We start from the raw sequence: 986,723 nt of genomic DNA on the forward strand, positions 1-986,723 counted from the left end.
GTCTCGAGTGTGCGAATCGGCAGGTCTGGCGGGATCTTCTCCGCTGGCTGAGCGCTAGATATTGCGGCGTTTGAACAATGTCGGGCCGGCGGGCGCGAAACGAAGATACATACGTCTCTATATACAACACTTATCAACACGACCAACAGTAGACTTGCATCTCGAGCAGCGAGACGCACCAGACCAGCACGCCACAGTGAGACAGCGACATTCACAAAAGAATGGAGCTGGCAAGCAGCTTCAGCATTACCACGCGACTCCGGCACATGCTTCGAGTTGTCGACGTAGCTCCGCCGTGGGTTACCCGTTACGGACGTGCAGTGCACGCCAATCTGCTCACGTACCTGAACATCGTGGCCCCTTAGCTCGCACGCCTTGTCCCGATGTTGACTTGGCAGCTAGATCCGCCCCTCTTTCTTGTCAGCCCAGAAAAGCAAAGATAACGCACGACAAAGGGGAAGACAAACTTCTGTCCCACAAAAGTGTCTCAGTCAGCCGCGCGACGTTAGCAGCAACCGGCGCCGAGGGTACTCGTCCATTCACCCCAGAGAACACAGCCGGCGGGACAAATACCACACTCTACTAAGCCTTCCCGCCCCTTGCTTGCTGACTCGAGACCGCATAGCAAAGGGCGTCTAGCGAGCTTCTAGAGCCGCCCATCCAGGCCGCGAATCCATCCTAAGTACCAGAATCGCTTACTTGTGGGGTCTCCACACTGGCAATGCGGACCTGCCTGAGCAGGAAATCGCGGCGGATAAGGCTGGAGACATGCGAGTCACACACATAGTAACTTGGGGGTGGATCACTTTTGAAAACGTACTCGCGTCGAGGAATGCAGTTTTGCCGATAGTAAATGCACCAGTCAGAGAGAAGAACGAGGTGTCGTGGACTGTCGAGAGGACCCCTTCTCCACATCTCGATCATCGCGTATACTTCCCAATATAGCTGGGTTTCCGCCAATTGTGTTCCTGTCTCATGCAGTCGGAGGCATCCCTTCACTAGCATCATCACAACCGGCATTCTCTCCGATCCGATGCGGCTCAAAGCCAAGCAGAACTGAGCCAAGTGAGATATGCTCAGTCGCGATTCTCGTTATCGAAATCATCCGCACGCGAATGTCCTTCCGTTCGCCCTTGCTCCGCATCAGCCGAGGTATAGAAAGTTCGTCGCACGTTTTCTGCATCGAATCACCCTTTCTGACTCAACCTCCGTCTATGCAGGGGCAACATTACCCTCAAAGGTTTGAAATATGGTTTCCAGAGTGCTCGTCGAGGTCAGCCGCACTTGCACAGCATACGAGATGCAGGATCTAGCACAACGCTCTCTCATCTAAATCCAACACTGTGCCGTACCAGGCTGCTGGTACTGTACTTAAGCGACCGCAACCAGGTCCACGCAAACACTTTATTCCGCAGATCAGTTCTATCTAGACGGTAATATATATTGCTTCCGGTGCCCTGCGCAAGGGCGATGCACAGATGCTTTGCAGCTTGGGCCGCTCGTTCGCCAATCATCCAATGCCCTCACATGCGAGTTGAGGATACATCTCCGGGATAGCGATGGAGGGTTTCTACACTTCATATCGCAAATGTGTGGTCCCGTGACAGCTGTATCTACCGTCTACCAAGCCGCACAGAAGGACACTACGCAACTATCATAACACGCTAGATGCTAGGATCGCAAGTCTTGGTCTGACTTCGTGATGACGCAGCCTGATCCTCACATACCGTCAACAACCAAGGCAACAGTCTGACAGCTGTTCTCCGGAGTCCTGCCATTGGAAGCCCACCACATGCACGCTGCTCCAGGCGACCGCGCATGTGCATCCCGGACCATATACATGCGATTAGCTCTTACCGCTGTTCTGTTCTTATCTCAATAACCTACTTCTGCGGCGCATCAAGGCGCAACGCTACATACAACCGTTTAATCTAGATTCGTATTTACCCGACCAATGTCGCGGATACCCGAGAGAATGGGTGTACATTGGGATAGATTGCTCAACGCATGTTCCAAACGCGCAAGCTACTATTCCTTCAAATTAATTGAGGAGGGGCAATGTACCAAAGTATCTCTGGACGACACATCGGTGGTTCGAGATGGTCCGACCATGACATGATAGCGGCGTGTCTCGCTGCACATGCAATATACTGCTCCGATACTGTGAGGTGTAGATATAAGGCCAGGCATATTGTTGAGATACCTGCATGTCGTCAGATCATCATCACTAGTATAGGCATGGCCATCTCGGAGCTCAACATCATCTTCAGCAGCTTACAGCCCGCCGACATGTGAAAATGACCCCCACGCCACAAATATCGAGGTCTCGAACCTCTCTAGCTTTCCAGCCGTTCAAGCAAGGGGCTTCCCCAGACAAGTTAAGACGCGTAATTATGCCGGTCCGAGATACCGCGGGTCCAAACACGGAAGAATTTTGCTTTTCTTCTCTCTGTTTTTGAGAGTGGCCGGAAAAACTAAGGACCTGACGGTACCTCGGGCTATGTATAGCGTCACCAACATTGTGCGGGTTAAATACCTCCTCGACATGTACCGCGTTGAATTCATCCTTTCCGGGACACTCTTGACCGAGAACAGTAGTGCGGACAAGCCGACCAGGATTGAGCATGGGTCAGGTATTCCTTTGCGGCTCAAATGGCACCCACGTGTAGGACTTTCAGGGTCTGTGGGGTCGACAACGGCGCTGCATCTGTCTCGGCGATCTCGTCTCCAGATATATGTGAGCCGCAAGCGATGTGTATTGCGCGAAAATGAAGTTCCGGTGGCTGAAAAGAGAAGTCGATACAGAAGATGTGGAGACGATAAAGTGACGCTGACTCAAGTCGTATCGGAGAAAGATGAGGAAGGATTTCTCTTTCTGGATGCCTGGGAGACGATTGCGAAGTTTTTCCGAAACTCACGATGCAGTACGACAATCTCCAATCCCACACTTTTGTGAAGTGGTTTGAGCTCGTGTTCTCGGCAAGGCTTGACTGTCTCGAATTTAGTATTTGCCGAGCGCTGATAGACACGTCATGCGTTTCTGATGCAGGTCTCTCGGATTGCTTCATCGGCGCTTTGCCAGACATCAGGACAAAATGTTGAGATCTGCAGAAAGAGGAAGATCTTCGAGGCGACTCGGCTTGGGTGGGCCTGTGTACCTTCGCCTTTCGTTCACTCTGACCGAACACCCGGTTGGGGGTTCTCAGTAGCAGGACGGATTCTTGGACGGAAACCACAACACCTGTTGATTAACGCTGCACCTTGGGGTAGAAACATTCTTTTCGTTCACCTCTTCGCGTTTTCACTTCGTTCTGTCATGAAATCGTTCATTGGAGGACTGTAAGAGAGAAAGCGACTTGTTCTGAGTTCTCCGTTCTCTTGCGTACGGCCTACACCTAATCTCCGTGTCGCACGTAATCGACAGTCTGTTCATTTCTGTTGGATATATTCGGAGCCCACGATACGCTCATTATCATACACGTCGTCATCTGCGGCGAACTGTTCCTCCTCATTACTCGCAAGCAGGGTTCAAAAAGCTCAACGCCGCTGTTGCATATATTAGCACTTTCGCTTCCAAAGGTGCGGGCAAAAATGAGGGAAACGTACCAAGGTTCTCGCCCATACTACATGTCGCCGCTGAACACGACGTTACGGCATCGAAGAAAGGTCCGCACAGACAGCTGTCGTCTGCGTTGGGGTCGCAGCCTGCTACTACTGCGGCTTCGTTCCAACAGTTCATCTGCGCACGCAATCAGCACATATTCTCTCCATAGCATATGATGGTGAGTGTGCGACATACCGGGCAAGGTCCTGCTCCAGCGACACCAGCACCCGGTCCCATAGGTCCTCCCATGGGTCCCTTAGGCCCCGGAGGACCCTGTCTCCGCGAAAGAGGCGAAGACGATGTGATGGGTGACGCAACAGCAACGGTCGCTACCACAGCACCGACAATTGCAATAGTGACGCGCATGTTTAGAATAAGGGGAGGGATGGGCGGTAACGATCGTGGGGCCTTTGACAAGCAGAAAGAATGTGAATGATTGGTTTTTCGTTGATTGGATTCGAATTGATTGAGCAATGCGATAGTCATGCAACTTCAAGCGTGCTAACTACACCAGTTCCTTATATGAAGTCGACAGCGTTGACCGTGTATTAATTAGGTGGGTGGCCCAAGGCGATGGTGTTCATGCGGGCTTGTTTCGCATTTCTGCCGCACCATCGGTTACAAGTTGGTGTTGAAACGACACCCAGATACCGACATCCCGCTTGCTACGACTTCGCGAAAACAGGGACGAGACGGAACTCGGAATCGTTTGCTTAGTGTGGCGCGGATAGCGGAAATGCGTGGTTCTTCGTCCACCTCGAACGAGCATGTTGCGATAGCTATACACTGAGGTCGGGCATGGCGACTCGTATTGTCGCGCAAATCATCTTCACGTTGCGAAGTCAACGTCTTTACCAATGGAGGGTAGCAGGGTGTTTCTTGTTACACCCAGCACGATAGAAACGCATTAAGTCGGCCTTCCAGAATACGCCGCAAATTTCCAGATCTTGTTTGCGCATCTTCAATACGCTCAGCACCATGTTTTGCTGCATATCCATCCCAAGGCATCGACTCTCTGTTTCAGTTATATGCGTTCATGCCTTGTTGGTTCTCAGATCAAACACACGTCTCCGCCTTGTTGCCTCGGAACATTACACTCTTTGAAGGCATCCCCATCAAGCAGGCACCTACGTCTCAGCTCTACCTGCAAACCGCTCTGCGACAGTGCGTACTGGTGACAAAGCTGGCAGCAATGAAAGCCGACTAGAGGTCAGGTGCGCGCATATCCTGAATTTGCGTGTTCAGTCCGTACGGTCTGCGTAAATGAATATTTCCTGGGGAGTGTCTACGAAGCGCCCCAAATCTTCGGAACCGTCGTGGGCTTACAGTTATCTGCTTAATTTTTGCATAGATATGTGTGCGACAAGATATCCCGCGTGTTAGGTGTACTCAACACCATACTAATGCTACCTCACCCCCATACCGCATCGAGGCAGATTTCCGTGAGCCCGTTTCAGCTTCTCATAACTCCGTCACACAGCCACTCAGTCTAGCTGCTTCGTCTGTAGGAGAGCCTGTGCATACATCGCCAGGAAGAGAAGGTGGTGGTATCTTTCGCACGGTAATTGTGGCAAGTTGAGTATGCTTACAGGTCAAAGACCACGGAGATTGGGACCAGACGTTTGAGGCACCGTCTGAGCACATCGTTATGCCCGTCTGTGGCATTCAAAAGAGGCCATCGAAAGAGATGAAGATGCAACAAAATCTGTCCTTAGAGATAGTATACTACGCTATATGTGCACCATACAAGCACATCTGATTGGCATGTCCAGAAGCCAGTTGCCCAAGCATTGGAACTTTTCCTTTTACACTGCAGTAAAGGCTCACCACGGATGACTATTCGCGGCCACCTTTCTCAACGAGACCTTCAACCCAAACACTCACTTGCTCTCTCTTCTCATCGAGAACAAGGGGAAAGTGGTCGCAGGCGGCCTCAGTAATATCCACCTTCATTCCATCCCTCTCTGTACCGACCCAACTTCCCTCGATAATATCGATGGCAGTCTGCTGTACCTTTGGTACAACAATGAAGTCCTCTGCTGCGAGAAACCAAGACACAGGAACATCTCTGTAGCCAGCGTGGGTAAGTACGTCACCGAAACAAGCACCGTGATGCTTGCCAAACTTGGCAACGTACGAGATGCCGTCTTCCAGCGTGAGGTTGTTGAAGCAAAGTGACGCTGTAGCTGCAGGATCGGACTGCGTTACCCATCCATTTTCATCAACGTCGATTGGAGCACTCTGTTCACGTGCAAGAGTCTGACCACAGGATTCGCCGAGACGTGGGACGGCGGCTGTGAGATACGCAAGGCGTACCACACCACCAGTCCTGCCCTGATGCTCTCTCTCTTTCTTCGTTACGTCTTTAACACCCTCGGTGGCTGGGCAACCTATATGACACTGACATTAGTCATTCCTTCATCGGTCAGCAAATGCTTGGAAGGTCTAGAACTTACCACCATAGCTATGCGCAAGTAAGATGACTTCCTTTCCGCCATCTGCCAGATTTCTCACAAACTCGTTGACGTAAGCCGCGTCGTCATACATGCTTGGTTGAGTACCGGAGTTGGCTTTGTAGCCAGCAGGATAGCAGGGCGGTTCGAGAACGTGGATGTCGTAGCCTTTTGCACGAAGTGGCATTACGAGAGGGTCGTACATGCTGCTAGGGCAGAAACTGCCTGGAACAATGACGACGCTGGGTTGTGAGGACATGTTCTCAAGCTATAATGACAGAAAGATGTGGGAGAGAGATTGATGTTGGATTTAGATATCGATGAGTGGCTGTAAGCTTTCGTGCTGCGTGCGTGTGGTTGCTGAGAGTCGAGGTTGATCTAAGGCTGGTTGACATACTTCATCTTCAGCGGCGCACCTCTTTATGTACTTCCACTGTACCACCCGTTCATCACTAATCTAGTGGTCCTTCGGCAACTGAGTCGCCGTTGATCTTGCGACCGACCGCCATTTAGGAGGATGGCTGCCAAAAACCGCGCAATAGGCAGAATTCAATACAGGTGTTGCAACTGCCTTACAATCTCATGAATTGTCATCATCGTACATGTGGAGAAAGTTGTACATCAACGCTTGGCGAGTTCAGAAAAGAGTTGCGGAGTGGTCGTGCATTCTGACGTTCTGACATGCACAATGTCAGAAACTAGTGCCGGGTGGAAATGGCCTGAGAACCCGACCAATCTTCGCCACAGGGACGATCAGGATTATTAAGCAAGGAACATCAAGTATCCCCTGTGGTTTTGCGTGTCTACTGAGTTGCTTCGGGACGGCTGGAAGTAGACAGGAATATGAGGGTCAAACAGCATGCTCAATTGCACGAAGCTGTTTCGTATCAAACATCAGCATATAGACTTGGTCAAAGCAGTGCCAAAAAAAATGTTCAGAAGCCGAAGTAAGCACGAAGGCAGATATGTTGGCATAGCGATTAGATTAGAACACTAAGCTAACAAGAAACAAGCTCAAGACATTATATCCCTCGTAAGATCGTAAGAAACACTTGCATTACCACCTAAGAACAAGCCGCAGGAGCTTACGCGGAGGAGATCTTTCCGGAGTCAGGTGTGGAAGCGGTGTAAGAAGCAGCACAGATGACGGAGTATTCATCCTCGCCGTAGTAGTAGCCAGTGTTGACGGCATAGCTGGAATCCCATTCCTGAGTATAAAGTGCGCAGTAAGTACCGAGAGGGACACCATTCTTGGTCAAGATGTAAGAGGTGAAGAAGTTGCAAGGCTTGTATTCGCCGTTGGCGTCAACAATGTGCTCCTTGTCGAACTGGGTCTGCGATTCGCAAGCTGCGGCGCACAAGCTGGGGTCGTACGGGTTGGAGTTGAAGAGACGCATTCCGTTGTAGGTGTCGTAGTCCTTGTTGTCCTTCTTGATCAAGGGAGCGTTAATAGCAGCGGGGAGGTTGGAGGGAGCGTTGAAGTCCTCGACGGTAGGGGCGCCCTTGCAGACTCCTTTGCCGGCCTTGGAGTAGCCTGAGTACAAGTTAGTGAGGAGTACTCAGGGCGATGAGCAGGGTTAGAAAGCTTACCGTTGCTGCCAGTGATAACGACGTGGAAGTCACCACGGTATTGGCCCTGGTTGGTAGCCGAAGCCTCAGCCACGGGGTATCCGTAGATTGAGCACTTGATGTTTGTAACGGGCGCGGGGTCGTTGCATTCGGCACCGGGGTCGACACTGGGGTCACGCTCGAAGAAGAGGTTGAAGCCAAGGCAGAACTTCTCGCTGTTACAGAAGGCGGCACACTCATCGGTGCTGTATGTGTCGAGAGTCTTGTAGGTCAGGTAGCCAATCTGTTCGGTGGACCCGGTAAGATCGGTAAAGGCCTTGGTGTAACCGGTGGGAGTGCCTGCGGTTTGGGCAGCTTTCCTGAGAGTGTTTTCGGTGTCCAGGTATTCACGAACGGAGCCCTGTCCAGGCACATACTCGGCGCCGGCACTATTTTAATTGTCAGCCACTTTGCAGTGAATGTGCTCGGCACAAGAACTTACCCAGCAGGCTGGGGCTGGCAGGCATCACGCTTCTTGAGATTGACACCACCGGTAGCAACTGCCGCAGCAGCGGACTCGGTGGCAGCAGCTTGGTTGTAAGACACTGGAAGCTCAGCAGTCTCCGTGGCCGCAGGTCCAAGAACGCTGGGAGTGGGGACGGCCAAAGCAGCCTCGATGTTGATCATCTGGGGTAGGGCAGCAACTAAGCCGCTGATGGCGGAGGTGGCGAGAAGAACGTTACGCATGTTGAAGATTGGTTGGAGGAGATGGTGATCGAGAGGGATAGTGCTGATGAGATGCCAGTGAAGCTTACTGAGTGCTGCTGTGGATGAGGATCTTCAACTGACGAGCAGAGACGTCTTACTTATACATCGCCACGACATCATCATGGAATACATGGGGCATGGTTTAGCCGAGACCTGTATTGTTAGTTGCAAGCCGCTGTTGTTGCTAACGCCGCTTGGCGGAACGTATCCAGCTGGGCGCGTTGTGGTGAAGCTCGAAAACTTGACCATATCGGGCCCAGAATCGCGAGCGTGTCTACCTCGATGGATCAGAATGGACCTTTTGGTATCACAATGCAAGTTCCAGCCGTACGCCGCTGTCTTGTGGCTTGCTGCCTCGTCGTGTCCGAAAAGCACCGTATCACAGTAAGCATGGGTGCAGCAAGGGATGTTATTGAGAAGTGATACGATCGCAAGCCACAAGTGTCGTGAAGCGCCGCATAGATCGCGTCCACCGAAGAGCCCAGGAAGAGTGCCGGGTGTCCATAAACAACCCGAAATAGTGACGGGAGAGCGCCTGAGGCTAAAGCTTGACGCACGAGCGGGGCCCTTGTCAGTTGCGTTGCCATGCTGATATCCTTTAGCGAAGTCTGGATGAGACGGGAGATAGGTCAAGCCAATTTCCACAAACGTGTTGGCATTCAGGCACCGTTCCCGCACCACCAACAGCAAGATTGGCTAGCTCGACCAGAGCGGCCAAGCGGGCCCCACTCTCGATAACGCTAGCACGCTGGCTTCTGCAGTTTCGAGAAATCCTCAACAACACCCTTACATGACGACAGCTCTGTCTTCCTATGAATCGCTCATCGCTACCATTCCAGAGAGTTGTTCGGCAACACTAAACTCAGGCAACGTCGATTGGAGTACAGTGTCTGCTAAACCTTCGCTGACTACGCTAAGATGCAGCTATATTCGGCACACTGATAATGCCCCAGTATACGGTCGCCAATTGCGGCGTTTTTGGCAAGGCGTCGAACCCAAAAGCGGCCGGTGAGCCCACGCCTGCCACGCCACGAGGCTGGCGTGGAGGTGTCAATATTGGTCTACGGTGCTCACCCCCGTTAGTGCACAGAATTCACAGCCCTTTTCCATGCCAAACGCTATCTTCCTAGTCATTTGACCTGCCAGTTTGGTATCATCGACAGGATCTGTTACCGATACCGCGTTTTCAAATTGCTGCCGGCTCCGCTTAAACCAACTAACTGGCTCGCGGATTTTCAGGACCATGGAAACATCAGACCTTAGCTGCCAACCTTGCAGTCGGAGACATTAGCCACCCCACATGAGTTCTAACAATGCCATTACCCTGAAGACGTTTCCTCGGTACCATAAATTAAATCCGACACAAGTCCTCGCCCAACGCCGTGTGTTGTACAGACTTGGCACACTTTACTCCGCGGATCTAGACGCCGCGCCCACGACGCAAAATGTCCGACTAGACGCTAAAGCCTGTCGCGATGGCTTTTCCTAGAGGCGAGCTGAGATGCGGAGCTACTCCACAACAGCAAAACAGCGAGGATGAAGTCGACGGTGAAGCCGATGCTGGCTGTCATGCATGCACGACTAAGCAGCGTCACTTGCGTGATGCTAGTCTTTTGTGGAGGTTCAGAAGCGAGCAAATGTCCACGTGTAACTGCCGAGATCACTGATGCGAGGCTGGTCTCAAACAATGGCCTTACAATGGCACATGCCAGGAAAGAAAGAGCACTGTTCGCAATTGACTAAGAGACGTTCGATCGGAAGGTGCGGCACGTTGTGCTCCGCACAGTGCACCATGGTACTCCTCCTCTAGAGAATGTATGGTATGGAACGCGAAGCTCTATGTACAATGACCAGCGTTAGGGTCTTGCTTCACCCCCGCCTTTGTTCCTCTGGTACCTTCAGGCTGGTACCAGACGATCGCGTTCACGCCAAGTGGAAACCCCATGAATCAGCCAGCCTTGTTGGACCCCAGCTTCCTACTCAGACATGCCCAGCCACAGACACAAAGAAAGACGTCAAGCGTATGCACCGGTGAGAGTGGGCCCAGACGAGCCACAGCGGTGTTGCATATGTTTTGACACTTACTACACGTCTACCAGAGATGAATATGCCGAGGTCCCGCTTCAGCTACCGTGTGGACATGTTTTTGGTGACGCTTGCATTGCGGAGTCGATGCAAAACAAACGAACATGCCCCCTCTGCCGATTTGAGTTCTTTGACATTGAGTTTGACCACAACGACGACGAATACGATCTATGGATAAGCGAGACTGACTCAGCAATCCAGCGTCTCGGGATCTCCTCGGGTCCCATTTCCACATTATCGTTTGTTCCAGATTTTCCAGGGGAACGAATTGCAATTGATGAGCTAGGCTTTTCCGCGACTCGCAGGTGCACAGCCGCACACCGCTCCTTCCACGCCTGTTTGGGATGCTCTCTCTCAGCTCCCCCACAATACGCCAGGCAGCCTTATCGCCCTGCCGCCCAGACAGGTCGCCGCTATGGCCACGGCAAGAACTCTAGATCCTATTGCGAGAGCGAAGATGTCTGGATCACAGCGCTAATTGACGAGAGGGATGGGCTGGCTGCGACCGGAGTAGGCGATGGCTGGATCATGGCGCTCAACGAGGATGAAGACGAGGCCTATGAGCTGGAACTATATCGGCACCTGTACCTTTGTGATGCCTCAATGCAGCAGGCATGGCTTGAAGACTCACTCCCGGATTATTTGTTCGACGAAATGGTTGCCGGTCACATGCAGTGGATGCATGAGATGGGTGGTGAGGCCCAATACGATGTATACGACGAGTTCGACTATCTCGTTTAATGCATGAGCGCGAATTTCAGGTGCTCAAGACATCAGTGTGGCTTCTACGGACGAAACACTTACTACTTGGGGCAGCCTCAGCACATGCTATATGCCAGAGTTCGCTAGGAGAATGCGAAGCCATTCATCCATCCAACTTGTTAGTTTCACCTTTCACGCCACATGGTTTGCACACATCTTCCAACAAAACTAATCTTCTTTGCTATTCATTGCTATTCATTCGATTTCACTGCCGAAAAAAAAATGCCATTTAAAATCTCTTCAAAACAAGGCAAAGCTCGATAATCCTTTAATGGCGAAGCGAATTCTGTGTGCGTGGTTTTAAACTCCGGTACCATCGTCATCTTACAGTGCTGCGATAGCTCATTAACAACTCATATACGACGAGTCACTGACGACTCCCGCAACACTAGCGTCACAACCAATGCCAAACCCTCCCATTGATCAACGACGACAGCGATGATAACTGCACGTCACCAGCAAAGCTTCGAATCAAATGCCTTTGCACTCCATTCAGACTCCGCATCGTCACCTTCCCAAGAAGCTAGACTGTTCCAAGAAGCCGAACTATTACTCCTGCTACCCAAGCCCGACCGGTTAACTACGTTCCCGTAATTGCTTCCGAAGACTTGGTCCAACATGGGAACGCTCTCGAGAGGAGTGGTATCCAATACTCGTTGAATAGCTTGTTCCTCGTGCTCGGCGCATAGTGCACCTGCGGGAAACCTTGTTGTAGCAGCTAACGCTGAGCTACTTGGGAGACGGGTGCTGCAATGGATATTCGAGCAGCGCAAGATGCCCGGCGTTTTCGGAAAAGCAGTCCGTATATTGGTCTCTGGACTGTTCGTGGGTATAACAAGGCTGACTCGCTTGCGATGACTGGTGCTATCGGAGGTTTGCGATCCTGATGGTGGGGTGGTGGTCTGCATGTCGTATGCTGCCAACGATAGCTTGTCGATCCATACTGACGCTGGCTCCCGAGAGGTAGTACCGGCAGGAAAGATGAATTGTGAGAAGTCTTGCCGGTAGTGTGAGTCCGAAGGGAAGATTGGACGGAGAAATGTGGAGCATTCTGTGCATGCACAAGCGATATTCAGGTCTGATGCTACTGACGGTGGTGATGATGAGTTCGAAGACATGTCTGCTATTTCGGATTGCTCATGTTCCGATTCAGCACAATGTATTGTTTTCGTTTATGTATATGGGGACGCCTTTATCGCAGAGCTTCTCTAAAAGACAAACGCGTTTCAACAGACACCATCTTTCTCTCGTAATGTCTTGCCTTCTTTGTCCACCGCTTGAAGTCTGGGCGCAGACAAAGCCCCCTATTTGTTGTGTGGGCGAGCAAACAGACTGTATTCTGTGTATTTGGGATGCCTGTCGCTTTGTTTGTTCGCCTGGTCATACGTAGCTGTCCTGCAGCTTCCTTCGATACAAGTATTGTATATCCTTCGAAAACAAAAAGATGATGCATCGTTGCTTGGCAGCATATCTCCAGCGAGCGCAATGTAGTGTAGTGCACATGGAACAGTTCGGTAGCGCCCACGTGTGGAAGAAAAAAGCAAGTAGAACCGAACTATAAATACCCGACAAGCCTTGCTGCCCCTGCGCAAGGCCAACGCGTTCCTGTGTTTTTGTTTCTTTCTTCGCCAGGGCTACCGGGAACGATTTTGGCGCGGGATGCAGCTGTGCCGTATCTTTGGTCGCATTTGCGGAAAGCGCTGCGCACATTGCAGACCCTTTTTGGGGGCTGGCTTGGGTGGGTCTCTGCGCTCACTGATGTGCTCGACGAGGCGGCGGTGCGCACTCGCGACGATATACGAATTGCGCTTCTTCCTTCTATCTGAATTTCCGAGTTCCACGTGACCATGGCAGGTACTTGTCGCAGGAGTAGGCTAATAATGAGTATAGAGCGTGTGACTGTTGCTGATGAGGGTTTGCGCGGGTCCCACAAACCGCGTCGCTGGTGTCCTGCTCTCTTCCTCTTCACCTCCATTTTGCACTCATCATTCAGGCGTGTAATCTAGTGAGGCTCCCTGGTGTTGCTTTGCAGCTTTCATTCCATGTATAATCAGTTTGTTTCTTTGTTAGGTAGTAAGCTTTCCGGCCTACATCATAGGCCCTTTCGTCCTGTAGATAGAATATTACCGCATCATCTACTTGATCAACACCTGGTTGACATTACCATAATTGTACCAGCCATTGTAGAACTCATGGCATGCATCGAATAAATCGAGCCAGTGTAGAACGCAGAGGTAACAGAGCAATGTTTGAGAAGTGGTGTTAGAGATGGAATGATACTTGAGGAAAGGGACAGTATTTAAGACGGGTACTTTCTGTTTGGTATTGTTGGGGTGACGAACCACTAGTACGTGGTTGGCGGCCTACGACCCTATTGTGATCGCATTCTCACCAGCATTTCGCCTCCACTCCTTTCCTGTTGTCACCCTCGAAACCCACATTTGGTGATGTGGGTTGGCTATTGTATCTCAATGACAATAGACCAATCGTCACATCTGCGTATGCTGCCGATGTCATGAGTCACAATAACTGAGACCATGTTGACAAGAAAGTTTTACGGTCGCGTTCGAACATTTGTGGGTGGTACAATGAGGCCGCGTTCACATGTGTTTACACGTATGGAGCTGTTTACTTCCCAATCTGGATCACCGCTCGCATACTGAACGTGCGAAATCTCTCTCGTGACTTGGCAAGCTGGACACATATTCATCGAGAAGAGGTCTCAGGTCTTCGTCAAAAGGTTCCCCTTGATCTGCCGCCATCTGTTGCCGGAGCGCATATGCCTCACAGAGGCCGTCCAGCGAGTCGGTGATCTTGTCTTTGTCTGCTCATACTACGTCAGTTAACGCTCGTGCCGAGTCAAACATCGGCCGTGCGCGCGGCTGATGTTGGTGTGCGGTTGGACTGACTGATCTGTGGGCCGTCATCCGCATGTGTAGGTATTTCCCTGTCTGTATCGATTGGAGGAAGGGAAGTCCAACGACTAAACACATTGATGGTCCCACAGTCACCGGCGCCGACGCACCATTGACCATCACGGCTCCAGGCAAAGTGACGGAACGCGAAGGCTTTATACTTTGGAGTCTCGACAATCTTGTGTGCTTTGATCGAGCGAAAGGGGTCGGATATGCCTCGATCGTGAGACTGCTCATTTTGCCGCTTTTGTTTGGTCTTAGTGTTGCCCGAGCCTGCACTGATGGCGGATGAGGCAGTAGACGCCGAGCTTCCTTCGCGCACATGCCTAGGCAGGCTGAGCGGTAAGCCTTTCGAATTCAGAGAGTCATCTTCTCCGGTCCCTGATTTCTCAAGGCGCTGTAAGTCCCAAAAGAAGGTCTTGCTTCTCTCGTTGCCCGCGACCAAAATCGGATGGCGGCCAAGCTCGTGAAAGATGGAGAAGCGAATGTAGAACTGGTTCGTGTGCGGCAACTCGAATTGCAGAAGTCTCTGAAAGCGTCCGCCCCATGCCGACCGTGTGTTTGAGGTCGAGTTCGCTGGAATGGTAACAGGGGTTCTACTGTGGACCGCGCTTGATGTGGGGACTGGCGGAGGAGGCGTAGACCGATTGGAATTGAATCGATCGATACCCCAAAGTATAATCTTGTTCTCGCGACATGCATGACTGAGGATCAAGTCACCATACCATTGGACACTGCACGAAGTAAGCAGCTGTAAGTCGGGTTCAAAAGGGGCTCATTACCAGTCGATGAAGTCAGTGTGTATCTCGGTGGTGGAAAAGTGCGGATAGTGCACTATGGCCGGCTTGTCGGTGCCAGCGTGTTCCTTGAGGTCTTCGGGTACTGCCCACTGGACTTGTCAGAGCATTGTTAAGCAGTCAGTAGGCCGGGGTGATGCATCCTACCAAATTGATCCTGGTATCCATACCCGCTGTGAGGATGTACCGACCTTTCGGGTGGTATGCCTGCCAATATCAGTATATTAATTGGGCATATTTGCACTTCACACACAATGGTAAGCACCTGGTCCTTATGGCCTTGCCCGTAACAGATGGCGCCGAGGGGTTGCTTTTCGTGCTCGGGGTGTAGGCTCCATATTCGGAGACTATGGTCAATGCTCACGGAGGCGAGAATGGTCGGGTCTATCGGCGATATGGCGAGATCATTGACAGACTGTAGGATGTCAGGAAGGCAGCTCACCGCAAACGACAGATGGTATCAAATACATCGCCATGGCCTATCAGGGTCTGCGTGCAAGGTCAGTGGATGCAATACAATCAGTGATATAGGCCGTACCGCTGTGAGCTTCCCGGTCTGGACATTCAAGACCTTGATGCGAGAGTCTCCCGTGACGCAGACGAGCGGGTCGCCATTTTCAGCCTGAGACCATACGATGCTGTTGTAGTTGACCTGGTGATGATTAGACAGGTCGCGCACAGAGGGTACATGCCTACCTTATCGTCGGAGGTGCCGTGTTCTGTAGTGGCCTCGTCATCTTCAAACCACCGCAGGATCTCGACGGTTCCGTTGCTGTCGAGTTTACACCGACATATGATGGTCTTGACCAATCAGTACACGGCAGACTGCACACAGCGTGATACATACAAATGGACCTCCGCACACGGCGAAAACAGGGTCGTGGCCGGGAGCGGTATAGGGATAGAAGTCTACATCGTAGAACTGAGCTGCAACGTGATGAGTATTGCATGGAGTGATGGCTGACGCGCATGCTTCCTTGACTCACTAGAGCTCAGCCTAGACTTGGTTGGGGCCTGGAGAGGTGTTAGTGGTGGCTTCGTGCAGGACGAGAGGCATGGGTTACGCCTAGTCTCAAAGTGGCCCTCAGCGAAGGCAGTTCAAAGTTGCAGTCCATCTTGGCGTGCATACAATGGGAAAGCTCGGAAAGCACAGCCGGAATAGCTGATATGCAGGGCGCGGGTCTCGTGAGGTAACCCAAGTGCAAGGTTGTGTGTGCCAATCGGGGGTTAGAAAGAAGCGAGGGCGAGGGACAGGGCTTTTAGTGTCATGGAAATTATGTTATCACTTGCAGCAAACAGGTGAAAGAGAGACATGCGGCGAGCAGCAGGTGGACAAGGGCGATGCAGCCAATCAGGAGGGGTCTCGGAGGCGGAGACGGTGAAGCAGTGGAGAGAGAGGCAGGGAGGGTGTTGCATGTGGCTTGTGGTGTAGTTTGGGGAGGATCGTCGATGATGTTGTTCGGTTGAGGGCTCGGGATGACAAGTAACAGGTCCGTACCACGCGCCGCTAGACGAGGTGCCGAGCCACCAAGCAGGAAGACGCGCAGGCCGGGCGATGCTGTGGGCAGCGGCAATCGCACTGGGTAGGTTCACAGGAGAGCTGGCGGAAGGGCATCCGTTCGCAGTTCCCAGGTTGGCCGTGGTTGTCGGCGGCGCTAGGCTGCCCAGGTGCCTGCATGCAAACTTTGGCCATGGCTATGCATCATCGACGTCGGCCGCGCCAAGGCCAGTCGCAAGGAATGACAGTTGGGCTCTCTCGCGCACACCCGGCGTGTGCAACGCGCGAACTCACGACTCGAGGCAGTCCTGGCCCGAGTGGCCTGATGCGCACGACTTGGTACCTCCATGGGCAGGGCGACTGCCGGTGCCCCGCGCCGCTGCCGACAAGCTGCTAACCGCCGTTGCGCACACGTCTCGCGTCGATCCTTGGGCGCCGCAAGGGTTCGTCGTTCGTCGTTCGTCAGCTCACTTTGTGCACCTCTCTTGCATGCCACGCCCACCTGTCGCATCCTCCACGGCGTCCCCTCCAGGCAACCCTCCTCTCGCCTGCCCGCTGCGCCCGCTCTTTGGCCCTGCTGCCGACACAGACGCTGCGCCGTGCTGCCAGAGCCCGTTGGCGCCCCTCCGGTCCCGCCGTTCTGGCCGTCGTCACGCTTCCGCTTCTTCTCTCTGCTGATTTATGCACCCGACCCGACTGCTCGTTGCTAGCCCCTTCCGGCAGCCCAAGTCCGCGAGCTTTCTCATACAATTCCTCGCCGTTGCCCACGCGTGCCTCGTCGCGGGTGAGGGGCGCCTTGTGCTTCGTGATCGCCCATTACATCATAGCTCCTGACTCGTATACGTTTCGACCTGCCATCTGCATCCCATCCCATCCCATCCCATCTCACCCCGTGCTCTTGCCGCACCGCCTGAACGGCCTCGTCGACACCTTACCCGCACCTGTGCGCCTCTGTGGCACCTGCACCCTGCCTATTTGACCCGCCTGTCGTCCCTCGCCTCCACCGCCCGACTTGCTCTTGTTTCCACCGCCCGTCCCAGAGCGAATTGTTAGATTCGACAGACCAGGGCGCGTGCGGTAGAGCAGGAACAACCACCACCACCACCCCCGTTCTTGCTACCATGGATACCACCTTCATCACCATTCACGGTTTGTCAAGTCGACCCTGCCACTTGCCAGCCAATTCTCACTCCAGACAGACCTTTCCGATGACGCCCACATCTTGTACTCTTCCGACTCGATTGTCGACATCCTCGGCCATACGCCTGACGAGGTAGTCAATCGGTCCGTGTGGCAATTTTTTCATCCAGATGAACTCCCTCTGGCCAGGGCCCATCACAGCCGCGGCGTGAGACTGGACAAGGCTGCTGTCTTGTCCTATTGCCGCCTGAAGAACCGCCAGGGCGAATGGGTCGGTTGTGAATGCTGCTTCTCCGTCGTCTACGATGTCCTCGTTTGCTGCACCAGCATCTACAGACATGGCATGCAGAGCCAAAGTAAGTCTTTTAACCCGTTTGGGTCCTGCGTCATACTGATTCTAGCCAATCAGAACGCGCAGTCGAGGCTCCTATAGTGCGCAAGCTATTCGCCTCGTCGCCAAAGGACCCGCGCTACCACATGTTGTCTCACCTGTCCAGCAAGTTTGACCTCGGCCCCGATGATCAGACTCATGAGCCGCGAGCTGCCTTGTTCCTCAACAGGTTCACGCGTACCCTGACCGTCATGTACGCAACCAGTGGAATCGAGCAAATCATTGGCATCTCCGGAGAGGCTATGAAGGGACGCAGCTTCTATTACTGCATTGCTCCCAATTGTCTTGAAGATGCAGTCCGCTGTCTCGAGTCGGCCAAAGGCAACGATTCCATTGCATACATGCGCTTCTTCTTCCGGGACCCGCGCCAGGACGACGCGCCTGAAGCTTCCTCGTCTGAGAGCGAAGATGACATCATGACGGATGTTACAGGCTCCGACGATGAATCCGAAGGTGGAGTGGGCCTAGACGGCCATTCCACATCCAACGGCACAAGACATCCGTCAGACTCAAACCGCAACACGGATAACAGTGCAGAGCGGTCTGCGTCGCGCACCAACTCTGGCGGGAACAATGACCCCAACAATCCCCACCAAACCATGTTCGGTGGATCGGCTGCCCGCTCGTCGTTGTCGTCCGTGAGTTCGCCTCGTTCCGAGTTCCGCGACGATCCCATCGAACTCGAGGCTGTCATATCCTGCACCTCGGATGGCTTGGTTGTGTGTCTACGTCGTGCCCGCCCAATGTTGCCAGGTACCGTGCCAGTGGCCCAGCCAGCACAGCAATACAACGGCATTTACGCCGCGCCATGGGCAACACAACCCGTGTTCCATCCTGCTCCGCAACAAATGCCCCAATACCCTCTTGGCGCTCGGCACCCAGCCATGGTGCAGGCAGGGCCGTCTATGGAATTCCAGAACAACTTCATGCAGAGCATTCGCGATGTCGCCGTCTTTGCGTGGGCACTTACTGGCATCAACGGCAGTCTCGTAGACTATGCTCGCGGCAAACCACTAGGTGAGAGTCAGCCGCCTGAGGGCTTTCCGGTCTGGAATCCTTTGCCAGACCCTGGGTTTGGCAAACAACCATCTGCGGCACCGTCGGGCTATGTTTCGGGGTCCAATAGCTCCTCAAGCAACGATCCATTCGGATTTGGCGACCCAGGCCTCCGCTGAGAGCTCAGCTTTGCACTTTTGCATCTGGCCAACCCAACACAGAGTAGATTGCGTGCAACGCGGTGTCATTAGCGACACTGACGAGCGCAACCTTCTCAATGACCCCAGGCTGCCATGGCATACGACTTTGATGATGGATGCTGTAGAAAGCTTATGATTTAATGCGAACCAACAGCGCGGAATATACCAAGCCATATTGGGCTATGTTATCACCATATGGTACGATTTTTTGGACCACTCCTCTCCTTGTATCTCAGCTGTGAATAGCAGTTTTTTTAAAAACCCCCCCCCCCCCCCCCCCCTAAATACCTTCCGGTGCTTCCCTGTTCTGGGTTTTGCTCTGTTTCATGTCGTGCGAGTTAGGAACGCGTACCGCCATCCTTTGCTGATGTGGGAATGAGCGCCTCGAGTTGTGCCATTGACTATGAGTGGATGTCGTTTCGCTTACATGTACATGTTTCTTGGTCTTACGACGCGGCGGGGCAGTCGCGTCCTTAGCCATTGCCAAACTTCATGTTACGCGTTCGAAAGGTTAACATGCAAAAGCAGTCCACACCACGGTTATGCCTGATCCGTTTCACAAGCAAATTGTCTGGTGGCCATGTTTTTAGATGTATAGCTGGTGGAGATACAGGACAGATGAGCTTTGTTGATCTTTGTCGCCCTTGCGATCATCACATGAGGTCACCAAACCCTTGCAAAAGACATGACTCTTTGTCGTAGCATCCCTTGAGGCCGACTTCTAGCCGCCTTTTAGCGAATAGCAATCTCATTTCTACGCCATAGCCACAGAAACGTACCACTACGGGTGTTGCATACATGTCTCATCCTGTGCCGTTCTTTTCGTCAATTTGGCCGCTCGGTCTGTTTATGATCCCTTGTTTGCATCGCCCCTGCCATGATAGGCTGATGTATTGCATCTTTGAATATTGATTCTCACTCTTGGTGCCTTCGTCTTCGTCAGTCCCAAGGTCCTCTCTTCTCTTGGAACTCCCGTCGTCTTCCCTGCACGATTGCAATCTTTCTCGAATTTCACACTGCTATCTTGACGATCGTAGCACTGATTATGTTTCCCCGAAGCTCTTTACTCTTCGTCTTGTCTTTGCTTTTCAGTCTTCTTCCTTCGACATGTCTAGCGAAGGACAGCGATGGCTTCAGCAGTGACAGCCCTACGGCATCATTGAGCGCAGCAAGCGAGTCAAGCTCGACGAGCTCGGCAGCTGTGCAGACACACACTATCTCAGTCGGTCTAGCGGATCACAGGTTTAGGCCCGAGTCGACCACTGCCAGTGTTGGTGATGTAAGTAAAGACCCCATTCGTCATCTCGGACTGGCCTGGAACAGCGTGCGGACGGATAGATGGAGTATGTACTGACTTTCCAAGACAATAGAGTTTGCCTTCTATCCGCTAAATCACAGCGTGGTCCGCGCAGAATACGGCTACCCATGCATCCCATACGAAATGACAGGGCAGGGTAAAGCTGGTTTCTCCAGCGGTTTCAAGCCCGTCGACTCTGTCCTTACCTCTCCACCAACCTACAGCATCGAAATCGAAAACACTGATCCCATTTTTTTCTACTGCTCAACGCCAGGGTCTTGCATAGGCTATGGTATGGTGGGTGTCATCAACCCGAATACAACAACGAGTATCGATCAACAGTAAGTATACCGATAGGAACTGCATGTGTGACATACACTGACTTCGTACACCGGTATTCAGACATAAAATGGCGCTTGACAGCAATTATATGCTTAATCCTGGAGAGCCATTCCCCCCAGAGAGTACTTCCAATACTCCAACGACACCCAGTGCTAGCCCCATGAACAACGACACCAAAATTGATCTTTCAGCGGGCGCTATTGCAGGTATCTCCATCACAGGCGTCGTTGTTGTCGCCATTGTGGCCCTACTGTACTTCTTTTGGTGCCGCACAAAGAGCCTGAAAGATGAAGTCGGCCGAAAAGCAGAAGTAGCTGGAACTCCTCGTCTGGATCCAAATAACAGGAACCCACCAACCGTGGTGGAAAGAGGTGCCAACCATTCTACTGCCATGGCCGGTAATGGAGGAGACTTTTATCATCGATACCCGCAAAGATCTTTGTTATCATCACCCACCGTAGACGCCGCTTATCCCCAATACAACTACAACCAAGGATACAGAACGGCAGCACCATCCTACTACATGCTGCAGCCTCCTACTTCCCGTTCGCCACCACCGCTATCACCACAGCAACATCATCCACATCACTACAAATACGACGTCAACACTTCCGTCGGCCACCGTACACACACATTACCTCCCATTCCACAGCAATCCCCACTCAACATCCATTACGCACTCGCCCACCGCTCCATGGGCCGACCATACGAACTCTCACCAACAGGAGATTACACGCGCAGTCCTCCAAACGACCATTCTCACGACATCCACGATCACGACCACAATCCAAATCCTAACTCCAACGTTGCCAGCGACCCTGACATTATATCTCCAGCTCCTTCCCTCTCCCATCGCTACGCATCACCACCACCACCACCCCGCGTCCTGGAAGAGACGATACCAAGTTACTACGAAACGATGTACAGACGGGATCCCAAGCATATTAATGGCATGGGGATTGGTCCCATAGAGATGGATGGGAAGGCTTTCATGGGGAACACTACGCCTGGAAGGACAGGGGCGGCGAGGTCGGAGGAGGTTGAGGAGAAGGTTGTAGGTGGGGGAGTGGCTTAGAGGATGTAGGTGGTTGGCATTCTTATGCTGGTGGTTGTACTTCCGTCTTCTTTTTCTTCGGTCTTGTGTTTGTTCGTATTTGAATACAGCCTCTTCTTTTACACAGTGGTGCTTCGACTGAGGGTTCACTGAGGGTAGTATGGTTGGATCGTCGTTTCGACTTGCGTATCCAAGAACGACTCCCCCATTTGAGAACCTTTTCGTACCAGGTCAATAAAGCAGGAATGCTTTAGGCCGTTCCCCGGTCCACAAATACAATATTTAGCTTGCGCACACACATTGATACACATACCAATGAAGGTAGAATCTCAGAGTATATTGATTTGAATTCTTGTTTTCATTTCATCTCAGCTAAACACAGACGCTCAGCAGTAGAGGACATGGCTTCACTACTCATCTCCAAGCCGCACGGTAGAGGAGGACGGGGCTGCCCGTCTTCTCAACTCTCACTTTCCTCGTTTCTTAGATGCCCAGCGCGAGAGCCAACCAATGCCACATCAGATCCTTCCGTACGTAGATAGGTAATGTGTGTTTGCATGTAGTAGAAAGCCCATTGGAAGTATCCCGCTTTTTTGAAAATCCCCATCAAATCAATATATAGTAAAACCGACCGAACACTTCAAGTCGTTGAAAGTAAAAGATGAGAAAGAAGAAAGATTGATAGGGAAAAGTGAGAAAACAAAGGATCGTTTGACTTGTAATCATTACATGTTGTTACACTCCAAAAAGTAGAATCGAAGAACCAAGGGTCGCCCTGCGGCCCGCAGGTTGGTTCTGAAAAGGAGCAAAGGTATCGTGAATCATAGCGCTCATGTCGAAGTGGACGTTGTTGCCATACTAGGCGCGACAGATACCTCAGACGGCTTCGTCTCCTCTGTAAGTGGTGGGAGAATCGCTTCGACTGCCTTGGGTGGTGGTGAGTTGGTATTTGGCAGGCTAGCCGTCGATAACGTGGGTGAGCTGGTTGATTGCGATTGGGCCAGTGGAGGTGTAGCATTCGAACCAGTCGACTGCGTTTGCGCTAGCTTGGTTTTTCGGTTGCGGTTTGTGTAATCACTCAAACTGAGCTTCTTGCGTGCTGGCGCAGGCTTGACGGCGTTGTTAACAGCAGGTGAGAAAGGCGACGCAATTATTGAGATACCTGGTGATTGCGCGACTGCGCTCTCGTTGAGAACAGACGAAGTCGATCCAGGTGTAACGGCACGGTTGTTACTAGTGGTGCCAAAATCAAGCTTCGAGGGCATTTCGACGTGTAGGTCTGCAGCCTTCGGTGTGAGACCGGTGGTAGACTTGGGCGATGGTTCAGCTGGCGTGGAAGCTGACCACGGAGGATCGGGTGGTTGTATCGATGGTTGTGGAGCTTCCTTGGGAGGCTCTGGTGCAGTCATCTCAGATGCTCCCTCTTGTTTTGGGTCGGAGGTCTTGGGGCTTGTGTCCTCGGGTTCGGTCATCTCCACGTCAACTGTAGGCTGCGGTGTAGGCTCCTTTGCAGGTGTGAGCTCTTTGTGTCTTGTATCGGGTACGGGGTCGGTGGAAATGTCCATCGCTGTGGGCTCCTCGAGCGGTGGAGATGGGGGCAGCGGTGACGGCTTGTTCGACGATACGTCCTTCAAAGCTGGTGATTTGGCCTCCACCTTAACTGACGTGGACCGCATTCGCTCGCGCTGCAACTTGTCTTCTTGCGCTTGCTGCAAAAGCTTGCGCTTGAATGAAAGTGGTGGTTTCATTTGGCGAGGCTTGATGCAGACCTGAGATTTTGCGTTGTTGTCTTCGATCGTTTGCGTCGACGCATCGATATAGACAGGCTTTGGACGAGGTGGAGGACGGCCGTTCGTCTTCGTAGAGCTGCCTGACGTTTTACGTGCTACACCGTGACTGTGTTCGCGGTGCCGTGCCGACGGCGAAGGTTCGGGGTGTCCGAGTCGTCTCTGTGTATCTGCATTAGCAGGAAGAAGCGAGTACGTGGATAAGCGTCTTACCGAGGAAGAGATGCTCGGCGTGTTCAGGTTCGATCCAGCACTAGTCCGTTTCCTTTTGCCTTTGTGCTCGTCATGATCAAGCTTCTGGAACAAGAGTTCTTGGTGCTGGATCTTTCTCTTTTCGCGCTCGGAAAGTTTGTCGCCTTCCAGTGAGAAGTGGGTTGCTGGGGTAATGTCGCGGCTACTGGATTTGTGTGATCCAGATGTAGAGCGAGCGTCCATTTGGTCTTCGTCGACAGCCTCGCGGTTGACTGTTTCGCTACCAGCACGGCTGTTAGTAGCGTGGCCTGTACTCATTGGAGAGATCTGTGACTTTTTGACCTTCTTGCCCTTGGTCTTCAGTGTAGCTGGCTCTGTAATTGTATTGCGACGAGCGCGTTCCAAGAGGCACTCGTTGCCGCTGGATGTATCACAAGCGCAGCCTCCAAAGTTTGCCAAGACACAAGAAACCCAGGGTTGTATTCTCCTAAACCCTTCTTTGGCACCGTTGGTTACGACTCTGGCAAGCTGCTTCTGTACCTCGGAATCGATATCCCAGCCGACTGTGAGTTCCTCGCCGGGGCTGATCTCGCGCGTCGCTAAAAAGGAGAAGTGATAGTCGTTGCTGGAGTCAATCAAGATCTTCATAGACATGTTGGGATTGCAACTTCTCCGGGCGTATCGGAGGATGTTGCCTTCTCGCCGTGTGTCGATGTATATTGGCAGATGGGGTGGGAAGAAGACGAAGGGTTCGGGGTGTCGCAGCAAGTCCCATCTGTTGGATGCATCGGAGTAGTAATCTGCCTTTCGACCGATGAGACCTTTGAGCTCTCCAACATAGCCACCATCTGGTACCGGAGTTTCGGCGGTAATGAAGTGCCATTGTGGGTGCAGACCATGCGCTAGTACACCCGAGTCGACATCTGTCTGTTTCATAATCTCTGGCGCAGTTGACGTTTCGAGTTCCTGGATGGTCATATCAATGCGTGAGAAGATGTCCTGTGGTTTCTTGCCTCCGCTTGCTTCGGCCAGTGCTTCCGGGTCTTGTAGCCACATAGCTATGTCGTTTGCGACGTCGATGCGGGTGTAAGAGTTGGACTCGGCGGAGGGTGGTTCTGGTTGGCGATAGAGATGTATGAACTCGGTTGAGTAGTCCTCGATAGAAGCCTCTGGGTTAGTAGGTGACTTCATGGGACTGTGGCCGTTGAGCATAACTGAAGCGCCTCGTTTCCGTGATGTTGGCACGAGAGCCGGCGCTTGACTAACGACGCCTACGGAACCCGATGGACGATGGTTTGTCTTTGGACGCTTATTTGGCGGTGGCTGATCTCGCGGGCTGCCACTTTTCCGGTCGGGGGTATAGTGTAGGTCCCCGTTGGTTTGCACTGGCCACCCATTGGGTTGTCCAGGGCCATGGGCGTCCTTGGTTCGCTTCTTGGGATTCTTGGCGGAGGCTTTCGGTCTGCCCTTGCGCTCGCCGATACTGTGTACTTCCCTTCGGAGGCGTTGTTTCTCGGAAGCGCTTTTTGCGTCGATAGCTCTGGGAAGGCAGTCTGCGCACTCGTGTACGTCGGGAACGTGTTGGGCAGACTCGTAGTAACACACGATGTGCTGCCACGTATCGCATTTCTCGCACAAGACTGTGTTGCCATCGTCATCTGAGTATCCGCAGATGCATTTTATCGTGGATGACTCTTCCTCCTCTACGGTGGGTTCGAGTGGAGGCGAGGCGGTCGCGAAGGTGGGTGGTGGAGGGCCAGCGTAGAGGGCGAGAGGAGCCGGCTGATGATCAGCATACGCCTGAACCGACGAGACGTCTGTCATAATCTGGCAATGACGCTCGCTTGTGTGTGGTGTCATGTAGTGGGTGCTCAGGCTCTGTGTTCGTAGGATCGCATGACGCCCAACGCGCGACGAGAGAGAGCAGGGCTACCGACGGCGACTCGAGACTGATCAAGTGACCGCCGTCAACGGAGTGCCGGGCTTTGTGACGATTCGTCGAGCTACACAGAGGTTGTGGCTAAGGGGAAGAGGCTTGCGTGTCGGATCGCAGCGTGTGCGGATAGGGAGCAGGAGGGCGATGAGGGCTCAGGAACGTCACTGTGGGCGTGGAATCGGAAGCCTATCATGAAGAGATGGTATTGAGACTGTGTGTATTCGAGTCGGGGCGATGCGCCGGCAGGTGAGGCAGGGTGGTGAGGGTGGAGGGCTCGAGGCGGCTTCGGAGGGAGGAGTTGGCTGAGGCGTGCTGTCACAAAGGAAGCGGCGCGCGCACAACGAGAGGCGAGGGCGTCGACAGTCGGAGCGACTGTGCGGTTAGTACTCCAGATGGCGACGACAGGGCAACGACGGCATCAGGCGGTTTGGGAGTCAGAACGGCAGTGGAGAATCGAGCGTGCGAATGTCCTGAGAATGAATGGCCCCAACTCTCGCGAGCGAGAAGGGCTTAGCTTGCGAGGCCCGTGCACCACCAAGGACATGGCCAGGAGTGAACGCTAGATGTAATTAGTGAACGAGGGGTTACAGCAAGTGCGAGATCAAATTCGTGGCGCGAGGTGCCATGTCGACGCCCGAGCAGAGGCGCCGCCTAGATGGATATCCCGTGGCTGGGACATGCGAGATGGCCCATGAGGCAGCATCAAGAGGATAATGGAAATGCAAAAACATGTCACAGCCTGGGGGTTTGGGCAATGGATGTGACGAGAAGAAGCGGCGGAATCCTGGAGGCTGGCTAAGGCGACGGGCGAATGAGAGCGCGGCCGGCACGAAGCCTGCAGGCGCGCCATGCCCGATGCGGATGGCGCTGGTCAGATTGCGTCGCGCGCAGATCAAGTTCGGAGGGCCGAGCGCCGTGCCAGGTCCCAAGGCTGCCAGGAAATGTAGGCCCAACGTCGTTCTGTGCCTCATTCCACGTCTCTTGCGTCGCATCAACATGGCGTGCTGTGTCTGGTTGTGCGGTGCTGGCACGGAAGGCGCGAGCGCGAGCGGCTGGTCGGGGCAGGCGCACGCATGCGCCGAAGCGAATAAACAACGATAAGGGCCCCGCCTGGAACGCGATGAAACATGCTGCATTGCTTCGCCACCCCAAACGTCATCAACGGCTGGGGTCCACCGTCGCCGCCTGCTATCTATATGTCGTCGACACGGAGCCTGTCTGTCGCGCTCAAACGATAACCAACTTCGTCCGCCCTGTGTCCTCCGGCTCCGCATCGCATCATGACCGTGGTCCTGCGTCTGCACCAGTTGCGTCACCCGTTCCGGTTCCTCCCAACTAGTACCAAAGAAGTTGTCGACTGCATGTGTCAACAAACATCAACGCGCCACTAACAACACTGTTGCAGCAATAGATTCTGACAACAAAGTATAACGTCGCAGAAAATTCCATCCATATCCAGACCAATTCGCGCCGGCGTCGCTTCCCAACCACCCTCTCCCGTCGTTTCATTCGTTTTTATGATTACAAATCATGGCGCATCCACGTTGGTCTCCATACCAAGGACTTTAGAAGCGACAAGGGAAGAAGAATTGTCTTGAAGAAGGATTACAAGCAAGGGCGTCCGTAGGAGCTGTGCTGGTATCACCACAGGCATGGGACACGATACTAGGACCACTTGAGACGGACACACAAGGCACATGACAACGTAATCAACAAGTCGAATTGCGGCATTCATCACTGCAGGAGGATGCCGACTATCGAGGGACGAGGGCCTTGTTACTTGCCTACCGAAAACACATACTGCTGCTCTGGTACAGATTATGGACGGCTCATAGCCCTGCACGGCAGTTCAATGTTACGTCTTTAGGGCACGACAACTCGTCTCGCATTTCGAAATTCCTCTAAACAGATTCTAGGCAGAAGTATACATTATCATGAGATATTGTTTACTTGATAAGGTTTAGTACTGTGTGTGCAACAAATGCGACACAAGTTTTGTTATCTATTGGTAACATGAAGGAATCAGTGCTTGTCAAATCGTTGCGGAAGGCACGAGGCTTCATGAATCTGAGCAAAGATACTGGGGGCTGTGGTTGCTTGGGAATCAGCCAAGGCGGCAAAGTTAATGTTCTAGTGGTGATAATAAGGCAGAACTGGGATGAAGGGGCCCAGCGAAGAAGTCTAGTGTGTAATGTTCCTAAACCAGGGCAAAACGCTACAAATAGGAAGATGGATCACACCGGCACATCCTGATGACATAGCCCCGAATATTAGCGTCCTTCTTCTAGTGATCGCGCATGCGTAAAGCTCGCCTGTGGATCGCCTTTACTATCAGTCACTTCGTTCCCCTGGGTTCATCAAGTCAGCAAAATGCACCGGCGATCTTCGTCTATGGAGTATACCCACTGTATTACGGTTTCCAACCCTCCCGTCTTCTGTTACTGGCACCTTATTCTTCATGACGCCCGCTTGCTCTTCTTCTTTCCCGGGATCTTGAACGTATACTGCAATAGGATAAGAGTGTGACGATGGTTCTCGCGCCCACTCCGCTATCTTAAGAAGGAGTGTTCGGTAGAGCCATTTTGATCGACATTGGTGTGATGAATTTGCCTGGTCCTCCATGTTGCTGGGCAAAGGTGGGGATGGAGTCGTTCTCAAGGATGAAGACGATGTAGTTGCAGATATCCCTACGGCCGCATGCGAATACTGACAAGCGAATACCGAAGGAAGGAGGAAGCCAAGCATCTGATTTGACTCTCTTCCCCGAGCACAAGTGAACGGATTAACGCAACGGAAAGTTTTGGTGAATGGTGAGTGGTTGAAGGTTGATAGAATTGGAGCGTGAAGAGATCCAGCGTACCTAGGTACCTTCTAGACATCCAAGACCAGATTTCTGCGAGACACATTCCTATATACCCAAACACCTTCACCCCAAAGTATAGTGGCGGCGCAGCAGCAGCAGGCAGATCCCACCGCGTAACGTCATACATGGCGTTTCCCCCTTCCTAATCTGACATTCTACAGCCAGGGTCCTGCGCCGCATCCTAATTTAGACACACCTGGGGTGATCGTGTCTTTTGGCCCTCTCCCGTATAGAGCCGCACCAGTCGGAGAATTGTCAAGTATGAGCGCTGATAAGCTTATGTGGTTCTGCTTGTAAGCGGTAACAAGCGCAACGCGTGACATCTGCGAAGCATAGCGCTGGGTGTCCAGGGACAGCTGTGACAATGCCGCGATGCTGCATGTGGAGAAAAAACAAGAAGTAGCAATATCGGCAGATGACTGACTGATCTGGGTACCCGATGCAATGGTTAGTGGACATGGCGAAAAACAAAGGAGAAACAAGGCTTGCGAAGCAGGTATCACGAGGTACATTGTGCGAGCAAGAGACATGGTAACAATGTACGTTGGTTTCTTTCTTCGATTCTACTTCAAACCACAATTGTTCTACAGGCAGACCTGTGCTTCGGCAGCCTCCTAATGTATACAATACAGTGAAAGCCGCTCAAAGTGCCTCCTGATGCTGTCTCTTCATGCTTCATCGTGGCTTTGTCGTCAAAGTATACTTGCCAGACCAATACAGCCCCAAGGCGCAATATCAACACTTATATCCAGATCTCAAGGCTGGACCCGCTCTCCTTTCCGAAATTACCTAGGCTTTTAGAAAAGGCATCCTATAGCTGCTCCTCTTTTACCCTAGTGACTTCCTCCCAGAGCTGTTTTGCGTTTTCGGCTTTCAGCTGTAGACAGTCAGTTGCATTCTATCTTTCAGACCAAACAATGTACATACCTTGAGTAGGTGCATCTCCAACTCACCCTCCAGGTTAGGCGAATTGAAGAGCAACCGGGTATCCTTCGGCTTCTCACCCTGTGCATCGCCTCCAAATACCAAGCTCTTTGTGACCGCAGCATTCAGCAGCAGCCGGTGGGTACCTTCAGCACGGAGGACAAAGCGAGCCTTCTTGGGCTCGTCGACCGTGATGTTGAATTTGATCGTTCCCACGCCACGCTCTTTCCACCCTCTATTTGATCCTTCGCCAGACATATTGTAGAGCTTTGCGCGGCCGGCCCAGATGGTCTCTTCGCCTTCTTCGCCAGTCTCATGTGCTTCAGGAAGGTTAACAGGATGACTTGAGGTGGCGGTGATTGGCTTACGTTGTTGTGAGAGGAGCGGCTGACTTGATTGTCGCTCTTCCTTGTCTGTGCTCTTCTCTGGGTCGTCGTCGTCGCCCTCTTCATCATCGGAAGGTTCCCCGATTGCGGCTGCACCAAAGGGCTTCTCTTTCTCCTTAAGACCCTTGATCTCAAGGTTGCCACCAGGAGCAGCAAAAGACCCTATAGGCTTTGCTCCGCCGAAGCCTCCAAAGCCCCCACCTAGCGATCCGCCAAAAGAGCTGCCTCCAAAACCGGATGTACCAGAGCTTCCTAGCGCTCCAAAGCCACCACTTGATGGCGTTGAGGAGGCTGCGCTTCCTGCGAAAGAGGACAGTTTGGCCGCGCTCGCCCCACCGAAAGGCGAGCTGGAACTTGGCTTAGAACCAGCAAGGCCCCCAAATGGAGACGCAGCTGAGGTTGCAAAGCCGCCGAAGCCAGATGACTTGAACTTTTCGTCCGACGTTTGAGGTAATGATTCGGCCTTATCGGAAGTCTTGGGCGGTTGAGGTTTCGCTGCCATGGCGGCAAAAGGCGACGCAGCGGAAGTATTGGCAAACCCGCTGCCTGGCGGTATCTGGCTTGAGCGTTAGTCAATGATATTCACGCAAAGCTAGTTAACTTACCTTGGTCTTCGAACCTGTTGCGTCCATTGTTGGATGAGCTTCTTCCTTGTCCCGTAACCGCTTGGTATCTCGCTCCTCGCCTGCCGACTTTTCTACAGGTTTTCCATTTGCTGAGGCGTCTTCCGACGCTTCTGCGCTAGCCTCTGTATCCTTCTCGACTTGATCGCGCGTGCGCTTGTTCTTGGGGCTTGTTTCGGCTACTGGAGCCTTGTCGGCCGTAGCGGTTGTGGATGTGTTCTTGTTGGGCGATGTCATTTGCTCGTCCCCGTCGTTCTCTCGGATACTTGAGATAGTACTGGGAGAAGGCTTCCCGGGCACAGTAGCCTCCAAGTCGGCTGTGATGTCCCTCGACCTCTTGCGCGCATGTCGCTCAACCTTCTTTTCTGGGTGCTTGTCCGCTTCGGCTTCCTCCTCAAAGTCTTCCCGGCTGCGCTTGCGTCGTAAACGTCCGCGCTCGCTGTCTGAGCCAGAAGCACTGTGTTCGCCTGCTTTGGTGCTGCCGTTGGGTGCGTCGTTCATGGGCCGATCGGAGCTCGGGACGGGATCCGATGTGGCCTGCGCATCGATCTGTGTGTCCTTGAGCTTTTCCCTTACATTCTTTCCTTCGCTATCGCTGCTCTTATCGCTCCGTGCCGGGGACGTGGGCGCAGCTTTGGTGGGGTCTTCGGAGGCGGCAGCAGCTGCACTTGTCGCCTGCGGTTTCTCTGGCGCGTCTGTCATCGTGCAGGACGGGTTGTGTTCCAGGTGTGGGAAAGGTCGGGAGTGCGCTTTGTGGCCGGTGTAGAGAAGAGTAGTAGAAAGAGCCGCAGACGTTGGTGCGTGAGAAGGCGTTTCTTGGACGGTCGCTGAAGTACCTGTGTGGTCTTGGGTTGTGAATTGAGATAGTGTAAGCTTGAATAAGGACAATAGTAACTATGCTCCGTGGTGAAGACCAAGTTGCGGTCGACGACAGGGACAATCGCAGAGGTAGTGCTCCAGCGAGGCTAGTGGCGACCTTGTGGGCGGACAATGCAGCGTGATGGCTCGTTGTGCGTGAGGTGGGCAGACGATGTCGGAGAACGGGTGCAGATATGAGCTGCAGGCTTGGATTGTCGAGCGGAAGGAAGCAGAGCAGATGGGCCTTGTGGTTAGTGGAGTCGGTCAATGCGCTCTAGTACCAAATTTCCACTACAATGCGCCGAATGCAACAGTGTCTAATTACACCGTCGAGTCCCGAACGCGACTGTAACGAGAGGAATGCAGACAAGGCGCGCCGTGTGTGTTGAGCGGTTAGGGTGCCGAGTGTTGGCGCTTCAGTCGGCGGTCGTGGTCGAGTGTGTTGTCGCTGCAAAGACCAATGACGAAGTGGGGAAGACAGACGGCTAATCATGAACACGGATAGCAGCAACTCGCGCGTCTACCGCTATTTAGGACATGTACATCAAGTCTACTGTAGCCGTGTATGTCGAGACGCGTCTGACAAGTGCTACTGATTGTATTGGAGTGAATTTGCAAGAGATATGAATAGCCATTTCCACAGCTTGTCCGTAACGCCCAATACTTTTGCATGCACAACAATGCTGCACTAGCTGATGAAGCACAGGCAGCCCAGAGCAACGTAAAATACAAACAGAGGGTATACTGCGATGCCGACGCGGTTCCTTACGACTCCGGAGCCGCCCATGATACTCACACCCGCTGCTAGCGACCAGGCGATGAGAACAATGTAGACGGGTATGCGCACGATCATGGGTATGCCAACAGCGCTGAGAATGGAGGCAATGACGAGCGGGAAGAGCGTGTAGCCGATAATAGAGATGGACTGGAAAAAGGCACTGGACACGATTAGCATGTAAAAGGTGTAGGTGTGCAGAGTGGACGTACATGTTGCCTCCCAGCAGCTTGATCTGCAGCGTCACAACTGCCTCGCCTATCCAGACCATGGCAAAGACGCCGGAGAAGACCAGGTCCTTCTGGTCGCCCTTGGCTCCCCACGAGAGGAACAAGCTCAGCAGCAGACAGAATATGAGTGGGCCCCATAGGTCCCAGTCTCGCAGGCCCTCGCTCATGCCGCCCTGCAGAATGACATCTGCATCCGGCCATCGCCCTGCAATGTTCCTGAGCCCACCGCCAAAGCCGTCTGCCTCGCCGCGCTCTGCTGCGCCAATGCCTCCCCCGCGCTGCATGATGCCGCCCAGCAGGTACTTGGGGTACAGCACCTGCTTCATCTTCTCCCAGATGGCGAAGATGTCGCGGGACAGCGTGTCCCATACCGTCTCGTCGATGGTGTTTGTGGGCGCACGGCGGTCTTCGCCGGGGATGCTCGACGTCAAGTACGACTGTGTCTGCGCAGGGTCGCGTTGGATGTTGCCCGTCAGCGGCGCGCGGTCCGACGTGCCCTGGAGAGGATCGTCGAGGTCATCGAGGGTAGCTGGTGATGGTTAGCCTCGTCCACCGTCTCGTTTCGCAGGCAGGTGTGGATGCGACGCACCATCGTCCGGGTCTATCAGGTCACGCTCCACGGCGTCGTTATCGTAGGGGTTGCTAGTTGCGGCACTTGGCATCATTGCCGCCATGGTGGAAAACTGAAAACCCTGCGTTCACGGGTCGCGGGCTAATGCTCCAATCGGCAGCTATCGTGGGTTGTTGGAGAGGCTCTGCTGTCCTCAAGCCTACGCGCAAGCTCTCGGGACCTCCAGCCTGAGGGTGCGCTACTCGACTCGGCTAGCATCCCGCCAACGGGGAAAGCTTGAGCGGCTTAGCGTGCAGCCCTTCACTGGCTGGGCGTCACTCCCACCGTCTAGCTCGCGGCCATGCATACTGCCCCTGCGGCCGTTTCGCCGTATTTCGCACGCGGTATATATACACCTAACCACCATCGTCCGCCCTAAACACACTCCACACACACATTCCTGCCATCATGACGGACCCTGTTTTGAACGACATCTCCCACAGGCGCTTCAACCTCCTTCGAGGAAGCTGGATACTAGTCTCCCCCCACCGCACCAAGCGACCATGGCAGTAAGCATACCAATGATACTGCTCGCGGGACCATGTACTGAAAATTCATAGAGGCATGCAAGAGTCGCCGTCCAAGACAACGCTCCCAGACTATGACCCAAAGGTATCCCTTCGCCCGGACCATGTCTGATATTATCGCGAAATTAATCATTCACAGTGTTATCTGTGTCCTTCAAACACGCGGGCAAATGGCGAACACAACCCCAAGTTCGACAACACTTTCGTCTTTGTCAACGACTACAGTGCCGTCATGGAAGAGCAGCAAGAGTACAACCCTGACAACAAAGATGGATCTCTCGCTTCTAGATTACTCCGTGCCGAGGCCGTCACTGGAAAGTGCTATGTTATTTGCTTCTCTCCGTCTCACAACCTCACTCTTGCCGACATGTCGCCGGCGGAGATCGTTCCCATAATAGAGACCTGGACGAACATTTACGTTGCGCATCTGGACCCAAAGTCGCCCCTGGCTAAGCTTGCTTCTGCCACTACTATACCACCACTATCACAAGGCGCTCTCGCAGTTCCAAATGCTCAGTATCGGTATATGCAGATCTTCGAGAACAAAGGCTCGGCCATGGGCTGCTCGAATCCCCACCCACACGGCCAGGTCTGGACGACCACATCCCTACCGGAAGAGCCCGCCTTGGAACTGGTGCAGTTGAGCAAATATCGCAAAGAGAACGGAGGCGCTCATATGCTCGTCGATTATGCAGAGCTGGAGTCGAAACAGAAGACCCGCACTGTGTATGAGAACGCGAGTTTCTGGGCTGGCGTACCTTACTGGGCAGTATGGCCGTTCGAGATCATGATTGTTCCTAAGCAACACAAGCGCTCGCTGGTGGACTTCTCCAAGGAGGAGCGAGCGGAGTTGGCTGAGTGCATAGCGGAAATTACGAGGCGCTACGACAACCTGTTCGAGACCCAGTTCCCGTACAGTAAGTCTAAAACAGGCACAATAGAAAAGACATGGCTAACGAGGTTGAAGGCATGGGTCTTCATCAGGCTCCCCTTACTGGCACAGCCGACGAGACTGAGTCCAGTCATTTCCACATCCACTTCTATCCCCCACTACTGCGAAGCGCCACCGTTCGCAAGTTCCAGGTTGGCTACGAGATGATGGCCGAGCCTCAGCGCGACATCACCCCAGAGCAGGCTGCAGAGCGTCTTAGGGCGTGCGACGGTGAGCTTTACCGTAAGAACCTCGCATCTTCGCCAGACACCAACGGCGTAAACGGTGACCACTAAAACCCCGACGCGTATTATTAGTTGTTCAATCTTGCTTTTACATGCACATAGGCCAGTCGACACACTGTGAGCCTGGTTGGTCACATGCTAAGTGCACAAGCTATTGGAGATGGGAGATGGGAGATGGGAGAGTAGATACCCAAGAAGGCGATACACGATACACGATAAACGTAGAGAGTTGCATAAAGCGGAGAGCTCCAGCGGCGTTGGCAGGCATAACGGTGCATTACATTGTCTTTTCTCGAGTACACGTTCAATCTCAACTGTATCACATACTGTGCGCATGGCCTCGTGAGCAACCGTACCATGTGCTGTGTCCCGCTAAAAACGTCATGCCGCGGATGCTGCCCTGCCCCACCATCATCGTGCGAACCTGATCTCGACCCCGCGCTACTACCACCCGGCAGCAAGACCCTCAAGCTCTCCTCCAACTAGCTCACCGACAAACAATCACCATCACCTACATCCACCTCTCTAGGAATATTTACTACCGTAAGAATACCCCACGGCCGGAATACAGGAGTAATAGACAAGAAGCTAACGGCAGGACTCTAGACCAATATGCCAGGAGCCAAGTACACCGAGACCTACAAAAAGGTCAGCGCCATGGGCGAGAAGCTCAAGGCGGCTGGAAAGCAGGGTCCCAGCAACGATGAGCAGCTACACGTATGTGTTTCCTTCTTTCCCCACCCTTCCCCTCTACTATATCACCCGGCATATACTACACGAAGTCCAGATGCTGACAGTTGGTCGTGAATTCTAGCTGTACGCGTACGCCAAGGTAGCAGAGGGCAAGGACATTAACGACGCCAAGAAGCCTGGCATGTTCGATCTTGCTGTACGTTTTCGCATACCTTTTCTATCCCTTCGTACCCCGCTTCACGATATACAGCCTGCATACCGTCCATCCATGACACCCATATATTCCAGACGAATCTCAACAAACGTACAAGGACATAGACTGATATGATGATTAGGGCAAGGCCAAGTACAACAAGTGGAAGGAGGTTGTTGACGCCGGTACCACCCAGAAGCAGGCCGAGGACAAGTACGTCGAGTTGGGTGAGCAGTTATTGGCCAAGCACGACAACTAGGTGTGGGTAGATCATTAAGGCAGGACTCGCGTGCAATCATAGTATTGCTACGGCTGTATCATCGCCTATACATCGTTATAAAGACACACGACAAGAAGCGCCTCTTCGACATATGTGTAGGACATGTGCTTCGCATTACTCGTCCTGAAATCGAGTACCAGTACTCATCGTCCGTAGCCACCCCAGGCGTGCCCGTTTCGATCTGGCTCCGAGTGTTGCATTGTAGCGCACCAAGGCCTCTCATCAGCCGAGTAGGGCCGCAGTGGTAAGTCGTATGCCATGCGGAAACCCACGACTGTCCTCGGCTTAACCGTGTTCTTCTCTCCAGCTGCCATTCCCCCGCTACCATCATCATGAGCACTGAGACTCTCGGCTCCAGGCATATCGTTCCCAAAAACAGGGATCATGGCGACTTCTTCCTGCGCCTGGACATATAGAGCAGGCCAGACGACAACCCCCGCCTCCCACGACTGTATCCAGATCTCATCTTTCTTGTTCACCACATCGCCCCATGCTTGCTTGCTCAAGTTTGCGCTCGTCACCATTGCCCAGTCGATGGTCTTGTGCTCTTCGTTACTGAAACGTATGTAGGTTTTGATGTGTGGTGCCGCCGGGCCACGATGCGCTTCTTGCCTTGCTGGGTCGTTGGATGACGAAGAAGACGCGTGACACCAGTGGCATAGCATCGGATGCATGTACTCCAACTGTTTCTGTTGCTGCGCTGATTGAAGTTTCCAATGAATTGACCCACCAGATGCGTATCCATCAAGCGAACCACGGATTTCCTCTGGGGTTGGAAAGATGACACTGTACTTAGGAGATAGCGACTTTCCTATGTTAGACTCACATTTGGAGAAGAAAGATGAGGCTTGCGTCGAGGAAGATGATTGTTCCTTGGAGTTGGCTACTGTGGTTGCCGACTGGCATGCAAGTACTGATTGGAAGTTCGATAGCCATGTGGGCGCCGCACCCAACGTTGCTATAGATGAAATTTGCGTCACGATATGAGGACGTAGAGAGTCCCGGGCGCCCATGACAGGAATACTAGAAAGTACCTCTTTCAAGCCTAGCCACCCGAACGAGGTCACCGAAGGGCTAGCTGTAGCGGGCTTCTGTCGCGATGGTGCACTTCCAATGAACGCAGCTCTAATACCTGAGAAATCGTAGTCTTGAAGTTGGGTGGTCAGCCCTCTCAACCGTTTCTCGTATGCACTTAGATATCGGAGGACATCAACTTTGAATCGCTCGCCGCTCCCAACCGGGTGAACTAGAGGAGAGCCTGGCTGGAATGACGTTGGTTGAACTGAAACAGGTAACAATGGCGACTTCCATACTGCTTGAGTCATGTTGGCCCAGTCGCGATGGATCATATTGGCTGTATGGATGATAATTTGCGCAGTGTCATCATGGCGAAAGAGGATAAGCATCTTCGAGTGGTGCGTTCCGAACGGATCCGGAATATACGCGCTCAGAAGCTCGATATTCGGGTACCGCTCTGCTGTTTCCTAGAACATTGTCAACTCCTATCAAAAATAAGCGAGGAAGAGTACTCACAAGTAGGGCGATCCTGTTATCATCATCCCGCTTCCAGAAGCCATGCACGATCTTGACTTTGATCATGTCTCTCACATCGCTGTCGAAATGCTGCCTGGAAATGGTTAGCATCAGGACTCAAGCCCAGAGCCGCGTTAGGTTCGGCGATAGATACGAAACTTACATGACAAAGTCTAAATCGAACAAAAAGTTAAAGTTCCAACATTCCTTGATCAACGGATCACCGAGCAAGTCCGACAAGCACACAGTATCTATATTCTGATGCGCCGGCAGCTTCTCAATTCTGGTCAGCTGTACTGGCGAAGGACAATATTGCGGTTCCCCAGTCCCGTCCCTCCCATGATGTGGTGTTGCTGGTTCGGCTGGTCCCGAGGCCAATGTTGGTTTCGGTACTCCATCAAAACTCCAAGTCGGCGTAAATGACGGTGGCTCGGGGCTTTTGCGCCGTGGCAATGGGGGACTGATTGGCTTGTCGAGCCCTGCATGAATGTCGGACTTTGTGACTTCTCTGCTCGGGGGGTCGTCATCGAGCTTGCGGCGTTTTGGTGGCGGGGCATCCCCGGGTTGTTGAGACGCCATCCCAGTGAGGGCGTGATGACGACGATGCAGTCGCAATCAGTCTTTGTTCGGCGCTGTGTAGAGTTGGGTGTCAGGAATCGCGTTGCGTCTTGTTGACACGGAGGGAGGGAGGCACGGTCCACTTGACCGTAGCAGGCAGTCACTGGTGTCATGTGAATAAGGAAAGAACACATAGATGCAGTCTAGAGAAAGATCGATAACGATCAGACATCACAAATAAGCAGTCACGATAATAAATAATAAAGTATGGAGTGTGAATGGATATCATTCTCGGTTTGGACCGTAAAGCTCACTTTTCAAAGCATGTGCTCATCAAAGGCTACAAACATACGCAATCTAATAGTGCTTGAGCATCGTCTCCATGATGCTTGCTAGTGAACGCAGCGAAATGAAAACATAATTATGCCTACACAAAACGAAAAGGCATCCCAAACGCCGGGCATCGCTAAATCAAAATGAACAATGCTCTAGGCCGCGCTGGCGCTGAGCATAGGTTGTGCGACCTTGGTAACCTGGTTACCAGCCCGGATTATTGGGTTGCCTTGTTCGTCCTTGACGATGTTGACCTCCTTGTTCTCCTTCTGGGCACGCTTCCAGATCTCAACCTCGCACCCACCGCGGATGACACCCACCCTCATGGTGGACAGCAGGTTGTGAGCGGCGTTGGAGTGGAAGTAGACACCACCGTTGAACATGGCAGTAGCGTCCTTGCCGATACCGCTCTTGATGAGGGTCTTGCCACCGGGGTGCTCGTTGATGAAGTCGGTGACGTCGTGAACAACACCGGCGACAGCGATCAGACCGCGGCCGTTCTTAGCCTGCTCAACGTAGTCGTCCCACTCAATGACGGGGAGTTGCTCAAGAGGAACGCCCCAATCGAGCTTAGCGCGCTTCTGGTCGATCTTCTTCTGTAGCTGTTGGACGCGACCCTTCTCGATCTCATTGGCACGGAACTGCTTTAGGTTGGAGGCGAGGCCGAGCTTGCTCCACAGCCAAATGGACCACTTGGTGGGGTCGTACTGGTGCCATTCGATAGCGTTACGGTAGTCGGAGGGGAACTCGTGGTGGAAGTTGTGGTAACCCTCACCAAGGGTGACAAGAGCGGTGATGACGTGGTCCCTGGGGCTGTTGCGGTCGTCGAAGGGCTGGTCGCCGAGCCAGTGGGCAAGGGAGTTGACACAGAAGGTAGCCTGCTGGACGAAGAAGATGCGGAGGATACCGGCGTAGATGAATCCACCCTTCCAGTCGTTCCAGAGGAGACCAGCGACAGCCGAGGGGAAAATCAGACCCATGAAGATGACGACCTTGATGTAGTGCTTGTGCTGCCAAACGACGACGGGGTCCTCGTTCAGGTCGGTGATGTCGGTGCGGCCGATGCGCTTGGGGTTCTGCTTCATGACCATCCAGCCGAGATGGCTGTAGAGAAGACCCTTGCGAACGCTGTAGGGGTCCTTGTTGGTGTCGGTGTAGCGGTGGTGGGCACGGTGGTCACGGCTCCACCAGCGGATGGAACCCTCAACAGCACCGCCACCAACGAGGGCGAGGAAGACGCTAAGTGGGAGGGAGGCGTTGTAGGACTTGTGTGCCCAGAGACGATGGTAGCCCGCTGTGATACCGAGACCGGTCCAGAAGTAGTATACGACGGCCCAGAGAGCGGTCTGCCATTTCAGAGGGGTCCAGAAAGCCGCGACGCAGCCAGCGAGGGGGATGCCGATGATGAAGGTGACCTAATCCCGTGTTAGCCAATGGCTCTGATTTGGAGACAAGAGCAAACCTACGTTGAGCCAGTTGACGTGCTTGTACCAGTTGGCCTTGGTGATGGGTGTTTCGGTAATGTGTGGCTTCTTAGGGTCGTACTTGGGGTTGCGGTTCGGCTCCGAGGTGCTCGCCATGGGAGACGGCTGCTTGACGTATTCGGGGTCGACGGCCATCATGCCGGCGGTAGGCTGGTGCGAAGGCATGGTGAGGATGTGGGTAGGGTGGTTGTGTAGGTGAAGCGAGGGAGGTCGAAGAAATTCGACGGGAAGCAACTAGCAGCTCAAAAAAGTTGAGCTCCGGTCAGCCTCCGGGGTGTTGAGTACAAAGCTCCAGCAACGATGGAAAGCTTCACCACGATCAAGTGAATGACGAGGTAGAAGATGTGAGGGAAGGAGCAGTGGAGGAAGGATGAGAGGGAAGCAGAGACAGCGGGCGGCCGAGCGTGTTAATAAGGCGGCGGGACAGTCTTGAATCCCAACACTCTGCGGGCGTGTAAGCGAAAGACTGGGACCTTGCATTGTTCGCTCGAGATCCAGCAATCGCCGCAACTTTGGTCATAGGTGGCCTAGCGCCGCGCACTAACCGCTGTCTCAGGGTCCCGCACAGGACGAGGGACGGCGCTGGCTGCTACAGCGCGAGAAAATTTCGGGCCTAACTGGCACGTCGTGCTGATCTCGGCATCGAGACAGCGTCTGGGTGGCGGTGCGCGAGTAGACGTGCGGAATATCCAGCAATCCCAAGCCGCCACCTTCCCCAGATTCTGATTAATCCCACCCTCGCCGGCCCTATTTCCTACACATCGCCCGGCTGCTGCTTCTAGCCGCGACAACGCGAAGACGATCGCAAAGAGCGGTCTGGTGCATACCACCGGCAGCGCGAGCCGGCGAGAAGGATGCCTTACTGGGCATAGAACCTCACGCCGTGGTGAGGCCACAAGTCTCGTCATCGCTAGCTCGCTAGCTGTCCTCTCCGCTTGATGCCCCGCTGGGCCACGCCTGCAGTCGACGAAGGGTGAGCCGGATGCATGCGCGACACCACGTTCGTTGGGAAACTGTTGATATCGCTCTGCATCCGCCCTACCCAAGTCTTCTGCAGCCTTACGTAGGGCGCCGCTCGCCAACCCCAAGTGTCTGGGAAGCGTGGCCGCGACGACATGTTTCACGCAGTGGCAAAGTGCTCGGCTTGGATACCCAGTGGGTCTCAGACGTCCACGACTTTTTCGATGGCGCTTGTGCTTGGAGAAATCGTCAGTGCTTCACAACGTTGTGGAAACCTTGAAGGGTCTTCTTCCGCTGGCGCAAATTCCCCGGCACGCTCCAATCTCGGCTGCTGGGTGCTGGGTGCCATCGCAAGCTCTGCTCGATTGGGAAACGGCGCTCCTCAACACCTGCTCTGTCTGTCTCCAGCCCATACAGACTCATGTCCGTATCAGTTTCGACGCGCGCCCACCATCGCGACGTCGATGCCATGCAACAGTCTACGAATCAACGTGCCTTTGTTCACCTCGGCTCCAGGAATCTGTTGTGTCACACCCGCTGCACTCTCCGTGTGGTCTCATTCTCATGCCACAAGGTCAACGGTCGTCCCAACGTCCCAACGGGTAGGGCTGAAGGCAAACTACTGGCGTGCGCTCAAGCTATGACGAGCCATTCTTGCGAAAGCTGGTTGCGGCACCCTGACTGCGTAGCCCTCGTTGACCCTTGCCAAGGCGCAGTCTGTGGCAGAACGCGCGCTGCGTTTCGTTGATGAACTGACTGCTTCTTCACTGTCTTCTACATCCTTCCACGTCAGCACAGTACATATTTTCCCATCTAGCCGTGTGTGTCCATGTTCTGTCATCAGCAACCGAAACACGATCAACCAGAGACCAACTATTGAGACTTACCAAAGCCAGAACATCCATCTAGAGCGTACTCACCTGCTCTGCACAGGCATGTACATAGACCTACACGCGATATTGTATAGTTGCTCGAAATGTGGAAAGGCTGTGAGGGGATCAATGTAGTCCTGCGCAGTCTGTCCTGAGCGAGACTCCGATCACCGGCTGGTGCCAACCAGAACAACAAGTCGCCCAGCATGGGCACGCTGAACACCGCTGCATCGGTATCCGGCGAACAGGATCTTCTGACAGCAATCGGACTCAGATCTAGATGCAGATTCCTCCAGTGCAGTGTGGGAGGCCTCTCCTGCAATATCTCCCATCCTCTATCGTCGGAGTGGTCCGCCCGCCAAGTGGATTCAGTCGCCCAACAGCCAATCACCGTTTTCCTGCCTATCAGTACAGGCGATCGTTTTAGCACATACGCGGGTGTCGCCCCTCTGCCACTGCGAAATGCGCGCCGTAGCGACGAATCTGCCGTGGAGAAAAGTAATTGTTCGCGGCGGCTCACGACTATCTTCGGCCAGCTCCAATCTTCGGCGGTCCGTGAGTGGCCTTGGATTCGGGGCTAAGACGTTGTGGATGAACAATTGTGTATCGTGAGGGTTGGTGCAGGAGATAATACTCTTTCTCCACATGTTCTATATAGATGAGCAAGTAGCTCGTTGGGTTTACGCCATCACTCTACTGCACAGCGACTAACGTTCCCACTCGAACTAACGCTTCGCCATCTTCACGTCACTTCCCCGCATACCGAATTTCAACACAACCATCCGAGCCTTTCAAGAGCTTCTCATCGGTAGCGAGCTACACTGCGCGCGACAGGCTTTAGCCGACCAAGAAGCCCGTCTGATACTGCGACTGGTCGTACAGCTGGGTATCTTCAGCCACCTCGCCAATCTTATCAGGATCTTCCTTATCGGAAGTTGAACGGCCGAATATAAAGATCCGGCTCAATCTTGACATCTCTTTTTGTGTTCGGACACGCACATTTGGATTGCAAAGTCTCTGAGCAGCCATGGCAGACATGATCGGTCCCGACCATACGCCAAAGCGAAGCTTTGGAGAGCAGGCAAGACGCGCCATGAAGGCCTTTACAACCAAGTATGTTTTTATATCACAGCCAAAGTCTCGTCTAACAAATTTAATAGAGATGGTCTGGTTGGTACTTACGACTACGCCTTTCTGTTCCGGCCAAACCTTCCATTCATGAAGAAGGAGCGAAGAGCTGCACCCTTCTTCGGCCTCCACGATCGCATGCCAGTGCTACTAGCTCTCCTTCTCGGATTTCAACACGCACTCGCCATGTTAGCAGGTGTCATAACACCGCCCATCATTCTCGCCAACGCCGCACATCTAAGTTCTGAAGAGCAACGCTACCTCGTCTCTACTTCGCTGGTGATTTGCGGAATCCTGTCCTCTATTCAGATCACGCGCTTCCATATCTGGAAGACCCCGTACTACATCGGAACCGGTCTGATTTCAGTTGTCGGTACTTCTTTTGCGACCATTCCCGTGGCGACCGGTGCCCTTAGCCAGATGTACGCGACCGGATTTTGTCCGACTGCTGCTGATGGCACAAGACTCCCTTGCCCCGACGGCTACGGAGCTATCCTCGGCACGTGTGCTGTATGCGCCTTGCTAGAAATCGGCATGTCCTTCACCAGCCCCCGTATCCTCAAGAAGGTTTTCCCGCCCCTGGTTACCGGTCCCACTGTACTGCTCATCGGCGTCCATCTCATCGAAACTGGACTTCAAAACTGGGCTGGTGGTTCAGGTGATTGCCAATCCCGACCAGAAACAGGACTCTTCCAGCTGTGCCCCAACATCAATGCTCCGCGCCCTCTTCCTTGGGGTAGCGCCGAGTTTATCGGTCTCGGTTTCAGTGTCTTCATCACCATCATCATCTGCGAACGGTTTGGCGCGCCTATCATGAAATCTACCGCTGTCGTCGTTGGACTTCTGGTTGGATGCATAATTGCAGGCGCGACAGGCTACTTTGACAAGTCCACCATTGATGCCGCACCCGCTGTATCCTTCATCTGGGTCCACACATTCAAGCTCTCTGTCTATGGGCCCATTGTGCTCCCTCTATTAGCAGTCTATATGGTTGTCGCTATGGAGGCCATAGGTGATATTACCGCTACCTGCGATGTTTCGCGCCTCGAAGTCGACGGCGAGATGTTCGATTCCCGAATTCAAGGTGGTGTCCTCGCAGATGGTCTGAACGGCATGATTGCAGCTCTTTGTACCATCACGCCGATGAGCACTTTTGCTCAGAACAACGGTGTTATTGCTCTGACGCGTTGTGCGAACCGGAAGGCAGGTTATGCGTGCTGCTTTTGGCTCATTATCATGGGCATCTTCGCCAAATTTGCGGCGGCCCTTGTTGCCATTCCTTCAGCAGTTCTCGGTGGAATGACAACCTTCCTCTTCAGTGCCGTTGCTGTTAGTGGCATCAGGATCATCAGCACAATGTCTTTCACTCGGCGCAACCGTTTCATCCTCACTGCAGGATTCACCCTGGGCTTCGGCGCTACCATGGTACCAGACTGGTTCGATCACGTCTTCACTTACGATGGACCGAACCACGCACTCCAGGGCTTCTACAACGCTATTATCTTGATCCTGGAGACAGGTTTTGCTGTTGTTGCTTTCATCAACGTTGTACTTAACCTTGTCTTACCAGAGGAGATTGAGGATGAGGAGACACCGGAGTTGACTGCCAATGAAGTCGACGAGCCAGCCGACAAGGAAGAGTGGGCGAGGGTTAAGAAGGGAGCCACTGATGTTGAAGGACGACCAAGTTCGGATATTGAGCCTAGCAAGGCTGCGTGAGCGTTGTTCTGTTCATGGTTTTGGTTTTTACGAAAAGCGAGCTCTCATACCGAATGGGCATCTCAGTGTTATGGTCTCCTCATAGTCTTGTCAAGAAGAAATCCTTTTCTTTACTCACCAATTGCCCCCCGCATGCTCTAGCTCAAGATGAGAATGATCATCTTACGACACCAACATGCACCACGAACCCACTGCCCTCTTTCAACCCCTCGCCCAGCATCCTATCCGGCACCTGCCAAACGTGAAAATACCGATGAAAACTTTTCAACCACGTCTCAAAGACCTCAGGACTGCGCAGCTGCTGCGCAATAAGACAAAGCGTTGGCTCGTCCTTGTCATCTTTCAACCTACATATTGCAGCACATGTCGTATTGAGCGGCTCAATCAGAGCTTCGTTGTAGACGCAATCGCATGATAGGATCATGTCCACGGGCTTGAGACGAGAAGTTGCATCTGTCTCCCAGTCTAATTGCAGTGTCGTGATGCGATCGCCACCACTTCCTCCTTCTCCCTTCAGCTGACCCTGCTGTTTCTTACTTCCCCTCCCACTCTTTCTTTTTGCCGGCATGACGGTGTCGAGATTCTCGGCAATATTCTGCCGTAGCAGTTTGAGCACATAGTCTTGGTCGGTGGCTGTGTAGCTTGCGACTAGGGGACCTAGGCAGAGTGCGACGATACCGGATACGCCTGCGCCGAGCTCGAGGATGCTGGAGCTGGGTGTGAGAAGAGAGGATGCGAAAAGGAAGTTTGTTGGGGAGGCGATCCATGCTGCGAATAACGGGGTGACTTTCCACACTACTGTTCAGATGTTAGTCGATGGGAGCGAAGTGAATGATGGCTGGAGGATTGTAATAAAGATCATCATAATGAATTTGGTGGGCTATGTATTGATTCTGCATCGCTAAACCAGGCCACTGTAGCTGAGATGCTAAAGTAGCCCCCCATGGAAGGTCGAGTCCAACTGTAATAGAGAAAGTCTGGGGCAACGTATCACCCTGTAAAAGACCATGGCAAATTCAGTACTACTTACCGGCACCGGTCGTCCCTTCTTTACGGCTGGAAGTCAGCAGACCTCTTGAGTGGTGGATGACCAGATCGTGGCCCGCCACGCTGAGGTCTAGAGTTGCGGCTGGCTCGTCGATGAAACCAAGAGACTGAGAAGGGATATCTTGCGAAAAGACAACGAATGCTTCTGCGTGATTTGATGAGTAACTTATCGATGATGACTTGTTTGCAGTCTTGCGACATATTCCACTTTAGGCATGCGTGAGAGCGAATCGCGACAACAAAGTAATACGTTGAGCCGAGGACCAGCATAGGGGTGTGATTCGATGAGTTGCATTTGTGTACTCCAGGGCGTTTTACACACCTTCTTCAGGGTCCAGAATGGGCCCCGTTGCCAGAATTTCCGTAAGACTCCGCATCTTGGCAACGCTCAGGCGATAGCGGCCTGCGATTATCCGCTCGATCCTTGCACCTGCGTGAAGGTTGGCAACGGAGCGAAAGCGTCAAAAGGAGACTGCGCGGCTTGGGAGAGTCTCGGATTCCTTGGCCAGCTGCAGGCGGACTCAACTGCGTCTCACGACGACTTGAGGTTGAGCAGGTTTGCAGCGCGAAGAATACGTCGCAAGGACACGACGGGAGGCCGACACGACCTGGCAGACCTTGCGATGTGTGCTGCGCTGTCGATCTTCAGTCGCATCTCGTTCGACAGAAAAGAAGTGGAGAAGCGGCTGGCCCCAGTTGCCCAGAGCTTGCGGTGGCTGAGTGAGGTCATCAAGAAGCTCGGCCACCCCAGCAGGTCGTCGATTTAGCGACAGGGAAAGCATAACAAGTGCATAAGCTCCCCAACACACCAACCTCCATCACATCCGCCATTCCCCGCTGGCGACGACACACTCTCCATATACCCTCTCGCTACTTTTTGCACTTTTTGTGATACCCTTTGCACTATATCCCTACACACACCCACACTCAACACACACGGTCGTCACTCTGGAAAGCGCCCACCCCAGAGCCGCCAAGATGCCGCAAGACCTCAAGAAGCTGATGCCCCAGGCCAAGAACCATCGGTCGGGGCCTTACACGTGCGAAGCTGCGAATGCAGAGAAGATTGAGGGCGAGACGGTGCCGCGTCGCAACCTCGCCGCGAAAGACGGTCTGGTACTGAAGCCCCACGACAACGTAGAGACATTGTACGACGTGCTGCGACACGCAGCAGCCAAGTATGGAAATGCAAAGGCCGTCGGTGCGCGTCGCATCGTCAACATACATGAGGAGACGAAGAAGATCAAGAAGATGGTCGATGGCAAGGAGCAGGAAGTCGACAAGAAGTGGCAGTACTTCGAGCTCAGCCCGTACAAGTACAAGAGCTTCGTCGAGTTTGAGAAGATGGCGCTCGCGGTCGGCTCGGGTCTGAAGTCGCTGGGCTTTAACCCGCAAGACAGGCTGCACCTGTTCGCCGCTACGAGCATGCAATGGCTGGCGTCTGCACATGGTAAGCAATCGCGTGTATCTGTACAAGAACCAAGAACTCATCATGCTTACAGGTGCCATCTCCCAATCCATGGCCATTGTCACCGCATACGACACGCTCGGAGAAGAGGGTCTCAGGCACTCTATGCTTCAGACCAACGCAAAGGTCATGTTCACCGACCCCGAGTTGCTGCCCAAGCTTGTCAACCCAATGAAGGAGGCCAAGGACGTCCAGGTCGTCGTATACTGCACCAAGAACGACCCCAAGCAGAAGGATATTGATACACTCACCCAGGCGCACCCGCACTTGAAGGTCATGAGCTTCGACGAGCTGGTCAAGATGGGCGAGGAGAGCCCTGCGGAGCCTATCCCGCCCAAGGCAGACGACCTGGCCTGTATCATGTACACGTCTGGATCTACAGGTACTCCCAAGGGAGTCATGATCAAGCACCGCAACGTCATTGCTGCTAGTAAGTCTCCTGCTGCGAACATCCAAACAAAGTACTGACCTTTTCAGTTGCTGGTGTCGACGTCATTGTAGGCAAGTACCTCGGACCGGGCGACGTTCTCATCACCTACCTCCCCGCCGCGCATATTCTCGAGTTCGTGTTCGAAAATGCCGTGCTCTACTGGGGTGGTACCATGGGCTACGGAACCATCAGGACGCTCTCGGATCAGTCCGTGCGCAACTGTGCTGGTGATATCCGTGAGCTGAAGCCGACTGTTATGGTCGGTGTACCCCAGGTATGGGAGACCATCAAGAAGGGCATTGTCAACAAGGTTGAGGCTGGAGGCGCTGTCAAGAGCAACATGTTCTGGGGTGCGTTCGCCGCCAAGGGCTTCCTCCTTGGTTCTGGACTGCCAGGCAGTGGTATTCTCGATGCCATTGTCTTCAACAAGGTCAAGGAAGCCACCGGAGGTAGACTTAGAATCTGCTTGAACGGTGGTGGACCCATCTCGAAGGAGACGCAGCGCTTCATCTCCATTGCCATTACACCCATGATTAGCGGTTATGGTCTTACCGAAACCTGCGCCATGGGTGCGCTCATGGACCCCTTGGCCTGGAACGAGCACGCTCTCGGTGAGATGCCTGCTTCAATCGAAATGAAGCTCGTCGACTTCGCGGATGCCGGCTACTTCTCCACCAACAACCCACCTCAGGGAGAGATCTGGATCCGTGGCGGTGGTGTCGTAGACGGCTACTTGGACATGCCCGAAGAGACCAAGGAGGCTTTCACCGACGACGGATGGTTCAAGACTGGTGATGTCGGAGAGTTCAACGCCAACGGTGAAGTCCGCATCATTGACCGCAAGAAGAACTTGGTCAAGACGCTTGCTGGAGAGTACATTGCGCTCGAGAAGCTCGAGTCTGTATACCGCTCCGCACCCATTGTCGCAAACATCTGCGTCTACGCTGCGGAAGATCGCCAGAAGCCTGTCGCTATCATCGTGCCCACCGAACCGCAACTGAAGAAGATTGCCGCCGCGGAGGGTGTCCAGGGTGACCACCTCGAGGAACTTGTTCACGACAAGAAGATTAACTCTGCTGTGCTTAAGCAATTGCAGCAGGCTGGCCAAAAGGGCGGTCTGGCTGGCTTCGAGATGATTGAGGGTGTTGTGCTAGCAGACGAGGAGTGGACACCACAGAACGTAAGTACCTTTGCAACATGAAAGAAAGTCTACAGAGTGCTAACATTACAACAGGGCCTCACCACTGCCGCGCAGAAGCTCAACCGCAAGGGCATCTTGAAGCAGTACCAGAAGGAAGTTGACCAGGCCTATGGCAAGTCGTCTTAGAGACGTGTTGTCAGAAGCAAAAAGTTGAAGGACATTTAGCGTAATCCTTGGACCACATGCTTGGCCTTGTTGCAATTTTCCTATGACTATATGAATTGAGTTGGCGGAATATCCTCTTCCTTAGTATGGAGAAAGCGGTGTAGTTATATCCTTGTTGCTATAGCACGGCGCAGGGGTCTTAGTTGAATGCTTATTCTGTGTGAATTTATATTCGTACACATTGGTAGATCGCGAAAAACGCATTCCCTTGCGCATTTGAACATTACATCGATAAGTAGTGGAGCTCGACGAAAGCACCCACTCCGGAAGCATCTCAAGTAGTTGAGATTCGAGTTGACTCGTTATGGGGTTCAGAAGACAGGTCCACCAAGCGGACAGCTTACTGCTTCTTAGCGTCCCTCTCAGCCTTTCGTAGCGCACGCTTCCGGATGTTCTCGTGCATGCCCCTGTTCACCTTGACAACAGTATCCGAGCGCTCACCCAAGAAGCGCGAAAGGAACCAGTGCATGAGTCCGTGACTCCAGTACGGTGTGCTCGTAAAAGCCACACCTTGTGCGCCTCCGCTCCTTCCAATCTTGCTCAGTGTTGCGTTTACGAATTGCTTGGGGTTCGGAACGAGTGCGGACGTCTTGCGGATCTTGGACATGGCCGTGGTGACGAGGTGAGACTGGACACATTGAACGTACACGCCGTGGGGCTCGAGTTCGGAAGCAAGCGCGGTGGACCATTGTTGTAGGAAAGCCTTGCTACCCGAGTAGGTTGCGAGGAGCGGGGTAGGGAAGAAGCCGCCAAAGGAGGCCATGGTGAGGACGATTCCACGCTTGCGAGACACCATGCCGGGGGTAACAAGTTGCGTAACGCGAAGCGTGGCCATGCAGTTGATCATGATGATGTCGTTCATCTCCTGCTTGGGTGTCTCGACGAACGGTACTGGGATGCTGTGGCTCAAGCCAACATTGTTGACCAGGATGCTAACGTCGAGACCGTCAATGAGCTTCTTCATGTTGTTGTAGTCGGCATCTTTGTTCAGCGCAAAGTCCATAGCCAACGTCTTGACGGCGATTTTAGGGCCATACTTGGATGTGATGTCGGCGGAGAGAGAGTCGAGCTTCGATTGCGTACGCGAAACGAGGATGAGATTGTAGCCCTTGGCTGCGAGGGAGAGGGCGAACTCCTTGCCAATGCCGTCAGAGGCACCAGTTATTAGGGCCCAGGTACCGCGGGGTCCAAATGTGCTCAGCTGGTGGGGTTAGATATATACGAGAGGGGTCAGGAATGCTTGGAAAGGCATACAGATTTACCTGGCAGCACAAACAAGCTGAGAAGAACTCGAATGGTGCTAATGACTGGTGCTGCAAAAGATGCAACGCCTACGAGCAGGAAGCCATAGACAGCAGCCTGCACGAACGAGTTGCTTGCGTCGATGTGAACACCGAACGGCTCGAGGATGCCTGCCATGAGGAGCGAACGTCGGAGCGGCCAGAAGTTGGGTTGGTAAGGCTAAGGAGCAGTTGCAAGCGGCTGCAACATTGAAGTTCGTACACTCTCTTAGCCCTCGCGACAATCTCACGGCTTCGCTCTGGGCCCTGCCGAGGCTGGCCACTAGGGTGGCGCTAGCCCTCGGCACCGGAGGAACCTTTCTCCACACAAGCGATCGAATATTGCGATCCTAGAGCAACACCGAAAGCTCGACAATACCACCCGACCCGCAACCATGGCGACCGAACTCACGTACGTTGTGCGATAATGCGAATACTCTCGACATATACTGATTGCGAAATAGTGTCCAGTCGGAGCGCGCTTTCCAGAAGCAGGTACTACACGCCCATTTCGCGAGCCCCCAGCACATCCGATACTAATGCGATGCGATAGCCTCACATCTTCCTCAACCACAAGGTCGGCGGACCCCGCAAGAACACCCGCGCCAGGAGATGGTACAAGGACGTTGGTCTGGGCTTCCGTACGCCCAAGACCGCCATTGAGGGTACCTACATCGACAAGAAGTGCCCATTCACCGGCATGGTCTCCATCCGTGGCCGTATCCTTACCGGAACTGTCATGTCCACCAAGATGCACCGTACGTCAATCTCAAATTTCTGGAGCGCGCACACAGGGCTCAAACAGGAACATCAGAAAGATATTGGCAGCAAGAACTAACGGATTGCAGGCACCTTGATTATCCGCCGTGAATACCTTCACTTCATCCCCAAGTACTCCCGTTACGAGAAGCGCCACAAGAACCTCGCCGCACACGTCTCCCCCGCTTTCCGTGTCGAGCCCGGTGACCAGGTCGTCGTTGGCCAGTGCAGGCCCCTCTCCAAGACCGTCCGCTTCAACGTCCTCCGTGTCCTCCCCCGAAAGGGAAAGGCTGCTAAGCAGTTCAACAAGTTCTAAGTGCATAGAAAAGGGATGGTGTAACGGTTCATGATCAGCAACGGAAAGAAACTTGGTTGAGGCGGAGTGTGACGGCTTTCGATATAGTCGTCAAAATTCGGCATCAAGGATTGAGGTATCGGAGTCCCATGGGCCATGTATGTTTCTTCAGCTACGATCAATGAAAGTCCTCGAGTGGTCAAACAGCCACCGAGGCGGGTCAAAAGTCCATTGCTGTTCATGCTGCAGCGTGATGGATCTTGGTACATGTGTTTGCGTTGGGAACCCTGGCGATTAGTGACTACATCACATCACGTCTTGCTGCACCTTGAGATGTCCCTGGTCCAAGTCGTGAGAAAAGACAAAACATGAACGCGTCTAGCACACATTAACATTACATCACTAACTCTGTTTCGATACCCCATCTTCCCCAGCCCGCTACGCTAGGCCTTGACGTAGAAATCCCACTGCATCCACATCCAAATTAAGCTTGAAGTTGCGACTATCACTGGCCCAGCTAATGGCTTTCCCCATCTTGTAGTTCCATACACGAACCATTCACTCATGAAGTGTCCCCAGGCTATAGCGTAAGTCCACAAAGCCAATTGATAGAAGCTCGGATTGTTTATGTTATATGCGGCGTAAAGTCGTACCATGCCCGTCAAGAATGTCCATGTGCCGAATGTGCGCGAAGAGAGAGCGGTTACGTGTTTCGGCGTGGTAGGGGGCGGATCAATTGCTGTAGGGTTGTATACGCGCGAAGTGAAGGAGAGGGTGGCGTAGCATTGGAGGCTGTTGCCAACAGAGACTATGGCGACCTGTGAGGACTGTCAGCCTATGCTACCAAGAGAGACAGTATGGGAATGACAGTCGCAAGCCCGGAGAAGAGGACATACAAATAGAAGCCATTTGGGCAGTAAACCCTCCGCTTGAGGAAGATAGGATTGTAGCGCGTCCATTGTGGCGAGCAATTGGTTGCTTGCAAAGTGGATAGAGTCGTGGACGCGTGCGCAAGTCGGGTGTTGTATTTGGCAAATGTTCAGCCTTCTGTAGATCCAGCGGCATCTAAAGGTCTTGGTCTGTGCCCGTGACAGGAGGTGTGGGTATCAACTCAAAGCATAAACCTATCATGAAATCACAACAAGAAATGCAGCCCATTCCTGTGGCATCTGATCGTTATTGATCTATTATGGTACAAGAGCGGAGATAGCAGATGTGATGATGAGGTAGGTGTTCCGAAGAGGCTAGCCAAAGGTGTACGACGTGCCTCCCGTGTGAGGTCAGTTGTGTAACTGAATCCGAGTATAAGAATACCGTCAGAAGCAGCAAACACGCGAGATAAAACCATATATTGCAAAACCATTCAACTCCCTGTTCAAAAGACGAAGGTGGCCAGGACCATATGACGCTGAGTGAGATATGTTATCGATAAGGCACCTTGAGGAAATGGAGCTGTTGATCATTCAACATGTTTCATCTCAAACCACAATGTCGGTTATCAATAACTACATTTCTTATGCACATGCAATTTGCCGCAGCTGAGCATGCGTGTCTCGTTACAAAGCAGTCGAAACGACCACGACGTGGAAGATGACGCGAACCATCCTCTTACCGGAGCGGCTGACAGGGACGAAGAAGCCCATCTATTGACAAGAGAAGAGATGGACTTCGAGGATGACGTGTTGACTACGCGAAGTGGTCGACGTAGCTTCCTCAACTTCTTGCACGGTCCAGAGCCACTTCGTATCCAGTCTATCCAGCCAGTCTTTCCTTCCATACAAGCGCGTCCGGCGCAATGGATGAAAGCACACAGGTTCAACAAACCCATCTGGCTCTTTTCTGTGCTACTCCTTTGGCTTCTAATCTTTATGTGGTTTCTCACTGCGCAATTACCGCTTCGCGATGGGGACGGCAATAGTGTGATCAATCTCGATTGCGTAGACACGCTCTGGAAACGAAAGAACGAATGCGGAATCGATGGAATCAATTGCCGTCCTTTCAGCAACCATTCATTCGCTTTTCGGTGTCCAGCGAAGTGCGGCGACGTGCAGATATTGAATCCGCACATTGTTGGACCTCTCGAAGTAAACTACCGGCCGTTTGTCATTGGGACGGGATTTTACCGTGGAGACAGTTTTATCTGCGGATCCGCGATCCATGCTGGCATTGTGGATGGCCGGAAAGGTGGTAAGGGAACTGCCTCTACAAACTGCCTGTAAGACATACACTGACTTCGTATCTTCACCCTTATAGGCTCTGGTCGAATTACTCTCCTTGGTGAGCATGATAGTTTCGCCAGTACTAAGCGACACGGCATCGAATCCTTACCTTTCGATTCGTACTTTCCGCTTGCCTTTTCTGTGGGCTATGACAATAGCTTTCGCTCTGCTTCCGACCCTCGGTGGGGCTTGCTTCCTGTTTCACTCCTCGTCACTGCTGCGCTTGTTATCTTCACCACGTCACCAAAGATCTTCTTTGCAATCTTCAGCCTCATTTTTGCCCATGTGAGCTTTGTTTCTGATCCACCGTCGGCGTCCTCCACAAACACTACTGTTCTTCCGGATCACTTGTCCATGTTCGCGAAGCGACTTTTACCGGCAATGTTTGTGGCCGTTGTCATATACTCTACTACCGTGAAGAGGTCATTACTTGGCATGACTGCTCAGTTCGAGAAAGCACTCTTCTGGCTTGGCGGTTTTTGGTTTGGAGCACTTTCAAATTATACTTTTGACTGGATACCGATATCGCGACTTACCGCGCACGATCTGGAACAACAACCTGGAGCAAAGCTAGCCCTGGCAATCATCGTCTTGGTGCTGGTGGTAATCATCGTGGGGCAAATATACTACTTCTGGCTCGAAGGCCGGCTGCCCCGCTACCTCGGCTTGTATGGACTCTTCGTTCTTGGAATTGTTGTCTGCTTGACTATCCCAGGCGTAAATCTAAGAATCCACCATTACATCCTCGCGATATTGTTGCTACCGGGCACGAGTTTGCAGACACGACCGTCTTTACTGTACCAGGGCATTCTGTTGGGTCTTTTCGTTAACGGGATAGCGCGTTGGGACTTTGACTCCGTCTTGCAAACTTCTGCTGCACTTCGCGCTGATGCGAAGTTTAACTCGGTGGTTCCCAAGATAACGGACGCCACCGTCAACCTTGGTACCGAGGCGCTGGTTGCGACATTTCGGTATGAAGCACACCCGGTCGGAATTGACGGCATAAGTGTCCTAGTAAATGATGTTGAGCGCGACCGTGCGTTCTACGATGATGGGCTAGGTGGAGCTTCTTTTGAATGGCGCAGGCCAGTTGATAGTGGGATCAACGAGTACTTCCGATGGGCTTATGTAAGAAATGGGAGAACCTTGGATTATACCAGGCCAGGTACGTTATCTGGCAACGGCACGTGGATTCCTGGAGAGCCGGTGGAGAAGGTATGAATCCAGCTGGCTGCACGGTCGCATTTATAAGGATACCTCAGATCTAGGCTCATGTGTCTGGGATGTGGTGGAGGCCCACGAGGTTTGTCGATTGGAGAATGTGAGCTTTTACGATCACAAGAACATGTCAGGGTCTGGTCGTTGTTATCGCTCGCATCCGAAGACCTGTCATTTGCTGTAGGCGACACCGGACCATGGTATCAGTTCCAAATGCCCCACGCTCCTCGTCAGAAAGCCCGCATCACTATTAGCTTCAACCACAAGACAGATACGTTCTGAGGCTTCTACGTAGCCCATATCCCTTCATCCAACCTTTTCTCTTCCGGCTCATACTTCCTCCTCCATTCCTTCCTATCCTCACCACCATCCAAGATGGTAAGGCACAATTGTTCAATTCTGCAGACATGCCGCATATTTTGCGTTCGAATCAGAGTTTCAACACTCCTGGACAAGCTGCGATACAAAACTTGCATCCAAGCAGCGTTTTCGAGGCTACATGCGCAATTCCATGAGCTATACTGACCATGACACAGCACGGAATACTCGTCGTTTCGACGGCTGCACTTTCAGCTCTAATTCCGCGCCAGATGCGAAACTGCCCCGCCATACCTACATGCCCTCGCTGGAACGGTTGCGTATCTACCTCCACCAACGGTGCTGTATTCCAGCTCACCTGTGCGACCGATTACAATGGCGCCATCATCGACTCCGCCCAGGTACGTTGAATTCCGAAAAAGACTAGAATATTACTCACACCCTTGAAGGCCGATGTATTCGTCGACTGCGCTGATGCTTGCTCTCGACACAAAGACTGCGTTGCATTCAACATGAAGGGAAGTTTCTGCTACCTTCTGGGCACCCCCAAGGGCACTGCCCGGCCAGCGTAAGTTTGTCTTTAACGTGTTCATTTACTTCAACAATTTTCCAACTCATCCTGCAGAACCAACGTGTCCACCGGCTCTCAGCTGAAGGGCCCAACCATCGCAGACCCCGCGCCTGGCTCCTCGACATGCACCGACGTCATCGACTGCCCTACCGACGACAAGTGCAGGTACACCACTGCGAACCAGAAGCCGTTCATTGCACAGTGCAACTGGGACTACTATGGCGGCGACATCGCCTACAAGTCGACTGAGTCCATGACTAAGTGTGTGGATGTGTGTTCTGTCACACCAGGATGTGTTGCCGTTACTTGGTTTGACGAGAACTGCTACCTCAAGAACAACAACACCAAGATGATCTACAACAATAATGTTGATAGTAAGTCATTTGTGCAGTTGCGAACTTGCTCCGGGCTAATGAATGTTTAGGTGTTCACCTTGAAAACTAGACTTCTCATCTGAAAGACAAGCTGGATGCCGTCAACGTTGCACGTCAATTGCCGGACCAGTGAACACCATGCCGTGATGTTGGAGTGGGCGTGTATGGGGTTTTCCAGGCCAGTATGTGGTATGTAATGCCGCATATCGGCCCGTAGGCTGCTGCCCCAATCGAGCATTCAGTATCACGAATAACCCTCCGTTTCAGTTTCATCTTTCGAAAGTAGTTTCGACGATTACATCATTCTTTTCTACTGCGTACACGAGCTAGTTTCACACATCTTTCTCTAGTGGCGCGCCTCGCTTACGGTACCTATGCTTGGCCGGCAACACAGCCCGAACTTGGCAGGGTAGGCTGTGTTTGACACCAACCAACACAAGCCAGCTATTTTACCTTTTTGTCGATCTTCGAAATAGTCAAGGAACTGCGAGGTGATCATCAGGCTGAGACGTCAAGTGCACAGATACGGGACCTGCGTTGAAGGTACGCGCCACAATAAGGCGACCTGTGTGTTGATCAACTTTCTCTTTTGCGCCTTGCTACGTAGAGGTACTTATAGTGAAAACACATCTACTCGATTTCGCATCTCATTTTATTAGTATCGATATATTGCACTCCCAAGATTCCTCCACAGCTTTATCTACGCGTTACCTAAGTCCCTCCAAACATGGGTATCTTAGCATCTTTCACTAATCCTAAAAGTCCACTTTGGCAAGGACCTCAACGCTTACATCACCATCTATTTCTCGTAAAGGCGTTTATCCTTTTTATCTTTATCATCATCGTCATTTCCCACAATGCTTCCTTCAAGTACGGATTTAACGACCGCGACAACGACCCCCGTTGGCAAAGCTTCGCGTAAGTCACGGCACATAGTCCTTCCACTTACAATCATCTCAATAGCCAGACCGATCAAATAAAGCGCATACTAACTGTGTATCTAGGAACGATTGGTTCTTCCGCACAGGATTCGCAATGATCCCAGATGCCATTTACACCCTCTTCAGCCTCGTGGCTATACCCCAATCAGCCTCCGCACCAAATTTGTTTCATCCCATCCTTGCTCTCACTTTCTCTTTGGTCATGGTGTGTCTTTATGCAGCCATCTGCTTTCTACACACGCTCATCATCTACAACGATGAGAGCAACACCTACAACAAGTCATATTGGGACGGCCTTGGATATGCTGAGGTGGGATTCCAAGGGGTAATAGGCCTTTTATACGCGGGAATGGCTTTGCTGAGTTGCATTGCTGTGCATCGGTGGAGGAGGTCGAAGAAGGGTGAGAGGGCTGGCTATACTGCGGATGTGGAGTTGACGCCTTCGACCAAGGATGGTAGGGCCAGTGATTTAAGTTAGATGGTGATCTATAAGAAAGAGGTAATGTGTTGCAAGGGAAAGAAGGCATCGTTTATTGTGCTTGCCATTGGCGGGTTTCGCGGGTTGATCACACCAGCAGCATCAAAGGGAACGAAAGTGAGTAATGATGGGGTGAAAAATAGACTACATGTATTTATCTAGAGTCATAATGTATAATGCGTCATAAGGTTCTGCGATCTCAAGGAGAGTTCAAAGTGGGAGTGGATGACGTTCCGAGGTCTTATCTCCATGATCGCCGTTGATAGCACCCCACTAACGCTATGGTGACTCAACCAACCACGACTCATATAAAACACACGACATCTGCAAGGGCGTCAATGTAGCCGTCCAGCTGTTCGAAATTCCAATGGCGCTCCAAAGCCTCGTCGTTGGCGCGATAGCGGCTCATCCCATTACAACATTGTTCTTCACACCTTTTCTGCTTGTATTGATTCGCTTGGTGTATCGCATCTACTTTCACCCTCTCTCCCACATCCCTGGACCCATTTTACCTAAGCTGACCAGCATCTTCCTTCACTACCACGCCTACATCGGAGACGAAGCAAGTACTATCCACAAGCTCCACAAACAATACGGCCCTCATGTCCGAATCTCACCGAATGAAGTCGACATAAGTGACGCGGATGCTATACCCGCAATCTACGTGTCGAAAGGAGGCTTCCCAAAAGCGGCATGCTACGCCAATTTCGACATTGACGGCCACAAGACTATCTTTTCGACTATCGATACGGATTATAGGAGCCCGAGAGCGAAAGCTGTGGTCCCGCTTTTCTCAACAAAAGCATTGAGAGAAAACGAGAGAGCAATCTGGGGATGCGTCGATCGTATGGTCGAGCGATTGAGGGACGAAGCCGCGACAAAGCGGCCTGTCAACGTGCTCAACCTGACGCGAAGCCTGGCTGTGGACGCAGTTTCTACGCACCTGTTCAGGGAGAACTACGATGGGGTCAGCGAACGCGGCCCAGTACTCAGCGTGAGCGCATTTGTGGACGCGTTCGTCGCTGTCGGCCGCTTCTTTTATCTCCCTAATATCGCTTTCACATGGTTGGAATGGACCGTTGCCAAATGGTTGCCTGATCCAGAGACTGATGACAGCATGATGCTTGTTGACAAGTTTATTGCCACACTGGTAGCAAATACCTCCGAGAAGTCAACGACATACCCAGGGCGTCTACTTGCTGCAGGAATCAGCGACTCCGAAGTTAAGGCACAGTGCAAAGATCTCATCTTTGCAGGGACAGACTCTACGGGGATGAACTTGGCAACGATTATGCGCAATCTAGCGTTGTACCCAGATATGTACGAGAGACTAAAGGAAGAGATCAAGAACAACGTTGCCCTTGGCCCGGATGCACAGGACGTTCAAGCGCTACCCTATCTCAACGCTATTGTCAAAGAAGGCCTGCGAATTAGCATGGCAAATCCGACACGCTTACCTCACACCGTTCCTGCAGGAGGTTGGACTTTCAAAAATACCTGCTTTCCAGCTGGTTCCATTGTCGGCTGCTCAGCCTATGAGCTGCACTTCAACCCGGATATCTTTCCCTCGCCAAGGAGCTTCCAGCCCGAAAGATGGCTGAACCCAACAGAAGCTATGTCGAAGTACTGGTTCGCATTTGGCGCGGGAAGTAGAGCGTGCATCGCCAGGAACTTGGCGACCATGGAGTTACAATTCGCGACGGAGAGGCTAGGTAGAAGTGGGGTTCTTGATGGTGCGCGTGTAGTACAGAGTGACGTCGAGATCTACGAGTGGTTTAATTCGAAAGTAAAGGGCGAGAGAATTGACTTGATCTGGGGTTGAGTGAGATGGCTCTGTAATGTCCTTGACTGGATGAAGTCTCTGGGTTAGGAAAGTAGTATGTGTCACAAGAAATATACACTGGCATCAAACGTCCGATCTATATGCGGCTAGAAACTTCCGTGACAGACCTTTTTCCTTCTCGGGTTCCACGTTATTCAGTGGTCATTGTAAGTGTATTGGTCAATTGCATAGATGCTTTGGATGCAGGGCAGTGTCGCTGAAGCAATCATGGGTCGAGCGAGCGGCCCCATTTGGGAAAGAATTGACCAACGCGGGCTCCATCGGAATGTTGCGAAGCAAGCAAGCAAGCCAGCAGTGAGGAGAGGCGATTGAAGAGCATACATCAACAACCAGTCAGGTATCTCAAAATTAAGAGGATGTAATGTATTCGGAAGAAGCTACAAACTAACAACACGGAGCAACAAAGGGGAAGAAAATAACAGGGAGAAGAACACAGAAACCCGTGCAAGTTCGCACTAGCGTGAAGCTGAGCGATGCGATCAATGAAACGTGGAAGAAGACAAGCATGCCAAACTCAAAACTCCAGCTACCTCATCGGTTCGTAGCATCGCAGGATTGTTCGCTTGAGTCGGGAGGTGGAGATATGTCCGGGGAAATCGATCAAGGACGGCACTTTTCGCCCTTCTCGAAGCACATCTCGACAACCTCGCGCGCGCCGTTGTGAAAACACTTCTTCTTGATGCCGCAGGTGAACTGCCAGTCGCACATCTTGGAGGCGTTAGTCGACGAACTATACCAATGAAGATGATCCAACAATGCAGGGGGTGGGTGGGCAAGGCAGTGACTTACATCGCAAGACTCATCACCGGACTCGCACAGGTAGCAATCCTCCTCGGCAAAGGAGAAGTTTGGCCGGGTTCCGTTGGAGATCGCTGGCTGTAAATGGGTGGTCGAAGTGTTGGAAGAAGGGGTCTCGTCGCCGGCGAGCACCAGAAGCATAGCGGCGGAGCCAAGGAAATCGCCAGAAGCCATGGACGTGGCGTATGCTTTGGACGCCTCGGCGTCCTCTAGGTAGGCTACGCAGAGTTCCGCTTCGCTGAGAGGGTCTTTGCATAGGAAGCGCTCACAGCCTTGGTCGCAAGCGAAATCGCACCTCTGTTGGTAGCGGAAGTCAGTCAGAAGTCCCATGAGCACACGATGGACTGGTGCTTCAACTTACATCGCACTCCGGGTTGTCGTCACAAGCGTCACAAATTGGCTTGGCGATAATGCTATCGTGGCGAGACATGGGCGCAGGAGTTTGGTTGGCACGAACTGACCTGGCTACGGTGTGGGTCGCGGTCGTGATCACAGTGACGGGAATCTCAAGTACGTGTGGTGAGCGCGAAGCGGTAACAGTTGGTGGCTGGAGGACGATGGTGGAAGCTGGGTCCTGGTAGTGGTAGGTGACGATTGAAGTTGTGCCTGGTTGCTGGTAGATGACGGTAGAGGCTGGGTTCTGTACGGTGACGATGGATGTGGTGCCGGGTTGCTGATAGATTACGGTAGAAGCCGGCTTCTGCACAGTGACGGTCTTGGTTTGAGGTTGTTGAGCAACTACTGTTACGACGCCGGTCTGTGGACGTTGAGTAACGACTGTTACAGTGGTGGTCTGTGGACGCTGAGCAACAACTGTCACGGTGCTGGTCTGTGGACGCTGAGTAACTACTGTCACAGTGCTGGTGGTTACTAGAGGTATCGAAGTAGTGGTCGTAGTGCATGGGGAGCTCTGAGGAGCTACGACAACAGTAGTGGTACTGGTGATAGGGGCAGACACGGTAACTGTGACGACTGGTGAGGACGTGGGGACGATGGTTGAGATGACCACTGTCTGGGTGGTAGTTGTGGTCTCACTGGGCCCGGAGGCAGAGACGTTGAAGCCCGGAGGCTGCCATTTGGAACGGACGCTCATACACACGGTCGTGTGAGTAGCCAAGTTGTTGCAAAGATACTTGTCGCACTCCGCACAGTCTGCGTGACATTCCTGAGGAAAAAATGAGTCAACAAGCTGGAGTCTAGGCAAGAAACCCAAGCCGAATCAACGTACTGGGCAAGTTTGGTCGTTGCAAGGGAAGCATTCTGACTGCTTGAAAGCAGTGCGACGAGTGGGTGATTGATTGTCCCGATCGTTGGAGGCTACCTCATCGCGAGGGGGTGGTCCAGTATGCCTCGGGGGTAGGGCTGTACGAGCAAGCGTGATGGTAGTGATGATGTCGGAAATCGATGCCTCAGAAGTAGGCATGGCGGTCACAGTTACGACAGAGGTGCTGATGGTAGTCTCGAGGATGGTGGCTGTGACTGTGTGGTTTCTAATGGCGTCGGCAAGCTCGGGTTGGATGTCGAAGCATGTCGTACTACCTTTCAGATATACGTCTTCGCATTGGTAGTGGTCGCAGTCTCGGCACCGGAAACCGAGTGCGTTTTCACAATACTACCAGCCAAAAGGTCAGTGAAGACTTTCTCCACCAATGCACGGGAGAAAAGGGTAACTTACGCGGCAGGTATCCTGACTTGAACACTGTTTGCACGTGGCTTCCGACAAAGCAATGGTACGAGGGGACACCGAGTTGATGTTTCTAACAGCCATATCGTCTCCCTGGTAGTAGGAGCAGTAGTTGTTCTTGTCGCAGCCAATGTGCCAGTTTCCATCCACGACGGGAGTGTGTTGGGCTGGTACAGCATCGACGGGGTCTTCAGTGGAAGTTGGCTTGACTGCGAAGCCGGCAGGCGTAGCAGCACCGAAGGCGATGAAGCCAGCGATGACGCTGGTGTTGAGGCGCATGACGTGGGGTGTGGTTGGAGGAACCAAGCTCTACCGGTGGGATGCGTTGATGGGGTGGGCTTAGGTATGGATGATGGATGGATGAGCTGGGTAGAAGAGTTGTTGGTAGAGTTGCTGGGCTGAGTTGTGATGTGAGAGAGGAGTGGAGGATGAAGACCCGAGGACGGGATTATATACTCTGGAATGGGCATGCACGTAGCTGGTAGGCGGGCAGCAGCAGTGAGGTGCTGCTGCTCCATGATACATTAATGTTTACTGTTATTGTAGGTGGAAGGAGTAGGAACATGCCAATTCTGCTCTGAAGAGAGCAAGGCTTACTCCGACACGTGGTAGTTAGGGAAGTCTCGAATCTCCTCGTGAGAGAAGCGGCCAGTGCCATGATCTTGTAGTCTCCGTCACATGCTTCGATAGACCAAGTACCCGAACATAGTCTAGGCAATGGGCATGATGCAACAATAGTCGGGCCAGAATTCACAAGTATTGAAAGGGGAAGGTACTCCTTAGAGTGAAGTGTGATACCCGAGAGCGTGGCTGCATCCGTTACAGCCTATCGCGGAAGTGCTCCTTCGTAATGAGCATGATGTCAGCAACTCGGAAGGAGCGTACGGGTACCCATCGACTGCGTGTATAGCATAACGCAAGAGATGAATTGATGCACTGCGAGTGTATGAGTGTGTCCATGTATGAGAGTCATAAAAGGAGCATTTCTTTTAACTGAAGAATGAAGGAGTTGAACCCTATATTTATGATCTGCAATCAAAATGCATAGCACGATGTTCAGTATGCATACGTATGCCTGCGCCTGGGATCTCAGATGCAATAGACCTCGTGTTGCCTGGTGGCTAGGGGCTTGCGCTGCGAATCAAAGATGTTGGTGATGTCGAAATACCGTGGCACGCGATGGAACAGATGACACTGTTTGGGAGTCGCGAGATGGCTGCAGCCAATGAGGCGAGGGACTGACGTAGCGCGTCAAGCTCCGTGGGGAAGGCGCGACGGTGGGTCAACTGCGACTCCATAGCTACCAGCGACTGCGAAACGACGCATCCAGACGGCAGCGCCCTGTTGGTCATGATGGACCTCTCGATGCTTAGGCGTCCCTCTCGACCGCTCCTTCACTTTGGGTCCCGCTCCGCGTTCGGGCGTTTCTGGCTACACAAACGCCTGCAAGCCCCGCGCAGCCCACTGCAGGCACCTGCGGCACCAACTTTACTTGAACCCTGATCTCACCCGTATTCCCTCTCTAGTTTGCTGCCAACCGCGCTCGCAAGCCTCTCTACCTTACACCTCCCTGCGCAGCCCATTCTACAAAAATCACGCGCGATCAACTGGCCGCCATGACCAACGACAAGGCTGTACCCGCCTTCATGGACCTCCCGCTCGAGGTGCGACACTCCATTTTCGAGCATGTGGCTGCGCGCGGCGTCAAGCCTAAGAAGCTGCTCCGCTACTGGTTCGAGAAGAAAGAGGTCAAGGAATTCGTTGCCCAAGACGCAATTGACAACCCCAACGGTCCCGCCCCGCGAGTCGCATACGGCAACGACTACGATGACTACGACGAAGAGAGTGCTGTAAGCGACTATAACAGTGAGGAGGAGGAGGATCAAGAAGAGGAGGAGAATGCCGTGGAAGACAGCGAGAACGAGGAGGAAGACGAAGATGGAAATGAGGACGAAGGAGCAGAGCAGGAAGATGGCAGTGACGAAGATGAAGCTGAAGATGAGTCTGAGTCCGATATTGACGGCGAAGACGAGGATGAGGAGGTAGAGGAAGCTGTCGCCGGCGCGCACGATACCCAGCCAGCAACCGCTGGCGTCCATCCAGCCCAAGCTGCTGCTCAAGTTGACCCCGACGACCAGTCCGAAGATGAGACGGCGGAGGAAAAACCTGGACAAGGACGTGTCGGCGAGGGCAAAAGCGAGGATGAGGGCGACGACGGCGAAGAGACCGAGGGTGCCCAGCTACACAATGAGGAAGAGGCCGAAGGCGATAGCGAGGACGACGAAGATTTGGCCGATGACGGCGGTAACGCTGCTGCTATAGTCGTTACAGCTCAGCCTCCTCCTCCTCCTCCTCCTCCTCCTCCTCCAGCACCCGTATTCCGACCCCACAACAAGTGGCGCCATATACCGAACTTCATGCGCATCACTCACTGTCCTCCGCCGGTCCAACTCCTGCTCACCTCCCGACAGCTGAACAACGAGGCAAAGAACTGGTTCTACGATGTAGCCGTTCTACGTATCGACGCGACTGGTAGCTTCGCCCATACGTCTTTCTTCGAGGAGGCAAGTCATTTCCCTGAACGAATTAATGTGTGACATGTACTGACGTTGTACACCAATGTTTAGGCTTTCAGTCAGATCACTGACGCTGCCTTTTCTCCTATGGAGAATATCCGAAAGGTTAATATTACTTTCGTTTGGGATTCGGCCTGGATCCGCGCCGACACTACCGACTCCATCGCGGCCATCTTCCCCGCCCTTCTTCGCCAGCGCTCAAATTTTGTATTTGAGATTTTGTTGAAGGCGCCAGATTTGCGGGAGGTCGTCATTCACTGGTAAGGCAGCCTGATGTACGATATACTTATAGAACAATCACTGACTTTACGCCCCTAAGGCACGACTCTGTTCAAGATGATGAGAGCGCGAACCTCATGCTCGACAACCTTGCGCCCTTCCACACGTTGGCTGCTACCGTCAACATCATCGAGCACTACATCGCAGCGGACGCCAGGCCCAAGAAACATAGTATTGCTGGTAAGCGTCGCGTCGAGTTTCAGAACATACTTGACATGGGTCTCGATCGGCTCTTCTAAGATGCGATGCTTGGCATCATCGTACGGCGAAAACTCGGTTGTCGTCTCTTCTCGTTTCTGAAGAAGGCAGCCACATGTGGATATGGACGGGGGAAGCTTTCCTCTTTCATGAAGTTTCGCCCCAGAAGGCCGGGACTTCGCGTCCTAGTGCCTTAGCCTACACATGCCATTGGCTCTTGCGGTCACTGTACATCGGTCCAGGGTTCCGAATGCGCAGTGTTAGTGGGCTGTAGGGTTCAAGTATCCGAAAGTAGGCCTCAGGAAATTCGAAGATGCCTCATTACATTCTTTCATCGTCCTTTCATATCTTTCGAGCTGTACGAATGAAATGTTAATATCACAACCAGCAGCTCAGACTTTGAAATTAACGAGCAACATAACGTTCTAGATCGCACTTCTCTATGCTCTTCCTTTCACGATTGTTATCCGCGGTTCTCGGACAGGCGCATATGATCGCCGTTAGGTTACGGCCAACGAATGCGGGGAAAGGACACCTGATGTGCTATTCACTACCACCATGGCCGATAGCGCAAACGCAAGGCTATCCTGAATGGACGATATGGGAGATCGTTTAATCTTTGTGAGAGCTAACAGCTCGTAGCGCTTCCTTAGGCCTTCGGGTCGCCATCTAGATGCGCGGAAAGGGTCCGCTAGTATCACCGACGCCAAGCCGAAAAGAGCAGAAGATGGGGTAGTGCGGTACTCATGTTCCTAAAAAACCTATGGCATCCGATAAATTGTGCGCGATGGACTGTAAGTGGCCGAACTTTGTTCGCAGTGGGGCAAAGGAATACTGAACATTTACTTAAACGGATTGCTGGACTCACAAATCTGACTCTTGACATTTGTCTTGTCATTTGGTATCTGAACATCTTCTCAGAGTCCCCAAGTCATAACAGGTTTTCATCATGGGTATATACAACAAGCTTGCAGAAGAGATCGATGAGGTAGACGTTATCATAGCTGGAGGTACGTTCATGTCTGTATTCGCTCCCATGTGTTCCCTTACTGACGTGTTTTCATAGGCGGAACAGCAGGTTGTATCATAGCCGGCCGACTCGCTGAAGATGACCCTTCCCTCTCTATTCTTGTAATCGAAGGGGGCGCAAACAACAAAGATGTTGCCAGCGTCGTCAATCCTGTTTTTTACCTGCAGAACCTACTGCCTGCCACCAAGACCGCTCTCTTCTACAAAGGAAACAAGTCGAAGCAGCTAGCCGATCGCGAACCCATCGTACCGTGTGGTGGTACCTTGGGCGGAGGCAGTTCAATCAATTTCATGATGTACACACGAGCACAAAGGTCAGACTTCGATAGCTGGAACACGCCTGGCTGGTCAGCAGAGGAGATGTGGCCGCATCTGAAGAAACTAGAGACATATCATGGGCCCGGAGCGAAAGAGCACCACGGCCACAGCGGACCAATCCATGTCTCAGACGGAGGTTATCGCGCAAAGGCTGCTGAAGACGACTTCATAAGCGCAGCTGAGAAGGTCGGCTACCCCGAGATCGAAGATTTGCAGAACCTGGACGATAACAACGGTATTGCGCGATGGCAACGCTACGTCTCACCAGAGGGCAAACGCCAAGATACCGCACACACATACCTCCACCCGAAGCTCGAGGATGAGCGGTACTCCAACCTTCACGTTCTCGTCGAATCGAAGGTGGTACGCGTACTGTTTGATGAGAACAAGCGTGCCACTGGTGTCGAATATACACCAAATCCAGAGTTCCAAGCTGAAATCGGTTTGAGCATGCATCCTGTGAAGGCCGTGAAGGCTCGCAAGTTGGTCGTCGTCACATCTGGTGCTTGCGGTACACCGCCCATTCTCGAACGTTCGGGCTTAGGCTCGAAGGAGATCCTCGAACGTGCTGGTGTACCTCTCGTGGAAGAGTTACCTGGTGTAGGAAAGGACTACCAAGACCACCACCTCCTTCTCTATCCTTACAAGACTGCGCTAGCGCCCGACCAAACGATCGATGGCATCCTCAGCGGACGCGCTGACGTTGCCGAGATGATGAAGAACAAGGACCCTATGCTAGGCTGGAACGGTATTGACATATCCTCCAAGCTTCGCCCCACTGAGGAAGAAGTCGCTTCCCTCGGACCAGAGTTCCAGGAAGCGTGGAAACGCGACTTCAAGGATGCGCCAAACCGGCCATTAATGCTATGTGGTCTAGTATCCTGCTTCTTGGGCGACCCAGCAAGCATACCTGCGGGCCAGTACGTCACAGCAGGTAACTATACCGCGTACCCCTACTCGCGCGGACACATGCACATCACCGGCCCGAAGCACGATGACCCACTAGACTTTGACGTCGGCTTCTTCAACGATAAAGACGACATTGATCTCAAGAAACAACTCTGGGCGTACAAGAAGCAACGCGAGATCTTGCGACGTACCAAGTTCTACCGTGGCGAGCTTGCTGCCGGTCATCCAAAGTTCGCTTCCGATTCCGCGGTCGCCGTACAAGAGAATGTCGAAGGGCCCCTGGAAGACGTCAAGGATCTGGTATACAGTAAGGAAGACGACGCTGCTATCGAGCAGTGGCTACGTGAGAACGTCAATACAACGTGGCATTCGCTTGGCACGTGTAAGATGGCGCCGAAGGAGAAGGATGGTGTTGTCGATGCTTCCTTGAACGTGCACGGCGTCAAGGGGTTGAAGATTGCAGATTTGTCTATTCCTCCTGAGAACGTAGGTGGTAACACGAACAACACGGCGCTTGTAATTGGTGAGAAGGCAGCAGATATCATCATTAGTGAACTACGAGGTAGCGCCGGTACCCCGTAGGGTGGGATGGGCTGTAGTATGTAGATTAGCGTTAATCAACTTACAAGTTCTTCGCATCTTATAAAGTACGACCTAGTATGATCAGTATGGTTGATGATCCGAGTAGCATTCTAAAGTGTGATTATAACTGTATCCTAGTCACCTAATTCCCTCTAATAAACTGAGTCGAATTTCGGGGAGACAGACACATCTACAGCACGCAATGAGGAATCGAGATGTAATATGACATGCAAATTGGCATCGATCTACAACCTGTACCTGAATCGTCTGTTTTCGCGGTCCGTCAAATCAAGGAATTCTTCGTTCTCCAGGTGTGTACCATCATCCTCTCGATCCCTCTTGTTATTCTCCCACACGTAATACGCTCTCAACACCAGCGCCATTGCCGCCGCGAAGGCGCAAGTAACCACAATGGTAATCTTAGCTGGTATGAAGTCAGGCCCATCCCCTTGTCGGAAGGTCAACGGTCCGATAATATTTCCCAGGCAGAATGACATGAGCAGGATAGCGTTCATGGTAACTTTCTTCGTGTGACCGGCAATGTTCGCGGCCACCCAGGAGTAGAGAAGCGGTAAGCTGGAGCCAATGCAGTTGGTGAGGTAGTTCCCGATGAGTTTTCCCACTTTGGATTCGCCGGGGAGGAAAGCCATGAGGCAGCCTCCCAGCGCGCCGGGTATAAGCAATGAGACGACGTTCAGTGCGCGTTGATTGAAACGGCCGGCGAGGTATGTCGCGATGAGAATTGATATAACGCTGACGGCGCCCGAGGGTAGTTGTAGTAAAGCCGTGGTCTTAGGGCTAAAGCCGAATGACTTGATGAGCGTGGCCTGGTAGGAAGATACTGCACCATTAGGTACATTGGATGATATGGTGATGATCGACAACATCCATGTCTGCGGGTCTTTGAAACAGTCGACCACTTGGTGAAACTTGAAATGCGTGTTCTCGATGCCAGTTTGGTTCTCGCGTAGGCGTTCGATGGCCCATACCTTCTCTGCTGGGGTTAGGCGAGAAGACATCGGGTTGTCGGGAAGAAGCAACACCACTAACTAAGTCAGTACAGTTTCGAGAGCCAGAAATAGTGATCAACATACCAGTTATGCCGACTGAGACAGTAATTAGGCCCACAACCAAGAACATGATCTGCCAGCTAGTGAACGTGTCACTGTCGTAGTGCTGAAACCCGAAACTGATTAAACTTCCTATCATCGTTCCTGTTCCTGCAGAGGTAGGGGTACGAAGTCAGTGTATGTCTCACATGCATTTCGTACAGCCAGGACTTACCAACTCCAAGATACCAGATACCGGTTCGCAGCGGTTGTTCTTTCTTCTTGTACCACATCGAAGTTATCAGGATCAAGCTGGGCGCGACGGCCGACTCAAAGCAACCCAATAGTACGCGTGTAGCTACTAGAGCGCCGTAGTTTTTGCACACACATGTGAGTGCTGTGACGACACCCCAGAGAATGACAGCTGCGCCGAGATACTTTGCCGTAGGAAGACGCTGCATACCGTAGCCATGGGGAAACTCGAGTGCGAGGTAAGAGACGTAGAAGAAGAGGGCGAGGTTAGAGAATTGTGCCGTGTTGATGTTCGCGTCCTCGTAGAGACCCATTACCGCCGCGTAATTCACTAGCATGGAACTGTCAGTACGCGTGGTTGCATAGTAGCAATGTAGTAATTCAAAGAGCTGACATACCCAGTGTCTTGTCTAGGTACTGCAGGCAGTAGCAGCACCACATGAGTGGCATGATCATCCAGTCAATCTTTCGAACCAGTCTTCGCTCATCTTCTGGCGTGAAAGCACCAACATTGTGTGCATTCTTGAGAAATTTGAGTGCCTCATCGCCGTTGTTGGATGGGTCCTCGACCGTACCAATCTCGACGTCCGAATGCGGTCGCGACGGAGAAGTGTCGCCCGATTTCGACTCGTGGGCTATCTCTTTCTCCGGGATACTCATTTTGCCGATATAGAGTCAAATACAGGTAAAGTAGATATTCTCTTGAGAAGTTTTCATGCAGCATGCGGTGCGACATATGTAACCAACCCCGTACCCTACCATCTCAACATCTGCATTGCCGTGTCGCCCCTCACATGCATGCCGACCTCACACCCGGCATACAGTATTGCCTATCAAGGAGTATCTATCGAAGATCGCTTCTGCATTCTCAATGCCAGCCAAACATCGTTTCTTCCGACCAGCATCCCTTATCATGAACCCTGTACCGACAAGCCGATGAATGCGCGATAGGTCCCGGATCTCTAGCCTGCATCGTAGGCGACATAGCGAGATCTTTCTTCCGAGGAATAGCCAAGAGTGCAGCGTGTGATAGCAGATTGATAATGTGTAGACGTGATGATGTCAGTGGAGATAGGATCGCGGCTGATAACGCTCCCCGTTGCTTGCGGGGCGCTAGGTGGGGTTAGGAAGGTGGTGTGTTGGTCCCTGATGAGGGGTACGATGGTAGCCAACGTCGTGAGCAGCTACAGACTTTGTATGTTTAACAATTGCATCAGGTAAGGGTAAAATCTCGGAAATAAGCCCTGCAGAGCGGAATTACACGGGACAACACAAGTTTCTTCACCACTTCCGCTGTAACAAAAGCTCTACAATCCTGTGAACCCTGGACTTCGGAAGAAAGCGTGATGCAGTCTTCTTTTTCGCGTATATGCCAGGCGTTTCGCTGGAAGAGTTGGGGAGAAATCCATCGTGTCCTGCACAAAGAATATACACGTCAAATATCGAAGGTTGAAGTGACACTTGAAGAATGCCTCACTACTGACGGCACACGTTTGTGTAAGTGTCGTGAAAACCTTGAAGAAAAGTGGCATTCCAATTTATCTAGCTCAATTCTGGAGACCAGTCAATTACTCGTTGGTCACCATTCAGGCATCTCGGTACAGGCTTTAGGTTTAGTGACTCTTCTAGGCAACGACTTGAATAAGAGGTGTCTACCGTATTGTCTTGTTTGGTAGTCACAACAGCCTTCGTGTTATAAGTGTCACGTCTTAGTGAGCGCGTGTTGTTTTATGTGAAAGACGGCCAGTGCTGTCTTTTGTCTCATACGTGTATCCGACAGCAACAAATGACTCTTCCAGGCACCTGCTCTTCGTGCTGAATCTTCTTTCGTACCTTCTTTTCCTGATTCCATGTCTCCGTTACCTTCCTAACTTTCACCCAGCCAAAGCATCTCACCAAATACCTCATCCACATTCAAGAGCCCACACTAACAAGATGTCGCAGCCCGGATATCAAGTCCAACTCCAAATCTACAATTTCGACAAGAGCAAGCTCACCAAGAACACTCGCCCAAAGATCTATGGAGACGTCGCCTCCACCAACAGCGCCGCCTATGACTGGCTTCAAAATTTGCGCATTGGGGGAGAAGTGGTGCGGGTTCTCAGGATCAAAGAAGAGGCTATGAGGTTGCAAGCAACGGTTGATGTTAGTGACAGGACCGACATCTCCTTTTGGACGGAAGTTTTCAGGGTGGGAGAGGAGACCGATGGCATAAGAGAAGGTGCTTCGTGTACTGAAAAGGTCGACAAGCGAAGGAGATTTGTCTTTTATAGTACTCATTTCTACCGAAATAGCATGAAAATAAGCCTTGGGGAATGACAGAAGACCTCCATGCAAGGGCTGTCATCACCGGTACTGAGCAAAAGAGTTGAGGCTAATATGGCGTCCGCAAGAGACGCTGTACCATATGAATTCTGGGTATCAATCTTTCTGACGATCTGTGGCCAAATCCGAACGCCAACAGCAAATAATTAAACAAGCACACTATCCAGTACGCCTTCAATCCAGACTTCCCAATTTCCCCTCTTCAGCACCGCCACCCCTTTTGCCGCGGAGCCCTCGTTCTTCCCGACCTCTTTCTGCAGCCCTTCTTTCGCACCATCGCCCTGCGCTTCCCACCACTCTGCCTCAGCCCTGTCTTTGGCCCTCTTGACCACCCTCTCTTCGTCCTCGACGCGGTACAGATCACATTTGTTACACTCGCCGCAGGGCTGTCCGGGCCGTTCGCGGAAGTGTCCACAGAAGTGTTGATATCCCTCATTTGCAAGACCCTGTCGGCAGATGTAGCACATGCTGTACCCACACAGACAGACGAGCTTATTGCAGCCCTCGGATTTTACAAAGCCTAGGTTGCATTGAGGACAGGTGCGTTTGACAGCGTCTGTGGTAGCACGTTCGAGTGTCAGACGAAGGGAAGTGAGTTGAGAAGAGAAGCATGTGTGGGGGTCATGCCATGGAAGGGAACACGAAAGGCAGGATGCGCGACCGCAGCTTGGGGAGAGACACTGAAACCGAAGGCCGCGGCGCTTTAGGTGGACACGCCTGAGGGCGGATCGAAAGGGTGCGATGACGGGCAGGCGAAATGCGATAGTTACGAAGGTGTAGATAAGAATAAATGCGAAAAGTATGGCCCGCGTAGCTTGGAAGCACAGCAGCTCGAATAAGGGCACAGATGCCAGCGAAGCCAGTATTAGTGGGCGGGATTTGAAACGTAGGCTGGCGAAGAGGTTGGTGTCTGGAAGCGCGAGGTCATCCAACTCAGCATACGAGCAGAATGGACACTGTACGAGTGGTAGCTGGGATCTGGTGAGCGCATCGCTAGCAAAGCGTTCGTTGAGTTTGGCCAGGTTATCCTTTCCATCTTGCTCTTCCAAGAGTGCGCGCTTCACAAAGGAGAAGGGTATGCACCCACGACACTCTTCGGAGCCACCAGTCATAGGCGCTATGCATTTCAAGGTACATAGATCCGTGTTGATGTTGCGCGCCCAGCCCTGGTCATAGAGGGCAGCGTTGATGGCATGCCGTATGCAACGGAAGCAGATGTAGTGGCCATCGATATCGCAGGTCGACATTTGCTGAAGCGTGTTGGGTATAAAGCAGCATTCACAGTCATACATTTCGCCTTCACGCTCGGCCTCCTCTTCGTTCCATTGCATGGCCAAGTCGTAGTCCTGTCGCAACTGCGCGTTCCGATGTTTCTCATGTTCCGGTACAATGAGTGCGTTGTAAAGCTCCTGATTCAGCTCGTCGCTTCGTGTCTTTACTAGAAGCGGCATAGACGGACGGTTCAGTCGTTCGTCGGCGGGAGTCCATATGACCAGGGGGTGATCACTGGCCGTTGGCGCCTTCCGTCGCATTAAAAAGTTGGTGATGCTGGACCTCCAGCTTCTAGTTGACAATTCCAATAGCGTCGGGCGTGCATGCGTGTAGCTGTAGTTGTATTCAGCCAGCACAGCCTTGATTGTCGAGTGGCTCAGGCCTTTGAATTCCTGATACAGCGCTTCTTTGGCGGCCTCCTTGTATCGCCGTGACCGGAACTTTTCCTCCAGCGCAAGCGGTATGCCCCGTGTGTCTCTCGGTGCGTCTTCCTTGCGGTATTTGTACTTCTGCGCCGTCTCCCGCTGCTCTTCCTGCTCGGCGGGCTTCCTGTAACGCCCCCGCACGTATTTGTCGCCATGCTTCAATAGCGTCTCGGTGACGACTTGCAGCCTGCTCTCTTCGCTAAATGTAGACAGCATTTCTCGGAAAACCTCGGGCTGCATGTCCGGGAAGATATCCGTAAGCGCCTGCAGGGAGGCATTGAGGTCGCGGAGATCGGGCTCATCAAGGCCATGACTGTCGATAGAGGGCGGAGGCTGGATCGCTGGCTGCGTAGCTGCAGAAGCGCGTCGCAGCTTGGGCGGGCGTACAAGGGAGGCGAAGACGGTCGACATTGGAAAGAGTGCGCCTAGCGCTGCGGCGAAGGAGGTTTGCCAAGCATGCGGCGACGACAGGCCAAGAGACGTGTGCAGAAGTTAACTAGACATTAAAAGTAGTAGGGCGAAGTAAGAAGCGTAGAAGTGAAGCATCAAGCCCGGAGGAGGTGGTCGTGTGCATCGTAGGAATTAAGTTGAAGGGTGCTTCCGACTCCGAGAGGAATGACGCGTAACCGATCCAGACCCTGCCAATCATTATCGCCTGCGCACGTGAGACATGCACCTCCACAAACACCACCCCTACATTGTTCGACCCCAGCTTCATCGCCTCCAGTAACATCCATGCCATGGGCAAAGAGTGGACTGGTTGGATGATAGGCATATCAGACGCGCCTCATCCTGCGTGTTATCGATGATGACTTCTCCAATGCATAGGCATCCAAGGCTGCGCACTCATCTTCACCTTCACTCAGCCAATCCAGCTGACTTTAATGGCGCACAGACTTGGCAGTCTCAAACTTAGGCTGTACAAGCAAAGCCTGACGCGCGCATCAGCTACCCCGCTACACAGGTTCTGCCTTGCAGTTGCTACTCGACGCATGCTACTTCTGTCACGCTGGCACATGAAATGTTATGTTAACAAGCCAACAATTCAACCAAGGATGTCGCAATCCGTGGCTCAGCCTCTCGCTACAAGATCAGGTACTCGTGACGAAGGTGGAATCCCAATAGCCACTGGGGAGCAGAAGTCAGGTCAAGAGGTCGCCCCGATAAAGAAACGCCAACGTGGTAGAAAGCGGTAAGTATTGCGCTGACACTAGTCTGTACAAGTGTACAGACAGCTAACAAAAGCGCAGCCAGCACAAGTACCTGGATACAGCAACAGTGGAAGCCGAGAGTTCAGTAGCATCCAATGCGCTACAGGCCCATGAGGCAGTTATTGACGGCGCTCCCCAGCTTACAACGGCGGGGACTGCAGTAGTCAAAGAGGACGATGCTCTACAGATGAAGGCACGAAAGGCGCGTCCTTCAAAACTGTGAATAGGCCAATCTTGCCTCAATTTCCATTCAAGTCTGACTTCACACATAGAGAGCGTGCTAGGCGAAATGGAGCGAAAACATCCCCGTCTGTAACGACTTCTTTCGCGTCAGCAGAAGTCGCAACAGTGAAGGTGCCATCGGTAGCAGTCAAGGGAAGACTTCCAAGATCAGCTCAAGGCGAAAAATTTCCATCAAAGGAAATAAAGACTCAAACTGCCAAAGCAGGACAATCCCGGGCACAGCCTTCACTGCAGGCGCCTTCTTGGAAAACATCATGGATGTACCGAGAGACCACCGGCTCGCCTGTTCGCACGATAGAAGCATCAGCACTGGAGCCAGATACCACCAAGGTATCGTCTGCGCGTGGCTTCGAGACTTTGTGTAGCTACAACTGGCAGTGTGATGGATCCATATATGTTCCTGGTGCACCCCCAAGGTGGAATCCTCCACCACTGCCGACCACTCTTGCTCAGGACTCAGGGAGACACTTCGTCGATCAGAACGCATCTCGCGTGCCCAAGTATCCTTTCGAGCCCGTCTTCGCGGCCCTTGCTGTGATGGGACCCAACGTCATGCTAGACCAAGTCCACATCATCGCCAACCGCAACAGTCTGCGCAAGCTACTGGATTTTTCCGCTGGGAGGAAACTGGACACTTTCTGCATGGGCTTACACATGGTTGGCGAAACGCTCATCATTAGCCGTAAAGAACGGAACGCTCAGCAAATGATTCATGGTTCACCGAATGCGGGCTTTGGACATAACTTCGAGAAGACCTTCACGGTGCCTGATCATGAAATGGGGAACTCTAGCAGTCATCACAGGGTCGTTCGGTACCATATCGGCCCTTTGGACTGCGTTGTCCGATTTGAAGTCGATGCATATTATGACGACCTGGATGTTGCTCTTGACTCAAAGTTCAGACAGCCTGTGGATGAGCCCGTTGGCACCGCGAGCGCTGCTATGGCACAGCTGAACATCGCAGGTCTGCCACCAACTCCAACCAATCCTCGAAAGACTCCCGCCGATAAGCCTACTGTAGTTGTTGAAAAGGGAGTCTTCATCAACCCGTCCAAGCTCGCGGAGATCAAAGCCAAGAAGACCGCACGTCTCACAGAAGCACTGCCGCAGCTTTGGTTCGGCCGTACGCCCTACTTTATGAACGGCAACCATGACAAGGGTACGGTGCACTCGGTGAGCATCAGTCATGCTGAGAAGGAATACCCCCGATGGGAGGAAGCCAACCAAGACAGGCTCCGCAAGATGGTGAGTTTGCTTGCAGACCTAAGGGATGACGTCGCGCGTACAAAGGAGCACGCAGCCATACTCGTCTACGATGAGAAAGGTGGGCCATTGAAGGTATATGCGATGAAGCAGAATCATGGCGTACTGCCTAGCGAAAACATCGCGAAGCACTGGACCAACGCTGAAGGTAACGCGGGATAAGGAGTCATTCAAACGGCAGAACCTGCTTCTACATCTACATATATGGCCCTATAACAGTATTGCAAAACCGCCAAACTGAACACCCTACTAGGAAGCTGGGTAATCTGAGACTCTATCCTGGCACGTCAGTAGGTGCCTCCTGCATTCACTCCCATGTGACTTGAATTCTTCCCTCCGCCTCTGCACCCCAATAATTGGTAAATATGCCCTTCTGGATATCAAGGTCTGACACGTTACACGCCGCACAACGATCTCTGACCACAAATTCTTGCTCCACCAACTTCTTATCCTCGTCATCAGCCATCCATGCCCGAATCCCTTGATTGCATAGTGCACTTGAGCTCTTATCAATAGGCCAAGTGCTAAGCTTTCCATCTGGATTGACACCTTCTGACTTCCATCCGTCTTCCAGAGAGGAACCTCCAATTTCTCGGCCAATGTCAAATATTTCCCAGCTTATAGCAACGGCGAAGTCGCTTGATATCATTCCTGGCCGGCCACATGCTCCTAGACCCTCTTCAAAGTGGGTCAACTGTCCGACCTGATGGTCTGCAGGCACGATGTTAGGAGCTACGTAACCTGTGGGAATGGCGAAGGGATAACTGATCGGCCAGTCTCTGGCAAGATGTGGACCTTTGTAGACTGGTGGCGTTCCCACAGCGTTGCTTGGCATGGTACGTAAGCTACTATAGTTGGCGGCTTGTGTGCTGTAGGTAAGCATGGAAATAGTCCAATCGGCCGGTGGCGTCAGAGATGGGTGAGGTGGTACAAATCCAAGGCCAGTAGCTGGAGTTGGAGGAGTTGAAACTGGCGAGTTCCCGGGTATGGGTGGAGTGGGGGGGGGGGGGGGACGGACGTTGTGAGAAGACTAGCGACAGAGGTTATGAGTTGAGGCTCGCTGGCTAAAGCAACGGGACTAGCAGAGGAACCGACAGGAGGAGGGTTTGTATCCCCCACGGCGTTTTGTTGTAGTGAGAAGCTGGGAACATTGTACGCAACATGGCCACTATATGGGGTGGCTTCGACATCTGTACTTGGTGCAGGCGCTTCCTTAGTTGTGAGTCGCCCGCTATCGAAGGTCTCCATCAAGGACGCAGCACTCATCGTACCTGTGCCGGATATCACCGCTCCTTCTTCTTGCCGTCCACATGCATACACCTTCCCCTTGAGAGTGTCTTGGACGTGGCAAAGCAAAGTCAGACTTTGTACATACTTCTCGCCTTCGTTAGGTAAAGCACAAAGTGCCTTAATCTCTTTGTCCAGCCTCTCGAAAAATTCTTTATAGTCGCATTTTGCTCCTTCGTTTATTGCTGGAAAATCCTGCTCGAAGCTATCGCATATGGTCTTATTAAGCGTTTCGCCCATCTTGAGATCCCCAGATGTCGGGGGTATTTCTGATTTGACGGAGTAGCACATTTGTATAACCAGTTGCCGGTACTCCCAATATACTTGCCAGTACGTCTTCTTTACCTCTGGACCTGGCAAAGAAGGTGATTGGGCAGGGACTTCGCGGCGCTCATGAACCCTCGAAGGCACCGTGGGATTCGGTTTGCCCATGAAATTCCAATGCTGGGCTTCTCGACGCACCGCGGCATTGCTGCTTGTCGTACTCAGAATCTTCACACTGTATCTATTATCCGCGTCATTATTTCCCATTGTCGCAGTCAGCATGATCATCAGAGAAGGAAACAAATGCCGGTTTTGCTCGTCATTCCCAGGGATCGGCGGCAAAAAGCGCCGGAGGTATCGTAAACCGTTCCATGGATTCGATGCTACTAGTCGTCTCGCTTGCGCAACGGAAGACGTTGAAATGACTCTAGTCTCTTCACCTACAGACCGAGTGGCTGAAGTTTTGGTAGGCGGCGGTGTCGTATCTGGACTAGGCGTCGAGTCCGCGGCAACAGACGAGGATTCAATGCTGGGGATATCGATATGATGTGAGGAATCCCTAGAAGTGGACGGATCACCTGTATGAAAGATGGTATTTGTTATGCACTTTGGAACGGCCTCTGCGGGTTCGGTCTCGGGAAGCTGTGCCGAAGCTGAATCGCTGCCAGCACTCGAAGCTACCATTCTAGATGTTCGGATAGTACTTGTGATCGTTGTTGTCAATGTAGTAGTAGTTGTTATGGTAGTATCTTCGCAGTCATCTGGATCTAAGGCCAGATCCGAACCGCGAAGGAAGGGATCATGACGTGGGTCTAGATAGCCACTCCGTCCAACGAGATTCTCCAGTACAGCTGTACTTTGTATGAAGACAGAAGATTGGGAGGATGGGCTACCTAGGAGGCTTGATGATTGTACCGAGCTGGATCCGAGGGTGGTCGTTGGTGTAGGTGTTGGGGATGGTGTCTCGCTTGTCTCGAGAATAGATGTGACAATTATGGCGCTCGTGCTGTCCAGCGGCAAGGCCAAGGTGTCGATCGTTTGCTGAGCTGACGGAAAGGATGTAACTGGTGTCGCAGTCGTGACTGGTATTGCATTGGGTTTATCGCCTGCAGTCAATGACGCTAATTGATGCTCTGTGTTGCTCGCCGTCACGTAAGCGGCAACACCTATGGAGAGGATAGCCGCGATTTCGAGGGCATACATCAAACGGCTTTTCACACTATACTTTGATCCTGCCATCTCAGTTATTTGTTCTGTCGCTTTGGAAGCTCTATTAACAAGAGTGACTTTGTCAAATGTAGGTGGTAGTGTCGCTTCTGTATCTCCTTTACCTAGGGAAATTGGTCTGCGCGGAAGCGGTTTTGTTACTTCTGGAGCCGCAGTATTAAGAGAAACGTCTTCGAGTTCAGGTGATTCTGGAAATGCTTCCCCCGGCCTGATACCAGGAGGCTGCTGTTCGAAAAATGGTCCCTTGGAAGCGTTATTTAGTTCGAATAAAGTACTAGACGTCAATCCGAAGCTTGGGAAAGACGGTTCCGGTAAGACTGAGTACGTTGATGACCTGGTACTGGCGATCGAATCTCTTGCTGCTGCCTGTGGAGCTTGGAAGTCTTGTCGTAAATCGTAGCTTGTGGGTCGGCCCCAGTCAGCAATCCCTCTCTGCGAGAAACCTTGAGAGGCGCTTCTTTGAAGGGGAGTATCGGGAATTTGTTGTGATCCTTTTTCGGTATTGAGATTCGCACTTCCCGGCGGCAGGAGACTGCTTATCACTGGTCGCTCGCTTGTCGTAGATTTGGACGAACTGGGTCTGCTCCGTTTGCTGAGACCCATGGATGTCTACGCACAGTGCGGCATATACCAGTGCACTTTCGAGAATGAGGTGGGTTATCAGAACGTATAAAGTTACTGTCAATGTAAACAGGTTCACGTATCAGGCAAAAGGTAGAAGAAGAGTATATCATCAGTAGAATTGGAAAGCATATATATGCCACACCAGTGTGTGAGTAATAGGAAATGCCGTAATGTGTCACAGTCGACCCAACCCTGAGTCATGACTGTGTAACGGGAGCCAAGTGACAATGCTCAGACCCAGGACCACTCCACGTTGACCCTGCCCTTGCCTTTATCAGCCAACTTGTTGAACATGGCAGGGCTGACATCGATGTCGTCGTAAGCACATCCCATGCCTGGCACAACATTAGCAACAACAATATGAAGTGGCGTGAGACGGGATATCCCATCCTGAGTACTTACACTTGTCGACAATGGTGACAACGATGCTGGCATCCTTGCCAGTGCGCTCGTCCACGCGGTGAGCTCGAACCTGCCTACCACAAAGCGGGTTGTTGTTGGGGTTGGGAGTTCCCTTCTCGTCCCCTGATTGAAACATGGTGTTAGTATAGCTCTCGCAAATAAGTTGGTGAAGATCAACACTTACAGCGCCCGTGGGAAACAGCCATGACAGCGTCATTGTCGCCGTTCACATGACCGCAAGCGCCCATCGCCGGGTTGTAGAACGTCAACTGACCTTGAACTAGGGGTCCGACGGCTGGAGACACGGCATTGTTGCTATGGGTATTGTTAGCAGAGGCTATGGGGAAAAGGCGAAACACAGAGACTCACCCGGAGGGGATAACCAAGCCTGCTGCGAGACCGATGATGAGAGCCAGAAGGGAGACAAAAGTGATGCCGATCATGATGAGTAGTGTACGGCGGTTGATGTGGTTGTTGAAGTATCTTTTGTGTGGTGGCAGGAAGTTGTTGTAGTGACGAGAGAGTGTCGAAGCAAAAGGACTGGTCTTTGTACCAGGAAAAATACCACAGGTGAAGCCATACCGCCTTCCATTGTGAAGTGACTTATCGTCAGGTGCGGTCACTTCGCGTGGAGCGGTGACCCTAATCGCATCTTTCGTTTGTTGACCTGGCGGTAAAGGTAGTTCCCATTTCGACCCGACTGTAGTAGTGGAATTGGACGGGTCCTTCAAGTGCGCCTGGGCTGCCTCTGGAAGCGGCTTCCGTGATATTACTGGAGCATTCATAACTATATATCAAAAGCGCGTAGCGTGTGTGTAACGTGAATAGACTATTGGGGGTATCTCAAAGCATGTAAACGTCATAACATATTGAAGCGATTGTCGTCGGAAATGAGTGTACGCCTAGACGGCTGGGACCGACGTGAGTGGAAACGAAGGAATCGGGTGGAGTATGGAGAAGGCGCGAACTTGTGGGTCGCGAGAGTGAAAGGAATCAAGGGGTCAGCGCGGATCCTTGGCCTTTGGGAGATTCGCTATTCGCCGAGGCTCGTCCGGAGCATGGCGACCTCACTTGAACTTGACAGAACGCTGTTCAATACACTGTCCGTAAACTCGCTTATATCGCTATCGCGCTTTCGCTTTCGCTTTAAGATTCGAAGCAATCGGTGATCTGATTTCACGTTTGCTTAGATAACTACAACTTTGGTACCCGTTTGCGAGTCTCGACTGCTACCAACGCACTTTACGCCGCACCTCGGTACACACACAATCACAGCGCATCGACTCACCACCTGGGCAGCTTCCGACTCATACCGCAGATAGAGTCATGGCGGAACAGAGCATCAACATTCCCCAAGTCATCGTTTTCATCGTCGTCACGTTCCTTGCTGTGCGATGGTACTTGAGAAAGCCCACCGCGGCGGCCCCAGGCACGCGAGCTGCGGCGAACCGCGCTGCACCCCGCGTAAGCCCTGCGCAAATAGACCAAGTCGCTGAGATGCTGCCCCAGTTGAGCAGACGCGATATTGCATGGGATCTGCAGAGAAATGGCGGAAACGTTGCGGCGACAACGGAGCGGGCCCTGAGCGGGCGAGGATTAGACACGGTAAGTCTCTTGATCTGAATTCTGTCGTGCGGTCGACATATGCTAACACATGCACAGGCACCAGCCTCTTTCCAAATACCAACACCGGCACCGCGAGTCGCAGCTACACCAGCGCGACCATCCCCAGCCCCAGCAAGACCCGCACATCCCGATCTGATAACACGATACAATCTGTCCTCGAAGCTCAGTCAAGTCTCGCAGCCGGCACAGGAGGAGCAGCCAAAGGCGAAGTCATGGAGCGCAGACAAGAGTGAGAGGCAAGCAAACTTGCAAAGACGGCGAGAGGAGATGATTCTGGCAGCACGGAGAAAGCTCGAAGCCCAGGAAAAGGCGAAAGCGTCAGGCGCTGCCTAGTCACGGCTACGTTATGCCGGAGAAGAGGAAAAGGCAGTGGAGCATGAACGCATGCGCTGGTTGTTATACCCTAGATCGCTTCTACAATATATGTTACCATGCACACCATCAGATGATGACAAGTACTCCATATGTCCCATGGCTGAGTCTTCCTGTAACATGTTATTCGCGTGTAATGTGTTGAGACATCCGCCTAGAGGCATGTTGTATAGTCTCATCGGCTTCATACTATCCAGATTGTAATGTTGTCCTTGCAGTGGACACACTTTACAACCAACACTCCGCCAGTTATTCGGTTTCAACAACACAACAAATGATACTACCCTAGATCACCATACTGAGTGTATTGCTCTCGATTTTAACACTCGCATAGCAGAGCATGCGGCATGTATTCTCAGTATCTACAATCTGTGACGTCACATCCCCTACTCAGTATCCGGGCACTGTGACATTTATCCCGCTGAAGCCACATATCACTAAGAAGACGTGCGAGTAGTAAATGCAGAAACTCCTTGGATTATTCATCTCTGAAATGTCTCAAAGTAATCTTCGCATACATCGGCGAACAGCTCTCAATGGAGAAACGGACTTACAGCGGACGGAGTTAAGCCTAAGTCAACCGGCATGACAGTGTGTAGGCGGCTTCCCGATCAACAACATATATAGAGAAGTGTCCTGCCGTGATTAATCAAAAACCAATAACCCTGACTATATCTATTTGTCTATAATTACAAGGAGCTTCTTCATCTTTCCTCCCAACTGCGTACTGCCATGTCTTCACCACTACCCTACAATCGCCGGAATGCGCTTGCCTCAACCATCGCAGCCGACAACGCATCCAACATAGCTGGCAAGATCGTCTTGACTACTGGCGTAACGCAAGGCGGCCTAGGAGCAACGTTCGTCGAAGAGATCGCAAAGCACAAACCCGCTCTTCTGATCCTCGCCGGCCGCTCGCCATCGAAGGTCCAAGCCACAGCCGACAAGATCAAATCCAACCCAGCGAGCGCCAAGGTCGAAGTGCGCATCTTGAAACTCGATCTGGCATCGCAAAAGCAAGTCCGCGAAGCCGCGAATGAGGTTCTCGCGTATCCAGAATCCCACATCGATGTCCTCGTCAACTCTGCAGGCATAATGAAGGGCCCCTACCGTACTACAGCTGACGGTATCGAGAACCAATTCGGATGCAACCACATCGGGCATTTCCTCTTCACGAACCTTCTCATGCCTAAGATCCTTGCTGCCAAGGCACCCCGAATCGTCAACATATCCAGTGACGGTCATCGCTTCAGCAGTGTGCGTTTCGACGATCCGAATTTCCAAGATGGCAAAGTATATGATCAGTGGGAAGCATATGGCCAGAGTAAGACGGCAAACATCTTGTTCTCTTATGCGTTGGCAAAGAAGCTGGGTTCGAAGGGATTGAAAGCGTTCAGTCTGCATCCGGGAGTGACGCTTGGGACATCTCTTGCTGAAAAGTTCGACGATGAAGACATGACGAGTGTCGGTAAGTTGTCGTCGTTGAGAGTTGACACAATCGCCGTTCTGACAAACATATAGTGGCCAAGGACAAAGAGATCGGCTGGACTCGTGAGTTTGACCTGAAGTCGCTCGATGAATGCGCGGCTACCCATGTTGTTGCCGCCTTCGATACGAGATTGGACAACTACAACGGTGCGTATCTTGACAACGCCAACGTGGCGCCGCAAGAGGTGCAGCCGACCGCCACGAACCCGGAAGATCCAGAGAAGCTGTGGAAACTGAGTGAGAAGCTCGTCGGAGAAGAATTCGTGTATTGAGCAAAAGGTTGCTCTGTAGATAGATCAAACTATCTGGGTATCGTAAAGCATACCAATGCCATTGCAATGCTATTTTCAGTCGCCTTCTGTTCTCATGCCCACTTCAAGCACCGTGTTGCCTCGTGCGCGTCTTTACACTCCAATCCACATACCCGCGCTCCACACTTGCGACACTTGATCTGTCCCCAGTATCCGCAGTTGTCGCAAAACTGTCTCTGAGGTGGACCGCCAGTGGGAGGAGGCGCAGCGTGGCTTGCAGCGTAGGAAAGCGGCGGCGCGGCAAGTAGAGCCTCGAGCTCAGCGGGATTCAATGGCGCGGGTATGGAGTCGTCGATAGAGAGCAGCGCGTCGTCTGCATTTGCATCCTCGAGTCGCGATGGCGTTTGCGCTATTGTTGGAGGCCCTGGTGTTGCTTCTACTGGCGTCGCAGGCACAGAAGCGAACGTGCTTTGCCTTCGCAAGGCTTGTGCGGCTCCCCTTCCTCCTGTGGGTTGAGACACGCTTCCCCTTGATGTAGTTGTCGTTTGCCCTAATTGCGCCTCTTCATCGTCGAGCCAATGCTTGATCTGCCGCTGGTATTGTATGATCCTCCTTGCATTTTGTGTCTTCGGCACGCTCGGCTTCCCGGGTATCGTGATAAGCTGCTTGGGGTCGTTGTCGCGTTCTAGTTCTGTTATGCGTCGAGCTATGGCTGTCTGTTGTCGCGCAGAGAGTTCATTTTCTGCCCGTTGACCGCCAGGTGTTGCTGCGGCAGCGCGCTTCTTGTTCTTGGGGTTGATGGCGACTTTGGAGGGGTCGTAGCCTGTGTCGACGACATAAGTCCATCCAGGTGCGACGGTCGCCGTGGAGTTTGGGAGCACTTCGACGTGTGGCATAGTAGAGTGCGGAGTGTAGGAGGTGATGTTGCGGAGAGTTCGGCGGCGTAGAAATTATGGGTCATCTGCCGACGCGTCGCAAAGTCCAGATGCCGCGTACCTGCATGATCGATGCGGGGTACGTACACTATCTGGATTACTTCCGATCTTGTCATCATCTCGTCGGATGTTAGCCGTGATCTTCAGAGGTGTATCACATCCTCGGCAAATCTTAAACATGCATAGCCCTAGAAAGCTGTTGGCCAAAGTTTGTCTGACTTGCCCGAACAACTCCAGATAACTGCACATTGCCCCTGCAACCAAATCATGGCGCCCGAAAGGAAACCGCCTATTGTACTCCCACCAACAACCCCACCAAGCGATATTTCTAAGTCTGCGGCCTTCATTTTCATCCATGGTCTTGGTGACGAAGCAGAAGGGCTGGAAAGCGTTGCTCGCCAATTCCAATCCGCGAATAAACTGCCGCACATGTCTTGGACTATACCCAACGCTCTAGAGAACCATGACCTAGCTACCACCGCCTGGTATCTACCCACACGCCTCTCTCCTTATCCACCATCGCGACCTGAGCTCGAAGACGACGAAGATGAGGAGGGAATGATGGCTACTGTATCTTATACTACAACATTGATCGATGATCTGGTCGGTCAGGGCGTTCCAACGGAAAGGATCGTCTTGGGAGGGTTCTCACAGGGCCATGCTATGGCACTTTTGACTGGATTGGTATCAAAGTATGCCGGGAAGCTGGGAGGGCTGGTCGGGTTATCTGGATACCTTCCTCTGGCAGATCAAATACCCAAGCTGAGAGAACAAGCTGGGTTACCAAAGGAGGTGGGTAGCAACGGAGAGATATTCCTGGCAAGAGGAACAGGGGATAGATTGGTACCGAAGCGGTTGCATCGTATGTGTTATGAGGCATTATATGGATTTGGTATCGAGCAGGACAGGGTGACGATTAAAGAATATGAGGGCATGGGGCATGTCATGGCCGGAGCTGAGCTTCGGGATTTGTGTGCCTTCTTGGAGAAGGTAGTACCGGAGATAGACTAAGATGGACTTGCGTCAATTTTGGTGACCACGTTCCGTTATCCGCCCCTTCATTATGACTCATGCTCCATATCGAAATTGAAGTTACCAAAATACACACAGAGTGCCTGCGCAAAGTCAGTTTAGAGATTAGCGTCAAGATTTTCTGTGTCTTACTTTGCTAGCACCCATCATAGTATAGTGCGCAACCTCCAGCTTTTCCCCATCTTGTCCGTATCTCGCAATCTGATTAAGATCCGACGTTCTCGGCAGATACAGCACGACCTCTTTGCTAATACTCGTAAAGCTCTTGTAAAGCTTTTCGAGGTTGTACGGCTCCATCTTACTGAGGTCGAAGACGTCTTCCGCACCATACTCAGTTCCTATACACATCAGCTTATATCGAATGACGGCGTGGAAAAGAGACGAACCTCCCCATGGCGGACTAGCGAACACAACGACATTGCTCTGACCCGAGAATCTGCTCACGGCATCAAAGCAATCTGCGTTGAGCCAAAAGATCTTGTTGCTCACACCATATATTTCGGCATTGTGCTTTGCGCACTTCAATGTTTTTGCATCTTTCTCAATAGCAAAGACGCGTTCCCAGCGTCCCGAGCGCGCTAGTGCTATGGCGTTGCCACCGACACCAGCAAATGCGTCGACGATAACGGTCTTGTCTTTGGGCGCTGACTCAGATATATGGGCTGCGATCTTGTTGGCGATGGGCTCCGGCGTCACGCCGAACCAGGCGTCTTCTGTCATCCATATCCCTTGGTCATACTTTTCCCATATCTTGAACCGCTGGTGCCAGTATCTGATCGTGTTAGATTTCAGGTTTTTTTGAGAGCGGTAGAGATGGGCTGTACTTCTTCAAATGTTCAGGGAACTGTTCGACACGCGACCACTGGTCTACGCCTTTCTCATCCGATGTTTCACTCATCTTCGCAGCAAGCGCGATGTACTACTTTACGAGGGTAGCTTAGACTCAAAGGCCCACAAATAGAGGGACTTGACTTCAGAAGACTTGTAGATGATGAGCAAAGCGAGCAGATACTGTGGAAGAGTGAGAGCAATCCTGACACGCCTTACCTGATTAGGAATAGTCCAGATTGACGCGACTGCCTACTCAGACAGTGAAGTGCTATACGTTGCGATACATATAAGTAGGTCACTACAGATGATACGGTCTCCAACTTGACAGCCCGAACTACGATTACTTCTGATTCAACTTTAACCACACATTGCCATCCTTACTGCACCTGCCCCCGCTAGCGCGCCGCAGATCCCGAGCTATGGCCACCTTCCAAAACCTCCAAGTCACCAACAACGACACCTCGACCTACACAACTTCTCTGTCGTCATCACCATACAACAACTTTCCGAGGGAACCATCGAAGTAAACACCTCTCATCATGTCCATGTTCGGAGCGTTGAACCGCTTCATATCGCGATTAGACGCCGCGCCCCTCAATGAAGAGCAGCAGTCCGCTACGAATGGCGCGTACGGCTTCCAGGTGCTAAGGAACGCCAACCTAGAAGTTCCCCTGGAGCCGTGGTTCGATTTCATCATTGGAATCAATGGACGAACTATTGTACGTATTTTCCCATTCGGTTGAAAGATGTCAGCAAAGACTTCAAGAGCGGGAGAAGGTAGAAGATGGCCAAGTGGGGTTCACTTATTCGACGATATGGCATCGACTGGAAACAGGAAGACTATGTGGACTTTATACTGACTCTGGGAACAGGATAACCCAGATCCAAGTCTCTTTGCGACAGAGATACGGAACAGTGCTGGCGCGACCATCAGCCTGGGTGTGTTCAGCGCAAAGGTAGGTTCTAACTGCTCCTTCTCATACCACGATACATTTAAGATATCATGAGTCATCGTTCCAGTACGTTTTATACGCTTGCAAGGAAGGACCGTCACAGAAGGCTGGGAGAACAAAAGTCACAATTAACTTCACTGACAATTGAACTATCTTTACATGTCTGACACCCTGTAGGGCCAAAAGATCCGAGAAGTCTATCTACAGATCCCCGCCGATCAGCCAACTCTAGGCATCTCCTTGCAATGGTCTCCACTGGCCATCGCGGAGGACGTCTGGCATATCCTAGACGTGGCTCCCAATTCCCCTGCCGATGCCGCAGGATTGCTGCCCTACGGTGACTACGTCATTGGCAGCCCTGAAGGGCTTGTGCGCGGCGAGTCTGGCTTGGGTGAACTTGTGGAAGACTTCCTAAACAGGCCATTGAGGCTATACGTGTATAACCACGAATACAACGTGACCCGTCCCGTTACCATTACGCCGACGCGCAATTGGGGTGGTGAGGGAGCGTTGGGATGTGTGCTGGGTTTCGGGGCTTTGCATCGAATTCCAGCGGGTTTGGACGAGCCGCCGCCAGCGCCTGGCGAGACCTTCTTCTCCACAGGCGATGCTAGCGGCGCCACATCGTTTGATGAGAAACGTCCTTTGACTGGCTCTGTTGATTTTCCCGCTGCGCCAACGCAGGGTGCACCGACAGAGTTGTTCGTGCCAGCCAACATGGCGCTACCGTCAAAGTCACCACCGCCTCAAGGCACGGCGCCGCCGCCAAAGAGGAAGGGCAGAGCGCATCATGTCGCTAGCCCTGCGGGTGGTGGGGGCGGTGGTCTGGACGACTACTTCAAAGAAGGGGAGCAGAAGAGTCTGGAGCAGGACTATGCGCCGAAGAAAGGCACTGGGGTACCACCACCTCCTAAGGCTGGTGGTCCGCCTAGAGGCCCGCCAAAGAGTGGAAGTGCGAGCAGGACAGGCACTCCGGTACAAAGTGATGGCAATGCAGATGGTACAGCAGATTCAGAAGCAGCGTAAACTTGGATTGGAGTTAGCAAATGTCATCTCAGAAACGATGAATGGCAACATACCTTTGAGAATACACGTCTCTTTACTCAATCCTCAGCCTCGAAGTCTAGTTCTTCCCTGAACCGACTCAGCCTGCGCTGCTTCTTCTCCTCTACACTCTCGTTGCTCGCATTGCTTCCCTGAGTCATGTAGGAGTCGACTCTGGTCTGTACTTCGGGTCTCTTGACCGCTCCACTCACACCGCCTTCTTTGCGCCCGCTGATCCTCTCGAAGGAAGACACTTGCGGTGAGGTGGGCGATCCATCTGGTGAAGTTTCTGGGGAGGAAGATGGAGAGAGCGAGGTTTTGATTTTGGTGGTCAATGTGCGGAAGATGGGCATGTTGGGCGGTTGCTCTAAGTGTTGGTTGTAGTGTTTCGGTTGCGATTGTCGTTGATCGTGGTATCTTGGTGTCAAGTTGTTGGTAGATGGTAGTAGTAATATGCGGACCCGAGTATTTGCATGTATTGAATCGAACAAGTAACTCGTGTTATTGCAATGCGACAAGTAAAAAGGAAGCAAGAGGTATGTATCGACAAACGGTAATATCCCAACGAGAAGAGCACCAACAACGCGAGGCACGCGACCGCTAAATACCCTTTCCCCCACCACACACACACCTCTACCCGACGCATAACATTCATCCCAAAGCAGCCTACAGCACCCCAGCATACCACGTCAGGGGCCGGGCGCCACGCAGGGCTATGCCCAATCCGCGTTGCTCCCACAGCCGCAGCAACCCAACTGTCAATAAACAGGCGCAGTAGTTTCAAACCGCGGGTTCCATGCAAACCACAAAACGAGTGTGCGTCTAGACCGGCATGCTATGGGTTTTGTCGATTAATGTGGGTACTCGGGTTGACGATGCAAGGCCAGACCCTGCGCTAGCCATCGCCGATCCCACATTAACCTCGTTCCTGAGCTTGCAAGGAGATCACATGGCTGCAAGGTCATACCCGCGGCGCAGGGCGATCGCATTTGTTCTGCGCGATCATGGCAAAGAGGCATGGACTACTTTTCATCCATAATTTCCTTGATGGTTGAGACCAAGCTTTTCCCGTTCAACGCTGATCGCACACGTTACCTAGGTATATGCCCAGCGCCGATGCGTCGCCGGAAGCAGTTGGCGTTTTAGACTCACCGTCGCAGGATACGCTGTGTCGTTGCGGTCAAGTAAAGCGATTGGCTGCACAGCGGGGTAAAAGGAGAAGGGCTTGGCATTTTTTTCCGCTGGCGAAGACGCACTACACCGCCATATGTGCTTTGCCGGCTTTAAGCTTTGTGGTTGCTGTGATTGGAGCATGTTGGCAGTAAAGGTGTTGAGTTGACAGCAGGAAACATTGTCGAGGCAGTCGTCCGCATGACTGCACACTCAATTCCCCCAAAGAGCGTCACGAGTTCAGCACCCGGTCAACCTCGTGCCTTCCCTGCACCAGCCTTTTGGATCGCCGCACATCGGGTCCAACGAGAGAATCGATGATGGGATGTATCGAACGCGCTCAGCGCAGGAATGCAGAACAAAACATTCCCGGCCGTCCTTACAAGTCGGCCATTGCTCCGCTCCGCGGCACCCCTTTGCATCGCAAAGACGGCGCCACGTCCGTTGCTTCCCGAGACCGACGCTTTCATTCACACACGTTTATCCACATCGCTCTTGTCCCTGCAGCGACGATGGCCAAAATAGACATGTACTGTCCTGCACCAGATGGAAGACCTCCCGCTTTCAAACGTTGAGGTGGTTCGTAATCTACACCCTTGTGTTCTTCGTAATCCAAGCTTCTGGACTTCTAGACCGCTCAGAGCTTGAATCATGTGGGAAGCAGTCGTTCCGAGTAGTGTTGCGTCCGGCAATGACGGGAGTCTCCACCCTTTCGAGCGGCTGACACCTGACGTACGTTGACATCCACCGAAGCCCACCTGGGCAGAATGAACCGTGGTTCATTCACCGCATTACCGCACTGCCGAAGTGGTTCCAAATCGGGCGCATGTAAATCCTTGCACAAGCCCTGTTGACGCTGACTGAACACTACGTCAACATAGACGTGGAACCGATCGTGCAATAGGCCCTGAACGAGCCTGCGAGTGCAACAGCGGACTATGGTCGCGGAAACATCGAAGGTTGAAACGATATGGGGTGTAGGTACACCCAAGTATTGTATTCGCAGGCGAGTCTATCTCTGCGATCTCTTTGTGAGGGAAGGAGGCCCGGTTGAGTCCCTCGTAACACCCAAATCAAAACTCCGACTTGCTTTTCGAGCAGTCTTTTCCGAACAGGCCACGCAAAACAGACCGTGTGAACGCCCATGTGGCTCGTGGAGCTAGCAAGCCGGAAATAGGCACGAGGCCGAGGGAAAGTATGGGGTACGCAAAAACAAACGCCAGTTTATGATGTAATACCCAAAACGCCATGGTTAACCTTGCTTCATCTTATATCCAGCTGGAAGGGTTTGAACTTGGCTCCAATAGTGCTGCACCGCGGACATGTCGGCGCACGGCCGCGGTTGTGCTCACTGACAAGTACATCTACGCACTCTTGACACAGACCGCAAATGCATTCTGAGCATGCATAGCTGTCGCGCAATATCGACAATTTCCGACATGCAGCGCAGTAGATCTGGACAGGGAAAAGAGAGCTAGGAGAAGAATCGGATAGACCTTGGGAATGCATGTGGAAGTTTTGGCCGGACATGGCTGATTCAATGGAAGACTCGACGGAAGGGAAAGGCTGAAGGTCCGACATATCCGGAGGTGGAGGCGTCAGAGCGTTGTTCAAAGGTGATGCCGTGTATGACTGAAGTTGTGAAGCAAAGTTGAAGGGAGGCAGAGAGGTTCTGTTGTTCATCATGTGAGGAGATTGGTTTGGCGACTGTGGCACCTGTTCATGTTAGATGGGATAGCATAGCAGAGTGTGACACCAACCGGCGTGAGATCTCGACTATCCTCTTCTGTGGCTGAAGCAGCAGCATCAATCAAGTCTTCCCACCGTTTACCCATAATGGCCGCAGCGGTTGCCGGCTCAGCCGAGTATGCCTTCCTGTCGTAGCTCAGCCTGCGCGAATAGTCCTTGGACTTCTGCCGCTCGTGTTTGCCCTTGCGAGCATTCTGTCCTACGGATGACTTGCGGGGTCTGTTCGGTTTGAGAGAGTGAGCGCCGGGAGGGAGGGTGGAGGAGCGCCCGGGAGGCGATCGGGCGAGGGAGGAAGGGAGCAGCTCTTGCTGTATGGAAGTAGAAGTATAGTAAGGTTCTTCGGCGTTGATGTGTTGTTCTATGGTGGTCGGAGCAAATCGTGCGCGAGGCCTGTAGTTCTTTGAATCGGGATCGGATGCTGCATCCTGTTCACAGCAGTTGTTAGCCTGGTCTTGTGTGTGGAGGTGTAACGCGGGTTCATACCGGATCTGAGTCCCAGTCGTACTCGGCACGATGGTTGTGTAACGAGGCCAGGGCAGCCGCTGCAGTCGCGGCGGGTAAGAGTGACGGCCGGCGCATTTCGTCCGATGTGCGAAGATGATTCGTCCCGAAGTCGGTCTCGAAGAAGGAGTTGTGTTCGCTTCCGCCATAGTCGTACGTCTGCTGGGGCGGTGCTGAGGTCGTCGCAGGTGGAGGTGGGGGTCTTTCTTGCGGTGGTGTGTTGACCATAAGCATGAAGCTCTCCTGCACGCGGGAACAGTCAGCAGCATGTTCGCCCAGTGTTGGCCATGGACAAGCCTACCTCAGTCGCCGGCAACTTGGAGATGTAATGCTCAGGATGGGCGCGGCGGATGTGCTCCTGCATGGACCGAAAACGCTTCTCCTACGCATGTGTTAGTCTGCACCCCGGAGCTCTGGAGCTCTGAAGCTTGCTGTAACGTCAAGCAGCAACGGGAGAGACTTACCCCGGTGCAGCGCTTGCGACAGGCTGAGCTGTCGTGGTTTCGCAGCGGGCACACTACGACATTGTTCTCATCGCTGACGGAGAAGGAGCTCGTCAGCGGTGCTGCGCGCGACGGAGGCATGGCTGCGAGCATCAATGGCAGGAGCTTCGCGACGAAGCAATGGCACGTGGAAAGCGAGGCGCAGGGACGGGGAAGCTCAGTCCGAGCTTGCGCAGCTGAGGGTGGAGGCTACAGTGACGGCAGGAGCGGGTGTGGTGACTACGGCGGGTGGAAGAAGCTCTGAGCTGAAGTTGCTGCTACTGCGGATAGACGTAACTGGATGCGGGGCAGCTGCAAACGGCGGCGGGGCTTCGAGAGAAAGTGATCAAGTAGAGGCTGTGTTCAAGAATCACGATTGACCATGTGGAAGAAGAAGCAATGGTACTGCACCGCTGCCGTAAGGGTAGAGCTGTATCGCCACGACAAGCTCGAGCGGAGGAGCAATCAGACGGCTGCCCTGGAGCTGAGGCGAAGAAGCTGATAGCTTGGAGAGCTTCGTGCTGCCCAATGACCTACCGCTTGAATGGGGATTTGCGCGCTCCAATCAGAGATGGCTGGGAGCAAGACGACTCATAATCAGCTAGACGGCGCAGAAGCCTCCTCACAGCTCAAGTCCCGTGCATGCAAAGAATTTTGACCAATGCGATCTACTGCTCGGACTCTTCACCAGGACATCGGCTACGGCGCCATGAAGATTTTTGCTCCTCAGATGCGAGCTAAAGCCAGTTTCGGCCGGCGGCAGGTCCAGGAAAGCTGCACTTCGTTGCAGGGAGCTGCATCTACCACATTTCGGCAACAGACTTGGGTTGAGGCGGAAGCGTGGTGGGAAACGTCGGAGAAGAAGGGAACAGAGAGTGAAGAAGACGCACGAGAAGACGAGCTTTTGACGCGCCGGGGGTGGAAATTGTTGAGTGACAGGAGCAGCGTATTGCTACCTATGGCTTTCTAATCTCGTCACATGCACCTCGTCTGCACCTGCTGTTTCTCCTTGGTGCTCGTCTGCGACTACCCTCTCGCGTCAACCTTCCAGCACAATTGCTTCTGCTGAGCGTTCCAAGGCGATGGCGCGCAAGCCCGCAATCATCATTGACATGGGCCTCACTGACTGACACGGCAGCGCGTCGCCCGTCGCCTCGCCTCCCTTTCTTCATGTCTTGCGTTGCCGTTACCCTGTCGTGCGCTTTGCCGACATTGTCTTGCACTTGTTCTCCGCTAGTATGGCTCTCTCCGTCGAGTCGTTGAATGGAGACACTTCTTTTCTCCTTACCTTTGACCCACCCGCTGCCCCACTATCGTCGCCGGGATTGTTCCCAGGATCCTTTACGATTCTGGTTGACCGTAAGTTTTTGAAGATCGCATTTGATACTGTCTGAGGCCGACTTGTAGATGGGTGCTAATGTATTTCCTGACCAGCTTGGCTTTCAGGGCCCTCCATCATCTTAAACTCCATCTTCTCGCATTCTGAGCAGAGAGCGAAACCGTCCGTCGCGAGCCTGAGAGACCTTGACCGCGAACCCGACCTCGTGCTCATATCCCAAGACAAGCCAGACCACTGCCATGAAGCTACGTTGCGCCAACTTCCACCAGACTGCGAAGCGACTATCCTAGCCATACCGTCTGCAGCCAAGAAGATTCGCTCATGGAAACACTTTGGTCCCAGCCTTGTGCATGCTCTGCCAAAGTACGTCGAGGGAGACGGCCAGTCCATACACCGTATAGTATTACCGCCGCCGTCTCCCCGAGGCACATGTGGTGAGGTGACGGTGACTTGGATTCCAGCCAAGCGGGACCTTTCCAAGGTACATCACGCGATCGGGATAACATATCGGCCTCCTTGCACCGTACTCTCGTCGCTAAGCCCAATGCACTACATCGACCTGCCTATGAGCCCGCCCCCCTCTCCAGGATCGCCAATGACAATTGCCTCATCGCCCCGTACGTTGGTGCCGTCACCAAACAATGATCGGGAAAAGACACTGTCTGTCATTTACTCGCCTCATGGTGTTTCGTACGACGTAATTCGTCCCTACGCAAGCTCCTACCTTGTGTCGGAATCCGCGCTTCCTCTCACAGCGCTTCTACATTCTTTTGACTGCGTTGAGAACCCTTGGTGGCTTGGAGGTAACATATCAGCTGGCAGTCCCGGCGGCACAGAGATCGCCAAGAGTTTGTACGCCAAAGCCTGGATATCTGCCCATGATGCAGACAAGGACAATCGGGGTTGGGCAGTGAAGTTGACACAGATTGCACAGCACGCGGTCGACGAAGTGAAGAAGATGGTGGAAGAGGGTGTCATCAGGAAGACGCTGCCCAACACTGAAGTCTGTTCGCTGAGGGCCGGCGAAAAGCATCGGATTGCTGTGGGATGAAGCACGGCGCGGTTACTGCTTACATGTACACCCAGCCATACACCGACTGCGCGATATGGGTATTGAGATGTGGAAATCTCATTCTTCATCTCAGGTGCGGCCACGCACTTTGAATTCGTCGTTGCTGCAGTGGCATGCTCAAGCATGGGTATTTATGTTGGCGTGCAGGGCACATAAAGGGAAGCCAAAGATGGCTAGCGTGGAGAGCGCTGATCTTGACCCCGAGTGCGCAATACTCAACAGAAGTGCACTGTGTAGTGGACGAGGATGTTCCAGACTTGTCCGATGTGTATACGGCTGGACATTGCGGGGAGGACATGTCTATGATGGAGCACTGGACCCTTACTTGGTCGCCTCGGTATTGCGCATTCTGTGATGGGCGGACGAAAACAGGGCTGGGTTAGCCAGGAGATTGGGAGTGGAGCTGGAGCTAAATAGAGCCGAACACAGACAAGTGGGCAGAGTGCGGCGCAGGGCAAAGGCCGGCTCGCCTCCTCTGTTGTCCGGTGCTCAGGGCGACAACGTGGGCTGCATGGATGGGGACTGCATAGCAATAGCAAGGTGCAGCTTGGTGTAGAAAATAACCTTCTGTTTGGCACGGCATGGTTAAGAATAGGGTGATTGCGAGCCACAGCATGACGCCGCACCCGGGCTGCTGGGACTATTGTGTGGCTGAGGGATGCATGCCGCCTGTTCTTAATCCAGACGCGCAATCTCCCTCTACGGGTGCGCGCGACGCAGACAAGACATCCAGATATCGCAGCCACGGCGTGTGGGGGGTGTGAGAAGGAGCGCAATGGAGTGGTGCATGGAAGCACGCATGTCTGACTGCATTGAAACTGCCGTGATGCAGAAGGAGCCTGGCCCGTGGTCATGTTGCTGGTGGCTTCGCAGCGCGCAATAAGGCACTGTCCACCTGCCAAGGCTAGCGCAAGACGGAAGTCGGATCGCGCCCGGCGAGCGAAGGGCTGAGCGAAGTGCCAACTATTCGAGCATCACAGCTTCGACTCGACTCCTGGCCTGCCGACACATCCACGCCCATTCTTGCGCCCACCGTTTTCTTATCACGACCCCATTGCTCCAGCGCCTGCCGCCCCGCCTCTGCGTCCGCTCAGCGCTGCTCTGCTCTGCTCTGCTCCGCTCTGGTACCTAGTCTCTGCCGGCGCTGCACTACGCAATCCCCCGGACGACGCCCAACCCGACCTTCACCAGCCACACGTCGCACACACACACACTGGCTTCTCACGCTCCGCCGACCCCTCCTCCGCAGCGCTCAGGAAAGGCTGCCTCTTTGATGAGCGTAACCATCCATGAGTCGCAGATGATGCCCTCGTATGGCGCCGAAGCAACCGACCGCTCTTCCTTTGCACATGCACAAACATCACCACCTGCCCCCGCGCGCTCGCCCTCGGACCGCTCGCCCCCCAATGGCACCGCTGCCGCGATGAACGGGAAGATGTCCAATGGAATGCAGTCCATAGCAAACGGCCGCCCGACCAGACCCGCAAGCATCGACAAGCGCCTGTCCCAGGACGACGCACGTCATGCCCGGAGCAGAGGAGACTACACGGACGCGGACAGCTCCAACAACAAGTCGCTCGACACGCAGAGGCAGTCGAGCGAGCGCCCGAGCAGAGACGACGGCTACTTCGCTTCGATACACAGCAGCAAGACCAAGGACCGCCTCTGTGGCAGCACCACGCACGTCGAACTCGGCCAGATCGATGCTCAAGACGGCACCAAAGAAGCAAGCAAGGACTTCTACGTTCCGCACGTGGGCTCCGTCTCCCATCCTCCCATGTCGACGTCGCCGCAGCCCCAACCCGACGAGGGCACGTCCAGCCTGCAGGTACCGACCCAAGCGCATCGCGTCTCCTCCCCGCCTGCCTTCAACCACAACAACCCCAGCCCCTCCCAACAACCTCATCGTCTGCAGCAACGTCATACCCTCGAAGTCCCCAAGTTGCAAACATCGCGCGCCCGCGAACCTCAGAACAACACCGACGACGTCATCAGCGCTAGTGGACGTTTCTCGCCTTCCACACCGCACAAACGGAGAGGCTCCATGTCGCTTGTGCGTCGGACCACACGCTCCGTCAACTCCGACATGCATCTCGACGAGGTGCCCCAGGACGACGAGGCCGCGCGCTGGGCTGAGCACATCCGCCAGAAGCGAGCAAGCAAGCGGAAGCGCAAAGAAGACGAGGACGAAGACCGCGTTGTGGTAGGCACCAAGGTCGACCAGAACCACGTCAACTGGGTGACAGCCTACAACATGTTGACGGGTATCCGCTTCACCGTCTCGCGAACCAACGCCAAGATGGACCGAGATCTAACTGATGCCGATTTTGACGCGAAGCACAAGTTCTCGTTTGACATGTACGTGCCGGCCGGCTTTCCTTGCAACATCAAGCACCTACTAGAGTTCATCTCCACTTCGTCTGGCAGACCTCTGTTCTATGCTCATTCGCACAACACTGACACTTTAACAGAACTGGTAACGAGCTTACTCCTTCCGCCAAATACGACTTCAAGTTCAAGGACTATGCACCATGGGTCTTCCGCCATCTCCGCACTACCTTTAAGCTCGACCCTGCCGATTATCTCGTGTCGCTAACCAGCAAATACATCCTTTCCGAGCTTGGCTCTCCCGGCAAGAGTGGCAGCTTCTTCTATTTCTCCCGCGACTACAAGTACATTATCAAAACAATCCACCACGCTGAACACAAGTTCCTCCGCAAGATTCTCAAAGACTATTACAACCACGTCCAAGAGAACCCGAACACCCTTCTTTCCCAGTTTTACGGCCTGCATCGCGTAAAGATACCCTATGGACGCAAAATCCACTTCGTCGTCATGAACAACCTGTTCCCCCCGCATCGAGATATTCACAGCACATTCGACCTCAAGGGCTCTACGATTGGGCGAGACTTTAAGGAAGAGAATCTGGCGACCAACCCCCGCGCAACCCTCAAGGACCTGAATTGGTTACGCAGAAACCAGCATCTTGAGCTAGGACCGTCCAAGAAGAAGATGTTTATCGAGCAGATGCAAAGAGACGTCAAGTTGCTGCAGCGCTTACATATAATGGACTACTCGCTCCTCATTGGTATCCACGATCTGGAAAAGGGTAACGAGGAGAACCTGCGAGACAAGACACTCAAGGTCTTTTCACCGGGTGGAGAAGAGGCACCAGAGCCCCAACCGAATCAGCTTATGCGTACACCTTCGAAATTGGAGAGTGCTCGGAAAGCAAGGGAACTGAGGCAGATGGTCAAGACACAAAAACCAGTACCCATGGGCCAGACGTCCAGCAAGATGCCGAATGAGTTGGAAGATCCTAACCGGAACTTCTACTTCTATTCTGACGATGGTGGCTTCCGAGCCACTCATGAGGACGATGCCCCCGGAGAAGAGATATACTACCTTGGCATTATCGACTGTCTGACACACGTAAGTTTGCAGCGCACGGCGCGTAGGCCTTGTCAAATACTAATTGCGCTCCAGTACTCTTTCATCAAACGCATGGAACACTTTATCAAAGGCATTGCTAATACCGAGTCTCAAATATCCGCTATACCTCCCGAGCGATACGGCGATCGATTCATCAAGTTCATCAGTGGTGTCACGAAAACTAGAGAAGCAGCCGAGCGTGAGAAGATGGAAGAGGCCACAAACGATCTCAACGAACTCTCGCTTGACGGTGTCAATGCGACTGCTGCGCAGCGATCTTCGACCGACCATGTCCTGGAGAAGGCCGAGCATCAAGCTGACCGCTCGCGGCGACAAGGTCATGGTGAAGAAAACATACCGAATCTACACTTGAGGGCAGTACGTAGTCCGTCGGCGGAAAGAGGAGATATCGGGACCACTCTGCCTGTGGTGGAAGAGGCCGGTGAATCTTCAAGTGTTGGCGGACACAGCAACCGGAGTGCCTCAGATCGCCATGCTGCCAATACGGGTAACGAGAAGTCATCATTACTACCACCCACAGGAGCGCCCTACCTCGGCCCTCCACGACTTGAATCCAGAGCCAGGTCTACATCCAGGGACAGGGATCATGTACAGGGCAGGCCGCCGCCGACACCGCCGAAGGACTCTGGCACTGCAAGTAGCGACGGGCGCCCGCCTACACCGGCAAAGGACGCCGAATACATGCCCAACAGGCACTCTGGACCACCCACACCACCAAAGGAGGACAAGAGAGGAGGTATACCCAGAGCCTCTTTGGATAAAGATCTACCGCGCACGCCATTAGAGACCACTATCAGGGTCGGCTAAACTGGTTAACGAATCTGTACCGAACTCTTCATTTTACCATAACTTCTCATCCAACGCCTTTTGCATACCGTCTGGCAATCCACCGGACCTTTCCTTTGTCGCTCCCTTGCGTCGCGAATGCATGATACCATGAGCCGCCGCCCGTTACTATAGGGCGTCGAGTCGCTCCTGCTTTTCCTTTGTCATCCTTTGTTCTTTTTTCTTTCTCTCTCTCTTTCCTTTCTGGGAGATATGTAGTTCTTCTTGCTTATTGTTGGATCACGGAATGGAACGGACGGACCGTGGTGCATTTGTTGTCTTTTGCCTCTGTCTCTGCCGAACTTGAGGTGCTAGTGCGTGGAGTCGGTTGCCGCTGCTGCGTGTCTTTGTAGGATAGTTTCTAGTCTGGTGGATGGAGGAGGAAGAGGCGATAATAGTCGTTGGGGGATTTTGGTTGTCAGGTGCCGTTGATGCCAAGAAGAGACGGTGTGGGAAAGGGAAGAAGAAGCGGGTATGCTGACAGAGAGGAGCGTTTGGTGGCATATCTGGTAGATAGACGAAAGAAGTTATAAATGCATATAATTAAATAACTTTGTCTGCATTGATCTTGACTTTATGTGAATAGACTGGTTTATGTATTACGACAAGTCGATGTCAACGCGTAGTATGCTGGATACAATATCAATCACTACAAAACCACAATCTAATACCTGGAGCTTTTCCCGTCTAGAATGGCTGCCCTGTGCTGTAACGCGTAGTCTCATATTTACATTGGTACGTGATGTTCTTTTCAACACCACTTACTCGCCAATAACAATATTTGTATGATACATGGATTGTTGCCGTAGTAGTAGAAGCAAAGACTATCTTGATATATTTAATCTCCGGACTAGAACCACATAGCCATGCCTGGAGACATGTTTAATCCGATAAACGCAGTACGAAATAGACATGGTGTATGAAAAATGGACCGTTCTTGACTGATATGAAAGATATAAGAGTCTTCTTATGCATTTCCTTTTTACCTGTGCATGAAGAATGTAGTTTAGCAGTGTACAAGCCCAGGTCTAAATGAAGAGTAGCGTAGAAAACACACTGTGACAATTGAGGCAAAGTCAAGATGATAGTTATGTTGTTTCATGCATTACCCAAGCAACCGCGGTATATAGCCGCATAGGGTACAAGACCCCAGGGCCTAGCCTATCTAGTAGTACAATGCTGCATGCCCCTTCTCAAGTCCCCTCCAAGTAGCGATGCGTCTACTTGTAGAAATCGAACTTGTCGGCCTCTGCCGCACCCTTGACCTGGCTGGTGTATGCCTCCTCCAAATCGCTCTGGATGATGTTGTACCTGTTCTTGCGTACAGCCCTCAAACCCGCTTCCTGCATGATGGCTGCGATGATGGCACCAGAGAGGGGGTCGTTTCGGACGATCAAGCTGTCAAGATCTACCTCAGGCGACAAACTCATTTTGCTGGCGATGGTGGAGAAGATGAGACGGCGCTCACGGCGGTCGCGTAGCGAAGGGAACTCGATCTTCCTGTCGAGACGACCGGGTCGGAGCAGCGCAGGATCGAGGGTATCTGCACGGTTCGTCGCCATGATGACCTTCACGTTGGACGTCTGGTCGAAACCGTCCATTTGGTTCAGCAGCTCGAGCAGGATACGCTGAACTTCTCGATCGGCACCTGTCTGCGCATCGAAACGTTTTGTAGCAATAGCGTCGATCTCATCGATGAAAATGATGGATGGTGAGTTCTCGCGCGCCATTCTGAACACGTCACGAACCATACGTGGGCCTTCACCCAGGTACTTCTGTACAAACTCCGAACCGACGACACGGATGAAGGACGCTGTCGTGCTATTTGCTACAGCCTTCACCAACATGGTCTTTCCTGTACCCGGAGGTCCGTATAGCAGTACACCGCGCGGTGGGTCGATACCAATCTGCTTGTAGAGGTCGAAGTGTGTGAGCGGCAGTTCGACAGCTTCCCGGATCTCCTGTTTCTGCATGTCCAGACCTCCGACGTCGGCATACGTGATATCTGGCTTCTCGTCTTGACCAAGCATGGCAATCGAAGAGTCGGCCTCCGGTGGTAGGATGTCGACGAGGGCATTTGAGTGGCGGTGCAGCGCGACGGACGAGGATGGCTTGAGGAGTTCGCGATCGAGAGTGGAGAGGATGCGAACGACATAGTTGGAGCCTGTGGACGATTGTACGATGCCGGTACTAGGCGTGTTAGTGTCATGACGCAAGCGCTGTGCCTGTGTTAAAGCTTACTTCTGGTCGATGGCCTCCATGAACTGCCCTATCACCAGCGGTACACTCTGAATGCGCTTGATCTCCTCCTGTGCTCTCACCAACTCTCGCTTCAGACTCCGTTGCTCATCTTTGATGTACTCTTCCTGTAGATGGATGTACCTGCGACTGTTAGCCACCTGCGGTTCAATGTGTCTGAGCGCTACGAACTCTAATTGCCGTTGTAGCTTCTTGAAGGTTGAGTAGTCATCGCTGCCCTCAGTGGAGAAGCCCTCCAGGGTATCAAAGTTGGGTATCGACGATGGGAGCTGCTTCTTGTGCGGCGGGACGGTGTTGGCCGGGTTCTCCATGGCGGTATCAGCCATGACGATAGTAGCTGGATGGACTTTGTATATTTGCAAGTCGGTGGGGGATATCAGCAGCGAGAGGCAGTATTCGTCAGTGGTGATAGTTTGTGGCGGGATGTTGGTGAAGGCGGTGCTTGTGTGTCGCAATGTTGATGAAGCTCATGGAAGGCGCGATCGGGCAATGCGAGGCGGTGCCGCCGACGTCACGTGAGCTCGACGATCACTACAGCCAGCTAGCTCAGATGCCATTTGTTGCGACACGTGAAAAAGTAAATTCACGAAGCTCTTATTACGCGCAGGTAGACTGATACACTAGTACAGTATAGGCTTGAGATTGTAACACATCGCTATTGCGCGTTAATACTTGTCCCCACTGTAACCGGGCTTCCATATGCTAGATGGATAGTCGAAGACCCTTGCTCATGGCTCGAGACAGCTATGCAATGGGCCTGTATGAGGGACAGTAGCCAACTCGCGGTGTGACCTTTCCTTTTGGCTGGAAGCATATGTGGAGTACGAATCAGCTCTAAAGTCTAGTTTTACCTACCCCCTTGAAGTGTTTAAATCCCGCGCCGGTTCACGACAACGACCGGAGACTAATTACTTAACCCCTATTGAACCATGAATGCTTTGTGGGAATTATAAAGTATGAAGACGATAGCATAGAATATGGGCCTCCATACGTATGTATGATGGCACAAGCGCCGAATCTGACATGTATACCCCCAGTCGCCATGGTAGATTGCTGGCGTGTGATACGCGCCGATCACCGACGGGTATAGGATTGTTGCGAATTTGCATCGTATTGAAGGGCAGAGCAGAGAGGCTGGATTGCGTCAAGTATCGGACGAGGACACTGGTGCACTGACTCTGGGAGTAGCTTGGGGCGGTTCAACGGTTGGCTAGGCTCTCGACGCAGAGTCAAGCGGTCTGGGTGTGCCCACTCTCGACGCCCAGCTGTGCGATAACAGCGCCATTTCCTGCAGGAACAAAGTGATGTAATAAGTGGAGAGACGTGTGTTTCCGTGTCACGACGGCCAAAGACCCGGAGAAATCAAATCAAATTGAGTTAGGCTAGGCTTGTGAGTTGCCGGCAACGCAGGCACTCCACTGGCCTGTCGCAACGCGCGAACGCGTCTACTGCTCCGGATGCGACTGTGGCCTGCGTGTATGTTTTGGAGACTCTGCGGCTGCTTCTGCTCTGCGGGCGACGTGCGCTCTGTTCTGGAGTCGCGGACACTGGTAGGTCTCGTGATGCTCCCGACAAGGCTAGAGTAAGTAGAGGCTGGGATTCCGCCAAGAAAACTGTTCCTTCCTCCGCTCTCAGCAACGCATAGTCCGCAAAGCGCGTCTGCGGTGCGTCAAGTTATCGACCGCATTCAAAGCCACTCGTTATCCGTCCTGCCCTGATGAGAAGATCCTTTTAGCGTCGGTCTATTGTCGCGCCCGGTGTGTATTATCTCATCCTGCCTCCGTCTGCCGCGTCGCTGTCCTGCGCCTTCGTCTCGTCGGAGGGCTGCTGCTAGAGGCGCGTCCATCTAAACATCAACATGCGTGCTGACGGGCCACTAGCCATATCCAACCCAGGCACTCACGTGCACCTATCGCTCTCTTCCTCGTCTTTACCTACACGCGACTGCCCCTTCCCTCCCCACCGCCGCTCTTGACTGCTCGCGGCAGTAGCGCACTATCATGGACTTCCAATCCCCTCAGAACGGCATGTACGATCCCTCGAGTTTCATCGACCCGAGCGCAATCGCAACACCCCAGATGAATGGCGCGCGCCCGTTCAATCCTATGCCCTCAGTCCCCCAGAAAAGAGACTCGTCCGGCGCCGCTCTGTCTTTATCGCGCTCTCAGACACCTTCACAGCAAGCCCAATTCGGCTTCCAGCACCAGCAAGGCTTCACTAACACGCCCTCGCCCACCATGCAGAGCCAGCACTTCGCGCCCGGCCAGATGGGAGGTCAGCGCATGAACACGGCCTCACCTGCGCAAAATCCCCATGCGCCGCAGATGTCACCCATGAACTTCCAGGCTTCACCTATGAACCAAGCTTTCAATGCTAATTCCGGAAATCAGTTCCCCGTGCAGTCGGTGCAACTATCACAAAATCTCCAGAGTCGGCAGCAAGAAGCGCAAAGGCAATACGCAATGCGCCTGCAACAGCAGCAGCAGTTGGGCAATCTTGCCGCGAGCAACATGGCTGCGCGACAAGGACAGCAGCCAGGCGCGCAGATGCCTGGCGCAATGCAGAATCCAATGCAAAACCCAATGCAGCATCCGGGCATGCAGCAGAACATGATGCAGGCCCAAGGGCAGGCACAGAACCCACAGTCACAGTACAACCAGTTCATTAAGAACGTTCAGGCGCTGATGGCCCAGCATAACCGACCCTTCAACCACCAGCCACTCTGCGCCGGTCGGCCGACAAATCTCCAGAACCTTTACGCGGCTGTCATGCGCTTCAAGGGCCATCGATTTGTGACGCAACAAAACGGTTGGCCTAGAATCGCGCAAATGATGAACATACATCCACAGCAGTTTCCAAACGCCCCCAACGAATTGCGCCAGATATACGAACAGAATCTAAGCCTTTACGAGACCGCCTATCTGCAAAGACAACAGCAAATGCAACAGAAGGGTATGCCTCCGCAGGGACAGATGGGTCAGATGGGTCAAATGGGCCAGATGAGTCAAATGGGTCAAATGGGCCAGATAAGCCAGATGGGATCCGTGGGTCAGCAGATGTCGCCAACAAGACCGACTATGCCTGGACAACAAGCCAATGCAGGACATCAGGAATATTTGCAGCAACTGCAGAGATCACAGGAAGCCATGAAGCAGCAACAGCAGCAACGGCAATCGCTTCCGCCTGCCCAACAGCCGCATCAGCAACTCGACCCTTCCCCACACCCACACCAGTCAACGCCTTTACAGAGCAATGCAGCGCTTCCAAGCGTCAACGGCACCACACCACAGCCGGACGGAAACGCGCGGAAAAGCCTCAGCAGACAGCTGGAAGGGACACCCACTCAGGGACAAGAGCCAGGCCAATCGCAGTCGTCACCAATGAAGCAGGAAGAGAATGTCGCTGCAGAATCAGCCTCGGCCGCCGTTGAGGAGCCCGAGAAACGCAAACCAGTAATCGAGCAAGATGATGGTACGCGGGTCTATCAACCCGCCTACCGGACGCAAGATACATGGGGAGGTCTCGACTTTGACTCCGACAACTTCAAGAACATGATCGATACCATCACAAACTACAAACCAAATGTTCCATTACTACCGGAGATGGGTGTGATCGACGTTCGAGCCATCATCATGAGTATCAAGTCGGGACTACATGCGGAGGTGCGCTTGGGGCTGGACACCTTGACGCGGATAACGTATGACAATACCGTACAGTTTAATTTGTCGCACTGCGACGACTTGACAGAAGTGCTGGTGGAGTACGCGGAAGATCAGCTGGAGATACTAGGCAACGACAACCCGGAAGTCACCGATATCATCGATCTCACCCCATACGAAGATGTCCTACATCACTGTCGCGAGGAAGCCTCGGCACTACAAGAGCTCCCACAGGCTGGTACGAAGGAATACATGCTCGATCGTACTGCAGACCGGCTGCTAGCAATCACCACCATCTTCCGAAATCTTTCTTTCCTCGAAGTCAACCACGACTCTTTGGTCAGCGCTCCAGTAATCAAATTCCTCGCAAACTTCATACGGCTTGTCGGAACCCGCGTACTGTTGCTACGATCACATATCAACACCTTCGACTTCATGAAGGATGTAGTCACCTTCTTCTCCAACACAAGCGCGAAGGTTGTGTTGCCAAATCGTGAAGACGCATACGCCGTGTTGCACTTTCTCTGCGCTTTTGCTCCAGTTCCACGACCTGCTGAGCCTGTCAAATTCACCCCCTTCAACCCGCAAATCCACCGCTATCTCCCTTCTGCCGTTGACAGTCTTGCCAAACTCCTTGCTCGCGACGATCCCAACCGAACCTACTACAAGCAAATATTCATTAACGAGGCAACATCTATTCCTGCGTATGACCTCCTAACGCGTTCCTTCGCCCTCGCCATCTCCGTTGTGCCGGACCGCAACTACATTGAAAACAAAATGTACCAGATGAAAGAGCCACGTCCGAAGGAGGTGCGCATGTTCGAAGCGCGTGTTGCGGAGTCACGGAAAGCATACTTGATGCAGGGCATGTTGGCGGCAGACATACTCGCCAGCTTAGCTCCAGGGCCCGAGACTGGTATCTGTCGCTCGTGGCTCGAGTCGGAAGACGGCTGGGCGCATAGCTTACTCAAGTTCGCCATGTCGCTATCCGCTACCGATGCCGCCATCCCGCACCCCCCACAACCGCCAAATCACCGCGGCCAACGGCCCATGGACCATGACCGGGAAGGTTTCCAACTCATCGTCCATCGCGCGCTATCAACCCTCAAACGCCTTGGTGACAAGTCAAAGGGCGGTGAACCGTTGGTCAAGGGCGTGCAGCAAACAAACGGGCACATGGAACATGATGATGAGGACGACTTTGACGAAGATGAAGACGACGACATGGAGATTTTCAACTTCAACGGTAGCTCGTGGAAAGTCAAGGCAGATATCTTACCTCGGAAAGAGACCATGCTCGGCGCGTTGCTTACCGCTCAGTTGGACGTGCGGAGTCTGAACCAATTTTGCAAAATCGGCTATCTGGATGAATAATGGGGTGGTGTAGGATAAGAGGGGTGGGGTTTTAGGCGAATATAGGAACGTGTATATTGGCGGAGGTGTTTGGAGACTAAACTTGCATGGGAAAGCACTTTTGCTTCAAGTGAACATAGCATTGCGAGAGAGTTCACATGGATTTTGTGCGATTTTTTCTTGCCGTCTGTACCAAATCTTTTTTTTTTTAATCTTCTTGTATAGTCAATGTATGAGACTGTGGATGCAATATCGTGTATTCCTTCGCAAAGTACGTGACGTCCTCTACTGAAATAGATGGCATGTGGGTGACCAGATCAAGTTGACCAACCTGGCACGATCATCTGTCGATAAGGAATGACACGGTCACCAACGCAGACAAACACAATTTATGAATGGTTACTCTCATTCCGCCCTTCTGCATGGAGCATGTTATACAGATTACTTTGCCCGAGTGGTAACGAGCAGAGCACATAAAACCTGTGCTCCGAAAAGAATAAACGCCATAAGAGCCACCGAAGTAAGCCCAAGTTCCGAATACCGTTTTGACCTGATCCGCCCAACGCCATGCTATGCATTCAAACAGAAAAAGACTCGAAATCCCCATACCCATACCACGACATATAACGCGTTAATAGTCGGATAGTCCGTGCAGGCCGAGCGTCCTTACACAAACTTGAAAACCCAGGTATGATACGTAGCAGCTGTTGCATCTTGATCATGTCCTCTACTAATGGTGTGCCCCGGAATTATGAACAGTGGATGGAGAGGCAGTCACTGTACCACTAATGACATCGTCGTTCTATGACGGTGAGCCGGCGAAGGAGGGGGTAGCTGGAACGACGGTGGCGGGAGATGCAGCACTTGCGTCCCTAAAAGTATCGTTCTGCTTCCTTTGGCCGTTGAGGAGCGGACAGAGCCTGATGGAAGATTTGTTAGTAAACTCGTCAAAGAGAGGGAAGATTGCCTACGCACTTCTTGTTTGTTTTGATATGGCCCACCTCGCCGCAGTTGGCGCACTTGCGAGGTGTTGCTCCGCCCTTGCCTGGTCCACCGGTCGCACCGCCCTCTCCAGTCTGCGACTTGTGCATGCCCTTTGCCTTTTCGCGACCTTCACGGCGCTCTATGTTGCGAGCTAGACGCGCTAATTCTGCCTTCAACTTCAACTGCTGGGCCCTGTCCACTTCAGGATCGCCAGTTGGTTTGATGTCCTCGATGCGCATGTTGAGCAGACGCTGCTGTCGCTTGTGCTTGATGTAAAGCTGGATAACGGCGGGGTCGGTGATGACCTCTGTGACATCCTCGTACTCATCATACTTGTTCTTGATAGTGCGAGTGATCTTGAGCTTCTTGCCGCTGTTGTCCGCATTGCTATTGCGAGACATCTGTGACATGGTCTCATCATCAGGACGTACGGCCGGTGTACCGACTTCGGAACGTTGGCGGCCTGTATTGTTGTGGTTGACGGCAGAGTCCACATCGTCTTCGGTGTCGGAGGGTGGGTTCTGAGCGGATAAACTCTCCTTCTGCTTGTTCCAGATGCGCTTGATGGCGTTCTCGTACATGACTTGTTGGCGCTGGACATTGTAGCTGTGGCCACCGAGCTCCTTCATCTTCTTGTTATCGAGACGATCAGCTGCGCTCTCACCAACGTCCCTGAAACCACCCTTCATCGAAACCTTGATGAAGCTGAAACCCAGACCTTGACCGGTAGGGTCGCCGTCACCATGGAGCTCCAACATAGCCTTGCCGGCGCAAGCGTTGAGGAAGTTCTTTGTTGTATTCCAGGGCGCGAGCTTGACATCGGCGTTCTCGTTGTCGGCCTCTTCGTCGTCATCACGAATCTCGTTCGACTTGATGCCGGCGTCTTGCAGTTGCTTATCGCCAGCATGCATCGAGTCGATCAGACAGACATCTTCTGGCTTGATCCAAGTGCGTAGAATCGGCTCCTCGGGAACAGTTTCCCCGGGCACCGGCTCCCAAGTACCAATGTCCTTCTGGTACTTCATAATTTCTCGCATTCGAGAGCGATTTTGAGCGATCTCGGTACCGGGCAAATGCTGCTTGATCATCTCGTTGCTGACCCAAGGTTGACGCGCGTTCTTTTGCTGTCCCTTTCGGTACAGGCGGAACGCGAGCATCTTCAATCGCTTCTTCGAGGCTTCCGTAACCTTGCGGGCATGTGTACCGGGCACTTCCACAGACGGAAACTGCTGACCGACGACCATGAGATTTGGAATGTTTCGCATGTAGTACTTGGGGCCATTAACACCAGTGTAGCTTCTGCTCACAAGGAAATCGGTCTGTTCGGGCTTATGTTTGAACACGGGAGCTCGGTACATGGCGTTGTGAAGCGTCAACACTTGCTGGCCGGGCTCGACCTGACCGAACAGCGAGAATGGGCTCTTGTCTTGCGGCAGCAACACTGAGGTCTCACCAATACCATCTTCCGGCTTTGGTCGCGCAGTATCTTCCATGTCCTTCCGACGGTAGTAGTTAAGGATCTTGACACCCATACCAAAGTTGGACAACGTAGTAGGGTACTCCTCAGAATACTCGGCAAGGAGGAGATCAGAGTTATCGCCAATGTTGAGGTCTTCTGCTGACGCGAAAGCTTCGGATGGCTTGAGATTCTTCTTGTGCTTCCTTTTGACGGATTTGAGTACTGAGATACTAGCTCGCTCACCAGGCTTGAATGTAACAGTAGGACGGTGGAAGGACCGGAGTTCGCGGTCGGACAGCGCGACCTTGTAGAAGGGATATTGCAACTTCAATGCGGGCAAGCTGTGCTCAACGTTCATGTGGCCAATCGTACTACGGACCTTCTGTTGGCTGCTTTCCTTGAGCGCGTCGTACGCCTCATCGTTGGAGATGTTGTAGCGCTTGAACATGGGGTTGGCAAGACTTCCGCGGCTGTCACGCTTGAGACCTACACCTAATGTCCGAGGTTTCGGTGGCTCTGCACTGGGCTGTTGCACATCCAGCAGGAGATGGGGGTCGTTCATGTCGAGAAGGATCTTCTTGGATAGTCGCGCTGTCTCAAGCTCAGGATCGTCCCAGGTGGGTAGGTCCATGTGATCGTAGACGGAGAAATGGACGGGCTGCTCACGACTTCCAAGTTTCCGCTTCTTATTCGGCGATAATTGCTCCAAGTCAATGCTCCCCATACTGTCAGGAGGCGTTGGTGCTTGGTTCTCGTCGGACATGGTCGCATCGCTTGCACCATCTGGCACGTCCCAATCCTCACAGGCAATCCGCAGGTCGCTCCAGGATACATTGCCGATCATCTCACGGTCGTCGATAGTGTCAAGGTTGTCCAACTCCAACTGGTCTTCGCTATCGCCATCTTCGTCTGCGGTATTGGTGATATGAATGAGGCCACCCTGCTCCTCCTCTTGCTGTCGGCCTGACTTCGCGGTGGTCGTCGAAGGATGTAACCGGAAGCTTTTTTCTTGGTCCGTCGCAAGGTCCAAGGTAAGCTTGTTCGTTTGGAATGGTCTCGGTGTCTTTTGCGGAACTTTGGGGATATAGAAAGCGCGCTTTCGAGGTACCAGACTGAAGAAGCGTGGCGGCTTGTCCGCCTCAAAGTTGGGCCAGATCTTCTCGAACTCCTCTCGCGATGTCTTTACGGGTGCAGCCGCCGGCTCGTCCTTCTTGCGCGAAGACTGTGCAAATAGAGCCAGCTGCTCACGCACCTCGGGGTCTTCCTCCTCCACCTCTTGCTGTGCGACACTAGGGGCGATGTTGCGGGTAGCAGACTGTGGCTTATCGTCTGTGGTGGTACTGAAGCCTTCCTGGACAAGGTCTTCGATGGAGGTGAGAGGATCATCCTCGTGTCGCGCAGACTCCTGCACCGGGTCGGAGTGGCTGGGGTCGTCGCCGAAGAGATCATCGTTATCGTCATGGTTGTCGCCGAAGAGGTCGTCCATGTCGACGTCTTCGTTGTCATGCGCGCCGCCAGACTCTTGTAGGGTAGTTCCGCTGAAGTTCTGGGTGCTATCGGCGCCCTCGCCTGACGCGAACTCCTCGTCTGGCAAGTCATCATCGCTGATGTCTTCGTAGTCGACTGCGTCGTCGGCCTTCTCGCCAATATCCAGCGGTCGGTCCGCGATGCCGCCCAAGAGATCCTCCTCGCCTTCGGCAGCGCCCCGTGACATTTGCTGCATGATCTTGCGGAAGTCCTCCTCATCGTTATCTGCGTTGGAGTCGCCGCCGACATTTTGGGGTGGGTGTTCGTCAGCCATGGTCGCGTGTGGTATTATGGTAGCTAAGCGTCGAGCCGGACGTGTTCGGGGGTTGGAGGTGAGTCGAGGTATTAATATAGGCGTGTGACTCAAGCGCAAAAGGTGAAAGCGCGCCGGGAGGCAGCAGAGCGGTTGAGGGGTGCGCGCGCCGTCATTCACGCTGTCACCGCGCTCGAAAGACTGCGAGGCGCCACAGAGACAGGCCGGGTGTTTGCGTCGGTTGTTCGAGTGCCTCTTCGGGGGGCTTCTCGGTCGGTCGGAGGCGCGGGTGTCGATATAGCCAAATGGCTCCGTGTCGTGTACAAGTGATGAAATCCAGTCGCGGTTCAAGGCCGCGGCTGACTGGTCCGTGCACCGAGCTAAAACTAGTCAAAGAGAACGGTCAAGCATCGCCGCGTTCAACATTCACTTCACGCAATGTGCACGGATGTGGTTATTCTCAATAGAACATTGCAGTGTATCGGGTGGTTGCACTGCTACGTTTACAATCACATGTCCAGTCCTTGTCGCCCTCCAACCTGTACTATCGGGTCGCTGCACGGTGACGCCTGCCACCCCGTCGTCTCCAACTCACATCTCCTGCTGCTCAACTGACTCCCCCTCAAGTGACTCCCCCTCCATGTTCATGCCTCCGTCTTCTCCATCTTCGACCGCTTCTCCCTCACCTTCTTCGGTATCGGCGGCGGCAGGTTCTGGTGACGTTGTGCCCCAGATGCGAGCACGAGCTTTGGCATACTCCTTCTTGACCGTGGGCACGCCGAGGGACCATCCACCCTCCTCGAGCTTGTTGCGGATGCTCTTGAACGACATGTTGTTAGCATCGTGCCAAACAACGATGCAGGCCTTGTCAAACTCGTGGCTCTTGTAGTTCCGCTTCTCGCGCTGAGCCTGCTTCATGGCCTTGGCCGAGCTACCCTTCGAAGAAGAATTCGATGTGTCAGCCGAAGTCTCTTCAAGGGCCGAGACTTCGCCTTCGCCTTCGTTCTGCTCCTCAGAGGGAGCAACGAAGTCTTTCTCGGGCTCGATACCACTGAGACGGGGCGCACGCGGCCTTCCACGTCTCGAGATGTTCCTGCCGACTACGCCAATCTGCGCAGCAGGCTTTGCACCATAGCGCTTCTGCAAGCGCTCGAGGGACCGAATATGGCGGCGACGTACAGCTTCATCCGTCACGCTATCGTTCGGGAATTCCTTGTTGTATAAGATAGTCGCCGCCGAATATGTGTGTTCCAAATCGTCTAGCCAGTAGATGATCATACTGTTCTGGTGATCTTCCGTGTCACCATAGAGAAACGCCCCAGGCGTGGGGACGGGAGGGTCTTGGCCAGGTGCGAGACCACGCGGCGGCATGTTGATTGCCTTGATGCTGTTGTAGGTTAGACCCAGCTCCTGGGATGACCGTACTTGACGCTTCACTCGACCGCCTTTCTTGTCTTCTGCTGCGCGCTTCTTGCCGTGTGACAACTCTTCCTGAGCAACGGCGCGAGGGTCTTTCGAAGTGGTGACGAATTTTTTGGCCTGGCGGTCTGCGCGAGCGCTCTCTTCAGTCCCGGACGCTGACCCTGTAGCAACTCCTTCATCGCTGCTTGCCGCCGATGCAGATAGGTCTAATCCTTCTGATACAGCGGCCACTTCGACGGATTTGACTTTGGGGTCTTTTGTCGGGGTATTCTGAGTAGACCTAGTACTGCGAAGAGTTCGCTTAGGCGTAGTCTGACCATTGCTCTTTTCGACTCGAGGGCTCTCAGATGTCTTCTTCGCTTTGGATGCAGGAGTTACCACGGTTACTTCTGCACTGCTAACATCTACAGCTGTATATCCTTCCAACGGATTGGGACAGGGGCCAGTGACGTGGGACATGATAGTGTCGTAAGCGGGAGCGATGGTAGCGCGCCGAGAAGGTGGAAAATTGGTGAAGTAGGACCGCGCTCTTGCGTTGGTGGAGAATGTGCAGTGGTTACAGGTCTTCGCAGGTAGGTTGTGGGTATAGGTAGAGGCAGAGGCAGGAGGTGGGTGTGGTGTAAGCTCAAAGTTGGTGTAACCCGTGTTGACGTACTTGAGTAGGTTAGTAACAATGCTCAAAGCTAAGACCAAGTGCAAGCGGTATATGAGGTAGAGGTCCAAGGTGGCGAGGGGCGATTGCGTGGGAGTTGGAAACCCTAGCAACGCTTCGGTCGAGAAGTTTTGTTGTGTGCGCAGGCAGACGCTATGGCTGATGAAAGGACGGGAAGTGAAACCGACTACACTGCTGCCACTTAAAGAGCTTCAGGGAAGGGAGCGAGGAAAGCTAGTTCGATACAGCTTCGTGCAACTGTAGCTTCGCGCAACTGTAGCTTCGCGCAACTGTAGCTTCGCGCAACTTGGAAGCTCGACCAGGCATATCAGTGCTCAAAGCGAGGTTTTATATATATATATATAATGACATTCAACATTGCATTCGTTCAGTACCAGACCGCATGTATCTCAGTATGGTATCATCATAAACAGCCCAACCTTTTCCGCTTTATACCGAATGCGTGCCCACGAATTTACTCCTAACACCAAACATCAATCGCAAGAGTATTCGTTGCCTACCAATCATCAAGCCTGTTTAATGATATAATCTTTGTTCTCAATCGTAACACTTTTCGTCTACATACAGTCAGTAAACGATGTTCAAGCCATTGAGTGTGCACTTTAAATGAGCTTACCATGTGGTTGACCTTGTACACGCCGACCAGCCGCGATGCAAGTTCGAACATGTTGTTCCTAAGTGAGATAACAATAAACTGTGCGTTCTTCGTCCTCTCCTTAATGTAACTCGCCACGATGCTCACGTTGCGGAAGTCTAGCGCCGCGTCGATTTCGTCCATGACGTACAACGGTGTAGGCTTGTAGTGATGCAAAGCAAACACCAAAGCTAGAGAGCTCAATGTCTTTTCACCACCAGACAGGTTGCTGATGTTTTTCCATGACTTTTTCGGAGGCATCACTGAGAACCGGATGCCCTCGGAAAAGGCGTCGAGTGTATCTTCGTATTCGAGCTCGGCGTTGCCACCCATGGTAATCATCTGGTACATTTCTTTGAGACGCGCGGTGATGATGTCGAAACCAGCCTTGAAACCTTCTTTTCGAAGACGTCGAAGCTCTTCGCACTTGTGCTTTGCAGCGTCACGGGCGCTGACAGCAGAAGCGAGGTCTGTGGAGCGCGCAGCATGCTCCTCGACACGTTTGCGGTATTCGGCGAGGACCGCTAGGTCGACTTGCGTGGACTCATTCTTCTTCTCCAAGTGGGCGATTTGGTCCTTGAGAGTAGCCTTGTCCATGTCTTGAAGCTCATCTTTGCTGTAGGATGGGAGACCTTCACCTTCGTTTTCTTGTTCCTCGCCCAAGTCGGTAACATTCTGGTATGCGAGCTTGCTTAGCTTGTCATGGAAGTATGCTTGCTTCTTCTGATACTCATTCAAAGTCTTTTGGCTTTCTTCGAGCTTATTGCGCATCTCAATTTCGACCGCACGCGTCTCGTTGAGCTCGCCCAGCTTCTCGTCGAGCTCCTTCTTGACCAACTGAAGTTCCTCTTTCCTGGCTTCGAGCTGCTCTTGCGCTTCTTCGCCCTGCTGTCGGATTCCAGAAACGTCGCGTTGTTGTGAAGCCATGTCCTCTTCAACCTTCTCGGCATCAAGAGCAAGCTTTTCGAGCTCTTTGATGGCATCATTGTGTGCCTTCTCGTGCTTGACGCGCTGCTTCTCCTCCTTTGACTTTGCGACCTGTGCATTGGACACTTGCTCGGTCAATGTATCGATCTGTCCTTTGAGACCATCGACTTTGGCTTTCTGACCTCGTAGTTTGACTCCTCCAATCTCCATGATCTTGTCCTGGAGAGCCTTAATCTCAGCTTCAATATCCTCAGTCTCTGCTCGAAGCTTAGACACCTCCTTCTCCATCGAAGCGATGTTCTTTTCCAGCGACGAGATGCGTCCCTTGTCGGTCTTTGTGGATGTCTGTTCACTACCCAGCTCCTTGATGCGACGCTGACAATCCGCAATATTACGATCGAAACTTTCCAGTTCTAGCGCAAGTTTCTGTGACTTGGTGTCTAGTTCGGGTATCTGCTGGTTAAGGTTTCTCAGCGCAGTCTCAAGCTCCCGCAGCTCTTGCTGGAACTCCGCAAAGGTCTGCTCAAGCGTTTCACGGTCGTGCTCAAGCTTTGTGACCTGATCTTTTGAGACATCCGACGCGAGCTTGGAAGACATCTTTCCCTTGACTACTCTGCTTCCACCACCGCTCATGGTACCTGCAGTGTCGATAAGCTTGCCATCCAGGGTGACGACTCGCCATCGCTTTGCGCCATATGCGATACGCTCAGCTTGGTCAAGGTCTTCGGCGACCAGCGTATTCGTCATAACCTGGAAGAATGCAGGCTTGAGCTTTTCGTGCTTGGGCTTGACAAGGTCGAAAAGACGTGGCACGTTCTCGGGTGTTTGGACGGGCGACATATCGCGCTTGGCGAGGCGGTCCAGGAGGATGAAGTTGGCGCGACCGAGGTTATTCTTCCGCAGGTACTCAATGCACTGCTGACCAGACTCTACTGTGTCTACAACCATATTGTCCAGCTGCGGGCAGGCTGTAGAGATAGCAACGTCGTACTTTTGATCGATGGTGCCTAGGTTTCCGAGTCGACCATGGAAGCCATCGATACGTCCTGAATCTTTCAGACGCATCAGACCCGTCAAAACGTTGCCTTGGGTCTGAGCTGAGGAGAGACTTGCCCGAGCCTCGTCTGCCTTGGCTCGTGCGCCAGATAGCTTCGACCTCAGCGCCGGCTCTTGTTGGGTTATTTCCTCAAGTTTAGCCTGTGTCTTTTGGACATTCTTCTCGACACGCTTCCTTTCAGCTTTACATTCATCGAGCTCTGCAACCTTTGCCTGTTTGGCTTCCTCCAAACTCTCGATCTTTGCTTCGACTTCAGCGATACCCTTGGCACCGGCATTCTCACGCTCACGCATAATGTCGAGCTCGCTCTGAGCAACTGCAATAGCGGACTGCTTCTCGTTGATCTTCGCACTCCAGGGTTCCAAAGTTTTCTGCTTTGCAGCGATCTCATCTGAAAGACCCTGTGTTTTACCGGCCAAGCTCTTGCGAATCGTCTCGAGCTCCTTCGCTTCGACCTCCATGCTCTGCTCGAGCTCGGCGATTTCTTCGTTGTAGCGCTCGACGTCCGCGGCATACTGCTTGGCAAGGCTGTCTGCTTCCGATCGACCATAGCCACTTGTCTCCTTGGTCTTCTCCAGCTTCTTCTGTTTATTAGCCAAGAATTTCTTCTTCTCTTCGAATTTGACCGTCTCCTTGTCAACACGGGCCACCTCTTTCTGGTACTCCTGGTTCTTCTTTTCGAGCTGCTCACACTCTTTCGCGCCAGCCTTGTATTGTCGCTCAAGTCCCTTGATCTCTTCCTCGTTGCCCTGGTGCTTCTGCAACTCCTCATCAAGCTGCGACTGGAGCTGGCCGACAGATTCTTGTGTGACTTGAATGTGATCGTCGAATTCGGATACGTAGATCTGGTAGAGGGTGGACTGCTTCGAGGCCAGCTCGTTCTCGTCACGAATGTAGGCGAGCGCCTTGTTCTTCTTCTCTTCCAAACTGCTCTTCTCCTTCTCGACGTGCTGTACACGGCTGCTCTTTTCCCGACAGACTTCGTTTAGGGTCTCCACTTCTACCTCGGACTCTGCGATGGGTGTCTTGTACTTGGACGTGCCAATGATGTCTTCGAGATACTCAAGCAGGCCATCGTCGTGTTCGCCCTGTGCTTTTGGCTTCATTTGCGCGATCGATTCAACCTCACCCTGCAGGATCAAGAAACGCTTATGGTCGAGATCCACGCCGCGGTCTTTAAGCAGGGTCGTGACAATCGTGAATGTAGACTCCTTCCTGTTGATGTAGTATTTGCTCGAATTGTTCTTGAACGCCCTTCGAGAGACGACGAGGTCTGAATCAGAGATGACTTCGTGGCCGCCGTTTGGGAGGTCCTTGACTTCTTGGAAGTGAACTTCGACCTCGCAGTAATCCAGGTCTGGGAACGCCGCGGAATTGTGAATAAGGGCGGAAAGCTTGCTCTGTCGCATCTTACTTGCGCGAAAACCGAAGACGAAGAGAAGCGAATCGATGACGTTTGATTTTCCGGAGCCGTTCGGTCCCACCACGGAGGAGAACGAGGCGTGAAAAGGCCCAACCGCCTGTCGACCAGCATAACTCTTGAAGTTGTTGAGGACAAGCCAGGTGATTACTGTCCGCTGTTTGGGCGCCACGGGCTCATGCAGCGCGGGGATGCCTGCCGCTCGCCTCTTGACCACAATATCTATGGGCTCAAGCATAGTTTGTTGTGTGCCGAGTTCCTCCATGACCTTGGCTGGGGGCTGAGGCTCTGATAAAGGCTCAGCCTCGACCTTCAGCTCCGGAACGGGCGTCTCGTCTTTTGCTTCTATCTGGGTAACCTCAGCGACAGGCTCGGGTGCGGGTGTGGGCTCCGGCGTTCGATCAGTCATGGTAACATCGCTCGCAGCGTCACTCGTAGGATCGACTACTGTGTCGTTCTTAGGATCGTCGGCCGTGTCGTTTGTAGTATCGGCAAGCGGTGAGCTTGGTGTAACGGTGACTTCGGACGGCTGCTCGACTTCAGGCTCAGGCGATATTGAAGGCTCAGGCGTGAGCAAGTGAGAGGTATCCTCAGCCGGCGGTGCAGCAACAGAAGCACGCGGCTTCCTTCCGCGCTTCTTAGGTACCGCCTTGGAGGGGGAAGCTGCCCTGGTGCTTCTCTCTGCCGCGGGTGTGAGCGTCTGCGTAGGTTCGACCGACTCTGTGGCGCGAGTCCGCCGCCTCGCTGCGGGTTTGGGTGTCGCTTCTTCATTCTGGGCTGCAGCCTTCCGTGGCCTCCCCCGTCCCCGTCCCGTCTTGAGTGGTGCGGGGGCCGGTGTGAATTCTTCCTCTTCCTCCTGCTTGACTTCGGGCGTCGGGGTCCTGTTCTCCTCGTGGTCCGAATCGTCGACAACGGGTGCTTTTCGGCGCGTCGCAGCGGCGCGCGTAGATTTCCTCGGGGACACGGAAGCCATGATTGCTATGGCTGTGGGCTGGTTGTGGTCGGGCGCTGATTGCGCGGAGTATCCTTGTGCAACTTGACACTTTCCTAGTGTTGTGCGCACAGGTAAACAAACACCCTGACACGTGCGCTCTGCCTGTAGTGGGGCGCGGGGCTACAGTAACGTGCCGCCGACTTTCCTTCAACCGCCAGCCTGCACCGAGCTTCGAGAGGATCCCAATGATGCGAAGTTGGCCGCGTTTGATTTTGTTCCTTGGCAAACTTTCCATCATTATGCTTCGCGTTCCGCTAATTAATTCTGCCTCATACACACCAAACTGCTAATATTTACCACATGCGGTGCGGTGCAACTGCCATGAAGGTAGCCCCACCCCATGCACCGCTGCGATTGGATACATCCACATCATCGTGGATCTCAGGTTCAATTACATATATTTGATACCAAAAGGCTGCGAGGAAGCTCGTCTGTTGAATCCATCTATTATACTCATCTCTTCCTGCCTGCGTCATCATGGCATCGACTGTGCAAAAGTTCAAGCTTGTATTCTTTGTCCCTCCCTCCGCTCTCAACGCCTGCAAGACCGCTGTCTTGGGTGCCGGTGCCGGACGTTATCCAGGCCCAGGGGGCTACACTGAAGTTTGCTTCACAAGCAGAGGAACGGGGCAATTCAGACCCGGCGACGCTGCCGATCCTCACGTAGGTTTCTTAGGCATACGTAGAGCCACAGTGTAATAAAGAGTCAAGACTGACAACGGCCCTTAGATTGGCAAGGCTGGTGAACTACAGGAAGTGGACGAGTACAGAGTCGAGGCCATGTGCATGGGACGCGACATAACTGTCAAAGCCGTGGAAGCGCTGAAAAAGTGAGTCTATCCATCTCCAGTGATAATCGAGATTGCTGATAGTATCAGAGCACACCCATACGAAGAGCCAGTATACGAAGTGTACAAGATGGAGGACATGTAACACACTCTTACTTGTTTGATTATGTCGATTAAAGTTAAGCTGCTTCGACTATTCTCCCTCTTTATAGGACAACACGTCTCGCAACACCTCTTTGATGATAGGCAAATCCCTCTCAGCGTCCGTCATCCAGTTCGAGACTGCAAACCTACATGCTGGTTTTCCGTCCCACGCTGTTCCTGATACGTATATCTTCCTCGTTGCCTTGATCTTGTTGACCAATTGCTTGTTCAGTGCTTCATCTGTTGCACGGAACAGTACAATGATATATATACTGTTTACGACGTCTTCCTGAGAAGTATCGTGTTGAGGCAAGAGCTCATATCCATCAGTTTCCAGAATGTATCTTGCGATTCCTCGCGAGAGTTCAATCTGACGTTCCAACATCGCACGATAGCCGTCTTTACCATACGCAACAAGGTTGGCGTAAACCGGTAACGCTCGGAATCGTCGTGAGTTCTCGAGTCCAATGTTCAGTGGTGACATGATGGCGTTCACGTCGTTCCCAGAAGCGAGGTATGCTGCGTTGGGATTCTGGAATACGCGTTCAGCGATGTTGCGGTGTCGAGAGAGGAAGAAGCCACAGTCGTATGGTACGTTGAGCAGCTTGTGCGCGTCACCTGTGATCGAATCCGCAAGCTCAAGCCCTTCACAAGCTCGAGTAATGGAGGAGTACGCGGGTGAGCTCAATAGACGGCCGAAGAGCCCAAACGCACCATCTACATGTATCCAAGCTCCATACATGTCACACAGTCTTCGCATCTCCTGCATTTCTTCTAACCCAGAAGTCGCAAAGACTCCTGTGTTGACTTCCGATGCAGAGATAGCTACGATAGATGCGGCACCGGGCCTCTCGAGAGACTTCTTGAGTAGCTGCATGTCAAATTTGTGCGGCGCATCTGGTTGTCCTAGACACTTAACGCTCGTCCGCCCCAGACCTAGTATGCTTGCGGCCTTGCTCAGCGATGAGTGCGGTACCGTGGTCAAGATTTGGATTTCGTCGATACCAGCTTTCCGCATGGCTTCCATGATACCAAGTTCGCCAACGCTAATCTCGACGTCTGTACGATGTGCCGAGGCTTCAGCAATCACATATTCTCGTCCACACGCCAGTCCCAGGATGTTGGCTGCCGTCGCACCTGTGGTAAATATGCGGTGTGGCCATTGTTCTGGTGCGAAACTGAGCAACTCGCACAATAGAGATAGAGCTCGATCTTCAACCTCTGTGGCGATGGTCTCATTTGGTAGATGAACTTGTACATTCTGCAGCAATGGACATACGAAGTTAGCATTTGTCTTCCATGCAGTTCATACACCCGAAACTTACCTGGTCATACGCTGTGACCAGGTTGTCGGCGAGGAGTGCTGCCGGTGTCACACCACCAGTCACAAAGCCGTAATAGTTAGGAGAGCGAGAGCTATTGTTGAAGGCTGGGGCGAGGTCTTCTTGTATGTGTCGTATGCTTTCTTCGAGACCCACGCCCTGGCTCTGGAGGTGGGGATGAATCATAGCGCGAGCAGCACTCAACACAGTCGAAGATGGAAGGACATTCTCAGGCGGGGGATCCGAGTGTAACCTTAAGATTGACGTCGATAGTCTTTGGAATAGCTCGTGAGTTGGGACATCCATGATCAATTGGATTGATGCGTACAAAGGTAGAACTGAAATTATTCACGGCTCGCTTCCGGGGTGGATGCTGGAACGTAAAGGAATGCAGCGTACAATCGTTGGCGCGAGAAGTTCTTGTACGAGTGACGGGACGCGTCTGACTCTATGAAGAGTCTAGATTTCGCGGTGATTACCTAGGATAGCCGGAAGCGACATGTGCCTTCGCAACCTGCGCCGTGTTATGATCCATCGAGTGGGCCACTCTCGCGGATCGATTGGCTATCTTGAGCGGGTTCGTGAAGTAAGCGGCATGTTTGACTCCAAAGCGGCAGGTCCACTCGAGGTTCTTCGGCATCCATCCATCACGTGACTTGGTGCTAGCGCGGCGCGTTCCGGAGTTAGCACAACACGGTCAACGATGCTACCGATGACATCGCCACCATCACGCCTGCAAAACCGCGATGCTTACACGGACCGACGCGTAAAATATTCATGCGGACTCACAAATACGATGCGACGCTCTCATGCCTCAGAACAATCTTAGCAAACATCTTAAGTGGTTGATCGCAGAGAAGCCTTTCATTCCGCCCGCGGCTTCGCTCGTTGCATACGATCCCGACGCAGTTCCGACGAGTTCAGCTACGATTCCACAACAGCACTCTTCCTTCTTGGACGACCACGCAGAATACAATGAGCCTGAAGCTGCCTCCGCGCCACCACCCCCACCAGCACTACCAGTCGAACGTCCCGCTCCACCCCGCGCTCTCGCTCGAACACGGACTATTGATATACACAACCCGCCAGGCGCAGAAGACGCGACCCTGGATATGGCAAGATTGAGGAATACTCCAGCGAGTGGAAAGCCTAGACTCATCTTAGCGGGGTTGCCTGAACATGTATCCTCCTCTAAATCAGCAGGCAGGGAACGAAAGGAACAGCGTGATGCTGGGAGCTTCAGGAACAGCATACAAGATCAATCGGCGAATGTGAGGAATTTCACTGGGATCACTGGCACGCCTGCCTCTCAACATACTACCGCGAGAACGAAGTACCGCGAGCCAATTGATGTCGATTCAATCGATCTCACTGGTGACGACGCGGGTCGCTCCTCTCCTGTTCCAATGCGCACCTCTAAGGGTCGGAAACGAAAGAGCGACGAGTACGAGGCAGACTTCCGTCGCACCAAGTCCCCCAGACCTGTTCGGAAGGCTCCCGCGCTCAGTCCAGAGCCCGTCGACGACGATGACTTCCCCGATATCGACGATATGGTCATGGCTCCGGACAGCCCTCCCCCACCATACTCAACCATTGTAGATGATGTAGGCAAACAATCAAGGCACATCGCGACAGCAGAAGACGACGACCTGGAAGCTATGTTGCAATTAGAAGAAGAGGAGAGACAAATGGCGAACACAGAGAGTGCGATAGCCTCACAACCCCGCAAACGCAAGTCGCTGAGCCGCGCACCCTCGGAGAATGCGCCCGTTCGTAAAATGGGGAAGCAAACGCGTAGTCCTTCGCCCCAGAAGAACGATCTCGCTAAGACCGGGGCCACGGCTAGAAATGATCGACGTTTGGACACACCTGGCACGAAGAGGGTCGGGCATGCAGTCTTGGACTCGGAGGATGACGAATTTGGTGCATTGGATGAGATGGATATCGATACCCAATCCCGGACAAAATCACCCACCCCAACGAGGAAGAAAACGCGTGAGAAAACACCGATGACCGAACTCACTAGAGGTGCCAGTCAAACGCAGCTTCCCATACGATCGCCTTCAAAGACCGTAAGAAGCCCAAGCCCATATCAGCCAGAACAGGACTCTATGCCCACTCCAGCGAAGTCTCAGTCTCCAAAAAAGGTTGCAAGGCCTACACCTACACCAGTGCCTGCATCCACGAAACGCATACCCAGCTCTTCCGAGCTTCCAAAGGAGAGGAGAGATGCTATCAGAGAATCCATGGATACCTTCCTAGGCACTGAAGGCCAAAGATTGCAGAAACACCTCAACGCTGCAAGCTCGGCATGGGATAACGCCAGGGCTGCATTTGTAGCACATCTTTCCGAGTTTGGGAAGCCTGATCCAAACGAACAAGAAAGGATGGAACGCGCTCGCTCACGAAAAGAGGCAGTCGAGCAATTGATGACCTTGAAATCCAAACACGAGGAACTAATGGGGCAGCGCCAGAGGGTCAAACAGAAGCTAGAGGATGACTTGAACATCGGCCAGTTTGATGCCGCGGACGGTGAAACCCTCAGCAGACTGTTCAAGATGAATGAGGATGTTCTGATCCAGATGTTTTACCTACTGGATGCGGCAGCCATCAAGCAGCAGTCAACACCTCTTGTGAAGAACGAAACGAAAATCAGCCGTAATGTGGTCATACAATCAACCCAAGCAAGCCCGGTCCGCTCGCACCCAAAAGCGTCAAGGGAGGTAGGATCACATCGCATCCCCCAGACACAATACGGTAGGCCACCCGACGCTCCCGCTCAGGAACTGTGGACGCCTACTCGGCATATCCGTTTCGCAGAAGAGCAAGTAGCCGCGTCCCCACTACCGCCCCCAAATCTAGGCTCTCGTGCCCCTGCGGATGATGGTACGACAGGAAAGCAAAAAGCGAAGTCAAAAGAGCGATCCCATAGAGTGCCTGAGACGCCAGAGCGCCGACGATCTCCGAAGAAACCCAGGCCAGTAGCTCCGCAACACACACCAGACGAGTTTGGAGAGCTTGACTTTGAAGAAAACGAAACCCTATTCAGCAACAACATGGGCGAACTTCACCAACCCATTGAGATCAACGACGACGATGATTTCGGCGAGGCATTTGGGCCCGACGACGATGATGACTTCCTTCACGAGATCACCAACATTGAGAATCAGGCACCAGGTGGTTTTGATTGGAAAGGCGAGCGGGCTGGGAATCATGTCACTACACAATCCCGTGAGGTGTTCCGCGAAACTTCTACCAACAAAGCCCAGCCCAAACCAGCCCAGCAAGCTTCACCAAAGAAACAGCAGCTGAATATGCCTGCTAAGAATCATCCTGGTATGAACTTTCCTTGGTCACAAGATCTCAGAACCGCCCTTATTCGCCGCTTCGGTCTGCGAGGATTCCGGCCAGGACAACTGGAGGCTATCAATACGACGCTGTCTGGCGAACATTGTTTTGTGCTGATGCCTACGGGAGGTGGCAAATCCCTCTGTTACCAACTTCCGTCAGTAATTACCTCAGGCAAGACAAGAGGAGTCACCATCGTAGTATCTCCGCTCTTGAGTTTGATGGAGGATCAAGTGGAGGCCTGTAAACAACGCTTTGGGATGCAGGCCTTTCTGATAAACGGAGAATCGACCGCAGCGCAAAAGAATATGATCATGGATGGGCTACGTCAGCGGGATCCCCAACAGTTCATACAGATTCTCTATTTGACCCCCGAGATGCTCAGCAAGAATCAGAGAATGATCAGTGCTTTCCAGCAATTGCATTCTGGAGGCAATCTTGCCCGCATCGTCATCGACGAAGCACATTGTGTCAGTCAGTGGGGTCACGACTTCCGGCCAGATTACAAGGCACTTGGAGACGTCGTTCGTCAGTTCCCAGGAGTGCCCGTCATTGCACTGACCGCAACTGCGACCCAGCTTGTTCGCACTGACGTAGTAGCAAATCTCGGTATCCAGGGTTGCCGTCAATTCTCCCAGAGTTTCAACCGCCCCAACTTGTCTTACGAGGTTCTGCCAAAAGCCAAAGGTGTCATCGACAGCATCGCGGATCTAATCAAAGAGAGATACGTTGGGAAGTCCGGCATCATATACTGTTTGTCACGAAAGAGCTGTGAGCAAGTGGCCCAGAAGCTATCCGAGACGGGCATCCGTGCCTATCACTACCACGCAGGAATGGAGTCCGCGGACCGATCCGAAGTCCAACGCAAATGGCAGAAGAATGAATATCATGTCATAGTGGCTACCATCGCCTTTGGTATGGGTATCGACAAGGCTGATGTACGATATGTCATCCACCACTCGCTGCCCAAGAGTTTGGAAGGCTATTACCAAGAGACCGGACGAGCTGGCCGTGATGGCAAGCGTTCAGAGTGCTACCTGTACTATCAGTATGCCGACTCAAGAATATTGCGCAAGATGATCGAGGAAGGCGAAGGTAGCTGGGAGCAGAAACAGCGACTGGGCGATATGCTAAGAACTGTCATCCAGTACTGCGAAAACAAAGCAGACTGTCGCCGCGCTCAAGTGCTCGGATACTTTAGTGAAGCATTCGATGCCTCCAAGTGCAACTCGACGTGCGACAATTGTCGCTCAGATGCGACGTTTGTTACGAAAGACCTTACGGAGTACGCTGCCATGGCCATCAAGCTTGTGAGTCAGGTACACGAGGACAACGTAACGATGCATCAGTGCGTGGACGCTTTCCGTGGTGCGGGCAGTGCGAAGATCAAACGCTCTGGATTGGAAGAGTATGGATGGGGCTACGGCAAGGACTTGGAACGCGGTGACAACGAACGCATCTTCCAACACCTGCTCGACGCTGGGGCCTTCAAGGAAAGAAGCAAGGTGAACAAAGTTGGCTTCGCGACGAACTACTTACACGTATGTATTCACTACCCTGACTATGTTCCACATACTGACCATTGCAGCCTGCTTCAGCACGCAACGACTACGAGAGCAAACGAAAGCAACTCAAGCTTCAAGTTCGTTCTTCGCCACAGAAAGCGCGCGCGAAAGCACCCACTGTCAAGAAGGCAAAGAAAATCCAGACTCAGATTCCATCTACCAATGTTCCCTCCCCCGTGCGCGCACCGAAGCAGAAGATCCGATCATTTGCCTATAACGAAGAGGACGACGATGATGACGATGACGACGATGCATTCGAAGCTCCGCGACACCCCGCCCGCAGTAAGACGGCCCGCGGGTACGAGGCGGACGATTTCGTGGTTGATGACGACTTTGCGCCAATACGTGTTGCCAAGCCATCGAGAAGCACGAAAGCAAAGGGTGTCGGAGCTCCAATTACTACAGATCAACGCACCGAAGGACTCAGCGAATTCCAGTCTGATGTTCTACGAGACTTCATGAACGGAGCCAAGCAGTTGAGGAAGGGCATAGAAGAGAAGAAAAATCACCGTGAAGCCATCTTCACAGACACAGTACTACGTGAAATGGGCCTTGATCTGCCTATGGATCTGGATGAGATGAAGAGTATCCCGGGTATCAGGCCTGAGATGGTGGATCTATATGGCAGGCAATTCTTGGCCTTGGTGGACAACACCAGAAACTTTTACGGGGACGACACACCAGTACCTCGGAATCCACAGCTTCGTAATCGTCGACCCCAGCAATCCAGAGTCATTCACGAGATTGATGACGATGACGAAGAAGTTGTCGACCAGAATCACCGGCTCGTCGTGGACCTGTGTAGTGAGGAGGAAGAGGAGGTACCCGTTGCAGAAGAATCTGAAGAAGAGTCCTTCTATGGTGAGTTCGGCGATGAAGACGAAGACGACGATGATGCAGTTCACACAAGCCATCACTTCAGTCAGTTCCCCAACCAAGCCGTGGCAGAGTTCAACAGTCGATATACGCAGCTCGGTGGTGGTGCAGCCCCTTCTACATCTAGAGCAACGAAGGCACCAACAGCAAGAGGTAGATCGAAAGCCTCTGGGTCCGGGTTCAAGAAGGGCTCTTTCCGCAAAAGGGCGAGCTTTGGCAAGGGTTCTGCTGGTGTGAAGAAGCGAGCGTCGAAGGGCAGTAGCAGCAGGGCATCGGGAGGCGCAACGGCGGCAGGTAGGCCTCCTGGCCGCAGTGGTAGAGGCGGGGGAACAGGCGCATCGGGTGGGTGGAATGGTGTAATGGCGATGCCTACTTGATCGCTAATTCCATGTTCACGTTTCTGGCGAGCAACTGCACACGTACATGCGCAGTTTCCAAGATTATTACGAAGTTATGTAGATTAGCAACAAGCTGTACGAGAGTTTGTCTAATGCCATGTGTATATATATATGCTATGGCTTGCCGCCATCGATTGCTTCAATCGGGTTTGTCCTAACATCACTTGCGAATAACAGGACCTGTACATTGGCTACGTTAAGGTGATAGGCAGTGACAGTTCACAATACTAGGAGGTCACTAAGATCAAGCGTACGCAGCATGGTCGAATATACACACAGGCATCAAATGGTAGTGTAGTAGGATATTAATTCATTAGCCCGCAGGCAAGGTATCTCATAATGCCTTTCATGGGTATCTCATTCCTTCCTCCACTCTGAGCAGCAAGCACAGTGCTTACAAGCCGCTACCGTGAGTGTGGGTGGTGTGGGTTCCGGTAGTGTGGTGACCCATTCCAAGAGTGTTCTTGGCCTTGTCGACGATGCTACCACCGGTGGAGCCGTGAACGTTGTTGTCCTTGCTGCGGCCCAGCTTGTCCATGGTGGACTGGGTGTTGGTCTTGGAGGAGTCGGGCTGGAGCTCGCGGGCAACCTTGTCGCCGGTACCGGTCAGGGACTCCTTGATCTTGGTGCCGGTGGACTTGGAAGATTGAGGTTGCTGACGGGGGTGTTAGTGAAGGTGGTGGAGAGAGGAAGGCGGAGGTGGCGTACCATCTTCTCACCAAGCTTGGTGTGGGTGTCTTTGCGGAATGCGTCGGTCATCTTGAAGTCGGTTGATTGGTTTGGTTTGGTTTGGTTTGGGGTAGTATGATGTGGGTGGTTGATGATTCGAATTGATTGAAGTTGCAGGTGTCGATGTTGATGAGGTCTATCTGGAGTGCAGGGTGAGCACTGCTTATATGCTCCCCTGATCTCAAGCAGCTACGTCATGGTTGGTGACTGCCATTCGCAACCGCAGCAGGAGTGCTGACTGGACATGTGCCCAGAATGAAACAGCGCAGCCACAAACCACGGCGTATGCCCAGGACGTCCAGGACGTCATTGAGTTGGCAATCTGAGTAGGTCTAGATTCCATCTACTTTCGTGATAGGTCGTCCTTGTTCGCTTGTTTGCATATCACTATAAGAGGCGAATGAGCAGGGATGGAAGAATAGATCAACGATGAAAGCAAGCTTTCCACGGTGGCTGAGCCGTGTTGACAAGAGCTAGCCAATTGATGTTTGCGGTCGTTGTACCGCGCCTTGAGCGCACTTGCCACGTCGCGATCATTGATCAAGTGAGTATCAAGATTAGTCGTGTGTAGTCGAGCATGCGCATCGTGAACTGCTGGGTGAAGTTTGATGCCTGGTGGGTGGTGGGGCAGGTCCCTGCGTCCCTGCGCCGGACGCGCGACCCCACGTGTAGTAGCGGTGACATCATCCCGTCTTTCCAAGGGCACAGGGTGTAACAATCAAGCTTCAAGTCCGATCGCCAGGTCAACGGAGCCCCATGCTTGCCTCTATCCAGCACTTAGCTTCGCGTTGTCATGATCACGAAATGAATCTGCTGATCACTGACGTACGTTGAGATTCTGAATGCGCAATCACCATAGCCTGATCAACGATCTTCTACAGGCAGGTCTAGAGGCTATGAAAGAAGTGGTCTGCCGCCATGTATACAGGGTGCAGCGCAAGCTTCCGCCGTGTGCATCTTCGGGAGAAGTCGCTGCAGGGCCACCGGGTAATACTTCAGGGCCCGATGCCGAGCCATGGAAGCAGTCAGCCCCGAGTTGGAGGTCACCTTGTGAGCTGCTTGCCTCCATATCTAAATAATACTCAAGACCGTCACGTGATAGTATCGATGATGGCCTCTTCATGTGCCTGGACTCAACACACTGGAGTGCGCAGTCCGACATGCATGGATGTTGAACGGGTGGCATGGCAGGATGCTCAGATTCATAGAGGTGCATCATGCTTTTTATTGTTGAATCTCCGGCCGCGCATTGTCTGCGGCACACCGACTGCTATATACCGTATATGGCGGTATGCGCTGTCGAAGCGGGTATCTTCAAGTGCATCGCGCTACGACGCGTTCTGCGCTGACAGCGATGGCGGACGCGAAAGAGCGGTCGCGGCAGGGCTCTAGGCGGTGCCGTACGCAAGGCGCCACGTCGTCGCAGGAAATGCAGAGGCTGGACAGGGACATTACCAGGAGGCTCTAACGCAGGAACGCGCTCGGATCAGCAGTAGCCCGGCGTGCTATTGGCTGTTGGGGGCGGCCGGGGCAGGATGCTCGTGTTCGGTCCCCTCGACAACCCGCTTTGTTGATGGACTAAGCCAACCACCTCCAGCCACTTCAGACCAGCCATCACCATTTTCGCAACAGCAAAACTATCCGTCGCTGCAGGCAAAGAGAGAAGTCACATTCCACGCTACCACCCACACTTTGAATATTCTTCCACACAGGAGACATCTGACCATCGTCGTCGCAGTGCATCCACCGCCGCTGTAGAGCCATCCAGCCGAGCGTACCAACATCGACCCGCATCCCGCATTCGACTCAGTACACTTGGGACAAGACGCCATCGCTTCCACTCTCGTACCTTGACAGGAGAGAGACCACCACCAGCCGCAGTCTGAGTGCACTTCCCCGCTCATCTCACCCGGCCCTCTGGGGGCGCAGGGAGAACACAAGGCCCATAGGAGGCAGTTGAAGGAGAGACACATTCACAATGGCGAACTTACGGTTCGCGGTTAGCATGCAACGTAAGTACAGCGCGGCTTCCAGGAAAACGATCAAGACTAACAATCTCCAGGGCTAATACCGTTTCTTGGCTTTCACCATGTTCTCATGATTCTCATTGCAATTGCGATAATATTGCTATGTAAGTGGAGACGAAACCACATGAGACGACCACAGCTAACGTTCTCGCAGCATTGCTACTCGCAGGATGTTCATCCACATCACCGCTCATCCCCGGCATCTTCCTCATCTCCATGTGGTACGAAAAGTTCACACCCACCTACGCACCTGAACAAGTCGACCCCGGTGTCACAGCCGCCATTGCCAACATTGTCGGCAACGCGCAGCTCGGCGTGCGCGTCGGCTACTTCGGTATCTGCATCAACAGAGACGGCGGTGGCTTCATTTGCTCCAACAACGCTACTGCGCTCGTCGACAACGTTTCAGTCGACCAGGACCCCCTTAACCTTGTCTGGGTCGCCGCTACGTTCAAGGACGCCGTTGTCTTCCCCTACCTGCTCATTGTCGCCATCATCCTCGCCTTCTTCACCTTCATCCTCCTTGCCACCTTCCCCGGCTGGCACGAGGAGAGAGACGAGCGAACCGGATCTGACGTCGACGTCAAGCCCTTCCCGTCGCGACCCGTCTCCCAAGTCGCCCTTGCGCTCATCTTCACCTCATCCATCTTCGTCCTGGTGTCAGTCTTGTGGCAACACACAGCATCCGTCGCAGCAGCAACCATCGTGCAAGATCTGGGTAACGGCAGCGTCAAGTCTGGTGTCGGTACATCGGCCATGGTACTTGGTTGGTTCGGCTTCGTACTCCTCATAATAGTAACCATCGGGTTGCTCGTTATGATTCTCAGCATCATTGTTCTCGACCGTCTTACCGACAACGACTAAGAGGACCGAATCGGCTGCGAATACATTCAAAACATAATTACGAAAGGATGAGCATTCTGTTGGCGCGATTGTGTAATTTGGCGCCGAGCTTACTCGGCCTTCACTTCTTCAACTCAGTTACATACCCTTTTACCTTTTTTGGGCGACGCGGTGGCAGCTTGCTGCTCACAACAATTATTCTGGCATACCCGGCGTTGGAAATTCTGTTGCATCAGATCAATTTGATCCATGAGCGAAGGTTGGTTTTCACCAACGATGGTTAGACGAAGGAGGAATGACTCGACTGAAAGCAACGCTTGGATGGGCTGTATTTATGTAGTAAATGAAAGAATGAGAATTGGATACGTCAAGTCAGAACATTTTTGCCTCAAGTTGGGTGATGCTTGGCCGACGGGCGACGGTCAAAGAAATTACATGCAATGCCTTCTTTCGTCTAGTGGCAATAAAGCCATGGCCGTTGAGCGATGGAAACCCGCGAGGGCTCCTATCTCCCGATGGACATCCGGGGTATTCTCGCATAACGCGGGGAAATGCAGTAGCGGAGCCGCCAGACCACCTGCCTTTTTGTCCCGAAACGGGAAAGGGTTCATCTTGTCATGAAATGCGCACTCGTATGCAACATCTACACAGCTCGTAAGAACAGGTCTGACTGCACACTGTCGCAAAGCCTGCCCGAGTCCCTCCGACGACCGGCCGCAGAGTGCAATTATCGATGGCGCCATACCTAAGCGAGCCTAGGGCATTTTGTCGCGTCCAGAAAAATTGGTGGGGTTGGCATGAGAGGGACATTTAGTGCTCTGACTGCTTAAAGGCGCTGTAGTCTTACTGCTATCTTCCGACCTTTTTCTTCCATTCCCCCTCTCTCCAAACCACATCTACCTTTGCTTGCCTGTCATGTCTAGCTACGCACTCCCCAAGTCCCACCAGGACGTATGTTGCCCCGCGTCACGAGGAAGATGCGCAATGCTAACCTGGCACAGCTTATGGAAAAGTCCCTGGTGGACACCGACCAAGAGGTCGCTCAGATCATGGTATGACTAGGTCATTACCTGCTTACTTTACATGTACTAACAAACACCGTAGGAGAAGGAAATCCAGCGTCAGCGCGAGTCCATCCTCCTCATCGCCTCGGAGAATGTCACTTCCCGCGCTGTCTTCGATGCGCTCGGCTCGCCCATGTCCAACAAGTACTCTGAGGGTTACCCTGGTGCCCGCTACTACGGTGGTAACGAGCACATCGACTCGATCGAATTGCTGTGCCAGAAGCGCGCTCTTGAGACCTTCGGCCTCGACTCGGAGAAGTGGGGTGTCAACGTACAGTGCTTGAGTGGTAGCCCGGCAAACCTCCAGGCTTACCAGGCTATCATGAGGCCACATGACAGGCTGATGGGTCTTGACCTGCCACACGGTGGACATTTGAGCCACGGCTACCAAACACCCCAGAGGAAGTGCGTACAGATCGAGCAAGGTGGATTAGGACGACATGCTGACCACAAGTAGGATCTCTGCTGTTTCCACATACTTCGAGACTTTCCCCTACCGCGTAAACCTCGACACCGGCCTCATCGACTACGAACAGCTCGAGCAAAATGCCCTCATGTACCGCCCAAAGGTGCTCGTCGCCGGTACCTCCGCTTACTGCCGTGAGATCGACTACGCCCGCATGCGCGAGATCGCTGATAAGGTCGGCTGCTACCTACTGATGGATATGGCTCATATCTCCGGTTTGGTCGCTGCTGGTGTCAACAAGTCACCCTTCCAATACTGCGACATTGTCACCACTACCACCCACAAGTCCCTTCGTGGACCCCGTGGTGCTATGATCTTCTTCCGCAAGGGCGTTCGCAAGACTGACCCCAAGACCGGCAAGGAGACACTCTACGACCTCGAGGGACCCATCAACTTCTCCGTCTTCCCCGGTCACCAGGGTGGCCCCCACAACCACACCATCACCGCGCTCGCGGTTGCGCTCAAGCAAGCGCAGTCTGAGGACTTTAAGCTCTACCAGCAGCAAGTCATCAAGAACGCCAAGGCACTTGAGGTTGCCTTCAAGGGTATGGACTACAAGCTTGTTACCGACGGTACCGACAACCACATGGTCCTTCTCGACCTGAAGCCTTTCGCCCTTGACGGTGCCCGTGTTGAGGCTGTTCTCGAGCAAGTCAACATTGCCTGCAACAAGAACACCACTCCTGGTGACAAGTCAGCTCTCACACCCATGGGTATCCGTATCGGAGCCCCAGCCATGACATCGCGTGGTCTGGGTGAGGAGGACTTCAAGAAGATCGCCAACTACATCGACCAGTGCATCAAGCTTTGCAAGAAGATCCAGAGTGAGCTCCCCAAGGAGAACAACAAGCTCAAGGACTTCAAGAGCAGGGTCGCCAGTGGCGAGGTACAGGAGATCAACGACCTCAAGAAGGAGATCGCGGCCTGGGCCGTCACCTTCCCTCTGCCCATCTAAGTCTACATACAATTTTCTTGAAGGGAAGGCGGCGTACACAGGCGTTTCTTTGTCCAAGCGGGTTACGGTGTTTCAACAAAAAGGCAGATTTGGACTGGCATATTCAACAGCTCACACCATCGGATTTTACGAGGAATGACATGATTAGGGAGATGAAAACAAGATACCTGAAGACAGGGATTCCACGCGATGAAATGCTCTTAGCGTGCCCTGGACTCTTGATGGGATAGGATACGCTGCTTAACCAGCAAATCTCGATCCACAAATGTAGAACAATTCACTTCAACTTCCAAGACCATTGCGCCCCGTGGATTGTGCATGTAGCTTTGATGTCTTTTGGTAGGCATAAAGCCCTACGTAAATGTGAACATCTAGAATCCGTGTAGTGAGTCGCGCTGTTGATCAGAGGCGACGTTCTCCAATCAAAGAAGCCAGATTCGTGAGAGTCAACCTTGGAATGTAAATCACAACTTCATGAAGCTTGGCTGCCACAATTCTCACAGGAGATGATGTCATGGATTGAATGCTAAGAAGTCTATACTGAGGCCTGTGGCGTTTACGCCGACTGCCAGGTAATCGAAAAGGTAGCGGAGTGATCTCCGCCAGCGTACACAGTTTGCTGCGTACTGCCCGACGCAACCTTATCTGCGCTCCATTGCGCGTTGCCGCCAGCAGCCAAGTTACCGTCCGCGTTTGTGAAACCAGTTACGCTCGCAGAGCCATCGCAAGCCAGCGCTCCACCGACAATGCCGCACTTGCCCTTTGAGCTCGACAAAGTGAAGCCGTTGTCTGCCTCGGTAGCGGTAAAAGTGGCACAGGTACCGGTTGTGTACCAAGTACCCTTGGAAATGATACATCCCTTCTTCGCGCCATTGACGACAACGTTGAGGTAGCCTTTACCGCTGAAAGGCGTTCCCGGTGCAGATGTTGGTGCAGGTCCACCGACAGTCGTGGTGGTAGAGGGAGGAGAGGATCCCCCGTTCTTGGGTAGATATTTAATGCCTGTCTGCGGGCATGTCGATTTGGTGCCATCGGGGTCTGAAGCAACAAACTCGCCAGTCTGTACGCTACCACGAACATCGTAGTGGTACCAGATTTCATTGAGCGCGCCGGACTTGCAGCCTAGCGTGACTTCGACACCGGGGCGCTTGGCCTGGATGGCGCTTTGAATGGCAGCAAAAGTGTATGTCTTGCTTGTGCTGGGTGTGATGCCCGCCGCGCTCAACCACTCGTAACTTGGGAGCGTCTTGAAGAGATCGACAGTCTTTTGGAAGAAGTCAACCACCTCCTCTGTGGCTTTGTGGTCGTCGTAGCATTCGGGCTCGAGCGTGGAGATGCAGGTGCCGTGCTTGGCCCACTCGTGGTACCAGAAGGACTCATCGTCGCCCTTGTAGTCTTTCCAGTATGTGGACATGTAGGAAAGGAGGTCGGTTGCGCCGAAGGAGTTGAGGATGGCGGTGATGTTGGAGTAGGCGCGCGAGGAGTCGCAGTTGGCATCGTAGGTGCCGTCGCAACGGTCGGGCCTGGATAGAATGATTAGTATGTATAGATAGCTGTAGTTGAAGGGCAATGTTACCATAGACCATGGATTGTCCAGCTATCCTCTGGTCCAGTAGCGGGCGAAGCATCCCAGAACTGCGTCTGGAGGATCTGACCACCCGGCGCATTGAAGCAGCACAGGTTTTCCACCGCGGTGGTGTTGTGGCAGCTCAATTGGGCATTGGGGCAGCTTTGGGTAAAGTCGCCCATGACGCGTCCTCCATGGCCGAGGATGACTTGCGCACCACCAAGAGCGATCTTGCTGAGGGTCTTGAGAGAAGGCATGGCTGTTGTTTCTGCTGCCAACATCTCTGCAGTGGAAACCGCGACGTTATGTACCTTCTCCCTCGCGACTCCCACCAGGGAGTCTAGCATGGCCGGCATGTTCCCGCTCGCCTCCTACTACTGCAAGGACGGAGGAGATAATTTGGCGCTGTACAACAAGACTACACAAGCTTTCGCGGGTCGATCCCTCCCGTAACGGCAGCTCAGATTACACGCCTTCACGTTGCTGTCGCTGATTCGCAGGCAGCGAATACACTGCTCCTCGATGCGGAAGGTCGGTCCTCTAGTCTAGTCTGTCGCCGCCGGGTCGTTTTCCGTAGATGCGTCAGCGGAGAGCCCGAGATGTCTTCTCGACGAATCGACTGGTGGAAGAGGGTCGGGGCGTGGTAAGGTAGTGCGTAGGTGTACTATGGCCACCCCGACGATGGCGCTGGGGAGGTGTGTTTATGGGGGATGAAAGGGACAGAGGACATAGCCACTCATGGCGCAGTACCAGGCAGCACGCCGGGCGAGGTCACGCAGGGCCGCGTTTGGGGCATGATGATGATCTGCTGCTCGGGAACCAGTCAGATGGCGTCTCATGGCGAATGTGACGGGGGCACGTGTAACGCGTGCCTGGCGATAAGACGACGATTGCGTTAGGCCAGGGACGAGCGGACCCTGCGGCTTATCAGCATGGCGCGCTAGCCTGCACAGTATGCGAGTCAACCTTGGAAGATCGCTCGGCGTAGTCCGAACCTCTCCACTTTCCTATCCAAGTTCACACCACAATCGCGTTGCTTTTGGGGTGAGCGTCATTCTCCCTCTTTCTTCTTCGATGGTTTCTGTTCGTCCACTGTCGCGATGAGTTTCCAGCATCTTCGTTCCATGAGCTGGATTTCTATCTCAATACCGATTCATCTCTCCCTTCCGGCTGTGTGGTGGATTGGTAGGAAACCCGCCACAACAACATACCACGGGCAACAGCAGGTCAAACTGCCTACTACAGACGAAATCACTGTCAAGATCGGGGTTTGTTTGGGTTGAAATAAAGTTGTCTATATACGTTTTGTATTTACAAGAAAAGATTGCCGCTCAAATATTTACAGTGTAGGTAGTCTTTACGATCCGCGATCGACGAAGCCAAAGTGTCCGTTGCAGTTCCCTTATGGGTACTGGGTGTAGAGGCACTTGGTGGGGTTCTCTTCCTTGATCGCCCTTGCGGTGAAGCCGTAGCACTCCTCGGCTCCAGCAGGCTTGGTAACGCCGCCCAACCAGACAGAGTACCCGCCGCCAATAGAAGGCTGGCAAGCCTGGAACTCGATGTCCTCGCCAGTCTGGTCACGGAAGACAAGGTTTCCGTCGTCATTGATGGCGAAGGTGGTCCTTTCTCCGTTCTTCACCATGGGTTGAGCACCGGTGGTGTACTGGATAACGCCCTGACCCATGCCGGACCTGTCGACGAAGAATTGCTGAGGAGGGTTGGCAGTGTAGAGGTAGAGGCTGCCGTTGCTGAGCTGGAACGAAGCGTAGTTGTGGGGTTCCGGACCGCAGGATGCGTTCTGCTCGCCTGCGTTGATCACAAGGGAGTTCTGGACAGCCTGGAAGGTGCTGTACTGGAAGTCGCTGCCTGAGCGGATGGTTTGGATTGTGAAGACATCGCCATCCTTGATCTTGGAGTCGGTGGGAAGAGCAGTGACGAGGCTGGCAGCGGCGGCAGCAATGGCAGCGGTGGTGAACTTCATCTTGATTGGAGTTGGGTGTGGAAGTAGTGTAGGGTGAAGATGGTAAGCTGGTAGGTAGATGTTGTCTTGATGTTTGAATATGTTTTTGTTGGATAATGATCTGTAGAGCAAGATCTTCGGCACTTATATACACAGTGACCTCGTATATAGTCTCCTCACGGTAGTACGAAAGTAACCCCAACAATACAGCAACATGAGGTCACATTCGATCCGAACACGAGCACTGGCCCATAGAATCTTCCGTATTCTCCATATTTTGGTCTCGAATAATGCATGCGCCACAACGGCCTCTGCTATTCAGGGTCGTGCGAGGCCTATTCTCCGAAAAGCCGGCAAGCATCGTGGCGTGTGCGCAAAACGTCGAATGGAACGTGTGGTGAGTGACGCAGCGGTGGACACGTCGACGGGCCGATGCCAGCAACGAATTAACTGAGGCTGGCTAGCTGCTGCCAATTTTGAACCCGGGCTAACAGCCCGACGGGATCCTATTGGTCGGCCGACAGGCGAGACACAAGAATAGATCGCATGACCGAACGCTCCTTGACCGACCTTCACGGTCGAAACAACATTGGGATGGGCGACAATTGTCGTTGCTCGTGTTCTGTTCGGGTTGCATATTTGCATGGCGGTGTAGCGAAAAGGGGTGCGCGAGGAAGCGATTCCTGGGTAATCAAGCGCCTCGGCACTGACGGCGATTTGTGCATCAAGCTGAACACAACCTTCCACGCGTCTTCGGAAAATACATTTCCAACGTGCTCGAAGTAATGAGACCGTATCATAGTGCCAGCTCGAAAATTGGTTCCAGGTCGGTGAGGGCTACACGGCAGACTCACAATCGTACCTAGTACTGAGATGGCACATACATAGGGTACAAAGGTAAGCATCATTCTCACAAGAGCACAAGTCGTACCCCACAAATCCCGTATCATGAGGCAATTATTAAACATCGCGTTCATCTATTGAGATGCGCATCTAGACTATCGCCGCATGGGTTTCCGCATCAATTACGTCAACCTATCTGTCCGCTCATTCCGAAACCGAAACGAACCAGCCCAAGCAACACGGTATGGAGCGCGTCACGCCACCCTTTTATGTCCGCAACTTTTGTCTGCTCGTTAAATCTCCTCCTTACATTATCATACAATGTCTTTACGACCCCACTGTACCACCTTTGGGTTCACAATATCTTTTCGAGCTCACCAAACCACTCGCGAAACGGCTGGCTTGTTTGCTCATTACTTGGCCCGCCATCAAATAATGACCGACACAGGCGGCGTCTTGCTTTTCTTTAGGTGGTGTTAATGCATTCGCAGCAAGCTTGTGTGATTTCAATGGTGAGATAACCAGTATGGATTGCTGAGGGTCATCCTGTGGGAGCTCGACACACATCGGGGTGTGGTTTCCAGTGAAATCAGCCGATTTGATATGATTACTGTAATCTTGCAACCAGACAGAACCCATGTTCTTGTTCGTAGCGACTGGGGGCTGGCTGTTTGTTTCGCTCTTTCCGACATGGACGGATTTAAGTTCGAAGCAGACGACCTGCTTCAATACCGCGAGAACTTCATTGAGATCTTGCAGCATACGCTCCTCCCCTTTGAATGTAGTTCTTGCATAGCGACCGTGGGTCTTGAGCACCCACATAACATTGGATTAATATCTTAAATAGTGACCGATCCTAGCTGCTCTATTGCTTCTCGCGTCTGTAGTGGTTTGTGCTGTCCATATGTCTATGTGTCATTTTCTCACAATAATACTCCTCATATTAGTGTTCATACTGTAAGACTTACTAGGAAGTCTCTACTGAGCTGCGATTGTACTTGTACTGCTGGTATTACAGAATTATTGTGCACCACACAGGTCCACCATCATTACATGTATAAAACTAGCATTTTACAATCCATTGAAGAAATATAGGCTTTCTTTAGCTGCAGTATTTTGGTAATCCAACCGCTTTTGGACTATTCTGGCGGATGTGGTGGCGTTATAATTTTTGAACGTTTTTCGTAGTGGGTTCTAGTTTCGCAAAAACCCACTCTCTCATGACGATATTAGAGCCAATAAAAATTCGGCAGCCACTTGAAACCAAACACTTTATGAACTGAGCCTCATATGAAGTAGAGCTGTTGCTGTTGTTTCCAGAGAGGCATCCACAGAAGCCCAAGGACAGTTGTAGTAGTCAATGGCATTATATAGGCCGGGCCCCTCCTTGCAGAATAATATGAGATGAGATGTCGAAGCATCGTATGATATCCGAAAGAACAGGTATGTGTGGGGGTGACTGTATTAAACATCTATTTGCGTTTGCTCTAAGCCATCTCCTACAAGTGGTCAATATCGATTTTCCGTGTGCTGGCTGCTGACAATCAGAGCTGGACTGTACCACGCCGTCTGCCCGGGTGGCTAAGGGCCGCGAAATAACGCCGCGTTCGCATGCCAGCCACAACGCGTTGTATATAGGTTCGATGGTTCTGTTACTCAGAGAAAGGGCCTCTAGGCATGCGCTTTGGGTTCTCAAGGTATTCAATTACTCTGTAACAAGAAACGTTGTGCGGAAGAGGACTTGTAGCGATAGAATTGTACGCGTGATCACCCCGCCTGACACACTGCAACACGTCATCAATTCAACACCATGCTGGCCCATACGCTCAGGGGAATACTCTGAAAATCTATGTAGACATTGCGCAATACCCAAAGATGAGGAGTATATCTTTGGTTTGCCTATTTATAGGCGTGAAGGCGGGTCGTGTCCGAGGTGTCGACGCGCAGAGCGAAACACCATGGAAAGTAGATGACGCGACGCATGTATCGCCAAAACCTCAACCATCAAGACTAGACTCGGGTCCCAAGGGCCAATCAAGCCGAACGAGATCATAGTGTATTCCATCGAGTACAAGACTGGGATAGAAAAAAAAGAAAAGAGTATGCATGTAGCAACGTGTCCCGGCAATAGACTTCAAGGTCTCCTGGAGCGGAAGCTTGCGCAAAAGCGAGGTCGTCAAGGCGCAGACCATCACTATCGTGAAATGACATAGATGACTCAGATAAAACAACAAGCAGAGGCCGTTGGCAGGACTGAAGCTCGAGGCCACAGGTGCCAGCGGTAAGGCTCCTGGTATGCGTTGGCCATAGTCGAGCGTCACCAAGATGAAAAGAGCGACTCGAAGGAGAGGAGATGGGGTGAAGGGCTGCGCTTCCAGCAGGGAGATAGGAAAGACCCCCAACAAATCGAACGGACAGCAGCCGCACGGCGCCTAGTCAGCGTAGGCGGTAGTATTGCAACATGAGATCAAACTGAAGCGCATCTTGATCAGGCCTGGAAGATTAGCGCCTTTGAGTTGGTGATCTGGGGGCGCCGATTCTGATCCCTGAAAAGTATAAGAACGGCGCATACCCCACCCGCCGCGTGCTTGCCCCAACTCAGCGACTTCCAGACTTCCCACCACCACCATTCTTCCATCGATTTTCACGTTCGCCCTCTCGTTCGAAGCATCAGTAACGCGTCCATCTTCCCACCCAAACCACTAGCAACAATGCCTCCCAAGAAGAACACCACCCCTTCCAAGGCCAAGGCCGCCGCTGCCGCACCTGCCCATGGCTCCTACATCGGTATGTACTATGATATCTCAGCCCAACGCGGTCGCGTCGGTTGCCCGATAGTCGCGTCTTTGTCGCCGATCAATGCTGACTCTATTAGACATGGTCAAGGATGCTATCATCAACGTGAGTCTTTCCTAGGCGTGTTGCCTTGCACCTGAGTTTGCGACAGCTTGCGACAGGTCGCAACGCCAACTTCAGCGCGAATTACAACAACGCTCAACAACATTGCTGCACCAAATGAACATGATTACTGACGCGCTCTATGCATGTTACAGCTCAAGGAACGAAATGGATCAAGGTTAGTCACATTAATTTCCACATGCTGACGCTCATGCGTCACGGCATGCTTTCGTCTGAAAGCGCGTACCTAAGAACTTACGCTGACTTTGCGCCAACAGCCGTCAAGCTATCCAAAAGTACATCCAAGCCAACAACAAGGTCGGCAACCTTAGCGATGCTGCCTTCAGGAGTCACGTCAACCGTGCTATTACTTCCGGCGAGGAGAAGGGTGATTTTGCACGTCCCAAGGGTAAGTTTCTCTCCACCAAATCTGCGCGGCACCACGTCTTCAACACGTCGCTGCTGTATAACTTCCGCGCGCGTATCATGGGTCATTTTGAACCTTGCTGACGCGTCATGTAGGCACGTCTGGACCAGTAAAGCTTGCGAAGAAGGAGGCTAAGCCTGCCACTGCCACCGCTACCAAGAAGTCTGAGCCCAAGGCCGAGAAGAAGGTTACGGAGAAGAAGACCGCCGAGAAGAAGACTACTGAGAAGAAGGCACCCGCCACCAAGAAGGCCACGACCACTGTAAGTATCTGCCTCCTGTCATAAGTCTTCATGTCTGATTTCCTCTACAGAAGGCCAAGGCCACCACCGCCACCACCACCAAGGCTGCTCCAAAGAAGACTGTCGGCCGCCCGAAGAAGGCCACCACCACAGCCGCTGCTACCAAGGCTGCCCCTGCCGCTAAGCCCAAGGCCAACGCCAGCAAACCCCGCAAGACTGCCCCAACCGCAGCCCCCGCCGTCGAGGAAGAGGTATCGCGCGTGCTAGGAAAGACCAAGTCCGGCCGCGTCACCAAGACCAAGGCTCCCGCCGCCGCACCCAAGACAACAAAGAAGGCACCAGCAGCAAAGAAGACCGCCGCAGCGAAGAAGGCCACCACACCCAAGAAGAAGGCGACGCCCAAGAAGGCAACACCAAAGGCTAAGGCATGAGCTGTTTCAGCTTAAGCTTCTTTGTTCCTGTTAACCTTTTTTATTTTACCATGCTACCGTGCGTTAGCTCCGGAGCGTACGCTAGACGACATCTTCTTCACGTATTCCCTTTGTCACACTACTAGTCTATGGGTTCTACAGGTGGGCGTGGTTCGACCACCGGCGGATATGGCGAGGCAGGCCTACGGTGTTCGTCCCTGATTTTCTTACCTGGGATATATCATGTTGGCCGGGCGTTCTGGCGCGTGTCTGTCACTGCGGATGGATGTCTACTCTACTGTCATTGTTCTCTTCAGCGTCGCAATCTGGCGTTATAGGAGGCTAGCTACGACGTGATGCTATCGTCTCAAGCAATCGAAATCAACACATACCTCAAACGTTACGCGTCTCTGAACTTGGTGAATGAGACGCGTTGTTTTGATCTGACGCGTGAATGTTGCGAGTCATGTGAGGGGCATGTGGGTCTCTGATAAGATAACCCGCTCAGCCCGATGTTCTCCCTCGACGGCTGCCGGGCCGATTCTACAGCAACGCCGACCTCAGCAAGTTCATGCGCCGATCCAACAGAGCTCCGTTCGTGTCTTACATGTTTCCGTTGGTGCTGGTGATATTATTATGAGCATTTGAAAAGACAAAACTAGTTCGCACATTTTCGCGACACCCCTAGGCCAGCTCTCGAAAGAAGTAGACACTCATATCATCCCAGTCATCACTGCCATTAGAACCCATCAAGGGAGCGCATCTCTGTACCCCTTCTCTACCATTCAATCTGTTTACAAATGTCGACGCATGCTTTCTTACAACTAGATGAACGCGGATTGTGCCTTGCACCTGCGTTGAAATTAGGACCAATCGAGAAAGAGCCCGTCACGCCTGCCACTGCGAGCGATCTGGCATTGGATTTGGCCGCGATAAAGCTGCTGTCACATGACCGTGTGATGGGGGCATCAAACAAGGTATACGATAGCATGCCTGAGGGATAGCAGCCGTTCTTTGCTTATTCGCTCATTACCTCTCCGGTCTCTACAGTCTGTTGCTAGCAAAAAGGTAAGGTGACAACAAAGCGAGACGCGCCACCGGTATCTCTGGTTATCCCAATTTCCTGGCTAAACACACTTGGGGAGAGAGCGTGATCCTTCAGTTGCCTCTGATGTTCCGATAGCTGACCTATGGGCGACAAGACAGGCATGCAATATGTACGAGGCACACCAACTTTCGGGCACGTCCTGCTTATTGGTGACCTTCGAATCGTTACCATTCCTTCGTCGACGCGAACGAATCAACATGCTCATGCATATGCTCGAGGATGTTCTCGACCCATCACAAGGGGTGAATGTTGAAGCGCGACACGTCTGCTACGTCCGGATACTTACCAAAACGTCTGTGATGGATATTAACATGCCCGAAGTCGCGTAAGCGAGATACTGTAGATCGTCGTCTGTTGGACAAAGAATAAAGAGACGATCAGGTGTCGACGCGCAATGGCTTTGCCGAAAAACCACAGCCATCACAAGGACAAATTGGTTCGATGTACACAATCGTGTATTGCTCGTGCTGTTTGTAGAGATCAACAGGGTGTACCGGGCACCAAACATTACCCCAGATCGATAGAACGATGAGAGCTCTTGGCCGAAGAGGCGTCCACTAGTGCCCATTCACATGCATTTCGCACCCTGTTCCTTCCCCATGTAAGTGATAGCCAGCGTCTACTGGGGCAGATATGCAGGGCTCAACCGCTAAGACGGGCTTCATAGCGAGCTTGAGTGAGCTTGGCCCTCAGGTTTTGGCGCTTCTACCAGGCGATCTGTATTCCGGGTCAACTGCTGTACTGCCTGAACTAGCGATATATCCGGTCGTCTACAGCGGATCAACAGTTGTCTAGAGCTTAAGTGCAGACTTCGATATGGAATTTCTGCAATAGTGTGGGTTGATCGATGACAGGTCACACGGCCGTATGCCAATAGTACATGCGGACATACACATTCTCACTAGCCGTTGGCAGACACCAACGGCCCATGTAGAATGGTATCAATCCTTCCAGAAGCGTCAAGTGCGGAGTAGTCACCTGGTCAGGCCTAGTGTAAGATTTTGCAATGCTACCATAGAAAGCCACACACGCACCGCACTGCAGCATCACCGCTGTTCAGGAGGTGATGTTAAAAGCTGGGGTATCCCATCGTCGATTGCGCCCCACAAACTTCTCCAGCTTCTGCTTCTTCAACGCTGCGCAAAGAACCTTTTCATCACAATAACCTCTTGTTCGAGTCATCTTGAAGTAAACAGCGACAATGCCAGGAGGTGGTATTACCCTCACCGGGACGCATGACTCCGAATATATCCAAGATGAACTCGATGAGATTCTCGCTAATCACGAATACGAGATGTCTGTTGTTCATCAGGGTAGCTATCTCGGCTCATGGATGGCTTGTTTCAAGGGAAAGCTCTCTCAGCCCTCATCCAGCGCCCGTCGCACTACAATTGGCATCTTCATGCAGGCTATGCAGCAGCTGACTGGCATCAACTTTATCTTTTACTTCGATCCAGTCTTCTTCCAGCAGCTTGGCTCTATTAGCGATCCCTTCCTCATCTCTCTCGTCACAACTCTTGTCAACGTGCTATCCACCCCTGCCTCGTTCGTCATGGTCGAGAAGATTGGAAGACGGCCTCTCCTTGTCTTTGGAGCTGCTGGCATGGTTATCATGCAGTTCATCGTCGGAGCTATCGGAGCCACCGCTGGCAGAAACACCGCCGACCATCCTGCCAACCCGAATACCACCAGAGCTATGATCGCATTCATTTGTTTGAACATTTCCGTCTTCGCTACCACCTGGGGATCGTGCGCCTGGATTGTGATCGGGGAAATATTTCCTTTGACTATTCGATCTCGCGGCGTCGGTCTCTCCACGGCTAGTAACTGGTTCTGGAACTGTATCATCGGTATCATCACCCCTTACCTCGTTGCCGACCGTGATGACTCTGCTCGTATGGGATCAAATGTCTTCTTCCTGTGGGGCTCGCTCTGCTGCGTTTCCTGTAAGTCTCCCATAGTCCGAGAGGGAAACATGGAGTATGTCACTAATTCACAAACAGTCCTTTTCGCCTACTTCTTTGTTCCCGAAACTAAAGGTCTTACGCTTGAGCAAGTCGACAAGATGTTGGAGGAGAGCACCCCTCGCACCTCCCGCAAATGGAAGCCTCACAGTACCTTCGCTGGTGACATGAACCTCGCTGATAAGCATATCGAGATTCCTCTTGAGAATCTCACCACCAAACACGAGACCACTACCGTCTAGCTATCTGGCTCGAACGAGGTGTAATAAAGGGATACTCAATATATAGAACCGCCGATGTCACTAGATGTTGCTGCAATGCATGGACCTGCTACCTCGCACTCAATGTTATGGAGTCCTACATGTAGTGGAATATCATACTTGAACCTTTGTCACTGGTTTTCAATACGCTCTCCACATTGCGATTGCTGTAAAGCGTATTATTGAGGCTGAATCCAGAGTGCTCGTTATGGTAGCTACTTCACCACCTGAGATCTCCAGCTCTATGCGTGCGTCCAGCAGTATGGGAATTTGACTTGAACCACGAGCTGTGACTACTATGTGGCGTGTCAAGCGTCCGCTTGCACAATGGTCTAAAATCCATTGCCGCGTTCTGTTCTCAGCTCTAGATAGGGACCCCAGTGTTCGCTATGTAGCACGAGGCTAACGGGCTGACAGCGTAGGCGCACGCGTTCTTGCGTTCGACTAGCCGGCGCGGTATTTGCTACATCGTTTGAGTAGGCGGCACGAGGCTGATGGGTCGCTTGCTGTATTGGGGGTATGGGTCGCATGAGGAGTCTGACCTGAGGTTTGGAGGACTGTTAGTGTGGCTGGATCTTAGGTCGATGAGGTGGGCTGATGGTCAGTGTCAACCGAGGTAGCATTTGCGCGCTTGTTGAGAAATGGGACGGTTGCATGATTGAATCCTTCGTTGGGCTTGCCTCTGTCAGGCGCGCTGTGACGGAGCTCGCTCTTTGCCTGGTGGTGTAGCATCTGTGCGCAGCTTGGTGGGGCTCCATCCAAGTTCACCAAGCGCGAGCATCTCCTTCAACTCCCATGCCTTGCCTTTCAACATTGTTCCGGAGGCTCTGGTCAATCCACCCTGCTCCTTGAAATTGCGCGAAGAAGTCATGGCTGCTGCCTGTGATGAACAGTGCCGCATACCCAACGAACAGTTTCTCTGCCGACAGCCTTGCGTGATGTGGGAGGCTGCAGACGATGGCGTCGCTGACCATCAAGCTTGCCTCTATACGTCCATGTTCAGCTCAGCCTCGGGCGGAGGCTATCCCTAGTCTCCGGGCTGCCAACCATATCGTCGACTTCATTGCCATCAGAGTGATTTCTACTTCCTTCCAGTACCCTGGCCCTCTAGCAATTTCCAAATGAAGCTTGATTCTGACAAGAAGTTTGGCGATCTGTATCCTAGTATCGAAGCTCTTCAAATAGCCTTGACAGAGCTCGAGACAAAATACAAGGAAACGGTTTCCGATACACAGATTCCTCTTCGATTTCTCACTCTACGCGACAGTCCGCCGTTAGAGCCTCTGGGAAACACAGTTAGTACTATAACTGTACAAGCTGTATCTGAGGTAAATGCTGACTTCGTGCACCTGCTCTTAGGTCCATCTACGTCTTACCCAGAGAGCGGAATACGATCCCGATTGGGAATATGTTGCTGTATCATACACTTGGGCACAACCTGAGAGTCTCGCCGCTCAATTCAACACGCCAGAGTTCAAGATCTGGATCGACGACATGGAAGCCCGTCCGCCACGTTGCCCTCAATCTGTTCTTCACCGGGCATTGCAATACGACATCCAGGGAACCAAGACTGGTCGCCTCTGGATAGACCAAGAGTGTATCGATCAAGACGATTCGATAGATCGCGATGAACATATCGCGCACATGCATAGAATTTATGAGCGGTCCAAATGCACCGCTGTCGTTCTGTCGCAAAGTTTGAGCCTAAGCCACGCGACCTTGTTGCAGCGCTGCATTGAGGCCCATGAAAGAGACACGCGGGAACAAACTTCCAATCAAGGTGATCAGCAGGAAGATTGCATTGATCCCGTCATGAGTTTTAACCAAGCCGCGATGAATCGCCTGGTCCTACACTACAGAAACAATTACCTGGAAAGCATTCTCCAAGAAGAGCTCCGAGAGGCAGGCACCATTGATTCTCCGCTACACGCAATATTCAAGAGGCTAGTCGAAGATACATATTTTACACGTGCCTGGACATATCAAGAGCAACGTTGTTCCAAGACTTCGTGCTATCTGATCCCTATCCTACCAGATCAGCCATCTAATGAGGTCACCACTGGACGAGAGCGAACAAGTATCTTTATGCCTAGCACCCTTCCTCCAAGTATTGATAGATGGTGTTGGAGGCGTTTGCGCAGTCTGGATCTGTCTGGGTTATTAACTAACAATTTCCGTTCTCATAACCGCGGTGCGCGTGCTCCCGGTGTACCTGTCGTCAAGGAAAGAGGTTTGAATGACGTGGAAACCGTGAGGGACAGAGATTACGTGATTATGGAAACTGTTAGGGGCATGAACACGCGAAATTGCAAGTACGTGTCAGACCGTGTAACAATGGTGGCGAATATATGCGAGTTTGGCATCACCCTTCGCACAACCCAGTTTCAGGACGATGAAGCAGTGAGCTACAGTACGTGTGTTTTGGCACTTCTTGTCATGAATCGGATATTCAAGAGGTCATGGGCATCCATCATGGAAATGAAAATCGATGTTGTGCTCCTCACCTTTTGAGCTGGATAGATACTTTGAAGGAGACTTGAACGTCAACGCTCAAGGAGGCTATCGCTGAAGCATTTCTCTCACAGCGTGCACACACTGATGACGTCTCACTATCAAGCTGGCCCAATAGTAGCAGAATTACGTCGCCTATGAATCAAATTGCTTTGTAGACAATTCAAGCTCATGGCATGTTTACGAGTGTGGTATCAATATCTTGCTCATCTATGCAATCTTGACTTTACGTACAACATATTCAAGGGCTTGAAGGTGTTCAACTGGCTTTGTGGCCCCCACTAGCCGTCTGCGCCCTCAGAAACGCCTCAACGTCCTTGGCACTCGTCGCATCGATCTGGCGATCCATCTCTTGTTCCTGGGGACTTTTTGTCCTCTCAGGCTCTTCAATCTTGTTTTCTTCCCCATTGTTTCCACCAATGACACCGGCAACGGCTTCAGCGGCAGAAGTAGCAGTCGAGGTGACTACAGCGGAGGCTGATGCAGCGGCTTGTTTAGCTTGGTCCAAATAGCCCGGGGCAGCGGGTTCTTCACGATCGGGGAGCGGTACCTCTTTCGGTGCTTGACCCACCGTGTTGGGCTCCATTGTGACTGTCTTGTCTCCATGCCCATGGTCAACTACTGCTGCCTCGGGTGTTCCGTCTGCGAGCTGTCCAGATGCGTGTGTCTGATTCTGTTGCTCGTACCGTGCTTCTGATGTGCCCGCACGAATCGGTAGGCTTGTAGTAATGGGTGCTACGCTCGTGGACTGGCGCGACTCGGTGTCAGAGGGTGGGGTGTCGATTTCCGGCTCGTTCGTATCGGGGGGATGAGTAGCTGTGCCTGCGGTTGTGAGAGGGTCGCCTATCTGAGTCGCAGGTGTAGGCGGCATCAGATCTCCCTGCTTGTATCCTACAGGCTTGGGAATTGAGAAAATTAGTTTTCTTCGCGGTGTTCCGCTTTCGCTGCCGACGCCCCAGGCTTCCATTTCACCATTCTGGCCTTCCTCCCACTTTATCGGCCCAATAGGGAACGTCTTGCGGCCGCCTTGGGTATTTGGGTTTTCCCACTTCATTTGCGCCTCGATGGCTGGCTCCAGGTTTGGTAGCTGTCCCCATTCGAAATCGAGACCGCCACCGTATTTCTTCGGGATGTTATCATGGTCGATGTATTGAGAGAGCGTAGAGTAGACGTTCTGCGGGGAGAGGATAAAGATCTTGGAGACGGTGATGGGATCAAACCAACGCTTGACCCAGCCCCAGACGGTGGGAAAGAAGCCAGGCGCTCCAACAATCTGCAATTCGGTCAGTTCTACTTGCATGGCTCTCAAGAAGACGCGTGTACATACGAATATCCTATCCAGGGTCTCAGGGTAGTGTGCTGTGGCCAGGACCGAAGCATCTTGCATGTGGCCCTTCAGATTCCAGAACTGCTTCAGTCCAACACCACTGATATCCACGATGTTGTTGCTTTGCGAGATTGGTGTTTCCGGGTGGCTGCGAGGGACCATGGAACACAGAGGTGTGTAGAATCTGGTGAGCGACTCATACAGGGCAAATAGGCGCAGGTTCTTGGTCGCGACATTGGGTATGGTTGTCTTTGACTTGGCGAGTTGTTTCTCGTACGTGGAGATGTTCTTCGAGTTCAGCGGCGCGACCTCGAAAAGGAAGAGAGGGATGCCGCGTTTGTCGCGTCGGCCGAGCCATTGCGGGTACTACGTGAGGCTGTCAGATAGGATGACAGCACATGTATGCGGGACTCTCTACCAAGCGACGCGTTTGCTCATACTCTTCGACCTCGATGGTGTTGAAGATTTCGCTTAGTTTGTTCTCCTTTCGCCAATCTTCCGTGTCTTTGAATTGCTTAAAGGCTTCTTGGGGAACAAAACGACGCGCGCGCAAATAGCGCCTGTAAGCAGTCAGTGCCCCGCTAAAATCAACAACTTCGCGATTTGCGCGTACAGCATGGTCTCGTCGTCATGACTGGCTCGCACCGGCCCGGCTGCAGGTGTGTAATAACCTGCTTCCTGGCACACCTTCTTGAACTCGAGAAGCTGGGCTTCTTGATTCTCGGTGAGATGGGAAAGATGCCCCGCAGGATACTGCATCGACTCTACTCTACTGAGGTCGGCCATGGCGGAATGTGATAGGAATGTAGGAGTGTAGGATTACAAGGACAAAAGGAAAGATAAAAAGTGGTGAGCCAGACCGTTCAGTTTTTAGGGCGTCATGTTTATGGTAATGAATGCGGCGGTGCGGCAGTGACATCAACTGTGGCTGCAGATCGGGTCTCGCGGACAGCGAGCTTCGGCAACGGTTGCGCGCTATCCGGACCAAACGTGGAAAAACCATATGAGGGTCTTGCTTGTTCACGGACATATCTGACTGTTGCGCCTGAGTCGTGTCTGCCGCATTGGCCACGATGAGTCCAGAGTTGCTTCGAGTGCCTTGTCATTCATTTCCGCTGCAAGCCGGAGCTTCGCCAAGGAATTCGTGCTGACAATGATGACCTAACTTGCAGATGTCAGCATCAAGGAAAGAAAGCCGGGTGGTACGGGTTTCTGCTATGGCGAGTTATCAAGCCGTCCTTCTGCTTAGTCTAACAATAGCAAATGTAATTATTTCTGGGGGTAGTTTCAAGAGCGACCAGAATGTCTATCAGAACGCGATCAATCTTCCTCAGCGACTGGTCAAGTGGGCAATGTGACAGAGCTTCGCTCCTATCAGGAGCACTGTGTAGCTCTCCAGCGTGTCGCTATAGCACGATAGAAAAGCGCTCCACTGAGTAGGTTCTGCATCCATGAGTGAGACGTCTCTAACTGGGTTGAGACACAAGGCATAGATTTAGCTCAGTCCCATCCTTGTCGAGACGGGATCGTATATCTAGACCCGCGATACGACAGAGAACGCCGGTTGACTGAAGGTGCGTTATCGCGATTTAGCTGCCGAGGCTAGTCAATCTTAGCGAGCCATGCGCTCATCACCGCCCATGTTCCAATGTTGACGACATCTGCGGCGGAACCTTCAAGCACGCCCTTCACTCGCCACACCGAACCTCCATTTACCCATGCATTCTGCATTTCTCTCCACGACTCTGCCACGTCCCGAAAACGCCGAACGACCCCACCTTACACCACCTGAACGCCGGGCCCACCATGCAACGCCCCTCCTTCACTGACTTGCCCACCGAGATCCTCGAAGCCGTCTTCCTACATCTCGACCCGCGATCCCTCGCATCCGTCTCGCAGACGAACAAACTCATTAAGGAGCTCACGACTGATGCACCTATAATATGGCGCCATCTGTGCAAGACGCAATTCAAGACATGGGACGCTCGCCACAACATTATCGCCAAGTTTGCAGCCCCGTTGTCCGATGTCGACTGGCGCGCCCTCTACATGACAAAGCATACAATCGAGCGTCGCACCAAAGAGCTCTTGAACCGCATTGTGAATAGCCAGCAAGGGCGCATAAGATGTATCAACGACATTGCAGAGTTTGGGTACGATGCGAAGGAAACCCTGTTGAAGGAATGCGCATGCCCCGACGATGCACACGACGTTCTAGCGAGGCGATACTACGCCAATGCCGTACTGGAGCGCATACATCGCGAGGTCGCCATCAAGGTGTGGTCGGATCTACATGACGGCAAGGACATATCGATAGAGAGAGCTCTGGGCGCATACGATGTGTTTGCGAGAGTGGGCGAAGATGTAGACATTGACGTGGTAGCTGAAGACATCACTGCACTAGCCAACAGACTACTGGAAACATATCCTGAGTTGCGTAGCTGGAGTCCACGAACACAGGCTTCGACTTTGGCGTCCTACCTCCGTGACGAAGGCTTCAACGGTGTTCCAGACACGTCCTATCGCGCACTTCGGAACTCCTTTATTGGCCTTGTCATACGTTCGGCGACGCACGAATCTCTTCCACTCATCTCAGTCGCCATTTATTGCGCCGTGGCAAAGCGGATCGGCCTTGATGCACGACCTTGTGGGTTCCTTTTCCACGTCTACACTCTTGTCTATGCGCCTAAGAATTACAATCTCGATGGGGAATACAAGCCGACCAGTTCGACACAGCTGGATTACATGTACCTGGATCCGTTTCGCTCTTCCTCCGAAGTACGACAGGGCGATTTACAGAGGATCCTACGCGACATGGGTGTTCCAAGGGACGAACACCACGGCTTCCTGAGCGATACCAACACCCGAGAAATGGTGATGCGCACCGCGCGCAACATCATGAACTCGGTACAAACGATTCGTGAAACTGAAGCTGGAATGGGCAGTATCCAGGCGTCTTGGATGAACTCATATCCAGACATGGACAACGCGTTCTACGCAACCATCTGGGCCATGCTGCTCCTTGGGCCGAACGACGACCATATCTCACCTGGACATAACCAGATCCGTCGTCGCCAGTATCTGCCGTACCTGCTCGAGCATTTTCAGATGCACTACCCATGGGACGTGACGTTACTATCACGCTACGTCATCCCCATGTTCTACAATCAGCCCGAGGGTCGTCGCCTACTTCAGTTTGTGCAAAGCATGCATCAAGTTGATTCAGTGCGGAAGCCTATTGCCAATCGCTCTGCGCGCACGCAGAATGTTGCTTTCAAAGTTGGCCAGCTATTCCAACACAAACGTTATGGCTATGAGGGTGTCATCACGGGCTGGGATGTCGTCTGCGATGCGAATGAGGATTGGATCCAAAACATGCGTGTGGATTCCCTGTCGAACGGCAGGAATCAAGCTTTCTATCACGTACTGTGAGTTGTTCTCTTGGTGTCTCTATTATACTGTGCTAATAAAAAGTAGCGTCTGTGACAAATCCGTTCGCTACGTTGCTGCTGAGAACATTCAGCCCGTTGATGAGGATACATATCCTTCAGAGGCGTTGCTGAAACTCGCTGGCCGCCATTTCAAGCGCTGGGACGATGGACAACGTTGTTTTGTGAGCAATGTGCGAGATGAATACCCAGAGGATTAGAAGTTTCAGGGCTAAAAGCAAGGCGGGGTTTGAAAAGTACAGATAAGATAAAGCTATGACGGTTTGTTGCGTTCTCTAGTCGAGTGTCGCATCAAACACTATATGTCCCCACTCATTCCGAGCCAGTCGGTCTGCGATCTAATGTCGAGCAAAAATTATGGAACATTCCCAAGACGATTGCTGTAGAACCGCAAAGCAATCATCACAATCTTACATCCTCACTTTCTTCCCTTGCCTGGCATGAACCGATCCAGGTTCTCCTCCAAGAAGCCGTTTTCAGCCAGCATCTCGAGCCACTTCTTAATGACCGGACCGGAGTCGTACCGCCGCTGCGCAGCCTTCGAATCCTCTTCTGCCTCGTTCTGAATTTCCATCATGATGTTCGCAGCCATTTGGTTAGCTTGCGCAAGCAACTCGCTACGTCGAGTTAGGAGTTGGGTCATGTTTTCGCCGTCGATGGTCGCTTTGATAGTAGAAGAGATGGGGTTGACGGCTAGAAGTTCTTCCAGACCTAGCATACGAGGACTTGGCGGCTGTTCATTTGGGTCAACAAGATCTCTCCAGTCTTGAGACGTAGAAGCTGAGATGTCATCGAGGCGTGCGTCGACATGCACGAGTGTATTGATCGTCAGACTAGCGCTCTTGCGCAGTGAGAGCAACGGAGACTGCGTCAAAGCAACAACGCCGTAGTCGTCGTCGCCAGCAGCCATGAGCGTAGAAATGGTGGTGGAAACTGACTCAAGCCATGTCTCGCCACTCTGCGGATCAAAGGAGCCAACGCACGTCGGCTGCCTGTCCAGACCGTCCAACTTCCAGACTTCGTTTCCAACCGGGACGAAAGCGATGTAGTGATGCGCGTTATCCTCAACACTCTCCGCACTATCGTGGCTAGCGACAGTATCGGTGGAAGCAGCGCGCCGCGACTTGGACCCCTTCTTGGTAGGCTTGGTCTTCTCAGTCAATTGCTGTGCCTTGATGCGCTGGGCGCGTTTGACCTTGTAACTGAGATGTTTGTCACCCTCGAGGATATCCATCTTCTTGGCAAACGAGTTGTGAATTTTCTTCACAAAGTCGAAACTCGCAAAAGCCTCGCCGCGCTGGTATGGCGACAGGTCTAATGTGAAATCTTTGAACTGGATCAGATGCTCGCCGATATGCACATCAGCTTCGTTATTCTGGTTCATCATGATGTTGATCATGGCTAGCGTCGCACAACTGTTCTGAGCGGGCAGTTGATTGGCGAACCAGACGTCCTTGGGACACTCGGCTGCCTGACCGTCGTTGCCAAATTCGCGGTAGTGGAAAAGCAGGATGAAACCGTAGATAGGCTGTGGGAAGTTGTCGAGAAGGAAGCCTGTATCCATACTGAATACTTCGCGTACCGTCACGTCGCGGACGCCCATCTCGCGGAGGATGACGGAGAAACAGGCGGGTTCACTTTCGATGTCGCAGAATCCTTGCCAAGTCTCTTTGTCGAAACTGGTTGCAGGCATGTCTGGCGGACTGGGGAAGACTGGATCAGTAGAGGCGCCTTTTTGAGGCGACGGCGGGCCTGCTGAGTCCTTTGCCTTTTTGCTGCTGGTCTCGGACGCTATAACGGGCTCGGGAGGACCTCGCTTCTTGGTGTTGGATGAAGACGGTTTGGAGCCTGTGATTGAAGATGTGAACCCGTTGATAGACTGAGCTGTAGAGGCGACATTACTTTCTATTGCGATCGCAGAGACTGTATCGGCGACTTGGTTTGTCAGGTCTTTGCTGGGTATGGCTCGTTGTTGGGTTTGCTCTTGGATTCCGGCCTTGACATCCGAGCCAGCCCGGACATCCTGGATATTCTGGCCCTCCATACTAGCTGATTCGGGTTGAGAGAGGCTTGGGATGATTTGTGAATTGGAGTTGAAGTAGTTCAAGTGTGTATGTGTACGTTTGGAGGTTGGAGGAAAGGAAAGTAGACAAGCATTGTGGGAGGCGATCTGCGAATGAAGCGCGGTTATATTTTCTATTGTGGGACTCGAAAAGACAATAGGAAGCGAGCTGGTAATGGTATGAAGTGAACGTGAAAGCAAGTGACCGCGTGCCGGCCAGGGTAGTCAAGGTCGGGGCGCTAGCACGTGACAGGCTCGGCGTCATACAGCTCTGATTGGTCAGATTCATCGCAGCCCGCATCCTTGTCGCGCTCGTCGCGTAGACTCTAAGTAAATGTTTGTTTGAGTTTCACGTCCACCGACAGACCTCCCAGCGCAACACTCCCGATCAACCCCCCGGCCGAACACGCATCTCCGTCGCATCTTCCAACCCATGATCACGATATAGCCGAAGCTTAACTTCCGGGTGCGATGAACGGCACACCCCAGGTTCGCCGAGGCGTGGGCGGCTTCCCATCAACACCACAGAACACGAACCGCTCCCCCGGCCTCCAGAGCCCGAATGGCACAACACCGCGACCCAACATCAAATCGCCCTTACCAGATCTGCCCAAAGCCCCCGCGCAATCAAGCTCAGGGCCCCTAATACCCTCCGACATCCTCGATCCCGCCCAACAACGCTTCTATGTCTTCGCCCTATACGTCGCCCTATGGGCATACCGAACATACGACTTCTATACTCTGGCTGTCGAGGAGGACGAATCGTTAGTGCTGTGCCTGAAATGGTGCTTCTTCGACGTACTGTTCATGTTTGGCATACCGTTGCTGGAAATTCCTTGGCTGGAATGGGGCAACGGCGCGGCCTTCCTGCTATTTGTGCTGCATGCGGGCATCGACGTCATGCTCATGTTCAGGATTGGCATACCGGTACAGGCATGGCTTATGGGCCTGGTGGGCTTCTTGTGGGATAGCGAATTGGCTATCAGCGAACGGAGCGTCAAGCCTGGTGCTATCCTACACAACGCCTCTCTCATTCTCGGAAAGCAAATTGTCAACATCTTACCTGAGGGCTCTGCAGTCTTGAACCCGGATCGGCAGTCGTTCTGTCTGAACTCGTCCGTCACCCAACTGGAAATCCCGATTATGATCAACCAGACCGAACCTCACGAGATGGAGATCCTGCGCATCGACATCGATACGAACGTCAACGAGACCATCATCGTTAAGAAGGGGGAGCTCAAGACTATGTTGAAGAAGGCTAGGAAGACGCAGAAGTCATCCGACCCTGACGACCCATTGACTCTGGCCTACATGATCAAGAAGCCAGGTGTATATCTGCTCAAGAAGGTTACTGATCAGTCGAAGCTTCTGGTCCGACCGCGGTCCACCAACGTCGTCGTGGCCACCTGCCCGCAAGCTCGAGTGAAGCCTACTGGCAATAATCGCTGCCGTAGCGATCTATCCAACGTTGCACTCGAGGTCGAGGGAACACCGCCTCTGAACGTCAAGTACCGCCTCACGGTAAACGGAAAGCCCCGCGGCGGGTCTCAATTCCAGAATCTGCAGCCAGACGACGCCATCTCACCCCTGTCGAAACACACATCACAAGCACTGGTCAAGAGCGGACGCGAAGACATTTCCTGGGCACGTACGCACAAGGTTCTCGTACCTCTGAACGAATCTCTCACTACTAGTGGCTCTTGGGAGTACGAAATCGAGGAGGTGCAGGATGGACTGGGCAACTTTGTAAGCTATCTGAACGTCGACGATGACGAGCGCCCAAGGCCCAAGGTCGCAGGCATTCGTCAACTATTCGAGGTCCACGAGCGCCCTACAGCTTTCCTCAGAGGCTGCAGCCCACAGAACCCGCTTCGGGTGCCCAAGGGTGAAGCCGCTCGTCTGCCTGTCCAATACCAGTCTACGGGTAAAAACGCTATTGAGTCTGCGCATACCGTTGAGTATCTCTTCACACCCCAAGAGAATATCGTTTCGGATGGCTACCACAGTCCAGATGCTGTGCTGCAAAAGCAGGTCATGCGAAAGGGTGAGCAGCCTACCATCAAGGTTGCCGGTCTCTACACTATCAAGTCTGTGTCGACCGACTTCTGCGAGGGTGAGGTTTTTGAACCTACTTCGTGCCTACTACACAACCCGCCCGAGCCGGATCTCACGTTGGACAGCGAGGACATCATAGACAAATGCGCGGGCAACCCCATCGGTCTCCGCGTTGGCCTTGATTTCGTTGGAAGTCCACCTTTCGTGGTCACCTACTCCGAGAAGAAAGACAATGGCCGAGAGGTCAGACAGCCGCCACTTCAGATTGCCAGCCTCCGCAGTACGATTGATCTCACACCGCAAGATGCGGGTCATTATGAATACACATTCAAAACCATCAGCGACTCGGTCTACAAAGAGAGGACCCTTAGCAACATCAAACTTCAACAGGACGTCAAGCCATCCGCACAAGCATACTTCATTGAAAGCAGTAGACCTAAGCAAGCTTGTATTGACGATGTGGTCGAGTTTGACGTTGGCTTTGCTGGCGAGGCACCCTGGAAGCTCGAATACGAGATTGTCCACAATGGCAAGCGTACGAAGCGGGCTATCGAGACCGAGACTGCGCACTACGTGATACGAACAGACAAGCTCAGCAGCGGTGGCGAGTACGTCGTAGCTCTGACGAGTGTTACCGACAAATCCAAATGCAAAGAGGTTCTCAAACAAGAAGCTAGAGTCAATGTTCGTCACGAACGACCCAAGGCGTACTTCGGGCACATCGAAGGCAAACAATCAGTCTTGGCTTTGGAAAGTCGACAAGTTGGACTTCCTCTCCGCTTTACTGGAAGCGGCCCTTGGCTGCTAGAGTACGAAAACTTGAAGACCAAGGAGGTCAAGAAGGATAGCTTCCAGAACCCCAACTCATGGCTTGACGTCAAGACAGATGGAACATATCAATTGATCTCCGTCAAAGACTCCGTTTGTCCTGGCTTGATCGATGAAAAGGCTGACCAATTCGACGTATCCTGGGTCGCACGTCCCTCGCTCAGTGTTCCTGAGAGTAGCGCGGTACTGGAAGGCAGCAAGTACATTAAGGACGCCGTCTGCGAGGGTGACGAGGATTCGTTCGATGTGTCTTTGACTGGTAAGTTATCCCGAGAATCCCACACATTGCCAATACTAATCACATCGTAGGAAATGCTCCTTTCGACATTTCTTACCGACAAGAATACAAGGACAAGAAGGGAAAGACAGCTTCTGTCAGCGAAAAGGACTTGCACACCGTTGGTGGTCTTGCATCGATTCGATCAGAAACCTCCAAGGCTGGTACTTACGAATACACTTTCCAGAAACTCGCAGACGCCAGGTACGACCACTCGAAGAAGCACTTCTCGCCTATCACGATTCAGCAACAGGTTCATTCGCGTCCTGGTGCTCGCTTTGATAAACCTGGAAAGACATACAGTTACTGTTCACGAGAGTCAGAGGGCGAAGAAGTCATCCCCATCACACTGGAGGGCGTTGCACCATTCTACCTGGAAGTCGAGATCAAACATCAAGGTACCCCTAAGCCGGAAATCAGCGTCCACAAGAACATCCCCACAAACAAGTATGATCTCAAGATTGAGCACCGCAAGATGCACCTCGGTCACTCGTCAATTTCCATCCGTAAGGTTCGCGACTCGCGTGGATGTACCCTCAAGCCTCTGCCAGGTGGTCCCCGTGTGCAAATTAGCGTTCATGATGCGCCTACTGCCACACCCCTGGAAGACCGGCAGGACTTCTGTGTCGGTGAGCGCCTGTCCTTCGCTCTTAGCGGCCAAAGTCCCTTCACAGTATACTACACCTTCGAGAAGCAAGAGCGCAAGGCCTCCAACCCGGGCACCACTTTCCGCCGTCTCGCTGAGCTTCCAGGATCGTTCACTATCACTGGTCTACGCGACTCCGCTTCCGAGTGCCTTGCAGCGCTCGACCTTACCAAGACCATTCATCCAATCCCCTCCGTACGTCTCTCTGGAGGTCAAGTCCACGAGATCGACATTCACGAGGGTGGCGGTACGGATCTAGAGTTCCAGTTCTGGGGTACACCGCCTTTCGAGTTTACCTACACGCGAAGCACCAATGCAAACAAGGGACGAAAGAGCAAAGTGCTGGAGATCAAGACGGAAATCAGTCATGAGATGAGTATGAGCATTCCAGTCCAGGAGGAGGGTACGTATGAGGTCGTATCCATCAAGGACCGGTGGTGTAGTTTCGCAAAGCCTGGTGAGGGCCATGATGGCAAAGGCGGACAGAAGATGTTGACTTACTGAGAGTGAAGAGGAGCGGGGTTAAGATTTTGTTTTGATGTGCATGAATTGGCGTTTAGCGTTTCCTTTCGGACGTTTCTCAGGGTTTGCATGAGACTGTATTTATGGAAGGTTTTTGGCTATGGAAGGGGTTGGTAGCTTGTGAACTAGCGATAAGTATTTACTATCGAAAGCTTGTTACATCCAACTCGTCCTACGCTTCTCAATACCGCACCTGAGGTAGCTCGATGCTGGCACCGAGATAGTATCGATGATAAGTAGCGCATCGCGATCGCGTACCTGCATCTAGCGCTAAAGTGGACCCTTTCGCATCCTAACACTACACTGATGATATCATGAATAAAGTGACATCACAGTCACGACTAGGCTGATGGAAGCGACAAAAAACAAAGAAATAGTCGCGCGTCTTCTAGCATTGAAGCTTCATCCACATAGCTCTTCACTCCAATTTACACAAACTCCAATTTACGTTCACACACAACCACACACCAAGTCACCAACATGCCTCACTCCAAGACACCCGGCCAGAGCAATGCTGCTTCAGACAAGTTCAACAAGCAAGAGGCTGAGAGTACGTTCTTCACTTGTGCTCCTAGACTTCTGCTGGAATGTCGTTCTAACAAGCATGACAGGCAAAGGTCTCGGTGCATCAAACGCACCCGCAGCGAAAGAAGGCCATGCGCCCGGCGAAGCACCCGTAGCTTCAGACAGCGGAAACTCAAATGTTGGCGTCGATCCCAGCGCGAACAAGCCCGGTGAGAAGGGCATCGGTGGACCAAACTACGGTACGCACTAGATGTGCATCTCTGTCTATCGGGGAATGTTGTATGAATAGGAAAGAAAGGAAAGACCAGCGAAAGCTCCGTCGCCATTGTGAAATTACGAATATCATTGTATAAATTACGGGTATATATTTTTTTGCAAGTAACGCCAAAAGAACTTTATGCGACCGCGTATATGGCCAATGTTTTTCCGTCGTAGGTGTTACGCTGCCTTTGGTTTCGGGATACGGAAGGGATGGGCTTCGGTGTTGAAGACCCAGTCGTCCAGGCTGATGACGTTGGGCTCGCTAAACGTCAGGTAAAAGTACTTTAGCGTTTCCGCCATCCAAAAGCTCTGTTGACGTGTTAGCACACGTTCAATGCCTTCTTTTGACAAGGAATTAGGGTATGGCTTACCTCCATGCTGTCCGCCCTCGGTGGAGAGTCGGCGGATACGTCTACCAATGCGGAGTTACCGATGTCTGTGTCCGTGGAGCGCTGAATAGCCGTCCACATATCCCATGCAGCAGCTTGCCATTGTTGCTCCCCTGTAATGCGGTGCATGATGAACACACTCTCAATAGCCTCCGGCCTGAGAATGTACCTTCTATCATCGACACTGATGAAGCCGCTGGGGAGGCGGAGGTTCGCAATGTTCTTCAACGGATCCTTTTCGTCCGCAGCATTAGATGTCCGGGACAGTATACCATCGAGCCATGCTTTCTCGTCCCATACACAGGTTGTCGTGTTGTCGCATTTGAGAAGATGCGATACTTCGGGCATAATACCTGCAGGCGATGCCTTGTATGCCCAAACACAAGTGTCTGCCAACTTCCGGCCGATCGTAACATGTTCGTCATTCTGGAATAGCTTTCCGCCGAGGGCGAACATGCCACCTGTGTAGCATGCCAGATGTTGCATCTCCGGGTCTAACAACGTATTCGCACCTTCGGCACGGACGAATCCTGACATGAGCATGTCGGAGTTCTCTGGGGTTGATGGCCGGAACAAGGCATGCTTGGACGCAGTGTCCATTGCTCTCTCGTACATCTTGCGATAGATAGCGTCTTGACCGCCGAGCAGCGCATATTGCTTGCCAATGTACTCGTACGTCGAATCTGCCATACTTCCCAGGGTGAACCCACTGTCGCCGGTAAAGTCTGCAGTTCGAGCGTTAACAATCAGAGGCCACATACCCGGTAGCTTGGTCTTGTCCTGCTGTTCTTCGAGAAGTCTGGTCACTCTGTTGACAGCGTCGTACCATTTCGGATCCCCAGTCAATTGCGAGAGACGCGTGAACTCCATAGTCAGACTTCCGATCTCCGCGAGGAGAACCTGTTCGTCCGCTACCTGTGGTTTGCCCTCGCCCGCTGCGCGGAATTGCCATCGTGTGATTGGTAGGTGGTTTGGTGTGTCAAATGCATGGTATAGCATCTCGCCCGCCTCCTTCGCCTTGTTCAATAGCCTCTGATCCCCGCTAAGCTCGAAAGCCGCCAGAAGACCACCCAAATGCCGTATGTTCGTCTCAAACACATTGATATGGTCCAAATCGGTGTATCCAAAGTCAATCTGTTCGATGTCCTTGATGGCGGACGAGAACTCCTCTTCAAAGCCCATTATGTATAATGTATCGAGCGCGTCGATGAGGGTGGCTGCCCATCCTCCAAAGTGATCGGCTGCCTCTCCGCTTATGGGTCGGACCTCGTCGTGCATCCATGCGAGGCTTCTGTAACTCTTCCAGCATTTCAAAAATTGTTTCTTGACCTCTTCCTTCCTCGTCTCGCGGATGTTCTTGGCCGTAGCATCTTCTTGTCCAAAGTTGAATTGTATTGGTGGTAAAGCTTTCGGTTCGCCGGTCGGTAGTGGAACGAGGGATTCGATGCGGTTCTTGAAGGGGACCTTTGTCCAATCGAAAGACTTGTACTTTTGCTCTTTCTGTGGTTGCTGGCTTTGCTGGCTCTCCGGGCCTTTGTCGGCGTTTACAGGTGCGTCGCCAGGCTGCTCGTATGGAAAGCTGAGGGACCAAAGCATGTACATGAAGCCCACGGCGAGGACGGTGTATAGTCCATAGCGTCGCAAAAGCGCCATGGTGTATTACAAGAATTAAGTAAAAAGGGGCATAAAGAAGGGAAGAGGATGGACGCGCAAGACGATGTCTGCGCCTTACGAACTGTGGAGAGGCTGATGACGGCGGTTCCTGCCAAGTCGGGAAGCGGCATCCTTGTCGTACACTGGACCCTGTACCTGATTACGCGCCGCTCTCCACGCCCGAACCCCCCATCATTGTATCATCAAGACAAGTCCGACGGAGAATAGAATCGCGATCCGAAGATGATGAGTCCGTCGCACGATAGCTTGGCCCTAAGAAACTTTAGTACGGTTGTCTGTATTTACCTACTGGGCAGGCACCCTTGCTTAAATACAAAACTTATCAAGGGGAACTCACACCACAACGTCAATATGTCTCAGATACATTCTGTCCAAGGCTATTGATAATGTTTTCGGGAGGGCTATTACTCGTCTGATGTCTGAAGCATATTCGAGTTACAATGGCACTGGTAGCTTCATCATAACTGCGTAGCCACAGGTCCTTGTGAGACACAACATCATCCCCAGAGAGTAGTATTCACGTATGATTTGACATTTTTTTTCCTCTCTATTGTGTATATCTGGACCCAGCTGCTGTGTCAGCGAGAGATTTCCATGTGACATCCGCATTTATTATTGCAACTACGCAATGGTAGTGTGTGTCTTCTACTATGTTCATTCCTTCCTACTTAGACTCCGCTGGTGGCAGCATGACCACGTACTCCCTCTCACTGCCTCCAAATTTGAGTATGTCCTTGTCCCTAAGCTCAAAGTAGCGACTCGCCTCGAGATCCTCTCCATTCAGCTCCGTGCCATTACTGCTTTCCAGGTCAATGATGTAGGGCTTGACCTTTCCTCTGTGGCTCTTGACGCCGAACTCATCTTCTACCGTCTTTTGTATGTACCGGAATTGGATGACGGCGTGCTGTCCACTTGAGCTAGGGTGCTCGAGTACGTAATCGACGACTTCCAGTGATCGTCCAAGTAGCCAGCAGCTCTTGTTCCAAAGTTCGATGGTGTCTACCACATCATCGCCCTTGAACACGAAGATGCGCCAGGGTTGTGAAGCGGGCGGTTTGCGTGCCTCGGGCGGCTCGTGGTACTTGAGGGAGATCTTGGTGCCTTCTACGCGGTTGGCAGCTTTGGCTAGCGCGCCGGTAGGCTTGAAGTTGGGTTTCTCCTTGTCAGGCGGTGCGCCGCCATACTTGGAGGGTGGTTGGGCCGAGTCGTCAAGCCCCCGGAAGGAGACTTCTTGTGAAGGTAGCGGTTGTTTAGCCCGCTTGTGGGGAGGCGGTGAGCGCGAGGGCGATGGAGAGTGTGTGCGCCGGTGCCGCTTGGGCGGAGGAGACGTGGGTGCAGAGGGCGAGCGAGTGCGCGGTTTGCGAGAACGGTACGGTATGGGCGAGCGTGAACGCCTGCCCTCTTTGGACTTGTCGCGGCGTCGTCGCTCTCTGGAGCGCGAGCGATCTCGCCGGCTGTGTCTGTCTGTGGAATGATCGCGCTTTCTGTTCCTGTCTCCGTCCTTGTCGCGCGAGCGATCGCGCTTTCTGTCCCTCGAGCGATCTCTCTTTCTGTCGCCTGATCTTTCTCGCCTCTTGTCGCGTGACCGGTCTCGTCGCCTGTCTCTGGATCGATCCTTCCTCCGCTCTCTCGAACCATCGCGCTTCGTCTCTCTGGAGGAGCCTTGCGGTTTCCTGTATGGTTCCGGCGACCGTTCCCGCCCGCGGACAGCGCTTGGCTCGACTGTCGTGTCCTTTGGCTCACGGGCGTTCGGTACGTTCTCGGGCTTCCTCTCTCTCGATCTACTTCTCGAGCGGTGACCAGACGCTATCGAAGCCTCCTTCCCAACGCGTTCGGATCCATGTCTCGACAACCTGCTCGGGCTTCCGTTCCTGCTTGCGACTATCGGGGGCGAGGCAGTCTGGCCTTGGACTAGCTGTTGCGTAAGCAGCCGTCGCGCGCTATAGGGCGACAGGTCTCTCGCCATATCGGGCCCGATTGCTGAGCACCGGGGCGCAGTCGCAGTGTCGAGATTGGGGGCGCAATGACGATCCCAACTTTTTCTTTAGTGGGTACAGCCAACGTCAACGGACTTCCTGGGGGCGGCGCCAAGTCGCCTGCACTGCGGTGGTAGCCGGCTAGACCATTACACCGTAATTAGTAGTGGGCTGCGCAAGGAAACAGAAACGAATGTGACTAGTACGCAATAGCCGGTTTGCGATTGAAGCTGTCGGTCGCGACTTCCCCAGACAAGAGGGAGGCCCAAGCTTCCTGCAACTTCGTCACGGCGTCGCGCTACCGCGCCTCATCTTCATCTCGTCTATTCGCTGCATGTCCACGACGGCGCCACTATCCACTCCAAGGCGCCTATGTATACGATATGCAAGGAGCTTGTGTTTCTCTCCCACCCAGTCGGCCCATTTGGCCCCTGCAGCAGCGTCTTCAGCCGGATCCAGACAGGTACGGCGTGGTTTGCAGCCCCGAAACATGACAGCGGGCGTTATGAAGGCGGCCAAGATGAGCGCCTTGCAAACGTAGCCAAACCATCGTCCCAGTACCCGCAAACTCTCTGGCGATTGCCTTTTTGCCTATCTCTCTCTCTTCGCACCATATCGCAGCCCGAGCGCCTGTAGTTTCCATCTTATCTTCATGCCTCCGCTGTATTGCTGCCACTGAGTGCGGCGTGCGCAACGATAGCGCAATGCCGTCCAAGCGAATCCTTTCCTGGTCAAAACGCCAGTCTAGTTCAGAGCCCTACTATCGCACTGGGGGGTTGCTATCGATTGAGCCCGAGTCTAACACCGACTTCGAAGCAAAGGTACGATCACAGGCACAGAACCATGCCAGTGCGTTGGCAAAGACGACGGCGTCTTATGCACAACGAGACGACCCGTAAACCAATGTCAGCGGCCGTCTGGAAGTCGGTGTCTGCAGTTGTCTTGTGGTGCCTCACCATTCGCTAATCATCTCTTCCAGACTACGCTGAAAGTTGAAAAACGACGTTCAGCCAACCTTGTCATCTTTCCGTCGGACGACAAACAATATGTATCCAGTCCTATCACACCCCAGAGCGATGCAGCCGTGTTTGGGGCTGTCACGACCCTCCAGACTACGTCTAGCGACATGTTGCGCTCTCCGGTGCCCAGCACGATTGCATGTTCGAAATCTGCTTCCGTAGAAAAGCCTCTTCCCCGTCGCCCACGTTCCGTCTCGGTACCGTCGATTGCAGAACTACCCGCTGAGCTCCCTGGTTCTCTTCTCTTAGAGAATCAAGGGTTTCCATCCTGTACAACTCCAGTGTCCGTCCAACCCACAATCCAGCTCTTTCGACGGGAGAGCCACCCGCCTGACAAGCGTTTGAACCACGGAATTACATCGTTGAATGCATTGGATTTGGTCCCGTCACAATTGAATCATACGAGAAGCGTTCCAGAACTTAGCTCGCGGTATAGCATCATGAGAAATATTCCCACCGGCGATGCAATCGATTCCCTCGCTATGGCCCAAGTCGGCCCATCAGCTGTATCGAATAACAAGTCTTTGAACAAAACCGGGATGCGAAGACGTTCGAGACCGGACCTGATTACTTCGCTCTCTACCATGGACGGAAAGGTTTCGACAAACAGAAGCGGCAGGCATGATTCTAGTCAGATGCGGCAGGTCCAAGAGAAGAAAGTACGTGATCAGGGTTCTGAAAAGCGCCAACGCAGCAGTCAAAATGAAGTGAGTGCTATTTGTTTCTTGATAGAAGCGTGTTTACTGGACAAACAAGAAGACTGCATAACGAAACAGTTTCAGAACTTCTCTGTGTGCCATCTCCAACTCTGATGCGACGATATGTGCCTGAGTTAGATGCACTGCTCTGCCGTTAGGCCATGGCATCTGGCTGATCGCTGGCGATGTCTCGTTGTATTGACGGATCGAAGGCCTGGCAGGTCGGTAGTGGTGGTGTTATGTTTCACATTCTCACGTTGCGCGGGCGGCACTTGCACAAACTGTCACCACTAGTCTCATTGCCATGCCTCTTTTCTGCCTTGCAGTGGCCAATTCGGGCCGTTCCAGGTGCCCAGCATGTATTCCATCCAAATGCTGACTATACCCAGGCGTCTACTGCAACCAGTTCATCGACGCGCAGCAAGCAGATCGACGAGCTAAAAGTGATCATTACCACACAGAATCAGACAAACGCAATCCTCCAATCTCAGTTCGCCGCCTTGAAATCGTCGCACGAAGCACAAGTTGCAAGCCTTGTAGACGCACACTCTGCGGAGGTTGCATCTTTGAAAGATTACATACGGTTGCTTCAAGAGCAGGATAGTAAGCGCAGCCTGCACTACGGTAAGCAGCCTTCCAAGAATTCTTGTCCAGTCCACCATACTTCCCCGCTTTGTGAAGACGCTCCCTTCCAACGTGTTGGATCAACCAGTATGGCTTCTCGAGCTGTGCAACCGTGACACCACCTATCAGTTCAGTATGCTAAACGTTTCTAGTGTCGAGGAGTGATATCTCCTTTGTCTCGGATAGCGCTGAGCCACCACACACGTCGATTCGCGAAACCTCGCCGATTACTGAGGACCCTGAATCTGTCAGTCCGATCGAATTTGAAAACAAACAGCGTTCACATCGACGCTCAGAAAGCAGCCCAGAGATGGTAAAGACCACTTGCTCTGCATTGGAGACCGATTACTGATTTGGACTATCAGGAGAGCTTGAAGCGGAAGCTCAGCGCTACACGTCGACCAGAAACGACAACTCGGAACCTGCTCCCAGAGCTCAACCAGTACAGACAAAACAATGTTGCTCTCCAACAGCAGATCGAGTCGTTGATGGCGAAGTTGAACGAATCGAAGAAAGGCGAGAGGGAGCTTCGTTCGACGCTAGGGCTAACCGAGATGAGATGTGCTGAGTTCGAGGACAAGGCGGCGCACGCTGACAAGCTTGCCAAATCTACACAGGCCCTGCAGAACACAATTGATCATCTTGAGAGCCGTCTCGAGATCGCCAACACTGAGCGACTCGACGCGGAAGAGCAACTTTCGAATTTGATGGACGGGAAATCACCCTTCGACCTCAACCCAAAAGGACCACCTAGCACGAGTCATCCAGCCTCCGATGGACGTATGAGCATGAGTACGGTCTTCTCGAGCGCTTCGCCTATCAGCTCAGAGCTTGACTCTCAAGAGAACGAAACGCTAGCTTCTTTTGTCGCGCACATTGAGCGTCTGCAAGACCAAGTCAGGGAGAAAGATGGTCGCATTGCGAAATTGGAGAAAGAGCGAGAACAGCTACGACGGGCGAACAGCAAGCTAGAACAGGAGCACAAGACGACTGCCGTTCGTCCAGACATAGACCACCCAGACACGCACATGGAAAGACTTCGAGCCGCAATCCTGAATCGCGAATCCGTAATTGAGGAGAAGGACAAGGTCATTTGTACAGTGCAAAGGCAGCTGGAGCACCACAAACTCTTGCTGCAAGCGGAAATTAGACGGCATGCGGCAATGAAGCTTCACATGGGCTGGGAGGGTGAAGACAGCTGGCCGGAGCTAGCCTCCATCGCCAGACGGGAAGACATCGATAGGTGGATGGACAGGCTCCATGAGCACTTGAGGAGGGAGCAATCTAAACAGAAGGGAAAGGCTCTTGTCGATACCCCTGATGTGCAGATGGAAAGCTTGCGACAGGAGATCGACTTCTACGTTAGGGAAATTATTCTCTTCAAGCTCGACATCAAAGGTTACAAAAGTGACATTCGAAAGCTGAAGAAGATCACTGCGCCAATGGAAGCTTACGGCCGGACGAGCGATCTGGAATCCGAAGCGTGTTCTCTCAGGCCAACAGCTACACCTGTCCACTCAAGTTTATCGCCGACAACACCAGAGCTCGATGGCGCCAATGTTGTCTCGCCTGTTATGGACGAAGGTCATATTGTGACTGCCCTGGGAGTATCCCCGGTTGCTGTCTACCCATTGGCTGCCTCGCGCGATCGGGACCGCGTCGTTATGGCACCGAGAAACTCACGCGAGCTTGACATACCAGCGACATTATATGAGATGGCGCATAAGAATGACTACGCAACCGAAGCTGACCTCATGGGTTCTGGGGCCTCTTCACACTTGGTCGTACCGCGGACAGCTACGGTATGTGCGCGCTGACGGTGTGAGAGCCCAGCGTCTAACTTATTCAGTGCAGCGAACTTATCAGAAGCTTCCCATTGCCCAACTCGGCTGTACCACATCAACGCATTGTACACAAACGTAGTATGAGTGAGCCATTGCTTGGGGCGTATCAGACCTCCCACAGAGACCATGGACTGATCGCGGAACGAGTGGAAGGAAGACGTTCAGCATCCAGCGCGCATATCACGCAAACATCATCAGCAAATGGACGCGCCGTGGAAACTTCGCCAGCTCCTTTCTCGCCTGACACAAACAATGATGCTACGCGGCCTTCGCATCAATCTGAACGTAGGCACAGTACTACTTCTTCACCAAACATGCCTTTCAGCATATCTGTGGGTCCGCCACGCAAATCAGCTCTCACAACCCCGTTCGCCGCCACAATGCCAATGAGCTGTTCGATTACCCGCAATGCGCCGTTCAGCACGGCATGGCCAATATCTCGAACAGGTATCGGCGGGACTATGGCATCGACACCCATGACCTCACCAGTTCTAGACATCGCTTCAACGTGCTTGACCCCAGCTCGCACGTATAGCCTCGCAGCTACGAGGCAGCAAGACCAGGCCACAAGTTCGCCCAGAACGCCCTCACACTCGCGCAACGTGAGCGGAAGTAGTGTCCGTACCGTGATCCGTACCTAAAAATCTAGCGATGAGTAAGAGTAGAGAGCTAGGTATGCGCAACGTCCGGAGGGTGGAAGGCATTAGTATATCCAGAGCTAGTACATGGATATTTGGTACGGGTGGTTAAGTATGGTCTTGTTGTTGCCCCTCAGTCTAGAGTTCATGGAGTCATCAGCTTCAAACTAGGTACTGCTGAACAATCATGATAATTACGTTAAGAACGTGCATCTTGTTGCCCGTCACGTATTGTATCGTGTATTTCTTATTTTCGGCGTGATGGCTGCTTTACTCATCGCGCTGAGTAGGGCCACATCGAATGAGGAAATGATCCGCATAATTCCCACGTCGTACCTAAACACGCTTGCGCCGTACATCTGCACATCTGCATTCTCAAGTTGATTCCATTCATGTCTTATTGTTCCTACTGACGTCGCACGTCCAATGACGCTTTGGAGATGGAGGTGCTGTCCTGCGCCATATGAGCAACGTAGAGTGTTGTAGTTATTGTGCCGAGCACTCATGATGGACTATACGTCTCTACTCAAGATCGTTTAACTAATGTAGACCAGATGACACTCATAATTCATTCACGGCTACATAACTCGCCAATGCTACCACAGGCCGTTGCCACAGTTTTTCTCTTCAATCAGAGTTTAGCGATCGACCAGACACATCCATGAATGAGAGGTGACATTTGCCGGCCGTGGAAGGTAGCGTAATCTACGTAGCAAAGCGTAGATCCTATGCTCTTGCCTGAGGGCCAACTTGAGGTCGCTTTCCTCGACTACCACAGTGTGCATGTATCGGCCGTCACGTTCCCGACTCCCTCGGGAACTATTCAGTGAGGGTCAACAGCTACCAGAAAGATTGAGCACATATACTCACCGTTCCTATCTCTTGGATATCTTCTCGTCACTGTCGCACCGTGCGTCACACTTGTTTCCTCATCCCGGGGTCTGCTCAATAAGACTTTGGTACCGGACGACTGCGCCAACTCCCATGTTCACTTTCACTTTGACCACAACGCTCAATCTGGGACATCTTGGCCCAGCTAGCGTGACGTAAAATCATTCGTGCATACGCTCGCTAGGCTGCTCTGTCCTTTGTTCTCTTCTTCATTCCTACTCCGCTGTCGCGATAGGATCCAGTAGCGCGTGTCAGCACACCCGCTTCCCACTGCGACCAAACAGCTCAGAGTTTTGCGACATGGCTCATGTCAAAGCAGCACCAGAGAAGGCGTATGAAGAGCCCCGTATCGACTCAGGCGCAGCACTCTCAGATCCTGCCGCACTTTCCGGTGGACCTGGACGGACTGGGTAAGCATATATTCACAAGATACCTGACAGACCACACTAAGAACATCAATAGCAATCTCGTAATGCCCATCCTCCAAAAGACGAACTGGGACCACGGTACCCCCAAGGCTCGCTTCCGTAAAAATGATCTACGACTGCGCCAGCCGAAGGGCTTTCCCATCATACTACTCAAGGTCACACTCGAACGCGCTCGCAAAGAGTCAGCAATCGAGGCTTCAGCTAAGAATCGTGTCGACTTACACTTTGAGGTATACGAGGAGTTGGAGAAGGTTGGCGAGGTTGAGGATGGAATCGAGGTTGGAGAAGAAGACGATGAGGAGGAGGCAGAAGATACTGCAGATGAAGAAGTAGAGGGTTCCATGTACGACAGTGCGGACGACAACGCAAATGCCAGCGATGATGCCGAAAAGCTTCCAACTACCAGACTCGTCACCGAGAAGCCTGCTGCGCTTGTCGACAGTCGCGGGCGAACTCGAGCAGCTACAAATCGGCGCAAGGCTCAGGAAGCATCTGAACCCAGCATGCAGACAAGTGTTTGAAACAAAGACGGGGAGAATGCGACAGTGGGCGACAAGGAGCGCATGCGAAGTAATATACAAGCTATCAAGAACTCAATTTGGGGGTCGAAACGTCTTGGGCAGTTTGTCATGTCTGTTGCGCAGACTGTGTTCGCGGCAGAACACGCACGTAAGCGATGTGGCTTGGATGTATCGCGGCATGTAAGCACTGGCGGACATCTTGGATGGCCTTCGCATCTTAGTAACCCATGATGTTACAGCAGGAGCAATTACCACATCAATGTGTCTCTGGTATTGTGCGGTCTGTCAAAGAATTGACTGGAATTCAGTAAAGAGTGTGCTTTGCAAACGCCCTCCTTGGCGCGAATAGGCCGTACCTAGGTAATCCGGCATCAAACGCTAACCGAATGCGGATCTCAAGGTTCGCAACCACGTGTGAGCGCGTATTCGAAACCCTGGGAGAGTTCCGCTGCAGCCCCTCGTTCACCCACACAGCTCCCTCCCTCAACTACTTGGCGCGTTCTTCGCGGCCCTTCCCGCTGTTGTCTCTTACTCATTGTTGAGCCCAACCCCCACCATCTCACCAGCTACACTTCAAGAGCATCGCAACACCAGCGGACGGGAGCTGTATCAACGCGCTATCTTCTGCTGCTACCAGTATGACTGCCAGTACCCAGAAGTACCTTCTAGAAGCATGGGCCAAGGAAATTGATCATGTCATCGATGACAACAACTCCCCCAAGGCCGAGTTCGCGCGCTTGGCGAAGGCAAAGGGATGGACCGGCGGTGATGTGGATTGGTGTCATCACTGGAAAGCGTGTTTCAACGAGACATACGCATGGGGTATCCGTAGTAAGTTCAGCTCGCTCCGCTTGATGCTTCCAAGGTTTCTTGATGATGTGAGGAAGTTGGAAAGTTAGTGACAAGCAAACCATTACTAATGTATGGCATCAGATAAGTCAACAACAACCCATAGGGCTGTAGTTAAGCACATCACTGCTCAAGCTGGTGCGCTCGATCTCACAGACCGTATGCGAAGTCTCTCCATTGGTTCGGATGCGTCGTCTTTCTCGGTCATCTCACGTACCTCATGGGCAGATTCTTTCGAAAGTGTGAGGTCAATCAACAGCGACCAGCTACACGAAGCCGAGAATAGCACCGACTTACAAACCAGCGTACTGTCTCTAGATACGGTCAAGTCCCTGGAGGAGATTTCTGGAGGCGTTGAGATCCCGGACACGGCTACAGAGCACAGTGATGCTGAGTCAGAGGCTTCATCGCTAGAGTTGGACGAAAACCCAGCGTGGGGTGAATACACCAACTTCGTGCACCGCCCGAGTGCCTCCTTCAAGTTAGAGTTCGAACGCCTAGCTCGCACCAAAGGCTGGGTGGGACGTATCAAACGTCAGCACCTAGTCGAGCTGCTCACTAGCGAGGTTGAGTTCTACTGGGGTGCGGACGACGTTGACAAGCTTGAATATTACCAGTTCCTATGTCAAAAAATGGACATCAAGCAGATGCCTTTGTCTGTTACACAGGCAAAGAACGTAAGCATATAACATCTGAGCCTTCACGGAAGTACGCTGCTGACAACATATAGGCTCTTCGGCCTCTCAAAGTCAATCTTTATAGCGTCATCGACCACATGCGCAACCCGAAGATCGAGATCATCACATACAAGACCATCCATGAGCTTCGCCAAAGCGTCCGCAAGAAGGGCACCTTTCCGAGGCAATGTGCTAAGGCTGGTGAAGGCTGCATGGCTGCTTTGCTGTCTAAATTGTAATTGCAATGATCAACTTAGATCTGCAAGGGTAATCAGACATGCGTGTGGCTTCTTGGATCTGGGTATTTCATGGTACATCAGATTTTGGGAATAAGATGGTGCTCGCGATGCTATGCAGCCTCTGATTGGAGTGACCACCAGACGTCATAAATTCGGCACATGGTTGCCGTTCTTCTTTAGCCAATCGGAATAATTTCGAAACTTCATCGCGTTCTGCAGTGACAAAACATTTCGTGTAGAAGCTTCTGGCGTTCCTATCATGCCAATTGCGTGCCTTCACCGTTCATCGCCCCTAAAGTTTCGCTCATCCTTCACCGCTCACACAAACCATCAGAACACTTCTGATGGGTATCTTGTTCTTCTTTTTGTTCGACCAAGTTGGCTCTCTCTAAGTCACGACACACCACGCAGCCGTCAACGCAAGTAACTACGACAGCAACTCACTATGACTTTGAAAATAATCGCCTCAGATGTCTATCAGTCGCTGTTTCGCCAATGGGCTTAGGACAGCGTCTTCATGCTCGATGTTCAGGACTCTACCAAGCGCCAGTTCGGTCTTCTAGCCAGGATGATGGGTTGGGTTGGCGGAGAAGAACCCTGGAATGATCGCTGGCATGAGTGCTTTGGCGAGGTGTACACCTGGCGCGCTTTCGGTGAGTAAAAAGCCTGGGACTTTACAAAAACTGACATTTCCCAGAATTTCTCTCAGATTTCCCCAAGCCAGCCACCAGTACTATCACCGAGGACGCTGCTGGTACTTCGGTTTCAAATGCTACGCTCACCCTAAGCGACAGTGGCGGCGTCTGTGCGAGTGACATATGGCATCAGTTCAAGGGTTTCGTCCCCGATCCTGCAGCGAGCTTCAAGAACGAGTTCTGAAGATTGTGCAGACACACGCGCTGGAGTCGTGAAGAGCGCCGCAAGGTCAGGATTAAGATTTTCGATGCCGATTGGGAGGCCCACATAGGCAGCGATCTGGGTAATCTAGCTTGTTGGCAAGACTTCTGTCGCCTTTGCAGCATCGATCCAATCCCGGACAGTGTTCCTGGCTGCATGGAGGTATGCGCAACTTCCATGACATGAAAGATAGGAACTCACCTATATGAATAGGCGTTGGAAATCATCTTGGTCAACATATATGATCTGCTCGACTCTCAACGCAACGGCGCGATCGTCACGCCCTTTGAAAGCTTCGAGGAGTTTCGAGACTACACTTACCACGCTCACATGTATCCCATCGAGTACGTGAAGAAGAACACGTTCTTACCAATCTTTCTGAAGAAGCTCTTTCCTCAGCAAAGTGGATAGGTGGAAGCATTACCTCTGCCCTGGTTGTCGCAGCTCGCGTTTGGCTTTACAATCAGCTCGAGTTACGTTTCAGCTCTTATACGAAGGTTGTGGCGGTTGAGCTGTTCGAAAGCTACCTAATTACCTATTTTGCATCCCCGCGGATCGCTAAGCAGATGGCAGAGTCTACTTAGGTAGCCCTCACTTACAAGGCTAAAGAAAATGACGATCATCAGCGAGTACCAATAGTAATGAATTGATTTTACTCACCCTGCTGTACTTATATGCGTGCATGCGGCACGGTGACTTCCACTATCCAGCAGCCAATCAACGTAATTAGTGTCCATTCGATAATGACAGCTCAGAACCACTAGCTGTAGCATGAAACTATATGCAACCATGTCTGTAGGAAATGGTATTAGAATATCCCAGCTCGTTGCCGACGTGGCGCCAGGGATCTCGGGTCTTCCACGTCCTGAATGGTTCGATTGTCTGCTTATCTCGGTTTGCTGCAGCTCCCCGTATGCACCCAAGTATCGATTTAAAGAGTATCAGGCTGTTGTCTACGCTCTAGAAGCTTAGCTACCCCACGAGATTTTCCACCATGTCCCGTCATCATACCGGCCACGCCAGTGAGTATACTGCCGTGACACCCTACGAGACGAACTCTGATCAATATGTTTAGACTCTGCAGCCTCTGCCGCGACCGCGAACGACTCAAATGCCCAGAATGTCGGTCAGATTGCCATATGGTTCCAGAAGTTTGCACCCTTCGTATATGACACAAGCGCCAGCACCAGGAGCAACTTCGATCGTTTGGCCTCACAGCGCAACTGGGGTGATAAACTTCGAAGAAAGCAGTGGACCAGTTTGCAGGCGGCCTCAGCAGCGTCAAACAATGCTGACGCGGTCGCTAATGCGCATACCGATACCCCAAACCAGGGCGGCGCATGGTTCCAGCAGTTCGAAAATTTCGTACACGATCCCACGGTCGGAATCAAGAGCAATTTCGATCGCCTAGCAGCACAGCGCAACTGGGGCCACAGATTGAGGCAAAGACGTTGGGCTGAATGTCAGGAGGAGGAATTCGGCTACGCATATGGAACGGATACGACAAAGCTAGAGATCTGGCAGAAGCTCTGCCGTGAGGTACACATCAGCGATCCACCAGACAGTATAACACAGTGCAGAAAGGGAAGCAGATTTGCAAGCGATACAGAGTCAGCTGCTAACCTTGGGTAGGTGCTTGGCGGCCGGAACGTCCTGGTCAATCTGATCAACCTTATCGACCACCGTAACATCGGCGTAGAAGTGATCCGATTCAAAAACTACCACAAGTTCCATCAGTACACATGGCCGGACGAGGTGTTTCCTTTGAAGAAGGCGAAGAAAGATGGCTTCATCAAAGTGTTGTTAAGGAAGTTGTGATGGAGGTCGACGGAATACACGTGAGCCGTAATTGCACTTGCGAACAGAAGCAATATCAGGGGGTTACGACACCACATGCGTGCGAGGGGAAAGGGGACTAAAAGATAGTCACTTGTTTGTATGAGTCAGCGGCTGCTCGGCGACACGTAAACATTGGGTTTACACTTTCTAGCGTTTTCTTTTCGTCGTGTGCACAACAGTCCCAACGTCGCTCTTGGTTAGTGTGGCGCGATACTCCGGAAACCACCTGGGCACTATTGGCGACATCGCCGCAGTTCCGCGCACTACTGACCCTGTAAGATGGTTCGCGGAAATCGCGCTAGTGAGTAGCGTACATAACAAGCAATAGCGATATGCTCACATTGAACAGAGGGAGGCGTCTCCATTGTGCCTGAAGCTGTAATAACTGTTTCTGCTTCCTCGAGCGAACGTAGTATTCCTCTTCCAAGCGACGATGGTTCCTCTGACGAAGTTCGTGACTGTTTCTCGCAAGAACAGTTCAATGGATTTGTCCCAGACCCCGAGGACGATCTTATAGCGAAACTCAGCAAGCTTTCGATCCACCAAGGTTGGTCCAAGAACGAAGCGAAGTGTCGTCGCGCGGAGGTTGTTGAGTTCGAGGTGTCTCGACACTACGGCCTTGACAAGTCGAAGCTGGAAAATTGGCAGGAGCTGTGTCGTGATGTCAAGATCGAACCTACACCGCCTGCCATACCACAATGTTGAGTTTCAGGCTCAAACACCCTTTGTTCTGCTTGATCTACAACTATTCTTTGTTGTAGAAGTCTATATAGTTAGGTAGAGACTTACGTAGAATAGAATATCTCATCAGTTCAATACACAATGCAAGAAGGTTACGTTGTTTTCTCCACAGTCGCATAGCTCTGCTGACATATCCACGTAGGCTCTTTCACACGTCTACGTCAACATCTTCAACATTCTGGACCATCGAAACAATCCCGAGCGCTACGATGTCATTGTCTTCAAGAACTACAAGCTCTCCGGTGCATACACGCTGAAGAGCCGCATCTTTCCTCTGGACCTGGCCAAGGACGGGTTTGTCAAGGCTCTGCTTCGCCCGCTCTATATGAAGAAGAAGTAATAGCACCATTGGCGCTTCAGGCATCTTGGACGCAATGGGTATTTGAATGCTTGCATGGAGTTCTTGGTGGCCTTGTAATGGTCTCTTTCTTGACCCGTTTTCGTCTGCGTGGCGTGAGTGGGGATGTAAGCAAAGGCGCGGCTATCCGGCTGCGAGGGCGCAGGTGACCTGGACACCATCCTTGATGGGATCACACGTCCACGCATTAGTTAGAGTCGCTGATCCAAACGATGTTGGTGTAATATCTTTGGAGACGCATGTGAAGTCAGGACTAGTAGGCGAGATATTCGGAGGCCATGCCCGTCACAGCCGTAGTGCAGCTTAGCGAGGCCTAAACAAAGCTCACCCCGTGGTATCCCCCGCTCTGCACAACTCACCCGTATCGTCGATCTGCTTGTATATCCCTCAAAGCAAACAACCTTTCACCATGCGCTGCCGGTCGCGCTTACCCCAGGCGGCGAAGGCAATGTGGCCTTGCGCGCCCCTCCATCCCCCGTAGAAGTTGCAACGACCAAGCCAGCGACCCTCGCGACCCAATACTAATCTCAACGCATACGATGCAGCAGGAGAATGAGCGCATGAAGCTCAAAGATGGCCGTACCCTCTCCTACGCTATCTACGGCAGCCCGATGCCACAGAAGACGATAGTCTTCATGCATGGCTGCCAATCCTCGCGCTACGAAGGCAAGCTATGGCACTCGGCCTGCGCCCTACACAACGTCCGAATTATCGCACCCGACCGTCCTGGCAGCGGCCAGTCGACCTTCCAGATCAATCGTCGCATCCTTGATTGGCCTACCGACGTACTCGCCCTGACCGACCATCTCAAGATCCACAACTTCTACGTACTAGGTGTATCGGGAGGCGCGCCTTATGTACTGGCCTGCGTCAAGGAGGTGTCGAGGGACCGTCTGCTGGGGGCCAGTATCGTCAGCGGTCTATACCCTGTCAAGTTCGGCACAGCTGGCATGCTGCTACCTTCGCGCATCGTCCTTTGGGCAGCGCCGTGGGTCAACGGGCTAACCACCACGTTGTTCGAGAGCACCATCGGTAAGCCAAGTCGCGATGACGACCCGAAAGTCCTGGAGGGCATCATTGCCAAGGAGATCCGGAGCCGTCACCCCGCCGACCAAGAAGCTATCCATGATACCACCAACTGGCCCATCTACGTAGCCATGACTAGAGAATCGTTCCACCAGGGAAGCGAAGGCGCAAGCTGGGAAGCCAAATTGAGCGGCAGCGACTGGGGCTTTGAGTTCGGACATCTATACGTTGGAGAGAACGGAGTACCGCTTACCTTGTGGCATGGTCAGGAGGACCAGAATTGTCCCGTCGCCATGGCCCAGAAGGCCAAGGAGATGTTGCCAGGAAGCGTATTGCACTTGAAGAGTGGCGAAGGGCCCATGAGCTACATATTCCGAAATGCTGACAACATTCTGGACGATCTCATGGACGAAATGGAGAGCGAGGAGTACATGATGGTTGGTGCTGCGTAACTGCGTCGGTACATGCTATGCTGGTGTTGGACTCCCGCCCAGATTGCGTCTCGATGCTCTGGGTTCGTTGCTTGGTTTGCTCTTGCCAGGCTCGTCCAACCAGTCTTTGGTGCACATGTTCAATCACAATCAGACCTCATAGTTAACATATCACCACTTCACATTTGGTTCTCGATGACCACCTCAAGTAATTGAGAATGCGTAATAGTCGTACGTTTGAAATTAATTTACTATGCGCCACGCGTGCAGCGCGGTCTAAATGGTATCCAGCGAATGTAGTAAGAATGGTATCATGCAGTAGGAAAAAGATCCAAAACCCATCAATCGTAAGAAATAGCCCGTCCGTCTGCTGACGCCCTATAATTTGCTGAAATTCCTCGTGATCATGACCACAACACCAGCAACAATCTTGAACGCTATCTTCAGTATGAACACCACGGCCTTGAACGCAAACGTCAACACCGTTATGACTGTGCGTGCGACCAGCGGTAGTTTACTTTCGTCATCAGCACTCGCTTTCTTCGCCTTTTTCTCCGATTTTGTGGCTTTCGCTTTCGTGTGCTTGTCTTGGCCATACCACTCTCCCAACTCAATGTCCTTGTCAAAACTTCCATTCGCACTCTCGCTACGAGTTGTAGTTGTACTCTTTAGACTAGAAGCGAACTTCTTCAATCCTTTACCCGAGAGTGGCGGGCGCGACTTCCCGCCGATGCCCTGGAAACCCTCGACAAAGGAGTCTTTGAACGCTCTTGCTGTGTCTTCCTTTTGATTGTTCAGCGTGAAGCTTGGTGGTGGTGGCTCAAAGTTTTCTTGGCTTCGATTGCGTGTTTTGCGGCCGCGCGTAGCTTCCGCTACTGCGACCGCCAGAAGCGTAGACGTAAGAACATCGGTCAAGAAGGGATTGCCGAAACGTGTCAAGGCACCTAGGTTGAGAATGAGAGCGTCATTTGCGAAGTCAAGACGTGCGAGCATGGCATCGTCAGCAGTAGCGTCGGTGGTCGTAGGAAGTTGGCCAACAGACATCTCAGAAGGTGTCATAGAGACTGGCCGCGTGCCATCGATTCGCGGGGGTGGTGGAAGCGGAGAGAACGCATTTGTCCGGGGGGTCGTCGGAGAGAGAACGTATGGGTTCAGCACAGTGATACAGGCTGGCTTCCGTCCAGTACTTTGTGGTGTCATGGGCATATTATGCCCGTAGAACGCCGTGATGGGTCTTGTCGAAGGTGCGTTGATGACGGAACAGTCACCTTCTAGGGAGATAGGGAAGGTGCCCAATGTTGGATGATGAAGCTGATATGAACCCTCCGACGGCATATGTTGCGCCCAAGGATTTGCTTGTTGTTGAGGGTTGTCCCTCGTCCAGGCGAGAGCGCAGCACTCACGCTGTGCAGTACCGGCTAGAACATCTTCAGCCAGACGCTGCGCAGCGGGTGACTGAGCGCCAGGATCAGAAAGCGCAATACGCGAGGCGGCAGGAGAGTTAGCAGCTGCATCAAGCGCCTGAAGAGCAGCCAGCTTTGGGTATATACTAGTAAGGAGTGTGGTATCCTCTTGCTGTTGTGGGCTGAATGCTCCATTGTCTAGTGACGGAGGCGCAATAAGATCGAGATGAGCAATTGGTAAGACTCGCGGCTGGGTGGGGTGATGTCGTTGAATGAGCAGCTCATTCATGATGCTGGGTACTTCGTGGTTGCCTGCAAGATTTGACTGTGCTACAGAGTAGAACGGTAAGGATGGCGTTGTACCAAATGTTATCGTCGGGTTTGATGCTGTTGCTCGATGCATTCGCAGGGTATAAATTTGCACACTGGGTTGTTCTTGTCCATTAGTGGCTAGCCAGAGATTGTCTAGAAGGTTGGATGGCGTAAAGAAGGGCTTTGGTGGTGGAGGAGCTGTCGAGCCGCTCGAGCGAACATTGTTGTGAGGGACATACGACTCGGAAGAGTAGGGTGAACGACTGATTTGGGTTCGGGGTATTTGTGTGGGCGACGCTTGGGTTGGCTGATATGGCTGACGTCCAAGAGGGACTGTGGGATCATAGACTGGGAACATTGACCGCATCGGAATCTCTTCTTGCGGTGATATGCATCTTGTAGCAGAGCTGTTTGCTCGTACCAGAGTCTGAGCCTCGGAGAAAGCTGGTGAAATCGCGCGAGCAGGATCTGGACTAGCGGTGCGTTGCTGGTCGTCGATTTGATCATGGCCATGACGTTCTTGTACACGGTAAAAGCTTTCTTGTCGTTCAAGTTGTGGAGAGGCAGTTTGCTGAGGGGGTGGTTCAAAGTATGGCCGACTCGTTGCATTTGCCATTGGTGTTTTTGTAACCTGTGGACTAGGGATATGTGCTCTCGGCGGAGCCGCGATGGCCGGCGGGGGCGCCATTGGATTGGAGGGTGATACTGGCACAGAGTTGACTTGAATGAGGAGTCCGTGGAGATCAACTGGTGTTTTGGCGCTTACGGCGCTCTCTGTTGCTAATGGTTCTTGACTGGTTGGCTTTGGGTGAAGAGATGGTCGCAGGTTGGGACTCGTCTGTCTTGGAGCACGAGGAGGAGGAAATAGTTGGAGTGCTGGTCCAGCCATAATGAGTGCTTGCTATCCTACTCTTTTGATCAATGGCACCCCGAAATAACTGGCGGGACCAAACAACAGATACCGGCTGTGTAGAGAAGGGAACAAAGACTGAGAACAGCAACACCGGGAGTACGACGTCTCGGGTAATCTGGGGATAAGGACTATAAGACGAGCATTCTGCAAGGCACTCCGAGCCATCGGAAGAGCCGTGGCATGCAGCCAGGGCAATAGCGGTACAAAGACGACTTCCCATGCAGGAAAACCCTCTTCTCAGCCAGGTGGTGGTCAGATGGGCCCAATCAAGACGTGTGTAAGGCTCGGCGCTACTCAGGGTTGGTGAGCGGCGGTTATATTTTGGGTGGTTGGCTGCTGCTTGCTGTAAGCGCCAACGCTGTTCACTCGCTACAATCCCCGCCGCACTAGCTTGAGATGTGAGAATGCGTGCATCTGGCGATGATTGGTAGATTGTATGTGCCTGCCCTGCGTCGGGGTAGCATATGCATGTGACAAGTGGCCAGTCCGGCGGCCCGCTGCGAGTCGTCGATCTATTTCGAGCGCTCAAAACCTTTGCCAACATGCCACTTTCGGTGTCCATCATGAATGCTGTGAGAGGGATGTCTGTTGCCGTGCCGGCCCTGTGACAGCACGAAAACCAGGGCGTGGTTCTCCATCATTATTGAAGCCGAAATTGAACTCGTGAACATGATTTCATAGTTCCACGGGCTCTGGCCATGCAGCGCTGGCGGATGAAGGTCTGTTCTGGCGTAGCAGCGTTTGGTGGGGCTGCGGCTTGAAGCCACCAAGCTTCGGCGGTAAGAAGGGCTCGCACGCTGCAGTCAAAGTGTACGCAGCCGCCCTAACACCAAGACAACTCTGGCTCAGGCATCGCACTGGCAGCTTATCGTACAATCGACCAGGACGCCAATAGTGCAATATGGCCTGATTACAAGACTTGGTCGCTGGGTATTGTGCTGAGTTACCCGGACTAAGGCCGAGCTTCCAACGGAGCTGTTGCTGGGCAGCTGTGGTGGTAAGCACCCAAGGGCTTGGAGGACGAAAGATGATAATGGGTCAGGTCATTTCCGTTAAGAATAGGCAGGGCAATATGCATTAGATGAGGCAATCAGCGGGTATCACCTCGCTGCAGTGGCAGCTGGCATGCATCTCGCGCCAACGTGCAGCGAAAATGCGGGATGGACGCTAGGCTTATCGATAAGCGAGATGTGCAGTCGAGAAAAAGTTGGGCCTTCGTCATCGCGCACGACAGTCACGAGAAGCCAGCCATAGCTACGATGCCGTCAGAATTAGAAGAGGTAAGAAGCCAAGTAACCAAAACTTCGGTGTTCATCGTCAGCTCATACTTCGATCCCAGCTTGTGGAGTTCCTGCATCACGGCAACACGCAGATCAGACAGACTGGTCAAACGAACCCCTCCACCCCACCACGAGACACAGCTCACACTATGCAGCGGCCGAACACCTCCTCGGATACTCACAGGCGAACCCTTCCCTATGGAAGCGCAACCAATTAGAGCCCATTAAGGACCTGAAGCTACTCGTCAAAGACTATGCGCCCATAGCGAAGAACGCCCTGACCATCCTCATCAATGTCTCCGCCGACGCCGAGGTCCAGAAGGCGCTGGCCAAGGACGATGACTTCCTCGAGACGCTCCTTTCACGGATAACCGTATGTCAGTTCCCCCTCTATACAGCCAAGGACAGTCAAGGGCTGACTTGCTGCAGAACTCAAAAGAGCCCAACGCCAACGAGATCGCAATGCTCCTCGCCAACATGGCAAAGGACGACTCGCTACAGCGCGTCTTGCAGTTGAAGCGCGACATACCGAAAGAACTGTCCAAGTCAACGTGGGCTATGGATCAGCTCATGGACTGCTTTGTTAAGGGCGCAGAGGGCGCGTATAACAAGAACGCAGATTTCGACTACCTTTCGTACTTCTTCGCCGATCTAGCCAAATTTCCCAAAGGCCGCGAATACCTCACCACACCGCAAGAGCACGACGACAACGTTATCCCTATTACCAAGATTCAGGTCTTCACAGACCACGCCTCGCATATCCGACGTCTTGGCGTAGCGTCGACGATTAAGAACGTCGCCTTCCACGTCCCTGCGCATCCGGTGCTACTATCGAACCTATCGCCCGACCCGAATCTCCCACCTCCATCTATCGGTGCAAATCTACTCCCATACATCCTTCTGCCCCTCATGGGCCCAGAAGAGTACGCAGATGACGACACAGAGGGCATGCTGGATGAGCTACAACTCCTTGAGCCGGACAAGGAGCGCGAGAAGGATCATGAAATCATCAAGACTCATCTCGAGACACTGCTTCTGCTGAGTACAACGCAAGAAAGCAGAGAGGTGCTGAGGCGCGTCAAAGTATACCCAATCGTCAGAGAGTGCCACATGCATGTTGACGACGAGTCAGTCCAAGAAGCATGCGACCGTGTGGTCCAGGTCATCATGCGCAAAGAGGAAGGCGAAGAGGAGGATATACCAGACATGGCTAGTGCAGGTGGTAGCGGGAAGCTGATGGAATTGGAAAACGCTGATGACGATGAAGACGAGAAGATCGTTGACATTGTCTAGACGGGAGATGCATGTGCGACGCAATACCAACAATGTTCTCAAGTCTCGAGACGATAATCATGTCTTGCATCCAAGTAGCGTACTAGATCTGATTGGCGGTGATACCGGGGATAGCAGCCTCGCTCAAAACCGTTCTCGGCTCCTCATTTATGGATCTCTGCCGAACTTGGTCGAAATAGGAAGGATCCCGTCATCGACTCTCAGTATCTCGATTCTTCTGCGTCTTATCTGCTTTACTTCTACATCCTAATTTCTGTACCACGCTTCGCGCCGCTACTGTTCGTATCGTCATTCTTTGTTGGATAGCTTATTGGAAGTGTATCATGTGTGTGACGTGAGTCGGATTATGTCAACGGTCGACTTTAAGGATGGTGGGGGCCAAGGGATGGTACCAGCTACCGACGAAAGCGCAGTGCAGACGGCAGCATCGTCACCAACGGATCGTCCACCAAGAGAAGGAACAGAGCAGGATGCAGGCATAATAGGGAAGGAAAAAGAGGAACAGTCAATATGGAGAAGAATCTACACAATCTTAACATGGACGCCGCCGAACTGTCGCTGGGATCCGGACAAACCGCCGCAATTCTCTATGAGCAGTACGTCCTTTTGCGAGATGCATGTCATAGCTCGATTTGAACAAAGTCTATGTTACAATATAGCTCTCCTGTTCTCTCCTCGAGAAAATACCATGCAGAATTCCAGCTAATCATCATCCTCTCAGTGAACGTCCTTTTCGCCTTTGCCGCAGGCTTTACGGTCGCAAACCTTTACTACAACCACCCCATCCTCAACCTACTAGCTGCAGAATTCAACGTACGCTATGAGCAAGTCGCGCAGATCCCTACAGTTATGCAAGCTGGTTACGCCGCGGGACTCTTGTTCTTGTGTCCGTTGGGAGACTTGTTGCCTCGACGGCCTTTCGTATGTGGTCTAGTAGGGTTCACTGCGACATTGTGGTATGTTACCTTGAGATCTGAGGCATGCTGAGAGAAGACTACTGACGATGGAACAGGCTAGGATTATGTCTCACATCTGACCTTGGCACCTTCACAGCCATATCGTTCATCGTAGCGGTAACAACAGTGACGCCACAACTCATGCTCCCGCTCGTGGGCGACCTAGCTCCTCCATCACGTCGTGCAGCAGCCCTGTCCATCGTCGTCTCCGGCCTCATGCTCGGCGTCCTCGTTGCCCGCGTCCTTTCCGGAACGATTTCAAACTTTGTTACCTGGCGCGCAGTATATTGGATGGCGTTTGCCCTACAGTACATCATTTTCGTCCTCCTCTGGCTCTTCATGCCAGATTACCCAGCGACCAACCCCGGCATGAACTACTTCCGAATCCTACTCGACATTGTCAAAATGCTGTTTCGCCACCCCGTTCTTGTTCAAGCGTGTCTAGCTGGTCTCTTCTGCTCAGCGCCTTTTACATCGTTTTGGACAACGCTGACGTTCCTCCTCGCCAACGATCCATACAACTACTCATCCCTGACAATCGGTCTCTTCGGTCTGATAGGCATAGCAGGCATGCTCGCCTCGCCCATCTACGCGCGTACAGTCACCGACCGCTTCGTCCCGCATTTCTCTGTACTTTTTGGCCTCACATGCTCGCTCCTCGGTGTCTGTCTCGGCACCTACACTGGAACCTTTACGGTCGCAGGTCCCGTCCTACAAGCCCTCTTGATGGATTTCGGCAACCAGACTGCGCAGATTGCTAATCGTTCTAGCATCTACTCAGTTGAGCCCAAGAGACGTAACGGAGTGAATACTGCCTTCATGGTTGCTACGTTCTGTGGTCAGCTTATCGGTACGGCGGCTGGGAACCATATTTATGCTGCTGCGGGTTGGATTGGAAGTGGAAGTGCTAGCGTGGGTTTCATCTCTGCGGCAATTCTTGTTATCATTGCTAGGGGTCCATGGGAAGAGAGATGGTTTGGGTGGAGGGGTGGCTGGAGCATGATCAAGAAGGATAAGGACAGTGCTGATGGTAAGACGGCAGATAAAGAGATGCATGGGAGAAATGTGGCCAGGGATGAAGAAATGGGCGTTGACGCTAACGAGAAGGTATTGGAGGAGGTTGCTGCTGAAGAGGGGCACGAGAGTCCGTTGAGAGACGGCGATGGCAGTGAGAAGTGTGCTGGAGAAGGTGGGGTTAGAGAGCCATAAGCATGAGGAGTGTTGGTAGAGGATTTGAGTATATGCAGAATGATAGTATAGCCTCAACGGCGTGTCACAAAACGCTAGATGGATAGAGTAATCTATGTTCTGCTATTCATGTATTATGTACTGATAGACCCGAGCAAGTAGTGCCCGTGCATCTCCCCATTACCAGCCATTGCCCTCGTCCCCCTACGCTAATGCAATTTACCAAGGGACCGGCTGGATATCACATTCGCTCATGTGCTGACCAGAAGCGGTCTTAGACTACGCCGATTTCGGTGCGTTTGACGCACTCATGAATGCGTTGATATGCTCATCGGAAGGCATCTTCTCCAGAGGAGTAAGCCAGCTCTTGGCCTTGTCGAAGCTAGACACCGCCTTGACGAGCTTGATAAAGACCTGCGTGTTGGTCTTGTCAACACGACCCTTGAACTTGACAATGAGGTTCTGAATGTTCATGCCTTGGGGTGGCAACGATTCATAAATCTCCTTGGCAGATGGTAGGGAAGGCCGTGATGGGGCTGCAGAGGGACTACCTGCGCGGCTACCGCTGGCTGTAGGACTACCTGCACGGCTAGCACCAGGAGTTCCACTCGGAGAAGCGCCAATCATGATGCGGTTTTTGTCCTTCTTGTCCTTCTTCCGCTTCTTGCCGGCGTCAGTCATCTCGCTGTCGCTACCAGAACCTGCGCCCTTGAGATTAGCGAGGGACGACTTCCGAGATCCATCAGCCAGCTTGTCATGCTTCTTCTTGTGCTTCTTGCGCGAGGACTCGTTGCCGCTAGCTTCCGAGAGGTTGGGTGAGCCTGGCCTCTTCTTGCTCTTGCTCTCACCAGACTTGTGGTTACCCGAGGGGGTATTGGTGCCCTTGGTGGATGCACCAGAGGGGACGTTACCAGCTTCCGGTGCCTTGCCATTCTGCTCGGCTGCCTTCTTCTCTGCCTCTTCCTTGGCCTGTTGACGCTCCGTCTCGGAGTCGGTGTCGGACTCACTTTCCGTGATGTAGGGGTTCTCTGGATCGCTGTCGAGGTAGTCATATTGTTTTTCGCGTTTGACTAGGGCCTTTCGGGTGCCCTTTTCCTGGATCCTCCTCTCCTCAGCCTCCTTCCGCTCTTGTTCTTCTTTGATAGCAATGGCCAGTTCATCGGGGCGATCCCACAGAGCAGCCTGCAGTTGGTCTCGCTTCAGCTTTTCTGCGGCTTCTTTGACATCCTGCTCTTCACCTTCAAAGAGACCATTCAGACCCTCTTCGTCGTCGGCAAAGTCTTCCTCAAGGTTAAAGTCGATATCGTCCGCGTCAGCTTCGCGCTTAACAAATCCGATTGCGTCGTCGTCGGGGCGCTCGCGCTTGATCCTGCCTTCGTCGTCTGCGCCGCCGCCGACACGGGTACGGACTCCGCTCCACATCTTCGCATTGTTCTCTGCGTTGACGCGCTGCTTCTGGCGTTCTTCGAGTTCGGCGAAAAACTTGGGTCCGCCGCCTCTCTCAACTTTGGCCAGAATCTTATCGAGATCATCGCCGCCACTCTTGACTTTGCCCTTAACATTAAACCGATACCAGCGCTCCATAGGGGCCATCTGGATTGCTGTGCTGAGGTCGCCGGGGCGGGTGGTCGATAGCATGACATGTGTTTCTGACAGCTCCGACTCGTAGGTGCCGACCCACGTCTGTTTGTTCTCGAAATCCTCCAAATGCCATGGCAGCGTCTCCTCGTATCGCAAAAGCTGTCGCTTCTTTGCCTCTGGAGTATCGTCGGGCCGATACTTCTGCTCCGTCTTCTTGTGAAAGGCAGGAGGCTTCTTCATGCCAGTAGGGGCGATCTTGGCTTGGTTCTCCTCGCGAACCTTGCGACGCTCCTCCTTCTGCAGCTCGATGCGCTCCCGCTCCTTCATTTCTTCCATGTCCTCTTTTGTGTCTTCCTCCTCGTACGTCGAGCCCATACCGCTTGGGGGCGCGCGGGGATCTCGGCGGTGGAGCTTGATGGGCGTCTTGAACTGCTGCTCGTCGGTGATGTCGACGTGGGTCTTGCTCTGCAGGCGCATGACATGGTGCCGCAGCTCTTTCAAGTCCTTGCGGCTGACGATAAGCGGGAAGACGCTGGCGCCTTGGGCGAGAAACTCATGTCGCAACGCGTCTTTGGACTGCGTTCCATCGTTTGCGGGCCCGGCCACGGGCTTCTTGGCCTCGTTCATTTGCGACAACGAGACCATGGGCCTCGTGATGTTCTGTAGCGGGCGGCGGGGCTTGCGCAGGACATCGGCCTGTGGACGTGGGCGACGGCGACGAACTGGCGGCTGCTGGCCATTGGCGGCGACGGGCGCAGCGGGCGCGTTGGCGGGCGGCGGGTTCCCGTTCATGTTGCCGTTCATGTCGAGGCAGACGGTGGGATGGGGACACGAGCGAGAGGCGATGGGTAGACGATAGTGACGGTGGGGAGACGCAGTCACCTTTGTCCCAAGGAGTTCCTTCAACTTCGGCCTGTGTCGCGCTCGAACGTCACAGCTCCACGCTAGTGTCTTAGCGCGCCTCGCCCGTTTCCAGCGAAAGCCGTCTCCGCCTTTCCAAACAGTGCCACCACTCAGCGACTGCCAGATCCAGCTCGTCATCGCTTCCAAGGTTGCGGCGCCAGGAATGAGCCACCACAGGAGTCGCGCACTTCCAGCAATCCATGCGCAAGAACTACCGTGGACGTTCAATCCAATCCTCCCAAGGCCTGATCGCTTTGGCTAGACAAAGACATTTCACCCATGGTTGCCTTGTGTGAATAGTCTTCCTAAAAGATCCACCAACTGGGGCCCTTCAATCGCTTACTCCCATAGTAGTCGCCAGAACTGCCACGCGCCACACCAAGCAAACCCATAAGGAACATCCACAACCTAAGAAGTCAAAGTCACTTCCTCTGATTGCGACTTTGGCCTCACTAAGATCCCTTCCATACTGCCCCTCTTTCACTGCCGGACTTCGTCAAATCGGATACCCACCCCACTACTTGCTTGCATCGCCAACGACTTCAGACTAATCCAACATCATGGAGCAGGAAAATGCACCACAGCCGACTGGGCTCGAGAATCAATTGCGCAATATGATCCTCGGTAACGTTAGCATAGCTGGTGGTCAGTCTAGTCAAGACGTCCCGTCAGCGCATCGCGGGCGCGGACGAGGCCAAGGGAGAGGACGTGGCCGAGGTCGAGGAGGTTTCCACGATACCGTCAACAATTTCAATAGCAACAGTCAGAACCACGCGACTGCAGGTCCCACTCCGAGTCAAGCGCAGGGATGGCGCGCCCACGCTTCCGCCAACACGGCTCCAGCCCGAGGGGGTGGAAGAGGCTTTGCTCCCAACCAGCGATATCAACAACCTGCGCGAAACTTCCCAGACCAGCAAGGCTCAAATCTCTCTCAAAACGGCTCACAGGTAGACAATCGACAGTATCAAACACGGCCGTTCAGGCCGCCCCATCAACAGCAAAATCTGAACGCAGATGGTACACCACGTGCACAGCCTCCTAGAATCTTGCAACGGCCTCACGATAACGTCGCAATGCCAGGCCAAGTCCCGGTAGGCCCAGCATTATCACAGCGTCCCCGTCCACAAGGTCAATATGCACCTCGGCCACCGATGAATCAGCCACGGGAGAACTCCATGGCCCAAGTCGAACACTTGGATGCACTTGCAGCAGCAGAGATCCCCAAAGTGGAGATGTCCAGATCCGAGTCAGAGGCCAAAGAAGACTTCAGAAGGCACTTGGAAACCATCATGCAGGAAGCTTTTGGTAGCGGCTACTCTGGTGATATTTCGACTATTTCCTTGGTAGGCTTTGGCAGTTTAGCTTCCGGCTTTGGCATGCCCGGCTCAGACATGGATCTAGCGGTAGTGCCAGTATGGAAAGATCCAGCGAGGGCTAGTGACATTGCCATTGACCGTGGCATCCCGCGTTTGCTGGAACGGGCAGTTCTCGACGCCAAGCTGGGTGGTCGTCTACTCACGAGGACGAGAGTACCAATCTTGAAGATATGCCAGACGCCAACCGAGACCTTGTATAATGCTCTCGCCGAGGAACGCCAGAAGTGGGAAGAGCTTCCGGAAGAGGAGAAGTACCCTTCAGATAAACCACAAGAGGCCACCCCACCACCAAAGCCGCTGGTAGATGTTGATGGATCAAAAGCTTCGGAGCTTACTGCGCAATCAGACAGCCCTAACTTTGGTGACGATTTCCCTGTACTAGGTGTTGCGGCTACTACCAAGAAACGGCAAAAAGCTCCTGCAAAAGTTGAGACTCGCCAGGAAACCTCTACTACGTCGACCACCAAGTCAGAAGACAATGTCAGCAACGGAACTGATGATAAGGCTAAGAAAGATCAGCATCACCGCCCTGAGAAGCAGTGGATGCGAGAGAAGGTAGTCGGTCCCCTCGACTTTCCAAAGACAGGCTGTGGTATTCAATGTGACATCAACTTCGAAAACCCACTCGGCATCCACAATACCCATATGCTTCGATGCTATTCGCTAACTGACCCTCGCGTTCGGCCAATGGTTCTCTTTGTCAAGTCATGGGCCAAGCGACGAAAAGTCAACAGCGCATACTCTGGTACTCTCTCTTCATACGGATGGGTACTTATGGTGCTGCATTATTTGGTCAATGTTGCACAACCACCTGTGTGTCCAAATCTCCAACTTTCCGTCCCGCTCCCGAGCGACACAGTAGCGCTAGAGCAGTTCTTCAAGAATACGACTATAGCAGGCTATCAGGTCCGCTTTTGGCGCAACGAGCCAGAAATCACCCAGGCCGCGCAAGCCGGCCGACTTTCACAGAACACACAGTCTGTCGGTGCGTTGCTACGCGGATTCTTCCAGTACTACGCTTCTCTGTCCGGCTACGGCTATGGACCTAAGCCCCCGCAGTTCTACTGGACCAACGAAGTCCTGTCCCTTCGAACACCTGGTGGAATCTTGTCGAAGCAGAGCAAGGGCTGGGTGAGCGCGACAACCAAAATTACAGCCGAGAAGAAGGTCACGAATCGGTATCTGTTCGCAATTGAAGATCCTTTCGAGACTGATCACAATGTGGCGAGGACCGTCACTCACCGTGGTATCGTTGCTATTAGAGACGAGTTCAGGAGGGCATGGAGGATACTAAAGGCCATTGGCCAGGGCACAGAACCCGAAGGTGGAATCTTTGACGAAGTTGTAGAGCAGCCGCCTGCCCCGTCTGAGCCAAAACCTGAAGACGCTCCAAAAGGCACCATGGAAAGTCTTGGCGTCGATGAAGAATCGAAGAATGAACAAGACAGTCAAGCGATTGCAGTATAAGAAGTAGGTATATATCGATTCCAAAGATACGATATATGGCTCTCGAAGAGCTGGAAAAGACTATACTATATTACCCAGGTTACGAAATAGACAATGACCGACTTTGTAATATAGCAACCTCGCCTCAAACCTGAAGCCATCCTTCCAACTCTTGATCCATCTCCAAAAATTCGTCAAAAGCTGTGCTGAGAAAGTCATCCTGTATATTGTAGGAAAGATGCGTTTGCGAAGAGTCCTTGTACGCCAGCGGATCGAAGCCAGAAGTCATATCTGTCATGAACGACGAGGAAGAGTCCCCATGTCCTCCACATGGTAGAGTGTCTTCTTGGTTATCTGTTCCAGGATCGCTATGCAGTTTACCCAGAACAGCATTCACCGCTTTCACGGCCGTCTGCGCTTCTTTCGAAGAGCCCTGTTGCTGTTCCCACACACTCCTCGAAATCTTGAGTGCTTCCACGCTTTTCTGCGTGACGTCTTCCCCGATCAACCCTTTCTTCATGTCGTCATTCAGATTGAGACACAGGACTGTTGTAGCTAGCAGGAACTCGGATTGGATCAAGGAGAGGATCTTCCATCGATCGGAGTGCAGCATGCGGCCCGGTCGGCACTGCTCGAATAACTCAGCCTGTAGCTGCAATATTGTTAATGCTGCGTTGATACATGTCGAATGAGATAGCTGGTATTTGCCGTTCGTCTTCGCAAGGATGATGAACTTGCGGTGGAGGGTGATTTGCGCGTGGTGATACGACATCGCTATATATAGACGACGGGTGATGAGTTCTGCGCCGTCTAAGATGGATTGCTGCATAGGCTTTAACTGGAGTATGGAAGGCTTCTGGGTATACGCTTTGTTGAGTAGCGTATCTAAGCGCATTGCTTCGTCATAGTCTCGCTGCTTCGATGATGTCGTGAAGTCGCAGATCATTCCGTAGACGGAAACAATTCTGCTCTTATATACTAGGAATTGAGACAGGGTGTGCTCACGCTGCGGCCTTGCAAGCGGTAAAGCGGTAGAGGTATCGTCAAAGTCATCATCGAGGAGGTTGCGCGGCTCAGTGGTGTCGCATTGGGTTTCTTTTATGATTCGCGGAAGACCGACCTCAGAAGCTGAAGCGATGTCAAATTGCGTGAGGATATACCAGGTACGCCTACGCATTTCGGCCTCGTAGACACTCATTTGTGGGAAGTGCAAGCCATCGCGGTGGTAGCCCATCTTGAGCGCTACGCGTATTATGACGCCCGTCAATTGCCAACAGCCTTGTTGTGTGTCTTCGCCTTGAACGTATTCGGTCTGGAGGAAAGCCAGTAAGGCCTCGATGGTATGTGGTACGCCCTTCATGTAGTTACCTAGCCGAAGACACTGAATCATCTTCTCTCGTGAGATGATGATTAGGCTGTGATATTCGGCTGCTGTCGCCTCGTCCAAGGAGGACGTTTCCCCATTGACGAAGAGTGTACAATAAGCCACAGTGTACATCATGCCGAATAAAATAGTCAGCCACATGGTTGACGTAGAAAGCGGGTCTTCCCAAAACGCTTCGTATTGCTTGATGAAGACCTTGCGGTGAATGACAAGTGAGACGGGCATGTCAGCCCATTTGAAGTACTTCGAGATCATGCTGTCCACAATTATTCGGGGCGGAATCGCAGCGACAATATCCATTTTTGTAACTGGGTATGTTTGGAGAAGAAACAGGTCGTTTCCAGGGAGTGTTGGTCCAGTTTGTAGTGGTTCTTCGACTTGTTCCTGTACCATGTCTTTCAGACCACTAATCTCATCCAGGATGGCTTTCCAGTGATCACTCTCGACGTATGAAGATTGATGATTATTGAGGTTTATCCGTCCAGCTTCATATACGAGAGGATCTACTGCGGCGGCGGTTTCGGTAGCCTCGTGGGTCGCCAGATTTCCCGGGATCAGAGCATTAGGAGGGTTCTCTTGTTTGTCAAGCAAAGACCGGACGAGAGACTCCAGTTGATCAATTCGCTCCTCGAAGGCCTTTCGCGGGGCGCTGTCTATCGGCCTGTCTTTTTGTGGGGCTCGCGAAAGCTGGGGTAGAGGAAAGCTGCACCCTGAAGCTTGTCCTAGTCGAATGCAGCTCCCGCAAGGTTTGTTACGATCGCAACGGAGTCTAGAGACCTCTTGTTAGATGTCTTGGTAATAAGATATATGACTTTCTTACTTTCTCTTCCTGCAGAAATCACAGGATAGCTGGGCCTTCTCCCGGCCTCTCATTCTCTCTAGCAGTCTTTCCGAGGAAACAGGCGAGTTTGTCATCTCTCCGGTCTACTTCAGGCGTACTTGGGAGATGATGAATTGTTTAGGATACGATGACCATAGGTAGTAATCTTGGTGGCAACATAAGCACGGGATGCATGAAGGAACGTAAGTCGGCCGCTATATACAGGGCCGCATTTTACTAGAGCCTGTACACGAATTCGCACATTCTTCCCATTGGGGTCGTGTGCGTCAGAGTAATCAAGGTGAGCCTACGATCGGCAGATGGCTTAAAAGTGGGCCCAAACGGACGTCCGCTGGCCTCTGATTGGTGCAATGCTCCGCGTCCACGAGATTGCATTGCAAGCAGACATCAAGTCCAAGAGTTGGTGGTAGTATAAGATGGAAAGGAATGTAGGACTTGAGGATGCTGCAAAGAAATACACATCAAATTTCATCATCATTCGATATCTCATGAACGCATAATCACTTCTTCGAGCCCTTATCTTCAACACGATGCCTACCAATCTCGCAGCATGGATGCCAGCACCCAAAGAACGCATGGAAATCTCAGAAGCGCCATTTCCTACGCCTGGACCTGACGAAATCGTCGTCAAGAATCGGGCAGTAGCGGTCAATCCGGTCGATTGGGTTTTGCAAGACCAGGGCACCAGTATGGCGTTCGGCTGGATCAAATACCCATTTGTCTTCGGCTTTGATGTCGCTGGCGAAGTGGTTCAGGTCGGCAGCAAAGTCGTACGGTTCAAGGTAGGAGACCGTGTTCTAGGTCAGGCGCACAGCACCGACAAGAAGATCAACAGCGCGGCATACGGAGCATTCCAGCTATTTCCCGTTCTCCTTGAAAGGAACACATCGTCTATTCCGGACAGCTTGTCATTCGAATCTGCTGCAGTGATGCCTCTGGCTTTCACTACTGCTGCAGCAGGGCTATTCGAAAAGGATCAGCTCGGTCTGCAGTATCCTCAACTCAATCCGAACCCGACCGGAAAGACCGTCCTTGTATGGGGAGGCTCGACTAGCGTAGGCTGCAACGCCATCCAACTCGCTGTTTCCGCTGGATACGAAGTCATATCGACATCTTCGCCAAAGAACTTCGACCTCTTGAGATCCCTCGGAGCTAGCAAAGTCTTCGACTACAATGACCCCTCTGCAGTCGACAAGATCGTCGGGGCCATGGATGGGAAAGAATGCGCTGGGGCAATGTCTATTGGAGAGAATGCAGTTTTCCATTGTCTAGACGTCTTGGGCAGATGTGAAGGCAACAAGCGTATTGCGATGGCGACCTATCCAATCCCGGCTCAACCGAAGCGATTTGTCGCACTGCAGATTGTCTGGAGCTTCGCCACTTCAATGATCTCCATCACCATCAAGTCACAGCTGAGAGGTATCAAGACAGGTTTCGTGTACGGGTCGGTGGCGCATTCCCCTGTCGGCGAAGCCGTGTACGCCGACTTCCTGTCTGAAGCGCTCGCGACGGGCAGGTTCAGAGCAGCTCCGGAGCCAATCGTCGCTGGAGAGGGCCTAGAAGCCATCCAAAGAGCTTTGGGCATACAGAAGAAGGGAGTTTCGGCAAGAAAGGTGGTTGTAAGCCTGAAGTAATATCGGAAGTTGGGATCTGGATTTGCAAGTTTGCTGCCCTGGCACTTTCTCAGTATAGGAGCTCGGGGTCTACTACGATTACTTGATTCCTCAGAGATCATTTGATATATGCGTGTCCTCTCCGAGAGATAATAAAGGATCTGTGTAATGACTGTTATTTGGGAATGCGTGAAATAAGCGACACGGGCTGGATGCGTTCTTTACGGTGATGGAGCTGACTGACTACGTTAGCGCACGCCGCCTCGTGCAGATGCGACCTGCCCCACGCATCACCTCAGCCCCAACTTCCAGCTTTAGCACGGCCTAATCGCAACTCATCTCGATCATCGCGCAACGCTGTATGACCTTCTCTGACATGCCTTCGAGATGTCTGCCACTTATTACGACAACTCACCATCACGCGAAGACCGCCGCGTTGTTCGCCGCCGGCTAGTCAATTGGTTACACTGGCCCGAGACGACAAGTCAGCCGCATTTCACGAACGAGAAACTCGACTTGAGTGAACGTTCCCGTCCGGATATCGAAGACGATGCTCTTATCTCGTGGGGTCTGAAGCAAGCCAGGGAATCGCAGGGCGGCAATACGGCGATTAACGTACTGTATGGAGAAGGACCGCGCCTTCGTGGGTGCCACGTAAGAGTCAAGCCGCGTTGATGTTAACGAAGCTCAAGAATGGCGAGACAATATCAATGACGACGACTTGGAGCACATATTGCAGGTATGTGTGAGCCATAGCAACACTAATGAATAATCCTGACACTTCAGACTCAACCGACAAGTACAGGAGACCACTCGTTGCGGATGTGGTACGTGGAATATTGTAGATCTCAGCAGAGCCATGAAGAACACGACTTGGGCCAAAACAAGCACAAGAGAGTGTTCGAGAGTTTACAAGCTAGGGTAACACGCTGACTAGGTTCGTAAAGCTTCCTGAATACACTGGAACCAAGCAGCGGTTGGCTACCAGGAAACTTCGAGATTCGATCCCGGACCTTCCGCATTCTGAGGGATTTTGGTTTGTCGAAATCGCTACTGAAGAACATATACTCCAAAGATACTTTTTGGGCTAAGATGGGAAACCAGCTGTTCTTGCGTCGCAACGAAAAGGGCGATCTGCTCTCGTTCGGTACGATACATATCTACCCTCTTTTACACATTGATTGAGCTTATGACCAGATACTTGCTACCAATATGTATGCGGTTGGGATACTGGTGTCAGTTTCATTAACTACATACGCACTCCGAACCAGACTACCTATTTCTGCATCAACTGTCCTACTCCTACCGCTTCTCGCTTGAGAGACATTGTGGAAAGCAAGCCACTCCTGGCCCACCGCGACTTCCTGCTCGATTCGCTAGTCGCAGATGACTGCCTAAAGCAGTGGCAGCTGGATATTGGAAGCCGTCGTGACAAGCTCATTCATTATGTCCGCATTGGTTTCCTTCATAATATGCGCAAATCTAATGACCCTCATAGGAGCGAGTCTACGACGAAAACCTTGATACATTTCGAGAAGCTACGATTGAGCTTCATCAACTTGCAAGGTCATGGCTGACCCTCAGACAAGATAGCCAGGATCTTTACGCACAACTGCACTTCCTACGTGAATCCTACGTAAAGTACAAAGGAGCTGTGGGAACTTCCGCGAAGCTGTGGAGTTTAGACCAAACAGACATGTGCGAGTCGTTCGATATGCTCATATCGGCCTGCGATACGTGTAGCAGATGGACAAGTGTATATCACGAGAGGACAAGCCTCAGAATCAACCTAGTCAGTATAAGTCTCCACTTGAACAAAAAGATCTTAACGCAGTATACCAGCTCTTCCAGCTGTCGAACCAAAGGGATTCGAAAACCAACATCAAAATCGCCGACGCTACTGCTGATGTCGCACTACTGACACAGCGCGACTCTGCGTCCATGATCACTATTGCCGCCGTTACAATGCTTTTCTTGCCCGGCACGTTCATCTCCGCGATTCTAAGTACTACTTTCTTCGACTACGGAGACGAGGGACTGCGCATTTCAAAGAGATGGTGGATACTTCCCGCTTCTACAATACCATTGACTATTGTCGTATTTGCCATCTGGCTAGGTTGGCGCTACCTCAGGTTTAAGAAATTGGGCAACGAGAAGAAGATAAGACAGAAGGAAACGCTTCGAGTAGCGATCACCACACCGTAAGAGTGGTGCTGTAATACCAATCGCTCGATAATATTAGCGGTTGAGAAAGGTTCACAGGCTGTGATGATATCCAACCCTTGAGAGCGGCCATTTCGAATAGCTAAAAGAAGCTCGGGGTATTTTGTTTCCTTAATTTGTATGAAGGATGATCGCTGCATGAAGAGCGTGCATAAGATGGTCAATGTAGGCCACCTATGGAGATGCACCGTTACTACATTTGTATCGTGAGGCCAGTTCCAGCTAAAGCACCGACCTGTATAATTTCACATGCCTGAGTATGATTTACATCTTGATGTCAAAGCTTGTCCCGCACCCACAACTACTCGTCGCCCCGGGTATGCCGGTGATCTTGAACTGGCTCCCTATCAACTCCATGGTATAATCCACCGTACTTCCATTCAACAACTCCAAACTAGACTCGTCGACAACGATCTTCTCTCCCTTCTCTCCCTCAAATATGGTATCTTCCTCGTTCGCTGGGTTCTTGGATAAGTCGGTCAAGTCCATGAGGTACTGGAAGCCGTGACATCCGCCGCTCTCGATGCTTACGCGCAACGCAAGGTTCGGGTTGTTGTCGCCCAAAGAGATCTTCTGAAGCCGATTCGATGCACGGGGCGCTATGGAGATCAGCATGGGTTTGCCGGAGTCGTCGGTGCGTGGGTTTTGGATCGCATGGGCGGGCTTTGCGGTGGAGGCGTCGGATGATGTGGCGAGGGCTCGTCGTGGTATGTGTTGTGGTTGTGAGAATGTTAAACTTTTTATTGGCAGATATGTTGCAGTTCTTCGTGGAGATGAAGGCGCCAGAAAGTCGAGGAACAGCGATTGCGAAGTGGCGTGCGGTGCTGCTCTGCTGTACGCTCGCATGGATTGAGCTGCGGCGGCGATAGGATCGGCCGGCCGCCGTATCTTTGTCCTTATCGCTATTCGCAGGCAAGACGCGCACATAGTTGAAGGGGGGGCCATTATGGCGATATCGAGGATGTGGAGAGCGCTGTCACGACAAAGGTTCACGAGCCTGAGGTCATAGCTAAGAATGTCACGACCGACGGGATCCAATCAGACGTGCCCTTCAACTCGGGGTTCTAGACCGCTGAGTCAGGCACAAACCCCACCTTGTGCCGCCGCCACCATCCATCGTACGAGCACCAGACTGTTCCAGCCTTACCCGCTCAAGCTATCTACTTATCGTGCCCGAACCCTCAATGATAGTGCTACATTACCTCTATACAAGCTTTGTCTTGTCCGAATCCTGGTAATCCTTCCTTCATCACTACCTACGATGCCAAAACACCACAACCCTTATTTCGCCATTCCACAGGCGGAACTATGCACCGACGTGTTTGCGACAAACGAAGATAGCAAAGATGACCTGAGCAAGTTGAGGAACGAGTTTGTGATTCCGACAAAGGGCGACCTAAGGAACAGGAGATTCGGGTTTCAGCAGAACGGAAAGCCTGCGACTACGCGCGAAGACGACAGCGAAGAGTCCATATACTTCTGCGGCAACTCCTTGGGACTCCAGCCTCGGAGGACTAAGGAATATGTCAATCGCTATCTAGATACCTGGGGATCGAAAGGTGTATTTGGCCACTTTACTGACTACGAGGGAGGCTTGCCGCCATGGCTACACATTGATGATGCGATAAAACAACAAACCGCGAAAATAGTCGGTGCACTGCCTACCGAAGTCGTTGTAATGGAAACATTGACTGCAAACCTGCATTTGCTCATGGCAAGTTTCTATCGACCGACCAAGGATAGATACAAGATCATCATCGAGGGGAAAGCATTTCCCAGCGATCACGTAGGTTGATGCAAACATACTCCCAGCACTTGGTAATGACTTCTTCGTAGTATGCCGCTCTCTCTCAGATCGCCCACCACAACCTCGATCCGTCTGCGCTTGTCACCATTGACCCGCCCTCTGCATCCTCACCTTACCTCTCCAACGAACACATACTCTCGGTCATATCGCACCATGCGCCCACGACCGCACTAGTGTTATTACCTGGTATTCAGTTCTACTCGGGCCAGTTCTTCGATATAGAGCTCATAACGCGTCACTGCCGATCGCTAAGTATTACAGTCGGCTGGGATCTTGCGCATGCAGCTGGAAACGTCCCGTTGAAGCTACATGACTGGAACGTGGACTTCGCAGCGTGGTGCAACTACAAATACATGAACGGTGGTCCAGGAGTCATCGGTGGTCTCTTCGTCCATGAAAGACATGGAAAGGTGGAACAAGTGTCTGCAGCTCGAGCAGACGGCACAAACGGCGTAGGGAGTAACGGCACAGAGCTCGCCTATCGACCACGGCTAAGCGGCTGGTGGGGAAGCGATAAGAGCAGTAGATTCCGAATGGAGAACAAGTTCGTTCCCATTGCGGGTGCGAGCGGCTACCAACTCAGCAACCCCAGCGCACTGGATATGACTTCCGTCATGGCATCATTAGACGTCTTTGCGTTGACAAACATGGACGCGCTACGTCAGCGGAGCCTAAAACTAACCGCATACCTCGAAGCGCGGCTCCTGAACTACGATGGCGGAGAGCCTCCATACACGATCATCACACCCACAAACCCGGCCGAACGTGGAGCGCAGCTCAGTGTCCTTCTTAACCCGGGGCTACTGGAACAAGTCCAGCACTACATTGAAGAGCGTGGCGTCGTCGTTGATGAAAGAAAGCCTGACGTTCTGCGCGTTGCGCCTGCGCCGCTATACAACTCCTTCCACGACATCCATCGATTCGTTACTGTCTTCCACGAAGCTTGTCGCGAGGCTTTGAAGGGCAATGTGCAGAAGGGCACGCATAACGACAAAGTACCCCAAGGAATTGCCACTGTATGATCAGGGTCTTTCAGTGCGAGAATCCAAGCGAGGTCTGATCGTGCGCGAAAAGTAATGTAATTCATAATACTAGTAACACATATACCCAAGCGATACACCGTTTTCCAGATATGATGGCCAAAAGCTACATTCAAGAACGTGAACACTATATGCAAAACAACGTCATGATCCAGAACCGGATGAATCCCACGACGCGCCCGGATGATCATGCATCGCCTATGCTGCGCCTTGGTAGATCCAACCCACCTATGCCTTAAGCGCAAAAGAAAACAGGCTATCCATCTGCACCCACTGCCTTCCATTCCTCTCCAGCCACCGCTCTACCACACCTTTCAGCGTACCAAATCTCTCTCTGTTGACCTCCGCTAACACCTTGATCTTCTCCTTCCTCTCCATGTCTTCCGCCTTGACACCACCGTCCATCTTACCGACACGATCGACGTCGAATAAGGATTGGTAGTATAATAGCTGGTTCCAGACGTCGCGCTCCTTGATCTCGTAGGTCATCTTGCCCAAGCAGTCTCGAGCGAGTCCCTTTGGACCAAGACACCGGTGACCATAGACGGATATACTACGCGTCCGGTTTGAGCACTGTGGATCGTCGCATACAACGTGGCCTGCATAGTATGAAGCGAGAATTTGGCGGATAGAGGATTCGAGCTGAGCCACCACACTGATGTTCTGTAGTATTTTGCCACAGCCTTCAGCAGGACATTGTATACCACTGTGCGAGATGGTTTGCAACGATGCCGATGTTGGTGATGTCGAAGAGAGGCCTTGAAATGGGAATACTGTCGTACATCCTCGGCAGCGCAGCCAAAGTGGCGAACATGATTGGAAGCGTACAGAGTCTGGGATCTGCGACTCCAGAGGATGGATCTCGGTGTCTTGTTGCGCGCCTCCTGAAACGGTACTCACCCGGTATTTGGAGGTGTCAAGGCCAAGACACGCTGCGAGGAGAGTTATATTTGTTCCGCTGATGGGCGCGCAGAGACGCTCCACTGGTGGCAGAATCTGATTGTGGAGGTAGTAGTCAATGTCGGGCTTCAGCTCACTGTCGGCTTTCAAAACTTCGTCAACGGGATAGGCGTTCTTTGCTGCGTTCTCGGCCGAGCCAGATGATTCACCTGTGATGATGAAGCTCATGACATCTTTGGCCTTGACGTGTTTACCCTTGGCCTGAAGGCGAAGTGCGACCTGGACAGAGGGCATCGAGTTGCCGTTGGGGTATTCCTTGGGGTTCTTTCCGAGCTGTGTGTAGATGGTGTACTTGCGAGCTGGAACGGTGTACTCGCGCATTTGTTTGCTCAGCTCGCGAAGGTGGTTGTGGATCTTCTCAACGACTACTTCAGGATCTTCACCACTAAGCAGGAAGTTGAGTAATTCCCTATAGCGTTGTTAGCGCGCCATTATATCTACCTTCGTAGGCTGGAGAACTTACGTTGATGTCTCCTTGGACAGAGCACAATACTCCCTGCGCCTCATGTCGAGACCTTTGACTTCGAGTTTCTCGATGTACTTGCCATCGACAGGGACCATGTTAATGGCTGCATACTTCTTCTTGGCATGCAGTAAGATACGGCGGAAGACATTGTCGATGTCGATCTCCAAAAGCTTGTAGCTGTCGTTGACCTCTTTCTTGAACTCGTTACCCAACTTCAGCGCATCCTGAATGTTATCGACGTTCGTGTTGATCATGACGGAATCAGTGTCACCATAGATGACGCGCAATGCCTTCTCCTCGGCCATGTCCTTGGTCTTACGGAGAATCTCACGACCCTTGTATGTCGTGAGCATAGCGAGTGGTCGAGCGTAGAATCGAGACTTGGTGTATCCCAAACATCCGTACATAGAGTTGGCAGTAAGCTTCAGCGCCATTTGTTTGATGTCCCAAGTTGCCAACTCATCCGGAGTGGCATCCTTGGCCTTCATGAGCTTCTTCACTTCGCGACGTCGTGAGACGAGCGTAGCAATAAGGCGCGGTAAGATACCTTGATCTTGATTTGTGGGGACTTCGGGCACCTTGTCGTCATCTTCCGAGAGATCGGATCGCTCGACGGTGGTGAAGCAAATGTTGAACTCCTGGATGATACTGGGGTAAAGGGAGTTGAAGTCCATGACCAGAATAAACTTGTCGTAGAGACCCTTCTCGGGCTCGAAGACTAGACCGCCTTTAAACTTGTCCTTCTTTTTGGCATCCGCACCCTCTTCGCCCTCGGCTGCTTCTTCCTCGGCCTTTACTTTGCTCTTACCCCACTGTTTATCCGGGCAAATGTACTTGTTCTTGTGGAACTCGTGGAGCAAAATGTACTCGTTACGTTCGGCACGAGTACCACTCAGTGTTCGGGCCCAGGAGTTACCCGCCAAGTTGGTGAGAACCTTGGTGAGCGGAAGCATTTGCACCTTTATCGAGATCGCAGCGATAAAGTAGGCGTCGGCTTGGCAGTGCTTGATGTAGTTGAGAAGACCCTCCTTCGTTGTTGCCCAAGTCTTAAGCGCGGCCTCGTTGTCGAGCTCTTCACGTCGCTTGTTGAGCCCAAGCTGGACCATCTCCTCAAGACTCCACGATTGACACTTGGGCATCAGAGACTTTCCAAGATCATTGGCCAGGTCACACAGCAAGCGGCCAGAAGCTAGCTGCTTCTCAGCGAAGAAACTTCCGCCACCCTTGCCCATGCTCTTAGGCCAGTCGCTTCTCTTGAGTCGCCCAATGCGATGCCATCCCGGTGTCTTCTTTTCACGCAGACGGCTTAGCAAAACGCTGTAGTCCACGTCATCCAAGCGATGGCCGACGAGGACATCCGGGTCGTGCCGCTGAAACATCGCCATCAGCAGGCTCAGAAGTTCCTGCTCAGTCTTCTTCATGTACATGTTGCCCTTAACCTTCTCCACTTCCTTGTCGAAGCCTACTGGGAAAGCTGCACCGTTCGGCCGCATAATAGTGAAGCTCTTGCACTGCATCTGGTCGACGGGTGTCGTATCGGTCAAGGAGAAGTTATCGTAGATCATAGCACTGGCGACCAAGATCTCCTGCTTGTTGTCCTTCGCGTTGAAAGTGGTCCGTAGGGAGAGACTCATGAGTGTCATTGGGGGCGCGTCAAGATTGTCCGACGCGCTGACGACTGTTATGTTGTTGGGCTTGCTGACTGCAACTTCAAGCTTACACCAAGAAGCGTTTGCAACAGAACCAAAGTCGGGAGCATCAATCTTGAGCCAGCATGGTCCCATGACGTTCTTCCAGAGCACGAACTGCTCGAAAAGGGATGTGTTGGTTCCGAAGACGTGAGAAAATGTTTCGCCCTTCAGATCAGAGGATAGTGGCATTTTGTCGTATCCATAAAGGAGCTTGAGGTAGTCGGCTTCCTTGGGTATGTCGGCCAACTCGAAGGCGTACTTCCTTGTGCACGGCTTGATCTTGTGTAAATTCACGCGGTGCTTGCTCATAATAGAATCAACCTCGTCTGATACGTCGCTCAGACCAACCTCTTCGTCAGTGGTTACCCCTCGGATGTGACGGTATTCACGGGGTAGGAAATATAGCTTTCGGAGGATGTTGTCAACCTTCACAAAGCAACTGACGTAGTTGCCTGACTTCTTGTCCTTGACCTTGCCGAATAGACACAAGCTGCCGTTGATTTCGGTGTAGTCGATCCAGAACATGCGTAAGCTGCCATCGTCTTCCACCGCGTCGTGTGGTTGTATCTTGCCCATGCCAGTGGTCGTTGGAGCGGGACTGCTCATAACGTTAAGCTTGCTTGTGACGTCGTTCCAGGAAGAAGCATCGACAGGTGCTGTAGAAGGTGCAACGGGCGAGGAGCTGGCGGGCGTGGGATGGTCTTCTTTCTTGATCTTTGCTATCGGTCGTCTACCAGCCATGTTGACACTGGTGATTGGCACACCAAGATGTGTCGTGGGTTGAGCAACCTCCATGAGGTCGTCTTCGTCTTCTTCTTGTTTGATCGCAGGCTGTGCTCTTCGCTCTACGGCTTTGGCGACAGGTGATGATTGTAGTGGGAGGTCGCTCATAGGCTGATCATCGTCGAGTACGGGGAGGTCGTCATCGTCGACGTATGCATTCGTTGCCGGTGGTGTATCTGGCATTTGTGCGTCTGAATCATTGCTTCGCCTTGTAGTCGGAGCCGGTCGGTTCTCCGAGATAGGCGGTGAAAGCACGCGTGTTTTCCGCCGTGCTTCTGTCTTGACGGGTCGCATTCGGTTCGTGGACAAGCGGACGGGGTTTGTGTCCATCTCGCCTAGCAGGTCTTCCATGAAGTCCTTGTCGGCAGCCGTGGCAACAGGCTGAGTACATTAGCATTGGAGTTGGGTGAGGTTGTGTGTTCTGGTAGTATACCTTTGCTTTAGGTACCTTTGCAGCATTCTTCGCACTGAAGTACTTGCTGATGCCGTTGTCGATCTTTTTTCGCTTCTCCTCGTCTTCTTCGCGTTTCCGCTTGGCTGTCACGCGTTAGTCTTTAGTCGTGTAGACGCTTGAGGATTGACACCATACCAGCCTTGCCCTTGGCGGGCCGCTCGTCGTCTTCTTCGCTATCTGTGGCAGCATAGTGGTATTGGCCCTGTCCATCATCCCACTCCTCCCTGCCGTCATCGACGTACCCCTCGCCCTCGTCGCCGACAACGAAGTCATCTTTGTCCAATCTTCCTCGGACAATCTTCTTGTACCCCTCTTCGTCGACCTCGTCGTATAATTGCTCCTCTTCGGCAACTTCGTATGTAGACAAACGCGTCTTGCCCGCCGCGCGGTTCGCTCGTAATTCGGCTAGTAGGGCAGCGCCAGTCTTCTTCCCTACACGCGACATGATGAATTATAACGTATAAGGTATGCGAGCAAAGAGCGAAGCGAAGAAATTGGGGTATGGGTCGCTGTCGGGGGCGTGTTTGGAGGGCTGGCGGGACGACACCTGGGCAGGTTAAAGTGCAGGAGCGACGCGCTAGACACCGTGCACGCGACGCGACGGGAAGCCCATTAGGCGCGCCAAGCCACTACCCAAATTCGTACAATTTATTACTTTCCCACGACAGTCCACCTTCAACACCACATCAGCATCATGGCGACAGTCTCTAAAGCCCCTCTGGTCTGGATAGACTGTGAGGTATGCTTGATCGAGATTTGTTGCAGTATTTCGTTGACCGTGTTAGATGACCGGCCTGAATACTGATGATGACACAATCATGTCGCTCGCCGCATTTGTCACTGATGCAGACCTCAACATCCTTGACGAAACAGGCTACGAGGCCATAATACATCACGACAAGGAACAGCTCGATCGTATGGGCGAATGGTGTACGAGCCATCATGGTCAGTCTGGTCTGACTCAAGCCTGCATCGACTCCACCACCGCCGCCGAAGAAGCAGCAGAAGGACTACTTGCCTACATCAAGAAATTCGTACCTGAACGCCGCACTGCTCTGCTTTCTGGGAGCTCTGTACACGCCGACAAGTCTTTCCTCGTTAAGCAGCCCTACAAGGTTGTCACCGACTACCTTCATTACCGGATCATGGACGTCAGCACCATCAAGGAGGCTGCTCGTAGATGGGCGCCCAAAGATACTCTCAAGAAGATTCCACGAAAGAAGATGTTGCACGAAGCACGTGCAGACATTCTGGAGAGCATTGAGGAAGCGAGGTACTATCGTGAAGCGTTCTTTCTGCGACCAGTGAGCACAAAAGAGTCGCCACAAGTATGAAAGAGGTTCTAGTAATAGCTTCATAAGACATATTATTAAAACGCCATGTCGTAACAAACACTCCGTCATGGGTTTGGACGACCCGTAATCGCAGACCTTTGGTCTCGCTACTGCACATCACCTTGAGGACATTGAGTTGATGTACCCGTCTTCTCGCTTCAGCCAAAACAGTACCAGCTTCCGTGGTCAAGGACCAGATGTAAAGATTGCGATTTCTCATCGCAGGGTATCATACATGTATTGTTTTCCTATCAGCACACCGTCAATGCCATTATGTGCCCGTCAAAAGCACCCTGGATGTCTGCCTTTCGACAATCATCAACTCACTTCTTCCCAATGCTGAAACCCCTCGTCATATAATCCGCACTATTTCCTGCCGATGCCTTGTGCTCTGTCTTATTGAACAGACTGTTCACGTTATCATTCTGCGCCATCTTCCTCCTCTTGTTGCGCTCTTCTTGTTCCTCGAGGACTTTTCGCGTCAACGAGGCTGTGGCAGAATTCTTGATGCCGTCATTCGCCGTTGTTGTAGATTTTGTTGCAACCTCCTTCTTTGCCTTTTTGTCTTCGTCTGATAATGACGGTTTCGCGGTGCCGTTCTCGGTAGTAGATGCGTCGCCGTGTTTCCGCTTCTTCTTGCTGCCAGGTGCTTTTTTGAGCGCGTGCGTCAGGCCCTTTTGCTTCAGAGTCTTCATTCGCAGATTCAATCGTGCAATTTCGATCGCCGCGGTAGGCAGGATGGGTATGGTGTCGTTCTCCGCGTACGGTTCGTTGCACTGGTAGTGGGTCAGTCATTGCGCCTCATGTTCAAAAGTCTGGTTCATACATACCGTCAAACACGCACTCCCAGCAACTTCCTTGACGACACTTCCCGCAAATGCATGTCCGCAAGGAACAACATACACGGCCTTGCTTACCGGTCCCAGCCTCTCACCTGTAATCGGGCACTTCCACCTCTCTCCCAAAGTCTTCTGCACCTCGCCACCGTCTTTCTCCTCGATTTCAAACTTCACCTCCACGACGTCTTTCAAGCCCTTGACTCTATCCCCAAACGTGCCCAGTTCTGAATCTTTCACGCCTCCAACCTTCTTCATCTCCGCCTTCTCCGCATCCTCGTCGTCCTTCAAGAGGAATTCAATAATTGAGTCTTTGTTGTACAATACACCAGCTGCATCTGAAACTACAGGGCGAGCGAGAGGTTTGCGCGTGAGAGGATCGGTCGACCAGGCATATTCTTGTTGTTCGGTTTGCGCCTCTTTGATTTGAGCGGTTGTGAGCGCTTTGGCGGCTTCTTTGACGAGTTCGCTGCGTTTGGGAATCGACCCACCATCATTACCCATGGTGTAAGGCTTCGTTTCAAAAGTACGTGAAGGGGCGTTGACTGTTGTGAGCGATGGTGGTGAGAAGCCGAGGGTGTGCGGCGAAGCGCGGAGGTTCGAGTAGTTTTGGGACGTGCACGTGCCAGCTCAACCATACCTACCTAGGTAGGTACGTAGGTATTGTAGGAGAGACCAAGATATAGAAAAAAAGCAGTTTCCTAAGGCAAGAGGATAGCTCTGTAGTGACTAAAGGCCGCAATGTCTTGGGAGCTATGTATTTCGGCTAGAGGATACAATGATACTGTACAAGAAAAGTGTAGAATGCTCTTGCTAAGAGGAAACGCCTCATTGCTGTAGGAGCCTACATGTCCCGTAGCTCTCCAGTTTCGTCAACTGCTAGAGACCGGGATCTCCTCTTTCGCTCGAATGGCTTTGCTGGCCTGGCTGGCCTGACTGGCCGCGAAGGTCTCTCTAGTGGCCTTTTCCATTCCTTCTTCCACGACGGTCTTTCATCGCCTTGCTCGCTTTGCCCGTCTTCTTTCTGCAGATATCCATGCGGGTCGGCCTCTTCAGGTGACTCTCCACGCACTGCATTCGCCTGTCCACCCTTGAACACTACCCTCTGGATGAAGGCAGAGAGCCTGGCTCTCTCCTTCTCAAACGGACTCTTTGACTGCTCAGCAATAAGTTTCGAAAACAGTAGCTTATCGTATACGCCATGTACTTTCTTCAGAGCATCAATGGCGTCTTGTCTCGCTTCGCCCTTCAAGTACTGCGGGCCGCGACGCCCATAGTCCGTCTGTCCGGCACCGATGGTCAGTTGAAGACGAATGTTCTTCACGAGGGGGTCAAGTAGAGTGAGTGCATCGATGAAATCCGCGCCTGTAGCCAATGGAAACGAGATTGCAAGTCCAGCATACATGGTGACGGTCTTGGGATCTGCGTCTTCTAGGATCTTGGACATCATTTGCAAGATCTGACCTCCGTTTTTGAGCGAGTTGTGGTTGTTCTTGTCGCGGACGCATGTACTCATTGCGATTCTGAATGTACCAGGCGGGGGCTTGATACCCTTGTCCATCATGTCTTGTTGCAAGAGCTGCACTGCCGCACTAGAGGCACGATTCTGACGGAGATTGCGCAGACGCATGTTGAGGTTGTTCACATCAGCAGTGATCTTGTACGTCGTCGGGTCGGTCAAGAGGTCCCAGTATTCCTGCGCGGCCTTGTTCGCTACAATCTTCTGGCATGCTTCTTGGACCAAGGAAAGTGTGTTGTTGCCCGGTCGAACGTAGATGAGAGGATTTGATACTGCACTGCCGACGCCTTGAGGCGTCAGAGCAAGGAACTCGTCACCACGCGTTGGGGCGTTATCTGGAGAGAGATGATCGTCATCGATGCGGTATTGTTTCGGTACGTTTGGTGCTCGCACGCGTGGAAGGCCAGCATTTTGTCGCTCGACCGAGCCTAATCGAGGAACAAGTCGAGGTATGTCCATTGTCTGCTCCACTAATGAGAGCACGTCGTCCCAGTCTCGCGGTCGAGTGCCAATCAATAACAATCTTCCCATCGCACAGACGAGCTCTTCATCAATAGCCAGATCTGCACGTCGCCATCTCCCAACAATATCTTCCCACATGCGCCGCCCCTCCATAATGCCGCGCTCCTTCCTTGCCGCCGTCTCCTCCTCGCTCTCTCCTTTGGGCGCATCTATCAGCAGATTTTGCCGTATAGCGTTGAGTATGGTGATGTATGTGATGGCATTGGCTGCTGCTGGCCCGTTCTCTGGTATCTTCCCAGCCACACCCCATAAGGCATCCATATCTCCTGCTCTTGCACACACTCTCAGCGCAGCATTCGTGTGCATGATCGATGGCTCGACTCGGGAATTCGGTGCGAAGAGCGAGTGGTAAATGGAGAGGGCTTTGCTAAGAACGCCGGATGTATGCGCATTCCACGAGAGGCCTCTGAGAAGAATGGTGTACGTGTAGGAGTCTGGGAATTGAGCACGCTTCTTCATCTGCGACAAGTCAGCATTGCCCCTCATCTCTTCGCGTAGGCTATGCGTACATCGTTGTAGACCTTGATCGCATCATTGACCCTCTCTTTGGCCAGGTAGTGGTCAATGATGTGGTTCCAGCTGACAATGCACTGCATAGAGTGGCTCGCCATGCGCACCAACTGCAGCATCTCTTCCCCTCTGTCTTTCTTCAATTCATTTCTCACAAACGTCGCCAGCTCCAGCGGATCCTGCAAGTGACGCAGCTCTCTTTTCCTCCTGTTCCAATCGCTATCAGATATGGACGGGTCTCGCCGGCCGAGCCTTGCTAGGTTGGGTGTCTCGTCCTCTGGCTGACGTGCAGATGACTGTCGCAGCGCTGTAGTTTCTCTCCTCTTCCGGTTCGCCGCGAAGGCCGACTTTTTAAAGTGGTCCTCTCCATCCCGGTTGAATCCTCCTGTTTCGCGCGAAACTGTCAACCCCTCACTCTCCGCGTTGGCGACACTGTGGGAGGATAGCAGCCGTTGTTGGTTCGGGTGGAGGAGTGGATTTCCGCTACGACGGAGGCGGTGCGCATTGGCGGCCGGGACATCGAGCGCCTGTATGCATCGCCAAAGACAGGCACGGCAGTTCAGCATCAGGTCGAGAGAGCGGTTCGTTGTGTACAAATGGCGTGGGATGTTTTAGTCTGGAAAAGTTGCCCGCTCGGTAGCGCACGATCTCCGGGCCGAACACGTCAGCACGTGATGACCCGAGACCGGATGGCCCGAACCGAAGAGGAGCCTCATCTGTGTACTCGCGTGCTACTCAAGACGGCGTTAGCACATTAGCAGGCCTGTGCCGCTATGAACCGCGCCGCCTCCAGCACGTCCGCTCCGCACGCGAAGAAGCAACCCAGCCTAGGTCAGACTTCCCGCGCCCACTCTAGCAGCAAACCATGCCTACCGCCAACAAGGCTGAACCTACACTACGTGCCTCCGAGTCTCTGGAGCCGAATCAACGCTATATCGCGGGAGCCAGAGCCAGCCAGGCGCACCACCATCATAGGGCTTACTTCGATCCTTCCCGTCTAACCCCAGTGACCTAGCAAGCAAGCAAGCAAACTAACACTGCCACATAATGTTTGGCGTACGGCAGGGTCTGATGCTAGCGCAATACCGGCCATTGAGTACATATGCGTCTCGGCCTATGTTTTCGCTTTGTTTACTAACACTGCTGTAATCTAGCAATATCAAACACTCGTCGATATCATACACAAGTAATGCTCTTCCATTATCATCGGTGAGATGAACATGCACACCGAGCACCAGAGAATTTGCCCTTTCACGGCAGAGCCCGACGTGGTGGGATCAGGGTTCAAAAGGGCCATCATGAAGGTAAGCCTGGTAGTCGGCTGTTTAGGTGCTACAGGACCCGTACGTCTGGCATCTGTTGCAGGGAGAATTGCGTGATTAGTTCCGTGTGAGGCGATGGTGGCATTGTCTGGACGGGAATTTGCGCCGCTGTTGCTTGTGTCCTGTACGAGGGCAGACTGCTGTGCATGTGCTGCGTGTGAGGTGGTTGTTGTTGTTATGGGTGCTCAGAAGCGGTGCACAAGACAGATCCGTCTGCGGCCACCATTTACGACCTGAACGGTCTATCATGTGCATCTGCAACCCCACGGTTGGTAGGCTGGCATCCTCATTTGCCTTGTCGCGTTGTCTTACGAATAAAGATCCAACGGCGGCACAGCGCCAGTAGATGCACGCCCACATTCAGGACCCTCGTCCCCTCGTGGCATCGGGACCGAATCCTTCAGCCCAGGCTACTGCTGTGTAACATGTGCTACCCAGCCCTTGACACGTCCATGCCTTAACCAGCAGTAGTAGCACAGCGAGCGCATGCACATCATCCTGCTAGTTTCCGCCGTCAGTCATGGACTGGCGGCGCCGTTTATGTCTGCCACGCCAGCCAGCGCCTGCTACTCCCCTGGCTAGCTTGCAAGCCCGCTACCCCAGTGCCCTTTGCAACGGCGCGCCCAGAAAACAAACCAAGGGCCAGCGCTCGGAGCATCAGCGTAGTTTAATCGGACAATGGTCTGATTTGCCACTAGACGGCGATCGTGCAGATGCGTTTTTGCGAGATGCTAGCGTGTCGATGGTGATTCCTAGCCGGCTTCGCGTTGAATGGACGCATCTCGGTGTGCATAGTGTGTGGAAGTCGCTGCGATAATCATCGACGTCGCCCATGCTCAGCTTCTTTGTTGAATTGCTCATCCTGGCAATTTGCTGCAGAATTTTCTTTCCTTTGGCGCGGCGGTTTGCCGGTGAGAGACCCAGAAAGAGGCGTCATCACTCATGCGCTTTCGGATGACATTGCCCAACACGATCACCATCGGAATCTTTGACCCAGCGTGCCGCGACAGGAAACAGTCCATGCGCCACCGTTCTCCAAGATGGAGCTTGCTTTTTGTCTGTGGAGAAGAGTGTGTGGAAAATTTCGCCAGCCATTCATCGAATGCATCTCTCCTGCCTCCGGCGGACCGTTTGTCAGGGCGCGAACGCTCGCATGACCAAGCAAAAGTGATCTAAGGATTGCTTCGTGTAATCGTAATCGATGACACGGAGTAACAGGCCATACACCCCTCTCCTCTTATTCTCGGTAATATTGAACAGCGAACATGCACTCTCGCCGTCCTATCAGCGGTCACGGCGGCTGTCTCTCGTTACACAAAATCACCCACAGGCACACCTTACTGCACGCGAGACGACCACACGCATACACATCTCATCGACAAACCGAGCATCCTCTTGTGTCGCTATCTTCGCATGCAAGTGTCGAGTGCCATATCGGCATGCAATTAATATATTTTGACTATACAACTATCATGCAGCCATAATTCCTTGTGCCATTCCCGCCCACATTCCGCTCCTTCCCCATTCGATACTAAGGGTGTGCCTCAGAACTCAGTCGAACCCGGACGGTACTTTCCACTGACCCTGAATACGAGCCTGCCCTCGTCCTTGTGGGATGTGTGTTATGCGTCATCACCGGCGTAATACAACCTGCCTCCAACTATGTTGCGACGTGGCGATGTACAATCGATTGGCTGCTCGCGTTCAAATTATTCTACATGACACCCCTGCCCCGGGCGAATCAGCACGCAGGTCGGAGCCAGCAGAATAAGTTGTGTACTCGAGTGAGGTGACACTTAAGAAAATCGCGGTCAGTCCTTGAGAATTTGTGGTCTGATGCCTCGATGTAATTTGGATCCGAGACGGGAGGATGCTCGGGCAGTTCAGTGGTCTTGCAGTGTGCGTACGTGGCGGCAGGCATGCGAGTGATAGAGTGAGGAGCTGATCATCGCTGCGAGGGCATGGACATGCATGTGGTGCTAGAGCCTTGGAGTGTAGAGAAGCGAGGCACGTCCTGTAAGTCCCAACTGTCCACGGTGAGCCTTGAAACACGCACAGACGCTGAGATGTCTAATGTACGTCCGAGATAATCTGATCTGGCGACGAAGCCCCTTCGCATCGATCATGAACTGAACGAGACATCCAGACGGTCGGGCAAGTACGGCGACAGTGCAGTGCAAGGCACGACGTGATATAGACGTACACGGCAATATCTTGGTCGGGGAACGGTACGCTTCAGTCACAGCGTCATCTTACGGCACCCTCTGATTAGCTTCAAGCGGAACCGTCTGATCATGCGACTACACATCATGTGAAGCACACGATACCGGAGTTGGAGGCGGAAGCCGACGGGTGGTATCATGGTGACTCGGAGTCAACTTCACATTGGTTTGTTCCACGTTGCCTGTGCGAGGACACAAAAGCGGAAACAGAGGCTCCAATGATGCCCAGCGATTTGTCCAGAAAGATCACACGATAGGCGAAACATGATAGCAAATTAGTGATTGATGGAGAGTAATGGGTAGATTGTTTCTTGTTTCAAACGCCGTTTTGCATGCAATCGTTCTTGCCCCCAATGTGAGAAGGTCTGTCCTCGGGATTTTGGAATGCCTCTTGATGTGATAGAAGATGAGAGAAAAACCGACAACGCAACCTGCATAACGTGTGTTCGAACAGCTATCTTCATCGTCACTTTCGTGGTATCTCTTGACACATTGTAGCAATTGCCCGACATCGATCGTCAGACCGCTTTCAGACCGAGCATCGGTGCTGAAGTAACCTCCATGGTGAACACAACCAATTAGAAACATACAGCCACCACCAAATGGAAATGCAAGCACCGCCCTATAGAAAAAATGCTGAAACTGATGCATAGGCTCGCAACATATAGGCAAAGAACCACCGTAAAGAGAGTCGTCGAGACTCGCTTGCTCTGTGCGACGGAACAAGTGAGTGCGCTTTTGGTATACCTCGATCTTGACGACCATCATCGTCTTCAAACAGGTAATCGAGGGGGGTCGGCTTCTGGACTGGCAGGACGTTCCTAGTGGTTCTGCTGGTACATTTGCGGGTTTTGTCCGTAGGGCGACTGGGGGTAACTGCTATTGTTACTATTTGGACTGTTGTACGCATTGCTGTTGGGGGTGGCATACTGAGCCATGCCCTCAGGGAGACCTGGACTCTGCGTGCCGTACTGAGGAGCAGTGCTGTTGCCAGAGGCTGCAGGTTGGTACCCGATGGGGGGAAGTTGGGGATGTTGAGGAGGTTGACCAGGGACGCCGACCGCCTGTCGCATCTGTCCATAGACAGGTGCTTCAGGAGCGCCTCCTTCGTGGGCGCGCTGCTGCACGTCGGCGCGGTGTCGCTCTTCGTCGGCTTTGCGTGCAGCCTCCTCCTCCTTCTTCTTTGCTTTCCACTCCTTTCGGATTTCCTTGAACTCTGTAAGATTAAGTTAGCATCGTATATCAGAGGTGCTAAGACGCCAAGAGAATTAGGCATGGGTCGACAGCTATTAGCTTCCGTCATCAGAAGCTACCCAGTGCGGCGGGGACACGACCATTATGGCGCTGCGCCAGCACTATCCCGAGGGCCAACCTAGCGCACTAGTTTTGCAAGGGCCACAACTACAACAGCAATTGAGGTGCTATATAATGGAAAGAACATACCTTCAGGAGTGCGCTTTGCGCCGTGCGACTGCATCGTGACGTGCGCATTCAAATGGTTCAAAGTACCGTATGCTTTCTCGCAGCCATTCCATCCGCACTTGTACATGCGTTCAATTTCTTCGTATCGCCGACGTGGTCGCTTATGTTGTTGTGCGCCAGGAATGGGTACAAATGAGTATACTGTGGATAGCGGATGCCCGCCCTGGATATGCTGGTCAGTTTAAGGGTTCGACGACGTTGTGACAAACAAGCAGCGTGACAACAAGCGCATGCGACGCGAGCCGGCTAGTTGGTTGAGATGCGAGACTAGATCTACTTACAGTGGGTGGTCGCTGAACTGGAGAGACCATTGCAGGCGCAGGTGGCCCTGAAGTCGCAGGATGCCCGTAGTGCATACCTGGCTGAGGGTAGTGGCCTGCCCACTCAGGTCGCGAAGGGTACCCCATGGGAGTTTGGGGCTGCCCTGGATAATGCTGCATGTCGTGGTGAGGTGTGTAAGGCGAGTATTGCTGCTGGTGGCTTGCATATGTTGGGCTCGTCTGCGCGGCGATTGATGGATCTATAGGAACATCCGAGTCAGACTTGAGTTGTTGTGGTGATTGATGGCCATTTGCTTGACCATCTGGGAGAGGCATTGACGGACTCTGTTGTTGCGCCATACCACCGGGTGCTTGCCCTTGAGCGCCGGGTTGATACGAACGTTGAATGTAATCCGGAAACGACCCTGATCGAGCCGACGAAGGATTCAGGCTGTAGTCTGAATTTGGGGTGAGGTTGGAGGAACGAGGATCTGGTCCCGGGGGAGGGTATTGCGCAGCAGATGCTTGATCTGCAGAGGTTCCCTCAGAAGCTGATTCAGGAAAGGTTGGGTAGGGCGAGCTCAAACCTGACTGCGGGTAGTCTGCTTGCCGTGCGTCCATAGACTGTGTAGATTGGCGAGGTGTCGAGGGTAGCTAGGCTCTAAGCTGAGGTTGGATGGTTGGATGCGTGCGCCCACGAGGAGGGATGGCTGCAGAGATATGTCCGTCGCAAACCGTCTTCGGATGATTTGCCGCGGTCTGTGGAAGACAGGCAGCTAGAGCGTATAAAGACGTAGCCTCAGTCGAGCCAAGAGAAGCACAGCCAGAAAACCGGAGAAGCAATGTGGTCAGGCCGTGGGTAGCGTGGAAGTTAAACGCGGATGATTTGCAGACGGTGTGGTTTCCACGACGCCCAGGTGGAGGACAAGCAGTTCGGCAAATATGCACCGTCGAAAAGATAACGCACGGAAGGTGCAAGCTCGAGGACACCGGGGCAGGGGAGCAGGTTAGCGGGAAGAGATCTCTCGAATCGCGGAGCAGTTGGCGCGGTGCAGAGTGAAGTGCAACGCAAAGGTTACACAATCGGTGCTAGTGGTTGACGAGCTTGCGCTGCGGGTCTGCTGGGGCGAGAGTGAATTTGGAACACAGCTAGTGACAGCGCGACCTAAAGGCCTTTTAGACTGAGTGGCGCGCGACGTGGATTGGCCACCAATGGATCGGCCTGGAGGGACTGACGGCTTACCCAGCAAGCCTTAGCACACCAGATGAGGTAACGGACGGCCGTAGCGGCGAATACAGGGGGGCCAGCCTAGTCGGTAAAGCCGAGCCGTGACAATGGGAATGGTTACTGTTCTGGGTTGAGTGGCTAGGACAAGGTTGGGATGGCGCGAGCAGCAGAGTGTGGGACGCTGGGCTGCTCGAGGGTGGGCAGGAGGGGCGTGCGGGTCCGTGTAGAGGTGGCGCTAGTGACGAAGAAACCGGGTTGGGGTGGGCTTGTTCGCCGAGGGTGAAAGGGTGCGCACGCGGCCACAGAAAGGGCTGCGGTGGATGCGCGTCGCTGACTGGCTCCGCAGCCACTGATGGGGCAAGAAACACAGTCGGCCCGTTGGGAAATCGATGACTGAAGGTTTCGCTCAGACTCTGGTTCTCGCAGCACTCTTGATTCCCAGAAAGCTCAACTAGGCCGAGCGTGCCGGGCGATCGCCTCCTGGCCGGGCAGCGGGCTTCCGCGCAAGTCTACAGTCTCGAGGCAGCGCAGTCCCGGCACGAGAGCAGAGGTTGGTCGTCGGAAGCGCGCGCACCTGCTCCAGGGAAATGGACCGTCAAGGGTGGGCGATCTGGTGCCGTCTCTTACGGGCCCAAGTGACTCGCGGCGTGGCAGGACAGGCAAGACAGCTGGTGCGTATGGGCAGAAGCTGTGGGGTGCCTTAGTGACGAACGCGCCGGGAGAGCGGCGATCGCCTTGCTGGTGGCAGTTGCACGTGTAGCAGCGCTCGAGGCGTGCGACTTGGTGTGCCTGGGGTCGCGAGCTATCGCCGGTGACGGCAGCGTTAGAGCCAGGTACCGGTCGCGCTGGTGATGATGGATGAGCTGGGTGAGATTCGCGATGTAGGCTAGAGTGAGGGCTAACGCAGAAGCTGGTTAGACACCAGAGTGGCAGCCACTAGTGAGAAAAATAGTCCGACAGCACAGGCACGGGCCCTTTGGCGCTGACTAACGTGACGTACTGACCGCCCTTTGCACCCGTTTGCACGCTGCAGGCCTCAGCAGCCCCGGCAGGCAGCCTCGGCTTGTGCCCATGTCGTCGCCGCCGGGCGTGGCCTCGCGGTGCTGTCGCGAGACGTGCAAAGAAGAAGCGGCCATGTCTTGAGGCTGAAAGCTAGCTCGCCGCGCTAATGGCGGCATGGTACAGTCGCGCGAGGCCTAGTACCCAAACCACGTTAGGGGAGCCTCGAGCTCTACACTTCACACAACACCTTCGCAGCTGCTCTCTCTCCAGCATCACCGCCGCCGCCCATGAGTTCTGCCCACGACACCCTCACCACACGGCCGGGCAATTGCGGGCCTCGGCAAGAGCGGCCTGCAAAACGTCTGTCTGCATGCGAGTATTGGACACGGCACAGACCTCGAGGAGCGGCAATAATGCCCAATGCGTCAACGAGAGCGAAGCCCCAAGCGACGTCTCCATTGCGGTGTGTGAAGGTGAAAAGCAACTTGCCACGATTACCCGCCGCCGACTTTTCGGTCCGTGGCCGTCATCGCCGTCTCTCGTATGGCCTGCTGCGAAAATGACAGCTTTGCCATGCCTCTCGCAATCTTGTCGAGCATCGCATCGCGGGTCCAGCAATACACGCAGCCAATCCGTGGCTTCCCTCCATCCCGCCTTTTGGCTGACGGAGAGCTGACTTGTCCATCACGGATAATCGTCATCAACTGACACGGTTGCCCACACAAGCGATATCAGCCCGAGAGTTTATCCTCTCGCCGCGGCTGCCATGATAGGCACGGCTGCGCAGCTGTTTGAAGTGCCCCTCTACTCTCGCTCTTATTTCCGCTTTCGCAGCTTCAAATCTCAGCCCGTCAGTGCATCTGGGAGTGCGACCTTTTCCATGATGATGTTTGACCCTTGCCTTTCCGTCAGCAGACCCAAGATTGCTGCGTCTGCCCACGTTATCGGCTTGGCCTCGAGCGCACGAAAACGTCGGCTAGCACTCAATCTTGCTGCTGTCAGCTTGCGAAAAGTGGGCCCTGGCTCTTCGTGTATCTTTGCTTCTGCACGCTGCAGTGTGCGAGTCTCGGCAGCCGTGCAGCACTGTGGACTGCCGCCGTCCTCGTCATGTCCATCACATCGCATTGCATCAGCGACGTGGCCTACCGCCTCCCCACCACTCATCAAAAACAGGCGTGCACTCCTTGAACAACAATAGATATCTCCAAGATATGTCTAATTCAATCTTGTACGGTGTGTGCCTGATCCGGTTGTCCGCATCCGATGAGCCCTGGCCCCAGCCACCTCTCGCATGCCCACGGCACTCCCTGCAATCGTCCGCTCCGTGTGCTCGTCATCGATGGTGTCAATGTGATTGTTGTGGAGATGGCGGTTACAATGCGAATTGTTTCGTGCCCCCAATAGAATCTGAGCTGCTCGTCCACATTTGACGTGATTGGACATGCACAACCAAGACTGATCGGACCCAGGATCATACGAGCAGAAGCCGCTAACTATCGCACACACGCCGTCGAACGGGAGCGGGAGGTAATCTCGATCACAGCGCGAACACCACGCCGCGAGTAGACTATGTCAACTTCAGACTCTTGGTGCTTCTACCTCCTTACACAATGTTCTAGCGTGATAACTGCACCACAAGGCGTTTTCCAAGGTCATCCCCAGCACCACCGTCCAAGTGCACCAGCCGATGCCATTGCAACAGAACCAGGATTCGTAGTGTACAAAGACGACGGTGAGGACACTACATGCCGCTCAGTACTCAGCCGCTTGCAAGTGTGATAGAGGACGTATTCTTAGCCACGGCTAATGTCTGGCACTCCTCGTATCCAGGAACGCTCTCATCTGCTGGTGGAAGTTGGGCGAGCGGGTGACACTACAAGGGCGCCCCCTGCCCACAACACGAAGTGGGTCTGTGGCTGTTCCACGTCTTCGGTTGAATAGATCCGCCGCACTGCTCTCACGTGGCTGGAACACAACGGAGATGTCCAAGCCTGGTGAGCGATATTTTTTTCGGTCATGGCGGAGGTTGGCGAAAGCGCGAAGTCTACCCAAACCACAGGTCACAGTATGCGGGTACTATACTGGCCGACTTCAAGGCCGACCAGAAATCTTGGTAACTGTCAAACCAATGTCACTGCTGCATCTTGATGCACACACGCATCAGCTGCCCGTGTCCGAAAATCTTCGCATTTCTCGTTAACTGACACGCGGCATTGCGCGCAGCCCAGCGGGATACCTTCCGTCCATAAATTGAGGTAGCGGAGGCGACTCCCACATGCCACCTGCAGCGCTGTAGTCATGGGCCTGGATGCATGATACCCTTGTTACAGAAACCTTGGACCTTTGCAATTCTGCACAGTCTCTCCCCACTGCAACCCACCAGCAGTCCTGGGGTTGGCATCCATGAGCTTGCACTAGCCTGATCATCAGGTGATTCTCAGTCTCGCCAGGTGCTAAGGTAACATGGCGAAGTAGACAAGCGTGGTCATGGTGGTGAAATGCACACATGCACGTCAATAGCTAGGGCGTGTGTATGATGCTGTGTGCGACGTCGGTGCGAACTCCGGATCACGCTGCTCCTGGGGTCGCACAACGCCCTGTAGCGCCTTCCTTCTTCAGTAACCCGCGCTTTGGCAACTTCCTCACATCACAACTGTAAACATGTCCCCTAATCTCCACGATTCGCCTTGGCCTGCTCTGGACCACGTCCACTGTTCTTCGCCATGTTCCCTCGTCTGCAACATCGAAACCTTGGTCATGACATAGTTCTGCATTTCCCAACCCACTTTTGTTTGGAAGGCCCATACTAAACCATTGCCCGTATTACCCGACACACCATCTACGGCATTGACAACGGCCATGCGCATGCCAGCACTCCGGTTTCTGCGGATTCATGGCCCACCCCGTTTGGTAATGTAGGTGCACCCGAATCACGATCTTCCTTGACAAATAATGCTTCTTTAACAACCCTACTTAGCTGCCCGCGGGAGCTGCGCCCAGAGCGACCGAAGAATGGCCGACGTTGGAGCCCGCAGATCGTCTCTGCCTCCTTGTCTCGATACGACATGGCGTGAGCTTGGTCTGCTGGCTGTGCCTCATCCCAGTCGTCACCTGCATTTGCTCCAGGTCTCTCTTCCTCGTCTGTTCTTTCCCTACCTCCTCCGTCCATGACTACGATGCGTTAGCGGATCTGAGCGCTGCCTCGAACGGACATCTTCACTGTTCAACTGTTCCGACTTTCTCCACATTCCGCTCTTTGCAAATCTTCCCGACCCTGAGTCAAGAAAGGCATCCGACACACTTTGTGGGAGCACTGTGTCCGATGGCCAGGCCACAGGGTCGGTCCTTTCCAACCCATGAAAACGCAGTCATGAGGTGCATGTCTGTCGGCATCTACCCGCTACAAGTTGGCGCGAAGGTTTCTGACGACTGTCCCCAGCCCCCCGTACTTGGAACACGTCGAGTCCCCGTCGAAAATCGATAAAGCTTGTTGTGTGTTAGTTTACAAATGTGCACGATGAAACGGAGTCTAAAGCTGGGCCGCCAATTCGCCGGGCAATAGCGCGATCTAGTTCCAAGATGCGGTTTTCTGGTTCAGCACAAGGCTCATGCGTTCCAGTACGTAGTTAGTGGCCGGCGACCTGTCACCCAATGCCCGAACTACAGTTCGTGCAAATGGCTCTTGCATGGAAGAACACGAAAGCGGGCTGCGTCATGGTGCTTTGGCTTTGTTGAGCCACATCTTCCCTGCTATTGGTGTTGCCATCATAGCAGCAACCGTCTCTTGCGGCGCTTGAGTCTTGGTTTTGGTGGTAAGGATGCCCAGCCTTTACTCCCTATGGCCTTGCTGATCTTCATGGGCCTCGATTGTGCGGAGTTCAGACGAAAGGATCAGCCATAAGACACATTCCAGATCTGGTGAACCTCGGGACAGTCCTACCTTGCGGTAATTATTGCAGGGCACATCCACAGCAATCTCGAACAATCCAACGAAACCCTCAATGGACATCGCCGTGCTCGCCTCGCCTCGGGACGGTCATCTGCAGTCGGGCTACCTTCCATGGGTAGCTGTTTCCGCGGAAAACCTGGAAGTCTTGTCACCAATGTGACGATGATGATGATGTCCATACCCGGCTGCACCGGGAGACACCTGCTGGGCGGAAACGTGTTAGTCAGATTGCTTTCTTGGCGTTGTAACATCTGGAGAGTGACGCCCCAATGTCAGACAGCGAGTAATTTGCTGCACCCTGACGTTGCAATCGATCCCGCTACTGCACGACACCGTAACTAGACCGCGATTCACAGTCAGACGTGGGGCATGGGCAACAGCTTCTCAAGATTTGCTTTCGCTTTCATGGATCATATCGATCACCTAGAAAGGCGTCTACACTTGTAGTCCGTCTGTTGCGTTCCTCCCGCACGAGCGGATCATCCGCTCCTTGAACACGATCGCGTCTTGCGCCATCGCAGCGATCATTGTCCGGTCAGCAGCCGCTCCCCGCTATCATCTTCATGCGCAATCTGCCTCGCAGCGATCCTGGCTTTTGCTCTGTCTCGGCTCTATTCTTTACAGCGTCTACTACTTGTGGTGCCACTAGGCAAGGTGTTATAAACCAGTCCATACATACGCTTTACATGGCGAGATCGAAATCACTCAAGTGCCCTGTTTATTCCTTCCTCCCCTGGCCCAAGGTACAAGCATGAATAGATGTATCGTGATATCATGTACCGACACGGTTGCCTAGGTAGTGCGGATCCAGTCCTTAGGTGGTCATCATCCGGGACGCCCCGGGAAGGCGTCTATCCTACGGCGAAGAAGCACCGAGTGTTCCATCCTCCTTTCATCCACCTGAGCGTTTCCATATTAGTTCTATATTATCTCTCGATAGTACTACCGTGGTCTCTCTTACCAAGCGACTAGTTCGGTCGATATAAGTGTTGGGCAGCTCGATCCGACTAATATGCTCACGTACGTATACGCGTACTCATCATTCTTTGTCTCACTGTGTTCACGCTTCTCAGAAGATTCCGTCGTGTATGCGCTTCAAAATTCTCATAGCCATACTTACTGTACAATCGATGCTTCCTGTTGGATAGTGCGTGCGACCCGGATCAAAGTTCGCATGCGTCGCTGGAAGCCCAGGAATATTCATCATCAACGCCTTCCTGTGGGCGTCTAAGGAAGTGAGTCTGCCCATGGGTGTCCAAAATGTTGTACTTCCAGAAACCTTGTATAATCGTCAGCGTGAGTGGGTGCGTGGTTATGCCTAAGACCCTGCATACATGTGAGTTTATGATGCAGACAGTGGCACCTCCCAGCCTCCTCAAGGTTCATGGCCAGTTGAGGCTATCCTTTCCATTCGATATATTTATTTCGGTATTCATGAGCGCTCAAGCAAGACATGTTGTTCTAACCTTCACCCTCTGACCACAAGGTCATGTGTTGGATGTCGATGTTCTGGTACCTCAGTCATGTTTTCTCGCTACCACTTTATTATGTTTTGCTCACCAAACGAACAGCAGTCCTTACTTCTACATCTTGAAACCCGACACATGAAACCAGAAACTTTTTGTAGTCCCACAGTAAAGTGATGCGTACCAGAGACCGACAACTAATGAGTAGAGGTATCAGGCAGTCGCAGTGGGGCTGGGGCCATGTTGAGGCTCTGCATGGCTTTTGGCGATCCCCTATCCGAAGGTAACCCCGAGCCGAAGATAATGACCAGTGTCCCAAGGGAATAGTGAGGAGTATGCATGAATTTCAGTGTGGACTTCATCTTCCCCGCAGCAACTGCCGCGTAATGAGCGCAGTCAAAGGGGTCACGGTGGTGGCTTAAAGAGGGCAACAGGTCTGCTCGTGTTCCAGGTAGACACTGCTTGTCAGCATAAAGGGCCGGTGAGAATACAGTCCTCAAGCGAAAGATCGCACAGTGGAAAGGGGTATGTACAATATGAATGATGCCGAAAGAATACTGCGAGCAAACAGAACCTTGTCGAAATTTGGAGCAGGTAATGACACAACCGTATGCTCTCATATCGTGTATACAATCAAGCCTCGATATAATTCCAACGCAACAGATATCTGTTGCCTCTGTTGTATGGTCTGAAAGAGACTGAGATGGTACATTGGAATAGATATACTGAAGACATCATCGACCTATCATTGTAGACAAAGACTCACATATGTTGCTGTTGTGCTTGTATACAGAGGTGTGTTCCTTACAGGCATACCGATGCTTGGAAGCATCCCAGAAGAATAGTATGTATGCAGCTACCTCTAAGTTTGTATCATCCTTTCTGAAGAACGAACATGAATGCTTTGTCTACAAAGTCGTATAAACAAACATGACATTATCCTCTACTACCTCGCTATAAGAGGTACCCAAATCCATCTACTTGAATAGCAACACGTTAACATATATCCATTCAACACCAGCTTGCAATGAGATTGAATGGCAAGGACGAAAATATAGAATGACGCAAAGGCATATACCCCTGAACTGCGCTATTCATCCCTTCTGTCTAGCTCACATATCTAGTCGGAACACATGGTCGTCCTCTATGTGCATGTCATGATTTCAACAATCGTTCTATATTCCTTTTCCCTTCTTCCGATGATATAGTCCTGGTCTTCCACCAGAGGATGTAAATTCGCTGTTGCTATGGAATCCTATCTTACTTCCTCTCTCGCGAGATCGACATGAGAGTCCTGATGAATCGGCTCGTACTCACCTCTCCGCAGAGGTTTCACCGGATCTTAGATTTGACCGACAGGTCATGCGCCCAAATCACAAGATGTGGCCACTCCGACGAACGGGATTTTGCAGCTGCTATCATGCTGATGAAGACAAAGAGCCTCGACCCAGCGGGCAGGCTTAGTCAAAGGCTGTCGGTAATGTTTAGTGTTTGGGCGTCGATAGACAGAGAGGGCTCAGCGACGTGTCGAAACGTCTAGCTATATCAGTTTACCAATAAACTACAGGACTACCTTATAACTTTAGCACAAGACACAACAAGACAGTCAGATCAAGCAGACATCATAGTAAGATACGCAGTACGTGTATTCTATATCGCTATTACAGTTACAGAAACTTTTTCTGGATATAAACGCCACCAGCGCCATCATGCAAGGGACTGCTGAATAGGCGCAATCTCGATAGAGGAAAACAAAACCATGCCAGTCTAATATGTGGAAGAACCATGCTACCATACTGAATCGTGTCCATGCATGAAGATCAAAGCTCTATCCATGGGGTATCAGGGTACGACAGAGCCTGAGCAGGTACAGCAGCTTTCCGTCGCACGTGGAAATGGGATGAAAGATGAAGCAAGTCCGAAACGATTACCTCCGACGCCGAAAGCAGGTTGGAGAAAGGGTGCTCATCGTTCTGACAATGTGAATAAGCAGGTGCGATGGATAAAGTGATCACCAGCGGCTGTTGCGGATGGGATCGCTGTTACCTCCGGTCCAGCCTGAGATGGGCGTTAGATCTCGCTCGGTGTCGAAGGGACTTCTACCACCTACCACCACGTCCGCCACGGCCTCCGCCACGGCCGCGGCCACCTCCCCAGCGACCGCCACCACCACCGCCGCCACCATAGCGGGCCATCTCGTGCAGACGAGGATCAATCTGCTGCTTCGACTCTGTGAGAATCTGGACGAGATCACGAGCTTGCTTGGAGTCTGATGAAACTGTTAGTGAATGGTTTGCAGGGTAGGATCGAAGATACATACTGTCTGTGGTGAAGAGGGTGATGGCAGTACCGTTAGCGCCAGCACGACCAGTACGACCAATGCGGTGGACATAGTCCTCCGAGTTGTTCGGGTAGTCATAGTTGAACACGTGAGTAATGTTGCGGACATCTTGAAGAGCAAAGGTTAGTGACTGATGAAAGGAACGAGCAAACGACGATCATGATTGGATCGCGTGAAGCTGCAGTATGTTGCATGCAACCGTCTCTGTGCGCTACAACGAAGATCACGGCATCAAGTCCAGTGGGAAGGCTGTGGATGTCTCCTGGTCCAGAAACCCTTGGAAGAGAGTGCGACTTGTGGAAGTCAAATATCTCAAGCAGCTTGCTTCAGTAGTACCTTGGTAATACCAGAAACAGAAGATAGCGAAGACTAAAAGCTTCGCCAGCGTAACCAAGGATCCCTGGGGATCAGATTCGAGAGAGATGCAAGCCCTGGACGATGTCATGGGAGCGAGTGTAACGAGCGCACAAGACGACCTAAGCAGAGCACAATGGCAGTTCACGCATAATAATAGTTGGGGAGGTGAGGAGGGGGGAGTGTTGGGGGTTTGCAATCATACCGATACCACGGGAAGCCACGTCGGTGGCAACCATGATGGGGCTCTTGCCCGTCTTGAATTCGTTCAAGACCCAATCACGCTCGTTCTGCTGCTTGTCGCCGTGGATAGCTGGAGATGAGTTAGCGATGATCAGATCATGGCATGCAATTCGACTTACAAAGCGCCGGCCAGCCGTCCTGACGAAGGAATCGGGTGATCTCGTCAGCAACGCGCTTGGTACCTGTGAAGATAAGAATCTTATTGTCCTTGTCGCTCATGATGGTCTCGAGATGCTTGGCCATGCGGTCACGCTTCTCGAACTCTGTGCAGACCTCGACGATCTGTTGAATGCGGTGGTTGGCAGAGAGATCCATGGAGCCGATGTTGACCTGGATCCAGTCCTTCTGGTAGTCGGCAGCAAGCTGGCGAACTTCCTTGGGCCATGTAGCGGACCACATGCAGGTTTGACGGTCAGGGCGAATCTGTCCAATGATCTTGCGGATTTGAGGCTCGAAACCCATGTCAAGCATGCGGTCGGCCTCGTCGAGAACCAGGTAGGTAACACGGCGAAGGTTGGTCTTTCCAGCCTCGAGCATATCGATGAGACGTCCAGGGGTGGCAATGCACACCTCAACACCGCGCGCAAGGTCACGGATTTGAGGGCCCTTTGGAACACCTCCGTAGACGCAAGTGTTTCGGATGCGCGAGGACTTTCCGAACTTGCTGATCTCTTGCTGAATCTGGACAGCAAGCTCACGAGTGGGCGCGAGAATGAGGACGATGGGGCCATCGCCGGGGGCGAGGAGAGGTTGAGCGTTGATGTGGACGATCGCAGGAAGACAGTAGGTCAACGTCTTTCCGGAACCGGTCTCGGCGACACCAACAACGTCGCGACCAGAAAGAGCCATGGGCCAACCCTGGGCCTGAATAGCGGTGGGCTTTGCGAAACCCTGGGCCTTGACCTCGTTCATCACGTATGATGGGAAGCCAGCCTCGTCGAAGGTTGTGACGGGCTTGGGGATGTTCTCGCCCTTGACGGTCATCTGGTGCTCCTTGCGGTATTCGGCAACCTCAGCTGCTGAACGGGCAGTAACAGCGGGATCCTCCTTGTAGAAAGACTTCTCGAACTTGGGCATCGTGTCGAGATCTGGAGATTGTTAGTGTTGTGCGGAGCCAATACGAGACAGTGGAACGTACCCCATGATTGCTGCTTCAGGCCCTGGCCGAGTTGCGACATGCGGTCGCCGCCGTCGCGACCACCGCCAAAGCCGCCGCCGCCGCCGCCATAACCACCACCTCCTCCGCCGTAGCCACCACCACCGCCGCCGTAGCCGCCGCCGCCACTAAATAGATGTTAGCAGATGTCGCTGAGATGAGATGAGTGACAGAAGGGGGATTCTACGTTGTCGCATCGAGTAAGCGATCGCCCGGTTCGACTGAGACAGCCTGACAGGATGATCGAACTCAGGCTGCGCGCAGAATGGAGAGAAAGAATGGTAGCAGATGGAGGGCTGTCCAAGAACCACGACTGTGATGCCGTTCCCGTGTGAAGGGGGTGTATCGTCCTACCCGTACGATGCATAATGGCTTGTCGAGTTGTTGTAAGACCCATATCCAGCATTGCTGTTTTCGTACCCGTTCGAGTAGCCACGGTCACCACCGCGACCGCCGCCGCCATATCCACCGCCGCCACCGCCGTAACCGCCTCCGTAAGACATGATGTGAGTGTGTGTTGTAGAGACTGGCGTCAAGGGGGAACCGATCGAGTAAGGGAGCGTGTTTCGAAGTCTGGAGACTAAGAGAAGATATTAGTTGCAGTAGAGCGACTGTAAAAGTGTCGCGTGTTGTGCAATAAAAGAAGCACAAATTGTAGAGGTTGCGAGTTGGGGTGAGAGGAAGTCAGAGGGCAGAGCGCGACAGGAAAAGTTGCCTTGCCTCCGTTGCGCTTGCACATTTTTTGAGACGCTAGCGCCACTAGCACCAGGGTCTCGCCCAGTTGGGTAAGGGCGGAGCTTGCCGTTATCAGCCCGGGGAAGCGACCAAGAACACCGAAGACCATGTTGCCACTGTGGGCCTTGCATCTGGGCGAATGCGAAGCATTTTCCATTGCGACCCGCATATTGCAAGCTCTAATGCCTACTTTTCGAAGCAATGTGAGATGTGAAAGTGTACTCCTGCATGATGACGAGACAACCCGATGCTCTCCCATAATCTAGGATACAGTCCTGTGCCCTGGTCCTCACCTTAGCCCATCACCAGCTCTGAGTCCCATGTCCCAAAACCCTCTCTCCATCTACACAGCATTAGCATGTGATCGACTTTGATTTCTGAGGTACTACTCACATTCGTAGCGTGTATGAAGATTTTCGCCAGCTCTTCCACCCGACTCGGACTCAGTCCCTCGGCATGCTTCTCTACCAACTCACTACCCCTTATCATCGCTTCCCTATACTCTCCTGCCACATACTGCTCAATCCACTTCCAGTACTTGCTTCCCACCCTCACGGTGCTGGGGTCTTCGTAGAGACGTTTGGCAATGATGCCGTATCCGACGAGACAGGGTAGAAGCGCAATCTGCAGAGCAAGATAGTCTTGCGACATGCCGATGTCGAGCACATAACGGGTGTATGCCGTGGTCGCTTGGTCCTCCTCTTCTTCGATGATATCGGCTTCCGATAGTCCGTATTCTTTACAAAAGTCGATGTGCAGCTTGATCTCTTCCTGGAGGGTGACGACTTGTTGCACGGAGTACCCAATGTCTTTCAGATTGCTAGATTTGTATGCAGACAGCGCATTCGCTCTTGCAAATTGGACCTCCCCACTTGTCAGCCATTCTCTTCTATACGGGGATTGAACATGCTTGGGGATATACTTACTAAGAAAAGGTAGTCCTGCACAAGATAGTACATGAACTTCTCCACTGGCAGAGTCCCAGCGCCCATACTCTGCACGAACTCGTGTTGGGTATACTCCTTCCACGGTTTCTGCACGTCTTCTCGGTCGAGCAGATAGCTAATAAAGTTGCCTGGTGTGAAAGGCAGCATGTACATCGAATGGAAATGGTTGATCGGGCCGCTGCCCCCTCCCATATCGATAGCTGTCTTGATGCCTGCTTCAACGTATAGATTGGCCTTCTTTACTGCCTTGACCATCGACATTCCCTCCGCCAGGTTGCACGCAATAGCGGATGCTAACGAACATCCTGTTCCATGTGTGTTCCTTGACCGCAGATACGGGCTCTCTAGCATCGTAACTCCCGTCTCACCCACAAGGATATTCAGAACAACTTCCCTTTCGCTATCGTGCGTGCTCACTACGCGGCCATGGGTCAATGGCAAATGGCCCCCTTTCAGTAGCACCCATTTGGGTCCTAATGACTGTACATGCTGCGCCATCGAGACGATGTCATCAATATTCTGTGGGTCAGGGAGATCGTGACCGGCCGTTTGGAGAAGCAAGCGAGCCTCAGGAAGGTTCGGTGTGAGAAGCGTTGTGTGAGGCAGAAGATATTGAATCAGGGTTTCGATGGCTGTTTCGGGAAGGAGCTGTGAGCCAGATGTTGACACCATTACCTGTTCATGTAGTCAGCACAGCACGGGGCTTGTTTTGTTCGTTATAAAAAGATCTCGAATGAACTCTCGGACGTACAGGATCAACGATACTGGTGTTGATCTCATGTCTCTTCAAAGCATCCGCAGCGACCATAATGGTCTCGGCAGATGCAAGCATGCCTGTATCTTATCAGCACCTTCACCAACAAAACGTGTCTCTCTGAATGTCATCATACCTGTCTTGACCACATCCACGCCCACATCTTCACAGACAGCATCGATCTGCTTCCGCACAAAGTCCGGCGGGGTATGGTGTATGTCCTGGACGCCTAGGGTGTTTTGGGCTGTCAAAGCAGTCGTGGCCGTCATAGCATAGCAGCCATGCGCTGCAATGACTTTCTGATCTGCTTCTAGTCCGCTGTTGGCGGGCCAGCATGGTTAGTGGTGTGTGGCTGATGAAAGGCGGATGCATGCACGCGTACGTACGCCCCACCCGAACTGTCCGAGCCAGCAATTACTAGAATGCGTTTCGGTGCCATTATCAATCGAAAAGGGGATGCATGCGTTGCTTCACGATCGTCTGGATATAACAAGTAGTAAGACCCCTTACATCGTTTTCTCTAGACAAGCCTGGAGCCCCACCATCCGCGAATACGCGTACGCGAGATCCACGTCATCGACTCGCACCTTTGATGCTGTCGCACGCCATGGAAGCTGCGCGTCCGACGTTGTGGAAGGTTGCACGAAATTGTATATCTGTGCGCCTGCTCCCTTGACATCCTGGATAATATCCAGCCCTTTTATCAATTCTACCTAGGTCAGCTTTGAAGGAACCCATTTTATAATATCGACCTTTCGGTAGATCGGCGTAAGCAGAAGGAGTCTTGCCAGATCTCTCCAATAACGTGAAAGTCAGAGCACATGAACTGATTCTGTGAACAAGCAAACATCTCAGGAACCGTCCACGCAGACCGGCAGATACCAAGCCGCCATCACCATCACGAATCACAATCGCGCATACCAATGGCGACGACCTGAATGGTTTGTTCTTCTTTGTATCTTCTACAGTTGACTCAGCATCCGCGTATGATGTAGTTGTGCAAGGAAGATCAAGTGTAAATGTAAGCGGAAAGGGTGGCCCCTACTGCGGAGGAGGTACAGCGTCTGACTTGCATCTGCGCAACCTTCCATATGAGATAACGCCAGAATGAGCAGGAACTAGACTTGGTATGACCTCAAAGCTTACCACGAGTCTTGTAGTCGATAGCATCCACCACTTTGCGAACAGACTGAAGAGACATCAGTGCAGACATTCCGTACAAGCTGATAAGCTGGTATTGTTGGAATGTATACGTGTAACTTTTGCGACAGCGGGAATGAGCCTTGGACCTTGACCAGCCCACTGTGTGCAAAATGCGTTCGCCTGTGTCCCACAACTACCACAGTCCCTTGATCTGCGATACACGTTGGGTAGGCTCAAATACCTCATTACTGTCCACCGTGTTCGTCTTTGACACACCACCACTGTCTGTGAATGTTGGGAAAGCTGCAGCGTCATTGTTGGCATTCGCGTCCCATCCTAGAGTCTCTTCCTTATCATAGTCAACCGGCGCCCAGGCTGCGTCCTCATCCTCCGGTACGAAGAGGCTTTCTGAATCGTCACGAGCAGGTTGTGCTTGCACCGCCGAGACTTGACGAGATCCTGGATTCCGCACTCGGCCAGAGGCATCGCGTCGTGATGCTGGTTGCACAGGCGGTGGCATGTCAGATCGAAAGCTGCGACTCTGTCCCCGCTCCCCAGTTGTAGTTGAGGCCGTGCGAGAGGTTTGCCTGCTGCTCATCGCGTGCGTCGCAGGTGTTGGCGCAGATGGAGCTGCCGTGTGGTTGCCCGAAGTCATTAGCGTAAATTCACAGAGCAGCCCATCGCACCCGTAGCTGAACTGGAGTGGTCGCGCTGGCTGGGAGTAAAAGGCCTTTAAGCTTGTCTTCATTGTGTCTGCATGGACGACTATTGCCTTGAAATCCTTGACGTTGATGATGATGTGCATACCCGCCTGCACGGTGAATTCCTCGAAGTCAGACGTGTTGACCGCGACTGCCGTGACAAGTGGGTGCTTCAGGATTTCCTTCCCGTTCGAGATCTTTTCTGTGTAGCTCTTAAATACGCAGCGTCCGTCTTCACTCGCAAAGATGTCGAGCATTTCGGTCTTGGTACCGAAGTATTCAGCGTACTCCTTCACAGCACCGGAGTGCATGCTCCACCTATTTTTCGCTATGTTGCGATCGAAAAGTGCATGCATGACGTCCACGGCTTCATATGTGAGCTTGTAGGTCTTGATGACGCCCTGGTTGCAGATCATCTTGACGATGAAGCGACATTGCGCCTCGGTTTCCCGCTCTTGCACGCTGACTTCACAGCGATCGATCGCACCATCACGCCCTAGCGGGTCGTGCAGGCGACTTTTGAAGACTGACAAGAGCGCTTTGGTGTACATACTGCACGTGAAGCGGCCATCAGGACCGCCATAAGTCGGCACACACTCATAACTGGCGAAGAATTGTCGACCGTCTAATGTGATGGCGGCGTATGCGGACTTGGAAGAGTTGAGAGCGGTAAATGTGAACTGACGCAGGACGTATGAGATGCCGGACTGACTAGAAGGAAGAGCGGCAAACCTACTTTTTCGCGACGCGCTTCAATGGCTACAGTCTCGCTGAACTTGCCGAGGCAAACAAGCAGGTCGTGAACCTTAGACGCTGCCTCGGGCGTCAGGGTGAATTTGAGGACAACCATTTTGTCTTCGTGCGACTGCTCGCATTGTCGCGGGGTGTTGGGGTGGCATCGCGAAGAGCCCCAGCGACCGAAAGCGGGAAAAGCGCGTCGAGCACGCGCTAGCGCATTGACATCATCGCGCCTACTCTCAAGGGCGGCCATCCATTCACCTCTCTTAGGAGCTCGATTTCAGCCCTCGTAAGCGCAAACAGAATGACTCAGTCAGCGCTTCCTGATGACATTCTGCATCTCCTATGCGAAGAGCTTGCGAATCAAGAACAGTTTGACACACTGTTCAACTGTGCTTGCGCCAGCCGTGCTCTCGCCGTACCTGCATTAACTCATCTGTACAAGTCTCATCATCTAGCTCCTGTTCGAGGTGGAGGAGAAGATCTCTATGGCTTACCGGCTGCAACCAAGCTGCTCACGATCCAAAAATGGTAGTAATACCCCATGTACGAAGTGGATGTGAGACATTTACTGACTTCGTACACGCATCTTTAGGTCCATACTTTGGCGATCAATTGTCGCATCTGCACTCAATGTCACTCTGTTCCCATACTGCCGTTATATCAAATCGCTAGACTTTCGCGATCTGGGATATCTCCTCGATGACGACCAATTCCGTGCAAAAGTATCCAAGTAAGCATAGCTTCAATCACGGACACCACCGGCTCTGACCGTAAAATAGGCAATTCTTCTCAGGACCGTTGAAGCAGTTCGAGAAAACTGAAACAGGGACGAACATCAAAGGCAGAAAGTATACGCGGATAAAGACAGCGGACATTATCGACGCGATTGGTGAAGGTTTGATAAATGCGCGAAGCTGTTCAATATGATATTAACGTGTAACAGTGGTCACACAGCATACTCCAACCCTGGAGATCATCAGCGGTGAACGCAAGTACATCCCTCCTCTCCAACATTGTATATGAGCTGACCATACTAGTCCAGCCTGGTGCTCTCGTACGATGGACGCCCCGACTGCCTCGACTACAGAGCCTTGAGCTGTGGGACGGGAAGCCGCTAGAAGAGGAACTGGTCCATGCGTCTATCTACGACCACTGTCCGCAGTTCAAATCTCTTATGATCTATACCTGGGTTTCAGAAGATAACGATCACAAATTCGCCAAATTCCTCTCCTCCATGCGACCGAACACGCTTCAAACACTCCAAACGATTAGCGACGTCAAGGCCGGCGCCGAGTCGTTATTAGCTCTGAATCACCATGGAAACTCGTTAGAGGATCTGAGACTGTGTGTTTCGAATGAGTCGATACCGCATCTCTCGCTACTTCAAGGATGTACAGCTTTAAGAACACTGCGCATTGAAGATATCCATGGTACCGTAGACCTGGAAGCGACGGAACATGACGTCTTTCTCGAGACAACGGCCTGGCTACGCAAATGCTCAGATCTGCAACGCCTCAGCTTCTCGAAAATGCAATCCGGGGCCGCACTCATCACGCCCGTGTTGCTCGAAGAGAAGATACAACTCAGCAGCCTGGAGATAGACTCGTACACGCTCAAAGATCACAAGACGTTCCACCAGGCTCTTGTACACCAGCAGTCTTCTTTACGGGTACTCTTTCTGAGTGGCGATACCGATGGCATGTTTCGAGACGACCTAGATATTCTCGTGGATTCTTTGAAACAATTAACAGAGCTGCGAGATCTGCACCTCATCCTTCCCGAGGTCCTGCGGGATGAACATCTCATCACCATTCTCGCTGAGCTCACACAGCTGGAGGATTTGTACGTAAGCGGCCTGGAGCTCAACGACATTGTACTTCCTCACCTAGCCAGCTTGCCAAACTTGCGCACCGTTACCATTTCCGGTATATCCAAATTCACCATGGACGGTCTCCTGGATTTTGTCTCGAGACTCGGCCCGGGTAATCAGGCCATTCGTCTCTCGATAGATATGGCAGACACGGATACGCTGCTCTCGGAAGAGGAGTTGACGCTGGTGAGGGATAATCTTGCGGAGAAGGCTGGTGGTACGTTGGAGTATATGGCACTTCGAGGTACGTATTCGCGCGATGAACAAGATGGCCTACTAACCATGTTCATCTAGATCCAAACGTTCCTGAATTCGAAAGCGACTCTGACTGAGGCCTATCTTTTGCACTGTTCAGGATACTGTAAGAGAATTTGAGCAGTCATTTAGCTCGTTCATTGGGTAAATGACGTGAAATATATTCCTGGCGAGCCAAGCGCATGGATAAGAATAGCTTGATGATAATAGACTTCTGATTTGGCCTTTCAACCCAAGAGAAAACAGAAGTCCACTTTGCTAACATGACTGAACTTTTTGAAAGCAAAACATCCACACCAGAAGAACAATCCGATCCCATGAACCATGTCATTTTCAGTCCATCTCAGTGTCACTATCCTCTTCTTCTTGATCAATGCGTTCTTCCAGCACCGGAATCCTTCGCTCGTAGACGTCTTTCTCCAGCTCTGGGAACTGTTGCAGGAGCTCAATAAAGCTTGATCTCAAGTGATCGTCCCCGAAATAAATCCACCAATTTTCCGCAATGTATACGGCCAAATAGTCCTTGAGATATCCCTGGGAGGTCGACGTTGTGTCTTGTGCATAAACATGTCGACAGAATACCAAGACTTCCAACATCTCCGGTTCTATGCCTTTCAGCTTCTCAGCGACATGTTCCATCATGTCCCACATCCCCAACTTCTCCGCGGTAATCCACGCCGCAACACATTGTGCAAAGGCTTCATTCGTTTCCTCACCCTCTTGCGGGTTCCGATGACCAAATCCATCACTTTCTAGGTATTCTGCAATGAACGTGAAGTCGTCCGGCTTGATGTCGACAAGCGCTTCATGCTTGAGCTCCCACATGCCGTCGTCGTTGTGGTCGATCAAAAGAAGGCCCTGCTTGGAATCTCTGAAGTACGGACGGTCCCACAGACTTGATTTTTGCAGCATGTGGACCTCTTGGTCAGGCCCGACCAATATTTGAACAAATTCCTTGCTTTCTGAACTAGATTCTGTTAGTTGAGAAGGTCTGAGAAGGTAATAGGAAACCCACAGTTCGCCATCAATGGTATCGCTGATTGGTTCTTTCCGACCACGCCCCACGTCACCAAGCTGATGGTCGAGAAATCCTCGTTGTTGAAACTGTCTCTGTCTTGATTCGACCGTTCTTACCTCTGTCGAGCTCTCGGCGCTGCTATCATCTGTCAAGTCTATAGGCGTATCTCTGCGCATATTCAACCGATCTTGTGGTGATGGTGCGGCCCGAAATTGTCCATGGTTTCTTGAGGGTTGCGATGAGCTGGTAACAGGCCTCGAAGATGTTTCAAATGAGCTCAAATTTGTACTTGGGACACTACCCGCGCCGGCGATGACAGTAACGCGACGACTGACCGGGAATTCTGCTGATCTTGGTGGTGGCAGGGATGAGGTCGGTGGATTTGAGGACCATTTCACATCTCGCCCTTTCGACCGTTTACCATAAAACTCTTCTCGGCTCAAACGGAGAGCCTGCTGAAGTTCTGGATCTGAGTGTGATTCTTCATCCGAGTCGTTCATATCAGTATCCAAATGTGAAGCGTCGCTGACTAGATTCATCAGTTGATTTCTCCAGTAGTTAAGATCCAATCCTGCCTCAAGGGCGTCGTTCGACAAGATATATGCATCAACTAGCCCGGGTGTGCTCTCGATAACCGCCGCATGCGTGTGGGACACGAAAGGGTCATATTCCCCTATGTCTTCGGCATGCGCCCAGCGACTTCTTGAGTTATTAGAGTCAAGATATTCATTAAGCTGCAATGCTTCTTACAAGACCAACTTCTCGCCCATCAGTAAAACTAGCTTTGGATTGCCATGAGGGCGAATTTCCCTGACTTCTTCTGGTGCCATATCATCTTCACAAATGACTGCCGGCCATAGTGGAAAGAACGATGCGGAAGTTCGGTACTGTATTAGGTCACCAGGGGAGAAACGCATTCTGGTCGCCCTGGTCATGCGATGAGGTCGTTTGGGTAGGGAGTGGTTGAGTTGAAATAGGGCTGTGATGAGCAGCAGTTGTCTAGCGGTTAGAGATTAAAGACTGATCTAATGGAAAGAGAAAGAGATGAGCAGAGTTATCAGGGTGCTTCAAAGCGAAGCTTGATACAAGTAGACATCGTGTGGATATGTTCTCAGGGTAAAGGCGGGCTCAGGTGAGGGCTACCATGCCAGGTGAAAGACGTGAATAGACCTTCACGAGCGACAGGCCCACCACAACCGTTTTCAGACCGTTACACGACGAAGCTGAGGCTTATGAGATATATTTCGCTATTTTAAAGTGTGTGTCATGGTGTTATAGTCAAGTAGCCACCTTATACAAGAAAAGAAATGAACAGGCCTAGAGCCTACATCAACGTTAGGTTACCTACTTTGCATGTTTTTATGTTAATGTAGTGTGCAGACCTATTTAGTTTTTTTCCTAGGTTGACGTGTAGCAGAAAGGGATGCGGAGTTCATAGCTCACTTCTCGGAGGTTGACTAAGCTGCCCGCAACAGCGAAGCCAAGGACATCTGGCTTCAACATCTCGACCACGGATTCCCCGACGCGCAAGTCGCCGCGCCGCCCACCTCTACACATACCCCCGAATACACGTGCGGTGAACTCATACTCTCAGGACGCGAGTTTACGACCCGGTCGCGCGCCCCACGTCCCACTTCACGATCAACGAACGCACCTCTACCTCCGACCTTCGCATCAGCATTCCCAATCCGCAGCCATGTTGGGCCTTGCGAACATGCAGCCGCGGCAACTCGCCGCACAAGTCCTGAACTTCGCGCTCGTCCTCTCAACCGCCTTCATGATGTGGAAAGGACTGTCCGTCGTCTCCGACTCGCCCTCACCCATTGTCGTCGTCCTGTCAGGATCTATGGAGCCTGCATTCCAACGAGGAGACCTGCTGTTCCTGTGGAACCGGGGGGCAGATACACAAGTGGGCGAGATTGTGGTGTACAACGTCAAGGGCAAAGACATCCCGATCGTGCATCGCGTTGTGAGGAGATATGGAGGAGGGTGAGTTGCGCTCTTTCCGCTGTGCTCTGACTGAGGTCTTCAACGAGGACCGGGGGGTTCAGAATCAGCTCGCCAGTTCTCACACGTTACCACAAAGCTCATGCTGACCCAATTGCTAGCAAAACACCCCTCCGCCTCCTGACCAAAGGCGACAACAACCTCGCAGACGACACCGAACTCTACGCCGCCGGCCAATCCTTCCTGAACCGCAAAGAAGATGTCATTGGAAGCGTCGTTGGCTTCATACCCTTTGTTGGATACGTTACCATTTTGCTGAGCGAGCATCCATGGCTGAAGCAGGTCATGTTAGGCATGATGGGTGTGATGGTGGTTTTACAAAGGGAATAGTACTTGCGCATTTGCATAGGGTGCTTTTCACGTTCGACTGATATCTTGGCAAAAGGTGGGCGAAAAACATACGTGGCAACGATGTGGTTGGTCTGCCCCATACCTACCATGATCTATGTGTTTCTGCTTTCAGGAGGCGGCAAAGCTAGGCGTTCAAATCATACCCAGACTATATTCAGTATTTGTCAAAGTCGAAAAGTTATACCGACCATCGAGCTTTCACCCAGCTACGTTCTCTAGACCGTATCACAGCGCCTGACACGCAATTTGCATTCACTAGTGAGCATACACATTTGGGATTTGGTTCCCAACAACGGACTGCAATCGCCTGCAACTTCCCGATGCCTGCAAGAGTGACATCATCTACCTTGCTTCTACATCACCAAATTATCATTCCCACGCGACACCCCCGGCAAAAACACCCCCACCTCCTGTACAGGAGCGGCAAAAAGAAAGCAATGCGCCGTACGGGGTTTGACTATATTACTGTTAGCCCTAGGATTCGAATTGATGCATTATTTGGAGACTGACACCCGTGATCCCCGCCTCCTTCATTTGCGAATGTACGATGGGAAGGCGATAGCATACCACTAGCCCAACGGCGCTTTGATGCAATGATCGATTGATGGACTAGGAGCGAATTAGAGATGTTATATAGGCAACTTGAGATAGATTGAGTGAACTGAGGAGGTGGGAATCGGGAAATTGTAATTGCGAAGCCAGGGAAACAACACCTACCGTGGATGCGGGCATCCGGTTCGGCGGTGTGAGGAGACGACGAAGAGGACTTGTCGCTAGAGGACCACTTGCTGTCTGCCGTAGATGGGAAGGGTCTATCATGCCGTCATGTCCTGACTTTGACAACAGACAAGACACAAGTGCCAACATCAGGGGCTCAGCTGGGACCTGAGCCACTATCAGCATGCACAGTGCTACACCCAGGCCTAATCGCATCAACATCACTGTCACACAGCAGAAGAAAGATGGTAGAAGCAGCAAAGACATTCCATACCGCAATTGCTAGTGTACATAGACTTGGTCATGAGCTTCGTGATGTTCCTTTCACGACGTCGAGGGTAAGACGCCCAAACATCATGACCGCCCGCTATCAGCGCGATTTGCACCGACCGCGGCCGTCCTTTTCGAAATGAACCACAGATTGGCTAGCCGAAGACCTTCCTCCGCAGGAGATGATGAACCCATTAAGAAGTAGCAAGATCACAAATGAAATTGAGAGAGGCTTGGTAGCCTAGGCCGCCCATGACAAGACATCTTCAACGCTGTTGGTGGAAGCACGAATGAGGCGGTGGCCTTTACTCGGACTCCTCTTCTTCTTCCTCGCCGGCCTAGTGGTGATTAGTCAAGCTGTCATCAACTCAAAGTGCATGCATGAACATACCTGGTAGGCGGCCTTCTCCTCCTCATAGCGCTTCTTGTCAGCAGCAGCCTTGGCCTCGTAGGGAGTGCGCTGCTTCTCGTTCAGGGCCTTCCACTTCTCGCCAAGAACCTTGCCGACCTCGCCTGTCCAATGTTAGAGGGGATGCAAAGATGGAGAAAGAGCGCAAACATACCGAACTTGATACCGGGGTTGTCCTCGCGGACCTTCTCACGCTGCTCGTTGGCGAAGAACATGTATGCGGAAAGACCACGCTTGGGCGCGTTGGGGTCTGCTGCAGTCAGTACCCGAGTCTGCGGATGCACGTGAGCTGCTTACCCTTCTTCTTCTTGCCGCCGTCAGCCTTGGACTTGGGCGCGGCCTTGCGGGTGGTCTTCTCCTTGGGCATGATGGTGGCTGAGTGGTGTGTATAGCTACGGTTCCTTGTTAGCTGCTAATTGCATTGCAAGCAGCGGGTAGTTAAGAGAAAGCGTGGCAGGAAGGCATGATGGCTGATGGTGAGATTGAGAATGCGAGTATAGGCCACAGCTAGTGTTTTCGCCTGCAAACAGAGTAGTGTTGTGAGTGGGTAATGGTGGTGCAGCGCTGCTATGCGCGTGAGGTGACGCGGTCGCAAAACACCACAACACAACGCGATGGTGCGCGATTTTCGGGTAAGAGAAGGTGTGGGTACTTACAGAAGCTGCTAGATGGGTGCAAATTGGAAGCGTTGACTGTGGTCTGTTTTGCGGTCAGTATGTGCGTGGTAGTGGGTGCTGGCGACGGCGATGAAGAATCGACTGAAGGCAATGACGTTCAGAAGATGGAAGAAAGAAGGCTGGGAGAGTCCTGGTTGGGGCAATTGGACCGGGGAAACGCGTGGAAAAAGGGTGTGGTTGCGAAAAGTGGTGCTGGTGATGTTGCGACTTCGTCAAAATGCAGGCGGACTCACCAAACGTCTTTGCGGGCGAAAGTTGTATGGGCGGCGGATTTGTTAGGGGAGGAATTGGGTGAGGGCTCAGCAGCACATTTTGTGAGAGGGAAGGCGCGCCCTCCCCCAACAACAAGGCCCGCTTACCTAAGGTGCGAACGAGGCAGGCACGCTTGTTTTGCTACTGCCATAGCACACGCACCCGGACCACGACCCCTCCTCCACCCAGCCGATGCTGCGCTCCCTCACCGCATGAGCTGGATGCGGACGCCAGCCACCGTGGACAGCTTCATCGTCGCTTCTCTGCTACTCGCACTGCAGTCCAGTCTCTAGCAGACGTGTCGGTGTTGCCCAGGTGTGGTCGGAGGTGCTCGCTCTGCTGCGGGCTACACGGCGCATCCCTGGGCGCGGAGGCGCTGCCCTTCGTTCTTTCCTGGCGAGTTTCAAGTTTGGTTAGATTGCACGCAGAAGCACACGGTCTACCATTCGTTGGACGCATCCATCAGAAGCGGCCCTTGACGTTATCATTCATAGCGCGGCTGGCTGATGTTCTTCCCCGAGCACCAAAGCACCCAGCATCCAGTCCCAGTCGCCCAACCTGCCCGCCCCTCAGAGCATCCGCCTGCAGCCAGTTTGATGTTCTGAGCAAGCCCAGCGCAGCAAAGTTACATGTCAGCCTACGTCTGGTCGCAGACTCTGCCGCACAAGCCGTGGCTCTGGCCTTCTGTCATAGCTGGGCACGCTATGGTGATGGGCGGCGGCCTCTGCACCCGCTTCCGGCCACAGCGGTCTGGCTATGCACACTCGCCCGACCGAGGACGGAAGCGGTCGCTAGGCTAACGCGAGACACTGCTCCAACGCTGCTCATCCACTTGCCTCAGAACACCCTTTGTTCCTCCTGCCTGCACATCACGTTGGAAACATGGCGGACGTGTTCGGCCATCGGCCTCTCCAACCCCCTAACAGCGGAGCAGACGCTCAGACTCGCCTCTTCAAAAGCCACCGAAGGCTACAGACTTTCGCGTACCCTCTCCGACGTGACCCAGAGCTGTCAGGCCTTCATCTTACTCGAGAAGTTACGTTTGCATCTATGTAGATAGAACGCACGACGTTGGGCATCATCGCTCTCGCATCAGCCATGACGTTCATCATCAACAAGCATCATGAAGCACAAGATCATGCAGCAGCATGCTACCACAGCAACAAATCATTATATGTGTACATACGGCTGCTCTCAGATACAGTTCGGTCCCATTCGTAGTCGCAGCAGTAGACGAAAGGGTGGATGGCACTCAATCGTCCTCATCCTCCATGACGAGCTCCGTCAGACCCTCGTCCGCAGCCCAGTTGATCCCGCTACCCACGATCATGGCTGATAATATACCTTTCAAGGTCGTAACCCTCCGTCGCGAGTCCTTGAGCTCCTTATCGACCGCATCGACTCGTTGACGTAATTGCGGATCTTCAATGTCCTGCACCGACTGCGCCTTCATTTCTTCGGCCAGAGCAAGCATGGTTTGCGCGAGCTCTCGGTTCTTTTGATTTGCGACAATATTGTTCTGTTCGGCCACACTCAGAGACTTATTTGCAGAAGCAAGCTTCGACGTCAGTGAGCCATGGACCATGCAAACAGCATCGTTCTCGGTCACCAGCGGCAGTATGCGCCTACACAACATCAGACCATGATTCAGAACGATCTGCCCAGGAACTCACTTCTCGGCGAATGGAGTCTGTTCGCCGCCATGAACAGCTTTCAGAACGGGGTCCATTACCAGCACGTTGTGTGTGATTTTGTTCCTTATCTCGTACTCTGCCCTCGCTTCCATAGCTTCGCGCTGCGCAATAGTCAGGCGCTCCTCCAGTAGGTCATCTGGAAGTGCTGAAAAGTCATGCGCGTGTACTACGGAACGTAATTAATATGTGGAGATGCTATGTCATACCATGTGCGAGACGTGCCTGATTGTTGTGCTTGTAGCAGGCTTTGCTGCAACTCAAGTTCCTTGAGCTGATCGTAGAGCTGTAGGGCTAGCTTCTCGGTATCTGAAAACGCGAACGCGCCGCTGTGGTTTGTTTGTAGCAAGTCCACGTAGTCGTTTGGATCTTGTGTTTTGGTTGTCGCGTCTGTCATGTCAACATCGCCTTTGGCCGCCATAATGCTAGCAGACGGCGTTGACGTAGATTCAAGTTTGCGACCGAGACCGTGTCCACCTGACGGCACGCGATGGTTCCCTCTAGATGACTGCTATGATGCAGCCTCGCGGGGCCCATGCGCCGATCCCTGCATTAACCCTCCTTGGCGGTATCTGGTACGCATGTGCTCACGCCCCAACTTTCCAAGCCTCGAATCCGCTCTTGCACGGTTTCGACACAACTCCACCAAGCGGGAGGGCAAGGCCGAATGTCGCTACAGATTGCTGTAGCTCATACGGGCCAGCGCCTCGACGCTGATCCTGTCGCCTTTACTTCAGTCGATGCGCTCAAGCACTGGATCTCGAGGGCAACCGAGATAGCGCCCGAGCAACAGGTCTTACTCACAACACAGGGCAAACACGTCAAGCTCCAAGCGCTCTTGACCGAGGTACGCGTCTACCGTGGGCTTTGTAGGACACACACTAATCCTTGTGCCACAGAAAGAGATATTCGTCTTCAGTCGCGAACTCTCCAACAACCCACAGGCTGCCATATCGTCCACACCACTGCCTGATGCCTTTCAACCCGACGATGCGCCGAACCACCTTGCGAAGAATACCGACCTCGGAGCATGGCAGGCCCTTTTCCAGGCCCGCCGTGACTGGGCCTTTGGCCTGCTCGAAAGATCGCTCTCCATGTCCCAGATCGCCTCGAAGCACTTTGCCGAACAAGCCACCATCGAAAGAGCGACGCAGGTCGCCGTCGGGAACCACGATGCGCACATCAAGGGCTTGGATCAGAAGTACAAGGCAGCGAGGGAATGGTACGATGGGGTCGAGAAGGAAGCCGGGGACAACATACGGCGGCTTGACGCCGACTTTGAGCAGCTGGGAACGGTGCCTGCCACCTTGAACTTCGCGCGCTTCTTGGCCAAGGAGATGAGATCTCCCCAGAGCATTCCCAGCAATACTCTTGTTCGCAAGACCCTCCAGGAATTCCTGGACGTGGATGCTATCAAAAAGGCTACATCAACAAGCAAGCGCGTTCGGGAGGCTTTTGGCAAACACATGGACAAAATGCGCATGCAGTTAGAGAATATCGAGACAGATTACAACCAACTCCTGAGCGCCGTCGGCCAAAGCCAGAGCCGTTCCATGGCTGATGACTCCGAAGAGCCCACGCGCCTGTACAACGAGATCGATGCCGTCGTTAAGAAGGTTGAGTCGGACTTTGAACATGTCATGGGGCTAGAAGCAAATCCGAAGTCGGTCGCGCAGGTGTCCAAAATGGCCTTGCTCCATACGCGAAACTTTCTACCAGCTATACAAGAATACAGCGTGGAGATGAGCGATCTCGTGCGACGAGCTGTAGAGCAGAAGAATGCTGCTATCAGAAACTCGGTCGAGAGCATGCAGGGTATTGCAAACATCGAGTCGGTCATTGCGAGCGTCGGTGCGCAACTTGAGCAGATCAGTATCCCAGATGATGGTGTCGCTGCCTTCGAGCTCATCTCCCTTGTCGGTCGGTTGCCTTATGTGTACGGTACACTGCTAGTCGAAGCCGTCCGAAGACGCGAGTGGACGGAAAGGATGGAAAAGGATACGTCCTCGCTTGCTGAGGAAATGGCAACATTCCAGGAAGAAGAAGAGCGTCGGCGCAAGCGATGGCTAAAGCCTATATCAGATGTTGTAAACCTCGAAGCTTTGCAAGGTGGCTCACTAGGGTTCGAGCTGAACGTACAACCTGAAAAGACCGTCTGGCCGATGGTCACTCGAGAAGAGCTCCAAGATTACCTCCAGGACTTGCAGAGACTGGATGGACAACAATCGGAGGCCGAGTTATTTGCCCAAGCTATTAAGGATCTTGACCGACCTACAAAACAGCAGATCAAACGCGCAAAGAACTTTAAGATGGGTAGTGTTCATGAGCCAGCTTTCGGCAGAGGCTCCCAGCTCATGATGCGAGGGGATGATGAGCTACGTATACTTAAAGAGGGCAATGCAAAGCTTGAGGATGAGCTGAAAGGCTACAGGAGCCGGGTGCGACGACTGGAGGATCTGGTACATCGCCAGAGTACTGCCAACAGACTCTCAATAGGAGGCGCGCCTCCCTCGTTCGGTATGCCCGACCCAGGCGACCCCGCGACACCAACAGCAGAAGTCGCTTCACCCAGACCCCAAGAAGAGTTATCTCGACGCTCCTCTATCTCTTCCAGGCGCTACTCCGCGAATACGGGCCAAGAAGACAAACGTCGTATTCTTCGCCTTGAACAACAGCTCGCGGCGGAGAAAGAGGCTCGGGCCAAACTCGAGAGTGATGCGCAAGCACGGAGAGACGAGGATGCAGATCAGCAACGCCAGTTTGAAGAGGCCATGTCAACCAAGAACAACATTATGGAAAATATGCGAGCGCAACAAAAAGAATTTGCAGACGAACGCAAATCACTCGAGGACGAGATCCGCGCGTGCAAGACCAAAATCGAAGAAGCCGAAGATGAGCTTGATCGCGTCCTAGGCAGTCGGGACAATGAGCGAACAGGTGTAGATGCTAGAGTCCAAGAGCTGGTTTCTCAACTCGAAGCAACCCGCAAAGAGGCTGCCGAGCATAGCAAACAAGCAGATAAGCGTATCGAAGCTCTTCAAGCGGAGCTCCGTGAGCGCTCGGCAATCAAGACGCAGGAGTTTGACTCGCTGACAGCGACGTTCAACCACCTGTCGCCCGGTGCCAACGTACCTGACGATCACGCTACGCTTGTCGCACAACTTGAAGATCTTGCAGTGCGATCACTCAACCACCAAAAAGAGCTAGAACAGGCTGTAGCAATGGCAAAGTCAGACAACGAAAATGCCCATGCTAGGATCGAAGAGCAAGAGCAAAACTTCAACGCCAAGCTTGCCGAACACGAGAAGGAAGTGGCGGCTGTCCGCGAAGAGCTTGATGTGGAGAAGGCCCGCGTCACTTCTATCACTGCAGAACTTGAAGAGGAACGAGAGCACCTACACAGCCTTCGCGCCAAATTTGCTGAAGGCGAGACCGGCTCCGAAGCTCTGCGGAAGCGCGTTGAGGAAGAAGAGACCAAGGTTGGTCGTCTTCAAACCGAGCTCGCAGAAAAGAGCTCGCATGCCAACAGCCTCGATGTCGAGCTTATGCGCGTAGAGAAGAAACTACGCAAGCTTGAGGAAGCGGACTCGTCCCGTACCCACCAACGTATGCATCGTGCGAAAGACCTTAGTCAACGGCTATACACACAGCATGAGCGTCTGATCCGTCTAGTCGAGACACTTGGATTCGTCATCACTCATGAGAACGGGGAAATGATCCTCCAGCGAGCGTCTAGACTTGGTAATAGCACCATCATGACGGACACTAGTGCAGGACTTAGTCGGAGTACAACAACACCCTCGCCCACTCCCCTCAAGCGTTTCTTGGAGGACGTCGGAGATCTCCACTTCCTTCAATGGACAGAATCTACAAGCCCAGAGGAAGAAGATCAGCGGTACCAGGAACTTATCCAGAAGCTCGAGCTCTTCAACACCGAAACCTTTAGCGACGCTGTTGCGAAGCGGATGCGTGACATGGAGCACACTGCACGAAAGTGGCAGAAAGAAGCCCGAGCATATCGCGACAAGGCCCATCGCTTCCAGGCTGACTCGCACGACAAGATCGCCTATCGCTCCTTCAAAGAAGGTGACCTTGCACTCTTCTTGCCGACCCGCAACAATGCGCATCGCCCTTGGGCTGCCTTCAACGTCGGAGCACCACATTTCTTCCTTCGTGAGCAAGACACGCATAGATTGGGTGGGAAAGAGTGGCTTGTGGCGCGCATCTCAAAGGTGGAGGAGCGCGTTGTCGACCTTTCCAAGACGATGGATGGTGCAACTCGAGCATCGTTAGATGGTCGATCTGTCGCTTCTAGCAATGCCATTTCATTCGAAGACGATAATCCTTTCGATCTATCTGATGGACTAAGATGGTACCTTCTGGAGGCAACTGAAGAGAAGGCGATGGCTCCAGGCACCCCAGGTATCAAAGGTGCAGTCACGGTGAAGAGCAGCCTGGAAACCGGACTGGGCGAGATGCAGAAAGCTAAGAAGAAGTCCTCCATGGACCCGGCAACTCAACTTGGGAAATCACTCGACAGTCGCCGCAGTAGCGGAACAAGCAAGAAGAGCGCGCCCCTAGTCGGCCGTCACAATTCGGCTGAGGCGCTCTCGCCAGCTGAACGTCCCGACTCGAACCCAAACTCTGCGACAGCAACACGGGGCGCGAGTCCAGCTGGCACACATGGTCCTAGCCATCTCAGGGAGTCGTCAACGAACGGCGTAGACAAGTCTGCGGACGATGGAAATGGAGGCAATGTGCGCGACCTACTATGGGGACCTTAGGTTTTCGCTTTCTGTAAATCTAAGCTCCCCGAACCATAACCTTTGCTTACATTGCTAACACTACGCAGTCATCCATCGCGCAGCTCCAGTCTCTGCGCAAAAGCTCCATATCAGGTCCATCGAATCCACGATCAGATACGTCCCCAGTCAAGAGCAGACTCGGAAGTCAAGGCGATCTGAGGAGTCCTCTGAGTGACTCTCGAAAGTCGCCGCTCGCGAGGAAGGGAAGCATATGGGATTCGTTTTTCCAGTACGACATTGAGTATCAGGGCAAAGCATCGAAAAAATAGACTTTTCTGAGGCGGTCGGAGAACGCTTGTGTATACCATCCTGAGTGCGAGCATCATCGCATTCGCTGAACATATCCGCTGGCTCATTGTACATTAAATAGGATCGCACACATGATCAAAGAAGAAGCAGGCTTGCTGAGGTATGTGCTCTGATATTATATCCTACAATAGATATAAGTAATATTGGACCAGCATCTTAAAACTCCATTAGGAAGGCTGAGGATGATTTCACGTCGTAACACATCCAGGTCTTCCCCCGTCTTTCGTTGCGGCTGTCGCTTATTCGGATCTCGGCTGCTGGCGTTCTCTTCTAGTGTACTCGAAACAGCAACATTGATGCAGATCCTGCCTACGTTGGTTCCGGAAGAAGGCAGCGCATGCTTTTGTATGGCTGGTTTGTAGGTTACATTTTACAAGCGATGCCGAATTCTTGGTTCAGTGTGTATGTTTGGTGTCGTGGTTTCATCTGCCGAAGACTCTGTTGTGAATGTGCAGGATGCCTAAGGCCACCACGGCAAAGCGGATGTGATGTCATGATGTTATACTGGGGGCCTTGGTTGAATATAGCAAAGTGATGATGGCTGGATGTGTATAAAGAACGAGGCGGCCAACCTGACTGCTACGGCTGTACAGTCTGCGGACAGCCCAACAAGTTCTCCACGACGTCCATCTGACATGCTTCCTCCTACTAGACACTCGGTCCTGGCTTCTGTGCTAGCCACGATAGCGTACGCACAATCATCTTCTGGCTCCGACCCCGTGTCTTTGACATGCGATGATCTCTCCGATGGCCTCGCATACAATGCCTCCGTCACCCACAACACAACGGCCCTAACTCTCACCTACCTCGGATCCGATTCAGAGCCGTTGATGCGCGAAGACGATGGAACTAGTTGGCAGATCTCATCTTACATCGGCCCTTACACCGGAATGGGGGATGAGTACGGTGAGAACGACACTCAAGCCGTTCTATGGCTCGACATTGGTGAATCAGACATGGAGCGTTTGGGCAATCGGATGGGTTTCTGCCAAAACTATGTTCCGTTGCAGAACCAGACCAACGGAAACTTAACGTGGAGTAGAGAAGTTTTGGAGAGGGCGCAAGATGATAATGGGGATTGCAAGACGATGCTAGGAGAAGAGTGTGTGCAAGCGCTTCAGACTTGGTACTCAGGTCAAGCTTTCGGCCTATGGAGCACCCAGGAGTGCTCCAGTATTGACCATACCATACCTTCCGAGTGTGAAGGTATGTTGACCGAGGCTGTGACAATGGGTGAGTTCTGTATCTGTGACAACGAAGAGGCGATATGTTGAACTGACCGCGCCCGTAGATACCGCACCCTTCAATGCCTCTGCTCAATTCCGAATCTCGGACTGGTTCCCGTATACCGACGCCTACGATGAGAACGTTGCTGCACCTACGTGCGGCGACCGCAATCTGAGCAGCAGCTGGGGTAACAGGATCGATACTACGACCGACTATGATGTGGCACTCAACTTTCCCATTGTGAATATATTAACCCTCTATCCCATAACTCCTGTCACCAACCCATCTTCAACCCGCGCGGCCGATGTAAAAGTTGTGTGTTTGAAACCCGGCAATGTACAGGACGGAAGTCGGGCTCCGAGAAGTGCGAAAGAGGTGCTTGACGAGAAGTACGGTTCACAGGATGGAGAAGATTCCCCGGATGATGAGTCTAGTGCCGAGAGAACCTTTGGATCGGGTAGCAGGGCTATACTGGCATCAACAGTTGGCACGGTGGTGGGCGTCTGGCTCGGCCTGTAAAGTGACCAAACGCTTTAGTCGATGGAGCCCATGTTCGAGAATCAAGCATGTTCAAATTTCGACCGTCATCGATCAGTGTACAGCAACATCGGAAGGATCGGGTGTGATGATCATGTAGAACTGTGGCACACCGCGAAAAGTAGACCTCCACTTTTGGACTAAACCCCTCGCTACTTCTCCACAGACACCGGACGAAGCAGCCACACCACAGCTGGGGAGTGACGCTAAGTCGTAGCCAAGCGGTGAGCTTACTCTTTACGGCTTTCAATCGGCATGTGATTGTGGCTTGACAGTCACATTACTGCCGAATGCCCTTGTTCGTAGTGAAAGAAGAAACTGTTAGGATAGAGAGCATGGCTTGTCATTTGTGTGACGAGACTTCATCAATGTAGTGGAATTGTAGTCTCATGTGCTAGCGCTGCCTATGTGCGTCACTAGAATTACGTCGCACTGGAGGTAGCTAGGAAGTGTGAGTACTTCCTTTGGGCAGAAAGGTTCGCGAGACTTGCCAAAGCGAAAGTACCCGGGACTTCCATAGGATTTAGTAAGGCAAGCAGAGCCTATGTAAGAGGGTTGTGCCTTGACTCGGCATTGGCGGATCTGCCACCTTTCGTGGGTATGGGGAATACCCAGTCATTGAGGTCGTCATTGACTGCTTCCTAACACCTTAGATAGATGCGCTGATACATGAACTGGAATCGACTTGCAAGCTCGTGGTGTTCATTGTTAAAACTTACCCATGATTGCTTCCTGATCCCTACATAGAGCGGGTCCGAACGAGAAGTGAACACTGCCGGTCTCAGTCATGCTTAGGATGCATGAGGACATTGTCAACCCTAGAAATCGTCATTCGAAGTCAAACTGGCACTGCGACAGCGCCGAGCAGGAATGCATCAGACTCCGTCACGATCCGACTCAAGTCATACTATCTGTGTCGCGTGGCTTGTGTCTCTATGCTGGCACCCGTGCCATGTGCGCTGGAACCGCCAACAGGATCGCCAACACCATGGAGTCGTGGTGAAAGCTTGGGATGGTGTCATAACCACGGGTTTGGAACCGTTGTTGTCTTGCTGGGCCTGTGACAGTTACACAATAGCCTGGGCAGACGCTTGTCAAGCATTTGCGATAGGTCAAGAAATGCCTCGCAATTGCGGAAGCACTATTTGGCTAAGCAGAACGTGTGGCGCAATTTTGGTAGCTTGTGTATGGGCCTGGGATAATACCAGACCGCGTGATACTAGGCGGATGTTGGAGTCGGTCATGAAGCGGGGTCGTGTGTGGACGAAGATCGAACCTGAGCCAAGCCGGGGCCAAGAGAATTAGCTGGTGCCAAGGGATGTGAGAGACGCGTGAGAGGAGCGGAGCGAATCGCGAGGCGAGCTGATGCATAAAGGCGTTGAGGCTGTGCTGGTGGGCCGATTGCGATTAGGGCGCTCCTGTCATGGGTTCTGACACACTGACAATTTAGCTCTGATCTGGCGTTCCTGTGAATTCCCATCCCCTTGGGCGGCATGTAATATGAGTGCCTGAATTCATTCGGGTAGCTGAAGTTTTCAAAGGCCCGTGGGCGGGGGGATAGATGAAGGGATGAAGATCAACCGACAGGGCTGATGTGTTAGCGCGCTGCGCTGCGCTGCGTAACGGGTATCCTGCTGCATACGGGATTTGTCTGATTGATCGCACTATCGGAGGCTTGCTACTATGCACCCACGGCCAGGATGCTGCTGTGCAGCCTGTGATAGAGCATGTCTTACCGGAGAGCTGCATGTGTAGCCGCCTTTCCAGTCAATCACGATGCACGCGAGCGGCATCCTAGCATGGGGCCATTGTTGACGTCTGTGTTACACACCGTGGTAAGAGTCCGAGATAAGTGCCGTGTACTGTGTGGTTGCTTCTTTGCATAAACAGCTGATTTCGGGCTGCAGGGCGGGAGAACGCGGCACTTGCTAAAGCGAAGCGAGGGGACTTTTGCTTCGCAAAGCACAGTGTCGACTTGACGGGTTTGATTGCGATCTGGCGATGACGGGTGAAAAATCGCTGCGGAAAGTGGAGTACATGAGAGACCACGAGGCATGACTTCATCTGAAGTGCATTCTGGCCATGCCTGTACAGGCGATGCGCATGTCCACCCGCAGGCGCTGGACCTGGGATTCAATATGTTCCGCTCGCTACCGGTCCGATAGCCTTGGAAGTCTCCATAGTGTAGCACAGAACAGCGAAACTTTGGGCATGGAAGGCAGGAGACGGTTTTTGGCAAAATAGCAAACCCCTTGTCGTGGCGCTGATTAGTAGAGCGTCTGAGCGCCGTCGTGTCAGGGCAGATTTCTATGATTGTCATTGTCGCACGGTATGGGACAGGGGTCCAGCGCCAATGGGTTTCGACACGCTGCGTGGTGAAGGCTTTGGAAGGGCCCTCATGGCGGACGGCGCACCTTGTTATCTGAGAGCGGTGAGAGTCGATAGCACACGAATCCAGCAGCCTGGCACGGATCTGCTTGCAAACTCTCTTGGTCCGCCGTTAGTGCAAAAGCCCGCGTTTGTGTCCCGGTGCCGCGACGGACATGAAGGAGTCGCCTTGTTTGGCATCACGGGCGTTGCTAGGCTTGGGCACACCTGGTCAATCCTCTGCGCGCTAGAAGTTGGAACCCTCGACCCCTGCCGCCTCCGCCGCCCAGCAGAGTGGTCCGTTGTGTTAAATACTATGGCGTCTCCCTAGCAGTCCACGTCGTCGTACCATTCCAAGGTTTACTCAGAAACACCAGCTACCAGCTACCAGCTACCAGCTACCAGCTAGATCAGCCTGACCTGATCATCTCCCTGCCGCAGCTGCCCTGACTCATCGCTCTGCTGCCCTGCTCGTCCGTCCCCTCGCTGTAGTAAGCAACCTTACCAAGCCGCCGGCACCGACCCCATCGTCATTCCACCAAGTTCCGGCCTGGGCTGAGTCTACATAACACCGTTGCTTTTCGCCGCACCTGTCGTCCCCCATCGCGCTTGCCCGCTCTAAACTCCGCCGCACTTGTCGTTCCCCGCCCGCCATACCCTAAACAAGTAGGTAAGGGGTGATCGACCACGCGCGTCCCAATCAGCCATCAAACCTTGGCGCACGGCATCCTACACTGTCAATCTCCACTCCACGGCCCTCCTGCCCTTATAATCGGACCCGCCGCTTTCTGGACATCATCACTGTCTCCATCTACGCCAGCACTCTACCACTACCGTCTTCACTGCCATCTATCCACTAGTGGCCACTAGCGTCTACCCCAGATTGCCACCCGTCTTGACCTCGTGACTGCATTCCGCCCGTCACCTCCAGGACCGACACCACGTCTCCCACCACGACGTCGCCATCATCCGCAACGTTTCCCGGCAGCACACCCCGAAAACAAATATACCTCGACATCACTTGAAAACACTACCATGTGCGTCGCCGAACTCTGCGTCACGGTCCTCCCGTGCCAGCACCGCTGGTACCACCTGGTTCGCCCTTGCAGCCCCTCCAGCAACCTCTCCACATGCGGCAAGAAGTTGGGAATCTCCGGATGGGAAGTCAAGTGCGACCACTGCCCCTACTGCCACGGCCACGTCTCCGAGTTTGAGTACAAGCTCATCGGCGACGGACCAGCGCCGCCAGTCGGATCTCTCTCAGGCCTCGCACGCGCACACTCGACGTCTCTGAACGCAGCCCGCCGGGACATCCGCCTCGACAACATCACCCGAACCGACAGTGCTACCAGCGTAGGCAGCAAGAGCAGCTTGGTCACAGCCGCCTCTGAGAAGAACCGCGCAATGAACTCTCGACTCGACGCCTACTTCTTCCCCTCGGCTGACCAGCCCTACCCTGCTGTACGAGAAGACGACGCCGAGAGCAGCAGCGCGACCAGCCCAAGCGACACATCAAGCAACGACCGCGCAAGCATGCGACACTCGTCCATCTCCATGTCGGCTGAGCCCTACAAAGCCAATATGCTCTCGCGTGTCCGGCAACGCACCAAGCGCATCTCCACCATCTTCAGATGAAGGGACCGTCGGCATTGCGCTTTCCTTAGCCACGTCAGTACCTACACAACCCACTTCTCAACTCTTCGTAGTTCGCATCGCGTCCGAGTCTAGGCTGTGGCTGAAGTGAGGAGTCGCTTCCCCATTGATCCACTTAGCCACGTTTTCCTCGGCCCGAACGGAAATCACATGCCATCATCATGCACTCCGCGGGCCGTGCAGGCCATCAGCCACACTTGTCTGGTCTCTTGAGCCGAACCTCTCAACTCCTCACGACGACTGCCGAAACTCCACTCTTCACTTCATGTATCTGTTTTCTACCTCGCCTAGCGCGCTTTGGCCTGTTTCTCTCATCTCTCTTTTACTTCGGATACCCACACTGCTCTTGCATTCTGCGCACGCGAACGTGCCCCGGCGACGGGTACTCTTGCGCACTCATTTCGGCCGCGGCGTTCTCACGTAAAAAACGACAGGGAGTACTTCAGGCGAACACGAAGAGGGCAAGGGCAACCTGCGTTTACTTCCATTTTGGTTCGGAGTTACTAGGGTTGTTTGGCGTTGGGCAGCAAAACGTTTGTGCGTCATAAGCGGCAGGCGCTTCGTCGCTTTCTTTCTCGCTTGTTGTTGCTATGACTTACGAATGACTCAAGAGTGTTCTAGAAGCTAGTTTGTTACAAAACTCATACATGTTTGCAAACAATTACGTGCATCGCGCATTTACCCATCCTTCGAGTGTTGCAAGTGTTCTAAGCACCCTTGCTGACGGATGCTACAAGATTGCCCGCCACACCCATGCATGGTTACGAATCTGTGCCACACCTGCGTGCCACACTTCCGCTCCAATGCAGGTGCTTCGCAAAGCAATCTAGACTTTGCGCTCTGGCACGTACAGACGCGTCACCGCTGCTTGGAGCTACGCGATATCGATACCCACCAGCGCATGCAGGCATGTACACTAAGTGCACCATGACACCCTTCCATTCCGCCAAGCCATGCAGGCATATACTATTACACCGTATATTCCGCTCTGTCCGCCAAGCTAACCATTTTCTCCCCACCAAGATGGAGAAAAAGCGAGCTTTTCGTTGTCGTGGCCAAAATCTCGATTTCCGTCGGTGAAGGATCCCTTTCTCGCCGAATGTCGTGTCCAAGCTCTAGTGACACGTGCATGGACAATGTCACAAAGTTTGTTGTCGACTCGAAGTCTGGTTTGCGCCATGAGTAACGTCTGCAGATCTTCAGCTGCCGGCTAACTCCATGAACCCTATGGAATGTGAAGGGAAATAAACCTGCCCCAAGAGGAACAAGCACACCAAGCCTGAGATCAGCGTGCTTGGTCTTCTCGTGCTGCAGGGCGATCGATGGTTTGCGTGATAAATATCATCATCGCGCTTTGAAGATCTGCTGCCATTCACGGTTTTACTTACTTCACAGACGCAGTCATATGCCTCATTCTAGAGGAATCCGCCTCGACATTGTGGTACACTTGCGATCATATGACTACAATTCTGTCCAAGGACTATAGTAAGTGGGGAGTATCAGGCGTGAAGATCAGCAAAGCCGTAACGACAAAGCCAAAGAAACATCGCATCACACTTGATCAATTTCAACAGCTGTACCGCACGCGCAAGAGATAGCAGGACCTGTATCTGACGCACGACACGCGGGGACATCGTGCACAGCCTCTACGCCAACGTCACACATTGACAAGCCTTCAGTATCACCACATAAGCTTTGCACCAGTGTCGCGAAACAAGCAATTTGGCAGATCAAGCAATTGAAGTCCAGAGATCAACCTGCCAGCTGGAAGGTTCATCACTGCACATCACTCTCGCCGAGTGAGGGGTTCGCAGCAAGGGAAAGTGTCGGTTGGGTTTTGATCGGCAGAGAAATAAAGTTCGGCATCAACGGGGAACGACGATCATGACGCTCGGTGCAACGCAAAAGCATAGGAAACCAGAGGCTGCGGTTCCAACGTACAACCGGCAAGACGACTGCTAGTGTGCGTTGGCGTGGTGTACGAGGTTACTGTAGCAGTTCTGGGTAGGTAGGCTCTGTGGTAGCAACGGATCATTGTATTCTTTTTTTTAGTCCACATGAAGACTGCTCAGTGTAGTAACCGGAGTACCTTTACCAGGTCCGCGGTGACACCCATCGCAGTGACATCGCCGCCAGCACCAGCACCTTGGATGATGAGCGGGTTGTCGCCATATCGCTTCGTGTAGAATGCGATAATGTTGTCGCTTCCCTTGAGTGCTGCAATGGGATGGCTTGTCTCAAATTTCTCCAGCCCAACCTTGACCTTGTTGTTTGGTACATCTACGCTTCCTACAAATCGGATCACCTTGCCCTCCTTCTCTGCCTCTGCTTTTAGCTTCTCCATTTGGTCGTCGTACTGTGGGAGCTTCTCGAGGAACTCGTCGCCGGATGAGCAGGATTCGAGCTCCTTGGGAATAAGAGACTGAACGGGGAATGATGTTGGCGATTCGACCTTGAGGCCAGCCAGACGGGCGAGAATGGTGAGCTTGCGGGCGACGTCGAGCCCATTCAGATCGTCGCGAGCGTCGGGCTCAGTGTAGCCCTTTTCTTTGGCCGATGTGACCTCAGCTGAGAACTTTCCGCCTCCACCGCCGAGAGGCTGGAAGGAGTTGAAAAGGAAACTCATGGTTCCGCTGAAAACACCCTCAATCTTTGTGACTTCGTCTCCAGTCTCGACCAGGTCCTTCAGTGTGGAGATAACAGGCAGTCCCGCGCCGACTGACGACTCGTGGAAGATATAGCCACCAGCACCATTTCCGTTGCTCGCAGCGTCAAAGATCTGTGTCCACAAGCCATAGCTTCCTGAGAAGGCTTTCTTGTTTGGCGTTACAATACTGATTCCCTTCTTCAAGAAAGCAGGGTAGCTGTCCGCTACATCCTGATTGCTGGTGTTGTCGACCAGCACCACCTTGCCAGGCGCTTTCTGTAGGTATTCGCAGAGTTGTGGGAGCGGCAATGTGGGGTTGGAAGTGTTTTGAAGCTCGGATTCCCAGTTGGAGAGAGATTTGTAGTCGGCATGGTAGACAGCTTTCTTGGAGGTGCTGAGCCAGATGAGAGAGAGATAGTACGGCGACGAGGGCGATTGGGAGAGACGTTTAGAGAGGGCTGATAGTTGGGAAAGGAAGGCTTTGCCCACGCCGCCAGCACCTGTAATCGTTAGTAAAAAGTATGTATGTGGGAAGATTGTTGCGCGTACCGATAACGGCGATGAATACTTGACGAGGTAGAGGCATGATTGTTTGTTGTAGTCAATTGAATGTGTGAAACTTTATGCTGAGGACGTGAAGGTTGACTCAACTCTCAGGACACAACGGGAAGATACCCAGACTTGAACAGAGAAAGACTGCGGCTCGCGGAAAGCGCGGTGCGGCTCTCAAAGGTACTGCGATGTGGGGTTAGTGAATCAATTGTTACTTAGGTGGGGTAGCTGCTGAGGTTAGTGACGCAACAAGCTCAGAGCTCCGAACATCGCCGCCGCGCCTACGCGCTCAGGACGCGACTGCCACCACCCAGACCGATTCTCATCTCCAACCCCACCATGTCCTCCAAAGACGCCCATCTCTACGGCGTGCGGCCCAAGGGACGCGCAAAGGCGAAAGAAATCTCCAGCTCGAGCAGTCTCGCCTTCTCCTCGACCCTCTCCAACCTCATCAAGAACTCTTCCACGGAACCGAACAAGCCGACCGCGGGCCGCGCACGACCACAGAAGGAAGACATCTTCAAGACACACAACAAGAATGTCAAGAAGCGCGCATTGAAGGACCTGGAAGACACCGACTTTACACAGAAGCACCGCGGGCGCACAACCGAGGAAAAGGGCGAAGATGAAGTCGCATGGAAGCGCACAAAGCGGCGCATGGAAGAAAAGGCACGCCTCTACGATGCCCTGAAGCGCGGCGATGTAGAAGATCTGGACGACAAATACGGCGTAGACTTTGACCGCAAATGGGCTGAGCAACAAGAAAAGGGCGGGGCAGAACAGGTCAGCTCATCCGAGTCGGAAGAGGAGGAGGAGGAGGAACTCGTAGAATACACGGATGAGTTTGGGCGAACACGAAAGGGCACACGCGCAGAAGCTGCCCGCGAAGAGCGTCGAAAGCGCACCCTTGCCGCTGACGAACCCGACCGCTTCACCGCGCGACCCAGCATGCCCACCGACATAATCTTCGGCGACACTGTACAAACACACGCCTTCAACCCCGATGAGACCATCGCCCAGCAAATGGCTGAACTAGCCGCCAAGCGCGACAAAGAACTCACGCCACCACCCGAGGTACACTTTGACGGCAGAGCCGAGGTCAGGCAGCGTGGCATGGGCTTCTTCAACTTCTCCAAGGACGAGGAGGAACGACAGGAACAGATGAGGCGGATTGAGAAGGACAGGGAAGATACTGAGCGCGTGAGGCAGGAGCGCAAAGAGGCCGTGGAGAAGAGAAAGGCCATGGTCAGAGAAAAGAAGAGGGCTATACAGGAGAAGAGAAGTAAAGGGCAGGCGGAGAAGTTCTTGGAAGAGCTGGGCCAGGAGCTGTTCAAGGAGGGAGAGAATGAAGCGGAGGATAAATCGACCGTCGCAGATGAGGGCAAAGACGCTGTGTGAGCCGGAGTCTTGCCATTTCACATTCTACTATGATACCCCAATACGAAGCATATCGTTCTATTCATATTAATGTTTGCGGTCCAAGAGCTTTCCTGAATAAACAGTATTGAGTTTCGAGAAGTGAATAGAATGCCTCTACTAGGATATTTCTGAACAACCTTCTGTATTAACAGAGTGCGAGCCCGAAACTATTACACTGTCTTTTAAGTGATAATGTAATCAGCCTAGGAATTTATAGACTCAAGTTTCTAACTTTAATAATCTTCTTTTTATTTGTTTACTTCTGAACGAAATAATAGCTATGCATGAATAGAAGCTACATACAGGCTGCTTTGCAAGCGGTATCTTAAAAAAGTACGTGAAACACCCAGAATAACAGCGTTTGCAGTCGCCGCCGCTGATCCTGATCAAACATAGTCTGGTGCCGTCCAACTAGGTCTCCAAATTTTTCTGGTATCGATGCCTCAAGTTCCCTGCGCAACCTCTCCTTCTCTTGATCTCCGTGGAGTCTTCTCTTGTCCTCTTTCGACCGAGTACCCTCAAGTTGAGCTTGCCCCTTCTGGACAGCAAAGGTCTTGTACGTCTCGATGTACAGGCCATACACGGCGGCGAGCTCCGGTCGGTCAAGCCACATCAGGGCCTCATCCACGTTCATCTCATTTGCCTTGATCATAGCTCTCGCGTTCGGCGAGAAGTTTCGACCTCACTTTCCCATCATCACGTCTTTCACTGCTTCGAACGCCTGAGGACCTACACAAGGCAGATTGATGTGTTTCGCAAGGGCACTGCCTCCTGTATTACGTTGGTGCTAGTACAAACAGAAAAGAAAGGGAGATGTTACCGTCAAAGATTGCCTGCTTTGGGATTAACGTCCCCGATGCCATATTGAACTCGTAGTTGCAGCTGCTGAGGAGCCCCTGCATGTTGACTTACTTGTACAAGATTGGCAGTGAACAATACTGCATAGGTAGAGGTACGAATTTAGTATATGTCTCATCTGCACGTCGTACAGTCAGAACTTACCTTGCTGCGGCGAAAGAGTGATAGAGAAAAGTTGATCATCTCCATCAGCACCTTCGTCAGTGCCGTCTTTGGTGCCGTCGTCGATGTCGTCGTCGAGGTTGTTATCGTCTCTGCCGTCTTTGATCTCGCTATCGCTGTCAGAAGAGCGCCTCCTCTTTTTACCCATGCGGTTTGCTAGCTAGGATAGGTTTGCTGACTGGGATAGGTTTGCTGATTGGGATAGCGAGATGGTGTTTCGAGAAAGGCAGCGGTAAAGGAGATGGTTGTCCATCCTGTCCTTGGTCAAAAAGGCGAGGTTGCAATCCAGACATCTGTATCCTGTTTCGGCCGCTGGATCGAGGTTTGGCACATAGGCATTCTGACAATGCTGCAGCATCTCGCTGTCGCTAGGGAAGACCTTGTCACAGATTGGGCAGTCGACTGTGAGTGTCATGTCCATAACCCAATATGTACTTGATGGTCTTCAAGAGAGTCGTGAACCTCACACAAGGAAAAGACTGACCACTCTGGAGCCTACATCGACGCCAGATATTTCGATTTGCTTGTTTTGTCATAGTGTAGTCTGCAGACCTGCTCAGTTTCTTTCCTTATCCGAGGTGGTGGTGTCAAAGGCTTGTTGTGGGGAGAGAGACACTAGTTACGAGTTCCTATCATCATCCTGCCGCTGCTATTCCGATAGCTGATGGTACAACGTCATCAACATGTTTTCGTACACTGGTCTATCAGCAGTATGAAGGATTGGTAGGATCTGTTCGACCTGTTTGACCATCTCAGTGTTGTGGGTGGGCTGCATACGCTGGCGCTGTGTCGCGTCGGGCTTGGGTCCTTTTGCAGGGCATCGGAAGCGGTCATGACTGTCCTTCTTTCCCTTATTCGAGAATGTTCTATCCCAATCGGCCCACCTGTAGAGGGGAGTGAAACCTAAATTGCCATGTAGGTCGGTCGTTTGGGGCGATACTTAGTCCATGTATAATCTCGCAGTGCGCCTCCATAGTGACTTTGGTGTAGAATGTCTCTGGACAAATGGGACAGTCGATCGTTGGACTCAAAGCACCATTGTGACGGAGTTCATGCCTAATTAGTCGGCTCTTACTAGTGTATCTGTTGCTACACGTGGAGCAGACGAACGGAGTGAGGGCTGGGCTGCCCTTTGGGATGACTGGGGGGCTGGAGCCTGGATGCTTGCGAGAATAATGGCCCTTCAGGTCATACTGAGAGCCACAGAATTCGTTACAGATGTGACAAAAGTGCCCAACCGTTGGTGGCTCATCGGGATTGGCGTGTTCAGTAGCCTGATGGTTTTTTAGACTGTCATGAGAACACCAGCTTTTGCCGCACGTTGCGCATTTCCATTTCTGTGCCAACTTCGCTGCATCATACTCCAGCTTCCTTCATTTTTGTGTGCGTTCCTTGGCGTGGAGAGCCTCGTGCATTTTCATGTTTTGTATAGAACTGTAGTCTTTGTGACAGGTGGAACATGTCTATTCCTTTGCTGTCATAGTTGCAGAATGGCGAGGTCGACCTAGAGCTTCGTAGTAAGGTAGTCGGAGGTAGAAAGGACGATCTGAAGTGCCCAGCGCAGTAGTAAAGTGCAGGTATGCTCAGGCGATGTTGGCGAAGAACGTTTGGGTGAGACAGTGCGGAAGCTGAAAGGAAGGCTCGAAACGCGCAGCGTACTAGTGAGGCGGGATTGAGGCAGGAAGGAAGGCCAGCAATGCGCAGCGTAATAGTGGGGTGTAGGTATGCACAGGCTAGGTTGACTAGGAGTTGTTAAACCACAGCTATATCAAGCCTGCTTGTCGCTGTAACTGCAGGTTCCAGCGGAATAGATCTGAGAAGACCCGGTCTAACCTCTTTGGGTGAAAGCCCTCTTTCACCCAACACACACGCCGTGTTGCGAATACTTACGCCCTGCGAATTTTTGCGTCCTGCCGTGGTTGCCTAATCTCCCTACGTTGCCCGCCTGCGATGCGGACCCCGTGGCTGCTGACAGGCTATTCGATCTCGTCCCATCCCTCTCGTTGAATCATACCGTCTCGGGCGCATTCAAGGTGCAACAGGCACATAGAGCTAGCTTTCCACGTACGCAGGAACCAGTTATACAGTCAGAAACTTCACCAATAGCGCCGTGATCATTTGCGTCCTACGAGACGCCAAGCCTGACAGCAATAGGTGCTGCGTGTTGCACAGCCCTGGAGTAATACGGCTGAAACGTTCCCGAGGTCGGTTTATCAAGCCGGTACATCCGACACCAAAACCTGGTCGCAGCTTCTCCTTCAACACCGTACGGTCGCAACACCGGACCACGCATATCTAACGCTGTCGGAGCGACCTCACAGGAAAGACTCGCCATTCGTCCGGCTGTGGAAAACACGATGCATTCTTCGTATGCCGATACCTCCCGGCTAGCGAGCTGGAAAGCGGCAGCAGGCACTAGTGTCATTGCTGGGGCCATTATCATCCTCGTCGTCGTCTTTATCGATCGACTGGCGTCGAAACCGAAAACATACCAGCTGTTTCCCGTCTGGGCAACACTCGAGATTGGACTAACTTCTCATCTTCTCTCCGAGAATGGACTGGGTCGCCGTATTCTGTGAGTGCCATGTGACCTTATTCATCTAGAAGTAATACTCATGTCCGCGTTTGTAGGATGTTGCTTCGGCGAAACAGTGGATCTCTTGTTGGGCTCTCATCAAGACACCAAATACTCATTGATTCGCCGCACATGACAAAATTGATGTCGCAGTCAAAATCCATCTTAGATCCTTTTCCGGCTCAGTACACCCTTCTCGTCCGTGTATTCGGTGGCGAAGACTCTCTACAGTTCAAACAAAAATTGGACGCTTCCTATATGTCGCTGAAATCACCCGTCGAGAAGGTGTTCTTAAATGAGAACGCTGCCACTGCTGCTTTGGAGAGAGCTTGCATACCCGACAAAGTGAAGTCCTTCGTGACCTTCAAGTCTAATCCTCGCGACATAGAGTTGTGGGAGCATTCGGCACAGATTCGGGTTATCAACCCTGACTCTGGTGGTGTTGAGAAAGTGGAAGCAAATTTTCAAAGCTTGGTTCGAGACTTTGGTGCCTGTGTCGCCATCCCACAGCTATACGGTCGCGACTTTCTCGATCGATATCCACAGGCACTAGAGGATTTGTGGAAGTTTGATAACGATCTCTTCCCCCTTTTAATGATTGGACTGCCACTATGGGCCCCTTTGAAAGTGTTGAAAGAAGGTCTCGCTGCGCGGACCCGTCTCATCACTGAACTCGAGGCTTTGTATCGCCGAATCGACCAGTACCAGCAGGGAGATAATGTCAATTTCGGCGCTGATATGCGCGACGTCGGCGAAACAGCATTGGGAAGGAACGCCGTTTACAGGAGGGAGGGTTGGTCCTTCCCTGAGCGTGGTGCTGGAGACCTTGGACTCCTATGGGGTCAGAATGCGAATACGCAACCACTCCTCTTCTGGCTGTTGACCTACGTATATTCCACGTCCGAGGTCTTGGAGCAACTCCGCGTGGAACTGGCCCCATATGTTACAATGTCTACGTCCACCCCTAGAGAGCTAACATCACTGGATATGCAAGGCTTGTCAAGGAATTGTCCGTTGCTGAAGGCGTGTATTTATGAGACTTATCGTCTTGTAAACGAACCAACGTTTGTGTCCCCGTTCGAATATCATGTGAGACATTTACTGACCTCGTACACCCACATCTTAGGTCCATTAGGTCTGTTGGTTCAAGCCCAGTTCACGTTACGGACGGGGAGTTGAGACATGAACTTAAGCCAGGAACATTCGTGTCGGTACCCTATTCCCTGGTAAACCGTGACGCTTCGATCTACAACAGTCCCAACAAGTTTGACCCTGGGCGGTTCCTGGAACTGGATCCATCATCTGGTAAGCTTACTGCTCGATATGGACGATTGAAGCCATGGGGATCTGGCCCTGCAATCTGTAAAGGAAGGATATTTGCTGAGAAGGAGATTGTAACGTTAGCTGCTGCTATCATTGAAATGTGGAACGTTGACCCAGCGGACGGGGTATGGAAGCTTCCGGGCATGATTCCAGGAACCGGAGTCAGAAAGCCGACCAATGACATACGTGTGGTGATTACAAGACGGACTTAGCATGTAACATAGTCAGCGTAGTATGTATGTTGCATACAAGCTCTCACCAAGTATCGTGATCGTTGCAGATATTCACATTTAATTTCCGATTACATTAACGCCTCAGTCCCTCGTCCCAAGCAACAAACGTTTGGTGTCGATAGTCTGGCATGCACTTCACCTTCTCCGGCGGAGAAATCTCCCACTCGATTTTGATATCATCTTCTTCGTTCGCAACATGCTTAGATGTGTATCCTTTCAGAGCCTTGATCTTCTTTGTTCCTTCATCCGAGTATTCCACGTTTACGCTAGGTACTACAGCTATTTTTCCGTAGCCGTTAAACCACATGTCCTTGGCGAACAACTTCGGCTCGCCTTGGAAACACTCGCCTTCCTTATGCGCCCGAAACTTGATCTTTTTCTCCATGAGCGGTTTCGCTGTGAAGGCTGTTATGCCGTTCCAGCACGAAAACACCTGGAATGGTTTCGAGCTCGACCAGCGTGCGTGTGCTTTAGGGTCATTGTGGAAGAGGTTCCAAGCATTATCCCATGATCCGTTTTCCGGGATATCAAAGAACAAATCACCAGTGGTGCCGCGCGCAATCCAGACATCATAAAATGACGGGTTTTCACCAACGTATGTCCAATCCATGGCACAGGTCTGATCTGCTCCCTGAAACTTCCGCTGATGTATTATTTCCAGAATATCTTCCATACACAAAGCCACGTCGTTGGAGAAAATTACCGTAGTATCCTCGTCGTAATGCTCCGGATGAGCAATGAGGTCTCTCAGGGCTAGATTGCGGAGCTTTGCAAGATTCTCGATGCGATTTTCTCCTTTGGCCAAAGGGTTAATGTCGCTCGATTTGAAGTGGTATCTTATTCCGAGGAGCTGCATGCTAGCGCGAAGCTGCTCAAGTACTTCAAAGGTGCCATCGTCGGATCTTCCTTCGACTATGGATAGCACGCAATTCTGTGGCCCAAGGAAGTACATGGTTTCTACGATGGAACCAATCAATCGCGGGAGAAGGTCAACACATTGATGTAAATCGAGGGCAAAGAAGTATCGAGGAAGCTGCCCATGTTGGAGTGATCCAGATGATCCACCGAGGTACGCGTACCTTTCAAGGTTTGGCTGTGGGCACTCAAGTCGCGGGAAAGTCGTAGATGCAGGATTCATGATGGCGTGCAGATATGCTGGTATATCAATGAACGTGGCATTGTCATCTTGTGAAAGCTCAGAACTGCCGCTGACACTGGGAGGCTCGGGATTTTGTGAGGTTGTTGGCGAGTGAACTAGATTGCTCGGCTTCGTTTCTAGTCCCAATGTTAAACTCGACTCACATTACCTAGGTATCGGGAAGCAGAGGCTACACACCTGCCGGGGTTGGTTTGACGATACCAGTGACGATGGGTTTTATCCGCGAAAGGGAATCGCCATAGTCGAAAAACCCGAAGCCAGCTATCAGGAGGAAGACGATCGCAAGCAATGCGGTCGCCTTGAAGACCGATCGCAAGCTTCTTGTTGTCATTAGAAAGGAGCGACGAGGAAGGAAGGACGGGACGTGACTGAGAAGAAACAAAGCCGATGAAGTCTCTTCCAGAGGAGATAAATGCGTGACTGAAAGTACCAAGTCGGATTCGCGCTGTCTCGCGTGGAGGTAAGCGCTCAGGAAAAGCCCACGGGTTGCGGCACGGCGGCAAATGACGCAGGCAATTATCCCACTAGCCACACCGTTTGGGTGAACAAGTGGCCCGTGCAGACCTCGGGAGCGTTCCTTATTAGTGAGACCAGTCAACACATACCTTCTGGCATTCTCACACGACAAGAGAAAGTCGAACGGCGTCACGCGTCACGCACCAGTACCAGGAGTACCGCTCACTCTTGCGCGCTTTCGCTAACTTAGTGAACTCCGTTGAGGTGGATTCTAGCAGCGAAAGTTGGGGTATTGTTTGGTGATGTTGGCGCGCGCGATTATTGTTGTCTCTGGCGCCAGGACTTCGGGAGTCTAGCACAGATCCACGCGCGAAGAGAGAAATGCATATTTCAATGCATCCAGATGCTCGTTGTGCTCGGAAGGCGTCGCTCGTTGTTATCCTTGCCGGTTTTGCCCTGGGCGTCCAGAGCATGCCGTTGGTGTCAAACGAAAAGGTCTATGGCGATACTGGATACGCGACAATATCAGAGGTGCGGGTATATTGATCTAGCAGACCAAGGGCGAATAGGCATTGCAGGTCGATGGCGATAATCAGGCCTACTTAAAGATAAGTTAACTTGGACCCTACGTGCTGGCATTATAGCAGATTGGGGCCGTTTCCCTCAAGGCCAACACGACATCTTCGCCCCAATAGGACAGTGACTGCATAAGCGCAATTTAAACAATGACTGTAGTATCGCCCCTGCTGACCGCAGACCTGCGGTAGGGTCAGCAGTAGCCTCTAAGTCGCATCTATGTCCACTACGTGTCGCACCCATCGTCGCATCTGTTCCTTCGCTCCTAGTATTGTACTAATCAACGCGCCTTCGTCATTATCAACACTAACTTTGAGAAATGTTGAGATTCCTCGTGTCTCTTGTCGCCTTGAGCTCCGTGGAACTTGTTCGTGGCCATTTTGCACCCCTAGGACCACGTGCAACACAGCAAGCCCGGGCATCTCACTCCCAGGAAGGGGTTTTCAGACGACAAGACGATGCCTCTACTACTATCTGTGGATACATCAATGGCGATTCTAACCATCCTCGACTGGCTCCTCTCGGTTTCGATTGCCTAACGGACACCGCCGATGGCTTATGGGGGTTTTGTCAAACAAGTGTCTCGGTCCAAGATTGTAGATTCATCGGTATATGCACGGATCAGGGCTCGTGTACGTCTGGATGCGGCACACTGTCCGGTGAAACGGGTATCAGTACTTCATGGTTGGTCACTCCATGGCTTTGGACATACATAGAGGGGCTCTTCTAACTCAAAGTGTCCTCCAGTCCATCCAATCAGTTTTGTACAACTGCAATCTTGATCGATGAGTCGGATCAGTCATTCTCATACATTGCCTGCGGAAGCGAAGCAAAAACCGAAAGCGTTTTCGTGAAATCGAACGTTGCGGTCGCAATAACGACATCCACTGAACGCAGCGTACTTTTGGGTAGTTCAACACCAGCTACACAAACTTCGACACCTTTACCTTCAAGCGCCAGTATCCTGCTCAGCGTTTCATTACCGCCGTCAACGTCAAACCCGACGCCCGGATCTTCCGAACACAAGTCAAATAACATTGGGCCTATTGTGGGAGGAGTTTTAGGAGGGCTTACAATGATCTGCTTGACCGTTCTTGGCGTCTTTCTCATTCGAAGGAAGCGTGGCGCTTCAAAGGACAAAGGCCAGCCCTCTGGACACACCTACGGTCTCCGGGACGAATTCGCCCAGGAACCTGAATTGAGCATGGGGAATACGCGACACATACGGAAGGCATATCAATGGGATAGCAGACGTGGACCGGTTGAGATGTCGGGAGGACATCATGTAAACATGGAGCCTGCCGAGCTGCCAGGAAGAGTCCACTGATGCCTACGTACCCGATGACAGAGAACGAAATGATGAATCGAGTCGCGGTGAGGTGCGATAGTAATGTTGGAGGCTGGATATATGTTAACCGGTAAAAACGTAATGTAAACGATGTGACGAGACCACGCGCGTGCTCAAAAATGACCACAGATGCATTTAGTTCTCCCGCCAAGAACGTACCACAAGGTTATACGATGACACTTCCAGTCAGATGATCGAAGAGCGATCTGAGCGTAGCCCTTGTTCATGCCAGACGCAATCGGTACCTGGCATACCGAGTTCGCATTGACTGAGGTATTGTACGAATGCTGTCGGCGGGTCTGCGGGTCGCGGTGGGTCTTGAGTCGTATATGCGAAATAGCCGGACGGTCAATGATATGCCTAAAGACTCTATTCCAAAGCTTCTGATCAGGCTTAGATTCAATGCCATCACCGTCCGTACAACGGGAACGTTTATGGTGGACGTCTTTTGTCGCAGGCTTGACCGCAAGCTTATTGTCGGTGGCTCGGATCGACCCCTTGATATCCTCCCCCACGGTCTACGACACTACTGGCAGACATTCGCCTATGTTTGTCTTGACAACTCGACAGCTCATGTCCTCCTCCTGGTTGGGCGGCAAGCGCTCTGAGACTACACTCGATACCTGGAGGAGTGAGGGCGGTCAAAGAAGACACTGTTCTTATCCGGTACACAGCGACACCAGAATGAATCCCCAGCGGCAATTCTTGAGTACTACGACCACAATGCGACTAAGATTCGACGTGTTGCTATCGTCACCTACCACCCAGAGAGCTTCAAAAGAGACAAAAGCACTACAGCATCAAGCAGAGATGATAATTTGGCGATCCGCGAGCAGCTAATTAACTACGCCCTAACTATCCTATACAGTCAGCCCAGTGTCGAAGGACTCTTTTCTACATGCGTGTATTACTTCAACCTCCGGTCAGGGGTCTTCATTCCGAAACATGTCATCGCCAAAGGAGGCAGCACTCTGTCCGAGTATCTGCACTTACTTCTTGTGTTTCCTGAAGCAATGAGAGCAGTGAAAGAGTCAATGAACAAACCAGGTAGACGGTTGTCGCAAGCCGCGAACGCGACGATGAAGCTATATGAGATGGATGCAGACGAGGCTGTGGATTGGTTGGATCGTCCAGAAGTCCGAGTCATCTATGGGCCTTATGTAGGAACGTACAACGCTTCTATTGTACAGGCAGAACGGGCGAGGTTAACGAGGAAGCTGAAATACGCGATGGAGTATCGATACAGAGGTGCGCAGAATGAAGGTCTGCTAGAGGAACTCGAGATAGCTATGGACAACGAGTCTGGAGGCCCGGTTGAGCGGTATCAGACTGTGTTCGAGCAAGAACAGCGGCGACGACTGTACGTTGAGACGTTTCAAGACTGCCACCGAGTTTTTGGGAAATGGAGACATACGAACGATCGTCTTTTTGGGACTTTTACTCTATCCATGCCACATCGTGAGGGCGTACACTGTCTCGTTACTCATGGAGCCACCAACCTCCTACAACTTCATGATCAAATCTTCGCTTACATCTGCTTAAGTCTCTCTACAGCACGCACACTCCTTCTTGCCGGGGTGACAATGTATAGTCATTTCTCTCATTTGCAAATACTCTAGTATCTACAAAGCCATCATCTTCTCATCTCTAGCAAAAGCAGCCCCGCTAAAATCGACACGATAGAAACAACGCCTGCCAAATGCAAAGCTTACTCCTCACCCTTCGTTACAGCATGCCTTTTTTTTCTCGAAAACCGCCCTGAAAAAAAGTTTTCCCACAAAGGCCAGGCTGGCACCTGGATCTAAAAAAGCCATTTGAACATGGACCGCGGCAAGCTCCGGGTCCTTCCTGAAAGGGGGTAATCGTTGAAGAAGCGAAAGAACGTATCATAGCAAACGAGATCTTCGTGACGTAAAATAGTGCGATATACACAAAAAAATAGTGCCTCGTGACGCCGATAGACATATAGACGGAGGACTGGTATCAAATTCTGGCCATGAGCGAGGGGTATCTGGTGGTGTTGGAAAGTGGTGAGCTTAATGTAACGTAAGCGTCTCGTCCTCCTAGTGGGAGTTGGTGGTGGGTTCAGGTGGAGGCGTGGACAGGAGCGAGATGCCGATGGTAATTAGAGCAACCAAGAGTCATAGGATGCTGCATGCGCTGCCCGAAGACCTATTGATACGTTGTCAGCTACTGCACCGGAGATATCTTCGCGTCGAGAGCATCCAAAGCCAATGGCATGGACGGAGATGTGTCGCTGGACACTTATGCGTTATCTCTATCGTCATAATGATCAGCGCACAAGGAATGATCCACGTCTCTCCGCGGAAGCCATGCTGCACGACGACGGGACGATCACCGTTTGTGCTTGCGTCACCCAAGACTTAATGCATGTGTTGGGTGCCTGGTGCCGAGAGCCGAGGGATTGTAGAGTTCGAGAGATAGGAAAAGGTAGATGCTTACCATCTTTGCCCGCGGATCCTGCCAATCCACGAGTAAACAATCTTCAGGCGCTCGCGAACCCTTTCTGTTTGTAATAAAACATATTTCTCCTCTTCCACGATTGGGACGACAGAGGCAAACCAGTATGGAAATATCGCGGGGTCCTCAGGTGGTTCACCATAGACTTGGATGATGCGCTCACGAAGCCAAGGCGCGCTAGCCTCTCTCATTTCCCGCACAAACGCTGTGCAACTGTCGAGTAGTTGTTGCGTAGAAAGGGTCTCAATCGCAACTTCTGCAGGGAGCTGGTTTTGGGGGTGGTCGCGGAAAAATGCTTCCGCATAGTCCCGTGCCATGGTGGTTTCGCGCTGCTCTAGAATGGCTTCTTCGGCAAGAGAGACATCTTCAACGCGCTCGATGCGGCTGACGTTGTACCCATCAAGCAACCCATGTGCCCTCACCTTGAAACGACCGATACCACGTGTTTCAATAAAGCTACGCCCATCACGGAGTAGCTCGTAGTTGACGATCTCGAGTAACGTTCCGTATTCCAAAAACGGGGTCGGACCAAGATCGCCTTGTGGGGCATGAGTGCGATTGTACATAACCATGCCGAATTGTCTGCTGCCTTCAATGACACGTCGCATCATGAGCCGATAGCGGGGCTCAAACACATGAAGGAAAGTCGGCATTGCAGGTAGTGACAGTGTGCAAATGAAGAGCGGAACGTTCAAGACGTTGTCCCCCGCCTGTTCCTCCGCCTTGAGAGCATCGGCACGAGCACTGACCAAATCTGGACAAAGTCCATTCAACAAGGAGTTGAGTATGACGTTGCTAGATTGATTCTGTAAGGACGCAGGCACATGCAGTCCTCTACGACAGAAGGGGCAAATGCTGCTGTGGTCCATAACACGAGCGAGGCAGCGGCGGCAGAATGTATGACCGCACGAAGTCGTGGTCGGGTCGAGCATCAAGTTGTAACAGACAAGGCAGTCTAACTCCTTGTGTGTTACGTCGCGCAAGCGTTCCAGCAGCGTGATGTCAAGATGATCGTAGTTGTCCCCGCTTGCCGATAACGACTGGTAGTGGACTTCGGAAGTGTACCGAAGTTTGCCCATCTCAGCCATGGTGAACGTAGACACGAGACGTCCGCCATATAGTTCCTCCTGATGCCCATGGTGACTAAGCTTTTCCTTCTCTTTCTCGTCCATGGGTGTATCTTCATGCTGGGGTATCTCGATCAGGAGCATGGCAGTATTTTCCGCAGATGGTCTATGTTCGACTATTTCGGCCTTTATCAAGTCCATCAACTTGGTCAACGTCACGTCGACAGAGCACTCAGCAGAAGCATGTTCGGCCCCGCAGCCCATTAGCGGACACGCGATGCCCATAAGGCGATCTGGCGTGTTCGGGTAGGATATGTTGGTACGAGGTTGCGGGGGAGGCAGGCAGCCGCGACAGACGGTGTGGCCGCAAGGCAGTGTGACGGGGATACTCAGAGGTTTCGAGCATCGCGGGCACTGGACCAGGCGGACCATCTGTCGGGCGTCGCGGTGGGCGTCGAGGGCGACAGCCTCCGAAGCCTCTGCCGAGCGCTCATTGTCGCACATGAAGGCCTGTGCAGATAGTTGAGGCTCAAAGGAATGCTCAACGCTTTCGACGATAGAGCACCCTTTTGTCCGTTGGTGATTCATGTAGATTCGCTATGTTGTGCAATGGCTGCGGCAGCCATGTACAGTCGCAGGCCCGTCGGTGGGTCAGGTCGCGGTTTTGGTTGGTTCCGAGGTGGTCGAGCGGATGCGCACTGCAGGTGGTGTGCAGGGAGGGAGGGCGGTTATGTAGTCGAGTAGCGAGGCTGCGTACTTCAAAGATAGTCAAACCTTCGAAATAGGCAAGAGTGAGTTGAAACGTCTTTCACGGAACGGTCGATGCTTTCGGACGCTGGGTCGAGGCGGATCAGCAACGCGCGTGCTGATGCAGGGACGAATGACGACAGAGGCTGCCGAGGGTGGTGATATTATTGTCGGGGGCAGACAATGTCGAAGTTTATAGGAGCACGCGGGGTGGCAACACGAGAGCGTACGAGTGGGAGGAGGTGGTGCAGTCTAGCAGTAGAGCGCAGAGCGGACGAGGGCCATGTTCAAAAGAGAACAACTTGAAGTGGTCATCCATGCTGGACGGATAGTCAAAGATCGGCGATGTTGCTCTGCGCCCCGTATCAGTCATGGAAGGCTGCCACCCGATGTCTGTGTTCAACGCTGGGATGCTCGGATCGAGGCTAAGCCTATCCAGGCCCCATGAGAGAACGGCACGGTCCATACACAGAGAAATGTACACGCAGCCAAAGACAACGCAAGGCCTTGCTTGTTCCCACACCAGATGCGCCTCGAACCGGTATCCCGAGCACTGGGAAGACTGCCGCGGCCCATTGATTGCGCCGCGTATCCGGAGTGGACACGGCAAAGGCGGTGATCATGTAATTCCATCCATTTCAATGTCTTTCAAGCGGCATATCTTCGCCAAGCCAATATTCATTCTCAGCAGCGTAGCCGCGCGAGCCCAGCGCAATAGCAGGTGCGTCTATCCGCAAGAATTCGTGTCTTTCTATCGTTGCGCGGCAGTAATACATGTAAGAAGCGAAAGTCGTCGTCGTCATGGATCACGTCTACGCAGCCAATCAACGGCGGGTCCGCTCGCTGTCATTTTCCCATGTGTCTCGCTCGGAAAAGACTAGCCGCCACAGAAGACCCTGTAAATCTGCCAAAGGACACCATGAGGGTCCGATTGTGGTGACGACTTGCATTCCACCATTAAGGGCAAACAATGCTTGTGCCTCGTGTCTCACCCACCCTCCAAGCTACAACGTCTGTTATTCGCGGCTACACAGACCGTGGATATCCAGGCCACCTATCAAGTCTGGACCTTTTTGTTGTTCAATTCAATATCACTCGACGCTCTTGTCCCTGGCTGCAGTTCCACCAGCTTCGCCAGACACCTGGGCATAACCGAATGAAGCGCTAGTCTAGTGGACACGCCTCGGCAAGCCTCCCAAAACGTACCAGGGAAACTCCATATGCAAAAGAAACCTCTCCATGCACGCTTTTGCTCGGCTCCACCAACACAGAACATGACTATTGTACATTGACATCCCTGTACATAACGCTCCTCAACGCCCATTTCCGAAATCTCGGATTCGTTCTCGCGAACACCAGTTCACGGTACCCTAGGCCCACCGTTTGTCCCTGGCTGTTCCGCCTCTGAGTTGATGTCCGACTCAATGCTCGACTCATCTTCCTCGCCGTCTTCTTCCTCAAGCACAATTTGCTCGAGAACCCGTTTTTCGAACAAGTCTAGCATGAACCGGCACGCTGGGAGGCGGAAGTGATGTGCTTCCAATATCTGCATCACCTTGTGGAAGATCGCAGGCTTGCTGAAACCGGGTACCTTTCTAGCTTTGATTCTAAGCCGCATACATTAGCTCGTAACCTTCAGCCCTTGAACAAAGGACTACTTACGCCTGCAAGTCGTTTGCTGCCTTCTTGGCAAGCACAGTATTACCCAAGTCAGTCGCAAGCTTTAAGATGCGCGCGTTTATTGGATCCCTGTCGGTGACCGCAACTTTAATTTCTGCATTGGGGTTCCAGCTCATGTCTTCCGCCTGGGCAACCCAGGGTCTCATCTATAATGCATTAGATCATTGTCCGAGGCGAAAAAGAAATCAAGTACTGACCGCAAAGAGCTTGTTGAAGTTTAACGGCAGGCAAAATCCTAGTGCCTCGCCAGAGTCATTGACGACGCCGTCCCATCCATATTCCAGCAGGATTTCCTGGCCATGGAGACTTCGGGAGATCAGGCCCAGTACGTAGAAGGCTGTGCCTCTAAGTGACATGACTTCTGACTGTTCGGCAATCTGCACGACCCACTTGACCACATCTGAGCTCTCAAGGAATGGCGCCCCCAGTTCCATTGAGCCCACGTTGCCAACTGCCCATAAGCAGCCCTTCACCTTAAGAATTATTTCAGGGTCGTCGTTCTCCGACGCAAAGTCTCGAATGGTCGCAGCAAACTCGTCAAAGTGACCTTTCTGCTTCAGTAGCTTGCATCCTTCCTTGGTCCTAGTCAGTTCCCGGTAGAAGTGCGGTGGCACGAGGCCGTAGTCGGTTGGTTCGGGCGTGTCGTCGTACGTCAATTGAGTCGACGGCTTTTCAGGTATGTCCGCAAGTGCGCGAGCCATGGAGGCTTCGATCAAAGCCACGTAAGTATCGTTTCTTCCCAAGAACCAGTCGTCCATCTCTCTCGTGATGTAATCCAACCCATCCAGATAGTGGTAGCCTACCGAAGTTGAGAGGAACCGGAGCAATAACGGAGCCCCAATCTCGCCCAAATGATCCAATGCCGGGCGGCATTTCACGACAAATTCCAACGACTCTTTCTGGTTGCAAGCCTCTTCCAATATCTTGATTGCCACTTCACACACCTCGACATCCGGGTCATAGAGCTGCGTAACAAGGAGCCTGATAGCCCATTCCGCTACACTAGTAGAGCTGCTTACTCCCATAGGCTTTGTCGCATACTTGCGCAATAACCTGGTTGCAAAGATACGAATCTCTTTGGAGCATGATGTCATCGCTTTGGAGATGATGATGCGTAGATGACCGTCCAAAGTGTAGTCCATATTGCTCAAGAGAGTTCGGATCAAGTCGTCGCGGTCATTGAGCTCGATGATGTGGTAGAACATATTGATCACTCTCCATCTTTCCAGAATGTGGATCCCTCGGGAGTCTTTAGTCAAAGCACCCAAAAGCGCAAAGTAGCCGCCAGTAAGCGTCTCATTCATCCGATCGGTCTGAAAGATGGGCGACTCAGATGTTAGCCCGCTCATCCGGTCGAAATGCGATAAACACTCGGCAAGCTGCCGGATGAACTTGCTCTCTGCCAGATACTTGACGCCTTCAGGGTTTTGCAGGAGACTCTGCATCAGGGCGCAACCGGCTCGCACGTATCGCTGGTTCGGTTTGGTGTTTTTGATCTCAGAGAAACGGTACTTAAATGGACGATAGAACCCCAAAACACGATGTATGAATTTGGTTACTTTGATAGCTTCGTCCAGGCGTTTGGGATTGAGCAGAGGACCTTCGATGATGTTCAGAATCAGATCCCACTTCCATTTCGTGAAAGTGACCGTGTTCAATACTTGGGTCTCGACCATGAGGTTGCGAAAGTGGGCCTCGTCCACCTGCATGGCGGCTTGTAGCTTGGCCGCGTGGTCAGATTGTCTGGTTGTCGAGGTGCTATCGGAGAGCGCAGTACTCTTAGTAGTATACAGAGACGTAGGTCCGGATCGATAAAGAGTCCTGTTGATGCTGTCCACTTGATATATGGTACCGATAGCGACAAAGCGGTCTTCTGAGTCGAACCGCGCCGCTGAATGCAGAAGTTGTGGGAGCACCTGGATCTGCGCGCTCCACGAAGGAGGTAGCAATTCATTGGCCATCTTCAAAACTTCCCCAATTAGAAGGGTTGTCTTACGTTTCAACGGCAATGTCAGAGACTCCTCTTCAGCCTGTAGCAATGCTGGCATTAAACCTGCATGTAGAAATGCAGCCAGAACTACAGAGACATAATGGTCTAGTAAGCTCCACTTGGTGGTATCGTCCTCGGTGCTACTGGAGGTTGAAGTCTCTTTGATCTGCTGGTTCTTTAAATTCGTGACGCGGCCATAGGTAGTCAAACGCCGACCAGCAAGGAAAGAAGATGACCAGGAAGGAGGCTTGATCCTGAGAAGATCGAATAAAAGTTCCAAGATGATGTTTCGAACATGAGGAGTAGGAATCTGCAAGGACCAAAGTAAGGATCGAAGGGGCAGGAAATTGTTCATGGAAAGGGTAAGTAGTCCAGGCCAACTTCGGAGTAAGGATGCTATGACCTTGGCATTGACCTTCAGTTTCTCTTCATGCAAATGTCCATGAGTGGTGTTTGCGTCTGTGAACATGGCGAAGGGAGCTTCCAGCTCGCGTCCCGAGCGCAAAAAGCGGCGTCGTCTGGGAGTATCCAGTAGATAGAGGAACGAAGTGCCAACACTTTCGGCTGCGTGATAGCTTCCTTCTCCAAGAGCATCAGCCAAAGCGCCCATACCTCCGGCTGCAACCAGAAGAGATGGCTTCCGGACAAGAATCTCGGCCAAAGTCAGGGTCGCAATATTCCTCAATCGGTCTTCTGCATGCTCGGCCACTGCGACGATGATACGAACTACGGCGCGGGCGATTTCCTCAACACCTCCCTTGACGTCGAGGAAGGCTCGGACAAACTTCAGTGCTTGTTCACGTTCCACACTGGCTTTGGACTCTTTTACTAATGACAGGATGACAAGATGGTCTGTATGAAGAGCTCGTATGATCCGGAGAGATTTGCGATCAGTGAAGGAATAGCGCATGACTCGATATGCTGCTGCGACAACTTCGCGGCTGTCGCTCAGGAGCATGGTTTGCATTCGTAGTCCGAAAATGGACCAGGCTAGGTCGTACTTCAGCGTAGGGTGTCGCTTGAAGAGAAGGACCAGAGAGTTGGCTCTCTCTACATAGTATTCCGGTTGCAAGCCCTGAACCTCCAGGGCCTGCAATATCTCCGCCAGAACGAAGGTCGGCGATTCAGTTTCCTCTTCCTCTCCCACTTCTTTCTCAACGATATGCCGCGACGGCGAACGTGAGAGATTCCGTCTGAAGAGATATGAAAGTCTGCTTTGTGGGTCCGCTGGTGGTGACTTGACTTCCTTTGCTCTCTGTTTCTCCGCAGCCAGTCCCGACTGCAACTGCGCCAATTTCCTGTTGGATATATTGAGCTGTTCCTCGACCTGTAGCCTCTGGTTCTTGCTATCTTTTGCGTTCTTAGCGTTCAATGCCTCCAGCAGGTTCTCCGAGCCGATCTTGATTTTTGTTTCCTTCTCAATCTGATCCTGCAGCTCTGCCTGCCTCTGCTCGGTGGTTGTATTGTCATTGTCCCCCACGGTGATTGCGTGCATGTCGAAATCGGGGCGTATTCGACCGTCTTGCGCCGTCGAGGGCCGTACCAAAGCGGTGTTGAAGCTGCCAGGGCCTGTGTTGGCAGTTGCATACGAGGCATACGAGGCCTGGCCTCCCCGCGAGCTGGCCATGCCGACCGACGACGCTGAGCGCCCATCTCTACTCGTCGTGGGTGCAAGGAGAGACGTCTGGTCGGCGGCATCGGCCTGTGTGTTTACGGAGCGAGCTGATGGCGTCATGAGCGCGCCTTAACCGTGTTCCCGCCAACCGCATCGCATATCTGTCTTTCGGCGGTGCCCTCCTCTTGCCTCATGAGCATTCGCGGGCCCAGAAGTCGTTGTCGTTGCGGTTCCTAGCCAAAAGCGGAAATGTGGCGGAGGCTCGGGGAAGGAGCGGCTGGGGCAGAGGCTAGGGAATGTGGAGCTGGTGTAATGACAGTGTGAGTGAATGGTGCATGGCGCGCAGCATAGCCATCTCGACGTGTTGCGGGCAGCAGCCGCTGGACGTGGGGACGTGCACATTTCCCTACCTACCCTTGCAGCGCTGAGCTCGCGTCTATCAGATCCACCGCCCTACACCTCACCATCATGGCCTGACATGCCGCAGAATTCCATGTGCCGACAATTCAAGCCCCATAGTCCCACGGCGCCTGGTGCGTTTCCGGGCGAGGAGCGTTTCTGACGTCGTCACGTGCGCGCCGTGCGCCGCTATCCAGGGCCTCTTCCCTCGACCGGAGCTCGCCGATGGCCATCTCAACGAATGGAAACGCGTTCTGGCCGCCTCTTTGCCGACGCTCCATAGCTTGCTCGTGCCTCAATCGCAAACCGCTCCTGTACAGTTCGGTATCCTCCGTGTGCCGTCCACCAGATAAGGTGCCGTTTCATAAGTATATCTAGCTTGATCGCCCTTCTTGATCACTCTATCCACTCACCTCGAGCTTCCAACTGACCCTCGCCTAATTACATACACCTCGCGCCCTTATCTGAAGCATTTCAGGCTATTATCCTAATCTGCACAGCTTCGCTCGCAATGTCTCAGCTTAGTTACGCCCGCTACGGCAAGGACAATGTCCGTCTCTACAAGGTCGACAAGGACCCCAACACCGGTTTCCACACCGTCGTTGAGCAAACAGTCTGTGTCCTACTTGAGGGAGATATTGAGACTTCGTACGCTTCTCCATCAAGACTCTAGCATACCCTGAATTAACAACCTCCAGCTACACCAAAGCAGACAACTCTGTCATAGTCGCGACCGACACGCAAAAGCAAACAACCTACATACTCGCAAAACAAAACCCTATCGACCCGCCCGAGCAATTCGCTGCCATCATCGGCGACCACTTTGTCAAGACCTACCCTCACATTCACGCCGCGCATGTCAAGATTATCCAGCACCGATGGACGCGCATGACTATCGACGGAAAAGCACACCCACACTCGTTCTTCCGCGACGGTGAAGAGACTCGTGTGGTCGAATCCGTGACACGCGAGAACGAGGGTGTCTCTATTCGCTCCAAGATTGAGAAGCTCCTTGTACTGAAGAGCACAGGGTCAGCATTCCATGGCTTCCACCGTGACGAATACACGCGTCTGCCCGAAACATGGGACCGCATCTTGAGTACAGAGGTTGAAGCTGGCTGGCAATGGAAGCTGTTCAAGAACTTGGATGAGGCCAAGGCCGTAGACTTCAACAGTGCCTGGACCGCGGCAAGGGATATCACTATGAAGGTCTTCGCCGAGGACGATAGCGCCAGTGTGCAGGCAACCATGTACAAGATGTGCGACCTAATCTTGGCCGCCGTTCCTCAGGTGGACGCTGTGGACTATGCGCTGCCCAACAAGCACTACTTTGAAGTTGGTACGTGGGATTGACTATCACTTCTTGCATTCATTCGCTAACATGGCACTAGATCTCTCGTGGCACAAGGGCATCAAGAACACGGGCAAAGACGCCACTGTCTTTGCTCCTCAATCTGACCCTAATGGTCTCATTTTCTGCACTGTCACTCGCAAGGGTACCAAGTCGAAGTTGTAGATGCAACAGCATTATGCCGTCGCACATTGGTTTTCTGTACATTTCTTTGGGTTCTCGAGCGAGATTTTGGAGAAGATTGTCAAAGGAGAGTAGAACATTATACCACCATTTCTTTTTGTTTGATGGGGACGAGTGGGAGTAGTACATCAGCTTGCGCGTAAAGCGAATGCAACCGTTTTATTCACTTTCGCGGCAGATGATGTGACAAACCAGAGATCGCCTGAGATTGTCGAACCGACGTCAAACCGATCAACCAAGTCTATGTGGCAGTAGAATATGAAACTTGGCTCAAGTACAATTATGTAGATTTACATGTCTTATACACGCACCCGGATGCTATGGTATATCTTCTCTTGCCCCATTTGACCACCCCTCGTCATGATACTGGTGCCTCCGCATTCTGTGCCTTGACCTCTGCAAACGCCTTCTTGACCTCATCGTGCTCCACTATACTCTGTCCGCCGCCGTTTCCCACCTTTAGGATATTCTCCTTGTAAGGGTGCGCTCTCCCCTCGAATGTCTTCAACCTCGCCAGCCTATCCTTCCGTAACCTGTTCTTGGGCAACATGCCGCTGACCGCCTTCCTCAAAACCTCTCCTCCTCCCCATTTGGCCATCATCCTGTCCATGGAGAGTTCTTTGAGAGAGCCCGGGCGAGTCGTGTGTGTGCGGTAGAGTTTCTGGAAGCGCTTCTTGCCCGTGGTGTGCAGTTGTGCGCAGTTTGTAGCTACAACGTAGTCGCCGCAATCAGTCGAGGGGTCGAAGATGGGCTTGTGTTTTCCCATGAGCGTCAGGGCTATAGCGGAGGCGACGCGGCCGAGCGCGCGTGGGTCTGAGCCGATGTCGAGATGGTGCCATGAGCGGGCATAGGCCAGGCGCGTCTATATAACATATTAGCCTTAGGAATAGCACGTCTCGCGATGGTAACTTCGGCTGCGATCATGGAATTCTGAGATGCGGAGGTCCGACAGAATACACACCTTTCCTACGACTTGCGACATGGCGGGCTGTGAATTCAATGGCCTAGTAGGCCAACTCTAATCGGGCGTCGAAATTGACCTGAAGTCTGGGGTTGTCCGACAAGAGATACTGGCGAAGCTATGAGCGCTGTTGGTTGGCTCGTCTGCGTGCAACGGAGGCTGATGCCAAGCCTGGAATAGCATTTCTAAGATCTGCCCGCCCTGCGCCACACCTCGGGCCTGGATTTCAAAGCGTCCGAAGAAGTCGCATGCTCACAACTTGACCTTTCTACCAATAGCACGAGTCTCAAACAACATCACATTTGATTTTGCAACGTCCAACATGACTGTCCCGTCGTTTGAAACCATCTTCGCGGTGCCTATGACCTGCCAGTCGTGCATCAACGACATTGAAGGTTCTCTCCAGCAATTGAGTGGTACGAGTTATCCCGACGCACGTCATCCGGCTTCTAATAGCACGTAGGTGTCAACAAGATCACTGCCAACCTCAAAGATCAATTGGTATCTGTCGAGGGCACAGCAGCGCCATCGGCCATTGTTGAAGCTATCCAAGCAACTGGCCGTGATGCAATTCTAAGAGGATCTGGAAGATCAGACAGTATGCTTCATCTTGGAGAGTCGGCATGTGCGTCGATTCTAACGTCCGAACAGGCGCCGCAGTATGCATCTTAGAATCGCATGCACCTGATGTAGAGAACAAAGTTCGAGGATTAGTGCGCATGGTTGAGGTAGCTCCGAGTATGACTATCATCGATCTGAGCATAAGGGGATTGTCACCTGGAACGTACCAGGCTACTGTTCGCGAATCTGGAGATATATCCGACGGACCAGAATCTACCGGCGCCATCTGGGAGTATCTCAAGGCCAAACAGGAAGACAAGCCGTGCCGGGGCATCTTTGGAACTGTTCAGGTCGGAAAGGGTGGAGTCGGATCTGTGTTCCTGGACAAGCCCATCCACATCTGGGAGATGATCGGACGTAGCATCGTGGTTGCGCGAGAGCAAGACGGCAAGGTATGCGAAACCGCTAATTGATCTGAGATCTACTCTGACCTTGCACAGTTTGATAAGAACGATCCGGACACGCTAGTGGGTGTCATCGCACGTAGCGCTGGTGTATGGGACAGTGAGTGCTCTTGGTACCCCACGCGTTCTGCATCTGGCGGAGGGTACTCTTCGCGTGCGTATGTGCTAACGGTTATCCAGACGACAAGACGGTCTGTTCATGTTCTGGCAAGACGGTCTGGCAGGAGAGAGAAGAACAGCGCGATCGCGGTATGCTATGAGTTCAAAAGACACCAAGATAGACCAAGTAACAAAGTGCCGTCGAAATGCCGTGTTGGTTTGGTGACGAGAGATAAGGCTTGCACCTTGAAATCTAGGCCGAAACTAAGACTGCGCGAACACGGACTTTTTGAGGCCTGGAATCGTCATGCGTTCATGCCTGAAAACGCCAGGCGACAGGATGAGTGGCTGCGAAGAGGAAGCATCACGTGGCTGTCTCAGTCGGAGGATTTGCACGTTACAGACCTCAAACGCCATCACTCGATGATCGCAAGGGGCCAGCAGTCCGGTGTACGCCGCTGTGGGTTGCTGACAGTGAGCCTCACGAAGCGAAACTATGAGGTCTGCGGGGGCGCTTGGGAGAATCGTTAGGCTCTCGGAGCATCGCAGGGCGGTGGTGTCATGCTCGAGTCGGCCGGGTTGGGGCGTCTTGGACAGGCGCGTAGCGCTGTGGCTCTCGGGCCTCACAGTGCAGGGATCCAATCACGGTGCCGGGTACCGTGTCGGCCAAGGCTTGTCTCTCAAACGCGCTGGACCTCAGAATTGGTCTCCCCACCGGTAGCCCTCCTGCAGCCGCCCGCCAAATTCCCACCGTGTCCCTGTCTCTTCCGAGCATTGCCCTCGAAACCTCCTCCTCTCTCTCCCGGTTTCCCAACTGTGCCTTAATTCCCACACCTGTACGATCGTTAACTCCCCCGCGCAACCCACCGCATCTAGGTGTACCTCGACGACTTAATAGCGACACTACACCACCTACCGGACACTAATTCACCACGTCGCGCATACACACAGGCCCCGGCGGCTACTCCGTAATCTGGTGGAATTGAGACGAGCACATCCGCAGGTTTGCGCTTGAGAAGGAACACGACCCCTCGTCCAACGGTGGAGTGCTAGGAGAGGCACTACCTTGAGGCTTGACGACACCATACTGCCGGGTAACAAGTGAAGATCACTCGTCATGTCTCTGAAGCAGGTGCGCTCCTTCCTCCCGCGCGCCGTCGCTCCTTCCGAGTTCAATTGCTGATAGGTGGGGTAGGAAATCGAAACCTGGGTGGCAGCCCTCGCCAGCTACGACAACAATGAGTTCGACGTTGCATTGAAGGTCTTTGACCAAATCTCCGACACGTCCAAGATTCTGTTCAACTGCGGCGTGATCCATGCCACACTCGGCGAGCATGAGAAGGCGGTAAGTTGAGGGCAATGGCTCCAGTAGTAGGAGCACGTGCTGATGGCTACACAGGTCGACTGCTACCAGCGCGCTGTGCGTCTGGACCAGTACCTCGCCGTGGCATACTTCCAACAAGGTGTGTCAAACTTCCTCATGGGCGACTTCGAGGAAGCCCTCGCCAACTTCAACGACACACTACTCTACCTACGCGGAAACAACAACATCGATTACGAACAACTGGGCCTCAAGTTCAAGCTATACTCCTGCGAGGTGCTATTCAACCGCGGTCTTTGCTACATCTATCTCCAGCAAAGAGACGCCGGTCTACAGGATCTGTCTTTCGCAGCCAAGGAGAAAGTGGTACCCGACCATGATGTGATCGACGAGGCTATTCGGGAGGAAGCTGAAGGCTATACCGTCTTCTCTATTCCCGTCGGCATTGTCTACCGTCCCAACGAAGCCAAGGTCAAGAACTTGAAGACGAAGGACTATCTTGGAAAGGCCCGTCTTGTCGCTGCCTCAGACCGGGCCAATGCCTTTACTGGCTTCGCTGGCGCCGAAATCAAGAAGGGAGGCCAGGCCGCGAAAGATGACAGAACTGAGGATAAGATCTCGTATGCGGCGACCAACCTTGTCAAGCCAGAACTCCAGAGCAGAGCGCGTCAGCAGTCAGAACCACCGATGAACCGTAACATGTTCCCGCCTACACCGCCACCGGAGACAGACAGGAGGTCTGGTGACAGGAGGTCTGGTGGAGAGCGGAGACCCGCCGCCGATGCTCCCATGAGCCGCGCACAGTCCGTACGAGGCGGTGGCCCTAAGCCTCAGCCTCTAAACCTTGGACGAGCTGCCTTTGATCAGCAAAGCAACAACGAGCCGCCTCGTCGCCAGCCAACACAGCGCTCCGCGTCTGAACGACCACCACCAAGTCGTTCAGAGTCAATGCGAGACCGAGGGCAACGCGATCAGCGGGACCAGCGAGACCAGCGAGATCGTGACTACAAGCCACGTCGCCGTGGGTCTGACGATGATATCATTGACGACTATTACGACAATGACCCCTACCCGCCTTCTCGTGGGAGTCGCGGGGCATACGCTCGCTCAAAACAGAGCAGGCGACCAGCTTACATCGAAGAAGAAGACGAAGACGACTATGATGGTAGTGATCTCGATGACGCGGAATTCGAGATGATGTCTCGCACGAAATCCAGAAGACGATCGCCCGCCCGCTCCGCCAGATCTGGTGGTAGCAACCGCGGTACAGGCAGCAAAGTCAGAGTGAAGGTTCACTCTAGCGACACACGTTACGTCTTCATCAGTTCAGATCAGTTAATCACTGAATTCTGGCAGCAAATTCGGGAGAAGTTCGGTGTGCGGAACAAGTTCAAGGTGGAGTTCAAAGACGATGGCGACATGATCACCATGGCTGACCAGGACGATCTTGACATGGCCATCCAGACGGCTAAGAGCGTTGCGAGGAAGGAAGGCAGCGATATGGCCAAGATGGAGGTAAGTTTTCGGTGTACACTCAGCTTGAAGACTACGTACTAACTTTATCATCAGGTTTGGGTTAGAGAAGTATAGACTAGAGATACCCCAGCATCACGCATGTTTACGATCCACATTACATTTTCTTTCATCCTCGCGAACGCATATTGATTGCTTCGGTGTCCTTGCTTTGATAGCGCTCGATCTTGCTGTATTTGTAGCGAGCATAATTGCTGGTTTTTGCTGGCATGCATAAACACCTGTACACTCTTTTTTCACAGCCGGACTGTTGATCCGCTATTAGAGTCGGCTTTGCATGTATGAAAGGCGTAATCGAACCTCACGAATGAAGAACTACCACCAACAATCGTTTCCGCCGCAATGTGATGTTGTGCAAATACATGCATTGGCACGCGGAGTACCTGCAGTAGACAGCTACCACGCAGTAAGGCCCTCTGCATGCGCCACCAGCGCGTGGAAGTACCAACAACCAGGTTTTTAGACTACCATTCAAGTTACTTTCCCTGCGCCGCAGACTAGCTAGTTCTTGACGCCACCGTGCCGTATGAAAGTAATCTACCGAGTACGAATCACCATCTTTACTGCAACTTGCCAATAAACTCAGAGCCTGGCCCGGCGAATTGACTGGCGCGTGCAGCGACAGCAGACAGCTCATGAGCGCCAAGGCACACTCCACGATAGCCAAACGATACCGACCACCAACTTGTTCCTCACGACGCATGTGTGTACGACACGCGTGCGCTTCCGATACGTCCAATTACGCGCCCGAAACATCTCGTGACAGACTCCTGGGGATTCCGGACGGCAAATCCAAATCCGCGTCTCCGATCTCTCGCCATCGTGCAAAAGAAAGTGCGTCACAGCACTCACGTATCGTTCCTTCGCACTCAACCGCCAACGCGCGTATATTCGCCAATGCGGTTAGTACTCGTAATTGAAGCGGAGGAAAAGCTCAACAAGGCGACGTGAAACTCGAGCCAAGCTGAGACTGTGCCTCGGAAGACGCGAAAAGGAAAAAAGAAGAAAAGACGAAAACGATGCGATTCAATCCGAAAAGTCTATTCTGCTAAGCATTTCTGTGACAGCAAGACAGTGCTTGGTATGTTCCAGTTGTGTGGGTTACAGAACCTTCATACGCGTCGATGCGGGTGACGCGCATGGTGTTTCGGATCTTTGTGTGGAGAGAGAGAGCAGTGACGTACTGCGATGACTGATCGCGCAAGATATGAGGTCGTGAGACGAACTGCCAAAAGTCTAATTGAAAGCACTGCAATGACAAAGGGAAAGGACAGAGTATGTGGGCGTGTTCTCGTCATTGTTATACATAATGTTACAAGATCGTTATAAGACCGTTTTTAGAGAATACTTTGGAGATATTGGTTTCACACTACCGGTATGTGTGCTTTCATGCCTGAACGCCTTCCTTTTCAATGCTCTTGCTCAAACCGGAGTTTGCTTCTTTGTACATGGCGTCGAGGATCGTTCGTTGCCCTACGATGGCTACTGGCATTTCAACCTAACTCGTTCGCTGGGGCGGGCGCATTGTCTCCTTGTATGGGATCGATTCGGGTTTACGCGGGAAGAAGGATCTCGGCCCAGCTGCTGTGCAAGAATGCTACACCAATCTATACGTGGTCATTAGCATTTGCCCTTGCCTCAGTTTTCCTTCTGGTATCTCATCCTTTATCCTTCGTCTGATATTTTCGACAATCCAGGGTGGCTTACAGCGAACATTCCCGCGGCAGTAACGATACTCCTGTTGTCCTTGCTTGTAAATGCTGAGATGGTGCTGGACGCGAAGCTGGGCTCGTTGAGGGTACGGCCCTTGCCTGTCATCTGCTTGGGTGGCATCGTTGCGGCGGTGGGTGAAACACTGCGCAATCCGTCAGTCTCGGATACTTCAGATATGAATATGCGTAGGGCGTACGAAGAAGCTTGCGATCGTGGAAGTGGGCTGTTGCGGGGTTGTTATCGATGCGCTTTGGACCTTGGTGATGATGTTTTTTGGCCAAGTAGGGTCGAGCGTCATCGGTTGCTTATGTAAGGGTTAGTCTTTCACGAGTCCATCGTCGGCCTTCAATCGCCCACGTCTTTCATTTCGTGGCACAGCATGTCTGCGAAAGGGGCTTGAGACATGAGACATCACCGCATATATGTACACAAAATCGTCTTTAAAGATAGCATGACATCGTACTATTACAAGTTATTCACAAGCGCGGCTGAGCCTCCCTCCCAATCTACGCCTTCTACAATAGCCATGTCATTTTTCAAGGCCTAACCCTCAGCCGCGCAATGAATACGTTGGATAACCCCGTGTGCAGAATCAAATATTCGCTATCCCAAACCGACCGTGAAAGACTAGAACGCCATGAATGCTTGTCTGAATGTCTCAAAGGTGAAACACAACGACTAAATGTGAAAAAAATGGAGAGAAGCATCCTGATGAAGAGCTGCCACCATCAGTGTTCCCAGCATCTAGCTGAGATGGAGGCTGGACAGCCTACTCCTTCTTGCTTGCCAGGATACTGTATTGACCACCGCAACCAGCCCATGTAAGCTTCGTCTCCCGTACAGCGGTGTTGTCGATCAAGGTAGGCACCTCGATGTCGTCGTCGGTACCCTGACCCGTTTGGAAGTTGACTGAGAAACCCCATGAATAAGCCTTGCCGTCCTTGTCAACGACGATAGAGTGATCAGGACCGCATGCACCGGCGACAATGTTCTTGAGGCCGGGAAGCGGTGTCGGCTGCACAACGATCTTGGCCTTGCCGTTGTTCTTGAGAACCTTGTCCTCATCCGTCTCTGCATCAAGCTGGGACGGAGGGAGACCAGTCTGTGAGCCGTCGCAGCGACCCCAGACTAGCACCTGTCCATCCTTGGTGATGGCCAAGTTGTGATGCGAGCCTGCTGCCAATGACTGGACGCCTTTACCTTCCAAACTGTGTATGATCTTGGGTTGGAGAACGCTGGCGTCATCTGCACCAGCATTCTTGGTGTACCCAGTCTCGCAGTAGTTGTTCGCACCCCAGCCCCAGACGTGCCCATCTTCTGCAATAGCGAGACCGTGGTAGTCGCCGGATGCAATGTGTGTTATACGTTGGCTGTGCTTCTTGATGGAGGAGTCGTGGAATCCAATCTTGTTAGGCTGCAAACCTTGGATGAGATTGCGCTCAGTGACACGGCGTCCAAGCTGGTTTTGCTGGCCGTTACCCCAAGCATATACGTGGTGGTCCTTGTCCAGAGCGTAGACGTGGTTGGTACCACACACAAGCTGAATGACCTTCTTTATGCTGTCGATGTAGACGGGTCGAGGCGCTGTATGATTGTCGCGTTCAAAACCCATGATGCCTTCGTTCTTGCGGAACGTGCCCCATCCATAAACCGCGCCCTCGGTAGTGAGTGCGAAAGAGCAGCTATCGCCTGCAGCGACGTCAACAAAGGTGGTGTCTTCAGGGAAGAACTCGGATGGCACGGGCGTTGGTGTCGCCTCAGCGTCGTTCAAGCCGCCGGTCTCATCCTCAGAATCGGAGTCGGAATCGTCCGCGTCCAGATCACGCATCTTGACGGGTGCGTTCGACGTGTCGCGTCCGAGGGCATTGTTGTCGTTGACACCCCATGTCAGGATTTTGTTGTCTTTTGTGAGTGCAACGACGTGCATACCGCCAGTGGCAATCTTGACGACGTTCAAGTTGGACAGAGGCTCGTTGTAGCGCGGCCGCTTCACGTCGATGGCCTTGCTTGTAGCGCCGAAGCCGAGCTCGCCAGAAGAGCCTTCACCAAAGACAAAGACCTTCAGAGGTTCCGTGTAGCGGATCTCGTTGATCTCGGTCTTCTTGCCCTTGTTACGACGCGGGCCCTTGGGGTTCGGGATCAGAGCAGGATCGACCTTCGCGGCTTCGGGCTCTGGTGTTGCGGTCTTTGACGCGGCTTTCGGGGCGGCTTTCGCTGCTGCTTTCGGGGCAGCCTTGGGGGCAGCTTTCGCGCGCTCTACCTTGGGCTTCTTCACGACAGGCGCAGGCACATCTTCGACCTCCGGTTCGCTTTCATCGTCCTTCTTGCGCTTTGTCGTCTTCTTGGGCGCGGCCTCGGGTTCAGATGCAGGAGTCTCTGTCTTCTTTGCGCGACTGCGGCCAGCAGCTGCAGTCTTCTTAGCGGTTGGCCTCGTTTCGGACGCGTTGAGCTTACGCTTTGGCGGAGCTGCCTCGACTTCTTTGGTGTCTTCGTCGGCCATTTCGACGTCCTCAGTTTCCTCGGCTTCCTCAGCTATGCCGTTGGCGACAGGCGCGTCTTCGGTCTTCTTTGCGCCTCTTCGTGGGGCTGCGAGGTTTGTCAGCGATATCATGGTTACCGTAGGTGGACGCGACGTACCGGTGCCGTTCACCTTGACATCTTTGGCGTCTTTCTTCTCAGCGGGCTTTGCGCTCGCAGAACGGGAAGCTCTAGCCATTGTGCGCGACACGAACGAGAGTTTGCGACACGAACGAAGGTTGATGCGCGTAACAGTGTTTGGGTTGGAAGTTGTTGTGAGGTGGCTGGTGTTGTCGTGTACATAGAAAAATGTTGAACTGCATTTAGCAAGGCTGGCGCTAGACTTGACATGGACCAGCTCGCTGCAGCCACGGCCCGTCAACCATTCACCGCGTACGTCACTGCTTGATTGGCTGGCCTGGCCACCATCGACTGACTGACCATCCGACACGCACTCGCAACATCTAGTATCACCTGTCTCATCACCACTGCAAGGCTTATGCTGCTTCGCCTCCTATTTGCAGAAAGTCACTATGTCGATCCTCGGTGCCAGCGACCTTCACTCGTGGCCGTTTTGTGAGCCGCGGCTGACCGAGAAGCTGTATCGCTCACCTATACGTTGTTCTTATGTAATCTACACAGTGGGGATGTCAGGAATGGGTCTGGTTCATGCTACACGAAAATTATTGCTGAGCTTACGGACTTCAACACAAAAGGATGTCAGACACCCCACAGCATGCAGCGAGAGCTTGATGATATCTCTGTATTAGATATTGATTAATCGCAAAATTTGTCATCAAATCAGTCAGCGTGGCCGAGGTAAGCATCTCTCTCAACTCCTGACATCTTCTCATCTAACATCCGATAGTGGTTATGGCGTGTGACTCAAGCGAAAGCTTGTCTTCTTCGGAAGACGCACTCTCAAGAGGTTTCTCATAGGGCAACCTGCGTGGGTTCGAATCCCACCGCTGACATTATCTTTTTGCGCTTTTTTGCAGCTTTCTGGTGTGGTCGCTGGCGGCGGATGCATCGTGCCTTACCTTTTGGTGCCGCAGAGTGGGGCCCGATTGGCTGGCCATCGACTGACTGACCGCAACATCTAACATCACCTGTCCCGTCACCACTGCAACCACTTCGCTGCCCTCACCTTGTGCTCCTACGCGTTGCATCTCAGCGTTTGTCAATTCCAAGGGTGTCACCAGACCACGTTCGAGCATCGCGGGTACCTACATGGTCGCTTGAGACAACCTCGGTTTGCGACGCGGACGCATAGCACAGCACCGTGTCTTTCACCATGTTTCACAAATCCCTTGTTCTTTTTGCCCTTCTGAAAGCGGTATCCTGTGTCCAACCCGAAGCGCCGCATCCTAAAGCGGCTCCTCTGCGCGACCTACCATGGGCGCAGCTCAACTTCCTGCATACTACCGATGTGCATGGTTGGTGGGGAGGCCATCTCCAAGAGGCATCCTTTTCTTCTGATTGGGGCGACTATGTCTCTTTTGCGAAATACATGCGTGAGAAAGCAGATGCAGATGGCTCGGACTTGCTGCTTATCGATACCGGAGACCGTGTTGGTAAGTTGGGGTGTACAAGGTGCATATAATACCTAAACTAACTTCATGTTTTCCCCTTGCAGAAGGAAACGCCATCTACGACTCTTCAAAGCCTCGCGGAAAGTTAGTACTGTTTTCGAAATGCATGTGAGATAGGTACTAACGTCCCACGCCAACCTTTAGGTTTACCTACGAGATTGCGAAAGAACAAAACATCGATCTGATATGCTCAGGCAACCATGAGCTGTACAAAGCAAACACTGCCGAGGGCGAGTACTTTCACACGGTTCCTGACTTCAAAGGAAACTACTTGGCCTCCAACCTAGATATCTATAACCCGAAGACTGGAAAGCTGGAGCCACTTGCGCCGCGCTTCAAGAAGTTCACTACTAAAAACCAAGGTATACGCATCTTGGCCTTCGGATTTCTGTTCGATTTTACAGGCAACGCAAACAATACTGTTGTTCAGAGGGTCGAAGACACGGTGCACGAGGAGTGGTTCCAGGAAGCGCTCAAAAGCCAGGACATCGACTTGATCATCGTCTTTGGACATGTTGACATCCGCTCCGAAGAATATGCGCTTTTGTTCTCTACTATACGGTCGCTGCACTGGGATACGCCCATCCAGTTCTTCGGAGGTCATAGCCATATCCGCGACTACAAGATCTTTGATAGCAAAGCTGTCGCTCTTGAAAGTGGGCGATACATGGAGACGCTCGGCTTCATGTCTATTGATGGTCTCAGTACTGGCGGTACCAAAGACGCAACGCCTCTAGCCCAGAGCGCAAAGCTCACATTCTCTCGTCGATACATTGATAACAATCTTTATTCGCTGCGTCACCATAGCGGAAAGAATGCCAAAGAGTTCGTGACCGATCATGGTAAGAAGGTTTCCAAGGCGATTGGTGATGCCAGAGCGTCTCTTGGGCTGGGTAAGGTATACGGCTGTGCACCACAGGATCTATGGATCAGCCGTCGCCCATATCCACACAACGAGAGTATCTTTACCTGGATCGAGGAGCAGCTGCTGCCGCAGACCATCGAAAAGTCTGATCGCATCCAGAGTGGAAAGAAGGCATTTGTGATTACCAACACTGGCGCTATCCGCTTTGACATCTTCAAGGGAGCTTTCACCAAAGACACAAAGTTCCTTGTTTCGCCGTTCACCAGTGGGATCCGATTTATCAAGGATGTACCTTACAAGGCCGCTAGTCAGGTGCTCAAATTGCTGAACAATGAGGGACCCATTATGTTGGCCATGATGGAGAGCAATGCATTCCTGCAGCCACCAGAGGTTTTGGCAGCGCGGTCTCGACCGCATATGCTTACATCTTCCGACTTTGCCTTCGCTAAACTCCCCGAAGGCCAGGCACCTCTCCACGGCATCGATGGGCCACAACCGTTCCCAGGTTACACCACCAAGGACGACGCTGGAGCAGACGGCGATGACACCATCCACGAGCCCATCGCCTTCTACAATGTTCCGAACTGCATTCAGTCAGCTGTCGGCTTCGACCAATCAGAGACAGAAGTGGATCCAGAGACTGTTGATCTCATGTATAATCAGTTCATTGAGAAATGGATATTGCTGGCGCTTGAGTACCTGGGGGCAAGAAGAGGGCTGGAGGATACTGAGGCGTTTGATAACGAGAAGAGCTTTACAGACATTATGACCGAGTGGGTGGAGGAGCACTGGGGCAGTGAAGGCAAGAAATGTGAGGAATGATCAGAAGTGAGGCTCTGTTATCGGTCCGAGTGGTAGATGTTCAGATTGCGCGTTTTGTACATATGCCTACGCATCGACCAAATTCCAATACGGGCCTGCGGCTCTTATTATACTCAAACACTGCCTGATCTCACAAACCTCCAGATTGTGGGTGAAATGAGATCTAGTGCAAACCAATATGCTTTCGCCGGAATAACGCCTTGCCATGATAAAGTATGCCGTTCCCAAACTCCAGATTGTTTGTTCGTGTCGTCTTTTGACTATCGTCCGCCGCGAGCGGCGCGGGCTTGTTCTCGTTCGCTGGCGTTGTACCTGTGATGAGTGTTAGCCCCTGTCCGGGACGTAATCACCGCAATCGCCTCTCCTCCTCTTTCTTCTGGCGACGCAACACCTTGTCGGCATCGGCAGCGGGCACGTACTTGAGGAGCTTTTCGATCAAATCGACGTGGGTGAGAATCATGCGGCGGCAGCAGTAGCGTTGAAGACCGATCTCGTCGAGGGCCTCACTAGATCAAATACATATTAGTGAGGGTCTTGCTGCTGTGTAAGACTGGGAGTAGCAAAAGGTGATCGGGTTTGGCTAGAGGGTAGGCACGCGCGCAAAGATGTTTGCAAAGAGGCTTCTTACGCTTCTTCCTTGCCTTCGCTAAGGATGGTCATGTACTTCTCCCATAGGTCGCCGGTAACCTGAGCATTGTGAGTGGGTGCGCGCATGAGCTGGAGAGTATGCCTATTACCTTTCCGCAAGAAAAGCAACGGATAGGAACAATCATCTTGGGGCTTCCGGAGTGTTGGTGCTATGTGAAAGATTATGCGACGACAATGCAGTAGCTAAGAGAGCGCGTAAAGTCAAGGTGAGGTTCTCGTGGTGTTGGACGTGGTGGACGCCATCTCAAAGAAAGTTGCGGGCGCGCTAACGACGCGGGCGGTGAAAAGCTTGGGCCAAGGTCCATCAAAAAAGTTCGAAGCCTTCGACATGTCAACTCCAGACACTTTACGACAGTCGCCCACATTCGTGACTTCTCACGCCAACATCGCCGAGAATCAGCCAGTATGGCGGATGCGACTCCACAATTGAAGAGGAAGGCCGAGGAAGCAGCGGCGCAGAAGAAGGCCAAGAAGCAGAGGAAGAGCGATGCCGCCGCGCAAAATGACGGTCGCAACGGCGAACCTGTAAACGGCGCGACCAATGCAGCACCCAAATCTAAGAATACGCCTACGCCAAAGAAGCAATCGACTGCGACCCCGACAACGAACGGCGCGATCCAAGATGCGACGACCGACACCCCAACGAAGCCGGCTGAAGTCAATGGCAAGCTCACCAAGTCAGGGCTATCCAAGGCTGCGCTGAAAAAGAAGGACAAGAAGGAGCGAAAGGAAAAGAACAGACAAGAGCGCGAGGAAATCATGGAGGCCGAAGTGACAGGCACCGTGACAGAAGCCATGGTAAAGAAGAGAAAGAACAAGAAGACAGAGAGATGGATATCTTCACGAGTTCAAGGAGGATGGTTCATACCAGCCGATCCTGTCTTCTCTTCCGACGAAAAGTATCTGATAATAGCCGACTCCAATTCGCTACGCGTATATGCCACCGAAACCTCGTTGCTTGCCAACACGCTCTCCCAGGACGACACAGGAAACCTCACAACGTATGCCCTATCACCCACGAACCCTCACCTTGTGTACGCCGCGTACTCGAATGGGCATATAATACTGTGGAACTGGGTGGCTGGCAAGATGACTGGCCGTTGGAACATTGGTGCTACAGTCCAGCACATGACGGTCATTGCGCCACCTGGGTCTGATTCCAAGGCCAAGGCCGAGGATGACCTTGTATACTGCCATGAAGCTGATGAGGGCCGTCATACCATCAGTGTCCGCGTTCTCCGTACCAGGCGCCAAGATACCAGGACCGAATTGAAGGAAGTGAAGCAAGTGCTGAGTGCAAGCTCTGCGGTCCGTGGTCTCCAGGTGCTTTTACAAGGCAAGTATGTTGTAGCTGCTACAACCGACTCTATCGTCGTCGGAAAGCGCGCAAAGGCCAGCAAGACGGCTCTTGAGGACTTTGAGTATGTTTGGCGCGAGTTCAAGTTCTCGAAGCAGATCACCACTTTCAGCGTCTACCACCGCGAGCAACAAGACAGTGGCAACCAAAGAGATGTATTAGACATTGCTGTTGGTGAAGAGACCGGTGTAATTCTTCTCTTTGAAGATATCCTGGCCTCATTTGCTGCGATTGAGAAGAGCAACAAGGAAGGGACGGACAACGCCGCGAGCTTCAGGCCCAAGAGACTCCATTGGCACAGGGACGCGGTAGGATCTGTCAAGTGGTCTTTGGACGGCAACTACATTATCTCAGGTGGTGACGAGACGGTCCTCACAATATGGCAGCTTGCCACTGGACAACCCCAACATCTACCTCATCTTTCTGCAGCTATTGAGAATGTTGTAGTATCTCCTACTGGTTCAGCGTACGCATTGACACTGGCCAATAACTCCGTCATCGTTCTTTCTACCACCGAGCTCGAGGCCCGCACGAACATCATCGGCATCCAATCACGTCGAATCGACTTCGAACAACAGCCTAAAGACACCAAGTCTGGCAAGTACCATGGCCTCTTTGATGCGGTTCCCATGGCTGTAAACCCTGCCAACCCAACCGAAGTCTTCTTTTCCGTACCTTCATCACAACCTCGCGGGAAGGAAGGTCTTAAGCCTGAGCCGTATTTGCAGACTTATGATATTGCAAACGAGCGTGCCAAGGGGCGCCAGGCGCTCACTCGCAACAACGCGACTGAACCCAATGTCGCGCCAGACGGAGGTCAGATCAAAGAACCTACTGTCATGCACATTCAAGTCAGCCACGATGGAGAATGGCTTGCCACAATCGATGAGGTAAGTTCTGACTGCACAAGACGCATTTGAAACGCACACTGACTTTTACTTCCCCCTTTGCAGTGGGTTCCGCCACGATCAGATGCTCACTATCTGAATGAAGGCATCCCAGAATTCAACGAGCAAGAACGTCTAAATCGGCGTGAGGTCTACCTCAAGATTTGGCGACGCGACAAAACCAGTGCGCAATGGAAGCTGGAAACTCGCATCGACGCACCACACTTCTTTGAGGATGTATGCGGCAACGGACGAGTGTTCCATCTTGTCGCCGATCCGGCTGCTGCGGGGTTCGCAACTGTTGGTGAAGACCACGTCGTACGGATATGGAGGCCCAAGACGCGATCACGCGACGGAGTCATCGTTCGTGGGGCTCAGCAGGAAGGTCTGGTCACCTGGTCACTCGACCAGGCAGTTGAGATCAACGACAAGCTCGACATTACCGAAGGTTCACAACAATCTTTACCACCGCGCACATCCCGACTAGCCTTCTCATCGGATGGCTCTGTCCTTGCTGTCTCAATGTCTTGGGATTTGGATGAAGATGCCGGTGTCACGCATCTGATCGACACTCACTCCGCAATCATTCGACGATCACTTACAGAGATCGATGTCACAGCTCTTTCTGGCCTGGGATTTGTTGGACAACATCTGGTAGTGGTTGCTGATGCGATCACTGTTTGGGACATGGTCTCGGATGCACTCGCGTACAGTGTCCCGATAGAAACCCCTGGCATTGGACGTCTGGAGCGCGTACCGCTGGTTCGACTGGCTTGCAACGAAGTCGATGGTACATTCGCCGTCTCGCTTCCTCAATTCGAGAAGAGGACCTCGTCGAGGATCTCCATCCACAGTCCAGAGCACCAGAAGGCAATTTGGAAAGATACATGTTTCAGCATCACGCTCGGTCTTGCCTCCCGAAAAAGCGGTGGCTACGTTGTTCTCGACTCTAGATCGTACTTCAGGACAATCACTCCTAGCGCTGGATCGTTACAGCTGCCGACTCCCCCGCCAGAGGAGCAGGCGGACAAGCAATCCATCGCCTACCCAGTAGACGAAGAAGAAGAGGCCGGTAGACCTTTGGCGAACCTCTTGGTTTCCGAGGATCTTACTCAAGACATTGAGCGCGACGAGCATGTTTTCAATATGCAGGATCTGCAGAACGTACTGCATGACGGCTCAGTCCCTCCGCCACCGCAGGGTCTGTTCGACAACATTTTGGCGCTGATTGGCGGGAAGCCGCAAAAGGCAGCAGCATAGGAGCTGTATTGCTGTACTATAGTCTTGATAAAATACCACGACATTGAAATGCGTTCGTTCATACGGAGTGTACTGGTGCGTTCGGTGAAGCTAGCATATCATGATGAGCACGAGACCCGTCGGATAGGAGCATGAAGAGTTGTGACACCGCATGAGAAAGCAAAATGATCTTGGTAGCAAAATTGGACTACACATTTTCTCTTCTCTACCCAAAAGCTGTACCTATGTACGCATGCATCTTCCATCTTCGACTAGCCAACGCCCCCGAGCGTGGCCGCAGCCGCATTCGCCTTACCGCCACACATCCATGCTTCCGACTGTCTCGCTACCATCCTTTTCCTCTGCGTAGCACACGGTCCTGGAATCCAGTCTTTTTGGTGATACTGCCGAAGCTGTGCTGAACTGTGCGAAAGGGGCATGTTGCCTGTGACGTGGTACTCCAGCTTAGACAAGCTGTACTTGGTAGGCTTTCCCTCTGCGCTTACAGTTGGATCTATAGCGCACGAACACCATGTAGCCTACACTACTACGAAGTCTTCTAGGTTGCTTAGTTCATCCTAGTGTAGTCTGCAGACCTGTTTTATACAAAAAAATCAAATGCTCACTGCTCTGGGCATACGCAAAACATATCGGAGGATACATCACAATGTACCCAGGCTTTACAAACCTCAAAAACAATGCTATTTGCCCGTTCACGGAATCGAACCGTGGATCTTCGCATATCGAACATATGCTGCGTTACGAGTGCGACGCAGTACCACTGTGCTAAACGGGCGGATGTGGTTGACAAAATCCAAAATTACAAACACCATGACCACATGTTTGCGCGCCTGAAACATGATCCAAGTGGCTGACCGCATCAGCTGCGAACAATTCGATGGTGGGGCAATGCCGCAGTGGGGTTACGTATCTTCCAATCAAGCTCGGCTGGGGGTTCCGCTGCTAATGCTGGTCTAGGTATGGCGTCTCGAGTATCGCAACGTGACCTCGGAAGTTGATCATTAAACCAATTCAAACCTCTATTCAACTGAACAGAGTTGTATCAAGCTCACAACCAAGTTGTGTTTTGGAATGAGATTCGAGTTTTTGCATCTTCATTCTCTCCCGAGTGCTCAATGAGACTCGGGGAGATGAAGCAATGGAAGGTGGGGTGACTACGCCGCACGCTTGCAGTTTCCTCTTCTATGAGATATTGGCAACTACAGAAGCATCGCAAGCACCTCATTCCAACCCTAAGAGAACTTGCAATGCTCTGCGAACCCTGTAGAAATTCGCTAGTGCAGCATCGTATACTACGATCCTTTTCAAGGAACGCCGAGTCAAAGCATAACCCACTTGATCATGATACCGACGTAGGTCTGAATGCCAATACACGTTACAAGTTGTTGAAGACAGACAAACTGACATCTTACTTGTCAGGTTCCTCATCATTATACACTAGACTCGCTTCTCAGGTCGGTAGCTAATGGATACTATATCTGTCTGCTGGTCTGGGGTCGGTTATCGAAGTCTGAACAGGAATACTTGAAATCCACACAGTCACGAACGCATGGTGGAGGTTCGGTGAACAATAGCGGCTCCGAGTCTTTTTGGATCACTCATACAGATGTAACTCCACAATACCAAACGAACACGATCAGTTTCTGTGTAAGGTACCACATGATAGTCTTTCCAAGACTGTACCAAAGACGTAGCCCTTTCTCGTTACAGAAAAAGGACGGTAGGTGGATTAACCGTTTACAATGACGCAAACGCTGAGTTGCCGTAGATTACATACGCAGTCCAGAATTACCACCAATGGGCCGCGTCACGACGGATAGTACAGGCTCAGATGCATCCTTCCAGGTGGCTGCTAAATGGCTACTAGAGTGTAGTCAAAACCACAGAAACTGCAACGCAAGTACCGATCAGAGCTCTTGGTATCCACGCGACTGTTAGATCTAGGATGCTGCAACAGTGAGACCACCTGTGTATGGCTCATTCATACAGCAGAAACACCGTCATCGGGCCCCTACGGCACTCTTAGTCATTGCTGGGGAAGTGCAAAGCTGATGCAGCTGATAAATGCAATGGCAGCAAGCCATTGCCCAGTATATCAGATCGAGGATCTACCGAAAACATCCCGAGAAGCGGTAGAAGCAGCTAAAAGACTTGGAATTCGGTATCTATGGGTGGACAGCCTTTGCATTATCCAGGATGAAAGCAACATCCAGGACTTGTACCGTGAAGCCAGCCTGATGGACAAAGTGTATTTCAACTCCTACTGTAATCTATCTGTGGCGGATGCCAGCGACAGCACTGAAGGCCTTTTTCGGTCTCGTCAGCCTCAGTTCTGCGGGCCCATCAACTTTAAGGCTGACCTTAGCCGTGCGGAACCAGATACCGAACCTGTAGATTATGTCTTGCACGAGGGTATTTTCTGGAGACGTCACGTACTGGATGCAAAGCTTAACAGCAGGGGGTGGGTTTTCCAAGAGAGGCTTCTCGCGCCACGGATCCTTCACTTTTGTCGCTATCAGCTGTTCTGGGAGTGTCGGGAACTTGGCGCTTGTGAAACATCCCCAGAAGAGATGTCATCACGTGTAAGCCAAGGTCATGACATGAAAAAGGTCTGGCAAAAAAACGCCTCAAACGCCGCGGACTTCTATCTAAGCTTCTGGTATCGGCAGGTCGTCGGTTACTATGCAAATATGGATCTATCAGTACCAAGCGATAAGCCAATTGCGCTTTCCGGTATCGCCAAACACATAATGCCTCACAATGGCGACACCTATGTCGCTGGTATGTGGCGTAAGAGTCTTGGAACGCATCTATTCTGGGCACCCATGCCTGATCCACGTACCTCGCGACCTCAGATATATCGAGCACCTACGTGGAGCTGGGCTTCTCTTGATGAGCCTATAACGTTCATGGATTTCCCAGAAGAAGAGTGTTTAGTGCAAGTCGAGGATGTTTCTCTCCAATACGAGACGGAAGATATAACCGGTGCAGTGACGAGTGGATGGTTGGACTTGCGTGGCTCACTAAAGCCCATGAAACTATGCCCAAAGGTCCATGTGTATCCGGCAGGTGAACAATTTGTATTTCCACCCGTAAATATAGCCGTGGTAGTCGATGGAGCATTGGTTTGTTCAAACGACAATAACGGTCGGGAGACTTGGCGAGGTTTTCCCTGGCTATACTTTGACACTCCTGTGTTCACCGAGACAGCATTCAACGATGATAGCGCGAGTGGCAATCTCTTTTTCAAGCCATATCGATTAGGGCGAGCCGTGCCTGGTGAACTGGAAGTGGGGGTTCAGGTCGCTTGCTTGATGCTAAGGCTTGTTGATAAAGAAAGAAAGTTGTTCGAAAGGATAGGGTTTGTCAAGGCTAATTCGTATCAAGGCAAAGACCAGCTGTTGGTGGAGTTGGACGAAGAAAAGAAGACTCGTCTGCCTTGTCTCCGCTACGAGAACGGGCTTCACACGATCCGGATCATCTAGAACGCCATCTAGCCCTAGCCAAGGCTATCAAACAATCCTTCCAGACATCCTCCTCTTTCCGCATGAAGAAATCCAGACCCCAAGGTCCCTTTCTAGATCTCGACAGCCCGCCTCTGACGAGCACTTGGCCCAAACCGTACTGATGTCCAGGGTTCAAGTCAGGGTCTGGAGCGCTAGGAGGCGGGATAAGTGGGGTGGCTGCGCCTCGGTCACTCCCAATCATCTGGGCACGCGACAGCCACGACACGCACTGTCAGCCGGTGACGTAGCGCGAGGTTGTTGTATATCACGATGCCAGCTTCCCCGCGGATGCAATTCCGATACGTCAAAACAACATCACTCGAATTTCATACTTTGTCGATCAAGTTCTGCTTAACCAATCATATCAGTCATGGCTACTACCAACCAGTCGGCACAGTTCCAGGGTGTGTTTATCCAGTCTGGCACTATCCTTCAACGGTCTTGTTGCCATTGGTTTGGCCATGAACAAGCGTATGTGTGCTAACAATTTGTAGAGCCTCCAACGGATGGGCTACCAGGGGCTACCAGCACCACCTCCCCTTCTGTCGACAGCACCGCGCCTTCGCATGACAATATCGACCTTCAATTTCAAGGTTCGTGTCTCTCTACTCCATCATGCTGATCCGTGTCTATGCCCTACCGGCACTTTACCTCAACTTCCTACTGGGCCACTCGTATAGATACTCAACACACCAGCTAACACGTTTCCACAGAGCCAATTGTCCCAGAGGCATCGACATCTACCTCTACATCCACTGACGATGATGATAACTCGCTCCACAAGACTACTACCGACAAGCTCAAAGATGCAGTAAAGAAGCCATTTGGCAGTTCAGACAACTGCTCCAACCCGCACACACTAGGCAAGAAGGAGATTACCAGTCCCGAGATGGCAGCTGCGAATGAGGTACTTGCAGCCAAGGATCTCAAGTCGCCCTAAGCAGTGTGGCGGTGGAGGCAAAGGGAAACAAATAAAGCGGGTAAGTGAAATTGTTGCCTGAAGTTAGGAACGCCTTTGCAGGGGAAGAAGCAATGGTGCTACAGGAGCAGCAGACATTCTTTGTGTACGAGATGATTGCGCAACGGAGTTACGGTATTTCATGACCTGGTCGTCAGTAGTCACCTGATAGCAAACTTCTATTACGTCAAACTTCCACAGCACCTGTTACTGACATGTATGAGGGTCTCATAGACCACATCTTAGATTTAACAATACAGAGCAGTTACACATGCGGACATGGGTATGTAGAATAATAGACATGTATTCAAAGTCAAAATGGGTATGTACGAAGATGCAAACATGCCTCAACCTTCAGCTTCCTTCTCACCCAAACCTTTCTACCAGTCTTCCCAAATACCTACCCCTAGAATGAAGTATTGAACAGCCTCCTTATGCTGAGATGAAGGAAACTCCATTTCTTAGGCGGCAGGTGTGTGCAATGCGGTCTGATCGAGATTCAGATCACACTCGTGCGGATGCTGCAGACAGTACTTGGGCATCAGCGGACTGGCCTGTACACCCGCCGCAACAAGGTACTCCCTGAAGTTAAGAATGCGCTGCGTGAGTTCCGTGGTCCTCTTGTTGCCATTCTCATCCCTGTTTCCACTCCAAACAAGTTCCGCGAGCGCAGCAGCGCGCGGCCACATTTTCTGAGAAATGACGACAGAGTCGACTTGCTCGGACCAGAGAGGCGCGATGGCGCCTTGTACAAGCGCCTTCTGAGTGTCGGTCAGGTTAAGCGTGAAGTCGTAGTCATAGATTCGCTGCCATGTCTTGTACGGTGCGCACCAAGAGCCACCGCCGGCGCCCCAGTTGAAGTTGGGTGAACCGTCTGTCGCATTGGGGTTGACCATGACGTTGTACCTCTGGTCGTTGCCTACCCAGCCTCCGTATCCACAGTCCAGGTACATAAAATCGGAGCTAGAAACAATGACGCGGTAGCCCTGTCCGGTGAGGTTGCTTATGTGGTCGAGACCGTTGTTCCAAGCCTGTAGGACAACGTCTTTGGGTACGACACCTGTAGCGGCCACGTCAGCGGAAAGCTTGACGTCTTCCCACATGACGAAAGTCTTGTTGGCCTGTGCACGGAAGTTGGGAAGTGCGCGGTCAACCCAGACTTGGTAGAGGTCGCCCATTGATTTGCCGCTGTTGAAGAATGCGAGGGCTGCAGTGGAGAAGTTGTTGCAGTTTGCAAAGAGCTCGTCGCCACCAATGTGAAACCAGTTGTCTGGGAAGACCTGTGTCATCTCCTTGTACACTTTAGCTGTCACCTCGTAGGTCTTGTTGTTGAGGATGTCAAGTTGACCTGGATTGGGCTCTACGCCGGTGTGCAGTGGCCAGTTGTCGTTTGACCACCAACTGTGTTGGCAGGTAAGTAGGGACTCGTCGATTTGAGCCCAACCAGAGCTGGCGTGTCCTGGCATATCAATCTCCGGGATGATGCGTACGCCGCGTGCGGAGGCGTAGGCGATTACTTCCTTCAACATGTCCTGAGTGAAGATGTCGTTGGCTGAGTAGGCGTCCTCAGTCATCTCAGGATATGCATTAATCTCCACAGGCCAGGATTGCGAGTCGATGAGATGCCAGTGCAGGACATTGAGCTTCGAAAGAGCCATTCCGTCGATTTGTTCTAAGATTTTGGCTTTGGTAATGAAGTTGCGGCCTGTATCGATCATGATACCGCGCACCGGATAGAGTGGCGCATCCTTGACAGCGACTGGCTGTTCGATGATCATCTTACCTGAGCCATCGTTGATCACAATCTGCTGTAGCGTTGTGAGAGCGTGGAGGGCGCCGTAAACGGTTCCAGCGGTGATTTTGACAGTATCCGAACCAGCTACGACGTCGAGCGTGTAAGATTCATCAACGCCATGTTGAAGCTCAGCGTGGGCATCGGATACATCAACCTTGACCTTGGTGATTGTACGTGTGCAATTTCCGGGTGGTGCACTGTACTGCCTCTTGCGTTTTCTTGAGGCAGCGGTTGGGGTCGGAAAAGGCTGAAATGATGTGACCGGGGCCTCAGTGGCTTGCGGAACCCACTTCAACTCCGCGATGGTCTTAGTGACGCGGTCGAACCCAGCGGAGAGTACCTTGTGGTCCTGCGCATCGAGAGTGACAGATCCGAAAGAGAAGCAGCCAGAGTCGCCCCAGGTAATGTTTGTAGGTTTCGGTAGAGGGTTTGCAGCGACAGCTTCAGCTTGTCTGGCGAACAAGGCTGAGGCCGTGACCACGGAAGCCAAAATGAAATCGCGCATGGTTGTTCAGCTGTTAGGATGCTACTTTGTAATGAGAGTGGGAGTAATATCTGCACGAAGAGAGTGGGTTGTTGTGTTGTTGTGAATGGCCAATAACCATGAGTAGTGACGACGAACAGCGTTGGCGGTGGACTCCGGAGTAAACTCACAACGTGGGTGAGGGAAGGAGGATATCTATCAATTTCGCATTGAGTAGTTCAGCTTTGCCATCCTGGTTAGGCTATTCGCATCCCAAGCTCACAGATCAGCGTCTGGGCGGTGCACTAACCGGGAAGTACCCCTTAGCTGGTATATCAGAGCCAGTTAGTTGCTCAGCCTTGCTGCATATGCTAGCCCTCGACAGCCTCTGCTGCAACCCATTCCCGCTTTCACCAGACCGCGCCGCCCACGCGCTCGCATCCGTACCGCATTTCTCTTGTGGCTGCTGCCGCGTTGCAACGTACCCCACTTCCTTCACTCATCCTCGGGAGCATATACGAAGTGTGTGCTGCCAGGTTCGATACTACGCTCTTTGTCCATGCCTTGGAATATAGCCATGGTAACCCTGCGCGCTGACAGCCTGCACCGATACTGCTGGGGCTGGCGTCACGGCCCCTAAGTGGGAGGCTAGAGTGAAAGTGGGTTCCCCACCACCCGACCGCGAATGGAATCCGCGCTAAAACAAACGGCTGTTACCCCAACATGCATGCCTGGTGTTACCATGACCTGCTCTTTCTGTTGTGACATATCTGGCTTGACATTCCGGGGTGAGTGTGCATGTGGGAAGTCTGGTGTGACAGTCCCGTATACGAGTGCAGAGGTGGTGATGGTGGTGATGAGGATTGCAGCGACGAGTTGGAAGGGTGGCGCTTCGGAAGTTTTGGTGGATCCGCGAACGCGTGGCGCCGTCCTTCTTCCTTCCGAGCCTGTGCGGGCTGATGCATGAGGCACAGCAATCGGTTGTCGACATGTCTCATCACTCAATCTGCGTTGTTGGTGCGTGGGGGGAATATGGTCACTTGTCTGAGCCTGTAGTCGTGGACTGTTTTAGTGTACCAATCATGACGCTTTTATTTCTAGTCATCAAATAAGCCTCAGCTTGCGCCCTGATGCGACAGCCACGGCTGGCGGCACTGCTACGGTCTCCTCGAAGATGACGCTACCACACCTATCCGCATGGTATTGCATAACCGTGCCGTCTACGCCGTTTGCTCATCAGTTTCAGATTTTCCTCGGCATGGGCTGGCGAACACTACAATCGGGCCGCAAGCGAGAGCCAAATGTTGGTCAAGATGCAGGTACACGGATTTGCGGAGATTAATGACTAGCTATTTCTCACTTGAAGGTGCACCAGGAGCATAAGTAGAAGTAGAACCAGAACCAGAACCAGAACCAGACACAGACGCAGCCTCACCTATCGGCGCAATACTACCAAACCCAGTCACAACCTCGTGATGATGCTCGCTTTTGATCTTGGTCCAGTCCGGTGCTGGCACACTGAGCAGCTTGCAAACGTCCTTTCGCCTCTTTCTGAAATCTTCATATAAGCCTTTCCATATCCGTCTTTCAGCGCAGGTTGCTTCAGGACTGCCGCCACAATCGGGCTGCATCTCCTTCAACGCCTCTTCTGACCACATGACTGACGGGGGAGGCAGCGGCAGGTCGCTGAAGTGGATGATCTTCCCCTCCTTATAGACCTTCTCAGCGTTCCATGTCTCATCAGCGCTGCCTAGATACTCGGAATGATTGTGGCGCCTGAACTCTGCCGTACGAAGGGCGTAAGGTCGATGTGGAAGTACTAGCGCGCTCTCCTCGAAGCGTTCGTTGAGAACCTCCATGTCATATCTGTGCATCTCGACCAACATGCTATCACCACCCCCTTCCATGCGGTTCTTGAACTTCGCAAGCTCGTCGAGGCTAGGTTTGACAACCATGAGCGTCGTCGACAATGGCCATGGTTTGCTATCCGTCCAATATGCCCGTGCCATCGCTATCGGCGTCTGTGGGAGGAGGAAGAGCTCATCGAGATTGTCGAGGAGCGTGATCTGCGACTCCAAAGCGATTACGCGGTCGTAGTACTCTAGACCAAAGGCCATGAGCTTCGTGACGGTCTTGTCCCATACCCAGTCACCTAAGAAAGGTTAGCCATGTGCTTGTAGAGTCTCGCTTCATATGCCGGGCGAATAGGCACTTGCGCAATGCATACCTTCTGTACGGCCTGCCACCTCAAGCAGCCTGATGGGATGAAGCTTTGCCTTGTATTCATCGCGCGCCAAATTGAGCAGCTGACTGTCTCGGTCCTGAGGGCTGTCTACTTTTGTGTCCCAACGCTCCGGGTAGAAGAGGACGCGGTCCGCTTTGCTACCGAATCGAGCGAGCGCGTCCAGGACCATTACGGCGTGACATAGTTCGGTGCTGTCGGTCGCGTACACGCTGTAGGCATAGTTTGACCAGTTGACCCTGATAGCATCTCCAGTATGAGGTGTCGTCTTGCGCGATGGATATAGGATCCAGCAGATAAAGAAGAAGCCGAGGAAGTAGTACGCGTGGCGGCGTCGCAGGCGGAACGAGGGAGATTTAGCTTCGTCTACGAATCGCGGTAACTCGTCTGATTGTCGCCGACGCATTGTACGGTTGACGTGTACGTTCGTCCGACATGTTGAAGCGGTTGCGTTGGTTGTTCAGGTGTCAGGAACTGACGGGTGACGCGGAGTCGCGGAAATGTAGTGCGGAACACCGAACTTCAAGGTTGCGATGCACGACGGCCTTGCTGCATTGACATTTTCATACATCAGAGTGCGTACTGGATCCTTCAAGGTATAAAAAATAAAAGCGCATATGTCAGAGAGGGAGGAACATGGCATATGCGTATTCGAGAGGGTTATCACGACAGACATAAGACGTTCTTGATTTGACAAGATGCATTGTATCATTGTCGTATGCCAGGGTCACTTTTTGTAGTCTGGTATCAAACATCCCAAACGCCGCGGCTGTGCAAACTCCACCGGTCCCGGAACGGGTAACTCTGGGTGGGAGACGTTGTCCTCATTCAGCTATGTAGCACCCTCTATGGCATGTATCGTTCCAATCGTGATCGTTAAACACTTCTTGGTGCAAACGCTTACTCCTCAGGAACTGCGCTCTGTTAGCGATTGATTTTCGCAAGTTGCCAGGTATAACATACTCTCAATCTCGCCAGCCTTGATGTCGTCAGAGACATCCTTGGGGCTGCGACCGTCGACCTTGCAGCCAGTGCTGAAGGCAGTTCCGAGGATCTCAAGAACGGTACCCTGCAGAGACTTGGCCATGGACTTGAAGCGCATGGTGCGGGCAATGCTGATGATCTCATCGAGAGGAACGCTCTTGGTGTGCTTGATGTTCTTCTCCTTCTTGCGGTCCCGGGGAGGCTCCTTGAGAGCCTTGATGACGAGGGAGGAAGCGGAGGGAACGACGGAGACGGCGGCTTGACGGTTTTGGATGGTCAACTTGACGGTGACACGGAGACCCTTCCAGTCACCAGTGGCCTTGGCGATATCTTCACCGACCTCTGCATATCGAATTAGTATTTCCATGCATATGCGCTGGTCGATGGGTTCGTTGCGTACTCTTGGGCGAGAGACCAAGAGGACCGATCTTGGGGGCGAGCGCGGATGAGGCACCGACTTCACCACCGGTCGCACGGAGGTGAATGACCTTCACCTCGGAGGGATCGAACTTGGGAGCTTTGAGGATGTAAGCGCATGGCGATTTCTAGGAAAGCCTGGCTGTTGAAGATGTTTGAGTTCTCTGAGTGTCAAGAAACACCCCCGATTGGGTGTCCTAGCCACTCAAAAACTTCGCGCATCTTCGTAAGAGCCGACCAGAAGGATGATACTCACGCATGGCTAGTGCTTGAGGTAGTCAATCGGTTCTGGTTGTAAAGAGTGACTGCCGTTAATTTTGTCGGTTCGAAAGTTCGTGAGAGACGGATTCTCGAGGTGGGGAGCAATATTGGTCGACCTGTGAGAGAAGCGAGCCTTGGCAGCGCCTTCCCCAATGGGCGATAGCATCTTTGTATGCATCTCGGACATCTCGGGCAACGCCGCACTGCTTCACAGACTGTTCCACCACTACGAAAGATGGCCTTCAAAAAGCATAGATAGAACCCTCCCAAATCCATGCAATCGCTCTGCTCTTGCTTTGATATCACAAATCCATACCAGGAACCCACACGCTTCACATCAAGCCAAATACGATGCCAGAACAGTGTGACAATGTGAAGGTGTCCTCATCGTGATTAGATTCTGCCGTCACAAGACCTTATTCGGATACTAATCATTCGTTTCTCTCAACCTCTTTACATACCAAACGCCCACCAGCCAGCAACACATGCACAGCGACAGCAGCACGACAGCACACACACCATGTACTTCACCACATTGGTAATTAGTATGCACGAATACAAGAATCTCGTATCAGACTTCTTTTTAAAGACCCATCGCCTTCTTGCTCTCTCTAAACTGTCTCTATATCCAACTTGAACATGGAGTATTGCACAACACAACAAACCATGGTGCTACGGCCTCCCGACAGGAATATACACAGACGCTGCGAGAAGGCACTTCGCATGAGAGATCAAATTGAATTTTCTGTATGTATGCTCCAAAACGATTTGATACTTTGTGGAAACATTTAATGACCCTGGAATAGCCCCCAGGCGGAAATGAGAAGAGTACTTCGAAGAAGAAGGACGATGAAACACCAGCGCCTGAATGTGTTCAGGGAGAGTTAAAGCCCGACGCTACTAAGTCTTTCCCTGATGTCAATGCAGTAACCCTCAAATGGCCTCTCCCCCCGTCTGCCATACACGACGGTCTCTTATTCAGGAAAGTTGGATGATGCAAGGGGACATGCTGAGTTGCCTTGATACACTATTTTTATTTTGTTTCTCACGCGCGCAAGCACGCAACTTCTGTAAGCCTATGATGGTACCGATTGAGGGAAAGGTGTGCCATACAAAAATCCGGCAATATCTACTCTATAACCACCTGAAATGACAACTCGCTGATGACGCCTATCAATACCATAGAGCAATAGCTATGTCCGAAATGCCTCAATAGTGATTTCCCCCAGAGAATAACTCTTTCCTCAGCAAACATCACGCACCTCGTCCTCTGGAGATGCCCAATCCCTGAGCTGCGGGAGCGTTCTTTTCCCTCTCACTCACGCTGCTCCTTCTTCCAGCGATAGCCGACACACTTTCGCTCCTTGAGCTATCCATGCTCTGCCTCATGCTACTGGAGCTCGACCTGCGCCTAGCACGCCGCGCTTCGTCTGGATCATGGGGATTGAGCCCGCTTGCTCTTGCGAACAGATTCAGGATATCCGTAAGACTGATGACGCCACTTAGTCTACCAGATAAGCTGGCACCTGGCATAGCAGAGATTGCTGACGCAGAAATAGCTGGGGCAACCGCTCCGGTGCTAGCAAGGTGGGTCGGCGCAGTGGAATTGACGGGTGTTGGGCCGGCCATCCCTGGTAGTGGTGTGATTGGCGAAGGAGGAACAACAATCGCAGGTGTTATCGCTGGAGTCGATGGCCCTGACGAGGCCGGAGACGGCGCATCCACGACCCACATGCGGTGCGAGCGGGTTGCGACTAGCTTGGCTACAGTGTGTGCGAGGGTACTGAATGGGTTGACGTGGAAGACGGGGAAGGAGTCTTTGCCGTCATTCACACCCCGTTCGGACAAGATGACGGATATGAAGTGAATGCAGGATGAGCGAAGCAGTGGGAGAGATGTGGATTTAGTCAAAAGCTATGCACCAGCCGTTAGCCGCGGAGTATGAAACTGGACAAAGGAGACTTACCCGAACATCCACATGCGATATGTTGCCGATGACGTTGTTTTGCGCGTCCAAAACTGGGAGTGACGACACGCCTTCGTTGTTCATGAGCTCCAGAGCCGCCGCAAGAGGCTTATCTCCACTGATATCCGGTCAGCTTCGTGTTTTCTCCGAACCTGCGCTATACTTACTTGATGGCGAGAACCGTCTTGGACCCAAGATTCAGGTCTTTGATCAGTTGTGGGTACAGCTGGTTCACACCTGGGAAGCTCGATCGGTTCTCCCAGAAGAATTGCACCAATCTCAGCTGGGTAAGTATGCCTTTGACGTTCGATGTGCCTTCTTCTGCGACTAACACTCTGTGTACACCGCTTCCGAAGACTTCCATGGCCTTGGACAGATCCGTTGTCTCATCGAGAGTAATCAACGGCTCCTTCCTGCCACCCACCTCTTTTACGTCTTTGAGCGGTATGGGCTTTCCTTCTCTTCCTTTCTGTGCAAGCTCATCAAACGAGGCGATGTCGCCTTCTTCGGGGTGCGCGAGGCCGACTACGAGGAGGAGGTACGCGTTCAGGTCGCTATAGTCGAAGGTCCCGGTCGCATGCCGTGTGTTCGCGTCTTCGCGCAGGAGGACAACATTGGGGGCGCCATGTTTGACTAGTATCTATGCAAATTAGCCCCATGCGCATGGAGATAGCTGCATATAACCCACGCTCGTTGCATCCTCAACGCTGGTATCGTACTCGACGAACCTCACCAGGTCAGGATCGACAATCTCTCCAAGTCTGACAGTCTTCCAATCGCGTCCCTGGAACTTTGGATCACCGCCCTTGGTTGGTGGGTTGTTGAGGAGGTCTTGCAGCGCCTGCTGTGTCAGCGAAGGCTGCCGTGACGCGCGTGGTGATGTGGGCGTTCCTCGCATGTGCTCCGCGAAGCTCGAACGGTGTGACGACGCCGGGCTGGGACTGGAGCCCAATTTGAGCGCAGTAGGAGGCGTGCGGCCGATGGAAGACACGGAGCTGCTGAGGGAAGTGTCCTTGACGTCAATAGCCTCCGTGTTGTCGTGGTCTGCCATGGTGACGGCGGCTATGTTTTGGGGTATGCGGGGCTCCACACAAAGTGTTTATCGGAACGCGTGGGTGGGTATGTACTTGTATACGCGTGATGGCTAGATGCTCTGAATGGTCTTGTCGCAAGGAGACGAGCAGTCGCGCGGCTTGCAGCTTCAAGTTGGGCTGGACTGTGTTTGCGGCATGTGAAGTGGAATGAGGTGGGGAGGGCTTGCCTGCAGATGCAGAGCCCAGAAGATCGTCTCCTGCCTGGCCAGGGCACTTGGGCCGCAAGCTGCAGCCAAAATGCGGGGTGTGATTCGCTGCATACCATTGCTATCAACCGTGTCGGCCATGATTGCGCATCGATGGACACAGCCTTGCGGGGTTACAGACGCGTCCGCAAGTGACGGCGGCGGACGGGCGCTCCAAGCCATTCAATCGCGTGCTCGACGTCATACTGAAGTATAGAAACCGGGGAAGCACGCCAATGGCTCAAGGGGTCCAAAGGTCTAAGCGGTGGTCAATCATAAAAGCATTGCATTCATTTAAAAAAAAAACACTCTGGTACGCAGCCCTCAGGCTGATTGATTTCCGCCCATACTAACATCCTGAACGTCAAGGAATGGTCTTCCGTGATTCGATCAGGTTTTGCCCAACGCCCGCCTCAAAGCATGACTCGAGTGAAACAAGAAACATTTCCCTAAGTGTCCTTTTGGTGCTCATAGTCCATGCCAGCATCTTGATCAGCTTTGCGCTGCGCCATGCGCTCACGAATGGCGTCTCCTGAAGTAGAGTCTCCATCGCGGCCACTGGCGGGGGGTGCATGGCTCGCCGTATCGACGATGTTGTCATCGTAGGTCATGCCGTTCATCATGCGTGCTTCCTTCTTCTGTTGCTCCGTGCTGGACATGGTCTGCGTCGATCCAGAACTGACAGGCACGCTGACACCTGACATTGGACTGGTCGGCGTCTGTTCTCGCAAGTAGCCCGGCAGAGCGCTTGCCTTTCCAACAGCAGGGCTGCCGAGTTGACTATGCTGCCGAGCTGGTGTGCGCGCACCCTCGCCGAAGCCAACTAGAGAGGCGGCTTCGTCACTGAAGCCTCCCATGCTTGATGTGTCCATGTCCTGGTCCTCGCTCATGCGGTCCGGCTCGTAGACATCGCTGCCACTTGCCCACGTCGTGCGACCGCCAACGGATCCGGTTGCGCTGGCACTACCAACCGTGCTGCGCTCGCGGAAGAGCTGCGGCTGATTGTTTGCGTCAAAGTAGCCTGGTGGTGGATTGGCAGCGCTGCCTGGATTGAGTCCTTGGGGAGTGCGGCCCGAGACTGCAACGCGCTCCAGACCGGCCAGGCGCGAGATGCGGTCGGCACGCTCAGCTTCAGCAGGGTTCCGGTGGTGAGGGAAGTGACCGCGATGTCCATCCTTGATGGCGACGGTCGAGAGCTCAGACATGGTCGTGGTGACCGAGTTCGGGGTACCTCTGTGTATACAGCGTCAGTCCGACTATTTCAATGAACCCCACCAAGCGCATGTGCCTTACGGAGCATCACCAGGCGTCTCGTCGCCAGATGGCGGCGGCGGCAGGTTGATCAAGGTGGGCGCGTTGGTTGCCATTGTATATGTGTGGTCTGGATTGGTTCTTGCTATGTTCTGTGAGTGGTGGATGGCTCAGGAGAAGTACGGTAATGTTTTAGGAAGTCTGGTTACAAGGAGCCCGGGCCCCGTGACGAATGACGTAGCCGACAGACTGGTAGCCCTTCGAATAAAGCAAGGGCAAAGGTGCTGATCACGCCTTCTTGTAACAAATTAGATGTCTTCACGCGATCGACAGCCAGCTTAGATATGTAATTTGTCCTGACTTGAGTCAACTCGAGATAGTCTCGCCGCCTCATTCTTGGGCCCTCTGGCCGTTGGCTAGGCGTTTTTTGACGCAGGGTCTTCTTGCCCTAAAATTTACCGAGCCGCTGATTCGCTACCAGGGCAGTGGTTGCTTCACTATCGCCTCCTCACCTAGCCGTCCAGCGAACTATCTCAAAGACGTGCTTCAATTCCAAGCCACCACGTTATCCATGCCCAAGTTATAAAACAAATGCAGTGTCCTGTATACACAGAGCCCCACTGCAATATCTCATACACCTTAGCAACCCAACAATCTACATAACCGTACAGTTGGTCGCAGGCTTGTCTGTATACTTGTACTTGTAATGGCTCTTACGCCTCCTCTTCTTTCGCCTGTTATCGTAATATCCATTGTAGTCGCTGGCATAGCCATCGTCGTAGGCACCAAATCCGTTGTCGTACATCGTTGGTTCATGCATAACCATCGCTGAACCGCCCATCATCGGTCCGTTCGTGATCATCGGAGCATGCGATATCATGCTTTGAGGGCCATAGGGGCCAATGAGGCGGTGATCATAGGTAAAGCCCTGATTCATGGGAATCAAAGCACCAGACATGGGTCCAGGAGTGATCGCTGGGCTTCCCCACCCACCAGACATGAATGGTGCGCTGCCCCACTGACCCGGGATCGCGTAGTTGCCGCCAACGTAATTTCGAAGCATCTGATTACAACCCCAAGGTCCCTGAACCATCTCAATTGTCTCTCGATCTGCAAATCCGCCGTTGCAAACAGGACAGGTGTATGGTGGTGCAATTAGTGTCTGATAGGTTTGGCGGTTGGGGCAATTGAGGAGATCAGAAAGAAAGCCGCAAGGTTGGCTCATGGAGATCCAGGAATGACCACATGTTGGTGAGTCGTATAGGGTGCAGCCGCACATGTCGCACGGATAGAGAAGTTGCACAAGGTGTAGGTCTCGGGTAGTCAGACGACACAGGTCGAGTGCCGATAGTGTACCACTCTCAGTAGGATATGATTAGGCCAAGAAAGGGTGTTGATAGTTGCGATGGGCTGAGGAGGGCTTCAAACCGTGAAGCGAAGACTCTTTGAAGGAGTGCGATCATGGAACGACAGACGTGGGCGTAGAGGATATTGGAGACTGATCTGATATTGCTGATATATATAGTACATCCTGGAGTGCGATGTGAAGCATCGAAGCTTGTCGTGTTTACGCATTCATCGTTGGGAGTGAAGTCTGCCACGTTTGCCCCTTGATCGTTATTGAATTCCAGGTTGTGATTCACGCGTGGCGCGATCACTTTTCTTTGGGATCCTTCTTGTCAAGCAAGTCAACCACACGCTTTTCTTCGGCATCGGCGTCCTCCTGAGCCTGGTTTTTGATCTGTTGCATGAGCTCGTACAGCTGACCGATTTGTTGATCTGTGATCCAATCAGCACGCAACGTTTACACTAGATGATAGACCTACCGCTCATCTTGTCAATCTTTGCTTTGTCCATCTTGGCTTCCTTCCATGAATCCCCTTCGAGCATTTGACAATATGTTTGCCATTCTGATAAAAACCCGATCTGTTCATGTCAGAAACTGTGACGTTACGAAGCCACTACCCTGGATTGATTGCAACTCACTATTTGCACGGGGTTGTCGATGTCCCTGTGCGCTCTGAATTCGGCCTTGACGTACATGTCACCAAGTAGTCGCTCTTCCACGCCCAGCCTTTTCCTATGTGAGCGTAGCAGGCGACGGTAAAGCGGTATTGGCGGCAATAAGGCAGCAGGCGCTGGCCTAAAGGGCCTAGATGCGCCTGCATCTGTTGCTGTAGCTAGCAATCGCGTGTAGGCTCTCATACTGGCACGAAAATTCGGATGAAGATTCAAAATATTGCGACAGAGGAACGGTGATGCATTCAAGAAGTGATGACCTCAGCCTCGGCTCTACTTTAAACTAGGGTGCTCCTTCCACTCCAATTGGCCCACACCGACACCTCCGATCTCGAAACAAAATCGCAACTATGTTGCCAACCCCATCCACATCCCACGTCTGTTTCGATCGCGTGTACGAACCAGCCGAAGACTCGTATTTGTTACTCGATACGCTCTCTTCTGCGTCCGAAACAGCATACCTGAAAGACAGATTTGGCGATGCTCCCACGACCCCGCCATTGGTGCTTGAGGTGGGCGTAGGGTCAGGCGTCGTATTGGCCTTCGTCGCTGCGAATGCACGCACCATATTCGGTCGTCACGATGTGCTGACAATCGGGGTTGATATCAATAGCTTCGCCTGTAAAGCTGCTGCCCAAACGGTTCGCGATGCCATCAAAGAACGGGAGATTAGACGCTCGGTCTTCATCGATGTCGTGAACGGCGACTTAGCAAGTGCTATCCGGCCGCATTCTGTCGACGTCTTCATATTCAACCCGCCATATGTACCAGCTGAGCTACCCGACCTGACGAGCCATGACAAGTTCAACGCCGTGCCGGAAGGAAAGACAGCGACATCATTCGAACAAGACTCGTACCTCCTAGAGCTGTCGTACGCCGGAGGTGAAGATGGCATGGTGGTAACGGATAGGATGTTGGAGCAGTTGCCAGAATTACTAAGCTCGGATCGAGGTGTCGCGTACGTGCTATTGTGTGCGCAGAATAAGCCGGAAGCAGTCAAACAGCGCATAAGAAACTGGGGTTCGGGCTGGATGGCGGAAACGGTGGGATCGAGCGGAAAGAAGGCGGGCTGGGAAAAGTTGGTAATCGTAAGGATATGGAGAGACATGGAATGAGCGCGAAGCTTCGCCCGTCGTGACGAACGTGAGTGGAGTCGAATCAATTGAGGGTTCAAGCGTCGTTACCGAGAGCTGCGTCCCTCTTGACCAGAGCTGGCTTTGAACCAGGATTTGCGTGTTTGGAGAGAACCGACTTGATCCCTCTGTTGCAGTCAGGTAGAGGAGCGAGAGCGGCAGTCTTTGGTGGCTGCACGTCTTCTTCTTCGTCGTCCAGGTCAAAGGCCTTCGCGATTAGCAGCGATACTTTGGCGGTGACGACATGCTTGTCATTCCAAGCGTTTGGCTTCCTCTGAAAGGCTACGGGTTTGATACGCTTAGCACTGAAATCAGCCCAAGCTGCCGTGGTTGCTTTGCTTTTGGCCGTTGTAGTACCGAGAGATATGGTGTGGAAACAATCCTGGTCAGCTGGTGGAAGAGCAGAACCGATTTGGAGATTAGGAGTTGAGGCAAGACTATATCAGCTGATAAAGAAATCGAGCTCCCGGAAGTGCTGTTGCGCGATATGTTGTCAAGGTCGAACAGAGCCAAAAGGTAGTCAGATAATTCATACCACATGATTCCATGTCACACCAGGACATATCAACACATTCTTATACATGATTGTACATAGGGCCAGTTGTTCCCCGGCGCTCCTTCTCGCAAAACACTACCAGAACTTGACGTTCTTCTGGTACCAATGACTCCAGCTCTTTCTCCTCTCCTCTTCTGCTTTCCGCTCCATTTCCAGTCGATCTTGCTCTTCCCTCGCCCTCCGCCGAGCCTCCTTCTTTGCTTCGATGGTCGCACGCTTCTTCTCCATGAGCTCTTGTGCTTGTTTTATGCCGGCCTTTTCCTTGGATCGGTAGTACTGGCATACTTGATAGGAAACGACGGAGACGCCACACCAGGTTGCTACAGCCCAGTTGGAGGATGTGATGACGGGCTCTATGGTGCTGTCAGTGCATTGCCCTACAGTTCAATCTAGGGGTGTCTTGTCACGTACTCCCTATTATAGCGGCCAAACTTCCTCCTGCAAAGCCAGCTGCTAGTCCTTGCAATTGACTGTCTCGTACGCATGGTCGCTTGTGAAAGTTCAAGTAGTATTCCGGCCCAAGACTTCGTACTGCGTCGATATATGTGGGGCCGCCATCTGAAGTCTTTTCTCCGCCTGCTGTATGCGCTGTGCCTCCGGGCATAGTGTTTGCTGGCGCGCGGGGCTTTGGTGGCAGCGCATTCAAATCGACGGTATTCCGCGTATCGTCGGCCATGGTGGTGTGATACGTGGGATATGCGAGGACGGCGGGGAGGTAATATTCGCGCGCGTTGTCTCTATTGGAGATTCGAGGAGAGGTTTCGTATTTGTGGTTGCTGGTATTTCGACTGTGGTAGGGTGAGTCGTAGTTGGTTCACTTTCTCAGGATGCGGAATAGGCCCGAAAATATCCAGCATGTATGATCCCACGAGATTGGGGACAGGATGTGGCTGTGCTCAGCCACACCAAGATCAATTTGCCGAGATGGGGAAAGCGCAAAACACGCTCGCGCGCGTCGCGTTCAGCATTTGCCGATCCACCCTTTAGAACTGCGAGACCCTCCACAAGACACTCCCACCGCCAATTGTCGATACCCCGTCTTTTCGCTCTTTCTCTGTCCCAATGATACCCTGACCTGCATACTTAGCATTTAATACCCATTTACCTTCTGCCATCACACACCATGGCGCCACGACGCGCAGGTCAGCCCTTCCGCCGGGTGGGCAAGTTGGGCAACACATCCTACGGCCCACGGAAACCCAAGACGGTCGATGCCTCGTCACTACGCAGTGGCGAGGGCACCTCGCAGAACGAAAAACTCGAATCCACGCGCCTCGCCCACCGCATCGATGAGACTATGGGCTTCGCACGCTTCGACTCGGGCAAGAAGAAAGTGGGATGGCTCGTCAACATGCATTCGACAACAATAGAAGACGATGATGTACCAGGTGGCAGAGCCGGCGTAGACTTCTACTTCATTGGCGACGAAGGCGACACATTCAAAGCGACGCTCGAATACGACCCATACTTCTTGCTGGCGATCAAGAAAGGCAGGGAACAAGACGTGGAAGAATACTGCAAGAAGTCGTACGAGGGCTTGATAAAGTCAATCAAGACAGTCGAGAAGGAGGATCTGAGCATGCCAAACCATCTGACAGGATACCGGAGAAAGTTCTTACAACTCACATTCGCCAACGTGAACGACCTCTTAGCTGTCAGGAAAGCGGTCGCACCAGTGGTAGAGAAGAACAAGAAGAACGTCAATGCGATGGATACATATGCTGAGGTTGCAAAGTGAGTCCGGTTCGTTCCCTCCGCGTGGACAATGGCTAACACGTGTACAGTGGCAATGGCGCATTTGACTTTTTTGATAACGACGAGTACGAATACGAGAAACGATTTACGACCACCGTTGACGCCAGCGATTTCATTTTAGACATTCGGGAATACGATGTTCCCTACCACGTACGAGTGGCTATCGACAAGGACGTTCGGATCGGAAACTGGTACACTGTCGAGGCTAAGCATGGCGTAATAAGCATCAAGTGCATAGAGGACCGCCTGACACCAGCGGATCCCGTCGTTATGGCCTACGATATCGAAACAACGAAGCTCCCGCTGAAGTTTCCCGACGCTGCTATCGACCAGATCATGATGATATCGTACATGATTGACGGTCAGGGATTCCTCATCACCAACCGTGAGATCGTATCAGAAGATATTTCAGACTTTGAGTATACACCAAAACCGGAATACCAGGGTCCGTTCATGATCTTCAATGAACCGGACGAGAAGGCGGTTTTGGAACGTTTCTTTGAACACATCAAGGAAGCTAAGCCAACAGTCATGGTCACATACAACGGAGACTTCTTCGATTGGCCATTCGTCGAAGCAAGAGCTAGCGTACAAGGCATCGACATGTATCAAGAGATTGGGTTCAGGAAGAATAGTGAGGACATTTACCAGTCAGACTATTGCGCGCATATGGATGCCTTTTCTTGGGTCAGTCGAGACAGTTACCTACCCCAAGGAAGTCGTGGTCTGAAGGCTGTTACCATGGCTAAGCTTGGATACGACCCCGACGAGCTCGATCCGGAACTCATGACACCGTATGCCGCCGAACGGCCCCAGACGCTTGCAGAGTACTCCGTCTCCGACGCTGTGGCGACCTATTACTTATACATGAAGTATGTACATCCGTTCATCTTCGCTTTGTGCAAGATCCTTCCACTCGGACCAGACGACGCCCTACGCAAGGGTACAGGTACCCTCTGCGAGATGCTTTTGATGGTGCAGGCATACCAGAAGGGCATTGTACTACCAAACAAGCACCAGGCACCGAAGGAAGCTTTCTGGGAAGGTCATCTTCTGGAGTCCGAAACCTATGTCGGAGGTCACGTCGAAGCGCTGGAAGCTGGCGTTTTCCGAAGCGACATCGCATACAATTTCGCTGTCGATCCTACGGCTATCGACGAATTGCTCCACGATCTCGATGCAGCGCTGAAGTTTAGCATCGAGGTTGAAGAAAAGAAGAAAATGGAAGACGTCGTCAACTACGATGAGATCAAAGCCGAGATCGTTGAGAAGCTTATGCAGCTCAAAAACACACCGAATCGTAACGAGCGACCCCTCATCTATCATTTGGACGTTGCATCTATGTATCCGAACATCATGACAACTAATCGTTTACAACCTGATTCCATGATTGACGAGTCAAATTGCGCGGCTTGCGACTTCAACCGGCCAGGAAAGACGTGCGATCGCAGAATGCCATGGGCTTGGAGGGGTGAGTACCTACCAGCAAAACGCGACGAATACAACATGGTCCGAAACGCTTTGGAAAACGAGCAATTCCCTGGAAGATTCCCCAATTCGCCAAAACGAACCTTCCAAGAACTGTCGGAAGAGGAACAGGCTACTCTAATCCGGAAGCGTCTGACCGATTACTCCAAGAAGATCTACCACAAGGTTCACGATGCTACGACAATCGAGCGCGAGGCCATCATCTGTCAGCGTGAGAATCCATTCTACGTCGATACCGTCAGCGGCTTCCGTGACCGACGTTACGATTTCAAGGGCAAGCAGAAGGTCTGGAAGGGCAAGACGGAGGCACTCAAGGCAGCCGGCGCTCCTGCCACTGAGATTGAAGATGCAAAGAAGATGATTGTTCTATTTGACTCTATGCAGTTGGCCCACAAGGTCATTCTCAACTCCTTTTACGGTTACGTGATGCGAAAAGGATCCCGTTGGTACTCCCTCGAGATGGCTGGTGTAACTTGCTTGACTGGTGCTCGCATTATCCAGTTGGCCCGCTCACTAGTGGAGCGCATTGGACGACCCCTAGAGCTGGACACCGATGGTATCTGGGCTATTCTACCAGCGACCTTTCCAGAGAACTTCGCTTTCAAACTCAGCAATGGTAAGAAGTTGACGATCTCGTATCCTTGCACGATGTTGAACCACTTGGTCCACGCGCAGTACACCAATCACCAGTACGAGACATTGGTAGATCCAGAAACCTTCCGATACGAGAAGCATAGCGACAACTCCATCTTCTTCGAGGTCGATGGGCCGTATAAGGCCATGATCTTGCCGACATCGAAGGAAGAGGACAAGAACTTGAAGAAGCGTTATGCTGTGTTCAACCATGACGGTAGCTTGGCGGAACTTAAGGGTTTCGAGGTGAAGCGTCGTGGTGAGCTGAAGCTCATCAAGAATTTCCAGGCTCAGATCTTCAAGTTCTTTTTGGAAGGTACAACGCTGGAGGAAACGTATGGAGCCGTCGCGAAGGTCGCCAACCGATGGCTCGATATTCTGGACACTCGTGGTGCGACACTGGCAGATGAAGAGCTCATCGATCTTATTGTCGAGAACAAGAGTATGACGAAGACGTTGGAGGAATATGGAGCGCAAAAGTCAACTGCTATCACAACTGCCAAACGTCTTGCTGAGTTTTTGGGCGAACAGATGGTGAAAGACAAGGGTCTAAACTGCAAGTACATCATCTCCAAGACTCCCAGGAACGCGCCCGTCACTGAACGTGCCGTCCCTTTGGCGATCTTCTCTGCAGAGGAGACGGTCAAAAGGTACTTCTTGAGGAAGTGGTTGCGAGACGATCCTGGAGAGATGGACCTTCGATCTATACTGGACTGGGATTATTACCGCGAACGTCTGGCGTCTGTCATCCAAAAGCTCATTACCATCCCCGCAGCATACCAGAAAGTCCGAAACCCCGTTCCCAGGGTGCCGCATCCTGACTGGCTTGACCGCAGGATCCGTCAGAAGGAGGACAAGCTCCAGCAGACGAAGATGACGGATATGTTCAGCAAGAAGGTGCTGGCCAACGGCGACGCCAACGTTGCGAACAACAAGTTGTCTGGGGATTTCGAAGACTTCGGCTCTGCAAAGCTAACACAGAATCAATCCCAGATGAAGAAGGGAATAGTCACCAAGATGGTGGCGAAGCGCAAGGAGCCCGAACCTGCAGTACCCATTGTCGACCCGTACGCCGCACTTCCCAAAGTCATGCCGAGCATTGATGAAGACTATTCCCGATGGTTGATGTACCAGAAACAGAAGTGGAAGATTCAGCGAGAGGCACGGAAGCGCAGACGACAATTGTTCGGAGAAAAGGCTGTAGATGCGTCCGATGCGATCGGTAGCTTTTTTAGGAACCAGGCTCAATCTTTGTACATCAGTACATGGCAGCTTGTTCAGTTACGACCGACGGAGACGCCAGGCGAGGTCAGAGCTTTCGTTTTGATCGACAAGAAGATACACGCCCTCAAGATCATCGTGCCTCGACAATTGTATCTGAACCTGAGGAGTGAAGATCTTCCAGATGTCTCAATCAGTGGGTGCTCTGTGGAGAAGGTCGTTAACCACTCTCTGCCAAACGGGCACCCATCGATCCACCTTTTCAAGCTCCAGATGTCGGAAGAGACTTACGTCCAGGAAGCAAACAGCATTTCAGCACTGTTTAACCACTCCAGTGTCGAAGGCGTATACGAGAAGCATGTGCCATTGAATATACGAGCCATACTTGAGCTGGGTAGCACCTGCACATTCGACGAGTCGCAGAAGGGCGTGCTCGGAAAGGGTCTTGAACAAGGTTTCGATCTGTCGGCTCTGCGAAAGGTGCCGACCAAAGAGCCATACTTGGCTGAGGCACCCTTCAACTATCTATACCTCTATCACGTCAGCAGTGGAGACCGCAACATCTACGGCACCTTCTCAACATCGAAGAATGAGGCGCATATTGTCATCCAGAACAAATCCAAGGATTCTCAGGGTATGCCTAACGTCGACCGTATCTACCGAGATGCCCTGCAACGTCGGATGGAAGACAGCAATGGCGAACCGTGGCAGACTATGATCGAGTACCAGGATGACATTCATTTCAAGACAACGATGGTGACTACAAAGCGAAAAGCCCTTCTTGAGGTCGGGGACATTGTCAAAAAGATGAAGGCAGACGAAAGCGGGCCCATGATTGTGGTCATGCAGTCGCCAAACCAGGCTCTTCTCTCCCACGACATTCCTATCCTTAAGGAATTGCCCATCTTACCGCTTCACCCTGATGAGACTGACAAGCAACTACCACCACTCGGCTGGCAGGCGTTCATTGCCAGGCGACTAGTAGGCCACTATCTTGATCTTGGGTCCTGGGTTGCTCATCTGCTGGAGCTTGCTCGCTATGGAAACGTCCCGCTCTGCAACCTTGAGAGCAACGACCCACGTTTCCTAATCGACATTGCATATGCACGACGCTTGCAGAAGGAACGAGTGATACTCTGGTGGTCTGGTCAGGCGAAGCCAGATCATGCTGGGTATGAGAAGGACGATATTCTTGGGCCCCTGGAGACGGTGGACATGCCATCAGTAAACAACCCAGGCACATACTCGTCAGTGTGCATCGATATCAACCTTCGTAATCTTGCTATCAACACCATCCTGTCGTCGTCTCTGGTCAACGAACTTGAGGGTGCAGACTCTGTTTCGTTTAACCCGTCTTACGATTCTACGAACGATGGCTCCCACGTCATTGTTTCAGACAACGCTTTTGCAGGCGCCGGTATCACCGTCCTCCGAGAGATGGTGAAGGCATGGTGGGTGGAAGCTGTTCAAGCTGGACACGGCTTTAGTATGGCCGATGTCATGGTCCAACATCTCGTCCGCTGGGTCAGTAGTCCGGGATCGTTCCTCTACGACCGTGCACTGCACTACTATGTTCAGATGATGTCGAAGAAGACGCTACAGCAACTCATGACGGATTTCAAGCGTGTCGGTTCGCACATCGTATTTGCTAGCCCGAACCGCCTGCTTCTCCAGACGACCAAAGCTGAAGTGGGCAACGCTTATGCATACAGTCAATACATCATCAAGACCATCAAGTCGAAACCGCTCTTCCAATTCATGGAGCTTGAGATCAAAGAATACTGGGACTACTTGGTCTGGTATGACGAGTTTAACTACGGAGGCAAAGGATGCAACGAAGTCACCGATGATGAGACACAGCCAGTTGAAAACATCATGTGTTGGCAGCTTGCGCAATTCTTGCCGCCAAAGTTCCAGCCTACCTTCAACGATTGGGTCGTTGAGTTCATCGAACTCATGCACGCCCGGAAACGCCCTGGTATCATGGAGGATGGCTCGACACCCAGGGTTACACAGATCCCGCTCCGACCACTGACTGTCGATCCCAACGAGCAAACGCAGATTCTACCTAAGCAGTTCACTAGACCTCTGTCGAAGCAGATGAATGTTTTCGCCAAGAAGCAACACGCAGAGGTCTTGGACCCACTCTTCGCATCCGACTACGTCTTCCCCGAACTTCCGGGCTCGCATCTCAAGCTCACGAATCCGGTCTTGCAACTAGTCAAGAGCATCATGCAAGTGTTGAGCCTGGATCGTGCCATCTCGCTCGAAGCGCGTGCGCTGCGAAAGGAGTTGCTGAACCTCTTCGACATTCGAGAGTTCAGCGCGGAAGCCAGCTTCACCAACCCCAGTGCCGCCCTCGTCGTTCGAGGCGTTATCTGTGATGATTGTACATCTTCGCGCGACCTGGACCTCTGCCGAGACTCTTCTCTCCTCCCGGTCATTCTTCCCGACAGCGATGCCGCTCCCGTCCTTCCCAAATGGAAATGCGACAACTGCGAGTCAACCTACGACAAGCGACGCATCGAAGAGCAACTCGTCGGTGAAGTGCAGAAGATGGTACTCGAGTGGTGTACGCAAGATCTGAAGTGCGGCAAGTGCAAGAGGCTACGCAGCAATGACTTTATGGAACACTGTGCTTGCGCAGGCGAATGGGTAGCTACGAAAAACAAACAGGAGATCAAGAGGAAAATGAATGTGTATGGCAATGTTGCAAGATTCTATACATTGGGTATGCTGGAGGCCGTTGTCGAGGAATGCCTGGAGAGTTTCTAAAGGGCAAGTACTTTTGCGGTATGATGGCGATCGATCGGTACGGCGTTCTGGTCTTGGGCATGTGTGCGGAATCGGGGCGCGCGGCGTCCTCGGTCTTACTCCGCATGGGTTTTGATATCGATTTCCCGGGCTTTTCCTGCCCTGTAGCATTTAGAGGCGTTTGCAGCGACTAAGTGGGGTGAACGTCGTCCATTCGCCCACTTCGCGTCTTGTTTATCCCGACGTACATACATCAACCAATCCTTGTAACAATCTTATCAGCTCATAAAACAACGACCCTTGCTCACTGCCATTTCCTGATCAACAGTGATGAGCAGCGATCCGGACGCAAAAGGCCAAGAAAGGATTACGTTGTAGACATGGGAGGTAGGAGCGGGGCTTGCGTCAACTTGGTCCTAGAATGCCGTGCGAGCACGCCATTCGGGGCTAAATATCGCAAACAACAACATGGATTCAGATATGATGCGATAACATCAGAATGAGGGGATGAGGGGGAGACGAGGCTAAGGAAGGCAGGGATCGATGAAAATGAAAGTATATATAGACAAATCAATCTTTCTTTTACGTGGTTGCAACGGCTTTTGTGTAACGCTCTTGACCACATCCATTCGAGGAATTCGAGGAATTCGAGAGAAACACATACACAGCTCCTCATCGTCGCTTTTGTCCCTTTGAAGACCAAGCTCCTGCTGTCCAATTGGTTCGAGGGAGACTTCACCAGAATGGCGCCAGCACTCACCTCTCCCGCACCTGGTGCGCCACACACCCTTTCCGATCCAACCACTACAACCACAAAGAAAGCACCAAAGTCCATCTTCCCAGATGGAATACGTACCTCGGGCCAACACGAGCCCATCTACTCCTTCTTACAACCATACTCCGCCTTCCCCAAAGAAATCGCTGGCCCGACAGCATGGAGCAAAACAGACTACGCATCCAACCCCGAACGCTGGACACACATCTTCTCAGCCGACGAAGTGCGCGAGATGAGCGAAGCAGCCGATGCCTTCATCGCCTCTGGAACACCCTTGACAGGCATTACAAAAGATCTCTTCCCACTACCCAACTTCTCCAAATTCCTTGAGCCGTTGCGGAAAGAATTGGTCGATGGCAAGGGATTCATTCTCTTCAAAGGTATGCCCGTTGAGCAGTGGGGAAACCAGAAATCTGCTGTTGCGTATATGGGTCTGGGAACGTATCTGGGTTACTTTGTGAGCCAGAATAGTCGGGGACATGTGCTCGGACACGTGAAGGATCTGGGTGAAGATGCTACGGCAATCGATAAAGTGCGGATTTATCGGACGAATGCGAGGCAGTTCTTCCATGCCGATGACGCGGATCTGGTAGGGTTGTTGTGTGTGGCTAAGGCGTTGGAGGGTGGGGAGTCTGATCTCGTGAGTTTGATGCGATTTCCCTTTTTTGCAATATCTCTTCAAAGGTATGCGGTTTTACTGACTTGTCGCGTGTACAGGTCAGTAGCCATCAAGTATGGAATGATCTCCAAAAACACCATCCTGACGTCGCTGAACTGCTTACCCAACCCATCTGGTACTTTGACCGCAAAGGCGAGACAAGCACGGGACAAAAGGAATGGATCAAAACCGCCGTGTTCTACCTGGAGACGGGAGAGAACCCAAGGGTCTATAGCAAGTAAGCAATACCCTAAAGAACCATAGAGTCCGCAGAACTGCAGACTGACAGAAGCGTCAACAGATTCGACCCTTACTTTGTCCGTTCCTTGACCCGCTTCTCGGACGCAGGTCTTATCCCCGCTCTTTCCGACGCCCAAGAACGCGCCATTACCATTCTCGAGGAGACTTGCCAAAAGCATGCGCTGCACATGATCCTGGACGTGGGCGATATCCAGTTCCTGTCCAACAACCATATATTCCACGCCAGAACAGCGTACAAAGACTACGCGCCACCAGCGCCAAGGAGGCACTTGATGAGGTTGTGGTTGAGTACGCCGGAGGGAGAGGGTGGATGGAAGTTGCCCTTCCACGATAGTAAGGAGAAGAAGAGGGGTGGGATTCAGGTCAACGATACGGCACCCGTTGCACCGTATGACGCAGAGTAGTCGATTATCGCAGGCGATTCTTATCTAGCTTTGTAAGTAGCCTGCGAACGCTTGTATAGCAAAGAAAATCGGAGATTCGCAGAAGACCGTAAAGTGTTGCGATTCAATGTGGTATCATTCTTCTCTCGAGGCGCGACTTTTGCACCAATCCTTGTGTTTGGACGCCACGCATGTTGGACTGTTCCTGCACGTGCAGCTAATCCAACAGTGATCCTACTGCGCGTCAAACTTTGGTGTCTTGTGTGCAGTAACCCATAATCTCAATCTTCCAAATTTCATAGCGCAATCCCCAGCCGTTTTGTGACGCCGTGATGCGCATCTGCGGGTGATCTTTTTGGCCTTCAATCTCTTTCGTCTTATTCTGCACCTAGAAACCCCGTCCACGTCCCCTGCCACCGCCGCCTCTTCCGCGACCACCTCCACCACGTCCACGGCCTCCTCCGCGGCCACCGCCCCTTCCACCGCGGTCACCACCACCGACCTCTTTCCTTGCCTTGTTCTTGGGCTTGGGCGCGTCGTCGATGAGAAGTGTGTCGAGCGGTAATGAATCAGGGAGGATGATGTAACGGATTGTGGAACCGCGGACGGTCATTGTGTCGAGGGCTACGGTGTCGCGAGACTTGGGCGTGTACTTGACGGCTCGGAGCGCGACGTTCATGAGCGGTGAGACGGAGGTGATTGTGCCGTTTACGATAGTGCCTATGGTGAGGTTAGATCGTGCGTCCAAGAAGTAGCTGGAGGAATGTTTCCATGTAAAAGCGAGCTTGCGCAACCCTGGAGAAGACGCGCTCGCAACAGAGCTGCTGTCGCCAGACAACAACGCGCTGAGAACAGAACATAGAAAGGAATATGAGCTTTACTGACCATTCTTGAGCTCGACTGTGACCGTCTCATTCTGGCACTTCATAAGAAACCTGCGCGAAGCCGTTAGTTGCAAGTCTCGCAAAAGTCGAGGGCTAACCTACCTGACGAGCTTCATGATTGCTGCTTTTCGACCTGGGCAGTAGTATAGCTCGGAGTAGTTGTATGGGTATTATGCTATCGGCGATTGGATAGGGTATAGCTGCTGCGGCGCGAAGATGCTCGCGGGGAAGCTGCGACTAGGAAATTGCGATCGAGCTTCAGGCTACACGGACCAAGGTTAATCCGTCACCGAGGTCACGTGTGTAGAAATTCACCCTCACTATCAACATCACAAACTTGCACTGCAGAAGCAATAGAATAAGTTTCCGCCCAAATCATGTAGTCTCCTCATTCATATTACGTACATTGGGCATGATGTACATACCGCACATACAATAGCATACTACTCATTCCTTCCTTCGATAAAAGAGTGAGTGCCCCAACGTCCCTCGGCCGATCCTTGGCCACCCTTACCCTGCTTGCGTTTACTTTCAAGCTTGTTACGGGGTTCTGAATCAGGTCGTGTGATCTTCAACGACCGGTCTGCTTTTATCTGCCGAACTTTTGGCGACCCGCCTTCCCTGCAAGAAGGACTTGCGCCGTCTGGTGTATAGAAGATCTGCTCAAACTGTGCCTCTTCTTGAGCAGTAGCCTGGGCTGCGTTCATAGCTTGTTGCATCTCATCACTCGAGGATTGATATGTAGGCGCTGCGGGTTCGTACTGTATCGGTCTGTGTGTGATGTCAAAGCTGTACGTCTCTTTCAAGTACCTGGCGATAGCTTGGTTCTCTTCCTCGGTGCCATTGCCGTAGTAACCCTTCAGCTCCTTTGCTACGAGCGTGTCTAGAATAACGCCTCGGTTCAACGGTTTCTCACCCACCTGCTTAGAAGGGTTGTTGCTTGGTAGCGCAACTGTGGCATCCCAATGCAGGCCCATAGCGGCAAGTCTGTCTTTGCCCGACCATCCTGTAGCGCGCAGTGGGGTTTCCTGAACAAATCTTCTGATGCGCTCCTCAAGGTCTTCCCAGCTAACTTTCCGAACAAACCAAGGTCGCAACATCTCTTCAACAGCGCCAACAAAACCACGGAACGATTTGTTAGAATAGTACAAATGCTGGATCTTGCCCATCAGAAAGTCCACATCCATTCCTGTGATGGTAGGGTTTACGCCGACTCGACGCAACAGCTCACGCCAGTCTTGGAAGATGTGCTTTCGAAGTCCCACCTCAGAATCAACTTGCAGGGCATTGATAAAGCGGCACAGAACTACACGAGCTTCTTCTTGAGTCACCTCGCCAGCGACGTCCATGGCTGAAGCATCGAACAGTTTAGGATGAGTCTGGGTAAGTAATCGCGCCCGTGCTTTTTTGAAATGTACAGCCGCTAATTTGCGTTCGCCGATGGCTTCCATGGCTGCGTCTAGGGGAGTTTTCAACGCAGCCTCGTATTTCATTTTCCGAAGGTAACCTCGCAGGTGAAACTCAAGCTGTTCAACTTTTATGATGTTTTCGGTACCGCTGTTTACAAGTCCTCGGCGGGGATCGAAAGGCGGTGCTAGGTTTGCTGCTCGCAGAGGCTCCATGATGTCGCTTGGTAGGAGATCTTTGCTACTAGGGTTCACGCCCAGGCTGTACAGGAGAGTGCGGTAATGTTGAGACAGAAAGCGCGCATCCAACGCGACGAGCCTTTTCGCTCGATCAACAATCTGTGTCCTCATTGCCGGTGTTAACGGCCCGTAGAAGTCACTCAAGACTTGTCGGCCTTCCGCTTCGGCACGCAATCGCGCAGGGAGGCCCATTTCTTTTCGGCACTCTGCGACAAGAACCTCTAGATCAATTCCGAAATTTCCAGTAGCATACGGTAAACTCGATTCGATGTTCCTATAGGTCTCGCCAGATGGCTTTTCGTAATAGGCAGGGGTGTCTTTGATGAGGGTCTTGATTTTCCCCATGTAGTCCTGTCTTTCTCTCTCTCCGGGAAATAATTGATAGTCCCATACTGAGAAAACACTTTCACCAGCTGCGGATTGTGTGGATCTTGTAGGAGTGTAGAGTTTTTCGCCCGCAGGTTTACGGTATCCACCATTGATATACATGATGGTTGAATCCTTGGAAGCTCTTTGCTCTATGCTGTTGATTCTGGCGACAAGGATGACATGATCTGCGATGGGAAATTCATGGGTGACCTTGCATTCCATCGCAGCCAACACCTGTTCTCCCAATACCTGCGGCGCAAGAGAAGGCATATTACTAGGATCATAATGATGTCTGGGCTTATCGAGCTTAGGCTGATAGAGTCTAAGCTCCTTTGATCGCAGGCTGTAGGCATCCGGATGGTTCCCTCGACAAAATAGATCGACCACTTTCGCACCGCCTCTGTCAGCGGAGGGGTAATGAACGCGAAAAAGGCCATTGGATGCCCGAATAGCATCCAGGGTCTGGGACGGTTGTTTGATGTTGAAGGAAATCGTAGGCGGATCGAGGGTAACCGTACTAAGTGAAGAAACGGCGACGCCCATGGGAACGTGTTCCTGAGTATCAGGGTCGATGCTCTCGACCGTGAGGACTGCGACCGAACTCGGAACGTTACGCATCACTCTGCGCACCGAATTCTTGAGTTGCTCTTCCCCCAGCTCCGCCTCAGAGAGCTCAAAGGAGGCATCCTGCTCTTCCACGGGTTCCTGCGTGTTTGCTATCTCCTCTGATATACTTGCTGCCGGTCGGAATATCCGTGCCCCTCCCCTTCCTGATATATTTGGATTCTCCTCGCCAGTTCCTATTGCTTCTTCGTCATGCGATTGCGACGGGGAGTGACTTTGTTGTTGCAGCAGACGGGTCGTATTATAGTAGCGTGGGGTACAGATGCCGTTGCGGGGATGTGTATCGCGACGAGGGTATTGAGAGGCAATAGCGCATGATCTTGGCCGTTCTAACAAGATATTTAGTATATATGTACCACTGCACACTAAGGTACTAACGGGTATGTTGATTCCATCTGTAGAAGGCTGCGAAAAAGCGCGAAGCCGGGCGCTGCGAGAGCGCCATGTTCAGAGTAAGATCTTCCGACTTGACCACATGCGCCGAGGGGGAGGAGCGCGTAATGTTTCGACAAGACGCGACTGTTGAAAAGCAATTCGGTGCGAATGACGAAGTGCGCGGGTCGAAGATGGAAATGTTAGATCGGCCAAGGCTGACCTCCGCCTCTTCGCCGCAACTTTCCTCTCGAACTCCAACACACGACCCCAGCACAAGTGACTATGGCGTCTCCAATCCCCTCAATGAGCGCACTGCGCGTTCTCCGACAATCGATACAGCCTCAAGTACGGCAAACGAACCAAGTGCGACACGCGACGCTTCTCCGCCGACCAAAGCGACCCTACACCTTCACGCAACTCATAACCCTCTCCGACGGCAGCTCCTTCACCCTACGGACCACGAACCCACAGCCTGTATACCAGAGCGCAAAGGACATACGGAACTCGCCGCTATGGAATCCGAGTTCACAGAAACTACTGAATGTCGAGGAGGATGAGGCTGGCAGATTAGCTGCTTTCAGGACAAAGTTTGGGCGAGGATGGGATGCTGATACTGATGCCGAGAAGGTGCGTCTGAGAGAAGGAGATTGAGAGAGTGTACTACGAATATTTTTGCTTACTCTTGGACAGGGCAAGCAGGCCGAAGACCATCTTCTAGATCTTATCAGCAGCCAGGGCAAGCCGCCAGGAAAACCAACCGATGCCACCAAGACACCACCTGCGAAAGCGCCTGCATCGACGCCTGCGAAACCAGCCGCGAAGAAATAGAGAGTCTATGCAGAAGGTGACGGATGCCACATAACATGGCGATATCATGCAGCACGCTGTAGATATGGACGAAGCTTCATAGGGAGGTTCAACGACAGACGCAGACTATCGCAGTCATGCTATTGTTCCTGTTTCGCTATTAAACAGTCAGAATGTCTCGTGAATCGTGTTGGTGTCGCACAACGGGAAGACTCATGGCAAAGCCAAGATGCGCCCATGTACTGCTCCACACTCCAGGCTCGACTCATACAGTCAAGTATCTTCAAAATCCATCCACCAGCGAACAATGACTTACGCACAAAACCATCTTTCTTGACTCTCTCATTTGAAGTTCATATCTCAGTGATCAACCCTACTGAATGCCGCACATCATGGCAAAACCTAGCTACAGCAAGATAACCGTTGCTACGCCTCACAATGACACCCAGCGCAAGGTCACAAAGCCTACAATAACGGGCAGGGCGGCCTCGAAACCAGGAAGCAATTGGCAGATGAAGGGCTGGGTACCCATGAATCATCCTCCAGATTTGTCTAAAATCATCATCGGCGACCCCAAGAACCCCCATAACATCATCCATGGCAAAAGAATACAGAAAGGCTCTCATGTGAATGAGTCACAGTTGGGCAAAGCGACGAACCCCATCAATCTGTCAGACGACGAGAACATATCAATTCACACAGCAAACGCCCAGGCAGCGTCTCCCACAGACACAAACACAAAGAGAGGGCATCTTCAAGATCCTCATGAATGGTAGACGATGATGAAGGCGTGTATTTTGATGAACGTCTTTCGAGCTCTGGTGTTGATTGTTTTTATCTTCTCATTTCTGTTTCACTAGCTAGCAATACAATTCTCGGGTATTTGCACTACCAGCCTCATACAACACTATATATAGTGTCTTAATCGTAAGAGCTCAATGTCATTCCGAGTACATTAAGTGGGACTATCTACACGTACCATTCCAGTTCCCGCCCGAAGAAGCCAAACAAGAGGTATAAAACACACACACATAAAACAGCCAACGGCCATAGTATCCAGAGCGTCCCGGTAAACTTGCCAATCACGATACATGTCTCAGGATCAAACAACACCGTCCCCAATGACCCTCCGCTCATGACCAACCCACTCTTCCCCTTCACTTCTCACACTCTCCGTCCGCTCCCTCCCCTCCTCATCAATCTCCACTTCCCTTGTATGGATAGTCTGAACCCTGATATTATTCAACTCGACCTCATCTCCAAACTCCTCCCGCGTGGGTGTGCGATACATGCCACGACTCGGAGCGCGGAATCTGCTAGGCGGAGACGAAGACTTGCATTCTGTTGTAACGCTCGAGAGCACTAACCGGGGCGACGTCTGCGGGCGGTTATAATGGTGTGGATTGTGTGTGTTGGTAGAGCAAGGGAAAACGTTGAGGCTGGGTCTTCGGGAATTTCTGTCGCTGTTGGTGGTACTGCTGCTGATGCTGATGTTGTTGCTGGTCGGCGACTCGTCGGATATGCCCTTGATGGTGATGATTTCGCTGCGCAGCTTTTCTTCTGTGTTGTCTCCGTATGCTAGCTTGCTGTGCCGCTTTTGGTGCGATCTTGTGCCGCTTCTTGAGCCGAGTGTGTCGCCACCCATGCCGCTCTGCGGGTTTGTAGTCACTGTGGTCTTGTCTTTCGATGTCACCCAGTGTAGGACTAACACGCAAAACAAGATGTCGGCGTTGCAGCACATCAGGCATATCCAGCCTGGCTCGCCTTTTAGTACCATGAGAATTGTTAAGTTGACAACGGAGGTGGTGAGGGTGGCGAGGGAGCCAATGAGTGAGCGCTTGGCCATTCGGTGGAGCGTGGGATTTGCGTTGTGTTGGTAGGAATAGAGACCACGGAGAGGGATGATGAAGAGAGCGGTCAAGTAGACCTAGAGTTGCGTTAGTCAGGTTCATCGAAAGGAGCCACAGCAGGAAAGGAATGCGTACGTTGACAATAACTTCGAAGGTGATCAATGGTAGCATGGCAATCTTTTGCATGCCAATGATGCATACACCGGAGTCATCGATGTAGGTTATGCGGCTACAATACGTCAGCTTTTTTCCTTCTTGATGTAATGGATGCGGCAATGATGAAGGCAGGTGCGACTTACAAGATGAAATTCATGACGACAAAGATGGTGTAAGGTACTGCGTTCGTATCAACATAGATTCCTGCAAGCTGTTGGTCGTGACATACGTAGCATAAAAAGGCAATTGAAGAGCCACAGCTTCGTCTTCATGCGAGGCTTCTTACTTCCCCTGACGACATACTAGATCACGTCAATGACTACTCGTCTAGGAAATAGCGGTGTTTATACTCACGGCTTTCTCAACGAGGAAGTAATATATCAGAATCTTTGTCGTCATGTAGCCTATCAGACCTGTATGATAGTCAGTCTCTGGTCGACGCATTCTGGCATCATAAACTTACACAACAATATGCCGCCTTCACAGACCTGCGGTGAGGAGTTGATGCCAAGTCCATGCACCACAATTGCCGTGGCAAAAACGAAAAATGCTGAATCGCAGTATATGATGACAATTACTAAATCATGCTGTTAGGATCATGCGCATGGTCAAGATGCCCAAAAGGCGTGTGTTGTATCGCACATACACCACATAGCCAAAGGCAGTGCCATCCATTTTTGGATAAACTGAGTTCGTCTCACTGTTGCATGTTATTAGTATTGCCATTCCTTGTAGTAGTATCGATAGTCAAATACTTACTTATGCAAACAGCAAGTACACCAAACGTGCTGATCTGCAGCATGATACTGATTATGTCTCCCGCCCGCGGCACCTGCGCAGGTACATAGTTCTGAACTGCCATGGTCCCGGTATTCTACTGTATCTTCAGCCTCGCAAAAGACCAATATGTTGCAAGCGGAAGCAAAGGGCTATGGCGAAAGAAAGCAAGTAGGATATCACGGATAGCGAAACAAGAATGGAAGCACACGACCCATTTCCCTAACCCAAGCCAGGGTACAACAGGGAGAAGTAGAAAATTCCATGTGCAACTGACCCTTTAACGGAGTGCCCGCACGCAAGCACGTCAAGGCTGAGAAGTGCGCCATCGAACCTTGTACTGACAGTCTTGGCTATCCAGGCCTTTCCTTCTGTTAGGGTGAGAGGGATCTCGTCTGTTCAACGGTTAGTGCTGTGTTCGGAAGTTTAATCCCTGAGGCGGAACCATGTCCGGATGATCGCCGTTGGCTTCGTTGGGGTAGCACGGAAGGCCTCATTGTAACGCCACACACAGGCCAGACAACCAGTTCTGCGGCTGGAGTCTTAGCTTCGTTCACTCATTTGCATCCGAACGCGAGAGACAAATTCGGTGGCATGCCTTGCTGCTAGCTCAGTGAGTTGATGAGTGTGGAAAAATAGAAGAATGGAAGAGTAGGCATTGACGAATACCATGATGATCAACTTGATAGACGGCAATACAATCTCACTATTCGTGCACACCAAAGGAAGGAATCTCAGACAAGAACATCGCAAGGCCAGTACTCAACCTCGAATTAAACAAGAACGATGGACCCTCGCCAATCTCACGTGGCTGTGATGGCAGATCTCCGATCTGTTAGCGTTCCAAAATCTGCGAAAGCGGTACTCAAGCCGACTGGACCAATCCAACTGGAACATTTCGAATCAGTGTCAAAGGAAGCGCCAAAAAAATGTCGAACATGACTAGACTGAAGAGTAGCTTAACCAGATCCAGGGCAAGCGACAAACGCCGCTCTTCCGAGTACCGGGCTGATTATAATAGGCCTGAATCGTAGCGTCTGTGCTGCCACCTCGCCGAAGTGACTGCTGAATCAGTCATGGTGGCAGTCTTGCGTAGCGGTGTTCATGCAAGTCTTTTAAAGTTCAAACTACGTGGCTTGCGATAGTATCCAGAACACGCAATCCTCATAGCTCTTGTTGATACAGCGCTTCGTCGGTGCCATCTTTCCGAGCGTTTACATAACTGTCATCAACGCCCTGGGAAACCCACTCATCCCTGATCAGTCTAGCAATGTTTTTCCCACTCAATGCACTCGTCTCCATGGTACTGATGAAGCTCTCGATTCCGCTGGTATACCACAGTCCGTCGTCCAGCTTGATCTCCTCAAATGTCACGCGTGGGTATTCGCGTGGGTATGAGTACCACAGTTTGTGGTGTATCCAGCTCACCGTGCCATTTACGTCACCGTGTTCGGCTTCCTCGTTTGAGACATCTTGGCCAAGAACGCGCGAGAGGAAGGTGGCGTTCACACGGGCGGGTGAGAAGATCTTGTAGATGTATTCCAATCGAAGCGGGGAAGACTCTGGATTGATACCAGCATCGGATATAGATATGCTGAAGAAATTGGGCGACCCGACACCATCCACCGGGACCTCAGACGGGGGTAGTGTGGTAAGGACGTATTGCGGTACAGGCGTCTCAGGCCCGAGGTTGAAAGCTTCTTGGTCTAGTCTGAAGGGCGACGCAAATAGGGTAGTGTACAGTTTCGCATAGGGGATCTCATCGGGAATGTGCTGTGGCGCAGGATGGATAACAAGATCCGAATACTGAAGAGGGGATGCGAGGATAACATCGTCGAAGACCGATGTGTGACCGGTACTTGTGGTAACTTCGTAGCTGCCGTCCTGTTGCTTCGAGATCTGAGCGACAGAAGTGTTGAGGTGAAGATTGGCGCGAGAGGCCTTCAGCATTTGCGCAAAGATCTGCCAGTTGCCTCCCTCAATCTGCATTGCTCCATTTGTTGCCATGCAAACCATTGTCTCCAAGCCGTGGATATAAGGCAAGTTCGAGGCGTAGTTGACCCGGGTGCTGGCCTGAATTATCTCTTTGGAGAACGCCTCCCCAATACCATTTGTCTTAAGGTACTGCTCCCCTGTCACTCCAGTGGCTTCCAGCAAGCCCACTCTCTCGACAGCGGCACTCAAGCTCTTCCACGGGAACACCGGCTCATCATACATCTCAAAGAATTTGCCCACGGCACTCTTCATCAGCCTGTTGGTCCAAAGCGGCGCAGCGCCATATCTCCACAGCAGCTTCGCCTTGTCCCACCAAGTATCACCTGCTTTCGTCACTACAACGAATTCTCGTCCATTCCAGATGCCCAAATCAGGCATCTCCATTTGCGCTGCGAGATCTCGCCCAGCAGCAGATAGATTGAATTCCTCCTTGGCTTTCACCATTATTCGATTGCTCTGTACGAAGATGCTGCCGCCCAGTTCTACAGATATCGTCGGGTCGTTCCATGGGTTCACAGTCGTTGTACGGCCGCCGACGTAGTCGTTGCGTTCAAAGACGGTGATGTTTGTAGGGATGCCTGCTTCGGCGGCATATTGGGCGAGATGGTACGCAGCGGACGAGCCACCTGCACCTGCACCTTCTTGGAGTCAGCATTTGTTATAGATCTTCTGGGAATATGAACCCACCTATAATTGCTACCTGCTTTACGTGGTGAGCCTGATCATTGGGTGTGAGAGCAAGTGCGGAAGGTAGCACCGAGGCAAGGCGCAACCATCGCGTCATCATGATTACTCCTTCAAAAAAGGCCGTGTTGCTTATATGTATGTTCTGGATAAGGTGTGAGGAAAGAGGAAGCGGCGTTGAGCTCAAGTGATGTCGCAGGTCATGGTGGTGCGAAGGACAAAGGTTGGCATGGAAGGGCGCGGCAACGGTGATGATGGTGACGCGGCATGGATCAGCCAGCGGCGGCTACGAATGAGCATCTGAATAGAACGTCGTCCTTGTGCAATAGGGCGATGTGAGTAAGGCATTATTCACATGTTTTTATCCATCGCGAATTTGTGTATTCAGTCTTATTCAGTAGATGCGACAGATGAGAGTAGGACGACGCGCGGGGGTTCGCGTTGACACGTGCTTCAGCTAGATGCACACAATCTTAAGTCCGCGCTGTGCCCGATGGTCATGTTGCGGCCAATTCATCACTAAGCAAAACGTTAAGAGAAAATCGAGAGTAGATTCTTAACGCTATAAGTGAACAAAACGCCCGACGAATGATGCTAATCGTATAGTAAACCGAAAGGATTCCCTGTTACGCCGTACTCCAAGCGTGCCGCTAATCCAACGTGTACTCGCCCATGGCTCGTATCATAAGTATCGTGAGATGGTCATTATCCATGTTTGGGCTTACCCACCTTATTACACTTCTCCGGAATTACGATTACTTCTCCTCGACAGTTCATACAGCAAACTTGACCGTCCGCTTCGTGGTCTCGATCTTGTTGACAGGCATGACTTCGCGTTCAACTGTCACTTCCCTCGAAGGTGTGTCTCGCACGCCCCTTCGCCTTCTCTCACTACGTTTTGCTCTCGCCTCGCGAGTCTCACGTAGTTTCCACTCAGTCAACTGTTGTCGCCGCTTCTGCGACCTTGCATATGCTAATGCTGGTGTAGGCTTGAAGCCAATCCCGTTGAGTCCAGTACCGTCATCATCTGGGTCAGTTGAAGGATCGACCAAGTGTCCCGTGATCTCGCTATCTCGCCACGTGAGAGCCGACATTGAGGGCGACGGCGATCTAGCCCGAGGGCGGGGTTGCGAAGAAGAGGGGTTTTGCGCGCGCGACTTCTGCTTCGCAGCTGTATGCGACTGTAGCGTCGTAGGTATAGGCGATGAGACGAAGCTGGTGTGTTGGGCAAAAGAAGCGATATCTGGCAACAAGCGGGGTTGCGACGCCTGAGGGGTCTCTGGTATCACCCGAGAGAAGCCCAGCTCAGCCGTGACAGCGACAGTATCCAAGTCTTCCCCGTTTGTATAGCTGTTGAATTGCTCGCGTATAGTATATGTATCTGATGCAGTTCCACTGTCTACTCTCATGGCATCGAGCTTTGGCTTCTTGCGTATTACATCGTCGGTTGGTGTGAGCGGGGACATGGGTATTGCCGCGAGTGCAGTGAGGTTCATACCTCGTAGCTGATCTGCGACTGCATTTCGTGGGCTATCGGGGCCTGATGAGGGCGCGGGATTGCCTCGCGGTGGTGCTGATGCGGGACGCAGGGCGAGGGCCGTGTTGAGCAGAGGGACAGGCGGGGGTTGATCGCGCTTGCGCTTCGGGGATGGGTGCGCCAGTTGCGTAGGCATTTCGCCGGTGAGCAGGGTGCCAGAATTACATCGAGGACTGCAGCTAAAGGATGTTGGTGAAGCCTACAAAGGTGGTGTTGTTGTTGTGTGAAAGAGTAACAGCAATCAAATCGCACATGATCGCCCGTTACGCGAATGTGGGGCACCTGGGTGGGCGCACAGGCCCACTGTAGGGCTGAAAGACACCCTGGCCCGCACCACTGCATGCACGCAGATGTGCGGACCGACTCTTGCTGTCATTGCCATGGCTGTATGCACCTCCATCGCTGTACTCCGTTTGTGCGCTTCGTGGTCGTAATCTCCCATGTTGACTTGCACTCTAAAATAGGCCTAGCCAGTTTACGCTTCCCGTGCCTGCTGCTGCCTGATCCAGTTGCTTGCGCTGTCCGTTGTTAACTTTCCTCTCACTCTGTCTAAGCTTCGGTTTGTCTATAGTTCTTGCCTTCACGGTATCAATGTGAGAGCTTCTGATGATCCAACGCGTCCACTATCGACTTTCACCTGCGAGTACATTGGGCAAGCGGCAGCTTCCTACTTAGACGACACTATAGGTGGTTCTTGCCCTCATCTTTCACCTTCCAAAGATCATGGAACAAAGCTCAATCCTCAGCTTCCTCAAAAAGCCGGGGTCATCACGACCGGGTCCCTCTCGAACAGAAAACACCCGTCCCGGTGAACCTTACCAGCGTCACAACACCAATCGTCCAAAGCACAACATGTCTAACCACAACCGGGCACCTAACCGCCGACGCAATATGGGTCTCAAATTAGTCGCCGACGAGACCAAGTTGGTCCTCCCAAGTATCCTATCGAAAGTCCCATCCAAGTTCGACGCCGAGTGGGCCACTCTAGAGACTATGTATCATCAAGATGGATCCACCCTGCCTAAAGAACGGTGCCCGGGCGTCAGGAAACCATGCATCATCCAAGTACTCAACATGGACTCGTTCGATGCAGCAGTACAGCTTGAGCCCAACCATACCGTCCGTCAGCATTGTAGCATGGAGAAAACGGACATGGATGCGGAGGACGAAAAGCCTGCGATCGCTCCCAAGTCCGACATCGATACTCCAATTAAGGATGTCGCCACATCAGAGGACGCTCAAGGCAAACTTCAAGACCCCGAAGTCAAGAAGCAGCCCGGAAAGGCCAAAGAGTCCATGCGAGTTCGTCCAGTCGCCGTCCTCAACCTCGCCTCTGAGCGATCCCCCGGCGGCGGTTGGCAGAAAGGGGCTCTCGCCCAAGAGGAATGTCTCTGCTACCGATCATCGCTCTACCTCACGCTAGACAGAGAACAATACTACCCAATCCCCGCTCTGGCCGCTATATACTCACCTAACGTGGTCATCATCCGCAACTCGATGACCGACGGCCATGAACTGCTTGATTCCATACATCCCATGGACCTCCCTGCGCTTTCCGTCATCAGCGTTGCAGCTCTCCGTCAACCACCTCTGTCAGACGATGGCAAGACGTTCAAGAACATCGGCGCAAGGGCTCACACCAAGAACAACGTCCGCCTCATATTGCGCGTTGCCGCTCGACATGGACACACGAAGCTTGTGCTAGGCGCGTTGGGCTGTGGTGTGTATTCCAATCCACCCGGAGAGGTTGCCCATTGCTTTCTTGAGGTCCTACATGAACCAGAGTTTCAAGGAGGGTGGTTCGAGAAGATTGTGTTTGCCGTTCTGGACAATATACGGGGACCGGATGGTGGCAAGGACGGAACCGGCAACTTCGGTGTTTTCTATCGGGTTCTTCATGGGCAGGTTGTGTGAGGAGTGATGGAGGAGGATAGCTTGGGATCATCGGCAACTTTTGTGCGGTTTCGTTATAGGCGCGTGAGTTGGAAGCAACACGCAAAGGTTATCGCTGAACTTGATGTGGATAGTTGACGAAGGACGCATTCATAGAGGACATTGTGTGGCAACAACACGGACAGTGGCAGATTATTCATAGCGATTACAGTATCAACTTAGCATTAGTCAAGTAGCAATGCATTAGCCCCATAGGGCAGATCTCTTTGAATTCCTATGACACCGGGAGAACTAGGTTGGTATCATGATGCAGGTATATGTACAAGAACGCAAAGATGCAAAGCAATCCATTATCCTTCGACTTCCTAGGCTTCCACGTCTATGACTTGAACGTTTTGCTACGTCCTGCGACTTCTTTCTGCGCCCTCGGCAATCCCTTTGGTGCATCAGTCATACCCGAGAAGGGCGCAAAGCTCGTGTTCTTCTTTTTCTTGTCCCTTTTCTTCTTTTTCCCGTCTCCGTCTTCGGCATGCAGTACTGATTTCGCGTTCGCGTAGTCAAAGGCAGGCTCGTCGCCGTAGTTGAGACCTGCGGCATGCGCAGCAGCGTCATCCTTCTTCTTTTGTTTACGTGCCGCTTTCCTAGCGGCTTTCTCACGTGCGCGGATTGCTTCCGGTGTCTCTTCAGGTGCGTCTAGCATGATTTCATCGTTGGTCATGGGGTCGAGGGCCGGGGCAGTGTTCGACTGGTCTTCTGCTGCGTCTCCTCGCTTTCGTTTGCGGCCACCGAGATGCTTGACAACAAATGTGTCGGTTCGTTGGTCCTCGGCTGGTCTCTCTTCTTTCGGTACAAAGGTGTGCTGTGGCTTCTCTGCTTTTGGTGTAGCTTGGGCCGTTCCATTTGCATCCGCAAAGACCTGGGCGGTAAGAGGTGGTAATGGTAGAGCAAGGCCGATGTCGATGGTTGGTACTTCCGGCTGTTGTGACACCTGGTTTGATTTCCAAAGTTCACCCCAGAATTCTGAAGATGGAGCTCGGGAAGCTGGAACAGCTACAGTGCTTTGAGATACAGAGGCCTCAACAGTTGGGGCTGCAGTCACCTCTGCTACCTTGATCGCAGCATCTGACTCGGCCCTTTCCGCCCTCTGCATGTCGGCAATCGTCTGAAGCACGTTGTGCAGCTCCGGTCCATTGACACCCTCCTCTTTAGCCTTGGCGATGACAGCTACGAGCTCATCCGCATGCGCTCGAATGATATGTGATACGTGTTGGATTGCGTTGAAGAGCGCAGCCTTGTCCGCAGGTATCATACGAGCTACTGTGAATACGGCGTGGTTGGGCATAATGAAGAGCGGGCTTTCGTCTTCTTTCCGGCTGAGTTCATCTCTCCATCTATGAACGGCGCGGAAGACAGAGAATTGTGGCGGGGTAAATTGCACAGGCGTGCGTGAGACGAGCTTGTACCAACCAGCAGTTCCAAGGCCCATCTCGGTATCGTATACAGGGTGCTCGTAGCGTTGCAAGGCCGTCTCTTTCGACTTTTGAAGTACATCTTGAACCTTGTTCTTCTCCGGGTTAGAGAAGTCAGACTTCTCGACTAGCTCGTTGCGCATGTTGTCGTATATGTATAGGAGGAAGTGAGTATCTGCGCGTGCGTATTCGAAGAGTTCCTTGCTGAGCGGTCTCACACGCCAATCTGCGAGCTGGTACTGTTTCTGGGCCGTAAATTGGACATGCCTTTCGAGTAGATATGCCAGACTGGCACCAGGGTAACCAAGGGCTCGAGCAGCATGGTAGGTGTCAAAAAGACCGACGACATATAGTCCCAGGTCTCGCTGAAGCCAGACAATGTCCATGTATGCACCGTGTAGAACCTTCAGGATGCTGGGATCTGCAAACACCTCATTCAGGCATTCGAGCTTCCGCCGCCAGGGCTTCAAAGTGTCGACTATCCAGTCCTTATCGCGTGTGCTTATCTGCATTAACGAGACCATGCCGATGTATGAGCGGTTGTCGTGGTGTTCCAGGTCAATGGCGATTTCCTTTGCGGTCTTTAGCTCAGAGAGCATCGTGGCTAATGCTTCAGGAGTATCGACCAAGGTTGCGGTGGTAGTTTCGAAGGGAGGGTATTGCTGCGGCTCGGAGTACTCGTATACGGTCGAAGGATACTCGTAGGTTTCAATCTCGGTCTGGTATGGGTGGGGGTATCTGTAAAAGGTAAGCTTGCGGTATAAATGCAAAGAAAATGCCATACTGTTCCCGTCCCCGCCTGTCCTTGAATGTCTGCAAGCATTCTTCTAGCGGGATCTTCGCATGGGGCTTGGACGTGACCAACGGGCGGAAGCCGCCAGTCTCGTTGTTGCTAGGCGCATGCTCGAATTTGAGCTGCGGCTTCGCGATGATCTTTTTGTCGGCAATGTTGGGGCGTGGTTTCACAGGTACCTGCGGATGCGTTAGATGATGCGCCTCCCTTTCCGTATGCGCGCTCCTTACCTGCTCAGTCGCGGGACTCAAGCGCTTGACAACGCCTGTGTACTCATCGAGACTGGTGTCGGCCTTCTCAAGCAAGCTGTCGATGACATCAACAACCCCCCTCCAATTGGCGTCTATGGCTTCGACGTCGGGCAGCTTGGGACCTACAGCGTCCGAGCTCGCAGCAGCATTCTCGAGAAGCCGCTGCGCGAGATGAAGGAGGCGCGCATTTTGGGCGTCGAGCTGCGTGCCAGCGTCTGGGTTCAGCGATCGTTGAAAGGGGATGTCTGCGGCGCCTATAAGAGAGGCAGACTTGGTGGTCTCCTTCAGGGCGGCCGCGATTTCTGTCTGGAGCGTCTTGAACGAATCCATGGCGAGTTTATTGTGCGCTCATCCTCCGAGGTGGTGTTCGATGACGCGGTCTACGGTGGCGTCTCGCTTGGATGTCGTAGGTAGGGTTGGTGTGGAGAGGGAGCGCGTGTCGCAAATGTTTGGAGAAAGAAACCTTCAATGATCTCCACGCTAGCGCGCTTTCCCTATCGATAGCCGCGCGACCTTCATCAGACCCTCGGCCTCCGTCATGCTGATCAGCGCCATTGCTCAACCACCACCTATATTTTCACCAACATGTCCGCTTCCTTAGCACCGGAATGTAACGAAGTCAAAGAGTGAGCGTACAAATTATTGGTGTTGTTTCTGCAACCCGCTGACACAGGCCAGGCGCTACGATAACTGCTTCCTCAAGTGGTACAGCGAAAGTAGGCCGAGTATCAGCTGGGCACCAAGTACCTACGAATTCTGACAAAGTGCAGAATTTCTGCGTGGTACTGCTACAACCGATGAATGTAAACCGATATTTGAGCAGTATGAGAAGTGTCTTTCGGTCAGTCACGCTGCCGACTCGATGCTAGGCTTCGGACCTAGCTGACTTGTTAAATAGCGAGCTCTGAACGAGCGAGGCATCGACAAAATGTTGAAGGAAGTGCGAGACGACAACAGGGAAAATGATGCTGAGCACATGAAGCCAGTACGGACGTTCTTCTTCGTGGCATAGAACTGGAGCTAACGACATCCAGAACCGATGATCCCTCAGACCTGCTATGTCTTACTTCGTAGAACTATAGATATATCCAGGCGCATCCACCTCATCGAGTGAGTTTGGAATTCTTGCTCTTAATGTAGTGGGTATACTATATAAAATTGAGGAAGAAAAGCTTATGGGCATGCAGAACTTCCCATTAGCGTCTCCATACCATACCATACCTTGCCGGAACAACCAACTGTCTTCACCTATATGTACTTTTATCATGTATAGCTATTCCCGAATGTTCTCGAGGTTTACCGCATCACCGATGCACCAACATTGCTGGTCGGGCCGCTTCGTACATGTGCGCTAGGCCGCCAAATGACGACATAGTGCGAGATCCATGTATCTCGGGAATGCATCTCATCCGCTCTCCCAGCTCCACTGAGTCCACCCCGTGGTCCCACAACTTTATAAAGTCCTCTCCTTCGCTGGATCAATTCGATGGTCAACTATCTCTCTGTCCCTGAATCAAGCATGGCTACCAAAGTTGGTCTCGGCGTCCCAATGCCGCTCCTCGCTCCTGCGACTGCTACATGGGCTTTCCCATTTGCGGCTTACTACCTTTTCCTCCAAAATCGCATTGTCTACCACCGCATCACCTCGAAAACGTAGGATAAGCTGCTCATTCATAACAAAGCTTAACTAACGTTGACAACAGCTTCATGGGTGACAAATCGGACGAGTCGAAAGGCACCACTGATCCTCTCTACGTTGCCTCACGCGCGCAGCTAAACTTCACTGAGAACGTGCCCCTCGTCCTTGGTATCGCACTTCTCGCTGAGCTCAACGGAGCCAACAGGTAATCTCACTTGACTGAGACCACCGAACCCATCTAATTCGTTCATCAGGTCCTACATAAACTACGCACTTGGAGCTCTTTTCGCATTCCGTGTCAGTCATGCTGAGCTTGGCTTGATGATCAATGAATCCAAGGGCCCCGGAAGAATTGTTGGTTTCTACGGCACCCAGGCTGTACTGGCAAGTATTGCTGGATACGCGACGTATCTGATCACGGATTACTGGATGATTTGAACCGAAAGACGTGCATGTAGCGAAATAGCCCTCATTTAGGGTGGGAAAAAGCAGGCGATGCAGATAGACACCACAAACGAAGATTTTTTAAAGTGAAACCCGTTGACCATGCATGTGCGTACATAGGTCGACATAGAGACTCGAGGTAACAACATGTGAAATGAGGCGCATTACGTAGCAGCTGCGGTGGCGCCAAGGCATGCGAAGTAGGCGGACAGCTGCCGCGATCCCAATCCCCACCAATTCTTAAGAACATAGGTTATAGATACAACCAGCCCCGACGGACACGTCCCTACCCTCTCGAACCTTGGAATCGCTCTCCTCTTCTAGCCTAGAGCCTCAGCACCCAAATTCTCCGGCGGCGCAATGGAGGCAGCGTCTGCGCGCATGGCCGCCCGGGATCGTTACGGCGCATTCGGAGAGGCACCCAGTTCACCACTGCAGCGCTATATACGTATGCACAACGTAACCACGCCCGTGCAAGGCAGAACTGACTTGACAAAAAAATAGTACAAGCTTGCGATCCGCAAAACTTCGAGCCTAATCTGGCCCTGAACCTCGAGATCTCCGACTTGATCAACAGCAAGAAAGGCTCCGCGTAAGATCAGGCCACGCTACCACTACCGGCAGCAGGCTAACTACGTCTCAGGCCCCGGGAAGCAGCTGTTACCATCGTACACTATGTCAACCACCGCAACCAGAACGTGGCACTCCTCGCGCTCAATGTACGCCCACGCTGCCCCGCCTCAGACACCGTATAGCTCACCATGAGATAGCTCCTAGACATCTGCGTCAAGAACTGCGGCTACCCATTCCACCTTCAGATCAGCACAAAGGAATTCCTCAATGAGCTCGTCCGCCGATTCCCTGAACGTCCGCCTGTGCACTCGACGCGTGTGCAGAACAAGATCCTCGAGCTGATAGAAGAATGGCGGCAAACGATATGTCAGACATCGCGGTACAAGGACGACCTAGGATTCATAAGGGATATGCACAGACTGCTGAGTTACAAGGGCTACATCTTTCCCGAAGTGCGTAAGGAAGATGCCGCCGTCTTAAACCCCAGCGATGTACGTACCTGCAATCCTGCCGGTTGAAGCACACGGCTGACAAAGCGCAGAATCTCCGATCAGCAGAAGAAATGGCCGAAGAAGAGCGAGAGGCACAATCCGCGAAGCTTCAGGAGTTAATTCGTCGTGGTGGACCCGCGGATCTGCAAGAAGCGAACAAGCTCATGAAAGTCATGGCCGGATACGATACCAGGAACAAGACGGATTGGCGCGCAAAGGCTGCTGAAGAAGTCGGAAGAATACAGCAAAAGGCAAAGATACTCGAGGAGATGTTACAGGGCTACAAGCCGGGCGATCAGATCAAAGAGGGCGACGTCTTTGAGGTATGCTAAGTGAGGTAGTAGGCAGGCGACATTGGCTGACCATGCGACAGGAACTTGCTAACGCTCTCCAAAGCGCGCAGCCGAAGATCCAGAAGATGTGCGAAGAGGACTCCGAAGACCACGAAGCCGTAGCGAAGCTCTTCGAGATCAACGACAGCATACACCGGACAATTGAGAGATACAAGCTCTTTAAGAAAGGCGACATCGAGGCGGCAAACAACATTCCTCAAGGTACACTTGGTCGCAGTGGTGCTGGTGTATCACAGGGTCCCAACAACACGTTGAACCTGATTGATTTCGGCGACCCGGAGCCCGCGCCTCAAACAACAGGATCGTCGCAGACTTCCCAACAGCCAGCCGCGGCAGGCAATGCTCTCGAGGACGATTTGCTGGGCTTGTCTTTAAGCGGAGATACATATGGACAATCAGGCAGCATATCTTTGGGAGGTTCAAACGGCTCAGGTAAGTGATGTGCCGTCACAACGAGTGTCCGTCTACTAACGCTTACTAGTTTTGGGCATGTCCGGTATGGCTGTGCCACAATCGCAAAAGGCATCCAACCAAGCTATCACCGATCTCTTCACAGCAGCACCAAAGCCAACGCAGTCCCAAATCACGTCTCCTCCTCCTTCTCAATCTGCGTTTTCTCCTCCCCCAGTACAGCCAGCTAGGACACCTGATCCTTTTGCAGCCCTGACTTCTACACCACGACAAGGATCACCTTTCCAATATCAACAATCCATCAAACCACCACAACCTGCATCCGGTGCTGTCGACCTGTTAGGTGGCGGGGTGTCTGCACCAACGACTAATCTGGCGCAAACCAGTGCTGCGAACGATGACGATGAGTGGGACTTTGCCTCATCTGTACCTGATACCTCCAAGGAGATATCCGTCACCAACACTAGCATCAGCGTCCTCTTCAACGTCTCGAGAGAGTCAGACACCACGCTGCTGATTCAATCGCGGGTATCGAATAACACACCACTTTCAATCTCTGGTCTGACCTTTCTGTTGGCGGCGTCAAAGGTAAGTATCATAGCTATGAATGCAAGGTTATGAGTTAATAATTGCTAGGGTGCGCAACTGCAGCTAGAGCCACAATCTGGTGTCAATCTTGGACCGAACCAAAAGTTTGGCATTACTCAGAACATCCGAGTGACCAATGTGCAAAGAGGGTCAGGGAGCAGTGTCAAGATGAGGTGGAAGGCTGCGTATTCTCTTGGTGGACAGCAGAAGAACGAGATGGGAGAGATTTCGAGTCTTGGTGTTTCATAGCTTTCGCGACACAGCAGCCAGAGCCACGAACTCGTAAAGCACAAATGGAGCACTTCCCGCGATCTGCACAATGAGTTCCATGCGGCGACACTACATGGCCTAAATGACACGATCCACCTTGCGCGCGTAAATGATCAAGCGACGTCATTGCACTAGCGCGCCTTATCGATTACGATGTTCAAATGTTATTCCACACACTCTTGCCCCGCCACACTGCAACTCACGCAGCCCCAAACTGCAAAACACCTCTATTTCAACACGTATCAGCAAGTCACCATGGTCCGCCACAAGAAAGACTTCAAGGGCAACAACAAATTTCGAAACCCGGCGAAAGCACGCGCGCCTCCCCGCCCCCGCCGCGCATCAGATGCAGAAGAAGAGGAAAACGACGGCGCCAACCCGAGACCTGCGAAGCCCGAGTTCAAAGCCGCATGCTGGGACCTCGGACATTGCGATGCAAAACGCTGTTCTGGCAAGAGGCTCATGCGTCTGGGCATGATGCGCGAGCTTCACGTAGGACAAAAGTTTGCTGGTGTAGTGGTCAGTCCGAAGGCGAAGAAGATACTGAGTCGCGAAGACAAGGATCTGATGGAGCAATACGGCGCTGCGGTCGTAGAAGCTAGCTGGAAGAGGATAGATGAAGTCCCATTTGGCAGGATAGGCGGCAAATGCGAACGTCTACTTCCGTACCTCGTCGCGGCGAATCCAACAAACTACGGTCGTCCTTGGCGACTAAACTGTGTCGAAGCTCTGGCGGCATGTTACTATATCACCGGACATCCTGAATGGGCCGAGTCGATCCTCTCGACTTTTTCCTATGGTCAAGCGTTTTTGGATATCAACGCCGCACTGCTCAAGCGTTACATGGCGTGTGAAAACGAACAGCAAATCAAGAAGGCTGAGGAAGTCTGGCTAGAGAAGATAGAGCGCGAATACAACACGAGCCGCACGGAGAAAGAGGATGGCGCCGAAGAGGATGTGTGGGCTGGTGGAAACATGAATCGGCGGATTATTGACGAGTCAGATGAGGATGAGGATGGCGAAGATGATGAAGAGGAAGAAGACGAGGTTGATCCACGAAACCCGTATAATATTCCGGAATCCTCAGACGATGAGGAGGAGATGGCTGAGCTAAGGCGCCGTGTCTTAGCATCGAAGCCCTTCACCAACCCTGCACCAAAGGACGATGAAGATGAAGACGAGGACAAGAAGGCACCCGAACGCATACCTCAAACGGAACCTGCACCGAAGAATGCCGAAGCCGAAGAGGAGGACGACAGCAGACCCGCAGAAGACGATGCAGATGCAGATGATGATGAGTTCGATAGCTTCATGGCAGCGCAACCCACCACGGACCGGACAGGCATAAGCAGCAAGCAGAGATCAAAGGCCATGGATGGCAAGTACAAGGCTATTTTCTCGAGTGGCAGTGTAAAGGCACCCAGTGGACGAGGCTATCAATAATTCTCGCCCTCGTAGCTTCTACTATAGTAAGAAATGTGAACAATTCTGTCGGATTGGGCAACTGCTGCAAACGTTTAACCAGTTATCGTTAGGTTGATCGTTCTGAGACTAGTTCGAGCCAAGGCAGCCGAGGGCGATCGTTTCGTGCGACAAACTGCATTCGCGAAACACCACTCCAAACATCGTCGTTTGACGATGCGATGCGCGAGCGATTAACTTTGGACGTAATTACTCATATTATTCTTCATGCCTCACGAACGGTCGTTTGCGACTAGCCCCCACTATTTGAAGCTGCATCGATAACACTACGGAGGCACTTGCACCGGCCGCTGCAGGCAGCGCAGCGAAAGAGTTGAGAACCAACAGCTCCCTCAATACCATGAATCTTGCTCCGAATTATGGGCATCGCATTGTTTTCTTTCAGTATTGTTACATGAATACAAATGTCCAGATTAGTCCGAGTATCCGAGTACCGTCTCACCGCCAGGCGATTTGTCTCGCAAGCCACTAGGGCTAAGCTTTCCGGCAAATTCGTCCCAGATGCGCAAACTAAACGTTCTGCCTGACGTTTGAAACCAAGTTCGCAAAGAAGCATTACCGTCAGTCGAGCAATCTCTTGGCCGACACCATACCTGTAAGGACACAGGTCTCGTCAAGTAACACGGGCGTATCAAGAAGCCATAGCAAGTTTTGTGTGGGCCTCCTCAGTCCGAAGGGGTTGAAAATGCCTGAAGGGTATGTAACTCCACACTCCGGAACATCTTGCCATCAATTCTTGGAGCACGACACGAAACCCAATCGACCGGATCGGGATACGCCGGACCAAAAGCCGAAGTCATGGTACGAGACGCGAAGTTCATAATAAGCTGCTGTGCCACAACTGACTGTTCGAGTACCTTTCTGCTGCAGCAAGTCTGGTCAGTTGCTCCGTCATTCTCTCGCTCTTCTTCTAGTAATCTCTCTTGCCCTTCTATTACTTAATACTTTTCAAGCCCAGGTGGCTTTTCTTACTACCAACATGACGTCCGGCACTGTCTCTTCCATTGTTCTCCTCTTCTTGAGCTGTACACAGGTGTTCGCTCAAACGGGACAAACCCAACAAGTGTCCTACAACCAAGTCCTTAATCTCAATGGCGATGTAAGCAATCCGTACCTGTGAATACCATCGGTGACAGCAGACTAATCGATGCAGATGAAACTCAACTCCTTCCAATTCCCCGACCGCTCAAGAGTCGAGACGTTCTCTCAAAAACAGCAGCAGATAATTGTTAATCAGCAAACACCCGCCATCCCCGCGAACCAGGTCACAGGAACGACTGGTCAGTCTTTTGTCGCTGTCTCGCCCCAGTCCATGATCATCAGCACAAATGGCGCTACGGATCTGGTTGGTGGTCAGATCGAGATGGCAATGACCATGCAGAACTTGCAGGGCGCTGCAGTGCAGCCGGACAACACCTACGTGGCTATGCTGTCGCCCGACCGTCAGTCCTGGATGATTCAGGAGACTATGAGGAGTGTCAACACCACTGATATGACCGTTCGCATGGTCAAGCGCACTCAGATGGATGGCGAATACATGATTGTTGGCCGCCAGACCGTCGAAACTAACACTCTGGTCACTCCTTTTGGTAGTGATGGTAGCACATCCGTCGCAATCCAGGGTACCGGTCTGCAAGAGAACGAGTTCCAGGATGGCTTCAGAATGTCTACCCGCGCTACCCAGCCCATGACCATGAACGTCGATGTCAAGGATGGTGTTGACTCAGGTATGCTTGCTGCTCTTCAGGGTCAGGCTCCAGTCAACGACTACCGTTACTCGGTCACAACCAACCTGGCTGCCGTCACTCCGGATCTGAACCAGCAAGTCACCGTCATTCAGATGCCCCGTAAGTCATTGTTCTTTCTTGGTCGTATATGAAGCTAACAAATATGCAGTGAACCCTGTCCGTATCCAGAAGATGATGCAAGCCATGGGAGTCCCCCCTACGGGTCAAGTCGCTGTCGCCGTAGCCCAGCGCGGTGTTCTCCAGAACCCCGGAGGTGCAACAGGAAACCTCGGTGGAGCTGCTGGGGTCGCCGCTACCCAGCGGCGTGGTCTTAGCCGTGACGAGTTCAGACAGGAGGTCGCCCGCCAGATCCAGCAGGGCACACCTACGAACGGCAACAACCCTGTCGCAGCTCAACTTCTTCTTGCGCCTACCTTCACCCCAATCCAGGCCAATGCCGTTCTCGACCAGGCCAACATGCGCATTGCTGTTCCCGTCCGCCAGGTTGATGGAGAGTACATCCTCACGATGCAGATGATGGGTAGTGCGCAAGCCCCTCAGCCCGCACAAGCCCCTCAAGCTGCCGCGCCTGCTCAACCTGCTGCTGCAGAGGGACAGACACCCACTGCTGCCGAGCCTGCTACACCATCTAGCCTGACACCTGCCGGCGAAGCCCCCGCTGCCGGCGCTAGCCCGACCGAAGGCGGACTTAAGCCAACTGCTGAGGGCGAGAAGCCGACAGCCGAAGGTGCAAAGCCAGCCCTTGAAGGCTCCGCATCGAACAGCACCTTGGCCGCGAAACCCGAGCGTCGCGCGGAAACCAAAGCCTCTACCACAGACAAATACGGCGATGTCAAGGCACCTAAGGGTATGATCATCATGACTATGAAGGAGGTTGACAACATGGTCGCCGCTGTTACGTGGGGTGGCCAGGTCGCCATTACCAAGATGATGAACGAGTACGTCAAGGAGCAGACTGGTAAGGGCATGGCACCTTTGAGCAACGGCACTGAGACTGCTGCGGGTGGTGTTAAGATTACTCTTTGAGTTAAACTGATGTGTAGATACACGGTAATGCACGGGTAATGTTGGGTGTGTTCCCATGTCGGAGAAGGAAAGATGGCTGTTAATAGGATCGTTAGTCGGGGCTTGATGTCCTCTCTTTCGCGTGGTTGAAAACCTTATTAGTTGTACATAAAATTGGTGAACAAGGAGCTTGCCTTCACGTCCTGCACGGATCTAGTTTGAAACTGTCCATGAAGATTCTGATTGTCGTCATTGCCATGTGATCCTGGCTTTCATGTTTCGTCGCATGCGCCGCTCGGCTACATGAGCTCACTTTCTGTGCAGTGAGGAAAAAGTGTCACTCCAAGCCTCACTCTTTCGACGATGCACCCTTCCTCTCTTCTGTCGATTCGCCTCCCTCCCTCTCTTTCCTGCGTTGTGCAACATCCCAGTTGTAAACCCGCGCGAAAGCGACCTCGAGTGTCTATGATCCTGTCAGCTGTACACCCTCCAAACCGCTTGGAGTATACGTACTGTGATCTGCTCACGTAGAAATTCCAAATCCTCCTCACACGTGCCCAGGCTCTGTTTCGCAGTCGACAGTTTCGATTGCAGCAGTTCTTCGGCTTCGGGTATGGAGTATGAGAGCATGACGTTGGCACCGAGCCAGAGGTAGACCTCGTCGGTGGGGGGAACTTCGGATTTGGCGTAGAGCGTATCGTTGAGTTCGAAGGTGGTCTCGAGAGGCTCTGCGTCGTCTTTTCGCGACTTTAGGAAGCGGACTGTCTCGAGTGTCTTTTGGATGTCGGGGATCTTGTCCTTGAGACCTGCGGCTCGCCGTTGGGTATTTTGCTGCATGAACTGGTACTTTCTGGGATGGCGTGTTAGGTATCGCTATCTATAGGGAGGTGTCTGGCTGGGTAGAGCGTACGAGATCATCTCTTTGAAGTTGTTGATGGTCTTCTCCACATCTGCGCGGTCGGTGACATAGTCCTCAACCTGCTGATGTTAGATCCAAACGTTACAGAGGCGAAGGAATTCGAACCCGGTCTATGAAAGGTGCAACGGGTATACCGCGAGGGTTCGCTGGGAGAATGTTAGAGATGTGTGAGCGCATCGACGACGTTGGGAGGCATACTCTCGGGACCACTGCCAAAGGATTAGCTATAGCTCGGTGAATTGCAGCAGTACTCACCTCCCACCTTTAGCTACATCAGCCATTGCGATTCGAATGTATATGCGTCAGCGTCGTTCGCGTTGCTCGCGTTCAAGGTTTCGCGTCTCGGAGAAAATGCCCCGCTATGCCCGCGTTCTTGGCGGGCCGGTTGCCCCTCCGCCCCTGGGAGACCTAACATACCTCCGCTCCACCCCAGCCTTCCTCTCTTCTCGCGCGTCGCCCGACCTGGCTAGCTGGCTTATGCAAACATACCGGCCGATCTGGCTAATAATATATGATCTCACCACCCAGCATCGCTTGCATGCCACGCCCCTGCCGTACGCCTGGTACACTACTGAACGCTACACGGGTAGCATCCCATCATCATCAGCATCAGGATTACGAAAAGACTCCATTCTCCTGGGATTCGATGGGAGAGCACGGATCACCCAATCCGCAGCTAGCCGCCACGATAATGAAGTCGTTGTACATACAGCACGGCAGCTCGACAGCCTCGGGTCCGGTCATAATCAAGCCAACTGCCACATCTGTGGCTGGAGCTGATGCAGTACGTACCTCAACCACTGGTATTCCATGCCTCTATCGCATACACGGATAGCAAAAGGCCTAGCGCAACGGGCGGCCATGCTTTCCGCCCTATGGAGACGGCAATCTGCAGCCCTGGTCGTCTCATCGAGGACTATCGAAAACTACTGCAAGGCTAACATCATGTAAGAGGCGACCATCGATGCCTGTGAACTACTCAGCCAGGCAAAACCGAACCAATCGCTCCCCGTCCCGTCAACTCCTCGTCACGCCATAAGGCTGTTGTAACGTTACAAGCCACAAAGTTAATCATCGTAAAGAAAACATGGGCTGTATTACGCTCAAGGCTGCGACCAGCGGCCGCAGCCGCCACTGTTGAGTGCGCTTCAGGAATAGCTGCTTACGGCTTTGCAGATGCGCGTTCGGACCTCCTCACTATTCTCCGAGCATATCATTCTGGAATGTCCTCGCCGACCAAGCATCTCTGCCAGCGCATTGGACCTTTCGCCCGTATCCTCTAAGCATGCTTCCGATCTGAACCCATTGGTCGACGAATGCTACTACACCATACGCTGGGTAACCTTTGCTTTCTTTCGTTCCGACCTGAATACGGATTGAACAACGCAAATCCGTTTAGGGCACACGGCCTAGTAGCCTTCGGGTCTTCGCAGCATGAGATCTAGTCCTGTCTCGTTAAGGCCAAGGATGGCACTTATGCTTCATGCATCAGGGTCACATCCTAGAAGTGATTGTAGATCGGCAGATACGTTTCGATCGTCCGCTTCTGGAAAGCTGCTCTGCATCAAACAAGGAATTCGATATTGATCATCGTGGTGATCATCATCATTCAGCCCGCGGCGCATGCGGCGATGCAGCTGTCAGACCGGTTCTCGGGGCTGCAGGTCGGATTGGCTCTGATCGACGTTCCTTCTCTGGGCGTGTCTTGACTTCATGTACCCACGTCACTGTTGGTACCAGTGAAAAAGAACATCTGCAGTGAGATGGCTGAGTAGCTGGTCAGCGAGGCGCCCTGCACATTACTATGATGGCATGACGTGGCGGGCGCTCGCTTGCCAGTTGAGGAACGCGGGAGCGATGTGACAGCCAACTTTCCACTTGAAGCTTGACTCAGTGGCAGGGCTCAGGCAGCCCCGTCGTGAATAACGTACGCTGAGGTGCGGTCGAAAACCTGGGGCGTCGCGATAACGACTTTGAACATTTCCAGGGTCTTGCTCAGCCTGATTGCGAAGTTGGAACACTGGCAGGCGCCCGGCAACTTCGCTCCAGATACCATGTTTCCGGAAATGCACCATGGACGCTGTGCGACGCGCGAGGCCAAGGTTTATGACTGCATATACTGACTTGTGATAACAGTGTTGCAGTCACGTGAATCGAGACAGCTGAGTAGATGCTTGGCTCTTTGCGGGCCACGGTGATCAGAAGAAGGGTCCACTAAAAGGTTCCCAATTCGTCGCACAGAACGGTTCAGCATGCCGATAATTCACATGTTCTCCTCAGCTTGAATTACCACATCCATACCACAAACCTCGGGGCAAAGACGGAGGGATGCACCACATCCATTGAAAATAATGCGTGGGTCACCATCTGCGAAACACGCATTTACCGAAATTCATTCACCTTACATCGCGGCGATGCGCGAAAGAGTAGCACTTCGCTAGTTTCTCGATCCGAGATGTGTGATGCGGTACCCTATAGTGCTCTAGAGTATGGAACTGCAGTTCACGACTTTGCCGTTACGGTACCGGGCCGAAACAACGCTGAACAACAACATGGGCACCATCAGGCTCAGTATCTTTTGCGAACCCATATTACGTCTCAATTTATGCAGGGCGCCACGATTCAGGCTCTGGATCCAGGCTCGTTAACCAGAACCGCCGACCAGTCAAACAGACCATGCGCACGTCTGTCCCGAAATTCTTCATGTCCCAAAACCATTTGCAGTAGTACGATAGTAACGCCCGCTATGCAATGGCTGATCTTCCGGAGATGCAAAGACATGTTTGCAACCGCCGAACGGCGTTCCCGTCGGACCGCTGTTGCATTGCGCATGGGATGAGACCCTTCACTGCGGACTGGGGCCATCTGGATCGTACTAGACAAAGCTTAATTTATCTCGCATGAGCGGTTATGTAGTTGACGGGAAAACGGGTAGGTTTATCAAGATGTGCGATTTGAGGATCGAAGATGCACGGTTTTATCCGTGAGTCGGGTGGTTCGTCGTACCTGCAGCCACCTGGGTAAATGGATCAAAACACACTCAGTCCAGATGGAGAGAACTGTCAAAGGCGTGGCAGGACATGGATGTGCATTGTCGATGGGACCTGGGGGGGATTCACACCTGCGCGGTCTACGATCATGTACAAGGTTGGCTCGGAGGTGGCGTTATCATGCGAGCAAGTGACTTGAGTTATTACAAGTCGATCACATATAGGGTCGTGGGGGTGATATTTGGAATATCCCAACAAATGCAAAGACCATGAGCCTGGACTTAAGGCTCTTCGTGGAACTATGGTTGTCGGACTGTGGAGCCGGAGAGAGTTCTTAGGGTTCAATGTCTTGACTGTGTGACTAGGGCCATCAACATGTCGCCCATTCAAAATCAAAGACGGCAAAGTGTGGAGGTGATACTGAGGAAGCAAAACAAGATCGACATTGCAGTATTGCCACGCGACTGAGGCCAGACTGAAGGAACACGAAAGGCAGAGGGGACAGTGTCACGTTGCAAGAAAGATCAGATGTTGTGAACAAACCCTTGCCATTTTGGGTAAACCAAGCATTAAGTACAGTGTAAATCATAACGTGCGTGAACATGAGAAAAAAAGTGCAGCGTGTGCGTAAAGAAGACAATGAAGCCACAAGAAGGTAGAGTGCCAACGCCATCAAGTAACCGAGAGCCCAACGCCAACATCTCGATATTCAACACTTGAACAAAGGAGATGCATGCAATTTGCGATATGCACAAAGTCTATGGATGATTGCAAGTTAAAGCTTACAGCTTAAGACCTTGCTGGATGAGCTTGCCTAGTGTGACACCCTGGATGAATGTTAGTCTGGTTTGATGGAGTAGTTGATGGAGAGTAACTTACGTGTTCACCCTTCATCATAGTGAAGTGGTTACCACCCATGACAGCATATTGGAAGTTCTCCTTGGGGAGAAGCTGGGCCCAACCGTTGTCTGAGAAGTCGGTACGGTTGTTGAGCAGCCACTTCATGGGCGCTGGGTCCTCTCCCTCACCTGGGGGAGGGCGGGGGTCTTCAGGGTTGGGGCAGACACCGTCGGTGCACCAGATGGCGAGGACGGGAGGAGCGATTCTGGGGTTCATGGGCTTCGGGTCATAGTCCTTGAGGTTCTGGATAGCAGACGCGAAGTGAGGAAGGAGCCAAGAGGGAGTACCGCCGGGCTTGCCAGTACCGAGGAGGCCTATCTGGTCGAAGAAGATGTGGAGACGAGCGGGAAGAGGGTCAAGAGCGACGGGGCATGGGGCATCAATGAGAACGAGGTTCTCAACCTGCTCTCCAGAGTTGACGAGTTGCTGAGCAACCTCGTAGGCCATGACACCACCAGCGGACCATCCGCCAATGATGTACGGGCCCTGGGGCTGACGACGCTTAATCTCAGAGAGGTACAAGCGAGAGACACCTTCTACACCACAGCTCCACTTCTCGGGACACTTCATGAAAGGGCAATTAAGTCCGTACACAGCCATGTCGGTAGAGATGTTAGGGATAGAGATGTAGCTGGTTGCACTGCCAGAGCCGTCAGGGACCAAGAAGAACTTCTTGGCGGCGATCTTGGGGTTACCCTGGAGGAGCACAGAGGTGGCCGGGGGAAGGTGGGAGACATCAGGAAGGGAAGCGAGCTTCTTGTTCACCTCAGCGAGTTGAGGGGGCTGGGCCGAAACCTTAGCAGCGGGTTTGGCAACCTTCGCCTGCTGCTGCGGCTTGGGGCGCATATCAAGAGCAGTCTCGATGTCTTTGATGGTGACATTGACAGTGAGAAAGTCAGCGGGGAGATCGCGCCCGGTGGCCTCTCGCATGGAGCCGAGAATGGTGAGACTCATGAGGGAGTCCATGCCGATGTCAGTGAGGTCGAGGTCATCGGTGATCTCAGAGACATCAACACCCATCTCCTCAGCGACAAGCTTGCGGGCGAGACTGGCGCCACCCTCGGTGGAGGGCTTGACGTCTTCCTCGCCATCATCGCTACCTGCTGAGCTGGCGGGGGTGTCATCATTCTCTTCTGCGGCCTCGAAGGGGGTGGAGTCGGAAGGCTCATCGGAAGTATCGGACGAGTCGTCCTCAACCACGACTGCGCCGTCGTATTGAGAGAAGTGCTTCTTCAATTCTCCAACAGTGGAGCAGTCCGTGAAGAGAGTAGAAGGAATGTCCATGTCGAGCTCCTCGCGGAACCTGGCAGAGATGGTAAGAGACAGGAGCGAGTCCACACCGAGGTTCTCGAATGCAGCCTCGTCGACCAGCTCGGACATGTCGACATCGATCTCTTCAGCCACGATCTTCATGACCTTGGATGTGACACCAGCGGGGGCGGCAATCTTAACAGCCTTCGCGGCCTTAGCAGGTTTAGCGGCGGCCTTAGCGACAGGCTTGGCTGCCTTGGTGGCCTTGACTGGTGCAGCAGCAGGAAGCGCCTTGGGGGCAGGCTTAGCAGCAGCCTTACTGGCGGGGGCAGCAGCGGCCTTGCCAGCAGGTGGCATCATGATGTTGAGAGCGCGACGGGGGATGTTCTGGAACTTGAGGCCCATGACCATACCAATGATCTCAGCGCCGTCCATGATGTAGACATCACCGACGGAGACGTTGCCAGGAGCAGGCTGCATGCGAACATAGGAGCGGTACTTCTTCTGGGGTGAAAGCTTTCCTGCAATCTTAATCGATCCCCATCCGTGTGAGATGTAGACAGAGTTCTCAGAGTCAAGATGGTCAGAGGCATTGACAATGAATCCCGAGAGGTGTGCCAAAGAGTCGATCCAGTAAGGCGAGCACAGGAACTCTCCGTCAGCCGCAGTGGTCTGAAACTGGACCTGAGCAGTGGCTTCAGTCTCCTTGCCGTCAAGGATCACTTCTTCCATGCCGCGGTAGTTGTCGGCGTAGGTAACAAGGGCTTTGAAAAGCTTGTAAGCCATGCCACGGAGAACCTTGTGGGCAGCACCAGTCTGGAGCTTCTGCTCGAGGCTGTTGATCTGAGCCTGCACCATGTACTGGATGCGTCCCCACTCTTCCTTCCAGGCGTCGATGGACTCGTACTTGACGATACCGACAGCATGCTCAGCAAGGACGTTGGAGCCATCAGCTGAGACAGTGCGGAAGATGATCTGGACTTCATCAGTCTCTAAATCTGCGTTGCCTTCGACCTGCAAGTGCTGGCCGCTTGCGGGGGGAGGGTACTGCGGAATGAGGGTCTTGGTGACCTCCATGGAGCAGACATTGAGACCAGGAGTGGCTGTACCAGGACGCAGCTGCTGGTAGAGATAGTCCGCGACAGTCATAGCCTGGTCAGCGTATAGAGATGAAGGCGTGAGGGGTGTGCCATTGACCTGATGACCAGTGATGGTAGCCTTCAACTTGGGTTCAGAAAGATCTGACTGCACCACGACGGTACCAGAGTTGGCGTGCAGCTCTTCCCGGACGATCTTGTGGCAAGAAGTAGTGGACAACTTGGACGGAGCGTCCATGGCTGGCGCGGCCTCAATAGCCTTGATAGCAGTAGGAGCCTCAAGAACCTCTCCCTTGGTAAGGGTCCAGTTGTTGTGATAGTCGAGCCAATACTTCTTGGAGTCGAAAGCATACGTGGGGAGAGTGTACATCTCATGCGCATCATTGAACTTCCTGTGGTACTCGTTGAAGTCGATGTATACACCAGCAAGGTAGAGGGTAGTGATGCTGTTGGAGAGAGTCTTCCACGGATCCTCGTTGCGGCGGAGCGATCCCGCCGCGACAGGTGATCCACCAAGGGAAGACTTCACCATGCCACTGCAGACAGGATGAGCACCGACTTCGAGCCAAGCAGTCTTAGCGTCAAAGAGTTTGTCGTTCTGACCAGTTGTAAGAGCAGTCCAGAAGTTGACAGTCTCACGTGCATGACGGGCAAGGTAATCCGCACCAATAATGCCGGCCTCGCGGATGATCTCCCCAGTGAGAGGTGACATGACCGGGACGACGGGGGCATTGAAGGTCACAGATGCAGCTGCAGCCTTGAATTTCTCTAGGATGGGCTCGACCTGGGCAGAATGGAACGCAAAAGGAACATTCAACTTCGTAGACTTGAAGCCCTTAGATGCAAGCGCGTCGTTGGTGGAGTCCACGAGATCAACAGTGCCGCAGAGAACGGTCTCTTCGGGACCATTCATGCAGGCGATCTCGGTCATCTTATCTCCGAGAGCGGCGGTGATGGCCTCAACGCTTCCCTTGACGGCAAGCATGCCGTGAGTGTTGGCAGTGCACTCCTGTTCGAGGAGCTGAGCACGACGACCGACGAGGAGGACCATGTCGCTGGCAGAGATGACACCGGCAACGTGGAGAGCAGCGTATTCACCAAGGCTGTGTCCGATGACAGCTACGGGCTTAACACCCCAAGAAGCCCACATGCGAGCGAGGGCAACCTGGATGCAGGCCATGCCAAGCTGGACGACCACTGGAGAAAGGGTTGCGACGTCTGTGCCTGTCAAGAGGGGCAGGATGGAAGGAAGGTCATGCAGACGAGCGAGCTTGTCAAGTTGGTCGATGTCAATCCTGAAAGTCTCGAGATCTTCGTACAGCTTCTGACCGAGACCTGTGTACTGCGATCCTTGACCAGTGAAGGTGAAAGCAGTCTTGGTGGGAACCATAGGGAGGGGGCTATAGGTGTCCTTGATCTGAGCCTGGAGACCGTCCTTGACCTTCGAGATGTCGGATACACAGAATGCGACACGGTAGTTGTGTTGAATACGACGAGCAGTAGTAGTGTATGCCAGACTGGGGAGAGTGACAGAAGGAGTCTCATCGAGGAACTGCATCAGGTTGTTGATGTTCTTTTTGAGCGATGAGATGGATCTCGCGCTGACTGTCACCATGTGCATGGTGCGGGGGTCAACACCCTTGGGTGCCTCGGGTAGAGGCGCATCCTCAAGGATGACGGCAGTGTTGCCACCCGCAGCTGAGAAGTTGTTCAAGAAAATCTTGCGCTTCTCAGCACCATTACGGGGCCATGGAACTTGGGTGGTCGAGATATGGACGTTGCGCTGGCCGAGATCCTTGGGGAAAGTCTTGTTCATTACACCCTTGATACCGACATTGGCAGGGATGGCGTTCTTCTTCATCATCATCAATACCTTTACCAAGGAGTTGATACCGGAGGCGGCTTCTCCGTGACCAATGTTGGCCTTGATAGCTCCCAAGTGGAGAGTTTGTTCAGGGCGACGCTGGCGGTGGCGGGGTGCAAAGGCATTGGTGACGGAAGTCATCTCGATACCGTCACCAGCCTGAGTACCAGTTCCGTGCATCTCAACGTAGCTGATGTCATGTGCATCGACACCGGCGTTGGAGAGAACCTTGTTGTAAAGGTACTCCTGAGCTCCAGCGTGAGGGTGGGTGATGGATACAGCCTCAGCGCTGTGGTTGGTGGCGGCACCAAGAATACAGCCGAGAATGTTGTCCTTGTCGGCAATGGCGTCTTCGTAGCGCTTGAGCACCACTGAACCGCAACCATCACCACGGCAGTAGCCATCGGCATCGTTGTCGTATGTCTTGCAGCTGCCAGTCTTGGACAAGAACTGGCCCTTACTAAGACCAGAGAAAATGTCGGGGTTGGTGAGCACATTCAGACCTCCAGCACAAGCCGTGTCGCAGTCACCAGCCCAGAGCGAAGTGCAGGCAAGCTGGATTGCAGCGAGCGAAGACGAGCAGGCAGTGTCGACGCTGTACGACGGGCCCGAGAACTTGAAGTAGTAGTTGATGCGACCGGGCGCGAAGGCTCGCACACCACCAGTGATGAAGTAGGTGTCAATATTCTCAGCGGCATTGATCTCACGCCAATCGTCGGAAGTCTGACCGTAGAAGGTGCCGATGCGCTCCAGCTTAGTCGATGGGGTGCGGTTGGGAACATACCCAGACATCTCGAGAGCTTCGTATGCAGTGGTAAGGGCGAGACGGCCCATTGGGTCAGTCTGGGCAGCCTCACGGGGAGACATGTTGAAGAAGCGGGGGTCGAATAGACCAGGCTCATCGATGAAGCAGCCAAACGGCGTGTGGCTCTTGTTCTTGCCCTTGCCAGTAGGGTCGCAGTGGGCTTTTGCGTCGAAACGATCTGAAGGCACCTCACGATGGACGTCAAGACCCTTCTCGAGGAGGTCCCATAGTGCATCAGGGTTGGCAGCACTGGGGAAACGACCCGACATGCCAACGATGGCGATTTTGTCGTTTTGAGTGCGACCGCGGCTGTCATGCTCAGCGGCCACCCAGGAAGAGTGATCACGAGCTGTAACCGATGACTGCCCTCCATTCTTCAGCGCAGAAACGAGGCTGTTGGTAATGGAAGTGACACCGATGGCGGATACGGAGCAGTCTTGGCTAGATGTAGCAGTAACCTGAGAGACAACCTCCGAGAGCAGGTTGTCCCATCGGACTGACTCAACAAGAATCTCGCCAAGTGCAGTTCGGATCAAGTCCAATGTGCTGGTGGCAGTGTGGCACTCTCCGGAAGAGGCGGAGTGCACCAGAGAAAGCGGACGGAATTGCTGCAGATGCCTGGTGGCATCCTTGTCGAGAATCTGGTCGATATCCGCCTCAGTGTAGAGGTGGGCAGCATGGTAGGGAGCGTAAACCGGAATGGACACCCGAGTGCAGCCCTTGAAGGCGTCACTCTGGAGCAGGCGCTTGGTGGTGGCGGGCGGGCCGCTGATGGTCAGAGCCATGGTGCTAACGGCGCTAATGTAGGCTTGCGCCAATGTCGGAATCCGCTGCTCCTGATGGAACGCAGTGATTGCGTCTTTGGCGGCCTTCTCAGAGATGCTAGTGACTATGGTGGACCATGTTTCTTTGGGAGCAGGAGTCTGCTCTAGCGCCTCCTTTGCAGCACCGACAACGGTACCGGTCCGGAAAGCGATGCGGACAGCCTCAATAGCAAGGGGAAGAAGCTCGCTCAGGGATCGCGCGGAAGCAACAACAGACCCTGCGAGAAGACCAGTGCAAAGACCGACGACTCGAGTGTTTGCCGGGTTTTGCAGGTCTGAGGGGTTCTCAGCGTAGTATCTAGAAAGTTAGTAAAGTTGACTAAAATGCGCAGGTTGGTACTGACCCGATGTAATGCGACAGCTGCGCAATGGTGACCATACAGCTCTCTAGCTGAGGAACCTTGAGTCCCTTAGCATAGTATGCTTCGATGAGATCCCATGTTGTCAGAAAGTTGGGAATCTGGTCTCGCTGTGTTCGTGGCAGCTTCTGCACCTCTTCGCGGACTACTTGACTGACTCTGTCGAGAAAGCTCGTCAGGGTCGAGTTGTTCTTCCAGGTGCAGGCCTTCCGCAGGAGCGGGTACTGGTCGGCGGTTTGGTCTCCGAAGATGAGAACGTTCATGATGGCAAGGGTATAAAAGAATTAATAAAAAGTTGGAAAAATAGTAGAAGTTGATGCCGTATAAGGCAAAGGTTCCTCACTGAAGGAGGATGCGGTGGTATAGAAATGGACTTCAAGGTTGAAGTATGGCAAGGGTATTCGATGGAGAATGGAGCTATGATCCAGTAGAGGAGTATGGACTTGGTGTCTGGGTAGTGGCCCAAGAAACTGGATGAAATTGGATGGGATTGAAAGTATCTTGGGTCTCGAGGTGCTCCTATATGTATAGGACTAGGAGGGGGTGATAGGCGTAAGATATCAAGAAGGTGGTCAGGGCGTGGATCGCGCGATGACAAGCACAGTGGATGCCGGATCTGTAACATCCATGTATTGCGGAACGAAGTACTGCAGAAACATATTGACGTGAGAGCGAGAGTGGACCGCGGACCACTTCCTGTCTTGGATAGTCCAGCCATGCTCCGAGGGTTAATGGCGTGCAGGTGCCGGGTATGTCGCCGAGTGCCTCCATACCTATTGATAGATGGCGCATGCTAAGTGTGGAGACCAGCGGCTGAGGTATTGAGTCAATGCGTCGCGGATGATAGCAAACATGAGACGTGGGGACCTGAATAGTAAGGGCGCTGTCTCAAATTCGGGGTTAGTGTGTCGGATCCCCTCCCATAAGCCGGGGTCGATAGACATGGTGTCCGTGTGTTCTACTATCAATTACAGCATCTTCCAAGCGAGTTCAGGCTTAGGTGTATGCAGTCAGGATGAATTGATGATAGTAAAGTTGACATGTTGAAACTGTTCGCAGCAAACCCTGTCGATGCCCATGCTTAGTACTACAAGCACCAAGCAACTGTTGGGTCTGTAAGTCTACCAGGTTCCTCGTGTGTATCCGTGCCATGCACTCGTGGCTAATTGGGTTGTTCGGGTCGTCGACACGTTGTACCGAAGTATACCAGGCGATGCTAAGCCAAACCATGGTGTTGATAAGCCAAGAGGCAATATGATACGGCAGCGGATTCCAGAAGCTGCCGAATCTCAGTCAGCGTCTCGTCAAGTATGCGCCAAATAGAGTGGTTCCACAGCGTTGCAGACGTCAATCAAGCTTCTGGAGTCCCCGCTCGGACTCGTAGCTAGGTGGAGGTACTTGCTGGTAAGGGCTAGCAGGAGGCAAGGCCCACGTCTCGGAAACTGGGAGTCGCATACTCTCACCATGATCGTCGGAGCGCCAGCTCATCGGGCTGGCCTATTCGGGTTGGTCTGCGAATAAACACATAGGGCAAAACCATTCTTTGGGTGAAAAGTGGATGTTTGACGATGGTGGGGTCCAGGCGTCCAAGCCATCAGCCACACAAGGAGCGCCGTTGACGAACTGCTCGGTGTATCTGCATGGCGCTCTCCCAGTGCGGAATCAGATCGCTGTAGGCTGAGGGATCTGCTGTCTGCGTGTACTACAGTCAGCTCGACTCAGATTCCGGTGTCCCTGTTATCGGCGCCACAGGCGGTAGTCCGGGCGTATAAGGTAGAGCAACCAGTCTAGAGATTGCTAGGGTATCTCTGAGCACATCACGGTAGTTCCGGGCGGTCCTCGCTTGTTTCCGTGCGTCTCCTGGCGTTGGGTCGTGGGCGAAACGAACGGACTGCAAGCTCGGACGGACGTCGTGAGAACGCGGTTGCGAAGCGTGACGTCCCCTGTAGCATCAATGGCGACTGGCTGAAGGCTTTCGATGAGCTTCGTGGCGCGGATGGCCTAGTCGCGAAAGAGTTATCGAGCGTGCTAGAGATGAGCGTGTTCGTGATTACGAGGTGACGTTCATCACGGAGAGCGGAGAACCGAATAAGCAAATCCGCCAACGATCGACGGTGCGTTTTCTGCCGCCCGCCACCGCCCTTCACACGTGTCGCTCGCTACCCAGCCACACCTGGCCAACTGTCTGCCACGCCTGTCCCTGACAGCAGCCAGATCCATACCGTCGTGCGAGACTTCATGTTTGACGCTGAGAATAGAACCTCACTTTGTGGATCTCGTTTTGCTACTCTGCGAAACGCGACTGTCTGTGGGGTTCGTTCGCGTCGCGAATCGCGTAGCCAATCGCATGTATTGCGAGGCGCAAAGTTAAATCGCCCTGAGTGCTTCGAGAAGCCCTGAAATAGTTCATCTCGACTGATGTTTCACACTCTTTTCGAAGCCCCCAAAAAGACCATCGACTCTGTTTGGCACCATGTCGCAGATTATATCGAGCGAAGCTAGGCGCTCAGGTCAACTTTCCTTTTCTACAAGACGCTTTTTCCCTTTTCAGCGCATACCCACCTCATCTCTTTCTCTTTTCTTCATTCAAGTTACTTTTCCCCCGTCTGCACTGGTAGCAGCATTCAGGAACGGCACGTACCCGCGTCTATACACCAACAGCATGAAAATAGGGGTACAGTGCGTATGATGCAGCTCCACTTCGAATGGTACCTATACTATCATGTGTCAAACCCAGCTACATACTCTTGCTGCGCGCTGCTATTCCAAGAAAATTCCCTCCGGCTAGCGACCGAAGAGTCGCCAGGTGTATCCTGCAGAGCATGGACTTGGTCAACAGCGCTCTCAACAACTACAGGCGAGCATGTGATAGACGCCCGTGTGCTCGCAGGCTATCAGACAGCTGTTCTAGACATTAGCACAGTCGACAGATGCACCACGCACGCTGCAGCTGTAGCGCCGGCCCCACGTCGACCAAAGTTCTTGTCCGGATACATGCAGCGGTAGATTGTTGAGAAGAAGGTCCCAACTTTACAAGTCTATCAACATAGTAGAACTAGTCTCGACTGATAATTTCCCTACCGCCACTACTTCAAGATGCATGATGCTCACAACAGCAGCCGGATGCTGTACCGATTATGCGTAGCGAGATCAGTATCCACCACGGCCCATGCCATCAAGACAGGCTACAAAGCGGTATCAACCGATTCTGCTATGCATTCTGCGGGTGTATGTTTGACAGAATTTGCTCACAGCTGGCATCAACCCAATGTTGCAACAGTCATCACCGCTCTCGCCAAACGGGTCGCCTCATACAGTCACCATTTCGAAGATTGCGACCAGCTTAGACATCTGGCATGGACAATTGGTGGGACAGACCGGAACGTTTGTGTTAGCGTAACGGCAAACGTGCAGGGCTTCGTCTGGCCTCATGTCCAAGTTCAGCAAATCCCGAACCAATATTGATGCACACAGGAAGTAAAACCGGAAATTAGTGAGAGGCTCGGAAAGGGGCTGTACGTTGCAGTATTTGTCCATGTGCCAGAAAGCAAAACTCATCGCTTCGAGATTGGAAAGTCTCGTCTTCAAAGTTATCTTCATCTCATGACCAACCGCGCCGGAACCGACTCACTCTTCAAACCCGTTCGACTACTCCAGATAGGCGTTGGATCCTTGCTGTAGCTGGCTAACCCCGCCGCCACCGGGAGCATCATCGAAGACTTAGTGCTTCCTCACTATCTCAACGCAACAAGTTCCCCAAGCGAGGCAATACTTCGTCTAGTTCGACGACTAACGGGCCGTAGAGGTGACAAGGGCGGGCCGAAGGCAACGGCAAGATCGATGATGCGAGCATTTTGTATGCAACACATGCAGTCGACACACGCATCTGTCAGCCACGCCGATTTGAAGATAGAAATCGGTCCACATTAACGAAGCGTAGCCATCTGACGACAACAGGCATCATCAATGTCACAGGATTCCAACATCCAGGTCTCGAAGGTTAGATCTGGCATAACGATACTCCGGAGTTTGTTCTAGCGTACGGAGCTTTCTTCCGCGATCAGCGAACACCCCACGAGAAGACATGGGAACGAGCTGCAGCATCATTAGCGCCCCTTTTATCCAAGTGCAGCAAGTGCGAGCGGCTAAAGTGATCGCTTAGGATCCGCTGGATCTTGGTTGGATCCTGAAACGATAGTGTGGCGACAAATGACGACGAGGCTTAGCGCGTCTTCGCCCCGGACCGTCGCTTCAATGGCAGAATAGAGAATCACCGATAGCAATAATTTTACCTCAAACGCAGGGACGATGTTAGGGCATAGTCTTGCACTGGATTCATTCACTGCTGCGAGGCTGCGTATGCCTGCAACCATCGCTAACGACCTCTGAAAGCCCTGGCTCACGTATTCCACAAGCACTTAATGCACTAGACGGCCAAAGGAAGGACTGCTTGCAATGGTCTAGGAGCTAGAAAGAAGTATGACCATACCATGCCCACGCAAAGTCACTCTGCGGGTCACTGAAAGTCACATGCCGACTGTTCGACAATTGATTGCACTTCGTCACTTAGTAATAGCTCGCGACCATGATCATGTACAGTGTCAAAGATTACCTGGAAATAAGTCGTATCCATATGAAGAGACAATTCTTACATGCCATCTTGCATTAGTGGACAGTAAAATCTTTTGAACTCAGACACCCAATCTCCTCCGCGGAGACCACAAATCCCATGGTGACAAATCTTGTCCATCCATAGCGGCTTTGATAACCGTCTACCATAGACCAGACCAACCGCAGCACTAGTAGGGATAAACCCGTCCAATAGAGTTACTACCGGTCATGACAATATTGACGTTGGGAGAAGTTACAAGGGACACGATGGAGAACCTTCATCGGGAAGCGATACGTTCGGGATGAGCCATCGTGTTTCGAAGGTTATGTGCCAGAATTCGAGGCTGTAAGTAGCTATAAACGCATACTCGATGACGAATTAGACCATCAAGTCGGTAAACAGTGGAGCTATGGGTTCCTTTCGGGTTGCGCCGGCGACATAGAAATATCCCGCACTGCGATTTCAATAAAAAACATATAGCATTGATGTCAAAATGAGACGAAGGAATCACACCACAAGTTTCTGTAATGCCGTTTCCAGGGCTAGAAGTATTTTTACTCTCCGTATATCAATATTTGACGCCATCATGCGGAGGATGAGTGCCAGTTTCACAAGCATGCGCAAATAGTTACAGGCGCTGCAGTGTGGCTAGATATCTGCGTGAATCTTTAGTTATTCGATGACAATGAGGAACAGCACGTTGAGAGTATAGTGTAATATGAACACGACGTCGTCATAGATCTACTGTAATTCAGTCAGTAACTCTTGTGATCTTGACGCGGACTGAATCGAGCCTTTCCAAGAATCATTACTTCCTTGTTGCGTCCAAAAGGAGGCTTATCACGAAAAGCACATGTACACAGCATTTTCGTCAGGCCGTACATTGTGAGAATGCATGAGCCATCTCACCGATGAATCATGAGGTAAGTCTAATAGTGTGTGACCACTGCGCTTGTAAAATTGTAAGTATCATCTAGTCCCAATGGAACACGTCTTCATGAGTCTTGAGACGTTATCGCGCCGTAGCGACGCTGCATGCAACCCTCCAAGGTCCGATGCTTGTACTACCCGATCTGATATCACAGTACGGCATCCATCGACTGCATCATCACGCTTTCGACCCCTCGGGCGGGCCTTCTGTGCCATGGACTTTTGAGACCCGTGAACAGTTCGTAGCACCCTGTGGTCAAGAAAAGCCACGCGCGTGAGCACTGAGCCACGTTGAAGCGATGCATCAAATCTCGTACTGCATAATCTAGCTCGTTACACGACTTGGAGCCACGGTCGTGCGAGCACAAGTAGTGGCGTTTGACAGCGGGTCGTCGTCCCCGTCAGACTACAGAAGTAGCGATGGTCTTGATACCCATAGGTACGATGCAGGGTCTGCTCTGGCTTTACAAATCTGTGTAATGGTTTCAATACCGCGTAAATTTCGGTACCCCGGTATGCTTGAAATGTGAACCCGGACACGAACATGCTGCGGTCAATCATCCGGAGCGCTGCTCCGTTGCATACGAAGCCACATTAAATGTCGTGGTACTGCCTACCGCCAGCGATGTGATCCCGGCCTCTGGATTCGATGGACAATGGAGCATGCTACCGCAGCACTTCGCGTGTTCTCCTTGATTCTGGGATAGGCAAGTTTGGTCTCGGCATGATGTTCGTGTTACTATAGTGATGAGTATATTTCAGATATAACAAAAGGAGCAAGGATGTAGGCGACTCGGTAAACCCGTTTGCAACCCTGATTTAGTACATTGCACATTCGCCTTGCAGGCCGCTCGCGAGATTGTGAGTGCCTGGGGATCCGGGTTTCCCATGTGCACACATTACTGGATAAATGCAATGAGAGGGAGAAGAACGCAAGTAAGACAATATACATACTGAAGCCGCCGTGGGCAAAGTTGGCTCGGCGACAAACCATGGACAGAAATTGACAATTTAGATTGCGCGACCATCAGAGACAAGTACCGACCCGGCGAGGCCCTCTCGGTCCGCTTTCCAGGAGCCGCGTTTGAGGGTAAAAGCGTGATACGAGGATTTCGCTTCCGCCGCACTGGTGCAGTCCCTGCCGATAAAGAAGTATAGCAGACAAGAACAGCCACAATCATATAAACCGCTTACTGCACCTGAATACCATATCTTCAAGCGGCTGAGATAGTGACTGCATGACAGCGTAAGAATCGCGAGCTGGGGATAATGCGTCGTTCGAGATAAGGCATGTACTCAATCTAGCATGACCCGTGGCGTGATACCGTGAGGCTATTCTGTGATCTTTCTCCCTCGAGAATCACGGCCATCTCACTTACCGTCGTCTACGACCGTGCATTTGAGTAGGCATATTCTACCTACAATAGGCCACACCTTGTGTACGGATCTTTACCGTGGACACACCTGTAGACTTACTCTTTCCAACGGATATGGCAATAATTTTTTTGGTCTTCGCTAGAGAGCGCTCGCAATTGGAGAATTGACCCCAGTCGTGCCAAATCCAGCTCTCAAGTGACATAACTCGCTGAGATGGCAACCATCTGAGTGGGTGGATTGTCGCTTTTGTTGCGCGCATGCTGAGTGTTCATGTCCGTAATAAAACATGGAAAGATGGAGACTGAGATCATGTCGTCGTCTACACATACATCGATGGATCAGAACAAGCCTAGAACACGCTCTGAACGCCACAAGGTACACATGCATCCGTTGTCAAGAGCACTAGCAAGCGCCTAGCAGCGGGAGCTTCCTTGCGAAGTTTGGGTGTGCTGAGCAAGAAGCTGAGCCATGCCGACATCATGATGTTTTAACGATGAGCCGTAAGCTGAGCCAGAAGGTGATGGCCGTGGTATTCTGCCTTGCAGTGCCATCGGAGAGATTGCGGAGACTAGTAAGATTTGGTGATGCTTAGAGCCCGATAGCGAAGGAACACATTACAACTAGATGTGGATCTGAATAGTAGTGCAAACTCGCGGAAGTAACGCAAACGCGAGGCCATTTCCTAGACAGGAGTAGTATGTCATGCTAGCGGATTCGATAGGGCTTCCGCACAGTATGCAAGGTTGTTTGGTTGGGAATAATGCCGAAGAGCGTTGCGGTATTCCGTGGGCCGACGGAGCTCCTTCAGCTGCAAGTAATCATCTAGGAATTCCTTGCCAAACAATACGTGGCGAGAAGCACGAGTCTCATACGGAGGCGGACCTACCAGAATCAGTCTGGATGTCGCATTGCATACATCCAAAGCATTCTTCGATTACAGCTGACAGATGCGCAGCAAATGGTGTGATTCCCGACAGCCTGTTGCTGTTGCCCCAATGGAAGCAGTCTGACCGAACGTGTCTTGTACCCGCAGGCTAAAGATTTAAGCCGCTCCAACTTCCTTGGTAAACGTTCTGGCGCGTTGCTTGCTTGGTAGTCATTGTTGACCTTCTGCGGCTTGCGGCTTGCCGTTTGAGATGGCTGATGAGTAGATCCCCAGAATCTTGGAATGAGGGGAGTTTGCAGTCTGTTAGCGCAACCGCTGAAAACGCTAGTATCTATTGGGTGCTTCTGCTGGGCCACCAATATTTGTGTACATAAACCCTGCATGATCGTCATCGATGATCAGTGCGAATGGTCTGCTGGAAATGCTGTCATCCTTTGTGTGAAACTACCGCGGTGGTCGCGGTGCTCTTTTCATGAAGAATGGCAAACGGTGAACGAGTGAGCAGTTTTTTAGAGGCTCTAGTAAGCACCATGTGCCGGACGGGGAACCGGAACCTGAAAATCCTACCTATCCACGTTGCTATAGTGTCTCAATGTCTGACAGGCGCGCGATCTCTCCACAGCGGGATCTCTCGGCAGACAGCTCATCGCAGCTCCGCTCCCGCTTTGCATTTCCGTCCAATGGGCGATCACGGAGATTTCATGACGATCATGAGCTGTTCGTTCAAACTTCAAAGATATCGCAGGCGAGTGCAAAACTCAATTGAGAAAGCTGACACGACCTAGCATTGCTTTGATGCTACTTATTTCCGACAGGCGTCCAGCATCACTCTGAACAGCTGTGGGCGGCCTTCCAAGGTTGTCTATAACCTTTTCGCGGACCGTATCGTATGCTACCCTATCACAGTCGCCCGTGACTCGAATGTGACTTGTCCCGTCACATATTCCAATCCATAGTGGTTCAGAGGCAGCGCCCTTGAAGCGCTTATGATATGACGTTGCGGTACTGCACGGTGCGTCAGATTCTAGCGGCTGGAGGTCGAGCTGGCTGTCGGGGCGCTGCCCGCTCTCGGTGTTGCCGCTGGCGAACATCCACACATCGTCAGAATACGGACAGACACTCCAAGCCATCAAGCCACTCCAGCGGGCTTGACGTCTCAGCCTACGTCATTGCGAAGTTCCAAAGGCAGGTGTCACCCCAAGTGCCGAGTTTGAACCGGCAGCGAGCTCGAAGGTGACCGTAGGAGATTTTCGAATGAGTCTCTGGATGCGCTTACATTGCAGGCTGCACGCAACTTGATACAATCCAGCCAGCCATGAACGCAGAGTACTTTTGGTACATCGCGCCAGAGGAACACGTTCGCCTCTGCCCATATTCACGGTCGCGGCAAGAGACAAGCCTCGTGTTCTTGATTCGAGTTGATTGAATCTCACCCATCGCGGACCGCGATGCCCAGACGTCTGCTTGATGGGGTGAAGATGAGGCGGGTCGAATACGTTCTAAGAAAGGAATTTACAGTCTGTACAATGGTTAGGTACGTTTCGCTTGCGTGCGTGGTAACGATGCAGCGGTTGACACGAAACAATAGTTTGGAAATGAGGTCGGCCGTGCTCAAAACACCAGTGGCGTTAGATAACGCGCGACACGACTGCAAGAGCGTTAGGGGCCAAGCTTGTTTCAGTTATCGAGAAATGCCATTCTTAGCAATTGTTGTCATATTGGTCTGAAGATCTGAGTCGTAATGCGAAAACGTCCGCGGTCGCTATTTTTTCTATCACGCCTTCACGAACCCGTCAGTGCTGTGGCGCGGAACTTGCAAGCGGAAGCGATTCGTAGGACCGACCTCGTTGGGCCGATCGTTTGGCTCGAGCACCCTGTTTCCGTCAAGATCGGCCTTAGGGCTGGCGTGGGGTTCCCGCATCTGGTAGGATGCTTTGAGAAGCGACACCTGCTGCCTCCTATCTGGAGGTCTCAGGCTGAGATGATGATCTTTGCCATTTCCAAGGTCGACTGCGGCTTTCAGGTAGCCTCTGTCGTGCTACGAGTGCATGTCTACATACATGGCTTGTCAGGCGTTGCGGAGTGCTTCCAGTATCGTCTGCATCATGGAAAAATAAGGTAGCAGGCGCGGATATTACACCCTGACTGGATGGTGCAATCGCGACATTAGCCTCAGCGGCATACCGCGGGCCTCTAGTACGTACAGCCGGGTTCACCGACTGATTCGTGCGGTACACCGTGTACAGTGACCGCTCTCGAACTTTGGTAACCTCTGGGACTAAAAGAAAAAGCAGAAGTGAGAGCTGTCAGAGTAGACCGCAACTGATCGCCAAATAAAGCAATTCACTGTTGAATTACAACAAATTTTGACGGTGAGCAAGCAGCTTCTGGCTAGAGGCGGGATACTGCATCCAGACGTGTCAAGCGCACCGCCTGGCCATCTAAAAACCGCCCTGCGTTGACTAAACATGGAGCTGTAATAGAACCACTTTTGTGTTCTGGGGTCACGTGCAGCATTGGTACGCGCGAGGCAGCACGCTACTCGAACCTGCCATGGCGCTCGCGATAATCATAGCCCCGCCAGAGCCAGTGCCACATTCGGCTCACCGTTCGAAACAGTTGACGACCCACTGGAGTACGGGGACAGAGCAGGAGTATCCAAGTGAGCCGTGCAAGCGTCGAATCGAAGTGGGGTCCTCGGTTGGCGTAGTGAGCCACTGTTGCAGTGGCCTTGCAAAGCGCGAACCTTGCCGAAAATCGATACAATTTCGACGACATCAATCTGGGATGAGGGTACAAAGGACTCTTATCCTCCCTCGTTTAGTGGCCGCGGAACGAGAGAAAGCATTGTTTTACGTTCCGAGACGAGTGGAGAGACTCGTGAGATCTCCAGTGAATCGGCACCTGTCAACCACGACTCAGCCGCGTGATGCTGACATACCTGAGCTGTTATCTCGTATGTACCGCCCATCACTACCTGCGGGAGTATGAAGACGCGAAAGGCTTCGTATAGCTCGCAACGAGAGCTGAGGTGGACTCACCGCTGCCAGCAACCTTAGTGGTTTCCTCGAACGCGTCTATATAGAGACATTGGTGTATCTTACAGGCATGCCCAAGGCCCCCGCCGGTGCTGATTTGACGCATATGCGGGCGCCGATCGTGGCAGTAATTTTGCCGTATTGTGCAGAATACATTACGGGTGTACGGGTGTCTTGCTGTCTTTTTCCCAGGGAGCCATGCGCCAACTCGGTTCGCGGACTTGTGGCTGACGCGGGCTCGGCGCTCGTCCCCCGTCACTCTCAGCACGAACCTCCACCCTGCCCTCCACCAATCTAGTCCGCGGTGCAGATCTCCAAGATGCATCCCTGTTGTCGCTGGGTCTTATCATCAACGCCGTGCAGATGCCCCTGGTCGCTCGAACAAACATCGGCTAACCAGGTCAGGCTCGACCCACCCAAGAGCCTGGCGCGCTGCATGTAACTGCGAGGCACTAGCTCATCCTCTCGTGCAGCAGGATCCCTCCTCAATTGATGAATTCATCGTCGCTCAGATGCATAATCAACACTCCCTGTTGGGAAAGGCCGCTAGTCAAACCCGCTCTTACATTTCCTACCTCTATACGCTTGAGAAATATCCTTCCCCACGCCAGCGTTCCTCCCGTGATAATCTTCTATCTTTACCCATCTCTCGTCACCCACTCCAACGTGCTCAGCCTACTTGATAGCCGCTGTACCACTTGGCCTGATTTTTATCTCGTCCTGCTCAGACCACTGCTAGTCGACTCGTTCTGCAGTCAGCGCCACAACAATCCTAACACACAGCTTCCGTCTGACGTCCCAACGGAAAACGTCTAGCTGTCGACTTGACGTCTGCTATTCCGCTTAGCTCAAGACTGGTTTCCATGCCCGCCCCGTTTTAGAGCCATAACAGGACTACCGGACTTCGGACCTATTACTCAACCCTCATCCCACTTGTTTGAGCCTTGCCGACATCTCTTTCGCCTCGATATCCTCCCCGCCTTGGAATCTCATGGCATTGATCTCAATCTGAAGTTTGGTACAGAATATCATCCTCAGACCCTCATACCACCCATCAGCCGGCCATTGCCGTGTCGACCAACATATCAAGTCCAGTTTCCACCAGGATCACACGTCTAATTCCTCCTCCAACATGGTCTTTTGCACATACTGTGGACAGTCGTTCACCAGAGACGAGCACCTCGAACGACATATCTTGACTCGTACGTCGTCCCCTCATCCTTCGCTCCTTCGTTCTTCCTTGTGCCAGCTACTATCCAATCGTCTCCTGAGATGTCTGCTAATCACTTTAGTTGAGCAGACACCAACGTCAAGCCATTCAAATGCTTCACATGTCACATGAGCTTTGCTCGACGGTACGTGGCACCCTTCGCCTGCTTCCTTGCTCTTTCTGTTCCCGTGGTATCGATTGGTCCAAACAAAGCGCTGACAGACTCTTCAGGGATCTTTTGCAAAGACACTACACCGTACACGGCCGCAACCAGAATAACGAAGAGGGTCTCCCACCGCAAGGGATAATACCCAAATCCGCCGGCCGCACACCCATAGCCTGCAGCAATTGTGCAAAGACAAAGACCAAGTGCGACAAGAAATTTCCGTGCACCCGGTGCGCCCAGAGGAATCTGAAATGCACGTTACGTCCTACAAGGCGTGCGTCGAAAGGTGTCCAACGGGTGGGGGGTCCCCCAGAAGCTGGGAGCGGAGACTCGAGCGAGAGCGGCAGCAACGCGGATGTGCACAACACATCCGGCAATGTTTCTCCAAACCACGATAGCCAGCCAAAACCAGCCATGTCGAAATCCTCTCCTTCTCAGATCCATCAGGCTTCCCATGTTCCGGACAGCCAGCCACCGTCGCAAAGACAATCGCAGTCGCCCTCAGCCCCTCATTCACGAAACCCTTCCATCTCACAACCGGTACAGCCACCGACACACATAAATCCCGAAGAGAAGTCGTTGCATCTTCATATGCCAATCTCTGATACACCGCCCTTTTTCGATCAATCTCCTTCCAACGGGCTCGCTCAATCATCGTCGCTTCTTTCGCCACTCCCTACGCCGGTGACCGGCATGAACGGATTTGTCACCTCTACGCCAATGTCAGGATACGATGACTTCGTCAGAACAGTACGGGACCAATCCGACAACGAGAGCCCTCAATTCATGATGGACCCTTGGAATGGCATGCCCATGGATACTACCTTCGATCCCATGCGGATAGACCCCGCATTGATGATGAGCATGAGTATGGACATGAGTATGGGACCGCCTCAGGATGGCATCCTTGGTATGATACCAGAAATGTCGCCTGCTCAAACATTTGGACAGCCTGTCCAGACGCCTCGCATGGACGAGTCCTTCTCGGACCTGCAAATCGGTAGTTCGGCGTCGATGTTCTACCCCTCAAACAGACACTCTTCCATAGCGGATGCCGGCATTCCTGATCTTGGTGCTATCATCGCGGCTCAAGATGGCTGGACTGTTTTCCGTTGCACTCCTTCCATCGCCTCAAGCTCGTGTCCTCGAACAGCGAGACTCAACCTCGAGCGGTTGGAGTTGAGCCTCAAGAATCACGAGGGTTGGGCTAACTGGTCCCCATCGTGGGATGAATCCGACTTTCAACAAGGCGGACAAATCGCCGTATCGAAGTTACAGGAAGCAACGCGAGACAAACTCCTCGCCATCACCCAAAGCTTTCTCCACAAGGCTTTGGACATCCACAAAGACGGAAGTAGCTCATCCAGCAGTGGCGAGTCTCCGGGATCCACGGCCTCTCACTCAAACTTCGTTCTTCTTCCACCTGCTCGCGTCCTGGAGTACTTTCTCAAATCATATGCCAACTCTTTCGAACGCTACTATCCCACTTCCGCTAGAGGTGTCCTCGATACGAATGAGCTGATGCAAAACTACAACGACAAAGCATCGAGCTTGCTCATTCTCATGATGATTGCGCAGGGCGCCATGACCATTCCGTCCATAGAGGCCAGGTGGCTAACTGGTGGCTTCACCGAAGCCTGCCGGATATCGCTCTTCGACCTGATTGAGAAGAACATCATAATGGCTGGTGATCCTATCGTTTTGCGTGCAGCCCTTCTCTTCACTGTTCAGGCGGCGTGGAGTGGCGACAAATGGCAGATGGACATCGCCATGGGCCAGCGTGGCATGTATTTCTCCATGTTGCGACATTCCGGTATTCTCGATGTGCGACCACCAGCAACGCCTCATGTGAACGGAAATATTTCGACGGATGCGTTGTGGAAGGACTGGCTTCAGCAAGAAAGCCGCAGTCGGTAAGTGTCGAAAACTTCGGTACCGTCACGTGAACGCACTTACTAATATTGTCGCAGCCTCATCTACTCTTGGGTCATGGTAGACCAAGACTTGTCGCTCTTCCACGATACCGCTCCTCTGTTCTCAGTAACGGAATTTGGCGCGCCGATGCCAGATTCCGATCGACTTTGGCAGGCGCAGACCGCCTCGGAATGGTCTGAGATGTTCAACCAAGTCCATGAGTTCTCGAACGGGTACTCTTCGGTAGGCTCTGGAGCCAGACCACCCAGTCTCCGAGATCTCTTCCGTTACTTCCTAGACGACGAGATAGTCGTCCAGGATGTGCAGGAGATCCATCTGACCCCTATGCACCTGCGTCTGCTCCTCCACCCTCTGCAGACTTTGGTCTGTCAGTATTGCCAACTCCTCAGCTGCTTTTCAGATAGCGTCGCTTCACGTTCGCGAAATCGTGCACTCACGGCAGCGTCGACTCGCGTGCGCCTCGAGGAGGTGCAGGCGTTACTTGGGCGTTGGTTCGATTTGGCGCAACGGTACATGAAGTCCAACCCAGTGTGTCCGATGATGCAGGCCAACCTTGTAATGTTCCACCTTATCAGCCTGAACGCAGTGTCCAACTTCCCAGAGATAGAGCGCCTAGCGCGTCGAGAGGGCGTGGACGGCTCCTACCAGCAGATGCTGTGGATGCACAAGAAGTGTTTGTCCGATGTGCAGGAAGCCATCACCCACGCCGGTCAGGTCCTTCGACTTATCCGTGAGATGCCGCGAGGGATCAGGCCGCCGTGGTGGGCTGGCGCTGTCTACCGCGCAGGGTTGGTCTTCTGGACGGATTCGCTGGCCCATGGCGAGTCCTTGAGTCCCAACCACCAAGGATCGTATCAGCCATCGAACTCCGCTTTCTCTGTGGATCGCCTTCCTTCTGACCACCCTACCATACTGAGGTACATGTCTCGCAGGGAGGGCATACCCACTCTGACCAAGCGCGACGGTACACACGTTCCCTTGGATAACGGCTTCGCGATCCTGTCGCATTGTATCGACGTCCTCGATGAGGGTGTCGCCACCAGGTTCTCGGATGGTATTCGTAGTAAACTCGAGAAACTCGCGCGAGGATAACCTCCCACTTCCATCTCTTTTCTTCTCTCTGCCCTCTACCGTACCACCACGAGCTCATGATGTTTTAGCGGGTGTTTCGGCGTTGTCCGTCTTATTGTTTCTTATCTCATTCCATCTCTTTCGGGTGACTTTCATCGGCATCGTCATCTCAGGATGCTTGAGAAGGATATACGCGAGGTTCCAAGCGTTGGTTGGCGTTCAAGGGCATAGACACAGCATCGGGGTCGAGTGATGTCCGTCTCGGTCACCGAGGTGCTTCGTGCCTGGAATGAGGTCATCGGAACCGACTGCAATGCGGTCCATAATGTATAGTACATAGACATGATGATCAAATAGCACCAACCGACTAAGGGAATAGCAAACCTGTACACTTCAGTGGACTGATGTTGTTGTTGTTGTTGTTGATGATGAGTGTGAAGCGCTTTCAGCTAACCCTCGGCTAGCTGGTCGTAAGCAACGGTGGGTGTCTGCTTGGTCAAATTGCCAGTGAGAGTACACTGACCACCTTCATTCGCAGGAGGCTCTCAGCTTGAGATGAAATCTCCTCATGTCGTGATGGTGGATGCGGGGCTCTTCTGTGACACGATGGTCGAAGGTGTCATAAGTGTATGCGTAACGGCTGGTGTGCAACACGTATGTCCCTTACTACTACCGTGTAGCCCCTCCGTCATCACTATCTGCGGGTTCTTGATAGCTTCGTTTTTCTCCTAAGCCGCGCATGTGTTTCAAGAGTAAGCAGGGCATGGGTCGGATTGCGTAGGTAATTGGTGTCTTTCGAGATTGGAGGCTTGATGGCGGGGTCGGCTAAGAGTGCGAATGGTGTGAGTGTGTGTGTGTGTGTGTGTGTGTAAGGGCGGCACTACGGCGGCGGGGTTTCTTCGAACCGTGTGTGGGGTGAAACAGAATGGCTCTACGAGGATTGGGACTCGTTACATGTGAAGGTGCGAGGGTAGCAGAAGGGTTGAGTTCGTAGTGGTGAGTTGGTCGAAGGAAGTCAAATGAGCCAGTGTGTCATGTTTGGACGTCTCAAGTTGACTGGAGTAGTACTGTGTCTGCAATATGCTTCCATCAGTATTGGTAACACCGTGGAGAATGTAAGCGTGTGTATTGAGGCACGTACCTCAACCTCTCCCACATAGCCCCGTCGCCTCTCCTCTTTCCGCGGACGTTATGCAAGGACTTCGTCGCACTATGATAGTGCCGCTTTATCCAGATCGTACTATGTCTGATTCACCCCCAGTAACCGTGCTGATGCATCGAAATCCATCATCGCTTCCGAACAAACGGTAACGCATTCTTACGATCGCCGCCTCATTTGGACTTCCCTAGTCCTCAATGCGGTCGGAGAATGGAAGCCTCTACCCGACGAAGTTACTAGCCAGATTTCTTCTGGCCGTTAAGTCGAAGGATGGGTATATGCAGTATGCTTCCGTATCACAGTGACAGAAAGCCGGTACCAAGACGTCTTCATGCAGGCTCATTGCTTGACAAGCTTACGCGTTCAGCGTGGCTACTCGAGTAGGGAGGTAGCATATGCAGCTCTAATCAAGATGACTGGCTGTTCGAGCACACAAGAGCGGTTAGGATCCTTCGGTTCCAAGCGGACATTGTTACACATCACAATAACCTACGACATGAAGGACCATTTCCAACATCCACGTACCCCGAGCAGTGGTTTCGCTCTAATCTGCATGTCTAATACGAAGATCTTGCCAAGCCTACGGGTGCCCGCACGACAGCCGTAGCTGTCAGGATGTACCTGGCCCGTGCCATCGGGCTTTGGTGTGTATCACTCCTTAGAGGATGGTGAACTTGCGAATGACCCCTCGTGAGTTCCATCTAACGGTCGGTGTGTCGGAGATTTTCGTCGCCGTTCGCGGCTTTCATCCTATCAAGAGGTGGTGATGGGTGTGATAATCTGGACACACTATCCTGATCGAAGATACGCCCAGTGCCGATCACTGCACTTCCGTATGCCAGCCGAACTTGAGTTAAGCATCGGGGACTTGTTGGGTAGTATCCGAACGGTTTGTGGCAGGGGAGGCTTCGTTGTGCTACTATTGCTGTACAAGTACTTTCACATATCTATTCCCCAGATCGTGCATCACTCGAGGTCTTCAGTTAGTTGCAACATTGTTGTAATAGTAAGCACAAAAACGAGCACGGAGACACGACAACGAGCATATCGTCAGATGACATATGAGAGCGAATGCGAAGTTCGATAATGGATGCCATGGCTGTCCCGTGGAAAGATGCATTAGCATAGGGCGATCTGGCAGACTGACGCGTGAAGCGCCCAACACCAGCCTCTTTCACCGCTATGTCTTTGACGGGAAACGGAATGAGGGGGAAACGCATCGATTCAGGTATAGCTCTGACAACTCCACAAAAGAGCTCTTTGAGACGACTACACCACCTCGTACTCAGACCGGGAAGGTACGTGATTCGTGCGGTGTTGATGTGTTTCAATATGTCTGGACAATCAGGTCGCAAGTCTTCTAATTGGTAGTCAGGTAGCTTCCACGACCACATAGCCCTTGACGGATGATGCATTTCTGACATAGGGTTATCCGCTACGTCCTGCCGCGCTGATGGCATGACGCGAAAGCATCCACCCTGGGCGTCTATACGCGTGGCCTTCTCAAAGAAGAGAACTCTTCCAAGCCGCTTGCATCCCCAGTGGCCTTATAGAGAGTGGCAGTCCACCTCATGTGGCTTTATCGGGTCATCCCTGCCGCTAGTACTGTGAGAAAAGAAGCGCCACACGAAGAGCATCCGAAAGATTCGTCAGCGCTGGATGTATCGGCACCGCGATCAAATACTATCGCTTGAAGGCGAGCCGTTCTGGGAACGAAAAGGCCGATGCGTTATGGTGGAGACGCATATCGGTTTGCAACTCTGGGTCAACGGATGCCGTTGATAAGACACAACATGGCCGGTGAAGATACTCCCTGTTTCCAGAACAGGTTATTCAGAGGATTGGAAAGCTCGCACGCAGATGCGCAGCTGCTTTGTGCTCTTGGTACAGGTATGTAATCTGGATAAAGACTGGCATGCATCGTCGGTGTACGTGCTCGGTTCTGGTCGCTCGTATATGGACTCTTTATTAATCTGTGCACAGGATCCTTATCTTGAACAAATCGTACTCGAGATGAGAACGCTCACGGCTCGCTGTCCACCGTTTGGAACACTCCATCCATCCCGACGGTACGACAATTGAAAGATGAAGTGAAGTGAAAGAAACGCACGGACGTTACGTCGACGGATCCCCGCTGTAGAAGCCGGCAGCACCCATTTCTGATTGCGACACCTGGCCACGCTTGGCCGACTTGTAACACACTTCCATTTACCGGGTCGAGTCCGGACTTCACGGTACTCAGGGAGTCATGATGACCGTTGGTGTATGGGGAGCCATTGAGGTTCCAGTACACGGGGTGCTGAGAAGCGTCGAGGTCCTGCCGAACCCTGAGCGGGTTCAGGCTAAACCGTTCAAAGGGGTCCGAAGTTTACTTCAGCACGTCACATGACCGTATCGGATCGTCAGACCCCTACGGCCCTGGGGCTTACGACGGACCGAGTCGTCGCAGCGACATTCGAATCTGCTCGCGTCACAACGCGAAGCAACGGGCTCTCAGCGGAGACTCTCTGTTGATGGTGGACATCCGAGTATGCGAAAATAGATGTTTCGATGCCGCCGGCGTCGCATCAGCCTCGCGATTCGTTCCCACTGTCAAACGCCAATCTTTCGCAGCGTCATACCTGGTGCTTCACCAGCAGAACTCAATGAGATGCCAGCATTACTCGCGGTCGACAAAAAAAGATGTTTCGATCTCGTGAAACGGGTGCGTGCTGCACGAGAGGCGCTGGAAGTTTGGTGTTGCTCGGCCGGCCCTGGCAGCTCGTGAAGATTGTCCAATCGCAAGCGCTCCTGGCCTCTTCGGCCCCTCTGTCCGACGGTCTGTCCCTGAGGCTCAGGCTCTCCTACGGGGACGGGGACCACGCTACGGGACAGATGCGGCGCAGGTACACAGTTTCAGCCCTAGGACTCACGACTCCTGGGGGCGATGCTGAGTGCCGAACCGGACGCTTCGAGTTGGGGGAGTGGTATGGATGTTGGGATACCGGTGGTGGAGTAGATGGAAAAGAGCTACTCACTGAACGCGGTCTCCGCTGGCGTTCCGAATAGCGAAAGGGTATATATGTACTCGTCTTGACCGTGGAAGGGAATTATCATCATCACAACCACTCTCATCACTACTACGAACACCTTCCCACTCCCCAACTCAACACCCCAATACACAACCATCTCGACATCTCACAATGGCCTCAATCGAGCAGACATGGAGCCTTGCTGGCAAGGTCGCCGTTGTTACCGGCTCAGGTAAGCTTAATCACAACAAAACTCCACCTCCTATGTTAACAATTATGAAGGCCGTGGTATCGGAAAGGCGATGGCTATTGAGCTTGCAAAGCGTGGCGCAAAGGTTGCCGTCAACTACGCTAACGCCGTCGAGGGTGCTGAGGCAGTCGTCAAGGAGATCAAGGCCCTCGGCAATGGTTCAGACGCCGCTGCCTTCAAGGCCAACGTTGGCAACGTCGAGGAGTCTGAGAAGCTGATGGACGACGTTGTTGCCCACTTCGGCAAGCTCGACATCTGCTGCTCCAACTCAGGTGTTGTCTCTTTCGGTCACTTCAAGGACGTCACACCCGAGGAGTTCGACCGTGTCTTCACCATCAACACCCGTGGCCAGTTCTTCGTCGCTAAGGCGGCTTACAAGAGGATGGAGATGGGTGGTCGCATCATCCTTATGGGATCCATTACTGGTCAGGCCAAGGGCGTACCTAAGCACGCTGTCTACTCTGGCTCAAAGGGTGCCATTGAGACATTCACCAGGTGCATGGCTATCGGTAAGTCACATCATGCTCACTTCCACTTCATCTACTGACAAAATCTAGACGCCGGCGAGAAGAGAATCACCGTTAACTGTGTTGCACCCGGTGGCATCAAGACCGACATGTACCACGCCGTCTGCCGCGAGTACATTCCCGATGGTGACAAGCTCAGCGACGACCAAGTCGACGAATACGCCTGCACATGGTCCCCTCACAACCGTGTTGGTCAGCCAGTAGACATCGCCCGCGTCGTCTGCTTCCTTGCTTCCCAAGACGGTGACTGGGTTAACGGAAAGGTCATTGGCATTGACGGCGCTGCTTGCATGTAAGCGTGTTGTCTTTGATAGAGCATGTTTTCTTTGGATATTTTCCGCAGTCACGAGCTAGCATGTATCGGCGTTCTTCGTGAAAGAAGAAAATAATGAAATATTCGAACCACCTCATTTTCGCTTGACGCTTTCATTCTTACTGTAATGCAAGACCTGGCAAAGCAATTCTCTCTCCGCACACCACTGCAAAGTGGTGGTGGTGTGGAACCTCGCACCGCGGCTTTGCTGCTTTTTCGGTCCAGGTCATCCCAAGGATGTATTAACAAGACTCTTGACCGCCAGGTCCACTACCATATCTGCTCCTCACCGCCGTCTTCATATCCTTTTTCGCGCCAAAGAAAAGATATACCACCACTCACCACCGTCTTGACGAGATCAGCCCCGCCTTCACGAGTTCGACTAAGACTTCACCGTGTTTCTTGACGAGAGCTCGCTACCTATAGCTAGCGGCCTCCACAGATCATCCATGGACGCAGGATTCGCGCATCTACTAGGCAATCGCTCTAGTATTCTGAAAGTGTTTTGCGCGGGCCTGGGATAAGATCGATTACTAAGAAATAAATGAAGACGTGCAGATGCGTCAGTACTGGTGGTGGTATTGTTGGTACGAGCCTCGTGCGCGGCCGTTGGGCGGCGCCAGATAGCTTCCCTGAGGTCCGCTTTCGCGTGCGCCGCGTGGCCAACTCCAGCACGACCGTTCGGCGAAGTTCCTCGCAACATCACCAGCCACGACCTTTGGTATTGCGCAATGAGTGCTGGAAATCATAGCCTACAAGCGATCCTGTTCAGGGATCCGAAATGAGGCCTTGAGTGGCGACGAGGTGTCTCGGCCTGTACCTACCTGGTTATCGAAAGGGCAGGCCCTCCAAGATCTATAAGCGCTCCCTCGAGGCCGAAAATAGCCAACAATTACAAACAATACCAAGACCATCTAGCGATCGGGAGGGGTTTCATAATGTGGCACAGTACTCATCTATTGGACCCGTGCGGTTTCTCCCCCGTCCTTTCCTGTTGGGTGTCGACACGTAGGTCACTGTCGCGAAGGCGCATGCGAAACATGTTCAATGAGCATCAACCAACACTAAGAGGTGCAGCGAATGTCGTGGCTAACGCCCGGAATTATCTCTACAGTGAACTTAGTCGAAGCCTAGTAGTAAATTGCTGACGATTTGCCAGTTTGTGGCTTTCTTGTAGTGGAGCTAAGCCACGCCCTGGGTCAGCTATTTCAGCCGCAGTGGCAGGGTTGCTAAACGCTTAATGGCTGTGTTTAGCAATCACTGGAACGTCGTGTATCCGAAATGGCCTTTGCGAGATGCGACTTGTCATTCTTAGTATCCTGCTATACTATTCTCCGCAATCTGGTCGTGTAAAGGGCCTGAGGCAGGGCTGACCACCGAGGCGACACTGCACAGTAAGAGGATAGAGCTTACCATCAGACGGCAGTGTCGCCATCCGATGGCTATGTGTAGAACATCAGCAACTTCTGATTTGTGATCACTCTCGCCAGACGAGTACATATCTAAAGAACTTCTTCTCAGTCAAGTTCATCTCATCATCAACACATCATCTACTTCACAGCATCTTCATCACTATATTAACATCACATCTTCAACGTCTCTTCTCTCGCTTCACAGCATCTACACTCCTAATATCGTCGATAGCATCTCATAGCTCGTTGCTACTTCTTCTTCGTCATCACCGCATTAATCGCTACCTTGCCAGGTCACCACTCCCGCAATATCAACACACAAACTCATTAGACAACATGGTTGCCTTCACATCTATCGCCTTGACCGCCGCTTCTCTTCTCGGTCTCACAGCCGCCGTACCAGCGCATCCAGTCCGGCCAACCGGAGTAGTCCACCGCGTCTTCGCCGGATCCACAACCGCCAACGGTGGCCTACATTTCGAGCCTGAAAACGTAGTCGCAGAACCTGGCGATCTCATGGAGTTCCACTTCCTCCCCAAGGCGCACACCTTCGTGCAGTCCTCGTTCGACAAGCCATGCGAGCCTCTTGGCGGCGACAACTCCATCTTCTCTGGCTTCAACTTCAACACCACCGCAGGTGAAGCACCAAACGTCTTCACCTTCACAGTGCAGGACAGGAACCCCATCTGGTACTACTGCTCTCAGACGAATGGCAATCACTGCCAGAAAGGCATGAGCGGTGTTATCAACCAGAACTTCAACTCCGACAAGACGCTTGCAAAGTACAAAGAGAATGCGGTCAATACCGTCACCAAACAGCCTTCTGTTGACCCGCTTGCTTCTCAGGGTGGCTCGATTGTGCCTCTGTGAGCACTTGGTGGAATCAGCTGCATGTAGCATGGGCAGCGTGGCGATTGCATTTCATGCTAAAGATGGTCTCTTTCTGCACGGTCGTTGTTTTCGCATTACATAGTTGACTTCCTTTCTGCATGGCATCGGTGTTTTGGTTTCAGTCTTTTATACGTGCCCTACGCATTCTACACTACTACAGTAATGATATTTCTATTGTGTTACAATTCTATACTCCTCCGCGTCGGATCAGCGACAGTGCATTTTTACAGAATTGTTTACCTAGGGACAACATGTGAGACCAAAAGTTTGCTAGGAATGAACGTTGCTTCAAATTGTCGTCAAGCTGTCCTCGTCACTTCTTTGACGTTCTTTCTGTGTTGCACATTTGCAATATAGACAAACAATTGCCTTGCAGCTCGTTTTCAGGACTCATTACCTCACTTGGTCGATGCCATCTTCTCAGTTGAAATAGTTTAAGGAAAACACGTGTCTACTTATCTGAACAACCCCCAATGTTTTCTCAATAGATCACTCAAAGTCCCATCATGGCACGAACCCGAGCCTGCAAAGCGCGTCCTAGACCCCCCTCTCGCAACACCATCACCAGAGTGACTTCGGGACGTGGGTCTACAGTCGAGTCACTGCGTGCATCGACAATATCCGTGGAATATGACAAGGGTAAGAGAGATGACTTGCGCAACATCGACGTAGAAGACATCAACGTGAAAATCAAGCAAGAAGAGGAAGACACAACAGAGACAAACGATACAAGGATATCACCAAAGAGAGGAGCTCAGGAAATGACACCGAAGTTTTCTATAGCGAAGAAACATAAATTCTCTGCACCTGCTTCCGCCACTCGTCTCACGCGGTCCAAGACTTTGCCTGATAGGAACGAAGCGAGTCGTACCCAGTCTGACAGTGAGTCAGAGAGTTCAGAGAGTGACATCGAAACACGATTACACACAAAGCTACGCTCTATCAACTCGCCTCTTCACCTTCTACGCCCGTACATGGCCTTCCAACTCTCTGTCTCTGGTCTTTCGGGCAAAGCATACAACGCCGCACAAGCATCGATGAAGTCAGTCCTCGACGTAGCAGAAAGCTTTGAGAAGCAATGTGGTGGGACAGTCACAAGGGCGCACGAAAGCCTTAGCAGTAGGAGCGGCGATGAGTGTGAGGGGCGACAGCCTCAGACCAGACGAAAGCATGGAGAAGGGAGACAGGTGTGCAAAGGCGCGAGGCTAGGAACAAAGAAGGACGACGACGTGTTACCGAGAAAACAGCAGGAACTGAATGAACAAACGAGGAAGAGACTTGCACAAGAGCGAAAGCGAAGGGGAGGGGCAAGATGGTATCCGAGTGAAGATGGTTACTCAGTAAGCCGCCAATAAGGATCCCCCAGCCCCATCGCTCTCCCTACAATACTGACATCTAAAGTCCACTGGTTCCGGGTCCATCTCGTCTTCCACCACCACCTCCGAAATCGCAACAGAAATAGCCAGCGACACCGAAGACGAAGCCAAATACCCCCCGGTGAAGCAACCCTCTGTATCGAGCACAACCTCAATCTACGACTCACTCTGCGCATCGACGACGGATTTTGACCAGACCAGCTCGGTAAGTTCCTGCCTTTAGCCTTTTCAAAGTGATGATGATGGTGGTGGTGGTGGTGGTGGTGGTGGTGATGATGATGTTGATCAATTCTAGTAGGAAGGCGATGAGAGTGATGTGATTGAACGCCGCGACAAAAACGCACTGCGACGGCAAAAAGCGAGGCAGAAGAAGCGGAATGCGTGGAAGAGGGAACAACTAGAATCGGAGAGTGAAGTAGAAACGGGGGTGGGTGTTATTGAGGAGACGGAAGAAGAGAAGACACCCATGTTGACGGAAATTGACTGTGGGAGGGAAGTCATGGTAGATTTCTGTCCCGTCGCATGGTGAGGGTACTTCAACCATAGACCAGCATCCATAGATATTTCCATATTTTATCCAGCTTACAGGGGAGCTATCACATCTTGATCCTCAAACCCGTGTTTCCAGTCCTTTCTGTGCCTGATCTCCCGCTGGTGGCACCCATACTGTCTGCATCGCTATCATCTCCATCTTGGTAGTCCTCTTGCTCATCATACATGCTGCCCAGTCCTAACGTGCCAACTTTGAACGTGTTGCCGCACCACTCGCTAAACACATCCGGATCCCAGACTCCGTCTTCTCTTCCTTTGCCTTTAGCGCTCCTGCTGGCTCCGTTTTGGTTGGAAAGAGATGGTGAATATGACGTGTCGTACCAGTCTTCGTATGCTTGGGTGACTGATTCCATGACAGCTGCTACTAGCATTTCGCGTGTACGGGCGTCGGTGATATATTCTTCCAGCTTCGATCTCAAGAACGGCGTCTCGTGCTCGATGTTCTGCCGGATCTTGCTCGTGCGCGCAGGAGCTTCACTCGGAGGCACCTTCTTGTTATTCTTCGTGTCGATCGGTGCCGTCATTCTGGCGACGAATTGACCAGTAAAGTCATTAATTGCTTGGCGCAGGCGGGCGTCCACTTCAGCTTTGGCGTCCAGCATGTTCTCTACGACTTTGGGTATCAAAAGCCCGACGAGATTCCGCGGGTTGAAGAGGCCGCCCCGAGCACGCAGCTCCCAGAAAGTATTCGTGACACTCGAGAAGTTGTACTGGACTTCAGTTTCCGGCGTGACGAACTCGATGTCGAAAGCTACAATTTGTTGTTTGAGGAGAAGGAGGTGCGATACGAGGAAGAGGGCGGCGTCGGTGGGCGAAGCAGATTTGGCAAGCAACGTGCTAGCTTGAGCGAGAGAAAGTGTGGTGCTGTGGACGATGTGATGAGCCAGGTCATCGAATACAGAGGACTAGGAGCACATTAGCATGATGATTAGGGTATGCGAGCGTTCAAAGACTTACATGAACGAGCCTGTAAATTTTGCTGAGCAACCAGATCGCTTTGCGCAATGTAGGGTACCAGTCTTTGAAGGCGGCTTCGGTATTGAAGTTCCACCGCGCATCTGGATCGTCGTCTTCGACTATTGTGGGCGTCTTTGGCATCAAAGGAGTTGGCGGGACCTCGGACTTGGGTTGCTTCTTGCCAGACAAGACGGGTTGGTTTGACTTTGTCCCGGAAGTGGCGTGCTTCTTGTTCTTTGCTGGGTAGTCGAGATCTTCTGGTTTAGGCTTGTATCTCTCTATGTCGTCTCGCAGGATCGCAAGCGACAGGAAAACCAATCTGTTTTGCGCATCTTGCAGTGCAGGGTGTACAATGACAGAAAAGTCCAGCTTGTTCGCCTCGACTGGCGACTCCTCCTCTTCCTCCTCCATGTATCGTGTCTGTATCAGTGTGCAGAGTTCGCACAGCTTGAGTATCTGCGTCTCGTGGATGGTGCGCGGTCGCAGATGGTCGTATAGAGGCTCGCATACAGCTTCGAGGAAGTCGTACAATCCGCCGTCACCCTCAAACCACTCTCGCCATAGGTCGCACTCGTCGAAACATATGCCACGTATGTAGCTTATGCTGCTTCGCGCAAAGGCTACGAGATCCGTCGATGTGCTCGGAGCTTGTGCGATCTCTCCGATCTTCTTCGTAACGATGGGAAGTATGAGTCGGCCACGGGTGGCTGAGTAGCTCTGGTACAGCTCGTTCATCAGACTTTGGTATTCGGCTTCTCCGCCTGGCGCTGCTCCAGCTGGCAGTACTGCCCGCTTTTGTATCTCAATGCCTATGTTCTTCAACTCTGGCGCGCCGACGCGGAATTTGGCGTACAGCAGCGCAGACATGGTGGTGTCATTCAATTGTCTATCCGCTATCCGCTTCGACACATCGGCTGCAATTTCGCGAAGCGCTTCGGTGAAGTGGACGCGGATGAGTGTGAGGGCACGGGTAAGGAGCAGTCGGTATCTGGATCGGTACGTTTCGGCTTCGCGATGTTTGGAATGCGCCTGCATGTATTCGAGGCAGCTATCTAGGTTGGCCAGCATCTCCACAAACTCTTTACCCCGCACAATCTTTCCTGCTCCCGGAGCATTGAGACGTTTGGTGGTAGGTTCGAGGTAGAGGTAGTATCGTAGATTCTGCTCCATATCGTCTGCGAGCTTCGTAATACGCTTCTGGTCGTCGATGAGGCCTTCGCATTGTGTACGGAAGGCGTTTGTCTGGGCTTCGACGATCTTGAAGGATTCGGAGAGGGAGGAGAGAATATCGAGGGTCGAGGTCGTGTCGGAGATGATGTTCTCGAGGTGGTTGCGCGTTATGTGTAGTTGGTTCTGGTAGAGCCTGTACTCCTCGTGGCTGGCTTCGAGCAGCTCGTCGCTGACGCCGCCATACCAGTCGGCAAACTCCAGCTCGGTGCTGATATCCTCACGTGACTTCTTCTTCTCGAGTGCCTTTTCCTTCTTCAGATGGGCCCGCACGACCGTGTAGAAGTCGCTGTACGACTTGGCGCGTCTGGCCACGGTGGCCGGTGGAGGGCCATTGAGCTTGCCGGGCCGATCGTCTTCTGCCGTTTCCGCGATGGCTTCTGCACGCTCGAAGTCAGCCTGACTCTCCTGCAAGTACAATCATCAGAAGTGCTCAAACGTACCCAGGCAGCGGATGGTGGGCTTACGTTCTCCTGTTTGAGCAGGCTCTCTCTGCGGCGGTGCTTGCCCTTTTCCTGGGGCTTGGCGGTACGCGGCACAAAGGCAGTGTACCACGAGTCTGCCTCGTACATTCTGGCGCGATTCGGCGGTTGGTAGGGTTGTTGTATGGAGACAGGAAACACGACGACGCCAGCTTCCACATGTCGGAGCTCGGTGATGCTCGTGGGGGTCCAGCAGCTGGCGCTAGGCCCAATTAGCGCTAGACTCATCTGTCAATGTGGAGCAAGTCTAGAGCGTCATTGATCACGCAGCTACGATTTGGAGAAACTATCCGGGCTGTCCAATTACCAATGCTCCAACCGTAATCGGACCTTCGATCGTGCTGCAAATGTTGCTCTCTTGATCTATCCAGACGCCCACGGGACGACACCTGCTACTACGAGCCCACCGACCCCATATACTACACTATGCTCAGCACAAAGTGTGTGGCACGCGCGACCCTCCGAACGCCTCATACCCCGCGAGTATGTAGGAGCATAGCGACCAGACCCCCGCAATCACACGTCCGGACGGCATCCCATCCGTATGCACAACGACGACAGCAACATTTCGTCCGATCCATAGCCACCGTCGGCGTGCTCTGGGCTACCGCCACAGCATATCAATGGTGCAATGGGGATTCGATCCTACGAGATGCGCACGCCGAGGAACAAGAGGAACCAGAGCTGAAGTTTGAAGCGCCACGGCGGCAGGCAACATCGGTCGACGACAACAGAAATATCATCAGCTCACAGCATCTCCAAGTGATCAAGAGTTGGGAGAACCCTGGCGTCTACACATGGGGTTCCAACTCAGGCAAGGTCGTGGCACCCGACTCGGACGAAAAGTACATCAAGACACCAAGACGCTTGACCTTCTTCGACGGAAAGTTGTTGCGGGACATCAAGCTCGACAGAAACTTCGGTGCGGCTATCGACGAGAAGGGCGATCTTCTGCAATGGGGCACCGCCTTTGCGAACGATGTAAGGGAGCCTACGAAGACTCTGACGGGTCATAACCTTACCTCCCTCGCCATCTCCCGCGACCGCATCATTGGCCTTTCCAAGAGCGGCTCCGTATACTCGATACCCGTTTCACAGGCGGAGCAGAAGGAAGGCCCAAAGCCGCCATCTACATCCTGGATCCCTTTCTGGGGCGGCTCCAACAGCATCTCATATCGCAACCGTACACCTGAAAACCTTGGATGGAGCGAGCGCGTCACAGATATCTCGTCTGGGCTAGAGCACGCGCTCATGCTCACCTCCTCTGGTCGCGTCTTCTCCTTCGCATCAGGTTCACAAGACTTCCCTAGCAAAGGCCAGCTAGGTATACCCGGTTTATCATTCGAGAGCCGTCCCACTGGGGCGTTTGATATTCCTCACGAGGTCACTACACTGAAAGGCTTCCCCGTCAAGAAGATCGCTACTGGTGACTACCACAGCTTAGTCTGTGATTCCGAAGGACGAGCTTTTACTTTTGGCGACAACACGTCCGGCCAGCTAGGTTTTCCGTACAACGCTGAAGCGCAAAGCGTAGATGCGCCATCTCTACTCCCAACACAAAAGCTATACTCCGGTCAGCTGGGCAAGGTGACAAACGTATTCGCGGGCGGCAACACGTCTTTCCTTGCCGTTGAAGCGACCAAAGGTAACAGGACTACTGCAGACACATGGGCCTTTGGGTTTGGCCTTACTGGTCAACTCGGTGTTGGTCGATGGGTACACACGCAGGCCGACCCCGTCAAGGTTCCCGCCTTCTCTGGCCTCTTCGAGTGGGACGAAGCCAAGAACATAGCAATCCCGATCCGCCTATCCACCATCTCAGTCGGCTCAACCCATGCCGCCGCCGTCCTCGACAACGTTGCCAGCGTCGCTGTGACAGGCCGATCGAAGAAGCTTACCGATAACGACACCAACTGGGGTCGCGACATCTTATTCTGGGGTAACAACGAATACTACCAAATCGGCAGTGGCAAGCGGAGCAACCTAGCCACGCCGACATATATCCAACCACTTGACCAAGCTGCCGAGCAAGAGCGCGCTGCGTCTGCGGGCGGGTTCGGAAAACAACTAAGAGAAAAGGAGATGCATCGTTTCCAAATCACACCACGGAACAAGGTCAAAGTCAATGGCCGCACAGTCGAATTCGAGCAGAAGGTGGAATGTGGACGGGGTTGCACTGCTGTTTACTCTGCTGTTTGATGTTCCAGCTACAGTTTGTATTCGTTCTTGTACATATACCTCCGCCTTTTAGGGCGGGCACCGCTACGTTTGATGACATGTAATGTAAGAGTAGGTTGAAGGACAGGCTATACCTCTCCCAAATGGATCTGAGTGTTTGATCTTCAAAATCACACCATTACAATGATGACAAAATTCACTAATCCGTCAACGTGCCTATGTGACTAGTGTCGGGTACAAGCGTCGTCGGGTGCTGGCGTGCGCGTGTCGTGGGTCCGTATACTCCACTATTCAATCAATTTGAAATTTGTAGGGAGATGCGATACGCGGAGATGTGATTGGTGGCACTATGTTTGTGCCGTAGAGTGACGATGACGTCCGTCTTGTAAGGGGTAGAGAGAGGGATACAGCATGGTCAATGACGTTTGCGCAGAAATCATAACTATGACAAAAGGTGCTTGGAGCAATGGGTTGAGGATGGCCACTAGGGATGTGGCAGTGGATCCGAAGAGAAGTTTTTATGGGCAGTAGTGGGAAAAAAGAATAGTCATCGAGATGTTGAAATACGTGTGTGATTGCACCGACTATAAGCCTGTGTCGGTGACTTGAGTAGCTGATGTGGGTATATGGTACAAGACGCGCGAAGCTACATGACTTTTGGTACAGGTGATATCAATGATGAAGAAGGATAGCTCGCAAACTGGAGAGAGAAAGAAAAAACGTATGAACAAAAACGGCCTACGCTAATGCAGAAAGACAAGATTAGACAACCGAAAAGAAGTACCCAGGCCGCCGAAGAAACTCCTCCGAACTCGCCCGAGATTAAAGAAATTGGGGACGCAAAGTCGATCAAAGCCCCATGCGCTGGATCATTGCTCGTGACTCGGCTTCAGACAGTTCGTTGCCATCGATGTTGATGCGACCTTCCTCGACTTGCGCGAGGTCTGGCTTGACGAGGCCTTCGTGGAGATACTTGAGAAAGGATAGTAGCTTCTCTTCGAACTCGGCGTATGGATAGCGTTCCTGAGCTGCTTCTATTGCCTGTAGACTTGATTGCGACCGACCGTGTGGGAGTAGTTCATCGATGTATTGACGTTTGATCCTGGTCCACTCGCAGTTCTCTTCGCGGAGATTGCCTTCAGCACAGAATAGTCTCCTCATGGCCGCCACTTCGGCTGGTTCTTCCGCCCATCGTTCAACGCCAGGGCAGCCATAGGCGAAGATGGTGTTGAAAGCTTCATCGCCGTACGCACCATTACGAAGATATTCGCCGATGATAGCCTGTAGCATAAACTGTGCTGCCAAGTCGAACCATTCAGACGTTGGCAGCCAGTCGTCATCCAGATTGACACGTGCGGCGGTAAGCTCGATAAAAACAGGGAGTAAACAGTGGAGCGAGGGCGTGCCTGCCACATCGGTCACCCATCTCCGCTGATCAACAGGCATTCTCAGTGCGGAGGCAAGAGCAGAGCGGTTTTCGTAAAGAGCGCCATCGGAAAGAGGAAAGTCCTTCTGTTGGTCGAAAGGTTGCTGGAGCGCAGAAGGGTGCTGAGTTCGTTGCTGCCAGTACTCGCCACGGCACTTGTTCTGCTCGCGCAGACTGTTCAGTGAGTCCTCCGTGGTCCATGTCTCGTCGTGATGCAGCCGATGTGTGAAGATCAAGGCAAACTGCAACAAACGCGATCGAAACGACGCCTTGGCATCTAGGCGTCGGCCATGGTGTCTGTGGCCAAGAAATGTTCTCCAATCTGATACTCGTGAGCACGTGATGTATTGCCGTAATGAGCGCAGGTCATACCGGCAGTCATGTTGACGAGTGCATTGGGCAGATCTGAATGATATGGGTCACTGCTCGATTTCCACTCAAAGACCAAGCCAATGGCCTTGTAGACGAGGAAATCCAAGATGGTGAGATCGACGTCGAATTGATCTTCCTCTTCGTTTTCCATGCGCCGGGTTAGGTTGAGGTAGCCTTCCCTGGGGTGTCCGTTGCTATCGTGTGTGTTTGTCATGGCTTGGTGCAGGGCGCTGGAGGTTGGGTACGGGGGGCGGGAGGCGGTCAACATGGAAGGTAGCTCGATATATAGGCAAGTGAATGGCGGAAAGGACAGTACGAAGCAGAAGCGTGAGGGAGCTGGAGGGAGGAGGAGCACGAGAGGCGTGATAGCAAACGGGTTATAGAAGACAGGATGCCCCCTCTGGACCCCACACAGTTAGCCCACCTTGGAGGACAAAGACATTGGGCGGCTGGCTGGATGCAGGGTCGACTTCATGCGTCGTGACCCGAGAGTTTGTCTCGCTGCAGGGGGAGGTTCGCACGGCATGCGCAAGCGAGGCGAAGGAGTTCACGTCAAACAGACAGGCTGAGTCGCGGAGCAAAAGGCTCCACCAGCCTCGGGTCTGAGCAACTGGAGGGGAGCGGAAGAGACCGCACCTGCATGGTGGCTTCCTGGCTGAGACGACGGCGCCGTCGCAAACGCGTCGGGCAGGACTCGACGACGCGCGAGGCAGCGAGAAAAAATCGTCAACTCGGCCAACTCCTGTTCGCATCCAGAGTGTCGCATGTAGCACGCAAGCGGCTTAGCGCGAGGTACCGATGGGTGAGTGATGGCGCCGGCGCGTCTATCTCGCCCGCGGGCTGCTGCGATCGCCCATGCGCCGACGCCACCAGCACGCAGCACCCCACACGCAGCACGCCGTCTCCCACACTGACACCTGCCTGAAGCTTGGAGATGCGCGCCCGTCCACGTCTGCCAGTGCGCGACAATGCTGCCCAAGAAGTGCTCCATCCTCCTGCCCTCGTACACTAACCTCAGTCCCCTCTACTACTCCCACGCCGGGAGCTGCGCAGGGCCCCAGCCGGGCCAGTCATGCCGTCATAGACTCGCACGTCCTGAGGCCGCACCACAACGGCGCTCCTACGCCCAACACCAGGACGCGCCCGCCTACCGCGACGACGCAGAGCTGCTCAGGTGGCCAGACGCCGTAAAGCCGCACAAGACGCCCACGCCCTACCAGATCCTCAGGTGCCGCAAGGGCGATGCCTACTCCAAGCACCGCTTCTATGCCCTCGTCAAGCTCTACCACCCCGACCGCTGCCATGCCGAGGCTGCCATCGCCCAGCTGCCCCTCCACGTGCGTCTCGAGCGCTATCGCATGCTAGTCGCCGCCCACGACATCCTCTCTGATGTCCAGAAACGCAAAGCGTATGATGCCTGGGGCCACGGCTGGGCCGGTCACCACCAGATGCCCATGGCCCCCCGTCATAACGACTGGCACTATGATCCACATCGCTGGAATACGGATCCGCGTACCAATGCGACGTGGGAGGACTGGGAGCGCTGGCACTACGAGAACGGCGGCGGCGCCAAGGACTCGGACGCCCGCGCGATTCAGATGTCCAACTTTACCTTCATGGCCCTCATCTTTGCCTTTGTAAGCATAGGCGGCGTCGTGCAGGGCACCAGGTTCAACACCTTTAACAACTCGGTCATAGAGCGGCGCGACCAAATCCACCGCGAGGCGAGTATGGAGTACAGCCGGAGCAGGAATGCTACGCTGAGCGCAAGTGGAGATCGCGACGAGCGCATACGCACCTTCCTTAATCACAGGGAGTCGACTATAGTCGGCGAGCAATCCTACCAGCGCTTACTCCCGCCCGCCGACACCTGCTCGCCAGATGAGATCAGGAGGCAGTAAAATGAGCACATTATGGTGCCTGATAGATTCGCTATACCCTCCAGCACATTTTGGTGCTATATCGTACGACTGCTATTACTTTTTGCGGCATGAATGGAGCTAGGGCGTTCGGTTCCTGTATTTATCATTCGGCAGGCGGCATATATGTGCGCGGCGGGCATATCCTAGCCCTCATGCGCTCAGACACCACACAAATTCAACGACAATCACCAACAGCAACCCCCCCGCCGTGTACTTGATCGTGAACTGGTTTTTCTTCTTCTAGCACCCTGGCTGGCGATCGCAGTATGACGGCGGCGTAGAATATCGACACTGGCAATATATCGAAGATGATCTACGCCAGAAGCAGCATGGCTTCCGCGCTACCGCTTACACCCAGGGTAGCAGAGCCTCAAACACTGCTGCAACTGTGTCACGCGGGTCTAGTCCCCTAGACGATGTTCCAGCTTGGCAATAAGCGAGATATCTCAAGGGTAAGGTATATGACAAGTTTTATTACTACATGTATGTGAACGCATGAATGCTCGCGCCACCAATGCTCCATCTCAACGTGTACCGATGGCGATCGTTGATAACTTACGCGATTCTAGGTTTGCACCACCTGACTGACATGCTCGCCAACAGCTGCACCTGCACCAACGACTCACCCCCTGTGTAATCGCCCCGCGACCTATGGCGTCGACACGCCAGTCCTCATGTTGTCAAACTTGGAGTCGGGATACAGCAGCCAATTGGGCGATGACTCGATGCCTGCACCACTCCCGCCGCCCATCTTCTTGACAACCTTTATACGTTAGCACGACTCGTCTCCACCATCAGGCGCCCACGACTCACATTTGTCACAATGCTCCCGCTGTCATCTGTCCTGTCACCGCTGATCTCCCACCACATTGCGCCACCCAACTGCTGTTGCTCAATGTAGTCGACCTTCTTGAGCGCCATGGCCACAGTATCGTAGCTGACGAACTCGCCACTCGCTTCGTCGTAGCTGTACGTTGCGCCAGCCTCTTCATCGTAGTACTCCTGTGCACCTGCAAGTGGCAAGTCCTTGAAGTCGTAGACGCCTCGCTCAAACGATCCAATGCCGATGCCACTAAACGACGTATTTAAACCTCGAGTGTTGGTGAAGGAGCGACCGTAAAGCGGCATGCCAAGATTGAGCTTGGAGGAAGGAACGCCCGCAGCGCTGTAGGCGGCCAGAACGGAAGCTGTATTAAAGGGCGTGCTCAGGGGAGTCGAGGTCGACGGGTAAAGGTTCGATGCATGGCCAGTCAGATTGTCCCAGGAGCCAGCGTAGTCGTATGCCTATCTTGTTAGTTCATGTCCCAATGCATCTAGAGAGGCCAACACTTACCATCAGATTAATAAAGTCTGTCACTGCACTGATCTCTTTTAATGGCAGATGTTTGAAGTTCTTCTCCCCGGCTGGCGAAGCGATAGTCAACAGGAACTTGGGCTTCAGCTCGCGTCCAGACTCATCTCCGTATACAAGTGTATCAGCATACTCATCCATGAGGCTTCTGATCTCCTTCAATAGTGCAAGCAACTGTCTGCCTTGCTCCTTGTCTGTAGGGTACTCCCAATCCACATCAATCCCATCAAAGCCATAGTCGCGAATCAACTCAACACAAGACGACGCAAAGCGTTGCCTACCCTTAGCAGTAGCCATCGGTCCGTTCATATGCTTAGCGGTGTTTGTATACGTCCAACCACCTACACTCAGCAACACCTTCAAGTTCCTGTTATTGGCCTTGAGGATCTGAAGCTGCTTAATCGATCCATAGACATTGTTGCCCACGTCGTTCCAGGAATCGGTCGGATAGTGCTTTTCCGCGTCGGCATACGTGTCTGTGAGGAAGACAGTGCCGTCGGGTTTGTTGTCGGCGAAGGAGTAGAGGAGATGCGTTAGTCGCTCCGCGGGTATCTGCTGGGGTTGGAAGTTTCGGGCGTAGATGTCCCAGTTTCCGTAGTAGGCTACTGAACGGTAGCCGTGATGGATGGGGATGTTGGGGTTTGTGGGTCCTGATGGGGTGTCGCTTGCTGTGGGCTTGGGTGGAGGTGGTGCGTAGGAAGGCGTCGCGGAGACTGAGGGCTGCGTGGTCACATAGCTTGTGACTATGGATGAGGAGACAATAAAGGTAGAGGCTGAGCTTCGAGATAGACCGGATGTGCTAAAGCTAACATAGTATTTGCTCGATGAGCTCGGGGTTGAGGTGGAGACGACAGATGTCAGAATGGATGATGAGGAAACAACGAAGCTGGAGGCTGAGCTTTGAGGCAGACCAGACGGGCCAATGGTGGTGTAGTGTTTGCTTGAAGAACTTGGGGTTGCGGTAGAGATGGCAGATGTTGGGAAGTACGACTGAGCTGTAGACGAAGAATAAGCGTAGCCACCAGGAAACTGTTCCGCTATCAGCATGATGAACTCCTTAGGAATAGATTGACGTTGACTTACCAAAGTGTGTTCTAGTTTCGCATACTCTTGCTCGAGCTTCTCAACCCTGCGTAGCAAGCATTCTCGATCACATTCGTCTTGCATCTCCTGGGAAGAAGTAACAGCAGTGAGTAGAAAGACGGCGGCGCATAGCCAGGTTGGTAACGATCGTGCGCACTGCTTGTACTGTCAGTCTCATCAATACCATCTTCATGTCACTTCTGTTCTTCTCTGACATACCAGCATAATTCGCACCACCACACTTCAGTAACAGTTGTAGTAAATAAATGAATTATGTACTTTGTTTCTGGATACCGGTTACAGCGGGTTCCTCTCCGTTCTTAAAACATCCCCCTCTCGCGCGTCGTTGCCCCATGCTCCCACCCTCTTCCTTTCTTATCCAGCTTTTCCTCGTGCGATCTGGGATACTCGCATGCATCTCAAGCGTTGTTTACAGCCTGGCTTAGTACCTTTTGGGCTGGTCGTTCCTTGGACATGAATCATCAAGTGCGCATGTTGTTGTCCGTTCTTAGGAAACGGTCCCGTTTATTTTGGTAAGCAGGGACCTCAGGGAATGGTTTGCGAGGTCGGTGCATGCAGGTACGCTATATGAATGTGATACAGACTAGCGTGGACTGCAGAAGATGTGGATGAGGTGGGTATGAATACACCATGAGTGCACAGGACTTAGGAGACGGGTTTGGGGCCGAGGATGGCTGAGTGCGGTCGTTTGGGGTTACGGAATCATATCCTAGACTCCTGTGGTTGATATTGAACGGTACGCAAGGCTGGTACCTGGTGGGAGACCCGTTGTTGTTATGTGTTCGCCTTCTTTGCGGCGGAGGTCCTCCCGGTCAACATCTACTCGGCTCGAGGCCATGCATTTTCACCCTCTGCTCCACCGCCTTCTTCGTCTTCCTCCTCCTGAAGACCAGCACAAATATCACCACAGTCAGCAATGCAGCACAGGCCTGCACAATACCAACGTACCAACTCGCACTCTGCACACTGCGTTAGAGAACCCCCTTTTCAAAACCCTCCAGATCATCCACTTACCTGCACATTACAATAGCTGACAAAGTCGATATCAACCAGGAACTCTTTCTGAATCGCCCTCGCACCCGAACTACACGTCCAACCCCAAAGATCATCGCTCTTGCCATTCTTATCCTTCTCGGTGCGATAGACAGTAGCGGCTACACACCACACAATAAAGTTCCCCAGCATATTGACCCAGCCAAAAGTGCTCGTGACAACACTGGCTACATTGGCCTGTTCGATCCCACATTTGTACGAAAAGATCGTTGCGAAATTGAGTAGTACGGAGACGGCTGCGACGCCAAAGTACATGTACGTTGGCCATGCCCGTGTATTTTTCGCCCAGGGTGTGCGTGAGATATTCTCGCCGCTGGGTAGTCGGACCATGCGGTGGATGCTGCGCGTGCTGAGAAACTTGTGCAGGGTAAGAGCCGTGAGGACGAGAACTGCGATAGAGATGAAGAGTGCCAGGGTGCGCGATATAACGCGTAATCTCCGGATACGGATTTTGAGGTCCTGGTGTAGATGTTAGTACCATTGATGCTCGCTTGCAGCACTTCTTTGTTGAAGGCGTACCCTGTCTTCGCTTGCCGCTTCTTTGAGGTCCTCGAAATCGCCGTGTGGTAGCGCTTGACTGTACTGTGCGCTTTGGTCGTCAGTAGCCAATTGAAGAGTGATCGCAGGTATCGGTCTATTAGATGAGAACTTGGAGGAAGTCATGGTCGATGGTAGCAAGTGTTGTAGGTCTTGCTCCTGTGAGGGGCGTCGAGGCATAGTATGTATGCGCAGTCATTGAATACTTGTCGAATGCAACAAAGAAGTTTGAGTGTTCCTTTTACAACATGTCGGAAGTCATGTAGATAGTAGGTGTGGCTTTCAATTTGGACTACATGGGGGTTTCCCAATTTGTACCGAGATCTTCATGGTGATCTCCGTGTTGTTACATCAGCAGCCTCAGCTCCCCCAGCTCCAAACATTAGTCGATTGATAGTTCCGCCGATCGCGCCGTGATGCATCAGCACAGCTGAACCGCAGTGCTGATGAAGTGCCGCTTGTGGCTGCGGTTGACCGTAAGCGGTATCGTGGTCGTGGCTGAGCTGATCCTGATTCGCCGAGTTGCCCACAGACTGTGCTTAGTGATGATGTCGCTATTCTGGGAATTGGTTGTTGTCGGCATATGTACGTTGCATGTAGCTGTTCATTTGAGGATTCCATGCTCGAGGAGGGCTGTCCATCGGTAAGATGGCTTTACGCCCCTTCCGGCAGGTGCACAACACTTGATCGGAAAGAGCATCAGCCTATCAGTCGCTGCATTTTCTCGGATCCGCTCTGTTCTTATGTGATGACTAGTGGGTCGCTGCACCTTGTACATGGGAGTGATTGAACAGATGCGCTGCAGTCTACGTTAGCATGGAAAACAAAGTTGGCAGAATCCTAAGACAATGTTGACCCCGACGTTGTTTCTGTTGTCCAGCGTGGGAGGTAGATATTGAGACTCTTTTCTCAACAAAAAAAAAAGGGGGGTGGCTGTTCCAGCCGCAGTCGATCTTAGATGGATGTGATTGTGTTGCATTCAGCGACCTGATGAGCGCATGGTACAGCTGTTCCCAAGCGTCATGATAAGATGACTGCAGTACTGACTAGCACTAATTCTCCCTCGCACAAACCCGTCAGAGTCGCAGCTATTGCTGGAGGACGGACTGCTGCGTGAGCCATTCCTCAAGTTTCTTCTGTGCGTCTTTGTCCACCAGACAAAACTTGACGGGACCCATCTCACTCATTCCCTCTTGCTCAACGGGTACACGATCCAGGCTGGCAACCTCTTGCACTTTCTCTGCAGAGCTCAATAGTCCACCCAATCTGAAAAGAAGCATCATCTCCCCGCCGGCTCCGGAAGTTGGTATGAAGGCGCTCTGGCTCTTGAAGACTTTGAGAAGTGACAGATTGTGCTCATAAGCCTCGCGATCGTAGCCTAGGGCTTCCTTTTCGGTTCGCACGAGTTCCCAGTGATCGTCGGTGATTCGCTGCCGGGTAACTGTAGAGATGCATCGGTATATGAGAATTCCAGCTTTGATAATCAGAACGAAAAGGTGTCACTAACCGTCTCCACGTTGATCACTGATTAGACGGACAGCGTCGATTCGGGAATATCCGAAGAGTCGCATCCAGCGCTCTATACTTTCCTGTGCCGGGTATTGGGAGGCAATTTGGGCGTCAGAGGCTGATGCCGCATGCGCCATGCGCTCCAACTCATCCCAACCAGCGTCCATGGTCGTGTGGCTCAAATAGAACCTTCAAAGGCTGAGGTGCGTTGTGCGATGGGCTATGGTGCAGGATGTGTGCGCGAGGTGGCGTTGTGGCCACCAAAGTCGGCTATCTATAGTTTCCAGGCGTCTTTCACATCGCGCCTGAGGATTCTTGTGTGACTCGCAGCTTCAGCCAATCCACGGTTACCTAGGTAGAGTGGTCGTTCTTACCACCGTTGGAGTGAGGGAGTCACGACTGGAGCAACTCACGGAACTATTCCGGCGTCGCTAGACCGCGTTGGGGTTCAGCATCCGACGTGCACATAAGACTGGAGATTGTCATGACTTCAGCGTCCTGCGACACTGTTGTGACCTTCTACTTTGCTAACAGAACATCTTCACGTGGTATGTGCGCGACAAAGGACACTGGGCAGCCTGCACCGCCCGAATTGGCAGCTCGTCAAAGCGGAGGAGACTACAGGCAGCGAAAAAAAGAGGGAAGTCCACGATCGAACTGCTGAGACAAGGCCGAGCTACTTAACGCTGTATATCGAAGAATGCTGCGATGGCTGCCTAGGCGTTATCGGGTATCAAAGACCTCTCCTCATCGGGAACAAGCAACCACGCGTCGAGAACGGCCTGTCTGCCTGGTGGCATCTCGCAAGTTCCACCAGCTTCGGATTCCTTGGCAGTCAGATGCGCGCAGTACTCGCACGCCTGCAGACTGCACGCTCCCTCTTGCATACATTCACGATCACTGCTGCTGCGAGTTCCCGTACAAGATAGGTGTCCAGACACACGAATCAACGGAAATCGCTGAAAGTGGATTCGTTCTATCAATGACACTTGACTCCTAAGCGAACCTTACATGCCCAGGTGCGTCTTAGCTCTCCAGGCTCCGACCTAACGGTCGCACGCACAGCCATAATTACCGAGGCGTGTTGCACGCGAGAATGGGCAGGATTCGTCCGAGTACAAAGTACAACTTCGCCAGAGCCAAGATGTCCGAACAAAATGCGGGGAACGCGTGGCAACTATATGGACAGTAGTCCCAGTAAACTCAAAACGGATTACTTGGCTGTAGTACTGGAAAACGGACTCGGAGGCCATAACTATCCGCACCCGTTCGCGAGCAGGGGGCAAACACGATTCCGAAGAGCTAGCGGCCGTGAATATTGCACGCCGCGTGGGTCTGGTTCCTCTTTACCCTTGCGACAGGTTACGTGTATGGCTATTGTAGCGGAGGCGCCAAACGGACCCTGGTGCATTCGTGACGGGCGTAGTGCGATCGAGTTCTATACCTAGATACTTAAACGGGTCAGTTCTTCTCGAGAAGTTGCTTCTCACCAACATACAAACCCTGCTACGACTGCGTGTTCACCCCGCCCCGCAGAGTCTTGTTTGCAACATGCACAACTCCATCCTCTTAGCCGCCTGGGCCGGCATTTCTTTTGTTCTCTACAAGCTCATCTCCTCGTTTATCATCTACCGCCGCCATGCTGCTAGAGCACGTCAGTTGGGCTGCTTGCCTGCCCATCCTACTTCGCAGTCTGCATTCGATCCCTTGGGACTCCAGAACGTTGCCAAAATAATCAAGGCGGACAAACAATACCGTGTACCGCAATACTTGAAAGACCGCATTGATACTGCCTGTGCGAAAGAAAGCAAAATTATCAACACATTCCATCAAAAAATAATGGGTGTAGAGGGTTACTTCACAATTGAACCGAGAAACATCCAGGCTATACTGGCCACGCAATTCAAGGACTACGGACTAGGAGAAAGGCGAAACGGCAACTTTTCTCCACTACTCGGCCGTGGCATCGTAAGTACCATTGTTAGCAACGCTACGAGAACATCAGATGCTGACACGAAGCAGTTTTCTAGCGACGGTGAGCAATGGGCACATGCAAGGTCACTACTTCGGCCCCAGTTCGCTCGAGACCAAGTCAGCGATTTGGACCTCGAAGAAGAACATATGAAGAACATGATGCGGGTACTACCTACCAACTCAGACGGCTGGACAAATGTCACGGACCTCAAGCCGCTTTTCTTCCGCCTGACCCTCGACAGCGCCACAGAGTTCCTTTTTGGCGAGAGCGTTGACTCTCAGCTTGCATCACTACCCGACTACAAGTCCAGTAAGCCCCCAATGACTGTGAACGAACATGACTTTGCCACCTCCTTCGACCAGGCGCAGAACACCATCGCAGCAGCCAGCCGACTTGGAGAGGCCTACTGGCTCGTATATGACAAGACGTTTAGAGACCACTGCAAACGCTGCCACGAGTTCATTGATCACTACGTCCAAATCGCGCTATCGAAGGAGAAGGGCACTACCCAGGAGAAGTCACATGGCAAGCAGAGATACGTCTTCCTCGATGCACTTGCAGAGTCGACCCGCAACCCCATCGAGCTTCGCGAACACCTGATATCAATTCTACTAGCCGGTCGTGACACCACCGCATCGCTACTGTCATACGTCTTCATGCTCCTCTCAGAGCACAAGGATGTCTACAAGGCCCTGCGCAGCGTCGTCTTGGAGACTTTCGGCACCTATTCCAACCCCAAAGACATAACATTCGAGTCGCTGAAGTCGTGCAACTATCTGCAGTGGGTTTTGAATGAGACTCTGCGTCTTTACCCAGTAGTCCCTATCGACGGCCGCCGCGCCCTCAAAGATTCTACCCTGCCCGTGGGCGGCGGTCCAGACGGCACAGCACCCCTATACGTGAAGGAGGGAATGCAAATAGACTACAGTGTATACGTCATGCACCGTCGTGCTGATCTGTGGGGCCCTGACGCTGAGGAATTCCGACCCGAGCGCTGGAATGGAAGGAAGAGTGGGTGGGAGTATCTTCCTTTCAACGGCGGCCCAAGGATTTGCATCGGACAGCAATTTGCCCTGACAGAAGCCGGATACGTCGTTGTAAGGTTGATGCAGAGATTTGAGGCCATCGAGGGGGTTGGCAACACTTGGGAGCCAACGGAGAAGGGTGGCATGGGATATGTTAGGAACGGGCTGAGCTTAACGACTTGCCCCGCGGATGGTGTTAAGCTAAGGTTGAAGGAAGCCAAGGAGTAAACCGGCTGTACATAAGTTCTTGACTTTAGTTATGAGACTCTATTCTTCCATTCCTCTGTTGAACGCGGTGACGAAACTGCACTAAGTATCCTGATGCTTCTGAAGTTGAGCAAGTATAAGATCATCTGGTAGTGTATTGCGTTGCGGCCGACTGCAATGCCCACCTAGGCCATTGTAGTATTCATTGTCGAAAGCTTCGTGTCAGGATAAATGAATCCAAGTCGGAGCGTGCATCTGAAGAGCGTGGCCAGTCTCTAGATTGTGGCGCTGCGCTAGGACCGACGAGCGAGGCAAGGATCCGTCGGCGGGACATTTCCAAACTTTTGATGTACTCCAACATCTTCGAAACCAACACGTACCACATCGCCCAATATGCGGAGAGCGCGTGGACTTCGGGTGAGGAAAAGCAAAAGCCAATCATCGATAAAAGTACCTTGACTGACAGTGGCAGGCTTCTTCTACCCGCGACGTGTGCATCTTTTGCGCCACTCGTCAATTGGCCATCTCGAATACGCTCACTACATCATCCGACGCTACACAACGGCGACAACTCAACTCGTCCAACAGAGCCCCGCAATCGGCCGAGGCTATCCTATACAAAGATGCCAATGAGCGCAGGGAGCCAATGTCGCAGGCACAGCGCATGCGGCAGGCGCTGGCCGCCAGCGCCCCTCAGCCGCATTCACAAGGAGGATTCACGTCGCCACCTCCATCCCAAGCATCACGGCAATTCCCACCAGAGCGGCGCGCAATGAACAGAGGCGGCCCTTTCGATGGGCCGGGGCGGAACCAGAGCAGAGACCGATTTGCACCTGGCATGCGCAGGACGGCCGGCAACGAGCGTGGCAATGACTACCGGCCTCCACCACAGAATCGCTACAACGTCAACATGGACTCAAGACCACAGGTCAACACCCCAGCATTTGCCTCTGGTCACCTTAGACGGCGAAACGACCCACAGCCCGAACGCTCCCCGTTCGGATTAGACGACCGAAGAGCACCGCAGGCTCCCAGACCTGCACCACAAAGAAAGATGCTGGATCAAGACGAGATATCAAAGTTATTGGGTAACGCGGCTTCAAACTCCTCGAAGCCCTACACACCACTTGCAAGGGACATGAACGCGCAGAGGACATGTTTCCACTGTGGATCAAAGGAGCACGCGAGCAATATGTGCCCAACGAAGCCGGTACTCCGCGTGCCTCAACGGCAGGAACAGCCAGCACAGAAAACGGCCATGTATACACCACCACAACGTTACAAGGAATCGATATCGGATGCTGCAGAAGCCTGGGTGCAGAAGTCGAAGGGCAATTTGGACATCGAACAGTCGGCACGATGGCAGATAGAAGAGGATAACAGGCGACGCAACGACGTGGAGAGCGAGAGAAGACGAAGTCGCTTTGCCTTTGACGAGCTGGAAGAGTCCAAGAACCGATATGAAGAGCCCGCGCGGAGGCAGGGCGGGAACAAGGGCAGGAGCCGACGCATACAACGGGACGAGGAGGAGGATGAAGACCGGCCACACATCAGCAAGCAAGAACGCAAGCGGTTACGGGCTGAGGCGAAGAAGGCAGCGCAATCGGCAAAGGCCGGCCCTGTACCGATCTCCTTGCCGGAATACATCAGTGTGGCCAACCTTGCGGGCGCCCTCAAGTTGAGAGTGGAGGACTTTGTGCGAAAGTTGGAAGAGCTAGGGTTCGAGGATGTGCAGAATGACCACATTCTAAACTCGGAGCATGCTGGCCTTATCGCGCAGGAGTACAACTTTGAACCCATCTTCCAGGCACAAGAAGATGATGGCGACCTCTATCCCGCCGCACCTCTTGAGCCTGAGGCTTACGCTGAGCTTCCTGCACGACCACCCGTTGTCACCATCATGGGTCATGTTGATCACGGCAAGACGACTATTCTCGACTATATGCGTTCGACCAGTGTGGCGGCTACCGAGTTTGGCGGCATCACACAGCACATTGGTGCGTTCAGCGTGCCACTGGCAAACGGAAAGAAGATCACATTCCTCGATACACCCGGTCATTCCGCATTTGAGACGATGCGCGCTCGTGGAGCCAACGTTACCGACATCGTCGTCTTAGTCGTTGCTGCGGATGATTCTGTCATGCCCCAGACTGTCGAGGCGATCAAGCACGCACAAGCGGCGAATGTGCCATTGATCGTCGCCATTAATAAGATCGACAAGGCGCAAGCTGACCCAGATGCTGTCAAGCTTGATCTCGGCCGTCACGGTATCGAGATTGAGGACTTTGGCGGTGACATACAGGCTGTCTGTGTTAGTGGAAAGACCGGACAGGGTATTCCCGACCTGGAAGAAGCCATTTCAACACTATCAGAGATGTTGGACCACCGCGCTGATCCTGCAACTGCCGTTGAAGGATGGGTTCTCGAGGGTACCACAAAGAAATCTGGACGTGTGGCTACCGTTCTGGTCCGCAGTGGTACCCTTCGCCAAGGAACAACGCTTGTCGCAGGAACTACCTGGACACGCGTGCGTACCCTGCGCAACGAGGCTGGTGCTGTCGTTAAAGAAGTCGGACCTGGCATGGCTGTTGAGATCGACGGCTGGCGTGATCAACCCATCGCTGGCGACGAAGTGCTGCAAGCAGAGGATGAACAGCACGCGAGCTCGGTAACTGATCTTCGCAGCGAGAAGGTCGACAGAGAGCAGATGGCGCGTGATATGGAAGCCATCAACGAGTCTCGCCGCTTAGAAGCTGAGCGTCGTGCGGCCGAAGAGGCAGCTGCTAAGGCTCTCGAGAATGGCGAAGAAGCTGAAGTCGCCGAGAAAAAAGAGGCTGGGCCCGAAGTTGTCTCCTTCATCATCAAGGGAGACGTATCTGGTTCTGTTGAAGCAGTCATCGACTCAGTCTCTGCACTTGGCAACGCAGAGGTATCCACGCGCATCCTCCGCCACGGTGTCGGCGCACCCTCCGAATTCGACATCTCGCACGCCGCCGACGCAAAGGGACATATCATCAACTTCAACACCACAATTCCTGGACACGTCGCCAAACTAGCCGAAGAAAAGGGCGTCAGAATCCTCGACAGCAACATCATCTACCGTGTAGTCGAAAACGTCAAGGACTTGCTATCCGAGAAGCTCGCACCAAAGGTTATCCAGAAGGTGACGGGTGAAGTAGAAATCGCAGCAGTCTTCGAGATTGGCCTCGGTGGCAGGAAGAAGATGAAGGTTGCAGGAAGTAAAGTCAGGAACGGTGTTGTCGATAGGGGTACCAAGGCTAGGGTACTCCGCAGCGACAATATTGTTCATGATGGTAAGTCATTCCCCATGACGGTGTGCGAATGAAATGTATACTAATGGGACTTATTAGGCGTGATTGAGTCGCTCAAGAACCAGAAGAAAGATGTCGAGCAGATGCGCAAGGATACCGAGTGCGGTATCTCATTTGAAGGCTGGGAAGACTTCAAGGTGGGTGATCGCATTCAGTGTTATGAAGAGAAGTTTGAGAAGAGGAACTTGTAAGATAGTGTATACTATATACATGTAATAGCGTGGAGTGGTCGGGGTTGAGGGTTTGGTAAATACCCTTCTTCGTGTATATATGTAGACGTATGAATATGTAACTATCAATTACCCCGTGTATGCAATAGTGGAGCATAATGCAGCAACCAATCTGCCACCACACACACACACTCGTGACTTGGATAATCATTACTGAAACCGAAGTTGAGGTACTCTGATGCATTCGTCACTATCCTATGCATCATTATGCTATGACGCCTTGACACTTTCTGTTGCATCTACGCATCCTTTTATGTCCTCACCTCTATATGGTCTCAGACGTGTTTCCGTAACTTGGCCCCCGTCCATAATACCGGCGCAAAGTGTGTCGACATGTTGAAGCTGAACAGCGACACAAACCACAATATCGCCATAACAGCGACCGGGACGAGTAGGAGCTCAGTATGGTGGAGAAAGGGAAGTTCCTTGTAGCCCAAGAAAGTGATGATGAAGTAGTAGTTCAGCGCCGCGAGGTAGAGCGTGTTCGAAAGAAGTAGCGAGAACCTAGTCATGTCAGCGCATATTCTGATCCCGTAAATTTAGGACTCACCAATGGTGTGTGCCTATCAGTGGCATGCACAGGAATTGCACAACGTAAAGGAAAACCCAAACCGGCACAAAGGCCCGGATGGCTACATCCCAGCAATATCCAAACTCGAGCTCTTCCTTACCCGAGTCTTCTCCTAGGTTGTATAGTCCTCTCCTTCGTCCAGGTAGCAGTGTGTTATCCGGGCCTAACAATCGGCCGACTAGGAAGAAGAACAGCGTCGCTATCAATAGCGAAAGCAGCAGGAAGTGCCCGAATATGAAGACCATAGTTATATGAAGGGTCTGTGTAAAGCCATCGGCGTATGCGAAGCCCCATGCAAGTGATGTGAGGGTCAGGAAGAAGGAGAGTAGGTATGTAAACGACGGGTCGGGGCGGTGGTATGTCTTGGTGGTTTGTTTCTACATGCTGTTAATTATACATTTTCCGGCAGAGACCAGGTGTGCATACATGGTAATAGATCTGTCGAAACACCTTCTTGGGTGCTATTATTAGGCTCATGATCTCCCATATGGCCATTTCAAAGTCCATCTGGGGGAATTTAAACATGCGCTTGAAGAAGCGCGGCATCTTGACCTCATTCCGTCGTGTCGATGGGGTAGATCCAAAGTTTGAAGGTCCGCCCGTCGGCCTTGGGAGCGATATGTGCGGATTCATGTTGTCGGGCTTTGTGAGGTGGTGGCCGTCTATAGGCAGCTGTTGAGTGAAGGCGCGACGCCGGAAATAGAGAACTTCGAATGTGCGTCAGGTATTGGTGTCACCGCGGGTCCCAGACTTCCATTGTTGAAGGGGCGCGTAAATCGTCCGGTGGTTCGGTGAGTGATGGCTATGTGTTCGGTACCTGAGCGATGACATCGCCGTCTGAGCTAGCGCCAAGAACGAGGCTGACAGGCTCCACCGAGAGCAAGCCCGCAACGCCGACTCGCAACCTTTGCTCCTCTCACGACAACGCGCCCACCCAGCTCAACCACGGCGAACGGCGCATCATCTCCACCTCCGTGCGCATCTTGGAAGCTATCCGCGCGACCTTTGCACCTGCCAAACGCACCGTGGAGAACTCCATCGCGCCTCTCGCTTTCGCGCGCACCCTCGACGCTCCTTCTAGACACTAACCACGCGACAAAGACATCCATTGTCCACGACACTCCCGCGCCTGAGCATATCGTAATACAACGCCTAACATTACTTCGCAATCAATTCTGACAGCCCACCACAGCTCTCACCCACCCACAGTCATGGCGGACGACGCTGAGCTCGCCTTCCTCGAAGCGCAAAAGGACGAATACGACCCTTCAGCCGGTTACACCATGCCCGACGCTGCCGCCGGACAGGACGAGTATGACCCGGCCGCCACATACTCGCCGCAGTCCTACCAGTCGGCATCGATGCAGCCAGAGTCTGGCGCAAACTCACCACCGGCCGCCGACGCCGAGGGCGAGAATGGGGTGCAGCCTCAGCCTACTCAGACCTCCACAGAAGGCTCCGCAGCGCCGCCGTCTAAGCGACCGCGCACTGTGGGTGGTTTTGTCGACGAGAGTGAGGACGAGGAAGAGGAGCCCGCTGTGCAGCCGCAAGAGGCGAATGCTACACTGAGTGCTACTGGAGCTTCAGAGACTCCCCAGCCATCTTTTACAAACTCTCCAAACAATACACTCCCAAACCCAGATGTACAGTTACATAGTGCACAAGATCAGGCTCCCGCTTCCATCTCTGCTTCTGTCGCTGTCAATGAGCCTGCTCCCTCTGTTGCTTCTCTTCCTAACGGCAGTACACCTGTTGCAGACGCTACTAAGCCAGGTGCTCCCGACGTCATGACTGCTGCTTCGGCACGCCCGTCTGTAGCCCCAGCTACTCCAGCTCCTATGTCTGCTTCTCTACCAAAGGCTCGTCTTCCTCAGGACCGAGTGGGTATTCTCGAAGATCGCATTGCTGAAGATCCGCGTGGTGACATCGAAGCGTGGTTGAGTCTAATTGAGGAGCACCGTAGGCGACACAAGCACGACGATGCTCGAGCTGTCTTTGAGCGCTTCTTCAAGATCTTCCCTTCATCAGTAAGCAGGACTGTCGATATCTCATGTGATGTACTAACATGTCTAGGGCGAGCAATGGGTCGAGTACATTGCCTTTGAGACTGAGCTTGACGAGCTGCCAAGGGTCGAGCACCTTTTCGGTCGCTCTATTCCTTCAGCGCAATGGCTCGGCATCTACTCTGCTTACATCGACTTCATCCGTCGCCGCTTTAACCTCACCACTGACCAAAATGGGCAGAACCGCCAGACCGTCACACAAGCTTATGAGTTCGTCCTCACTTCGGTCGGTCTGGATGTTCATGCTGGAAAGCTTTGGCTTGACTACATCGAGATGCTCAAATCCGGGCCAGGTGTTCTTGGTGGCAGCAGCTGGCAGGACATGCAGAAGATGGATACCCTGCGCAAGGTATATCAACGCGCTGTTTCAGTACCACACAACGCGACACTAGAGATCTGGCGAGACTACGACAGGTTCGAGACGAGTCTGAACAAGGTTACGGTAAGCCTCATTGCATCCAGTCCCTTGTATTTACAAGGCTAACATCGGTGACAGGGCCGTAAACAACTCCAAGAAACGTCACCCGCCTACATGACTGCACGCAGCGCCATCAACGTCCTAGACAACAACATTACAAGGGGTGTCAACCGAACCACACTACCCAAGCTGCCACCCGCCGCCGGTTTCGATGGCTACGAGGAGTACATGAACCAGGTGAAGCTATGGAAGAACTGGATCCAGTGGGAGAAGAGTGATCCACTTGAGTGCGCCACAGACAACCGGGAGCTGTACAATAAGCGTGTACTTCACCTGTACAAGAATGCGCTCATGGCCCTCCGCTTCTGGCCAGAGTTGTGGTACGAAGCAGCTGAGTGGTGTTACGAGAACAACATCCAAGCTGAAGGCGACAAGTTCCTCAGCGACGGCATGGAGGCGAACCCTGAGAGCTGCCTCCTCGCCTTCAAGAAGGCCAACCAGGTCGAGCAACGCACCGACTTCGAAGACGGTCAAGCGGGTATCGTCGCCAAGGGCAAGGCTGTACGAGAGCCATACCAGAGGCTTCTTGACACCATCTACGATCTCACAGCACAGGTCAAGAAGCGAGAGGAACACTCCATCTCCCGTGCGAAAGAGCAGTTCGAGGCACAGAAGGCTGCCGATGAAGCTGCCCGTGCAATCGCACAACAAAATGAGGACGCTGACGACGAAGATGAAGTCGTTGCTGCGCGTCGCTTAAAGGAGAAAGAGGACGCTTTCGCCCTTCAACTCCAGGCCATGTCTGCCGGATACAATGCGCAAACACAAAACCTCAAGAAGACACTCACGTACACATGGATAGCTCTCATGCGGGCTATGCGCCGTGTTCAGGGCAAAGGAGATCCCAGAGGCGAGATTGGTGGCTTCCGTGGCATCTTCACTGAGGCTCGCAAGAAGGGCAAGCTACTCAGTGAAGCCTACGTTGCCAGTGCGCTCATTGAGCACCACTGCTACCAGGAACCAGCTGCACAGAAGATTTTTGAGCGTGGCATGAAGCTGTTCCCCGAGGATGAGCAGTTTGCATTGGAGTACATTAAGCATCTCATCAAGCTCAATGACTCTACCAGTAGGTGACCAGGTCTTCGCATTACAGTCCCCTACTAACATTTTCAGATGCTCGTGCTGTCTTCGAGACAGTCGTCGGGAAGCTCACGGCCAAGCCTGAGACTGTTCATAGGGCTAAGTCGCTTTTTGCCTTCTTCCATGATTACGAAGCCCAGTTCGGCGAGCTGGCCCAGATCACAAAGCTTGAGCAGCGCATGGCAACTCTCTTCCCTGAAGATCCCCAGCTGCACCGCTTCTCACAGCGCTTCGCAACCCAGACCTTCGACCCCATCTCCGTCCGTCACATCATCTCGCCTCGCACACAGATGAAGCCCGTCATGCCCGCGGCCATGCCCTCGGTTATGCCCTCTATTGAAGAGCAACAGCAACAGCAGCAGCAGCAGCAGCAGCAACCGATGCCTGCGCTACCACCCCAAATCGTAGCCGAACAACAGCGCCTCGCGTCTCCTGGCATTGCAAACTCCCAGCACCTCGGCAACCTCATGCCTGTCACGAACTCACCAAAGCGCCCTCTCGATGACGCGGACGACGGTGGGCAGCCTCGCAAGCTCATTAGGGGCGAGTCACCTCTCAAGGGCGCAGCGGGTCGCCGTCTCGATGCTGCACGCCGCAACCTAGCCACCACCGGCGCTACACCTGTTGGCCAGGCTCCCGGCCCGCCACCTCTGCCTCGTGGGGTCAACTTCCTCCTCGGCATCATTCCTCCTGCAAGCACATACAAGGAGACGCGCTTCAAGGCTGATGGTCTGGTAGCTCTGCTGCGAAGCGTTGATGCCATTCCCGTTCCACCAGGCCAGGGTCCTCCGCAGCCGCAGCGCTGGGGCACTACCCCGACAACAGCGCAGCAGCTGCAGAGCATACAAGAAAAGTACGGGAATGGTGGACACATGCCCATGCACCCAGCTATGGCAGGCGCAAACGCTTGGGGGTCTTAGGAAAGGCAACCAAAGTTGTCCATCATACTAGAAGCTTTGGAGCTTGCACGACGGACCGGCCTCATTTGAGCACGGAAGAGTCGGAATATCTTCACTCGAAAAAATGGTTGTCTAGACCAAGAACATTGCATAGATTGGCGTTTATTCTTCTCTACTCATTTGTACGGGCTCGATCACCAAAACATCCGGATACTGAGAGCGTAGGGAAGGGAGGGTCGCCCGGGGTACCATTAATGGAATGATGGAGGTTCGGCTTGACTTTTGTCAGCCCATGTGTGAGCGAGGCGTTGGGTTATTGATTGCGCCTCTGGACGGCATTTTCGTCGAGGTGGACGGACTTTTAGTCTTTTTTCTTGGAAGTCCTTAATGGATAAGATGGCTCATCTACCCTACTTTGGTTGTGTTGTGATGCTATTGGAGTGCTGACGGTTTGTGGACCTCTTGTGAATGGAAAAGGAAAGGAAGACCATTTTGAGACCGTGTCCAGTTATTACGCATGGTATCTATCCACCTACTAATACATGAATATGTCTTTCGGTGCCATTCTCCTGTTGTTTCCTAGTCGCAGCTTGCATACAATGCACGGCACAGCAGTACACATGCATTGGTATTATAGCTCACTGCCCCACTCGGTGTCATCGGGCTAGCCACCGTGCTACCCACGTCGCGCCTTCCTCCCATGCCACACACATCGCACGTACATATACCAGAACCAACACACTCCGCCAATCTAGTCGCCGTTTCCCAATTATGCCCAGGACACATTGATCCGTCACCGATGGATGGTGCTCCTTCGCAGAGAAGCCTTCGAAGTTTGCTCAACGCGATCTTCGGTATAGGGTGTACAAGAGCACAGAAGGAACACAGTATCCACCAGGAGACTATATATGGGAGGCGCAGACTATTTCTCTGGGCTTCGTCGCTCTGAAAGCTTGTCTGCTTCACACTCGGTGTTACGGGGAAACGCTTCTTCAATATCGCGGTCAGGGTTTCGAACGTATTCAAGAAGATGCTCCCGGCACGCCAATGTACCCAAGCAGATGCTGGCATCAGTCGGCGAGCACTGGAAGCTTTTCAGGTCAGTCTAGGATCATGAATGAGTTGTATCCATTAGTGTTCTCTCGTTACTCTGAAATGCTTTACGCTTCTCTGGAGGGCTCAGTATCTGAATGTACTCATTGGTTTCCTAGTGTCATTATCAACTTTGGAGGGTCCACTTCCCAAGCAAAGATATTCTTGGTTTCCGACCCGTAACTTTGCTGCGATCGATCTGGCATGTGTTCTTATGATGTCTAGTCCGCTGGTACTCGTTACATATCCTTATGTCTCCCATGGCGCCGCCATATCATCCATTTACTTTTCAGGATTTCCTGGACAATCTTGGCCCCGGGGCTCTCGTCATTCCCGTACTTTACTTAGATTAAGCCACCGCCTAGTGTCCCACGACTCTTGAATCAGTCTCTCACCTCGTCTACAAACACCAGCCCCACTTAAACCTCATCTTTTACCTGTATACACCTCCGGTACATCTCCGAGACCTCACATGCCGTCAGCTAGCGTAGTCTGCCTGTCCATATAAGCTTGCCCATCTGCAGCCTCAACCGTCTTTCCCTCCTCACACTGCAACGATAACTACTCTCCCCTCCCTTCGTAACTTGACGATCCTCACAAGGAACAAGCCTTCTATCCTCTACAAGCCCACTCTACTTCACCAAAATCAAGCCTATTTTCCTCAACCGCAACAAGAGCCGGTCTCACAATCCTCACTGCAGGCAGTCTTACGCGCTCAGCACCTTCCAGTAAGTTCCCAATTCAGCATTCCTCTTCTTCAACCACCATGACGGCGATGATGGTGATCATCATCACCGTGCTGCCACTGCGTACTCTGTGTCACGTCGAGGTCCTGGTACCTGCCGCGCAGTTACCGCTCTCATCAGCTCAGTCACCACAGCAATCTCATCGCTCTTGCCCTCTTTGTTTTGACGCTACCCCATGACCCGGACTTGGCATAGCTTTGTAGCTTACCATCACTTCATCAGCCTCACCTTTTGTTTTTCATCCACTTCACCCAATCTCATCGATAGCAACAACGCAACTTTTGTATGCCGTCTCTCTCCATGATTTGTCGCACATAGCTTTTTGTTCTATCGCCCTGTCGCGAGCACATCAGTTCGCAGCTTCTACTTTTGAACTTTGCTAACTTGCCTCAGACCCGATCAGCAATCCGGTTCAAACGCTTACGCCCTCAACGCCAGTCCCGCAAGCGACTCAGATCTGAGATCAAGGTACGTGTCTCCGCTATCGCCTTGACGATGTAAGCCCCATGCCGTGGTTGACGCCGCCGGCAAACGCGTCCTCGCTCTCGAACACCGCTAATATGACTTCTAGAGTACGCAATGGCAGGTCCAGCAAAGAAGCGCGCGCAGGCCGAGAAGCAGTCCAACGGCTCCTCCAATGGCTCCTCCTCTGAGTCTCGCGGTCCTACTCAGCGCTCCGCTCCAAAGTCCATTCCTCGTGTCGACGGAAACCGCGATCCCAACGTTCGCGCTTGCGTCGACTACACCGATCCCCGAGACCTCAAGAACATCTCCGATTTCCTTGGTATTGCCGGCTGGTACCAGGCTCGCGGTGTAAGTACAAACACCCCTCTGTCCCAGGCCGCATGTGCATCTTGCATGTATTCTTCGTGCAAACATACCTCCCCGCACTGCCCCAATGCAAACAGCTTCGGGCTCGCATCCTACCATGATTGGTATGGATACGCTCTCCAGGTTGTGAGCATAAGAGCTATCTCTCCGTGTGGCTTGCCCTTCTCTCATATTTGCCCTCATTCTTTTCCAAAACATCATTTGGATTCTGTTATCTTTCTGTCCCACGATCCCTTCCCATTATTCTCATAATCCCAATTTCCCTCATTTCCCATCTTCATTATGGTTGGCCAAGATGCCCCTCCCCATCGCTTCTACCAGGACACCAGCCTCTACACTCCGAGGCACAATAACATTCTCTTTGCTAACGACCATCAGCTCACCATCCCGGGCTCTCTTCCTCAACGTCCCAAGAACTTCAACCAGTTCGGCAAGGCCGCCAACATCGTGCTCAACACCTTCAACGTCATCAAGGCCCCTAACAGTGTCGTCCATCAGTATGATGTAAGTCTCCTCATACCTCAAGCTTGACTTGATACTAACTTCTACAAGCTCAACTACAGCGGCGACGCCCTCGACTACACCAAGCGTGTCCTGCTGAAGAAGATCTGGAACTCCCCTACTGTCAAGTCCGAGCTTGGTGAGCCCGCCAACCTCTGGGTCTGGGACACCAACAAGCTGGCTTGGTCCGGTAAGCGCCTGCCCCGTGACGATACCCGCATCACTGTCGATCTCGATGAGGAGGAAGGCCGTCCTACCAAGCCAGGTGCGCGTGGCAACAAGCACACCATCCACGTCCGCTGGACTCGTCAGGTCGACTTCATCAACTTGAATGCTTTCCTCAATGGCCAAGCTTCTTGGTCTAACGAGTGTATCGACACGATCAACTTCCTTGACCATGTCATGCGCGAGTGGCCTTCTCAGCAGTACACCCAGATCAAGAAGTCCTTCTTCCAGCGCGGAGAAGTCCGCTTCGACCTTGGTGGTGGTGTTGAGGCTTTCAAGGGTGTCTTCGCCTCCCTTCGCCCCGTTTTGGACGACAAGTTCAACAAGTCACTGTCCGTCAACGTCGATGTCGCCAACGGTACCTTCTGGCGTGCTCAAGAGCTCACCCGCGCTATTGGTCAAGTTTTCAACTGTAGCCCGCCTCAGTTCGCCACCATGTACAAAAACGCCACTCGTGACTGGAAGGGCTCCATGCTCAAGAAGGACCTCCGCAAGTTCAAGAAGGTTGGAGTTACTGCCATGCATACGAAACCGCCTACACAATGGTAAGATATTTTTCGGTTTGCCGACTACATACGCGAGATGTACTAACTTTGAACCTCAGGACGATTGATGAGTTCGTCGACAAAGACGCTTCCCAGGCGACTTTCCCAGATCCCGATGACCGTTCCAAGAAGATCTCAGTTGCTCAGTATTTCAAGAAGAAGTATAATGTCACCGTTATGGCTGGTCTGCCGGTAGTCAAGATGACCAAGAAGATCCGCAAGGAGCCTGTCTATATGCCTGTCGACGTCCTGAAGATCGATGGCAATCAGCGCTACAACACCAAGCTCAGCGATACCCAGACGTCCAACATGATCAAGTTCGCCGTCACCCTTCCCAAGGAGCGCTGGGCCGCTGTTCAGTCTGGAGTCCGACTCCTGAATTGGGAGCATGATCCCTACCTCCGTCACTACGGCCTGAAGGTTAGCCCCGCGCCTGCCAAGGTTCAAGCTCGCATTCTTCCTTCACCCACTGTTCACTTCGGCCCCGGTTCCAAGGAGGCCACCATCAAGCCTGCGGACATGATCGCTGGCCGCTGGAGGCTCGACGGTCGCAAGTTCGCCATGAACAACAAGGAGCGTCCAATCAAGGCCTGGGGTGTATGTTGTGTTCAAGGCCGTGGCAGTCCTCCTCCTCAAGCCATTGAAGCCTTCTTCCAGAAGTTTGTCCAGATCTACGAAGCCCACGGTGGACTTGTAGCTGCCCACCCTCAGCATGGCAAGAAGCCATGGATGGGTCCCGGTAACCTTGCTGATGGTGGTGAGATGATCCAGAAGGTCTGGAACCAGACCGGCAACAAGTACGCCATGCCACCTAATCTTCTCTTCTTCGTCGTCAACGACCGCAATGTCGACGTCTACCGCCGTATCAAGAAGTCTTGCGACATTCGATTCGGTGTGGCTTCGCAGGTTCTTCAGGCCAAGCATGTCATGTCGGCATCACCGCAGTATATCTCCAATGTCTGCATGAAGGTCAACGCTAAGCTTGGCGGAGCTACTTCGGTTGCGAAGTCTCAGCTCATTCCCAAGATTGCCCCGAAGTCAGCATCTATTCCAACCATGGTCGTTGGCGCCGACGTCTCTCACCCTGCTCCCGGAGCCGCTTCAGGCGAGGCTGCGTCCTTCGCCGCCATCACCGTATCCGCCGACGTCCACTTTGCCAAGTACTGGGCTGAGGTTCAGACCAACGGTAATCGCGTGGAGATGGTCACAACCTCCAACATCAACGACCACTTCGGATTCATGGCCAAGAACTGGATGCAGAAGATTGGCCAGGGCAAGCCTCCTCAGCGTGTTCTCTACATTAGAGATGGCGTGAGCGAGGGCCAGTACGCCGCCGTTCTCGAGGAAGAGGTCCACGACATGAAGGAATGTTTCAAGAAGCTGGGCTGCAAGGAGATCCCCAGGTTCACCGTCGTCATTGCTGGTAAGCGCCACCATATCCGCTTCTTCCCTGAGTCTGGCAAGGGCGACCGCAACGGTAACCCTCTTCCCGGTACTTTGGTAGAGTCTGGCTGCACCCATCCGTTCGAGTTCGACTTCTATCTCTGCGCCCACGTCGCCATCAAGGGTACAGCTCGCCCCATCCACTACCAGTGCATTCTCAACGAGGGTGAGTGGCTGTCTGCCGAGCTTCAGCAGTTCATCTTCGAGCACTCGTACCACTATGTCCGCTCTACTACTCCGGTATCTCTGCACCCTGCTGTCTACTACGCTCACTTGGCCGCCGACCGCTCCCGTGCTCATCTCAACGACAACCCGGTCTCATCCGGCAAGAAGGAGTCCAAGGCCGACCAGCAGTCTTCTACTGGCTCATCCAAGCAGAACGTAGAGATTGCCCCCCTGATGCCCATGCAGAATGCACGTGGCCTCAAGGATGTTATGTGGTACATCTAAGGAACGGAAGATGTCGGGCCCATGGGTAGTGCTGGATAGGATGGTTTGAGTGCTTCGGAACACGGTGGAGGACTTGGTTGCGACGATGGCGTGAATCTGTTCACAGTGCATCAAAAGTCGGTGATTCGGTATTCTCTTCAATCTTTCCTTGCGATATCCAGATATCACGGTCCTAGCGAGGACGTCTCATGATCTCAGGTAGCTTGCCTCGCCCATCAGCGGCTTGGCAGAATCAATATGGTATAAAACAGCTCCTACTGCTTTGCGATGTTGTGATGTTGCGCATACATGCTCAGCTTCTCGCAATTGTTGACATGCTAGGAACTGTCAGCCAAATTAGTTTGATCCAGTGTCCAACGCCAGAACTGAGTTGAGTGTCCAAGATGAGACCGTGCATAGGGCCCAGCCTAGAGTTTACCTTGCTCTTCACGATCCAAAGGCTGACCTATCGCAGGCTCAGACTGCCGCATGACTGCCGCATGCTTGGCAGGAGTATAGCCACCGCCTTGATGACCCAAAGGATAGCGCCTAGCATCGAGTCGAGCTCCCATCCAGCCTGACTAACTGTTGTACCGAGGGGGTGGCCGTCCCGGAGAGTCGGGGTAGGAGTACAAGGAAAGAAGCCTGAAGTATGTATTTTCCAGGCTTCAGAACAATTGCAGATGCCAAATCGACGATGAGTAGATCGACACAGACAAATTGCTGCCTGTTCTTCTTGCGAAATCGTGTGCAAAGGTTCAGAAGCACTTTAAAGACAGGCAGGAGACGGCAGAGGCACTTCTGGCTTGCTGGACGCGCCACGCATCACGACGCGCGATACCGGGGACTTTGCGCTCACGACGACGATAGCAGCACCATAAGCCTGCCTCCTATCATAGCTTCAGCGAGTGCGAAACGACGACACTAGGGTGTTTACATACTCGATCGAGTGGCGAGCGCAACATCACATGCAGGCAGAGAGGTATGTACCGTCCAATATATTTACCTTCGCTCCACCAGCGCAAAGCGCAGAAGAGAAGGGGGTAAGCGAACGCATAATCATTCTAACCTCCATTTTCCCCTCCAAATCTTCATTGAGTGGAAGACACAGAGTGAATAATGGGGTGTTCAGTTTTAATGAACAGAAGAGGATCGCGCGACGCGTTGATTTTGATGGCTGCGAAGATTTCGGATGACTAAGGGGCGCTTGCATGGTTGGGGTTAGCCATAAAGCAAGGGTCAGGTGGGCGAATCAAGGCTGGCGCGTTGGGTGTGACGAGTATGGTGGGGCAGGGGATTTTGGGCGGCGGCGCGGGGTTTTGTTGTCGGCCTGTGGGAGTGACTCTTTTGCAATTTCGAGGATCAGAAGGAATTCTGGGCGTAATAGGTGAGTAAAGACTCTGTATGCGGCGAACAACGTGGGGTGGGAAGCTAACGACCCGTAGTTTGATAGACCTGTACTCTCACACCCACCCTTGTGAACGGAGATCCTTACACAAACGCACCTTACCCACTCTCCACTAAAGCTTCCCACGGCTCGAAGTATTGCGAGAAGAACTAAAGATTCAACCGCAACCCCGACTCCTCGATACCGACAAAGTCCCTCGATTAGCATACAGACTCGACCTGCAAGCAGTCTCGATACCGAACACGTTCCACTTCTACACAAACAACTCAGACACACAACATGTCTTCAGCAGGACGTGGTCGCGGCGGCAAGTTCAACAAGGTCAAGCGCGGAGGCGGCAAGAAGTTCTCACGCGACCTACAACCGCTGAACGCAGATGGCGAGGTCGTTGGCATGTGGGGTGTAAGTACCTGATGTACCCAAAGTCACAAAGATTGTCTAACAGATGACCGCAGGAACAACCCGACAAGGTTGACGAAGAGTCTTCCGAAGAGGAAGAATCCTCCGAGGAAGAGTCCGGCGACGAGGATGGCAAGCCCGCACAAGAAGAGTTGACGCGCGAGCAGCGTCGTGAACTCGCAAAGAAGCGCAAGGCGGCCGCGATCGCGAAGAAGTCACAGAAGACCCCCGAGGCAGGCGACATGCCCACCGACTCCTCCGAAGAGGAAGACGACGATATGCCCGCGAACCCAAACCACACTGCGAAAGCACGTACACAAGCCGCAAAGGCACCCGTCGACCCAGACGCGGAGCCCGCTGCTGCTGCTGCTAAGGGCAAAGGCAAGCAGCAAGACCTGTCTCAGCTCTCCCGCCGCGAGCGTGAGGCTCTCCAGGCACAAGCCAGCAAGGACCGATACGATAAACTACACGCTGAGGGCAAGACCGAGCAGGCTCGTGCCGACCTAGAGCGCTTAAAGCTGGTCCGCGAGCGTAGGGATGCTGAGGCGGCGCGGAAGAAGGCTGAGGCCGAGGAACGTGCTGAGCTGGAAAAGGAGAAGAAGGAGCTCATGGATCGCGAGAACAGGCGGCGGGAGCAGGCCAAGGGCAAGGCGGACCGTCTTGCTAAGGGCGGCAAGAAGAAGGCCTAAGTCTGACGGACATTGTTAGGCTTGGAGCTTTCGCGACGTTACCAGTTACCTCTGCGACGCCCGAATGCCAGTGTATGTGTGCGAACGCACTCCGTTCCACGCTTCCGGTTTGCATGGTTGGCGTACGGCGTAGCCACTTCGAGCTACTGGTCGATGCTCATGATGCGATGATAGAATCGAGTACAGGACGGCGGCATGGTGTATACCATGTAGCCTGCTGGATGTTCCAAAGAAGAAACAAGTGTGATCCGAGTTCACGAACCACGAACACCATTTTGCTTGCCGTGATCAATGTACCAAGACTGAGAAGATGAATGCACACCCTGTGACCGACACACAACATCTCACATTCAGGCAGCCCTGATACTGCACTGCGTCTAGAAATTTCGATAGCAGATACGAGTTCACATGTAAGCTGTGAGCCCTCAAGCCGCCCTTGTGCTTCCCCGCGAGTTAGTGCCTCGCCTCGCGAACGCGAAGGTTCACGACTTCGTCATCACTCCCTCCACTATATGAACATCGCAATGATGCCACTGATACTTCCCATCATGCGCATATACGTACAGATCCTATCGTATCATTGCGCATCGCGTTACGACTCTGTTGAGCATGGCTGAACCAATACCTGCTGAGGAACAATCCAACTTCGAGACCTTCCGCGACTGCCTGAGCGAACCCGTCCTCAAGGCTCTAGCTGCACCGATCGAGAAGCCGAAACCGAAGAAGAAGAGACATGCGAAGAAGGGGTCAAAGAGTGGGAAGAATGAGGTCGTCAAACAGGAGGTTGTACCAACGGTGGTAGAGGCCCAAGAAACGGATGCAGAAGACCTGGGCGAATTCATAGAAGTACATCAACCCTACGAACATACACCTACAAGCGTGCTCTAGAGCCTTACTAACAGAAGAACCAGTACCTAAGCACCCTAATCTTCCCCTTCCTACCCGCCGAACTGCGCACGCTCACGCATTCGATCTTCAAAGACTCACCGTCCCTTCAAGACCTCTACACAACGCCCCTGTCATCCTCAACCTCCACCGCCCTCCTGCACACCATCCCACCCACCGCAATCGACAGCCTAGAAAGCTACGGCCTCCTCCCACCCACCTCCGACACCATCGACCAACACAACCTCCTCACACCGCTCCTCACAACATACATCTCCGCCGTCACCGCCCCGCCCCCAATCTGGAGCAGCACGCGCGCCACCGCCTGCGAGCTCTGCAGCAGAGACTGGGTGCCGCTGACATACCACCATCTCATCCCTAAAGCAGCGCATGCGCGCGTGAGGAAGCGGGGGTGGCATACAGAGGATAAGCTGAATAGCGTGGCGTGGTTGTGTAGGGCTTGTCACAGTTTTGTGCATAGGCTGGCGGGGAATGAGGAGTTGGCTAAGAACTTTTATACAGTCGAGTTGATACAAGAGGGTGGTGTGGAGGAGGATGTCGACAAAAGGGAGAGTGTTGAGGGGTGGGTTAAGTGGGTTGGGGGTGTTAGGTGGAGGAGTCGGTAGGATGTGATACGCTGGAAGTGTGTCGGATGCGGTGTTCTGAGGTTGGTGCTCGAACACCTTTGAGTGATTGTGGTATTGTCCCTGGATGGATGCGCGACACTCTTTGGGTTGCGAGTACCACAGGACGGAAACCCTCGCTTCTCTCTATTCTGCCAGCACTTTCGTGCTCTGTCTATATTCATCTTTCCGTCTCACACTTTCCGTCTTCTATTCTCTACGTCTCGACACCGCATATCACCCAGTAAGCGATCATGCTACCGTGCTTCGCCTACTCTGTCTTCCGACTCACTGTCTACCCCATTTTCATCGCCCTCATCACCACCGTTACGGCCATCGTCACCATAGACCCATTCAAGAACACCACACTTCAGTACTTTGCTATTGGAAATATCGGTGCAGCGTCATGGGGTGTACTTGCAGGTGCCCTATAGACTAGGAGAAGAAGCAGTACAATGCAAATAAGAGTCAAGAAAGAGAAGCAGGGAGAAATGTTGTTGTGGTGTGGTGAAAATGGTATCGATTCATCCATTAGAAGTCGAGTCAACCGACCGACCTCTGGAAAGCACATATGCACGCTAAAATGAGGATATACTACGGGTATCCAGCCCTCAAAACGCCGGTGTCGATATGCGACAATGCCTAATCCAAACAAGTAATCGTTGATACATATCCCTCAAGTCCAGCTCGGAGATGACCATTATAATGGCGCGTCGTCAAGAAATCCCTTCTCTACTTCATCCTCAAAGATCGAGTACGAACGCCCGCGCTCGCTCATCTTGTTCTCCTTCTTCCTCGCATCGAGACTTGCGCGAACATGTTTGAGGAAGGCCTCGGTGCTTGGATCGCTTGGTGTACGGTGGAGTTCGCAAGGTCCATTCGATGCATTCGCAACGGGTGCTGGTGCGATGATGTTGGAAGACGTAGTGGCTGAAGTCTTTGCCTTCCGTTCCACGGTGCATAGTCTTTTCGCAGACTCCCTGAACCTCTTGAAGGGATCTTCGACTTTGGTCTCAAGCTTCTCCAGCTTGTGTAGCATCTGAAACTCCTCGCGGACTCGTCGTGCTGCCCACTCACCGGCAGGGAAGGATCTTCGTCGTTGGGTGGTGGCGAGGTAGTCGTGGTAGGCATCGCTACTTAGGCGAAGCTCGAACTCGCTTGCTGGGCTGCTGTGCGTAGGAGCAGGTGCAGGAGCAGGAGCAACTATCGGTTCCGGTACGGTAGGAACAGGTGTGGAGGTGAAGTCGACGAGTTGACCTGGATGCATTTCACCGGTGGTGTCACACCGTGTGGAGGGCGCCAAGACTGTCAAGGTCTTCTCGGAGTCTGCCAGTGTGCTATTCTTTTCAGAGGCGAAGAGAGCTTCAGCATCTGTTGCTCTTGAATCGACTCTTTGTCTCTTGCGGCTTTCCTCCATGTCCGACCTTGGAGAGCCAGAAGCCGACGATATGGATGTTCGTGGGCTAACCTCAGGGGAGCGATCTTGACTCTTTCGCCGAGACGCAAAGCCAAAGCTGAAGTTCATGTTGAAGATCTGACTTGCCCGACGACGGCGTTTCTTCTTGAGGTTTGGGAATGACCAGGGAGCAGCGCTGCTCACTGGTTTTGATGCCATGGGGCCGGAGTGGGGCAGCAATGATGGGAGTGGTCTGCTTGTGACTTCCATCTTGAAAGGGTTTGAAGTTGAAGGTGTGAGTGGCGTAAGGGGTGTGAACGGGTTGGTGAACTGCAACTTGTTGTTGTGGTTGTTGTTGGGTTCTTGCTTGGTGACTCTCGGTAACGGGAGTGTACGATGTGTGTTCTGTTGTGGAGGATAATAGAGTTGCAAGTTTCGTGCTACCTGGCTCGCGGCGGTTGTCTCACTGGATAAGTAGGCGTCTCGTGTGAATGCATAGAACAAGTCATCTTGCAGGCAGTGTTCACGAGGCGCTGGTCGTGGGAGACGTGGGTCCGCGAGAGGCGATGCCGGCGAAGTGTTGGTCGAGGTTTGCTGCACGGGGAAATTCGGAAAAGGGCTGGTTTGTACAAGCCATGGGGGCGTGGTGCAGTCATATGGTGTTGGCGCGAACATTTGACCTGTGATCGCGTGGGTGTGGCCTCGTGCCGAGCACGCGGATGTGACTCCGAGGTTTTCCCGATAGCGGATTGGAGTTGCGGTGTGGAGCTGGTAGTCGCCAGCCATGTGTTGGTGATTTGATGGTGTCTCGGTAAGCGAGGTCCGGTGTGCAAATGTGCTGGACTATCTGCTATGTTTAAAGATCGTCGCCTGGGAGGTAGCCGCGGTAGCCAGAGATAACGATTTCCTGTGTTCTTGACCGCTGAAGTCGATTCCACGTTATATACCGCCTCTTCTGCATCATGGCATCTGCACGAGCTCGCCGACGAAAAGACTCACCGCGCCGGTACACTTGCCCGTGCACCGCCCCTCAACCTGTGCATGCGTGCCTCGACACTGACAGACCCGGATATTCCAAAAAAGATAGAAAAACAACCTCCCCACGGGTCTTGTCATGATACATCACTCTTACACCTCATGCCACCGTACTCGCGGGCCCACACGCCCTCTGCCAGCGGTACAACCAACAGCACACCGCACATCGTGACCAGGTCCCACGTCTTTCTGCGACACTAGCTTGATGACGGCGCGTTGTTGGTGAAGTTGATCGCTGGTTGGTTGCGGGGGCGCGACGTGCCGTTTGGCACCCGTGGGTAAGATGTGCGTCGGATTGTGGGTGAACCGTGGGCGGCAGACCGAGATCGCCGACTAGTGAAGTTTGGTATTGAGATCCAGGGTCCATGACAGATCTCAACGCATCTAGATCTGAACGCTCCAGTGCGCAGCGTGAACCATCGCGGAGAACAGCATCAAAAGCAACTTGGGAACTGAGAGTTGTTATAGAAACAGCGGAGATGCAGGAGACACGTGCTGATCCTTTCATCCCAGGTGCAAAGATCTTCGCTTCTCGCCGAACCGTACCGGGTGGCCTCGCAGCCAGAACGTAGCTATGAGCTAGTATTCAGGAGGCTGTGTATGGAGCTGGACGGACGAGCGCATCTGTGTGATTCAATGAACACATCGTGCCCTCTTCAAAATTCCATGTGCCGAGGTCAACTTGTCGTACCTTGGGCGAACTAGAAAAAAGCACAGTGGATGTTGACGACCTTCTAGATCAGCAGTGCAGGTCTGGTGACGCACAATATCCATAAAAATTGATACTCATGTCCTTGACGAGGTTAAAGGTAAACTACTACTCTGCCTCGACGTGTTGAGACACAGTCGACTGCACAAGTACCTCGGTAGATGAGCGCGGTACAGCTAGGCTCAAGCCAACCAAGAAGCAACGACCACGGCATTTATTCGGTCAACGACAAATTGCTCTACGACATATTTCTCTTCATCACAATCATAATCCATTCTCTTAGCGACTCTTCGTCTTCACCCTTCTCTCCAACTCCATAGCCGCAATAATCGCGCAACCAACTCCACTCCCGTCTTCCGCGCTCGTAATCGTAATTGGACCATCCCCTCCACATTCTTCTTCTTTCCATCCAAGCACTTCACCCAAAGCCTTAGCCCATCTCCTCTTGAACTTTGGATGCTTGTTCGCCACACTCCCGTCTGCAGCTACATGGCCCTTCTCGATACCTTCCATGGTGCAGATGGCAGCTACACCACAAGCACATAGTCGCGCACCACGCACAGCGATCATCTCAGCTAGTCTACGTGAGAGTTCGATCTCGACGTCTGTGGGCTGAATCGAGAGTGCGGAGTGGAAGAGTTCGCGTGTTTTGGTGAATTTGGGCGACTCGTCGTCTTCTATCTGAGATAGGAAGCCTGTATCGATACTGTATGGTTCACGTATTGTCTTTGTATCTTCCTTCGAAGTCTGACTAAAGACCAAACCGCGATCTAGGAGATCTATCAGTATGAGACGGAAGATTTCGCCTAGGTAGAGACCAGCGGAGAGCTTTTCGAAACTCTGCTCGCCAGGTCGGGGGCTCTCTGCATCGATTTGCTCGTCGTATTTTGTGCGGGGAAGGACACGGCCGGCTTGATCGAAGGCGCCATACTCGCAGTTGATCGCCATCTTCTCTTCACCCTTTGTCGCGCCGTTGTGCGATGATGCATCCGTGATTCTCTCGTCATTGGAGTCTAGTTTTCCAATGCTCGAAAGGCTGGCCATGAAAGCTGCGTTGCAGCCAGTACCAAAGATGGCGCCGACAATCGTGTCTGGGTCATTGTAGGCGGAGGCCACCATGGCGCCGACGGTATCATTGATGACGCAAATCAATTCGACTGGTAGCTTTCTTTCTTGCAGCTTATCTCGAAGTTGCTTCGCAGCGTCCTGACCTTCTACACCCTTGATGTCAAAACCTTTGGTCCATGTCTGCAGGACTGCGTGGTCGATACGTTTCTGTGTCGCTGGATAGCTGAATGTGAAGCCCAGTGGCATGGGCTTCTCCGCGCTGTATTGCTCATGAAGCTTGCAATCGTGGATGAATGCCGCCACCTTTTCCGTAACGAAGTTCCAGAGACTATCAGCATCCCCAGTCTTCATCTCCTCTGGTAACTTGTATTGCTCTTGCTCCATGCTGTGCTTCCCATCTCCTTGTTTCCTGCCTTCATCTCCATGCAGATCCACTTTACAGACTCTCAAGTTTGTACCACCAAGGTCAATGGTCAGTATTGTGCCCTTTTCTTTCCCCGAAGGCAAATTGTGCACCCAAGTGATGTTCATAGGTATGCCCTCTTGTTTGTCTTTGGTGAGGCCTTCTTCTAACTCTTCTCTGAAACGGCTAATAATTTCCTTTAGCTTAGAACCGGAGATCCAGAACTGTTTGTCAAGCCTTGCGAGTTCATCGTCCAGGTTTTGTGGTAGATTGGCCATCTTCTCGAGTTCAGAACGTTGCCGCCATGATGTAGTGGCCTCCTCGTCTATGCGCCGGCCTGCAGATGTAGACATAGTGGAAGTGTAGTATATGAAAATGTGAAGAAGGCGCTAAGAATAGTCCCAAAAGAACTTAGACGTGCCTGTTCAAAAGAGAAGAGTATGTACGAATTGTTTGAATTATTTTCATGTCCATATTTACAGCGGTCGACATGATGACATCACACGACGCTTGCCACGGCCCTGACTCCTAATTCAGACATCTGTCGCAATTGTAGCGGATCTTATCGTTCCAAGGAGCCTTCTTTCGTGTAAATGACGTGCGTCTGGCATAGCAGAGTGGGAGCCGCGTGGGTGCCGCGTGGGTATTGCTAGAGCCTCGGGCCGAGAACCGCCGTACGTCTTGTTGTTGAGTGGGCCGTGGGTTAGGGGCTGAAAGCCAGAAAAGCAAACAAGATGCATGCGAAAATAGATAAAATTCTGATGAGATGACTGATGTGTTCGCGCTTTCTTTAGGCAGCGCCCGTGGTATCGACCGAATCCTTTACTCCGTCTAATGCGCAATGTACCGTCTTGTGATTATTGTAATCAAACAAAGGAAATAGAGGTCGCTGTGGGTTCAGCAAACGAATGTTTCGACAATAGTCGTATGGTGGGCCGCCTTGTGCAACACGAAGCAACAGGACTTCCGAGGTGGTTTCGTAGTAACCGTGGTCTACGCAGCGCACTTCTGCCCGAACATCCCATGCTCGACTCTAGCGTGATTTGTTCGGACGACTACGGGTGCGTCGAGTGTCGCTAGATTCTCCTTCCCCTCCTTTGCCGCGGCTCTTGTGTTTAGCAGGCTTAGGTATGTCTGCCACCCAATGGCAATGACACCACCAAATATGCTTCTGTATTCTATGGGGATGTATGTGAAACTGAATGCCGTGACCATCGGCCAGACTTTGCAGCTGTTGATCCAACTTGTTGGCACTGTGTTCTTGATGCGTTCGACAATTTCGGGTATCGTAGCGCCGGATAGAAGCGACTGCATGCCGAAGAAGTAGGAGTTGAATAATGGTGTGAAGAAGGCCTGGTTTATGAAGACCTGTTGGATAATGAGCAAGCATTCGTAGATTATGAGGTAGGGGCACGCACCTTTGTCGAGAGCGACAGTATCTTGGAGCTGTAGTTGAAGTTGTTTGACAGCCACATGAACCACTTGTACGATGGGATAGAGCTGAGTCCTCCAATTACCAGCGCTCGCCCTGTCCGAGCCCAGTCACGGCCGTCGCTCCATTCTTGAACCCAGCCCTTCTCGTCCGCATTTTCTGCCACTTTCTGAGTTTCTTCGGGCGCAATACTTTGCGCAACGAGGTCGCCGATGAAGTATATGACGAGCGAAGATATGAGTTGTGTCCTGTATGGCCTCCTTTGTTGTACGCGACCGTATGCGCGGAAGGGTCCGACAATGGGTTGGAGCCAAAGCCAGCTTGGCCCAGGAATCGTCTGCGCATTCTCCGCCACTCTGCCTGCTGTGTTCGGCTTCGAGACATGCGGTCTACGGACGACATTCGAGGGGTGGACGTTGTTGCGTGCGCGTTCGAAGGTGCCGGGATTGCTGTTCCGAGGGGAAGGGGCGTTCGGAATGCGCCTCAAGCCGACACGGGTCCAGGCGCAGTAAGGAGCGATCATGATGGCGGTTTGTGAGCTCTCATGAGTTTGGAGAAGAACTTAAGGGGGCAAGTGAAAGTGAGGCATGTTGTGGTGTTTTAAGACTTGTCAATCTCCGCAGAGGCCCAGACACGGTTGTCCGAGTGTCGGCGGCGAAATGATGAGATTCAGGGTCCAAGTGCGCAAATAGCCGGCTTAGTCAAGCATGGCATTTGACCTGGCCCGGGTGTCACAACACAGCCAGGTACACATGCCGTGACATGCGCACTGGGGGCTACAGGGTCATCACACACGTGGCACAGCTGACGTCTCTGCGCCATACACCGTCACTACCATTGGCTCCGTCTCTTTGCGTCTGGGAGCCATTCCTGAAACATCCTCTTGAGGCCCTGCCAGTCACCCTCGACAGTCTCACGCTTCTCGTCATCCACGAACTCGGCATTGTTCATCCCACCAAAATCAATGGCCCAAGCGTCCATCTCTTCGTCAATGATAACATTCATCGGGTAGACATCGCCCCACACAATGCCGTGAGCGTGGAGCTCCCGCACGATGGCTGTGAGTTGTTCTTCCCACTGTTTATGCAACTCTTGTCTGTCCTGAAGGCCAGCACTTCGCAGGTGGGTCCCCATGCTGGATGAAGTGATCAGTGTCATCAACATGCCGATGGTATCCTCGCCCGACACCACCACACCCTGCAGTCTAGGCACTCTGAGCCGAACTGCCAGACCGGCTTCGTCGATACGTCTTAGGATATTGAGCTCACGCTCGAATTCTGCCTCACGTAGCTCCATCCGCGGCTTGAAGTACAGCGGGCTACCCTCTGCCGTTACTACTCTGCCTTGTACTGCATCGAGATTCTTCCCCTCGTTTGCTGTGCGTGCTATCCGAAGGTTGCGCGCCTCAAAGTGACGTAGTGCTTTGCATGGTCTAGGCAAGTCGGCTGTGCGCATAGGGGAGATGAAGAAAGCTGGCGTGTACACGCACTTGTCTCCTCCTACGATACGTACATCCTCGCTGCTTTCTCCTCGAGTGAGCTCTAGATCATAAGTAGGCGAGTGGAGAAAACCTTCAAGGCTGAGGTCCTGGAGTGACGTCCGCGGAGCCAAGCTTTCGAGAAGAGGCAGGCAGTGTTGATAGATCAGGTCGAACAGTGGCATGTCTCTCGCTTTGCCCCGTGGACGCCTTTTCCGCAGCTCCATCTGTTGTACCAGCTTTTTACCAAAACTTGTGCCATCCACTCGCGCGACTGCGACATTAACTTGGAATCGTGCGTTGCCACGGAGCACTGTCATCAGGCATGTTTCTTCAGTGGCAAAGCCTGAGGGACCCATGTTGATATGGTAATTCTGATTCATTGTTGTCTATTTCCGCAGTATACGAGACGGGCGCGTGTGGGATCGATGTGTGAAATGTCGGTTGCCAGGTATTGTAGGCAAGGCAGCTACCTAGCCAGGTACGCGAGGTTTCTTACATCACGTGTTTGGGCCACCTTAGCGCTACCTAGGTAGAATCAGACCCCTCACATATGAGCTGTTCACATTCTCTTCTGATAACCGTGAAACCGCCGGAACAAGGAATAGAGTAGGTGTAGGTAAAGAGAGCGGCGAGACCGATAAAGCCGAAAAGGCATCAATTCCAATTCGTCGTGAGGTATAAGTATGTACACAAGAATCGAAAGCAGCGACGCTCAAGCCGCGTATTGCAGGAGGCAAAGCCTACTAAACACTAACAAAATTGTACTAAAAAGAAGTCCATCATGAACTACACACAAAGACACCAGCGTCGCCTTTTTTGTAACCCGACAACTCCCGCAACTTAGACGAGCGCTTACAAGCACTGGGAGTACCAGTCATTCTGCTTGACACACTTGCAGCCTGAAGCGCAGCTCGTAGCGCCGGTGTAGCCCTGGCCACCGCACTGACCGTACTTCTGAGCTGTAGCACCACCAGCGGTAGGAGCAGGCTTAGCAACAGTGGCGAGAGTGGTCTTGGCGGTGGTCGTGGGGGCGGCGGCCTTGGTAGTGGTAGGGGTAGAGGCCTTAGTGGTAGTAGCGGCAGGTGCGGCGACCTTGGTGGTGGTGGGCGCAGCAGGGGCAGCAGCACCGGCACCATTCCAGAGCTTCGGTCCTGGGATGGGGTAGCTGGAGTATGAGCCGTAGAGGTTGAAGTGGACACCGGCGTCCTGGGCGCTGAGGTGACCAGGGATAGCAACACCGGCGGGCAGAGCAGTAGTGCCAGAGCCACCGACCTTTACGTGAATGCACTGAACAACAAGTTAGCGACGTTCTGAAGAAGAGTTGTTTCGGCGTATTGTGCATTACATACCTCTTGGTAGAATTGAGCACCACCAATACGGTCGCCCTCGTGGAGAGCGATGATCTCGGGGCGGATGATGTAGTCGCCCGGTGCAACCTTGGGCAGAGTGAACTTGTGCTGTCCTGGCTTGCCAGTGTACGAGCCCTTGATGAGCTTATCAACAGCCCACGATTTGCCGTCGTAACCGTCCTCAGCAATCTTTGTCCATGACATGGAAGAGCCAGCCTTGGACATGTAGACGGTGATAGGTCCCATGTGGGATGGGTCGATGATGTCGTCGCTAGCGTCAGCGGTGTTGTGGTGCCATTCAACCTAGGGGCGGTCGTCAGTGCTTGTTCCGTTTAGAAGTCGCAAGGTTACATACAGCAATCTCATCACCACCGTTGACGGCAACGGACTTGGAAGCTTTGATGTTGGCTACGTTGCACTCCATAGCCTTGGAGGTGACATCAACCACGGGGTTGTTGTTTGGAGGAGAGTCAATGTATCCGCCCTGGACATTTCCGAGACCCTGGGTCTTTCCGTTGACAGAAATACTGTAAACAGTAGTGTGGGCGCTAGCAGCACCGGCAAGGGCGAGAGCGAAGATGGAGGCCTTCATCTTGGAGTAGAAACTTTGAGGAGTTGATCGGGTGGTGGAGTAATTGTTCTTGTAAAGAGTGACTGTCTGAAGAGAACGACGAAGTAAAGATCGAAGAATTCAAAGATTGGAAAAGAACGTGTAGAGAACGAGTGTGTTGAGCGTCAAGCGTACCCCTTAAACGAAGGCAGGCTCTGTGGGCTTTATACTTGCTGAATCCTTCCGTACACGCAGTCACGGTCCCAAGATATCGCCATCTCGCTTGGTGATTACATGTCAGTTCAGTGCTCCGACTCAAACAGCCACCAGGAACGTGGCGGCGGTTAGACGTGCAGGCAGACATGAGATACCATCGTATCCTACAGGACACTAGTGCTTGGAAGGGGCTAGAGCCGCCGTTAGAAGCAGATGGGCCGTTGGGCGTGACAGGTGAACGTAGAGCTATACCGTATGGGGTATGCAGGATCCAAGAGGCGGTGTTGCGACACTGTGCTTCCCCTGTGACGATCGGTTCTAGGTGCAGCATCTTGGGTTCTTGATTCAAGCAACATGAAACATGAGCGAGGACATCCCTTCGGATGATCTAGCGAAAATCCTTCCTGAGCCATCGAAGCCCGAAAGCCTCGGTATCGTCTTGCTAGAAGACTCCTGACAGTGCGATAAGGCCGCTATGCGGCGGTGTGTACTTGACATGAAGTCGTTGCGACTTTACGTCTCGGACCTGGAAACACGTGAAGCAAGCATGGAATATTTCCAGTGACACTCATCTCGGTTCAGTGTCTAGAACGCCATGTCCTGCCGCCCAGAACAGTACTGAAAAGCGGCGTCAAGATGTTCCGTCATGCCGCAGACGCCTACGAAGAGTGGAAATGAGCGGGGGAGCGCGCGTCGCATTGTCGAGCGATGTCCGATTTCTTTGTGGACCAAAGTGCCAGGACTTCGTCGTTAGATCCAACGTGTACGAATCAGTAGCCTTCTAGTATGGTGGTCAGAGTGACTGTTGTGACGATGCCGTATTGAAGTCGTTATGATCAGTTGGAGGGATTGTGCTGATCCTTGGTTGCCGCACGAGCCAACAGCACTTTCCGAGCCCGCGGCTCAGTGCCTTGGCGTTCACAAATCAACCCCGAGGACGGGACGATCGGTCCGCCCAGAACACAAATATTCAATACATACAGCAGGTTGTGTGTTTCACGACAACTACTTCATGCAAGCCTCAGGGCAAAATCAACATGTGCGCTGGTTGATCAGGAATGTCCTCCCTCTTCCTGGACGTTCACATCCGACGCGCCCCTTGATGCACGCCAGATGGTGCAAGAAATGGAGAAAGGGCCGTCACGACTAGTCAAGGCGTGATGATGTTACCGTTTTTTGTTCAAATTCCCACCGTGTACTGCATGGCGTCGTGGTAGATACTGTAGATGATGTCTAGCCATGACTGTACGTGATCGCTGAGAGCTCGGCACGGAACCAACCCAGCAAGATCTCAACCACCATCAAACCGCCCACATTAGCTTCACAGCCTATACACTCGTAGATAAAAGCCCTCCTTTCTGAGCCTCTGATAGAAGTCCATCCAAAGCACTGGCTTGTACCAGAAGCTAGCGAATGTATAGCCCTGGCGACGTTCCTCTTCAAGACCTGGAAGGGTTGAAATCCAGGGGTTTTGACTCCACAAAGGCGTTGAGCGACGACCGGAGACCGCTGAGCACCAACAGAATGGGACAATACAAAGCATGCGACATATCCGAAGACGAAAAGCTACCCTTGACGTGTGGGCAAGGACGCAGCGCCGCGCCTTGTCGATGGAATCGCGGTACGGCGGCTTCTGTGGAAGCTGCAGAACACGAACTTAACGCTCTCAGATACATGGGAGAACAGAGGGCGACGGCAAGCGCAAGCGACGCGAATGCCGTTTTTGAGAGAGTGTCAGCAAGAATTCGTGAGAGGTAGACGACCTCAGGAGATTGTGAGGGAAAGCGCGGCCAGATGCGGCTGCGCGCCTTGGCAAAAGGTGACACCTGAGAAGCCAACGCCCATGCTACCCTGTAGCCAACCTGGTTCCTCCAGCACCAGACGAACGATTGCACCCATGTTCGAGACACTCCGACACCACAAGGACATAGTCCTTATGTCTAGAATCCAGGCGCGGCTAGTACCGCAAGGTATTGTCTTCAGCGAGAACCCTCCCCGATTACTCCTTTCCTCCAGCAAGACTGCAGCTCAACCTGAGCATACAGACCTGTGCTTTGCTCCTAAGAGTTTCCGCAGCAGCGAAAGTGACTCTCTTTCTGGTTACATGCAAGACACAGATTTCCGGTTGCAGCAAGCGCACAAAGATACTTCCATGTACCATGCTCCCACAGCACGTTCAGCCAGGAACATCGGGCACCGTTCCCGTCGACTGGACATCCATCTACGGAGCTTGTGCATATGGAACCTCAGGCCTGTCAGGCTTAACCAATGGTGTTGCATCATACCTACCTTGCCTATGGATCATTGAAATTCCGCCGAAGAGTAGGTGAGCCGATTGTTACAGTTTGAGGAGGTTGTAGTCGGAAGTGCTTACGCTCTGAGGCATTGTTCCGGGCTCTTGGACGACTTCGAACAGGCCAGGTTCCCGGGAAATGATAACGGCAAATATTAAGATTGACCGAGTAAATTTTCCGAGGTTGAAGTACGCGGGGAGACGAGCAACGCCAATGCACGCGACTAGAAGAGGTAAGCCCATACACTTCTCATTGGTGAGGTAATTTGATTTCTCCGTAGTGGTCCTACACATGTCAGGTGTCTGCGTTAGCACCACTTGCCACGAGGTGATTGCCACTACAGTAGAAACAAACGGATGATCATTCGGAATCTAGGGACGGATCGCGCTTGACGAAGCTCATAATATATGAAGGTCCACTAGAAATACCACCACCGTTTAAAGTCGAGTAACAATGCCATGGGGGATACCTGTTAGGAGGGCGCAATTCGGCAAGTACAAAAGGTCTTACGCTCCGCACGAAGAGATGGATTGCAGAACAGCAAGGAACTTTCGAAACCAAAGTCCAGCCGCCAAACACCCACCATGAAGGTCGTTTCTTTCATCCTTGGCGCTCTCGCCTCCGTTGGCTTCGCGCAACAAGCAACGCTCTGCAAGGACTACGAATACTTCTCCAGCAACGGCTACCAGCTCAACAACAACATCTGGGGCCGCAGCTTCGCCACCTCAGGCTCACAGTGCACCTACGTCGACAGCGTGTCGGCCACTGGCGCCAAATGGCACACCAAATGGACATGGGCTGGCGGAAAGGACAACGTCAAGTCCTACGTCTACTCCGGACGTCAGATCACTAAGAAGAAAGTGAACCAGTACACCAACCTGGAGACGGAGGCCTACTGGGTCTACGACACCAACAACCAGCGCAGCAACGTCGCATACGACCTGTTCACTGCTGCGGACATCAACCACGACACCTCCAGCGGTGACTACGAGCTCATGGTCTGGCTCGCCAGGTACGATGTCTGGCCCATTGGTACCTCGCAGGGTATGGTCACTGTTGCTGGCCGATCCTGGGAACTCTTCTACGGCCCCAACGGCTCCATGAAGGTCTACAGCTTCGTACCTCCTGTTGGCCAGCCCATCTACAACTTCAAGGCCGACCTGAAGGAGTTCTTCGCCTACCTCACCAACAACAAGGGCTACCCTTCTTCCAGCCAGAACCTCATTAGTACGTTTCTCAATGCCCATGTCCTACTAGACAGTGTTTGGGCTTATGCTAACTTTCATTTCAGCTTACCAATTTGGTACTGAGGCTTTCACCGGTGGACCTGCTACGTTCACCGTGAACCAGTGGTCTGCTAACGCTTGGTAAACCCTTGGTGGTGATGACCATGATAGTGGTGCTAGACACATGCTGTAAGCCGGAGGCCTGGAGTAGTTGCGTCTTTTTGGGACTGCAACCTTTTCTGTACATACTTTTACACTTCTGTATTCAGAACGTATATATGAAGAAACATTTACATTTGCAACAAAATTTCAACATTGAAAAGCGAAGACACCAGAAAACATCAGGATACGCAGCCGCTTGCCTTTACAAGAGCGAAACCAGACCTATGACACCAGCCACAACGCCCCAACCCAGACTTCCTATCGTAGTCTTGAGCGCATAGCCTGTGAATGGCTGCGGCGCACTGCCATTGCCATTCAAGCCTTGTCCTGCCACAGCGATTGTGCTCGCACTCTTCTCTGTCAACTGGCCATCGCCACCTCTCAACTGGCCTCCTCCACTGATACTCGATGGATCCCCTGTAGAACCTTGCACACACCCTGTCGTGCCGTTTCCAGAAAACATGCGGTCAGCCACACCCTTCCACACCTCCGTGACATCAGAGATCATCTTCCCCGTAAACCACATCCTGCAATCTGCGGCTTCGTACATGAACTCCAAGGGCGTACCACTGGCATCGTTCTGTCTTAGGTTATCTTTGAGATTGACGCCGCCGGCGATCTGTCCGCCATTGTATGCAGATCGCTTGAAGAGTTGGGTCGCGAAAGCGGTTTTGCCGAGATCCGTTGCGTCCCAGGCTTTTCGTTGCTCGGGTGAGCCGAGGAAATAGACGGATTGCATGCGGACTTGGATGTCGTCCCAGGCAAAGACCTGGGCGCCTTTGGTGCCACCTACACCTTGCATTGGGCCGGGTTGGGGTCGTCCTCCAACGGCGATCGTGCGTACTGCGCCTTGATTCTTGAGTAGTTCGGAGATGATAGCGCAGGTGGAGGAGCACATGCCATCGTGTAACATGACCATGTCTTGGGCTTGGAAGGGCTGCGGTGTGCTGGTTTCGTTGGCATTATCGTTGTAGCCAATTACTGAAAAGCCCCTGTAGGTTGTACTGACGCTGTCTGAGAAGTTGTACCGAAGCGTCGTGGTGAAAGAATCGTTGTTGATTTGCTCGGGACCGAAGAGTTGCTCCCACCCACTTATGGCTTTGTTACTGACATCTAGGATATGCTGGTAGTTGAATCCACTCGTGAGAGCAAAAATATCGGCTTGCGTGGTGGCGCGACCAAACACTTCCATGAAGGCGGTTTGATTTGACTGAACGAATGTTTTGTTGGCGAGGAAGTCTTGGGTTATCTTGCCAGCTAAGTTCAAAGCTTCGTTCGCACGGAAGCGTGTGCCTCCAAAAGGCTCTGCGACCGCCTGTGGGTATACTTGCTTGAAAGTGTCGTAACCCAGGATCGCATTGCCTCCACCATTGCCTCGCAAATCGAAAATCATCTTCGTTTTACCCGCTTTCCGCGACATCCTTATGAAATCTCGCATCGTATTTTGAAAGCTTTGAGCGTCAGGAGATTCGTAAGAGGGGATGCTGAGAATGGCGACATTCTATATCGGTTAGACAAACAAAAGCAAGAGTGCGTGCGGCCTACCTCGTATCCTGGGCCATCAAGGTAGTATCCTCCAACAGCAAGATTGCGGTTTATCAGCTCGGCTTTCGGGTATCCAATGTGTGAGGGGGTCGGTGTAGCCGTGGGAGGTGTAGTTCTTGTGGAATTACTGGTAGGAGAAGGAGCAGGAGCCGTAGCAGCCCGCTTCGGGCCAGTGCAGAACTTCTGGAAGAAAGCTTTACCGCTATCAACACCAGTAAAGTTCCCAATCACAACAGCGACGTTCATCTGGGACCAAGTAGTCCCATTTGCGAACTCCAGGGTTGTGTTGGGGCCTTGGTACTGGCCACTTCTGAAACTTCCAAGAAAGGTAGTACCGGATGCGAGCAGAGCCTGGGAAGGAAAAAGGGCGTTCCATCGTGTGTCAGCGTCGTGAAAGTCAGAACTAGCCGATACATTTGCGAGATAGTCCTGAGCGCCTATGCCGTTGATCACCTTGATGGACGATGGCTTGAAGGAAGAATCGGCATTGGCTTTAATGACATCCCTGTAAGCATATATATCTGGAATTTTAGTACCGTCTGAAGAGATAGAGACCAGTTCTGACCCAGGAGGTCTCTGAAATTGCATCGCCGAAGCAAGGATGTCAGGTTGATAAGCGAAGTGGTTGTCGTACGCCTTGGTGAAGGTATTGAGCATCTTCAACTGGAATTCGTACTCGTTCTTGAAGGTACCATCGGATACCTGCTTTTGCATATTGTTCAGCTCGCCCACGATGTCGAGGGGCTCTTCGGTGTAGCCTTTTGGAGGGTTCTTGAGGTATGCGATGTTCGATTGCCATTTGACCATGAGCTTGAGGTCGTCGATCAGTTTGACATTGCCTTCCATATCGAGAGGTACGGATTGTAGACATTGTACTCCTAATTCCGCAGGAACGATGGGTCGGGCTCCAGAGGGTAATGCTGCGATGGCCATACTGACAACTGCGCAAGGTTCCTGTCCAGAAGAAGCTGATGCCGGGCTCGAAGAGCTCAAGGCTTTTGTAGAACTTGCAGTGTCGGTACTATTTTCAGCCGCTGCCATCATCAAGTCCACGTCTGCCTGTGTCATGACCTCGTTCATGTCGAGATCTGGGTACTCAGGAACTCCATACATCCATGGGTGTGGATTTGCGGTAGCCAGGCCGCAAAGAGCGCCGAGGAGTGCAATAGAGGAACGCATCCTGATACGAGAAAGACAGTCGAAAGGTGGATTGTAGGCGCCTGGCCCTACGCTTAGGTAGCTCCGAAACTTCGCCGTTGATAAAACTAGGTATTATAAAGAGCGATCCAGCGCTGGTAAGATAGTCAAACTAGGAACAAGAAACGAAAGCAGGAAGAACGAGGCCTCGACGGCGAGACCGACGAAAGGAGGAAGGAGATCGCGTATGGCAGCCATGTCTAGATGCACATATATGAGGCACATGGTGCATTTGATATCGTACGGCAATGCTAAGGAAGTTTGGCCTAGGGCGTAGCAGCATTGCCGCGTTATCGAAACGTCTCGGTCTTACCAAGCAGTATGGTCGGGGAAATCGAAACGATGCCTTTTACCATGCCTGGCATAATTATAACACCAGCACACCAGAGCGAAGTCCTGGAACATGGCGAACTTAGATGCTTATTACTGAAGCGCTGTGTTAATTCCAGTGGCCATTGTTCTGGCATGAAAGATGCACGACTTCGTTACACAGAGTATACGGCGATGTGGTTGAGGCGGACGGGCCAGGCGTGCGGTACGCGAAACTGACACGAAACATCAACGTGCTGATGTGCTAAGCCTGACTCAGCCTAGCCTGAACATGCAATGTCTCGAACGTTGTCATGCGAACTCCGTTGCGAACACCCTGAATTAGTCACATGTACCTCGGGCAGACATCCTTGTGGCCATTTAGATAGCAATGGCGGTCAAGCCATGTTTCCAGGTATTGCGTGTTGTGTGTGACTATCCTGCGCCACCAGATAAAACATAGATCTGAGGCTCTAGGCTGCCTCCACATCTTCGTGATACTGGACCTCCCGATCCCATGCTTCAACTTTCGTGTACGGGCTTCTTAGCCAATCATTCAACTCATGGAGAAACAGTTTACTGTTCTCTCGGCCTAAGTGTTCCGCCAACAAGTTCTCTGCGTGTCCATTACTGGCCTTGATGTCGACCATTTTCAAGATGGAAACGATGTACGATAACAGAAATTCAGCGTTGCTGCTCGTCGTTGCCGCAACAGAGGACGATTCCGCCGGATCAGCGTGTAGGAAGGTGAAGACGCGGAGTTCGCGACGAATCCAAGTACGTGCTTTTGACTGCATCTCAGGAGAGTTTGCAATTACTTGGGGAGAAATGTCGCGATATCCCGAGAAGCGATTACTGCCGATGTGTAGCGAGTATAGCTGTCTTTGGTACACCTCTCTGCGTTTGCGCAGCGCTACATCCTCGATGGGTGGTGAATATGGACGACGTGGACCACGAGGTCTACTGGGAAGTCCATAGGGTGCGAAGAGGGAGCCAGGACGGTCGGTTCGGCTATAGTGTGCGCTTGAGTCGTTGGGTGGCTGGCTGTGAGGAACAGCATAGCTTTTGTAGTCGGTCGGAGAGCGCCAGTCGTACTGCACGGCGACGACTCGTGCTTTACCTGCGTCTATCATCAGAAACGTTCTATGGTATCAAAGGGGACAACTTACATAGCGGGCAAGTCGACCGTTGCTGCAACCAGGACACCAGACATACAAAGTCAAATGTGTAGTGGTTGCATGGGGAGGTGATGGCCCTCTCTGTTACCGAGGAGAGACATATTACGCACGTGTCGTGTGAGTCGCCTTGGGTCGATCCGGACGTGCTTCCTGGCATGCGCTTTCTTGTGTCGTGAGGGTGGAAGAATACCAAGTGGCTTGGATGATGAGCTCATGGCGTCCGAAGTGAGCTTGGGCCAGCCAAAAGTGTCGCGACTCGACGCAAACGCAGCCTGTTCGTTCAACATTCACCCTTCCACTCACTGCACGTGTCTGAAGCTGTGCAATCCACTGCGGACCTCCTAGCGCCCACTGCTGCGTAGTTTCCGCGCTGAATGCTCCTCTCCGCCACCCGACGCATCACATCGCACTCGATTCGACGCTTAGTACCAGACATGCTAGCAACCTCAACCAGGCCGGCCGTCGCAGGGCCAAACGGAAAAGCGACTTACCACACTGTGACTGCGCTCAAAAGATGGTCATGCGACGACAAGGAGCTACCTGCCGTATCCGACGTCAAGGCAATTCACATCTACGACTTCGACAACACCTGTGGGTCCATCGCGACTTCCACTACCTTCGAGGCTGACTTTTTGTAGTATTCGCAAGCCCTCTACCCAACAAGCAGTTATGGAACAGCGCGACGATAGGTCAGCTGGGCTCGCCCGACATGTTCCTCAACGGAGGCTGGTGGCACGACTCGAGCATCCTAGCAGCGACCGGCGAAGGCATTGAGAAGGAGGAACCGCGCGCATGGCAAGGCTGGTGGAACGAACAGATTGTCGAGCTCGTCGAGTCTTCCATGGCCCAGAAAGATGCGCTCAGTGTGCTTCTAACTGGCAGAGGAGAATCCGACTTTGCCGACCTCGTCAAGCGCATGGTTCGCAGCAAGCGATTAGACTTCGACATGGTCTGCCTGAAGCCCGCGATAGGACCTGCAGGCCAAAAGTTCAGGAACACCATGGAATTCAAGCAAGAGCTGCTCAAGGACATCGTCTATACATACAAGGACGCGGAGAAGCTGAATATATACGAGGACCGCGTGAAGCATACCAAGGGCTTCCGCGACTTCTTCTTCCAGTTCAACGAGGATCTGCTCAGGGCGCAAAACCAGGCGTCGCGCCGACCCATCACTACTGAAGTCATACAGGTTCCAGAGAATGCCACACAACTCGATCCCGTCGCCGAAATAGCCGAAATACAGAAGCTGATCAACGCGCACAACATACAAGTCAAGTCCGGCAGCGCCCCGCCTGGCACGCCGCCTTATCAGATCAAAAAGACCGTCTTCTACACCGGCTACATGATTCCCTCCGACGTGACCGAGAAGTTGACCTCACTCGTCTCCTTGCCTCAGGGCGCTCCGAGAGACGACATTCGATATCTCGCGAACAGCATACTCATCACACCGAAACCGTGCCCGAAGAGCATACTGGACAAGGTTGGCGGTATAGGTGCCAGGGTCAGGTGGAAGGTGACAGCCATCTCCTGCTTTGAGAACAAGCTGTGGGCCGCGAGAGTGGAAGCTGTACCTAAAGGGACAAGGTTCTACAGTGAGAACCCTGTACCGACGGTAGTCCTCGCTATTCGCAAGAATGGCCGGCCAGCAGATGCTGCGCGTATCGTGAACTGGCATCCCGTACCCCAGGATCAAGCATTCGAGTTTGACAGTGTTGTAGGAGAGAAGCAGATGTTGCGTATCGAGGAAGAGACAGCCAACGAGAGCGAATATGAGAGTTACTTTCCGAACAAAGCTCATCGCAAGGAGGACCAGAATGGTCGCAACGACAATTACCGGCCAAACCACGGCCGAGGAGGCAGGGACAGAGATGACCGGCCAGGCGGTTACCGTGGTGGCAACCGAGATCGCGGTCGTGGTAACAATAGAAACAACAACTACGGATCAAGAGGAGGTGCTCGCGGCGGCTACCGTGGAGATCGTGGTGGTGGAGGCGGCGGCGGCGGCGGCGGCGGCGGTGGTCGGGGACGTGGCCGTGGTGGAGGTGGACAGTATCGAAGTTTGGATGATGTCGACAACGGCTATGGAAACCGAAGCCATGACAACAACCCAGATGCTTTCTACTAAATCCAGGCTGTCGGACATCCGTCTCTCGGATCTGTTGAAGGTATCAGACTCACCAACCGAACAGAGCATCAAAATCCAACTCGACAGGTTTAGATTTCGCGGGCGTTGCGGGTGGCGCTACCTGACACTTTGTTGTTAAGCTGAACTTCATACCATATGAACCGTAGTATGTTTTGTGAATAAGATACCCAATTTCTTCGCAGACAGACGTGGCACATACAACTTTCCTTCGCCATAGACGTTGCCTATTGGTAATATCTCCTTCTTGGTCTTTTCCGATTTCATCGAGAGTCTTTACGCTCTTTATCTGAGTTTTACAAAATGAGGAGGTGTCTGGAGAAGCGGCTCCTGCGCAGCCGGAATTGGGTCGAAGCATCGCAAAAGAGGCCGACCCTCACGCCGACAGTATTGTCTCAAATCAGGATATGCTCGGCAATGCACAACTATGGTGCTTTCGTTTCTCATCTGACCCTCTCGACGAATTTTCTTTGGATTCACTATATACAAAGCAGAACATATCGCCTGCAGGGGATTTATATCTACTTCTATACGGCCTCTCGAACAATCGGCACTCGAAACAATGATAGGCGCAATCAATTCAAGAAACAATCATGGTCCATACACTTTCCATATCGCCAGGGCACGAGCTTCCGAAATGGCCGAGGGCGAGGCTGGCAATCGGCGATGACATTCCATCAACACCTACCCCCAGGAACATTAGGCCAGTCAGCCCACCGCCAACACGACACGCCACACTTTTTTCAACTGCCTCCCAGCACACATCAAGCCTAGTCTTCCTGTAACCACTCTCAGTCCGGTTTAAACGGTGACCTGGGTGGGACGTAACGCCCGAAGGAGATGAATCGGCGATCGCATGCTGGGCTCCTAGGGTAAATCTTGATTGCGGGTTACTACAACATTCCTCAGCTGCACGAGCTTAGTAAGGCGGGGTGATTGCAGATTTTGAGGTGTATAAGTGTGTGAAGGAACTATGGATTCAGGGTCGTTGTTGGACCCTGATCCTCCCTGCATTGCTGCTGGTGTGGTGTCTATCGTGGACTTCCTGTTTGGGCAATACCAGTGACTTCCTGGGATTTCACGGCCAACGGTAGCAAGAGCTGTCAGTGATCTTCGCTCATTCACCTTGAAAGGTCAGACCAGCAAATTGTTGATCTGTTCATCAAACGTCACTGACGGTCAAGCTTTCACAGCATCAAGCGAGCCGGATACGAAGACTACCCATCACTCCTACCGAGCGCATCACCGTCGCCAAACGAATTGGCACATGGACTCGTCTAGAGAGCTCACAGTCTGACTCAACATACATTCAAGTGCACTAGCACTTTCCGCCAGCTCGACGCTGCCACACAACTCTTTCAATCTACAAAATGTCAGTTCAGAACCACTGCAACATCATACGAGTCTGCCAACCACCACATATCAGAGCAGATTGACGCCAGCTTACTCTGGCTCTCTCCAACTTCAGCACGAATATCCGCATCCAACCGCCACCAAAACGCAATGTGTACAAAAGTCATCCTCAAGCACAGTACATGTCAACACGAGTTCTGGGTCAAGCGCAACTGTACACGTCATCCAGAGTGTACCTTCTTTACACAAGTCTATCGGGAAAGAGGAGGTGAGTGTTGGGAGTGTGATCCGGGGCAGGCACCGCCTGAGGCGCTTTTCCCGCGCGAGGTGAGCTGGCGGAGAGTCAAGAAGAAGGTTAGAGAAGGAGGTCCTGTTAGTGTTTGAAGTGTTGTGTTGTCGCTTCCAGAATCTTACAATGATTAATGTCAATCCAATGCGAGCCCATAGTCATGCATGAAGTATGAACGTCCTGTCACATGTATCGCGATCACGCATGTGCATATATTGAAGAAGAAAGTACTCTGTATCTTCGACTACAACTCTAATCTCTTACAAATCTCCTCATACCTACATACCTGTCCAAGCCTACAAGTACGTCGGCCAAACTCACCACTGACACCCCGCGAACCAATCAACATACACATACATACCAGCCGCCACCAATATGTGCAAGTTCTTTATCACCACTTACGCATGCGGGCACCATAGCATGACAGTCCATCCAGTTGCTGCGTGTGACCCGAACGAGAGGGGCGGGACCTGCATTAACGCAGAGTTTCACGACATACACATGGACGAGGGATGCACTACGAATCTTTGCCCAGGGTGGCAGCCGAGAACTGAAGACAAGGTGTAGATTGTTGAGGGGTATGATAGAGCGGATCAGGGTGCAGAGCGGATCAAGTCGGAGCATCCCAACGACATAAACAGTGCGGACTGCTGTGGTAGCAATCGAACTTTGTATATTCGCTCATACATCGGAGGAAAACACCATATCAAAGATGAGCAGGAAGTCGATGTAAAACACAGCAAAGAGAGTCACACATAATCACAAGCATCTGGTCTGATGAACATTTTTTCCCCCCCAATCCACCCATATACCGGTTGTATTCATTGCGTTTAGTTTAGTTCTAATCTATGATAGTCCTACAAAGCAAAACATGACGCCATACCAATGCCGCGCCGTAAAAATGCCAGACCGCTAAAAGGAGCAAACGATAGACAGGAACAACAATGACGCAATGACGTGAGAGAGCATTACGCGGATGCAAAAGCATGAGAGCAAAAGCAATGAAGCCACGCGATGCGATGCAAGGATACAGTACCCCAGACAGAGAAATAAGAAACACAAACTAGTCATCACTGTCCCTTGCGCGCCCAGCCTGGCTGCCCTCAAAGTTCCTCATCTTGGTCGCGTGGTTATGGTTGATCATGCTGCGAATAGGGTTTTTGCGTGCGGCACTGACCATGCTGGGTGTGGGGCCGCCTCTGGAGGCGTGTACAGCGCCAGTTCCATACTGGACTTCATCGAATAGGTTGTCGTACTGGCCTTGGGTCAGGCTATCCTTTCTTGATGACTTGGAGGGCTTAACGGGGCGGACAGTAGATACCTCACTTGGCTCCGAGATGATGGAAGGTTTGGATTTGGAAGAACGGGAGGAACGGTGAGGGCGCGAAGAGTCCTCGTCGTCGGCGGAGTCGGCAGATGTCTTGCGGGAACGGTGCGAACGGTGAGAGCGTTTTGATGACTTGCTCATGATAGACTCGTTGTCATCGTCGTGCTTCTTACTGCGGGAAGACTCTTTCTCATCGTCATGCTTCTTGCTTCGGGAAGATTCTTTCTCATCGTCATTCTTCTTGCTTCGCGAAGACTCTTTCTCGTCGCTGTGCTTCTTCCTGCGATGGCTCACAGAGGTTTCGGCGTCATCATCCTTCTTAGACTTGTCGCTCCGGTGGGAACGGTGTCTGCGTCGTGGTGCGTCGCCGATCTGGGAGATGCTGTCGCTGGGAACAACAGTGTCAAGATCATCCTCACTTAGCTCTTCAATGTCAAGGTCGTCGATGAAGTCGTCGTCATCTTCGTGCTTCTTTTTGTCGCGGCTAAAGATGCTGCTGACGATCGACGCCGCCTTGGACGCAGCTTTAGTGGGGGCTGCAGACGGAGCCTTGGATGCAGGGGCTGGTGGAGAAGGCGACGAGCCACGCTCCTTCCGACTGCTACTACCGTGTTCCTTGTGCGAGGAGTGTTTTGAAGATGAGGTATGAGAGGACCTGGCCTTGGACCTACCCGAGCTACTTTTTTCATCTTCGCGGTCTGCTACGAAGGATGAGATGAATGAGCTAGGCGCAGCACTGTGAGCTACGCTTTGCGCCTTCGAGACGACACTCTGAGGCTTGGACGATGGTCGCGGTGGCTTTGCAGTCGTTGCGGCACTTTCGGGCTTGGCTGTCGAGACGGTACTCCTAGCCCTCTCGATCATCAACAACTCAGGGCTAGTATTTGAGCGGTGAGCAGGTGTGAGCCTTGATGGAGTCTGTGACGGGGCAACAGAGTATGCAGGAGCATATTCGATGGCGAGAGGCTCCGCAGCCCTTGAGCGAGGACGCTCAAATTGAGACGGTGAGTAGTAGCTAGCCGGCGCAGCCTCGATTTGTCGCGGCACGGAAGTCCTAGGGATCTGAGAAGCTCGCGAATAGGAAGATCGCGCGTCGTCTTCAATGCGGTGTACTGGCTCAGGTGTAGGCGGTGCAATGGCCTGGACAGGTGGCTGCGCGGGTTGTGGGGCCTGCTGGGGTGTCGGGGGTTGGGATGAGGCCTGAGCGAAGAAGCCAGCCGCAGTGTTGACCGCGTTTTTGGCGTCCATGAAGGCGCTGAAGTCCGCCTCTTTCTTCGCACTATCTCGCTCGCTCCGCATGAATGCATATGTGACGGCTGCACCTGCAGCAGCTCCAAGTAATGTTCCGAGAATGTGCGTGGCCGCCCCACTGCCGGCATCTGATTTTGTCGTCGCTTCGGGAACAGGAGCGACTGTGGGCGCAGAGGCGCTTCTGGGTACAGGGCTTGGTGCCTTTGGAGCAGCTGATTCGGTTGTCGGTGCGACTGGAATTGCGCCAGTTCTCGAAGCACACGTGTGAGCGCTGAAGATACTGGGGCTCTCACGGAAGCTCTGCGAAACTGTCCTCTGCCATGTAATGACTCTGCTGTGCTCGATGATGGTCCCGTCATGTCTCATGTCAGGTCCATTTCGGTAGACAACCTCGATGCTGTTGCCGTCAAAGTCGATTACTGCGGCATTGAAGTGGCCATCTTCTGCGCAACGAGCACCCGGGGCCCCGTTAGGACGACCACCAGCGGTCAATGCAGCGGTGTAGAAATTCCGGACTGCGGTTGTGCTAGGTGCGGTGAATGCAATGTGTGCAGCGCCGGCTTTTACGCTGCTCAGCTGTCAGTTGCGGTGTGCCTGGTGATCATTCGTGGTACTGACCCAGGCGTTTCTTGGCAGAGAAAGAAATCGGAATCATTTATTCCAAGGCCGATTTGGTTGCCATATTGGCCGATGTAGCGGTAGCCCAGTGGCTGGAGCGCTGAGAGAAAGAACGATGTCGAAGTTGGAAGATGCGATACCGTGAGGCCGATGTGGGAGACGGGCATTGCTGAACAGCGGTGAAGAACAAGAACGACAGGACGCGGCTAGAACAATCGCCAAACGAAGAATTGAGAAGGGAACGAGGCGGATATATGCACACAGTGAGGTGTGATCGAGTTGGAGCGGTTGGAGATGTATGGTGTGAGTAGGGGGGGGAAGTATCGGTACGACCTCGAGGTTTATATCATAACCCCGTCCAGGTGCAGCGTCTCGATGCATCGTGAACCGAGTAGCAGGGCGTTCCATACCGTTGCGGGACAGACCCTACTAGCACGCCCCACCGCTGCAGTTAGCTATCAAGGAGGTCGCTGTCAACATGTTGTGATGCTGCCACATGTCCTGCGTCTGCAGCTAACAAATTTGTTAATGTAAGCGAGGTGTCGGTGTATGACATTGGTCCTCAGCGTCGGCCCGCAGCCGCGAGAGGTTTAAGTCGTCGCACGCCTCACATTGCCCACTACGCTACATTGGATACGGAATCGTAGCATTTTGGTCGCTTGTCGCGTGCAACAGAGTATTTGCGGTCTGGACGCGCCACTTGTCGTCGCAACGCTCGATTGGACATGGTGTGACGTCGATGATGGGGCATCGTTCTCACAAGAACCAAGGACCAAGATGACGCTGTAGTGAGGCTACGATTGCAGGCATCGTCGTAGATTCTTGGAGTTGTTCCAAATGTCGGTAGGACTTGCCATGCTGTTGCTTTTTCTATGTTTACGCGAGATCATCATGGGAGATCGGCGATGCGGCTCCATGGATAGATGCTCTACCCGTTTCCCTCCCGCCACACGCGCAAAATGCGATGAGCCCCCAGGATACATTCTAACCTTGTAAGGCATAGAGCGAGTGAATTACAAGGTGTATGCCTGAAAGAGGGGTTCAAGGGATCGTACTGTGAAGATGACGTGAAGTATAGTTTTTCATTCGCCGGACATGTCATTCCTGACATAAAGATCTTCCTGCTCGTGAATCCTAGAGTGGATGGAGAGCCGCGATATCCTACAAGCTAACTACTGACAAACATATTTCGAGGTCGAATGACAGGTCATGACGAGACCCAGTGGTATGATGCCAAACACAGCGCGCATACAGGCTAGCGGCTGTGTCGATGGAACAAGGTGAAAGAAAAACAGGTGCGGGGTAGGTTGAGCTGCCCCGCGATCTTCAAAAGAAGATTGATTGTTGTGCGTTGAGCCAGAGTAGTTGTTTTGTTGTAAAAAAACCTCAAGCAGACGCCCAAAATCAGATGCAGTAACGCTCAGGCTGTTGATGTTGCGATCTAAGCCATGAGCGTGTCCTGCAGCCTAAAAGTTCCCGTTATCTTCCGTTTATGCGGTCCGTGATCCGACTCGTCCGCGGTGAGTCAGTTGTTGCTTGTGGGCTAGTTGGCGTGTCCAATATAGATAGGTCCAGCGCTTGATCGTCGGCTGAACTAGAAGATGTTCCAAACGTCTTCGGCAGCATGGCAGAACTTACTGCATGCAACGCTGGCACTGAGGTTAAACTGGCTAATAGCGATGCTGTCGTCCTTGATGTGATCGGCAAAGTCGTCGTTGCCCTTGGCCATAGCACCTACGAAGACTGCGATACTCTCGCCCTTGTTGAGATCGCCAATGTAATCGCTGACACGTACGACCTCGGAGTCGAAGCTGAGCGTGACCTTGCGGCAGTTGGGAGGAAGGTGATCGGTGATGGGGTTCTTGATGACTTCGATGAGCTTTTCTTGCGAAGACGTTGACCGGATCTGGTGTCTGTGCAGGAGTTGGACCATGAGTCCAGCGAAGCGCTTGAAGGTACGAGGAATGCGCACTGTAGGGCTGACCCTGATGAGCACGTTCTTGGAGGTGTGGATGTAGATTTGGAGCTTGCCCGCCTTGTTGATTGGCGAGTCGAGTAATGTGAGCAGACACTGTGGCGCCACGTTAGCTGAGGGACATGGCTAACCTCCTCTTGTACGCACTTGGTGGGTGATGTCGGGCCTGGCTTCGCTTATGTCGCGCCCCATCTTGCGCATTACGCCAATATGGTCGTCACTGTTGAGCAGGTTGTACTTGTCCTCGCGCGCACCAGGGCCGCGGCCAGTGCCATGCGACGCCTTGTACGTCTCCAGCGTCGCATTGCACAGAACGACGATCAGGCGCTGTGTGTCTTTGTCGTTGGTCGGGATGGGGGCATGCTGCTCGGCGACTAGCTTGGGCAGCTCTGGCGGAGGCATTGATTGCGTTCCTGTGCGCAGTAGCGTAGCGTCAGCGTTGTCCGTGGTTAATATCGAAGAAGCAACCGACAACATACTTGCGCGCTTCTTGCCCCGCTCGGCGGAGTCTCGGGAGACGGGTCGTTCGGTGGGCGAGTTGGAGTCTTCGGGTTTAAGGAGGGGAGCCATTTTGACGTGTGAATATGCAAACGCTGCGGAAGGAGCTTGTGTACGTCTGTGTGACCTCTGGCGCAAGGAGATTGGTTCAGGGTGTGGAAAGTGAGAATGATGTGTCGCTTCTCCAGGTACCTAGGGTCAGCAGCTGCGAATGCACTTACACAACAACTTTGATGGAGTATTCTGGTCAAAGGGGAAAAGGGTGGATATGCAGTAAGCTCGAGAAATCGTGGGAACCATGCGTCCTATTTGTGCGAACTGTCGGTGAAAAGAGCGTTTTTCCTGCGTCCAATCACAGCCGAGCGGGCGGCGTGATTACGTGAGACCACCAGCAATCAGACGAGTTGGTTCTCACCACCAACGAGCCATCGCAACACCGCACAGACTACAACAACGAGATGTCATGGCGCGCTGTTGGTAGTACGCAGCAGTCAGCTTACTGAGTTATTCGGTAGTTGCGACGTGGTCGGCCATTGTGGCCACCCTGCTTGACTCGCGGTCACTTCTATCGTGGGTGGATACCTAGGTACCTATGCTTCGGGACATTCGGGGGAATACGGTGTACAGCCAGTAAAGCGAGGACCGACAACGCAGGAGTAACCGAGGATGCGCACCCAACCCGGCATCAGTTGCAACTTACATCAAAACGCCCTGCAGGGCTCCATGCCCGCGCAAGCTCCTGGGCCGGGCGCCGGAACCTCTGCAACGAAAGCGTCTCACCATGGTCTCTTGGCCCGCCTTGCATTTGAAACAATCACCATATCATACAGTCGCCTTACGTCCAACATGGCACTACACGCCGTGTGTATGGCCTTTTCTGTAAACATCATGCGATCTGCCAAGGATACTAAGAGGTCAGGTCATGCGCGAAACGAGTCTGGTTTGGCCGTCGCGCTGCCGCTTGAGCGGCTCTGCGGTGGAGATACATGAACGCTAAGTGCCGCATTTTGCGCATTTCTGTAGCTGCCATTGAACATCGCGTTTCCCTTCCTTACTTCGATTCTTCAACGTCGCTGGCGATATCTTCATCCATTCGTTTTAGTGGCAGCCGGCTGTCTGAACCCTGATCGTCATCGCAAGCTCGTCCTCCCTTCGACAAAAGGAATACAATCGCAAGGACCTCCCTAAGCCCAGCAAACGCAACCAACATATACAACATGGCTTTCGAATGGCTTGCACCAATCCTTACCCCCGCGGCCCTGCGCTCCGTACAAAACGACGGTCGGCCAGTCATTACGCTCTTCCTCGTCATCTTCGGCCTATCAGTCTTCGGTACCCTGATATGGTACGTCCACTTCGTCACATCTAAGATGTATCCGAAAAAGAAGGATCCGAACGCAAAGAAGGGCCCATTGCTCGGCTTCATCAAGCGGTGATTCAGGAAGGAGAGCGGAAGAGGGGTGCTGGGCCAGACGTAAGGCAGGCGAGATTACGGCCATCTACAACTCTACAGCTGTTGGGATAATGAGTGCGACGCCCATAATGTATCGACAAGCGGAATCTCTATCGAGCCTAGATCAACATCCTTGGCCTACACCAACCTCTCTTCAATCGGACACCTGGGCCCGGACCTTGTTGGAACATTGGAGCGCCGATCGAGCTATTCTCCTCGTCGAAGAGGCTGGAGACATGATACCTACGAGTACATGGTGTTCTCGTCTTGGAGTCAACGACTCGCCATACTTTCATATTCAATACATAATTCAACCCCTTTACATAACCTATCTTATCGTACGCAAAAGATCAACATGCTTCCGCGGTAACCATGTAACTCTTCTCAAATGCTTACTGTAGGCTGCACAATCTCCTCCGAAGCTTGTCGGCACTCGTGAGATTCATCGGTAGTAACGAGCCGATGACGTATGAACTTACCCACTCTGCCTGCGATAACGCAGCGATTTCAAGTGCAGTCCGCCACATCATCATGTCCACTCATCATCTCCTATGTCACTAGATATGTGGGTGCATTGAAGTGCTATAAGATCCGATTGAAAGCTCCCACTTTAGCTTCCTCTACAGAACCCATCTTGAACGATTGCCATCATGTCTGCTCCGTCAAACCCAACAACATTTCCTCTACAGGGTAAGGTTGCCATTGTCACAGGCGCTTCGCGAGGGATTGGGGCTGGCTTGGCGTTAGAGCTGGCGCGAAGGGGAGCAAAGGTCAGTCCAGCGACTTCGAACCAAGTCAATTAAGACACTCATGTGTGAAGTAGGTCACTCTCGTCTACACGTCGCCAAAGAGCGGGAAGCTAGCAGAAGAGGTTGCATCGAAGATCGAATCACTTGGCAATGGTAGCGCATCGAGAGTTGTTCAGGCGGACCTCAGACAACTCGATGCGCCTGAAAAGATTGTGTCTGCGACTAGGGAAGCGTTCGGTGACAAGATCGACATCTTGATCAACAACGCTGGTGTTTTGATGAACAGATCCATCACGGAAACAACAGCAGAAGACTACGCCGCCATATTTGACGTCAATGTTCGCGCGCCTCTTCTGCTGACTGGGGCGGTTGTTCCACATCTACGAGCACCAGGTCGCATCATAAACATGTCGTCCATAGGCGCCCGACTAGGTTTTGGGAACCTAACTCTCTACACCGCATCCAAGGCAGCCATAGAAGGCGTGACTCGGAGTCTGGCACAAGAGCTAGGCGCTGCAGGACACACCGTCAACGCGGTTGCGCCTGGCCCCACCGAATCAGAGATGCTGGACGATGTACCAAAGGATATCGTAGAGGCCCAGTTGAAGCAGACTGCTGTGGAGAACAGAGTAGGGACTGTGGACGATATCGCAAGAATAGTGGCCTGGCTCTGTGGCGACGACGCGAAATGGGTTTCGGGTCAGGCGATATCCGCATCTGGTGGTTTCCTGAAGCTTTGAGTGGATTCTGTCATTGTTTTAGCAGCAAAGCTTCTCGTTTGATATGGAAGCTTCAAGTGGAGCTCGGTCACGGTGTTTGGGTTCCAAGACCGGAGATGTTTGGACGGGAATAGATCGGATTTAGTAGCTACGCATCGTTCAAACATGCAGCGTGCAGAATATGGCCGACCGGATACGATGTCCGATTGAAAGTCGATGACGCCACAGCCGTTGGATCGTCGACATGTGAATACCTATGCGTGTATGCAGAGAACACGTCGCGTTGGAGCAGTCGAATGAAACTGCGATCATGAGACTGGATGTGATCAGTCGTGGAACCCATCCCAAGCTTCAGCCAAGGCGTGCGAACATCAAGCGCATCCGCCCCTTACAGCTGTCACTTTCAGCCATGCCGCGAGATTATCGTGTACCATCGAAGCTTGTACCCAGGTCCACATGGGAAGGCGGTCGAAAGTCGGAGCATGGCGATGGAGTCAAGGCCAGCATCGGCAGTTGAGGCTCAACCCACCGACTACCTAGGCAGGGGCGAGGTGCCCAGGGAGGCGCCCCATTCTAACGCACTAGGTTTTAGCCTCCCACGTCCCAAACACCTCTCAAACGCCTCGCTCTGCCATTTCGCATGCCGAAGACTAAAGCGCATGGCCATTCATGTTTCATGACTCCATCTTGGTATGCGTCTAGCCCTAGCCACGCCATTTCGCGTCCCTAATTGGTCATGATCCCGTTGCGATACGCGCTCGTAGACGGCGGAGCTTGCTGTGTCGCAGCTCGCAGTGCAAGGCCATGGAAGATGGTTCGACTTCTGCTACCGTTTCGCTCTTTGGGCCCTGGATTGCTCATCCTCCAAGCCATCTGACGAACTGATACCCTTGATCCACTTCGCTAACGGCAGAGCGGACCTGACTTGTCCTACCCCCCCGTCGTAGCCGCTTTTCTCTCTGTCCGCCGTCTTGCAACGTTGGCTTATAGGCTTTTGTTTCCCCTACTCACCCCAAGACTCGACCGATTTCATGCCGGTGCCTCTTTAGCCGGGTGACTGAACGCCTCTTCCTGTACCTTTTCTCTTCTTTTGTGCGGGCACTTTTAGTAAGTCATTTGTACCATGGCGTCGTCGTCGCTGGTGGCTTTGGTCTAACCTTTGTACAGATTACTTAGACACTCTTTGAACTCATTGCTACACTTCGGCCACATTCAGCAGGTCTGAAGATCATCGGCATCCACAACACGCACTCAATCGCTGCTACGTTCGCTTCTTCTGTCAACTATGTCGTACACCACCAGTCTCACAGGTCGCGAGCGGTCACGATGGCCGCCGCTGACGCGCATGCTCATGTCTGGAGAGATGTCGGACCAAAAGGCGCGAGAATTGACCCGCAAAGAGAAATTCGATGTGTGGATGGTCAATGAGGGTTACCGAAGATTGTACGTTGCACTACACCGTATGTGAAGAGCCTCAACTAATGTGACTAGTTTTGTTTTCACATTTGCGATATTGCACGTCATGGTCTTCGTCTTTGGTATGATGAATTATGGGCTAAAGGTATGAATGAGTAGCTCAGATCACGACGAATACCGCTCACACGTCCTAGGACAACTCCATTGGTTCAAGACAAACCTTTGGCCTGACCTTCCCCATTGCTCGTTCAGCCGCTCTCGTATTGCACGTCGACGTTGCCTTCATCCTCTTCCCGGTTTGCAGGAACTTAATCTCCATGGCTCGGCGTACGCCGTTGAACGATGTTATTCCTTTCGACAAGAACATCACCTTCCACAAGCTGGTCGCCTGGTCTATCGTCTTCTTCTCGTGGGTCCACACTATCGCCCATTGGAACAACCTTGCCAAGTTTTCGGCGTCCAACAACCTAGGATTCATGGGCTTCATTCTCGCCAACCTTGCAACTGGACCCGGATGGAGCGGTTACGTTATGCTGACTGCGCTCATGGCCATCGCGGTCACGGCTGCAGAGAAGGCTCGTCGCGCGAACTTCGAACGTTTCTGGTACATGCACCATCTGTTCATCGTCTTCTTCATCTTCTGGTCCATCCATGGAGCCTTCTGCATGATCCAGCCCGACTTTGCGCCCTTCTGCGACGGTATCGGTGTCTTCTGGGAGTACTGGATGTACGGTGGATTTGCGTACCTCGCCGAGCGCATCGCCCGTGAAGTACGAGGACGACACAAGACGTACATCTCCAAGGTCATCCAGCATCCCAGTAACGTTTGCGAAGTTCAGATCAAGAAGGAGCACACCAAGACCCGCGCTGGACAGTACATCTTCTTGTGCTGCCCTGAGATCTCCATCTGGCAATACCATCCCTTCACGCTTACCAGCGCACCTGAAGAAGACTACATCTCTGTCCACATTCGTATGGTCGGTAACTTTACCAAGGCCTTTGGTCAGGCGCTTGGCTGCAACACAGACAAGAAGCCAGCTGGCGAGAAAGGCGAGAAGGGTGGATCCAGCGAGGAGATCGCCCTACGTCAAATCCTTCCCCGAGTCTACATTGACGGTCCTTTCGGTTCGGCCTCTGAGGATGTGTTCAAGTTCGAAGTCGCCGTCCTCTGCGGTGCCGGTATCGGTGTCACTCCTTTCGCGTCCATTCTTAAGAGTATCTGGTACCGCATGAACTACCCTCAAGGATCCCGTACGAGACTGAGGAAGGTCTACTTCTTCTGGATTTGCAGAGACTTCGGATCCTTCGAATGGTTCAGATCGTTGCTGCTGGCTATCGAGGCGCAAGATATCGATGATCACATCGAGATCCACACCGTAAGTTTTATGCTCATCGCTGGCTCTTAACGGTCTACTAACCGTCTTCACAGTACCTCACAGCAAAGATCAAGGCAGACGACGCGACAAACATCATGATCAACGATGCAAACGCAGAGCAAGACGCCATCACCGGTCTCCGCGCACCCACAAACTTTGGTCGCCCCAACTGGGACATGATCTTCAAGTCCATTCGCAAGATTCACTCTCCCGCCGAAGCCGGTGTCTTCTTCTGTGGACCCAAGGGTCTTGGTTCCACGCTCCACGTCAAGTGCAACATGTATTCTGAGCCAGGCTTCAGTTACGTGTGGGGTAAAGAGAACTTCTAGACGCAGTCGGGAGGATTATAAAAAAGGAAGGCGGAGAAAAAGATGAGAAGTATACCATTTGCTATATTGAGCGAATTGTCACTTATTACATGGTTGTATATAATTCGCTCCTCTTTTTGGTTGTTGTTAATCTTGAAAGCTGCAAGCGGCTAAAGACACATGTTCAACGTCTACGATATCCCATAGAATTCTTAATGATGCAATTCGAATACCAAATGTCAGCATCCACAACGTCCCATGCCAATCTACCTGTCCATACTTGCCAATGTTAGGATCAGCCTAATTAGCCTGGCTCCCTCAGATTTCAGGCAGCCGTTGATCCCAAGTACCAGTATCACGCCACTGTCATTCATGCGTCCAAGCCACTCAAACACTCCGAAACCCTGCGTGCCGCATCGCGAGATGAACCGCTCCTCGCCACGGGTAACGGCAATGCTCGGACTCCGCGGGATCTACGCTTGATACCGAGCGATGGGGTTGGGATGGCCCTTGTCAGGGTGTGGTGGTCATGGGTGGGGTGCGGACAGTGTGACGCAAGGTCGGGAGGGGAAACGGTGGTCAAGCTTTGGGTGTCTCGGGAGCCAAGAGCTTGGTGTCGGAGCATGTGTATGATTGCAAATACGATGGTCATTGGACGGTAAACCCTATAGTTTGCTTACGATGAATTGGTCATCGTGATACTTCGGTGTATTCTACATTCCTTTTTTCCATCCCTTTGCTAACCACTCATTGATCTCTACCAGCCCTTCTATTTCCTTCACTCCGGGTTTGATGCCATCGCCTACACTGGTATCATGAGCCCCAATGACCCATATGTTGTCTTTCTGTGCAAAGTCCCTCGTGCGCAGCATTGTGTCCACTGCTTGCTCTGGATCGGCGTGCATGCCCGACTTCGCATACGGTGGTCGCGCAGTGCGTTTGGGCTCTTTGAGAACGTCGAGATGATGGTAACAATCACCAGCCAGCAATACAAATGTATTCTCGTTTTCGGTCGAGCCCGATGTCGTTCGTACTAGCATCATTTGATGACCCGGAGAATGTCCCGGCGCATCCACAATGTATGCTGAGCCATCGCCAAAGACGTCGTAGGCGCGATCAAAGGCACCGAGGCCGATCCATTCAGGCTTCTTTAGATCGACAGCAGCATACTTGCCCTTTACCATGCCTTCCATGACCTGACCTGCCCTTTTATCTCCGGCGTCTCTCAAGACATCGTCTGGTACATAGCTCTCCACAATCTTTCTGCTACCATCAACCGGCAACGTCTCACTAAGCGTAGGAGCTTTCTCATCAATCGGATAACCAGGTCTCGCATAGGTACAGCAGGTCGGTCCAACCCACAACTCCGCCTCCTCAAACCCAGCTTTGGCGCCATCGCCAACATGATCAAAGTGCATGTGCGAGAAGATAACAGCCTTGACTTTCTCAGGCTGCTGATCAGGTGATCCATGCTCTTGCAGTATCTCCGCTGGAGACTTTGGCTCGCACTTGAAGTTTGGTAAAGTGTTTTCGACGAGAAGAGGCGGAAGGTTCTCCAGATCTTTTCGCATGCCTAAGTCGAAAATGTACTTGTTCCCGGTAGCTGTATGCTCGATGAGGAACACGTAGTCTGGGGCATAAAACGCCTTCCTTTTTCCATTTTCATCTTTGGAATCTTTTGGGTCTTGCGGCTTGTCTGGACCGGGCAGCATGACCATGTCCGTGGGGATGTGAATACCGCCGGCTTGAATGAGGTGGATTTTGCATGTTGCGGTGGAAGAGGGTATGGAATGCCATGGTAATTGACTTGGTGAGTCGGACATGATTCTGATAGTTACAGATTGCTATTGGGATGAGAGTGTGTCCAGGTGGTGCTCGGAATTGGTTTATTTAAACAAACTGTATAGTTGCTGACCTTAGTATGATATGCCCTTGTATCGATGACGTCAATTACATCCATTTCCAATATTGTGCCGCATATTGCGTGGAAGCTCGCTCAAGTTCCAGCTGAAGCTTGAGAATGGTAAGCTACAGCGTATATCTCGTAAGCATACATGCTAACTTATCTGACTTTATTGCTGCTCCTCGAGATCACCTGCATGTCGGCGCCCGCGCACACATCCATCTTGTGCGGTCAGGTTCGAATCAAAGTCGTGTGAGCGCGGACTTGTTTCGCCCTTTGGAAAATTTCATCGTCTTGTATACCGAAACTTATACACCTACGCATTCCCATCGCAAAATGGAAGTGCGATCTCGAAAGGATTTGGAAGGGCCTCCCGCCGAATGCGGACTAAAATGACGCGCTAGCCACGCGAGCAATCAGGCGCGTCTACCAGCTCCTTCTCATCTTCTCTCAGCACTCTTCCTCTCACCTCATCTCGCATCGCAACACAGCCGATCACCGGCAGCAGGTCATGCGAGGTTATTCGAGGCATACGAATCCACTTAGTGAAAATTGATCGCTCACACTGACCATGACTAACCCATCTATATTCCCTGACCCAGATCCGCAAAGGTATCACCGAGTGCTGCAACATCTCGCCAACGTCCGTGCTCATGGCTTTTCACAAGCACCTGTGCTCACTCCAGCACTGCAATTCTTCGACGAAGATGCCTCACGGTGGTTACCATCTCATGCACCAGCTCAACCGCAATCGACAGCGGCACCTGAGCAAGGAAATCATTATCCTCAGGCAATCCCACTTCAACGACTCACTCTCGAGGGCCTGAACAATGATGTTCTTGCCATCGTCATGGACTTCATTTGTGAGGCGCAGACATCCGAGGTCAAGCGCCGGAAGGATGGATGTGGAGTACCAAAGACGAGATTTGACTATCGCAGGGAAGGAAGTTCCCTATTCTGCTTGTCACTCGTAAGCAAAAGGATGCGAGCAACCGCTATACCCATTCTATTCACACACGTTTTCCGCGATGCCTCTTCTATGGGAGATCTCAATCGGCGATTAAGAGACATGGAAGGGAATCCGCTTGTTCCATCGCTCCCTCTGGCTCTCCCAGCCATCAAGTACGTACGCAATTGAGTTGTGCGGATGTTATGTATCTTTCTCAGTATACTAATGCCACGCGCAAAAGACCTGTGACATTGTCGTCACTTCGGAAGGCAAAAACGCATTCTGCAGAACCCGCCTTGCCAAAGCCCTTCCCAAGATGGAGCCTCTCGTTGAGCTTTCCATCACCCATCGAAAGGAGGTTAACATACCCGGTCTTAGAGCCACATTCCAACGCCATGAAGTTAATATCTCTAGCATTTTACGCCTGCGCATCTTGTCACATGGTAGTTGGTCATTCCTAGTAGAGGCTTGTCCTAATGTCGAAACATTGGCTCTGGAGTACGATCTCGACCAAGATGATGCAATGCTTGCGGCCGGGGCTTTGGAGAATATAAAGCGTTCCGAACTCTGCTGCGACACGTGGCGAAAGAGGGATGTACAACGCCTGCAACAGTACTTGCCAGACATCCAGAGTCCAGCCTTGCGAGGCTCCGTTGACCAGGAAAAATTAACTGTAAGCTCGAGCGCGGGACGCATTGTTTTTCTTGGGACACTTCGATATTGACTTAGCCACAGAGCTTCGCTGAAACGTTTGGCTTGTTCAAAGCTGACCGAAATCGCGGTTACTATCATACAACAAGTCACGGACGAAGATCTCGAAGACCAATTTTCCGACGATGGGTCAGGAACTTAGGGTGTCTTTGGGGAAATGCTGGAGGGTCATGAGCTTGATGAAGAGGAAAGCGTCGTCGCTTTGAAGTTCTTCGAAAATTGCCCTGTACTGGAAACATTATTCCTAGTGCGCTGTGGCTGGGTCACGCTTTGGCATCCCACACGTGGAAGCGAAGGAGTTGTGGAGTCGGTCCACTGTCCAGCGAATAACTTTGGAACATGGCTCGAATCTCACAAGTTTTTAAATACAGAACCATGATGTTGAAGGGTTCCCCAAGCTATTTAGCTTCCCTCGACAAGCCAACATATGCGACGAAACCTGGGATCCTCCTACTTACGGGAAAGAGAGCAGTGAGGCCAGGGAACACAGGGTAAGTGCAGTCTTTGTGTAAGTAGACGTAGGCGTAACATAAATCAGGTTAAAGAGCGAGACAGGTATTATTATATCAAAGAGGAGGCTCTCCAACTGGACCTGTGGGAAGGAGGCTCTAGGAGGTATGAATAGCTAACATACCGTCGCGTACATCGGCATACGTGGATATGTCATTACTCGGCAGCCGACTGGAAGATACTTGTCAACCCTCACAAGGATCTTTGTAGATTATATGACACTGCGATGCGCGTGGCTACCTACCTTTCTATCAATGTGATTGATAGCTTTTTTACGTACCCTCAGTCGTCTCATTCCGTCTTTCCCTACAAGACTGTGCACTTTTTCTTCGCCTTACACTCATCACACTCGCCGCCCTCATCATCTTGATATATCACTTCCAAATCCTCCAAAGGCTCCGGACATCGCACACCTCTACGATTAGAATCCTGACACCCATTCAACGTAGTGTCCTTATGTGTTGGCCACTATTTCGAAGTTAATGTATGTCTTATATGCGTTTCGTATGCCTTAGATCTTACCTCAGTGTATGGGTCTGATTGATTAGCATCCTCTTTGGCACTTGGGCGTTGGTAGCCTGGTTCGTGGATAGGAGAAACATGGCCGCATGCGTACTTTGTAGGTCGGAGGTAGCACATCTGTAGCGACGATGAGGATGCAGTGGGTTTGCAGTGGGTTTGAAGTGCGTGGCAGGTGTGTAGTGTTGGAGCTATGGCGATATCAATCAGTTGTGAGTCAAATGTACGTGATCAATGTTGCTACTTGTTGATGGACTTGAGAATTGAGAAGTGAGAAGCGCTAAAATGAAGACCGGCGTGATATAGTGGGACATTAGCGGAGAATTAGCGTGGCGTTCTAGTTAAGGTTTTCTTTGCGTGAATGGACATTGTTGCTCGGATCTCTTCACAGCCTCCGCACGGCGCCTCCGCTAGCGTGGCTGCGAGTATGGTCATGACACATCACCCGCACAGTGTACACAATGGTAGAACTTCAAGAATGCTTACAAGACAGACTATGCGTATAACCGCGGTAACAATCAATGCCCAACGCCGGAATCGAATCAATACAACGCTCGGCCAATCCGTCTCCGCAACCAAGTATAAAGTCGAATATATACACTTGAGATGAAGGTAAGGATATGCCAGCAAGCCAAAGACTACTTGACCAGTATCGGGGCTGCCTTGCCGGCCTTTTCTGCGGCAATGTTCGCTAGCTTCTGGAGTTTCTCGGCGCGTACTTGGCGGAAGTATCGGAAGAGCAGGATGAAGGAAAGCTCGATGCGCTCTTTGGTCATCATGAGGAAACCCTGGACAAGCAGGCCCTTGAGGATCTGGGGTCCGATGCCCTTGAATAGCGCCGCTGGGCCTTCGTGTTGTATGATGTATTGCATGACTTCGGTGAAGGATTTGAAAGGCTTTCCGTTCCTGGCTGGTGGAGGCTTCGATTGAAGACCGACTTTCGCGACGATGAGCGGCTGGGTTGCGATTGTGGCAAGCGTCTTGGACATGGCTCCGATGACTGACAGATGTTAGTAGCTTTCCTTGAGTTATGGTAGTGGCCGTGACTTACGGAACGCCTCGAGGGGCTTCAGCGTCTTCTTTCCTGGGTACATAACTTCCCGTAATCGCTGGTAGGCTCCGTATGTGATTGATGGGTTGATGACGAGCACCAGACTCGCCCTAAGTCCTCGCCAAAGCCCCGTCCAGCCGTCATCGCCGTTGACCACGTCCATAGCCGTAGCGATCATACCCTTGCGCTCCGCCTTGCTCATAGTCTGTTGCCTCGTCGTTACGACTGCGACGGGGATTGTGAAAAGCTGGGCGAGCGCTCCCGCAAGCGCTCCAAGGGAGAGTTCGACCGGTGTGCTTGGTGATGTTTGAAGCGTGCGGTTCGCCATGTAGAGGCTGCGTACAACGGTATACCAGTAGAAATAGGCGAAGTTGGTCGATGCTACGCCGAGCAGAGAGCCTCCTATGCCAGCATATAGTCCAGAGAGACCCTCCTGCGCAAAGACTTTCTGTAACGCGTCGAGGGCGCCATCGTAGTGTTCGTGGTCGGCGGGATTGGGGTCGTTGGACGTAGGCGAGCGCTTAATCTGCACCTGTAGTCGCGTCTTGATCCTGAGGTTGTGTTAGTATCTTTTCCTGCTGCCCGAGAAGGCTCGGGGGGATTTGCGACGTACAAATCTAGGGGATAGACAAGGGTGTTTGCGATGACGGCACCAGCGGCGCCTGCGACAGCATTACCCCATGGTGGCAGAGTTTCTACCTTTGACTGACCGGCCATGGTGGTGGTCGAGTACAGTTGCTAAGGCTTGGCTGAGTGTTGCGACTGCGAAGTGTGTGACGGACGGAGGGTGTGGTGTGGAGTCAGTGATTAAGTCGGACTATCTCATCATGACAGCAGTAATCTAAAGGTTGGAGATAGCAGCATCAGATGTTAGAAAAAGCGGGCAGGGGACGTTCATGGTGCCCGCAACGCGATAGCGCTGTCGCATGCATGGCTGACCTCTCCCGAGGTCCTAGAGGCCGAGGTTCAGGTTCGGATGACGACACACCCTGCTCCCTTGGACCTTCCTTCACCGCAGCCGCTGTCGATCATTGCGGTGAAAGTGAGCAAGCCGCTCCTGGCTCGATATGCCTCACACGTGAAGGGCGAGGCCTAGATTAGTCACCTATGTGCTACGACTGGCCGTTCCTGCTGCTGCAACTGCCAGTCGCGACGGCCGTTTGGCAGGAACGTGCGTTACGCTAAGACTTTCAGCCCCAGATCACAACATCACAACACCAAAGCACCATCACAGCTTCTTAGTGCGCCTTTGACTCCACTTCCCCATAGTCAGTCGCATCGCTATGGCACAACGCAAGTAGCTTCGTCGTCGCTGCTAGTATTGGTCATATTTCTCTTACCGTGTTCTGTCTCAAGCCATCCACGATGGCTGATCAGGCCACTGAGATAGAGGCTTACAAGGCGGCCGCAAGCGTATGTGATACACACAACTAACTTCTCGCTGCAACAACAAGTCCTGCGTTGTAGCTCCGACTAATCAAGCTACCAGGACTATCGCTCACGGGTTGACACAGCTGCTACCAAGGATGAAGCATTCAGCCTCGCAATTAGCGTGGCCGAGAACCTCATGGAAGCGATCCAGATATCGACAAACCCAGACGAAAGGAAGGAGCTCAAGGCGCAATGCAGCGAGATGTTAAGTCGTGCCGATCGCATCAAGGCCGCTCAAACATGGACACCTCTGGTCAAACCCCAGGCCTCAAGCTCCAGAGACGAGCGAGTAGGTCAATGGGCCAAAGAGGTCGCCGGGACTGCGACTCCAGGCACGACCTTTGAAGACTCCACTACGCGTTCAAACACATCCCGTTGGAATCTTTCTTCGACTACTGGACCTATCAATGGTCCAGCAGCTTCAGGTAAATCATCAGCTTCTTCGTTTTCAGCATTCGTTCATCAGTCAGACCTCTCTTCAGCCGTTCCTACTTTCCAGCAAGATGCGCGCCGAGATCTAATGCCGCTTATTGATCTTTCGAATGACGCCTTTCCAATCCATGTACCAAGTGCAAGCACTGATGCGTCACACGAAGATAGCTCGAACGCCAACATTGACCGTGATAACCATCCGAAGTACGGACACGATTCCGTATTGAATTCGTCTGCAGTGCCACAGCCCTCTAGCGCAGAGTCCCAGCCTGGAGTACCTGAGTCGCAAACAGCGGCTCTAATGTCCTCAACCGCACCTCACTCTCAAATACACAGGCTACGAGAGCCGGTTTCAAACAGGAAACTACCCGCAAAAGAAAGCATTATCTTGTTGAAGGCTTCCATAGTCAATGGCTTCAAGTTTCCACCTTGGGACAAGACTCCATCTGCGGATGAGTTTGTCTCGGAAGGCGAGGCTGTCTACACGTACGTTACCCGCTGCTAATGCAGAGATTGTGCGGACATGCTGACAGCGACAGTGAAAATCGGGATCTGAGTCTGTCTTCATACCAGCAGCAGTTCTTTCTCGGCTGGCTGCGTGCCAAAGAGGCTGTGCCGCCACCCTCGCAATTCCCTAACGGTAGGGCTGGTATTGGGCCCTTGATGTCTAGCACGAGGCCTCTAGATCTTGTACAGGATGCAGCTTCAGATTGCTCGGTGGTCACAAGCTTATGCGCTGGTATTGCTCGCTCAGAACGCGGCCACGATCAGGTTTGCCATGCTTAGAAACTCTGCAGCCTCGGTACTAATTGTGGTAGATGCTCACGAACAAGATATATCCATACGACAAGCACTTTGGAAAGCCAGTAATCTCGTCTAATGGCAAGTATATCGTACGACTTAACTTCAATGGCTGTTGGAGAAAGGTCGTCATCGATGATCGACTACCTGTCTCAAAGACACATCGACTGCTTCATGTTTTCGACCGCCGTAATCCAGCACTCTTATGGCCAGCGCTGCTTGAGAAAGCATACCTGAAAGTTCGCGGTGGTTATGACTTCCCCGGAAGCAACTCGTGCAGTGATCTCTGGACAATGACCGGCTGGATACCAGAACAGGTCTTCTTGCAAGAGTAAGTTGTGTCTTCTCCCAACCCATGGCTGACCATACTGACCCTTATAGGGCTGATACAGTCCCAGATCAGATATGGAAGCGCATATACAACGCCTTCATGTACGGCGATGTTCTGGTCACAGCAGGTACTGGCAAGATGTCGACCAGGCAGGAGCGTGAACTTGGTCTCGAGGGCCAACACAGTTACGTCGTGCTGGACATGAAGGAGACGGAGCATGATCGTCTGTTGCTCGTCAAGAACCCATGGGTCGAAGGCAAAGGTTGGCGCGGCCCTCGCCCTTCGGCTGTGACGACCATGAATCTGCCTGCATCTACCTCAAGTCGTGCCTCCAACAACAGCCTTGAGAGTTATCACAGGGATAGCGTCCCCACTCAAGATCGACCGCATCCAACGACATTCTGGATCGGCTTAGAGCAAGTCATACAACATTTCGAGAGTCTGTACCTGAACTGGAACCCTGGCCTCTTCCGCTATCGACAAGATATCCATTTCGAGTGGAACATAGAGTCATCGTCGCCGGGCGGCTGCATTGTCAAGCACCCACAGTTCGCCTTTGCGTCCAGAGGTGCTGGACCCGTGTGGTTCCTTCTTAGTCGCCATTTCCGGGACGTACCAGCAGTCACCAAAGAGGAGTCAGATGCATTCAACGACGGAAGCATTCGCCCCGACTCTCAAGTCAACACCCATGGAGATGCACCGAAGGGATACATGAGCATATACATCTGCAATGGCCAAGGAGAACGGCTATACATGAAAGACACGTACCTGGAATCGAGCGACTACGTCACTACACCGCAATGTCTTCTTCGCGGCGATGCTGACGCCAAGTCCATATATACAGTGGTGATTGATCAAGACGACTTGCCTCCGTCATTGTACACCTTCTCCTTGTCTGCGTTTGCAAACTTCCCAATCACACTGGAACAGGCGGCGCAGCGATACCCTTTGCAAACGACCGAGGAAGGCGCATGGACAAGGCAGACGGCCGGTGGTGGTACGGACTCGTCGAAATATTTCGACAATCCTCAGTATTCTCTCACTGTCCGCGAACGCAGCTCACTAGCCATCTTACTCACCAGCACGAACCATGAGCATCCCTTACACGTCAAACTTGCTCTAGGATACGGAAAGAGGTTATATCGCTTGCAAAGTCGCGATGTGCTAGCAGACTCGGGTGACCACCGCAGTGGATGTGTTCTCGCAGAGATCAAAGACCTTCAACCAGGCTCCTACACGATCATTTGCTCCTTGTTTGAAGCTGGTCTGACCGGTGACTACCAACTCCGAGTTGACAGCACAAGCGAGGTGGTGTTGAAGCAAGTGCCGCGCGACGGGGCGGGATTGCTCTCGATGAAGCTCGCTCCGGCGTGCTTTGGTGCCAGCATACACAAAGTTGCTGCCCCATTGTGGCCTAGGCGCCTGGCGTCATACACTATCATCGCCAGATTTTCGAAAGCAACGAGCCCTCGCGCCGTCGATTTAGGCAAGCTAGCCCGCAGTCCGTTCCGGTTGAGTGTTGAGATGGGTCGAGGCCCGGAGCGCAAGTTCATCATCGCAAGTGAACAAGGAGAGTACTCTGACACTGCTACGGTTCGGTCCGAGAGCGTCAACATCGACCCGAAACTCGGGATGCAAGGCGAACTATGGCTCGTTCTGGATAGGCTGTCAGGCTCTGGGGGACCGGTAGAGGAATGGTACGACGTGGAAATCTACACCGACACACCCAAGGCCTGCGAGATTGGCGTATGGCGGGAATGGGATGACTGATGACTTTACGATAGCGCAAGGCACGATAGACGGCGTTTAGGGGTAACCGACGGTCATTTGCACTGTCGATCAAATCGATCACGCATTAGTCTGCACGACTGGAACTTTGGCGTCGTCGTGTGCATTTAGTGGAAGCGAGAACGTCAGGGTGCACCATCACGCTTGAGTTGATGGATTTGCGTCTCAGCAAAATAGATCATGAGTTCTCTTACACATCTCATGCGGTTCCACGTGTGTGAAGTAGGCTATTTGCGGGTGTGAAACCTGGTAGGGGTGAGAGTCGGTGGCGAGACTGCACCCAATCAAGCGATGCACGATCTGTTATGCATGTCCCTATTGCGCGTTTCGACCTTGCAGCAGACGCGCATGTTGGGATTAGAGGTACGATAACGGCACGCTAAGCAGAAGAACAGCAGCCCCTGCAACTTGAAGATAACCATAGCCATCTATCGGACTTGAATGTGCATGCTGTTTTCCACCTGCTACTGCTCCCCTTCCAAGGTTCTCTTCTCCACTACCCCGCTGCGACCAGGTCAAAGGCTATCGGCTGCGCTACGTCAGAGCTCCGGCGCGTGCCAAGTGAACCCGAAAAGCGCACCGCCTCAACACCTGACGACATCATCGATCGTTACCTCGATATAGCTTCGCGCTCCTATCTCCACTTGCTATTACTCTCTTGAGTAAAACCCATATCCCAGCAACCATGGCGGACCTTGCGCCAGAGAAGGCCCAACCGGGCTCTGCAACCACGTCCGCCCTCAACTCGCGAGACAACTCGCGGGCTGCCACACCTTCAAGTGCTGCCGTCGAGAAAGCTCCGGATGACAGCTCCAAGTTCAAGACCTTCCTGGGCATTTTGAGGAGGTAACGTAGCACCATCGGGTCACAGCAGACACGCGAAAGCTAACCGTGTCCTCCTCCAGGTTTATTGGCGTCTCCGACCTCGCTGCTGTCCGCTTCTCCCTCCCCGCACAACTCCTCGAACCAAGGCCAAATTTGGGTACGTTATATGAATATGGAATTGCGATGGATATCCTCGCAAGTCGCTGTAGCCGGACTATCATCTGACAGAGAGCAGAGTACTGGCACTACTTGGACAGGCCCGACACGTTCATCAGGTCGGCATAAGTCAAATGCACATTGCAGAAGCTGTTACTGACCTCCACAGTATCGGAGATTCGGATGATGATCTGGGGCGCATGCTCGGGTGCTTGCGCTTCTGGTTCACCAAGGACCTGGTATGAGGCACGCCCCGGCGAGGAAGGCATAGCTAATGCTGGAACAGAAATACGTCAAGGGCAAGCCTTGCAAGCCCTACAACTCTACATTGGGCGAGTTCTTCAGGGTACGCGTCCCTTGGAAATCACATGAGCTGGTTACTGACTCTCGCAGTGCAACTGGAAGATCGAAGACACCCACCCTACCCTCAAGACCCCCAACTCGGCTCCCTCGAGCGCCTCCAACAGCGTCAAAGGCGATGGCAAGACCGTGACCGTCTCCTATCTCACCGAGCAAACCTCCCACCACCCTCCCGTGTCCGCCTTCTACGTCGACTGTCCTGAGAAGGGCATTAGTGCGCGAGGTTACGATCAGCTAAGCGCCAAGTTTACAGGTACAAGCGTACGAGTGGTGGCTGGAGCGCACAACCTGGGAATCTTCATCACCCTGAAGAATCGAGGCAATGAGGAATACCAACTCACTCACCCAGCCGCCTACCTTGGGGGTATTCTACGAGGTAGGCTATGAGAGCATACAAGTACTGTTACGGTGCTGATTTTTTCTACAGGCTCCCTCAATGTCTCTGTCGCGGACAGCTGCTTCGTTACCTGCCCAAAGACTGGACTGAAGGTCATCCTAGAATACCAGGAGGAAGGCTGGCTCGGTCGATCACAAAACAAGGTCTTGGGTGTCATTTTCAAGTACGACCCCAACAACGATTCGATTACCAAGATCAAGGATGTCTCGGAGAAGGACGTCCTCGCGCGGATAGAGGGCAACTGGCAGGACAAGGTCTACTATACCCTTGGCAGCAAGCCATTTGCTAAGGTCGCTGTAAGTACACTGAGCGGCGGTCTGGATCACAGTCTGACATCAAGCAGGAGAAGAACCTCATCATCGACCTCAACCCGCTTGATCCCGTAGCCAAGATCGTCCCACCGCTCGAACAGCAGCTTCCCAACGAGTCCCTCAAGTTCTGGGACGGCGTCACGAATGCCATAGTAGGCAAGCAATATGGACTAGCGACGAACCTCAAGACCGAGATAGAAGAGAAGCAACGGCAGAAGGCTGCAGAGCGAAAGGCGGCGGAGAAAGAGTGGAAGCCACGATTTTTCACCGGCGCAGTCACACCTGTCGGTAGGCCAGACCTCACCAAGGACGGCGAGGAAGCGCTCAAGGGCCTGCATGCAGAGAACTATCAACTGCCGCCAAACGAGGAGTACGCCGCATTTTGATCGAACCCACTCATTCCGCAAACTTGCCTAGGAGGAGATTGCACCACCCGGACGAACCAGTACAATAGGACCTTCACTACGATATCCATTACATCTTGACACTTTGGGGAACATGACACCATCATTTGGCATCATTTACAACTTCGGCACGCGTTTTGTTAGCTAGGAAGAAGGGGAGCATGGCTAGTTCGGCGTTTCGTACATAACATTTGGGGACTTACACATATGGTGTCTGTGTCTTTTCTGTCACGATTATCTTACGAATAGATCTCTCAGACTGCTTGCCTTGTTAGAGGCTCTCTGTCGGTTGACTCCCTTCAGTGGGAACTTTGACTTACACACAAAGACTATCCGAACGCGCCTACTTCATTCCCACGCAACAACTTGAGCAAGCCATCGCGACCAGTTTGACGAGAGTGAAGAAGGCTATGTGGCAGTTGGAATCTGACCTACGTGCGAAGGGGGCGTATACGAAGTCTCCAAGGTGCATGCAAACCCTGTTGTTTGAACAGTCTCGGAAGGGTGTTCCAGCTTGATTAGGCAGCGAATGGGTGAGGGATAGGCCTCTGGCTTGCTGAATAGATAGAAACGGACAATGGTTCAGTCCACCTTTAAGGTTCATTGTATCAATGGAGTACCATTACAGGTCAGTCAGGTTCATCGAGCTGGTTAGATCATTGCCTCGTCTGCATATCATGGGTATCAACAAACGTGCGCGCATTTGTTCCATGATTTCTCACGTCTTAACGAGGGATGATATCAAAAAGAGACAAAAACACGTTATAAAGAGGCAAAAAGTACGCGTTGTATTGTTTTATGATTTTTTCTCTCGGTTTGGCGACATGCTTTATTGCGAAGAAATCGAACACCAAGAACCCAGAGGTTGTGATTGTACTCACATCGGCGATATACACCAACAGCCTAATCTGCGCATCGCGGTCGCTAAATATATCACGTCACAAGGGTCGGTTCATAACAGCTAAGATTTTGTTCATTTTTTGTGTATTTTTGTATGGTTTTGATGCCAAGCAAGCGAGGGTCGCGACCTGATCATGAGTCGAAGGGACATAGCTGAGCGGCACAATGAAAAAAGCATCGCAAGCTCTAGATGAGAGTCGCATGACGAACTGCCGCGGTGGATCTGCAGGCGACGATGAAAGACTTGAACAACGCCGCCGGTATCCGCCACGCAATGCAATGTCATCGGTAATCCGTCGTACGCCACAGAGTTCGCCAGTACTAATACAAACAAGTATTTACACAAGGTACTACATACCATATCGAACGCAACGAGTGCTGCGCATGTGAGCAAGGTTGAGCAGGAATGTCGTAAAACACCACCTCGTAAACGCCCCGGAAAAGCACCGTCATCAAGCGGTGTCGTGATCAGAACAGCCAGCTCACTGCAAACCAGCCTTATTGGTCTTGACAGTATGGGGAATAGGCTTTAGGATGCCCTTGTTGTCGCCAGCGCCCAGAGCCTCACCGTTAGACCATCCCATCCTCATCATGAGGGCATGGCCCCTGTTCTCAGGACCAAGCTCTGGGGCATTCGCACCGACAGTCTCGCCATCCTTGTAGCCCAGTTGAGGACGTGAGCGCACACCACCTTGTTTGTGCTTGACGGTGGAATACTTGCCAGGACGGCCGCCGCCGCCGCCGCCCTGGGAATAAAGAGGACCTTTCAGGCGTTTCTGGAAGCCCTTCTTTGCAATCGCAATATCAAATTCGTCGTCGGTGTAGGTACGGGTGCGATTGGTCTTGGAAAGGATGGTGAACCTGTCCATACCATCGCCACGAGAACGAGAGTTCAAGTTGAAGAATGAAGCGGCTTGGTGGACGGTGGCGCGACGATAGGCCTCCATAGGTGGGAGAGATAGTGTCTGCATGTCCCCCAGCAAGAACTCACGAAGCTCTTCGACAATATCCTCCATATCGATGCCACCCTGGTACTTGACCTTGAGGTTGGGGCCCTTACCCTTGCGACCTAATAAGCCCTGTTGACGCAACTCTTCACGCTCGGCCTTCTTAAGACGCTTCTTTGCCCTGTCGTTTGCCCACGCGCTTTGCAACTGCTCATTGAGATCTGAATCGTCCAGTTCTGGGGGTGGCTGACCACGTCGACCCTTCTTCTTGGGTTTAAGTGATGGGCGCTCAGTATCCATGATGTCAAAGCCGCCATATGGATCCATCTCGAGGGCTGCGACCATAGCAGAAGCGGAGGGGAAAGTAGGTTCCTTTTTGCCACGTCCACGGCCCTTTCCCTTTTTGCTGGATCTGCCATAACCGCCATATGAGTAGTTCTTCGAAGGGCCCGATCCATCAAAATAGTCATCGCCACCATAAAGCATCACCTCGTCACCACCTAGGCCGAGCTCTTCTTGCTTCTGCAGGACCTTTGCGATGGTCTCATCATCCCACTCTTCAGCTTCTTCTTCATCTTCATCGTCCTCAGAGTCCCCATCCTCAGAGTCGTCCTCGGAGTCGCTGCTGGAGAGCATTTGCTGCTCACGCTCGCGAGCTTCTGCCTCAAAAGCTTTGATCAATAGCTTCTCGTCGCCAGTCGTAAGGTGCATAGGTGAAATCCAGCGAGCTTCGTCTGTTATCGAGTCTTCGTGTACGCAGAGATATTGGAGGCCACTTTTGCGGATGCGTTTTGACAGAATCCGAACGACTTTGTCCGCAACATCTGATGCGGTGTCCATGTCGTCGAAATCCTGTAGCATATCCGAGTCCCAGTCGTCAGTGCCCTCGCCTGCACCTTCGTTGCCGCCGTCTTCGCTTCCAGATGCTGACTCCCAGTCGTTATGACTGCCCGCATCCAGATCCATCTCACGACGTACGAAGCCAGACGAAGCCACCAGATCTTCGGTAAGACCAAACTCTTCCATGTTCTGCATGTAATCATCTATCGCGGCGTCGCGAGGGTTCACCTCGCCGCGCAGATAGGTGTCCATGTCAGGACGGGCATTACCAGGCAACCATCCGACGTTTGGTTTGCTCCGGTGTTGCCACTCGGTAGTTGTGCCTTCCCATGCGGGTCTGCCTCCTCTTCGCTTTGAAAACTGGTTTTGATCAACGTCATCGGCATCCGAGTCCACCTCTACCTCCAGCTGAGATGTAGCGTTCCCTCGAATGCTAAGCTCAACCGATACTGGAAGGTTGGCTATTGCTGCCACGGATGTATGATCGGTAGTAGAGGCAGCGGTGAGCTCGGGTGTCCGAACAGACGTCGTCTCTACTGAAGGGGTAGGTTGTGCTGGTCGCGCTGTTGCGTCTTCTGATGATATGGGGTGCGGCTTCGCGGTGGACGTGGCTTTGGGTGCCTGTTGCGCGGATGAGGTGACGGCAGGCGCAGCTGGTGGCTGGTTTCCACGGCCTCTGAATAGCACTTCGTCGGCGCTCGAAGATGAGGCTTCAGAGAGCGCCGGTGAGGGACTGCGAATCGCCATATGTGCCATCGCTGTCGAGTTGTCGGGCGTGGAAGAGGGCGAGGACGGTGTAATGGGTTCAGCGCTGGAATCCGACGAAACCTGGGCCGTCTCTGCATCGGGCGTGAGCTTCTTCAGCGTGCCTTCGAGGTGACCGGCGCTTATGAACTCGATGGGCATGTGTCGTAATTTCTTGCCAGCTTCAAACGCAGCGGTGCGGTGACTTGACATCCATTTCGCTTCGTCCTTGAGAGAGAACTTGGAGGCGGTCGCGGCTGCAACGGTCAATACAGCCCAATCTTAATGTGGCGATTGGGGAAAGAGCGCAAACGTACTCTCCTCATGTGCTGGCCATGATTGGTATGAGTGGCGTTTGGACTGCGCGCGCTGCGGTGTGCCCTTGGCTGAGCCGCCTTTGGCCTTGCTCTTGCCCTTTTTGCCCTTCGACATAGCGACAGCGGTACGACAAGCTTTGCGCGGTGGAAACGAAGGAAATAAGGAAAGAGCGGTGTTGGGGAGGGTTTGGAGATGATGCGCTCTTCAATGTCTCTAACAGTCGCGAGTGGCGCGGGGCTAGTAATGATGCGCAGGGTTAGCTAGCTTAGCGGAGCTTATGACGATAGAGCCGCTGGTTATCGCTCCCCAGTGAGCGTTGGAGATGCTTGGACAGTGCAGCAGCTTCTGAGCATAAAGTCCATCATAGAGTGAGTGAATGAAGTGCGCTTGAAGTGCGGTGATGTATACGCGGGTTCTGCATACCCTGGCCAACGCATTCCAGGAACGTGATTGCCACGCAGTGACACAGCCAGGTGATAGCGACCGCAGGCCCCTCCCCCGCGGGAACCTAGGTTCGTAGAGCCGCATCTGACCCTCTGCGGCTGGCTGCACCAACCCAAGAAGCTCGACATCGTGTTGCTACACTCTGCTTCAACCCACCGTCTGGTATCGTGGGTATGTGCAAATAGTCGTGGCAAGTAGGAACGCGTGCAGTCAGCTCTAGGCAACCTCATCTCGGGACCTCCGCATCACCTCCGCATCCATCGCCGCCCTGGCCACAACACCTTCTGTTGCAGCCATCATGCATGACTTCGAGCGCGTCAGCCGCAACATCGTCCGCACCTTCTACGATCCTCCGCCGACCAACGACTCCAACGACCCCGTATGGCTGCTAGGCCAGCGTTACGACCCCCGGCCGCCGCCGTCCAAGCCTACGCCCACTGATTCCCCAGCTGCCGGGACGCCCGCACCCACGCCCTTGTCCGAACGTAACGAAGACGAAAGCTGGATAAGAACCAGCATCGAAGAGTCCGAGCGCAAGGAAGCTCCAAATGGCGAGGATCCAGCACAATACGGCAACTGGCCCTCTGCCTTCCTTGATGACTTCGAGTCGCGCATCTGGATGACCTATCGCTCTGGCTTTACGCCAATCCAGAAGAGTCAGGACCCAAAGGCCACAAGCGCTATGAGTTTCCGCGTGCGCATGCAGAACCTCGCCTCGCCTGGATTCACGTCGGATACGGGCTTTGGCTGCATGATCAGGAGCGGGCAGTGCATACTCGCCAACGCGCTGCAAATGCTCCGTCTTGGACGGGACTGGAGATACCAAGAGAAGCCTGATGTGCCGGAGCATCATGAAATACTCTCACTCTTTGCTGACGATCCGAAAGCGCCCTTCTCGATCCACCGCTTCGTCGAGCACGGCGCTGCTGTATGCGGAAAGTACCCTGGCGAGTGGTTCGGTCCCTCGGCGGCAGCACGGTGTATACAAGATCTAGTGCACAAGTACAAGGAGGCTGGACTGAGAGTATACGTATCGGGTGACGGCGCCGACGTGTATGAAGATAAGCTGAAGCAAATCGCCGTGGACGACGACGGAGAATGGCGACCTACGCTGATCCTCGTCGGCACAAGGCTGGGCATCGACAAGATCACTCCAGTATACTGGGAGGCGCTGAAGGCGAGCCTGCAGATGAAGCAGAGCATTGGCATTGCAGGGTGAGGCGCAACAAGTGTCTGTCATACTTCGAGACTAGTTATACTAACTGTTCACAGTGGCCGCCCTTCAGCATCACATTACTTTGTAGCCACGCAGGCAAACAACTTCTTCTACCTCGATCCCCACAGCACACGCCCACTCTTACCCTATCGCTCTCCTGCGTCATCGACTGAAGACCAGGAAACAGCCACTCCTTCTACACTAGAAGCTTCAGCAACGTCCACCTCGTCATCCACAACCATCGTCCCTTCATCGAACTCATCCTCTTACTCCGCCGAAGAACTCGCGAGTTGTCATACGCGCCGCATCCGCCGTCTTCAGATCCGCGAGATGGACCCCTCTATGCTCCTCGCTTTTCTCATAACATCACAAGAAGACTATGACAACTGGAAAGAAGGCGTTCGCAGCGTGCAAGGCAAGAGCGTGGTGCATGTGCAGGACAAAGAGCCAGCGCCGCGAGGACAAGAGAGAGAAGGCGCTATTGACGAGGTAGAGAGTTGGGATGAGGATGGCTTGCAATAGGCGATAGCCGTCTAGATTGCTCTGGCGTTTTCTGTTGGGTTTCGCTATGATATCATACGGGTACATGCATGTCTGGAGTTGTGGGATTCGAGAGTCTGGTACGTGTATATCCGTAAATGCCGTGTTTTTGGTGCGCAATCCACAAATCCAAAGATTTTGGTAATGTTTGCCCAAGTGAGGATGCTTGCCATGCGGAAACTCGTGCTTGTCGTCCCAGTTCCAGAATTCACTGGTTGCTGTCAAATGGGCGCCTACGTCATCTGGACCGAATTCGCCAAAAACGCGATTCCTCTAAGTTCGACGAGATATCGTGAAAGACGCGTTCAGCGCGTATCCGCAGGTCGCGGCGCGTGACCCCCCGACAGCGCGTCGATATCGCGTCTCGTCTCGAAAAGGCGCGCTTCCAGATCTACGCGCCATGAATTGAATGGCGCAGTGCGTTCTGGGTATAAAAGTAGCCTGCTGATTAGAAGAAAGGATGGAAAGTTCAGAAAACGGAAGTCAAAGAAAAGTGAAGTCATTGTGAAGTTCGAAAGAATTGATTCGTTCCCGTCTGCTGTGGTATAATGTACAGACCCTGATGGACCTCGTAGTCGAATACGACTAGATGATTCGATGACAGACAAACCGACCCATGATCACATTAGCAAAGGACCCGTGAACACCGCACCCCATAACCACTTGTCAAATAGACAAGAAAGACCCAAAGAAAACATCCGGCGAAAAGAAAGCACTCTATTTGGTAGAGGAAGAGTACTTGGTGACAGCCTTGGTACCCTCAGAGACGGCGTGCTTGGCAAGCTCACCAGGCAGGATCAGACGGACTCTGTGGATGAGGTCAGTATATGAGACTGGATGTGGAAGAAGCGTGCAAAACGTACGATGTCTGGATCTCGCGCGATGAGATGGTGGACTTCTTGTTGTAGGCAGCGAGCTTGCTAGCCTCGGTGGCGACGCGCTCGAAGATGTCGTTGACGAAAGAGTTGAGGATGCTCATGGCACGGTTGGAGATACCGGTGTCGGGGTGGACCTGCTTGAGGACTAAAGACGCGTCAGCAAATTCTGCTCAATGGAAGCCAATGAAGCGCAATGCTTCAAAGACTGGAAGTCGCGCTCAGAATGCGCAAAGTGCAAACTCACCCTTGTAGATGTAGGAGGAGTAGGTCTCCTTCCTGGTCTTGGTGCGCTTCTTCTTGTCACCGGAGGGCGCGGCGGTCTTCTTGCCAGCCTCCTTCTTCTCGGCGGGAGCCTTGCCAGCCGGGGCCTTGCCGCCGGTGGTGGGAGTCTTCTGGGCCTTGGGGGGCATTTTGGTGGATTTGAGAGGTGGTGGTAAAAAGGGTGAGTTTGAGTTAAAAGCAGAAGCTTGGAGTGAGATGGAGTTGGTCGAGTGTCGTGGTGGGAGTTTGCGATGGATGAAGGGAAAGGTCGTCGACGGCGGGGAGCGCGCTACTTATGGGGAGCGCGCTCTCATGTTGTGATCCAGCAGCGGCTGGGAGGCCCGTGCGGCAGCTCTTGCCAGTTTGGTGGCTAAGCGAGGCCCGCCATTGATCTTGCGCTGACTTGCGGCAGGCGCTAGGCGGCGTCGCTGCCTTTTCGCGCGCTAGCGTGGGCAGGTTGATCTCGCGCACTCACAACAGTCCAGCGCCGTCCTTATAAGACCGCCCCGCCCCCCGACAGCAGCAAGCAATCCATCGTCTCGACACTCCACGCCCACAACCAGCTCATCCCGCTCAATCTACTCAACTCTCCAACCTCTCCCACTTCCAAACCAACCCCCAAACCAACTCTCTCAAAATGACTGGAGGCAAGTCCGGAGGCAAGGCCAGCGGCTCCAAGTCCAGCGCCCAATCGTGAGTACTCCATCTCCTCCATCGCGCCTTTAGCTCCAGTTTGCCTTGCGCATTCTTCAGCTGCACTTTGCATCTTTTTGACGCGTCTTTTGCTTGATTGACGCGTCTTTTCGCATCGCATTGCGCATCCCATCTCCAACATTGCATCATAGCTAACTCGTCCTTAGCCGTTCATCCAAGGCCGGTCTCGCTTTCCCCGTCGGTCGTGTCCACCGTCTTCTCCGCAAGGGCAACTACGCTCAGCGTGTCGGTGCCGGTGCCCCCGTCTACCTCGCTGCCGTCCTTGAGTACCTCGCTGCTGAGATCCTCGAGTTGGCCGGTAACGCTGCCCGCGACAACAAGAAGACCCGTATCATTCCCCGCCATCTCCAGCTCGCCATCAGGAACGACGAGGAGCTGAACAAGCTTCTCGGACACGTCACCATCGCCCAGGGTGGTGTCCTCCCCAACATTCACCAGAGTACGTTGCTCCACAATCTACTCGCATCGCATCAGTTGCTAACATATTTTCAGACCTTCTGCCCAAGAAGACAGCCAAGCCTGGCAAGGGTCCTTCGCAGGAGCTCTAAACGCGTCCTGCATTTGAGTTTCTTCTTCACGGCGTGGTTACTTCATGGGTCTTTTTCATCTGCAATGATAATGGGAGTCGGTCTGGGTTTGGGTTCTCGGCTTTTTACGGGATTTATACCAGAGCTGTATATTAGCTGGTTGTATTGACGACCGCGAGCTCATGAGCTGAATCGAGCATATCACTTCATCTACCGTCTTTTGCCGTGACTTCTTTGCTAATGCTTAGCTTTGCACTGACGCTATTTGGACTTTGCCATGCGCGCCGTGTAACCTAATTCACAAGCTAGCTACACCGCCATTTCTCGCGCCTGTATATCTGAGTAACGCCCCATCTCCACTTCGCCTACACTTGCGATAACGTTGCGTCGACCGTATCTCACCATCACGCATTCTCGACCATGCTGTCTTGACACGCATTTCGCGTTCGAATCGAGACAGTTGGAATTCAGCAACGGCAACGAGCGAATTGGGCAATATATGGCATATATGTACGTTGTAGAGAGGTGGTATTTGCAGCGTTGAGGCAGTTCCATGTGCTAGGCGACGCAGCCGTGTGATGTAACTCGGGGTACAATGCACTACCTGCCGTGTACTTGATTTCAGTTGTATGGCAATCGTTTAGTACACTTGGGCAGTCTGGTAAGATATGTGAGGGATTGTAGTGCAAACACAGCGTATTTGTCGTAGATAGCTATAGTATTCATCATCATCCCTATTGATGCATATGTCTACAGGTGCACTATTTCAAACGACGTGACTTAGTATATCCTCCTACTCTTTTCGCTCGTAGCGTAAACTATACTTGGTTCCATGGATCCAGGGAGGTTTTGTCGCATGATACGTGTTGGTAGGTGTCTTCCTATAGGTATGTGGCCATCTGCAGTGTTGATAGCATTTCAAACATATACGGCATGCTATGTATTTTACTCCATGAAATTTATGTAATAAGTCACCTGCAGCTGATTGTATTGATAACTTGTGATGATAGGCCGAATTATCTCTTTTCGTGAGGTGCTTTTCCGTATGATTGTGTTGCAAGGTTGGTGAAGAACATTTGGAATTAAGAATGAAGAGCAACTTATTCAAAAAATCATTACAACCCACCACCACACTCAAATATCTCAAAAAATGCATGAATCGACTGTAGTAACACTGGATTTTAGTTTGAAACTATTTTTGTGTTCGATTTCCCGCGTGGTGATGTGCTCTCCATTATAATCGCTTTCACGGCGTACGAGCAACAGACGCGACCACCGCGCTTGCAAAGTATCAGACACGTAGAGGCGCGTCATTGCACGTTCATACGATAAAATCAACTTGAATAGAGGTAGTTGACGTCATTTTGCCAGTCTGAACTGCCATGTAGACCTCAACGTCGACGCGTCGAATACCAGCTGCGTTGCGCGAAGACGCGTCTCGACATGAACACATCCACACACGATACCAGTAAAAAGACGCTTAATATGCACAGAATCACCAATGTATACACATTTGAAGCCCCATAAATATACATATGCAATACAAATCATTCAATGCATGCAAAAATATCTCGTTGAACTATTCAACCACACCTCTCTGCCCCGCCACTAGTTCCCGCGCTTTCGCACAAAGACCTGCCATCCTACATATACACACAGACACAACTACAGCATCAGCGCTTACAAGAGCATCTTCCTGGGGTCCTCAATGTACTCCTTGACCTTGACGAGGAAAGTGACAGCTTCCCTTCCGTCGAGCAGTCGGTGGTCGTATGTGAGCGCAAGGTACATCATCGGCCTGATCTCGACCTTTCCGTTGATAGCAACCGGCTTCTCCTTGATGGCGTGCAGACCGAGAACGGCGGTCTGGGGAAGGTTGATGATGGGAGTACCCATCAGACTACCAAAGACACCGCCGTTGGAGATGGTGAAGGTACCACCAGCCATGTCCTCAATAGTAAGCTTGTTGTCGCGCGCCTTCTTGCCGAGGTCGGCAATGGCCTTCTCGATGCCGACCATGTCCAAGCTCTCAGCGTTTCGGACGACGGGGGTGACGAGACCCTTCTCGGTAGCGACGGCAACGGAGATGTCGACGTAGTCGCGGTAGACGATGGTGTCGCCGCCGTCAGGGCCCTCAATGGAGGCGTTGACAGCAGGGACGTCGCGCGCGGCGAGGATGCAGGCGCGCGAGAAGGCGGACATGAAACCGAGCTTGACGCCCTTGTTCTTGAGAATCTCGTCCTTGTAGAGCTTGCGGAACTCCATGATGGAGGACATGTCGACCTCGTTGAAGGTGGTCAGGGAGGCGGCGGTGTTTTGCGACTGCTTCAAGCGCTCGGCAATGCGGAGGCGCATGCGGTTCATCTTGACCTGCAAGGCTGTTAGTACACATAACTCAGCGTGCGCGAAGGTTACATACGCGGCGCTCCTCACGGCTACCGGGTGTAGCAGGCTTGGTCTCCTCGGGCTTGGAGTCCTTCTTGGGAGGTGCAGGCTTAGATTCTTGCTTGGGCGGCTGGGGCTTCTCTTCCTGCTTGGGAGGCTCTGGTTTCGATTCCTCCTTTGGCGCTTCTGGCTGAGACTGCTCTTGTTGGCCCTCGGGTTGCGACGAAGTCTCCTGGTCCTTAGATGCAGGCTCCTTGGGCTGCTCGCTGGCCTCCTCCTTCTTTCCGCCAGCTGGGGCACCACCGGCCTCAAGCTTTACAATGTCCTGTCCGACGGTGACGGTGTCCTCCTCGTTGACGAGGAATTCCTTGATAGTACCAGCCTCGGGCGCATTGACGGCGACGTCGATCTTGTCGGTCTCGATAGTAGCGATCTCTTCATCCTGCTCAACGTAGTCGCCAACCTCTGCATATTGTGAGCTAGTGGCATATCCAATTGAAGATGGTGAACGCACGTTTTGACCATTGCTTCAGGGTTCCCTCTGTGATCGACTCAGCCATCTCGGGCACCTTGACGATGGTGTCGGCATAGCTTCTTGTCTGCTCGAGGGTCCATAGGCGTTGTGAAGAGAGCTGTCCAGGCCGTCTGTAAACAGTTAGTGTTGGGCATTTTTGTTAGATGTAGACATTCGCAGTACCTTGAAGCTTGAGCGAGGAGACCAGAGGAGTTCGCCTTGGAGATGGCGGAATAGCTGCGCGCGGCTGGGATGGCTCGTGGGCTTGCGCGCAAAGCTCGCACAGAGCGCATAGCCGCTGGTAGACGGCGGAGACACTGCTGGCTGGACATGATGGGCGACCAGGCGAAGGCTGGGAAAAAGGAAAGTAAGATGCGAGTGAGAGCGATGGGCGACTTCGAGCGAACGAAGTTTGGTGTATGAGTCCCCTTGCGGCAGTTGTATGGTACTGAAGCAGACACGGCACCACACTTCTGACGTCTCGGAAGCCACCCTCCGTCACAGGCACAAATGCCAAGCCCGCAACCTCACGCTGCCCTCACCAAGCCATCTGCGACAACACCGAGGCATTGCGGCCACGACCCACGTTTCTCCCTTCCGCAACAATTCCCACTGGAAGGGCCATCGCCGTCATGAGCTCTAAGATACACGTCCTGTACGCCAACCCCCGCAGAAGTCGCCCTTTACGCGCAGAAACTAACCCAGCCGCAGACGCCTCTACAGGCGGTCCCTCAAGCTCGCCCTCGACTGGAGCGTCCACCGATACCTCTGGCGCGGACAGGCCCTGTACATCCGCGAACTCTTCGAGGCCAAGCGCAATGTTACCGAGCCGCGACAGATGAGGGTGCGTCTCCCTATTCCACCACCGCGATTACATCGACAACTCCACATATATTACGGCTACACAGAGGACTCTGCTGATGAGTCGCATAGGAACTGATCAAGGAGACGGAAAACCTGCTCGAGAAGTGGAAGCACCCAGACCCTTACCGCCCACCCACGGCTCCTGGAGGTTCGTTGCTAACGCCCGGATACATTTCCGCATCGGCCGCGGATATGAATGTACTGACGGGTGTTGTAGGATCAAAGTACGAGCGCAACCTGCCCTGCCCAATCATCGATCGTGAGTTCACCATCAAACATTTTCACTCCATCTGCTGACGACACACAGCTCCACCGAAGATGATTTTGTAGTCGGGGACTTTGGAACAAGCATGGTATCACGTGTACATATTACAGCTATAGTGCAACTCAACAGTAGTTCGCAACAAGAAAGTCGAAAGCTTCATTTTGTTCGTCCAAAGGCTGCCGTGAAGGTCTCGAAGCACCAACCTCATCATTGTATTTCGTTTTGGAGCGCTAATGAACAACATCTCCAACGTGGTCAAGTCTGGAACTTCCTCACCCTCCGTACAGTGCTGAGATATCCCATACCATCTACAAGGTCCTCCTTCTCGACCCAAATGGGTAGGCTACCGACGCCCGTCGTCGCTTTCCTCGCTTCTTCCTGCGCACAGGCGTCCTCCAAGTAGGCCCATTCCGGCACGTCGCAGCATCCGCCTACAAAGATAGTCCTCTCGGGTGACAAGTTATATAGCAGCGACTCGTGCGTCTTCGGTACCAGCACTTCTACTATCTTCTTCTCTGGATTGAAGCCCCGAATCATCGCCGTGCAGACCAGTCTCGTCGTTCGAGGATCCAGCGGTTCTACCATTCCTGTGCGCGCAGACTCGGCAAGATATGGAATACCAAATTTCTGGGTCCGTGGAAGCGAGCCTGGGACTGCAGCAGATGTGGATTGGATAATGTGCACAATAGATCCGTTCAGTGCATGCAGCATTGAAGATGGCTCGACTGGCTCTGAGTACATTGCGAGAGCAACTAGATCCTGTGCTCGCCCGGTGGTTTCTTCGTAGCAGAATTCCCATGGCACTAAATTTGAAAGCGTCTCTGGCGTCCAGCTGAGCACTTGGGCCCGGCTTGAGCTTGTACTGCTCGATTTGAGATGGAAATAAGACTGCATCTGCATAGCTCTTAACTCATTGTCCGACCTTATAGCAACTATCTGGGCCTGTTGCGCGGTGATCTCATGGAATGTGCCGTGAAATTGCGACGTTGATGTTTGAAGCAAATGCAGCTTTGCCGCTGTTTCGGTGTCGATGGCCCGTGTATCCCCAAGATGTACGACGTTGTGTGGTTTAATTCTCGCCAGTAGCTTTGTGAGGAGGTCGAAATGTGAAGAGTAGAGGAAGTCGGGTATGTCGACGACTAGCGGGAGAGAGGAATCTTGCGAGGAAAGGTTTCTGTATGCCAGGAAGAGATCTTCAACGCAAGACTGATAGTAGTCTGCGTAGTTGGCGAAGTTCGTCGGAATTGGATGTGCGCGAATAACCTCATTCCTCATCGCTTCTTTTGGTCCTGGTACGACAGAAGGGTGTGTAAAACTTGGGCCCAAGTTCAAATCTCGCACTATAGAAAGAGAGACTTGGCCTCCGGGGACATACTCTTGTTTTTGCGCGTCGAGATCCATCCAACATACGGCTGGCACAGATGGAGCGGTCTTGCCTAGACCTGCAAGAGAGCGATTCACGAGCCGCCGAGCAAATGTTGATTTGCCTGAGCTAGGTGATCCAGTCACCACGGTGATGGAGGGATTGCTAGCACAGTCCTCGATTGCGCGGAGCCAGTCTTCGGGTGTCACTTCAGGACGTAATGGTCGAGAAAGCGTATCCGCATCCGAGTTGGTTACCTAGCAGAGATGTTAGATGGTTATTACAACTCCACGTCTCAGTATGTGTCACAAATGTGCCGTTGCGACTGATGCTGAACAGGGGTATGAAGAGATGTGGTACTTACAACGCGGAACGAACGGTCGGTCAAATCGCTCCAGATACCGGCAAAGAGTGGACTAATACTTGCGAGCGGAGCAGGTATCTTGCATGTCCTAAATCTTATTTGGTTCGTACCATCCAGACCACGGATTTTGGACATTGGGTGCGTGGCTGGTACACACGCTCGATAAACCTGGTTTTTCTGCCCATCACGACTGACTGTTCCGATGTTGGCACCGTTGATGTTGACGGCGCCTCGTAGAACTGTCAAATCAAAAGTGCCTATTAGTGTAATAGTCGCGTGTTTGTTCAGGTTGATCGTAAGTTCGGTGTCGGTATCTGAGAGAATGTTTTGGGGTTCGTTGCGCCAGTTGCAAAGCTTGAGATTTCGATGTACGGGCGCGTGTTTTCCCCCTTCATCTGAATCTTCGTGCTCAGATCTCGCAGCATCAAGCAATGGGCTCGTTGGCACAGGAATCTGCTCCAGCGTAACTTCAGGTGTATTCACAACTTTGGCGGCAGCTTCTGTTCTTAGTCGAGCAGCCGCGATCGCAGTGAGTGGCTTTGCGCTGGGGGCACCAGCAGCAGCGGCGTCTTCCCCTCTCTTCCGCTTTCCTGACATACTGACTTTGGATGTTGACATTGGTGTTCTGCATGTGCCCATCACTTCAAAGATCAAGCCAATGATTTTTGGCGCGCCAAGTCCCTATTGGGACTAGTCGCCATGCGGCTCTTCTCCGCCCAGTGGCCGAGCGCGACAGTTCGCGGCGCAAAAAAGTTCCTTACGATCCTCGACTTTCTGGTCGCAAAGAGCATGGCTCTACACACACTATGAGTGCCACACAGAAAACCAAGGTGCCGCTACCGGGCTCCAAGCCGAAGTCAAAACCTCAGAACACCCCATCGAAAGCGCAATTAAGCCAGGAATTTGTCGACAGCGACGATGATTCTCCCAGTGAGACAACCGCGCAGTCCAAGAAGGCCGAGAAGCCGAAAGCCACCATCGGCATTCACGTGAACGGCGTTCCCAAAGCAAAGTCCAAGCCCAGCAAGAAGGACGTTCCTGCCTCCAAATCCGCCTCGAAGTCGAAGGTTTCGCCTAAGAAGCCTGCGCCCAAGCAAATCGCGACACAGGAGGACGCTGAAGGCTTGTCAAGCTCAGAGATAAGCGGCGACGACGCGCCGACTAGGGACATACAGACGAAGCTCCCAGGTAACAAGCAAAGCAAGAGAGCTTCGAGCGACAGCGACGACACCAGCAGCGCAGACAGCTCTAGCGACGACTCGGACACAGGCAACGCGCCGCAACCAACACGCAAGTCGAACCAAACACAACCGGCACCGCCAGTGCAACCACAATCGCATGCCGTTGATTTCCGACCAACCCAGGCTTACGCACCCCCCAAAGGATTTGCTCCAGTTCCAGTCAACGACAGGACTATCTCCAAGGCGACGGGCTTGTTCGATAATCTAGAAGGAAAGCAGATATGGCACATCACTGCTCCCGCAGGTGTCTCGCTGAAGGATTTGAGCGAGCTCGCCATGGACAAAGCTATGAAAGGGGATGCCGTACTGAGCTACAAGGGTACAGACTACGGTTTCTCTCAGACCGAGAGTGAAGATGGCACTCGGGAGGTTCTATTACCACGGAACAATGGCATGAAACCAGGTTCGTTCATCAAATACTGCCTCTATCAACTATACTGACCTGGCCAGCCCCTACGCGGATATCTCAGACTTTACGCCTACGATCGGTTGTACGACTTCCCCACCTCAGCACAAAGCAAGCAGACCAAAACACGGGCTCAGAAGCAGCCGCCTCAATAACGCGATCGACCATTCGCGCACCACGACCACAAGTCACAGGGCTGAAGATGCGCTTCCTGCCCACTGGCTTCAGTGGGAACGATGCCGGGATTATCGGTGATTCCGATGACGAGACCGAGGCACCACAGGCGACTGCAGGGCTTGCGATGCCGAACGGACTTAATTTACCCTCGAAGAAGCCGAAGAGGAAACACGCTGATGTCAATGGTGTTGATGCGCCTGAAGTGCCAGCGAAGAAGACCAAAAAGCAACGGGATCCAGAGGAGATCAAGAGGAAAGAGGAAAAGAAAGCAAGGAAAGAGAAGAAGCGTGCAAAGGAAGCGGCTATGGCCTGAGGAAGGCCGCACGACCGCTTGAACTAGCACGGCATTTGCTCACACAGCATTCCTATACTAAAAAGCGTACTCGGTCAGAGCGATCGATGTCTGCGCTGCCTCTACGAATCGGTCTACATACTCAGTACTCAGCGTACACATGAGGCGGATTGTCTTTGGCGAGAAGCCGTGACAATGAGGATTGTTATCAGCGTTGAGCACGACTTCATCATAGCATCAGTACCGTCCGGCATGGGGAGGATAGTACTCAATCAGTCAATAAGAGCACGGGTCCATGTCCCAATCAATACTGTCGCTATCGCTGTCCCGAATTAGTTGGTTTGTGTAATTGTTGCGTGTATGTCTAGAGAGAGCTAACAAAATCTTCTCTTGGACCTCCATGTTACTAAGTATAACGATATGCTTATGCAATCTGTCTAAGCAACAGCCTCAACAAACTTAGTAAAATCCAACGTGCCCAGGCCAGTCGCCGCATCCCATCCCTCAGCCGTCTCCCACCCAGGCTCTGCAGTGCGGTTAACAATACAACTACCCGACTGACCCTCGGTCACATCCACAAACACATGCCTCAGCTCATCCGAGTAAAGCAAGGGGTTCAAGAAGCCCAGCGCCGGCTTCCCAGCCCGCATCCTCTTGTCGTTTGCAAGCGCAATCATAGCCGCAACCACAGGCGTACTCGCACTCGTGCCTTTCTGCTTGATCCCACTCTCATCCATCACGAATCGCGTTCCAATAGCCGAGAGATCGGGTGTACCACGTCCACCAGGCGCATACCATCCATCATGCGACCCGTTTAGTTGCGCGATATACTTCTTCGCGTCCGCGTCCTGCCACGCAGGGCGGTCAAAGTACTCGCTGAAACCGCCTGCACTGAACCACTCTGCGCTAAGCGGGGAGTAGGCAGCCGTTGAACCGACACTCGTGACGTACGGACAGTCGACGGGGAACGTAGGGCGGAACCTGTTGTTCTTACACTCTGAAGATCCGGTGCCGGCAGAGCCGCCGTCGCCGCTGGCTACGAGGACGGATGTACCCCGCGCTCCGAGCTGCATGAAGAGGTCGCATGCGCGCTTGGCGTAGGCGCGTGGGATCCATGCTTCGTCGTCGGTGTAGGAGATTGAGAGCACAGTAGGTAGATCGTCGCGCTCGAGCAGTGCTTCCAGGAACTCGATCCATGGCTCGTTGGGGCTGGTGGCGAGGGGCACTTCGGTGCCGTTTTCGTCGAGATACGGGCCTCGGCCACCCGTAGAGAAGTAGGTTACGTTCATGGGCTGGACGAAGGGCATGCTGTATTGGATGTCGAGTTGGGCTTCGCCGCCATAGCCGAGCTTGGTGTCGTTGCCGTTTTGGATCGAGGCGACGGTGAAGTTATAGAGGGGGTTGTAGCCGGTTGTGTTGCGGTAGGGGCTAAAGTTTTCCAGGAAGGAGTGTAGGAGGGGCTCATTAGGGTATTCTTCCAGGAAGCCCGCGATGCCCAAAGTCACGGGGGAGTCGGTGTCGGGGATCTGGTAGTTGATGTTGTAGATGGACATGATGCAGTCGGGTGTTGTGTTTCCGTCTGGGCAGGTTTGCGGTGCTAGGAGTGATGTTTAGCTGGGTTTGTCCAGTTTGTTGGGTAAGGATAGCGCAGTTGTTACGTACATGAATCCTGTCTCTTCTCGTAGTGTGATTCTAATGATGAAAGCGCTTTCTTGGAAGGCTTGCGGATGAATTGGGTGACGGGGTAGACAAAGTCAACGTAGTCCGCTACCTCGCTGGGGAGGCTGTACTTTGTCGCGCGTAGAACAGGACTATCATCGTTATATTGGTAGCGACCGAAATCAGCGTCGATGAGGTTGCTCGCTGTGTCAACGGTAGTGTTGATTCGTAGCCACGACCCTTCAACTGAGAATGGTACTCCGTTGGCATTGAGCCATGAACGCACAGCGTCAAGACCGTCTTGGTCTGGCTGCTGAAAGTTGCTTATTTCGTCCCGAGATAAATGTGCACCATACTTTGCATGCGATGAATCGCTTAGGTTTTGGAGATGTGCTTCCAGCTCCGACATGCGAGGCTGCTTTAGAGCGACTGACAGCGTTAGCGGTAGGGAACCATCGGCTTCACCAACAGACTTCCAGCCGTCTGGAAGCTCTACAACACTCTCATGTGCAGCATTGTCTTGTGCCGCCGACCGAGCAAAGGCGCCCAGAAAGGTCGCGCTCGAGATAAGAGTTGAGCCCAATCTCATGATGCAGCCAACAATGAATTGAAATGAAAGAGGAAGAGTTGATGTTTCGATTACATACGAGAGCAAATCAGCAGAGTATCGCAGACTTATGAGCGCGCGAGACGAGATGAAAAATGCAAAGACAGCATGATGCAATGAATCATGGCGAGCGTCGACCCTCGACCGTCATCACCTCCAATACGGTGCCATCTGAGGACCTTCCTAGTGTGACATATGGCAATTTTCTACCATCCCGGTAGGGATAATGCTAAGCATTGACAACAAGCATCGCGGATGACCAAGAGCGGGCGATATTGCTGCGGCATGGGTGGTGCGGAAAATACTCGTATTTCAAGATTCCGAGCACCCGCATGGTCTCGTATCGCTGGAGCTAGATGGGACGCAGAGGTATTTGCCTAGCTCTGATTGTATTCTTGGATCACTAGAGCTGCAAACGCGATAGAATGTATACCAAGGAGGTTCAAGGAGCGAAGAAAACAATGTAGAAGGTTAGAGGAAGGTTGGCTGTGTACCTGCCCAGGTGTAGCCTTGCGCGAATGTGGGTCGCTGTTTGACACTAGTAAATTCCCGTATCTGTACGTCGGGGTAGCTGCCGCGACTCCACTGGACGAGTAAACTTAGTATACGGAAAACATCGCGCGTGTTCCAATATTAGCACTCTCGCACCAGGTTCATCGTCGTTTACGACCTTCTCTGCGCTTCTGCGCTTGGACAAGAGGGCACAACGGGCCATTGTAGCATCGTATCCAAGCCATGCGAATTGCCGACAGCAAGCAGCGCGGACCGCAAATTGTCGGTGCGCCCCTTTCCTGGATCTCACCGCAAGGCAGTTCACTCCACTCCCTGCATGGGACATTCGAAGGCATGAAGAGATAAGAGTTTTTTGCGGCTAGCCGTCGTATTTGGCGGGATCAGTCGGCATGAAGCGACGGACACGGCCAAATTAGTCTGGCATAAAGCTTTACTTAAGACTTCTTCGTTATCCCCAGAGTCAAATCAGTCGTCACCGGCCCCACCGACGCTCTTCTTCTCTCTGCTCGTCAAAATGGTTCGATACGCCCTCACAGTCTCCGCGCTTGCCAGCAGTGTCCTGGGTGCCGTGCCCACGGTCAACATACCACTGAACTTCGCGCACGGCAGCCACCACAAGATCTCAACGGAGCTCGTCGACCCCTCGACCAACCGCACCATCGAAATCGTCGTCGACCAAGGCTCTGAGAATTTCTGGGTGTTCGGCCCCGACAGCATTAGGAACTGGGGATGCACTCGTCTCGGCTGTGCAGGTCCTTGCAACGAGACGGTGCAGCCCTTTTACGACTACCCAAACAGCCCGTCGGCGTCTAAACCCGTGCCCTTCCAGTCCTACTACTCGTATGGAGGAAACAGCAAGTTTATCACTGGAGATGTGGCGGTAAACGATACCTTCCAGTTCGTTTCCGATGCGGGCCTTTCGTCAACCGTGGACACGCAAGTCGCGGTTTCAAGCTACATGACATCGCGCCTCGGCGACGACGGAAAATGTACTCCGACGTCTTCTTTTGACGACGGCATTTTGGGTATCTCACCATACTACCGCAAGCCGACCTGGAACACGACGGGTCCGCACGTGCGCCAGAACCTGCTCGAGGCTGGCGCCATCTCCGCGCCCGTACAGAGTCTGTGGTTCGACGAAGCGCCCGAAGGAATCGAAGATACGTTCACCGGCCACGTCGTCTTCGGTGGCGTCGACCACTCCAAGTACACGGGCGACCTCGTCAAGGTCCCCATGGTCGAGGCTCCGTTCGGTGGTGTGACACTTGGCTACTACGTCAACCCACCTGTCGTCTCAGTCAATGGCACGGCGTTCGATAACTCGGATATTATCTCTCCCACCTGCCTTGTCGACTCCGGCACCACGCTCGATTACCTACCCGTCAGCTACAGTCAAAATGACCAGTTCGCTGCTGCCGCTGGCCTCGTTGTCGACGAGTATGGTGTCATTGGCTGGAACGGTACATGCGAATCTATCCCCAAGGACACGACCATTGATCTAGAGTTCACTGGTGTCGAGGGCAAGAATGTCACCGTCAAGATTCCGCTGCGCACTTATGCCCGCTCGGGTGTCAACCCGTCTACGGGTATCTGCTCGCTGGCTTTCAGCACTGGTGACTGTCTGTTTGGTGCGCCGTTTGCTACTGCCGCCTTCTTTGCTGCTGACGATGCGGCGGAGGTGGTGGCGTTTGCGCAGGGGGGTGTGTCAAAGAAGGGAAGTAAGCCTGATCCGGACTCCATCACTCTGGATCTTGCTTAGCGTGATTGTCGTCGATGAAGTTCGATTCTAGTATATATGAATATTAGCATTGTTGAATTAGACCTTAATGATAATGGATGATGATCTTCCGTGGCGGTGTCGTATGTTCTTGAGTCTCGTCATCCCTTAGCGTCGGACGAGACAGCACTCTGAACTTCTACCTCCTCTGTGTTAGTAGTGTCACTCGACTTTTGATGCTCTAGCGTAACCCACAACCCAAAATTGCGGAAAGTAGAAGCGTAATTGACCCAAACCAGTGCGTGTATCTCAATGTTACCGATGTCATTCTCAGAGATAATAAACGGGTTTGGTGGTCCGTCATGCTTCCCCTCCGCACCCCTATACATGTGTGTACCGCAAAAACTATGTGTGTTCGAACGATGATCTGTAAGACTTCGCAACGGATGTGTTAACAAGCCATCATCCATAAAAGAAGGCCTCTGCGGATGCGCTGTCGATTCCGCAAGCGATTCTTGGATGTGCCAATTGGAATAGCACGGAGCAGAGTCTCGTACCAGCGGAACTACATCTGCTAATCACCAAGAACATTTTCGTAGATTTGATCCCAAGCCTCTCCGGGCAAGTTCAGAAACAAATTCGGAGTTTGCGACGGCGTATCCGGGGCTGACGATGAGTTGGCAGGGGACCCGGTTGGCCTAAGCCTTGGAAGGGACCGGCCGCACGGTAGCCCAAGCTGACGAATTCATACTAGCGCAAACAACGCGCGCTCTGTTGTCACTCAGGCGAGGGCAGGGAATCACCGCATTTGTCGTCAACTTTCACGACACTGCAGCCTCGGCAGTCGCACTATGCTGGTGAGCAGGCCTCGAAAATACACCATTCCACGCGCCTTCCACGCTTATTGCGCGCGTACCCACCCCCATGGCTACCGCAGACAACGCTCCTGCCCGGAGTGCTGAGGCCTTGCAAACAGACGAAGTCGACTCTACACCCTCCACCCCCACGCTGGCACCCGCACACGAAAACCACATGGCGCACGATATATCAGACGCCGACGATGTCAGGGCTTTCGATCAGCCCGACTCGGATCTCCCGCCGCTACCCACCGAAGAGGACGACAGCATCATACACCATGTCATCGACGAAGAAGACGCGCACAATGGCGAAAGCGTGTTCGAGGATCGCGAAATGCAGCGCCAATTGATGGACATTGAATCGAGCTTTATTCCCGAGGCGCCTGTCCAGGTCGAAGCACCTCAAGGACAGTCCGGCGTAGACGATACCTACCTGTTCGGGGGCTCACCTGGGAATTCCCAGCAATCGGCTCGACCCATGGACGACAATGCGGACATGCAAAGAGTAATGGACAATCTGGAGGAGCTGACAAAGCCAAAGAAGAAGCCGAAGAAGCTTGAAGTGCGCAGTGGGAATACACCGACCAAGTCGCAAGCCAGGCACAGCCACCATAGCAACTCCTCCTCCTTTTCCGAGGCCCCGACGCCTGCCGACGCTTACAAGACGCCTGCTGCTAGACGTCTGGACTTTGGAGAAGATGACTCAATGGATGCGAGCACCGCGACATCAGAGGTCGCACCTTCCTCGCCCGCTGCAGAAGCCGCGCATCGAAGCCAATCACGCGCGTCGGCAGGCAGGACTACAGAACAAGCAGCGGGAGGAGAAGCCGTGCATCAGATGGACCAAGCTCCTCCAGCTGCTCAGCCAAAAGAAGTGGACGTGCGACGGCCGACATCCAGTGCCTCGACAGTGAAAGCTCCCGATTTTTCACAGATTGAAGAAGGTTCTTCTCTCACGAACGAGAACGATTCTAGCGTGGATAGCTCAGCCATGCCTCCACCACTGGTTCCCGCGAGCGCGCAGAAGATCAGCAAGCGACCCAGCTACCTACAGCACCGCGGTTCAAGCCAGCGGTCATCCGTATCGTCCTTCACCAACCGTTCCGATGCGTCTGGAGATGGCGGAAGCAGTGCAAGTCTCGGCGCAGACTATGCTTTGCAGACTGGTGGTGCTATTCCTCGCTCGAGCGGACCACGGGGGATGAGCCTAGGACTGTCAAGACTGCCGAGCTTGGGTAGCATCGCCTCGTCGATGTCAGGATACAGCGATACCAACCCTTGGGAGAAGGGTCGGAGTATTAGCACAAACTCACTATCCGCTTTTCTTCAGCCGGATAATAGTCTGGGTCGTCTGGACGAGGAGGTGCCCAACAGTGCGACCCCACCAGAGACACCACGCGCTCCTAGTGTGCAGCCTGCCGCTCCCACCGACACAGTCATTGCTAGACACGTCCAGGATATACAAGTGCCAGACTCTATTGCACGCGATTTCCGAGCTAAGCACTCGCGATCGCCAGACAAACGACACATGGCTACCCCCTTCACTCGGAGCAAACACAATCTCACACTGAAGGAGCAGAATAGCAAGATCGACAAGCTCAGCAAAGAGAACTTTGATCTCAAGCTCAAGATCCATTTCCTCGATCAAGCGCTGCAGAATCGGTCTGATGAGGGTGTCAAGGAGATGATCTCGAAGAACGTTCAATTGCAAACTGATCTGGCGACAGAGAAGAAGGAAAGTCAGTCGATGCGTAAGAAGATTCGCGATCTGGAGCGAAGGCTTAAGGCTCAGGAAGAGGGACACGCTACCGCTAGAGACGTCGGCAGCGGCTCAGAAGATGGAAGAAGTGTCCAGTCATCCAGGCAAGCCGAATTGGAGGAAGAGATTGAGTTTTTGCGGGAGCGTCTAGAGTCTACGGAGATCACAGTGGACCAGTGGCAACAGGAGGCTCTTCAAAAGGAAGCTGACAATCGACGCATGGCTGATTACATCAAGACCATGCGAGAGAAGAGCTTTGGTGAAGACTCTGCTGGTGTTGATGAGGCTATCAACATGTGGAAAGAAGACTTCGAAGAGGAGCGTGCGAGGCGGGAGCAGGTGGAGACGCGCTGTCAGCAAGCAGAGACCGAGACCGAGAGGCTTCGAGAGGAGCTTGAGCGTCTGAAAGAACAAAACCAGCAGATGCAACAGATGCATCACTCGACAACGAACAATCACATGAACAAGGTCTTTAACAACTCACGGCGCATGCATCAATCTTTTGCTGCCCGTTCGAACTCTGGATCTGACGGCAATGAGAACACTACACCAGTCTCGCTCGGCGGCACAAGTAGTACTTTAGTGGAACATCTACAAAGCGACAACGAAAAGCTGCAACGAGATCTCCACGCACAAGCTTCCATGCTCACTTCAAGGAACCGAGAGAATCTTCGACTGAGGGAAGAGAACGAAGGCCTGAAACTCACAATTCGCAGAGGAGATGCTGGATCGACAGCCGGCGATAGCATTCTGGAACGATCCATCTCCCGCAACCACATGAGGTCTGTTTCGAGAGCAAGCGGCGGAACACGTTTGACCCAGCAAAGCGATCCCGATCGAGAAGACTTCGAAAGCAAAAATGCTGCATTGCGAGACGAGCTATCGCAGTTGAAGCTTTCATACAAGGAGCTTGATGACCAGCTCAATGGCCATCTCGACATGCTTGAGACCACCGAGAACAAGGTCAAGGAGCTGGAGAGGGAGATAGAGGCACAGACAGAAGACCTACAGGCACTAGCAAGCGAGCGTGACGAGGCACTGGAGCTACTACAAGACAAAGAGCAGGAAACTGAAGAGCTCAGACAAGAAGCCCTAGATACGGTGCAAAGGTTGGAGATTGACCTCGAGCAAAAGCAAGCGGAACGTGACCGTCTTTACAACGATCTGGAAAACACCACTGAAGACTTCCATGCTCTACAACAAGAAATGAAGAATGTCAGTGAGAGTCTTTTGCAGCTCGAAGACGATCGGGATGCAAGCCTTCGCAAGATCCAGAACCTTGAATCAGAACTTGGCGACGCCAACGAAGAACTGAACAGGCAAGACAAGCTCCTTAGTGAGGAGAGGTCGAAGAATGAACGACTTGACGTCCAACTTGAGTCTTGTCAGGGTGAGATCGATTTCCTGAGAGAAGAGCAAGAGGGCGACAAGATCAAGATTGGCGAGCTGGAATCAGCCCTGAACCATACTCAAGTCACGCTACAAGAGGCTAGAGAACGTTCTCGGGATCTTGAGGAGCGTATGGCCGAGGAGAGGCAGCAACGCGATGCCTTGGAAACCCAGGAGAAACAGGAGGTGGAGAAGATCATCACCGAACTCAATGGTCAGTTGTCGAAGCTCAAAGAAGAGAGCAGGAAGCTACGAAAGAATCTCTCAAGTAAGGAAGTTGAGGCATCTACTTGGAAGCAACGGCATGACGAATTGGAGCAAATGCTTCGTGAGTCACTGGGTAACCTCAACGGCACGAGGTCGAGCCTCTTCAAGGTAAGTGACGTTACTCCTGATCACCTAGAGACACACTAACTGATCGTTCAGGATATCGCAAAGCTTCAACGAGATCTTCAAGCGACTATGCAAGAGCTCGATGTCGTCAAAACCGATCTTGCGGAGAAAGACCGTTTGCTGCGCAACCGTGATGCTCTCTTGGAGAGCACTGGCATGGAAAGTCGCCGTCTTTCAGAGCTGCTCGAGCGCGAACGTCAAGGCCGTCGACAAGACCAAACAGCATTCGAGAACGCCAAGCGTGGTCATCAATCCACTACCAGGGCGATCCAACAACACGAATCGAGGGTTCTGGAACTTGAAACCCTTCGTAGTCAGGATCGGCAGAGGCTTCACAGTCTAGAGAAACAGTACAAGGAGCAGCTGCTCGAACGTAACAATCTGCTATACGCTCTATGGAATCGACTGTCCACTCTTTGCGGCGCAGAATGGTCCCGCAACAACGCTCTCATCAACGGGGAACTTACTTCCATGGAGCTCATTTCCAGGAACGTCCAGGGCTTCCACAAGAACATCATTCTTGCGGTGAGGACCGTGGAGGGTGTCATTGGTGCCTTTAAGCAAAGAATTCGCAACATAGAAAACAATCTAGTCCGCGACTACCAGACTCTCGAGCATAGCCTAGACTCTCGCGCCAAACGACTTGATCAGCTCGAGAAGCTTGTCATGGCGCAACGACAATCGATCGGAAGACCTAGTACTGTCCGTGGCGGTATCGTCGACCTCAACACCGCGGAAGTCAACAAACTGCGCACTGAGAACAAGACCTTACGATCCGAGGTCCAGACCCTCCGCGCCATTACCGCCACGACACAGTCCGGCAACGATGTTATTGTCAGCCGCTCACCATCACGTGCTGCCTCGCCGACCTCTTCCAAACGTGCCAGTATGGCGCAAACACTGTTGCGTGCTCACTCCGCTTCCGTCGTGGAGCATTTTTCGACTTCGAATTCGTCGACACCGACGCCAGGCCATCCCTATCCCGCCGCTGGACCGCTTCAGCCAAGTGAACAGAAGTGGATACATCGACTTAAGGAACTCGAACGGCGTTTGAAGGCCGAGCGTGAAGCCCGACTCCTTGACCGAAGCGGTGCCCGCAAGAGATTAGAGCAGAAAGTAGAAGAGAATGCGGACCTCAGGGCTGCGCTTGAGAAGGAGAGGGACCGTCGAGACGAAGATGGCCCAGATAATGTCCAAAGAACTGCGTCTGCGAGTGGCAGTCGCATCGGTGGAAGTGGACGTGCCAGCGTGGTTGGCAGCGTGAGACACACTAATGGCAGTGGCAAAGAGAGAGAAGAGGAGATGTACTAGTACATTTCCTATGTGGACTTTTTCCCTTCTTGTACCAACCTTTTCTTCCTTTCTTGATAGACGCTTTAGCGATTTGCGTTCGACTTCCCGCTTATCTTTTCTTACGACATAACGTGTGACGAGGTTGCTTGGTCGGCGCATGTAGGCATTATAGGTACATTTCACGGGGCATTCGTTGCATACCATATATTAGAGTAGTGGGCGTATAGCATGTTTGTAATTGAAGGTGTTTCCTTACAATCCGTAGTACATGGTGTGTTTCCAAATATATGAGTATGCCAATCATGACTAACTTCTTATAGACAGCATCTCCATAGCAAATGAACACCCATGTAAAGCAGCCATCCAATGTCATGTGTGGGAGCAGATCACATCGGGCAGAGGTGAGCTAGATTGATCGAATGCCTTATCGGCTGCGGCTCATCAAAAGGCCACCTTTACCCGCCACCCGCTACCTTGTGATGGAACTGTCAATCCTCTCGGGTTTTTAAAAAAGAGCTCTCATTCCTCTTCAGCCTAAGTGTTTCCGATTCCTCTATCGTCGCGAAGCATTGCTGGGGCATGTGACAGACACCGGCAAACAGCATACTCGCCTCCAACGACTCTCTCACCGCTCTACTACCTATCGGTTAAGGCATAGTGTAAGGCAGCATCCACAGAAGCTTGCATCAGCGACACTTTAGCTACTACAAGTACGTTCTCTACTGCCCAAACTGCCCTCTCACCTTCACCGTTGTTGCGTACGATACACACGATACGATACGGAGATACCTTTTCTCAAGATAGAAACTATGGGCTCTAATACTAATCTTACCTGCAAATACCAGACCGCTCGCGAGCGCTTATCTATAAACCGAAGCAGTGGCCAGTTGGCAGCCTCGCCTAACCTATCCATTGGTGCTCCATTACCAAGAGGAGCGACGCCAACACACTCACAAATCCTGCCTGCATCTGGTCTGTTTGCTAGTTTACTATTCGATCGCCAAAAGGTATACCAACATCAATCGCCTAACTCCACGATACCTCCGACAGCACGAACAGTCGAAACAGAAAAGATCAGATCAACTGCGCGAGAGAGTGAAGCTCGTTCTGATTACACCTCGCCGAAATCCTCCAGGATTCATGTGCACCATCTGAAAGAAGCACGTCCTGGCTACTTGAAGCCTGCCATGATGTCGAAGATACCTACAGTGAGTGAAAAACGAGGGCGGCCGACTAAGCAAATACCAACTAAAAACGTTGGAAAGACTACCATAGAAAAGCCAAGGAAGCGCACTACACCCGCGCATGTGACTCCTCCGCGAGCAGCGAAACGTCAGAAGACCGAGGCAAACAGCAAGAGAAAGCTGGACGACATGGGCAGCATGGGCAGCAACATGTCAACTATGTGGTCGACGACAGTTAATAAGGAGGTCGAGGTCATCGCTTTGTCCGACAGTGAAGACGATGAACATCAGCATATGCGACAACGAAGGATTACCCGTAAAGAGGATGTGATTGCGGAATTGGATGGATCGAAAGTCGACATTGACGAGGACGCGAAGCCCAGGATCTCTGATTCCGTGGTGAATCCAGAACCCATTCACCGCGGATCAACACCAAGACTTTCGGCCTTCGAAAGATTTTCTTCTGTCGACCGATATTCCGACATATCTTCCAGATGGAATTTCAACAACGTCTCTCCTCCAAAAAGCCCACCCAACTTCTGCCCCGCAAACCTATCTCTACGGCACAACCAGCAAGACAACATGGCGGGCTCAGAAGAGAAGCACACTAATGAGAAAAAACAGCTGCGTCAGGAACTCGACGCCGTCAAGACCGAGCTCGCTCGACAGAAGATGCTCCACGAGAAGGAAAAGAGCGACCGTGAGTTGGCCCAGATTCACTCCAACAACGCGACTGGTCAACAGCTCCAAACTCTTCACCGCGACCTCGAGACGGAGCGAGGAACCCTACGAATGGTGAACCAGGACAGAGACCGGCTGGGTATCAAGCTCGACAATGTCAACGCAAGGAACGGCCAGCTAACTGGAGAGCTTCAGATCGAGAAACAACTGAGGAAGGATGAGAAGGCAGAACACGAGCGCATACTAGAAGATGTCATGAACACCAAGGCAACTTTCGGTTCCGACAACACCCATCTGATCCAAGAAAATGAACGCCTTCAAGTAGAGAACGAGAGCCTCCGAGCCTCCGCCGCGCGCACGTTCACGTTCAAAGCTTCGCAGGTAGCCCAGGCGCCGGCATACCCCTCGATCTTCGCTCCCGAAGCCTCCCAATCCTCCCAAGTCGTCGCCCATCTCCCTTCGCCAGCCCCGTCCTCAGTCAACACACCCTTCGAACTTACCGACCAGCAGAAAGCAGACAACCTCAAGAGGAACTACCTCAATCTCAACGAGCGCAACTCACGCCTCAAATCTGCCGCTGAAAAGCTCACTAACTGCACTAAGGGCATGGATCTGACTAGCTTTGGAGAGTTCGGAATATATCTAAGGCAGATGAAGGCGGTTATGGATGGTGATGCCAAGAAGGGCAAAGAGAAGATCGAAGACAAGGCCAAGAAGGACGAGGATGATGCCAAGTGAGACGGCTCGTCAGCCTATCGAGAGCATGAAGCATCGCTCTAGTGACAAGCTAGAAGCTATGGCCTGGGTATTACGGATATTGAGTTTGTGCTGCGTAGCGACGAGCAGCTTTTCTAGTATGGGAAAAGTGGATTGCTTAGATGCACATGAGTCGGCCGGTTTGCTTAGAGATATCTCATTGCAGATGATGTCTTGGGGGGGATTTGCACGTGGGCAGCAAGGCGGCGTGGCTGAAACCAGGGCCTCATATGAATGCGATCATCATCTTCATACAGAGCGGTGCCAACGCTTCAAGGATGAGACAGCTGTGACGTGAACAAAATGGCTATTGGCTGACTCCTGACAAAAGTAGAATGATGTAAACTCAAAGTAGGCGGTGAAGGCCTCAGGAACATTAAGAAGGCTACAGTTGGGTAAGAGCATACGATGTATCCGCTGGGCTTATATGAATGAGATCTTGCCAGTCAGGGCCTCAAAATCCATAGTGAACAGTGACGCTGACGCCATCAACAATACATTGCCATCCAGGGTACTGTTAAAACAAGTCAGCATGGTGACGAAGACATGTTTCCAAAGAACACTCGGTATCTCGCATCTCAAACATACCTTTGCCCTAGCCCACACCAAAACACGATCACCCGGCTCCAACGCATCCAAAAAGCCTTCTCCACTCCCCGCGCCCTCGTTGCCCTCATCAAACTCACACAAACCACCTTCATCCCAAGCAACATGATAGTCCTGAGTGCCAGCCATAACACGATTACCCTGCAAGTACCAAGCAAAATGCCCCTCACCACCCTGCGGCCCCTGCAGCGCACTCTCAGGCCTCTTGACAAGCGACCATCCCCGACCCACCATGTTAGTATGATAATCCATCGGACTGCTAATCCAAGTATTAACCAATCGCGGCGTAGGAAGCAGACTATTAATATTCGATGCATCGCGCAAGATGGACACTTCAAGCCATGACGATGTGGAAAAGGTACCCTGCGTGTTCTCGCTCGTCCAGCCTTGGTCTTGACTCGTGATGTCGAAGTCGATGCGCTTGATTTTTGCTGTTTCGCCACCTAGACTGGCTTCTTTCACGATGGGGGTGGAGGAAGGGTTGGCTTCGAGACAGAGTGTTGCTGCCGATGGGTTGTTCATGCCGGCGCGGGCGATGATGGTTCGGCCTGACCGGGAAATCTCTGCGATGGGCCAGTATTGCGCGTGCTCTAGTATGCTGAGGACTAGTTCGGTGGGTAGTTTGAGGGTCTTGAGCACAGCGCGAGCGCGACATACGTCGGCGTAGGTTGGTGTGAAGGGGCCAGTTGGTTCGGGTGGACCTAGCAGCCAGTGCACACTCGGAAGCATTTGGCGGATGCTACTGAGGAAACTCATTGTCGCGAAGAAGGGTAGCTTTCTGGTTTCAATGCGGTCATGGGTAAGTCGTTGTGTGTCCAGAAGCAGGAGGCAGTGCACGGTTGGGGAAGTTGCCTTGCGCTAGCAGGGGTCGCTGTTGAAGGGCAGGAACTGGCGAGATGATATACCGGTTTTGGGTGCCACGGGCGTGATGATTCAAGAACTATTGTGTTACATTCGTAGTATGCATCACGTACACTTCAACTATGGGACTGGCACCTGTCACTTCCGCGAATTGGTTGCTCACAAGTAGGCCTGAAAAAGTTGGAGGATGGAATCGCTCGTAAGAGCATAACCCTCACACACAACATTCTCAATGTCGGTCATAGCCGTAGACTGCACTATACCGTCATGCTGCTTTGACGTATGTTTGGCTCAAAACCCAAATTTGCTCTTCATAGCACCCATGACTAGCCCTCTCTTCTGCTTCCCGACAAACTTGTTGACATCATTCGCCCAACCTGCACTATTTTGCGAAAGATTGTCCATACTGTCTCCGACGATGTTCAGCTTCTCCGTGCGCTCGTTGAGCTGGCGAGTAGCCCAGGCACCCCATCCTTCTTGAGTTGGGGATACTTGAGTAGGGTAGGATTGATATCCAGCGGCAGAAGAGCTGGCTGAGGTCGGATTGGCGCGGCGTCGTTCCTGCTCTGCCTCTGCGCGCTGCTGCGCCATTTGGCGATTTGACAGGGGCCGATCAGGACCACCGACTTAGACATGTCAGTACTTGATTGTGAATAAAGAAAGGAATAGCTTACTCAGAAGATCCATGTCAGCTGGTGTCACGTATTGAGTGCCTGAGATCCATTGGATATTGCTGATGGTGGGTCGTGGCGGAATCAACAGTTCTGGGTTAAGCAAGACATCTTTGGCGCGTTCGCTAAAAATCGGTCAGTACATGTGTCATAGTTAGGGAGACGACTCAACTTACTATTGCAGTCCCGTTCCAAAGACGTTGACGAGAGCCATTTCCGCAGGCCCTTTCCAGCCAAAGATGTCGCCAGTACTTGTGATGACTGCCTCGGAGAAGCGCCTGACATCTAAGAACTCGCTGAGGTTGACTGACCCGATCTCCTTCAAAGCAGGTAGCGAATGCGCTCTCGCACATCCATCTCCATACAACCCAAGCATTGCGTAGCCCTTGTCTTCGTACCTCACCACAGTCGCAGCATCGCACAAGAACTGATCAAAGGTTTTGTGCGCACCTTTACTTGTGGCGGGGCGGAATAATCTCGCGCCTGAGGCTGTTGTGGCTAAAAGAACACCGCTAACCTTGGAACCAGTCCGAAGTCCAGCAACGGCAGACTGTGAGGCATATGCTGGGCGACCAGTTTCGGCGTGCATGGGGCTAATGCTGATAATCTTGTCGTCTAGCGAGCACACCCCCGCAGGCTTTACTGAGTATTGGCCACTTGATTCCGGCAGTAGCTTGAAGGTGGCCAGATGACCAAGATTGGTGCCGACGTGAAGTAGAATGCTGGAAAAGTCGTCATCTTCGAGTGTCATAACACTGAACTCAAGGCAAGTGGGCCACTCCGCTTTGGGTGCTGCCTGCGTTGAACTCCGTCGGAAGCTGGCGCGTTTGTCCGGCTTGACGAATTCTTGTATCGATGCTCTGTAGATGACAGCCGGTCCTCGCAAATCAATAATGGCCAGACTGCCGCCCTCAAAGCCTGCAGCAACAAATCCAACATCAGAATGCTTCAAGGCGGTGACTGGTCCATTGCCCTCCTCAAGCAAAGTGAAAGGCAGCAGTCCTTCTTTGAGAGCCGCTTCACTTCTTTCTGAGATATTGGTAAGCGCTTGCGGTTTATTGTCACCTGGTGGGTACTCCTGTCCAGCATGCCTGTTTACACCCCATCTGAACACCACTACTTCACCACTCTTCAGCCCTACGGATAACTCAGATGCTGCGCCTGCGAACGAGGTTTGTGTGACGTGTATATGCTCTGGGCGGCCGACCGCTCGAGCTACGTCTACCTGTAGCAATGCAGGGTTCTCAATCTCATCGGCGTGTCCTGCATCCCATAGTCTGATTGTGCCGTCTGCATGAGCTGTCTGGACGATGTTTCGGTTCTCAAACCGCTTGAGGGGATGAACAGCCTCGGCACCACCGATGAGGAATTGCGGACCGTGTTGGCGCTTTTCGGTCATGCCAAGCCACCGTGTACGCTCTACAGGTGCAAGATTTGCATAGTTGATGTACGGATGAACAAGCGTCATGGAGAGGTGCAGTTGATTAGTCGGCGTGATGGGCATTCCGCTTGGAAACGAGAGGGTGATCAACTCCCCAGAAGCGAGTAACGCGATAATGGCAATGGGGTCGTGGCAGCCAGCATAATGAGGGGAAGTCCTTGGAATGAGGAAAAGGTCCACTACTTCCGTTCCAGGCGGACATGGAAGGATCCTTTGCCTCTTGGGGCTTTCGAAGTGATCGGATAGTACTTGCCAGGACGCGGTCGCATAGACTGGTGTTCGACCCAACTCGAACAGCGTCAGACTTTTGGCGGAGATGTTGGATGGCTGTCCACCAGCGATGAGGATAGCGGTATCGTCGGGATCCTGGTTCGCACACCACGCAATCTTGAAGATGGGGGACTTGAGCGCGAACGATCCTTCAACGGCACCTGGGCTGAAGCTGCCTGGGCCAGGCTTGTCTACGTTTGTATCGGTCAAGGTCCTCGCTTGTACGATGCGGCCATCTTTGGAGTCCCATATAACGATACTGCTGTCTTCGTGCCCAGTCAGAACGAAGGTGCCGGTTGGGTGCCAGACAGCCTGGGTCAGCGGAGGTTCGCGGTCCTTGGAGACGGAAACGGGATCGGAGTCGCCTCCAGGGGCTCCTTTGGGGACCACATAGTTGAAGAAATGCAGGGCCTTGTTCTGCTTGAACGAATAGATGACTGCGCCGGAATTGTACCCAATCAGGAGGGACCCGATATCTCGAGGGTGGAGCGAGAGCGTAACAACGGAGGTTAGGCGCGAGCGTGGAAACTTTTCCCTCCACAAGTTGGGTATTTTGAAGGGCGTAAGCGCTTCTCTAGCCAGATCATAGGCGTACACCTCGCCGTGCTGCGTACCGAGGAGCGCATAGTCAATAGTAGGGTCGCAATGAAGCGCCGTAATTTTAGCGGGGGGAGAATGGGCGTTGAGCAGCTTCTTCGTCTCGAGCGAAAAAACAGACAAGTCGTTCTTCGAGTCTACGCACAGCAGCTTCTCGGCGCAAAACTGCAGGATCTTGATCGAGGCGTTGCGCGCGGGCAGCGACAGCACCACTTCGACCCTCTTCTGTCCGAATACGTAGATCTGGCCGGGGCCATACTTGCTGTCGCTCGTGCCGACGGCTAGGAGGGATTGGACGGGGTCGTATGCAACTTGGGTGACTTTAGAGTTGATGCCATAGTTGCGGATCTTCACGTGCTGTTAGCTTGCGCGTATAGGGCTGGGGGAACGGCGGGGCGAGAAGACAGCGAGCGCGTACATGGTCGAGCACAAACAAATCAGGGCCCAGGCCCAGGGAGAGGTCGTTGCTGACACCAGCCTGCTTTCCACGCAAGAGATGAGCCATGGTGGTGTGTGGGTCTCATGGTTTTGTCCGCAGAGGCAGCGATGAGGACTGCCATCAGCGACCGTCCGCCCAGCTGCCTCGCCGGAAGGAACGCGTTGCGCGACGTCATTTCGGCAACTCTAAGCGCAATGCAGGGTCCACGCCACGTCACAGCCACAGCTAGCAGTCATGGATAATGCTCGACATGGTCTCCTTTTCAATAAATCTGTTGCTTGCTCAAAAAGGAGAGCCCGTTCAACTATGATACGCTGGCCCAATTAACTACGTGACATGCGTTGTCTACAAAGGCAACAATGCCGCTGCTAAACAAGAACATGTCCAGAAATGATAGTCCTCCCTCTCATTGCTACTGCCCGAAACGCCAGAAGCTGATCTATGGTATCCAGAACACCATGCAAATCCATACTCACTCATCACAACACCCTACGTCGACATAGAGGCACCATTAGCGCCATATATGGAGCCGTTGGGAGGTTGCGGCGTCCCTGACCCCTGCCTACTGCTACTAAAACTATTTTGTGCCGCAAGCCGGGCTTGTGCCTGCTGCGCTTGTTGTCTCTCAAGCATCATCTGCTGAGGGTTGCCGCCTGCGCCATTGTAGGGAGCAGCGGCAGCAGGCGCCTGGGGAGTCGCGTATTGGGAAGGACCGTAGTATGTGCTGCGCATCTGCCCTCCAGACGCGGGTGTGCCATATGCTGGCCGTGTACCATAAGCCGATGGCGTGGGCGCGCCCTTCATGGGTGACACATTCCGTGGCGGCGGTGGTTGCGCGCCATTGTACATAGGTGCCGCATTTTGTGAGCGAGGGTAGAAGCTGCTTTGGTTCTGCTGTGATGCATAACGGTTCTGACCCTGTGCGGGTGTAGAATTATAGTACTGTGAGCCAGTAGCTCCCGTGTAGCTGCTTGGCTGTGCGGAGCGTTGCGGGAAGTATTGGCCAGATGGAGTGGTTCCATAGCTTGGTCGCGGCGTTTGTTGGTTGTACGAGGGGGTTGCAGAGTACCCCGGCCGAGAGTTGGGAGCATAAGACGCGCCACCCGGTTGGAATGTCTGCGCCGCACCTGAAGGCGAGCGTTGTAGGTGCATCGACGATGATCGGTGGAGGGACTGTGGTTGCGAGTACACTGGACGAGCGCCTGACTGAGGCACCGACGGCGCTGGACGGCTGTACTGGTGCCCAGCTGCGGGATAATGCGCGTTGGTCCCAGAGCTCGTTCGCGCCAGAGTAGCCGGCGTTGCAGCAGCCATTCCTGGTGTCTTTGCAAGTTTCGATAGCTGATCCTCCTCCAAGACGCCCTTGTACTCTTTAGTGTCGAAGAGGATCGTTCGACTAATGTTCAGTTCGTCCATTTGGTCCCCATTGAGTTTGGCGACTGCATACGGCGGAAGCTGCGAGATCAACAAGGTGAGCTGTGACTTTAGTATCTGATAGACGTCAAACTCTTCCGACGAGGGTGTAGATGGGCTGCCAGCCAGGGTCGCGAGTGAAGCATTTTGTACAACAGGAGTACGTGGGTTGGTTGTGAGGGAGAGATTTCGTATCCTTTGGTACGAGGCCAGTGTCTCGAGAAGCTCCGATATCTCCTTGAGCACCTCATCGGTATCTTTCTCTTCCTCGGTCTGTTCTGCCATTCCAGGTAACACGTCTCCTTGAACCGGGGTGAAGTTCTCGACGGCCTCTTTAAATAGTTCATCCTCATCGGTGGTCCCGTTGGTAAGTGTTTGCTTGGCCTGCTCAGGGTCGAGTAGAGCCGGATCGATTGGGAACATTTCGTTGAAGCGCTTCTCACCCACCTTCTGCCACCATACCATGTTCTTAGTCTCCTCTGGAATAATTGCGGAGCTGTCATCCCGAGTTGGCGCAAAGCTGGAGTAAGCACTGCGAAACAAGGCATCTTCCTTGGCTTGTTGGACTGCAACAAGGATCGCTTCGGACGGTGGTTGCTGCGCCTCGCCCATGCTCAACGCCCGTTGTCTACTCTTTTGCTTCGCTGTTGGTGAGGTCTGGTCTCTGGGCATATCTACCCCGGCATATCCAAGCCAAAAGCCTGAAGACAGGTTCTGATGCGCGTGCGACTGGGAGCCCTTGCGACGAGGTTTGGGAGCTTCCTGGTGCGCAAAGGTGATGGTGCTGTTGCCTTTGCTTGTTGTTGGTCGGGCAGACTTGGGCGGACTGATTTGTGGCAAGTGGGCAGGCGCACGGAAGACCTCTCCAATAGTCGCGACCTTCTTTTTGCTATCTGATTCTGAGATGGGGTATACCTCTGTCGTCGAAATAAGGTTGGGGAGGTTCGTCTCGCGCAAGGGTAGAGTCACCTTGACGGCGGTGTCGAGCGTGGATATTCCATGGGCGGGGGATATTTTCTGGGGTTGCTGCAGACTGGAGAATAGCTGTTTCGGCGGTGCACTTCCATAGAGCGTGAGAACAGTCCGGCTCTGTGGTATCTCTGCGTCTTGATCTTCCTCCTTTATCGGCACCGGAGCGCTCTCCTCTCCTGAGGCTGAAGCGTCGGCATCGCCGTTGACTTGCTTTGCTGAGCCAGATGCTTTGCGCGTCTCTTCTCTAGTCACGAGGTTTTTCAAGACAGTCTGGAAGGCAAGCACTTTGCCTTGCAGCGCTGTGTCTTGAGGCGATGTATGGGCTGTCGACGAATCGCTTGGGCCGCTGGATGCCAGAATCTCGGTGGTAGCGCTCTCGACATCCTTCTCTAGTGCGTGCAGAGAGTCGTAGGAGCCGTCTTGTATCAGGTTGCTGATGGTGGCAGGGCCGTTGGGTGGGGTCAGCTTGGTGCGCTTCGAGTCGGCTTCTCCAGAGGCTGATCGCGTAATCGACGAGGTGATGGGATGCGACAAGATGGAGGGTTTGGTGTCGTAGCTATTCAGTGTCAACATGCGATTCAGAGGTGCGGGTGAGCCAAGCCAGCGCATTCCGTGCATGGGCTGCTGGCATGATGGCGAGAACGCGCGGGAGCGGGGAAGTCTTCGCAGGCGGCATACCTCTTGAGAACTGCCAGTATGTCTCCTAATACTGCCTGCAGAGAGCGTGCGCTGGCATTGGCGCTCTCTCCCGGTGCAGGCGTGGATGCGCCATTGACGGCAATGGCAGGACGCTCTGCGAGTTTCCGTTTGGCGGCAGCGGGCGAGTTGGGCGCCTGGGGGAGCGACGGCGGGGTGAGGGTGCCGTTGGCGGCGGCCATGGTGACTTTGGGGTGCTGTTGGCGATGCGCGAGTGATGGCGTGGGATGGAACGCGCTCAGGGCGGCCGGAGTCGTGCTTAGGCGGTTTCCTTCACAGCATTCCCTGTCCGCGATACCGGCAGGCGCGATGCTGAAATTTAAAGAGGCGCGTGACGGGGTCCAAGACGGCTTCCGGTGACGCGCAAATGGTGCCTAGGGGTCGGGCGTGCTGTTGGCGACTGTCCAAAGTTGACTTGTCTTGGTGGAAGTAAGTGCAGCGATGAATGGAACGCGCAAAGGGCAGCGCCAAGACCGCGCCGCAGAGTGCCGCAGGAAACACTACCTGGCAATTGCTGACGACGATGGTGATTCTTTCGCTTGTTAAATGGCCCCTGTATTCCTGTTTGCTAATTCATGGGTGTTCGTTCTCCACACGCATATCGCTCCTTTGGGTGACGATGTCCAAGTCGTCCACGGGTGGTTTGCGACTGTAGCATGCTGCGCTAGTGACGATGGGGCATGAGCTACCCACGATTTTCTCACTGCACTCGACAACTCTCCGCAATTGGTTTTCGCACGCGTCGCTCCACGTCTATTGCGTCTGATGAATGCCCTTAGTACTCTCCCTGGTAGCTCCAGGTAGTCCGTACCGCTTCGGCCGTCGTGTGACGCGCCTCCTACCGCACTGGGTAGGCCCGCTCGCCATGTTCAAGGCTTACTTTGTACTGACCTGCTTCGCAAGTATCCTTGTAATCCCGTAACCCATCTTCCAAGGCGGGATATATCACTCCTTCCGATATGTCGTCTCGAGATTCCTTCGGCGTCCCCGCTCTCCCATCGCCCCGCGACGCGCAAACCCCGCTGTTTTATAGCCTCTCATCACCATGAGGTGCCTCATCGACTTTCGAGGCACTACTCCGTACCGACCCCTGAAGATGACACCTTCTTTGAGAGTCCCATGGATGCTTTTTCAAGCACTCTAGGTGTAGATGCTCCATCGGACGCCTCTTCGCCCTTACTGGACGTGCTCGAGGATGCAGAGGAGGATGGTAGATTTCGACCGCAATGGACCCGCGGCACGAGGAAGGCCAAGCGCCCCAGCAGACCTGCGACAGTCCTGAAATCAATGGACCGCTCGGCTAGAGACCTTTACTTCATTTCGTCGCCCTCTGCAACTGATTTATCCTACACTGCGCCCCGCTCTGCGTCGCGAGGACGCAAGCCAAAGACTGTACCTCGCCTCAGCACCGAGCTGCTTCCTGAACCTGTCTCTCTTTACTCGATTCTTGCCCGATATCTCCAACATCAAACGGCAACGGCAACGGTTGAGTCGACGTTCCAATATACTCCGCTGGAACTGGAGCTACTACAAAATCGAGGCTACACCGTTGGAAGTGTACAACGATGGGCTTCTTGTCTCGTAGAACCGCGATCGATTGTGGCAGTCAAATGCTTCGAACAAGGGGTCGAGATGCCACCTCTTTTCCTACTTCTACTGTTCCTACGTCGCAAGCACATCAGAGTACCTGCCCTTGGTATCGTCATGAGGCACGTTGATCGCATTGCGCAGTCAGAATCGATAACCTGGTCGGAGCTCAAGATCATTACGACCCGTTTACTTCGCCATGGGCGCGAGCTCTGGCCCGAGTCAATGCCATGGACTGCATCCTTTTTCGTTGCCGAAGCAAGCCGACTTTGCGATGGTTTTTCTGGATCCAATCCTCTATCCCCTACTATGCTTTCCGACTTGACGCAGTTTTGCAATACATTCCTGTCGCTACTATCGCTGCCCACTTCTGCTCGCCCTGTAGTCTTCGCTGCCCAACAAGAAAAGGCTCAATTCCAGATCCTTCAATATATGGCGAGTAGGTCGCCTGCAATAACAGTGACACGCCTCGGTTTTCGGTCCGTTGCGCGCAACCAGCTGGCACATGCGAAAACGCTTCAAGAGAGAGAATGGGCTGAGCTCAAAGGGCCTACCTGGCCACCGTGGAAGGAGAATCGCACAGCAATGGACGAAGATAAAGGCTACGAGTTTGGTGCTTCGCGAGCTTCCCAGCTCTTGCACCGTATGTATGAAGCTGGGTACAGCGGTCGCCTCTGGGAAGATGTAGCGCAAGTATACGCTGGCTGGGATACCGATTCTAGTCCTACGATACAGACTCGAACTTCTCTACCACGCATGTCCTCCCAGTATCGAGATGCTAAACACCTTCGTCCTCTGCTCTGGGCTGGCCGCATACGAACGACACGCACGCGTAGGGAGGCCTGGGCATGCTTCCTCTCACACGAGCTGTCTGGAGAACCTGCTCATCCGGATATCTATCTTGCAATGTTCGAAAAGTTGTATCATGCTGAAGCAGAGCGATCGACCCGCACAGAGTTCTCAACTGATGCAGAAAATACTCATGAAGAAGACACCACTCATATGTTACCCGGGGACATGAAAGAAGCACTCCCCGACCCGCTATCTACGTTGCACTATGTATATCTTAGCGAACCCGTTCCTGGCTACCGAGGGCTACTTAGACGGATGCAGACGGCACATGTTAAGCCTAAACGCCGCCTGCTTGCGTTTCTCTTAGAGACATGCCCAGAGTTCGACATGGGTCTAGATTTACTAGACATGGCTAGGGACATTCAACACGGCAGGGTAGGCCGAATGCTCGACGGCATTCACGACCAGTACACTTCAGGCAACTCGATCCCGGGTTTTCTTTTCAAGGCGATCATTGACTTCTTGTGTCGCTTTGGAAGCATTGATCAGTCGTCTTTTCACAAAGTTGATTTCCTACCCCCAGAACAGCATGTTGGTGAGCTCAGGTCGAACCGGCAATATTGTGTCGAATACGCCTATATGCTTCTCAAGTATTATCGACCGATCTACCGACCAGCCTGGGCTTGCATGATAAAGGTACTGGCATCTCAGAAAGGGCATAAGCATATTCTGAGTGTTGCTCGGTATAAGCTCATTTGTTCCATCGTTGAGTATATGGAAGAGATTGATCTTGACGTCGACGACGAGATATTCCGCCTGGTCTGTGTCGCGACTATGTACGCCGCTCAAGCCGTCGAACGAGGCTCCGCTTCTTTTGAAGATACACGAGATATTCTTTCCACTGCCTCCTCTCGCCTTCGTACGCTCTTCACTGGCCTAGTCGGTGCTAGTGCCGATATGCAGTCGCCTACGAGTGATCAGACAGTCAACGTCGTTTCGCCACACATTCCGGGGCCCGCAGAGCTACATGCCTATGTACGAGGGCTGGGTATTCTCCGGGATTATGAGGGTCTTTACTCATTCACCACCTGGTTCACCAAATATCATGCTGAGGTGACGGCACGTGCAGAAGCTCAACGCTCGGGCAGGCACCTTCTGTTCAAGACACTCGTGGCGTTGCGCTTAGCTGTCGATGGAGGAGGATCTGAATCAGGCAACGATCAAACATCTGGTGCACCAGAAGACATAGCACTTCTCATCAAGACACGGATCGAGAGTGTCGAACAGTGGGGCGGTTGGCCTGCAAAGGAATATGTGGACATGTATGCCAAGGGCCATCTGAAGTCCGCATCGCCCGTTGTTGGAGGACGCTAGAAGATTGTGGAATACGACACGTTCTATTCCATGCTTCTACTGCTCTTGATATATTGTAAAAGTAGATTACTCACGTATATCCGAGGATAACAACACTGAAATTAACCATTAACCAACGTGTTCGAGACCGCGGCGAGACCATTCTTCCAGCCATGCTGTTGCCTCTGCGAAATCTCCCAGCCACCCCACCTCTGCGTCTCCGCGCGGAAGAACGGGCAAGCCTGCTGATTGAAACCCCGAGGCACGTATACGGATGTTCGGAGTGAGCCCAATCTGGTGCGTTCTGCACAACAGCTTGGCACTTCTCCACGATCTCCACCGGTGCAGATCGCTCCCCATCTATCCCCTGTTTATTCGCGATATCTTCAAGACCATCACAAAATGACTGTAATTGGCTCTCATACGGCACAAGTGGAGGGTACGTGAAGCGGAAGGGTTTTACCTCCCTGCTGTTGCTGCGAGCGTTCTTCGCCCGTCTAACCCTCTTCCGGGCCTCGTGCCGCATTTGAGTGGGAACGTGTTGCGCATTAAATGCGTTCGGTACCTGGATCCTCGTATCAAACGGCTGCTTCAGACGGGTGGGATGGGTTTCGTAGATATCAGCCAGGCGGTAGAGTTCTGCTGCTAGCGTTTCTGCTCTGACTAGACGGAATTGCTGGTATATGTTGATGAAAGCTTCTAGTTCGTTGACAGACAACGTAGGATCGGTTTCGTAATCATGGCTTCCATACCACCTGGCATGAAATGAATCGGGTGTGATTTTGGCGAAGAGTTGTGAAGCTTGCGGATGTAATCTTGGTAGCATGGGTTCGACGATGCGGCAGTAGTCTTCGTGAAATGTGACCCAAGTCGAGGTGATGACGATAGAGTTTAGTTCCGCAAGCCAGCGTACCACCAGTTTCCCTCCCCCAAATTCAACTCGCTTACTACCTGATGTCCAGTCCGATTCGTGGTACGACAAAAAGGACAGGTCATCGTCTTTGAAGACGTCTGGTACATCGCCCTTGGTCTTTGGTTGACTGAAACACAGATATCTTACGCGGTCCGTAATTTAGAGAAGTGTTTGCCATTTACTTCTATCCTCGCTACGGAAGTATCTGCCCCAGAGCGATAGGCTGTTCCGAAGGGACCAAGTGAGACGTGGCCCGAAGAGCATTCTTCTGTGACATAGCCACACAAATTCTATTGCGTCCATCCAGTCATATCTATATACTTCTCAAACGGCGGAATCTTTATATCGAGTAAACCAACCATTTATTCTGCATACATGAATGTATCAAGAAAACGCTCTACTATAATGGTGCAGCCCTTGCTGTTGCAGGCATCGTATTTCGCAGCTACAGAAACACCAGAAGAGATATTCTGATGCTTGCAGGAAGATGAGGCACTCATCAACATTTGAAAGTCTTGTAGCTGGGCAACATACCATCTACCCGAGTATGAGACAGAGAAGAGGTCTAAAATTACCGCGTGTCTTGCACCCTCACCCGAAATGGGCCGCGACATTAAGGTATTCATATATGAGAACTGCCTCAGTAGGATGCGTCGATACTTGGACAAAGAGGCATCAAACAGAAATCCAGATGGAACGGTTTGAGCGATGGAACTGGCTGGGTATGCGTTACTTCCTTCGGGAGTCACGACCACCTGAACAGTCATCACACATCTGCAGAAGACTGCTACAATCCAGCACGGCACTACAGCTGACACTCCCATGGCACGGTTGGGGGAGCGCATTCATCCTAGTCGATCCCTCAGCCTCAAGAGCCTCACCGCCGATCCCAAGCATCTCGGCGAAGCTTCTTTAAGAAGATAGGCGGCGGGTAGTTGTGTACAAAGTAGGATGACTCGGCTGTTAGAGTGGGGGTCGGGTACGCTATCTAGGTAGTCGGGGCTTAGTTCCCGAGGTCCTGCGGGGGTGCACCCTGCTTCTTTAATATCTCATCACAATATGCACGTTCGACAGCAACTCTTGCGAGCACGCCAATTGGTGGACCGATTTTATATTGAGATTGTCGCCTGTTTACATATCGCACGTCTTCCTTTACCCATTACAACAAATAGCTCTCACCACGTCTCCACCATAGTCCCGTATTAGCCGTCCATCCATCAAAAGCCGCTGCCGACTCCCAAGGTCGAGCTGACCAAAATCTACTGCTTGTAGCAAGAGGTACGGAACTGAGCGTTCCAGCCACTGACAGTGCTGTACTTGCCACCAGCATTGCAGGCGGTGCCGACTTCAAGAGGGTTGTTCGGGTTGGTGGCACCATCGGCGCGGTGGGCGTTAGTGCACCAGCGCTGGCAGTCGAGGTTGCCAATACTGGGATCCTAGAGAATATCACAGATTAGCATTCAACATGGATTTCACCCTGTTCCGTTCCTGAAGGGTTGCTCACCGAGTAAACGCAGCAGTGCGAGCCATCTCCGAAGAGACACTGGCAGAATTGGGCAGCCTGGGCGCTGATGGCGCTGGCGATGAGCATAGTGGCGAGGGAGAGGATGCGGACCATCTTAGCGGTTTTGAGAAGTCTCAAAGAGGTAGTAGAAGATTGTGGAGTAGAGTGTATTCAGGTTGAGAGTCTTGGTGCTGTGCAGAGAGGGTGGTGCTCTGATATTTAAGCTTGTTCAAGCTCTTGCTTATATCTATAGATAAAGGAGCCGGCACTGATGTTTGGCCGAGTAGTGCTCTCATATCGCTCGAGATAGTGTAGTCAAATTAGCCCGGCCTCGTACGGTCGCTTTAGACCACCGGATATTCACAAGTGTCTGTGTGTTCTAAGGGTATCTCCGCGTCCGCAATCGTGACATACCACGGTTACCGGCAAGAGTATTATGGGTAGGAAACTCTAGCGTGTCGATTACAAGGGAGAGGAACAAGTCAACATAGGCCAACGCAGGGGTCATGACTAATACGAGAGACCACGCTCCCTTTTCGGCCGCTATATCAGATATCACGGGCTCACTAATCCAACGTCCAAGACTTGAATGGTTCAATGGGATCGGGTTTGGAAAGGTATCCACGATACCATCTCAACCACAAGTTGGAGAGAATATGTGCTAACGCAGGGGTTATAACGAATAGGAGAAACCACGCTTCCTTTTCGGTCGTTAATTCCAGTATCACGAGCTCACTAACCACGTGCTTCATCTACACGATGTTGGAGTCCTCAACGAAGAGACCACCGTAGATCTAGCCCTCATCAAGGTTGCTCTCCTAGAGACCAGAGTTGGCGACGTCGGAAGTACCCGTGAACCAATGGGCTTCTTGAGGATGCCCGTCTAGAACTGAAGACGTTATCTCGACTTGGCCAAAACTAGACTTTACAAAACTACCAGACTTTGGATTTCAATTCTAGGCAGCAAGCGCCTTACTCGCTACTGTCTGGAGGCAGTCTTGATGAGCTTCCTCTCATCCTCCCCTTGTGCCACCCGTGATTTTGCTTCCATCTGCTAGAGCGCGGCATGGCTGCAGTCTGCATGGTAGTGCATACCACAGTGAGCACACCGGCCCGGACTGCACAGATGGCGACCGGGTTCGGAACATCCAAGGCGCATCTTTGGCTGTATATTTCCTCCGTGCCGGTTTTGGTGATGTTGTGTGAATTGATGGCTCTGCCACAACCCTAGAAACGTCTGGTAGTACTGACTCGTGATGGTCCGAATTCGGCAGTCGGCACTTTCCTGCAAGCACAGTAGACCCTATTTGGCAGGTTCTTCCTTATTCGGTCAGCTGTTCGGTCATATTATATGCGCTGTTTTGAGCTGATCGGTGTACGTTCAAGGGTATCGTATGAAGACAAACGTGGGAATGTCTTTCGTATAATCGTTACTACGGTTCAAGTCCATGTAGGTTTTTGCGCACCATGGCCAGTGGTGTATTGGAGAGATTGCAGCTATCTCTATCGGAATATTTGCTCGATACAATCAGTTGTATCGTTGTGTATGTAAGAAGTGTGTGTCGTAGGTGTTGCTCTATGTGGGTATCTAAACATCGTTTAGATCCCGTCCGCTCCCTGACTTCCGCACTGACCCCCGAGCCTAAGGACCGTTCGGCCCTACCTAGGTACCTGGGTATCGTTCCACTGATTTCAACACCACAATGGATTCGGCGCGACACCTTTTTTTTCTACTCAGCTGACCATGACGTTTCATTGTGATAGACGAGATTCTTGAACTTGCGGTACTTCTCATTCTAGAGTATCTCCTTGCGCATGAGTCGTATGAAATGCGGACCTCTGGAAGGTACCCAGGTGTGGTTGGCTCGTCGTCTCGGGGTTGTCTCTGTTGTGATAGACGAACATGAGCTTGCCGTCTATATAAAGCAACATCGATTTTCTCGATATCTAACATACCGACACAGCATCTTCATTGCCCACAATTTTACGACCCTCCTCATCACACTCAATTACTCATCAACCTCGAGCCACGACAAAATGGTCCGACTCTCCATCGCCGCGGTTATCTTCGCCGCCATCACTTCTGTCGCCGCTGATGGATGGTGCCAATGCCTCTACGCGGATGGCTCCCACTGCTGCGTTACTGTAAGCCAATGATAACCCGAATGGAACCGAATAGGACATACAAGCGACCGAGTCTAACAATGTACTAGCAATACGGCATCAGGAAGGACTGCGTGGCGCGGTGCATCGACAACGGAAATTCAGACAACAAGTGTAACGCTGGTGGCAAGTACTCGGACGTTAGCTCATGGAACGCGCAGTGGCGCCGCTCCTGCACGGATTGGACCATTGGAAACGCGTAGGACAAAGGAGCTCTCCAGAACGCCTCGCGCAGTTCCTCCTAAGCAATCGTCTCTTTGAATCATGGCTTTCAATATAACAATGTACCTTCGCTTGGGTTTCCTCAGTTCTCGAGATCCTAGGACCTCGCAGGGAGGCTCCCATTCAATATAAACACTGTTCTGTAAATAGGGTGATCGCCGCGTGTAATTGATACATTGATGAGCTGTTCCAAACGAACACAAGTGCAATGTGATAGACTCCACGAGCTTACTTGAAGGGATCTAATGTGACCTATGCACGTTCCCCCGTGGTGTGCTTCGTAAATTCGCCGAAATGTGTCTATGACTCGTGTTATGTGGTCTCTTAGTCTGCTGGACTCTATAAAAATCGTGATATCTCCTGCAGCTCTACGAAACCCTCCACTCATCAACACCATCACACGATAACCCGATCCGACTACATCGTCCTCATCAACGCCCAACATGGTTCGCCTTCTCACTATTGCCACCGTACTGTTTGCCAGCGTAAGCAGCGTTGCTGCTTCGTATTGCCAGTGCCTTTACCCGGACGGCAGCCATTGCTGCGTTATCGTAAGTCGTCATGTACCGCTTCACACTCAAGCTTGACTTGCTCACAACTGTGGCGTTTTTAGGATAACCTCGTCGATGATTGCACCAGAATGTGCTTGAACGCGTCTCATGACCACACGACTGCTGGGCAGTGCAACGCCGGCGGAAAACATTCCAGTGTCAGCTCGTGGAACGCCCAGCACCGCTACCAGTGCCCAAAACCCTGGATCTACTGAGCTCCGTAATTCGTTCGCGCTATCGGTAAAGCTTCTTCGAAAGTCGTTCCCTGGGTGTACTTCTATCGGAGAAAGACGTGCAGTAGACACTTTCCGGTTATCAGGAGAAAGGATGCGACGTGGTACCCATGTGTTATTGGACAGCTTGTAGTTGGTTGATTAAGCATTGGAGGCTTGTTGAGAGCATATCAAAGGCGTGTACCAGGCTCTGCGATTCACGTTATTACTTCGCCATGTACGCTCCTTTGTAGTCTTTCAATGCTGATCAACTTTTAAATGAAACCGATCATACTCCCAGCATGCACCTCCGCAAAGCACTTTGAAGTACATCAGCACCTCGTTCCATATCGTTCAACCGACACCCCACAACGGCGGCATGCATTCACCGCCAGATGGTCAAGAGTGCGCTTGTCTCATAGAAGAGTAGACAAATTCCTTTGCAATTTACGGTTACTGCGTCGGCACTTCCAAGTCCTGAGAATGGTCCGGAGGTTATCCTGTGGGAGAAGGCTGCAACGACGCGGTGCCAGAGATCTCGATACTCGCTGTAGTGGATAAGAATACGAGCAACAGTCTGTCGTCTCGCTCCGCAGCCGCAGTGGGGCCGAGTGACGTCTGGGACGACGCTTCGGTTGAAGAGGAAGTCGTTCGGCCCTATCTTCTCGGTCCGTAGCTGCACCAGCAGCGCGCTCTTCCATTCAGTGAATCCTCGTGGAACCGGATTTACTGCGGCGTTTGCATGTGCGAAAAACGTGGGGGTGTCAGCATTGCGCAAACGATTTTATGCAGCCGGGCCACGTGCTTGGGGAGGATGGTGAAAGCTTACCACGGACGCGGAGGATAATGACTCGTGATTACTACACAGCACCTGCAGTTTTGGGTAGCATGGACTCTCTGTACCCCTTTAGGTTGCTCGGCCCTTGGTTTCTTTGCGCTGTCTCGCTATCTGTGTGTAGTTTTGGAAGTATGCTTGTTTGCAGGCGCCTACGACCATTTCCCCTTCACCCGGTCGCTTTCAAGGCCGCTTTATCGACGGCCAAGGAAGCCTGGTAACCATCAAACGGTCACCGGTCGACCTTTGTCCTGGACTACACCAAATCCTCCTGGGTACAAACTCTCTTCGAGATACCTATGAATACGTTGGTTCCGCGCTCTTAGTCAACACATTCATCGCCTTCATCCTCTGCCGCGAACGCCTAGGCTGCATCATCAATGTCTCCTCCCGCGAAGATATCTTCGAAACACATACACCTCTTCGTCCGCAAAATGAGACAAATATGTCCACACCAACATGTCCAAAGCCGCACTTAACATGCTCACGGAGACGGAAGCACAGACAGCGTGGCACGGTCGACGGGTTGCGATGGATATGGTTGTTCCGGGATATATGAGCGCGGCGCCGGAGTATGAAGATGCTTTTGATGGGGTGAGACCGATTGGCTGGGAGGATATTGTGGCCGTTTGCGGTGGCGGAAACTGGGGAGAAGGCCGTTTGGAGACGGCTCTTGAAGCATTACGGGGGCTTGGAGGGTGATTGTGGGAGGTGCGAAGGGTTCGTTCGGATGACTGGTGATCGGATCGTGGATACCATTGCAACGATAGCGAGTAATAGCGGGATGATATGATGCCTACCTTTCCGTCCTTCTGTACCGTTCCGGAAACATATTAGAATCTTCTTATGTGTAGTCGATGATCGGTCGATCGAAAAGTCTCAGCATCTTTGAACACGGGTTGCATAGTCGACTTCATGGATAGCGGTTTACGGGTACCTGCGCTGCTTGCTCAGCTGTTCAGTTGCAACACCCTCTCAAATTTCCGATCCTCTTCTATGTGCCACAGATACCGTACTATCATCGAAATCGCTGAAGATACTGCTGTTGTGTGACGAATTGTCCGATGCCTGCCGTCTGCTTTCCGTTAAGATGGTCATATGAGAAGATGTAGAGAGGTGTATAATGATTAAGCAACAGGCGGCCTCACCTATCTCCAAACAACACGCCAAACCCATCCCACCATGCCCCCATCCATCGAGTTGACCACTACCCCAAACCCAAACCTCACCCCTCCTCCCACACCAAAAACCCCATCTAAACCCCATCTCATCATCACCATGACCTCTCTCTACCTCGGCACCTTCCTCGTAGCCCTCGAAACCATAATCCTCAACCCCATCCTGCTAACCATAACACGAACCTTCGACGCCATCGGCCATCTCGCATGGTACGGAAGCGCTTATCTTCTCGCACTCACGGCGTTACAACCCATACTGGGGAAATTGTATAAATTGGGGGATGTCAAGATGCTGTATCTTGTTTCTGTGGGAGTATTTGAAGGTGTGTCGGATGCTTTCTTAGTATGTGATGAGGGTAGAGGGTAGATCACGATGAGCTGATATAGCCATTAGTGGGTAGTGTACTCTGCGCGATCGCACCTTCATCCGTAGTCTTCATCCTGGGGAGAGCGGTAGCGGGGTACGGAGCAGCGGGACTGATGCAAGGTTCTTTTGCTGTGGTAACGAAGACTGTTCCTCTATCCCGGCGACCCTTCTTCTTTGGACTGTTTGTCAGTGCGTTCGGGGTTAGCATTGGGATCGGGCCAGTGCTAGGAGGTTTGTTGGCTGATCGCGGGCTGTGGCGGTGGTGTTTCTGGATGTGAGTATGCCCCGGATCGCTGAGTATGTGCTTACGAGTTACAAGCAATTTGCCCTTGGGAGCTGTGGTTATGGGACTCGTTGTGGTGTTTTTAAGACTTGAGAAGGAAGATCGAGCTGGGAGAGTGAAGAGCTTTAACAGCAGACATTATTGCGGACGCTTTCTCTTAGAGCTCGATTTGGGAGGAAGTATCCTGCTAGTCGCGTCCATGTGTTGTCTCTTCATGGCAATGCAATGGGGTGGCCATCGTCTTCCTTGGAGCTCTGCCATTATCGTCGGCCTTTTCGCTACCTCCAGCGTTGTTCTTGTGTTGTTCCTCATCGTGGAATGAAAGATGGGGGACGACGCATCTGTGCCGTTTGGAGTCCTTAAGCAACAATCTATCGCTTTCGGAGTCGCGTATCTGTTCTTCTTCTCGATGCCAAACTTCTCAGTATGTCACTGCACCCCTCAAACTTCGCACTAATGAGGCTGACGCAGAGATAGTATGGAGTATACATAGCCATGTTCTTCCAGACTGTGAAAGAGTTCAGCGCGCAAAGGAGTGGTGTGGAGATGTTGTTCTTGACGTTGACACAAATCTTGACGGTGGTAGTGGCGGGCACCCTCGTCTCGAGATCAGGATTATATGTGAGTCTTCTCGAGGGGTATCGCCACCATGGACTAATACCTTACAGACTCCATTCATCATCCTTGGGACTGGCCTGAGCGTGGTAAGCTCTCCGGGAAACTTTATCTTCCAAGCCCGCTGACCACTCGCCCAGGTCGGATCCGGACTCATTACGTTACTCAACGTCAGCACCTCTCATGGTGTATGGTCGGCATACTTTATCATATGTGGTGTTGATACTGGCTGCGCAATCAACCTGCCGTACACTGCCCTATGAGCCGTCTTGAAGGAGGAAGACATGGTCACCGGAAATGGTAAGGCTTGTTTGCGTCCTACTATTTGGCATCTGACTGATTCTTCAGCATTACTACAGTTTGCCTTTCAGCTCGGCGGTGCAGTAAGCCTCTGTATCTCACAAACCATATTCTTGAGCCGTCTGGCAGTAGACATCAAGTCCAGCATGGCTGATTCGCCAGTGGTTGCATTGAATAACAACGGAGCGAATAAGTCGGCGTATCACAATGCTGTTCGGGACGTTTTTGTCTTCTTGCTGGTGACGAGTGGGCTTGCCTTGGTTGCGTCCTTTGGGTTCGAGCACAAGAATGTCAAGAAGGTTGAAGAAGCACAGAAGACAGGCAGTACACCACGTGCGGGGGTGGAGTAGCTACCTTGTTAAGGTTATGCTGCAAATGCGTATATATGGAGAGCCGGACAAGAGAATGTGGAACTGACCGTACTATGACGATAAGTAATGCAATTACCTATGGAGCATGACTGTGATGAGGCTGGCGAAGGCGTACGAGCGCAGATCTTTGTGAGATAACTCGATGATGCTTGGATGGTAGCAGGTATGATGCATGTGATTCTGATCACGAGGCATCTTTGCCGCGTCTAAACGCTTATGGTCCGCCGGAATAATATACTGGTCACGACGCGTGACGCGGTAGGGTAATGACCGGGGGTTAGCTTGGACAGCTCTGCCGAAGCCAGCCAGCCCCGCGACCATCGAACAGCACTCGAGCATCTCTCCCGACTCCAGCACGCCGCTCCGTCAGTTCACTCTGGCGCTGGTACACGGCCACATCGCTTTCGCACACCAATTCACTACACAAATTTCAAGTAGCATCCCCCAACGCCGCACATATCCATTTGGCTAGGCAGCCGTATCGTGGGGCCGTACAAGTACTTCGAATACGACGCCGATATCGACAAGCACCGACGAACGCACATCTAACAGCTACTCGATCGGGCGGAAAAACAACTGTACAAAATGGCAGCCTTCTTCGAACAGCTATGGGAGTCCATCTTCATCGCGGGGCCGACGCCCACGCTCCTTATCGCAACAAACGCCTCGTTCGCTGCGCTCCAGGTCCTTCTGTTCGTCATGCTCATCGCGACCTACAGCATACACTTCGTCATCCTCTCCCTTCTATGCGGAGGTCTCTGGTGGTCGATAAACTGGTTTGCGACGGAGCTCAAGGCTGCGCAGGCGAAGGAGGAGGAAGCAAAGCGTATCCGAGAAGCTAGAAGGGGCGGAAAAGAGAAGGGAGGTGCAGGCGACGACGGAGATGGCATGGATACAGGCGACGATACAGAGGTGGATACCGAGGTCGAACAGACGCAATCGATCAAGCCGAAGTCGAGCCAGCCTCGTGCGCCCCGCCCAGAGACACAGAGCACGGTGTTCGTTGAGAGACCCGGTGGAAGTGAGACGGAGAATCCAAAACAGGCTGCTGCTTCTGTCGGTAGTGGAGGTCCTACTACGGCGAGTACTACGGGAGCGACGACGAGTCTGGCGGCACCGGTAGACGAAGCACTCAAGAGAAGGAAGGGCATGGGCGAATCAACAGGCGATCTGTCGACCGATAGCGAGTGGGACAAGCTATCGGAGGACTCAGAGGACAAGTGAAGTCAAGCGCATCTTGCTAGATAGTTCTCGTTATGTTTGGATACTAGACGCGTTTAGATTCTGTGGACCTGTACACCGATGTCATTACACGTGAACACGTGCGGCCGCCTCTGTTGCCCTGCATATCAGACATGGCTACCATCAAATTGCCGTTGCTAGCCCACCATGATGTCTCTTGCATCATCATTTGCCTTTGTGCCCATCTTGTTCGCGATGCGTGTGTTTGATGCCCAACTTCGTCAAGTCGGTCTGGTCGTGCTTGCCACGCGCCGCAGCAGGGCCCCGATTGCCCCGCCATGTATCCAGCATCACCCATCTCCCATGGCAGTGCCCCCAGCCCTGATACCTCCAGGCAGCGCCGCATACAATCTCCCCATGTCACTGATGAGGATGCGTCACCTCCACCCGCACCGGTAGCGGTCCTGTTTATCGCAAAGTTGCTGCCTTGAGGCTCTCGTTTGCCAATACTTAGGCATACCTCACACGCCCCGCCGCTCCGCAACACGCATCCGCCGCAATGGCGACCATCAACACCCCCGTGAGCCTCCCCGAGGTGACGGAACAGGCGGGAAACTACACATACAATGCGCACATTCCCTTGGCGAATTGGCTGCGCACAGCCAGTACCATGCAAAAAGAGGCACAAGTTTACGAAGTAGAGGGCAACGACGCGCAGACGTACCTCCTCCTATACCGACACGCCGACCTCGTCCTCCAGAAACTACAGGGCCATCCTGACAGGAACAAACCTGAGAATCGGAAGGCGCTCAATGCAGCAACAGCAGCCGTCAGTCGCGACCTGAAGAAGCTCGAGGAAATCGCGCCGCGCATCAAGAAGAGGCATGAAGAATACGAAGAGAGGAGGCAGAAACAGAAGGAAAGCCTGAGGTCGCTGGAAGGGCAGGGCTTGAGGGCTCTCCCGCAGGAGTTGGATGGTCTCGCGATTCAAGATCGGGGGCCGAAGAGAAGGTCGTTCGACTCGCGGCCCACGATTGATGCGCGCTCTCTGGAAAACCAGTCACTGGCTGCGAGACTGGCGCAGAGAGAAGTGCGGAGGAGAGATACCCTCAGAAGAGGTGTGCGGCAGCATGGCGTCTCAGAGGAGGAAGAGCATGCGCGCCGCAGTGGGCGCACCTGGGACAGCTGGCAGAACGAGCTGGGTCAAGGGCCCGACGGAGACGACATCTCGAACCAGCTGCAGGAAGTTGCGAGGCTTCAGCACAATGGGCATAGGACGTCATACTCTTCGGTAAGCTTCATGCGACAGTCATGTGGCTTCTGTACTGACAGGCTCAGCGCCCCACGTCCCAATCTGCGTCTCCATATCACTACCCTATCGTACCATACAAGACTGCCCAGGAAAGATGGTCAGACTCACAGTCACGCGACACGGCGCCTGCTCGACCTCCCAAAGAGCAGATATATAGGGCCTCTGGAACACCGGCGGCTCCACCGCCGTTGCCACCCAAGTCTCCAGCTTCCACGTACGATGCGCGATACGATCATTCACGGCCTCCTCCTGTCCCTGGCAAGATCTCGGAAAGCGCGCCGCCTTTACCAAGCAAGATACCGGATCAGAGGCCGTTGACTCCCTCAACCGAGCTCGACGAATTCACATTCAAGCCTTCCGCCTTCCTGGAGAACGGCGATCCCCTCCGTCCCGTTTTCCTCCCATCCCAATTACGCAATCAATTCCTCGCCGTCGCTTCGTCCAACACACGTCTCAATCTCGAGACATGCGGTATGCTGGGTGGAATTTTAAAGTCCAACGCCCTCTTCATTACACGGCTCATTATCCCCGAACAAACTAGTACGAGCGACACCTGCGAGACTTTAAACGAAGAAGAGCTGTTTGATTACTGCGACAAGGAAGAGTTGATGGTCCTCGGTTGGATTCATACTCATCCGACGCAGACCTGTTTTATGAGCAGCAGAGACTTACACACTCATGTCGGATATCAGGTCATGATGCCAGAAAGCATCGCCATCGTTTGCGCTCCGACAAAACAACCTAGGTATGTCAACGAATTCCCCATGACCGCGGTTCAGACACTGACAGTGATACAGCTGGGGTTGCTTCCGCCTTACCGACCCCCCAGGCAAACAAGCCATTCTGAACTGCAGTCGTCCTGGCATCTTCCATCCTCACGACGTCGATAATATCTATACCGAAGCGCTTAAACCAGGCCATGTGGTCGAGCTGACCGACGCGCCACTGGAAATCGTCGACATGAGGCCCAAGAAGAACTTCTAAGTCCGCCGTCCTATTATTATAAGTATGATACTTTGCATGGGCAATACCCAACGTATGCAGGTCGTTGACATGAAAGGATCATGTCATTGCATAGCGAGGAGTTTGGGAGCATTTCAAGAGTACATAGATTGCTCACCGTGTTCTACGGGGTATCTTACGGGGCATACAGTCGTGTATCTTTGTCGCTCAACAAGTATACGCATCTATATATCGAGCCTAGGTGTATCCGATAGATTTCACGCATTTATCAGTGGCACCCCTCTTTCTGTTTGATGAGTTGCTGTCTACCTCCTCCATTACCTCTATAAACTAGTGGCCTATGCTGTATCCGTAGTACCGCGCGCAAGTCATCAGGTCATCGTCCGATTGTAAAAGAACAAGTCGATGTCACTCTACATCGATCGCTGGTACCCTCGGTTGCAATCACGTCGATACATATGTATTATGCTGATCCCCTCAGATTTCATAAGTTATACAAAGAAGCAAGAAGCAGCACTGCACCGGCAAGTCCCGCTCGATTTCCGATCAATACGAGAGAATGCAACGTAAAATTTCCCCAACCCACGTGGGAAAAGGAAAACCTGTTCACGCCTTACCAGCAGTTCGGGAACGACCCCAATTTGAACCCAGCACGACCGAGCCCAACCCAACCACCTTCTCCACTAACGCAATACCCCCATCGCGAACAACAAACATTTCCACGATCGTCGACGTCATCGTATACAACATCAAACAAACTCACCACACTTACCCTTTACGGCGGCTATACATCGGATGAGGAACCGTGCCGATACCCGAAACCCCCCCAACCGATAACACAGCAGCCCGAAACATTTCGGGAGATCGACAAATCGACAATTGGCATATCTGTCTAGTCTATTTTGTTCGTTGTGCTTGTATGCAAATGCCATATTGCCGAATGCGGACCTGGGAGTGCAGGTGGTGCTTCGAAACCTGTTTCGCTACTGCGATCATGGACAAAGTCAGGCAAGGCACTCGATGCAAATGCCATATCAGTGGCCCGTACGAGGCTAGTTAAATTGTCCCCACGACTATGGTGGTTTGGTAGCGTGACTATGGTATTAGAAGTACTGCGTGCAAATGGAGTGGGCTTTTTCAGGCGTTCCATTGGTTTGGGGGTTCGGGTCGTGTGTAGGTTGGCCAAGGCAGGTTTCTTGTCGTTGTTCGTTCTAGATTGGGGAACGTTGGGTCCAAAGTCGTGATTTCGGCTTGAGCCGAAGGGTTTGCAGCTAAGGGGTTGTAGATGGGACTTGTTAGTAAGAGTGACTGTGAGCCATATCGTGCATGCAGGCGGGTACTGTGGGGCATTTGATAAGCATGTCCTTCCCGGGCATCCCTCAGGCACTCAAATACATCTGGCCGGTGTTGCGATTGAAGCTTTCGTCTAACATGAAGCTCTGCCGAGATCCAAACAACCAGCTACTGTGATTTCAGTAGTCACAGTAAAACACCAAGAGCAAGTCCTCGTGCCCGGCATTGAGATCGGCAAACCCCAGAGAGGGCAAATTATGCTTTCGGTATGTCTAAGCTAGCCGCATGGCTTTGCTTCTTCTACGTTGTACTGGGCTAGTCACCAGAGCTTAGATGTTTTAGCACATGTTGGGCGTGTATCGAAAAGGGGAGAAAAGAAAAACTTCGCACCTTTGCCGTGATCGAGCAGAGAAAGTTTGTCGAGCCCGACATTAGGTGCCGCTGTCTGCTATCTGCTATCGTCGGCTGGATGATGACAATGGCTGGTATCGACGCGTATGTCTTACGATACCTACGCGGGTCTAGTCGGCGATGGAGTGCAAGTGTCAGCTGCATGCATCGAATCCAGTCGCCGTATCAGCAATGTGCCGACCACCGCAGTGTCGTAAGAGGACCATTCGTAATTGCCGAGGGATATTTCGAGACATGTGGAAGTGAGGTGAGAGATCGACTGGGTATGTTCGCGCAATCTCATGTCATGATTTGACTGGGGTGACGATTCCCAAATCCGCGGTACCGAAAAGGCTCGCGCGGCGGGGAAAGGGAGGCTGCACAGCTACACCACTCTGAGCGGTTCGGCCAAGCCTTTCTCCACATTTCTGATTGGTGGCTCATCGCACATACTGGCTCAGATTCTGTCAAGAATCTCTCTTTGACCATGGAATTGATGATGATCAACAGTAACGCTTTTCGCCGTTGTCTACATACGGAGCAAAAAGACGATCAAATCCATTCTGCGCTACCTAGGTACTCATGGGGCTGCCTTCGGATACTATACCCCGCAACTGCTGTGGTCTTGATCTGGGTGTGTAAGCGCATGTCGCATGCGTGTACAGATAGACACATGCTGACAACGTGGTTGAGAGACGATGCGGGAACGGTGGGGACCTGGTGGGATGCGGAGAACGCTCCAGAATATTCAACGGAATCTGCAACTGCAGTTTGACGTCAAAAGCCGCATACTTCAGATAACCGTCGTACCCAATTCCAACGTGGAGCCGCGGTAATATTTGCGATCGTGGTATGTTCAGTAACTGCCGTTGTAGTTTGAAAATTTTTATTCACATCGAGGTATCAGCCACAGTGCACTACCCGATGGAGTTTGCTTCACATGCCTCATCTCAATGCGTTATAGCGACATGGGAAAGAACCAAGTGCCATGTTACCCGGGCGTGTTCCGTTACACTGTCTGCTCCACACTGTGTGGCGTACGTATAGCCCTAGTCGCTTTCGGGAATATGAGGTTTGGATAATCTTTATCGCTGGGGTAAAGGTACACGGATAAGCGGCAGCAGAGCCTTTACCTCTCACCGGACCTGGAGCTAGATGTTAGGCGGCCGCACAAGCAACGTTGTGTGACGTCGTGCTGTGGGCCAGTGGCTGGAGGTCTGGACACCTCGATCTTCAGACGGGAACGTCCGAGTAATGGTTGCTAGAGGTAATTCATGAAAACAGTGGAGTGCTGAATTGTTAAAAGACGGATTGCTAGATTAGAATTGGCGCAGACGTATAGACGATGCGTGGGTTGATGTTGAGGCTTTGATGACTTTACAAATAGGCGCAGTGGCGAACTGGAGCATCGATTGTCAAATTGATTTCAGCATGCATTGCATATCGAGGAATCCGTGGGGATACGTCGGTATATTCGATTCGTAGGAGTCGACTGCTGAGTCAACGTCTTCAACTTGATGCTATTTTTTTTATCCCAATGTTGAAGGCACATCTCATAGAGATAACGCAAAGAAGGTCTACGCGTGCCAGCCACGGTATACAATCTTAGTGCCGTATTTCTCACCCTTCTTGAGCACCATCATAGGCTTGTATTCTGGAACGTTGACAGCGTTTACGTAGCGGCTGGGTTCGACACAGAAGCCAGCACGGGCGCCTCTGGCGGGAAGGTCACCAACGGCAGGTACATCAATGTATTTACCAGTGTAGAACTGGAAGGCGGGTTCTGTCGAGTGAATTTCGAGGTGGATCTTGGTCTCCGGGTGGTAGAAAGACGCAAGCTTCTGCAGAGGCGAAGATCGAGTGTCGATAGGAATGCTGCTGGGGTCTGTGTTGGCAACAAAGCAGTCGTCAATATCGGGCTCTTTCTCGCCCAGGGTGAAGGTCTTCTTGGCGCTCACACCGGGGTATTCCTCGACGGGTCCAGTGGGAATGCCTCCATCGTCCACGACTTGGTACTTGTTTGTGATGAGGTTGACTTCAGTTCCGGTGATGGTAGGTCCTCCAGACAAGTTAAAGTAGCTATATGTACTGTCAACAAGACTTCCATGAAAAGGATGATGGGAAACTAACCTATGGTTGGTCATGTTGATTGCGGTCTCTTCGACTTCATCACCGATCAGTTCAGCCTCGTATTCGATGTACAGGACCTCCTGTTGAGCGCCATCGACTTCCTCCTTCGCTTGGATATACCACACGCGCACCTCTACAGTACCGGGATAGCCTTCCTCGCCATCCTTGCTGACGTATTTGAAGAAAGTAGCCTCTTTTCCATTACGGTCAACAGTAGATGGTCCTTCAAATTCTCGCTTTCCCCAGCCAAGGTTGCCGCCGTGGAGAGAGTTGGGGCCGTTGTTGACCGCTAGCTGGTATGACTTCCCATTGAGGTCGTTGATCTTCGCTTTGGATACGCGGTTGGCGATGCGGCCAATAGTCTCACCAAAGAACGGGGCGTTGTACTGCTTGTACAGCTCGGCAGATGGGAAACCTTGGACGATGTTCTTTCCGTTCACAACGAATTTTTGGATGATCGCGCCCAGTGGCAGAAAGGTAAAAGCCTTGGTCGACGACATGATACGATCGTCAACGTGGCTGTTCTAGTTTTATGATAGGCTCACCAGATGCGATATTTGGTACGTCTGACCTGCGTCGATTTCGTTAGTTGTGTTGTTCAAACGCTATAACGGGTGCCACTATTGCTGCACTTTCGTGAGGTCTGATGTGGTGTGATGAGGGGTAATGCGTGAGAGCGGGGCAGCTACAGGAGGGCAACTCACCTCAGCGAGTGATTCTAGCTTGCGTTCAGTGCAGGTGGTTTCTTTGTTTTGGAAACAGGTGACCGATTTTCCTCGATGACCTCTTGGATGCTTGAGCTTTTGACTGTGAGGAATGAGTGCGCGCAATTGACCTTACATAGAGTACGTATGCGGTGATTGATTAGCCTAATGAGGTTGTGGAGCACTCTTGGACATCCTTTCTGCCGTCGTCACCACGTGAAGTACGGCTGAAGTGTTCGCTCGCGAGTACCAAACGACCCGTCGGACGGCATGCCGTATGCGGTCATGGTTCGCCTGTTTCCACGGAGCTGTGGCAGTGCGGATGAATGTAATGGGGACGTGGGGCGAAGACTGCAATTAGTAATCGAAGGTCAGGGCGCGCACACTGGATTCCGCAAGCATGGAGAACAACATCTTCGACTATGATACAGTTGAGATTTACAGTGACGCCACCATTTCGATCGCCTTGCCGGTCGGTACTTCCGACTTAGGCCAATTCGAATTTGCCGATCTGCGGAGCTTTGTCGCAACTATGCTTCGCGCGATATTTCACGTCATCGTGAACCGTCGAACTTTCGACACCGAAGATAAGGAAAAGTCGCCAGAAAATCACTAAATGCCGGCCGACTAACGCCGATTGCCATGACCGAAACGAACGCCGTGTAGGATTGGAAAGTATCCCAGAACGCTTGAACGCTAAATGAAGAGACGGAGAGAAGCGGAGTTAAGTCCGAACCAATTATCATGCGCCGACCGGGTTTTGTATGAAACTGCTGAAATCCAGGTCGCTGTGGATGTTCCAGTCTGGCATCATCGGATCGCTTTGGCTCATTGAAATGGGATCTACCATCATGTTCTGGTCGTATGCGCTGAAGTTGTCGAATCCATACATGGGCTTGCTGAAGTCTACGGGATCGTCCATCATGATGGAGTCGTTCATCCATGGCGCCCGTGATAGACTGGAAGGATCCATAGCGCTGGTGTTCATATATGGTGCTGGTGCCATTTGTGTTTCTTGCTTGATTGGCGGCGACACTACTTGGGACTGTCGAGGGAATGGGCTGTTCATCGGCGGTGTTGGCGGCGCGTTGTGGCGCGCAAACGGACTGTCGAAAGCGAAAGATTTGGTTGTCGGTGTACTGTTATGCGACGAGTTTGGCGAAACGTGGCCATGATCAGAGTCTGAGCTAACGGATGCCCGTCGTCGGGTGTATGGGGCGCCTCCTTCAACCAGTCTTTGTTGCATGCGGTTGCAATCTTCTTCGAAACCCTCATAGTGGCTCTTGTCGTCTCCGGGTGATTGCAAAAGATCAAGACGTTCCAGGATGTCGTGCGTCAAAGGATGGCCGCCTGAGGATTCTTGCAAAGGCTGTCCTGGCCAACTCTCGCCTCGTTGCAGGCGACTGTACAGTTCTCTAAGACCGGCTACCAATTGGGTTTGTTGCTGTTCGAGCATCTCAACATATCTACGACAGTCAGATCAAAACTTATTGCGAGGGTGAATGGTAACATACCCTTTCGGGTACACTTTGTCTTGCGACTTCTTCCTCTCGCCAAATACGCAGATGGCGTTGTCGGCTTTGCATCGAGTGCAAGGGCTTGATCCGTCGCACTGCCATGGTTAGAAAAACATACAGGCACATATAAGGTTGTACATACTTTTGACTTCTTCAATCGGCATCGGTCGCAAGCCTTGCATACTCGCTTTCTGATGTTGTCTTGGGCTTCCATCGAATCTGACCTATGAGGCGACATGTCGATTGGTATGGTACAAAGTGGAGCAAAGGTGCTTTGGTGAGAAGGGTGTGGCTGAGTTGGACTACAAGTCAATGTGGTGGTCAATGAGATGTCTGGTTGACAGAGTAGGGTATCTAAGGGCACTTTTATCGAGAGATGGAGGTGGAAATTAAGGCCTAAATAAGGTCGCAACCCTCTGTGGGTAGCAAAGCATTATATCTTTTCACGTCACTGAGCAGTCAAGGCGGACGTTCGGCGTTAACCTTGTGCCCTGGGTGCAAAAGCCCTGTAATGGAACTGTAATTATGAAATACGCCGGCGCTGGGCAGCTAAGCACCCCTGTCTCCTTACACATCATCAATCGGCGCACGTACGTTGGATTACATTAGTCGATGTGCAGGGATTCTTGGCCTGTTGCAGGGCGCCAACCTTACAAGGACTGGGCTCAGTTGGCGGACGACACGAGAAAGCGAGGGCGCGGAGTCGGCCAACGAGCGGACCGTGACCGTGGCCCACGAAACGTGCTATGGAAGAAAATCCGCACCTGTGGCAGCAGAACAGGTGACGCGAATTCGGCGAATACGCGGGCGTAAAGTACGCTCGAAAATGTCTCCAGATCGCAGTCCTCGGCTACCGGCAACACGACATCCACGACCAAAAACATGCGGACAAACACGCTGCCCGAGTTGCCCTGAAGGCGCGACTCCCATTCATTGGATGCTTTCCAGAAGTCGTCATCAAGGTCGACCATGTGGCTCAACATGTGCGCGGTCTCCAATCAGTCCACCGGTCATCATTATGCTTTATCACTAATAGTGTTATTTCGACCGCTCGTCTGTGAAGTATCATGTACAGGCTCAGGCCTCGGCCGAAGAAAAGCACGACGGGCTGACTGAGCGATCTTCCTCGTGCTTGCTGAAATTTCGCTCTTTCGGACGTTAGAAATTCGCTCGCGGAACCTCGCAAGTGACCCGTCCGAGCTGAAAGAGGACTGGAGCGCGAGATAAGCTGTACGAATGTGCGGGTTTCGCGTGCGGACATACGCGACGTACCGTCGTTGTCTGACCAGCAGCATTTGATTACTCGATGGACAGGGAAAGCACCGCTAGGGACGAATTCCTTTCTCAGTAGCTGCACGCTGTTAATGGGTACCGTCGCTTGTGAATGTAAGCACAGCTACTCTCAGCGGTTTGCATCGTTTAGAGTTGCTGACCGCGTTTTGTTCCAGTCACGAACATGAGAGTGTCCAATGCAGAATTTCTTTTGTTGATCATCGCTCGCCAATCCGTTCCTGAGTCTTGGGTAGACATGATCATCCGTGCCTCAGCCACCGCGTACATCGGCCCTGGTTGTCCACTCATCCACACTCATCCACGCTCATCTGCGACTTTGGTACCTAGGTATCCTTTTGCATTTGAGCATCGCCGCATGTGCCTTTGGCAAGGCATACAGCTACCTTGGTTTGGGAGATTTGATGTTGTGAGACCCACACAAAGCGTCGTCAGGTTGGGGGGCTGAGGTCATTTTCGTACATTGTTGCGAATGCCGTATTCATCACAGATTCGATGCGCCTATACGACGCCTACGCTGACAAGGCCTGCCATGTCTTGGCGGGACGTGGTTCTGGAGCGCTCATACAATTCACGTGCTGCGCATGTCAGCATACGCAAACGTGTCAGCGCCTTCATCGCATGCGCGGAATTATGCGCCAGAGCTATGAGCTATAATGGCGTTCAACGGTTCTCACGAGGTTCGCCCTTTGGATTCAGGGAAACCGCTGACGCCTCAACGTATATACGCCTCAGCACCCACGCTGTCCTCCCGGGGCCCATAGCTCGTTAGCGGTAACGGCACGTCTACTTTCCATCTCAATAGTGAGCGGCTTCGGCGAGTTATCTCGCCTTGCTGAATGGCTTACGAACTGACCAGTGCGGAGTTGGCAAGAGCGATCATGTAAGCCCATGATCTTGTTTGTAAATTCGGCGGTTCTCGAACACCTCAGGGTTCTTGTCGATCAACCCCGCTGTCATTTGGCCTTTGCTCTAATGGAAGCTTCCTAGCTTTTTACAAGTTACAGAGAACGTCACTCACGAAGGAGCATGTGTCAGAGCTGTATCATTACAGGAATGAAAGTAATCAGGTCCAAAGTTCAACAGCTGTGTGGCCTTCTTTCTGAGGTCAATAACAGCGGTCTTCCTTGTCGCGTTGGGCGAGGAGCATCTATCTTGCCCAACCCTAACTTGGTAAAGTTTCAAGGTTGTTGTGGGAATCGCGATGCACATCTCCCCATTATCGCTACGAAATGATGTTCCGCTATCTTCATATCGTCAGGAGTCTGCGTGCGCTTACATGGACCACGCATGAATTCCAGTGAGACTATCAGCACTCCGTCCACAATGATTGGCAAGATCGACAGGCTCTGGCTTACATAACTTGATGAAATGGGCCTATTCATCTTGGTCACGACAGGGATGTAGCATCAAGACCTCGTCGACCCAGCCTGCATCCTATAAGCGGCCTTACTCAAGGCCAAGCCCGATAATAGCACCTGCACTGCCAGCCAGCCAGCCAGCCAGCCAGCAAGGCATTGTCCATCGCAGGTCTTCAAATGCGGCGCTGATCTATGCAGAACCCAGATAATGCGAGCCGTGTTGAGTTTATTCATTGCACGTTTCAACACCAAGCCGATCACACGATCGTGCCAAAAGGAGCCAAGAGACAGATGCATCTTGGATGGGTTGAGCACGAATGCGGAGGCATTAGCCACATGCGCGCCACAACGCGACCTCACCCGGGCAGCCCTCGCTTGACGGATCGCAGACGAGCCGGGTGCCGAGCGGCCAATGGTCTCACGAAGGAACTGCACTCTGATGGACGCACAACCATCCGTTCCTACCGAGCGACCACTGGAAATTGTAAACTCGTGGTAACCCTCACTAATTCAGGGAGACAGATTACTGGTCGGATGACTCTGGGTCGGGAGACCAAGACTTCCGCCCAGGTGTCGGTTAGGTCAGTCTGAACTCCGCCTCATGATCTCCACAAATCGCTTCCTGAAAAGCGAAGACTGATGATCACGGGAACCCTACCTGGCCCCGGCGACATATAGGGGCCTCATTTCGATTCGAGATCTAAGTGTAGGATATTTGCTCATCGAGCCACACGCGGCGCATCCTGGGCATCTCAGGCTTCCAAGCCTCAAAGCAACGTGTACCTAGCAATGAGTCTTCTGGCGCCAAGGTATAGCTGGCGGTGTCCATTCTCCGCTACTTAGGTAGGGACGAAAATACTCGGCACCCATCATGCTCGGCAATGAACTGGCGTCCGGCTTGGAACATCCGAAGCCGATTGAAACGGGCGTTGTGAACACCGCGACCGAGCCTGGCCCTGAAAGCTGTTCGCGGCTAGGGTCCCAAGTCCTTCGTCTTCGCGCTCGCTATCCAACGCGAAATGATGTCAATGAACCCGAAAACGCAACTTCGTTCAGATGGCTAGCTCGCTGCAGCTTTTCGGCCAGCGATAAGCCGATTATCACGATGAATTGTGGCTGACGAAAAATGGGCCGGTCTTCCTGTGCGGATAAGCAGAACATCGCGCCGAGTTGAGCCTCATAGACGGGAATAGCAATGAGGCGAATCACCAAAGCCGTTCCGTTCCCACTTGGTCCCACTGGAAAATTCAAGGCTGAAAGCCTCGACGCTTGTGTACTACTACGGCCTGCCCACCCACGTCACAACGCAGACAGCCACGCTGTTGAGGTCTCGAACAACGGATGCTCACTAAGAAACAGTGCTTTGTGGATCTCTGGAGAGCCCGAGGAGGAAGGTCGACGCGATAGTCGTACACCACCAACGACAAAGCTGAAGCGCTATTGACTAAACCTTCGGCTGCTGGTCAGACTTTGAGAAATTAATCATGTTCAGACAGTGCTTAGACCCTTCTCAAGGCACAATGCATCTCAACGCACTTGACGGCATCAACATACCGACATTGTAGCATGCATCACCCATGAGACAGCATTGCGAATTACTGCAGCTATCAGTTTCGGCAATATCCGCAATGCGAAGGACCTGGTGATCATGATCGACCCGTTAACAGCATATCCACTGCTGGATGGGGAACCCCAGCTCCAAGCGCCAGCACACTGGTTTCGCCGAGAGCAAAATGCATCCCCACTTGGACCATGACAGCGATGGTCGAGACTTGTTTCATGAGTGCGCGTCTTCGTGTCAGCCACCGGCGATAAGTTTTGAGCATCAATTATGACGTTCTTGTGCAACCTTTTCATCTAGAGTACCGCCATTTCTCCCTTATCAGATTGACTATCACGTAAGTTGTTCTCGCAGATGCTGTCGGTAGACCTGCCATGGTAGGCCACGAAATAGTCACGATCTGAGAGACCAGCGGGTCCAAAGATGGAGATTTCTTTCGATACCAGAATTTGCGATCGTACGAACGTTGTTCGAAATAACTTGCTTTCGGCTTTTCGTACAGGAGCAATCGGCCCTTTCGACGCATTGATATCACTGACCACGATGACCGTCCGCGATCGACGCTCGGAGCGGGACAACTGGTGTCCTTACGTCCGCAGTGTTTCCTTCGAAGTACCTCTGGATGCCCGCGGTTTGGCATCAAAACTGCGCTCACTCAATCAACTTCGCCTTGTATTGAAAGCACTACTGTACTGGACAGATCGCGAGTAGTAGTGCATGGTGTTGCTGATGCGATTATGCTCACGCGATCGCCAAAATCCTGTTGTACTCCAGCCTGCCTGGTCAGAAAGAGCTATTAATTGGGATGGCGTGTGTGGGACATACTCCATCTGGAACACGTGCGCCTTCACATGAGGAAGGGACGTGACTCGACTATCTTGATGCGGGTAACGATACGACTGCTGGATATCGGGACTCATCAATATCCCCCTGTGGGAACAGCAGATCGATACAGTCATTGACGCCAGCACACAACAGACTGTGAAGCAACAAGTTACTTGCAAGGCATCGCCCTGGACAGCCAAGAGACTGCCTTACGAACAATGTCTATACGACCACCGCACGACGGCTATACAGTCGGCTGATCGGCACCCATGTGGTACCCCAGCCCCAACACAAGATATGCGCGAAAGAGGCGAACAAGAACGGCTCAACAACCTCGCTTAGAGAATTCCGCAGTAGTATACAGGTTTCGAGTGCATCGCATCGCCTCGCATGCATTCATTACAGCATCCTCGTAACACAAACAGCAAGCGGCAAATGGAAGTTCTGCACAAGCAGGATTTTCGACGACGTCACCGTGTTCTCAAGACAGACCGAAAACGGGCTCGGTTACAGCCGCACTTGGTGTTTTTGGGTAATGACAGCAGGGCTCCATTACCCTATTTGTACCCATGTTCGTCCTTCTCAGTGTTGCGGAGCCAAGCAAGAGATGCCCCGCAATGCTCTAAACTCTGGATCGGACATCTTGGCCACGACGAATCAACGGTCAGTACTTGGGAAATATGGAAAAAACGGCTATCGTAGAACATCGACGTGCGGGTGCGGCTGAGTATTGAAGTTTGCGTCCGTGGAGTCAAATTCCTTGATACCGCGCAACTGCAGGGGTGAATGGAGACGGAACGACTCGTCAAAATGTGGATCATTGGCACAGTCCGATACGTATCGGCCTTGTACCTGATAATTCGGCACGTCATCTGGTCAATCTTCACAGACAGCACGGCAAATCATTCCAATAATCGATCTGTCGCTGTTTTTGCGCACCACATGCCCAGACATCACCTTTTCGCAGGGGTCGATCATCATTTGCGGTTTCCAGCACCGCACTCGAGTAATGCGCAGTATTACCATCTCCTGCGGATCTGTAGCAGACCTCGGGATCTTCGCATCACCAACGACTTTCAGTCGGCGACGTGCACCTACGAGGTAATCACAACTGTTTATGCATCGCATCGCACTTTCAAGAAAACGTCACAGATAAACAAATGAGCTCACCGCTACGGAAACCCTTCCCCCAACCCGTCAATGGGAGCAGAACTGTACGGTGGGAGGATGATACATGTTCTCGGACGAAATTTCCGCACAAGTAGTACACCTCCAATTCATCCCAACAACCTGGGTCCGACAAAACGCAGTCAGAAGTTTGTTTTGCTGCTGAAGTAAGATGCAAGTCAGGTAGGCGGTGTTAATGGCGGACATCCGTCGCGTAATCGCGGCGTTTACGCCGATCGGGGTATTGCAGACGTTGAGTAACGGCGATGAACTTTGCTCGGGTCATGATGCGAGTGTAACTACGCAGTAGGTGGTAATCAGATTCTCATTGCACCGCCCAGCCAATAGCCAAAGAATGGAGAGCAGCAAGATGATTCCGTCATACTTCGAGTGCTGTTTTACTTTGATCATTATCACAAATTCGTCATTTGCTCGCCAGATACAAATTCTGGGGCCGATTGGTGACGATGACCACCATCACAATACTGTATTGAAACAAAGTCTTTGAGCACAAAGCTTCTCAAACAATCATATCAAACTCCTCTTCCCTGATTGCCACCTCTACCTAAGAAAAGGAAGAAGAAATGGCCAAGGCATGCTCAAGTAAGCTTACACCGATCGTGTACATCCACCCTTAAAACAACATACCAATCAACCAACCCCACTCACGATAAGCGAAGACCGATGACAACCTCGGGTCCAGGTCCCATCACTCTTGCAAAAGTCTCCGGTGGTGTGGCTTAATGATACGTCCGCAAGGTGCGACATTTTGTTTCAAGTCGAAGCAGCTGTGTCGGATTGATAACGGGGCTGGAGTTGCGAAACAAGACTATTGTGGCTGCTTAGTAGTATGCAAGTAAGTACATGAGATGAGTGACTTAGCTGGCCAGGCAGCTGTAGCTACCTTGGTCAGCTTAAACGACGCGGTGGTCCTTGAGATTAGTGGACGTGAGGTATTCGCGAGGGCTTGGTCACGTTTCATGACAGCGTGCAATTCAATGTACAAGGCAGACAGATACAGCTTCTCTCGACCAGAAAGCCGAGGAGCCAAGATACCAGGCATATTTCCCTTTCTCACATAGCCTCATCTATCTGTGAGTGGTGCTGGGCAAGTACATACCCAGTCAGAATGCGGGGAAGAAACGCTTTCTCCATTAGTAAAAACAAAGTAAAGACTGCGAAAATCCAGGGATCTTAGGTGTCTTGGTATACAGACTGAGTTCTGGGGCAAACATGTCGTGTTTAGTAAACCCGTTGCCAAAAGCTTATATTAGAGTCTAGAACTGCACGGGAAGCGGAGCAACGTTGAGCGCAAATAAGCCCTAAAGGTACGGCCGTAGTGTGTTTCGCGATAACACGAGGAACAATGCAAAGATGAGCGTATTGACAACAAGGACGAAAGACGGGATCGAGATGAACAGCGAAGAAGGATAGTCTAAATTACCAATAAAGCGCACGATCGCAGACGATGCTGCTTTCGCTGTGCTTTGCTTACCGCCGCCGTGACCGAAAACCAAACCGACCCAATCCGAGGGGTATTCGCAACGCTATGCTTTCTGAGCTAAAAACAGGACGCACAATTAAACTCTATCTGCTGTATCCCAGTACACAAACATAAAGCCAACAACCAAGGCCGAAGTAACACCCATCATGATCAAAACAACGTGGTAACGGCCACAAACTTCCTCCAACAGAAGACGCGAACCCGGCAACGTGATTTCGGAAGATGTGCGACGAAGAGAAGGTGGAGGTGGAACAGTATTCGCGAATGTATAATAAGACTGCACGGTTGGACGAAGCGGAGTCCATGGTGTCGCCTTCCTGCGTGGTTGGCGTGAAGGCTTCAGTAAGTGCAGAAACGACTATGTCTTGCCCTTCTCATACTCCATGTCCGCATCCTGAAGCTCGGCTTCCAGCTGTGCGCGTGCCTCTGCATCTGGCGCTGGCGAGCTGGACGCACCACGCGAACTCGCCGGTCGTGATGGCAGCAGCGTAAGGCTTTCATTGGCGGCTTCGCTATTGTGTAACGACTTTTGGCGCTTGAGGGCGGGTTGTTCGCTATCGGATGTGGGCGCAGCGCTTGCGAGGCCGAGCCGGCTTGCTTCGTCTGGATGTTCAGAGATCCATCGTTCGCGCCATCGCTCGCGCATCACATCGTATATGAACTGGAACTGTATCTTTGACTGAACCATGCCAGCTCGCTGATCTCGGAGCATCTCCACAACTCTCAGTACAGGGTCCTCGTCCTCTGGTACATCGTCCAAGGCACCCTCGTCAAGCTCCTGCATAAGCCAGTCGAGCGCAATGAAGGTGCCGCTGCGACCGATGCCTGCGCTGCAGTGAACGATGCGTGGGTTGGTCGAGTTGTCTGTGTTCTTGGATCGCGATATGTCCACCAGCTTCAGCATGCCAGCGCGATCGTCGCCCTCTGGCACCGAGAAGTCCGGCCAGCCAGCGAAGAGCAGATGCCAGATCTTCCTCGACTCGCTGCCGTCATCTGTTGTCATGTCGATCTCCCTCACTTGCGTCCGAGCCTCTTCGTCAATTGTGTACGACGCCAAGTGAAGGTTGTGTACGAAGCCGTCTTCGAATTCGTCGTGCTCGTTGATGCGCATATCTGGACTCGACGGCGATTGCGGGTAGTAAGGGTAGCATTTCTCTCGGTTCGCTTCGTGGGTCTGGGTCAGCATGACTATGACTGCGGGCGACTGATTCTCCTTCCATATCATGCGCCAGATATGCGACCAGCTGTCGGCTTTGGGTCCTTGGGTGGCAATGTACTTGAGCTCCGTCCCAGATTTGGTGGTCTCGAGCAGTATTGGAGAGGCATTGATGTAGTCGAAGTGGCCCTCTGGTACGTCAAGATGCACTCTGTTGGACTGGTATGGGTCGACGTTGATGTAACGGTTGCGGATGGCATAGTCTTCCCCAAAGCACCTTGCCCACTTGTCGGGTTCGTCCGAACCAGTCCCTTGCGCCGTGTCCCTTAGGCGCTCCATTTGCGCCATCTCCAAGCGATTCCATTTGGTATTTATGTCCTTGGTCTGCTTCAGGAAAGCGGGATACGGAATTGCATCTTCGCCGTTTGCTTCGCTTATGACGGGCGCAGTGGAGATGACGAGACTATTCGTGCTCACAGAAGGAGTGTTGGCGGCTGGTGTGTTGAGAGAAGAGGTGGTGATTGATCGCGTGCTGTCCTTGCTACGGGAGCGCTTGGACGAGGTAGGAGAGATGGCATCGTCGGCTTGAGCCATGGCTGGGTCGGTCCTGATGAGGACGCCCTTGAGCTTCGCCTTGCGCCGGAGGGCGCGGAGTTTATGCAGCTTGAAGAAGTTGTCCTGGGATTCCGGGAGCGATTCGGGTCCTGGCAGTGGAGGAGCAAGAAAGTTTGACGAGGGGATGGTGACGGGAGGCGGTTAGGCGCAGGCGTGGCGCGTCCAAGAAAGGAATAACGGGCTTGATAGTGGAGTGCCGCAGATGATATGCCTCCACTGACACGTGTGCGACTCGTGGGGGTCCCGGGCCTTGCCAGATTGATGTTTAGCGATGGAGGAGCGTATAGCAATACGCTGGGGGCCGAAGAGCAGTTGTGCAGTGGCCGACCGCGGGACGTTGACAAGCTGATGTCCAAGGCGACTCCGAGGCTGTTGTAGCCAGAGGGAGGCGACTGTATGGTTATCCAGCCAACGGCGCGCAGTGCCCAAGAACCAGGTTCCAGCGAGGCGTGTTCTAGATGAGGGGCTGTACGCGAGTGGAGCAGCTGGCGGGGGTGCGCAGACAGGTCGGGGCGTCTTCGAGCAGGCTGACAAGGCGGCCGATATCTATCTCAGCGATGGGGGGAGAATATAGCCACGAAGAAGAAGATGATGATGGAAGATATTCAGGATCCAAACATTTGTACGTCAACAGAAGAAACAATCACTGAAGCGAGGGTCCACATCAAACGTCAGGCGCGGTCGCGTCACAGGTGCAGGCAGGGCCAGTCCCGGTTGTCTCTAGTTGGTTCCGCTCGCCATTCCGAGGCTTCTCCATGATCCATCGCTCATCCACCGTTGCCACCACCCCTCCCCCAACGCAACGCCTGCACGCATCTGCTGTCTTGCAGTAGCAGCTACCCGCGCTTGTGAATGCTTGATTGAACAAACCATGGGTGCTCCCTGGTTCGCACTCTTCGAGGTTTGTGACCTTCTCCACCCAAACAGAGACATCAAGCTGACAGCTGGGCAAGGCTTGGGCCGTCGCAAAGGCACGTCGACAATCTTTCCATATTTCCATGCCGCGCTCGCAACTGACGCTTTGAAGCTCATCCGCTCTCCGGCATTCAACCGAGCCGTCCAGAAGGCCTATCGCAAGATCAACAGGCTGCCCGACTTTGAGCAGAAGAACGGCGGAGGCAGTATGTCTTGATGAACACCCGCTAGACAATCAAGTACTGACTTCCTTCAGGGACCGGGCCATCATCCCTCGACCACTTCAGAGATGAAGTGAAGCACCAGTTCCGCGAACTCACATGGCAAAAGCGCCCTCCCAAGTGAGAACGCCTTCGAACCACGCCTGCTCCACTCCCCTCACTCTACACGAAACGCATTACGAATACATCGCATTTCCCGCGACACGAGACACCCGGCATCTGATTCGGTATGAGATGGATGTACAACGGTCAAACATCCTGCGACAGGCACCATCTACGAAACAACCGAACGATTATGCGTCTTCTAGGGATAGGAAACAAATCGAGCTAGATATTCATCTGTTGGAATTGCCGCTTCGAAAGGTATTCGTTTATACTGGGCACCTCATGTTCTTCACTACACGTCCCTACCAGGCCATGCTGGGTTCACCCTGTCCTAGCTTGGCAAATCGGACTACGAGCTTCATCAAAAGACGGGACGAGACAGAGGCCACTTTCACACGGTGGTTGAGGCACGAACATGCCAATCTTCCATTCTCGATTCGGTGCAATATTGGATCCATATGTTCTACATCTGCTACCACCACCTGTTCTTTAGAAGCCATGGACGCCAGGGCTATTCGTAGCTCTTTCTCTACAATACCACGCGTTCTCACTCGACTCTAGTGTGCAAATCGGTTACGAAGACACTGCTCTATAATTGGGTGCTGCAATTATGGCAGACATCTGTGATCCATGCATTACTGCATCGATACAGTTCTTCGGATGTGATAGCCGTGAACGCATTGCCACCTCAGATTTACATCTTGCCAAGTGGATATGGACCTATGATGTCCGGTTGTGACATACCTCCTCATGAATGCATTCTTACGTCATGCATGAATCACAACGCTGCTTCTTAAACCACGACTTCATCCTCCAGCGTCTATTTGCACAACAAACCATTCATACAATTCCTGCACTACAAAATGCCTTCTGCAATAGTCACTGGAGCCACTGGTATGTATCAAAATCACTTCATTCAAACCCATGCTTATACGACCCAGGCATCCTTGGCCGTGAGATTGTCTCTGAACTTAGCCAACATCGCCAACAATGGCCTACGATCCACGCCCTCTCGCGCAGCAAGAAGGAAGACTATGCCGATAATGTCATTCATAACCACATCGACTTACAGTCTTCTCTCGATGAAATGGCCAACGATCTCAAGAACGTGCGCGGCGAATACATCTTCTTCGCCGCCTACCTAGCCCAAGACAAAGAAGAAGACGCCTGGGAAGTCAATGGCCGCATGCTCTCCAACTTCCTCTCTGCGCTCGAAAAGACTGGCGCAGTCTCAGAAGTCAAAAGAATCATCCTAGTATGCGGTTGCAAGCAATACGGCGTGCACCTAGGCATGCCCAAACAACCCATGACTGAAGACCTTCCCTGGTTAACCGACACATCGAAATGGCCCCCAAACTTCTACTACAACCAGCAAAACATACTGCACGATTTCTGTACCAAACACAATAAAGAGTGGGTAGCCACCTACCCCAACGACGTCATCGGCTTCGCTATGGGAAACTTCATGAACCTGTCCTCCGCCATCGCTCTCTACACTCTCGTATCCAAAGAGCTCTCCGGAAACGAAGGCCTCACGTTCCCTGGCTCACCCGCCTTTTACACCAAATTTGACTCCTTCACGTCTTCCAAGCTGCATGCCGAGTTCTGTGCCTGGGCCGCCCTGGAGCCACGCGCTGCGAACCAGGCTTTTAACGTCGTCAACGGCGATGTGGAGAGTTGGCAGAATCTCTGGCCCAAGGTTGTTAAGTATTTCGGCGGAAGCGTCAAGCCCGATCAGTTCAAAGATGCGTATGCAAGTGGTGGTGTGGGATCTAGCCTCGTCAGAAAAGTTGTCGGCAAAGACGATATGTCTAGTGCTATGGATATGGCGCCTCAGCCTCCCATCAGCGTTATTGCAGATGAGATTGGGGTTCAAGGCACACCGGCACTCGAGAAGAACGTTGTGGAGCAGCATGTCGATTTGGTCAAGTGGTCGCAACGTGACGATGTCAAGGCTGCGTGGGAACATCTTGCCGAGCGCGAAGGTTTGGACAAAGCGACTTTTGATAAGGCGACTTGGGCTTTCACGGGGTTCGCACTGGGACGCAATTTCGATCTGGTGATTAGCATGAGTAAGGCAAGGGAGTTTGGCTGGTCTGGATACAGAGATACGTGGGCAAGTTTGAGAGACGTGTTTGAGCAGATGAGGGGAGCTGGTTATCTGCCAAAGGCTTAATTGGAGATAGACCGCCGCATGGTGTCTGAGATGATGGTCACGACAACAATGTTTATGATATGCTTTTATTTCCCTTGCCTTGCTTTGATTGGTATATAAGCTCTACCGACTGCAGTGCCTTGCATGCTTGACTTCTTAGAATACAGCACCTCCGATGATGAAGACTCTCTCCTCTTCTCGCCGCACCCACTGAATGACCTTGTTCGCACTCTGCGCGAGCGCTGCTCTCGACGTATTTGCCGGCGCAACAGCATAAAGCTCAAACAGCGGTGTACTCCACGCTAACGCTATACACGTCGTATTGGTTTCATGATGCACCTTAAGCGTGGACGGCTTGTTGTGCAGATTACTGTGAAGTTTATTGTACAGGTCGATCAATCTAGAGGAGACGGTAGTGTCAGTAAGCCTTCTTGGAACACATGTGGAGCGGTTGATTGCGAGATCACGTGCAAAGGGTGGGGATACGGACCGTCTCTTCTCCAGATCACCCTCGAAGTAAGGTGTATAGCTCGGCATGGTAAACTGCACGTTACCCCTCGACTTGTATAGAAAGTGCCTCAGCGGACTTCCGGGCACAATGTCTGTACAAGTGGGACGGCCTTGCTGCACAGCTGTGCGTATAGCCTCGATGGATCCATTGCGTTGCAAGTTCTGCGGAAACACCCGTTAGCCTACGAAACATGTATCGAATGCATTGCTCTCTTCTCAAACAATCCCGGCCATATTGGAACCAGACAAACGGGACTGCCAAAGGACCGAAAGGACGCGGTGACCGGGGCAAAGGGAAGGGGATGTGGAATCCGACGGGGAGGGTGGGCTAGGAGCATCGGAGTTGCTGACGTCCGAAGCCGAATCGCAAAGTTGCCCCGTGGGCCTCGTACGGGTATACAATTCGCGCTTACCGGCAATAAACCCATGAGAACCCATGGGAGAACACCGAGAATGAGCGAATTTCGCCTCCGAGCCCGTTCGAGCCCACATCGTTTGACGCATCAATCTTAAGGCACGGGACAACGTCCTGGGGCGGGAAAGAGAGGCCACTTGACTAGCATTCCGCGCGTCCTCACGTATCATCCCGGTCCACCGGGGATTAGGGAGACTTTGCAGTGGAATGTAAAGAAATCAAGTGAGCTTACCTCGACTAAATCATCCCTCATACGTCTAAGCTCGAAGAAGCTTTCCTTCTCCGCACTGATCAAGAGGACTGCGACCTCGTCGTCGGCACCATCGCTCGTGCGAGGCCGCTCTTGCATCTGCTCCGTTGGATGTTCGAGATTGAGGAAGCTTACGTACATGTACAAGTAGCCGGTGTTGTTGAACCCTGGTAAACATAGTGGGATCCAGTTTTCTCCACCTCCAGCCTTGACGCTACCGGCTTCGAAGAGCATGTTGAAGATCAAGTGGAGGTCACCAGGGTGTAGACTGTGCTTCTTGGGCCGGACGACGGACACAAGCTTCCCGGATGCGACGAGAAGACCGTAAAGGAGGTTCTCGGAACGGGTCTTCAAGAGTGTGTTGTTGATGGTGGTGCGGTGGGACTTGCGGAGCTTGAGGCACTCGAGAGCGGAGAGCAGTGTCGATGGTGAGCCTCTGGTGAAGCCATCTGCGAGCGCTGATAGCAGGGTCTCTGTTCCCTGCAGCGGCCTGCGAAGATCATAGTTCGCACGCGCAGCAAACATGCGCTCCATACTAGGGAGGGTGAGAGTGGATAGGATCTGCATATAGAGTGCCTCCAGCTGTGATCGAAGCTGGGAGTCGCTCTCTGGTAAGCGCGTAATGGCTACCAGGTTGAGCGGGCCCTTGGACATGACGACAAAGCGTACGTCTCCTGCCGTGAAACCTCTCAATATATCGTTGGTGGACTGGTAAAAGGATATGATGGTCTGAACGACACCAATGTAGTTTGTGATGAGCTGGTCGTCGCCATGTCGGCTGTAGATGGGCTTGCCGGCACTCGAGAGGATGAGGAAATGCTTCAGTTTTGCGCGCCACTGGTGCATAACGGCTTCTATTGACTACATCAGCGAGGGCTACCTCTAGGTACATGCCGCGTTTCTGACCTTCATTCGACCCGTCCATGGCCATCTCGTCGACCTCGTCGAACTCGCGTCGAAAAGCCTCCTCAAAGTATGGGTCCGGCGGGAACATGCTTTGCGCTTCAGCATCGACGAACTTGTGACCCAGCGTCCTGAGCAGCGACTCCTCTTGCTCCGACTTCTCTGCCTGGCCCATGACTTCGCCCAGGAGACTCTCCTGATACCCTGCCGCCTCTATTGTCGGCGCATAGCTGCGTATACTCGCACCATCGTCGGCATCGCTGAGGTTATGGGCGCCTAGGCTTACGCCCAAGACGTCGCGTGTCTTGGGTCCCGAGGACGTTGGCGACTCATCCTTCGCGTCGATAGCGAAGGCTTGTATCCGCGCTACAGACAGCTGTGTGGTGGCTTTGGAGAGGAGCTGTGGTCTCCCAGGCGCCGTAGAATGCGATGTCGAGGGTCGTGAGAGTAAACCGAGGGCGGGTCGGGGTGGCAACGGTGGAGGCGTCTCTTCTTTGGTCGCCACCGAGCTTGCAGACGTGCTACGCGAGAAGTTCCGTATTATGCTGAGGGTCGGATTGGCAAAGTCCTGCTGCTCAATCGGCTCCCCAGTAATCGACTTGGCCGAAGCATTGCTGCTCTTCTGCGTGGGTGTTGTGGGCGAGCTGGGACCCTCAGAGATCGGCGTCTGGGGCTCAGCATTCCCAGTCTCGGCCATCAAGATAGCGGTCGGGGGTCATCTAGACAGCGGGCTGGTGTTTGCTATGACATGGCGCGTCAACAGAGGCGTGCATGTCGCGAAGCTCCGTGATCGTGACGTTTATCCAGGCAATCCGTCACGCATGGGCCAATGACGTGGCTGCGCTATCATCGACGCTGCACGACTGCATGATCGACTCGCGCTTCGTCTGACTGCCGCGCTTCTGCAAAGACATGGGCATGACATGCGTGCAGGTATCCTATTCCTAGCATACTGACACCTCACACTGGTGCGCGCTGCTCATCGGACCCCACAAATAGCTCACATCTGCCCGTCTCACCTACCTACCCTCCGCTAAATTCACAGTTACTTCACCGACGACACCAAGACTTCACAACTTCCATCTTGACTCCTCGTCACGCGCATCGAGCGCTGACGCATCTTCGCCTCGTCTCGTACTCAGCTGTGCCAACACAGCATACTATTCTTAGCTTAACCAGGCGTGCAGCATTTCCTCATCCGGTATTTCATAGGTCTCCCACAAAGAGTGGTTGGTATCTCAGGCGTAGTGAGAGTAGCGGTATGCACGATGACCTATTATCAGCCTCGTGTTTGGGCGACTTGACGAAAAAGTAACAAAGTGAGCCGAAGTAGAGATCACGCGCCTGTGCTTCACCTTGGCCTGGGCAGTACGGTGTATTACAGCGAAAGAGTTCTCAATCTGGTCAAAGCCGTCGGACCTCACTTTTGCAAGCAGATTTCCTCAATAGTCCACACCGGCGCCGGTGCTATGTATCGAAGTCCGAATCAACCGATGCCATACCTCTCAACGACGGACAACGTAACGACCATCAACTATACTCTGGATTGGCCTCATCTCGAGAACCCCAGCAATACCACCTTTGCCGGACAAACACAAATCGACATTTGTCGCTGTCCCAGACCCGATCTCCCCTCGCAAGACGGCAGAGAGCCGGGCCACATCTACACTCGAAGCAAATGCGTCGGCCCCAAAGTCCGCTTCAGAACGAGAAAAGAAGAGCTATGGGTGCTCCAATCCGCCCATGGACCAGTCAACATGTTGCGACCGGCAACAAAAGAAGAAAAGGAGCGCCGCAACCAAGTCCATGAAGATGCCGAGCTGACAGTATACGAACGCCGAAACTTCCTTTTCCTAACAGGCCCGTGTCCGCGCGGACGATATCAAGCGTTTGCGACTCAAAAATGGTTAGAAAGCATCGGTCCGTCTGCTCGCCAACATGTTACAAGTCTATCTCTTCTCGTGCAACCCTACGAAGAAGACTGTTCAGCACAGGCTACCCAAAGAGCATTTGCCGAGCTAGCCAATTACATTCTGGAGCACTTGACCGGATTCAAGACACTGTGTCTCAACATATGGGACGATGAGATGAGCCTCTGGGGTGCGGCGAGCGAGTTCAGTATCCTTCTACACAGAGATGATGTAAAGATCGTAGTCGGGTGTATTTTGTGGAGTGGTCAGACAAGAGAATACAGCAATGCTAGAGCATTCTTCGAGGCTATGACTACACCGCCAAGCACGAAAAATACGCGCTCATTCAGCAATCAAATCATAGGCGATGACAATGGGAAGGATAGCCCGGATGAGCAGGACGAGGCTCAGGAAGATTCGTCCGACGGACTCGACACAACAGAACATGAAATGAGGAGTGATGGAGAGGCGAGAAAGACGTCCTGTTCTTCTCCAGTTTTCAAATCTGACACCGAAGACGAGAGTGGATCTGAAGATGATTGGACCGATGCAGCTATGAGTCCTATGGAAACTGAGAAAGACTGGCAGATACTATAACACACGTTTTGGGTATCAGGTATAACCTCTGGAACATGTGCGGAATGCTACTATCATTACTCTTATCATGCACCCCACGAATATACCGAGAGGGAACCTCAATACACATCAGGTAGTCAGCGTCTAATTGAAGTGTCAAACGTCTATTTTGAACTACTACCAGAGTGTGCTGTTTAACTTTGCGCTTTCGTCTCACAAGACATCCCGCATCCTTGCCTCAAGACGTAAGCCTGAACATCGGATGATCGTCACCCAAGTTATCGGCATCCACCTCTTGCAACCTCCCATCCCTTTCGCCCCTTTCCCTCTTCGCGTTCTCCCATTTGACCAAGAAGAGTAGCCCTGTGCAAGCCGCAGCACAAATCCATAACAAACCCAGGCTTGTCCCGTATCCCGTCCGAAAACCTGGCAGTTCGCTCTCGAGAAAGATGTTACTCGCCACGACACCTCCCAGGTTACCGAATCCAACTTGCATGGCAGAGCTAACAGAGCGCTTGTAGTGTCCAGACACAAGATTGGACATCCAGGCGAGCACGATGGGCTGAGTGATGAAACCGCCAGGTGTAACGAGAAAGAGGGCAAAGTACTTCACGCCAGCTGGGAGGTTCTCTTGGGCGAGAAGCATGATGTAGCCAATTGACGCGACAACGAGACCGAACATGCAAAACCAATAGCGATGGCGCATGCGGTCGCTTAGCCAGGCTGCTGCGACGGCTGCGACGGTTGCTACGATGAATATAGGTATCGAGCGTACTTGGGCGGCGGAAGATGTGTAACCGAGTCCTTTGACGATAGTTGGAGTGAAGATGGAACCAGCGGTGCCGGTATTGACGACCCCTAACACGTGGAAGCGTATGGTCAGCACGTGTTCCAATGTGAATGATGTAAGATGGAGTAGCACTGAGGATACACACCAAAGTAAGCAAGAGTCCCCAGATAGATCTTTGGGTCCAAAAAAATCCTCTTCGCAGCGTTCTTGTCCAATCTGTCCATGACGGCATCGCCTGTGTCGGCGTTGAGTCGTGCTAGGAGAAGGGTTTTCTCTTCCATGTCTAAAAACCCTGCTTTCTCGGGCCAGCCAGGTATCCAGAAGTACATAATGACGCCGAACGCAACGGTGACGGCACCCTCGATGATGAAGATCCAGCGCCTATACCTTTCGTTAGAGTTTGTCCTATGTGCAGTTCCAATGATGCGTGCTTACCATCCTCCGTAGCCGGCGATGCCGTCCATCTTGGCGATAGCGAATGCAAGGAGCTACGAGAGGTTAGTACGAGCTATTGACTGACATATGTATACTTACGCCACCGAATGCTCCAGCGATGATGCTCGCACTGAAGAAGAGGGTGATGCGCCACTGAAGCTCGTAACGCTTGTAATACATCGAGATCAGGTACAGACATCCGGGAAACAAACCTGAATGGGGGTTCATAAAGTCAGTAAATGTTGCACATACAACTCGTACATGGACAAAACTGACCAGCTTCGAAAAGACCTAATAGAAGACGCATAGCTAACAGGCCTCCGAAGTTGGTGATGAGCCCCATTCCGACTGTCGAAAGGCCTGAAGTTCGTTAGCATGGCATGTGCACGTTGATGCGTGCGAATTACCCCAGAGTACCATGATCAGACTGAGCCATGTCGAAGGTTTCATCTTTTTCAGGATGATATTTGATGGCACCTCGAAGAGGACGTAAGGGACGAAAAATATGGACAACGCGAGGTTGTAACGATAGGCCAGCGGGCCTGTCATGTTCAAGTCCTCAGTTAACCCTTGGATCTTTGCATTGCCTGTGTCCTGTTAGCTCGTAAACACGCTACCAGAGTGGTAGCAACGTACCAATGTTGACACGGTCCAAAAAGGCTAGGAGAAACAGGACAAAGAGAGGCGGAAGAACACGAAGGTCGCATTTACGAAGGAGCTTCTTCTCAGCGTATGGATCGATATGAGTTCCATACGTATCGTTGAGTACCACGGTCTTGTCATCTGGCAAACTTGATGATTTCATTGCCGGATTCTCCATGGTGGTTTTTAGAGTGAAGAGCACGCCTAATCGGAGTCTGGGCAACAGGATATATAGAGCACGGCGATTTCTGGGATGTAGTCGCCCCGAAGCTGCAGCCTATTTCTTACATCAGTAAGGGTGGATGAGGCGTGATTAACAGTAGCCAATTAATCGATATCGTCATTCGCTGGCGTGCACACCCGGTGGACGGTCACGGTTCCGCGTTCCGGGGAAGCATGCCAGGTAGTGGAATAGTGCCGCACGTCTTCCGCTGATCGACAAAGAATATGGGACGGCTTCGGAGAGTAGTGACTAGCTTTACATGACTTGAGACGTTGGCAGCTAGGTGAGGCTGGGTAAAAAGCAAGGTAGCGACAAAGTGTAGACCTCGGGTGCGAAGGTGCGATATGACAAGGCCGCTTTCTATGCTCAGTAACCATGTACTGCTCTTTCCTGAAACTTCGAGACATACTAAAATGCGGGTTGAAACTAATTATGCGATACCAAAACTGCCGTGAAGAGAGCACTTTCGCAATCAATGCCTATTTCTAGTGAGTACATCGCTCTAGACGACAGGCCATCCTTTCCAAGTGAACATTAGCGATGTCGAAGGGTACTTGTAATGACGGATCGCAATGAAGTAGTCAGAAATAAGGGCGGTGCCAAGTGACAGTGACGCCATTCGGTGAAGATAGAGTTGAAATTGAAACTTAAAAACGCGAGCACGACCGGAGGTCTAGAAAGTGTGTATGCAAGCTCGGCAGATATCGACATCATCCCACCGAACTTGGGGAAAAGACGAAACACGTGTTAAAATTCAACACATTCGAAGTCTACATCGCCTTGAAATCTTGTTAACATTCAGTTTTGTACCCATGTAGACTGCAGCGCAACTGTTCAGTCCCCTACTTGTATAAGGTGATTCCAGGATGCTGGTCATGAACTCCGTTGTGCGTACGAAAGTAGTATCATCAAGCAATGCGACGAGAATGCATCATTTAATCGAGTATGAATACTGCAAGCTACTTTCTAGGATCTTGTGATTAATTTTCGAATATTACCTAGGAGGACCGAAGACATGTTGGTGATGGCCCGCAGGCAGGTGCACAAGCCTCATCACGCTACCACTAGCGCGAAATCCCGCTCGCTTACGAGCTGCACCACACCTGGGCAGAGCAAATTCGTTCCCCGACATCAGCTCTTCGACAATACCACACAGCCAAATCGACATCCACAACCGTCGCCATGGCCAGTACGTTCACGGAATTTCACCCCTTACATGGCCAGAATACTAACGGAGCTGCGCAGAATCCAAGAACTCGTCCCAGCACAACCAGTCCAAGAAGAACCACCGTAACGGGTACGCACCACCCTTATCCATCGCACGCGCCATTATCCCGCAAATGAAGCATCTACAATGCGAGAGAATATGGATTCCTAGATGAGAACAAAAGCTGATGCAATGGCAACACAGTATCAAGAAGCCCAAGACCCACCGTTACCCCTCGCTCAAGGGAACCGACCCCAAGTTCAGGAGGAACCACAGGCATGCTCTTCACGGCACTATGCGCGCTCTGGTGCGTACCGACACTCCCTCTGCCCACGGGAACACGGCCCGCTAACAAACACACACAGAAGGAGGTCAAGGAGGGCAAGCGCGACTCGGCATAAAGGACGATACGATCACGAGCGAGCGACGATGGCGGTTTTCGATTCCTTTATGAGACATCTGGTCGGCGTCAATGGCATTCGGACTTTCTATGACAGCTTCGAACTCAAGGGATTGGAGCACGCGGCTTCACGCCTACTGCAGGCATGAAATGCGGCAATGAAACAAGTCGAAAAGTCAGGTCGGTTCCACCAGCGCGCGACTGTCCAAGTGATGTGTTAGGCTGTTCGACCGTTCGCAACGAGTCCAGGTAAGTCGGAGACATCAACGAGGTGCAAACCTCAACCCAGCCATTAGTGTGTACAGCAACAGAGCTCTTCCATGCTCGACCTGCTGAAGGAAAATCTATCGTGGCAAGAACAAGCACCCCCATCATTACCAAACACACGACCTTTTACCCCGTAAGGTACGTGTGCATGAAGATGGGGTTACATACCAGCTGTTGAATCAGTACCTTGGGACTTTCGGTGCATCTTCGAGAGAGTTTGTGCAGTCAGTACATTACAAGATAGCATACATCCATATGTATTCCAATCAATGACATTATCCTATCCAGATTGTGCCTACCTTTTTACTCAGATTACGCTCCCTAGACATACATCTTGAAGAACGGGCGGGCCGTCACTGGCACCTCACCACCTCCATCCTTCCCTCATACTCTGCGACCGCGACGCTCAAGTCTCTCACCACGCTAACCTTCCTGAGCTGATGCGAGGGTGCCCATAGTCACCAGACATTGACAAAACGCCCCTTGACGCTGTCACATCTCTCCGCGGAGGTAAGTCAGCCGAGGCGTTCCCGTTCCTGACGTTGCTGCAACCCTGTCGTAGCCCGATTAGCTAGCAGCCCTACACCCCGGATTCATCCGTCATATCTACCCGTCTTCTATTGCGAAACTCTTGTGTTCCCAACCCTTTCTTCTCCGTCATCCAGTTTCTTTACCTTCCAGTCCTCTTCAACTCAGCCTACGCATCTCGACCCCCACCCATTCGCTCCGGTCGAACGTCACCGCCCCCACCATCCCACCATGGCTACCCAAGCGCACTGCGCGTTCTGCTTCGAAACTCTCGTCGCAAGCCTCGAGAAGCGCCCTGCCCTAACACTCGCTCAAGTCGAACACCTCTGGGTAAAGTACAACACCGAGCCTACTACAACCTCTGAGCTCGAAGACGAGACCGAAGCGGAAGAAGCAGATCAGGCCGCCGCACAGGTAGATGGCTCCCACAGACCCGCCGCGATATCGCGTATCCTCGCCTCCCCGCCCTCGTCCGCAAGTTCGTCAAGCCGGCAAAGCGCGAATTCGACGCCCAGCGGTCTAAGCAGCGAGACACCAAGTAGTATCACAAGCCAGAGCAGCAGCTCTACAAACCTGGTCGATAAGGAGGAAGAGGCAGAAGAGCATCCCTTGTTCGTAACATGGAACACGGTTTCGCGCTCCGGCGACAAGCGACTTCGAGGCTGTATCGGAACCTTTGCAGCCCAGCCCCTCACCACGGGACTCTCATCCTACGCGCTCACTGCCGCATTCGACGATACGCGTTTCTCGCCCATTAGCACAAGCGAACTACCTACCCTAGCATGCGCAGTCACGCTCCTCACAGACTTTGAGCCCGTGGACGATGCTATGGATTGGGAAATTGGCACACATGGCTTGCGGATTAGCTTCCAGGAAAAGGGCAGGCGATACGGCAGTACGTATCTGCCTGATGTGGCGAGCGAACAGGGATGGACCAAGGAAGAGGCGCTGGTTAGTTTGATGCGGAAGGCGGGGTGGGGTGGTAAGAAGGCGGATTGGAACAAGGTCGCGTTGAAGGTCACGAGGTACCAGGGCAAGAAGGTAGCGTTGGGGTGGGGCGAGTGGAGGAGTTGGAGGGATTGGGTTGACGAGGAGATTGCGGATGTTTAGATGTGAAGAGTGAACTATTTTGGCTCTTTGTGATTAGAGCTATAGAAAGCTACGGATGAAGGGATGCATCATGATTAACGATGATAATGGATAGCGATGGCGCTACAGTAGGGATATACATCGACGGACTCGATAGACAAGAAAGTTCGATACCCCTTGATAATGAATAACGACTTCTTTTACCACAGCCGGAGTCGCATATGACTGCAGCAAGTACTGATTGAAACGCCGCCGTCGTGTCACGTGCCCAAGTATATACAGAAGAACTTGTATACACAATCATCAATCATCCATTTTGGTAGCAACCACGCTTTCCTTATCCAAGGATGGATGTGTCATGGTATCATCCATTCGTTTACCCCAAAGGTCCTTGTATGCAAATACCGAACCCTAGCCCAGTCCATCTTACAGTTCGCTTTCTTTTCACGATCACACGTTTACATAACGTACAACAGGTCCGTATCTACTCATGTTAGTGTTCCGTTTGTGCTGATCAAAAGGTAGAGAAAAGGCTTACTCAACGGGTGACTGCAGCTCAGCTGAGGTTTCTGGGCATATTTCCCCTCTAGCTCATCACGAATACTGTTGAGCAGTTGTACATAGCTCTGATTTGGGTTCTTGCGCAGCGAAGAAATGAAGGCCCAAGACATGGCTCCGGTAGCTTCACCCCCAATACTTGCGTCGGCCCTGTTGTTCATCCAGATCAGTATTGTCCTTGTTGAGTTAGAGCTGGATGGTGCAAAACTTACGAGGTCTGTGTGTCCTTGGATCCACTCCACATGATCACGTCGGCAGGGCTAGTCTTTGTTCGCAGGTTCTTCTTGTACACTTCATCACCACTGATTGCCTTCTTAAACAGACTGGTGGCGCCGCCAATCATGCTGCCGATATCGCCGCGTGCGTAACTCGACACGATACCCAGTAGACCCTGGCCAGCCTCCTTCGCCAGGTTGGGTTCCTTGAGCACACCCTGGGTGGAATAGATGTAAGGCAGATCGAGGGCGGAACCAGAGTGGCAGGAATCGAAAATGGCGGTTAATCGCACACCGGGCTGGAGGGGCGCAACCATGATACGGTGCATCTCGTCATCGACAATGTGGCCGGCGGTACGGAAATCAACTGGGTAGACTACTTCGTCGTAGCCATCGTCTTCGTCTCCGTCGAGGTCTTTGGTCTGGCCACCATGCCCTGGGTTTAGTTAGTATGTCTGACAGTGTGCTTGTGTAGAGCGGAAGACGCACCTGAGTAGTGGAAGAACAACGAGTCGTTCGGTCTTGCGTCCTTGACCAGCCAGTGCATCGCTCGTAGAATATTCGCCTTGGTCGGCTGGCTCATGGGATTTTGCTGGTCGTCGGTCAAAGTGACCATGTCCTCCCTCTTATAACCAAAGAACTCGTTCAAGTACGTGCTCATGTTCTTCACATCATTGATGCAACCACGAAGTTGACCTCGTTGGCCGAAGTAGTTGATACCAATAAGCAGCGCTTTCCGCCGACCGTTACACGCTGAGTATTGGAACGAGTAGCCATTGGGTGCGCCGTGACCGAAGTTCTGTGCGCCGGATGGTGGTGGCGGGGGAGCGTTGTGGTTTCCATGTGTCCATTGGTTGCTGCCAGCTGTGGGCATCATGCCTGGACGAGGAGGCTGTTGTGGTTGTTGCGGAGGTGGCGGTCCATAGTTGCCGTACTGCTGTGGTGGCGGGCCCTACGCATGTCAGCCATGGATTCAGCGAGCGGTTGCTTTTTAGCATGCCATGTGCATACCTGGTTGTATCCATACTGTTGAGGCGGCGGCGTAGGTTGGCCGTAGTTGTTGTAGGGTGGTTGCGGGCTCTGGTATCCGTATTGCTGTGGGGGTCTGACGTTCGTCAGCATCGGTCAAGCTTTGCACGTCATTGTCTACTCACGGAGCACCGTAGTTTTGCTGCGGAGGCGGGTATCCTTGGGGAGGTGGAGCACCGTAGTTGTTCTGGGGCGGCGGCGGCGCGCCGTAGCCACCGCCACCGTGGTATTGCTGGCCAGGATAGTAGGACATGTCGAGTTGCGATGTGCGATTGCTGTCGAGGTTTCCTCAAGTGTCCGCGCGTACTGGCAGAGATGCCGAATAGCCGTAAATGATGATGCCCAGATACCCGTCTGCGGGCGCGCTCTTCACTGCTTCAAATAGGAATTGTGACGCAAGTGTCGAGATGAAGGAATAAAACGTCGTAGGGTGCACGAAGAAAGCTGTAGTCGGTCCCGTTATAGAGTGCGGCTGACGGTGCGTCGGTAACGTCGAGGGATGTGGTAGTAGCGCGGGGTCTGGCAAGGATGGCTAGGGCTGAGCTCTGACAAAGCTATGGGTACTGAGCTCCGAAACTCGTGGGCCAACTCTCTTACCTCACAGTCCAGACGTCTGAATCTAGAAGAGCAAACCACGAGAACAGGCAAGACGAGCGACGATCCCTTGGAGAAATAGCAAATCGAGTCAATTCAGGGGTGTACACCATAGGAATGGGCCGTTACGGAGATGAAAGAAAAACGGAAACGCCTGTGAAGAGAGTCTGGATGGCGGGTCGAGGGCGCATGGCGTATGGTTTGTGCCCATGTTTCCTCGTGATCCACGATGCGACTTGCATGCCGCTATGCAAACCTACTGTAGCAGTCTACTGTGTACATGCATCGTCTTTCGGCATTGCGTCCGCAGCTCGAGCTACTCATGCGCTAGGGACACTGTGCAACGGCGATTACAACGTAGACGCTTATCCGTCATGGTCCATCCTACGTTTGCTACATCAATTGGGTAAACACACGCTACCTGCCTCTTCCAAGACATTTCATCCGCTTCATTTCCACAACTACCTACGTGTCTCCTCCTATGCAAGACGAGACCCCAGTGCCGCATCTCCCGTCGCTTCTGCCCTCTCATTCGTCTAGCCGCCCGGCATGCTCAATCTGTCCGTCTTCTTCCCGTCTACTTTCCGCAATGTGTGACATGGGGGCGTGTGGGATGCCACGATGCCGGCGAGGTACAAGGCTAGTTAGCTCGTCCGGTCTCGTACGCGAGACGGCAACACCGACGATCCCCAGGACCGGGGTCCAACTAGGCGCAGATCTGTTTCCTCGGAGCTGGGCTGGTCTAACGCTGTTCTACAGCGTGTGCTTTGGAGAGAGAGTTTGCTATGCTTTCGGTAGTTTATGTGCTGTTGCTTTTGCTTTTTCAGTTCCAATCAATGTTGACAGTCATGATTACAACAAGCTTTCCTATTAAACGTAGACCCCATCCATCAAGACCAGACCATCAACCCGCTCTGAAATCAAACGGCCCTTTCCCATCCCGTATTCATCCAAGTCTTTTTTTTTTCAGCCCTGTACCGTCCCTGGCCAGATCAAAAACACGGCATCATGCACCCTGCCGAATGCGGCGTGCAACGCGAAGGGTGTACGAGATCACTTGGCTACATACCTGCTATCCTACCTTCAGCGCTTCCCGATCCGACCCATACCCCTCTACGCGATCCCACCTTGATGCACTTTACGCATCTGCAAGAAACCTTTCTGGCATCCTTCCGTCCAATTCAGTCCTTACATGAAAGCGCCGCTGCTTCTAGAGGCTGGTGCTAAGAGAGTCTAGCCCTTCCTGTGGCTTGCGCAGAGCACTGCAGGCCAACACTGAGGGCCGACTGTAACTGGTCCGCGATCCACGATGATTGGAAGGGGAAGAGGACCGGTGTATGCGTTAGGCGCAACGCTGCTGTTGTTTCACTGCGCGCTGGCGTTTCTGGCTGCAGTGGTCGTGAGAAGTGGGCGCAATGGGCTTCTTCGAACGGCATCATAGATGTCGTGACGGTGGCTATGGGGTTACATTGTCTGGTAGGCTGTGGTAAGTCGAGCTATCTTAGCCCTATGAGTAGTTCAAGGCTGCGGTGACAGGGTAGCTGAAGGTGATGTAACGGCATGCTCATGCAAGCTGTGCGATGAACGAAGTGTGCGTCTTCTCCCAGCTTTCATGCACGACATGGCGATGCACCAAGAATAGATGCGCGCGGTGATGTCAAGAATATCATGAGAAGATAGTGTTCAAAGTATGCTATTCGAGAACATGGGGTATAATGTTTGACCAATTGCTTCTTCATCGTGCTCTTCCGCCCAGTCTAAGGATGAAATAATGAAGAGCGAGCTCCGTCCCAAAGTAACCATATAGATCATCAATCTTCCCGAGCTTGATAATGACTAAATGCGAATATAATCGTACAGAGTGCAGTCCGATTCAAATGACTCTTGGGGTGGTCGTACGTATTCGTTTGAAAGAAGAAGGGATGAGAAAGAAAGTAACCGACGAAATTGCTAGAGACGCCAAACATGAACAGTTCGTACAGATTACAATAGGTATAACAGTGCGTCAAGCCACCGAGTGCGGACGCTGTCTCAGGATCGGTTTCGACGAATGAAGCAGACGCAAACGCCGTATCGTGCGCTTTAAGGGGGTAACTATTCGTGACAAAGAAATCAATCGTCAGTGTACGCCAAAATAAAAAAAAACTGCGATCATGGATGTAAAAGAAAAGCTGCTGGTAGAGCAGGGTTGGGCATGGTCTTGGATGGAGCAGGCTCGGAAGCTTGAATCGCACCATCATCTTCAGTGGTCTTCGCACTGGCTTCTGCCTGCTTCTCTGCGTCCTCAAGCTCTTGCTGTTCACGAGCTTCGCGCTCGGCATAGATCTTTTGCTTCTGCGCTTGCGCAGTTGCCAGAGTGTCGATATAGGTGCGGAACTTGACAATCTCGCGAAGGAGGTACTGCGACTTGCGCTCCCAGTTGGCCATAGCCTTTTGTGCGTTAGGGTGGCGAGGGGAGAACTAAGAATATGTTAGTGACGTTCATGTATAGTCTGGAGGTAAGTCTTACGGCAATGAGTAACGGCGCTCTCAGTTCGTTGTGGTGCGAGAGCTCGTTCTCAATGTTCTTGACATAGTCGGTAAGGGCCCTGAGCTGGTCCACTTCCATCAGGGTACTAGCCATCATGCTGGACGCCGGTGGGCTCCAGTCAGATAGGGTCACCTTGTCACCGGGAAGTCTAGCCTTGGGCGTGCCAGTGGCATGGTCCATCGAACTACGAAGGGAGCTTGTGACACTGGGACGGGGCATGTGGCCTTGTACCGATGGTGCGCTGTCCTGTCGGATCAGAGCTGGGTTGATGACGTTCTCGCCCCAACCATACTCCATGCTGCTGACTCCACCCATTAGAGGCTCTTTCGAGAGACGAGCCGACCAGTAGTTGACGGTGCACACGAACTCTCGGCAAATGTCCGGTGTGCCGACCTGGAAGAGATGAACAGCACCTGTAGGCAGCGACAGCGCGAAAACGTGAGGCCTTGTCTTCGAGTATCCTGGGGGAGGTAGAGCGCTGGCAATTGTCTGTCGGAGTGGGAAACTGTCCAGGGCTTCCGCGTTGTCCATCCAGTTACCGCCTCCTACAACACCGCCCACGGACGGCCGCAGTTTGCTCTTCTGTCGAACCGACTTGGAGTTCATGCTGAAGGAGAACAAGCGCATGCAACCCTTTTCAACCACAGCGAAGCACTCGTTCCATGCTCGATCCTTTGCTTTCCTATCCACTGAATCAAGGTGTCGCTTGTGCTTGAGAATGCCTTCCTTGGCCCAGGGTGCTCCCACAAGCTCGAGTGTCTCGTCTTCCAACAGTGGGGCGACGCGGGAGAATTCTTCGTCGCTAGCGATAGTCATACCTTCCTCCCGAATGATAGCTTGACTGAGAGCATTGGCGAAGCCGATGGCCTGTTGGTAGTCGCCAGTTGCAAAGTGCGAGCCAAGAGAGTCGACCGACATTGATGTGCCCGTCTTGCCGTAAGAGTAGCGACTCCAAGAGCTGGACCCGGCAGGGCTCCACACTGAGCCGTCGTCCAAGCTGGTCCTACTTGATGCTACAGTAGACGAAGGATACAATCTTTGCTTTGAGCGGTTCTTAGAGGCCCAACGACTGCCCACGTTTCGGAAGTCGTTCTGTGACCGACCACGGTAACTGGTATTGTCCGAAGGCGCTTTGCTCAACACACTGGGAGTGCGGCGTAGCATGTTGCTAACGGAAAGATTGTTGGATGAAGGCTGGTGATGGACAACAGGTTCAGAAGATCCGTGGAGAGGCAAGCGTTGCTTGCGGATAGAATCGTAGAACTCTTTGAGCACAGTTTCGATCTGAAACTCCCATCCCCGCATGGGGCCATTGTATGGTGAGTTGACGAGGGTGTTGGACTCTGACACGGCAGAGTCAAAGGAGAGCAGACCCTCTGAGCCACTCCTAGCAGGAGGGCGAATCGAGAGACGGCTGCGGGTTTTCCTAGCCTCCACAGGCTCTTCCTCGTCCGCTGGAAATGTGGTGGCTTCGGCGCCCGGAGAGTTGGGTTCTGATTTATCGTTCCACGGGAGAGAGGGTCTTCGGAAGTGGGCGTGTTGCGGCTTCAGTGTCTCCTCTCCTGCAGCCTTGACCGAATCTTGACATACGCGAGTGACGGTCGGGAGTGTGTTGCGGACGAACTGGCTGCGTGTCATTCTCGACTCAATGTCGGCCAAGTGAAGGTCTGTGTTGAGGAGCAGGATGGAATAGCAAATCGTATGCACAACATCTGTAGTGGATTAGCTTACTATATTGTCTCAGCACAGTGAACACCTACCGACTGCCTTGAAGCCATGACTGCTGTTGCATTCACACCAGCGCTCTGAAAGACTCATGAGAATGCGATCAACCTGCTGCGTCTCGGCCTTGAGGATAATCTTCCCACAAAGGTCACGCATAGCGGCGAGGATATTCATGCCTGTCCAGTCAAAGAGGTCCATGAAGGCCTTGCGCATGCGTGTGCTGGACAAGGTGACATCGCCCAGCAGGGCAGCTGCTTGAGCCTTCAGACTGGAGGAATCATCACCGCTGTAGATCTGGAAAGCGCGTTCGCGCTCAGCATCAGTAGGCTCGCTGTGCATCGATCGGTCCTCGACAATAGCAGGCATGCTGTCGGATTCGCGGCTTTCAACTTGCACGATAGGCAGGCTCGTAGCAGAGTGGAAAACGTCATTAGGTGAGGTTGGAGTGTTGGCGTCTGGCGAAACCTTGTCGAGGGACTGCTGAGACGATCGCGCGCCTTCCAAGGGTAGCTTTAGATCGTCAGAAGTGTCGCCAAGCGTGTCTGGCAGAGTAGTATCGAGCCACACACGTTTCGCGGCCGGGCTCTTGCTGTTGGTAAGATGAACCTTGTCGGTTGATTCGGTGATGACCCAACCTTCGTCTTCGACCTCCGAAGCAGACTGTGACACTGACCCACTCCTAGAGGTTGAGTTGTTGAAAGGTGACAGAAGCTCAGCCCGGTGATCGCCAGATGGCTTGCGATTGCTTTTTGCATCAGATTGCCTGAGTGACGAGGGAGTGGGTCCTGTGCTTGGCCTCCGCGCTTCTTCGGTACCACTGTATTCACCCGTTGGTGTTGCACGGCCACTGCGGTCCTCATTGCCACTGCTATCCGCAAGGAAAGTGTCTTCTTGCTGATTTTGGGCAGCAGATTTTGCATGCTTCAACTTAAGCTTCAATTTCGGACTGCCCGTATTGTTCGTCTCAGAAGCCTTCAGCTTCTCTCCTCGTGAAGCAGGCGGTGTCTGATCATCCCCACGCGAAGTCGGCTTGATCGTGCGGACTGTTGCGTCCTTGTGTAGTTTATAGTTTGGTGAGAATCCATTCGTGGAAGCATCGCCCGACTGCTCATCTCGTGCGTCGACGGACCTCTCAACGGTGCGCCCTGCATCGTTCAAGTAAGGGTTCATCACTTGGCGCAAACTACTAACTCCGGGGCTAGGCTGGGGCGGAAGGACTGGCCTGTTTGGTTGAGTAATTTCGAGAGCGGCAACTGGAGGTTTTGTGTTTTCGGATATCGACTTCTTCCGACGGCGGAAGAACGATGACGGCTTTTTGCCCAACGTTGGGGGCTGCAATGCTTGGACATCCCCGTGCGAAGAATTGGCAGTCTGAGGGGCTTTTGGCAATGATTTTAGCTGCGTAGCAATGTGACTGCTATTATTCGGGGTCGTGCGGGGTCGTGCGGCAGAGTACATAGAGTTGACATCGGCCGTTTGTGGCTTGGTGGAGACTGGTGTTGAAGCCTCTTGCGACAACGTGGGTGGGCCTGTGGGGGTTGGGAGTGGTGATTGGGATTTGGAGGAGCCTCCGCCAAAGACGCGTCGGAAAAAGCCAGGCTTGGGCGCTGCTGGGGTTTGCACAGGGAACAGGGGACTTCTCGCGGCCACAGATGGTGAGGGCGCGGTTGGGTCATGCCATGATGGCACAGGAGGCAACTCCCGCAAGGTGCTGGCGTTGACAAACTCCTGCGCCTGGGCTCTCATGCTGGGTCCTGGCTGGCTCTTGTTCTTGCGCAGCGTTCTGTAGCTTGTGTTGGAACGCACGCTGCCTCTGCGGCCAGGCCTCGGTCCTTGTGGTACGGCGAAGGCTGGTTGGGGAGGTAGAGCGAGGGGAGATTGCGGTGGTTCCTGGACCCTTCGAGGGCCAGCCGGGATGGTGGGCTCGGGAGCGGCATCGTATTCATCGGGATAGTTTTGATAGGCAACCCTTCCGCGGTCCAAGACAGATTCAACTCTGAGGGGGGAGACTCTGCCCCGGTCGCTTGCATTGCTATGATCGAAGCTCGCCGAGCGCTTTCCAAACCCTAGACGCTGGTTGCCCAAAATGCCAGACTGGCCAAAGTCCATGCTCGAGGAGCCGCTGCCCATGCTGCCCTTCTTGTTGCCGCCTCTCAGATGGCCCGCCTGTGGGAGCTGGCCATACTGGCCGGTACCCTGCCTGCCCGTGTATATGTCCCGCGTGCTTCCCTTCCTGTGAATGGGCGAACCGATGTTGTTGCTGCTGTTGCTTCGTCGTGCGCGCGAGTGGTGGACTGTGTATCGAGAGTGCTCGTCGGGGTTGAGGTCATAGTCGGAGGAGCGTGACGAGGCGTAGGTGTGGCCGCGATGGCGGGCGCCGGGCGGTCGGTACGAGTTGTCTCTGAGGAAGAAGTCGTCTTCTGCGTAGTTGTTGTATTGGGGCCCTGAGCTGCCGAACAGGTTGCCCGTGGAGAATTGATCGAGCGAGAGCAGCATGTTGTCGACGACAGAGTCCCTCACGTTACCCCCCTCGGCAAAGGAGAGATCGTGCGAGTCGCGGAGCGGATCGTGCTTGGAGTTGTCGTTGAACCGGTCTACAGGCGTGGCATCGTCGAAGAAGGTCTCCTGCTTGGGCGGGTTGGTGTTGAGGGCTCGCATAGACCCGTTGGGTCGGAAAGTCCTCGAGGAGCCGGTGGGCGTGGAGGGACGGCCATCCTGCTGTGAGTAATCCGCCATGGTGATGTGCGCTGTGTGTGAGAGTGAGCGTCGAGTACCTTCCCACACTGGGGCGCAGGAGCATTCTCCGGAAAGCCCAGACAGGTCGCTGAGGGCTATGCAGGAGCAATTGAGCAGCGTGCCGTGACTGCAGACGGCACGGACAGGTGACGGAGGTGGTCAATGGCGCGATGCTGCTTGGGCGCGCCGTTCCTCAGCCTGGGAAGCCAGCGGCGGCCGGCAGAACGATGCTAGGGGTGAGGTAAGGCGTCTCGCAGTCGCTTTCGCATGACACGCGCAGGCGACGGTCGGTCTAAACTCAGTTTACGAGAGGGTTGCGGGGCTTCAGGGGTTCCAAACCGACAATGGTGGTCGTGTTGCAGGACGAGGCCAAGAGGAGCCACGCGCGAGCACTACGTGCGGATCTCCACCAGATGGGGGAGCAAGCCTCAGTCCCCAGGTAATGATCTGAGGACAGAGAGGGCAGGAGGGAGGGCAACAGACGCCGTCGCGGTCGCAAGACGCGTTCGGGGCAGAGAAACGTTGTGCTGGCCGCTGGCCCCAATGCAGGAGAAGGGCAGCTAGCAACTTTTGAGATGCCGGTGCAGCAGATCCCAAACTTTGTCGTGGCACCCCTGCACGCCCACGACCGAAGCATCCAACACGGTCGCGACTACGAGTCAAAGTGTCTTGGTCCCCGCGCCCTGACCAGCCTCCTGGTCGCTCCCTATGAAACGCTGCCGTGTACCACCAGCCATTGGCATCCTGCAGAGACACGGCAAATCAGGAACCCCAAGCACTGTTCACTTGTTCACTAACGCGGCTCCGTCAATAGGGTCGGCCCCCGGGCCTGTTCTCACTGCCTCTTAAAACGTTCGGTATACCCAAAACGAGCTGACTTGCTAAGAAAAAAGCTACTCCAGCAGGCGTTGATAGGCCGGCACGCGGCTAGACTAATCACCCAAATGTGCACCGCGCATCTCAATGACTATCCAACAGTAAATGTGCAGACGGACTCTTGGCTCATCAATTAAAAAGGTACAAGTCCCGGGGGCTGCTGCACGGCCTGAGACCACGGGTCGCGCCTCCTGCGGGCAATCCACAACTCCGCTTTCCTGCATATCTTGCCTCTTCGTCCACCACCACCCTTCCGGTGGAGAGATGCATTGCTGGACTTGCGTTTGCCCAACGGCACGAGTCACCCCTGAATTCTCGAGCGCCAACTCATCCCGACCTTATTCCTGCCCACGCTGGCATTAACACGTCGAACCGGCAGTCCCCCCATCGCAACTTCCTCATGGACACGTTGTACGGCAATACTCGCTTAGTGCTCATATCTCCGAGCCCGCAGATGCGTCACCAGAAATCTTCCGTATACAGGGAACACCCTTCCATAGCCCTCCACTGCCTGAGATCTTGACATCGCGACCTTCTGATCTTGGGCAGCCGCTCCGATAACATACCATGTCATTCATATTTTGAGTAATCCAGAGATCAACAGGCACGTAGCGTGACTATACCCCCCGGGATGCGCACTTTCCTTTGTCGCTCCGGCTATACACGCTGCAGTGTTCCAATATACCAAGACCGGACCTGCATCCTGAGCCACCCCTCAGTCGCCTATCGCGCTTGCCCAGCCATGCATCATCTCTCATATCCAATAGCCCCCCCTGCTACCAGATATCTTGTTTTTCGCAAACTAAAGTTGCTGCGCTGTGATCAAACACTCGAGGAAGGCCCGACGATAAGCCATCGTCCAAGATAGCCGAAACTCTATGCTCCCCACGATCGCCCGTTGGTATTCGCGCCACCATCAACAAATTTGGCACAAAATACTCACGGCTGTCACATGCCAAGTTGTGAGTGCTTCTTCGTTTAGCGGCATGCCTGCGTCGCCGCAGCGCGAACCCTATACTTGGCAATCTATAGTGCGAACAGCAAGGGGGAGTGCCAGCGCCGCTCACTTCCAAATAATTGTATCAGAAATAACCACAATCATCCATCTTAGCCTCTTGTCCTACGCGCCATCACTATGCGCTATCTTGAGGTCAATCTCGAAACTCTTTTACCCGCGTTATCTTCCCCACAGTGGCAATAAGAGCAACATCAAACGTACTTCTACCGGGCTGCGAGACAAGAATGTCCAGCAGGGGTTTGTGTCTGACGCGCATCTAGATCTGACTTCATGATATACGATTGCCGCACTCAAACCTTATGCTACCGCCGGGGCTCGTTCCGTACCGCCAATCCATAAGCCCTAGAACGGAGACGAACCTCACGCAGGTACCGAGTAGGCTGCAAAGAAAGCATAACTTCTTTGAATGTTTCCAACGCTTCGAAATCTAGACTCTGGCATCATACAGTCTTTCGTGCAGTGTTTCAAGAAACTTTACCATATGTCACGCCAAGCCACCGCCTCAGGATGACTCCCGTCATTTACATGTGACTCTAACGCTCACACATGAAGTCAAAACGGTTCCATCATCCCTGTACCACACATGATCCAATCGCATACCGGCAATGCTCCCGATCATCAGTGACATGTAGCATTACGCATTCTTTCTACGGAGGATCTTGACCAAATACATCATTTGTCAAGATGAGCTAAAAGTGAAACAAAATGACTGCCCTAGCCCCTAGTACCGCTGTGCAGCCTGCTCTTCTTGTTCGCGCTGATATTGCTCATGAGCAGCAGTCCATTCAGCAACCCCGTGCCTCCGAGGCGGAACAGCGCCACTCCAATTGCCCAGGTCCATCCGGTTACCGTGCCGGTTCTGGTCCCCCAGCTGGCATATAACGCACTGGTATCTCTTGACCTATCTGCGGTACTCCAGCCCCTCTCCACCTATGAGATCGTCCTTGTAAATCCTCAACACCAGCACTGCGAAGTATATCGCCTGTTACTCTCTCTTGAAGTTTCCGTCTATGGTCCTCTCGCAGCGCATGGAGCATCTGCCGCAACCCCGTCAGTTCGTATAGGCTATCGTTCACATGCCCCAATATCCTTGCTTCGTACGGCTCACTCGACTTGACTACTACAATGCGCACGTCCCATGTGTCATCGATGTTAGGGTATGTCACTAGGCTTAGCCTACCGTGCAGCTAGGGGTTCACAAGCGGCATGTGACCCATGATTGAGTTGCGAAGGTAGAGAAGTTCTGCGGTTGTGTTTTCGAACATCTCTGCTGGCGATTGTGTGAGTTAAGTTGATGTGAGTTGCGGTGGGGAGGATACATAGTAGGTGTTGCGATCATTCATGCACACATGAAGTGATACGGGTTTGCTGTAACAAGGCGTGAGAGATTCAATGAGAATGGTGCAGAAGTCACGTTTTGGTTCGTGAGACTATGACATGTTGCCTTTGTTTAGTGCATGCACCGTGGGTACTCGGAATTTTGACAACCCTAGACGTGGCTACAATTCATGTCGCATTTTGTTAAGAAGACTCAAGGTAGAGGCATACATTACGTTAGAGGCTGTGTAGTTGTTCAATTTTATTAGCATGTATGCGACACGAATTCGGACCACACCTGATGACAAAGTGGTGAGAGCTAATGTCATGCATTGGGATGCTATCACTGAGTTTGCATATTTTGCTTCCCTGTTACCATCTTCCCTCTTGATGCTCTTAAGCTACATGGTTTTCGCCTGAATGGGTTGAGGAGAGGGATGTTGCGATAGTCAAATCATCACGATCATGTCACTAGTCACTGTCCCTTTCCGCAATAATACGCTCCTCCATCAAATACTAAAGCAAAAGAGATCACAGTACGGGTAGATTACAAGATTCTGCACTTGTCATGTAAGCTACGTTTGCGTGTTCTCAGGCCCACATCGTCTCTAGTCGGCCCAATGCCGGTCGCCCCCACATGCAAGAAAAAAAACTTCATGAGAACTTCAAAAACATACAACAGCGGGGATTCGCTAGTGGTCACCCACCTAACTACTAATCCGCCGGTACAATGCTTGTATATGGCTGAGCGGACGGGAAGCCTAATTCTCATTGTCCTATGGTCGTATGTGGAAGAACGGATAGCGGCAGTGTATATATCGTACCAGAAACGTCTCTGCAACACCAGACCAACCAGCAAACACCGAATCCCTTACCACTTCGGAGGATAAATCTATGAGCTGTCCCCGCTTCCCGTGCTGCGAGCCGAGTCCTTGCTATACCGCTTCGAAATCCCGGACGACCGGGCAATCGGACGCGCTTATGGAATATGCTTGTAATCCGAACGTGGAGCCTTGGATAGAGAAGACTGGTAAACGGCATGCCGTTGTTTCCCAGGCGCTGAGGGATATCAGTCGGGTGAAGAGTCGTGCTTCAACTATGAAGGCGCTTAATACGAGAATGCAGGTTGGAGTGCGACCGCGGAGTTGGGAAGGGACCACATATTCCAAAAGGTGACGCTCGGAAGACGAGCAGCGCTCGATTGCGAGATAGCACTTTGGCGTAGAGTCTACGCGAGGTTGTCGTTACGTGCACTACCCTGCTTCTCATATGTAGTACCTATGCCGTTTCACTTCTCGCCTTTGTCTCCTTGCTCGCTGTCTTAGGCTTCTTTTATTTCCTAAGGCTTCTTCTTTACTAGCCGCATTGCCTTCGTCTCCTTCGGGGAGTGGGCCGCTAGGTTTGGGAAGGTCGCACAGCTCCTTCCACCTTGGTAGCGGTGGGGAAGCAAATGTGTTCACGATAGTAGTTGACTTGGGGTTCGCCTCATTACTTGATTGGTTTAGCATTGTGTAATGTTGTTTGTTGTGCAGATTCTGGTAGATAGTGGATGGAGAATTGCCGGGCGGCTGCCTGATCTTATATTCCAAGGTTTGTTCTTGGCTTACTAAGCCTAGATAAATCGCCCCTGGAGCTTAGAGGCAACGTAATGTGTGCCTACTTTCCATTGTCCCATGGTAGTATGTGAAAGAAATGATGGGTGGTGGTGATCATGTTAGACCAAAACACTCGCTGAACACCAGACCACCAGGGAACATCGATAAAGTCATGAGGAGCCCTCATCGATGATCCATGGAGCGGATACGTTACATAATATGTGCGGTTGATATTGTTGATGATTGACTCTACGGGGTTACTGCATTCGATCTGAAGCCGGCCACCGCGGATCCGAAGCCGAGAAGGATGGGAATGCGAAAGGCGGAACAAGCATATTGCCGGCTCCCATCTCAGCGTCACCGAACATCTCCTCGATGTCATTCTATATCATCGTTAGCAATGTCAGTATCTGAAGGGACGAGAGTGTCACTTACCCAGTCGATGTCGTTGATGGCGTCCATTGCAGTATTGCTGTTCGAACCAGCTGCCATTCCACCTTCGTACATGATCGAGTTCGGACTACTGTTATTACTTTCACCTTGCTGTGCGGTATTCGGCATCGGATTGCGTGGACTGTTCCCAGGAATGCTGTCATAGGCTGAAGCGGATACTGTCGCTGGCATGTCGATGGTACCCCAGTCTACAGTCGGTATGGCGCCAGGGAAGGTATTGAGCCTAGGTACCAATGTGGATTGAACCTGGGAACTCTGCGGTGGCGATGGTAGTGGCTGTGCGAGGTTTTGCACATCTGAATTCCCGCTCAGTAAGTGCGAAAGGGGACCAGCAGTACTCGTATTTGACTGCGTGCTTCCGTTACGTCCGCCTTCTTCCCTCTGTACGCGTTGTCGAGGCTCCAGGCCAGCTTGCGGCATGTTTGTAGGAACCCGTACTCTCTTCAAATCAGAATACATTTTTGTCTTGCCGACGAGCTCTTCCAAGACCATCCTAGTTTTCTCGACGTTGGATAGTCCATTAGGTAGATTGAACGAGTAGTCTAGACATCTCCATATGCGCTGTTCCATCGCTGGTTCCGGGTTTGATATGTATATTTCATTCACAAGAAGAAGCGCGCAGTGATGCTGGTGGAGAGCACCAACGATCCAGGACCAGGAGGATAGAGCTGGATGCTGCTCAATTGCCATGCCATGTTCCAGAATCATGGTCGCTGCGCTTAGTGTCAATTGTCGTAGGCGCTCCGGCATCCGACAGCGAGCAGAAGTGATGTACTTTTGTAAGATGGAAATATACAGGCGATTCGAGACGATTCCATATAGTTCCGACGCTAAAACGTGTAATAGCTCTGTCTTGGACAGCATGGGAAGGTACTTTTTCTCCATAGCCGCTTGAAAAGACTGAACACGCGACAGAAGCGAAGTAATTGTAACTTCACTCTTCCCATCAGCGCGTTTGCGATCCAATTTTGGGCGCTCGCTCCAGAGAAAGCGATGCATCTCGTAGCCTTCGAATCGCATGAGACTGATAGTCATGTCGGTGAAGTGGCTGCGGTCTTTACTGACATCTGTTCCACTCTCGCCACGCTCAGCACGGTCGAGATCAACATCGTCTATGTTCATCGGAAATCGAGTATCATAGTCGTCGAGTCTGATCTGCGGACGTGGGCCAACAGCTTCGCAAGTGCGCAGATCCAAAAAGCATATTTGGTACCATATGAGACGCCGCACTTGGATCTCAACCGGTGAGGTGCTGTAGGTCGTTGGATCCCGATGCAAGCCCATACATTCAGCCAAGCGGATAAGCGATCCAGTTAGTGCGGAGTGTGCGCGAGATACTTCATTGCGACATAGAGGAATCTGCAGGAGGTCGTTAGCACGGTCTGGTGGAGTATATGGTGACAGCTGGGACAATTTGCTGTGTACCCGCTTGAGAATGGCAGACTCACGAGGTACATCACGAAAGCTTGAATTGTCTCCAATTTTGTAGTGCGGAGAAAATTGGCTCGAGCAAGCGCCGTCTCGGTTCCTTCACGGAAGCTGTCTATCATGGTCTTCTTTTCAACACCAAATTCAACGTGAACCATGTCATCGGTCATTGAAACGACCGAGTTCAGCAAAGCTGCAAATAGCACCGCTTGGAAAGACGCGCGAGGCTCCATGCCCATGTTGACTCTGATCCAGAAGTTCTGATACTGTCGCTCGAATGAAGGGCGATGAACAGTCCGAGCTATTGTGTGCACCGCAAACCAATAGTGAGAGAGCAACTTATCCACTACGACCCGCGCAGGCAGATGAGACTCAAGAGCGGGTTGGCCGATTCCGGACGCCAACACAAAGTTTGAAGATGGAACGACGTAATCTTGTGTTGGCGCTAACCAGTTTGCGCCATCTTCTTCGATGGTAGACGGAGACGGAGACTCGCGATCTGGTAACTCTTTGAGTGTCGAAGCAAGCTACGAGGGAGGCGTTAGTTCAATTAGACATGCTAAATGCCTGAAGACTCACTTCATCTGAGAATCGTGGGCGAACAAGCCCTCCAATGCGTTCTGTGATGCGTACTCTCCCCATGCGAAATCCCAGATCGACCATGTCGTCGTTGACATCATCGTCAGGCTCATAGTAAGCTGCATCTTCAGTCACGAGATGTGTCGGTCGCAGATCATTAGTGTCCTCATCGTCTTCTTGGTCGCTTGACTGTTCCTGGCCAGGGAGTGTACCGACTCTGGAAAAGTTTGCAGTATCTCTGGTGTTTATCTCTGTCTTGCGCGCAACATCTTCTTCTAGGCTCCTCTCCAAACGACCCATCTGCTCTTTAACCTCGGCTAGCTTTGCCTGAGCATTTGCATCAAGGCCAGATGCAATGAATACGCATTGTCGCGTGTTTTTCGTGCAATGTGAACACGGATGGCCTTTGTCACACTTCAACTTCCGTCGTCGACATTCGAGACAAGAAGTAATGAGTCGATTTCTGCGGCGAACGCGCGGTGCAGGCTGTTGTGTCCTTTTATCGGCTGCAATTGGTGGGGAAGCTTGAGATCCGTTCTGATTCGACAATGATGGACTCGACATGGCTGAGATGCTGTTGAAGCTTGGTAGTGGAGAGATAGGATCCTTACGGACGTAAGATCCGATGCAGTGTTTCTGCGCAGCGATCAGCGACATGGTACATGAAGGAGCAAGCAGGGCATGCAATACATTACTCACTTCCCCGGTCTCCACTCTAGTGATAACTAAGTAATGTTGGGTTTCAGAATGGTATACTTCTGGGTTATGGGATGGTTCAGGCGTAAGACCCTGACTAAGTAGATACGTAGGTATCAAGCTACAGATGGTGTCGATTTTCTTCGGAGGACGTGCACATAAAGTCGATCCCTTTCTTGCATGAACTCGAGGCGTCTCCACGACTTTTGGAAGGAATCGTGTTTGCTGCTTGCTTACGACTTAGCATGACCGCCCGCCCCGCTTTAGCGCTTCCGCGATGCATCGACTACTGCGGATCAGTCTTTGTCAGCGTCATTGCCCTAGTCACTTGTCCCGCCAAACCTATCCTACGTGCCTGTAGAGAAGAAGCAGAGGCCTTGCGCGACGGTTTGTCTGAAGTCTAGCAAGTATATTGCGGATACCGGCACAATACGATAGATTCAGATGCCTCTGTTCTGAACCCTACAACGCCAGATTGTAACATGTAGCTTAATAGCACGTCTTCATACTTTGGGAAAACCCGCCCACTAAATAAGGGGGAGACTGACCCTTTCCCAAATGCTGAAGATAGCCTCGACCGTAGCTGCGACGTTCCTGGATGCAGCCCTGGGGTGAAGCTAATGCAGTCGACTGGATCCCTCTCGCTACCTATGTACGTATCAAGACTACCTAGACGCAAGAATCATCGCAGCATCAGTACATGATAGGCCTGGAACAAAGCACGGAGCGATGCGACGCCTGGTGGGTTATTCCGGTTTCTCTTCAGACGTGGAAGATACGTAGGACACGGCTCTGACGCGAACGCGTAACGCCTGGTCACGCTTTTAGTTGAACGCGACCCGCGACAGCCTAGGACAAAGATCCACTGATCGTTGCCGCCGCGATCTATCTAACGCACGTCCTCACCGCTTCCATAACAAACACCTTTTCCTGCCGCCTTTTGCAGAATCCCCACCACGCACGCCTCTCGACTCTCAAGTCTACCACATTGTCCATACCGACCGTCTCACCTACCTTTATTCTTGCTTCATCACTTCCGCCTTCAAAATGTCTGTCGTGTCGCTTCTCGGTGTGGAGGTCAAGAACAACCCCGCGCGCTTCGACGAGCCGTACGAGTTTGAGATCACCTTTGAGTGCCTTGAGCAACTACAGAAGGGTAAGTGCGCTCAGCACGAAGATAGGCCACGGCAACTAACGACAATTCAGACCTCGAGTGGAAATTGACCTACGTTGGCTCTGCGACCTCGTAAGTCCGCTGCTGCCCCTGCTCGTGAACACGTCTGATCAATTCCCCCGCAGAAACGAGTATGATCAGGAACTCGACTCTGTCCTCGTCGGCCCCCTCCCCATTGGCGTCAACAAGTTCCAGTTCAAGGCCGATGCCCCCAACCTCACGCGCATCCCCAACAGCGAGATCATCGGTGTCACAGTCATCCTGCTTAGCTGCAGCTACGATGAGCGCGAGTTTGTGCGTGTCGGATACTATGTGAACAACGAGTACACAGACGAGGCGCTAGCACTAGACCCGCCTACCAAGCCCGTCATTGAGAAGGTGCAGAGGCAGATTCTGGCAGAGAAGCCGCGAGTCACCCGCTTCGCCATCAAGTGGTACGCAGCTACAGACACTTGTGGTATTTGGCAGTACTAACCCATTCAGGGACTCCGACGAGTCTGCACCCCCCGAGTTCCCCCCTGAGCAGCCAGAGGCCGACCTCACCGCCGACGGAGACCAATACGGTATCGAGGAAGAGGAAGAAGAGGAGGCTGAAGAGGCTGAGGGTGAAGGCGTCGCCGCGGAGGGTGAGGATGCCGCTATGGCAGGTGCCGAGGACACTGCAGGCCCCGCTGCCGACGACGACGCTGAGTCCGAGGCCGGCAGTGAAGAGATTGACATTGAAGACTCAGAAGACGATGAGGAGGAAGAGGGCGAGGAGGGCGGAGATGATGACATGGAGATGGACGAGGGCGAGGCAGGCGCTGCCAGCGGTGGCAAGCCAGCCCAACAACAGCCTGGAGGTGCCCCGCAGCAGCAACAGCCTGGTGCGGATGTTATGGTTCACTAGATGTGCCGTCGGGTTCCTTGCTTGTATACTTCATCATCGCGAGTGCTTCGAGCAGGAAGCGATGTCTACCGCTTTGTAGTTTTCTTCTAGATATGTAGACAGCAGTCGCCTCGCCGCTCTGTCCGCACTATTTAGTCTTCATCTTGTCACGAAGAAGTTGAATTATGAATGACCCAGCAAGAAAGCAGTCCATGCTACGTGACAAAACGTGTGCCGTGATGGAAACTATCAGGGTGAGGCTCAGATAGTCGACAAGAATGCATGCAGCCGCGCAAGCCATTCCTGGGCCCGAGTACGTGGCCTTTTCCATATTCATCTCCGCAACAGTCTTCTTGAACCTGCCGCTGCCGTTGGATCCGGGATGTGGCCTGCGCGGATCCGTCTACACAGGCTGAAAGTGGTGGTTCGGAGTAGCCAACGTCACTGCACAGCCTCTAAGTGAATGGCGCAGTGGTGGGAACTCGGAGGCTGATTTCCGAGACGTGTGTCGAAACATTTATAGTAACTGTGAAGGATAGGAAGGGGGGCGACATCGTTAACGATGCTGGTCACCACCTTCGGGATCCTTCGCTCTTGTTCTTGTGACCTTTAGAGTGCACATGTGTGCAAACCTGGGGAGCTCACTCGACCATTTGACGTCAAACAACGCACCTTTCACACACTGCAGAACTCTAGGACTACACGACTCTTCAGCGCCTGTTTCAGCAAACGGACTCGTCGGTCGTTTCGGATATCTCCCTGGACTTATTCTTTCCCCCTCAAACCTGCACCGCCGCCACTCTCGACTACCTGTACAAAAGCGCGCGGCGAGATAGCTACACCATATACGACTACGAGGATCGTCCGCTCTCTCGTATACGATATCCGACAGATCGCAAGGGTTGCCGGCGAGTTTGCACTTAGCGACGGCGACTCAGGGCCATACCCCACCAAGTTAAGGTACGTTCATTTCCCGCTCCACGCGTCACTCGGCATGCATGGCGGCCTCGATGAGTGCTGCGCGGAACGGTCCCTGGGGCCAGGCGGCAACGTGCATCGAAGACTGTTTCTCTTGGACAACGGCTGACGTTTATATCTCAAGCACCGCAGCGAGTACCCTATCGCACCATCACAATGAGCTACCACCAAGGCCAGCCCAAGCTGGGGGCTACTTTTGTGCCAGGAGGCTTCGATGACTACTATATGCCGGCTCCTTCGCCTGAAGTCATCTCGCCTGCGCCTCAGCGGTTCGTTCTAGCCCATCGCCATGTGCATGCCCTGAAATTGCGGCTGACGTAGATTTGGCGGTAGGATCATGCCCGAAGTGCCCGAGAACATGCAGGAAAACATCGCGCATCTGGAGTTGGAAGCCAACGGCCCTCGTGGTACCAACGGCGCCATGTCCCCCATGCAGAGCTACAATCAGTCACAGCACAACAACTTCCCACCGCGGCAGGCGAGCTACCAGAACGAGCTGCCCGTCCACAACGACCAATGGCCCGCCCGGCAAGCGAGCATCTCCTCTGCCTTCCGGCAGCCCCCCAACGTGCAGCCCCAGTCGGTCCAGCAGCAGCCGTCGCACGACTACAACCAGTTCGCCCAGAGCCACGACTCGCCCAACTTCTCGCCCTTCCCCAAACTCCCCAACAAGCCCCCGAACGTGCCGCCGTCCGACGATGAGAAAGAGGCCGTCTTGGAGAATGCGCGCCTGCCCGTGCTCAACTCCAACGACCCGGAGATGCAGCTGGCGTGGGCACAAGACGCGCTGCAGTACGTAGACGCCGCGCAGCTGCACGAGCAGCGCATTTCAGAGATCCAGGGCGCGAGACCGGCAACACCACAGGTCGAGCATCAGCTGCGGCTCGATGCCATGAACGTAGTCACCTTCTTGGCCGACCAAGGCCATCCGAAAGCGACCTTCATGCGGGGCATGTGGCTGGAGTTTGGCAAGTTTGGCATGCGCGCAGACAAGAAGGAGGCCTTCAGGTGCTACTCCCGTGCGGCTGCAAAGGGGTACGCGAGGGCCGAATACCGGATGGGCATGCAGTTCGAGCAGTCGAACGATCCGATCAAGGCCCTGCAGAACTACAAAGCTGGCGCGGAACAAGGCGACTCGGCCTCCAACTACCGCCTTGGTATGATGACGCTACTCGGACAGCACGGACAACCACAAGATTTTGCGAGGGGAGTGCAACTCATCAAGCAGGCTGCGGCTACTGCGGATGAGAATGCTCCGCAGGGTGCCTACGTGCTGGGCATGCTGCAGGCGCGGGAGCTGCCTCAGATCAACGTACCGGAAATGTTTCTGCCCTACGACGAAAAGGGCGCGAGACAGAACATCGAGAAAGCTGCCTACCTCGGATTCGCAAAGGCTCAGCTGAAGATGGGTTCTGCGTACGAGCTTTGCAGTCTAGGCTGTGAGTTCAATCCCACCCTGTCGCTACACTACAACGCGCTCGCGTCTAGGCAGGGTGAGCCCGAGGCAGACATGGCTATCAGCAAATGGTTCCTCTGCGGACATGAGGGAGAGTTCAACAAGAACGAAGAGTTGGCATACCAATACGCGCAACGTGCCGCCGCAGCCGGCCTTGCGACTGCAGAGTTCGCCATGGGCTACTTCCACGAGATCGGCATGAACACTCCAGTCAACCTGGACAAAGCGCTTGAATGGTACGACAAGGCAGAGAAGAACGGCAATAAAGACGCGTCTGCACGTATAGAGAGCATCTCCAAGTTATCGCGGACACTATCGAAGAAGGACCACGAGAACGTTGCTATCAACATGATCAAGTCAAAGCACGGCTCCATGCGAGGCCAGCGACCGGCGAGACTGCAGAAGTCACACGCTCCCATGCCGTCTATCAACGACATCAGCCCTTCCGATTACGGTGACAGCTCTCCAGGTGGCCGACTACCAGCCAGGGGCGATAGCACAACGCCATACCCCATGTCTGACCAGCCTCCAATGATCTCAAGTGCACCCATGTCGGCACCTTATGATCGTCCTTCCACAGCAGCGCCATATCCTATGGACAATGGGCCTCCGCGATTGAGCCCGCAGCGGCCAGGTATCGCTGGCGGATTTGCGCCAGAGGTGAGAGCTTCCAGTACTCGACCTGTATCCTCAGCGTTCAACATCAATCCCAATGTCTACCCTCCAAACGATCCCTACGGACGCGGCAGCGCGCGGCCTAATCCCGGCCCAGGTTATGACATGGGGCCGATGCCAATGCGTCCTCACACGAGCGTAGATAATATGGGCCCAGGTCGTGGTGGCCGTCCTTCTAGTGGTGGCCGTGGCGCGCCGCTGCCACAAGGGGGACCTGCAAGCTATAGACAACCTGGAGGGCCGAGTGCTCAGCGTCCAGAAGCGCAGCCCCGTCCATCAACCACGCAGCCTCCAGATATCGGATACAGTGCGCCAGATGGACGTAACAAGCTGCAGAAACAACAGGGGGCGCCACTTAAGAAAGCCCCAACTCTGCCCGATATCGGGTACGTTGCGCCTCTCGAGCCTCGCCAGCATACCCGGCCATCTACCGTTCAACCGGGTCAGGAGAGTAGGACCTCCTCGAGAATGGACAGACCCTCAACTACTACGCCAGGGCAAGGCTCTCGGCCCTCCTCACGGCCGGGCTCATCAGGACGTCCCAGCGGATACGATAATATGCCCAAGCCTAACAGGGTGCAGACGTTGCAACAGCAGCCGCCACCTCCAAAGCCTGCACCAGTACAAGCAAACAAGCCGGCTACACCTACACCACCCAAGCCAGCCTCGTCGGCTTCCTCGACGTCAGGCAAGGGCCCAAAGACATTTGATGAAATGGGCATAGGGCAGGCACCCAAGGAGGGCGATTGTGTAAGTTGCACATCCGGTATGCACCAGGAAACCCTTGCTAACCTCCCACAGATCGTCATGTAGATTTGACAGTGCTGGAACAGCGCGATTTGGATGACGTTTTGCATAGCGGAGTTTTGATCTTGCATAACAGTGAGCGGTCGCAGTACTAACACTTGATATACCCATCTTCGGAACACGTGAAGCGGCATTAGTGATTTCCAAGTATAGACGAAATGCAATCAGGCAAGACAGAATTGAGATCAATGGCATGCGTGGAAACAAATCGTGATGTGCGGGAATGCGGGCTATCGTGCGTAGTTTCGCCGCTGCCAGCAGGCCGTCGTCTTGCAATCCAACTTGACAAAAGTTCCTTTAAGTCTTATATGGGAATATCATAGGCTGTCGCAAAACCATGGCGATACGACATCGCCTGGAGTTAGTCGGGAAGGGATTAGCCATCCGTGCATACCTGGGTACTGCGGCAGTCCCTAGGTCGTCGCGCGTCGACGCGGTGTCACGTGTTGACACTATCCGCAGTGAAGCCAAAGTCCTCTCTGGCTGCGACCGGACAGCAATTCCAAAGCATCGCCTATCTTCTCTCTAACCTCGCTTTGGCTTTCAGTGTACTTGATCCGTTTCCCTGGACGTTCATGAGAGCCGTTGGCCGTAAAAGTATCGTGGGGGTGAATCTGCTGGACCATGCACGGACGCTAGCGCGGTTCCTGAACGGCTCAGCGGGGAAGGAGCGCGTTCTGAATTACCTCACTCGCAAACTGCACCTGCAACCGTACCTCCAGCCCACCCGCGCCTGTCGACCCTCTCGCTTATGGTCACAGTCATGTCTGGGAAGCGCTCTCGCGCTCTCACAGATGGGCTTGATCCCAACGGCTCAAGCAGTAACAGTCGCGTATGTCAAACGCCCCGAAGCCAACAACACACATGCTAACTTCGCCCAGAACAAGCGACCCCGTCAATCTGAATCCGAGGGTAGCGACCAGTCTTCGGACGACGAGCGATCCAATGCAGCCAGCGGTAGCGATTCCTCCGATGACGAAGGCGAACACATGCGGGAACGAGAGATACGGGCGACACAGCAGGTGCAGAAAGAGCATCGGGCGACTGCGGACAGGGAAAACGTCGCGACGGACTCTGGAATTATCGAAGAAATCCAGTGCATCAACTTCATGTGTCACGAACATTTGACAGTGACCTTGGGGCCTCTGATCAACTTCATCATCGGACACAACGGCAGCGGCAAGAGCGCCGTGCTCACCGCTCTCACAATCTGCCTGGGCGGAAAGGCTACCGCTACAAACCGTGCCCAGAATCTCAAAAGTCTCATTAAGGAGGGCAAAGACCATGCCTCCGTGACTGTCAAGATCAAGAACCAAGGGCCACTCGCTTACAAACCCGCGCAGTACGGCGACTCAATCATTGTCGAACGACACTTCAATAGATCCGGTACCTCGGGCTTCAAGCTCAAGAACGTGAACGGCAAACTCGTCACCAATAAGAAAGCGGAGCTCGAAGACATCCTGGACGCCTTCTCCATGCAGATTGACAACCCGATGAATGTTCTAACACAGGACATGGCCAGGCAGTTTCTGAACCACTCCACGCCAAAAGATAAGTACAAGTTCTTCCTCCAGGGCACGCAGCTGGAGAACTTGAACAGAGACTATCAGCAGATCGAACAGTCTCTTGAAGCCATGAACACAAAAGCCGAGGTCAAAGAAGCCCATCTCACCACTCTGAGACGCGACATGGAAGCACTGGAGAAGAAGGCCCGAAAAGCGGCAAGTTTACAGACGATGCGAGACAAGGAAACGGAATATGCTCGGCAAGCAGCATGGGCCACGGTTCGTGAACACGAAGATGACGTTGCGCTTAATGAGAAAAACCTCGCACATACCGAAGGAATCATACAAACCTTACAGCAACGGGTGGAAGAGGCAGGTCAGGCCTACGAGCTGGCGGACCAGGCCCACGAAGCCGCCAAACAAAACGTCACCGACATCACGACTGAAATGGAGCCCGCAGAGCAAAAGGCACTTGATGCTAAAGCAAAGTTCCAGGAAGTCAAAGGAAAACTCGTGCAGCTACAAGCTGATGAACGGAATGCACAAACTGAAGTCACGGCAAGGGAAAAGAAAGTGCAGAAGTTGGAAGCAGAGATTGCACAATACCGACAACGACAGGCCGAAGCAGACAATGGCCGCCACGCAGAAAAGATTCGAGAGCGTGATGATGCCAAGATTGAGTGCGAGAATGCCAGGATGGCATTCGAAGGCCACGATACTGGGCTTGCAGCGCTGCAAGACCAACTGGCGACAGCTCAGAAGGAGCAAGATGAAGCAGATCGAAAAGTAGACAACGCTCAAAAAGATGTCAGACGTATACGGGAATCTATCGCAAGAATGCAATCAGGTCGGAGCAATTGGGACGATGGATATCCGAATCGCAAAGGCCTGAGCGAGTTACTTCGTGCAATCGACTCCGAGCGCAGATTCCGGGAGAAACCAGTCGGACCCTTGGGTCGTCATGTGAAGCTACAGTTGCACAATTGGGGCCGTATTCTTGAAAAGCAATTTGGTCAAACGCTGAACGCCTTCGTCGTTACTAGTAAGCCAGACCAAAACATACTATCAGCCCTTATGAAAAGGGTTGGCTGGTGCGCGCCATTTTCCCGCTTAACCAATAACGCTAACGATGTCAGGTCTGCTCCGATATACATTGGCAAGAGGACGCCTATAGACACCGATGGCAATGAACCCGCACAGAATATTATCACATGGATGAAGGCACTTACGGTAGGCATCCCTTTTACATACACGACATAGGAATATCTCACTAACCAGCACGCAGTTTGACGACGATCTTGTTCGGAATCAGCTCATCATCAACCAGTCCATCGAGCAGACTGTGCTCATTGAGAACATGGACGAAGGTGCCCAATTCATGTTCAACCGCGGGCCCCCTACTACGAACGTCAAGATGTGTTTTACCTTTGCGGATGGCGACACAACCAAAGGTCGCGTCTTCGTCTACAACAGTGGCGGAGGTATCAATAATAGTCCAATTGCAGAGTATACCGGAGCTCTGCGTATGCAGGTGGACAAAGGTGCTCAGATCAAGTGCGTATGGCGCTTCCATGTCGAGACGTTCGCTAATAGCATATACAGACTAGAAGAGAAACATCTAGCCGAGGCTAGGGGACAACTCGAGACCTTGCAGCAGCTGTCTAGTGAGCGGCATAGTGAGGTCAACAGGTGCAAGGCCCAGATACAGGACCACGAACGCCAGAAGAGAGATCTTAAACGTGCTTACCAATTAGCTTCCAAGGAATTGGATAGACTTGAAAGCGAACTGGAGAAAGCAACTCCCGATGAAGCAGCTATCCAAGTGCGGGAGTCGGAGCTCGCGGAAGCTCAAGAAGAGTTCAAGAACTGTAAGGATGTCTACGAAGATGTGGTGATGCGAAAGATCGAACTCGGTGACGAGAACAAGGCGAACAAGCGGGAGATGGATGATGCACAGAAGCTTGTCGCTGATCTCCGGTCCCGGCTCGACAAGGCGCACTTGACAGTCCGAACTCTTCAGGGCACACGAGAAGAAGAGCTTAAGAATAAGAACATAGCCATTGAGCAAGTTGCTGAAGCTGAAAAGGTAAAGAAGACATGGCAAGAAGAGCTCTTGGAGTCGCAACAAAGTCTCGCCGAAGTAACTGAAGGTGCGACGAGCATATGTGAGCGTGTATTCGTCCCCCCTAATCTAACTTCCGATGACCTGCAACAGAAGATGGTTTCTATGGCAAAAACCAGGGAAGACGCGGAACGGGAGCTCGGTGGATCGCAGCTGGACCTTACACGGGCGGCAACTGAAGCGAAGCAGAAGCACCACGATGCAATGAAGGAGTTTGAAGACATCAGAAGTCTACGTAATGTAAGTTTGATTACACGTATCAGAACGACTCTTGCTGATTCGTCGCAGCAACTGATTACTACCCTTGACAACCGACGCAACCGGTGGAAGCAGTTCAGATCCGGCATCTCTGTTCGGGCGCGAGTCACGTTCAACTATTTGTTGAGCGAGCGCAAGTTCAGAGGTACACTTAGTATCGACCATAAGAAGGCTCTTCTCGACATTCATGTAAGTCTGGACACCAGTCTGACCTGCGCACAGCGCTAACTCTATCAGGTTCAACCAGATATTATGGAACGAAGCGGGGACGGCAGACAGACGAAGACCCTCTCGGGAGGTGAGAAGTCGTACTCTACCGTGTGTCTTCTCCTCTCCCTGTGGGATGCAATGGGCTCGCCTATCCGCTGTCTCGACGAATTCGACGTCTTCATGGACAGCGTCAACCGCGAAAGGAGTATGCATATGATCATCCAAGCTGCTCGACGCTCGATTGGGCGACAGTTTATCTTCATCACTCCACAATCGATGAGTAATGTCACGCAAACATCCGATGTCAAGATCATCAAGATGACGGACCCAGAGCGCGGACAGACAGTATTGAATGTGCAACGGAGTTGAAGTACCCCTGGAACATGGCGTTAATGTGTTGGCGTTCGTCGGTGTTGTTGTCGTGTGGGGCCGCTGGCTACGGAGTTTGAGTATGGATATACCCCCTGGCAGAGGAAATGTGTTCTCGCAGCCATATGCATATAGTACCATGGTCACAATGCCTATGTGCAGATGCGAATCTCAGGGTGCCTCCACATCTTCTAGCGTTGCTGCATACTGGCTGGATGCTAGTCTGTCAAAATGATGAAAGATTAAACTCGCGTTGTGTTCAAGAAGAGATCACGTAACGAGGCCCACTGCAAGTTGTTACAACTGCTCGTAGGATGTGGCCGTGACATTTGCCGCGCAAAGCGTAGTCGCGAGTTGCGGCGTAAGCGGCCGCAGCGGGTTGTACAGGGAACGGAGTGGGTATGCAAAAGGTAAGGCGGATGTGCACCGGGATCCAGGGTCTCTTGGCCAACCACACGTCGATGGACGGGTCTGATACAACTCTCCCACCTCTCGACTTGCTGGCAAACCTTGGGCCCATGTGAGAAGCAGATTATCGTGCTGTCTCTGCACTTGGCTTCCTACCCTCCCCCGGGAGCCTATATGCCCCCCACCGACTCGCCGTCGACGCACCATCATGGCCGACTCCCCACTCTCCACGCCCGGCACTCCAACCACTGCGTCGCCGCTACATTCCGACAGGAACACTGCCCGCTCCTTCTCGCCCTCGCAGGACGACGCGCAGACGGGCGACATGCAGGGACACGCCGAGGGGGTGTGGACGAGTGCCCCGGCGCCAAGTGTGGTGAATGCGACGGAATCAGCTGAGCAGGCCATGGAACCCAAAGGGAAAGAGAAGGCTGTCAAGGGGCCGCTGAAGCTGCTGGATCTGCCCATGGACATCCTCAAAGAAATCATACACCAGGTGAGTAGGGGCGCCTTATGCGCTGCACCCTGTCATGCGGTACGGCAATGGCACGATACTGACCTGCAACTCGACAGCTTCCACACACCAACGACCTCACATCGCTGTGCCTCTGCCACTCGGCTCTTCATCGACTCACGATCCCATGCATATACTCGCGTTTCGACATTGTGTGGCCCGACGAGAGCACCCACAACGAGCCTCGCGCTGGCGTCGATGCTCTCACATACGGTCTGGCGACGCTGGTCATGGGCGACGACTGCTTTCCCCACCAAAACCGGCTGAGACTGCAGGGACAGACGCCAACGGCACTCCTGAGAACTGCCGCCAATCCATACCCCGTTCCACAGCGGCGGTTTGGCAACTACTACGGACAGTTTACCAAGAAGTTCTCCCTTGGCAACGGACCGCAGGCATGGGTTCAGGAATACATGATCACCAAGGAAGGCGGGAAGATGCTGGGGACCTTGGTGGCGCTTGCGATTGCGCGCATGATCAATCTGGAGACGTTCGTGTGGGATATGCCTACGGGTGTGCTTCGCGATGTCTGGCTTGCGCTGTCGAGCCTCGCCCACCGGAGTGACGGTGAGGAATGCCGTCTGGACCGGCTCTGGATACGATGGCACGACAACACAATCGACGCACCGATCCCTCCACCCGCACCACCCATGATACTCAACAACCAAAACCTACCTCCTCCACCCCCGAACGCTACGCATCCGAGTGGACTTGGCACCGTCCAAGCCCCCGTCGTAGTGGTACCTCCGTATGCACCGAGTAGCATGTCTGCGCTGGACCGAGTCGAACACCCTACCTTTTCGGCCATACCTGCGCTCAAGAGTTTGAGTGTCTTGGATATCGACGAGTTGCCTTACCTCGATGAGATGAGCATTCTGATCGCAAGATCTCAGAAGAAATTACGCGAACTGCGGATCGGTGTGGCAGCCCACGCACAGCAGCGGGACTGGGTGACCGTCTGGGAGGGTGAAGGTCTTCAACAAGTCGACTACAACGCTACATCAACTGCCGCGTGTTCAATAGGAGAGAAAAGGCTAGGAGGTGTACTCGGCATTCTCGTTGGCCGCATACACAACATGCGCCATTCAGAAGAACCTCCAACCCAAAAGCCAGGCGCTACCGGCGTCACAGAGCGATCAGTAGAAGCAACGCCAGCCAAATCGGCAGCCTCCTTGCCCCTGCCTTCCATAGCCTCACTCTCACTACAAGAACGCGACCCGGACCAGGACGTGGACCATTTCGGTAATCCGATGGAAGATAACTCCATAACAGAGGGCGTTAGTCTCTTTAATGACAACCAGCCGTTTAGTGCTGGGCAAACTGCGCAGGCTCCTGGTACAGAGAGAGCCACCTCAAAGACACCTCCATCTCGTGGCGAGACTTCTGGCTCAGAAGATGAGCCGCGGTTGACTGGCAAACTGAAATTAGAAGTGCTCGAGCTCGAACGCGTTCCTCTCTCCGTCCCGGTGCTTCGCAGAGCCTTCGATTGGTCGATTCTATCCACATTGACTCTTCTTCACTGTAGCAATCACGAACAACTGTGGAAAATACTACGGAGAACATACACCCCTCGACCCCCCTACCCTGGCTCACCGTCTTCATCAAAGGCGTACAAGGCCTCCTACACCCTTCGATCAGAATACCAGCTCAACCTCAAGCGAATTCACACTAATACAGTGTCCCCTTCGCTGATCACCTTTCTCAAAGAGACACTGGCGCCGAATAGTCTTGAAGTGCTCTTCCTCCAAGAAGGCCGCTCTTACTCGTCTACGGTAACAGTAGATGCGATCTACAAGGGGCCATTGCGGAGACACCGAGGAAGTCTGAAGAAACTAATGATAGACAGTGGTGAGAAGAGCCCAGACGGACACACGACCAATAGTTCAAGGTGGAGACGGTGGATGCTGAACCGCGAGATCCTGACATACATAACAAGCGGCCGTATGAACAGCTTGCGGGAACTCGCAGTGTCCATCGACTACAAAGACTGGGTATATTGCGCCTCATCACAATTTATGAAAATGCGACTGACGTTTGTATAGCATCACTTCCTCCAACGTCTCCCGTACATCCCTCACATTCGCTCCCTGTATATCCCGTATATCGCCGACCACGCCCATGGCAGTAACATCGATCCGCGCGAACTCGCATACCAGATCCTCGATATTGTGCACTTGCGACCGGAGATTGAGCTCTGCTACATGGGTCTATCTAGCAAGTGCTTTGAGATTCTGGAAAATCGACCATCAAATTATGACCTACGACACGATGGCATGCATGCCGATGGTAGCGGATCTGCATACGCTACACATGATCCCATGTTATCCGACGACGAGAGCGAAGCCACGGAAGACGAGGATGACGATGACATGGACGATGGCGCTATGCCGCCCGGTGGTGACGAGACAGAGAGTGAAGCAAGTGACGACGTCGACGTTGAGAGCGACGATGAATCGTTTGTGCAAGACTCGCAGAAAGGTCCCAAGTTACGTGTTCGAGAGATACTCTTCTACGAGGAACGAGTTGAGGCGTTTAGGAGGCGGCACGGTGTGCTGAGGCCTTGATGTAATGTGACTGATATGACGGGCACGGTGTTCATAGTATTACTGCAGCATTTTCTGTACGCATGGAATGGAGCTTGGAATGGGACGGTGCAGGGCGTATATGGTAGATATCCTTGATACTTTTTCATCAGGTATGTAGTCTCGAGACCTAAGCTCTCATATGCCCAATGTCAAATTATGACTCGACATATTCGCAGGCGATATAGTACTAGACGTTGGGAAACAACGTCATTCAATCAAGACGTACGCACAACGGTGAAGTTCATATGTTTTTCGTCAGACTTTGACATGGCGGTTACCCCACGTGAATACGCGTTGGACCTGGCCCGAGCTTTAATGGGCGGTGGTCGCGACCGCTGCATGCGCGAACAAACAGACAACAATCCCCGAAAGCCGACAACGAGCAGACTCACAGCAGCAGCGTACTAATCATTCGATAGCCTGTCGATTCCACGCCCATGAAGTCTCTCATACCATCACGAACACGAACACGAACACGAGCCCAAACAATCGCATAGTGGGGCCGCCGCACCTCCGTCCACCCACCATGGACCATTCCACCCTGGTCTTCGCGTCCGTCTTTCCAGTCCTCTCCTTCTCGCACAGCACACCGACGCCGATTGCGACACCAGATCTGGGTCATACAGCGCCTGGGACCTCGTTCGGCAGCCCGTACGCTCTGAGGAACGCCGAGAGCCGAACACCAGCGCAAGCACACGGGCAAGGGCAGCACAGAGCAGTCAAGCGCAACATAGCATGGAGTTGTGCGACACGATTCCTGAGTCTGCCAAAGGATGTCAACTTTGCACCCAGGACACAGAAGAACAGGGAGATTGAGGAAGCGCTAGGCTTTCTGTTGAATGGAGAAGGCAAGAGCGACGATGAGAAGGAGGAGACATTGGTCGAATGGTACACAAACGAGTGCAGGCTGCACTTTGCGAACCATGTCCGGCCTGGACTAGAAGCGTTGTGGGGGGATGAGGTTGAGCTTCGGCGAGCCTGGGAGATCCTCGACGAAACCCAGCGTATTCTCGAGCAGGTACAGAACGTATACCTCCAGCCTTTCACCGACCACCTGCTGCCTCTACTACTGCAGAATGCCAGTAATGCGACCCTTCGACCGAGCAGACCCACACAGATTGCCGACTCAGGTACTGCGAGTGCAGCAGATTGGAGGTTTCGCCGGGATATACAGGCTGTCTTTGCGCATTGTCTACCGCTACAGCGATATGGGAAGACGCTGAGCTATGTCTTATACGACGCTGGATGTCGCTTGTTCCGCATTTATACCCGACACGATGGTATGCAGCCGAGTGCTTCACCCGAGAAGACACAGGAGTGCAGAAAGCGAATGATCACGTTGCTACAAGGCTTGGAACGCGTCGGACTCGGGGGCGACAGCGCGCAGGAGGCCTTCGCACACGCCATGAACAAGCTGCTCGACTCTTTCATCACCAGCCACTACCTGAAGGTAGACTGGTATTCCAAGAAGTCAATCGTGCCGCAGTTGAGACTGTGGATTCAGGATGGCTTCTGTCCACTTGTTGAGTTGGTACTAGAATGTTTGCGGTGCGAGCAGAGTAGCATCCTGCCAACTGAATTGACTTCATGGCAAGAGATGGCTTTAGGGAGGCTCGGTCGAGCGAGAGTTGATAACCTATTTGATTTTGTCATACACTGGGATAAAAGTATGGGCGCCATTCTGGACATCAAAGAGTATCTGCGGGTTTCAAACGCGAAGCAATACCTCACGTCGAGCTTTTCCCAGCAAATATCGAGACGCCTGTTACATCCTGGAGCTACAACAACCTACATACTGAACGTTTACATCTCCATCATTCGCTCATTTCACGAGCTCGAACCCAAAGGAGTACTGCTTGAGCGCGTCGCTAGACCAATCAGGCGGTATCTGAAGGAGCGAGAGGACACAGCGCGCATTATAATATCAAGTCTGCTCACTGACCTGAGCGACGAAACTGGCAGTAAATTCTCATCTAATAGCGAGCTCTCGTACGAGATTGCCAGCGAGATGGTAAAGCCGTTTGCAAACTACGGGCAGGATACTGATGAGGAGCTCAACTGGAATGACATGAACTGGCAGCCCCTACCGCAAGACGCATCACCAGACTACAAAAAGTCGAAAGTTGAAGACGTGATATGGTTCTTGTTAACACTCTGGGAGCGAGAGGACTTTATCAACGAGCTGAAGAACATATATGGAGATCACTTGCTTAGATGTCAAGATCCAGAATATGAGAAAGAGATTCGACTGTTGGAGCTCATCAAAGTCCGCTTGGGTGATGACAAGCTACAGGCTTGCGAGGTCATGTTGCGAGACGTCTTGGAATCGAAGCGTATCAACGGCACTATCCGCACAACAATCAGCGTACCAGCCGCAACATCACTTGTCACGCCAGACCACCGTAGCAGAGAACTTCAGACACCAGACAGCCGACAGCCACGCACACCCCAAGCTCGCAGACCTGGACGTTCGACTCGGAATGTCACTCCTTCTGCATCCAACGCTGCCACACCTACTTGCCCCACGCTTAACGCACAGATCTTATCATCTTTCTTCTGGCCACAGCTTCGCGACGACACTTTCCGCGTACCCGCACAAATCGATGCGTTGCAAAAGGAGTACGAGTCACGTTTCGAGCGCATCAAAGGCATGCGTAAACTGCGATGGATGAATGCATTGGGCGACGGCTCCATAACCCTCACCTTTGACGACCGTACAGAAGACTTCGACCACCTCACACCCTGGCAAGTCAGTGTAATCTACGCCTTCCAACCTCAACCCGATGAGGAGGCAACACGCTCAGACAAGGGCGGCGAAGGCATCACACGCACTGTATCTCAGCTAGAAGAGATGCTAGAAATGGACGAGAGCCTTGTCAACCAAGCCCTCGCTTTTTGGGTTGGAAAGTCTGTGCTCCGCTTCCATGCCCCATCTACCTACTCTATCATCGAGTCCCTCCCCAAACCGACTTCTACAACCGGTGCTCACGATGCCGATGCAGCGGCAGCAGCAGAGGAACTAGCTACCATACAAGCCAACGCCACAAACAACACTGTCAAATCTCAGAGTGAGATGCTGTATGAGAAGAAGGACGTCTACACGGCTTTCATACTGGGCATGATGGCAAATCAGGGTAACATGAATGTGGGTCGCATCACCATGATGATGCGTATGATGGTTCAAGGCGGATTCCCGTTCGGAGCCGAAGAAGTGAAGCAGCTACTAGGCGAGTTGGAAGGAGATGGCAAGGTCGTGGCAATGGGCGGAGACGTCTGGGGTATCAGGAAATAGAACATCTCCGATATGCTTGTGACATCCTCACAGAGATCTTCATAGAATCCTACCCGTGCTGTCTGGCTCAGCGTTAAGTTCTGATCGATCGTCCATTGCACAATTTCCGCCTCACCGCCTCAACTACTCACATTATCTCACATCACACAATCTTGACGTTGCCCACAAGTAGCACAGCCTTCCCTCGTCGCCCCACCCGCCTTTCTCCGTTCCCAGCAGATCTCCCCGTACAACGTACAACCAGCAGACCGCTACGGAAAACCCCTCTAGTATCACAGAGATCTACGGGTAAAATCGTAGATGAGACTGTACAACCGCTACACAAACCCACATTTTCACTACTCACCACAACATCACACAATACACACCGTACATGGCACAAACAGCTGCCGGCGGTGTCTGTCTGTCTGCCAACATGCCAAGATCCATCGTCGTGTAACCAAACCAGTAAAGAAGCCTCTCCAACGCCCGTGGCGTCGCAGAAAATCGTACGGTACGCGTGTAGCCACTCCGAAACAAATCGGCCATGACGATGCCCAGGTGTTGTGTGATTACTCGATGCAACGCACGATTGTGACATGATCGCATGATTCTGGGAGCTGCAATTCCACGTGTCGTGTGCCACAAAATAGGGAAGGCGCTGCCTACCTGGGTGTGTCCGGCTAAAAACGCCTTTTGTTTTCCGCCGCGTGCCTTCCGCATAGAAATGGCATGACATGACATGGTGTGAGGGACGACGCGGATGCGGGTACGAGGCGCAGTCTGCAGGTTGCAGAAGTTTGGAAGGTGCATTAGTGTGTATACACGGCCTGCGGCATCGGGTCGATAAGCGATGCAGTGTGATGCTCTTTCTGTGTGTTCTTTTCTCCTGTCGTTGTTTTTACGCGTTTAGGCCGCCCTTGCAGAATGGTGTATGCATGTTGGATCACATTCTTCGGCCCTGTTGATGCACGGTCGGTGGAGGGAGAAAATGGTAGTCGGAATGTGGGGGAACATTCATGATGATCTGAGTTTGAATTTAGATTTTTGGGTATTTGTAAAAGTAACTTGAGTCATTGGCATTCGCATCAAGGACGTTCCAGGGCCACCGTTGAGGCCCGCATAGACGCTTCCATTTACTCAATGACGAGCAACCTTTCTGTGACATCCAGAGCACCTTCAAAGTTACCGGTAATGGCATAGATGCTCTGCATTGCAAACGCGGCATCCGTGCTGAAGTCCTCATACCCCCAATTCCCATCCTGGCACTGATCTTCTGCTTCCTGTCTAACCTTGTCACTAAGCGCGCAACACCTTTCATACGCCGGAAGCGCCTGCGCAACAAGACCCAGTCCATGCCACATCCTCCCCACATTGAACTCCGCCTCTTGCTGATGGATAGCATGAGGGCTTTTGGTGCGCATATCATAGTATCTGTAGACGAACGACAGACCCTGTTGGATCTGGTACTGTCGGTTCTCAGATAATCGTTTCATCGCATGTTGAATGTACGCCACGCCAATACTCAAATTCAATACTGGATCTTCAGGTGTGATGGCAAAGGCGCGGAAGTAGTAGTTGAGTGCAGCCATGTAGCTCCCACCGCACATCAAAACGTGGCCGTACAATGCAAAGAGCGCGGGATCGTGATCTTTAACCTTATCTACGTCTTCGACGTTGATGTTGTTTCTGAATCCTCCTTTGCTGTCTTTCGTGTCGCGGAAATTGTATGCAACGCGCTGTGCTGGGGTGAGAAGCGCGTAATCCATAGTCTTGATGTAGCGCATGAGAACCTTATACGCCGGGCCTGTTGCGAATCCCTCTGGGAAGGAACATAGACGGTTGACGGCGCCATAGAGACGGAAGAGGTCGGTACCGAATGGATATTCTTTGAGCAGCCAGCGTGTTGCTACAGACGCTTGGCGCGAGTTGTCCGCTGCGAGAGCGCATGTGAGGCGGCATAGCTGTAATCGCTGGTGATATCTTCGGGAGCGGTGGAAGACATTGGCCTGGGTGGCGATGTCCAGCGTAGCAAAACATTGCTCTTCGTCTCCTTCGCTGGCAAGCAGAATAGCATAGCGACCGAATGCGTCACACCATTGGTCAAAGTCGATACCCCAGAAATCAGTCGGGGCCGCATCTGGTCGCTCTCGCAGCTCAGGATCTGTCTCTCCATCTTCAACATTGTTCGCTATTACGGCAAGTACCATCAGCGAAGACTCTTTCCAGAGATCGCCACCTGTGACGCGACGGAAATAGGTCATAAGATCTTCCTTCCGGTTCGAGTAGAACAGATCGAATGTTGAGAACTCTTCGATAAGCTCCCGGGTAATGGACAGGACTTCGTGTATAGCATCCTCGTCCCCGTACTCTGCCAATTCCCATATCTCCTCCAGTCGCTTGAAGCTGGAAACGATCTCCCGGTGCTGAGCTCGAGCGGCTTTGAGGTCATCGGCGTGATCTGTCGCAAGCTTCTGGAGCTTATGGCGAAACAATCTGTTATTGATCGCACGATACGGTACGTCGGTACCTTCTAATGTAGTTCGTCTTGGTTCAGTATCGGGACCTGTATCAGCATCTTCATCACGTACATCAAGGAACGCCTGGACTTTGGGCGCCTTTGCTCTCTTCGTTCGGAAGAAACCCTTCTTAGGGCGTTCAGTCGGAGCGACAAGTGCGGGAAGCTCCACGTTGCCGTTCTCGTTTGCAGAGTCTTCGTCTTCACCGGTCTGGCCGGTTGCTTTCTGCATCTTCCTCCTATTTCTTCGGACCGTGCTTTTCCGAACACCATATCTACCACGAGCTTGCCTTCGTTGATTGTAGTAGTATACTCTGAGCTCATCGTATGCCTGGAACCCGAGGGCCTTGAGCTTATGGCCGTACTTGTCGCGGTAGATGGTCTCAGCACGCTGCCCAGCTTCCTGCCACATACCCTGGTCTTCGAAAAACTTCGCGAGGACAGCGAGATCGTCATAGTTCTCCGCCGGCCACTTTTTTAGAATCGGGATTACCTCTGCCGCCCTCTCAGCCCTCCCCAGGTTCTTGAAGCATGTATGCAGGCCAATGTAACTTTGGAGGTTGAATTCGTTCGAATTTTTGTCGAACAAAGGCTCGTAGAATCGCAGCGCATGTTTGTCATGGCCAGTGGCGTGAAGAGCATCGCCAATGATACGGAAAAGGTCTTCGTAGTCCCAAATCAGAGCATCTGGGTCATGATTATCCGGCTCCAACATCTCAAGGTGACGCTATATCGCAATTAGTGATGCGTAGCTTTTGTCGCAGTTGTTCGACGTACCATTGCTTCTTCAAAGTCATCCTTGCTCCTGCGTAACCGAAACAAGCCTAACTTCACCCTAATCTCTAAAGGTAGGGTTGCGCCATACGATGCATCCTGCGATGTTCGGACGAATTGGGGCACAGTAACGCGTCTTGGCTCATCTTCGACATCGAATTCGCGGTCGTCTTGAAGTTCGTCCCAGAATGTCTCAGAACGCCTACCCTGCTTCCACCGGGCAAGCTCTTTGAGTCGCGTGACACCCGCGCCATAGCTGCCAGCTCGATCTAACAGATCGAGATAGATGTTGATCAGCTCCCAATCGAGTTCGTTCTCGACTGGATCCCGGTCAGGCTGTGTGAAGACGTCAATGGCCTCTTCAAAGCTGTTCAGCAGCTTGTTGAGATGTATCCTAGTCTGCTTCGGAGAGGCAGTACCCATCATTGCCATGATCTTTAACACACTGACATCTGGATCTTCCCCTTGTTCTTTGAGCGTTTTCAGCATCTTGAGACCGAGTGCGACGCACTTGGATGAACGGCCTAATTGCGCTTCGATTTCGAGCTTGCGACTTCGAGCTTCATAGTCGTTGTTGAGCAAGATAATCTCATTCAAACACGGGAGAATGGCAGCCGACTTGTTCTCGTCTGTAAACTGCGGATGCTTCTCCGGATCCAACCGTTCTATGCGCTCGATGATATACTGCCAAAGACCAGGATCACGCTTAGTTGGCGCACCAGCCAAAAGTACAGCCAATGAGTCCTCCTCTCGACCCATCTCGGTATAGATCTCGGATGCAATGTTGTAAGCATCGAAGATCTCGGGGTTGAGTTGAATAGCTTGCTGTGCAAATGCAAGTGCAGCTTCGTAATCCTTTTCGATGAACTTGGCATTGGCCTGCTTCTGCAGTGCTTTCCATTCTGCGCCCGGGTCGGCAACGGCTCGAGGACCTCTGGGTCCCTTTTCTCTTCCAGGCTTGCCTCGCTTCTTTTTCCGAGGCGTCGGTCTAGCACCATTGCTGCCCCCTCTACCGCCACGACCCCTAGTCGAGGGACGTCCTCGTTTTCCACTACCTCGCCCTCTGGTGCTAGACGCTGGTATGATACTGGCCGTGACTGGAGTCTTGGGTGTGCCTCTGCCTCTACCCTTTCCTCTCTTGTACTTTGTCCGCTCTTCAGTATCCTCAAACTCGACGCCTAGCTCCATTTCGTCTGGATCGCCTTCATCTTCCTGTGCATCTTCCGATTCGTAATCTGCGTCTACCTCTGAATCATCTTTGTTCTCGATTCGTTGTAGTTCCTCCTCTTCCTCCATGGTCAGCCGATAGTCATCTTGATCGGAATCTGAGCTATCAAAGTCGCGATCATATCGCGAATCACGAAATCTGGTCGCGTTGGTAAACTCATCATCGTCCTCTTGCCCTGGGTTGGCTGGGATGAATCCTTCGAATACCGCAGGTCCACTGGTAGCATAGGCTCTATTGAACGGATCCTGAAACCCTCCACTAGTGAAAGGAGGAGGCTCCTCGTCCTCCAGATCCTCTACAGCGCTGAGTGGGATAAGAGGTATGAAAGGACTCCGGGCTGGCGGCTGATGGTGAAGTGAAGGCTGGAATGAATGCGGGTGTGGGTATACCTCTTGAGGAGGAAATACCGCGTTTGGTGGAAAATGTATGGGGTATTGTTGTCTGTCATGTTGCGCAGGGGGTTGCATCAAGTTTGGCGCAGCTTCTCCGAAAGTACCTGCAACGGGTAAGAAGCGTCTATTATCCGGTGGGTGTCCTGGCGGCCACTGCCCGTAGTATCCATTATTGGGGTTCATGGTGCGCTTGATCGTATCGTACCTGCGTTAGCCCATACGTGTTAGTGAGTGATCATTGTGGTATATGGCACCGAGAGAATGGTGGTGATGTCGAAAGCTTCGAGACAGGGATTGTGACTGTTGCAAAGGCGGGTGCACGTGCTTCGCGCTAGAGCTTCGCGCGTCTCGCCCGCTTCGACTCGAGGCTCACCGGGAACAGTTGTCTCTTTCCGAACCACCTGTGAAGTTCTCACGCGAACCTCCTGATGGTACTTGTCTTATCGCACGAGTTCAGCTATAAGCGTTTGATGTGGTGATAGAGAACATCGACGATCTAGGCCCGGCGCGAAGAAGAAATTACTTAGGCGGTGTCAACGCTGCTAGCCTGCTGCTTGGGCAGCCCGAGCCGCTCTTCCGGCAGCTAGCTTAGTAGGTGGCAGTTCTTTATAAACGTTTCAGCCAATATGCTACCGTGTTTATATAGAACAGGATCCAATTCTTGACAATTTAGGAAGGGTCTGTTGATGCACTTTCAGAACTCACTACCGTAGTTGCCCTCTTAGACAGGCTCAGCACCTGCGTTAACTCATATCGAAGCATCTACCCCCAAACACCATACACCTCACTGCATCTTCTTTCTCTTTTTGTAGAAACTATGCTACTAAGACACTTCTTTTACAGTCTGTCGCTGTACCTGGCCGTCCCCGCTCTCAGCATACCAAAATATGACAATCAGCTACTTCTCGTCCAAGAACACGAACTTGGTCAATCGCAAAGTACCGACGTCGTCTTAGCGATCAAAGAAAGTGGAAGCAATGCGGTGCATCAGATTGAAATACCATTACGAACGAAAGTCTTCCCGGGTATGTCGCGCACAACGAGCTCCATTCCAACTGATGCTGACAACCTGACAAGGTATAGCCTTACCGAATCGACCCAGCGCTATACAAGTCATGGCAGCCACCGAACAAGGCCGGTCGGTATCACGCGCGAGGCTGGGAAGAATTATATGTGGAGTCACACCGAATATCAGCACCGAGGAAAGAGAAGCATTTGATGTAAGCATGGAACCAAAGATACTGCCATGGTTTGCAGTAAGAGATGGAGTTGTCGAATTCGAAAGAAGTGGCTCCAGATGGTTCCTCGCAGGTAGAGAAATAGAAAGTTTCGAGTGTCGATGACACTTTGGTGCGTCCAAGCCCAAAGCCATGGGAGAGCAGAAGGCGAATCTTAATGTAGTATGCTCCATGCTTTCTAAGGGTATAATGTAATGGCCCTCAACAGCCTCCTTCAACTCACATGCATGTATCCAAGTCAACCCAACCCAATCCAAACGCCAACTATGCAGGTCTAAACTCTGATCAGACATTATTATCCCCCTCATTCATCCCCACCATCTCGTATTCACCAGCATCGTCTCTCCCTCTGCCCCTCCCTCGCCCTCTAGATTCTCCACCATCGTCTTCCGTAGCTGGTTGTGATCGCGCAGGTGGCTTGCTACCGAAATTGATTGGCCTCAATTCGCGCCACTGGCATGCCCACACGCCCAGCGAAGTCATGATGGTCGCGCTACATATCTGGAGGGCCCACCAGAACATGTTGGTGGGTATCGCGTGCGTATATAGGGAGGTGACGATCAAGTGGATAAAGTGGACAGTCAGGGCGAAGTCGAGAACGAGTTTTGAACGGGCGATGAGGAGAAGTATGAAGATGGCACTGCTGCATGTTAGACTGTGGTAAGGCTGACCAGGCAGCACGATGGAGTGCTTACCAAGTGAGACTATTCAGCACCCAGACCAGACCCAGCGTCCACCCGATTGTCGTATCGCCGCGTAAACTCTGCCAGCTAAACAGGAGATCGATGCTAATCTCCTTGCCCGCTACCAGCGCGGTGAAGAGGATGAGGATGCCGGCGCATGCATAGTAGGCAGCCTGTAGGAGTACAATCTGCGTGAGGATGCGGGTTGGGGATAGATCCGCAAGTGCGCCGGGTCGTGGAGGGCGGCGTCGGCGCGGCATCAATACGCAGGCGATGCGCTAGGACCTGGGCATAAGGGGAGATGGAGGTTTGGCTGGTTGTAGTTGCAAGGTTGCCTGTTGATTCACGGGTTCCCTAACGGTTCGGCGAAACGTGGACAGCCAGCGCCGATGTCATAGCTTAGGGTCTGCCAAGCACGAATTCGAGATCGTTGCGCTCTTCGACGACAGCTCTATCAAATCTACAAATCCGATCTCCAGACTTACCCTACCGACGTGCGTTACTGCCTGAGTCGTTCCACCTGCGAATTCCCGACCTTGCGACTGACATCTACGCCAGTTTCGACCGTCGCCTCCACCTCCGCATCTTCTCCGCAAGTTCGAAAATCGCTGCCATGGGCTGGTTCGGCTCAAGCTCCAAGGACGACTCTGGCGTTAAGAAGACAGAAGGCGGTGCTTTCGAGTCGCCATCGCGATCCAACCGGAAACAGTGTTACGCCGCACGCGACGCCTTCTTCGAATGTCTCGACAAGAACAACGTCCTGGATAGCATAAATACAAAGTCTGGCAGAGACAAGGCGGCAAGCTTCTGCTCGTCGTTTGATCAGGAGTTTGAGAAGAATTGCGCACACAGCTGGGTACGTCTTCTCAATCGCAAGCAGCATGCTCTCATGTCTGTATAAGAAATGGCAGTTGGCCACTACACGGGTTGCCTGAGACTACAGATTGGACACCTTACAAGAAAGATTATTCAAGTACTGGGCTGACAACCTCTAGGTAGAATACTTTAAGAAGCAACGAGTCGTAAACTACCAAAGAGAACAGACGATCAAGAAGATCGAGATGCAAGGTGGAGAAATCACTGCCCCGCAACTACCACTGCCGGGTCAGAACAGATAGATGGAGGATGGCTCAACAGTCCTAATAACGCCGCTCATGATCAATGTACAATATGTATACTACCCTCAAGGCGCTTCCAAAAAGCGTTTGCAGCAGTCACGCAGCACGGCTTCTCCTGCCGTTCTAGACTTTTCACACAATGGGGCATAGCACCCACACTCTCTCTATGCACTCAAATGCAAGGCATCGCGTTTACCTTAGGCCCTCACATCAAATTGCAGTGCATGAACCTCCCACCCTCAGCGTGCGGTCCTGTAGCCCGGCCCAAACATCCAACACACTACCTTACTCGAACGGTGACTAGACTCGCATAATGTCGTCACCGGAGCTTGGGAACGCTCACCGATGTAGCCTAGCCATAGAGTGTCGAGCCGCGCCTGGCGAGTGTACTCCTTGCATGATGGGTTCGTCGCATAGACGCAAGGACGAATCGGGGATCAGCGGTGTTTAGCTTGTCCATGCAAGCCTAGGAGTAGGCGCGGGAGTTGTTTCCATGCAGAATCGTAGCGTGAGTTCTGTAGGTCAGGCCGCGTCTTGGCCCTGATGCCAAGGGCTGTGACCTTTTGTTGGTCACCATACCTCCAGGGGCATGTGGCATGTGGCTGTCTGTCGGCAGTTTCCTTTTGCCCGAGTCTTTGTTGCTGACAGCCTGACAGCGGTAACTCTGTTGTTGAGGGGGAACATGGAAGCCTTCAACTCTGTTTTGCAACCCCTCATCAGCACGAAAGCCTATTCAGAGTAATCATCAGAACCACCATGAACATCGGAATCAAGCTGCCAGGCCCAAAATCCTACACGCACCAAAACAGCAAAGTGCAAGGAGCATGACAAATGTCCTGCCGCAAGACAGCATGTTACCCAATATTGTTGATTAATACTGATTGGCTACTAGGACGTGCAGGTTTTAGCCGCAGAATCGAGCGGCAGTAGCAGCAGCGCGCCACCTGGTTCGACTCGTCGGGTCGGCGAGATCTGAGCTTTTTCTCGGTTATCTATGCATACAGAAGACCCCCACCCCACCATTTCCATGACTTCATCCGGGTCAAGTGGCTTATTTTACCCCTCCATCGGGTTGGTGCGTCGCCGAAGGATCCTGCCTCCGTGTGTACGTGTGTGTGCGTTTCGGTTCGTGTGCTTTTGGTTCGTAGGCTTCGTGATCATGTCCCATGCTACCCAATAGCTACCCAATACTGATCCGAAGATTCTGTTGCTGCGGTTCTTTTCCTTGCATCCTCCATGTCGTCGTAGTGGAGATTGGTCACCACTTTGTCGGCCAAATAGTCGCAGGGTCGAACTCGCGCCTAAAAATCTCCACATCGGACGCGCACCCTTTGCTCGGCGACCCAACCATACTACTGTCGATAGCAAACACGACATCCTGGAATGCGCCATGGAACTCCTCCTCTTCGAAGAGTAGTTTCCTCCACATTCGGGCTACCTCCTGTGCCGGGTTGCGAAATATAGGCCCTAGTCCAAAAGCGCCCAATACCAAGTTCCTGTGCCCGCAATAGGATGCAATTCGCAGTACTGCCCGCATTTTCTCCTTCATGAGCTCCTTCTCTTGTGCAAACGAATATTTGCAGCCGCTTTCGTCAAGCTTGGGACGTCGCACGGGTGCAACGGATATCACAGGTAAAGACGCTATGTCTGTGAAAGTTGCATAGTCTTGATCTGGGCCTGCTCGGAAAACAACTGCGGCCCGTTAGTGACTTGTGCCTCGTGACGATCGTTACTAGCATGCCAACGTACAGACTTCAGGGGAGTAGATGCCGCCTGTCTGTGGTATTGGGTAATAGTTTTCTTCTCGGCCCAATTGCGCGTTCCAGGGCATTGTGAGGGCATGCACGAGGTTGCTTCTCCGCGCGAAGCATTCCTCTGGTGCCATGAGCCCAGATTCCCAATCACCTCCAGCGCGCTTCTCGTTTGCTACGTTGATTACTGGTATCCGCTTGCACTCTGGGTCTGCGTTGACAGCACTTTGGTACCAGCCCAAAGCGTAGTTCACGGGGTCGCCTTCCATGACTGCTACTCTCGTGCGTTGTGACGATCGCTTGTCCACGTTGATCCTTATTTGCGAAGAGTCTGGGTACAGGTATGAGGTTTTCGAGTCTCGAATGTAATGTTTCCAGATATGCGGCATCCATACGCGTTTTGCTTCGGCTGCTATCTCTGACGGCTTTGGTCTTGATGGCGGCATGGTAGTAGAGCACTGTGAGGGGGTTCCTGTAGACTGTTTGAGTGAATGTACGTATGGTGAAGGTATGGTTGACTGCAGTATGGAGCAGCGTGAGAAGAACGAGGAGTGACAGTAGCGAAAGCGAGTCTATTACCCAACGGGCGAGAGGGTAGTATATCACTTGAGCAACTACTCAAGGGCGTGTGATGAGGCAGCTAAATAATGGTTCCAGATGGACCCCGGAGACTAAGCTGGCGCATGTCCGCTGCGCCAGCTACCAAAACGGTAGTCCACTGCGGGAATCAAGCCTTCCCCTGTGGATGCAGTCATCGCGGGTAGCATCTACACCAGCCGTAGCGCAGACCTGCAGGAAAGATGGAGCCATGAGTCGTGTGCCCGAGCAGTCTAGGGAAGACACAGATGTCGAATGGCTGGTAGCAGCCGCGCCTTGTGATTGCAAAAGTTCGCCCTGGTCCTGGGGGCCATGCTGTGCACCCACATAGCTGCCAGGCACCTCAAGCCACCAAGTGCCGTGTCGGGTTGCTAGGAGTGCTGGAGCAGGGATGTTTGGCTGGATCGATCGTCCAGGCCTTGAAGCGATCTGCAAAGCGTTAAAAGCGGTTTAGAAAGATCTGGCGGCGTTGAGCAAGCCGATGATGACAGCTGCTAACCAAGATCCTGCACGATATAGCGTCGCAGTAATAGCGTCGGCACTAAGACCCGGATGCAGGGTAAAGGTACTCTGCTGGAATGCATGGCGTTCTACGAGGCGTCTTCCTCACCGCCAGCGGCCGTGGCACGAAAACGTCCATCTAGTCGAGCATTTCCGCCACTTTGATGACGGGTACTTGCCTGGAAGTATCCTGGCACACGGTAAAGGTTGTACAAACGGCCGTCGAGCTTTGTGGGGCGTGGCATTTATGTCTTGGTGTGCTTACTGGCGGTGGAGGGGAGGAAGAAGCTGACCCACCCAATGATGGTCAAGGGAACGACCAAGAAGAACACCAAGATCACAGGCTCCGAAGCCCATCGGCGCTATGCCCATGGGTCGCAAATCTCGTGAGAGGACATGGTCGGTCCTTGCAGCACATGATGTTTCAGCCATGGCTGAAGTGTTACAGACGCGATCAACGAGCCACAGGAACGGCACGGGCGAGGCCTTCGCGATCCTAGCGTGGGGTCCAAGCGTTACTTCGTTTTTTCCAAGGTTTCACAGACATCAACCCGCACGTGTGATAGAGAGTGCTGTTTCTACGCTACACCGCGCAGCTCCTGGCCGATCGAAATTTGCCGACGCGTAAATGAATTGGCTCCTGCCTGTTCAGAGGAGCGTTGTCCGTCCCCAGCACTTACTCCGAAACCGGGGAACCGCTCTGCCTTGCGCACATGCACTATCACTATGCCGTGCCCGCTGCAGTTCCACCTTCTGTCCAAACACTATTGCTGAGCTGCTAAGGCCAACTCAATCGGCCAGTTCATCTCAGCAGAGTGCACAGGACAACGAGGCATTAACGATAAACGGCTATGTACGGACAGTGCGCAAGCAAAAACGCATCGCATTCGCTGCTATAGGCGATGGCTCGACTTTGCAAACAGTCCAGGCCGTCCTGCCTCCTCAACTAGCAGAAGGGTCAGTAGTTCCCTTCAGGATAATCTGTAAGTACTGACATGTTGTGCTATCAGACTCTCCACAGGCACTGCAGTGACAGTCACGGGAAAGTGGACACCCTCACCAGGTCAAGGCCAGTCCCATGAACTCCAAGTCAACCATGTGCGAATACTGGGGGAGAATGATGCCACAGTAAGTCAATATGAGTGAGCCTCGGAGTCTTGCCCGATGTCTGATCCGAATCTTAATTCCAGACCTACCCAATCCAGAAGAAATACCAAACGCCCGAATTCTTGCGCACACTTCCACATCTCCGAAGTCGACTACCAATTAATTCGCTTCTTTTGCGGCTGAGATCGCTAGTCACTGCACAAGTGACCAACTACTTTGCGGAACATGACTTCATTCAGTGCCATCCACCAATCATTACCTCCTCCGATTGCGAGGGCGCAGGAGAGGTGTTCACTGTGGCGCCTGGAGCACCGTCTTCACCAGATAAAAGCTCTTCGAATCAAGTCAAAAAGCAAGAAGACATGTTTTTCGGTTCCCCCAAGTATCTGACGGTCTCCAGTCAGCTTCACCTAGAGGCTTTAGCTCAGTCAGTAAACAAGGTCTGGGCCTTGTCTCCAACATTCCGAGCCGAGAAGAGTGACACAGCCCGTCATCTTAGCGAGTTCTATATGCTGGAAGCAGAATTAGCTTTCACAGAGGATGTGAACGTCGTCATGGACTGTGTGGAAAATATGCTGCGTTCCGTTGCGTTGAAACTACAAGAGTCGGTTGTAGGTCAAGAGCTTCTCGAGGCACGAGCACGAGACCAGGATCAAGAGAGCACATCCGTGTCGCACACTGCCCTCGCACAACGGTGGCAAGGGCTGGTAGCGGGGCCATGGCCTCGAACCACCTATACGGCCGCAATACAGCACCTCAAAGACGCAGTGGCTCAGCGCAAGGCGGATTTTGAGTATGCACCTGGTCATGAAGATGGTCTCCAGACCGAGCACGAACGATTCTTGGCTGAGAGCTTGGGACGCGGTGGACCCGTATTCATCACTGATTACCCACGTAACATCAAGCCTTTTTACATGGCGCCGTCAAATCACCCGACAGCTGACAATTCGGCCGCCTCAACCGTCGCATGTTTCGATCTACTTGTACCTGAGATCTGTGAACTGGTCGGGGGGTCTATGCGTGAACATCGACTAGCAGAACTTTTGCAATCCATGGACGAACAGGGTCTTCAACAAGCGTCGGATAGCACTACCGACGCATCAGACGGATCCCTGCAGTGGTATGTGGATCTCCGCCGATACGGCAGTGTACCGCATGGAGGCTTTGGTCTAGGGTTCGATCGACTCTTGTGCTACCTCGCTGGTGTATCTAACATCAGGGACGTAGTCAGCTTTCCCCGGTGGTACAAGCGGTGCGAGTGCTGATGCGCAAACAAGATATAAGGACCTCCGGTATCCCGGATCACGGCATCGCCAGCTGTTCACGGACGTGGCATTTCGTAACGTGTCATGGCAGAGGGGCTGGATAGCATTGCTTGTTGCAGCACATGAAGACCGCGTGTTCATTGTACTTGTACGATCAGCAGCCGGCTGTACGATAGCTGCTCATCTTGTTTGAGTGTAGATGGAATTGCCTCGGACGAAAGAACCGTGGGTTATCTACGGGAAATACCTCCAGATTTTCAAACTCCCGTGTGTAGACATGCCCTTTGATTCCGTTCAGCACGCATGCTTCCAAGGCGGCGTAGGGACGAAAGTCCGTTAGTTGCCCATTTGTTAAACACAGTGCTAAGAGCACCTAGCGAGCTTTGCAGATGAAGCTCGGGCATCCACTATGCAAACCATCCCAAGATCGGACATTATTCAGCATGCGAGTCTGGATGCGCTAATCAAGACTTGCCGACTTTGCGGGGTATCGTGAGCAGATTCAAGCTTTTCGAACAGCGTGTAGACGAGTGGCAGCGGACCAGACGTGTGGCGGGCTCCAAGCGCGGGCGGAGATGATCTGATAAGATATATCAAGCACATTTCCCCTCCCACATCCGAGGCACCTTGGCCGAGTCTAGCTATCGCGTTGATGATGTACTTGATCTCCGCGGGCACCTGTCACCGATTTACGGGGCATTTGGGTAGGGCGTCTCGAAAATGTGCCGTGCGCAATGGCAAACAGCATCGGGATGTAGAACTCTCTGGTAGATGAAGTGGCATGCGCATGCGTAGGTTTGCCATGGAAGCTCCGGCATCGCTGCTGAAGGCATGGGTACGTAGAGGGCAGATAGCAGCGACTCAGTGAGAGTACCTAGTCGCCGGGCGGGATTTAGGTCTGACGTCTCGGCGTTCGGCTGAAGTCATCTCGCGCTTCCGTTAGTTGCAAACAAAAGTAACAACTTCAATTTCAAACCATTGCCCACTCACCACAGCCGCCCCTCCTGCATCGACGCGCGGAGGCACTTCACACCCCCCAAAAAACAAATACCCTCTCAAGTCGCAAAACTGGAATCCGCGGCGCCAGTAGCCGGCCGACTTATGGCCCCCAATGATCGGCCATCAGTTCCTATCGAAGAAGAACACGAGTACAGCTCCATTGCACCAGCGCACATGAGATACGCCCATCGCTGACTTGCGCGCCAGTTATGAGGCGCTCCCACCCAACTTCTCCCTCACTGCCAACATGCTTGCGGGCGCATTCGCAGGTGTTGCGGTACGTCTCCGAGGTCGCCGCCGTGTATACACCCCGACTGACCCGACGATAGGAACACTCGGTGATGTACCCGGTCGACTTGCTCAAGGTCCGCAGCTTCCCACCAAGCTCTTCATGCACTGCCGACAGCGCGCTGACTCCGGACAGACCCGCATGCAGATCGTCAACCCGTCGCCGAGCGCCATGTACAGCGGTATCTCGAACGCCATGGTCACTATATCTAGAGCGGAGGGCTTCTGGTCACTGTGGAGGGGACTGTCGAGCGTGGTAATGGGCGCAGGTGGGTAGTGTCAGGCGAGCAAGACTGGCAAGGAGATCTGACAGAATGCAGGTCCCGCGCACGCTGTCTACTTTGCCTCTTACGAAGCTACGAAGCACGCCCTGGGTGGCAACGAAGGAGAGAGCCACGAGCATCATCCCCTTGCAGCAGGTGCGCAATACCACGACCACACGAATACGGGAGCAGCTACTGACTACAAACAGCTGCTAGCGGTGCCGCGGCCACCATCTCCAGCGATGCGCTGATGAATCCTTTTGACGGTAAGATGCGCATCACGACCTCGCTCCGCGCCTACTGAATCTCGCAGTTATAAAACAACGCATGCAAATGCACGGTTCCGTCTACAAGTCCGTCCCTCAATGCGCCCGAGAGGTTCTCCGCACTGAGGGCGTGGGCGCATTTTACGTCTCATACCCCACTACACTGTGTATGACGGTGCCATTCACCGCACTCCAATTCATGGCCTACGAATCGATGTCCAAGGTCATGAACCCGACCGGCCGCTACGACCCCTATACGCACTGCTTCGCCGGAGGTATCGCCGGAGGATTTGCAGCGGGGCTCACAACTCCCCTCGATGTCATCAAGACGCTATTACAAACACGCGGCAATGCTCGAGACGCAGAATTGAAGAATGTCTCTGGCCTAATCCAGGCAGCCAAAATTATCCATCAAAGGGAAGGATACAGGGGATATTTCCGTGGTCTGAAACCTCGAATCATCACCACCATGCCAAGCACAGCAATTTGCTGGTAAGTTCTGAGCTTGGACACCGCAACCGGTATTGATTTGACACTGCATAGGTCCGCATACGAGATGGCCAAGGCTTTCTTCATTCGGAGGTCCACCAACTCATCAACGGCCATATAGAGAGACGACTATTTGACTGATCTTTTTTTGAACCATTACGAGAGCCCTCTGATACCGCGATATGAGCATTATCCACGGAACGATATACACGCAGTGTCGCGGAGAGTAGCGACCATGGCAGTATTGAGCATCCAAGGCAAGGTCTAGCATTGTGTGTCGCGCTGGAAGAGCATAGGGCGGTGTCGCGACGCTTCTTCATTACCATTGTATAGTCATAGAGGCTTTTGTGGAAGCCGATCTGGCGGCGTACTGCATGCTTGGTTATGCGAGCACACGACGGCACGCGCATTCTTGTATCATATAGCAAATTCAGTGTCGGCGTCACTCAAGACCCAAGAACATTTTCGCTCTTCAGCCCAAACAAGGTGCGTAATCGATAACAGCCGGGCGCGAATAGCAGCCCCACTTGCACATGCGCCTTCCTCGTGCGTGGCTGTGTGAGCACGCGTATCCTAGGTTAACAGTATTACCTTGTGATCTGATGTAGTAGCGCGAGAGAGAGCGTACCAAGTTGCGTAGAGGGTGCATGGATGCTTGGGGACAAAGTCGTCTTCCATGGTCGTCGATGCTCAGCCTTCGCTGTTGCGAAACGCAGCTACCTACGTCACACACCCGCGCGAACTAAGACCGGCGACGAATCTACAAACACGAGCCCGAGACTGGACGCGAGACACCTATTTCGTCCTCCACGCCACCCACCGCGTGAATTGGGCGCACCATATACATGTTTTCCGCTATGCGCGCCAACACGACGCAGAAAGCCTACGACGAGGCCTTCCTAGCCTGCTCAACGGCAGTCTACTTTGAGGGACAGGTCAGTGCCCAACCACCCGCCAAGTGTCGCATGTGCCCAGCATCACTGACAGAGAGGCCTGTAGAGCAACGAGAAAGAAGCGCTGCGATCATGGAAAACCGCCCTTGACCATATCTACTACCACAACTCCCGTCGCAACCCTTCGACCTACCGCCCTGCGTCCGAAACAGAGAGAGCACTGATCGAATCGCTGCGTCAGTTGGAGCTGCAATGTAAAGAGCGCGTGGATCTCTTGGAAGCGCTGAAGAAGAGCCGGGAGGAGTCGAAAGAGAGCCTTGCCTCGCTGTCGTCAGACAACGATGCACCCACACCACCACCCCACGGCGTGCCTTTATCGCAAATCGATTCAAGCGCATCTACATCATGGCTCGGAGCCGGATCTATACCACCCATAGAGTACACAGATCTCTCAAGGCCGCCAGCATTGCCATACCGTCCGGCGATGGCGCCACGGAAGAGCTCCGGCACTGGCTCCATACGGGATAATAGCTTGACGCAGACTCGGAGCGCATCGACGCTATCTCCAGGACCAGTGGGAGAGGAGAAGACGCGCACACCATCCCCGGAGAAGAGTGGCAGAATGCTACGGACACTGAGACCCGGGAGGGAGAGCAAGTCATCCTCAGCGAAGTTGCCCAACACGTTGAGAACTCGCCCGGATGCTTCAAAAGCGGCTACCCAAGCATGGAGTGTTAAAGCCATGCCATCCTCCAGTCGGCCAACTTTAGGGGCCCCGACCCCGTCGACCAGTTCTCTTACACCTTCCGCTCGCTCGTCCATCGAGAAGCCGGCTGCTGAGAGACCAAATGCTTATTTCCCGAAACCCGAAGCACAACCGGCCCCTGCACAAGCACCCTTCTACTTTAGAGCTGGCGAAGGGTCAGCGTCAACTGCATATGCGGTGCCACCTTCTGGTGGTGGAACTGACCCGGGACTGGTAAAACCTGCTGCACACGAGCGAATAGCGCCAGCAATACCCCGGAAGTCTGTGGGATTGAGTCGTATGAACAACGCGCAAGGACCCAGTACAACATTACCATCGTACCGGAAGGAGTACCCTAAGCCTACACCGGACCCTCGATCTCTTGCTGCGTCTGCTGCAGCCCATTCGTACGGCGACAATGGTGGCGAGCGAGGTGGAGTCATGTGGGATCCCACGACAAGGAGACTAGTACCGAAACCCAAGAGCAACGAAACACAAGCGCGAAGTAGTTCAGAGCAGGAGGATTCACCTGAGTCTATACCACTGGAAGAAGACGGAGAGTTGCTTAAGCAGAGGCCATCTCCAGTGCGGAAGGGCAGGGCTAGAGGCAATTCGATGCGTGCAGAACTACCAGACACCCCAGGCGCGGATAGTTCTGAGGTGGAATTGGAGCCAGAAGAGACGGATGCATGGAAGCGCAAAACGGATGAGATTATGAAGAATTTACCACGGGGCGTCGATAAGCAAGCAGCACAGCAGATATTAAACGAGATCGTGATACAGGGAGACGAGGTACACTGGAGCGACGTATCAGGACTTGAAGTTGCGAAATCCGCCCTGAAGGAGACGGTAGTGTACCCGTTCTTGAGACCTGACTTATTTATGGGTCTGCGAGAACCTGCACGCGGCATGCTCTTGTTCGGACCCCCTGGAACTGGAAAGACGATGTTAGCCAGGGCCGTTGCTACAGAGTCAAAGTCTACCTTCTTCGCTATATCAGCTAGTAGTCTGACGTCGAAGTTTCTAGGCGAGTCAGAAAAGCTTGTTCGTGCACTTTTCCAGCTTGCAAAGATGCTTGCGCCATCGATCATCTTCGTCGACGAGATCGACTCACTCCTCTCGTCGCGTTCGGGATCCGGCGAGCACGAAGCGTCGCGACGCATCAAAACCGAGTTCCTCATTCAGTGGTCCGATCTGCAAAAGGCAGCGGCCGGGAGCGCGGTCACTGACAAGGACAAAGAGAGAGGCGATGCAACTAGGGTTCTCGTCCTCGCAGCAACGAACTTGCCATGGGCGATCGATGAAGCAGCAAGACGAAGATTCGTGAGAAGGCAATATATCCCACTGCCCGAAGATTGGGTCCGGAAGCAACAAGTCCAGACGCTATTGAGCCACCAGAAACACGAGCTGAGTGACCGCGATCTAGATCGTTTGGTCAAGCTCACTGAGGGTATGAAATGATCGTTGAAGGCCTGAATCGCAATACTAATCTCTTTCCAGGTTTCTCTGGTTCCGATATAACAGCGCTCGCGAAAGACGCTGCAATGGGCCCTTTGCGCTCACTGGGTGAGAAGTTACTTTCCATGACGATGGAACAAATACGACCGATACAATACCAGGACTTTGTAGCTAGCTTGCAGACTATTAGACCGTCTGTAAGCAAGCAAGGACTGAAGGAATTCGAGGATTGGGCTACACAGTTTGGTGAACGTGGAGGCTGAAACACCAATGAAAGGGCTGGCACTACGCCTGCAGTAACGAGTCAAGTATTTACACGAGTGTATGCATGGTTTCAGTGTCAACGTTATTTGCTTCAATTCCTCGTAAGCATGCACATCCCACCTGCCTAGGTCGAGGATAGCTCCTTCCGTCTAGAGTGTGCCCGTGACTTAGCGCGATCTCAACAGGAGCGCATCTCACATCCAGCAACCCGTTTTTCTTTCCTCGATCTATCCCACTATCGCTACTGGAGCAGAGAATGGCGCCTCGCAAGAAGACAGAAGAGAAGGCCACAGCCAACGAGGCCGCAGATCTGGTGTTGGAGTATCTTCGTCAGTCACCCATCTCACCTTATCTCTGAAAGCTCAACAGTCGCACTGTATCCCGTACTCAAAGACTAACTGGTCACAGGCAAGCAAAACCGCCCATACTCAGCTATCGATGTCTCGGCGAATCTACACAACAAGGTCACAAAAGGTTCGTTGACCCTCTTACTTATAAGACAACAACTGATTGTGATGCAGCGTCTGCAGCAAAGATTCTGAAAGATCTCCACGAGCAGAAAGCAATTGAGGGGCGAGCCGCTGGTAAGTCTTGTGGAGGCTACTTGCAACTCGACCCAACTGACATCTCCAGGCAAGCAAATCGTATACCACGCTCTACAGGTCTGCTTCAATTCTGTCTCTTACAAAGCATCTGCTCAGATCTAACCCACTTGTAGAACGCAGCCGAAGCATGCACCACTGAACAACTCGCCGCTCTTGACGAAACCATTCTCGATCTCCGCACGCAGACCACCACTCTTGTCGCAGTCGCAAAGAATCTTCGCAGCTCCTTGTCTAGCCTCAACTCCACGCTCAGCACGGCAGATCTTATCGCCAATGCCCACACTATTGAGACGGAGAAAGAGCAGATCGAGGCTAGAATTGATGGACTGAAGAAAGGGAAAGCGAAGAAGGTCAGTTCAAAGAACTCCGAGTGATGTAAGTGTGTTCATACTGACTCTACAAGGTCACAACATCAGAGCGAGAAGCGATTGAGAAGGAGTGGAAGAAGAGCATCCGTGTGGCAAGGAGGAGGGAGAAGATTGCGAAGGAGATGTGGGAGAAGATCGAGGAGAATTTGAATGATCCGCAAGAAATAGAGAAGCACAGGGAGATGTTCGACCTCGACGAATGAGGATATGCTGTCGCTGGTGAGGCGTGAACGATGCTGAGCGTACTATTTACTGGCGATGTTGTACGATATCAGATGTGAGGATATGTGGACGATGTAACGAAATCAACTAGAGTTCAGTTTTCAGACAAGCATTATTTAATGACGAATTGAAGTGTGTCACATTTGCGTATATACCATTCACATCGTGCTAAAGACGTCGCTAACATGCTCTCCAACACCACCCGCGCAAATCCACAACAATGCGAACCAAGACTGAACAAGAGATGAGAGGTTAGATCCTAATGGCAAATAAGCGCCTTTACAATGCAGTGCAGACACCAATGCATGGACTGCACGAAACATAGCCTGCCAGTCCAGCTGGCGAGCCAACAGAGCTACCAACGCGGCGCAAACAACATCATGGTACAGGAAATTCGACGACTCAAGAGCGCTGATAAGAAAACGAGCTACGGAGGTCGTCTCTGATCTCCTGCGACAAATTATCGTCCGCGTCTATGTGGCTGGGATCCTGAGCACGCGCCAAAGCTTCGAGGGTTTTGGCGAGGGCAGCGCCTTCGGTGCGGCCGCGGTCTACGTTGACGAGCGTCATGATGGGGAAGGGGAGACCGACTAGGATGGCTAGGAACCAGAAAGCCTGTGGTTCATGTTAGTATCAAGAATGAAGTCCAAAACTGGCCTGAGCACACTTACCGGTCTAATCTCGCCATAAGCATCGGTGATGGCGCCTACGATAGCGGGGCCGAAGACACTGCTGCCTTTATCTGTAATAGCGTATAGAGCGTAAAAAGCGGCTTCGTAGCCAGGAGGGATGAGCTCGCCGAATAGCGCGCGGCAATAACTGCTGAGACCACCAAGGACGAAGCCGTAGACTGCACCTAGAGGGTACATCTCCCACTGTTGCTGCAACCCCAGGTATCCTAAGCGTTGGACTGCTGGTATATACCCTAGAAGACCGTAGATCGGAATCACTTCAAAGAGCATGATGCAGAGTAGGATTGTTTGTGTTGGCGAAAGGCGGAAGAAAGCAGATAGCCGTGACCACAGGAAGGCACCCAGAACGCCGAAGACGGTTGCGATGACGTTTATTAGGGCAAGCATGGCGTACGACATGCCTAGCGTTGTCTTTGCGAAGAGCACTGCTGTGCCGGATACAGTCGCAATGCTGTCCGAAAGTAGGAACCATGCCGCAAGGAAGAGTAGTACATCCTTAAGGTGTCGTGCGTGGGTCGCTGTACGACCAAGGGATTTCCACGAGTATGCAAAGTACGCGAGCGCAGTGCCAAAGTTGGAGGTTTGCGCACCGATATGCAGAGGCGGTCCTGGACGGGGACGCAGCCAGCGCGCTGTCGGTAGTGTGAAGACAAACCACCACGCGCCGATGACGAAGAGGACCAGGCGGAGGCCAAAGTTGGAGGATCGGAACGCAATGACGATGAGAATCCCGATAGTTTGCACAAGCAAAGCAGCAATGTAACCGATCGCAATACCGTAGGATGAAATTTTGGTTGCGAGTGCGAGCTCCACTGAAGGAGCGGCCCTGCTTCTCGCCCTTGGGATTGTCAGGTCGACGGCTGAAAGATTACTTGGCAAAAGTGCGGTTGTCGCATCGGCGACTTCGTCAAGAAGGCCCTCTCTTTGTCCAAGCTGGTTTGCGTATTGCGCTCCTCGTATGATGTTCTCCTGCGTCGGAGTTTCTCCACCTCTTTCATCGTCTTCTTCTGTCTCCGCCTCGTCTTCCTCGTCGGCGTATGATTCGTCGGCGATTGAGTCAGCGTACTTGACTGTAGGATGGAAGCGCACCATTAGCGGTAGGAAGCTGTTCAGTAGTACGAAACTGGCACCAAAGCATGTGTTTGAAATGATTGCCAGTACTGCGCCCAGTAGGTACACCTTGGGGACCACGGGCAGGAAAAGCATGGTCGCGATGCTTCCAACAAATGCGAACCACAGGAGGAAGGTCTTCCTGAACCTCCCATGATCCGCTGCGCCGCTCATGCTAATGATCAGCAGAGCCTGTATGAGGACCGATATACTGAAAGTGTACATGGCGAAGCTCGCAGTGTTGATCTCGATACCGAGGATATGAACGACGCATTGTCCCTTTTCAGGATTTGGTTTGAACAGAGCTTCTATGGCGTTGGTGGAGAATGATGGGCCTGGATGGACGGTAGGCTTCGTGGCTTTGCATGGTGTGGAAGGATCGGATAATAGGACGCCATTCTCGCGCGCGAGTTGCTCGAGCGTTACAGGTATAAAAGACCCGATACCACATACAACAAAGACCTGGGGCGGTTAGTGTTGGTGCTTGCGTAGTTGACAAGCTTGACGAGGCGCGTAAGAAGTAGCATCACGACGGGGACACGCGCAAAGCTCTGCGATATTAGAGCCTGCTTGCAGAGACCTAAAGCAGATTGGGATGGAAGTAGAAAGTAAGGAGTGAAGTACCTCGGCAGCCCACCCATACATATAAAAGCCGCGGAGCTCCTTGTCGCTGGTCAACCGGGTGTCTTCGCCCTCGTAGTGGGGCTGCGAGTCGTGGGACTCCATGTCGAGGCTCTGGTCGGAAGAGAGACTTTGCTCATCGTCTGCCTCGTTGGACTGCGATATGGACGGCACCGAGACTTTGGACTGTGAGGATGCATTGCGCGCAATGGTCGGGCGCTCATAGGGCGGGAGCTCGGGCGCGCGAGGTGACATTGAGCGATTGGAAGCAGGTGTCCACAAAACAGGGTCCTGCGCTAATCAACGGAAATGCGTCACCGCAACTGAAACATGATGAAGGATCGAGGATAAAGGCGACAGCTGACCGGGCTGCTATTCAGGTCGGAGGGCAACTTCGAGTGGGCACGCTGAGGTCAGGCCCAAGCTGGGGAGAGATGTGGAGTTGTTGGGGTGGCAGCGGATGATCCCATGGGCATGACCTGTGAACATCTGATAAAGCGTCTGCTTGCAGTAGAGGCTTATCCGAGAAAGACATTGGACAAGGCGCTTGCGCTCAAGCTCGCATCTAGATAGACTACTGGCCGCCGCAGCCGCAAGCTCGCCGAGCCGCGGACAGCAATGCGGTGAATAACTGAGCGTACTAGCGATCAATGTGGCTAGCTACATCGCAACCGCTCGACGAGGTATGCAGTGTCGTTGACGCCCATTATAGAGCAAGCTGGGCCTTCAAGCTTGGCTCGGTTGCTGATGCGACCTCAGTGTGTTTGGCGGGAGATGCAGGGCTCCATCATGAGCGTGCATGGGTGGAGCGAGCGCCAAGGCGCTAACCCCAATCCACGCCCTCCCTCCCGTCGTCGGTACAGAGGGCTGCTGATGTTTCAACGACCTCATCGCTGCAGCCACACCACCCGCCCACGTCGCGCGCACCCCATCCACGACCACTCCGGACTAATTCCCACCGCTCTACGTCCGCGACTGCCATCACGACGTTTTGCAGCATTCACAGTCCACGATGCGCTAGTCGGCAGCGCCCCGACCTCGCTTTCTTTCACCTGCTGCATCCGATCAGCGCCCTTTCAACACTCACTGCGCCTCGTGCTATCTCGACGCTTCCATTCTTACGCCAAAGCATCTGCTTTAATGAGCGCGCACCGCTCCTAACCTGCGCATTTCACCGCCGACTCCACCGTCAGCCCTCTGCACCCAGCCTCGATTACGATTCGGACACCGCGCGGTTGACGTTCTTGCGAAAACATCAAGGAAAAAGCGCGACCAGACACCTCAAGAAAGCTATAAACGCGCGCAGAACGGGTGCGCAGACGGCGCCCCAGGCCGCGGGACGGAGGACGACGTAGTATGCCAGGCATTCTCACCATGAACCACACCGGGTCCGACTCAGCGACGGCTTCACGAGATGTAGACAATAGGAAGCGCAGCCATAACGGTGATCTGACCAATGGCGGTCTCAACGGCGCGCGAAGTGACACGCCGGCAGGCGGTCCTGCTGTCAATGGGGGTCCGTCGCGCGAAACCAGCACCAACGGCGCATCCATGGCAGTCGCAGCAACGGCCGGTCCTACGCTCGAACAATACTCGGATCTGCCCCCGGAGATCGCTCATATCGGCCCCGAGCAGTACATGTCCCTGTCAACACTGTTGTTGCGGATATCCCAGGAATCTTACAATGAATTGGAGGAAGTCCTGAAGAACATGGCCGCCATTCAGATAGCGCCAGTATCAAACGGCGCTCTTCCCAATGGCCTTGGCGCGGCAAATGCACAAGTGAATGCAGAAGCGAACAAGCGTAAAAAGCTGGTTGTGCTTCAATTTGCGCAGGAGCAACGGGCTAAATTCATCAAGCTGCTAGTCCTCACCGAGTGGGGAAAGAAAGCTTCCGTTGACATATCAAAGCTCATTGATTTGCTGGCCCACGCCAGTACCCAGGCAGCCCATATGGATGCTGCTGACTACAAACTGGAAAAGATCAAAATCCTGTCCAATAATGCTAGGGAAAACAACCCGGATGTTGCGACCGCCCTGGAAGTGCTATCAACAGGGAAAGCGTCATGGATGCCGAGCCTGGGCTACATACCGCCTGAGCCTATCTCCGCCGAGCAAGCCCTCAAACTACTTCGGTACATGAACACCTCTCTCTCCATACGCCTCAACGTACACGAAAGCCTCCCACGACATCTGCAAGACTGGCGCGTGCATTCTGGACGCGCAACCTTTGTTGTTGCCAACGAGCTGGAATTTGATGTCATGTCCTTCGTGGAGGATGCTTCAGAACAGTGGTTTCTCATCGATCTCCGGTTGTTGTTCACTCCTGCACCTACCATCACCGTCGGTAGCCGTTTCTTCATGCAACTCAAGCTGCAGGCCGACGTAGTTCTAAAGGAGAAGGGTCTGACCGGCCTTTTCGACTTCCTGAACAACTTTGTCTTAACGCACAAGATCTCAGTGCTTCGATCGCAGGCTGTTAATCTCGTTCGCAGCGGCTGGGCGGGATCTCTCAAGGTCGAGCCTGTACATCGCTTGCTCGTTGTGTCTTATTGGACCGACAAGCCTGGAAAAAAGAATTGGATTGAGATTGGCGTATCGAACAACAAACTGAAGAACGGCAAGGTTTCGTGGAGAGGGCCACCCATACCGTCGCTGGCTACGCGCTGGTTCCGCCAGGGCAAAGAAGTGAAAGATGTCAAGTTCCATTTTGACTGGAAGGATCTATCCATGGAACGCGTCATCAAGCAAGTCATCGCACGCCACACGAGTGATATCTTGCGATCCACAAAGGAGAGTTTCAAGTCTGGAGTGACGGCGAATGCAGACCTTTCCGAGACCGAACCTGCAGACTCTACACTCAACGCATCGCTGGGTACGAAATCTACATCAGTTGCCCTATCACTAGAGTCGGTCACTGGTAATTATATCCTGCGACCAGCTAGTGCACTTTCAGCGCGAGCGGAGAACGCTTTCAACCAAGGCAGAGAGCCATCACAGATTGCTCATGTAATGACGCAAGTGCTAGCCGGCACACTGCTCAGTTTGATCCAGAAGAACGCACAACAACTCGGCTGGCAATCACTCGCAAGACAAGCTTTGAAACAGCAGGTAGTGTCGGCTGCCGTCAAGTTGGATGTCATCTCTTTCACTCTATATTGCCCTCGCGGCTGGACACCAAACTGGGCATTGGCAGCGGTAATCGACTCTTCGGGCGAATCGTGGTGGATATTTGAAATGGGATCTGGTGGAAATAGCCTCGAATACGCCGAGCAGATCAAGTTGGACAGACCTGATGGAAGCTCCTTACCCATCAACCGCAACACCTTGGCAAGCCTGGAAAGGGTCGCCATGCAGGTTCTGTCGTTCCGCGTCACAGCTCGTCAACTAGAGAAGGAGAAGAAGAATTTCAGTTTGCGATATGAGTTAGGGCAGGCAGGCTCATCCGTGGAAGCTGGTTGTGTTCCCCGTCGATGGGTGCTGCATGTGCAAACTCCGGACCTTCTCGTGCCCCAAGCAGACGAAGACTCTTGGCTTGAATCAGATATCAAGATTACATGTGAAGGCTTGAAAGTTGGGGGTCAGGACGTCTGGCATATGGCTGTCGGTAGAATGGTTAAGTCTGTTGCTGCAGACATGCATAAGCTCATGGCAGCTTCACCACAGACCGCCTTCAAGTTCTCAGAAGATGGTAACTTCAGGATTCTTCTTGCCACGCCCTTTGGGCAAGATATCCTAGGAGAACTGCGAGCGCGACTGCGAGATGTGAACCGTCTTCGTACCTTTGCCAGTACCCTTCAGAAGCGTCAAATGCGGCTTTCGTCCTCCTCCTTACAGCGCGTACAGTTCCAGTACGGTCCATCGCCATACTCTGCAACTGTCAACTTTGGCACTGAAAAGGAGCTTACCATCGAGCTGTCACATGACAATCCGCACCACCGGATTCTCCATCTGCTTACTGAGATCGCCAACGATCGGTTGCCTTCCTTTCCAAACACGGAGGTCAGCGATGTTAATGGCTTAGATCGCTTCTGTACGACTCTCGTCGCGACCCGGCCTCTCTTCAAGGCCTTGCGCGAAGTCGAGGAACGATCGCCAGGCAACTATAGCAACCCCGCAATTCATGTCCACTCCGTCCTCAAATACCGACTCACCTATGACAATCCGGTCTGCACTTTCGACGTGCGCCTTCAGCCCAAAGATGATCAGGTGTACTGGTTCATCGAAGACAACTTACGTCCAAAGGATCCTACAACACTACCAACCCCCGAGCGTGCGCCAGGTCATAGGCGTCTTGACAGCCTTCAGGTCAAGCTGAAGGAACTCTTCAGTGGGAAGGGCTCAGGATGGTTTGGCACGCGAAACGGCATGGTGGCGGACTTAGACGCGATCCCTGAAGCACTACGCAAGCTGGATGAGTGTGTCTTGAGTTGTAAAATGGCAGGAGGTTATGTTGCACCTCCACCACTTGAAAAAACCCCGCAGCAAGCGCAGAACCAGGGATCTGGACCAGGACAGGCGCCTGCACAGGCGAACGGAAACCAGCAGGGAAACCAGCAGCAGCAGGCTAGGATGCAACAACAACAGCAGCAAGCGCGTCAGCAGCAGCAAAGACAGGCTCAGGCGCAAGCTGGGAAACAGCACCCGAATATGCAGCAACATCCGAGAAGCCAACCTCCGAACGGCAGACCCCCACAACAGCAGATGCCAAACGGCCGCCAGCAAATGTCGCAGCAACAACAGCAAGGTAGAGGCGGTCCAGGAGGTCGTCCAGGGCAGTCCAAAAACGACGTCATCACCATTGATTAGAAGACCTTGGGATGAGACCAGCATACCAGCTGAAATTGCCGTTATTCCATTCACGATTTGTGTACAACGTTTCTCTTTCACGCTCTTGACGTTTTTCTAGCATTGGGTTAGCGGGACTAGGGTATAATTTGCGTTTTCAACAGATTCTGCTGTCTTGCGGTTCACGGTGGGGTTTCCATCGTGTTATGTATTTTACCTGATATGGCGCGGTGTCAGCTTTCTCGGCGGACTATTTGGGCGCGCTCTTTTCTTCTTTTGCTTCGCAGCTTGTATGAACCTTTTTATACCATGGCGGGGGATCTGAGACGAGGTTAGATATGAACAGCATCACGCCATGGCTAGATGTGATGCTGGCAATCTACCGGTATAGATATCAAATGCATAGATGCTACCAAAGGTCTATTATACTCAAGTTGGACAACTCCTGTGCACCGCGAAGTACGCTAAATAATCACACTCATTTCTCTTTGTCGTTAGCCTCAACCAAGTATGTGGCCTTGTCTCATAGATCGAACACTAGGCGCACGAGATGGCCCTCGTCTTTGTCGTCTCCACAGCCAAAGTGCAATTCCGATAATTGCCAAAAGCCCTCCTGCACTTGCGCCGACCGCGATGCCTATTATTGCTCCTTTGCTCAGCGTCGACGATCCGGAACCGCCAGTCGCGGCAGCTTCTGTAGTGGGCGTGCATTCTGACATACAAGACGGCGTTGCATCCGGTGTGGTCGTAACACCAGAGGAGGTGGAGACGGTAGGGGTGGGTGTAGCCGCAGCAGCGCCAAAAATGCTAAGTGTCCATTCCCCATTGCCCAAATTCCCTTGTGCGAGAAATGGCTTCAGGCTCCCATCTTCGACATCGAGATAACTCCCCGGGCCGGCGCGATTGTTGCTAACTTTGAAATTTCCATCGCTTTGTACGTCTAGTCGCCAGTACTGTGCGTCTATGTCTTCGTCGGCGCGGAAACGCAAATCTGTTGTCTGGCTTCCTTCGTAATTATACGTGCTGAGAGAGTTGCCGTCGCCCTTGTCTTCGGTGTGCAGGCGGTAGTAGTCGTCAAGTTCGGTCTCTTCGAAGTACCATAGCTGACTCTGAGTCGTGTCACTTGAAATGGACTCTAGAACGAGGGTGTCATTGTTTGGAGTGGATGCGAGCGCGCTTTCTGGTCCGAACTGATCTGTTTTGATGACGTATCTTGCTGATAGATTAATGAGGTCTGTCATTCTAAGGGGAAGGGGCGTGGGTGCTCATCACGAAGAGAGAACCTTGCCGCCTTCTTGATATGGTTTTGAGGCTGCGGCTCTACTTTGCTTGAATAGGCTACTTTTATTTCCAATATGCCACCACTTTCTGAGCGGGCTATGCTTGGTGATGCGTGTGCTTCGTAAATAGGGCTGGCGCTCGCCAAGTGCGCCATGCATCTGCCTCGTTGCCTTCTCGCTTTTCAGCTCCGCGTATCAGTATCGGGCTGGACACACATGCTCGGTAAACACAGCCTTCTGTATGGCAGCTGCAGCGCCACCTTGCCATGTCGTAGGCTGAGTCGGTTGCGGTCCAGGAATGCACTGCATGAGAAGTCTGCATAGCCTGGGTCACTTGTAGTCGTTGCGACAGGCATCACGCGCTTTACAATTCTCTGGACACAGTCTCGCAATCATAGTGGGGAGGAAATTTGATCTACTAGTATAGTACCGAAATGCTTGTTAGTTCTGTTTGTTTCCACCACAGAGTCGCCCGTAGTTTGTCCCACTCCAGGTCCAGTACCAGCTCCAAATCAGCCGTGAAGTACGTGGGCTTTCCAAGCCTTTGACGCACACGATCAAATTGGATTTTACTCAGGTCAATGCCAAGTTCGCCTGCGTTTCGAAGTTCTGTCACAGGTTAGTTCCGAAAGTTCTTGGCTGAAGTTAGGTACTACTCACCGTCAGTAGCGTCTTCGAGACGTGTGGGGCGGTATCTCTCGTCGCTCATGTATTGCCAGATTTTCAAAGTCATCATGTCCTGTCGCTGTTTCGACAGCCGGATATGTATCGTTTTGGACCGCTTCGTCGATTCATTTAACAGGACAAGGTCGCCTTTGTTCAGCAGCCACGTGAGTTGTCCTTTAGCGAAAGTACCTCCGCCATGTTCGATGATCTCTTCTTGATTACCATGGTATGTCGAAGTGTAGCTTTCATCCAGACATATTGCGTAGCTGTTTCGGCAAGAGTCCGTCCGCTTCAAGCTTTTAGTGAAGTTCTTCTCGATACCACAAACGACCGCACCGCGAACAACTGCTGTCCAAGACTTTTGGGGCCTCCAGTACTGCATTATCAGTCGTTCATGCAGTAGCATCTCCTGTATCTGAGCTTGAAGGTACTCCGATTCGCCGTATCCTCCTACCAAGAACAGGTTCTGGTGACGTCAGTGTCTCGTATCGCGATGAAAGACAGATTTCCTACTTTGGGGCGGTTACGGCGCTGCTCTCGGATCCTCTTGATATGGTCCTTGATCAGTATGACGATCTGCTCGATTGATGCGTCGAAGAATGACTCCATCTCGTGCCTAAGGCTGTCAGTGTTGCTCGAAAAAGAAAATTGTTGTGCTTACCTCTTGATTGTGAGAAGACCCTGATTTACGCGACCTTGGATAATGAGGTTCTCCAACGGAGGCGGAAGCTCTAGTTTGCAACCAGACGAGCCTGCCGTAAAATGTTTCTTCTTCAAATCGAAGTCCTTCATGAGTGATCTCATAGCTGGGGTTTCTGAGGCATGGGTCGCAGTCTTGTCGATCTCGAAATTGGGATCCAGTTCTTTGTAGTGGACATCCGTGAGTATCTTTCGAAGCCATTTTTTGAACTTCATATTGATGAAGATCGATCCGCATTTGTCACCTATGGCTGATTAACAGAATTCGCTAGGAGTGGACTTAGCTTACCAGTCGGGCTTCCAATCGGCTCCAGCTCGAGGGCTGGTTCTAATCGCTTGACCTGGTATGATACCACGTCCTAAGCACAATGATAAGCTCACTCGTATTAGAAACAATAAGTTCGATGCAACTCTTACCACTGTACCACCCCCAGCATCGCAGAGTATGAAGTACTGCCCCTCCTTCGATGCTTTAGCTTTGTTGAAATAGTAATTTCTCCACAAGTATCTAACATACCTGCAAAGTCGTTTGGGCCAGCTCGTCTCGATAATGGCGCGCAGTATAGACTGCAGCTGCCTCCGGTTCTGTGACGAACATGACGTCCTGTAATCTCGGGAAGTTCGTTCGGTTGAACCCAGCTTTCATCAATGCTCGATAGGTTGAGTTCATCGCCATGTAAGACCAGTCCTCGACAAAGTCAGCTTCACAATATGATGTAGTTAGTATCGCTTACAGTGGGTACAGTAACTACAAGATCAGTCGCTGTATACTTTCTTGCGATTGGACCAAACTGATCGACTTCCATCTCTAGGTGTTGGAATACCTTTTGCAGATAGTCGGTGACTATCTCTTCCGGGCTTTTGTGTGAGTAGGCAGGTACATCGTCATAGTTGCACATGGTGCTCAGCATCTCGTCGATATTGAGATTGGACATCCCATCCAGGATTTGAAGCGTCATGTCCAGCTCACCCAGGCGACTTTGAAGACCGAGCTCAAGTTTAGTGTGGACCATTGAGATAGAATCGTCACTCAAAGCACCACCCCACTCGTAGTTGGGGCGCGAGTATGAAATGACACTTGGCACCTTTTCATCTACGGTCGCACCTTCTCCTGGTCAACGAAGGCTAACTTGCGGGAAAACCATGACATACCCCAATCTACCATTACGTCGATGGTCTCCAGCGAGCAGTTGTGCCCCGATGGGGTAGCATAAGCTACACCTAATCGTGATATCAGTCTAATAGCAAGCAGCACCGATCTAAGTAGTATACCGGTGTATGTGGTGCCATAGTCCAGACCAATCACTAGTCGCGTTTCTTGCACACCCTCATTTGTTCTCCCTTCCAAATTGTCTGTTCTGGGGATGTATTCGTGGTCTGTGCGAGAGGACACGAAGGACGTGTGTTCAGAGTGGTACCCAGGTTCGCTGTCGTCCATATCGAAATTCCTGTCTCGAAGCTTTCCTTCGAGAACAACCAATCTGGCCTCATGATATTTTGGGTATGGCGACCACTATACATCTCGGTCACTCATCTTCACGGGCCGCGGCACCCAGGAAATGTGGCACGCGTGAAGTTTGTGTGCAAGCTACGCAGGCATGCGAGGCTAGGCAAGTTGATGCAGAGGACGCTGCGCAGTCAGACAACTCCGCCTCACGGTTTGGAGAGTAGATCTCATGCACGCGCCGGAAATGGGAAGATTAAGCATACGAAGAGCGGGGAGTTCCATAATTGGTAGATGTTTGCCAATGAGCTCTCGGTTCGTATTCGAGATATGCATGGAGGCGCAAGGCTGCGAGATAGCCTTGTCGTACGTATTGGTGTGGCGCGAAAAGCAATATTGGGTCACTCTGTGGAAGTTCAGCTCCGAGCAGGCCAAGACGAGTATGCGCTGCGCTGCTTACCACGAGTCGCCGTTGCAGGTCGAGGGCGGCAGCCTTGACGCACAGCATGCGATGTGATGATTTACCCGCCTAGTGGCTTGGTCGGAATTACTGGTCCTGAACGTCCACAAGTATGTTCCTTCTTTGTCAGAAGATAGCTGAATCGAATGAGCGTATGCAACAGCCCAAGGCTGACTGAAGTCTTCTCATCCAGCAAAGACGTGTCCATGTACCTGGATCGGAAAGGCCATGAGTGTATTCAATATGTCCAGAAGCAGAGAAGCCCGGAAGTCGGAGATAGCTACACCTTCCTCATCAAAACTCTTATCTAATCAACAGCAGCAACCCGCCACCGCGATGGCAGGATCTTCAAAATCCAAATTGGGTTTTCTGGAGATCCTTGCACATAGCGTCAAAGCTGGGCTACCCATAGCAAAGCAAGCGGCCAAAGTCGCATACGAACAAGGACGCGAGAAACAGAGCGGCTTGAAGATTGAACCAAAAGTGCAACCTTCACGCAGCACATTCACTCAGCCTCAAGTAACATTTTCGGAAGATGCACCCCAACATCAACATGTGCAAAGCTTTTCACATGCTCCCCAGTTATCGCTCGGCTTCCCTTTGACATTTGACTCCAGTGACGGAGATCGTGCTCATTCCCCGCCAGCACCTATATATCCGTATGCGGTGGGCCCTTCACCTGACCATCCGAAAATGGTTCAGAGTGAGAACTTACTCAGGGACTCATACAGCCGTTCAACAAAGACGACTTTCCGACAGGACCCGATCTCATATGACGCACAAAGAGAACACGTAAGTCAATTATACCCTACCCTACTATAACAGAATTGAGACTGACATACGAGCAACAGTCCCCAGCTGACGTATACGGTGCACCACAAATTCAGGACCTTCTAATCAGGGCTGGAAATGAGTTTCCGAATCTTCTGTCACGAGCAGAAGAGCCAGTCGAAGAATGGGTCACAAGAATTCTACATGAGTACCGTGAGCTTACCCATTCACTTGCCGCAGCTCACCGGTTGCTGGATCAATACCGCACAGACGCTGGATTGATAGAGGGCTTGAAGACCGAAGTACACAAACTGAGAAACGAACTTCGAGCCAGTAACACGGCTGCGGAAAAAATGAGAAATGAGGCCAGAAATAGTCACCAACAAATGTTGAAAGCTCAGGGCATGCTGGGCGAGAGGAACGTGAAGTTTGAACAAGAACGGGGTGACTGGGAAAGAGAAAGGGAAAAGTTGAACTACCAACACGACAGCCAGATGCGTAATGAGACACAAAGAATGAACAGCGAAATGAAGCGAAACAAGACATGGTACGAAGAACAGTTACTCACAATTCGACATGAAGAGGAAAAGCGACATGAGCAGGATATCAGCAGTCTGAAACAGCAGCTGACTGAGGAACACTGGAAATGGGATGCCTATTTGCGAGAAGTGAAAGACACCCACGAAACCCGCATAAAAAAGCTAGAGGCGAGCTTTAAAGAAGAGATGGAAAACAAGTCCGAGAGACATCACGAACAGATGCGACAAGAGATGGAGAGACACGAGGAAACGGTGAATGAGTATCGGTTGAACATTGCTCAGTTCAAGCTTGACACGGAACATGAGAAACAGCAATTGCGCGAACAACTACAAACGGAGCAAGAGAGACTTCAAGAAGAACAAAAGCGACGTGAGAAGGATCTCAAACGACAGGAAGCCCAACTGACTCACAAGCATACGCATGAAACGTTGCAGCTTCGTACCGTCAACGAAGAGCTGAAACAGGGGTTATTTCAGCGGCAGCATTTCAGAGGCCTGAAAGACCGTGATCTAGCCAATTCATTCCGCAGTATCGCAGGTCAAGTGCAAGACTTCGCAAACATAGAGTGGGACGGTCGGCGTACCTCAGACTGGCCTTTCAGCGAGCACCAGCTACTCGACATCCATCGTGAAAACACGCGAAAGCTCAAGAAGCAGATCGTGCAAAACTCCCTCTGGTTCCTACTGCATGATTGGATCTTTGCAAGTCCTTTCAAAATCCTAGGTTCAGAAGGAGAAATTCTGGACCGTGAGTGGATAGCCATACATACGCCGAGTAAGTCCTGGATTGTCGCTATTCTCCGTTTTTGAACTAACAGGCTTCAAGATAATTCCAGTCTCAAGTGGCCTGAGATACCAGAAGATATCGAGAAAAGGCGGTACGAGACGGCCAAGCAATTCCTAGCCTTTATGGAACCATCTGCCCGGCCCTCGGGGGATGATCTGCAGCTCAAAAATGGCTATGAAAGATCCGTTTCGGAGTTACTCGACGCTCTGCACCATGCTCTAGGAAAGGTAGCTATCCTTGAAGATAAGCAAGCTAGGATGCTGGAAAGTCTGGTGAGACTTTGTGCGAAAACCTGGATAGAATTTTGTTCGCAGCCTTACAGGTTGATTGCAAGCTTGCCCGACGGAAGCGGGGATCTGCTATCACAGTCTAAGATGAAGGAGCGCGCTCTCACGTTAGTTCTCAGCCCGGAATTGAAGCGGTATGGGAATTCGAAAGGCGAGCACCTTACTAGCGGAGAGGTGATTCCGGGCTGCCAGGCCGCGAAAGTGTCTTATTCTGTTCGATGATCGATTAGCAGCCTAACGCCTTTACATCCAACTCGAAGACTTGATGAATGCCTGACGTTTTAGAAAACATCGTAACTGCTTTTGGTCTCGTGATTCTCAACGCAGCCTCGCGGTGCAAGCAATAATCGACACAGCCTTGAAACCAAGGTTTGCCTGTTGACACCATGCCCTTTGCGTGATTGGACGCGATTCCGAACACCAGGACCGTATAGCGAGAGGCTGAGGAAGGCAGACTTCCCACAGCGCTTAACCGGGCACATTGTCGGAACGGCTGAGTGACCAGCCACCACATGAGCATTGGCCATGTGCGCCTGCAGCGTCTTACAAGGATCGAGGCGAAAGTGGTGTACCGGCCTCAAAGGCTGGCCTCAGTAGACTTTAAGCGTCAATACCTAAGCAGCGACAGCCTTCTTGCCAAAGTTCTTGGCATGCGCATGCAGCTGCCAGAGGACGCGGAACAGCATATGTGCGTTGAGAAGCCGTCTCTGAATCGAGGTAGCCTGGTGGCTTCGGTAGCCTCGCTCTTTTTTCTCTCAGAGGGCCAGCTCCGTTCCCCGTCTTTCCTCTCTTTCCGAGTCTCATTTGTTCGAAACAAGAGTTTGGCGTCCACCACTACAGACTGAAAGCGGATTCTCCATTGAACATAGTCATGGGCCTCTTGAAGAAGACCAAGAGCTTTTGGCAGATAAAAAGAACGCCGAATTCGCACGTTGCAGCGACACTGCCACCACTCAATGAAGTCGACACTCCTCCACTACCTTCTAACCAGCAGGATCCTAGTCGTCAAATACCTCAGCGAACACCGGACCCAGCCCGACTCGTAACGGCCGAGAATATACGGGAGCTTAGAGAGAGAATTCGCTATCGGTACAGTTTGGATGTCGAAATCTTGAAGCAAAGAAACGTCAAGCCATATATGCGCGGGAATCTAGAAGAGAACATAAGGAAATCAGTAGCTGCGCTTGCAGACATACGGAAGATGGTGCAAGGTTGGGACCGACGAGAGTTCTTTGCCACTGACTTGGAATATGAGAAGTTCCAGGTAATCAAGAGCCGCCTGTTGGATGGCAACAAGATAAATTGGGAAAAGACCAAGCCGTGGGAGTTGGACCTAAGTAACATGGTCCCTCTTCGAGCCCCACACGAGATGAGCGGTCGGACAGAGTCGACGGCACAGCGGTCAGCGCCTTCGTCATTTGACAGTCGTCGGCCCCCTCGGGAACGTCCAGATGATGTGCCTTTTGCACGGCAAACCCAGAGGCCCGAGCGAGTGTCTGATCGAAATCCTTCGCAGCGAAGCCGGTTCGCTACAGACCCTTCACGGCAGACGCAGCATGTTGCGAACACTCCACAACAAGAGCAACACGGTGCGCACAACTCGAGGCAAGCTCCGTATATCACGAATCCTGCCCCTCAAATCTATCGTGCGGCAGATCCCGTGAGGCGGAGCCAACGTGTCGAAGGTCTGCCGCAGCAAGACATGTATGCTCTTGTATCCCCGCCACAAAGCGACCTCTCTCTGCTCTCACAGAGAAGCGAGCTCGGTGTGAGATCGCCACCGCCGAGCGAGCTAGCTCCAGGTTCTCCGTCGGCGGCCAGGTATGCGCCATACGTTCCGCCAGATGCTTACAGGACGCAGTCCTATATGCAAAACACCCAGTCCGCGGCACAATATGGCAGTGTTCCATACTCACAGCCTGGCGGAGTTGTGGCAGCCACACCTAGGCAAACTGAAGGGTTACGACTGTCTCGGCAAAGAGATAGTCGGGTTGTATCAGCTCCAACACCACATATCCGATTGATCGCGCCTACACCACCGGTGGGTCGAAGAGTCTTGTCGGACCCATCCCATATTGACGATGCCGGTGATGGATTGATACGCATAGATAGTCCTGTCCCAAGGGGTCGAGTCCAAGGTCCTCCGTCATCTCAACACAGTGCCCCCGGGTATTGAGGAGCCAGAGAACGTAGTCTTGCGCATTCTTGCCCGATTCATCTTCTTTCATAGACACAGTTTACAGTGAGGATCTGTACGACCCCATTCCGAAGGGCGCCTCTTTTCGTCATGGCTTGTCCAAAGCGCGTCGCGCGTGTTGTGCAGGTTGAGGATGATTCGATTGTTCGGCGCGTCGTGTCTTGCGGATAGGGCGTAGTGATCGTGTGAATGGTGTACAGAATATGTTATGTCTCTACAGCATTGCAGGCTGTGTACATGGCCCGAACTTGCTGGCTGACGGTACGTGAGGAAGTCTGCATGCATGCTCATTGCGCTCCGCCGGCTGCGAGATTGTGTCTGTGCGCTGATACCGTCATTTGTTTTCTAATCGCGTCAGGACAATCTCTTGGCTTCCTACCTTGCATTACAATATCCATGTCCTTGCATTTTTGCTTCTCGAAAATGTCTATCGTTAAACTTTACTCGATTGGCTCCTCAGCAAGTGGCATATCATGTTTTGTCGGGCCTAAAACTTATGCAGCGCAAATCAATGACGGGCGCTTTGATCGGCTGAAAGGTGTTGTGTTCACCTACATAATGCACATATCGCGCTGGAAACTTGAAGTCGTGGATATTGAGAAACCATGCCGTTCAATCTTCAACGGTTTATTGCTGTGTGTAGAGCATTAGTTGCGATCTAACAAACGGCAGCTATACACTCTCGACAGTGGAAAGAGAAAGCTACACATGAACTAATATTTCGATTATCGTACTTTTGGTAGCTCGTTTCGTTCAATGATGTCCTGGAGCATTCCCAGGGGCGTTACTGCCAGATGTTCGCACGCGCCTAACCGACTTTGCAAGACTACCCAGGTGTTTGCACTGTCACTTCCATCAAGGACGACATCGCGCGCTAGTGCGAAGGCACGACTTCTCACAACCTTGGAATGAACACAGATCTGTCAACATCGCATTTCATTACCGCTATCCAGCGTACATCCAATCGTCGGTATCGTCAACATCATTAATTAGTACGCCTTCATCGACGCACTTGCGTGGCCAATATAATTACTGGACTTGCACCTAAAAAGCAGCTGTACATACGGCTACGATGGCTCGTAATGGTACAAGTTCGATCAAGCTTGTCGTCAAAAACTTTTTCAGCAAGAATACAGACACGAGTTCTCCACTGCATCCAGGTGAGGAAGCTCTCCGGATCAAATGCTTGTGCTACGAACACGATTGAAGGATCCCTGAGACAAGTCTCTAAACCGGTTGCGCCCTCTATCTAGGAGCCGCATACATCTGTGAAGGTTACTGACTGCCGCTGATAAGATACAGATGACTCTACCGATAACAGGGGCACCTTCGCGCAGCCTTCAACCACACAACCATCAAGCCTTTCGCAGCCAGTTCAACCTGACACAGGTTTCGGGCAGAGTTCCTCTTCTTCCCTCATGCCAATGCCGGGCTCTCAGTTTTGTCCAAGCGCAGTTATGCCGCTGTTCGAGCAGATAAAAGAACACGACCACTACCTCTGGGGTGATGCCCATTACTCTGTTCTTACAAATGTCCTTCCTGGGCGTAACGACCAGCGGCTCCACAAACTCTACCGATACGCACGCGCCGCGATAGAATATGATCATACTTTCGCGGAAGCTCGCCATGTACGCTATGAGGTCGGAATGAATGGCAGTCGCGAAAAGGGAGAGATCTTGAGAAAATGTCTTGGGCAGAACGTCAATGATGCGGTTGAGAAACTCGCGACTCTCCTAAGAGTATTGGTATCGTGTTCAACCAGTACGATGCCGGATAAGCAGTAACGAAGGTTCTCGACGAAACTAACAGTAAGGCAGGGAAAAAAGAGCGTTAGTAGGATGGTCGTTTGAAGGGAAACAGATCGGGACAATGGCTGAGTTCGAAGAAGTTGAGGAAAACGAGTTTGCTTTAAAGACGTGAATTTGAAGGGTGTGATGAACGAGCCTGGGTTCACGAGCAGGCCTCATACTGTTATGTAGGAACGGAGTCGACCTCTAACACACAAGCCAATTACACCAAGCATGAAATTGTTTCCAGCTCGTTTGCCTTGCAATCACGCCGATGCATGAATGCGTGCCATCGATTAGTCATGTCACCACAGATGACTCTCCAAGGGACGTAGGGGAAAGATAGAACGATGAGCAAAGGGATTGTACGAGTTCTCGCTGATTGACGGCGCCCTGTTGCGGCGTTACTTCAGGCCGTGTTAGTGATGGGTCTTCGACACCTCTTCAAACGCCATTTGTCCTGGCAAGCTGCTTTTGAAAGCGCTTCAACACCGTTCCCCATAGATGCCGTCAGTCTATCGTATGAACACCCGAGTCCATGGTAAGCATCTACCCGGTGTGCCCAAGGTCAAGATAGTGGACTCACCATGGTCAGGTGTCTTGCCGTTGGACCTCTTGTCGCTCTCTTACCCTGAAACGCCACGAGAGTAGCACCTTTACCTGCTTGTCAGTGTCTATCAGGCCTGTACCGCTGACACTAGCCGGCCATATAAACCTTCAACTAGTTTTCTTCCTCTCACTCTTGACCGGCTCACTATCACCAACTCCCTATCAACACCCCAACGCAGCATTTGACCTTGGACCTGGACGAACCATCGACGCTCCTCCAAGACAATCTTCGGCCTAGACCTATCCGAATATTTCCAAATACTAGCTCTATCTTTCCAGAGATAACATCGGAGTGATCATCATGCCCGTCCCCATGAGTTCACACAACGACCCAGAAGATGGTGAGCTAGTACGTCAGACGTCAGCGATGAACATTACCGAGCAGCCATGGCTGGAGAGCACCGAAAAGGTATATAAGTTAATCGCTACAGCATGCAAGTGGACTAACATTGTCAGCTCGATAAGGTGCAGACCCTGAAAGAGATTTGCTTGGGCAACTGTCGTCTGCTTTACGGCAGTGAGCGGTTCAGATTTTACGGCAAGAACAAAAGCACCTATCGTTCCTTAAAACAAAGCCTAACACAACACTAGATATCGTAATCTGCGAAGATGAAGACACCAAGAAGTTCGCGGCCATCCTGACATGCAATTATGAAGGCCAAACGAAGCTTTTGCGCACTGAACTCAGCATGTGTCCGGTTGTCGCGGTTCGTACTATTGTGGATGGTCTCCAAAAGGACACAGCCAAGCTTTTTCGTACGTTTTCTTCTACCTCGAAATCCTCGATATCGTCGATGCCATTGAAGACGTTCACTAACTCGGGCTTGTAGTGAAGTACGCAGTGGGTTCTCAGATTCGAGGACAACAAGGATACACCGATGTGGAAACTGGCAAGTTCGTGTTGTGGGACGTGGCACATGACAACCGCATCCGAGGTCCCAACGATGATACGCAGGGGCTTATTCGTAGCTGGAGCGATCTACCGGGCGCTGAGGGTCGGCCTCCATCCGGTCCTCGTGGCGATGGCTATTACGGTCGGAATAACAAACGCATGCGGCCTGTCGAGCGCACAGAGAAGCCTATGCCTGAGGCAGAGATCATTGACCTTGACTACTATGACTAGAAGGACATGAGGCCTTGGAGAGTATGGCTGCGTATGGAGAGTCTGAGAGGAGAAGAGGAAAGCTTGGCATACGGTTCGATCTTGTCGTCAGCGCCATAGTTTGATGGGCTTTCAAGCTGATGCATCTTCACCTGGGATGAGCTTGAATCCTTCTGGTGCACCTATGTTCCTAGCGCAGATAACTGACAAGCTGTGAGAAGTGCTTAGAGCACTCGATCATTTTTATCGGGGTAAATCCCATGCGCTAGAGTATTTGCCTGTACAAGCCTTCGGTGAGATGTGAGCGTGAGTGGTCGTTTGAGATGAATGTAAGGATGTTTCAGGAAACCTAAGGTTGTCAATCGACGCGTGTGCACGTGAAGTGGAGTTTGGCTGGGTCCAAGCGCCCGCGTCATGACGTACCACACTCTCCTATGCCACCCGCTTTGCTCACGGCTATGTCGCTCGAACCAGTCTCCTCGCCATGAACAGCCCTTCCAAACGACGGAAGAAGAATGATGGCTCCGGAAAGCCGGTACGAAGTTTAGACTACTTTTTCGCAAAGCAGACGGCTAAAGCAACAGCCAAAGATGCGCCGACGAACGCAGGCCCCAGCGAGCCGCCTGTGGACGAAGACAACACAGGGCTGACCGACGAGGAACTTGCGCGCAAACTCCAGGAGCAATGGGACAAGGAGGACCGACAGCAGGCGCGAGACCAGGAACCGGTGAGCTCAAATGAGCTGTACGAAGAGCCCGAGAAGGCCATCACGAACGATGCGGCTCAAGATACAGGTGGACAGGATGGAGTGTCAACGTTGCCAACGCGCGAACCCGTGCTTGAAAACACATCGTCTGCCGAATCCATTCAGAAGAAGAACACTCTATCCCTTCAATCGACCGCATCTGAAGAAGACGTGATAACAGCGAACATACCCTTCGACCAAAGCCCTCTCGAATTCGACCCCTCGAAATACACAGCAGAGTTACAAAAGCATTGGGTGGCCGACGGAGGACATGCGACATACGCGCTGTTGACAAGATGTTTCATCCTAGTCAACAGTACGACGAGTCGCATCAAGATTGTCGACACTCTGGTCAACCTCATTCGAACGATTATCGAAAGCGACTCTAGCAGCTTACTTCCGGCGGTATGGCTCGCGACGAACGCAATATCGCCCCCATACATCGATCTGGAACTTGGGTTGGGAGGTTCGGCGATCTCGAAAGCGCTTAAGAAAGTTTGCGGATTGGATAATGCAGGCTTAAAAGTGTTGAACGCCAAATATGGCGACGCCGGAGATGTGGCGTTTGAGGCAAAGAAGAAGCAAAGCTTCACCCTGCGCAAACCGAAGCCTCTGACTATTCGGAGTGTCTTCGACTCGCTGGTCAAGATCGCCAACAGCAAAGGCCACGGCAGCGTAGAGAATAAGCAGAGGATTGTTGAGAGACTGGTACAAGATGCGCGAGGTGCTGAGGAGAGCCGATACATCGTACGCACGCTTGTGCAACATCTGCGGATTGGAGCTGTCAAAACCACAATGCTTATCGCGCTGTCACGGGCCTTCATGCTGTCGAAACCTTCAGGTGCTGAGTTCGATATCCGTGATCGGAAGGACCTGGCGAAGCTGAAGAAGGAGGAGCTCGCGGAGATCTACAGCAGGAATGAGGAGATCGTTAAGGCATGTTTCGCTCGACGACCGAATTACAACGACCTTATACCCGTACTTCTCGAGATTGGTGTTTGCGACGAATTGCTCGTGCGCTGTGGACTGTCGCTACACATCCCGCTCAGGCCCATGTTGGGAAGCATCACGCGCGACATGGGCGAAATGCTTACGAAACTACAAGGACGAGACTTCGCCTGCGAGTACAAGTACGATGGGCAAAGAGCACAGGTACATTGCGACGACAATGGCAAAGTCACGATCTTCTCACGACATCTAGAAGTCATGACTGACAAGTATCCGGATCTGGTAGCACTGGTGCCCAAGATACGTGGCGAGGGCGTTTCAAGTTTCATCCTCGAAGGCGAGGTTGTTGCTGTTGACCGGGAGAGTGGAGATCTCAAGACCTTCCAGACACTTGCGAATCGTGCGAGAAAAGACGTCGTTATTGGCGCGGTGACGATCGACGTTTGTCTGTTTGCATTCGACCTAATGTACCTGAACGGCGAGGAGCTACTCAACAGGCCTTTCAGAGAACGGAGATCGCTACTCAAAAGCTTGTTTGTCGAGATACCGCACCACTTCACCTGGGTCAAGAGTCTAGATGCCACGTCCGCCGACGTAGAAGCAGTCCAAGCCTTCTTCCAAAGCGCACTGGATATCAAATGCGAAGGCATAATGGTCAAGATCCTTGACAACCTTCCTAACCCCGACCTTCTTGCCGAAACCGATGAAGCCATCGAGAAGACGCCTTCTCTCCCACCAACACCGAAGAAGAAAAAGCCGGCGAAACCGAAAACGAAAGCAAAGTCCACTGAGACCGAAAAGGACGAACTCAAAACATCAGGCCGCCGCAAAGCCCTCCTCTCTACCTACGAACCGGATAAACGCCTAGATAGCTGGCTCAAAGTAAAGAAGGACTACAGCACCATCTCGGAAACTCTCGACCTGATCCCTATCGCCGCCTTCCACGGATCTGGTCGCAAAGCAGCATGGTGGTCACCTATCCTCCTAGCCATCCGCAATGCAGAAACTGGCCAACTGGAAGCCGTCACAAAATGCATGTCCGGCTTCACCGACGCCTTTTACAAAGCGAACCGCGCAAAGTACGACCCAGACGACCCAGATTCTACAACCGTGCTAGCCGGGAAACCGCATTACGTAGAGTACAATGGTGGGGCAGGGACCCCGGCTGTTTGGTTTGAGCCGCAAGAGGTGTGGGAGGTAGCTTTTGCAGATTTAACCTTGAGCCCGACATATACGGCGGCGATTGGGTTGGTGAATGAGGACAGGGGTTTGAGTACTAGGTTCCCCAGGTTCCTGAAAGTCAGAGAAGATAAGGGCATCGACGAGGCTACTGAGGCAGAGGAGCTGGCCAACTTGTATCGGAAACAAGAGGCCAAGGCACCTAAGAAGGATGAGACTGTCAGAGAGGGTGAAGATGAAGATGCGGAGTAAGGTATTGCATGGCACAGTAATGGTTAGATACCCTGGGAACAACGTCGTCACTTGAGATGGTTATAATAAAGAACTCTTTCTGATTGAATGTAACCTCTGAAACTACCATCCCAATCTCTACCTTGATATCCTGCACCACTGATAGTTCAGCGTGCGAAACCTCAAACGTCGTATCCAATTCCTTCAAAGAGACGGAGATAGGAAATTCGTGGTCCCCCTCCAACGTGGGGTACCTGCTCGTGCGCACCGCATCTCAGCACTGTCGTGTGTGAGCCACACACGTGCGACATGCCGGCTTGCTCTTCCTCAGCCGTATTGTTGGCACGACCTTGGAGCGGTCGTTCGGCTTCGGCGGGAGGAGCGGCGGTGCGCATCGCATCCACGTCCTTGTGGGTTTAGAAGCCGTGGACCTTGATGGTCTTGCCATCAAGGCCCAGGCCCTCCTTCTTGTCGGTCAAGAAGTCTTGAACATCCTTGCGCTGGTCTCCCTGCAACTGGATCACCTCTCCCATCTCGGTGTCTGCGACGACGGTGCCATTGCAGGCGAACTTCTTCTTGATGACTTTGAGAATCTTCTTTTGATCGAACTTCTTGGGCAGTCCTTGGACGGTGGTCAGAGTCTTACGACCATTACGCTCTGTTGGGGGTTGACGTCAGCCTTGCGCGATTTCCTGAAACATGAGGAAAGAGGGGAAGGAACAGCGCGCCGATGTCGCACGCAAGAGAAAGTCAGGGTGAGAAGATAGAGGGCATACGTACGCTGAATACGAATATGGATGTAGTTCTGCTGAGTGGACTTTACTTCTCCTCCAGCATCATCGGCCTCCGCGAACGGATCGAAGGACTTGAGATTCTGGATGTCCGTGGTCATGAAATCGACTGGTGGCGCTCTGCGGGTGCTGGAGGGGTGCGGTAGGGCAGGCGGTCGTCGTGTCGCGGGGAAGTGGAGAGTGCGGGTGTGTGAGGAAGGTCGCAAGTAGTTGGGTGGAGCGGTTGAGGGTATTAATCGGCCAAGGGAAGAGTGGCGAGGGGACCATCTGGGGGAGCCCGCAGGCGGTCTAAGCCCCGCTGCCAAGGCACAAGGCCCGAAACAGTCATCAGCGCTGCTGAGTGTCCTAGGTACATGTCTTCGTTCACTACTCCTTGCATTCGTTTGTCCACATGTATAATACTCTAGATACCTTGCCACAGTCCCCGAGATCTGGTTACTGGTCAGAAGGCATGACTGTCTTCGCGACACGACGCTTCCCTTATCTTGTGTCACTATCTCATCACGCACGCGCACGAGCACTGTGACTCGCCTCAACAAAAGCGCATAGTGCATCAAGAGGCTTCAGGTGTCATCGCTAGTCAAAGCACAGAAGGTTCATCCACGATTCATGAGCATGTTGGGCGTGGCTCGCTGGCATTTCGAGAAGCTTCTACTGGCGTATGGACGACCCCATTGATTTCAGATCGAGATCGTAGTCACCTAGATCAGTACTACTATGTCATCCGCTGGTAGTATTGGAACGCAGACAGCCCCGGGACAAGTAATAAGTAACGACAAGCAAGATGTTCAGAGGTGTGTTCAAAACCTCATTTGCCATTAGCAGGCCCGAGAGCCACGCACATATCGCCGCCCGTCCCTTTGTTTCGTAGGCCCTTCGATACCCTTCGCGACTCTAGGCTGTACATGGAACATGTAACAACGCGAGTGTATCTTTTCGCCTATCCAACATCTCATCTTACTGTCCGTGGTATTCCTTTGCGTCCATACTAGCCATCCGTTGATCTGGCACACTCCTCTTATCCACCAGGCTCATTGCCAGCTCACTCCAGAACTCCGGTGGGAATCCTCGTCCCTGGGCATCTTCTCCCTGCGCTCTCATCCATTCCCCGGTAGCCTTGTAAGTGTAGAAGTCCACTATCATCTTCCGGGCTTTGCAAGGCCCTCCAGTGCTGGCGTAGACGATCCATACATAATCGCTCGATGGAAGGTCAGCGCTCTCTGTAGCCTTGGCGAGAATAGCATCCAGGACATAATTTTCGGCCTTGGCGTCTTCGACGAAGTGGGCAATGATGTAGAGCTTGCAGAGCAGGGCGTACTCGTCGTGTTCAGTGTTGGATACGTCGTTGGGTTTACTTGGGATATGGCCTGTATAGATGAGCTGGAAATATAGAGCGAACGCGCGGGGATCGATGCCACGCAGATCAAATGTCTTCTGCTCAGGGTTGGCGGTAATAGAGTCCCTGAAGTAGGTTGATCGGGCAGTGAGGAGGCGAGTGTGTAAACTGAAGGTTCGCGCACGCTCGTCCTTGCCGACGTGGATGGTGAGAAGATTACATCCAAAGCTAAGATCGTTAGTCCTATGAACGGGGAATCAAGGGGGAGGTGCCTATTTGATTGCCTGATCCTCGACGACGCGAATGTCCGGTACTCTCAACGTCTACTGATCAGCGCGGGCAGGTTCGCTACCAACGGCCGCTACATGACCGAACAGACCTCCCTCGCGCAATTGTCTAGTCTGACCTACGTTGCCGAAGAGTCCACTCCCTTTGGCAGGCTTGAAATGAGATGCGCTGCCGAGTCCGAAGGGTGGACGAGCTTTTGTACTACTCAGCGGTGGCGGTTCAGTACCTCCGCCGAATAGGTTCGAACCTGATTGAGCACCCCCAAACAGCCCGCCATGAGTCGGTCGCATACTTGATTGTGCGGCAGAGACTTGAGAAGCAGTATTATCGCCAAACGAGTCACGAACGCTGGAACTGTACGGCCCGAACAAGCCACCAGGAGCCTGCTGAGCGGCAGGCGCGGTGAGCCCAGGGCCAAAGTCGGAACTCATCGCTCTAGATACTCCTGGAATTGGTGTGTTGCTAGGAATATCTCCGGGCTGACCGAACAAGGCAGTGGGGTTTGTCTTCGGCCGCTTTTGTGTATTCTCCGGTGTATTATCCATATTACAAAATGGTGTGTTGGACTTCTTACTTTGGCTAGCCATTGTCAGAGCAGTCCGCGTGGTTGAGAATATGTGGTCGGTGCGAAGGGTGATCCGTTACGAGAGGATTCGTAAGTCAAGGGTACAATTCAATATACTATCGTCAGGAGTTTTGGCAAACAGTTTGATCTCGACTATGGTGTAGTCTTTTTTTTTCTTTCCCTTTCACGATGCAAACGCAGTTTCTGGTCCACGAGGTCTAAGTGAGAGACAACGTTGGGGGATCTTGCTATGCATCGCGCGAAGTCTGAGAGAAGAGTATACTGATATACGCCCATAGGTCGATCTGGATAAGAACACATGCAATTCCGTCTCACATGAAGGTGAATGGAAGTGTGTAAAGAGTGTATGGTGGAACAGCTTCAACAGCATCGGAAGGCGTGACAGAGCTCAGGCGGTAGATCGCGTGTGAAACGAGATAGCCTGGCGGTATACAACCTCTTTCTCTACGAATACCAATACCCGAATAGAGTCTGAGTGCCTCCGGGTTGTATGATAACATCTTATTGGCACTCCCATAACAGACCGTATGGTTTCTGGCTTGTACCGTGATCAAACAAAACTACCTAGCAGCGAACCCATGTCGACTTTCTTGTCGTTACGTACCCTCCTTTTCCTGCCATCTGGTGGAGATTTGTATTCGCCGGCACGCTTGCTTGGTCGATCATATTGTTGCTTCCGTACAAACCACGCCACGTCGTCGTCTCGTGCATTCTTGCTCCCTTGAGTATACTGAAAGGAAAGGGACCGGTATGTCTTGCAGCCTTCGGTAGTAGCATCTCTTGAGGTTTCGAAAGAGGCTTTAGAAGAGGGCTCAAAGGAGGTTTCGTACAGTTGCTGCATGGCGGAGTTTCTCTTTATACTGGAATTGCTCCATTCGCTAACGAGTTCTGGAGCTGGATGTATGCGCCAGTCTTCCCCACAATCAGCAGCCTCGGGTAGCTGTGGACTGTGAATGCCAACCAGCTTCAAGCTTGGAAAGGACGAGATAAAATCCAAGACTGGTCTTTTCGGAAGCCTGATATAGTTATTGATCACGAGTACCCGCAGACTCTTCATTGCACCACTTTCGCCCACACTTCGTCCCCAGTCGCGCAGCATCTGAAGAGATATCGCTGCGTTCCGTTGGCTTCTTCCAACTTCTAATGCGAGGACCGCCAGCGTCTCGATCTTGTTGAGGGCAACAAGTTGATCGATGGTGATGTCGGAGATACAAATACAGAGAAAAGTCAGCGTGTGGGCGTCGAGCTTGGCCAATCGTTCCACGACAGAGGGTAGGAAACCTCCAGAGCTGTCCTGGACTCGGAAACTAGAGTGACGACCGATATCTTCTGGAAAAGCTTTCTGGAAGAGACTCCATGTACGGAAGCTCAGCGTGTCGTTGTACCTAATATGGTCGTATAAGCGGCTGGCATAGGGCCATCCGAGCCACTGTAGAGCTTCAACTTCCATGTTGTCAATGTTCCAGACACAAGCACGGAGAACCATTGCTTGCAGGGTATCGCATCCTCGAGCTTGCCGGCGGTGTTTTGATGGGTCCACCCTTCTACCACGAGAATTGCTTATCCATGTTGGTATCATTGAACGAATAGAAGCCGTCGTACTTTCCCTAAAGACGAGGCCAGATGAAGGGTCAAAGCTCTTCATGATTGCTTGACTGGTGAAGGGAGCGGGTACGGTTGGACTGTTGGCCGAGACTCGGAGTAGGCTGACACCTCATACGAGGAAGCAATCTAAACAGGTCTGAAGATTACGCTATGATAGATCTAGCAAATGAGAAAATCTGGCGTCAATGTAGGCTCCAGGGTGATCAGTTCTTTCCTTGATCGAGGTGGTGAGCTAAGTCAATAACACCAGATGAGTAATGTTTTCCAGATGTGTTTAGCAGTTGCCTGCAGCCTGATGGATGCAAGCTTGAGGCGTTTACTTTCTTTACTGCGGTAGCTGTGTCGCGCATGTCGTGTGTGGAAATGATGCAGGTGCTTGCGACACGACGGCAGGGGCACCCCGGGACCCACAGTTGGGGTTAGCGCTAACCCCTGATTCGTTGCTTCCCCGAACCCTACTCTTTCACACAATCAAAGACCAAGTCAGGCAGTGGCATGGTATCATGGATTGCGCTATGTTGGCTGATAGCGGTTGACTTAGGCCAGAATGATAACAAAGTAAAGTCATTGACTGTCCAAGTAGAACCGTCTTTGCATGTCGAATGCCCACCTGAGCATCGGCGCTCGAAACTCCGCACATCGGATTATGACTAAATCTCAGCACACGGCTTCAACACTATTGACCAGGAGCTTCTCCTTCGTTAGACTTGACTTCATCTCCTCATCTCTGGATTGTACACAAGGGTATTCGCGATAACCATCATGGCATCATCACCGGCATCAAACCCATTATCCGCCCACATCGCTAAAGGTTCCCCCATAATCCTGGACGGCGCGCTAGCAACTTATCTGGAGACTTTGGGAGCAGACATAAGCGGCGCATTGTGGTCCGCATCGATACTGCTTGATCAGCCGGCCCTCATAAAGCAAACACATCTGGACTACTATCGTGCAGGCGCAAATGTCGCAATCACAGCATCCTACCAAGCCTCCATTCCGGGACTAGTCAAGCACTTGGGTCTCAGTGAAGAAGAAGCCAGGAAAGTCGTAAGCAAAAGCGTGGAACTAGCCCAACAAGCGAGAGAGGAATATGTTGCCGAGACAAACGAGGATGTTCGAAGTGAATTGTTCATTGCGGGCAGTGTGGGCCCATACGGCGCGTTCCTTTCAGATGGCTCAGAATACAGAGGCGACTACTCCATACTCCAAGACGAGATGAAGAACTTCCACCGCGGACGCATCGAAGCGCTTGTGTCCGCCGGCGCCGACATCCTAGGCATCGAGACAATACCATCCAAAGGCGAAACCGAAGCTCTCCTCGACCTGCTCACCACAGAATTTCCCTGCACGGAAGCTTGGTTTGGCTTCACATTACGAGATGGTTCTCACATCAGCGACGGAACACCTATCTCTGAGATCGCAGCACTTTTCGATGATGTGGAACAGGTAGTAGCGCTGGGCTTCAACTGTGTGCCAGATGATTTGGGGTTGGCTGCTCTGAAGACTTTGAAGCCGTTGGTGAAGAGGGGGACCTTAATGGTATATCCCAACTCTGGTGAGCAATGGAATGCGAAGGCAAGGGAGTGGGAAGGCAAGAGAACGGAAGGTTCGACGTTGGCTGAGAAGACGAGGGAATGGAATGAGGCTGGGGCTGGTCTTATCGGAGGGTGCTGTCGAACTACACCTGAGGATATCGGTATCATGAAAAAGGCACTCGAGAAAGGTCACTAGACTCTCAGAGAAAAGGATAGCGAGAGTCTAGTAGCAAAGCCTAAGGCCATGTTATTAAGGCACGTTTTGATGTAAAATTATAGAATGTCACTTCTTCAGTTCATCTGCCCACTTCTAAACGTGGACGTTTTTCGCGCGTCTATCGTGAAGCCCTATACTCTGCTGCATCTTGGGAGTACGTGCAGCGGTGTTGTAGAATCCGTCTCGGCTCAGCTACCTTCCATTCCGGCTTTGCTGCCCCTTGTGACCGCCGTTCAGTTTCCAGGTACATGCTGAGAGCTCCCAATCCATATGCTGCGTCGTCATCTAGGGTCGGGTGTATAGTCTGGGCTCTCCTGGGACGCGGTGCATCGAGTGCATGGTATCGGGTGTTTGGTTCGATTGGTCGCAAATCAGTATGCCGCGATTCCCTCACCCATCGATAACCATGTCCTCTTCATCTTCCACTGTTCCTCCGGTCCGCTTCTGTAGTTCCTCCAGGATGGCTTTCGCCCGATCCAGTACATCCTCTGTCCCGACCTGTCCCGAGCTGGCCCTCGCATTCAGCACGCCTACATCAAACTCGCCGTAACCTCCGTTCTTGACCTCCTTTTCCGGATCCACAAGCTCGCTCTCGTTCTCTTTGCCCTTCTGGGCCTGTCCCTGTCTCTGCGTGACAGTAAACTTGGGATGGCTTTTTGGTATGACCTTGTAGCGCTCGAGAGCGTTGATCTGCTTGACCAACTCTGATCTTATTACTTCGCAGGATGCTCCGCAGAAGAGGGCGTTAATGCGGAAGGCTTCTTTGCGCGCTTCAAGGGTCCCGGGTGTGCACTGCATGGCGTCATGTTGGAAGGGGATCGGATCGTTGGTGAGCTGGCTCAGGGCCGTCGCGAAGTACTTGAGCAGTTTGGGTATTTGGTGGTTGATCTCGTTGAGGGTATCGATGTGTTCGGCGGCGACTTCCCGGTAGGTTTTCGGCTCTTCAGATACTTTGACGACTCCGGCTTGCTGCTGGTCCGTCTCGTTTGCGATTTGTTGGTTGGCTTCGGTGGACATGGCGGGGTGTTTGGCGATTATGGACGGGAGGGGTGATTAGTGAGGTAGGGCAATCGGTAGATGTGCGGATTTGCAGTCGAAGTATGTGCGACAACAGCACGTTCGTCAGAAGGTAATGCGACAGTTACGTGCTGTGTACTTCGTGTCTTGGAGTCGAAGCTGGGGAAGCTCAGGGCCCGCTATGCAGGCGCGCACCGGCGCATGCTTGGCAGGTCGCGCGCATCGAACCTCACCTCCGACTTTCACTCCGCAACACGGCAAGCCTTGGTGACGTCCTGGCAAGCTTCAGACGCGATACCCCCATCTACCCAAAGTCACCACGCGTCAAAACAGCTCCAATACCACCTGCGACCCAGGAGCGACCATCGGGAGACGTTTCCGGCCCTCCATGCACATTGCGACCCGTCTCCACCCAGCCTCGAGGTGAAGGAGCTGCTCCCTGCCAACGTAGAAGAGAAGGATCAACACCACAACCATGTCAGGGCCCCCTCAAGGGCCCGGGCCTGTGAGGCAAATGAGCGTGGGAAATGGACCGCCCAGTGCAGGTTTACCACCACATAACGCCATGCCTCCACAAGGGGGACCTCCGCCGCCAGGTGCCTCTGGGCCGCAATCGCAGCAGAACTTGAATCAGATTGTAGGTCCAACATTTTTCTCTCTCACTTTGGTGGTGTTTGCTATTGTCAGGGCTTGCATAATTGCGGTGGGTGAAGGCGCATTGTTCGCTCGGGTTCTGGCCGTCGCGTTTCGTGAAAGGAAGCTGTCCCTGGCTGTACTCTCGACTTATACTCCCGTCTGCCTTGCGCAATCTCGCTCTCAAGTTGCGCGCACTTTATCGCTTCGTCTACCACGATAAAACTCTCCTGCTGCAACTGTTACCATCCTCGCGCACTCCATCTTCTACCCACCCAGCTGCGTAAAGTCAGCCTAATATGAGCGCATCCGCGTACGGGAAGAGTTATGCGACCAACAACTGTGGCCACACCTCGGTACTGCGCACTGGAAGCATCGATTGCTGCTTGACATCATATAGATGATTATGATTTAAAAAGCAGTTGCTGACGTTCATGCAGGTACTGGAGTACCTCTCTAAAAAGGGATATGTCCGCACCGAGGCGATGCTTCGAAAAGAGTCTGAACCGCAGACTAACGGCCAATCCCTCGTAGCGCAAAGCACCGAAGCGGGCGGCGCGAGATACACAAAAGCATTCGAGCTCCTCCGCAAATACACCGAAGACAACCTGGATTTGTATAGACCAGAGTTGCGAAAGTTGCTGTGGCCGGTCTTTGTCTACTCGTATCTCGACATGGTGCGCGACTTTTACACCAAAGATGCAGAAACCTTTTTCGCGACGTATCAGGGTCTTTTCGAGCGCGACCACGACGAAGACATCAAGACGCTCCGCCAGGTTCGGTTACAAGCACATCTGCAGGAGAGCCGCATAGCGAAGCTATACATCGACAACAAATACCGGATTACGCTGACGACAATGCCCTTCTTCAATCTTATTCAGTTCCTCGAGTCTAAGCATTTTGACGGTGGTTCGACAATCATAGATGTGATCCGGGAACACCTGAACATCGTAACCGTCGACCGGACGGCAACCGCCGAGAAGAGCATAGCAGCAATTCTTGCGAGTGGACATGGCGAGGACGAGCTTCCAGCAGAAGACGAAGGTATTCCAGGACACGCCCCAGGTCATCCTCTCACTGCGCGTCATGACCCTGAAGCAGAGGCTGCCCGAATAAGGCTTCAGCTAGGCGCATATCCGCAAGAGGCGGATTTGCAGGAAGACGTCCGAGCAGCTTTACAGGACGAGGACGCTAAAAGCGCGCCAAGACCAGGACAACCAAGCTTGGTAGAGGAGTTCGAGCAGCGCATAAAACAGGAGCCAACAGAAGACGGTCCTTCACGTGAGTTCGTTCCTCTGCCGCCATCCCTTGCGCGCGACGTCTCTATGGAGGTTCAAAAGATCATCGAGCACCGAGATCGCTACAAGATGGAAGGCAGAACAGGCGGCATTGGGCCAGCTGTCAGTGTCACCATGTACACCTTCCATAACACCTATGACAGGTAAGTTCACTCGTCATTCTGTCTCACAAAATATAGCTGACCCCATGATAGCATTAACTGTATCGACTTCTCTGGTGACAATCAGCTTGTCGCGGCCGGTATGAACGAGTCTTATATACGGGTCTGGTCCATGGACGGCAGTCCACTCACCTCTCCGAACGACGCCCCAGACGCACAACCGTCGTCTTCGAGACGGCTCGTCGGCCACTCGGGTCCAGTCACCGCAGTGGCCTTCTCACCTTCCACAGCAAATCCGTACCCATCCGGCCCACCAACAAATTCAGAATGCCTTCTTTCATGTTCGGAGGACAAAACAGTCCGACTTTGGTCGCTAGACACATACACATGCCTTGTCGCCTATCGTGGACACGACAATCCAGTTTGGGATCTGCAATGGGGACCTTATGGACACTACTTCCTCACGGGTTCAAACGATCGCACCGCACGCCTGTGGTCAACAGACCACATTGAACCACTACGCATCTATGTCGGTCACGACAATGACGTTGACTGCGTTACTTTCCATCCCAATAACCTTTACGTCTTCACTGGTTCTTGCGACCGCACAGTACGCATGTGGCACATCGCCGGTGGTAACTGCCTACGCCTCTTCACAGGCCACACGGGCAACGTGACCGCCATAGCATGTTCTCCCGACGGCAGGACGCTTGCCTCCGCCGATGATGCAGGTAACATCATTCTCTGGACTCTCGAGACTGGACGAAGGCGGAAGCGCATGCGAGGACACGGCAAGGGTGGTATTTGGTCGCTTTCTTGGAGTGTGGAATCGAGCGTCCTCGTCTCAGCCGGAGCGGACAAGACAGTACGTGTCTGGGATGTGCTACAAGAGACCAGCGACAAGGCTGCTGATGGCGTGGCTGCGAAGGCGGATGGTGCTATGACGACCAAGGGCGCGAGTGGAACCACAGTGACGGGAAAGAAAGCCAGTAAGGAGACCGGTGTCTCGGCAGACCAGATCAGCGTATTTCCGACCAAGGACAGTCCTGTGTACAAGGTGCAGTTCACTAGAATGAATCTGGTACTTGCTGGCGGTGCATATTTGCCGACACGTCAGTAGCGTCTGGCACCAAGCTAGGTTTTTGGGTGTCCATACACGGATGGGCGCATCCGGGCGTTTTGGGTTAAAAGCATCAAGATGACAAGCTATAGTATACCCGCATGTATGTAGAATCTCATTCTTCTAATTACATCTTCTACATGATTCTTCTGGTCTTTACATATGAGTTTGGACAGCACTTGGCCGCTCGCCACCACTCCTACTCAGCATCGGGGTGGAGGTCCGCTCATATGCGATAGTGCCGCTTCCCTATCCGCAATCGCGATTGTAATTTAAGTTGCGAAATATCTGTCATGACGTAGCTACAGTCTCATCGACTTCGGCGGCTTCCGGCGTTGTTATCCTTGCTGTGCGAATGTGTCTGTCATGACCTGGGAGCACCTTCCCAACCTCACGCCGGAAGCTTCTCATGGCGGTCACCCATCTTTTGGCACTCGTGCCTCCCCGATAAATTCCATCGCCCAGTGTTTATCATCTCTCTTCTGCACTCAGCTTCCTACACTCGTTTATCACACACATCCTCGCCCTTCCGTCAGCAACTGGCCTGCTCCTTTGGTCATCTTGCTCACCTCTGCCCATCCGGTGCACTCTTGAGTCCCATCTCACCACAGCAGCCAGCTCGACGCTTGACATGAAGGTCACTCAGCTTGCCGCCCTCTTTGGGGGTACTGCTCTTGCAGTCCAGCCTCTTGCAGCTCCTCGTAAGTCAATCTCATGCAGTTCCTTCAGCAGCATTGTTGCTTCCATCGCTCTTTGGCTGTTCAAACAATTCTGACACGTCAACAGGTGTCCAGCGTGCCCTCACTGATACCCACTCCACGGTCATTATGGTTACGTCGACCCACCTGATCCAGGAGATCTGCACCGATATTGCGAGCTGCCCTCCCTATAGCACCACTGCCGAGACATCTGTCGTCTATGTCACTGCAACAACCACCATCTGTCTACTTTCTTCGACGCCTCCTGGATACGGGCCACCTCCGACTACAGCTGCTCCTTCATCAGTTGCTAGCTCCGCCTACCCTACCAGTTCCGCGGGCATCTCTGTCAGCCTTATCTCAGGGTCTCAAATCCTTCCAGGTGGCTCTGAATATCCCAGTGGCTCTACTCCCCACACGAGTGCTCTTCCAACTGGCATTTTCTCATCCAACGCATATGCTACGCCTTCTAGTGTCAGTGTGGTGCTTCCATCAGGTTCCTATAGCTCTGGAGTCAATATCGTTACAGATGTATTGCCTCCACCTGGAGCAAGCAGTGTCATCGTGGTTCCTTCATCTACCAACACCAACGCCATTAGCATTTCATATCCCGCTCCATCAGCTGGGCCTAGTTCCATTGGCTCTTCAAGTGGACATATCGCACCTCCGGGCAGCTCGCTGGTCTCATCATCCACTAACCCAGCTTCCGTGAACCCGGGTAGCTCAACGGTCTCGTCCATGTCATACGCTGGCCCCACTTTCCCAGGTAGCTCAGCAACCCCACCCGTCAGCTACACGGATGCGGTTCCTACCTCCATAAGCACGCCCTCGTCAGGACCAAGTTCCGGCAACCCAGCCGCTCCTTCAACACCAGGCTCTGTACCGTCCGGCCCATCCGCGCCACCAAACAGCAATACAGACTACGTGCCAACGTCTTCAGGAGTCGCCTCTACTGGCTCATTTTCAAGTGGATATGTCGTCCCGCCTGCTAGCTCAGCTGGATTATCGAGCTCTATCACAGACGCCATACCGACTTCCATTACAATCTCATCGCCCGCGGGTCCATCTCCAAGTGGATACACAGTATCATCGAGCTACTCAGCTCCCTTATCTCGCCCTGCTGGACCGTCTTCCAGTGGATATATCATGCCATCAGGTAGCTCGACTGCACTGACGAGGTCTAACACGGATGCTGCACCTACTTCTCTTATAGCGTCTTACACAGGTGCCAGCTCTGCTATACCCTCTGGGGTCCCTTCGGTCGGACCTTCATCAAGCAACTACTTTGCCCCACCCGGCAGCTCTATCGAAGCTCCTCCGACATACATGGGCAGTGAGTCCACATCTGCTATCGCTCCAGGGTCCTCGGGTACCGCCCTCGACACGTATTCAGCATCATTGTCTGCTACTCCGGATTACCCAAGCCCCTCACCACCAACAGGTCCTGGATCCACCGTCATCGATAGCACTATTAGGATTACGAGCTATCAGACACAGACTCTCACTTCGTACATCACGGCAGGACCTTCAGACGCGCCTGGCAATAACACTAACACTAACACGAATACGCAAGCTATTCCGACCAGCATCCCTTCAAATATCTCTGGTGGTCCCTCCGGGTCTGGGTACGTCTCACTGACTCTCGATACTTTCTGTATCCACTGACCGATGTTTACAGTTATCCATACCCGTCTGGCGGCATCAACGGCACAATTGTTGCTCCCTACCCCAGCTACATCGAAGCCCCCATCAACACCGGTCATATCGTCGGTGCCGGAAAGAGCTCCCTCGCAGCCATTGTCGTCGCTCTCGTCTTCGCTCACTTCGCATAAGTCAGCGCTCGGTTCTCTCATTGGCCTCTTTCTGTTTTGAAGGAGATACGCTGTTGTTGAGGGAGGTCGGCATGGTGAGACATTATTGCATCGCGTATAGCGTTTAGCATGGAGCGTTCCGAATCCGACCACATACCTACACTGTGGGTCTGACGGGGTCAAGGGAAGTGGTATTATCTTTTTAGGGAGTGTTCTTTAAGCCAGACAGGGTTTTCCTCACATGTACTACCAGTTACACGGCCGCAACAGATCAGCATGCATATAATACACAACACTTTTCACTTCGGCCATTAATAAAGATCTTCGATGCACTGTGATGACCTCTCAGAATGCGTCGTGATTGGAACATGCCAGCAAGACGCGGTGGCTGAAATGTACGCTAAGGTTGAGAGACCTGTGATATGGCCGTATTGATGATCGCTTGCCGTCACCGTACATCGAAGGCCTTCAGGGTATCATCCGGGCTCTCATTCTCGCCACCGGGTAGTTTCTCATTCCACGCATCTTCAGAAATGCGTTCGGCTTCAGGGAGCAGATTGAAGTGGGGACTCGGCTCGGCCTTCAACCACTTGAAGTCGTCGATTTGATCCCACTGATTCTGCGACTGCTCGATCTCTGGTGTCGTCTATGTGGTCGTTAGCCAATGTTCCACTGCAAGGACTGCATATATTGGGTTAGGACTAACATATACACCAGGTAACGGCGCAAACCTCAGGCCCTCACAGTCCTCAAAGATCGGCCGGCTCGCACTATGTAGATATACATCCACATTCTTGCTCCCATGCATGCGAAACTGTCGACACGCCGTCACTATGGTGCTGTTGGAGACATCTGTGATGTGTATTGCGCCTGCGACTTGACCGGTTATTATGAGCGAAGAGCTTATGGAGCGGAGGTAGAGGGCGGCGAAGGGCGCGTTGGCTTTCGTTGGGGCGCTGAGATCGACAATGCAGTGGGTGAGGTGGGACACTGTTGGAGAACTTGTTTCGTGAGGAGATGACGGGAGGGTTATACGGGCGTGGGATTTCCAGGAGAGGGCTGATGGGGAAGAGTCGTGTTGCGTTGTGTCGTGCTGCTGTTGTTGCTGTGATGATAGTGTTTGTTCCGATACGGAGGACGGTTTCGCGCTCGATGTGTTAGGCGCAGCGTCTGGTTTCGCGACATCCTTTCTCCGGTTCTTGAAACTGAACTTCTTGGGTGGATCGAAGCTATTCCTCACATCTGACAACTTCTCACTCAAACGCTTGATCGTCTACACTTTCTTGTCAGCCCCCAGCTCTTCCTATGGCTTCACTATTTTCGGTATATGACACACCTCGCTGTACGTTCGTTGATCGTAAGCCGGAAGATAGCTCGAGGCGTCCTGGACATCGAGGGCTACTCGGTTTATACCTGCGAGGCAGTTGTCTATTGCTTCGTTGCGCTCGCCGCCGGATGTGGATACGGAGGAGAGGTTCTCGATTTGTGTGCGAAGTGCTGAGTGTGTTAGTCATGGCGCATGCTGTAGTGGGTATGTGAGAGACGGACTTGCGACATCTTGGTTGAATTGGCGGTAGAAAGTTTCCTTAAGATTGGACTCGGCCATTGCGCGTCAGATCTCGTCGCGATATGTACGTAGTGTTAGTGTACGACACAAGGCTCGAAGAAGTCTTTCGTCTTTTGCTATGCGCGGAGCCACGAAGGTCTTCGGTGAGATGTTCACGCGTCGGTGGGTTGGTTAGTGGGGTTGAAAGAGAAGCGCATGGAGCGCGCGAAAAACCACAACATAGTGAAGACCAATAAAGTACAGGAACTACGATTTTGAGCAACAGTCTGGCAATACAACAGGTCGATAATGTTGAAGTCCTTTGTGTCACCGATTCCAATTACGAGTAGATTCCAATTAAGGGTCGAAAGACGCGACATCATCGAACTGGTGGGATGCACGCTACCCCGCATTTCACCAATAGCGTCTCATGTATTGTCAGATGTAGGCACGATCCTTGTCGGAAATAGATATCTTGAACTGAAGGAATTCAAAGATCAATGTAAGCTCTCGGGCTCCACACATTGCGCACGACCCCTTGTTTAATTCTTAATACCATTCGGCCTGCAGCAAAAGCGATGAGAAGGATTTAATCTTATACACAGCTGTTGCAGAGTCCTTCCCCAACTCAGCATCTCAGGCTTCCGTTGTCTCACAATTGAATGCAGTGATCGTTGTTATCTGGTGCACATTAAGATGAGAAGGTTCACCTCTGCATCGAGGATGGGGTCTTGATAAAGTCTTCGATTGTTTGAGGTGGTATATACACGAGCCAGAGGTGACCCAAGTCTTTGTGGTGTTTGCGTTGTGACTTCAAGGAAATGTGTGATGCTTCTAAGCGGCTTGTTGCGCTGCCTTGACGTCGACGCCGTACTTGTCCAACAGTCGTTGCCGCCTCCTCTCCTCGTATCCGGGACCGTAGATTCCTGGTCAAGTCAGCTTCGGCAAGAATGTGCTGGCCCTTATTTGACATACCTCGTCCCTCGCCCAATTGCTGCAGAGTCTCGGACATTGGCCGTCTGCGCACCTTCTTCAACTCCTCCCTACGCTCGACCTCACCATCGTCGTCGACCTGGTCGCGAATGTCTCCTATGCCGCGCATCCCAGCGGTGTATCGGTAGGCAGTGAGGACCGTGGAGAAACATACTCCAGCACCGAGCATGAATGGAAGGCTTCGCCCTGTGGTCTGTTAGTACAGGCGTATGAGTTCGTCCCGAGCATGCGTACTGGCAACACCAACACCACATCCAGCCACAAACCCGGCAACTGCCTCGCTGTAGCAGTCATCCTTTTGTCGCAGGTTGCTGGTCGCGTCCAGTGTGAATTGATAGGCGGCTCCCACACCGGCTGCACGTCAATTAGCTTTGTCCAGAATCAATTCCCTGCGATTGGCCTGCTACGGACCGTATAGCGCGATTATGCCTCCCGACCGGGTGAGGATGCCCATGGCTCCAACATTCTGCTTCCGGAGTGTGTTCTGGACACCGGCAATGATGGCGCCGGCGGCCGTGGTCTGCAGCGTCGTGTTCGCAGTATTCGAGAGAGCGTCCCGCGGGTGGAAGGTGACGTATTGGTCGGCCATGGCGGGCGGAATTGGGCGTCGGTGTCGTCTTGGGAGCTCTATCGACGTTGTTGAAGTCGGCAGCGGGAAGATGCGCCAGACCATAAGCGTCTTGGCGCTCAGGGCTCAAGCGGCGGCGGGCACTGGCTGCATCATCGCGCGCCGCGTCCTCGAGCTGTCGTAGTGAATGCCGCGAGCCCGTCTGCCTCGCCGCTTGTGCCGTTGCGGTCTTGTGTTTTCTTGTGCGTAGTCGCATGCGTCAGGGCTATTCACGTGGGCCAGTTGTCTTATTCCTCTAGAGTCTAGCACTGTAGTGCTTCAACTAGGCGGTCGCCGCCCACGATGCTCTGTCTGTAAACGCTTCAATCACACAGTAGCAACTTCTCTTCGCCCTTCTCCGCCCATTTCGCCGTGCATGTTGTGCTGCCATTAAACCCTCCATTCTGTCATCCATAGTATACGCCACACTATTGCTCCCCACCGCGCACAGCAGCTATGGCGCCCGGTACTTTGTCCACCCTCGTCCCACCAGCGTGTGCTAACCACCACTCACAGGCAAGACGGCGCCGCGGCTACTCCAGGACCTCTTCACATACGATCCGCGACACGAAGAACGGGCCGGCCGGAACTTGTTGACAAGTGCCCCGCCGCAACACGACAGCAAAGCCCCAGCAGTCGCCGCCGTACCCTACAGGAACTGCCGCCACAACCTCTTCACCAAGCCTGAGCAGTCGCTGTTGCCGGTTGCGGGCGAAGAAGCAACCTCGAATACCATATACAAGGTCGCCTCATACTGTATCAAGTGTCGCTGGCATGTCGATGTGCGTGTCGACCACCGCACCGATGCTACCAAGATCAAGTCGTGTGGGAAGGGAAACGAGGACTATGCCTTGCACCACTTCCTCTACGAAGGAGAAGACAACTCGAATGGTACCGGCGGAATCGAGGCTCAGCTGCGCCCGCGCACCTACACTTTCCGCTGCACTGCGCCGGAGTGCTCAGTCAGGGTACGCATTGGCATGAAGCCGCCATGCTTCTCGGAGCAGGACATCGTCACTTTGACCGACCAGGCCCAGCTCAGGAGACGATGGGAAGCAGCGAAACAGATCGCCGGTGACCGGGCGGATGCAAACATGGCGCGGAAGGTCGATGCTCCTGATTACCTGAATACATACCTGCAAGATTCGTTGAAGCCAGCGAAGGGCAAGGCGCGCATCCCATTGCTGAACAAGAAGTTTCTCAAGACCTTCGGTAGGGACTGTGACTCGATATTACGGCGTCTGGGCTTCGAGAACCGCCAGGAAGAGGAAGAGGATACCATCGTAGAAGTCTGGTATCTTCCTAGGCCTGACGAAGCCGCATCTCCTCTCGAATCGACGCTGCGCAACAAAATCGAGGACGCTCGCTACGAGCTGAATACATTGATACTTGGCATGCCGGAGAATGAACGAGTGGGTTGCAGACACCAACCGATGTATCCTACGCCGTCACGAGGCGACATGGAGAGAGCGTTGGCATGCGAGGATTGTATGTCCATATACGCCCGCTTGTTACACAATGTGGATACTGACAAGCTGCACAGACGCTAAGGCGAAGGGACGGGAGACACGCAGTACAAATCACGAAGAAGATCACCCGTATGTGCCCCGCTTCACCTTCACCGGCTTGCCTGCTTACTGACGACGAATAGTTACTACGCTAGTCTAGGTGCCGTTGGCGACTTCGACGACGCTTTAATCCTCTTCGCCTTCTCTCGACAAGGCGCTGTCGATATCGAAAATAAGGCCTACTACTTCGAATGCTTGCAGGATCTCGCTGCTGGTCGCCAAAGTGAGATGCTTGGGATGCAGGTTGCTATGTTGGCCTCACAGGGTCTCACTAGCAAACGGGATACCGAGCGTGCCTACCAGTACTTTGGGATTGATCCAACCCACGCAAACGTGATAGGCGACGATCATATCATAGGATGTTTCCGGTCGCGGCTAGCCGATGTCAGCGTTATACAAGCTGAGGAGGCACGAAAGCAACTGCGAGTTCTTGGAGACGTGCGTGACAGCGACAGAATACGGTCAGAGGCTTCTGGGTCTATCGAGACGTATGAGCAGGCCATGGCGTTCTTCGATCTCGAGCTTGGTGTAGCCGACGATTTCATCCCGACCATGTATTCGTTAAAGGTACCATGCACGTCGGGTTCCGACATGACTTGTTTGTTGTTCTGACAATTGCTAACACTTGAATAGACTCAGGACAGTCCCGCAAGCATAGAAACTGCAAGGAAAGCCCTGGATATCATAGCGGATGCGCGCAACAGCGAACGACTGCGTCAGTTCGCCAAGTTCGGAGCCATGAGCGAGCCTGAAATGGACCTCGGTGAAGCCTACGCCCTCTTCCAGCAACCAGACAGAACCATCAAGCTCGAACTTGCAGTTTTAGGCTCTTTAGTCAGCACCTACGACATTGGCTCCAGCGAACGAGCCCGGATGGAGACAGCGTATAAACTTATCCAGAACGACCAGTCACAGAGGTTTGGCGACAACCATGTCAACCCCTCCGAAGTCAAAAGGAACAAATACCCACTCGATTCATGGCCGGTTGGGCTTCGCAACATCGGCAACACATGTTATCTCAACAGCGTTCTCCAATTCCTGTTCACCATCAAGCCCTTGAGAGATCTCATTCTCGATTGCGAGAAATACCTACAAGATTCTTCTCCAGAAAGTCTAAAGAACAAAAAGGTTGGGCGCATGTATGTTACTGCCGAGAGGGTTTTGACGGCGCAGAAGTGTCAGTATCTCTTTCGTTACTTCAAATCGATGCTAACCTCGTGTAGTCGTTCGGGAGTTGCGGACTTTGTTTGAGCGCATGATCACCGCATCCACAGAGACGGTACAGCCTGCTATAGACCTCGCTTCACTCGCACTATGCAAATCAGACAATCCCGCAGATCCAGTGGAGTCACCATCAGTAAACACTACCGATGGCGCAGGCTTGGGCACGATTGATGGAGCTGCGGTTAGTGGACCGATGCTTCCACCTGCTGCGATGCAGTCCGCTCCTGCAGAAGCTCCAGCCGGCTCAGCCGTAACTGGCGACAGCATAAGTTCTACAGATTCAGTTATGGAGAATGCTGATGCGGCGCCGATTACACCTGCTGATTCTGTCATGAACGACGACATTGCAGTAGACAAGAGCGATGGCAATGTACCTGCCCCACCAACACGACCTCCGCCAATCCCGCCACGGGCAGACCCTAAACCCGCCATCAAGCCTACTGTTCAATCAAGTTCGAAAATTGGTAGGATCGAGGAGAGCGCTCGACAACAGGATGCAGCAGAAGTCATGTCGAACATATTCGATCTCATTTCTTGCGCCATAACAGGTGACAGCATTCTTCGCGAAGGTGAGCAAGGAGACGCCATCAAGAACCTGTTCTTCGGCGACGTCACCACAGTAATGGAAAAGTCAGACGGCGTACAGAAGGTTCAAGAGCTTCGAGACCATTTCCTTGTCGCCACTGGACAACGAGACCGCTCACTCTATGCTACCCTGGACGAAGACTTCGGTCTGGGTGAGATAGAGGGTGGTAGCGGTATGCGATACGATTACGTTGAAAAGGCTGCGCCCATCCAGATCATAAACGTGAAGCGGCTACAGTTCAAGGAGGGCAAGCCTGTATACGACCACTCGCACATCGGCCTGGAGAAAACAATGTATCTGGATCGTTACTTGGCGAGAACACCGACACTAAGCGAAGTGCAGCTGCTCGAGCTTCGCAAAGCGCAATGGGCAAAACAGAAAGAGTTGCGAGAGCTAGATGCAAAGAGAACAAAGCTACAGACAACAGGCGTTGAAGGCTTGGACCTTCCTGAATGTCTAGAGGCAACAAGCGACTTTGTCAACGGTCTTGCCACGGAGCAGTCAGAGCATGAACAGCCGAATTCGTCTCAGGGCTTCCTCCCGACTCCACCTCCTGAACTCTCTGACACCCTCCACACCCGTGCCGCCGGCCTCGCTGCCGATCTGTCAGGCATAGACGACCAGATGACATTGCTTGAATCCGAAATCAACACAGTCTTCAAAGATTGCAACTCCGTGCCCTACCGTCTCCATGCCGTCTTCACCCACCGCGGCGACGTTAGAAGTGGTCACTACTGGATTTACATTTACGACTTCCATAAGGATGAGTGGAGAGTCTACAACGACGAGACTGTAGATCGGGTCGAGCAGGAGAGCGTAGTACTCGACAAGGAGGAAGCACACCGCCCAAAGGTCAGCACAGGTGTTGTGTACATAAGAGCCGATCTTGTGGACGACTATACCGAGGCCGTGTGCCGCCAGCCCGAGAAGGCCGAGGAGGATACGCAGAAGGATATCGAGATGAAGGATGTTGCTCTTGACGACGATCCCGATGATGAGATGCCCGCATTGGAGCCGGTAGACTTGAAGGACGTCCCTGTCATCGATGGAGTGGAGAAGGAGTAAGGTCTCTTCTATTCCGAGCCCATGCTCCTGTCTTCTTCTTTCCAGGCTACTGGTTGCTGATCAGTATTGTCTTCTTAGCACTAATTCTCCGGCAAAGAGAAAGGGGGTGCGTTTGGAGTCTCCGCCCAAGAGGGGCAAAAGCTATCAAGGCTTTGGACAGGCCGATCAATCGGATGTGGGTCCGCGATGTGCAAGCCGACTTGAGCTACGTTGAGCGTATGCTGTGATGCCGATGGACATGACAAGGTGTAAGTCGTGCTGACATGCATCTTGGTACTGGTAATGGGGCATGAATAGAATACGGGTAATGCATAACGATGAGTTCGAACTCAGATCCGGTTAATTCTTGTGATATCTTACATCTAAGTGATACACCCATCCCCATGCCTAAAGCCTAAACAGCCTGCCTCTTCCTCCCACCACCTCTCCGCCAATTCCACAACGCTTCCTGTGCAAATGTACGCGCGGTAAGATGACCCCTCTCCTTATTCGCCTCTTCAGTCAGTGTCTCAATCACCCTTCCTTCTTCGACGCACTGCCACAGTCCACTTGCAATGGCACTACCAACATCCTCTTCCACCCACTCCTCTCCATCCTCATCTTCCACCACTTCCGGGTTCTTGGCTACTTTAGCCGGCCCATCAGTCGTTTGTTCCGTGCTCTCAACCCCGAATTCTCCTCTCCCTAATCGGTATAGAATACGACCTAGTGTTTGGTATGCGATGCATCGCTGACTCGCCACTTTACTCCGCGCTGTGACTGCGAGTTCGGGTATTGTGTAGCCTGCTGCTTCGGGGGCTTCGGCGTGGTGGTGGAGGCCCAGGTCGGTAGGTATCGATCGTGCGACGCTGGGTGCTAGCAAATTGCCTGAAAAGTCGAAGCGGAGTTCGGCGGGGTTCAAGGCGGTTTGAGAGGGGTGGTAGGGCGACTTTGTGTCTGATGGGTCGATGGGCGACATCCACGATAGTGAGGAGGGGTCGTAGGGTAGTGTAGGGAAGTATTTCTCGTGTAGATTCTTCAGGAATGAGGGGTCGTTTGGGTCGAGGTCGGGTGGTTGTGGGGGTTGAGGGAAGTGTATTGAGTCGTTCGTATCGGGCATGGCTGTTGATGTGGTATTGTCGTCTGATGGAGGCTGCGCGGTGGGTATTGAGGTCGAGGCTGGCTGTGACGGTGCCTCGTTTTCGGGTTCTGGTGCTGCGAAGGAGACTTTCTTCGTGCTCAAAGTCTTTGGTTGAGGTTCTGGCTTGGCTTCGTCAGTCGTCGGGGTAACAGTGGCTGCTTGTGCTGGCAGCTCTGTATCAAAGTCCCGCTCGTTGCTCCCTTGGTCAATGTTGGACCGCATCAGCAGCTTCTGCAACAATGCTGGATTGAGACTTGACATGAGCTCTTGTCGTTCTTGCTCAATCTCCGCATCCGACATGGCTGCCAATGTCTGCCTGTTCTCCTCGTCTATCGCCCTTCTCTCCTCGTCCCTGTCTACACCGAATGCGCTCCGCGGTTTAGGCGCATCCTGCGTCATCGCCGGCGCTTTCGGTGCCGTGGCAGCTTGTTGTTCCTTTGCGGCACGCTGTTGTTTGAAAGCCGATACTCTGGGTACGCGTTTCTTGTGCGCCGGGAACCCGTTTACATTCGGTTTGAACGAGGGCGCGACTGGAGGATTAGCTGGTGATGATTCGCGCTCTTGGATGTCGCCCACGAAAGTGGGGAATGACGGCATGGGTAGCTCATGCTGTTCTCCCTGATCCAGCTTCTCGACTGCGCCAGTATCGAAGTTCAAGTTTACGCGCTCTCCTCTTTGGAACTCCATGTCGGCGGTATTGTGGTGGTGCTGAGGCGGCGCGCATGGTCCTGCTCGAAACTTTGGACCGCTGGACCCTTGTATGCGGGGCGCTGCTAGCGCGTTCGGCTGGCCTCCTTCGATGTTTACGCGCCCGGGCAGGCGCTGAGCCTCCTACCCCACCACACTCCAAACTGCAATGCCAGGCATACGTGCAGCAGGTAGCCTATGGCTCACTATGGATTCCAGACATGATAAGGGGGTGTCTCCCCATCGTACAGGTCGTGTTTATCACGTCACCTCTAAGAGAATCACTGTCGACACGCCAACATCATGAGCGTCATCAGCTCTTCACGAAATGCCAACCTTCCAAGGGGGTCGAGGCATCCTTCTTTCTGTACGCAATGCAGAGTCTTGGTGCATCGCCTTACTGTCCCAACCAGAGTGTGTAACGAGAGGCTATTTATCAGAAATGGTTCCAAATGCCCGCTGTGTTTATTCTTTGCTGCTATACTACACGGAAAATGTTCGACATCTACCGTTAAAAAGACGGCTCGCTTCCGGCTCTCGGACTATCAAGGACCGTCAACAATGGCAGGGTCTCATGATTTCTCGTTCCGGAACTATTATGTCCAACTGGAGGGTTCTACCGTCTCTCGCTTCATTCTACCAGAGTCTGGTATTGGAAATCTACAATTCTGTACACTGCCGAGGAACCTCATTGACTATTCTTTGCTACAAAAGTGGATCAATCACTGCAAGACCCACCATGGAGATGCTTGTTCATATCAAGGCGAGGCTTCTCGGCTGTGGGCTCCAGGGAGAACTGCACTCAAAGTCATCGACTGCGCGTCATCTACAATCATTGTAGCACCTCCAGGTGCGGAATATGTTGCACTTAGCTATGTCTGGGGTAGACCGTCAGCTTCCGATAAACACGACAGTGTCCTTTGCTGTGGCACTGCTACGAAGAGCTTGGTGAACCTGCCAGAAACGATCAAGGATGCAATGAAGGTCACCATTGAGCTTGGCTACCGATACCTGTGGTGCGATAAGTGCGTGGCATTCATGTCAGAAAAACATCTGAGACATACGCTGACCATGACCGTCAAGGTATTGTTTCGACCAGCAGTCGGATCCGCATCAACTACAAAGCCAGCTTTCCATGATGGCTATGATCTATTCGGCGGCGGCAGTGACCATTGTTGCTGCAGCTGGAAATCACTCTAATCATGGGCTACCCGGTGTTAATGGCAGAAGTCGAACTACACCTCCTTCTATCACACTAAATGGCACAACATGGGTAGCAGCACTAGACGACTTCAAAACACCTATTCGTGAATCACCTTGGTCCCAAAGAGCTTGGTGAGTTACTTAGCCTATACGTATGCATCGGGTACTGACCATGAACTCTTACCGTGCAGGACGTATCAAGAGGAGTTTTACTCACGCCTGCAGCTCATCTTCACTGAGGAGCAGGTTATCTTTGAGTGCAACACAATGAGCTGTTTCGAATCAGTGATCATCGAAGACTCATCTGGCTCAGCCCAGGTGTTCAGCAGGCAGAGCAGTGCCCATACACGAAGCACTTGGGATGATCCGTTTCACGAGCATATCGTTCGCTACACAAAACGATCGTTGAGCCATCAATCGGACGTTCTAAACGCAATGCGAGGCCTCTTCCAGTCATTCTCTACGCAAAGAGTACCATGTCATCAGTATTGGGGTATACCGTATACCATGGCTGCTTGTGTCGAGATCCAATCCAGGTCTAGAATGTGGTCTCATCTCTGGGCTCATGGGATCCAGTTGAGTGATGTAAAAGATCAGCTCAACGCCGCATTTTGCCGGCAGCTATGCTGGGTCGTCAATCCAGAGATATCCACGAAGACAGTTCGGCGAAAGGGCTTTCCTAGCTGGTCCTGGTCAGGATGGATAGCTCCTGTACTATGGCCTCGCACATCCCCTTTGACATGGGACAATATGTTGCCCGTTGAGCTCTATGCAATGAAGGTCGATGGAACAGATGAACCTCTGACGGAAGAATTGGTCAAGATGGTTTTCGAGAATGACGGCGATCTTGCGCTCGATTACACTAATCAGTTGCGCATAGTTGCTGAAGTTCTGTACCTTCGATTCGCCTATATCCCAAGGAAACGGCATCGGTATTCACACATGTTTGATCGTGCGACCAGCACATACAAAGACGGAATGTACGCAGCACGCGGTACTATTGAGATGATCTCCGACTCTGGCGAGCGCAGTCTTGAAGATCATGAATGGTCATTGGACGTCACGAGTCATGTCGACGAGGAGTTACATTACTCGCTCTGCAATCACCTGTTCGAGGGTATAGTCGTATGTAAAGACTTTGTTCTGGTTACGCGTACTAGAGATGGAACGAAGGAGCGCATAGGGGTCATGTCTGTTCACAGCCTCGAATCCGACGGAGACACTGAGCAACATCCTCGCCTGTGCTTTCCCGGTAGTCGACGAGACATCTTTCTGGGGTGATGAGTTCGTCGAGAAGAATTCTCAGCTGAAAGCCCTTCCAATCATATTTATTTGTTCTTCCTTTTCATCGGCGCCACTATCAAGTGTGACGCGTACTTTCGGTGTAGCTGAAAGCGCCACACTTCTCCTAAGAAGGAAATCTATATGTCCTCTAATCAGACTGCAGATAGAGAGGTCCGTAGTCCAAAAAGAAACCCACAACCCAACCACTGTCTGGTATTCGGGGTGCATGGCCGCGAACTCTACCCCACATGCCCCACATGTGGCTACGAGAGCTAGTAAACTATAATAACATATAAAGAGATGTAGATGCCGGATACGTTGCTCTAAAAGCGAGGGCATTCGTTCTGAAAGAGAAAGGCTGAATTATTATAGTCATGGCGTCTTCTCACGAAAACTATCCATCAGGGCCATACGAGGTCGGAAAGCATATCGTTCCTCCTCCACGGCCCAGCTCACCATCAACTACCGAGTACCGCCTCAATCATCTGATGACCCGTATCAAAGACCCAGAGAAGAGTTTGAAGTTCTACTGTGACTGCCTGGGCATGCATGTTGTTTTCATCTTCAACGCTGGCCCATTCACCATCTACTATCTCGGACCACGAGATTCTGGTAAAGATATCCATCAACTCTTTTCCTCCTACAAAATACTGAGATTTTCATAGGTATTTCCACCCTGGGCACCTCAAAAGGTTTACTAGAACTGTACCACATTCCCGCAGACGCGTCTACGCCGTATACTTCTGGCAATGACTACTCTAATCCGGCGGGAATCGGCTTCGGTCACATTGGATTCACAGTACCCGATGTCGCTGAAGCACTGGAAAGGATCAAAAGCTTTGGCTATGAGGTCATTAAGCCGCTGGATGAGGCGAAAGAGGAGCAGATGGGTTTACCTGCGGAGGCTGTGGAAGGGAAGCACGGGTCGGTACCAGACGGCTACAAGCATGTCTTCAAACAACTGGCTTTCGTGAAGGATCCTGATGTAAGTGGACATCGACTGGTTAAAGGAAAGGTATCAAAGAAGTGTATGCTGACGTCTTTCAGGGCTATTGGGTTGAAATCGTACCTCAGGTAGTCAAGCCGCCGAGTAGTTAGTGGAAGACCCAAAAGTGTGTCAAGCCAGATCTCTCAAAGAAAATGCTATCCGACTCTAACTTCGATAATTGTTCCCATCTTCCTCTTCTTCTTCTTTTTCTTCTTCTTACGAAAGAGCTCTCCACTTAACTTGACGGCCTCGTTATCTTTCTACGAACACCATGGCAACGCAACCACAGACGACTTCTGACACATCCGTTAGAGTACTAAGACTAGGAGTAGATGGGTACGTAGTCCTAACAGCCCATCAATTTAGACCACTGCTGACAGCATCCCGGGTTCATCTCCTCGCCTCTCACCAAAGTTTTCGTTGGGCCCGAATCTCAGCGTTCAGAACTGTTTGTTCACCAGTCCATCATAACGTCGCGATCCAAGTTCTTCGCCAACGCGCTTAGTGGCCGATGGAACAACTCCGACGCGAAAACTATCAATCTCTACGATGTTAACCCTAACCTGAAATCCGAAAATGTTGAGCACTACTTGGAAGCCGTCTATACCAATCGCATCACGTTCAAGGATAACTCAAGAGTTCCTGAAAGTGTATGTCACTTATACATGATAGCTGAATTGCTGCTCGATTTACATGCCCGTAATCTGGCAATTCAGGCACTGTATGAGCAAATCCGCCACCGTAAATCTGATGAGTATGGTCCCTACTTATACCCTGGACCAGAATATATACAAATTATCTGCAAAGGTACAGTATCTGGGGATCTGATGAGTGAGCTACTTGTTGATATTTGATGCGACCGCGGAGGCCTTACTTTACTCCAGTGCGATGATTTGCCGAAACGGTTCTTGTGTGAGCTGGCGACGGCTGCACTGAAGCGGAATCGTGAATCTGGACTAGACGAACTGTTGTCGTTCGATTTGGACACATATCTAGAGGACGATTCATAAGCGCTTAGCGTGGTGATCAACGTCTCTCGGTCTTTGGGGTTCCTAGAGGGATGAATGTCGTCATAGATGTTAGAAGGAATGTGGGGAAAAAGCAATCATCAACCAAAGTTCGCCAGTCGTCAAGGGCAGATGGATTATTATTTTTACAATCATGCTGCGGGCGTGTTCAAGGCTCCTAGCAGATCGATAGTATACTAACCATAGTAACTTGAGATGAGACGACAAGCGTCAAACCAGCGGTAGTGGACGGAACGTGAAGATACACTAGGTCAGGTACCCGCCGCTAACTACCAGTGCAACGAAAGGACCCTGCATCATGCCGCAACCTTCTAGACAGTACACTTGAGCATGGAAAGGATATCAATGCTCCAAAATAACCGACTTTTCGTAGTTGCAACAGCCAGGACACGTACACGACTCACGAGACATAGCGTCAGTGTGCAGGTGACACCTCGGATCCGGTTTTCCGTAAGCGAGAACGATCACTGCAAGGGTATCGTGCAGAGTTTCAGATCTGGGGAGTCGAGGACGCTCCCTGGAGCACGTCTCCCCAACGGTGTCGCCCGACCTGCTGTACGTTTCGTGAGATCCTTACAGTCGCTCATTAGCCTCTGTAGTCCAAACACTGACTGGCGTTAGTGAGCCGTCCCCGCGAATGTTACTCGCGCGTGCGACGCGAGTTGACCTTGAGGAAAGGGGTTGGTAGTGGTTGCGGCGCAATATGACGTGCCCCAAGACAAAAAATCCAGGCTTGTAAAGCCAATCTTCAGCCGCCAGACTGTATTGGGCCACGGCCGTTTCCAAGTCATAAAGCCATGTTTATCGGGAATTGCGCTGGGGATTGCGTTCCCCATCTTCAATTCTGTGGTCGCTATGGATTTACTGAGGTTGAAGACGCGTATAGCACGCGCCAGAGGCGTGGGCGCGACATCTTCAGGCTCCGGAGCGGGCGAGCTGCATGCTCCACAACAGTCTCAGGCACCCCACGATAGCTCCAGCACGCATGCCATCAACGAAGGAATTCAGAGCGCCGAGCCTGGGACGAATGCGCAGGACTTTGGGGCACCCGCGGACCAACCAACGCAACAACCCGTCATCGAACCACCTACCTCGTTAGAGTCATCCATCGATGCTGGCCAGCATGTCCCTAAGCCCACCAGGGCAAGCGATCCCTCATCGCATGTTTCCTACAGGTACGCTTCAGGCACGAGAAAGAGGAGAGTGCGATGCTGACCTCTGTGAAGTACTCTTGCCGCCGAACGAGCAAGAAGTAGCTCCGCGCCGACCAAACCCCAGCAATACCCACGGCGACCGCAAGTCGGCCGTCAAGCTAGTATCGGCATACGGCGTATGCCCTCATCCAACGCCCTAAGACAATCTGCACAGCAACCACAGGGTTCTATAATAAGAGCGAGCACGCCCTTGCCTGCGCTGGACGAGGAGCAAGAGCTGGGGCAGTTTTCCTTCGCCAACGGGAGCCAGAGTACCCTCAACAACCCAGAGCCGGACAGAAGTCGACTGCGGAAGGTCAAGAGCGCAATACAGACCAGGATACCCTTTTGGAGCACTAAGGAGGAGGAGAAGTCGCCGACGACAAGCGCTCATGCTGCTGCAGCGGAAGACGACATGTCGTCCAACTACACCTCGGGCATGGTCGATGTCCTCGATACCATCGATCCCGAAGTCGCGACGCTTACTTCCCTAACAAATATGCAAAACTCGCTGTTCATTCCGAACCTACCATGGCTGAACCGCCGGCCCACTTACAACCTAAAGCGACGGAAGAGCGAGACCGAGAGTCTGGAAGAGATCAACCGCATACTCGAACCCGCTCGTGCTGCTCAGGCTGAGGCGGAGGCAGAAGCTCAGGCGGCTCAGGCGGCCCCCAGATTCCAGCGCTCGGCGACTGAGACCACGACGGCGACCATGATGACGATAGATTCGCAGCTCACTGAGTCGCGCTTCGCTGTGCTTCCCGAGGATACTGACTTGTCTGGATGGAGCGTCGAGGACAAGAAAGAGGTGAACGACCACGTGCGGCACATGCTGCACTCAAGACGCTCGAAGATGAAGCGCTCGCTCAAGGGGTTCGGCATGTATGTCAGGAGACGTAAGTATCTGTGCCACTATATTCTCAACTATTACTGACAGACTACAGCACTTGGCTTCCTAGTCACCCTCTACGCCTTCCTCATCACCGCATTCGGCTTGGCCTGGGTGCTCTTCCTCATCGGCTGGGCCAATGTCGGTGGACAGCAGATCTACGTCGTCCACGTCATTGATAGTGTTCTCGTTGCTCTCTTTGCTGTTGTAGGAGACGGCCTAGCACCCTTCCGTGCTGTCGACACATACCACATGATCTACATTGCTCACTACCATCATTTCACCTGGTCGCGTCGCAAGAAGGAGATGCTACCAGACCTCACCGATCACAACGACCTCCCTGCCGAACATGCTCCCGTATCCGGACCACGCGCTATAGACCCAGCCGATCCTGAGAAACAATGGGAATTCACCGTGTTGACGCCAAAGCAACAAGAGAAACTTGAACATCACCAAGGCAAATTCTGCAAATCACACTCCTTCTACAAACCCCACGAGACAGAGACCCATTACGCCTTCCCTCTTCGCTTCCTTGTCGCCATCGTCGTACTTCTCGACTGCCACTCTCTACTTCAGATATCTCTCGGCGCTTGCACGTGGGGTATCTACTACAAGCATCGTCCCTTTGCTATCACGACTGTCATTCTCTGTTGCTCGATCGCCTGCAATGCTACAGCCGGTCTATTGATCTGGCTAGGTGACAAGAGGACGAGGAAGAAGGACGTAGTAGAGCGCATGAACAGACAAGAATTGACCGGAGAAGCCATCAAAGAAGTGGAAAAGAAAAAGCAGAAAGAGAAGGAAAGGGAAAGCGAGGCCGAGTCTAGTGGTGCAGATGAGGGCAGGGAAAGGGAAAGAAGGAGGATCAGTCTGGATGCTTTCAGACAGGGGAAGAACGCGGAGAAGGAGAAGGAGAAGGAGAAGAAGCAGCAGAGCGAGAGTGCATACCCATAAGAGGGAGTAACGGCGTTGCACAGTGCCTGACTAGCATATTATTGGCATTTTCTTCTTGCATTTTTTCTTGGAAGCGTTCAAGCGTTTATATACCTATGTAGCGATGCGGTCATGTTGGACTTATTTAATTATGCATTCTTGTTCTTCTTCACAGTCTGTACTTTGGGAGTGAGGGGTAACGTTGGAGTTCCTTTGCTGTTGTGGCGTGAATCACCAACGCTGCTCGGGCAGAAACGTTGCCTGCATCTAGTATCGTATCTGCACTCTATATACAAGCGCGAGAGCGGAACCCAAAGGTCTAGTTCTGTGGCGTAGATGCAACAACCCCATCGATAGTGACATTTTCGCTAGGTCTACGCGAGGCTACTGAGGAACTAGCGGTTCTAGAACGCAAAGGTGGTGTATCATTGCCACATGTTGGATAGGAAATCCGTAGCACTACAAAGGCGAGTGCCATTACGTCTTACGAGTGAGAAAGAAAACGTGGAACGTGGAGAGTGATTCAAGCCCATCACACCGTGATGCTTTGTCAATTGTCTTGTATTACTTGAACGCAACCAGAACGGACGCTTCTATGTCGTTTCGGCACCGCCGTTCTGCGATGACCATTGTATCATCCGATTCCTTCTCCCCAAGTTACAACTCGTAGTAATCTTGCTCCTCCATCTTCTACATCCTCCTATGGGTATAAATTTCTAGCAGCCCTCGATCTGCTCAACACCAGCGGCGGTGCCCTTGACACACATGCCATGGTTCTGACGGACGGCAACTGCTGTTTCTTGTTAGTCATTGCGAGTAAACATCGGTTTGGGTTTGAGAAGACAACATACCCTCGTTGGCAACGGGTGCAGCCATGGCAAAAGCGGCCATAGAGACGATGGTAGCAATGACAGCGGTGAACTTCATTTTGAAATAGTGTTTAGGAGATTAATGAACTCGGCGAGTAGATGTAGAAGAAGCGTAGATGGTAGTTGTAAACGTGGTAAAGTCGCCCGGCGACAAAGAGTGAATGTATAGAAAGGTTGGAATACAAGAAGATTGACTTGAAGAAGTTGACTTGATGGTGAGCTTGAAGTAAGGAAAGCGTCTACTAGCCTGAGGATACTTCCAACTTATAGCCTGCAGCCACGGCGCATCTGATATACAGGCACACCGCCGTCGTCGTCATCAGGCGCCGTTGTCAATCACAGAGTCATCCTGGAACCTTACTTTGTGCCTCGCGCTGAGAAGGCTGAAACCGGAGTCTAGACTTTCCTGCCTGTTTCTAGGTACTACATTAGCGAAAGGAGTACGATCTGCTCCATAGCAACGGCGGGGAGTGGAGCGGTCTGGTTCTGCGGGAAGAGCACGGCCGGGGATGAGGTGTGTTGAAGTGTGTCAAAGATGTCGGAGAGATGTCGATGCTTTCCCAAAGAACGGGAGACGCGCGGCTTCTGTACGCAGGTTCTCATGGAGTATCATGATGATGCAATTGAACATGTAGTATCGGGTTGATTTCAATCGTGTAGAAGTGCCTTCCGTCGTGCTCAACGAAAGCAGACTTCGGCATCATCCAGGGAGGCAGTCAACCTGCTGCCACACTCGCCTTACTGCCTCAGTTTGCACACTCGTTAAGGCAGTGTAGTACCGTATAAGCACCATGATGCAGAGCGGTTGGGGTGAGATGAAACGGTACTCAAACTCAGCCGAAACTCGGAAGAGCACTTCCCTTGGCAACGATCTCAGAGATCACAATGCGATGCGAGCAGTCGCCAAGTACCATCTGTTGAGCTGCGCTCTTTTCAAAACGCCGCTACGCGTAAGCCTGGGGCGGAAATTGTCATTGCTGGTGCAATGACGGTCGTTCGTCCGTGACTGTCGGAGTGTTGAACGGGTCAGCTGGCGCTAGCCTTTTGTGGACACTTCGCTTCGCCACGGACTTCAGACATATCGTGAGGATTGCCCTCTGGCAATAACATGACTTTTCCGCGCCTTACAAGTGTAGACTGATGTAGGAGTTTGGGAGGGAAAGCTCCATTGTTGGTATGTATGACGGCTCCTTTTGACTACCAGCGCTTCGTGTACGGCAAATTCGATCCCTGGTATTCTTCGCAATTATGTCGTCTCGTCTCAGAGTTTATCAAGCTCCAAGGTTGACAATAGCGATATTGTACAGCTGTACGCGCTTTCTCAATACAGCGAAGACTTCTGCTGGCAACATGACGCCCTCCTTCCGTCTCCAGGTGACGCGACATCCCGGCGCTATTGTCATTCGAATCTCTCTAGCAACACTGATGCGTAAACTGACTCTTATCAAAGCCTGAGTGACCTTCTGGAAAGATGAAGAGCTCGCATGCGACAAGAAGGTGAGGAAAGAGCGAAGAGCTCACATTTCTGAGGTAGTGAAAGCGGGCGAGGTCACGCCTGCCTCCTATCAAGATGACACTGTAGGTCAGCAAGAAACCGTCCATAGCCGTCGTTGGTGATGAGAGCACGTCATGCTGAAATCCGGAAGCGGAGGTGAAGGTGAGAGCTGGTTGTGGACGATGGCGCCTTCCCAGTCAACAACTCTTACCCTTCTGTTCGACGGTCGCCCCCCACAATCTCACCTAACTGGCAATCACGACCCACAGAACGATGGATATTTTCGTATCTCAGCTCCCCGGGCTCTCTGTCGCTACGCATCTATCGAGAGAGCTAGCAAAGGACGACGACGAGAATATGCCCGACAACAAAAGCTGGCGCTTAGGACACAGCAAACAGCCAAAGAAGCCTCCGAGAACATCTACCCCGCTCAAGATTGACGTCGACAGCCCTGCAGGCCCCGATGATACGAGCGACCGTCGCCTCCAGCTCAGCTGGCGGAAGACACGGCAGAGTAGCAGACCACAGACTCCCGTAGGTGGTGCGCACACCACGCCTGTCACCGAAGATGCAGATGACGCCCCGAGTGAACGTTCAGATACACCAGCCCTACGTCGAGACTCCAAGCCTAAGCTCGCTCGCTACACGTCGCTTTTCGCCAACTTCAAAGAAACAACCAAGGAGCCCGAGTTCGCGTTTTCTGCGCCATGGGGTGAAGATGCACCATCACCTTTCCAGACCTATATAGATCCGCTCGACGTAGTAAGATCTGTCCGATCGCATATGAGAACCGCTTCCTGGCCGATACATATGGAGCACAACAGCGGTCTCTTTCGTGTGTTTGAGGACTATCGCAAGGTGCGAGAGCAGAAAGAGTGTCTTAGTACAATTTTGAAGGAGACACTCAAGGATTGGAAAAAGGCCGAAGAGCACTGGACACGTTCAAGAGATCGCTATGGGGCGGAGATACGGCGCTTAGAGCTGCTCATAGCTCGTGGAGCGAGTGGTATGACTGGGTAAGTAGCCTCCAATCTTTTGCTCTTTCTCTACTAAGAGAGAGAAGACTTATACAGGCTCGTCAAGACAGTATTGTGCGGCGTCATAGGAAGACCATCTCGCACGACAGTTTCCCGCCAAAATACGACTTCTTCTCACACGCGCAACTTGACCAAGAGATCAAATTAATGAGTCAGAGAGGTGAGTCGTTCCGAATAGTGTGTTACACGTATCGTCGTTAACTTTGTACAGCGATTCTGAATCGGCCGTGGTCTCCCTCTGGAAAGATGGCCGTACTGTCCACGCAGTTCACCAATGGCATGGAAGAAATGCCTGTGGGAAACCCGCCGCAGACCAGCAAGAATCTGACATTGTCGCGCAAAGTCCAGAGCGAGCTGAATCTCGTTGCTATGCAGAAGACAAAGCCTTCTCGATCTCTCACTAGTTCCGTCGCTTCTGGCTTCTCGGGAGGATCTGGCGACCCTTTGCCTGACGAGATGACGATTCTTGAGCACACCGGCATGGAGCCAGCCACCGAATGCGAAGCTATTGTTGCTCTCCGAGCACTCGGTACACTTGTCGCAAGACGTCGAGGTCTAGATGTGAGCAGCTTTAATCATGGTCTCATGATGCTGTTCTGGCAGACTAGACCAGCAGAGAAATTGACAGGACGTGTCGAAGATAATGATACCCGAAATCCACGTCAAGAAGTCAGCTCTGACAATGGAACATATGAGTATTTCGACCAAGGTCTTGCGCCGCGGAATGTCCTCCGAAAATTTCAGTCGCAGCCCCAACTCAACACAACCCAAAAGCATCATCGACAGTTTTCTTTCGAGCCTGGGGCTGACCAGCTTGAAGCACTCACGGAAGAATGTAGAGCGCTTGATGGGGAGGCCAATGAGAGCGGTTCTGACGATTCTGACACCCCCCTTCTAATGCGTACTGGACGCCCGGCGCTTGATACGCAATCAATCAGATCAACTTCGTCGTCACAAGTTCTGGGTGCGGACTTGGGTCAGGCTTCAAAGATTCCCAGCCCCGTGCAAACTCTGGGTCGCAGTCGTCGAGCAGATTCCGCTTCGAGCATTCAGTCGGTCTATGCCAACATTCGTCGTGGGTCTAGCTCAAGTGTTGTTACGGCATTCCGCGAAAATTCGATCGGAAGCATGCGACCAGAGCTTCAGAGCAGAAACAATTCGATCAACAACCTGCGTATGCCAGACTCTCCGTCGGTATTGAGGAACCAGCATAGTGAAACAGGACTGCATAACACGATCATGGCTATTGCAGCAGCGAGGGCTGCAAGTGATGCATGTCAACCATCGTCAGGTCGAGGTAGTCCGAGGCTTTGTCTTTCGCGAGTAAACAACTCACAAGGTTCGGTAAGGCCGGGCGATGATGTTCCAAAGATAACGTCACCGGTCTGATGGATGGAGGTCTGATATACTCGTGATCGAGATCTTAGAGTTATGTTGGGCAAATCGGGCAGCGATTGGTGTTTCATCTCGGTTACTCAGCGCGTCGGTTTGAGTTTGATTCGACTGTCAGACATGGTGCGGTCGCACCCATTCTAACCGCCAACGTCAGAAAGGATAATTGATTCACTATGAAATGTCCCGACCGCAGAACGTTCACACCGTTACAGCAGATTGTGGGGTTATGCTAAAGTCCCGTGTGCTCGAAGCAGAATAATTCGACGGATATTGTCACGTACGTGCGTCACAGCCTTGTGATGATGAAGTTTGTATCAGTCTAAGATTGCAGTGCTTTTCACGTAATAACCAAAATTAGTCGCGTCAATTAGCGAGATGACAGCCTATGGCTAAACTGGCAGCTCACATCAGACGATGCAACTGCTGCTCTTCCCGCAAAGCGCTGTCACAATGACAAGGCGGCGTTGAGAGATGAACCTATCCGGACGCGGTTGTACGGAGGTGACCTCACTCTAGATTGTTTATGGCCAATGCATCGCTCAGTAGACACGGCTATTGACACTACGCCAGAGCACTGCCCTACCAGGCTGGACTCTGAACGTGTTCGAATCTAATCGCAACATCTAGTCATGAACGAGGCCTTTCCAGCTCCTTCCATTCTGCATGCCTACGCGTCGTTCGCTATTTACTCTCTTCTTAGGCGTGATCAGCAAGGTGTGGCGTTGAGTGTGGCGAGTGCGAAGATGTGCCACAGTCGGGCGATCATTGCCGAGTTGACTGAAAGGTCTCTTCCACCTGATGATGGGCGGGGCCTTTTATTCGTCGAGAGTTCCCGTTGTCGATCACCGTCTGTAACTGTTGCCACACTTATTTTTACACAAGGATCGCTGCGTCAGTGGAATCCTCCGTTGGACCTACCGGACGAGGCTTCCCCAGCAGTGCGATTGGCCGTGGAGGACTAGCATTGCATGCAACAGCCAGCAGTGCGGTTGGTGTAACTGCATAAGGCAGTGACGTTCACTCTTGTGGCTGCAATGCGTTTACGGCTCCAGATGCAAAGCCCAAGCGCTGCATCGATGACGAAAGCCGTTGATGGTTCAGTCGGTGGACAGAAACGCGTTCGGGATAACGTCCGCCAACGACTCCTTAATCTCGGCTTGACAGGTGGTGAAATAGCGTTAAGTGTTTAAGTCTTCCGAGTAAGCGCAAGCGATACAGGGCCAACGGGCGTCAGTGGGATTGGCCTGCTGGATAGACTTTGACGAATTGGCGGGGTGGAATCCTCGTCTCTGATCCGTAGCTCGAACGCAGGGGAAGGCGGCCGGCAGTAGACTGGAATGGTCGGGCAAGCAGCGGCAGAGACGTCCGCCGCGTGGAAGCAGCTGCGAGACCAGGGCAGCAGCAGTCTCGGGACACAAGTGGAAACGGGAGCTGGCCGGCATATGTCATTTCGCATTGAGGCGCCAACGCACACCGTAGGCGCCGCAACAGTCTCGCAGGACAAAGGGGGCATAGTGTGCGAGCAGCGTCTGTCGCGACGAGCAAATTGCGGGCAGGGCACGGAATACTCATCAAGCCACTGGAGCCGCGCACGAGCGCCTCGCACTGGTGTAGCAACTGCAGTGGGTTCGAGAAACATCGGGCTGGGTCCGCGCGATCCAGCATCCATGGGCGGATGTGCGCTTGGAGTGCGGGATGGCGACAGATGCAGCGACTATCAGCACCACATGCGGCCGTGAGGGCTTCTGGCCGGCTCGCGTCTGCCGTAGGGTTGTGGCTGTGCAGGACGGGCGATGGGTGATCAGTCTGGCAGCATGTCGCGCACAGAGGAGGGCGGCGGACTAAAGCCGCCTAGGGCCATGCAAAACCGTAGCGTTAGAGCAGCAGGGAGCGTGTGCCTAGACCCGATGCTCCACCCATGCCCACGCGCGGCCCTCGAGCAATTCCGTCAGGCCCTGTGGATGCTCTGGTCGCTAGCTGCTAGCTAAAAGACGTCTGACCACCGGCCCTGGACATCTGTGGCTTGACCCTTCAGGCTCGTCTTTCTCGTGGCAGCTGCTCTCCGTTCATCATAACCCCAGGGCCGCCGCACGCCTGTCCAGCTCAATCACTTATCCCACCGACCCGCCCGATGCAATCCGAAGTACTCAACACCTAACTCCGCGAGTGCGTCCGATGCCATGTTTCGAAATAGGTACGTCGTCCCGCCCGCGCCCAAGCCTGCATGTGATTTGCGCGCGTCGCGTTCCATGTCATCAAGTACCCGACTGACTTGCGCAGACTCAACAGCCAAAAACCCGATGGAAAGCTCCTAGAGGACTTCAAGGCCACTTTCCCCCATCTCCAGCAGCGTTCGCATTCTCTGGCTGGCACGCCCGGCCATACGCTCGCAGATGCGCTTGATGTCGCGCACCCCTCCCGGTACGTCTTTCCGAGATCCCCCCATCCCATGTCGCTCGGCACCATCACCAACATCAACAACGCCGACACCAAATTCGCACCTGCACCCACCATTTTGCTAACTCAATGTTTTCCAGCCAACTCGACCATGAGGACATCAAGGACCAGGATCCCACTCCGCGCGGGAACAATGAGCCGTGGAGGTTCACTCCCTCACTGCTCGACCCCAACAGCTTCGCATTCACCTCTTTCGCAAACCAACCGCCGGGCTACTACACCCCAACCCCCGGCGGTACCAACACGCTCTATCACAGCCAGGCCGGCGACCTCCACACGCCCGGCTTCAGCTTTGGCCTAGGAACTCCACTATCGCTTCCCACTTCGGAAGGCGCACTGCACGCTGGTCAGGTCGCACCTGCCAACCATCTCCATGGCTTCAATCCCCACGCCCTTGGGTCGCATCACTTCCAGAATGTCAATCCCTTTGGCATGCAGACTCAGCATTCCCAATCATTTGCGCCCCATCAATTCACGCACCAGCCTTCTGCATTCGACCAGGGCAATATGACGCAAACCCACCAAGACTCGTCCATGGACAACATGGTTCCCGAAGTTGAGATGCAAGAGCAGTCGCCTCTGATCGGGTATGCACCTCATTCATACGACGGCATGGCGGCTGCAGTCGCACCAGCACCCCCACCACCCAATCAAAAGTCGGTCACTCCATCTGCATCACGCCATTATCATACTGACTTTTCCAGTTTCCGCTACCATGTTACTCTGAACGCTCCAACGGCCATGATCAAGCAATCAGACGAAGTCCCTGTTACCTACCTGAACAAGGGACAGGCCTATTCCATCTCCCTGGTAGACACGGCACCTACGCAAGCACCGTCTCCATCGACCAAGTACAGGACTTTCATCCGCATTTCGTTCGAAGACGAACAGCAGCGCCAGCGACCGGCATCCTGCTGGCAACTGTGGAAGGAGGGCCGCGGAACCAACGAGGCCCACCAGCGTGGTGGGCGACTTCAAGCAGTTGAGTTTGTGGACCCAAGCCAAGTCAGTGGCGGTGAGATCCAAGGACGACCCAGGGTTGAGCTCGAGTCTTCCTCGTTCGATGGCTTCGTGGTTACCTGGACACCAACCCACAACTCTTCACCAGAGTGCTCCTTGGCCGTTCGTTTCAACTTTCTCTCCACCGATTTTAGCCACTCCAAGGGCGTCAAAGGCATCCCCGTCCGGCTATGCGCGAAGACGGAGATGGTTACAGAAGCCACTGGATCATCGCCCCAAAAGCCAGATGGCGAGCTCTGTTACTGCAAAGTCAAGCTCTTCCGCGACCACGGTGCCGAAAGGAAGCTCTCCAACGATGTTGCCCACGTCAAGAAGACCATCGACAAGCTAAAGCAGCAGATCGCACAGGTCGAGTCTGGCATGAAGGACTTTGGCAAGCGGAAACGCAGTGGATCAATCTCCAAGGGCAGTATGAGCCAACGACCCGGAAAGGTGCCGAAACACAAGAGGACATGGTCCATGTCTTCGACAAGCGACAACCAAGGAGGCCGCGCACCTGCCGAAGAAGACCTTCACATCAAGCTCGCCTCGCTCCAAGATATGTTCAGCTCTACCAGGCCTGTCAGTGTCCTATACCTTAAGGGCGAAGAGCAGGACGATCCAGACCTCCACCCAGTGATCCTCGGCGCCACTCCTCAAGAACTCTCCAAGCTCGACACCAACGTGGATGCGCCCATGTGGGAGGCTCCCGAGTCGCAGACAGCAGCATCGTCTGCTGTGTCGCCAACTCCCAGCTCTCAGTCTCTCCATTCCGAGAAGCGCCGGACTACTTCCTTTCAGCGCCCGGCGCCCTACCAGCCACCATCACGTATGTCCTCCAACGAATGGCGCAGCATGCCGCAGACGGCCACAGGTGATCTCAAAGGGATGCATGGTATCCAAGGCGGTGCAGACGTTCCAACCAAGGTTCAACGGCCATATTCTGATGACCACGCACTGTCTGGATGGATTGAAGCCCTTGGAGTTGACCAAACCTATCAACCGCCTCCAGAGCCGATGCTGAAGCCCGTCGCCTGCTTCTTTGTCCAACCGCGGCTCGCCGGTCGGCAACCTGACGACAACTACTTCCGCGCAGTCTACCTGATGGAGCGTACTGTAAAGGAGCTCGTGGCGAGCATCGCAATGAAGATTAAGATCGAGCCAACCAAGGTTACACGGACTATCCGCGTCAACCAGAAGGGTCTGCAAATTTTAATGGACGACGATGCCGTCAACAGAATACCCGAGCAACAGGATATGACTGCGGAATTCCACGAGATCGGCACACCGCCGGTGCATGCCATGAAGCGCGAATGGGATGCGGGTCCCACAGACATTCAAGTTGATGGCGACATCAGCGTCACAGAAAACGTTCATTCCACAGGTTACGAACTTCGCCTTCTCTTCTAGGCTTTTATGCCTACTGCTCGCCTGCGAGACGCCGTTCCTTCAACATTGATACCCTGTTTTCGGTACTGTACCGATTGTCACGACCCTTTACTATTCGTACCCTGGAGCTTTTTATCGGTCTCCTTGGGCCGCCGATGCTTCTGAATTGGCATCACTTGATTCGATTTTACCGCCTGGCGTTTAACGCCTTTGGATACTACGCGTCCATTGGGAGCGTTTGCTGCATTTCCTTTGTTGATACCTTCTATTCTTCTTCTTTCCGGTGCGACGACGATACCCATTATACTACTACCATTTCACCTTTCCAGCGGCTAAGATTGCAAAGCAACGATCTATCATGAAGACACAGCGAGATACACGCGCGACACGAGGGAGGAGTGTTCGGACTGTAATTTCTTTTTTACATACATCGAGGATGGCAACTCTGTCCACTACAGTGCGCATGCCCAATATCCTCTGCGAACCTAATCAAACCTTTTCGCTCTGAAGTTTTCCCTCGCAGTCTTTCGACATCTCTTCCCTGTACAATTTTCGTCAGGTCCACGTTCTCACCCTGACCGACCGAAGCAGGGCCGCTCGCCGCGGACCATCTCCACTGACGTTGTGACAAAGCGATGATCGTTACATTCCCCCCGTCCGTCTCCCAAGTTAGAAACCCGTCGAATAATATTTCAGTGTCTTGGCGCACAACAAGCATCCGACACGCTATTGTCTCCGGAGATTACGCACACTGCTATCCAAACAGGGGCTCTGGACAACGGGTGGCTTGCGCAAGTATCAACCGACACATTCACGAAAGGGCTATTACGATTATTGTCATCGGTTTCGCTTTGCAGAACATAGAGTTTGACAATGTTGACACGGTGTTTGGTACACCTGTCAGCAATTGGGTGGGGGCCCCTGCCACGCGAGTAATTGAGGGGGCTGGCGGGAAGTGTGGGTATGGTAGCCGATACCGATAGCATAGTAACCCGACCCAGAGGATTGTGCGGCCGAGCCTTGATGTCATACTGCAGGAAAGGACTCACGAATCACGACCATGGTACACCCAAAAAAAAAACGATAAGTCAGACCGAGAGAACAGGGTCCAGAAGATGCGTTGGCATTCACAGAGGACGCGTCAAATGAGAAAGGACCGAACGGATCTACTCGCTGGTCTATTGCTGAGTAGCTGCCTCACTCAATCGCAATCATGAAACACCAATCCATCGTACCGATTGCAGCTCCATCGAATAGGCTAGGGTGTTTGCAGTATCCGAGCAAGCGCCATGCAGGTGTGGCGTGATGATACAAGGAAAAGATAGAGATTCGAGTATTTTCGGAAGCAACTGGGCTTGCCGTCCGGATGATTGCAAAGGAGAGTCTTCCGACACTGCCGTTTCTTCGCCCGTAGCTGTACTCAAACTGGGGGGATAGCTCGCATTCGCTAGCACAACGGAAAGCTAACCGACGTGCTCCAACAAGTTCGCCACCGTTCGTAACGCTGCAGAGCCTATCGCGGACTCCGAAGACCCTCCCTTCAAAACGAGTCACGGAGCGAAGGTGCAACATGAACCGGAACCGAATACATAGGCATCCGAGCGATCGACCACTTTACTACGTTGAAATGAGGCGTTCTAATCATAGCGGTTCTGTAAGCTTTCTGAGAAAACCGTTATGTGACAGCCAATGAGCATGCTGGATCTACACGGAGATCGACATGTTGTCTACTCAAGCGAGACGGGAAGTGGCGAGTGTTTGTGGCTGGACCCTTCTTCGCCACAGCTTCGGGAACGCTGGTATGTGCCACATGGTGTAACACGTCCGGCCAGCTGACGCAGGTGTCATGCGCACATGGACGAACTGTGACTCACGGCATACATATGTATGGAGCATTTTTCTTTCCCCGTCTTACAACGCATCAAAGAGGTTAGTCAATCCCCAGTGGCGCATCTTGACGCAAGTGTACCGAGACGCAATCCGAAGGAGTTTGCACCGCCACAGATAGGTGTTACGTACCCCTCGCAACAACGTTGATCAATTCACATGCCAGCATGCCTCATTTGCAGCAAGCGTAATTCCGATTCCAGGAGACTCGGCGACATATCAATCCTCTCTGCAATCTAGATTGTTGCTACCCCGCTTCTGCCGTAGGGTAAGCATATCAGCCGTAGTTTGCAGATCCTAGCGTATGTTGGCTACATGTGTACTTTTGCTTCATCTGACTCTGCAGCCCAATTGCCAGACGGAACGCCTCCGATGACACAGAAGCAATGGTGAACTCGCACAGCCACTGTGCTGAAACAGCGATGAATAGACGCTCTGGATGGGCCCATGAGAGTCGCTAGTCTTTCGCACTCTGCGCATTACGGCAAGTCCCATCTCGGCATCAAGCAGACTAGGATAGTTGTCAATGCTGTTACGTCGAGGTTAAGTATTGAGATTTGTGCTAGATCGAGGGGATGTGCAAAGCAGTCCGGCTTCACAAGATGAGTACACTTATGCATTACTGGAAGGTAGGATCGGGTCTCGTGAGCGCCAAAAACGAAATGATGCATGTTTGGTACGCATCCACACGCTAGAGCATCGGGAGGACTACCGATCCCAGATCCAAATCCCGCGCAACAAGAACTACTAAGATGGTACCATGTCTTCACCAAAGTCGGCTTTACTATCGGACCGTCAACAATGCAAATCTGAAGGAGAAGCCCCGTATTTCGATCATATGTGAATCTATCATGCATAATGAAGTCATCAGATTTTGGATCAGATTCTGCGTGGGTAAAAAAAAGCGGGATCAGCAATTTCCTAGCCCCCTGTTCGCTTCTCGTTCACGAGATTGCGCACGAGTGGCTCGAGCATTGATGGCGCCCACCTGTCACCCAAATTACCGCGGAAAACAGAGGCTGGAAAAAAAAACGTCTTCATGCCCGCTGTCACAACATTTGCAGTTTGCTCCACGATGACTTCATACATGCGGTCAGAAAAAGCTCCTGATCACCCACAAGTGTTTCAGGATAGACAGGCCAAGCTTGCACTTGATGAGATCCGGCCAGCACAATTCGGCGCCGTCTCCACAGCTCGCTTCCCACAGCCCGGTACCTGTTAAGCAGCAGTCAGCAGCGCGAGATCTCCCACCCGCCGCTCTGCATTGGCAAGGCTACGCGCGCAATCGCGATCGCATCCTCCGGCTGAAATGGTAGCAGTAAGCACCAAATATCCCTCGAATCAAAACAACGCGTTTGGGATCGTGGGTTATCTCGTTTGCGACTCGCAACGAATCAATGGCCTGGACAGAGCTGTCATGCGCATCAGCCACTGACGCAGGCCTGGAAGACTGCCGAGTGGGCGCATTGGAGAATAGCGATAATGTAAGGTGTGAGACTGTTCCTACAGGAGCCACGTTGATGCGTCTGCATTAGCCCGTGTGCAGCTGTTCATGTTACGATCCCACGGTGTGCGTTTCTGCAAGGTAGTCACCTGCACGGTACTTAGTTTTGACAGCGCCAGGACGCGTGCTCCATCCGGCAGTCCCTTTCGGAACTTTGGCATACATACGGCGATTCTTCCATGCACCTGCTTTTTGCTTCTTCCAAGGTTCTATGTCTGATCTCCGAAGAGGATCATGGGGGGCTGGTTGTTGAATACGGGTGTTGTGCTTTTTCAGTGACCTTCAGCTGACGGGCCTCACTCATGGACATGGATCTCGTGCGGAGCTTGCCTGTGTACAGACATGCTCACCCATGTGCTGATACTGCTATGGTCGCTTTGCTGTCAGATTCTCTCGGCGGAAGCGCCAGGACGGGAAGATCCCCATTGTCATATTGAGCCATATTATTGTACATGGTAACGTTGCCCTGGAATCCTTCGTTCAAGCGCACGTGCACGAACCCCCAGCCTTTCAATACCACTGCTCCGATAAGACCTTCTTTGTACTTTTCCGATGTCCAATATCCCACATTTACTCGCTTCGGAACAGTGTCTCCGAGAGTCGGGTCAAGATTCCATTTGGGACGCTGCACTGACGAAAGTAGATCGGACGCGTCTTGCGATAGCCGGGTTATCCTGACCCAAAACCCGGCTTGTGGGTGATGTGTTGCGCGGGATGCATGTGTGGGCCGCAGGAGGCGTGCGTGCATGTGTGGAGCGGAGCTGTGCGGAACCAAGGTATTGACATATCCTAAAAGTAACGTACGATGTCGGCCTGTATACCGGACACGGCTGCACCGCCACAGCTCAAAGAGACTCTTTGTAGACATGGGCCGAAGTATTGAATACACAAGAGAGACCGACAAGGCTTTGGATAATGTATGGCTAAGGGGGCCATGTGTCCCGTAACGAGGCAACATCTGTCCACTATGAGTGGAGGCTGGTTCATGCTCAGCATGTGCAGCTTCCTCAGGACTCCAGGTTGATGACCACCGTAGTAGTGTGCAACGGCCTCAGTCATCCAGCTCTCGTCCAAAGTCAATCAGCCTCAACTTCCTCGCATCTCTTGGATGAAACTGCGCAATCTTCGCCCTGACCAAGAACCGCGAAGCCGCAGAGTCCCTCTCCAGCTGAAAGTATGCCTTTCCACCTCCTGGTCCCATCAAAGTAGCAAACAGATTTTCAATCAACTGTCGCATCTCTGCATCCGCAGCTTCGGCCTCAGTAGGCGGCTCTTCCTCCTCCTCTTCAGCATCAAGAGCAGCCTTCTTGCCCCAAATCTCATCGATCCTGCGCTGGCGCGTCTTGTCTGAGACTGGTTTCTTCGATGACTTTGCACGCCCTTTCTTTGTGAAACCTGCAGCAAGAGTATCGTCCTCTATGTCAAGCATGTCGCCTACGACAGGCCCACCGAGCTCTTCTGCTGCGAGCATGCTAGAGAGGTAGTCATTGATGAAGTTGTTCATAGCTTCTCCCAGACGCTGCATCTCCGCGTCGTAGTTCCCCTTCTTTGCGCGCTTTGTTGCGATGAGTTCTCGTGCAAATTGAGCAGGAGTTTTCTGCGAGCGGTCTTCATGCTGAGAGCGTAGCCGCCTAATGCGATCCTGCATTGCCTGACTGAGAAGGTGGGCATCGTGTAAGTTGGCTACTTCACGACGAAGCGTGGCCTCTTTCGTGCTGAGTTGGCTTTGAGTGTTTGCGATGGCTTCCTTGGTTCCTTGGACATTCTGTTGAAGTGTACGTGCTGCTAATAATGCAGGCAGAACTGATCCTTGGGTAGGGAGATACGTTGCTGTTGGCTTCAACTGTTTATACGCGTCTTTAACGGCGGCGAGCTGCTGAAGCTTCTGACGGGGATCTTTCGATGCATAGGCGGCAGTCTCTATATCAACATCCGATTGGGACCGTAACTTTTGCTTGGTCAGTATTATCCCATTCAGACGCGTCTCTATCGTGTTACCTTTTCAAGCGCTGTTTGTTGTTCTTTCACGCGTGCCTGCAACTCTTTCACCGTCTGCTCCAAACGCGCCGCGGTACTAGACGCGTCAAAGTCGACGATATCGTCCTGCAGCGCCCTAGCTTCCTCGACATACTCGCGTATCTTTCCGAGAGTCTCACTCTGTGGTTGCGCCATTTGTCCGACGGGTCGGCTGTGTGTTCAGGTGTGGTCCACCGATGCCGCTAACAGGCCAGTGGTGCCTGGCGAGCGAGGAAAACTTCACCCCTTTCAACTGTGTTCTCACTGAGGCTCCCACTGCACCGCGAGGAATCCAACAGTCTTTCAGTCGTCGTGCTACCGGTATTTCCAGACAAAGTCGTAGTACCACACGTGACGCGCCAAGGCTTAGCGCCGATCTCCCCGCGATAGCTCCATTTTGCATCGTCTGCGCTTCCTCCTCGCGACAAACCACCTGCTGTTATCAACCATCGCCCACAGTTCCTTCTCCATCGCCGCCCCACACCTTCTTCTAACATTGCTTTCTCGTTTGAGAGGGAAAGCGCGCAACCTCGAGCTCTCCGCACCTGAGACGCCGGACCGTTGCCGAGAAGGTTTGACGAGCGAGCTTTCTTTACTTGGGCCAGTTTCTTCCTCTGTCGACCTCACCTCGTCCCAAGAAACACACACCCTTCCCGACTCTCCCGCTCCATCACAAGCACCATCATACACGATTCCTCGCTTCCCGAGGCCTCTCTCCTCCGACCACTGCACCCTCTGCACGCTCCAAACTCCTTCAAGCTCCCGGCGACCTTACCTCCTCGCACCTTCACCGCACTGTCGCGACTCCCTTCAGCCCGCCCTCACAGCACGCTTTCTTTCACGGCCCCCGCTGTACATAAAGTCGCAAATAATCGAGATCAATTGAACAAATCTCACCTTCCCGTTTCAACGCTCCTCGACTGTGAAGAGCGTGCATACCCGTTCTCAAACTCAAGATCCACAACTCATAACAGAAAACATGTCCGCATCACCCACCATTGCGGCTTCCTCGGCCAAGCGACCGCTCGAAGAACCCTCATCGCCCGCCGGACCCAATGACCAACCCGATGCCAAGCGTCCTGCTCTCGACAAGATGGTCAAGGAGGATGCGCCCAACCCAGACAACATCGACATTGCGCAACCAGTCCAGGCCGACGATATCGCCACGGAAGGCATCACACAAGAGGATGTAAAGGTGGTACCTGAAGTGGCTGAAGCTGCTGTCGAGAACGGTGCCCAGCCCATCCATACGGACACTGTTGTCCCGGACGCCCCTTCTATCCTTGAGACTCAGCCTATCCAATCCACATCAGGTGCTAATGGTCGACCTGTAAATCACAACCAGCAAGTGGACGAGACCAACTGGTTACATGTGCGCGCTTGCATTGGGACCAGCGAGGCCGCTACCATCATTGGCAAGGGCGGAGAAAATGTGACTCAGATTCGTCGCTTGTCCGGCGCCAAGTGCACGGTTAGCGACTACTCTCGGGGCGCTGTTGAACGCATCCTTACTGTAAGCGGTCAAGTTGATGCTGTGTCCAAGGCATTCGGCCTTATTGTGCGCACCCTCAACCAGGAGGACCTCGAGACACCATCTACATCCACCTCCAAGGCCTACCCTATGCGCCTTCTCATTCCCCACATCCTGATCGGTTCCATCATCGGAAAGGCTGGTGTTCGCATCCGCGAGATTCAAGAGGCTTCTAACGCTAAGTTGAACGCATCTGACACTCTCCTCCCCAACTCTGGCGAACGTTCGTTGATCGTACTGGGTGTTGCTGACGCTGTGCACATTGCTGTGTACTATGTTGCTCAGACTTTGGTCGAGCAGCTAACCGAGCGATTCGGTGGACCGGCTGCATCCCAATATGCAACCCGTAGTGGCATGGCTGCCAACGTCGTCCCAGGCGGCATGTCTGTTCAGCCATACGTCCCCCAGCCCGCCGGAGGTCAGTACTCCCACCCGCAGAACTTCCGTCGCCAAGAACCACCCCAGCGAACTCCCGCCCACGGAGGGTATGGTGCTCCACACATGCAGCATGGACAGCCTCCACAGCAGTCGCCGTACGGTCACCCCAACATGCCTTACGGCGCTGGCTCGCCGAGCCGTGGTCCCTATGGTGGTCCTGCAGCGCCCACTCCTTACGGCGGTCACCCTGCTGCAGCACCAGTTGCGCACGGCGGCGCCGCTCCTCATGCAGCGGTTGGTGGCATGCCCGGTCAACCTCTTACCCAGCAGATTTTCATTCCTAACGACATGGTCGGTGCCATCATTGGCAAGGGCGGTGCGAAGATTAATGAAATCCGCCAGCTCAGTGGCAGTGTCATCAAGATCAACGAGCCCACTGACAACAGCAACGAGCGTCTTGTCACCATCACGGGTACACAAGAATGCAACCAAATGGCACTGTACATGCTGTACTCGCGACTCGGTTAGTAGTGCATTCCATCACATAACACTCACAATGCTGACTATCTATGCAGAATCAGAGAAGCACCGTATTTAGTCGAAGAGTGCTATCAACTCGTCATCACTATGACACTTTTGTGTGGCGGTCTAAGACGAAGAACATACTACTGTAAGTCGGTCTGCTGTCTTTGTGGGATGCATGTTATAATGGAGCACGGCGTAGCGGAATATTTAGTTGTCTCATGGTTTATTGGGTGTGTACTTTACCTGCTTTCTCCCCGACTGCTCTCGGCGGGGAAGAGCATCGCTCTGAGGGAACATGGCGATCACAGGGGTGAGGTGGCAGGTGTCACTCCACGGGTCTTTCGCTGCCGATCTATATGATAGTGACATACCTGGTAATCTATCAAAAGCTTTCTGACTTCATCACTGAATATGTGAGTTGAGTTAGGTTTCTTCTTCGATGATGAACATGAACTGCTGAATGGTGAACGAGCTGCGGAATCGGGGGATGGAGTTATTCTCGTCTTATCGAGTTGAGGTGTAACGTTTGGGGAGTGTGGAGCTGGGAGAGAAGAAAGACCCATTTCCCCTTACACAATGGCTACAATAGACCTGATGATACGTAAAGAGGGAAAGGGAAGATTCTGGCGCCTTGCGTTTTTCACTTGAGTCGCCCTACATCGCCAGCGGGGTTAGGCACCTGTGACGACTTGGATGGCTACCGCATTGAAGTCATATGGCCATAACAGGGTAGCAAAGGCAATCACTAGTCCTTCCGACATCTTAGCGCTAGCGCTGTCCTCTTCTGTAGCATAGTCAGTGTAATTTTCCTCTACACATTGGACACAATCGTGCTTTGGACTTGTTTAGTAAACAAGCATACGCTTAGCCAAGCGCAAGCCACATCCCAAAGACAAGTCTGAGAGAGGCATATGTTGCCTACAACACCAGGCCCTTAAGTCAAAGATGCCCAACAATCGTGACCAGGTCGAGTGGCTTCTACATCAGTAGTCACACATGAGTTCCATGCAATACAGTGTGCTCGCTTTGAGCTAGTTGCTCTAAAAACCTTTATGTTGACATTTTACACTTGCTATGCCGCCGCGTGAACACCTACCACGCTTATCTATGCTGCAATCAGCGCAACCCCCTTTCGAATATCACGCCCCTACGCCAAACCATTGACATTCTAAACACCCCTTCCCGCCTTGAAGGCACTCCACGCCTAGGTAGTGGCAGGTGCAGGTGCGGTAGCAGGGTCGGTACCAACAGGCGCAGCAGGTGCAGTACCTGCGACGCCCTCAGTAGGTGCAGGAAGAGCCGTGTTGTCAATCGCATCATCGCTCTTCTTGGCCCACTTGGGTTCCTTAGCCCACTGCGGATCCCACCAAGGACCCGCATCGCTCAATTGGCAGCCCTTCTCGCACTCGCATGATCCACCGAATGCCTTGGGCAGGTTCTCGGCCGGGACCTGCGCCAGCAACTCCTTCTGGTATCCGCTGCCGAGAACGTGGATCTTGGCGCTTGTGACGGGGTCGAGGAACTTCTTGACCACGCTGAAGACGCCCGAGAAACCCCAGGGGGCGTTGATGATGTACATCTTACCCAGACGCTCGGGGTAGTAGTTTTGACTGATCTGCGAGACCGCGCCGAGGTAGCCGTACACGGAGGTAGCCTTGCTAATACCAACACCCTTCAGGTCCATGATTGTGCAAGATGTCTCGAGGAGGTAGCCAGACTTGCGGGAGCAGGCAGGAAGACGGGGGTCGGCCATCTTTTCGTATTCGCAGACAAGGTTCTGGATCATGCGCTCCTGGGAGGTGATCTTTCCGAGCGCGGTGAGGTCGACGTTACCAAGCTGCTCGATGTAGAGTGGGCGGCCATCCTAGTGTTGCGTCAGAGGTATTCTTGCTCAGACGGAAGCTGTGCTTTCAGCCCAAATAGAAGCCACGTACCTTGTCAGTCTTGTGGTAGTACTGGGGGTAGAATTTGAAGACCTCGGGTCGCTCCTTGTAGTCAAAGGTGCGGACAAGCTCCTCAACGCCCACGCCAGCATACTCGGCCCTCCACTTCTCACAGTCAACGAACCTAGTGCCTGTCAACAAACGTTCCAGCCGTGTTCCTACATAGCCCTCGTGCTTTGTATACGTACATCTGTTTCGCAAGCTCGACATTGAACTTTCGCGCGCGGAGGAACCGCAGCTGTAGATTGTTTAGCTTGAGGTCTTTTCCACCTGTCCAAGAAGCGGTGAGCATACCAGAGTCAGGGTGTCGAGGTTCTTGGTGTGGCCAGACTGCTCCAGCTGGGTTCTCAGCTGGAAGACCTGGGCATCTTGCTCTGGAGTTGTGTGGCCTGGGTGTCCGGGCTGGGCGGTGGGAGCGACGGTAGGATAGTCGTAGTGGTCGTACTTGGGGTCGAGCTTCAGCTCGCTGGTCGGGGCTGCAGCCATTGTATCTAGAGTGTATGAGAAGAGAGGTGGCTCAGAGTGTACAAGGAGGAGGGAGGTAATTGCGTGTTGCGCGGCCTGGACGAAGTTGTCGAGGAGCGCACGTCGATGTCAACTAAGTGGGTCCTTGCCGCGGCGGTCAAGCGAGACCCCTTCCCCTCATCCTCCTCGACGGCTCATTCCAGCGAATTGTGACCGTTGACACTGCCCCATGACGCATCTGTGGTCCGAAAGCCATGTTCACGCAGCGTACCTCACGCAGCCATGTTACACCACACGTGCATCGACGACATATTGAACGGTAAAACCGTAGTCAGACCTGCTGGAATGCAGGCGACGAGGCCTTTTTGAAGGAGCTACCTAGTTGATACATTGCAGAAAAGATAAACGCAAGACGAACCCAGAAAATAGATCAAACAACCCATGCCGAGAAACACCAGCCACAGACAGCCAAACGCTTCGCACGTTGAAAAAGAGAGTAGTGGTCCTCCCATCGTCAGGCTACCAAGGAAAACATGTTCCAGACACTAACAACAAACATGGTGCGAGATTCGTGCACTAACCGCTGGCATTGCTCATACCTCCCAAATGATCAGACCGCGCACCGTCTATCGAGCGATTCACCCCGTTACCAAACCTAAATCTCCATCGCGAAGCCCGCAAAGGACGCGAGCGAACCGTAGCAACCGAACACCGAGCAAATGACGCCTGAAAACGACGGAGATTGCTGTACCACAAAGCGTATGGACAGGCCCGGAGGCCAAACGACATCAAGCCGATCAATTCCTTCGATCCCGGCTCGGCCCAAAGTCGACTTCAGACACCTTCTTCGCCTCTTTGCGATTCTTGACAATGTATTGCGCGTATAGAGCCACGTGGTCACTGGGGAAGTGGTAGTTGGGGAAGCCCGGTACCCGCTGGAGATAGTTTTTGTCGATCTCGCCAAGTAGACCTACTACCTGCAGTGTGTTTGTCGAATACCAGATGTAGTCCAGGACTCCTTGGAAGTGAGGTACGTAGTTCGTGAACGCCAACTCGCCGATAGATGCATAGCTGGACTTGAGACTGAATGGATGGGATATACCGTCTCGTGTGAAATTGCCATACTTGCGGCTTCCCAGATCCACGTGAGCATTTGATACATTGCCATGTGTGATGAGATCGTAGACACCAGAGGACGGCAGCGAGTTGAAGTCACCGCATAGCAACACGGGGATATCCGAAGGATCAGAGTATTCCTTGGAAGGTCCGGGCTCCTGCGTCGGGTCGGGTTCGGCTCCTTCTTCGGTATCGCCATTTGTGAACTGGTACACCACCTTGTTCTTGCAGGCTGGGTGCTTAGTCCATTGAGTTGCAAGCTTGGTGATACCCTCCATCAAGATAGCGACTTGCACAAGCTTGACATCCTGGAACGCAGGGTTCCAGAAGACGTGTACATTTCCGACAATGAACCTGGAACCTGTAGCACGGTTTTCGAGGAAGGCAACAACGCCAATATCGTCTCTAGGCATGACGCGATTGAATATATCGTGTTCACCCTTCATATCCGGACGGTTGATGGCTGTATTGGCAAAGTCGATGAGCTGCTTGTCCAGCAAGATATACCTGGGCTGATTAGTGGGGCTCCGCAAGACGAGACGGACAACAACTTACTTGCTGTTCTTGTAAAAGATGGCACACCCATCGACCAGCTTTGCTTCCCTTTCTGCCATGGTACGCGCTCGTGACTTCGGCCAAAATACTCCCTTGTAGTCGTTGTGCGCCAGCTCTGCTCGGAAGAACTCGTTGAAACTATCTTGATCGATTTCTTGCAGACACACTATGTCTGCGTCGCGTTCCCGCAGTTCAGCAAGAATAAGTTCCCTGCGACTCTCCCAGGCCAATGCTGAGCTCGGTGTGTATCCATATTGTGATTGCGTACAGTATTTGTCGCACAAGATGTTGTAGCTGAGCGCGCTCACGGTCTCTTGTGCCGTGTCTTGAATCTCGTCGAGGACGATCCAGTCTCGCTCCGGTGGCGCCTCTGGACCCGGTGCGTTCTCGCGGAAGTGCTTAATAAGTTCTGTGGTGCCTTGTTCCATTATGATCTGTTTCAGATCGTCTGGAATAGGGTTGCCCTCAATACCAAGCACCTCCAGTTGATACAAAGATCCTAGTTCGTATGGCAGGTTTTCAATGTGATTGTCGAACAGGAGCAGCTGCTTCAGGTTCACTAGCATGCCGATCTCCGGAGGCAGATATTGCAGATTGTTCAGGGAGAGATCGAGATGAGTAAGGTTCCGTAGCTGTCCGATCTTCTGGTGCACGTAGGTGAGCTTGTTGGAGTTGAGGTAGAGCTTGGTCAGGAAGGTGTAGGCAAACAAGGCTGGCGTAATGACTTTGAGATTCTGGCCACCGAAATCGAGAATTGTCCAAATGTGCTGGTCCTTGGCATCTTCCACCCGCTGAGCAGCAGGCCTATTGCGCTCTTCCTTGTCCGTCTCTTTTTGCATCCCGTTTGATGTTCCTGCTACGATGCTCTTACTAACGCTCGGGTGGATTCGAGCGTGCGAGTGGGCCTGCGTCATTTCACGCGCGGTCTGGTGCAGCTTTAATTGCTCTTGCCAGTGTTCGGTTGGGGGTTTGCTCAGTCCACTATGAACGCTGTTTGGTGTCCCGTTCTGGAGATGGCCCGGCGTGAAGTGGGGCTGCACGTTGGACATACCCCCACTCGAGATGTTGTGCTGGTGGTTGAATTGGCCAACATGATTGTTTCCGGTGATGTCCTGGTGTTGCTGGTGATGTTGATGCTGGTTCTGGTGGTGCTGGTTGTGTTGGAAGGGCTTCCCCAGATTCATGTGCTGCATGAAGTTCTGCTGCCCTGCTCGCCCGTTCATCATAACGTTGTGGCCCTGATGCCCATGGGCTTGGTTGAACATACCGAACTGCTGGGGAGACGACTGGCGCCCAGGAGATCGTGAGGGCGAGGGGGTGTCGGGGTTGGGGAAGGGTATGCGGGCGGTAGACGAGGGTGAGCGCACTCGGCTGGGGAGGTTGCGTATGTTTTGTGTGTGTTGTGGATAGAAGGTATTGCCGGTTCCCCTGGGGTAGACCGAGTACTCGGCCATCTAAGGGAATCGCGGCGGAAGATATCTGGGGTCGCGCAGGCGGCCTTTGTGTTGAGGGTGAAAGCCGCGGGATGCTCTGGCAAGTCGGGGCGTCAGGTAGGAGGAAGGGTTCGGGCACGCGATCTTCTTCGTTTTAACATGGGCGCCCGTACGACTCCTCGACATGAGCACGCGTTCAGCAAACGCGGCACCTGAATACCATGTATTGATATCCCGGCGGTTCGCGAGTGAAGGTGGTGTTGGAGCGGGGACTCGGTAGCGAGCGAGGGCGGAGGGGTTGCTGGCGTGGAGGCGTGCTGGCGATAAAGCGCTTGGGCGCGGGCTCGTATTGATATCCTGGCGGTCTATTGGTATGGAGCAGTCAGTGGGTGTTGCGGGGAATCAAAGAGGTTGGACGGGGAGCTTGGAGCGGGCAGCAGAAGCGTATGGAAGCGGCGCACGTACGGCAGCTGAGGATGTCAAAGGGCGCGCAGGAGGGCAATCGGGCTCAATCGTGCCAGACAGACTGTGAGCGGGTCCAACTGCAGCGCTGTGAAGAATAGAGAGCGTAGTGATGCGATACGTGAAGCCCAGTCGAACCTTGCCCGATGCATTGGGGTCCGCCGCTTAGCGGGCCACGTGACATGGAAGCGTCGATCCAAGCTGAACGCCATGAAACTGCCCATCTGTTCTTTCGCGACTGGGGCCTGTGCCCGCGCGTTGGCTGGGTGTTCGCCGGAGTAGTCCTTGCATTCTTCCTTTTGACATGCGTGGCAACTATCGAACAAGTATATAGCACTGGCCATGTGTACCTAGGTACATACCGGCTCCGTAGGCGCGTTCGACGTGCATCTATTCCTTCTCTACATGTACCCGTCTTTATGTATGTGTTTCATCCATGAAAAGGTTACAGATTACGCAGTACCCTCACCCTTGATCCTCGTTTCCGTCGTGCACTGCATACCCTCGTGAGCTTGTCGCTGCTAGACTCGGGCTTTCCCCACGCTGGAATATCACCTGCAGCACGTCTTCGGCTCATGCCGCGCTCCTGCAGACGGGCGCCACATCGCCAGAAGCTGCTCGTTCGCGACGCTCGCACTGCCCAGCGATGTATCGCCATAGAGAACCTGGGGATTCACACAGCCGCAGCCGTTGATTGGAGATGTGTCCTCGGCTGGCCTCGCAGCTCCTCACCTGAGCTGTCTCCCACAACCGGAGCTGTGCCGAAACTTGCATTCACATACATGACATGCTGGCACCATCCTCTGATCTGATCTGATCTCTCTCCAGTCAAGCACTGTCGTCGCATCCGCTCCGCCGTCCCGCTCATTAATTGCTGACTCGCCTACACGTGCTTATCAGACGACTAAAGACCGGCCCAATATCGCGTTCCCGCTAAAACAGTGGGGCTAGGGTAGGAGTAGACTGGACAACCTCGAGCACGTTTCCAGGTCGTCTCCATGGGCGATTGGCAGTTGGCAAGAACACTGTGCTTGCCCTACGTGTGAACCTCTCTGGCTAATCCCCTTCCCAGTATCGCTACTACGGCGCCAACGCCACCGCCAGCCCTCCCATACGCCCCAAGACCGTCGAAGCAAAGCAATGGGATCTGACCACCACGGACGCTCTCGGTAGAACCATCTCTGCGTCTTCGACTTCTGCCTCACCAGGCCTGCGCACCCACTTAGGCAATAACATGGACATAACGCGCGGCTCCATGTCTAGCAACTCCACCCAGAGTACCAGAGACGACATGGGCGTCCCCTCTACAGAACCCTTCATTCTGCGCCATGGACGCCGATACATTCGAAGCGCCCAGAGCTACCCCCTCCCATGCGACCTGCCCGAACTCCACCGCCAGAACCTACATACCCTCCTTGCGACAGCCGTCTTCGGCAAAGCCATGGGCTCAACCCCCTCGTATCCCCCCAAAAAAGTGTTGGAGGTTGCGTGTGGCTCCGGATACTGGTCGGCTGTGTGTCATGAATGGCTGAGTGGTACGTATACCCCGCACTGTCTCTATGGTTCAGGGCTGACCGTAACCAGAACAGGGCTACGACGATGTTTCCTTTACCGGTCTAGACATTGTCAATCTCGCAGGAGATTTACAGCGCCAGGGCATCGACTGGAAGTTCGTGCAGCATGATCTGCGCAAGTTACCGCTGCCGTTCGATGATGAGGAGTTCGATATCGTTGTGATGAAGGACCTGAGTATGGTGGTACCTGATGGACCGCCCTCGCAGAGGACACTCGATGAATGCACCCGGATCCTGAAGTCTGGAGGCACGTTGGAAATATGGGACACTGACCACATCATCCGATCGATCCTGCCACATCCTCCACCACCGCCAGGCAAGAATCCTCAAGAATACGCTTGCGCTGTATCAACGGGGACGTTCCTCATTTCGCACACCACGCCCTTTACTGATGTGCAGAACAAATATCTGCAAGACTCTAACTCGTGGATACAAGAAGCACTCGACCGACGCAAGCTCTCAGCAACCCCTTGCTCTCGTATATCACAGATCCTGCTTCAAGAGACGGAGACTCTATGCGAGGTGGAAAACCGTCGGGTAGCGATTCTTCTCGGTGAACCACGGTGGGAGCGCGAAGCTGCGGGCGAAACGATAAAGCGGCGTGGAAGCGAGGCGGGGAAACTCAAGAAGGGAAGCGCAACGTTGGAAAGCTCCATCCTGACCAAGGAGCAGGCAGCGCTAAGACACACGGCATTGCTTGTCGTCATACAGCTGATTGAGAGTCTTGAACCCCTACTTAAAGAAGTCAGTGGAAAGAACCAAGAGGAATGGCAGCGTTATTGGAACTCCATGATCAACGACCTGCTTGAGCAGAAAGGTGCCTCGAGCGGTGAATGTCTCGAGCTCGGCATATGGTGGTGCAAGAAGGCGTAAAGTTCAAAAGGGCGTACCTTGTTTATTTGTGATATCCCGGTCTAAGCAAGGCCATGGTCGGCGAAATGTCAGTTATCGTATGATACCAGCTAGGCGAGTTTGTCGTAGCGCTGGCGCAAGGTGCGATAGCGCTTTAGATAGTATCTGGGTGTAGTTAGGAATGCTTTCAATCTTGCTTTTTCAGCTGCTGCAAACGTACAGTGCTTCGATCTCTATACGATGATTGTTAGCATCATACATGTGGTGCCCTGTTATGGAGTGACTTGCCTTTCTTCACGTACTCCGCCCTTTCGATGCCCTGTTTGATCTTGGCTTCGTCTGTCAGGTTCTTTTGACTCGCAAATGCCTTGTGCAGGCGTGTCCGGAAGTAATCGTAGCCCTGAGGATATTCCCGGCCCATGAAAAGCAAATCTATTCATTTCGTAAGCCCATGGAGTTTGCTATGAGCCGAGGGAAACGACATGCTACGCACCCTTGTAGATCCGAATGACCTGGTGGCGGAGCGCGGGATTCGGAGGGGTCATTCTCAGTACGAAGGCGAACGATGTACAGATTCGAAGAAATCGATGCTAGAAAGCTGTCAAACGTCAATCGCGTGTGTACGAGCAGAGTGCGGAGTAGTTGTAGCAAACGCTCGGGCCCTCGTCCTGACGTAGCGGCTGGCGGACTTGTGGGATGGAAATGGATCCTCGGCTTGTCTTTCCGCATCCCGACGCCCTAGCACTTGCTGCAATCGTTCGTGAACACCACCGCGCTGTGTTCCCATTGGACTCTATATTTGACGATAATGAATACCATGCGACCCTTGGGGCGCTCAGCGCTTCTTCGTTCCAAACCTGCATGGCCAACTCTTCCGGTAGTGCAGAGTGTATCTGGCACGCGATATCGATCTACTTCAAGCGGTACGTGAATTGAATCTTTTACTCAATGCTGTTGCTGCGCGCAGCATGGATATATGTGAGAGACTGGCGGGCATGCTCTAGCTTGTAACGCACCTCAAGTCACTACACAATTGTTCGAGCATCTACCGCTACACACATGATCAGGAAGAGCTGAGACATCATGGAATGGCAATAGCTGACTCACATCTGACATAGAAGCACCTGCCACTGCCGTTCTCAGCCCAAGATGGCTCTCGGACGTTCGAACACGCATCGGGAAGTGCATTAGTTTTGGAATGAGCCCGGCACAGATCGAAGAGGCAGGGTTGATACTACAAGAGACTGCAGTAGACTGTGAGTTCTATAAAAATAAAAAATGGCTCATATCATGGTTCGGAATCAGCTCATTCTGTGTCTTCCAGGGCGAGAACTCGTAGCTGGCAGCGAGGGGTTTCTTACAGGCAGGCAATGGCGAGGCCTCTACCGGCAAGAGGTAGTATGGGGTGAAATGGTTAGCTTCTTATCTAACCCATTCTTGCACCACCGCTAATCCGAGCTTGAACATATGCAGGACAGCATGGTAGGGGAGCCCGAATGCGTTTATTCTGATAATTGCTGATGGATGTGAAGGGTATTCGCATCACTTCTCGAGCCTTGGAGACATCTTTTTAATCTCTAGCAGGCCACGTCAATAATGTCATGTACAACCGATACGCAGAATCGGCGAGAGTCAACTGGACGTTGAACTTTGCAGCGAGCAACCCACAACATAAGGCTGAGTGGATGGAGCTCATGACGCCGAAGAGCGTTGGCTTGATCTTGAGAAGCATCAAAACAGACTATAAGTTTGTAAGTTTTGCGCGCTATAGTTCCAGCTGGAGGCTATCTCAACTCTTGAAACGTCACTGACCGAAAACTAGCCCATGAAATGGCCTGATAGGTGCGACCACAGAACAAACTACAAGATGCAGCGCTCAATATTTTAACACATACATCATCAGGGTAACCGTACTGCACAAGCTTCGAGACAAACCGACGCAAGACACCGATCACTTCATCTTGGACGTAGTAATCCTCTCAGAAGCTCAGCGGCGACCAGCAGCGCGATGCACCGAAGACATTGTCGTGTACGACTATCGCACAGCAAAGAAGTCTCCTTTGCCGTCTTTTATGATCCAGAAGTTCCAAGAGACATTCAACCTACAAGAAGAAGCGAAGGAGAAGAACAGCAACAGGGTCAGAGTGCTATTGGATCGAGTTAGGGAACTAGAAAAGGGTAGCTGGGATAGACCAGATGCTAAGGAAGACTTTGGTAGCGCGGTTCAATAGAACATGGTGATACTTGCGAGAAAACGTCTCATAAGACCCTTGATATTTGCGGTTCGCATTCGCAAACGGTGCCTTGTTTTCTGGTTCCTCCTGTCCAGTGAAAGCTTCGCTAGTGCGATGTCTTTGATTTGAACAAGACTAGCAAATAGTCGCGTCTGTAGCGGCGGTAGAGTAGGATTTACTAGCGGTGTTACATAGGTATCGTCATATCCGTCATCATATACCCCTGCAGCGGCATGGACAGACAACACGCGGGGTTGATGGCGTGTCCGAGTTCGGCGCATGGCAGTCAAACCAGATGTACAGATGCAAGCGATGTGGAAAATGGCAAACTGCCGCATGAACCCACTGCATGGCGTGATTCTCATCACAATGATGTACATGAAGTGGTATGTTCTGATGCCTATTGCAGCGATCTGCACGCCCGTTGCGCGCGTGATGTTCCGGCTTGCCTTAATTTGCAAGTCAAATGGGCTGCTATTGGCGAAGTTGGGTTAAGCTTCACGCCGGCACAATGCAGAGGGCGGAAGAGGGTCATGGATGTGCAGGCGGAAGGCTTGCGCGCTATGCTCGCCTCGAGGGAACACAGATAGATGAAAATGCTCCGAACAATTTGGGATGCTGACAGTGCACCGCTTGACCCGGTAATAGCATGTTCAATAGGGTGTGGCGTAACATGTCGCATGAGCATTGCTATGCAGCCGCTGTAAAGATTCATGCATCGAAAGGGCAGGCACGCTCACTACGCGTACATAGAAAGCAGACGATAGTGACGGCGGCGTGAGTAATAGCGTCGGCGGGGTTTGCCCGCTGCAGAGACTTCAGGCATGCGGTGAACAGACAAAGCGCGGCTTCATTCGCTCTTGGAGCTTGCTATGGCTCAGGGGGGGTCCTGGCGCATGCAAATGAGCAGGTAAGCTAAAGAAGCCGGTGCAGGCTAATTGGCTGCCTTGGAAGACGTGTTTGTCTGGCGATGCAGCTGTGCGATATGGCAGAAGCAGCAGACGGAGGGACTATGTAGAGGAGGGCGAGATGAGGTACAAGACAGGCAAGATCACTGCCGGAGACGGACAGGCGATACTTGGCTTCCCCGGTAGAGTGAAATGACGGCCTTGTTGTCGTGGTCAAGATCGGCATCATGAACTGGAATCGGACACAGTTCGGCTGATCTGCGTGGCAGCAGCATCAAGTATGCTGCCCGCGTGGTTGTGATAATGGCGGTACAAGCCGGGCACATGGAATTCTGCCGCGGATGGGCAGCGTGTCGAGGGAGTCGTGGTTGCATGTGCAGGGCGGGCGTAGTGAAACCACGGTTCGGCAACGCAGAAGACGTGGAACCTCGGAGTGGACAGGCAAATCAGCCATCAGGTGCATCGTGGCTTGTCAGTGCTCTGATCACCGCGTGGCCCACTCGCGCAGAGGCTTGGACGGTCGGGTTTTCTTGGTTGACTTTGCATTTGACGTTTAGCACTTGCAAGTCTTGGCACGAGCCCACCCGGCGGAAGGCACGACTGAGCAGGCGCAGGGCACCTTCCTCGTTCCCCTACCCGTCTTGCCCAGCACACGACACACCCCCAGACTCCCCCACCGAGCAGCGGCTCAACATCTTCCAGTCCTGGCTCGTCCTGTGCAGCAGTCGAGTCGCGCCAGGGAGAGGTTTGCCCGCTCGCACCCGCACCGCCGTCTATGGTAGCGAAGTCGAAGAGGAACGCGGCGCACGACAAGCGACACGAGAATGGCCTTGCGGCCCCCGGCAAGAAAATCACAAAGCAGAAGAGCATCCCGCAGCTCAATGGCCACGCCAACGGGAAGCCCAGCGAGCCCTCGCCGCCGCTGCCCAGCCATGTAGACACGACCGAGATGACGCAGCACGCCAGCGCTCACGATCCAGCCCCGGGGTCGAGCGCCCACGTCAACCCCATGGCCGCTGCTGCGTCGGCCGCATCAGGGCACCGCACGCGCGCTGGGTCGGATGCCTCGCTCGACAACACCCCCGAGGCCTGCCGCTCGTACGACAATGGCAGCGCCGGCGGGCCCTTTGATCCCATGGCCTCGACTCTCCGCCGCGCCGACACCAATGCCTCCAAGTCGGCCTCCATCTCCATGGCCAGCATGCTCGCGGTGCCCGCCACCATTCTCACGTCCTGTCCTCTGCGGGACGTTCTCGCCATCCTCATCATCCTCCTCCAACTCCCCCCCACCGTCCTCACCGTCGTCCAGTTCCTGTTCGCAACGCTTACTTTTGTCCCGCCCCAGGCCGGCACGCCCCTCTCCGCCCTCTCCGCCTTCCCCTCCTTCACCGACATCTTCCAGGGCTCCGGCGGCACGCCCTCGCTCTTCACCACAATCATCGCCGATACCGTCATCCTGCTCATATGGCTGCTGCTGTGGGTGCCTGCCCAGAACTTCTTCCTCGACCTCGCACAGGCCGTCATAGCCATAGCGCTCGGCGGTGCCGCAGCCGGCAAGAAAGGCACGACCAACAGCATCGTCATATGCTTCGTCATCATCCTTTCGAGCCACGTCTTCAGATTCAGGCCTCTCCGGCAACACATCGTCCACTTTCTGTGGACGGGGCTCGCCCGGGGAGGCCTTGAATTTTTGACGAGCCCCCCGAGTACGCCATCCTATTTGGAGAGCTTCTCGACCCCCCATGGATGGCCCCGTAGCCTCCTGGGTATTCATATTTTGGCCCAAGGTGTCGTTCGTATTATCCGACGCTCTCTCTCTCGACGAGAACATGCAACCTTACCCACCGGCAAGAAGACAGATCCAGAGTCTGGCACGCTACAACGCTCCAACTCCACGAACCTCGATCCCACTGCCGACGTGCCCAACTCCTCGAGTACCGATGGCCGCCCCCCGGGGCCGTCGCCCGCAACACACGCACTTAAGGATAAAGCGAGCAGTGGGAGGAGAAAGAGAAAGCAAGCTACTCATGTTCGTAGTCAGCAGCCATTCTGGGCTGCACTTGCCAGTACAAAAGTTACAGTTTTGAAAGAGATGGAGAGTAGCCGGGCGGCCAACGATGCCGACGAGGCTAACGCAAAAGACGCAAATCACATTGGAAACGCTGTTTGGAGATCGGAGGACGATCGTGTTTGGATTTCAGAAGTCGGCTTTTCCGACATTTCATTTCGTGTTAGTTTATCTGGTGGAGCTGGCCTTCAAGAGCAGGACGATGAAGATTCCAGTGTCGGGTCTGGGATAGACAAGTCAAAGCCCTTCTACATCCGCGTCAACGGCGCAGACTGGAGCTCAACCCGCATCCGACAGAGCGAGCCGATAGGTTTCCAGGGACAAGAGGGAACGGGCTACTGGGTAGGAGAAATATTTGGTCTGACAGCCCTCTCGAACTATTATTGCGAGTTTGTTCGGACCAACGACAACCAAGTCTTCTACTCAGCGAGTCTTATTACCTCGGCCAGCCCGGTAACCGAACTTGGTAAGCAGAACATCTTGTGTAGCCTGACCTTGCTAATGCGTGACCAGCTTCAGCTTCTATAGCCTCCCCGCCAGCCCATCAGACCCTACGACCTTCTTCGCCAACAACCACATTGAAGAACTCTATTGCCGCGGCCGACCAGCAACTACAGGAACAGCGCAATCGGTTGAAGCGAAACAAGAAAGACCACAAGACAGCCATTACCAACATCAAGAAAGAGGTGGACACGCTCGGCAACCGCCTAGCCAACGCCGGAGGTAGTGACGAGCGCCAACGCCAGCGTGTCCTTCAGTTCACGCAGAACATCCGCCAAGCCGACGATGCCGCCGCTGAGTTCGCCCTTCAAGCAGAAAATCTGGGAAGCATTCCCGAAGATGAGGCGAAAGAAGCTGCAGCCAAGAAGGCAGAGTGGAAGAAGGAGCGTGACAATAAGAACGCTGTTGCCTGCGAATTCGACAAGACCAAGGAGGAGATCGAGCGACAAGTGCAAAGTGTGGAGTCCGACATTTCTACTGCCTTTCAGAAGAGGGAGCGCCTTCAGCAGCGTCAAACCAGGCTCAACGAGCAGCACGATCGTCTCGTCACCGCCAATGCTGAAGGTTTCACCGCCAAGCAACGAAGGGAGCAAGAACGCGCAGCATTACGAGCGCAGCGCGCTGAAGTCGAGCATCAGTATCGGAGCAACATCAACGGCTACGAAAGACGCACCGAAGAGCAGAACATGTCTACCAGCCAAATTTTGCAGACTGTTCAGCAGTACGAAGAGCTCCTCCTTCAGCAAGCGCATCAGCACATGTCCGTTCCTACCACTCCAGAGGGCAATCTTCCAGGCACAAACATGTCTCCTCACGGCAATGGTTTCTCCAGCTTCACCTTCCCGTCAATGCACTCGCACATGAACGGTACTCCTGGTTCCATGCGTGGAGGTCGCGGTCGTTCCTCGTCGATGCTCTCTAACGTATCTGGATTCACCGACGCTTTCGACGAGCCCGCATCTTCAGGCACTTATGTCCTTGGTAACCCCTTCAGCACCCCCGGTCCGATCAATGGTCGCAATCGCAGTCACGGCAGTGGCAGCCTCAGCTCAGGTACCTCCAGTCAGAGTTCGAGCCAGAGAGACCCCTTGAGTCCTGTTCAAAGTATCAAGCCGATGATGGTGCGGAGTCCTACTAGTGGGAGTGGTAACAGTCTGATGAGTCCGATTGGCACTGGCAGATGAAACCGTACACGAATTACTCTTTATGTATCTTTAGGTAGTGTTCCAATGTGATATTCGCGTCCTTTTCGTGTTCTCATATACAGTTCTCACTTTGCTGCAACTGAAGTGACCTCCGTGCGAATGAAGATCTTCTGAACGTGACACTCACGGATCATAAGGAAAGATGACTACCTTTGATACCTACGAAGAGACACAGGTGTGTGTGTGTGTACTAAGACGTGAAAAGGTAAATAGTGACTACATGGCAGGATACGGTCTTTATTCGCTTGGTGGAAAGTACATGAAGACTATCACGCTGCCTTATACTAATATACAAAACGCTTCCAAACATGCTGTAGTCCCTAAACCTCCCCCATACTCAACCCTCCAGCGCGTTGACGCGTTGAGCGTCTACACCTCTTCGATGATAGACGACAGCCTCGGACTCCAGCCGGTCTGCTCCAGGTCTTCGCTGGCATTCTCCATCCTGCCGCCTTTGGCGCGACGCTTGTTGTCCATGCTGTCCCCTTCCTCACCCCCATGCTCATGCTCGCCCTCTTGTCCTCCTTCGCCTACACCCGCGACGTTAGGGATCGTCCTATGTTCCGTCTTCCAATTACCCGTCTGCATGCTGTAGGTGATTACATCGTAGACTTTGGATGCATCTTCCGGTCTTGTGCCATAAAGAGGCGTCGCAAGGCCTACGATTTGTGTCTTGAGAGCAGTGAACAGTTGCTGCTCGAGCAGTTGTGCAGCCTGTGTTGACATTTTCTCGTTTGTGTTGAAGTATGTGTTGGACTGATTAGAGGAGATAGGTGTTGAAACTATTGGCTTGGTATTAGAGTGGACATCGTGGTGCTGTGAGTTTGCAAAGGCGAGTGACAAAAGCGGAGGCGAATGTCGGAGATAGACATTATGCAGTACCAAAGTGTACTGTGAGTCACCTTGAAAACAGAAGAAATACATGCTAGAGCTCTTGATTTTACTTTCGTTTGCTCTTTCATCTACAGCCAAATAAATACGATGAATCTACACACCACCGTTTAACCAAGTCCGCGAGCTTTCACCGTAACCCAGCATGAATGCTCCCACTTATCTACACAAATTGCTCCGCTGCCCAGCATTCCAGCGCCGCATCGCCTCTTTGATATGCTTAGTAGTCCAGGGCCCGTACCTCTTGTGCTCTCCATTTGGTTGATATCCCACTTGGTGACTCTCCTCCACCCTGCTTGCTGCACCCTCCAGAACCATAGTCCACCAAAAGTCGCCTTTTGCGATTCTGCCACCATACAGCTTCCATAGCCCTGGCATATAAACTACATCCTGCACACAGTAATCCTTGATCGCTTGGCTCAGGGGTCTCTCCTCAAAGACTGCATATCTGCCACCTCGTTCCGGAGCGAAGAGCTTGACACCGGCCTCTTTGATAGCGCTGCAGACTTGCCTCTGCTCCGGTGTTATGTTCAGACGTGAGGCGTTATAGTCGATCGCTTTGCCCAAGCCCAGAAGGTGTTCACGGGAAGCGCGTGTAGTGGTTGCTAGCTCCATGAGTTGGATGTCGTGGATGCAGGAGAGGGAGATGGCGTAGTGGGAGAAGAGGGCGTCGGAGTCATTGCGTACGTCGAAGAAGACTTTTGGGATTGCTGGTGACTCCAAGATAGACTTCAGGGTCGTGACAGGATTTTTGGAGTCTTCTGTATTGAGGGTAGTAGCAAGAGGCGTAGTCGCGCTTGCTGTTGTTGCGGTGGTAGTTGTTGAGAATGCGCGAGCACCCAAAGTATGGATGTCGATGAGATACACCGTCTCCTTGGGTAGTACGTACAGTGTTAGTAGAGCGATCGAACCATTCCGACTGAGCTTTGCGCCTTCCAGATCGATGTAAAGACTTGGTGGGGATATTGGTAGGTCGTCGAGCGTTGCTAGCACGGAAGAGAGCTCCTCTTGAGTTGATATAAAGATGACTGGAGGCATGATTGTGGTGGATTGATACTGTGTATGTGGCTGTTACGATTATCAGGGAAGGCTGTACGTTTATATCAGGCAGAGAGTAATTTTTTGATAATTCCGGACACGACACCAGCTGGGGAGAAGGGACGAGTAGATGTGAGCTAGGAAAGAGTTATATGGAAGGCTGCAGGTCGTACTTTCCGATTCGCAGGCTGCACTTAGTATTGCCTGAATGTACCTTCTGCAATGTGGTTCGACAAGACATCCCGTCGTATAAGCGGTGCTAGCCTTTGCAGAAACCGGTGAAGATTATGCATATCTCAACGAAACAAGGTGCCACGAAAACCAATAAGTGCTGACGCGGAAGTTCCAGATCTATCGATTCAGCCTTGCTCCGAATTCTATTGGATTATGGCAGTCGATACGCAAGTGACAGAAGCGTAATATGGAAAAGATCTTCTGAACCGTTCTCACCAGGGAAGGCCAACTCATGCTGTGTCTGGACTCGTTCCGTGGTTTGACTCCGTTCATCACAATCAGTTTTGCTGCCTGTTGACATGTCCTGAAGTGGTGACGGTTAGGCATTTTGACAAAGGAGAAGCGTGGAATCCAGACGAGCCAATGAGATCCAGATCAATAATGTGACACAGTCGCAAATGAAGGTAGATCGCTAGACGAGAAAAATTGCAATTTTCACTGGTCCTGCAATTATAGACGATGCCTATATGTAACGTCCCTGGGGATCCAGCCTGTCCATAAGCTCCATGGACTTTTCGTACATGGTGAAGACGATACCGCCACTGAGGATCAGTCGACCCAATCTTGGAAGCGCTCCTGACCAGAAAGTAAAGAGACCCTCATCTCTGAAGATCTTAGCCACACAGTCAAAGCTGTTCTTGTAAGAGCTCCGTGCTTCTATTGACTGCATGCGTGTCTTGACAGTGTCGATAGGCATTGTAGTGTACACGGTTATTATGCCTGCGAGGCCTCCGAGTCCAAACGTGCTGAAGGCACCAAGCTTCTCGCCAGGGGTGACGTATGACTGCGCTAATTGCTTGAGCGATGTGTAACTGGAGAAGCGAACGGCCGAGTTGGCTGCTTGACGTGCGGTCGTTGGGAGGAAACCCTGGAAGAAGCCGCGAATGCCCTTTTCTTGTGCGATAATTCTTGATCCGTGCAGGAAGCCTCGCATGCGTGGGTTTGCCGACTTGCGGTCGTCAATACTAGGCGGGTGAGTCAGTGACGGTACATGAATGCGACCGAGGCAGCTTACAGTTGGGTTTTGATGCTCTCAAACGGAGTCACAGCTAATAGCGATTCTGTAGCTCCTGCACCGAAACCAGCTATGACCGTCGCTGGACCGGAGACTTTGCCTTCAGCGTCTGCCAGCATATTCCTGTACATATCGAATGCGACGAATCCTACGTGCACTGTCAGACAGTCGCCTCCCAATCATTTCCATGACGTACTTATGCCCGCCTTCAAAGAGTTGCCGATGATCAAGGTTGTGCATCCAGCGTACCACTGCTTGCCGAATGGCGGCCATGGCAGCTTCTTTCCGTCAGGTAATCTCCGGTTGAGTTGGGATCGTGTCTTTGCGACTATGTTTGGGTCAGGTTCGACTCGGTCATGTAAGTGGATACGATGCGGTGCGTACACTCAGCGGGGTATGTGATTGCTGGTCCAGGGTCAGTCATGAATCAGATAACGATTTGGGCGCATGCTTTACAAATCTCTACGGCACCTGCAGTTGCACCTGCCAGGATTGAGCGCATTGCGCTTGCCTTCTTCTTCTCGGTCGTTGCAGTCGCCATGACGTTTCAAGTCGAGCAGCCTCCGGTGGTGATAGGAGTAGGTTTGGACGCGCAGCAATTACGCGGGAAAGTTTTGGCGTATCCACGTCGCGTGCGGTAATAGGAATTCGGTGCAGTGACGTAGTATTGGTCTTGCACTCGAAACCAATGTAGATTCTTTGGAAAACAACAGGAACCACTGTTCGAGGAATCTCGACGCGCCAGTGTGAACTAGATTTCCTCAAGGTTCACAAATAACAAGTCCATCGACACGGCCGAGGACGGAGGTGAGCAACAGGCCCGCATTTCGGCGCCAAGCATCCCGCTTGACATCAGCCCGCTTGCGCTTGGGCCATCGAAAAGTTACGCTTTCGAGAGCCATCTATCGCATCGCCATCTTGAAGTTCCATTCTAGTCACCCGGTACTGTCAAGATTTACACCCTTTTAGTCCACCATGATGTCCCTGCGAAACCTCGCTCGCAGCGCCCCGCGGTCTGCTGCTCGTTTCTCCACCAAAGCCGTCCGCCCGCAGTCGTCGCTGCGACAGACGTCAGCTTTCCAGCCAGCATGGGCTGCCCCAATTCCCCGCCTCACAGCTTCTTTCCACATGTCAGCGGCGCGGAGGCAAGACAGCGGTAGTACGTATAGGATACGTGTGCAATGGGAGAACACTGCTAACGCCGTTTAGTCAATGAAGAGCTCGTCGCAAAGATTCAGAGCGAGATCTCCATGGAGGAGGGCATGAAGGAGGACGAGGATCTCTCGGCGAACATCAAGGAGTACCTTGAGAACAGCCCCTTTGAGGTACGGTCCTCCATCAATAATGCTACTGGTCGAATGCTTACAGCCATCAGATTGAAGACAAGGCAGGCAACCAGGAAGTCGTCCTAACCCGCACATACAACGACGAGAAGATCCAAATCACCTTCACCACCGCCGACCTCAACAACAACCAGCCCGGCGATGAGCTTACTGAGGACAATGCCATGTACGATGATGCCGACATGGATGTACAGTCTGGCGGCGCCAACACCAAGGGTGCCATCAACCAAGGCACCACACAAGACGGAAACATTCGCGTAGCTCCCGAGGACCGTGTTGCTCCTGCTGATCGCGAGGAACTGGAGGACGACTACGAGGATGATGGCCAACAGCAAGGCTTCCCCGCTCACGCTAGCATTCGCATCGAGCGTCCCGGCAAGGGTGCTCTCGCTATTGAGGCCACCGCCCAGGACGGCGACTTCCTCATCGAGGACCTCTACTACTTCCCTACCGCCGATCTGGCTGACCCCGCCACTGCCGAGAAGGACTGGTCAAGACGAGCTCTCTACACTGTATGTACAAAGGCTGCATGTGAATCGTAACAAATCTAACTTCTAGCAGGGCCCTCCTTTCAACAACCTAGACGAGGACCTCCAGATCCTCCTTGAGAAGTATCTTGAGGAGCGTGGCATCAACACCCGTCTTGCCCTGTTCATCCCCGACTACATTGACCACAAGGAGCAGAAGGAGTATATTCAGTGGCTCAACAGTAAGTCGCGCTTACATTTCTCAGTCTCAGTGCCGGTAGCTAACAGATCATCAGACATTAAGAACTTCGTTGCCTAAGCTCGAACCGAATCGGACAGCATTGCCAACGTTTGAAACCCGGCTCAGACAATACAAACCGACGCTTTGCCGGTGCTTTCACGAATTAACAAAAAGCTCTCATGTATAAACATATAACGCATCTCTATAATTGAGCGACTCGGGGGCGTTAGCGGAAGTGTAAAATAGCTGGTGAGATTGCTCTTCATACACCGTTCTCTGACATGTGCAACTCTATCTTGCAAGCATTCAGAGAACGCGAAAGGGACGATCGGAATACTAGGTAGCTCGAGGTACCACCTCATATGGATTGTCTCAGTCCGTAATCTACGAGAATCACGACTTAGGTATCATCGAATGCCAAACAAACGCATATAGCGCTTTTCCACTCATCACTACCCGATTCATATTTCTAGTCCCATGGCTTATCGTGTTGTTTGATCGTCCTGTCTCATTCCAAAGGTCCGTGTCGAGACAAAGACCAGCTTACGGCGCGGCGTTTGCTGGGCCAACAACAAAGCTACCGTTCGTCATCCGCGCGTACACACAAGATGATTGTTCACTCAATGAAGTTCCGCAAAGGAGTTTGTTCGTTGTCACTGCCGTGGGTGCGGTCAAGGGTACATTTCGAAACAACGTTCCGTGACTCTGAATGACGGTCTGCCTGTGATGACTGCATCCCCCTCTTCAAAGCTCGAGGCTACTACTGACCATACCAAGTCTCCTCCGTATTTCTCCAACATTTAACGGAGTGTCGATCGATACCAACTGGCGCGTTTGACGGACAACGATCGATAAGCTTGTGAGGAAGACAGGTCATGCACAACTGACTCACAAGGCATGACGCGCAACATTAGCCCACACACCGTTGGTAACGACGCAGGTCGCAATCCATTCCCAAATCTTCCACCACCATACACATTCAAAGCCTCTCGACATATACCAAAAACCGACTCAAACTCATATCTTACCAGAGCGAACGTCTCTGACTTCACCACTATCAGCACAATCTTAGTCGGCTCCCAACTTACGCCATTCCAGATCCAGACCAGCCTCCTCACATCAAAGTCCTCGTACTTCCGCGTCGCGCTCACAGGACCCTTTGCAGAATCTAGCAACAACAGCATAACACTCGACGATGTCCCAGTCGACCACTTCCAACTCCTCGTCACCTGGCTCTACGACCAAGCCCTACCGATTCCCTATAAAGACCGAAAACCAGCATACTACACCCTTCTGCACGTCTACGCTCTAGCCGACCGCCTAGGACTCGAAGGCGCAAGAAACGCCATCATAGACACGATAAGCGACCTGGCCGATGAAACGAATAGCGTGCTAACACCCTCCGATACACGTATCTTGTACGAAGACATCCGTGACTCGGCACCTCTCCGTACGCTTGTTCTAGATCTCTTTTCTTTCAAGAAGACGGATAGATTGCTGGAATTGCATGCGGGCCTTTGGCATGCAGAGTTCCTCCGCGATCTGACTGTGCATCTGAAAAGGCCGTGTGCACAGGCTATGCAGCGGCATAGGTTGCGCATGTGGTGTCCCGTGTCCTGGCACGCGACTCGCGGGTGTGGTTATTGTGGGATTGTACTGGCACCTAGATGTGGAGCGGTGGCTTGTGAGGACTGCTGTGTGGCGTTTTGTACGGCATGTGTTCAGAGAGGCGTTGCGATGGCACGGTGGGAGGTTGGGAGATTCGAGGTTGTGGAAGAAGAGAGGAGTGTGCTGGGTGGAGCAGATGGTGAAGAGAGGAATGTGAAGAAGGTTAAGAAGTGGGAGGCTTGCAAGCCTTGGAGGGGGTCGAGGTGTGCGCTTTATCACGAACATGCTGAGACAGAGAGATGTGGAGACATTTTTTTTTGGGAAGGTGACGGGTTTTGATGGAAATACATAGGACTATCGTTATTCGAAGTATTATGTTGAACTATCGCACCTCATTAATCAAGTTCGCTCTGTTCTCTACGCCAATTAAGATACTTCCGTCCCGGAGGATTACTGACAAACTCAAAACCTCCTGATCCGGAAACACCGCTGAACGCCTCAAGTCAATGCCGGAACTTATCTGCCAGCTTGAGAGCTACTAAGTCTCGTGGAACGACGCCTTGATGCCTCCCCAGTGCCCCTTGTATAACTGCCGGTCTGTAATGACTCAATCGTAGGCGACGACTTGATAGGTTTTGCTGCCGACTTCTTCCTCTTGACCTTTCGTGCAACGCCGCGGGTTGTAGGCTTCTGTGGTGGTTCCTCATCGTTGCCTTGTTTGAGTTCTTCGTCGATAACCAGATTCTCAAACGTCCTCGTCTTCAACACCTGTAGCCAATGTCAGTACTGATTCAGTAAGACGGAACAATGGTAGTCTCGCTTCAGAATACCTCATATTTACTTACGGGGTTGTCAACATCCCACTCTGATATATCCGAAGGACAGTCTGACAACTCTGAAGGCGAGAAGAACATGCGTGGGTCCGATTTGGTCGTTTTTAAAGGCGTGACGAATTTGATATTTTGTTGCTTTGGCGAATTTTTCATGGGGCTGAGGTGTTCAGGAATGCCACACGCGCTGCAGCACTCTTCCAGAGTCAAGTACATCTTCTTTGATCTATCACTCAAGTCAGCTTGTCCGAGATGGCACGCACCGATTGGAGGCCAAAATGCTGTAAAAGGCTGCGAAAGTGAAGTATCGCTCCACACGTACGCTCCTAGCTATACGCGAGAGGGTCTAGTGTGATACATACTTGCTTTCGATCAAAACACTCTCCATTTTGCCGATGAGACGCTCTCTATTGGCGTGATCACGAAATAGATCATCACGTCGTAAAGTGATAAAACCACCCTTGCTGTCGATATTTGACGCGAAGATAAACACTCCGGCCCCCTCTTCCAATTTCCGGGCTTTCTGTTCTCCGCTGTCGATCCTCTGTTCCACAGCGCCGGCCTCTTCATCGTTGTCGCTCAAGCACAGCGGTGGCAGGGGCGTTGGAGCACGAGCAGCAGGATCATAGCAGTCAAATTCGCGATAGACTAAATTGATCAGTCGTGGAGGTAATTGTTTACCTGTACATCGCACTGACCTCCAACGTCATCGGTAAAGCCTTCCGAATCCCACTTATACGTCCCGTCGTAGAATCTGCGTGAGTGCTCGCTGAGGGCTATGTGGTTGGGAAGAGGAGTGCAGTAAGCTGTGAGACCGACCATGATACTTTGCTGATTCCTAATGGTGCTCAGCGGAATGGTGTGTGTGTATAGACTGAGTGACAGTTGTGTACGAAGAAGAGGACACCGACCCTGATGAGAATCCTGAACGAGTAGGTAGCAAGTTTGGGCAGCGTGGGGTGTAAGATGGTATACGCGAGCGTGACGTAGAGGTACCTTGAGAGGTAAGAGCGACTGCGCAAAGCTAGGAGCCGCATACTCACCGCTTCAATTAGAACAAACGCAGCGGTCGCTCACTGAGAGAGTGCAGTGTCCAAGATGCGCTTAGAGCTCCAGAACTCTGTCCGCGTTGCATATCTTATGTCCTCATCACTTCCGACAACGATCCTAAAGAGGGAAAATGACAGACAGCGATGGAAGAAAAACCCTGGTTCTGGAGTAATGGTTCTACGGTCTTGAGAACGACTTTGAATCGTCTGGAGAATAACGCCGGCTAAAGTAATGCCTACACTAACGCCTCCCGACTTTACATACTGCTAGCTAGATGGCTGTTGCAGTGTCGACTGGGGTTATCTGCCTAGCCAACAGTATCGTACAGATAACTAAACACAAAAGGATCGAACACGAAATGGAAGCCCATGCTGGGGTTCCCAATGCGAATGGTAATCGATAGGACACGCCTGACCGTACTTAGGGTTGACCGTTGGGCGAAGTCCGGTTGCTACATGGCACTAGCCTGGCCGGCGTGAGTAGACATGTTGGTCAGGGTTTTGGCCATAGACTCTCGAGCTGCCTTCTCCTGTTCCATTTGTGCGCGATCAGCCTTGGTAACACGGGGCTTGCGGACAGTAGAACCACCACGAGAACCTGGACCTCCTCCACGTGCCCTGCCACGGCCTGACGTCTCGCCTCGTACGGTGCCGGCACGTCCTCGTCCTCGTCCACGTCTAACGGTACCGTCGGCCCTACTTAATGTTAGTTTGACTTGGTCTGAAGTTGTGGTGGTTACGTACCTCTCCACAGTTGGCTTCTCCTCGGTGACGAGTGGGCCACTGTAGACGAAAAAGCCGTCTTTCGCCATGAGCGCTTGTTGTTCCCAAGCTAGCTCGGTATCGTCGATGAAGTCGTCCTCCTTGTCGTAATCTTCTTGCTTGCGCTTGCGTCGCTTCTTGCCTCCATTCTCCTTGGCCGATGTCTCATCGTCCATACCGCCCATCTCGACGTTGCTTTCGTTCTCTGATAAGTCGACAGACTGATCGTCGTTAGAGCCCCCACCTGCTGCCCGCTCAAGTGCTGCACCTGCTGCCGTGATCTGACGCTGGCGCTCTTTTCGTGCGGCGATGCGAGGATGCAGAGCAGCGAAGCCGTACTTCCTCTCGACTTCTTGTGCAAAGTTGATGGTGACGTTTTCGCGTCCCTTCAGGTCGAAAGTCAAGTAGATGTTGGTGCCTTGAGTCTCAGATGTGCCGTTGGCATTGGCAACAGGACCGAATGGCGTTCCTGACAGGAGGCCGCTACCGGAAGGCAGCGGTGGCGGGGCCTCTTTCTGGCGGACGGTTTTGGCGGGTGGAGTGGGAGCATTAGACTGGGAGAGGGTACCGGAGTTTGTGGAATTTTCTTTTGCCATTGGGACGGATGCTGGCTTACTGGGCTCGGTATCAATGTCCATGGGAGTCGGGCCTGATGATGTAGTGGGATACGGCTGAGCGTGGTTCTGAAGGGATGTTTGCGGTTGCTGTTGTTGGAGTTGAGGTGAGTAGTCTTGAGAAGGAAGGACCGACGCTGGTCGCGTGGAGAAGGCGGCAGGTGACACGGGTGCGGACGTGATAGATGCCTGTTGTTGGAGCTTGGCAGGGTGTGAATAGAAGGAGTTGCTGGCAGATGGCGGGTCAATGAGACTTGTGATGGAAGGTGACGCACTCGCACGGTGGTTGATCGGGGGTGAAACAGGCGGCGGAGGCGCGCTTGCTGGGGGCTGCGGTTTTGACTCAAAGGTGTCGCCTCGGATGGGATCATATCTTTGGCCTGAACTGGATGGCCGTGGTGTTGAGGGCGCAACGCTGATATGAGAGAGATTTGGGTTACTGTGAAGAGTCGGCTCGGGATTGCTCAACATACGGGTTGGCTGCGCGACTGCAGGCGGCTGCTCGGCTTGCAAAGCAGGGACAGATTCACTGGGCCCAGTCTGTGGTATGGGTGATAGCTGCACAGGCGGTTTCTCGTCGACGACCTGTGCGGCTGGTTGCGCCTGTGCCTCCAGCGATGCCTTTGTCCTCCTCTTCCGTGGCGCAGGCGCGGCATTTGGGTCCTTGGGCTCCGACTTACGGGGCTTTCTTGTCTTCTTTTCTGGCTCTGGTGCACTGGGGTCTTTGGCCTTTGGTTTCGGACCTGGCTTCTTGCGTGGCTGGCCGTTCGCAGTAAGGCCGCGTGGAGCTGGCGATGCAGTTGCAGGGGTTGGCGTGCTAGTTCCAACACCAACACCACCTGCAGCTGCGCGGATAGTCGCTGTCGGAGTGCCCTCAGGCGAGTGCGGGGGCGAGCTTAGACTGCCCGGCGAAGATGCATCGTCGGCCATGGCGCCGAACACTAGGTCGACACAATCCCCAGAAGGGCACCGGGGCGCGTCTAGTGCAGACGACAATAGAAAAGGTTGAGAGAAGTTCCCGATGTGAGCGGCGAAGGCGCGCAGGCAGATTCAGGGCGCTGGTGCTGGCTGAGCGCGTTTGTAGACTCAACACCAGAAAAAGCGTGGATAGCAGACTACTGCAATGGCTTGCGAGAACACCAAAGTCGAGGTGCAGCCGGGAGCCGGCGCGGGAGATGTCTAAAGAGCGTCTGATGCACGGCAAGGAACACCAAGTTTCGATCTCTAACGAGAGTTTGATGGCAGCCGCCTCCGCGAGAGCTGTATCGATGGAAAGGTAGTTGCAGCGTTAGAAAATTGTACAGGAAAGAGAGAGAACAATAGAGGAAGAGAAAGTGCGACAGACGACTTCAGTCGTGCTCGGGGGGTTCAGGGCTTCAAGTAGGCATTCGAGCGATTTGGGACAGCAGCGGGCCAAAGCTTGGGTTACGACGAGCCCTAGAACAGAAAAACAGTTTACGCCAGAGCAGCGACAAGTCCGGGGCTGCCCACTGTGAATGAACCCTGGGTCTATGCCGGCTGCTGTGTCGGGTCTGAGGCGTATCAAACATGACATATTGACACGTCCATGAGCGCCGCCACGGCCTATATGTGCAGCAACAACCCCTTTGCCGTACCATTCTGCTTCGATGATGCTGCGATGCCTAATTGCCTCTCTTCTTCTCGTCATAAGCAAACAAATCGTGATCCATCTCTTCGATTGCACCGTGAACATGCGACGTACAAAGAGGCGCATTAGCCGCTGCGTGATGTTGATTGCCCTGCGTATCTGCGGATCGCCGCAAAGAGCACCTGCATTTAATGGGGACGACTTCTACCCTTTGACAGTGATGCGCAAACATCTGCAACTCATGCCGTCGTTCACCATGTAGTATTCTATAGATAGTCGTTCTACACGGCTGTCCTGCAGTTCGGTTGCATGTGGCTGATGTGCCGATCTCTTGCAGGGGTCTCTCATAGGTTGGCCTTTCAGGAACGCCTCACCCTGGTCGGCTCTAGATACGCGAACGCTGCCATCATCACGTTAGGCTCAAAATATAGTAGAATCATGCTTTTGTAACTTTCATGACAGCTCGAGATATACAGAACCGTCCACCATTCGTGAACGGCGTGTGGAGACTCATAGCCCAGATCCAGTCCTCTCCCACTAGTACAGAAATCAACTCCAGAAACACCGACACATCATAAAACGCCGATACAGAATGCGCGAAGGGTATGAGTACAGCTGCGCAAGGGCAGATCATCACGCCTTGCTCTTCTTCTTCTTCTTCTTCTCGCCATCCTCCTCATCCGCGGCCTTTCGCTTCTTCTCCTTCTTGGACTTCTTCTCAGAAGCCTCGTCGTCGCCCGACTTCTTCGACTTCTTCTTGTCCTTCTTGTCCTTGCGTACGGCCTGCTCAGTAGCAGCTGCGGTGACGCCATCAGCCATCTCAACATCCTCAGTAGCCGTTGCGGTGGGGTCTTCAACGCCAATGTCAGCCAGAACCGAGTTCATGGCAGCTTGCATGACCGCCGCGTTCTTAGCAGGAGGGGCACCGGATGCGTAAAATTCAATGCGCTCATCGACCTGGCGCTTGAGAGCTTCACCGAACTTGGATGTTGGAGTATCAGAGAAGTTGTCGATCCTGGAGGCAATAGAGCACTTATTGGCAAGGAAACGCGAGATCCTTCCCTTTGACTTCTGACCAGTGCGGCCGATGAACGAACTGTGGTAGATCAGACCGTACTTGGGGGTGTTTCCCTTGGTCTTGAGAGCTCTGAAAAGAGCCTTCTCGGCACCGAGAATCTGAACGGTACTGGCAGGGTATTTCGAAAGGTTGGTCAAAGAACCGGCCTTGGAGATAAGACGTGCACCAACGGTGTCACCGATCAGGGCAGCCAGGTTAGGAGCAACCTGGTTCATGCGGCTTCCAAGGTAGTTGCTGAGCTGCTTGCGGTAGGCAGCTAGAGAAGCGGTTCTCTTTGCGAAAGCCATAACAATCTCCATGTCAGCTGCAGACAGATCGCGACCCATGGAGGTCCTCGCAGCGTTGATGATTGCTTGCGCAACACTCTCGTCGTCATCGACGACAGCAGCGAGGTCGTGGAGGTCCTCATCGCTCAAGCGCGACTTGTCACCAATTTGCAAGACGACCTTGGCATATTGTTCGTTGCTGTTGACAATTTTGGCGAGCTCGGGGAAGTGCCAGCCTGAAGAAGTACCAGATTAGCAGCTGTTCCAAGTCTTCAGACATGGATGAACATACCATAGTTCTCCCTCAACCTCATGCAGAAGGTGTTGAGATCCTTGTCGATCTGGTCGAGCGTTGCGATCGCCTGGATGATGTGGTTGTCCTGCTTCTGAACGCTGCGCTGCGAGTCAGTATACAGGTCGTGCGCATTTTATCCTGAGACATACCTGAACTTGACCTTTCCTCGGGAGTAGGCGTGTCCCAGACCAAGGATGGAACGGTCAATGTCACCTGGCTGAAGCTTCTTGATCAGCTTGCCGCTGTGCTGGCGCAGGCCACGGAGCAAATCAGAGACGACTTCAGAGGTGTCGCTGGTTTCGCAGGCGAGGTTGGGGAAGGCAGACTTGATGCTACCCGCCAAGTTCCTCTCGCTCACTCCGAGGGTGATTGTCTTCTTCTTTCCGGCCTTGGGGAGGTTTGTCTCGAGTGTGGCCCGCAGGAAGTCGGACATGATGCCTTCTGAGACATCGTTGATCTCAGAGAGCGCATCTTGGGTTCCCTGGAACGGCGCAAGGCCCACGAGCTCTACCGTCTTTCCGAATTTATCGAGGTCTTGCACGGCCTTCTGCACTTCGGCGAGGCGGCTGCCAATGGTGTCGGGCTGGAGGATGACCTTGAAGACGGCATAGCCGACAGGGCTTTCGTGTAGCAGATAGTCTACACTCATCGTGGCGTTAGCTGGTAGCGCGCAGGTATTGCGGAATTCGTGCGCGACGGGCTGAGAGGTTCGGCTGTGGGAGGTGGTCGGTCGCGATGGAAGGTCGCAGCTTCCAATTGAACTTTTTTGCGTTCGGGGTCCGAGCTCCAACGACGCTAGCAGGCCGCCCGCTCAGAATTCAATGTTCAGAGAAGAGGGACGCGACAGGCACGCGGAAACTGCATCTTGCCCCGCCACACACTCTGCTTGATTACTGCACTGTTCGATACCCGCATAGATTCTGTTCACCATGTCGGCCGCACAACTACTCAACCCCAAGGCCGAGTCGAGGGTACGCCGCTTCTTCGCAGCGTAGAGACACTGCTAACAAGACACAGAGGCGCGGGGAAGCTCTCCGTGTAAACATCTCGGCTGGTGAGGGCCTACAGCAGGTATGGAATGTCTAGAGTAAAGACATGAGCCCGTCTGACTCTGGTATTAGGTGCTTGCATCCAACCTGGGACCCCGCGGCACACTGAAGATGTAAGCATCAACAATCAATCTTTCAGGCAGGAGGCTAATAAGTACAGGCTTGTAGATGGCGCCGGAGGAGTATGGCCACCCGAACGATACATATGGCACGTCTGACCATCTCTCTAGATCAAGCTCACAAAAGATGGAAGCGTTCTGCTCAAAGAAATGGTATGAGACCGCCCTACAACAGTATCTGCAAAAAGCTAACCGCAGTCCAGCAAATCCAAAATCCCACTGCCGTACGTTCTACCCCATCCCTTCTCGGATCGCGACTCAAACAAGCCAGGTTATGATTGCACGAGCAGCAACAGCGCAGGATGAGATCACAGGTGATGGAACAACATCGGTGGTACTGTTGGTTGGAGAGCTGCTGAAGCAGGCTGATCGATACATCGCCGAAGGTCTCCACCCACGAGTGATAGCAGATGGTTACGACATCGCGAAGACGGAGTCACTGAAGGTACAGACATTGGACAGCTGGCCCAGTGAAGATTAGCTGACCATGTACAGTTCCTTGACGAGTTCAAGCTCACCAAAGAAGTCGACCGCGAGCTTCTCCTCTCTGTCGCGAGAACGTCGCTATCCACCAAGATCAACAGCTCGCTCGCCGAGCAATTGACTCCTGACATCGTCGACGCTGTCCTTGCCATCTATCAAGCGCCCGCAAAGCCAGATCTGCACATGGTTGAGATTATGACCATGCAACATCGCACCGCCGCCGACACACAGCTCATTAGAGGTCTTGCTCTGGATCACGGCGCAAGGCATCCGGATATGGCCAAGAGGGTGGAGAACGCATACATCCTGACTCTCAACGTCAGCTTAGAGTACGAAAAGTCTGAAATCAATTCTGGCTTCTACTACTCGAGCGCAGAACAGCGAGAGAAGCTCGTCGAGAGCGAGCGACGCTTCGTTGACGAGAAGCTGAGGAAGATTGTTGAGCTCAAGAAGGAAGTCTGCGGAGACGACCCTAAGAAGGGCTTCGTGATAATAAACCAGAAGGGTATTGACCCGCTCAGCTTGGACGTCCTTGTCAAGAACGGAATCTTCGCACTAAGGAGGGCGAAGAGGAGGAACATGGAGCGTCTCCAGCTGGTGTGCGGCGGTACGTCACAAAACAGCGTAGATGACATGACACCCGATGTCCTCGGATGGGCAGGTCTCGTTTACGAGCACCAGCTGGGTGAGGAGAAGTACACATTCATCGTAAGTGGACCTTGCAATTTCAGGGACATGTACTTACAACGAACAGGAAGATGTCAAGGAGCCGAAGTCCGTCACTCTACTCATCAAGGGCCCAAATACGCACACTATTGCTCAGATCAAGGACGCCGTTCGCGACGGTTTACGGAGTGTGTACAACATGATCGTCGACGGAAGCGTCGTACCAGGCGGAGGCGCTTTCCAAGTTGCATGCGCGGCTCATCTTGAGAGCGAGCAATTCAAGAAGACGGTCAAGGGCAAAGCAAAGTGGGGTGTCTCAGCTTTTGCGGACGCTCTGCTTGTCATTCCTAAGACCCTGGCAGCCAACTCAGGTCATGATATCCAAGACTCACGTAAGTATCGTGTTGCCTCCCTTAGTCGAACTGTGCTTACTAGGTGACAGTGGCTGCATTGCAAGACGAGCATGCCGAGGGCAATGTTGTTGGTCTGAACCTTGCAACCGGAGAAGCCATGGACCCTACCCAAGAAGGTGTCTACGATTCGTTCCGAGTTCTGCGCAACGCCATAGCGTCCGCTACCGGTATCGCATCGAACTTGCTGCTATGCGACGAGATGCTGAAGGCACGACAAATGGTGAGTAGAAGCACGTCCTTTCAGACGGCTGAAGCTAATTGATGAATAGGGACGACAACCTGGACCTGGCGGCGAGGAGCAATAATCATGTCGCATTATCTCTGGACGATCAGACACGCCACCACAGCATCATTGCTGGAGCAACGTTCTAGCCACATAGAAGTGCAGAGCAAGCGGACAGCTGGAGGAAAAGCTATATCGTGGCTCACAACCTGATCCGCGCGGGTGTTGCATGCCGACTGTCTAAATAGATTAAAATAATACGACCACGTCACATGGCCAGTCTAGCTCCGCAAAGCGTGATTATGTTTCATGTTCTGCTTTCTTCTTCAGAGTCAAAAAATTCTACTCGTCAAGTCGTCGCCTAAAGAGACATCGTTTATGAGGGTGGGTTGAGACTGCCCAGGTGGCTCTGCACGCTGAAACACGTGCAAAGATGCCCAGCTGGGAAATGCTGGACCCCTATCCGACCAGGGTGATTTAAGCTTAAATTTAGCGTTCGGCTAGGACGGATGCTGCTCTGGTGCGGGGGCATGGCCTCGGTAGCGCAGGGCATCGTGAAGTTGGGAGAGTGCCGAATGGGTAGCGACAGCAGTGAATACGTGTCTTGTGAGAAGACAGGTCCCAGACTCCTTGTAATGTACTTGCATCTCTACGCATTCTGAATCAGCGATGCACTTGGCGCGCGAAAGATCTACAACAGACCCATCAATAGATCTCCAGGGCGTGCATGCCAAGCCTGTTGGAAACAAGACGGCCAAAACAGCCACTGTCGTTCACTCGCTGGCTGGTAGCTCGAACTCTTGCTCCCTTCCCCCTCGTTCGCGCTCCGATGGCAGTGACAACGTAGTCATACCATACGTTCCTTCCACCCTCTCATTCCCTATCTGGCGACGCAGCGCAACCGATACCCGCATTTCGATTCCACACACTCCCTCGGGCCATGTTTCGATATCGACGTTACCGCGCCTTTTTAGTCTTCGCTGTTGTTGCTGTACTAGCGCTATACAAATTTGGAGGCTCGACCGCAGCATGGAGAGAAGCCGCATCGAATGCGGTTGGGGCAGCTGGTCTGAAAGGCGACGCTGAGGAGGCTCCGCAGGCGGACACGAAGCCGCGTCCTGCTGTGGCGCACGAGACGAGGAGTCTGAAGCTGGATGTGCCCGCTGCTAGCACGTCGCAGTCGCTTCGAACGCCACCTCCTGTGAAGACTCCGGCTGTATCGTCGACATTGAGCCCTGCTGTCACAGAGCAGCAGCAGAAGCCCTCTATCCCTACACCCATCCGACCGCAGCCTCACGGCCAGCCCGCCATCGCGAACCCTGCATCAGAACCATCATCGATCATCGATGCGATCCACTGGACGAAGCTTCCCGAGCATTTTCCCGTAGCCCCCGAATCGCTCATCAAGCTGCCATCGGGCACGCCCAAAACCATACCAAAGATACAGGCCGAGTTCAAGAAGGAAGATGATATAGCCAAGGTCGACAGGGTTGCAAAGCTGGATAAGATCAGGAGCGTGGCAAAGAAGTCATGGGAAGGATACAAGGCGAATGCCTGGCTACACGACGAGTTACGGCCACAGTCGGGCACTTTCAGAGATCCTTTCGCACACTGGGGCGCAACGCTGGTCGATGCCTTGGATACGTTGTGGATCATGGGACTCAAGGACGAGTTTGAAGAGGCAGTCAAAGCAGTGGACAATATCGATTTCACCACCACCCCACGCGCAGATATTCCCTTGTTCGAAACGACAATTCGCTATCTCGGTGGGCTGCTGGCCGCCTACGACTTGAGCGACAAGAAGTACAAAAACCTGCTAAGCAAGGCAGTGGAGCTTGCCGAAATTCTCATCAGCGCCTTTGACACACCGAACCACATGCCAGAGACGTACTATTATTGGAGACCCGATTTCGCGTCCCAACAGCACCGCGCCAGTTCACACGTTGTTCTTGCCGAGATAGGTTCCCTATCTATGGAATTTACCCGACTTGCGCAGCTTACGGGTGAGCACAAATACTACGATGCTATTGCGCGCATCACGGATCATCTCGAGGAATTCCAAGGCAAAACTCAACTCCCCGGGATGTGGCCTACGTACCTGGACGCTTCCGGGTGTGGTAGACGATACGTCGATTTGCCTCCTCAAGAGCCTCTCAAAGCCCCAGAAGATTACCTAAATGATCAGCTATCAACCCAAGCCGGTTCTGCTACCCCTTCTCCCACCGAGGAACTATCTCCAGATGGCAAGAAGTACGTGCCTTTGGAGTTGCCAGAGCCAGTCATGCTTGCGTCAGACGATTTTCCAGTCGACTCGGGCGCAAAGGAAGAGTCTGTAGTCCCCGGAACGGCCGGGAAGGCGCAAATCAAGAATTGGGACAGCAGTCCAGTAGAAAGGCGACAGCTTGATGTCGATGGATCTGAGCCACCAAAGGGGGCGCTCAATGCCCAGGGCGCCACTTCGACCTCATCTGCCTCCAACACCATGCCGACACCCCCGGAGTGCATACCCCAAGGATTCACATCAAGCTCCAGCTATGGCCGCGAAGAGTTCACGCTTGGTGGTATGTCAGACTCTACATACGAATATCTACCAAAACAGTACTTGCTCCTCGGTGGTCAGATCGAGAAGTACCGATCCATGTACGAACAGTCGATGGATGTTGTCAAGAAGCACTTGCTATTCCGACCGATGCTTCCGAAAGGGGAAGATGTTCTCTTCTCAGGCAAATTGAATGTCCCGTCCAACATTGACGATGCCAAAATCGGTGACCTCGTCGCTGAAAACGCACATCTTACCTGTTTTGCTGGCGGCATGTTTGGCATGGGCGCAAAGCTGTTTGATCGCCCCGACGATCTCGAGATCGCGAAGAAGCTAACCGAGGGCTGTGTCTGGAGTTACAGTATGACACCAACCGGTATCATGCCGGAATCGTTCGAGGTTGCCCCTTGTGAGGACAGAAAGGAATGTGCGTGGAACGAGACGGCTTATTGGGAGTACATTGATCCACGGTATGAGGCTCGAATGGAGAGTTACAAAGAGCAGCGCAAAGTATACGAGTCGCAGATCCACTCTGCTTCATCATGGTACGAAGCACAACTGGCTGCTATGACCGCACTACCTACACCTACCATAGCTGCTGCAGTTGAAGCCAAGGCCACATCTACCATGGTATTCGCTGATACGCTAGATAAGCGTCAACTTGCCGGGCTAGTGGATGATGTGGAAATCGCACACATGCCTTCTGCTTCTGCCAGCGCCCTGCAAGATCACGAATCGGTTATGGGCGGGGAGTCTGAGGAGGGCGAGGGTCCGCCAACCAAAGTCCAACCTGCGCTGAACATTGCGGAACTTGCGCCGCAGCCAGATCTGACTTTGCCAAATTTCCCATATGTCTACTCGCCGCAGCCAGTCTTGAATCACAAGGAATATGTCGAAAACAGGATTCAAGAGGATCGTCTGCCGCCTGGCGTTACAAGGATCGGAGCAAAGAATTACATTCTCCGGTAAGTCTCTTCCCCCCTAACTGTACTCTAGCTTGACATCTAACACCTATATAGGCCCGAAGCGATAGAGTCCGTCTGGTACATGTACCGCATAACTGGCGATTCTCATTGGCGCGACGCAGGTTGGCGCATGTTCCTTGCCATTGAGCAACATACAACCACTGAGTACGGTAACTCGGCCATTGACGACGTTACCAAGCTAGTACCGGAACTCAACGACGAGATGGAGAGTTTCTGGTTAGCGGAAACGCTGAAATACTTTTACCTCTTGTTTGCCGAGGAAGATTTGATTAGCTTGGATGAGTGGGTATTGAATACCGAGGCGCATCCTTTCAAACGACCTACATAGATGGTATTAGTGGGTTCGGATAACTATTGAATGTTCATGTTTGGAGTTCGGGGAGTGTTGATATCATCCTGAATGCATTGGACAGTCGTCATTAAGATACAAGATCGTCAAGTCTCATAACAGAATCCGTGAGCTGAGCGCAGACAAAAAGGCTAGTGCCTGAAAAAAGTTCACATTTATCGGCACCGTAACCGCTTCGCTAGCTATATCAAGACAGTACATGGGACCAGCCCTGGCGTAATGAGGGTAGACATGTGACTGCCAAATCCTTTCTACTTTCGTGCTCTCTCGACTCATACTACCGACTCTTGTAGGGTTGTCTCCTGGTGTCTCAGTGCTTCTCACTTCCAGTAAGCTGAGAGTCAGGTATATGCTGGGAATGTCGAGCAGCGTCGTCCCCTGGAAGCTCAACCGGTGGTAGATCCACACTCTTTTTATCGCCGAGCTCCTGTGGCGCTATGTTCTTCGAGTCCATCTCTTGTTTTGGGTCTTGGTGTGGCATTTCGGCGAACGCGCCTCTTCCGTCAACCTCTCCCCGCTCATCCGCGGAGATTTCCGGTGGTTGCTCAGCCTTCTTCTTCCGTCGTAGAAGCAGTAATACGGCGGCAGCGATGAGAGCGAGCCCGCATACACCGCCAACCACACCACCAGCTATAGCACCAGTGTTACTCTTGCGGGGCTTGCTTGCTACGCTAGGCGACGGCGTCGAAGATGGAGACGTCGAAGGAGACGCCGAAGGTGTGGCAGAGCGGGACGATGACGATATCTGACTAGGCGGTGTACACGCGTCAATGCTGTAATAGACGAAGGAGGAATTGTGGCAATCGCCTATGCTCGTGAACTGCAGGATTGTCGACGAGCACGGTACAAACTCTTCGCTGTCGGCTCCGTAAATTGTAGCTAATATGGTCAATGAGTGCAACTCCTCACAAAGAACGAGACTTGGCTCCTACCACTGCAGCCTGGGTCTAGTCCGACGACTTGGAAGCTTCCGTATTTGCCCTGGTCCCCCAGCCGGGTGCAAGTGCCATTGGGCTTGGTGTAAATGTTCAGTATGTCTCATGCAACTCGTATAGTGAAACTTACATATCCATTCTCTGCATCGAGGCTTTGGAAGGCGTTCTTACACTGGCTATCTGTAAATGTCGCGATCCTTGAGCTGGAAGCAACTTGAAGAAAGAAAGCAAGAGACACCAGGCTGAAGGTCATGAAAGATTCGATGTCCAGATAGGCCATGATGGTGGGGAGTGAAAAGGGCTTGCTCAATTGATTCGAGTCCCGCTGATGGCTTGAGTCCGGAAGCGTTGCAGCAGGAGAATCGAGAGGTGGGCGGAAGCATATTGCTCGTAAATGCGGCTCACATGTCTGAATCAAGAAAGTTGCTCCATCTTCACGGGTACAGTATGCGATAAGAAATGATCGCTGCAAAAGAATAAGCCAGCCTGATCACCCCTGTTGCTGTCAGCCTATCATAGTTCGAAGATGCACACATACGTAGGCGAAGAGCTAGCCCGAGAGCTGAATTCGAGCCGTACAAGGCAGTCTTGTAGAGAACTTGCTGCATCCGGCGCTCAATCAGTATGCCGTGATACGGAATAAATACGCCACCAACGCCATGAGATGCGTGTCCATTGGCTCCCGCAGCGGTTGGCCCCGACACGGCACGCTCCCGGCTTTGGTCGACCTAGCCTTCCCCGGCGGGGACGGTTCGCATTAATTAATATCGTATCATCTGTTCAGCTTCGTCAGCTTTATGCATGATGAGGGCAACCGCATTGTGACGAAGCAGGCAATTTACGTTACAAGGCCGTAGAATACGAGCGGAAGAGCGATCTTGGACCCCCGACCCGCAATTCGTGTCTGCCTTCGGATCGTCATCTTCTAATTTCAGCTGATGCGCCTTCATTGTATTCAGTGCCTCGTCCAAAAATGGAATCTGGTTGTCAGAACTAAGGTCGAGCAGAGTGATAGCTATACGGCCTCTTCATCAGATCTCCACCGAAATGCGGTGTGAGGAGGAGTATAAAGTCTGTCCGATCGGCTCGAGAAAGTCCTCAGATCAATCCAAGGCTCACAGAGAGAATCATATCCAGCCTAGCCATCATCATGCGCGCTTCAGTACTCGTTGCACTATCGTCCTTTAGCCTTATGGCTTTCGGCTGCACCAAAGTGACTAAGGTCACCCATACTTACTACGGGTATGTCAATAGGCGGAAACCCTGGCTAAGTATCCCCAGCTAACAGTACTCAGGTACCCCGACAATGACCCTCCAGGTCCGGCGACTGCCTACGACTGCGGCCGTGGTTTCAAGGCTGGCGGTACAGGCACCTATGACGACCCCCTGACTTTTGCCTCTGCTCCTGGCGAGTTCAACCAGTGTGAGATCATATACGATCCGTACACGCAAAAGTACTTGCGTTTCGAGGACTTTTGTGCTCAGTGCGACACCGACTGGAAGGCTAGCCCGCGCATCAACCACATTGATCTCTGGACTGGCAGTACCACTGTGAATGGTGGCCAGCAACAAATCCAGTGTGAGAACGATCTTACTCCAGGAGAGAGGAGCCAGACTATCGTGAGACAGCCGAGCAAGAATCTCAAAGTAGACAGTAAGTCGCGAGCCATAACGAGGCTCTGGGAAGAGGCTGACATGCAGTACCAGCGACCAAACTCTACGTTAAAGGCGCCAGCCCAGCCTGCCGGACTAGCCACGTCTACCCCAGTTACAACATTAACGATTACTGCTCATAGAGTATTTTCCGGGGTCAAAGAGTCTCAGTGCGGTTCGCTTCGATGGAATCGGTAACTTTACAGTCATTTCCGATTCATAGTGTATAAAAGAATCTTGACGAGCTGTCTGAAGCGGTGACCCAGATCTCTTGGCTGCAAAGCTTAGTACATTGGCATGTGATCTTCGTGTTTGACTCTATAGACGTACCATGCTGCATTCTCTCTCGCTCGCGAACCTAGTCGGCTTCGTAAGTGTTACAATTTGTTAGATGGATAAAGAGAGGGGCAGTGGACGTCGCGACACGCGTCTGTTTATCACTATCCTGATAGAGGGCGCACTTTTCTCTTGCACGTGTATTTGGCATGGTGTCAGACGTGTTCAATCAACGGTGTTGGTTGTAGTAGAAGTGATGTATGCCGAGGATCCGTCACGCCGCAATGGCGCGTTCCTGAGGCAGCGCGATTACGTGGGCCTAGCCCCTCAAATGACGCGCTGGAAACCGCGCTGCATCGTCAACTCAACCACAACATACGCGCTCCAATCTGAGAGCCTACGCATCGACCGTTGCCAACCAGTCTTCTGATGGTTTAGTCTGAATACCCTACAGTGTATGTACATGAAAAGACGAAGCTCGTTTAATCCCGGGAGAATCGCGCGTCCGCCTAGGCAATCGCGACTCACTTTGCGGAGAATTGCGCAACAAGGATCTTGTCCATGCTGAACTTTCTGATCATAAAGCTGACAATAAGCGCACTAGCTGAGAGTCCCGTGACCATGACGAAGACCGAATCGAAGCCTCTCATGTACGAAGAAAGAATGGCACTCTTCTTCGGGGAGTCCGCCATGGTGCGCAAGACGAAGATGTATTGCTCAGAGTCATGAGCTATGGATGTAGGCAGACCTAGCTCGGAAAGCTTGTCGGACATGGAATTTGAGAAGATCGATCCTGAGAGCTTGAAGGGGTCAGCTTTGGTTAAGGAGTCGGGTGAAGGCTCCACTTACGGCGACACCGATTGGCATACCCAGACTTCGGAGAAAGCCGTACATGCTCGCAGCCATTGCTGCATCCTCTGGCTTGGAAATAGCCTGAATACCGACATTGAGACTTGTCAGTACCATACCCATGCCAATACCTAGAACGGCAAGAAGCGCTGACGTGACTACAGTCGTGGAATCTACGTCTAGCAGAACCTGCAACCCACACGCAAATGTTGTAACCAACCAGCCACCCCAAATCGCCCATCGGAATCGTCCAAGACGCGTGGTCAATATCGAAACAATGACGGAACTGGGGACCGTGAGGAGGACGACCGGTAACATGTCAATACCGGCCTGGGTAGGGTATCTCCCGCGAATACTCATATCATAAAATGGCCAGTAGTACAAGGTCGTGAAGAGCTTGATACGTTAGCATAGAGTGGGCAGGACTGGAGGGGAGCGTACGAGCAGGCCGTTGATCAGCGCGTTGTAAAAAGCGGCGATTGCGCTCCAGCTTCCGAACACTGCCAGCGGCAATAGGGTGTGGTCTTTTCTGTACCATTCCCACAGGAAGAACGCAACGATTCCTGTCATTCCCGCGATAATAGGCGCAAGGGTCGCAACTGAGTCCCAGGGATGTTGGATGCCACCCCAAGAGATTCCAATCAACAAGCTCGTCATGCTGCCGATGAAAAGCACTGCGCCCAGCCAGTCAACTCGTTTGAGCTTCTCTTGAAACGTGAGTTTCGCCACCGCGTCAAGGCGCACGAACAAGATCGCAACGGCGAAGCCGATACCACAGAATGGATAGTTGATGTGAAATGCCCATCGCCAGGATGCGCTTTCCACGAGCTTACCGCCAACTACTGGACCGATGATGGATCCAATACTCCAGCATCCGAGAACCATCGCGAAGTATTTTGGGCGTTGTCTCAGTGGTACGATGTCGCAAAAGATGACTTGTGTCAACGTTATAATCCCACCACCGCCAATTCCCTGGATGCATCTCCCTCCGAGCAGCTCAGTGAAGTTGTCTGCGACCGAGCATAGTATTGTACCTAGATTGTGAAGGCATGCTTAGCGACCGTCCGTGATATGGAATAACGTACAAACTTACCGACCGTGAAGAAGAGGAGCGAGGCGATGAGGAGTTGTTGCCGGCCGAAAACAGCGGATATCGATGCGATGACCGGCTGGAAGATGGCAGAGGTGAGAAGGTACGATGTCCCTGTCCAGAACGCTTCAGCCGAAGTACCATCAAGCTTCTGTGCTATTACCTGCAAACTATGTCAGAACGTCTCGACGGCACTGAACAACGGGATGACCAACTGGCAGGACTGTCACTAGTATTGTGGCATCCAGCGCCACCATCAGCGATATGAAGCTTAGACTGATCATAATTACCAGCTCCTTCTTTTGTGGCTTCCATGAATCAGCAATGTGAGTCTCGTCTCTCCTTCCAACGTTCTCAAGGGGCATGTTGTCGGTCGTCCACAGCGAGTTGGTAGATATTAGATCTTTGACAGATGAGGCTGTAACTTTTTTCGAAAATTCCGGCCAATCGTTTAGTTCTAAAACACAATCAGTGGAACTCTTCCAGAAGCCTGAAATGTTGGAGATGTGCTAGAGTCCTCCAAACCTGAACACAAGCGAACTTTATGGGAGGTGGATTCAGCCATTTACACTATGGCACTACGGAACGCCATGCACACTACTGTATGGCGATATAAGAGTTTGGATGTACGGCTTTGCCGTGGGGCTTGCTCACCTCTAGTAAGCCTGACGTGGTTTTGTTTCCACGCACCATGAGGCTCGCTGTATTCATCGGTGGGTGTACTGCATGAAGAATCCCACTGCTCAAAGGTCGTCTCGTTCCAATGACTGCCGATCGCCATTGGGGGCGAAATAAGAAGAACGAGGATTGGACAAAAGATGACTTGTCTTAGAGACAGTGTGTGCGAGGTGGTAGTGTCGGAATCGATTGGGCAGTAAAGATCGGCGTCGATTTAGCTCCAGAAGTTAACCTCCAGTTGAGAGATTGAGGTACAGCGAGTGTCTGCTTCTATGGTCGAGGCTCACCCAAACAGATATGCAGCTTATGCATTGTAGTTGCTTCCTAGGCATTGAACATTATGGCACTAACTTACGATATCGTTGTTTCGCTTTCGCCCCCGAACCGAGCGCATGTCTGAACGAGCTATCCCATACCTACGGGGGAAAAAAAAAACTTCATCCCCTTAGGGTAACTGTCATGGCGTACCATGACACGGGTGGTTGTTTTGAAGATCGCTGCAAACGGCCAGCGTGATCCGGCTCCTGCATTGACACGTGCTTTTAGCCACTCGAGGCTCGAATTCGTAGAATCGCACACTAAGGCAGCTTGAAGGACCCAAGGTGCAGTTGATGTGTCGATGTTACGGCAGCCACTTCTATGCTGTCAGTTTGTAGACCCAGCCTCAGCCTTGCACCAGCTCGACGAATCACATCACTCATTGTCAGCACGGCAGCCAAGTACTTAGGTAGTGTTGGCCACGACTTTGCGCAGCGGGGAAGCGCCTCGAACGCTACCTTCCTGCTGTGTCGCACAGTCCAACATGTGGCTGGCATGCCAAAAGAATGTGGGGGGCCGTACTTTCGAAGGGGCGCATAAGCCTCACGGACACCAGGCGTTTTGAATATCCTCGCCTAGGGGCTTTTGCTATTGAGAACCGTCCCAACTGAATAACGGCACCGGGACGAGACCCTTATACGCTTCATCATGTTTTGCAGGACAGAACGTGCGCAATCTACCTTCTTTCAGGCCATGGTCGGCCGCCGTACCGTCTTGCTGGCTAGTTACCAAATAGGAAACATGAAGCGAACTAAAGAAAGTCCACTGCGAGGTCGATCGATCCTATGGAAGTTCTCGGTTCACTTCCAGCGCCCTGTACGTACGCAATTAGTATCAACAAGTCTCTGATTGCGTATCGGTTGACTTCCGGCGTCTCGATGTGTTTATGCTGGATACTTCCAGTTCCCCTCTCGTTGCATTGTTTACAATTATTGATACAGTGACAGTACACACAGTCCTTCAGTTTATCTACATCGGGATATATCACCAATCAACAAAGTGCCGTTCTATCCCGAAGCGCCTCACTATTGTCACCAGCCTTTTTGGGACTTCTTTATCTCCGTATCGGAAACCATCTCATCGATGAGTATCATGACAAACCGCAGAACAACTCACGACATAATCCCTGGCTTCGAGCTTGTCGCTCCCTCCATATGGGTGTATGATCCGCGGCCAATGTGCCGTGCTACACCTTTCTCGTCGCAAAGTTTGGTGGCACCGTCACTTATACTGCTATGCACATGGACAGGAGCCCAGAACCGTTACATCGCCAAGTACACAGCAGAGTACAGATCTCTTTTTCCTTCGTCACGTATCATGGTCATCACAACTTCCGCGAAAGATCTCTGCTTTAGAAATTCTGCAAGCAAACAGTGCCGCATGAAACCCGCCATCGAACGCATTTCCAACTACCAGTACCTGGCTGCTCAAGGCTTCGATAGTGGAATCCTATTACACGTATTTTCTGAAGGTGGGAGTAACAAGGCCTGCGAGTTAGCAGAGGCTCACTACAGGTTCACTGAGACACGACTCCCTGTCTCAGCACTATGTCTAGACAGCACACCAGGCCACCCACGCTATCTCCGCTTGTGCGAGGCCCTCAACAAATCCCTACCCCAGATACCGGTTCTGCGTCATATTGCTATACTATTCGCCAGTCTAGTGCTGGGCTGCATCTGGATACTCTACATCGGTATCAAAGGATTCGAGAACAACGTCATCAGTCGGACTCGAAAACGTATCAACGATCCTGTCTATTTCGATCCCACAGCACCACGCTGCTATCTTTACTCAAAGAGCGATACGCTTATCGCTTGGCAAGATGTCTGTGAGCACGTGGAACAGTCAGCATCTATTGGCATACCTGTCACCGAAGTGCTGTTCGAGAAAAGTGGGCATGTCGGACATGCGAAAGAAGAGCCGAGACGGTACTGGGATGCTGTTTGGGCGACATGGCAAGACGCACACATCATGGAGAAGGAAAACGTGTACGCTAAGTTCTCTGAATCAGACTTTTTGGTGCTGGATCTGCCGAAATTCCCAGCCTTTGCCAAACAGAGGTGGAGCGATGGCGATTTCCAACGCACTTTCGGACGAGCCATACTGTAGTAAATGGGGAATTGATCTGCTCATCGCTTCTACTTAGCTCTGATCTTAATTCACTTCTACGCACCCACAAATCTAATTTCTTTGTCTTGCAAGACGAGATCGTTTCATAACCCGCCCTCCAATGCGTTGTGATACTACTTCCGTTATCCCTTCGTAGCCACACTAAACACAACATTATAGTGGACTAACATGGAAGGTTGCGATTTCTTTGTCACACTTTTGTGTCGATCTCCAATTCAGCGCTGCTTCCAGCGTCCGATAGTCCTTGGGTCTCGCACATCCAGTACTTTCATGGTCGCCGTCGAAAGACATGTTAAGATGCAGATCTGTAAGACCTGAAGGTGGTACACTGTCAACCGGGTAATTGGGTCGATGCCCGCTAGAGACTATCGCGACCGGATTTGCCTAGCGTAGGATCCAGCGTGAAAGTGGCTTCACCCGCCCGTTTCCCCACGAACAACAACAAATTGTTTCTTGGCATGTCCTTCAAATGTGAAGATCACGCTGTAGGCATACAATCGGTGCGCCGATGGGTTCGCTGCATACCAATACTTAAAGGCCTCCTTACGAACCTTCGCCAGCCCAGAGGCTCCAGAGGACTCGTCGTAGGCTGTTGTGTTCGTATCCACCTAGCCAGATGATACAAATAGATGAGGTAGACAGTGTTCAGCCATCGTCATAGCATACGCAAGGCCTCATCACCTGCTATCGAGATCGGTTGCAACGCAAAGCTCATGTTTGGCCATCAAACATCGATCGGCTCAGCCACCACCTGCATGACCCAGCGGACAACACATCAAGAGGGCCACACCTCGTGTCAGGCTGAAAAGTGGCAAATCGCGAAGAGGGCTGTTAGTCTATTGGATAGATGGAGCTGCATATAAGACTCGTTCAGACCCCACATAAAACGGGCGCAGCGTCACAAAACTCGCATGTGAAGTGGAGGCTTCTTAGCCTCGCGGAGAATTAGACAAATCCTTGAAGATCTATGATGCGCGTGTGGTATCATGGCCGGAAATAGAAAGTGGTGTACGATTGGCAGTGGAGTGCACATTCATGCAAGTGTGAAGATAGAAATGACACGTACAAATCTGCGTCAGCGGTGGAATGGATGTTGTGTGGTCTGGGGCACACGTACACATCGGCACATCAGCTAGACGAGATGCTATGGACCGATCGATGAGCGTTGAGATGTGTCGATGTGTAAGTTGCGGTGTAGATAAATGTCATGTGAACACAATGCATGCTTAGCAGTCGGCTCAAGTAACGCCGACATATGCTATTTTGCTTCGTAGTATTGAGCAGCCATTATATGCCTGAATCCGCTATCTCATTAGGGCCGCCTCAATATGAGCGACCAAGTTTCATCCTTGAGAAGCCGCAAGCCCTATCCTACATGTATTTGATGACGGCGATCTCTCGCATTCGTCCAACACGTCGTTGCTGCATTTCATTAAGAAATTTGCCAAACTTTAACGCCCTGTGATCTACCACAGGTCTGCAAGCTGACAGCGATAACCCATCGAACCATCGTAGAGCCTCCCATGCCTCACTATTCCATTCAATGTCGCTGTCCCCCAGAGTGATCTGATCAGTAGCTATCTTCCCCAGAACAGCTAGCAAAGAGGGGAGCGGCGGTAGTCCAATGCCACCTTTGTATTGACGAGACAGAACAATCTCACGGCTAACGAGTACGATGGACTTGCATACGTCGATATGAGACACGCTCAGCTACATACAGCCATCTTTGCTTTGATTGTTTAGGCACTCCTCGAATGGCCATTCGGTAGAACTGAAACACATAGCCACTGCTCATCGAAAGCTCTCAGCTCTCGCTGTAGTGTGTGACTGTGCAAACCTTGGAATGCTTTGCAGTAATGAACGCCTTCATTCGGTAGTGGCTCACTGCTGTGTTGTCGCTGCAAGGCCCTGGCGAGCATTGCTTGATATCGATGTCAATCCTAATGTCACCAATTTAATGACGATATACATGTGCTTGTGGTCGAAAGGTATGTCATTGGGATGGTGTCATATTGCTGGAGCTTCAGGGTGAGCCTGGGCATCATTATCGATAAGCAACGCGAAGATGCACTTATCACGAGCTAGTGTCGCGCGTCCAGGTAGGTCTCATTCTTGGCGGTCTTCCGCTTTGCACTTACCGCTTCCAAGTTCGTCAGTTCATCACCTGCACTTAGTCATTGGATGTCTTTTCACGGATGTCTTTTCACGGATGTGCAACAATACTTGAAGACCCTAGAAATTACTTTGTAAATTAACTGTTATCCGAAAAGTTCGTAAAAGACTTATCGATCGCTTCGACTCAACTCCTGCGGCTTCGCCTCACGATTATCTCAGTTCGCATCAATCTTGCCTATCAAGAACCTTGGCGCAGGACCTGCGGCCTCATCCGAGTAAGAGAAGTGGGCAGCAGTGATAGTAAGCGTCCCAACGCATACAAGATCACCAGTAGCACAGTATACCTCCAGGTCCTCGCTAGGGTAGTCAGGAATGCCACCACGATTCTGGGCATTTCGTGTGTAGCCGAAGAGCACGACACCCTTGACTTGATTGCGAATCGTAGTAGAGAGCTTGGGAATGGCTCCCGCGATGACGGCGGTACCTTGGCTGCCGAGATGTCAGTGAGAGTCTCAAGATGGAAAGGCATGCAGAATAAGTACGTACCTGTAGCCGCCAGCAACAATAGGAGTGTTTGGACACTTCTGATTTGCTTGCTCAAAAAGGCCCACAGCTTCATTTATCGCAGCCTGGGAAGTGCCGCCGGGCAGTGCGTTCGAGCCTAAATCTGCCGAGTATGGTCCGCCAACACCTTGGACCCACACATTGCTGGCACCATAGTTGCGTTCAAGAGCGCTGGCTACTGCAGGGCCGGCAGAAGCGCCCTGTCAACGTGTTAGTCTTACGCCCTCAATTACATGCGGTATGTAACATACCATGTTACCACTCTCAGTGGAAGCCCGGGCGAAAATGAAGATTGCCTCTGGGCAAGAACCAGCTCGGCCATCTTCAAGTTCGTTTCGAGTGGTAGTGCCGAAACCGAACTGACGCGCCTGTATCTCGTTCTCTGAGAACTGAGCCGCCGAGGAGATGGGCGAAGCCGCCGCAAGGGCAGTCATCATGGATAGAGTGAAGTACTTCATGTTGAGGTCCTGTCGGGGTTGAGGCTGTTGGAGAAGAGAATGGAGTGATTTGGTGGTGCTGTTGAGATGCGAGGGTGCTGTTCAGAATAGCGAATGTCTTCCACATATTTATCTCCTTTCTGAATATGTGCGCGGATATTCGGCCATCGATCAGCCTTCACTAAGCCGTGGCAGCCTCGGAAGTAGAAACCAGCATTGATGGTCATTGGGTCAGTGAGTTCGCGCTCTAGCGTTCCCATGTCTCCACATCCGTCCCCCCACGTCTGACATTTTCCGAAGGATACGCATTTGGCAGTGGCTGCAGAGTGTTATGCTAGAGTTACAGGTTCATTGGCGAGTCAGTGTCTTATAGCCGCAGGTACTGTTTCTCTCCTCACAATGGGAAATGCTCCGCGATCATTTAGTCCGTACAATGTGCGGACGCCGAGCGTGATCTCAGGATCCAAACTACAGAGGGTGAAGGGACAAAAGGCCCCGTGAGCGACTGCCCTGAAGCTGTGGTGTGAATGTAAAGGCAAGCACAGGGAACAGCTGGCTAGCGTATCCTGGTACGTGCTCACGAAAGTCAGTATAGACTGGGCGGCTCGGACACGTGGAGGGCTGGTCAAAACCACAATCTCTTCGACAGAAGAACTGTGCTTCTTTCCGTGTAGAAGATCTAGAAAGGATCCGGACCTCGGATCAAGAAGACAAGAATGTTGGAAGCTTGTCAGGGATGGCAAGCCACTGGCCTAGCGCCCGCACGAACACAGCGATCTCCACTGGTCATTCGTGTCCCGTGCAGATCATAATTGGCTCTAGGACTTCTCCAATCGCTACCGATAATCCCTCGCGACATGCTGTCGATATCGAGATGGCGTGCTTGGCAGTCAGTGAGGTTGCCGCCCCAAGCCACGCTTTCTCTGTAGCTTCGGGTCTTTAGCCTGTAACGGTTTTGTACTCTGGCCGTCGCGGGAGGAACCGGCGAACTCCTATACAGGCTGCTATTATTGTGCGTATCAATGACTCTGCGATCAATTCCGTAACGAAGCATAATTTCTTCTTGACAGACAGCAATAATCACGGTGCTGTTATTTCAAGAACTCTTAGTCAACCTATGGGCAAATTATCGCTCGGTGATCAGTCCTGACAAGAAAACGCGTGGATGCCGATGCTGGTAAGCAATGCCAAGAATGCCAAGAGTGTACTATACTGTGGCGCGATACGGCGGGTGGCGGGACGGGTGGTAGTAGATGAGTAACAGTCAGACATCGTAAGAAATGTCACAGCCACAAATATTCAAGAAAGTGGCATCCTCACGCTGGAGGCGACGATAAGGACATCAACCGGCAAATTAACCAAAGAAAAAGCAAGCACCTCATCCATCGGTCTGTTTAGCCGTAGACGTAAGTTGAGTAATGAGCATGGCACCGTTGTTGATGACATCCAAATGAGGGACGGTTCTTACAATAGCAGGTGGCTTTGAAGTATTCTTACTCAGGACGAATCAGCGTGGGGGCTGTCCATGTCCGCAGGATCTGCAGCTGAGTTGTACGCCCGAGAACAAGAAGAACAAGACGGGTATGTGAACGTGGGATGAAATTAGGCAAGTATTATGAACTGGTATCAAGGATATCGGTGATGGGTGAAACTCTCCGCCACTAGATAGACGCAGACCTTAATATCAATACCTCAACTTCCTGGTTCCTCTGGTCTTCTTGATCCACTTAGCATCTCTTTTGCTCAGTTCCACTGCACTCCTCTTCCTCTTCGCATCACCGCCACCAATATTGGCAGCAGTGATATTTCCACACTCGGGTGTTGTTAAGCTTTGGCCAAACTGATCCGCGGCCCAAATGAGAACACCGTTCGACCACCCGAAACCTTCCACGACCTCATACTCTCCGCCTCCACCGGCAGCGTTGGTACTCTCGTCGGCATACTTCTCGAAGATCGTTCCATTGCCCTGAGAGTCGGGAAGTTGCGGTACTTCGTCAGTCGCGCCACCAGTGACACGCCATGTGCAGTACAACGAGTCAAGATAGCGCTGTGCGAGGCGGAGTGATAGATCTTGCGTCCAAATGTAGTCTTCTGTTGATTGCTCGTCATCGTCTTCGCTGACCTCGAGAGGGGTGTTGAGCAAGCCTTGCATAAGGATGTATTGGAGCGGTGGCCAAACGTTTGGTTCATCCCACTGCTGACCAGTCTGAAGGTTCGTCGCCGCAATCGCGCCGTCTCGAGACTCGAGAAGCTCTTCAACGCGTGCGTATACGCGCCTCATTGCCTTAGGGTCATTCTTGATGCTTTCAGGAGCAGCACCTGTCCAGAAGGGATAGAATTGAGAGATCTGGAACCCCACTTGTTTTCCGGTTGGCGCGCCTTGGAGTGACAGGGGCGTACTTGTATTGTCGGCTAGAGTGTATACGTTCTGACTGCTAGATGTCAAGTTGTAGTCGAAGTAGCTGTAGTGCTCAGGTGACCAAAGGAACGTAGTCATTGCCTCACTACGGTTTGCTGCCCGACCAGCCCACTCGCGTGCAGCAGTGTAATTGCCTTGATGGCGATGAAACTCAGCAATGGTGATCTCATTGTAGTAGAGAATCGAATTGAGCTCCACCGGAATAATCTCAATAGTGTTGAGCGAGCGAAGGGGGAAGAACGTGTCCGCGACGGCGTCAGACGGATTGGCTATCCAGCGTGACGAATAATCCCATCCACTCTCTGCGCCCGAGGCAAGGTTGGAGTATAGTGTCGCCATTTCAGTCTCATTGAGCGGCTGCGTTGCATTGAACTCTTGGCCCTCTTCGTTGAAATAGGTCGCATTGTTTGCAGTCACATAATCCTCGTAGTAAGACTCCGGTCGTGGCTGTGTGTTCGACACGGCATAGTGGTTCAGAGAGTAGTTCATACCGGCGCGCTCGAGCATTACGGTACGGTTGTTCACCCAGAAGTCATACTCTTTCTCTAGGATAGGTAGCGCCCGCTCGAGCAGAGTATAGTTCTGGGTATATTCGACGTAGACCCGAACCATCTGGGTAAGTAGGGGTGGCTGTGATCGATTCTCGTAGTAACGCCGAGCGCCATTGGGTACGAAACCAATGTCTTCGACGAGATCCAGGAAGTTTTCGATGATGTTCTCTGCAATCTGAGTAAAGGACCCTTGAGTGCGAAGTAGACCTTCAATGATCCAGAATGAGTCCCAGTAGTACGGTTCTCTAAAACGACCACCAGCTACTACAAAGGTACGATTGACCGGAAGGAAAGAGTTGACGCAATCGGAGCAGTTTCCAGCCCCGACATAACGGCGCGTCAAGTCCGGCCATATGTCGATGACCTGACGCGTGAAGTCTCGAACGACAGAGCTGTTCACATTCTCAAGGAAATCTGGCTGAGTTTCCAGCTCATCGGTGGGTACTTCTTCGAGCTCTGAGCCGGCTTCGCCGAAGTACTCGGAGAGGAAATCATTGAGCGCGGTGTTGTTCTCGATTGGCCTCGAGAGGTTGGCGAATGCTGCCAGTACTTCGTCTAGTGGGCGCGTTGTTGGCCTGCCATCAATGAGCCGTGATCCAATTCGACTTCTTATCTATAGTACTTACAAATCAACGAACGTCTTTGAATCCGCGAAAGGCCTCGCGAGTTCAATCTCGCGGAGTAGGTCGCCGTAGCAGTATATAGGAGAGTCACAGGGTGCGATTACGCTGCCATTGATGAACAGCGCGTTCGCCAATGGCGCGCTTGTAATGAGGGCAGCAGCCAACGAGCGCATTGACACCATGGTTGAGGATCAGCTCTTGTCAGCAAAGAAAATGATGAAGCTGAACCGATGCATGGGTAAACGGTACTGCCTACTTAAGTACTCGGCCCTACGAGCCTAGTACGCAAAGAAACCTGCCATTCACCGAGTAGCTCGGGTACTTTGACCGGTTCGCACACGTACGTGGCTGGCCAGAGCACGAGGAACGCGCATCGTCATCCTTGGCAATGTTCCCAAAAGTACCCAAGTCGTTCTTCGGCATCAGCAAACGGCGTATCACGAGCGCGCTGCTACTGATAAAATGTGGGGAAGTCAAGCATTCCCCGCGAGTGCGGCTGTCGAAAATGTCTTAGCGTGATGTCATCGCCGTCAGCCCCGGTCCGAACCACGGAACACAACACCTGGGCGGCGTGGCAGACTCTGCTCATCACGATTCTGACACTGCCATACATCTGTCACTCGTTTATGATCCGATGAAATAACGAGACAAAGATGAAGTAAAGCATAACTATATACGTTGAGAACGACGGAGACACTATACCATCCTCTGGATCGAAGGGCGTAGCTCCTGCCCGCAATCATGTACGCCGATTCTTCGTCACATGTGGCTTCATTGTCAGTTCTGTGATACCCGGTTAACTACTAAAACGCGACTTGTTCACATAGGCGCGACTCGTACCCCGCCGGCCTGTTCGATGTGTCGGAATAGCAGGGAAAGCAGCCATGAGCGCGTACAGCTGCGACACTACCATCACCCCACAAAGCCATACACGTCGCCGTATAGCGCAGAGAGATTAAACCAAACGTTCATCTATTGAACCTGCACAACTACCTTTGTGAGCTGTTGTAGGCTAGCATTGATACTACCCTAGTATATATCTATCGCAATGTCACGCATCGTAGTCAATCGCAGCGACACATACCCTAGGAACATATCGACGCTATCATTATTCCTCCATCTCAAAAGCGGATTCTCGTTCTACCGCAGACCAAAGCGCGGTGGATTGGTGACTTTTATCACCGCACCTTAGCCACTTGTCCGCCCTGGTGTCTCTTTTGTGGAAACCTCTTTAGCAACTTCAATCAAAGTTCCTCCTCCAGCTTCCAGTACATATGTTGACCTGTCTTTTCCTGTCGTTGTTGCGCATACCTGCACATTTACTACATTTGTCCCTTGCCTCGCTTCTCCCATCTCCAAATCGCACAATGATAAGCCCGAGAGGGTTTTACAATGGCTAATGACTTTCTCCTTCTCACTATGAGTCAAAATGCCTGCTTCATTGTAAGGCACGATCTTCCACTCGCCATCGTACAACGCTGGGCAATCCACAGGCATCATGGCTACGTGTCGATCCCCGGCCGAATAAGCGAAGTAAAGTGCATCATAGGAATCGAGCCCCAGTGTATCCAGAAACCCAAGTTTGTGAAGAATTCGGAGGTAATCAAGAGAATCGCATGTACAGCTCACGGCTGATAGATTATTCGAAGCATGTCCGAAAGTCCAAGTAGTTTTCGGGATACGCTTCATGACGCGTAATAAAGCCAACAAGTTCCATTCCTGTATATCCCAGTCTTCATCTTTCAGATGCACCGTAATGTGAGTTAGTGATGGGAAGAAAGTGTTGTTTGGTGCGAATGTATCGAGAAAGCGAAGAAGATTGGAGAAGTCTATAAAGGCATCCCAGTTTTTGTAAAACAGCGGCCGGAACTCCGTACGCAGTTGCTGGCATGTTGAGATAAGACCAATGGAAGATTTGCGGGCCGTGTCGCCCTGCTTGTCAGGCGGAAGACTTGGTACGTGTACCATATGTGTAAGGCACATGTTATCGTGTATGTCATGATTGTTTTCGATAGCGAATTTATACACTTTATTCCGTAGTTCTGCTGGTAGACAAAGGGATGAAAACGGGTTCGATTCGGTTGTAGATATGTCTGGTTGATCGATGAGGTGCGGTGAGTGTTGGAAGTCGGACATCGTGAACTCGAGTTATATGGGTTGAGGGTATTACAACCACCGGGGGCAAATTTAGTACGAGCGGTCTATCATACTTGGAGACGCTCAAGGTAGCCCCAACTCCAGTGAAAGTACGCCTTCCTGGCGTCTGGTACCTGCTCTTGCGGAGTTTCGCTCTGCATGCTAGTGAAATGTTACCTCAGTCTCAGATCATGCGATTGAATGAATCTGCAGCTGTGGCGAGGCCCACTGAAGAAGTGTCTTGCGCCTCTCGTGAAGGATTCCTGATAACGTTGCGAAAGCCGTAGGTGCTTAGCAGTGAGCGAAGGACAGAACTGCCGCTCTGTCGCTTGGACAGCAAATGATGTGTGTCCTGTAACAGCCATATCGTTTTTCTTTCGCATTCCTCAACTCCTGGATAAAGTTGACGCGAATGTCTTGATCGAATTCTCATCCCAACATCCTCGCCAGGCCGCCCAAGCTTACATTGAGACTAAAACTCAACTTTACGCCCTTGGCTTGGGCCGTGAACTCCTGACTGTGGTGACTCCATTCTCTCCGAATTTGCGCACGTTGTTGAAGCGTGCTGGGTTTCCTTGGTAAGGTCGTCGCTCTCTTTTCACTCTCTGCGCGTGCGAGAATTCTTCGTTGCGCATTCATTGTGTCTTGCAAGATCGGTCCCATCATGGCTTGGACGCCCACAACCTGATGTGGTGGTATATTTTCGGAAACAAGTTTGCCGCTCCGAGTCTGGGCGAGGAAGCTTTGATACCGGTAGGAATGCAAGACGAAGTTTTGGATGTCCGTTATGGCGTTCTTTTGGAGGAATGTAACAGCAGACTTGTAGTGTCGCAGATCCCAAACGGTCGCGTTCTTCTCGGTTATTAAAAGAAAGTTATCTCCGGCGCCTAGTGCTACGAGGCGGGGTCTATCAGTCCAACTCCCATCCTGGATGTTGTTCTGCAGGGCAACGAGTAGAGGTCCTGGAAGGTTTTTCCAAAGATAGGAAGTTTTGTCGTGGACGAAGAAAGATGAGTTGTACGGCCCTAACGTACACCGGATATTGGAGACGTTGCGGTTCCGAGTATGCAGAAACTCAACTAACTCGGCCGGGAGTCCTGAGCTTTCAATGCGATCTGTCCCATCCGTATCACGCCAGGTAAGGAGGAAAGCATCCTCAAAACCTAGGGTCACATGATGAATCTTCTTCAGTTGTGAAGAGCTGAGTAATCTCGCCAACTTTCTCGGGAGACGTGCGCTACACTACCATTAGCATCATATGATCATATTGTTCCGTATATGCAAGCATACATTTCTCGTCGCGAGGGACATTGGAAGAAGTGGCTGCCCCGTTGGCCAAACGTAAACGTGGAATCGCACATGTGCCGCCGAAAACTCGGGCTCGCTAAAAGGGGAACGCTCGGTCTAGATCGGTAGAAGCGGTGTGGGACGCAGAAACTAGAGTGTCGCTATAAAGCCGCAATGTTGTGAAGAAGTAGGCAATCGCACGACTGATAGTGTTGACACTCGCCTTGCCAAGGCTCGATCGCTTCCAGGGTGCAAACAGGATAGCAACAATCTGAAACCGTTGTCTGGCAGTGCGCGCGAAAGTTTGTGAAGACGTCACAGTGGCGGACAATTATCCCGCGGTTGTGAATTACGCATTCGCGTGTATATTATAAGTCGACTCAAAAGTTCGAGCGCGTCGCTGACATCAGTAGAGCGCGATTCTCCAGCCTCCCGATACGTGACGTCATAAGTGGCTCTCACCCCAGCCCAATCACGCGCAGCTAGGCATGAGCGGTACCAACACCTCGTTCTTCTCCTTCGGACTTGACGACAGCTTCATATCCAAAAGCTTCGCGGGTCTTACTTAGTATGCTACCTATTACATTTCCTACGCGCAAAGACTGACCAAACAAAGCCGCAATCTCCCTGCCAGCCTCCAAGATCTCCTTTTAGGCAGGACAGTATCGGAAGTGCATTGGGCAGCTCTAGGGCCAGCGCCTGACTCCTGGATTCTTAGTTCCAAAGACTCGTCAGGAAAGGACAGTCTGCGTTGGGGCCCTGCTATACCCGCACGGCTCCAGAGCATCCTAACCAAGACATGGCATTCTCCCCACTTGCGTGCCTTCTTGGGACCAGACGACTCCTTCATCATCTGGCACCCTGAGCTCATTCGTTGGGCAAATCTACCAACGCCCCTAGAGGATGCATTGCAGTCTTGGTTGACACCTTCAGGATGGCGATGCGGGCCACCGCGCATTGTGACCTGGGGCCCTGAAGGCGCGTTCTTCGCCATGAGCGAGTACGGCGACGTCGTGTATCGCTTAGGTGATGCGAACGCCTGGGAAATCTACAAAGAGACGGTAGAGGAATGGAAGGCAGAAAAGGGCTTCGTTTGGACCGATCTCGCTTTCATCACTCTAGATCCTACAAGCGTTGATCAATTCATCGCGATCCGAAATGACGGGACATGGGCCGGGTCCATTGACGATGTCAACGAAGAAGCGCTAGAGACCTTCGCACTCAATTTCTTTGCTCGGGCGAAGAAGAAGACAAAACCCAGCACATCCCAATCTGGCGGGCAAATGCCGAATGGTACAACCTACCCCACGGAAGCGAAGCCAGACGCAGCGACACAGGTACTCTACGAGAAATGGTCCACGGAGGCGGCAGTCATGTTCGCTGCCGCCTCAGCAGCAGCGGGAGGTGCGAAGCCCAAAGCCCCACGGAAACTACAAGTGCGCTCGCAGTCAAGCACTTCAGACGTTTCCCGACCACCGCTACAGCGCATGCCATCTGCATCACCCAAACTGCTTTCCATGTTTCCCTATCTGCCCAACACAGTCACAACTTGCAACCTAACAGCGTGTACGATACTCAAGTCTGAACCGGAGAGTATACACGCCTGCCAGCATGACGTGGAAAAGCTACTTCGAGCAAGTGGTCTGTATAGCTACGAATGGTTGCGACAAGAACGTTTGCGGTGGCATCCCGATAGATTCGGGCGGCTATGCGAGGAAGAATGGAGGGAGACGGGCAAGAAGCTTGCAGGCGAAATGTTTAAACTGATGAGCGTGTTGATAGAAGATCTCAAGTCGCGGACAGGCGAAGGCAGTTGAAGTAGGGATGTATAAGACATAAATTCCATGACAGATCGACTCAATCTCATTAGGCCTGTCGAGCAACCAGCCTCAAACTATTGTTGTCTTTGCCTAAACTCACACTACTACTTGCAGCCACCTCTTCCAATCGCCGTCTTTCCACTGGCTTAGCTTCTTCCGTAACTACATCATCCATCTCGCAAAATAACGTTGCCAGTATCGAACTCTTCCACAATCTTCCACTCTCCACACCCCTACTCTCAATATGCACTAGTAGCAGGAAGATAGCCGACAAAGCGATCATCACAGCCGGAAACGTAATCCAAGTCCAGTTGATCTCGATACAAGTCGTCGTATACCACATCGTACCTTCAGCAGGTTTGCTATATCCCTCCGCGCCGTGGGTGCGAAGAACGGTGTTCATCGCGTTTGTCAGATTTGTCATGATACTGCTGACATGCTCTAAAGGCGCATCAGGCAACTGTCCGCTGTCCCACAAGACACGCATATAGGCGTTACCGTAGCGAGAAGATATGATGTCCATGAGAAATTGCTGGCCATAGACAGCCACGAGATGAGTCTGTATAGCCGACGTGGACGCACGGAACAGGGACCAGACGCAGTCTTCGGGGTACCATACAAGCTCTGCACCTGGGCCTTCTGAGTCCAGGCCAGTTGTGTTGACGGGAGCAGCGTCGATGTTGCCTCTAGCGATAGCTAAGTAGCCAGGTGTTTCCGAAGTCTTCACGTCGCACGTGGTTTCTGTGCCATTGCGGATGGTTTGCTTGGTGGCTAGACGGAAGGAAGTGGTGCCACCAAAGGCTAAATCCTCGCCGATGCGTACACTCTTGACTATCTCTTCTTTGAGGACGCCGTTGTGGTAGGTTGCTTTGATCGTGTTGACGGTAGGGTATATGCCGCAAGTCATTGCCTGATATTTAAGGGAATCGTACGGGACGTATATCATGCCTATCGTAGCTATGGTGCCATTGTATACTGGTTGCGAGACGTCGGTCACAAGCTTTCCCGGCCAGCCTGCGAGTGGGAACCTTATGGGGGGATCAAAAAGGTTGTCGGAGATGCTCAGAGAGAGTCCAATGTTTCTTACTTTGGTACCATTCTTCAGAGGTATACCATAGTCGTACCCGAGCGGAATTGACGTGTTGGTGCTGTTAGTGTTGATAATTGTCTCGGAGCCGGTCTCCGCTCCATTCAAGTAGGCCGGTGGTAGATAATCATCAACTTCACTGTCATAGTTGAGCGGCGTTTCTACCACTTGTGAAGTGACATCTTGACACCAGTAGCCCACACCCAGAGTTGAAAAGGCCGCTCCATTCGCATCTGGAAACGTGCAATTGCCGGTCTTGCATCCGTAAGAAAGAAGATTTGTTGTGTCTTCGAGCGGTTGGAGTATACCAACGTCCATAGCTACAGTCAAAGGGAGGTACTCGTCGGCTGTTGTTGGAGTCTTCCTCTCGCCGCTTTTGTCGAAAGCATTGGATCTGAGTATTCCGACTGCGGCACTTTCATCAGGGCGGAGACAGTCGTTAAAGACGATGAGTTGCTGAGCGGCGAACCCTGTGAACGCGGACATGACGGTGACGAAGGCACCCATTGTAGCGATGAAGTATGGCTTCTTGATACGAAGACCGAAGATGAACAGGACAGAGCCCCATGCACCACGACTTGCGGAATCGAATCTTGCCATATCTTCCAGCTTGCGTGCTTTACGGAACCATTGCCATTTCGATTGACTGATTCCTGTGTCTGTTAGCGGCCGTTTCAAAATGTTCTGCGAACACATAAGAGCATCAAGACGTACCTTCAGCAAGTACCATGCTCACCCCCGCCCTGATCATCATGGAGAAGAGCGAAACAATGGAGTTTATGCTAACGATCTGCGGCCAATCCGGTAGAGGACGATTTTGATGCGCCGTAAGGGTAACAATGAGTCCAATCAGTGACAGCAAGGCAAATATGCAACTGCATGTCTCTGCTGTCCAGCCCTTTCTCCATATCCGCAGTATGGCGTTAGTGAACGCGTTCCAGCCTCGAGCGATACCGCGTGGAATCACCAGTAGAGCACCCAGGAAACCCGCGAAGCATCCTCGGGAACCTGCAGTACTTCTTTTCTCCGACTGGCTCTGATCGGAATCCTCAACTGTGTTGGTTGCCGGCTCTTTGCGCTGTTGGAGTAGCGGGCTCGATGGTGGTGGCCCTGCGGGATCCATGCTTGGAGGGAAAGCGATGTGTACTGTCTACGTTTGCAGTGTCCTCACGCTATATGGTCTCTTCGCGTGAAAGTACCAAGCGGCATGGCAGGGCGTATATAAGGCGTCCTGCGCCGTAACGGCCCTGCAGCGCGTACTAGCGAGTTGTCCCATATTGACCAGGGTCAATTGTCCGGCGACGCGAGACTGTATCGTTAGATGAGACTATTGCGATGACTAGAGACCGGTATTCAGGAAATATCTCATGTGGCCTTCTGATGCTGTCATGAATAACGTGTCTCAGTGACTTGTCTTGTCATACCTACATTATACGCTCTTTCAAGTTTGTGTGATGAAGACGCCTGCAGATCCCTGGCCCCGGCAGGGTACGTCCCAAACCCAAGCGCTTCGCCCCATCTCCAACTCTTCACCCCACATATCATTGGGTGTACAGACTAGCTCGGCGGCACTGTGTGACCAAGATGCAGGAAGCATTGCGGGCGGGGGCGGCACGAAGTTGGGAATTATACGAGGGAAGCCACTGAGACCGTGCCGTCAACGTGTTTTCGCCCCGTGGACCCACAACGTTCAGGCACGACTTTACCAAGGAAGGAACGATCGCTGTTCTTACTGCGCATAGGGAAGGGCTGTCGCCAAAATCTGTTTAACTTATTGAAGATGGGTTGAGAGGTTGCTAGTAAGTGTTGGAAGCCGAGCAAGCAGTTGCCCAAGTGTGCCGGATTACACAATGTGTCCATAGCGCGTTCTTACGCATCGACGCAAAATTCCAACGGCACGTGCAAGCCATCTGCAAAGTCGGTGATAAGTTATGTACACGAAGCGAACGTGAAGGTATTATTCTAAAAGTCGTCACATTGTGCTGACCAGTGAATGTGGAAGAACAAGACTCGTATGGAGCCACCGCAGATACCATCAAATGGTGATCAGGTATACGCCTATCCTATCCGTGAACGCCGAGTATTCCAAAAGGCCGTTATCAAAGACAAAATATCTGGCGACGAAGCGCTGAATCGCACGCTGAAATTGCAGTGACAGTATATGTTCATGAAAACCAAGTCGGTTGCTGATTGTACCCCGGATTATCGCCAATATGATCGTCGTCGTACTCTTCCACTTCAAACTTGGAGCCTAGAGCCTCGTTCGCTTCTCTGAGCATAGCACTCATTTGCATGCTCATCCTGCGCATCCGCTCGTCTTCCTCCATCTCCTCCCTTCGTACTTTGTCGATCAAACGTTGGCTTTCCTGCGGCAGAGGGCTTGCGACGTTGTTTGCATTATCCTCAAGCATGGCCGGTGAGCCGAAGCTTTGTTGATGATAGGAGCGCGGTCGTTCGTTTGAGCCAGGGGTGAACTTTGGACTACCGTAGAAGGATCGCCTATCCATTGTCGAACGTCGGGAGACCGGGATCAGAGAGGGCCGCTTGTGGGATGGTGTTCCTGTGTTCGCTCGTGATACAGGCCGTGGGATGAGTGAGGGCGATCGGTCGGGCAATCTTCGTTCGGATAATCGCGGTGTTGAGGGTCTCGACTCTGTCTCCAAGTTTGTTCCAACTACCACCCAGTTATCTGCCGTCCGCAGGCGCTTGGTCATCCTAGGTCGCTCGGGAGTGATCGAATCGATTGACTCAACTCCATAGTTATCGCTTGGGTATTCAGCAGGTAACCGTTGTACTGGGCCTGCCTCAAAGGGGTCGTCCTGGAGACCAAGTTTCGCCGCAACCTCCTCTTGCGCGTTGATATTGTATCTCGCTCCTCCTCCTGCTTGGAAGCCCCTGAAAGGTACAGTACAGAACTGGAAGAGCTTGCCGGCTACGCCTCCGACTAAGCCGATTAACGACCAAGATTTGCTCTCGCTGGGTGTTGTATGCATTTCGCCAACTGCGACATGTCTCGCCACGCCAACCTGAGGTGTAGGTGGAACTGACCAGTTGCCGCGCGACTTCTGGAGGTTGAAGTAGTCGTCGTAGTCGCCGTCTCGTCTCGTGTAGTTGTTCGTGCCATCCATACCCCCGGCAAGTTGATAGCGGTCGTTCGCAAGCGGAGGTGGACTTTTGTTGTCGCCAAAGCGGTCGTTATTCAGGGTATGTCCACCCCAAGGGCTTGTCGCGGACTCATGCGCCGTGGAGCCATACCGGGAGCGCTTGCGGGTCGCGTGGACATCTGGATCGGTCACCTGGTGGCCGGAGGTTTCAGGCGCGTAGGTCGGATCGAAGTAGCTCCTCTGTGACTTTGCGCGCGCGTTTGAGGGCGAGGGAGTATATAGCCCGGGCATTTCGTTGGAGTAGCGCGAGGTTGCCATGCAGGGAGGTGGATACGGAGGCTGCCTCTGGGATTCAAGGTTGGCCAGGCACCGCTAGCGAGCGAATGATGTCAGGCTTGCTGCACGAATTATCGCTACCCGTCGAAAGCTTCCTTGGCCCGGTGGCCTAGATGGTCAAAAAGTAAAGTGCATGTCGGGTGCAGCGTATCGTGGTCGGGTTGAGTGGGGAAGTGCGGAGGTGAGCTATTGTTTGTGTTCAGCCGTCGCTGTGGTAGCGCTACGGACGGACCACCGCAGTAAGGAGTGTTCGCAACAAAATCGTTTGTATTCAGGAGCAAGGACTAGTATATGGGATTCAACAGAGAGCAGTGAGCCTATCTATACACACGACAACGCCTACCATGAGGGTATATCTGCCCGAACGCCGTCGCAATGAGTAATGTTTCCCTACCAAACGCCAACGCCATGGCTCAAGTGCCTTTACGCCCTCGCTATCCAACCGCTGTGTACAAAGTATTCAAACAGTTGCGACGACTTGTTTGTGTCAATCTTACAAATTTCACGGGCGGTCTTCTTCTTGAGCGCGCCGCCGTTGTTTAGAGCCGCTCGAATAATGGTTTCCTTGAGCGCTAGATAGGGCTTGGGCATGATGCGTAGTGTGCTGCATATCTCCACCTCCTCGGGATTGAGCAGCTGAAGATCCGCCTTAGACTCCTTGCCGAACTTCAAGGGTACAGTGTTCGGTAGCGACTTTGGCACGAACTTTGTCTTGGAAAGCTGAGGTGTCAGAACGCCGTTGGCACCATTGACGCCATTCTGTGCGCGATCAGGAGGTGGCGTTGTAAGACCGCTGTTTTGCTTGACGTGCAACGGCAGCTCCTGTGCAAGCAACGCTGTGGCTGCAGACGGCTGTTCGAAGGGCGGTTGCGGCTTGGTCATCCTACTGGACGCAAGACGATCGAACTGCCCAATGGGAGGAGGCCTGGTTTGTCGCTGCTGCTTCTCCTGTTCATACTTCTCGCCGGCTTTGAGGCTCATGATTTGCATGTTTCTCCACTCTTGAAGTTGTGAGATGGCTTGCCTAAGGTTGTGCTCGTATTCAAGGTCCTTGCAGAACTGCTCAAAGTCGGCGTGTTGCATCATCCTGGCGAACGGCTTGGCCTTGTTCATCAGGTCTTTCTCTTCTTTCGTCCGTTTCTTGTCGGCCAGCTGGTTCTTGCGGTACTCTAGCAGCTGATGCTCAAATATTATTTTCTTGCGCTCGACTCGGGCATCTAGACGGTGGTTGTAGATCTCCATGATAGTCATCTTGAGGTCCATCTCTGGCTCGAGCTCGCCCGTCCTTGGGTTCAGGCCATCACCGGGGTCGAACTGCATGTGCTGCACAGCCTCTTCTGCTTCATTGAAGTATTCCGTCTCAAACTCCAGACGGCCCGGCATGTATCCTTGGACCTCATGGCAGGCGGGAACACTCGCCGTAGGCTTCTGCTTAGGCGCATCAGGTTCGCGGCCTGCAGCTTCCTCCTTCTTCTTCTCTATCCTCCGCTTCTTCCTCGCTTGGAACTCATGACGTGGTATGCGGGTACTGAGCTCGGTGTCGTCCTTGCTGCAGTGCTCAGGCAGAGGAAAGCTCGGGCTGTCTAGGTAGGTATTGATGTAGTGGTCACGGACCTCGTCCTTCTCGCGGTAGCCGCCTATGTGATCCGCAATGTCTGCCCATGATCCCAGACCGTATGTTTCAGCGCCTTCTAGTAGGGCCAATTCCTCGTCCGCTCCCCAGTCTTCGGTGTATATAGGTATTGAGTGTTGTTCTATAACTTTGAATTTGTGCTTGGCAGGCTGGTGGTCCCGTGAAGCCTTGCCGTCGGAGAAGCAGGGCACGCAGAGGTCGTACTCGTTACAGACGTCCTCGGCGCAGCGTATGCGGACGGTTGACGTGATGTCGGACGAGCAAACATCGCACACATACTTGGTCCCGCCCTCCGTGCCCCGTGTGCCCGTCTTCTTCTTAATGACACCCATGGTGCCCCGCTAGTTGCGCGCGCAGGTGAAGGCGGGTTGGGGTGATTGGGGTGCGACGGGGAGCTGTGGCTGTGCACGGCAAGGGCGCGTGTCGGTGTCGGCGGGGGTGCTGACTAATGGACGAATGAAATGCAGGATAATGCCGCAGGTCGCAATGCTGGACGGGGACGGGCGCCTGGGAGTGAATAGCGCGTCGAGTGAGAGTCGTGTTGGGCTCCAAGGTCGCGGTGTTGACCTACGCGGGCTGGAAGGTCAACGTTCGCGGCAACGGCAGCTGCAGCCGAGGCTGGGACTGACAGGCCAGATGTCGCAGAGGATCGCGATGGCGCCGCAGCAGCCAGGCAGATTAAAATAGAAAGCAAGACTCACCCGTCCTGCGACACGCGAAACATGGAAAGGAATGAGAGAGGGATTGGCGTGTCAGTGCGTGGTGACCCCGAAATGAAGGCTAGTTTCAGAGACCCAATGACCCAACTTCAAACGAGGACCCTATCCTGAGCATCGCAGCATTGACGAAGGCCTGGGGCACTCGGACGTTAGCAGCATCGCCACCAGCCGCTCCCTATACCTGCCTCCTGCCGCTGCTCCCTCTCTGTAGACATCCTCTGCCTCCTGCGCGCCATCTCCGCCCTTGGTGTGCCCCTCGTCGCCTTCCCGCCTGTCTCCACTCCCTCGCTGTCCGTCTGTTCTTCCTGCATCTACCCACTCGCTGAGCTGCCGCAACCATGTCTTGGAAGCTCACCAAGAGTGCGTATTCCCCAGGTCCGTCTGCTGGAGGCCCCCCCTAACACGTGCCGCAGAGCTCAAGGAGACGCATCTTGCGCCCCTCGCCAACACATTCAGTCGCTCGTCATCGACGTCGACCATAGTCGGTGACCAGCCGACGCCCAAAGCCTCGAGTTCCGCCGCCAGCGCGACAACGCTCGGCGACTCAAAGGACAATGGCATTGGTACTTGGGTCCCTCTGCCCGCACTCACCGCCTGCTGACCGAAACCAACAGCCGCCTCAGAAGCCAACGCATCCGCGCCGGCACAGCCCCTGCGCCCCGGTATCCTCATAGTCACGCTTCATGAGGGCCAGAAATTCTCCCTGCCCGCGGGCGCCGAGCAGCAGTTCAGCGGTGGTAGCCACCACCAGGGCTCCATGTCCCAGGGCGGCGGCCTCTCGGTAGCTGGCTCAATGCGCCCGGGCTCCTCCTCGCACCGACCGCAGTCCGCTGCTGGCAGCATCAATGCCGCGCCCACGATCCATGGTCGCTACTCGTCAAAACACCTGCCCTATGCTCTGGTCGATTTCGACAAGCAGCAGGTCTTCATCAATGCAGTCTCCGGCACCCCCGAGAACCCACTCTGGGCGGGCAGCAACACCCAGTACAAGTTCGATGTGTCCCGTGTCACCGACCTCACCGTATCGCTTTACATTCGAAACCCCTCCGCCTCGCCTAACGCGGGTCGCAACGAAGACATCTTCATTGGAACACTCAAGGTCCACCCCCGATTCGAGGAGTCGCGGCAGGACAGTAAAGCCGGAAATGGAGAAGGTGGAGCTGGCCAGGCCGGTGCCGACTGGATACCAGTGCAGTTCGGTAGCGGCCAGATGAAGGTCGGCGTCAACTTTGTCGAGAACAGGCAAGACCGTCTCGCGATTGACGATTTTGAACTCCTCAAAGTAGTCGGCAAGGGTAGTTTCGGAAAGGTCATGCAGGTGCAGTATGTGCTTATACTTTCTGTTACATTTACAACTACTCACACCGCGCAGGAAGAAGGACACGCACCGAATCTACGCCCTCAAGACTATTCGCAAAGCACACATCATTTCCCGATCCGAAGTCGCGCATACTCTCGCCGAACGGTCTGTTTTGGCTCAAATCAACAACCCCTTCATCGTTCCATTGAAATTCTCTTTCCAGTCGCCAGAGAAGCTGTATCTTGTTTTGGCGTTTGTCAACGGTGGAGAGCTCTTCCACCATCTGCAGAAGGAACAACGGTTTGACATCAACCGAGCTCGGTTCTATGCAGCTGAACTGCTGTGCGCTCTGGAGTGCTTGCACGGTTTCAACGTCATTTACCGTGATTTGAAACCCGAGAACATTCTTCTCGATTACACTGGCCACATTGCCCTGTGCGATTTCGGTCTCTGCAAGCTGGACATGAAGGATGAGGACCGGACAAACAGTAAGTCGAGTCCGAATGAATCTGGGTCAGCCTACTAACACCTCCCAGCGTTCTGTGGAACACCAGAATACCTCGCTCCGGAACTCCTTACTGGCGCCGGCTACACCAAGTCTGTCGATTGGTGGACACTGGGTGTTCTCCTATACGAGATGTTGACCGGATTGCCTCCGTTCTATGATGAGAACACCAACGATATGTACCGCAAGATTCTCACCGAGCCTCTACACTTCCCTGGCCCTGAGATCGTGCCACCGGCCGCACGCGATCTCTTAACCCGCTTGCTGGACCGCAACGCTGAGAAGCGACTGGGTGCTAAGGGCGCAGCCGAGATCAAGGCGCACTACTTCTTCCACAGCATCGACTGGCGAAAGCTTCTTGAGAGGAAGTACGAGCCCAGCTTCAAGCCTAATGTGGTATGTAATGTCATCATTGTTCAAGGAGTCAAATCTAACATACCCTCAGGTTGACGCAAAGGACACTGCCAACTTCGACCGCGAATTCACTTCGGAGGCTCCAACAGATTCATACGTCGATGGTCCCATGCTTTCCCAGACCATGCAGCAGCAATTCGCGGGATGGTCATACAACCGCCCTGTTGCTGGCCTTGGCGACGCTGGTGGCTCGGTGAAGGATCCATCATTCGAGGGTGTGACAGAAAGATAGTGCATTCCTGGGCGTAACAAATTAGGATTCGGGAAATGTCCGTTGAGTATGCGTGTGGATTGTCACGGCGATGGAGCCGACACCAGGCACAACACCCACCGGCTTTGGATCCACAGATAGGAGCCGCGGTGATTGGTGGGATCTCAGCGCTCTTTGATGCTTTTTTGGGTTCAGGTGCAATGGCATGGCGCTTGAGGCAGCATTTGTGTGAGAGGAGCCTAAATTCAGGCAAGCAAATCAAGACGATATCCCGTTTGAGTTTGAGATGCACGAATCTTAGTGATCAGCTTTGTGGTGCTTGCAAATGCTGTAGGGCTGTCGGGGTGGAGCCAACGGGATGTCGTGACAGCAAGCGCGTGGGAAAAGTGGTGCCCCTCCTTCCCTCAACGAAGCTCTGACGCAAGCGGGGCCAGGTCTCGGCCGCGACATTTCTAATGACATCGGCCAAAACAACAACCTTTACCTTACTCACACCTTCTGTCATCTCGCACTTGCAATTGACCCTACCTCTGTCCAATTGTCCAAGTTTAAACATTTATACCCAAACCCCTAGTCCCGTAACACAACATGCCCGGCTTCGCACAGGCTTCTGACCTCAACGCCTGGTCGGCGCTCCAGGACCACCACCAGAAGCTTGGCAAGGACATTGTCCTGAAGGAGTACTTCAAGAAGGACCCTCAGGTAAGCCCAGCAGAACCCATCCTAGTATATTCGCTAAAGCATCGCAGCGATTCGAGAAGTTCAGCCGTACCTTCAAGAACGATGCCGAGAACTCCGAGATCCTGTTCGACTTTTCCAAGAACTTCGTCACCGAGGAGACACTGAAGCTTCTCATTGAGCTTGCGAAAGAGGCTGGCCTCGAGAAGCTCCGCGATGACATGTTCGCTGGTGAGAAGATAAACTTCACTGAGAACCGCGCCGTCTACCATGTCGCCCTTCGCAACACCTCCAACCAGGAGATGAAGGTCGATGGCCAGAGCGTCGTCGAGGACGTCAACTCTGTTCTCGACCACATGAAGGAGTTCAGCGAGCAGGTCCGCAGTGGAGAGTGGAAAGGATACACTGGCAAGAAGATCGACACTATCATCAACATTGGTATTGGTGGTTCTGACCTGTATGCAATTCCACGTTAACTTATGTATGCTTCAAGGATATGCTAACTCTTCTCAGTGGTCCCGTCATGGTCTCAGAAGCTCTCAAGGCCTACTCCCAGCGCGATCTCAAGATCCACTTCGTCTCCAACATCGACGGTACCCACATCGCAGAGGCTCTCAAGGACTCCAACCCAGAGACCTCCCTCTTCCTCATCGCCTCCAAGACCTTCACCACTGCCGAGACTGTCACAAACGCCAACACCGCAAAGTCATGGTTCTTGAAGAGCGCGAAGCAGGAGGACATTGCTAAGCACTTCGTCGCCCTCTCCACCAACGAGGAGGAGGTTACCAAGTTCGGTATTGACAAGAAAAACATGTTCGGCTTCTCCGACTGGGTCGGTGGACGTTATAGTGTCTGGAGTGCCATTGGATTGAGCGTCGCTCTCTACATTGGCTTCGACAACTTCCACCAGCTCCTCGCTGGTGCCCATGCTATGGACAAGCACTTCAAGGAGACTCCTCTTGAGCAGAACATTCCCGTCATTGGTGGTCTTCTGAGTGTCTGGTACTCCGACTTCTTCGGTGCCCAGACCCACCTTGTCTCTCCGTAAGTTTGCTATTTTGCCAATAGGCTTAGTCTAATTCTTTCCAGCTTCGACCAGTACATGCACAGGTTCCCTGCCTACCTCCAGCAATTGTCTATGGAGTCGAATGGCAAGGCCATCACCCGCAGCGGCGACTACGTCAAGTACACTACCGGTCCCATCCTATTCGGTGAGCCGGCCACCAACGCCCAGCACTCCTTCTACCAGCTTCTCCACCAGGGCACCAAGCTCATCCCTACCGACTTCATCCTGGCCGCCCAGAGCCACAACCCTGTCGAGGGCAACAAGCACCAGAAGATGCTTGCATCCAACTTCTTTGCCCAAGCTGAGGCCCTCATGGTCGGCAAGACCCCCGATGAGGTCAAGGCTGAGGGTGCGCCCGAAGACCTCGTCGCTCACAAGACCTTCCTGGGTAACCGACCCACCACATCCATCTTGGCCGATAAGATCACACCTGCCACTCTTGGTGCTCTGATTGTCTACTACGAGCACCTCACCTTCACCGAGGGTGCCATCTGGAACATCAACAGCTTTGACCAGTGGGGTGTCGAGCTCGGCAAGTCGTTGGCCAAGAAGATCCTGTCTGAACTTGACGAGTCCAAGGAGTCTACTTCTCACGATGCTAGCACAAGCGGTCTCATCAACGCCTTCAAGAAGAAGTCCACTTTGTAAACGGATGATGATGTGCGACGAGGCTGTAATGGCTGAATGACTTGATGACTGGAGGATAGATTATATAACAAGCATCTGAAATATCTGTGAATGATACTGAGATCATGGAACGCGAATGGACACATTGAAGTATATTGTCGCGCCTGTATATATACACGTGTCATATGTCAAGCTCAATCGACTCTCTTGCCCCCGCCCCCGTACCCATAACCTCCCAACCCATAGCCGCTTCCCATGCCGCCTCCTCTTCCGTTGGCGACGGGGAGCCCGTATCCACTGCCTCCGTTTCCAAACCCTCTTCCACCTCCACCATTCATCCTATCCGTAGCATATCTCTTGAGCCGTCTCGGCAATTCAACGCCACGGAAATAAACGACGCAGACAGCCGCACTCGCTACGGCACTCAAGAAACAGTACACCAACGTACTAGTATAAATATGTCCTCCATATCCACTCCAACCCGGAGGCAGCGTCGTGCTAGGATACCACCGCACACTAAACGCCAAACTCAACGGATCCCCAATCGTAATCTTGGTGTTGCGCGTATGGCTCGACACGGAATACGCAGTCGCCGCATCCACCGTCCCCGGCGCCACACTCTTAGGACTAGCATGAACAAGCAAGTTCAAATAATTCCCCACATGCAAATGGCTCAACTGCAGCGTTCCCGCCAGCGCAATGATGAGCGGTGTGTACATTGTACTCTGCGTCCCCAACGCACCCTCCTGTGTGCTTTCATCGCTGACACGATATTCGGTTTCTAGGACGCTGGGCGGGAGCGGTTTGGACGGGATGCGGCAGGACAACGGGGCGTCGTTGTGGATGTAGAATTCGAGCAGGTGGAAGAACTCGTCCGTTACAAAGTCTATGGTGCAGTTTACGTCTTTTTCTACGCCGAAGTTTAGGTGGAGGGGTTGCCCGGTTTCGTTGCACGTTGGGAAGGGTATGTATTGGAGGTGGCCGGCGGCGTCTGTGATCTGGGAGTACGCGGGTTAGTTGGGTTGAGGTGTGGGTTTGGGGGTATTTGCGCGGGTGGGAAGGTCGTGGGCGTACATGTTCACCGGTTTCTCTGATTTGGGTTAGCAATTGCACTCGCGTCTTTTGAGGTAGGTGTTGTGACTTACATTGTCCTGTTCAAACAGCTGACTGGAATCATTTCCCCAGGGTTATACCCTCGTGCCTCTTCCGCGCTCTTCATGGGCTCCTGGCCGCTCAATGCTGCTGCGAAGGACGAGAACAACGCGACGACAGGGAGCCATGATGGTGACTGTCGTTTCGATATCATGACGAATATGGTATGAGGAGAACTCAAAGAATCGCTAGGCGCATGTATAATGGGTGCTGCGCGTCAGGCAGCTGCGACGGTCGAGGTGCATGTGTCAACTTGGACATTGTTGAGTACGGAGCGAGGTCCCTGGCCTGTGCCCGCCCGCGGCAAAGACACTCCCGGTGCAACTCCGCAATCCAAGCTTTACCCTCGCGACATGGTTGTCAAGACGAAAAGAGAAAGCAGATATGCGTTTACGGCGAGATGTGTTCTGTTTTTGTTTCACAAGGACCAATTGGAGTCAAGCTGTACAAAGCCAAGGACTGGGATTGACAACACGATGGTTGTATTCATTTGTACTCAGGGTGCCCCCTCGCAGTATCGTGCAGTATGTGGTATTGCTACACCTTCAGCTTTTGAAACAGTCATAATATGTCCAGTTCAGTCAGATCGAGAAGCACCCAGTGCTTCCTATCAAGATGCCGTTATAGTACAATATGTACACGTCCGATTCATACATACACGATCTTCCAACCCATCCCGAACCCACCGAACAAGAGCATGCACATCTACCATCCCTTTCTCGTCAATTCCGTCACTCGGTTTGTGACGTCCTGGAAGCCCTTTCGGAACCTCGCCCTCCACCGCTCAGATGCCAACCGCTTCCGCTTCAGTCCGCCTCTTTCGTGGAACTTTTGCTTGTTGAAGTCGCTCTTGACCTTGTTTCTTGCCATCAGACTTCCCAGCATCCCAATGCCCCTCACAATATCACGTCCACGGTTGACATCCAAGTCTATGGTGCGTCCATAGGAGGGGTTCAAGCGCGGGTACTGGGCGAATGTCTCTTCTTGTTGTACAGCGAGTGGTGACGCCTCGGAGGGTTTGTTGGCGAGGGTGGGATTTATCATTCCATCGGACGTCGCCATTTGGTCGAAATTCAGGCCTGGCCTCCTAACAGGTCGTTTGCTGCCGGAGCCCGCAAACTCCTCGCCGAAGACGCGACCAGTTGGTGAGGTAGACCCTGTGTTCCGAGGCATGCTGCCGAAGAGAGAGTTGATTGTCTGTGTAGCATCTCTTTGGGTGGTGGGCTGTGGCCGAGGTTGCGGTGCTGCGGCCTCTCGCTCAGGAATGTAGCGGGCTTGCGGCCGTTGGGCTTCCCGTTCGGGTACGTAGTGCTTATCATCGTTCTTCGGTAGTGGTTGTTGCGCAAGGCATCTCGGTGTGTTCGAAATGGCTCGTTGACATGTCCATGACGGTGTTGTCCGGCTCGAGGTGTGCTGTATCCGTGTGAAGTTGGAAGGGCGGAGCAGAAGCTCGCCCAACGATCGTGAGGCCATTTTGAATCTCTGCCGCTACAGTATTGACATAGGCGGGAGCAATTAGACAGGGAGGCGGCGGGCAATTGCGGGATGGCTCCGGTGAATGATGGAGGTCATGCATGTCGCGGTTCCCAAATTTGTCGGCGATATCGTGGTCCGAGCGTTCGTCGAGCTCCAAATCTCAACTGTGACTTCTTCTCTCACTGCAACACGCGACAACCGCCCCGACATCTTATCCAATCAGTCTCTTTAAGCAATCCCACCAAGTTCAGCGACTGTATATCTGCTCAAGATGTACGGCTATCCTGGTATGTCAAACGATCCTTTGCGACGCGATCTCAGCTAACATGCCCAGGTGCTCCGGGCTACAACCGCCCTCCGGGCTTCGCAGGCACTCCACCAGGCATGGCAGGCATGGCGCCGCCTGGAATGGGTATGTGGTACTGGTGACTGACAAAACCAAAGCTTACATTGCGCAGGTCCTCCAGGCGCAGCAGCTCCACCTGGCGTAGCAGTCCCCCCCGGTGTCGCGAATACCCAAGGCCCGCCAGCGATGAATGCACCACGCGCTCTGCCATCCGGATGGCAACCACCGACGAACATGCCCACCTTCAACTTCAATGCGCCCGTCATCCGTCTAGGAACACAGGGCGGACGAGCTGGCGCCGTGGACAGCCCCGTAGGCGGCCGAAGAGACAACGCCGCACCACCCGGTCGCCGTGGCCTTGGCATGGACAGAGATGGCGATCGCAGGGACGCCGTCCAGCCTGTCAACCCCCCGTCGCGCGAAGACATCGCACGAACCATCTTCGTCGGCAACATTCCCGATGGCATCGGAGGCGATGAGGGCATGGAGCGCATCTTAGAGACGGCGGGAAAGCTCGTTCGGTGGACGAGAGCTACCGATGCCAACAACAAGCCCCAGACCTTTGGCTTCGCCGAGTTTGGAGACGCCCAGAGTTTGGAGACAGCCGCTGAGATATTCAAAGACGTGCGTGTGCCTACGAAGCGTCAAAAGGCCGGCAAGCCCAAAACCGACGATGGCGAACAAGAGGAGGTCGAGACGACCAAGTTGCACGTCATGGTTGATGATGCCTCGATCAAGTACGCAGAGGAATGGAGCAAGACCCGAAACGAAGACGAAGCCACGGTTCAGTTTAGGCTCGACAGTGCCAAAGAAGCGCTTTCCTCGGTCCTCGCGAGCTTCTTCAACCCACCGAACGCGCCCAACGTCGACTACGCAGGAGATACAACGATGCAAGATGCACAGGCACAAGACGGTGAAGACGTGGAAGTTGCATTTGTCAACCTTGCGAACGGCGAGGATGAGCTTGCGGACATCCCTGCAGAGATGCGCGACATTGTCGCTGCGGAAATCGCTGCTTTCCGCGACCGTTCCAACCAACGCGATCGCGAACGACTCCTGAAAGAAGAGGAGCTTGAAGCCGAGGAGCGCAGGCGTAGTGGTAGACGTGCATCCCCACCACCATCCGCCCCTACTGGACCCGGAGGTGCCAATGGTGTACCGCTGGGCCCCAGAGCAGAACGGGGTGTCCAAGGTGCGCCCAGTGGACCCAAAGGGTCGCAGTTTCCCCGAGACTACCAAGGTGGTGTCAACTTTGTCAACGGCGGTGCCGTACATAACGGCGCCTACATCAATCGCGAGGACGATGATGACTCCGCCAGCGACTCGGAACTTGAGCGCCGTCGCAAGAAGAAGCGAGCAGAGGAAGCTGATGAGGCATACAAGAAGCAACTCTCCCGCTGGCTCCAGACCGAGCGTCGTACTTTTGCTTCCGTCGAACGTACGAACGACTACTTCAAGAACATGGACGCGGAACGTGAGAAAGCTCGTGCAGCACAAGCGAAGCAACTTCGAGAATTCGACGATGATCATGAGGCGGCTTCGAGGCGCGATCTCTACTACCGCGACCACAGTGACTGGATCCGCGACCGCGAGTCAGTTCGTGGTCAGGAGGCCAAGGAAGACGCGATCGATCGAGAACACGAGCGACGCGAGTTGGCAACGCAGAGGAAGCAGAAGGACCATGCCCGCGGTCAGGCCGATGCCTTCTTGGAAGAGCAAGGCGAAGAGCTTATGCGCAGGGAAGAACAGCGCGAGCCAGCTCATTTCAAGATCTCTCTCGGGGCTGCTGCCAAGAAACTCGAAAAGACAGCCGCTCCCCGTCGGACCGCCGCCGATGTCGAAAACCTGCTCGAGGACGAGGATCTCACAGATCAATCCGGTTCCAAGAAGCGAACTCTCGTGCCTATCAACTTCGATGCGGCTGTACGTGCCAACCTCACGCAAGAAGAAATCGAAGAAGCACAACGACAACTGGCACGCGACATTCCCAACGACAAGGAAGGTCTGTGGAAATGGCCCGTCGCTTGGGAGCATTTGCCTCAGAAGAACATCGACAAGGATATCAAGCAGTGGGCTGCCAACAAGGTTCTTGAGCTTACTGGTGTGCAAGAAGAGATGCTTGTCGACGCTATCGTGGACCATTTGAAGAGCAAGGGCGCACCGCAGCCCCTGGTGGAGAACTTGGAAGTGGCTCTCGATGACGAAGCTGAGTCCCTCGTGAAGAAGCTCTGGCGTATGGTCATTTACTACAGTGAGACAGAGAAGAGGGGTATCAAGTGAGCATGTTGCTCCTCGCTCATATGGAACAGCGATCCGTCTTCGGCAGTGCCTTTCGGTTTCCACACCGAAGTGGCTTTTGCAACCCTCATGAATCGGGCGAGTGAGTATTTGGGAGGTCTTGGTCTTGTTTGGGTAGTATTGACGCGCTGTAGGGTCCTCGGATCTTGCATCACGAAACGACGTGTAGATAATGGGTCTATGGTTGGAATGGAGAGTCATACCAGGTCCGTCCTTTTACTTTCGATTGTCACACCACTAATACACAGGTGTTCTTCTTTTACCGTTGTTCAAATTTGGATGATGCTTGGTTGTAGGTCTTATGCGGCGTAAGTATCATGCGTGTTCTTTCCGCTTTGCTGATGATCCGCATTGACATTCTACATTTATGGTACTCATGATCCTCGGGTTGGATTACTCCAGGGCTTTCTGAATCCACTCATGCCACCCCGCGGCCGGTAAGTCTTGTTTGCCGCGGTATTTGCTCACACTTCACGATTGCAAAGAACTCGTTGGAGTAGGTCGGGAACAAGCTTCATATTGATCTACTTGCCCGTGTTGTTACGGCGGCTTTCCACGTAGTTACTCCTTCGCACCTTGCTAGACGTCGTCACGCGTCGTCAAGCCCAAGCTTCTCGCCTAGCCGCGAAGCACCTGGAGCCGCGTTGCTGGGCAAGGGACCCCTATAGTTCGTGGGGTGTAGCACTGTACAGCTCACGCGTGAGGTAAATAAATTGCCGGCAACGTTGCCAAATGCCCCGATTTTTCCAGCCCCAGAAAGTGGCGCGCCGAGATCTTCCACGAATAATGAGGGGCAAGTGGGGTGGATTTCACGATGGCGCGGGCGGTTGGCACTATTTGGCGTGGAGATGCGTGGAGTGTTGCGCCGGATGCCTTGCCAGTTAAATAGACCGTCTAGATCCTGCCTCTCGACGGAATAAGTATCTTGCTCAATCACTTTATCTTGACTTGTTCATTCATCTTCATTCCTGCTGTCCAAGTTTTGCTTCAAAAGTATCTCAACTTTTAGTAGCTCTGCGGGGTATCATACGGTACATTCCGAACATTCCGAGACGAAAACAACACAATGGCCATCACAATCACGGGTGCGGAGACGAGGGATGTGCGGTTTCCGGTATGTTTCCAAGTCAATCAAGCTGTGCAATTGTGAGGAGACTAACGTATCTGGAAAAGACATCACTTGACAAGACTGGTTCCGATGCCATGAATGCAGCAGGAGATTACTCTTCGGCTTACTGCATCCTACATACAGACTCCGAGTTCAAGGGTCATGGTATGGTAAGTCTTGTCTTCTTTGTTGTTGGCCGTAAGCAGAAGATATGAGCTCATATGGCAACTCCGCCCTGGTTCCCTCAACTCTTCCCCCGACTCATGACCACCCCTGGAATGGCGAACTTGTGACCGTTTACCACGTTTGATATTGAATTCATCCGTTTTTTAATTATTACTTACAACTTCCTAGACCTTTACAATCGGCCGCGGTAACGAAATCGTATGCACCGCCATCGCCTATCTTGCCGACCGCATCAAGGGCCACACACTCGACTCACTAGTCGCCAACTGGGGAAAGACATGGCGCCACCTGGTAAACGACTCTCAACTTCGATGGATTGGGCCCGAGAAGGGAGTCATCCACCTCGCTCTCGGTGCCGTTGTGAACGCCATCTGGGATCTCTGGGCCAAATCACTCGGCCAACCTGTATGGCGCATCGTTGCAGACATGACACCCCAACAAATAGTTGACTTGATTGATTTCCGCTATATCACCGACGCCCTCACACCCGAGGAGGCGCTGGAGATCCTGACCAAAGCCGAAGCTGGCAAGAAAGAGCGACTTCAAGAAGCTCTCGATAGCCGCGCCGTCCCCGCATACACTACTTCTGCGGGATGGCTCGGCTACGGCGAAGACAAGATGCGTGGTCTTTTGAAGGAGACGCTGTCAAAGGGTTACAAGCACTTCAAGCTCAAGGTCGGAAGCGATATTGCGCAAGACAAGCAGCGTCTAAGCATCGCACGAGAGATTATTGGTTTCGACAAAGGCAATGTGCTCATGGTCGATGCAAACCAAGTCTGGAGCGTACCGGAGGCGATTGAGTACATGAAGGCGTTGAAGGAGTTCAAGCCATGGTTTATCGAGGAGCCCACCAGTCCTGATGACGGTACGTACCCCTTCCATTCTGTTCATGCTACAGAGAAAGAAATACTGACTTTGCCAGTCCTCGGCCACAAAGCCATAAGAGAAGCCCTGAAGCCGTACAACATCGGCGTCGCAACAGGAGAAATGTGCCAAAACCGCGTCATGTTCAAGCAATTCCTCGCCTCGGGCGCCATCGACATCTGCCAAATCGACGCCTGCCGTCTCGGCGGTGTCAACGAGGTCATCGCCGTGCTCCTCATGGCTGCCAAGTTCAACATCCCCATTGTACCGCATTCGGGTGGTGTCGGTCTGCCAGAATACACACAGCATCTTTCTACGATCGACTACGTTGTTGTGTCGGGGAAGAAGTCGGTGTTGGAGTACGTTGACCATCTGCATGAGCACTTTTTCCACCCGTCCAGGATTGAGAATGGTTACTATGTAACTCCTATGGACCCTGGTTACTCGGTTGAGATGAAGCCTGAGAGTATGGATCGGTTCAGCTTCCCTGGTGGCAAGGATGGGTGGTGGCAGAGTGAGGAGGCGAAGCCGATTTTGGAGGGTATCAAGATTTAAGATGTAGTTTGGTAATAATCAATTCTAAAGAGAGCATGTTCCAGTGAGTAGACACCCCGTGCTATGCGCGTGATTGTCTTGCCTTTTTTTTTGGGGGGGGGGGGGGGGGGGGGGGCGCCTTGCAACGCTCATTGATAATACGCAAATGGTTGTCCCAAAGCGCACGGGTCCCGTTCCCGTGTAGGCATGAGGGAAGTCGACGTTGAAAAAGGGCTGGCTTGTGAATTGTACAAGTCATCCCATATTCTAATGTACAGAATCTAACATGCATCGCAGGGATCACGGTGCAATAGTCGGCCAGGAGGTTCAGCTTGTGGCAAGGCTCGGTTAAAGTATCGCGCAACTTGTCGAAGTACCCGGTCATGACACGTTCTCCGATACAATTGTGTTCAATTTTTGAGGGAACGGATAGTCGAATCTCCACAGCTCTGACTTTAGAAGTCCAAGACTTGTTGCACTGGCGCACGAAGCGGTTGAGCTAATGAGTAGCATCTTGAGCGCATACGTTGTCTTGGGCGAATACGATATCGTTGTGTAACAGTGACAAGTGTTTGGTTCCTTTGTAGAGTTGTTTGCACACGCATTTGAGATGGTTGAACTCGGACGTAGATTCCACGGTAGAACATAGCTTGACGCCCTGCGCAGACTCATGCTCATAATACGCATCCACACACTCCTGGGGGGTCGCTTTCCAGATATTGTCTAGACTGTTGACTTCTTCTTTCATTGCCTCGGGTATAGAGTCGAAGTCGATCGAGTTGCGATAGAAGAGCTGGTGATGATCAGCGGTGAGGGTATATTCATAGATCAAGTTGTGTATTTCGCCTGGTGATTCGAGAAAGAGACTACTAAGGTCCTGGGTAGGCGCTGGCTTGTTGTGCCCATTGGTCATCGCATCGGCGTCGCATTGCGCAACGTTGCTGGATGCGCGAACCATGTCATTATATTCTACACATTTGGTTTTCAGGCGGGCGAATGGGCTAGTAGTAGGTGACGGTGTTTTGGCCGCAGAGAGTAAAGATACAATCATGCGCAAAGACAACCTCAAAACACATAAGCCTAAGCTTGGTTGAATAGCGGCGAGAAACGCTCTTTAATTCACATGTCGAAGGATCCCAGACGAGTTTCATACTTGTTGTGGGGATACTATTAGGCGAACCAAGATTAAACAACTTGTTTGTAATAATTACGATGCCTTTGTTGCCTCCCTTGAACCAAGTACTCAGGAACCCAGCAACTGGAAGTGGCAGCACTGGCTTTGGTTTATGCACGTTACAAAAAAACATTTGCAGCTGAGAGCCATGGACACTGACGCAGGATAACTCAAGACCTCGAAAGATCCTGACTAACAGGTGTGCCTTCGCCACTTTTCTTACCCGTAGTACGCAGATCAATATCGGCGATACTTACACCTCAAACAAGAGAAAAACTAAACAGGTCTGCAGACTACACTAAGACAAGAACATGCAAAGTAGGTACCCTAGTCTTAATGTAGGCTCTAAGGTAATTTGTTTTTTCCTAGGTTGACGTGCTTAAAGCTGCTTCTCGACTCTTCCTCACGATTTCATTCAACTTTTCCGTCATCGCCATATATGTGGAGTCTTGTTGGCGCTCCCTTCTTGGGTCATTCCAAAGACGATCAAAGACGATCTCTTTCCGTTCATTGATACGTCTTACGAACACCACGATGGGGTTATATACGAGAGCCGCGGTATCCCACTTTTGATTCCGAATCTCGAATACAACGTGTTGCACATTCAGAGTCACCCCTGGAGTCTCTTCCAGTCTTCTGAAGGTAAGAACACATGAGTCTAGCAGGCGACGTCGAAGTTCGGGATCGGCTATGCTGGCGTCATTGGCGATCGTGGCAGGGACATTGATGGTAACGTAGGGTAGATGTAGGCTCAGTAATTCGCGGAAGGAGCTGAAGACTTCGTCGAAGTATACGGTTGGTACATCTGTGTCGGTAGTCTGCGAGTCGGTATCGCGCAATCCGAGATTGACGTTTACGTTGCAAAGGTGGGAGTGCGTCTGAATCTTGGGCGCGCCGATAACCGCATTTACCTCAGTGGTAGGATAAGCGACCTGGACCAGATCGATACTCTTCTGTACTGCACGGTTCATGACGATCTGGCTCTCGGCAACTATCATGCTGGACAGCTCTTGACGGATCTGCTTGCAAGCGCAAAGAAGACCAGTAACGTCTCGCAGGCTGGTAACATCCGGCAGAAGATACTGATAGACTTCGTTTCGAATCTCTGCAGGCATCGATAGGAATGATAAACTCTGCCCCTGTATATAATTGGAAACAGGGGTAAGAAAATCCATAGTGTGTGATATGTCGATGCTTCGGGCGTTGCGAACATCCTGACGAAGCCTTTGTGTAAGCTCGTCGTGTAATCGTTCTCTTTACTTCTTCGATATGACCATGAGGATTTTCTGGAGCCTATTGGTAGCTTTGATAATTGTGACTGTCGTTGTATTTGCCAAGTCAGGTGCTTGTTGATCGTATCGCGTGAGTCCTTTTTCGCTGATGTGGGTTTCGCAGGAGCCGGGGACCTTCATGTCTTTCCCGAGACGACATCTCGCTCGCTTGAGAAGAGAGTCTTTCATTAGAATGTGAACACGCAATCAGCCTGGATGCTAGGATCTGTTAACGCTAGGGTTGAGTCAAGTAAAGCAAGAGGATCGATCGCGATACTGCCTCTGGGTGATCGAATGTGCCGATATAGAATTCCCTTCACTGGCATTGGAAATGGCTGTAATCATGACGGTAATAGAGCCGAGAAATATCATGTTGTTTCATTATGTCGACGATTGGCAGCAGCGGTCCAGTCTACCACGAAAGGCAGTGGGGTCAACCACAGAAGCGTCGGTGAGGGGTGGACCGGCCATTCCCAGGGCGTTCTTATTGTGATACACCTCCAAATTTATCTGGTATAGTTTCACGAGAAAGTTTGCTATCTAGACAGTTGTTATTAGACAAATAGAGAATGGCAGATGTGAGGCTCAACAAATGCTATCATCGGAACAGTCGGGACGTTCCGCGCAGCGGCTATTGAAGGCTCACGGCATGACTCCCGATGCTGCCTGATCATCCTCCATCCTCTCGACTCCCATCTTATATAGTATTGTTCGAGCACTGTTGGATATCAGAAACAGGCCTGAACACAAAATCACTCCGGGAACTTCATTGTCAGATATACTACCCCACCTGCACCCCACCTCCCCGCTTTGATCACCAAAGTCTACCAAGAAAGCATACCATTTCCAGAGGCTATTATCAACAGCTACAGTCGCAATGGCTCCTCCTCCGGCTCCGGGCGTATGGTGCCCTGCAGTAACCTTCTACACCCCCGAAAGCGACACGGCAACCTTGGATCTTGCCGCACAGAAGCAGTATTTCGCATACCTCTCCAAATCAGGTCTCACTGGTTTAGTCATTCTTGGCTCCAATGCCGAAGCATTTCTCCTCACTCGTGATGAGAAGAGGGCATTGATGAAATGTGCTCGTGAGGCCGTCGGCCCCGACTACCCTCTGATGGTCGGCATCTCAGGCTTCTCTGTACCCCAGGTAATGGAGAACATTAGCGATGCAATTGAGGCTGGAGCAAACTATGGGCTTTTGCTACCAGCGGCATACTATGGGCCAGCGGCTTCTAAAGAAGTCGTCATGGCCTTCTACAATGAGGTCGCGCAGAAATCCGAATTGCCTATCGTCATCTACAACTTCCCGGGTATCTGCAACGGGGTGGACCTTGATTCTGTCACGATAGCCGCGCTCGCAAGACAGAACCCTGGCAAGATCGTCGGGGTGAAGTTGACGTGTGGCAGCGTCGCGAAGATAACCAGGCTATGTGCTGAGCTGCCGAGCGATACCTTCTCCACGTATGCGGGTCAGGCAGATTGGTTGGTCGCTGGCCTCGCGGTCGGAAGTGCAGGATGCGTGTCGGCATTCAGCAACGTTTTTCCGAAGGTCTGCTCGACAATCTACGAGTGGTATACTACTGGCAAGCCTCAAGAGGCCTTGGAACTGCACCGAAAGGCAGCGCTGGCAGAGAGTCCGATCAAGGCTGGAATCGCACCAACGAAGCATGCTGTTAGTCAATACAGTGCGAAAGCTGCTGGTATCGAGGGCGCAGAGGAAAAGCTCAGCCCAAGGCGACCATACTTGCCAGTTAGTGACGCGATCAAGACGAACGTAAAGGATGCCATGGAAGAGCTTGCTACGATAGAGAGCATCTTGTAAAAGAGGCTGAGAGGATACCTAGGTAGGGTTTCCTAGTTAGTTCCGGTAGAAGTACTCGCATCTCGCGCCATGGCAAGCATAGCATCCCCATCATCACTTCCAAATGTATAATATGTGACGGACGGCCTCCGCTCTCGAAGATATTCTCGTTCCTGTAATGAAGCCAGGAGCCGAGACAAGGACTCGTGAAAGTGCAGACCCTTGATTTAGCGGCGCACGTGCCTTATCGATAACCAACATTCACGTCTCGAACTTTTTCCTACGCTACTCAACACAACGAAATGGCGGCGCAAAGAGGAGCAAGCGGTATTGAAAAGAAGAAGCGGTCGAAGAAGAGGAGGACGAGAACTGAGGGTACAAGCAGCTATGTTCAACAGTTCGCGAGGGATGCGTTAACAACTGGATAGTCTCATCATCGAGCGAAAGTGACAGCGATGTCTCAAGCGTAAAGAGTCAAAAGGCCGCCGCGGTAGAAGAAGAAACAAAGGTACAAGTGTCGCGTTGAAGAGGTTTGATCTGAGCTGACTCGAAGAAGGAGGTTTCGCCAGCGCCAGCGCCAGCACCAGCGCCCGCTAAGAAAGAGAAGAAGAAGAAGAAGTCCAAAATTGGCAGTGTACCAGATGCTCAGCCAGATGAAGATGTCGCTATGACGGATGCACCAGCTTCCCCACCATCGAAAAGGACGGCGTCAAAGGCCAGTCAACAAGCTCAAGACGACTTCGGCGCCCTCTATCTGCGCAAAATCGCGGCCGAGTTCGCTGACGATCTCGACAAAGTGCGTGAAGCGCCAGACTTCAAGGCAAGTAGTGTGCCGATGCTCATTCATGCGCTCAAGCAGGGCGAAAGTCTCTACAGTGTAGATGAGAGAAAGAGGATCGTAGGCGCGGCGAACGCGTGAAGAACAAGGGTAGCATGGGTGGCGTTCGGAGTCTGGAAACAGTTTTGCGCAAAGATCTTAATAATGCAAACATTTGTATATTTCTCAGGGGGCCGGAACTTGGTCCCAATCATAGGCCAGATTCCTCCCGAGCAACCATCGGACAGCCAAACGCCTTGCTATGCAGAATATCGTGAAATCATCTAGTATGCCTCGACCTCCATACCGCTCCGCCATTCCAACTCGATCGTCCAAGCCAGGAGGTTCGGATGCTTGATAACAACCATGTCATGGGCCAGCTTCATGACCTTCTCCCTCTTCTCGGCCTTTTCTCCCGATGGCAGCACCATCAAGGTATCGTACGCTCTGGCTAGTAGCTTCTCCTCGTATTCCCGTCTCAGCTCGTCATCGCCCGTCCAGTTGATGATCTCCTCGTATATGCCCTCTAGCGGGCTAGCAGCGTATATCTCGTTCTTGACAGAGGCGGTGGTACCTTCCAGTGTCGCGCCAATGCGGAGTCGTCTCTCTTCTATGAGCCGCTTGATTGTGGAAGCCTCCTGTGTCTCGTGGATCTCGGCGATGCGCGTGTAGGTTTTTGACGGGTCTGGCAGACGACCTTCAAGGTACGAGTATACCGGTGAGGATGGCAGTTGGGTGCTGAGCGCGCGTGCATATTGCGTCTTGGTGCCGTGAGCGCGGGCGTGATCAACAAGTTTGTCGATGGCGGATTGGGACTTGTGCGCGTCGTCCCTGTTCTTGTCAGCAAGGTCGCTTCTCCATCTGTATATACGAAACATACAGATTCATGTATATCTGCGCTAGTTCCAGTCCAACGTCAATGTTCTCGTCAACCTTGGCGCCCTTGAGACCTTCGTACATGCCCCTTAGTCCGAGCCATGCCTGTGGGTCTTCAGGCTTGAGCTTGGTCGCGTCATAGTAGGCTTTCGCCGCTTCGTCGAATCTGCTCAGGCCGTCATTGGCGCGTCCGAGGAACAAGTAGGCGAAGTAATTTTGAGGCTCCTTCTCCAACACTGCTGTCGCTTGGTTCTTCGCTTCCTCCCAATCCTTTGCGCCAATGGCCGCCTTCGCAGCCTTTAGCGCCGTTTTCGTAGACATGTCGTTGATTTGAGTAGCGATAGTAGGGGAAATAGCCGTCCGTACGGCGTCACTTGTGTTATGACCGTGCCATGAGGAGTGAATTGGAGCTTTGGTGGGGCTTGCTGCGTCGAAAGACCAAGCAATGACGCACGGCATGCTAGCGTCGATCCTGGGCTTCAGCCTTACCAAAAGTCGAACATCAACCTCGACTACTCTGCAACTTACTTGCCGCTACTTTTCACAATTTACCCATTCAGACCACTCTGATAATTCGACTTCCTTTCGATATAGCACCTACCGGCGTTCTGTCTTGCATTGGCTGGGTTCAAAATTCGGATTGTTGTCATGGCGTCACACGCGGACAGTGCGCACGACCTGCTGGACCTCGACATATCGACACTACGGCAATTCGTTGACCTATTCCCCAACGAGGGGCTATCAAAAGTCATCACAGGCTGGTTGAGTAGTGGTATATCAAGATATCCGCTTGTGGAAGAAGGCGACTCAAGAGAAGGACCTGACCTGAGCGAGGGTGGGGTAGCTCTTACTCAAGATGTTCCAGTCTCACAAGAGGACTGTTTGGTGTTGATGACTGAAGGAATTACCGAGGCTGGAAGATCGCCACTTGCACAATGCTTAATCGGAGACTACTACCTGTCCTTGGAGGAATATGAAAGCGCGGTCGAGAGCACGAGGAAAGGCTTGAAGTACGCCGCTGCGGAGGCAAAAAAAACCGACTTGTCTCTTCAAAGAACCCGCGATGCTTTGAGTAGCACGCTTGCTACTGCTTTAGTATACTACCAGGCCCCGAGGAATCATCTGGAAGCCAAGGGTATCTTCGAATCAATCTTGAAGCGCAAGCCACAGTTCACCTCTGCTCTCATCGGCATTGGGTTGGTCCTAGAAGAAGAAGAGGAATATGAGCAAGCCTTCCAATTCCTTGAGAAGGCCCTGAAGCAAGATCCCTCAAATGGTCGAATAGGTGCAGAATCAGCTTGGTGTCAGGCACTTGCCGGTGACTACAAAACCGGGTTGGAACGGCTCCAAGAATACCTCGATTACCCGCAGCTCGATGCTACCAAGCAACGTGGCCGCGAGCTCCGCGCACAGACACTTTATAGAATAGGTGTATGTATATGGGAACTCGATTCGTCAAAGCAAGCGAGGAAGGACCGCCAAGGAACGTATGCGAAGCTGCTTGCAGCGATCAAAGCAAACCCTAACTATGCGCCCGCATATACCCTGCTCGGAATCTTCTACGAAGACTATAACAAGGACCGCAGACGAGCAAGACAGTGTTTCCAAAAGGCTTTCGAGCTATCGCCCTCCGAGGTCGTCGCAGCTGAGCGCCTTGCTCGTCTTTTTGCCAATCAAGGCGAGTGGGACATTGTCGAGGTCGTTTCGCAGCGAGTGGTGGACTCGGGAAAAGCCCGCCAGACACCAGGCTCGAAACGAAAAGGCGTCAGCTGGCCGTTTTCTGCACTGGGTGTCGTCCAAATGAACAAGCAAGAGTACCAAAAGAGTATTGTATCCTTCTTGTCCGCACTACGCATTAGTCCGGATGACTACTACTCCTATGTAGGTCTCGGAGAGAGCTACCACAACTCTGGTCGATACAACTCAGCGTCACGCGCGTTCAACTATGCAGAGAATCCAACAGATGGCGTTGTGTTGAAGAGGTCCGATCAGGAGGGATGGTTTACGAAGTACATGCTCGCCAACGTCAATCGCGAGTTGAGTGAGTTCAATGAAGCTCTCGCGGGTTACGAAGCTGTGTTAGCGTCTCGGCCGAAAGAGTTTGGTGTCTCGATAGCACTCCTGCAGACTCTCGTAGAGAAGGGCTGGCATTGCATTGAAACCGGTTTCTTCGGCGAGGCTGCCGATAGCGCGACCCGCGGTATCGAAGTTGCGCTGTCGATCACTGAGTACAAGCCGGATGCTTTCAACCTATGGAAAGCTGTTGGCGATGCATGCAGTTTGTTCACTTGGGTCCAGGACAAACTCAAGCAGTTTCCCGTGGAGCTGATTGAGAAGCTGCTGCGCAGCAAGTCGGACATGAAAATCGATTTTGACGAACTCAAGGACATCGATGGGCTTGGACAGGACACGCTGGCTGCGCTTTCCGCAGATAAAGATTATACTCTCACCAAGGTGCTCAAAGCCTCGATACTTGCACAAAAACGAGCAGTCTCCAGTTGTGCACATGACATACACGCACAGGCTGTAGCTTGGTACAATCTAGGCTGGACAGAGTACAGAGCACACGTCTGCTTAGAGCAGGAAGGCATGGAGGGGTCGAAACTCACGACGTATCTTCGAGCAGCCATGAAGTGTTTCAAGCGTGCTATCGAACTAGAAGCCGGTAATTCGGAGTTCTGGAACTCGCTTGGTGTCATCACAACAACACTGAGCCCCAAGGTCGCTCAACATGCTTTTGTTCGATCTCTACACCTAAACGAACGAAGTGTGCACACCTGGACGAACCTCGGAGCGCTCTACTTGCTACAAAACGATTACGAACTTGCGCATACCGCCTTCTCAAGGGCGCAATCGCAGGACCCCGACTACTCGTTAGCATGGGTCGGCGAAGGCATCATCGCATTACTCACTGGAGATTCCAACGAGGCGCTTTCCCACTTCACTCACGCATTTGAGCTTTCAGAGTCATCAATACTTTTGACGAAACGCCAGTACGCCGTCTCGGCTTTCGACTTCCTTGTATCTTCGCCTTCGTCGTCAAGCAATATCACAAACCTCATACAACCTCTATTCGCGCTCCAACAACTCAACATACAAGCACCCTACGACATACCGCACAAGCAACTAGCGGCCTTGTTCTTAGAGCGTATCGGTAACTATGACGCTGCTGTAGCAGCTTTGCAAGCTGTGAACGAGACTGTTGAGCAAGAGTATGAAAAGTCAGAGTCGCTGGCTTCCCTAGCTCGTGTTGCGCAAGCCAAGACAGACTTGGCCCGCAACCTTCTCGCTATCGAGTCATACACATTGGCTGTGGAAGAAGCTGAGACTGCACTTGATCTGCTCTCTGAATTAGATAGCGATGCCAAACAGTCTGCATTGTCTGGGGACCAAATTTCGAAGACTAAGCTGTCAGCTCGTCTCACGGCTGGTCTAGCACACTACTTCAGTGGCTCCTTTGACGCCGCGATACCGTACTTCCGAACATCGCTCGAGGCAACTGGGGCCAACCCAGACATCATCTGCATCCTCGCCGAAGTACTTTGGGCTAAGGGCGGAGAGAACGAGAAGCAAGTGGCTCGCGACCAACTATTTACCGCCATCGAGAAGCACGAAGGTCACGTCGGCTTGTTGACACTCATTGGCGCCATGACGGTGCTCGACGATGACCTAGAAACCATGGAAGCCATCAAAGACGATCTGAACCGACTGCGCACGAACAAGGAGCTTGGCGATGAACAGTTGGCTCGTGTGGAGAAGGTTATCGAAGCCATCTCAGTCAGTCTTGGTGGTGAGGAGCAAGAGTTGGACGAAGCTCGTCGCAGTGTCATGCTTGCCCCTTGGAAACATACTGGTTGGACAGAGCTCGCTGACGCTGCTGGGGGTGATGTGTTTGCCAGTACACTCGCAAAGGAAACTGCGATGCGAAACGCACCACCGAATGGTACGCTTGGTGCTGTTGGGTTGGCAGGCGCGATGGGTGGTACTGGAGATGTGGGAGATACTCAGAGGGCAGTTGTACTAGCACCTTGGGTCGCCGACAGCTGGAGTGGCTTGACTAAGTGTGTTCAAAGTGCTTGAACAGAAATAGGGCTGCATTGGTGGCGCATGATATGAAGACCCCCATGCCGCCATGTCTTTGAGAAACTTATTAGCATTAGCGAGAATATTTCCAAGTACACTGTAACACATCTGTGTGACATTATCCTCGTGATTCATGAGGCAAAGTTGGTGGCCAGATTTCCTGTCGCGTTCCCCAACTTTGCTGCATACACAATGTTATATCTTTGCAGGTAGACAGTACGCAACACAACGTATACTTCTACTTGAGTATCTATGTAGAATGCGACGGGAATTTTAGCCACCCCTGGTGGGGGGGCTATACAAGCCGACATAGGAACACTCGTTTCTCGAAAAGTTACTACTCCCATTGTCACCTCCCTGAAATAGAATCCAACGCTGATAACATGATAATCTGAAGCCTCGGAATCTCCTACCATCTGTCAAGCTCCCATCTCACTTCTGTCACGACTCCTTTGAGTGGCGGCAGTGTATGTTCGGTCGCTGGTGTAGCCACGTCAACCACTGCGGCGTCGTGATCTTCGAGTGTCGATTCCTTCGCAGCATTTCCGAGCTCTTGAATGTTCTTATAAGATTCCTTCTTGGCCACTGCAACAGCCATGGCCGCATCGTTCAGCCCATTTGCCGAGGCATCCACTTCCCCAGTCACAGCACGGGTCATCCCTGGAGAGGATACGTTGACTTCATGATAGCCGTAGGATGGACGACGAATCCGGAAGCCAGAGAAGACATGGCCACGCCTTTGCAACAAGCGGACGGCAACATCACAAATGAATTCGGTGGGTAACTTTGCTTGCTCGCTGAGAAGCCAGGATATGTTACCAGAGTCCGCGTAAAGATCTAGAACGAGTTCCCGGGCCTGGCTTTGGTTGGATGTGCCTTCATAAAGCTCTGTCGTTGCTGCAGCCGGAAGAATACGTTGAACGTTGATGCTCAGGGTAGGTTGGCAGGCGATGTCGCTGAAGAATGCGTACATTCCGTCGATGATGTGGTTCTTGGATGTGACGTCTTGTAGTTTCTCCGCTAAAACGTATAGTCGGCATAGCTTCAGCCATTGGTCGGTACCCCTTGTGACTAGCTGATGTGTGTAGATCAGGTTGAGGTATAGACGAAAGGTATCCGGGTCATCGTCTGGCAGTGCTACCACATGCGCTTCAGTTCCTCGAAAGGCCTGACTAATAGCGCACCTGAAGAATCCGGATCTGGAGGTGAAGAGGGTTTCGTGGACGAAAAAGCCTGCTGCGTCCGGGTCCGTCCCAACGCAAACTTTCAGTATTGGACTATCAAAGCTATGGTATGTCAGCAACGCGAGTCATCTCAAGACTTGAATACTCACACTAGAATTTGACTATCGCAAGCGCGTATATCCGTCGGTTTGGGATCTGCATCACCAAGCTGCGTGCTCAATGATGATGCCGGTGACGAGGATCGGGTCGGTGATTCACTAAATTCAAACCTGAATTCTGACATAATGAGCTGATAAAAGCTGTCGTGTGGTTCTGTCTGATTTGCTTTGCAACTGCATCTTCTCTAGCATTATAAAAGCTATTGTTGAAGAAGGATCATAGGAAACAAACAGCGCTTCGCGAGGATCAGGATTGTCTCAGTTACGTATCGACAATGCGCGCGCGTATCAACATAACTACTGCTTATTTGGAAAACAGAACTTCGTTGCAGAAACAAAACAGAGCTGTGTGGGAAGCCTGTAAACGTGACCAAAATATACCTGGTCGCGGTTAGGCAGGGGTGAGGCGTAGCAATCTGAACCACTTGAAGCGACTGCAGCACTTGTACATGCCATAGTAACGAAACTTCGAGTGCAGCATCTGCGAATGTATTAGGCGATTGTGTGATAGCGCTGTTCCGGTTTTGATGATCTATAATAAGCAACAATGGTATGTAGAAGACACACAAACCTTGGCCCCAAAGATGGCATGAAGCCACTATACAGGCGCAGTATCGATAGCGGACAGACTCCGATGATAATTGGTCATGATCTTACTTGTACTATTCGGTGCTTGACGTTCCTATTTCTTCTCTTCTTCCTTGGCCGGTGCCTCTCTCTTCTCCAGTATCTTGTCGACGATGCCAAAGTCCACTGCCTCTTGCGCATCCATGAAGTAGTCGCGCTCCATGTACTTCTCAATCTCCTCCAGTGTCCTCTTCTTCGTAACGTGCGACTGGTATATCTTGTTCAGCTTGTCCCGTATCCTAAGAATCTCTTTGGCATGGTCCGCAATATCGCTTGCCTTGCCACGGTATCCGCCACTCGGCTGGTGTATCATGACCCGCGCATGTGGTAATATGTATCGCTGACCCTCGGCGCCACCTGCAAGCAACAGTGATCCCATGGAGGCTGCAATGCCCATGCATATCGTGCTGACCGGACAGCGGATGTAGTTCATGGTGTCGTAGATGGCAAGACCGGCGCTCACGCTACCCCCGGGGGAGTTGATATACATGGATATGGGTTTCTCGGGGTTATCGGCTTCGAGGAAGAGGAGTTGGGCAACAGCGTTGGCGGACATGTAGTCGTCAACCTCGCCGTTCAGGCAGATGATGCGCTCTTGCAGGAGACGCGAGAAGATGTCGGAAGTTTTCCAACCTCCACCCTACAAAGTCAGCTAGCTCTTGAATAGTAACGCTGCTGAACTCACAGTAGTCTCCGTCACGTAGGGTATTGGCAGTGAGATGGCGCGCGGTGTCTGTTGGTCCTGCTGTTGAGGACTCCATTGCGGCTGGAAGCCGAATTGGCTTGATATCGACCGCGTACCATATCTGGTAAAGCTTCGTAGTTTCGATGGCCTTGTAGCCTGCCGTAATAGAGTAGCCATGATGGTGATGTCGGGCTAGCTCCTGCCTCCCCGCGTGAACGCAGCTCCGACGCGCCAAGCCGGGGGTCCGATGCAATCGTTCGGATCTTCCTGCGCAACACCTACAATCCGCACGAACCACCCAGCCGCTCACTGTCCCGCCTGATGCCAGGCAGATGGATCTGTCGCCCGACGTCATGCCTGAGGCCCACTAGACTCCTTGCGTGGGCTCAATCTCGCCAATCCTCCGCTCATGTCCCCGGTCGTCTCTTGAAAGGCAGTGACCTTGGTCCCACGCGCGAAGATGCCCACCAAACCTTTCGCCGCCGTAAAGACAAGACAGCCAAAGCACTTCCGCTTTCGCCATTGCTCGACCCGGTAGTCTTGGATGAAAGGTCTCGCCACGAACAGACGAAAGAGCGACCCAACTTTGCTGGATTGACGCCTTTCCAGAAGAAACTATGGGAGAATCCATTTGGTATGCATATTGCTGTCCCTTGATGGCAATGTAAAACTAATTTTTCAGCCCATACGTTGGCATCGCCAGTCCGTCAATGTCGCGCAACAATGATCTCCCTTCCCGCCGCTTTCTTGACCTCTCTTCACGCACGTCCGCATCCAACGACTAAAGACCCGTGGCTCGTGCCTGTCTCCCTCACGACCGACAAGAAGCACCTCGGACCCCCATTCCGTTTCCTTGGGACTCGTCGGGTTACTGCACAACTGGGCAAGAAGAAAGCCTGGGAAAAAGGTCTAAACTCACGCATGACCGAAAAGTTTGGCGGGCACAACTTGAAGAAGATGGTTTGGAGGGAGGACATGGCAGACTTCGTACTGGACATGATCCGCAAGAGCGTAGGAAGTAAGCTCAGCTGGAACTTTGGTTTCAGAGGTCGATTGATTCCAATCGCGAGTCCCCGGACTGAAGACATTGAGAGCGTGGAAGACGTTTCTTCTGTCCTCATATTCCGATCGCTCCATACCCGTGGGGATGATGTGCAAAAGCTGGCAGATCTGAACATGGCGGAGCTGGAAAAGTGGTCAGCCTACTTCACGAAGAGCTTCGAGGCGAAGTTGGATCCACATGCTACTCCAGAAGTCACTCACTCCTCACCACACTGGTATACCGGTCCTGTAATCGCTCGCCCGCAACCTCGCCTGATGTTTTCGGAGCTCGAGTTTCATACCACTATTTGGCGAGGGAGGAGGGTTCCGGTCTACAGTTTGATGGATCTACTTGGAGAAGACAAGGCGCAAGAACTGATAAAAGGCAGCAAGTACGCTGATGAGAAATGTGTCGTGATGAAGAGAGCAAGACACAATGTGCCGGTTGAGATACTGCTCATGCAACTCCAAGCATATATAGCCCAACCAGGTCCTTGAGTTACCTCAAGCGCACTTTAGCTTTTGAATCGAAAACTAGACTTCCTCCTTGAGCCTTCTCAATCTGTCTTGACCACTACTGTAATCACCTTCAAAAGACTGCCAAATCCGAGAGACCTCAGATGCACCTCAGGTGCTATCAGTCTCACTCCACTACTTCCTGACACCCTCACGCAATCTTCTCAGCCAGTCTGCCTTTCTCATACCGAACATGTGCTCGTCTCTCATCTCACCATTCTTGTAAACATTGTCCCTCAGTACACCTTCGAGTGCGTACCCACACTTCTCAAAGCACCGCATGCTCGCTCCGTTGCCAGAGAACACGCCGGCGTAGAGTTTGGTCAACCGTTGACCATTGTTCTCATAACTCTCAAAACTCCATGTTGTGAAGGCTTCCAGTGCCTCCGTAATGTAGCCTCTTCCCCAATAGGACTTTCCAACCCAGAAACCGACTTCTGCTGCATGCGCGTATACATCCGAGCCTAGTTTCAGGCCGATGCCTCCTATTGCGAGTTCTGGCGCTGACCTCTCACAGATGACGAAATGGTGTTGATATGTGAGTGCGAGGTTCGTGTTGATCCATGTCTCGGCGCTAGACTGTGTATATGGACTGGGAAAAGTTCCACGCATATACTTAGCGATGAGAGGGTCGTTGGCGTGCAGGGAAGTCGAAGCGGCATCTTTGAGACACATCGGACGGATTATTAGACGCTTGGTAGTCACTATGGGTGATGGAACTGATGCGCCGGTCTGTGCTTGTGTTGTTTGTTCCGCCATTTTGGAGATGGGTACACCGACGAGATGTGCGAATACGGGAGAAAGGAATGGAGATGGGCCAGTACAGAGATTCCGATGTTTGTGTACCTTTAGTGTCTGGTTGCTTCACGGCCATTGACTCATAGATACCGTTTGAGTGACCATGATAAGGCCAGTCAGCACGAAGCATACGCACCTTCCCTGCTGGGCCATTGACCGGTTGCCTGAATTAGCGGCACTCGCCCTTTTGATTAGTCAAAAACAATGCAAGCATATAGCCGTATTCAAAGGACGCTTGAAGACTTGATGACTGTGAAGTATATCCTTGAACACGATGTTTGGGAATGCCCAGGTGACATGCGAGAGGACGAGGCGTGACGTCGCGGTGGGCTGGTACTAGCGCAACGCGCTAAATCGCGTCTGTCGCGTGGGCGGTCCAGCTCTCACAATTCCTACGACACTTGCCAACAGCGCCATAATGTCGTCCTTCGGAGCAAAGTAAGCAGATCCGATCCAATGTATTCCACATGTCTAACATATTCTTAGGAAAGTTGTCAGAACCTATTCGCGACACACAAAGCGCCAACTCTATGATGAAGAGCCGCCTACCAAACGAAGACGCGTCGAGACCGGAATCGAAAGTACCGAAACGACGACCTTGACTCCGTTGGATAATTCTCTCACGATTGTCATCTCATCTCTCGAATGCGAGCGTGAAAGCTCTACTGCCCCTCCGTCCAGCCCAAAAGACTCGCCCGCAGTCTTCTCAGATGAACCGCCTCGGTCTAGTCCACCATCGTCCCCGGCACCGCGCAGCTCCCCTCCACCCGTTCAAAAACGGCGACCAGTCTTCTCGATATTCAAGAAGCAACTCAAGTCGAACACGCCCGCCAAAGAACCCTTTGCAGAACGGAGTCACAACGCGCAAAGCCCACCGAAGCCAGCACCAAAGAAGAAGCAGATGGTACAGATGCAATTAGACCTGTCTTCAGAGACGCGCAAAACATGTAAGACATGTGGAATGCAGTACATACCGTCGAATGCCGAAGACGCGGCGCTACACAAGAAGTTTCATGCGATGAACCTTGGGGGTGTTGACTTCACCAAGCCAGTCGTGGAGCGCTTTAGGAAGAACCAGATATGGAGCGGTGATGGGAGCTTCATCGCCGTGGTTGGACGCAAGGATACATTGGCGATGCGCAACCGGGCGAGTGATGTTTTGAAGGTTGTGAACACAGAGCTTGCTGCTGTTCCCATAACAGACGACGAGCTTTGGGGACAGACGAGTCGGACAGCCCAGGCAAACGCAACAGAACGGACTACGCCTGTATCGAAACCACGACCCTCGGCGAAGAATCCAGCCAATGAGGCACTTGTCGATCGATTCAAAATATATCTATACATTCGAGGGAATAAGTGTGTAGGAGCATGTTTGGCAGAGCGAATCTGGGAAGCCTACAAGGTGTTGAACCCCACCAGTTCTCCCGAACAAGAGCACGGAGATACTGTCGCGCCCCATAGCTCTTCTATTTCTATCAGCACCGATTCCGACCCGGTGGCCTTGGGCATATCGCGTATATGGACGTCGAGTCAACAAAGAAAGAAAGGCATCGCGACTAGGCTGCTGGAATCTGCACGATCCGACTTCATCTATGGGCTGCACATTGAGAAAGCTCGAGTAGCTTTCAGTCAACCAACAGAGAGTGGAGGGAACTTGGCGCGCAAGTGGTTTGACTGCCAGGCAGGGTGGCATGTATATGTCGATTAGCGTACCGTGAAGATAGATAGACCCAGGCATAGATAACCGCGGTAGGTCGCTACAAGATGCCCACGCGTTTACTAAACAATGTAAAGAGCTGCGCAAACCCTGTAGCAGAAGGCGAGTATTCAAACGTGAGCTCTACAACAGGTAGCGCTCGTTTGTTGGCTACCAATCTCGTGTGCGAAATTGTGCCAGATGTTTCATTGGGCAGTGATGCTGTACGAGGTACGATGGTGGGGGCTGTTCGCTGTCCCGCGCCGGATCGCCAGCACCTGCATATCGGCGATGATCAAGTCGCAGAGCCGACTATCAGCAACAGCATTTCTTGCGCGGCACCATCTCACCGCCTCTCTCGCGCCCCTTCCATGTACATAGAATAATGCATTGTTTTTAGCATCCACCATGTCGTCCGGAAACCCGTTCCGCCTTTCTCAAGCTCCCCGTCAGCCCGCGCCGATCCCGCAGACTTCCTTCATCAATACAGATAGCAGTGTGCCTGAGGCGCGCAGGGAGGACAGCGACCATGGTATTCCCTCGCCTTGCCTTTCTGCGTCTGCTGGCATTCAAGGAGTAATTGTCTTACAGTGCTCGAAGATGTCGCCCCGCCGTCGACTGGCAAGACCAAGAAGTCTGTCCGCATATTATCGCCCACTACCACGATTCCACCGCCCATCTTTGACGACCGAGATGTTACCTTGAACGAGCTCATGGCCCGGCGATCGAGCCAAGGTCGGCCTGCGAGCCCACCGCCTCCCGTAACACCCGCCGGCTTTGTCAACAACTCTGTCACAGCGGGTGAAGCCAATGCCCAAGTTATTGGGAAAGACGCCATGGCAATAGCAGACGCGCCTATAGATTCGAGACAATACTTTGTCGAGCCTCAAGCGCCTCAATCGTCGAGCACCGTACCAGCGAACCCGTTCTCGAGGACACTGGCTTCGCTGGAACCGCAAGACAGGGAGAGCGACGAGGAGCGGACGAACACGGGAAGACCGATACTAGGCAACAGCAGAGCCTCTTTGGACGTAGAGAGCTTCAAGAATCTACTCCTGACCGGAAAGCCTACTCCGCGACCATCCGGTCCGCCTCCGCAAACTACAAGCGCATCACAACCGGCCGCTGGCGCGCAATTCGAGACCAGCAGCAGCACAGATACATCCTCAGTCTCAAGACAGTCGCTATTCGAGCCCATACAAGAATCCCACGTTGATTCGCCACGCACCTCTGTCGATATGGTCGACTCGGACGAGGACGAGAGCATGGGGCTAGTCTCAGATGTGAAGAAGGGGAAGAAGAAGCCCCCACCTGCTCCCAAGCATCGACATGGAAAGCTCGTTACGCAGAGACAACCACAGACAGTATCATTTGAAAGCTTTGCAGCGACGGAGCCAACACCGCCTCCGGCTATCAGACGAACAGACAGTTCAGACACAAACAAGCCACTCCCGCCAACCCCCGTTGCTGCGCCGCAGTCCTCCCATATCAGCACACAGGATACGACCCCGCTACAGTCCCCACCAATTCCACCGATACAAGAGCAGCCTTCACCGCCTTCAGAAGGTACAAATAGACAAAAGAAGGCACCTCCGCCCGTGCCATTGGCCCGTAGGCAGAGTCAACTCAAAACGACGACGGCGACGACAGGCAGTAGATCGCGGAGCAGTTCAAACCTTACGATATCATCTCAGCACTCGGTTGACGCCGTACAGAGCCCAGTTCCAAGTAACGTCGACCCGTTTGGAGCAAAGTCACCACCACGTCCTCCACCTTCACGACACGGCGCACGACTCGCGAACCTAGGCAACTCAAGCGCGAACTCTTCTAGCACCGAATTGCCACAGCGTTCAAGTTCGGGTCGAACGCCGAGATCTGTTCCAGAACCCCCTTCATCCCGCCGGAGCACTCTAGAGTCCCAACCTTCGTCACCAGCGCCGAGTGTGCAACGCGCCTCTTCCATATCGTCCAATCGCAATACCCAGCGAAACGTATCTGGAGAAAGCACGGGAAGCAACATGCCGCCACCTCCGCCTCCACCAAGACGTCGATCAAATCGCTCGAGCCTTGATCAGCAAAGACCTCAGGTATCCTCTTCGTCCCCCACAGAAAGCCGAAGGACGAGCACAGAATACCGCCGCACAAGTACAGAGTACAGACGGACGAGTGTAGCCAGCGAAAGTTCATTGAGAAGAGAGTATGCGCCTGTTGACGATAAGGGTGGGAACGAATACGCTTTATACTCGCCAATGGAGGAGAGCGAGAAGAAGCTAGGCCTTGACGAGAATATGGCTGATGGGAAGGAGGGCGAGGGTAGGAGCGACTCGACTAACATTCTCGATGATATGGAAAAATTTCAACGCGAGATCGATGAGCTGAGGACGAAGTACAAACAAGCGGGATAGTGCTTCATTTAAGTAGTCATCCAGTGGGAGGAAAGGAGCGATATATATTAGCATGATGCATCTTCCAACCGAGGGATTCTTAGCATCATTAGAAGATATCGCAGCTCATGTTCATGCGTCTTCCTTGTTTTAGCTTTCCTCGTCCTTGATCAGTTGTCCTGCTTATAATTTACCCTATTCGATGAAAGCCGTACTCAGTCTCAAAAGAATTCCATGCCAGCCAGCATCATTGGTTTACAAAGCCTCCTTCGCCAACATCAGTTACGCCTTCATCACTAGTCATCTGCAAGCCCAAATGAAACCACAGAAAGCTCCTCTGATGAACAAATACAGCCGGCGTCCTCACTCGCGGTAGCTTTGAGGATGAGAAGCTCATCTGAACGTGAGGGCTATTTCATGCGGCACAGGCATAACAGCGGCGTTGCCCTTACGACACGCGAGAAGTACAAGATGCGGAAGCACGGAAGCATAGTTAAACAATATAGGTAGACGGCTTTGTGAGATGTGTAGGAGGCATAATCTCTGTGAAGACCCGGACGCTGTTGTGTTGCACTGGGGTAAGTGGGTGTAGCACGGCAGCATGGGTAGTGACGATGTCTCTTTTTTTATTAGACTCATGGAAGGCTATGAACATGCAATACCATTGGGTAGCTGTCAGACGAAGGATGACACCCCATGCCGATGATAAGCCGCCAATACATTAATACCAAGTCATGAATGGGGGTATCTGGGTCTTGAGGGAATGATCAAGACAATAAGAGGGAGCCCGATGAGTACCAGGCCTCACACTATCGGCTTCGACTGAGAACGCGACGTGTAGCGCGACAACCCTCCTCAATATAGCACGTTGATCTTGTGTGAGCGGGCCTAGGCCATGATAGCCAGGGCTGCAGCACCCATGGCAACGAGCGAGCCCATACCGACGACAGGCGTTGCGAGAGCGGCGCCAGCGGTTTCGACGGCAGTGGTTGTGGGCTCACCAGGGCGACCTGAGGATGAGGGAACCATGAGAGTCGTGGTAGTAGCACTAGAGGACTCGCCAGCGGGGACGTCGGTGGTAGGAATTGGTCGTCCTGAGGGAGGCAGGATAACGCTAGTAGTGGTAGCTACAGGCGGTCCGCTGAGCAGAGTCGAGGAGACAACCGACATAGCGGGAGTAGAGGAGGCAGCTGACGGAGCTGGGACTGGCTCATACGACGGCTTGCCGGGCTCGGGGACGCACTGGGTAACAGTGACAGTCACGGTGGCAGCGGGAGCGCAGACAGCTGTAAGAGATATTAGCTTATGTGCCCGATACCATGTAGAGGTATCCAAGCAGCTTTGCAGCTAAGTTTGAAGCATGTACTGACAGTCAGTGGCAACGACAGCCAGCGCAAGCGCAGCGACAGCGAAGATCTTGTAGCCGAACATGATGATAACGGTAATCTGATTGGTGGTGGGGATGGATTGAAGTATATTCGGGTTTGACTGATGCAGCTGCTGAGATGATGGAACTTTGGGGTCAGTGTCGTGAGAGAAGCAGAAGACGTGGAGGTGGGCACAGAAAACTCGTTTATATGACGTGCGAGCAGCGTTTGCAGTCACGGCGGAAATTATCCCCGACGGCAGGCGATAGGCAGAGGACGGATTGGCAGGAGCGAAAGTGAAGGTGAAGGCGCAATTGTGGGGTGAGAGCGTGCGTCCTTGTTGTGCTCTGCGAGTGCCCAGGAGGGCACCTTTGTGGCACCAACTCGCCCATACAGACCTTGAGTGCCGTGGCGCAAATGCGACTAGCCTTCTCAGCGAATTTGATCATGTACGACGGCAAGATGCTAGAAATATGACTATGGACAAGCACAGGATGGTGACGTTGGCAGGTGGCCGACAGTGAGGGTGCAGGATGGGGTGTGTTTGCTCTTTCCTCTTTGAGACGGCATCGACGACCTAACAGCAATCGTGATTGGTAGCCTGGACGACGGTCGTTGTGATTCGCATCGTAAAGGGAGGAGCAGTTCGCCCACACTAGGCATGGAAAGTACGAGTATTGCCAGAAATGATACTTGGCTGTAACGTGACAGAGAATGCTCTTCGAAGAGTATTGTAGAGAGAGACATACAAGAAACAGAGAATACGTAGAGAATTGCAGACGTAATCTTCGAGCCACTTGCGTGGTCTGATAGATCACCCGGAAGTTAAACAAGGTGAACTCCAGAATTTGAAAAGCACCTTCCTGTCAACTTCCCAACTTCGCTTCGCGTGATTTCGGACAAATATGGAAGCGGATTGGCAGCGACCTTGAATACCACATTGAGAGCTGACTTCGGACGCGACACCAACCCTGTTAGGGGTATGCGTTGCTCCTAGGTACGAGACTCGATCAGCGATCGAATGCCTTCATTTACGATATTGTCTGATGCCATAGGTAACGCCCGTGACTGTCTGACCATAATACCATTGCAAAAAGGAGAGAAATCATGATTGGAAGACCAAGTGGGCGACAATGGAAACAAGCTGCGACTTTGGAAAGCAATGCAAGCATCAAGGATAAAAAATGGCAGGCCCAATGTGAGTTCCTACTCTTTCCAATCTTACCTTGAGCGCAAGAGTTTGTGATTGTGGTGACGAAGCGTAGATACGTTCATACTTGACTGTCTTGTAGTTGTTGGCACGAGATTGTTTCGGAATAGAATGGGCTAGGCTACACTACAATTGGCCTAGATTTCATCCTTCGTTCGCACCCAGACATCAAGACATTTGATCGAGAGATCTGTGGGTGTTCTTTACAAGATGAATTGGCTGTAAACTGGAGTAGAACTCAGCTGGCTGGCCACGTTGGACAAAGACGCGTGGGGATCCGTAGTCCGTCGCCACTCGTCGCGCAAGAGTAACCTCCACCACTCCGAATGGCAATTGTTGTCTCGACGGCTGCTGCAACTTTATCGCCGTGCCGCACGTTGGCCTACAATCCCATGAGCGGAGAAATGGCCGATGTTTTCTCCCTATTAGATGTTCCCGGAAGCTCAATGCAGCCGCAAACGTACGGAGCCGTGGTTCGACTGGATCTCTGCGGAAGTCGGCCGATGCTAGCAGTATCTGCACAGTAGGTTTCCTCCGCTTCGATATGATGGGTCAACGCTAAACGTGGCTGCACCTTGTGCACCTGTTGGTGGATTGTCCAGCTTCCTGTGACATCCACATTCATGGGTGCGTTCCGACTTTTCCATACTGCAGGCGTGGAGTAGAACGCCATACAGCAAGCCCTGGAGATGTCGCCACGTTGTTGTTGTTACGTCGGACGTCGGAATCCGAGCTTACTGCGCGGCCCGATACGAGATGCATACGCTGCTGCTTACTTGCTTATGCTGTGCTGTGAGAACGCACACGGTGGTGATTGGCTTCGTGGGAAGCGAGAAGAGTAGCTTGGACGGGCGGTGTCGTAGCGCGTAGTGAGCTGTAAGGCCCAGATGTTTACACTCGCCTGTGTATGCGGTGCTGGTTAGAGGAGGCAAGAAGCAACGTTCCTCTGGACCCTTTTTGGCCTTCCAAAGCTACTTACCCAAATCATCCGCACGCCTGGAGCAGTCTGCTCACCTGCATATGGTACTGCTTCCAGAAAGCATCGTACTGCAGACAGCAACAATGTGCAGGACGAGAGTATAACCACAGAAATCAACAAAATGAGATGGCCCTGTGATCGAATACCGCAATCTGAGAGCCACACAAAATATGAACCGAGATGAAGTGGATGTGCAACGTTGGACACTCCTCACCGCATCTAGTTTTTGGATAGTCACTGCTTCCACACAAAACGCGCAGTACATTAACAGACCGCTTGTGCAAGCGAACGCATTCCTAAAACACCCAGAGGCAACTGTCGCTGAAATGGAGATGCAGCATGCTTGACGCCGACATTGGGGCTGTGCTGCCGATCTTAACATGTTTGGTGGTGGGCTCCGCGCCAGAGAATATCTCTTGACGTTGCAAATCTACGCTTGAACGACGGTTCAGGCGCTCGGCATGGGAGAGCGGTTGAGTGCCTTAGTATACAGCGCGGGTGTGATGGGCCTGGATGGATCTATTGCGCAATTTCTGATTTTGTACCGATGATCTCGAGGGAGTTCTCTCCGATGTGCTATCAGCCAGTTGTTTAGAAGAGGCTTGCCGCAAGCCAGCCCATCGTATGTATGGCAAGCTAATGCGGCAGATCGAGCGCATCCGCGTCAACTTGACCTCAAGTAGAATCCCAGCACCGTGTAGAATACGGGAAAGAAGGAACGATCGCTTTGAGGAGGGGTTTGGGAACAAGGGTATCTGATTGGATGAGGGCAGTGTCGCCGAGGCGTGCATGCAAGCGAGTTCAACCGGCGACCGTGCATTAGGGCCCGCGGGGCGGGAGACAGAAGCTCTATACCCAGGTGTTGTGTAATTTGGAGGTCATTTCTGTACTCCTAGGGTTGAGTCGTTCAGACCTTCCCGATTGAGCGATGGAAAGATTATGTGGTTCACGAAACTAGACGGCGTTGTGAACCTGAACAGATTGATGTGCGCGCCACGGCGCCCTTGCCGAGTGCGGAGGGGAAACATACGAATTATTTGCCTGTGGGATGAAGTTGAACATACTGGGACTATGAATACTCAATCGTAGCACCGCCTCGGTACATTGGATGGCGTCTGCGTTTCATGTAGACTTGGTGAATGACGATAGAGGTACCCAACAGTAAACAGGCAAGGAGATTGAAGGGCAATCTGACGTGGGGCTGTCGGACGACGTATGCGCTCCACTTGCCGCATTGGAGTGGGGTGTGATATCGAACACCATGTTCGGTTCAAGTTGCAGCCTCGCCTTGTCCAATGATGTCGAAAGAAGGCATTCAGGATGATTGAAGAGGCTTCGGAAGTTTCAGTAGTCAGTTGGCTACTGACTTACGGGAACACAACGCCGCTGTGGGACACAGCGTGTCCAGGATACCGCAAAGGATACCGTAGCCGCCTCAGATACAAGATCATGCAGCTAGGTACACGCTGATCTAAATCCATGTGCACCCACTCAGGATTCCTATCCATGTAGTTATGGGTAGGCATAGAGCGGAACGTACGCGACGTCACTTTGACCTGACTTTGACGCGGAGCGTTGTATTAGTAGGTGTAGCAATGTGGAGCCCGACACACATCACAGCGATCTCAAGATATTGGATTGCTTCTCGAAGGATAAGGTGCATCTGGGCGGGTCAGAAAAGGAGGTGGTCAACCGTATGTAGCGGGTACCAGAACCATAATCAACCCACAGCCCTGCAGTACACAACGCATATTCCGATGTTGTTAAATACCGTCGGACTCAGAGCGTGTGGGGTTCAGCTGAAAGGGATCAAAACTTCATGCACCTGACTGTGGCCGCTGTGCGCTTTTCGCCTTGCCTGTTGGCTCCCTTGTTGCATAACAAGCCGTGTGGATGCACGGCAGACGGAGATAATTGATCTCAGATCTGAATCTGAAGCCTAGCAAGGACGCAGGGATCATCGGGCTTTGACTGGCTGATACTTTGACAGGCCGGCACTAGAGGCCCCGGCGATCTGGCAGTGGGCACTTGCGGCGGGGCAGGAGCGATAGAAGGAAGAACCAATGCCGTGTGACGTCGGCGGACGGCAGGAGCTTAGGACAATGCCATGGTGACAAATACTCGAAACACAAACAATGAGGGTCAATTTCCCATGCTGCCAATAGTGGCATCGACCTCTTGGGAACGATGGAGCTGCACTGGCCGTGCTATTGACAGAGCACCGTCCCTTCTTCTGACGCATGGCATCCCGCTGATACGCAAGCTGTAGTAAGGAGATATCATCAGAGGGTAAAGTCGTGGACCAGCGAGTCGGCGACATGTTTCTATCGAGAGATCGGCGCGCACGTCCTGGACACGGGCACCGAAGCCCTCAGGGCGCTTCAGGGCTCCGAGTTTGCGTGGGAGATGCGATGAGATCGGAGCTATTCCCGATATGGCCTTCGCGTATCTCAGGTTTTCTTTGTGTGATCAGGGCTTTCCTTGTTCTTGAGCCCAAGCGATCGGCTGCCATGAGATGTGTGCAGCACGGTGAAACCAGCCGTTCTGACCTTGTCGCATGGCGGGAGATAGGGCTGTCTGAAGCTCAGTATTGTTTGGGGGGTAGCGATGGCGTTGCGTAGTTGACGGTTATTCGTCGCGAAGTTTTCCGTTCGAGTGTAAGCGCAGAGTTAGGCTGGCTCCAGCACCATCTGGGGCAGGAGACGGGAACAAGCCAACGGTAGCCCGACGGCTGCGTCTCCATAGCGCCGACCACTTAACGAGAGCATGTGCGTTCGCGTTTGGTTGAACAGTATGCGGAAGCCTCTGCGCTGCCGCGATCGCGATTGATTTACGCACAATAGCCGGCGCACGTCTGACTGAGCGTCCCCGGTTCAGCCAAAGTAGCAGGTTGTTAGTAATTGCGAGTTAGCAGCAGTAGTCAGGTACGCTGTAAACGTCGCAAACGTAAGAGGCATTGAGCCAGAACGGCCACGTTAGTCAGTCCCGAGACGACGAGGCCCAACCCCGGGCAGCTAGATGCGATGGAAGGCATGGAAACCGCTGGGCATAGCTGTGCTATGATGTTGATGCGACGCAGGTGGGCTCTTCCCCGTCGTCGACCAAGCACACGCGTCTCGTTTATCGGCGGGAAGTGCCACAGAGATGCTAGCGCGCTCGATCGCCAGTTGGCCAAGACGCGGGCGTGGTGTTGTCCTGATGCTGGGCTGGCTTGCGGGTGCCGAGGGTAATATGCAGCTATTGAGCCTGGCACGGAGCTAAGCCGAACCTTCTCCCCCACTCCACACACGTCGCCGACTGGCCGTCAGAGAGCGCCGGACATTCTGCCGCTGCTGTTTAGTGGTGCCGTTGGGTGCATGCCGTCCATAGGCGCTGCGGGGACTGCTGGGAACTGCTGGCTTCTGGCGTCTACCCTGCCGCTGCCTGTGATTAATTGTGTGGTCAAATTCCAGAAGACTGCAATTGCTTCTTCCCTTGTTATTATAACATATGCTAGGCAAGCCCTCGACGTAACGCACCCGTCCTGCTCCCAATCCGCTGCCTGCTGCTTCACCCCCAAGCCACGTCGCGACGATCGATCTGGTGTGCAAGCGTCGATGCACAAACGGTTTACTGGCATCGAAATACCCAGTCTTCGTCCGCTAGGCTCCGCCACTTGAGCGTCCTGGCCTACCCTCCCCCGGCCCGCAACAGAGATTTGTGCGCATTGCAGCCACTCATACGCCCCTCAGCCCTCGATCGCTGCCACCCCAGCGCCAGTTCCCACCTGCACACCAATCTTCTGCCGCTTTGGGACACGCGGCCAACTTTGGCCGTTGCTTCTGTGCCTCACGTCACTTGTCGCGTATCTCAATCTAGCTGGGTGCTGTCCGAACCCTGTCGTCGCGGTACGTGAGCGTCTTTCTAGCTCCGTTGTTTTTCGGCCCATCTTTAGGCCTGCTCCGCCCAGCACATCCGCACCCGCGTGGACAGTCGCCACTTTTCCCCTCTCCGTTTACATACTTTGCCCGCCCGCTCCTCGCACTTTCTCCTTCTTCCATTATTCTTCACAGTCGAAGTCGTTGCTAGACGTACCCCTCGAACTGTACCAAACAGCCATCTGTTGTTGTGCTGACATCGCTATCTGTCAGCTACCCCACCCTCACCCACACACATACACTTCGCCACACCGCACGTTGCCTACCATCTGTTGTTTGGACCTCGCCATGCCTGCTGAACGTCGAACCTTCACCTCGGCCAGACCGGTCAAGACCGAGCGCACTCATGAAGAGAACCAGGAGCGGTTAGTTGTCCCTAGATACTCCGCACGAAACCAATTCTGATGCCCAACAGCGCTTACATCGCTGCCTCGCGCCGCAGTGACCGCAGCCTGGAGGCTCGCATTGAGTCTGCGCGTAGAGCTTCTGAGATCCACAAGAAGCGTACGGGCCGTGCTCTTCGCGTGACCGAGCAGGATGTCATCAATGAAGAGATGTACGAAGAAGAGGATGATGATCTGCCTACCCAGTACCAGCGTCTCAACGCTCATCTTCAAACCACATCGGTCATGTTTAACAAGAAGCTCCATGACTACATCGCGACCCAGCACGGTGTTAGAAACATGTTCATGTCTCAGTACCAGAACCAGGGCGCGGCCTTCCAGCAGTATGGTCAGCAGTATCCTGCCAATGGCGCACAATTTGCACAGCCGAACAACTGGCTGAACCCGTCAATGCTCCCGCCACAACAGTTCGCCCCCACGTCTCCACAGGGGTTCCAGCAAGCGCAATCTTTCAGCCCAACCATTGCGCAGCCGCAACAAGGATACAGACAGTCGCCATACCAGATTCCTCAACGCACTCACTCTCACCAGCGCGCTCTTTCCATTCAACTGCCTCAGGGCGCATCGCACTTCGACCCATCAGCTCAGCCGGCAAGTGCAGGTATCACGACGCCACAGACTGAGCTCAACCGAAGACTGTCTTTACCGCCGCAAGCTTTTCAACAACAAAACCAAACAGTAGAGCGATCAACGCGTCCTTCTTTATCGCGTTCACCTACTGCCCACTCGCTCCAGCACCGTCAGTCATCTTCACCACAGAGCGCTTCGCCGAATGCAGCTTCCGTGCGTGAGGCTGCACCTGTGCAGAGTGATCCTAATTCGCCTTCCTCTTATTCTTACAGCCCTACGAACTACCCATACAGCTCGCAGGCGCTCAACACCAATCCTTTGACTCTGTCTATGCCACCCGAGTCACAGCAGTTCCTTGGATCTGTCCTGGACCAGAACGATCCACGCACTGCAGTCTTCATGGCAGGCAGCGACAACCTTCCCCAGCCTTTTGCTCCGACTTACACCTACAACCCTAACAAGGTTGGTCGGACAGCTAATACCAGTAGCATGTCTGAGCATGCTAGTGGCTCGGCTCAAACATTGTCATCAGGTCTGAACCTGAAGGCCGAACCTGTTTCTGGTACCACATCGCCTTCGGTACCCAGTGCCATCTCTGATGGCTTTTATTCCAACGATTCGTTCTTGACGCCTGGCACTGGTGAATACAGTGCCTTTTTCGATTTCCAGGGCGGCGATTTCCCACAGCCGTTCGACGATCAATCAGCAAATGATCACGACAATGGCAACAGTCTCGTCAACTGGGATTAAGTATCATATTTACCATTTTTGTCTTTTTTTTTTTCCACCTTTCTGGACCAAGGTCCTTATGTACAATCCTTCTAGGATCCTGTGCGTCTAAGCTCTTCAATACTTTGTCGCGTCTTTGGGTAACGGTTCTGGTTTCACACGCACATGATACCTTTTGTACAGTGTCGTTTACGAGGTTACGACTGGAGGCGTTGCAAGGAGTCTTCCTGTGGGTGAAGAGAAGGCCCACAGTTAGCATGTAGCCATCCTTCTTTAGGCGCTTGAGGGAGCTGCTGCCCTTATAGCGATCTCCTCTCTCAGTAATCCTTCGATTTGAAGTGTTTCTGTATAATACATAATTGTAACGGTGATTGGCCGAATGCAATAGTCCTTCGACGTGGGCAATCTTATGTGCAAGTGATGCGCTTGACGACGTTAATACTGCATTCGCGGCCAAAAGTGCGATTACGAGAGCCCAATGATGTCCCTGCTTGCGGACCGTTGCTTGAGCACGTCTCCAGGGTTCAGTACCCCGAACTGGGGATGGTACACAGCCCGGGATGGTGAGGCCTTCCAACTTGTACTTCCTACCCGGTAGTAAGCGGCCCGTCATAGGGAGTGTAGCATGCACTAGTTCTGGAGTGCGGGTGCGCGCACCTCTTTTGCTACGTAACAAATCACCTTCTTGTGAGCGATGAGTTCACATGGATGCGCCTACACCTATCACATTCTCCATCGATGATGAAGGTGGCCCTGCTGGGCTGGCTCACGTGACGCTACTGAAAGCACGCTAGCGTCATGAACAGCATCGGTGGACATTGCCATCCTCCAATCTTCCAACAGATTCATACCGTTTCCACAACATACCCAGTCTAGCCGGTCTGCATCGCTGTCTGTGTTCGGTTACTGTTTCCTCTGCATCGAGATCCCTGGGCCGTCGGGACGTTCTAACGGCTTTGCGCGTCAGTCGCGCCGTCCTACTGCGGTTGCTTGTGAAACGCAGCACCCTGAGCGTGAGTCTGGTTCCTGCATCTGTGCATCAAGCTAGTGATGGAACTCTACACCTGCAGGCCGTACGAACAACATAGTACGATCCCTGATCTCGAGTCATCCATGGTCCATTTGTCGCGTTCCCCGAGCAGGCTCTTGTATCGTACCCTGGTACATGCGGCTGGCAGGACCCGAAAAGGTCAGGAATTGTGCTTACAATTAGGGCCGGTATCGCAATCCGATCGCGTCCAACACTTTAGAGGAACAGTTGGATTCGCATATGGCTCATGCATCGAGCCAGATGAAGATGGCTAAAGACTGATTATTCAGGCATCTTGCTGACCGTACATAGGCCCGGGAGTCTTGCATCTCTCCAAAAGTACATGCAATCTTATGATAGGCAAACGACATCGTAAGGCATTTCCAAGGCGGTGTGGCACTGCAAACCTTTGTATCACCCTTTGGATGCCCGCGAATACGAGGTCGGTCGAGCGTTACGACGCCGGGTACGCTTCTTCAGTGTCGAGTTACTCGAGTCCATTGGCTCGCAACAACACCATGCCTAGAGAGGTGACTGTATCAATTCCTTCAGTCTCAACAACAGTAGGCTGGGTCACTTCGTCCTTCGTGAGCTTCTTCCTTCGCCTTCTGTACTACTAGTGGTGATCGCTGCGCTGCAGTGTCATGTTGCTATCCGTCCGTCGTCTACCCTCCCGTGATTTACTTTCTTGGGTTAGATTCAAGATATCAGTTTATTGTTGCACTAACAATTTAAATGCATACACCAGCTACTTCGTATGCGGGCTGCTATGCATCGGCCGAAGCCATTACGGGCTATCGAAGCGGTGCATGTCTTTCTCAGAGGCAGCCGTTACTCCAAAATTCCACAGTCAAGAGATGGAGCCCAAAATGCTCAGCACCAAGTGCAAAGAAGTCATGGGTTGCAAAGCAGCCGTCTTCATCGTAGGCCTTATGATGATGAGTCGAAGAAGCGGAAACCGTCGATACAAGCATGATGCCGTGCTGCATGCCCGTAGTGGAGCTAACCGAGTATTTCACTGCGGCAGTACGACTGTAGCAGTGTCGTGTCATGATATTGTCGCGGTGGAACGTAGATCATCACATATAAGGTCATCGTCTCCAGTCAATCGAGGCTCAAGCCGTCCAGCTGTAGTTGTCTGTTCGGCACTTCCTCTCGTTACTTCCTCTCAACACTCGTTTCTTTCTTCATATCTGGAACAGGTGCATCTTGCGACTCACACAACAACCATGAAGCTCAGTGCCTTCATTCCGTTCGCGGCTTTCCTAACGCTCACTGCAGCTGAGCGAATGCCATGTAAGTCTCCCCATAGTATCTGTTTTTGAATGTACACACTTCTTCCGTCAATGTACCAAGCATCCCGTTCTCTCTAATTTTGGAATGTAAGTTAATCGTATGAAATAGTGAACTTCCCACAGCATGTACGGCCTCGGCAGTATGCACCGCCACCGCCATACTCTCCTCCTTACCCAAGTTCAAGCATCACCGGCGGAAGTGCGTCGTCCACCTTCTCTAGCGGCACCGGCGTCTCGCTGTCCACTTGGACGCCGCCCATCCCAACATCATCGTCAACTGCAAACTCTACAGCGCCAGGGCCCTCTACAGTCGTCCACACCAGTGTCGTTGTTATCACATCGGTTATTGTCCCCCCGACCTCGTTAGTTATGATCATTTCTGGAGATATTCGGTCGTTCAACTAATTCATTACCCAGTGAAACTGTCTCTGGAGATACGTCGACCGAAGCTACAGCGAGCAGCTGGGGCAGCAGCTCTTCTTCCATGAGCATCCCTCTTTCGACTGGGCCTCAGTCTTCCGGAACAGGGTACTACCCAACTTTGCCGCCACATGATTCTTCCGCACCTTATGGCAACAGTACTGGTACAGCCTCATCTACTTGGGGTACAGGCACCGCGCCAGGATTTTCAATGTCATCTTCGACCTCCACCGCCAGTCGCAACTCGACTGGACCCAGAAGCTCATACATTCCACGCCCGTCGACAACTACAGAAAGCCCAAGCACCAACGTAAGTGTCATCACGTCCATAATCACCTCTACTATTGCCATTACCACATCCGTTCCATACCCTTCCAATGGTACTATTACGGAGACGAACACTGGGCCCACGGCAACATCCAGTGGAAATGGAACTATTTCTCAAACTCCGTCGTCTTCAGGCTACTACGGTCCACCTGGTAATGCCACCAGCAGCAGCAATCCCACTGAAACTGATACTGTGTACTCGTCAACGATCGACATCTCCACAATCTCCTGGATCACCTATACTTCCGAAGTTTCTTACATTCAGTCGGAGACTCCGACGCCAACCACTGATTATTACACGTCATCTTCAACCTCGGCTTCCACGACTTCCAGGAAGTCAAGAGTCACCCGGAGTCGTTCCTCCACACGCACTTGGTCCAGAACTCTCACCATGTCCAGATCCTCAACCACGGACGGCTCCTCATATACGCCCACTAGTTCCGAAGAGTCGTCGTCAGCTACTGAAACTGAAACCTCCTCAGATTCTTCCTCGTTGGCCTCATACACACCTTCGTACACGGCATCTTCAACATATGATACCAGCAGTGTACCTAGTGCTTCGGAGACTGATTCTGCCACATCCTCATTGTCGCATTCATTGAGCATTTCTTTCAGCTCAATCGAGACGACTTCATACTCTTCCACGCCCACGCCCACGCCAACCACGGAGAGCTATTCGTACCGGTCATCTTCATTCAGCGAATCGACCACTGACTCTGAGCTTGCTTCGTACACTGAGTCGGTAATATCAAGCACTAGCAACTTCCTCTTGCCTTCCGAGACGCCATCGGAGTCGTTGACCAGTGATTCTGGTACTGTCGAGACACCCATCCCAACGCCGACACCCTCCGACAGCTCTTCTACTTCCGACTCTCCTGTCACATCTGTTAGCTCGACCAGCTCTGAGACCTCCGAAGTATATAGCTCGTTCATGTACAGCGAGACGGAGTACACCACCTTCCCCTCTTCCTCCACCGCCTCGGCATCTTCCAGTAGCGATTCCAGCTCTGAGACTGAGATTTCCTCTATTCCCTCAGCCTCCGAGAGCTCTTTAAGCTCAACTTATACCGACGCCACCGCTACTTCCTTCCCGGTCGAGTCCTCAACTGCTCCTCCCAGCAGCTCCACCTCGGGCTATTCCTACTGGACCCCACCCGTCAGCTCGGTCACCAACACGGATGCTACCGCCTCCTCCTGGCCTGTGGATTCTAGCACCTACCTCGCAAGCGCGACGAGCAGTCTCATACTTACGACCTTTGAGACAAGTGCGAGCTCCACCAAGAGTGGCTATGCATTGCCGCCTAAGGTGACGTACGGAGCGCAGAGCGACAAAGTGAAGCGAGGCATAGTAAGCTTCCTCTTACTACCTGATGTCTAAAAGAATGACTACTAACGGTCGTGACAGATGGGCATGTGGTTCATGTAAGCTTTACCGCACGACAACCATCCATTTGGGCGACGATGGTCCATTATGTGATGAATTAGTGAAGCTACGATATGTCATTGTGTCTTTACCATCACAATCCACATTTACATTCTCTACTTTCCTTTACTGGTGTAGACATGCCTTTTCCTGCTGTTGAAATACCTTCACTTCTCTCGCACCGCCCACCCGATGTGTCAACGATGTCTGGGATGGGTATTTAATCATGATGGCTGCCAGAAACTGGGGCATAGTTCAATACAATATGTGTTTTCCTTAGACACAGCTGACTATCTGACCGACGTGACGAATGCCCGATATTGATGATCATCATGCATTGGTATACATGTCGAATGAGCATTCGGCATATTGTGCAATGATTCCGACATCACCCATGCATCCTAGGGCTCAACAGGCGAGCTTTGCTTTTTCCGTACTATGTCTTCAACTTCGTACCAAAGATGAGCACCTGAGTTTCATATAACGCCTTGCTAGGAGTCGTGCCCTGAACATACGCTGAGGTCGTGAAGTGGCGGTACTTGTATTATGCCATGTACGGAGACGAGTCGTCATCAAAAGATAGTCGAACCGAAAGTCGAGGTGAGGCAGCGGAATAGTGAAGCGCGTCACAGGTATCGGGATCGATCAACGCAGGCGGGGATAGTTCTTTATATTGTAGCGTCAGCAACAAAGCGTCAACGTAACAAACACCTAGCATCACCATCCACGAGAGCAATGTTGTCGTCATTGAAACATTAGTTCATTCATTCTGCCGTGACGATTAGGCAGGTGTCTTCTTGTTCGGTGCAGCTATAGCAACGAAGCATGCCTCCTCTATATCATTATGTGTCATCCCTGATGTCAGTCGACGTCTTTACATCTTGCTCTTAGCCTCGCCCTTGAGCTCTTGGGCCTTGCCCTTGGCCTCGCCCTTGAGCTCTTGAGCCTTTCCCTTAGCCTCGCCGGCAATCTCGTTTGCCTGGCCCTTGGCCTCGCCGGTGGTGTTGGGGGTGGCTTCCTTGACGGCGCCAGCGACTTCCTCTATTCAAATGGTATTAGCGTTTGTTTCTTCGTGGTGCTAGCGTGGCTTGTGTGCGCACTGTACGATGTCGTCATATTCTCGGCTGTTAAGAACAGAGAACATCAGGCAGTGTAACGCAGGTAGGACGTGTGAGGGATGGGATAATGTACGTACCTCCCTTCTCAATGCCCTTTACAGCGGCACCGGAGATTGTCCTGTCGACAGCCTTGGCAGCATCCTTGATAGTTTCTACGGGGCTCTTGCGCGCGACGGGTGTGGTGCTGAAGAGGCGGGCCTGGCGGGCGATTTGTTGACGGAACATGTTGATGGTATTGTGTGTGGTGTTGATGTTTCGAGGTGAAGTTGTTGGTAGAGGTGAGAGAGGTGGCAATTGAGTTGTTCGATGGTTTATTAGATGAGGGCCCTTTGAGTGTGTGCGGACGACAGCTTTAAAGGATGTGTGGACGTGGACTGAGCTGCTGTGCTATGACGTAGTTATGATCAGCCAATCGCGGATGTGGGTCCGCGTGTTGCCATGCATGGCAGAGGAACGTCGCGATTGCGGAATTCGCATGCCGGGGCATCACAAATTTTTACATGTGCATGTGCGTTGTTGTGCACGAAATTGATTCATTATGATTATTTTTGCCGTACTAATCGGTATAATACTGAATGGGCTCAGGCTTAGTACAGCGCCTTCTGCCACCATGCACACCTCGCGTTCGCGTTGCTGTCGCGTACATCCTCGATGCCCGTAACGTTAAGCTCCAATACGGTTGCATCCGGACCGTACATGTTGAACTGCTTCACGCCTGTAGCATCTGGCACACCATTCTCGGCGAAGCTGGTGATGAATTCCTGCAGAGCGATGGCAATGGTGGTGTTGGCAACGCCTTGGAGCCCGGTGGAACCTGCACCACCCTCAAAGTACGTATACGGAATATCCTGGCCATGAATAGCCGGAGGTACTGCAAAGAGATAAGAGTACGTCTCATTTCCGTAGGCCCTGGAAAGGTAGTTGGTGTTGCACGTAAAGACTCCTTCGCTGACAATGAGGCTGCCGCGCTCGAAGTTGTTGGTGTATGGCAGGGACCCATCGAACACTGGGGGGTAAAGAGTCTTGGTAACGTAATCAAGAGAAGATTTTGGGGCGTTGGCGAATGCGGCTGAGATTTGGTTTTCCAATGCAGCCTCGTTTGGAATGTAGAAGGGAGTGAAGAGTGCTCCTTCATTCGCATTGTGACCGACCATTACGCGTACGTCCTTGTCGAATCGGCCTTGAGCCAAAAGCTGAGCTGGTTGAAGAGGAGCGAAAAGACCATCCACGACCGGTCCGTAAGTGAATGTGCCGTAGGGAGAATCATAGGTGATCTGCTGAGCGTTTGCGAGCATGACCTCTTCAGATGAAAGAGCCCGCAACTCTGCAAGGGAAGTAGTGTTGGTAAGAGTAAGGTATCGCTGGTAGACATCTTCCTGGGTAACAACAGAAGTTGTAGGTTGCCATCCAGGGCTCTGGGGTACGGCTTGTTGGAAAGGAGCAGAGCCATTAGCACCACCGTATGCAGTAATCTGGTGCATGATCGAGCCACCTCCAGCGCTCTCGCCAAACACAGTGACCTGTAAATGTAAATCAACAGAAATCATAGATACATGGACTAGTTCTCACTTACCCGGTTCTTATCACCTCCAAAGAGATGGATGTTCTCCTGGACCCACGCAAGCGCAAATCGCTGATCGTACAAACCTAGGTTAGATACACCTCCTTCCGCTTGGTATGAAGGGCCACCCATCCAGCCCAAAGCACCAAGGCGATAATTCATCGCAACGTAGATAACATCGCCATTGGACGAGTTACCGGAGGCCGCGAGCAGACCCGCAGGGTTGTTGTTTTTCTCGCCTCCTGTGTAGCCGCCTCCGTAGATCCATACGAGAACAGGAGCCCCGTAGCCTTGCCCAGCTTTGCTAAGCACATCCTCGGGAACAAAAACATCCAAAAATAAGCAATCTTCAGACTCGCGGGGATCCGGTTGTGGGACCGGACTGGTAGCATTTGCTGCCGTCACTGAATAGGTTGTGTTCGAAGCAGGAAGGCCGAGCGCATATCTGGCCAACGCCTGTCCTGCGGCTGCAGACCAAGCGGGATTTGCCTGAGGACATATTCTGCACATCTTAATATGGTCATATCAACATTGATTATGTGTGGCGCTTACCTTGATGTATCGCCAGTATTGATTGATGACCTGTTTTCTGCTGGAGCCTGAGGTGGTGCAAACCTCAAGTCACCGACAGGCGGTGCAGCATACCGTATGTTGGAAAAATTGTAGAAGTTGCCGGTATCCTAATTGGGTCGATTAACAAACTAACATCGAGGGTTTGATGACGGATTACGAACATTGAACCCTGAAGCCTGGTAAATCTCGTAGCCAAGATCGACTGTAGGTAATGAGGAGTTCTGTGCGTATGCAGCACCTATCAAGGCTGCTGCTGCGGCAAGTTGCAACATACTGGCGGACGGGACGAAAGTGTGAATGGAGAGGTAATGACGAGGGCTACCCAGGTCTATATTCCAATTGCTCGGGACTCACGACGGTAGAGGAGTTATAGCCGCGTGCAGACGTGCAAGGGAAGCCCATCCGTCAGGCACGGGTCGAGCATCCATATATACTCCTGTCATTTGCCCTAGTCCTACCCGCCCAGCATCTCGTAATGCTGTCGCGATCACGCATAAGCCGCAGATACGCCCCGCCTCAGCCTAACGCAAACGAATCCACGTACACCGCGTAGTAATCGTCAACAGAGTCAAGCTCGCCTGCCGTGCCGGTGGCTTCGCCAGGCAATACATAAGTGCGTCATTGCGGTGGAACATTCGGCGACTAGCGGTGTCACTGATTCGCTCGTTGAGATCTGGCGCGAAATACGGTCGATACGTGGCTAGCTGTGGCACAGCTGTAAACACTCGTCCAAGTGCCTAAGGCTCTGGGACATACTGCGGATTTTGTATGTGCTCAGCTGTAGACATTTTTGACGTCTGACAGGTAGATTTAAACTTCTCGAAACGTGGTTCGGGGTTCCGGTGAGATGGGAGCGGGAATGTCATCTCGGCTGTAAGTGGTAAGACGGTCCGACGAGGATATTCCCCGCAAAAAGGAAGCAATGCTGGCAGGGTATCTTGCCGAGGCATCTCGACTGGCTATGCGAAGCCTTCCGATGGCCTGGTAAGGCTGGTGTGTGAAAGAATGCGCGCAGTCCGCGGGGTACGTACCACAATATTGTGCGGACGAAATCCCAGCCGTCGCAGGGGCCATCATCTCGATGCTGTAGTTATCCGTAAGGCAGTCAGACAGCCGCAACGTGCAAGGAAAGGACTTCTACTAATCAATCTATGAACCTTAGACGATCAAAGGCGTATTCTAAATCCAACGTCAGTCTTTTCGCTGGAGTCTCAAGACAGAAGTTTGAGAGTACCATCAGGGTACTACATACGCTCTTTGAGCGCTACAGTGACCATAGCAAAGAAGATGTAGTTTTTCGATGCCGTTGTGAGTGAAATCAAACGATAAAGGACCATCTCGCTTCTCCACTAGAAGTACCATGTCCTTGCTCGTGATTCTGTTTGATCTCGTATGAAGGTCATCGCGATTTGTATGTGTACCCTAAATGTAGAGATTCAGCCGTTCTCGAACCCATTCTAGGCCCCGATACATCAATGAAGCCATGATGCATCGCAAACCAACACAGGTGAGCTGTTGCTCGAACGAGCATGCCGACGAGCATAGCCGTGGCGTCGACACATCGACGGTGATTTCGTGACGGCCATGTCTTGTCATCATCTTGTTTTGTTGGTACTAGTGGACAGGAATAGGAAGGTGAGCTGAGATGACGCCCAATGCTCGAGATCTGAGGAGGATGAGGTGGTCAGTGCATCGGCGGCCCCCACTTCGGCACTTCCAGGGCTCTGGTGCTGGCCGGCTTGCGCTCAGCTAGCACCCAGCCCGACCTAGGTATCATCTGTGTCCTATTGCTCACACGACGACCTGTATAGCTGTCACTTTTGAATAGCCGATGATGTCTCGTAAGTGAACAGTGTCGCGGATGAGGTCCCGGTCGACTGAGGACCGTTGCATACAATGACCACGAGGTCGAAGAGCCCAGAATTGCATTTGGGATACTGCTACACAGTCAAAGTTAGGGTAGCCAAGGCCCGTGAAGGTACCTGAGGATACCTAGGTATCAGTGGGGAAAGTCTGAATAACCTAGATTATGGTGTCGTTCATGATGGTGTCTTGAAGATGCTTTCCAATTGCTATCTGAAGCATGCAACTAATCAGTAGTTCGTTTTCACTCTCATCCTGCCTTCATGAGCCTATGGGGGTTGAATCGTCATAACTTCTACTGGCAAACAATAAACTCTGTCGCAATCACAATACTTGGGAAGGTTTCAGACCCGCGATGACCGCCTTCAAGACGTCCGATTCAGCCACCGCGGCGAGCGCTCATGCAGCATCTCAAGTGTCACCCTCTGTCAACCGTGTTCCGTCACGTTCTGAGCCACTGAGCTATCCATAGTGGCAACTGGAACGAGAAACCGCCGACGTACTCGTATGTGCACAATCACTAACACGTTGGGAGCGAACTAGTTCTCATGGCGAGCAGATACCCGGGAAGATTCGATGCAACAACAGGAAAGCAGGAAGATGTTCTATCAAAAGATTGGGGGCGGGACCTTGTGTTGGCGGCCTTGCGCTATCCACTCGACCTCGATATGGTACTATATACAACGTGCCAAGGTATGTTACTCTTAGTTTGTCCTCATTCTGGTGAGCATGTGTCTTGGTGAAAGTGAAAGAAAGGTGCACGTCCTATTTTGTTTGTTCCATGTAACTCGCGAAGCGCGTGATAGATCAAACCCCCGGATGTACCTGACTGCTCCCGAACCTTCTGCGCTCCGACGTACACGCAAACCTCTATTGCCATTACCTCTCGATCAGCTCTCCCTATCCCGGTGGCTAACCACGTTCTTGATTACTCACCGTCAACTACATGTTCCAACAAAATATGAGCTCCGAACCTCGCCCTCATCGAGATAAGAAAGTGAGTAAGTCTTCAAGGGTTAGGGAATCAATCAAATCACAGAAACCAGCCTGCTATAGAGAGGCGCGACATCCCTGACATGCCCAGGAGCTACAATCCCCAATACACCTTCGACTTGAACGATTTAAAGAAGCGCATCCTCTCTAACGCACATGCATATTATGCGCATCACTTCCCTGAAGCGCAACGCTACGACTTCATCACCTCATCCATCCCGCCGACCGACCGCCGAGATAGGATGGAGTACAGGGGTGCACTGATAGTATATCCTGATCCGAAGTCAAACACCTGGGCGATGCTGTATAAGAGCCACTCCTGGCCAGCCGTAGAAGATACGGCGTTTGGAATCAAGTCCTGGTTTGGAGAGAAAATGAGCGCTGTATTTGACAAGATGGACGATGGCGAGAAGTGGGCGGCATCAAAGAAGAAGTTTCAGAACGGAGTGTCAGACAACGAGAGAAAGTCTACTATGGATGAGGACAAGATGGCGGATGTGCAAACTACGAAGGGCAGCCCCAGGTCACAAGATACTATACTACTGCTGACCATGTCGGCAACGGCACTGACATCGGCGACAAAGACATAGACAAAGAGATTCCAAAACAGCCAGAGGACTCCACCTCTAGTGACCAGGTTGAAGCCACAAGCAACACTGCCATGCCGTTTCGCAAACGCAAGTCAGCCGTCAAGGAAGATGAGGGCCGTAAGAAGAGCAGAAAGAACGATGAGAAGGAGCGCGTCTTTGTTGGCAAGAAAGATGACCCGCCTACCCGAGACGAAAAGAAAGCCGCTGCGGAGCCCGTCGTTATTCCGAGCGAGTCGAAGCTTCTGCCGACTACTAAGAAGTAGTCTCAGATCCTTCGCTACCTTCGGGTAACGCGAGTAGATGCATCGGGGTTTGTTTGGCGAGTACTAAAGTACTAACGCATGGAGCAGTCTGCGAAAGTGCGTGTGTCTAGACGACAGAACAATGGGCCTTTCTTCACTCTCGACTGTCCACTGTGTCCATCTCATTACAACTTTGCCTTCACGTCCTTACCGCCTTTCCCACTCCCACCCTGCTCACTAAATCGATATACGATCTCGCCAAATCCACCTGCAGCGAAAGCATATAACCAAACCAAGTCCTCTTTCCCCGCGTTGAAAATTCCATGTTCTGCATCACCAGGGATGAATACAACTGAGCCCTGCCTAACTTCAAACTCTTGCCCATCAATACAAACTATCCCAGTACCAGAGACGACATGATACATCTCTGCGTGCGTATGCCGATGCAACTTAAGAAACCCCGCATCGCCCAAAGACTCCGGACTATGCAAAGAAGGAGTTGAAGCCCCAGTGTCTTCCCTAGAAGAAGACGCGGGACAAGCCACGACCCTTCCAGGCGGACACGTCGCAACGCCCACTGTGAAGGTATCCGTATCAGTCTTCTCATTCGAAACCAACGTTTTCCATGTTACGTTGCCTCCTATGCTGGGATCGGGGAAGCCTTCGGGTGCCATATTGGCTATTTGTGCGGCATGCAGGACTAGAGGTTTGACAGGTCGGTTCGATGTTGTGGAACGCATCGTGGTTTATGTTGTGTGACTGGTGACGAAATCCGATTCTCTTTTGACAGGGGAGGTGCTATCCGGGAGAGAGCGGTAGACTGCATGCGCGGATGCGGATGCATGCAAGGTACGTTTGAATAATGGCAGTTGCAGATGGGAGTACGATATTGCGGAAGTGCGGGTTGAAGGGGTATACATATGCCTATGCATGTACTGTCGCCTCGTTACCTCTTGCGTCTTGTATTGTCGGAAAAAAGGCATTTTTTGCTGCTACGTTGTCTTGACATAGGTCATGTGGGGTTTGAGGGGTAACTTGGGAGCCACACTCGGGATTGAAGTTCTCATTCTCGCCTAGTTCAAGTCGTTAATGGCTTGTGAGAAGGTGGCGTGTTTTCTGCCCGCTTCAAACTGTCGTGATGGTATGGCGACCGCCCGGCGGCTTGCTGTTGTGCTACCGCATTTTCTGCTGTCAGGCCACATGGCATCTGTCGTAGCGACCGCCGTTGAGCTTGACTCCCTGTATGTATACAGAGCATGCAATGATGTGCCAGGTGTTGATAGACTTTATTGAAAGAGAATTAGGCTGCCTTTTGTTGACATAAATGCATGCCTACCTAGGTAGGTATTGATCAACACAAACAAGGGACTCGGAAAGCCACTGCTGAAGCAAACCTAGAGTCCAGATCAGGTTCTTTGCATCGGTACTACCCGAGCTGGTACATTTTTATAACGATATACTTGCCGTTGAGTGTAGGTCACATCGTTGCTGATGTGGGAGACATAAGACTGACATCCCAATGTACCTAGGTAATATCGTATCCAGCCTACCACGTCTCCAGGTCAGATTACTGACACCAACATATACCCACTGTATAGACTCGTAACTTTTATGAGGATGGTCATGATTATCGTAAGATAAGAGGCCGCCGTGGTCGCGCTGCTTACGGCCGTTATTACGATTTGCCTACTTGCGCTGCCATATAGGGTTCAGGCGACGACGCAGCTAGTGGTTGATGCCCGAGGCAGCCAAAATCATCCGACTATGCGACATGGTTTGCATGAAATGTCACAGTGTCAACTCGTCGATGCCGCAGGGTTGGCCTGGCGTTTTGATGGGCGCTGTGCACGGTTACTGTCCACGTTGATGCGGTCTGTCGCGAATGCACACTGACGGCATGGCGCAGACTATATCGTAGGCTACCTGTCCATAGCGGCGCACACAGCAGCGCCCCGGCGTCAAACATCGCGCAGTGGTTGCACGATCGAATCTTCAATATACAACTACAAACCATGATCGTGGTGGCGAGTCAAGCAACTGCCATCACGGCTAGCGCAGCGAGTCGCCCTGTCCAGAATCAGCCCTCTCTGACTGGCTTCTTTATCAGCGGTCCGGCAAATCCGCCGCGTTTCAGAGTTTATCCCTCGTGGCCATGTGGCTTGGACCGGGCCTCGTACCATGCCTGTCGTGTTTACCGATGCCCGAACACTGGGAAAGCTAAGGCCAATCTGTTCTGCATCTCATCATGGCCGTCCAGTTTCGCTCCTGACAACTCCACCTCCTTACCCAACGTCTCTCGCCTACACTTTTTGTGCTACCAAAGGATGCTGCAGTCTTTATTGCGATAATGAAGTTTCAGACGTTGACGTAACGCAACGAAAACGCGCGCTGAGCGCTGCCGCTTCCACGAGGCTGTGTTTAGCCTGGATTGGCCGATCGCGATATGGCCATGGAGAAGTTTCAGAGAGGCCACCCAGCGCCCGAGCGGGTGAGGAACCGATCGGGATCTGGGACTGTGACGGGGGACAAGGTGATCGCGAAGAAGAGATCGAGTTTGGGCAGGGCGGCAGGTGGTTTTCAGAGTAGATTTCTTGCGTCGCTACGGAGTAAGAGGAAGAGTGGTGCAGACGAGGAGCTAGAGCCGAGCCCCTCGAGGTACGTACCGTGTCCACTTCACACACTGGGGAACACTACTGATCATTGCAATGCAGCCCGTTTCTGGATGCGTTGTTTCGGTTGCCAGATGAACTCCACATTTATATGCTGCGCGAGCTGTGCGTCGCGGATCTACTTGCTTTGAGAAGAACGTCGCGCGTGCTCAACATGCTTGTGACAGAGAACGCACCTGCGATTGTGCGCTACTGGGTGAAGAACCGGCTCGGCAATCTTCATCTACAACTTTATCCGGCTCCAAGACCGGACGCGATCGACTTCCCATTCTTACTCACTATGAGACGGCGACACATAGCGTCCATCAGGTTGACACGTCAGCTTGCCAATCACCTTGTAGGGGAGCCAACCGAACAGAAGCAGCTGTGGACATCGGTGTACGAGAGGATGCTGCCCCTGGTCTTTGGGGTAGGCTACTTTCTAGATGAACATCGACGACTGCTTCTGGAAAGAGATCTTGGCCACATTCGACCACGCTCCTGTATTGGCTATCACGTCCGTACGACGGGTGGTATCAGTAGCCAAGAAAGGAAGATCTTGAAGAACCTGGATGCACCTCTGCGACTTCAGTACTTCTACATGTACTCTTTCATTGTGCAGGTACTGCTTCGAAAGTTGAGACCTTGCAGTCGTGCTGGAGCAGTGGAAAAATTCCTGCGGGGATTTTCAAACCAGCCTGCCTGCTCAGAGGATGTGGCTTTCTTCCTCATACTTGGTGGCATCGGGCAAGTTGCAAAGCTCCTCGCTTACCCGGTATATAGCGAGCGGCGAAGATATCTCCTAACGTACAGAGCTCACATGTCGCCGCATACGAGTAAATGCTGGAGAAAGCACTGGAAGGATGCTGGTGTGGTTTCACCTGCGTTACTAGACGATATCCCTTGTACACAGATTGGCATAACACAGCTTGATCAGGTCTGGGCTCCACTGATAGCCCAGATGATGGAGACGGGGGCGAGAGACTTTACAGAACAGGAAAGGATACGCTACGAGGAACTGAAGATGTCGAAGAAGTTCATCAACGAAGTAATGGGGTATGATATCCTGCGAGGTCGGGCTGCTGACGGAGGCGACTTGGATGATGAGCACGAGCCATGAGAGCGAGTTAGCATGTACAGCACCAAGAGAAGACATTGTAGCGGCCAAACTCTGCACCTTCCTCTGTAAGAATTGACATATGTCGGTTGCCGTGCAATTTCCGCTTTGCAGCGGTTGTTGAGGCTTGTACCTGCTGGCTTGGCTTAGTTTCTGCTTCACGATGCCACCAACGGTGACCAACCCGCAATTATTACGTACTTGGCCGGTCGCGTAGCGCGCTATGATTTCTAGCTGATCATGAAGGCCGACGGCAACTATGGACCCTGCATCTGTCACCTAGCCGAGCGAGCAGGTGTTGCATGCGGCCAGTTTCTGTGTGTTCTAGCAAAAAGCTTGACACGGCGGTATATTGTGCTTGACCTTAACAGGAGGGTGTTAAGCATACCCACTATGCTCTCGACTCTGTATAGCTCAGCGCTCGGTCTAAGTGCATTCTGCCATATAAGATGCCTATTTGGGTCGGCAGAGCGCCGCCATCGGCAGATGTCTATATTGCAGTCCCCGGATTTTTTCCATTGCAATTTTCCAGCGTCCGGGTAAGTGGCGGTTAAGAGGACCAGAATCAGACGACAAAGGATCAGACCCTGGAGTGGTTGGCGCAAAGGCCGAGCAGGCAGGTCGTCGTTGGAGAGGCCCACTTGGCAGCTTCCATAGGCGCCCGTGCGTGTCTTCTGGAAAGCGTCGAGCGCTCGTCTGGTCTGGCTTCGGCCGATTGGGACGCGAGGCCAGAGCCAATGGGGTACTCGACGGACTTTGCCGCCCGCGTCAATAGAGAGGCGGACAATTATTCTGCACGCATCGCTCCACCTCATCCCACCATTGACGGGGGCAGGAAGGGTGCAGAGTCTGAGGCATGACAGAGGTACCGTAGCTGTTTCAGGCGGTGCGTGATTGGCGGGCGTTGATGGGAGAGTTGGGTCCGTGGCAGATTGGGAATGACGTGCAACGGGCAGCGACAAAAGCAACGCGAAGCACCAGGTGAACGTTGAGGGCGCTGATCGGTAGTCGAAGAGGCAGTCGCATCCCCTCTGGATCGGGAAGTGGCGCATGGTCCAGCGTGCAGGTGCAGGAGCGACCGGAGGGCGAAGCACGGGGCCAGGGCTGCGTCATTGGTGGCCGATGCAACTCGAGCGACGCTTTGCATGGATGTGCCATCCGCTCGTGTGCCTGTAACACGGCGGCATCCTTCCATCACACACGGCGCACTCGACCAGGCACGCCCGCTGGAAGCAGTGCTGGGTGTGCGCTGCCCTCCGCTGCACCCAGGCCGTGTCACACGAGGCGTGCAAGGCCGTCTACATGTCAAGTGTGTGCTGTAACGAGAGCTGTGGCTGGGCGGCCAATGGCGCGCTGCTGATACTGACCGCAACAACAGGCCGCATTCACCCCGGCCGCAGTAGCGTCGGCTCTTGCAAAGATGCTCCGCTGCCCCCGTAATTGCTCCCAGGAATCCTCGCCATGATGTGAGCTAAATGCGCCAGCTCCTCGGCGCCGTGCGTGTCTCCATGGCCTAAGAATGCCCCTTCGATGCCGTGCAGAGTGCCAGTCGAGTCCTAGCGCTGTGCTGTAAGCCCGTTCCATATAATCCTACGGGCCCGGCCCAAGGTTTGCGACCAACACCACGATCCCCATCCAAGTGCCACTCCACCCTCGCCCATCTTCACCACGCGACCTCGCCACCCTTTGTCTTCTGAAACCCGTGCGCCGGTGCCTGGCTATACCTGCCTCTTCACCACTCACAGCCCATCCACCACCACACCAGAGCAGCCCAGTCCCGACGAGCGCGGCAACTACACCCCTCTGGGCTATCGATTGTCAGCTGAGCCACGACCCCGACCCACCACCACCACCCAGAGCTACCACCATGAGACGGTAGAGATAAGGCAGAGAGCAGGAACCATGGACTTTACGGTAAGTTCCCGCGCGCTTACACTCGTCTGCGATGTCACGCGCTGCCACCCACGACGCTCCGGACCAGAGCCCGGCTAATGCGACCTCAGATCTCCCTCGCACACTTCTGCGAGACCCACGGTCCGACCTCCATCATCTGCACCCAGGCCTCGACCTCGCCCTGCGGCTCCTGCAACCCATGTGTTACGCCGCCGTCCGAAGAGCCGCATTCGGCCTACTCCTACAACGGCCTGTACGATCAGCCCACCACCCTCAAGCTTAACGCGCGCCTGCCACAGCTCACGTCGCCCTTCGAGTCTCCGCCCAACAGCCCGCGCTCCCCCACGCACAACCCATACTTTCCGAGCTTTCCCTCCTCTTCCGGCAGTAGTTTTGGCGGAAGGAGAACCAGCAGCACCATCGACTCCGATTCGGACGCCTGCGAGAACTGCCAGATGGTAGTGCCCCAGAAGTACAGCGACAAGATCCCCAACGGCGCCCCTGGCAGTCCTACAAAAGACGGGCGAGGACGAAACGGCAGCCCGGTATTGCGAAGCTCCCAGAACTACCCAGTGCGACGGCCAGTGTCCCGAGACGACCTCAGTAGCACGGATTCGTCCGATGTCTCAGACACGGAGCAGTCGACTTCCTACCAGAGCGGCGCCTCGGGCTCGTTCCCAGACTCAATACCTCCCTCACCCATGCTCGTGTCGAGAGGCATACACACCCACACATTGAACTACATCTCCACCAGCCAGCCGCAGTCGCCCAGCACCTACTCGCTCTTGCGACGCACCTGCATCCGTACATTGTCCACCGAGGTCCTTCCCCTCAGCAAGCCATCAGGGCCCATCATGTTTGGAGACTCAGTCGCTGGCTACACCATCGCGTACGTTTTTCGTCTGCAGGATCCGCGTTCGCGAGGAGCTAAGCGCACCTACGCCTTCATCGCCATGGCCGGTCGCGATTACCGGAGAGCCACAAAGGCCATGGTGAAGATCATCGAAGCGTTTGAGGGCATCGCCAACCGGATCATCTCCCTGGCTGATAGAGTCCTTGAACGTGAGAGTGCAGCTTCGCAGGTCCTCTCACGTCCCACCACCGCCATCTCTGGAAACACTCCTCCTCTTGGAACCTCCGCCTCTTCAATGCCACCCAATTTCTCCGCACCGCACAAAGAACGGACCTTCTCCACAACGAGCACCCCCAACTTTCGCAACATCACACCGGTGTCCTCTTTCCTGTCAGCGAAGAAGGTCGACCCAGATGGCTTCCCACGTGTGTCCCGCGACGTGATGAAGGCAAAGAGCCTCGTCGAGATTGTTGGCCAGGAGAACTTCTTTGTCGACCTCCACGGGCTCTTCTGCCATCTTCTGCACTCTCTTATCAAGCAATTCGGGTAACCTGTCCTTCCCACGTTGCTTTGCCTCGTTCTTACGTCTTTTCCTTCTTTGTATCTCTTTTTTGTCGTTTATTGTCGTGCGTTACAGCGTCTTCGTCCATTATACAGTGCGTTCAAGCACAGGCGTTGGGGCAGGTGTGATTGCTTTAAAAGACCTTCGAGTCGTCAGAGCTGAAGTAGCTTTATACCCTTTCGAGATACCCCAGGCTTCTCTTTCTGCCGTTGGGATCGAGTAGTACACATTAGACGTGGACTCATCTTTACAATGGCGTTTCAGGGTGAGTAATCGGGGACAAGAGGAGGTGTTTACGATGGTACGGTCGTTGCTAGGATACGACCATGAAGTCGATGGCGTGATGGCCGTGATGGATTAGGTGATGGTAGTCTAGCCTGTTTGTAGAACGAAACTGCACAATACCGTTTACCTGTTGTCCTTGACGTGTTTTGTTGTTTGCTAGTGCGGTACTGCTCCAAGTCACAGAGGCAGTATGTGAATATATGTAACACCATCACGGTGCTATCAAGTAAAGGTCAAAGGTAAATGTGAGTTTCAAGCACGCGATCTGAACGCCTGACGTTTGAGAGAGAGAGAGTCACTATAGGTATCAGCTCATCACAAGAGATGCCCTCAAGGCAGACGAGCAAACGTCGTGTGCGCTCTTCTGGTTAGCGCAGGCACGCATAAGGCTGAACATGTGGAAGCCGCGAGCGACAACATTGAATGCTCTTTACCACATCCACCCAGTCGCAATTACAACGCTCATCTCCTACGATCTAATGGCAGACACGTAATTTCATCACACTCCTATACCGGGCTTTGCGGCTTACTTGCCGTGAAAAACATTCCACGATAAATCGCTTATGCCTGCTCGCTCCACCACCGTCTCCGCATTATGCACGACACGCAAAACTGATCCACCTTTCACGTTCCGCTTTCCGGTCCTAAGCTTGGAAAAAGATTATCCAGGAGCATCGAGATTCGCAGATCAAACTACCTAGTGATGCGTCATACCGGGTAAAGTCCCCTTGAACTCAACGATGTGTGATGTCATACGTGTGCTAGATCGTCAAGCAGCGCTTGAACAACGTGCTTCCACGACCAGTGATGAAATGCTAAGAGAATCAAAGTGTCCGCATCGTTTGATAGGAGGCATTGTTGTGCTTGATAGATAAAGGCCTTTTATTTCCGTAACCCACGCGGCAGCAGGGCCAAAGCCAAGTTTAAGTGCCCGAAAGCCAAGTTTTCTGAAATTTGGCAACCCGTTTGGGATGCAGGATCGCATGATAATGCTCGTACATGTCCTACAGTTGCTGATAGGATAGATAGGCTGATATGATGTTGCTAGTGGTTTGCCATGACGCTTTCCAGAATCATGCCCCGCGGCTTCCTCTGTGAATTCTGAGAATTTACATAAGAGACTGGCTTGCCTTCCAAGGTCGTGGCGTCGTCACCTTTACAAGCCTCAACACGCTACAATAATCACTACGAACCTTAACACACTAATCCTACGCCACGATCCGTACAAGCCGCAGCTGTGAGACTACGAACCTGGATCGCACAAGTCTCCCGCTTACACTCGTCATCTAGACATCTAGCCTTCCCGCACCTCACAAGCTTAAGACAAGATGAACTCCATCCCAGGCAATGCCTCTCAAGAACCCACCAGCAAGGACACATCGACGACAGGTGTTCAGCAGAACCAAGCGCAGCGCGAAGACTACCTCGACAAAGGTCTCGACGCCGCAGAAAAGAAGTTCGGGGGCGCCGCGGGTCAGGATACTGAGAAGAATCGGGGTGTTAACGAGAAGATTGTATGATTTGGCCTTACTAGCTTCCAAGTTGCATGAAGTCGACGTACTAACGTTGACGCAGACCGATGGCGCTCGTAACATGTTCGAAAAAGCAACCGGCAAAGACGTCCCAGACAAATTCTCCAACTAAATGCAGCACATTCAAAGAGACAATGCACAAGTTGGATGACAAGTGGAACAAGTGTCGACCGTACATTGAGAGGATCAATGGAACTATTGTCCCGTTGAGGTCGCGCAGTTTGGACGAACAGGCACAGGAGCATGAACTTGAACATCAGAGGACATTGGAGCAGCAGAGAGTGCAGCAACAGCCTATCGCAACGGCGCACTAAACATGATTTGTATATATAATTACGACCCTGAATGGAACTTTACGACTTGAACCAGAAGTTAGACGTCTCTTCACATGCGCAGCATGGTTTGGTTTGATTTGATTTGGTGAACATGCATGACGTCATGTCACACCGCTTCTACGCTGCCCCTCGCGCCTTCTGCGTGCTATTACTCACATACATGCTCTCAACTGTCTGTTTACCAGGATACTCTCTCCAATCCAACCATCCACAAGCTCTACTCTTCGAAATAGAATGCTCTACGTGGCCAAGTTTCAGCGGCCCGAAGAGCCAAGTTTTTTTGCACGATCGAGCTAAGAATGCACGCGATGCACGACGATGCATATTCTCCTGCACTCAACTCCCGGTTACAATATTGACTGGGCGCAACACCGCCTATTGAGCCAGCCCATCACGACACCTGCAAACCGCAATAGTGAGCTAACATAGCAGAAAGGTAAACGTCACTAGAGGCGCAGTAGACCACGCGGTCATGACGCCGAAGATCTAGACGCTTTTTCCTCAGCTCGCAAAGAGTGGCGGTGCAACATGTGCGATTAGCCTACGCGCCTCATTGGCCGTACCCAAGAAGAGCGTGATAACGAGTTAAGGTTTCACAGAACAAGGGTCCAGGTGAGGGAAGCGTGGACAAGCGCATAAAAAGAGCATTGACTCACGGCCCTTTTCTTGCGATCGACTGGACTGTTTACTCACCTCACCGGTTTGCTTCATCTTCCACTACACCATCCATTTTTCCATCTCACGATACCACTCCATCACGACCGTCATCGCACATATACCCTCAAAGTCTACCACACACCCTTCCCAACCGCAAACATGAACAACCCCAACCAAGGTGGTGCCGGTGCCGGAGGTCAGGATTACCTCGACAAGGCCTTCAACGCCGGAGCCAAGAAGTTCGGCGGCGCGCAGGGTCAGAAGATTGCTGCGAACCGTGGTATGAGCGAGAAGATTGTAAGCAGAGCTCTCCACTGTACTTGCTTCGTGATTAGTAGTAGTGCGCGAGGTATTGCAGTTTGTTGAGGGTGAGAGCTAACGAGGCAAACTAGACCGACGGCATGCGCAAGGCGTACGAGAAGGTCACTGGCAAGAAGGTTAACCCCAAGTACTCCAACTAGGCGGGATCGCTCTTGCTATCGTACTGTGACTGCTCGGGTCCGCTTGAGCAGTGCGGGGAGATGACGGTTTTTCGGGTCAGCACGGCGGGCTGAGTAATGATTGCGGGCTTGGGCGTGGGAAAATTGATCAGAGCAGATATGATGGATATGATACCCAGGAATGAAGTTCAAGGTTTATTGAACAATGAGCATGCGTTATCAAGTGACATAGATGGCGCTGTCGGGTAAATGTGAATGTCTTGGACTTCCACGTCGGACATATGCATCGCTATGCTCGACACCACAAATGCCATGGTGACAGACCAGCATTTAACTATTGGATACCTGCACAGCATGCGCAACCCACCCGATAATCCCGCTGCGTCAAACCTTCAATCGCAAACCCACAGGCCTATCCAGCCAGCTCAACCCTCCTTCTCAACAACGCCCGCGCCTCCGTCTCACTCAGGAGCTCCAATCCCAAGTCCTCCAGCACATCCCTCGCAGATTGATTATCCGCAAAAAGCCGCCTCTCCACCTCCCACAGCCCAAGTTCCCCTCCTCCCTCAACTCCAGACGCTGTGTGACGGGTGGGATTTGCTTTTTGCGGAGCATCATGCACCTCATCACCGTCTTCTGCGGCCCAAGCGTCCGTGTCCCAGTCCTCGTCTTCTTCGCCACCGTCGTCATCCCGACCCGTTGCAGTATCAACTTGCGAGGCTGAAGTGCCTTTTACGGGCAATCCGACGATTTTGACGCCTTCGAGACATTTGGCTAAGCCCGCTTCGGCAACCCCTGGGCCAATGTGCTTGTCCACGACCCGGCACACGGCCGCAAGGTCAGCGTGTAGCTGGGCAGCTCCCTGAGTAGAGAAGCGGTATCGGCTGAGCACGTTCTCCCACAGTGTAGTTGAGATGGTGGTCAAGACGGCCCGAGTGATGCGACGCAGTGGCGCAGATGCTAGAGCGCGTGAAAGGAATGCTAGCGTGCTACGTAGGTAGGTAAGTAATGGGTCGATTTCTGCAGTTGGTGACAGTTCTGTGGCGGTCGAGGCTGAAGCGGAAGGCCCGCTAAGAGTTGCCCACGGGTTGCTAAAAGCAAACATTAGTAAATGGGATTAGGAAGTATAGGGTTTTGGATCCATAGGGCAGGGGTCCAGATCTGGATACGTACATGTGCCGATATGGACGCAGCGCCTCACGCACATTGCTGTTGAGCGTGTCGATGATAATCTTCTCGCTACGTTCACGGAGGCGCGCGTACCACGATGCCGTTTCGTCAAAGAGGGAGCCGCCATCAACATCGTCACTTTCGACGTTCTTGGATGTGCGTTCCGCGACGTCGGCCACGCTCATGGTACCAATATTGCTAGTCTGGCCACGAGCACGATCTTGTAGACCTTCCCAGATATCGAGGAAGAACTACAGAACAAAGGGGTTAGCTAAAGTTCGGGTCACACAAAAATCATGCAGGTGAGGGCCTACCACATCGTCGCTCCAGTCACGCATGGCCCGTTCGAGATAATCAGCACTGCCATACGTCTTGCAAAGGCGCTCCAGTCCCTCGACGCCAAGCAGCTTTTCCTGTTCCTCCTTGGTCACACCGCCCATAGCGCGACCCAGTGACGTGGTCATGGACAGATACGCTTCCAGATTGCTCTGCAGCCTTTCGTGGAGTTTGTCGAATATGGCAATCTGTATGTCTATCAGGAAGGTGAGCTTCTGGCTGAAGGAAGTCAAGGGTCTGTATCGATCTGCAATGCATTGTTGATTAGCGACGCATCTGGGAAGGAGGGGTAGGCGAGGACATGCCGGTTATGGTTTCTAGCAGGTCGTTTACGCGGATCGCTCCCTTGGTAGGCTTGGTGGCTTTGGGATCGACGCTCTCGTAGTCGAGATCACCAAAGTCTGGAGCGTCGACGATGTTCTGATAGCGAGACAATGCGACTGGCGGATGTTAGCGACCCGACATTTCTCCGTTGGGCAACGGGCCAACGTACAGTCTTTTTCCACCTGCAGCCATCGGCCAAACCAGTCGCCCTGAACAAGGAATTCCCATGATAAGCCCTTCCATCCGTCGACGCCATAACCGCCGTCATATCCCCAGGTGTCTCTGATGGTAGTGTCAAAGCTCATAATCTCGTGCATGAGGTGGCTGAGCAGCTGGGGCTGGCCTGCGACCTTGGGCAGTAGCGAGCCAATCTTGGAGCGCAGCATGGGCAGTAGAGCGGTTATGAAGGCGGACATGGCATCAATGTAGACGGGGTTAAGCGCAAGATCGGTTCCGCGGAAGTGACGGAGCAGGACAGGTTGCACATGGTCACTGACGAATGCGCTGTAGTCGTTTAGAAGCGTGGTAATGTGCGAGAGAAAGTATTCTGGCCTATCAATGCGGTTCGTGGGCTTGTCGCCGTCGAAGTGGTAGCGGAAGCGCATCTCGAGCGGCTGCACGAGCACCTCAATGGGGAAGAGGACGGGCGGGAGCTTGACCTTGTCGCCCGGCCCGCTGGCATAGCTCATGCCCTGCAGCTCGGGCAGCTGCAGATCAAGCAGCTTCACGATGGCCGTCTCCCATTCCTCCTGTAGCTGGCTGGGTATGGCGGCCTTGGGCGTGGGCCAGTGTATCTTCTTGAGGGTGCGGTCGAGGTCCGTGGCGAAGGCGTCGAGGATCTTGGTGCGCAGGGCGTGGGCGATGGTGTTGACGTGGTGGAGCAGCTGGGGGGCAGCGCCCTCGGCGTCGTCTTGCAGGTTGACGAGGCGGGTGTGCAGTGCGCGCAGCTGCTTGTAGGGCGCCAGGGCGGCTTCATTGGACGTCTGGAGCTGCGACTGGGCTTGTTTGCTGCGCGGAATCAGCTGACTGAGGCCGTATCGGACACGGTGGCTGTCCTACCTCAGAACGTCGACTTCCGCCAGCAGTTGCACGTATCCGTTGGCGACATCCAGGCGGTGCAGCGTGTCGAGGACCTGCTCGAAGCGGGGCACGGCCTCGTCGCTCGTCTCGGAGGCGGTGATGACCATCAGGCGGCGGTCAATGTCGGCCTGCGCGTGGTGGAAGCGGTCGGCAGCGCGCGTGAGGTCGCCATGATGGGAATGCGAGGCCTCCTTGGCCGTGTGCAGGTCGCGCTGTGCGTCGTCGAGCTGCTGGCGGAGGAGCCCATGCTGCGTCGTCAGCGTGGCCAATAGGGCGTCGAGGCCGTCGAGGTCAGCGGCATTCTGGAGCTTGTCGTCGAGGTAGTCGGCGACGCGAGTCTGGTTGTCGTCCATCTCGTACGATCAACGGGCGGCGGGCGGCGGGCGGTTGTGGGCGTTGGAGTGCGCCTAGGCACGTCGCTACGGGCTGCCCAGGTGTGGCGACGCCGGCAGCCCGCCCTGGCAGCTGGAGCCTCGGTCGGCGGCCTGTGCGCCTGCCTCCCACGATTCTCGTCCTGCGCCACCGATCGATCATCCCAGCCGATTCTCAGATCCAACCAAGATCCAACCGTGCGTCAGGCCACTATTGGAGAACATCCTTAATCCACCTACTGCCGTGTCCTACGCCCTGCAAACCTCTGTACCGCTGTCTCAAAGGCCCCGGCGGTTCTGTCCTGCCGCTGTCTATTTACTGCCGGTCCTGCCCTGTCCTGCTGCTGGAGCACTGCAGCCCTCTCCCCGCCCGATAGCCGAAGTTGCGAAACTTTTTGTGTTGCGCCGCTGCCGTCATCGCCAGCCGCCATGCCCAAGGAACACAAGAAGCGCGGCCGCCGCGACGAGCAGAAGAAGCGCAAGAGGGACGTCGACGACGATGCAAGTGCAAAGCGCTTCAAAAAAGACGACATCGACCAGCTCGAAGCGGAAAACCCTGCGCAGCATGTCGCCGAACATGACGTCGCCCGCCCGGATGCGACGCCCTTCTACGGAATGCTCGACGAGCAGGAGCAGGAGTACTTCAAAAAGGCCGACGAGATGCTCGAGCTGAACCAGTTCGAGAGCTCCGAAGACCGAGACATCTTCCTCGCCAGCGTCTGGAAAGAGGCCGACGGCAAGGAACTGAAAATCGCCAACAGCCAGACGTCGCGCCTGCTCGAACGCCTGATCCTTCTTTCCTCGCCCGACCAGCTCAAGGGCCTGTTCCAGAAGTTCAGCGGACAGTATGTGCCCACCCGCTCTTTCCCCATTGCACTCGCTAACCCGTCGCAGCTTCCTCAACCTTGTCCAGAACCGATTCGCGTCCCACTGCTGCGAAGCCCTCTTCATACAAGCTGCGCCTGTTGTCACCGAAGAGACTGCTGCCAAACCTGAGAAACCGCAAACACCGCCGTCGTCAGACCCCGACCAAGTCCTCGTCTCCATGGAGAATTTGTTCCTATACACGCTGGGCGAGCTGGAGGGTTACATGGGCTTCCTAATGACCGACAAGTATGCATCGCACGTACTGAGAGTACTACTCGTCATTCTATCGGGCGCCCCGCTGGAAAAACAGAACAAGTCGGCTATGCAGAGCAAGAAGAAGGAAAAGGTCACCGTCTCAGGCGCAGAGAAGGAGCAGGAACGTCTACTCGAAGAGAGGGCCGTCCCCGAAAGCTTTTCCGAAGCTCTGGAGAAGGTCATCAGCGAGAGTGTCTCGGGCATTGAGTCGCACTACCTCCGTACCCTGACCACACACCCACTCGGCAGTCCCACTCTACAGCTACTGCTCAAGCTGGAGCTTTCCCACTTCGGCAAATCGCGGGCCAAGGACGAAAAATCCATCATCCACAGACTTTTGCCAGACAATCCCATAGCGGAAGGAACAGAAAGCGCCATCCTGATCAACGGGCTTGTGTATGATACCATTGGCTCCCGACTACTGGAAGTCATCATCGAGAATGCGCCCGGAAAGGTATTCAAGTCCATTTACGGAGAGTTCTTCAAGGAACGCATGGGTACGCTGGCTCGCAATGAGATCGCTGCCTATGTCGTCGGAAAGATCATGGAAAGACTTGGCAAGGACGACCTGGAAGAGGTCATGCGTCAAATAGTGGACCAGATCCCCAGCTTGGTAGAACGTGGCCGGACGGGGGTTATCAAGACACTCATCGAGCGATGCGTCGCGCGTGACATCGACTGCTCGCCTATCAAGGCTCAGCTGGAGACTGCATATGCCGGCTCTAATGGCTTCGAAGTCACACGTATTCTCAAGCTTAGTGAGGAAGACGGCAAACCTCGTGCCAAACATGAACACTCACCAGAGAAGGTTCATGGGTCGCTCCTAGCACAAACCATGATGACCGTCGATGGGCCCCTTGGCCAGCTTGTCTTTGACTCTCTTGCCAACCTGTCCCCGGAACTCGCTGTCCAGCTCGCTCGCGACTCTACGGCGTCGCGGACGCTTCAGGCAGCACTGATGTCGAAGAACGCTTCTGTCATCTTCCGCCGAAAGATGATACAACAATTTTATGGCAAGATTGGTGAGCTTGCGCTCGATCCTGCTGCATCTCACGTCATCGATGCCATATGGCACGGTACAGCTGGTCTAGCTTTCATCCGCGAGCGCATCGCGGAAGAGTTGGCCGAGAACGAAAACTCGCTTCGAGAATCCTTCGTCGGGCGTGCGGTCTGGCGGAACTGGCGCATGGACCTGTACAAACGCAAACGCGGCGACTGGGTCACACAATCGCGCTATACCGCCGGAAATGACGGTTTCCAGAGTTTCCCAGAGTCCAACGGCGACGCAACCCCGCCGCAAAACCATCGGGCGGGAAGACATCTGACGGCTATCGAACTGGCAAGGCAGAAGCATGCCGCTGCGAAAGCCTCACAAGCCAAGGACGGCAAAAAGCCGAAGAAGGGGAGTCATACAACAAACAGCAGTGTCAGCAGCGGAAGCAGCAGCAAAGCCAAGAGCCTCGTCGCGCAATAATAGTGCTATTATACATTATGTACAGGAATTTCTTTTGTCAGCACGGTTCGCTGAGAATGAGGCATCGTACTACGGCGTTTTCCGAGCTGGGTTTAGGGCTTAGGTGGGCCTGTCGCGCATTTTTCTGATTCGACGACTCTAGATACCTTTTAGTGGCATACTTGCATGAGAACAGTTTTGCTTTAGGAATGTGGCTTGTACCCCGAGCAGAAAGAATCGATGACTCCATGTTCGTCATTGCTAAATGTTCGGCGCTAACGCCGACTACTCGGTCACCTTTGTTTGTGTTTGTGACTTCTTCTACACTCATCATTCCTTGAAGTACGAGCACAAGGCTCCATAAAATTTTCCTCCATTACCATAATATAATTTGTGCATACGCTCCCCACCATGTCATCCCCACAACAGGGAGAAACCCTCCATCGCGCTGATGAAGTCAAAGACGTAAGTGACTCGGAAGGGCATTCCGATTCTTCCGATGTCAAGTTTCTGAACTCCCATCGCGCCTCTCGTCCATCAGACTCAGACAGGGATCTAGATATGCAGTAGAGACATCCGCTAACAGCAGAAACAGCTTCTCGACTCCATTCAAGAGCTGATAATACCTTTCATCCGCTCAGCCGACCAAGATGCAGCAACAAAGCACACAGGCCATGGACTGAAAATTGAAGGTGGCGGGCCGAGAACCGCGTTAGTAGAACATCACCCACCCAAGAAGCTAGAGTCCATTATCAAGGAAGAGCTGGAGTTCAACAATGGCAACACTGGTAAGGACGGCTTGGTGAAACTTGTGGGGACTATCTTGAAGTACTCTGTCAACACATGGGACCAAGGATTTCTAGACAAGTTGTATGCCAGTACGAATGCTGTGGGAGTGATCAGTGAGCTGGTATTGGCCGTATTGAACACCAACGTATGTCTTGTTCCCAGATTACATTTGCATGAAATTGTTAACACACCGCAGTCACACGTCTACCAAGTCTCCCCCGTCCTAACCTTGGTCGAAAAGCGAACAACAAAGTACTTAGCAACCCTATTCGGCCTCCCCACTTCTACCTCCGGAGGCATCTCCCAACCCGGTGGCAGCGCCTCAAACAGCTCTGCCATAGTAATCGCGCGAAACACGCTCTACCCCGAGACCAAAACGGACGGCAACGGCTCCCGCAAATTCACCATCTTCACCTCAGCCCACGGCCACTACTCCGTCGAAAAAGCCGCCAACCTCTTTGGCCTTGGATCCAAAAACGTCATCGCCGTCCCCGTCGACGACCGCGGTTGCATGATACCCGCTGAATTCGAACGTTGCGTGAAGGAAAGCAAAGACCGTGGCGAAACACCCTTCTTCCTCAACGCAACTGCCGGGACAACCGTTCAGGGCTCTTTCGACCCGTTCCCTGCTCTCAGCAAGATCTGCAAAGAACAGAACCTCTGGTTCCACATCGACGGCTCATGGGGCGGCAGCGTGGTGTTCAACGAGAAGTACCGTGAATCACGACTCAAGGGCGCCGAACTCGCAGACAGTATCGCTATCAACCCACACAAGATGCTCGGCGTACCAATGACTTGTTCCTTCCTCCTCGCCCGCGACATGAACACGTTTTACCGCGCACTCACGCTGCCAGCGGGTTACCTCTTCCACAATGCGCCCGGTACCGACGCAGCGGATATCTACGACCTCGCTGATCTGACACCTCAATGCGGTCGGCGCGCCGATAGCTTGAAGATGTTCCTTGCGCTGCAATACTACGGTCCTCAGCACTTTAGCGATTTGGTCGCCCGTGGATACGAGAATGGAGAGTACCTCTTGAGCAAACTGAAGGAGAGTGGCAATTTCAAGACTATTAGCCCGGAGCCGCTGCCATGTCTGCAGGTGTGCTTTTATTATGCAAAGGGAGGGCAAATGAAGGAGGACGCCGAGGCGAATAGTAAGGCGACCACGGAGATTGCCAATAGGCTTATTAGCAGGGGCTTCATGATTGACTTTGCGCCGGGCGAGAAGGGCAAGTTCTTCAGGGTTGTCGTGAATGGGGGGTTGATCAAAGGCACGTTGGATGGGCTTGTCAAGGCGTTGGAAGAGACGCCTGCGGACCTGGGATACTAAGTGTGTTGAGATGAGGAGGAGGGGATGGTAAAAGTCGCAAGCAAGGGCCAATTCATCTTATTGAAAAGCATTCATTCATCTGAGTATTGGATATCTATGTTACATGATGTTCGTATCTCGTATCCATACCCATAGCATGACAGCACCAGAAATGATCTTGCACGTACACTTAAGCAGCACTAGGCCACGGGTGCGTCGGCAAGAAAAATGGCAGAAGTGATGGGCGTATACAGCTATTTGTTGAGAGACGCAATAAGAAAGATGCATATCTCAAGACGCAGTCTACGATATCATTCCAACAATATGGTAGCTTCTTTCGGGATAGCTAGTCGAGTACACCCCAGTAACGCTCAGCGTTAAAGGTTGACGCAGAGTCGGATTTCCACTCCGAATCGTAGGCACTGAAGAAGAACAGATCGCCATTGAAACTCGCGCGGAGGGAGTCGAGGGCGATACGTTGGTTCTCGGGCGAGGGGACGGCCGCACCGTTGGCATTACCCTGGCGAGGCCAGCCGGACTCAGTGACGATGAGGCGCTTGTTACTGCAGGCGGCTCTTACACGTTCAACTTGACTCTTGACAAAGGTACCAGCATCCTGAGCTTGGGTGTTCCTGTCGAAGAAGGCGTGGATGTTGACCATGACCACATCTGAGGCGCCGCAGATGGCAGGGTTATCGAGCGTAGCAGGAGCGGTCTCGACTGCGCCCACAGGACCGTTGTAACCGACGCTTCGTAGCTGGGTGCGGGCTTGACCGATTGCGTCGACAACTTGTGACGATGTCATTCTCCGTTCGTTGACGCGCTCGTTCTCGACGGCGAAGAGTTGGATAACATCCCAATTGCCGCCGGCATACTGGTCAATGGCGCTCTTGTAGGCTTTGATGACCTGACTGAGGTCTTCGCCGCCGCCACTGGGATCTAGATACGCGCCACCCATGAGCTTTTGGCCGTTCTTCTGAGCGTTCTGAATTGCAAGTGGGATCTGATTGCAGTCCATGCCATAGATGCGGATGACTTTGTAGTCCGTCATGCTACTGAATTCGCTAGCAAATTCATCCGGGGTCTTGCAGTTGGCGGAGCTGCTGTAAGCATCCCAAGTTATGCCCAGAGGCAGAGTTCCAGCAGCAGCCTTTTCGACAGGGACGTCCTCGGGCGGAGACGGTGGTTGCGGGACCTCAGGCTCTTGTGTAGGAGCTGGCGGCGCAGGAGAGGGCGGTGGGGTTGTGGTCGCATCTTGGACGTCGACAGCAGTAGGCTCTGCTGTAGGGGAAGCAGATGTGGAAGATGCTGGTAAGGGAGCTGGTTCTGGCACGGCTGATGAAGCCTGCGGAGGCTCGATAGTTGACGATGTCGCTTCGGCCGTGGTTGAGGGCACAGTGACAGGTGAAGTGAGAATCGTCGAAGTCGCAGTCGAATAAGGTGCGCCTGCCTCGTTGACGAAGACGGCAACTTCAGCCATGATCTCGGTGACATAGACCACCTCGGTGACAACCTTGCGCTTATAATCTGCACCTTGTTAGTGAACGATGTATCATGAAGGGGCACCGGTATGGCCGTAGCCTCGGCGCAACAGATGAGACTATCGTCATGGCATGTTGCAAGGAGAGAGAAATTTGGTAACTCACTGAGTGGACGCCCGCTCGCAGAGCTCACTAGAAGGCCGGCAGCGGCGAGAGCGCTCGCGAAAACGATGGACTTCATGGTGATAATGAAGCGAGTGTTATGGAATGTTTAAATTGGGTATACAACGTAAAGGTGCTGTGTGTGTGTGGGAATGTTGTCTGTTGTTTGGGTGAAGCCGAGTGCAGCCCAGCGCTTGTATAGGTGCGAGAAATGAGTGAATGACTGCCTGCAGCTGAAAAGAAGGGAAGACTGTCTGGGTCAATTTAGGGAAGCTGTGAACCAACAGAGACTGTAGAGACTGAATTTGGCGTTGAAGAGGAAGCGCGGTCGGTGTTGACGACTAGGTATTGTTGCGCTGTTGTGGTAGCTGTACCTGCGCTAGCGCCTTCTGAGCCTCAGGCGACGCCGTTTGGGCAATCGCGACGAACGGCGAAGGTATCATCTGCAGGGTCCAGACATCGTGGTCACGACTGCCTTAAGAGACACGATGAGGGATGAAACGCCAACCCCAGGTTATGATAAGGAGCACGAACTGAAACCTCAACCTGCCCCAGGCGCTGGGCCGCAAACATCTGGACGAGTAGAACGAAGTGGAGAAGGAAACATTTTAGGTCAGAACAGGCAACCAAATTTCGAGGTCTTTGGCTAGGCACATGGCTTCTGAACACATAGAAGACTAGAGAATACAAACACGTAGAAGCTAAGTGACATATAAACTTGGCTAAGATCACGACCATATGATTGGAAAGCCACGGATTGAGACCGCAACTGACGATTGATGAAGACGTGTCAATTCAAGCCACAAGGTATCATGGTCGTTTACAGCCCGGTATACAGATGCAATTACGACAGCTTTGATCTTGCTGCAACATGCGCGATTGGTTGGGGTTGAGAGGCTCATCTGTTGTAATATGATGCATATCGAATGATAGCAATGTTGTTGCGAGATAATTATGTAGGCGTATGCCACCAGCCTCTCGTTTTGATAAGTTGAACAAGGCCGGCCAGTTGCGCAATGTCTTGTGGGAAGTGAAGAAACGTGAATTTGGAGTGAGAGCAGTTTGTGAGATAGAAGGAAACACAAGCGAAAGGAAGGGACAAAGCGAAATGCATGATGACTCGAATGATGACACTGAGGGCGGAAATATACCTGGGCACGCATAATGTTCGTGTCTAGGTAGAAACATAGAGTGAGACGAACGCATGCCATTTGGATCGAGCGTCCACAAGGCGCGCCCGACAGGCTAAGTATGCTGGAGCTTTTAGAAGAGAGACGCGACTCCAAGAAGAAACGAAGGGTCAACAGGTCTTTAGCCTAGAGGATGCTACTCACTTGAAACCAGCTGGAGACAACGGCCTGCATGACGATGTCCCTCGCAAGCTGAGCGAAGAATGTAAGACGCGCGCATGGCAAGTCACGCGTACAGATTCAGAGAGGAGTCGCATCTACCGTGGGCTTTTACAAGTAATAGTATTGTAGATGGGATGAGCTTGGCTGCGGACAAAAAGGAGGCCCGCAGCCTGCAGGCCGTCGCCATGATGCGGGGCACGTGTGCCACAAGCCGCACCCCTTTGATCTCAAGCGCGGGGCTCTCGCTCACTCACCTACTGCACTTACCTTCTTACCTCCTTTGGCGTTGACCTCCTATAGAAGCGAGACGCATGAGCCCCGGCCGATGCATTGCGACAAGAGCGCGAAAGGAAACACGAGTCGGACACAGTCCGCACCGCCCAGGCAACAACGCACGGCCAGTGCCTCCCTCTCTGTTGCAGACCGTGGGTTTCGCCGCCCGCACTGGCCCTCGCTTCGACTAGCACCTGCGCTGGCTCCACCAGCATCACCAGCAACTTCCGCTCAGTATATATAGCTAATATTTTGGCAGTATCAATGTGCAGTGCGAGGATTTGTACGAACTCATTTCTTGCCTTTTACCAGAAGTGACCGCGAGTCCCGCACAACACTGCACTTACTCAATCTTTGGAAACACCTCACCCTTCGTGGGTTCGAAACTCTGTTTTTGCACTTTTCTTTTTGCCTTTTTGCCCCAACCGACTGCATCCTCTTGTGTAGGCACTCCGCTCTGACAACGCCACAACTATTTTGTGAACATTACTTACAGTCTTCATCTTTTTGCACGTCTCGTGTATCTCGATTTGGCCGGAATGCCGTAGCAGTCTTGCAATTCGCTGTAGAAATCAAATGTAGGTATCATGAACCCACCCAGGAATCTGGTACTCCCAGCCTACTTACTACCATATACACAATGTCCACATCATGACACGTGAACATGTTTGAATTCGGTACGCTCAACGGGGCATCGCACAATAAACCACACATCGTATTTTGCATGAAGCACACACCCGAATTCTCACTCACCGCAGTTATGGATGCAGCGCAGAGTATAAGCGGTAAGTTACTTATGCTGACATCGCTGTGCAGCTAGCTAATAGAGCTCCACCAAGAGAGAACGGTCGCATTACGATTCGTGTTAAACATCCCGACGGAACAAGGTCGAAGGCGACGATCAAGACCGGGGATACCAAGAGAACAGTTCCGGTCTGTAGCGCGACTCAGTCGAACGAGAGCGATGTTGCGTACTGTGAGAAAGAGCGCGAGAGCCTAGAGTACGAGAGCCAAAAAAAAAGGAGGTCGAGAGACATCACAAGAAGATCGATAAGCAGTTGGAAGATGCCGCGAAGCAGTGCGATGCTCCTGAGAAGGAGTGGAATGATGCGAAGAAGTTCGACGATAAAGACAAGAGAAGGTGCTGCGTCGTCATATAAGCAGGAAGAGTCGTCGAAAGAGGACGATCCTGGTACCTATCTCCAAAGTCACTATGAAGTGATACTTATTCGGTGATAGCCGCGGACTAAAAGTAGTAATACAAAGGTCATGCTAATAGCATCTATCCACACGGCCGATCGAGTAGACCCTCCAAGTCTAACACTTCATCTTAATTCCCCTCCTCTTCTCGTTCTCTCTCCATTCAAACATGACCTGCACACCAGTGAACAGCGCGCCACAAGCCGTAGCAAGGAACATCCAACCAGACCAAGTCCCTACAATACCACGGACCAAGTCCTTAAGACCATCGACTCCCAAGGCGAAACCGACGAGATTAGCAGTCATGAGCATGAGAATTTCGAAAACGGCGCCGACTCCGCATAGCCAGCGATACGCATCCGGGCTGCCCTTCCACTTCCTCGCGGGGAAAATGTACGAAGCGATGATCTCTGGGAGAACAAACAGGGTAACCAGCCAACCCCACATCAGCAACCGAAGCTGGATATCGTGCCAAATCGCGATGAAAGTAAACACGGCAAGGTAGTTTCCAATCGATCTTGCCTTGCCCCAGAGACCATCTCCTCTGTTACCACCCAGCGGAATGTAAAGGTATCTCAAACTCCACTTGTTGAAGCTACGATGCCATCCGCGCCAGAAGTGCATGACGGAGTAGTTGTCAGACATACACCTAACCATGTTCTCGGGTGGGTCGATGCCATCTAAAAGCGACCAGAGACGGAAGAAACGCCATGGGATGAGCAGCTTCAGCCAGATGTGCTTCAGGTTGAAGAAACCTAGCATGCTGAGCTGAGCTGGCGTGTACTGCGACCAGTCGGGTCTCTCATGGAAGATGGCGACCATGTACATGTAGTGGATCATGATCTCCATGGTCAACAAGACAACGATGAAGCGGACGAGATACATTGTTGTTCGCTTGGTGGTGATGCTGTGGGGTCGGTAACGGCATTGGGCGATGTAATCGTTGAACGTGATGATGGGCCCGGCCAGGTAGAGGGGTGAGTACATGGCATAGGCGAAGTAATTGCGGAAAGTGTAGTCAGTAGCTTTAGCAGGTATCGTGACGCGGTCCCGCTCGGAGAGGTTGGAAGCGTCGAGTTGTTTCTTCTTGATGTTATTAGCTATATCGAACTAAGGGTGGGCGGGTAAAGTACTTCAATGGAACTACCTGTACGAGAGTTCAAACTCCAGTAGTAATCAAGATTGAAGCTTATTAATCGGAGTATGGTGAAGTTGAAGAGGACTTCCCATCGGGGTATCAGACCACCATAGCTGTCGAGAGTGTGGCCGAAATTGGACGATGGGTGGCCTTTCTCCGATACTGTAGACGGTAGGAAAGTGCCGAGTATGTTGGCGTATGAGTATCCGTCTGAGAACTCATTTGCAAACAAAGTGCCAACGTTGAAGATCCATGTCGCAGCTGGCACATATTGTCGAGAAACCTTTGTGCCGATGCAGTAATTCGCATAGAGAATGGCGAGAATCTTGAATGCAGAGAAGCCATGCAGGGCGGCAAGAAAGATAGCGGCAAAAAGAAGGTCGAACGAGATGCGCTGGTTCATACGAGCATCCGCTGCAGCACCAGGGGTTAAGCCCATAGTAAGGCCATTGCCGGCAGAGGACCGAACTTGAGTATACGTTCCCGCTCTCCAGAACGAGTCGTAGGCCTTACGCAAAATAGGGTGAAGCAGAACAACGATGAAGAGGTAGGGAATATTCTGGCGGAAACCGCTGTATTGAGCATCGGTATTGTCCTAAGGAGTTAGACAATGGCATGTGACAATTGATGTTGCAACGTACTACTTTGCGACCAGGTATCCAGCCATCTGACAGAAGATGTTCAAACTTCGGATAGTTTGGATGAGATTCTGCAGAACGATTAGCTTTCCTCACCCCCTGCGGATCTATTTGCACGAACCTTGAGACACATCTAGTACCAGCTTGAACATGAAGAACACGCTGGCTGCAATGGACACGTAGTAGAAGTAGAACTCCGGCGTCGACCATAGTGGCGCATGGCTTTTATTCTCTAGACCCTTGTCTCCATTTCGTCCATCTCGGACTGGCACTGGTCCAGCGGGATCGAGTTTGGCCTCTTCGAGCGCCTCTTTCGGGGGTGCGGTGGCCGGTACAACGAAGCGTGTGTCGAGGGTATCCAGCGAGTAGAGCTGGCGAATGAATCTGAGCGCCATTGTATTGCCTAGACTATCTCTTCATCTTCTGGTGTTCAAAGGACCCTCGGTGTACGTCCCTGAAGTATACGGAGTGGAGGCGCGGGGGACGAGTGCGGTGATGGAGGCCAGGTCCGCAACCTCAACTTTTGGAGTTCGCGTCTGTCAACAGCTTCGCTCCAACACCAACACCCATCCTGCAGGCACAGCGCCCAAAGAACATCAAAGACCCGTTATCACGCGTCAATCAGGTCTTACACATATCAAAAAAACCTCCATCAAGCTTTGCGCATTGCGATAGTCGCGCGCGATGAACATTCCAAACGCTTCGACCGCACCAGCTGCGGGAGAGTACGCCGGAGGTACGCGAAGCTCGACGGAGCTCTACACGCAGCGTATGCTAATTGAGAACCATAGATGAGGTCTCCGCGATCGTCCTTGACCCCGGCTACTCGACCGTTCGCGCTGGATTCGCTGGCGAGGACGTACCCAAGTCCGTCTGCCCTTCCTTTTACGGCCAAACATCCTCAGGCGAACACCTCTTTGGCGAGAACGCGATACATGCGCCGGTCGGCGGTCTCGATATTAAGAATTATTGGGGCTCAGACGGCATTGTAGAGGATTGGGATACTGCGACCAAGCTGTGGGAGTATGCGATCACGAGCCGACTCACCGGCGCAAAACCAACCGACCCTACTAAGAACGGGCTGAACGATGGCAATGGCGAAAATGAGAACGGGGAGGCTATGGACGTGGATATGGACGCGTTAGAAAACAACGAGAAGCCGCTGGAAGACAGCCCGCTGTTGGTCACAGAACCAGGCTGGAACAGCGCAAAGGCGCGGGAAAAGTACATCGAGATCGCTATGGAGGACTGGGGCACGCCAGCTTTCTTCTTGCAGAAGACTGGTGTATTGGCTGCCTTTGCATCAGGAAAGGCGTCAGGCATCATCATTGACGTCGGCGCGTCGCATACATCCGTCACACCTGTACTCGACGGCATGGTGCTGCGCAAGGGTGTTCAGAAATCGCCTCTAGCAGGCAACTTCGTCTCCGACCAGATACGGACGTCGTTCAAGCAGGCCCAGCCTGAAGTACCGTTGACACCACACTACATGGTCAAGAGCAAGACACCAGTCGACGCTGGCGCACCCGCCCAAGCAGCGTACAAGACCTTTGAGACACCGCCAACCGATTCGTTCCGTCTGAACGAAGAGGAGCGCATTCTCACGTCTTTCAAGGAATCCGTCGTCGAAGTCTGGCCCGGCCCCGGCCGCTTCAGCACCAACGAAGAACTGGCAAAGAGTATGCCTGGCCGACCCTTCGAAATGCCCGATGGCTGGAACCAAGTCTTTGGCATTGAGAGATTCCGCGCCGCAGAGGGTTTGTTCGACCATAACGCCGCGCTCGCCAGCGAAACCATGCCCGCGCCAAAGCCCGAGCAAACAATCCCCCGACTCGTGCAAGCAGCAGTCCAACAAGTCGACGCCGACCAACGTCCTCTCCTCCTCTCCAACATCGTCGTCACAGGTGGCTCGACGCTACTCTACAAGTTCAACGAACGCCTCAACTACGAAATCAACGCCATCTACCCCAGCACCAGGAACAAGCTCATCGCACCCGGTAGCGTGGTGGAGAGGAAGTACGCAGCCTGGATTGGCGGCAGTATACTAGCTAGTCTGGGCAGCTTCCACCAGCTGTGGATCTCAAGGAAGGAGTACGAGGAACATGGTGCTGGTATTGTCGAGAAGAGGTGTCGTTAGGCACAGTATGATGGATGCGATGCGGCGGCGCTGTTTTACTGAGAGTCGATTGACTCTTTCTGTTCTGTGAGGTAGTGTAATGCACAAAAGATTCCATGACTGAACGTTGTGTACATCGAATGTCTGCTCTGAAGATCTGGTGAAGTGGTTCATTGATCGTCATCATATTGCCTTGTAGCTATTCGGCTGGTTCGTCTGGAACCGCGTTTCGGTGTATAGTACACGTTCATGTTCGTAACGCCATGTCTTGCATCGCCCCGGAGCCAAACGCAAACCCCTACGAATCTATATCCATTGTCTCCGCTGTGCCGGCCACATCACCATCCTTGAGCTCGTGTACGGTTACGTACTTGCTGATCTCCTCCTTTGTGATGATCTTCTCGTTCAGCACTGCAGTAGTTCCCCGCTGGAACCTGTAGTTCCTCTGCTTGGGCTGCCTGGTGTTTGGTGTCTTGTAGTTCCTCATCAGTGTGGTCTTGTCCTCTGTGATGACCGCCACGTCCACGTTGCTACCGGAACCCAAATCGTTCCAGATACCTGCCTCGATAGCGTTTGCGCATAGTGTGACGGCATCCTCCCGTGACAGATCGGACTTCCACTGTGTCTCGAAGACGGACATGGCTGCCAATGAACCTGAACCCATGGTGACGTACGGCAGCTTGTCGGTGGAACCGTGGGCGTGGACGGTGAAGAGATGTGCGCCAGTGGGGTCAACACCGGCAATGACGAGGTAAGCGCCAATGTGACCTTGGTGGCGGAACAGGTGCTGCTTCAACATGGTCATGCAGGTAACGACGCGGGGCTTGCGGCCGGTGGAGAGGGCGTGCAGTTCGAGGTTCGAGGAGATGATGGCGGTGGTGAACTCGGTGTCGGCGGCGGTACCGGCACCCGCACACCAAATGTGAGGGGAGATGTAGTGGAGTTTCTCGCAGTTCTGCGGTGCATGTCAGACCAGTGTCCACGGTGATTGCTGTGTCTATGGCGGGGAGGAGCCTACCTTGTCTGCTACAATGGGACCGCTGGTAGCTCGTGTGTCGGCCGCAATGACTACGCCGCCGTTGAAGAGACATCCTACGATGGTTGTTCCTGTGCTTGTCGCCTTGGGTAGCGGGATGCCCTGGGCGTGGAGAGCCGCATTGCGGTTGTAGTTGGAGAAGTCGAAGCCGCCCATGGTGTAGATGTGAGGTGTCGGTGAAGTCGTGGGGTGCTTGCTACGGAGACGGCGTGTATCGTGGTGAGTGTTTGATGTCGCGCGTCTATTCGGGTTGTCTAGGCGGTCGGCGGCGAGGGCGAGGTTGCGTAGCTGTCGTGCCTGGAGCTTGGATGTAGCCTTGGCGCAGCGATGAGCTCCACTAGCTCGGGAACTTTCTCAGAACAACAAAGCGCGTCGCTTCAGAGAGTCGAGCTAATGGTCGCATGCTTGTCGCTCGACTATCCAGAGCGCCAGGCACCATCTCCTTGCATCTCCGCCGTTTCAATCACCTTCACATCCTTCCGCCTAGCCTAGAACGGCCTGTTTGCTCTTTCCCAAAACACACCAAGGCTAGCACGCGCACCCGCGCTCGTCCTCCGATGCATATATGAATAAGCTGAGAACTCCGACGCGCGACACCAAGCCGAGCCTCCTACGCGCCAGAACCTGTTCGGCCTGCAAATCCTGCAGAATGTCTAAGATTCCCGCGCCGGCTGTCGAGGCTGGGCCCGAGGTGCCCGAAGTCGAAACAGAGGTAGCTAGAGCTCGCACCAGACCGCCATGCGACGGTACTAACGACGACATAGCATCTAGGCTTCAAGGTCCTCAACCAGGGCAAACAGGGCCCCAAGAAGGTCAAGATCCTGCCCCAGCCATGGCCTGCCGACAATCTGCCTCCTGCTTGCGCCAACCTCCTCTCCGTCGCCTCCAAACCCGCCCTTCTCGCTGCTGCCGGCCCCAACATCCTCGTCATCGCGTCCACAGACTCCGTGCGCAGCGCCTTCCAGAACAAGACCATAGCCGATGAGATCGCAAACGCCGATGACCCGCGTCTTGAAGAGCGCGACATTGACGTCGTAGCAGACTTCACGCCCGATATCACCATCTCCACTCCCAACCTACGCCATGTCGCTTTCTCCGCCGATGGAGACTTCTTGGTTACATCTGATGAGGCCGAAGGCGGCGTCACTGCGTATAGCGTTGCGAGTGTCGTTAGCCAAGGCAAGAAAGACGCGGACACGAAACTGGCGACTGACGCCCCGGTTCGCGCACTCCTCCCAAACCCCTCCGCCGAATTCGAACAATACTTCGCCATAGTCCTCGATAACGGCAAGTTCGAGATATGCGATGTGGAGAAGGGCGTCAAGAAGACGATCCGAGAGGCACACGTCAACTGCGCCGCTTGGAGCGCGCGTGGAAAGGCTGTAGTCTCTGGCTCTATTGACGGCACCTGCGCTATACACATGACCGCTGGAGACCTAAGGGGTGTTGTCCCTCGACCTCCAGATGTGGACGAAAGCTACGAGGTGACCGGCGTGTCATGGTTGAAAACTGAAGAGTTCCTTGCGGTCTACTCTCTGAAGGAACAAGACCAGGACAACCCGGAGCAAAAGAAGTACAGCGTCATCAAATCAGCCAAGGGCTGGGGATCTTTCACTTACCATTCCTTTGTCTGGGATCCTCTTCCCGAGGCATTCGAAGCTCCACGCCGCCTACTACCTGCACGTATCTCGTCCACACGCCTACAAAATTGGAAGCCTTATCTCGACGACATGCTCATTATCACTTCCTCCCACGCAGACTCCATCGCGATACTTGCCTCCACAAGCAACAAGATCTCCCCGGATCAACAGACCTGCAACGAGCTCATGATGGTCAACGTGGACGATACGAAGAAGGCTCAGGTGCCGCGAACCGCTTATGGAGACGAGGAAATGGACAGCGTCTTTATTGGTGAGGCGCTTGATCTTTCGAGCAAGGAGAAGATACTGCGCCCCATTCCCGCCCTGGAAGAGATCAACGAGGCGCCGTGGCCGCTCCCTGCATACATGGCTCTGACCCATGAAGGTCTTCTTGCGGCCTGGTGGGTTATGTGGAACAAGTCTATCGAGGCTGGCGAACGCTATCCTGGTCTCATCTTCAAGAGCGAAGCCACACAGCATGCGCCATCTTCTACTCCAAGGGCATCTACGCCTGCATCCAAGCTTCCTGTTGCTACATCTACCCCTTTCAGCAAGTCCATGGGAACACCTGGCACCCCAGGAACTGCTGGTATCCCCCAATTTGGCAACACTGGAAACGGATTTGGCACACCAACTCCCGCTCTGATGAAGCCCACACCGCCGGGCTTTGGAACCCCTGGGTTTGGTACTGCTGCTACCAACTTGCCTGCTCCAACTTTTGGTAAACCTCCACAGCCTTCATTCGGTGCTTCATCTTCAATTGGTAAGCCTCCTCAGCCAGCTTTTGGTGCTCCTTCTGCAATCGGCACCCCCGCCAAACCTGCCTTTGGTGCTCCTTCTGCAGTGGGTGCTGGCTCCGGATTCGGCGCAGTAGGTGGAATGGGCGGCAAAGCATCTCCATGGGGAGCGACTTCTCAAACTCCGGAGTCAAAATCCAATCCATTCTCGGCCGCTGCTGGTGGTTCGTCTGGATTCGCCAAATTTGGAGGTGCTGGAGGGTCAAACTCGTTTTCGAGCTTTGGAAGCAACAACTCCGCACAAGCTGGCTCGGGATTCGGAGCACTTGGGCAAGGACAGCAGAAATCTGGCTTTGGAGGTCTGAAGACAGAGCCAAGCTTTGGTTCTACTGTCACTGTTGGCTCTGGGACTGGATCTTCGCTACCCTCCTGGGCGAACACGCCCGCTCAGCAAAGCAGCTCGATCTTTGGACAGCCAGACAAGTCATCGTTCAATACGGCCTCGTTTGAGTCGAAGGACTCCGATGCTAGCGGGGCAAACGACCGAAAGAGGGACGAGGCTACACCTACACCACAAGCTCCGTCCCAAAGCTTGTTCGGCCTTGCAGGTGGCTTCAAGCTCAGCACTACTTTTGCAAGTGACGGCACAGCTAAGGATGATCCAGCGAAGCCTGCGGCTCCTGCTAACGGTTCCTTCTTCGGCAGTGACTTCTCCAACATGCTAGGAAAGACGGGGATGAAGCCGCCCGCAACCCCAGCGAGCGAAAACCCCCCACAGTACATCTCCACGACACCAGCATCCCCGCCAAAGCAGAAGTCATTATTCCCCAGTGACACTCCTGCAAAGGAGAGCGCAACCCCCAAGGCCGCACCCCCTGTGCAAGAGCCCGCTACTCCGGTGGACGACGCGCCTTTGCCACCAGACTTCACCAAGGCTAAGCCGGCGAAGACTGAGGATGCACCTCTACCTCCAGACTTCATCAACACAAAGCTGCCGAATTCGACTAGCGACGATTTGCCTCCGCTCGCTGGTAGTCCTGGCGTAGAGGTGGAAGCACCTAGTTCGTCTGGAGATGTATCTCCTATTGACAACGAGGACGAGGAAGAACATGATCACGACCATGATGACGAGAGCGACGAGGATGATGAGGAAGGCTTCTCTGATGAGGACGATGAGGAGGTTGAAGAAGTCGACGACACGTACCCGCCAAACAAGACATCAAAGCCGCAACCTGCGAAGTCGGGTACCTGGAGCTTCCAGGACAGTGTGAATCAGTCACGACAGTTCTTCCCCCCTGCACCGACTCCTCCAACAATGAAGTCCGGCGCCACATCACACTCAGGAAGCAGCGCTTCACCAGCCCAGCCTTCTTTATTCGCTCAGCACTCGAAACCTGCCACCAACCAACCACCGTTCTCAGGCTCATCGCTGTTCGGACAGCAACCAAACAAAGGCCCCTTCTCTGGTAAACCCGACCAATCATCCATGTCTGCGAAACCGAACTTCCCGCCTCCAACGAGCCGCGCGCAAGACCTTCGCTCGCCTAGCCCAGCTCGTTCGAGCTCAGCTTCTCGTCTCCGACGAGAACCTTTGGTCGCACCGGGTGCTTCATTGAGCTCATCCATGCAGGGATCTAAGCCGCCCACGCCACAGCCACAGGTCTCTGATCTTGAAGATGAGGAGGACGAGCGGATACGCGCACAGCTTGCGCAGCCGATCGAGCCGAGCCGGAACCTGGAGGAGTTTGTCGCATACCAGAACTACACTGGTGGTAAATCACCTAGCAAGACAGGTCACGCCGCTCAGATCGAGTTGATTTACAAAGATATCAACGGTATGGTGGATGCACTTGGCTGGAACGCTCGATCTATCAAGTCGTTTACACAATACCACCTGCAGCCCCAGTCTGGTCACCAAATCGATCGACGTATGCTGGATGATGTCCAAGACGAGGGACCTCACGGCTCCTGGTTCGAGAACTTCACTTTATGCGAGATTCAAGCCTTGCGATCTCTTGAAGATCAGCTTGAACAAGAGCTAGATGCTGGACGGGTACAGGACGTGCTCGTCAAGCTCACACAACTTGCTCGTCTTCTTCACGACAAGGCCAAGCTTATGACTCGTCTTAATGATATCCGCCGCCAGATCATCAACCGCAAGGACCCCGAAAAGGCAGAAGCTCTCCGAAAGGCACCATTACCAAAGGAGCTTGCTGATGGACAGAAGGCTCTGCGCAATGACTATGCTCAGCTTTTGACGTCGCTACGCAAGGCTGAAGATGCAGTCGCAGTCCTACGCTCACGTCTGGTGTCCCACAACGCTCAGAACGGCAGCACTAAGTCAGTGCCTTCTATGGAGGCTGTCAAGAAGACCGTTCTCCGGTTGGCCAACCTTGCTGAGCAAAAGAACAACGACATTTTAGTCCTAGAGGCACAGTTGCGCAAGATTGGTCTCGCAGACTCCAGTCGTCCTTCCTCGTCTTCATCGCGCAACGCCGGTACGCCCCGACGATCACGCGGTACGGATCTCCGCCGTAGCATCGCTGATACACCATACGCCACCCCGCCTACCAACCGCAACAAGATGACTTTGACCGAGCTGAACCGTCGTGCTCTGACCCCCGAAGTTGAAAGTCCGCCTACGCCCAGCAAGGGCTATGGCCTGTTCTACACACCCGAAGGCAGTCCGACATCAGGCAAAGAGATCGCGCGTTTGAGCGACCTGGTCGACGACAACATTGATAGCTTGCGACAGACCGCCAGGACAAGGAAGCAGGTTGCTAAGGGTCTTAAGAACGCCCTTCTCGACCGTGGAATCAAGGTCACAAAGGTTAATTGAGTGGTACATTCTGTCGATATGGGTGTTGGGTTATGATTGTGTATGATTAAGCGTAATTGTTATTTGGGACGTTTGGATAGCGATTGCATGCATGGGGGATGGATGGAAAAGGGAAATGTAATACATCTTGCATAGATAGAGCGAGCGTTGCAATGCATTGATATTGGCTGCGGTTAATCCAGAAACGATTGACATCGAATCATGTTCACTATCACTCTCACTTTCTCTGGCGGTCGGCAAGCGGGTCGGGTGCCACAGCGCTTAGAGCTCACAGCCTCGTCTAGGCTGCAACTTTTCCATCCTCACAACACTGAACACTCTCATGCGGCCTCTGAGTTCAGTTTCAACTCTGTAGAATGCAATACTCTTCGTTGTTTCACCGGCAGCAAGTCCATATGCACAATGGCTCCATCGGCTCCCACGCATGAGTACTACGTTACCTTGGAAGTACTACCAACCGCGCCTCACGATGTGATCAAAGCATCGTATCGCCGTCTCGCAAGAATTCATCACCCTGATAAAAACATTGGATGTCGACTTGCGACAGCAAAGACCCAGCTTGTAAGGACCAGTCTTGAGACAAGAACCAATTAGCAAGTATGCGATAGTAACGTTGCACGCAGATTAATGCAGCATGGGAAGTCCTCAGCGATGAAGCCAAGAGGAGCGAATACGATCGAACTCGGCCACAGCAAAAGGCATCATCGTCAAGCAGTCGCCCTGGTCCTCCACCTGCAGCCACTCCACAGTCGAGATACCAGCCTCCCCCGCGACCTGATACAACAGCGCAAGATGAAGCGCGTGCACAAGCAGAGAGCAACAAGAAGCGACAAGAATGGCTGAATTATGAGAAGGCACAAGAAGAGCAGATCCGGCAATGCCAAAACATCTTGAAGCCTCTCGAGGCTGAAGTTGACCGTCTCAACTCGAAGATCGATGAAAACCGCAAGACGTTAGCAAGTGATGTTCCTTATGCCTGGAACGTGTTTTCATTTTTGAGCAAAAGACTGAGTGAACAAGAGAAGAGCGAGATCAGACTTGCCTCCATCAATGCAGAGAACGCTATCCGGATCAAGCAGATACCCCTCGAAAAAGCTAGGAAACAATTGAGCCAACTGAATGACGAGTTCGCGAGACGAAAAGATTTAGAAGACACAAGACTTGCGGCCGAGAAGACGGAGAGGGCGAGGAAAGAACGACTCGCTAGAGAGAAAGCTGAAGAGGCCCGACAGCGAGAGTGGGCAAGACAACAGGCCGAGCGGAACAAGGTCGCTCAAGAAGCAGCAGAGCGTTGGAAACAAGAGCAAGCCAAACAAGCAAGAGAGACTGCGGAGCGCGATAGAAAGGAACGTGCGGCTCGGGAAGCAAGATGGAAAGCCGCGCAGGAAGCAGCAGGAAAATTCAGACGGGAGCAAGCAGAAGCGGAAACTGCGAGACAAGAACAGAGGAAACGAGCGGTGGACGCCGCACGTAAGTACAAACAGCGTGCGACTCCAACAAGAAACAGAGGACCGGCTCAGAACTCTGCTCGACGCAACGAGAACTCCAGTGGCTGTCGTCATAAATTCTGGTGGAACAAGATTGAAGGCCATAACTGTTGTGCGCATTGTACCCGATCGCTCTATAAGTTCGCAGAGCAATGTCCCGGCTGCGATACTATAGCATGTACGTCTTGTCGGCATATCTTGTAGACGGGAGGTACCCCGTCTAAGATTGAGAACTATAACGACGGAAACAGGAGAAACGCGAAGCCGTGGCAGAAAGACAAACATTATACTTCGGGAGGGTATGACGAAGACTATTGCGATTGGGACTGAAGGTCAACTTATCGTGTGTTTGGTAGCGTGTTTGGGATTAGAAGATAATGGCATTGAGGCTGTGATACGGTCCGGGGTTTGGTAGGATACACTTTCAGGTGTTGAAAGATTGCGTTTAAAGAGACTCTGTCGAATAGGCCATGGCTTTGCAATGACTTTTCCTGTAGGGTATGGTGGTCAAGTACACACGATCGTGCGTTAGAGATGCGGAAGGCGGACGACATGAGTCGGAGTTGGGGATAGCTTTACAGCCTCGACGTTCTTGGCTCGTCACAGTTCTTTGATGCGGTCTAGACTTCAGAATGATCTCTGAGATCCAGAAGATGAGATATTTGGTGAGCGCATGCAATCATACCTGGTCCCACTTCGTTACCCCACTTTCGGCCCTTTCCTACGTCAAGCTTGGTGTGGGGCAAACAGCTCGCCGTCGTATGCGGCAATATGCGACAGAACAACACCATAGCTCTATTCCCTCATTGCTTCATTGTCTGACTTCCAACTGTGACTTACACCCCCTCCAGTTTATTACCCACTACTTAAAGCACCAACAACGACGTCTACACAAATTACGCACCAAAGATGTCGGAAAATGCTACCGAGGTTGTGTACATACCCATGAAGTCCGGCCTCGATCTCTCATCCGGCGAAGCAAAAGTAACGTGGGAGTCAACTCTGAGTACCATTGCCAAACAGCCCGGTGTCAAAGCATTACACTGGGGCCGACAAATAGAGAATCCAGATACCGTGCAAATGGCAGTAGGTGCGTAATCACTCGTGCCTTGCCCAACCGATCGCTGCGCACGTAATGCCACCCCCATAAATGTTCGCTGACCGAATGTAGAATGGGAATCCATCGAGGACCATAGGACATTCGAAAACACCCCAGGGTACCAGCCATTCCTGGCAACTATCATGGAAAAGCTTGCATCTGGCGGCCCAACAGTCTTTCACGTCAAGTTTCCCACTTCGCACTCTGGAAGCGAGAACCCATTCACCATGCCCATAACTGAGTGCATAAACGCATTCTTCACCTCAGATTACTCGCAAGAGGAGTACAGCTCCCAGTTCTCTACTTTCCGCAACATGGCAACCGAGATACCGAATGTTGAGGCCAGAGGAGTGATTGGTGGATGGAGCGTTGAACCGCATCAACACGAGAGTTTGGGTGAGGGTGTTGATGGAAAGTTGTTCGCGGCATTTATCGGATGGCCGAGTGTAGATGCGCACATGGAATTCCGCAAGACTGAGGACTTTGGGAACCTTATTCCGTTCCTGAGGGGTGGGCCGAAGGGGATGAAGGTTTGGCATATTGCGTTCCAACAGTACAAGTAGGATTGATGCAAAGTTGTAATGAGCGATGGAAAGGAGTCCGTATTAGTGTTGAGATATCCGGGTGTGACTGATACTTAGTTCAATTCCGACCTCAGCATAGACATCTCTGAACACTTTCTATGCTGTTGTCAAGAAATCGGGTGACGAATATTGCTAAAACAAGACGCACTTTCCCAATGCTTGGGTATCAGTCCCAAAAATAATGGCCAAGAGATGGATGTTTACGCTGTAAGCCGCAGTGTGGCAAATCAAACTTTTCTGGGTATATCCACGACTTAGGTCTAGGTCCATGTCGGTTCTGTTATCATTTGCTCCCAAACGCCAGATTTCTTCAATTACTCCGATCCATGCATTTCTCGTTGCTCATGACATACCCTTAGGCGGGAAGCTAGACTCCTTCTTGAATCCCTCCTTTGAGATTCTGGAAAACTTTAGCGTGGCCAGCTGAGCCCACTCGCCGTTCCACTCCTTCAGCTTCTTCAGGTTTAGGACGTCCTCAAGGTCCGGTACCCAGAAGCCAGCAGCATACTCGTCTCGCTCGGTTTTCTGGTGGATCTCCAACAAATTCTGACGCGTGCTTGCTGGCCGTCCCGGACGACGAGCTGCTTTCAGTTGGGCCAGCTCTTCGTCATCGCGACCTAAATAGTCCTCGATCATGGCCTGGATCTCAGGCACGCTGAGTGGCGCAACATGCTCTGCGGTATATGATTGGAATGATTTGACTCTCAGAACTATCACTTCATTAGCTATGACTCAAACAACTGATCACGAATTTCATGCGTACTGTATGTTCGATTTTGATCTTTTCGTTGTTTGAAAACGCGATTGAGCTTTTCGTCTCTCTGCGCTGCGCTCTGTAACCGCTTGGTATCCCGGCTGCCCTCGTGAAGGTTGGGATTCTTTCCCTTCTTCTTTGTAATCTTCTTGTGCACCTTGTCAAGACGATTGCTGACCATTTTGAATGTTTGACGTTTTGTTTGGTGTTGATGTTCGCGCAAGAAATTTTGGATATCCATCGGCGCTCGGCGATCGCGACCACGCTAGCCATCGGACGCGGACTAGTGCATATGTTAGCGGGGCGCGTTCCTGTCATCTCGTGTACCCGCGATCAATGACTGCTCCACACTATCGATGTGAACGCGCTCCCTTTTCTTTTTCGTTTGATTCCCAGTGCATAAGGGCTTCTCTCCTCTTGTCACCAAACCACGAAAGCACCATGTTGCGGTAACTGTTGCATCTCTGCCCGTTGTATAGGCCGGACGCGTGAGCGGCAAAGGGTACAAGATGGGCATCTCAGGTTGGTACATCCAATCATCCAGTCTACAATACTGACAGTTGAACAGGCCTCCTTCCGCTACTCAAGTCCGTTCAGCAACCATGTACCCTCAAGAAATACGCCGGCAAGACGATAGGCGTCGACACCTATGGCTGGCTCCACCGCGCTACCGCGACCTGTGCGATTGACCTGGCGCTCGAGAAGCCAACGACCAAGTATGCGTTGATGCGTTCATGAATGACAGGTATTTGCTGACTTTATCCCTAGATATGTCGACTTCGTCATGCACCGCGTACGCATGCTCATCCACTTCGGCGTCACCCCCTACCTTGTATTCGACGGAGACAACCTACCGAGCAAAGCTGGCACAGAGAAAGATCGAAGAGAACGAAGAAAGGAGGGCAAGAGGCTCGGACTGGAACTCCTCAATGTCGGAAAGACAGCTCAGGCGCAACAGGAATTGCAGAAGAGCGTGGACGTGACACCGGAAATGGCGCGGATGGTCATCGAAGAACTGAAGCAGCACAACATCGAGTACGTTGTCGCGCCTTACGAAGCTGATTCGCAGCTCGCATACCTGGAGCGGAAGGGTATAATCCATGGGGTTCTGTCCGAGGACTCCGATCTACTCGTCTTCGGCGTCAAGTGCCTGATAACAAAGCTGGACAAATACGGAGAATGCATCGAGGTCAATCGGAATCACTTCACTGCCTGCAGGGAAGTCAGCTTCGTGGGATGGTCTGACGCCGACTTTCGGAGAATGTGCATCCTGAGCGGTTGCGATTATCTCTCAGGTATTGGTGGACTTGGTCTGAAGACTGCCCATCGGATGTTGCGGAAACACAAGACTGTCGACCGTCTCGTCAAAGCTGCGCAATTCGACGGCAAGCTCAAGGTGCCCGCTGGTTTCTTGGAATTGTTTGACCAGGCTGAGAAAACCTTCCTTTACCAATGGGTCTACTGTCCGGTCGCCAAGCAGCTGGTCAATCTTACACCACTCGAGGAAGGGGTCAATCTCGCTGATATGCCTTACATCGGAGAGGAAGTACCTGCACACCTTGCCATGGGTGTTGCAAGTGGTGACCTATACCCACGCACAAAACTTCCGATGAACATCACCAGCAACAGTCGACCTGGCGGAAAATCGTTTGGCCCCTCTCGGAGAGCCTCGACAGTTGTTCAGACCCCCGACGCCAAAGGCTCAAAGCCGATCGATTCGTTCTTCAAGGCTAAGCGTACGCCATTGGCCGAATTGTCGCCAAATGTTTTCACGCCATCACCCAGTCAGCAAGTATTGCTGGAACAACAGAGAGAGTCAAATGGATGGGCCGCAGTACCCGCTCCAATCTCCCGTTTACGACCGAACCCTCCGACGCCTAGTACGGCGCCTCAACCACCACGACGCACCATGACTGATCCAACTGCGGGTAGACGTTCGGTTCCGCATCCTTCTAAGAGACAACGCCTGTGCTCCGATTCCGTCTCCGAGACACTCACCACTGGCGACGAGGCTGTTGTGCGGAGTCAATTTTTTGCACCTTCTATACCAGAACCAAGCCCAACCTTACACCGAGAAAAGAAGAGTAGGAGGAAGACCGATCACGACTTCGAGCTTTATTCGGATGACTCAATACAGGAGGTTATGGCCGAGGTGGCTGATTTAGAGCAAGCGGCGTCTGCCCCCAAGAAGAAGCTACGGGTCTTCAGTGATACACAGTCCAGCGCTAGAAGCGAATCACAGTCGACCGTCTTCTCCGGAGGCAGCACTGCCCACTCACAAGATACTATCGGCACCCTCACGCCGGCATCTTCGCCCGAGCCTGAGACGGCCTTCAGCGCTGCAATCTCATCTACAATGAGTGAGCTGCGATCAAAGTTCACATACAGGTCTCCCTCACCAGCACCGGGTATACCAAGAACTAGTAAGAGTCGTCTGAACCGTCGGCCCACTGAGGCATGGCAACCTACACCGCCATCTCAAGCTTCCGCTCTTACAACCTTTGCGGCGGCCGATGAGGAACTCATCATCCCCGGAACACCGTCCAAGAAGGATGTAGACGTGAAATTTGCAGTCTCTGCCTGGGCGTCTGTAGAGGCTGAGGTAGTCATAGCTGCGAGCTCACCGCCCCCTATGACGCCTGCGAAGAGAAGAAGATCGTCACTGAAGGGGAGCGAAGACCTCCTTGTTCCGGATAGCGAAGCCGAGAGCGAGTGCTCACCCCGAAAACCGTTATTTAACCTTAAGCGATTTGCATTTGCCGGTTAGTCTCGCTTTGCATTGCGAGTTTTTAGCATATCATTACATGAGCGTACGACTTGCGGTGGTATTGTTGGCGTTTGTTGCGGCTAAGCGCGTTTTTTGTGTTTGCAAGGTTGTTACGATCACGACCACGGTAGGCGAAGGCACACGAAGTACTATAGCATGTATCTTCATTTGGTAGTATACCCTCAATATCTATCTGTTTTAATGGCAGCTGGCTCGACTATACGCGTCTATGTGGGACAATTGGATGTGCCCAAGACCCTCTAACTCACGGACCAAGGAACAGCAGTCGGACCTCACGGTACTTGCCTTTTAATTTGCAACAGCTCCCTCGACCTTTGACGTCTTGGGACAAAGCGTCTTCGCCATAATCACTTAGTGGATTTATTTCAACCACTGCGGTTCTTTACTATGGCTTTGTTCGCGACCATTTCGGCCGCGTGCGGCGGTCGACACAAGACAGGGCTATTTAGTTCGCGCCTACTATCCCGCCTACGGTTCAAAATCTCAAAGTCATTCGCCAATCTTCGGAACACAATATCTTTGTAATACCCAATCAAACTCAAGACCAAGCCACTACCTCGATCCCAGGGGCTAAGGAGGGGAAAGGCACTAGGATTGTATGTAGCATCAAGAAAGGGACGAGGTCTGGACCGCAAGGGGTAAAGAAGCCTGGAATTACTGGCAAGAGAAAGACAAGCACCAAGGAACAGCAAACCAACAACATAAAGAAGACTAAGGAAGGCAGGGTAGCAAAGAATAGCGGAACCAAAGGTAGAAAGGCCAAGAAGGAGGCGGATGTGGCTGCTCACGATTCGGATGATAGTGAGTTGGAAAGCGCCGAGAGTATCACGACATCAGTTCCTACTATGTCGGCTACGGAGGGAAAGCGGGCTACTAAAACTAAAGCTACTGAGTCAAAAGAGAAGAAGAAGGCTCCAATTCCCAAGACAGGGCGAGTTGCCAAATGCCGCATTGTCACTAAAAGTGCACCTTTGATTGAATCGTCAGGGGAGGAGAGTCATCTTGAGAGCGAGGATAAGGAGGATATTTACATGCCATAGGCGAATTGACGTATGGATAATTGCTATCTATAAGCTGATTGATCTATAGACTGGGGGCGATAGGATATATATTCCTAGCGATGATGCTGGGTTTCAGTACGCAGTCGCAGTGAGGGATCGCATAAGTGACGATAGTCTGATGCAGGACCAAACTTCAATGAACGTCAGTGTTTCGAAGAACACGGAAAAGCCAGCTAGGCTGAGCAGTCGGGAAGTGTCAAAACCACTTTAGTCAAGCCTAGTAGCGACAAAGTCCTCGACAAAATCCCAGGCAATGTGGTCTTCGTCCTCGTCGTTTTCCTCGACCCACGCTTTCATAGTCATGTTGCGAGGAGTGGGGTGGACCCAGGTGCTGTTGAGTACAGTGTCGATCGCTACACGAATGTCAGTACTAGTTGACGGGGACACATTTCCACAACAAGGAGTACAAAGACAAGACTTACGCAACAGCACTTCCATGCCACTAGCCATTCGGAAGAGCGCAGCCTGTGCGATAGGCTCAAGCTCTGAACGTTTCTTCGTTGCTGGACGCACATCTGGAGCACCGTTCTTGTAGATTTGCGCAGTCTGGTCATTGATACATTGACCGTGTGGATCATTGTATGCCTGACAGTATTGCACGCCATTTGCGGCCGGATTGCCGAAGCCGACGATAAACTGGCAGGGCTGACTGTTGCATGTGCCGGTGTAGTATTCTTGGATAATACGGCCTTGACCTATGAAAAAACTATTAGCTCGTTTGTGTGGTTGTCTTTGGGGGAGGTGAGGACTAACGACTGTTGTGCCTGCTGATAACACACTTAGTGACTTGACCACCCGCATCGGCGTCAGAGGTGCTGGCGAATGGATACTCGTCGCAGTTCTCGCCAGCACGTGGATTACCACCGGCCGTCTATAAGTGGGTCAGCAAATTCTTTGGAAAGTTGATGCACTTCATTCAAAAAAAAATACTGAACACCCTGGAGCCTAAATCAATATAAAACATCCAAAGTAGGTGATCTAACGTCAACGTAGGCGCCAGGGTGTTCAGTCCTTCTCTTGGACGAGGTGGATGAAGTCTTACGCTGCAACGGTTGGGCCTAGGAAGACAGCCAGCCGATCTTTGACGGGCTCGTCCGACAGCGCTGTCACGATTTCCAGTACCGCCATAGCGGTCGTAGTCCAGTGTTACTCCAAACGATGGTCGTGTGCAGTAAGCGCCCCAGCACATGTTGTTGCAGATGTCTGAGCCAACTTGAGTATGAAGTAGTTTCGAAGTTTCAGGAGCCTTTACCTTGAAGATTGTCGTCACAATTGAAGATCATGCCAGGCGCAGCGAGCCCGGAGGCTATCAGGCCAGAAACCAGAAGAGTCTTGAACATGATGGCTTATGTGGTGGCTTGTGTGGTATGTATGTGTTTGAAGACGGCTGTTTTGTAGAACAGATGAGAACGAGCCTGCTTGCTATATACTCGTCGTAGCCCCCATTTACATGCCCGTATGAAAGCCTGCCCATGTATTGGGAGGCCTCTTCTGTAGTCATAGCTGAACATAGTCGATGCAATCGTATGATCGAATTCTTGAACTAGTCTCAAAGTTTTACCAATGATTTGCAGAACCGCAGTTGGAGTCGCCTCGAGTAGAAGTTAAAAAGATGGGTCGCGAACTGATCTGCTTGTAGTTGCCGCATACGACGGTCTGAGATGGCGGGCCTAATCTCACAGGTATAGCAAAGTGAACGCCGATTACCCGAACGATTGCTGCAAATAAGCCGGAATTCGGCACTATGTCTGACTTGTGATCGAGATCATGCTGAGAATTGACCAATGCATTTCATTCCACGGTCCTTTGTATAGTTGATGAACTTAAAATATCAGCAGTAGTTCACTAGAATATGCTTACATGTTGAACAACAATCGAATATAGGACTAGGTCGTCAGCATACTGAGATATTCTCATTGGACAGGCTGAGAGAGAGCGAAAGTGTCGCACATTACTGTCAAGATGTGAGAGAAGCGAGAGGCTGTACATGAACGGAAGGCTCGGCCCGCTGGTGAGACCCCCAACGACAGGCAACCTCTGACATCATAGTGTGCAGCACAATACATAAGCTTCGTGCGACTCTGCCCCACTTGTGACTTGTCGTCGTACCACGCAGCTTACGCCCGACTGATGCGACGCTAGGATTTGAGCAACAATAGTGTACTCGGGAACTTCTCTGATCACAAGGCTCGCCCCACAATAGCGCTCTTCGTTCCGTATCTGCGACTGCCTAAACTGGCCCACCTGAGGATTAAGGCTAGGACATCGTCTCCATCTACCCATCCACCTCATCTATACCAACTCTTTGCCTCCAACCAGACCACTCAATACAACATGTCTTCCACAATAGACCTCGCGAAAACACTCCCTAAGAAAGCGCCCAATACAGAATACCACCGCGCCACACTAAATGGTCTAAATCGTTTCAAGTTTGCCATCTTCTACACAGCTGCTCTGGATGCAGCGGAAAGCCAGCGGCTTGAAGAAAGCATTAACACGGGCGAGCTCAGCACGGGAAGGTCTAAACTCGCTCCACAGCCAGACTTCAGCGGTCGCTCGTTGCGAGACGTGTACGACTACTTCATCGAAGTACGCGACCAAGACGATACCATTCATCCGCTATACTTTATAGTAGCCGACCAAGAGGATTTTGACAACAAAGGGGTGTTGGTCGTTCTGCTCAATTCGAGCCAAGACGAGGAAGACGTCCCAGGCGTTGGACGCTGCAGCAATGTCGAAGCAGATTCATGGGGTTCCAATATCGATATCGGTAACCAAGATTGGCTTGATCTGAAGGAACTGGAGGCTGAGGAATGGGGTGGAGATGACCCGTATGCAGATGATGACGACAAAGATGACAAACTAACGCAGGGGTCTGCCACTTCGGATGCGTCGTCCAAGAAAGTGTACGGGTGGTATAGCTTGGTGAAAAAAGGTACCCAACGCATGTGCTCATGTACGAGACTTTGCACGTTAGCTAACTCTGCATAGCCGTTCCGATCAACTCCATGCTCGAGCCATCATGGGCAAAGATGAAGAAGACAGAAGAGTCTCGCTTCCAGATGCTCGGGAACTGGCATTCTTCAAGCGATCCTTGGGCCGATATTCGCAGAGCACATCCACAGCAATGCGCTTTCAGACCTACTGTCCATCGAAACATCATCCTGGTCGCAGAGAAAGAGGATGCTAATGATCCCGAGGGCATGGCTCTTGTTCGTTTGAAGTGGGATGGAAACACCGATGGCGTTGAGAATGCGAGCCCAACGGTCATGCCGGAAGTTGAGATAATAGGCAAGATGAGCGCATACAAGGCTTTGGAAGAGGCTGATCGAGCGGCATCATAGCTCAACACATTGTCAGTAGTATTAGCATGTGTGAGGGGATCAGACGTTCCTGATCGAACGCTGCAATCGATCAATGATAGCCTGTGTTGTACTAGTAGCCATGTTTGTACATCATTGCACGGGATGGCTGGTGTTATTTGGTACGGTGCCGGTGCCTCTATCGGTTTGAAGGATGATATGTATCGTGAGATCAAGATTGATGCTACCGTCATGTAACCAATTCCGAGCGGTAAGAGCGATAACGTGATAAGGCGATGCGTGTGTTCACTTCGTCTCCTTGTTACGTTCCCTAGCGAGCGTCAGACCGAATCAACGCATAGGTTGTAAGCCAGACGAGGTGTCAAACGCGGTCATACTCCTCTGAGGATTGTTTGGTACAGCTACGGCCTGACCGGCAACCTCAAGATAGCGATGGGGATCAGTCAGCCATGGCTTTTCGTCTACTGAACGGGACATGGGCGGCTTGAAGCTTGCCCGTAGTAGGTCGTTCACGAAGTCTCCGTGCATTTCAGCTGCCGGATCGCGTATCTTGTCTAGTAGTGTTGGCCGCTTTATAGCGCATATGTCAACCAGGAGGTTCCTTATCGAAGCCCCCTTGGACGTACCGACGTAGACCTCCTTCACTATGCTGAGATCTGGATATCCCCCGACACACGCGCGTTGTGTCATGCTTGCCACGACTGCATTGTGAAACGTGGTATCGAGCAAAGTGATCCCCATGAGGAAGGCCCTCACCATCGTGTGCCACATATATTTCATGTCTATTATATGTCCGATCTGCTTCGTATACAACCAAGTAAGGTATATCCTAAACGTGGCCGTGGTATGACCGTGAATGCGAATTGGGTTCTGTTCGATGTCGATCGCGACGATGCTCGCATCGTTTTTGAAGAAGTCTGAGGTCGCACATGCCAGTTTCTGATGAATCTGAAAAATCTCGTCCTCGACTCGGACGGCGCGTGTTGTGCCCGTGAAGCTAGTTTCTGTAAGTTAACGCCATCATTAGAGTGTCATTGACCCACTCAGGACCACTCTGAACCTTAGCTCTTTTTAGTCGTTTTGCAGAGGAAGCCATCTTACCTGGGAATTAAAACGGTAAGTTCTTGCCTGGGGTGTTCACAACATGGATTTCAGGTGACAGAGCTTTGGTCAGAAAAAATCCATAATATTGCGCAAGCTCACCATGGTCGCTGCGAACCAACATCCTTCTCTTATTACAACACCACTTCAGCAACTCAGCCGTAGGCCAGAGGTACTGCACATCCCTTGTCTGACTCCGCGAGCCAGTCTTGGTAGATTTGAAGCAGTAGAATGATGGGACGTCAAAATGTTCGAATACTTCTGCGGCGTCCTGCCAACCGAGAAGTCGAAGGAGTTTTCAGCGAATGCATTATCCTAAGTTTGGTAGAGTGCTCGAGGGGAAATGGAATGTCGGTCGTCGGGATTGCGCCATGTGAACACGAAAGCTAAAGCGTATTGGAGATTGCACATCGCAACATATGCGGAAGCATCAAGGGCTACAAATGTGCCTCTTCATGCTTGGAACTATGCGGGTTGAGATGACTGGAAGGGTAATCGCGGGATGACGCGTCTTTACGCATTCGCCAAGCCGCTACGTCATAGTGCTATTCGGCTCAGTACACCTCCTGCGAGGTATGGATCAAAGCGGCTGCATCTTTATTTTCGCGCTGGTCGTGTGATAAGTTGCCTTGCGTTGCAGCCTATCCCGACAACGTGCCTTCTCGCCATCATTCAGCTTGACTTGCTCCTACTACATACCAATCAGCCGCATATACATTGACAAGAACACGTTGATACTAATAGGTTGAGCCTATAGGCGGCTGACGTGCTGTCGGTGTTTGCCATGAAATCACACGATGTCGAGGAGACTTCACACCGTCGTCAAGACATGATCATGAGCACAGCACAATTGGTACCTAGACGTCTCTCTAGGTTTGCTAAGCCTGTAGAACAGAGCGGGTTGCATTGTGTACTACACCGACCCGATCGGGAAAGCCACCTTCAATCACTCATGCACCTGCCGCATTTGTGTGATTTTTAGCCGACTCATAAAGTGAGAGGCCGACCCCAAGGTGATGGCAGATTGTGACCCACTGTCCAAGTGCTCCCCGTCTTGCTAAAGCTATTGTCTTCTTTGATACCACAAGAAGTATCCTGCACGAGACAAAATCCAATCAGATTATCCCAACTCACAATCAACAACCCTAAGAGGGCATCTCAACATGCCGCTATTGAATCTACCCATAGAGATTTTTGAGGAAGTCATAGCGACGCTGGCAAACACAGTCGGCCGGGAAACTGTCGTACGTTATCGACTCGTCTGCAGTAAGTGCAAATAACAGGCCTCATGCACGAGTATACTGAGAAAAAGCAGAAACATTCGCAAACACAATCAAGGATCATACCGTTACAGTCGCTGCTGCCGGGAACCTTGCCAAATTCCTGGAAAACCCCTTCTCCGCCCGTCTTTTCGACACGTATCGGGTTGAGATCCTTTACAAGGCTGCTATGCGACGCCAAACAGCACCAAACCAAGTCACACACTTCATACGGGCCATGGTCAAAGCGTCCAAACCAGATTCCACACTTTACCCAGCGCGGATCATGCTCGTATGCACTAGCATGAGGGCCCTGGAATCAAAAGCCCTGTACGGTTACATCAAGGGTACTGAGAAGGCCAACAAAGGAGGACGTCGATATAACCTCGCAGACATGCTACCCGTTATCGCTGCTGCAACGGGAAATTTGAAGCTCTTCGAAGCGCCCCATCTCACACCAGCTCTGCTCCTCGAACAGAGTCATGATCTTTTACCAAGTGCGCTCAAAGCCGCCATCGTGGCGGATCAGGATGCCATGCTTCGAAAGATCCTTAAGTATGTCGTTGACAACGTCAAGGGCAAACCCGACGCTAAGACGTGGAAGGATATGCGAAGTGCTGCTCGGCAGATTGGCGAAGCTTTGTGCATGGCTGTGCGTTTGCATAAGAATGTCGCAGCAAACACGCTGTTCGACTTCCGCGATGCGAACGAGCCCTTCGCTAGATCTATGTCTTGGTTCTTTGGCGACCGGCTCCTCGACTGTGCTATTGACAGCACTAACACTGCCGTATTGTACCGCGTCTTGGGAGTCGACAACCCTGGAGTTGTAGCGCATGTCAAGGGAGGAACTAAGACTCACTACCGTATCGATTCTGTGTCTATGGAAATGCTGTACAAAAGAGGTGGGATTAAAATCTGGAACATGTTGCTGAAAGATGGCGTCGTCGGACCAAACGAACTTTGCTTGGACAAAACCCCACTCCAACACGCTCTAAAGAGAAGGCGATACGACATTGCACGCATTCTTATCAAGAGTGGTGCAGTTGTCGACACTATCACACCCGATGGAAGCAATGTCTTATGGCAGGCGGCAAAAGATGGCTTCGCGAAGGACGTCGAGTTCCTGCTTGATCACGGCGCAGACCCCAATTCTGTTGGAAAGGACGGCGAATCTGCACTAGCGGCTGCGGGATCAGGACGATATGGTAAGTGTCGTTTCTGGCTTAGGCAAGCCATAGATCAGAGGAAGGAGGCATTGAAGCGTTCTGGCACATTGGAGTCTCACGAAAACTAGGCTGGCTTTCGGTATTGACTTCGTTGATGTAGATAACTCTCGGGTTGTCAAAGCAGTGATGCTGGGCATGACGTCAATCTGGCATTGAACGTGTCAGGGTCAAAATTCATTGTGAGAAAGACAATGCGAAACGGATACGAACACATTCCAGTCTAGCGTATTTGAGGTTCTAGTCGTCGGCTCCGTTGATGTCCTTTGCGGATGCCACAGCGAGTTTGGATTTCTGAATTTCATCAACGACAGAAACATTTAGATAAAAGCAATGGTAGCCTTCGAATGCTCAAGTTGTGATCCTATTTTGAAAGTGCATGAAGAAGTCACAATGAAGAGAGCTGTTTTACTGGAGGCAAAAGACCACGGTCCTGACGTAACGCTGCATCCGGAAACATGGAGAAGTACAAAGAGACGATGGTAACGGATGCGCCTATCGTTATTGACTAGAGCTAGCTTTGCCAGGTTTCCTACTCAAGCTGGACGAGGCAATTTGTAGACTTGAGAACATCTCATTCGAACACAAAAGTGAAGGCTACGCCGGTCCCAGACAGAAAGAAGTTCCAATTGAGTCTAGCAAAGCATACCCAGAATAGACTCGTAGGAAGCTAGAACCACCATCAAGCATCAAAACGCCGTGGTCTCTTTGTAACCTTACACTGGATATCACAAATACAATGGATCGTACACAGTACCTCAGTACTTCTCCTCCAGTCTCGCCGTCATACCGGTGACTGTTGTCCTCCTACTCTCCTCGCGCTCCTTAATGTGCATCTCACGCTCCAATTCCCGTTGCACGGCCATCTTCTGCGCAGTGGTAAGCTGATCCAGAACCGCGGAGATGCCTTCTTCAGTCTGGCCGTTGAAAAGACCCTCCAAGTCCGTCTTCGTAGCTATGGCGAGCTGGTCCTCCAATGCCTTTAGTGCTTTGGTACCGAGTTCCGAGACAGCTCTCTTAAACTTTGCCTCCTCATCAGCTTTGGCCTTTTTCGCTACCTGTTCGCCCTCATCGACATTGGCCTCGCCAGCTTTACGCTTTGAAGCCTTCAGAGCTTCCTTCTTCGCCTTAGCAGCGAGATAACGAGCCGAGTGTCCCAATGCGCGCCCATCCTTAGTCAGCGGCTGTTCCACATTGAGCGGCGGTGCGGTGAAGAACAAGATACGGCCCTTTTCGTCACGCTGGAACTGCTCGCGGATCTCAAGCGGTATGCTGGCGTTTGCATGGTCGGCCATGACGTAGACCTCCACAGGCTGCGGGGCCTTGTAATTAAGCGGCAGTTGCTGTGGATACGGTTGCTGGTAGCCTGGTGCGGCGCGCGGTGTCTGGAAACCCTGCATGGGCGCGGTTGGTTGGGGTGTAAAGGGCACATGTGGTGTGATAGGTTGATAGGCAGGTGCCTGGGGTGCCTGCGGGTGCATATGGGGGGCGGGCGATTGAGAGTGCGTATGGTAATGTGTCGCATGGGTTGGTGTGTACGCTGGTGCGACATGGTGCTGTTGCGGTGTAGGAGCAGGCATTGGCGTTAGAGTCGGCGCTTGCGCAATCGGATAGTTCCTGGAAGACTCGTAGCCATGTGACGAAGCCGTGGGTAAGCTTGGAGTAGGCATAGCGGGCGCTGGTGGAGGTGTCGGAGGCGGCGGTGGGGTGGGCTCGGGAGGTGGTGAATCCTAAAAGGAATGTTAGCTTTGGGTTTCATAGTGGCCTAAAGCGGTTTTCACTTGCCTTGGGATCACGCGGACGACGATGCACGGCGCCAATCTTTGGGGGAGCATTCTCAGCTCCCCATTCTGGCTTTGGAAGATCGTCGTCCTCCTTTTGCTCGTCCTTGAGCAAGTACGCGATCGGACTGGGCACCTTTTTCAACTTTCGAGGCGCATCGAATAGATCCATTACATAGTCCTTGTCTCGCACTTCGTCGGGTAAGCAACTGGCCCATGTCTTGATCTTGTTGAGCTTATGGTTCTCCTCGTTGTATCGAGCCTCGCAAACGTATATCTCCTTGTCAGAGGGAAAGTCGCGGGGACGGCCCTTGTTGTAACGGGTGATGAACATGACGAAACATCGGTCCACAACCTCATCGATGCGATGGTCTCGATATTGGCCAGTCTTGACAACTTCGTTCTCGAAGAAATGTCTGTCGAAACGGTGCACGGTCTGCTCTGGGCGGTAGTACCAGCAGGCGTTTACCCACTGCCCACCATTCGCGTCCTGCCAAGTGCGGTAGATCTGGGCAACAATCGGCTTTGTGAGATCGTTCGCGTTCTGAATGTGCACCCAATCCCCGACTTTCCACAGCTCGCCATTATGAACGATGCCGCTGGGCATAGGGATACGGCCTTCTTCCATTACGTATTCGGTATCCGGCTTCTCCTTCTCGGCCTTTGCAACCTTGCGCGACTCCTTTTGGAGATGCACAGCGTCCTTGTAAATCTGGCTGTCCTCTTCGTTGTACTGCTTTGCGTTTTCGAACATGAGCTCTACATCAACCATGAAGTGATCGACTGAGTTGTACTTCTTTCGTTTGAGCTTGCGCTTGAGGATGTCCATGGCCATTGGATTTTTGATCTCAGAATGATACTCGGGCATGACCGTCTTGTCCGGGACGCGCTCGAACGCGCTCACCATGAGCTTGTTGAGTTGGTTCCGCGGTTTTCTGATTGCTTTCATAATGGTCTTGATTCGCGCTTCCATAGGAGTGTCGACCCGCGGCGGTCGTCCGCGTTTCTTCCGCGATTCTGGATCGTCGTTCTTGGTGTCTTCCTTTGCTGCTCTTGAACCGCCTTCGCGCTTGGTGATAGCTGCTGTGGATCGCGGTCCACGGCGCCTCTTGCGCTTGCCCTCATCTTCTTCGTCTTCATCCTCTTCCTCGTCAACTTCGAGCTCTTCTTCATCGTCATCTTCCTCTTCCTCTTCTTCCTCCTCTGGTAACAGCGGGTCTTGTTCGGGAATCTCTCCCAGGAACGGCATGGTAGCGACTGTCTCAGGAACGACCTTATCGTCCACCAGCCTTTTCAACTCGCGTTCGATGACCTTCTTTACTTCAAGCGCATCCACATAAGCCTGCGAGTCCTGCCTGTTGTACACCTGCGCATTGTGGGGAATGAGCGCCAGGTCGCGTACGAACTCAGAGAAGTTCTTGTATTCTCGCTGCGCAATCTTGGCCTTTATCGTGCTCAGGGCCATGGGCTCCTTGATGATATCGTAGTAGTCGGGCACGGCGCGCTTGTTCACTTTGCGCTGGAAGAGCTTGGTAGGATCGTATGTTCCACTGCACGTTGATCAGCTGGGAACGGCATGAAGCATGTATAATTGGAACTTACTCGTCAATCCTGTAGTCGTATACATTCTTGAGGAGGTTTGCCATGGCCTCCCATTCTGGCGCCGTGACGGTAGACGTTGCGCCGGCGGACTCAGCCGTCTCGGTCGTAGGCACCGGTGTCGAGCTTGGGGCGCGTCCGGTCGCCATGTTTGCGATAGTCGACTCGATGCTGTCGTGTTCCGGTATCCTTCTTGCGCTAGGTGTTGGCGTGTCGCGTCGTGGACGCTGGAAGTCGCGACGCCGGGCGGATGTAAGATTCGCCGATCCCGGGGACGGCCGGCCTACTCCATGATTCGGGAACCTTCACGTACGCCATGTCACCCGATCCGTGCAAACTGTCGCCTTTGTAGCGTTCTTCCGTAGCTGACAAACGATCCTTGTTCTCCTAACAAAGCTCTCCTCATGTTTGCGCATTCGTGAAGATTTCCTTCTCTTCATACAACTCACTGATCGCAGCTTCCATAACACCAGCGCAGCTCTCCACCGCTAAGTCGCCCCACCAGTCAACTGTCATCACGCGCCACGCCTTCGAAGCTCCCTCACCTGTATCACTCCGTACACGTATATCACTCCATCTCTCCAGTCGACCCATCACACCATGCCGATTCGCATCCGGTTACGCGCGCCCAATGGCACCCACACACTATCACTCGACGACAACGCCGCCGTCTCGGATCTTCTCTCCTCTATCAGCGAAAAGACAGAACTACCACTCTTCGAGCTGAAATGGAACCACCCGCCCCAACCGCTCGACCCTTCCCTATACGGCATGTCGACGTTGCTGAAGGATATCGATCTCAAGCTGAACGGCGCGTCCATCATAGTCATTGCACAAGCCACGGGCGACCCGAGTGAGCGGAAACAGGAGCAAGAACTACAAGCAAATACATCACAGGCGGCGCCGCTATCCCTTCAACGGAAGCAGAACTCAGCGCTCAAAGAAACGCCTGAAGTTCCCGTGCCTGATCGCGGTGGCACTATGGTCCTTCGCGTTATGCCTGACGACAACTCCTGCATGTTCCGAGCTGTTGGTAGCGCCGTTCTGACCGATTCTCTCGATTCCATGACCGAGCTTCGATCGATGGTTGCGCAAGCTATTCAAAGAGACCCGGAACAGTACAACGAAGCGATCCTGCAACGCTCTCCAGATGAGTACTGCAAATGGATATCGTACGCCGACTCGTGGGGTGGTGGCATCGAACTCAGCATTCTCTCTCAAGAGTTTGACATCGAGATCGCCAGTGTCAATGTTCAAGACAACCGGGTGGACCGATTTAACGAGGGCAGACCGCGGCGCTGTATCGTGGTGTATTCTGGTATCCACTACGACACGATCGCCTTCGTGCCCCAGGGTGCGTCAACGCAAGATCCTTCGCAAGATGTCAAGATATTCGATGCGGCGGACGATGTGATTCTTGAAGCTGCGAGAGAACTCTGCGGGCAGCTGAAGAAAGCCCATTATTACACTGATACACAGAAATTCGACCTCAAGTGCAACACATGTGGTTGGAAGGGGGCAGGAGAACGGGGAGCGATGCAGCACGCAGCCGAAACTGGACATAGTGACTTCGGAGAGGCAGACTAATCGATCTTTTGATACCCGTGGACGCCTTTAATAGGTCTTGTACCATTTGCCATGTCAACATTGTATTTACGTTCTCTGTACTAGTATCAAATACATCGATGGCAGTCTCTTTCGGCTCGCTCTTGGTCACCATGAGCCACAGCGAAATTCCAAAATCTTGTTATAACTTACACTGAAAGGTGAATATGTTCTGTGGAAGCATTTTTATCTAGACAGAAGGGGCCTCGCAATTTCAGCGGTCTTGAGATCAATAGTTTCGTGGTATTCAGGTCCCTGATCTTTCAATTCACGCAGTGTCCTCTTTGGGCAAGCGCTGCGCTGAGGCACTCTCACTCTACCGCTATATTTGCAAATGTCGCTAGCGAATGTCTTTGCCCTCTCTGTATGGAATCTCTCTATTGTCAATCTGAAACACCCGCTCCGCACTCTCAACTTTACTGTCACCATCGAACCGACCTCGTCAAGTTATTCGACCATACTTCAAGTGTATCCATCATGTCACTACCTGCGCCATCTCCAGAGCGAGGATTTATCTGCTATGATACGAAGGATCTTACTGACATCTCATAGTGTCTCCAGCGCGCCATTTTCCATCAAAGTGGGCACACAGAAGTTCCATATTCATGCTGGTACACTGACGGCCACATCCGGATTCTTCAAAAACGCCATGAAGCCAGAGTGGCGTACTAACTCAAGGAAACCAATTGAACTATCGGACGAAAAATCAGAAGCGTTTAAGCCATACAGTCGGTGGCTCTATAGTGGCAAGGTTGTTGTCACGAATCCTCGTGGGGACAAATACGTGCAACTCGCCCGCATGTACGTTCTGGGTGAGAGACTCACTAACGACGCTTTTCAAGATGCTGTTCTTGTTGGCATAATTGATGTCATATTAAACAGCGATAACTATCCCCCGGATCGTGCTATACGCATCATCTATTCGGGTACAAGCAGCAAGAGCTCTCCAGCATGCCGGCTTATGGTAGATTTATACGTACATGCTGGTAGCAGGCATTGAATCGAACCAGGGATTTTCTTAAAGGACACATGCACCGATGTTGTAGAAGAGTTGGTAACGGGGTTTCTTCGCGATCGAGAAGACGCTTAAGAAGTAGACAGCCAGTGGCCCTGGATAAAGGCATCTGAAACATAGCATCGCTGCTTTGAAGGCGGAACAGAACAAGGGAAAAAAGACTAAAAAGGCGAAGAATCGATTGATGGATACTTCTGAATAAGTGCTGTTAGGACAGCGCCAGAGATATCTATGGATACTCTGTAGTCGGGAAGGTACCTCGATCTTAGGGCTAGGGCTTCTAGGAGAGTTTCTAATTCGTCTTGGAGCAGGCCGCTGTCAATAACTCAAACATTACAATCATGCACTGTTGTCAAGATTTGACCTCAGTAATCGCCAATTGCCTCTCGAGGTATGCGCAAGACCTTCCATGGATCCCTCAGATACATAGGTCCTCGAAAGCACCGAGTGGAGTGCAGACGCAGAGCCCGATTCAGGCGGGTATGACGAGCAGCTGCAAGAAGTTTGATTTCGTGAAGAATAGTGAGATATGCGATACTATTACGAGGTGGAATGGGATTAGTTTGGCGGACCTTGTGAAGTGGAATACGGGCGTTGGGTCGGATTGTCGGTCGATGTGGGCGGAGGCGTATGTTTGTGTTGGGGTGTAGGTACTATTGTATTGTTCTAAAATATGCCTTGGGGTCCAGGTAAGCTCACCACCCGACATACGGCCTGTTCACACGATCATAGTCCTCTGGCATCGTAGTCGTGACGGAAAACTTATCAGCTCCCCATCTCTCCTCCAACTTTTTCGTAGCCCACCTCCACAACGGATTGCATAAGCGATGCCTATACTCTTGGTTGCCGCCAAATGCATGTTCGCAGCCCTGATTCGTTGCAAATCGGAACTGCATACTGTGGAGCTTGGGCATTTCGATGATGCGATCAAGACCATACTTCGCGACAAATGTCTGCAAGTCTTGCACAAGACTCACCTTCTCTTCCTCAAGGCTGCGACCTTCGGGAAGATCGTAGTGCAAGCCATTTTCCCAATAGCACTCTTGCTCGTTGGTGTAATCGAACCTCTCCATGCGCACGCCATCTTCAATGCTGGGAAAACTGAAGATGATTTCGACGAACTCGAGCTGGGTGAATTTGGAAATCAGTTCCAGGTGCGTGGGAGTGCCTTGCTCGGTCCAGTTGTATATTGAGATATCCTTGACGCGCTTGGATGCTGCATCTTCAGGAAGATAAGAATACAGGTCCAGGAGCTGCTTCGACTCTTGAGTGTTCCATGAAAACAGGTTCTGAGCAAGGAAAATTGGCGTGGCTTCGTTGAACAGTTGGCGATTGGCTTGACACGAGGCTGGAAGGTCGTGGAAGAGCGCGATTTTGCTTGATGTCGTGATCGCAACTCGATTTTTAACAAAGGGCTCCGAATCGTCGAAAGTGTAAGTGTATATTTGATCGCGCAGTTCGCGAGGAAGGCGCAGAAGTGGAGACGGTGGAGAGACTGAAACGGACATCTTGCATGGATCGAGATATTGAGAGGGCTGAAGAATGGTATTGATGGAAGAGGGCGGGACACTGGGGTTATATGGTGCCGAGGGCGGAAGAATTCATGGGTAATACTGTTGCAAGGGCCCGCTGTAGGGTCGACATTGGATCCTGCACGTGAACACGGCTTGTTCTGACCAATTAGTCTTTAGTGTAATGTCCAGCAATAGAGCATACATGTGTAGCCGTACATGTATTCCACGGGAGATCCTAATTGCAACACTAAGATAATTGGCATCTCGTCTGTCGTACCAAGAACGTTAGTGCTTTCATTATGGGGGACACGAGAGAAAGGCGCATTTTCCTCTTTGAGACAAATTCACACTCACTTTTACTACGTACCGTTGAGCATCAGAGCAGTGCGCGGATCGGCTCAGGCTGCAGCGTCCGTGCTCTGTGCCTGTTCTGTCGCTGAGTTCACTCTCGAACCAATACCTTGACCACGACTGTCCTGCTTACACTAACCACTCCGTCGCTGTTGCGTACCTTGGCTACTCACATCTAATAATAAGGAGCGGGAAGCCTATCGCTTGTACTACCGAATCTCGTCAGCAGTAGCGATCAAGATGGCGACCCTAGACTCGTCTAACCCAGCTGCACTAACCTCTAAGATACCAAAGTGAATTGGCGCCTTTGTCATCTCGATACACTGGCGTCTAACGTCTTTGGTGTCTCCGGCGAGACAATCGCAGTCCAAGTCGGCCTTCAAATCGTCTACGTACACAAGGAGCTCATCAGTAGCAGCTCCGAGTTCTTCAAGAACGCTGCTAAACCGGAGTCAACGCTAGCTTCCAGGTAAGTTCTGGCTATACGAAGCGCATTCATATGAGCCATTCAATGACTTCGTACGCCTTCCTCCGCAGGTTCATCGACCTGTCCGACGAAGAGCCTCATCTTTTTGAGAAACACACTCAGTGGCTATACACTAGAGTCTTTGACAGAAGATTGCTAGGAAAGAAAGGATTCAAGTACCTGGCCCAGATGTATGTCTTGGGAGAGAAATTGATCGACCACACATTCCAGGACATGATCGTCGAGGCCATAATTCTCCGCCATGTCACCGCGCGACTGGATCAGGAGCGGCCGCGCGAAAAGGTACCTGGTCTGGAAGTTATTAGGATCATCTACGAAGGTACTACGGGGAATGCACGTGTGAGGCGTCTTCTTGTGGATATATGGGCTTTCAACATGGACTCCTCTTGGGTAACGGAGACTGAACTTCGAGCGCCAGCCAACAAGCCTTTCCTCGACGACCTTTTACCGGTATTGCTAGACAGGCGAGGACTACCAGATGCTTCTCAAGCTAGGCCATGGATTTCCCAACGAAGTTCGTATTACAGCATAACTGTCAAACTCGAGAGCGATGTAGTGGGAGATAGGGGCGGCGATGCGATCTCTGAGCCTTCCATCAAGGATGAGTCTTCAGCTGAGGATGAGCCTCAGATCAGGGAAAAGCCTTCTATGATAGATGAGCCCCTCATCAAGGAAGAGCTTTCCAGCGAGGCAGAATCTTCCAGGGAGGATGTATCTTCTAGCGAGGATGAGCCTTCCACCAAGACTGAACCTTCCGTCAAGGAAAAGGTTGACGTGCTTGAGGCATTCTGGGGTATGTAGGAGATCATGTTCCCAGACTTGTATCCAATACTCGCTACAAGCGATGAAGTACTATAGAAGTATACACAGTCCTCTGGTCTATGAGAAAGCCAACAAAATATAGGGTGAATACCTTCAGGGTAAATTTCGATGCCAAGGTGCGGATTCAAACGGTAGTGAAGGTGTAATCTTCTCCTCTCACTCGCGCAGTATCTGGTCTTCTTACGTCACAGTCGCGCTTTGTTATTGATAGAATCCAGGTCTTCAGTTCCAACTGTGCGCCGTCCCTGGGTATTGAATCACCAGCCACTTTCTATTCCTCTACCGCTCACTCCTACTGAACGACATGGCCACCCCTGCCGCGAAACCGTTCCTATTGGTAGATGACTCCAAGCGCTATGGCAAGCTTGAGTAAGTGCAGCTCTTGAACGGAAATCCGAACAAGTCTGCAGCCTACATTGAGTAAGAAACCTACAAAGTAGGCGACGTCGTATCCATTCTAGTCAGCGACAAGCTTTTCCATATCCACGTCGCTGTCCTCACTAGGAACTCCAAGTTTTTCGAGAACGCCATGAAATCAGAGTGGCGCACCGATTCCACTAAGCCCATTGATATGAGCACTACAGACCCGCAAACCTTCGAGTATTATTGCCAGTGGCTGTATACAAGGCAAATTGTGCGGCTGTACAACGTCTCCCCATCAAACCAGCTAGCGCATCTCTATATCCTCGAAGAACATATCATGGACACAGTCTTCCAAGATGTTATTGTCGACACGTTCATCCGACGATACAAGGAATTTCTTCTTGTGCCAGATAAGTTGGCCATCAAGATTCTGTATGCGGGAACTGCTATCAATTCACCCGTTCGTCGTCTCATGGTAGACATATGGGCTTTTAGCACGGCTCCAGATCACAAGTTCAATGGCATGACCAACCAGACGTGCATCGAATTCGTCAACGATCTGATTCCGGCGTTACTCGAGAGGCGACCGCTAGTCAAGAACGCCGCTAAAGTGGGACGGAACGTAGACTAGCAGGAAAGATATACCTTCACACCTACTAGCTACCATAACTCATTTCTCAATACAGCCGAAGCAACGATATCATACAGTGGAAAACGCCAGACTGTTCTACCCATGTGACTGATCACTGCGCATGCTCCTAAACTCCAAGTCATATAAGTAAGCAATAGCAATAGTCTAGAAGCCAAAACCACCGGGGAAACCACCCGGAAACCCGCCGCCGCCGCCCTGCTGGAACTTGAAGCTACCGCCACCACCAGGGAAGCCACCACCTCCACCTTGTCTAAACATGAACTGTTGGCCGCCGAAGGGTGAACCTTGGAAGGGATTGCCTTGTTGCTGCTCGTTGCTATTGGGGTCGTCACCGCGGTCGAAACGTTCCTTGAGTTCGGGGTCGGAGAGGACTTCGTAGGCTTCGTTGACTTGGGACATCTTCTTCTGCGCATCCTCGGGTGTCATGTTGTTGGTTGAGGCCTTGTCGGGATGGTACATCTTGGTGAGCTTGCGGTATGCCTTCTTGATCTCGCGCTCATCTGCGTCGCGTGTTACGCCGAGCACCTTGTAGTAGTCCTTTGTCTTCGACCGCTTGAGCAGTGTCTGCGCTTTGTGGTGTAACTCGTCGAGCTTCTGGTTCTGGTGGTGCTCCTTCGCGTGCTCTAGGGTTCGAACGCAGTCTTCGAATTCGTCGGCGTCAAGTTGGCCTTGAGCCTTGTGAAGGAGGGCATGTAACGAGTCCGGGTTGAGTTGTAGGGCTTCGGTACAATACGGTGTGCCTTTCTTTAGGTTGTTCATTTCGACGTAGGCTTCGCAGGTCATCTCTACAAGGGTCTGGTAGAGACCTTGAGGTGAGTTGGCGTAGATGTAGCCTTGTTCGGTGTAGTCCTTGAAGTCTTGCTTGACCTCTTTCAATAGACCCGGGTCCTCTTCGCCGCGGTCGATGAGGAGTTTCGAGGCGGTGGCGAACTGGCGCTTCTCGAAGAACTTGCGCACCTTTTGGATGTCCTTGTCGAGGTTCTTTTCTCTTCTTCGCAGCTTCATGCAGACCTTCGAGTCTGGGTCTGACTGAAGACATTGTGCGATGTGCTTGAGTCCCTTGTCGGTTTCGCCCAGGGAGTAGAAGGCCATGGCGGAGCTCTGGAGATGTGGTTCGATATCGCCCTTGTTGATCTGGAGGAGATGCTGCAGGTCGCTGATGCCCTCAGCAACCTCGCCCTTCTCGAAGCGACACCTCGCTCTTGTCTTGCGGATGTCGTATGCTCCTCCCGCGACTAAGATGGCAGTTCCAGAGTGCGAGATACATGCGTCCCAGTCGCCCTTCTCTGCCGCCTCCTGTGCCATGATGGCAGCGCCCTGCGCCTCTTCCAGCTGCGCGATCGCATCGGTCTTACCGGCAGCCTCGTAGTCTTTGCGCGCTGCCGCCCAGTCGGCCTTCCTGGCTCTGATCTTGCCCCTCTGCACTAATGCGCCCTCGAAGCCAGGCTTCAATTCCAGCACCTTGTCGAAGTCATGCTGTGCTTGCACCGATTTGCCGATTTGCAGGTAAGCGGCGCCGCGCCTGAAGTAGGTGAGGTAGTTGCGCGGGTCGCGGGTGATGGCGGCGTCGAAGTAGAGAAGGGCGTCTTGGGTGTTGCCGGTAGCGAGTTGGACACTGGCGTCCTTGATGAGCTGCGACACGGGAGTATCCGCGGGTATGTCCGAGGCGGAGAGTGCGCTGGCGAGTGGGAGGAGCCCGAGGGCAATAGAGGATAGTCGGAGTATCATGGCGGAATGCGGTTGAAAGTGTTATGAATGAGCGACAGTAGGTTGAATGAGGTACACGTAGGGATATGGTCCGCGCAGAGAAGCAACGGCAGGTGCGACGGTCAGTTCATGGAAAGAGCGGGTTGTGTCTTTATTTGGTCCTTCACTATCGAACAATTGCAACTTGTCCTCAGCGACCAGCCGCATGATAGCCGGGACGCACTGACCCCCGCGACCCCCAGAACGCTAATGCGGGCAGGCATGGATTACGACATGCCCAGGTGCATGCCCGTGAACGCCGCCGCTACGCCATCAGGACTAGACAGGCGCATACCTCATAGCTCCTCTTCACATCCGCCTTGCGCACCTTTTCCTATTCCTCTCATTCACTCCCCTCATACCCGTCCACACGCCTGCCACCAGTAATGTCTCCCATTCGGCTGCGTATCGACGGACGCATATTCCGGGATCCTCAGAACCGCGAAGTCACGCTGCACGGTATCAACTGTGCAGCCGACGCCAAGTTCCCTGCGAAGCCAGATCAGCCTTCCCACATTCCAGACAACTTCTTCGACGGCGACAATGTCTCCTTCGTCAACCGACCCTTTTCGCTAGAAGATTCCGCGACACACTTCTCGCGATTACGTAGTTGGGGTTACAACACCATCCGCTATGTCTTCACGTGGGAAGCCATAGAGCACTCGGGACCGGGCAAGTACGACGAGGAGTGGATAGACCACACCATCGCTCTATTACGAAAGGCAAAGGAATATGGATTCTACATCTTCATGGATCCTCACCAGGATGTCGTAGGTAGCACCTCAATAGATTCAGTTACTCGCTCTCTAACATATCGCATAGTGGTCAAGATTCTCTGGAGGTTCTGGCGCGCCCATGTGGACTCTGTATGCTTGCGGGCTTGACCCCGAGAACTTCGCCGTCACCGAAGCCGCCCTCGTGCACAACACATACCCCGACCCTGCCACCTTCCCTAAGATGATCTGGACCACCAACTACACACGATTAGTATGTCAGGTTATGTGGACACTGTTTTTTGGTGGTAGGGACTTTGCGCCCAAGGCCATCATAGACGGAAAGAACATCCAGGACTACCTGCAAGATCACTACATCGGGGCATGCGAGCATCTTGCGAAGCGGATACACCAAGCAGGCGACTTGTGGCACGACCCGATAATTGGGTGGGAAAGTATGAACGAGCCCAACAGAGGTCTCATCAGCTACCAAGATATTACCCAAATCCCGAGCGAACAAAAGCTACAGAAAGGCACCTCACCGACGGCTTGGCAGGCGATACTTACCGGATCGGGTAGAGCTTGCGAGATCTCGACTTGGGAATTTGGCGGATTGGGACCATACAAGAGTGGTTCAGCGTTAGTGGATCCCGAAGGCACTATGGCATGGCTATCAAAAGATTACGACGACTCCAAATACGGCTGGAAACGCGACCCAGGGTGGAAATTGGGCGAATGCTTGTGGGCGCAACACGGTGTCTGGGACCCGGCGACTGACACGGTCTTGAAGAAGGACTACTTCGGAATCGATCCCAAGAATGGGGCAAAGATTGACTACGAGTACTTCACAAACCACTACTGGCTTCCGCACTACCGGGCGTACAGCAAGATGGTCAAGTCCATATTCCCGGACTCTTTGATGTTCTTCCAGCCGCCAGTGTTGGAAATACCGCCAAAGGTCAGGGGCACAGAAGATGATGACCCAAACATGATCTTCTCGCCGCATTACTACGATGGTATCACACTGATTACCAAGAAGTGGTATGTTCCAGAATACTGATTCTTATCTTATGTCGTCTAACATCACATAGGAACCGCGTATGGAACGTTGACGTATTTGGTGTACTGCGAGGAAAGTATTTGACGCCAGCTTTTGCCATAAAGATTGGCGAGAATGCTATTAGAAACTGCTTCTCCCACCAGCTCAAAGCAATCCGAGACGAGGGTACGGAGTATACTGGTGTCCACCCCTGTATCTTCACTGAGATCGGAATCCCATACGACATGGACGATAAGTATGCATACAAGACAGGTAACTACAGCAGCCAGATCGCCGCTTTGGATGCCAATCACTTTGCGCTTGAAGACAGTAAAGCCAATGGCTTCGCCCTATGGACCTATGTCGCAAATGTATGTTCACATCCTGTCTAACACTGAATCCAGGCTGACAAGGACCAGAATTGCCACTATTGGGGCGATCTCTGGAACGGAGAGGACCTCTCCATCTACTCAGTAGACGACAAAGCGGTCCCTGCAGGCCCCTTTTCGCCGGCCGACTCTCGTGCGTCGCTAGACAAGAATTCGCCCACGTTCTCAAGAGCACAGTCGACCGATACCCTTAGCATCAACCCTTCAAATCTGCAGAGGACCATCACCACAGAACGAATGAGCTCAAAGAAAGATGACGATGACGTTCGGGGTCTGCGTGCAGCAGAGGCCTTCATCCGCCCCACCCCCGTCGCCGTCCACGGAGACATTTCGTCGTACGGGTTCGATCTCAAGAATTGCACATTCAAGCTTGCTCTTTCTGCGCCAAGCTCGACATCAGAAGATTTCCCTACGGTTTGCTACCTGCCTGAGTTTCACTTTCCGTCAGGACAAACCAATGTCGAGGTCAGCGGTGGCAAGTGGACTATCACATCCGAGGAGACCGATGGCGCGCTGCAGCAGACGCTGCGGTGGTGGCACGCGGAAGGTGACCAGGTCATGACTGTCAAAGGCGTCATGCGAAAGCCGGGAAGCGCGTTAGGCACGGAAGAAGATGAAGGGTATCTCCAGCAGTGCCAAAAGCAGACTTGCGCTGTCATGTAATGTCGCAAAGTTGACGATGTCGGAGTTTGGTGTGGTGGGGGATTTGACCAATCGATGCACGGTGATGCAATATCATGCGACGCTCAGGTCACGCAGTCAGCAGTTCTTGTGCGTATGATTCATTTGGGCAAACATGAGCGTTGGGCGACTCTATGTACTCGTCAAGGTGTTCAGGTAGCATTTACGATGAACTTATGATTTTGAATATACCTAGCGATATATGTTATGGACTAGTTCGGAAGCGACGAGCCTAGTTCTGGCGGCAAAGCAGCTGACATCGCGTCGACGTGACGTGCCTTTGGGACTGCAGCCTGCAAAACGCGTCTGTGGAACGTGCGACATGAATATAGGCCTCGATCGCCTTGCTGGACCCTTGAAACGAAGTGTACCACGTCCCGGCCTGTGAGTCAATGAATCTGGGCTTACACGCTACACCGCCATCTTCTTTGGTTGTTGCAGACACCGGGCGCCAAAGCTTCCTAACCCACGATCCTTGCCCTCTACGTCTTCCGCTTTCAGCAACTTCCGCCCGGATCTTCGAAACCCAGAACACCACGCACACGACATTGCTACGATATCCCCGTGCAGTTCTCGCCAGACTCATCTGACCTCACGTCTTACATACCGAGGCTAGAGACGCCCTCTGCACGATGAACGTTGGGGCAGACCAGGCCCCGCAAACGAATGGCGGCGGTGGAGCGCAACACCGACAGTCCAACGGCAGCGGAGACTCAGACCTCTCGCAAATATTAGAAGCGCTGCAGGCCATATACGCAACCTCGTCAACTAATGATACCCGCCGACAGGCAACCGAATACCTCGAGCAAGCGAAACGGCACCCGGAAGCGCCTTCACATGGTCACACGCTCGCACTCGACCGCTCGCAACCCGCGCCTCTCCGCTACTATGGCCTCACTATGCTGGAGCACTCGATAAAATACAGCTGGGAAGACTTCACAGAGGACCAAGGGACGGCATTACGAGGTTATGCGATCGAACTCGCCCAAAACGTGTCGGAAGACGATGCGGCATTCCTCAGGAACAAGGTCGCGCAGCTATGGACGGAAATCGCGAAGCGCAGTTGGGGCGCCGAGTGGCTGGATATGGACGAACTGTTGGTTTCGCTTTGGACAAGTTCTCTGCACCACCAGGCTGTCGTGTTATACGTCCTGGAAACGCTTTCTGAGGAAGTCTTCAATCGCGAAGACCCTACAGCAGGCCTTCGAGGTAGCGACCTGGGTCGCGCCTGTGTCGAGATCTTCACACCGCTTGCCGTCATACAAGACCAGCTCCCTACACGCGAGAAGAGTCTGGATGTACGGTGTGGAGATGAAGGATGGCTGAAGAGACTATGCGACAACTTGGGCTGGTGCTTGGGGCAGGACTACCAGAACCAGGAAGCTGTCAAGGCAAGCGCGATCAAGTCTATGCATGCTCTCAAGGCGGCCATGCCGTGGATTATGCCCAAGGCTATCGCTGCAACACAAGTCATCGAGGCCGTCTGCAAGGCGCTGGCTACCCCAGCCGTAGAGATGCAGATAGTACGTCGACTCTACACGCCCACCCATATGGACAGCTGCTAACACGGACAGGCCGCTATCGAGACCCTCCAGGCGATCTATAACCGAACCCACCTGCACGACGACGAGTTTGTAGAGCTTGTATGCCCCATGTTCACACCTGGCAGCGTTTCACTCCTGCGAGAAGTATACAGCTGGACGCTCACGGATATGGATGTGAATGACATAGATGATCAGAAATACATGCTCTGCAAGAGACTCTCAGAAGTAAGGCTCTCGTTTACTCTTCGGATTTGTAATACCTTGCTAATGATGACAGTTGGCCAACAGCCTCGGGCTATTCATCGAGCAAAAGCCCCAATCGATACCCGATGGCAGCGACCTAACCGGCATATTCGGTTTCCTGTACGACATCATGCGCAACCCGAGTCTCGTCGTGTCCATACCTGTTCTTCATTGTTGGACCAAGCTATTACGATCGAGCATCGTGCGAGACTCTGACGTCGTCAACTCCATGGTTGGCGGATTACTCGAGACGTGTTGCGCCCGACTTATCCGATACGAATCGTTACCTGAAGACACTGAAGACGTCACGTTGCAGTTCCTCAACGAAGACATTGATACAGTACCGGAACGTCATGCTTTTCTAGGCAACTATCGGCGTTTCTGCGCAGACGTGATCGAAGTCCTGGTTCGCAAGACACCAGTAGAGGCAATGGCGCATATCCTTGCTCAGGCGACGAACATGCTCCAGAACCTGTACCATGATCAGCCTGCTTTCCAGCGCCAAAACTTCACCAAAAACTCTCCGCAAGTCCTCCAGGTCGATGCGCAGGTCACTGTCATCGAAGCTGCACTTAAGGGGTACATGAAGTGGCAGCAAGGGCAAGGCGAAAACGCGCAAGATGATGAGCGGACGCGAAACACCTTGGAAGACTCGCTCGAACAGTGGGGCAGACAAATTCTGCAAGCGCATTTTGAAGATCCCGAAGTTGCGAGGAAGATAATATCTCTGATGGCAACTCTCTCAACAAAAGCCCTTGGCGACCGCCCAGGATTCGCTCTTACCTTCTTGGAGTATATGCTTACAGTACGGCTAGCCGATGATACGAACTATCCACAGTACTCTGATGCTGTGAAGGACCTCGAGCGCATATGCAGTCTTGAGATGCAGAAACTAGCGATGAAATTCGCTGACGACTTTATGAACGTCTATGAGCAACTAGAGGCCAAGGTCAATGAGATGATTAATGACCCTACGACTGACGAACGCCAACGTATGGCGTACTCCGCTTTCCTTTTCATCATCATACATAGATGTACAACATTAGATCGCGCCACGCAAGAGGAGCGCATGCGACAGATGCTCAACCGTGTCAAGGATGCTTGGCGCAACGATGAGTTCACCCAGGCTATCTCTTCATTCCAGTCCTTCTGTGGCGTATTGGGCATGGGTCAATTGCCAGAGTTTCTATCTGCGAACAACTTCCGCGGCGTTCAGGACTGGTCTGATCAACAATTGCCTAGTGACGGCCAGGCGTTGCAGGCCTCAATTCTTGACCGCTCACAACAACTCCCACTACGACTTACTAAGACGTTACTGGCAGCATCGACGGAAAAGCTCCGCGACGGCACTGCTGCGTACGAGACTGCTGCGCTACTCTGGGCAGAGGCCATACCAGTGCTGCTCCCAAACCTTCTACAGCTCGTGAGCCATGCACAAGCATTCAACGATATCGACGCCAACTGGTCACACTTGCCGGTAGAACTACAGCAGGTTATTCGAAGAGTACTGACTGATCGGTTCTGGCAAGCGGGCATATCGACCGAGAGCCGAGACGACTTCTTTGCAAGAGTTAGTGGCTCCAAGTCGACGTTTGAGGGTTTTGCATCGACGGTACGAGGCACTGTAAGGCAGATCAGAGAGAGCTCGTACTACATCCTCTACTCGTTAACACGATTTCGAGACTTCTTCTATGGCATAGAAGACCTGCCAGGCCCACTGAGTCAAGCCCTGTTTGGCCACGCAGGCGCTCTGACTGCGCATCATCTATCTGTCCTACTAACCGTATCCACCCATCTCATTGAAGGTTGCCCAGCGCGTCTACGGCCACATTTCCTGCCACCCATGATACAGGGGCTATTCAGAGAGCTGGATCGAAAAATCTCCGGAGAATGGAACGAGGTTGCCCGACAAGTGGCGGAGTCGGGACACAACGACAACTTGACAGACGAGATGAAGACTGAGAGCATATTAAGACAGCTCACATATGCTGCGGTTTCGCTTGTCGCTGTCCTGCTCGATTCGAGACAAGGTAAGTCGCCTTGCATTTATCCTGCTTCCTGGTGTTTCTTTCGCGACTGCTATCTGCATGCGGATATCGGTTTTAGTACCAAGTCTCCTGATCATGTTTATGACTAAAAGCTGACCTGGTTACAGAATTTGCCCGTCACGATGAGCACAGTCGAAAAGAAGCCGACGCACCGCCCATGTGCGATTTCATTCTCACAACGCCTGCCGTCCTCGAGCCTATTCTTCTCTTCTGCAACTCAACAATACGTTATCGCGATACTAGGTCCGTCGTCACCATGGTCCGCGTATTGCGCACCCTGCTCCCACGGTTCAAGGAGAAGTCGCCCATTCGGGACTACTTCTGCAACGACATCCTCAAATCGGCCATTACGTCCCTCCATGAGCCATACTTTGTGGACTGCCAAAAAGAGCTCGCCTCACTCATCGCTGGTATCATCCATCTAGATGAGGATATACCGCGCTCAATCATCTTGTCTCTACCCGGTATGGGTGACCAGTATCGCGTCGATCGCCGTCTTGCAAAGCTCCGTGGAGCGAACAGGTCGGACGAACGTATGCAGCGCAGCATCGTACTGGATCTCATGAGCAGCATCAAGGGTGTTAGTATCCACGAGCAAGGCAAAATCCAAAGGCCGACGAAGACCAAGACCAGGACTGTCATGATGGAGCAGTATATGAATGTGGACCAACAGCCGACCATAGTCCGAGGTACCAGCCCTGGATTGGCGGGAGTGGCTGATATGTTCGGAGAGTCGTGAGCTTTGTGGGAGGCTGGCATGTAAGATTCTTGTTGACGAAGGGACTCACGGTGGAACCAAAGGGCATCAGGGACGGCAGTACAGTCAAGGGGCAGATGGATTACCGAAGTATTCTGGGACTTAAGGCCGAGCAAGGGACAAATGATATGCATAGCATTCTAAAGTTGGTGTTGGCCTTTTCTAGACGATGGCTTCGCGGAAGCATCACGTGCTTGGCAGCAGTCTTCGCCACAGTCTTACCCTTTACATCCCGTAACAGAAGCATGTATCGAGAAACGCCTCACATTCTAGCCGCATTGTGCTGACGCACGCTGATCCGTTCATTGCATCTCGCAACCACTGAACGTACCCCGCATTGCCGATTACCTGACCCCGCCGCTGTACTACGGCGTGCTTGCCGTCCCTACCTATCTACCCAAAGCAGAAGCAACCCGCGAGTCAGCACCTGCCTGTTCGTCTTTTCGTTCCTGCGTGACAACTAGTTCTCACTTTGCCACCCTTGCGTTTCAGGAACTCCTACACAAGATGAGCGGAATACCCGTCGTCGACTTCGGCGCGTTCCTGCACGGTGAAGCGGAAGGCCGGGAGAAAATCGCCAAGGAGATCGACAATGCTTTTCGCAGTGTGGGCTTTGTCTATCTGAAAAATCATGGTGTGAGGAAGGAGCTGGTAGAGGAGTGTTTTATTTGGTCGAGGAAGTTCTTCGATCTACCGCTTGAGACCAAGATGCTGGCTCCGCATCCGCCGGGTGGCAGTCATCATCGTGGATACTCCGCTCCGGGCGTGGAGAAGGTTAGTCAGGGCGTTTATGATATTAACGAACTGAACAAGCTGAGGGAGGTTAGTTGGATGCATCTTCACTTTCCATGGTCTAAGCTCACGAGAAGCAGACGCCTGATTACAAAGAGTCGTTCGAGTCTGGCAACGTGAAAGATGAGACTCAGCCAAACATCTGGCTTCCAGAAGATAAGCTTCCAGGGTTTCGTGGATTCATGGAAAAATACTTCGTCGAGTGCGCCAGTCTAATTCACAGCATCCTCGACGCTCTCTCCCTCACCCTGAACGTCCCAACACCAGGTCTCTCTCCTACCCACTCGCAGTCGCTCTTCCAACTCCGGCTTCTGCACTATCCTTCTATCAACGCCGAACAGCTACGCAACAATGAGCGTAGCAGGATCAACGCGCATTCCGACTTTGGCACGCTCACTTTGCTGTTCCAGGATAACGTTGGGGGACTTGAAGTACAGGAACCTGCTAACCCAGGTACTTTCCGTGCTGCGGAGCCCATCGAAGACACCGTGTTGGTCAATATCGGAGATCTCATGGCAAGATGGAGTAACGATCGCTGGACAAGTAGTGTGCATCGTGTTGGGCTACCCCTGGCTCTTCAAAAGGTCACTGAAGATGGCAAGCAGAACGACAGGGAGATATTAGTACCAGATCGCTACTCAATCCCCGTATTCGCGACACCAAATATGGATACAGTTATTGATGCAATGCCGAGTTGTTGGGATGAAGAGAAGCCGAAGAAGTACGAGCCTGTAACCGCATGGGGGTACGTGCAGATGCGGATGGCTGCGTTGTATGAGTCGTGAAGGACGTTGGATGATCGCTTCCTTTTGTGGGAGATATGCGTCTTGGTAAACCCTTCTCCAAAGCGACCTGTCGCATGGTGACACGCCGCATGCGGGCCCTTTCACGCGAATGTCATACAGAATCAGGCAGCAGAGCCGAGTTTCTCACATCTACAATGTTTACGGTTCTGACTAGGCGGCACAGTACGACTACGTACCTATCATCAGCAGTCTGCTGTGCTTCAGATTCAAAGGTGAAAGGTAACCCCGCAACTCGCACGTGATAACGCGCCTTGCCCAATCCCTTAGCGCCATCCCCACTTTCCCAGTCAGCCAACTCGCAGCGACTTGTATCTTCTTGCCTCACATTGCCTACTCTTTCCCCTTACTTTGCGCGACTTTGGAGCCTATCGCCCCCACGTCTTGTGGGCCAGCCTTTCGAGGCACAACCGTCGTTCAAGATGGACATCTTTATTCCGAAAGTAAGCATACAGCACTACCTGAGCTAGTGACCGCAGGGCGCGAATAGGGAGGCAGTCACTAACCAGATGCCGTAACATTAGGTTCCCAAAGACGCCAATCACGTCCTCCTACACTTCACGCTCCAGGAAGCTCTCCACAGCGTTGACGTGTTTGCATTCGACGTTCGAAAGTTCTCCGGTCAATATAATGATTTCGCCATTCTCACTATACCGAGTATTAGCAGTGGAAATCGCTTTCTGGAGATACGCGGTAGTCAGGGCCGACGCCAGGCGCTGCAACCTCTTTATTTCGGAAAGCAGCCACTCGACTTTCGCCAGAGTAACAAGCGACGGGAAGATCCGCTCCAACTCAAGTCACTTAAAGAGAAGCAAGAGACAGAAGAGGCCAAAAGATTCAAAGGTCCGGCGCCTATCGCGAAACTCCAGCGTCCGGGAGGGTCGACGCTGTCTTTTCGTACCCTGATGACAGGCGTTTGGGATTACGATCACCTGGGCAACCTCGTCTTTGACCAGAAGCTCAAGGATAGAAGGCAAGGTTACATCACATTCGGCAAAAATGCTTTAGTGGTAAGTGTATCTTTCTATATCGAATATGTCGCTATCGGAACGGTCGCTCATCCACACAGATATATCTCCGGGCAGAAACTGCCGAAGCTTTCAACTGGCATTGCAGAATTGACATTGATTATGCCACTGTAGAGCACATCATTCCGTCTCGCGGCAATGGCCAACACGGAACGATAACATTCACCCTCAAGTCTCCACCGAAATTTTACGACATTCAGTCAACCAATGATCTACACTTGTATGCTGGTGAGCAAGCACCGAACGACATCTCTGTCGCATTGTCGAGACTCGGCATTAAGCCGCCCAAATCAGTGCTTCGGCTACAGAGACTATGCAAGTTGAGTAAATCGCACGACATGAACTCCGCTTTGTGTATGGTCTACAAGATCGCCTTCCCCGACACCCGAAGCGTTGATCTCGCTTGGACCTTTGTTAAACCCTTCTTCGCGGAACCCAACACAAAATGGTGGAAGACCATGGAGCCCGCCATTTTGACGGGCAGCATTGAACACGAGTATGCAGTCGTCAACAACATGCTTAGCGACTATGGACCATCCTTCCCGCAGGCCTTCACGTTCAATATCCGTTACCAACTAACGGCGCTCATGCTAGAGGGTACAATTGCTCCGTGGAAGATGAAGGAATTGATACCAGTAGTACAAAAGGCTGCTGAGAAGTACGGTGCAGAACTCACCGCAAACGCAGTTCGTCTCCTTGGGAAGCGGATACCAACGCCTACACCGGGGGTTAAGGCAACAGATCCTACTTCAAACGCAATCAGTCGCCGGGGAAAGCGATTACCGACGCCTGCACCAGCTGTTGAAGCGAAAAGCTTTATGATCCAAACCATCAAGCGCATTCTTGATGAAAGTATCGAATGCTGTCAACGTCTTGAAGAGCTTTCTCGGACCTGGGACGCCAAACAGAAGAAGCAAAATCATCTCGCCTTAACATACAAGGCTACAGTCACACCTACCGGTATGTAGATTTCCAGTACTGCGAATTGCACAACTAAAGTCACGTTTTAGGTATCTTGCTGCGCGGCCCTGACTGGGTCGTCTCCAATCGGATATTGAGGAAGTACAACACCCATACCGAGTTCTTCATGCGCGTGTTCTTCGCAGATGAGGACGAGCTACCGGTATTCCATGACCCACGGGCATCCCAAGAGAGAGTCTACGAACGCTTTGGAGGCGTACTTCGAACCGGTATAACGGTCGCCGGGCATACATTTCAATTTCTCGGCTTTTCACATGCATCACTCCGTACTCATGAAGCTTGGTTCATGGCTCCTTTCAAGAAAGATGGCATTGTCGTCTGTGCAAGAGATGTGTGAGTATGTAGGAATTGTGTGTGGGACATGTACTGACTTCATACGAGCATTCGCGATTTGGGTGACTTTTCCCACATTCGTTGCGCCGCAAAATGCGCGGCAAGGATAGGGCAGGCGTTCTCCGGTAGGGTTCAATCCGGTACAAAATTTATGTGAGATGTACGCTGACGCTGTACATCGACATCTAGATACAACATTCTCGGTGCCAATCTCGAAAACCGCTTATGTAAACGAAATGAAGGACGACGTCACGAGAAACAACCGCACATTCAGTGACGGCTGCGGAACCTTGTCATTGAACCTCTTCCAAGATGTTTGGAACGCTTTCCAGCCGGACCGTAGAGCACTGAGGCCGACGGTGCTTCAAGTCCGGTTCAGAGGTGCGAAGGGCGTACTATCACTCGATACGACGTTGCAAGGTGAGCAATTGCACGCCCGAAAGAGTATGACTAAGTACGTCGCCAAAGAAGAGTGGAGGGATTTGGAAATCTGTGGAGCTGCCTACAAGCCTCTCAGAGTATATCTGAACCACCAGTTCATCAAGATCCTTGAGGATTTACGTATACCTGCGGAAAACTTCAAGGCGGTCCAGGATGAAGCTGTCGCAGAACTGAAACTCATGACGGAGCATCCTCTGAATGCAGCCAGCCTTCTCGGTAAGTTCCGATTTTCTAGCGTATGATGTACGGCCTGAACGGAGGTTTGGGTCGTACCCAGCGGCATCGCCATAAAGCGCTTCCCGAACGTATGGTCATATGTGCTAACAAGTCTGCTAGAATACTCTCACTCGGGTGATCTCGCGAGAGTCCCTTCACTGTTTCGGCGAATGAATGAGATGGGTTTATCTTTCCACGCGGACAACTTCCTTACCGACATTGTGGAAGTGGCAGCTATGTCAAGCCTGAGAGATATAAAATACCGCGCACGTATTCCAATCGAGAAAGGCTGCCTCCTTTATGGCATCATGGACGAATGGAATGTTCTGAAAGAGGGCGAGGTCTATATTCCGCTACAAGATTACGATACGAACGACAAACTGAAGAGAACGATACTCGTTGGCGAGCGAATAGTCATCACGAGAGCCCCCGCGCTACACCCAGGTGATGTTCAGGTCGTCAAAGCAGTCGATGTTCCAGAAGGTTCAGCCCTCAGGGCACTGCACAATTGCGTCGTATTCTCACAGCAAGGTCCGCGGGATCTACCTTCGAAGCTTAGTGGCGGTGATCTTGATGGAGACCTATTTCACATCATCCACGACACTCGACTAATTCCGAGCATCGTTTATCCACCCGCCGACTATCCAACAACGCCTGCAAAGGACTTGGGGCAGCCAGTAACTGCCGACGACATTGTTGACTTCTTTATCGAATACATGAATATGGATCGATTGGGACAGATTTCGAATAAACATAAGATTCGCGCTGATAAGGCTCCTGCTGGCACTGTCGATCGAGAGTGCCTGCTTCTCGCCAAGCTCGCGTCCGATGCTGTCGACTTTGGCAAATCTGGGATTCCTGCCAACATGACTGAGATACCGCGAGCGTCTGATCATATCCGCCCTGATTTCATGGCCCCAGGATCGAACCTTTTTGTCAATGAATTGGGCGCAGCTGAGCTCGAGGAGCTTGAGGGCGACGAGCTCGACGAGGTGAGTGTGCTGAATGCCGAGAAACCAAGGAGTTCATACTACACAAGCACAAAGATCCTAGGAGTTCTATATCGGCGTATCGACGAGAAGACATTCTTCGACAAGATGAAAAACGCCTACAGAACGTCTCACCATCGCCGGGGTGATGAAACGTTGGTACAGAAGCTCAAGCGATATGTGATCCGAGAGACCCGTGGAGTCCAATGGGAACATCATTGGGATTTCGCGGAACAACTCCGCGAAGCATATGAAGAGAACATGTTCGAAATCATGGACACACACCGTCCGTCTCGAGGCCAACGTCTTACCGAGCTTGAGGTGTTCAGCGGTAACATTCTTGGCAAGAAAGATCGTGCACCATCCCGCTACGTCCGCGAGGCCAATCTCGAGGTTCAGGAACGCTTCAATCGCGATGTCAGCGACATGATCAAGAACATAGTAATGGGCAATGGAGATTGGGATGGCGATGCGGATTCGGAGGCGTTGCCGCGCTCCATTGCGTGCTTCATGGTCGCGCTGGAAACGGATGGTTGGGAGAACTATCGCACGCTGCGAAGCTGGAAGTACGTCGCTGCTGCGGTGTGCTTGGAACAGTTGTGGAAGTACAACAACGGCTACTTGCGCCGACTTTGAGTAGTGGCATAGTGCTACGTTTTGTAGCGGCCCTCCATCGGAGAGGTGCCTGGTTATTACGACTTCATGATAATACCGCGCAGGATATGCGCTGAATATATGGTATCTCCAATAGTTTGAGCCCAGTGAGATATGCGACGTGATGCATATCTCTTTGGAGAGACATCCGACACTTTGAGGGGGCACCGCGACAGCCCTTGCGCGCAAACTGTGCCCAAAAGCCTAAGCGAATCAGCGGTTTCGTAGGCACAGAAGCGGTTAAAGGGGCAATCTTTGCCTCTCGCGTTAGAAAAAATCGGACCAAATATTTAACGGCTCAAACATGCTTTTTTCGACTGCTGAACTTTGTGTGTCGTTGTCGCGTCTCATTCCAGCATGCTGCGCAGTCGCGTGTGTGTTCTCGAGGTTTCCCACATCAGCCAACTAAAATCCCAGCCACAGAACCCACTCAGTCGTGCCAGTCCCATCCACGACCCTGCGTCCCCTGACTGGCTGACTGATATCCGGTAAGCCCGGGTGCCATCACCACATGGTCCACGAGCCTACCCCGCATCTAATGGTCGGTGTTGGCCGCGTAACACTTGCTACCCAGACAAAGCCCCTCAAAGCCATGCATTGAGGAAATATAGATGCATAATTTGAGCTTCCTTCCATCAAACACTCATCCATCTGCTTACGTCATGTGACGGCAACAGCAACATCTTCGATGGTCTAGTGGTCATGATTTCCGGTATGAATGAGCGTCGCCAGAATCTCATGAACCAATCAAACTAACGGTGACGCAGCTTGTCAAATGTTCACGAGGTGTTTACAAGCGCGGGAGACCGGGGTGTATGTGCTATCTCTTCAGGAGTGTCTTGAACTTGATCTAATCGTGCAAACAGTCGATTCCCCGTCGGAGAGCTTATTAGCCACGCGCCTTTTTTTTTGGACAGTGGATGGAATGATAGGGGATGGGGGGTGCGTGGCTTGGGTAACTTTTTGGGTAAAGGTGCGGGGTTGGGCGATAGGGTGGATGATCCCGATATCGTTAGATTATGATAATGCTACTACGCTTTTTGCATTGGAGGTATGGCTACAGCCTTGTCTGTGACTTGTAAACTCGTGATCTGAATGCAAGTATGGACTATTGCTTTCTGACCTGAGTGAACAGAATGTCCCTCAACTTGCTGGGAAACCTGCTCGGGCCATTTTCTTGCCTCGTTGAGCTTTCCGATTATGGTTCGCACTTGAACCCTTGTTGGCCTCCTTGCGCTGCCGTGATATCTGCGTACCTTTGTCGTCAGCAGGACCTGCGACGCCGGCACCACCACGACCACCACCTGACCCACCACGTCCACGCCCTCTACCTCTTCCTCTACCGCCGCCGCCTCTTCCACCACGACCACCCTGTCCGTCACCACTAGCTTCGTCGCCAGACCCTGCGGGACTATCACGCCATGCTGTCGATTGAAGCTCTCGCTGCTGGCCTTGAAACGTGGAAAACTTGGCCTCGAGCCGCCGCAGTGCGCGAGGGTTGCGTCCCATCATGATGGCCCAGCCCTCGATTGCTTCATCGGTCATACCAGTCTCGCTCTTAAGAGCTGTTCGAGCCTTGCCTCGCCTTATTTCTGACTCGCGTCCGAACAGTTCAGGTGTCATGGTGTAAGCGCGGAATAGAGCTTCTTCGTTCTTGTCTCCCAAGTCGGCATCTTCGCCGGGTCCATGCGCGGCAGTGTCGACAGAGGCGCCGACGTCTTCTGCATCGTACGTATCGTCCCGCTCGTCGTCATCCGAATCGAAGGCAGCCAGCGCTGCCATGATTGCTGATTTGGCGGGTGCTTTACTGCGGTCGGACAAGATCTTATCGGCGGTCGAATCCTGACCTCTGCGACCAATATGGAATCGCGATGTGTCGACTGCAAGCCTGTCAAATTCGTCGTCGTCAAAGACATTGCGGCGTTCTGGAAGGTGTTGGCTTGATCTAGGTGGTGGCATTGGCTGTGACGACGTTGCTGGTGCGGGCCTATCATACATTAGTATCTCTGACTGGAGCTATGATATTGTGAACTCGAGAGAAGGTACTTACAGTTTCTCACTACGATCAGCCTCGGAAAGGTGTGGCGGCAAAGAATCTTCCAAAAGATGTGCGGTAACCTGCTCGATGTCGTCGTTGTACTCATCCAAGCACTTGACGATGAAGCCTGCACCCAGGTCTGGAAAGAGGTCCTGGATCTGGCTAATCATACTCATCCGATGAACGTGTATCTCACCGTTGAACGCCCCGTGTCCATAGCTATCTTGATCAGCTGCTGCTTTGCCTTTGTCTACCTTTCGTCGAATCAACCTCTTCGGTCGAGCTAGACTAGATTGTCGGAATGCGCTCAATGATGCTGCAGTGTTCTTCACTCTCGTTGCTTCCGGAGTAGTAGCCTTATCTCTTATCTTTTCCAGTAAAGGTGTGTTGGTGACAAGATCAGCTACCAACGTCTTCTTGCCCGGCTCCTTCTTCTGATCTTGCTCCTCATTGGACTTTAGGCTGTACAGGTGATCAGAGAGCAACGAATAATTCGGTTTTGGGCCTTCTAGCGCGGCTGTTAGACCAAGGTATGCAGTCGTGACCAACTTCTTCTGCATTGATTGCGGTACTTGTGGGTAGGCGAACAGGAGGGAGTCCAAGAAGTCGGACCCTGTGAGCATGAATATGCTGGCATCTGACGAGGCTCTGAGAAGAGGTGCGATGCGATCAAGTGTCTTTTCGGCCTCTTCCGGTCGCTTTGATTCCAAGTTTCGTATCAGAGACGTTTTTGCTGTCTGCAATGACTTCTCGATTGCCGCACCCTTTCGCTTCCACGACCCTTGCAGGAGCGTACGGAACTGCTCGCTCTTGGGATACGCATGACAGATGTCAGATAGTGTTGACCAGCTGAGCAAGGGAGTGGGTATCTCTTCTCTGGAAAGAAATCTGTGTAATAAAAAGAAAGTCTTCTTCCGTAATGACGCAACTTTAGATGCTAGCTCGTCGTCCAGGGCCAGTTCATGATAGAAAGACAGGAGAAATTGCGTGAGAGAGCTCTCCTCTTTGGTCGCCTCCGAGAACTTTTGGTCCTCTAACCTCAGATAGAGCTCAGCTAACGAAGCCCACGAATCCAGGTACATCTGCCATTCGTCGGGCAGTATGCTCTTTCTGACTTTTGCGTCTGGGAATGGCGCGAAGTGGGGTAGCGACATTTCGGTTGGTGATGTTGTAAGACGAAATCCAGGACCGAGCTCAGAGGTGCAGTGCACTATATAAGGAAGGTGAGAAGCCTTTAAAAGGTTCAATTTCTGTTGTTTGTCTGCAGTCATGCAGTCATGATGGCTCATGGGCCCGCCTGCCGAGCGATCAAAAGGGAGCGATACCAAATATGGCACTAGCGTCCGCAATCTTGGCGCGCATCGCCCACAGATCGAAAATGCGCATCGCAAAGAACTTAACGACTTCGAACGCCGTCGCCAATTCTAACGCCACCCCCAGTCATCACATTACCGCGATCAAGGATCCAGGTCGTGACTGGAATCTAAATCAGTACCTACAACAACACCACACTCCAATCCGACAAGATGTCTTACAACAAGGGCGAGAAGGACTTCGGCGAGGGCCCCAAGATCCACAAGGCAAGTCTCCGTCTGCCCAACACCCACGAGGCTGTATACTGACTGCGCTTCCAGATCCGCATCACCCTCACCTCCCGTAACGTCAAGAGCCTCGAGAAGGTCTGCCAGGAGCTCATCGACCGTGCCAAGAACAAGGAGCTCCGCGTCAAGGGCCCCGTTCGTCTGCCCACCAAGCACCTGAAGATCACCACCCGTAAGACCCCTTGCGGTGAGGGTTCCAAGACTTGGGACACATTCGAGATGCGCATCCACAAGCGTAAGTGCATACCACTCCAGACAGTCGGCCGGACAGCAGCTAACTGCGGACTTAGGCCTCATCGACCTCCACGCTCCCACCGAGGTTGTCAAGCAGATCATCATCAACATCGAGGCCGGTGTTGAGGTTGAGGTTACCATCGCCGCATAAGGGCTTGGTCCGTACAAGGATCATAAAGGAGTGTCAACGGTCTGAACAGACGTGTGGCTATGAAACAGCTCTCGAAGCTGGATATACACGAAATGAAATGATTCAGACATGATGGCACATTGCATTGGGATGTAAATTTGATCGTGAGAGGCTACCCTGAGCTACAAATAACAGCCGTCACGATATACAGTGAACAGAACAAAGAAAGTAAGAGCCAGACAGCCAGAAGACGCTTTCATGGTCGATCAACATGTGCCGACTGACGAGGGCCCACCGACAAGAGTTGCACTCTTCTTGGATGAGAGTCTTATCATCTGCATGTTTCACATATCAAATACTTATAACATACGTACCCGCCACTCTATAACTCACACCACGATATCCCAACCTTCCTCTGTAGTTTTCAAAAATCAGTGCCAGCGGCATTGTTAATCAAGATTGCACCATCGAGAGGAATAATGCCAGGTGGTAAGTCGTCCCATCCTATCGATTCGCCCGCTTCGAATTCTGCCACTATGGAAATCAAAAAATTAGAGCTCTGCTTGGGTCATTCGAGCTCGAGTTGCACATGTCAAACTCACCTCTACTAAACCAAAACGCGATTCCGTGCCGTGGATGCCTTATACAACCTGCTAAACCTTCCTCTCTTGCTATGTCATCCAGAGCGTCTTTGAGCTTCTGACTTCTCATCTTCACACGTACTCCGTCGCCCTCAAAAGGGACGTCTGGCTTATACATAGCTAGCAAGGCGACCTGACCATCTTCCGAGGATGTAAGATAGGTGGACTTGGCTTCTACAAAAGCTGGATCACATCCTTCGAAAAACCATATGTCCCAGTCGCGCATAAGACTTTGACACGATTCATTTAGTTCAGGGTCGGTCACGGACATGTCGAACTTGGGTAGACATGTAAGAAGTGGGACACGACAAGTACAGGAATTTTAGTTGTCTATGAGTCTACGATAGTACTGCGTGAGGTAAACGCATGACTAGGTAGGCAAACATTCTTCTTGGATCCTGCAGGCCCGTGCAGTGTCACCGGTCTACGTACACTTGCCATATTCTGGACAGCAGCTTACCACTGCCAAAGGTCCCGGTGCTAGTGCTCCGAGAGACTAAACATCAGACATCGAGAATTAATCAACCAGGTGGCCAGTTTGCCAGAAGGTATTCATGCACTTCAAGGCTCAGATTGTTTCAACAATTACTCAAGAGCTCTTTCCTGTACATCTTTGAATGCGTTTTATGTGTATGATTTACAGAGGAGTGTGTCTCCAACCGCTGTCTCAAAGGCCTCAAGAGCATTACAGATCATTCCAGATCATTCACCTTGTCAGTGACATGCTCATCTCGTAACGAGACCCTAACCGCTTGCCTGTTCCAGATTCCAAGGCTCATAATTCTTATCAGCCTTATCCTAAGCCCAAATAATCGGTAGAGGGATTATCGTTTTCTCGTTGGTAACATCGGCTTTGCCACTGGTCACTATCATCGAAAAGTCAGAAATGCAAGTTCAGGACTGTAGGAGGGTGTGGAGGAATACTTGCGTATTGTAAACCAAATGACGACTCTTGCACCGCTGTCGTACACACAGTCGGACAAGCCTCGAAAGACGCCTTTCTCGCTAGCCAGTTTCCTCAGCTGATCGAGGTTGTTCTCGGCGAGCAGATTATATGTTAGTGCGACTTTGACCGGGTTTGTCTCCGGGTTTGTGTCGTGGGGGCGGCGATAGTAAGTTGCTATAAGACACACGTTGCGTTTGTCTGAGTGTGGTGTGGCCAGCTGCAGTACGATCTCCGGTCTTTCGCTGACCCATACTTCCGCTTTGCCTCCGAAGGTGCCCTTGAAACTCCCATCTCCCATCATTTCGACGCATTGTTCTTGGAGACTCATGGCTTTGATATTGGCACGAAGGTGCTTCTTTAGGTAGGAGTGGGCTTCGGTAAGGGATTTGGTAAAAGTTGACTTGTAGTATTTGTCTTTTCGAGTGTGGTGAAGAAAGAAGCGGAGTGAAACTGCAAAACGACTTCTTTTATACTCCTCCCTGGTGACTCTCATGCAAGTGATGATGCGTTGAGGGACTATGGCATGATGGTTGGTTGCACATAAGCCCTCATCCTGCAGCGCACGTCTGTCCTCATCCCCTTACGGCAACTTCACTTTGCAGACCACAGCGCACTCTCGAAATTCAGAGAAATTTCCAAATGGTAGCCTGTCAAACTTCGACATCTTGAGTGTTGGCTTATCACGACGGCATGAGAGACCCAGAGGCCCACATTACCGTGCGTACCTGCGTAATGCAGGTCTTCTAGTAGATCCGGGAGGCTGTCATGTCGTTATACAATAGTAAGTCTCAACGATGAAAGACAGGTTTGCAGGCTTCAGCATCATCACCATGTACAGATATCAAGACGTTGGGGTATCCAGGTGACTACCAAGACCTCACAAACATCACATATTATAAGTAATCAGTAATTATAGAACCATTTTTACTATCTTGTGCTAGTCAGCTAGCTATGAACTTTGATGACAGTTTGCCATATCTCCGTGAATCCTTCCCATAGTATAGTACATGTATCATAGAAGAGTGAAAAGTGAAGAGAAACCATGAAGAACTACCAAATTCTCTTAACCGGTGCGGTTGCCGTTGCCGTTGACAGGCGTGTTGGTGGGGGGAGGAGGCGAGGTAGGGGGGTTTGCGGGAGGAACCAAGGGGAACACGCGACGCTCGATAGTGCCGTTCGGTCCGAGGACGAAGAGGACTCGGTGGGGGATCTCAGACATGATGGCTAGACGGTTGAGGCACTCGTGCTAGTTTGGTGCTTTCGTTTTGATAGTTGACGGATCAGGTGCGAGCCCTTGTGCCACCAGGTCTTGAGGCAGTCGATGATGCGGTGTTTGCGGTAGTCAACTGCTCTCATGCCCTCCGCGTCACGGAAGGTATGGCGGTTTGCGGTAGTGAATGACGTGAATGCTTGAGCTTCGGCAGCACGATCTTGGAGGAGTGAGGTTGTTGACTGCTTGGTCGACTCGGGCGAGGCGAGGTCTTGTGCGTTGGTCTTGCTTCGACCAGCTCGAGTGTTTGTTTGGCTGTCAAGCGTAGCTTTGCGAGTTGATGAAAAGCGCTTGCGGAGCGAGAGCCTAGTCTTGCGTGTGGTGTCGTAGTGCTCGTCGTCAGAAGTGTCAGAGGCTGACAGGTGGTCGCGGAAGATAGCTGTAGGGGGGGATAAGGCAGAGGTGGGGTAGCGTTCTCCGACTGCGTGTGGCTGGTCGCTGTTGCGGCCAAAGGTGCTGAAGCGGTGATGACGCGCGTGTGCGGTGCTATCGGCCGGTGACCCGAACGGGGAAGCTGTGGCTGTCTGTGCTGTCGAGAAGGAGCTTGTAGTAGACGCGTCAGAGAGTCTGTTGCGGAGGTGGGAAGGGCCTGGGTGAGGAGAGTGTCTCGCAGCAGCTGGACGAGGAAGGGAGATGTCAATAGCGGGGTTTGTCGACGTCGCCCAGGGATAATTCTTGTCTGAATTCCAGGGACGCGTCTCAGTTACTGTGGGCATAGAAACAAACGACCTCAGAGACCTTCTTGAGGAAAGAGCGGACTCCCCCGAGATGCGAAGCTCTTGGGGGCCGACGGTGTGTGAGCGTGGACGGAGAACAGCTGGTGATGGGACTCGCAGCTCTGGGAGCGGATTCGTCTTGTGGTGTGTTGGTGTGCTCGGTGCGTCGTCGTCCTTGGGGGGCCTGCCTGTATTTGAGTCTGCCTCGCTAACGCCGTTCACAGCAACTCCATCGTCGGGACCGCCTGGACTGCCACACCCCCACTCCTTGCTTGTGAGCTCATCATACAGATCGTCCTCGATAACAACCATGTGCGAGACGCCACGCATGGGGCGAAGTCGAGCGGAAGAGCGCTTCTGCGTCGGATGGATCTCATGAATCTCCTCCAATGCGTGCTTCTCCATCTCCTCCTCAATGGGAAACTCGGCTGGCTCACCGCACTTGTAGTATTCCTTCAACGACGGGAAGAACTCTGAGAGGCGCTGGGTAAGCCCCCCTACAGAAGGTATAGTCAGACGCTCAATCTCTGCCATGAGCTCTGGTGAACGAGCACGGTGCATCGCGAACAAGTTCATCATGGCGGTAGGCTGCATTGACAACCCTGAGCGCTCCGCTTCATTCAACTCGGCGAGAGAAAGGCGCAGATCTGTGACATCACCGGCTGATGCAGGCCGCGGACTACCTCTGCTCAACCTCTGCGACGCATTGGGCACCTCCTCCATTGACCTTGAGTAGCGAAGGCCAAGGTCCTCAATCAGACCATCAAATAGATTCATCCGACTAAACCGCATCGAAGGCAAACCGTGTGCTTGTCCGAGCGCGCTGTCCACGTTGCTACCAACAGCACTCCGACAATGCGACGCTGTAGACGACCTTCCCGAGAAGTTGATCGGTTCCTCTCCCGAAGCCCTGACCCTCGACGGCGCGCCGAACGGAAAGCGAAAACTCGAGCTCTTCAAATTGCTGGCACTCGTGTTGAGGCTCGAGTCCTCATGCGATTCCTCCTTCAGGTCAGGCAGATAACGCGCAGGGCCAGGATACCTATATCCGGATAGTCTGAGGTCCGTCGTAGTGTTTTCTTGGATGTTGGACAAAGGACCCGAGCCCAAAGAATTCAAATGGTTTCCAGCACCACTCAGAGGACGTAGCGACACCTGCTGGAGTCCACCACCGTGAGAGGAAGGCCTATATCCATGCCAATCAAGGTGTGTCGTAGTCTGGCTGTCGCGATGGCTAGGCTCCTGGGCTACCGGAAGTCCATCTACGGAGTCTTCACATGAGCCTGAGGAGGTGTCGTGGATCGAGTACACAGAGGAGGGCTCCAAAATCGCAGGAACCAGGCTGTCGATTGGTTGCGCAACAGGAGCCGGGCTACTACCGAGCACCTTGGATGGGTTGCAAGCTTTCCGAGTGTCGAAACTGATAGCTCGTGTCTTCGCAGCAGGTACACCTTTTGGTTTGGTCGACGGTGCTCGCGGCGTCCGCTTTACCTCCATGGCGGGCGGTGGTGAGCTGGTCATCTCATCGAGACTAATAACGCCGTCTGTGTCTTGACTCGAATTAGAGGCAGATGGAACCGTCTCATCTGACTTCGGTAGCTCTTCTTTGTCAGTATACTTCCGTGACCTGGCAAAGCGCAATGGTAGTGGACGCATCAAGAACGAGACCGCGGCGTGCACATGTTGGGCCTCCTTGGAAGTGCTTGACTCTCGGGGTGGTACTACCGGTCCCTGGTACGTAGTGCCCAGCGTGGATGACGAACCAGATACCGATATCGAGCCTTGCTTCATGCTCTGCTTTGAGCTGGTCCGCAGTTTGTTCGCTACGATAGAAAAGCTTGATTCTCGACGCGGTATAGGAGGCTGTTTGCGAAGTATAGCAGAAGAGGGCTTGGAAAAGGGTGCCTCCACAATCAGCCTGCCCTGGTTCAAGACCACCGTTCCTAGGTTGGACGATTGGAGTCGAGGCGGAGGTGCGAAACTAGCACGAATAGGGTGCACATCAGTCGCAAAAGAGTGGGTATCTGCTTCCTTTGATGACGCATCTCGCTGCGGCACAAAGTCAATGACGGATGTGGAAGAATCTTTGATGAGGTCTTTTCCTGGCTCGGATAGTATCGATTCCGAAGATACATCTGGCAGATCGGTACAAGACTTGAAAGACAGCTCATCGGACGACCCTTGTGCATGACTACCTCTGGATCGAAGGGCAAGAGGCAGCGGCTTCATGTCATGGTCTGTTGAAGCATCTATGTGCTCCTCATGCCTGCTCTCGTTAGCCGTCTCGACTCGTACCAAAGCGTCGGTCTCGTTCTTGTAATCAGATCCCTGATACCCTGCAAGAACATCCGACATACCATCCCCGGTACTATTGCCAGGACTGACAGACGTGTTTGTGGTAGCATGAACTTTGATACCTGGCTCGTTCTGGAAGCCACCGCTATTGGCCGTTGGTATGTAATGCTGGACCGCGAATTCAAGAGTGGACGAGTCGAGGATGCTAGATCCAGTCTGCGATAAGATACTGTGGCGGTTCTCTCCACGGTCTGCCGGATGCAATGCGACTCCAAGAGGTATATCAGATACAGAATACTTCTTAACAGGTATATCACAAGAATGAGTGACCTCATTGGTCTTCGACAGCGGCAGAGGCCCCGGTGTCAGAGACCTTGGTGTCAACGACCGCGATATCAGCGACTTCGTCGGCGACTGCGGTGTCGGAGACTTTGGCCTTGATTGTAGTGTCGGAGACTTTGGCCCTGAGTGTGGAGTCGGAGATCTTGGTACGGGGGGCTTTCTTGACGGAGATAGAGGCTTGCTCGGGAGCGATGGAGATGGCCCCGAAGAGGTCACTAACTCCATTGAGGACTGGATATCGCCCGTCGTTGAAGCCTCCAGACCTCTTAGGATCAAATTCCTGGTGATGCGGCGAACTACGGGGGACGCTGGGAGCTCCGCAATATCGCTTTCGCACTTGCTTCTGGGCTTGGCACTCGCGCTCGAGCTCGTCCTCGAAGTCTTCTCGCAATAGCTCACGGTAATGGATGCGATGTTGTTTAGCTGGGGAGACACGACCTCCATCGACATTGATCGTGCCTCTTGTTCTAAAAAAGGCTCACTCTTCAATGCCGCCCCAGCCGGACGAAACTGTTCGACAGTGGCTATCCTTCGGTCTATGAAGCCGACTGGATCAGCCTCCGTCCGTGGATCCGCAGTCTCTACAGGTCCGAGCTGGCCACTCGTGTCGTAGTATGGTACTGAAGAAAGCTCTCCCTGAATCACAAGGCGGTTCGTGTTGGTGGCTTTAAAGACCCTGTTTCTATCTAGGTTTCGGTGCACTTCCATGGAGCTACCATCTTTTGGAGTTGGTGGCAGAGCCATGTCGGACGATGGTGGCTCTGATTCGGTGCGCAAGTTTGTGTTAAAACTGGACATGGAAGTAGGCGCAGACCTCTTGAGACGAGCTTGTTCGGCAGCGATCCGTTGCTGGTGGCCGGCTGGTAAAGGTGGCTGATATTCATCCTGACGCCTGCGCTCTCTTCGATCTTCTGAACGAGGCTCGCGGGTGGAGTTGCCTGTCATCTTGCGAGACATTGGTTGTCCGGTAGCCATGTTCTGCACCTGCATGGACTGATCCGGATGATTGGCTTCGCGGTAGACAGGGAAGTCGTCGTCTTCCACAGGAGGATCCTCAAGGCTCATCGTAGACCGAGAGGATGGATTCCTGGTCCTCATTTTTCCGGGGCCTTGTCGGTTATGCAAGCCTCGATGGCCTTGTCCTTGTCCAGCATGCTGCTGCCCATACGTATGATGTGTGTATACTGGGTTGCCATAGCCTTGTGCCTGGCCAGCATAGGGCAGTCGCTGACCGTCGTAGGTTTGCGGCCCTCGCAAGTGTACTCGGCTGTCGTCGCTCAGTGCGGGCTGAACCGGTCGTGGGTATGAACCAGGCGGCCTGTGACCACCTCCGGCGGGGTGTACATAGTATGGGTTCAAAGATCGGGACGCTGGCCGAGGGCGCAAGCTGGGATTAGACCTGTTGCTGGAGAGGCCGTACGCTGGGGGTTGTATGGTATGCGTCATCGAGTGCGAGCGATGCGCGTCCCTGTCGCGGTTGTCTCTTCGGTTGGAAGGCGATGATCCGGTGGCGTTCATCATCGTTGGGGATAGCGTGTCAGCAGTATACACGGGCCCATGGTGTTGCATTGGCTGGCGCGGTGCAGAAGAGGAAGAGGGGTAGGCACGGACGTGCTGCTTGCTGCCCCGACTGGAAGTGTTGGACATGGAGGAAGCTTGCGACATCCTGCTGGTCGCGCGCGAACGCATCGAACGTTGTGCGTTGCTCATGTTAGACAAGTCGTCGAACTGAGGGCCGATGCCAACGTTGCCCATCTCGGTCCCGGTGCGGAGCATGGACGAGACGGCGCGGTCAAGAGGTTGAATGTCTGCACTGGGTGCCCGCGATGCGGGTTTACCTGATGTTCGGCTCATGGCAGAGACGTTGGAGGCTCGGGAGTTGCGGCCGCCGCCGTTGGGATCCTGATCGGACAGCATCATGCTGCCGTCGGCTGCGAAAGTCGCTGCGAGAGGAGCAGAAAAACGTTCTACGCGGGGCGTGAGCGACGCCGCTGCGGTGGTGGCTCTCCTGATTGCGGCGCTGGGAAAAGATGTAGGAGTTATTGGTATAACCAAAAAGAAGAAGCGATACTGCACAAGGCGGCGAGTATCCAAGAAAGACGAAAGCGGGTGACCTTTACGCAACCCTCGAGAACATCTCCGCCAAAAGGAGAGTGCTGTTGAGTGTAGCGGTGTTGTGGGTGGGGGGAAGGTAGAGGAGACGGAGGGAGCTCGGCGGAGACGTTGTTTTGATGGCGAGACTCGCACCTCCTTCACGTCCATCACGGCAGAGGCTACCCTTACCCCGCCAGTATCTCGCAGAGGAAGGAAGAGACATCAGACATAGAAGGAATACAGAGACGATACAGAAAGGGTCAGTAGCAGAGATGCATATGAGAATGGTCACTGCCTACTTGTGCGTACAGCTTCCCTATACCTACCCCTACGCCGGGCCTACCACCCGCAGTGCCAAACCGGCAGCCAGCAGCTCTTCGCTTCTTCTTCTCGCGCTTCTCCTTCTCGCACCCCAGCTGCCCACCACGCGCAGGATAACCCAGCATCCAACAGCAACCCGTTCCGAAACTGCCCCCAGCAAGCACATCAGACTACCGCATCACCGACGTCCTCCGCACGACGCCGCCTTCTGCCGCGGTGGCGTCCGCACACGAAGTTAAAGACATTATACGTTGCTCGTTACCGCGTTACATCTACCAGGGCGAAAATATGTACATGCGAAAGCCCCAGTAAGCCATCGAGAACGCTGGGCAGAACCCCAGCAGAGACTATGAGATTTGGATTGCGTAATACACAGAAACGCAAAGTCAAAGGGGTATATAGCCTTGCAACGCCAGACAAGAGGACCAAGGACGGGACAAGGGATAACAAAGATCAAACTAGAGGGTATCACTCGGCGATAGGACCTATATCGCCAGATTTCTTCTTGGTGAATAACCGTTTGAGAGATGAGAAGCTACTTCGCTTGGAAAGCCGCTTGTTCGAAGCATCTGAGAACGTAGACAGAGATGTTGGTGGTCGGCTTGGTATGTCCGCAGCCTTGGGTGTTTGCTCAGGACGATTGAATGTAGGAGAGCTGGCACCTAGTCGACTAGACATGGAACCCTTCGGCGTACTCAAGTTTCGACTAGGGAAAAGACCGAATTGGGCAGTTTGTCGCGAGGACATGGAGGACACGGAGCGTGGCGATGCGAAGCCCGGTGACACGGCTGAGGCGCCCGACACAGAACAATATGCCGAATCTTTTCCGGTCAAAGGAGGACTGTATTCTCCATTTTGTTGTTTCGCCGACATGCGTTTTGTTGCTGATGAGCTTTCCTCTGCAGATAGGTTAGATGGCGAAGACACGTTATGTTGGTGGCCCGGAACATGTGTTGCACGACTAGACTCTGCATGCGGTGTCGCTCCGTCACGTTGCTCGTCGTTGCGCCAGGCATCACGGTAGTACCCGGACTGATTTGCCTGACGTCGTATATCGACGTCCGTGTTGGAAACAGCAGACGCGGAAGACGAGTCTTCGCTTCGTTTGGGCGTCTCTGTGGTGGAATCGGATGCGTTCGCGATCTCTGGGTGCTGCTGCTGTTGCTGCTGCTGCTGTTGTTGTTGCTGCTGCTGCTGTTGCTGCTGTTGCTGCTGTTGCTGCTGTTGCTGCTGTTGCTGCTGTTGCTGCGGTCTCGCTCGTAAGGTCGAATGTCGCTGGGGAGTGCCAAAGCTGGCAGGCGTCTCCCTACCGGATGACGACGCGCTCATGAATGGCGGACGTTCGGGTGGAGGAGTTGGAAGAGGTTTGTTGTTGGCAAAGTTTCGGAATGGGCGTGCCTCGCGCGAATTAGACGAATTTCGTGAAGATGTACGAGTCGCAATCTATGGCTGTTAGCGAAGCTCCAGCTCAGAACATAGTCCTCGAAGCGGGTTCGAAGCGGATTCTGGCAGCGGACATACCAAACTTCGGCGACTTGCAGCGCCACACCGCTTCTCGATCTCATTGCAATAGCTGCTGACTTGTACGAGAACAACACCCAGCCTTTCCGCCTTTGCTACGAGGCTTTGCAGGAATTGCGACCAGCCGCCGGTATTGCCACACATGGCTGAATATATGCGCCCAATATCCTCATTGCGGTATGTCCATTCGTCTCCTACATCGCCGAGGTATAGATCGAGCTCCTGGTTCGCTTCGCGAAATACGTTGATATCGATCAGGTAGTCGTTGAGCAGTTGCGACATGCGCCCAATGGTGCGTTCGATTACGATGTTGCCGTCGAGGAGTTGGGCGCGGTATGAACGGTCTTCGAGAAGACGATCGAATTCGTTTACGTGTTCCATGGGCACCTTTAGACATTTATGCCGGAAGAGCATGTCCTTCATGCTGCTTTCGAGGTCTTCATTCGCCCGCTGCAGGAAGCTGTCGAGCTCGTTGACATGCTTTAGCAATATGTCGGCCACATCGGCGACGGACTTTTCCAGATGCTGATGCAGCAGGTGGACACCGAAGATGATCTGCGCGACGGTCTTTGTTAGGGGATGAAATTTGCCCTTTGCGTTATTCCTCCAGTGGCAGTTGTACGTAAAGTTCCACGAGGGCTCAGAAGCATTCTCCTCTCTGCACAGCATTTGCTGTCGCGTCTTAACGCTCTTCTTGGGAATGGCGAAGGGAACGTGCCCCGTTTCGCCAGTGGCGTCGAGCATCGACTCCTCGAAGGGCGCCTGCATGGAGGAGAGGGGGTGTATGGGGAAGGTGGCCGTCATGATGCGTTTGTCTCGCTCGTCTTGCCATTCGTAGGAGTCGCGGTTGTCGAAGCTGCGACGGCCCCTCTGCGATAAGCGTCGAAAAGGAACCATGGCGAGTAGCGGGTGGATGCTATTCCAGCTCGGATTATGGTGCTACAGAAGCCAAAGCCAATGCAAGCCCAAACTCGCAGTTCAAGGATCCGGGCTGTGCATAAGCACGAAACACTGGGTTGTCGAGGCCGGGGCGCTGGAGGGTGTATCGTCGTCGGGCCTTCTTAAAGACGCATGGTGCAGGATGGCATTGTGTGTGCAGAGTCTACGCCGCAGGGGATGGAAATGTTGAAGGTGCCGGAGATGGCGGAAGGAAGACTGGACACGGTCCCAAGGTTCAAGGACCCCTTCGGTTCGTCAGTCATCAGGTCACAGGTCACAGATCAGCCTGGGATCTGGCACAGAGACGGGGGGTTTCTGGTCGCCAGGAGGTCTGCAGGTGGTGCAGGAGGCTTGCCCGCAAGCGGGCTGGCGGATGCCTTAGTGCCCGAGACGGTTGGTATCCAGAGGCAGGGCGGGGAAGCCATGGCTACTCTCCACCATACAGCCTTCACGACTAGGAGCAGACGGGCAAGCCTCAAACAAGAATAAACTTTGGCAGTGCCTATCCCCAGCGGCGCCCTTTACTACAGATATCCGTTTTCTAGAACGCCCGCGACCTTTAGCTGGCTGCAACGTGTCGAGCTGGTGATTTGGCGGTTTGGCATTTTGGCCGTGGCATCTCACTGTGTGCGCTAGAAGACGCATTGCAGCCGCCAGCACAACACCCAGGAACGCCCCCAAGCTTTCCCATGGCGGCCCTGAGCGACGATCCCGCCATGTCGCCGTTTTCCAACTCGGCCTGGTCAAGTGCCGAGGCTTATCATGCCCCGATTGATGCTCTAGCTGCCAAATGGCGCAACCCATACCAGACGTCATGGATTATTTCCAACGTGAGTTTCCCAAGCGCCACGGTTCCTGGCCGATCTCCGCGGGAAGCTATGGATCCCAAGCTTTGGGATGCACGCGCATAACTACAAACTTGTGCTTGTGCCTGGCAAGCATACTACGGGTCACGAGCATCCAATCACAGTGCACGCGATCGGCAAGCCTCACCCAGCGACCACCACTTCTTCCATCTACCAAACCGTGCAACATGCTTCTGGCGCGGGGCCAGAGAGCGGCTGGCAGCCACTAACAAGAGAAGGTTTGATCGAGATGCAGACCAATGTTACAAGAAACAACGGCGCGAACTACCCTCATGCGACGCCGCAGTAGCAAACGACGGAACTCGTATCCTCCCATCCCATCGCCGCAACCCGAACCCGACGAACGAGATGTAGCCGTACCGGACATTATACGCCGTCAAATGCAACTCGTCCCGGATCAGATCAGACGGTTTTGAAGACCGCAGAACGATCGGTGCAGACACACGCGATGGGCAGGACAATCGTGGCGGAAGTCATCAGCAGCTTTTCATGCCGACAGCGCCAGGACCAGATGCTGCGCGAGTCGTACAGGCCTGCAGACATGTCAACTCGGAGTGTGAACAGATTCAAAGTCATCGAACTACACACGCAGATTAGGCAGCTGGAGATGCCAGACTCGTTGACTTTGGAGTCGTCGCCATCCACACGCGCAGTACTGGCAGCACAGAGTCGAGATGACGCCAGTTGAGATCAAGCAGTAGGAGAGCCTAGATATCCCAAAACCCAGCATCGCTTTGGAGGTATGAATAAGGTTCTCTTACAATTACCGTGACATGGGTTATAGCATCGGAAGCCGAGTAATATCGAGCGATCATAACGCCTCATCCTACTCCTATATCCGATCACCAGCCCCTCCATCGGGCCCAGACATCCACCACCGTATCTCCACCCGCGTCCGAGTCGACCAAAAGATACCATCCGAACCCAGCGCCCGCCACACAAGCATGGTTGGGCCAGACCATAACCTTATCCCCGATCGTTAACTTGTTGCATTCGCTCCTATCGCCCTCCCATGTCAGAATACCATGTTCTTGGCTGATGCGTCCAACGATCCATCCCGTCTTTCCCTCTCGCTCGTCGTATATGTGCTTAGTGGAAGCATTGCCTAGCGCAGGCGTAACAATACCCCATCCCGGGTAGGACTTGCAAGGTTCGCGACCCATCGCTAGAGAGCCAGCGGACACGAGAGCTTCAGGCTTCGATCGCTCATTGTACACACTTGTTACTTCGAGCAACATCCGGATACCGATGTTCGATTTGGAGAGAGGCTGGAAGGATGACGTGGCTCCACTAGATGAAGTCGGTGGCCTAGCATGTGTTGCGACTTGTTGGCAGTCCAGCAACGGGTATACCCCTGCATGCAGCTCAACGACGTGATCTTTCTGCAGACGTTGGAGTACGTCTTGGAACTCCTGGACTTTAGGGCTGGAGCTTGACAGCATGTTCTGTGCTGCTGTCGCGGTAGGTGTTGCACCTACACTCAAAACCAACTTTCCGTTAAAGCTCGCGGGAACAGCCTTGATTGCTGTTTCTAAGCCCACCAGTTCCTCGATGAGACCGTTCGCGGCATCGTCTTCTGATGACCCACCATACGAGTGTCCGAAGTGCGAGTAGAAACCTTGCAGGAAGCATCCAGATGTCGGCTCCTGGCTCTTCTCTATTACTGTCTTGACAAGTGATGGGAAAGCCGAAGAGGAAGTCTTGACGCCAGCGCGTTCATAGCCCGTGTCGATTTTGATGAAGACTCCTATCTCCACCTCCGTATCAGAGGCAGCGAGTCGCTCGTGGAACTTGAGAAGAGCTGCTTCGTTGTCGATAATGACATGGACAGATCTAGGCGCCAATTTCGAGGCCAGAGAGATGAGACGTGGAATCCCAGATTGAGGGATTGGGACGCCATATAGGACCTTGGGAGCAAACGTCAGTGATGCCTTTGTGATTGTGATATAAGCCATACACTGGCCTCTCTCCCCACCCCCTGCGCATAGCACAAATACGGCAACAAGTTCTCCGCCTCCGCAATCGTACTAACGATGAAATTCGCCGGTTGGCTCTGCTCCACTCCCACTTGCATCTGAGAAAGCTCGAGTGTCTTGTGGCTCTTGACATGGGCGCGGAACCCTACTTTGAGCTCGGCGCAGATGTTGAGCATTGCGTCGCAGTTTCGTCGTATGATGGCGCGGTCTAGGACGATGGCTGGTGTGGGCAGGTCTTCGAGCTGCTTGCCCAGAAACTGTGATAGTAGGGAGGCCCGTGAAGGGAGTGGGTAGAAGGGGAGAGGGTTGATGTCTGCCATTTTAAAATATCTAGGGATATTCAATGTCCACGTTGAAAGTTTGAGGTAGCCGGTGTTGATGTTGCTACTCTCTTTATGAAGCTGTAGGAGCGCTTTATATATATCTTCGATCAACACCGTCGCATAAGATTTCCAGATCAGGGCCCCGGTTCGTGAGTCACTCTCTTCCTTCTCGGCGCGAGACCAAGTGAATTCTTTCCAGACTCCGTTGTGGTGATGCTTATCGGCCGTAGGCGTTAGCCGCCGGAGAAAGAATGTGCGGTGCGGATCGGCCGCGCAGCTTCGTCGAACACGATCACGGTTTTGCAAGGCCGCGGATGGTCAGAGGATGAGCTGTTTAGAATGCTGGGGGTAATGAATTCTACTATCGTCGCGATGTTACCTCCAAAGGGTTGATGTGCAATAAGCTGGGGGAAATAGCTTGACGTTGGTTGCGGATCTCGGCGTTAGTAGGGAGTGGGGTCCTGCATCGCGACGGGCCTATTAGACAAGCGACTGATAGGCGACAACACACAAGTTCATTGAAGATGTACGATTTGAGTTGATGGGGTAATACAAGGTACCGAAAGTCGTTATAGTTTGTGGAATGAGACAGCCACGAACCTCCAAGGCTTGACACTAGCGTGTAGACCGCCAAACCCGTTCCTAAGCGCCCGGTCCTGGCCACACGCTACTCAATCTCCTTCTTCTTCCCGTCATGGCACTTCCTGGACTAACACTGCGAGTACCTATGGCATTCGCTGCGAAACTGTTCTCGAGTATAGCGTCTTCAAGATCATCCTCCTCTTCAATTCTATGCACTACGTCCTCTGGTGGCTCCTCTTCAAACACGGCCTGCAGATCGGCATGTGGGCTCAACTGCTTCCAGCTCCTCCAGAAACCGATGTCCTGTAGCCATGTTGTGCGTTTGGAAGGTCCAGGGCCGTTGATACTGAGTTGGCGGCGGGGCTTCCACAGGTAGCGACGCTCGTAGTAGTTGATAGCGAGGAGAATAGGGAAGTTCGAGATACGTATCGCTGAGACGTTGATCTTGTGGAACCAGCGGGGCGACAGTATGAACTTGAGAGGGAGTAGAATGATGAACGCTAATAAGTTAAGGGGTGGGCGGTAGGCGAATAACGAATCGGACTTGACGCCTTCAAAGGTGAGCACGGCGCGACGGAATTGGATCTCGGCCGTCGCATCTGCTGCGATCTTGCTGAAAGTGTTGGAGAGGATCGAGACGAGGACTGTCAAAAACAGGGTGTTGCCCAGGAAAGCATATATCACCATCAGGGTAGGACCGAGAATCTCATGGAACCCAGGAGCTTCATCGATACCTTGGCCATCCAGACCGAACCAGATCCATAGCATCCATTTGGAAATAGTGATAGAGTTTGGTGAGTCTTCGTAGCCGACTGCGGGGTTGCTGATGCTGAGCCATTTGAGCGCCAAGAGGAAGCCGCCAAAGCACCATACAGCGATCAGACTCAGTGCTGTGAACTCCTTGACCATCGCCCTCAGAGCAATGAACAGCATGTTCTCGGGCATAAGGTTGAATGCGATACGTGGGAACAATATTGGGGACGCGACAGCAAGAACGTCAAGAGCTTGTCTACCCGTTTCGTCTTGATTCGTCATCCACCCATGGCACCGCATGCCGAGATAGATGAGAAATATGCCGGCGAATGTGACGTCCAAAAAGGCCCAAAGCTCTTGCGTGTGTACCTCCCAGCCATGCTCAAGGATTGATATGAGTTCGTCTAGTACCCAGCCGCTGCTGTAGAGTAAGAACGTGATCTCGGCACCAGTCAGGTAGTGATCTTGTCGCATGGTCATACACCAGCAGTACAGTGCGAGCAGTATGAAGAACTGTACAACTTCGATGATGTTGCGCGTTCTCGGTACCATGAGGCGATACTGGTTCAGTGTCGGTGCCTTGCGTGGATCGTAAAGCGAGATGGGCTTATACTTATAGTGATCCGGTATGATATCCATATAGACGGTTGGAGTGTATACGATTCGTCCCCGATAGATAGCGTCAATGACCTTTTGGCTCGCGGAGCCAGCTAGCAGTACCTTACTTTCGGATACGATAGCCACTTCCAGCGCCGTCAATTTACCCTCATTGTCACCCTGACCCTGGTACTCTGATATGTGCCGCGGTGGACAACGCTCTGCAGGCGCACCTTGAAACGGCTGGAATGGAGCGACCATGACCTGTGCTAAAAGTAGTAGGCCAGCTTTACCGGTAGATTCTTCGTCGTGCCGGCGCAGAATCTTCATGGCCACCAGCTCGCATAGATTGGCACGCGTTAAATCAACGGTCTGATGGTGTTGTTGGAACTGCTGTTCTCGAAGAAACTGCATGCGATTTACGAGCAGACAGTATACAATGGATATGTCTTCTTCATCGTAGAGACGGTCAACCAGTGGCTTTACGATGAGAACGTTCATACGAGGCTCTCGCAGCTGTTCAACTGTGTACGGGTCCTCGATCACAGCCAGGACGAGACGTCGTATCCTAGAACACGGTCAACATCCGCGTCGCGACTCATATCAACTGCGTTGACTTACCTGTGGATATTGAAATATGTCTTTTTGTTGTTATTCAAATCAGGTGCACTGGCTGTCCTAGGGATCATAGGTTCACCCTGTCCATTGAAGCAGCCATCAGATCCAGCGTAGTCCTCCTCGGGGAGTAGTGTCTCCTGCTCCTCCCTGTTCTTTGCGGATCGTAATGCATCGCTCAGCGTTCTCTGCGTCTCCATCATATGAGGGCGCTTCAAGTACTTCCTAAACTCGATGTGTTTTGATGGCTTCCGCTGAGGCGAAGGTCTACGCTTCGGTGAGACCTCCTCACCACCATTACTGGATGGTGCAACAGCACTGTCATTACTGTCGTGGCTTTTGGTGGGATTTGGATTGAACGGTGGCCGAGTGAACGTGCCGTAGGCAGGACTGCCGCTTCTGTTCCAGTCTGGGTTTGATGTTGGGCCTGACATATGAGACTTAGGTAATAGCGGTAGGCAAGTTTCCACAGGCTGCACAAGATAGAGCGGGTCCTTCTGGGGGGTGCGGCAGCGCGACAGAGATGGGTAAGTCTCACGTCTGAAGCGTGACTGGCGGAGGGTGCTGCCGTCTGTCGAACCTCAATGCGCTTCGCGCGTCGCGACAGATGGGCCTTGAAGTCGCTCAGTGTAATCGCTCAGGTAGTCTCGTCACAATTGATGGTTTTGCGTGGCTGCCGATAAGGTGGGAAAAGAAAACATGGCGCTGCGCCGGTTGAAGGGTCCGCAAGTGAAGTTTCACGCTAACGTGATCGGGCGAGATCTCCCTGATCGCCAGCGACGTCACCCAGTGACAGCATCGCAAAGCTGTCGGTTATCGCAGCAGCGTGCGTGTACAGCCATTATCTCCATCTTTCAACTATCATTTTAGGGTTCTTGCCTCACTTTTACGAAAGGTGTGACCTCGACCAAGTGGGATCTAGAGAGCTGCCACCTCGTCTTCGCGCACGTGAGCGACGCTATGCACGGGTGATTGCCCGAGTATCAAGTTTCCATGTTGACATGGGGGCTACATACCAACGACTGAATAGTATTACGAATGAGGCTGAGACGACAGGACTTAGGCGATATCGATGTTTGCTGAAGAGAGAAAGACGCCTAGGAACCTGGGAAAGAGACACGGATGTTCGTCAATTGCACCTTTGAGCGGCGTCTTTCATTATGCATATCTAGCTACTTCGTGTAACTCTGTTGACCGCTACATCTATTTCTCGACTCAAGCTGTCAGTCTCAAGACGCCATGATACCCGCCCCACGTCTGCTGAGGTTTCTCAATCGGACCGAACCGCCTCTGCGACGCCTACATCGACGCCCTGCGCCGTCCAAGACCCTTCTTGCTGTGTCTAGTCGTGTCGTCATTTATACATCAGTTCTGTGAGCCTTATGAGTTCTCACTGCTTAGGGTTTGTGGCAGGGTTGGTAGCGGCCTGGATGGGCTGCTTGGGGAAGATGTAGTTCCGCGGGTCGGTGATTCTGAAAAGACCATGTGGGCGGTTACAACGTCTCGAAACACCTACAGAGACATTCACGATGAAGTCTTGGTTACATTCCCGCTGGGGAATATACCACTTGATGGTGGCGAAGTCAACGTAGCAGTCTGCTAGAGAATAGCGCAAGGGGTCCCAAGCCAGAGTGTAGTTGTAGACATAGACATGGTTGATCACGTCAGGTTCGGGGGAATATTTGAAGCCGTTCGGCCAAGTGAAGTAGAAGTTGTCTACAATAGCGCGAAAGACGATCTGAGCGGAGCCAGAGTCTTCCATTTCCACAGAGAAGAGGTAAAGACTGCTCAAAGTGATGTAGCACATCCTGGCGGCAGCGTCCATGGGCGGGTCGCCAGCAGTTGGAAATTGTAATCGGGGAGGATCGTTGTCGCGAAGGAGGACGATGTAGTCACCGATGAGACCTGGCGGCCGGCTTGTCATGTCCACCGTGGCCTCGTGGATCTTCTCGCAGTGCTGAGCAAACCTTGCTGAGCGTTCGAAAACGAGGTCTCGACATAGTATTGCTTGCACGACATTTCCACTGTTTGGCAAGCGGTGAAGGAAGGTGACCATAGCAGGTGGCCTGTTGGATATGTGTTAGATGAAGACGAAGGCTTTGGTAGTGGGGCTTGTACTTTCTCATCGCATCTTGCACCTTGAGGAAATTTAAGAGGACTTGCTTGTCGGCCATGGCGAAAGAGACACTTGTTTGGTCCTGTTTGATCGAAAGGGTTCTGTGTGCGATCAAGGAGGGCGGGCGGAGTATCTTGGGAACAAGTTCAACATCGTTTGCCCGGTTTAGTCACGTTGTCGTGGCGCACGGAGCCTTTTCTTTCCCTTTCTTCCAGTACGTCATTCACCGTAATTACGCTCTTTCAGTAATCACCGCGTTCGAAATGCTGTGTTACAGGATTGATGTGTTGCAATTCGTCGTCTCTAGTAGCGGCGACCGGCTTGAGTACATATTCACTTGGCAGTGTCCAAGGCACGGTAATACCTAAGACACATGCGCAAAACGAGACGAGGGCAAAAATCATTGACTGCAACGTATGAGTCTGAGTCTGGTTTTCATGTGTGAGAACTTTGCCACATGATATTTTCTCTTTACTGAATGAGTACTACAACATCCCTTCTTTCCGTATCCAGCGAAATCTTTTGATCGCAATCATGGTCTCCGGAATGATCTTCGTCTCAGACGCCCGAGTATGAGATTACTAGCGAGTGTGATATTCCCACAAGAGCACCTTCGGTCACAATCCATCGACCGGACCATCCACGTAGAAAGCCGCTGTGAAGTTATCGAAGTTCCGTTGCTGATGATGATTCCATATCGTGCAATTCTTCCCATCTGGTGAGACGTCATTGACCCAGCCCGCATTTTGGCTTGCAACCCAATTTGCCGCCCTTCGATTCGCTTCGTTTATCGCTGTAACAAGATCATTGCAGACACATTTCGTAAACGCACTTTGATGTATTAAGGCATGTTGATCGATGCGTCGTATGCCGGTAAAACCGAGAGTAAAGTGATACGGGGGTATGCGGCAACACACCACCCATTTCTGTACCGCCAGTCCGGGCAATGGCTGCACTGCAACAGGCATGACGTGACCAGTCGCTAATGGACTATATACAGACATGGAGGAGACGGTTTAGCGGATGGAGGATGAGAATGGAGGACGAATGGTACACATTGTGCAGAAAGGTTAAGAGCGCGACTGATAAAGCCCAATAAGTTTGATGAGTCACGAGAGACAAGACAACAGTTTGACGTGGATCATCTATTCACAGACCAACAAAGATACATGCTGGTCCGCCACATCGCCCTTACGCAAAGACTGATCTACTCAGCGTATATCCCCAATCCTCTATGAGCATGTTCACTACTGCAAAAGAGGGCTCGTGCCTCTGAGGGGTTTGCTTGCTGTACGCCGAATGATCAAACCCAAAACTTACATCGTCTTGTGTGATCGTCGCTGCTTATCACGGTGTCGAATACATCGGCCCACAAGGATGTCTGGACACCTTCTCTCCACTGCCCAAGCCGAAGACGCAATCACACAGAGCCACATTTCTCATGCTCTTCATGAACGCAGCATGCCACGTCGACCATGAGCGAGACCTCAAATTGAACGAATAAGATGCGGCTCATGCATGGCGCGGATCCTTTTCTGCCCACTTATTGCCGCGGTAATATTGTCATCCACCGCGACTTTGGCCTAATGAATGTACCGTCCTGACCTGATAAAGCTTGTACAGAACTTTCCAATGTTCAAGGAAGGTGCTAAATACTTCGATCGGTTCGAGGAGATGATGGGGGTTGAGCAGCGCAGTCCGAGACAACGTGGCTACCTACCTAGGTAGTAGCTCTGGAGTTGATAGAAACTTCACATTGAAGACCTCGGGAATGATGTGGAGACTACGAAGGATAGTCTAACCAGGAGCAGAAAGGGGTAGCCAGAAGCAATTGGACCAGCGCGCCAGTCGGTATACAGCTTTCTGCGCGATGTTCATGTTGGAGTGGATGACGCCCGATATGTCAAGGCATCCAAGGATGCCAGTGTGGCATGAACTCTCGGCTGGTGCCTCAGCATCACCTGATTACGCGATGCCTCGCTAACACGACTGTTTGTATACACATAATACCATTCTCTCAATTGAGACAATAGCGCCTACACGGAGCTTCTCTCCGCTTCTAAATCGCGCCATTCTACTGAAAACTCCTCGTCTGTACTACCATCGTAACCCATATTTCCGGCCACGCAGCCAATGGGAGCCTCAGATTGTCCTTCATGGTACTCTCAGTCACCTAGAGATGGCGCATATACCGGAAATAGAGGCGTGCCTGTTTGTAATTGTCGGTGCCTGACAGGCGTCTATCCGTATTGAGACAAGCGGATCAAAGAGACCATCGCAGCGGGAGATAGACCAGATCCACCCAGTATCTGGGTCACTCCCGACCGATCCTCAGCCTCGTCTCTTGACTTTGACCAAGTTCTTGATACCTCACTGCTTCGCTGAACCTCGTCGTTTTGCTGAACCTCTTTGCTGAACCTCTTTGCTGAACCTCTTTGCTTTGCTGATACCTTTCACAATGGCCACTAACACTTTCCAAGACTACTACGCGGACCTCGGTCTCCAGCTTGGCGCTTCCACTGATGCCATCAAGAAGGCATTCCGTGAACTTGCTAAGACACATCATCCCAACAAGACCGGTGTGTCAGATGCCGCTGTCTTTCGCCGCGTTCGTGAAGCCTTCGAACAGCTCACCAACACCGAGTATCGCACCGAATACGACCGCACCTATATGCGTAACAAGTACCAGACTGGCGCTCCCACTGAGCAGAAGAATTATGATGCTGGTAACGAGAACTTTGGTGGCAAAGGCCCCGCCAACTACGAGGCTGGTAGAGCATACGAGTCCGGTAGAGCAAGCCCGCCGCCTCAGAAGCCGTTCCGCAAGCCACACGAGGCAAGTTGGCAGTACTACCTGAGCAGGGAGTATACCACGTGGCAAGAGAAGGACGCCGCCTACCGCATGAGGCACCCTGAGGTCTACGAGACGTATGTAGAATCCATTATCTTCAAAACTGATCTTTGCTGATGCTCTTCCCAGTCTGTTCGAGGGTGGACCCCCGACTCCCAAGTCTGGTGCGAAGGCACATGGCATGGTCGTGCAGATGTCTCACCCCTGCGGCCAACAGACTTGCATCTACGAGAGCACGGCATGGCGTGTTCAGGTTGGCGGTGATGATTTTTGTGTCTTCTGCATGGCCGCTCATACCGGCGGCATGAGATGCCCTGGTTGTGAGGCCCTGGCCTGCAAGACGTAGATACTGAGTCTAATGAATGGGACTTCATTTACCAACTGTGTAATCCCAAACTTCTCTTCATCGTGAATTTCGTCAGAAGCTTACACCCACAAGTACTTCGAGCACGTTCGCGTGAATGCCTCGTACAAGAAAAATAAAATGAACGGGTCTGTAGCCTACATCAGTATGAAAACATGCAAAGTAGATGGCCTAACGTCGACGTAGGCTCTAGGCTGTATCTGAAACCAGCCCCTTTGGTTTCACGCGGCAGCTGCTCGCGAAGCCGCGGTCGGTTGTTCCTGCCGCCCCTGATGGCGCATTGACCCCGCACGTCCAAGGCTGGGCACGACCTTGCATCATTGACGCGCCCAGCCGTCCCACATTTTAGAAACGCCGTGGTGTGTCACTCCACTTATTGACGCGCAAGCCCCTCAAGCCTATCGTCAGCCCGTACCGGGAGGGGACCTCCATGTATGACGCCCGGCGCTGTGCAGCTCCGCGGGTCATGATTGGGATCAGCTTGACCGAGCACAAAGCGGCTATTCTATTCGGGACACCACGAAGTTAGCATGCCGTGTTCGTATTTCCTGTCCTAACAACGTGAGTAGTGGCACGGGACAAGGACACTAATTCGTTCTACACCAATCCATTCCCATTCCATTCACTGGGCCATTCCCTCCCGGAGCTAGTGCTGTTTACAACATCTTGACGCATCGAGACCTTGACCTTCTACATTCCTTTGTGTTTGCTGGACATACACTCAACCACAACCGACCATCGCCCTTCGCTCATTTTCAACAATACAAGTCCACATTCAACATGGACCTTTATCGAGCTACATTCGCCGGATCGCTGGTGCTAAATGCACTTGCTTTCTACCAGTCGCACCGCTCACGTAAGGCGGCCGTCGTGGAGACTGCGACTACGGAAAAAAAAGACGAGCATCAGCATATAGAGCCTGATCTAGAGGGCTTGAGCAAGCTGAAGAAGCGCTTCTTCCCTATTTACTTGCTCGTCAATGCCGCGGACTGGCTCCAAGGACCATACATATACCCTATTTACAAGGGCATGTTCAACCAACCACTCCTTCACAGTTTGAAATGCTAACATATGTGCAGATGAGAAAGGACTCTCCGAAGAGACAGTCGCATTCCTATTCCTGACGGGATTCATCGCCGCCGGCATCTCCGCATCTTTCGTTGGCGCACTCGCAGACCGATATGGGCGCAAGACAGCATGCTTGGGTTACTGCGCTCTGTACTCTCTGTCGTGCGCCACTCTCCTTACCAACAACATCTACATTCTCTTCTTTGGTCGCATCCTCGGTGGTGTTTGCGGTACCGTTCTTTGGAGCGTCTTCGAAAGCTGGCTGGTTGCTGAATTCAACCATCTCATGCTTCCCGACGGCGAGCCCCACCTCAGCGCCATATTCAGCACGATGACCACGTCTAACACGTGTGTGGCTATCGGTGCGGGTATCTTCGCTGAGTGGGCAGTCAGAATGGCAGGCACCGCAAAGGCGCCGTTCATGGCCTCCATTGGGTGCTTGAGTCTGTCCTTCCTTGCCATCTCGAACTTCTGGGGGGAGAACTACGGCTCAAGCAGTCGGAGAGCATCAGAGACTGAGGGGCTGCTCCAGCAGGAGGAGGCCACCCCAGCTCCTCCAGCTACTTCTGCTCTCCGAACCATTCTGCGTGGTATGTTGAAGCATCGTTCCCTGAAGTCACTTTACTAATCGAGTTACAGATCGCAACATTATGATGCTTGCTTTGGTCTCAGGATTCTTCGAAGGATCTCTTTTCTTATTTATCTTCTTCAAGTTTCCAGCGCTGAAGCTCAGCCATAAACTGGCGGGCTCAACAGATGGTGAGCGATCCTATATTCAGCTTATGCCAACAAAAACAGGCTAACACCAGGTAGAACTACCATTTGGTCTCATCTTCGCCATTCTGATGTGTTCGATGATGTTTGGTTCGCTCCTTTACAAACACCTCTCCACGTCTGCCTCACCCGTGCCAGCACAGAAGATGCTCACAGGCATACTTGCACTTTCGTCCGCCTGCTTCTTTGTTCCTGGGCATTTCCGGGACGAGCGCGTCACGCTGTGGTGCTTTTGCATATTTGAGCTGTGCTGCGGAGTTTACTACCCCGCAATGGGCTCTTTAAAGAGCAAGCTTGTTGAAGACGGCTCACGAGCCAGCATTTACGGCATTCTTCGCATTCCACTAAACGTTTTCGTTGTGCTTGCCTTGAGCACTACGAAAGAAGGTAAGCATCGCCGCTTTGTTCGGAACAAAGAGCCTAAAGCTAACAATGAATCCAGGCGAAGCGCATCGCGACACGGTATTCACCACGTGCAGCGTGCTCTTGGTGGCGGCTGCAATTGTCGTTCACAAGACACTGACATGATCTCATCACAGTTTCCACTTTCCTTTTTCGTCCCCCTGCATGGCACTAAAACCGAACATAACCTCGGGAGCACACATCCATCATCAATGAGCCTCGCGTAAAGCGGAGCAGTATCCAAGATAGTCGCATCGCGAAATAGCGATTTACATGTATTATACCCACAGTTCCATTGATAGACACAATCGATCCTATGACATCATGCTTGCGACGCGTCTGGAATGTGCGTCTTGAAACGCGTGCGCCGTGCCTCAGCTGCAGGAGCAGCAAGACAAAGACACGGACGAAACAACCGCTTAATGATGATCAACCGACCCACATCTGCCCCGCCGCCTCATCGTCCGCCGTGCGGCTAATCACCCTCCCCGTCGCCCACTAGTCGCAGTGGCATTCTGACTGGTGCGAAGATAGCGGCGTGAGGCTTGAGCGGGGTTTCGTAACATCCAGGCCGCACGGGTCTTGGACGTTCTTGTTCGATCAATGCTAAATCTGTAACGGGGGTCTTCCTGATGTTTGGTTGTGATAAGCGCTCGGCAGATGTACACGTAACACTGTTGGTCTTTCCGCTGCTCTTGTTTCGCGTGTCCTTGGCATGTCTAAAGGGCCGATGTCCACCATGCCCCCAGACTAGGAGTCGAGTTGTTTGGGGCCTACTTGTCGTGAATCTTCATACACTTGGCTTCACTATTGTTTACTCCCTTTCTTCGCTCTTCTTTCTCCCTTTGTGTACGCTTGACGCGATTGTTACCTCCACCGATTCAACTCGGAGGTCATACATCACGGTCGTTCTTCGACTCAACTCTTCCCACTAATCCCACGTCACTCTTTTCCACCCGTAAAGATGTTGAGGTCTTTCGGTGGTAGGTCCAACTCCGTTGATCCTCTTTGAACACGTGCTAACAAAGTGTACAGCCCGCATATTCGCTGGAATATTCGTCGTCGTTTTCCTAATCGTTATTTTCCATAATGAAGAATCCGCTGGCACGGCACTACTTCCTTACCTCCCCGTCCTCCCATCAACAGGGTCCTCGCAACCCTCTTCCATCCTGCAAGCATGGATAAAAGACCGATCTGCGCTCTCGGAAAAGTCGTGGAAGAAGAGCGTTGAGCTCCGAGACCAGATGGCCAAGTCGCATCCGGACAACCCGAAGATTCCATTCTTCCCCATGGACTTCCTCAAATACCCCTTCACAATCTGGGACTTCTTCCCACCAACATGGACATGCCCCCACGACATCCAGCGCGTCGGCAGACTCGGCGATGGAGGAAAATGGGTATGCGGAATGAACATCTACGAGAGTCTCCCCGCGCCCAAATCCGCTTCCGCCACCATCGGATCGCAAGAGCCGCTCGTGGATGCGCAAGACGGTCTCGTCATGTACAGCTTCGGCATCAACGGCGAATCCTCCTTCGAAGCTGAGATGCTCGAACGCGTGCCCAGCGCTCGCATCTGGGGCTACGACTTCTCCGTCGACTCGTGGGGTCCACAAATCGCCGAGAAGCACCGCCATAAAACCTTCTTCAAGAAGGTCGGCTTAGGCAAGGAGGACAAGCACGAGTCCGACCCACCATTCTGGACCCTGCCCAGTCTGATGAAGCAAAACAACCACACCTACATCGATATTCTGAAAATCGATATCGAAGGCAGCGAATACGACGCTCTAGACACGATGATGAATGCTTTCGACAACATGAAGACTGCATCTGGAAAGTCTGTCCTGCCCATCGGCCAGGTCATGATTGAACTACATCTCGGCGACGGCATCAACCTCGAAAACTCGGGCGGCGGCGGCAGCGTAGACTTTGGCCGCTTCAGGTCATGGTGGGAGAGGCTCGAGCGCATGGGTATGCGACCCGTGTGGATGGAGATTAACCTTTTTGCTGTTACCCTGGGTAAGAGCAAAGCAAACCCGAGATGTACGGAGTACGTCTGGGTCAATGCCAAAGATCAGCGAAGTGTTCTTTGGAATGTATAAATAGCATCTGCTTCGGCAGCAGGATGAGTGGCGTTTGGAGCTTGACTCCGGCATCTTAGATATGACGTTCAGCCAATTCATCCCTTTTTTCCTCGTTGACGAAACGTGTTCTTGATTGAGGCGTAGGTTACTGGTGATGTCGTTGTACTTTCCTTAGAAACGCCGAGTTCGAGAACTGCCGTGCCTGAGGATGACGCTGATGTCAGATTGACGCTTGCCTGGATACGATCTAGCGCCTAGCTCTCCGCGCCGCTCTCAGGTGCTCACAGTGCTACTTCTCGTAACCCGCCATCTTTTCATCACGAACAAACCCCAAGACAAACAAAGACACATGTGACAACGCCAACAGAAGTCCGCCCCGCCCCATGCAAGACGTCCAGGCCCTAACAAGCCTTGTCGCAAGCCTCCCACCAGCGCCTCACATGCTGCACCCATGCCCGGGCAGCTAACGTTTCGGCGCCGAACACCGTCTGCGTTACAAGATCGAGCCTCGCAATCAACCCGAGATTGTAAGCATTTCACCCGAATAATCCTATGCAACCAGTGTTGTTAATATTGTGGTTCTGCGGATCCGCTGAGTATGATCGAAAGCTCCCACTCGGAGATTGGAAGATCATAATCAGAGAGGGGTGTTGATACCGCGGTTGGAACTAAGCCGTGATTAGACTTCCCCATGGGGCCGCTATCTTGAGCCGTTGCGCCCTCGTCGAGATCAAGGTCTAATATCCGAGGAGAGACCGGCAGTAAGCCCTAGGCATGGAAGTTTGGAAGTGTAGAACTTCCTGCGCATTACGCCACATAAGCTCCGCTTAATTGACGGTTCATGGATCCGTAGTGCCAACTGCGAGATCTGGGCTCTCACGACTCGTCTGAAACCATGCCAAGCGCCGAGACGTTAGTAGACCACCGCTTCTAGAAGTCTGGCTGCCCGGGGAGAAGTATGAAGGACGGACTGCTGAATTGCGAAGGTTCTGCAAGGACGGCGTTCAAAACGATGTCCAAACGGAACGATATACCTCAGTTTGAAGAGACAATCATCAAGAGCTTCGCGAAGGTGTTGCGACAATATCTGAGTAGACCGCTTTTGATGCGGGCCGGGCCGACGCCGTTTGGAAGGGTACACGTGTGCTACAGAGAAGATCCAACGGGGTTTGTAATGCGAGGTGAGTGCGATGCGTTGTCTTGCTCATCTATTTCTTGACCAAGAATGCAAATCGCATCTACGAGTCCATCACATCTCCATGAGCCGCAACGGGGAGGAAAAGCAAACCTTTAATGAATATCGGTGTATTGAAGCCTCGTTCCAATGGACATGATCGTGATCTGTACTACTCACCGCTACCAAGTCCACTCCCAAAGATCTTATCTACCCTGGTCGCTCTCTCCCATACTACCTCTCCCCTTCCGTCTTCTCCACCCTTCTTCTTGAAGTACAGTATGCGATGCTGAGGAATAAACTCCTCATCCGTCTGTTCCGTCTTCCATTTCTCGAGACCGGTTTCCTTCGCGCCCAAAAAGCGGTCCTCGTATCCAATAATATAATCGCTCGGATCAAGACTCGGGTCCCAGCGTAAACGGTTGAGCACATCGGATGCAGGTCGTAGTTTGGTTCTTGAAAGAGGTGTTGAAGTGGGCTTGGGGCGCTGGGGTATCGTGCGCTGAGGCTTGGTCTCATCGGCGTTTTCGAGGTCTTCATCGACCTCTTCTTCATCGTCGGAGTCTGAATCCATGTCTACGGCGTAGACACCCCATTCTCGATCGTCCAGTCGCAAGCTCTTGACGTTGCTAGATTTTACCAGCGAAGCATCGATCCATGAAGTGCTTGCGTCGAAGTTCTTCTCGTCGGTCCGCAGCTGCGTCAAGAAACGGTCCAGTACCTTTTCCAGAGCTTGTTTGGCCAGTTGCTTGTCGTCCGCGCTATGTACTGAGACGGCTTTCTCGGATTTCGAGAGGCCGATCAGGTAGCATCCCTGGTACTCCTTGCCTTCGTCCACGTCATTCGAATTGCTGTCGACGAAGCGAGCTGGCCAAATCTGCACTTCTGACTTAGGTATGGCTTTGTGAATGTCTACCATGGTTAGTAAGATAATTGCGCAATAGATGCACATAGCAGATTGCTTACCTATGACGAGCGAGATGCATCGAGACTCGACCCAACCGACGAGACTCTTGCCCTTTGCCAATGTGCGGCCCCAAAACTGAATGTCAACCTTGATGAAGTTGTTGTAGTTGCGGAGAAACTCTGCAGCTCCATGAGGGAGTTGCAACTCTAGTTCTGGAGCAGATGGTGCACCGAAGAACGCATCCCACTTCATTCCAGGCTCGCATAGCTGCTTCTCGGCGGTCTTGAATGCCTCGACCAGCAATTGCAGGCCAGGAACTGTAGCTGTATGAGCGATGTTCGAGTTGGGTGCGTGATAACCCAACACCACCATCGGCTCTCTTGCACTGCGATAATAGCGCGGCCTCTTCTTGTGGAATATGGCATCGTAGACCATGTCGTTTGTCCAATCGAATTTAGCGTAGTGACTAAAGAAACTCGCAATGATTTCTGCAGCTGTAACTGGGCCAGCATCATGCCCAAGTCTTTTGCAGACCCAGGAGAGCATGAGCGTGATGTGTACACCTCCAAGGAACCCGAACTTCGCACTATACATGCCGCGCTGGACAGCCCATAGCTTGATGGAACGATAAGCTAGGCGGAATGCAGAAAGCGAAGGCAATGTACGTTGAATGTGTAGCAAATCGCGGTAAGGCTTGAGCTTGCGGAGTGAGAGAATAGACAGGTTGAAAATGGGATCGGATGCTGGGATGTTCCGGAACTCATGCCACCTAGTTGCTGAATCTTAGCAGTGCTATATCACAATCGTTCCATGAGACTCACCTCTCGACGACCTGGGGTGCAGGACAATATTGCAGATCAATCAATATGCCGTTGACGGACAGTTCGAGCATGGTGCCGGTACTGGCCTCAACCTTCCGCAAGATCCTGACACCTTTAGCTTCTGCTTTGGCAAGTCGTTGCCGAGCGAGCCGGAAAAAGGTCTTAGAGCTAATGGTGCCGATACAAAGGCAGTCGATGTCCGAGTCTGCAGTCCATACACCCAGGGCGTACGAACCAACTGGCACTATAACCAATGGTATATCAGGTTGCGCTGGTTCTCCATCATCTGATGTACCCAGTAGTATGTGCTGGAGGCTTGCAAGTGCGTCGCGCCAGTCGCTCGCTTGATCTTCGTTCGGGAACATGCCGTGGGTTTCGAGCACGGAAACGAGGCTCGTACTCTCTGCCAAAGCTCCGTTCACTCGCTTGTGTTCAACGGCAGGCTGATTTGACGAGGCTGCTTCATTCCCGGTGCTCGCTACCGCTTCGTTCACCTTTATCTTCGCTCTTACTCCGTAATGGTCACTAGCTGCGACCTGTACACCGTCGATCATCTCCGGAACGCCGAAATGGTTGAAGCGGTCTATGCGAAGTGAGTCCTGCGGCCGAAATAGTATCCTATCGTAGCGCTGTGGTCGATCGTGAGAAGTCGTAGTCGTTCCTGCGGCAAGTCGGTTATTCTGGGGATCGAATGTCGCACCCTCTTCGCCCTCGAACAAATCTCCGGATGCAATTGTACTTGGTTCGTCCACTCCTTCCACGCGTGCAACAGACCAGGCATCAGATAGCCCAGCTTCCCGGATCTCGGCCTCAACCGTTGCTAATAGGGATACAGTCTCCCTGGATATGGACTGGCCCTTGATAGAGGTCTCAATGGTGTAAGTCGACGTCACTAGGTTGAAATCCCCTGCGATGACCCATGGCTCGCTTCCATAGTGTTGTTCTAGGTAACGTGTCAGAGTCCCCATCTGGGCTTTCTTAGTAGCGACTGAGCCATCAGTAAGACCGGCAGTCAAATGGACTCCAGCGACAACTAAGCTTCCCAAGCCCCTAAACCTAGATGCCGTAACGCCTCTCAATTGCGCAACGAGAGCACTCTTGTGTTTGCGATGGAAGGGGACTGAATGCCAGCTGAAAGGGTAGCGGCTCAGAATGACGACGTTTCGCAGACTGGGGAGAGGGCCCAGATCGTTCTGGCATGGCGGACCATGCGAAACGAATGGGTATCTTTGTGCAACATCCTGACGAGTAAAAAGTAGATAGTCGAGAAAGTCGTCGGAGACCTCTTGCAACACTAATACGTCGGCTGTCGCTTGTTCGGATAGAATAGTGTCTACGACCAACGGATCGCGGTCATGATCTGGCGGATACTCCGTGTCCACCAGGACATTGTAACTCGAAACAGTGATTTCCATCACTTCAGCCTCGCTCTTGTCCTCACCTGTATGCGGCAACCATCTAGATTCGTTGGGGTTAAAGTAGAGAGCTGGTTCTTCGCGCACCTCTTGGTTCTCAGGTACAGATTCTTGCTGGTTTTCATCGCCATCCGATCGAAGCGCGGGCGGATTCAGGTTGGGTAGCTTCACCCAGTGGTCCGGAATATGAGGTCTCCAAACATCGCCTGGAGCCCCAATATCGATAGTTCCATACAATCGCATGTAATCTGTGGATTGTGCGCCAGTCGTTCTCTCGCGGATCAGGATAGCAAGCGTGCCGACGCGGAAGTGCACATGTGGCAGTCTTTGAGCCTTGGCTAGGAGGTAGGACTGCGAGAGTAGAGGATTGCCCTGTGTTTGACCGATGGTGAGGTGGGGTGTGAATCGGGAAGGGCCTTGGCCCAAAGCTTGCAGTACAGTCGTACGCAGCGAGACGAGAGGCGAGTCGCCCTCACCACCGTCATCGGTACCAAGAAACACGGTGAAGTTGTTCTTTTGAACGAAACCACCCGCTTGAGCCAGTTCTACATCGATGGGTGTCTCTTGAGTTAACTGCTGTGCCAAGTACCCTTGAATCTGCTCCTGTGCTTTTGGAAGCTGCTCTGGTGCAACGAAAGGGTATACGAGGTTGATGTGAGGTGGCCACTAAAGAATTGAAAGACCCTAGTCAATGTGTGCTTTCTCTAGGTCTAGGGCATATATAACTCACCTTCCCATAAGCCTTATCGTAAAGTTCCCGCAGCTGATCTACGTGACCGCATTGAGAGGCGGGCGGGATGATGCACAACGCTGTATCGTATGAAGTCGTTGATATCCGCGCTGGAGGAGAGGTATGATCGGCAGTCGCCATGTCAGAAGAATAAAATGAGATGCAGAGAAAAGAATTGAAAGGGGTATGCCGAGTAAGTCAGAAAGGATTCTAACGTCTAATGATTCTGGTCTCTTGTAAGTGTACGGCCATCTTTATGTCTTGTACAAGAGACACGCTCAAACACTTTACTCCACTCCGTGAATCAGCCTGCTTCCCAATCAGGCGATACATATGACTCCTGGGGTTCTTAAGCCTCATGCACGAGGCGCAGGCCGGGTGAGCGAAGATGAGTCATTTGCGCTAACCAAAACGAAGCGATGACTACCTTCACAGCTGCGTGCCGTGCTTCGCGAACGCACGCAGTCGAACCTGTATCGCGGAGGTATGTGTAACAGCATGGAGCGTACCGCAAGGTGACTCAAACAAAGTCGGGCCTGTTCATGCCAGGGCGAGATGATGGCTGTGTGGGAAAGCTCTCATCGGCCCGAGGCCCAAGTGGGGTTGCGCCTGCGCCTCACAGGCTGCGGTGCCCGGGCACTACGAACAATCGATCCAACCTTCCCGCACATAACGTTGTTGCAACCTCTGCCAGCCAGCAGCTATGGTCGGCTTCCTGGATCTACCGAGCGAACTAATTTTCATTATCATCGACCTCGTGCTCTCGTCCCCTGCCATTTTACCGAAGAACGGCACGCGTCATCGGCCCAGCTACCCAACACAATCACGCAACTTGTACTGTGTACCGAGCCTGAACTATTTGAAAGATTCAGGGGTTCTGAGCCTTCTACTAACTAGTCACCGAATGTATCGCGAGACCAAAGAATTTCTTTCAAAAGCACCACGGAACTTCGAGGTCGATATTGCGGTCATTGATGACCACTGGTTCTGGCCGACAAGGCGCGTTGTTCCCTTGCGCAAGCTTGAAGGAACCATCGAGAGATTAGACATCAACATTATCCCGTGCTGTACCGCAGAAGAACGGCATTTGCAGACGAACTGGGATCAGGGTCCAGTGGACTTGTCTACTTTCCACTCACTTCTCTCGGCGGGACTGATGTCCCCACTGACTCGCTTCTTAGTCGAAAATGATGCGGAAAGCCCTACATCACAAGGTTCCCAGGGCTTGGAAACATGGATCGACCCACCGTTGGATGAACACTTCGATAATGGCCGGAACCCACCTGTTAATCGAATTGATACTATGACTATTAACTTCGATTCGGGGAGGTATGGAAACGGCAATGGAGCCATTGGGCTTACAGACATACCGTTCCGTAAGACTAAAGGCCTAGCGCATCTCAACTTTGAGCAGCTGTACCCAGTCGACTTCGCAAAATCAGCAACCTACCTTCGCGAAGTGAGCAGATACATTGATGAGTGGACACTGGTCAATTATGGCACAAGGAGATCAGCGAGAAAGATCAGGAAGATACAATTCTACCTCGATGGAAAGATGTCGAGAGAACTGAATACAGAGGTATGACGGCCAAGCTGCCCCGCAAGACGACACGATGTGGAACTCACAAACAATCCCAACGGCATACAACATCAGCGATATCTGGTCCATTAGATCTAGTCAACAAGCTTACCTTCGGCACCATGGCTATGGTACCACCTCATACAAGGAAAATTCTGAACCCCTATCTCCTAGAAGTCTACATTACCTTAGAGCTTCGTTAATATTAGCTCTTAAGCTAACGTAGGCGGCAGAGCATCTGTTCACAGTTTTCCTTGTATGAGGCGGTACTGTCAGCTCAGCGCATTACCATCTCTCGGGATATCAAGCGGCTTTGAGGCGGTGACGACTTCATAGGGAACAGCATTTGCTGCATCGATTCGAACGTCACTTCCAAAACAGGAGGGCTAGGATGCATTCCAAATGTTTGACCGTATAAAGCGCAAGGCTTGACCCGCCCTCCGGACAGCACCAAGCGATGCGGAATGATATTTGGATGCGAATGCGATTAGCGCTCAACAAAATTGGCAGAGCGAGCATGCAGAAGTTCCTCGCACAATCACTTCTTGACCGAATCAAGGAGCATTCTGATCACTCTATGCTCGCGCAATCTGGTTTTCATGCGAGAATCGATTAGCGGAATCCTAGCCTGTTCATAGCTTGGAACTGCAGAAACAAGCTCCAACGCGATCACCGCCAAAAGCAATTGCCCACCGGTGGGATCGTCATTTCACAATGATCAGCCCCGGGATCGAGCGATGCGGCAGCCACGACGGGTATGCTATTGGAGATCGGCAAGGTTCTGACGCGCACTGAACTGGTTGCCCACACATGGCATTCCCTCGAAACACGGTTGAGAAAAAGCATGGAATGTTTTTAGTGACGTACTTGCCTTCAATACGTTAGCACCACATTAGCGACATCACGTGCATTGATATTCAATCACCAATCACGCCTATGTTGTGGCTTGTCTTTCGGCAGCTACCCAATGTAATGACGCACCGAGCAAGCGCAAGGGCAAAACGCCTTTGTCATGGAACCAGCCCAAGCAAAATCTCCGCGGTTCCAGGTTTGATGTGGATGCGGAGTGGCTGGAAGCGAAGCTGACGGTGACGGTGAGTGACGATTGTGTCGAATGCGTAAGAGGGGTCTGGTCTTCGTGTCTCATCATACTTCACCCATCTCCAGGGCTATAAGACACTTGCTACACTTGCTCTCCCTTTCTCAAACACTCAGCAAAACTCATCAATCCATCCTAAGGTTAATTCCATCAACGTCAACACTTCTTACACCAACATGGCTCGTACACAGGGCCCCATTGACGGCCCAGTCGATTACCCAGCCGTCGACAAGCGCGAGCAAACTGGACTTTTGACGCGTTTTGTTCCCGAAAAGTTGAAAAACACGTCGTTTTACCGTTGGTTCTTGCGATTCACTCGCCTACTCCAATTCATCTCTTCAGTGGTCTCCCTCGGTATCTTTTCTCAACGACTCTACAAAGTATACCGCCTTGTGAACAGCGTCAAAACGAGCCGCGGAGTAAACGGTAGCTTTGGTGCCGTTGAGGGCATCCTCGCAGCTGCTGTACTATACACCCTCTTAACAATCTTGCTATCTTGTATCAAGAAGTCTGCGAACCCGGGAGGTAGGACTCTCCGGTGGATCTGGGTACTTCTCGACCTAGCGTTTGTTGGTGCGTTTATTGCTGTGGCAGTGTTGACACGCCCGGACGGTGGCCTCGCTGGTGCGAAGCACTGCTACAATCCTAGACGTCTGGCAAATGGCAGTTCTCCCAACACCATCACTGGGGAGACAGCCAGCCGCGATGACTCTTGCAACCTCCCGTGGGGAACTTTCATCCTAGCAATTATCAGCACGCAAGTTTTCCGTTTCCCAGAATTCCGGAAACATCTTCTAACTATCTACCAGGCTCCTCCATGCCATTACCGCTTCTTTCCACGAGATTCGAGAACATCGCCGAAACAACAGGCTCGAGAAAGAGAAGGCTGTTCACCCACAAAACGAGGCGGCGCTGTAGGCGTTTCATGCCATATGCGCAGCCCACTTGTGGCTGTGTAAGACCATAAGGCTTGGAGGGTGTGAGGCACAGATGAGGTGTGCGGCATACAATTCTTTCACAAGTATAACGAATCAACACACATGTATACCCATAGTGCATCAGCCCAATCCTTGATGCACTATATTTTCACGAAAGTTTTGTTCAGCGATGGCGCAACTGGGTCGGAGTTTCTGTAACCGCTGGGCTAAAGAGTCCGTCATTCAAATAATAATAACACATGAAGTACATGTTTCTACTCGAAAGTGCCTGTTAATTTGGGATGCCATTGCTCGAAGTAACAACGCAACTAGGTGTGGGAAGACTTTGTGTCGCATAGATACTGCTAGATCTTAACAACTAGACGGTTGCTAAAGTTATGTGTACTCATAGCTCAGAATTTTCTGCATAGAATGCGACACGAATTATAGGCCCTCCTAGTGACGCTGAACATTTTGAAGAGCCTCCCATTGGCCTATGAATCGCTCAATACAGCCTTTTCGAAACCTTCCGCGAACTCTCTCGCTGAAGAGATTGCTCCAAACCAATACCCGCCTCTGGCGTCCTTGCCAACACAATTTCCCACGCCTCCTGGACCTTTACCCAGACCGTTTACCCGTCTATCATTGCCATATACACTAATGTACGTAGGCCTTCCTTTAGTCGGCCTAATCGTCGACCCATCCCCATCATCTTTGTCAGAAACAACGGCAGCGCTAAAATCCGTCTCGAACAACTTCGCCTTTGCCCAATTCGAGAACACGAAAACCACCGGCGCCATCTGCGCATCTGCCGGCGGCGTAGCTTTCTGCTGTCCGCTGCGGCTAGCACGCTGCGAAGCTTCCACAGCCTCTCTAGTCCCCTGCTCAACGAGGTCTTTGCGAATACGAGCCGCAATATGACCCAATGGCATACTGAGAAACTGCTGTACGCTGAATGGGGAGATGATTCCTGCTGTGCAGTTTGCTACATATGCTTTTCCTCTGGGAATCAAGGCTTCGTACTTGGATGAAGAAGTCGATAACACGTCTCGCATGCCCAAGACGTTCAGGATTACAATGGGTCGAACGGGTCGGGAGTTGAGAAGAGAGGTATTGGTGGATACAAGATGCCGGATTAACCACGCTGAGAAGATGTCGCCGTCTGAGAGGAAGGGCTTTGGTGCGGAAGATGTCGTGGTGTTGTAAGTGATTTGGGAGGCGTCGAGAGAGGTGAGATCGCGCGTTGCTTCAGTTCGCAGGCGAGTCATGTAGTCTGCAGGCATGTAGAGCATGCGGCCGTTCTGCATTGTTTCCAGTCTGAAGAACTGGGAGTAGAGGTATGCGAACGTTGCTCTGGGGTCTACCAAGCGTGAAAGCCAGGTCTTGAGGTTTGACAGCACCATCCAGATTTGAGACTGCGCCTCCTCTTGCACCTGCGCATGAGCGGTACTCGTACCCTCTGCGTCCTGGTTGTCTTCGTCGAGAGGAGCTCCAAGTTGCTCCAATGGATCGAAATCGTAGCCCCAGAATTCTGGTACATCGTCGTCTCTTCCTTCCAGTACCGCTGTCCACGCTCTTAGTAAAGTCTGTCGTCCCATCGCGTCGAGAAGCGTGTGTAGCCACGTCAGGGTAACAAGTGACGCATCCTTGAAGCTCGCTACATGTAAACCTAACTGCGCTTTATCATCGTAGAGCCAGTCATCGAGGAATACAGTACCATCCTTTGCACGCGTAATCTCGCGTAGCGACTCTCGAATGTCGAAGACTTGGATTCTGTCGTTACGCTCGTCTGCACAAGGGAATTGGCGACCAATAGGGTGATCCTTTAATTTGGTGTTGTAGGTCTCATGGGTGAAGTTGACTGGTGGGCGCTCTTTGGTGTACTGTGTTGGTATGTGGTATTCCAATTTGTCGTTGCTGGTGTTGAGGCGCAGTCGCGCTCCCAACTTCCTCCAGCCCGGCTTCTCCAGCAATCTCCATAATGCGTCGACAAGCTTCTGCTCATCGATAACATCGTCAAAACACATTGTGAATTCGATTGATATGTTTCTGTTTTGCTCCGTGTCGTCGCGGCTGTGAAGTGGGATGACGAGATCCGTGGGTATAGGCGGAGGAGCGACTCGCTGCCTAATGAAGTAGTTCGATAGAAAGGACATGTTTGAGAGTGTGAAATCTATCACTGGGTGCCTCACAGAAGAAGGAAAGGAGGATGAACCGATGTCCTGTCATTTTTGGTGCGTATAGATACTTCAAATATATGTCTTGCGTGTAAGCGACCCGAAACCAAATGCATGTGCCTTAAGCAAAACGGTATCTCACGTGAGAGGTCTCGGATAGTCGATTGCACATCGCTTGTACTCCTTACATTCGCATTGAAGGGCGTTCAGACGTGCGCCTACCAGCAGTAAGAGTGCCAATCATATGTCCCTGGTCTCGATGAAGGGCTAGGATTAAGTAGCCTACCGGCTGAATGTGGGTAGTTTCGCATTAAGGCTTACTATACGCCAAGCCTTGCATACCAGTTAGCGGGATCTCGGGAGAGTCTAATCCCCGACTTGCCGGCAAGTCGAACTGTGCGAAGGTCGTGGCGGATTGAAAAAAGTCCGAGAGTTTCCTGAGACCGTATCAACGGACAACATTCGCCGTCGCCTGCAGCCTTTTTGTAGCCTGGGACTGAGAATTACATGCAACATATAGCAAATGGAGATGTTGTAGATGATCGTGATTTCGTAAGTACCGTTGACAAAGAAACGTCAATTGCCAGGTCCAGTAAAATTCCCAATAAACACAACCAAGATCGCACAGTAGGCTGCAGACGCAGCGAATAGTTCATGCCTCGCCGCCTTGGTCAGTAGACTCATCGCAGCACTGAATAGTAATGTAAAGACTATCAGCACACCAACCGCGTTGAATGTATCTCGCTTGTTGATGTCGACTTGACTTTGTGTGGAAGTGTTGCCTGATGGATCCGTCTCAATATGGGCGGCAGTGTTTGTCAGCTGGTACATGGTGATGACTGGTATCACGAGCAGACAGAATATGATGAAGGTGATGAGGACGTTGACCAATTTGTCGACGCGAGAGCTGCTGTAGTAGGAGATGTCGGCATCACTGGTCTTCTTTTGCGCTTCTGGGGTTCGGAAGTATTTCTGTGCATCATGTTAGCGATATGACTCTTCCGATTTGAAGATTGGGTTCATGTACTTGTAGCGGGGGGTTTTCGGTATTGAACATTTTCTGGAGGAAGCGGTCTGTTTGCCCTATCATCGTCTCCACCCCACCATCGAAACTTGCCCATTCACGACCATTATGGATGGTGACTATGTCTTCTTTGGTGCGAATGGAATCAAGTACGTCATCCATGAGCGGCTTCTTTTTGTAGCAGTAGCGTCGCACGCTGCGGTAGTTGCGATCTGATGGCTTTTGGAAAGACTGAAGTTCTCTTGCCTTGATGAGCACCTCATCTATAACCCACTTAGCCATCTGCTTCTCACTAGGATATTCGCGGTTGATGCTAAGATATACATACCGTATTCGATCAGTTTAGCTTTGATCTCGCGAAGTATGACTCGACGGCTGCGATCAGCTCCTTCACCGATAGGCTGCTGGATGTCGTAATCTCTTGATTTCAGACGACTGGGATTCTCTGACGCATCCTCGCAATCGATCTCATCGAGTTCTCTTTCCAAACAGGTGATCTCATCCTGCAAATCAAGAAGCACACGTGCATGCAGGTACCCAAAACTTCGATATAATGCAAAATTTGTGTCACTAGCTTGGAATGCTGCAAGCCTTGGGAAGCCGTTAGGTGTATCTTCCACTGCCTTTCATCAGTGACAAGCGATATGAAGAGTCTTGAATATACTCACGTGTCCGAGTGTTGGTCTCAGTCACGAAGAGAGGTTCTGGCTCGGAGCGGAATGAACCTGTCATGCGATGTATTACCCCAGGCCGCTTGTTGTCATTCGCTGAAGAAGTGTCAGTGTTGCTCATACGGATGCCAATCATAACCCTAGATTGTAATCACGTCATGCATACGAGCTGGCTGACCGGTGTGAGCCATCGCGCTTCAGCCGATGCCGAGCATCGACCATGTTTGGCGCTGGGGGCCAAAGCAGTCGCATGGAGTGACCTACAAGGCTGTGCACTTTCGATGTCAACGTCGACATCACCTGAGGTCGTTGGCAATGAGGGCGACATAGTGGGATGGTAGTCGCTATTTTCGTCCGCTACTTCGATGTATGCGTCACCCCTTAGGGTTGTGTCGGTACCCGTTGGAGATACTGGCGATTGAGGTGTCTTCTCATCGGTAAACGTATCCCCGGTCATGGTACGAAGAGGGGTCATGGCGAAAAGAGACAAGCGAGGCTTGCGTGACAGCGTTGAACGAGCGGACGAAGAGAAGACGAGCGAGGTATTCCGCACAATCAAATATCACTCAAGCGAACATTAAGAGTGTATTGTGGCTAATCGGTTGTGGCAACGGAAAGGTGTAAGTAGTATTGAGCAACGGGAATCAGAAAGATGATGGTCGTATGGGAAAGACTCAGCCCCAACGCCCCCTCTCACAATTGGCTGCGCGCGTCACAAATTCAGCTGCCTGGTGACATTCCGGTGAGCTCAGCCTCAGGCAATATAGCACTGTTCAGGCGCCGGCCCTGAGGTCCCTTTCGCGTGTCCAGCTGCCGTCCACTATTTGCGTGTAGTAGTCTTGAAGCTGATACTCGATCCAGCCATGAGGGCTGCTCCTGCGCGCGTAGATGGTATAGGCGGACTTGGATTGAGCACCACCAGGCGCTGATGCCTTCTTGCGCACTCTGTCGCCCTTGTTGAAGCGCGCATCCGCCTGAGTCTTTGTTAGAGAAGGGTGTTGCGCTCGGAAAAGAACAGACATACTAGATCCGCGTTTGTGATTTGTGCAACCCCAGACTTGGTCAGAGGAGTTGGGTTTTCGGGTGTAGAGTCCAAATTTTGACCCTGTGCCTGCGTATCAGCCCTGCGTCGCTGATATAACGGGGCGCGACTCACCTCCACAGCCTGAACAGGCTGATGTTCGAGCATGTCGGTTGCCATGATTGCTGGAAGTCTGTAAAGCGAGGCAGGATAGCCTTGTAGGTGATGCCCTTGGGAAGGAGCAGGCTGTCTTCTGTTATAGAGAGGGCTATTGCTGGCCTCCGTGACCACGTACTTGCTGCAGCCCCAGGCAACACAGGTTCGTGACCGGTATTGCTGATAGTCGGGACCCCTTGAGTTTGCACAGCCGCAGCTTGGAATGTTTGCTTAGGTGCATGCAGCGATGCCGCACCAATGCGCCATAGCCCCATCTACAGGTGTCCTACCGCTGAGAAAGCCGTCATCGCGAACGGCCATTTACCGAAAGAGGCTTTGGCACGGGACGGAACGCTCAGTTCTTAGTAAGACGAGCGTTGGGGGTGCATGGTGGAGGCACTGTCTGTGGCCCCCATCATGGTGGTGTGATTGCGCCGTGCGCTGATTGGCCAAGGCCAGCTGCATCTGCTATCTCCGCACTCTTCAAGCCGTGGTGCATGTACCCAATATGGGGGCTGAAGGTTGCTCCAAGGCTAGGAACTCCATGCTTCAAAATGGCGGGCACCTGCGAACTCTCTCAGCCTCGCAGCTTAGAGGCTTTTCCACCCAATGGCTCCCCTTCCAGACTCGACGATGCGCGTCGCGAACGCAGCAACGACGGCCGAGATAGCCCCTCGCAACGCAAACCCGCTCCCCGACAAGGTCATCAATGCCGACATACGCATACGGTCGATTGAAGACGAGCTTCAGCGCAGCGGACAGACTCCCCCAACCCAGGAGACTCTCGTGGAGAGCACGCCCACCAAGGAACATGGCGACGCGAGTGTAGAGTCGCAAAAGAACTGGTGGGCCGAGGCCATTGCCGAAAACATGGATCTGGCAGATGGCTACACCAAAGTCGCAGTGCTATTGATCAAGTGGGAGGACGGTCTCGACGAGCTCATGACTGGTGACGAGGTATGCCAAGGCGGAACGCGTCGCGTCGCGTCCGGACTGACTGACTGACAATTCCAAAGGCCAGAGAACTCGCATCCCTCTTCAGCGATCGCTTTTACTACCAAACCAAGACGGTCGAATTGAATGTACGAGAGAAGCCACAGCACCAGCTCAACAAGCACGTCAGTCAATTCATCTGCGAGCATGACGGAACACAGAGTCTGCTCATTGTCTACTATACTGGGCACGGCGTTTATCAAAAGTCCACCAAAACTTTGGAGCTCACCGTCACTCAAAACCCCGATGAAGAGAAAGGCCTTAGCAAGATAGGCCATGCGAGCTGGAACATGGCAGAGGAGCAGCTCCGCCAGCCAATCGTCGAGGCCGACGTACTGACTATATTGGACACTTGCTACTCTAGCAATCTTGTCAAGTCCAGCCGGCAGGAAGAGAAGAAATTTGAGCTACTTAGCGCCTGTTACATCGACGAGACGACTGCCGCCCCCGGCCCCAATTCGTATACCCGTGCTTTCATCGACGCTGCCACATACTTCCTCGACAAAGATCCCAAGCGTCCGATATCTACCTTCAGCCTAACACAGCGCATAAACGAAGACAAGAGGCGCATCGATACACCGTCGCACCTCTGGGGCCGTAGCCGGATCCCCCAGCCAAATCAAGAGCACATCTTCTTGACGCCCCTCAGTCCTGCCAAAGCCGATGCTTTACACCAATACCGTCCAAGAGCCAATGGGTTCTTGACCTTACGATTCGGTCTCCGCGACGCCTCGCTGAACCAAGCACAAATTGATTACATGGCCAAGCTTCTTACAAAGGCATGGAACAACAAGGATTCGATAGGCTTGAGGAGAATCGACTGCATAGAAATGAAGCCGGCACCACCACTGTCGCACTTCGAGCGCGTGACATCCGTCCTGCGTGTCAAAGCGCAGTGGAAGAGGGTCATTGCTAGGAACAAGGAGAGAAAACAGTCGCAGAACGGCGGTGATGCGAACGGGTCGGTGAAGCGCGCATGCGAGGACACAAACGAACTACCACATGCCAAGAGGCAGCACCTGGGCCCAATACCCCCGCCATCACCGGCGGTATCGGACGCCTAGGGCGGCGTTTCACTCATTCCTCTTCGTTTCCATCATTGCAATCCTCTTCTTTTCAGTCCTGTTTGAATTTCGGATACCCCACTCGTGCTTGTCGTAAAGATTACGTTCTATTTTTATATATCGGTCATTACATATCTAATGTATTCGCAACTCAGATTGCACTTGATTCGTTGCGGCCATGCATTTCCATCGGCTTGTACTCGGAGGTTGCCCAAACAGGTGGCGCCACTTTTTGGTCTCACCACCATCATCACGTTAAGCCTCGACACTACAGCAGGATAATGCTAGACACGTAGCACACTATATACAGAAATGCCTCGAAAATTCCTTCTCTGCTCCTGCTGTATGATACCGTGATCGACACGTTGCGCTGATCATTTGCAGTGTGGTATAAAACCGAAGCTTCCACGAGGATATGCTCACATCAACATCCAATCCACCACTTCAGCCTACAATTCGACGTCGCAGTATAAGCTTCATCGCTATTAGCGATCAACCAATCTAGTCATCAACATTCTACCACCCAATGGCTACACCCAGCACAACCGCCGCTACCATCCTGACACCGGACCGACACAACCTCACCATCGGTCATTGTCGCGCGCAACGACAGGCACTCTATTCATGCACCGACCTTGGTACACCCACGCTGCTACAGAAGACCTCGAAACCCATCCTCTTGACCCCACGGGTAAGTGAGGATGAGTGGGCGGAAAGTCAAGAAGAACTTGAGCGCTGGGGTATGAGAGCCACCGAGACGAACAAGCCAGGGTTTAGTCAAGTCACAACACCAAGCCGTTCGCAAGGAAGGGGTTTGGAGTACGAGGAGGTAATAGGATTTTGCTAATGGGGAGGAGGAAGACGAAAGAAGAGTGTTATCAAGACTTCGCCATGGGAGTCTGGTGCTGCGTAGAAGAGGGGAATAAGGTAATGTCATGTGTTATGAGATAGCCGTGAGCGTAAATCTGAATATTGGGTTCAACGATATGTCGCACTACTTCATTTTCGACCCTTACATTCTCTTAGCCCGCACTCCCTTAGCTCGTACTCTGTCTCCTCGATACTCTACTTAGTCAGATCTGAGTCGGTCGACTTAACAAGGGGGGGTGTTCAAGTCACTAAGTATGTCATGAGGTAGCGGTGAGAGACAGGTAGAGAAGGCAGGAAAGACGCCTTCGCCATCTTGACAAGAAGTTGCTTGACGGCTACATCTTCTCGCTGTATAACACATAGACTGTGTTTTGACATTTGTATTCTGCAAACTACATCTTCCGTGCCCTCACTTGAAGCCTCTTATTAGAACAATCACCATTTCGTGTTGCTGCACTTTCTGATTTGGTGATCTCTTATATCGCAGAAAACGTAGGGCAGGGTCTGGAGAGACGCGTCGAAGTATACAGGCGGCAGCTTGTTAGTAATAGTTTCTCTCACGTGTTGCACTTACCAGTCACACTGCTCTTCATATAAGCGTGCAGCCGTATTGCGAGCATACAAACATTGAGCGTAATCTTCTTTCTTTTCCATAGAACTCAATCCAACTTCACATATCTAGGTATCGGTTACCTAACCGTGTTTTGTTGCCTTTCTCTGCATCAATATTCCACCGTAATACCAAGGTACCTTTGAGACGAAGTGAGTTTCCGCCAGTTCGTGTTATTTTAGAGCACAATAGGTAGGTATGGTGAAGCTAATTTGTGTAGAGAATCGAAATGTGTCTCACCTTGGCGGGCAACCGCATCCCGCTGAAGCTCCCTAAGCTCACCAACGAGGAGATAGACAACATTCCTTCACCGCCCAAGTTCGTCGCTCCTGTGCGCCCTCCTACACCCTCTCTGCCTTCCACAACTCCTCCGCCCTTCACCTCCACCTTCGCCGTCACCAAACTCGACTAGGCTTTTCTCTGTTCTACAAGTTGAAGACGCAGATCCGAAAGAGCAGGGGAAAGGCGCTGAAGCGGAGGGAATAACAAAAAAGGGAGGGGTAGGTAAATTTTGAAAATGCGAGATATTCCGAAGGAGGGAAGGCTTGAAGTCACAATCGAAGGATACATGCATTAAATACAAGACGTGTGCATTGGGAGAAGTACATCAAAGTTGCAGTGTCAAAATGGTGATGTCTTCGTATCGGGCTCGGCACGATACGTGGGCGGGAGATCCGCTAGCGGCGCATTGCTGATTGGTTTCATGCAGGTCCGCTTCAACCCCAGAAATAACTCCCCAAGCCGCGCATCGTGAGCGCCGCTGCCACCAAAGTGTTGCGCCTGTGCTGCTGGCGAGCGCTTCCGATAGTCTTCTAATCTTGCAGTATGTAGAGCGCGAGTACGTCTACTGTACCAAGGCTCGAATCCGTTCGGCATCATGGACACGATAGCAGTGGCCCCAAAGGCGTCGGCGCTGGCGTCGCCCAAGATTGTTAAGAATGCAAAGGGCAACATTGTGCCGAGCAGCCAGATGGCGCATATCGCATATGGATGCGGTAAGCGCTCTGTCCTTCAGATTGCCTAAAGGAGGCTACTAACACATCGCAGAGCACATGGGCGAGATGTTTGAGAAGGCGCGCAAGCAGACGCTTCAGCACTACCGAGCCATCCTCCAGAATATCCACGAGAAACCGAGTATAATAGCCCAGACGTACACTGCGCCGGCAGATGCGCGCAACGTTGTGTCGCTGAGGCCGCTGTACTTATGTCTGCAGTGTCCGAGCATCATGACCGAGGTGGATCGCGATTTGCACTTTGAGACCAAGTCGCACTGTTTCTGTGGGTTCAGACGATACCGTATACTTGCGAAGGCTAACAGGAAGCAGCTGTAGAGTCGCGAGACGGCAACATATACTGTGGCAATTGCCAAGACTTCATCTACGACGAGACGTTGGACGTGCTGAGAGTACAGAAGGGTGCGTGATTGGCATACTCGGATTCGGAAAGATCAAGGTTGGCTGACTACGATACAGGCAAGAAGCGGAAGTACGAAGACAATACCACGACCGAAGACCACAAGCTCGTAATCAGCAACTCGACCTTCCTCCCCTGCCGCGCGATAGGCCTGCGTGGGCTCTACAATATGGGCCAGACATGCTTCATGAGCGTCATCCTACAGACCCTCGTCCACAATCCATTCATACGAAACTTCTATCTTTCCGAAGGTCATAAACAGACAGAGTGCGAGAGGGACTCATGCGTGAGCTGTGCGCTGGACGAGATGTTTGTCGAATTCCACTCGGCCGAGAAGACGGAGGGCTTTGGCGCTGTCAGCATGCTCATGGGCAGCTGGCTGGCGGGAGAAGCTCTCGCGGGATACCAGCAGCAGGATGCGCACGAGTACATGCAGTTCATACTCAACACGCTGCACCAGGCGAACGGCGGATCGACAGACGACTCGGAAGATTGCAAGTGCGTGGTGCATCAGGCGTTTTGCGGGAAGCTCTCAAGTACGGTGACATGTGACAACTGTCGCAATGTGACCACGGCGCAAGATCCGTATATGGACCTTAGTTTGGACGTACGGATACAGGGCAAGAAACGGAAGATCAAGGAAGAAAAGGGTGAAGAGACTCCTTTGGATTTGAGGGACTGTCTCGAACGCTTCACGGTGAAAGAGAAGCTGGGCTCAGCAGAGTACACATGTCGAAACTGCGATAGTCCGCAGAATGCGACCAAGCAGCTGAGCATTAAGAGGCTACCACCAGTCCTCTCCATTCATCTCAAGGTACGTACGGACAGTCATCTGTAGCGTCTCTATACTAACACTTGTTCAGCGCTTCGAGCACACGAAATCCACGTCCTCCAAGATCGAAACCCCCGTTCGCTTCCCCGTCAAACTAGACATATATCCCTATACGACCTCACACAAAGCCGCCATGCGCGCCGCGAAGACCTCCGGCGCACCACCCTCGAACCACAACGTCAACAGCCCGGCGAACGCCCTCGTATACGAACTGAGCAGTGTCATCGTACACAAAGGCAAAATCGACTCTGGACACTATGTCAGTTACAGCAGGGAGGGCAACGACTGGTTCATGTTCGACGATAGCAAGGTCGTGCTGGTCAGTGAGGCAGAGGTCCTCGCTGCAGAGGCCTATCTGCTATTCTACATGGTTGGCGGACTAGAGGTATAGGAGCCTCCTAGGAGGAAGGTGGAGTCCCAATGGTTTAGTGTACAGTATTGTCCGGGCATGTTACAGGTCAAGGAGCTGCATTAAAGGCGTTGAAAGGGCACCCGGCGTTTGTGAGGGAGGTTGAGAAGCCCTCTTTATCCTAGGATTATCTGGCATGCACGGCTTCAACGTTGTCACTTTCTGAACACATTACAAGTTTTCCTCCACAGACTTCACCAGCTTCACTACGCAGTAGATCATCCTGACTTCCTTCGAACGCATTGGTGTTCATCATCCCCTTCCCAATCAGGCCGTCAGTCCGATTCATGCTATCACGACTCTCCACTCGGGCAACTTTGCCGGGGCCAATACCGCCGCACGCACATAATGCGCCGTTTCAACACGCACTTGGTAGGGCAAAAAGCGATCTGAGCAGTACCCATTTTCACCGCAAGCAGGCACATCCGGTGGCTCTACACCGCTCATCACAACCTCTTGCAGCAACACCCCACTCATGCAATATATCTGCTATCGTTCATGATTCAGAATTTCGTTGACTACATATATTAAGGTATCGCTGCCTCGCAGACTACCGCTCATCTTTATTCTTTTTTTTTTTTGGTACATCAACTAATTGAACGGCGATTTCGCCTTCGTCGAACTCGAAGAAATATTGCTTCTTGAGCTGGAATCCTCAAACATGGTTTCGATCTGGGTATTAACTGTAATGCCCTTCCCGCTCACAAACTGCTCGACGCCACCTATTTGATCCGACGGCGGATCTGTGAAGAGCGAGTCTTCTGATCCGTTCGCTCGATTGCGCGTATCGTGCGTGGAGTGCAGACCGCCGGAGATCTGATTCGAAGCAGTCAGACGGTTTCCGCTGGCTTTTCGCCGCGCGGACGAGAGTTCGTAGTGGCGACCGTAGCTGTTGGCGGAGTCTTTTGTGGTGTTGTTTGTGCCGAGAATCATGGAGCGGAGAGCGGGGAGACAGGTGGCGATTATGGCAATTGCTGTTTCGATCATGGAGACGGTGCAGGTTAGCATGGTTTCGTTCCTGTGGGAGTAGTAGGCTCGGACGACTGGCACGATGTGTTAGTGGTATTCCAATGCGTCTCGAATCTGGCGGTACGTACTGCTGGCAATAACGACGAAGAAACCCAAGGCGAAGATTCCGGCTACACCGAGCTTCTGCTTCAACTTCATTTGCAGCCGGGAGACCATGGTTATGGGCAGGCAGATGATGAACACGTCGGTTGCGATGTTGAAGCAAATGGTGATCCAGTAGTTGATCTCGGCGGCTTTGGGACTGCATTGATCTGCGCATGGTCAGTCTCCACCGTTCGCATGCATGTGGGTCAGGCTTTGCTTTTGCTCACAGTTCGGATTATTGGACCATCGCTTATTGTGGGGGTAGCACTGGAAGATGATGTCGAAAAAGATGACGAGGTAGGTGACAACTAATCCGGCAAGCGTGAAATTATACACAAGGACCAGTCGGGAGCCTGGCGCAGCGAGACTCTTGTAAAAAAAGACCAGGGCGAACTTGATGGTCCATAGTGAGGAGACGTAGAGTGTCGATCCGGGGATGATCATCTGCATTATGCCCTTGAAGTTCTCTGGGGTTACTGACGCCATGTCGCCCAGTCCTAGGTTCCACATGTGCTGCTGGATGACGAGATCACCTATCAGACATGCCAGAGAAAGTAGGATGAGATAGTCGTCGATTCCGAGGTTGCCCAGTCGCGACCATCGCGCCCACATGCGCAGCGCAACAAACGGCACCGTGGCTATAGTACAGACATACCATGACACCTACGAACTGGATCAGCGCTGCACGTAGCAGACGAAGCATGAGGAACAGGAGAACCTACCACCTGCCCGAGCCCATTGTCGGCCATGTTGCTTTGCTTGGGTGGCCGTCACCGAGAAAAAGGCCGTGAGGAGTTCGAGCCTGCTCGCTCCACTCTAGATGAAGATCCAAGAACAGTGGTGTGGAGAGTGTGACGAGGGTGAGCAGAATGTCAATTGACAGCGGGGCTGCCGCAACAAGTACCCTTTTTCCTACTACACGGGCAAACGACCCCCTAAAGTAAGTTTACAGGATGTTGCGGGTTGTGCAACTAGTATGCCGTCCCGTAGCGTTGTGGCATGATAGCATCAGGGGACCTCCCAAAGCCCAACCAACCGTAAGCTGGCAAGCATCTGAAAGGTCTCGGCCGCTAGAGTCGGCAACCAAAATTAAGCTGCGAAACCCTTCTACGGCCGCTACTTAGTGGCAGCAATTTCATGCGTTAGAGCAGGTTCAGCTACACTGGTTGGAAGAATCTGACTCGAGACGACAAAACTACATGTATAGCATCGTGTCCGCCGAACGGGGCAGTGGGAAACCGAACGCCACTGCTCGCATGTGAAGAGACTACCGAGTAATGGATGGCAAAAAACCGTCGTTGGTCTCGGGGTCATGGGTGCGATGGTGAAAAGGGTCGTGCTCAGATCCGTATCGAGGTTCCATGGTTCGGTCCGATGAGGATGCAAGCATCCTAGCTCGCATGGCGATGGACGACAGGGAGCAGCGGTCTGGAAGGCGAGAACTAGACACATGGCGCACGAGGCCGACAGGTTCTACCTTGGTACGGTCGACCTTCTAGCGTTTTTGGTGTCTCAGCCGGACTTCTAGCATGGATGCCAGATGGCTGCTGCGATTGGTTCGACTCGCTTAGCTCTCCAATTCTGCGGTCCCTGAATCTGATCGGACCTCGGGTCCTGCGGAACCTGCAAAGACGGAGATGAAAATATAGAACGGCTGGTCAGGCTCCACGCCGGGCAATCTTCGGCAGTTAGACGTTACATGGTGCTGCTGTGCTGTTGGCGGCGAGAAATCGTTCCACGAGGTGGCAGCCCGGCGAAGTGGTGCCCTATATAGCCATGTGTAAGCCCAAACACGATCTACAGCCTCCCGCCAAACTCTATCTCTTACCCAACATCGTGTTTCCCTGTCTTGCGTCATGAAGGTTCCCTCGGCTCTGATTGGCTTGCAAAGCCTTTCGCTAGGCGTTTTCCTCGGACAGGTGTCTGCCACGCCGCTACCTCCGAAACCTTCAAGAGCAACTGTCGTGGATGGAACGGCTACTCTCGATCAGGGAACTGTGAAGGGTTTCACTGATGGCTATGGAAACTCTGTTTTCCTTGGCATTCCGTTTGCGCAGACAACTGGAGGACAAAACCGGTATGTAATGGCGGTCCTGCATCGCCTCCGGTTGTACTGATGATCGCGTAGATGGAAGGCTCCCAAGGACGTCAAGAAGCTGAAGAAGGGCGAGGTGCTCGATGCCACAAAGTACGGTGCAACATGTCCCCAGGCCATTACCGGTACAACATACTCCCAACAAGATGAAGATTGCTTAAACCTCAACATCTGGGCGCCATCTTCGAACAGTAAGCTGCCACGGGCACCGCCGATTCCTCATAAACCGAATGGACCTCACCATCCACCAGGCCCTCCATCGGGCCCACCAGGCCCACCGGGTTCCCCACCAGGCCTGGACGCACCCGGCGGTCTTCCGGTATTCGTCTACATGTACGTGATTTTCCTGTACGAACTGTATGTGGAGCAAATACTGACTCGTAGATTAGGTACGGCGGTGCTATGGTTACCGGTTCAAGCAGCAATCCAGCCTACGTCGGAGAGAACTTCGCTCGCAAGGGAGTTGTCTTCGTTAGCTTCAACACCCGTGAGAGTCTTTGGGCATACCCTAACTCCGCCGAGCTTGTCGATGGCGAAGAATCACAGAACTTTGGCATCCTTGATGTCGACAAGGCTTTGCAATGGGTGTTCGACAACATCGCCCAGTTTGGCGGTGATCCCAACCGTGTTGTGTTCGGAGGCCACTCTTCTGGCTCAGTACAGGTTGACCATTACCTCTGGAACCACCCTCAGACCCCGCTTGTCGGAGCTGTCCAGATGGCTGCCAATGCAAAGTCTGGCCCGGCCGTCGGTCCTACCAACCAAGCGCTCGACCTCGTTGCCAAAGAGGTTGGCTGCGCGACTGGTGCAGGCCAGCTTGAGTGCCTGCGCAAAGTGGACATGTACGCCTTCCAAACCGAGGCCTTCAATGCCACTTTGAACACGTACTTCACGCCTGTCGTAGACGAGAAGACACGGTACCAAGACTATGCCGCACGATTCGCTGCTGGCAGTTACGCTTCCCATGTACCCCTCCTGACTGGTAACTCCGACAAAGAGGGCGCCCTTTTCGGTCTGGTGTACGGCAGCGAGAACACAGACTTTTCGGCTTGGCTCAAGACTTTCGATGCTGATGTCGCGGAGATTCCGAACAACATCATCGAGGCTGCTTACGACATCGCCGATTACTCCAGTGTCTCGGAAATGAGCGGTGCCCAGTACGGTGACGCACGCTTCTTCTGCCCTGTCGACCATTTCATCGACTTGCGCAGCGAGACCCAAGACACTTGGTCATACCGCTTCCTCGGCAACTACTCCAACCTCTTGCCTCTGCCTGTCGACTACCCGACGCACGGAGCCGAGATTCCCTTCTTCTTCGGAGGCAACGGTGCCTTTGCTGGTGTCCAGGGAGTGACTGCCGAGGAACAGGCGCTTGCTGACTTCCAGAACGACTGGTTTGTCGAATTCATCAAGAACCCCGCCGCTGGTCCTGGATGGGAAAAGGCCACTCCTCGCAGCGGGCCGATTGCGAAGCTTGGTGTGCCTGGAAACGAGCTTACGGTTGAAATTGGCAACACAGCCGATTACAATGGCAGATGTCAGAAGGTGTACAACCCATATCTGCCAAAGTACCCTATCATTCAGAGCGTACTTTCTGGTGTCATGGATATGGTAGAGGGCATCATCGGAAACTAGAATAACGAATAAATGATCAACTGGAAGGCTATCATGATATCTTACTAGCTTCCGTAGTTAATCCTAATGTAATCACACCAACAGTATTCGTCACAGTTCAGAGAGTTCTCCCCACCATGGTCATAAGCCAATCGCATTTTCAGAGGTCTTGTCTCAGGTCGAAAAGAAAACCACGTGATCCCGAGGTCTGTTATGAAACTGGGCTCAGAATCTGTAGGGGTTTCTGGCGATGAAACTGGTATCGTCGCTGATGCGCAAAGAGTCATGCAAAGGGATGGCAACCTTGGAGTCGGGTCGTGCTGATGAGATCGTTGGAATGCATCAGCAAGTAGCGGAAGTAATCGAATTGTGGTCGGCGACGTTGCTCCCGGCGACACTGCGGAGCGGTGATTGCGCAGGATACGCCTCTGGGGAAATCCGCGTCCTTGCAGGGCATGCCCTCTCGACAAAATGGCATCTTGAAGTTTAAGACATCGCACTGCGGCTGCTAGGGAAGGCTTTCTAGACCCCCGAGAATTCGGAAAGCACCCGTCTTGGCGAAAGCCAGCAGGCTCTCCCTGCTCCGCTAAAGGAAGGAGGATATGACAGAAGGATTGCAGGCGAGGCTCGCAACACGGGCTTTGCACCTCGAAGTGTTTAGCAAAGTAAAATCCGCATGTGGGACTGCTCAACACAAAGTGCGAGGCTGAGTCTGGGTTGCTGGTGCCCAGGTGGTTACCAGGCTGTCGCATGGCAGGTACGACGGCGACACGCCTCGTGAAACCTGAGCAACGTCCTGTCTATCCCCACGATAGACCCTGGAAACCTTTCATCGTCCTCCATGATTCCACGCCGACGCACGCGTTTCCACCAAGCTTAAGCCCCAATGTTCCATACTAGGCGGACCCGAGTTTCGCAATCAGCCAGGCTGGGGCTGATTGGACCAATACTGACGGTTTCTCGCTCGCCCCATCCCGGCTTGGCCCCATGCGGGCCTCACCCACAGCACCCCTTTTGCCAGGGCTCCTGAGATGCAATTGACACAATATGGACGGAAGGAACATATGGATATCAAGAGTCAAATGGAGCAAAAATCCTAACGCGGTGTGGCGCCCGTCAATGTCAGCTGCTGTCAGCTGCTGTCGGCTTCCTACAAGAATTTTACAATGGAGTTCACAGGGGATGAGACGATCTACATAAGGCCTCCCCTTGGCACATGGGGGCCTAAAGCTGTCACGCACCCGTCGACAAGGGCGGTATGCCTCATGGCGCGCGATGCGTGTACTGTACAGGCTGCGCCTCTCCACCCCCCACTGTGACTAGATGCGCATTCTGGAAATGATGCATCGGTGAGCCCATGTGGCTGAATTGCAAGCGTTCCAACCGCTGCGCGGGTCTGGACCTGGGCCTGTTGTCGGATGCCAATTTTGAGATGAAAAGGGATCCTTTTGTCTCTGAAAGACTTTTAACGTTGATCTTGTCAGGCCATAACCGCAGACTAACCTTACTGTCCCTGCCAGTCGGTACTCCACAACCTTCTACCTTTCGCTCAGGTCCACAAGGCCCGTTTAAGCTGGCCCACACCCCCGTTATCACACGCCTTGTCCGCAGCATTCGACTCTTTATAGACTCGCTTCCACCCATGGCCTGCACGTCGATCAGGCGTCCGAGCAAGGTTTTGGTGCAAATCACGATCGAACTCGGTCTCCCTCCGCTGCACTTCCTTCACACCACACCCGGTTTCGAATCAAGGCCACTATGACCGCGCGTGCCCGTCTCGAACGCATCGATGAAGACCAAGAGTCTCCCTTCCAACGCCGGACCGTATGCGACCGACTCCAGGACTATCGCCAGCTTGGCTGGCTGGCATGCGCTACGACCTCGCTGCTCACGACACGGCATTTGCTGATTGAAAGAAATCTGCACTATCCCTTGCAACTGTACATCACCCAGATTGCGGCTACGGCACTAGTCGCTTTCCTTTTACATCCATGGAGACCGAGCGCTCAACATGCCAGCGAGCAAGAACAACGTAGGAAGCGACCAGTTCAAGGTGCACTGTTATTGGCCGCTTCGAATCTCTTGCAAGCGGTATCTACATTCTGCATAGTGCAAGCAATCCTGCATACCTCGAATCTACCCCTACTATGCATGATAACGGTATGTTCCCTAGAGCAAGCTTGAAATGCGTTGCGCTGACCATGTCAGACGATAGCCTTCTTCGCTGAAGGTGTAGTTCTCTATGTATTGAACTACACACCTCGCTCAAACGCAGAAGCCCTGTCTTTGAGCTTGCTTGCCACAGCTTGTGCTGGTATCCTGTTCATGGAATACCGTCTAATGGTACCAAGCTTGATCGCATCGATCTTGGCAATGCTCCTCGTTGGCGCAGCGAGTGCACTGAAGAAGCTTGCTGCTAGACACTATCCGGGAGAGTATGCTACCCGAAGCATGAATGCGATGTTGCTCGTTGCTATGGGCGGTTTACTTGCATTGTTCTGTCTTGTCAGCAACTTTCCGGGCGAGCACTGGGACTCATTCGACACAAGCAGCCTGCCTCTCCGGACTCTCAATGCCTTCTCAACAGCAGCGGCATTGTTGAGTGGGGGTTCGATCCTTTTCCCAATGGACATGCAGTCAGGAGGCCAACTACCCGGAAGCAGTTTTGCCGCAACACAACGCGTCCGCAGCGCCACGACAATTCTAGCCATGGCAGCCATAACTGGTTGCTTTACTGTTCTGTCAACGCGTCGATCCTACACCAGCTTTTACCAACTAACATGCTTTTTCCTCGCCATCATGTGCGCATGTGGTAGAGATATCTACGACACCGTGTGGAAACAGCCCAGCCGTCACGATGGCTCCCGCGGAAGTTACGATCTCGTCTCACGCTCCCCGAATGCACCGATCGATGACGAAGAGGATTTTGGTACCAAAGCACAACGAGCATCACGACCAAGATCGCAGGGCAACAGTGCTCGCTCTCCTTTGGTCAGCTTGGCCTTGATTGTGCTGTGGACAGCATTCGTGAGCTTGAACTTTGGACAACGACAATACCCTCGGGAGGAGCCCCGTCTGGATCTACAATACGAACCCATTGGGCCCTTAGAAGTTGTCATCAGCATGTACAAGGAGCGCACTGAGGATGTTGCTGCGCTCATAAAGAAACTAGAGAGCATGCCACAAATGACCGAGGCTCTTGTCACGATTTACTTGAAGGATGGCGAAGCAGATGAAAGAAAGATCAAAGCGGAAACAAACGCGCACGAAGTCATCAAGCTCCCAAACATAGGACGCGAAGCCGAAACCTACCTGAACCACATCGTCAACCGCTGGGACAGCCTTGCAGAAAGAACGATTTTCCTCCAAGCCGACGTGCACAATCCACGAGAATTCTACCCATTCTTCGAGCGATACTTCCGTGCGAATCAGACGGGCTTCCTCAACCTGGGTTGGGCGGGAATATTATGCAATGGCGACGACTGTGGGGACAAGCGCGGCTGGCGTGACGAGACATCGCTGTTCGCGGACGTACAATCCCGAATCGACGGATCCACTCGTGAGAACGTGCTGCTCAGCTACAAGGGCCAGTTCGTTGTCACTGCCGCGCGCATTCGTGGAATCGACAAGTCCATCTATGACGATTTGTGGCAGCTCTTCATCGACGAACACAGCTGGGCCCACCAAGAACCCTACCTTCAGGAACGACCCGATTCGATGAGCCAACCCTGGTTCGGATACACAATGGAGAGGATATGGAATGTGCTGTTTCAGTGCTCAGACATGGATGTTGCATGGCGATGCCCGACCCTGTTGAGCGGGTGGAGACCTGGTGGTAGCATTGCCGACTGCCAGTGCTTTGATTCAGAATTGGCTGAGTAGGTGGAGAAGCATGCGTAGCGTCTAAGCACTTTTTTGTTTGTTTGTTGTGATACCCCTAGACGTCGAAAGGCGCAATGCGATGTCCCGAATTACGGTCGCTTGTTGTTAAATATAGATGACGCGCAATAGAGCGGAATAATAATAGTTTCCTCAAATTCAGTGCACACAACCTGGGAACGATCATGATTCCCGTCAGAATTCCATACACGCGAGCATGCTTTTTCCTGCCCAGCGGAACAGCACGGCCGTGGAGCCTGCGGACGACCGTGCCATGTAAAAATGCTATCCCGAAGCGTTTGAGGTCTTCATGCATCCAAGGGCTGCGGATGCAGGAGGTTCGAAGCGCCAAGCTGAAACACTCTGTGCCGGCCCAGATCTCGCGGTTGCCGTTTGACACGTGATACAGACACCCCACTTTCAATGCACGGGTGCCGCAATCGATCCTTGCGCACAGGCGAGCCACCACTCACACATGACTCGGCCGCATTGCACAGCCATGGCGTCGCAGATACTCTCCTTTCTCACGAAACGTTCCATAAGCTCACTCGTGGCGACGCTTTGTACCTAGCCGACCAACTTCCCATGCCCACACAGGGACACTGCCCGTCTTCAAGCTCTCGAAAGCCTGCGGCGAACCCCGTATATTGCACCTTCTAATACTCCGGGATACCAACCTGCACCCACTATCACTCCTTCAGGAACTAAACGACAGCGTTCCTTGCACCTCGAGCTAACGGACCCTGCATACTCCCATGGCGACTATTCAGCAGCGATCGAGCAATAAGCTCTCAGTTTCTTCAAACAGAAGCTCAGATGGTCTATACAAGCATCGTCAAAGCATGCTCTTCCGAGAACTGGAAATTCTACTCGAACTCACACCGAGCACCTTTAGCTCACCACTTCTGGCCCTTCCAAGAGAGATCCGCGACCAGATATTCAACTATGTGTTACCTGATCCCACAAGGAATCGTCCGGAACTTCACACTTGCCTATGGGGTGCGGAGATGTCCAATGGAGAACCCTGGAGACACGACATTTTCGGATATGGATCCTCCGTAACCAAAGCATCCCGCCTACGGCCGGAGCTTCTCTTGATTAACAAACAAATCCGGGACGAGCTGCTTCACAATTACTTTCGCCGCTGCAAGATCACTCTGCATGCTGAACTACGGAATACGCGGACGAACAACGACTATTTCGAGTTCTCACAACACATCCTGCAACTGCCCATGTTGAAGCATGTAACGCATATACGCTTCTACGTTGAATGGAACTACACGACGCTGAAAAACGGAGGGCGAGATCGCATGATGAAAGACCAGACCCGTATGACGAAGAACCTCCTCGCCGCCATGGACAAGATCGCCCTGTCGCTCCAATGCATCGAGACGATCGAGCTATCAGTACTCTTCTTTTGGAAGTTCCGGAGTGGGAAAATGTACAGTCTTTCCATGCAGGACCTCTTTGACCTCGAAGATGTGTTCAAGCGCTGCGCAGAGCTGCCCTGGCTTGGTTTACTCGGCGAAAATGACCTACCTGGAAAGAAGAAGACGACTACTTCTACCTACCTCAGCCCGACTTCGGCAACGATGAACTCTTCGGCGGGTGTGGGCTACAAGATGTCGACGGAGAAGAAGGGTACGGAGCAGAGTGGAGGTATGGAGATTTGCATCAGTCGTGACTTGGAGGATGCGATGGAGGAGAGGAGAAAGAGTAGTGTTGACTTTTTCGGCAACTACGAAGTCACAGAGCCTTTGCCTCAGCCTAGTTATCGGCATGGTGCTATGATATGAGGTGAAGGGCTCGTAGGATTATTTGGTTTTATGGATTGAAGATGGCATGCTTTCGCCTGAAGCATGGCCAGACATTGCCAACGACAGCACTTTTGACAGACGGCTCCTGGTCTTACAACATCTGCTTTGCGTACAATACCACGATCCGATTACTGACGCTATCACAACGCGAACGAATAACGTCATCTGCGATACCAGGCTTCATGCATCGACCGTTGGTTCGCGCAGCGCTCATACGACGTGTTCGGCGTACGGATTGGATGAGATGATTCTCACACATTTGAGCTCATCAACGACTCGGTTCCACAACTTATACACTGCGTATGGTGAGAAAGGACTTAGTTCACGAATCCGCCAGTAAGGCGTGGCAGCATGACCTTGGCCATGCTAGACCCCACCAGAGGGGTATCACATCCCGAGTTGTGGCGTGCAATCTACGCTAGATCATGCGGCTCGGCCGAGGCCACTCAGTTTGTTGCTAAGCAAACGCGGGGAAGATGGGGAGGGTCGCAATTTGGCAATTATATCGATTTGAGACTGCTAAATTTGAGCTGGAGTAATGATCGCATAATTGTTGTGATAACGTCGTGTTCTGATGCCTCTGTTGTTCTTCTCAGTGATACCCTCCAAGAAGCAACGTGCAAAGTTGTGAGTGGAGATGACGCACTATCTCGGTAAGGGCTCACGGTAGTCTTCCGCGTCTTGGTGCCCCATTACTGTGCTCATGAACGAGACTGTCCATAGTCAAACTGCAATGGAGTAAGCGGTTGATTTTTTCAATAGGATCATGTTTTTCTTGGTGTGTTATGGAGTTTATTCGAAGCGCTGCACCTGTGCCTGGACCCTTGCTGCGTTGCACTTAACGGAATTAACGCTCAAGATCTTCACCGAGCAAGCCACAGAACATGCGGCAAGCAGGTAGCCGCAACCGATGACACCTCTCACTACGGCTAGCTGCATCTCACTCGTTCTTACTTAACGTTGGCCTCCGTAGCTGCCTTCTATGGCGCTGCTGCGTTCTACCCTCCCCCGGATTCAAGCCATTCGAGGCAGCCCTGCACGTTATCTCCGGACACCCATGTGGACGAAATCTCCACATGCCAACATCATTAGCCTGACAGCATTCGCTTCGCGGTTTCCGGCAAACGAGTTATAATTGCTTTGTGCAACTGAGTAACGCACGACTCAGCGGTGACGCATAACAACTGGCGAATATATTAACCTCTGAACTCAATCAATCGCTACGAGCCACCAACATGACGCAGCCAGAACCACCAGGATTGTATCGCCATCCGACAAGAAGCGAGATCATCGATCTCGCCGCAGCAGAAGGCCATGATGCAGATATCCCAAGCAACCTCGGCTCCATACACCAAGTGCCTAGTCATACATCGGAAAGAAAGCACTCGCTAGATGAGAAGAAGGGCGAATACACAACTGGCGAAAGAGATGTTGAAAAGGGGAACGGCTCGGGCTCAGTCTCTAGTGCAGACCAACCCGATGCAGAAGAGGAACCTGAACGCGATCCGAATGTTGTCGACTTTGACGGTCCTAACGACCCAGAGAACCCAATGAACTGGAAAGCGTCCAAGAAATGGGGCATGGTCGCGCTGATAAGCGCCATCACGTTCCTAACACCTCTTGCAAGTTCGCAATTCGCCCCCGGCGTTCCGGAGGTTATGCGCGACTTCAACTCGACGAGCGATCTACTTGAAGGCTTCATGGTTTCAGTGTACGTCCTCGGCTTTGCTTTTGGGCCATTGATCATCGCACCGCTTTCGGAGATGTATGGTCGGCTGCCATTGTACCATAGCTGCAATTTGCTGTTCATTGTCTTCACAATTGCGGCTGCAGTGGCGAACAACATGGCGCAATTTGTTGTATTCAGGTTCTTCATGGGCTGCTTTGGAGGAGCGCCCATGGTACTTGGTGGAGGGACTATCGCGGATCTCATCCCACGAGAGCAGCGTGGAACTGCCATGGCTGTCTGGATGATGGGTCCAACAATAGGGCCATGTGTCGGTCCAATTATCGGTGGCTTTTTGACAGTAGCAAAAGGTTGGCGGTGGAACTTCTGGTTCGTTGCTATAGTGGGCGGCGCATTCTTCATCATGTCACTCATTCTGATGAGCGAGACATCTGGCATCATCATTCTACAACGGAAAGTCAATCGTCTCAGAACTGAAACAGGAAATACGAAATTACGATCCAAGCTGGATAGCGGTCTCACCCCACGTCAGCTCTTCAAGTTTTCCATCATCCGACCTGCCAAGATGTTGTTCCGCTCAACCATTTGCTTTGCCATTTCGCTCTACATTGCGATTACATACGCCTATCTCTACATTCTGTTCACCACCTTCACTGCGGTGTTCAAAGGACAATATGGCTGGCGTGGCGGCATCACTGGTCTCTCATTCCTCGGTCTCGGCATTGGCTCCCTTATCGGACAATTCACTTACATCCACTACGGCAACAAAGTGGTACACAAGCACATGGCACGCGGCGACTTCCGACCTGAACATCGGCTGAAAATGATGTGCATCGGCGGCTTCTTCATTCCTTGCGGTCTCTTCATCTACGGCTGGAGCGTGCAATACCAGACGCACTTTATGGTACCTATTGTTGCAACGGGTATCATCGGGTTTGGTCTGCTGATGACGTTCATGCCTGCAACCACATACTTGGTCGACGTGTTTACTATCCATGCCGCGAGTGCAATGGCGGCAAGTACTGTGTTGCGTAGTGTTGCAGCAGCATTCATCCCTCTCAGTAGTCAGACGATGTACGCGCAAATGGGTTACGGTTGGGGTAACACTATGTTGGGGTTCATTGCTACCCTACTGATCCCAATCCCGTTCTTGTTCATTAGGTACGGAGAGAAGATCCGTGCTAGAAGTACAGTTAAGCTTTGAACGCATGCGATGAAATATAGACATAAATAGACCTATATGTAATAGCAAACCAAATCCCATGCCTTAGCCTTCACACAGAGCTGCGATTCGGGTCATGATCCACGACTCCTGCTACCTGACTCGTATAGGCTATATGCAGCCTCGGTGTATACTCCGAAGCCCCACACAAGGTCTTGCTGAGCAACATTGGAAATCCGACGTCAATAAAATCTTGGCCGCATCTTGCCATAAGTAGAAACCCGGAAGTAAACATTAGTTCCCCAAGTGCTCTATCAATCGCTCCGAAATAGCCTCCCTCTCCTATAATAATACGTGACTCGCTCCGCCGCTCACGGAAAGTAAGAGCTACCTCATCATGACATCCTCACTACCAGAGTCCAACACCTCTCTCACATACACGCAACCTTCATCTCAACCACATCTTACACATACACCCATACCGAAACCAGATTCCCAAGAAGTTCTGGTGAAAATCAAAGCCGCAGCTATCAACCCAGTGGACATCCAACTATGGGGAAACCCCGTGATCGGCTGGCTAGCAGGCAAGAAGGAGAAAGGAATAGGACGCGACTATTCTGGCGAAATTGTAGCCCTGGGCGAAGAAGCAAGTAAAAGCGGAAAATGGGAAGTTGGTGACGAAGTCTTTGGATTGTGTAATCGACCTGTAAGTCAATTCTTTGCATGGCATGGCTTGAGTTTTTGGGAAGAACTACGTTGTAACTAATGTGAAATAGATGGCAGAAGGAACATTCACACAATACCTCTCCATCAACCCAACTTCCGAGCCCATCGCAAAGAAACCCAAGACCCTTTCCCACCACGAAGCCGCCGCCATCCCTCTAGTCGTCCTAACCGCATTCGCCTGCCTCGACTGGCTCCCCTCCCCATCTACCTCCCCCTCCCCCTCCCAACGCCGCGTCATCGTCTCAGGCGCAAGCGGCGGCGTAGGAATGTGGTGCGTCCAACTAGCCAAAAAGCTTTATTCTTGTCACGTAACTGGCATCTGCTCCGGCTCCAACACCGACTTCGTGCACTCCCTAGGAGCAGACGAAGTCATCGATTATCGCACACAAGACGTACCCAACTCGCTCCTTTCCAAACGGCCCGGCGGCACGAAATACGATTTGTACGTTGATTGTGTGGGCGGCACGGAGATGTTTGCGCATTGGAACGAGCTTCTCCATCCGTCAGGCGCGTATATTACCATTGTTGGGGATAAGACTTCGAGGACGGCGATGGGCGGGCCATTGACGTATTTTACGTATCCGTCGCAGGTGCTGAGACATGTTTGGGGGTACTTTTTTGGACCGAGGTATGCGAATGTTATCTTGTATCAGAAGAGTGAGTTGCTGGAGCAGGTCAGGGAATTGGCGGAGAAGGATGAGGTAAAGGTTGTGGTGCAGGACATCGTTGTGGATATTCTGACAGAAGAAGGATGTAAGAAGGGTTGGGAGAAGGTTAAGGGCTATATGGTTGAAGGGAGAGTTAGGGGGAAGATTGTTGTCGACGTTGCGTAGTTTTGATGATACGATCGAATATGATGAGTGAACCGGACTAGCAAACGAAGGGGAACGATCAATTAAGGCAAATTACCATCTATGTACTATTGGGTGTATCACGCCGGGTATCAAGGGGGTAATGAGACGCTTGAGCACGTATGCTCAGACGTTTTGTGACGAGGGAAAGAGTCCTAAAGGAAAAATGTTGACAGATCCATCACGGAGATCCTCACAGAAAGGCGACCCAAGTGTAAACCTTGCTCTTTGCCAGAAACCCCCAGCCTTTGGCTAGCCCTTAACCAGCTGTTTGTCGTGAATCCACAATCCAGTCGTCCGAGTCTTCACCGTGATTTTCCCATAACCCAGGTCGTTCAGTCGTTGTCGTGAGACGCTTAGTTGTACTTCAGGAAAGTCGTGGGCTCCCGTGATGTGGCATTTGCCGCAGGTATCCTGACGTCACCGACGGTTGTCTTGGGATATTCACCTGGGACATGCAGGTCGCTAACGCTGATGTCGGTGTTCATCCGCTTGCCCATACCCGGGTGCGCCATCTCCTCTGCAGTATCCACGAGGCCCACTGGGACGGGCCCGCCGTTGACAGTCTCGCCGAAGGCAGGTGCCCCTACCTCAGACTCGCCTAAAAAAGACGAATTAGCTCCTGGTGTATCCAACCCGCTCGCATGCTGAGATTGAGTGTGGCCATCAAAGACAGGTGCAATGATCGGGGCAGGGCTTGGCTGCGCAGCAGGTGCCACAGAAGGGGCTACGTAGCCTGTGTCGTCGATTTGATCGGGGAGGATATGGTCAGGATGCCGCTCGGGGACTTGCGTAGGGGTGGCATCTGGAAAGTCTGCCGCGCGAGATTGTTCGACTGGATGTTGCTGCTCTTGATTGAGCTGCTGGGCCTCATAGTGTTGTTGCGCCAATTGTTTCTTCCGGAATGCTTCGTTTGCAAGGGCACCGGTGGCTGCGCCCCCAACAGCAGGCGCCATCCAATTGCCGTGGTGATTGCTATCGTGACGTTGGATGGGCTCAGCATGTTCCAAAGATGGCTGGTTGTACTGGTCGACCGAAGTTGGCTGGACAGGGTAAGCCTGAGAAACCGGGGCGTATGAAGGGTTAGCGACGGTGTGAGGGGCGTATGACTGCTGGGCTGGTGTGTATGGGTTTGCGAAGCTGGTCTGCGGTTGGTATTGGGCGGGCTGGGTATACTGGACTGGCTGGACGGGCTCCGGCTGGTAGGCTGAGGTTTGGGCAAGATACATCGGGTGCACATCCTGTGTCGGACCTCCGGACATGGTGTTTAGATCATTGCCGACCTCTGAACTTCCGCTAGATGGCGATAAAGGCGCTTGTAAGTTACGGTTGACCATCAAATCAGACGGGAATCGCCCACCTGGAGAAGGTCGGGAAGGTCGCTCAGACTGGTCCCGATAGGCCTGTTCCTTCATGGACTGATTGGCTGAGAAAGGAACCGCGTCTGCCTCGTCTTCCTCTAGTCCGCCATCCGAGCTGGCCGAACGGGCGCTGCCGGCACTGGTACTCCTGACGCTTGCATGTCGACGGACAAAGGCATTGCGCTCTTCTCCACTCTTCTCAGTCAAGGCCTTGATATCTTCAAACCATGCGACCATGGTGTCGTACGTCTCCGCCCGGAACACCCAAGTATGGCCACGATGCATGGATCCAGCCTGACGGCCTTTGATAACGAACTTGTGGGAGGAACTTCCGGGCTGGGAGCGAGAACCAAGCTTCTGGTCTGGCAGATATAGGGACATGACTGGAGGCTGAGTGTAGATGCGGTCGGCCGATTTGAACTCGTGGAGATGCGTCGGCGACAAAACATACCTGAAGAGTGTTAGACTTGAAAAGCTCACAAGATCAAGTTGCTTACCAGCCCGGCGTGTACGACTTGAGATACTTGCTCTTCCGCTCGAGCATGCCCGCTCTGACCTCGGTGGTAGCAGGGTGGTGCTTGCCGGGGTACTGAATGTCTTCCAGTCTGCGCAACGGCATATCTGGGTTGACGAAGTGAGGGTCGCTTCGTACAAACCTGCTCCATTCGAGATCGCGCGGCATGGCAATCGGGCCATTGCGCAACCGCTCAACAGTGCTGTACTGCTCATCGGCATCGCGCTTCAAGATAGTAGCAAGAGCATTGTAGGCTTTCTGGACTTCGCCAACGACGATCGACTCGAGTTCGCGGCCAGAGTTTTCAAGGTTGAGGTAGGCCTGTGTACGTTAGCTGAGTAGCCTCTATGCGTGCGTTGACTGACCCTATGGAGGTAGTTCTCCTCATCAATCTGCCTCTCCACCTGGCGCTCGACACCCAGACGAACGACATAGGGATCTCCCTTGCCTGCAACTGCCGTGGGATCGGAGTCGGCCAAAGCCAGCGCCTCCTCAAGTGCTGTTACACACTTCCTTGTGGTCTCCTTTTCTTTCTCGACATTGTTCTTGAAGTCGCCAGACAGTGACTTGATCTCCTTGATCTTCTGCGCAAGATCAGCCCTGAGGCCGCTGAGCTGGTTGATGACGTCGGCCTCAACGTCTCGCGCCTTGTTGGCCTCGAGAATGGCTTGCTTGTGGAAATCGCGGAGGATGCGGTTGGCGTCGTTGAGACCTCCTTCTATGAGGAGAGCGGCTGGGGCATTGGTGTTATTGATAACGTTCGAGACTTTCAACAGCGACTTGGCGCGGTGTTCGTATGAGGACGCAACCTCGCGGAAGTAGGTAATGAGATCCTTGAGAAACTTTCGCCAAGCTGTCAGGTGTCAGTACGTTTCACGAATCTGTCACGTGCCCAACATACTTTGGAAGCGTTCTGCTAGTATCTCCGTGGGGGTGCCCTTGGTTGGTACAGGAGTGTAGAAGACACTGTCCTCGCGGTCATAGCCATGCTCTTGGTCGTCAATGGTCACACCGCGTATCGAGCCCGCGTGCATGGATCTCCTGCTTCCACTACGCTTCATGCTGCTTGCCCTCTTGACTGAGTTCTTCTTCTTGAGCGTGCCACTTCGCGAAGGCGTGGCGCCCTGGTTCAAGGTGGAGGAGCGCGAAGATGAGCGCTGGTGCATATCACCGTCAATAACGGATGAACCACGTGTGCGCGCATCGAAGTCCTCCTCGAACCGCCCCAGGCGCGAGCGTTCATTTGGCGCGCTTAGTGGTGAGTTTCCAAAGTCATTCACAGAGGAGGTGCCGTATCCGCGGCTGAGATGGGCCGGGTCGTCGATGTGCGGTACGGGGTCGTATGAGGCCGACGGGGTGACTGGTCGCTGGGTCGCCATAGTGGGTGCTGCCTGGTCGTGGATACTGGCTGCGGCAACGATAAGGTAGACCCTGACGAATATATGTAAGAAGACATTCGCAAACAACCCTGAGCCGCGTTCGCTGTGGCTGGCGATGACGTGTGGAGTCGCGCTAAGGGGTGAGATGCCTCGGAGGGGTCGAGGCGCAGATTGCGAGAGCCCGAACCGACATGGCGCCGCAGATCAATCAATACTTACTGCTCGGAATGCAATTGTGTCGCAAACTGCTCAATTTGATGAACTTAATGTGAGCCTGAGGGTGCTTGTGATGTCGAAAGGCAAATGCCAGATGTGAAGAATAAAACCATGGCCATCCGCGGCGGCTTCGCGGCACTGAAGAAGCTCACAAAGATGCTTAGGTGATGTCATGTTCCCTTCAATGCTACGCCCTCAACACCATCCGGACATGATCGTCATCGTGCAGCAGTGCCCGACCCTTGAATCGTCTTAGCCTGTGGCGCGGCTGTTACACTTCGGCCTATCATGACTTGCTTGCATTTCCATCCATTGCGCCGTTACTTGCGCCCGTCACATCGATTGTCCTAGCAGCTGTCACATGCAGGCTTGCGGAACACGTAGGCGACACAAGAGGGGCTTCGTGGCCTGCCAACTTCTTCACTTTGACAATGTTGGTCTCGATAAAGCCTCTCGGTGACTTTGCAGCCGTATCGTCCGTTGCCACTTCCATCGTCGCTGGCCAAACACGTGGAGATTCAATGTGGGGAGAGCACAGCCGAACGTGCCGACCCAAGTCTGCCCAGCGATTTGCATTCATCCTTCCGCAGATCAGTGCAGCACGGCGGCAATGCCGAAATCCTTTCTCCAGCTTGCTGCCCTGCGAGCTGCGCGTCTCTCGTGGGACCTATCCCATTTTTTTCCAGGGGTCCTCTCGTACCCAACCCTCTAACACTAGCTGGACCCCGTAGCATCACTAGCCTACCACGAAGTAACCCAGGGAGCATTGTGGGCTGCACTGCCCCTTTGCCGTCATTGGTCATCTCCGGTATTCTCTGAAGGGCGAGTAAGATGCAGTATGTCTGTGTTGATTTATCACAATTGTCCCGCGTACTCAAGTACAACTTCAATAACCAACCCAATCAAGACCAGGACAAAGCGATACCGAGAGAGAGATATCCGGCCCGGGGCCGCACTATTCCATTGACGACTTGTTTAGTACTCGAATCCGCAGCTCTGATATCTCACCTGTGTTGATCGACCGCTACAAGAAGAGACGGATGGCAGACGTTGAAGCACCTCATTGAAGAGAAGAACTAAATACTCACCTAAAGTAGATAGTCCGGAAGTCTGCATCGCTGTAGGATTTTGTCAACTTTCGTTTTTATACCAATGTAGTCTGCAGTGCACCCTTTGGTTTCTTCCTTGTATAAGGCAGGAGCACCTAGCCTTGCAAAGAAAAGGGTTGGGAGAGGTAAACAAGAGCGCGGTCAATACGCTGCACTAGGCATGAAATAAATGAAGTGGAAGCAGTCGCGAGGTGTCACAAGATCATTTGCATGCCGCGACGAGGCGTCAGGCACAACAACAATACGGTGCGCTTTGGAACTAGTGATAGTCAGGGCCTTGAGGTGAGCCTTCCTCAAAAGGCTGTCAATGTTCTCGGTAGTCTTGTCTACCTTGCTTCTGTGTGAGTAGCAGAGTAGAAGTTTCAGGTCATGATCTGATTTTACATTCACCACAGGAAACCTCTACACGCAACTACGCTCTACTACGTTTACAGCGCAGAGCTCGATACGATCATCGCTAGCGGATATCTCGCTTCCAGGTACCGGTCATGTGTCTCTTTACTCACGGGCCTCAATCGCGAACAGTATATTAACCGGCCACACACAAACACCTACTGCCAAGCACTGATTCCGGGTACGTGGTTGCACAAACCCATCTATTGCGAAACAAGATATATGACCGCTAGAGTAAATGGAAAATGCTCTGCCTTTATTGGTCTCATTGTACGACTACCGACAGCAGCCACCTTTACCGTGGTGAAAAACAAGTCTGGGGCGCACGGAGAGATCTTGGAGGCTCTTTAGCGAAGGCTTGCGTGTGGCGTTGTTATATTGCAGCCCAGCGACTGAGATGGACGATAGACAGGTAGAAGCGTCATGCTGCTGGTACTCGAGTGTCGTGTGGACATGGGCGTAGGAGTAGGATGAGGTATATAAGGAGAGGCACGACACCCGGTAACAGCACCTCATCCGCCCATACAACTTGACACTCGACCGGTACATCTATACTATCAGTCTACCGTTCAAGATGAGGTTCCTCGCTGTCGCCGTCGCCCTGCTACCCGCTCTTGGGTCAGCGCACACTATCGCTCAGCGCGTCCGTATCAATGGCCAGGATATGGGCCAAGGCAACGGTATCCGCGTCGCCCCTTCCAACAACCCTATCACCAATGTCAATGACGGCAATATTGCTTGTAACTCTGGTGCTTCTTCTTCCAGCAAAGTCATCGATGTCAAGCCTGGAGACAAAGTCGGTGTCAACTGGGGCCACGTCGTCGGTGGAGCACAGTAAGTCATCCTGTTCTTGATCGTATTACAACTAAATCGCTAACTCCTCAAAGATTCGCGAACGACCCCGACCACCCGATCGCGAAGTCTCACAAGGGGCCTGCTATCTTTTACATGGCAAAGGTCTCTAATGCCGCCAATGCGTCACCCTCTGGTCTCCAATGGTTCAAAGTCGCTGAGGACGGTCTCGACAGCTCTGGAAACTGGGGCGTCGACCGTATGATCAACAACGGCGGATGGACTGAGATGACAATGCCGTCCTGTGTCGCCCCAGGCCAGTATCTCCTCAGGGCTGAGATGATCGCACTGCATAGCGCGAGCACGTCCGGTGGTGCGCAATTCTACATGGGCTGCGCGCAGATTAATGTCTCGGGATCTGGATCAAAGACTGGCAGCACGGTCAGCTTCCCTGGTGCCTACAGGGCTGATGATGCGGGTATCAAGCTTAGCATCTACAACGCTCAGGGTCAGCCTAAGGGCAACGGAACGCCTTACAAGATTCCTGGTCCGGCGAAGCTGCAATGCTAGAGCAATAGCACGTCAGCCCAGGAGAAAACTGAACACCATTGGGCCTACATTACCATAAAGTTTTCTAGTTTACTTACTTTGTCCTAATGTAGTCTGCAGACCTGTTCAACTTTCTTCTTTTATGAGATGATGTGAGAGATTGGGCGATTGACATGAGCGTGCGCAGTTGGAGGTAATTCTGGAGCTTTGTGGTTTTTTGCGAACATCTCTACGACCTTCTATGTATATACTGTAATGGTAGATTGGGGGATAAAATGCTGGTGGCCGAGTAGCAATATCCAATCATTGTGTCGCTGAGAATAAAAGTGGTATGCGATGGTGATGTGATGTGTCGTTACAGTCATGCGCTTGTGCCTGGGCTGTGCAATGTACGGGCTGGTCGCACAACGGTGAACGGTGAGTGAGCCTTGCATGTACCCCGCTTCAGGCGCGTCCACGGAGGAAAATGCAAAAGCACAAAGAGAGGGAGTCAATACCTAGGTAGAAGTTTGGAACAACTATTATTATGTCTAAGCTACATACATCTAATAGTCTTGCGCTTTTCGCAGCATTCTGAACAGCGTTGCGTTCGCGGTAGTCCATGAATGTAGGACAATGCATAATGGTGATAGTGGATTCTTGTGGCCGCATTCCACCGGTAGATGTGTGGTCAGCGGACATGGTCGTGGTGGGCGCCGGCCCCACCACCCAACAAAATTCTACGTTTGAAGAACCACTGAGCCAATGATTGAAGTCGCTCATTCAGCTGTGACTGGTGGTCTAGACAAGTCCAGGTGATGCTATCTTTGCCCCGCTTTGGTCCCATTTGCTCAAATGAGTCCCCAGTGACCAATTCTTACATAAGGATATATTTTTTGCTACTGGATGATTTTCCATCAATCATCACAACCACAGGAGTCGTGCCAGAGTGGTTAATGGGTATGACTCGAAAGAGCTGTTCATTCAGAGCAGCTTCAATAGATATCATATGCCTTCGGGCGCGCAGGGTAAGCACTCACTTCTGAATAACCACGATACATTCAATTAACATATATGAATAGTTCGAATCCTGCCGGCTTCGCTTCTTTTTGCTCTTTTATAGCATCCTGTGGGTTATCCCGAAGACTTGTATTGATGTTGATAGCAATAAAGGGGTGAATTGAGATGTTTTTGGCCCAACATCACCATTTTCCAAGCAATCTTAAATCCGAGACTTCCAAACACTTCTGCACTCCGAGCATATTCATTCCAGTACGAAAAATTGCTTATACCTAGGTATTGGGGTAAAACACAATCATTGGTCACGTGAGACCCGGAGGGCTCACAAACCCCACTTCGGCCGACGAACGCAGTGCGCAACTTCAATTCATCCACAACGTTCAAACACAACTATCAATCTTCTCGCTCCGCTAATGCTCTAGGATTTTGGTGCGCATCGCCTTCTTTTTGCCTCAGGCCATCGCGTGCTGATTTCCAGACTCCAGGGGTGTAACTCTGGTAATCTCCCAGAAATCCCAAGTTGCCTTGCGAAAGGGTCCGACCTGGCCCAACTTTACCTTGCGCACATATATCAGCTAACAGAGTTCTTGCCGTATGGTCTTGGTTGCGCTACTATTGTAGGCACATTCATAACTTCCATCGATTACGACCTCGCCCAATGCGCCTCTCCAGTATCGCAGCGCAGTCACTATGCCCTCAGCCCGCTGACCCGTCCGCGGTTACATATTGAGCAGCCAAGTTCAACCTAATGATACAGCCATTCTCATTTTGTAACGGTCCCACTCCTTGCTGCCGTGCATGATGTGCAGAGTTCGAGCGCTGAATGGCTTCCACACCCGCTCTAGCAACTATAACAGTCACGAAGCGTCGCGAAAGCCGCCTCAGCAGCCAGGACCAAAGCCATTCTCAGCATCCACCTCACGTCCTGCCCCCGCATCTGCCCTTACACCAGCATCGATATCCTTCGCTACACCAGCGCCAACGATCTCATCCACAGCCGTCCCAGCGCTACTCCAAACACCAAAGGTAGATCGAGAGGGGACTGAACAGCGCACTTCTCACGGCGTTTCCAATGGCATACCTAATACAGGGGGCGATGAAGTCATCAGCTACAGCGAGCAAACTACTCACCAACAGCATCGACAGTAGCATCCTCTCTGGCTACCACGAAGAGGCTACTAGCGACAACGGCGAAGATGTCAGTGACGATGAGCATTCGACTATTAACGACAAACCAATTGCCGAAGAACATTCCAAGGCGGACGTCAAACTCATTGCAGACATCACGACAATACGCTGATCATCATGATCATGGCAACACCAAGACGAATATAGAGATTCTTTTGTGAGCAAAAAGATTCGAATACTGCAACAGAGGAGTTCAACCAGACGTCTAATACTGCCCGGCCTTGATTTCATTGCTTCTTACTAACAGATCCGAAGACGAACGATGGAGCACAGCTGATGCCGGCAGGCCTGTATGCTATTGCTTCTGTCATATGCTTCTTACCAACAGCTTTGGAATGTATGAGAGAGGCCTGATCAGACATCCTGACGCTGCCAGATCTGGATGCCATCACTCTTGCCTCGTACTTCTTACTCATGACTCCGGAGTAGACAAAAGAGGTCCGATCGGAGGTCCCGATATCGCCGGATCTGGATACCATCGCTTTTGTCTCATGTCTCTCGTCAGTGACTCAGGAGTGAATATAAGAGAAGCCTAGTCAGACATTCCAATGCCGCCGGGTCTGGGCACTGGGAGTAGCTACAAATTGTGTCACATTCTACGACAAAAAGTCCAAAGTATTACTAAGATTATCTCTAAGTAGAAGTATGCATTATCTTTAGAATTGGCTAGTTGTCAAGTCTTACAAGTCTGTATGCAGCAAATGCGAGATGAATTCTAGCCACCCATGATGGGTGCCATCGCTCCTATCTCCTACCTCTTACCGACACCACGGAGTGGAAACCATCAACAAGCGCACCCCAATCACACCTCACCAACGTCGCGTCCTCCTTCTACTCTCTCCAGTCTCTCATCTCCACGCTTCTCGCTTTTAGTGCCTAGCAGCCGCAGCCTTCGTCCGTCTGGCAGGCCTGCAGCCACTCACCACCATAGTCTCTTATTACTGTAGCGTTCTTCTCGATTTTCCCTCCTTCCTCATATTACTACGTTTGTGCCAGCCCCCCTGCGCACCTTTGCAATGCCACCCAAGCGCTCAGGGCTGAAGCCTATAGCACAGCCAGATAAGAGACAGAAGACGCTTTCATTCACACGACTGTCACCCACGGCAGGGGACAGTGACAAGGAAAATGAACCACCGGCCTCACAAACACCTTCTCAACGGAGCAGCGGCGCGCCTTCAGATACCAGCTGCGCTTCCCGCTCCAGTACCAGCGGCATGCCTTTAAACGTCAGTCGCGCTTCCCTCCCTAGTGCCAGTCGCAAGCGCACGTTGCAAAGCGACGACGGTTCATCCGACTACGCGAACAGTGAGTCCAGCGAAGAGCTAGAATATGAAGAGCAAGACATGGGAGAGCAAGAGCTAGAGGAGGCATCCTTGGGCGAGGACGACAGCATACCCGTAGACGACGTGAACAATGATAAACACGAAACCCAGGATATCATCCGGCGCTGCTCTATCACTGATGCGGAGCTATCTGGTGAGACGACGGTCCAGCAAGTCAAGGATTTCGTCAAGCGTATAATGCCTCCGCTATCAAACACCAAACTTGACGCCTTTGAGAAAGAAATTCGCGAACATGTATGCTCATCTTCGCCATACTTGGTACCGGCCCGAGTACGCGACCCTAAGGATTGGCCATACAACAGACGACTACATGGATATAACATGGAGACATGCTTATGTTGGAGAGAAGGCGATCCTGCTAAAGCAGATTCCAGCCTGGCTCAATATGGAAGAAGAGAACCTGGTGAGACCTACAGGCTCTCTTCGCGATAGCCTCATGATCATTTCCTCTTACCCTACTGCCGACGGAAACAGTACTGTCCATCGTCGACAAAGAATCAGCCTGGACATATCCAATCTGTACATGCTACTACTCTTCGCTAAATTCGGTCTGCATCTGCCATCTCTCCGACAACACAGAGCCTTACACGTGCATGTAATGCCTCGTCGCATCAACCGGAAGTGGGTAACCAGCGGTACAACTCCGAGTCCCCGGTGGGATGGCTTGAACAAAACGAGCAGAAAGAGACTGTGAAGCGGCTCAGTCTATCGGTATACCAAGCCGAGTCCTTTGGCAGAGATCGAAGTGTTCATGTCACCAATAAGAAGTATCAGTTCGCCATTCAGGAGAGGCTTATCGACTGCACTATTGTACTGCTATGGAATCAAAAGCATCTTCAGACGTCCATGTGCTCAGATGCGTACCATGACATTCTGACCAGCCTGTTGCTGCATTCCTTATCCGATCGCCTATGCTATCCTCACCAGACTGCCGCTGACTTGGTTGCTACATATGTAGACTGTCGCAACCCAAGCTTCCGTATCAGCTCAGCCCACCGCGACTGGTAACTCAAGCCTCAACGCAGCATAAAGCTATCACCTCATGCAAGGAAAAGTCCGAACTCCCTGGAGCCTACATTAACGTCAGAGCACCTACTTTGCATATTCTTATCTTAATGTAGGCTGCAAACCGGTTCAGATTTTTCCTTATTTGAGGTGCGATGGTCAAGATAGCGGACACGAGTAGAGCGAGAGCCGAAGCAGTGGCGACGTCGAGCGATCAATGGAGAGATATATCTAGATAGCCAAGCAGGCGCTTTTTGATGGCGGTGCCACGCATCTCGTTACCCAGGTAGTGATAAGTGGTCCTCTGATTCGGTCGAAGTACTGGGGATGCGTGACAGCGAAAAGGACGCGCGTCATATTGTCTCTCTGCTCTATTGTTGTGTCTTCTATGCACCCTGTGGGCACCTCCGCTTGATAGCGCTCGGAGGTGTGCGGTCATATAGCCCGGTAGGGTAGGTGGTGCTCCTCTTCCTAGGTAGATGCTTTATATAGACAGTAACCCCTGCGTGTCCGATAGTAAGACCGACCTTAGCCTCGTCACCTATTACCAGGTTATGATCAAGTCGTCTTAGAATGACGTCAAGATGTAGTGAGCTATTTTATTAAGAGTAGACGAGGTGCATTACAAGTTTAGCGTACGGAACGAACGTAGAGGTGTTTGACAAGTCGAGAGTGTTGGCATACTCGTAATGAACAGTGTCAACCAGGCGAGTAATGGGGTAAGAGGGAACATTTAGGAGGTAGTCCTCAACGCTTCCTGCAAACTTGACGAGCGTTTTCTACGTCGTGTTGAGAAGAGAGGGCATGTCGATACCTGTAGGAGGTTCAATAGCTTTCTCTTTTCTACAGCCATGTCCCAAAGTCTATTCGTCCCATCATCGAAAGAGGCCTAGGTAGTTGGCGCTCTGTCCCGGGTTAAGATGCAGAAGGGCGGAGGAAGCTCGGCATATAGGCGAATCTCGACGTAGAAGCTCTTCTAGTTGGACGAATTTAAGGGTGTTCGCTCTATGAACATACTCAGCTCATCGACCTATAGCTCACCAAGCAACTCTTCATCTGCAATAGACCATCAACAGATGACACCGTCGTCGGGAAGCCTCGTGGCTGGCTGAGCTGCCACCACTGTCGCTGGTGGCTACAACGGGGCTTTTCTTCCCCTACTCTCAGCCATAGCAAGCCTTGGAGCATACAGTATAGTCTGTCGTACTAGTCCATCACCGTGAACCCCAGCGAACACCTCCAGGGTACAACTTCAGGCCTAGCTTCGACCCAGCGAACTTTCTGGTAGCGAACAATACCAAACATGTGGAAAGCTCGGATTCGCGTTTCCAATCCTGAGATGCCTACCACATAACGCCGCGCCTTCAGTTTCGTTTCAGACCCCAGGACACATCAGAGCAGCGAAAGAAAAAGAAAAATACACCGAATGCTCACCTCGGCTTTACATTGCAGCCACACCTAGGCAATGCACGAGAGAGTCAGTATCAACCGCAACGGCATGAACAAGCCCTCACTCTCAGCCCACATTCACAAGTGCCCAGATGCCATGGCCTTCCCACAAGCTCTCCAAATGCCGAAGCCCTTCATTTCCCAGAACATGCAACAAACGCACCGACGCACATAATCCCCGTTGAAGGCCAAAGCAAGTGCGAGAACAAAAAAGCACGCATGTCAAAACATCAAGACAAACCGACCCTTCTTTCCCTCTCTGGTCGGGAAATTTGTCTATACCCTCGGGGAGATCACGGGTCCGCACTCTCTCAGCCTCACGGCGACAGCGAAGGAAACGAGCAAGGACGGAGGAGGGGTGGTGAAACAAGAAGGGAGGCCGAATCCGCCGAAGTCTTCCCCACCTTTTGCCGTACCCAGCCACAAGGACTACGGGCACCTCGGAGTCGGCTCTTTCACGAGACAATTTCACACCAAAGTGCGGAGAAAAAGGCGGTCAAGTCCGCCTGGGTCACTTTGGTTTCAATCTTGCCTTGGGTAGCATTGCGCTGCGTTATAGGTACGTTTCAATCCCAATTCGCGTGACCTCGAGCCTTTCTCGAAAAGGGTGGTGATTAGCTGGGTGATCGACGCAAAAGTATAGGGAGGGGGAGGGAGATGGTGCATCATTGGTGGTAGTTGTACAGCGCTTTAATGGTGATGTGCAAGGCTGAGGCTGAGAATGTTGGGCTAGTGTGGCTAGGGGAGGCTGGGGCATCGCGAGGGCTCGCGTGACACACAACCATGTGCAATAATTGGTGCACAGAGCTTGAATAGCATGGTATGTTGATGACGTTGGTTGTGTGGCTGTGGGGATGATGCTCGTAATGGCGATTAGTCACCGAGTTTTGTAGGAGTAGTTGCAAGAGTGCTTCGAGCATCACAGTAAACATTTCATGGCCAACCGGTAATGTGACTGATTTTGATTGGCGGAGGTGGTAGATAGAGTAGCTAGAAAATGGGGGGTGCTTGTTGGCAAAAGGTGGCTACATGGCGACAGGCAAGAGGAGCACACATGGGGATAGGGAGCGGCAGGACAGGAACTAATGCCCTCGGGTAAAGGAATGGCTTGGACGAAATTACCGTCCGTAAACAAAGAACAAAGACAAGGGAGCGACCGTGGTGCTCTTGTGCGCCGGATGGAGTTATAAGTGACCCATTCAATTGCCCGGTATCTAACACCCCACAAACGCCCAATTGAGGAAACAAGAAAAGGTTGGATATAACACAAGAGAGGTGAAAAGATTCTTCGGTGCAGCCGCCACAAATCTTTCTTTATCCTCGTCAGATGCTGGTCTGCACAACGGTATGGTGGTTCCGTCGTATACTGAATAGTAACGGGCTAAATCGCAAGATGATTCTTACTCTCGTCGTCAAAGCGTGATTGCGCGCACCGTAGTGCGAGACATGGTAGTGAAGGAGATTAGGTATTTGCGTAGTCAGGGTATGGAGGTGTTCGTCAGCGACGCCAGTCGTGAGAAAGGGTCGACGTGAAGAGCGCACGTGTTGCGCCAATTGCCCTGGTTGAGGCACTTATACGTTGGTAACCTAGTAGAAAGTCAGTGGGTGGCGTTTCCTCAGGCGGCATCATGGATCGCATACCTTCAATATCCGCCTCGAGTAGTCCTCGTTGTCTGCAATACTGCCGTTGCTCTGCCTCCGGTCGACGAAGCTCGGGTCCAGACGCGAGTCGTTCATGGACGAGTTGCTGGTGTGGAGCTTGCCGCCGTTGACGAAAGAATTTACGTTGGCGGCATTGCGACGGTAGTCTTCTTCTGCTTGGTGCTGACGTCTCCGGCGGAGCAAGAACCATACACCAAACATGATCGAGGCAAGGGCTAGTATGCCGACGACTACGCCCACTGCGATGGCGATTGTGTTTGGCTTGCTGTCTTCTTCCGGCGCCGCAGATGGAGTGGCCGAAGCCTGGGCGGCAGCGGTTGATGTCGGCGCAGCAGACGACGACTTTGGTGCTACTGAGCTGCTGCTGTCCACTTCGGGCTCGTAAAAGTCGACTGGGTTCCTGGTTGTTCCTGTGAGAACGACCCATAATTTGTCCTTCCCACCACCTAAGCGCTGTCAGTCGTGAGGGAAACGAGGGAAGGTTGTCAGCTTACAGGTCCATGTTTTGTCGCCGCTACACGTGGTGCCACATGTCTCGTTTTTGGTCTGCCATTCTTGGGCCGGAATCTCGTCACCACACCAGCATTCCTCGCCGTTAGACAGACCCATAACGGGCTTGCCTTGCTCAATGCAAACGAGTTGACAGTTACCAGGCGACTGAAATTTGAAAGAGCCGTGGTTCTCGAGTGGGATTCCGGTCTCGAAGCAACCGATGCTCACCATGGCACTTGCTTCTAAGGTCTTTGTTGGTGTGGTGATAGGGTCCGTGACGGTCGCCCATGTTGGCGTTGGCTTCTCTTCCGCGGCGGCCATCATGACCATCGAGGCCGCGGCCAGGACGGAGGCGAGTCTGATGTAGACCATTGTGGTGATGTGCTGGGCTGGTTAGTGGTGCGCGTCGGTCGACGGTGACAGCGTGTCGCACGGAGGGCTATATGCAGAGGCGTCGACACATGCAAGGCCCTGTGGGCGTAGATAGGTCGGGCGGTCCGAATCGGCGGTGGTGATGGTGGTGAGAGAGCGAGTTAGGCGTGTTCGGCGTGGATGTAAGGCTGAGTGAATATGGGGATCGAGGCGGAGATGGAGTCGTCAACAGGCGCGATGGACTGGGACTGGAGGCTCGATCAACGATGCCCAGGGCTGTCTGGTAGTGTTGAAACGGGGGGCGTCGTGGCAGAAGTCGAGGCGATGAAACTTGTCGGCTGCCCCTTGGTGAGAACCCCCGTAGAGTGACGCAAAAGGAATGAATCGACGGGAGATGGGTTCTGGGTAAAGAGAGTGTAGTGATGCGATAAAACGATTGTGGGTGTCGACGATTGACGACGTGAAGCAGACAAACGAGAGGAGGCTCGGGCCCTGAGAGTGGATCGCAGTGAAGAGGACAGGAGAGTGCGCCCCAGTTAGGACAGGCAGGCATGCAACCAGGAGCAGGAGCCAGCCTTGGCAATTAGCCTGTGCCTGCGTCTGACTGCCGCCATCTTTAGCCCACCCGCCCTGTAACTTTGGACAGCGCATGCATCTAAATTGCGTCGCGCCTCTCCAGCTCCCCTCGCATCTCCTGCGCCAAAGTCTATCCTCGCGGTATTCACACATGCCTTCACGGCATGCATCCAGGGCCCTCGTGTGCGCGACAGCCTGTCACGACGTCGGCCCAGTTGGGCAAGGCGCCGGCCCACTAGTGCCAGGAACAGCGCCGCCATTGGCCGCTCGCTGTTTCATCCTTGCCGGGGGGCGGCAGGGGCAGTCGCAGGCTAACCCAGGACCGCGCGGTCAGGCACTAAAGCGACTCAAGCGCTCGGCCAGAGGGTGTCGCTGACGTTGCGATACTCAGGACGCGCACGATGCTTTTTTGCGATGGATGCCAGGTCGAGAACGTTCTCGCGCTCCACTACTGTGCTGTTGGGACTGCCTACCATCGTGGAAGGCGGGAGTGGGACGCGGCCACGGTCGAGTCGCGTCTCCTCCTGTGGAATCTCATTTAACTGACATCCGGAATCTGGAGCATGGAAGCCGTTGTCCGCTCTATCCGAAATGCGAACACCACAGTCTAGACATGCGCGGCCCGACACAATCGCGATGAAAGTTTTTAAAAAAAATACAAGGTGAGCATAGCGGACGTAGCATGCACTCTGGCCCGAGAAAAAGCAAGATGCACGAATCTCCATCGTGATTAAGCGGCCCAGTATCTCAACAGTGACCGTTGTGCCTCTACATCCAGCGCCACATACACAGAACCTCCAACGGCTGAATTAGACACATGTCAAAATGCTTGGGTAACCTGAGACACGAGCGGGACGCAGCCGCATCGTGCGAGCTCGTCCTAAGATTCATGCTCGTGTCAAGATTCCCCAGGTTTGTAGCAAGTAGCGCCAAGTCGCCGCCGGACTGCAGTGGTACCGGATTCCAAAGCCCCTCCGGCTTCGTGATGACGCGCTTAGTCATTCACGTCACGTGTATCTCCCACTTCCCGATCGGGACGCGAGCTCAGTGTTGAATGGAGCTTCACCAAGGGCTCCGATGACCAGCCACGCTTGATGCGCCGTCCGCCTGTTGCCTGCCGCCGAGCAGTGCAATCGCTCCAGTCTTCCTCCTCCCAGCACATATGGATCTCTGACGACCTCCTCACCGGCGCCCTCAATCGATTTTTCCTCAGTTCGTGCCCGCAACAGAAGCGCCATGGCAGCCACGTCCCGGGGCCATTGGAGGCCAGGAGGAGGGCAGCAAAGCGTCGAATGACCGTGTCAGCGGGTTTCCACCCCCAGGAAAACTTTGCGCCACTGTTCAATCTCGGTGCGCTTTTTGGCTTCCGCAGAAATGATCAACCCACTTGGAAATACGAAGCACCGTCTTTACGAACCCATGCAGAGCCATTGGCTTCGCGTACGTTACGCTGCTCATTCTTCACATGTACTCCGCTAACATTGACAGCAGCTCAGCATGTTCCAAGTTTGCCAATAACGCAACCCGACCGTACATCCACCGAGCACGCAGCTTCGACGACTACCACTTCTTCATTCGGCGCCCCATACCCTTTCTCGCAGAACACTTCGCAAGATAAATCGCAGAAACATCTGAGCAGATCAGGGGAATACACAGTCGATGCTCTGGATCCTGAGGCGCATTTTGACGACTTCAAGACAAGAATCGCAAACACTAGAACTTTGTCCAGTACCGAACGCGGCCGGCTACTACACCAGAGCTGGATATCATGTCGCCCAGCCACCAATATCGATTGGGTCTACAACGTCATGGTAATCAAGCATCTGACGAAAAACCGCTGGGATCACACGCGCATCTTTTCCAGCCTCAAGTTTTTCAATCTACCTCCCACGTACACGCCCGAAACTCTCGACCTCCTAAAGTGTCTGGAAACGTCCGGCGCGTATCTACCGCATGCTTCTCGTGTCCACCGGCGTGTATATTCAAAGATGATTGAAGCCGCTGCATCAGCTGCAGATTCAACGAGTTCATTACAAGATACCCAACTACTTACACTGATCCGGTCAGCCCTTCGCAGCTGTTCCTACGTCACTCAAGCCGGAAAAAGCGCTGTAGGCGACCTTTGCATACTTGCAGACAAAATCGAGGCTTCCAATTTGAGAAAGGCGATACGTTCTTTACTCGCCGATTTCGACAACGCAGAACAAAACGTCATGTTCATGATTGCACGCGCTTCTCACCATTATCTCTATGCTGTCGAGGAACTACTTTTCTTCCTACCTGAAGAACAACTCCAGTCGCTAGTTCCATCAGTGACTCGGTCTCTCATACAAGGCGCCAAGCGGAAGACACGATTGTCGGCTGAGACGTACTGGCACCGTGCGCGTGTATGGATGACAGTCCTTGGAAAACTTGACGCCCGATTCAATGCGCCCCGTTCCAATAGCACCTACACACACATCGCCTTCACCGAAGTGGCTGAGTATGTGTTCAAGAGCGAACATACGGGTACTACGCGGCCGCTTCTATTACTCTATGCTCTCGCGTTCCGTACGGCACAGCAGCCAGGCTATGGTGAGTACAAGGACAGCTGGTTACAGTGCGTACACGCCTACGCGGCCTCTGCACAGGAGCAGCAAGGCATACTGAGAATGGAAGACGAAGTGGTAAAGGTCTTTGAGCATATGCGGACGGGTTCCATTCGGTATGGGCCGATGATGAATATGGCTGTCCATATATTCACATCCCACGCCAATCTTCGGTCCCTGCGCAGGTTTCAATACCTTGTACAAAAGTATCGATTTCCACTACATAACATAAAGGCTATACAAACCCGTCTCGCCGCTGAGTTGCCCACTCTCCGACACCAACCAAACCTGCAGACACTCCAGGAGCGCGAACATCATGCGTCTACATTACGCGCATGTCAATACATCACCGATTCTCTCAACAAATTCGCCGGACCAAGTATCTCGACTACGCTTGTCAGCGATCAAGAAGAGATGGGAACCCTACAGGCCCGTCGAGAATTCGTCGCAATTCTGGACCGCGCCTCGGACTACCATGCGCTGCCGCCAGCCTACACCAACCTCACTGCTGACATGTCGTTCTCTCAGCGCACGGCTCTTATCCACCAATTAGCTCATCACTACTCCATCGCTACTACCCGTTCACACACCGCAACCTGGCGCTCCATCTACCAACTATACAACTATCTTGAGTCGTATTCCCTGCCAATCGGTCCTCTGTTTACCAAAGCTGTAGTCCGAGCTGCTATTATCCGGCCCATGATGGAGCACAGGTTCATCAGTGCAAGGAAATTGATCTGGGTGTGCCAACTCGTTGCCAGGACTGAAGGCGAAAAAGTAGCAAAGCAGATCGAAGGTGCTTTCTGGCGCTGGAGAGGGGACCTGATCAAGCATGCCAAGGAGGTGCATAATGCTGCTGGTGGTGATCGGGGGGCGAAGGCCATGGTGGGAAGGTTGAAACAGTTGAATCTATTGGGATCCAAGGATGATTAGATACTGTTGTGGAATGAAAGGCTAGTTGATTGCATATACCCTGTAGAAAGCACGTTGTTACAGACGACGGAGATGAACTTGGTGCTTGTACACATTCTGTACCAGCAAGCGGCATACATCGCGAAATTATACAATTATGTCCTATGTATTTGGATTTGACTAAACTTAGACTTCGGCTTAGGTGATGATCGCAGCCGTTTAGTCAGTGCAGGAAGCACATCGTTGGAGGTCGGCTGCTGATGCTCACGAGATCAAACCTTGGAAACATGCCCCACTTTGTCATAACTTTCATTGGGCCACTACTCTCCCCTCCTCCAAGCCCTTCATTGTAGCGCTGATCAACGCTGAGTACGACAATATCCTATGTAGATATTATGCGATGCGCTGAATACTAATCTTTGAGGTCATTTCGCACTTCCGCTTGCACCGACGTCATCGGACTGACCTTGGAACATATCCTCACGAACAACGCATTCGACTTGGATCATGCCTGTAATGCACAAAAGCACGAAGACATCAACTTTCCGGACTTCTTTCTGGTGATATTATATTGGTCGTCATCGGATTGTCTTCATCGCTCGAGACATAGCAGTCTTTTCTCCACGCAAACGCGAGATTAACTGCATCTGAGTACCTATTTACAGCACCTGAACAGCGACTCTCACAGTTGAAGCGATCGGCTAGCGCCTTGTGTCGATATGGACCGGAATATCTCCCCACCTAGGCCTACTATTGAACAACTACGACATGTTGTCAACAACTACCCCATCATCGACAACCACGCCCATAACCTTATCCTACCTCACCAAGCCGATACAATCCCCTTTGAAACCATAACCACGGAAGCTCAAGGAAGAGCTTTGCGAGACACCTTCAAATCACTGCCCCATTTACGAGCAGCTAAACAGCTACGCCGACTTTACGAATGTGGTGAGGATACAGACTGGGAGGACATCCTGGAACAGAGGGTTGAGTGGATCCGGAGCAACTCCGAACGATTGCATCAACGATGCTTCGAAAACGTGCACGCACTCCTCATCGATGACGGACTCGCTGGGCCGGAGAAAGTCTTTCCTTACGACTACCATGACCGTTATACCCAGGCACCCAGTAAGCGCATCGTGCGCATCGAGACGGTCGCTGAGCGCTTGATGGAGAATCTTGTGCGGGATGCATCAGAAGACGATCTGGGCAAGACCAAGTTTCTACCGCAGGTCTGGACGAATTTTACTGAAGACTTCGAGCGCGAGATCCAGGATGCGGTTGAAGACGACAACGTCGCCGGATTCAAATCTGTCATCTGTTACCGAACAGGTCTTGATATCGAACCAGAGTACGAAGAAGCTGCGAAGACAATTGGACACCCTTTCGAACGTTACGTGAAGAGTTGCATTCGCAAACGCAACTACCGTATCGAGAAGAAGCATCTCAACGACTATCTCGTGTTGCGCACACTAGAAATCCTGTCCGAGCAATTACCACATGCTGACTCTCTTGCGAAGCCATTCCAGCTACATACCGGACTTGGAGATAACGATATCAGCCTCCTCGAATCAAACCCAGCCTTCCTCCAACCACTGATCGAGAACTACCCTCAGGTGCCCTTTGTACTCCTGCATTCAGCGTATCCCTATACGCGCGAAGCGGGCTACCTAGCAACTGTATATCGACATGTGTACCTGGACATTGGCGAGGTCTTTCCGATGGTCAGTAGGGATGGTCAGACAGCGATCCTGCGTCAAGCCATGGAGCTTGTCCCTGGCAGCAAGCTCTTATATTCATCTGATGGCCATTGGTTCCCTGAGTCGTTTTGGCTTGCCAATTTACAGTTTCGCGAAGTTTGGTTCCAGGTGAGTTCGAGGAACGACAAACCGCCTACTTGCTCGTGCTAACGAATACAGCTGCTCACCGAATATATCCAGAAAGGCGACATAACCCCACACCAAGCTATTGGCATGACGAAAGACATCATGTTCAACAACTCCAACGTACTGTATGATCTGCGCTATGAAGCTATATTCGATGAGACAGTACAAGCGGATCCAAAACAACTTACCTACAATCCAAAGCCTACTGCGGCTTCACCTTATCAGTCTCCAGCGGTGACGCCAGCACCTGCTATGGTCATTCCCAACCGATTCTCAGCTTCCAGCACGCAAGCCAGTCGGTCAGTTTCTCCATATACGCAGCCGTCATTCCCTCCGCCGCCAAAGGTGCCGCATGTATACGACGTTCAGCTGTTCGAAGACTTTAGAGAAAGGAACCCCGCAGTGAAGTTCATTTACGTGCAATGGCTTGATTACATGGCCACGATCCGTAGTCGCATTGTTCCCATCAAGGAGTTCACACGCATGATAATCGAAGGAGAACGCATCGGCATATCACAGGGAAATACGGGCACTCTTCAAAATGATCGCCTTACCCCAGTTGTAAACACCACGGGCCAAATTTACGTCGAACCCGATCTACGTTCCCTCCGTGTCACCCACAACAAAGACCCCCTTCCCGCTGCAACAGTACTCAGCTACTGGCGCACAGAAGACGGATCTGCCCTTCCAGAAGACCCACGAAACAACCTGGAAATGCTCATCAACGATCTTCAATACAACTACGCGACGTCCCTTCTCATCGGGTTCGAAATAGAAGTCACATTCCTTTCGCGAAACCCCCCTTCCACTCCCACCAACCCTTTCCAAGCCGAACCCTACTCCCCTTTGACCAAAACCCATGCATGGGGCACTCTGACACCAGAACAATGGCTCCAACTCCCCTTCCTCAGCGAAATCGTCCTCGCACTCGAGGAAATGGGCATCGAAGTGCAACAATTTCACGCTGAATCAGGACCGGGACAGTACGAATTTGTGCTTCCACCCCACCCTCCTCTGCTCGCTATCGATACGCTTATCCAGGCCAGACAGGTTATTGCTCAGATAGCTAGTCTGCATGGACTGCGTGCCACGTTGCATCCTAAGCCTTTCGAGGGTATGGGAACGGCTGCCCACGCGCATGTTAGCTTGCACCCACCGGAGAGGGATATGCAGTTCTTCGTTGGGGGCGTGTTGAAGCATCTCCCTGCTATTTGCGCGTTCACCATGCCAGAGGAGGTCAGCTATGGACGTGTAGCAGACAACTCTTGGACAGGCGGATCATGGGTAAATCACTTTCTCTTAACCCCAAAAATAAACAACTGCATACTGACATGCATGCACAGGTAGCATGGGGCACCCAAAACCGCGAAACCCCACTCCGTCGCATCTCCCCCGGCCGCTGGGAACTCCGCTGTATCGACGGTCTAGCAAACATGTATTTCGCCCTTTCTGTCGTTCTCGCCGCCGGCCTCCTCGGTCTCGCCGCAAACGATCTTATCTTCCCGGAACAGGACGTCCAGGCCAATCCTGCGACTATGAACGAGCAGATGCGCGCTGCGGTTGGTATGACGAGGAAAATGCCTAGGAGCATGAAGGAAGCTGTGGAGGCGCTGAGAGAGGATGGCCCGCTCAATGAGGCGTTGGATCAGAAGTTTGTGCGGGCGTATCTGGAGATGAAGCGGGAGGAGACAAAGATGTTGGGGGACATGGGCGAGATTGAGCGGAGAGCGTTTTTAGTGGAGAGGTATTAAGGGCTGGGTTGTAGTTGCTGTCTAATCTGGATTATGATTTGTGTTCTTTGCTTTACATTGTATGGCTTCTGGAAGTATGTTGGTCTGAGAATGGGGCTTGAACCCTTTGAGTGAGGGGTGTATGTGAAATGGAGTCCTTTCTTGCTGACGACACAGAATAACATGACTGTAGCCTGCACCGCGGGCTGGTCCCCCAGTATCCACGTTACCATCTCGAAGGTACGGAATTGTCGAACCTTATAGAGCGCAACCCTTCTGCCACCACCCAAGCCATGCATATTCACTCTCATTGTACATCGTCACATGCAACCACCAAAGGAGTCAGCAAACTTTAGACAGTTCAAGGTCTCATTTCATTGCGCACCATACATACAACAGTATAGCAAAACTATTAGAATTTCACCTAAGCCAAAGAAAACCACACTACTCTTCCAGGCCACGCGTCCAAGACGGTGCCGGTGAGCCCAAGGGGAATAAGCGCGACCCACGCAAACTATGCAGGATAAATACAAGGTTGACCAATACCTTACAACAGGATCATAGCCATGCCAGAGGCGACGGCAGCAACAACGTACAGACCCATGCCGAAGGCACCGTTGGTGAAGTGGGGAGCGGACAGACCGGCGGCAGCACCGGCGGAGCCAGATGCGTCACCAGAGCTGGAAGCACCGGTGGCCTTGGCAGCAGCGCCGTTGACAGAGCCAGTGCCGTCGACGCCAGCGTCCTTGAGAAGCGAAGAGCAGCCGGAAGCAGTGGGGCTGGCAACAGCCTTCTTGGAAGTAGCCTGGCCCTTGAAGTCGCAACCACCGTTGACCTTCTTAGCGTAGGCGTTGAGAGCGAAGGAGAGCTGCTCGCGGCTGGAGCACATGCCGTAGACACCGTAAGGGCCAGCAGTGGCGTTCTTGTTGATACCCTGGCAGTACTCGCCGTCCTTCTCACCGCAGATGAAGCCGAACATCTTGCCGAAGTCCTCCTCCTCGGTGTCATCGGCGACTTGGCAGCTGAGAGTCTCCATCATGCACGAGCAGAGGTTGGCGTTGGCGACAGGTGGGAGGGGGTCAGACTCGGCCTCCCACTTGCCAGAAGTGACCTTGGGGCATGAGGCAGCAGCGGTGTTGCTGGGCTTGTACTCGGACATCTTGACACCGACGGGGGTGGCCTTGGCGATCTGCTTGGACAGGTTGTCAAAGTCATCGTTAGTCTCGACCTTGCCGCCCTTGACGGAAGCGAGACCTGATGAAGGTTAGAAGCGATTCGAATGACAAGATACAGGAAACTTACCGAACTTGTTCTCCTCCTCGAAGTACATGTAGACAATACCTCCAGACCAGACACCAGTCATTTGCTTGCCGTAGAGAGCGCCGACCTCAGTGAACTTGCGGGGACGAGGAGTGTTGCAACCGTACTCAGCGAAGAAGACGGGAACGTTGTACTTCTCAAAGTTCTTGGTCTGAACATCGAAACCGGACTCGGTGAACGAGGAGTCACCGCACCACGAGTAGATGTTGTAACCCCAGAAGTCAATAGCGCTGTCGGCGTCGCCGCAGTCGAAGTAGTTGGCCATGTTCTCACGGATGTCGGCATCGTCGTTGGTGGCGTATCCGACACCAATCTCACGGTAGTTCTTGCTCTTGATGTAGGCCTTGGTGTCACGGACAGCCGCCTTGACGAAAGCACTTGCAACAGTGTTGTTGGGCTGGTTGCTAACCTCGTTTCCGGCGAAGAAACCGAGGGTGTTGTCGTACTTCATCATCTCGTCAACGACGCTTGTGTAGCGGTCGTACAGCTCGACAGTCCAGCCGGGGTCGTCACGGTTGATCGACATTCCGGGCTCAGACAAGTCGGCTACAACGTAGATGCCCGCATCGGCGAGCTGGCTCATGCAGTCCTCATGGTCCTTCTTGGGGTCGATGGCGTACACACGAATGGTGTTGGTCTGAAGTTTCTTGAGCTGCTCAATGTCACGCTTGCATGCTGATGAGTCGGCAAGGGGGTCGGTGATGTCAATGTCGTCGGTCGAGGCAGCTGTGGAGTTGGAGTTGACTTCTTGTTGGTATGCGACACCCTTCATAAAACTGTGCGATGGTTAGCTTGGCTTTTCTTGAGTTCTTGGGTCTCTTACAATTGTTCACCACTGTTCTTTTGGAAGAATTTCTGGCCCTAGGCATTGTTAGACACGCAAGTCGCACTTGTCGCACGACATCATACCTTGATGACAATGGGGTCAACGGCGGCTTGAACGCCCGCGAGTAGGGCCGCAGTAGCGAAGATTCCACGCATCTTGGTAATAATAGTATAAGACGACTTCCAAGAGTAGTGGTGGTGTTGGCGAGAGCTTGGGTTGAATCGCCGAGAGTTGCGTTTAAAGAGTATAGAGAATGTGTTTAGGAAGGAACAATGAGATGAAGGAGTGTGGCGCAACAGCGAATGAGGCTGTATGCGAAAAATGAATTATTCAAGGACGTAAAGACGGACTGGTAAAACAGAAAAGTGAGTGTAGAAACGACTCTGAGGCACAACGAGTGAAGAAATGTAGGGTCAGTCAAGCATTCCAAGAGGGATCAGCGAGGGTTCACCTGTGCCCCTGATACTAGGCTTGTTTCGCATTCATGGCCCGAGCGCCTTCGAGACCATCATCTATTCTTCTACTGCATCAACACCGCAGGTAATATGGATGTTGGAAGTTGGAGACTACAGGTTCGGCTTTGCGGTTGTCAGCTTCTTTCACGATAATATTACCGAAGTTGTTGTCACATTTTAGGACTGTCAGCGCGGCGGGTAGTCAAGAGTCGCGATCTCGACGCGTACGTACACCCAATTTCGCACCCCACTGAGAGCCGCCTGAGCCCCACTGCGGATCACGTTGCTAAATTGAGTGGCGTCTCTGCAGATGTCACGGTATGTGTCCCGCGCAGTCCCGGTGCGCCGTGTTGGATTATACGAGAGAAGTTTGGAAGTCGAGACTGTTGGTCTTGGGGACGGATGTCGACGATTGCGATGGTCGTCGACGCTGGAGTGCACAGCCTCGTGCAGTCCCGGCGTGACCGCGGCACTTTAGGTTCGGAGGCACACGACACGCAGTTTGTGCAGCTGAAACTTAGTCGTAGGTGTGGCGAAGTCACTCGCGCCGGGAGGCGGCCAATGGAGCATGATGCGTTCACAGACAGATGCCGCTGATGCTGGTGTTCGCGCGTTTACGACTCGGCTCCAGACAGCCATTGGTCATCACAATGGTAAAGCAGGGCGATTCTTCGGGCCGGGAGCTGGCGTGCCCGAGGTGTTTGAGAATAATGCTTGCACACAATGGCAGCTGGTCAAAGAGGGTGCGCGATTATGTATTAATGAAGCTGTCAATGGGCTAAGAAAAGTGCGTGTAGAGGATTTGCATAGAGACGTAATCATGATCGGATTTGCTAGCCTGGGCTTAGGATGCAACTTGGACGCTCTGTAGCCGGCTCATTTGCCATGGTGTCGACGTTGGGAACCGGGCGGCCTAATATAGCTCACCAAGGCTGGGGCCCTGGTCGTCGGTTGAATTTGGCTGCGGTGAGGGATTCCGTCATCATGCGATCGCTTTTGATTCATGCACGACTCAGGAGAATCACGGCGCAGAGAGACAGCGGCTTTTGGGGTGAAGTAAACATACAGGCGGCAAAAGGATTGGACATGTTGAGCATGCGGTGTAGTCGGGTGTGATCAGGCTCAACAGAAGCATTAGCAGCGACTGGCGGCCGTCAGCCCCCTTTGGATTGCGACACCAAGCACCGTTGGCCATTTGATGAGCTAGGGCTAGGGCGTTGCGGAAGCGCGCCACGTCGCGATTGGATGTCAGATAAGAAACTTATCGTCGCTATCGCGGCCGGTCGAGCAGCGGGCGAAGCAAGCGGGACTGACTTGGTCTGCCGGGTCGCTAGTCGTGGTTTGATCAGCGCGGGCCTCACAACCGTGCGGTGCAGTCTTTGTTGGCCCATGGCTGGGAACAGTCGTGACGTGAGGGCAAGGCAAGCAGAGGCGGGGACGCAGAGGCAAAGAGCGATGCTGGAGGATCCAGCTGTCAGCCCAGTCACCCAGAGCACGCTGCATCCGAGCCGGGTGACGGCAAGCAGGGCGGTGGTGTTGTCTTTGTTGTTGGTGTATTCGGGAACCGGTATTATCGATATGCAAGCAGATCGCAGATCCCATGGTAGCTGGTTTCCTGGCCAGCGCTGTGCGGCATCCGCCAGAGCAGCGCGCAGAAGGCGCGCAGCAGATCGGAGCACCTGTTGCTCGAGTGAGCGCAGCGGAGCAGCTTTGTAGTGTGCATACGTCCATGATCTCCGGTGCCTTTTTTAGAGGGGCGACTCAATATCGGGACGTGAATGCTAGCGAAGGGGACCCATGCGCAGCGTCTCTGACGGCGTTAGGCTAGCTTGGCGGTCGTGCCTTTCATTTTCAGGGGAAGCTGCTAAAAAGCTCTTTGCCTGCCCTTCCGCATTCCACACCGTCGCTCACTCACCACCCTTCTTCTTCACGTGTCTGTTTTCTTCTACATTTCCTCTCGTTTCATTGCGTTGAGGTTGTGTAGCTTGGACGACCCGACTCGACTGCTCCCTCACCCGACCTGACGAGGAGAGCCGCTACCCGCCACTTCCACCAGCCTAATTCCCACTTTCGCCCCAGCAGCAGACAAGCGCCGATTCGCCGCGCGTCTCTCCTGGCAACCACGACCGGCTGCATACTCAGCTTTCCACTCGCTAGCCACGACCACAACACCAGACTCTAGTACTGCAGCAGGCACGAGCAGTCCGCTGTGCTACCGAGATATCGCCACCCCGCGATAAACAGCGAGCCACTTCCACAACAACACACTCGTTCAACCACCCCATCTGCACTTAGTGCACCAACGCCAACCGTATTTCGCGGCAGCACGACTACGAGCAATTCGAATTTGCCGCTCCTAATGCCCATTGCTTGAGGTACGACCGCCCCTCCGACGCCCGCTGTTTCAGGATTGGCGGCCCCTTACGCGACAGTTATTGACAGCTCGCCTCGCAGATTTACATCCCACTCTAATAGCTTCCCACGATGTCCGGACATCCACAGGGAGGCCAATACGACGACGGCTACGGCCAGACTCAAGGCCACGCCCAGGGCCAGCCTCAGGGCCAGGACGCCTACTACCACGACGACCAGTATGGCCAGTATCACGACGACGCCCACGGCGCCCAGTACCAGCAGCAGGGCCAGCACACCGATTCCTACTATGACGAACAGTACGTATTGTCTTCTGCGGCGACGTGCTCGATCAATTGCTAACAATGACGCAGAGGTTACTACGACGGCCAGCAGGGCGGTCAATACCAACAAAACGGCTACTACGACGAACGCGGCCAACAGGGCTACCAGGACGAGTATTACAACGACCAGTACTACGACCAAGGTGGTGCGCAAGACGGCTACGCGGCCAACGGCCAGCAGCCCCGTCGCCGTCAGCACGACTCCGAGGAAGACTCTGAGACTTTCAGCGACTTTACCATGCGTTCCGACATGGCTCGTGCCACCGACATGGACTATTACGGTCGTGGCGACGAGAGGTACAACAGCTACGCCGAGGGCAACCGCGGCTACCGTCCTCCTTCGTCTCAAGTCTCATATGGTGGCAACCGCTCGTCGGGTGCTTCAACGCCAATCTACGGCATGGACTACTCCAACGCCCTTCCCGCTGGACAGCGCTCTCGTGAGCCCTACCCGGCGTGGACCGCCGAAGCCCAGATCCCCTGCACCAAGGAGGAGATTGAGGACATCTTTCTCGACTTGACCGCTAAGTTCGGTTTCCAGCGTGACAGCATGCGCAACATGTACGACCATTTCATGACCCTGCTCGATTCGCGTGCGTCCCGCATGTCGCCCAACCAAGCACTTCTGTCGCTGCACGCCGATTACATCGGAGGAGAGAACGCCAACTACCGCCGATGGTACTTCGCTGCACATCTCGATCTGGATGATGCCGTCGGCTTCGCCAACATGAACCTTGGAAAGGCCAACCGCCGCACTCGCAAGGCTCGCAAGGCCGCCAAGAAGAAGGCCGGCGAGAATCCAGGCAACGAGCAGGAAACTCTCGACGCTTACGAAGGCGACAACAGTCTGGAGGCGGCCGAATACCGCTGGAAGACTCGCATGAACCGCATGTCGCAACACGACCGTGTCCGTCAAGTCGCCCTGTACCTCCTTTGCTGGGGAGAGGCCAACCAGGTCCGTTTCATGCCTGAGTTGATGTGCTTCATCTTCAAGTGCGCCGACGACTGGCTAAACTCGCCTGCTGGACAAGCTCAGACAGAGCCAATCGAGGAGTTCACCTACCTCAACAATATCATCACGCCGTTGTACCAGTACTGCCGTGATCAAGGTTACGAGATCCAAGACGGCAAGTACGTCCGTCGAGAACGCGATCACGCAGCCATCATTGGATACGATGACATGAACCAACTGTTCTGGTACCCAGAGGGTCTTGAGCGCATCGTATTCGAGGACAAGTCTCGTCTTGTTGATATCCCGCCGGCTGAGCGTTACGCAAAGTTGAAAGACGTCCTTTGGAAGAAGGTCTTCTTCAAGACCTACTACGAGCGCCGTTCTTGGTTCCACATGGTTATCAACTTCAACCGTATCTGGGTCATCCATCTGACTTCGTTCTGGTTCTACACGGCCTTCAACTCCCAGCCTCTATACACCAAGGGCTATACACAGCAGGAGGATCAGAAGCCTGAGAAGGCCGCTACCCTGTCCGCAGTTGCTCTAGGTGGCACCATTGCTGCCTTTATCCAAATCTTCGCTACTATCTGCGAGTGGTGCTACGTTCCTCGACGATGGGCAGGTGCTCAGCATCTTACCAAGCGTCTCTTGTTCCTCATCTTGGTCTTCGTCGTCAACGTTGCTCCCAGTGTGTACATCTTTGGCATGGACAAGCGAACCGGCACTATCCCCAACGTTCTCGGTGGCGTTCAGTTCGCTATCGCTTTGGCCACCTTCGTCTTCTTCTCGCTCATGCCCATCGGAGGTCTGTTCGGCAGCTATCTGACGCGCAACTCTCGCAAGTATGTCGCAAGTCAGACGTTTACTGCCAGTTACCCTCGTCTCAACGGCAACGACATGTGGATGTCTTATGGACTCTGGGTCTTGGTCTTCGCTGCCAAGCTTGCCGAGTCCTACTTCTTCCTGACACTGTCGATCAAGGACCCCATTCGCATCCTGTCACACATGAAGAAGCCTTCTTGCCTCGGAGACGCTATCATTGGTGACATCCTTTGCAAGTACCAGCCTAGAATCTTGCTCGGTCTCATGTACTTCATGGACTTGATCCTGTTCTTCTTGGATTCTTACCTTTGGTACATCATTGCAAACATGTTGTTCTCCGTTTCTCGGTCTTTCTACTTGGGTGTCTCAATCTGGACACCATGGAGGAACATCTTCTCTCGTCTGCCCAAGCGTATCTACTCAAAGGTTCTCGCCACCACCGATATGGAGATCAAGTACAAGCCCAAGGTCCTCATCTCTCAAATCTGGAACGCTGTGGTCATTTCCATGTACCGCGAGCATCTCCTTGCCATCGACCATGTCCAGAAGCTTCTTTACCATCAGGTTCCTTCTGAGCAAGAGGGCAAGCGCACTCTACGTGCTCCTACCTTCTTTGTCTCTCAGGAAGATCACTCCTTCAAGACTGAGTTCTTCCCTGCTCAGAGCGAAGCCGAACGCCGTATTTCTTTCTTCGCTCAGTCGTTGTCGACTCCGATTCCCGAGCCCCTTCCCGTTGACAACATGCCAACCTTCACAGTCTTGATTCCTCACTACGGTGAAAAGATCCTGTTGTCTCTCCGTGAGATCATTCGCGAGGATGAGCCTTATTCCCGTGTCACCCTTCTTGAGTACCTCAAGCAGCTTCATCCTCACGAGTGGGACTGCTTTGTCAAGGACACCAAGATCCTTGCCGATGAGACCTCTCAATTCAACGGTGACGACGAAAAGGGCGAGAAGGATACCGCTAAGAGCAAGATTGACGATCTTCCTTTCTACTGCATCGGTTTCAAGTCCGCCGCGCCTGAGTACACGCTCCGTACTCGTATCTGGGCCTCTCTTCGTTCGCAGACTCTCTACCGTACTATCTCTGGTTTCATGAACTACAGCCGCGCTATCAAGCTTCTCTACCGCGTAGAGAACCCTGAAGTCGTCCAGATGTTCGGTGGCAACTCTGACAAGCTTGAGCGTGAACTGGAGCGTATGGCTAGGCGCAAGTACAAGATCTGCGTTTCTATGCAGCGTTACGCCAAGTTTAGCAAGGAGGAACGTGAGAACACCGAGTTCCTTCTCCGCGCTTACCCCGACCTTCAAATTGCCTACCTGGACGAGGAGCCTCCTGTTAACGAAGGCGAAGAACCGCGTATCTACTCTGCTCTCATCGATGGTCACTCTGAGATCATGGACAACGGCATGCGTCGTCCCAAGTTCCGCATTCAACTCTCCGGTAACCCAATTCTTGGTGATGGCAAGTCCGACAACCAGAACCACTCCATCATCTTTTACCGCGGAGAGTACATTCAGCTCATCGACGCTAATCAGGACAACTATCTCGAAGAGTGCCTCAAGATTCGCAGCGTTCTCGCTGAGTTCGAAGAGATGACTACCGATAATGTCTCACCTTACACTCCTGGCCTTCCTAGCTCCAACTTCAACCCTGTCGCCATTCTCGGAGCCCGTGAATACATTTTCTCTGAGAACATTGGTATCCTTGGTGACATTGCTGCCGGAAAGGAACAGACGTTCGGTACTATGTTTGCTCGTACATTGGCTCAAATTGGAGGTAAGCTCCATTACGGTCATCCTGATTTCCTCAACGGTATCTTCATGACAACACGTGGTGGTGTCTCCAAGGCACAGAAGGGTCTCCATCTCAACGAGGATATTTACGCCGGTATGAACGCTCTTCTCCGTGGTGGTCGCATAAAGCACTGCGAGTACTACCAGTGTGGTAAGGGTCGTGATCTTGGTTTCGGTTCCGTCCTCAATTTCACCACCAAGATTGGTACAGGTATGGGAGAGCAGATGCTGTCTCGCGAGTACTACTACATGGGTACCCAACTTCCTCTCGATCGATTCCTGTCATTCTACTACGCCCATCCCGGTTTCCACATCAATAACATGTTCATCATGTTGTCGGTCCAGTGCTTCATGTTTGTACTCCTCCACTTGGGCGCGCTCAACCACGAGACCATTCTCTGCCAGTTCAACAAGGATCTTCCTATCACCGATCCTCAGTGGCCCAATGGTTGCGCCAACCTGGTACCCGTATTCGACTGGGTCTCGCGTTGTATCGTTTCCATCTTCATCGTCTTCTTCATCTCTTTCGTTCCCCTTGTGGTTCAAGAGTTGACTGAGCGTGGTTTCTGGCGTGCCGCGACTCGTCTCGCAAAGCACTTCTCCTCCGGATCGCCCTTCTTCGAGGTTTTCGTCACTCAGATCTACGCCAACGCCCTTCAAACCAACTTGTCCTATGGTGGTGCTCGTTACATTGGTACTGGACGTGGTTTCGCGACAGCTCGTATTCCCTTCGGTATCTTGTTCTCACGATTCGCCGGTCCTTCCATCTACCTTGGAGCCCGTTCTTTGATGATGCTTCTGTTTGCCACCATCACAGTTTGGGGCCCATGGCTTATCTACTTCTGGGCATCCCTGTTGTCCCTGTGCCTGGCACCGTTCCTCTTCAACCCCCATCAGTTCTCATGGGATGATTTCTTCATCGACTACAGGGAGTACCTTCGCTGGCTGTCTCGAGGAAACACCCGCTCCCACAGTGCCTCCTGGATCGGATACTGCCGTCTCTCGCGTACGCGTATCACTGGTTTCAAGCGCAAGGCTCTCGGTGACCCATCTGCCAAGCTTTCTGGCGATGTTCCTCGTGCTCACTTCACAACCATCTTTATGAGCGAGATATTCGGACCTCTTGTCTTGGTCGCCATTACCATCATCCCCTTCTTGTTCATCAATGCCCAGACTGGTGTGAATGACAACCGCCACACGGAAGATGAATCTGCTGATCTTGACAAGCCAGCGGCATCTGGTGCTCTGGTCCGAATCGGACTCATCGCATTCGGTCCCATCGCCATTAATGCTGGTGCTCTTATGGGTTTCTTCGCTTTGGCTTGTTGCGCGGGTCCCCTGCTCAGCATGTGCTGCAAGAAATTTGGAGCTGTTTTGGCTGCCATTGCGCACGCCATTGCTGTTCTTGTTCTCCTCATCTTCTTCGTTGTCCTCATGTTCCTCGAGGGCTTCAGCTTCCCCAGAGCTTTGTCTGGTATGATCGCCGTTGTCGCTATCCAGCGATTTTTCTTCAAGCTGATCATCACGCTTGCTCTCACTCGTGAGTTCAAGGCTGACACCGCCAACATTGCCTGGTGGACCGGAAAGTGGTACACAATGGGATGGCACACAATCTCTCAGCCCGGTCGTGAATTCCTGTGCAAGATCACTGAGTTGGGCATGTTCGCCGCTGATTTCATTCTCGGCCACGTGCTCCTCTTCTTCATGCTTCCGATCTTGTTGATCCCATACGCCGACAGGGGTCACTCTGTCATGTTGTTCTGGCTGCGACCTAGGTATGCCCCCCCCCCATTACTCGTTCAATTGACATCCGCTAACACGCAACAGTCGTCAAATTCGTCCTCCGATCTACTCGCTCAAGCAGACCAAGCTCCGCAAGCGTCGCGTCATCCGCTACGCTATCCTGTACTTCGTCCTCCTTGTTGTCTTCTTGTGCTTGATCGTGGGCCCAATAGTCGCCGGCAAGTATATCAAGCTGGACGTCAAACTGCCTTTGGAGATCATGCAGCCTACTGGATACAGCAACAACGATACCACAAACACTCCTACTGGAAGGTGTGTCAACGGTATGAAATGTCCATTATGGAACGATGGTAGCGACGCCACCGGTGGAGGTGGTGGCGGTGGTGCCGCTGCGACCGACGATGCCGCTCGCCGATTCCGTCGGTACATGGCATACTAAAAGCGCACATTGCGAATCGTTGTCTACTGCTTTCGCAGCCTGCATTGTACAATATTGGCAAATCATGAGCGTGGCGACATGGCTTGGTCCCATAATGATTGTAATATCCACTACAGCATTTCCTTCGTTTTTGGCGTTCTACGGCGGGCTACATTGACCTGCTTTCTCTCTTTCTGAACACATTGGTGTCCGCCTATGGCGCGGACTTGACTGCACATACACACGAAGCGGCTGTTTTGGTTCATCACGGAAGGCGAATATGTTAGAAAGTGAATGCATTACATAGATATACTGATGTCGTAACCACTATGATATCCACTCCTGTGACTTTACGTTCCTGTGCATCATTTGACATGCTTCTTTTCGTTTGGCAAGAATGATGTATGTCGCTCAAGGTGGCCGCCTTGGTTACTCTTTTTTACCCACGCTACTACACAGGTCAAGCCAAGAAAAGCGCCTGTTTCACTTTGCACAGCTCCAACTCCGTCCCCTGAACGAACCTTACAGCTCATCATTATGTCAACGTGAGAAGTCGCTCTTCTCGGATACAATGTATGCGCTTTCGCGACTTGGAATTTACGGAGGTCGTACCTTAAGCCATTCCACTATATAACCTCGCATACTGAGACCCCCGGATGGGCCGCTGGAGTACGAGCAGAGAATTAAAACTTCTGATGTTTTGCAGCCTGCTCATCCAGATTGCCAGGTTTAAAGTACTAGAAGGGCGTAGGATCAATGGAGTCCAGAGCAGTGTCGGTGGATGGGTAAGTATTCGAGGTTGCCCAGGTGGTGATTGGTTGGTGGAGCATCTCTCCAACCGCTTCTGAACTCGACACGTCCCAGTCGCGTAAGGAATGGTAGTATCGGGAGGCTATGGAGAGGTCTCAAGGGCTACCTAGAAGTTTGGTCAACAGATACACGGGCTGTTTGAGTGTCAATTGTGGCTGTAGTCCTGGATTGCGACTAGTTGATATGATTGCGCATCCTGGCTGACGCTTTGGGCTGGCACCCCCGTGCTTCGCCGCAAGCCCCAAACATCAACGTCCACGGGCACCTTCGACGACCGGAGCAGCCGTCACGCACGCGACGACTAGCAACCATGGACTTGCATGAGATACAGAATGTCACTGCGCGCTTCATCGCCGACGCCAATACGCAGTTCAATCGCATACCCGGCTCCGCCATCGCTGTTCGCTACATCAAGTCGAGTTACCAGAACGACCCCGTTCGCAGCGCGGTAGAGCTGTTCTTGTTCCTCTTCGCCGTGCGCTACCTACTTGCACCAAAGTATAGCACGAAGAAGAAGGTCCAACTGACGGATGAGGTATGTTCCGCGCCTTGCATGCAGACTGACAGACACGGCGTACTAACGGGAAATAGGAGATTGATGAGTTAGTCGAAGACTGGACTCCTGAACCGCTTGTCGCGCCCACTACTGCCCTCGAGGAATTGGACAACGAGAAGCGACCCGTCATTGTTGGGTATGCCAAACGCTCTTCTCAGTGTTGCGAACCAATGCTAATCAAGCACCACGCAGACCTACCGGCCCCAAGTCGAAGCTCTCCAATGGCCGCACCGTCACGAACCTTGCCTCGTACAACTTCTACAACTTCCTCTCCAACGATGTCCTTAAAGACAAGGCCATTCAGACCCTGCGCACATACGGTGTCGGCCCCTGTGGCCCCCCTGGTTTCTACGGCACACAGGATGTTCACATGAAGACTGAAGCCGACGTCGCTGCGCACCTCGGTGTCCCCGCCTGCATCATCTACGCGCAATCCTTCTCGACTATAAGCAGTGTGATTCCCAGTTTCAGCAAGAGAGGAGACATCATCGTGGCGGACAAGGCGCTCAACTTTGCCGCGCGAAAGGGTATTCAGATCAGTCGTAGCACTGTCAGATGGTTCGAGCACAATGATATGGAAGACTTAGAGAACGTCCTCAAGAAGGTTGTCAAGGAGCAGGCCAAGAAGCCGCTCACAAGGCGCTTCATCATCACAGAGGGCCTATTTGAGAACATTGGAGATGTGGTGAACCTGCCAAAGATCGTACGTCTTTCACATTACCATGCTGTTTATCAATGTCCACCAATTGGCTAACAGCTTGCCTAGGTCGAGCTCAAACTCAAGTACAAATTCCGTCTTATCCTCGACGAAACCTGGTCCTACGGCGTCCTCGGTCGCACCGGCGGCGGCGTCACCGAAGCGCAGAACGTCGATGCCGCAGAGGTAGACATGATCATCGGCTCGCTTTCTGGCCCTCTCTGCGCGGCAGGAGGATTCTGCGCTGGTAACGAAGAAGTTGTTGAGCACCAGCGCATTTCGTCCGCATCCTACACTTATTCCGCTGCGCTCCCTGCTTTACTAAGTACGACAGCGAGCGAAACAATCAGCCTCTTACAACAACAACCGGATATCCTCGCGGGACTCAGAGACAATGTCAAGGCGATGCGGGGACAGCTGGACCCCAGGAGCGATTGGGTCAAGTGCAGTAGCTCAGGAGATAACCCTATCATGCTCCTTGTTCTCAAAGACGAGGTTATTGAGAACAAGAAATTGAGCATCGACGATCAGAACCAGATCTTCAGGGAAGTTGTTGATGAGGTACGTTCTCTCCGTTGCATTTCCGATTTCAGCTTTAGGCAAGTTGCTAACAATCACAGTGCCTCGCAAACGGCGTCCTCATTACACGACTCAAGTCGTTCCCTCTCGGTCTTGGACTGAACCCCCGCGATGCGGGCTGGCAACCTACCCCCGCACTGAAGGTGTGCGTGACGAGCGGTCTGACAAAGAAGGAGACAGAGAAGGCCGGTACAATCATCAGGCATGCCGTCACCAAGATTGTGAGCCGAAGGAAGTAGACCGTTCAGTTCTTGAGCATTGGGCATTGGACGTTGGACATTGTCAGCATGAAGGCGGCGTTTTGGCTTCGAGCATTTGTTGATGGCCTATGTATATGTACGATATACTTCTTGTATAATGTCCTCGCCATGTATATCTCGTAATAGATAATATCTTGTTTAGAGCGACTGCAATGGTAGAAGGGCCTTTGAGCTAATTGTGCAACGCGCTGAGGCAGGACGTTTCTCAATTTGAGCGCACAGTGCTGAGTAGGCAGATTTTAGCCCCTCTGTTCAGGACACAGCCGCATACTTGGACATGCTGAACAAAGAACTGCCGGTGTAGAGAAACAATTGCCGCAGGCACGTGCGAATCACATGGGCTGAGCTGGGCAGTGCAGCAGCACGGAAGTTTGCGTAGCACGAAAATGACGTTGGTCCCCAGCCGCCTTGATCTAGGCCCAAATTGCCCAGGGCACGTCACTGCCTACCTGCGCACACCAACAACAAGCTTTCTCCACGCAACAACCCTACCCAGACCCTTAACTTTCCCGCCCCCCCTCTCTAGTTTCTGCCTTTGCGCAACACAAGACCCCTCGATATCTCTGTCTTGAATCTTGGTTTGAAGCAAGCGGTAGCGGCCTGTCGCACAGTACACACACACACACACCCGCAACAACATTAAAACCATGTCGCAACGACGGAACGGCGGAGAGCCGCAGCCCAAAGACGAGATGCCCCCCGCGAAGGGTGAGGGTATGTTGGCGAAAATTAGCATTGCGATACATGGATTAGAAGAGGCTAACGGAGGAAACAGTGCAAGACAAGCAAAAAAGGCTCCTCTCGCAGGACGCAGGACATTTCTCTCTCGTGAGAGCTCTACACGCTGCTGACTACATTACCGAGCTCAATGGTACGTTTTCCGATGTCCATTCCGACACACATCTCTGCTGGTCACCGCGCGAAAGCTAGAGATCCTGTACTGATAACAAGTCCAGGCTTCTGCGGCGTAATGTCCATCATGTCCTCCCTCCGCTACTGCACACAGTCGGACCCCTTCAACTACACGAACCTGTACTGGGCCCTCGGCTTCATCCCTCTCGGTCTCTTCTTCGACTTCATGGACGGCAAAGTCGCCCGCTGGCGCAAGAAGGCATCGCTCATGGGCCAGGAACTCGATTCCTTGGCCGACCTCGTCTCCTTCGGTGTTAGCCCCGCCGCCGCCGCCTTCTGTCTCGGTCTGCGTACCCCCGTCGACCATCTCCTCCTCAGCTTCTTCGTGCTCTGCGGTCTTACGCGTCTCGCGAGGTTCAACGTTACAGTTGCTATGGTGCCGAAGGATGCGACGGGCAAGAGCAAGTACTTTGAGGGCACTCCGATTCCCATGTCGCTGGGTATTGTGCAGGTCATGGCATACTGGGTGTACAAGGGCTGGACGCTGGAGCAGATTCCCATGGGTCTCTGGCTTGAGGGCACGGCGTTTGAGTTCCACCCTGTTGTTGCCATGTTTATTCTCCACGGATGTTTGATGGTTAGCAAGAGCGTCAAGATTCCCAAGCCCTAGAGTGCTGGAGCAGAGGAAAGCAGCTCAGCATGTTGTGTGTGAGCCGCTGTGATTGGGACGATGGAAGTAATAGATCTTTGGCCTATAGAGAGGATAAATCGGCTGCTTCTGTCCTGTTAGTTACACGCATGACGATGCTATGGTCGATTAGCGGGCGTACAAAACACAATGATACCCTATTATCAAGAAATCTCAAGTAAAACTTCGATTGAAACTGCACTATGTCTGTAAAAGATAAGCTATCAGAAGGTAATCACCATCTCAATGCAAGTCCCCATGTATTAGGAAGTCTATTCGAATTGTTACTACTACAGAGAAAGTCAAGTTCAATGACTGTGGTATCATGGTTCTAAATCTGCGATTCAACCCTTCCTGAACCAACAACAGGAAGAGGAAAGTTCCATCAAACAGGATCAAGACAGTTTGTAACCCGGTACACCCGATGCCCACCCAAGCGCTGCAAGGAGCCAAGCTCTCCAGAGATGGAGTATGCAAACATGCAGAAAAGGTACAAGATAGCTTGTCTGGAACCTCCGCCATGGCGATGGTAACGCAGTATGATCATGTATTCTTGCAGCTGCTCGACGATCGGGACGTCTATCTTGGTGTGGGTGGCGACATTGTCGCAAATGCAAACAAACAAAGTATGTCAAGTTGTGCAGTGATACAATCACCGCGTGATGATCAAAGAGAACCCGTCGAGCCATTGTGCGCAGGAGCCTGATATGCCGCCGATGGTGTAGCCACGGGGAGGGATGAGCGTGTGTCTGCACATTATGGTTAGCTAGTATTCGTCAAGCCATTGATCTCATACATACCCGCTGCCACCATTCGGGTTTCCGTACCACTCGCTCTTCCTCCCCAAGCTTGTCAGTATCTGTAGACCATCGATCCAAAGACCGGCGCGCAGAGAAAAGCCCAGTAGCAGCTCTCCTTTCCGGGTGTCCAGGGCAAACTCAGAGATGCTACCTCCTCGCTTGCCGAAAAGTTGGGTATGTGTGTCTTCATACACAAATTCCAATCCATCCACCGCGGAACCATGGTACACTTTGATGCTAAGCAGAAGCTTGGTCTGAATGTGGACGTAATCGAAGATGACTTCCTGAGGCTGTGAGCCCTGCATCTGCGAGTAGCCGAGCTTGCCACCGCGGTAGCCCCATCGCCCGTCCGGTATCTTGACACGGGAGTTCTTCTGATTGGAAAGCTGACTGAAATCCTCCACCACGTGCTTCCCTCCACCAGCAGAGTAGACTTCGAGCTTAAGGCGCGACTTTTGCTTCTCTTTGGGTAACAAAGAGCGAAGCGTGTTTTCTTCCAGTGCAACCTGTCGTGGATACTGGTTGTCCTGTTCAGGAAACTCTTTCCAGTAGTGACAAACCTCCTCTCCCTCGGTGTACAGCTCCACCCATGCGATGCCTGATTTCGACGTTGCGATGACGCCGCCTTGACTAACATCGACTGTCCACACTTGGACACTGCCATCCCCATTGATGTTTGGGCTATCGATCGGTATGCGGAAACAGGGGTGAAATCGGAAACGGAGGACATCGAGCTTGTGCCATCTGCACTCATCGTTTGGCAGAACTAGCCGCTGACCGGCTGACTTGGTGCGGGTTGAGTAGGGTTCTCGGCAAGTGAAGGTTCTGTTCAATGTAACATAGTCGCGTAACATGACACCCGACTCCTGATGAGGACAACCAAAGAGATGACCCGTCTCATGCAGGTGGGCGCCAATGCCTATGTTAGCAGCTTCCCAGTTGCTCCCGGATTCGTTGCAGTCATTGGCGACGAAGGCAGTGTTGGTTTGCGTACAGTCTTGGAAAGCCTGGAAAACTTCTTCGATGCTCGACGGATAGCTGTGGAGCGCATGGGAGCCAAAGATGGCTAGCTGCAGATCTCCAGTGCCCCCGCCGAGAGCCGCATGTCCTCGAACTGTGTTCTCTTGCGTGTCCCAATGCGTGTCGAGGAACAGACAAGAGACGTAGTGTTTCTGGCCTGGTAACATGGGAAAGTAGTCTCTACATGCTTCTATGGCGATGTCGAAAAGTTCGTTCTTCTTGGTTCCTGGTCCGTACTGCTGTGCGCGTTCTAGATCGCGTATTTCAGCGACAGACCTTCTTGAGCGAATGACGTGGATTTTGGCCTGCGTCCGGTATTGGTTGTGCTCCCAATCCTGGTAGCTTAGCGTTCCAGGTTCCCAGGCATCTTCAAATCGGAAGCAGCGTCGACCGAATCCGTAACGCTTCATCTGCTCGCCAGTGAAGGCTTGCCAAAGATACGCAGCCATACGGAATTTCTTGGTCGCAAGCTCGAGGCCGTTACCTTCTCGCTCGATGCGCTCTGGTGGGGCGTCGTAAGTACCGGGAGAATCATGACCTAGTATGATCGCAAGCTGGAGAGGTGGCGAGTGCGACAATGGGAGGTAATTAATATTGATGAAAGAGGCATGTGCGGGTACGGAAGTGTTCGGTGAGGAGACCTTGGGCGAGGCAAAGTCAAGTCGGATCCTGTTCCAGCCAGGCTCCAGGTGCACCAAGGCCTTGAAGTAGGAGTCGTGTACTGGCCAGCAAGTAGATGGGAAGCGGCCCTGATGGTGATTAACCGTAAGTGTGCCGTCCAGCGGTTTGCTCTGCGCCTCGCCGATCTGCCCGAATATCAGCAGTACTTGTTGATGTACCCATGAGTTGTCCGAGACGGATAGGATGCGCGGCGCGAGTAACGAAGATCTATTAAAAGAGCTGTTGGAGCCGGTCGAGGTAGGCGATGCTAAACCCTGGACGTACTGTTAGAGTAATGTCTTGCGAAGATGGCTACGGTTTCTTACATTCATGCTATAACGTTTCACGGGGTCGACAGTCGGTCGCTGAGGTCGCGCGGGCGCAGGTGTAGGGCCATTGGTAAGGTCTTTAGTTTGAGTGTTGACTTCGTCGGTGGTAGAGGTGGCTGGCGTGGTAGAGGGCGTCGACGAGCCAACTTGAGACGAGTTCAAGGTAGAGGCAGACACGCGATGGGCTAAGCCTTTGCCGTTCTGGGCGTCGGTACCATTCGCTTGCTTGTCGCCATTCTTGGACATACGGCTGCTCTTCCTACCAAGGCTTCTGAGGAAAGACGGCATGGTGACAACTACGGCGCTGGTATACGGGTCGAATTATGAAATCATAGGCGTAGGTATCGTCCAAAGTCCAAAGTGGATATGTTCAGTGTCGTCTTAGTGAGGTACAGCGTAGGTAGGTAACGAGCGACAAGGAGGGCGCGGTTGTGGAGCTGTGAGGACGCGTAATACGGCGAGCGTGATAATCACTGATAGGGTGGAAACAAGCGAGCGGGAGAGTGTACTGGCAATAGCTATGTACTATGCAGGAAGCGAGTGAAAGCAGGATATGCAGTATGACGGGAGTGGGCAAAGAAAGCTGGTAGTGAAGAAAGTGGCAGCGCTGAGGAGGTAGAGAGGCAGCCGACGTGAAGTGCTGCAGCTCCGTCGATCCAAGCTAGCAGGACCGAACAGGTAATTCTTCAATTGGGAAAGCTCTAGCCCCAAAGCAGGTGAGTTGGCAGGAATTGGCCTTGCTGCGCAATTGCGGGAGGAAAGCTAGCAAGAGTTGCGCCTGTGGAGTCGAGCGTGAGCGTGAGCGCATGGTGAGCAGGCGTTCGCGACTTCCTAGCGACTCAACGAATGACGTTGCTGCACAACGTCCTCTAGCCGCTTTGGGACGGCAGGTCGTGATCTGACATGTGTATGCCATCCAGTGTCATGTCCATCAACGCCGTGAACGATAATGGCATGGCAAGCTGTCTGCTATTGACACACGTATGTGATGCGCATGGGGCGTCAAGGCATATGTGGTGGCCGGACCCGTCACCGACGATTCTGCGCGTCGTCATCCGCGCATCCATGTGGTGTAGCTCGAGAAGCAACGGACCTCACCCGTTCCCCGAGGATGGCCTGCAGCGATAAGGCAAGGCGTGTCTGAAACAGTCCCAAGGTCGAGCGTTACCGATACCATACCGTACCTCTCCTGTCTTACTCAGCACGTTACCGCAGCCACCAGATGCGCGACCCCTGCCGCTCGCCAAACCCTCAGCAGCATAGGTTTTCTTTGTTGCAAGCGCACTCGGACAAGGCTCCAGCGCCGGATAGGAGCCCGCTATGGGGTCACTAGAGCTTTCGTGCCGCTCGCGACTCCTAGCACCTTGACTTCATCATCACTCCTACAACGCCCTGGCAAGTACGAGGCCTGTGCTGCCGCAGACTTTGAGGCTAGTCCGCTTGCATCGCCAGCTCCTCACATTCCTTGCCGGACCGTCACCTCAGCTCCGCCCACGTTTCGTCTGTAGCAGCTCTATTGAGACGTTCAACGGGCCATATCACTGCTGGATCTCCCTACCCCGTCGTCCAAACCAATTGCTCCGCCATGGCTGAACAGGATGAAGTCGCGAGCAAGGTCCTGCGAAGGGCCCAAGTCTCAAAGGTCCATCTCTCCGTCTGCAGCCCCTCGCCCTTTGTTTGCTAACCAGGTGCTGTACAGATGACCCGAACGCTGCAAAACCGCCTCGCCCTGGCCAACGTTAAGATGAAGAACGGCTGGGAGAGCCTCAGCCTAGATGCCATTGAACCCGTCCTCGACGGCGCTGAGCGCAAACGTAAGCGGCCCGGCTCCAGCAACGAAGCCATGTCGGATGTTTCGAGCGTCTCCGAGCGCTTCTATCAACCCAGCGTCCTCGACTCCTCCCCACTCCAAGCCCCCATATTCTCCGACGATGTCCGACGATCTGTCAGCCGGTCCGTCAGCACAGGCAGTTACCTTCAAAACAAGCGGCCCCGTCAAGATCGGACAATGTACCCAGCATCGAGCAACCACGCCCGTGTCAAAGTGAGGACAGCCACCAGCGCTGCTACCTCATGGAAGAACAGCTTCCAACTGCCCGAGTCTTCGCCTGTATACCATCGCCGGCACGCACGTTTTGGTCGTCAACATGTCCCTAGTCTGTCTTTCGTCTCCGAAACCTCGACCGTTCCCGATCCACATTCGCCCCTGCTCTCCGAAGACGATGACGAAGACCTACCCATCACATCCTTCTCTATCAACAGATCGCATTTTTCCCTCGACCGATCGCACTTCCAGTCATCGCCGCCGCCGCAAAGGGCCCCACGCACGCCGCCCCCTGATGTTGCTCGCTCAGCACGTCTTCGACAACGTGGGTTCAATGCTGCCGGCGCAGCTCGGGAAGGAAAACAAGGAGATGACGATGCGAACCTCTTGATGTACCTGGCTACATCACCAACACCAGTACGACCAGGTCACCAGAAGCCGCAGATGCTTGCGCCATCGACTCCACCACCCAAAGCGACACCTCTTCCCTCGTCAATGATGTCCACGCCCGGCGGTGGCGGCTCTCACTATATGGGTTTTGGACTTGCGACCCCGTCAACAAACCTCAATTTTGCCGAGTTCCTCAACATGTCGCCGAGTCCTGCCCAGGCCAATGCATCGTCATGGAACCGCACCCCTGTGGCCACACGAACACCTGCTGCCGTCCGAGAAGCACGACGTCACCTCAATTTCGATAACATTGGTCCTCCTGGTGACGCTTCCCATATGAACACTCATGTTGGAAGAATGGACGGTCCAATGGACCTTGGCGGAGAGCTCATCTCGTGATCCTCACATCATCCTCCACACACAGCTCAGCACTCATGTGGGCACGACGCAACGACACCGGGGCGACATTGAGCATGCGCAGTGCATCGCCCCGCCACCAATCCACCCAATGCCGCTATCGAATGGCGTCTCCTTTCTTCTCTTCGTTTTGATTTTTTGATAAGCATGGCGTTTACAGAGGCAAGACCTCTTTGGTTATGGAAGGCATCATCGACACAACCCATGCATATCTGCATACGTTTCCTACGTTATCTTTCGCAAGTACCGCCCAACCGCCCCTTGGCGGCAAAATCGAGCTAGCAACAACGCAAGCGCTTTGTATCACCCTTCACGCATATCCCCGTTTGAACACTTTTTTTTCCAGCGACTGTATTTTAAGCAACCTTCTGTTCATTTGTTTGCTATCAGCTCAGCACAGCATAGTATAACAGTATCACATAACGCGAGCGGTAGAATGGGACCGAAGGCCTAGCCAGGCACCTCCGAAACGCACCTGCATTCTGGGGTTTGGTCATTTAGGCGAATAATAAGACGCATTGAACGACAAAGTGCCGTACATACTTGTTTCCTGGTCTCGCTAATGCATTGTGGGAAAGCTGTGTACGATAGCGAATCATCGCTACGCCACACGTCTGCATTTCCAACCACTACAACTACTTGTCTGAGAGCTACGCGGCAAATGCGAACATGATCAACAGATTGCAGCAGAATGGGGTACACTAAAGATCCTATGCATGCTTCACGAGCGGCAACACCTGGATGTACAACGACCACGCCGCCCTTCCCATCACACCATCACGTATTACCTGCATGTACCCCACATACTCAGTACAACACATCAATGCAAGAACTCATAAGACCTCGAACCACTGCACCCCAGGTAAGAGTCATAAAGCTCTACAAGGAGCAGCCAGCCACACACCCCTCCTCCTAACCTCCGCATATTCTCACAGCCAATGAAGTCCGTCAAAACCGACGCGCTCCAAAAGTCGCCGACGCGTTTCGTGCCAACTTCGTGTCCGAGACGCAGCGTCTTGATTGGTCGCAACGCTGGCAAAAAGGCAAGGCCAGCCCTTGTCGCCAAGGGTAACCATTAAGCCCCAATCTGGAGGCGTGGCTGGTATTAAAACGTGATGATGTAAGAATGCGCGGCTGGGAAATCTATCTGTACGGTGTGGATTCATGACGGGATGATCGCCGATTTAGTGGGTGTTAGGCCCGTGGCCGGTGGTGCATGGGCGTGGGCGGCTTGGGTGACGGGATCAATACACCTCACTTCTGATAAATTCGTCGGCTGGGTGACGGCGGAGGACGGGATGGGTCACGCACGCATTGTCAAGATGACCTCTTGATGTTGTTCTTAAAGAAGCAAAGACATCGATCACTGCTATCGCATGTCTAGGGCTGAAGATTGAAGTTCCTTTTTTCGCCCTTCGTACTTCTTTTGTCCAGGACTACGTATTAGCCTCGAATCCAGAGGACCCGCGGCTCCATCTCCGGGTAAGACCAAGACCCGGGAATGTTTTGTCAGTGCAAGATGGGGCTTCTACCAAACCTGCTTTCGGTGGTGCATTGCCTGTGTTCGTATTTCATCCTGGCTATGAGGGAATTAGGATTGGTGCTTATGATGGCGTCCCTAGCTTCCGCGGAGAGAGTCAGATTGGGAATTCGGGATTAGGATGGGATGCAGGGTGAGATGTGAAATGCAGGTGGAGTCGCGGTACCGGTTATAGTCACACCGCGATTTTCATGGTGGAGGAGGCTCCTCGAGCCTGAAAGGTTACGATTCCCATGGGAGGGAATGGACGTATGCCCTGCAGATAGCTAGCAGTTTACATTTGTCCCTTGGTAGCCTGACAGCGCGTTGGCATTTCTCGGGGCAAGAGTAGCTTCTTCGGTTTCAATCGACTATTATAGAAATTGCATTTCGCTATTATTCATCGTACAGATCTGATAGCCGGAAAATCCATCATCAATGCTGCGTTCCTTCCATTCATCCATCTTTCCATGCCACGCGTCCCGTCGGTATCTCGTAATGAAGAAGAAGAACATTGCCCTAACGCCTCCGCTATTGCTGGAGTTTACGCGATACCCGCTTCTCCTATATACACATGACCCATTGTCAGATAAAGCAGAAAATAAGACACAAAGAAGATGGACAAGAGTTCCGAGAAGAAATGTAAGTCGGTGAGTCTGAGCCGTTAGATCACCTAACATATGTGTTCGAGTTGACTTGGCTCGCCATGACCATCATCCACACGAGGAATATGCTTCCGATAATCCAGAAAGCGAACTCGGCTTGCCAGCATTGGCCTGTTTACGGTTAGCCATATGTCTCTTCACTTGTCCTAGTGATTTTTAAACACCAAGAATACTTACAGATATTCCTCTGCTGCAGAAACGCCAATGTATCCATGTTCGGCCCATCCACGTCGTTGTTGAAGACGTATGTATTGCACTGGTTGTTGATGTTGGGCCCGGCGAAGAGTTGTATCGCGGTTCCGATTATTCCAGCGATGAAAAGGACGAGGAGGATGAAGGAGAGGAGCATCATAGTGCCTGGGAGGAGTTTCCGTTGCGCGATGAAGACGATTTCGATGATAATGAAGATTATGGCCAGAGTGCCGACTGTGACGCCGTAGGGCATTATCCTGTGAATGTCGTTAGCAAAGCGTCTGTGTACATGCCTCCCTCACCGTGCGGGTAGGGTGTAGACTGGACATACCATGGCGTTCCCAGTCCCATCCGATCTTGTATCGCCATGAATTGCGCGTTCACTCCTAATATTGTTCCGGCTGTTGCAAGCATGACAATCGTCCAGATGTTCAGTTGTAGGTCGGGCCAGTAGTACTTCTCCCGTACTACTACCGCTGAGCCGACAACTGTGCCTGAATGTCCTGCGCGAGCCATTGTATCCTTCTGTCGCGCCTCGGCGGCTAAGTCGGAAGGGTTCTGGTGAATGCGATGGTGGTCGGGCTTGCGCTAGGGTGCTCTTGCTGTGGCGCTCGATATGCGCAATGGTGGTAGTTCGTCTGTGAAACGGTTCTTCGAGTCCAGAGTTCTTGCGCTTCGAGCTACAAAGCCTGGTGTCCTTGATTTGCTATGCCGCCTATCCGCAGATTAGGCTTGGGACTTGGCGCTGTCGCAACGTTTCCCTTCTCCTATACCGCGAAAACGGGTGCTTTTTCGCTTCCGTTCCTCAATTGCTTTTGTCGCGAAAGTATCTTGAGTCTTTGCGCTCGCGGTCGTGTAGTGCGTGTGATGATGGATGACGTTACAGGTAACCTCAGCAACGTGCGAGGGTGTTGCGGGGCGGGTGCGGAGGTCTCGGAGGTGCCTCAACAGTGAACACTTCCTTTACGATGATGTTGATGTGGACGGGAGAGTCGGAAAAGATGTTTGCGGAGACGCGGGGAATAGAATGATGGAAATTGCGAATGCACGATGCTGAAATTGCCAAAGCCCCTGTTGTTGTGGTCCGAGGAACCTTCATGTGGCAACCCAGCCTCCCAAGCTGGGATGGGGCTGGGAACGAGACTATTGGACCGGCGCAAACATCCCTTTGCTACAAACCTGGCATGTTGACATGGCTCAAGTGTTTGACAATTGTGACGTTTGATTTATTGTGTACTATTAGTTTCTTCGAAATTACAACTGGCTGGTCTGCGGATGTTGTTCATGCTGATAATAAGCCGTGCGACTCGCTGCTGTAGCGCGTAAACTATACTACAAAGCCACCCAATGCGAACAGGTAGGTATCTAGGTACGGATCACTGATGGTGTACATTCATACAGCTGTATATAGCAAGTTTGCGTTTGGCAGGCCTTCCAGATGTGCAAAACATTTGGAAGCACTCCTTCATGACTGCAGTGGACAGCTACGAGTCCGGCGAAAGGACCGTAGTCTAGTGACTTCCAAAACGACAGCTCATGCTAGCAGACCGAGTGCATTCCTGTGATCTTTGTCGTTTAATCGATAAGTCTGGCTTGCGACGTCTTGCGAGCGTTTCCCGCACGATCGCTGGCGTCGAACTCTGCTCTAAGAATGTTTCAGTCGCCCAAATGCATCGGGCAGGATGGACTTCAGAGTAATTTGACTAGAAAATATAACGCGCGCATCTTTTACAAGATGTCCATAGCATGGCGCCATGTCTAGACATGATACAGTGGCCCCATCAACTCCAAAACGCCTCAAATGATCATGGTATCGGTAGGTAGTCGTAGGATCGAGCCGAAACGGCAGCGCAAACGGTTGCGCATTGCCAGCGTATTCCGAATGAAGTGGTGACCGTCCCGGATCGAGGCACTTAGTATCCTCCTCGTCCACGTCCACCAAAACCACCACCGCCGCGTCCACCTCTTGAGAAACCACCGCCGCCGCCGCCGCGACCGCCAAATCCACTTCCTCCGCGGCCACCGAAACCGCCGCCACGTCCAGGAGGTCCACCACGTCCTCGGGGTGCTCCACGACCACGACCTCCGAAGCCACGAGCTGCGCCACGAGGAGCTCCACGACCGGCACCGGCAGCCCTCTTAGGTTTCGTAACACCACCGACGGGCTTAGGCTTGGGAAGGAATCTAGAGGAATTAGCGCAAAAATCTCAAATGCCATCTGAACCGGCTCACCTGTCAAGAGGCAGCAGCTTGTCGCCTCCGATGTAGAACTTATCGCCAGCCTTGAAAGACTTGGCTTGTATGCCCTCTTGAGGCTTGATGGTGAAGTAGACCTGGTTCAACGGGCCAAGGATTTCGTCGACTTTGCCGATGGGTGTCTATAGCTGGGTCAGCTCATCATCCCCGCGATTTCCCGTCGCAGTATATGTACCTTGTTCTCCAGGTAGATGGGCGCGTTGAAGTAGGGAATCTTGGTGTTTATCGATTCGCAGAACATCTCGTTTTCGCAGTCGTGAACGAATTTGCCCATTTCTAGCATGGTCATTAGCGCTTTGCTTGACGGTCTGATCGCGGCACGTACCGATGACAGTGTCTGGGGGTCCGAAAGAGCCTCCTCCGAAACCACCGCCGCGTCCTGTCGCGCATTAGCTAAAAGTCGTGTAGAGCTCCAGGCATGCTACACACCTCCACGAGGAGTAAATCCACCACGTCCGCCGAAGCCGCCGCCGCGACCGCCACGAGGAGTTCCGCGAAATGCCATGTTGTTGGTGATGTTGAATGTGGATCGGTGCGCGAAAGGTGAGCTTGGTCCAGAGCTTCGCGAAAAGTTCGAAGCTGAAAATGAAGTTGCAGATAGCGCAGCCAATCGGTACCACGTTTCGCCGGTGGCTCCTTCCGCCGCATGCAACCCCACCAAATGCGCCTGCTAAAGGGCTAAGTGGGCTGTCGTGCGCGCGCATCTTTTTGGCATTGTGACTGAGTCTGACGTTGCTTTGCTTTCGGTCCGGACTCTGCACACCGAGCTGGAGTCATCATACCGCCCGCATCTATTGTAGATCTACTGCACTCCCATCACACTCCCGAGTTGCAGCACCTCGCATACGACTGAGTCACAGCTCATATAACCCCGCCCAACGCGCCCGAGACTTGGAAACACCAACAACATGGCGGACGCAGTCAAGGATGCAGTCAACTCGGCTGTCGAGGGCGTCAAGAACTTGGCCGTAGATGCCGAGAAGAAGGTCGAGCAGAAGGAAAACAAGGCCCCGAAACCCAAGAAAGAGAAGAAGGCCAAGGGCGATGCTGGTGATGGTCGTCCATTGATGCTCGACCCTGCGCCAGCCTTCATCGACCACCGCATCCAGATCTTCGAGAAGCTCAAGGCGAAATACGACGAAGAGATAGCTCAGAAGCCCCGCGGTACGCTCCTCACATCATGCCGCCAATTCCCAGTACTGACACACCACGCCTTGCAGAGAAGATCACAATTACCCTCGAAGACGGCAAGAACATCGAAGGAGAGTCATGGGTTACCAGTCCCGCCGATATTGCGCGAAACATTGCGAAGAGCTTGTTCGAGCGCACCGTCGTCGCGCGCCTGGATAAGGGCACGCCAGAGGAGACACTATGGGATCTCGAGCGGCCTTTGGAGAAGAGCTGTAAGCTTGAGCTCCTGCCATTCGACGACCCAGAGGGCAAGAAGGTCTTCTGGCACTCGAGCGCACATATCCTAGGAGAAGCATCGGAACGTAGATTTGGCTGTGATCTCTGCATTGGCCCTCCAATTGAGGACGGCTTCTACTACGAGATGGCTCTTCCAGACAACGCAGCAGTCGATCCCGCCGACCACAAGCCGCTCGAGACTATTGTCAACACCATTGTCAAGGAGAAGCAGCCATTCCAGCGCTTGACTCTCTCCAAAAACGACCTGTAAGGTTCTTATTCTACGCGTAAGATACTGTTCTAATATTTCCAGGCTCGAGATGTTCAAGTCGAACAAGTACAAGCAGCACATCATCAAGGACAAGATCGCCGACGGCACCTTCACCACTGTGTACCGAAACGGACCGCTGATCGATCTGTGCCGAGGACCACACGTACCACATACCGGGCGGATAAAGCAGTTCAAGGTCATGAAGAACTCCGCGTCATACTTCTTGGGTGACGCCAAGAACGACAGCTTACAACGTATTTACGGTGTCTCATTCCCCGATAAAGACGCAATGCAGACCCATCTCAAGTTCCTCGAAGAGGCCGCAAAGCGAGATCATCGCAAGATTGGAAAAGAACAAGAGCTGTTCTTCTTCCACGAATACAGCCCGGGTTCCTGCTTCTTCCTCCCGCACGGTCAAATCATCTACAACACTCTACAGGCCTTCCTTCGCGAGGAGTATTGGAATCGTGGGTACCAAGAGGTGGCATCACCAAACATGTACAACTCAGCACTATGGAAGATCTCTGGTCACTGGCAGCATTATGCGGAAGACATGTTCACCTTTGATGTTGAGAAAGAGAAATGGGCGCTGAAGCCTATGAACTGCCCTGGACATTGCCTGATCTTCAAACATCGCGAGCGAAGTTACAGGGAACTGCCCATTCGCATGGCCGACTTCGGTATCTTACATCGAAACGAGGCTAGCGGTGCGCTCACTGGTCTCACGCGAGTCCGTCGTTTCCAGCAGGACGACACTCACGTATTCTGTACCCAAGACCAAATCACGGAGGAGATTTTTGCACTTTTCGACTTCCTCAAGGCGGTATACGGAAAGTTCGGCTTCACATTCAAGCTGAAGCTGAGCACACGCCCAGAAGGCTTCCTTGGCGACATCGATACTTGGAACAAAGCAGAGGCCAAGCTGACTGATGCTTTGAACGAGTTCACAGCTGCCGGTGGTGGCGCTTGGGAGCTGAACCCTGGAGATGGTGCCTTCTACGGCCCCAAGATCGACATCACCATCTCTGATGCTTTGAAGCGAGAGTTCCAGTGTGCTACCATTCAACTTGACTTCCAACTGCCTAACCAATTTGAGCTCGAATACATGACGTCCGAAGTCATTCCCACAAAGTCCAAGGACCAGCCTCAGGCTCAAGAAGGCGGACACATTGAGCAGAAGAAGGAGAAGCTGGAGGGTGCCGACGTCACAATCCCCAAGAAAATCAAGGAGCCGCAACCAGGTTACGCTCGCCCTGTCATGATTCACCGCGCTATCTACGGATCCTTCGAGCGATTCATCGCGTAAGCTTCAGTCCCTACGAATTGCCCGAACATGTTTGCTGACAAGAGTAGTATCCTCACAGAGCACTTCGCCGGTCGATGGCCCTTCTGGCTATCACCTCGTCAGGTCATGGTTATTCCTGTCATGCCTGGCGCAAACGACTACGTCAAGGAAGTGCAGACAGCGCTCCGCAAACACCACCTCCACGCCGACATTGACATCAGCGGTAACACCATGCAAAAGAAGATTCGCACAGCGCAACTCGCACTTTACAACTTCATCATGGTCGTTGGTGCCGAGGAACAACAAGCGAGGGCTGTGAACTGGAGAAACCGTGACGACCAGGAGACACAGCAGCGTGGTGTCATTGTACCGCTTGATGAGGCGATAGAGAAGCTGGTTAAGTTGAGGGATGAGCGCAGCATCGAGAACAAGGTCTAAGTTCTAGGTGGTAAGATATATTAGCAAGATGCATGGGAAGGCGTACGAGGTATGAAGATACGATTTGATGAAGGTGGAAAAAGGTAGTGTAGTGCTTAAGGACCTTCAGTGTCGGTTACAATATGGACCAGAAGTTGACCACAGCTATATCATCGCATGAACGATCTCGAATGAAGTACGTTTGAGCGATCACTGTTGCCTGCTACGCTCAGTAGCTGAAAACAACCAAATGTTGTAGTTTGCCAAAACGAATATTTGTGGACAGCTGAGAAGATTATATTTCATATAGCAACGACTCAGCACACGGCACATATGGCTACATTCACTATGACATGTGCAAATGAACATCAAAAGTAGAGTGCTAAGATGATAAAAGTATCAAGATTCAAACGAAACAGACAATCTGTAAGTGGTATCTAGCGAGCGCGATGAATGATGGAAAGCATGGTTGCAACGCCGTGCATAGGTATAGTGGAAACGCCTCGCGCAAAACAATACGGTAACTCATCAACTCCGTCGTAATCAGGTTCGTATCCAACTTTGCCGTCTCCTCTCCTCACCCCTTTGAGAGCTTGTGAACATCAGTATACAGCATCCTGCAGATTACCATCCACCCCTAACCCTCCTAACCTTCTCCTTTCCACCAACGCGACCAGCGGTGATGCGTCGGACCCATCGCCTGATGGCCCAACCCCTAGCCAACGCCTGGAAAGCCACGACATCGCTTTCCAGTTGTTGACGCCGGGCATCTTGAATTGCCTTCCAACGTCGCTGAATGATTGTGGCGGCATCGACCATCTTCTGTCGAGCCTGTGCTACTACAGCGCAGTCATGCGCTATCTTCATGGCTTGGATGCGAGTGCTGATCTGGCGACGGAGGAGGAAACGACGGACAGCTGACTGGATAGTCGACGCAGCGCGGTGTGTACGGGCAAGTGGCAATAGACGACTAGCCAGGAAGGAGAGTGTGAGTAGGGTAAAATCTCGGCTTGGAATGGAACGAGCGGTGTTGTGCTGCGGTGTGAAGAGCGCAATGAATGATGTTGAGCAGCCCACGGCCTTGAGCTTTGCTGCTAGACCCAATTTTCCACTTCCTCCCGTGGATATGGTTAGGTTTGAGGGCAAGTAAGTATCGACAATGACCTCTAGGACCTTTGGATCCGCGAAGCTCGTTGTCAAGTTTGCGACGCGCAAGCCATGGAGACGAGCAATGGAGCGCGACCAAGAAAGAAGAAGACGCTTGTGGTATGCCATACCATCCAGCTCAGATGTCTCTTCCTCTTCGTTCTCGGAATCGAGGACTCGCCCCTCGTAGCTGTCTCGGGCTCTGTACCACTGGTTGCGGAAGCGCTCCGTCTCCTTGACCAGCTGTGGCCAGTCGACAAGACTTCCAAGGCCACACTTGCCGACAAGGGACCAAAGAAGCGAAAGCGTCTTCTCGCGATGTCCGTCAACAATGTCTTCGGCTCGGATGCCGCTGACTGCTGCGCTAGGCATGCCTGGTACATTGCTCAATGCAGCCAGGGCGATCTGGACGTTGTAGACCTTTTGGGGACGGCCAATAGCCGGGTATTTGAGGTGTTGGGAAAGGATCCAGGTCTCTTTCTGCGAAGGGTCGAGGGAGCTGTTGAGGCGCTCACCGCTAGGCAGGCTAAGAGTGACGGTGTCGTCCTGCTGTGTTCCAAGGGTGGTAGACGGGTAGAGTAGTAGCTCTACAAGACGAGTGAGTACGATGCCATCGCGGAGGTCGATGGCGATGTTGTCGATCTGATAGGTGTACTCCTGTAGTAGATACTGAACATGTTCGACCTTGTAGTTGAGGTGGTTTAGGGGTCGAGTAATGTCGCCGTGCGAAGGTAGCAGCATCTTCGATAGTTGGTGCAGGACCTCAACAGACGTCTTGTATGGTGATGTTGTCTGAAAAAGGCAGCCTGGTAAAGCATCCGTTGTCTTCGCTTGGTCGAGGATGAGAATAAGCATGAGACTTCGCAATGCAGTACGCCGCCACGACCAGCCTTGGGAGCCAAAGTCATCATCGCCGCGTGTGAGGCTTGCAATGCTACCACCTCCGGATTTGACCCGGACAGCGTCCTCGTTCTTGATAAGAAAAGCGGACAGGAAGCTTTCGATCGCCCGGCGCTCTGCGCGATACTGGCGAGAGCCATCATCTGAGCACGTTGAGCCTGTAGACAGTCGGCAGGGCGTTGTAATTTGGCGACCGACAATAGTCTCAGCTGCGGCACGCAGTGCGTTCAGATCGTATGACTTTGTCCACAGGTTGAGGAACTTCTTGCGCAGTCCGACGTCGTCCTTGAGTCTAAGTGTCTGAGCGAGGAGGTCCTTCGGTATGCCCAGTGCGCCGAACTGAAGCGAAGCCTGTAGTCGCTTGTGGAGTGATGGCATTGCAGGATCGTGGTAAATAGCAAGCATCTTCTTGCGCAACTCCTCCGGATTCTGTTCAGCGTTCGGGTCCTTGGCCGCCGAGTCAAACACAGAGTTCAGAAGCTGCGTGATGGCGACTTCCTGATAGGTGAGCCAGTTGTCCTCGTACAATTCCGGCTGAGTCAGATCCTCTTGCAGTACTGGGTACTTCTCTCTTGATTGCGGTCGCTGGCCCACTTCGTGCAGCATGGTGATACTGCTTGCGACACTTCCAGTCTTCTGACGGCGCAGTGCTGTGGGTGGAGACTTGTCGGTGTGGAACGGCGAGGAAGATAGTGGTGCGCGCTTCGCCTTGGCCAATTTCGCTCGTTCAGTCTTGATAGTCGTCCTCAAAGATGCCCTGCTTGTTGCGGCAGAGGCGGTGCCATCTGCTCTTGCCTTGAGCGCCTTCGCTGGTGCATCGTCTTGAGCCACGTGTGACCGTGGTCGCTTCTGGGATCCTTCGGGCCTCTTCTTGGTGTGTAGTATCCGTTCGGGCTCTTTTGGGGCGTTGAAATGGACTTTGGGTGCTTTTGCGTCGGGCTTCTTTGCATCGGCCTTGGTGAAGTTGATCTCGATGTGTACTCCATTCTTCTTCTTCTCAATAGCCTCCATTCCAGGTGGAAGGTTCTCTTTTCCTCCTCCTGAGCCTACGACATCGCTGGAGAAGGACGAGCCCTGTGACGATCGTGATGCAGTACTCAGAGGACCTCGCTTCGGTGGTGCAGCCAGAGACTTGCGCGGTAGCTTCTTCTCCCTCTTCAGTGCTGGCATGAGGTTGTTTCCTTCCTCCTCCGAAAGTGTGACTAGATCCAGTCCGATATCTGGTGACGGCTCCCGAACGTTGCGCGGCGCGTGTGTAGGCTGCCCCGGGTGGATCGTGAAGACTGACGTGTCATCAGACGGTATGTAGATGGTCCTCCGTCGCAGATCCTTCTTAGGGCCTTGCTTCTTGAGCTCCTTCCTCTCCAAAACGTCCTCTTGTAGCCGTACAGTCGCATTTACATCCGTCGCATGCCTGTCGCTAGGTGCGTGCGAGACACGTCTCCTATGCGGCTTCTCAAGTTGTGGTTCCTGGGGAGGCGCGACTGCCTTGGGTATTCTCTGCGCGGGGTGCGCAAGTATGGTGCTCTTCTTTGTCTTCGCGGCTGCGGGAACAACGCTTGCGCGGCTCCTCCTCTTGACCGCAAATTCGGCTTGCTGCTGCTCTTCCTCCTGCGCGACATCCTCGAAGATGTCCAGCGACGGGTTGAAGGCAGGCTTGTGCGTGGCACGCATCGGTCGTCGCGGCTTCGCCTGGCGGGGCTTCAGTTCGGTTGTGTATTCGAGGTTTGCTGTCGTGTTGTTGTCGTCGAAGTAAGAAGGCGCGTAGTGACTTCCATAGCCGCTGTAATAGCTGCCCGTGGAGGAATAGGGCGCTGGGCAGGGTGTGCCTGCCGTGTATCCGTACATTGTGGCGTGTAGTTATGTCGGTCTGCTGGCAATGTGTTGTCGCGCCGGCGCATATAGGTTGTGAGGGATCCTCGTCCAAGGCAGTTTAGGATCATTTGCGTGGGTGCAACGCTTAGCCCGTTGTGGCGCGGGAAGCGGGTCCCGTTTATCAACACTATCAACAGTGTCGACCGGGCAACAGCAGCCCTGCCAAACATCCGAACGACTATCACCAACTTGACGTCACCAGGCATGACATGCTACCATAGCATACCATACATTACTGTACATCTAAGGAATGCCTCGACCGGCTCTGATGGCCTTGGCCGCTTCCGACTGTGCTCTGTCCTCTGCGTACCGCTGATAGATCGGCAAGTAATGCTCCCTCTCGCTCAGCGTTTCCTTGACGCTCTTCCTGCTCTCGACAGCAGACAGCCACTTCCTGAACCGCTTCCAGACCTCTTCATCCTCCCCGCCTTTTCCTTCATCAGGAATGCCCGACCCACCCTTGAAGTGGTCGAACACCCACAGCCTATTGCCCCACGGGGCCAGGACAATGTCAATAAGTCCAAAGTCCTTGCCTGAGAAGTACGGTCCCTCAGCATCCATCTCACGCGTGAATTCCTTGAGATGATTCAAGAATTCCTTCTGCTTCTCCTCCAAGCCGTCGCCCTGATGCTGCAGAAAACGGTGGTAGGCAGGGATGATACGACTGCCTACATAGTCTGTCCAGATTCTCGTTCTAGCTCTCTGGTAGGGATCCGTCGGCATCAGGTGCGGTGTATGCTGAGGGAATGCCTCTTCTAGGAACTCGCAAAGAATAGTACTCTCATAGAGTGGCTTGTTCTGGTATTGCAGCGTTGGCACTAGACCACGGGGGTTGAGATCCAACAGAGACTGTGGCTTGTGGTATGGGTTGACCTCAATGTACTGGTACTGGATACCCTTCTCCTCCAGCGCTATCCATACGCGCTGCACAAAGGGACAGAACCATCCCGAGTACAGTTTTAAGGGGCATTCGGCTGAATGGGCCTCAAGAAAATCAGCGACGAGAAAGATACTGTAGGTGTGTACTTGCTTACTTTGACCGTTGCTGCAGCAAGTCCGGTCGCTTCGGGGTGAAGGTCTGCGTCAGGATGATCTTTTCCCATGGTAGTGGTGGTGTTTGATGGTTAGTTGTGAGTGTTTTACCGAATATGAGTAGGACTGTCGGCAGCGTGTGGACGCTCAAGCACAGGACGACCCCTCCAAAACTATATAGCAGCGATCGCTATGTTTGCGACCTTCGACGCCATTAGACATGGATTGATCACATCATCGTCAAACGTCGTGGCCATGACGAAAGTGGGGTAGCCTCCAATCGTAGCTATCCACCTTCGGAAGCTCGATTACACATTCCGTCAAGCGCACATGCATGTATAAACGTTGATTGCTTCCACGCTTTTCACTGTCTGCACTGCTTTGCTTATCACGACTTTTATATATCCATTTTCGAATTGCATTGCATTGCGCATGTATCATTGAATGTGATTATTGTTGTAAATCTGCAAGCCTTCATAGCTTCGATGGAGATCTATGAAGATCTCAACACATTCCCATTACATTAACAGTGCTAATATGCACTTACATCGACCTAGCCTTCTCCAAATCTGCCTCCTTGAGTTCCCTCAGCTTGCCGGTGTTCGCGACGCCACCTGTGACGTTCGCACTGATGATCTCCTTTGCGTAGCCCAAGAGACCGACTTCAGTCACGTAGTACGAGACGTACTTGCTCTTGATCTCAATCAGAGTCATGCGAGGGTCTTCGGGGCCACCAGTGTGCTTTCCATCGCCAAGGTCACCAAACCATGCTGCAGCGCCACGGCTCCATACCTCCTTGATGCGGGGGTCGCTGTTATCTGTTGTTGTTGCAGTTCCTGTGATGGAGGCCCACTCTTGGGTCTTCAGGTCCTGGAACGAGATCTGGACTTCTTTGTTTTCGTTTAGGTCGTTGAACTTTTGCGAGTGGTTGTTGGCGAGGAAGAGGAAGTCGGGACCGTCGCGGCGGGCGAGGGCCATGGAGCGACCGACGGGGCCTAAAAATGGTTAGTCTAGAGTTACGTGGGATGGGACTGAGGCCATAGAGCTTGAGAACGAGGGAATGTAGGGGTGAACATACCGACACCATTGCGGTATGTGTTGAGCATGCAAATCTTCTTGCCGTCTACCATCTCAAAGAATTGCTTGATCTGCTGGTCCTTGGGCGTCTCATCGTCATACTGCTTCGCGACAGAGGGGTCGGTCTTGGAGTTGACCTCGCTAGCCTTGAGTTGCTCCGGCATTCTGGAGACGTGTGTAGTAGAGAAGTATCGAGGAGCAGTCCCTTTGAAAGGTGTTGTTATGCGGTTTACAAGTTGAATTCTGGGTAGAGCTGTTCGTGCAGAGCGTACAAGTAGTCGAGGGCCAGCAGACATCTTGGTATAGACTGCTCGTGATATGTACGTGGACGTAACGGTGAGATCAGAGGGTCAAGTAACAGCGGATATTCTACGCCGACGCGAGCCCATGTGGCTGGTCGAGGGACGCCTCATAAGCAACATGACGTCGTGATCGAGCGCGTTCGGCAGGCTGGTGACACTTTGGGTGGAGGTGGAGGCATCTAGACATATGCATGACGATGTTGTTAATTCGCGTTAGGTGCGCGGTACGCTAAGACGCGCCCGATCGATCTCTCCCGGTAGCTGCCTTCGGGGCCGGTGTGCACAGAGTCCGAAGAAGCACTCGCATAAGCGCATCTCATGTCAGAGGATGCCGTCTCGCCGATGGGAGCGATGGTGTTCGTTCCGTGCCAGGTACGAAAGGGTGGGTGGGTCAGTATCGGTAGCGGTCTTGTTCCGCACTGCAGCGACTGCATTTCCGAAAGGGAGGCTCACACAACGAAGATGCGACTTCGCCTCGACAAGTAGGATAGGTAAAGTACATTCATTCATGTAAACATCTAGTCGTAGAAAGAGGGTCTGGCTAATACATCAGACCGCCCTCCCAAAGTGGTCGCCCGCGACATCACTGCGGTCCCAACGCTCATCGTCGAGTCGTTTCTCTGAATCCAGTTCAATGGTCTTCGTTACGGTCACTTCGATCCTTCCCTCTTCAAACCTATCCATATTACTGCTCGCATTATCGTCGCTCAATCGATGAAACTTGCCAAACTCGGAGACGTCCCCTAGCTCGAAGACTTCAGGCTGTGTGTGGGTCGATGTGAATGTTCTTTTAACGTGACTCCTGGTCACTCCGACAGTAGACTTTGTATGTGTAACGAAGCCCTGCAGGTGGAGGGCCTTAGCAAACAGCCGAAGAAGAGGTTTGAACGAGAGGGCACACGCGCTGAGAAGATACATGCCGGGCTCTATCATTGTCCAGTTTATGAGCGCAACATGGTTCCATGTTACATCTGTAAGAGGTCCGGCTTCTGCGAGGGTCTGAGCGAAAACTACGGTGCGGATTATGGACGCGACGATACCACTATATATCGGTCAGCTACGCATAAGGGCTTGGAGGTACAAACTGGCAACTTACACACTTCCGGTGAGGAAAATGACTAACAACCCGATCCTTCTTCCAACACTGATCTTTAGACGCCACACTGTTCTTAGAGGCAGTATCAAGACGGCCAGATCGGTTACGATATTAGGTACGCTGGAGCTGTTCGCGAAGACTTGAACGTTAAAGCATCTTCCATTCGGAATGTTCTTGTCCCAATTGAACTTGAAAGGCATGCACTGGAATCCGGCAGCTACCGTGAAAGAGATCCATGTAGAAAGGATGAGAACGACTAGCGTCTTAGCAGCCAGGCGCTCGTACTTGTTGGTAAGGATGTGCAAGTAGAGCAGTACAACGGTGAGTTTTGGGAATGCGACAGCTGCTGGATGCAGAACCTCTTGTATCATGATGCCCTTGAAGTGTTCGGATATCTTTGGCGGATCTGTGGAAGCAATGTAGGCCATGTGTCGTCCAGTGCTGGCTTTTTCGACCATGACTGAATAACATATTAGCGGGCGCAAATAGTATTCAAGGCGTTGCATACCTACCAATGCCAACAGTACAAAGGCCCACCTCAGCTAGCCATGCAAAAGGGATGAGAACATCTTCGATGTTCAAAGCGGTACTCGTGAGATAGCGGGAATAGTAACGTAAGGCCACAAAAGAAGTGCAGAAGAAGATCAGCAGGCAGGCTGTCGCTTTGATGGTCGGGCCGCGATCTTCGGCCAGAAACGCTGGCGAGGTATATTGCGATAAACTCATAACAAAACTAGAGAACCTTCAGCTGCCAGCCTGACTACCAGAGTCACGTATTCGGCAATCTGAAAGTAGAAAGTAAAACGAATAGCCACGAGCTGGCCGAGCGCAAGTCCTGCAGGTGGGGCCAGCATCAAATACTACCGCCACAAGTCATCTTTTGCGGCGCGGAATGTGTTCACAGGATTTGGCTGGCCGGTGTCTCAGAGATGCAGAAGTACCTAGCGTGCCCGTGCTAACCTCGAGGCATGTACCTTGGTCGAGGAGATCTGAACCATTGAGGTAGCTCTGGGGAACGCGCCAAAAGGGATAATGGGGACATCAGACGTGTTTGGGAAGACCACATAGACTGACGCATTGTGACTGGACGCATGTTGGTACTTGCTTTCCCAAGTTGGCAGATGGGCTTCCTTCCGAGTTTTTGGGGTATATGTCAATAAGCTTATGTACCTGTCGTTAGTATGACGTTAGACGAACGCATGGCTTTGCGCTCGCCAAGTCGACAGATTGATTACGACAAAGCAGAGTCGTTCGTGATCGATCGTCAGCAGTCCTGATCACCTTTGCTGTCGTTGGTGTTTGGATGGGCCATCACTTCGTAGCAACCGGTTGACCTTGAAGCATCGATGAGATATCCGAGGCATGTTTGTGAGTGAAGAGTACATTGGCGGCTGCCATGAATGAAACACGTACATTCGCCCTGAATGCAAGCCATAAGCGAGATCTAGTTTCCAACTCTGCCGCAAGGGACGTTCGTGTCGGGTCAGCACAATACAGACCTGACGGTGCTTAGGAGATCTGAAACGCAGTTTCCTGCGGCTTCCCAAGCGCATGAACGGCTAGATGAGGGTACCTTGCAGGCCGTCGGATCGCGAGTATGGGCGACAAAGATCGCATGTACTCTGAAATGAAGTGCTTCATCCTATATCCGGTCTCAATACTCGTCGCGCTGATAAGAGAGTTCTCAATCTAGTGCAGAATCCGCCAGCAGGAACAGAAGGACGTAGGGCGCTAGTATCAGTTGACGCGGCGTCAGCACATCGTTACGCGGTGACTGCGTGTAGGAAGTACCAAGAAGTTGGTGGTATGCTCCAGAGCCAGTCACCTGAGTGCTCGGCTGGATAAAGTGATGGGATACAGTGATGTTTGTTGGTTGCGAGACTGTGAGACACACCGAGTCAGAAGCCCCGCACGAGCCACAACGCACGCACCCGGATGACGAAGGAATCTTCAATACGGAAAGAGCCACGGCACAGCCCTATCCGCAAATGCGCAAGCACCTCATACAAGGAAAAAACTGAACACTCTGGAGCCTACATTGACGCAAGATCTTCCGATTTGCTTGTTCTATCATCGTGTAGCCTGCAGACCTGTTCAGTATTTCCCTTGTCTAAGGTGCAAGTCTTCTTCTGGTGGAAGGCCATGCAAGCACCGCGCCCAGGCCATCGATCCCGCGACTGAATCTAACGAGATCCTTCACTAACTGTTTGAGCGATTGAACGCCCCGGAGAATGCAGGGTTCGAGATGATCGCGCCCTTTATCGCAAAAGGGCGACGAGCTGTTTATCTACGTATTCTTGATATATGACTCTCTCCCATGATACATCTTCGAATACGAGACCTCGCTTTGCTTCTTTCTATCACATACCTCTCTGTCACCAGTTAAAATGCCGAACGAATATGCCGACGTACTTGCCCTCATGCTTGAGGAGAGACGGAAGTGGGTGGAACAATATCCACTTCACGACAGCGATTGCGAAATCCACACGGCGGCTTACAAAGGCGATATTGCTCTTATCACATCTATACTGGAAAACGATACAACCGCCACCGCGGACATCGACGCCCGCAATTGGAACAACTGTACCCCCTTGCACCTCGCTATACGTGCTGATCGCGGATCGGTTGTAAGACTTCTCGAATATGGTGCTGAGTTGGACGCAATGAACCAACAGGGAAGAACTCCGTTGCTCAATTCAGTTGCCAACGTTACATATGCATCAGAATTTCGATTCAGTCCGACAGTGTGTAATCTGCTATTAGAGAAAGGTGCGGAGAAAACCTTAAGCAATGCTGAGGGCAAGACGATGGTAGAAATCGTGAACGACTCACATAGCTGGATCTTCGGAGAGGAAGGACGCGTGCAGAAGAAGCCTCCGCCAGTACACGTAGCGCCTAGCAGGGGCAGGGGCAGGGGTAGAGGAGCTGGCGACGTGGCGAATGAAACCACATACGCTCTCTCTGAAGCCCGAACTTTACTTGAGCATCATCATCAAAAGTCGCACATCATAATTAATCCAAACAAAAATCAATTGTAGAAGCCGAAAACCATATCCAGATTAATCATACTACCAAGTAATCCAAAGAGCATCTGCTATATGCAGACATCGCTAACAAAAACAAGATATGGGTATATAGATGCCGCCGTTAACAACCAAGTAAAGAAAAGGGTATAACCAATAAAGAAAGGGGTATATCCTCGTCAAAGTCGTTAAAGCGTAAAGAATCGTAATCGTAGCCGTGATTACCGGGCCCCCAGGGCCGGATGCCAAGAGTGGAGAGAGAGAGAGAGAGAGAGGAAAAGAGATGCCGACCAACGCCATAAAAACAATAGAGTAGAGAGAAAAGCCAATCAGTGTGAACGCCAACACCTGTAAGCAAGAGCGAAAAGCAGACCCGCAATAAACAAATCGTGAAAATAGAGGAACAACAGTTGTACAAACATAAAACAAACACCAACGAGATGATTCTCTAATCACCTCGTCGCATGAAGCCAAAACGCTTCTTTTTCTTCGCGTCCTTGGCATCTGCCGTGGGCGCATTTGGGTATCCAGTCAAAGCAGCCTCGGTGTTGAGGCGTTCAGCCTCCTCGTAATCAAAGGGCTTGATCCAGCGTTTCTCTGGTATTTCTCCCAGCCTCGTGCTGCAGGAAGCAAATGTGTAGCTTGATGGCGTGGCTTTGTCCAAGCGGCGGCGGAAGTGGAGGGTTGCTGGGGCCTGGTCGAGGAGTGGTGGAGGGGATAGGTAGGAGGGCTTTTCCGGGACTGGAGGGGGCTTGGAAGAGACTGCGGGTTTGGAGTGAGCAGGAGATGGGGAGCGGCGGGATGTAGGGGTGAAGGTGGGGAGCTTGGGGGTGGGCTCGTTGAGGTGCTTTTGGGAGGGCGATTTGGTAGTTGTGTAGGCGTTCTCTTGAGGCCATGGTTCGCGCGGGTCGTCGAAGGAATCAACGCGCTTCTTGACACCGCCACTGCTGGTCTTTGGTGCTGCGCCACCTAGTGTTCCTCTGATGACACCAGATGTCTCAATCTCGAATGGCTCGACAGGCACGTACAAGGGCAACTGTGGAGCCATCTGTATTTTCTTTGGCTGAGGAGATGCCAGTGGTGAAGAGCTGCGCGATGAACTTGATGGCGATTTCACTGAAGAAGATTCCTTACTCGACGAGCTGCCCTTGCGGGTGGTCTTGGGTCGCATGACGACGAGCCGGGGTTCATTCGAGCTTCGGTTCTTCATGGACATGCGTGTTACTACATGGCCCGAGGAACGTTGGCGAGTGGAGCTCGACTTCTTCTTCTCCTTCTCAGGGCTAGTGCTGCGAGAAGAGCAGTCGTGGTGTTTGCTTGTGCCACATCGCGGGCACGGTGGTGCGCCAATGTTATGCAGCTGGAGTTGAGATTGGCTTAGTCGCTGGTATAACTGGGTAAGGCTTTGTATTGCTTCACGCCGCGATGCGTCGGACAGGTGGGTCAACGACTTGTAGTCTATGTCTAGGTGACCCTTTCCGCTTTTCTGCGCGTCATGGTTCAGGAACGCTGCGATGATGGCAACGAGGCCTGTGTTCAATTTGATCAATGTTTCTGCAAGTGACTGGTGCGCGATAGCTGCATTACGTTAGTACGGCTTATGTGTTAGGTGGAGTTCGTACTTACCATCGCCCTTTGCGAATCGCGGCCCGATGCCGCTGTAGTAGCATTCAGTATACTTCCCGGCCACCTCCTCTGGCCCTCTGCGTAAGCTTTTTGAAAGTTGGTGCTCGGCAGTACTTGTTGAATCAGGCGTGTCGGCATCTCTCTTTGACCTGCGCTTTCTTCTTCTTTCGCGCAAGCTCTTGAAAATGTCCAATCCATTTTGAAAAGCTTCTATGATGCCTGAGACGCATGTAGATACCTCGGCTTCTTCAGGCCTACGCGCAACATGCGCATGGTCTAACTTGACCGCCATCGCTAAAACGCAAGACAACGAACAAGGAAAAGATGCAAAGCAAAGCAAAATGGAACTGAGGAGAAGGGAAGAGAAAAGGACGATAGGTATACAAAATTGCAAGAAACAAAGTGCGGTCTAAGCATCCATTAGCGAGAGTGAATGAAGAGTCATCCAAAAAGCCAAATCACTACGTTAACCTCAAGTCGTGTTAAGTCGAGTCAAGTCGCCGTTAACACGCTCGCCCAAGACGGGGGCCCTTACACTTATTCCGTTGGCAGCCCGACCCTTGTCTGCACACGCCCTCGAGGGCTTGCAAGTGTGTAGCAGGGCTTGCGTTCCTGCAGCTGTCACTGGGTGCTACCCACCGTCCTCGCACCGCCTAGGCCGCCGTTTCAACCTGGTGCTGTTCACGACCTGCACGTAGCCGCCTCGATATGGTGTCTTGGGAGGCAGTCGAGGTTTGACTGGACACGTGTTTCGCGCTAGCGGCAAGCGACGACGGGATGGGGCAGGCTAGGCCGCCATCGATAAGCTTTGTGGGTCTGGTAGTGGAGGGCC

The 986,723-nt window shown here is 52.6% G+C and overlaps 390 protein-coding genes and 1 non-coding gene across 391 annotated transcripts; 201 read left to right on the forward strand and 190 right to left on the reverse strand.

Moving 5' to 3' along the window:
• Nucleotides 1-3,511: 3,511 nt before the first annotated feature.
• Nucleotides 3,512-3,970, reverse strand: BKA58DRAFT_438941 (uncharacterized protein; the record flags this gene model as incomplete). The annotated part of the gene is made up of 3 exons (XM_046173630.1): nt 3,512-3,546; nt 3,607-3,739; nt 3,800-3,970. The coding sequence occupies 3 exons, from the start codon at nt 3,968-3,970 to the stop codon at nt 3,512-3,514; spliced, it is 339 nt and encodes a 112-aa protein (XP_046026431.1).
• A 1,344-nt stretch (nt 3,971-5,314) lies between these two features.
• On the reverse strand, nt 5,315-6,701 carry BKA58DRAFT_382906 (Alpha/beta hydrolase fold-1). The gene is made up of 2 exons (XM_046170137.1): nt 6,061-6,701; nt 5,315-5,994 (listed from the first exon to the last, which is right to left on the reverse strand). Exons 1-2 carry the CDS (start codon nt 6,314-6,316, stop codon nt 5,441-5,443), a joined length of 810 nt encoding a protein of 269 aa, XP_046026432.1. The 5' UTR covers nt 6,317-6,701; the 3' UTR covers nt 5,315-5,440.
• A 441-nt stretch (nt 6,702-7,142) lies between these two features.
• On the reverse strand, nt 7,143-8,352 carry BKA58DRAFT_401036 (uncharacterized protein; the record flags this gene model as incomplete). Its single annotated transcript, XM_046171641.1, has 3 exons — nt 7,143-7,591; nt 7,648-8,054; nt 8,108-8,352. 3 exons carry the CDS (start codon nt 8,350-8,352, stop codon nt 7,143-7,145), a joined length of 1,101 nt encoding a protein of 366 aa, XP_046026433.1.
• Nucleotides 8,353-10,545: 2,193 nt separating this feature from the next.
• On the forward strand, nt 10,546-11,199 carry BKA58DRAFT_438944 (uncharacterized protein; the record flags this gene model as incomplete). Its single annotated transcript, XM_046173631.1, has 1 exon — nt 10,546-11,199. The coding sequence occupies one exon, from the start codon at nt 10,546-10,548 to the stop codon at nt 11,197-11,199; it is 654 nt and encodes a 217-aa protein (XP_046026434.1).
• Nucleotides 11,200-11,672: 473 nt separating this feature from the next.
• Nucleotides 11,673-12,338, reverse strand: BKA58DRAFT_401038 (uncharacterized protein; the record flags this gene model as incomplete). The annotated part of the gene is made up of 1 exon (XM_046171642.1): nt 11,673-12,338. One exon carries the CDS (start codon nt 12,336-12,338, stop codon nt 11,673-11,675), a length of 666 nt encoding a protein of 221 aa, XP_046026435.1.
• A 1,299-nt stretch (nt 12,339-13,637) lies between these two features.
• On the reverse strand, nt 13,638-16,047 carry BKA58DRAFT_456506 (WD40-repeat-containing domain protein; the record flags this gene model as incomplete). The annotated part of the gene is made up of 10 exons (XM_046174598.1): nt 13,638-14,869; nt 14,918-15,024; nt 15,080-15,139; nt 15,198-15,347; nt 15,401-15,421; nt 15,471-15,584; nt 15,629-15,733; nt 15,780-15,859; nt 15,919-15,946; nt 15,997-16,047. The coding sequence occupies 10 exons, from the start codon at nt 16,045-16,047 to the stop codon at nt 14,080-14,082; spliced, it is 1,506 nt and encodes a 501-aa protein (XP_046026436.1). The 3' UTR covers nt 13,638-14,079.
• A 1,299-nt stretch (nt 16,048-17,346) lies between these two features.
• Nucleotides 17,347-19,429, forward strand: BKA58DRAFT_154431 (uncharacterized protein). The gene is made up of 3 exons (XM_046164843.1): nt 17,347-17,579; nt 17,630-17,926; nt 17,980-19,429. The coding sequence occupies exons 1-3, from the start codon at nt 17,552-17,554 to the stop codon at nt 19,134-19,136; spliced, it is 1,482 nt and encodes a 493-aa protein (XP_046026437.1). The 5' UTR covers nt 17,347-17,551; the 3' UTR covers nt 19,137-19,429.
• Nucleotides 19,430-20,160: 731 nt separating this feature from the next.
• On the forward strand, nt 20,161-22,052 carry BKA58DRAFT_468564 (uncharacterized protein). Its single transcript, XM_046175114.1, has 3 exons — nt 20,161-20,436; nt 20,521-20,795; nt 20,857-22,052. The coding sequence occupies exons 1-3, from the start codon at nt 20,203-20,205 to the stop codon at nt 21,869-21,871; spliced, it is 1,524 nt and encodes a 507-aa protein (XP_046026438.1). The 5' UTR covers nt 20,161-20,202; the 3' UTR covers nt 21,872-22,052.
• A 368-nt stretch (nt 22,053-22,420) lies between these two features.
• On the reverse strand, nt 22,421-25,923 carry BKA58DRAFT_154460 (uncharacterized protein). The gene is made up of 2 exons (XM_046164844.1): nt 23,851-25,923; nt 22,421-23,799 (listed from the first exon to the last, which is right to left on the reverse strand). Exons 1-2 carry the CDS (start codon nt 25,687-25,689, stop codon nt 22,681-22,683), a joined length of 2,958 nt encoding a protein of 985 aa, XP_046026439.1. The 5' UTR covers nt 25,690-25,923; the 3' UTR covers nt 22,421-22,680.
• A 352-nt stretch (nt 25,924-26,275) lies between these two features.
• Nucleotides 26,276-27,408, reverse strand: BKA58DRAFT_456528 (uncharacterized protein). The gene has a single exon (XM_046174599.1). The coding sequence runs from the start codon at nt 27,037-27,039 to the stop codon at nt 26,350-26,352; it is 690 nt and encodes a 229-aa protein (XP_046026440.1). The 5' UTR covers nt 27,040-27,408; the 3' UTR covers nt 26,276-26,349.
• Nucleotides 27,409-29,298: 1,890 nt separating this feature from the next.
• On the reverse strand, nt 29,299-31,427 carry BKA58DRAFT_155440 (uncharacterized protein). Its single transcript, XM_046164857.1, has 3 exons — nt 30,544-31,427; nt 29,556-30,494; nt 29,299-29,505 (listed from the first exon to the last, which is right to left on the reverse strand). The coding sequence occupies exons 1-3, from the start codon at nt 31,261-31,263 to the stop codon at nt 29,440-29,442; spliced, it is 1,725 nt and encodes a 574-aa protein (XP_046026441.1). The 5' UTR covers nt 31,264-31,427; the 3' UTR covers nt 29,299-29,439.
• A 680-nt stretch (nt 31,428-32,107) lies between these two features.
• On the reverse strand, nt 32,108-33,098 carry BKA58DRAFT_410811 (uncharacterized protein; the record flags this gene model as incomplete). Its single annotated transcript, XM_046172251.1, has 3 exons — nt 32,108-32,357; nt 32,407-32,953; nt 33,014-33,098. The coding sequence occupies 3 exons, from the start codon at nt 33,096-33,098 to the stop codon at nt 32,108-32,110; spliced, it is 882 nt and encodes a 293-aa protein (XP_046026442.1).
• Nucleotides 33,099-33,442: 344 nt separating this feature from the next.
• Nucleotides 33,443-34,788, forward strand: BKA58DRAFT_312503 (galactose-1-phosphate uridyl transferase; the record flags this gene model as incomplete). Its single annotated transcript, XM_046167384.1, has 4 exons — nt 33,443-33,543; nt 33,595-33,646; nt 33,701-34,478; nt 34,529-34,788. The coding sequence occupies 4 exons, from the start codon at nt 33,443-33,445 to the stop codon at nt 34,786-34,788; spliced, it is 1,191 nt and encodes a 396-aa protein (XP_046026443.1).
• Nucleotides 34,789-35,037: 249 nt separating this feature from the next.
• On the forward strand, nt 35,038-35,964 carry BKA58DRAFT_154528 (acyl-CoA-binding protein). Its single transcript, XM_046164846.1, has 4 exons — nt 35,038-35,280; nt 35,344-35,454; nt 35,552-35,626; nt 35,766-35,964. The coding sequence occupies exons 2-4, from the start codon at nt 35,350-35,352 to the stop codon at nt 35,880-35,882; spliced, it is 297 nt and encodes a 98-aa protein (XP_046026444.1). The 5' UTR covers nt 35,038-35,280; nt 35,344-35,349; the 3' UTR covers nt 35,883-35,964.
• Nucleotides 35,965-36,046: 82 nt separating this feature from the next.
• Nucleotides 36,047-38,015, reverse strand: BKA58DRAFT_314335 (tyrosyl-DNA phosphodiesterase I; the record flags this gene model as incomplete). The annotated part of the gene is made up of 3 exons (XM_046167474.1): nt 36,047-37,387; nt 37,437-37,530; nt 37,600-38,015. 3 exons carry the CDS (start codon nt 38,013-38,015, stop codon nt 36,047-36,049), a joined length of 1,851 nt encoding a protein of 616 aa, XP_046026445.1.
• Nucleotides 38,016-38,240: 225 nt separating this feature from the next.
• Nucleotides 38,241-40,157, reverse strand: BKA58DRAFT_155434 (uncharacterized protein). The gene is made up of 2 exons (XM_046164856.1): nt 39,794-40,157; nt 38,241-39,742 (listed from the first exon to the last, which is right to left on the reverse strand). The coding sequence occupies exons 1-2, from the start codon at nt 39,974-39,976 to the stop codon at nt 38,483-38,485; spliced, it is 1,443 nt and encodes a 480-aa protein (XP_046026446.1). The 5' UTR covers nt 39,977-40,157; the 3' UTR covers nt 38,241-38,482.
• A 665-nt stretch (nt 40,158-40,822) lies between these two features.
• On the forward strand, nt 40,823-41,713 carry BKA58DRAFT_154773 (uncharacterized protein). The gene has a single exon (XM_046164849.1). The coding sequence runs from the start codon at nt 40,927-40,929 to the stop codon at nt 41,413-41,415; it is 489 nt and encodes a 162-aa protein (XP_046026447.1). The 5' UTR covers nt 40,823-40,926; the 3' UTR covers nt 41,416-41,713.
• Nucleotides 41,714-42,447: 734 nt separating this feature from the next.
• Nucleotides 42,448-44,569, forward strand: BKA58DRAFT_154485 (permease family-domain-containing protein). Its single transcript, XM_046164845.1, has 2 exons — nt 42,448-42,756; nt 42,804-44,569. The coding sequence occupies exons 1-2, from the start codon at nt 42,671-42,673 to the stop codon at nt 44,488-44,490; spliced, it is 1,773 nt and encodes a 590-aa protein (XP_046026448.1). The 5' UTR covers nt 42,448-42,670; the 3' UTR covers nt 44,491-44,569.
• Nucleotides 44,570-44,647: 78 nt separating this feature from the next.
• BKA58DRAFT_438956 (uncharacterized protein) lies at nt 44,648-45,914 on the reverse strand (the record flags this gene model as incomplete). Its single annotated transcript, XM_046173632.1, has 3 exons — nt 44,648-45,288; nt 45,521-45,682; nt 45,860-45,914. The coding sequence occupies 3 exons, from the start codon at nt 45,912-45,914 to the stop codon at nt 44,648-44,650; spliced, it is 858 nt and encodes a 285-aa protein (XP_046026449.1).
• A 601-nt stretch (nt 45,915-46,515) lies between these two features.
• Nucleotides 46,516-48,636, forward strand: BKA58DRAFT_401051 (uncharacterized protein; the record flags this gene model as incomplete). Its single annotated transcript, XM_046171643.1, has 3 exons — nt 46,516-46,987; nt 47,040-47,435; nt 47,483-48,636. 3 exons carry the CDS (start codon nt 46,516-46,518, stop codon nt 48,634-48,636), a joined length of 2,022 nt encoding a protein of 673 aa, XP_046026450.1.
• Nucleotides 48,637-48,888: 252 nt separating this feature from the next.
• On the reverse strand, nt 48,889-50,445 carry BKA58DRAFT_154766 (3-ketoacyl-CoA reductase). The gene is made up of 2 exons (XM_046164848.1): nt 50,056-50,445; nt 48,889-50,002 (listed from the first exon to the last, which is right to left on the reverse strand). The coding sequence occupies exons 1-2, from the start codon at nt 50,218-50,220 to the stop codon at nt 49,142-49,144; spliced, it is 1,026 nt and encodes a 341-aa protein (XP_046026451.1). The 5' UTR covers nt 50,221-50,445; the 3' UTR covers nt 48,889-49,141.
• BKA58DRAFT_382955 (40S ribosomal protein S11) lies at nt 50,424-51,539 on the forward strand. The gene is made up of 4 exons (XM_046170138.1): nt 50,424-50,493; nt 50,546-50,576; nt 50,635-50,839; nt 50,930-51,539. Exons 1-4 carry the CDS (start codon nt 50,477-50,479, stop codon nt 51,154-51,156), a joined length of 480 nt encoding a protein of 159 aa, XP_046026452.1. The 5' UTR covers nt 50,424-50,476; the 3' UTR covers nt 51,157-51,539.
• Nucleotides 51,540-52,507, reverse strand: BKA58DRAFT_382958 (Erg28 protein). Its single transcript, XM_046170139.1, has 2 exons — nt 52,032-52,507; nt 51,540-51,953 (listed from the first exon to the last, which is right to left on the reverse strand). Exons 1-2 carry the CDS (start codon nt 52,092-52,094, stop codon nt 51,579-51,581), a joined length of 438 nt encoding a protein of 145 aa, XP_046026453.1. The 5' UTR covers nt 52,095-52,507; the 3' UTR covers nt 51,540-51,578.
• Nucleotides 52,508-52,572: 65 nt separating this feature from the next.
• Nucleotides 52,573-54,837, forward strand: BKA58DRAFT_155761 (LCCL domain-containing protein). The gene is made up of 2 exons (XM_046164858.1): nt 52,573-53,322; nt 53,389-54,837. Exons 1-2 carry the CDS (start codon nt 52,680-52,682, stop codon nt 54,573-54,575), a joined length of 1,830 nt encoding a protein of 609 aa, XP_046026454.1. The 5' UTR covers nt 52,573-52,679; the 3' UTR covers nt 54,576-54,837.
• Nucleotides 54,838-56,318: 1,481 nt separating this feature from the next.
• On the forward strand, nt 56,319-57,463 carry BKA58DRAFT_155769 (uncharacterized protein). Its single transcript, XM_046164859.1, has 2 exons — nt 56,319-56,753; nt 56,840-57,463. Exons 1-2 carry the CDS (start codon nt 56,563-56,565, stop codon nt 57,252-57,254), a joined length of 606 nt encoding a protein of 201 aa, XP_046026455.1. The 5' UTR covers nt 56,319-56,562; the 3' UTR covers nt 57,255-57,463.
• Nucleotides 57,464-57,578: 115 nt separating this feature from the next.
• BKA58DRAFT_382961 (cytochrome P450 4A10) lies at nt 57,579-59,172 on the forward strand. The gene has a single exon (XM_046170140.1). It carries the CDS (start codon nt 57,622-57,624, stop codon nt 59,074-59,076), a length of 1,455 nt encoding a protein of 484 aa, XP_046026456.1. The 5' UTR covers nt 57,579-57,621; the 3' UTR covers nt 59,077-59,172.
• A 525-nt stretch (nt 59,173-59,697) lies between these two features.
• Nucleotides 59,698-61,858, reverse strand: BKA58DRAFT_456560 (uncharacterized protein; the record flags this gene model as incomplete). Its single annotated transcript, XM_046174600.1, has 5 exons — nt 59,698-59,805; nt 59,887-60,192; nt 60,257-61,060; nt 61,124-61,507; nt 61,571-61,858. The coding sequence occupies 5 exons, from the start codon at nt 61,856-61,858 to the stop codon at nt 59,698-59,700; spliced, it is 1,890 nt and encodes a 629-aa protein (XP_046026457.1).
• Nucleotides 61,859-62,883: 1,025 nt separating this feature from the next.
• Nucleotides 62,884-65,158, forward strand: BKA58DRAFT_382962 (uncharacterized protein). Its single transcript, XM_046170141.1, has 3 exons — nt 62,884-64,143; nt 64,207-64,415; nt 64,475-65,158. Exons 1-3 carry the CDS (start codon nt 63,196-63,198, stop codon nt 64,671-64,673), a joined length of 1,356 nt encoding a protein of 451 aa, XP_046026458.1. The 5' UTR covers nt 62,884-63,195; the 3' UTR covers nt 64,674-65,158.
• Nucleotides 65,159-65,404: 246 nt separating this feature from the next.
• BKA58DRAFT_420193 (alcohol oxidase-like protein) lies at nt 65,405-67,525 on the forward strand. The gene is made up of 2 exons (XM_046172736.1): nt 65,405-65,642; nt 65,699-67,525. Exons 1-2 carry the CDS (start codon nt 65,582-65,584, stop codon nt 67,468-67,470), a joined length of 1,833 nt encoding a protein of 610 aa, XP_046026459.1. The 5' UTR covers nt 65,405-65,581; the 3' UTR covers nt 67,471-67,525.
• A 190-nt stretch (nt 67,526-67,715) lies between these two features.
• BKA58DRAFT_313872 (allantoin permease) lies at nt 67,716-69,431 on the reverse strand (the record flags this gene model as incomplete). The annotated part of the gene is made up of 4 exons (XM_046167448.1): nt 67,716-68,515; nt 68,565-68,690; nt 68,755-69,102; nt 69,170-69,431. 4 exons carry the CDS (start codon nt 69,429-69,431, stop codon nt 67,716-67,718), a joined length of 1,536 nt encoding a protein of 511 aa, XP_046026460.1.
• A 1,716-nt stretch (nt 69,432-71,147) lies between these two features.
• On the reverse strand, nt 71,148-73,429 carry BKA58DRAFT_155814 (uncharacterized protein). The gene has a single exon (XM_046164860.1). The coding sequence runs from the start codon at nt 73,202-73,204 to the stop codon at nt 71,243-71,245; it is 1,962 nt and encodes a 653-aa protein (XP_046026461.1). The 5' UTR covers nt 73,205-73,429; the 3' UTR covers nt 71,148-71,242.
• On the forward strand, nt 73,398-75,815 carry BKA58DRAFT_382969 (uncharacterized protein). The gene is made up of 3 exons (XM_046170142.1): nt 73,398-73,985; nt 74,044-74,223; nt 74,277-75,815. The coding sequence occupies exons 1-3, from the start codon at nt 73,678-73,680 to the stop codon at nt 75,670-75,672; spliced, it is 1,884 nt and encodes a 627-aa protein (XP_046026462.1). The 5' UTR covers nt 73,398-73,677; the 3' UTR covers nt 75,673-75,815.
• Nucleotides 75,816-75,817: 2 nt separating this feature from the next.
• BKA58DRAFT_456562 (uncharacterized protein) lies at nt 75,818-76,492 on the reverse strand (the record flags this gene model as incomplete). Its single annotated transcript, XM_046174601.1, has 1 exon — nt 75,818-76,492. A coding segment is annotated over one exon (675 nt), but the record flags the coding sequence as incomplete, so codon positions are not given.
• A 2,518-nt stretch (nt 76,493-79,010) lies between these two features.
• Nucleotides 79,011-80,298, reverse strand: BKA58DRAFT_382971 (RlpA-like double-psi beta-barrel-protein domain-containing protein-containing protein). Its single transcript, XM_046170143.1, has 4 exons — nt 79,684-80,298; nt 79,499-79,629; nt 79,315-79,437; nt 79,011-79,247 (listed from the first exon to the last, which is right to left on the reverse strand). The coding sequence occupies exons 1-4, from the start codon at nt 80,097-80,099 to the stop codon at nt 79,144-79,146; spliced, it is 774 nt and encodes a 257-aa protein (XP_046026464.1). The 5' UTR covers nt 80,100-80,298; the 3' UTR covers nt 79,011-79,143.
• Nucleotides 80,299-80,384: 86 nt separating this feature from the next.
• BKA58DRAFT_468590 (uncharacterized protein) lies at nt 80,385-81,398 on the forward strand. Its single transcript, XM_046175116.1, has 2 exons — nt 80,385-80,919; nt 80,977-81,398. Exons 1-2 carry the CDS (start codon nt 80,641-80,643, stop codon nt 81,271-81,273), a joined length of 576 nt encoding a protein of 191 aa, XP_046026465.1. The 5' UTR covers nt 80,385-80,640; the 3' UTR covers nt 81,274-81,398.
• Nucleotides 81,399-81,720: 322 nt separating this feature from the next.
• Nucleotides 81,721-83,118, forward strand: BKA58DRAFT_155862 (uncharacterized protein). The gene is made up of 2 exons (XM_046164862.1): nt 81,721-82,780; nt 82,834-83,118. The coding sequence occupies exons 1-2, from the start codon at nt 82,045-82,047 to the stop codon at nt 83,070-83,072; spliced, it is 975 nt and encodes a 324-aa protein (XP_046026466.1). The 5' UTR covers nt 81,721-82,044; the 3' UTR covers nt 83,073-83,118.
• Nucleotides 83,000-84,069, reverse strand: BKA58DRAFT_155847 (uncharacterized protein). The gene has a single exon (XM_046164861.1). It carries the CDS (start codon nt 83,945-83,947, stop codon nt 83,165-83,167), a length of 783 nt encoding a protein of 260 aa, XP_046026467.1. The 5' UTR covers nt 83,948-84,069; the 3' UTR covers nt 83,000-83,164.
• Nucleotides 84,070-84,253: 184 nt separating this feature from the next.
• Nucleotides 84,254-84,997, forward strand: BKA58DRAFT_410826 (acyl-protein thioesterase 1; the record flags this gene model as incomplete). The annotated part of the gene is made up of 1 exon (XM_046172252.1): nt 84,254-84,997. One exon carries the CDS (start codon nt 84,254-84,256, stop codon nt 84,995-84,997), a length of 744 nt encoding a protein of 247 aa, XP_046026468.1.
• A 50-nt stretch (nt 84,998-85,047) lies between these two features.
• BKA58DRAFT_410827 (trimethylguanosine synthase) lies at nt 85,048-85,916 on the reverse strand (the record flags this gene model as incomplete). The annotated part of the gene is made up of 4 exons (XM_046172253.1): nt 85,048-85,101; nt 85,151-85,356; nt 85,405-85,790; nt 85,843-85,916. 4 exons carry the CDS (start codon nt 85,914-85,916, stop codon nt 85,048-85,050), a joined length of 720 nt encoding a protein of 239 aa, XP_046026469.1.
• A 472-nt stretch (nt 85,917-86,388) lies between these two features.
• Nucleotides 86,389-87,828, forward strand: BKA58DRAFT_312680 (GRASP55/65 PDZ-like domain-containing protein; the record flags this gene model as incomplete). The annotated part of the gene is made up of 3 exons (XM_046167394.1): nt 86,389-86,568; nt 86,722-86,805; nt 86,980-87,828. The coding sequence occupies 3 exons, from the start codon at nt 86,389-86,391 to the stop codon at nt 87,826-87,828; spliced, it is 1,113 nt and encodes a 370-aa protein (XP_046026470.1).
• Nucleotides 87,714-88,739, reverse strand: BKA58DRAFT_155868 (uncharacterized protein). Its single transcript, XM_046164863.1, has one exon. The coding sequence runs from the start codon at nt 88,527-88,529 to the stop codon at nt 87,906-87,908; it is 624 nt and encodes a 207-aa protein (XP_046026471.1). The 5' UTR covers nt 88,530-88,739; the 3' UTR covers nt 87,714-87,905.
• Nucleotides 88,740-90,009: 1,270 nt separating this feature from the next.
• Nucleotides 90,010-92,135, reverse strand: BKA58DRAFT_155914 (uncharacterized protein). Its single transcript, XM_046164867.1, has 5 exons — nt 91,731-92,135; nt 91,568-91,648; nt 91,249-91,509; nt 90,777-91,190; nt 90,010-90,732 (listed from the first exon to the last, which is right to left on the reverse strand). The coding sequence occupies exons 1-5, from the start codon at nt 91,860-91,862 to the stop codon at nt 90,280-90,282; spliced, it is 1,341 nt and encodes a 446-aa protein (XP_046026472.1). The 5' UTR covers nt 91,863-92,135; the 3' UTR covers nt 90,010-90,279.
• A 717-nt stretch (nt 92,136-92,852) lies between these two features.
• Nucleotides 92,853-94,256, forward strand: BKA58DRAFT_155885 (uncharacterized protein). The gene is made up of 2 exons (XM_046164864.1): nt 92,853-93,107; nt 93,183-94,256. Exons 1-2 carry the CDS (start codon nt 92,987-92,989, stop codon nt 94,136-94,138), a joined length of 1,077 nt encoding a protein of 358 aa, XP_046026473.1. The 5' UTR covers nt 92,853-92,986; the 3' UTR covers nt 94,139-94,256.
• Nucleotides 94,257-95,223, reverse strand: BKA58DRAFT_155886 (uncharacterized protein). The gene has a single exon (XM_046164865.1). It carries the CDS (start codon nt 95,011-95,013, stop codon nt 94,375-94,377), a length of 639 nt encoding a protein of 212 aa, XP_046026474.1. The 5' UTR covers nt 95,014-95,223; the 3' UTR covers nt 94,257-94,374.
• BKA58DRAFT_155887 (uncharacterized protein) lies at nt 95,224-98,637 on the forward strand. The gene is made up of 3 exons (XM_046164866.1): nt 95,224-96,517; nt 96,631-97,591; nt 97,646-98,637. Exons 1-3 carry the CDS (start codon nt 95,433-95,435, stop codon nt 98,417-98,419), a joined length of 2,820 nt encoding a protein of 939 aa, XP_046026475.1. The 5' UTR covers nt 95,224-95,432; the 3' UTR covers nt 98,420-98,637.
• A 776-nt stretch (nt 98,638-99,413) lies between these two features.
• Nucleotides 99,414-101,253, reverse strand: BKA58DRAFT_156117 (26S protease regulatory subunit 6B). Its single transcript, XM_046164870.1, has 3 exons — nt 100,868-101,253; nt 100,679-100,819; nt 99,414-100,627 (listed from the first exon to the last, which is right to left on the reverse strand). The coding sequence occupies exons 1-3, from the start codon at nt 101,020-101,022 to the stop codon at nt 99,658-99,660; spliced, it is 1,266 nt and encodes a 421-aa protein (XP_046026476.1). The 5' UTR covers nt 101,023-101,253; the 3' UTR covers nt 99,414-99,657.
• A 1,291-nt stretch (nt 101,254-102,544) lies between these two features.
• BKA58DRAFT_156129 (uncharacterized protein) lies at nt 102,545-105,888 on the forward strand. Its single transcript, XM_046164872.1, has one exon. The coding sequence runs from the start codon at nt 102,697-102,699 to the stop codon at nt 105,727-105,729; it is 3,033 nt and encodes a 1,010-aa protein (XP_046026477.1). The 5' UTR covers nt 102,545-102,696; the 3' UTR covers nt 105,730-105,888.
• On the reverse strand, nt 105,889-106,415 carry BKA58DRAFT_156128 (uncharacterized protein). Its single transcript, XM_046164871.1, has one exon. It carries the CDS (start codon nt 106,319-106,321, stop codon nt 106,049-106,051), a length of 273 nt encoding a protein of 90 aa, XP_046026478.1. The 5' UTR covers nt 106,322-106,415; the 3' UTR covers nt 105,889-106,048.
• Nucleotides 106,416-106,510: 95 nt separating this feature from the next.
• BKA58DRAFT_313146 (uncharacterized protein) lies at nt 106,511-109,952 on the reverse strand (the record flags this gene model as incomplete). Its single annotated transcript, XM_046167418.1, has 2 exons — nt 106,511-106,628; nt 106,684-109,952. 2 exons carry the CDS (start codon nt 109,950-109,952, stop codon nt 106,511-106,513), a joined length of 3,387 nt encoding a protein of 1,128 aa, XP_046026479.1.
• A 2,580-nt stretch (nt 109,953-112,532) lies between these two features.
• On the reverse strand, nt 112,533-117,037 carry BKA58DRAFT_314075 (condensin subunit Cut3; the record flags this gene model as incomplete). The annotated part of the gene is made up of 2 exons (XM_046167454.1): nt 112,533-112,583; nt 112,643-117,037. The coding sequence occupies 2 exons, from the start codon at nt 117,035-117,037 to the stop codon at nt 112,533-112,535; spliced, it is 4,446 nt and encodes a 1,481-aa protein (XP_046026480.1).
• Nucleotides 117,038-117,535: 498 nt separating this feature from the next.
• Nucleotides 117,536-117,991, forward strand: BKA58DRAFT_401073 (GTP cyclohydrolase 1 type 2/Nif3; the record flags this gene model as incomplete). Its single annotated transcript, XM_046171644.1, has 3 exons — nt 117,536-117,721; nt 117,788-117,888; nt 117,937-117,991. The coding sequence occupies 3 exons, from the start codon at nt 117,536-117,538 to the stop codon at nt 117,989-117,991; spliced, it is 342 nt and encodes a 113-aa protein (XP_046026481.1).
• On the reverse strand, nt 117,937-119,904 carry BKA58DRAFT_156155 (pyridoxal-dependent decarboxylase). The gene is made up of 2 exons (XM_046164873.1): nt 119,316-119,904; nt 117,937-119,251 (listed from the first exon to the last, which is right to left on the reverse strand). The coding sequence occupies exons 1-2, from the start codon at nt 119,616-119,618 to the stop codon at nt 118,040-118,042; spliced, it is 1,515 nt and encodes a 504-aa protein (XP_046026482.1). The 5' UTR covers nt 119,619-119,904; the 3' UTR covers nt 117,937-118,039.
• A 136-nt stretch (nt 119,905-120,040) lies between these two features.
• On the forward strand, nt 120,041-125,755 carry BKA58DRAFT_420210 (uncharacterized protein). The gene is made up of 2 exons (XM_046172737.1): nt 120,041-124,201; nt 124,249-125,755. The coding sequence occupies exons 1-2, from the start codon at nt 120,122-120,124 to the stop codon at nt 125,476-125,478; spliced, it is 5,310 nt and encodes a 1,769-aa protein (XP_046026483.1). The 5' UTR covers nt 120,041-120,121; the 3' UTR covers nt 125,479-125,755.
• Nucleotides 125,756-125,893: 138 nt separating this feature from the next.
• BKA58DRAFT_438989 (heat shock protein 9/12-domain-containing protein) lies at nt 125,894-126,258 on the reverse strand (the record flags this gene model as incomplete). Its single annotated transcript, XM_046173633.1, has 2 exons — nt 125,894-126,154; nt 126,208-126,258. 2 exons carry the CDS (start codon nt 126,256-126,258, stop codon nt 125,894-125,896), a joined length of 312 nt encoding a protein of 103 aa, XP_046026484.1.
• Nucleotides 126,259-127,803: 1,545 nt separating this feature from the next.
• BKA58DRAFT_156231 (uncharacterized protein) lies at nt 127,804-128,290 on the reverse strand. Its single transcript, XM_046164874.1, has one exon. The coding sequence runs from the start codon at nt 128,199-128,201 to the stop codon at nt 127,866-127,868; it is 336 nt and encodes a 111-aa protein (XP_046026486.1). The 5' UTR covers nt 128,202-128,290; the 3' UTR covers nt 127,804-127,865.
• Nucleotides 127,804-129,531, forward strand: BKA58DRAFT_428889 (Ca2+ regulator and membrane fusion protein Fig1-domain-containing protein). Its single transcript, XM_046173028.1, has 3 exons — nt 127,804-128,240; nt 128,291-128,359; nt 128,410-129,531. Exons 1-3 carry the CDS (start codon nt 128,207-128,209, stop codon nt 129,117-129,119), a joined length of 813 nt encoding a protein of 270 aa, XP_046026485.1. The 5' UTR covers nt 127,804-128,206; the 3' UTR covers nt 129,120-129,531.
• Nucleotide 129,532: 1 nt separating this feature from the next.
• Nucleotides 129,533-132,069, forward strand: BKA58DRAFT_382997 (serine hydroxymethyltransferase). The gene is made up of 4 exons (XM_046170144.1): nt 129,533-130,049; nt 130,100-130,150; nt 130,203-130,567; nt 130,620-132,069. Exons 1-4 carry the CDS (start codon nt 130,014-130,016, stop codon nt 131,581-131,583), a joined length of 1,416 nt encoding a protein of 471 aa, XP_046026487.1. The 5' UTR covers nt 129,533-130,013; the 3' UTR covers nt 131,584-132,069.
• Nucleotides 132,070-132,139: 70 nt separating this feature from the next.
• BKA58DRAFT_312852 (ribonuclease T2-like protein) lies at nt 132,140-133,407 on the reverse strand (the record flags this gene model as incomplete). Its single annotated transcript, XM_046167405.1, has 2 exons — nt 132,140-133,106; nt 133,160-133,407. The coding sequence occupies 2 exons, from the start codon at nt 133,405-133,407 to the stop codon at nt 132,140-132,142; spliced, it is 1,215 nt and encodes a 404-aa protein (XP_046026488.1).
• Nucleotides 133,408-134,143: 736 nt separating this feature from the next.
• Nucleotides 134,144-135,217, reverse strand: BKA58DRAFT_383001 (uncharacterized protein). Its single transcript, XM_046170145.1, has one exon. The coding sequence runs from the start codon at nt 135,129-135,131 to the stop codon at nt 134,553-134,555; it is 579 nt and encodes a 192-aa protein (XP_046026489.1). The 5' UTR covers nt 135,132-135,217; the 3' UTR covers nt 134,144-134,552.
• A 3,326-nt stretch (nt 135,218-138,543) lies between these two features.
• On the forward strand, nt 138,544-140,340 carry BKA58DRAFT_156263 (uncharacterized protein). Its single transcript, XM_046164875.1, has 6 exons — nt 138,544-138,740; nt 138,829-138,854; nt 139,007-139,029; nt 139,130-139,260; nt 139,374-139,540; nt 139,591-140,340. The coding sequence occupies exons 1-6, from the start codon at nt 138,665-138,667 to the stop codon at nt 139,948-139,950; spliced, it is 783 nt and encodes a 260-aa protein (XP_046026490.1). The 5' UTR covers nt 138,544-138,664; the 3' UTR covers nt 139,951-140,340.
• Nucleotides 140,341-142,274: 1,934 nt separating this feature from the next.
• Nucleotides 142,275-143,234, forward strand: BKA58DRAFT_283181 (general substrate transporter; the record flags this gene model as incomplete). Its single annotated transcript, XM_046166835.1, has 2 exons — nt 142,275-142,983; nt 143,041-143,234. Coding segments are annotated over 2 exons (903 nt in total), but the record flags the coding sequence as incomplete, so codon positions are not given.
• An 853-nt stretch (nt 143,235-144,087) lies between these two features.
• BKA58DRAFT_156334 (heterokaryon incompatibility protein-domain-containing protein) lies at nt 144,088-145,873 on the forward strand. The gene is made up of 2 exons (XM_046164876.1): nt 144,088-144,556; nt 144,621-145,873. Exons 1-2 carry the CDS (start codon nt 144,383-144,385, stop codon nt 145,770-145,772), a joined length of 1,326 nt encoding a protein of 441 aa, XP_046026492.1. The 5' UTR covers nt 144,088-144,382; the 3' UTR covers nt 145,773-145,873.
• A 158-nt stretch (nt 145,874-146,031) lies between these two features.
• On the reverse strand, nt 146,032-147,885 carry BKA58DRAFT_312343 (CRAL-TRIO domain-containing protein; the record flags this gene model as incomplete). The annotated part of the gene is made up of 4 exons (XM_046167373.1): nt 146,032-147,045; nt 147,100-147,465; nt 147,518-147,659; nt 147,713-147,885. The coding sequence occupies 4 exons, from the start codon at nt 147,883-147,885 to the stop codon at nt 146,032-146,034; spliced, it is 1,695 nt and encodes a 564-aa protein (XP_046026493.1).
• Nucleotides 147,886-148,749: 864 nt separating this feature from the next.
• BKA58DRAFT_156397 (F-box domain-containing protein) lies at nt 148,750-150,857 on the forward strand. The gene is made up of 2 exons (XM_046164877.1): nt 148,750-150,527; nt 150,577-150,857. The coding sequence occupies exons 1-2, from the start codon at nt 148,906-148,908 to the stop codon at nt 150,746-150,748; spliced, it is 1,794 nt and encodes a 597-aa protein (XP_046026494.1). The 5' UTR covers nt 148,750-148,905; the 3' UTR covers nt 150,749-150,857.
• Nucleotides 150,858-152,797, reverse strand: BKA58DRAFT_156398 (ubiquitin carboxyl-terminal hydrolase 2). The gene has a single exon (XM_046164878.1). It carries the CDS (start codon nt 152,590-152,592, stop codon nt 150,967-150,969), a length of 1,626 nt encoding a protein of 541 aa, XP_046026495.1. The 5' UTR covers nt 152,593-152,797; the 3' UTR covers nt 150,858-150,966.
• Nucleotides 152,798-152,967: 170 nt separating this feature from the next.
• On the forward strand, nt 152,968-157,180 carry BKA58DRAFT_468614 (uncharacterized protein). Its single transcript, XM_046175117.1, has 2 exons — nt 152,968-155,752; nt 155,803-157,180. The coding sequence occupies exons 1-2, from the start codon at nt 153,082-153,084 to the stop codon at nt 156,918-156,920; spliced, it is 3,789 nt and encodes a 1,262-aa protein (XP_046026496.1). The 5' UTR covers nt 152,968-153,081; the 3' UTR covers nt 156,921-157,180.
• Nucleotides 157,181-157,418: 238 nt separating this feature from the next.
• On the forward strand, nt 157,419-157,713 carry BKA58DRAFT_439001 (uncharacterized protein; the record flags this gene model as incomplete). Its single annotated transcript, XM_046173634.1, has 2 exons — nt 157,419-157,488; nt 157,550-157,713. The coding sequence occupies 2 exons, from the start codon at nt 157,419-157,421 to the stop codon at nt 157,711-157,713; spliced, it is 234 nt and encodes a 77-aa protein (XP_046026497.1).
• A 94-nt stretch (nt 157,714-157,807) lies between these two features.
• On the reverse strand, nt 157,808-159,887 carry BKA58DRAFT_156411 (glycoside hydrolase). Its single transcript, XM_046164879.1, has 2 exons — nt 158,096-159,887; nt 157,808-158,033 (listed from the first exon to the last, which is right to left on the reverse strand). The coding sequence occupies exons 1-2, from the start codon at nt 159,764-159,766 to the stop codon at nt 157,902-157,904; spliced, it is 1,803 nt and encodes a 600-aa protein (XP_046026498.1). The 5' UTR covers nt 159,767-159,887; the 3' UTR covers nt 157,808-157,901.
• A 417-nt stretch (nt 159,888-160,304) lies between these two features.
• On the reverse strand, nt 160,305-161,993 carry BKA58DRAFT_468617 (SMAD/FHA domain-containing protein). The gene has a single exon (XM_046175118.1). The coding sequence runs from the start codon at nt 161,751-161,753 to the stop codon at nt 160,452-160,454; it is 1,302 nt and encodes a 433-aa protein (XP_046026499.1). The 5' UTR covers nt 161,754-161,993; the 3' UTR covers nt 160,305-160,451.
• A 76-nt stretch (nt 161,994-162,069) lies between these two features.
• Nucleotides 162,070-163,699, forward strand: BKA58DRAFT_383027 (uncharacterized protein). The gene is made up of 2 exons (XM_046170146.1): nt 162,070-162,584; nt 162,743-163,699. Exons 1-2 carry the CDS (start codon nt 162,468-162,470, stop codon nt 163,592-163,594), a joined length of 969 nt encoding a protein of 322 aa, XP_046026500.1. The 5' UTR covers nt 162,070-162,467; the 3' UTR covers nt 163,595-163,699.
• Nucleotides 163,700-165,883: 2,184 nt separating this feature from the next.
• BKA58DRAFT_383030 (uncharacterized protein) lies at nt 165,884-166,880 on the forward strand. Its single transcript, XM_046170147.1, has 2 exons — nt 165,884-165,906; nt 165,959-166,880. Exon 2 carries the CDS (start codon nt 166,029-166,031, stop codon nt 166,587-166,589), a length of 561 nt encoding a protein of 186 aa, XP_046026501.1. The 5' UTR covers nt 165,884-165,906; nt 165,959-166,028; the 3' UTR covers nt 166,590-166,880.
• Nucleotides 166,881-167,777: 897 nt separating this feature from the next.
• Nucleotides 167,778-168,426, forward strand: BKA58DRAFT_439005 (uncharacterized protein; the record flags this gene model as incomplete). Its single annotated transcript, XM_046173635.1, has 2 exons — nt 167,778-167,887; nt 167,940-168,426. The coding sequence occupies 2 exons, from the start codon at nt 167,778-167,780 to the stop codon at nt 168,424-168,426; spliced, it is 597 nt and encodes a 198-aa protein (XP_046026502.1).
• A 319-nt stretch (nt 168,427-168,745) lies between these two features.
• On the forward strand, nt 168,746-170,225 carry BKA58DRAFT_156443 (uncharacterized protein). The gene is made up of 3 exons (XM_046164880.1): nt 168,746-169,257; nt 169,360-169,952; nt 170,006-170,225. Exons 1-3 carry the CDS (start codon nt 169,065-169,067, stop codon nt 170,189-170,191), a joined length of 972 nt encoding a protein of 323 aa, XP_046026503.1. The 5' UTR covers nt 168,746-169,064; the 3' UTR covers nt 170,192-170,225.
• Nucleotides 170,226-170,708: 483 nt separating this feature from the next.
• Nucleotides 170,709-171,070, forward strand: BKA58DRAFT_401093 (uncharacterized protein; the record flags this gene model as incomplete). The annotated part of the gene is made up of 2 exons (XM_046171645.1): nt 170,709-170,844; nt 170,889-171,070. The coding sequence occupies 2 exons, from the start codon at nt 170,709-170,711 to the stop codon at nt 171,068-171,070; spliced, it is 318 nt and encodes a 105-aa protein (XP_046026504.1).
• Nucleotides 171,071-172,082: 1,012 nt separating this feature from the next.
• BKA58DRAFT_439008 (uncharacterized protein) lies at nt 172,083-172,906 on the forward strand (the record flags this gene model as incomplete). The annotated part of the gene is made up of 3 exons (XM_046173636.1): nt 172,083-172,110; nt 172,164-172,627; nt 172,721-172,906. 3 exons carry the CDS (start codon nt 172,083-172,085, stop codon nt 172,904-172,906), a joined length of 678 nt encoding a protein of 225 aa, XP_046026505.1.
• A 300-nt stretch (nt 172,907-173,206) lies between these two features.
• On the forward strand, nt 173,207-174,008 carry BKA58DRAFT_439009 (uncharacterized protein; the record flags this gene model as incomplete). The annotated part of the gene is made up of 3 exons (XM_046173637.1): nt 173,207-173,228; nt 173,277-173,590; nt 173,811-174,008. 3 exons carry the CDS (start codon nt 173,207-173,209, stop codon nt 174,006-174,008), a joined length of 534 nt encoding a protein of 177 aa, XP_046026506.1.
• A 377-nt stretch (nt 174,009-174,385) lies between these two features.
• On the forward strand, nt 174,386-175,702 carry BKA58DRAFT_383045 (alpha/beta hydrolase fold domain-containing protein). Its single transcript, XM_046170148.1, has one exon. It carries the CDS (start codon nt 174,566-174,568, stop codon nt 175,502-175,504), a length of 939 nt encoding a protein of 312 aa, XP_046026507.1. The 5' UTR covers nt 174,386-174,565; the 3' UTR covers nt 175,505-175,702.
• BKA58DRAFT_383046 (uncharacterized protein) lies at nt 175,703-178,382 on the reverse strand. The gene has a single exon (XM_046170149.1). It carries the CDS (start codon nt 178,085-178,087, stop codon nt 175,862-175,864), a length of 2,226 nt encoding a protein of 741 aa, XP_046026508.1. The 5' UTR covers nt 178,088-178,382; the 3' UTR covers nt 175,703-175,861.
• A 988-nt stretch (nt 178,383-179,370) lies between these two features.
• Nucleotides 179,371-180,684, forward strand: BKA58DRAFT_439012 (uncharacterized protein; the record flags this gene model as incomplete). Its single annotated transcript, XM_046173638.1, has 4 exons — nt 179,371-179,391; nt 179,451-179,496; nt 179,547-179,764; nt 179,821-180,684. The coding sequence occupies 4 exons, from the start codon at nt 179,371-179,373 to the stop codon at nt 180,682-180,684; spliced, it is 1,149 nt and encodes a 382-aa protein (XP_046026509.1).
• An 849-nt stretch (nt 180,685-181,533) lies between these two features.
• Nucleotides 181,534-182,849, forward strand: BKA58DRAFT_313022 (major facilitator superfamily domain-containing protein; the record flags this gene model as incomplete). The annotated part of the gene is made up of 2 exons (XM_046167412.1): nt 181,534-181,640; nt 181,697-182,849. 2 exons carry the CDS (start codon nt 181,534-181,536, stop codon nt 182,847-182,849), a joined length of 1,260 nt encoding a protein of 419 aa, XP_046026510.1.
• Nucleotides 182,850-182,938: 89 nt separating this feature from the next.
• BKA58DRAFT_383051 (transcription factor TFIIF complex alpha subunit Tfg1) lies at nt 182,939-185,298 on the reverse strand. The gene has a single exon (XM_046170150.1). It carries the CDS (start codon nt 185,211-185,213, stop codon nt 183,108-183,110), a length of 2,106 nt encoding a protein of 701 aa, XP_046026511.1. The 5' UTR covers nt 185,214-185,298; the 3' UTR covers nt 182,939-183,107.
• Nucleotides 185,299-185,723: 425 nt separating this feature from the next.
• On the forward strand, nt 185,724-188,217 carry BKA58DRAFT_156518 (uncharacterized protein). The gene has a single exon (XM_046164881.1). The coding sequence runs from the start codon at nt 185,873-185,875 to the stop codon at nt 188,153-188,155; it is 2,283 nt and encodes a 760-aa protein (XP_046026512.1). The 5' UTR covers nt 185,724-185,872; the 3' UTR covers nt 188,156-188,217.
• A 293-nt stretch (nt 188,218-188,510) lies between these two features.
• On the reverse strand, nt 188,511-190,388 carry BKA58DRAFT_283716 (uncharacterized protein; the record flags this gene model as incomplete). The annotated part of the gene is made up of 2 exons (XM_046166837.1): nt 188,511-190,287; nt 190,339-190,388. Coding segments are annotated over 2 exons (1,827 nt in total), but the record flags the coding sequence as incomplete, so codon positions are not given.
• A 461-nt stretch (nt 190,389-190,849) lies between these two features.
• Nucleotides 190,850-192,162, forward strand: BKA58DRAFT_383054 (chaperonin 10-like protein). The gene has a single exon (XM_046170151.1). The coding sequence runs from the start codon at nt 190,890-190,892 to the stop codon at nt 191,991-191,993; it is 1,104 nt and encodes a 367-aa protein (XP_046026514.1). The 5' UTR covers nt 190,850-190,889; the 3' UTR covers nt 191,994-192,162.
• A 197-nt stretch (nt 192,163-192,359) lies between these two features.
• BKA58DRAFT_456590 (uncharacterized protein) lies at nt 192,360-194,318 on the forward strand (the record flags this gene model as incomplete). Its single annotated transcript, XM_046174602.1, has 7 exons — nt 192,360-192,615; nt 192,665-192,711; nt 192,759-192,799; nt 192,920-193,119; nt 193,170-193,420; nt 193,471-193,764; nt 193,815-194,318. 7 exons carry the CDS (start codon nt 192,360-192,362, stop codon nt 194,175-194,177), a joined length of 1,452 nt encoding a protein of 483 aa, XP_046026515.1. The 3' UTR covers nt 194,178-194,318.
• On the reverse strand, nt 194,090-195,321 carry BKA58DRAFT_156630 (uncharacterized protein). Its single transcript, XM_046164882.1, has one exon. The coding sequence runs from the start codon at nt 195,138-195,140 to the stop codon at nt 194,460-194,462; it is 681 nt and encodes a 226-aa protein (XP_046026516.1). The 5' UTR covers nt 195,141-195,321; the 3' UTR covers nt 194,090-194,459.
• A 2-nt stretch (nt 195,322-195,323) lies between these two features.
• On the forward strand, nt 195,324-197,135 carry BKA58DRAFT_383075 (pyridoxal phosphate-dependent transferase). Its single transcript, XM_046170152.1, has 2 exons — nt 195,324-195,981; nt 196,032-197,135. Exons 1-2 carry the CDS (start codon nt 195,457-195,459, stop codon nt 197,022-197,024), a joined length of 1,518 nt encoding a protein of 505 aa, XP_046026517.1. The 5' UTR covers nt 195,324-195,456; the 3' UTR covers nt 197,025-197,135.
• Nucleotide 197,136: 1 nt separating this feature from the next.
• Nucleotides 197,137-202,062, reverse strand: BKA58DRAFT_468632 (DNA polymerase alpha catalytic subunit A). The gene is made up of 4 exons (XM_046175119.1): nt 201,532-202,062; nt 201,376-201,479; nt 198,466-201,323; nt 197,137-198,411 (listed from the first exon to the last, which is right to left on the reverse strand). The coding sequence occupies exons 1-4, from the start codon at nt 201,839-201,841 to the stop codon at nt 197,271-197,273; spliced, it is 4,413 nt and encodes a 1,470-aa protein (XP_046026518.1). The 5' UTR covers nt 201,842-202,062; the 3' UTR covers nt 197,137-197,270.
• Nucleotides 202,063-202,090: 28 nt separating this feature from the next.
• On the forward strand, nt 202,091-202,730 carry BKA58DRAFT_439022 (ribonuclease H-like domain-containing protein; the record flags this gene model as incomplete). Its single annotated transcript, XM_046173639.1, has 2 exons — nt 202,091-202,135; nt 202,182-202,730. 2 exons carry the CDS (start codon nt 202,091-202,093, stop codon nt 202,728-202,730), a joined length of 594 nt encoding a protein of 197 aa, XP_046026519.1.
• Nucleotides 202,731-203,053: 323 nt separating this feature from the next.
• Nucleotides 203,054-204,070, reverse strand: BKA58DRAFT_313215 (Rtf2 RING-finger-domain-containing protein; the record flags this gene model as incomplete). Its single annotated transcript, XM_046167421.1, has 2 exons — nt 203,054-203,506; nt 203,561-204,070. The coding sequence occupies 2 exons, from the start codon at nt 204,068-204,070 to the stop codon at nt 203,054-203,056; spliced, it is 963 nt and encodes a 320-aa protein (XP_046026520.1).
• Nucleotides 204,071-204,217: 147 nt separating this feature from the next.
• Nucleotides 204,218-206,735, reverse strand: BKA58DRAFT_337281 (uncharacterized protein). Its single transcript, XM_046168269.1, has 2 exons — nt 206,117-206,735; nt 204,218-206,066 (listed from the first exon to the last, which is right to left on the reverse strand). Exons 1-2 carry the CDS (start codon nt 206,681-206,683, stop codon nt 204,411-204,413), a joined length of 2,223 nt encoding a protein of 740 aa, XP_046026521.1. The 5' UTR covers nt 206,684-206,735; the 3' UTR covers nt 204,218-204,410.
• A 3,592-nt stretch (nt 206,736-210,327) lies between these two features.
• Nucleotides 210,328-212,333, reverse strand: BKA58DRAFT_156834 (transcriptional regulator). The gene is made up of 3 exons (XM_046164883.1): nt 211,425-212,333; nt 211,105-211,306; nt 210,328-210,877 (listed from the first exon to the last, which is right to left on the reverse strand). The coding sequence occupies exons 1-3, from the start codon at nt 212,022-212,024 to the stop codon at nt 210,483-210,485; spliced, it is 1,197 nt and encodes a 398-aa protein (XP_046026522.1). The 5' UTR covers nt 212,025-212,333; the 3' UTR covers nt 210,328-210,482.
• Nucleotides 212,334-221,059: 8,726 nt separating this feature from the next.
• Nucleotides 221,060-226,105, reverse strand: BKA58DRAFT_359426 (Phosphomethylpyrimidine kinase-domain-containing protein; the record flags this gene model as incomplete). Its single annotated transcript, XM_046168730.1, has 13 exons — nt 225,965-226,105; nt 225,715-225,896; nt 225,576-225,658; nt 224,804-225,499; nt 224,271-224,741; nt 224,171-224,220; nt 223,497-223,715; nt 223,125-223,270; nt 222,106-223,074; nt 221,949-222,056; nt 221,369-221,497; nt 221,159-221,317; nt 221,060-221,106 (listed from the first exon to the last, which is right to left on the reverse strand). Exons 1-13 carry the CDS (start codon nt 226,015-226,017, stop codon nt 221,060-221,062), a joined length of 3,312 nt encoding a protein of 1,103 aa, XP_046026523.1. The 5' UTR covers nt 226,018-226,105.
• A 360-nt stretch (nt 226,106-226,465) lies between these two features.
• Nucleotides 226,466-228,315, reverse strand: BKA58DRAFT_156985 (Rad9-domain-containing protein). Its single transcript, XM_046164884.1, has 2 exons — nt 228,159-228,315; nt 226,466-228,102 (listed from the first exon to the last, which is right to left on the reverse strand). The coding sequence occupies exons 1-2, from the start codon at nt 228,270-228,272 to the stop codon at nt 226,915-226,917; spliced, it is 1,302 nt and encodes a 433-aa protein (XP_046026524.1). The 5' UTR covers nt 228,273-228,315; the 3' UTR covers nt 226,466-226,914.
• Nucleotides 228,316-228,431: 116 nt separating this feature from the next.
• BKA58DRAFT_383136 (uncharacterized protein) lies at nt 228,432-230,522 on the forward strand. Its single transcript, XM_046170153.1, has 6 exons — nt 228,432-228,691; nt 228,756-228,893; nt 228,943-229,058; nt 229,107-229,151; nt 229,201-230,277; nt 230,328-230,522. Exons 1-6 carry the CDS (start codon nt 228,465-228,467, stop codon nt 230,363-230,365), a joined length of 1,641 nt encoding a protein of 546 aa, XP_046026525.1. The 5' UTR covers nt 228,432-228,464; the 3' UTR covers nt 230,366-230,522.
• Nucleotides 230,523-230,621: 99 nt separating this feature from the next.
• On the reverse strand, nt 230,622-232,223 carry BKA58DRAFT_359433 (uncharacterized protein; the record flags this gene model as incomplete). The annotated part of the gene is made up of 3 exons (XM_046168731.1): nt 230,622-231,255; nt 231,304-232,005; nt 232,057-232,223. The coding sequence occupies 3 exons, from the start codon at nt 232,221-232,223 to the stop codon at nt 230,622-230,624; spliced, it is 1,503 nt and encodes a 500-aa protein (XP_046026526.1).
• Nucleotides 232,224-233,002: 779 nt separating this feature from the next.
• On the forward strand, nt 233,003-233,643 carry BKA58DRAFT_314591 (signal peptidase complex catalytic subunit sec11; the record flags this gene model as incomplete). Its single annotated transcript, XM_046167483.1, has 2 exons — nt 233,003-233,295; nt 233,415-233,643. 2 exons carry the CDS (start codon nt 233,003-233,005, stop codon nt 233,641-233,643), a joined length of 522 nt encoding a protein of 173 aa, XP_046026527.1.
• Nucleotides 233,644-233,887: 244 nt separating this feature from the next.
• BKA58DRAFT_157233 (uncharacterized protein) lies at nt 233,888-235,154 on the reverse strand. The gene is made up of 6 exons (XM_046164887.1): nt 235,043-235,154; nt 234,899-234,989; nt 234,656-234,793; nt 234,382-234,587; nt 234,175-234,273; nt 233,888-234,121 (listed from the first exon to the last, which is right to left on the reverse strand). Exons 2-6 carry the CDS (start codon nt 234,903-234,905, stop codon nt 234,023-234,025), a joined length of 549 nt encoding a protein of 182 aa, XP_046026528.1. The 5' UTR covers nt 234,906-234,989; nt 235,043-235,154; the 3' UTR covers nt 233,888-234,022.
• Nucleotides 234,957-235,427, reverse strand: BKA58DRAFT_439032 (non-histone chromosomal protein 6; the record flags this gene model as incomplete). The annotated part of the gene is made up of 4 exons (XM_046173640.1): nt 234,957-234,989; nt 235,043-235,164; nt 235,215-235,310; nt 235,358-235,427. 4 exons carry the CDS (start codon nt 235,425-235,427, stop codon nt 234,957-234,959), a joined length of 321 nt encoding a protein of 106 aa, XP_046026529.1.
• Nucleotides 235,301-236,577, forward strand: BKA58DRAFT_157207 (uncharacterized protein). The gene has a single exon (XM_046164886.1). The coding sequence runs from the start codon at nt 235,611-235,613 to the stop codon at nt 236,280-236,282; it is 672 nt and encodes a 223-aa protein (XP_046026530.1). The 5' UTR covers nt 235,301-235,610; the 3' UTR covers nt 236,283-236,577.
• A 566-nt stretch (nt 236,578-237,143) lies between these two features.
• On the reverse strand, nt 237,144-238,179 carry BKA58DRAFT_157245 (centromere protein H (CENP-H)-domain-containing protein). Its single transcript, XM_046164888.1, has 3 exons — nt 237,906-238,179; nt 237,663-237,849; nt 237,144-237,614 (listed from the first exon to the last, which is right to left on the reverse strand). Exons 1-3 carry the CDS (start codon nt 238,099-238,101, stop codon nt 237,242-237,244), a joined length of 756 nt encoding a protein of 251 aa, XP_046026531.1. The 5' UTR covers nt 238,102-238,179; the 3' UTR covers nt 237,144-237,241.
• Nucleotides 238,180-238,278: 99 nt separating this feature from the next.
• BKA58DRAFT_157305 (autophagy-related protein 11-domain-containing protein) lies at nt 238,279-242,530 on the forward strand. Its single transcript, XM_046164889.1, has 2 exons — nt 238,279-238,527; nt 238,580-242,530. Exons 1-2 carry the CDS (start codon nt 238,348-238,350, stop codon nt 242,462-242,464), a joined length of 4,065 nt encoding a protein of 1,354 aa, XP_046026532.1. The 5' UTR covers nt 238,279-238,347; the 3' UTR covers nt 242,465-242,530.
• Nucleotides 242,531-243,429: 899 nt separating this feature from the next.
• Nucleotides 243,430-244,540, forward strand: BKA58DRAFT_439035 (uncharacterized protein; the record flags this gene model as incomplete). Its single annotated transcript, XM_046173641.1, has 2 exons — nt 243,430-244,027; nt 244,086-244,540. The coding sequence occupies 2 exons, from the start codon at nt 243,430-243,432 to the stop codon at nt 244,538-244,540; spliced, it is 1,053 nt and encodes a 350-aa protein (XP_046026533.1).
• A 3,128-nt stretch (nt 244,541-247,668) lies between these two features.
• BKA58DRAFT_157333 (uncharacterized protein) lies at nt 247,669-248,650 on the forward strand. The gene has a single exon (XM_046164890.1). It carries the CDS (start codon nt 247,961-247,963, stop codon nt 248,558-248,560), a length of 600 nt encoding a protein of 199 aa, XP_046026534.1. The 5' UTR covers nt 247,669-247,960; the 3' UTR covers nt 248,561-248,650.
• Nucleotides 248,651-250,646: 1,996 nt separating this feature from the next.
• Nucleotides 250,647-251,811, reverse strand: BKA58DRAFT_312595 (bifunctional aspartokinase/homoserine dehydrogenase 1; the record flags this gene model as incomplete). The annotated part of the gene is made up of 2 exons (XM_046167391.1): nt 250,647-251,725; nt 251,775-251,811. 2 exons carry the CDS (start codon nt 251,809-251,811, stop codon nt 250,647-250,649), a joined length of 1,116 nt encoding a protein of 371 aa, XP_046026535.1.
• A 236-nt stretch (nt 251,812-252,047) lies between these two features.
• On the forward strand, nt 252,048-253,420 carry BKA58DRAFT_383154 (uncharacterized protein). The gene has a single exon (XM_046170154.1). The coding sequence runs from the start codon at nt 252,117-252,119 to the stop codon at nt 253,173-253,175; it is 1,059 nt and encodes a 352-aa protein (XP_046026536.1). The 5' UTR covers nt 252,048-252,116; the 3' UTR covers nt 253,176-253,420.
• Nucleotides 253,421-256,104: 2,684 nt separating this feature from the next.
• BKA58DRAFT_157364 (putative cytochrome P450) lies at nt 256,105-258,373 on the forward strand. The gene is made up of 4 exons (XM_046164891.1): nt 256,105-256,280; nt 256,371-256,791; nt 256,848-257,855; nt 257,918-258,373. Exons 2-4 carry the CDS (start codon nt 256,574-256,576, stop codon nt 258,324-258,326), a joined length of 1,635 nt encoding a protein of 544 aa, XP_046026537.1. The 5' UTR covers nt 256,105-256,280; nt 256,371-256,573; the 3' UTR covers nt 258,327-258,373.
• Nucleotides 258,374-258,397: 24 nt separating this feature from the next.
• BKA58DRAFT_337307 (alpha-1,3-mannosyltransferase CMT1) lies at nt 258,398-259,993 on the reverse strand. Its single transcript, XM_046168270.1, has 2 exons — nt 259,684-259,993; nt 258,398-259,622 (listed from the first exon to the last, which is right to left on the reverse strand). Exons 1-2 carry the CDS (start codon nt 259,835-259,837, stop codon nt 258,421-258,423), a joined length of 1,356 nt encoding a protein of 451 aa, XP_046026538.1. The 5' UTR covers nt 259,838-259,993; the 3' UTR covers nt 258,398-258,420.
• An 819-nt stretch (nt 259,994-260,812) lies between these two features.
• On the forward strand, nt 260,813-262,041 carry BKA58DRAFT_383162 (uncharacterized protein). Its single transcript, XM_046170155.1, has 2 exons — nt 260,813-261,222; nt 261,286-262,041. Exons 1-2 carry the CDS (start codon nt 260,858-260,860, stop codon nt 261,863-261,865), a joined length of 945 nt encoding a protein of 314 aa, XP_046026539.1. The 5' UTR covers nt 260,813-260,857; the 3' UTR covers nt 261,866-262,041.
• Nucleotides 262,042-263,939: 1,898 nt separating this feature from the next.
• BKA58DRAFT_157427 (PUA-like domain-containing protein) lies at nt 263,940-266,198 on the reverse strand. Its single transcript, XM_046164892.1, has 2 exons — nt 264,350-266,198; nt 263,940-264,058 (listed from the first exon to the last, which is right to left on the reverse strand). Exons 1-2 carry the CDS (start codon nt 266,020-266,022, stop codon nt 264,028-264,030), a joined length of 1,704 nt encoding a protein of 567 aa, XP_046026540.1. The 5' UTR covers nt 266,023-266,198; the 3' UTR covers nt 263,940-264,027.
• Nucleotides 266,199-267,301: 1,103 nt separating this feature from the next.
• BKA58DRAFT_157516 (Rapamycin-insensitive companion of mTOR, N-term-domain-containing protein) lies at nt 267,302-271,690 on the reverse strand. Its single transcript, XM_046164894.1, has 3 exons — nt 268,059-271,690; nt 267,844-268,007; nt 267,302-267,788 (listed from the first exon to the last, which is right to left on the reverse strand). Exons 1-3 carry the CDS (start codon nt 271,584-271,586, stop codon nt 267,542-267,544), a joined length of 3,939 nt encoding a protein of 1,312 aa, XP_046026541.1. The 5' UTR covers nt 271,587-271,690; the 3' UTR covers nt 267,302-267,541.
• A 686-nt stretch (nt 271,691-272,376) lies between these two features.
• On the forward strand, nt 272,377-273,569 carry BKA58DRAFT_456623 (uncharacterized protein; the record flags this gene model as incomplete). Its single annotated transcript, XM_046174603.1, has 3 exons — nt 272,377-272,513; nt 272,564-273,204; nt 273,257-273,569. 3 exons carry the CDS (start codon nt 272,377-272,379, stop codon nt 273,379-273,381), a joined length of 903 nt encoding a protein of 300 aa, XP_046026542.1. The 3' UTR covers nt 273,382-273,569.
• A 188-nt stretch (nt 273,570-273,757) lies between these two features.
• Nucleotides 273,758-274,381, reverse strand: BKA58DRAFT_312920 (mitochondrial 54S ribosomal protein YmL23; the record flags this gene model as incomplete). Its single annotated transcript, XM_046167409.1, has 2 exons — nt 273,758-274,261; nt 274,361-274,381. 2 exons carry the CDS (start codon nt 274,379-274,381, stop codon nt 273,758-273,760), a joined length of 525 nt encoding a protein of 174 aa, XP_046026543.1.
• Nucleotides 274,382-274,570: 189 nt separating this feature from the next.
• Nucleotides 274,571-275,845, forward strand: BKA58DRAFT_157454 (superoxide dismutase). The gene is made up of 5 exons (XM_046164893.1): nt 274,571-274,776; nt 274,824-274,958; nt 275,012-275,373; nt 275,422-275,485; nt 275,566-275,845. Exons 1-5 carry the CDS (start codon nt 274,683-274,685, stop codon nt 275,643-275,645), a joined length of 735 nt encoding a protein of 244 aa, XP_046026544.1. The 5' UTR covers nt 274,571-274,682; the 3' UTR covers nt 275,646-275,845.
• A 585-nt stretch (nt 275,846-276,430) lies between these two features.
• Nucleotides 276,431-278,666, forward strand: BKA58DRAFT_157554 (NADPH oxidase regulator NoxR). Its single transcript, XM_046164896.1, has 4 exons — nt 276,431-276,616; nt 276,680-276,829; nt 276,884-278,320; nt 278,375-278,666. The coding sequence occupies exons 1-4, from the start codon at nt 276,602-276,604 to the stop codon at nt 278,393-278,395; spliced, it is 1,623 nt and encodes a 540-aa protein (XP_046026545.1). The 5' UTR covers nt 276,431-276,601; the 3' UTR covers nt 278,396-278,666.
• Nucleotides 278,667-279,594: 928 nt separating this feature from the next.
• Nucleotides 279,595-280,592, reverse strand: BKA58DRAFT_157627 (uncharacterized protein). Its single transcript, XM_046164898.1, has 2 exons — nt 280,046-280,592; nt 279,595-279,945 (listed from the first exon to the last, which is right to left on the reverse strand). Exons 1-2 carry the CDS (start codon nt 280,169-280,171, stop codon nt 279,892-279,894), a joined length of 180 nt encoding a protein of 59 aa, XP_046026546.1. The 5' UTR covers nt 280,172-280,592; the 3' UTR covers nt 279,595-279,891.
• A 228-nt stretch (nt 280,593-280,820) lies between these two features.
• BKA58DRAFT_439049 (regulator of chromosome condensation 1/beta-lactamase-inhibitor protein II) lies at nt 280,821-282,767 on the reverse strand (the record flags this gene model as incomplete). The annotated part of the gene is made up of 2 exons (XM_046173642.1): nt 280,821-282,637; nt 282,689-282,767. The coding sequence occupies 2 exons, from the start codon at nt 282,765-282,767 to the stop codon at nt 280,821-280,823; spliced, it is 1,896 nt and encodes a 631-aa protein (XP_046026547.1).
• A 610-nt stretch (nt 282,768-283,377) lies between these two features.
• Nucleotides 283,378-285,869, forward strand: BKA58DRAFT_383187 (Metallo-dependent phosphatase-like protein). The gene is made up of 3 exons (XM_046170156.1): nt 283,378-284,142; nt 284,205-284,244; nt 284,305-285,869. Exons 1-3 carry the CDS (start codon nt 283,863-283,865, stop codon nt 285,845-285,847), a joined length of 1,863 nt encoding a protein of 620 aa, XP_046026548.1. The 5' UTR covers nt 283,378-283,862; the 3' UTR covers nt 285,848-285,869.
• On the reverse strand, nt 285,870-286,783 carry BKA58DRAFT_383190 (DNA-directed RNA polymerases N/8 kDa subunit superfamily). Its single transcript, XM_046170157.1, has 4 exons — nt 286,585-286,783; nt 286,476-286,534; nt 286,267-286,353; nt 285,870-286,159 (listed from the first exon to the last, which is right to left on the reverse strand). Exons 1-4 carry the CDS (start codon nt 286,618-286,620, stop codon nt 286,108-286,110), a joined length of 234 nt encoding a protein of 77 aa, XP_046026549.1. The 5' UTR covers nt 286,621-286,783; the 3' UTR covers nt 285,870-286,107.
• Nucleotides 286,784-286,900: 117 nt separating this feature from the next.
• BKA58DRAFT_410881 (WD domain-containing protein) lies at nt 286,901-289,999 on the forward strand (the record flags this gene model as incomplete). Its single annotated transcript, XM_046172254.1, has 2 exons — nt 286,901-288,742; nt 288,806-289,999. 2 exons carry the CDS (start codon nt 286,901-286,903, stop codon nt 289,997-289,999), a joined length of 3,036 nt encoding a protein of 1,011 aa, XP_046026550.1.
• A 685-nt stretch (nt 290,000-290,684) lies between these two features.
• On the reverse strand, nt 290,685-290,774 carry BKA58DRAFT_t39. The gene has a single exon. It is a non-coding gene; the product is annotated as a tRNA-Thr (tRNA).
• Nucleotides 290,775-292,236: 1,462 nt separating this feature from the next.
• BKA58DRAFT_401133 (uncharacterized protein) lies at nt 292,237-293,484 on the forward strand (the record flags this gene model as incomplete). Its single annotated transcript, XM_046171646.1, has 1 exon — nt 292,237-293,484. The coding sequence occupies one exon, from the start codon at nt 292,237-292,239 to the stop codon at nt 293,482-293,484; it is 1,248 nt and encodes a 415-aa protein (XP_046026551.1).
• Nucleotides 293,485-293,680: 196 nt separating this feature from the next.
• Nucleotides 293,681-294,840, forward strand: BKA58DRAFT_157721 (uncharacterized protein). Its single transcript, XM_046164899.1, has 3 exons — nt 293,681-293,909; nt 294,000-294,098; nt 294,219-294,840. The coding sequence occupies exons 1-3, from the start codon at nt 293,876-293,878 to the stop codon at nt 294,443-294,445; spliced, it is 360 nt and encodes a 119-aa protein (XP_046026552.1). The 5' UTR covers nt 293,681-293,875; the 3' UTR covers nt 294,446-294,840.
• BKA58DRAFT_157727 (glycoside hydrolase superfamily) lies at nt 294,508-296,966 on the reverse strand. Its single transcript, XM_046164900.1, has one exon. The coding sequence runs from the start codon at nt 296,761-296,763 to the stop codon at nt 294,925-294,927; it is 1,839 nt and encodes a 612-aa protein (XP_046026553.1). The 5' UTR covers nt 296,764-296,966; the 3' UTR covers nt 294,508-294,924.
• A 986-nt stretch (nt 296,967-297,952) lies between these two features.
• BKA58DRAFT_157757 (nucleotide-diphospho-sugar transferase) lies at nt 297,953-299,619 on the reverse strand. Its single transcript, XM_046164901.1, has 2 exons — nt 298,949-299,619; nt 297,953-298,873 (listed from the first exon to the last, which is right to left on the reverse strand). The coding sequence occupies exons 1-2, from the start codon at nt 299,367-299,369 to the stop codon at nt 298,071-298,073; spliced, it is 1,224 nt and encodes a 407-aa protein (XP_046026554.1). The 5' UTR covers nt 299,370-299,619; the 3' UTR covers nt 297,953-298,070.
• Nucleotides 299,442-300,717, reverse strand: BKA58DRAFT_157761 (60S ribosomal protein L12). Its single transcript, XM_046164902.1, has 4 exons — nt 300,621-300,717; nt 300,348-300,464; nt 299,927-300,289; nt 299,442-299,877 (listed from the first exon to the last, which is right to left on the reverse strand). The coding sequence occupies exons 1-4, from the start codon at nt 300,622-300,624 to the stop codon at nt 299,864-299,866; spliced, it is 498 nt and encodes a 165-aa protein (XP_046026555.1). The 5' UTR covers nt 300,625-300,717; the 3' UTR covers nt 299,442-299,863.
• A 1,162-nt stretch (nt 300,718-301,879) lies between these two features.
• BKA58DRAFT_312902 (uncharacterized protein) lies at nt 301,880-303,642 on the reverse strand (the record flags this gene model as incomplete). Its single annotated transcript, XM_046167408.1, has 4 exons — nt 301,880-302,539; nt 302,592-302,709; nt 302,759-303,231; nt 303,280-303,642. The coding sequence occupies 4 exons, from the start codon at nt 303,640-303,642 to the stop codon at nt 301,880-301,882; spliced, it is 1,614 nt and encodes a 537-aa protein (XP_046026556.1).
• A 491-nt stretch (nt 303,643-304,133) lies between these two features.
• Nucleotides 304,134-305,474, reverse strand: BKA58DRAFT_383201 (uncharacterized protein). The gene is made up of 2 exons (XM_046170159.1): nt 305,164-305,474; nt 304,134-305,103 (listed from the first exon to the last, which is right to left on the reverse strand). The coding sequence occupies exons 1-2, from the start codon at nt 305,235-305,237 to the stop codon at nt 304,320-304,322; spliced, it is 858 nt and encodes a 285-aa protein (XP_046026557.1). The 5' UTR covers nt 305,238-305,474; the 3' UTR covers nt 304,134-304,319.
• A 302-nt stretch (nt 305,475-305,776) lies between these two features.
• On the reverse strand, nt 305,777-306,400 carry BKA58DRAFT_401140 (uncharacterized protein; the record flags this gene model as incomplete). Its single annotated transcript, XM_046171647.1, has 1 exon — nt 305,777-306,400. One exon carries the CDS (start codon nt 306,398-306,400, stop codon nt 305,777-305,779), a length of 624 nt encoding a protein of 207 aa, XP_046026558.1.
• Nucleotides 306,401-306,775: 375 nt separating this feature from the next.
• BKA58DRAFT_401141 (acetate non-utilizing protein 9, mitochondrial precursor) lies at nt 306,776-307,326 on the reverse strand (the record flags this gene model as incomplete). Its single annotated transcript, XM_046171648.1, has 3 exons — nt 306,776-306,900; nt 306,948-307,047; nt 307,108-307,326. The coding sequence occupies 3 exons, from the start codon at nt 307,324-307,326 to the stop codon at nt 306,776-306,778; spliced, it is 444 nt and encodes a 147-aa protein (XP_046026559.1).
• A 63-nt stretch (nt 307,327-307,389) lies between these two features.
• BKA58DRAFT_157864 (methyltransferase domain-containing protein) lies at nt 307,390-308,405 on the forward strand. Its single transcript, XM_046164903.1, has one exon. It carries the CDS (start codon nt 307,491-307,493, stop codon nt 308,253-308,255), a length of 765 nt encoding a protein of 254 aa, XP_046026560.1. The 5' UTR covers nt 307,390-307,490; the 3' UTR covers nt 308,256-308,405.
• A 499-nt stretch (nt 308,406-308,904) lies between these two features.
• BKA58DRAFT_401143 (uncharacterized protein) lies at nt 308,905-309,505 on the reverse strand (the record flags this gene model as incomplete). Its single annotated transcript, XM_046171649.1, has 2 exons — nt 308,905-309,182; nt 309,241-309,505. 2 exons carry the CDS (start codon nt 309,503-309,505, stop codon nt 308,905-308,907), a joined length of 543 nt encoding a protein of 180 aa, XP_046026561.1.
• Nucleotides 309,506-309,849: 344 nt separating this feature from the next.
• Nucleotides 309,850-317,062, forward strand: BKA58DRAFT_157931 (uncharacterized protein). The gene is made up of 2 exons (XM_046164905.1): nt 309,850-310,563; nt 310,614-317,062. The coding sequence occupies exons 1-2, from the start codon at nt 309,953-309,955 to the stop codon at nt 316,699-316,701; spliced, it is 6,699 nt and encodes a 2,232-aa protein (XP_046026562.1). The 5' UTR covers nt 309,850-309,952; the 3' UTR covers nt 316,702-317,062.
• On the forward strand, nt 317,063-318,962 carry BKA58DRAFT_157932 (taurine catabolism dioxygenase-like protein TauD). Its single transcript, XM_046164906.1, has 3 exons — nt 317,063-318,095; nt 318,173-318,351; nt 318,415-318,962. The coding sequence occupies exons 1-3, from the start codon at nt 317,424-317,426 to the stop codon at nt 318,776-318,778; spliced, it is 1,215 nt and encodes a 404-aa protein (XP_046026563.1). The 5' UTR covers nt 317,063-317,423; the 3' UTR covers nt 318,779-318,962.
• A 183-nt stretch (nt 318,963-319,145) lies between these two features.
• On the reverse strand, nt 319,146-319,757 carry BKA58DRAFT_410892 (small nuclear ribonucleoprotein Sm D1; the record flags this gene model as incomplete). Its single annotated transcript, XM_046172255.1, has 3 exons — nt 319,146-319,477; nt 319,643-319,692; nt 319,744-319,757. 3 exons carry the CDS (start codon nt 319,755-319,757, stop codon nt 319,146-319,148), a joined length of 396 nt encoding a protein of 131 aa, XP_046026564.1.
• A 234-nt stretch (nt 319,758-319,991) lies between these two features.
• On the reverse strand, nt 319,992-322,828 carry BKA58DRAFT_359500 (flavin reductase like domain-containing protein). The gene is made up of 2 exons (XM_046168732.1): nt 322,659-322,828; nt 319,992-322,609 (listed from the first exon to the last, which is right to left on the reverse strand). Exons 1-2 carry the CDS (start codon nt 322,723-322,725, stop codon nt 320,085-320,087), a joined length of 2,592 nt encoding a protein of 863 aa, XP_046026565.1. The 5' UTR covers nt 322,726-322,828; the 3' UTR covers nt 319,992-320,084.
• A 73-nt stretch (nt 322,829-322,901) lies between these two features.
• On the forward strand, nt 322,902-323,770 carry BKA58DRAFT_383208 (uncharacterized protein). The gene is made up of 2 exons (XM_046170160.1): nt 322,902-323,282; nt 323,346-323,770. The coding sequence occupies exons 1-2, from the start codon at nt 322,938-322,940 to the stop codon at nt 323,481-323,483; spliced, it is 483 nt and encodes a 160-aa protein (XP_046026566.1). The 5' UTR covers nt 322,902-322,937; the 3' UTR covers nt 323,484-323,770.
• A 625-nt stretch (nt 323,771-324,395) lies between these two features.
• BKA58DRAFT_157978 (uncharacterized protein) lies at nt 324,396-325,903 on the reverse strand. Its single transcript, XM_046164907.1, has 5 exons — nt 325,823-325,903; nt 325,698-325,770; nt 325,612-325,648; nt 325,448-325,541; nt 324,396-325,389 (listed from the first exon to the last, which is right to left on the reverse strand). Exons 1-5 carry the CDS (start codon nt 325,865-325,867, stop codon nt 324,565-324,567), a joined length of 1,074 nt encoding a protein of 357 aa, XP_046026567.1. The 5' UTR covers nt 325,868-325,903; the 3' UTR covers nt 324,396-324,564.
• A 1,009-nt stretch (nt 325,904-326,912) lies between these two features.
• BKA58DRAFT_337362 (prenylcysteine oxidase 1) lies at nt 326,913-329,305 on the reverse strand. The gene is made up of 2 exons (XM_046168271.1): nt 328,928-329,305; nt 326,913-328,878 (listed from the first exon to the last, which is right to left on the reverse strand). The coding sequence occupies exons 1-2, from the start codon at nt 329,025-329,027 to the stop codon at nt 327,410-327,412; spliced, it is 1,569 nt and encodes a 522-aa protein (XP_046026568.1). The 5' UTR covers nt 329,028-329,305; the 3' UTR covers nt 326,913-327,409.
• Nucleotides 329,306-329,455: 150 nt separating this feature from the next.
• Nucleotides 329,456-330,691, reverse strand: BKA58DRAFT_383214 (uncharacterized protein). The gene has a single exon (XM_046170161.1). It carries the CDS (start codon nt 330,595-330,597, stop codon nt 329,698-329,700), a length of 900 nt encoding a protein of 299 aa, XP_046026569.1. The 5' UTR covers nt 330,598-330,691; the 3' UTR covers nt 329,456-329,697.
• Nucleotides 330,692-330,829: 138 nt separating this feature from the next.
• Nucleotides 330,830-332,593, forward strand: BKA58DRAFT_383215 (uncharacterized protein). Its single transcript, XM_046170162.1, has one exon. The coding sequence runs from the start codon at nt 331,185-331,187 to the stop codon at nt 332,373-332,375; it is 1,191 nt and encodes a 396-aa protein (XP_046026570.1). The 5' UTR covers nt 330,830-331,184; the 3' UTR covers nt 332,376-332,593.
• Nucleotides 332,594-335,294, reverse strand: BKA58DRAFT_383216 (ribonuclease H-like domain-containing protein). The gene is made up of 3 exons (XM_046170163.1): nt 334,847-335,294; nt 334,608-334,795; nt 332,594-334,561 (listed from the first exon to the last, which is right to left on the reverse strand). The coding sequence occupies exons 1-3, from the start codon at nt 335,195-335,197 to the stop codon at nt 332,734-332,736; spliced, it is 2,367 nt and encodes a 788-aa protein (XP_046026571.1). The 5' UTR covers nt 335,198-335,294; the 3' UTR covers nt 332,594-332,733.
• Nucleotides 335,295-335,452: 158 nt separating this feature from the next.
• Nucleotides 335,453-335,910, forward strand: BKA58DRAFT_439072 (mitochondrial distribution/morphology family 35/apoptosis; the record flags this gene model as incomplete). The annotated part of the gene is made up of 5 exons (XM_046173643.1): nt 335,453-335,493; nt 335,546-335,583; nt 335,638-335,708; nt 335,766-335,852; nt 335,902-335,910. 5 exons carry the CDS (start codon nt 335,453-335,455, stop codon nt 335,908-335,910), a joined length of 246 nt encoding a protein of 81 aa, XP_046026572.1.
• A 206-nt stretch (nt 335,911-336,116) lies between these two features.
• Nucleotides 336,117-337,042, forward strand: BKA58DRAFT_158017 (MAPEG family-domain-containing protein). The gene is made up of 3 exons (XM_046164908.1): nt 336,117-336,520; nt 336,571-336,711; nt 336,761-337,042. Exons 1-3 carry the CDS (start codon nt 336,354-336,356, stop codon nt 336,942-336,944), a joined length of 492 nt encoding a protein of 163 aa, XP_046026573.1. The 5' UTR covers nt 336,117-336,353; the 3' UTR covers nt 336,945-337,042.
• A 76-nt stretch (nt 337,043-337,118) lies between these two features.
• On the forward strand, nt 337,119-339,835 carry BKA58DRAFT_383228 (VHS domain-containing protein). Its single transcript, XM_046170164.1, has 8 exons — nt 337,119-337,398; nt 337,455-337,542; nt 337,594-337,669; nt 337,721-338,014; nt 338,065-338,337; nt 338,388-338,799; nt 338,849-339,366; nt 339,415-339,835. Exons 1-8 carry the CDS (start codon nt 337,311-337,313, stop codon nt 339,613-339,615), a joined length of 1,950 nt encoding a protein of 649 aa, XP_046026574.1. The 5' UTR covers nt 337,119-337,310; the 3' UTR covers nt 339,616-339,835.
• A 56-nt stretch (nt 339,836-339,891) lies between these two features.
• Nucleotides 339,892-341,079, forward strand: BKA58DRAFT_410898 (uncharacterized protein; the record flags this gene model as incomplete). The annotated part of the gene is made up of 1 exon (XM_046172256.1): nt 339,892-341,079. One exon carries the CDS (start codon nt 339,892-339,894, stop codon nt 341,077-341,079), a length of 1,188 nt encoding a protein of 395 aa, XP_046026575.1.
• An 807-nt stretch (nt 341,080-341,886) lies between these two features.
• On the forward strand, nt 341,887-344,119 carry BKA58DRAFT_158099 (uncharacterized protein). Its single transcript, XM_046164909.1, has 3 exons — nt 341,887-342,217; nt 342,272-342,965; nt 343,015-344,119. The coding sequence occupies exons 1-3, from the start codon at nt 342,098-342,100 to the stop codon at nt 343,890-343,892; spliced, it is 1,692 nt and encodes a 563-aa protein (XP_046026576.1). The 5' UTR covers nt 341,887-342,097; the 3' UTR covers nt 343,893-344,119.
• Nucleotides 344,120-344,220: 101 nt separating this feature from the next.
• On the reverse strand, nt 344,221-344,967 carry BKA58DRAFT_410900 (prefoldin subunit 3; the record flags this gene model as incomplete). The annotated part of the gene is made up of 4 exons (XM_046172257.1): nt 344,221-344,334; nt 344,385-344,721; nt 344,782-344,849; nt 344,896-344,967. The coding sequence occupies 4 exons, from the start codon at nt 344,965-344,967 to the stop codon at nt 344,221-344,223; spliced, it is 591 nt and encodes a 196-aa protein (XP_046026577.1).
• A 3,602-nt stretch (nt 344,968-348,569) lies between these two features.
• On the reverse strand, nt 348,570-355,143 carry BKA58DRAFT_313661 (polyketide synthase PksA; the record flags this gene model as incomplete). The annotated part of the gene is made up of 2 exons (XM_046167439.1): nt 348,570-354,819; nt 354,866-355,143. 2 exons carry the CDS (start codon nt 355,141-355,143, stop codon nt 348,570-348,572), a joined length of 6,528 nt encoding a protein of 2,175 aa, XP_046026578.1.
• Nucleotides 355,144-361,011: 5,868 nt separating this feature from the next.
• Nucleotides 361,012-361,616, reverse strand: BKA58DRAFT_383245 (uncharacterized protein). The gene is made up of 2 exons (XM_046170165.1): nt 361,377-361,616; nt 361,012-361,161 (listed from the first exon to the last, which is right to left on the reverse strand). The coding sequence occupies exons 1-2, from the start codon at nt 361,601-361,603 to the stop codon at nt 361,089-361,091; spliced, it is 300 nt and encodes a 99-aa protein (XP_046026579.1). The 5' UTR covers nt 361,604-361,616; the 3' UTR covers nt 361,012-361,088.
• Nucleotides 361,617-362,791: 1,175 nt separating this feature from the next.
• Nucleotides 362,792-363,290, forward strand: BKA58DRAFT_383246 (uncharacterized protein). The gene has a single exon (XM_046170166.1). It carries the CDS (start codon nt 362,968-362,970, stop codon nt 363,184-363,186), a length of 219 nt encoding a protein of 72 aa, XP_046026580.1. The 5' UTR covers nt 362,792-362,967; the 3' UTR covers nt 363,187-363,290.
• A 3,407-nt stretch (nt 363,291-366,697) lies between these two features.
• Nucleotides 366,698-370,198, forward strand: BKA58DRAFT_158313 (uncharacterized protein). Its single transcript, XM_046164914.1, has 4 exons — nt 366,698-366,925; nt 367,024-367,078; nt 367,165-369,012; nt 369,070-370,198. The coding sequence occupies exons 1-4, from the start codon at nt 366,856-366,858 to the stop codon at nt 370,124-370,126; spliced, it is 3,030 nt and encodes a 1,009-aa protein (XP_046026581.1). The 5' UTR covers nt 366,698-366,855; the 3' UTR covers nt 370,127-370,198.
• Nucleotides 370,199-374,239: 4,041 nt separating this feature from the next.
• Nucleotides 374,240-375,548, forward strand: BKA58DRAFT_158379 (1.3.8-trihydroxynaphthalene reductase). The gene is made up of 3 exons (XM_046164915.1): nt 374,240-374,507; nt 374,558-375,034; nt 375,083-375,548. Exons 1-3 carry the CDS (start codon nt 374,447-374,449, stop codon nt 375,346-375,348), a joined length of 804 nt encoding a protein of 267 aa, XP_046026582.1. The 5' UTR covers nt 374,240-374,446; the 3' UTR covers nt 375,349-375,548.
• Nucleotides 375,549-376,989: 1,441 nt separating this feature from the next.
• On the forward strand, nt 376,990-377,881 carry BKA58DRAFT_158440 (uncharacterized protein). The gene has a single exon (XM_046164916.1). The coding sequence runs from the start codon at nt 377,114-377,116 to the stop codon at nt 377,645-377,647; it is 534 nt and encodes a 177-aa protein (XP_046026583.1). The 5' UTR covers nt 376,990-377,113; the 3' UTR covers nt 377,648-377,881.
• Nucleotides 377,882-377,908: 27 nt separating this feature from the next.
• On the forward strand, nt 377,909-379,573 carry BKA58DRAFT_468689 (uncharacterized protein; the record flags this gene model as incomplete). Its single annotated transcript, XM_046175120.1, has 3 exons — nt 377,909-379,008; nt 379,070-379,249; nt 379,343-379,573. The coding sequence occupies exons 1-3, from the start codon at nt 378,175-378,177 to the stop codon at nt 379,571-379,573; spliced, it is 1,245 nt and encodes a 414-aa protein (XP_046026584.1). The 5' UTR covers nt 377,909-378,174.
• BKA58DRAFT_383266 (Sec34-like family-domain-containing protein) lies at nt 379,278-382,401 on the reverse strand. Its single transcript, XM_046170167.1, has 3 exons — nt 382,248-382,401; nt 380,554-382,188; nt 379,278-380,501 (listed from the first exon to the last, which is right to left on the reverse strand). Exons 1-3 carry the CDS (start codon nt 382,350-382,352, stop codon nt 379,641-379,643), a joined length of 2,601 nt encoding a protein of 866 aa, XP_046026585.1. The 5' UTR covers nt 382,353-382,401; the 3' UTR covers nt 379,278-379,640.
• Nucleotides 382,402-382,537: 136 nt separating this feature from the next.
• Nucleotides 382,538-384,617, forward strand: BKA58DRAFT_383267 (regulator of chromosome condensation 1/beta-lactamase-inhibitor protein II). The gene has a single exon (XM_046170168.1). It carries the CDS (start codon nt 382,689-382,691, stop codon nt 384,459-384,461), a length of 1,773 nt encoding a protein of 590 aa, XP_046026586.1. The 5' UTR covers nt 382,538-382,688; the 3' UTR covers nt 384,462-384,617.
• A 672-nt stretch (nt 384,618-385,289) lies between these two features.
• On the reverse strand, nt 385,290-386,452 carry BKA58DRAFT_401165 (uncharacterized protein; the record flags this gene model as incomplete). Its single annotated transcript, XM_046171650.1, has 2 exons — nt 385,290-386,188; nt 386,239-386,452. 2 exons carry the CDS (start codon nt 386,450-386,452, stop codon nt 385,290-385,292), a joined length of 1,113 nt encoding a protein of 370 aa, XP_046026587.1.
• A 598-nt stretch (nt 386,453-387,050) lies between these two features.
• BKA58DRAFT_383270 (uncharacterized protein) lies at nt 387,051-388,599 on the forward strand. Its single transcript, XM_046170169.1, has one exon. The coding sequence runs from the start codon at nt 387,207-387,209 to the stop codon at nt 388,137-388,139; it is 933 nt and encodes a 310-aa protein (XP_046026588.1). The 5' UTR covers nt 387,051-387,206; the 3' UTR covers nt 388,140-388,599.
• Nucleotides 388,600-388,809: 210 nt separating this feature from the next.
• On the reverse strand, nt 388,810-392,124 carry BKA58DRAFT_312414 (glycoside hydrolase superfamily; the record flags this gene model as incomplete). The annotated part of the gene is made up of 4 exons (XM_046167377.1): nt 388,810-388,923; nt 388,974-389,444; nt 389,494-390,404; nt 391,626-392,124. Coding segments are annotated over 4 exons (1,995 nt in total), but the record flags the coding sequence as incomplete, so codon positions are not given.
• Nucleotides 392,125-393,059: 935 nt separating this feature from the next.
• Nucleotides 393,060-394,091, reverse strand: BKA58DRAFT_158491 (uncharacterized protein). Its single transcript, XM_046164917.1, has 2 exons — nt 393,713-394,091; nt 393,060-393,646 (listed from the first exon to the last, which is right to left on the reverse strand). The coding sequence occupies exons 1-2, from the start codon at nt 393,879-393,881 to the stop codon at nt 393,294-393,296; spliced, it is 522 nt and encodes a 173-aa protein (XP_046026590.1). The 5' UTR covers nt 393,882-394,091; the 3' UTR covers nt 393,060-393,293.
• Nucleotides 394,092-394,990: 899 nt separating this feature from the next.
• BKA58DRAFT_158518 (cytochrome P450 52A12) lies at nt 394,991-397,163 on the forward strand. Its single transcript, XM_046164918.1, has 2 exons — nt 394,991-395,682; nt 395,737-397,163. Exons 1-2 carry the CDS (start codon nt 395,266-395,268, stop codon nt 396,940-396,942), a joined length of 1,623 nt encoding a protein of 540 aa, XP_046026591.1. The 5' UTR covers nt 394,991-395,265; the 3' UTR covers nt 396,943-397,163.
• A 404-nt stretch (nt 397,164-397,567) lies between these two features.
• On the forward strand, nt 397,568-400,444 carry BKA58DRAFT_313024 (translation initiation factor IF-2; the record flags this gene model as incomplete). Its single annotated transcript, XM_046167413.1, has 2 exons — nt 397,568-400,235; nt 400,293-400,444. 2 exons carry the CDS (start codon nt 397,568-397,570, stop codon nt 400,442-400,444), a joined length of 2,820 nt encoding a protein of 939 aa, XP_046026592.1.
• A 68-nt stretch (nt 400,445-400,512) lies between these two features.
• On the reverse strand, nt 400,513-401,883 carry BKA58DRAFT_158526 (UNC-50 family protein). Its single transcript, XM_046164919.1, has 3 exons — nt 401,481-401,883; nt 401,034-401,431; nt 400,513-400,987 (listed from the first exon to the last, which is right to left on the reverse strand). The coding sequence occupies exons 1-3, from the start codon at nt 401,685-401,687 to the stop codon at nt 400,759-400,761; spliced, it is 834 nt and encodes a 277-aa protein (XP_046026593.1). The 5' UTR covers nt 401,688-401,883; the 3' UTR covers nt 400,513-400,758.
• Nucleotides 401,884-402,265: 382 nt separating this feature from the next.
• On the forward strand, nt 402,266-405,595 carry BKA58DRAFT_410911 (mRNA 3'-end-processing protein rna-14; the record flags this gene model as incomplete). The annotated part of the gene is made up of 4 exons (XM_046172258.1): nt 402,266-403,081; nt 403,128-403,559; nt 403,614-404,661; nt 404,709-405,595. The coding sequence occupies 4 exons, from the start codon at nt 402,266-402,268 to the stop codon at nt 405,593-405,595; spliced, it is 3,183 nt and encodes a 1,060-aa protein (XP_046026594.1).
• Nucleotides 405,596-407,991: 2,396 nt separating this feature from the next.
• Nucleotides 407,992-411,407, forward strand: BKA58DRAFT_312769 (Piwi domain-containing protein; the record flags this gene model as incomplete). Its single annotated transcript, XM_046167400.1, has 4 exons — nt 407,992-408,225; nt 408,622-408,747; nt 408,796-409,514; nt 409,574-411,407. 4 exons carry the CDS (start codon nt 407,992-407,994, stop codon nt 411,405-411,407), a joined length of 2,913 nt encoding a protein of 970 aa, XP_046026595.1.
• A 1,585-nt stretch (nt 411,408-412,992) lies between these two features.
• On the forward strand, nt 412,993-414,187 carry BKA58DRAFT_158602 (casein kinase substrate phosphoprotein PP28-domain-containing protein). Its single transcript, XM_046164921.1, has 2 exons — nt 412,993-413,196; nt 413,250-414,187. Exons 1-2 carry the CDS (start codon nt 413,074-413,076, stop codon nt 413,880-413,882), a joined length of 756 nt encoding a protein of 251 aa, XP_046026596.1. The 5' UTR covers nt 412,993-413,073; the 3' UTR covers nt 413,883-414,187.
• Nucleotides 414,188-415,519, forward strand: BKA58DRAFT_158603 (uncharacterized protein). Its single transcript, XM_046164922.1, has 2 exons — nt 414,188-414,728; nt 414,794-415,519. Exons 1-2 carry the CDS (start codon nt 414,492-414,494, stop codon nt 415,391-415,393), a joined length of 837 nt encoding a protein of 278 aa, XP_046026597.1. The 5' UTR covers nt 414,188-414,491; the 3' UTR covers nt 415,394-415,519.
• A 571-nt stretch (nt 415,520-416,090) lies between these two features.
• On the reverse strand, nt 416,091-417,572 carry BKA58DRAFT_312559 (uncharacterized protein; the record flags this gene model as incomplete). Its single annotated transcript, XM_046167387.1, has 2 exons — nt 416,091-416,333; nt 416,397-417,572. 2 exons carry the CDS (start codon nt 417,570-417,572, stop codon nt 416,091-416,093), a joined length of 1,419 nt encoding a protein of 472 aa, XP_046026598.1.
• Nucleotides 417,573-418,809: 1,237 nt separating this feature from the next.
• BKA58DRAFT_439099 (hexokinase-domain-containing protein) lies at nt 418,810-420,354 on the reverse strand (the record flags this gene model as incomplete). The annotated part of the gene is made up of 1 exon (XM_046173644.1): nt 418,810-420,354. One exon carries the CDS (start codon nt 420,352-420,354, stop codon nt 418,810-418,812), a length of 1,545 nt encoding a protein of 514 aa, XP_046026599.1.
• Nucleotides 420,355-420,867: 513 nt separating this feature from the next.
• BKA58DRAFT_158567 (uncharacterized protein) lies at nt 420,868-422,110 on the reverse strand. The gene is made up of 2 exons (XM_046164920.1): nt 421,420-422,110; nt 420,868-421,369 (listed from the first exon to the last, which is right to left on the reverse strand). The coding sequence occupies exons 1-2, from the start codon at nt 421,954-421,956 to the stop codon at nt 420,995-420,997; spliced, it is 912 nt and encodes a 303-aa protein (XP_046026600.1). The 5' UTR covers nt 421,957-422,110; the 3' UTR covers nt 420,868-420,994.
• A 154-nt stretch (nt 422,111-422,264) lies between these two features.
• On the reverse strand, nt 422,265-423,269 carry BKA58DRAFT_401178 (uncharacterized protein; the record flags this gene model as incomplete). Its single annotated transcript, XM_046171651.1, has 1 exon — nt 422,265-423,269. One exon carries the CDS (start codon nt 423,267-423,269, stop codon nt 422,265-422,267), a length of 1,005 nt encoding a protein of 334 aa, XP_046026601.1.
• Nucleotides 423,270-423,529: 260 nt separating this feature from the next.
• On the reverse strand, nt 423,530-425,042 carry BKA58DRAFT_158627 (glycosyl hydrolase family 61-domain-containing protein). The gene is made up of 3 exons (XM_046164923.1): nt 424,618-425,042; nt 424,263-424,565; nt 423,530-424,200 (listed from the first exon to the last, which is right to left on the reverse strand). The coding sequence occupies exons 1-3, from the start codon at nt 424,852-424,854 to the stop codon at nt 423,766-423,768; spliced, it is 975 nt and encodes a 324-aa protein (XP_046026602.1). The 5' UTR covers nt 424,855-425,042; the 3' UTR covers nt 423,530-423,765.
• Nucleotides 425,043-427,906: 2,864 nt separating this feature from the next.
• On the forward strand, nt 427,907-428,693 carry BKA58DRAFT_410918 (mixed-linked glucanase; the record flags this gene model as incomplete). The annotated part of the gene is made up of 2 exons (XM_046172259.1): nt 427,907-428,549; nt 428,614-428,693. The coding sequence occupies 2 exons, from the start codon at nt 427,907-427,909 to the stop codon at nt 428,691-428,693; spliced, it is 723 nt and encodes a 240-aa protein (XP_046026603.1).
• A 219-nt stretch (nt 428,694-428,912) lies between these two features.
• On the reverse strand, nt 428,913-431,434 carry BKA58DRAFT_313356 (uncharacterized protein; the record flags this gene model as incomplete). The annotated part of the gene is made up of 2 exons (XM_046167426.1): nt 428,913-430,211; nt 430,256-431,434. The coding sequence occupies 2 exons, from the start codon at nt 431,432-431,434 to the stop codon at nt 428,913-428,915; spliced, it is 2,478 nt and encodes an 825-aa protein (XP_046026604.1).
• An 800-nt stretch (nt 431,435-432,234) lies between these two features.
• BKA58DRAFT_439105 (uncharacterized protein) lies at nt 432,235-433,096 on the reverse strand (the record flags this gene model as incomplete). The annotated part of the gene is made up of 2 exons (XM_046173645.1): nt 432,235-432,881; nt 432,931-433,096. The coding sequence occupies 2 exons, from the start codon at nt 433,094-433,096 to the stop codon at nt 432,235-432,237; spliced, it is 813 nt and encodes a 270-aa protein (XP_046026605.1).
• Nucleotides 433,097-433,373: 277 nt separating this feature from the next.
• On the forward strand, nt 433,374-435,064 carry BKA58DRAFT_312736 (uncharacterized protein; the record flags this gene model as incomplete). Its single annotated transcript, XM_046167398.1, has 2 exons — nt 433,374-433,530; nt 433,578-435,064. 2 exons carry the CDS (start codon nt 433,374-433,376, stop codon nt 435,062-435,064), a joined length of 1,644 nt encoding a protein of 547 aa, XP_046026606.1.
• A 2,376-nt stretch (nt 435,065-437,440) lies between these two features.
• BKA58DRAFT_383303 (uncharacterized protein) lies at nt 437,441-440,401 on the reverse strand (the record flags this gene model as incomplete). Its single annotated transcript, XM_046170170.1, has 2 exons — nt 439,921-440,401; nt 437,441-439,870 (listed from the first exon to the last, which is right to left on the reverse strand). Coding segments are annotated over exons 1-2 (2,246 nt in total), but the record flags the coding sequence as incomplete, so codon positions are not given.
• A 1,113-nt stretch (nt 440,402-441,514) lies between these two features.
• On the reverse strand, nt 441,515-442,465 carry BKA58DRAFT_439108 (Alpha/beta knot methyltransferase; the record flags this gene model as incomplete). Its single annotated transcript, XM_046173646.1, has 3 exons — nt 441,515-441,991; nt 442,043-442,308; nt 442,375-442,465. 3 exons carry the CDS (start codon nt 442,463-442,465, stop codon nt 441,515-441,517), a joined length of 834 nt encoding a protein of 277 aa, XP_046026608.1.
• Nucleotides 442,466-444,411: 1,946 nt separating this feature from the next.
• BKA58DRAFT_383311 (uncharacterized protein) lies at nt 444,412-445,462 on the forward strand. Its single transcript, XM_046170171.1, has 2 exons — nt 444,412-444,616; nt 444,670-445,462. The coding sequence occupies exons 1-2, from the start codon at nt 444,497-444,499 to the stop codon at nt 445,333-445,335; spliced, it is 786 nt and encodes a 261-aa protein (XP_046026609.1). The 5' UTR covers nt 444,412-444,496; the 3' UTR covers nt 445,336-445,462.
• An 830-nt stretch (nt 445,463-446,292) lies between these two features.
• Nucleotides 446,293-448,554, forward strand: BKA58DRAFT_158994 (NADPH oxidase B). The gene is made up of 5 exons (XM_046164924.1): nt 446,293-446,421; nt 446,482-446,757; nt 446,806-446,875; nt 446,925-448,106; nt 448,160-448,554. Exons 2-5 carry the CDS (start codon nt 446,600-446,602, stop codon nt 448,433-448,435), a joined length of 1,686 nt encoding a protein of 561 aa, XP_046026610.1. The 5' UTR covers nt 446,293-446,421; nt 446,482-446,599; the 3' UTR covers nt 448,436-448,554.
• A 105-nt stretch (nt 448,555-448,659) lies between these two features.
• BKA58DRAFT_383315 (beta-lactamase-like protein) lies at nt 448,660-450,799 on the reverse strand. Its single transcript, XM_046170172.1, has 2 exons — nt 450,330-450,799; nt 448,660-450,258 (listed from the first exon to the last, which is right to left on the reverse strand). Exons 1-2 carry the CDS (start codon nt 450,372-450,374, stop codon nt 449,128-449,130), a joined length of 1,176 nt encoding a protein of 391 aa, XP_046026611.1. The 5' UTR covers nt 450,375-450,799; the 3' UTR covers nt 448,660-449,127.
• Nucleotides 450,800-450,801: 2 nt separating this feature from the next.
• On the forward strand, nt 450,802-452,234 carry BKA58DRAFT_159032 (uncharacterized protein). The gene is made up of 4 exons (XM_046164927.1): nt 450,802-451,439; nt 451,508-451,624; nt 451,681-451,939; nt 452,002-452,234. The coding sequence occupies exons 1-4, from the start codon at nt 450,889-450,891 to the stop codon at nt 452,149-452,151; spliced, it is 1,077 nt and encodes a 358-aa protein (XP_046026612.1). The 5' UTR covers nt 450,802-450,888; the 3' UTR covers nt 452,152-452,234.
• Nucleotides 452,235-452,538: 304 nt separating this feature from the next.
• On the reverse strand, nt 452,539-453,482 carry BKA58DRAFT_159005 (uncharacterized protein). The gene is made up of 4 exons (XM_046164926.1): nt 453,251-453,482; nt 453,010-453,197; nt 452,732-452,955; nt 452,539-452,658 (listed from the first exon to the last, which is right to left on the reverse strand). The coding sequence occupies exons 1-3, from the start codon at nt 453,318-453,320 to the stop codon at nt 452,794-452,796; spliced, it is 420 nt and encodes a 139-aa protein (XP_046026613.1). The 5' UTR covers nt 453,321-453,482; the 3' UTR covers nt 452,539-452,658; nt 452,732-452,793.
• BKA58DRAFT_159004 (mitochondrial carrier domain-containing protein) lies at nt 453,483-455,158 on the reverse strand. Its single transcript, XM_046164925.1, has 3 exons — nt 454,671-455,158; nt 454,058-454,608; nt 453,483-454,006 (listed from the first exon to the last, which is right to left on the reverse strand). The coding sequence occupies exons 1-3, from the start codon at nt 454,772-454,774 to the stop codon at nt 453,645-453,647; spliced, it is 1,017 nt and encodes a 338-aa protein (XP_046026614.1). The 5' UTR covers nt 454,775-455,158; the 3' UTR covers nt 453,483-453,644.
• Nucleotides 455,159-455,275: 117 nt separating this feature from the next.
• BKA58DRAFT_159132 (uncharacterized protein) lies at nt 455,276-459,054 on the forward strand. The gene is made up of 5 exons (XM_046164929.1): nt 455,276-455,470; nt 455,547-456,406; nt 456,460-456,691; nt 456,739-457,052; nt 457,103-459,054. The coding sequence occupies exons 1-5, from the start codon at nt 455,423-455,425 to the stop codon at nt 458,820-458,822; spliced, it is 3,174 nt and encodes a 1,057-aa protein (XP_046026615.1). The 5' UTR covers nt 455,276-455,422; the 3' UTR covers nt 458,823-459,054.
• Nucleotide 459,055: 1 nt separating this feature from the next.
• Nucleotides 459,056-461,456, forward strand: BKA58DRAFT_159066 (uncharacterized protein). The gene is made up of 8 exons (XM_046164928.1): nt 459,056-459,686; nt 459,746-459,822; nt 459,901-459,940; nt 459,991-460,060; nt 460,108-460,167; nt 460,215-460,557; nt 460,609-460,874; nt 460,922-461,456. The coding sequence occupies exons 1-8, from the start codon at nt 459,526-459,528 to the stop codon at nt 461,273-461,275; spliced, it is 1,371 nt and encodes a 456-aa protein (XP_046026616.1). The 5' UTR covers nt 459,056-459,525; the 3' UTR covers nt 461,276-461,456.
• Nucleotides 461,457-462,675: 1,219 nt separating this feature from the next.
• On the reverse strand, nt 462,676-465,156 carry BKA58DRAFT_439115 (uncharacterized protein; the record flags this gene model as incomplete). The annotated part of the gene is made up of 2 exons (XM_046173647.1): nt 462,676-464,981; nt 465,042-465,156. The coding sequence occupies 2 exons, from the start codon at nt 465,154-465,156 to the stop codon at nt 462,676-462,678; spliced, it is 2,421 nt and encodes an 806-aa protein (XP_046026617.1).
• A 521-nt stretch (nt 465,157-465,677) lies between these two features.
• Nucleotides 465,678-467,305, forward strand: BKA58DRAFT_159154 (peptidase family C54 protein). The gene is made up of 2 exons (XM_046164930.1): nt 465,678-466,701; nt 466,759-467,305. Exons 1-2 carry the CDS (start codon nt 465,785-465,787, stop codon nt 467,222-467,224), a joined length of 1,383 nt encoding a protein of 460 aa, XP_046026618.1. The 5' UTR covers nt 465,678-465,784; the 3' UTR covers nt 467,225-467,305.
• A 442-nt stretch (nt 467,306-467,747) lies between these two features.
• On the reverse strand, nt 467,748-468,644 carry BKA58DRAFT_359588 (histone-fold-containing protein). The gene is made up of 3 exons (XM_046168733.1): nt 468,365-468,644; nt 468,106-468,265; nt 467,748-468,050 (listed from the first exon to the last, which is right to left on the reverse strand). Exons 1-3 carry the CDS (start codon nt 468,528-468,530, stop codon nt 467,960-467,962), a joined length of 417 nt encoding a protein of 138 aa, XP_046026619.1. The 5' UTR covers nt 468,531-468,644; the 3' UTR covers nt 467,748-467,959.
• A 235-nt stretch (nt 468,645-468,879) lies between these two features.
• BKA58DRAFT_383328 (histone H2A) lies at nt 468,880-469,831 on the forward strand. The gene is made up of 3 exons (XM_046170173.1): nt 468,880-469,074; nt 469,242-469,534; nt 469,588-469,831. Exons 1-3 carry the CDS (start codon nt 469,019-469,021, stop codon nt 469,641-469,643), a joined length of 405 nt encoding a protein of 134 aa, XP_046026620.1. The 5' UTR covers nt 468,880-469,018; the 3' UTR covers nt 469,644-469,831.
• Nucleotides 469,832-471,108: 1,277 nt separating this feature from the next.
• BKA58DRAFT_359594 (uncharacterized protein) lies at nt 471,109-472,968 on the reverse strand. Its single transcript, XM_046168734.1, has 4 exons — nt 472,705-472,968; nt 472,522-472,652; nt 472,042-472,472; nt 471,109-471,992 (listed from the first exon to the last, which is right to left on the reverse strand). The coding sequence occupies exons 1-4, from the start codon at nt 472,851-472,853 to the stop codon at nt 471,303-471,305; spliced, it is 1,401 nt and encodes a 466-aa protein (XP_046026621.1). The 5' UTR covers nt 472,854-472,968; the 3' UTR covers nt 471,109-471,302.
• BKA58DRAFT_383334 (uncharacterized protein) lies at nt 472,969-473,809 on the forward strand. The gene is made up of 5 exons (XM_046170174.1): nt 472,969-473,176; nt 473,233-473,365; nt 473,455-473,533; nt 473,603-473,644; nt 473,693-473,809. Exons 1-5 carry the CDS (start codon nt 473,154-473,156, stop codon nt 473,713-473,715), a joined length of 300 nt encoding a protein of 99 aa, XP_046026622.1. The 5' UTR covers nt 472,969-473,153; the 3' UTR covers nt 473,716-473,809.
• On the reverse strand, nt 473,786-475,997 carry BKA58DRAFT_383336 (uncharacterized protein; the record flags this gene model as incomplete). Its single annotated transcript, XM_046170175.1, has 2 exons — nt 473,786-475,270; nt 475,378-475,997. Coding segments are annotated over 2 exons (1,985 nt in total), but the record flags the coding sequence as incomplete, so codon positions are not given.
• A 34-nt stretch (nt 475,998-476,031) lies between these two features.
• Nucleotides 476,032-477,823, forward strand: BKA58DRAFT_337458 (DNA-directed RNA polymerase I subunit RPA34.5-domain-containing protein). Its single transcript, XM_046168273.1, has 2 exons — nt 476,032-477,021; nt 477,069-477,823. The coding sequence occupies exons 1-2, from the start codon at nt 476,184-476,186 to the stop codon at nt 477,512-477,514; spliced, it is 1,284 nt and encodes a 427-aa protein (XP_046026624.1). The 5' UTR covers nt 476,032-476,183; the 3' UTR covers nt 477,515-477,823.
• A 2-nt stretch (nt 477,824-477,825) lies between these two features.
• Nucleotides 477,826-480,204, reverse strand: BKA58DRAFT_383339 (tripeptidyl-peptidase sed4). Its single transcript, XM_046170176.1, has 2 exons — nt 479,156-480,204; nt 477,826-479,090 (listed from the first exon to the last, which is right to left on the reverse strand). Exons 1-2 carry the CDS (start codon nt 479,739-479,741, stop codon nt 477,931-477,933), a joined length of 1,746 nt encoding a protein of 581 aa, XP_046026625.1. The 5' UTR covers nt 479,742-480,204; the 3' UTR covers nt 477,826-477,930.
• Nucleotides 480,205-480,691: 487 nt separating this feature from the next.
• Nucleotides 480,692-482,094, forward strand: BKA58DRAFT_159297 (aspartic peptidase domain-containing protein). Its single transcript, XM_046164931.1, has one exon. It carries the CDS (start codon nt 480,787-480,789, stop codon nt 482,029-482,031), a length of 1,245 nt encoding a protein of 414 aa, XP_046026626.1. The 5' UTR covers nt 480,692-480,786; the 3' UTR covers nt 482,032-482,094.
• Nucleotides 482,095-488,489: 6,395 nt separating this feature from the next.
• On the forward strand, nt 488,490-490,351 carry BKA58DRAFT_456673 (uncharacterized protein; the record flags this gene model as incomplete). The annotated part of the gene is made up of 1 exon (XM_046174604.1): nt 488,490-490,351. One exon carries the CDS (start codon nt 488,490-488,492, stop codon nt 490,281-490,283), a length of 1,794 nt encoding a protein of 597 aa, XP_046026627.1. The 3' UTR covers nt 490,284-490,351.
• A 117-nt stretch (nt 490,352-490,468) lies between these two features.
• On the reverse strand, nt 490,469-491,853 carry BKA58DRAFT_383345 (uncharacterized protein). Its single transcript, XM_046170177.1, has 2 exons — nt 490,890-491,853; nt 490,469-490,815 (listed from the first exon to the last, which is right to left on the reverse strand). Exons 1-2 carry the CDS (start codon nt 491,661-491,663, stop codon nt 490,756-490,758), a joined length of 834 nt encoding a protein of 277 aa, XP_046026628.1. The 5' UTR covers nt 491,664-491,853; the 3' UTR covers nt 490,469-490,755.
• BKA58DRAFT_383346 (lethal giant larvae like, C-terminal-domain-containing protein) lies at nt 491,854-495,407 on the reverse strand. Its single transcript, XM_046170178.1, has 4 exons — nt 495,166-495,407; nt 492,616-495,095; nt 492,443-492,564; nt 491,854-492,394 (listed from the first exon to the last, which is right to left on the reverse strand). Exons 1-4 carry the CDS (start codon nt 495,250-495,252, stop codon nt 492,060-492,062), a joined length of 3,024 nt encoding a protein of 1,007 aa, XP_046026629.1. The 5' UTR covers nt 495,253-495,407; the 3' UTR covers nt 491,854-492,059.
• Nucleotides 495,408-495,428: 21 nt separating this feature from the next.
• On the reverse strand, nt 495,429-498,880 carry BKA58DRAFT_337465 (uncharacterized protein). The gene is made up of 2 exons (XM_046168274.1): nt 498,250-498,880; nt 495,429-498,127 (listed from the first exon to the last, which is right to left on the reverse strand). The coding sequence occupies exons 1-2, from the start codon at nt 498,447-498,449 to the stop codon at nt 495,676-495,678; spliced, it is 2,652 nt and encodes an 883-aa protein (XP_046026630.1). The 5' UTR covers nt 498,450-498,880; the 3' UTR covers nt 495,429-495,675.
• A 75-nt stretch (nt 498,881-498,955) lies between these two features.
• Nucleotides 498,956-502,055, forward strand: BKA58DRAFT_159359 (uncharacterized protein). The gene is made up of 2 exons (XM_046164932.1): nt 498,956-499,117; nt 499,171-502,055. The coding sequence occupies exons 1-2, from the start codon at nt 499,037-499,039 to the stop codon at nt 502,018-502,020; spliced, it is 2,931 nt and encodes a 976-aa protein (XP_046026631.1). The 5' UTR covers nt 498,956-499,036; the 3' UTR covers nt 502,021-502,055.
• On the reverse strand, nt 502,056-503,042 carry BKA58DRAFT_159360 (uncharacterized protein). The gene has a single exon (XM_046164933.1). It carries the CDS (start codon nt 502,823-502,825, stop codon nt 502,091-502,093), a length of 735 nt encoding a protein of 244 aa, XP_046026632.1. The 5' UTR covers nt 502,826-503,042; the 3' UTR covers nt 502,056-502,090.
• Nucleotides 503,043-504,171: 1,129 nt separating this feature from the next.
• BKA58DRAFT_439131 (uncharacterized protein) lies at nt 504,172-504,530 on the reverse strand (the record flags this gene model as incomplete). The annotated part of the gene is made up of 2 exons (XM_046173649.1): nt 504,172-504,348; nt 504,417-504,530. 2 exons carry the CDS (start codon nt 504,528-504,530, stop codon nt 504,172-504,174), a joined length of 291 nt encoding a protein of 96 aa, XP_046026633.1.
• A 1,923-nt stretch (nt 504,531-506,453) lies between these two features.
• On the forward strand, nt 506,454-506,782 carry BKA58DRAFT_439132 (uncharacterized protein; the record flags this gene model as incomplete). Its single annotated transcript, XM_046173650.1, has 2 exons — nt 506,454-506,561; nt 506,630-506,782. 2 exons carry the CDS (start codon nt 506,454-506,456, stop codon nt 506,780-506,782), a joined length of 261 nt encoding a protein of 86 aa, XP_046026634.1.
• Nucleotides 506,783-508,371: 1,589 nt separating this feature from the next.
• BKA58DRAFT_383357 (uncharacterized protein) lies at nt 508,372-509,552 on the forward strand. Its single transcript, XM_046170179.1, has one exon. It carries the CDS (start codon nt 508,859-508,861, stop codon nt 509,099-509,101), a length of 243 nt encoding a protein of 80 aa, XP_046026635.1. The 5' UTR covers nt 508,372-508,858; the 3' UTR covers nt 509,102-509,552.
• A 125-nt stretch (nt 509,553-509,677) lies between these two features.
• Nucleotides 509,678-511,975, forward strand: BKA58DRAFT_456681 (major facilitator superfamily domain-containing protein; the record flags this gene model as incomplete). The annotated part of the gene is made up of 7 exons (XM_046174605.1): nt 509,678-509,900; nt 509,972-510,218; nt 510,264-510,540; nt 510,705-510,848; nt 510,896-510,931; nt 510,983-511,058; nt 511,107-511,975. 7 exons carry the CDS (start codon nt 509,678-509,680, stop codon nt 511,490-511,492), a joined length of 1,389 nt encoding a protein of 462 aa, XP_046026636.1. The 3' UTR covers nt 511,493-511,975.
• BKA58DRAFT_159619 (ER protein Pkr1-domain-containing protein) lies at nt 511,705-512,925 on the forward strand. Its single transcript, XM_046164936.1, has one exon. It carries the CDS (start codon nt 512,099-512,101, stop codon nt 512,735-512,737), a length of 639 nt encoding a protein of 212 aa, XP_046026637.1. The 5' UTR covers nt 511,705-512,098; the 3' UTR covers nt 512,738-512,925.
• Nucleotides 512,926-513,254: 329 nt separating this feature from the next.
• Nucleotides 513,255-515,346, forward strand: BKA58DRAFT_456685 (uncharacterized protein; the record flags this gene model as incomplete). The annotated part of the gene is made up of 3 exons (XM_046174606.1): nt 513,255-513,986; nt 514,028-514,752; nt 514,805-515,346. 3 exons carry the CDS (start codon nt 513,255-513,257, stop codon nt 514,989-514,991), a joined length of 1,644 nt encoding a protein of 547 aa, XP_046026638.1. The 3' UTR covers nt 514,992-515,346.
• Nucleotides 515,347-517,829: 2,483 nt separating this feature from the next.
• Nucleotides 517,830-519,585, reverse strand: BKA58DRAFT_159460 (galactose mutarotase-like domain-containing protein). The gene is made up of 2 exons (XM_046164935.1): nt 518,784-519,585; nt 517,830-518,732 (listed from the first exon to the last, which is right to left on the reverse strand). The coding sequence occupies exons 1-2, from the start codon at nt 519,281-519,283 to the stop codon at nt 518,231-518,233; spliced, it is 1,002 nt and encodes a 333-aa protein (XP_046026639.1). The 5' UTR covers nt 519,284-519,585; the 3' UTR covers nt 517,830-518,230.
• A 581-nt stretch (nt 519,586-520,166) lies between these two features.
• On the reverse strand, nt 520,167-521,486 carry BKA58DRAFT_159442 (uncharacterized protein). Its single transcript, XM_046164934.1, has 4 exons — nt 521,369-521,486; nt 521,147-521,306; nt 521,002-521,099; nt 520,167-520,953 (listed from the first exon to the last, which is right to left on the reverse strand). The coding sequence occupies exons 2-4, from the start codon at nt 521,240-521,242 to the stop codon at nt 520,230-520,232; spliced, it is 918 nt and encodes a 305-aa protein (XP_046026640.1). The 5' UTR covers nt 521,243-521,306; nt 521,369-521,486; the 3' UTR covers nt 520,167-520,229.
• A 7,294-nt stretch (nt 521,487-528,780) lies between these two features.
• Nucleotides 528,781-530,702, reverse strand: BKA58DRAFT_159911 (protein-tyrosine phosphatase-like protein). The gene has a single exon (XM_046164937.1). The coding sequence runs from the start codon at nt 530,460-530,462 to the stop codon at nt 529,071-529,073; it is 1,392 nt and encodes a 463-aa protein (XP_046026641.1). The 5' UTR covers nt 530,463-530,702; the 3' UTR covers nt 528,781-529,070.
• Nucleotides 530,703-531,140: 438 nt separating this feature from the next.
• BKA58DRAFT_456689 (uncharacterized protein) lies at nt 531,141-531,743 on the forward strand (the record flags this gene model as incomplete). Its single annotated transcript, XM_046174607.1, has 2 exons — nt 531,141-531,604; nt 531,655-531,743. The coding sequence occupies exons 1-2, from the start codon at nt 531,355-531,357 to the stop codon at nt 531,741-531,743; spliced, it is 339 nt and encodes a 112-aa protein (XP_046026642.1). The 5' UTR covers nt 531,141-531,354.
• A 693-nt stretch (nt 531,744-532,436) lies between these two features.
• Nucleotides 532,437-533,968, forward strand: BKA58DRAFT_159914 (uncharacterized protein). Its single transcript, XM_046164938.1, has 2 exons — nt 532,437-532,618; nt 532,666-533,968. The coding sequence occupies exons 1-2, from the start codon at nt 532,588-532,590 to the stop codon at nt 533,898-533,900; spliced, it is 1,266 nt and encodes a 421-aa protein (XP_046026643.1). The 5' UTR covers nt 532,437-532,587; the 3' UTR covers nt 533,901-533,968.
• On the reverse strand, nt 533,959-534,902 carry BKA58DRAFT_383400 (trafficking protein Mon1-domain-containing protein). Its single transcript, XM_046170180.1, has one exon. The coding sequence runs from the start codon at nt 534,414-534,416 to the stop codon at nt 534,036-534,038; it is 381 nt and encodes a 126-aa protein (XP_046026644.1). The 5' UTR covers nt 534,417-534,902; the 3' UTR covers nt 533,959-534,035.
• Nucleotides 534,694-536,844, reverse strand: BKA58DRAFT_159936 (vacuolar fusion protein mon1). Its single transcript, XM_046164940.1, has 2 exons — nt 535,961-536,844; nt 534,694-535,908 (listed from the first exon to the last, which is right to left on the reverse strand). Exons 1-2 carry the CDS (start codon nt 536,652-536,654, stop codon nt 534,971-534,973), a joined length of 1,632 nt encoding a protein of 543 aa, XP_046026645.1. The 5' UTR covers nt 536,655-536,844; the 3' UTR covers nt 534,694-534,970.
• A 606-nt stretch (nt 536,845-537,450) lies between these two features.
• BKA58DRAFT_282286 (uncharacterized protein) lies at nt 537,451-538,167 on the forward strand (the record flags this gene model as incomplete). Its single annotated transcript, XM_046166834.1, has 1 exon — nt 537,451-538,167. A coding segment is annotated over one exon (717 nt), but the record flags the coding sequence as incomplete, so codon positions are not given.
• A 455-nt stretch (nt 538,168-538,622) lies between these two features.
• BKA58DRAFT_159934 (major facilitator superfamily domain-containing protein) lies at nt 538,623-540,777 on the reverse strand. Its single transcript, XM_046164939.1, has 7 exons — nt 540,305-540,777; nt 540,076-540,255; nt 539,945-540,028; nt 539,768-539,880; nt 539,669-539,721; nt 539,379-539,614; nt 538,623-539,301 (listed from the first exon to the last, which is right to left on the reverse strand). The coding sequence occupies exons 1-7, from the start codon at nt 540,486-540,488 to the stop codon at nt 538,682-538,684; spliced, it is 1,470 nt and encodes a 489-aa protein (XP_046026647.1). The 5' UTR covers nt 540,489-540,777; the 3' UTR covers nt 538,623-538,681.
• Nucleotides 540,778-541,715: 938 nt separating this feature from the next.
• Nucleotides 541,716-542,141, forward strand: BKA58DRAFT_439145 (ribosomal L29e protein family-domain-containing protein; the record flags this gene model as incomplete). The annotated part of the gene is made up of 4 exons (XM_046173651.1): nt 541,716-541,722; nt 541,779-541,830; nt 541,945-542,047; nt 542,106-542,141. The coding sequence occupies 4 exons, from the start codon at nt 541,716-541,718 to the stop codon at nt 542,139-542,141; spliced, it is 198 nt and encodes a 65-aa protein (XP_046026648.1).
• Nucleotides 542,142-542,839: 698 nt separating this feature from the next.
• Nucleotides 542,840-544,263, forward strand: BKA58DRAFT_160115 (ammecr1 family protein). Its single transcript, XM_046164942.1, has one exon. It carries the CDS (start codon nt 543,167-543,169, stop codon nt 544,043-544,045), a length of 879 nt encoding a protein of 292 aa, XP_046026649.1. The 5' UTR covers nt 542,840-543,166; the 3' UTR covers nt 544,046-544,263.
• A 219-nt stretch (nt 544,264-544,482) lies between these two features.
• BKA58DRAFT_401216 (caspase domain-containing protein) lies at nt 544,483-546,079 on the reverse strand (the record flags this gene model as incomplete). The annotated part of the gene is made up of 6 exons (XM_046171652.1): nt 544,483-544,508; nt 544,563-544,732; nt 544,795-545,233; nt 545,287-545,749; nt 545,809-545,902; nt 545,952-546,079. 6 exons carry the CDS (start codon nt 546,077-546,079, stop codon nt 544,483-544,485), a joined length of 1,320 nt encoding a protein of 439 aa, XP_046026650.1.
• Nucleotides 546,080-547,082: 1,003 nt separating this feature from the next.
• BKA58DRAFT_160086 (uncharacterized protein) lies at nt 547,083-547,897 on the forward strand. Its single transcript, XM_046164941.1, has one exon. It carries the CDS (start codon nt 547,206-547,208, stop codon nt 547,614-547,616), a length of 411 nt encoding a protein of 136 aa, XP_046026651.1. The 5' UTR covers nt 547,083-547,205; the 3' UTR covers nt 547,617-547,897.
• Nucleotides 547,898-548,522: 625 nt separating this feature from the next.
• BKA58DRAFT_160185 (uncharacterized protein) lies at nt 548,523-553,544 on the reverse strand. Its single transcript, XM_046164943.1, has 3 exons — nt 550,711-553,544; nt 548,930-550,662; nt 548,523-548,880 (listed from the first exon to the last, which is right to left on the reverse strand). Exons 1-3 carry the CDS (start codon nt 553,409-553,411, stop codon nt 548,572-548,574), a joined length of 4,743 nt encoding a protein of 1,580 aa, XP_046026652.1. The 5' UTR covers nt 553,412-553,544; the 3' UTR covers nt 548,523-548,571.
• Nucleotides 553,545-558,474: 4,930 nt separating this feature from the next.
• Nucleotides 558,475-560,977, reverse strand: BKA58DRAFT_439149 (uncharacterized protein; the record flags this gene model as incomplete). Its single annotated transcript, XM_046173652.1, has 4 exons — nt 558,475-558,600; nt 558,653-560,029; nt 560,119-560,625; nt 560,678-560,977. 4 exons carry the CDS (start codon nt 560,975-560,977, stop codon nt 558,475-558,477), a joined length of 2,310 nt encoding a protein of 769 aa, XP_046026653.1.
• Nucleotides 560,978-562,116: 1,139 nt separating this feature from the next.
• On the forward strand, nt 562,117-563,500 carry BKA58DRAFT_160221 (ASF1 like histone chaperone-domain-containing protein). The gene is made up of 4 exons (XM_046164945.1): nt 562,117-562,529; nt 562,580-562,619; nt 562,673-562,981; nt 563,031-563,500. Exons 1-4 carry the CDS (start codon nt 562,421-562,423, stop codon nt 563,434-563,436), a joined length of 864 nt encoding a protein of 287 aa, XP_046026654.1. The 5' UTR covers nt 562,117-562,420; the 3' UTR covers nt 563,437-563,500.
• Nucleotides 563,501-564,080: 580 nt separating this feature from the next.
• Nucleotides 564,081-567,503, forward strand: BKA58DRAFT_160217 (uncharacterized protein). The gene is made up of 4 exons (XM_046164944.1): nt 564,081-564,375; nt 564,518-564,662; nt 564,727-567,274; nt 567,326-567,503. Exons 2-4 carry the CDS (start codon nt 564,550-564,552, stop codon nt 567,335-567,337), a joined length of 2,673 nt encoding a protein of 890 aa, XP_046026655.1. The 5' UTR covers nt 564,081-564,375; nt 564,518-564,549; the 3' UTR covers nt 567,338-567,503.
• A 521-nt stretch (nt 567,504-568,024) lies between these two features.
• On the forward strand, nt 568,025-572,079 carry BKA58DRAFT_468750 (uncharacterized protein). Its single transcript, XM_046175121.1, has 7 exons — nt 568,025-568,163; nt 568,213-569,927; nt 569,973-570,066; nt 570,122-570,390; nt 570,439-571,198; nt 571,247-571,405; nt 571,454-572,079. Exons 1-7 carry the CDS (start codon nt 568,083-568,085, stop codon nt 571,793-571,795), a joined length of 3,420 nt encoding a protein of 1,139 aa, XP_046026656.1. The 5' UTR covers nt 568,025-568,082; the 3' UTR covers nt 571,796-572,079.
• Nucleotides 572,080-572,249: 170 nt separating this feature from the next.
• BKA58DRAFT_468751 (F-box domain-containing protein) lies at nt 572,250-575,532 on the forward strand. Its single transcript, XM_046175122.1, has 3 exons — nt 572,250-572,699; nt 572,777-574,708; nt 574,760-575,532. Exons 1-3 carry the CDS (start codon nt 572,412-572,414, stop codon nt 575,279-575,281), a joined length of 2,742 nt encoding a protein of 913 aa, XP_046026657.1. The 5' UTR covers nt 572,250-572,411; the 3' UTR covers nt 575,282-575,532.
• A 135-nt stretch (nt 575,533-575,667) lies between these two features.
• On the forward strand, nt 575,668-578,665 carry BKA58DRAFT_160278 (uncharacterized protein). The gene has a single exon (XM_046164946.1). The coding sequence runs from the start codon at nt 575,829-575,831 to the stop codon at nt 578,592-578,594; it is 2,766 nt and encodes a 921-aa protein (XP_046026658.1). The 5' UTR covers nt 575,668-575,828; the 3' UTR covers nt 578,595-578,665.
• Nucleotides 578,666-579,709: 1,044 nt separating this feature from the next.
• On the reverse strand, nt 579,710-583,668 carry BKA58DRAFT_314567 (uncharacterized protein; the record flags this gene model as incomplete). The annotated part of the gene is made up of 2 exons (XM_046167481.1): nt 579,710-581,818; nt 581,869-583,668. 2 exons carry the CDS (start codon nt 583,666-583,668, stop codon nt 579,710-579,712), a joined length of 3,909 nt encoding a protein of 1,302 aa, XP_046026659.1.
• Nucleotides 583,669-584,302: 634 nt separating this feature from the next.
• Nucleotides 584,303-584,745, forward strand: BKA58DRAFT_401224 (uncharacterized protein; the record flags this gene model as incomplete). The annotated part of the gene is made up of 3 exons (XM_046171654.1): nt 584,303-584,510; nt 584,569-584,705; nt 584,743-584,745. 3 exons carry the CDS (start codon nt 584,303-584,305, stop codon nt 584,743-584,745), a joined length of 348 nt encoding a protein of 115 aa, XP_046026660.1.
• Nucleotides 584,746-584,856: 111 nt separating this feature from the next.
• On the reverse strand, nt 584,857-585,817 carry BKA58DRAFT_160290 (integral membrane protein S linking to the trans Golgi network-domain-containing protein). The gene is made up of 2 exons (XM_046164947.1): nt 585,419-585,817; nt 584,857-585,363 (listed from the first exon to the last, which is right to left on the reverse strand). The coding sequence occupies exons 1-2, from the start codon at nt 585,664-585,666 to the stop codon at nt 585,009-585,011; spliced, it is 603 nt and encodes a 200-aa protein (XP_046026661.1). The 5' UTR covers nt 585,667-585,817; the 3' UTR covers nt 584,857-585,008.
• Nucleotides 585,818-586,019: 202 nt separating this feature from the next.
• Nucleotides 586,020-586,524, forward strand: BKA58DRAFT_439157 (cytochrome oxidase c subunit VIb-domain-containing protein; the record flags this gene model as incomplete). Its single annotated transcript, XM_046173653.1, has 2 exons — nt 586,020-586,262; nt 586,402-586,524. 2 exons carry the CDS (start codon nt 586,020-586,022, stop codon nt 586,522-586,524), a joined length of 366 nt encoding a protein of 121 aa, XP_046026662.1.
• Nucleotides 586,525-587,376: 852 nt separating this feature from the next.
• BKA58DRAFT_160408 (uncharacterized protein) lies at nt 587,377-587,743 on the forward strand. The gene has a single exon (XM_046164950.1). It carries the CDS (start codon nt 587,519-587,521, stop codon nt 587,702-587,704), a length of 186 nt encoding a protein of 61 aa, XP_046026663.1. The 5' UTR covers nt 587,377-587,518; the 3' UTR covers nt 587,705-587,743.
• On the reverse strand, nt 587,744-589,037 carry BKA58DRAFT_160407 (uncharacterized protein). The gene is made up of 2 exons (XM_046164949.1): nt 588,274-589,037; nt 587,744-588,216 (listed from the first exon to the last, which is right to left on the reverse strand). Exons 1-2 carry the CDS (start codon nt 588,719-588,721, stop codon nt 587,783-587,785), a joined length of 882 nt encoding a protein of 293 aa, XP_046026664.1. The 5' UTR covers nt 588,722-589,037; the 3' UTR covers nt 587,744-587,782.
• A 964-nt stretch (nt 589,038-590,001) lies between these two features.
• On the forward strand, nt 590,002-594,171 carry BKA58DRAFT_314248 (mitochondrial carrier domain-containing protein; the record flags this gene model as incomplete). Its single annotated transcript, XM_046167468.1, has 10 exons — nt 590,002-590,330; nt 590,384-590,501; nt 590,564-591,600; nt 592,952-593,021; nt 593,074-593,109; nt 593,169-593,301; nt 593,353-593,451; nt 593,505-593,561; nt 593,609-594,053; nt 594,105-594,171. 10 exons carry the CDS (start codon nt 590,002-590,004, stop codon nt 594,169-594,171), a joined length of 2,391 nt encoding a protein of 796 aa, XP_046026665.1.
• A 462-nt stretch (nt 594,172-594,633) lies between these two features.
• BKA58DRAFT_160410 (P-loop containing nucleoside triphosphate hydrolase protein) lies at nt 594,634-597,539 on the forward strand. Its single transcript, XM_046164951.1, has 3 exons — nt 594,634-594,985; nt 595,050-597,138; nt 597,189-597,539. Exons 1-3 carry the CDS (start codon nt 594,896-594,898, stop codon nt 597,407-597,409), a joined length of 2,400 nt encoding a protein of 799 aa, XP_046026666.1. The 5' UTR covers nt 594,634-594,895; the 3' UTR covers nt 597,410-597,539.
• BKA58DRAFT_160390 (Tat binding protein 1-interacting) lies at nt 597,435-598,712 on the forward strand. The gene is made up of 6 exons (XM_046164948.1): nt 597,435-597,739; nt 597,819-597,884; nt 597,932-597,994; nt 598,044-598,072; nt 598,129-598,365; nt 598,419-598,712. Exons 1-6 carry the CDS (start codon nt 597,667-597,669, stop codon nt 598,584-598,586), a joined length of 636 nt encoding a protein of 211 aa, XP_046026667.1. The 5' UTR covers nt 597,435-597,666; the 3' UTR covers nt 598,587-598,712.
• Nucleotides 598,713-598,725: 13 nt separating this feature from the next.
• On the reverse strand, nt 598,726-601,535 carry BKA58DRAFT_383445 (autophagy-related protein 22-like protein). Its single transcript, XM_046170181.1, has 3 exons — nt 601,032-601,535; nt 599,277-600,869; nt 598,726-599,220 (listed from the first exon to the last, which is right to left on the reverse strand). Exons 1-3 carry the CDS (start codon nt 601,281-601,283, stop codon nt 599,008-599,010), a joined length of 2,058 nt encoding a protein of 685 aa, XP_046026668.1. The 5' UTR covers nt 601,284-601,535; the 3' UTR covers nt 598,726-599,007.
• Nucleotides 601,536-601,908: 373 nt separating this feature from the next.
• BKA58DRAFT_383448 (mediator complex subunit MED14-domain-containing protein) lies at nt 601,909-606,267 on the forward strand. Its single transcript, XM_046170182.1, has one exon. The coding sequence runs from the start codon at nt 602,385-602,387 to the stop codon at nt 605,835-605,837; it is 3,453 nt and encodes a 1,150-aa protein (XP_046026669.1). The 5' UTR covers nt 601,909-602,384; the 3' UTR covers nt 605,838-606,267.
• On the reverse strand, nt 606,268-607,063 carry BKA58DRAFT_383449 (uncharacterized protein). Its single transcript, XM_046170183.1, has one exon. The coding sequence runs from the start codon at nt 607,055-607,057 to the stop codon at nt 606,317-606,319; it is 741 nt and encodes a 246-aa protein (XP_046026670.1). The 5' UTR covers nt 607,058-607,063; the 3' UTR covers nt 606,268-606,316.
• Nucleotides 607,064-607,514: 451 nt separating this feature from the next.
• On the reverse strand, nt 607,515-609,899 carry BKA58DRAFT_439165 (uncharacterized protein; the record flags this gene model as incomplete). The annotated part of the gene is made up of 10 exons (XM_046173654.1): nt 607,515-607,705; nt 607,757-608,228; nt 608,276-608,378; nt 608,424-608,706; nt 608,751-608,820; nt 608,879-608,923; nt 608,979-609,149; nt 609,196-609,566; nt 609,614-609,682; nt 609,734-609,899. The coding sequence occupies 10 exons, from the start codon at nt 609,897-609,899 to the stop codon at nt 607,515-607,517; spliced, it is 1,941 nt and encodes a 646-aa protein (XP_046026671.1).
• A 766-nt stretch (nt 609,900-610,665) lies between these two features.
• Nucleotides 610,666-612,835, forward strand: BKA58DRAFT_468761 (uncharacterized protein; the record flags this gene model as incomplete). Its single annotated transcript, XM_046175123.1, has 4 exons — nt 610,666-611,157; nt 611,217-612,450; nt 612,502-612,734; nt 612,785-612,835. The coding sequence occupies exons 1-4, from the start codon at nt 610,702-610,704 to the stop codon at nt 612,833-612,835; spliced, it is 1,974 nt and encodes a 657-aa protein (XP_046026672.1). The 5' UTR covers nt 610,666-610,701.
• A 610-nt stretch (nt 612,836-613,445) lies between these two features.
• BKA58DRAFT_160481 (uncharacterized protein) lies at nt 613,446-615,030 on the forward strand. The gene has a single exon (XM_046164952.1). The coding sequence runs from the start codon at nt 613,621-613,623 to the stop codon at nt 614,923-614,925; it is 1,305 nt and encodes a 434-aa protein (XP_046026673.1). The 5' UTR covers nt 613,446-613,620; the 3' UTR covers nt 614,926-615,030.
• A 2,613-nt stretch (nt 615,031-617,643) lies between these two features.
• Nucleotides 617,644-618,465, forward strand: BKA58DRAFT_439167 (uncharacterized protein; the record flags this gene model as incomplete). Its single annotated transcript, XM_046173655.1, has 4 exons — nt 617,644-617,751; nt 617,799-617,859; nt 617,934-618,098; nt 618,173-618,465. 4 exons carry the CDS (start codon nt 617,644-617,646, stop codon nt 618,463-618,465), a joined length of 627 nt encoding a protein of 208 aa, XP_046026674.1.
• Nucleotides 618,466-618,890: 425 nt separating this feature from the next.
• On the forward strand, nt 618,891-621,661 carry BKA58DRAFT_383462 (ATP-dependent DNA ligase). The gene has a single exon (XM_046170184.1). The coding sequence runs from the start codon at nt 618,929-618,931 to the stop codon at nt 621,566-621,568; it is 2,640 nt and encodes an 879-aa protein (XP_046026675.1). The 5' UTR covers nt 618,891-618,928; the 3' UTR covers nt 621,569-621,661.
• BKA58DRAFT_468764 (protein translation factor SUI1) lies at nt 621,633-622,711 on the reverse strand. Its single transcript, XM_046175124.1, has 2 exons — nt 622,328-622,711; nt 621,633-622,205 (listed from the first exon to the last, which is right to left on the reverse strand). Exons 1-2 carry the CDS (start codon nt 622,437-622,439, stop codon nt 621,964-621,966), a joined length of 354 nt encoding a protein of 117 aa, XP_046026676.1. The 5' UTR covers nt 622,440-622,711; the 3' UTR covers nt 621,633-621,963.
• Nucleotides 622,712-623,093: 382 nt separating this feature from the next.
• Nucleotides 623,094-624,549, reverse strand: BKA58DRAFT_456703 (uncharacterized protein; the record flags this gene model as incomplete). Its single annotated transcript, XM_046174608.1, has 2 exons — nt 623,094-623,902; nt 624,002-624,549. 2 exons carry the CDS (start codon nt 624,547-624,549, stop codon nt 623,296-623,298), a joined length of 1,155 nt encoding a protein of 384 aa, XP_046026677.1. The 3' UTR covers nt 623,094-623,295.
• Nucleotides 624,550-624,824: 275 nt separating this feature from the next.
• BKA58DRAFT_160526 (uncharacterized protein) lies at nt 624,825-626,292 on the reverse strand. The gene has a single exon (XM_046164953.1). It carries the CDS (start codon nt 626,191-626,193, stop codon nt 625,099-625,101), a length of 1,095 nt encoding a protein of 364 aa, XP_046026678.1. The 5' UTR covers nt 626,194-626,292; the 3' UTR covers nt 624,825-625,098.
• A 333-nt stretch (nt 626,293-626,625) lies between these two features.
• Nucleotides 626,626-627,968, forward strand: BKA58DRAFT_383466 (homocysteine S-methyltransferase). The gene has a single exon (XM_046170185.1). It carries the CDS (start codon nt 626,916-626,918, stop codon nt 627,882-627,884), a length of 969 nt encoding a protein of 322 aa, XP_046026679.1. The 5' UTR covers nt 626,626-626,915; the 3' UTR covers nt 627,885-627,968.
• Nucleotides 627,969-629,067, reverse strand: BKA58DRAFT_383467 (uncharacterized protein). The gene has a single exon (XM_046170186.1). It carries the CDS (start codon nt 628,920-628,922, stop codon nt 628,296-628,298), a length of 627 nt encoding a protein of 208 aa, XP_046026680.1. The 5' UTR covers nt 628,923-629,067; the 3' UTR covers nt 627,969-628,295.
• Nucleotides 629,068-630,040: 973 nt separating this feature from the next.
• Nucleotides 630,041-632,074, forward strand: BKA58DRAFT_313482 (WD40-repeat-containing domain protein; the record flags this gene model as incomplete). Its single annotated transcript, XM_046167432.1, has 2 exons — nt 630,041-630,996; nt 631,048-632,074. 2 exons carry the CDS (start codon nt 630,041-630,043, stop codon nt 632,072-632,074), a joined length of 1,983 nt encoding a protein of 660 aa, XP_046026681.1.
• A 2,775-nt stretch (nt 632,075-634,849) lies between these two features.
• On the reverse strand, nt 634,850-636,477 carry BKA58DRAFT_160578 (tubulin folding cofactor C). The gene is made up of 4 exons (XM_046164954.1): nt 636,132-636,477; nt 635,920-636,080; nt 635,290-635,856; nt 634,850-635,229 (listed from the first exon to the last, which is right to left on the reverse strand). Exons 1-4 carry the CDS (start codon nt 636,187-636,189, stop codon nt 635,032-635,034), a joined length of 984 nt encoding a protein of 327 aa, XP_046026682.1. The 5' UTR covers nt 636,190-636,477; the 3' UTR covers nt 634,850-635,031.
• A 486-nt stretch (nt 636,478-636,963) lies between these two features.
• Nucleotides 636,964-637,711, reverse strand: BKA58DRAFT_401242 (uncharacterized protein; the record flags this gene model as incomplete). The annotated part of the gene is made up of 4 exons (XM_046171655.1): nt 636,964-637,055; nt 637,105-637,308; nt 637,357-637,476; nt 637,534-637,711. 4 exons carry the CDS (start codon nt 637,709-637,711, stop codon nt 636,964-636,966), a joined length of 594 nt encoding a protein of 197 aa, XP_046026683.1.
• A 95-nt stretch (nt 637,712-637,806) lies between these two features.
• BKA58DRAFT_160622 (uncharacterized protein) lies at nt 637,807-642,369 on the forward strand. The gene is made up of 6 exons (XM_046164955.1): nt 637,807-638,195; nt 638,246-639,217; nt 639,273-639,327; nt 639,381-639,864; nt 639,931-640,474; nt 640,521-642,369. Exons 1-6 carry the CDS (start codon nt 638,186-638,188, stop codon nt 642,170-642,172), a joined length of 3,717 nt encoding a protein of 1,238 aa, XP_046026684.1. The 5' UTR covers nt 637,807-638,185; the 3' UTR covers nt 642,173-642,369.
• BKA58DRAFT_160623 (RPAP1-like protein) lies at nt 642,370-644,030 on the reverse strand. Its single transcript, XM_046164956.1, has one exon. The coding sequence runs from the start codon at nt 643,977-643,979 to the stop codon at nt 642,567-642,569; it is 1,413 nt and encodes a 470-aa protein (XP_046026685.1). The 5' UTR covers nt 643,980-644,030; the 3' UTR covers nt 642,370-642,566.
• A 1-nt stretch (nt 644,031) lies between these two features.
• Nucleotides 644,032-646,652, forward strand: BKA58DRAFT_160659 (heterokaryon incompatibility protein-domain-containing protein). Its single transcript, XM_046164958.1, has 3 exons — nt 644,032-645,004; nt 645,063-645,314; nt 645,374-646,652. Exons 1-3 carry the CDS (start codon nt 644,283-644,285, stop codon nt 646,461-646,463), a joined length of 2,064 nt encoding a protein of 687 aa, XP_046026686.1. The 5' UTR covers nt 644,032-644,282; the 3' UTR covers nt 646,464-646,652.
• On the forward strand, nt 646,653-647,620 carry BKA58DRAFT_160626 (Glyoxalase/Bleomycin resistance protein/Dihydroxybiphenyl dioxygenase). Its single transcript, XM_046164957.1, has 3 exons — nt 646,653-647,078; nt 647,132-647,451; nt 647,514-647,620. The coding sequence occupies exons 1-3, from the start codon at nt 646,841-646,843 to the stop codon at nt 647,562-647,564; spliced, it is 609 nt and encodes a 202-aa protein (XP_046026687.1). The 5' UTR covers nt 646,653-646,840; the 3' UTR covers nt 647,565-647,620.
• Nucleotides 647,621-649,015: 1,395 nt separating this feature from the next.
• Nucleotides 649,016-651,521, forward strand: BKA58DRAFT_359690 (uncharacterized protein; the record flags this gene model as incomplete). Its single annotated transcript, XM_046168735.1, has 3 exons — nt 649,016-649,657; nt 649,709-650,574; nt 650,623-651,521. The coding sequence occupies exons 1-3, from the start codon at nt 649,338-649,340 to the stop codon at nt 651,519-651,521; spliced, it is 2,085 nt and encodes a 694-aa protein (XP_046026688.1). The 5' UTR covers nt 649,016-649,337.
• Nucleotides 651,522-652,216: 695 nt separating this feature from the next.
• On the reverse strand, nt 652,217-652,427 carry BKA58DRAFT_439181 (uncharacterized protein; the record flags this gene model as incomplete). Its single annotated transcript, XM_046173656.1, has 2 exons — nt 652,217-652,293; nt 652,352-652,427. 2 exons carry the CDS (start codon nt 652,425-652,427, stop codon nt 652,217-652,219), a joined length of 153 nt encoding a protein of 50 aa, XP_046026689.1.
• A 1,528-nt stretch (nt 652,428-653,955) lies between these two features.
• BKA58DRAFT_160727 (uncharacterized protein) lies at nt 653,956-656,608 on the forward strand. The gene is made up of 3 exons (XM_046164959.1): nt 653,956-654,880; nt 654,928-655,061; nt 655,113-656,608. Exons 1-3 carry the CDS (start codon nt 654,138-654,140, stop codon nt 656,288-656,290), a joined length of 2,055 nt encoding a protein of 684 aa, XP_046026690.1. The 5' UTR covers nt 653,956-654,137; the 3' UTR covers nt 656,291-656,608.
• A 1,713-nt stretch (nt 656,609-658,321) lies between these two features.
• On the forward strand, nt 658,322-661,658 carry BKA58DRAFT_160747 (CP2 transcription factor-domain-containing protein). Its single transcript, XM_046164960.1, has 4 exons — nt 658,322-658,490; nt 658,577-658,717; nt 658,834-659,409; nt 659,458-661,658. Exons 1-4 carry the CDS (start codon nt 658,477-658,479, stop codon nt 661,160-661,162), a joined length of 2,436 nt encoding a protein of 811 aa, XP_046026691.1. The 5' UTR covers nt 658,322-658,476; the 3' UTR covers nt 661,163-661,658.
• Nucleotides 661,659-665,408: 3,750 nt separating this feature from the next.
• BKA58DRAFT_160763 (uncharacterized protein) lies at nt 665,409-667,115 on the reverse strand. Its single transcript, XM_046164961.1, has 2 exons — nt 666,531-667,115; nt 665,409-666,480 (listed from the first exon to the last, which is right to left on the reverse strand). The coding sequence occupies exons 1-2, from the start codon at nt 666,702-666,704 to the stop codon at nt 665,584-665,586; spliced, it is 1,071 nt and encodes a 356-aa protein (XP_046026692.1). The 5' UTR covers nt 666,705-667,115; the 3' UTR covers nt 665,409-665,583.
• A 26-nt stretch (nt 667,116-667,141) lies between these two features.
• On the forward strand, nt 667,142-669,170 carry BKA58DRAFT_160771 (uncharacterized protein). Its single transcript, XM_046164962.1, has 2 exons — nt 667,142-668,980; nt 669,033-669,170. Exons 1-2 carry the CDS (start codon nt 667,528-667,530, stop codon nt 669,053-669,055), a joined length of 1,476 nt encoding a protein of 491 aa, XP_046026693.1. The 5' UTR covers nt 667,142-667,527; the 3' UTR covers nt 669,056-669,170.
• A 1,016-nt stretch (nt 669,171-670,186) lies between these two features.
• Nucleotides 670,187-671,411, reverse strand: BKA58DRAFT_410976 (CRAL-TRIO domain-containing protein; the record flags this gene model as incomplete). Its single annotated transcript, XM_046172261.1, has 4 exons — nt 670,187-670,846; nt 670,917-671,049; nt 671,114-671,163; nt 671,220-671,411. 4 exons carry the CDS (start codon nt 671,409-671,411, stop codon nt 670,187-670,189), a joined length of 1,035 nt encoding a protein of 344 aa, XP_046026694.1.
• A 776-nt stretch (nt 671,412-672,187) lies between these two features.
• On the reverse strand, nt 672,188-674,515 carry BKA58DRAFT_410977 (Endonuclease/exonuclease/phosphatase; the record flags this gene model as incomplete). The annotated part of the gene is made up of 2 exons (XM_046172262.1): nt 672,188-673,013; nt 673,062-674,515. 2 exons carry the CDS (start codon nt 674,513-674,515, stop codon nt 672,188-672,190), a joined length of 2,280 nt encoding a protein of 759 aa, XP_046026695.1.
• Nucleotides 674,516-675,861: 1,346 nt separating this feature from the next.
• Nucleotides 675,862-677,618, forward strand: BKA58DRAFT_160881 (SAM binding motif-containing protein). The gene is made up of 3 exons (XM_046164963.1): nt 675,862-675,972; nt 676,029-676,491; nt 676,541-677,618. Exons 1-3 carry the CDS (start codon nt 675,955-675,957, stop codon nt 677,401-677,403), a joined length of 1,344 nt encoding a protein of 447 aa, XP_046026696.1. The 5' UTR covers nt 675,862-675,954; the 3' UTR covers nt 677,404-677,618.
• On the reverse strand, nt 677,476-677,803 carry BKA58DRAFT_439188 (uncharacterized protein; the record flags this gene model as incomplete). The annotated part of the gene is made up of 3 exons (XM_046173657.1): nt 677,476-677,547; nt 677,603-677,615; nt 677,685-677,803. The coding sequence occupies 3 exons, from the start codon at nt 677,801-677,803 to the stop codon at nt 677,476-677,478; spliced, it is 204 nt and encodes a 67-aa protein (XP_046026697.1).
• Nucleotides 677,804-678,983: 1,180 nt separating this feature from the next.
• BKA58DRAFT_439189 (thioesterase-like superfamily-domain-containing protein) lies at nt 678,984-679,613 on the forward strand (the record flags this gene model as incomplete). The annotated part of the gene is made up of 3 exons (XM_046173658.1): nt 678,984-679,133; nt 679,205-679,224; nt 679,286-679,613. 3 exons carry the CDS (start codon nt 678,984-678,986, stop codon nt 679,611-679,613), a joined length of 498 nt encoding a protein of 165 aa, XP_046026698.1.
• Nucleotides 679,614-681,097: 1,484 nt separating this feature from the next.
• Nucleotides 681,098-684,355, forward strand: BKA58DRAFT_337569 (ubiquitination network signaling protein). Its single transcript, XM_046168277.1, has 2 exons — nt 681,098-683,058; nt 683,106-684,355. The coding sequence occupies exons 1-2, from the start codon at nt 681,300-681,302 to the stop codon at nt 684,275-684,277; spliced, it is 2,931 nt and encodes a 976-aa protein (XP_046026699.1). The 5' UTR covers nt 681,098-681,299; the 3' UTR covers nt 684,278-684,355.
• Nucleotides 684,356-684,667: 312 nt separating this feature from the next.
• Nucleotides 684,668-685,024, reverse strand: BKA58DRAFT_439191 (uncharacterized protein; the record flags this gene model as incomplete). The annotated part of the gene is made up of 1 exon (XM_046173659.1): nt 684,668-685,024. One exon carries the CDS (start codon nt 685,022-685,024, stop codon nt 684,668-684,670), a length of 357 nt encoding a protein of 118 aa, XP_046026700.1.
• A 319-nt stretch (nt 685,025-685,343) lies between these two features.
• On the reverse strand, nt 685,344-686,576 carry BKA58DRAFT_160981 (uncharacterized protein). The gene has a single exon (XM_046164965.1). It carries the CDS (start codon nt 686,225-686,227, stop codon nt 685,349-685,351), a length of 879 nt encoding a protein of 292 aa, XP_046026701.1. The 5' UTR covers nt 686,228-686,576; the 3' UTR covers nt 685,344-685,348.
• A 348-nt stretch (nt 686,577-686,924) lies between these two features.
• Nucleotides 686,925-688,017, reverse strand: BKA58DRAFT_313621 (tricarboxylate transport protein, mitochondrial precursor; the record flags this gene model as incomplete). The annotated part of the gene is made up of 5 exons (XM_046167438.1): nt 686,925-687,426; nt 687,477-687,624; nt 687,673-687,804; nt 687,861-687,881; nt 687,933-688,017. The coding sequence occupies 5 exons, from the start codon at nt 688,015-688,017 to the stop codon at nt 686,925-686,927; spliced, it is 888 nt and encodes a 295-aa protein (XP_046026702.1).
• A 353-nt stretch (nt 688,018-688,370) lies between these two features.
• On the forward strand, nt 688,371-689,978 carry BKA58DRAFT_359716 (mitochondrial glycoprotein). The gene is made up of 5 exons (XM_046168736.1): nt 688,371-688,635; nt 688,686-688,801; nt 688,852-689,331; nt 689,381-689,528; nt 689,583-689,978. Exons 1-5 carry the CDS (start codon nt 688,452-688,454, stop codon nt 689,603-689,605), a joined length of 951 nt encoding a protein of 316 aa, XP_046026703.1. The 5' UTR covers nt 688,371-688,451; the 3' UTR covers nt 689,606-689,978.
• Nucleotides 689,979-690,141: 163 nt separating this feature from the next.
• On the forward strand, nt 690,142-691,492 carry BKA58DRAFT_383517 (uncharacterized protein). Its single transcript, XM_046170187.1, has one exon. It carries the CDS (start codon nt 690,425-690,427, stop codon nt 691,472-691,474), a length of 1,050 nt encoding a protein of 349 aa, XP_046026704.1. The 5' UTR covers nt 690,142-690,424; the 3' UTR covers nt 691,475-691,492.
• A 70-nt stretch (nt 691,493-691,562) lies between these two features.
• On the reverse strand, nt 691,563-693,126 carry BKA58DRAFT_161038 (uncharacterized protein). Its single transcript, XM_046164967.1, has 4 exons — nt 692,664-693,126; nt 692,328-692,613; nt 691,981-692,191; nt 691,563-691,903 (listed from the first exon to the last, which is right to left on the reverse strand). The coding sequence occupies exons 1-4, from the start codon at nt 692,785-692,787 to the stop codon at nt 691,652-691,654; spliced, it is 873 nt and encodes a 290-aa protein (XP_046026705.1). The 5' UTR covers nt 692,788-693,126; the 3' UTR covers nt 691,563-691,651.
• Nucleotides 693,127-695,543, reverse strand: BKA58DRAFT_161037 (uncharacterized protein). The gene is made up of 2 exons (XM_046164966.1): nt 693,759-695,543; nt 693,127-693,710 (listed from the first exon to the last, which is right to left on the reverse strand). Exons 1-2 carry the CDS (start codon nt 695,318-695,320, stop codon nt 693,467-693,469), a joined length of 1,806 nt encoding a protein of 601 aa, XP_046026706.1. The 5' UTR covers nt 695,321-695,543; the 3' UTR covers nt 693,127-693,466.
• A 649-nt stretch (nt 695,544-696,192) lies between these two features.
• BKA58DRAFT_337582 (nucleolar protein 5A) lies at nt 696,193-698,365 on the reverse strand. The gene is made up of 3 exons (XM_046168278.1): nt 697,788-698,365; nt 697,636-697,736; nt 696,193-697,579 (listed from the first exon to the last, which is right to left on the reverse strand). The coding sequence occupies exons 1-3, from the start codon at nt 698,285-698,287 to the stop codon at nt 696,633-696,635; spliced, it is 1,548 nt and encodes a 515-aa protein (XP_046026707.1). The 5' UTR covers nt 698,288-698,365; the 3' UTR covers nt 696,193-696,632.
• A 109-nt stretch (nt 698,366-698,474) lies between these two features.
• BKA58DRAFT_383525 (T-complex protein 1 subunit zeta) lies at nt 698,475-701,074 on the forward strand. Its single transcript, XM_046170188.1, has 11 exons — nt 698,475-698,609; nt 698,656-698,709; nt 698,760-698,800; nt 698,848-698,869; nt 698,918-698,959; nt 699,010-699,030; nt 699,078-699,251; nt 699,302-699,997; nt 700,044-700,347; nt 700,398-700,588; nt 700,638-701,074. The coding sequence occupies exons 1-11, from the start codon at nt 698,568-698,570 to the stop codon at nt 700,671-700,673; spliced, it is 1,623 nt and encodes a 540-aa protein (XP_046026708.1). The 5' UTR covers nt 698,475-698,567; the 3' UTR covers nt 700,674-701,074.
• Nucleotides 701,075-701,531: 457 nt separating this feature from the next.
• BKA58DRAFT_439200 (glycosyl hydrolase family 47-domain-containing protein) lies at nt 701,532-704,444 on the forward strand (the record flags this gene model as incomplete). Its single annotated transcript, XM_046173660.1, has 2 exons — nt 701,532-704,095; nt 704,150-704,444. 2 exons carry the CDS (start codon nt 701,532-701,534, stop codon nt 704,442-704,444), a joined length of 2,859 nt encoding a protein of 952 aa, XP_046026709.1.
• A 331-nt stretch (nt 704,445-704,775) lies between these two features.
• On the reverse strand, nt 704,776-705,680 carry BKA58DRAFT_439201 (uncharacterized protein; the record flags this gene model as incomplete). Its single annotated transcript, XM_046173661.1, has 3 exons — nt 704,776-705,344; nt 705,398-705,479; nt 705,531-705,680. 3 exons carry the CDS (start codon nt 705,678-705,680, stop codon nt 704,776-704,778), a joined length of 801 nt encoding a protein of 266 aa, XP_046026710.1.
• An 870-nt stretch (nt 705,681-706,550) lies between these two features.
• BKA58DRAFT_439202 (uncharacterized protein) lies at nt 706,551-707,196 on the forward strand (the record flags this gene model as incomplete). Its single annotated transcript, XM_046173662.1, has 3 exons — nt 706,551-706,642; nt 706,696-707,054; nt 707,108-707,196. The coding sequence occupies 3 exons, from the start codon at nt 706,551-706,553 to the stop codon at nt 707,194-707,196; spliced, it is 540 nt and encodes a 179-aa protein (XP_046026711.1).
• Nucleotides 707,197-707,853: 657 nt separating this feature from the next.
• Nucleotides 707,854-709,633, reverse strand: BKA58DRAFT_314239 (major facilitator superfamily domain-containing protein; the record flags this gene model as incomplete). Its single annotated transcript, XM_046167467.1, has 5 exons — nt 707,854-708,129; nt 708,179-708,574; nt 708,620-709,212; nt 709,272-709,419; nt 709,451-709,633. The coding sequence occupies 5 exons, from the start codon at nt 709,631-709,633 to the stop codon at nt 707,854-707,856; spliced, it is 1,596 nt and encodes a 531-aa protein (XP_046026712.1).
• Nucleotides 709,634-711,356: 1,723 nt separating this feature from the next.
• Nucleotides 711,357-712,373, forward strand: BKA58DRAFT_314373 (uncharacterized protein; the record flags this gene model as incomplete). Its single annotated transcript, XM_046167475.1, has 1 exon — nt 711,357-712,373. The coding sequence occupies one exon, from the start codon at nt 711,357-711,359 to the stop codon at nt 712,371-712,373; it is 1,017 nt and encodes a 338-aa protein (XP_046026713.1).
• Nucleotides 712,374-714,617: 2,244 nt separating this feature from the next.
• Nucleotides 714,618-715,874, reverse strand: BKA58DRAFT_383550 (cutinase). Its single transcript, XM_046170189.1, has 3 exons — nt 715,325-715,874; nt 715,056-715,273; nt 714,618-714,998 (listed from the first exon to the last, which is right to left on the reverse strand). Exons 1-3 carry the CDS (start codon nt 715,529-715,531, stop codon nt 714,725-714,727), a joined length of 699 nt encoding a protein of 232 aa, XP_046026714.1. The 5' UTR covers nt 715,532-715,874; the 3' UTR covers nt 714,618-714,724.
• A 1,136-nt stretch (nt 715,875-717,010) lies between these two features.
• BKA58DRAFT_359730 (trehalase precursor) lies at nt 717,011-719,518 on the reverse strand. Its single transcript, XM_046168737.1, has 2 exons — nt 719,107-719,518; nt 717,011-719,055 (listed from the first exon to the last, which is right to left on the reverse strand). The coding sequence occupies exons 1-2, from the start codon at nt 719,283-719,285 to the stop codon at nt 717,195-717,197; spliced, it is 2,040 nt and encodes a 679-aa protein (XP_046026715.1). The 5' UTR covers nt 719,286-719,518; the 3' UTR covers nt 717,011-717,194.
• A 582-nt stretch (nt 719,519-720,100) lies between these two features.
• BKA58DRAFT_161446 (uncharacterized protein) lies at nt 720,101-721,453 on the reverse strand. Its single transcript, XM_046164972.1, has one exon. It carries the CDS (start codon nt 721,237-721,239, stop codon nt 720,292-720,294), a length of 948 nt encoding a protein of 315 aa, XP_046026716.1. The 5' UTR covers nt 721,240-721,453; the 3' UTR covers nt 720,101-720,291.
• A 215-nt stretch (nt 721,454-721,668) lies between these two features.
• BKA58DRAFT_410990 (uncharacterized protein) lies at nt 721,669-722,600 on the reverse strand (the record flags this gene model as incomplete). Its single annotated transcript, XM_046172263.1, has 2 exons — nt 721,669-722,476; nt 722,530-722,600. 2 exons carry the CDS (start codon nt 722,598-722,600, stop codon nt 721,669-721,671), a joined length of 879 nt encoding a protein of 292 aa, XP_046026717.1.
• Nucleotides 722,601-723,014: 414 nt separating this feature from the next.
• BKA58DRAFT_312765 (uncharacterized protein) lies at nt 723,015-724,343 on the forward strand (the record flags this gene model as incomplete). The annotated part of the gene is made up of 2 exons (XM_046167399.1): nt 723,015-723,094; nt 723,143-724,343. The coding sequence occupies 2 exons, from the start codon at nt 723,015-723,017 to the stop codon at nt 724,341-724,343; spliced, it is 1,281 nt and encodes a 426-aa protein (XP_046026718.1).
• Nucleotides 724,344-724,367: 24 nt separating this feature from the next.
• Nucleotides 724,368-726,780, reverse strand: BKA58DRAFT_161492 (uncharacterized protein). The gene is made up of 2 exons (XM_046164973.1): nt 726,148-726,780; nt 724,368-726,086 (listed from the first exon to the last, which is right to left on the reverse strand). The coding sequence occupies exons 1-2, from the start codon at nt 726,554-726,556 to the stop codon at nt 724,393-724,395; spliced, it is 2,103 nt and encodes a 700-aa protein (XP_046026719.1). The 5' UTR covers nt 726,557-726,780; the 3' UTR covers nt 724,368-724,392.
• Nucleotides 726,781-727,598: 818 nt separating this feature from the next.
• On the reverse strand, nt 727,599-728,828 carry BKA58DRAFT_313085 (uncharacterized protein; the record flags this gene model as incomplete). Its single annotated transcript, XM_046167414.1, has 1 exon — nt 727,599-728,828. One exon carries the CDS (start codon nt 728,826-728,828, stop codon nt 727,599-727,601), a length of 1,230 nt encoding a protein of 409 aa, XP_046026720.1.
• A 468-nt stretch (nt 728,829-729,296) lies between these two features.
• Nucleotides 729,297-730,838, reverse strand: BKA58DRAFT_439210 (transcriptional adapter 2; the record flags this gene model as incomplete). Its single annotated transcript, XM_046173663.1, has 1 exon — nt 729,297-730,838. One exon carries the CDS (start codon nt 730,836-730,838, stop codon nt 729,297-729,299), a length of 1,542 nt encoding a protein of 513 aa, XP_046026721.1.
• A 725-nt stretch (nt 730,839-731,563) lies between these two features.
• Nucleotides 731,564-733,676, forward strand: BKA58DRAFT_401273 (serine/threonine-protein kinase YPK2/YKR2; the record flags this gene model as incomplete). The annotated part of the gene is made up of 6 exons (XM_046171657.1): nt 731,564-731,600; nt 731,639-731,788; nt 731,840-732,548; nt 732,598-733,013; nt 733,062-733,426; nt 733,476-733,676. The coding sequence occupies 6 exons, from the start codon at nt 731,564-731,566 to the stop codon at nt 733,674-733,676; spliced, it is 1,878 nt and encodes a 625-aa protein (XP_046026722.1).
• A 266-nt stretch (nt 733,677-733,942) lies between these two features.
• BKA58DRAFT_161369 (Phosphoglucose isomerase) lies at nt 733,943-736,129 on the forward strand. Its single transcript, XM_046164970.1, has 4 exons — nt 733,943-734,357; nt 734,405-734,790; nt 734,847-735,377; nt 735,423-736,129. The coding sequence occupies exons 1-4, from the start codon at nt 734,244-734,246 to the stop codon at nt 736,045-736,047; spliced, it is 1,656 nt and encodes a 551-aa protein (XP_046026723.1). The 5' UTR covers nt 733,943-734,243; the 3' UTR covers nt 736,048-736,129.
• A 4-nt stretch (nt 736,130-736,133) lies between these two features.
• On the reverse strand, nt 736,134-737,447 carry BKA58DRAFT_161284 (uncharacterized protein). The gene is made up of 3 exons (XM_046164968.1): nt 737,172-737,447; nt 737,101-737,116; nt 736,134-737,024 (listed from the first exon to the last, which is right to left on the reverse strand). The coding sequence occupies exons 1-3, from the start codon at nt 737,330-737,332 to the stop codon at nt 736,221-736,223; spliced, it is 981 nt and encodes a 326-aa protein (XP_046026724.1). The 5' UTR covers nt 737,333-737,447; the 3' UTR covers nt 736,134-736,220.
• Nucleotides 737,448-737,765: 318 nt separating this feature from the next.
• Nucleotides 737,766-738,751, reverse strand: BKA58DRAFT_161425 (uncharacterized protein). The gene has a single exon (XM_046164971.1). It carries the CDS (start codon nt 738,649-738,651, stop codon nt 737,884-737,886), a length of 768 nt encoding a protein of 255 aa, XP_046026725.1. The 5' UTR covers nt 738,652-738,751; the 3' UTR covers nt 737,766-737,883.
• On the forward strand, nt 738,745-741,577 carry BKA58DRAFT_337607 (uncharacterized protein). Its single transcript, XM_046168279.1, has 3 exons — nt 738,745-738,941; nt 738,989-739,066; nt 739,113-741,577. Exons 1-3 carry the CDS (start codon nt 738,926-738,928, stop codon nt 741,278-741,280), a joined length of 2,262 nt encoding a protein of 753 aa, XP_046026726.1. The 5' UTR covers nt 738,745-738,925; the 3' UTR covers nt 741,281-741,577.
• A 576-nt stretch (nt 741,578-742,153) lies between these two features.
• Nucleotides 742,154-744,060, forward strand: BKA58DRAFT_161312 (L-galactonate dehydratase). Its single transcript, XM_046164969.1, has 4 exons — nt 742,154-742,412; nt 742,472-742,576; nt 742,761-743,457; nt 743,515-744,060. The coding sequence occupies exons 1-4, from the start codon at nt 742,365-742,367 to the stop codon at nt 744,009-744,011; spliced, it is 1,347 nt and encodes a 448-aa protein (XP_046026727.1). The 5' UTR covers nt 742,154-742,364; the 3' UTR covers nt 744,012-744,060.
• Nucleotides 744,061-744,489: 429 nt separating this feature from the next.
• BKA58DRAFT_439217 (uncharacterized protein) lies at nt 744,490-746,279 on the reverse strand (the record flags this gene model as incomplete). Its single annotated transcript, XM_046173664.1, has 2 exons — nt 744,490-744,783; nt 745,689-746,279. 2 exons carry the CDS (start codon nt 746,277-746,279, stop codon nt 744,490-744,492), a joined length of 885 nt encoding a protein of 294 aa, XP_046026728.1.
• Nucleotides 746,280-747,210: 931 nt separating this feature from the next.
• BKA58DRAFT_161544 (dihydrodipicolinate synthase 2) lies at nt 747,211-748,586 on the forward strand. The gene has a single exon (XM_046164976.1). The coding sequence runs from the start codon at nt 747,313-747,315 to the stop codon at nt 748,258-748,260; it is 948 nt and encodes a 315-aa protein (XP_046026729.1). The 5' UTR covers nt 747,211-747,312; the 3' UTR covers nt 748,261-748,586.
• On the forward strand, nt 748,402-749,290 carry BKA58DRAFT_161524 (ribosome-assembly protein 3-domain-containing protein). Its single transcript, XM_046164974.1, has 3 exons — nt 748,402-748,614; nt 748,668-748,747; nt 748,796-749,290. Exons 1-3 carry the CDS (start codon nt 748,542-748,544, stop codon nt 749,156-749,158), a joined length of 516 nt encoding a protein of 171 aa, XP_046026730.1. The 5' UTR covers nt 748,402-748,541; the 3' UTR covers nt 749,159-749,290.
• Nucleotides 749,291-749,340: 50 nt separating this feature from the next.
• On the reverse strand, nt 749,341-750,253 carry BKA58DRAFT_439220 (uncharacterized protein; the record flags this gene model as incomplete). The annotated part of the gene is made up of 2 exons (XM_046173665.1): nt 749,341-749,887; nt 749,937-750,253. 2 exons carry the CDS (start codon nt 750,251-750,253, stop codon nt 749,341-749,343), a joined length of 864 nt encoding a protein of 287 aa, XP_046026731.1.
• A 111-nt stretch (nt 750,254-750,364) lies between these two features.
• Nucleotides 750,365-754,218, forward strand: BKA58DRAFT_161541 (uncharacterized protein). The gene has a single exon (XM_046164975.1). It carries the CDS (start codon nt 750,581-750,583, stop codon nt 754,010-754,012), a length of 3,432 nt encoding a protein of 1,143 aa, XP_046026732.1. The 5' UTR covers nt 750,365-750,580; the 3' UTR covers nt 754,013-754,218.
• BKA58DRAFT_161554 (uncharacterized protein) lies at nt 754,219-755,568 on the reverse strand. The gene is made up of 2 exons (XM_046164977.1): nt 755,349-755,568; nt 754,219-755,301 (listed from the first exon to the last, which is right to left on the reverse strand). The coding sequence occupies exons 1-2, from the start codon at nt 755,480-755,482 to the stop codon at nt 754,425-754,427; spliced, it is 1,011 nt and encodes a 336-aa protein (XP_046026733.1). The 5' UTR covers nt 755,483-755,568; the 3' UTR covers nt 754,219-754,424.
• Nucleotides 755,569-756,039: 471 nt separating this feature from the next.
• On the reverse strand, nt 756,040-756,846 carry BKA58DRAFT_401284 (Clp protease-domain-containing protein; the record flags this gene model as incomplete). Its single annotated transcript, XM_046171658.1, has 2 exons — nt 756,040-756,624; nt 756,670-756,846. The coding sequence occupies 2 exons, from the start codon at nt 756,844-756,846 to the stop codon at nt 756,040-756,042; spliced, it is 762 nt and encodes a 253-aa protein (XP_046026734.1).
• A 144-nt stretch (nt 756,847-756,990) lies between these two features.
• Nucleotides 756,991-758,208, forward strand: BKA58DRAFT_411005 (uncharacterized protein; the record flags this gene model as incomplete). The annotated part of the gene is made up of 2 exons (XM_046172264.1): nt 756,991-757,303; nt 757,352-758,208. The coding sequence occupies 2 exons, from the start codon at nt 756,991-756,993 to the stop codon at nt 758,206-758,208; spliced, it is 1,170 nt and encodes a 389-aa protein (XP_046026735.1).
• Nucleotides 758,209-758,361: 153 nt separating this feature from the next.
• Nucleotides 758,362-758,985, reverse strand: BKA58DRAFT_439225 (GCN5-related N-acetyltransferase-like protein; the record flags this gene model as incomplete). The annotated part of the gene is made up of 1 exon (XM_046173666.1): nt 758,362-758,985. The coding sequence occupies one exon, from the start codon at nt 758,983-758,985 to the stop codon at nt 758,362-758,364; it is 624 nt and encodes a 207-aa protein (XP_046026736.1).
• Nucleotides 758,986-759,442: 457 nt separating this feature from the next.
• On the forward strand, nt 759,443-763,125 carry BKA58DRAFT_411006 (uncharacterized protein; the record flags this gene model as incomplete). Its single annotated transcript, XM_046172265.1, has 12 exons — nt 759,443-759,462; nt 759,511-759,928; nt 759,959-760,213; nt 760,247-760,339; nt 760,382-760,426; nt 760,460-760,692; nt 761,295-762,084; nt 762,115-762,331; nt 762,371-762,574; nt 762,605-762,663; nt 762,706-762,872; nt 762,903-763,125. The coding sequence occupies 12 exons, from the start codon at nt 759,443-759,445 to the stop codon at nt 763,123-763,125; spliced, it is 2,724 nt and encodes a 907-aa protein (XP_046026737.1).
• An 867-nt stretch (nt 763,126-763,992) lies between these two features.
• Nucleotides 763,993-764,535, reverse strand: BKA58DRAFT_439228 (uncharacterized protein; the record flags this gene model as incomplete). The annotated part of the gene is made up of 2 exons (XM_046173667.1): nt 763,993-764,390; nt 764,475-764,535. The coding sequence occupies 2 exons, from the start codon at nt 764,533-764,535 to the stop codon at nt 763,993-763,995; spliced, it is 459 nt and encodes a 152-aa protein (XP_046026738.1).
• Nucleotides 764,536-770,727: 6,192 nt separating this feature from the next.
• On the forward strand, nt 770,728-772,744 carry BKA58DRAFT_161649 (uncharacterized protein). Its single transcript, XM_046164978.1, has 2 exons — nt 770,728-770,942; nt 770,993-772,744. Exons 1-2 carry the CDS (start codon nt 770,866-770,868, stop codon nt 772,299-772,301), a joined length of 1,386 nt encoding a protein of 461 aa, XP_046026739.1. The 5' UTR covers nt 770,728-770,865; the 3' UTR covers nt 772,302-772,744.
• Nucleotides 772,745-774,539: 1,795 nt separating this feature from the next.
• BKA58DRAFT_439230 (uncharacterized protein) lies at nt 774,540-776,778 on the forward strand (the record flags this gene model as incomplete). Its single annotated transcript, XM_046173668.1, has 4 exons — nt 774,540-774,606; nt 774,715-774,967; nt 775,023-776,700; nt 776,758-776,778. 4 exons carry the CDS (start codon nt 774,540-774,542, stop codon nt 776,776-776,778), a joined length of 2,019 nt encoding a protein of 672 aa, XP_046026740.1.
• Nucleotides 776,779-777,485: 707 nt separating this feature from the next.
• BKA58DRAFT_161667 (uncharacterized protein) lies at nt 777,486-778,332 on the reverse strand. The gene is made up of 2 exons (XM_046164979.1): nt 777,971-778,332; nt 777,486-777,816 (listed from the first exon to the last, which is right to left on the reverse strand). Exons 1-2 carry the CDS (start codon nt 778,116-778,118, stop codon nt 777,650-777,652), a joined length of 315 nt encoding a protein of 104 aa, XP_046026741.1. The 5' UTR covers nt 778,119-778,332; the 3' UTR covers nt 777,486-777,649.
• Nucleotides 778,333-778,409: 77 nt separating this feature from the next.
• On the reverse strand, nt 778,410-780,542 carry BKA58DRAFT_161679 (Alpha/Beta hydrolase protein). Its single transcript, XM_046164980.1, has 4 exons — nt 780,189-780,542; nt 780,007-780,134; nt 779,467-779,956; nt 778,410-779,413 (listed from the first exon to the last, which is right to left on the reverse strand). The coding sequence occupies exons 1-4, from the start codon at nt 780,297-780,299 to the stop codon at nt 778,481-778,483; spliced, it is 1,662 nt and encodes a 553-aa protein (XP_046026742.1). The 5' UTR covers nt 780,300-780,542; the 3' UTR covers nt 778,410-778,480.
• A 3,276-nt stretch (nt 780,543-783,818) lies between these two features.
• BKA58DRAFT_161694 (RmlC-like cupin domain-containing protein) lies at nt 783,819-784,699 on the reverse strand. The gene has a single exon (XM_046164981.1). It carries the CDS (start codon nt 784,453-784,455, stop codon nt 783,901-783,903), a length of 555 nt encoding a protein of 184 aa, XP_046026743.1. The 5' UTR covers nt 784,456-784,699; the 3' UTR covers nt 783,819-783,900.
• Nucleotides 784,700-785,800: 1,101 nt separating this feature from the next.
• BKA58DRAFT_383585 (uncharacterized protein) lies at nt 785,801-787,701 on the forward strand. The gene is made up of 3 exons (XM_046170190.1): nt 785,801-786,370; nt 786,427-787,609; nt 787,678-787,701. Exons 1-2 carry the CDS (start codon nt 786,159-786,161, stop codon nt 787,481-787,483), a joined length of 1,269 nt encoding a protein of 422 aa, XP_046026744.1. The 5' UTR covers nt 785,801-786,158; the 3' UTR covers nt 787,484-787,609; nt 787,678-787,701.
• Nucleotides 787,702-788,963: 1,262 nt separating this feature from the next.
• Nucleotides 788,964-791,198, forward strand: BKA58DRAFT_359776 (vesicle coat protein). Its single transcript, XM_046168738.1, has 2 exons — nt 788,964-789,394; nt 789,484-791,198. Exons 1-2 carry the CDS (start codon nt 789,383-789,385, stop codon nt 790,774-790,776), a joined length of 1,305 nt encoding a protein of 434 aa, XP_046026745.1. The 5' UTR covers nt 788,964-789,382; the 3' UTR covers nt 790,777-791,198.
• A 1,203-nt stretch (nt 791,199-792,401) lies between these two features.
• Nucleotides 792,402-792,717, forward strand: BKA58DRAFT_439236 (uncharacterized protein; the record flags this gene model as incomplete). Its single annotated transcript, XM_046173669.1, has 2 exons — nt 792,402-792,587; nt 792,649-792,717. The coding sequence occupies 2 exons, from the start codon at nt 792,402-792,404 to the stop codon at nt 792,715-792,717; spliced, it is 255 nt and encodes an 84-aa protein (XP_046026746.1).
• Nucleotides 792,718-793,667: 950 nt separating this feature from the next.
• BKA58DRAFT_161732 (uncharacterized protein) lies at nt 793,668-794,254 on the forward strand. The gene is made up of 2 exons (XM_046164982.1): nt 793,668-793,894; nt 793,990-794,254. The coding sequence occupies exons 1-2, from the start codon at nt 793,757-793,759 to the stop codon at nt 794,056-794,058; spliced, it is 207 nt and encodes a 68-aa protein (XP_046026747.1). The 5' UTR covers nt 793,668-793,756; the 3' UTR covers nt 794,059-794,254.
• A 195-nt stretch (nt 794,255-794,449) lies between these two features.
• On the reverse strand, nt 794,450-797,300 carry BKA58DRAFT_411011 (TIP-1 family-domain-containing protein; the record flags this gene model as incomplete). Its single annotated transcript, XM_046172266.1, has 6 exons — nt 794,450-795,128; nt 795,211-795,458; nt 795,522-795,790; nt 795,849-795,983; nt 796,037-796,875; nt 796,927-797,300. The coding sequence occupies 6 exons, from the start codon at nt 797,298-797,300 to the stop codon at nt 794,450-794,452; spliced, it is 2,544 nt and encodes an 847-aa protein (XP_046026748.1).
• A 165-nt stretch (nt 797,301-797,465) lies between these two features.
• On the forward strand, nt 797,466-800,109 carry BKA58DRAFT_161889 (armadillo-type protein). Its single transcript, XM_046164983.1, has 2 exons — nt 797,466-798,163; nt 798,213-800,109. Exons 1-2 carry the CDS (start codon nt 797,748-797,750, stop codon nt 799,912-799,914), a joined length of 2,118 nt encoding a protein of 705 aa, XP_046026749.1. The 5' UTR covers nt 797,466-797,747; the 3' UTR covers nt 799,915-800,109.
• On the forward strand, nt 800,110-802,178 carry BKA58DRAFT_161890 (pyridoxal phosphate-dependent transferase). The gene is made up of 3 exons (XM_046164984.1): nt 800,110-800,358; nt 800,489-800,827; nt 800,879-802,178. The coding sequence occupies exons 1-3, from the start codon at nt 800,305-800,307 to the stop codon at nt 802,013-802,015; spliced, it is 1,530 nt and encodes a 509-aa protein (XP_046026750.1). The 5' UTR covers nt 800,110-800,304; the 3' UTR covers nt 802,016-802,178.
• Nucleotides 802,178-803,847, reverse strand: BKA58DRAFT_161894 (manno protein MP65). Its single transcript, XM_046164985.1, has 2 exons — nt 803,641-803,847; nt 802,178-803,521 (listed from the first exon to the last, which is right to left on the reverse strand). The coding sequence occupies exons 1-2, from the start codon at nt 803,714-803,716 to the stop codon at nt 802,341-802,343; spliced, it is 1,257 nt and encodes a 418-aa protein (XP_046026751.1). The 5' UTR covers nt 803,717-803,847; the 3' UTR covers nt 802,178-802,340.
• A 467-nt stretch (nt 803,848-804,314) lies between these two features.
• On the reverse strand, nt 804,315-805,130 carry BKA58DRAFT_383594 (uncharacterized protein). The gene is made up of 2 exons (XM_046170191.1): nt 804,972-805,130; nt 804,315-804,891 (listed from the first exon to the last, which is right to left on the reverse strand). The coding sequence occupies exons 1-2, from the start codon at nt 805,082-805,084 to the stop codon at nt 804,366-804,368; spliced, it is 639 nt and encodes a 212-aa protein (XP_046026752.1). The 5' UTR covers nt 805,085-805,130; the 3' UTR covers nt 804,315-804,365.
• Nucleotides 805,131-805,145: 15 nt separating this feature from the next.
• BKA58DRAFT_161966 (uncharacterized protein) lies at nt 805,146-806,149 on the forward strand. The gene is made up of 3 exons (XM_046164989.1): nt 805,146-805,414; nt 805,522-806,047; nt 806,102-806,149. The coding sequence occupies exons 1-2, from the start codon at nt 805,301-805,303 to the stop codon at nt 805,915-805,917; spliced, it is 510 nt and encodes a 169-aa protein (XP_046026753.1). The 5' UTR covers nt 805,146-805,300; the 3' UTR covers nt 805,918-806,047; nt 806,102-806,149.
• A 430-nt stretch (nt 806,150-806,579) lies between these two features.
• On the reverse strand, nt 806,580-808,633 carry BKA58DRAFT_439242 (MBOAT, membrane-bound O-acyltransferase family-domain-containing protein; the record flags this gene model as incomplete). The annotated part of the gene is made up of 4 exons (XM_046173670.1): nt 806,580-807,548; nt 807,596-808,195; nt 808,242-808,309; nt 808,360-808,633. The coding sequence occupies 4 exons, from the start codon at nt 808,631-808,633 to the stop codon at nt 806,580-806,582; spliced, it is 1,911 nt and encodes a 636-aa protein (XP_046026754.1).
• A 123-nt stretch (nt 808,634-808,756) lies between these two features.
• BKA58DRAFT_161917 (actin family) lies at nt 808,757-810,514 on the forward strand. Its single transcript, XM_046164988.1, has 2 exons — nt 808,757-808,974; nt 809,030-810,514. Exons 1-2 carry the CDS (start codon nt 808,923-808,925, stop codon nt 810,373-810,375), a joined length of 1,398 nt encoding a protein of 465 aa, XP_046026755.1. The 5' UTR covers nt 808,757-808,922; the 3' UTR covers nt 810,376-810,514.
• Nucleotides 810,514-811,732, reverse strand: BKA58DRAFT_161909 (nucleophile aminohydrolase). The gene is made up of 2 exons (XM_046164987.1): nt 811,373-811,732; nt 810,514-811,309 (listed from the first exon to the last, which is right to left on the reverse strand). Exons 1-2 carry the CDS (start codon nt 811,544-811,546, stop codon nt 810,653-810,655), a joined length of 831 nt encoding a protein of 276 aa, XP_046026756.1. The 5' UTR covers nt 811,547-811,732; the 3' UTR covers nt 810,514-810,652.
• On the forward strand, nt 811,686-816,788 carry BKA58DRAFT_468824 (uncharacterized protein). The gene is made up of 2 exons (XM_046175125.1): nt 811,686-812,102; nt 812,155-816,788. The coding sequence occupies exons 1-2, from the start codon at nt 811,956-811,958 to the stop codon at nt 816,604-816,606; spliced, it is 4,599 nt and encodes a 1,532-aa protein (XP_046026757.1). The 5' UTR covers nt 811,686-811,955; the 3' UTR covers nt 816,607-816,788.
• Nucleotides 816,789-817,008: 220 nt separating this feature from the next.
• On the forward strand, nt 817,009-818,268 carry BKA58DRAFT_439246 (uncharacterized protein; the record flags this gene model as incomplete). Its single annotated transcript, XM_046173671.1, has 3 exons — nt 817,009-817,167; nt 817,230-818,076; nt 818,156-818,268. The coding sequence occupies 3 exons, from the start codon at nt 817,009-817,011 to the stop codon at nt 818,266-818,268; spliced, it is 1,119 nt and encodes a 372-aa protein (XP_046026758.1).
• Nucleotides 818,269-818,848: 580 nt separating this feature from the next.
• BKA58DRAFT_161905 (uncharacterized protein) lies at nt 818,849-819,937 on the forward strand. The gene is made up of 2 exons (XM_046164986.1): nt 818,849-819,183; nt 819,265-819,937. Exons 1-2 carry the CDS (start codon nt 819,003-819,005, stop codon nt 819,753-819,755), a joined length of 672 nt encoding a protein of 223 aa, XP_046026759.1. The 5' UTR covers nt 818,849-819,002; the 3' UTR covers nt 819,756-819,937.
• A 181-nt stretch (nt 819,938-820,118) lies between these two features.
• BKA58DRAFT_401305 (translation machinery-associated protein 16) lies at nt 820,119-820,711 on the reverse strand (the record flags this gene model as incomplete). Its single annotated transcript, XM_046171659.1, has 2 exons — nt 820,119-820,486; nt 820,540-820,711. 2 exons carry the CDS (start codon nt 820,709-820,711, stop codon nt 820,119-820,121), a joined length of 540 nt encoding a protein of 179 aa, XP_046026760.1.
• Nucleotides 820,712-820,857: 146 nt separating this feature from the next.
• Nucleotides 820,858-823,515, forward strand: BKA58DRAFT_162018 (exodeoxyribonuclease 1). Its single transcript, XM_046164990.1, has 3 exons — nt 820,858-821,052; nt 821,099-821,246; nt 821,299-823,515. The coding sequence occupies exons 1-3, from the start codon at nt 821,040-821,042 to the stop codon at nt 823,295-823,297; spliced, it is 2,160 nt and encodes a 719-aa protein (XP_046026761.1). The 5' UTR covers nt 820,858-821,039; the 3' UTR covers nt 823,298-823,515.
• Nucleotides 823,516-824,586: 1,071 nt separating this feature from the next.
• BKA58DRAFT_468829 (uncharacterized protein) lies at nt 824,587-825,719 on the reverse strand (the record flags this gene model as incomplete). The annotated part of the gene is made up of 5 exons (XM_046175126.1): nt 824,587-824,732; nt 824,802-825,074; nt 825,133-825,250; nt 825,422-825,582; nt 825,632-825,719. The coding sequence occupies 5 exons, from the start codon at nt 825,717-825,719 to the stop codon at nt 824,587-824,589; spliced, it is 786 nt and encodes a 261-aa protein (XP_046026762.1).
• An 823-nt stretch (nt 825,720-826,542) lies between these two features.
• On the forward strand, nt 826,543-827,878 carry BKA58DRAFT_162062 (uncharacterized protein). Its single transcript, XM_046164991.1, has 2 exons — nt 826,543-827,314; nt 827,371-827,878. The coding sequence occupies exons 1-2, from the start codon at nt 826,714-826,716 to the stop codon at nt 827,721-827,723; spliced, it is 954 nt and encodes a 317-aa protein (XP_046026763.1). The 5' UTR covers nt 826,543-826,713; the 3' UTR covers nt 827,724-827,878.
• Nucleotides 827,879-828,032: 154 nt separating this feature from the next.
• On the reverse strand, nt 828,033-828,798 carry BKA58DRAFT_439252 (uncharacterized protein; the record flags this gene model as incomplete). Its single annotated transcript, XM_046173672.1, has 2 exons — nt 828,033-828,699; nt 828,746-828,798. 2 exons carry the CDS (start codon nt 828,796-828,798, stop codon nt 828,033-828,035), a joined length of 720 nt encoding a protein of 239 aa, XP_046026764.1.
• Nucleotides 828,799-829,876: 1,078 nt separating this feature from the next.
• Nucleotides 829,877-831,638, forward strand: BKA58DRAFT_162093 (uncharacterized protein). Its single transcript, XM_046164994.1, has 2 exons — nt 829,877-830,069; nt 830,119-831,638. Exons 1-2 carry the CDS (start codon nt 829,967-829,969, stop codon nt 831,354-831,356), a joined length of 1,341 nt encoding a protein of 446 aa, XP_046026765.1. The 5' UTR covers nt 829,877-829,966; the 3' UTR covers nt 831,357-831,638.
• Nucleotide 831,639: 1 nt separating this feature from the next.
• BKA58DRAFT_162067 (uncharacterized protein) lies at nt 831,640-834,903 on the reverse strand. The gene is made up of 3 exons (XM_046164993.1): nt 834,669-834,903; nt 833,071-834,616; nt 831,640-833,015 (listed from the first exon to the last, which is right to left on the reverse strand). The coding sequence occupies exons 1-3, from the start codon at nt 834,812-834,814 to the stop codon at nt 832,044-832,046; spliced, it is 2,664 nt and encodes an 887-aa protein (XP_046026766.1). The 5' UTR covers nt 834,815-834,903; the 3' UTR covers nt 831,640-832,043.
• Nucleotide 834,904: 1 nt separating this feature from the next.
• BKA58DRAFT_162066 (uncharacterized protein) lies at nt 834,905-836,468 on the forward strand. The gene has a single exon (XM_046164992.1). It carries the CDS (start codon nt 835,266-835,268, stop codon nt 836,250-836,252), a length of 987 nt encoding a protein of 328 aa, XP_046026767.1. The 5' UTR covers nt 834,905-835,265; the 3' UTR covers nt 836,253-836,468.
• A 1,202-nt stretch (nt 836,469-837,670) lies between these two features.
• Nucleotides 837,671-838,793, reverse strand: BKA58DRAFT_468834 (uncharacterized protein; the record flags this gene model as incomplete). Its single annotated transcript, XM_046175127.1, has 2 exons — nt 837,671-837,938; nt 837,997-838,793. 2 exons carry the CDS (start codon nt 838,791-838,793, stop codon nt 837,758-837,760), a joined length of 978 nt encoding a protein of 325 aa, XP_046026768.1. The 3' UTR covers nt 837,671-837,757.
• An 868-nt stretch (nt 838,794-839,661) lies between these two features.
• On the forward strand, nt 839,662-840,438 carry BKA58DRAFT_456785 (uncharacterized protein; the record flags this gene model as incomplete). The annotated part of the gene is made up of 1 exon (XM_046174609.1): nt 839,662-840,438. The coding sequence occupies one exon, from the start codon at nt 839,662-839,664 to the stop codon at nt 840,436-840,438; it is 777 nt and encodes a 258-aa protein (XP_046026769.1).
• A 325-nt stretch (nt 840,439-840,763) lies between these two features.
• Nucleotides 840,764-841,535, forward strand: BKA58DRAFT_456787 (uncharacterized protein; the record flags this gene model as incomplete). The annotated part of the gene is made up of 2 exons (XM_046174610.1): nt 840,764-840,828; nt 840,964-841,535. The coding sequence occupies 2 exons, from the start codon at nt 840,764-840,766 to the stop codon at nt 841,451-841,453; spliced, it is 555 nt and encodes a 184-aa protein (XP_046026770.1). The 3' UTR covers nt 841,454-841,535.
• Nucleotides 841,279-843,352, reverse strand: BKA58DRAFT_383618 (DNAJ domain-containing protein). The gene has a single exon (XM_046170192.1). The coding sequence runs from the start codon at nt 843,200-843,202 to the stop codon at nt 841,619-841,621; it is 1,584 nt and encodes a 527-aa protein (XP_046026771.1). The 5' UTR covers nt 843,203-843,352; the 3' UTR covers nt 841,279-841,618.
• A 126-nt stretch (nt 843,353-843,478) lies between these two features.
• On the forward strand, nt 843,479-846,354 carry BKA58DRAFT_359807 (glycoside hydrolase superfamily). The gene is made up of 4 exons (XM_046168739.1): nt 843,479-843,990; nt 844,043-844,974; nt 845,025-845,343; nt 845,392-846,354. The coding sequence occupies exons 1-4, from the start codon at nt 843,607-843,609 to the stop codon at nt 846,022-846,024; spliced, it is 2,268 nt and encodes a 755-aa protein (XP_046026772.1). The 5' UTR covers nt 843,479-843,606; the 3' UTR covers nt 846,025-846,354.
• Nucleotides 846,355-846,552: 198 nt separating this feature from the next.
• BKA58DRAFT_162111 (armadillo-type protein) lies at nt 846,553-850,879 on the forward strand. The gene is made up of 4 exons (XM_046164995.1): nt 846,553-847,565; nt 847,617-847,811; nt 847,864-849,859; nt 849,985-850,879. Exons 1-4 carry the CDS (start codon nt 846,675-846,677, stop codon nt 850,614-850,616), a joined length of 3,714 nt encoding a protein of 1,237 aa, XP_046026773.1. The 5' UTR covers nt 846,553-846,674; the 3' UTR covers nt 850,617-850,879.
• On the forward strand, nt 850,880-852,407 carry BKA58DRAFT_162112 (uncharacterized protein). The gene is made up of 2 exons (XM_046164996.1): nt 850,880-851,456; nt 851,507-852,407. The coding sequence occupies exons 1-2, from the start codon at nt 851,142-851,144 to the stop codon at nt 852,209-852,211; spliced, it is 1,020 nt and encodes a 339-aa protein (XP_046026774.1). The 5' UTR covers nt 850,880-851,141; the 3' UTR covers nt 852,212-852,407.
• Nucleotide 852,408: 1 nt separating this feature from the next.
• Nucleotides 852,409-857,165, forward strand: BKA58DRAFT_162150 (RNA dependent RNA polymerase-domain-containing protein). Its single transcript, XM_046164997.1, has 7 exons — nt 852,409-852,672; nt 852,754-853,239; nt 853,299-854,217; nt 854,268-854,571; nt 854,620-854,696; nt 854,761-855,228; nt 855,349-857,165. Exons 1-7 carry the CDS (start codon nt 852,652-852,654, stop codon nt 856,851-856,853), a joined length of 3,780 nt encoding a protein of 1,259 aa, XP_046026775.1. The 5' UTR covers nt 852,409-852,651; the 3' UTR covers nt 856,854-857,165.
• Nucleotides 857,166-857,911: 746 nt separating this feature from the next.
• Nucleotides 857,912-860,176, reverse strand: BKA58DRAFT_468842 (uncharacterized protein). The gene is made up of 2 exons (XM_046175128.1): nt 858,922-860,176; nt 857,912-858,858 (listed from the first exon to the last, which is right to left on the reverse strand). Exons 1-2 carry the CDS (start codon nt 860,061-860,063, stop codon nt 858,015-858,017), a joined length of 1,986 nt encoding a protein of 661 aa, XP_046026776.1. The 5' UTR covers nt 860,064-860,176; the 3' UTR covers nt 857,912-858,014.
• Nucleotides 860,177-860,312: 136 nt separating this feature from the next.
• On the forward strand, nt 860,313-861,359 carry BKA58DRAFT_383626 (40s ribosomal protein-like protein s20). Its single transcript, XM_046170193.1, has 3 exons — nt 860,313-860,489; nt 860,544-860,745; nt 860,801-861,359. The coding sequence occupies exons 1-3, from the start codon at nt 860,436-860,438 to the stop codon at nt 860,893-860,895; spliced, it is 351 nt and encodes a 116-aa protein (XP_046026777.1). The 5' UTR covers nt 860,313-860,435; the 3' UTR covers nt 860,896-861,359.
• Nucleotides 861,360-863,372: 2,013 nt separating this feature from the next.
• BKA58DRAFT_429054 (uncharacterized protein) lies at nt 863,373-869,011 on the reverse strand. The gene is made up of 2 exons (XM_046173029.1): nt 867,301-869,011; nt 863,373-867,081 (listed from the first exon to the last, which is right to left on the reverse strand). Exons 1-2 carry the CDS (start codon nt 869,002-869,004, stop codon nt 863,686-863,688), a joined length of 5,100 nt encoding a protein of 1,699 aa, XP_046026778.1. The 5' UTR covers nt 869,005-869,011; the 3' UTR covers nt 863,373-863,685.
• Nucleotides 869,012-869,816: 805 nt separating this feature from the next.
• On the reverse strand, nt 869,817-872,127 carry BKA58DRAFT_162246 (uncharacterized protein). The gene is made up of 2 exons (XM_046164998.1): nt 871,021-872,127; nt 869,817-870,942 (listed from the first exon to the last, which is right to left on the reverse strand). Exons 1-2 carry the CDS (start codon nt 871,915-871,917, stop codon nt 869,968-869,970), a joined length of 1,872 nt encoding a protein of 623 aa, XP_046026779.1. The 5' UTR covers nt 871,918-872,127; the 3' UTR covers nt 869,817-869,967.
• A 1,540-nt stretch (nt 872,128-873,667) lies between these two features.
• BKA58DRAFT_411030 (putative serine dehydratase domain-containing protein) lies at nt 873,668-874,977 on the reverse strand (the record flags this gene model as incomplete). The annotated part of the gene is made up of 2 exons (XM_046172268.1): nt 873,668-874,732; nt 874,783-874,977. 2 exons carry the CDS (start codon nt 874,975-874,977, stop codon nt 873,668-873,670), a joined length of 1,260 nt encoding a protein of 419 aa, XP_046026780.1.
• A 644-nt stretch (nt 874,978-875,621) lies between these two features.
• BKA58DRAFT_468848 (uncharacterized protein) lies at nt 875,622-878,345 on the reverse strand. Its single transcript, XM_046175129.1, has 2 exons — nt 877,678-878,345; nt 875,622-877,624 (listed from the first exon to the last, which is right to left on the reverse strand). Exons 1-2 carry the CDS (start codon nt 878,103-878,105, stop codon nt 875,767-875,769), a joined length of 2,286 nt encoding a protein of 761 aa, XP_046026781.1. The 5' UTR covers nt 878,106-878,345; the 3' UTR covers nt 875,622-875,766.
• Nucleotides 878,346-878,801: 456 nt separating this feature from the next.
• BKA58DRAFT_456844 (uncharacterized protein) lies at nt 878,802-879,845 on the reverse strand (the record flags this gene model as incomplete). Its single annotated transcript, XM_046174611.1, has 2 exons — nt 878,802-879,737; nt 879,790-879,845. The coding sequence occupies 2 exons, from the start codon at nt 879,843-879,845 to the stop codon at nt 879,062-879,064; spliced, it is 732 nt and encodes a 243-aa protein (XP_046026782.1). The 3' UTR covers nt 878,802-879,061.
• Nucleotides 879,846-881,750: 1,905 nt separating this feature from the next.
• BKA58DRAFT_383634 (DnaJ domain-containing protein) lies at nt 881,751-883,172 on the forward strand. The gene is given in 2 exon segments (XM_046170194.1): nt 881,751-882,182; nt 882,196-883,172. The coding sequence occupies 1 exon segment, from the start codon at nt 882,246-882,248 to the stop codon at nt 882,753-882,755; it is 510 nt and encodes a 169-aa protein (XP_046026783.1). The 5' UTR covers nt 881,751-882,182; nt 882,196-882,245; the 3' UTR covers nt 882,756-883,172.
• A 168-nt stretch (nt 883,173-883,340) lies between these two features.
• On the forward strand, nt 883,341-885,572 carry BKA58DRAFT_429058 (uncharacterized protein). The gene is made up of 5 exons (XM_046173030.1): nt 883,341-884,029; nt 884,082-884,660; nt 884,710-884,829; nt 884,884-885,231; nt 885,287-885,572. The coding sequence occupies exons 1-5, from the start codon at nt 883,783-883,785 to the stop codon at nt 885,370-885,372; spliced, it is 1,380 nt and encodes a 459-aa protein (XP_046026784.1). The 5' UTR covers nt 883,341-883,782; the 3' UTR covers nt 885,373-885,572.
• Nucleotides 885,573-886,210: 638 nt separating this feature from the next.
• Nucleotides 886,211-887,345, forward strand: BKA58DRAFT_439275 (methyltransferase domain-containing protein; the record flags this gene model as incomplete). The annotated part of the gene is made up of 2 exons (XM_046173673.1): nt 886,211-886,229; nt 886,282-887,345. 2 exons carry the CDS (start codon nt 886,211-886,213, stop codon nt 887,343-887,345), a joined length of 1,083 nt encoding a protein of 360 aa, XP_046026785.1.
• Nucleotides 887,346-888,673: 1,328 nt separating this feature from the next.
• On the reverse strand, nt 888,674-892,515 carry BKA58DRAFT_312384 (uncharacterized protein; the record flags this gene model as incomplete). Its single annotated transcript, XM_046167374.1, has 4 exons — nt 888,674-889,413; nt 889,468-890,177; nt 890,230-892,310; nt 892,375-892,515. 4 exons carry the CDS (start codon nt 892,513-892,515, stop codon nt 888,674-888,676), a joined length of 3,672 nt encoding a protein of 1,223 aa, XP_046026786.1.
• A 562-nt stretch (nt 892,516-893,077) lies between these two features.
• On the forward strand, nt 893,078-893,959 carry BKA58DRAFT_439277 (uncharacterized protein; the record flags this gene model as incomplete). The annotated part of the gene is made up of 1 exon (XM_046173674.1): nt 893,078-893,959. One exon carries the CDS (start codon nt 893,078-893,080, stop codon nt 893,957-893,959), a length of 882 nt encoding a protein of 293 aa, XP_046026787.1.
• Nucleotides 893,960-895,228: 1,269 nt separating this feature from the next.
• Nucleotides 895,229-895,970, forward strand: BKA58DRAFT_411035 (uncharacterized protein; the record flags this gene model as incomplete). The annotated part of the gene is made up of 2 exons (XM_046172269.1): nt 895,229-895,809; nt 895,862-895,970. 2 exons carry the CDS (start codon nt 895,229-895,231, stop codon nt 895,968-895,970), a joined length of 690 nt encoding a protein of 229 aa, XP_046026788.1.
• Nucleotides 895,971-896,252: 282 nt separating this feature from the next.
• BKA58DRAFT_162573 (uncharacterized protein) lies at nt 896,253-898,601 on the reverse strand. The gene has a single exon (XM_046165000.1). The coding sequence runs from the start codon at nt 898,123-898,125 to the stop codon at nt 896,464-896,466; it is 1,662 nt and encodes a 553-aa protein (XP_046026789.1). The 5' UTR covers nt 898,126-898,601; the 3' UTR covers nt 896,253-896,463.
• A 121-nt stretch (nt 898,602-898,722) lies between these two features.
• Nucleotides 898,723-900,298, reverse strand: BKA58DRAFT_312901 (uncharacterized protein; the record flags this gene model as incomplete). The annotated part of the gene is made up of 5 exons (XM_046167407.1): nt 898,723-899,118; nt 899,174-899,433; nt 899,499-899,789; nt 899,839-899,937; nt 900,106-900,298. The coding sequence occupies 5 exons, from the start codon at nt 900,296-900,298 to the stop codon at nt 898,723-898,725; spliced, it is 1,239 nt and encodes a 412-aa protein (XP_046026790.1).
• Nucleotides 900,299-900,457: 159 nt separating this feature from the next.
• On the reverse strand, nt 900,458-901,108 carry BKA58DRAFT_383653 (uncharacterized protein). The gene is made up of 2 exons (XM_046170195.1): nt 900,866-901,108; nt 900,458-900,815 (listed from the first exon to the last, which is right to left on the reverse strand). The coding sequence occupies exons 1-2, from the start codon at nt 901,040-901,042 to the stop codon at nt 900,615-900,617; spliced, it is 378 nt and encodes a 125-aa protein (XP_046026791.1). The 5' UTR covers nt 901,043-901,108; the 3' UTR covers nt 900,458-900,614.
• Nucleotides 901,109-901,627: 519 nt separating this feature from the next.
• On the forward strand, nt 901,628-903,075 carry BKA58DRAFT_439282 (uncharacterized protein; the record flags this gene model as incomplete). Its single annotated transcript, XM_046173675.1, has 2 exons — nt 901,628-901,975; nt 902,035-903,075. The coding sequence occupies 2 exons, from the start codon at nt 901,628-901,630 to the stop codon at nt 903,073-903,075; spliced, it is 1,389 nt and encodes a 462-aa protein (XP_046026792.1).
• A 1,955-nt stretch (nt 903,076-905,030) lies between these two features.
• Nucleotides 905,031-907,479, forward strand: BKA58DRAFT_383660 (ubiquitin carboxyl-terminal hydrolase 2). The gene is made up of 6 exons (XM_046170196.1): nt 905,031-905,055; nt 905,265-905,550; nt 905,603-905,833; nt 905,881-905,970; nt 906,028-906,782; nt 906,832-907,479. The coding sequence occupies exons 2-6, from the start codon at nt 905,433-905,435 to the stop codon at nt 907,189-907,191; spliced, it is 1,554 nt and encodes a 517-aa protein (XP_046026793.1). The 5' UTR covers nt 905,031-905,055; nt 905,265-905,432; the 3' UTR covers nt 907,192-907,479.
• A 114-nt stretch (nt 907,480-907,593) lies between these two features.
• On the reverse strand, nt 907,594-909,065 carry BKA58DRAFT_383661 (uncharacterized protein). Its single transcript, XM_046170197.1, has 3 exons — nt 908,550-909,065; nt 908,307-908,489; nt 907,594-908,252 (listed from the first exon to the last, which is right to left on the reverse strand). Exons 1-3 carry the CDS (start codon nt 908,932-908,934, stop codon nt 907,801-907,803), a joined length of 1,020 nt encoding a protein of 339 aa, XP_046026794.1. The 5' UTR covers nt 908,935-909,065; the 3' UTR covers nt 907,594-907,800.
• Nucleotides 909,066-909,976: 911 nt separating this feature from the next.
• BKA58DRAFT_162782 (acetylcholinesterase precursor) lies at nt 909,977-912,074 on the forward strand. Its single transcript, XM_046165001.1, has 3 exons — nt 909,977-910,399; nt 910,451-910,750; nt 910,807-912,074. Exons 1-3 carry the CDS (start codon nt 910,179-910,181, stop codon nt 912,050-912,052), a joined length of 1,767 nt encoding a protein of 588 aa, XP_046026795.1. The 5' UTR covers nt 909,977-910,178; the 3' UTR covers nt 912,053-912,074.
• Nucleotides 912,075-913,572: 1,498 nt separating this feature from the next.
• On the forward strand, nt 913,573-915,941 carry BKA58DRAFT_162827 (uncharacterized protein). The gene is made up of 2 exons (XM_046165002.1): nt 913,573-914,191; nt 914,240-915,941. Exons 1-2 carry the CDS (start codon nt 913,790-913,792, stop codon nt 915,911-915,913), a joined length of 2,076 nt encoding a protein of 691 aa, XP_046026796.1. The 5' UTR covers nt 913,573-913,789; the 3' UTR covers nt 915,914-915,941.
• A 632-nt stretch (nt 915,942-916,573) lies between these two features.
• On the forward strand, nt 916,574-917,892 carry BKA58DRAFT_162834 (uncharacterized protein). Its single transcript, XM_046165003.1, has one exon. The coding sequence runs from the start codon at nt 916,666-916,668 to the stop codon at nt 917,704-917,706; it is 1,041 nt and encodes a 346-aa protein (XP_046026797.1). The 5' UTR covers nt 916,574-916,665; the 3' UTR covers nt 917,707-917,892.
• Nucleotides 917,893-918,471: 579 nt separating this feature from the next.
• On the forward strand, nt 918,472-920,677 carry BKA58DRAFT_162836 (major facilitator superfamily domain-containing protein). The gene has a single exon (XM_046165004.1). It carries the CDS (start codon nt 918,963-918,965, stop codon nt 920,616-920,618), a length of 1,656 nt encoding a protein of 551 aa, XP_046026798.1. The 5' UTR covers nt 918,472-918,962; the 3' UTR covers nt 920,619-920,677.
• A 129-nt stretch (nt 920,678-920,806) lies between these two features.
• On the forward strand, nt 920,807-922,239 carry BKA58DRAFT_468867 (uncharacterized protein). The gene is made up of 2 exons (XM_046175130.1): nt 920,807-921,282; nt 921,353-922,239. Exons 1-2 carry the CDS (start codon nt 920,974-920,976, stop codon nt 922,133-922,135), a joined length of 1,092 nt encoding a protein of 363 aa, XP_046026799.1. The 5' UTR covers nt 920,807-920,973; the 3' UTR covers nt 922,136-922,239.
• Nucleotides 922,181-925,603, reverse strand: BKA58DRAFT_383674 (uncharacterized protein). Its single transcript, XM_046170198.1, has 4 exons — nt 924,930-925,603; nt 924,394-924,881; nt 924,012-924,349; nt 922,181-923,965 (listed from the first exon to the last, which is right to left on the reverse strand). The coding sequence occupies exons 1-4, from the start codon at nt 925,405-925,407 to the stop codon at nt 922,510-922,512; spliced, it is 2,760 nt and encodes a 919-aa protein (XP_046026800.1). The 5' UTR covers nt 925,408-925,603; the 3' UTR covers nt 922,181-922,509.
• A 1,985-nt stretch (nt 925,604-927,588) lies between these two features.
• On the forward strand, nt 927,589-928,699 carry BKA58DRAFT_162867 (glycoside hydrolase). Its single transcript, XM_046165005.1, has 2 exons — nt 927,589-927,959; nt 928,013-928,699. The coding sequence occupies exons 1-2, from the start codon at nt 927,700-927,702 to the stop codon at nt 928,485-928,487; spliced, it is 735 nt and encodes a 244-aa protein (XP_046026801.1). The 5' UTR covers nt 927,589-927,699; the 3' UTR covers nt 928,488-928,699.
• Nucleotides 928,700-931,381: 2,682 nt separating this feature from the next.
• On the forward strand, nt 931,382-932,428 carry BKA58DRAFT_401343 (uncharacterized protein; the record flags this gene model as incomplete). Its single annotated transcript, XM_046171660.1, has 2 exons — nt 931,382-931,547; nt 931,650-932,428. 2 exons carry the CDS (start codon nt 931,382-931,384, stop codon nt 932,426-932,428), a joined length of 945 nt encoding a protein of 314 aa, XP_046026802.1.
• A 3,274-nt stretch (nt 932,429-935,702) lies between these two features.
• Nucleotides 935,703-937,088, reverse strand: BKA58DRAFT_162989 (uncharacterized protein). Its single transcript, XM_046165007.1, has 3 exons — nt 936,607-937,088; nt 936,092-936,558; nt 935,703-936,037 (listed from the first exon to the last, which is right to left on the reverse strand). Exons 1-3 carry the CDS (start codon nt 936,974-936,976, stop codon nt 936,023-936,025), a joined length of 852 nt encoding a protein of 283 aa, XP_046026803.1. The 5' UTR covers nt 936,977-937,088; the 3' UTR covers nt 935,703-936,022.
• Nucleotides 937,089-938,564: 1,476 nt separating this feature from the next.
• Nucleotides 938,565-941,375, forward strand: BKA58DRAFT_383702 (uncharacterized protein). The gene is made up of 2 exons (XM_046170200.1): nt 938,565-938,992; nt 939,044-941,375. Exons 1-2 carry the CDS (start codon nt 938,647-938,649, stop codon nt 941,071-941,073), a joined length of 2,376 nt encoding a protein of 791 aa, XP_046026804.1. The 5' UTR covers nt 938,565-938,646; the 3' UTR covers nt 941,074-941,375.
• Nucleotides 941,376-941,422: 47 nt separating this feature from the next.
• On the forward strand, nt 941,423-944,904 carry BKA58DRAFT_163052 (uncharacterized protein). Its single transcript, XM_046165009.1, has 3 exons — nt 941,423-942,923; nt 942,975-944,225; nt 944,285-944,904. The coding sequence occupies exons 1-3, from the start codon at nt 941,772-941,774 to the stop codon at nt 944,690-944,692; spliced, it is 2,811 nt and encodes a 936-aa protein (XP_046026805.1). The 5' UTR covers nt 941,423-941,771; the 3' UTR covers nt 944,693-944,904.
• A 196-nt stretch (nt 944,905-945,100) lies between these two features.
• Nucleotides 945,101-947,167, reverse strand: BKA58DRAFT_163031 (Glucanosyltransferase-domain-containing protein). The gene is made up of 4 exons (XM_046165008.1): nt 946,901-947,167; nt 946,815-946,852; nt 945,974-946,767; nt 945,101-945,925 (listed from the first exon to the last, which is right to left on the reverse strand). Exons 1-4 carry the CDS (start codon nt 946,970-946,972, stop codon nt 945,219-945,221), a joined length of 1,611 nt encoding a protein of 536 aa, XP_046026806.1. The 5' UTR covers nt 946,973-947,167; the 3' UTR covers nt 945,101-945,218.
• A 2,376-nt stretch (nt 947,168-949,543) lies between these two features.
• On the forward strand, nt 949,544-955,909 carry BKA58DRAFT_163099 (beta--glucan synthase). The gene is made up of 4 exons (XM_046165011.1): nt 949,544-949,647; nt 949,727-949,944; nt 949,999-955,314; nt 955,367-955,909. Exons 2-4 carry the CDS (start codon nt 949,757-949,759, stop codon nt 955,719-955,721), a joined length of 5,859 nt encoding a protein of 1,952 aa, XP_046026807.1. The 5' UTR covers nt 949,544-949,647; nt 949,727-949,756; the 3' UTR covers nt 955,722-955,909.
• Nucleotides 955,910-956,577: 668 nt separating this feature from the next.
• On the forward strand, nt 956,578-958,694 carry BKA58DRAFT_163101 (serine palmitoyltransferase 1). Its single transcript, XM_046165012.1, has 5 exons — nt 956,578-957,045; nt 957,102-957,202; nt 957,259-957,769; nt 957,833-958,324; nt 958,384-958,694. Exons 1-5 carry the CDS (start codon nt 956,821-956,823, stop codon nt 958,579-958,581), a joined length of 1,527 nt encoding a protein of 508 aa, XP_046026808.1. The 5' UTR covers nt 956,578-956,820; the 3' UTR covers nt 958,582-958,694.
• Nucleotides 958,695-959,024: 330 nt separating this feature from the next.
• BKA58DRAFT_359886 (phosphatidylserine synthase) lies at nt 959,025-960,382 on the forward strand. Its single transcript, XM_046168741.1, has 3 exons — nt 959,025-959,316; nt 959,378-959,473; nt 959,559-960,382. The coding sequence occupies exons 1-3, from the start codon at nt 959,250-959,252 to the stop codon at nt 960,122-960,124; spliced, it is 729 nt and encodes a 242-aa protein (XP_046026809.1). The 5' UTR covers nt 959,025-959,249; the 3' UTR covers nt 960,125-960,382.
• On the reverse strand, nt 960,335-963,425 carry BKA58DRAFT_163134 (putative peptidase family-domain-containing protein). The gene is made up of 3 exons (XM_046165013.1): nt 962,949-963,425; nt 960,943-962,897; nt 960,335-960,891 (listed from the first exon to the last, which is right to left on the reverse strand). Exons 1-3 carry the CDS (start codon nt 963,237-963,239, stop codon nt 960,795-960,797), a joined length of 2,343 nt encoding a protein of 780 aa, XP_046026810.1. The 5' UTR covers nt 963,240-963,425; the 3' UTR covers nt 960,335-960,794.
• Nucleotides 963,426-964,308: 883 nt separating this feature from the next.
• On the forward strand, nt 964,309-965,883 carry BKA58DRAFT_163213 (uncharacterized protein). Its single transcript, XM_046165015.1, has 2 exons — nt 964,309-964,593; nt 964,651-965,883. The coding sequence occupies exons 1-2, from the start codon at nt 964,537-964,539 to the stop codon at nt 965,782-965,784; spliced, it is 1,191 nt and encodes a 396-aa protein (XP_046026811.1). The 5' UTR covers nt 964,309-964,536; the 3' UTR covers nt 965,785-965,883.
• Nucleotides 965,884-967,726: 1,843 nt separating this feature from the next.
• Nucleotides 967,727-968,957, reverse strand: BKA58DRAFT_163173 (uncharacterized protein). The gene is made up of 3 exons (XM_046165014.1): nt 968,510-968,957; nt 968,164-968,435; nt 967,727-968,097 (listed from the first exon to the last, which is right to left on the reverse strand). Exons 1-3 carry the CDS (start codon nt 968,692-968,694, stop codon nt 967,991-967,993), a joined length of 564 nt encoding a protein of 187 aa, XP_046026812.1. The 5' UTR covers nt 968,695-968,957; the 3' UTR covers nt 967,727-967,990.
• A 1,134-nt stretch (nt 968,958-970,091) lies between these two features.
• Nucleotides 970,092-970,939, reverse strand: BKA58DRAFT_439305 (putative snoRNP protein; the record flags this gene model as incomplete). The annotated part of the gene is made up of 5 exons (XM_046173676.1): nt 970,092-970,362; nt 970,411-970,556; nt 970,610-970,710; nt 970,760-970,813; nt 970,864-970,939. The coding sequence occupies 5 exons, from the start codon at nt 970,937-970,939 to the stop codon at nt 970,092-970,094; spliced, it is 648 nt and encodes a 215-aa protein (XP_046026813.1).
• Nucleotides 970,940-971,116: 177 nt separating this feature from the next.
• On the forward strand, nt 971,117-974,149 carry BKA58DRAFT_359896 (uncharacterized protein). The gene is made up of 4 exons (XM_046168742.1): nt 971,117-971,598; nt 971,655-972,108; nt 972,155-973,414; nt 973,466-974,149. Exons 1-4 carry the CDS (start codon nt 971,343-971,345, stop codon nt 973,833-973,835), a joined length of 2,340 nt encoding a protein of 779 aa, XP_046026814.1. The 5' UTR covers nt 971,117-971,342; the 3' UTR covers nt 973,836-974,149.
• A 1-nt stretch (nt 974,150) lies between these two features.
• BKA58DRAFT_383722 (uncharacterized protein) lies at nt 974,151-977,798 on the reverse strand. Its single transcript, XM_046170201.1, has one exon. It carries the CDS (start codon nt 977,706-977,708, stop codon nt 974,439-974,441), a length of 3,270 nt encoding a protein of 1,089 aa, XP_046026815.1. The 5' UTR covers nt 977,709-977,798; the 3' UTR covers nt 974,151-974,438.
• BKA58DRAFT_383724 (glutathione transferase omega-1) lies at nt 977,797-979,013 on the reverse strand. The gene is made up of 2 exons (XM_046170202.1): nt 978,770-979,013; nt 977,797-978,719 (listed from the first exon to the last, which is right to left on the reverse strand). Exons 1-2 carry the CDS (start codon nt 978,836-978,838, stop codon nt 977,979-977,981), a joined length of 810 nt encoding a protein of 269 aa, XP_046026816.1. The 5' UTR covers nt 978,839-979,013; the 3' UTR covers nt 977,797-977,978.
• Nucleotides 979,014-979,310: 297 nt separating this feature from the next.
• Nucleotides 979,311-980,008, reverse strand: BKA58DRAFT_313870 (blue light-inducible protein Bli-3; the record flags this gene model as incomplete). The annotated part of the gene is made up of 2 exons (XM_046167446.1): nt 979,311-979,762; nt 979,846-980,008. 2 exons carry the CDS (start codon nt 980,006-980,008, stop codon nt 979,311-979,313), a joined length of 615 nt encoding a protein of 204 aa, XP_046026817.1.
• Nucleotides 980,009-980,695: 687 nt separating this feature from the next.
• On the reverse strand, nt 980,696-981,968 carry BKA58DRAFT_439310 (uncharacterized protein; the record flags this gene model as incomplete). The annotated part of the gene is made up of 3 exons (XM_046173678.1): nt 980,696-981,188; nt 981,243-981,702; nt 981,755-981,968. The coding sequence occupies 3 exons, from the start codon at nt 981,966-981,968 to the stop codon at nt 980,696-980,698; spliced, it is 1,167 nt and encodes a 388-aa protein (XP_046026818.1).
• A 1,244-nt stretch (nt 981,969-983,212) lies between these two features.
• Nucleotides 983,213-984,497, forward strand: BKA58DRAFT_163344 (uncharacterized protein). Its single transcript, XM_046165016.1, has one exon. The coding sequence runs from the start codon at nt 983,630-983,632 to the stop codon at nt 984,278-984,280; it is 651 nt and encodes a 216-aa protein (XP_046026819.1). The 5' UTR covers nt 983,213-983,629; the 3' UTR covers nt 984,281-984,497.
• A 216-nt stretch (nt 984,498-984,713) lies between these two features.
• On the reverse strand, nt 984,714-986,183 carry BKA58DRAFT_313756 (uncharacterized protein; the record flags this gene model as incomplete). The annotated part of the gene is made up of 2 exons (XM_046167444.1): nt 984,714-985,843; nt 985,892-986,183. 2 exons carry the CDS (start codon nt 986,181-986,183, stop codon nt 984,714-984,716), a joined length of 1,422 nt encoding a protein of 473 aa, XP_046026820.1.
• Between the last annotated feature and the right edge of the window lie 540 nt (nt 986,184-986,723).

This window comes from Alternaria rosae (genome assembly GCF_020736505.1).
Source record: "Alternaria rosae strain MPI-PUGE-AT-0040 chromosome Unknown BKA58scaffold_4, whole genome shotgun sequence".
NCBI classification, from domain to species: Eukaryota; Fungi; Ascomycota; class Dothideomycetes; order Pleosporales; family Pleosporaceae; genus Alternaria; species Alternaria rosae.

Excerpts from the sequence above, each read along its gene's own strand:
- BKA58DRAFT_382906 (XM_046170137.1), bottom strand. The coding sequence starts at position 6,316 with ATGTCCTCACAACCCAGCGTCGTCATTGTTCCAGGCAGTTTCTGCCCT. Across the intron at positions 5,995-6,060 it reads ACTTGCGCATAGCTATGGTG|GTTGCCCAGCCACCGAGGGT; the intron begins GTAAGTTCTAGA and ends AGTGTCATATAG.
- BKA58DRAFT_154431 (XM_046164843.1), top strand. The coding sequence starts at position 17,552 with ATGGATACCACCTTCATCACCATTCACG. Across the intron at positions 17,580-17,629 it reads CACCTTCATCACCATTCACG|ACCTTTCCGATGACGCCCAC; the intron begins GTTTGTCAAGTC and ends CACTCCAGACAG. Across the intron at positions 17,927-17,979 it reads ACATGGCATGCAGAGCCAAA|AACGCGCAGTCGAGGCTCCT; the intron begins GTAAGTCTTTTA and ends CTAGCCAATCAG.
- BKA58DRAFT_468564 (XM_046175114.1), top strand. The coding sequence starts at position 20,203 with ATGTTTCCCCGAAGCTCTTTACTCTTCGTCTTGTCTTTGCTTTTCAGT. Across the intron at positions 20,437-20,520 it reads CCACTGCCAGTGTTGGTGAT|ACAATAGAGTTTGCCTTCTA; the intron begins GTAAGTAAAGAC and ends TGACTTTCCAAG. Across the intron at positions 20,796-20,856 it reads ACAACGAGTATCGATCAACA|ACATAAAATGGCGCTTGACA; the intron begins GTAAGTATACCG and ends ACCGGTATTCAG.
- BKA58DRAFT_154460 (XM_046164844.1), bottom strand. The coding sequence starts at position 25,689 with ATGACACCACACACAAGCGAGCGTCATTGCCAGATTATGACAGACGTC. Across the intron at positions 23,800-23,850 it reads CGCCGAGCATCTCTTCCTCG|AGACGACTCGGACACCCCGA; the intron begins GTAAGACGCTTA and ends GCAGATACACAG.
- BKA58DRAFT_456528 (XM_046174599.1), bottom strand. The coding sequence starts at position 27,039 with ATGCGGAGCCGGAGGACACAGGGCGGACGAAGTTGGTTATCGTTTGAG.
- BKA58DRAFT_155440 (XM_046164857.1), bottom strand. The coding sequence starts at position 31,263 with ATGACAGACGCGCCAGAGAAACCGCAGGCGACAAGTGCAGCTGCTGCC. Across the intron at positions 30,495-30,543 it reads CAACAGGTTCGAAGACCAAG|ATACCGCCAGGCAGCGGGTT; the intron begins GTAAGTTAACTA and ends CGCTCAAGCCAG. Across the intron at positions 29,506-29,555 it reads TGGAGATGCACCTACTCAAG|CTGAAAGCCGAAAACGCAAA; the intron begins GTATGTACATTG and ends GACTGTCTACAG.
- BKA58DRAFT_154528 (XM_046164846.1), top strand. The coding sequence starts at position 35,350 with ATGCCAGGAGCCAAGTACACCGAGACCTACAAAAAGGTCAGCGCCATG. Across the intron at positions 35,455-35,551 it reads GCAACGATGAGCAGCTACAC|CTGTACGCGTACGCCAAGGT; the intron begins GTATGTGTTTCC and ends CGTGAATTCTAG. Across the intron at positions 35,627-35,765 it reads CTGGCATGTTCGATCTTGCT|GGCAAGGCCAAGTACAACAA; the intron begins GTACGTTTTCGC and ends TATGATGATTAG.
- BKA58DRAFT_155434 (XM_046164856.1), bottom strand. The coding sequence starts at position 39,976 with ATGCCTTCGCACCAGCCTACCGCCGGCATGATGGCCGTCGACCCCGAA. Across the intron at positions 39,743-39,793 it reads AGCACGTCAACTGGCTCAAC|GTCACCTTCATCATCGGCAT; the intron begins GTAGGTTTGCTC and ends ACACGGGATTAG.
- BKA58DRAFT_154773 (XM_046164849.1), top strand. The coding sequence starts at position 40,927 with ATGTTTCACGCAGTGGCAAAGTGCTCGGCTTGGATACCCAGTGGGTCT.
- BKA58DRAFT_154485 (XM_046164845.1), top strand. The coding sequence starts at position 42,671 with ATGGCAGACATGATCGGTCCCGACCATACGCCAAAGCGAAGCTTTGGA. Across the intron at positions 42,757-42,803 it reads ATGAAGGCCTTTACAACCAA|AGATGGTCTGGTTGGTACTT; the intron begins GTATGTTTTTAT and ends CAAATTTAATAG.
- BKA58DRAFT_154766 (XM_046164848.1), bottom strand. The coding sequence starts at position 50,220 with ATGGCAGGCATCCTCGAGCCGTTCGGTGTTCACATCGACGCAAGCAAC. Across the intron at positions 50,003-50,055 it reads TTGTGCTGCCAGGTAAATCT|CTGAGCACATTTGGACCCCG; the intron begins GTATGCCTTTCC and ends TAACCCCACCAG.
- BKA58DRAFT_382955 (XM_046170138.1), top strand. Across the intron at positions 50,577-50,634 it reads AGCGCGCTTTCCAGAAGCAG|CCTCACATCTTCCTCAACCA; the intron begins GTACTACACGCC and ends GCGATGCGATAG. Across the intron at positions 50,840-50,929 it reads CATGTCCACCAAGATGCACC|GCACCTTGATTATCCGCCGT; the intron begins GTACGTCAATCT and ends AACGGATTGCAG.
- BKA58DRAFT_382958 (XM_046170139.1), bottom strand. The coding sequence starts at position 52,094 with ATGGACGCGCTACAATCCTATCTTCCTCAAGCGGAGGGTTTACTGCCC. Across the intron at positions 51,954-52,031 it reads TGCCCAAATGGCTTCTATTT|GTCGCCATAGTCTCTGTTGG; the intron begins GTATGTCCTCTT and ends CAGTCCTCACAG.
- BKA58DRAFT_155761 (XM_046164858.1), top strand. The coding sequence starts at position 52,680 with ATGCGTGTCTCGTTACAAAGCAGTCGAAACGACCACGACGTGGAAGAT. Across the intron at positions 53,323-53,388 it reads TGTGGATGGCCGGAAAGGTG|GCTCTGGTCGAATTACTCTC; the intron begins GTAAGGGAACTG and ends TCACCCTTATAG.
- BKA58DRAFT_155769 (XM_046164859.1), top strand. The coding sequence starts at position 56,563 with ATGGGTATCTTAGCATCTTTCACTAATCCTAAAAGTCCACTTTGGCAA. Across the intron at positions 56,754-56,839 it reads CCCCGTTGGCAAAGCTTCGC|GAACGATTGGTTCTTCCGCA; the intron begins GTAAGTCACGGC and ends CTGTGTATCTAG.
- BKA58DRAFT_382961 (XM_046170140.1), top strand. The coding sequence starts at position 57,622 with ATGGCGCTCCAAAGCCTCGTCGTTGGCGCGATAGCGGCTCATCCCATT.
- BKA58DRAFT_382962 (XM_046170141.1), top strand. The coding sequence starts at position 63,196 with ATGACCAACGACAAGGCTGTACCCGCCTTCATGGACCTCCCGCTCGAG. Across the intron at positions 64,144-64,206 it reads ATACGTCTTTCTTCGAGGAG|GCTTTCAGTCAGATCACTGA; the intron begins GCAAGTCATTTC and ends ACCAATGTTTAG. Across the intron at positions 64,416-64,474 it reads CGGGAGGTCGTCATTCACTG|GCACGACTCTGTTCAAGATG; the intron begins GTAAGGCAGCCT and ends TACGCCCCTAAG.
- BKA58DRAFT_420193 (XM_046172736.1), top strand. The coding sequence starts at position 65,582 with ATGGGTATATACAACAAGCTTGCAGAAGAGATCGATGAGGTAGACGTT. Across the intron at positions 65,643-65,698 it reads AGACGTTATCATAGCTGGAG|GCGGAACAGCAGGTTGTATC; the intron begins GTACGTTCATGT and ends GTGTTTTCATAG.
- BKA58DRAFT_155814 (XM_046164860.1), bottom strand. The coding sequence starts at position 73,204 with ATGTCGACCGTCTTCGCCTCCCTTGTACGCCCGCCCAAGCTGCGACGC.
- BKA58DRAFT_382969 (XM_046170142.1), top strand. The coding sequence starts at position 73,678 with ATGGCGCACAGACTTGGCAGTCTCAAACTTAGGCTGTACAAGCAAAGC. Across the intron at positions 73,986-74,043 it reads CGCCAACGTGGTAGAAAGCG|CCAGCACAAGTACCTGGATA; the intron begins GTAAGTATTGCG and ends ACAAAAGCGCAG. Across the intron at positions 74,224-74,276 it reads AAGGCGCGTCCTTCAAAACT|AGAGCGTGCTAGGCGAAATG; the intron begins GTGAATAGGCCA and ends CTTCACACATAG.
- BKA58DRAFT_382971 (XM_046170143.1), bottom strand. The coding sequence starts at position 80,099 with ATGAATGCTCCAGTAATATCACGGAAGCCGCTTCCAGAGGCAGCCCAG. Across the intron at positions 79,438-79,498 it reads GGCTGTTTCCCACGGGCGCT|GGGACGAGAAGGGAACTCCC; the intron begins GTAAGTGTTGAT and ends TGTTTCAATCAG. Across the intron at positions 79,248-79,314 it reads TGTCACCATTGTCGACAAGT|GCATGGGATGTGCTTACGAC; the intron begins GTAAGTACTCAG and ends ATGTTGTGCCAG.
- BKA58DRAFT_468590 (XM_046175116.1), top strand. The coding sequence starts at position 80,641 with ATGGCGGAACAGAGCATCAACATTCCCCAAGTCATCGTTTTCATCGTC. Across the intron at positions 80,920-80,976 it reads GCGGGCGAGGATTAGACACG|GCACCAGCCTCTTTCCAAAT; the intron begins GTAAGTCTCTTG and ends ACACATGCACAG.
- BKA58DRAFT_155862 (XM_046164862.1), top strand. The coding sequence starts at position 82,045 with ATGTCTTCACCACTACCCTACAATCGCCGGAATGCGCTTGCCTCAACC. Across the intron at positions 82,781-82,833 it reads TGAAGACATGACGAGTGTCG|TGGCCAAGGACAAAGAGATC; the intron begins GTAAGTTGTCGT and ends ACAAACATATAG.
- BKA58DRAFT_155847 (XM_046164861.1), bottom strand. The coding sequence starts at position 83,947 with ATGCCACACGTCGAAGTGCTCCCAAACTCCACGGCGACCGTCGCACCT.
- BKA58DRAFT_155868 (XM_046164863.1), bottom strand. The coding sequence starts at position 88,529 with ATGCTGGGGTGCTGTAGGCTGCTTTGGGATGAATGTTATGCGTCGGGT.
- BKA58DRAFT_155914 (XM_046164867.1), bottom strand. The coding sequence starts at position 91,862 with ATGCTCGCAGCCATGCCTCCGTCGCGCGCAGCACCGCTGACGAGCTCC. Across the intron at positions 91,649-91,730 it reads GTCGCAAGCGCTGCACCGGG|GAGAAGCGTTTTCGGTCCAT; the intron begins GTAAGTCTCTCC and ends ACACATGCGTAG. Across the intron at positions 90,733-90,776 it reads ATAGTCGAGATCTCACGCCG|GTGCCACAGTCGCCAAACCA; the intron begins GTTGGTGTCACA and ends TAACATGAACAG.
- BKA58DRAFT_155885 (XM_046164864.1), top strand. The coding sequence starts at position 92,987 with ATGGCTCTCTCCGTCGAGTCGTTGAATGGAGACACTTCTTTTCTCCTT. Across the intron at positions 93,108-93,182 it reads CTTTACGATTCTGGTTGACC|CTTGGCTTTCAGGGCCCTCC; the intron begins GTAAGTTTTTGA and ends TTTCCTGACCAG.
- BKA58DRAFT_155886 (XM_046164865.1), bottom strand. The coding sequence starts at position 95,013 with ATGACCACGGGCCAGGCTCCTTCTGCATCACGGCAGTTTCAATGCAGT.
- BKA58DRAFT_155887 (XM_046164866.1), top strand. The coding sequence starts at position 95,433 with ATGAGCGTAACCATCCATGAGTCGCAGATGATGCCCTCGTATGGCGCC. Across the intron at positions 96,518-96,630 it reads CACAAGTTCTCGTTTGACAT|AACTGGTAACGAGCTTACTC; the intron begins GTACGTGCCGGC and ends ACACTTTAACAG. Across the intron at positions 97,592-97,645 it reads TTATCGACTGTCTGACACAC|TACTCTTTCATCAAACGCAT; the intron begins GTAAGTTTGCAG and ends ATTGCGCTCCAG.
- BKA58DRAFT_156117 (XM_046164870.1), bottom strand. The coding sequence starts at position 101,022 with ATGGCTGATACCGCCATGGAGAACCCGGCCAACACCGTCCCGCCGCAC. Across the intron at positions 100,820-100,867 it reads AAGCTACAACGGCAATTAGA|GTACATCCATCTACAGGAAG; the intron begins GTTCGTAGCGCT and ends TAACAGTCGCAG. Across the intron at positions 100,628-100,678 it reads ATGGAGGCCATCGACCAGAA|TACCGGCATCGTACAATCGT; the intron begins GTAAGCTTTAAC and ends TAACACGCCTAG.
- BKA58DRAFT_156129 (XM_046164872.1), top strand. The coding sequence starts at position 102,697 with ATGGACTTCCAATCCCCTCAGAACGGCATGTACGATCCCTCGAGTTTC.
- BKA58DRAFT_156128 (XM_046164871.1), bottom strand. The coding sequence starts at position 106,321 with ATGGGTATGGGGATTTCGAGTCTTTTTCTGTTTGAATGCATAGCATGG.
- BKA58DRAFT_156155 (XM_046164873.1), bottom strand. The coding sequence starts at position 119,618 with ATGGATGTCCCAACTCACGAGCTATTCCAAAGACTATCGACGTCAATC. Across the intron at positions 119,252-119,315 it reads TGGTCACAGCGTATGACCAG|AATGTACAAGTTCATCTACC; the intron begins GTAAGTTTCGGG and ends CCATTGCTGCAG.
- BKA58DRAFT_420210 (XM_046172737.1), top strand. The coding sequence starts at position 120,122 with ATGCCTCAGAACAATCTTAGCAAACATCTTAAGTGGTTGATCGCAGAG. Across the intron at positions 124,202-124,248 it reads TCGCGACGAACTACTTACAC|CCTGCTTCAGCACGCAACGA; the intron begins GTATGTATTCAC and ends TGACCATTGCAG.
- BKA58DRAFT_156231 (XM_046164874.1), bottom strand. The coding sequence starts at position 128,201 with ATGTGTCTCTCCTTCAACTGCCTCCTATGGGCCTTGTGTTCTCCCTGC.
- BKA58DRAFT_428889 (XM_046173028.1), top strand. The coding sequence starts at position 128,207 with ATGGCGAACTTACGGTTCGCGGTTAGCATGCAAC. Across the intron at positions 128,241-128,290 it reads GTTCGCGGTTAGCATGCAAC|GGCTAATACCGTTTCTTGGC; the intron begins GTAAGTACAGCG and ends AACAATCTCCAG. Across the intron at positions 128,360-128,409 it reads AATTGCGATAATATTGCTAT|CATTGCTACTCGCAGGATGT; the intron begins GTAAGTGGAGAC and ends ACGTTCTCGCAG.
- BKA58DRAFT_382997 (XM_046170144.1), top strand. The coding sequence starts at position 130,014 with ATGTCTAGCTACGCACTCCCCAAGTCCCACCAGGAC. Across the intron at positions 130,050-130,099 it reads TCCCCAAGTCCCACCAGGAC|CTTATGGAAAAGTCCCTGGT; the intron begins GTATGTTGCCCC and ends AACCTGGCACAG. Across the intron at positions 130,151-130,202 it reads AAGAGGTCGCTCAGATCATG|GAGAAGGAAATCCAGCGTCA; the intron begins GTATGACTAGGT and ends CAAACACCGTAG.
- BKA58DRAFT_383001 (XM_046170145.1), bottom strand. The coding sequence starts at position 135,131 with ATGAAGTTCACCACCGCTGCCATTGCTGCCGCCGCTGCCAGCCTCGTC.
- BKA58DRAFT_156263 (XM_046164875.1), top strand. The coding sequence starts at position 138,665 with ATGCCTCCCAAGAAGAACACCACCCCTTCCAAGGCCAAGGCCGCCGCT. Across the intron at positions 138,741-138,828 it reads TGCCCATGGCTCCTACATCG|ACATGGTCAAGGATGCTATC; the intron begins GTATGTACTATG and ends TGACTCTATTAG. Across the intron at positions 138,855-139,006 it reads TCAAGGATGCTATCATCAAC|CTCAAGGAACGAAATGGATC; the intron begins GTGAGTCTTTCC and ends TGCATGTTACAG.
- BKA58DRAFT_156334 (XM_046164876.1), top strand. The coding sequence starts at position 144,383 with ATGAAGCTTGATTCTGACAAGAAGTTTGGCGATCTGTATCCTAGTATC. Across the intron at positions 144,557-144,620 it reads TAGAGCCTCTGGGAAACACA|GTCCATCTACGTCTTACCCA; the intron begins GTTAGTACTATA and ends ACCTGCTCTTAG.
- BKA58DRAFT_156397 (XM_046164877.1), top strand. The coding sequence starts at position 148,906 with ATGCAACGCCCCTCCTTCACTGACTTGCCCACCGAGATCCTCGAAGCC. Across the intron at positions 150,528-150,576 it reads CAAGCTTTCTATCACGTACT|CGTCTGTGACAAATCCGTTC; the intron begins GTGAGTTGTTCT and ends AATAAAAAGTAG.
- BKA58DRAFT_156398 (XM_046164878.1), bottom strand. The coding sequence starts at position 152,592 with ATGGAGGGCCAGAATATCCAGGATGTCCGGGCTGGCTCGGATGTCAAG.
- BKA58DRAFT_468614 (XM_046175117.1), top strand. The coding sequence starts at position 153,082 with ATGAACGGCACACCCCAGGTTCGCCGAGGCGTGGGCGGCTTCCCATCA. Across the intron at positions 155,753-155,802 it reads GTTCGATGTGTCTTTGACTG|GAAATGCTCCTTTCGACATT; the intron begins GTAAGTTATCCC and ends ATCACATCGTAG.
- BKA58DRAFT_156411 (XM_046164879.1), bottom strand. The coding sequence starts at position 159,766 with ATGGCGCTTTTGCGACGCTATGGACTATACACCGTCCTCGCCGTGGGC. Across the intron at positions 158,034-158,095 it reads CGAGGGCGGACAGCATGGAG|AGCTTTTGGATGGCGGAAAC; the intron begins GTAAGCCATACC and ends ACACGTCAACAG.
- BKA58DRAFT_468617 (XM_046175118.1), bottom strand. The coding sequence starts at position 161,753 with ATGGCGAGAGACCTGTCGCCCTATAGCGCGCGACGGCTGCTTACGCAA.
- BKA58DRAFT_383027 (XM_046170146.1), top strand. The coding sequence starts at position 162,468 with ATGCCGTCCAAGCGAATCCTTTCCTGGTCAAAACGCCAGTCTAGTTCA. Across the intron at positions 162,585-162,742 it reads ACACCGACTTCGAAGCAAAG|ACTACGCTGAAAGTTGAAAA; the intron begins GTACGATCACAG and ends CATCTCTTCCAG.
- BKA58DRAFT_383030 (XM_046170147.1), top strand. The coding sequence starts at position 166,029 with ATGAGTGAGCCATTGCTTGGGGCGTATCAGACCTCCCACAGAGACCAT.
- BKA58DRAFT_156443 (XM_046164880.1), top strand. The coding sequence starts at position 169,065 with ATGACTGCCAGTACCCAGAAGTACCTTCTAGAAGCATGGGCCAAGGAA. Across the intron at positions 169,258-169,359 it reads ATACGCATGGGGTATCCGTA|ATAAGTCAACAACAACCCAT; the intron begins GTAAGTTCAGCT and ends GTATGGCATCAG. Across the intron at positions 169,953-170,005 it reads CTGTTACACAGGCAAAGAAC|GCTCTTCGGCCTCTCAAAGT; the intron begins GTAAGCATATAA and ends GACAACATATAG.
- BKA58DRAFT_383045 (XM_046170148.1), top strand. The coding sequence starts at position 174,566 with ATGCAGCAGGAGAATGAGCGCATGAAGCTCAAAGATGGCCGTACCCTC.
- BKA58DRAFT_383046 (XM_046170149.1), bottom strand. The coding sequence starts at position 178,087 with ATGGCTGGACCAGCACTCCAACTATTTCCTCCTCCTCGTGCTCCAAGA.
- BKA58DRAFT_383051 (XM_046170150.1), bottom strand. The coding sequence starts at position 185,213 with ATGAACGGCAACATGAACGGGAACCCGCCGCCCGCCAACGCGCCCGCT.
- BKA58DRAFT_156518 (XM_046164881.1), top strand. The coding sequence starts at position 185,873 with ATGGAGCAGGAAAATGCACCACAGCCGACTGGGCTCGAGAATCAATTG.
- BKA58DRAFT_383054 (XM_046170151.1), top strand. The coding sequence starts at position 190,890 with ATGCCTACCAATCTCGCAGCATGGATGCCAGCACCCAAAGAACGCATG.
- BKA58DRAFT_156630 (XM_046164882.1), bottom strand. The coding sequence starts at position 195,140 with ATGGCCCCCCCTTCAACTATGTGCGCGTCTTGCCTGCGAATAGCGATA.
- BKA58DRAFT_383075 (XM_046170152.1), top strand. The coding sequence starts at position 195,457 with ATGCCAAAACACCACAACCCTTATTTCGCCATTCCACAGGCGGAACTA. Across the intron at positions 195,982-196,031 it reads AAGCATTTCCCAGCGATCAC|TATGCCGCTCTCTCTCAGAT; the intron begins GTAGGTTGATGC and ends ACTTCTTCGTAG.
- BKA58DRAFT_468632 (XM_046175119.1), bottom strand. The coding sequence starts at position 201,841 with ATGTCGCGTGTAGGGAAGAAGACTGGCGCTGCCCTACTAGCCGAATTA. Across the intron at positions 201,324-201,375 it reads CAAAGGTACCTAAAGCAAAG|CCTGTTGCCACGGCTGCCGA; the intron begins GTATACTACCAG and ends TAATGTACTCAG. Across the intron at positions 198,412-198,465 it reads CTGTCCAAGGAGACATCAAC|GGAATTACTCAACTTCCTGC; the intron begins GTAAGTTCTCCA and ends ACAACGCTATAG.
- BKA58DRAFT_337281 (XM_046168269.1), bottom strand. The coding sequence starts at position 206,683 with ATGCTGAACTGCCGTGCCTGTCTTTGGCGATGCATACAGGCGCTCGAT. Across the intron at positions 206,067-206,116 it reads CGATCAAGGTCTACAACGAT|ATGAAGAAGCGTGCTCAATT; the intron begins GTACGCATAGCC and ends GACTTGTCGCAG.
- BKA58DRAFT_156834 (XM_046164883.1), bottom strand. The coding sequence starts at position 212,024 with ATGGACGCACGGCAAGCAGACTACCCGCAGTCAGGTTTGAGCTCGCCC. Across the intron at positions 211,307-211,424 it reads CAGTTCAGCGACCACCCACT|GGCGGGCATCCGCTATCCAC; the intron begins GTAAGTAGATCT and ends CAGCATATCCAG. Across the intron at positions 210,878-211,104 it reads CGCAAAGCGCACTCCTGAAG|AGTTCAAGGAAATCCGAAAG; the intron begins GTATGTTCTTTC and ends TTAATCTTACAG.
- BKA58DRAFT_156985 (XM_046164884.1), bottom strand. The coding sequence starts at position 228,272 with ATGGTTGTCCTCAAATTCACCCTGACGCCCGAGGCAGCGTCTAAGGTT. Across the intron at positions 228,103-228,158 it reads TTGAAGCGCGTCGCGAAAAA|TTCACATTTACCGCTCTCAA; the intron begins GTAGGTTTGCCG and ends GTCCTGCGTCAG.
- BKA58DRAFT_383136 (XM_046170153.1), top strand. The coding sequence starts at position 228,465 with ATGACTCAGTCAGCGCTTCCTGATGACATTCTGCATCTCCTATGCGAA. Across the intron at positions 229,152-229,200 it reads GGAGATCATCAGCGGTGAAC|TCCAGCCTGGTGCTCTCGTA; the intron begins GCAAGTACATCC and ends TGACCATACTAG. Across the intron at positions 230,278-230,327 it reads GGAGTATATGGCACTTCGAG|ATCCAAACGTTCCTGAATTC; the intron begins GTACGTATTCGC and ends ATGTTCATCTAG.
- BKA58DRAFT_157233 (XM_046164887.1), bottom strand. Across the intron at positions 234,588-234,655 it reads TATGTACACTAGCAATTGCG|GCCTGGGTGTAGCACTGTGC; the intron begins GTATGGAATGTC and ends TGATGCGATTAG. Across the intron at positions 234,274-234,381 it reads ACCGGATGCCCGCATCCACG|TCCATCAATCGATCATTGCA; the intron begins GTAGGTGTTGTT and ends ATTCGCTCCTAG.
- BKA58DRAFT_157207 (XM_046164886.1), top strand. The coding sequence starts at position 235,611 with ATGGTGGTGCAGCGCTGCTATGCGCGTGAGGTGACGCGGTCGCAAAAC.
- BKA58DRAFT_157245 (XM_046164888.1), bottom strand. The coding sequence starts at position 238,101 with ATGGCGGCCAAAGGCGATGTTGACATGACAGACGCGACAACCAAAACA. Across the intron at positions 237,850-237,905 it reads GCTACAAGCACAACAATCAG|TACACGCGCATGACTTTTCA; the intron begins GCACGTCTCGCA and ends TACGTTCCGTAG. Across the intron at positions 237,615-237,662 it reads CAGACTCCATTCGCCGAGAA|GCGCATACTGCCGCTGGTGA; the intron begins GTGAGTTCCTGG and ends GATGTTGTGTAG.
- BKA58DRAFT_157305 (XM_046164889.1), top strand. The coding sequence starts at position 238,348 with ATGTCGCTACAGATTGCTGTAGCTCATACGGGCCAGCGCCTCGACGCT. Across the intron at positions 238,528-238,579 it reads TCCAAGCGCTCTTGACCGAG|AAAGAGATATTCGTCTTCAG; the intron begins GTACGCGTCTAC and ends CTTGTGCCACAG.
- BKA58DRAFT_157333 (XM_046164890.1), top strand. The coding sequence starts at position 247,961 with ATGTGCGTCGCCGAACTCTGCGTCACGGTCCTCCCGTGCCAGCACCGC.
- BKA58DRAFT_383154 (XM_046170154.1), top strand. The coding sequence starts at position 252,117 with ATGTCCTCCAAAGACGCCCATCTCTACGGCGTGCGGCCCAAGGGACGC.
- BKA58DRAFT_157364 (XM_046164891.1), top strand. The coding sequence starts at position 256,574 with ATGCATTCTTCGTATGCCGATACCTCCCGGCTAGCGAGCTGGAAAGCG. Across the intron at positions 256,792-256,847 it reads GGACTGGGTCGCCGTATTCT|GATGTTGCTTCGGCGAAACA; the intron begins GTGAGTGCCATG and ends CCGCGTTTGTAG. Across the intron at positions 257,856-257,917 it reads CGTCTTGTAAACGAACCAAC|GTCCATTAGGTCTGTTGGTT; the intron begins GTTTGTGTCCCC and ends CCCACATCTTAG.
- BKA58DRAFT_337307 (XM_046168270.1), bottom strand. The coding sequence starts at position 259,837 with ATGACAACAAGAAGCTTGCGATCGGTCTTCAAGGCGACCGCATTGCTT. Across the intron at positions 259,623-259,683 it reads CGTCAAACCAACCCCGGCAG|AAACGAAGCCGAGCAATCTA; the intron begins GTGTGTAGCCTC and ends CATTGGGACTAG.
- BKA58DRAFT_383162 (XM_046170155.1), top strand. The coding sequence starts at position 260,858 with ATGTTGAGATTCCTCGTGTCTCTTGTCGCCTTGAGCTCCGTGGAACTT. Across the intron at positions 261,223-261,285 it reads ACGGGTATCAGTACTTCATG|TCCATCCAATCAGTTTTGTA; the intron begins GTTGGTCACTCC and ends AGTGTCCTCCAG.
- BKA58DRAFT_157427 (XM_046164892.1), bottom strand. The coding sequence starts at position 266,022 with ATGAATCACCAACGGACAAAAGGGTGCTCTATCGTCGAAAGCGTTGAG. Across the intron at positions 264,059-264,349 it reads AGGATCCGCGGGCAAAGATG|GTCTTCGGGCAGCGCATGCA; the intron begins GTAAGCATCTAC and ends ACGTATCAATAG.
- BKA58DRAFT_157516 (XM_046164894.1), bottom strand. The coding sequence starts at position 271,586 with ATGACGCCATCAGCTCGCTCCGTAAACACACAGGCCGATGCCGCCGAC. Across the intron at positions 268,008-268,058 it reads ACTTCAACAAGCTCTTTGCG|ATGAGACCCTGGGTTGCCCA; the intron begins GTCAGTACTTGA and ends AATGCATTATAG. Across the intron at positions 267,789-267,843 it reads GCAGCAAACGACTTGCAGGC|AATCAAAGCTAGAAAGGTAC; the intron begins GTAAGTAGTCCT and ends TATGCGGCTTAG.
- BKA58DRAFT_157454 (XM_046164893.1), top strand. The coding sequence starts at position 274,683 with ATGACTGTCCCGTCGTTTGAAACCATCTTCGCGGTGCCTATGACCTGC. Across the intron at positions 274,777-274,823 it reads TTCTCTCCAGCAATTGAGTG|GTGTCAACAAGATCACTGCC; the intron begins GTACGAGTTATC and ends AATAGCACGTAG. Across the intron at positions 275,374-275,421 it reads CGCGAGAGCAAGACGGCAAG|TTTGATAAGAACGATCCGGA; the intron begins GTATGCGAAACC and ends GACCTTGCACAG.
- BKA58DRAFT_157554 (XM_046164896.1), top strand. Across the intron at positions 276,830-276,883 it reads TCGGCGAGCATGAGAAGGCG|GTCGACTGCTACCAGCGCGC; the intron begins GTAAGTTGAGGG and ends ATGGCTACACAG. Across the intron at positions 278,321-278,374 it reads GCGATATGGCCAAGATGGAG|GTTTGGGTTAGAGAAGTATA; the intron begins GTAAGTTTTCGG and ends CTTTATCATCAG.
- BKA58DRAFT_157627 (XM_046164898.1), bottom strand. The coding sequence starts at position 280,171 with ATGCCACCCAAGCAGATGACAGGCAAGGGCCGTACCCTCAACGAGCCC. Across the intron at positions 279,946-280,045 it reads CTGCCGCGGGAATGTTCGCT|ATTGGTGTAGCATTCTTGCA; the intron begins GTAAGCCACCCT and ends GACCACGTATAG.
- BKA58DRAFT_383187 (XM_046170156.1), top strand. The coding sequence starts at position 283,863 with ATGTTTCACAAATCCCTTGTTCTTTTTGCCCTTCTGAAAGCGGTATCC. Across the intron at positions 284,143-284,204 it reads CGATACCGGAGACCGTGTTG|AAGGAAACGCCATCTACGAC; the intron begins GTAAGTTGGGGT and ends TTCCCCTTGCAG. Across the intron at positions 284,245-284,304 it reads TCTTCAAAGCCTCGCGGAAA|GTTTACCTACGAGATTGCGA; the intron begins GTTAGTACTGTT and ends GCCAACCTTTAG.
- BKA58DRAFT_383190 (XM_046170157.1), bottom strand. The coding sequence starts at position 286,620 with ATGATTGTTCCTATCCGTTGCTTTTCTTGCGGAAAG. Across the intron at positions 286,354-286,475 it reads AGCGAAGGCAAGGAAGAAGC|TGAGGCCCTCGACGAGATCG; the intron begins GTAAGAAGCCTC and ends TATTTGATCTAG. Across the intron at positions 286,160-286,266 it reads TTGATCGAAAAGCTCCTCAA|GTACAACGCCAGCGAACGAG; the intron begins GTACGTGCCCGC and ends CACTCATCACAG.
- BKA58DRAFT_157721 (XM_046164899.1), top strand. The coding sequence starts at position 293,876 with ATGGCTACTACCAACCAGTCGGCACAGTTCCAGG. Across the intron at positions 293,910-293,999 it reads CCAGTCGGCACAGTTCCAGG|AGCCTCCAACGGATGGGCTA; the intron begins GTGTGTTTATCC and ends AACAATTTGTAG. Across the intron at positions 294,099-294,218 it reads TATCGACCTTCAATTTCAAG|AGCCAATTGTCCCAGAGGCA; the intron begins GTTCGTGTCTCT and ends ACGTTTCCACAG.
- BKA58DRAFT_157727 (XM_046164900.1), bottom strand. The coding sequence starts at position 296,763 with ATGCGCGATTTCATTTTGGCTTCCGTGGTCACGGCCTCAGCCTTGTTC.
- BKA58DRAFT_157757 (XM_046164901.1), bottom strand. The coding sequence starts at position 299,369 with ATGCGTCGGCGACAATCAGACGAGTTACCGCGATTCGTAGACGAAGCT. Across the intron at positions 298,874-298,948 it reads GGTGGCAGGCCGTACAGAAG|GTGACTGGGTATGGGACAAG; the intron begins GTATGCATTGCG and ends AACCTTTCTTAG.
- BKA58DRAFT_157761 (XM_046164902.1), bottom strand. Across the intron at positions 300,290-300,347 it reads TCTTGGTCTCTCGCCCAAGA|AGGTCGGTGAAGATATCGCC; the intron begins GTACGCAACGAA and ends TTCGATATGCAG.
- BKA58DRAFT_383201 (XM_046170159.1), bottom strand. The coding sequence starts at position 305,237 with ATGGCAACCAACGCGCCCACCTTGATCAACCTGCCGCCGCCGCCATCT. Across the intron at positions 305,104-305,163 it reads GAGACGCCTGGTGATGCTCC|AGGTACCCCGAACTCGGTCA; the intron begins GTAAGGCACATG and ends CTGTATACACAG.
- BKA58DRAFT_157864 (XM_046164903.1), top strand. The coding sequence starts at position 307,491 with ATGTTGCCAACCCCATCCACATCCCACGTCTGTTTCGATCGCGTGTAC.
- BKA58DRAFT_157931 (XM_046164905.1), top strand. The coding sequence starts at position 309,953 with ATGGCGCCACGACGCGCAGGTCAGCCCTTCCGCCGGGTGGGCAAGTTG. Across the intron at positions 310,564-310,613 it reads ACATATGCTGAGGTTGCAAA|TGGCAATGGCGCATTTGACT; the intron begins GTGAGTCCGGTT and ends ACACGTGTACAG.
- BKA58DRAFT_157932 (XM_046164906.1), top strand. The coding sequence starts at position 317,424 with ATGGCGCCAGCACTCACCTCTCCCGCACCTGGTGCGCCACACACCCTT. Across the intron at positions 318,096-318,172 it reads AGGGTGGGGAGTCTGATCTC|GTCAGTAGCCATCAAGTATG; the intron begins GTGAGTTTGATG and ends TCGCGTGTACAG. Across the intron at positions 318,352-318,414 it reads AACCCAAGGGTCTATAGCAA|ATTCGACCCTTACTTTGTCC; the intron begins GTAAGCAATACC and ends AAGCGTCAACAG.
- BKA58DRAFT_359500 (XM_046168732.1), bottom strand. The coding sequence starts at position 322,725 with ATGGCGCTCTCGCAGCGCCCGGCTTCGCGCTTTTTCGCAGCCTTCTAC. Across the intron at positions 322,610-322,658 it reads CAGATGGAATCAACATACCC|AACGGCCAAGATCATGCGCT; the intron begins GTTAGTACCTTA and ends ATATCTTGTTAG.
- BKA58DRAFT_383208 (XM_046170160.1), top strand. The coding sequence starts at position 322,938 with ATGGCGTCTCCAATCCCCTCAATGAGCGCACTGCGCGTTCTCCGACAA. Across the intron at positions 323,283-323,345 it reads CTGATACTGATGCCGAGAAG|GGCAAGCAGGCCGAAGACCA; the intron begins GTGCGTCTGAGA and ends ACTCTTGGACAG.
- BKA58DRAFT_157978 (XM_046164907.1), bottom strand. The coding sequence starts at position 325,867 with ATGACGACAAAGATTCTGATATATTACTTCCTCGTTGAGAAAGCC. Across the intron at positions 325,771-325,822 it reads ACTTCCTCGTTGAGAAAGCC|TATGTCGTCAGGGGAAGTAA; the intron begins GTGAGTATAAAC and ends GACGTGATCTAG. Across the intron at positions 325,390-325,447 it reads CCTTCGAAGTTATTGTCAAC|GTCTACTTGACCGCTCTCTT; the intron begins GTACGCATTCCT and ends ACGCAACTCTAG.
- BKA58DRAFT_337362 (XM_046168271.1), bottom strand. The coding sequence starts at position 329,027 with ATGATGACGCGATGGTTGCGCCTTGCCTCGGTGCTACCTTCCGCACTT. Across the intron at positions 328,879-328,927 it reads AAAGCAGGTAGCAATTATAG|GTGCAGGTGCAGGTGGCTCG; the intron begins GTGGGTTCATAT and ends GACTCCAAGAAG.
- BKA58DRAFT_383214 (XM_046170161.1), bottom strand. The coding sequence starts at position 330,597 with ATGCCTACGCAACTGGCGCACCCATCCCCGAAGCGCAAGCGCGATCAA.
- BKA58DRAFT_383215 (XM_046170162.1), top strand. The coding sequence starts at position 331,185 with ATGGAACAAAGCTCAATCCTCAGCTTCCTCAAAAAGCCGGGGTCATCA.
- BKA58DRAFT_383216 (XM_046170163.1), bottom strand. The coding sequence starts at position 335,197 with ATGGATTCGTTCAAGACGCTCCAGACAGAAATCGCGGCCGCCCTGAAG. Across the intron at positions 334,796-334,846 it reads TGAGTCCCGCGACTGAGCAG|GTACCTGTGAAACCACGCCC; the intron begins GTAAGGAGCGCG and ends ACGCATCCGCAG. Across the intron at positions 334,562-334,607 it reads GACAGGCGGGGACGGGAACA|ATACCCCCACCCATACCAGA; the intron begins GTATGGCATTTT and ends TACCTTTTACAG.
- BKA58DRAFT_158017 (XM_046164908.1), top strand. The coding sequence starts at position 336,354 with ATGGTCAACTATCTCTCTGTCCCTGAATCAAGCATGGCTACCAAAGTT. Across the intron at positions 336,521-336,570 it reads CACCGCATCACCTCGAAAAC|CTTCATGGGTGACAAATCGG; the intron begins GTAGGATAAGCT and ends CGTTGACAACAG. Across the intron at positions 336,712-336,760 it reads GAGCTCAACGGAGCCAACAG|GTCCTACATAAACTACGCAC; the intron begins GTAATCTCACTT and ends TTCGTTCATCAG.
- BKA58DRAFT_383228 (XM_046170164.1), top strand. The coding sequence starts at position 337,311 with ATGGAGGCAGCGTCTGCGCGCATGGCCGCCCGGGATCGTTACGGCGCA. Across the intron at positions 337,399-337,454 it reads ACCACTGCAGCGCTATATAC|TACAAGCTTGCGATCCGCAA; the intron begins GTATGCACAACG and ends ACAAAAAAATAG. Across the intron at positions 337,543-337,593 it reads AACAGCAAGAAAGGCTCCGC|GCCCCGGGAAGCAGCTGTTA; the intron begins GTAAGATCAGGC and ends ACTACGTCTCAG.
- BKA58DRAFT_158099 (XM_046164909.1), top strand. The coding sequence starts at position 342,098 with ATGACGTCCGGCACTGTCTCTTCCATTGTTCTCCTCTTCTTGAGCTGT. Across the intron at positions 342,218-342,271 it reads TCCTTAATCTCAATGGCGAT|ATGAAACTCAACTCCTTCCA; the intron begins GTAAGCAATCCG and ends TAATCGATGCAG. Across the intron at positions 342,966-343,014 it reads CACCGTCATTCAGATGCCCC|TGAACCCTGTCCGTATCCAG; the intron begins GTAAGTCATTGT and ends ACAAATATGCAG.
- BKA58DRAFT_383245 (XM_046170165.1), bottom strand. The coding sequence starts at position 361,603 with ATGATTGTGGCTGTTCTTGTCTGCTATACTTCTTTATCGGCAGGGACT. Across the intron at positions 361,162-361,376 it reads CTTTGCCCACGGCGGCTTCA|TAACACGAACATCATGCCGA; the intron begins GTATGTATATTG and ends TCATCACTATAG.
- BKA58DRAFT_383246 (XM_046170166.1), top strand. The coding sequence starts at position 362,968 with ATGAGGGGAGTTTGCAGTCTGTTAGCGCAACCGCTGAAAACGCTAGTA.
- BKA58DRAFT_158313 (XM_046164914.1), top strand. The coding sequence starts at position 366,856 with ATGGTCTTTTGCACATACTGTGGACAGTCGTTCACCAGAGACGAGCAC. Across the intron at positions 366,926-367,023 it reads CGAACGACATATCTTGACTC|ACACCAACGTCAAGCCATTC; the intron begins GTACGTCGTCCC and ends TTAGTTGAGCAG. Across the intron at positions 369,013-369,069 it reads CAGCAAGAAAGCCGCAGTCG|CCTCATCTACTCTTGGGTCA; the intron begins GTAAGTGTCGAA and ends ATATTGTCGCAG.
- BKA58DRAFT_158379 (XM_046164915.1), top strand. The coding sequence starts at position 374,447 with ATGGCCTCAATCGAGCAGACATGGAGCCTTGCTGGCAAGGTCGCCGTT. Across the intron at positions 374,508-374,557 it reads CGCCGTTGTTACCGGCTCAG|GCCGTGGTATCGGAAAGGCG; the intron begins GTAAGCTTAATC and ends ACAATTATGAAG. Across the intron at positions 375,035-375,082 it reads CACCAGGTGCATGGCTATCG|ACGCCGGCGAGAAGAGAATC; the intron begins GTAAGTCACATC and ends GACAAAATCTAG.
- BKA58DRAFT_158440 (XM_046164916.1), top strand. The coding sequence starts at position 377,114 with ATGGTTGCCTTCACATCTATCGCCTTGACCGCCGCTTCTCTTCTCGGT.
- BKA58DRAFT_383266 (XM_046170167.1), bottom strand. The coding sequence starts at position 382,352 with ATGTACGAGGCAGACTCGTGGTACACTGCCTTTGTGCCGCGTACCGCC. Across the intron at positions 382,189-382,247 it reads GCCTGCTCAAACAGGAGAAC|GAGAGTCAGGCTGACTTCGA; the intron begins GTAAGCCCACCA and ends TTGTACTTGCAG. Across the intron at positions 380,502-380,553 it reads AAATTTACAGGCTCGTTCAT|TCCTCTGTATTCGATGACCT; the intron begins GTAAGTCTTTGA and ends ATGTGCTCCTAG.
- BKA58DRAFT_383267 (XM_046170168.1), top strand. The coding sequence starts at position 382,689 with ATGCTCAGCACAAAGTGTGTGGCACGCGCGACCCTCCGAACGCCTCAT.
- BKA58DRAFT_383270 (XM_046170169.1), top strand. The coding sequence starts at position 387,207 with ATGCTGCCCAAGAAGTGCTCCATCCTCCTGCCCTCGTACACTAACCTC.
- BKA58DRAFT_158491 (XM_046164917.1), bottom strand. The coding sequence starts at position 393,881 with ATGGACGCTGGTTGGGATGAGTTGGAGCGCATGGCGCATGCGGCATCA. Across the intron at positions 393,647-393,712 it reads CAGTGATCAACGTGGAGACG|TTACCCGGCAGCGAATCACC; the intron begins GTTAGTGACACC and ends GCATCTCTACAG.
- BKA58DRAFT_158518 (XM_046164918.1), top strand. The coding sequence starts at position 395,266 with ATGCACAACTCCATCCTCTTAGCCGCCTGGGCCGGCATTTCTTTTGTT. Across the intron at positions 395,683-395,736 it reads CACTACTCGGCCGTGGCATC|TTTTCTAGCGACGGTGAGCA; the intron begins GTAAGTACCATT and ends GACACGAAGCAG.
- BKA58DRAFT_158526 (XM_046164919.1), bottom strand. The coding sequence starts at position 401,687 with ATGAATCCGCACATATCGCTCCCAAGGCCGACGGGCGGACCTTCAAAC. Across the intron at positions 401,432-401,480 it reads TTCGACAGATCTATTACCAT|AAACAAACCACCAAGACATA; the intron begins GTATGCACACCT and ends AACAGCATGTAG. Across the intron at positions 400,988-401,033 it reads CTGATAGGCACACACCATTG|GTTCTCGCTACTTCTTTCGA; the intron begins GTGAGTCCTAAA and ends TGACATGACTAG.
- BKA58DRAFT_158602 (XM_046164921.1), top strand. The coding sequence starts at position 413,074 with ATGTCTTCAGCAGGACGTGGTCGCGGCGGCAAGTTCAACAAGGTCAAG. Across the intron at positions 413,197-413,249 it reads AGGTCGTTGGCATGTGGGGT|GAACAACCCGACAAGGTTGA; the intron begins GTAAGTACCTGA and ends AGATGACCGCAG.
- BKA58DRAFT_158603 (XM_046164922.1), top strand. The coding sequence starts at position 414,492 with ATGGCTGAACCAATACCTGCTGAGGAACAATCCAACTTCGAGACCTTC. Across the intron at positions 414,729-414,793 it reads ACCTGGGCGAATTCATAGAA|TACCTAAGCACCCTAATCTT; the intron begins GTACATCAACCC and ends CAGAAGAACCAG.
- BKA58DRAFT_158567 (XM_046164920.1), bottom strand. The coding sequence starts at position 421,956 with ATGATCGCTCCTTACTGCGCCTGGACCCGTGTCGGCTTGAGGCGCATT. Across the intron at positions 421,370-421,419 it reads TACTGTCGCTCTCGACAAAG|GTCTTCATAAACCAGGCCTT; the intron begins GTGCGTGCCCCT and ends ATTATCCAACAG.
- BKA58DRAFT_158627 (XM_046164923.1), bottom strand. The coding sequence starts at position 424,854 with ATGAAGGCCTCCATCTTCGCTCTCGCCCTTGCCGGTGCTGCTAGCGCC. Across the intron at positions 424,566-424,617 it reads ACGGTGGTGATGAGATTGCT|GTTGAATGGCACCACAACAC; the intron begins GTATGTAACCTT and ends GACCGCCCCTAG. Across the intron at positions 424,201-424,262 it reads GTGCTCAATTCTACCAAGAG|TGCATTCACGTAAAGGTCGG; the intron begins GTATGTAATGCA and ends CTTGTTGTTCAG.
- BKA58DRAFT_383311 (XM_046170171.1), top strand. The coding sequence starts at position 444,497 with ATGTCTGCTCCGTCAAACCCAACAACATTTCCTCTACAGGGTAAGGTT. Across the intron at positions 444,617-444,669 it reads TGGCGCGAAGGGGAGCAAAG|GTCACTCTCGTCTACACGTC; the intron begins GTCAGTCCAGCG and ends TGTGTGAAGTAG.
- BKA58DRAFT_158994 (XM_046164924.1), top strand. The coding sequence starts at position 446,600 with ATGTCGTACACCACCAGTCTCACAGGTCGCGAGCGGTCACGATGGCCG. Across the intron at positions 446,758-446,805 it reads AATGAGGGTTACCGAAGATT|TTTTGTTTTCACATTTGCGA; the intron begins GTACGTTGCACT and ends TAATGTGACTAG. Across the intron at positions 446,876-446,924 it reads TGATGAATTATGGGCTAAAG|GACAACTCCATTGGTTCAAG; the intron begins GTATGAATGAGT and ends CACACGTCCTAG.
- BKA58DRAFT_383315 (XM_046170172.1), bottom strand. The coding sequence starts at position 450,374 with ATGGATGTAATTGACGTCATCGATACAAGGGCATATCATACTAAG. Across the intron at positions 450,259-450,329 it reads CAAGGGCATATCATACTAAG|CAATCTGTAACTATCAGAAT; the intron begins GTCAGCAACTAT and ends TCATCCCAATAG.
- BKA58DRAFT_159032 (XM_046164927.1), top strand. The coding sequence starts at position 450,889 with ATGACTAACCCATCTATATTCCCTGACCCAGATCCGCAAAGGTATCAC. Across the intron at positions 451,440-451,507 it reads CTGGCTCTCCCAGCCATCAA|ACCTGTGACATTGTCGTCAC; the intron begins GTACGTACGCAA and ends CACGCGCAAAAG. Across the intron at positions 451,625-451,680 it reads CCATCACCCATCGAAAGGAG|CATTTTACGCCTGCGCATCT; the intron begins GTTAACATACCC and ends TAATATCTCTAG.
- BKA58DRAFT_159005 (XM_046164926.1), bottom strand. The coding sequence starts at position 453,320 with ATGTCCCACTATATCACGCCGGTCTTCATTTTAGCGCTTCTCACTTCT. Across the intron at positions 453,198-453,250 it reads ATTCTCAAGTCCATCAACAA|CTCCAACACTACACACCTGC; the intron begins GTAGCAACATTG and ends ATATCGCCATAG. Across the intron at positions 452,956-453,009 it reads AATCAGACCCATACACTGAG|TGGCCAACACATAAGGACAC; the intron begins GTAAGATCTAAG and ends ACTTCGAAATAG.
- BKA58DRAFT_159004 (XM_046164925.1), bottom strand. The coding sequence starts at position 454,774 with ATGGCCGGTCAGTCAAAGGTAGAAACTCTGCCACCATGGGGTAATGCT. Across the intron at positions 454,609-454,670 it reads CTTGTCTATCCCCTAGATTT|GATCAAGACGCGACTACAGG; the intron begins GTACGTCGCAAA and ends ACACAACCTCAG. Across the intron at positions 454,007-454,057 it reads GAAGCCCCTCGAGGCGTTCC|TCATCGGAGCCATGTCCAAG; the intron begins GTAAGTCACGGC and ends AACATCTGTCAG.
- BKA58DRAFT_159132 (XM_046164929.1), top strand. The coding sequence starts at position 455,423 with ATGGCTGATCAGGCCACTGAGATAGAGGCTTACAAGGCGGCCGCAAGC. Across the intron at positions 455,471-455,546 it reads CTTACAAGGCGGCCGCAAGC|GACTATCGCTCACGGGTTGA; the intron begins GTATGTGATACA and ends TCAAGCTACCAG. Across the intron at positions 457,053-457,102 it reads GAACAGGTCTTCTTGCAAGA|GGCTGATACAGTCCCAGATC; the intron begins GTAAGTTGTGTC and ends TGACCCTTATAG.
- BKA58DRAFT_159066 (XM_046164928.1), top strand. The coding sequence starts at position 459,526 with ATGGCGGACCTTGCGCCAGAGAAGGCCCAACCGGGCTCTGCAACCACG. Across the intron at positions 459,687-459,745 it reads TTCCTGGGCATTTTGAGGAG|GTTTATTGGCGTCTCCGACC; the intron begins GTAACGTAGCAC and ends GTCCTCCTCCAG. Across the intron at positions 460,558-460,608 it reads CCTTGGGGGTATTCTACGAG|GCTCCCTCAATGTCTCTGTC; the intron begins GTAGGCTATGAG and ends TTTTTTCTACAG.
- BKA58DRAFT_159154 (XM_046164930.1), top strand. The coding sequence starts at position 465,785 with ATGCATGACTTCGAGCGCGTCAGCCGCAACATCGTCCGCACCTTCTAC. Across the intron at positions 466,702-466,758 it reads CAGAGCATTGGCATTGCAGG|TGGCCGCCCTTCAGCATCAC; the intron begins GTGAGGCGCAAC and ends AACTGTTCACAG.
- BKA58DRAFT_359588 (XM_046168733.1), bottom strand. The coding sequence starts at position 468,530 with ATGCCCCCCAAGGCCCAGAAGACTCCCACCACCGGCGGCAAGGCCCCG. Across the intron at positions 468,266-468,364 it reads CTCCTCCTACATCTACAAGG|TCCTCAAGCAGGTCCACCCC; the intron begins GTGAGTTTGCAC and ends ACGCGTCTTTAG. Across the intron at positions 468,051-468,105 it reads TCGCGCGAGATCCAGACATC|AGTCCGTCTGATCCTGCCTG; the intron begins GTACGTTTTGCA and ends CCTCATCCACAG.
- BKA58DRAFT_383328 (XM_046170173.1), top strand. The coding sequence starts at position 469,019 with ATGACTGGAGGCAAGTCCGGAGGCAAGGCCAGCGGCTCCAAGTCCAGC. Across the intron at positions 469,075-469,241 it reads TCCAAGTCCAGCGCCCAATC|CCGTTCATCCAAGGCCGGTC; the intron begins GTGAGTACTCCA and ends ACTCGTCCTTAG. Across the intron at positions 469,535-469,587 it reads CCTCCCCAACATTCACCAGA|ACCTTCTGCCCAAGAAGACA; the intron begins GTACGTTGCTCC and ends ACATATTTTCAG.
- BKA58DRAFT_359594 (XM_046168734.1), bottom strand. The coding sequence starts at position 472,853 with ATGTCCAGCCAGCAGTGTCTCCGCCGTCTACCAGCGGCTATGCGCTCT. Across the intron at positions 472,653-472,704 it reads CTCCTCGCTCAAGCTTCAAG|ACGGCCTGGACAGCTCTCTT; the intron begins GTACTGCGAATG and ends AACTGTTTACAG. Across the intron at positions 472,473-472,521 it reads CCTGAAGCAATGGTCAAAAC|AGGTTGGCGACTACGTTGAG; the intron begins GTGCGTTCACCA and ends CACAATATGCAG.
- BKA58DRAFT_383334 (XM_046170174.1), top strand. The coding sequence starts at position 473,154 with ATGAGCTCTAAGATACACGTCCT. Across the intron at positions 473,534-473,602 it reads CCCACCCACGGCTCCTGGAG|GATCAAAGTACGAGCGCAAC; the intron begins GTTCGTTGCTAA and ends CGGGTGTTGTAG. Across the intron at positions 473,645-473,692 it reads GCCCTGCCCAATCATCGATC|CTCCACCGAAGATGATTTTG; the intron begins GTGAGTTCACCA and ends GACGACACACAG.
- BKA58DRAFT_337458 (XM_046168273.1), top strand. The coding sequence starts at position 476,184 with ATGAGTGCCACACAGAAAACCAAGGTGCCGCTACCGGGCTCCAAGCCG. Across the intron at positions 477,022-477,068 it reads GAACAATGGCATGAAACCAG|CCCCTACGCGGATATCTCAG; the intron begins GTTCGTTCATCA and ends TGACCTGGCCAG.
- BKA58DRAFT_383339 (XM_046170176.1), bottom strand. The coding sequence starts at position 479,741 with ATGAGATTGGGCTCAACTCTTATCTCGAGCGCGACCTTTCTGGGCGCC. Across the intron at positions 479,091-479,155 it reads CGAGAAGAGACAGGATTCAT|CACCGCAAACCTGCCCAGAC; the intron begins GTACGTAACAAC and ends CATCACTCCTAG.
- BKA58DRAFT_159297 (XM_046164931.1), top strand. The coding sequence starts at position 480,787 with ATGGTTCGATACGCCCTCACAGTCTCCGCGCTTGCCAGCAGTGTCCTG.
- BKA58DRAFT_383345 (XM_046170177.1), bottom strand. The coding sequence starts at position 491,663 with ATGAGTTTCCTCAGTAGCATCCGCCAAATGCTTCCGAGTGTGCACTGG. Across the intron at positions 490,816-490,889 it reads TGGTGTGGGCTAGGGCAAAG|TACCCTGGATGGCAATGTAT; the intron begins GTATGTTTGAGA and ends TTGTTTTAACAG.
- BKA58DRAFT_383346 (XM_046170178.1), bottom strand. The coding sequence starts at position 495,252 with ATGGCTCATCTCTTGCGTGGAAAGCAGGCTGGTGTCAGCAACGACCTC. Across the intron at positions 495,096-495,165 it reads ATTTGTTTGTGCTCGACCAT|ATCCGCAACTATGGCATCAA; the intron begins GTACGCGCTCGC and ends CAGCACGTGAAG. Across the intron at positions 492,565-492,615 it reads TTTGGAACGGGACTGCAATA|CGAACGCGCCAAAGATGTCT; the intron begins GTAAGTTGAGTC and ends ACCGATTTTTAG.
- BKA58DRAFT_337465 (XM_046168274.1), bottom strand. The coding sequence starts at position 498,449 with ATGGCCGCCGCCAACGGCACCCTCACCCCGCCGTCGCTCCCCCAGGCG. Across the intron at positions 498,128-498,249 it reads ATACTGGCAGTTCTCAAGAG|CTACGACACCAAACCCTCCA; the intron begins GTATGCCGCCTG and ends GACACTGAATAG.
- BKA58DRAFT_159359 (XM_046164932.1), top strand. The coding sequence starts at position 499,037 with ATGCCCTTAGTACTCTCCCTGGTAGCTCCAGGTAGTCCGTACCGCTTC. Across the intron at positions 499,118-499,170 it reads CGCGCCTCCTACCGCACTGG|TATCCTTGTAATCCCGTAAC; the intron begins GTAGGCCCGCTC and ends CTGCTTCGCAAG.
- BKA58DRAFT_159360 (XM_046164933.1), bottom strand. The coding sequence starts at position 502,825 with ATGCTACCAAGATTACATCCGCAAGCTTCACAACTCTTCGCCAAAATC.
- BKA58DRAFT_383357 (XM_046170179.1), top strand. The coding sequence starts at position 508,859 with ATGTCCAAAGCCGCACTTAACATGCTCACGGAGACGGAAGCACAGACA.
- BKA58DRAFT_159619 (XM_046164936.1), top strand. The coding sequence starts at position 512,099 with ATGGCAGCCTTCTTCGAACAGCTATGGGAGTCCATCTTCATCGCGGGG.
- BKA58DRAFT_159460 (XM_046164935.1), bottom strand. The coding sequence starts at position 519,283 with ATGTCGTCGACCAAGGCTTTTACCTTTCTGCCACTGGGCGCGATCATC. Across the intron at positions 518,733-518,783 it reads ATCAACATGACCAACCATAG|CTACTTTAACTTGTCTGGAG; the intron begins GTTAGTTTCCCA and ends CAGTACATATAG.
- BKA58DRAFT_159442 (XM_046164934.1), bottom strand. The coding sequence starts at position 521,242 with ATGTCGCCTCATAGGTCAGATTCGATGGAAGCCCAAGACAACATCAGA. Across the intron at positions 521,100-521,146 it reads GCCGATTGAAGAAGTCAAAA|TGCGACGGATCAAGCCCTTG; the intron begins GTATGTACAACC and ends TAACCATGGCAG. Across the intron at positions 520,954-521,001 it reads GACAAAGTGTACCCGAAAGG|ATATGTTGAGATGCTCGAAC; the intron begins GTATGTTACCAT and ends TGACTGTCGTAG.
- BKA58DRAFT_159911 (XM_046164937.1), bottom strand. The coding sequence starts at position 530,462 with ATGGCTCAAGCCGACGATGCCATCTCTCCTACCTCGTCCAAGCGCTCC.
- BKA58DRAFT_159914 (XM_046164938.1), top strand. The coding sequence starts at position 532,588 with ATGCCTTCTGCAATAGTCACTGGAGCCACTG. Across the intron at positions 532,619-532,665 it reads AATAGTCACTGGAGCCACTG|GCATCCTTGGCCGTGAGATT; the intron begins GTATGTATCAAA and ends TATACGACCCAG.
- BKA58DRAFT_383400 (XM_046170180.1), bottom strand. The coding sequence starts at position 534,416 with ATGCCGAGCTATACACCTTACTTCGAGGGTGATCTGGAGAAGAGACGG.
- BKA58DRAFT_159936 (XM_046164940.1), bottom strand. The coding sequence starts at position 536,654 with ATGGCCGAGACTGGGAATGCTGAGCCCCAGACGCCGATCTCTGAGGGT. Across the intron at positions 535,909-535,960 it reads CATGGACGGGTCGAATGAAG|AAGCCGTTATGCACCAGTGG; the intron begins GTCAGAAACGCG and ends TGTAGTCAATAG.
- BKA58DRAFT_159934 (XM_046164939.1), bottom strand. The coding sequence starts at position 540,488 with ATGGAGAATCCGGCAATGAAATCATCAAGTTTGCCAGATGACAAGACC. Across the intron at positions 540,256-540,304 it reads TTTGGACCGTGTCAACATTG|GCAATGCAAAGATCCAAGGG; the intron begins GTACGTTGCTAC and ends AACAGGACACAG. Across the intron at positions 539,722-539,767 it reads TCGCTGGAGCATTCGGTGGC|CTCCTTGCATTCGCTATCGC; the intron begins GTAAGTATACAT and ends AACCTCTCGTAG.
- BKA58DRAFT_160115 (XM_046164942.1), top strand. The coding sequence starts at position 543,167 with ATGGCTACCCAAGCGCACTGCGCGTTCTGCTTCGAAACTCTCGTCGCA.
- BKA58DRAFT_160086 (XM_046164941.1), top strand. The coding sequence starts at position 547,206 with ATGCTTTCGGTAGTTTATGTGCTGTTGCTTTTGCTTTTTCAGTTCCAA.
- BKA58DRAFT_160185 (XM_046164943.1), bottom strand. The coding sequence starts at position 553,411 with ATGGCGGATTACTCACAGCAGGATGGCCGTCCCTCCACGCCCACCGGC. Across the intron at positions 550,663-550,710 it reads TCATGGCTTCAAGGCAGTCG|ATGTTGTGCATACGATTTGC; the intron begins GTAGGTGTTCAC and ends AATCCACTACAG. Across the intron at positions 548,881-548,929 it reads GAGCGCCGTTACTCATTGCC|TTCTCCCCTCGCCACCCTAA; the intron begins GTAAGACTTACC and ends ACATATTCTTAG.
- BKA58DRAFT_160221 (XM_046164945.1), top strand. The coding sequence starts at position 562,421 with ATGTCTGTCGTGTCGCTTCTCGGTGTGGAGGTCAAGAACAACCCCGCG. Across the intron at positions 562,530-562,579 it reads CCTTGAGCAACTACAGAAGG|ACCTCGAGTGGAAATTGACC; the intron begins GTAAGTGCGCTC and ends ACGACAATTCAG. Across the intron at positions 562,982-563,030 it reads ACCCGCTTCGCCATCAAGTG|GGACTCCGACGAGTCTGCAC; the intron begins GTACGCAGCTAC and ends TAACCCATTCAG.
- BKA58DRAFT_160217 (XM_046164944.1), top strand. The coding sequence starts at position 564,550 with ATGAGCTACCACCAAGGCCAGCCCAAGCTGGGGGCTACTTTTGTGCCA. Across the intron at positions 564,663-564,726 it reads ATCTCGCCTGCGCCTCAGCG|GATCATGCCCGAAGTGCCCG; the intron begins GTTCGTTCTAGC and ends ATTTGGCGGTAG.
- BKA58DRAFT_468750 (XM_046175121.1), top strand. The coding sequence starts at position 568,083 with ATGGTCACAGTCATGTCTGGGAAGCGCTCTCGCGCTCTCACAGATGGG. Across the intron at positions 569,928-569,972 it reads CTTATGAAAAGGGTTGGCTG|GTCTGCTCCGATATACATTG; the intron begins GTGCGCGCCATT and ends TAACGATGTCAG. Across the intron at positions 571,406-571,453 it reads AGGCTCTTCTCGACATTCAT|GTTCAACCAGATATTATGGA; the intron begins GTAAGTCTGGAC and ends TAACTCTATCAG.
- BKA58DRAFT_468751 (XM_046175122.1), top strand. The coding sequence starts at position 572,412 with ATGGCCGACTCCCCACTCTCCACGCCCGGCACTCCAACCACTGCGTCG. Across the intron at positions 572,700-572,776 it reads TCAAAGAAATCATACACCAG|CTTCCACACACCAACGACCT; the intron begins GTGAGTAGGGGC and ends GCAACTCGACAG. Across the intron at positions 574,709-574,759 it reads CCATCGACTACAAAGACTGG|CATCACTTCCTCCAACGTCT; the intron begins GTATATTGCGCC and ends ACGTTTGTATAG.
- BKA58DRAFT_160278 (XM_046164946.1), top strand. The coding sequence starts at position 575,829 with ATGGACCATTCCACCCTGGTCTTCGCGTCCGTCTTTCCAGTCCTCTCC.
- BKA58DRAFT_160290 (XM_046164947.1), bottom strand. The coding sequence starts at position 585,666 with ATGCCGCGCCGACGCCGCCCTCCACGACCCGGCGCACTTGCGGATCTA. Across the intron at positions 585,364-585,418 it reads GTGCTGAATAGTCTCACTTG|TGCCATCTTCATACTTCTCC; the intron begins GTAAGCACTCCA and ends AACATGCAGCAG.
- BKA58DRAFT_160408 (XM_046164950.1), top strand. The coding sequence starts at position 587,519 with ATGCATACAGAAGACCCCCACCCCACCATTTCCATGACTTCATCCGGG.
- BKA58DRAFT_160407 (XM_046164949.1), bottom strand. The coding sequence starts at position 588,721 with ATGCCGCCATCAAGACCAAAGCCGTCAGAGATAGCAGCCGAAGCAAAA. Across the intron at positions 588,217-588,273 it reads CATCTACTCCCCTGAAGTCT|TTGTTTTCCGAGCAGGCCCA; the intron begins GTACGTTGGCAT and ends AACGGGCCGCAG.
- BKA58DRAFT_160410 (XM_046164951.1), top strand. The coding sequence starts at position 594,896 with ATGTTTTCCGCTATGCGCGCCAACACGACGCAGAAAGCCTACGACGAG. Across the intron at positions 594,986-595,049 it reads CAGTCTACTTTGAGGGACAG|AGCAACGAGAAAGAAGCGCT; the intron begins GTCAGTGCCCAA and ends AGAGGCCTGTAG. Across the intron at positions 597,139-597,188 it reads TTTGGTCAAGCTCACTGAGG|GTTTCTCTGGTTCCGATATA; the intron begins GTATGAAATGAT and ends ATCTCTTTCCAG.
- BKA58DRAFT_160390 (XM_046164948.1), top strand. The coding sequence starts at position 597,667 with ATGGCGCCTCGCAAGAAGACAGAAGAGAAGGCCACAGCCAACGAGGCC. Across the intron at positions 597,740-597,818 it reads TCTGGTGTTGGAGTATCTTC|GCAAGCAAAACCGCCCATAC; the intron begins GTCAGTCACCCA and ends AACTGGTCACAG. Across the intron at positions 597,995-598,043 it reads AATTGAGGGGCGAGCCGCTG|GCAAGCAAATCGTATACCAC; the intron begins GTAAGTCTTGTG and ends TGACATCTCCAG.
- BKA58DRAFT_383445 (XM_046170181.1), bottom strand. The coding sequence starts at position 601,283 with ATGTCACCTCGCGCGCCCGAGCTCCCGCCCTATGAGCGCCCGACCATT. Across the intron at positions 600,870-601,031 it reads TGTATGGGTGGGCTGCCGAG|GTCTTTGTTGTATGTGGTAT; the intron begins GTACTTCACTCC and ends TAACCGCCCCAG. Across the intron at positions 599,221-599,276 it reads CTTATGGCGAGATTAGACCG|GCTTTCTGGTTCCTAGCCAT; the intron begins GTAAGTGTGCTC and ends CATGAACCACAG.
- BKA58DRAFT_383448 (XM_046170182.1), top strand. The coding sequence starts at position 602,385 with ATGCCAGGCATTCTCACCATGAACCACACCGGGTCCGACTCAGCGACG.
- BKA58DRAFT_383449 (XM_046170183.1), bottom strand. The coding sequence starts at position 607,057 with ATGACAGACCTCATTAATCTATCAGCAAGATACGTCATCAAAACAGAT.
- BKA58DRAFT_160481 (XM_046164952.1), top strand. The coding sequence starts at position 613,621 with ATGGGCCTCTTGAAGAAGACCAAGAGCTTTTGGCAGATAAAAAGAACG.
- BKA58DRAFT_383462 (XM_046170184.1), top strand. The coding sequence starts at position 618,929 with ATGAACAGCCCTTCCAAACGACGGAAGAAGAATGATGGCTCCGGAAAG.
- BKA58DRAFT_468764 (XM_046175124.1), bottom strand. The coding sequence starts at position 622,439 with ATGACCACGGACATCCAGAATCTCAAGTCCTTCGATCCGTTCGCGGAG. Across the intron at positions 622,206-622,327 it reads CATCCATATTCGTATTCAGC|AGCGTAATGGTCGTAAGACT; the intron begins GTACGTATGCCC and ends AACCCCCAACAG.
- BKA58DRAFT_160526 (XM_046164953.1), bottom strand. The coding sequence starts at position 626,193 with ATGAAGAGCTTTGACCCTTCATCTGGCCTCGTCTTTAGGGAAAGTACG.
- BKA58DRAFT_383466 (XM_046170185.1), top strand. The coding sequence starts at position 626,916 with ATGGCATCATCACCGGCATCAAACCCATTATCCGCCCACATCGCTAAA.
- BKA58DRAFT_383467 (XM_046170186.1), bottom strand. The coding sequence starts at position 628,922 with ATGTCCACCGAAGCCAACCAACAAATCGCAAACGAGACGGACCAGCAG.
- BKA58DRAFT_160578 (XM_046164954.1), bottom strand. The coding sequence starts at position 636,189 with ATGGCCGAGTCCAATCTTAAGGAAACTTTCTACCGCCAATTCAACCAA. Across the intron at positions 636,081-636,131 it reads ATTCAACCAAGATGTCGCAA|CACTTCGCACACAAATCGAG; the intron begins GTCCGTCTCTCA and ends TAACACACTCAG. Across the intron at positions 635,230-635,289 it reads CGCCGTTACCTGGTGTATAT|ACGACACCAGAGATCGAGCA; the intron begins GTTAGTCCTAAC and ends ACGACCACATAG.
- BKA58DRAFT_160622 (XM_046164955.1), top strand. Across the intron at positions 639,218-639,272 it reads AGCGTTGGCATGCGAGGATT|ACGCTAAGGCGAAGGGACGG; the intron begins GTATGTCCATAT and ends CAAGCTGCACAG. Across the intron at positions 639,865-639,930 it reads CGACCATGTATTCGTTAAAG|ACTCAGGACAGTCCCGCAAG; the intron begins GTACCATGCACG and ends ACACTTGAATAG.
- BKA58DRAFT_160623 (XM_046164956.1), bottom strand. The coding sequence starts at position 643,979 with ATGGAGTTCCAAAGAGGAGAGCGCGTAAACTTGAACTTCGATACTGGC.
- BKA58DRAFT_160659 (XM_046164958.1), top strand. The coding sequence starts at position 644,283 with ATGAGCGTCATCAGCTCTTCACGAAATGCCAACCTTCCAAGGGGGTCG. Across the intron at positions 645,005-645,062 it reads CGATACCTGTGGTGCGATAA|GTATTGTTTCGACCAGCAGT; the intron begins GTGCGTGGCATT and ends ATGACCGTCAAG. Across the intron at positions 645,315-645,373 it reads CCTTGGTCCCAAAGAGCTTG|GACGTATCAAGAGGAGTTTT; the intron begins GTGAGTTACTTA and ends CTTACCGTGCAG.
- BKA58DRAFT_160626 (XM_046164957.1), top strand. The coding sequence starts at position 646,841 with ATGGCGTCTTCTCACGAAAACTATCCATCAGGGCCATACGAGGTCGGA. Across the intron at positions 647,079-647,131 it reads TCTCGGACCACGAGATTCTG|GTATTTCCACCCTGGGCACC; the intron begins GTAAAGATATCC and ends AGATTTTCATAG. Across the intron at positions 647,452-647,513 it reads CTTTCGTGAAGGATCCTGAT|GGCTATTGGGTTGAAATCGT; the intron begins GTAAGTGGACAT and ends GACGTCTTTCAG.
- BKA58DRAFT_160727 (XM_046164959.1), top strand. The coding sequence starts at position 654,138 with ATGGATATTTTCGTATCTCAGCTCCCCGGGCTCTCTGTCGCTACGCAT. Across the intron at positions 654,881-654,927 it reads GGAGCGAGTGGTATGACTGG|ACTTATACAGGCTCGTCAAG; the intron begins GTAAGTAGCCTC and ends AAGAGAGAGAAG. Across the intron at positions 655,062-655,112 it reads CAAATTAATGAGTCAGAGAG|CGATTCTGAATCGGCCGTGG; the intron begins GTGAGTCGTTCC and ends AACTTTGTACAG.
- BKA58DRAFT_160747 (XM_046164960.1), top strand. Across the intron at positions 658,718-658,833 it reads GATGTCGCGCACCCCTCCCG|CCAACTCGACCATGAGGACA; the intron begins GTACGTCTTTCC and ends AATGTTTTCCAG. Across the intron at positions 659,410-659,457 it reads CCCCCACCACCCAATCAAAA|TTTCCGCTACCATGTTACTC; the intron begins GTCGGTCACTCC and ends TGACTTTTCCAG.
- BKA58DRAFT_160763 (XM_046164961.1), bottom strand. The coding sequence starts at position 666,704 with ATGGCGCAACCACAGAGTGAGACTCTCGGAAAGATACGCGAGTATGTC. Across the intron at positions 666,481-666,530 it reads AACAAACAGCGCTTGAAAAG|TTACGGTCCCAATCGGATGT; the intron begins GTAACACGATAG and ends ACCAAGCAAAAG.
- BKA58DRAFT_160771 (XM_046164962.1), top strand. The coding sequence starts at position 667,528 with ATGTCCGCATCACCCACCATTGCGGCTTCCTCGGCCAAGCGACCGCTC. Across the intron at positions 668,981-669,032 it reads CATGCTGTACTCGCGACTCG|AATCAGAGAAGCACCGTATT; the intron begins GTTAGTAGTGCA and ends CTATCTATGCAG.
- BKA58DRAFT_160881 (XM_046164963.1), top strand. Across the intron at positions 676,492-676,540 it reads GTGTCATGAATGGCTGAGTG|AACAGGGCTACGACGATGTT; the intron begins GTACGTATACCC and ends GACCGTAACCAG.
- BKA58DRAFT_337569 (XM_046168277.1), top strand. The coding sequence starts at position 681,300 with ATGGTAGCGAAGTCGAAGAGGAACGCGGCGCACGACAAGCGACACGAG. Across the intron at positions 683,059-683,105 it reads CAGCCCGGTAACCGAACTTG|CTTCAGCTTCTATAGCCTCC; the intron begins GTAAGCAGAACA and ends ATGCGTGACCAG.
- BKA58DRAFT_160981 (XM_046164965.1), bottom strand. The coding sequence starts at position 686,227 with ATGCCTCCAGTCATCTTTATATCAACTCAAGAGGAGCTCTCTTCCGTG.
- BKA58DRAFT_359716 (XM_046168736.1), top strand. The coding sequence starts at position 688,452 with ATGATGTCCCTGCGAAACCTCGCTCGCAGCGCCCCGCGGTCTGCTGCT. Across the intron at positions 688,636-688,685 it reads GCGGAGGCAAGACAGCGGTA|TCAATGAAGAGCTCGTCGCA; the intron begins GTACGTATAGGA and ends AACGCCGTTTAG. Across the intron at positions 689,332-689,380 it reads CAAGACGAGCTCTCTACACT|GGCCCTCCTTTCAACAACCT; the intron begins GTATGTACAAAG and ends AACTTCTAGCAG.
- BKA58DRAFT_383517 (XM_046170187.1), top strand. The coding sequence starts at position 690,425 with ATGACGCGCAACATTAGCCCACACACCGTTGGTAACGACGCAGGTCGC.
- BKA58DRAFT_161038 (XM_046164967.1), bottom strand. The coding sequence starts at position 692,787 with ATGGTCGGTCTCACAGCTTACTGCACTCCTCTTCCCAACCACATAGCC. Across the intron at positions 692,192-692,327 it reads AGTGTTTTGATCGAAAGCAA|ATCAAAGAAGATGTACTTGA; the intron begins GTATGTATCACA and ends CTTGAGTGATAG. Across the intron at positions 691,904-691,980 it reads AGTGGGATGTTGACAACCCC|GTGTTGAAGACGAGGACGTT; the intron begins GTAAGTAAATAT and ends CATTGGCTACAG.
- BKA58DRAFT_161037 (XM_046164966.1), bottom strand. The coding sequence starts at position 695,320 with ATGGCCGACGATGCATCTTCGCCGGGCAGTCTAAGCTCGCCCCCGCAC. Across the intron at positions 693,711-693,758 it reads GAGAAGCCAACTGTGGAGAG|GGCCGACGGTACCGTTAGAC; the intron begins GTACGTAACCAC and ends AACATTAAGTAG.
- BKA58DRAFT_337582 (XM_046168278.1), bottom strand. The coding sequence starts at position 698,287 with ATGAGTGTAGACTATCTGCTACACGAAAGCCCTGTCGGCTATGCCGTC. Across the intron at positions 697,737-697,787 it reads CGAGGAAAGGTCAAGTTCAG|CGTTCAGAAGCAGGACAACC; the intron begins GTATGTCTCAGG and ends CTCGCAGCGCAG. Across the intron at positions 697,580-697,635 it reads GAGGTTGAGGGAGAACTATG|GCTGGCACTTCCCCGAGCTC; the intron begins GTATGTTCATCC and ends GTACTTCTTCAG.
- BKA58DRAFT_383525 (XM_046170188.1), top strand. The coding sequence starts at position 698,568 with ATGTCGGCCGCACAACTACTCAACCCCAAGGCCGAGTCGAGG. Across the intron at positions 698,960-699,009 it reads GCGTTCTGCTCAAAGAAATG|CAAATCCAAAATCCCACTGC; the intron begins GTATGAGACCGC and ends ACCGCAGTCCAG. Across the intron at positions 699,031-699,077 it reads AAATCCAAAATCCCACTGCC|GTTATGATTGCACGAGCAGC; the intron begins GTACGTTCTACC and ends CAAACAAGCCAG.
- BKA58DRAFT_383550 (XM_046170189.1), bottom strand. The coding sequence starts at position 715,531 with ATGAAGTACTTCACTCTATCCATGATGACTGCCCTTGCGGCGGCTTCG. Across the intron at positions 715,274-715,324 it reads CCACTGAGAGTGGTAACATG|GGCGCTTCTGCCGGCCCTGC; the intron begins GTATGTTACATA and ends ACACGTTGACAG. Across the intron at positions 714,999-715,055 it reads ATTGTTGCTGGCGGCTACAG|CCAAGGTACCGCCGTCATCG; the intron begins GTACGTACTTAT and ends ACATCTCGGCAG.
- BKA58DRAFT_359730 (XM_046168737.1), bottom strand. The coding sequence starts at position 719,285 with ATGGTGTCAATGCGCTCGTTGGCTGCTGCCCTCATTACAAGCGCGCCA. Across the intron at positions 719,056-719,106 it reads TCAAAGACGTTCGTTGATTT|GCCAACAACGCGCCCACTAG; the intron begins GTAAGTACTATA and ends CATTGATGGCAG.
- BKA58DRAFT_161446 (XM_046164972.1), bottom strand. The coding sequence starts at position 721,239 with ATGTCCGACTTCCAACACTCACCGCACCTCATCGATCAACCAGACATA.
- BKA58DRAFT_161492 (XM_046164973.1), bottom strand. The coding sequence starts at position 726,556 with ATGGATCCCGCAGGGCCACCACCATCGAGCCCGCTACTCCAACAGCGC. Across the intron at positions 726,087-726,147 it reads GAGCATGGTACTTGCTGAAG|GAATCAGTCAATCGAAATGG; the intron begins GTACGTCTTGAT and ends TAACAGACACAG.
- BKA58DRAFT_161369 (XM_046164970.1), top strand. The coding sequence starts at position 734,244 with ATGCCCGGCTTCGCACAGGCTTCTGACCTCAACGCCTGGTCGGCGCTC. Across the intron at positions 734,358-734,404 it reads ACTTCAAGAAGGACCCTCAG|CGATTCGAGAAGTTCAGCCG; the intron begins GTAAGCCCAGCA and ends AAAGCATCGCAG. Across the intron at positions 735,378-735,422 it reads CAGACCCACCTTGTCTCTCC|CTTCGACCAGTACATGCACA; the intron begins GTAAGTTTGCTA and ends AATTCTTTCCAG.
- BKA58DRAFT_161284 (XM_046164968.1), bottom strand. The coding sequence starts at position 737,332 with ATGATATCGAAACGACAGTCACCATCATGGCTCCCTGTCGTCGCGTTG.
- BKA58DRAFT_161425 (XM_046164971.1), bottom strand. The coding sequence starts at position 738,651 with ATGGCCTCACGATCGTTGGGCGAGCTTCTGCTCCGCCCTTCCAACTTC.
- BKA58DRAFT_337607 (XM_046168279.1), top strand. Across the intron at positions 739,067-739,112 it reads CATGGCGCCGCCTGGAATGG|GTCCTCCAGGCGCAGCAGCT; the intron begins GTATGTGGTACT and ends TACATTGCGCAG.
- BKA58DRAFT_161312 (XM_046164969.1), top strand. The coding sequence starts at position 742,365 with ATGGCCATCACAATCACGGGTGCGGAGACGAGGGATGTGCGGTTTCCG. Across the intron at positions 742,413-742,471 it reads CGAGGGATGTGCGGTTTCCG|ACATCACTTGACAAGACTGG; the intron begins GTATGTTTCCAA and ends TATCTGGAAAAG. Across the intron at positions 743,458-743,514 it reads GCCCACCAGTCCTGATGACG|TCCTCGGCCACAAAGCCATA; the intron begins GTACGTACCCCT and ends TGACTTTGCCAG.
- BKA58DRAFT_161544 (XM_046164976.1), top strand. The coding sequence starts at position 747,313 with ATGGCTCCTCCTCCGGCTCCGGGCGTATGGTGCCCTGCAGTAACCTTC.
- BKA58DRAFT_161524 (XM_046164974.1), top strand. The coding sequence starts at position 748,542 with ATGGCGGCGCAAAGAGGAGCAAGCGGTATTGAAAAGAAGAAGCGGTCG. Across the intron at positions 748,615-748,667 it reads GAGGAGGACGAGAACTGAGG|TCTCATCATCGAGCGAAAGT; the intron begins GTACAAGCAGCT and ends ACAACTGGATAG. Across the intron at positions 748,748-748,795 it reads CGGTAGAAGAAGAAACAAAG|GAGGTTTCGCCAGCGCCAGC; the intron begins GTACAAGTGTCG and ends GACTCGAAGAAG.
- BKA58DRAFT_161541 (XM_046164975.1), top strand. The coding sequence starts at position 750,581 with ATGGCGTCACACGCGGACAGTGCGCACGACCTGCTGGACCTCGACATA.
- BKA58DRAFT_161554 (XM_046164977.1), bottom strand. The coding sequence starts at position 755,482 with ATGTCAGAATTCAGGTTTGAATTTAGTGAATCACCGACCCGATCCTCG. Across the intron at positions 755,302-755,348 it reads TGCGATAGTCAAATTCTAGT|CTTTGATAGTCCAATACTGA; the intron begins GTGAGTATTCAA and ends GACATACCATAG.
- BKA58DRAFT_161649 (XM_046164978.1), top strand. The coding sequence starts at position 770,866 with ATGCCTGCTGAACGTCGAACCTTCACCTCGGCCAGACCGGTCAAGACC. Across the intron at positions 770,943-770,992 it reads CATGAAGAGAACCAGGAGCG|CGCTTACATCGCTGCCTCGC; the intron begins GTTAGTTGTCCC and ends GATGCCCAACAG.
- BKA58DRAFT_161667 (XM_046164979.1), bottom strand. The coding sequence starts at position 778,118 with ATGTTCCGTCAACAAATCGCCCGCCAGGCCCGCCTCTTCAGCACCACA. Across the intron at positions 777,817-777,970 it reads AAAGGGCATTGAGAAGGGAG|AGGAAGTCGCTGGCGCCGTC; the intron begins GTACGTACATTA and ends CCATTTGAATAG.
- BKA58DRAFT_161679 (XM_046164980.1), bottom strand. The coding sequence starts at position 780,299 with ATGTTGCAACTTGCCGCAGCAGCAGCCTTGATAGGTGCTGCATACGCA. Across the intron at positions 780,135-780,188 it reads ACCAGGCTTCAGGGTTCAAT|GATACCGGCAACTTCTACAA; the intron begins GTTCGTAATCCG and ends CGACCCAATTAG. Across the intron at positions 779,957-780,006 it reads AATACTGGCGATACATCAAG|AATATGTCCTCAGGCAAATC; the intron begins GTAAGCGCCACA and ends TAAGATGTGCAG.
- BKA58DRAFT_161694 (XM_046164981.1), bottom strand. The coding sequence starts at position 784,455 with ATGCGTTCCACAACATCGAACCGACCTGTCAAACCTCTAGTCCTGCAT.
- BKA58DRAFT_383585 (XM_046170190.1), top strand. The coding sequence starts at position 786,159 with ATGGCCATGGAGAAGTTTCAGAGAGGCCACCCAGCGCCCGAGCGGGTG. Across the intron at positions 786,371-786,426 it reads CTAGAGCCGAGCCCCTCGAG|CCCGTTTCTGGATGCGTTGT; the intron begins GTACGTACCGTG and ends ATTGCAATGCAG.
- BKA58DRAFT_161732 (XM_046164982.1), top strand. The coding sequence starts at position 793,757 with ATGAACAACCCCAACCAAGGTGGTGCCGGTGCCGGAGGTCAGGATTAC. Across the intron at positions 793,895-793,989 it reads GTGGTATGAGCGAGAAGATT|ACCGACGGCATGCGCAAGGC; the intron begins GTAAGCAGAGCT and ends GAGGCAAACTAG.
- BKA58DRAFT_161889 (XM_046164983.1), top strand. The coding sequence starts at position 797,748 with ATGCCCAAGGAACACAAGAAGCGCGGCCGCCGCGACGAGCAGAAGAAG. Across the intron at positions 798,164-798,212 it reads TTCCAGAAGTTCAGCGGACA|CTTCCTCAACCTTGTCCAGA; the intron begins GTATGTGCCCAC and ends AACCCGTCGCAG.
- BKA58DRAFT_161890 (XM_046164984.1), top strand. The coding sequence starts at position 800,305 with ATGTCATCCCCACAACAGGGAGAAACCCTCCATCGCGCTGATGAAGTC. Across the intron at positions 800,359-800,488 it reads GCGCTGATGAAGTCAAAGAC|CTTCTCGACTCCATTCAAGA; the intron begins GTAAGTGACTCG and ends CAGCAGAAACAG. Across the intron at positions 800,828-800,878 it reads TGGCCGTATTGAACACCAAC|TCACACGTCTACCAAGTCTC; the intron begins GTATGTCTTGTT and ends AACACACCGCAG.
- BKA58DRAFT_161894 (XM_046164985.1), bottom strand. The coding sequence starts at position 803,716 with ATGAAGTCCATCGTTTTCGCGAGCGCTCTCGCCGCTGCCGGCCTTCTA. Across the intron at positions 803,522-803,640 it reads TGCGAGCGGGCGTCCACTCA|ATTATAAGCGCAAGGTTGTC; the intron begins GTGAGTTACCAA and ends AACAAGGTGCAG.
- BKA58DRAFT_383594 (XM_046170191.1), bottom strand. The coding sequence starts at position 805,084 with ATGCGACTCCTCTCTGAATCTGTACGCGTGACTTGCCATGCGCGCGTC. Across the intron at positions 804,892-804,971 it reads TTGTCTCCAGCTGGTTTCAA|CATACTTAGCCTGTCGGGCG; the intron begins GTGAGTAGCATC and ends TAAAAGCTCCAG.
- BKA58DRAFT_161966 (XM_046164989.1), top strand. The coding sequence starts at position 805,301 with ATGAGCCCCGGCCGATGCATTGCGACAAGAGCGCGAAAGGAAACACGA. Across the intron at positions 805,415-805,521 it reads CTCCCTCTCTGTTGCAGACC|TATCAATGTGCAGTGCGAGG; the intron begins GTGGGTTTCGCC and ends ATATTTTGGCAG.
- BKA58DRAFT_161917 (XM_046164988.1), top strand. The coding sequence starts at position 808,923 with ATGAACATTCCAAACGCTTCGACCGCACCAGCTGCGGGAGAGTACGCC. Across the intron at positions 808,975-809,029 it reads TGCGGGAGAGTACGCCGGAG|ATGAGGTCTCCGCGATCGTC; the intron begins GTACGCGAAGCT and ends TGAGAACCATAG.
- BKA58DRAFT_161909 (XM_046164987.1), bottom strand. The coding sequence starts at position 811,546 with ATGGGCGGCTTCGACTTCTCCAACTACAACCGCAATGCGGCTCTCCAC. Across the intron at positions 811,310-811,372 it reads GTCCCATTGTAGCAGACAAG|AACTGCGAGAAACTCCACTA; the intron begins GTAGGCTCCTCC and ends CATGCACCGCAG.
- BKA58DRAFT_468824 (XM_046175125.1), top strand. The coding sequence starts at position 811,956 with ATGAATAAGCTGAGAACTCCGACGCGCGACACCAAGCCGAGCCTCCTA. Across the intron at positions 812,103-812,154 it reads TGCCCGAAGTCGAAACAGAG|CATCTAGGCTTCAAGGTCCT; the intron begins GTAGCTAGAGCT and ends ACGACGACATAG.
- BKA58DRAFT_161905 (XM_046164986.1), top strand. The coding sequence starts at position 819,003 with ATGTCGGAAAATGCTACCGAGGTTGTGTACATACCCATGAAGTCCGGC. Across the intron at positions 819,184-819,264 it reads TACCGTGCAAATGGCAGTAG|AATGGGAATCCATCGAGGAC; the intron begins GTGCGTAATCAC and ends GACCGAATGTAG.
- BKA58DRAFT_162018 (XM_046164990.1), top strand. Across the intron at positions 821,247-821,298 it reads CTCGAGAAGCCAACGACCAA|ATATGTCGACTTCGTCATGC; the intron begins GTATGCGTTGAT and ends CTTTATCCCTAG.
- BKA58DRAFT_162062 (XM_046164991.1), top strand. The coding sequence starts at position 826,714 with ATGTCTTCCACAATAGACCTCGCGAAAACACTCCCTAAGAAAGCGCCC. Across the intron at positions 827,315-827,370 it reads GTATAGCTTGGTGAAAAAAG|CCGTTCCGATCAACTCCATG; the intron begins GTACCCAACGCA and ends AACTCTGCATAG.
- BKA58DRAFT_162093 (XM_046164994.1), top strand. The coding sequence starts at position 829,967 with ATGCCGCTATTGAATCTACCCATAGAGATTTTTGAGGAAGTCATAGCG. Across the intron at positions 830,070-830,118 it reads ACGTTATCGACTCGTCTGCA|AAACATTCGCAAACACAATC; the intron begins GTAAGTGCAAAT and ends GAGAAAAAGCAG.
- BKA58DRAFT_162067 (XM_046164993.1), bottom strand. The coding sequence starts at position 834,814 with ATGGCGACCGGACGCGCCCCAAGCTCGACACCGGTGCCTACGACCGAG. Across the intron at positions 834,617-834,668 it reads TACGACTACAGGATTGACGA|TGGAACATACGATCCTACCA; the intron begins GTAAGTTCCAAT and ends ATCAACGTGCAG. Across the intron at positions 833,016-833,070 it reads GTCGTCCGCGTGATCCCAAG|GATTCACCACCTCCCGAGCC; the intron begins GCAAGTGAAAAC and ends CATTCCTTTTAG.
- BKA58DRAFT_162066 (XM_046164992.1), top strand. The coding sequence starts at position 835,266 with ATGCCGATTCGCATCCGGTTACGCGCGCCCAATGGCACCCACACACTA.
- BKA58DRAFT_383618 (XM_046170192.1), bottom strand. The coding sequence starts at position 843,202 with ATGATACTCCGACTATCCTCTATTGCCCTCGGGCTCCTCCCACTCGCC.
- BKA58DRAFT_359807 (XM_046168739.1), top strand. The coding sequence starts at position 843,607 with ATGTCTCCCATTCGGCTGCGTATCGACGGACGCATATTCCGGGATCCT. Across the intron at positions 843,991-844,042 it reads TGGATCCTCACCAGGATGTC|TGGTCAAGATTCTCTGGAGG; the intron begins GTAGGTAGCACC and ends CATATCGCATAG. Across the intron at positions 845,344-845,391 it reads TATGGACCTATGTCGCAAAT|AATTGCCACTATTGGGGCGA; the intron begins GTATGTTCACAT and ends GACAAGGACCAG.
- BKA58DRAFT_162111 (XM_046164995.1), top strand. The coding sequence starts at position 846,675 with ATGAACGTTGGGGCAGACCAGGCCCCGCAAACGAATGGCGGCGGTGGA. Across the intron at positions 847,812-847,863 it reads TCTGCAAGAGACTCTCAGAA|TTGGCCAACAGCCTCGGGCT; the intron begins GTAAGGCTCTCG and ends TAATGATGACAG. Across the intron at positions 849,860-849,984 it reads CCTGCTCGATTCGAGACAAG|AATTTGCCCGTCACGATGAG; the intron begins GTAAGTCGCCTT and ends ACCTGGTTACAG.
- BKA58DRAFT_162112 (XM_046164996.1), top strand. The coding sequence starts at position 851,142 with ATGAGCGGAATACCCGTCGTCGACTTCGGCGCGTTCCTGCACGGTGAA. Across the intron at positions 851,457-851,506 it reads AACTGAACAAGCTGAGGGAG|ACGCCTGATTACAAAGAGTC; the intron begins GTTAGTTGGATG and ends CACGAGAAGCAG.
- BKA58DRAFT_162150 (XM_046164997.1), top strand. The coding sequence starts at position 852,652 with ATGGACATCTTTATTCCGAAA. Across the intron at positions 852,673-852,753 it reads TGGACATCTTTATTCCGAAA|GTTCCCAAAGACGCCAATCA; the intron begins GTAAGCATACAG and ends CCGTAACATTAG. Across the intron at positions 855,229-855,348 it reads GAATGCAGCCAGCCTTCTCG|AATACTCTCACTCGGGTGAT; the intron begins GTAAGTTCCGAT and ends CAAGTCTGCTAG.
- BKA58DRAFT_468842 (XM_046175128.1), bottom strand. The coding sequence starts at position 860,063 with ATGTCGCTACCCCACTTCGCGCCATTCCCAGACGCAAAAGTCAGAAAG. Across the intron at positions 858,859-858,921 it reads GCTGATCGTAGTGAGAAACT|GCCCGCACCAGCAACGTCGT; the intron begins GTAAGTACCTTC and ends AATGTATGATAG.
- BKA58DRAFT_383626 (XM_046170193.1), top strand. The coding sequence starts at position 860,436 with ATGTCTTACAACAAGGGCGAGAAGGACTTCGGCGAGGGCCCCAAGATC. Across the intron at positions 860,490-860,543 it reads AGGGCCCCAAGATCCACAAG|ATCCGCATCACCCTCACCTC; the intron begins GCAAGTCTCCGT and ends CTGCGCTTCCAG. Across the intron at positions 860,746-860,800 it reads CGAGATGCGCATCCACAAGC|GCCTCATCGACCTCCACGCT; the intron begins GTAAGTGCATAC and ends CTGCGGACTTAG.
- BKA58DRAFT_429054 (XM_046173029.1), bottom strand. The coding sequence starts at position 869,004 with ATGATGCTGTCCGATCAGGATCCCAACGGCGGCGGCCGCAACTCCCGA. Across the intron at positions 867,082-867,300 it reads TCCAGTCCTCAATGGAGTTA|ACCAATGAGGTCACTCATTC; the intron begins GTGACCTCTTCG and ends CCGCTGTCGAAG.
- BKA58DRAFT_162246 (XM_046164998.1), bottom strand. The coding sequence starts at position 871,917 with ATGGTTCCTTTTCGACGCTTATCGCAGAGGGGCCGTCGCAGCTTCGAC. Across the intron at positions 870,943-871,020 it reads CTGCAAGTCGCCGAAGTTTG|ATTGCGACTCGTACATCTTC; the intron begins GTATGTCCGCTG and ends TAACAGCCATAG.
- BKA58DRAFT_468848 (XM_046175129.1), bottom strand. The coding sequence starts at position 878,105 with ATGTCAGGCCCAACATCAAACCCAGACTGGAACAGAAGCGGCAGTCCT. Across the intron at positions 877,625-877,677 it reads ACATATTTCAATATCCACAG|GATACGACGTCTCGTCCTGG; the intron begins GTAAGTCAACGC and ends ACCGTGTTCTAG.
- BKA58DRAFT_383634 (XM_046170194.1), top strand. The coding sequence starts at position 882,246 with ATGGCCACTAACACTTTCCAAGACTACTACGCGGACCTCGGTCTCCAG.
- BKA58DRAFT_429058 (XM_046173030.1), top strand. The coding sequence starts at position 883,783 with ATGGACCTTTATCGAGCTACATTCGCCGGATCGCTGGTGCTAAATGCA. Across the intron at positions 884,030-884,081 it reads CATATACCCTATTTACAAGG|ATGAGAAAGGACTCTCCGAA; the intron begins GCATGTTCAACC and ends ACATATGTGCAG. Across the intron at positions 884,830-884,883 it reads ACTGGCGGGCTCAACAGATG|AACTACCATTTGGTCTCATC; the intron begins GTGAGCGATCCT and ends AACACCAGGTAG.
- BKA58DRAFT_162573 (XM_046165000.1), bottom strand. The coding sequence starts at position 898,125 with ATGTCCTTTCTATCGAACTACTTCATTAGGCAGCGAGTCGCTCCTCCG.
- BKA58DRAFT_383653 (XM_046170195.1), bottom strand. The coding sequence starts at position 901,042 with ATGGCAACCGACATGCTCGAACATCAGCCTGTTCAGGCTGTGGAGGTG. Across the intron at positions 900,816-900,865 it reads AAATCACAAACGCGGATCTA|GCGGATGCGCGCTTCAACAA; the intron begins GTATGTCTGTTC and ends ACAAAGACTCAG.
- BKA58DRAFT_383660 (XM_046170196.1), top strand. The coding sequence starts at position 905,433 with ATGGACACGATAGCAGTGGCCCCAAAGGCGTCGGCGCTGGCGTCGCCC. Across the intron at positions 905,834-905,880 it reads GACCAAGTCGCACTGTTTCT|CTGTAGAGTCGCGAGACGGC; the intron begins GTGGGTTCAGAC and ends AACAGGAAGCAG. Across the intron at positions 905,971-906,027 it reads CGTGCTGAGAGTACAGAAGG|GCAAGAAGCGGAAGTACGAA; the intron begins GTGCGTGATTGG and ends ACTACGATACAG.
- BKA58DRAFT_383661 (XM_046170197.1), bottom strand. The coding sequence starts at position 908,934 with ATGTGGGCGCGATGGTCGCGACTGGGCAACCTCGGAATCGACGACTAT. Across the intron at positions 908,490-908,549 it reads ATGGTCCAATAATCCGAACT|ATCAATGCAGTCCCAAAGCC; the intron begins GTGAGCAAAAGC and ends GACCATGCGCAG. Across the intron at positions 908,253-908,306 it reads CTTCGTCGTTATTGCCAGCA|TCGTCCGAGCCTACTACTCC; the intron begins GTACGTACCGCC and ends ACATCGTGCCAG.
- BKA58DRAFT_162782 (XM_046165001.1), top strand. The coding sequence starts at position 910,179 with ATGAAGGTTCCCTCGGCTCTGATTGGCTTGCAAAGCCTTTCGCTAGGC. Across the intron at positions 910,400-910,450 it reads ACAACTGGAGGACAAAACCG|ATGGAAGGCTCCCAAGGACG; the intron begins GTATGTAATGGC and ends ATGATCGCGTAG. Across the intron at positions 910,751-910,806 it reads CTTCCGGTATTCGTCTACAT|GTACGGCGGTGCTATGGTTA; the intron begins GTACGTGATTTT and ends CTCGTAGATTAG.
- BKA58DRAFT_162827 (XM_046165002.1), top strand. The coding sequence starts at position 913,790 with ATGACCGCGCGTGCCCGTCTCGAACGCATCGATGAAGACCAAGAGTCT. Across the intron at positions 914,192-914,239 it reads CCCTACTATGCATGATAACG|ACGATAGCCTTCTTCGCTGA; the intron begins GTATGTTCCCTA and ends TGACCATGTCAG.
- BKA58DRAFT_162834 (XM_046165003.1), top strand. The coding sequence starts at position 916,666 with ATGGCGACTATTCAGCAGCGATCGAGCAATAAGCTCTCAGTTTCTTCA.
- BKA58DRAFT_162836 (XM_046165004.1), top strand. The coding sequence starts at position 918,963 with ATGACGCAGCCAGAACCACCAGGATTGTATCGCCATCCGACAAGAAGC.
- BKA58DRAFT_468867 (XM_046175130.1), top strand. The coding sequence starts at position 920,974 with ATGACATCCTCACTACCAGAGTCCAACACCTCTCTCACATACACGCAA. Across the intron at positions 921,283-921,352 it reads TTGGATTGTGTAATCGACCT|ATGGCAGAAGGAACATTCAC; the intron begins GTAAGTCAATTC and ends AATGTGAAATAG.
- BKA58DRAFT_383674 (XM_046170198.1), bottom strand. The coding sequence starts at position 925,407 with ATGGCGACCCAGCGACCAGTCACCCCGTCGGCCTCATACGACCCCGTA. Across the intron at positions 924,882-924,929 it reads ACTAGCAGAACGCTTCCAAA|CTTGGCGAAAGTTTCTCAAG; the intron begins GTATGTTGGGCA and ends GACACCTGACAG. Across the intron at positions 924,350-924,393 it reads AGGAGAACTACCTCCATAGG|GCCTACCTCAACCTTGAAAA; the intron begins GTCAGTCAACGC and ends TAACGTACACAG.
- BKA58DRAFT_162867 (XM_046165005.1), top strand. The coding sequence starts at position 927,700 with ATGAGGTTCCTCGCTGTCGCCGTCGCCCTGCTACCCGCTCTTGGGTCA. Across the intron at positions 927,960-928,012 it reads CACGTCGTCGGTGGAGCACA|ATTCGCGAACGACCCCGACC; the intron begins GTAAGTCATCCT and ends AACTCCTCAAAG.
- BKA58DRAFT_162989 (XM_046165007.1), bottom strand. The coding sequence starts at position 936,976 with ATGGTCTACATCAGACTCGCCTCCGTCCTGGCCGCGGCCTCGATGGTC. Across the intron at positions 936,559-936,606 it reads CGGCGACAAAACATGGACCT|GTGGTGGGAAGGACAAATTA; the intron begins GTAAGCTGACAA and ends GACAGCGCTTAG.
- BKA58DRAFT_383702 (XM_046170200.1), top strand. The coding sequence starts at position 938,647 with ATGCGCCGTCCGCCTGTTGCCTGCCGCCGAGCAGTGCAATCGCTCCAG. Across the intron at positions 938,993-939,043 it reads TGCAGAGCCATTGGCTTCGC|CTCAGCATGTTCCAAGTTTG; the intron begins GTACGTTACGCT and ends CATTGACAGCAG.
- BKA58DRAFT_163052 (XM_046165009.1), top strand. The coding sequence starts at position 941,772 with ATGGACCGGAATATCTCCCCACCTAGGCCTACTATTGAACAACTACGA. Across the intron at positions 942,924-942,974 it reads TTCGCGAAGTTTGGTTCCAG|CTGCTCACCGAATATATCCA; the intron begins GTGAGTTCGAGG and ends TAACGAATACAG. Across the intron at positions 944,226-944,284 it reads CTTGGACAGGCGGATCATGG|GTAGCATGGGGCACCCAAAA; the intron begins GTAAATCACTTT and ends ATGCATGCACAG.
- BKA58DRAFT_163031 (XM_046165008.1), bottom strand. The coding sequence starts at position 946,972 with ATGCGTGGAATCTTCGCTACTGCGGCCCTACTCGCGGGCGTTCAAGCC. Across the intron at positions 946,853-946,900 it reads TTGACCCCATTGTCATCAAG|GGCCAGAAATTCTTCCAAAA; the intron begins GTATGATGTCGT and ends AACAATGCCTAG. Across the intron at positions 946,768-946,814 it reads AAGAACAGTGGTGAACAATT|TTTTATGAAGGGTGTCGCAT; the intron begins GTAAGAGACCCA and ends ACCATCGCACAG.
- BKA58DRAFT_163099 (XM_046165011.1), top strand. The coding sequence starts at position 949,757 with ATGTCCGGACATCCACAGGGAGGCCAATACGACGACGGCTACGGCCAG. Across the intron at positions 949,945-949,998 it reads GATTCCTACTATGACGAACA|AGGTTACTACGACGGCCAGC; the intron begins GTACGTATTGTC and ends ACAATGACGCAG. Across the intron at positions 955,315-955,366 it reads TTGTTCTGGCTGCGACCTAG|TCGTCAAATTCGTCCTCCGA; the intron begins GTATGCCCCCCC and ends AACACGCAACAG.
- BKA58DRAFT_163101 (XM_046165012.1), top strand. The coding sequence starts at position 956,821 with ATGGACTTGCATGAGATACAGAATGTCACTGCGCGCTTCATCGCCGAC. Across the intron at positions 957,203-957,258 it reads AAGCGACCCGTCATTGTTGG|ACCTACCGGCCCCAAGTCGA; the intron begins GTATGCCAAACG and ends AGCACCACGCAG. Across the intron at positions 957,770-957,832 it reads TGGTGAACCTGCCAAAGATC|GTCGAGCTCAAACTCAAGTA; the intron begins GTACGTCTTTCA and ends CAGCTTGCCTAG.
- BKA58DRAFT_359886 (XM_046168741.1), top strand. The coding sequence starts at position 959,250 with ATGTCGCAACGACGGAACGGCGGAGAGCCGCAGCCCAAAGACGAGATG. Across the intron at positions 959,317-959,377 it reads GCCCCCCGCGAAGGGTGAGG|TGCAAGACAAGCAAAAAAGG; the intron begins GTATGTTGGCGA and ends CGGAGGAAACAG. Across the intron at positions 959,474-959,558 it reads CTACATTACCGAGCTCAATG|GCTTCTGCGGCGTAATGTCC; the intron begins GTACGTTTTCCG and ends TAACAAGTCCAG.
- BKA58DRAFT_163134 (XM_046165013.1), bottom strand. The coding sequence starts at position 963,239 with ATGCCGTCTTTCCTCAGAAGCCTTGGTAGGAAGAGCAGCCGTATGTCC. Across the intron at positions 962,898-962,948 it reads TGAAACGTTATAGCATGAAT|GGTTTAGCATCGCCTACCTC; the intron begins GTAAGAAACCGT and ends CAGTACGTCCAG. Across the intron at positions 960,892-960,942 it reads AACCCGAATGGTGGCAGCGG|ACACACGCTCATCCCTCCCC; the intron begins GTATGTATGAGA and ends CATAATGTGCAG.
- BKA58DRAFT_163213 (XM_046165015.1), top strand. The coding sequence starts at position 964,537 with ATGGCTGAACAGGATGAAGTCGCGAGCAAGGTCCTGCGAAGGGCCCAA. Across the intron at positions 964,594-964,650 it reads GAAGGGCCCAAGTCTCAAAG|ATGACCCGAACGCTGCAAAA; the intron begins GTCCATCTCTCC and ends GGTGCTGTACAG.
- BKA58DRAFT_163173 (XM_046165014.1), bottom strand. The coding sequence starts at position 968,694 with ATGGCTCGCGCAGGACATTCAGGCACAGTTGTCGGCTCAGCGGTAGTA. Across the intron at positions 968,436-968,509 it reads ATGGGACTGGGAACGCCATG|GATAATGCCCTACGGCGTCA; the intron begins GTATGTCCAGTC and ends CGACATTCACAG. Across the intron at positions 968,098-968,163 it reads TCTGCAGCAGAGGAATATCT|GCCAATGCTGGCAAGCCGAG; the intron begins GTAAGTATTCTT and ends AACCGTAAACAG.
- BKA58DRAFT_359896 (XM_046168742.1), top strand. The coding sequence starts at position 971,343 with ATGGCGGACGCAGTCAAGGATGCAGTCAACTCGGCTGTCGAGGGCGTC. Across the intron at positions 971,599-971,654 it reads GATAGCTCAGAAGCCCCGCG|AGAAGATCACAATTACCCTC; the intron begins GTACGCTCCTCA and ends CACGCCTTGCAG. Across the intron at positions 972,109-972,154 it reads ACTCTCTCCAAAAACGACCT|GCTCGAGATGTTCAAGTCGA; the intron begins GTAAGGTTCTTA and ends TAATATTTCCAG.
- BKA58DRAFT_383722 (XM_046170201.1), bottom strand. The coding sequence starts at position 977,708 with ATGTACGGATACACGGCAGGCACACCCTGCCCAGCGCCCTATTCCTCC.
- BKA58DRAFT_383724 (XM_046170202.1), bottom strand. The coding sequence starts at position 978,838 with ATGGGAAAAGATCATCCTGACGCAGACCTTCACCCCGAAGCGACCGGA. Across the intron at positions 978,720-978,769 it reads TTGCTGCAGCAACGGTCAAA|GCCCATTCAGCCGAATGCCC; the intron begins GTAAGCAAGTAC and ends GATTTTCTTGAG.
- BKA58DRAFT_163344 (XM_046165016.1), top strand. The coding sequence starts at position 983,630 with ATGCCGAACGAATATGCCGACGTACTTGCCCTCATGCTTGAGGAGAGA.